Source organism: Mixophyes fleayi, chromosome 1, assembly GCF_038048845.1.
Source record: "Mixophyes fleayi isolate aMixFle1 chromosome 1, aMixFle1.hap1, whole genome shotgun sequence".
Taxonomy (NCBI): domain Eukaryota; kingdom Metazoa; phylum Chordata; class Amphibia; order Anura; family Limnodynastidae; genus Mixophyes; species Mixophyes fleayi.
The window spans coordinates 349,220,332-350,373,764 of record NC_134402.1 but is presented as its reverse complement, the minus strand read 5'-3'; the positions used below and the strand labels follow the sequence as shown (position 1 = coordinate 350,373,764).

Genomic DNA, 1,153,433 nt, shown 5'->3' with positions numbered 1-1,153,433 from the left:
GAGTGACAGCGGGGCAGAGTGAGAGTGACAGCGAGGCAGCAGAGGGTGACAGCGGGGCAGAGGAGGGTGACAGCGGGGCAGAGTGAGTGACAGCGGGGCAGAGTGAGAGTGACAGCGGGACAGAGTGAGAGTGACAGCGGGGCAGCGGAGGGTGACAGCGGGGCAGAGTGAGAGTGACAGCGGGGCAGCGGAGGGTGACAGCGGGGCAGAGTGGGAGTGACAGCGGGGCAGCGGAGGGTGACAGCGGGGCACAGTGAGAGTGACAGCGGGGCAGTGGGGCAGAGTGAGTGTGACAGCGGGGCAGAGAGAGTGACAGCGGGGCAAAGTGAGTGTGACAGCGGGCCAGAGAGAGTGATAGCGGGGCAGAGAGAGTGACAGCGAGGCAGAGTGTGACAGCAGGGCAGAGTGAGTGTGACAGCGGGGCAGAGCGAGTGACAGCGGGGCCGAGGAGAGTGACAGCGGTGCAGAGTGAGAGTGACAGCGGGGAAGAGGAGGGTGACAGCGGGGCAGAGGAGGGACACAGCGTGAGAGGGTCAGTGGAGGGTGACACAGCATGAGAGGGCAGAGGAGGGGGGACATCGTGACAGAGGGCAGAGGAGGGGGGACAGCATGACAGAGGGCAGAGGAGGGGGGACAGCATGACAGAGGGCAGAGGAGGCAGTGTGAGAGAGGGCAGTGTGTCTGGATGCAGAGGGGACAGTGTGACTGGATGCAGAGGGGACAGAGTGCCTGAGGGCAAAGTGTCTGGATGCAGAGGGGGCATTTCTGCATACAACTAAATAAGTATTTCTGTCCTGACCTAAATACTTATTACAATTTTTTGACTCAACTTCAACTACTAAAACAGGACTGCTCAATAATTATTTTGGAGGGGTGCCTTGAAAAAATTTGGAGACTCTAAGGGTGCCGCGAACTGCAAAAGTTTGGGAACCACTGGTGTAGGAGGTCTGGCCAAAGAGGTAGATGTCAGGGTTGTTCCTGTCTTATTTTTCAAGCTATCGCAATCTATGGGTAACATGCCCAGGATGGAAGGATTGCTATGAATTCTGCTCCTGAAACCTAACTAATGATTTATGAAGGCAACTACAGCCCTGGGGGTAAATGTATCAAAGTGCGATTTTGCAACTCCAGCGATTTTCTCGGGAGAGTTGAAACTCGCCGATGTATGAAGCTAAGATTTCATGCAAAATCGCCAGAGTTCTGCTTCTGTCAAAATCGCTACTTGCAAAATCGCCAGAGATCAAACTCCCGACTGTTTGCCACTGCAGCTATACAGCTCTCAAATGTATGAAGCTGCGAGTTAGCAAACTCAGGAGAGTCTGCTTCAAAACACGCCAGATACAACACGCTGCTTGATAGCAGCGTGTTGTACAAACACATCACTGTTACACTGCCCTGGCAGTGTTAAAATGGTAAAGAATAGATAAAAGTTGAAAAAAAAAAAAACGGGAGGTCCCCCCACTATTCATGCTTAACCCTAGTGCTGCCTGACTAGTACTGGTCCTGTGAAAATCAGGGAAAAATTTTGCATGGGGTCCCCCTGATTTTCACTTTACCAGCACTAGGCAAACCAACCAGGGTTGGCGGCACTATAGCAGGGGGACACGCAGCAGGTGTCCCCCTGCCATAATGACTAACCAACCCTAGACTGTTCAGCGCTGGGCTGGATCCCCTAGGGAGTGGGGTCCGCCGAAAAAAACGAGCGGGCCCCCCCCTAGAAAGAACCAGCCCAGTGCTGATAGCACTCTTCCTACTACCCCTGGGCTGTGGGTAGTAAGGTAATACGGTGAAAAAGTATAAAAAAAATAAACGGACGCCATTTTGTTTTGTGGAACTACAAGTCCCAGCCAGCCAGGTTGCCAAAAACAGTGTGGCCATGCTGTTGTTTGTATAACTACAAGCACCAGCATACCCACGGCAGCCAGGGCATGTTGGCACTTAGAGAACCACAAGTGCCAACATGCCCTGACATCCCTGGCTTGCTGGGACCTGTAGTACCACAAAAAAAAAGTTAAATAAATAACAACACCCTTGTAAATACCACACATATTTATTAAAAATAAAAACCCCACAATAAATACACTAACCACCCTCATTAAAACCACATCTATTTATTAAAAATAAAAACACCCCAAATCCTCACCAAAGATGTCTTCCTTCTTCTTCCAATAGTCTGTGCTTGCCCCAGTCCCAGCAAATTATACTTCCAAAAATGATGGCTTGTCCAATATCTTCATTGCTTCGGTCAGGAGGGCCCCATATTTGTAAGATCCCGAATCTTTGTTCTTGATTGTAGAAAAATAAAAAAAAGTCTTTACCCGACGCAAACACCTCCTACTAGGTAGGAGGTCCAAACCGCAATGAACTTACGTTCATTGCGTAAGCTATAACTACAGTATTATGTGATTTTCCCACGCTAGTGGGGGAATCACCTAATAATGTACCTGGAGCTTACGCAAGTAACATAGCTCATTGCGCATGCGCAACGCTACTTGCGTAAGCTGTATTTACTGTATTGGCTGCGGGTGCTTGAGTTTGCCACACTCACACTGTACATTGCCTAAAGCCACATGCATCTTCCCCGCCTCAATCACTCCCTTTTATTGTAGGTTGTAGTAAGTGCCCTTTCTGTGCGTTAGAGTGCAGAAAAGGGCTGCTTTGCCAGCCATATATGCCAGTTCTGAGCATGTGCAGAGTGATTTTGAGTATAATACACTCAAAATAAGCAGATACGTGCTCTAATGTATCAGACCCATAAAGTATTTCATAGCTTAGATCATCCAGAGGTGTAGGATGTGACAAATGGAACTACTGTATTATCCATGGTATTTATCTTTATGCCCACATGCACGAAAATACCAGACAACCAAGTATCATTTTTCAATGGAAACCTCATTTTGTTTCAACTCGCTCCAATTTTCATTTACCAGTTAATTTAGGTAGATATTTATTTCTAGAATGGGCCAAGCTAATGATAACATGTATCATCTTCTATGAATGTTATAATGTCATATAAATATCATTATCTTAGCAAATCAACTCCTTGTGAAGCAAATAAGCAGCTATTTCATTCTCTGCAGACAGAACAATTCTACCTCGTTTTCTGGCTGCTCCGATCAAATGTATCAAAAGTTGCTACAGTACAATTGGTATTTTTATTATAATGGAAATAGAATTAAATGCATATAACTGAGAAATAAGATAACACAGAAGAAGACAATCGCAAACTTATCTCAGTAAAATAATTTTTACTTTTTGGGGGATAGTATATCTGCCAACCTGACCCATTTCGCAATGAGATAATGCTCAGTTTTAGTTTTTTGAATTTGGTAATTGATGTTAAAATGCCTTTAACTCAGATGCAGAGAAGTTTTATTTTGAATGCTCACTTTATAAACATGTTAAATATCTCTTTATTTTTTTAGCATATATGATTAAACATAATATATATTTATACATTTTTCTAAAAGAAAAAAGTCAGCACTAGATGCCTTTTCTTAGAGAACAAACATTAGTTGTCACATGAAAATGTAAAGAAATAAGTGATCAACCGCTGAGCTTTGATCCTTTGATAATGTACTTTGGCTTTTGTTCAATAAACATTTACCAATAGGCTTCCCAGCAGTCTATCATCTGTCTTCCATGATCCAGTGCGTTTGATACAGAGGGGTTAAATGAGCTTGTATAACATTTATTGCACCTGCTTCGCAAGTTCACATAATGTCCCAAAGGCAGGAACCTGCTTGTATGCAAACCCAATTGTACCTAACAATTCAATCCTAAACATTTGGCACAAGGGAATCAACGTTGTTGGATGCACACACTTTATTTAATTTTGTAACTTGAAATCTATTTTCTACTGCCGGACTTCAAGAAAAATATGTAGTCCGCCGGGACCCTCTACACTTTTCTTATTGATCAGTTGTGCAGTTGGAAATTCCCCAGTGAGATTAAATTATGCTCATTGTAGCCCTATTCCTAGTGAAATTGTTGCACATTAAATAACTCTGCTGTAATATGTGAATGTAAAGCAGTGATCTGTGAAGGACAAGAAGAGTCTGTTTGGGCCTTGAAAGGTTGTTACCCTATTGATCTGAGGAGGCAATTGATTTAGGTTCATTGGATAATTACTTGTGCTTGAGCCTCTTTCCCTCCTGATTAGCTTTATTATAGCACTTAACATTTTTACTGAGCGATATCAAGTTTGTCAGCTTGAAATAAGTGCTCTTTGAGAGTAAATCACATTGTATATTTAAGGGGAAGAGAGCTGTCGGTTAAACATTTGTGGCAATACAATGACATATAAGAAAGTCTCAGTAAAGATGGAGGAAAATCAGTACTAGACAAAACTGACTGACCTGGAAAAACTATTCTGAAGTTTTACGCCTCTCAAGGCTCCTTGTGCCCCTCGATGTCAATGTTTACCATAGCACTGAAGTAAAATCACACAGACAATTCAACCTAACCCATTCCATTTGTTACAAACCTCTCATCTGCATTACTTGGGCTGAATAAATTGATGAATACCATGCTTTTTAAATCATCAATTCATTAATACATTCTAACCTACCTGTGTAGAGCAACACTAATTAATTTAGATTTTCCTAGTGCTAGCTTAGCCAATTTAGTAAGCTCCCCAACCAGCGACATGGTGATCTCTGTTACTGAAGACCTAAAGTTCACTTAAACGCCATAAGATGTTTTTATAAACCAAATAATAATGTACTTTAAAGTGCAGGAAGGGGCTAAAGTTTTTCAATGACACTAATAAATACACTTCAAAGAAAAAGGAGAAGGTGTTCTAAAGCCATATAAAAGCAGTGTAGGGCTTTTAAAAAAAATCAGTAATGTGAAATAGACAGTGTGCAGCAGGAACAAAATAAGCCAACTTAAAATACATATATTAAATAACAGTGTTTGCAGTGATAGGTTGCAAGGAGTTAAAGGGTCGTGACCTCAAAGTTCAAATATCAATCTTTTATTGCAAACAAGTAAAAACATAATAATAATATACTTAGCTTCGATAGTTCTCTTAGAAATATGTTCAATCAGCAATTATCTAGGACTCCACTCTCATCTCTTTCGAGCTGGATAGACAAATGATTTGCACCATTACCAATGGTCCAGGACGAAGCAACTTTTGTCACAGCAAAATCAGCTTTTATAGAGAGGAAACTAAGGGTGCCTGACATTACTAATATATAAGGTATAAACAGAATTAAAAACTTCTTATTGGTATAGCTATGAGTAATAAACAGTTTCACTTGTTATTCTACGCAAGTGCAAAGCAGTGTAGTTACTCGGGACTTTCCAGTACATGCGCAGTTAGCACTGGGACTACGCCTAGCTGATATATGTATATAGACATATCCCGGCTTTGCCTTGGTTACATACCATTTAATAATACACACAATAAAAGTACAATAATAATAAAATGGAGTTCAGCTGCCATTTTGTTTGGCCTGTCACAAACAGGTAATTTCAACAATAAACTAAGTGAAATTCCAGAAGTAGATCCCTATGTATTAGGACGAAGAAGTCCTATTGGATGGTCCAAGCACATCTGTCGATTTTATTGGCCAGATTTAGACCAAATTAGCCCTGCCACATGTGCGGGCTCCAACAACGAAGGCCAAAAATTATTGAAGCATTATTTTATGGGGGTAGCTATCAGTGACACACCTTGACTAACCAAACTGCTTAGTCCTGAGAGGACGGGTTGAGGGACAAAACTAAAGTTGATGTGTTAGAAAAGAAAGAACAATGAGGGATGAAGCATTAAGTAAATGAGTTGGAGAAGTGGAAACTTGACAAAGCCTAAGTTTATAAACAGGTAAAGAAAACAAGACTCTTGAAGCACTAGCAAAGAAATGAAATTTCAACTTTATTTGTGCAAAGATTAGAAGCTGTGAGGGCTCTATAAAGGCTGCATACAGGTGTAATCTCTTAGTCCTAATTGACTTTCCCTTTAGCAAAGTAAGTGATAAAGAGTGTGTATTGTTAGTGGTGAGGGCGCACTGCCATCAGTTGTCTGTAACTAATATTGCAGCAGATGCTTTCATGTTGCAGTTGTCAGTGTTGATGGTGCATTGCTACCAGTCGTCTGTATCCTCACATGATTTTTTAAATGAGGATTTTCTGCAGACTTTCCATAAGAACATTCAACAGCTTTGAAGTGAACCGACTGATGGCCACTTGTGGTGCCAAAATAAGCCCAATAATAATATAATTGAAGTCAATCAAGTGATTATCATACATTTTGGCAAATATGATCAGATGATGGCCACTATCAGCACATTTGTGCAGTCAACTTCCGACTACTCTAAAGGTCCACAGTGGCACCAAAAGAAATGCAGAAATCAAATGTTGTCATCAAAGTTTATGACCAAATTGGACACAGATCCTGTTGCCTGGCACTCTGGTGCATCCAACATATCGGACCCTAATGGTTGACAACAGATGACAATGGATTGCAGTGAGACAGATAACAAAGTCAAAAATATCAAAGTGAAATATTTTTAATTGTCAACATACAGTAACTTTTACACATTGTGACACTTGTATCCTTAGGTGATTCAAAGACAGACAACTTATTGCTTGAAATAAACAGTACTTTTACTGTTCCATCACAATAAACAGCATATACTTCGTCAGGACGACCAGTTTCCCTCTCTGGTCCCCGGTCACTAGGTGGTGTCAGTCACAAAGTATGGCAGCACAATGCAGGTTTTTATACTTGAGATTCCTCCCACAGCCTTTGCTTGGTGGATTAGTGACACTGCCACCTTGCCTTTAAATGGAAGTTGAGCACTAAGGGTATATAGACTAGTGGAACTACCTATTGCTCTACCTTCTTCACCTTCTCAGCAGAAACTCTAAACAATACTTTACTCTATAACAATACTGAGCAACCCCAAAACCTTGATTCCAGCCAGGATAGAGCTAGAAACAAGCGTAAGGTCACTCCCAGAATCCACAACTGAACAAACAACCTTGTTGTTCTCCGAACAGTCACTTTCATATTATGAAAAACACTGGTTGTGAAGCTCCCAGGACAGCAATTTATACAGACAGGCCCAATTTGGGCAAGTGAACTGTCCTTGGGTGCTGGGACCTCAGGTTTCCATATTTGGTTGCACTCATGCATAGTGTTTACTAGGCCCCTCAGAGAACATGCCAAGGCAACAGCTTTGTCATGTTCCTCGGCATACTTAAAAGAAAGAGCCTTTTCTTCATGGAGTAAATGTTTTTCACGCTCTACAGTCAGATTAAGCCTCCCTAATTTGCACTCCACAAATTCCTTTACAGACTCTCTTAATGTGTGCACCTCTTGTTGATCTATGACAAACAGCAATTTCTTGGTATTTCTTTGCTGCTATCTCCTTAGAAGCTCTCACTGCGTTCTCTCTTTCTTCACACAATTTCTGCAACACATTCATCTCGTCTTTCAAAGATGCAAAACCCACAATTTCCTGCTCTCTCTGCTGCAATCTCTCTGCAGTTTCTTTAAGAGCCTCTACTGCTTTCAACTTTTTCAACTCACCTTTCAGGAATTCAAAGACCACATTTTCTTGCTATCTCTTTTTTTACAAGACAGTGATTTTCCTGTTTAAACATTATTACCAAGCAACCATACTGTTCCCTGGCCACATAACCTGACCTAGGTAACACCAAGTTTGTGCAGAGAGCATGAGATTTTTTTGTAACTTCATCTTCACTCTGCAAATTCCTGTGTAGGTTTCCCAAATTTTCCTACTGGGACTGAATTTCAGACACACCTTTCTGACATATTTTATTGTCTCTCTTACCCATCTTGGCTGAAGTAAAGAAAATTTGTACTGGCAGCAATTACTCTTGGTTTCTATAGCAGCCTTTAAACATAAAACTTGGTGAGGACACTGAGGTTGGAACCAATGCTCACTAGATACCCAGTCCACTAGATTCACAGCTCACACATTTAACGGTACAGGAAAGAGATAATAATCTTTTTTTATTAAACAAAGTGGACACAGTTAGCAAAATACAACAGTGCTCCCCAAGGAGAAACTTGTTCCCCGACCAAAATTAAGTGCCAGACAATTCCCAGTGCAAGAATATTCACCAATAAATTCCTCAGCAGGATACTTCCCCAGCACAGAGTTCTAGCAGGCACAAAGTCCCAGCAATAACAGTCCACAGAAGATAGTCCAAGTGGGCCAGGGGTTCTGGTCTGTAGGTAGTTTTGTGTAACTTAAGTACCTTAAGTTGCTCACCCAACTCTCCACCAGCTTGGTGGGACCCTGGTTATTAATCTCCCTGCTTATGCAGGCTCAATAATTCCCCAGACAGAATTAGTCCTAGAGGTGCACTCTGCTCTGTCTGAAGAAGCTCCTGCTATGGCAATACTTTTTGGCCCTGAGAGAATACAGTTACTCTCAATCAGTCCAAGTCCTTGCTCTCTCAATATTCTCCAACAAACCCCTCTCCCTTCCAAGGCATCCCTTTTTGTTCCTTCTCAAAGATACTAGATTCTGGCCCTCTCCATGGGTCAACCCACCGCTCATTGTTCCCTTGTGATTGGTGGTGTGAAGAGTTTGGGTGGTAATAGGAGCGGAGGTAGAACATGACATCAGTGGTCTCCCACCTGCTGTGGCCGTGCCATTCAGTCTGAGTTGAAGAGTTGTAGGAACAATAGTTAGAAAACAGGCAAAGTCCACCTCCTAATTTTAGATAGAGTATTGACCCTCCTGTTTTCAACTCCTCTTTTTTATTTCACAGGGTCCATAGCTGTTTCACACTTCCTGTGAGCTGCCTCATCCTCTCTGGACACCACAGCAATAACATATCTGGCCGCTGGGTGGCATTCAATAACAGAGAGAGCCACTGTTACTCAATTGGTCCAATGGGTTGGCCCAGTATTCTCACTGTAAGGCTCGGCCTTGTCACACACCGCCCCCTTATTAAATCAAGGGGACAGTTTCAGTATCATGGTATAGGGGGTTTTGGTCCATGATGACCATGAATTCTTGCCACACAGAAGCAGGTGTCCCCGTTCTTTTTCGGGACCAACACCACCCCTGCAGTCCATGAACTACTGGACTTTTTAATTACTCCTAAGGCCAGCATTTCCTCTATTTCCTTTCATACTTTGGCCAGTACTGTGGAGGTCATGTGGTGTGCCACCTGCCTTATGGGCTTCATCTCTCCCGTGTCTACATTGTGGGTGGCCAAGTGGGTAGGCACGGGCTTACAGATAAATTGGGCCTGCTCCTTCTCCAGCGCCTCCTTTATTTGCTGTCTCTGCCCATGTAGGAGCTGCATCCCCACTGATCCTGTCTCCACCCCTTTTTCATCTCTCTCTCCAGTTGGGGGTCTACATCTGTGGGACCCATGGGGGGTACAACACACCAAAATTGCTGCTGTCTGCTGTTCCACATAACCCTTTAGTCAAATGATATGGAAGGTTTTCAGACAGGTTTCCTCATCATCCAGCGCTACTACATAGTTGACATACCTGCCTCACCACTTTGTACGGGCCATCCAGGTGGATTGGTTTATTCCGCCTCCTATCTTGATTGTGGGCATCGTACCACTCTTTCTGGCTAGCCGGGGCTCCCTTTAAATTGCTGCACTAATCTCTTCATCCTCTCTTTCATTCCCCCTACATATTGAAGGATGGAATGCTCAGTGGCCTGGAACATTCCTTCCCAGCTCTCTCAAACCAGGTTTTTGCTTATATGTAGTCCATATAAATATTTATACCATTACAAATTAGGGTCATGCTGAAAACTCAGTCACTATAGACCAGTGTTTCTCAACTCCAGTCCTCAGGACCCCCTAGCAGTACATGTTTTCCATATCTCCTTGCTGGAGCACAGGTGTATTCATTACTGACTGACACAGTGTAGCAGGTGGTATAATTATTTCACTGGTCACCTGGCAATCATGCCTGTTAGTGAGTCCTGAGGACTGGAGTTGAAAAACACTGCTATAGACTGATGATTTGGCTTATACATATACACCAATTAGCCAGAATATTAAAACCACTTGCCTAATATTGTGGAGGTCCCCTTTGTGCCACTAAAACAGCTCTGACCCATGAAGGCATGGACTCCACAAGACCTCTGAAGGTGTCCTCTGGGTTCTGGGGCCACTGGTCTACAGTGAAAATTCACGGTATGATCTATGGCTAAACCGACCATTGCCTATACACACACACAACAGTCTCCCCAGTATATTTATCATTTTCACAAAAGTGGCAACACAGTGTATTAATCCCTTACATACACACACACCAGTCCCCAGAATATATTTATGCCACACACACAGCCTCACACTAGTCCCCACAGTATGTAAACCTTACACAGACCAGTCCCCACAGTATATTAACTAAATCCCACACACAGTATATTAATAATCTCCCCCCACCCCTCCAAATCACCACACACTTATCTTATCAATGCAATGCTGTTGGAGATTGCTTTGCCTACCTCCTGGAAGGAATGCAAATGTAATGTCTCTATAGGTTCCAAGGAGGGACCTGAGGAGGGCGTGAGGGAGGTGAGAGGGAGGTGAGAGGAGTCCAGCAGTGCCTGGGCCATCCAGTTACTTCTAGGTAATATAAAAATGTCTCAGGTACTCCATTATAGGACCACCCAAGATGACACCACATACAACAAAGAAGTAGGAAGCGGAACTTGTGGGAACTAAAGGATGTCCGGATACATGTTTTTCCCACAAAATACTATACTATGGATGGTGCACCATGTCCCCTCCATTTATATATATATATATATATATATATATATATATATATTATTGTTATCTGTACTGCTAATGTCAGCATTAACCCGTGGTGAAGCATTTGCCTGGGGAAGCCTATATAACAAGGATAATAGCGCTACATGTTCCACCGCAATACTTGTTCTATTATAGGCATATCAGGTTGGTGATAACAGAGGATTATTGAGTAAATATTTTGTTTCACTGTTTAATGGTTTAAATATATATCTTATTAATAGTTTATACAATTTATTTATTTATTCATCAAATCTCCACTATGCATGTGCGAGCCGCTCACACGTGTGTGTATATTCCCAGAGACTGGACCCGATGAAGTGGTAAGTTAACCGTTACCCTCCAGGCCAGTCACAGTAACCTTTTGAAATATTTTAAATGATGTGTGTCTGAGGAGCAGATTGATTTATGTCATAATTGTTTTTCTAAGGAGTCCTCAGGGTCTGGAGAATCAAGAATTAAGTAGTAAAAATTACTAAATATACTCTGTAATATAAGTACAGTGTACAAACAACTTCATTGAAATATCAATTCCTTTTTTATTTTGATGGTTTTGGAAGATTTATCCCTTCAATCTTCTTGTATCTGATGAAGTCTGATAAAGACTATGAAATATCTCCCTGCAAAGTAGTGTTTAGAAGAATAACTGAAAGTACAGATAATAATAACACTACATGAGTCCATAAAGATCATTTATTAATGTTACCTTCTCTTCTGTGAAATTGTTTAGGGGTGCACTTTACTTTTTAGGACCTTGAATGTAAGGCAATGCAAACTGTGATTTACCGATGCCCTTTAGCTGCTTGTGAGAGCAGATTTAATTCATTTCCTGTAACAGGGGCAAATAGGTTAAATGGCTGTCATCCATGTGTACTTTACATCATTGTAATGGGAGTCCTCTTCGGTGCAAATTACTGCATATAAAGATTCTGGCTGACAGAGTGTGTAACTCATGGGCTATGGCTTAAACGCATAAAGTTAATTGTCTGCATTCTGTTTAATTAAGCAACGGATATGATGATGATGATGATGATGATGATGATGATGATGATGATGATGAAACATCATGGAAGATGATTGGCAACATCATGAAAAATACATTGACAATGGGAAAAAAATCCACAGAAAATTAGTTTTTTCATGTAGTTAAGAAGCAGATGGTACATACTTTACACGTACCTCTAGGACCTGTGCTCAGATACTGAAGCTCATTGTACGCAGTCAGATACAGCGACTCTTTGTATAACACACAGGGTTTGGTACTGAAGCAATCTAGAAACATTTCATTTTCTTGGTTTATGAATGAGTAATCTGAGATATGCAGAGATCCAATTACTGCAGTAGTTTAACAATCTCATTTCCATTCCCTCCCATTATTTGAAATACTTGAAGTTTAAGTCATATCTTTTTTTCTCTCATGACTTAAGAATAGTTAATTTGTTATTGAGGTGGAAATCTGTGGCAAAATAGATCTTCTATAACACAGGAGACATGTATTGTAAAATCATCATCATCATCATCATTTATTTTGTAAAGTACCACAAAACTTTACAGGGCAGGACTTTCAGAGTAGCAAATAATACAAAAAAGAACAATTAGAGATGAGAATGACGATGGAGGTGTAGACATAAGACAAAAAGTAAAGGGCTCAGCTCGTCAGAGCTTACAATCTATTAGTAAATGAAAACATGTATTGCCTATATGTGAATCAGAGACCTTATAAGGACTGTATTTACAGTTTACCCTGCTTTAATCACTGTTAGTAATATACCCAATACAATACAATAGTAATTGTAGTAATTGTACAAGCTTCATGCTCCTATCCCTTTATCTAACATCCACTCAACCATTTTTTACTGGCTAAAATTGGAGAATTCGACATCCAAAGGATGACCCTGAAATATGTCCCCACCATGTTACTGGCCTGAATGTTTAAGGGTCCTTCAGCTAATTCTCCCTTAGGTATTGCTCTCCCTCTCTCTCTGTATATATATATATATATATATATATATATATATATATATATATATATATATACACAAGTTAACCTGTGCATGATACTCATGCATTCTAGTCAAATCAAGCTACTTAAGGTGTTAAAAAGGTTCTTGTCATGCATTTGGGCCATAGCCCAGGCCTCAACCACCAACCACTCCCCACTGTCACCCCCGGCAACCACCAACCACTCCTAACTGTCACTTCTCCTTCAAGAAATATATATATATATTTTTTAAATCTTTATAAACACTTTTAACAATTAACAAATTAAATTAACAAATTAAAAACATCTTAGTATACCAAATTTCAGCCCTTTCTGAATTTTTTTTTACACACACACTAAGAATTTAGTAGGTCAGTGTATAACTCCGCCCAGCAGGTGGCGCTGCAGCTTGGTTTTATTTTTTCCACACACAGACAGACTAACACACGCCACTAGACATTTATATTATAGATATAAAAATATATATAGATATAGAAATAGATATATATACAACAGTCACTTGAGAAGTAGCAGAATGGTGGTCAGTTACTGTGTGGCTGTGACAGGACCAGACTGGAAATGAAAAATAGCCTTGGCATGCATAGGCTACAAGCCTATTTTAATATTTATCTATTAACACTACTACTGACTGGGTTCCACGGTGGGACTTTGTGCAGAGCACCCAGTGACTAAGGCATGTGACTAGTTAATTAAAAGTAATAAGGCTGATGGTGGCCTGATTTGCCCACGTTACCAAAAGACTTGGAGCTCAAACCAGCCCACTAGATACTCCCACCAGAAGAAAAGCCAGAATTTTTGACAGCCAGTCTAGGCCTGAATCATGGAAATTTGCAGGAAAATGGCAGTCAAGTTTGGGAATATCCTGAATCGGGACATCACCTGTAATGCATCCCACCACTACAGCAGTTATATTTTCACGGCCAGGAAGTTTCATCTTACGAATCAAGCGAGACAAAGACAGGGGTGGCCTGTGGCACGATTAGTCTAGTAGCAGTGAAAAGATTTTGCAATCAGAATGAGCTCTGTGTCTGGAACCGCTCCGCTGCGCATTAACTCTGCAAAAGATCTATAACATTAATCAAGTGAATAAATCTATATTACACTGCATTTGTCAATACATAAAAGGGAATTTCATTGTGCATATATAATATTATATATACATAAGAGGTATTTTGATTCCACAAAATTAGACACACAACTTTATTGATGTGCAGATCGTTATAAAAGGTTTCAACTTAGTATGGCACTCCCATATTTTATTATCATTTAAAGTTGTATTTACGAGCAGCATACAGAAATCAATAAGTAATAATTAAGGAGTGGTCATCTTACTAACATTTATCAAACAGGAATTTACAAGATAGACAAAATGAATGCAGATATGAAAAACAAAGGGGCACAGATGAGACACAAGGACAAGTGTGGCTTAGAGTGAGGATTGGCACAGTGCTGAATGTGTGCTAATATAAAGTGTAAAGTATAGGTAGGTGGGAGTAGCATAGGCTCTAATAAAGAAATGTCTCAAAAAGCTTTTAAAAATTGCAAGGCTGGGGGAGAGTCTCATCTCTGTAGAAAACTCCATAACAAGTATTTGGTAGTGAAAGGTGGTTATCAGTAACAAGGTGAGGTGCAGATCAAAGCTGAATGTTAGGGGGTGAGAAGGAAAGTATAATCGAAATGAGGTTTGAGATATATGAAGGGGTAGATTTGTTTAGGATTTTGTAGAATAGGGTGAACAATTTGGATTCTGGGGACCAAGGATTTGCATAGTGGTGCAACAGCAGTGAAATGGCAAAAGAAAGACCATTCTTTTAGGATGGACTGAAGAGGGCATTGATGGGTGATGGGAATGACAGATTGGAGGAGGTTGCAGTAGTTGAGGGAGAAGATAATTATAGAGTCCAGGGGTAAAATGTATATAGCTAGGATTTGCCTTTTTCAGCGATTTTCTCAGGCCACTTTGAACCCGTTGAAGTATGAAAGTGCGAGTGGATAGTAAATCGCCAGTAAAGTGATGTAATCAAAACCGACACGCTAAAAATCGCCGTCCTCAGTTTTGACCATTCTAAGAATTCAAGTCGGCATGTGTATGAAGCTGCGATTTTGCAAAGTCGGCCGAGATTGCTGTGAAAATCGCCAGATTGAACATGCTGCTTTGGATAGGTAAGATTACCAAACATATCAGCTTTCCACTGCTGGCCAATGTTAATATAACAGGAGGCGCAATACTAGTTTTAATTATGAGAGTAATCATTATTAATTATCATATGGGGGCCAAATTATTTTATGACTAAAATAGTGGTACAAATTTCATTAATGATTATATGTAAGGGAAAAAAATATTTTATTATATTATAGTGGTATACTATTTCATTACCAGTGGGCCAATAATATTTTTTTTCTGTTGTAGCAACACTTAATATTTCCATATGGGAACACCATTTAAAATACATACTTGTAGCACTACAAGTGACAGCAAGCATATTTTTGCTCCTCTAAACAAGAAATCATGACTACCCTCATAATTAAAACTTGTATTGTGCCTCCTGTTATATTAAGAAAGGCCAGATAGCTCTAACAGCATGCTTTACTTTTTCTGTTGAATCTCGGGCAAGTTTCTGTTTCTCTTGAGTCTCCAGCGAGGTTCTGATTCTGTGGAATCTCAAGCGAGTTTGACTAAACCGCTGGCATGACAGGTGTTTTAAAATCAACACACATCACTGGAGATGGGATTTTGGAATCTAAAAATTTCAGGTTAATACATATGGCTACTTTCGCCAGTGATTGTGAGTGAATTGCAATGATTTGAAATAGCTGAAAAAAATTGCAGCTTGATACATTTACCCCCAAGAGTTTTGATTGCATCTTGGGTAAGAATAGGGCATAAAAATTTGAGATTTTCAGTTAATTGTCACATATGATAATTTGTATCCCTTCCTTGCACTCTGCTATATATAAGATATGCAATTGTCTCTGGTAATTTTTAAAAGATTGTAATTTGGTAACTATAATGTCTGTGTATGTGCTCATTCATACAAGCAGAACATGGAAACCAGGAGCTGTGCTATGCATGCTGTGAAACACTTTTACTAAACTGAAGAACAAATATAAAGCAACATGTTTTACAGCTGGCTATGATGCAGCAGGAATAATGCACAAATCTGAACCCTATGGGCCTGAGTCATCAAGGAGAGCAAAGCATAAAAAAGGAGTAACATTTGCACCTGGGCAAAACCATGTTGCATTCGAGGGGGAGGTAAATTTAAAATGTGGGGACAGAGTTATAGTTGGGGTAGGACATGTCCTGGATCAGTTTTAAATTTCGGTGTTATAACAAGCTAGCAAGTATTTGTATGCTAGATGAAAAAACAGCCAGTATTTAACTTATGTGCAAAATAATAAACTAATTTGCACCCCTTGTATTGTAACATGTTTTGTCCCAGAGAACATTTACTCCTTTTTTGCCTTAATGACTCAGGCCCTATATGTCATATTAAACTGAAGCAGAGAGGACTCAATTCTAAATGTTATCAGTAATCTTAGCTTCTGGAAACATACAGGACCTGATCCATTAAGGCAAGCAAAACAAATGTAAATTGCGTTTTACTTAATATGCACATAAATCGGCATACGCATGTCCGTATTTAACAAAGCTGATCTGAAGAAGTGTCTCTTGTTGAATACGGGTTTAGGTAAGCTCTGCTCTGACAGACACTGCAGGATACGTCCAAAACATATGTAGAATATAAAGTGCCAAAATAACGCACAGAAAAAAGAAAAATTCAATTAATGTCACCTGATAATATAGGCATGATTCATTAAGGAAAGTTAAGCAAAAGTAAGCAAGTAAGGCAAGACCATGTTGCATTGGAGGGGGGGGGGTAAATTTAAAATGTGATGGCTGATTTATAGTTGGGGTAGGGCATATCCTAGATCAACTTTAAATTTCAGTGAGTTTAAATTGATTAAGTTTTCTTATTCAAGTGTTCTGGACGAAACCATGTTGCATGTTGTAATGTAAGGGGTGCAATTGAGTTTATTACTTTGCACATAAGAAAAATGCTGGCTGTTTTTCATGTAGCACACAAATACTTGATAGCTTATTGGTACACTGAAATTCAAAGTCGATCTAGGACATGCCTTACCCAAACTATAAATCTGTCATCACATTTTAAATTTACCTTCACTCTAATACAACAAATTGCATTGGTTTATTAACACACATAAATGGGATGTCTCTATAAAATACACCTAGGCAGTGATAGAGGCATTCTGTGGAAAGTATTGGTAGAAACATAGAAACATAGAATTTGACGGAAGGTAAGAACCACTTGATCAAACCCTATTTGATCATTAGTTCTTTGTAAAAATATCCTTATGTCTATCCCAAGCATGTTTAAATTGCTCTACTATATTAGCCTCAACCACATCTGATGGGAGGCTATTCCACTTATCCACTACCCTTTCTGTGAAGTAGTTTTTCCTCAAATTTCCTCTGAACCTACTTCCCTCCAGTGTCAGTGCATGTTCTCGTGTTCTAAAATTTCTCTTACATTGAATAAATGTCTCCCTCCTGTACCTTGTTAATACCCTTTATATATTTGAAAGTTTCTATCATGTTCCCCCATTCCCTTCTCTACTCCAAACGATACATATTAAGATCTTTTAGTCTTTCCGGGTAAGCTTTGTGCTATAGGCCATGCACCATTTTAATTGTCCTTCTTTGTACTGTCTCTAATGTATTTATATCCTTCTGGAGAATTGAACACAGTATTCTAGATGAGGCCATACCTGCCTAGGTGTATTTTAGAGAGACATCCCATTTATGTGTGTTAATAAACCAATGCAATTGAGAACACTAAAATGTTAAATTTTTCACCTTGAATTATAAACCCAAAGCCCCATTACTGTTAAGAGTTACATAACACATAATGAAGATTGAACTGTAGTAGAAAAAAAAGGTAAAGTACAAATGAATTACCAGTGCGATCCGAGTGATAGAAGACACTATCGGGCCTGAGTCACTAAGGGGAGTAAAGCCCAAAAAAGAAGTAACTTTGCACCTCGGAAAAACCAAGTTGCATTGGAGATAGATTTTTAGTTTGATTAGTGCATGTCCTAGATCAACTTTAAATTTCAGTGTAAAAACAAAGATATCATGTGTTTGTGTGCTATATGAAAAGATAGTCAGTAGTTAACTTATGTGCAAAATAATAAACTAATGTTCACCCCTTGCATTGTAACATGGCTTGTGCAGGAGCAATCTTAATCCTTTTTTTTGCTTCGCTTTCCTTAAAACTGGTCCTATGCATGTTTTGCAAAGTGAGGTTCTTTACATTTACAGACATACATTTCAGGCTTAAACTAGTCTAGGTGGACCAAAGAAACACAAAATTAGAACTTGCACCAATATATATACTTAGTGGTAAAATATAATAAATTACATCTGTATATTTTTTTCCACTTTGAGTATGAAAAAATATTTTCCAGATAAACCATCATTTAGATACAGACGAGCTCCTACTTTAAAAGATAAATTAGTGAAAGGACCTCTTCAAAAAAAAAAACCCTGAGAGTAACTACATCCAACCAAAAACATTTTTTACACGTGGGGACTGTATGGGCTGTAAGAATATTGAAAGAAATACTTCAAAAATTCAATAGTTTACTCATAATGGGATCACATATAAGATCAACCAATTCGTTACTTGCAATACGAGAAATATTGTATATATTCTAGAATGTCAATGTGGCCTACTATATGTAGGAAAAACATCAAGGGGCATATTCAATTGTCCGAGTTTCCCGCGGCGTTAAAAGTATTACCAGTATTACGGTAATTCTGAAGCCGTATTTCAGCTCGCAGCTAGTAGTGCGAGCAGAAAGCCGGCGTTAAAGGTACCGTAATAACGGTAATTACGCACACTATTACCGTAATAATGGTAATAGTGCGCAAGTCGCGTTACTTTTGCGAGTAACGCTCACAATTGAATATACCTACAAGAATGTTAAAAAAAAGAGAACAAATAAACTATCTAAAAATTGGGAAAGAGACACATTCAGTCTCTTCTCATTGTAAACAAATGCAAAACTGTTCAGTTAAAACCCTTGTTAATGTTTGGGGAGTACAAGCATTAAATCCAAACTGGAAATATTGGAATTTAGGAAAAAACTTCAGCAATATCAGAAATGACCTGAATCTGTAGATTAAATATTCTTGTTCCCAATAATTTGCATAAAGATTTGAGTTAAAATGGTTTTTAAGCTAACTTCTTTTTCTTTTGTTTTTCTTCATTACCTTTTTCCCTTTTATTTAGCACCATAGGAATGAAATTACATCCCTAATGGAAATTGTTCTCAATGGAGAATTAAGAATCTTTAATGATATTGTTGTCAACTGTTTAAAAAGTGTAAATTCATTAAGACATCTAGTATTCTGTTTGTACATTATTGGTTACTAATTTGCATTGTATGGGAATATGTTTGTCAACAATAAAATGGATATACATTGAGATAATTATGATAAAGAAAGAGCAATCATGTCTGGTGATTGGCGATCATTTACACCTATAAAATTATGTACCATTAAATTATTATTCAATATATTAATTGATAGCCTACCACTGCATGTATTTGGTAGCCTACCACTGCATGTAAGCCTTAGGTTTACACAGGGGGATAACATGTAGAACATAATGGAGGTATGGAATGCAAACCGGACTTGGAACACTCTGGCTTTTTCCATTCTGGTAAATGTAGTTAATTTAGTTATCTAACTTGATATTTTGAAGTTCCGCCCTGGAAATTTTATTAAATGAATAGTTCCCTTTACATTCTCTGTATATGGGGCCCAAATATTTTGAAAATAGACAAATCAGTATAAAAATTATATATGGATTAGTACCTGTAATGGACATGATTATTATAAATACTCTTCGAAACTTTAAGAGATTAATAAATAAGCATGTACTCTGTTAAGAATTGATCGATGTTAATATATTTTGATTGAGATAACATAATTTTATAAGTTAATAAGAAACATTGAACTTTAACCTATCAACTTAGATTTCTTTGCTAAATGTATAAAAGGAAGCTGATGGACTAATGAGCCCTAACCTTGATAAAGACACAATTTACAGGGTGGAAACGTGTTGGTTAAAGGGCACTTTTTCTCTTCTGGAGCAAAAAAAGACAACTCCACCAAAAATAGGAACATCGGGTGGAGGAACATAGCTACATTCTGGGTAACTATTGCTTTTATATCATGCATGTTTCCTACTCCATCTTTTAGGGAGTCTTTAGTACACAATTGTGTTCCAGTGTTTTGATTTGTTTTTTTGTTTTGTTTTGTTTTTTTTAAAAATCATTATTTTTATGCTATCTGCAGAATACATATTAAAATGTATTATTTTAAACCATATACACTGATCCGTTTTTGTTTTTTCTACATATGGGAACTGACAATTATATATGGTAAGAAAGACCCAAAGACAGAGATTGTCAAGAATTTTGATACAACACTTGACTTATATCTAGCTCTAGTAAGTGCAATCACAATGGGTAATTTCATGGTGAAGGAAGAAGATTATCAATCGCTATAGGAAGAAAAAAAGGCACCTTAATTAGACTTACATATAGACCTATGTCTAGTAAGTGAATTCACATTGGGGAACACAAATTAGAAGGAATATTTGGAATGAAGATTCACATTAACAATTATAATACAAATGTGTGGATATATGTACACAATATTATTGAAACAATATCACGCTATGTTATATTAATTCATTTTTCACATGTGATAAACATTATTGAAAATTTCGGACAAGTGAATATCACGAGAGTACTGAAGGGAGAATATACACTTCAAGAAAATGTAAGTATTTTATTGTTTATATTGATTTTATTTGTGTGAAAACAATCAATACCATTGGAAACTCTACTTTCTTAATTTTATATTTGTCTATGGATTCACATTAATACTTTGGGCTCAAATAATAGCAAAAAAAGTAGAATAATAACGAGTTTATGACCTTTCCTTTTGGGTGCATCTGTGGATAAAAAATAACTTCAGCCTTTATTTTATTAAAAACAAAATGTTTCAAGAGGTGTATGAACAGTATTATGAAAAATGTACTGTGTTTAAGAAAGTTGACATAACTATTGCCAGCAGGAGTTTGATCTTGGCAAGAATCTCGCACAGAATACACTGTGCTGTCATTTCAATCCATCATGATAAGTACGGCATCTATTACACTTTCATCCAAAGTAGTAATAAAACATCTGCTTAGAGTACAGACCATTTCCTTACATATATTCATCAGCCAAACAGAAGTCCCTGGGTAAACCAGAACATAATCATAGCATGCTAATGAAACTCTTCTAATATGAATAGGGTTAGACCAGAGATCTCAGTGCTCATCAGCTTTTTCTTACCAGCTATTTTTCAGCTAATTTACTAGAAAAAAAAAACATTTTAACTTTCTCTTGTTCGTTTTAAAAATAATCTGTTACCAGTGAAGTTAAATAAGTCATCATATGACCACATGATACTATACATATACATATACATTGGACATAACTTACAAAGCACTCAATGCACCCCACAAAAAACCTTGGTTTTCCATCGGTGCATCTCAATGGTCCATCCAGCCTCCATGCACATTGGAGCAGCCTCTATCTGCGGAGAAGTGGAAATATCTATAGGACGTGTACCCCAAAGCACAGTCTCCTACCTCTTTTATACAACCCTTTTCAGTTCAATAGTTTTAAGTTTTTTTAGGACATGAGAGAAGAGAGCATCAGGAATGTCTTTATTATATGAGTGGCTTGTGTTTGTGAGCGTGACACTTTTTACTATATTGCTGATATTGGGCCCATAAATGCATACCTCCCAACATTTAGAATCACTAAATCAGGACAAAATAAGCCCCACCCATTGTGCAAAAACTCCAGACATAAATGAGTAAATTTGGTCTGGTGTTAACCCTTTTACTTTTGCAGGCCCACAAATTAGGATGTCCCGGATGTATATAAATGCATACAATTTTTTAATACAGATGTACTCATATGTATTTTTGGCATGCATGCGGTTTTCAAAAATGCTTATTGTACACTAAAATGAGGCTTGTATCCAACTTTAAATTAAATTTCTGCCCTTCAAAGATGTGTTCAATTTTGAAGTGGACAGAGATCAACCATTAGGAACAAGTTTATTTTCAGCACTTATTCTTCGATAGCTATACACATGTAAGACAATAAAAAAATTAGGTATTGCTCCATATTTTGATTAAAACACTCAAAGCCCAACGTTAAGGCTCCTCATATTGTACCTACTCTGACATGTATGCTTCATAATCTAAACATTAATGAAATGCAGCATACTACTTTTTAAAAACCATTTCAGGGAGATTGATCAAATAACAACTAGGTGCATGTCGTGCCCTATGAAAGGATGTGTCCAGCTCCACCTGTGGCTGTATCCAGATGTGTGTCCAGCACCACTAGGTGGAACCTATATGAAAACAATGAAACTCTATTTACTTATAACACAAGCCTTGTGCTGACCAATTATCATCATCATCAGTTATTTATATAGCGCTACTAATTCTGCAGCGCCGTACTGAGAACTCATTCACATCAGTCCCTGCCCCATTGGAGCTTACAGTATAAATTCCCTAACATACACACACACACATACACACACACACACACACACACACAGATAGAGATTAGAGTCAATTTGAAAGCAGTCAATTAACCTACCAGTATGTTTATTTGGAATGTGGGAGCAAACTGGAGCACCCGGAGGAAACCCACACAAACACGGGGGGAACATACACACTCCACACAGATAAGGTCATGGTCAGGAATTGAACTCATGACCCCCAGTGCTGTAAGGCAGAAGTGCTAACCACTAAGACATTGTGCAATTACGTCACGAGAATCCTCATCATTCTTGCTGTTCCGTGATATATGTACATACTGGCTAGTGCACTGTGCTAGCCCGGATTCACAAGCAATAACCCACCATCATGCTTAATCCGGTAGTTCGGTAGGCACAGCAGGATCTGGGAGGTTATCCTACCTTCCCAGGAAGTGTCCCAATGTTCCAAGAGCCTCCAAAAAAAACTGGGAGAGTAAGCAACTATCAGTGACTGACACCTTTCTTTTGCAGCTATCGGAAATGCAGTTAAAATCATATACATGGACAAAAAGTATCCCTGTCCATCTGTTGAATAAGAGCTGGAGTTACAGGTGAAGCTTGGCGGGTCATCTAACATGCAAAATACTAGATTATGCACAAGCAGTACAGAAGGTGAAAAGTGCTGGAAGTGTCACTGAGCACTTTTGTTGCCTGAGTGGCTATCTGTAGGGCCGGTGCTAGACGGTCTGGCACTCCCCACTCCCCCCCCCCCCACCCCCCCACGCCCCCTGCAAAAAATAAATTTTCCGCCTCCTCTTTTACAAATTATTAGTTCATTCACTAATGCTTTTCTTCTTTTAATACAAATCATATCATAAACTTTCATAAAGAGAGTAACGCAAATAAGTACATTAAACAGCGTATAGTATATTTATTATTATATGAATAATCTAAATGAAGAATATATATTCTTTGTAATAAAATTTTACTTTTTTAGCAAATTGATTTGGTGAGAAGTATAGATGAGAAAAAAATGCTCCCTTCATCACACTGAGACCTCCTTTGTCACACTGCGCTTCCTCCTTCATTATCACACTGTGTCCCGTCCCCCCACCTGCATGTTCACACTGTTCCCCCACCTGCATTTTCACACTCTCCCCCCCCTACATTTTCACACTTCCCTCCCCCTGCTTTTTCACACTGCCCCCCATGTATTTTCAAACTCCCCCCCCTACATTTTCACACTCCCCCCCGCTACATTTTCACAATCCCCCCCTACATTTTCACACTGTACCCGCCTCCCTGCATTTTCACACTGCCTCCCCATGATTTTCAAACTCCCCCCTCTTCATTTTCACACTGTTCCCACCTGTATTTTCACACTGCTCCCCTGTATTTTCACACTGCCCCCCTGTATTTTCACACTGTTTTCCCCCCTTGCATTTTAACACTTTCTCCCCCTGCATTTTCACACTGTCCACCCCCCTGCAATTTCACAATGTTTTCCCTCTACATTTTCACACTCTCCCCCCCTACATTTTCAGACTCCCCCCCCCCTACATTTTCACACTCCCCCCCCCTACATTTTCACACTGTGCCCGCCTCCCTGCATTTTCACACTGCCTCCCCATGATTTTCAAACTCCCCCTCTTCATTTTCACACTGTTCCCCACCTGTATTTTCACACTGCTCCCCTGTATTTTCACACTGCCCCCTGTATTTTCACACTGTTTTCCCCCCTTGCATTTTAACACTTTCTCCCCCTGCATTTTCACACTGTCCACCCCCCTGCAATTTCACAATGTTTCCCCCCTGCATTTTCACACTCTCCTCCCCTGCATATTCACACTGTTTCCCACACTGCACTTTCTCATTCTCCCCCTTCCCCCCACATTTTCACACTGCCCCCACCTCTACATCTTCACACTGCCCGCCATGTATTTTTAAACTCTCCCCTCTGTGTTTTCACACTGTCCCCCCCCTTGCATTTTCACTCTGTCCCCCCCACATTTTCACACTGTCCCCCCCCCTCTGCATTTTCACACTGCCCCTCTGTTTTTGCTTACCTTTCTGTGGTCATCTCCTCTTTTTCTGTTCCTCTTCTGTCTTCTTATCTTTAGCGCCCTCCTCTGTGTGGCTCCTCACTGACAGTGTCGGGGCGTGATGGTGTCACTCTCGACACTGTCAGTAAGCAGGGAGCACAAAGGAGGGCCTCTGCGGCATGGAGCCTTGCCTCCCGCCTTGCTTACCCTACTTACCACATTCCGCTGGCCCAGCTAATCTGGCACTGTATGCATCATGGTTAGTCACCACATTTCATACTGATTAAGGAAGTGCACCCTCACTGGTTCGATGCATCAATGATAGGAAAATACAACTTTATATTGATAACACTGGGAAGGAACCGCCCACTGAGAGCCTATTCACTGGTGTTTCAGAGATGGTAGTTGTATCCCTGTGTACTGTGACTGGCAGTGAAATCTCTGTTTAATGTGGATGACAATGGGAGCTGTACAATGGAGCCCTGGATAGAGTAATCATGTGTGTATACTGGTGATAAATAATGTTGGGACCCAAAAACTGCTTCATGGCCTTGTACTCAACATTGTATCTCCTATGTCTCCATAAGTATGTGTCCCATCCTGAGGACTATAACATTTGCCCAAGGATGAGTAATACAAAGTAGTGGTCAATGGGCGAGTGAGATCTAAAAAACAGCCATATAACTACATGTTGAGTTTGTATGTTCTCCCTGTGTTTGTGTGGGTTTCCTCCGGGTGCTCCGGTTTCCTCCCACACTCCGAAAACATACCGGTAGGTGTATTGGCTGCAGACAAAATTAACTCTAGTCCGTGTGTGTCTCTGTGGGAATTTAGTCTGAAAGCTCCAATAAAGCAGGGACTGATGTGAATGACAAATATGCTCTGTACATCACTGCAGAATTGGTGGCGCTATATAAATAATTGATGATGGTGATGATGAGGATGATAATAAGTTTTACAGTCACTGCACACTATTTAAGGCACTATTGGTAGCATTGAAGGAAACCCCATCCTCACCTCATCCTCACCTCAATGTTAACCCTCATAGGAGCAATAGCCCTGACTACTTTGTTAGCCTTCCACTGCAGACATGTTCTTTAAACCAGCACAGTAGGTTACAAGTGCTAATAAATGGACTAGTGGCAAAATAGATAGAAAATATATTTATATTGAAAGTTGACTTATACCATAGTAAACTTTTGATATTTATAAAAAAAATATATAAAAATCCCTGCATGCGCTAGGCTCATATACGCTAGGCTCATATACGCTAGGCTCATATACGCTAGGCTCATATACGCTAGGCTCATATACACTAGGCTCATATACATACCTTTCAATCAGGGGAGGGCTGGCAAATTTTAGCCCAGGTAAAAGACTGGACTCAGCAGCCTATTAGGAACATTTTAAAGGAAAAAAAATGCATATGGTCCAGTGACCCAGCCCTAGATAGCCAACTACAGGACCAGCCTGGGGGCAGGTGCCCCCCTGCCCTGGAGCCCAGCCTGCCCCTGCTTCAATATTGTTTTTCCATCAAGTTTAAGAGCTTACGGATGTAGCGGAAGACTTAGTCACACACTGAGTTGTGACAAATAAACATAAGTTGGACAACCTCAGTACCCAACGGTCTTTTAATATGTGTGCACAGTTAATGTGTTCAGAAATTCTTGGCATTAGAAGCCCAGTGGAGATGGGGGTGGAAGATCACATTTTAAGCTACGTTTATGCAGCCAGGAACTGTTTACTGCTGCAAATGTGATTTTGAAATTATCGTCATCATTTCTTACTAGCAAAAGCTCAGTGTTTATTTTCTGGTAATGAACACTTCACGGTAGAAGGAGCAGAGTTCAGCTTCCATCGGGAACTTAAAGATTGTTTACTACTTTTATTAGAAAAGGTGCTTGTGGTTGTTTATATTGTCGGCAATTGATTAAAACCCATGATTTTTATTTTGGAAGTTTATTGTGTGCTTCTAAAGACATTGGTCTGATGCTGTGGACCGAGTATTTGCTTTATAGTTACAAATATTGAATCTGGTTATCCTTGGTGGCATAAAAGAAACTTGAAGATTAAACATGCCGAGCTTTTAACAAACTACAAGAGACACAATTAATCCATTTGTTTAACCTCAATGTTCACAAAGTAATCAAAATAATATAGAGATAAACCAATTCTGAAAAATAAAGTTGTTGTTATGCCATGACGCAGGGTGGACAGTATTGTTTTTCGCTTCCTAACATGTCAAACAGTTCTGTTTACTCAGAATAAAGTTGCCCGCTGAATGTTGCCATATTAGGGCTGAACGCATTATTTAATACCATCACCTGAGACAGCTTGTAGCAGCAGAATTTCCTGACCAACGAGGACATTACAAGATTACATGTGAGCTGAATTCCAAGTATGCAACACGCTCTAGGGCTGTTGGTCCTGTGTCTTGCGAGAATGGCTGTTAGCCCTTTAAGGCAAACCCTTATCTCATATCACTGACTTGAATGAGCAAACTATAAATATATTTTATGTAGAGCTGAATGTAATTTACCGCAAAAAACATAAGTGTTAATTGTGTTTGTGAACAGTATGCCATTTGTGTAGTTTGTAATGTCACAGGTATCTTTACAAAAATGCCCCCACCCCAGGAAAATTAACCCCGAGTTGAATGCACTAGGGCTATTCTCATGTCCTGGTACAGTGGGTGTTGGTTAATTAGTAAAAATAAAATCATAATTTAACACACAATTTTACAAGGTGCGCTATGATTCCTGCATGCTCTGGCCGCTTTTAAGTGGTTGGGCATGCTTGTGCTTGTAGTACTACATGCTCCATCACAGCCATGGAGCAGGGCATGCTGACAGTTGAAAAACTACAATTGCCAACATGCCCTGTCATCCACTGGGACCTTTAGTGCACCTTGACAAATGTAATAAAACACACTCCATTAAAAATAATGCATTCTAAATAAAAACTTTAGAACTACTCTTTAACCAATTTATTTTCTCACCTAAATCTTTAAATGGAGCGGGCACCTCTAGAGTACTTGGATGGCAATCCCGGTCTTGGCAAAACAAAAACCCAAGTATAATGGAACAGATAATGTCCAAATCTGTAATTTAGATTGAGCTTGTTTAAACCCTTTTTGGTGAACCGATTCTGCAGGGTGCTCTATACATTTTTAAATACACACTTTATTGTGGTAGCACTATTTGTATTGTTTTTTTATATTTCACATTTCTATGATCTATTGATTTTAAGCTGAACAATAAAAGTTATATTTTATTATGAATCAGGAGGATATATAATGTTGACTGGAGTGCTCACGCTGATCTTTATTCCTTGACCAAGGGCAAGGAATTTCCTTTTTTTCTCAATTTACTGGTCAGCTTAAGGCACCCCTTTCTCTTTAATTGGAAAAATTTCCATAATTAGAATTAGCAGGAGAAGAGGTTGTCTAAACCAATTGGTGTAGGACCCACTCTCTTTTTTTATAAAACAAAAACCCATCATTCAAACGCCGAAGAACATGCTCATACTGGAGATTCATCGCAAATTAGTAATTACTGTCATATTTATATGCTGGAAAAGACCCGTGCTCTGAGGTCAAGGGGAGGGCAACTGACACAACACATCTTATATAACTGGCATGCCATGTACTTGGGGGCTGCCTAATGTTTCTAAAGCACTACACCACCTCCAACCCCCCTCCCCCAAAATATATCCCTGCATTGCTGCATGTCGCAGTGACAGGTGCTTACAGCAGAAACACCTCCCAATATCCTCGGCAGGTGGGAGAAACCTCCTGTCTGGCAGCACGGTGGGATAATCCATTAGAATCACGATTGCCCCCCTTAGAAGGTATGGTCCTAGAGTCATGAAAGCAAGCCTCCATCATACTGGAAGATCACACCAATAAGCTCAAGTTAATATACCCCAAACATTCAGAACAGCATCAATAATTAATGTGAGAATTTGGCCAGGCCAGAATACCTTTTTGTGAGAGTTGAACCGATGCTGTTTTTCCTTCAAGACAAAATATCCTCAAATCAAGTTTCCCACCATGGAATTTAGCATGAAGCAGGCTGCTGCTCCCTTAATGTAATAAGTCTCAGTATACAGTCATGGAGGACAAAAGTTTTGAGAATTACACAAATAGTATTTTTGACAAAGTCTGCTGCCTCAGTTTTTATGTTGACAATTTGCATATACTGCAGAAAGTCATGAAGAGTGATCAGATGAATTGCAATTAATTTCAAAATTCCTCTTTGCCATGACAATGAACTTTATCACATAACAATATTTCCACAGCATTTCAGCCCTGCCACAAAAGGACCAGCTGACATCAAGAGACATCTCTCGTTAACACAGATGAGAGTGCTGACGAGGACAAGGCTGGCGATCACTCTGTCATGCTGATCAAGTTAGAATAACAGACTGGAAGCTTTAAAAGGAGAGTGGTGCTTAAAAACATTGCTCTTTCTCTGTTAACCATAAAGGGCTCACTGTGTATGTTCCCACAAACTTCACATCAACCTTAAACTTTAAACATTGCATGCAAATAAAGACGCGTAGACCTGGATAAGTTATTAAAAAATGGCAGGAATTTTATTGTAAGGATTCTATATTAACTAAAACCTATGGTGGCGGAGAAAGAGCACTGCGTAACAGCTCACGAGCTGATAACACAAGATCACTTAGTGGACTGGCGCAAACCGCCGTGAGTCCTCAAATCACGGGGAACAAATCCCTACATACTTAGCGCTGAGTTGACGTCAGAGTGACTGCCCCTTACAACTCACACTGCCCTCCCTCACCGAGCCGAACAGGGACCCTCCTCACCGAAGGACCAAAAGGAGTTACTGATGCTTCAAAGGGGGCAGTGACCTACGACCAACTACCCGTGCGCCCATTAATCAGCCGCTGAACGCAGTGCCTTCCTACCCCACTTTAAAAAACCCCACTAAAATTGAGGGATGGGAGGGTGGGATCTCGTGCTGCAAGTGAACACAAGCAGGAAGTGCAGCCTGCTATATTCTATCAAGGTCCCTCCCAGGTGAGCAACCATTGGCTGGAACCCACCCCATGATAAACTACACCAGGTAATTACTCAGCTTGTTACAAACCCTGTCGCCCTTTAAGTGCGTTTGTCCTAAAAGCCTCACTTGTCATAAAGGGCTCACTGTGTATGTTCCCACAAACTTCACATCAACCTTAAACTTTAAACATTGCATGCAAATAAAGACGCGTAGACCTGGATAAGTTATTAAAAAATGGCAGGAATTTTATTGTAAGGATTCTATATTAACTAAAACCTATGGTGGCGGAGAAAGAGCACTGCGTAACAGCTCACGAGCTGATAACACAAGATCACTTAGTGGACTGGCGCAAACCGCCGTGAGTCCTCAAATCACGGGGAACAAATCCCTACATACTTAGCGCTGAGTTGACGTCAGAGTGACTGCCCCTTACAACTCACACTGCCCTCCCTCACTGAGCCGAACAGGGACCCTCCTCACCGAAGGACCAAAAGGAGTTACTGATGCTTCAAAGGGGGCAGTGACCTACGACCAACTACCCGTGCGCCCATTAATCAGCCGCTGAACGCAGTGCCTTCCTACCCCGCTGCGCCCTACAGACGCCGCAGCCCGCCACCAACTAACCGAAACACGCCGCCACTCCCCCGCAGATCCTATCTATGAAGAGCTTCATACCCTCTTCGTTAAGGTGAACGCCGTCCCGTCTAAAAAGGTGTGGTGACTCCACCCCCAACCCCGGATGGTCGATGACTATACCTCCCAAGGACCGCACTACCTTCCGGATGGCGCTATTTAACTTCCTAACCATAACCGTCATTTTCTTTAAGGGAATGGTCGTTCTCCATGCTAATCGGGGAATTAAAGCCGACCAACCAATAATGATATCAGGCCACGCCTCGTGTATTCGTCGCAGGTCCTCCCGAATTACTATGATGAGATCTAAGGACTTTCCTTTTCCCAAATCATTACCTCCTGCATGTACTACCAGTACGTCTGGTGGGCCTTGTTGTCTAATGAGCCTTGTCAACCACGGAATAATATCCGGCCAGCCTAAACCTCTTTTCCCCCACCATCTTATAACCGTACCGCCATGATTCGGAATAACCTTAGACCCGGGGTGGCCAGCGGCCCAAAATATAAATGAATGACCGATGATCCACACCACCTTAGCTGGGACACCATCACCTGAAATCAGAAAAACCGTGTTAACAACCATACCTTTAAGTTGGGAAGACAGCCAGGTTTGGTATAGGAAGGTATGAGAAGAATAGTGTGCGGAAAATTCGATCACAAGGGGGGGGGAAGGGGAGGACACACATATGGGGAGCAGACCACCCAGGCGAAGGTAAACAACACCCGGAAAAACCCCGGCAGCACACCACTAATCAGGACTTACGCCCAGGGAAACCCGGGTGAAAATCCCTTCGCGCCCCCACGTTAAAGCGGCGAGCGGAAAAGCCCAGGGTAGCCCACCAAATGGAGGGAGAAGGTGGGATGGGTAGGGGAAATGGGATGGGACGGTTGAAGACTCAGGAGAGAAGTAAAGGTAGAAAAGAAAAAACTGTAAAAAATCAAAATTGATTAAACATTACAACAATCAGTCAACAACCTTGTCAATTCTAACATATGACTTAAAAGCCGCAGATTTCCATCGCCCCAGTGCTTTTATAGCTTCGCTAGAAGAACCTGCCAAGGCAGCGGATGTAGCTGCACCGATCCTAAATGAGTGTGTCCCGTATAATGTACTGTTTAGATTAATAGACTGCAAGGTACGTTTTAAAATGGTCGCGAATTGATATTTTGTCAACGGTATACCATTAGCGTGACACAGAAACAAATTAGCATGAGGTCTTTTACTCATAAACAATGATGCTAACCTGACCGGGCAAATAAGACATGGCTGCTGAGAGGTTAACTGAACCCATGATCCCCTGCCACTTTGGTCAGTCTTTGATTTAACTATTTTGCAGGCTAAGATCCCTTCGCCCAGACTGACATGCTCCACTCTCAAACCTGACTCCTGATGTCCCCTGGACCTGGCTACCAACTCTGAAATGCAAAAGGCTCCAAAATAAGCCATGGAAAAGGCCAAACTAAATAAAAGTTTCTCGTAACTATCTAAGGTAACCAACCCCACATTCCCTATCAGATCTTCCAGAATGTTAGAGGTAATCGGTAAACGGGTATCGGCATGAGAGGGACGGACTCTCCCCCATCCCCTCAGAGCCTTATTAATCAAAAATCCTTTTGTGACGTCAGGGTAACCGTGCAGCTTAGCCATAAATGATATCCCGGCCAGGGTGGATGCCATAGTAGTTCTTGAATCTCCCTCCGAGTACCTATCCCACATAAAGGCTAGCATGGCATCTTGCTGACCTGCCTCTGATTGGTCCTTTTGTCTGCTGAAAAGCGACCACTGTCTCCATGCCGACTGATATGTTTTCAGGGTGGAGGGAGCTATTGCTTGTTCCGCGAGCCCTCTTATGCGGGCTTGATGATCTGCCAAACACAAGGAGGACACGGGGTACCAACACCGTCCGCCTGAGGAGCCAGGTTGCGAAACCTGCTCCAATGGAAACGAGATAACGCGTCAGCTAGGCAATTCTGCACCCCCGGGACATGTTCAGCCCTGAACGAGATGTCATACTGTAGACAGCGCAGAACTAAGTGACGCAGTAGCGAAATTGCATGTTGGGCCGAAGCGCTCTGCTTATTGATGGACTGGACCACCCCCATATTGTCGCACCAAAAGACTATGTGCTTACCCCGCAAAGCGGGAGCCCACAGTTCGATTGCTACCACAATCGGGAACAGTTCGAGAACCAACAAGTTCTGAGTGATACCGTCCCTATGCCACTCCTCGGGCCATTCCTCCGCACACCAGTGTCCGTCGAGATAAGCCCCAAAACCGGAAGCCCCTGCAGCGTCCGTGAACAAATTGATTTCAGAGTTTGTTACCGGAGGTGACGGCCAGATACGCTTGCCATTGAAACCCCTAAGGAAAATGAGCCATATCTGCAGATCCTCCCTAACCACTTTGGATAGGCTTATGATTGTGTGTGGCCTACTCCTACCTGCTGTGGCTCTTTGCAGCTTCCTACAGAAAACCCTCCCCATGGGGATCACCCGGCAAGCAAAGTTGAACCGCCCCAACAAGGACTGTATCTGCCTCAGGGGACTAGCGTTTGCCTCTAACACTTCCGCAATGGCCTCGTACATCTTAGTAACCTTATCCTCTGGGAGCCTACAGAACCCTGCCTTCGTGTCGATCTCGATCCCGAGGAATGATAGGCACGTAGTAGGGCCCTCTGTCTTGTCTGCTGCGATGGGAACGCCTAACACCCTAAACAACGCCTCCGTGGAAAAAAGGGTATCCCGACAACTCGTGGAGTCAGGAGGCCCGATCACCAAGAAGTCATCCAAATAGTGCGCAATCCACCGACACCCCGTCCCCGCCTGAATGCACCAGTGCAAGAAACTGCTGAATTTCTCGAATAGTGCACATGAAATCGAACAACCCATGGGAAGACAGCGATCGATATAGTATCCACCACGATGCCGAAAACCCATGAATTGATACGACTCGGGGTGAAGGGGTAACAATCTAAAGGCCGATTCGATATCCACTTTGGCCAGCAATGAGCCCCTGTCGCATTCCTGCACCAGGGCTAGAGCCGATTCAAATGACTGGTAACTGACTGAACTGAGATTAACGTCAATTGCATCGTTAACCGACTGACCAGCGGGATAAGACAGGTGCTGGATCAGTCTAAACTTTCCCTCTGTTTTCTTGGGGACTACGCCTACCGGGGACAAAATGAGGTTGGGAATAGGAGGGAGTCGGAACGGGCCGATCATACGACCCAAACCAACCTCCTTGCCTATTTTTTCGTCTAGCACCTCCGGGAGAGCGAGCGCAGATTTTAGATTCACCGGAGCTGCTGTGGAAATGCTACCCTGAACCGGAAGTTTGAAGCCAAAATGGAAGCCGTCGTGGAGTAGGGCCGCGGTCTCCCTATCATCAAACCACGCCAGCCACTTGTCCAGCTCGGTCAGATCAATTGGCAATGGCCCCTTGACTCGGCAGAGTCGAACCAGCGCCTCTTCCCCTTCCTCCACTTCCCCGAGCCTTGGCACAATCGGTGGCTGGATGATGGCCGCCGCAGGCTGTACAAGTGTGCCTGAATCTGCAGAGTGAACCTCTTTGACAGGCCCCTGCATTAAAATCATAACACCTTCCTTTCGGGGGGAGGGCGTTTTGCGCCCTCCCCGGCCCTTGAAACCGCCTACCTGCGCTACCCTCTGCAGTCTGATTGCTAGGCCTCATTAGCTCCAACCATGTGTCAATGTCCTTACATCCGAGAGGAAGCTTCTCTCGCCCGCTCATCCGCTTCCTGAAAAGCTCGTCATATGCTCTCCAGATTACCGGGCCGTCCTTTATGAACATCCCGCTGATCAAGTGCATATATCTCCACACCTCCGCTTGCTCGCTGGGCCTGGACTCTAGATATATTGTGGCGAAAATGGAAAATGCATTCGCCCATCTAGAAAAGGATCTGTACTTCTCCTCCCCCATGCCCGATTTTTCACAGGCTGCTGCCAGCGCCTTCTTATCCTCACCGGTTAACGAGTACATATCCACGTACTTGCCCCTTCTGATTCTATCCCGCACACTGGGCCTAATACCGTGAGTGATCTCAAGGGATTCTACCTGCCCCAACTCGCTACGGACCGCTGGTAGATCTGTGTCTCCTGAATGGGATGCGTGCTTACTCCGCTTACCTAGCAATTCAGTCTCCAACAACTTAATTAGTTTCCTGGGTCTATCACCCGAGCCAGAGGACTCACTATCTGTGGAGAGGACGGGTGAATCCAACAAGTGTGACTTATGTATAATAGCGGAACTGGACTCACCAGCAGGAGCAGGATTCCCATCACCGACAGACGTCTGCCCTAGCGACACAGCTGCGGCCTGTCCTCCTGACGTGTCCTGGATCGCTTCCTCCCTCCGTTCTGCCGTCATCTGATCCTGAGCCTCGGCACACGGACGGTCGCGACTGCCGACCCTCGTCTCCAGATGCATAACAGTAGGCTCTGAAACGGAAAGGGGGACAGTCAACTGATGTCTGGGTAAATAGTCCAAGCGCCGCCGCGCCGTGTTACTATCCCTGTCTTCGGTAGAGAGGTTAGGGGCTGACACGCGGGCCGTACTGGGGGACGCTGAAAATGACTCCCGCCTCCGCTGTAAGCGGCTATCCCCAAGTAGGGGAGGGGGCCCTGAACCGAAATTACCGCCGCTGGAATGGTGATAATCGACTACAAAATTGTCGGACCTACCCCCCTGACCCCCGTAATAAGGCCCCCCCGCCCCGTACCCCGGGGAAGAGGCCCAATGAGACGTGTATAGGCGAGACGCCGGAGGAGACATACGCTGGCGTTGAAAATAGGGCCACACCGGCGCCTGGGTGTTGTCTCCAAAATCTCTTGTGTGTCTGGCGGGAAGTGTGCCCCCCCCTAGTTGGTGACGGTGGTCCCCGTGAGGTGGGGTACGGGCCTGGGACATGCTCAAACCCTGATGATCCCTACCTGGATTAGACCCCCATGCAAATGCCCCACTACTATGGGGGAGAAATGGGCTGGGAGGGAAAGACAATTGATGGGGGGCAGGAGGGTTGTGCTCCTGATACCTAGCCCTCATTGCTGGTTCAGGGGGGGGTGATGGGGCATAGGGTGCCTAGGGCCTGGCCCATGCTCCTGACAGGACTGGGGGCATATCCGCCTGCCGGGGGAGGGGGGGTGCCTGCCTGCCGCTGCTGGGGCTGACCGCTGCTGTCCCTCACTGGGCCGCTGGCTGACCCTGCAGCCAACCACGCCGAGGAGTCTGCGTGGCGGGACCCGGCCGGGCGCGATGGGGCGCGCGTTCTGCGCATGCGCGAACCGGCCGGGAGAAGAGAGGGGGTGGCGCGGCCGCGCCGTGCGGCTGTAACAACGGGAGGATGACCTGCAGGGGGGACCAGAGGCGGGACACCGCTAGAGGTGATGGCTGGGGGGAAGGAGGATGGTGGAAGAGAGGAGGAAGAGGGGGCAAGATGGCGGCGGGAGCGAGGGGGGAGGGGGACCTGAGGCGCGCCGGGCGTGGGGCATTTCTCCTGGGACGGGGCATGTTGGCAGAACAGAGGAGGACAGCGGGGTGAGATGGGAAAGCGGAGGAGAGAGGGGGAGGAATAAGAGGAGAAAGAAGAAAGAGTTGGAGGAAAGAAAAAAAAGGCAGAAAAAAGGGGGTGAAAAACAAGGAGAGAGTAGAGCAATAAATAGAGAGGAGCAAAATATAAAGTGAAAGACGAGGGCAGATGGGAATAAAGTTTAATAGACAATGAATAAATCCACAAGTGGTACTTATCCGTTTCTCTTGCTGCTGGGTCTCCTACAGGAATCTCGTGCTGCAAGTGAACACAAGCAGGAAGTGCAGCCTGCTATATTCTATCAAGGTCCCTCCCAGGTGAGCAACCATTGGCTGGAACCCACCCCATGATAAACTACACCAGGTAATTACTCAGCTTGTTACAAACCCTGTCGCCCTTTAAGTGCGTTTGTCCTAAAAGCCTCACTTGTCATTGTTACTGCAAGGAAACACGTGCAGTCATCATTGCTTTGCACAAAAAGAGCTTCACAGGCAAAGGATATTGCTTCTAGTAAAATTGCACCTAAATCAACCATTTATCAGATCATCAAGAACTTCAAGTTGAGAAGTTCAATAGTTGTGAAGAAGGCTTCAGGGTGCCCAAGAACATCCAGCAAGCGCCAGGATTCATCTGCTAGATCGGGGCACCACCAGTGCAAAGTTTGCTTAGGAATGGCAGCAGGCAGGTGTGAGTGCATCTGCACACACAGTGAGGTGAAGACTTTTGGAAGATGACCTGGTGTCAAGAAGGCCAGCAAATAAACATTCTCTCAAGGAAAAACATCAGGGACAGACTGATAAAGGTAAAGGGATTGGTCTGCTGAGGACTGGGGTAAAAAAAATTCTGATGAATCCCCTTTCAGATTGTTTGGGGCATCTAGAAAAACAGTTGCCTGGAGAAGGAAAGGTGAGCACTACCATCAGTCCTGTGTCATGCCAACAGTAAAGCAACCCGAGACCATTCATATGTTGGGTTGCTTCTCAGCCAAGGAAGTTGGCTCACTCACAATTTTGCCTAAGAACACAGCCATGAATAAAGAATGGTACCAAAACATCCTCCAAGAGCAACCATCCTAACCATCCAAAAACAGTTTGGTGGCGAACAATGCCTTTTCCAGCATGATGGAGCACCTTGCCATAAGGAAAAAGTGCTAACTAAGTGGCTCGGTGATCAAAACATTGAAATTTTTGGTTCATGGCCAGGAAACTCCCCAGACCTTAATCCCATTGAGAACTTGTGGTCAATCCTCAAGAGGCGGGTAGACAAAACCCCACAAATTCTGACAAACTCCAAGCATTGATGGATGGCCATCAGTCAGTATGTGGCCCAGAAGTTGATTGACAGGATGCCAGGGTGAATTGCAGAGGTCTTCAAAAAGAAGGGTCAACACTGCAAACATTGACTCTTTGCATAAACTTAATGTAATTGTCAATAAAGCCCTTTGACATTTATGAAATGCTTGTAGTTTTACTTCAGTATATTGTAGCAACATCTGACAAAAAGGTCTAAAAACACTGAAGCAGCAGACGTTGAGAAAACCAATACTTGTGTCATTCTCAAAACTTTTGGCCATGACTGTATACTCCGAAATTGATTGTTCAAATCTGCAACAGCTTTGCCTAATTCTAGTCCCTCTTGTGTTAGTAGCAGGGTAAGACATTTCCCACAACAGTTGCACCAAATCCAAGCAAATTACTATACTTAATATCTTTGAGTACCGATATACTGTATATATTGCAGACATCAGAATATTGTTGCAGTAAAAATATTTCAGCATTTTTTCTAATAACTATGTTTGCTGGTGCAAAAGCATTATTAAAGAAATAATTCAGTCGACAGCTTCAGTTTAAACCTGAAGTCAGCAAAGGTTACTGATAGTACTTCATGAATATTTATCTTTGCAGGATCGGACCATACCTGATAAATATTCCATCCGGAAATGATGGGCAGACCTGAACAAGCCTGCTCCTCTTTAGTCCCTGACTTGCAACATCTGTCTGACTCACTCTAGTTTTACATTTCTGCACGTCTGCATTTGTCAGATTTATTCATACCACATTGACAAAAGACACACATTAATAGAGTCTCAATATTACAGTTGCTTTTCTCTGCGAAATATAGATTTGAACTCTATCACCCCAACAAATAACAAGTGATAGCTTAATGTCATTGGAAACGTGGACTCTGTAAGAGAACTTGAGTCATGAATATTATAGCAGCAATTTATATTCACATTACAACTGCAGGATTCCCCACTTATGAAGAACATGATGTATCCCATGATAATATGATCTGTATATACCCAGCTATCTCTGACTCCTTATTTATGAAACAAAGCCATACATAAGTTAGCTGCTTGTGGGGGCCCTGACCATATATTTGAATGTACATTTAGTCATACTGAGTACATACAGACCGACATTTAGTTTGTCCAGTACAAAATAAGTATTGTACCTTTGTTAAAGCAAACAAGAAAACAGATACAAATTAAATTTCTGTTGCACAGTGAGAAAATGATTTGCAAAATTATACGATGAACATGGTACCAATGATCTTGGTATTTAACCTTCTGTACAAAGTAACCTTTTCAGACAAGAGTACATGCAAACTGCAAACCTAATGTAATTTTGACTGTATACACTGCTACAAGCATTGCATTGACAAAAATTACATTGACATACTTTTACAAACATAAAGTATTAACTTTCTATCGGGTCTATTTATCAATATATGGTATGGTTACAGACAATAGGAATGCCTATTCTAAGTAGAGATGGGCGGGTCCGGTTCCCCGAGAACCGAACCCACCCGAACTTTGGGTATCCGAGTACCGAGCTGAGCAGCTCGGTACTCTCCCGCCCGTTCCGAATCCAAATCGAGGCCGAACGTCATCGTGACGTCGTCGGATCTCGGGGCTCGGTTCTCGCGATATTTCAACATTATAAATACACGCCTCCACAGCAATCCATTGCCATTTGACAGAGGGAGAGAGCAGGGTGTAGTCACAGGCTGATTAGAGCAGGGACAGAGAATCCAATATTCTTCTTGCAATTGCTCTAACAAAAATCGCTAGAGAAGAGAGGAGGATAGAGGTTTATTATTTTTTGTTAATATTTGGCACTCCCCAGTGCTTTTGGGGTGTACCCCATAATTGTGCATAAATATTTCTGGCTGTCAAAAGTCATATCTGTCAGCAGTATCTACTAAATAATTTTTAGCACTCCTCAGTGCTTTTGGGGTGTCCCCCATAATTGTGCATAAATATTTCTGGCTGTCAAAAGTCATATCTGTCAGCAGTATCTACCAAATAATTTTTAGCACTCCTCAGTGCTTTTGGGGTGTCCCCCATAATTGTGCATAAATATTTCTGGCTGTCAAAAGTCATATCTGTCAGCAGTATCTACCAAATAATTTTTAGCACTCCTCGGTGCTTTTGGGGTGTCCCCCATAATTGTGCATAAATATTTCTGGCTGTCAAAAGTCATATCTGTCAGCAGTATCTACCAAATAATTTTTAGCACTCCTCAGTGCTTTTGGGGTGTCCCCCATATTTGTGCATAAATATTTCTGGCTGTCAAAAGTCATATCTGTTAGCAGTATCTACCAAATAATTTTTAGCACTCCTCAGTGCTTTTGGGGTGTCCCCCATAATTGTGCATAAATATTTCTGGCTGTCAAAAGTCATATCTGTCAGCAGTATCTACCAACTAATTTTTAGCACTCCCCAGTGCTTTGCGCTCAGAATGGATTCAAAGCAGTCCACATATGATCAGAATGAGCAACCAGGTTCTGTCACCAGTCCTGATGTTAGTGTTCCCAGTACATCATCTGGCCAAGGCGATGTCAAACAACAGAGTGTTTCCAAATTAGTGCAAAAAACAAAAACCCCAAAAATTTTTACTGTATTGAAGCGAAAAAGAAGTGTAACTGAGCAAAAGTTAAGTGCCGATAAAAAAAAAATTGCAAGCATGCCATTCTACACACGCAGTGGCAAAGAGAGAATGAGGCCTTCACCTTTAGCTATTAGTGGCAGATCCCAAAAAGTTACCGAGCCTACAATTGGTGCACAACTACTGTTACATGTCAAAGCCGAGCTGCAAGATAACAGTAAGGCATTAGAGGATAATATTTGCTCTGAATCAGAAATGACACCAATCCCTGTGGAGAGTCCATCCAACAGTGGGATGTCTAATCGTTACCATTCTGTTAGTGTACCCATAAAGAAGGGCCCTTTCAGCAGTTCTGCTGATGTGTTGATGTGTGCCTGAACAGCCCGAGTGTAGCCGGTGATACACCAAGTGAGGATGACACTTTGGAAATAGAAGAGGATGAGGGGGAGATTTGTGGAGGTGACGAGGGCGCTAATGAGGATGTTGATGATTATGATGCAGACAGATACCAAATTGCCTTTCTCAATTTCTATTTATATTCTAGATTATACAACGGCTGAATAGTTTTCTATTTTACTCGTAGTGGAGAGGGGATCTGATGCAGACAGATACCAAACTGCCTTTGTCCATTTCTTTCTATATTCGAATTTCTAGTTCTACAGTCTATGCATGCTGCTTTTTTTTCTATTTTACTACAAGTGGATGGGAGAGGGGGTCTGATGCAGACAGATACCAAACTGCCTTTGTCCATTTCTTTGTATATTCGAATTTCTAGTTCCACAGTCTTTTTTTATATTCAACTACAAGTGGAGGGTGGGGGGGACATAGATAGCCACCAAACTACTGTGGTCCATTTAATTTTACTTTCTAGTACCACAGTCTGTGCAGGCTGCTTTTTTATATATTTAACTACAAGTGGAGGGCGGGGGGGGGGGGGCATAGATAGCCACCAAACTACCGTGGTCCATTTAATTTTACTTTCTAGTTCCACAGTCTGTGCAGGCTGCTTTTTTTAATATTCAACTACAAGTGGAGGGTGTAATATACACCCAAAGACGATGGCTACATTGCCAATAATCAAAGATGGAGAAGGTAGACAACCATGTTTGTCTGTATAATTTGCAGACAAGTGTTCGAATTAAGGACGGCCTACCAGGGATTAAACTGTTGTTTTCATAATTTATTAGCTTTAGAATTACCTCACTTATCTAAGAAACTGGTGGAGCACTAAATTAGGCTATTTTAGACCAAAAAATTTTTATTTTTTTCAAAAATAGCAAAACAAAACCAAACAAAACCAAAACCAAAACCAGAACACGCAAGGGCGGTTTTGCAAAACCAAAACCAAAACACGAAGGTAATCCAGATCCAAAACCGAATCCAAAACCAAAACACAGGGGTCAGTGACCATCTCTAATTCTAAGTCACTCGCTAGTCAATGTGAATATCTATAGCTGCGCTCACTCATCAACCACAAACTTTAGTGCATAGGTGGCTGTAGTTGCTTGAGGCTGCAGCCAAAGTGGTTGTATACGGGCCTTGAACTCCAAGGTGACACTTTCAATGTCCATAAACATTTGCAACTAAGGGGTGTTATTATTTATTATTATACACATGATTTCCTAAAGAACACAGAAGTAATGACAGCAGAACTCACCATTTATACAGAAATTATTTACAAACATAATTTGCATACAGGTTTATAAGCTCCAATGTAACTTCTAATATCCATACTAATTTTAAAAAAGGTGGGTATAATATTTCTTGTCATACACGAGATCTAATGAAACATTTCTTCATGGATGCATCCACACTAGCATAGACTGACACACAGTCTCGCATTTACAGACTCACAACTACAATAGCTGATACACAAAATGATATTGACACATCCTCTTCCCTTTGTAGATGCTTATTATAGATTCAATGCTACCAGGGGCTGATTGGCCATGTAACCTACCGGGAAAAGTCCCGGTAGGCCGACGGCTGCAGGAGGCCGACTGGTGTCTTTTAAGGGTTTTTTAAAAAAAAAAAAAAAATTATGTGTAGCGCTCCCCTCCCCCCCAGACAGGCGGGGTGGGGGCAGTGTAGTACTAGGTGGCTGGCCCCTCCTCCGGACCAGCCACCCACCTTAATGTGGCCGCGAATCCCTCTGCCGATCGGTCTCTCCCTCCTCCTATCTGTGGCTGCAGTCTCCTACACAGGATGCTACTAAAGTGTGTGTAGGATAGGCGTGGGGGATGCTAAAGGGTGTGTAAGATAGGAGTGGAGGCTGCTAAAGGGTGTGTAGGATATGAGTGGAGGCTGCTAAAGGGTGTGTAGGATAGGAGTGGGGGCTGCTAAAGGGTGTGTAGGATAGGAGTGGGGGCTGCTGAAGGGTGTGTAGGATAGGAGTGGGGGCTGCTAAAGAGTGTGTAGGATAGGAGTGGGGGCTGCTAAAGTGTGCTTAGGATAGAAGTGGGGGCTGCTAAAGGGTGTGTAGGATAGAAGTGGGGGCTGCTAAAGGGTGTGTAGGATAGGAGGGGGGCTGCTAAAGGGTGTGTAGGATAGAAGTGGGGGCTGCTAAAGGGTGTGTAGGATAGGAGTTGGGGCTGCTAAAGGGTGTGTAGGATAGGAGAGGAGGCTGCTAAAGGGTGGAATGGGAGGGTCTTAATATATTGTATGATATGAGGGAAGGGAGGGAGGCTGTCTTAATAGTTCATGGGTGGGAGGTAGGGTATTAATTTAATGGTGGAGTTTAGGTTGGGGCTAATTATTTAATGGGTGCTATTATTTGTAAGGTGATGGTGGGGCAATTTAATTTATTGGTGCGGCAATTTAACTTAATACTGGGGCCTATTAAATGAAATTAATATGGAGTGAAGGGACCTTTAATTTAATACTAGGATGTTTTGGGGCCATTAATTGAATGTGGGGCTGAGTTTGGGGATGAGAGCTATTTATTAAATGTGAATTTTAATTATTTAATGCCGTGATGGTTATATTAAATGTAAATGCTATTAATTTATTGCTGGAGCTGTTTGGAGGGAGGGAAATAGGCCTAATTATTAAATGTTCTAAATTTCTAAATGTACCCATTTTTTTTCCAAATAGGGCCTCCAACATTCCAGGATCCAGACAAGCAGCAACTGATCCAGCAGCCACAGGTGGTGAAAGTGCCAAGAACAGTTAGGAGAGAGCAGGACAGTCTGCAACTGTCCTGAATCTGGTTGGGCAGTCCAGAATTTCGGTGATTGTCTCACTTAGGATTTGGTCCGACTGAAAGGACAGTTGGGAGGTATGTCCCCCTTCACACTGTACTACTCGTGAAGGCAGAGCTGCGTGCACATAACAGTAATGCACCCAGTTTTGCCTGTTTATTTGTCATATATGATAACCCCCCTGTCTTAAGTGCCCCGGGCCCCCGTAGCCTTATTCCAGCTCTAGCGATACTTTAGTGGTTCTCGACTTTGATTCCATTGCCTGCCTTCTACCTTGCAATGGTCCCATTCACAAATCACTTTGTTGAACATATGACCAGCCCCGATTGCACTGACAATATCATTAATCCTTCCTCCTTTACACTTACTATATCACCAGCAAACCCTTGGAATAGCTCTCCCCTTCACTTATGCCATTGTCTGCCAACCCTCCCTGCACTGTTATTAAATCAAATCACCACCACCACCAATCACTGGGCACATTTAGGGCTCATACACAATTGTTACAAAATAATTGTTTTCTTGCAGATGCTTGAAGCATTTTACATTACTGGTGATTGCACTGGATAGCCATTTATTATAAGGATTATTTTTAATGCATTTTTTGAAACTCACAGTACACATTTTTATATATTAAAGAGAGAGATTTGACTGGTAGTTTACAGCTCATGATGTCAGGGAAAGATACAGTACGGTGAGGTGCTCATATGCTGCTCTGGCAGACTGACCAAATTGAATTCTGCCAACATGTTTCGTAATAGTTAAACTTATTAAACAAAGTCAGATATGTTTCTATGAAGGGAATATTGGAAGGTTGTGTTAGTGGGTAACTAAAGAAGTTTGAGCACAGAGACATAAACCGGTCGCAGATCAAGTAAAAGGATTCATGTATTTTTATAGCACAGGACTGGCAGCTTTTTCCCTGCTTTGTTTTAGAAATGGCCCACTGTGTCTTAAGTCATCACATCTAGGTTTTCCTAAATTTTACTATAACCAAATTCCAGTAGTTCTAAATCCCGCCTACTTTTGTGTTGGCCCTACCTGCAGTTGATTTGGACCCGCTCACATAAGGCCACTTCAAGAATTTTTTTCAGGGCCACTTTAAGTTCCCAATCCGCCCCTGAATGCTACGCTCCTGCCATCCTCACCGGAACCCTTGTAATGACTGCAGCAATAATAGAGTCTGGGGATGCAGGCTTTACTAAGAAACAAGAAGTAATATCATTGTGGCTTCCGATTATTTAGTACAGGTTGTAACCTCTGATGCAGGAGTGTTACGGCTCCCACTGATACCTTGATAAACTTTTAGAACAGAATGAGAGACAGATCTTCACCTATAGCAAGCTGCCTTTCCCCGTAAAGAGTGATGTTCTCACAGGTGCTCATGTGCTCCCAGTTCTTTACAGGTAACAGATAGTGAAGATATAAAGAGACTGGGAGTACAGCACACCACACGGTACACAGAGGGTAAACCAGTAATGATGCAAATGGTCGAGGGCAGGAAGAGAGAAAGAATAACTGTAGACAAGCCAAATGGTTGAGGCGGGCAGCGAGGAGGGATGGTCCAGAAACAAGCAAAATGTCGAGCAGGTGGCAAACAAAGAGAGTCCAGTAACAAGCAGGGTCAGTAACAGCCAGACAATCAGAATTTTTGGAGTTTAGCACCCAGCAGCGTTCATGAAACATGCAAGGCAAGAACGCTATAAATGGCAGGGAGGCTTCGCCCTCCCTTCCATTTTAATGAATGAGGACCAATCATTAGGCTTCCTAGGAGACAAGCCCCCCACAGTAATTGACAATTGCAGTCACATGACTGCAATCACAACACAGAGCGTCCCGTCTGCCTAGTAACCAGTTGGCCCGGAGGAGGCAGAGCAGCCTACCGGCTGCTAGTCAACAGCCAGTCATGAAAGAAAAGAACAGCGTCCTGGCTGCTTAGCAACAGCTGGGACAGAAGAGGAAGTGTGAGCCGCTGCGAATAGCACTTTTGCTCCAAGGCAGATAGTAAGGTCCCAGCTGCTAGTCAACGACCGGGACAGGGAATGTATTAGTGAATGTTGTAGCTCCTAAAAGGTAGCTGGCGTAGCCATGACCAAAGTGCAGGGGAAGGACTTCAAGTGATACTCACGTTTGAAAAAGGTAAGTGAATTTTCTTTATTGTATAGTATATACAGATACTATTTACAGAAGCATTATGCATATATTAGAATAATTTGTGTATTCCATGTCCTTTTTAATGCTGTCCTTAATAGAATGCAGTAACATTGCTGACGCTTACTGAACAAAACAAATACCTGAAACATATAAAAACAGCATATTTTTCTGCCAAGGCCACAGATTGCTGCTATGCTTAATGTTTGCAAATCAATTTGTCACTCTAGGGCTCTTTCCCACATTCATGCAAATAAGTAAGAGAACTTAGCTGAGCAGATGTGGCCTTGGTCTGAGTGAATATCAAGCCTTTCCCTGCAGCTGCAATATAGCATTGATCGGATGTAGCTAATATGCTAATAATGGCTGTCTATTTAGGCCCATTGGTTAATAATTATCCGCTTGGATAGTGTACTGTATTTCTATTGCTGATTTGGACTACAGCACTGTGCACATCATCTTAAAGAACATTTCCACTCTAAATAAAGTCCTTTAAAAGTGTGTCTTTCCTCACCAGAACCCTTCTAATGACTGCAGCAATAATAGAGTCTGGGGCCCATTTTTCAACTGGATGCTACTGTTAGGAACCCCTCCAGCCAGTACAGCAAAACCCAGAGTCTGCTCTGAAGCCTGGTATTCACTGTTGCCCCTAGTGGTGGGAACAGGCTTGGCTGCAGACAAACAGAGGGTCGAGAGATGTGTACCGGCTAAGGGGAACCCAGGAATAGAGTGTTATGGCAGACAGCAGCGTGGGGTCCAGGCAGAGTCGGTGCCGGCAGCAGACAACGTAACCAAAGAACAAACCAAGGTCAGGGGTCACAGGCACATGTTCGGAATCCAGGGACAAGCGAAAGATCAGGGTCACTAGCAGAGAATCAGAATCCGGGTTCAGGCAGTAGATCAGGGTCAGAAGCACAGGTTCAGAATCCAGGAACAGGCAAGGGTCATACACGGGAAATCAATCTTAGGTTAAACACCAAACACAGGGACAAAGAAGCAGGCAGCAGTACTGAAACAGGACGCTATAACCGGCAGTGAGGCTCAGTCCAATCAGGACACAGTCCAGAATGTGTCCTTAGCTGCAGTATGATAAATGGGCAGAGCCTGCAGCCAATGGAATAAGCAGAGTGCCAGCGGTAAACTAATCCCTAATCAGACTGCAGGGCTGGCCCTACCTACTCCTGTGCGCACGCACCCGGCTGTTTGATAACTGGCCGGGCGCGGCGCCAGTAAGACCTAAGCGTCCCGATTGTTGCCCAGGCAACCGGACGTGACGCCCCGGTTGCCGTAGCAACGGCCGGGACGTCACCAGAGGACCAAGAGAGTCACGGTGGTGCCCCGCAGCCGCCGCGACCACTAACAGCTACCCATGAAGAAATAAGGTCTCCACAACAAATTTTACAAAGCTCTTCAAAGGCAAGCATTGGATTGGACCACCTAGCACTGCATCATGCTGCTTATTCACTTGTAATGTGTAAAGTAATGTGACTTAAAGGTACCAGCACTAATAGTTACCACCATTGAATTTGAATCAAGTGGCAGCATGATGTATTGGAGCCGAGCCCAAAAGAACACACTGCTGTAAAATGCTCTATATATCAGGTCCTATTCTGTAAAGGTCCAGTTTATTCAGGGGTCTTTTGCAGAAAAGATGACCCCCTAATGTACAAGTACATGAAGTGCGATGCAATTTTTGCTAAAGTGGAAGTGTTCTTTAATCAGGTGTATTGTAAAAACATTTACATTATTTAATATTCTACACAGTGCTCTTACCCTTCGTCCTAAGTGTTTGTCAAGTCCCTGAAGCTATTATCACAGTTCTTTTGCTAATAAATATAGTCAATATTTGGACAGTTCAAAACAAACAGCAAACTATTTTCTGTTCTTATTCCCCACAGCTGCCAGTTAGATGGTGATCTATTTGCTTTGTACAATGATTCCCCCTTCAGAGCCCTTGCTTTAGTTAAAGTGAGCTATTATCAAAATGAAGAACTGCAGAGAATTCCCAGCTCCGGGACACTGCGGCATCAAACTAACAAATCTTCTTCACTGCTCTAACAGGATTACCCATCAGTTTTCACACAGGGGTCTCTGAAGCGAGTTACATGTGCACAAATTATTCTCCAGGCTGAAAGTAGGTCCCCTATAGGGAGGACAATGATGTGGCAGGCTGTACAAGTCTTAAATTGGGTACATCAATCAAGTGTTTTGGACACGTTTAGCAATCTTTGCAATCAGCATGAAGAACTGAAAAAGATTGTAAAAAGAAGATAATAACATTTATTTAAGCAGAGTGATTTTTATGAAGCAAAATAATATACAGGAAACGTCAGAACAGGAAATGTCAGAAAAAATAATTGTATATTATTAATTACTTAGTAATAGAACACCACACAATCATCTAATACTGAAAATGTGACTATAAGGACCTATTTCTACATTATTACAGCCTACGTGATTACCCCTCCTGACATATAGAACAATACTCGTTCACAAATCTCCACAAGGTGGATGAGGTAGATGACCCCTGTGGTTTCTTGCATAGTAGTTGAGAGAGGTGTAAAGTCATATGCCTTGTCAATTTTCACAGGTTACTATCTAGTGATATTACCATCACTGTGGGATCACCACTATAATGACTTAAAACATGACCCCTTTTTTCCTTAAAACTTAACTATTTATTTAATGACCATATATATCAACCGACGCTTACCTCAATATTTGGTATATATATATATATATATATATATATATATATATATATATATATATATATATATTCTCTGTTTTAATGGCTCATCGCACTTTAATTTATAGACCCCTAAATATACACACTGGCACACACTACGCTCTTTGTTAGTCAAAAGGCTTAATGCTACATGCTGTCGAATCTAAATCAGATTGTTCCCTATTAGTGTCAGTTTATTAGTTATGAGCTCATCAGCTGGAGAGAACTGAACACACTCCATGGTTTGCGTATACAATTAGCTCTGCTTTATTAGTTACAAGTCCATATCTATATAGCAAAAATCACGTATTACAGAGAACTACACCCCAAAAGGTTTTAACCACTCATGCTCCCTTTACACAGATGTTGTTACATTCTTTAATTTTCACACAGGAATACTCCCCAAGGGGGAGTTGGTCTTACCTCCACCTGCTATATCCAAGGTCATAAGCATGGTTCTTGCAAATAATGAATTACAAACTAGCTGTATCTAATCTGTCTTTAAGCTATAAGAGAACAAAATGGCTATAAGGCAACAAGATGACGTCAGCTTAGCAAAATCACATTTCTCAATACTCTAGCATACAAAGGGTTAATACAGCCAAACAACCAAAGGGTTAACACAGCCAAGCAACCAAATGAATAACACAACAAAGCAATAAGTCTCTCCTTAAAAGGCTTAAGGATTTGTTAGAGTAACACGGACAGCTTTCAACTCAATTGATCCCCCAAAAGAAATCCAATTTTCAATAACATACAGTGTATTTAAGGCTACACTCTTCCTCTTCTGTGATGTCATTGACTTCTCACACTACCATACTAGCTGATCAGACTAACACTTGTAAATATCAATATCACTTGGTTTTGTAAAGACCTTTAATTATTTAGTTATGGTAAGAGGGAAATTGAGTTTTTGGATGGAAATCCACAGGCCTAGTACAAAATTATCTCATAATATCTTTCAGCTTGGTAAATAGCTTAAAGGAAAAGTTTTTCACAACTAAACACGACACAGGTGTGCCTGCTGTAACAGAGGAAAAAGAGGGGTATTAATTAAATCATATTAACTCTTGCTCTGCCTGTCCTCAAATGAGCTTACACGTTACAGTTTATTGTGAAAAATGGTTTGTTTACATTGTAACTACTACTGTCTTTAAAATATATAATGTAAATATCATTGCTTCAGTTGTATCAAGGACATTTCCTTACACATTCACAAATAACAATTTCCTACAACAAACTTAATTATTTCTGATAAAAATTCTACTTGACACGAAGTTTGCTTACTCAATAAAAGCCACCAAGTGCTATCAACTTGGAGCCAAGTAGAAAAAAAAGTTTCTATGTTGTAGTAAAACCAGTAGTCAAGCCAAGGCCTCATTTACTAAACACAAAATGGCTGACGTGTTGTGCAAAACCCTCTTTGGAGGTGGCATGCTCCCCGATTTGCACATGTGTGTCTAGATTTCCCATAGAAATGGCAGTGTTTATGGGGTGCAGAAGTTTGCACCAGCCAATAGAAGAAGTTGGGACACAGTGAGCTATTTTTTTATAAAGTACAGAGTAGGTGCACAAGTGTGCCTAGTTTTATGGAGCAGTGCAAAAACAAGATTTCAATTTGTGGAGCTGGAGTAAAGAATTTATGGAAAGGGGTAGAGGGACCCCATTTTTAGGGTAGTGCCTTGCTGTGCGAAAGAGTGCATGCCATTTCCACTCTACAAACCTGAGTCATTAAGAAGAGCAAAGCATAAAATAGGAGTAACTTTGCACCTGGGCAAAACCATGTTGCATTGGAGAGGGAGGTACATTTAAAATGTGGGGACATATTTATATTTGGGGTAGGGCATGTCCTAGATTAACTTTAAATTTCAGTGTAAAAGTAAAGCTATCAAGTATTTGCTAGATGAAAAAACAGCCAGTACCTTACATGAAAAATAATCAACCAATTTGCACCACTTGCATTGTAATATGGTTTGTCCTGGAGAACATTTACTCCTTTTTTGTGCCTTATTTTCCTTAATGACTCAGGCCCTACAAGAGGACTTGGATTTTCAACCAGTTCTTTGCATGCAGTCATCAGGTAAGCCTATGGGCCTGATTCATTAAGGAAAGGAAAGCAAAAAAACTATTTGTAAGTTTACACCTTGGCAAAATCATGGTGCATTGGAGGGGGAGGTAAATTTAAAATGTTGGGACAGATTTATAGTTGGGATAGGGCATATCAGTGTTGGCTAACCTGTCACACTCCAGGTGTTGTGAAACTACAAGTCCCAGCATGCTTTCACAATATATAGCAGCTTATTGCCGGAATGGCATGCTGGGACTTGTAGTTTCACAATACCTGAAGTGTCACAGGTTAGCCAACACTGTCCTAGATCAACTTTATATTTCAGTGTAAAATTAAAGCTATCAAGTATTTGTTTGCTACATGAAAAAGCAACCAGTATTTAACTTATGTGCAAAATAATAATCTTATTTGCACCCCTTAAATTTTAACATGGTTTGTCCAGGAGAAAAAAATGACTCCTTATTTTTTACTTACTTTCCTTAATGAATTATGCCCTATATGTTTAATGGGACACACCTTGTGTGTTGCACTGTAACAGAGAAGCACATTTCTAGATGTACTTTGCTCAATATAAAGCAAAACTTCAAATACAAAAGAACCCCATGTAATAAAGCCAGTGTTAAAGTCCCTGCACTCACATGATTGTAGGAGGTTGGACATCTCTATGGACATCTAGACAAACTTCTATCTAGTTTGCAGAGGCATCATCTCAGAGTAGTTATGCTTTTGATGTTCGGTTGGGTGGGGAAGAGCATGCAGGAGTGGTTCTGGATGTCCAGATGAGGAACCCTGGACAAGCTCAAGTTGGGTCCTGTGGCAGAGGCGTCGACTAAAGATCGCCTGGAACCCGACTGAGGAACTCATTTAGACCAAGGCTCATGTCAGAACTCGGCAAAAGAATACCTCACCATTGACCATTGGATGCAGAGGAGAAAGTTGGAGAGAAGTGGGAGGTCATTCCCTACCTGGTCCAAAGCGATTGGCTCCAGACAGTCATGCTTATGAAGTAGAGTCCCCGGCACAACGGGGCTGGAAGAAGACACTCCATCGAGATCGACTACAACCCTGTTTATTCCAGGAGGGCGAGTCCTTCTAGAGTGAGGACTCCGCTGTCGAGGGCAGGGATACACCTGCAGTACCTGCCCAGGAAGAAGGAAAGGTGGATGGCTATGACCGTGGTCCATTTGGCTCCCGGGGAGGAAGTACCAGAGCTCTTACCTCCTGTTTCTCTAGAGCGGGAGGCCTCTGTGGGCCCCTGTCCGATAGTGACTGAGGCGGCTCTACTGCCTAGAAGGTCGCAGCAGAGTAAACGAGGTGTGCCTGTTTGGTGCTTTGCCGATCCCTCCTTCGAGTGGTCACAGTATCACATTGCAAGGATTGCAACTGAAAAAGTGAGGGGAAATCTGGGGGACTTACCTGGATGTGATGCTTCTGGGGGCCCTCGGTGCACATCGCCGCTCTCTAGCGGCACAGACTCTGTTGTCCAAGACAGGGATCCAATCAGGGCTCCCTGCTCTACCTTTTGACTTTTGGCCCTGAGGCTAGCCAGTCAAGGCTCACTGCATCATTATGCATCAGCGCAGTGATGTTACATGGCATTGGCGGCTATAGTTGGAAATTAGGCCGCATTAGTATAGCTGGGCATCAAGCCCTTTTAGGGGAATCTGGCATTAGGCCCTGCATAGTGGACAGAAGGGTATTAGGCCCTTAATTTAGGGTACGTTGGTGCCCAAGTTAACAGTTAATGGTAAGTTGTTGAGAGTGGCTGTTACGACTCTGAATAATATTTTAGTGGATCCCTGGTCTCTGCCAAGATGGAACTCACTCAGAAGTGCAGAGTCTAACGGGTAGGAAGCTTTCGCCAGTGACCCCTGCAAGAGGGTAGGGATTTCGGTGCTCCTATCCCGCAGGTCGCGGTCACCCAAATGAGTGCTGGCAGAGCAATAGTGGAGCTTTAAACACAATAGATGGATACAGGTGGTCAGAGAGAATCTGGATACTAGAGCAAATAGTTCTTGGCTCAGTGGTAACACAACAAATAGAAATGCTGAAATGTAATAACTGCAGTATAGATGATGCGTCAGGATAATTGCAATAGACACTGATGCAGTTGAAGAAGTAACTCAGGGCAACGGCAGACAACCCTAACACGACAACTGATAAAATAGAAGTGATGAATCACAACACGCTACTTCCACACTCATGGAGACTGCAAGGAATATATAGAGCAACAGTTCAACAGTGGTAATAATGGAGATAGAACTTTAGCTAGTCCGGAAATGGTAACTCAAAGCACAATAGACGAATCACTGGTACAGCGGAAGTTCAGACAATAGCAGTGGTAACTTAGAACTTGGCTCATCTGTAGGTAATAACTCAAACATAGCAATAGAATCATTGGCACAGCGACAGTCCAAACAAGGGCAATAATAACATGGAGCTGATCCGTAGATGATGATTTAAAGCAACAGATGAGTTATTGGTACAGCGGCAGTTCGATGATACAGGTGTCGAAGTCGTATAATTGGATGAACAAAAGTATATTGGCTAATATTGTTTTATTGGTCGATTGCACTCACGTGGCATACGGTGATCGCACGGTAAAATACGCACGTACACACTCGCATTACAACATTTAGTTATTTATATAATTCATATTCATATTGGTTCCGTTACACAGTAATTTATGAGCAGATAGTATTTAGTTTATTATTAGTTTATATATTATGATTATATGTACACCTCAGTGATATTTAAGGTTCAGGTTAAAGGAAATGTGTCATGTCTGATATCATATTAATCCCCTTTACATCAGCAGCTGTCCGGTGCATTCGGCGAAGAGATCGCACATTGCATACTCTAGTTATTAATGTTAGGGAATAAACCTTTAATATGATGCTGACTATAAAATGCTAATAGACTAGTTGTAACTAGAGTCTTGGCTGGAACAAAGGAGCACATCCCCTGGAGAGAGATGACCCCCACCTTTGGATTCTTTAGTTTAAACTAGCCTGTGACCTGTTTACCCTGGACCCACCCGAAGTCTGGACCTATTGAAGCAAGCCACGTCATCTGCATTGTTCACTCTGTAACACTGAATGTATATATCATAGCTGCGCTCCCAGTAGCTTCAGTCATTTTCTGACCACAGTATTCAAGGGTTAACTACTGTCCACTGGTGCCCATGGTAGCGCAGCAGTATGTATGTATTTTTGGTATTGGCTGTACTGTATTGTATTATATTATAATCATGTATTGAACCTGAATTTTACATCTGCTAAAATAAATCACTTTGTGCGTTAGAAACAGAATACAATCGCTTGGGCAATGCTTATTTGAAAACGATAGAATTACTTTAATAATTTGGGGCTCTGAGTTTGGAGGTTACGTTATAGGCAGGTATGCAACGCTTACAGTTTTCGGTTCCTCAACAAAGGGTGGATTGTCGGACGTGTCTCATACGGGAAAGAACGCAATGTGTTCAAGACCTGTGGTTCACTCTGTGGTGCAAAACCGAATGTCCGTTGTTGCATAATCTGAAGGAACGCTAATTTGAATCTAGGGACAAGAAAGAAAAATGTTTCTTTTTATTGTCGTTTTGCGTTTTAAAGGGTATTGTATTGCATTGTATAGGGTATGTGTATTTCCGGTATTGTTGCCACGTGTGTAAACAGTCATGATCATAGTCTGTTATATATGCATAGTGTAATCAATTGGTAAAATCTCTGAAAAGATAGTGCCATTGTTTAGGAAATTTATTTTCTGTACAGAAAACAAAAGGTTGTGTGTGTGTGTGTGTGTGTGTGTGTGTGTGTGTGTGTGTGTGTGTATGTGAATATAAGTACATAAAGACAAAAGTATACTGGTAATGGAATATAGGTTTTGTTTTGCACATGCGCCCAATACTAATCACGTTGTTTATTGATAACTAGTTTGAGCGGTGCGATTCGACCGCATGGTAAGGCCGTGATTGAGTATTGGGAGGGCAGCGTGGAACTATTGAAAATTGATAGCGCTTTGGTTCAGGTGTGTCTGACGGGGCATGGTAAAAAGAGGACCTGACAACAAAGGTTCTCGGTGTGAACAGGATATAAAGAAACCTTTGTGTGAAGTGGTGTTCTGTTCTAACAAAGAGCAGGTGATAAAGAGACACCACAGAGTATGCATGGCAGGTATACTCGAAGCGAAAATAACAGGTTTTCGTGGCATTCCCAATTGTAATTGTAAAGCTTACTGATAGTTAGTATCTGTAAGCGGCGTGATCGGACCGCATGGTTGATTTTGTGCACCCGTGATTGTGACTTGGGAGATGTGAGAGGAAATACGCTGCAACCACTGATATTCTTGATTGATATCGGTTGCTTACAGTGGTAAAGTACTCAAACTAGGAAAGGCAGGGTATTGCGAAGTTGGTACTTGTCTGATCCCAGTTGTGTTAGGTTGTTTCTTCAGTGAGTACGCTGACAATCGCATGTTATTGTTAGTGGTACTCAGTAGCGTGGAGTTGAGGGGACGTACCTGTTGAAATCGTCCAGGGCCAAGAAGACATGGCCAATTGTGTGCTGCCTAATGAATGGCCGGTTGGTTCGGCAAAGTATGTTATGCATAATAAATATGGTGCGTATGCAACGGCATACTGCAACAAATGGGTCAAGATGACCCAGGAGTGTGTGAAACCTTTCCCAAACATAGGTAGTTTTGACTCAGAGGTGTTAAATAATGTTATAGATAATGTACGGTTGATTAAATCAACAAAAACGAGAATTGAACATGATGACTGTTTAAAATTGTGGCAACAAGAAGGGTACACGTGGCAAGGGAGCGCATGCTCAGCGTAAGTAGGCATGGCGCAAAGTGCGCGCACAACAGAAGTGAGCGTTGCAAAGTGTGGCGAACTGAGCGCATGCGCCCCCTCGCCGCCAAATGCGGTTGGGGTGGTAAGCACAGCCAATACCAAAAATATTAAAAATGTAATGAGTAAGTTGTATGATGTCTTAAGTAATGTTTTAGAAGAAGAAGATGTACACACAGTCATTTCAGCCATTGCCCATGCCAGTAAAATACATGGACAAGGAAAGGGAATGGTTCCACCGGCAGGGGCAGCGGCTGAAATTGAAGAGAATAATGTAAAGGTTATCAAAGGGGGAGACATTCATTGTACTGCAACAGTGATTCCAGCAACTAGTTCAGAACATAGTGATTTGGTAGGCTTACATCCTGTCCGCACAACAGCAGTTCCCAATGGGAAAGCGGACAGAGATGGTGTAGTTCCCATGAAACATGTAGCAATGCATTTTCCATGGACTAAGACGGAACTATTTACAGTTATGTCTGATTTCCCTGATCCTAGAAAAGATTTGGCCAAGTGTCAGAAATTTATTAGACATTAAGGTAATGCACATGAGCCTACTAATAAAGATTGGCGAGTGGTGTTTAGAGCTTGTCTTCCTCTCGATACTGATATACAAAAGTTCATTAGGGATTATAAGTTGGAGAAGGATAAATCCTTAACCGAGGATGACAATCAGTATAATATTGGACGTTTAATCACACAGTTGGCCATATATTTCCCAGTGACAGTGGAATGGGGAAAAATATTCACTATCAAACGAAAAAGTAGTGAGATTACAACTGATTATTTTTCTAGGGCTCTAGCGGCCATGATTAAGTACACAGGGATATAAGATATAAGGGAAAATCCACAGCATAGGGAGGTAGTTGTTGCAGTGGAAGGCCTCCGGGAGGGTCTAAGGACCTGGATACAAACCTCTTTTCCTAATTGGAGAGGTCTCACGGTAAATGAAATTAGAGAGCATGCTGTAGAACATGATAGAAATATATGTAAAAGGGAAAAAGCGCAGAGTGATAGGTTAATGATGTTGGGTATCCAGGCGTTAGGAAAATTACATTCACAACCTCAAAATTATAAAATCCTCTATAAGGGACGAAAGAAACAGAAATCTTTGAAGTGTTTTAAATGTCTTAAGAAGGGACATTTGAGGAGATGTTGCAAAGAAAATATTAGAGCAAAAGTTAGGAAATTAGGACCAGGCAAGGCAAATGATAATCAATGGTAAGTATTAATGTGAAGGTTTAGAAAGAAACGGATTTAAAAGTAATCTTTGTTGATTGTGTTTGTTTGTTTTATGTTGTCACATGTTTGCTTTTCTAATCGCTGGCCTATGGTAAAGAATGAAAATGCTTGTTTTGTTTGCTGTTTAAAGATAACTATCTTGTTTTTTCCTCTCACAGATAAGGGTACACAGAAGAAATATAGACTTAGTGTTTAAAAGGGTGGGATAGAGAAATAGAAAGATTACTCTTGAAAGACTACTTAATAATGGATCATTGGAACACTCTTTGTTTTAGGCTGCAGTGACTCATGATAATTTGTTTAGCTGAGAATCATTATCCAAAAATGAAGTATGTAAATACTTTGCTCCAAAATATCGTTTTATGTATTTCAGATGAGTCATCAAGAGTTCATTTTTACATTTCTCTGTCATAAGTCAGGAAGTCCGTTGAAAAGGTATGTAGTTAATGTGATACTGAGTTCTTAATGAACAAATGACGGACGACACTGAATTGCACGGTTGATGTAAGACCCCCTAGTCAAGTATGGGGAGGGGTCATAGTTTAGCAAATAGCTAAGGGGATTAGTGGAATGAATACAGCCATTTTCCCATAGAGTCCAATCCAGCTGTAATTTTTGCTGAAAAATCTCCCTTTCTGCATGTATGTTTGATTTCAAACCCTTGTATTCAAATCGTTGTATTACTATTATTCATTGCTTTCTTATTTCTCATTCTTTACATCTATGCTAGTATCTCTCTATCTTTTTTCCTCTCTCTCTTCTCTTGTATAGAGATACGAAAAGACATATTTTTTTACATAAGACAAACTCAGGGATATACACACTAGATTGACATGAGTTACAGAAACAGTCAGGGGTTTGGTGTTATGTGTATAAAAGCTGCTTATGTTAAGCAGAAAGTTTTTGTGGGGGAAAAAAATGCATATCTGCTGTTTGCGTCCTGTACAAAGTGTGCCTTTATACGAATGCACAAAGGGTGGAGAGATCGCTAGAAGTTAGGCATACAGATATGCATCTCTGTGTAGAAGATTGGAGTAGGATTTTTGCCACAAGATACGACATAATGTGAAACCCTAGAAAATGTAGAATTTTCGTGTTTTATATTTTTTCACTGTTAGACAGACATGTACTGAATATTGTTATATTTGAAGAAAGTATTATAGAAATAGACCCATTTGCCTTTCTCACTTAGTCAAGTAGCTGAATGTGAGGTACAGAGAATGGCATGTGAGTTGGCAGGGGGAAAATCAATTGATATACATTGATCTTCAGCATTTTTCTAGTCTAGGGGGCGACATTGAGTTGACTGAAAAAATCTTTTTATAGCAATACCAGCACATGAGTAGGACACTACATAGAGGACTTTACACAGTGACACAGTTACCAACTGAAGTAGCTGCTAGTAAAGTCCACACTTACACACACGACCATACATGGCTGTCAAACCAGGGCGAACATAGCTGTGAAAAAGACAACAGGGTTTTATGTGACAGCTAACAAATCTATGTTTTGTTTTGTTTTTGTTGTATTGTTTTAGTTTTAAAATGTGAACACACACACACACACACATGCACGCATACACATATTGGTTAATATATGAAGATTTGTGTTACCTGAAGAATAAACTGTCTGGAAGGTTAAGAAATGTGATGAGGAGTCTGGTGGACTCTGGAGAGATGGACAAGGTAGACCAGTAGCTCCCAGAGTGTATCTTCCAGACCTAGCGGAGGCAGCACATGGTCTGGCTCAGATGGTTACAGAAGGTATGCGCAAACGGGTAAGAGCATATTGGGGTGCACTAGACATTTCTTCTCAAGCTAGTAGGACGGCAACGTCCTATCTTGATTAAGAGAATGTCAGGAAAATGATACCAATAGAGCCATCCCATATCCCTCCTGCAGATAGGTTTTTCTCCAGATAAAACAAATCCACGTCATCCAATTACCACCATGCAGGATCCTCAAGTATACACTGGTGTACCAATGAAATATGTCTGGGTAAAGGTGTATTGAAATGTGTCTAATGTATTACTGTGTCATACTCAAAGCTTTTGTTATTCAATGTGATAGTCCTAGAGTTATAATAGGTGATAGGGGTATTCATGTTATTAATAATAATTGTATAATGTATGAGTAGTGGTAACGAATTACATACTTTTTGATTAGCCACAAACCAGTGTGAACATAAAGTAACTGTAATAGGTAGAACGAATTAAATAGAATGAGAGTTGGAACTTCATTGAAGTGGCTGATAGCTTTAGCCACTAGTCCTCCACACTATCAATACCACTCCTGAGCTGTCTCTTAAGCTGTTGACTTTTGAAATGTTCTTGACCCCTCTTGGGATGAATTTGTAAATGAGAGACTAGTTTAGACCTTGAGAGGGAAGGTAAATAGTGAGACAGCAACCGAGAACGTTCAAAACACTGTTTCCTGAAAAGAAACACTAACTGTAAGGATGTTGGACCGGGAGAGTAAGTTGTGGAACAGCAAGTTCTTAGGCTCAGGTTATTTGACAGACAAGTGCCAAGTGTAAGCTACCAGCACCAAGAGTAGCAGAGACACTAGTACCCATTCCACCCTCTGCAGAGGAGCCAACACTCAGAGAAGGGTCCAAGGGCACTCATGAATCTGTTCTGGAAGGCCTCGAATGCAGTTAGTAGCACCTGAGCCAAAGGCTAAGACAGCTGTCCATCATGAAGTTGTAGTTTTTCCTGTTTTGTGTTTCTCCCATTTCATCTTCTTCTCAGGACGGTCAATTCTTTTAATTGTTAACAGGTGACAGAGGCTGGTTCAGGTAATGATATTGAGGGGTTGGGGATGAAGGAGAAGTTAGTAGCATAATCGGTCCAGCCAATTACTCTATTCAATTCAGGGGTAAAGGAAAATTTGGAAACCTTGGAGCTTGGAGAAAGTGCGAGGGGCTATTGTCTGAGTAACATTACGTCCGTAAGTACGTTGACCACATAGTTAAAAAAGAGGTACACCCAGCGATACCAGTCCAGTAATATTCGGACTTGAGCAGGCATCCTTGAGAATGATTATCATTCTTGGGTGGGTAAGGTTTTAGACCAAACATAGTGCTGGGCGTGCTCTCACGTGCCTCAGTGATTATATCAAGTAGGATTAGGTCTCTTTCCACTAAATATTCTTGAGATACCCGAATTATGGGTGGGAGGTCACTAGGGGAAAAGTACAACACCTAGGTCCCTTAGTCTGGAGTCTCCCAATAGTTTGCAAGCCGATCACTAATTCATGTACAAAGAAACCTGAGTATTGGGAGACTGGGAAGAACGAATAGACAATAGCCCGCCCACAAGTGTTGATGAAAAAAATTGATGACATTATTAGAAGTGTGTATATTAACGCAAGCTTAAGGAGATTGTATATGGCATTATTGATAGACATAGGGTGATGCTATTGATGAAAATGAAGTGTTTAAATGTATTCTGAGCTTAAAGACGTGCGTTGGGCAGATGAACCTGTTAAACTTGAAGAACTGTAGTAGAGTATTCTGTATAACTGATACATGTTCTATTGTACTCTGTACCTTTCCAAATAATGTATTACGTGTTTTAATGCACCCTTGAAGGGCATACAAAAGGTTATCTCCAAGCTCCAGAGGTATACGGTCTATAGTAAAAGAAGAAGTCGTTTTCAGGATTAAGACTCTCTCTTATGATAACTTGTTTAGATATACAAACAGCATGGTCATACACCAAGGGGGACTTGCATTACATAACAATGACACCTGGTACTGAGATCCTGCATATAACATCTTTAAGGTGATAGTTTATTATACTATCAAAGGGTGGAACTGTCGAAGTCGTATAATTGGATGAACAAAAGTATATTGGTTAATATTGTTTTATTGGTCGATTGCACGCTACACGTGGCATACTGCGAACGCACGGTAAAATACGCAAGTACACACTCGCATTACAACATTTAGTTATTTATATAATTCATATTGGTTCAGTTATACAGTAATTTATGAGCATATAGTATTTAGTTTATTATTAGTTTATATATTATGATTTTATGTACACCTCAGTGTTATTTACGGTTCAGGTTAAAGGAAATGTGTCATGTCTGATATCATATTAATCCCCTTTACATCAGCAGCTGTCCGCTGCATTCGGCGAAGAGATCGCACACTGCATACTCTAGTTATTGATGTTAGGGAATAGACCTTTAATATGATACTGACTATAAAATGCCAATAGACTAGTTGTAACTGGAGTCTTGGCTGGAACAAAGGAGCACATCCCCTGGAGAGATGACCCCCACCCTTCGATTCTTTAGTTTAAACTAGCCTATGACCTGTTTACCCTGGACCCACCCGAAGTCTGGACCTATTGAAGCAATCCACGTCATCTGCATTGTTCACTCTGTAACACTGAATGTATATATCATAGCTGCGCTCCCATTAGCTTCAGTCATTCTCTGACCACAGTATTCAAGGGTGAACTACCATCCACTGGTGCCCGTGGTAGCGCAGCGTAGCGCAGCGGTATGTATTTTTGGTATTGGCTCTACTGTATTGTATTATATTATAATCATGTATTGAACCTGAATTTTACATCTGCTAAAATAAATCACTTTGTGTGTTAGAAACACAATACAATCGCTTGGGCAATGCTTATTTGAAAATGATAGAATTACTTTAATACAGGTAACGAAGAAATAGAACTTAGCTGATCCATGAATGGTGATTCAGAAAAGCAGGTGAGTTACTGGCATAGCGGTAGATCCAATGTAAAGCAAAGGCGTTGAACTCTTTGATCCACAGATGGTAATTCTGAGTAGCAGCGATGAGTACAGGTGTAACAAGCAGTTCGTTAATAATGGTTCAATGTGTGGAGGTAACGGAGAGGTAGAACTAAGCTGATGTGTACATGGGGATTCAAGCAGTACAGCAGCAGTCCCAATGACAAGGGAACGGAGGCGGTTGAGATATCTGGACGAGCGGTGAGGATTCCTGAACAGAAACGCTGAGTCCAGGTGAAGAATCAGCTCATAGACGGCAGCAGCAGCGAGGAGAATAGCTGACTCCAGACGTTCCAACGGACAACAGGTGAGACAGACCACAGAAAGCCAAATCTTACTAAGAATGGGTAACTCGAAGAACAGGCAAAGGACAGGAAACCATGGCAGGTTTAAATAGTGCTCCAAAATGCTTACAACCAATGGAAACAGGTAGGAGGTCATAAACAAGGGTAACAGGTAGCACATGCACAGAAGAAACTACCAGTGATGTCTCAATAATGTTGTTTAGTACCTTGATCACCGCTTACAAGAGGAAGGTAACAGCGCCGGTACCTGACTATGGGACCGGCGTGTGTCAGTGGCATACAAGGCCTTTCTAGCTGTCCGGAAGGACACCTAAAGTCCTGAACCTCAAGACAGGCGGGCTTAATAGTCAGGGTTCAGGCGGCGGGCAGAGGCCTGCAGAGTGGCTGTGTCTTGACAGATACAGGTGGCCTAGAACGGGTGAGCAGCAGCAGGATCGGTCCGCTCTCAGAGTAGAAGTAATGACCATTGGTGAGATGGTCACTGGCAGGTAACTTGTCAAACTGTTTGTTGTTTTGTATGCCACCTGTCTCTTTTCAGTGTCCTAACCCTGTAGAAACCGAAGGCCAGGCTTCAGCAACGGCAGATATACTAGGGTGATCAGACGCGAGGTGTAGTTCCCGAACTGCCGTGCAGGAGAGCATGGTGTGTCTCATAGTGATCACTCTGGACTGGGTGAGTACCTGGGGTGTCGGGAAGATGATTGCAGTTTGTGTGACTTTCTCTCCCCTAGCACCCGTTACACACCAAAATTCATCAGTGCACGTATCTTCAGATCTGCTCCTTGTTGAACTCAGGCGTGCGTATGCCTGAATTTGTGTGTTTTAAAACAAATGCACGTTGTGCTCAGTGTGCATGTCTTGATGAATCATGCCCAGTGTCTTTAGTTAAGGAGAACAAGAAGGTACAGATACAGAAAACCTAAAGTATACATAAAGCAACCACAGATTCAATGGATTAAATATGTTCCACTAATTTCCAAATTGTTTTAAACTCATTTATAATAAACTTTATTCTTAATTATCTCCATTAGGACATTTACTGTAGAAGAAACTGCATGCATGCTATAGCTTCTAACAGAACTTTAATTTCACCTGTACAGAACACATTAAATGAAAGCTGAAATATTGTGTAGAATATATATTATGATATACAATATAATAAAAATTAGTAACTATAATTGTGTTGGCATTTTCATCTTTTTTCTCACTAGAATATATTCATTAAATCTTAAAGGTCTAAGTATGTAATTCTATATTAGATTACAACAAGACTGCTTTGTAAAATGCTGCAAAAATATTTAAGCAATGCATATAATAAAGTATAGCACACAGCCACTCTTTACATATTTTCCCAACACGCTTTAGAGAAGGATCAAGAAATAGTGCTTGGTAGGACTGGGGAAATTTAATATGCTTCACATCAAAATTTTATTACTTCTTTATTTTAAAAGTGAAGTTCCTTGGTGATATACAATGCAATTTTAAACTGATTAAACTGGGTTTAAATATTTTAGACACTTTAAATATTTGGTCAATGAGGGGAGTAATGGCTGCCGGCTATAAACTAAATGCAAGGATTTACTCCTGCTATAGTATCCAAATGATAATGGCTAAAGTTATATTCCTCAATAAACCAATAATGCATCTGAGATGCATTATCTTTTCACTGGCAAATTCACAAATAGTATAACTTAGCAAAGCTCTAATGATAGAGATAGAAAGCAATATTATTGAAAGAAAATACAGATTCTTCTGATTTGTGTCATTAATGTTTGACCTTTCTTGGCATTTTAAACTTACTAGCTATGTTACTCTGCAGCAGACAGGAAAAAAGTTCACAATCTGAAATACTTGCAGTTATAAGACTGTGGTGCGCAATCCAGCCCTCCAGTACCTGTATAACCATACTGAATCGCAGGTGTAATAACATGTAGATTTTTTTTTAATATATCCTTAAAAAAATACCACAATGCACCCTTGTATTTCTTGGATAAAACAATTTTCACTGATGCAAGCCAATACAGATATCACATCCTCAGATCCCAAAGAAGCCCTAAGAAAAACAAAAGTTTCCAGGATTGAGAAAAATCCAGGAATAAATTACACCAAGAGAAGACTTTTTCACTAGACCCTTGTGTGAAGCCTGTGAAATTGTATTCATTGATGTTTTAGAATGTGTCACTTGCTATATAATATACCTCATTGGTCATCATCATCATCAGCTATTTATATAGCGCCATTAATTTATATAGCGCCATTAATTCCGCAGTGCTGTACATAGACCTGTGGTCCAGTTATGAAATCTGACATACATGTACTGTTTTGGACGTACCACAGAGACTAAGTATCTCAGTGGTTAAGAACCCTGAGGGTTTGCATATTTTATTCCATCACACAACTATTTTTGTGCAAGTTGACCTGATTTTAGGGAGAAGTGCGTGGATTTGTAGGCCAAGAAAGTGGCATCTGCTGGTGTATAAAAGTATGCACTACCTGTTTGGAGGAATTGGGCTGATCATCCTTCCGAGTAAGTATTAGGCTTATGAGTGCTTCTACTTTTGTACCAACGTGCAAAAACAAGACTTTGTTTTGCGATACAGTCATAGTAATGAGATTACATTTTTTTTAAAAAAACATTGCAAACACGCAAAAGATGCAAATAATAAAGACAGTCCCACTGTTCTCTTACTCTTATGATTAATTTAAAATGTAAATGAAACTGAACTGAGTACTATTTTACGATAAAAAGTGAAAATTTGAAATGAATGAAGGTTGTAGTCAGTAGGTTGAAGTTTGAAGTGATTTTTCACTAATTCTGCCATGGGCATTTTCAGGTGTGTCAAGAAACAGGAAAAACTAACTACAGACTGATTTAGACTGATTTTCTTGGCAGTTCCAAGGACATGTAGTGGGTGTGCACTTTTATACCAATTTCATGCTGCCGCCCAGGCAATATCCCGGGTATATGAACCTGGGATATTGCCAGGGGGACAGTGGGGGGCAGAAGCTCCCCCAGAGTCAAAATCCCGGGTAGACCGCATTCATACTGAACACGGATCTGCCCGGGGTCTCCATGGCATCATCACAAGAGGAGCTCTGATTGACTCCTCTTGTGATGTTTTTTTTGTTTTTTTACCTTAACATTGTGTCTGGTGAGACCAGGCTGAAAAACCCGGGTCGCACCATTCATAGTGCAGGCTTCCCGGGGAAGACCGGGGAATTACCCCCACCAAATAACCCGGGTCTAATTCCTGGGTCTGATGACCCAGGAATTAGACCTGGGACCATTCATACTGCACTTCAACCCGGGTCGTCTGGGCTTGCCCCGGCAAAAACCCGGGTTTTTGGTGCAGTATGAATGGGGTAGAGAGGTAAAAAATAACTTTCACAAGTAGTACATTTTGCAGATCATAAATAACCTTTATTAAAATGGAAGAGTTTTATGGAGATTCCCGATCAAAACCCAGTGTCAATTTTTCTTGTGATATTGTGCAAACCAGTTTGTCTCCATGTGTCCAATGCACCATATTGTAAGCTCTATTGGGTTGAGAAACTGACATTGAGCAACTATCATTAGTGCTATGTTAAAACATTGTATTTAGAAATATAGACAAAGACATGCTTGATAATTGTGCAGTAAGTAAGGGGAACACTTGTGAAGACGGGTATACAGGTCACTACAGAAAAAAAGGCTATAACACATAACAATAAAAGTAAGGTATTTGCTTTCATTTTTTAAGCTGTAATAGCAAACACTACTGTTGAAATCTGAGTGGTTAGTATAAGTTAAATGACCCTTTTACCTGTGCATACATTTTCACAATTGTCCTCCAATTGTGTACTATTATATTGCCCAAAAAGTTTGCAGTGTGCAAATGTAGGGGGATTTCCCAAGGCTTAGATCTCAGGTACTGAAGAAGTAAATCCTTGCTGTTGTGTCCAGAAGGACTGTATAAAAATATTAAAAGTATAAAGTCAAGGAGTAAGGTGCAGAGCCAACATTAACACATCTATATAGGAAGGACCCCAACAAATTGGCAAATTAGGGGAAAAGAGCAATTGTTGATAATATGGTTTCCCATCTTTTTTTATATTCTTCCTCAGTAGCATATTTTCTACATGACAGTAACCACAATTACATTGTAAGCGCAGTCAAGAGCTGACCAATACCCGCTATTTGGTCAAAGGCTACAATCTGTAAGATAGCCAAGGTTTTTGCCTTCCCATGTTCTTCTGTCAGCTATAAATGATTAAAATGTGTTATCCTACTATATCCCATTACAATCAATTGTAGCTGGCATAGGAACTCATGTAAGTAGGGACCCAGGAACTCCCTCAAATCAGAGAAGGATAAGATTTCACAAAATAAAGACTTTTTTTTTTTTTTTTGATTGGATGAAGGAAGGGCCCAAGGCAGTAGCTTGTCATTTTTTTCAGCTATGTCCAGTGTACTCAGCTGCAGGAATTATGGTTTTCAGTAATAATTACTGTAAATTGTTACAAAGTAAATATATTACTTTTACAATATTTTTTTTTTATTGAAAATAAGGTCTCGTAAATTACATTAGCAAAAAAGTACTGAAGTTAAATTTTAGCAAACAAGGAGACCAGCTAGATTAGCTTGACCAGGTACAATCCAAGAAACACATTTATATGTTAAGTTACACAAAAGGGTATATTGGACTGTATGCTTCACTCAACATTTCCACCAATCTCCTCACTTCAAACTAAATATGCTAAATCAACTATTGTGTCACAGGCATTAACTAGTTAGTATATAAAACAGAGTTTAGTTGGAATAAAAACCTGCGCTTCTTATTGTATGTTTATGGGTTTTTCTGCCAAAATGGGAAAAATTTGTGTATAGAGGAGGGTCCCTACCCTCTGAAATAGAAGTGCAATAATCAAAGTTTTCCCTGGCGCAATGTAGATTATGTAGTGTATTTGGTCAGTTTATTAAAGCAAATTGCATATATATATATATATATATATATATATATATATATATATATATATATATTGAACACACAGCAGATATATAAACAGCGCTAATAACCTCAACGTAACAACCAGTATAAATAACTGGTAGATGGATATACCAAAATATACACAATCAGTCCCGATAAAAGCACATAGCTCGTTTAAGAGAGGCAGCCTTGAGTCACTTGGGTCCAGATGGTTAATCCGGAGGGATGTGGTAACTGCGGATAGATAAACAAGTATGGCGCTCCAATGTGTAATATTGATAGTAATATGGGAAGATGTAATAAAATGCGTACCATATAGATGAAATCAATGATCATATGTTGGGAACGGAGTTCCTCTTCTGAGGTAATGTCTCCCCCTCTCCAGTAATAGCGATAATGTGGGTCAGAAAATAGAAAAACACAAATAGTGTAATAGAGTTTATGTACTGTATCACCACATGTGATAAACCTCCACCAGGATCAATTGTTAGCCCGGCACCAAATGGGTTAATCTTATGAGTACACCTCCAAAAAACACCAACAGCTTATACTGCGTACCAGATGCTGCAGAGTGAACTCTGAAATAGTAGTCCCTCAGTCAAAAGGTCATCCAGGGCGGAAATGGATGAAAAATAGACAAGGGATGCAATGTGAAAATATGAAAATGACAATTTATTAAAACGAATAGTAGTAACTCACATATAGTTGTAGTAACGATGCCAATAGCAACCACAGCTCAACGCGTTTCGTCCCAACACAGTGGGACTGTATCCAAGAAAGAGCTGAGATGCTGAGGGGTAGGAGCATTACCTACACTTCTTAAAAAAAAACACCTCTCTCTGAGATCATACTCATGTCCAAGAATCAAATCACCTGCCTATACACTGTCTATACACCTGAAGGCGCCGCCCTTCCCTATATATACTTTACTGTATATATATATATATATATATATATATATATATATATATATATATGTGGACAACGGAATGCGTAGAGGATTTAAAGAGCTACACAAGTTTGAAACTTGCGGGTTACGGACTACCATTGTTGTTCGTATTTTATATATGTTGTTTTACAAGAACTTTTCTGGTACGTGTATATCAAGGATCATTAAAGTACGTTAATGCACTATGGAAGCGCCCCTCACTGTTTGATTTTTCATATATATATATATATATATATATATATATATATATATATATATATACCTCAATATTTAAGGTTCGGACCCAAAAAAGTGTTTTACAACAAACAATACATGGTACAGCCAGGTAAGAAAGCATGTAAATTTTCTGTTTCAAACTTGGATGCCATCAAGTGTAATGCAATCAAATAAAAACAAAGTGCCTTAGTAATAGCAGTTCTAAAGTAGGGCGAGCTAATATTCTAACTCCAAAAAGCCAATAAATGATCACAATCCAAACCCCAAAAGGGATAAACAGTTAAAGTAGCAAAGCCCATTAGGACTAATATTTGTAAGCCAATCTCATGCAAACAAAAAGGACTCGCCAATTTAAAGTTAGTGGCACTTGTGTAATGGATAATGTAAAAAGAGGATAGACTAGAAGTTCATTCATTTGGTGCACTAGATACCCCAAATACGAAGTAAATGTGATAACTAGTATAACATCAGTATATTAAAATATTACTTTTATTGTTGCTGTTAAAATATTAGTAAAATTAGCAAAATATAAAGTGAATGTGATTAAATGTATATATAAAACCACTGGGTGCACCGATGCTACACTGTTGTATATCCAAATAGATACATAATAGTCTTTTTCTAATTCCTTTTCTTAGGATGCTTATAGAGATACTATTAGCAGTAAGAGTGATCTGATATTCACTACTGGCGTGATCTAATGGATGGGTATATAGTATAGCTTTCTGGCTGGCTCCACTATATACTGGTCTTATTGGGTCCCCTTCATTACTGGTCTGGATATAAATAGAAAGGGGAACTGTCTTGATAGTAACAATTGCTCACTAGTTGAATCTAAGTCTTCCAAAGTACCGCTAAGTTACTGCCTAGTATTCCTCTCTGGTGAACTATAGTAATCGTATCTTATAATTTTGTAAATCTAAACTGGGTTGAGCGTGTATCCAGTAAAACCGCCGACGAGCATTTTGCTAAGCTTTTTCAAGGACTAACCAGTCAAATGATTTGACAGGTCTTTTATACTGTCAAGAACACACCTCCTTTGTGACGTTCCAAGTTTAATCAATCAGGTGATGCGTGGGTGTAGTTGATGGACATAGTATTGGGCTAATAGCGGTCTAATATATATTTAGTCCCACCTACTTAGTTATTGGCATTGGTCAGATTACATTCTAACATTATTGACCGAGCCCGGGTCAATCTAAGGAAGCATAGGTGTGTTTAATAGACACTCTATTGTGCCAATGGTGGTCTTACACGTATTTGGTGCCGCCTATTCAGCTATTCTCATGTAATGGATAATGTAGTCAGCCGAAAGCCCAGAGCAGGGTGTTCTAAAACCCCTGGTAAAGATAATTCCCGAATTCCCGGTCCTTGTGTGCCCCTCGTAAAGCCTAGGTGAGTGTTTCAGTAATATATCAGTTACCCAAGTTACACAAGACTTTGACAAACCCACCTGGGAGACCTATTGTCTCTGGGATTGGATAACTAACAAGCAACCTCTCAAGCTATATTGACTATTATCTACAACCAGTGCCGTAACTAGACATTTTAGTGCCCTGGGCGAGACAGGGCACTGGCGCCCCCCATCTAAATGGGAGTGACATTTGCCAAGTGGGTGTGGCCAACCTAATGTGGGGGTGTGGCTAGCACTTTACTGAAAGAATTCTGCGGGAAAGTCTCAGTCTAAAATCAGTGCCAGGTAGCGGGTGGCTGCTGCGCCTCCTTGGGCTTGCGCCCTGGGCGATGGCACCGCCCACTCATGCCTAGTTACAGCTCTGCAAAGGGGTCAGAATCTGCATTGATTTGTCAAGAAATTCAGTTTCATGATTATGAATTTACCTATTCCCAATTGAGTTTTCGCCACACCCCTTCACTATTATCATAGACCGAGTAAAATGTAATAATATTTGGCATGTTATCTATTATTAAGTCATAATTATTTTAATCTAGCAATAGTAACATTTAAAGCATTTATCACCCTTAGATGACTTTAATGTATTAGCTTGTATGGCCTCCTGCAACGTTTGATACATTAATTTTCTCCTGTGCTTTTCAGCCATTTATTTAATTTGCAGCACCCTGCAGGGCATTCCTTATAAATGCCATTATCAGTAATAACAAATGACCCATAAATTGTAATATACATTTGGATTATTTTACATAATATTTTACATGTGGAGCCAGTATTATGGTCGAGCTTACCGTGCTTGTTAACAGATACTGTGCAAAATTTCGAAATATGATTGTTGAACTTCATTAATAAAAAACAGTTGAGGAGGACAGGGAAATAAGGTTATAATTCTTTCTTGCAGCTGTCTATAAACATCTGAACCTAGCAGGGAGCTGAGAGATAGTACCACAACGACTTGGTTGTCCACACTATAGGGGTGGGGGTGGGGGCGGGGGAGAGATCTTTTTCTTGAGCCTCTTACCGTCCCGCAGTGGAACGCATGTGCGTTCCAATGACAGGAAGTTCGGCATTTGGAACGCAAATGCGTTCCAAATGCCGAACTTCCTGCTTTCGGTGGAATGCACATGCGTTCCACTGCACTGCTTTTGATGCTTTTGATGCCGGGAATGTTGCTTGTAGGGGAGCTTGTAGAGCCGCGATTCATCTGGGCACAGAGGCTGGTATCGGGCGGCTGCTCCCCCTTGGGCTTGCGCCCTGGGCGATCGCACCGCCCGCACCGCCGTCGATACGGCTCTGTCTACAACCCCTCTTTGTAAGGCAAAATAGTTATCTAAGAGACACTGTCCATGTCCTTGACATCTTTATTTGATTCCTGCTTGTTTCTATGCGTTGCATCTCCCCTTGCTCCTGCTTACTCCCTGGTATTATTGTGGATCTCCTGGCTTTTACTTGGAAAACCCGAGTCTCCAACTTCACAGTTTGACCTGGCAATTTATACATCCTATTCCTGCAGTCACCTGTCAAACTTGGAAAACCAGAGTCTCCAGCTTCCCAGCTTAACCTGGCAATTCAGTTATCCTTTACCCACGTTTGAAACTGAGGAGGTTCAGACATGGTCTGATGGATACCAACCATAGAGTTTGTGATCTAACACGCTAGGAATCAGGATTCCCAATATGAAGACTATGAAGTGAATGTGAGGTCACACAGATAAAAGTTAGATGCAGTAAATAATAAGACAACTAATTCAGCTCTCCAGCTAAACCTGGTTATCTTGACAACCTGCACCCGCTGTCATCCTGATAACCTGCATCTTCAGCCTCCCAGCTAAACCTGCTTAAGCTGAGTAACCTGTACCGGCAGATAACCTGTTTTGCCAAGTATCCAGTACCCCTGTTCTTCAGTTTACCTGGGTAAGCTGGGAACCTGTTTCAACTGTTTCTAGGGACCTTATTATTTACTGCATTTTATTTTTACTTGTGTGAACTGTATTTAAAATAAACCACTTCATTTCATTCACATTCTCTCCATGGTATATTCAATTAGGATTCGCAGCTGCGTGTGTAAACTGTCATTACGGTACAGCAACTTTGCAGATTTGAAAGCCGAGATGTTGCGGTACCGAGACCCGTGCGTCATCGCGGACGTGATTCCTAATTGAATATGCCCCATAGAGACTTCCTAGTATAGAAACATGAGATAATTCAGCAAATAAAATACATTTACTTAGCTTCAATTATGATACAACATGCAGGCCAGGCTCCTACAAGGTTATTAAGATGGCATTCATGAAATACAAGCAGAAAGAAAGAATGAGAAATTACTATAGACTTTTGTTCGATTCATGTAACTGCAATCTGGGGAGAAGTTATGGACTTTATAATGAAACTTAATTTGGAATTTCCATCTATTAGTCCGAAAATATGTACATTTGGTTTAGGTCTAACCGAAAAGATACATAAACGAATTTGACAGCTATTGTCTACTCTCTTTATATTGGCTAAAGTTGTTATTGTCAGAAAATGTATGGCACCAGAGCGTCTGTTGCTTGGAGACTGGATTGATCTGGTCAATGATATAGTGGGTCACGAAAAATACATGTAGACAAGTCATAACAAATTAGATAAATATGAGAAAATCTGGTATCGTTGGCGGAAATCACCATTTGAAAAACTACGAGAGTTGGATTGTTCCTGATGGAATATGATAAACAACCTTAACACTATAGAATTAATGAGATTATAATAATTTATTAATTCTTTATTAACTATAAGATATTACCGCTGATGTCTTTGTACTGTACTATTTCTTTAACGTACACTACTAAACTTAACACATAACATCCATATAATATCCCTACGTGGATAATAATTGTGTGACTGTTGTTACTGTTTCTTAAAAATAAAATAACATTTGTTTGATTTTAAAAAATAGACCTTTGGTGGAGGCTTGGTTAGAGATCAACTTGTTGTTTTCTGCACCCTTGCTTTCAACTCCTGCAGTTCAGGTGTGCCTTCCTCTGAATAGCGGATTCGTGAGCTGCAGTATTTAAAACCTTGCCTGTCTGCATTCCTTTCTCAGGGATAGCATCATGCGCTCGCTTCCTGATTGCTGTGCACTCTGGTTCCTGATCCCTGGCATCGTATTTGGCTGCTCTCTGATTCCTGCTCCCTGGCATTGTTGTGTCTGCTTTTTAGTTCCTGATCCCTTGCATTGTATTCAGCTCCTCTCTGAATCCTGATCCCTGGCATTGTATTTGGCTCCTCTCTGGTTTCTGATCTGTGCCATTTTATTTGTCTACTCTCTGGTTCTTGATCCCTGGCATTTTATTTGCCTGGTCTCTGGTTCCTGATCCCTGGCATTTTTTTTTTGTCTGCTTTCTGTTTCCTGATCCCTGACATTATATTCGACTGCCCTCTGGTTTCTGATTCCTGGAACTACAAATGGTACACTGTTGACCTCTGATTCCTGAATGTGAACTCATTGGAATTTTGAACAGACTTCATTATCATCATCACCATCAGCATCATCAATATCACCACCATCAGCATCATCTTTATTTATATGGTACCACAGAAACTGCAGTGCTCCACAATCAACAAAAAATAAAGTGAAAAAAATACAGATAAGTAAGGGACAAGAGAAACATTAGAATCAGTAAAAATCAATACAACTATAAAGAATAGAAGACTGTATATACAACTATAGAGACTATAAAGAAAGCAACTACATAAGAAGACAAAATTAGAGCAAAGGAAACATTACAACGAGGAAATAGGAGGTAGAGAGGGATAAACTTGCGAGAGTTAACATTAAGAGGATTAGGGTAATAAAAGGAGACAATAAAGGGGCGTGGCTTGGCACCCATGCTGGATAGTCGCACCCAGGAGAGGCTCTCCCGTCTATAAAGAATTCTGCCCGATTCCCTTGGGGTTTTGCTGACGACAATCTAGCCCAAACACTCGTGGGAGAGCAAGGTCTCAGCTGTCCCTAAAATAGTGCCACCAGGCAACTCAGAGAAGACCCCGGGACCTGATGTGCATTCCTCCCCGCTGACTGCCTGCGGACCGGGACCTAGAGGACTGGGCTACGAGAGGACGGGGTGAGTAGTTCGCAGACCCATGCCTCTCGTGAAGAATCCCCCGCTTCCAACCAGCTCTTACCTACCTCCAGATCAGTAGAAAATCCCTGCGAGCCGCAAAACCGGAAGTTGCGGCAGTCACAGACGCCATTAGGCGGCTTCTCTTCCGGCTGCCGCAGTTCAGCTGGGAAGCTATCAGGAGGCTTCAGCAGGTGGCGCTCTCATACCTATGGGACCTTACACCATATCGCCAGCCAGCGGGACTCTTTGGCTCTCCTTGAACGCCTGTCAGCACCTCTGCAAGATATTCTAGAGAGGCAAGGGGCTGTTCATCACGATGAACACAGGGGTGAGTCATAGAGCCCCTATTGATTACATAGAGTTCTCCCCCTGGGGGCATCAACAGTGTGCCATACTTCAATAAGCCTACACAGGCTTCCCCTGAAAGGCATATTTAATTTTCTTACTTACCTAAAGTGATGCAGAGGACTCTACTGTAGTGTGGTCAGTTTAAGCCTGTACTGTAGTACTGCTACCACCTAGTGGACAAATGCATAATTCTTCAATCAAAACAGCTGAGACAGTCCAGCAGTGCCGACCTGTTACTGAGCCTATACTGCCATCTTGTGGTCAGACAGGGATAGCTCAGCTGTAGTGAGCCTAACACAAACCAGTGATTTTTTAATCATTCAAGCCTTCAACAACAACTTCTACCTTTCATTTTAGAGCGGGCATCTGCTCTCTCGGCATGGTCGTTTAGGTCACACTATCTGGCCCGGCCCACCCAGGGGCACGTTTGTTCTCACCTATAAATCCTGCCTGGTGTCCTGTTATTAATCATGCATAAATCCAGCTCGAGAGGGAAAAGAGGGGCGCAGACGGGAATCCTCCAACACATGACAAGACAGGATTCTCCCGTGCATACCAACTCTCCCCTTCCATCTCCTCAAGCCTCAGCGGGAAACCTGACTGATCCTGCAGATGCTCTAGCCACTATTCAGGCTATGATGGTCTCACTCCAGAACACCTTCACAACTGAATTTCAAAAATTGTCGGCGGATCTCCGTTGCGCAGTTGACTAAGCGTACTGCCTCTATTGAAAATAAAGTGGAATCCAATTCTAAAGTGCTGCAGGAAACAACGCAAGATATTGACTATCTGAATAGGGAGCTGATGTTCTACAAAGAGAAATCAGAAGATCTTGAAAACAGAGAACGACAGAATAATCTTCGGATTCGGAATATCCTGGAATCGGTGGATCACCAACAGCTGGAACCTTATTTAGTTTGATTATTCCAAAAATTGGTCCCGTAGCTCTCAGAACAAACCATATGCATTGAGCGGGCACATAGGGCCCTGCGCCCAAAGCCTAAAGACACAGAACATCCCAGGGATGTGGTCCTTAAGTTCTTATCCTTTAAAACCAAAGAGAGCATAACCATAGCAAGCAGGAATTCTCCCTTCGTTCTATTTGAAGATTCCAAGATTCAAATCTTCCAGGATCTGGCTCCATCCACAATCTTGAAGCGCAGGGAATTAAAGGACATCACAAGAACTTTACGAGAGCATGGATATAAATATAAGTGGGGTTTTCCCTTCTGCTTAATTGTAGAAGCAAGCGGTCGCCAAATCACCATAAGGGATCCGACCGAAGGCAAGGACTTGCTACGTAAACTCGACTTGGGCCGTCCGGTTCCGGATCCGATTTCCAGTCAGTGACAGAAGCTCTTCATTTTCTTTGACAACAGGAGATCATTCTAACCGTCAGACTTTTGGAACGGAGCCTGGACTCCTATGGCTTCCTGGCAAATGTGACGGCTCCATAAACTGAAATCTGTCATCCTGGGCAGGTACCACTGGTCTTGATACTTCCAGCTGGAAGGAACTATGTGTGGATGATTAGTAAAAATCTGATCTGCAAAATTTATATTAGGTAGTTTGTTATATAAATACGACATATATAATGTGCTGCTCATATATTCACGTGTTATTCTTACTATTGCACGTTTAAATGTGTTCATGTTCTGTTTACATTTTGTTTCCCAAATTGTTCTTTAGGATAACTTCCTGCAGTTGAGGGATGGCCATGTCTCTTGGGCTCCCCTGCTGTTTCACGCATTGTGAGTGATGGGGCCTGGTTGGCACTATGGTTTGGTTTGCGGTCGGTACCCATGGACTCACTTGGATTGCTCGTGAGACATGGCCGCCTCCTGGTGCCGGAGTCTGGATGGAGACTTAAGGTCCCCTGGAATTTTGTTTTTGAATTTAAGTCTTTAAAAATGCTTAAAATGTTCCATCATTTACGTTATTGTTTTATCATAACTCTTTATAAGGATTTATATTTCTGTTTGTAATACGTGTTTCTGGGTGGATTGGGCTAGGTTTCTCAGCCCGGCCTCGCACCCCATATATACTGGGTCATTGGAGTGTGTGGACAGGTTAGTCCTCATAATCTCCCTATTTCCCCTTTAGTAACTTGAAACCCAACTCCTGAGCCCATTTGACCCGTCCTACTTGAGACGGTTCGGATTCCCACTTTTCCGTGGGCTCAACCTCAGTGGTCACCTCTTCCCCCACACTTTGCTGGGCGAGGTGGTCGACCACTAGCTACCCTCATCCCTTCACCAATAAACCCCTTCCACACTTCCCCTCCCCCTTTCTTTCTTTTCTCTTCCTTCTCATCTTTTCTTGCTACCCAAGCTTTACTTGCTCCCTCTTGCTCCCCTTGATTAACTTGGTACGCACCTTAGTAATTTCACAGAGCATCATGTCTTTAACTTTTGCTTCCATTAATGTTAAGGGGCTTAACACACCTCAAAAGAGATCACTACTACATAGAACTGTAAAAGATTTGAAAGCTGATTTTGTATTTTTATAGGAGACTCATTTTAAACAGGGCGACCATCCCTTCTTGTCCTCCCATAGATTTCCCACTGTGGAATATGCCTCCCTGCCAGTCAAGAGGTGTGGAGTTGCCGTCATGATTAGGAACTCCGTGCCCTTTCAGCTTATAGCTTCTAGTCTAGACCATGAAGGCCGCTTCATCATACTGGTGGGACAGGTAGGACATCAAACTATTACTGTGGCGAACTTGTATGCCCCTAATACTGCTTTCATACTGCCGCCCCGGCAATATCCCGGGTTTTTCAAGCTGGTTTTTGCCGGGGCTCGGAGCGTCCCAGCTCAGAAACACCATTCATACTGCACCTCGGACCCGGGAATTTCCCGGGTTGACCCTATTCGTACTGCAAAAGTCTGTGCCCTGGCAATTTGTGTGAGTCATCACCAGAGCAGTTTTCATTGGCTGAAAATGGTGATGTCATTGAAAGCTTGATCTGCACTCCACCATCCACCATTTCTCCTAAACTCCTTCTCGAATCTTCCACGGGCTCCCACCGATGACATCATCCTCCAGAGACAGGCAGACAGCCAATCATCTTGTTTTCTGTGCAACCCGGGTTGAAAAACCCGGGTTGCACCATTCATAGTGCAGGCAACCCGGGTCCGACCCGGGAATTACCCCTCGATAAATCACGGGTTGAAGACCCGGGTTTTTAGACCCGGGATTTTTGACTTGTACCATTCATACTGCACCAAGACCCGGGTCGTTTGAGCTCGCCCCGGCAAAAACCCGGGATTTTGGTGCAGTATGAATGGGGTATAACACAGGGCAATCTAGCTTCTTTAACAAATTTTTCCTTGAGCTAAGTAAAATGCAGAGAGGTCTTCTCCTGATAGGCGGAGACTTCAATACTATACTGTCAGAGGATCTAGATAGGTCAGGAACACGTCATGTCCCCCCACCTACTACCCAAACAAAAGCGCTGATTAAACACATGGCTGGGGCTGGTCTGTTCGACTCTTGAAGAGCCCATAACCCCTCCTCTCGGGACTATACTTTTTACTCACATCCACACAATTCTTGCTCCAGAATTGATATTATCATGGGCTGTAGTAAAGTTATACAACTTCTCACTCGTTCTGACATACTCACCAACCCGTGTTCGGATCACTCAATAATTACGGCTTCGTTTGATCTGTTGGATAAATCTAAAAGTAACTCATCCTGGAGATCAAACGAATCTTTGCTCAAACTGCCCGTGTTTAAAGAGCAGATAGAGTCTCACCTCCAAGAATACTTTGATCTTAATCTAACGCCTGACACCCCTCTTTCCACAATTTGGGAGGCGCATAAATCAGTTATCAGAGGGGCCATTATTAAGTTTGCCTCCATTCGTAAAAAACAACAAACCTTGAAACTGAACTCTCTTATTGCTCAGTTGCAACAGCTCGAGGGTACTCACAAACAAAATCACTCAAAACTAGTTTACAAGCAAATCCTCTCCATTAGAGGTGAAATCCAATCTTTGTAAGCGGAAAAGACAGAGAGAGCCCTCCGCTGGCTCAATCAAAAATTCTATGAGAAAAGTAATAAGTCTGACACTATGCTAGCAAACAAATTGAGGGCAAAATGGCAGTAAGAGACAGGAAGGGTATGTTGAGTTACGACCCGAAAGTTATCAACGACTCTTTTTATAATTACTACAAATCTCTATATAATCTGAATAAAGAGGGTGCCCCGATACCCCCCCTCACCGTCTATTATCCAACAATTCCTAAAGACATGTAACCTTCCAAAGCTAGACAAGAACATAGCTTCCAAACTGAATGAGGACATCAGCGAGGAGGAGCTTAAGGTAGTTCTTAAATCCCAAAAGACTTCCAAGGCTCCTGGTCCTGATGGATTCACCACCTCTTACTATAAAACTTTTAAGAATATTTTGTCTCCGCACCTACTTACTATTTTTAACTCAATCCTACGGGGGGAACAATTTCACAGAGACACCACACGTTCCAATATTATAGTAATACCCAAGCCTAATAAGGATCCCATAGTTTGCGCTAACTATCGGCCCATTTTGTTGCTAAACACGGATATTATGCTATTTGCCAAAATCCTGGCAAATAGGTTGAACAACCATCTGTCACACCTTATAGACTCGGACCAAGTTGGATTTGTCCCAAACAGACAAGCTCTGGACAACACCAGGAGAACTATAGACTTGATTTCTTATATAAACCAAACCAAACTCCCTTCTGTAGTTTTGGCGTTAGACGCAGAGAAAGCCTTCGATAGGCTCTCCTGGCCATTTATGTTTCAGACCCTCCAATCCTTTGGATTCTTTGGTAATTTTCTTCAGGGTATTTAAGCCTTATATCATAGCCCATCCTCCTCGGTGTTGACAAATGGTTTGAGTTCTTCAGTGTTTGGCATTAAGAATGGGAAGAGACAAAGATGCCCTTTCTCCCCTCTTATTTATGCATTATGTATTGAACCACTTGCTGCTCGGATTCGTCTGAACCCAGATGTGAAGGGAATCCAGGTCAAGAGTAGACAATACAAGATTTCGTTGTTTGCAGATGATGTTTTTCTCACGTTATCATCCCCTCAAACCTCTCTTCCTAATTTATTTGCGGAACTGCAAAATTTTGGTTCTCTTTCTGGCTATAAAGTGAATAACTCCAAATCAGAAGCGCTTGCGCTACATCTTTCACCTCACATAAAGAAAGTCTTAGAGCTTAATTTTGAGTTTCAATGGCGTCCCCGAGCAATCCGATATCTGGGAGTCTATATAACAAGCTCCTACGAAACTTTGTTTCAGGCTAATTACCCCCCTCTGCTGTCCACAATAAAACGAGACTTATTGACCTGGGGTTCTCTATACATCTCGTGGTTCAGAAGGATCAATGCCATCAAAATGAATGTCTTACCCAGACTTTTATACTTATTCCAGACCCTCCCGGTTAAAGTCCCTGACTCTTTCTTGAGCTCTATTCAATCTATATGCAGTGGGTTTGTATGGCAAGGCAAGAGACCCAGACATAGTAAACTTTGTTTAGCTAAATCTAAATATAATGGTGGTCTGAGCCTCCCCTTGTTTGACAAATATTACTAAGCTACACAACTGACTCATCTCATTTCTTGGCTCTCGCCATTGGGACTCAAGAAGTGGGTGGATATTGAGGAATTGTTGTCTCCAGATATAGGAGTTCGCTTTTTACCCTGGATCCCTGGGAGTGTCAGACCAGCCTCAGCCCTTGTTACGCTCTCCATCCGCTTTATGCTGGAGGTTTGGGACAAATTGAACAAAACATATACACTGGCCCCTTACCCCTCGCCTCTCACCTAGCTGTGGAGACACCCTTGTTTCCCACAGGGGTGCATCAATGCTTTTGCTTACCCTTGGAGGAAAGCGGGGTTAGACAGATTCTTTAATCTAATGGGTGAGCATGCTCCACGCTCTTTCACAGATCTGAGCGAGAGACACGCACTTCCAAGCAACCTCTATTTTCACTACGTGCAAATTAAAAGCTTTATACAAGCCCAGACTCACTCATCCAGGTTGCTGTTGCCAACACCCTTCGAGAGGCACTGTATTTACAGTCCGGGTCGCCAAGGCTATATATTGATTCTGTATAGTTCTCTCGTGTCCTCCTCATCTCCTCCTAAGGAACCGTTTGAGCAGGCTTGGGAACAGGATCTTGGGGTGACCCTAGACGAGGAGAGATGGTCGCTCATTCGTGAAAGAATTTCGAGGTCATCTATTAATACAGCCATCCGTGAAAACTCATACAAGGTCTATACCAGATGGTATATGGTCCCTGAGACACTCCATTCTATCTTTCCCCAAACTTCAGATCTTTGTTGGCGTGAGTGTGGGGCGGTGGGCTCCTACCTCCATATTTGGTGGGATTGACCTCTAGTGGCCAAATTCTGGGACGAGGTAATATCACTGGTTCAACAGGTTAGCTCAGTCAATGTGCCTAAGAATCCACTCTCGGTGCTTCTTTACCAACCTATTAAGGGCATTACTAAGGCATCAGATAAACTTGTCCGACACATCTATAATGCAGCTAAGTTACAAATAGCTAGTGAATGGAAGAAGGCCTCACAACCTTCTAGAGAGGGTGTTATGAAAAGAACTTGGCACACGGCATCCATGGAATATGTGACTAGTCTCCTCCATGACACAGTTCCCACGTTCCACAAAGTGTGGGATCCTTGGTATAGCTTTAACAACAGTTCGAAGCCAGGCCTCTTATAAGCCTTAGATGCTTTCCCCTCCTCTTTTTTTTTCAATCTCTATGACTTTATTTCTTCTATTCTCTTTGTATTCCCTCTGTTCCCCTCTCCCCCTCTTTTTTATTATCATATTGACGTGACGTTTTCTCAGATAAAGATACATACCCAACTTGGATTGTCCCTTCCCCGTCCCTTCCCCCTCCCAGCCTCCCTCCTCCTTCCTTCCCCCTATACCCCCAACAATAATTTAAAAAAAAACCTCTGGCAGCTGTTCTAGTCGCTGGATATGCACAGCGGTACAAGATGCGCCTCTGAAATGGGGGAAAACTTTATATTTTAATATACACTGTGGAGTTCTTCAATCCCCTCCTGGAGTGTACCTGGATGTGAAAAATATATGTTTTTGTTCTTTGTTGTACTGACGCGGTTTGCCCTTTTTTCTTATCTGAAACTTTTACATTTTGTAATCCTGGTACTTGGATACTAGATTTGACATGTACTGCTGTGCTTTTTGTATTTCTGCTGTTATAAATAAAAAATAAAAAAAAGGAGACAATAAAGGTGGAGTGAAATGGAAAGGTGGAGCGTGAGTAGGGAATTGTCTTAAGATGGAGACAGGTAGGCAAGTGTGAAAAGTGAGTTTTGAAGTAGCATATACATTTGTTAGGCAAGCCAGAGAGGACATGATTGCAATAATCAAGATGGGAGATGACAAGAGTATAGATGGTGGTGATGGTGGAACCCAGGGAGAAGAAAGGGAGAATCTTGGCAATGTTGCGAAATAGAGGCAACAGGAATAAGCAAGGGACTGGATATGGGGAGTTAAATTAAAAGCAGAGTCAATGATGACACCCAGGCAACATGTGTAGGGAATAGCAGAGAGGGTGACACCATCAACCTTAAAGGAGGTACGTGGTGGAAAAGTGATAAGCTCAGTTTGGATATATTGAGTTTGAGGTAGCATCCAGTCATCCAGATGGAGAAGGCGGTCATACACATAGGAGAGGAGGGAGGGAGGGAGGGAGAGATCAGGGTAGGAAAGGTAGATTAGAATGTCATCGGCATAGAGGTGGGCAACAAAGCAGATGAGTTGACCAAGAGAGAAGGTGTAAAGAGAAAAAAGTAATGGGCCAAGAACAGAGCCTTGGGAACCACAACAGACAGAGGGACAGGAGGGGAGCAGGTACGAGAGGAATAGGCAGTGAAAGAATGTTCAGACAGGTAGAAGGTAAACCAGGAAGACAGAGTTGCGAAGGTCAAGAAAGTGTAAAGTGTCAAGAAGGAGAAGATGGTCAACTGTGTCAAAAGTACCTGTGAGCATAATGAGCTCTACGGGAAAGGTGGCTGCTATAGGTGAAGACCTCTCTACCTGGTTCTACATGTTTATGTCAAGACCTTTAGCCGTAACACCAATTCAAAGCCGCCGCCTATGATTAGGTGTCCCTGAGCGTAATTTATTCAGATCAGATTATAAGGAGTGTTAAAAGGACCTTGTGGAGTAAAATAGCTACTCGTCTTTTTTTTACAATTGGCAGAAGAGAAAAAGGTTTGAGAAAATTGTTTATCTTGCAGTAGTGTTTCCCTTAAGGTGAGTCTCCTATAGTTTTCTTTTCTTAATTTAGATACAGTGCAGTTTGTTTACTGTTTATTCCTCCTACATATATCAGTCTCTCCCACTGGAATATAACTGCTGTCAGTCATTCTCTCAGAGCTGAACTTTACCATAAAGTTTATTTGCTGTTTGTCAGGTTCCTGTGAGTTTAGTTCTGCCCTGTCTTCTGATACATTATTTTTTGATACATTGGATCCAGTTGCTAATCTCTTCTGTTGCTTCATTATGTGCATATCAGGCTTCAGCCTATATTCTATAACATTTGTTCAACGGGTTGCAACAGTGCCCACTATCCATTGCCAGAAATCCTGCACTATTATTAATTGCATGATCTCTGTTGATGCAGAACTGTAGAATTGATCCTTGTGTAAAGGTCTGCTTTTATTATTTGTTATATTGCATTACTACCACTAGTACCTCTTGTTGGTTCTGTATGTTGTAGCAGAGGCCACAAGCCACCGGGGTCTATCTGTGGCTAAGCACTATGAGTGTTGCAATTTGTTACACCCACCAATTGGCTTCCAGAGGTTTTACTACCACAAAACCATCCTAGTAATGTGTCTTTCAGGAGAATGCATGTAGCTTTGTTATAATACTAAGGCAAGCACCCAAATCTATTTATCACAGTTCTGTATATCAGAGATCCCACTGGAAATCCCATCACAATGATTACTTTTAGCTGATCAGTTGGCACATATGGGTGCAAAGTCAACAAAGCTATCAGTCTTTGATATACTATATGGCAACTTGGACCACCAGTTTTAACTGTATAGACCGATCATGCTATGGCAACTGACCTCGGAGAGAGGGACGTAATTAAGTTTATTTTTCCAACTTTGATATGAACTAGCACAGTAGAGCCCTGGTATTAAGCTACAATCTTTCTCTCTTGCTTTAAACTGGCACTATGTTGAGATGTGGCAGCATCTACATTTTCCTTACATATGAAACTGTTTTACCCTCTTCCACTGTACCTTTATTGAATTCTTGAGATACATAAAGACTTCACCTAAAATGCTGCCTTTTGGTTTGACATGTCTAAGTTTGTTGTCAAAGTTACTTGTCTGATGTCAAAGTTGTCTGATGTGCTCCAACTACTTGGCCTCCCAACCTGCCTCGTGCTTTTCTGCTAATGATTGGGCTATTTCTTCCTATTTGAATGTATGCCTAACTTCTCCTCAGTGCTATCTCCATCTAACGTTACTTTGTAAACCGAACACACCCCGTCCCCTCTCTCGATGCCCTATATACAATTTTCCAGTTATTAAGCTATTTCTGATTTGTGGTTTTTGATTAAAAATGGAGTTCTCCTTTAATTAAAAAGTGAACCTGTTCAAAATCAACTAATAAAGAAATATATTGAAGAGACAGTATTAATGAAAAGTTAAAGCAAAAAGTTATCCAATACACTATGTTCAGGTGTTCTTGTAATTACTTACAGTGCTTACAAGGAAAGGGATTTGATTATTCCCAATTTACTAGAGTCACTGGCGTGCAATTTAAAAGCTGGAAATACATTAAGCAAAGGCTTAGCACAACAAAATATGTTTTTTTTTTGCTTGAAATTAAAGTGGTGAATTAATCGTCATGAAGCATTCATCCCGTCTCGTTTCTGGAATTGGGCCAAATCAGAAGAAAAGATAAATCACGCATTTAACGGATCTACTGATAAAGAAGGTCATAAAAATGTTTTCAAACAAAGGTTGTGTGTATGTATAAATTTAACTAAAATGCAAAACGAAAAGCAAACAAAAAGCTAAAAAGTAGAAACATTGATCCCTTTTGAATGTGACTGCAAATTTAAATGAGTTTGCCAGCTTTAAATTACTTGAATTTTGGTTTGAGAATTTCCACCTTCAACTTCTTCTAAGAATATGGCTTTTCATTTTTGATTTCCTTCTTGGCACAGCTGTATATATTTTTTTCCCAAGGATATGACAAAAAGCTGCTTTCTGGATGCAAATGTAACCAATGTGGAGAAAGTAGCATAGTCAAGGGTATCAAATGCAGGGCAGTGAACATAAACACATTTGCCTTATAATATAAATTCAAGGCTTACAAGCACAGATGGATGCTAGAAAAGAAAAACAATATCTTTAGTAAAAGTTGCAGAAGACCATGCACAAATACATTAAAGTTGAATGGCAGGAATAGTGTGGGGATACATAGGAACAATGTTAATGCAAGTTAGTATATATTAGACCTTGAGCTGTAAATTACAGGAGACACACATATCTGAAAAAAGAATTCTGGATAATAATCAAACCTGTATATCTAATATGATTTAAAACAATTTGCATACCTGCAAACAAGAAATTATTTACCGTTAATTGCATTTCCTTGACTTATGGCAATGAATACCAAATGGTTAATCCACCTCTTAAATTGAATCAAGATCAAGACAGGAAATAAAATGCACATGAAAGGTATATATATATATATATATATATATATATATATATATATATATATATATATAGATATAAGACCACCTCTCCATCCTTTCTGTGCCTTCTCACTTTCCCCAGGATGTAAATTTATCTGAAAAACAACACAAGTTAACTTCTTTGCTGCCTATATGAATCTTATTGTGAACGCATATATGGTCAATTTTTTGTTTAATAATACTGCTATGGAAGACTTCAGCACTTTGAGCATATGCCATGGAGGAGTCAAGGAAAAATAATGGTAAATAATTCTTTGTTTTCTAATCCTCCTCCATGACACCGAAAACCATGGGGTAATATTCAAGTAGTTGGTGTTTTACAATTCTCCATGCTGATGTGACGGCTACTAAAAAAGATTAGTTTCAGAGAAGAAATTTTAGAGATATATCTGGTAAGGACTGAAATGGAGGTCACGTAAGACTAGATTTAAGAAACATGGTGGTAAAGGCTGATAAATACCTGGTCTTAACTTCTTTGCTGCCTGTATGAACAACATTTTGAACACATCCATGGTCACTTTTTTGTGTAATAATACTGCTATGAGTAGCAGTATTTGAGTATATTAACTGCTAGTCTTTGTCGAAACCATCTTGAAGGAAGTCCAAGATATGACTAATAGAGGGATTAGTTGGTCTTAAATCCACTTCTTGACAGTGCCCCAAATAGCGTAATACACTTTGGACAAGGCTTGTTTTCTAGCTTTTAGTAAAAGTGGAAATCACTTTGGTTAGGAGGCCATAATGTTTCAGGAGTTCAGTAATTCTGGATTATGATGATATATTTGACCTTGATGAAAAAGATCTGGACATAACAGGAGGAAAAATGGTTGGTCCACTGCTAAGTAAAGAACATATGCAAACCATGCTCTGCTTGGCTAGAAAGGTAGGACTGTTATTACCTTTACTTTGACCATCTTTATCGTTTTAGGAATCATGAGTATGGGATGAAAAAGATATCCCACAATGAATTGCCATCTTCTTGAGAGAGCATCCACTGTTTTTCCTGTACACAAACCTAGAATAATTTACTTTGGCATACCCTGCTGTTGCAATGAGATCTATCTAGGGAAAACCCCACCTTTGTGATTTTGCTGAATATGTGACTATTCTGTGCCCATTCGTCTGAGAGTAAATTTGCTTTGACTTTGCTATGTCCAACTATATAAGCGGCTGACAGACCTGTCAATGTGCTGTCTGCTATTGTAATAAAGGTCGTACCGCCTTCATCGTGACCTGATTCATTGAGCTGCCCTGTTGATTGACATATGTTACTAAAGATTGATTGTCTAAATTAATCCTGACATGAAAATCTGCAATAATTCCTTGACATACAAGCTGTGAAAACTGACATTTTTGGACAACATTCTAATATAATTTGACTGTTTTCTTCTGCAACTGATCTTGATTTATGAGGTGACCAGAAAGGGTGCCCCATCCCAATTTGTGTGTGGTCTCTTGACCATTACTGCAGATCTTGCCTTTCTTCTGTCCTGTTGTAGCTGATCTAAACCTAGAAATTTTAGACTTATTTCACTGTTTTTGTGGAGAGAAACAAGCCATGCTTTCCTAATACCTGTAGTACAGAGCTGTGACTTGAAATTTGTTGTTTCTTGCCCACCACTGCAGTTTTTGTCTTGCTTCTTTTGTTAAAGAGATCAACTGATATAGACCTTCGACATTTTTGTTCCAGAATGTGAGAAAGCAGGCTAGATGCCTCATAATCTTGCCTAGGTACCAGTTTTATGGCTGCCACCCTTATTCCTAACATTCTTAAAGACATCTATACAGTGATTCAGGGATTTATTTGCAGGATTAAGACTTCTTGAATTAATTTTTGACTTTTTTCTGGTGCTAGAAAAGCTCTGCCTTGTAACTTATCTAAACCTAGAAATGCTAGATTTAATTTTCTTTGTTGATAATCCAGGTTGGGTACTAAATGCAGACACTGTAAATGTCGCCAGTTAACCCACCAGGCTTGGACTTTTAGGGATAGATTTACTAAACTGCGGGTTTGAAAAAGTGGAGATGTTGCCTATTCCAACCAGATTTTAGCTGTCATTTTGTAGAATGTACTAAATAAATGATATCTAGACTCTGATTGGTTGCTATATTCAACATCTCAACTTTTTCAAACCTGCAGTTTAAAAAATATACCCGTTAACGTCGGTATTGTGATTGTTGACATTGTGAATGTGGACAAGCACACTGTCGAAATTTTCAAGCTGTCCCCATATTAACTGCTGACATTTCCAGTGTTGGAAATGTGACCGCATCCGGATAATTCAGCCATGTTTTTGGTTCAAATATGCTCCTGCTATTAAATGCTCCCAGCTGGCACAAAAGTTCATCCCACTGAAAGTAGTGGCATAGGGCTAATCATCACCCCGAGGTGGTGTAAAAATTCTGTTATATTGTACCACTATAAGAATCTTTGCAGTCTCTTTGTAAATCATGGGCTTCTCAAACATGCACAGTGGCTGGATCACTTATAAATAACTTATTTGTGGATGGATCATGTACAAATAACTTATTGTAGATATTTATTTTAATTAGGAGTGCAATGCACCTCTGTATATCATTGCACATTACTTATATTTTATATTGGTATGCATTTTGTATGGAAATATGCGGCCTGAGACAGTATGTCATGTTTGGGTTTTGCAACTGTCGAGAGACAGGTAATATCATGTTGATTAGACCTTTTCATCGCTGAGTAACCAAAACATCTGTTGAACCTGAAAGACAGGAGGAGGTAATTATAATTGCTGGTATACTCCCTATGCAAATGATGACAGATAAATGTGAATTTTGCAAGTTAAATTGCGTTCAAAACAAGATTAGTGAAATGTTATATCCCAATGGTAAACATTCAATAGAAAACCTCAGACATAGTGGCAAATTAAAAAGGTGTTAAAGCCCTCCGGGCTGCATGAAGCACCTGGATTGGTTAGAGGGGCAGGAGGCTGGATAAACTTCTGTCAGGATATCTGTGTAAATCTGTATAAAAGGCACACTGTTTGACTATGGAGTATTATTCCATCTGTACTTTCTGCATATCAGTACTACCTCAAACTAGTGAGTGTGTAACTGTCCTTTTTAGGATTTCCTGAGCTAATAAACATCACTGCTTAAGGAACCTGCTTTGACGCCTACTTCTCTGCTGTAATTCTTATGACCTACAGCTTAGACCCAATCTAATCCGTTATGCAGCTGTTTTGAGGTTGGGACCCAGCATTCCAGTAGCAACGCTCTGCCCGCTACTCTGCAGCTCTGGCCACTGTGATCGGCCAGGGAGAACCATCCACAGCAACCCTTATCTGAAGGCAAGAGGTCAGAGGTACCAGCCCAGGTGTACTAGCAAGGGGGCACAGTAGTAGCGAGAGTTACTCAGAAGGACGCGCATCTAGGTGCCGCTAAGGAGCCTAGTGGTGGCAGCAGCAAAATCCACTCTTACTGCGGTTAGAAGGTACATTTGAGAGAAAGAAATGAGACGGTGGCAAGGCAAGCCAGTCCCCAGCAACACACCAGATAGGGTGGCATAGGAGGTCCATTCTGTCACAATCTCCATCCCTTTAAATACTATACAGTACTATATTAGAATAACTTGTCCTGCAAACATTTTTGCCTTGGGACACAAATCAAAAGCAATAATGCGACTATACTTACATACAATGCTCTGACACACCTTTAATAAGCAGCAAAACTCTTGCCTCTCTCATTATCAACTCCATAATTCATTACGAATATGTGTGTGTTTGTAAAAACAGACTTAACAGCACAAATTAGGTGCATGCTGTCAGAAAGCAGAAATAAACTGTTTTCCACTGTGCCTTTGCATTTTCTCTAGTTCAAAACTGAGCCCCTGAGTCTAGAGAATATTGCAACTAGTTATGCTCTTGAAGTGACCTAAATACACTTTAAAGAACCAGCTAATGGAAAATATAAGTCATGTTAAGTGTAAGCGCTTTTACAAGCAAACACTTCAGAAAATAAACAGATTTGAGAGGAAGATTTTTTTCTATGCTCACTAGACTCAACATATCACAGCAGATAAAAATGCTAATCTACAAATTAGATTTTAAAAGTACTATGAAGTGTTTAGGATAATCAAGTTATTTTTTTTCAATATACTCTTTAGCCATTATTTCATACACCTGTATTTATTGATTTTAGTCTAACACTGGCGCTCAAAACATTTTTAATGATTCATCTGTTTAGATTCTTTTTTTATGATACTGCTAAAATGAATAAAATGATAATAAACAATTACATAAAATGTGAAAACAGTGAAATAGTGTATTACAGCTAAGTTAACATAAAACTACTTATGCTACCATAAATTACACCAGCACTAACTTTGAGAAAACGTACCATTGTTGTGCAACAAAATAGAACAGCGCTGAAGTCAGCAAATGATCTCTGATCTCCCTCTGTACACCAATACCCCCTTTATCTTCAGGAGAACCACAAAATAGATTGAAGTGGTGAAATAGCATCTAGAGCAGTGGTTCCCTTTTGCAGTTCGCGGCACCCTTAGAGTCTCCATGATTTTTACAAGGCACCCCTCCAAAATAATTACCGAGCAGTCCTGTTTTAGAAGTAGTTGGGTCAAAAAAATTTAATAAGTATTTAGGTCAGGACAGAAATACTTATTTAGTTGTATGCAAAAATGCCCCTCTGCATCCAGACACTCTGCCCCCTCTGCATTCAGACACACTGCCCCCTCTGCATCCAGACAGACTGCCCTCTCTCACGCTGTCCCCCTCCTCTGCTCTCTGCCACGCTGTTCCCCCCTTCCTCTGCCTTCTGAAACGCTGTCCCCCTCTTCTGCCTTCTGAAACGCTGTCCCCCTAATCTGCCCTCTGCCACGCTGTTCCCCTCCTCTGCCTTCTGAAACGCTGTCCCCCCCCCTCTGCCACAGGCATGCCGCGGGCCAGTCAGGGAAAAACCAACAAAACTAAAACTTACAAATCCGCCAGGCACCGGGACCCAGCATCCTCCTCTCTCACGCTGTGTGAGAGAGGAGGTTGCTGGGTCCTGGCGCTCGGCGGATTCCAAATATCCAAATATGTGCTTTAGGACCAACAGTAGGTTACCCATAGGAGTCGGTCGAAAAACATACAGGGTGACAAATAACCAATCTATATTTAAATCCACTGTTTATAATATGATTCAATCTACAATTTAATTTCTATGGGAAACTTAATATAGAAGGTTGGGGTCATATTTTCTGTACAACACTGCATAATATAATTGGTGTTATATCAATAAATAATAATTATAATAATGTAGGAGCCCATCAAAAAGAGAACTTTTTTAGATTGCCCACAATTAATGCATTTAAGGGTACATTAAGGTTCTCTGAGTTAGTGGCATATACTTCAAAATTAGAGACATTCAAAATGATCAAATTCCCTGATGATTTTGGTGGTGTATGAGGATTTGTAACAAATAATAGTGAACAATTGCACATCGCCTCAATGTAGTTCACTGCATCCGCCTCTTCCATCTGTCCCACCTTTTAATTCCTTGATGAGTTCACTGCCTCACCCCCTCTCTTCTCTTGACAAGTTCTCAGACTATGCTGCTTCCAAACTTCTCTCCCTCGGTCTCTCTCAAAGGACATCCTTACCCTCCTACAGCAGTGGTCACTTCCAACTACTTTCACCTCTGTACTGTCACTAACGTCAATAACTCATCTGTCCCTCTATCTGACCAGTCTCCTCACTTTTTACATATCTCCACCACTCTCACTTCGCCTCTATACCGCTACTCTCCTTTTTCTTAAAGTCTTTCAGTCCCCCACTTAACTTCCGACCTTATCTTTTGCCTCCGTCCCCCTACTCTCCCTCTCTCCCCTGCGTCTCTCCGTCTGTCCACCCCTCCCCTTAGATTGTATGCTCCTCTGAGCAGGGCCATCTCTCGTCCTGTTTCCACCACTTCTAACTCTGCTCTCCAGCTACTTAGCCCTCCTCCTCGAGGGTCCCCCACCCCGTCCCCTCTCGCTCCCTCCTCCCCCCTCTGGTGGTCTCCCTGTCTTCCGCGCCCTCATTCTGGGGCCCCGTCATTTGCGGATCCTCCCTCCCCCTTCCCCGCCCTCTCTAGCTGTGCATTGAGCTTACTGAGTTACTGTGCCTACTGTTTACTGTACTGTGCTGTCTCCCATTGTACTGTAATTTGTTTGTCCCTGTACGGCGCTACGGACACGTTGTGGCGTCTTATAAATAAAAAATAATAATAATAATAATAAAATACTCTCACCAGGTGCAATCTGGACCCACTTTCTCCTACTCGCTGGTCTCACTTATATCCCCCATATCAATTTTTCTTGCTCCGATCAGACTTTCACTCTACATTCACATTCTTACCACTGACCTTGACACCTTGCTATCTGCTGTTGACTATTTACCCACTTCCCATTCAAAATCGAGTCCATACATCATGACATCTCCCATCAGTAAATCTTGCCCTTCCTTTCCCACTGCCACCCGCCTCACTGGTCAACCCACCTCCTTCTCTTTCACATCAGTATTTGCAGATGAAGTATGTGCCCTTCTATCCTCCCAGCCTTCAGACACCTCCTCCCTTGAACCCGTTGGCTCTCTCTTGGTCTGCTGCCATCTTTCCCACCTCCTCAGGCTGTGCTTTTCCTTTGGTACTTTCCCCTCTTTCATCAAACCCATTCTCATCTGCCCAATACTAAAAAAATAAACCCTCCCTTGACCCGCTCCTTTTTATTACCACACTATTTCCCTCCTTCCCTTTTCCTTCCAACTTCTTGAGTGGATTATAAGTAAAAAAATAATAAACTTTCCTTATGCTTCCTCACATATATGAACAATATCACCCCACCGAAAAAAACAATAGACAAATAAATGAATATGTGTTGGCGCAAACCCAATAAAGTTAAATGTCCGATCAAAGTTCTCACTCTCTTTCGGTGAGCTTCAATATGTATCTCTCCAGAAAATAGTTTAAAATCCACATCAATCAAAGTGCAAATAAACACAAAATAGTGTATGTATGTATATATGTATGTATATATATATATATATATATATATATATATGCACGTTTGCTGAAATAGATAGGTGAACCCTAGACATGTAACGTAAATAATAAGAGTGGAGTCTATTGTCCATATTTATGTAAGCCACACGTTAGGTCCAATAGTTATCTGACACACTATTGTGGTTACATTACTAGATCTCCAGTTTTCACAATGCCAAGGAGTGTGTATTTTACTTTTGGGCCAGTCAACATGTACTTCATAAAATAGACCACTAGAGGGAGTTCATCTTATAACACAGAAAAAAAGGAAACAGCTTTTGGTGCATTAACTTTTTAACATCCATCATTTAATATTAAATTTTAAACAAACATCAAGTATGTATTGTGCATAAAAAGGTTAAGTTCCCTCCCAGGGTTAGGCATTCTTTCTTACCAGATGTCATTGTTTATCCAGTATACAACAGAAGTAGAAAAGGCCAGAAGACAAGAGGTTGAAACACGTTGTTTATTAACCCAGTGATGGAGGGGACTCCTTTTGTACTCTGGTAAAGAAACATTGAGCATCTTACAAGGATCCTAGGACCATTTTCAGGAGAACTACATTTCTCTAAATGCAATATAATTAAGGACATCCCGGCTCCCTCTTCCTGCTGGTAGCAATAGCCTTTTCTCTCTCCTTCTGTCCGCTGCTTAGGGGCCATCCTCAACTCCACCTTTTCCAAATCCTGTCGCTTTCACCTACAAAACATATCCAAGATCCAGCCCTTTTCTTCTCCAGCAAATCTCTTATTCACTCCCTTGTAATGCTTAGCTTGATCACCTTAACCTTCTGCTCACTGACCTAGCCAACTCCCACTTTGCCCCTTTTTATTCTATCATCAATGCCACTGGCAGCCTTATTTTTCTCTTCCACCGCGCTCTCTCTAATGTCCCATGCTGCCAGTCATTACTCTGGCTCCCTATGTCCTACAGAATTAAATTGCAATGTATTATGGATCCTTGCTGTGTATTGTATACTACCGAAAGTGTCATGTATGTCACTTTAGAGCTTTTAATAGTACCTAATAAAAGCAATAATATTAAAGATGATAATTTTGACAGCTCCATCTGTTCTATTTCATTCAGATCCCTTTCTGCCATTCCGTTTGTAAAAATGGAGACTTGGGTCTGATGTCAATTTTTAAAGGACTAGATGTGGTGGAGTTTCTTCAGTATTTAAACAATTTGAATATTTCTATTTATCTGCTCTAGTAATCTTCCCCTGTCCCTAGTTCCTCTTTCTCGGTCTATAGCTCTGTTATTTTGGGAGAAATTTAAGGTTTAACTGTGGTAGGATCAAGAGCATACAATCGATGTAGCACAGTCGCTACACTTCCCAACCAGAGCCTTATCTATGTGGAGTTGTATGTTCCCTCCCACACTCCAAAAAACATACTGACAGGTTAATTGGCTTCTGCCAAAATTAGCCCTAGTGTATGATAGGGAATGTAGACTAAGATCCAATGGGGCAAAGACTGATGTGAATGACAAATATTCTGTGTACAGTGGTGCCAGATCAATAAATGATAACAAACCAGAACTAATAAAACTTATCTGGGCATTTCCAACTATAAGAAGTTATAGAATTCTTATAATGATACTCACCTTTTGCTTGACAGCAGGTTAGACCACTTCCAATTTAACTTAATTTCCCTTATTTGTGTAAAAAAAAAAAGAATCAAGTAGAATTTGAAACTACATCAACCTAGCAAAGTACTTCTATAACACAAATAATACAGAATTTGAATTAACATACTTTCCTAGAATGACATTTAGGACAGCCATCTTGGAATCTTCAGCAGTACACTGTCTGACTGGTGTAATGTATACCTCCCAACATGTCTGTCCCTGGCAGCAGTGCCCATTAAATACCTCCCTTCTCCCAACATTCGCACCTGTGGGACAAACACGTCCCCAGGTGGGACCGAGCGGTGAAATTGGGACAGTTAGGAGCTATGTTATTATACAATTGCTTGGGGAGATCACATAGGAAAATCCTATTAGACTCTTGATGACCAGGAATAAAATATTTCCATTTTTTTTCAAAGCATCTAATAATGTTGCAAAGAAAAGAGAAGCAAAACAGATTATAGTCACTTCAGAATCAACAACCCATGCACGCTGACAGATTTGAGGGTCAAAGGGATTTTTAGAAAATCTTAAAAAAAAAAAAAAAAGAAAAAAAACCTGGCTAGCATTGTACATTATATTTGTACTAGAAGACCAATGTACAATATCTGCTGTGGCAAGTTGTGCCCATATAACTGAAAATAAAACCGCAACTTTACATGCTTTTAGTACAAGTCTTATTCAGCACTTCTAGCTTTTATAAGTTGCATTATTTTTGTAAGCCAAGAGACAGAAAGGGCACAAAATTTTATGGCTGTTTTCCTAATTTACATTAAAATATATTTCATAAACAATACATTGTACCTTTACTGTGGAACTAACATCATCTTCCCAAATGTTTTACATTACATTGCCCTTCCCTTGAATACCAGAGCTTTTTCAGACACTGCTCTGTGGACAATCCATTTTTCTACCAAAGTCTGACATACATCCCAAGTCACTGACTTCAAATCAATAGGCTACCCTGCCCTCTTTTACCTGTCTATCACACCAGTAAACCAGGACAAATCATAGCATTTTCTTGGCTCACTACTAGAATATTGCACTGCCCAGTGAGAGAGGTTCCCTTAACAGCTTGTAGTCACCAAAAGTTGGGGTAGTTGAACTCATGCATGTCAGTCAGTAAGATACAATAATTAATTTGGGCTGTACTTAAAAGACAAATGTTACATATATGTACCTAAAAAGAAGTGTACAATTGTCAAGTAGTTTTTGTGGAGGCAAGTACTATTGATTTTGATTCCAGATATGTATTCAATTTGAATTGATATTCTCATCTCCCTTTCTAAGATACATATGTAGCACACAAATACTTGATAGCTTATTCGTACACTGAAATTTAAAGTTGATATTTGTGTGCTACATGAAAAAAGTCAGTATTTAACTTATGTGCAAAACAGAATACTAATTTGCACCCCTTGCATTGCAACATGGTTTTGTCCAGGAGACTGAATTAAGAAGTTTCTCAAGTTAAGATCCTTAATGAATCAGGCCCCTGATTACCATCTCTCACTTCTGCCTCAAAGACTTCTCCCATGCAGCTCCACTCCTATGGCGCGCCTTACCCTGCATTATCAGACTCTCATACCAACCTTCAATCTCTCTCAAAACCCACCTATTTAGCATTGTCTACTCTACCTCCACCAGATACTACTCATTCTGGGCACTACCACTTACCGTTCCATAAGGTCATCGATGGGCAGCAGATAATCCTTAGAGCCTTCACTTGTGGCCCCCAGCTCCTCAGTGCTTTTTAGAAGCTTGTTACATTTGTGTAAAATGTATGCTGACCTCTTGAAGGTTAAAGGGCCATGCGGCCTCCGAGGTGTATCAATTTAGCTAGCTCCTACGGGGAAGGGGGACTAGAACATGTAGGGACATTCAGAAGGTATAGACAATGACACTATCGCTATTTATTTGATGCTTGAGTAGTTTACATGAGAGAAGCATGGGTGAATAAAGTTCATAGTGCATCAGAGATAAATACCTTAACATTACATCAGTGACTTATCAATGGGTCATTCCGCATCAGAACACCCAAAAAAAACATGAATTTTTTTTCTCCACTATAAAACAGAGTACCCGGCTGATTTTTTTTGTGGTAGTAATGTATACCTTTTTTAAACACCCCCCAAAAAATGGGATCCCTAATGTCAATTGAACCTAGCGTTTTTAAATCTATTTGAAAAACATGCGTTTTTGCCGTAACGCAAAACATGAGGTAGATTAAGTAATTTGGCGTGGATTTCGGAGGAAGAGTTACCGTAGGGGTCCAAATTTTGTGGTGATCTTTTAACAAACACCCTCGGTGCTTCAAATAAACTGGATAAAGAAGCCGCGATTAGTAAATTATTTAATAAATTGAAAAATCAATATTTAATCAACTAATTGTCAGACAGTCGAGATATTTGGCAGAAATAGTTGTTTTGACATCCTCTCAACTAAAAAAAATTCGTAGAAATCTGAGGTGGGTGGTGGACAACCCTGGTTGAACAGACATGGAATGACCCCAATTTCACAATTACATGGGCCTTTTTTATATGGGTTTTCATTTTCTCAATTAAGTTAAAGTTTTACTATTGTTCATCTACCCACGCAAGAGAATCAAAACCCAAGTGAAAATAGTTTTATTTGTTGACAAAAAATGTTTTTTTTTAAAAAATGGCACTTTTCCAAAAAGGCAAGACAAGTACAATAAACATTATATATCTATTTGTATGTACACAAAGATGTAATAAAATAAGTATTTCTCAGCAAACATTAGTTTGTGCAAAAAAAACAATTCAGCAAAATGATCACTTTAAAACTCTGAGGTTCAGCATTTAGGATATTTTGAATTGCCCATCATTTATACCGTCTACTCAAAACTTTTAGATGAGATGACAGACAAGTCCGAAAGGAGCAAAATGATTATGATCACTGATGGAATGGATTAATGGTACCACACTGGTGGATAATGAACCAATCCAAAATTATATAGATTGCTACAATGTTTTATCAGTTCACGGTCACGCTATGCATTGGGAAAGTTTTCTATTACAACAGTACTTTATTTAAAAAAAAATATATACACACACACAAGTCAAAATAATACTTTCAGATAACAAATGGTTATACTGGATGCTCTTTGGAGCAGCAGTGGGAGGCCACAACCACTTTTATATTCCTGTGGATAAAGCAGAAAGGTGTTGATTCATAAAATCACTACTTGCCTACATTTGTGCATACCAGATGCATTACTAGCATGTGCTACCGAATTAACAAGTGCAATTAAACTCACTTTATTAAGTTTGTACCCTGACATGCTTCACATGTAACTAAAATGTAGAGGAATAGAATTGCTTTTGAAACTTATTTATGAATATTAATTTAGCATCTACCATGATTATTGGACTTATAATAATTTTTAAACATTTATTGCTGTCCGATTGCTACAATATCATACTAAGATCACTTTGGAGAAATATTTGTAAATGAGAATTTCCAACCATGAGAAAACAAATGAAATAAGAATTAAAGAGGGAGGTAGTATTCAGAATTAATGTGAAAACACCATAATGGTCATCTAAAAACATAATCAATGGATAATCACTGCTGCTGATCACTGGAAGGAAATAGAGAAGTAACTCATGGAAGAGCTGAACAGAGGGTTCATCCCTATGTCGTCATCATTGTACACACAAAAAAGCAGAGTAAAATTGTTCTTAGCCATACCATAAACTATTTCACACAGACCAGTGGTTGGAACCATCTGAATTCATGAGAAAAGGCAAACGGATTATTACAATTTCAAAATGTTGGCAGCATAGATCGAAGGCAATTGCTATAGGTATGGACATAGGTAATAATGTTTATGTATTAAATAATGTCTTGATTTTCAAAGTTCCTACTCTTGCTACCATTCCCTATGTGTTTTGCCATTCACTGACCGTTATATTTTGCACACTATTTTCTTTATTAAATAAGCAAGGCATTTTCTTACATTATATACAGACTTGTGTTATGAACTCCATGTCTACACCACTTCCTATTCAGAAGGCACAGGATAACACTAGGAGTTATGCATACATAGTAACTCATCATGTGAAAATGAAGGTGTCATGGCCATAGGATTAGTTATCCCTACTCCCCCTCAGAGAACTCGTGCATTATATGAGTGTGTATTGCATAGTGGAAACATGAGCAGGGTACCCCCACAGCAATACTAGACCATATGTTTAGTCAATATCCCCCTTAGAGTGGTGAACCAAAAGTTAAGGAAATCAAAAAAGAAACGCTCAATGATTACTTCCTGGACTACACAAATAAAACTGTAACAGCCACAAAGTGGTAATACTAACAATCATAAAAAGCTAAGAGGCAATAATGTGACCATCAAAAAGCCCACTTCGGTTAGTCTTGCTAGATTATTTCACACATCATTATTTTAGTTTTGCCATTATGCAAATTATCATGCCATTTAGTAGGCCACCAAGACGTCTAACAATCTAAGTATGTAATTATCAATACAGATCAGCCCACAGTCCAATGACCATTTTACAGATAATGGCAGGCCTGTCAATATTTTCAGTGTATCATTGAGGCTTAGAACTGTCCTGCAGTATCCGAGTAGTGCAACATAAGTGATCTTTAAATAAAGTCTCCACTTTGAAAAGGGCACTTGGAGCTGTGACCATTGCAGATGGACATCATATTGATTGTAAAGAATGTTGCAGACACTCTTATCCCAGCTGCCTGTTCAACAAATGCTCCACAAACCGCTCTTCTGATTTCCACAAAAATTCTTACAGGTTTCCATTTGCTTTAGTCTGCTGGCGCTCATATTTCACAGAAATGATGAGAAAAACCAGGAGGGTTACTGCCTGTATAGCAGCCAGTAGGAAGAAGTAATAGTTCAAGTGACATTCATTGATGTTACCTAAAAATAAATATTAAGAACAGTATAAGATAACAGCAACTGTAGTAACATTACATGAGATCAATACAAATGGTTTCTGTGTCCTGATTGATAGACAAAAATACACTTTGGTCCAAACAAACTGGACTAGAGCAGTACCCACCTACATGACCCCAAATGTAACCAAGGTTGTGCCTACTATATGTATTTAAGGCTCATTTAGCCCCAGTTTTGGTCTGGTGATGGCATAAAGAAGCTCAATGGAGACACAGGTATCAGATTAGAAATGAGTAATAAGTGATTTCTTCAGTTCACTTCAGATACGTTTGACTGAATATATACTAGAATATGATTAAAGTAGTTGTCTACTTTCAGAGAACTTTTCTCCAAGTTTAACCTTCTCCCTCAAGTACAGCGGAGGTCAATGTGTCCCTCGAAATCACCCTGTTAGCCTTCATCATAGGGACCAACTTTTAGAATTATTGGGAGTGCTCCGGTTACTCTACACCTCCCAATACAACTGAAAAAAGCCATTCATAGACTTGGCTAGTGGCAGCACAAATATTGGGGGTGCTCAAGCACCCATAGACCATTCGCCTTTGATTTTCAGAGAGTCACCAGGCTCATACTGCTGAATAAGACACATATCTACACATGCTGTGGATAAGAAGCTTGTTTCATTGCAGCTCCTGATAGATGGTAATGAGCCTCTTCAAACACTTTCTACCCAAAGCAGCTGTGTCTTGCTAGCCCCAAAGCACTATTGAGGCAGTGGCGGGGATCCCTGATGGGATGGGGTCCCCCCCTCTACATGCTATCTTAAAGGAAGTTTGGAAAAACCCTTTTAGATATTGAAACGGTGAAATGTGACTCAGTTCATGTGTGCTAATCTAGTATGTAAATAAAGCAGTGATAAGTAACTTACCTAGATCTGCATGACTGCTCATCCATCCAACTGAAGGCAAGGACACCAAAGCAAGAAGTCCAGAGCCAACAAATGATCCAATACCAGAAAAGAAAAAGAATAACCCCATAATAGCACCCTGCATGGATTTAGGTGCTGCTGAGTAGGCAAATTCCAGTCCTTTTAGGAAAAAAAAAAAAAAACAAGACCGTATGTTAACCCTCTTTATAAAACATCTGATATGACAAATCTTTCACAACTTCATTTTCTATACATACATATATACACATACACCAGACAAGCTTAGGTGTTCCTTTGGTTAAGTTTTGTAGAGAAAAGGGAAAATAAAGCGCATTAGTTGTAATTAACCACATTTTGAACTCCAACACAAATAAAAGTCTGACAAATGTTTTGAAAAATCCATATACATGGATCCACAGTATATTTAGCAGCTATTTGGGGTGCACATAAAATTGTTTCCATCATTACATCTGGAGATTATAAAATAGCAAGGATGTTGTGAAAGATTGTTATACTTTGAGAGTATTTTCCCCCCAACATTATTTACATATAAAATGGTAAAAAAACAAAAACAAAAATAGAATTAACTTGATGCATGGCATATGTGACATTCTAAGTGACTGGTGATCAGAATGGAAGCAATTTGAATTATTAGGCGTTTTGCCATTTGATTATTTAATCCGAAAATAACTGAAGTTTTATTTTCAACAATATAATATACAAGTCTGTGTGCAAGTGAATCTCAGCAGCCATGTTGTGAATAACTTCAAGCTCTTGCTATAAGGAAATGTAAGAAAACCCAGGTTGTGTGCTGCAGTACCATCCACAGCCTGCAGACAGCATTACAATACAGCATTGGATGAACATACTTCTAAATCAGGTTTCAGTAAAAGAATTGAACAGTGTAATCTTACAACAATGGAACACCCTCCAGTGAAAGTGTTAAAGTATTATTCCCTTAAAGTGCTTTCATGCAAATACTAAAACAAATTAGCAGATTAGTCCCACACGGTAATAAAGAAATCAGAACTGCAGGTAGGCAGTTTGAAGATTTCACAGAGCCAGTAATGTGATCCTGAATGTTTCAATATTGCAACAAGTGACTGGAATTTCTCAAGAGCAGCAACAGCTTAAAAGCCCAGGCTATCTGAATAAAGGCACAAGTCTAACAAGCACATCATTCTTACATTTCCAGGAAGACAACTTAAATTTATTGTAATAAAGTGGGGAGTAATGTTTAAATACAATTATGAAACAAACAGTACTCTCAGATGACGGGAAAAGTCTAAAAACACCACAAACGTCAAGTAAAATAAAGACACACAAAGCAAGTTAGAAATTGATCACATTGGATCACTTTATTGTTTGGTTCAGCGTGTAACTTTCCATTAAGAATGTGAACAGTAAAATAACATTTTAAGCTAGCCCTGACCTGTGCAAAACATCCAGTTTTATGTATTGTATCTACTCTTTATTTACTCTACTGAACAGTTTCAGTAATACACAATAAAAAAAACTATTGTATAGCAGTTTGACACTGTGTCCAAGCAATTTTTGTGGAGTAAAACATAGAAACCGGCAATATAAAATCATGGAAACGAACCCACTGAAATGAGACGGGAAAAAATAAACAAAGTTTAAATTCTTAGAAATCTGGCTGTGTAAATTGGGGGTTTGAGTAAGTTCCAGCTTAGTGTACTTGTCGTTTTGAAGACATTTAAAATCTTGCGATCCCCTACAAAGCACTGTACCACTTACCTGCTATACTTGCAAATACTTCACTAATTCCAATTAGCAGATACTGAGGCAGCTGCCACCATATGGCGATATCAGCAGCATAATATGTGACATTACCAATCTTTTGTGTAATTGTATGCTGTACTACAATCTTCAATCTTTTACTTTCCAGAATACCTAGATATTTTCATCAACAAAAAAAATGAAAGGGGACATTACATGTGTTGTCATGTAAATTATTCAATTAAACATAAGAGACAAAGACAGTGTAAGGAGATGGAGAAACGGAAGCATATCTTTGCAGTACCTACGTGATTCATTGGTTCAGAGCTCCTAACAACTACAGTACTAATTAAATTGTACTGAAAACTGAGTTAGTAGAGTTCTGGAACTTCCCCTGGTGTGCGAGTTTTATATGCCCTGAAAGTCTCACTGCTAGCATGCAGGGGTCACTGTATACAACCATGCCCCTTTTCTTATATGGCACTGCTGCTCTGCTGTCAGAATTTTGCAAGCCACCTGAGCTAGATATGCCCAGGAGGAATATGGTTCTGCTGGACTTGAACCATGAACTCTGAATTATAGCAGTGCAGCCTCTGGATAGTGAACCACAGTTTCAGTTAACAACCTAATGCACCCTTTCATGGTAATTTCATTTGTGCATCAAGGAGTGACTTAATGACCTGCTGCTAGTAATGAGTTAACAGCACCTGAGGATTGTTGCAGGCCTATATAAGCAGCACATTGCTGATTTATTCAGCTTTTCTCAATTGTGAACCAGCACTTAAATCGGACTAAAAATCTTGTTCACGGGTGGAACGATGTCGTTCCAACTCTGCAGTGTGTATGCACTCATGACCAGCAGTGTAGCAGATCTCTATGGAGTGTGCATAGTCACAATCCTTTCAGCAGATTGTTATGACAGATCTAGAGCACAGATCTGACCGTAAATCGTCTAAAATGTCAATAATGTGTACACAGGGATCGGCATGCTGATCGGGACTTTCAGTTGTTGGTAAACAATAATCACATCAGGAGAAATTTTCTGTTGTGTACCCAGCCTAATCAGTAAAGTTCACTACATCGTTTACAATGATTAGGGGAGCCCCTGATTAACATTCTCTGACAAACTGTCAGGGGCGCACACAGGATTGTCAGGCCCCCTGACCGAAAAAAAAAAAAAAAAACCAGGAGCAGCTCCGTTTCGGCAGCGCTGTCCTATACAGCAGCCACGGCGCTGTCAAAGAAGCGTCCGCACCGGTGCTGTATACAATACAGCACCGCCTCGGACGCTTCTTTGACAGCACCGCGGCTGCTGTATAGGACAGTGCCGATATGGTGGGCACTGAGTTAGCGCAGGGGGGGGGGTTTCTGGAGACTCAAAACCCCCCCCCTGCGTGCACCACTGAATGTTTAATAACTTATTAACAAGATGGGTATTGAATAAAAGTTTTAGTCTAGGAAAATGTCACCATATCATATCGGTTGTGAAATCTTTATTAATTGAAGACTAAATATGACTTTATTAATTCTAATATTTTTATTTAAGATTTACTTGTAATTAACAAAAGATCCAGTCAACATTGCCTGAGGAACCAAAAGCAATGACCACATTCCATCCGCCCAGAGAGACAGAACTTATTGCATATTCTAATTAACTTCTTTTTGAAACATTGTAAAAAAAACACTAATAATTTATTTATATTTGTGAACTGTTTTCATTGTTCAAATGGTATAAAAACTTCCCTCTTGCTATGGTGAGTGATGAAACTCTAAGCTAACATGTTGGCTGTGCTGCATAATTCAATTCTAAGCTAATGTTTTATTAAACAAAATATATTTATTTTCCCTTTAACCACCTGGTTAAGACAATCCATTATTTTCTTCGATAGACCGATGGATTTTGGATAAATACATCTCTGCCTCCTGACCCTTGGCTCTCAGATGCCTACACACTCTGACTCAGGACTTCCTATTACAGAGTCCCCAGACTCACCCATAAGGGTAGATTTACTAAATCTTTTTACAAGAAAAATTAAAGGCATTGCTCGTAGCAGATTTTAGCGATCATTTTCTAGAATGTAATATACAAATCATAGCTTGAATCTGATTGGTTGCTATGGCCAACACATTCACTTTTCTATTTTAGAAGCTTTAGTAAATCTACCCTTAAGATGGTTCCTTCCATTGGACTCTACAAATCAGTACCTGCCAGACAAAGACCATAATTCCTGACACCAAGACATGGAAAGGAAAAGACGACAAACAAACTTGTCATTGGCCCAACCAGCCAGCAGCCGGATCAATGTCAGATTTGACTGAAGGACCCAACATCCTGAATGGCCTGATCATAGAGGGTAGTTACCACAGTTAGGTGATAACTGCATGCACTGCCAGATGTCATCATCCAGCCACATTTACCATCTGTCCACAGTTGACATCTGAATGTTCCCAATCAGATATTGATCATGATTGACAATCATTTTGGGCCAATACAAACTGCAATTTGTGTCAAGTGAGGTCTAAAAAGAGCTGGCAAAACTGCAGCATGTATGGACACCTTTAGCGTAAATGTTTTTCGTGTGTGAAGGGGCTACTATGAGGTCCACTTTTAATACTACACTGCTTCAAGATGAAACAAGCAGGTTTGCCCTAAATTGTTGCTGTTCAACAGATGATTCCTTCTCCCTAACCCTCCACTCCAGATACTTAACACTCCTGTTTCCTGGGGGGGAAAAATGAACACTATATCATATGTATTTATGTCCTTTAATAGAAAGATTGACCATCCTGCAGAATTTTGCTGTGGAGTCTTAGACCAAAGCATCGGGCACATGAGCAATGTTTCAACTCTGCATTCATCTCAAATGAAGTGCAAACACAGCAAAGCTTTGAGATTATGGACCCTCATTTTTATTAATCTTTTTGGCCCTCTTGATCTATCCTGTCTTATTAAAAATGTACATGGAAGCTCAGTCTTGTATAAAGAGATCAAGTATCCCCCAGCTTGGTTGGGTTACCACACTGTCCTTGTCTTCTAGACCTTAGACAGGTGTTCTGCAAATCAGCTGATTTGCAAACGATGGGCAAGAGCCTCTTTTTGTCCCCACTTCAGCAGCGATTACTTCTTGCCCCTCGTCCAGTTCATTCAGAGATGGGAGAAGAATATTCAGGCAATCAATAGGTGAGATGTCAACATGCACCCATGGCCCACAAGGGCCCCCTGTTTGCCCTGCAAGGCTTTTCAGTATTTGTTTTCTTTCCTCTTAGACACAGGAGCGTAACAATAACAGCTAAATTAATTGAGCCAGGCCACATACAGTTTTTACATTGATTCTTACCGGCAGCTAGAACTGAACAGGTTACAAAAAACATTCCAACAGCAATTCTCTTGAGGGATGAAGGTAACAAGCCTCTTCTTTTTAAGAACGGGTCAACCAACTTATCTTTCAGTGGTATCAGGATCAAAATAAGCACTGCATCAAACATAGTAAGCCATGCAGCCGGAAACTGTAATACAAAAGCAATCCATATCAATAAACAGGTTTAGATACTATTGATATAAAAATGTATATATGTGCTAGAGATTAAAGTATCTCAACTTCTAGGACCTTTTGAAAACTCTAAAGCAATAAAATGTGGTTCACGTTTGGACCCTATTCCACACTACCATTAACACCAGTCTACATCCTGCAGAATGATGAGGAGAGACCCGTCAGATGTGACTGAATATGGCTTTCATAGTAAAACAGCTAGGAAGGGGGTATGTATTGCATTGGCCAGGGAAATGGACAGGAGCCACAGCCAATCCAATCAGCTGCTACATGCACGGCAGGCCTATAGATCACAAGTCAATCTCCTGCCCAGCTGTACAGATAGCATTCTCCTGCAAAAACTGTAAAGATTGAATTAACTAGGAGCAAAATGCAGGTAATTGTGAAGTGATGGGGAAGGGGGTGGTCTGTGTGCTTGCTAAATAGTAAAAGTGGAAAACCCCTTTTAAAGTGACCTTCTAAAAAACACAATTAATATGACTGGTTACAGTAATGAAAACATGATGCACTAGCAACGCCCAATTCAATGTTGAATGGAATATCCACATTTATAATAGAAACTCCAATACATCTCCCTTTATAAATTATTATTATTACATTTCCCAGCACAAATTGTTTTCAGTACTGGCTGTGCACATATCTCCCCCTTACCACCCCCCACGCTGCCTGGCCATCTTTCCATTATGATATATAAGACAATACATAACCAGAATGGGGAGACTGGATGCATGGAGGAGATGCTCAGCATCAACCTGTCATAATAAGGGAGAGTTCACTACATTATAATCAATGCTGGTTTGGGCAAGCACAGGAAAACATTTTTTAAGAACACTAATTCTTCTTAAGTCCCCTTCCCAATAGTAGTTAGTTTGTATTAATTACATGTACAGTCCCTTTACATTTCAGAACATTTATCACCAGATAAGACAGAATGCCAGAAAACCATGTGTCGCTATACATACCTAGAAACCCATATTGTGCATTTTCTATAAACATGAACACATTTGAATTACAGAACTGGTCTTACCTGGATTATATAAACAATACTTTAAACAAACGAAAAAAATCATATAAAAGACAAATCATCAATTGGATTTTGTTTTCATTTATAGAAATGTTAAGTCGGCTGGTTTATTACATAAATGATATTTGTATGTGCCCATAACTTGTTAGAGACATACAGATATTACCTGCACTTATTCAGTATACAGCTATAGTTCTGTTGTTCACCATTTACAATCTGTAGATTGTAATCATCCAAAATGAATAGCAGCAAATTTAATTTTTTTTAATTTGAAACAGGATGTCTACTTAAGAGTTTTACAGGAGGTACTTAGATATTTTATGGTTCAATAGTTTATCAAACCACCTATGTATCGACTAAAAACATAATTGTTGTTTCACGTAGAGAGGCATATCCACAAGACACCAACGTTACTAGTCATACCCATGTTGAACTTTTCTTAAATGCCAACTTAGCCAAGTAATTCTGTGGGCAGACTGTCTTATTACCTCCCAGCTAATTATCAGAATTGGCTTTCAACTGTTATGGGCATTACTCACATCAGTCTTTTATTCCACACTGTATTACTTGACACTACTAACCACATAGATATTTCTGTGTACTTAATACTTCTCTCCTTAAAAGACTTATAACAGAGGCAGCTGCAAAAGTAGCAGTAAATAAAAACCTGAAAATTATCTAGCACCTATAGACTACAACACATAAAACATACTAACTGTAAGACGAGAACGTTTCATGTTTTTCTTTTTAGAATTTAATAGACTAATAAAAACACACAGATGTGTCATTATTTTACTATTTTTGCTGCCAATTTTCTTTAATAGAAGCAAGTCTGCTTTGTTGTATCCTGTTTTTTTATTTGATATAAAGTGTATCAATCACCAAACATTGAAGCAAAATGGGTCATTGCCAAGTGTTACTGATTCAAACCAATTGTGATTGTTCCGAGGCCCCACACTGCAATATCAAGCCAACTGCATGATATCGGCTGTAATATTACAGCCAACTGGGCAGCATAAAACGTCTAGTGGCACACACCATATCCTCAGCATACAGATCTACAGTGTATGATTTCACAGCATTGAGCAATCCTGTTTTATATTACCATTCAGATCACAGGTACCCAGATCATCTATCTTAGAGTGGCTACTTAATATGTCCTATAATATTTTTATGTGGGATAGATTTTATTTATAAGTTTTCTGCACCCATTAGATCAGCTTGCACACAGTGTCCCCTTGCAGTTGATGCAATGTTACATGATGTGGTTTATAACAGAAAGTGCAGCTCATCTTAAAAACAAATCTTATTTTCTATTTGGGAATCTCCTGGCTGGGTTGTAAAAAAAAAAAAAAAAAAAAAAAATATTATATTTTGAGTTCAGGTGACCAGTTAGTTTGCTCCAACTTCACCCAGCTTCCAGGAATTAACTCTAATTACTGATCTGAAAAGAAATCAAATGTTAAATCTAAGGAAGGAAAAGTATATTCTACTTTATTTTGTCATTTAGATCCAAGTCATTAATAGGTATGTCCTAAACATTTTTTTTGTCCATTATTTTACTGTAGTTACTACAACTACTGGGAGACTTCTCCATGAGTAGGGCGCTCTTTCAATAAAAAGTATTGAAGTCTTTCCTGTCTTTACTATACAGCTCATACACAATTTCAGCTGCACCTACCAGAATATTTTCCATTTTATTACAATCTTTTTGGAGGGCATTGGCAGACTCAAGACTGATCCCCGAAGTAGTCCACTGGTTACCAGCGCTTCCTCTGAGTTTACACCATTGCCACTAAACTTCCATCTCCTGTCCTTTTGGACAAAACTTTATTTATTCCACCATCTTTGAGCCAAAGCCAAATACTTCCAATTTTAACCTGGCAGTTGGTCTCTTGACAATATAGACTATTTGTCAATCATAAAAAATCAATTGCATTATTTGATGGCCATGCATCCTTCCAATATTTACTGAAGTGTTTATTAACTGCTCACACAAGCAGATCAATGCAGGAAATTCACAATGGGAAACTTTGCTTTCATCTTGATTATAAAATTTAAATCATAGCACACAAGTGTTCTGTAAAGTATTTCCCTTCCTGTTCATTAACCATACAGATTATACACATCTCCAAAACATATACATCAATAACAAAATCTTACCGTGTGATTTGCATTATTTAATATTTGTGGAATTCTCAGATGAAGGCTCTGAAGAACGTATGTAGTTTGCATCTATAAAACAAAAGTATCACATGTTCAGTCATTATTCAAATGGGATAAATATAGCAATTAAACGAAGCAGACAATATCATGCTGTTTTTATAATCATTTTAACTACCTGGAAAAGAAACACAGATGTGTCTGACCTGAAAAGTAGGTGTGTGTTATTACACAAGCAAGCAAGTGCTTCATTTCTTTGAGCATTCAAAGCTCATAACACCCAAACTTTCAGAGAATGTGGGTTACAAATTACAATTAATGCACTTGTAAGTCAATAAAGGGTCAATAAAGGGTCAATAAAGGGTGGGAGGGGGGGGGGGGGGGTGGATCATGATCCTTAGTAGGCATAATTACATCCAAGAAGCCCTGAATCTATTAGGGGACACAAATATATACTAACCTCTAAAATCAGATCCCATTGGCAAGCTGCAGGAACTTCTAAACAGATTACTCAAAGGTGGCTTTGACAATGGTAGTTTAACCAAGAATGGCTATGAATTCCTAAATTATAAACATCCGGTCATTCCGGTATTTTACCATCTGCCCAAGATTCACACATAGAAAATCCACCAGGTCGCCCAATTATCTCAGGAATCAATTCGCTAACAGCCAACTGTCACATTACATAGATTTTTTTTTCAGAAATATGTAAAGACCCAGCCATCCTATCTCCAAGACTCAACACAGATACTACAGACCTTACAAAATATCACCTGGCAAAACAAGTACTGGCTGGTCACTAGCGATGTTACGTCGCTATACATGGTGATCGGCCACTCACAGGGATTAGCCAGTATCAAATGCCACTTAACACGAGATCAAGATATCAATCCGGAACAAATTGAATTTATTTTAGACAGTATCAATTACATACGCAAACATAACTACTTTTGGTTCCAGGAGCAATTCTTCTTGCAGATTAGAGGCACTGCCATGGGGACCAGGCTTGTTCCGAGCTATGCCAACCTCTTCATAAGTAAGAGGGAAGACGAAACCATCTGGGTCCGGGCTTGGCATTGGAACGAACCTGGTCCTATGGAGAAGGCATATAGACGACATCTTCCTCATCTGGCAAAGATATGAATGGCTTTCACAAGGACAGGAAATATGTTTAGGCAACAATTCTTTAACTACAAAGATAAAACGGAAGTCACACAGACAGAGAATAAAGTCCAATTTATATCCAACTACAGCAACAAATTGAAACAATTTTTAAGAATAGGGAGATCCTCCTGCAAGATGAGGATTTCAAGAAAATTCTACCCACTTAACTCATTATAGTTTTTAGGTAGGCACCAAACTTTAAAATGAAATTGGTTAAAAATCACATTAAACCAAAACATTCTTGACAGCGGATAAGAAACCAGGGGGTATATTTACTAAACTGCGGGTTTGACAAAGTGGAGATGTGGCCTATAGCAACCAATCAGGTTCTAGCTGTCATTTTGTAGAATGCACTAAATAAATAACTAGAATCTGATTGGTTGCTATAGGCCACATCTCCACTTTTTTAAACCCGCAGTTTAGTAAATTTATCCCAAGGTGGTTTTTATCGCTGTGGCCGTTGTTTGGCATGCAGATTCACCTATCAACAGAACACAAAATCCACCACGGAGATCACCTCTACGCATATAGGTCAGATCTATAAGATTAGGGACTTTCTTACATGCGACACAAAAGATGTGGGTCACGTGTTACATGCCCATACAAGTTTCAATATGTGGGACATACAACAAGACTGCTTAATACAAGAATAGGGGAACATGTACGGAACATTAAGAAAGGGTTAGATACACATAGTGTTTCACACCATTACAAACACATACACAATAGAGACCCCTCATCTCTGCAATTTCTAGCCATACAAAAAGGTACAAAAAAACTGGAGGGGAGAAACCAGCTGTGGAAAGCACGCAGACATTCTACACCAGTAACTATGTGGACCACCAACTATTTCATTATGGGATTGCCGGCCAACAATAATGGATCGACACTACTTTCTGAGTGACTGCATAACAGCAAGTATTACGGTTTTTTCTAACCCAGCATTCGGAACGGTTTTAATCTATAACCAGTTGGACTTTGACATTTTCTGGCTCTGTATGTGTATAGATTCCTTACTGAGAAATACACCCAGTTCCTCATTTAAGTTTTTGTGAGTTTTATGTTGGACTATAAGACTGAGGCATTAGGAGTTAAGAGCCATGCACATTGTTTTAAGATTCATATTTTTATTCTATTTTTATATGTTATTATATTTCCATGGAAGTTGTGTCAAATACCGAAATAAACAAATTTTACTTTTAATACATTCATAACTCCATACCATACCTACTCAGTACAGGACCTCCAATATCGGCATTAGTTAAAATTAACCCTCCACATTGCTTTTTCAATCCGCGTTATCAAGCCCGATATCCAATTAAAGACGTATAGTCTGCCTGGGCATAGCAAGTAGTTACGTCGCACATACACCACACAGTATAAGGATATCTATTTTTACTTGGGCGTTGAACCGTAATATGCCTGGGCCACCTATAGATCTGCAAGCAACTTTCGATCCACTAAGCAAACAGTCCATATCGCAAATCTGTGCATACAATTAAACTGTGTGATGTGCATCAATAAAAAAAAAAAAGGACAGTTTAAAACACCTAGGTGTTTGACAAGAAAAACATGTTGCTGATTACAGGCTTATTTTAGCAAAAACAATAATTAGAATAGAAAAACAAAACAAAAACAAACAACATTAATTTCCCCAATGGTAGGAAAGCAGTTTGTACTGTATGCTTCCTATACTTCAAGGGGGCAGGATGGCTGCACATTAACCGAATCCCATTCAATACTTGATGTATTTTAAATGGAACCAACATTGTCACAGATAGCGTAAATAAAACACACACATACATACATATATGAGGCCTATGTCATTGATCTAAACACTGACCTGAAAATATACAGTCCAGTAAGGAATAAGTGCCAAGAAGACCGGTATCGTCTTTACAAGTGCTTTCACATCATCTACTTTATCTTCTCTAAACGGTCCTCCATGTGAACCCTTAGCCATGTCCAGCATGCTTTGGTTATGCCGCTTTGATCCATTGTTTTGGCTGTTACTTTTCAAAAAGACGGAATATATATATATATATATATAAATATCATACATTGACATTGTTTTTCACAGTATGTACAAAGTGTGGCAATTCATAAGGTAGTATTATACATGTGGAGACAGCCATTAAACCAGCAGCAATCTGTGCCTAATACCTACATAACTTTGCAATGAGTATATTGGGTGATAGACAATATAAAAAGCCATTAGGAAAAAAAGTGATCATATTATGTGTCCCTTCATATTTAGAGGCACAAATGTCCATTCATGGGGAAAAACCCCACTTGCCAGGACACAGAATATGGAAAACTAATAAAGATTAATAAACCCCTTAGGATGTTCAAGCTATGTGATGAGAGCTGCAAATGTATGGGACTCAATATTTGTGGTAACCATCTGTTGGGGATTCAGGGATAGGTAAAAACCCCTTCAGTAAAACCTGCCTCCAAAATTACAAATGGACGATAGCACCATTATCCACAAAGGAACGGGGAGGAACAGGAATGTATTATTACTGTTCGTTTTGTGTTGATCTTGCACCAGATTTGGAGTCTAAATCCCCCTTTGTATAATGATAATGCACCAATACAAGTTCGCAGTACTCTGAAGTATAGTGAACTAATGTATTGAAAAGAGAAGAGTGTTGAGTCTATTTAAATTGACGTGGATACATGTTCCATAAAAACTGCATCACATAAAAACTGGCAAAAAGCGACTCATTGACTAAACAAGCATTGTAAAAGTACTTCTAGCACATACATGCGTGTAAATGGTGTTGTTGAAAGTTTGTTATTTTCCTCATGCATCTTTAATGCAGTTTTAATGCCAGCAAAATGCATGAAATCCAGATGTAAACCAATCATGCCAGTTTTTAAAAAAAAAAAATTGAGCAATTGAGTAAATTTTATCTTCACAATTTTCAGGTTTCATAATGTATTGGTGGTTTCAGTACAATGGTGCCTGTGTGTAACATCTATATAATAAAACCAGGTTGCATAAGGATCATGTTCCTTTTGTGGTCCACTTGTATCTAGAAAATATGGCCCAAGGCTTTGCATTAGAGCTTATGGGCCCAAATGTTGTGCTATTACAGTGGTTAGAACTAGTTCTTCATTTGCCAGAAACCCTGGTAACATGACCAGAGTTTCACTATGTGGAACTTCCAGAATTCCTGCGACTACAAATAACGCTGTTCTTGGGAGATGTAATTGCTCACAGCAAAGGCATTGCAGAGAAGGGAGAAGATAAAGGGGCTTGGGGCTCAGACTAGCATAATATACTTATTTAAGCAGAACATCTAGTGTATTGGGTAATTTTATCGTTTCTAGGTATGAAGCGGTTTCAACAAGAACTCTGAAGGTATCCTGTGATATCTGGCACCAAGACATTAGTAGCAGATCCTTTAAGTTGCGAGGTGGACGTATTTTATCAGAACATCCCACAGATGCTCGATCGGATTGAGATCTGGGGAATTTGGAGGGCAAGTTAACACCTTGAACTCTGTTCAGGAATGGTTTGAGAAACATGAAAATGTTTGCATGTGGCAGGGCGCATTATCCTGCTGAAAGAGGCCACTGCGATCAGGGAATACCGTTACCATGAATTTGTGTACTTGGTCTGCAACAATGTTTGGATACCCGATACGTGTCAAAATAACTTCCACATGAATGCCAGGACCCAAGGTTTCCATGCAGAACATTGCCCAGAGCATCACATCACATCCGCTGGCTTAGATTCTTCCCATAGTGCATCCTGGTGCCATCTCTTCCCCTGGTAAACACACACACGCACCCTGTCGTCCACATAATATAAAAGAAAATGTGATTCATCACACCAGGGCACTTTCTGCCTTTGCTACGTGGTCAAGTGTCAGCATGAGATCAGTCTGACCGCTCTGCGACTATGCAGCAAGCTGTGATGCACGGAGTGTCCTGATTCCTTTCTAACATAGCCAGCATTAACTTTTTCAGCCATTTGTGCTAAAGTAGCTCTTTTATGGGATTAGTCACAGTCGCACAGATCCTTTAGTTTGTCTATTTTTCCTGCTGCCAACACATCAACTTCAAAAACTGACAGTTCACTTGCTGCCTAATATATACTAACCCTTGACAGGTGCCATTGCAAGAAGATAATCAATGTTATTCACTCCACTTATCAGTGGTTTTAATGTTGTGGCTGATCGGTGTACAGTATATGTATACAGTAGAATGACTATTGTCCCGGAATTTGGCTTCCATCCTCCTCGAGACAAATTTGGCTTGGAGGTGGCAGATAAAAGCCCTGATAGAACTTTGGGGGTGAGATTATCATAGATTTGTAAGGCGTCACAGTGCTCTGCAGTGATGTACGGTAGGGAAAACAGTACATACAAGGTAGACAAAATAAACGCAAGCATGAAAACAAAGGGTGCGAAGGACCCTGCTCATTAAAGGGCTTACATTCTAAGTGGAAGAGGGTACAGCTGAAACAAGAGGAGCACATGTGGTTCAGAGTGGAGACTTGGACAGATGCGAGGGTGTATTAGTGCGAATAGTGTTATCGGGGATAAGGTCACCTCTAAAAGAAAAAAGAAAGATTGGTTTTCAACGTCTAAAGACATTAAGCCTGCGGGAAAGTCTTATTGAGCGTGGTAAAGAATTCCATAAGTGAGGAGCAGCACAGGAGAAGTCTTGTAGGTGGGAATGAGAGGTGGTTACCACAGACGAAAGAAGGCACAGGTCAGAGGTAGATCTAAGAGCGTGAGGAGAGTATTTGGATATGAGATTTGAGATGTATGTAGGGGTGGTGTTCTTGAGGGCTTTGGGTGAGTAATTTGAATTTCATTCTGGAGGACACAGGATACCAATTTGCTTCAAAGTGGTGCAGCAGATGTGAAGCGGTAAGAGAGAAAGAAGTCTTGCTGCAGCATTTAGAATGGATGGAAGTGTGGCTATATGGGTGTCAGGAATGCCAGATAGCAGGAGAATGCAATAGTCAAGACAGGAGATGAATGGATAAGAGTTTTGGTAACATGTTGAGTAAAAAAAGGGCGATTTCTGGCAATGTTTTTAAGGTGGAGTCGACAGGACTGGGAGAGAGTCTGGATGTGAGGAATAAAGCAGAGGGTGGAGTCAAGTGTGACACCAAGGCAGCGGACTTGGGAGACTGAGGAAATTGTGTTGTTATTGACACTGAGGAAGACTTGAGGGGAGATGGTGACTCTGGCAGGAAGGAAGATAATAAGCTCTGTTTTGGAAATGTTGAGCTTTAGGTAGCGTTGGGACATCCATATGGAGATAGCAGAAAGACAGTTGGTTACACGAGATAGTACAGATGAGATTTTAAAACATCTTCCAGACCAGACTTAGAGATGCCAGAGCAGCAGGGGACTAAACTGCACATGGGCAAGGGGTGAACACCCCTGCCCCCAAACACAGACTAATCCACATGATGTTTAAGAGGATCAGCCTGGACTGGTTAAAGGGACCCATGTAACCATGTTGTGTGCACCCCATATTAACTGTGTAACATCACTACCTTTCAGTGGCGTGTAACAGCTCTTGCAGCATTAAAAATAAAAACATTTTGCTGATCCATGATAAACTCTAACAGCAACCTGGAAGCACTATTCTATAACAGACTAAACTGGTTGGCACATTTCTAATACATATTATTTATAAATTATCAGATCATACATACGTGGTTCTTGGGCTTTCTGTAGAACGCTTGCATGCACAACAGGAGTAGCCTAGAATTCTGAACACATCAGTGAAGGCACTGCCATCTGCAGGCTTGGTAATAAAGACCGTCTGTCCACACAAAAACACCACAAATGAAACACAAATGCAAGCTGTGGGGATTATATATCCAGTGAGGAATCCCACGTTCTGCTGAACGTATGCAATTCCACCAAGAGAGAAGATTGCTCCCAGGTTAATGCTCCAGTAGAACCAATTGAAAAATCTACGTGTTGCCTCTGGTCCTCGGTCTTTCACCTAAACAAAAAACAAGAGCACACCAGATTGTTATATACAAAGAAACACATCAATGTGGTAATGCACACTGTAAACCCAAACAAAATATAGTGGGGTAATCATTATGTTAATGTAGCATTAAGCATGCACTTTCTTATCTAGACTGGTAGAAGCAACAGCTTGTAATGGGACGGTTCTGAAAATAATGATCTTGCAAAGAAGAGTAGAGCATACAAAGATGTCGAAAAGGGAAAAGACATACTGTAATATACATTTTACAAAGGATATGATGGTGGACGTGGGCATGGTGTGCGGGTAAACAGACTTTCAAATAGGGCTACATAATGTATCTGCCTTGTTTTGACAACATATTATAATATAAATTGTTTTAGGACATAAAAAAACAAAACAATAACAATGTCTAGTGAGTCAAAGTGTCATCATTATGCTCATTATTGATACACATACCCATAGTACAATAACAAAACATTTTAACTAAAACTATACAACAATAGAAGGCCCTGAAACACAACTGAACATTAACATTTCCACAGTGATCCCATAACTGTACACAGGTGTAAAGCACTTATGTACCCAAGTTGTTGAAAGGGGAGCAATGCCAATGGTGAATTGTGAATTATTGAAGGCTGGAAACCTCTTTATGGTTCTGAAGACCACATTTACTATGCATTTCTGTATGATGCAATTGGAGAATGGAAATGGAGTGGAGGTAGATAGAGGCCATTTCTGTTGTATTTATGTTTGTGATTTAAAGTAGCTAGATCCCAGGTCTATATTGTACTTCAGTATTGTCAGATATTAATGCTCTATTACTAGATCAATCCAGCTAGCAATTAGATCACAATTACTATAACCTGAAGCAGCTCTTGTCTGCACATTAATGTCACAATGACATCGCCAGGTTTCCTTTGCTGCCCAAGATCCTTCTCCACACCGAGTAACAATGTGCACAATGAACGCTGTGTGCTCTGATCATCAGGAACTTGTTAGCCCTATCGCTATTTTCAAGATGTTTATATGTATTAGATAAATGAGGAGGGCACTGGATGAGAGAGTATGAAACCCTTCCCATAGATAAAGTATATTTTACAAAATGTTTTTAAATAAAAGCCACACAAGGTACTTGCAAAATAATGAATGAAATAATAGCATCAAAGTAATAAGACTGCATACCGCTACTGGAACTTATACCATCAAGGCAGGTAGAAAACTTATGCCATCCAAACAATCAGGCAGCACTGGGATCACTCGCTGTCACAGGGGTGCCGTGGCCAAGAAGAGAGAAACCAAAAGAAAAAAAAAAAAACACAAAAACTTACCAATTCGGCGGTGCCCGGGACCCAGCATCATCCTCCCTTCTCACTGAATGTCGGGTGTGATGTCATCATCACACCCGATGATAGATAGATAGATAGATAGATAGATAGATAGATAGATATAGATAGATATAGATAGATATAGATAGATATAGATAGATATATATATATATATACACACATACATACACACACAAATGTTATTTTGCATACAACTAAATAAGTATTTCTGTCCTGACCAAAATACTTGTTTTTTTTTTTTTTTGACTACTTATAAAACGGGACTGCTCAGTAATTATTTTGGAGGGGTGCATTGAAAAAAATGATGGAGACTCTAAGGGTGCCACGAGCTGCAAACGTTTGGGAACCGCTGAGTTAAGCAAAATGTACAGTGGCTGGTTGGGAAATGGCTAATCACAACAGTATAATGCTAATGTTTTTATTACCCATAATACACACATAAAAGTTAGTCCGAGTTGTGACAATTATTGCAGATAGATAACGTAGCAATAGAGGAATTGAAACTTGAAGTTATTAAGTGGAAAAACTTTTAGTGCTTGTTCACACATGAAGAAAGTTCTTTAGACCTGTGTTTAGGATGCATTATTACTGTATTTTCCAGTGTCGAGCTTTTACTGTACTGTTAGCTTGTGACAATGCATTAGAAAATAGGTAGTGCAGCATGCTAACATTTTAGATGCAGTGATATAATTTCAGAACGCAGCGGTGGAAACCACCCCTCAACTCTTGACTTTTTTTTTAACACACCATTCATGCATTTATTAATGCGTGAAAAGCACAAAGAAAGGAGAAGGCTGTGAAAATGTCCAAGTTACCAGTTCATGTGGATCCTTAGGAATCGCAGTACATGGCTGGCCAGGTCATATTTTAAATAAACAAAACAAAAAAGTTAACCCCTTTAAAGCCCACAAAACTGTTAGGATTAGATTTTCTACAAAACAGAGGAATGGGGTGGAGAACTGACAAACGTCAGTATGGCAGGAATGATCACATGCAATTTTAACAGAAAATTTTAGAAATTCTACACAATTATTTTCACAATAATTACATGTTGTGCAATAGTACAGAATTCCTTTAAGCTTGATGCAACTATTTTAGCAAACAAATATATCTAGAAATAACGTGTGATTAAATAGTAATTTATTTTTGAATTCTGAAGGTTGTTTTAGTTATTAAAGTAAAGACACAATAAGGAGTGTTTTGCAAAACAGACAAATGAGAAAACATCTCATGATCATGAGGCTTCCTTTATGTTCCCTGACTCAGCATCATGTGCCTGACACTTTATTTTAAGGCTGAGGATTCACACACTTCCCTTGCCAGGTTCATAGTTACACAAACTCAGAATGTTCATTCCTCTTCTAAAACCAAATAAAAAAATAAAACACTCAGTTCATTCAAATTTCTAAACAAGAAATCCGAGGCATAGGCTGTAACACTTAACTCCATCATTTTATGAAAATTTATAAAAATGTATTATATTATATTATACTTGCATCTCAGTGGAATAAGCCTAAAATAATCAATATTTGTTGTGGGGGTTTTTTTTACATTTTGTTTTGCATTTTACATATATGCTTGGCATTTGGTATGACTATGTCCATCTAGTGCTTACCATACATTCCTGGGGCTGCAGTGAACATTGCCTTCTTTTTGGATCCATCGCCTAGGTTTTGGGCAAGTCTGTCAAGTGTCCGTATACAAAAAAGGAGTTGCGCTCAACTCCCAATGATTGCAAGAACTGCAATAGAATTAGGGATCCCTCCCTCTAAATACAAATAGATCAAGGTTCTATGCAGTCATTGACTTCCAAATAAGTTCTAAATACTCTAAGACTCTACTACATATAATTAGAACTTGTTTGGAAGTCAATGAGTGCATGGAACCTTGGTCTATAAGTCTGCACTATACTTATTTTGAACTACATAGTTATCCACTCTAATTTCTGCAACAGTCCCAGGTTTTAAAGATTTGTGCAGAGAACTGTAAGTGATTGGTGGTTACCTTCTCTCAAACCACCGATGCTGCACTATTTCTTAAATAAATACTTACAAAGCTGGCCCCATGTACCCTCTCTAAATCCTCATCTAGCACCAGAGAGCTTTGGCTGGTTTCCACTATAACAGGATGATCATGGTCATGCAAACAAATAACATTGTATAGTTCAGCAAACATGATGCCAAAGCACCAGGCATGAGATGCTCATGTGCACCACTCCAGCAGCAAAGTGTTCCTGGAAATTTGTTATAAATGTTGGCAGCTAGAACTATTTTACGCTTCACCTATTAGTTTTCACATATTGCTATGCATGCTGTACCCTTGCCATTCAAATAATGTTGATTTCATTCTGTCCTGTACCTTCAATTCATTCATATCATACTTGCCAGAAATATGAGAATATTGATATTGTCCCTCTTCATCCTATTGAGATTTTTTTTTTTTATTTATTTATTTATTATTTTTTTAAAAAAAAAAACAAACGCAAAAATTCAATTAGAGCAACTTTTTGGGCTTTTTTTGTTTCCTCTAGTAATGTCACACTTGATGTCTTTCAAGGGTTTTTCCCAAACTGTAGGTGGGGGATATACTTAGAGGGAAACTTTCCCAGGTATTCATTTATATAAAGGTGTTGGTTTTCCATTTTCTGGGGGCTGCTGTGTTGGGGTTAAAGTACACCAAAGGAAAGCATATGTGTTTCTCTTATTTTAGTGAACTCCTTCCAAAACCGCCAAAACTGCTGTCAGTGCTATGGATCAAGTTACACAGAGCCTTTTAAATCTGCTAGGGCTGGGTGGGACACCTTATTTAAGAGAAGGCATGGCTATTTAGGAACCACATTTATTCCCTTAGTATTGGGGGTAAGTAAAGGTTAATCTTGTGAGGTCATTTTTGACCTCATTAATTGTCATAAAAGGTGATCCAATAAGCTGTCAGGACTGAAATGATCACACTGATCACCTCATCCCATGCCAGAATTCAAGACTTCTCCTGTGCTGCACCCCTCCACTAGAACAACCTCCCTCCCTCCGTCTGTCCCCTAATCTTAGCTCCTTCAAACGGGCTCTCAAAACCCATCTGTTTCTCAAGGCCTACCAGTCATCCACTTAATCTTCTCCTTCCTTGTTCTCCTCAACTCCCTGTCTCCTCCTTTACTTGATCCCCTCTACTGATTCTTCACGTGCCTGCCATCTGTTTCCCCACCCTTTAGTATGTAAGCTATTATGAGCAGGGTCCTCTTCCCTTCTGTCTCAATTCCATTTCTTCTACTCCTTCACGACTGTACTTGCTATGCCAGGAGATATTGAAGTCTTGGTTATACTCGTTTTACTCTACACTGTTGTACCCTGGTATACTGTCTGTATTGTATTTTTGTATTTTGTACAGCGCTGCGGATGCCTTGTGGCGTCATATAAAGAAAAATAAAAATGTCACTCCGATACAATCTGTAGAAATAATCAGCACGCTACTGAGGCTGTGAACACCGAAGCCGTGTAGAACAACTAGTGCCCAAATACACAGCACTTGTGCACATTGTTCCCTTTTTTCACATAAATTAGAGGCCATTCTATTTAGAAAGCAATATATTTTACAGCAGAATGGAAGGCGGTGAGCAGTCTCTAATAGAAGGCACGCCCTAGCCGCTTTACTATACAATTATGATGCTGGTCGGTTCTCTTTACTAGCACCAACTGCAGTACAAAGTAGCAACAATATGTAAGTTTCTCAGGTCACAAAAAAACATGTTTTGCCGAATTCTGTTGAAGTCATGGATATCGATTCCTACTTATCTTACTATCACAGTCTAGACACACAAGAATCATGAGCTTCAGAGGGGAAAATAAAATAAATAATTTGACAAAAGCCAAAACCTGATATACATGGGATCCGTCTACGTGAAATAAATAGTTCAGACTCCACAGGTTTAAAACACAAATCATGAGCAAGTAAAGTTCTGTTTCATCCAGTGATATTGTGGCATTAAATTAGCTTTGCACGCAACTTTGTAAGTAAATCTGATTAGTTAATTCAAAAAATAAATATTGCCCATTTACATAGTATCTTTTACAACATTTTGATATTAAAAAAATAAAATAAAAAAAATGCACCCCCATCAGAGCAGGTGTAAACAATTACTTTCTATTGGCCAAATAATTTTTAGAGGAAAACTATTTTCAAACAACTAATATTAAATATTAGCAAATACTTGAACTTCTAGGTACAAGCAGAATTTTGTCTCACAAAACCTACCTAAAAATTATTGAATAAATGCCTACAGCGTACTTAAATTTAAACATGTAAGTTCCCTATTTATTATTTAACAAAAAATATAATCCCACTGCTCTATGAATCGCTATATGAAAATATAGGAATTAGCAAGGCACAAATATATCATGAAACCCATAAATTGGGGGAGATGGGATTTGGGAGTTTCGAATAGAGACAGAACCCTTTCCGCCAAGATATGTCTAGCAAACTATGTGTTGGACAGAACCATCTACTGCCTGCTTTAATCATAGCCAGTAAACTCCTCTCAGTATTCTGACTGGCAGGTAGCTTCAAGCATTGACTACAGAGCGTCGAGAGGTCATACGTTGTATGATAATTCCTATAACAGCTGAGCTTCCTCCAGCACACTAAGAGGCAGCTCAGGATCGCAGGAGGAGAAAGTAAATGATTTGGATCTGTACTTTGTCACAACCAGAGACTAGAGGGGAGGCAGGGGGTTTGCATTGTAGAGCAGCCAAAGATTTTTGAAGTGCACAGAGGCCACTAGAATGCCCCTTATTAGGGGTCGGACTGGCTCGCTGGGGAGCCGGGGTATTTCCCGGTGGGCCCAGATGCTTCATAGCAGATGAAGAGGGGATGCGATCGCGGGGGCGGGGCGCGATTGCAGGGGGTGAAGAAAATGTTCAAAAATATTGGTGGTCAGTGGGACAGCAACAGGCAGACCATTGCTGTATGGGGTCCCAAAGTTCTGTGCGGCAGACAGGAAGTCACTCCACTTCCTGTCTGCCTGATGTGAGGAGCGATGGCGAGAGCAACTACAGGTAAGTGAGGGGGGGGGGCTGCCTATCTATACTAAACTATAGTGAGGGGGGCTGCCAATGCTAAACTATAGGGAGGGGGGCTGCTATAATGTGTGAGGGAATGGGGGGGGCTATCTTAATAGTACATGGGTGGAAAGCAGGCTATTAATTTAATGGTGAAGTTTAGGTGGGGCGACTAGAACCTTTAATTTAATGCTGAGGTGGTTTGGGTCTATAATTGAATGTGGGGCCGAGTGTGGGGAGGAGGGCTATTTATTCAGATGTGAATATTAATTATTTAATGCCAGGAATGGTCATGGGAAATGGTTGTATTAAACATAAATGCTATTAATTTATTGCTGGGGCTGTTTGTAGGAAGGCTAATAGGTTTATTTATTAAAAGGGAATACTATTAATTTAATGTTGGGGTTGGTTGTAGGGAAATAGATCCATTTATGAAATGTGAGCACTATTACTTTAATATTGGGGCTGGAGAGAGACCTGATTATTAAATGTGGGTGCTGTTGATTTAATGGTGGGGATGATTGGAGTTTTCTAAATTATATGTACCCATTTTTTTTCCCCCAATAGGGACTCCAAGGATCCAGACAAGCAGCAACTGATCTAAAGACACCAGCCACAGGTGGTGAAAGTGACAAGACAGGTAGGAAAGAGCAGGATAGTCTGCCAACTGTCCTGAATCTGGTGGGGCAGTCCTGAATTTGGGTGACTGTCTCGCTTAGTCAGGATTTGGTCCGACTACAAGGACAGTTGGGAGGTATGTCCCGCTTCACACTATGCTGCTTGTGAAGGCAGAACTGTGTGCATCTAACAGTAGTGCACACAGTTTTGCCTGTGTATTAGTCTAAAAATTGTCTAAAATGATAATAAATGTCTTAAGTGCACCAGGCTCCCCAACATTTTGAGTGCTACATGGTATTAGGTGGGCCTCAGTCACTGGTTTTGCTGGTGGGCCCTTCATGCCCCAGTACGACACTGCCCCTAATAGGGATGCACTGTGCTCTATAATGCAATTTAGGGACAATCTATGCGCTTAAGAGAACATAAGAATACTACTTTGGATATGATTGCTCAAGACTCCATACTGAGTAGTACTAGAATCTTTGTCAATTTACAAAGCAGATTCTACACTTTTATGCCCATGTACTAAGTGCCCAAATAAAAGCTTCATCCAAACACACTTGCCTAAATATGTTATTAAACAAAGAAAACATTAACTGGTAGTGTCATTTTATCCAATCTTGGAAGCATGTATAAAGAAGGTGTAAAATTAATGTTAGAGTACTAATAGTGGACAGATACTGGGCATGTAAAATATAAATGAAATCTCAGTGAAGAAAAATGCAGTCATGTTTCTTCGGACCAAGGAAAGACATTAATACATCTAGAAAAGTACATCGCCAATCAATCTTAAGACCAAAAAGAATTGTTGTTTGTTTTTTGTATAAGAAATAAATGTAAGTTTCTACACAATTGCCAATCTTGCACTGGTGAGTATTCTGGATATTGAGATAAATGTACAGTAATTCTGCTTTGCATAAACATCTAAAAAAAAAAAAAAAAAAAAATCACTTTCAAACAAAATTATTTGGTCACATTTATGTTGCTTCCTCAAGTGGTTCAAAACTTGTCAAACTTGTTTTGCCATGAGCAGCATGCAAAGCCTGTGCTAGAAAAATAATTAATGAATGACTTCCTGATTACAAACTGCACAATTCTGAATATTTTAAATTTTTAAACTGAATAGTAATATGAAAGGGTGTAGTTTTTTTCCTGTTTTCTCAGAAATTCATTAGTGAGTTGCTTCATAGCACAATACTGTTTCTGCGAAAGTAACTATCACATCTCTATTTACCGATCCTAACAGAACCAATGTATGCTACAAGAGGTATTAACAATGTGCAACTACAACAATATGGTGCAAAGCACGGCATAACCCAGAATTAACTTTGCTTTCAGTACTCAATGTACAATACTGTAGGCCTAAGTCTACTTTGCAAACAATTATCACTCATACTCCCAGTCAGTAGAGGGTGAGACTAACACAGACCAGTATAAAATATCCATTTGTCACTTTCACGTGTACAGATAGCTTCCTCTTATAGAATAGATGCTTCCATATTTTAGGTTTAGCATAATTCTCAGCATTGTTTATGCATATCACAATTGTGTTTTACAACATGTTCAGTATACCAGGAGTATCAAATATTTTCTTTTTTTTTTTTTTTTTTTTAAAAACACCAGAGATGGTCAACAATGGACATTCAGCGATCCACAGCTCATCAGTGATGACATGACAATTGCTATTTACATGGCCACTTAGGGCAGCGCAAGTTGAATGCTAGCTAGACGCTCCCAATAGACTATTTCTTATCTGATAATAAAGCGTCTCCCTCATACAGATTTTGGTATTCCACGTATTCTGCTCACTCCTGGTGTGTCTTGATTTCTGAAGCGTTCTCTATGCAAATAATGATACCTTTGAATCTGCTGAAGGCGGGAGATGGCTGCTAAAAGGGCATATTTGTAGAAAGAGCAAGAGTACCAGTGTACCTATAGTTAATGAGCACTGCAAAGCGAGTTTATCAAAGAGATGGAAAATAGAGGGAACATTTTTAGGGCATTGCTTCAGGAAGGGATGCACAGCTATTTTTCACCAATTCTGAGCTGATGGGAGTCTTGCCCTAGACCAGTGGATCCCAAACTTTTTCAATTCAAGGCACCCTTAAGGTTTCCAAAAAATTTTCAAGGCACCCCTAAGCCAAAATACATACCAAGTAGTCCCCCGCCTTGCTTACCACTGGCTCTGGCCGAGGCACCCCTGTGAGATCACCAAGGCACCCAATGGAGCCTAGGCGCACAGTTTGGGAACCACTGCCCTATACTTTTAATAGATACATTAGGCATGTATTTGTTGCACTTTGCATAAACTAATAGGGAAAAAGGGGTCAAACACACAAATGTGTTACAGACCATCTCATTGTCCCTTCACACTTCTAATGAATTCAGTCATAACTTAGTCTAAAAGGAGCAGTATTTAAGCAAAAAAGTTGTAAAACCTTAAATAAGTAGTGGGGCTTGGACGGACTTTGAAACTTGGACTTTGGAATTAGACCACACAAACATCAGGGGACAAAACTGTGCTTTAACACTAGTGAAAACATGTGTGTTTAGCAACATTAGGAACAATGGGTTATATAGTCAGTAAAACACCAGTGGATAGGAGACTTAAAACTTTTGCACATGAGCTTCTAAACAGGTTTAATCTCAACAGCCCATAAAATAGGTGTGGAAGTTAAGAAGAAAACAATATATATGGTATTATATCCAAGAATAACACAAAGCAAAATCTAATGAGACACACTATAGACTGAAGAGTCAAGTGGGTGTGTGGGTTGTGTATGAAGAGAATACTGTTCTCATAGACAGGTGGTGCATGAATAAGTATAAAGTTCACACAAAAAGAGCAGCTGAGAAGTGAAGTGTGGAGAATAAGAAATAAGTATACTGGTGACACCACGGCTGAGGGGTAACGTGGAATGTAGTCTCAGTGTATACCTGGTCGGCTCCGAAGGGGGTGATGTTGGCTTTGACAGATCCCACTCCTAGAGCCACGATGGCCAGTCCTATGAAGATCGGAGTGGCGCAGTATCTTCGGGTCGGCTCCCCGCAAGGGACATATGACCCATTGAAAGTGCTGTTGGCGGTGCTGCAGTTCTCCACCCGGGCCAGGTCTATGTCCCCGCAGAAAGCAGAGCGGGTACCCGAGTATGTGATCATGGGGAAGAGGAGCATGCCCAGCAGGTACAGCACCATGCTGAGGAGGATGGTACAGAAGCGACCGATGAGCGCATCCGCCAGCCACCCCCCGAAGGGGGACACCAGGTAGGTGATGCCCATGAACAGCAGCAGTGCCTGGCTGGCCTGGGTGCCCTCCCAGTTGTATATAGGCCCATTGAGGAAGAGCACCAGGTTAGACGTGATGCCATAGAAGGCCACTCTCTCCAGCATTTCGGATAGCAGTACCGCGGCGCAGGCCAAGCGGCGGCCGGAGAACACCGAGCCCGCAGCGGGCGGGGAGGAGCCGGATCTGCTGCCCAGCAGCGGGCTCCGCTCATCAGACTCTTCCATTAGGACAGACACGAGTGGCTCGGTCACCACAGTGATGCCATGTACCGCTGAGACCCCACACTCCCCGGGACACTACCACACCAGGAAGTCACCACCCAGCTGTGAGCTAAGACAGTCCCACCTCACTGACCCCACGCACTGCACCACAGCGCACTGCAAGCCCACGACACGCACACCCGTGACCGACTCCCAGTCCATCCACCGGCCTCAGAAAACTGATTGGCTGCAGTCATCCATGCCACTCCCACTCTGTGGCTGCTCATTGGCTGCTGACACAAGCTGTCATAGGATGGTAATTTGGTTATTCTGAAAGTACACAAGGTTTCACGTGTCTGTGGTCAGAGGAGGGATGAGGCTCTGGCACGATGTTTATTGATTTTTCTCAATGGGATTCTAATTAGAAGAGTGTGCATGGATAATTTAAACAAGTTACACTCATTCATAGTATAGACAGGGCAATTTCTAGAGTAATTTTCTATAGTAGCGAAATGAGGGAGAATGTTTAATGGTTATGAAGGAGTACAGTGAGAACTCATTTAAAATAATTACCTGCACATATTTCTATTTTATATGCACACAAGGTCCCTCACTTCAGAGAGGGTGTTTCTAAATGTTTAGAGTTTGTTTCTGGTTGTTTATTTTTATGACTGGAAAATAAAACTACCTGTGGCTAATCAAACTAAAACAATTGACTGGTGTGATACCCTTGGCTAGCCTTCTTGAATGCCGCTGTCTACCACAGAAGACGGGAACCGTGGTCCTAATTAGTTCACATCATCTAAAGTGTATTTACATATCATCAAATATATATATATATATATATATATATATATATATATATACTGATTACAAGGAATAGCAAATAAATTGTAACATGCATTGTTACTGATGAAGAAAAATGTCAACCTGATTGACACAGTATTGGCACATAGTCAATATTGTCTCAATATTGATGTTCATCTTTTTGAAATAGAAACATTTTGTGTTTAATTCAGTATTTCCAAGGCGGTTTCTGAATACTGTTTAGGAAAAGCCACTTCTGTAAAACCCGGACAACTGGCTCCAATGGCCTAGGACTAGCATTCCTGTTTTACCTGAAATTATGTTTATCTGTGTACATGCAAAGATGAACATTCCCTTTAAAGCATATTTACCAATGAATCAGCCAATTCTCTTTGTGGTTATCAGGGCCGGACTGGCCATCTGGCACTTCTGGCAAATGCTAGACGGGCCGATGGCCAGATGGGCCGGTCCGCAACATGCCCACCGAGCAGCAGCACTCTGCGCGCTGTTCGTCGGACGGAGATTCAGTGACAGCCGCCTATGTGAGTAATCACATGGGACGGCATCACGTGACAGGTGCTGCCCCATGTGATTAATGCATAGGCGGCTGTCACTGACTCTCCGTCCGCCGCAGTGGCGGATCCAGGGGGGGGGGGGGCGATCGCCCCCCCTAGCAGGGGCTTGCTGCCGGCGGCTGCACACTGTGCAGGTCTGTTTAGCAGTGACAGTGTACTGCCTGGCTGCTCTGATTGGGTTTTAAACACAATCAGAGCAGTGGGGCAGCACACTGTCACTGCCGAGCGGACCTGCACATACTGTGCAGCCGCCGGCAGCCTTAGAAATTAGAAAGGGGGCGGGGCCTAAATCGCCCCCCCCCCTAAAATCGCCAGGGGTATAGCAAAAGTCTGGATCCGCCCCTGGTCCACCGAGCAGCGCGCATGAAGGATGTAACAAGGTAAGTGTTGTAGTGTATATCTGTGTGTCTACAGTGTGTGTGTCTGTGAATACAGTGTGCAACGAATTGAAATAGGGGACACAACTTTTTTTTTTTATATAGGAATACAAGAGCAGGTCAAAAACCAAGCATTGTTTTCTTATCTCAATCAAACCCTAGTCACTGCTTTACAAATACAAGAAGAAATAGATATCCCTCAAATAGAAAGACCTTATCGTCTGGGTCTGAAAAGGGAGGAGAATGATTCTAAACTGCGTCTAGTAATAGCCCGATTTTTAGACTTTAAATTTAAAAAAAGGATTTTAACTGCATATAGACACACAAAACAGCTGATTATTGATAGCAATAGAATTTTAATCTTTCAGGATTATTCTGTTATGCATTAAAAAAAAAGCAAGGAGTGTACGCCAATCTGTAAATATCTGAAAGACAACAATAAGCACTTTGCGCTCCTGTATCCTGCAAAACTAAGGATTCTTCACGTCAAAACATATATCTTTGATGATCCAGCAAAATATTGGCATCATATATACACCTTAACTCCACCACTAGGTTTTCCGGTGCCTAACTCTGGGGTATCATTGTCAAGTTTATCATAATGGGCGTGATTCATCAAGACACGTATTCTGAGTGCAACCCGCGTTTAGTATTATATGCACGTATTTCGTCTTTGCATACTCCTGAATTCATCAAGGCACTGATTTCAAGATGTGTGTGCTGTGGAAATCGAGGGGGCAGGTCTGCTGTGCTCTAACACACAATATGCTGCAAGATATGTCTAATCCTATGTAGGTTATAAAGTCGCAAAAGAAAGCACAGGAAAAAAAATATTGAGTTAATGTCACCTGTTAATAATGAAGGCATTAATGATAAAATAGTAAAAAAAAAATTAAAAAATAGTTTATTTACATTTTTGCACCAGGTTATACCATTTTGCCATATCTGTTTCTAAAGGGGAAGAGATCCCCCTTATCACGAGGTATTTCCATTTAAGGCAGCATTTCACACCACCATCTAGGAAGCACGGTTTATCCCCCTTTTTCTATACTTTGTCTGTTAAAGCACTGCTGTAGTTCATTATACGCGTGCAGATGTGTCCTTTGTTAACTATCCTTACATAGTGTGGTACTGATTGATGTGCTCAGAAAATGTCATACAAAGTTACTGAGGTATGATATAGCAGTTTATAGGCAACACAGTGGATGTGTTATGTATTGCCACTTGTCATGCGGTTGTCAGCATGGTAATGTGCACACCAGTAGCTTGCATTATTTCGGATTTTCCAAATTTGAACAGTCCCGGGCACTCACAAACGGTATTGCTTATGCACCAGTTCATTGACTACTTTTTGTGTGTGTGCATATCGGACATTCACAGCATTGGATGACTTTTTCAAAGTGTACTAGTCTGAGTTTAATCCATTCCACTAATCAGTTTAGAGATTGTTTGCTGTATTTTATTATTTAATGGAGCAACTCTCTTGGTTTATACTACATTGTGGCTGAACACAAAATTCCAATTAGATTGTGTTTATATGCTTATGTGGATTAGTTTCAACAAATCCAGTGCACTGGTTCAAAATAAATATATTTTATGCAACATTTCAGCAATTTACTTCTGCACCTGGGAAATAATCTTTTATCTACCATTTATTATTCTTGGGGATTGGGACGCACCCCATCACCATTCCCAAAGGCAGCAATGTACACTAGGTAAGGTATCGCTGAACCATTTTACTTAGTGTGTGTGTGTGGCTACAGTGTGTAGCTACAGTGTGTGTCTGTGTGGCTATAGTGTGTGGCCCTATGTGGCTATAGTGTGCGTGCGTCCCCATGTTCATATAGTGTGCATGTATGTGTGCGCGCAGTTTTTTAATATAATATGTGAGGAAAGGGAGGATCTTAATATAGTGTTGGAGGTATGCTATTTAATGGTGGAGTGTAGGTGGGGGCTAATTATTTAAGGTGAGGGGAAGGAACCTTTAATTTAATGCTGGGGTGGTTTAGGGCTATCAATTGAATATGGGGCTGATTTTGGGGAGGACGGCTATTTATTAAATGTGAATATGAATTATTGTCAGGGATGGTTGTGGAAAATGGCTATATTTATTAAACTTTAATGCTATTTAATTTATTGCTGGGACTGTTTGAAGGGAGGGAAATGGGTTTTAAGTAAATGGGTATACTGTTAATTTAATTTTGGGGCTGGTTGGAGGGGAATAGGTCTACTTATTAAATGTGAATATTATTATTTGGACTGGAGGGAGGCCTAATTATAAAACATGAGTGCTATTGTTTTAACACTGGGGCTGGTTGGAGTTTTCTAGATCTCGTGTACCCTTTTTTTTTTTCAAAATAGGGCATCCAATAATCCAGGATCAAGACAAGAAAAAACTGAGCTAAAGAAACCAGCTGCTACAAGTGGTGAAAGTGACCAAGACAGGTAGGAGAGAGCAGGACAGTCCTGAATCTGATGGGGCAGTCCTGAATTTGGGTGACTGTCTCATAAATGTAATGTTTTATTATAATGTATGTATCAATGGCCCATGTTGGTCACACCCACAACACAATGTGGTCACGCCCACTTCGGCGCCGTCGCTGAGCGGCATCACATAGTTTATTTCCTACTGGAACTGAGGTGGGCCTGTGTACTTTAAATGCCAGGGCTGATTTTTAGTCCCAGTCCGGCCCTGGTGGTAATTTACTATAAACCTGTGTGAAATGCTTAACTAGGACACATTTCTGTATTTGTGACCAGAAGTGTCCGCATCAATATGAATTATGTGCTACAGCTAGATAATAAAATTCTTCATAATTATTTCAAAGACTCGGTTTGTTTCTTCAGACTGCTATTAATGATTCTAATTCTACAGACTTTTCACAGTGTAATGTGACCAGTGTACTCCCCAGCACCTATTTCCCAGGTGCTCCAGCCTGCTGTTTTTACTTGCCATCCGGCTCTTGGAGCTCAATAGAGTCCTATTATAATAGAATAAACCATTGTTTCTCTTATTAGAACTGGCACTATGTGAGCACTACAGCCAGCAGTGTGTGATAAACCACTGACCACCAGTCTGACCAGTCTTGGCAGGTGTGGGAAATAACCTCCAACATTTTAAGTCCCAGTGCACTTTACCAGGCACTTTTTTTTCATTTAAAACAATAAAGAGGAAAACATCTCTTAGTACTGGACTTAGACTGTCATGAACTTACTAAACAAATATGATCAACATATAATGAGTTGCAGCCAATACTTAAAATAACATTTTCAACATTTATTAATACTACATTATAAGAACTTTTAAAAAAAATATAGTGGCCATAAGAGAAATAGATCAATTAATACAACTAGCCAGCTACACAAAATAAAAGCTGAGTTCATGCAGCATATACATGTGGAAGTTATAATTGTGATCCACAGTTAATGACTCTGGGAAAAAGATGGTCAATCAGTTTAAAGGGGGAGAAGAATCAGGAACCAGGATTGATCACACTCCTCCTCTTCATCAGTCCAAAAAAAACAGATAGTTAGATCAAGATAACATAGAAGCAGATATGTGCTCCCAGGAGAAAACCAGTTCAACAACTAATGACAGGCAAAAGCATTCATGCTCGCATTGTAGCTGATCACCCAGCAGGTCTTTCTATAAGTAATAAGTCTTTCACATTGTAACAAGCATGTATCTTGCCAGTTGGAGATCATCAGACACATGACTATAAACAATGTATTGGCTTCAGCTTACTAGCAGCATGTATACTGTGCAGTGAGAACTAAGCACAGAACAAGCAGTGCTATGCTGCAGAGTGTAATGATAACAAGCCAACCAACATGTAGATTTAGGTATGTCAGAACGTAACAGGACAATGCATATATAACTAATCAAAGGGAGAAAGGATGCGATACTCAAGAACAATATAATTAGTACTATTTCATCTATCCCCCCTAAAGATGCAATCCTGAAGCCTCTGCCGGGTGCTGGGGCAGCAGTGTCTCTAATCCTGTGACCACATGTTTTGCAGGTGCCTGCTTGCAGAGCATGGAGCTACTTCAAAGACAGTGTGGAGAAGAAGTGCTGGTATATCCTACCTGCACACTTCGCGCATTGTATATGGGCATATTGTATAAGATTTATGGTGCTGCTGTTTTTTTTTCAGCTAGCCAGTAAAGATCACATCAGCATATACTTCATAACAAAGTTATATCTTTTTGTTATAGAATGCATATTGTGGAGGCATTTCGCCCCCTCCCTTATTTCCTTAAAAATCCTTGGTCAACTGCCATACACGCATATTGTTGCACTGATTATTTATATCTTTATACTGATTTTATGCTTTGTTACCTGTGATGTGCTTCTATTGCTTGTTTTTTTTTTCTTACTGACAGTGCATGTCGGTTCTGTTTGTTACTTGACCATTCAAAAATAAAAATTATAAAAAAAAAAAAAAAAGAATGCATATTGTGCTAAATAATAAGACAAGTGATTGTAGAACAGGGTTATTTATATATATATATATATATATATATATATATATATATATATATATGTGTTGCAGTTTAATCATAGTTGCCTACTTTGCCAGAATGTCCTGGAGACTATTAGAATATTGGGAAACCTCCTGGATTTCTGTGGTAGCAAGCAGGGAGGGCTGGCAAATTTTAGCCCGGGGGAGGTGGGTGGGGGTCAAGACTTGACTCAGCAGCCTGTATTTTAAAGGAAACAAATGTCCCCCTGTCTCCTAGCCCTGTCTGCCTCTGGTAGCAAGCAATTCTCCTTGAAGGCAACTCAATAGTTGGCAAATTGTGTGAGAATGTGCTGTAATAACGAAAATAAGATCATCAAGCCCCAACCAACTCAGTGAAAACAAAGTGAGCATCAAATATGTATTATTTACATTCCATGTTATAAATCCCTCTTTTTTTATGTGATTGTGTGTTTACTTTTTATGTTGTATGTCATAGTGCTAGCTAATTATTAATTATTAATTCTGATGTGGTTGCAACAATGAAGGGCATGGGGGTGGGGGCACTAATTTGGATTGGGGCAGCACTAAACAATGGATGTGGTGGTGTAAACAATGCATGGCAGACCTGACATATGACAGGTAAAAAGCAGAGCTTAAATGGATTCAAATCTTTGCTCCTTCAGTTGCTGGGTGACTAATACTTCCAGGTTGGGGAGACAAGGGTTAAATGTATTAAACATCAAATCACCAATTTCCGTCGATTTTGATGGACATATTTAAAACAATCATTTTATTAAAAGCAAAACCTGGTGAGTTTTACCTTTAAAAAAATTATATTTTTAATATGTCAATCAAAATCACAGAAAATTGGACATTTGATGAAACCACAGTTTAATACATAAACACCAAGGGCTCCATAAACATAAGCAAAATAATAATAGCAAATTATTCCAAAAACACTGAGGGGTATATTTGATAAACTGCAGGTTTTAAAAAGTGGAGATGTTGCCTATAGCAATCAATCAGATTCTAGCTGTCATTTTGTAGAATGTACTAAATAAATTATAACTAGAATCTGATTGATTGCTATAGGCAACATCTCCACTTTTTCAATCCAGCAGTTAAGTAAATATACCCCTGAGAGTTCTCTCAGATAGAGGCTGATCCAAACCGCTTGACTTAATGCTAGATCTCCATAATGGAGATAAACATGACACAGGTAAAAATGTTATTCTGAAACACAATCAAAGCACTTGTTTTTTTGAGGACCTTTCACTGATCATGTGTTTCATCCCACAAATCCTTTCTAATGGAATTTTCAGATTCACATATGTACTAACTGCTATAAAGCATAGCCCACAGATGAGGAAATTTTGCAGACAATATTCCATCTAGTTATTTACTTTCTCAAAATGGGCCATGTCATATATCAAACTCATCTAGAGCACCCTAAGATGGAAAACACTGGTACTGATTATATTAGCAGTGGCAAGAAATATAATATTATAGGAATACATATATTCCTCATTCCCCAGTCTGAGACTCTTCTAAGAAAAACGGTATCATTTGTTTCATGATGATCTAATAGAAGCCAAATTCAGGCAACAAAACAAACTTTGCAAGCATTTATTGTCAGACAGGTTTAAGCAAAATAAGTTAAGCAAACACAAATTGGTACTTGATTTAAATGGTTGGAGGTGATCCAGTCTGATGAGGGATGAATATTCTTGCTAATGCAATAAGTTATTAATTATTCAGTTGTAAAAATGTCACATGCCAGTGTGCTGTAAATAGTAAATTATTAGTTTTAACTCTTGGCCATCTTCTCTGATCATTTAGAAGCTGGTGCCTGATTACCGGCATGGGGCCTCATTTACAGTCGGACGCAAAGTCCATTTCAGGCGCATCCTGCACATTTCCACTGATGGGGCAGTTTCGTCTGCTTTTCAGACGCAAGTGTACACTGTGACAGCTTGCGTCTCAGTACGAGGGAAAGGGCGGAACACAGAGTTATGTAGGCGTGACTGTGAATAATTCAGTTACTATGGGCTACTACCCAAGACGCAGGCGGAACACACGTCAAACAAGACTGAAAAAGTGCGGCAGGAATTATGTGGCGCAAGTAGTTAGCTAGCTGCAGGAACTGGTTGCAGCTTGGTAGGGTATTACGAGTGGCATGCAACCCCAGTTGCGTCACGCAACTGGGGTTGCATGCCACTCGTAATACCCTACCAAGCTGCAACACACTCCCACTCTTTCATGTAAGTCTTAGAGGCACATTGCGTCTGACTCTAAATGAAGCCCTTGATGTCTAAATTCTACCTGCACTTTCATGTGGGAAAGGTTTCAGAGTGAGGTGCAGTTAGGAATGCAATTCACTGGCCTGCCCCTTCTATATATGGCTTTGTTCACAGTCCAAGCTGTGTATAGAGATGGTGAGCCAGCATTTTATAGTTCACAGTGCATATCGCTGTACAAGTTTCCACACAGCAAGGTGGAATAAGAACAGATGCCAGGACCGCAGACACTAGCATTTGAACGGAGAACAAGCACAGCTGAGAGGCAGAGCCGTAACGAGGCCGGTGCGGGAGGTGCCGCCGCCCAGGGCGCAGTCCCATGGGGGCGCACTGGCCGCACGCACCTGCCTCTGTGTGAGGAGTGATAAAAAGAAAAAAAATGAAACAGACCTCAGATTCAGACTGCCGGCCGCCCGGCGCATCCAAAATGGCGGCCGGCACCCGGCTCCACCCCCTTCTGAACTCTGCCCACTGCCTCAGCGTCTGATGTCATGACGTTGCTAGGCAGCAGAGGAGCAGAGGAGCAAAGAGGAGCCACGGCTGGTCAGGAATAAAGACAACAAAGGTAAGCTTCTAAGCAGGGGAAAGGGGATGTGTGTTGCTATTATGGAGGGAGGGGGATGTTATCTGCAATTATGTAGAGGGGGGGATGAAAGCTGCAATTATGGAGGGAGGGGGGCATGTGAGCTGCTATTATGGAGGGGGGCATGTGAGCTGCTATTATGGAGGGAGGGAAGAGGGGCATGTGAGCTGCTATTATGGAGGGAGGGAAGGGGGGCATGTGAGCTGCTATTATGGAGGGAAGGGGGGCATGTGAGCTGCTATTATGGAGGGAAGGGGGGCATGTGAGCTGCTATTATGGAGGGTAGGTGGGCATGTGAGCTACTATTATGGAGGGAGGGGAGGGGGGCATGTAAGCTGCTATTATGGAGGGGGGGATGTGAGCTGCTATTATGGAGGGAGGAGAGGGGGGGATGTGAACTGCTATTATGGAGGGAGGGGGGCATTTAAGCTGCTATTATGGAGGGAGGAGAGGGGGATGTGTGCTGCTATTAGGGAGGGGAGGAATGTGTGCTGCATCTTGCTATTATGGAGGGGAGGATGCTGCTATGCTTTATGGGGGAAGAGGGGTATGCTGCCATAATGTGTGAGGAAAGGGGGGATGTATTAATATAATGTGTGATATGAGGGTAGGGAGGTTGGGTGTCTTAGTACATGGGTGGGAGGTAGGCTATTAATTTAATGGTGACGTTTAGGTGGGGGCTAATTATTTAATGGGTACTATTTTAGTTGTGGGGTGCTGGTGGGTCAATTTAATTTATTGATGGGGCTTTTTAATTTAATTTAATGGTGGGGTCTATTAATTTCAGGTGAGGTATTTATCTGTATTGCAGTCACAAGAATGCTCTCTGTATTGTATGGTGGTCATAGGAATGCTCTCTGTATAGTATGGTGGTCATAGGAATGCTCTCTGAATAGTATGGTGGTCATAGGAATGCTCTCTGTATAGTATGGTGGTCATAGGAGTGCTCTCTGTATAGTATGGTGATCATACGAATGTTCTCTGTATAGTATGGCGGTCACACGAATGCTCTCTGTATTGTATGGTGGTCATAGGAATGCTCTCTAAGGTATGGCGGTCATAGGAATTCTCTCTGTATAGTATGGCGGTCACACGAATGCTCTCTGTATTGTATGGAGGTCACAGGAATGCTCTCTGTATTGTATGGAGGTCACAGGAATGCTCTCTAAGGTATGGCGGACACTAGGAGGCTCTTTATATTGTATGTGTGTATATATGTGTGTATGTATGTGTGTATGTATGTATATATATATATATATATATATATATATATATAATTATTCATTTCGTGTGATGGTGATAAGGGGGCACAATGTGATAAAGATGGCTCCATGGCACGGTATGATAAAGGAGAAACTGTGATGGAGGGCACAGTGGGATGAAGGGGACGTGTGATACAGATGGTACCGTTACATTTATGTTTTAATTTGTTTCAGTGAGTTTTATTTCAATAACCAATTAATTTTTTATACAGCTAGCATGTGATAGCTGCATTTAAAGTACTTGATTCTATGGAGGCTTATTAAATAAAGATTCTCACAAAGCCAGACCGAGAAGAATGGGGAGGGAGGGGGTTTCAGTGCAGTCTGGAACTTGTAAAGGGCTAGCCATGCCCCCACAGTAGGATGACCATGCCCACTCGACGATTGACACTCCCACTTAGACGGGGGGCGCCGGTTCCCTGTCTCGCCCAGGGCACTAAAATGGCTAGTTACGGCACTGCTGAGAGGCGTATACTATTTTATTTTATATGGCCTATATAATATATTTTTTGTGAAGAAACCTCTTAAGCCAAGTCATGAAAATAATTAAAATATAAAATGCTGTTCAAATCATCCAGTGCTCTCAAAGAGATTACTGACAGTCCTTGTAAAGGTATTAGCAAATTAATGCTGTATTAGGTCTGGTTTATAATTCTTACCCTTTATTTATAACGTAGCAACATATTGAACAACGTTGTATCACCGTCATTTTTGTCTGTAAGGTGCCACAAATTATGCAGCTCATCACAATAAACATGCAAATCATGTAGATACAAATAAACACAAAGCATGGGAATGAAAATAAAAGTACAAATCATAAACAATACAAAAAACAAGTACAGATAGAAAATAACTATAAGACATAGAAGGTACACTTGAGGTAGACAAAGAAGGTGGGACATGGAGATAAAGGGTAGTGAGGGCCCTCAGGAGAGCTTACAATCTTTTTCTCCATAGACTAAGTTCATGAGCATGCTCAGTATATATAAGAAGGTGATGAGTATTGATTATTACCCTTTAAACTCAACTGGGACCTTTTCTTACTGCAGCTTTCAGAAGTCAATCTCTGAGCCCTGCTGCTGTACCCTCTGCCAGATATTTTGGATACCTGAATTATGACTAAACCTCTGATATTGTGTATTGTCATGATCCCTGACCTTGGTTTGGTATTTAACTATGCTGTTGTGTGCAAGTCAGCTACCCCAGCCTTGTTTCCTGCTCACCGTGTTTCCAAGTAGTACTAGAGTGCTACCATATGCAATCCTTAGCTACTGTGACTTCAACTAATGCTCAGCCACTGAGGTCCATCCTATGAACTTATTTATCATTATTCCTGTATGTGTGACTGGTTCATGTCTAACCTGCAATAAAGAGTTCAGATTTTATCTTAGCGTCTGTCTTCTGCTCTTCATTTATGGACACAGTTGTGTGACAAAGTTAGAGGAAAGGAGAAATCAGAAACGCTTGTCAGGTGTTGTGCGCTCCCCACATATGACATGCTGTCAGTTGGGAAGAGAGGGGTAGGCACACACAAAGGGGATGGGAGGAGAGGAATAGCTCAGTAGGATACAAGGCTGCATGTAGTAAGGTGGCTGGTCTTCACTGCCAATACTGTTGGGAGGTGTGTCCAACTAACCATGGTTAGCTGGCGCATACTGTAAAGCAGGGTTTATTAAGACAGGGGTGGGAGATTGGGGGCCTTCTAGCGCTTCTGAAAAGTGGACAGCCCCAATGTAACACACCTACAGCATGATATGTTTATTTTCAGAAGGGGCATGATCATGTCCCAAATAACAAACTTGTTGGGAGGAAAAAAATATTGGGAGTTATGATTGTGCAAATATGATACTGTATTTGTGGTAGTTGGAAGCAAACATCTAATTTTTCCAGTGATTTTTGCACCCCCAGAAATGTTAACATAAATGGAAAATTCCTTTGCTGTGACCCTTCCCCAGTAGCAGTTTAAATATTCATTTTGTGTCCCAGGATTAAGTTATTAGAACCTGACTTTGTATAAAAAGCTGAAACTTACTTTTCTTTAGTAGATGACTGCCAATTTTAAAAAGATTACAACTTTGTTATAATTTAAGATTTCAGTGCCCCCCCTCCTTTGGCCCTGTGTATGATTGAACCTGAGGTATCACCAACAGTATTAGTGACTGAAATGATTTTTACCATAATATTTTCATATAAGTAAACAACTCCTGATTGTAGCCAGTCACATAGTAATACATATACCCTATATATCATGTAACAATAGATATTAGAAAAATACCAATAGTATGATTAAAAACTGTATATATTTAATTCAGAAAAACTGCAATAGGTAACAGTGACGCATAGTCGTAATTATTATTAATTCTATAATATATAAAAACATTAATATCTACATTTATAGGTGAAAACGATGACATTTTAACAAGACAGAGAGAAATATAATTGTAATAAACTTGTATTTTTGCCTGTAGGCTACATGCGCAGTGTAAATATAACGTATATATTAATAATTCTGAATATTTTTATAGTTTTTTTCCCCCCCTTCCCTGGTCATCCAGAGAGTAGACCATATGTCACTGGGTAGCTCAGTTGCTGATAGGAACCTTAGCAGCACTGCCTGGTTGTATAGTAACAGGTTTATGGGACGGACTGTGTACATTAAGCACAGACAACGTGCGCTCGGTCTGCAGGTTCTACCGTCTCCCCCACCCCTGAGTGTGGGTCATGTACGGGCTGCAGATGCCACAGAGCCGGATGTGTAACAGCTGCTGCATTTCATTACTATGAGCAGGGGAGACGTGGAAGAGAGAGGCAGAGTGAGTGACAGCAGGCACTTCCCCCTGTGCTGTCAGCTATGAGAATCCTCTTTCTGGCCTGCCTTAGAGCCCACACTGGCAATTCAACCACAGCATACAGAATCAAGTAAGCAAGTAGCGGGAACACAATACTATGCAATCAAATGTACGTCTGGCATAAATGAGAAAATAACTCATATTCCAATTATCCTCCTATTGCATTTATTGTTTTCCGGCTATTCGAATCCTTCTTCTCACAACCCCAAATACTTTGTTGATAATACCACTAATCATATATATTTTTATGCATACATGTAAGTTATGTGTGTTGATGACAATTTCACGACAAGCAATACAATAAGATAATGTAATACATAGTTGCAGTCTGTTTAAAATGTAATATGATGTCTCTGAAAAGAGTAAATATTATGCAGAATGCAGTAGTCTTGCTTATGAATACAAGTTATGTGAATCAAACCCTAGCAAGTGCTATAAGTCATGGCAGTTTCGTATTGCAATGTACAGTACATTTCATTTGCTATTTAAATTGGCATATAAAAGATCAGATTATTATTGCTATATAACATTACAGTAAGATGTTTCCTATTCTCTGTATAGTTGTACTTTTGCATAGTTAGGACCTTTGTTCAAGTACCTTGTGGCATTTAATGGTGCAGTTTCTTTTTGTCTATGCCGAAAACTTTTCTTTTTGTACTGAATGTTTCAGTAATTGACTTGTTGTTACACGTCAGCTATGTTATCAGTGTAGAGGGTAAACCTGTAACTTCCCTGTCCATGTCCTGTGCACATTGCTTTAGCATTAACCTTTTCTCTGTCAAAAGACTGCTGAATTTGTATACTGCGAGTAGCCAGGCTAGCTTCCAAATTTTTGTATCCACTAATAAGACCTGTATTGCAGACTCCTACATCCATAGCAGCCCCTTTAAACCATAGAGTAGTCTATATTTATCCTAGAAAATATAGAACTTGTAACTATGATTTTGTACCCCACTATATGCATGTATTGGTCACATTTTTTTTAAAGTAAAATTTAAACATACATAATTTGCATCTAAAAATCCTCATGCAAGCCCAATGTTATACAGAAGAAGCCTACAAAAAGTAAAAGTTTAATACAAATATGTAAATATGTACATTTTATATGTTCCACATCTAACTTGAAACTTGTGTGTTCTATCAACAACAAAGCATGAATGCATGAAAAATTGCATTAAACTGTATTCGTGATTTTTGCTATTTTCATACAATTAATGTTTCTCTAAAATTATACAACCACATTTGTTCTGTGAGGTTTGTGGGTTTTATATTTTTTTTTTTGTTTTTTTTATTCCTTGTGTTATGTTTTATTTCTCCCTGTCATGGGAACAACATATTTTTAAATTTAATATTAACATTTAAGAAAAACATTCTCTTTACTATTGCAAGAGCTCAGGATCTGCCATATACATCTAATATGATAGTGTATTTAGGCTATCAGAGATCAATAATGCCCAGAGGGTTGTTCTTTAGGTCCATGTTACCAGGAAAAACAATATTTCTGTCTCCTCACGTGGGAGACTTAGCAGAGAGAGATTCAATGCTACACAAAGTAACAATAAGTGATGCTTTAGTACCCTGACATCCCGCAGAGTCTCATCACGCCAAGCCCCAAATGGACTTTGCACTGAATTGAGTCACACCCATAGATTTGTATTTACTGGCTTGGAGTGATTGGACAACCAAAAGGCAATCCAAGCTCACCCATGACTTAGGAGCAGAAAACATAATGATCAGGGAAGAGTGAACAAGAATGCTCTCTCGCACTTTGGAGTTCACTGAACCCAGAATCAGAGGTGAGCAGAAGCCCGGAAATTCGTCTTCACCCTCACTAGTTATGGTGCCCAATGTCACGGGCACTAGGAGTTTTGACCCAGAATTCACCAGATGTAACTTTACTCACCAGAGGCGCGGAATCTAACACAGTGGCTGGTCTTCTCCAGGAACTCGCGCAAGGAAGTATGGGTTTTAGCGGCTTCCACTGTGCAGGTCGCGGCCCTCTGGGGAGTATGGTGAATATGCGGATACAGCTACACACAATAAGTACACAGATCTGCTTAAGCTGAATGGAAGAAGGCATGTCAACGATATATATATATATATATATATATATATATATATTAGTCTCTGAGCAGTAGAAACAATGGTAACCCGGCAGTATGATGAGCAGTAATAATAGGAGGAGAGAGTTCCAAAGTGCCTAGCACGCAGGTAACTTGAAACAGGCAGATGCTTGACAACTGAAGAAAAGTCTATACGAGCAGCCAATAATACAGTGTAGTAGAAGAGTCAGCGACTCACAGCTATCACTACAGAGGCACAATAGAACTTAGTCCCGAAAATAGATAACATACAATGTAGATAGAGTAGGCTGCGACTGGCCGGTATTACCACTGGCATGAAGTGAAGACTTGTCCAGGGGCAGGTAGAATACAAGGTAGCATGGAGCGGTCTGCGGCTGGCAGGTATTACCACTGGCGTGGAGTAGAGACTTGTCCAGGAGCAGGTAGAATACAAGGTAGCATGGAGCTGTCTGCGGCTGGCAGGTATTACCACTGGCGTGGAGTAGAGACTTGTCCAGGAGCAGGTAGAATACAAGGTAGCAAGGAGCGGTCTGCGGCTGGCAGGTATTACCACTGGCGTGGAGTAGAGACTTGTCCAGGTAAGATACGAGGTAGAATGGAGCGGTCTGCGGCTGGCAGGTATTACCACTGACGTGGAGTGAAGACTTGTCCAGGAGCAGGTAGAATACAAGGTAGCATGGAGCGGTCTGCGGCTGGCAGGTATTGCCACTGACATGGAGTGAAGACTTGTCCAGGAGCAGGTAGCGTCTACAGTAAACAGGTACCATAAACAGGAACAGGAAACTCCTTGATAACTCAGCAGAATGAGGACCAAGAACAGGCAAAGGTAATAAGGCAACAGGTGTCTTAAATAGTGAGGAGTGATTAATTATCCAATGAGGTGAGGAACAAGGTTTTAACAGTCTGTAGGTCTGCACATGCGCAGACCTCTGGTCAAGATGGCGGACGGCCGCGGCGCAAGACAGGCGCCGGCAAGACAGAGAGAGACCCATGTCTTGAACTAGAGGAACTAACAGTCCGGTGAGTGACACCCACAGTCATTCTATGAGCGATCGGTGTCACAAAAGGTGGCGTTGTCCATGGTATAAAGTTTATGTCTATGGCTACCTTGGAACGGTAGTGTGCGGATAAAATCACTATGCCTGTGGTAGTGAGGATTAAAATTAGTAACATAACTTCTGTGTAATCCAAGAATGAGTACTAGAGTATTTCCCATTGTACATATGGTGCGTCGGAGCTGATGTTTTAGTAGGGGCTTTTCATCACATGGGGGAGGGAAAGATGAGTAATATTTCATTCTTGTGTTTCCAGATAAAAAAAGATATGTTACTGACTGGGGAATTGAAAGTGTCAAATACACAACGCGTGTGACGTTTTCACAACTTCAGGTTTTCAGGAGCTTGCGTAGGCGGAGGTTTGGTAAGAAAAAATCCTGTAGAGACAGGGATCTTTGCGCACATATCTGCGAGCGCCATTTTTCAATGTTTTGGTTTGACCAGTGATTTACACTTCTGCTTGTGTTGACAGTAGTGAGGTTTCAGTGCAATAGCCTGTGCTGAGTGGTTCTTTGATGTATTTTGGCATGAATCACAAAATGAGTCATCATGAAACAGGTAATTGCTTCGTATTGCGTTTATTATACTAATAAGAGTAGGATAACAGGATAATGTGTTTTTGTTGGTTTAAAGATTTCGCATTTGGGGCAGCAATGGAAACTTCTTTGCTACCCTCTCAAGGGTAACAAAGTAAAAAAATATATAACATTACTTAAACTAGGTAAATTAAGTGATTTTCTCTTTGTTGCTTAATTCAACGTGTTTTAAAAATAATCTAATGCGGCCACCTTTCATTTTACAGTAATATTTTTGTTGGATTGACATAGCTTGTGTGAACTGCAAGAACGCTATGGAGAACATATTGTTTTTTTCTATTTACAGTAGGCACTGCTCAAAGTGTGTCCAGCTTTTCACTGAGCTGGTTTCCTTGTTATATTCAGGTGGTAATTATCGGTTTGGTGGTTGATGTTCTCTCAGCATTCATCCATTTGGCACAATGGAAATAAACCTAAAAAAGTTGATCCAATATGGATAGGCATCTTGTAACATGTAAAAATAGAATGCCATGTGTTTGACATTCTTTTTTTTTTCTAAGGCTATGTTATGGACTTTAAGCCTAATTCAGTGTGAGACATACACTGCTAGGCTTGGCCCATCTTTGGCTCACTCGGCCATAGATTAGGATTTTCGGAGTATGTTGTAGCAAGGCTATTCAAGTTTAAATGATGCTTAAATTGCGTTCGTAACATACCAAATAAAAGGCTTTTGTACATGTACGCAAGGGGTGTTTCTGTTGTCAGCTGACGCAACGGCAACCTATTCAGACCTGGACGCGTCTTCAACTCTGAATACGCATAGTGTATCCACGGTAATCAGAACTAAAATTTGCATTAAAGGTAAAATGACAAGACAATGTTTTTCAAAAGCCAGTAACGGCAGAGCCCAACAGTGTCTGCACCAGATTTATACTGATGAATAGGTGGTCCAATGAAGCTCAAGGTACATTGCTTCTCTGAGATTATTGCAGATGTCTTTTCTTGTTTGCTCTAAATACAATCTTTACTAGCCTTGTCATAATATTGCAGGAAGTGTAACTGTCTAGAGAGAATCAGTGCTACAAAGCAGATAAAGGAATTGCTTAACCACACACATCAGCAACAATACAGTTTCTTAATTTCCAATTGAACACCTTGCAGATAACTTGGGCCTGCTCTTATTATAGAGTTGGAGAAAATGTTAATGTATAAGTTGGCTGTTTAAAAATACTAATATAATAGAAATATAAAAGATGCTAGAGACCGGTCTACTTGTGACCGTTTAAAAATCTGGGAAAAAAGCACAATGCAAGTTTAGGTATTGACTCCAGCTAGGTAGCAGGCAGCAAACTGCCAACTTGTATGTAGGTAAGGTGAATTGACGGTAACTCATACTTGCCTACTTTCGGCAAGTTCTGTCCGGGAGAGGGGCGTGACTGGAGGGCGGGCGTGACCGATCACGTAATTTTGACCCCGCCCCTGCGGCGGAAATGCCATTTTTGTTGCAGGGGGTGGGGCCAAAATGACGCGATTCACCGCAAATCGCGTCATTTAGGGAAGGCACTTGCGGGATGCGGGAGACTTGCCTGCTCTCACGGGAGTCCGTGAGACCGCCCTAAATTTCGGGAGTCTCCCGGACATTCCGGGAGAGTTGGCAAGTATGCTGTAACTTGGGAATAATGCTCCTATGTTAAAGCATTTTCAGTAAAGGACAAATGACGTTTAGTGACATCACCAGGGCTGCCGAGGGGGGGGGGGAGCGGGTACTAATTACCCGGGCCCGGGCATGTCAGGGGGCCCGGCCCGGCCCCTTGCGCTGCCGATTTTTTTTTTTTCTTTCTTTTTTTTTTTTTTGCGGCGGGGTTGGGGGGGATGGGGTGGCTCGGTCGCTGGTGGGGGGAGCAGGGTAGTTAAAAAAAAAACCAAAAACATACTCACGTGATCGCAGCGCCAGCATCCCTCCTCTCTGCTGCTCTGTGCTCCATTCAGACTGTCTGAATGCCGGGTGTGACGTCATCATGTCACGCCCAGCATTCAGTCAGTCTGGAGCAATGGAGCACAGAGCAGCAGAGAAGACTAAGAAAGAAGAGAGACGAAAAGGTAAGTAAAGGGAGGAAAACGAGGGGGGGCACAGAGGGGTTAAAAAAACGGGGGGGAGGGGGGCAGCATGGCAGAGGGGTTAAAAAATGAGGGGGGCACAGAGGGGTTAAAAATGGGGGGCAGCATGAGAGGGGTTAAAAAATGAGGATGGCACAGAGGGGTTAAAAAACGGGTGGGCAGAATGACAGAGGGGTTAAAAAATGAGGGGGGCACAGAGGGGTTAAAAAACGGGGCTGCATGGCACAGTGGGGTTAAAAAACAGGGGTCAGCATGGCACAGTGGGGTTATAAAATTGTGGGCAGCATGGATGGCACAGTGGGATTGAAAAAGGGGGGGAGCAGCATAGTATAGTGTGATGAAGGGGAGCCAGGTGAAGGGGGCAAAAGCAGCATGGAGGGCGCAGTGTGATCATAAGGAATGGCAAACGATGAAGGGGCACATTATTGTAATATTGGAGCTGGAGGAAGGCCTAATTATTAATCGTGGATGGTATTGATTTAACGCCAGGGTTGTTTGGAATTATCTAAATGTAGCTATTTTTTTCCAAATAGGGCCCCTAGCATTCCAGGATCCAGACAAGCCGCAACTAAAGAAACATGCAGCCACAGGTGGTGAAAGTGAGAAGAACAGGTAGGAGAGAGCAGGACAGTATGTGAAATGTTGTAATTCTAGTAGGGACAATGTCAATTTTTGGTGAGTGTTGTGCCCAATGTAAGGTGCAGGCCAAGACTGAACTCTTTGTGTAACACTGCATTTTTTTCTATACTACACTGTGGTGCTAGATGTCCTGAAAGTCAGGAGTGCTTGGACATATGTGACACTCGGGCAAATTGAGAGCCTAGTGATTTTGATGTGTTAGCCACGCCCCAATGGCACATTTGCCACGCCCCCAAATGCATGACCACACCCCCTAAAAAAAATTGCGGCGCCGCAAAATTTTTGAGCATACTCAACTATAAGGGGAGCCCCATGAATTTGTTGTACCGGGGCCCTGAATTCCTCTTGGCAGCCCTGGACATCACCTCCATACTTTTGCCTAAATGTGCACAATTTTACGATTCCACACATAGATTTGTGACCCAAGATGGCAGTGTCAGAAGGTTTTAATGAGAGGAGCTATGCTCATCAGGGATGCTCCTTACGAAGTGTGGATTCGCTGCACGAAAACTGCTTTTCATTTTGTGGGACCAAATTATTTAATTTTACAAATCCCGATGTCCCTTCACTCTGAATCATTTAAGAGCTAGATATTAAAGGAAAAAGTTAATGAAGTTGGTTGTCCTAAAGTGGTATTAGGATGGTCTTTGAAGTGACATTTTACAGTTTCCACCATATGCAGTCTGTAAGCTGATGAATCCGTCTTTTAATGGACAGAAGCAGCAGCGGTCGTAGGTTCAAAGACAGAGACGGTCTTTTTTACAACAAAACAGCAAAGTGTTGATTCTATGAAGCCAGTAAAAATGACATCCACAATAGTGCCCATATATAACAGTCCCAAATCAATCACATTTACATAACAAGTAACACAATCACTCTCTCCCTGTAACATTCTAAACAATGAAAGAGAAATGAACTTTTATATCATATTGCAACAAATAGATCACTATCAAAATCGGTGCGCTCTTGTAAAAATAGAGGAACAGTCTTAAATTGTCCACAATCTGTCCCAAGTATGATTTCAGGGCAGCATCCACATTGCTAGGTAACTGTGGAGGTAGTTACAAGGATGAGGTAAGAAGTGGGCTTTGCAGATGAATTGGTGTAATTGCCCAAATAAAAAGACAGTGCGGGTCCATATATTTTGTGGTTTGTAAATTAACCCCTTGTGTGCAATAGTAATAAAAAGGAGAGATACATTACAAGAAAAAAAAATACAAACAATATAAGGACTCTACTCCCTACACAACATAATGCCTCCATTGTCTTGGGGGGGGGGGGGGGGGGGAGAGAAATAAGATAAAGTGCAGATGATAACCCTGTTATTGATCTCTGTTTAAAACAATATCAATAGCTAGATTAAAGATCTCAAAGGACAACTAAAGGCAACATTTGAAATATTCATACATTGACCATGAATGTAAAAACACTTTTAATTTATACCCTGAACGTCCAACGATAGAGCATATAGCACCCACCCCAATCATAAATTGTTAAACCAACATCCCACAATTGTTGGACGGTGCCTAAATTAGTGCTGATATATGACACAATAACTGTCATTATGCTTGCTGTGACATTACTGTCCATGCCCCTGTCTGCAATCTGCACAGAACATTTCTGTTTAACAGGAGGCTACAAGCTAATAACTTAGACTGTGGTTTCTACCCTGCCCTTGAGGGATGAAGACGCACTGCCCTGCTAAGTGAAAAAAACAATTCTATTTCTCCTTTTAAATAGTATTACTGTTAGCATTATTTTAATTAATATATGTGACTGTCATTCTTTGCAAGCACTTGTGGTTTACTTGAAGAATAATTTCTCTCTCGAGTGTACTTATAGTTTTTTTGTTTTTTGTTTTTTTTTCATCTTTCAGAAGTCACCTTGAAGCTGCTGGTCATGAGTGTGAACTCAGAGATGCAGCTGGCTTGCAGAGCCCATTGGAAGTTGGAATGCTGATTGCCCAAAATAAGTTTGAAGCTGGGCTGGTTATCCATTTGTACAAAGCAGGGAGATTTCTGCTGGGTAATTCATTATTTTTATAATCCATTTAACCTAAAAATAAGGTAACATAACATGATTGTAGTGATCAGTAAAGTTTCACTTATCAGTATCTGAGATAGAATGGGTTCTCTGGGCAGGTATAAATATAAATGGATGAGATGGGTAGTTTAGAAGATTATGGAGAGAGAGAGCGACTATGAATTATGGACCTCGCAATACAAATATAGTAACCAGGGGCAGGAGTAACAACAAGATAATTGTCAGGCAAGTCCAGGTCAGGCAGTTATTTAGCAAAGATTCAATACCGAAAAGGATGCCCACAAGACTTGGATAGCAAAGGGAGCTTCAGAACTACAGCAGGACAAACTAAGTGTAACAAGACCAGGAGAGAGACCTCACCGATCTGAATCTGCTGCTCCAGATCACCATGACAACTACATACAACTTGATGACTAGAGCATGTCCCCATTCTGTGCTTCCTTCTTCCCTACAGTGAAGTGCTTGAGAACAACAATACGCCCTCCATGAGTATATAAGAGGGTGCTGGAAAGACCCGTTAGTGCACTGGAATTTGCTAGTACATTTTGTCGCCTGTCCCTGTGTCCACACCTACTTTGAATTTTTGCGACTGTCCCTTGTTTTTATCTCCTGGTCTTGTTACACTTAGTCATTACAGCTGAGATTGTTTGGGCAGACAAGTCACATAGTGCAGAGACCATACACACAGAAACATGGAGCGAGCACAGTGCGTACTCCAGTGGTCGAGAGGCAAGGAGCAGGTACTGAAGTTCCTGGCTTCAAACCCCGACAACGGAGTGATATGACAATTTATCGATTTTGCTTTATATAAAGTACTAAAATATTGCGTTGTGTGTAAGGTCTTTGACTTTCTTTAGATGGGGTTTGTGATAAAAATGATCTTTAAACTGTCTAATCGTCACTTTGCAATGTAAACCATGCATACAAGTGAAGCAGTTGCAACTGCATTTAAAAAGGAAAAGACACACGGTCGCACACAGCTATGGATCCCTTGCTCAGTTGGGGATGATACAATATCATTTCCATACAAAAGGCAGGGTGCACTCTCATCTGTTAGTAACATTACATGGGGACAGAGGAGAAAGAACACAAGAGGCACTCCGGTTCCTAAAGCAAATATTGTAGGTAATAGAATTGCAACAATAGCAAATATTAAAACTTAAATTTTATTAATTTCAATTAAAAAGCAGCGAAATATAAAAGATGTTGATGTGTGTTATGTATTAAAATAAAATACCCAGACAGACGGCAAAAGAAGGTATTATATAATCATGATATATGAGATACTGAGATAGACCATTTGGTGAGAGATTGATACCTATACCTCTGTGTCCCAAATTGTGAAATTCATATATAAGTTGCCAAATCCAAGTGTATTAATATTTATATATATATATAAAGAGATGACTCTCTTCAAACCTGTAGTCTAGGTCTGAAAGTTTATATATAAGTGTCCAACCATAATAAGTTTTACACATATAGGTAGCCACCTATGTAGGAGGGTATATGATTAAACAATTTAATCATGGGGAACTATCATAACCCACTTCACAATATATATTGATAATCAGTGTGATTGATACTAGTCCGGCTATGATTGTAATCCCATACATATATATATATATATATATATATATATATATATATATATATATATATATATATATACACTTGGATTTGGCGACTTATATATGAATTTCACAATTTGGGACGCAGAGGTATAGGAATCAATCTCTTACCAAATGGTCTATCTCAGTATCTCATATATCATGATTATATAATACCTTCTTTTGCCATCTGTCTGGGTATTTTATTTTAATACATAACACACATCAACATCTTTTATATTTCGCTGCTTTTTAATAGAAATTAATAAAATTAAAATTTTAATATTTGCTATTGTTGCAATTCTATTACCTACAATATTTGCTTTAGGAACCGGAGTGCCTCTTGTGTTCTTTCTCTTCTGTCCCCATGCAACTGCATTTAAACCACAAGAACTTGTTTTCTATAGCAAATGTAGGTATTGGACCGGTTTCTAAGTAAGCACAGAAAATAATATACAAAAACATATATAAAAGGACATTATTTTCATTTATTCACAATTTATTTTGAATGAAGAACTTCCACTCCATCAATTGTAAGACATAAAATCAGTGTGAAATGACACTGATGCATTTACATGCAATTTACTAATACATTATTATATATAAGTTAGTACAAAATGACAATGTGTTTCCATCTTGTGATTCACAGGACAATGCAAACCTCAGTTCTTTCATACTACCTTGATTGTTAGCGGTTTCGGTCTCTCTCTCTCGGTCTCTCTCTCTCTCTCTCGGTTTCTCTCTCTCTCTCGGTCTCTCTCTCTCTCTCGGTCTCTCTCTCTCTCTCGGTCTCTCTCTCTCTCTCGGTCTCTCTCTCTTGGTCTCTCTCTCTGTCTTGGTCTCAATCCCTCACGCGCTCTTTCTCTCTTGGGGTCTCGCGCTCTCTCTCTCTTGGGGTCTCGCGCTCTCTCTCTGGGTCTCTCTCTCTCTCTGGGTCTCGCTCTCTCTCTCTCTCTGGGTCTTGCTCTCTCTCTCTCTCTCTCTCTAGGTCTCGCGCTCTCTCTCTCTCTCTGGGTCTCTCTCTCTCTCTCTCTCTGGGTCTCGCGCTCGCTCTCTCTCTCTCTGGGTCTCTCTCTCTCTGGGTCTCGCGCTCGCTCTCTCTCTCTCTCTGGGTCTCGCGCTCGCTCTCTCTCTCTCTCTCTCTCTGGGTCTCGCGCTCGCTCTCTCTCTCTCTCTCTCTCTCTGGGTCTCGCGCTCGCTCTCTCTCTCTCTCTCTGGGTCTCGCGCTCGCTCTCTCTCTCTCTCTCTGGGTCTCGCGCTCGCTCTCTCTCTCTCTCTCTGGGTCTCGCGCTCGCGCTCTCTCTCTCTCTCTCTCTCTCTCTGGGTCTCGCTCTCGCTCTCTCTCTCTCTCTCTCTGGGTCTCGCGCTCTCTCTCTCTGGGTCTCGCGCTCTCTCTCTCGCTCTCTCTCTCGTGGTCTCGCTCTCGCTGTCTCGGTCTCGCTTTCTCGGTCTTGCTTTCTCGGCCTCGATCTCGCTCTCTCGGTCTCGTTCGATCTCTCGGTCTAGCTCTCTCGGTCTCGTTCGATCTCTCTTACTTAAGAATTAGCTGTAAACCATTGAAAAAAAACCTACATGCAGAGCTTTTTAGTATAGAACAAAGGCAAAGCAGGACCAAGAATGTTGGACATTGGCTTAGCCTGCTTACTGTTTATTTAAGAGAAAATAATAATACAAATTGTAGTTGGCTTAATTTATTTTTTTAGCTTTATTTTGTCCCTATATTGCAAATAATATAAACCTTCAGAGTTGTCACTCGGGTTTGTGTTCTATCTTTAGGCAACAGAATCCCTTTTGGGGCAGTCTTTGGTGGGACAGACATCAATGAAGATGTTAAGAATGAAGAAAAATGCAGAGTTATGGGAGCTGTGCTTGAAGATGCCAGGTATTGAAACAGTGTCTTGTATTGACACATCTTGCTCATTTCCCAGCACCACATGACACTGTAGAGTTTGCTATTGACTTTGAAGAGTACGTGGTGATCTATTAACTCCACATGACACGTTAAATGTCTGGCTGAGACGTCACAGCTTCCTCTTATTCAGTGAATCACCTATTATCCCACTTTAAAAAAAAAAATTACTTCTCCTTTTGTTCATTGCAAAAGAAAGTGTGTGCTTCTGCTTTCTTTGGCCAATGCAGTTGGTGGCATTATTACTATGTGAATGATTGTGAATGATACAAGATAATTCTGCAGAGCCATTGACTTACCTTGGATTAATGGCAGCAACTTTAGCCACTTGCTTACATTGTGTGAATCTTCATCAAGAAACTTATAGCAGGCATGGACAAATATCCCCCAAAAGTAAGGAGCCAGGGACCAAACTTGGAAACAATCAATTTTTATAATAAACAATTTGTGCACAACACAACGATATTTAGGGGTGTAATATTCCTGGCAGGTAACATAGCATCATGGTCAGCATATAATTGACCTAAATATTATATATCATAACACATTTTACTAGCCTGTGGTCAAAATAACAGATGACAAGCCTATGCACTTCATTACAAGTACTCCCTTCCAGTGCCGACCATCACATCCTTGTCGGCCTGTGACCCCCATCAAGTTTACCTGCCAGTGACCACAGTATCCTCAGGCTTCTTTCCCTTCCCATTGCATTTTCCAGAAAGTATTAGAACATGTTCTGGGTAATTACAATTATGTCTTATGAGTGGCTATGCTGTTACTATTGCCAAATCCAAGTTGTATGTAAATCTTGGCTGCCTTTGGTTACAGTAACGGCACAGTGCTTCATAACGCTTTACCCAAGAGTTACCCAAGAGCTGTAGTCCCCAAGAATGTGGTCCATGGCAAAAGTACTGGAGGGCGTATTGTTGTTCTCAAGCACTTCAGTGTAGGGAAGAAGCATGGAATTGTGGTGGTCGAGACGGATGGGATTTCCTTCCCTTACCTTGTCCTCCAGACACGAGTCAGGTTCTTTTCTGTTCGGATATCCGGTGGTCAGGAGATAAATACTTCAATGAAAGGGACAAGGATTGGTCAAACAACTTGGGTTTATTAAGAATGTGGTAAGGATAATTTTGGTAAGCTAACGCGCCACTGACCCCTTTAGCTTAATGGTAATGACAAAATAATCGTTTGATCAGCATGGAGCACAATAGCATTTAACATATAATATACGCCTGGTCAGTATAAGGCACAATAGCGATAACATCTTCAATATCAATAAATCAATTTTTAGGTAAATCACTTAACATTAACATTCATCTAAAATATTTGGTGCACCAATATTATCCCTGGTAACGTTACAATATTTTACACTCAGTCCTGGGTTGAACTGTGCACAGGAATTTTGTAGTGTTTAAATATCCTGTAGAAGTTTCCAGAAGGGTTAATAATCCCGATTAAGTCTCTGTACTTTCTCTCTAAAAGGTAGATGTTAAACTGTAGGCAGTGTTAAAGATTATAACAAAACACAGGACTGTTACTCAATTCAGTCACAAGATGGCGCTGTTCTCTCATCACTCTTCCCTCTGACGCTGGGGTGTGTGCAGTACACTGCAGGCTAGGATTTTACCTTGAAAAGGTTCTGCAGTTCGTGGAAACTGTGTTGGACGCCCCATTGTGTGTCTCCAGCCGTTCTCCAGCCGTGTGTGCTGGCAATATCACCAATTCCAGCAGCAGATCAGTCTCTCATGTCAGCTTCCCCTTTCTTGTTGCTATATCACACACTCCTCCTTCCTGCACATCCTCCTGGGTACGTACTTTCAGTTCAACTGTCAACTGTCATTCCCACTGTGTCTTCCTCAGCCTCTAGTAACCCCTTGTAGCCCTGCATTTTTAAAAGCGTTTATGCACTTCCTCTGTGCTGTTTAATAGGGTTTTGGGGCACCACAGAATGGGGACATGCTCTAGTCGTCAAGTTGTATGTAGTTGTCATGGTGATCTGGACATTTGCATTTTTCTAGCCCTGTCTTTTATAGTAAGATATATGTTGTTGTGAGTGTTTTAGAGGTCCTGTCACTGAATATGAAGTACAAAGCAGTAGAGCATAGTTTTTGTATTCTTCGCTATTGGGCTGAGATTCTGCAACTTTCCTTCTTTAAGAGCAGCAGATTCAGATGGTTGCGGTCTCCTTTCATATTCTGCTCTGGGATTTATCTTACTAGTATTTGCGATCATACACACGATTTTGATGACAAAAGCCTTAGGTGGCTCATAAATATTCATATATATGCTGAATTTCATGATGCTGTTTGGGATTTTTTTAGAAAGCTGGTAATAAGTTGGGTTAAGATTGTGATTTATGTTTGTCAAAAGGAGGTTTAATAACAGTTCTAGATTTTAGCCTTAGAATTATGGCAAAAATCAAGGCAGCAGGATTAGAAAGATTTGTGTATTGTATGCATATTGGTTGGATGAGAAGCCAAAATAGATATTTTGCCCAGTTAAGTTGACAAAGGACAGGAGATATAGCTTAGAACTTTTAATGGAGAAGCAAATGAGGACTAAAGGTGGTTAACTAAAAGGGACCTAACCTGACGTTTTCATATAAATATGCTGTGGGCAGTATTATGTAGAACCTTTTTATAATTTGATTAATTAAAAACCCCAGTAGTTTAAGTGTTAAAGGTTCTCTTGCATGTACACTCTGCCCTTTCATTGCTCCTTGCTTTAAGTACTCATAGCCTTTTATAAGAAACACTGAGCTGTGAGACGATCTGATCATTGGAGATCTATGTACAGCACACCCAGCTGTTCAGGAACCGTCACTTTTTGAACCAGACAGTGCAGTCACAGAAATGCAGGTTAAAGGAGTGGTTGGGATGATAAAGATATTGGAAACTGAAATCATAATGAAATAATTTGTGAAATGTACTTATTTTGCACTGTCTAAAACATGTTTTAACTTTATCATGATAGCTCTAATTCAAAGAAATCTAAATCATAGAGTAGATCCCCTGCTCCTTCCCACAACTACTGAAACTGAGGGGGTTTCGTGTATACCACTTGTCACATAGTCATCTCACTATTGCCTGTGTAATAGCCATTTCTCCCTATAAAGAAGATAGGAGAATTGTGAACACCTCAGTTATGTGTTGAAGGAGCTGGGAAGGACCCGGTAGTCATTACACATATTGATAGCAATGTCTGTTAAAGGTTAATGGATGATCCTGAAATAAAAGGCCTTAAAGCTAAAGCAAGAGCCTCCAAGGTAGTATTTCTTACATACTATCTGTGCCACATGCTATACATGAAAGAGTGTGGGAGCTTAGAGAAGAACTGGCCTGAAGTGTGTAAGTGGCTTATGCCAATTTTCTACAATTTCACAATGTTTTGCCACTGATCTGGATGATCGGCAATCCATTTACAAAGCAGTGGTGACCAGCGACAGTCTATTGCTGAAACACAGCTGCTTTACCACTAGTTGCTAGAGCTGGTCCCGCAGCAATAATTGGATGAGTTTCTCCAATAGACACTTGTTCCCGTTCTGGTTTCACAGAACCAGGGCTATTTAAAGTAAATACATAAGGAAAATGGCACAATGGCAGTTTTTTCCCTTAATCTCTAACCAGGCCAAGCAAGTCTATAAAGTGCTAGTGTTTGTTCATTAATAGATCCCCATAGCATAGTGGTGAGGTTGGTCTGGAAGAGCCATGGAATGAACAATCTGGGTTGCTTTCCACTATAGCAAGAAAGACCAGGAGTGTGAAAACAACCTTCATACTAAAATTATGGAAGGTTGCTGGACGGGAGGAGTAGTTTACTGTATGCCAGGGTCAATATATATAACATTAGTTTAATTTTTCACAGCCTCCAAATCTTTAGACGCTCTTTGACCTTATCCCCGATAACGCTACTCACACTAATGCACCTTCACAACTGTCCTAATCTCCACTCTGTACCACATTTGGTCCTCTTGTTGCAGCTGTACCCTCTTTCACTTAGAATGAAAACTCTTTAATGAGCAGGTCCTTCATAACGATCACGCATCTCACCTGCTATTCTGTCTGAGATCACCATTATCGGGGTTTCCCTTGACTACCACTAGCGTTTGGCTTGCTCTGCATTCCTTTGTGAGAACATTTGGCCGATAGTTGCTGCACATGTGCAGCCTAGCACTTTCAAACTTCTCCTGGATTCACATTGACTGACCGTAGATCAGTTTACTATTTAAGGCACCTTCCGTGGAGGAGGTCACGCCTCCAGTGAGGACGCTGTTCTCTCTGACTCCTGTTATCTTCTACTGGTATCACTGGTATTCGTGTTACCTGTTCTACGATCAAGACCTGTGGCTAACCTGCAGCACATTGCGCATCATAATCGATCCTGCTACCAAACCTATACTGCCTCTTAGGACCTCAGTGCTTCAGTTTCCTGCAGCTTCCACCTCTCTGTTATTATTATTATTATTAATTTTTATTTATAGGGCGCCACTAGGTATCCGTAGCGCCGTACAGGGACAGACAGAAACACGATACAGGGTGAGACAGCACGGTACAGTTAACAAAAAGCACAGTAACTCAGAAGCTCAATGTACAGCTAGATGAGAGGTGAGAGCCCCAGCGGGGTAGAGAGGGGGGGTAGAAGGGCAGGGGGACCTCACGGAAGAGACAAGGAGCTGGAGAGCAGAGTTAAGGTGGTGGAGAACAGAAGGAGAGGAGGCCCTGCTCGAAGGAGCGTACAATCTAAGGGGAGGGTAGGACGGACAGAGACGCAATGGTGGGAGGAGGGAATGGGGAGAACGGAGGCAGAGACGGAGAGGGGGGGAGAGGAGAATGAAAAGGAGGGAGGTAAGAGGGGGACAGAAGTGGGAGGGGGTAGGGGAGACTGGGAGGAGGTCAATTAGGTGGGGGACTGGAGGGCTTTAAGGAATAGGTGGGTTTTTAAGGCCCGTTTGAAGCTGGACAAGTTGGGGAAGTTCTGATGGAGCGGGGGAGCTGGTTCCAGTGGAGGGGGGCAGCGCGGGAGGAGTCTTGGATGCGAGCATGGGAGGAGGTAATCAGGGGGGAAGAGAGGCGGCGGTCGTTAGCCGAACGCAGAGGGCGGGATGGAGCCCTCTGCGTTCATATTCTCTGTTGTATTCTTGTTACCTGTTCCATGATCCAAGACCTGTGGCTAACCTGCAGAACATTGCAGGTCACATCATCATCGATCCTGCTTACAGGCCATACTGTTAGCACCAGTGTTCTGTTGTCATTCCATCTTGTTCCTCAGATTTATCTATTTATCTACTTACTTTCCGATGCTCCGCTCAGCCTCTCGTTCTGTGTCCGGGTTGTTATACCCTGCTCTGTGCCTCCTAGAGGACCGTGGCCTGCAGATAGAGAGCAGCCAAGCCCATATTCCCTTACGAGGATCCCTGGTGAATACCTCTCTTTCTGTTAGACTCCTCACCTCGTAGAGGTTAGTCATCACCTAAGCAGGGCCCGAGGTCTATTCTAACATCTGACACCGTGACAATACCCTTTGTTTGCATGTCTGCTTTTATTTTGTCTACCTTGTATGTCCTTGTTTTATGTATGTACTGTTTTCCCTTCTGTACATTGCTTCGGTGCACTGTGGCACCATACAAATCTGCAAAATTAATAATAATACTAATAATCTGCTTTGAAACCATAGCAACCAATCTGACTTTTTTCTTTTATTATCTAAGCTGCAGTACACAGAATTAAGCTGGGTAGATACTACTGAAAATTTACAGCAGATGCAATTTCTGTAACTATTTTTATCAGTGACTGAAAGTCCCGATGAGCATGTAGATTTATGTGTACACACCTACATGGTTTACCTTCAGATCTGTACTCTTCATCTGTCATAACCATCTGCTGAAAAGATTGTGACTCTGCACTCTCTATAGAGAGATCTGCCTACACTTCTGACCACACACTTTCACATTTGCCTGACATCATTCCATTGTCCATAGTGCTTTTTAGTCAGTTAATAAAAATCAAATCAGACGATATGACATGCTTTAGTACAATAAAACATGATTGTGGGAACGTACACACTAATGCAATATCAGATTTAGCAGTCGTTTATCGTGTAATTGGCATTATAATTGGTTGAAAAACCTGTAGGACCTGAGTCATTAAGGAAAGTAAGGCAAAAAAAAGGAGTAAATCTTCTCCAGGACAAACCATGTTAGAATGCAAAGGGTGCGAATTAGTTTATTATTTTACACATATATTAAATATTGACTGTTTTTTCAACTAGAACACAAATACTTCATAACTTTATTTTCACACTAATATTTAAATTTGATCTAGGACCAGGGGCGGATCTAGACAATAACTTTACCCGGGGCGATTTTAGGGGGGGGGGGGGGGGGGGGGTGGGGCGATTTAGGCCCCGCCTTCTTTCTGATGTCTAATGCTGCCGGCGGCTGCACAGTATGTGCAGGTCCGCTCGGCACTGACAGTGTGCTGCCCCGCTGCTCTGATTGTGTTTAAAACACAATCAGAGCAGCCGGGCAGCACACTGTCACTGCCGAGCGGACCTGCACATATTGTGCAGCCGCCGGCAGCAAGCCCCTGCTAGGTGCGATCGCCCCCCCCCTGGATCCGCCACTGTCTAGGACATGCCCTACCCAAACTATAAATCTGTCCCCACATTTTAAATTTACCTCCCCCTCCAACGCAACATGGTTTTGCCCAGTTGCAAAGTTATACCTTTTTTATGCTTTGCTCTCCTTAATGACTCGGGCTGTAGTGTGTACCCAGCTTAAGGTTAATTGCTGATTGGTTGCCTTCATTTTAGTACAGATTAGCCTCTGTGGTAAATAACCCACAAAGACCCTTATTTCTTTGCAAACTTGCATTTTTTAATGTTTGTCCGAACATCAGCACAACTTGATAGGCTCAAAAATTAAATATAACGAGCCTACAATGATATAGTTCCCCCAATGACAAACTATCATTGTATCATTGTACTGACCCATTTATGATGCATTCAGGTGCATTGTTTATAAACTATTAATAATGGTTGGTCACATTAAGTCAATTATTTCCTTATATTGAGTTTATCTTTCCTTGCCCTACTAATGTTTTTCAGAGAACCATGAAGGTTATACATTTAAGATAGGCTTTTATATCAATCCATCACTGAATTCGATCAAGGGGTTGTAATATCTGTCCTACAAAACTAAACGGAGAGAGGCAATCTTCAGCTCTCTTGTTTGCTCTGCAGCCTTGTTAATAACAGAAATCCACCAGTTCCCTAATCCTTTCCTAACATAACTGCTTTGTCTAAATTCTTTGGTTTTTTTTTCTTTTATAGGACAAATCCACTCCCCCAAATAGCATAATAGTGTGGTTCCCACATATCCTGCTGTAATCGCTCCTGCCACATCCATAAATGGCAGTTGTCCAGGGATCACCACCTCGGAGAATGAATTAGATGAGTAGTGCCTGTTTATCGAGAAGTGTGATTGGACGTCACAACAGCAATCTACTCTGCGTTCTCAATACACTTGTACTGATCACTGTATTAATTATCAGTTTTGGAGATTTTCCATCCCTGGAAAATGAACTGTTAACCGGCAAAGGCTGGGATGCATACAGTGGGAACTACAAGGGGTCCTGGATATGGGAATCCCATGATTAAGCTACTCGGTGTAAGGTGGGATTTTATAACAAAAATAAAAAAGCCCTTTTTAGTGTTACTTGCTCACTGTAAAGATATCTGAAAGCAGTTTAAGTGTGGGCATGTGATTTAGATGTAATAGTGTAAAGTGACATAAAGAGGTAGTACTTCACAGAACATGAAGTGATGATGGAACTTAGCCATGAACAAGTCATACAAAAGACTTTCGTTTCATGAAGAGTTATGTTGTTTAAATGAGGAATTGAAAGTGCTCTTGTTCTGGAGGGGACACCCCTCTCCATCTCTGAGGTCACAAAATATTCTGCAAATTAGAAACTGTTAAAGTGCACCTGTTACCATGAATTAACATTTTCTAGTTCATTAGTATATATTAAGCCAACTATATGTCATACTTGCCATTTGTAAATTTACCTTTTCCATGTTTGTTTGTTTTTGTTGTTTGGTTGCTTATTTTTTACTCTCCTTTTATTTAATCTTTTATTTCCTGCCTAATGCCCATACCTCTGCTATGCCAATGAGCTGAGGGATTCAGGTTTAGCAGTACCATAGGTGTGTAAAAAACGAGGGTGTTATACTTTGGGGTGAGGATAGAAAATGTCACTGTAGCAGTTTGTTTAAAACACAGGCAAGTCTAGATATTAAAGACACCAGTGTAGTTATACATAGAGGTGACAGTTTCACTTAAAATTGTGATCCAACTGGCATTGCTAAAACTAAACACCATGTACCATACATACCAGTGGTTTAAGTAGCAATGTGGTGCTACTATTTTCTACTCCTAAGGCACACTGTCCTCAGGATTCTCTTATTTTTACTTTGGTGCAGTGGATAACATTGCTGCCTCACTGCTCTGGGGCCATAGGTTCGATTCTGACCTGGGGACAGGGCCTGATTAAGGGTTCTGGCCGCCCTAGGCTAATACGGCCGCAGCCCCCCCCCCCCCTCCCTCCTCCGAATATATAGGTGTATAGGAACACTCCTGAATATGAATGTTCAGGTGTATTCTCCAGCATTCAAATTTAGACAGATTGTGCCATTGTCTTTTACCTGTTCTTGCTCTTCTCTCTTGCAACTTTGTTATCCTCTCGCTGGCTTCTGGAAAGTTGGCGTCCTGTTTTGAAAATGCAAAAATGTATTATAATGCAAACCCTGAATGGTTAGGCCCTTTAGTTAAAACAAAACACTCCATTATGGCCAAATAAAAGTACCCCATTGGACAGGCATATATAAGCAATATCTAAATATTTGTTGTCAATCAAATACAAACCTCTACCAGCCCCATCTCACTAATATTTAGTATTCTAGTGATTGCTGAGACCACCCATGTGACCACCACACAATCATGAGATTCTGCCCCCCAAAGCTGCTGTATTTTTTAAATACCCCCTGCAGCCATTTTCCTTAACCATAACACCCCCACAGCCATTTTCCTTAACCCCTGCTGCAGCCATTTTCTTTACCTCCCACCCTGCATCCATCCCCCTTGCAGCTATTTTCCTTACCTCCACTCTGCTAGCTAGCTATCCCCCCCCGTCACATCAAAACTCCCCCAGTCACATATATCAGCCCCCCTCCTCTGCCCTCCTTCATACATATCAACCTCTCTCCCTCCCTATAGATTTTCATGGCAGCTCCCCCCTCCCACCCTATTGATTTGTATGACAGTCCCCCTCTCCCTCCCTATACATATGCATGACAGTCCCCCCTCTCCCTCCCTATAGATATGCAGGGTAGTCCCCCCCCCTCCCTATAGATATGCAGGGTAGTTCCTTCCCCTCTCTATAGATATGCAGTGTAGTTCCCCCCCCCTCCCTATAGATATGCAGGGTAGTTCCCCCCCCTCCCTATAGATATGCAGGGCAGTTCCCCCCCCTCCCTATAGATATGCAGGGCAGTTCCCCCCCCTCCCTATAGATATGCAGGGCAGTTCCCCCCCCTCCCTATAGATATGCAGGGCAGTTCCCCCCCCTCCCTATAGATATGCAGGGCAGTTCCCCCCCCCTCCCTATAGATATGCAGGGCAGTTCCCCCACCCTCCCTATAGATATGCAGGGCAGTTCCCCCCCCCTCCCTATAGATATGCAGGGCATTTCCCCCCCCCTCCCTATAGATATGCAGGGCATTTCCCCCCCCCCCCTCCCTATAGATATGCAGGGCATTTCCCCCCCCTCCCTATAGATATGCAGGGCATTTCCCCCCCCCCTCCCTATAGATATGCAGGGCAGTTCCCTCCCTATAGATATGCAGGGCAGTTCCCCCCTTCAATTACCTGTAGTTGTGCCAGCGTCGCTCCTCTCCTCAGATCAGCAGATAGGAAGTGAAGACGTCCTGCTTCCTGTCTGCTGCACAGCAACAGGCAGCCTGGCGATTGGCTGTGTGTTGCTAACCACTGACCACCATTGCTTTTGATTGTCGAGCCCTCCACCCCCCCCGCGGCGACCCCCCTCCCCCACCCCGAAAAAAAATACCCACAGCGCCGCGCCCCCCGGGACCCAGCGCCCCAGGCTGCAGCCTGGTCAGCCTAGTGGTTGATCAGGCCCTGCCTGGGGACTATCTGTGTGGAGTTTGTATGTTCTCCCTGTGTTTGCATTGGTTTCCTCTGACTCTCCAAAGACATAATATTAGGTTAATTGGCTAAATTAAGCCTAGTCCGTGTAGTAGGGAATATAGATCATAAGCTCTATGAGGCAGGGACTAATGTGGATGATCTTTGGAAGTACTGCGTAATATGTAGATATCATATTCATCATTCATAAATAATACTAACATTTGTTTGAAAAGGAAAACAATAGTTTGTTCAATGTTCCTTTTCCTTCCTGTACAGAAGAGGAGTATGTGATAGAGTATTCCTCCCTTCTTCCTGATCACTGGGCAGATGCAGCCCTGAAACACGTTGCTGTGGTACCAAACATCCTTGTGATCTTCCATAGTTCCTATTGTATGAAATATATATATTTTTTTAAATCATATATAAATATTTACTTTGCAAGACATGTACGGAATTAGTTCAGTATAAGTTTTCTCATATTTACATGTATTATGACATTTATGTTTCTGCTGTATTGTACTGATTATTCAGTTTGTTTTGCAGGTTTGCAGTGGCATTTACGTACAAGATAAAAGAGGTTGCAGCAAAACATTGGGTATGACACTTCCTTTTTTGGCATCCGCCAAGCACAGGGCAGGTTTGGGACAACATTTTTACAGACCAATTTTATAAAGCGCTAAAATTGATTATGCTAGTTTCCATTAGTAAACTCTGATTTTTGTTTACCTATTTGTAGGCTTCATTATCTGGGTGTATTTTTGTAGGTGGAATTGTAAAAGTGCTTTCTGGTAGCCACAGTTTACTCTCTGGGACTTATTTGTAGAAAATGTATTTTATGGTTATATATTACAGTACTAACATATTATGTTTTCAACCTTGTAGATCTGTTATGTATGGTTTCATGGGAAACACTTTAGTTTCATGGGACTTGGAAAAAAGATTTATATTTCATGAAATACAAAAAAATGCTCAAGGCAGGATAGATTTGTGTTTCACTTGGTCCTATCTTCCTTCAAGCGATGCTGTCTGCTTGTAGTGAAGTGCCTGATCACTGCTTGGCATAGGGGATTTTGCACTAGGTCTTTTGGTTTAGGATTACCTTGGCCCACCAGCCGTGGTTTTGGTATTATAACTTTGTTTCGTAATGTTTGCTATATAATTCTGAGTAACTTTTAATTGAAGCTCACTCTTTATGGGGCTGGCTTGTTTTCAGCTCTTGTTTCTAACCTTCACAATGATTATATTGTGGATCAAAACTTTGGCTGTGTGACTTTTATCTTGTTAACAAAAATTCCTGGAAATTGGTCAAAGGAGTTTTCTTATCATTGCAAACATGAGTGAATATCTCATGGTCTATGCAATGTCCATCTGCTGTCTCGATTCTAGTAGTTTAATATACTCTTACAGCCACTTGTGATTCTTTTCTTTAAATGACAGTTCTGAAGGCAGAAACATGAACTTTCTATGACGATGTGATAGTCTGAAACACGTTTATCCTCATGAAACATCGATACTTTCTTTTAGACTTTACTGTGAAAAAAATATAAGCGCAAAAAAAAAAGTTTGTCATTGTGAGTGTGTGAGATTTTAATGTTTCCGCTCTGTTGTAAAAGGCTTCTTTCCTCTTTCATTATTTCTTAGCCACAAGCAAAATGTAAAATACACATCCAATCTCAAGGTAAGATTTTACAGCCATATTAAATGTGACACTGTAAATGTAATGAACAGATGTGGTTGCTTTACTAGATCTGAAAATACAGTAGTGTCAAACAAATTTCAAAGATGCCTATGCCTAGTTTAGCGCTAGTGCTTTGATTTACCTTATAAGTATGCAAGTTAGCAATTCGATGAAAGTGTTGAAGCCCATATATCATTTCACAGTGCCTTCTTTATATGGGTTCCTACATTATCCTCCAGAGGAATTAGATTCTGAACAATTGTATATACCTTTTACCAGTGGCTTCCTAAGTAGCATAGCTAGAAACCTGACTAATAGACTGTGCTAGTGATAAAACATGTGACCAAATGGGGAGAATGTGCTGGATTACATGCATCTTATCCATACTTGCCAACTCTCCCGGAATATCCGGGAGACCCCCGATATCTGTATCAGACTCCCGGGAGAGAGGGCAATTCTCCCGATTCCCGGCCGGCTGTGGAATGTAAATGGAGGGGGCGGGGCTTATTTGGCATCATGGACACGTCATTGTGGCCCCACCCCCTAGTTTTATTGGTCAAAAAGGTGGTGACAGATTTGGGGGCTAACAGAACAATTCTTAGATCCCCGCCCCCACACACCCACCTGCCCCCCGGACCTCCCGGGACACAAGCTGCCAATGTTGGCAGCTATGATCTTATCATTCAACAAATTATCACAATGTTCTTCTTATATTATCCATGTATGGTGGGGTGATGTCAAATAAATATTTGACTGTCCTGGAAACAGTAGGTTACATCATAAGACAATAGAATGATCATAACTTTTGTCGATCAAGTTGATCATACTTGCTCGAAGTATATAGAGAAGAAAGAAGCACTCTATCATATACCTTGATGCCTAGACATATAAAATAAAAGGAAATCCGTTAAGGTAAGTGACTTATAAACACAATAGTAGTAAGCAAACTATTTATTCTGCACCTGTTAATGTCCCCCTTTACAATTAAATTAGAGGTTATTTATTATCTAGTGTAATCACAAAGCGTTCCCACATTGCCAAACCACGGATTCATTGCCTCTGGCTCCTGGAACTCTGTATTGTCCTATTTGGGGTTTAACAGTTTGGTTTCCTCCATGTACTTTGCATTAGTCAACAATGAATAAATAAGTGATAGCTGGCAAGTGTAGTGCCCATTAATCTGTAATCGATTAGCCACTTATTATGTTGCTGAAATAAGTACAGTTTAGACATACATTTTAGCCATTCTGTCTTGGCGCCAAGAAAGAAATGAAAACAGGACTAACTTATCTCTGGAAAAGAGGATTTTCCTAAAGGATTGTAATGCATAGCTTTGTACTGGTGGAATGTAATTATGAAATTGAGATATAAGCATTACATTAGAGAGGTTTTATTGTATCAAGTATCCACTAATAGCTGTGACTGCTCACCAAGCCTAATGTTTGGTCAATGTTAAGTAAATCCCCCTCCCCTCTTACTGTATTAGTAAATCATATATGCAAAACATTCAACTATTATTTTGAGTGCAAATGAACAGACTGAAGTACCACTGAGAACCCCACCTTACAACTTGTCAGTGTTTATAGATAACAATTATACAATATATTCTCTTCTCTCTCAACAAATGTAGACTACATATCCTCCAACATCATGGTAGTTAATTATGTTCTACTGCATGGAATAGCTTTTTAAAGGCAATGGACAATCCTACTCACCTAATTTAAATAAACAAAATCCCTGTATGTTTAATATATTTCCTACAATTTAGCCGTGCAGTAAGGACAGATTATTACTATACTGTATTATTCCATAAAAAAACCCTCAATATTCAGTTGGGTATCCCCACTTTACAAAGCTGAGGTTTCTTGATCAGAAAATCATGGTGTTCTAAAACATGCACCTGATACTGCCCTTAGTTTGCAAATGGCTTTTTGCAATATATTACTCATTGCAACAAGTCCACAATTCTCCAGCTGAGAAATTATATCAATCTCCCACAACACCCTACTTCCTGAAATAACTACTATACATTTTGCCAAATCAGACAATTTATAGTCTAGCACAAGTGTGGAATAATGTGAATTAAGGGTCCGGTCTGTAATATGCGATAGACAGCAGGATTTTTAAGGAACCAGTGAAGCTGTGCATTAAATAGAAAATGACTCCCAAAAGTCAGGTACCAGAATTCTTTGGGGAGCAATGGCTGTCTGGCTCCAGCCCTGGTGTAACACATATTAAATACACATGCCACCAGACTGCAACTGTTACTATACAAACATGCTGCTAGTGTAGTTCGCATGTTTTTTTTATTTTCTTTCATTTCTCTAGTATACAATACAGTTCCTATCTTTTATTTCACTAAGATATTTCATTGTTTCCGTGCTGTTATCCAGTAAAGGTATTTTGAATGTACCTTTTACCTCACATTTATATTGGTTTTGTTTTTATTTCTTTGTTGTGTTCTTGATGGACCACTGAACCCCACATTTTTTTGTTTTTTTTTAACTCAAAAGGTTTTTTATTGAATTTTTTAGAAAAGCATATTACAAACATAGCAGTGGTTGCAGAGTACATACAGCAGATCAGTTATATTGAACAATCCACACTGCTTAGATAAACAATCAAACAAGTAAATAAGAAGGAGAAAAAATATTGGTACAGACAACAACACATCTTATGACCCAGTGTACATAAGCCGAAGACGGCAAAGAGAACAGACAAGAAAAACAGACGGATAAAGGGGGGGAGGGGGGGACAAGACAAGACAAGAGACTATCCGGTTATAGAAAGTGTACCAGTGGGTCTAGCCCAAGTACCCAACTTAACTCAACAACCATTCCACAGTACTCACGGATCAAAGATTGAACTGTGATTCGTAAAGTACTCATACCATATAAACCACTTAACAAGCGGGGAGGAAGCCCCTGTAGACAGATTAAAACCTATGGTTTCCATTTTGTAGCTATGTTGGATCTTGTTAATAATTTTAGGGAGTGCTGGAATTAGAGGTGATTTCCAGTTCTGGGCTATTGCAGCTCTTGCTGCAATGAGAATATGTCCAGTGACATAATGATTGTGTCGCTGGAGATGTTTAGGATACAGATGAAGTAAAGCCATATCTTGGGAAGGAGAGATATTATTTTTGGAGACCTGAGAGATTAAATGAAAGATTTCGGTCCACAATGGTTGAAGTTTCGAGCAAGACCAAAAGATGTGCATAAGCGTACCAATTTCACCACAATTCCTCCAACAATATTTAGATTCTGATGGCCAGATTTTATGCAGCTTATCTGGAGTAAGATATAACCTGTAAACAATTTTAGTCAACATTTCTGAATGGTTAATAAACTTTGACATCTTATATATGTTTAGGAAGACTCTCCCCCATACCTCTTCTGAAATATTGATATTTAGGTCAGATTCCCAGACAGCTTGAATCGGTAAAACCCGATTGTCAATGGGAGTTAAGAGTATCCAGTACCATAGGGAAATACCACCTGTGTGGGATGTGGGGGAGAGAATCACCTTGATACCAGGGGGGAGGGGTCCCATCACCCCCAAATGAACCCCACATTTTAATATTCAGTTATGAGCCATGAGGAGAAAATAGTGTTCAGTGTTAGCCTGACATTTCACTGTTGGGTTGTTTAAAATGCAAAGTATTACCTCCCAATCACTGTCCCTATGTGTGAGTCAACCATTTGACATATGTATGAAAAACTCATCCCTCCTAACATGGCAGCCTGTAGTGAACACAGGCATTTTGAAGATATTTAGTCAACTACAGACACAGCCAGCCATTACATAGCTTTTGATATACTGTACATTAATGTCAAATGGTGGATTTCCTTGTTTAATTCAGAGATTGTCAGGCTCGGTTTTCCAAAAACCCAGCCCACCCAAACATGGCAGATCCAAGTACTTTCGCACGCCCTGGAAACTAAAAACAAGGCAAAACGTCACTGTTGCGTTTTCGGATCTCGCAGGTTTTGGATTCTATAAGTACCGCCCTCCATGGAGATCTGGCGCAATTTCACAGACAGCCACAAAAGGGGTAGCAGCGTGTCTCCTGTGACATTGCTTTGTGCCATTGCTCATACAGAAACAGGAGGGATGGCAGTGTCCTTGTCACTCTTCAGTCACATTGTTCTTGTCACTCTCCAGTCTCAGTGCCGTTGCTCACACATAAACAGGGTTAGCAGTGTTCTTGTCACTCTCCAGTCTCTAGTCACATTGCTCTGTGCCATTGATATGGATTCACATCCGTCCACAGAAGACCAGGAACACCAAGCAGCTGCTGGCACCAGTCATGATGATACTAATCCCTCTATGTCCTCTGCTAAAGCCTATGTTCAAGTGCATAGTGGTTTTAAGGCAGGGAAACAAAAATTAAAAGAAAAAAAACACCTCTCTAATAAAGGTGAAAGTTTACTGTAGAAAAAAATAAAATTGCCAACATGTCATTCAATCCAAAATATTAACACGCATACCAGCATCAGCTATCTCCCTTCTCTCAGCTAGATCCCAGCACTTTCAATCTACACTGTCATCATCCTCACCCTCATCAGTGTGTACACCATTCTCACACAATAATAATTCATCCCCGATGGAATCCACGATTACAGAAGTCTCTGTAGTTTGATGTAATTGCTGGTAATGACCTTCCTCTTGAAATTTGTAGTTTATTTTATGGCTGAGCTGTCACAATTTTTGGGCAATTTTTTTAGACCAGACCAAATAGCAAAATGTTGTGCTGACTCATCTACATCACCACTTGTGTGTTTGTACCATTGCTCTAACCGGTCTTACAGTTCATTGACAGCACTGTTAGCTTAGCTGCCTTAAGCCCATTTTTAGCTTGTTTTGTGGGGGCCCAAACAAACCAAGCATTTCAGCCAAAAAAGTGCCACTCCTTGTCGCTGAAATGCTTGGTTTGTTAAACTGTAGCTGTTTCTGTGTGAGTTTGTTAAACCTTTTTAACATTTGGGTGGGTGGGCTCAAGGACAATTCCATCTTGCACCACTTTTTTTTTCTGCCACTGCTGTGTGGCATTGTTTCCTAGATGTGCTATGAACTGCCGTGTGTTTGTGTCATTGCTCTGTCGCTTAGCATCCAGCCTGCTCGCTGCAGTCTTTGGCCGAAAGTGTATGAAAATAATATTGTGACCTGTAAGGTGGTCAAAATTGACTGAAAATGACTGCAAATTAGTGTTATTAAGGTTAATAATAATGTAAGAACAAAAAAAGCAAAGTTATGTGATTTTAGCATACTTTAGCATTTTTTTCTAAAAAAATACAGATCCAAAACCAAAACACGCGAGGGCGGTTTTGGTGAAACCAAAACACGGGGGTCAGTGAACATCTCTAGTTTAATTTAGTACAGTTCTAAGACAAAATTCAGTATATTCCATGCGTGCCATAGTATAGCCTTATGCAGTACAGTATACACTTCAGTCCCCACATCTAATGGATGAAGACAGCTGCACGGGCATCTTGTGTAATGTAACAATTAATTTTGTCTTGTAGGTTTGAAGAAGATATCGGTCACCTAAGGAGCATTTATTTGAAAAGTTTTAGTATTAGGAACGCCCTAAGAATATTATTATTTTGGGAAAAAACTTCATGTGTAACATTGTGGACTTATGATCTAGAAATATACATTTTTTTTAACAATTTCCTTTAGTTATTTATCTGGTTTACACACGCATAGTGAAGAGACCTCAATTGAGAAATGTGTTCAGAAATTCAGATCACTTTTATGACATTTTTTTCTTTTTTTATAGGGATTTTAACCCTGCCAAATGTGTCTTTCAATTGTGAAGCCTTTCTTCAAAATGCAGGTAAATAATATAACAATAGAACGTTTGTCGAGAATTCCCTTAACCTCTAGCTAGAACTCCACTCACTATCCTTCTGCTATGGCAGCCACCCATACAGGTTCTACCAACACAATGGGGTCAGCAATGCAGAGATTCAGAAGAAGATAATGAACTGCTAGTAAGGAACTGGGATGTCTGGGACACCAACCATCGGGGAGGGAGGTTTAATATTAAAATAATATTGTGAGTGAATTTCTTCGACTCCCTTATAATGTTCTGAAATTCAACTCTGGCAAAAGATTAAACCAGCAAGAATAAAGCTGTTAGGATGATGGGGGAAAATTATATCCAATATGCCTCACTGGCATTCCAGCTGTGTATAAGGCATGAACCACTGCCAGAAAACAGACACATCTGTAAGTATATGTCGCTATTCAGTACCTGTGTCCCAGTTTAAAACATAGCTACATATGGTTATAGAAACCTGCATAAGCCACAGCACACCACATACATAGTTATTTCTGAATTATAATAACCATACCTATATAAAATATGATCTAAAAATATGAAGCTGGCTCGATTTAACCTTTTCTGTACTTTAACTTATCCAAAGTCCATGTCTTCACAGAAAAGGCTAACTTAAATAAGTAGCTCTATGATTGACAGCTGCTATCACAGCTGAACAAGTTCATAAAGTAGATGTGCAGAGTCTGGCATCTTTGCATAGCTGTTCTGTCTTATGATGGGCAAACCTCTTATTGTAATTCAATACTGTCTCTTTATCTTCCCGTTTACTCAACTAAATAATTACACATTCTACCAACATTGCTCAAAATAACATTTGCCACTGAGGGAAAATAACACTTAAAAGAATTTGTTCAGTACTATAATTTGTTCAGTGACTACAAGTTAATTAAGGTAATAAAATTAGACTTTTATTTTCGTTTGCCTTTTTTTGCACATTTTTATGTTTTTGTTTTTTTTTTTTGTTTTTTTTTTAGTTTGGAAATCATAAAGATCACTAAAAAAAACAATGTTGTAATGTGCCATTTTGTGATCCTTCTCATCCTTTTAAAACCACTACATTTTTAAAGTCTAGTTCCACACTTCAAAAATAATTTGTAAAAATGTATCTCCCACCCTTAATATTGGGCGTCCTGAGACCACCATTTTTCTGTTGTGATTTGGAGTGGAGTGCTGCAGGCACCATTTCAGTCCTCATACCAAAATGTTACTCTGTCTGACAAAGCTGCCACATGGAAATATAGAACAGCAAAGATGAAAGAGGCATGCCTGTATGTCCTCATAAAGACAGCTTACATTTGTGTTGTTCCCTTTGAACTCTCTTAAAGGGTTTCTTACATGGAGCTGCTGTAGGCTTTAGCAATATCTAGTTAATAGAAATAATGTAAATAGACTGATGTGGTCTTTGGTACAGTTAGATAGTCACAGCACTGTCCAATAACGTGTCCAATAGGACTCCCCTGACTCCCACACAAATTTATGTAGCAAACTTGCTAGACTGGTAGCCATCAATAGTGCTGCTTGGGCAAACCCCTATAACCCCTGAGCTTTTTCTTATTTGCACGCTTCTTTAGGAAATGGCGAGCCTTGCTATACTGAGTAAATACAATTTATGGTACTGTGAATCTATTGCACTGGTCAAAATGGAAGAAGGACTGTGCCTTTTTCTTCTACTACACAGAGCAACATCTGAGATTTAATTTGATTTTTATTTCAATAAATACATTAAACAGTTGACTGTATTTCACTTTCAAAACTCAACTGACTTTCCAGATATCACTTAGTAACTTCTTTATAAGAGTCGACTGGCTGCCTGGCTTTATGTAGTTCTAACTATGTGAAATTGAGTGTAACATCAGAAACAACCTTTGTTTAAAGAACAATTTCATTCTTTATTAGTCTAATCAATATTTACGGTCATTTTTCATAATGTCTGCTCTTAACTGCATTGAACAATTAATTCCAATCATCATTTCCTTTTTATTTATTTTCTTTGTTGTTCAAGAATTTGGTAGCTTCGATGAGCACATACTGTGGACCTCTTTTCATTTGAAGTGTTGATCTCTTTTGCCTTCTAATAAAGAATGAAATGTTTGCTGATCGACGTTCCATGTTTGAGCCAAGGCAGTGTCACTTTTGTTGATTGCAAAAGTTTGTGCTGCCAATGAATCGTGAATGTACTTCTCAAACACCCTGGCAGAAAGTAGATATAACGTTATAGATTGGACCTCTCATAATTCTACAGTCCCAGAACTTACACAGCAGATCAGTGAGTGCCCATGCAATAATTATGTATTTTAATGAATCCAAAGGGGGTGATCCCAGGATCTGATTATCCAGTAGGCTGACTAGGCTGCAGCCTAGGGTGAAAGGTTTCTGGGGGGGGGGGGGGGTTCAAAATTTTGTGCGATGCAAAATAGGTACAGGGAGAGCTATAAACTGAAATTAATTTTAAAATATAACAGAATAGTTGTTTTTCAAAATAACTTTGATACCTGAAAGAGAAATGTAAAGTTTTAATCTTGACGTATTGCTATGGTAATGGCTGAAGACAATGAGTCATGATTGGGCTGAGGATCAGTGAGTAAGAAAGACAAGGATGAAGACAGGCGCAGGAGTGACAGCCCCCTTCACCTTCACATGTTCACCGTCAGTAGCGCTCGTTTATGTGTCTTTTATGCTGTGATGAGTGATGAATGTTACTGTGGCCCTTTTAAAAGGCCAAGTGGACAAACAGCGTGGGTTCCCCCCGATTCTCCTCCAACCAGCCCTAGGCTTAGCCAGCTGGGGCTGGAGACACTGTAGCAGGGTAACCCACAGCACAGGGTCCCTCTGCAATGAAGCCAACCACCTCCAAACTGGTCAGCATGGGGCTAGATTCCCTAGGGAGTTGGGGTCTGTAAAAAAAGAATGCAGGCCCCCTTCCTAGGAGAACTCGGCCCCATGCTGACAGCACTTGGGCTCTTGTCACACCCCTAGGTGGTGGATAATAAATGGTTTTAAAAAAAATTAAAAATGAATGAAACACTATTTTATTTTTACATTGGTCAAGTACAGGTCCCAGCAAGCCTGTGCTGTCATGAACAGTCTGGTCATGCTAGTGCTGCCAATGGGGAACCACAAGTGCCAGCGTGCCCTGACGCCTAGGGCCCGCTTTTTCCTGTAGTGCACCAGTGCAAAATACAAATAAAAGACGGCACTCCTTTAAACCACCAAATTTTATTTAAAAAATTAGCAGGGTCACCTGGCGTTGCACGTGCAATTTGTAATGTGTAGCAGTTTTTATATATTAGAAAATTATTTCAGTAATAGACGAAAAATGCTATTTAGAAAATAAGATGTGTTGCGCTGTCGTTATGTCGTTTTGTGGTGAGATTTTGTTCCAGCAGTCAAACAATTGTTTACAACCAAAAAATTATGTTTTCAATATTTGTCGTGTTGACGCTATGTGGTGTAATAGGTTACTTTTTTGATACTAAATAACAAGATTTGGCAGCTTTACCTTGAGAGCTGTGGAAAATATCACACACTATATGGACAAAAATATTTGACCACACCTGTTAATTATTGAATTGAGGTGTATAAAATAAAACACTTAGCGATGCATTCTCCATTTGCAAACATTTGTAATACAAAATGGATCATACTGAAGAGCTCAGTGACTTCAAGTGTGATAATGTGATAGGATGCCACCTTTGCAATAAGACTGTTCGTGAAATTTCATCCCTGCTGGATATTCCACGGTCAGCTGTAAGTGATATTATTAGAAAGGGGAAGCATTTATGAACAACAGCAACTCAGCCACAAAGTGGAAGACCACGTAAAGTCACAAAGCTTGGTCAACGACTGCTAAAGCGCATGGTGCGAAAAAGTCGCCAACACTCCTGATTCCATCGCTGCAGAGTTCCGAAACTTCCAGTGGCATTAATGTAAGCACAAAAACTGTGCTGCGGAAGCTTAATGGAATGGGTTTCCATGGCCGAGCAGCTGCCTCACTTCACCAAGATCAATGCCAAATGTCGGATGGAGTGATGTAAAGCACACCGACACTGGACTGTGGAGCAGTGGAAACGTGTTCTGTGGAGTGACGAATCGAATCACGTTTCTCTGTTTGGCAGTCAGATTGGCGAGTCTGGATTTGGCGGATGCATGGAGAACAGTACCTGCCTGACTGCATTATGTCAACTGTGAAGTTTGGTGGATGAGGGATAATGGTTTGAGGCTCTTTCAGGGTTTGGGCTAGGCCCCTTATCTCCAGTGAAGGGCAATCTTAATGCTTCAGCATACCAAGTCGTTTTGAACAATGCTATGCTTTCAATTTTGTGGCAATATCTTGAGGAAGGCTTTTTTCTATTCCAACATGACTGTGCCGCAATGCACAAAACAAGGACTACAAGGATGTGGTTTGGTGTGGAAGAACTTGATTGGCCCACACAGAGCCTTGACCCCACCATCATCGAACACCATTGGGACGAACTGGAACAGATATTGCATGTTAGCCCTTCTCGTCCAACATAAATGCTGACCTCATAAATGCTCTACAGAATGAATGTGCACTAATCCCCACAGAAACACTGACATCTTGTCGAAAGTCTTCCAAGAATAGTGGAAACTGTTATTGCTGCAAAAGTGTGACCAACTCCATATTAAAGTATATGTATTTGAATACAACGATATTACAGTCCCTGTTTGTGTCCAAATAATTTTGTTCATATAGTCTGTGTGTGTGTGTGTGTGTGTGTGTGTGTGTGTATACGTGTGTGTGTGTATGTATATGTGTATATATATATATCTATATATTAGAACCCATTCATATTTGCCCACTCTTCCTTCTTTTGTACTATCTAGTCTTGTAAGCTTTTATTCCAAAGTGACTTGTAAAAAATATTCCAAGTGACTTCATAAAAAAAAATATGTTGTCTGGCAGCTTGATCCCCAATATAATCCAGTCGGGGGAAAAAAAAAACCTCTTCCGGAGATGCCGCAACTGGTTCTGAATACAGGAGCAACCTGCCACATAATGAAATTGTAATAGCCGGCAGGTCTCGTATAACTTGGAGCTAGCGTGGGGACGCTAGCATCAGTAGTACTACAAGCCTCAGCATGCCCAGATTGTTTATTGCAACCTGCGATTGAGGGACCTGTAGTTCACCAATGTAAAATAGTATTTCAGTTATTTGTATTTTCTTTTCACTTAACCATTTATTACCCCACACTCAACGCCCAGGGGTGTAAGAATAGCCCTAGTGCTATTAGCACTATTCCCTAACAAACACGTGTGTGTGTGTGTGTGTGTGTGTGTGTGTGTGTGTTTGGGAATATAGAGTGTATGCTCCACTGGAGCATGGACTTGTGGGAATGATTAAATATTCTTTGTACATGTTCAACATAATATGCAGGCGCTATGTAAATAACCACACAATAATCAATTATCACACTTTTTAAAAAAATAATATTTAGGTAAGGTATATTTATAATGTTCATCTAGTAAGTTGTAATGATGGATAAAGTAAAATCACAACTTTCAATTGATGTATTTTTTGGATTGATGTGAGCTATTCATTAACCTTGGTTCAAACAAAAAGTGATGGTTAACTCTGTATTGACAAACACTACACAAACATGCAATTTAATAACTCTGAGCATCATTATGTTAAACTCACCAAGACCATCCAGATCCATTCTTTTAATCTGTTTTTCAGACTCAAGTCCAGAACTCATTACAGTAGCTTAGATCAAAAATTGAAATCTGTTTATTGAATTTGTTGCCTTGGATCTAACATAAATCCTTTTGCACTCTGTTTCGCAGGAATTCAGCACAACACAAAAAATTTGGACATTTTCCTCTTAATATGTGGCCTCAGAAAAGTTAAGGATCCCCTCTACCTGGTTGAGGCTTTTGCAGGTGAGATTTTATTAATCATTTAGAAAATCTGAATTTTTTACAGAAAATTTTTGCAGTGAATGGTAGGCTATGGCACATAATGTTTTTTTTACAGTTTATTCAAATATCCCTGGTTAGTTTTGAAGTGTATATTTCGACCTTAAAGTAAGCAGTTCGTGACCTGTATGCACTTCATGCATACAACTTAGTTAATGACCTTGCATAATTGAAGGAATAGTAATAGTTACCGCACCCTTACACCTGGTATTTACGCTTCTGGGTAATGTTTATTGATGTAATTGCTAGGGCCCCTGACCAGGACTGAGAGCTGCTAATTCTGACTTGACCCAAATTAGTGGTCTACAGTTGCAGAAAAAGATCTGGGGCCTGGTTCATAAAGGATCTTAACTTAAGAAACTTCTTATTTCAGTCTCCTGGACAAAACCATGTTACAATGCAAGGGGTGCAAATGAGTGTTCTGTTTTGCACATAAGTTAAATAGTGACTGTTTTTTCATGTAGCACACAAATACGTAATAGCTTATTTGTACTCTGAAATTTAAAGTTGATATGTGTGTGCTACATGAAAAAACAGTCACTATTTAACTTATGTGCAAAACAGAATACTGATTTGCACCCCTTGCATTGTAACATGGTTTTGTCCAGGAGACTGAAATAAGAAGTTTCTCAAGTTAAGATCCTTAATGAATCAGGTCCCTGGTATTGATTGACAATTTATACTTGATAAATAAGTGCATACAGGAATGTTATAGCTTTCTCTGACTTATTAGGGAATAAACTAATAGAAAAATTTATGTATTAAAAATGTGTACATAACACAAAAAGAAATAAAACCTCTTTTCCCAAGATTTAATAATGAGCATATATTCGGTATTTAAATGAATCTGAGAAATAGCTGAATATATATTGGGCTATATTTTTGCCATGCACTAATATTGTAAAGGAACTAGCATGTTCTTGACTCCATGGGGTAGATATGCTTAAGCTTCTAAACAGAAAAGTAGAGGCGTTTCCCATATCAACCAGTCAGATTCTAGCTATCATTTTCCAGAATTTACTAGATAAATGATAGCTAGAATCTGAATGGTTGCTATGGGCAACGCCTCCACTTTTCATTTTAGGATGCTTTATTAAATCTACCCCCTAGTGGCTTAAATAACACAATATAATGTCAAAATCTCCTCACAGAATTCCAAGTACATTAATTACAAGAACAGCCATTTTGTTTGTTTGCCTTAAGTTCAGTGATCCTAAAGATCGGTTTTAGAGATCCTTCCGGAACCACTGATCTGTCTTTTCCCCCTCTCGGTGAAGGTTTTACTCATGGGCTATAATTTCTTCATTCGTGTTTGTTTTTATCTTATCTGCATGTTTGCATTTCAGTAGCAGTTGTGTCCAGCTCTGTCCAGGTGAGATTTGATGATGCTCAGCAACTACCTGAATTGCTTACTCAAGATTTTAATAATTTAGGCTGGGTACACACTACAGAAATTTTATCCCAATGTGTTATCTAAAATGATTTTGCCAACGACTGATTTAAAAAAATAAAATAAAAAAAAGTCTGATTGGCATATGCTGATCCATGTGTACACACTATATACATGTGTTACAAGATTTACCTTTAAATCTGTGCTCTTCATCTGTCATCACCATCGGCTGAAAAGATCATGACTCTAATCTCTATGGAGATCCTGATCGTGAGTGCATACACACTGCAGAATTGGAAGGAGGTTGTTCCATTGTTGAATGAGATTCTTAGTTTGGTTTAAAAATCAAATCAAACGATGATGTGCTTTGGAAGGATAATTGCTCATCGTTGCAGTGTACACACTAATGCAATATCGAGCCAAATAGTCGTTTATCGGGTGAAAACCCTGTAGTGTGTACCCAGCCTTACAAACAACCCAATCATTCCAATGCTTTCACTTGCAAAAATCTCACAATCCCTTGCCAGAGACTAATTGTGGGACTGGCAGAATAAATACATTAGTTGCAGCACAAGAGTAGATTGGACTTTATGAAACTTTGTTACAATATCTTGACCATTGGCATAATAGCTATATTTATTGTAATATGCAGATAATGGCTTTATTTTTAACATAAGGTGCTTATTTCCAATGTCTCCAGTTCACGCCAGTGTGGAATGTTTGACCTGCACACATACACGCCACATGCACATGCTTTTGAATGCCTTTGTATTGAGCCTACCTTCGCTTTCCAGTGTTAGGACTTATGCACAAAATTCTAATTTTTTTAGCAAATAATGGTGCATTGTATGAAATTTCTTCATATGGATGTAGGACTCCATGTATACACAATTTAGCACAATACAACATAAATACATCAAAGTGTTGCACAAGTGCATGATATTTTAGTGTGGAAAACCTAAATATAACCTCTTGCCTAAATTGGCCACAATGTGCAATGTATGAGCGTAAAAGGATTGCCTTTCCCAATTAACATTTGAATGGGATCATTAAGATGTTCTTTAGATGGCTGATGAATCTGATTGGACTGCATCTGAACATATATATCATGAATGATCACATTGACCTGCGTATTAAACTTTTATATAATTGAGATAATATCAAATTCATATTGAGCATGGCACTCTTAAATACCAATTTCTGTATGATCAGCTTAATCAATAACACACAATTAACATGAAGTAATAAACAAAAGGTATGGAAGGAACAAGCAGAAAGCTTTTTTATTGCTCAATAGCAATAAAACAAACTGGTAGTCTGCACAGGACTAGAAAAAAAAGTCTACAATATATTCCGATGCTTTTATATAGCTGGAATCTTGAAGGAAATGTCCAGTATACGTCATCTGTGATCTCCAGTGTGCTTGAAATCCAAAGCACACTAATCTGTGAAAATAAAACTGCTGATGTTGGGAAGATGTAGTATGGACAATGAGGTCTGCAGACAGACTAATATTATGCTATAGCACATGTTATATACACTGTGTTAGAGATTATATTTAATAAACAAAATAAAATGGGCAGTGATAACATTTGAATCTAGTAAATTAGTAGAGAAAATATACATATTCTTTAGTGTATACTTAGAAAGCCGTTTTAATGAACTATATTTAATGACTGTTGATAAGGGGGAATATTACAGAAGAGTGTGTTAATGTAAGCTATGGAGGGAAAGTGTATGTGTTGCTACAGGGGACAAGAGACAAAGGTGGGTGATTTGTTGCTACAGAAGTGAGGGGATAGGAAGCTATATGTAACTACAGAGGTGAGGGTGTGGGGATGTATTATAGGACAGAGTCATGGCTCCATTTCTATGTGACATGACTGCACCCCACAACATGGGATGGTCATACATTTCTGTCCCCATGGGCCTTTTTAGCAATGTGTAGATGTTTGGCATAACTGCGGAGAGGTTCCTTTTTTTCCTGTAGTAAATTGTACATGTTTTACATGTTTAAGCAAGTTACGTTTTATTGCAACTCTTTCAAATAAGTACTATCTACCAGTGCTGCCCTTGGACCAAAAAAGGTTACGTCTCCCTTCTCTACACATATTAAAAGTGCTTGAAGGAAATCGGCAAGGAAAAGAAGAACGTTGTATCATTGAACCTACCACCACTAGTAGAACTGTGGAGTCTTAAGACTGAATCACAACTCCGTTTCTATGCACACTTTACTTCTAGCATCTATGCACATATTACTCTGTGTACCTTATAAAAGCTTCCAAGATGACATGATGATGAGATAGGTACAGTATAAGATGGATAGATAGACAGAAACATGCTGAGCAAAAAAGATCCACAGGTATAAATCCTCAAACCTCGGACTGTCCATTAACATTACACATAGTTGACTTTTTCCTATCTCCATAATGGAACACAGCTAAACACAGGAGTGACTGCTTTCTTGATCTGTTTTAAGAAACTTGTCAAAAGTATAATTCATTGTAATGCATGTATACTTCCACAAATGTTTGCTAACATTTCTCATATGCTTAATCTGAAATTGAAATCAATCAAATTCAAATTATAGGTTTGTTATGATTTTAGTTATCTTCAGCACCTGCTGATTTATTGTTTTTTGTCGTAACTGCTGTGATTGAGATTCGGACAGGCTAAGTGGGAGGATACACATGCAGTATAGCAGAATTAGGACACATACATTATTTATGTGGCCAACACATCTGGATGGCATTCTAAGCTTGCGGAAATAACATTTTCGTGAAACATTTTTCTTAATTACTTCACATGCAGTTAATTGCGGTAAAGGTTTTTAATTTGCATACTTCCTGGTATTATGGGTCTTATAGCTATATTTGTTGTATTAATATACTTAGCCACTAGTTTGGTGTGCAGTATTATTTATTAGTTCATAAACTCTGTTATATGTAAAGCAAGCTTGGATCTCTTTTCATACATATGCATTGTCTGGCTGGCTAAGCATTATCTCTACACATCAAGAGGTAGTTGAATAAGAGATGGAGTTTTGAAGGTTGACATATGTAATACAGATTTTATATTGTAAAATGCAGAGTGTTGGTTTGCCTTCTACCCAAATTTTTGCAAATGCAAAAGTAAAGTGCATCATCTTCTGCCAGTGTCATAGGAGTATATGATCTTGTCAGTGCTGGCTGCTTCCACTACTGTGAAGCAGAAGTAATGTTCCTAGCTGCACAAAGATTTGCCTAATTGGAATAACAGTACTCCTGATGATATTCTGTTGTTAATTAATTTGCAATCATAGCAACTCGCTATCCGCTTCACAAATGCTTCCACACCATGCACACCACGTTAGATTGCCAGTAAATAATGATTTAATAAGATTCTAACCAAAAAATATTTTATCCTAGAGTGGCATGAAAGGGAACCAAATGTTTACTTGGCTATTATTGGACCAATGGTGAGTATGATTTTATTGAAAGATAAGTTATTGTCTCTAATCTTGTGTAAGATATTGCATATCTCTGGATGTTGCTGTGGAATCATGACTGTGATTAGAAAGTTTTCAGATTGGTCATAAAGAGCAAGTAAAAACAAAATTTGATATTAATACATACAGGTTTTCCAAAAATCAGTACAAAGACCACACCTAATTCCTAAGGCTAAACTCCATTACCTGCTGTAAATCGTGACTATCCATAAAATCGGCAACTGTTGAGATGTATGGTAATATAAAGCAAAGGCTGTGTCTTACTGAGCTGAATAATATACATGCACTATTTTACATTGTTATACTTCATTATATCCATTGTGCTTTCTATCACCCCTATGTGGCAGGCTGGCATGTGTGCAGGAAAGATGGTTCTCGTGGATTGTCCATCATTTTAGAATGCTAATTTTAGAGGATACATATCCCATTTTCTTATCTACAGGCACTAGGGGGTATATTTAATAAACTGTGGATTTGAAAAAATATAGAGATGTTGCCTATAGCAACCAATCAGATTCTAGTTATTTATTTAGTACACTGTTAAAAATGATAACTATAATCTGATTGGTTGCTATAGGCAACATCTCCACTTTTTCAAAACTGCAGTTTACTAAATATCCCCCTAGGATTCATTTATTAACACTCCATCACTTTGACTGGTAATAGGTGCTCTTCTCCAAAATAGATCCTCACCATAATTGTTTATTGTAATGCGCCACAGATTCTGCAATGTACAAGAATGCAACAATTAAATATGAATACAGAAAGGGGGAAATCAACACAAATCATACAGAAACACATGATAAAGCACAAATTAATCGTAATATCAAGTACAAGACTGCAATTGTTTTGGGCCTCTGACAGCAGACAGTGTCCACCCAACATGTTTCAAAATTTTATATGGCTCCACTGGCATCTATTATTATTGTGCTAACTTGCATTAATGGGAAACTAAGTGAGTAATGTACACACAAAGTGTTTGGAAAATGTTTCCTGTGCTTGTCATCCGTTGCAAATTATTACATTATTTAATTCATGTTACAATATGGTCAAGCACGTGTCAAGGCAAACAAATGTGTAAAGGAAAATGTATAGCCAAGATATCGTATTCATGTTTTTTTTCTTTGATTTTTTTTCCATAGAATTGCCTGAAAAACATTAGATATAACGCTTTATTTATCTTTCATCTCTTTCAAACGTCACATTTCTTAATTTTCTTTAAATATAAACATAGAATTTACATACAAGCAAAATTATGTTTTTACTGTTTACTTTGTGTGGTCCAATATCACAAGATACAGTATGTTTTTATTAGAATATCTCATTTTATATTTTATATCTATGAATTTCTTTCCAAACTACTACACAAAAAGATTTACAAGTTGCTCTGACTACTATTAAAGTAATTCTATCGCTTTCAAAAAAGCATTGCCCAATTGATTGTATGTGTTTCCGAAGCACAAAGTGATTTATTTTAGCAGATGTAAATAGTCAACAATTCAATACATTATTATATTATGATACAGTACAGTACAGCCAATTCCAAAAGATAAATACATACCGCTTGCGCTACGCTGCGCTAACCACGGGCACCAGTGGACAGTGATTCACCTTTGAATACTGTGATCAGTGAAGACTGAGGCTGGTGGGGGTGCAGCTATGATTATATATACAGTCAGTGTTATAGAGGGAACAATAGAGATGACGTGGCTTGCTTCTATAGGTTCAGACTTCACATGGGTCCAGGGTAATCAAGTCATAGGCTGGTTCAATCTAAGGAATCCAAAGGAGGGGGTCATCTCTCCAGGGGATGAGCTCTGATCTTCCCGCCAAGATTACTAATCCTAATAGTCCATAATTCCTTAACATTAATAACTTGCGTATATGCACTCTGCGATCCCCTCGCAGAGTGAACCGGACAGTCGCAAAATGTAAAGGGGATTAGTATGATATCAGACATGACACATTTATTATGACCTGAACCTTAAATAACACTAAAGTGTGCATATAATCATAATATATAAACTAATAATAAAAAACCAAATACTGTCTGCTCATAAATTACTGTGTAATGGATCCAATATGAATATGAATTTCATAAATAACTAAATGTTCTAATAAGAGTGTGTGCGTGCGTATTTTACCGTGCGATCGCCGTATGCCACGTGTAGTGTGGCGTACTGAGTGCAATCGGCCAATAGAACAATATTAACCAATATACTTTCGTTCATCCAATTATACGACTTCGACACTACATTTATAGTTTACTGTCTAAAATCATGCTAGGCATTGGTGCTGCTGTTGGCGTATCCATTGAATGTTTTGTACTGTATTGTACTTGCATGAATGCTAATGCCATACTTAACTATATCTTGTGCTTTGAAGAGAAACTGATTTTCTAGAAGGAATAATAATTTCTTTTTACCCGCTTTACACCAAGTGGTGAGATTAAATACTTATTTCCTATTCCCACATGCACACATCAGTGACACATTAAGATTTCCTTGGGCCACTAGTGGTAATCAAAACATTACCTCCTTTACTTAGCACCACTCGTTTTACTTGTTGTCACAGCTTTCTCTGTGTTCTCTTTAACAGTAAGGAAATTCTTCCTCCTGGTTTAGAACTCTGTTTGTAAAAACTATGTACCCCTTACTCAATGGGAAATAACTGACACCTGAGGAATGAGAGGACCAGCAGTAAGTAGCTAAAGCTTGCAAATGCTGGTCTAACAGGACTGGCTGTAGTTGTATTGATATAATATGTCACAGCACAGTGTGAGCTTGTATATGACACTAAACAATGAAAACTGTAAAGTATGGTGTATTATGGGCATAAGCTTGAATCATGCCTTAAAATTCAGTTACGCTGACCATGTTATTTGTTATGTTACTAAGTGAGCACATAATGGGAATTTGTCTATTCATCATAAGCTGAATCTGAGCTGCAGATGACCTATTACCTAAACTCATATGCTATTGATCTATGGTGTCTGTAAAATTAATTTTTATACACTTTATTGGAAATAATATCGACCTGTGATCTGCATAATAAATAGCAAACCGACAGAGCAGAATCAATGTGTCTCACACATTAAGCAATGATTTTTCATGAGACAGCAAAGTTTTTGTGGTTGCAGTGTTTACTCCTCACTTCCAATACTATTGATGGCAGCATAATACAGCAACGTTTTATTTGGGTCTAATCCTCACATAGGAGAACTAGAGTCTCGTGACTGGTTGCTTGTGAGGAACTATAGCCTGCTGATTGGTTGCTTGTGATCTGCCCACACTGATGTAAAGTCAGGCTGTGATGATAATGGCAGTACCACCAAAAGTAAAAACTGTCTGAGATCTGCCAGTCATTAAGTGATTTGCTATTTGACCTTGGTCTAGATTAACATTAGATTTGACTGAAGCTGAATCCAGGGGAAAGTGCACTAGTTTGACCAGAACCCTGAACCGAATGCAGGATTTGGATAGCCTTATTATTTTTTTCCTGTTTTGCTGTAATTGTTTTGTTACTGTGAATTGTTAGAGGATGCAAGCTAGTTAATACACTGACATCGATCAATAATAAATCAAATGCAATAGCCAGACCCCAGTAAAATGCTAAGTTTTTAAAAGCCCTTAGTGTAATGTGACAAGAGAGATCAATGGCTAAGTGGTTGGCACTTCTGCCTCACAGCGCTGGGGTTATGAGTTCAATTCCCGACCATGGCTTTATCTGTGTGGAGTTTGTTCTCCCCGTGTGTGCGTGGGTTTCCTCCGAGGGCTCCGGTTTCTTCCCACACTCCAAAAACATACTAGTAGGTTAATTGGCAGTTATCGATATTGACCCTAGTCTCTCTCTCCCTCTCTCTGTCTGTGTGTGTGTGTGTATGTTAGAGAATTTAGACCGTAAGCTCCAATGGGGCAGGGACTGATGTGAATGAGCTCTCTGTACAGCGTTGCGGAATCAGTGGCGCTATATAAATAAATGGTGATGATGAGTGATCCGAGTCTTTTTTTTTTTTTTTTTTTTTTTTTATAGTAAACACAATCATTCTGACATGCAAAGAATGGCAAGATAGAATTAAGGCATGATCGTTTAGATGAGCACCCTCTACAAACAAATCATTCTGGTTTTGTCCTGTTTCATGTAAACTTGTTTCCATTAATTCCAAGTAAAATGGTGCCTCTACTGGCTAAATTGCTTGGACAATTATCAAATACTTTAAAAAAAACAACAAAAAAAAAAACCACTGCAGGGTGTACAGCCGATTGTTGGGCCAGTCACCCGATGAACAACTGTTCAGCTTGATATTGCATCAGTGTGTACACTGCAACGATGAACAATCATCATTACAAAGTATATCATTTAGTTTCATTTGATTTTTAAACAAAACTAATAATCTCATTCAACGATGGAACAATGTTGTTCCAATTCTGCAGTGTGTATGTGCTCACGATCAGGATCTCCATAGAGTTTAGAATCATGATTTTTCTTCAGTCGATGGTTATGACAGATGAAGAGCACAGATCTGAAGGTAAATCTTGTATAACTTATAGTGTGTGGACATGAATCAGCATGCTGATCAGGACTTTTTGTTTTGATTTAGTCATTGATAAAATCGTTATAGATAACACATTGGTAGAACATTTCTGTAGTGTGTACCCAGCCTTAGAAGTCTCTCTCCATACAAGGTTATACCTCGCTGACCTTTACCTGTAAATTGTTTAATCTTATCTGTAGTAAGATTGTTCCTGTGCAGTCTGTATTCTACACTATCCAAGCTAGTATGGGATCATGGCAGTGCTACACTTTTCAATTTCTCAAAGAAACACTACCTTATTTGGCATTTTGCATATGCAGAGAATGCATACAGTATATATACCAGTTTATATATGGCAAACACAGTTAAGTATATATTAATCTTGCCATAATATAGTTGACAACTTCCTACATGTTCCTACAAAGGTTTTATATATAAGCACTGGAAAATGGTTCGACTCTATAATACCAGTGCAAAAGAAATTCAGTAGTAGTACTTTTTATTTTTCATACCCCTGTTTCTACCGCACCATCTAAGCTTACTTATGACTATCTCTCCAGAAGTTTGTTGTAATTTCTGCATAGTTTTGATTCTTTTTTTTGTTTGTGTTCATGCATAGTAATTATTTTAGTCTTTTATTTTATGCCTTTTATTTAATTATGATCAATTTTCTCATTTGTACTTGCAGGTAGACCAACTGTTTACAAATGAGGTCAAATCCAAACTACATAAGTAAGTCTAATTTTTTTGATAGTTTTATGTGAAACCATTTAGTAGACTGTAAGATGCCCAGAAACAGGCCACAGAGTGTGATCGATCTGAAACGTTGCCGCTCATGTTGGCTGAGCAGCCAGATCAGAAGATGAACACGCACACACACATGCTTGTAGCGATCCACTTTTCTCTGCATGTACCAACATATTCAATAATTGTCTGATCCGTTTGAATTAAGTTATTTGGATCATTTTGGACCACACACTCAGAAATATTTGGCCTATTACTTGCCAATATCGCAGCATGTTGCATGCAGTACTTCATCCTGTTAATTCCATTAAGATAACTCAAGATAAACAGGGATACAAGTGGGTACTTGCTCTATTGCCCTACAATGGCTCGTGTAGACTGGATAATTGTTCATAAAATAGTTTTATTACAGTACTTGTTTTCTATTTATCTCCCAAACTCAAAAGTACCCTCACTTTGCATATCTTACTGTACAAATCACAAATAAGTGTTTCTTGTGTTTGAAAATCAAAATAATGAATTTTAAACTTGACATCCCTGAACTTACAGTAACTTTTTGTTCTCCATTATAGCAGGACTAGTTAAAATGGTTTTCCTACTTTTCGGTTAGACAAATATCAGTGACAAATGCTGGCAGAGATAAAAACTGATTCTGAATAAAAGATCCTTTTTCTTTTTAAATAAGTGAATGGATGCCTGATATGTATCAGCATTTTAGTAAATATATTTTGGTTTAAAATAATGTTTATAAGACATGAAATTAGTATAGTGGGGGCATAATAATGTTTTTCAGCCACATTCTTATAATTTTTCAGTATTGATGGAGTTCACTTTATTGAAGAAATTGCACAGGCAGATTTGCAGGCTCTCGTCAAGAGATGTTTTGCAGTGGTGAACAGTTCGGTGTCTGAAGGAATGTCAGCAGCCCTGCTTGAGGTATGAAATGTTAGATTTTTACGACAGGACTAAGCCTATAATATGTCCTTTGCAAGTGCTTAATTTGTAGGTTACAAAAAAGTGGAACTCAAAAACGAATGACATATGCTGGGAGGACATTAAGGGGTAATTGTATCAAGCTGCGAGTTTCTGGCAGGTTTGAAAAGTGGAGATGTTGCCTATAGTAACCAATCAGATTCTACTTATCATTTATTTAGTACACTCTTCACAATGATAACTAGAACCTGATTGGTTGCTATATGCAACATCTTCACTTTTTCAAACCTGCAGTTTAATATATGAATTGAACTCTTATGGACATAATTACTAAAGACCATGCGTTCCTGTATGTTGAAGCACAAATGAAGCCCTGCTCTTTGCTGAAGGGTGTTGTTTACAGTGATTAAGTTGAAGGATTCACTTGCTGACCAGTGCTGTGCCCCATAATATGTTAATGCTTATAGATGAACGATAATGGTAACTGGAGAGACTGATAGCTCTTTGTATTATTCAATTTAACACTCGGTTACTCAATGTTTTATTCCCAGAACATAATATACTCTCATTGCAAGTAGCATACCTGGGCCATTAGATCAGTTTTTCAACCTAAAAATGATTAATACACTGGTGTATTAATTGTATTAGTAAAAGTATTTTACTTTATGCAGGAAAGAGGGCCCCATATCAATGGGCAACATAGCAGAAGAGTTCTTGTTTCGCAAATGACAAGACCTTCAAAAGCAATAAATGTTGAGCTCTCTGTTCCTCAGACTGTTTTCTGTTTCAAGCTTCAAGTCTCATTTCTAGTTCCCTAAAATAGAGATGCTGCTGGATAGTTGTTTTGTAGTCACATTTTTATTTTTTTGACTTGTGTATGGGTAATTATATCGGTAACCGAACTACAATAAGTGTAAATAGGCTTTCATAAAATTAGAATACATAGTAAGTTGATGACATGAGTAAGAAGCAATATAAACAACTGAGCGCAGAACTGACTAATGACCCATGGGTACATGCATTTTTCAGGAAACATTGCAGATCTGTTCACACATATGTGCTGGGAAAATGGATAGAAGTGTTTTAGACCCTTTTCATGCATTTTTTTTTTAATGAGTTGCACTTTCATTTATGCAATATATTGTACTGGTAGGTGTTATGGTTTTAGAACCCTGAGGGTGGAAACAAGCCAGTAAGAAAACCTAATGGGCTTTTGAGGTGTCCACTATTGGTAATAACACTTTACAGGCCATACATGCCAAACACTTCATGATTACACAAGTAACAGGCATAAAACATTCACTGATGTGAATGAGTTCTCTGTACAGTGCTGCGGAATCAGTGGCGCTATATAAATAAATGGTGATGAGGATGATGATGATGAGATATCAAAGTGATCATATTCAGGCCTTTGCAAGATGTTACAAGGATGTTGGTGGAAGATTCATAATTTGGATGATCTGTGACCTAATGGGTGTAATAAGCACAAAGTCTTAAAGTTATTGGTACTTAAATGCATTCCTAACTATGTAATATTTTTGTAGTGAAATAAAAATATATACTGTATATTTGTTTTGACATGACAATCTTCTTCGTGTCATGTTGACCTGTCCAAGAACTCAATGAGCCCAGTTTTGTGTTCAGAAAGATAGGTTAGATTGGTAGCTGTCTTCAAGTTTACTCATGATCTCTAACAAGCTTGTAAGGTAGAAGAGCATTGGATGATGCCACACATGACATAAATGTATGCACTCTTTGTGCTGTTAAATGGTAAGTTGCTATTACAATGTGGGACAGAGACCCATAAAACCTGCAGATTTCTGAAAAGCGAATATAAGAATGATGTTTGCCCTTAGTACAGCTTTGCGGATCTCATGTAGAGCCCTATAAATAAAGCGTATTTATAATAAAAAATTAATGGCGGTGAAGATAATAGAATAGTATCCAGAAGAGCAGTTTGTTATTCTGCTGTCTATACTCCTTAATCAGTTCAACTTGTTTTCGGTAGCATACAGTAGCTTACCAATCTACTGGAGCTCTTCTCTATGGTAGTTTTAAAAGACTATACAGTATAGTTACTACAGCTTATTTATAGGGACAGAACAACATGTATTTCGTAATATTTGAATAGCACTAGCATTCTCTGCAGATCTTTACAATTGGGAACAAACATGGCAATAAAACAAGACTAAGTATTAACAAACAGACAAAGAGTTAAGAAGGCCATGCTCCCAGGTTTACAATACATGTTCTCCTTTGTTGATCGATATCAAAGATCTTCTATTGGATTGGTAACACTCTGTCTCTTATACTACAAAAGATACTCTTGACCCAACTTAATCATTAATGGAGTGACCACAGGAGATCTTGTATGTTACAATTATACACCACAATGAGTAACCAATTAACATGAAGAGCTGTGTTTTCCTTAAAAGGCACATTGATGATTGTAAGCTTGCGAGCAGGGCCCTCTTACCTCTCTGTCTATATGTATTACCAAGTATTGTCTTACCAATGTTTGGTCCCAATTGTAAAGCGCTACGGTATTTGCTGGCGCTATATAAATAAATGATGATGATGATTGATGAGACATTTGTGGCTAGATAATTATATTATATTACAGATGCACAGATAGGAACTACATGTTTTGTGCACTCAGGCCCTTCATCGGGTACATTGCACACAAAAGTAATTTATTTTAACTACCCACCCCACACCTGGAATTAAACACACAAAGGTCAATGAAAATCAACCCCATTAAAAGCCTCAGCTCAAGGTATACACCAAGGTATTGTAATATAATTACAGATGCACTGAAACACACTGGATACCGTTTTAACCAACCTATCCATTAGTCATAAAGTAACATCTACTATCTAAAGGTTAAACTGATTTTGTACCGAGATTGTCATTTGAAATCAGATAATGCTGTGACATTTTCTCTGTGTACATTTTGATGTACAGTTTATTTACATTAATTACACATGTGGGACCATTACTTGGATGTAATTTAACTAATTTTCTGGTATTTTCTTCTTTACTGCTTAGATGTTGTATTAAATTAGACCTACTTTTTAGGTTGGATAATTCTTTTTATCTCCAGAGACAAAGCTAGTATAAGATTTGCAGTAACTTTTGTTATATATAATTATGTTTATGCACTCACAAAAATGTACATTTTGCATGTCAATCTCAATTACTGTGAAATAGAAAAGTAATGTATATGACAAAGCATTACTATAAACACAATGCTCATTATTGTTATCCATTGTCCGTCACTTATTGCACCAAAATTATAATAACCTAGGCTCCCATAATTTTAACACGGGGAAACCAGAGCAACTATATTATCTAACATTAGATCAGTTCATAAAAGACACTTTTGGATCTTGCTTACTGTAAAACAGAGGAATATATTCCCATGATCTTTTTTACATTTAAGGCTGCAGTGTTAGATTTACAGCAACAAATCCCAGGACTATTCTGGAAAAACAAGACACTCTGTATTTGACAAATGTGTTCAAAGGTGTTTTGCCAGTAAGCTAAAATAACTTGCATTTCAAAATTGTTAATGGTTTTCTGAGCAGGACAGAGGGGCAATTGACATTTTATCTCCCATCACTCATCCTTGAAACTGACAATTTTTGATATACAGTAGTCTTTATCATTCTACCCAAACCATCCATTAAACTGCAACTACAATTTAGCATAGGTGTCACGATTAACACTTGCCTGAGCCTGCATGACTTGTGTTTGTGTGTGTTTTGATTAACCTTTTGACACACACACACACACACACACACACACACACACACACACACACACACACACACACACTCACCTAGTTTGTCTAAAATGATTAAATCCTTCCCTATCTATGCCACTCACTAGCTTTGCCTTACCAATTATTTTTATGAAGAGCTGACACTCTTATTCAGGAAGCGTTAGGTTCTCCCTTAAAATTGATCTATCACAATTGACTGTAATCAGAGTTACCATAGACCACAATGTTCTCCCCTGTTTTAACTATGTAGCTTTTTGACTAAACTGTTGCAGGAATTCATAAGAACGCAGAGATTTGAACTCCACACAAAAGGCATTATTTTCTGTGTTGTTGTGTAGTTCCATGACAACAGAATGTTTCAGTACAATTATCACAGTATTCCTAATAACATTTATTTTTGCATCTAATTTACTATATGCTGTGCCCCACTATACAGCAGTTATTTTAATGTTTGTGTTCGAACATAAATCTTGCATGCATTTGATTTATACACAGTATGATTACACATCTTTTTTTTTTTTTTTCTCAAAAGCCATTAGATGTATAAGTGGTCACATTACAGACCCTTTACCTGTTGTAATGCAAATCAACACTAATATTTCTATTTTATTTATCACCCCCACCCCCTGAGCTCCATCTATTGCATCTCTAATTCTATTTCACTGATAACGTTTCCCAATATATGCAGCCTCTACAAAGGTTCATTGTACAAACTAGTTCTGGATACTGTCATGAACCCATTAACCAGCATCATTTTAGTGGAAACTACAATAAAAAGTGTACAACCCCTTTAATTATCCTACTTAAATATATTCTGCTGTGATGATGCTCTTTAGGAATTTGGGTAACCTGTTTTAAGGTGTTTTGACAAAGGTAAGAAAGAAGAAACTTTTTGTGTTCACCTTGTTTCTCTGTTCAAGACCACTTAGATTGCATGTGTCTACTTAAATTTAGCATTGGGAATATATTGCTATATGTGCTGGATACAGCTAGTAAACTGCTTTCTACAATTTCTGGAGAAAGTGGACAGAAACACGTCAAGGTGTTGTGGAGGTCACTGTTTTAAACTACTACATAGTGGTGCTCAATATACTTAAAAACACCTATTAGAAACCATTTATATTGTCTCAATAAAGACTAATGAGATGCTGGATGAAAGTCTACCAAACTGCCTCTTGATGGCAGAATTCATATTGGAGAGCAACGATTGTTTGGCTGGCTGAATGAACACAGTACAGTGATCCATCAGGCTTAAACACTAGAGCCTGCAAGTGGCTCGTTACACACAGACCAGACAGCAGTGATCTATAAAAACCACAGTGCAATTACCTGTGGAACAGTTGAATATATGTTCGGAATCAACGCTTCTCCATTGTACTAAGAAAACCCTCATATTGATATCGAAATTGTGGAGGATCACATACCGGGTGAGATTGTTTCTTCTCCTGTTTCCATATTCAAATAGAGCAGCACATGTGGTAATTAGGAGATTTTAGACATCATATTCCCCGCAACAAGTGTTATTAATGTATTATATATCCTATTGCTCTGATTAAATGTGTTTTTTTTCCTCTTAAGGAGTCACAATACCAATATAATTTTAAAGAGAGTTGGTGCTTATCTTAGAATATTTAGCGCAGTCTCTGCTTTTTCTTATGCTTTCTACAATGCCCTGTTTCTCCTGTCTTCATAGGCTATGGATTTGGAAGTCCCCGTTCTGGCAAGAGATATACCAGGAAACGCTGCAATAATAAAACATGAAGATACTGGCTTGCTGTTTTCAACCCCTCAGGTAACTTTCAACATGAAATCCATTTTTGTTTTCTCCTCTATCTGTGGCAGTGTATAGAGTGCAATCTTAACCCTATTCTATTAGGATAATATAAAGCAGTTTGCCTCTAGATTGTGTGAGTGCACCACTTAACCATGTCATGATGATATATAGTTTTGGATTTTTTTTGTTAAAAAAAAAAATACTATTGCACACGTTCAGGTGTCATTAGTGCAACTTTTATAACAGTAGAGATATTGATCAAATAGGAATATATTGCTATAATACGGTGCCAGATAGTTAGTTACCTTTTAGAGCAGCATAATTTCATTGTGCCCAAGCATTTGGGTGTTGGTGTACCCAGGTACCAAGGGCTATGCTTGCCCCTGTTTTACATGCTCCGGCATTCTGCATTTCATGACTGAAATCACCATATATAGCCAATTCCTGGTCATAAAGTCAATGTATAATCTGTTATTTTATGATACTGAGGAAAGCCTTAAAGATACAATGAATGAGTTTGGCTATAAAATATTTTTTTTTTTGTTAAATTGTATATTATGCTTATATATAACAAAAGGATTGTTCTGACCATTTACCCTTACAATTCACTATTGGTGTTTTTCAACCACGCAATGATATTTCTGCCAACTGGTCTGATATTGTGTCTTATATCATGTGTGTAGCCAGACAGTATACCTGAGAATAAATCAGGTTGAACTTAATTGGATCGCTCTCCAGCATGGACGTAAAGCCAGTTGACATATGACACAATGCACTAACAGGCTCTCGTGCCAGAACTGTACAGATCAGCCATATATTTGGCCAAGTTGGATATTGATTATTTTGGTCGGTACTTTGGCAGAGCAGCATGATCTGACAGCTTATGAGAAGTTTTCTGTTAATTACAAATTAAAACCTGTGTGCATGTAATACAAAAGATTCTAAAAGATTGTGGGCATGAGTAGGACGTATGATCGTTTGCGTAATGTAAAATCTACATATTTGTACTGTGCATGCCCAGAAAACAAGCCACGTGCATGAAGAGTTGCACATGTCTGCACTGTGCCTCTTTATGACTGGCAGGGCGGGACGGGGGGAGGGAATGAGTGTCTAACATAGGTCAAGTATAAGAAGGGCAGGATCACACAAATGCGTCTGATACAGACAAGCACAGAGGCGCATATAAGTCTGTCAGGAGCTGGATTTTGTGCACTTGCTAGATGCAGGTACAAATACACGTGGACGATGTTGACAGTCACCAGCACTAGCTCACCACTTTTGATTGGTTGATTGCGAACTCGCATCTAAAGCCGATAGGTGCTTTCTTCATTGTTCACGCATATATTATAGGAGTTTTTTTATAGAGGTTTTTTTTAATTTATTTATTTTTTAGTTTTTTTATAAATATTTTATTGAGGTACAAAATCCAACAAATACAATTGAGTACATTATACAATACATACAATTGAATGCATTATAAATTACATACAAATATTCACAAATAGTTTACAGTCCATTGAGTAATCAACATCTCATGCCTATACCCTTTTCTTTTTTTTTTTTTTTTTATAACCCAAACCTCCCATTTTAAATAGGAACTAAACATTGGAAGGTGATGACAGGTCTATTGGAGGATCTGCAGAAACCATTCTCAATTCAAACCATTCTGTATTATGGAAACTATTCCAAAGTTGTAATCGTGTATTGTGAGATAAGAGGGCCATAAAACTCTCCCATGTGTCGAAAAATTGTTTTACTCTAACCTCTTTCTGCAAAGACGTCTCTATCCAGTCCATGCGAAATATGTGATAGAGTTTTTCTTTGAAAAGAGAAAACACCGGAGGGCAATCTTGGGCCCAGACCTGCATTATGCTCTTTCTGGCCGTGGCTGATATTGGCAATAATTATTATTTTTTTTTTTTAAATCATGCCTAACAAAACAAATAATAACAAACTTGGGCTTAAGACCTGGTTGTGTGTGTGTGTGCAAATGTGTACCGGGTACACATACACACAAACAGGGTGCCTGACATAAGCCTGGCTTATATGCAGCAGGGGCAGAGCTGGCTGCCCCTTGAGGAGCCTACAACTTATCTTGTGGATGTAAATATGCTATTTTGAACTTAAATTATGCCAAACATGCATCGATCTCAGCATCAGGCTCTATATATTTGTTTGGAAAAATCAGACTTTGAGTAAACAAATGTTGCATTGCTGTATAACCAATGGCTTCACTTTGTAAACTCTGTTATCTGTTAAGGGTAATATAACATTTGACCCATTGTGTTTGTGAGCTGTTATGCTGAAACAGATGATCCTTGTGTCTGTAAGCATTGACTCAGCACATAAGGAAGGTCCAGCAACACCTTGCACTTGGAAGAAAATGTTCCTTTTAAATCCAGTTAGCGCTGAAGAGAATGCAGAAAAAGGCATATCTTTTATTGATCTGATGCACTTGCCAAAGGAAAACTTTGAAATCAAATAATAAAAACTCTTGAAGGCATGTACAGGAAGAAAGGTCAGGAAGTGTCTACATACCTACAGTAAATATGTTTCCAATGAGAATTGTGCTATTTCTAGAGGGAAATTACACTTATTAAGTACTTTCTGTTGCCTGCATTTAGAATGATTGACTTTTATGGTTCGTGCGAGCATTTGGAGCCTGATGAAATTATAGGTTATTTTTTCAATTTTATCACTAAAGTGTGTTGGCAGGGAAAACATAAGGTAGTTTGTCTCTAGATTGTGCATGCTGAATTTTTTGATGGATGTTTCAAGGTGTCACGTCTATCTATGGCTGTGCTTTGAGCTGTCAGGAAGCTGACTGTCATTTTTCTCTAATGTTGAACCGTGAGGAATACTGTAACTAAATTGCCTCAGTAGAGAATCCTTCAGAAACAAACCTAAGCCACAAAAGGGTATATTCACTACATTTCATGCAGAATAATAAGTTTAATTCAAGTTAGCATAGACAAATACAGGAGGCATGTGCCTGTATGAGAAAAAGCCTGTGATATATTTATCTTGGTGACCAAGACCAAGGGCAGTAACAAATCTCATGGATGTGGCATTCAGGTGCAAAGTTCCATTTCTTCCTGTGGTTTTGTTGTGTTGCATTTTGAACATGAGTCCCATATGTCCCAATTTTCCCTGGACAGTGCTGATTATTGCTTTTCTTAGAATTTAGACGACTTGTGCATGTAGAATAACAGTACTGTATATATGAAAATAACTTTTTATAATTAGAGATCTTTCATTTTACCACTTTTGTCACCCCAAAGTGATGTAACTGGTATTTTTTTATTGGCTGATTATATTTTCAGGTACTGTAACTTATGAAACGCCCACATACAGCCAATGCAAACTTGCTAAACTTACATTCACGCCTTCATATACACATCAACACATCAAGCTTGCACACAACTTTGCTGCTGTTTCACCCTCTCCCCCCGTATAGTCTCACAGGTTCATATTTTGCTCCATTTCAAACCTCCTAAGCTCTGGTGTCTCCCTGGCTGGATGCACAAATAATCTACACGTTGTAGTAGGTTAGAGCCTGCCCTCAGCCTGTAAAGTGCCTGAAGCAACATACAGACTCCGGTGCGCTTCCAGATCAGAGTACAGTTCCATGAGACCTAAAAGCTCACTAATTTCAGTGCCTCCTCCTTGCTTGCCCATGTTTTATGAGTGGAGGATTTTAGAAAAGAGTAAACAATAAAGTGGAAAGAGGCAGAGAATAGCTTGAGAATCGATCTTGGCCTCCAGGAGTAAAATAAGGAGGATGGGGGTTTATTGTTATGAGTGTGTTTGTAGTTAAAGGGGACACAACAGTTGATGTGAAAGTATTTGAGAAAGTGGTAGCAAATTTAGATAAAAAGGAGAGGAGTTTAAATAAATAGGAGAGTAAGATGAGTAAAAGATTGGGTAGATAGAAAGGGGTGTAGAGGGTGACGATCATAGGAAAGAGCAGAGTAAGAAGTAAATAAGTGTATAAGGATACAGCAGATTGGGAAGGCAATATGAAAGAATACAGATGGCAAGTATTATTATTATTATTATTATTATTATTATTAATAATAATTTTTATTTATAGGGCGCCACTAGGTGTCCGCGGCGCCGTACAGGGACAAACAAAATTACAATACGAGGTGAGACAGCACAGTACAGTAAACAATAATCACAGTAACTCAGTGAGCTCAGGGCACAGCTAGAGGGGCGGGGAAGAGGAGAGGGGATGGTCTGCCAACAACGGCACCTAGGAGGGAGGGCACGGATGAGAGGGAGACCCCCAGGGGGAAGAGGAGGGAGCGAGAGGGGGCGGGGGAAGAGGGTCCTCGAGGAGGAGGCAGGGAAGCTGGCGAGCAGAGTTGAAAGTAGAGAAGACAGGAGGAGAGAAGACCCTGCTCAAAGGAGCGTACAATCTAAGGGGTGGGGTAGACTGACAGAGAGACACAGGGGAGAGAGGGAGAGAAGGAGGAATAGAGAGGAGGAGGGGAATGAAGGAAAGGGGAAGGGGAATGAAGGGGAAGAGTCAGAAGAGCAGGTAGGAAGTTAAGTAGGAGACTGAAAGGCTTTAAGAAAAAGGTGGGTTTTTAAACACCGTTTGAAACTGGACAGATTGGGGGAAATTCTGATGGAGGGAGGGAGCTTGTTCCAGTGGAGGGGGGCAGCGCGGGCGAAGTCTTAGATACGCGCGTGGGAGGAGGTGATCAGGGTGGAAGAGAGGCAGCGGTCATTGGCCGATCTGAGAGGGCGGGATGGAGCATGAATAGAGAGGAGGGAGGAGATGTAGGGTGCTGTGGAGTTGGCGAGGGCCTTGTATGTAAGAGTGAGGAGCTTGAACAGGATTCTGTAGGGTAAGGGGAGCCAATGAAGGGATTGGTAGAGGGGGGAGACAGAAGAGGAGCGGCGAAAAAGGAAGATAAGCCTAGCGGCAGCATTAGGTACAGATCGGAGGGGAGCAAGGTGAGAGTGGGGGAGGCCAGTGAGGAGGAGGTTGCAGTAGTCCAAGCGGGAGATGATCAGAGAGTGAATGAGGCATTTAGTGGCATCTTGGGAAAGGAAGGGCCGGATGCGAGCGATGTTCCGCAGCTGGAAGCGGCAGGATTTAGCAAGAGAGAGAATGTGGGGGCCAAAGGAGAGAGAGGAGTCGAGGAGGACCCCGAGGCAGCGAAGTTGGGGGACAGGGGAGATAGAGGTGTTGTCGACAGTGATAGTGGTCCGAAGGGGGCCGAGAGCGAGGGGGAGGGAAGACTATAAGTTCGGTTTTGGTGAGGTTAAGTTTGAGGAATAGAGAGGACATCCAGGAGGAGATGGCATAGAGGCAGGCGGACACCCTAGAGAGGAGGGAGGGAGAGAGATCAGGAGAGGAGAGGTAGATTTGAGTGTTGTCAGCGTAGAGATGATAGTTGAGGCCGTAGGAGCTGATAAGTTCACCTAGGGAAGAGGTGTATAGAGAGAAGAGTAAGGGTCCCAAAACAGAGCCCTGAGGGACCCCAAATGGAAGGGTGGACGGGGGGGAGAGAGACCCAGAGGTGGTGACGGAGAAGGAACGGTCAGCAAGGTAAGATGTGAACCAGGACAGGACAGGGCTGGAGAGGCCAAAGGACTGGAGGGTGTGGAGGAGGAGGGGGTGGTCGACGGTGTCGAAGGCAGCAGAGAGATCAAGGAGGATGAGAAGGGAGAAGTGGCCCCTGGCTTTAGCCGCGAGGAGATCATTGGTGACTTTAGCCAGGGCAGTTTCAGTGGAGTGAAGGGGGCGGAAACCAGACTGGAGAGGATCAAGGAGGGAGTGTTCAGAAAGGTAGGAGGAGAGACGGCTACAGATGAGCCTCTCGAGAATTTTGGAGGCAAAGGGGAGAAGAGATATGGGCCGATAGTTAGAGGGAGAAGTGGGGTCAAGATTAGGTTTTTTTAGAATGGGGAAACGAGAGCATGTTTGAAGGAGGAGGGGAAGATTCCGGAGGAGAGGGAGAGATTAAAGAGGTGAGCGAGGTGGGAGCAGGTAGTGGGGGAAAGGGAGCGAAGAAGGTGGGAGGGGATGGGATCCAGGGGACAGGTAGAGGGGGGGGGAGGATGAAAGAGTGGGGGGGGGGTGAACGAGAGAGTGGAGGAGGAGATTTCAAGTCGGATGGCCTCAATTTTAGAGGATAAAAAGGAGGCGAAGTCGGAGGCAGTCAGGGAGGAGGGGGTGGGAGGAGGGGACGGGGCCAGGAGAGTGCTGAAGGTGGCGAAGAGGCGGCGGGGGTTGGAGGATTGGGAAAGGATGAGGGACTTGAAGAAAGATTGTTTAGCGAGTGAGAGGGCAGAGCTGTAGGATGAGAGGATGAATGTGAAGTGGAGGAAGTCAGCCAAGGAGCGGGATTTTCTCCAGTGGCGTTCGGCGGTACGGGAGCATTTTTGGAGGAGGCGGGTAAGTTTGGAGTGCCAGGGTTGGGGTCTGGAGCAGCGAGGGTGGACGGATTGGGTAGGGGCGACCGCGTCCAGAGCAGAGGTGAGGGTGAGATTGTAGAGGGAGACCGCCTGGTTGGGGCAGGACAGGGAGGAAAGGGGAGAAAGGAGAGTATCAAGAGAGGAGGACAGAGTGGCCGGATCAAGGACATCGATGTTGCGAATGGATAGAGTAGGTTTGGGCAGGGGGAGGGGAGCAGGAGAAGAGGAGAGAGAGAAGGAGAGGAGATGGTGGTCGGATAGAGGAAAGGGAGAGATGGAGAAGTCAGAGAGATTACATAGGTAGGAGAAGACAAGATCAAGGGAGTGGCCAAGGCAGTGGGTAGAGGAGGAGGTCCATTGGGTAAGGCCAAGGGAGGAAGAAAGGGTGAGCAGTTTGCAGGAAGCAGGGTCAGAGGGATTGTCCATGGGAAAGTTAAAGTCGCCGAGGATGATGGAAGGGAGGTTGGAGGAGAGGTGGTGAGGAAGCCAGGCGGCAAAGTTATCAAGGAAGAGGGAGGTGGGGCCAGGGGGGGCGGTAGACGAAAGTGACGCGGAGATCGATGGGGAAGAAGAGGCGGATGGAGTGGGCTTCAAAGGAGGAGAAGGAGAGGGAGGGTTCAGGGGGAATGACACGAAAAGTGCAGGAGGAGGATAGGAGGAGGCCCACTCCCCCACCTGGGCGGGCACCAGGTCTGGCGTAGTGGGTGAAGGAGAGGCCACCATAGGAGAGGGCAGCGGGAGAGGTGGTGTCAGAGTCGGAGAGCCAGGTTTCAGTAAGGGTGGAAGTGGAAAAAAGTGGCAAGTAAGTGGAAAAAAAATGGCAATGAGACAGAATAGCAGATACACAATATAGGTGTGATGTTTTCCTTCATTCTTGAGCCCTTCTCTCGTGTCTCTCTGGTTCATATCACTTACCCCTCTACACTTTTCCTTCCCAGTTCATATTACCCCTGTTCCTTCACTGCCTATTCTCTGCCCTTACTCAATACATACAGAAAGTGCTCTCTTCTTGCCCCAATCCTACTGATATCTTCCCGGTTTATATTACCACTATAATTTCAACTCCATCCTGCTTTCATTCATATATTTTTTCTAATGTAAATTCTATGCCCTTGCTTGTGAAACAGCAACCTACAAGTCTATTATAAATCATACTTTCCTACTTCCGAATATCGGGGAGTCCTCCCGGAAGAGTAGGCAAACCTCCTGGATCCTAAGAAATGCAGAAATTCACGGCATTGAATATCAGTGGGGGTGGCTTAATCGCATCATTAAGCCCCGCCCCTGCTATTCAATGCTGTGAATTTTGGCATTTTGTAGTGGGGCGGAGCTGAATATGTCACCACGCCCCCCCCCCCCCACCCCTGTCGCATAACCTGTCCTCCGGGATCTCCCAGGGGACAGAGTCACAAAGTTGGCAAATATGTGATAAATGCTGTCTAAAGTCCATAATGACCTAAGAAGACTTTGGGCTAGATTTACTAAGCTGCGGGTTTGAAAAAGTGGGGATGTTGCCTATAGCAACCAATCAGATTCTAGCTTTCATTTATTTAGTACATTCTACAAAATGACAGCTAGAATCTGATTGGTTGCTATAGGCAACATCCCCACTTTTTCCAACCCGTAGCTTAGTAAATCTAGCCCTTTATCTTATGTGCCACTGTAATGTTTGTCTGGGACAAGTCTATTTTGTATATTAATATTTGTGCAATTGAAACATTCAGAGCCTGTGCACTAGTTTCCATTCCTCCTTATTTGAAGATATGTAATTTGTGTCTGGATAGTGCTCATTTTAAAAGTAGTATATGATCTTACCCTCTTTAACACATAAAGATCTACTCCTCTACTCCTCCTCAGAGCTTACAGAAAATGGAAGGAATATTGGGATTCACAAAATGTAACTTTGACTTATTCATATCTCTAAACTGCCCCTTCAGTATTGTACACCACTATATTGTGATTTTAAATGGAAGCTATGTAATTATTGAGACGTGTAGCCCAAATTGTTCTTTACTGCGTCTTTTGGTCTTACAATTATAAAACTCCCAATATTTAAATATGATGTAACAAATATGAATACAGTATATAGAGAAAATGTGGAACCTTTTTGACATAGTTATGACATTGTAAGCAGGTTCTACATTGTGATTCAATAAAAAGTAAGCCAAACTTTAACTACTGATTTTTTAAATTTTATAAACAAATATTAAAACTTTAACTATATTTTATTAATAATATTTTTAAAATAAAAAATATCCACATACTTACTTTTGTTTATTTTAATGACTTCTGGTTTTTATTTCCCGCTCCAAAAAGCAGACGATATTATGATAGAAAATAAAAAAAAAAGTTGTAATTTCCAATAAAATGCCTTTTAGTAAATAAGATTTACACATAATAAAGGGTTTGAGGGTATCCAAGAATTACAGCAGCTTTCAAATTTTAGAAGTGGATTAGATAATTGGCTTAGAAAAATTAGGATAACAGGGTCTGTCGCCCTTGACGGAGATCTTATGCTGTGTCAAGAGGGTGCTCTAAATACTCATAGAAGAACACTTCAAATATCCAGAGAACCCGGAATTCATGTGTCCAGTGTTGTTCGAATAATTCATAAAGATTTCAACTCAAGAGCCTTAAGAAGAAACCAGCACAGAAACTGACAGATACTAGTCGACTGACACATTTAAACAGTTCTAAAGGACTGTTGAGAAAATATTCTCGTCATACGCTTGACTTCATCTTCTTTACTGTCGAAGTTGTTCGCAAGTTTTGCCTGGCACTAAGAAAAGGTGCAGTCTACCAGACAGCAATCCATGATGTAAAACGATCTGAAGCAGCGTTTGTTGGAAGTGTGCACAGGTCTGTATAGGAGGATTATCAACGATGCTGTTGCCCAATGGTGCCAGCGCCTCCAGGCTTATGTGCAAGTAGAAGGAGGACGTAGTTTGTTACAAAATCTAAAAAATCTAAAAAAAAATTTGTAAAATTTATCTTTTTATCTGTTGAATACATTTTTATAATATGTTGGAATCATCTTGTTGGTTCAATTCTCTAAATATCGGGAAAATCTATTAAACAGTTTGGCTTACTTTTTATTGAACCACAGTGTATATTCTATATTCATTTCTGTATATTACCTGGTGTATCAAAGTCTGGCTTACAATTCTGTTGACAACATGGTGCCAATGCTTGGAATACTGTAACTCTAGCAAATCTTTTTGATGCTGTGCAATCTTGAGGTCATTGTTCCTTGCAGGCAGTTTGTGAATAGCTGTAACTACACATCTAACTAAATTATGTGCCATTATTTCCATCAATGTCAGACAATCGTCAGCCACCACTTGTCATTTTTTACAAAATGGTAACTGGTTTCCTGTAATTATCTGCCCTAATCAAAGCCAAAATGATGACCCCATGACCTAACTCACCCATTTAATGAGGTTGAAATATTTCTGTTTAATTATTGATGTTTTGAGAAATGGACAGTGTGGACGTTTATGGTGTTTTAAATTAATTTATTTTATTGGCAATCAAATAAACCACTGATGAATTGAGGTAATTTACTAAAACACTCCCCTCCAATTGATTTTAAAATGTTACCAACATTTTTATTTGAGTATGTATTTCCAGCATAATGTTACCCGACAGACAATTAGCAGAATTTAGAAAGAAGACGATTTCTCTCCCCCATCCTGTGCAATGAAGTTTGCTTGAGTCAGGTCATGGAAGCCCTAACCTTCGTTGTCGGCATCAGTCATATTCACCTAAAACTGATCTCTTTGGTGATCTCAACTTCTTTTGAAGCATTTCTGACAGGAAGAGAAGCTAGTAGTAAAGCAATGGGGATGTGCGACTGTCTGCCTTTAGTGCCCTAATTTGTCTTTTTTACAGTGTTTACCCTTTCATATAATCATATTTTTTCCCTTTATAGTTAGGAAAAGTAAGGGACCAAATTAAAGGATTTTTAGTTTTTTTTTGTTAAATAAATTTATAGATGATTTTGTAAATTAATTAATAAATTATTTTTATAAAACTGCACTTTACAGAAAATAGTGACTTTTAATTTGCACCAGGCATGTTTTCAAATTGTAATGTTACTGCTATTTGTGTGTTGTTAAACTAGTGTTTTTCCTCATTGACCTTCTTTAGACGTGGTTTGTAGAGCTGTGGTGATGTTTCAGAGGTCATGAAGAGCAGACCTGCAGTTAATGGGGTATTTAAAGAGATCTGCGCAGTCGGCGCTAACCAGATAATGGGCCTGATTCATTAATCAGGCCCACTGTGATCGTCCAATGATCGCCCCCTCTCTTCCCCTCTGATTACCACCTCTCACGCACGCATCCAAGACTTCTCCCGCTCCGCTCCCCTCCATTGGAACAAGCTTCCCCGCTCCATCAGAACTTCCCCTAATCTGTCCTCTTTCAAACGAACATTAAAAACCCACCTTTTCTTAAAAGCCTTCCAGTCTCATGCCTAACCTCCCATCGGTCGGCTACCTCTCTCTCTCATCCCTTCTTCCCCTCCTCGACTCCGTCTCCGTTTCTCCCGTCTCTCCGTCTCTTCCATGTGTCTGTCTGTCTTCCCCTCCCCTTAGATTGTACGCTCCTTTGAGAAGGGCTCTCCTACCTCCTGTTTCCATCACTTTAACTGCGCTCTCCAGCTTCTCAGCTCACCTCCTCTCGGTCCCTCTGTCTCCTCTTGCTTCTCTCCGCTCCCATCAGTGGCTCTTAACCTGTCATCCATGCCCACCCTCTTGGGCCCAAGTTACCTGCCTGTACTGACTTTTCCCCTCCCTCTCTTTCTAGCTGTGCCTGAGCCCCAGAGTTATAGTGCTTACTGTTACTTGTACTGTGCTGTTTCACCTTGTACTGTGCCATTGTTAGTCCTTGTACGGCGCTACGGATACTTTGTGGCGCCCTATAAATAAAATCCCACAGCCTAATGGACTGCTACCATAACAGCAAAGAAATGAGTGCAGAAATTTGTATGCAAGTATGGGATACCCTAGGTAATCTCCTCCAATCAAAGCACCTACGTTACTGGACTGGTGTTTAAAATAATGAGTGATCTCTTAAAGTTGAAACAGCAGCTGCATATGAAATATTATATTTGTGTATACAATAGTGGAAATACAACAAGCCTGATCTTGCCAAAGGCAAAATAGCAAAACTTTGACATCTTTGGTATTCTTGTGCATAGAAGCTCAAGTAGGGTTTCAAGGGGGCAGCATTTATTTACTATATAAAATAACTTCCATTTTTAAATTTATATTACTGTGATATGATAATTTGCTCTTTGTGAGAGGCTAGGCCAGAATGGCATAAATGCTGGTTTTATCACTGACCACGAAAATAATTATTTTATAACTGGTTAGAAGTTTAGGGAATTGCTGACTTGCCTAGCAGTGTTCCATCCTTTTATTTCTAGTCTGCAACTGTTGAAGCATGCCTGGTCAGGCAGTACATTTTCTGATACATTCTCTATTTAATGTGTTTTGTTTGAGTGCTTTTTTTTTTATTCATCCTAAAAACTATTGGCAAGCTTTAAAAATTGGTAAGATCAGATAAAGGATAGGACTGAATGATAGAATCTTGTGATGCAGAAATGGGACACAAAAATCACTTCTGCTTATTTCAATGAATGTTTTTCTACACTGGTAACCCTGGATCTAGCATGTATCACAGAATACCCAGTGGTCACCAGGGTGAAAAAGAAGCTCTATTACAAGAAGCTCTTGCAACAAAGCAGCAACTGAAACAAGTTTGCCTGTTTTACCATTTCAGTATATGATAGGAAATTTTTGAAGCCGCAAAAATGTGGCCTCCCAGCAGATATGCTATTTTGTAACATCATGCGCCTATTTTTGGATTATTGCACCCATTTGTATGACAGATATAAGTCTGGATTAGCTCATTACCGGTAGGAAGTTGGCGGCTGAAAAATATTGCTTCTTTTTTATGGGAGACACTAGGCACTCATAGTGCACTGAAATACAAAAATGAGGTTTTGTGTTGCGGGTGAAATACATATTTAATTGAACTTAAAAAGTTAGGTGCATTTTGTGTCCTGTTTTAGCAGGTGGCTGGAGAACCTTCGTCCCCTACAAAATTACCATTTTTACACACCGTCGAATGTGTCAATGATTGTGTCTTTAAAGTGTGATTCCTTTTACACCATTAAGGAGTAATTCATACAGGAACGTGCATTTATAAGCTTAAACATACCAGTTAAAATGTATAGAACTGTGACATGTGAAATAAATGCAGCCCTGATGTCCCCTTACTCTAATTACTTAATAAAGACATAAATTATGCTCCAACAAGCAGTGTGTTAGGAGGAAAGTGGAAAACTATTTTAGCTGGTGGTGCTAAAGTGATGATAGACAGGACTTTTTTCACCATGCACATTTTCATTGTGGCCGTGTGTACACCTGTGTATGCTTATGGTGGTCAAACAGGTAATGCAGCGCAACATTTAAAGTAATGTATACTCCGCTATTTTGGATATGTACTGCACTGGCAGATTCCACATTCTACATTGATCCTGTCCCACAATTTGCTGTCTATAAAATGTAACCTACATGTCACATTGAGAAGGATTCTGCCTGAAGGATTTTCTAATGTACCTCTGTTTTTACGTTTATACCTAGGCACCATATTGTCAGAGTTATTCGTTACCTCATGTCTGTGTTTCTTTCTGTGTTTCAAGCTTTTATGAAGTCTTCTAACTTTCAGGGTTAAATTAGTTAATTGGGTTTAGAGTAAATAGATGAAAAGGATACATGCACTTAATGATAGTTAGCACCTTCATGTATAAATTATTGAAAGATTAAGAGGTAACATTTTTCAGTTGCCAATAGAAATGTAAGTGTTGTTCTAGCACCCTCTTCTGGTTACTAACGGAAATATTTCAATAAGATGAGATGTGACATCTCTGCCATCAAGGCTTGCAATCACTATTCACAAACATAACGTATATTTGTAGAGTAGTTATACTATTAGTGTTGCTTGACTACCAGTCACTAAAGGCAAAAAACCTAAATATGAGGATCACTTCAAGCAAGTAGATAACTGGTGTATATATAAAATAAATATTTACAATTAAATAAGTTTAATTATATAAATAATGAAACATTATTACCTTATTAGACCATCACAAAAAATTGAGTATGTGAATATATTTCATTATAATTTATAACCATGTTGCAATGCATCCATACCTTTTGTGCCTAATAAATAGATACCTGCATTTCATATGTAATCTATCTACATCTATAGCGAGAATATAGGTTTTCCACTATGATGTCCAGGAACAACATGTAGACAATGAATAAGAAAGGGCGCAACCCTTTTTTAGGTCTTGATAAAGATTTTGTAATAACTGCGATGGCCCTTTCAAAAACCTTGCACTATATGACAATTGCTTTATTTCGGTATTCATTTAAAGGGATTGTGCACCATTTATATATATTTTCACACAAAATTTTGAGTAGGGCAGCTATTTTGTGAAAAACAAGGCTGTTACAAGGCTACTTCTCCCCCACCCCTTCCTCACAATGCAGGCCCAGGAACCTTGTCTCCTTTTCTAACTTATTGTAATAGTCAGTAAGATTGGAGCCAGGGCTTTATGTATGATTTATGGTTTGAGTCAGGTAACGGTTTGGACCTTTTCCCCTTTTACAAATTAGAAAAACCATTGTGGCTACTACATACTTACCCACTTTTGAAGGCAGCTGTCCGGGAGGGGGTCCGTAGAAGGGGCATGGGCCACACGTGGTGCACCGTTAGGTCAATCTTATGTAATTTCAGCCAATCGCAGCAGGGGGCGGGGCCACGATGCTGCGGCTAGCCCCGCCCCCAGCCATTTTCAACAACTGAGACAGCTGGATCCGGGATTTTTGCCTGCTCTCTCGGGAGTCCGGGAGAACTCACAAAAATATGGGAGTCTCCCGGACATTCCAGGAGAGTAGGCAACTATGGGCTACTACGTTTAGACTTTTTTGTGATTCTTGTATCCTTTAAAACCTCTGCAACAATAGGTCGGTTCTTCACAACCTATCATCAATACAGCAGCAGTGTGTTTCTGGGTTTTAAACAGGAGAGTTCAAGCAGAAGCTCTATTTGAAAAATCAGCATTATTCCTATTGTTATTTGTACTAGCTAGCATAATTTCTATTAGACAACATTTTTGAGTGGTTACCCTTTAAAGCCAGTATGCATGATAGAAGCAACTGTGAATGTAGCGAACTTGATATTGAGTCCAGGCCTCAAGTTTTTTAAGGCTTAGCAACACCACTTTGTGAGTTTAGTATTGTCAGGTACTAAGCTGTAAATGCACTTTCTGCTCTTCCTAAGCAATACGTACCTACCTCTATTTGAAAACCTATAAACTAGATCTTTTTCTGTATCTGCAAAAATTTCTACATCTGCATGTGCCTCATTAATGTCATTATGTAGCACTCATTTTTTGTTTAGAATTGCTATCAGTTATGATAATTGATTTTAATTTAATATGTAGACAAGCTAAGCAAATAATGATAAAACAAAGAACACCCTTGCAGATGATCACTTGTACTACTTGGTTTTTCATTTCTTGTTTTGCTTCTCTTACTGTCTGAATTCACAAGTTTTATAGGATGTGTGACAAAGAGATATGGCCTCCTTAAAGAATAGCTGATGATTACAAGTCACAAGAACAACGCTTATGCTCAGCCTTATAAAACAATCTTTGTGCATTAAGCAAAGCTAACATGGTAAGATGTGTAGCTCTTTTTAGCTAGAGAAACACAGTCTTAACATATAAATGCTTTCAAAACATTTAAGACTGCATTGTTTTATTAAAAATTATGTTTTAGAATCAGAATTGTCAGGTCCTGTTAAGTAAGGACATTGCTTGGCAAAATGTGCAATATGCTCATTTTTAAAACTAATTTATTTTATTCAGAATCCTAAGAATAAAGGCGAATCCAGGTCTTGATAATAGAAACTAAAAAGCTTTATCTCAAATTAAGGCTAAAATCATACTCGCACCCACCTTGACGCGTCTTGCCACATCTAATTGTATACTGTGTGCAAATGCTAAGAATTTGGTAAATGTAGACGCAGATCTTGCAGTAGCCTAGTAATTTTGCCTAATTACAAAACTTTCTTTAAAACCTTTGTGTGACTACAGAATACATTTACACTGCCGTTCATTTTTGCTGAAAATACTTTTCAAAAGCAATCAAGATGATACATTTTGGCTTTTTATAAAAGTCTTATGTCTTTTTTGATGTGTTAATGCTGGCTATAGCATAGAAACATTTGTAGTAAGGAAATAACATTGCAACACATTGTACACATACCTCAACAGTCCATATTTAGGCAGGACTGTCCTGATTTACGGCCTAGTTATAATTAGAGATGTTCACTGACCCCTGTGTTCTGGTTTTGGTTTTGGATCTGGATTAACTTTGTATTTTGGTTTTGGCAAAACCGCCCTTGCATGTTTTGGTTCTGGTTTTGAATGCCGATTTTTTTTTTTTCTAAAATCACAAATTTTGCTTTCTTTTACCCCCCTACATTATTATTAGTTAACAGGACGTCATCCGCATATAATGCTATCTTATGAAAAGAGCTACCCACCGGGATGCCTAGTATCTGCTGGTTAGCCCGGATTCTAGCTGCTAATGGCTCTATGATAAGGGCAAAAATGAGCGGGGAGAGGGGGCAGCCCTGCCGTGTGCCATTGGAAATAGTGAAGGGGACCGAGGTCAGACCATTTGCAGAGACTGTGGCCGATGGGGAGCGGTACAAGGCTGAGATGGCAGTCATAAATTTGCCAGAGAAACCCATCGCTCCCAGCACCCCAACCATAAACGACCAGGAGATGCGGTCGAACGCCTTCTCAGCATCTAATGACATAAGGAGGGAGGGGAGCTTACCCCTGTGAATTGTATGGATCAGGTCGATTGTTCTCCTAGTGTTGTCCGGGGCTTGACGCCCTGGGATAAATCCCACCTGGTCGGGATGGATGAGGGAAGGGAGGAGAGGATTCAATCTAGAGGCCAAAATTTTTGCATAAATTTTAAGGTCCACATTGAGGAGGGATATTGGTCTATAGCTAGAGCAGAGAGTTGGGTCCTTCCCTGGCTTTGGAATGACAATGATGTTAGCTCTGGTTGTGGCTGCATCAAACGTGGCACCATCCAAGATCTCGTTAAAAAAAGATGTCAGATGGGGGCCTAGAGCTGCAGCGAAATTCTTATAATATTGTGGGGTGAAACCGTCAGGGCCTGGAGCTGAAGAGGGTTTCAGGGATTTAATAGCCACCAAAACCTCGGTGAGGGTAATGTCTTCATTCAGGGACTCTATGTGAGGTGGAGTGAGCCTAGGGAGGGGGGTGGCGGCTAGATATTCGTCTAGAGACGGCACCGTATGAGCTCTTAGAAGGGGGGGTGGTGGGGCTAAGTTATAGAGGGAGGAATAAAATTCCTGAAACGTCTGGACTATCTCCTTAGGGTTATATGTAACTCTGCTCGCTTGTGAGTTGTAAATTTTATCGATGTGACCTAGAGCCATCTTCTTACGAAGCTTTCTGGCTAACACAGAATCTGCTTTGTCAGATTTATCGTAGTACCGTTGCTGTAATTTCTGCATAGTAATAGCAGCCCTACGGGAGAGAAGAGTGTTAAGTTGACCTTTCAACGAGGTGATCTGGGTGAGCAGAGCAGGGTCATGAAGAGACTGGTGTTGGGAAAGAAGAGAGGCCAATCTGCGCTCTAAACAAGATATCTCTTCTGCAGCTTTTGTCCTAGAAGCCGCAGACAGGCTAATCAAATGACCACGTATAGTGGCTTTGTGTGCTTCCCAAATAATGCCTGGGGGGACATCTATAGCAGAGTTATCTTGGAAATAATTGGCGATTGAGTTATTGAGGTCTAAGAGGGTCGTCTGATTGAGCAGGAGAGTGTCATCTAGGCGCCACTTTCCCTGGGGTGGTGATGTTTTGAGGAGGTCTAGAATAATGAACACCCCTGAGTGGTCAGTCCATGAGAGTGGGGTGATGCCCGCCTGAGTCACGTAGGGAGTGAGTGCATGGGATACATGTATCATGTCTATGCGGGAGTACAATTGGTGGGGGGCAGAGTAATGGGTGTAATCCCTAGCGTCTGAATTACAGAGTCGCCAGGAGTCATACATGCGATGATGAGTGAGCAGTGTGGCAAGTGAAGTAGATTCTGCTGAAATGAAAGAGCCCCGCCGGGAAGAAGAAGGGGAAGACCTGTCCAGGACAGGATCAAGAGTCACATTAAAATCGCCACCCACTATCACATGACCCCGCGCCAGCCGCTCAATGCATTTAAAGAGTCTGGTAAAAAAAGGCTTCTGTTTCTGGTTAGGGGCATAGACCGAAACCAGGGTAACAGGGATAGATCGAAGACTACCCCCCACTAGTATGAAGCGACCCTCCGGGTCTGCATAAGTGTTGGAGTGCAGGAAGGGAATCTTACTGTGGATCAAAATAGCCACTCCCCGCTTCTTGCAGTCCGCCGAGGCAAAGAAAGTCTGAGAAAACTGCTTACTCTGCAGCTGAGAGTGGACTCCAGTGAAGTGTGTCTCCTGTAGAAAGACAATATCCGCTTTTTCTCTCCTACAGGCTCCCAGTAGCATCGTACGTTTACGAGGGGAGTTGAGGCCGTTGACGTTGATCGAAAAAACTTTTAAGGCCATGGCAATGAAGAAGTGATAAATCCCGGCAGCTTGACTAGTGATGGGAAAGAATGGAATAAGTTATTAAACCGTCCTTGAGAACAGAGAGAAGGCAAAGGAAAAGGTGAAAAAGGAGAGTAGAGAGAAAAGAAAGAAAAGAGAAGAGGAAGAAGGAGCCCAATTGGGCGTAAACCCTGTGTGAAAGGAACCCAGAAGGGGTTCAAAAACATAGTGAGAGTAAATACAAATAACAATATCAAAGGGTGCGTGGGGGGGTGGTCCTGTGTATAAAGTGGAATGAAACCAGGACCGTAGACCCATGAAAAAATCTTAAGAAAAGACAAACAAAAAGAAGAGAAAAAAAAAAAAGGGAAAAAAGAAAACTTCCTTCCCTCTCTCCTTTTCCCCTGCAATAGTATTAACTAACCGCAAAAAAGTGTGCATTAACAACATATTAGTATTAGAACTTTAAGATTCTTCAACTTTAGGGGAGGGGGGGAGGGGGGAGAGTATAAGGGAGGGATGGGGAGTAGAGGGAGCAGGGATCACCTTACCAAAAGTAAAACACAAGAGATTATAGCAGCAACAGGATACTTCAAATTTAACGCCATGTCAAACAAATACCACTATAAATATACTAACAAACTGGCAACATAGAAAAACTTATATATCTATAGATGAAGACAAGGAGCTCAGAGCTCCAACCCGTGTAGGAAGTCCACCTGTGGGGATGAAACGTTAGCAAAGGAAATGATCAGTAACAATAAAAGACACGTCATGGCGGCGTAGCATCTCGGACTTTGCGGCGGGAGGAACGGGTCCAATCTGGTTGTGGAGGCGCTGATCGTTGGGCCTTCGGAGAGCCGGTCTGCGAAGCAATCGTTACGGGAAGGATGTCCAATTTCGCCAATAGTTCCTGTCCTTGGTCCACCGTTTTAATATAATAAGATGAGTTGGCTGCAAACACCTGGAGTTGAAACGGGAAGCACCAGCGATACCGGAAATTATGTTGTCGCAGAATCCTAGTAACAGGATGCAAGTTTCTCCGTTTCTGAATTGTGGAGGGAGCAAGATCCTGAAACAGCTGGATGTCCATGTTCTGGAAAGAGAGAGCAGATTGATCTCTAGTCGCGAAGAGAATTCGGTCCCTTGTGCGGAAATAGTGCAGGCGCACAATAATGTCTCGAGGGGGCAGGCCATTGGCAGGACGGGCCCGAAGAGCCCTTTGAGCACGATCCATCAAACAGTCAGTGTCAGAAAGCTCCGGAAGGATATGTTGAAAAAGGTCTTTAAGAAAAGCTTGAAGATCCGCCGGAGAGATTTTTTCAGCGACATTTCGGATACGGATATTGTTACGACGAGATCGGTTCTCAGAGTCCTCCTGCTGTTCCTTCAGAGTCTCAACTTCGTCACGAAGACGGGTAAGTTCGTTGTCCATCGTAGTTTGTGAGCGGCAGAGGTCGTCTGTTTTTGATTCCAGCGCGTCAGATCTGTTGCCCAGTGAGGTTAGTTCGGTTTTAAAGTCATTAACAACTTTGGAGAGTTCTTGGTGGAATGTTTACTTGACTCCTTCTAGTAGACTGGTCATTATGGCTAGGATCTGTGGGTCCAGCTCAACTTCAGCAGGCGGCTGTGAGCCAGGCGCTTCTGTACGAGTCGAAGGCGGGGAAGACGGTTTATTCTTTGAACCAAAAAAGTTAGCAGAGGACCCGGAGGTCACTTTCTTTGGTTTGTTGGACATGACGGAAAAGCTGGGAGCCGTCGGCCAGTTGAGAAGGATGAAGGGGGCAGAGGAAGGCTGGGATGAGGAAAGGAGGCGAAAAAGGGACACACTTTTACATTGGTCAATATTATAGGGGTCAGTCCCGGTCCAGCCTGATTGGAGGAGATCACATATTCAGCGACCGGATAAGGGCCAGCAGATGGGTGTCAGCGTGTAAAGAGACCGTGATTTGACGCTGCTCCTTCAAATAGACATTAGCTAGATGAAAATAGTTGCAACAGCAATAAACAGTAGATGTAGTATTTTTTTTTTATTTTTATTTTTTTAGCCACCACAAGAGGGCAGTATTATTCCACAATACTACAATCTAATCGGGCCAATCAGATTGCCACTCCAGGTTGGGGCAATGGAGTTATATACTTTGATCTCACTTACTTTAGGCACTGCGAGTGAGGCAAGGTGTGGAGAGGTGCCGAGGGCCTTAATGAGGAAGACACCGAGACTTCAATGATGTGAGCCCACAGACAGCGTCCCTGTGGCGAACCGGATGTACGGGTGTCCAAGACCTCCGGTTTTCGCCTGCAATGGGTGTTTGAGGAGGTCCTCTCCCACACTGGTGGTGCCCGAGGAGTCTCCAACTTTAGGCCGGGGATCTGGCCTCCGTTTTCCGTGGACCGGAAGTGCCCAGCCGCGGACCGGAAGTGGCTAATTTTCGGTCTTCTCACTCGGTTTAAGCTCCAGCACAGACCCACATCCGGCGGGGAGGCACCAAGAGCAGGGCAGGAGGCCAAAGAACCATGCAGCTATCCTCAGAAAGGTAGGATGGGTGACACCATACACACAAGCCGGGCTGCAGCACTTCCCTGTGCAAGGAGCCACCGGATCTGCCTCAAATGCGGCACTTTTCAGCCGTGCCCATGGCACTTAGGCAGCCCTCTGAACAGAAATAGGTAGATAACAGGCCCCAAAAGGTGATATTCAGGGTCCCGGGACACAGAGCTCCAAGCCTGCACGTCCTTCCAAAATGGCAGTTAGGCCACACCCCCCCCCCCACATTATTATTAACCTCAATAACACTAACTTTAAGTCATTTGCAGTAAATTTTGACCACCTTAGAGGTCACAATATTATTTTCATATACTTTCAAACAAAGACTGCAGCGACCTGGCTGGATGCTAAGCAACAGAGCAATGACACAAACACACGGCAGTTCCTAGCACATCTAGGAAACATTGCCACACAGCAGTGTCCGTAAAGAAAATTGGTGCAAGATGGAATTGTCCTTGAATCATGAAATCAGTTATGGTTCATTTGATCACCCGTTAATTGGATAACTGTGGTAATTCTACAGCTATTACATGGCGACAAGCGCTTACACCACCCCAGGATGCGTGCTTTTATCAGACCCAGACCAATCCAGGGTGCCAGACATTGCACTAAAAAGAGCCATTGTAATTCACAGCAAAAAGCAAGTTCATAACTGAGCTTCGAATCAGCCCCAATTCCCTCAAAATTAAAATCTAGTTAGGTACCTTTGACATAAAGTGCAGATTACAAACACTTTGTGCAATACTGATGAAACCACAGCAAATTGGAAGGTAATATATATACACGTCTATTTAGACATCCATGATTGTATTACTTCTGCAAGCAATGTTGTTCTTTGCTAATAAATCTGTTGTCTTTATACCATTCCAAAAAATTAAAAATAATCCTCCACTATTCTTTGGATGTTGATAGTTGATAGTAGGAGGAGGTGAGGTTACAGTAGAGGTGTCACTACTTCTGGTAAATTCTTTTAGTGTAGACAAGACCAGGGGGTAAATGTATGAACCTCTGGATTCTTCAACTCCGGCGAGTTCAGCGTCTTCAGCACTTAAATTTAAAGCGGCGCTGCCTCGTAAAGGGAAACTTCCCTTTACAAGGCAGCGCCGCTTTAAATTTAATCACTGAAGACGCTGAACTCGCCGGAGTTGAAGAATCCGGAGGTTCATACATTTACCCCCAGATGTGAAAATGTTGTGTCGAGTCATCTGCATCATCAATGAGTGTTTCCGATCTTTGCAAAGCACACAAAAGTATATAGCACATGTAGATAACATTGGCACACATCAGTAGCTGAAAGGAAAAATGGTGCAAAATGCAATTGACCTTGGGCCCTCCCACCCACCCTTATGTCCCTTATGTTGTATCTTAAAAAGGACACACACACTTTAACAAACCAAGCACTTCAGCGACAAGCAGTGCCACTTTTGAGGCTGATGTTCTTGGTTTGTTTGGGCCCCCACAAAACAAGCTAACAATGGGCTTAAGGCACCTAAGGTAACAGTGCTGTTAATGAACTCTACTGTGGCAAGATGTTGTTGTCATCAGCCTCATCCTCACCAATTTGTACATCATCCTCATACATTATTCATCACCGCTGGAATTCACCATTACAGAAATCTTAGTATTTTGATGTAATTGGCGGGAAAGGTCTTCCTCAAGGAAATTGCAGTTCATTTTTATGAACATCAATATTTTGAGGAAGTAGCCTCCTACGCCGATCGCTGACAAAGTTCCCAGCTGTGCTGAAAACTGGAGGCTGGGTGGCTGAGGCAGTGCAAGGCAAGTTGATACATGGGTCTACAAATTCCCTTTTTTTTTCCTCCCAGTAAGCAAAGGGACTGTCTGATGTGTCTATTTCTATGCTGTCGTGAAAATAATCATCCACCATCCTTTGGATGTTGATAGTAGGTTCAGGTAGAGTTACGGCAGATGTGTCAGGTTTTTTGGTCAATTCTTTTAGACCACACCAGATGTCAAAATGTTGTGCCGAGTTATCTGCATCATCTCTGGGTCTCTTGGGAAAGCTAAGGATTTTCCTAGCAGCAGTTGACTGAGAAACTGAAGAAGGAGACGCCGTCCTTTCACATTACACTTGAGCTGCCATCTTGCTCACTAGGAGCTCCTTGCATCTCTTCAGATCTGGGTCAGTTGGAAACAAAGAGAAGACATAGCTCATAAACTGAGGATCAAGCACAGTCGCCAAAATTTAATGATCTGATTTCAGGATTTTGATAACTCTTAGATCCTGGCGAAGCGAATAAAGTACTTGATCTGACATACTTGGTGTAATTGCTTTGTTTAATCTCCTCCTTCAGTTTTTTAAGCTGCTTTTCCAAAAGTTTAATTAAGAGAATCACTTGACTCAAGCTAGCAGTCTCTGAACTCACTTCACAGGTGACTACTGCGAATGGTTTCAGCATCTTGCACAACAGTGTTCTCCACTGCGCTTGAGTGAAATACATTCTCCCTACTCTCCCAAAGTCATGGCTTGGGGAATAAGCGTGGATGGCTTTTCGCTGTTCCTCCATCAGCAGAAAAATATACAGGGTTAAATTCCACTTTGTCACCACCTCTTGCTTCAGCTTGTGGCAGGGCAAATGAAATTGCCCTTGTAGCTGTTGCAATCTGCTTCATGCTGTTGCCGAATGTCGAAAATGTCCAGATATTTTTTACGGGCCACAGACAGCATCTCCTGCACGTCCCTGTCATTTTTTAAAAAGCTCTGCACCACCAAGTTTATTTTGTGAGCAAAACAGGGAATGTGATGGAATTCACCCAGCTGCAATGCTCTCACAATATTGGTGGCATAATTTTAGAAATGACATATCCTGAGGAGAGTCCAAGCGGGGATAAGCCATGTTGCAATGACAATCCTTAGTTTTTGTAACAGATTGTCAGCTGTATGCCTCTTAGTGAAGCCGGTGATACACAGAGTAACCTGCCTCTGAAAAATGTGACATACTTGGGTACATGCTGCTGCTGTTCCTGCTGTTGAAGGCGAATCACCAACCCAGTGGGCTTTCAGTCATATAATCTTTAGTTTGCCCAGTTCCGCTTGTCCACATATCTGTGGGTAGAATGGAATTTTGTAGCTCAATAATTACATTTTTACAAACCTTGTGGTAGAGGTGAGGAATAGCTTTTCTAGTAAAATGGTGTTGTGATGGAATTTGAAAACGAGGACACAAGACCAAGTAATTGTCTAAAACCAGCTGCATTAATAGTGAATATTGGACGAAGATCTAATACTAGCATAGTTGCCATGGCGTCTGTGATCTGCTTTGTGACTGGGTGACAGCTTTTATACTTGCTTCCTCTTGCAAAGGATTGTTAACAGTCAATTGTTGTAAACTACCAGTAGTTGTCTTCTTGGTCTGCTTCTGGGATGAAGATTCACCACCCCCAGCAGAAGCAGCAGCAGTGGGACTAACGCTCAAGAATTTTTATGAGGGATCCAGGATAGTGAAAGAGTCATCTAGTAGTGAAAGATCGCAGGAGATCCAAAATAGGTTGAACTTGATGGACTGGTGTCTTTTTTCAACCTCATCAACTATGTTACTATGTTATCTAGCCTTAGCAACTTGGATGCAGGACTACCTTCGATCGCTACTGAGGATATTGATGAGGACAGTGTTGTGGGTGTAGACTGCAGGCGTCGGGATCTATCTGAGAGAAGGGACCTAGCTGATGCTGAACTGCTTGTTTTTTTTTTAGCATAAGTTTCTGATTTTTCCCAACAGCTTGCCATGAACTCGCTTCAAATGCATAACATGGATGAGGTTCCTAGATGGTTAAGGTCCGTACTGTACTAACTGTGACTTTACAAACGCTACAAATGGCTATGCAACTGTTGTCAGGATTTGGGTAAAAATAATTCCACACATAAGAGGTGGATTTTTTGGTCTTTTGCCCAGGCATGACAATGGCCTTCTTCTTATCACGTGCAAGAACTGCTTCCACTGGTGCAGGACTTACACAAACAACATCATCCTCATCAGCATCCTCATTAGCACCATCATCAGCTGCACAAATATCCCCCTCATCCTGTTGCAGTTCCAAAGTGGCATCCTCAATTTGTGTATCATCGGCTACACTTTGGCTATTCAAGCACACATCTGCAGGAATGCTGAAAGGGGCCTTCTTTATGGGTACACTATCAGAATGGTCACGATTACACATGGCACTCGTGGATGGACTCTCCTCAGGGATTTGTGTCGTTTCTGAATCAGAGCATACATTTACCTCTAATGCCTTACTGTTTTCTTCCAGCTCAGCTTTAACACGTAAAAGTATTTGGGCACCACTTTTGGAGTCCGAATGACAAGGTCTTGCTTGGTTGTGACTGACCTTATAAGAAGATGCCTCAGTGACAGTTACAGAACTAGCACTCGTAGAGCAAGGAGAAGGCCTTTCCTTGCCACTGCGTGTGTAGAATGGCATGTTAGCAATTTTATTTTTTTCTGCAGATAACTTTGCTTGGATTACAGGTCTTTTTTTTCTATACTAAGGTAAAAGGTGTTTTTTGTTTTTTTTTACATTTTTGTTTCCCTGACTTAAAAACTTTATGCACTTTAACATAGGCTTTAGCAGATGACATAGAGGGATTACTATAATCATGACTGGTACCAGCAGCTGCTTGGTTCTCCTGGTCTTCTGTGTACTGCTGTGAATCCATTTTGATGATACCGTACAGTGTGACTGCAGGTTAAGAACAACACTGCCAGCCCTATTATTTCGATTGCAGCAATGACAATTAGCAATGGAGCAATGGAGCTCTCCTGAATGTCACTGAATACTTTGAAGAACACTGCTACCCCTCCTCTTTCTTTTCTACCTATAATGCTGCCCAACTGCACGAGACTGCCAAGAACTGTGCTGCCTCTTCTGTGTCCCTCTGTGAAATGGCGCTGGATCACCGTGGAGGGCAGTACTTATAGAATCCAAAACGCGCGAGATACAAAATCCGACGACGTTACAACATTTTGGCTCGTTTTCAATTCCAAGGGTGCGGGAAAGTACCGTGCCAGCTTGTCTCGGTACTCTGATCTGCTAAGTTCGGGTGTGTTTGGTTATCGTGGAACTGAGCCTGAGCATCTCTAGTTATAATGTGTAGTTTGGACGGAACGTTAGAGCTGCTTTTTTGTGTCCCGGTTTTGTTTTGTTTTTTTACATTTGGAAGGTATCAGCACATAGTGATTGAAAATCATAAAGCTATTTTTTTTTATTTGGACTGACTGGGAGATCCTCTGGCACAGTGTTTGTGAATGTTGCCAGCCAACTTAAATCGTTGTCAATGTCCACTAGTGCCTCCTCCTTTTTCATTTCATCATTGTTTGCTTTGTTCACTCTAGCAAGAACTAATTTATTACTGTTTTGTTTTACACTGTATATTAGAATTTGTTGAGTTTTTTTAATCAAATTTTATAAATGGATATTAGACAAAATGAATTGAGAGAATAATTTTAATGCCCCTTATGAATAAACCTTTAAGTATTTATTATACAGTCAATCTTAATTTCTTTTTTTTTTATTTGCTGTACATATGTGTATCGTCAATTTTGATGTGGGTGGAGCTAGATTAAACTGTAGCCAATTAGATCATCAGAATTTGCACAGCAGCAAAGATTATTTCATGGTATATGTGAGATGTGAGGGAAGTGACGCGTACACTTGCATCCAACCTGTGATTATTTTGTTGAGGACCTGGCAGAATATGACAGGTAAAGTGTCATGTGAGGAAGGTAATGGAGACAAAGAGAGACTACAGACTGAATTGCCGCCTCACTGTTCAAAAGGTTTTCTGCACCAGTGGACTCAATTTTTAAGAGAAGTGCATGAGTTTGACTCGTGAAAATGGGAGGGGAAATTTATCATCTTCTATTGGAAGGAGTTGAACAGGTTGGGGCTTTCCCTGATGATATGTGACCTAGGATCATGAAAGTGTGTAGTTATGGATCCACATGATTTAGTTTTGCTGAACAAGATTATTTAAATGACATTCAAACGGTGGAGAAGCATTTAGGTTGGGCACTTCCTTTTTCTTACCAATTAATAGAAACTTTATAACTTATCCCTTTTATCCCCTCATTCTAATGATTAATTGAAGACCTAGATAAGGCTGAGCAATATGGTTTGAGACAGGACTTTGAATGGACATTTTTACTCTTTCCAATGCACTGCATCAAAATGTAGGGGATCTATTTTGTAGGGGCAGTTCCAAGAACTGCAATGTCATGCTCCTTGCTATAAGCTAGGTGGGCACTTAGGCATATTTGTGTATATTTAAATTTATGGTAGGCCTGCAGATTTTGCACTACATAAATATCCTTTTGAGAGTTCAATAACGATAGTGGAAGGAGCAGGGTCCTCCGACAGCACAGAGTGATGTCGGACTCCTGTCAAACTGATGCAGGAACATTGTTGTGTCAAATGCATCTCTGTAGTTCATTCATCCAGCTTATTTCTGATTTGTCTGTGGGATACTTGGAAAATCAATCTTAATAACTTCCCATAGCTGTGAGACTTAAGATTTTAAGTCTACATTAATGTCCTGTAGTAGCCTAAATGTGACGCCTACAAAGTAAGTACAAATAAAGCCAGTCAAGGAAATCATTGTGCAGGGGCAGCGCATGCTTAAATATGTGTAACGTTTACAAATGTCACATTGTTTTCTAGCAGGTGTCTGTATGCACGTATTTGAACAGGCATCTTTGTTATATATTTTGTTATCACTGTCTGACTTTCATGATCATTTCATATTCCTACATATGTTGCCGTTTTACTATTCTGACAGGGTATCAGAGCCTGTATAGCCCATTAGACCTCCTATCGCAACATACACTATATGGACAAAAGTATTTGGTCACACCTGTTAATTATTGAATTGAGATGTTTTAGTCAGACCCGTTGTCAGAGGTGTATAAAATCAAGCCCTAGCCATGCAGTCTCCATTTGCAAACATTTGTGATTTCAAAATGGGTCTTTCTGAAGAGCTCAGTGACTTCAAGCGTGGTACTGTGATAGGATGCCACCTTAGCAATAAGACGGTTCGTGAAATTTCATCCCTGCTGGATTTTCCACGGTCAACTGTAAGTGATATTAGAAAGTGGAAGCATTTAGGAACAACAGCAACTCGGCCATGAAGCTGAAGAACATGTAATATCTCAGAACATGGTCAACGACTGCTAAGGTGCATGGTGCGTAAAAGGTACAAATGCTCTGCTGATTCCATAGCTGAAAAGTTCCGAACTTCCACTGGCAATAATGTAAGCACAAAAACTGTGGGGCTGGAGCTTAATGGAATGGTTTTCCATGGCTGAGCAGCTGCATGCAAGCCTCACATCACCAAGATCAATGCCAAGCGTCGGATGGAGTGGTGTAAAGCACACCAACACTGGACTGTGGAGCAGTGGAAACGTGTTCTGTGAGTGATGAATCACGCTTCTCTGTTTAACAGTCAGATAGTCGAGTCTGGGTTTGGCGCATGCCGGGAAAACGTTACCTGCCTGACTGCATTATGCCAACTGTGAAGTTTGGTGGAGGAGGGATAATGGTATGTGGCTATTTTTCAGGAGTATTATTATTTTCTTCAATTGTCTCAATGTCTGTTAGACACATTTAAATGGAAAAAATAGTGTTAAAGTGGCTTTGAATAAGACTTGTCATTTCTTATGTTAATTGCAGGCTATATAAAGCATGTACAAAACAAATTTCCCTCCTTTGCCTCCCGGTAGAGGTTCTGCTAGCATGTTAACTGTTGCACTATTGCTTTACACCAGTAATGGTGAGCATAAAGAGTAGTTCTCAATATATGATTGGGGTTATGATCATGCTTCCTATCTGCCCGTCAGTGCAGATTTTGAACAGTCCAGACATAATAATTGAGATGATTGGGTCTCTTTAAGAGCTCCACTCCACTTTTGTGGGGCCATATGTGCAAACATAGTCAGACACTAAGGATCTGTTTTGCTGGGGTAACCTCCACCATGCATTTAACAAATTGAGTTGTTCCACTCTGTTCACATATGATGTCAGGAAGATGTTGTAACTTAGTGTAGCTGGCTGAAGAAAGAGGACAAACTACAGCCTGCTACCTGAAGATGGCTGGAGCAGATATTCTGGACAGATAAATTACTATATACCCTCAACTAGTGAACCCTTATAGAAAATGGTTAAAAAAATATATAGGGCAGCAAATATAAACCCTAAAAGACAAAATAAAATTGCTGTAGTTATCCTTTTAAAATTTTGAATAGGTCTACACACTCTGCTAGTTCTATGGGAAGGCACACTGTCACAGGACCACACACAACAGATGGACCTTATAGTTTGTGTGAGTAGCTTCCACGTTTCCGTCTGCTGTGGTTCTTCCAACAAAATGGCTCTGGCTGGGTATCCCTTAACTCCAGAAAGACGCCCTCTTTACACAATCTTTACTGTCTTGGACTGGGGGGTATATTTAGTGCTTACACAGCCCCTAGCTTTATGGCTTTCTACTCTTTATGTTATAAATCAACTTTCCTTACTTTATTGTACCGTTCTTCACAAAAATGTCCTTGCTGTATCCATTGATTCCCAAAGTAAACAGATCTCTGTTTCATGTGCTGATGAAAGCCTGAATTGTGCCAGCGACCTTAGAAGATTTCTATAACATTGATAAACAGCATTTATCTTTTATTACTTCAAGAAGGATGACTATTAGAATAAGAATATCCCCGTTATATATGCCTTTACATAGAGATAGATGGCAAAATCATTGAGAATTCTTACAATTTTGGCCTTTTATAAAATACTATTTAGGGATGCTAAAAATCTCAGCTCTGTGAATTAGTTGGATATAATGGCTTTATTTCATGTTGTGACACAACATGAAAATAATAATTTATATTTATGTGACATAAATGTTTTAAATGATGATTATACATCTGAAATCATAAAAATACAAACCAAGGTAAATCTTACACTATCCACACATGCAATTATTATTATTATTATTATTATTTTTTTTTTTTTTAATAAACTTTTATTGGGTTTCCACAAAAAGAAAGTAGACAAATACCAAAAACAAGGGAGGGTACAGAAGTAAGAGGGTGAGGCATGAGAGGAAAAAAGAAAATATTGCATGTGAGAGCATACCTCACAAGAACAATGCATATACAGCAGACAGAATGTTCAACATAACACTGCATATCTAGCGACAACTTACAGTGAGAAATAAAGGGACAAGAAGAAGAGAGAGAGAAAAAGGAGGAAGGGAGGGAAGTCCCTGCTCTGAGAAAAAAGAAAAAGAATGAGAAAAAGAGGGGACAGCAGGCCAATAAATGGGGAGTCCCATAGTACTCAGTCCAAGGACTCCAAACGCTGGCAAATTTATTAGTGGTAATGTGAAGGATGCTTGAGATAAATTCCATTTGATAGATTTGATTTGAATTGCCATATTCAGTTAATAATGGACAGAATTGAGGGTGGTTCTGGGTTCTTCCAGGAGAGAGCAATTTGGCATTTTGTGGCGCTAAGAATAAGCTTCTGTGTATGTTTATGAATATCAGGAATGTGGCAGGGTAGTGAAGCATACAAGAGGGAATTTGGGATGATGACTTGAGTAATAAAGTGATGACTTGGTAAGTAGATGGTGAATAGCAGAAAGGGATACCAGTGTGGCCACAGAGCCGCCAACACAGAGGTGAACATGCATTTATTTTTATGAATTATTTTAGAACAATCTATCATCATGTATAAAAGTTATTGAATGATCAGAAGGAAAAAAATCTATGCATGCTCTAGATTTCAGCTATAGAATATATTGTTTTTTGATATAATGGCAGATTTAACGTGTTGTAGAGACCGTCAATCCAAACGTGAATTATTTCTTTCAACTTTGGACTTGACAGACCCGATTGAATCTGATTTATGTAGGTCCTAAGACTCAAATCAATCTAAATATGAATAAAGAGTTTCTGAAATTAGAAACACTTCTTAAAAATGAAGTAAGACATTGGTGGGATGCTGTTATCTTACAAAAGTATATCGATTTAAAGATCATCCCCAGAGGTCTGAGAATTATTAAAAAATCCTCTATGTATGATAATTTAGAATTAACTACCGAATGGGAGGGGATTCTGGACAAATGTTCAATAGATTTAATGCGTCTTTTGGTAAAGTATAGGGACAGTAAAGTCAAATTAACGGTTGAAGAGATAGAGGCAACTAAAACTAATCTCCTGCAATTTAGAGAGGATCCAGACTTTGCTATTCGTGATAGTAGGATAACGAGACGTGTTGAAATCTATGAAAAAGAAATTGTGGAAAATAAGAGACAGAAATTCTCCAGAGATCTAACTGATTATAAATATGGGAAGATTAAGACAAATAAGAGATCAACATCTAAGAACAAAATCCCAAAAGAGAAAGAGCAGTTAATCCAACAAAGTTCTAAATTTAAATCTGATTCTAGAAGATCTTCTCAGGATAGACATAATGATGAGAGAAGGTATCCCCGGGACGATGTAGGTCCTAGGTCGACATTTTCACCATCATTAAGGAATGATCATAGGAACTATAGGAAGGATAGTTTCAGCCATCTAGGAGCAAGACCTAAACAACAACGTGAGAGTAGACATCACGATGATTTTTTAGAGAGGGGATCCAGGGAGATATCACCCCAACAGGAACCGTTACGGAGTTCTAGGCATAAGGACCCCCAAAAGGTCAAGAGAGTTAGAGGAACTAGAGGAGGAAAAAGAATCCAAAAGATACCAACCAGCCCAGTAAATACTGAAGGTATTTTTAATCTCTCTAGTAAATCTCTCAGTACTGATCAGATTAAACTTCTATCCAAAGGCCTCAAGTTTGCCCCTAGTGCTGATCCCAATTTGTTCGATCTCTTCACCGAACTGAATAGATACACCAGAGCCCTTTGCAGACAACGTTATTTTGCATCCAAGAGATTAATTCAATCTGATTTGAATGATAGTCACTCCATTCTACTAGACTCTGGGGATCGAAATGGTTTAGCCATACTAAACGAGCTGTGGGAAGAAAGTAATACAATAGATTTACCACAATCACCCAAATTACTATTTGATATTGCCGTTCAAAATGGACAAAGAGAGTCAGTTAGATTTAAGAAGAAATCTGATTTCTTTCCCGCCAATCATAGAAGTTTCCCCATTCAAGTTTTTTACCAGAATACTCTAGCAGGTTTTAAGTCGCTGTGTGACCATGGCACGAGTGATGGAAAGAAAAACTTTGGAAAGAAAAATCTATCCAAAGCTGAAAGAAAGGCACTTAAATGCCTACAGAACGACACCTCCCTTGTCATTAAACAAGCGGACAAGGGAGGTGCAGTTGTCATACTTGATAGATCTGAATATGTTAAGGAGGCGATGCGTCAATTACAGGACCCTGTATTTTATAGTACTCTCAAAAGTGATCCTACAAAGGTATTTCAAGAACAACTAAGAATCCTTTTGGAAAATGCAATGATAGATGGAATATTAACAAAAGATGAATTTGGTTTTTTGTTTCCTCAACATCCTGTGACCCCAACTTTTTATTTTTTACCCAAGATTCACAAGTCCTTAACTTCCCCACCAGGGAGACCTATAATCTCTGGGTTGGGATCATTAACATCGAACTTATCCTTTTATGTTGATCATCACCTTCAAAAATATGTTACTGCCCAGAGATCTTACATTAGAGACTCTATGCATATTCTCCAATTGACCCAACACATCAGATGGAAACCAGGATTGGCATTTCTAACCTTAGATGTGCAGGCGTTGTACACGCATATTCCCCATAAGGAAGGTCTAAAAGTCATCGAAGATGTATTGAGTAGTGACGATACCTCTATGATTGGTCACAATAATTTTTTACTTAGCGCTATTGAGTTCATCTTGACGCATAATTATTTTATTTTTGATTCAGGCATTTTTTTGCAGGTCATGGGGACGGCCATGGGGACCAGGTTTGCCCCGAGCTACGCCAACCTCTACATGGGGGCGTTCGAAGAGCGCTACCTGTGGGGGGGACCGTTCGGGGCGAACCTGGTCCTTTATGGTCGTTTCATTGATGACCTGTTTATAATTTGGGAGGGTGGCATTGATTTGGCTCTTCAATTTGTGGAATTTTTGAATTCAAATTGTTATAATCTTAAGTTTACTCATACATTTAGTTTAACTGAAATAAATTTTTGGGACATTACTTTTTCTGTGAAAGATGAGCAGATTTTGTCTTCCAATTATAGCAAACCAGTAGACACCAACTCTTACCTTCATTATAACAGTGGACATTATCGTCCCTGGTTAGATAATATTCCTAAAGGGCAGATGTTGAGGTTACGTCGGAATTGTACAGAAATAGAAGATTTTAAGAATCAAGCTAAGATACTAGAAGGTAAATTTCACGAGAGGGGTTATCCCAAAAAGCTGATAGACGCTGCAAAAGAGTGTGCTACCAACACAGAAAGGGAAGGTTTGTTAGTTCCCCGAATGAGATCAAGAGACAACGTGGGGGCATGGAAGGAAGATAATGTTCCATTATTTGTTTCTAAATATAATAATAAATCCAATAGGATCAAAAAGATTATTAATGATAATTTTAAAGTTTTGCAACAAGATAACATTCTACGTAACTTTATAGGTGATAAACCGAAAATGGTGTTTAGGAAGAATTTTAATCTAAAAAATTTTCTGGCCCCTAGTTTTTTTAAATCACAAACGACTGGACCTTGCCCAAAACAAACTTGGATTCCTTCACCAATAAATGGTTGCTTTAGATGCAACAAAAACACTTGCTTGACGTGCAAATATATTTGCAATGGGGCTAAAGAGGTTAAATCTACTTCCAATGGAGTAACATTTAAGATTCCACAATTTATTAATTGCGAAACGCCTTTTGTTGTGTACGTGTTGAAGTGCCCGTGTGGCCTTCAATACGTGGGCAGAACAACCCGCCCTTTAAAATCTAGATTTAGAGAACATCGAACTAATATCATGAAAGGACTCCTTACACATGGGGTCTCAAGACACTTTGCAGAGAAACACAACAAGGAAACCTTAGGTTTACTATTGATAGGGGTGGAGAAATTTGAGGCTACACCTAGGGGGGGTGATAGATTTTCAAAACTATGTAGGGGTGAAGCAATGTGGATCTTTAAGTTACAAACTTTATTCCCGGAAGGCTTGAACGAGACCATTGAGTTTAACGATTAGTGCCACTAAACTATGACTTATTATTATCATTTTATTTTTTGAATTATTATTTATTTTTTATTTATTATTTTTTATTATATATTTTTCATTCTTTATTTTATTTTTATTTTTATTTTTATTTTTATCTAATCTTAATTTTATCATTTTTTATTTTTATTTTTATATTTATATTTATTTTTATTTTTATTTTATTTTTGTTTTCATTTTTATTTATATTTTCACATTTATTTTTATGTTTATTTTTATGTTTATTTTTATTTTTATTTTTATTTTTATTTTATTTTATTTTCATTTTCATATTTATTTTTACTATTATAGGAAGCTATCCATACAACAGTTTAAGTATATATATCTGTTTCATTATTATACCATCATCTTAAAGGTAATGTTAATATGATCATTATGCACAAGGTGTGATTCCACCAATTAAGCCCACTCTACAAGGGCTATTTAAGGATCACTGTTTTAGACAATTGACATTAAGGCTTGAGAAAGTCCACAGCACGGTGGACGAAACGCGTTGCCATTTGTTATTACACCAGCACATGCTGCAAGCTATCTGTGCTTGTTTACAATTTGACTAGCCGAGAAGTGACCCAGTCCTATTCGTTGATGCGAGTACGCTGACTTAAGGACGCACTAGGAACACTCTGGCGTCTATTTTTGTTTTACACTGACTGATAGTCATTTGATACTCTACCAGCACATGCTGTTAGGCATTTGTTCTGATTTTACATTCCCGAACAGCCGAGGAGTGACCCAGTCCTATCTATTCATGCGAGTACGCTAACTAAGGACATATTAAGAACACTCCGGCGTCTATCCTGATCTCTACGGACAAACTTCAGGTGCGCACCTGTTTCTATTAATTCCTCTACAGCGGAGCCAGTTAACGGGCATGCCGCGACCAACATTTATAAAAAGCTGCAACCTTTTCAACATCTAAGGCAAGTTTGGATTGAGAAAACAACAAGTTCCCAGACTCAACATCAGAGTGAAGATCGACTTGGACTCATTCCATTTCACTCATAAATACCGGAGGACTTCTTGTAAAAACAGTAAGATTGTGGTTTACATACCCTTAACATCTATGGAGTCTCCTATCTGCAGATACCTATGATTTATTTTCCATATTATTGGTTTTGTGTTGATGATCCACCTTGTGCAATTGTAACTACAATTATTGAGCTCGTAGGTTTACCGAGGATTATACACCGTATTTGTATTTCCCTCGTTTTTATTATCTCTTTATATTTCTTGTTATGTTATCTCATTATGGAATTTTTATATTGTAATTAGAGTTAACAGAGATGTGCATTTATCTCTTTTTTTATATATGTGATTAAATTATTGGTATATAATCTCCAGATTCTTTTTTGGCTGTTTGACTTGGAGATTATTGTATTTACTGACATCGCACCTGTGATGTATGTCATGGTCTGAGATTATCCCAGCGCTGTCTCCACTATTTGTATCTTATATATATTTTAGGGGTGCCAGCACCATCCCATGATAGCTGCAGGGTTCATCTCTTTCCTTATGTGACAATTATTCAGCGCCAAGGTTATTGTATTTTGATATTTGTTTATGAATATCAGGAATGTGGCAGGGTAGTGAAGCATACAAGAGGGAATTTGGGATGATGACTTGAGTAATAAAGTGATGACTTGGTAAGTAGATGGTGAATAGCAGAAAGGGATACCAGTGTGGCCACAGAGCCGCCAACACAGAGGTGAACATGCATTTATTTTTATGAATTATTTTAGAACAATCTATCATCATGTATAAAAGTTATTGAATGATCAGAAGGAAAAAAATCTATGCATGCTCTAGATTTCAGCTATAGAATACTTAGACTTGTGTACAAATCATTCAATCTGCCCACGTACAAAAACAGTACAATTGTCTCAATGTTATTGGCTATCAAGATGATAAAACTTAGTAACAAATTGTAATGATTTCTAGTTATGTTGTATGATTTTTGATCATGTATTTTGCCATACAAGTAGCAATAAGCATGATCTCCTCAAATATAAGTAAACATTGTTGCATGTGTTAACTCCTATAGCATTTCTTTAATATTTATTATTTTTAACAGATGTGTAGCTTGTAGCTCAGGCATGAACACATTGTAGTATCCCAGCTATGGCTGAAGTACCACTCCCATGGTGATCAGTGAGACTTCTGCTGCAATTCTGAATATTGCTCATCCCTCATATTGCATTGTGCAATATGAGGGAGGAGCAATATTCAGAATTCCAGCAGAAGTTTTTTTGCATTATGCAATTTGCATAATGTTATATCTTCTTGTTTTAGATCATGTGACATGTCCTTGAACGATTGTTATTGTTTATTGATCTTCTGTGTTCTCTTTCAGGAGTTTGTTCAGCTGTCCAAAAGATTGATGAGTGAACCTACTCTGAAAAGAAAAATTATTTATAATGCAAAACAATATATTCACACCAACCATTCATGGGAGCTTGAAAGGGAAACCTATCAATATCTTGTTCGAAATCTGACAAACTAATGGACTTTGAAAGGAAATGACAGTCATGAAAATGTATTCCTATTTCAGTGACTTTTTTATTTAAGCATTTTAAAGAAAGTGTTTTAAATGTTTTTATTGCAATGTACTGTTTCTAAAGGGATTACCTTAACTGTCCATCTTGCTTTTTTGTTTGGCAATTTTGTGCACTATACAAGTACATGTCATGACTATTCTTGGCCATGCCTCTAGTGGAACTTGGTGCATATGATTTATTGCATTTTTACTGTATCTACATATGTTTTTAATTAATTTATTCTTAGGGCTAGATTTACTAAGCTGCAGGTTTGAAAAAGTGAGGATGTTGCCTATAGCAACCAATCAGATTCTAGCTTTCATTTAGTACCTTCTGCAAAATGACAGCTAGAATCTGATTGGTTGCTATAGGCAACATCCCCACTTTTTCAAACCCGCAGCTTAGTAAATCTAGCCCTTAGTGTTTAAAATGTTTCAAAAAATAAGGGGGATTTTTTTTTGTTAAAACCAGCTCAATATGCAACCATTCCAACAATGTTATGGATGGTTCTGCTGACAATAGTGTGAGATCTGACAGCATAGTGTTGTTATCTAGACATCATGGCTGATGTGTAAGGGTATTGATTGTACACTCTGATGTTAAAATTCTTAAATGCAGATAAATTTCAAAAATAAATTAAATGAATGTCTATGAACGTCTAAATAAATCCGTGTACTAAACAAGACAGTACATATGTTTTTGATGTGCACTTAACATGTGTGGGGGGTTTTGTTTGTTTTTTTGTGTGCATTTTTTTAAACGCTACGTGTTCTGACAGAAGTAAAAAAAGTTGATCATTTGCATTTCTTTTCATGGGGGTGCATTGTAAATACAATAAGATGATTTTAGAAATACATTTTCACATGCGTTTGGCATCAAGAAGATAAGGTCCTTTTTCATTACAAATGTGTATTGTGCGTATTACATACATCTAAAAACGCAATGAGGTTTATATGTGTTGGTTCTTGTGTTTTAAACATGCATTCAAAAATGCATTGCAAATGGCAAGTGTGTAGGTAGCAGGAAGAGCGGTCTTACACAGCAGCAAATGAATGCTGTACTTTTTCTGTTAGGAAAGTAAAGTCTTCATAAAAGCTGAGCCAAAACACACTTTCCATGTTACACAATGTCACTGCAATTCTGGATGCAGAAAAAGTGTGCGACTGTGTTTAACCATTTTATAACTCAAGTCTAACCTGTTGCTGCTGATGTCCATTAAAATATAGACTATACAGCTGCTTCTATCTTCTTATGTCCTTGTTTTACAGAATTACACTTTCATACACTGGAGACTAACCTTCTGCTTAAACAGTTAATGATTCCTATTTGCTTAGAACCGTACAGTGTATATTCTTGAAGTTTTTTTGTTTTTTTTCTTTTAATAAAATATTAGAATGTTCATTGTTTTAAAGGGATTTGCCCTCTGCTTTTACCAAAGCTCTGATTCTGCCTTATCTGCTTCATCAGCTTGTCATGGCATATTCTGGTACAACTAAGAGCAGATTTTTAATTTGACAGCAACATGATCTTGCCCATTAATCACTTATCTCTGCCTGTTTACAGTTAAATTATTTAGTTTTGCCTCAGCTTCTTGCATTGTTTTTAGAAGTACTCCCACTTTGAAGGTGGCAGCTATAGTACATATCCATCCAAAACAAATACAGTTTATGTTAATAGTCTCAGGTACTCACATTAATTGATGAGTCAGTCAAGCTGCAGTGTTCCCTGGCTGATTCATCAATTATTGCAAATACCAGAGACTATTTAAATGCTGTTTACTACTGAGACATTGTAAGTGCAATTTATTTAATTTATCCAATAAATTTAAACTTGGCAGTTGATCTATTGGAAGCTCCGGCCTTAATTTCAGCAACTCTCCAATATCAAGCAGAATCGCCTTTATTCTGTATGTATACCAGAGAATATACTAAGCCCTAAATCAGAATCACCTCAAGAGAGTAAGCACAATTGATACATTTATATATGAAATATTTCATCTGCACTTGACCTACTTTAAATAATATGATTTGTAAGTCATGGTTTTGTTTTTTTACTGCCTTTTGGTGGAAGCAAAGTTTATACAAGAGCTGTTGTAGCACTTCTGCTTGTATATAGTATAGTCAAACCCCAGCCCTTCCACATTCACAGTAATAAACTTGGAAGCCAGTATATGGACAGCTAGTAACTGAAAAAAAGGACCTGTCATGTGTTACATTTATGTCCTAAATAGGTCAAATAGGAAAAAGAACGTAAAACAAGTCTACGCGCTTTTAGAAGTTGATGCATGTCAACTGCAAAGATGGACTCATGCTTGCTTCCTAGCAGCGTACTAGGCTGCTCTAACATCAGAGTATAGAAGGCGATTCACTTAGATGCGAGTTGCCTCGCACTCTATTTTTCCACATGGAATGTGCCAAGAGTAATTCAATTACAAGCCATGCAGCAATGTGACTGAAAGTAGGGCTTAATTCTCTCATTTTTGCTTGCACCTTACTTAAAACAACCCTTGGTGCTGTAGAGTTTCAATGTTTTTCAAACAAAAGATGGGAGGAAAATAACATTGATCTACAAATCATCTTGTAATAAAGAAGACATGGATTTTAAAGATAATTAGTGTTGAGATCCATTTAACTTTTACAAAACATCCTTTGGGATATAACTATGCTTTCCACAGTAGTTGTACACATATATGCTAGATATATGTACACTACAGATTATGTAAGAACCACAGAAATGTTTTGGATAACTATACAGCCAACTACCTTATTTACAACTGAAGCAAATCCAGCTAAAATGTTGAAATTTGCACCTGGACTATCCACGGACAATACCGCCTGCTTATGCATGTAGCACACAAATACTGGACAGCTTTATTTTAATACTGCACTTCAGAATTGTTCTTATAAACATCTGTTCACAAATTTTATGTGTCCCCACCCGTAGATGGCACCTTCTAGATGGATTTACTCCTAACTCTACATTAGACCATATATTAGCAGGGATTTGTAATTGTTCAATGGTTTTGTACATATCTTATGCTGTGGGCAAATAATGAATCCTAGCAATCAAAATAATTAGTCAAATGTGTAATAAAGACAATGTATGTATTTTATGTTTAATTGGTACGTACTTCTGTTAAATTTTTATCTTTCAGCACACTTTTTTTGTACTGTAATTGTATATTATGTAAGATGAGCTGTCAAACCACACTTGGCATCATACCTCACAGATAGAAATCTGCATCTTTAGGTGTTGGAAAACAATGCCTTTTAAAAGTGTGTACCTTGTAATGGCTTTTAATGGAGGATTCAAAGACTTTTAATTCCTGATGATGTTGCAAGTAAGTTTGAAATTTACCACTTGTTTAAAAGTCTGTCCAGTTACAGGTCCATTTGCTTCAATTATTATTCAACTGTGTGTATCGTGTGTTTAGAACTTATGATTGTGTGCTGAAGTCTTAAAATTATCGCCCATGTGTATGAGATCTTAATGTCTAAAATGATAAGTTTGAGATTTTAAATCTTAATTGGATGGGTTGGAGTCAAGTTTATTTGAAATGTGAATATCATTTAATAGTTATGCACTCTGGTAATATTTTTTGGTATTCCTAGGGTAAGTAATTTCCTCTTGTTAAAGATAACAGTTTGAAATTCCTTTCCCTAAAAGTCCAAAAGACACAACAGATCCATGTATTACTTGTATTGATAAGTGTTCTGAGAAGGGGGACATTTAATTATAGAATCCATATAAGTACATATTTTAAATTATGGTTTGTTATGTAGATTTTTTTTAAAATATTTTTTCAATTCACACCTGTACATTTGCAGAACTTGGCCTAAACAAATGGCACTTTTGCTCAAATTCCATTCTACTTTTGTGAATTGGGGCTTATTCACAATATGTATAGATGCATTTTAATACAAGGCGTTCAAATCTAAAGGCAGTTTGTTGTTCTTTTTACTTAAAACAAATGATACATTTATATGATACAGGTTTACATGTGTCTTGACATTTATATTCATGATTACTAACGTATAATAAACATATTTAAACTACTTTGATATTTCAAAAGTATTTTTTATATTTCCATTTATAAATTGAAAACTTGTTGAAAATAACTTTGAGAAATGTTTTTAAAATTTTTAATGACGGGCTAAGATTATAAAACACATTAGTGAGAAAGGAACCATCAAAACCAATGAAAATAATATTTATGGCATAAAGTTTGGCTGCCTACTACACTGTAGTATTTCAGCGAAAAGGAAAGGGAGAGAATGTCAGCACACATACTTTCTCACAATTCATGCATACTACCTGTAAATTTTCAAGTCACAATATAAAGGAAAATTGTAGTAATTATTTTCAGGTCATTTTGTTATCAATTGAGAGATGTGAATAATAATAAAAAAAATGTTGTGGGTGTAAAACCCCACTTACTCTGCGATCGGGGGCCCTGCTCCTTCCACACTATTTAACACATTCTGGTTTTAAGTTTATGTCCATTCTCATCCCCGCACCATGATCTTGCCCCTGTAACATGCAGCCCTGTCCTCACTATCCTAACCACACAACGCAGACCATTGCTTCCCACAAAGTGCATCTGAAATACTTTTTGCTGCTGATGTGATTTAATACAGATTGTTTAATCCCAACTCCATTTAAAATTGGCGACACACAGACAAGAAGCAGAAGAATGATAACATTAAGGTATTCTAAGCTTAGTCAAATACACCTTTAAAATATGTGTAGTTGCTTTCTAAACATAAAAAGCAAAAACAAAAATCGTTTTTTAATAACTGCTTCTCTGTATTCAAAGTGCTGGAAATTACATTCTAATAGGATTGTCTGCAGGTTTCAAATTTACCCTGTGATTCATACAGTTTGTTAAAGTATTAATGCATGATGGCATCTCTGTTTTGAATATTAAGTTTTCTGAGACATGTTGGTTCATAATCCCTTTCAAGCCGAGTACCATAAATGGGGACTTCTATGCAGTGTTGTTTTTCCAGGATAGTCCCATTTTTATGCTAAAAAACTTAAAATACAGTGACAAAAACTCGTTTGGAATGTGTGACAAATATTCTCTGTACAACGCTGCGTAATATGGTGGCGCTATATAAATAATCATCATGATCAGTATTTATAATAATAATCCTGCAATACAAACCTTTTGAATCCTTTGAAATTTGTCTCTATGTTATTTTATAATTGTGATTTATTTTTATGACTCTTGTTATCCGATATGTTATTTTTTCCCTTTATTTTAATTTACTTATTTATAAAATTATCGGGGTCATAAGAGAACTGTAGGATTCATACAATCAGACTGATTTGACTTTAATGTAATGGAGGTGCAGAGTCTAACGAAGGGTATGTTTTCTCCAGGGATCCCCATAAGGAGGTTTAGGCTTGGCTGCTATCTCTCCACAGATTAAGGCCCTCCATACAGGTGATTTGACATGACTGACAGGTAGACAAAACCAGACATAACACACCCTCATTTATAGAATAACTAGGAAGACAGTAAAATTGATAGAATTAACCTGGAACACTTGGAAATAACCAGGAACATACTGGAATCGATGGTAATAACCAGGAACACACTGGAACGGATGGACTTAACCAGGAACACACTGGACCGGATGGACTTAACCAAGAACACACTGGAATGGATAGAACCTTCCTGATAACTCCCTCCACTCCAAAGAAGCTTTCCTGAATGAAGTCATATGACGTCTTATCTGTTGACTAAACACTTTTCCGTCTTTACCTCCCCTCTTCCACTTCCAACAAGGCTCATTCCTTACCCCCCATGCAATTTTCACTCTACACCTCCATTGGTGAGCTAATCAGTTCCTTCAGTCTACAGTGCCACATCTATGCTGATGATAACCAACTTTGCCTGGCCTCCCCTGACCTCTTCCCTCCTTCCTCTTGTGCATTTCCAAATGTGTCTCCACCCTTCCCTCCTGGATGCCACTCCACTTTTTCAATTTAAATATGGTTAAAACATTGTTTTCCATCCCTTACAAGTCACCATCTTGCCAGTTTCTCAAGTCTGCTGCCTGGGCTTACTATTTACCCTCTCTTCATCTCTCGTCTTGAATATTGCAATCTTCTATCTGACCTCCCCACCCACCTCTCTTCTCTTCAATCTCGCCTTAATATTGCTGTAAGATTTATCTTTTTCTCCCAAATCTCTGCTTCTGCTTTCCCCCTGTCAATACCTTCACGGTGCCCCATACCGTATAGAATACAGTTCAAACTCCTCACCCTCACCTACAAAGCTCTTGCCGGCTTCTCTTCCCCCCTACATCTCTCTCCATGCTTCTACCTGCTCCCTCCGCCAGGCCAAGGAACTCCACCTCTCATGCCTTGTGATTACCAAATGCCCCATCTCTGGAATGCACACCCTCACTCTTATCAAATGCTTCCCCAGCATTTTATTGCTTCCTTAAACTCACCTGTTCACAAAAGTCTACCAGACCACTGTCTAGTACCTCCCCATCACCCACCTCATACCCCTCCAATTACCACTCCCTATGTTTACCTTGTTTATACTATTGCCATGTATGGTGCTGCAGAGCTTTGTGGCACCCTATATATAAATGCTAATAATAGTAATAGAGGTCAATTATCACTGTGTTATTGAAATTATTTCTCCATTCACTTGATGGTGAACTGCCCACAGCTCAGCAGGGCTATGTTTGTCTGAGGCTTTATCCAAATTTGGTCTATGATAACTTGTCACTGTCGGCATCTAATCATTTATTAAGTCTATACTCTGGTTCTCTGATGTGTTAATCTTTGGAGGCAGCAATGTGGATGTATGTGCGGTTGCTAACGGATATCTCTCAACTGTGGTTTCTGAGCTGCTAAGTGTCACATTTGATGCCTCTTAAAAATAACATAGCCACTGCTTTAAAAGTAACATTTTAACGTTAAAAAGCACTTCACATGACTTGTACACAACATTCCCTGTGATTTTTGAATTGAACTTTAATGATTAAATGTAATTTTCCTTGTACTATGTGAAAGGATAGGATGTGAATGTTATGCTTTTACAAGCTGTAATTTGATTTCCTTGTTAAATACCTTTTTTCAATGTAACCTTTCTTTCCATAGATTTTCAAACACGCAGATAACTTTCTGTTTGCACTTAGTGTGATCTTGCATTGCAAGCTGTAACTTTTTAAAAGCATGTTTTATCTTCCCAGGAAATTGTTTTTAATGCATTGTAATTTTACTTATTGTCATAATGTAATTTATCTTTAAATCTTATACTTTTGTTATCTTTGATCAAAGTGTATTTTTGTAGTTGCTACTATATGAAGTGTTCATTTTTGTAATTTAAATAGCAAAATATTTTTATGATCATTTTGTTTTCTGTTTTTTTGGAATGTGAAATTTAACTTGGCCTCTGGATGTAAACATTGATTGCACTTATTTATTTTATTATAGTGGCTTAGTTTTTCATCACCAGTGGGGCAATAATTATATTTGTATTATGTTGCCACCAATAATATTTTCAGATGGGGTTATCATTTAAAGTACAGACTTGTTTCACTGCAACACGCTGCATTTTATGGGGTGATTAGCAAGCATCAACCATTGCTCCATGCAGGCTAATGAGGACTATAAAAAGGGACACAAATGCCCATTACTCTGAGGGTTCTTGAAAATGGTGTTTGTTGGAAAAGTCTTGTTGGTTGTTTTGGAGCAACATCTGATTTTGCAGTCAGCACTGACAGGGAGAGAGGAACACAGCACCAGGCTCCTATTAGGCTGCACAGGCCACGTGGGTTTGTTTGTATTTTTGTTTTTTTGTATTTTTATGTTGTGTTGCAATCATCTACATGTATTTATGTTTAATTGAAAGTGAAACTGGATATGGGTGCCAATGCTGGTTTATGACACCTCTGTCATAGATGGGTAAGAACATACCTTTGGCCTTTAGAAATCCACATTTATGTGGCTTGATATATCTGGCGGTATGCTTCTCTATGTCCCAGTTAAGGTGGCTGATATGGTGTTGTGGTGATACTGTATTGGTGTACTGCAAATTTGGCCCCAAACCAAAGTATACACCTAACACCGGCAATATACAGTAACAAACCAGGTGAGCTTTTTAGCTTATTCCAGCAGCTGATATTCATAATACAGAGAGGGGGGAGGTCATAGAAAGGATTATATATACTTATTTTTCAGATGAGAATGGTTTAAAACATAGTGTAATTACCATAACCTTGTTTCTAATTATTATCTATTCTTGTATAACCAACATCATACATAAACCCCATTAACTTTATTTTATAGGTATATGTATGTTGTTTGAAATATCCATTTAGGCATTATTTATTGATAAAAACGATATAAGCAACACCAGTGTGCATAGAGGAAAAAATTATTAACTAAATGTAAATAAACAGAAATAACAGTCTGTGATGTTAAATAAAAAAAAGGCACTTTTGCCATAAATACAAAACAAATATTTTTTTTTCTTTGCTGTGGTGACTTGGCCAGGCTGGTGGATGTTTGTCTGAAACCCCTGGTTCTACCAGTGCTACGCACAAGAGTAGTGGTTAATGACGGACTTGGTGTTGTGCTGACCGTGCTGCCAACAGATGATGAGGGAACCACAAACAGATACTCAATTTCCCAAGAGCTCACGCACAGCCCCAGTTAGGTTGTTTAGGCCTGTATTTAATTGTATCAGGCTGGCATCTATGCATTCCAAATAGGTAGACATCCTTTGTTGGGTGTCTTGCATATTGCACAAGCATCTAAACCCTTTAGTCAACTGGCGCTGAATACCTCTCATGGTCCTAGTGAAATTCCACCAAACTTTTCCTGTACCCTGCTAAAGTGCTGAATTGATGCACTTTAATTGTACTTTTGTTTTATCCACAGAAGGGCTTGCCTCTTCCTCCTGCTCCTCCTCACCTCCTAGCTCCTTTCTCTCCTCCTACCCCCCACTCTCCCTAGCCTCGTCTCCTCTCCATCCTCTCACCATGCTGACAGACACACAAAGGGGAAAGACAAACAAAAAACCAAATAGACTGACAAACAAAACACATGGGAAATGCAAAACAACAAACATACACTCACAAACCAAGAAGAGGAGAAATACAGTAAGCAGAAAAAAAAACTCACCAAAAAAAATAAATATTAATCAAAACAGATAATAAGATAAACAAGGGCAACTAAACAAAATAATAATGAAAAAAATACACAAAGCTCACTTTCCACACAAACCAATCTCTCTCCTACACTGTGACCTGTTCTCTCTATGCTCCTAAATCAACTCAAATAAGGAAGTAGCTTGCTGCTATAATGTTAGTGACGTCAAAATCGTGTGAGTTTTGCATGTAAAACTTTCAACCAATCAGAAAGTAGTATTGGTTTGAAAATTGCAATTTTCAGCTAAACACGGGTGAGTTTAAATCGCTGCAAATCGCGAGAGATGAATTTGATATAAAATTGCCAGAGAAGTTTTTCTTTCAAAAACGCCATTCTCAAAATTTTGCGATTTACGGCAATTTTAAATCGTTGAATGAACTGCAGCTTGAAACATTTAGCCCTTGGTGCGAGTAGTACAGCATCAAGTTACTCTATTTTTTAGCAAAGTAAATCCATCAATAAAAGCATTCTGTTATATAGCAATATAACAATGCAGTAGGGAAGTTGAACTCTTCTATTTTTCTTAATATTCAGTTATCGTTGCAAAACTTACAAATCCATATATGGTAATACACATATACAAATATAATACACATATGTAAGTACAGGCTCAATATTATATAATATAGCACAGCAGTTTTTAAAGAAAAACATTACAGGATGAAATTTCTATCTAAGTGATAATTTGACAAAAATAGCTCATAAAATATTGAAAGTTGCATCTAGCATATTACACAATCAAATAACCTATAGTTGTTAGTCATGGGTCTGTTAAAGTCTTTCCATCCTTGTATTCTATTAGACAAGCTAAATCATTAAATTATATTACACATGAATTAAGTCTACAACGACTTCCTTTTGTATAATGTGTAAGTATAGCAATAATGAATCATTCAAGTTGTCTTTCTTCTTGTTCCTTTTGAGGACACTATAAATCTGTACTACATTTTCTCTTTCCCTTAGGTAAGGCATCTGCTCTAGATAAGGCAGTGTTGCTGCACATATTTTGGATATTTTGTTCCCTAACATTCTTGTCACGAGCCCGCGCGGTACTCACAGCCGCCGCGGCTCACTTCCTGCCTGCCCCAGCGTCCCGGCCGTCACCATGACGACCGGGACGTCACTTCCTTCTAACTCCCGACCGTTGCTGAGGCAACGGCCGGACGCCCAGCAGTGTAGCGCCGCGTCCCGGCAACAGGGGACAGCTGGGCGCGTGCGCAGAGAGATCTAATAGCCTGCTGGCTATTAGACTGTGATTAATTCCTTAATCAGCTCCTGGAAGTATTTTCAGAGCTAGACTCTGATTGGCTCATCTGTACATTTAAGGCAGTGAGGTCTGCAGCCTCACTGCCGGTTATAGTGTTCTGTCCTCAGTCCTGCTGCCTGCTTGTGCTATCCGTTTGGTTCCTGCTACCTTGGATTTGACTACCCGTGTTTTGACCCCTGCTTGTTCTTGGACCTGTGACCCTTCTCTTCTGACCTCAACCTTTTGCCTGGATTTCGGATTTTGCTTCTCTGCCTGTGTGTCTGACCCTTCGCTTGTCTCTGGATTTTTGCATCTGTGCTTGTGACCCTTTGACCTAGGATTCTTCTTTACTACTGCCCGCCAATCACTCCACTCCTGGGTACTCCTTTAAGCCAGTATACGTTACTTGACCCTCGGTCGGCCCGCAGCCCAGTCTGTCCCCACCACTAGGGGCTCCAGCGAACACCGGGCCTTCAGAGTAGTCCCCGAGTTTCACTGTACTGGCTTGGGAGTTCCTAACAATTCTATTGCATCTTTTTGCTTTACCTGATACTTGTGGGTACTCTGATCTGATACCAGAATCTTACATACTTTCCTTACCTGTCCATTGAAGTGTGTACCTTGGACACAATTTATAGAAAATGGAATACCTAACCTGGGAATAAATTATTTCATTCATTTCTTCGTTACAGTTGCAATATCCACTTTAGCAAATAAATAGTCTTGAATATATACTGATTACATGCAAACAATACGAATTTACTGATGTGAATGGAATCAATTTGCAAGCTCACAAATGGACCCTAGGCTGTGTGGTTTATGTCTTGTCCTATATACCAAGCATATAATCTGGGTAAAATATGAACAATTTGACAATAATGTTGTGCGACAGAAGTATATTGTCACGGTCATTAGAGTTCTTGACCCGGCGTTCTGCCAGTTGTTATCACTACTCTCGAGGCGCGTAGTCTAATGTAGCCACTGGTCTTCTCCAGGGACCTCCGCAAGAGGGTTTGGGCTTGTGCAGTGTCACTACACAGGTCGCGGCTCTCAAGAGAGTGCAGCAGAGCAATGCAGTACAGCTAAATAATGATGCAGGAATGTATAGGAGAGCGAGTGTAAATATGTGTGTGTGTGTGTGTGTGTGTGTGATAGATATATATATATATATATATATATAATTTTAATAATTGTAGCAGCAACTGTCCAGCCATGAAGTGAAATGAAACGGATGCTGTAGGATAAACAAACAAAGGTAATGCTATCCCATCTGAGGCTAACGATGTCAGTCCAACAAGAGAGTTATAGCACGGGCTATAGTAGGCAGCAAGAAGTAGTTACTACTACTGACAGAATGGTAGATGGCCAGCAAATAATTAAGAAAACAATAAGAGCACAAAGTCAATGAATGCTAAATTTGCCACGGATGAGACTGTAAGTATCCGGCCAACAGATGGGGAGTGAGGTCACTGCAGCGCACAGCAGGAGGCAGCTTTTACCACTGAGGTGGCTGAGAAGTATCCGGTCAACAGGTGAGAAGCGGTGGTCACTATAGCATATAGCGGGAGGCAGGTTTATCACGGAGGTGGCTGAGAAGTATCCGGCCAACAGGTGAGAAGCAGCGGTCATTACAGCATATAGCGGGAGGCAGGTTTACCACGGAGGTGGCTGAAAAGTATCCGGCTAACAGATGAGAAGTGAGGTCACTGCAGCACACAGCATGAGGCAGGTTTACCACGGAGGTGGCTGAGAAGTATCCGGCCAACAGGTGAGAAGCAGGTGGAACAGTCAAAGACCAATGCAATGAGGCAGGAAGGCTGAGAGTAACTGCAGCCACAGGAACAGAGAACACAGCTGACACGAGGAGGTGAGAATCAAGATCAGACAATTAAGGAGGGGTCAGAGGTGCTTTAAATAGGGAAAGAGCTAATGAATAGCCAATACCAATAAGGGAAAGGTTATAAAGGACCCTCTAGATAAGCACATGCGCAGAACACAGTCAAGATGGTGGACGGCCGCAGCACAGGCGCCGGCAGAGGGGCAATTGGTCCAACTCTAGGTTTAGAAGTCAGGTGAGTGACATATATCCTGGCACAAGCCAGTCTTGATATGGTTCCAGAGATGATCTAATTTACAAAGTACAGACAAAATTCCTTTATATAGCCTTATTGTAGCAAGTAACAGTGAAATAAAGGAGCAGTTCATCAATTGAGTCTTCCAAGGACAGTGCCTCTGATATGTGGCTGTATTGGTGAAGACTGATTTTCAAGGGCTCTGGGCATGGTCACCCTATGAGACTAAGCCCAATCTGTCACCAAAGCCTCAAACAGTTGAAAATGCATGTCCATTATAGCCTCATTGAATATGGGGATGTCCCTGTATCCCAGGGGGTGTCCCGGACTCCCTCCTTGATCTATTTGTTCTGGTAGCTTTCTCACTCTGGGTCATTTGGCCCTAGGGCTACAAGGGGATCTGTTAATAGGGTTGCAAAACTGCTAGAGTCCCCACTCTTCAGCAAGCTTTCCTCATCACTGAAGATGCCCTCAGGGAGCTTTGAGAGCCTCCAGGCTGAACTCTTTTCCTCTCAGCTGGCACAGTTTCTGCCGATGCAAACTGTTAATCCTCAACTAGGACAGCTCAATAACTTCATGAATCTCTGAGCACATTATAGCATGTCCCTTAGTGCCAAATTTGCAGGGAACAATGGCTTCCTGGCCAGGAAGTATGTTAGCTATGAACAGTGCCTCATTACTGAGTAACTGTTGTTTTGCAGAGCTTTTGACCATACCTTGGATACAGTTCACCTGCAGCTCCACCTGCAATGATTAGCCCTTTATGCACTGCCATCCGACTGATCTGTCAGTAGGTCAGCCCAACTTGTTTCCCCTGGCCTTACTGGTAACTTGAATTGGGTTAAATTAATCACCTAAGCAAATAGTGGGAGAAAATGTACTCTTTTATTATTTGTATAAAACTAAAACTCACAGGACACAAAATAATATCAACTGTGTGACAATACCAAAGAGTTCATCACACTGTGAACTACATCCTCCTATACCTCACCAGTGTTTTCATCTCCAGATTCAGAGAGACAGTCCTAGTTAGGAGTACCTACTTCAGTTGGATTAGTCCAAAATTAAGCCTGTGTAGGTCTCTAAGTCTCCACAGACAGTGCTTTCTTTGTGAACCTGCCAAATCTGTGGTATTACCCGTGGTAAATGCATTGAACAGTGCAAAATCTGTTCCAAAACCTGGAAGCAAAAGAAAAACTAAGGCAAATCTAGCACACACTAGTAACAGTGGTAATAGATAAGGTCATGGCACCCACCAAGGGGGTCAACTAGGAGAACTGTCACAGTGGGTTACCATGGGCCCTGAGGTAGTGGTACCGCTCTTGTCTGCTGTCAGCACTGCTGGGACAGCTTCTAAATGTCCTTTAGTGTCTTTCCATGGTCGCACAGTACCACCTCCAAGTATCAAATTTGTATAGATCGATAATGAGGCTGTCTTTAATTCACATGGTTGAGCTACAATCATACCTTCCAATTGTCCTGATTTCCGTGGGACAGTCACAATTTTGACGCTCTGTCCCGCTGTTCCGCCTGGGGACATGTTTGTCCCACAGGTGGAATGTTGGGGGAAGAGAGGTATGTAAATGGCAGCTGAGCACTTTACAGCACTAGGCAGTCCTTTGGGGGGTGTGACCATGCCACCATTGCGATGTGACTGCGCCCAAATTTTGCAATGGTCACAACCTCTGTCTCTGGTAGTGCCAGACATGTTGCTCCGTATTCCCTACAGAAAGAGAGGGGACGAGGCTACAGTTAAGTTTCAAGCATAGTCATAATAGTGAGGTAGATAAAAGTACATTTACAGAGGAGAAAGTTCTAACAGAACTCTCAAAACTGATAGTGGATGGGGCCAGATGGGATACATCCAAGGTTAGTAAAAGAGCTTGCAGGGGTTCTGGTAACATCATTAACAGAATTATTCAACCAGTCACTAGCTACAGGAGTAATTCCCGAGGACTGGAAAACAGCAAATGTAGTCCCACTGCACAAAAGTGGATGCAAAGAAAAGGCAAACAACTACCAACCAGTGAGCCTTACATTGCTACTTGGGAAATTGATGGAGACACTCTTAAAGGAAAAAGTTGTAGAATGTCTCAAATCCAGCAATTAACAGGATCCCAAACAGCATGAATTTACTGGGGGATAGATCATGTCAAACAAATCTTATTGACTATTTTGAGTGGGTGACTATTATATCAAGGGGGAGGGGGTCGTAAATGAAACTTATCTAGACTTCATTAAGGCTTTTGACACTGTCCCACATCGCAGACTGATAAACTTGAAAGCTTATTTTTGGATTCTAAGATGGTTGAATTGATAAGACCTTGGTTGCAGACTAAAAAACAGAGTTATAGTAAATGGAGTACATTAACAGGAGTAAAAGGTTACCAGTGTAGCACCCTGGAGATCTGTACTTGGACCAGTGATTTTTAATATCTTTATTGGTGACATTGCAAATGGTACTGAAGAGAAAGTATGTCTTTATGCAGATGACACAAAGATATGCAAGAGGGTAGACACTCCAGGTGGGGTAAAACAAATGATTGATTATCTAGGTAGACTAGATAAATTGTTGGGGGCGTTGCAACTACAGTTTAATGCCAAAAAATGGAAAAACATATGCTTGGGTCACAAAAACCCAAAGGCCAAATATAACATTAGTAGCACTATAATGGAAACTACTAAGGAGGAAAGGGATCTAGGAGTCACTATTTCATGGGATTTAAAGGCAGGTAAGCAATGTAACAAAGCAATGACAAAGGCAAGTCAGATGCTTGGTTCCATAGGGAGAGGAATCCGTAGCAGAAAGAAGTAATAATCTCACTGTATAGGTCATTGATACGGCCTCATATAGAATACTGTGTTCTGTTCTGGAGGCCATATCTCCAGAGGGATATAAATACATCAGGGCAGTGGATCCCTTCCTTTCTCAGTCCAAGACACCCCTAGGGTCTCCATAATTTTTTCAAGGCACCCCTAAGCCAAAATAATTAGCAAGTAGCCCCCCGCCTTGCTTACCACCAACTCTGGCCGCGGCACCACATCAAAAAACTTACCCGGAAAGACTAAAAGATCTTAATATGTATAGTTTGGAGCACACAAGGGAAATGGGGACAATATAGAAACTTTCAAATATATTAAGGGTTTTAATAAGGTATAAGAGGAAAACTTCAAAGGAAGAGTGGAAGTATTAGAACACAAGGACATTCAATGAAACTGGAAGGCAGTAGCTTCAGGGGATAGTTGAAGAAAAAATACTTCACAGAAAGGGTAGTGGATAGGTGGAATAGCCTCCCATTAGTGGTGGTAGATACTAATACAGCAAAGCAATTTAAACATGTTTGGAATAGACATAAATAAATCCTTGCAAAGAACTAAGGATCAAATAAGTTTTGAGGTTACCATAGTTTACAAAATGGACAGACTAGATGGGTTAAGGGTTTCTGATCTGCCATCAAATTCTATGTTTCTTACAGCAAAAGCTAATATGTTTTTGACAAGTGTTTGTATTTTGAGCACGCTTTCTTACACTTTGTTCCCGCATGACCTTCAAAAAAGTACTACTACTTCCAGTACTGGTACAGGGTTGCTCCTGATCTGTAGACTGATCCATGGTTGATAAGAGGAGTAATGCTACTTGAAGTTGGAGCTACTTGTAGCTGCCACCACACCTGGTGAACACTCAATCACATAGGGAAAGAAGGGAATGTTGCCTTACAAATTTTCTGACACTGCTCCACAATTTAATTCAAATTTAGACAATTTAGACAATTGGTTCTTAAAAAAATATTTTGTATTGCCTTTTTTGGGGGGTGTGCTGCTCAGAGTCAATTTTTTTGCTCCGCTACCTAAAGATGTCACTGATTCTGTTCCTCACAAAATTGCTTTCAGCTTGAAACACTTGGGATTTTAAAAGCAAGAAATCTATTTGCTTTTTGGGGTGTGCTGCTCAGAGTCATACAGCACCCTGTTTTTTTCTCCACTAAATTGTTCAGATGCCTATTCTATATATACTATAATAATAACCAATAGCCACTACTCTTCACTGTCTGACACCCAATTGATCGGCACAGAATTCCAGCAGACTGATCTCTAAATAAACTCTCTAAGTAAAATCACAGCTATTACTGTACATACAACTTTCTGCTCAACTCTAGTAAGTACGCACCGAGAAAAATCTGGAGCATATGCTACTGGAGCAGAGCTGGATACACCTCAACATGCGCCCAACTCAGTTTCAGAGTGATCTTTTTATGTGCATCTGTTTACAGGTTTTTTGCTTGTTTTTTTGGAAGAAAATATGTCAAACTCGGCATTAGACCATATGTCCATTTTAGTTGACATGCAGTGCATGTTATCTAAAGCCAGGATGCACACATGAATTATTCCAGTCTAGCAGATACATTGATAAAAAATACTTGCATTTAAAGTTAAGCTTTACAAAAATTAATTTTATCAAATCTACCTCTGCTGAGTAGCCTTTCATAGTTTTTTTTCCAAAAGAGTCTGTGTCTAAACAAGCAATGTTACTGTGAGCTTTAGTATTTCAGCTTTTGACTGAGAAGATGATTGGATAAATATAATTATTGAGTGTTTTAACTAATGAAATGTGTAACTAGAAACTAGTGATTGAAATTTTATTGTACGTGAAGACATATGACCCACAACAGTTCTTCATTGTAATTCTACATTACATTAGGACGGACCCTGACAATTTTAATTATTTGACAAAAAGTCAACAGTGCCACCAACAGGATTTACAAAAGAACAGCTCTGTATACATTCATTTAATAAGTATTAAAGAACTTTAAACTTAAAATACAGGATGATTCAGTATAAAAAATCAGTTTGATCATTCACAGTTGCTGACTTGCAGCATTGGGGTCTTGACTTAGAATCCGACCAGGATGCTATTTTCGTGGAGTTTGCATGTTCTCCAATTTTAGTGTGTTTCCTGTTGGTTTTCCAGTTTCCTTCCACAACCCAAAAACACATTGGCAGTTTAATTGACTTTAAACTAAACTAGCGCTGGTGTGTGTGTATTTTGTTTGCCTATGATTGAGAAATTTAATTGTAAGCCTCACTGGGACAGGCACTGATGTAAATGAATAAATACTGTCTGATTGTACAACTCTGTGTAATATGTTGGTACTAGATAAATAAATAATAATAATTATTGTTGTTATTATTAATAAAAGTAATAATAATAATAATAATATATGTAAAGTTACACAAACAATGAAATCTCATGGACACAGTTTAGCCAGGCTAAAGAAGTCTTATTTTCACATTATGTCCAATACTTTTTTCTTGTTATATTTTCCTTTAACCTTGTGCATCTCCAGGTTTATAAACTCATCTTGAGTGAGTGGCTTTGAGCAGCCACATCTTCTATAAACTTAGCACTGCTATGTAACTGTCCTTGTGCCTTGTCATTGTCTTTTAGCAAATACATTGAAAAAATGTGAATTGCATTAACCAGCTGGCACCTGACAGCTGGTTACATGTATTATATTACATGTACTACTTTTCAGTGGTGTTACGTCTAACTAGGTTACAGCACATTAAACTGCTGATGGGTGAACTAATGCATAATTACATGTAATATTTCTGTCTTGCGTGTATTAAAATGTTACGCAACATTAATCATGTGATGTCTGTCATTATTTATAATGTTTTATCAGAGATGAAGAAAAGAATGTTGAAAGCCATTTTCATCTTGAAGGTAGAGGGCGTATTAAAAAATGATTAAATATATAAACCCAGTTAAAAATGCTTTGCTGGAATGCTCACTTTATTCATTTATTCATATTTATTAAGTGAATCTAACATTGGTGAACTAATGCAACACAGAGGGAATGGGATCCAGGATGTAGATTGGTGGATTATCCTGCGCAATTCACACCATTCCTCTACATTTCAGCAAATGACAAGTATGTATCTTACAGAGAGCATATCTTACTCCCATTAGATTAGCACATTTTGTAAAAGAGCAAAACACTATCTGGTAGGGATGCATCTGGAATCTTTTGACATTTTCTCTGGAAGTGCCCTAGAATAAAAAAATGTTGGCCTGTGACAAGGGAGTGATTTGCCACAGGCAAAGAGAGAAATTAGCTATTCAGCTGCCAGTCTATAGGTAAAGGCTAGCAGTGCATTTAGGTAAAGGTACACAGGTGTAACACATGTGTGACAAAGTAAAAGTATAAAGTGTGATTTAACTTTCATGCTTTGAAAATGGTTTGAAAGCTTGTTTTCCACTGCTAACAGCAAAGCTGACAAGGTTTGTCTGCAGTGAAGAGCAATAACAGAACATCTGCAGAGAACTCCATTTTAAAGGCAAGATGGCAGTGTCAACTGTCCATCAAGTTGTGGGAGAAGTGTCAAGTATAAAAAACTAGTATTGTGCTTCTATTTATTGCGACCAATGCTTAACAGATGCCGGTGACCAGACAGGAAAAGTATATCTAGTCAGTGTTAAGTTTCCTGGTGTCAACCTGATTAAATGTATGCTGTTTGTTGTGATCAAAAAGAAGTTGTCTGTACATCACCAGATGGAGACCCATGTCACAGACTAAAATCATCAGATACATTAACAAAACAGGTGTCAATAGCACAACTGTATAATACATTTATTGATGTTAACCAAGGTCTGTATAGCTAGGATGTGTTTGGCTCTTGGAAGTCCAAAAATTCAGGATTGGATTAAACTGGTAACTGAAACACTGAGGCGCAAGAGATTTGTATACACTAGTAGAAACAACAAATTCAAATTTGAAAGAATCTGGAGCAGGTGGACTGATACCCTTTATGCTCTGGTATCAATGAAGAGAGGCAGCATGGATGACCCGTGAACACCCATGCCACATATAATTGTATGTTTTATTCTTATTTTGTATATTCTCACTATTGTAATGAAAAATGGAGAAAAGATGGATTGGCAACAATGAATCCTGAAAGACAAAACTTGTTAAATAAGGATAAATAAGATGATCCTATGGACAAAACTATTTGGCCACACTTGTTAATTATTGAATTGAGGTGTTTCAATCAGACTTGTTGCCAGAGATGTATCAAATCAAGCACCTAGCTATGCAGTCTCTGCAGTGTCAGCGGCAGTGGTGGTAGATGTTAAACTACACAAAGCTTTGAGACTTAACCAATTTGTTGGTTTTATCTCAGAACTTGTAACAGATGATATATACATATATACAGTTGCTCATAGTTGATACTGACTGCAACAGACAGGCAGTATGACAAGATTATGCAGTTAATGTACTTAACACTATTATAGTACATTCATATATGCAGATGGTAGTAAGTTTGTGGGCAATGTCAAAGAACAAGTTGCTCATCTATATTTTTGTGCCTCCGGTCACTTTTATATCTATATATAAGTAACTGGAGCTGCATTTTTTTTGTGTACTCTTATCTCATCTTTACACTTCAACAGTCACTGGAAGAACAACCGAGAGCTGAACTTCAGTAGAGCGATGTCGATGGCTGGTTGCTGCTCCACTTCCTGTCTTCACTATATCACAGGGGACACCACTACTAAGATGGGAGACAGACCGTAGCGCTCCACATTAACAGTTTCAACAGTATACAAATACAAGCAGATTTCAATATACATTTCTATTTGAATCTGGGTATAAGTACATTCTGGCTATATGATGCTTGCTGTATGTAGACAGACAGAGAGCAGGATACACACATGCTTATGTACAAATAAAGTCCTATCAGAATTCATGGACTTTTATAAAAAAAAAAAAAAATGCACAACTCTTAACACTATAATCATTAATAAAAATATCTGTAAAAAAAATGCTTTTTTAATGGTAAATACATAAATCAGGATGTTCTCAATTCGTACTGTACATATGATGCATTTTTATAGTTTATCTTAGTTGCATACACATGTTCTGTGCTAGCTAGTAGCACGCATACGTGTAGTTTTTTAAAACAAAGACAATGCTGTGTTAGTCATCACTATCAGTCAGCACTTACACCTGCCCTGTAGCTGGTGCAAATGATATGGCTAAAAAAACACGTATTTAAGAGAAACCCTGGACTTGAATGAGCCGCATTTGCGTTGGCACCACTTTGGCATACCATTACTATACATGACCTATATTCATCTACTTCTTCCTTACCCCGTTCTGATCCTCAAGTGGTAAGTGTCATTTGCGTTTGGACATAAATTGCATGCAATTGGTGTAAGGCTCATTCTGGCACATGTGAAGAGTTTTTTTTTACACAAGATAGAACACTCCAATTCTCCATTCCCATCTTTAAAATAAATCTCCTAACACCATAGTAGATACACTTAGCATCTCGTCACACAGAATTATTATTATTATTATTATTATCCTTTATTTGTTAGGCGCCACAAGAGTTCCGCAGCACCGTACAATGCACAGACAATAGACAGTACAGGGTAAAACATTACTAAGCAGTAAACAAAAATACCAACAATTCAGGAGCTCCAAGCAGGCTAATGCAGAAAAGACGGAGCAGAAGAGTAGGTAAGGATACAGGAGGGAAGAGGGCCCTGCTCAAATGAGCTTACATCCTAAGGGAGGGTGAACAAAACTCAGGTACAAAAGGGGCCAGTTGATGTAAAGGAGAGAAGAGGGGATGGGAGGAGGGAGGGGAGAGCGGGTTAGGTGGAAGGGTGGTAGGCTTTGAGGAACAGGTGGGTTTTTAGTGCCCGTTTGAAGGAGCTTAGAGTGGGAGAGAGACGGACGGAGCGAGGGAGGTCATTCCAGTGAAGGGGGGCTGCCCGGGAGAAGTCTTGGATTCTGGAGTGGGAAGAGGTAATCAGAGAGGAGGAGAGGTGACGGTCATTGGCCGAGCGCAGGGAGCGGGCAGGAGTGTGAACGGAGAGGAGGTTGGAGATGTAGGTAGCAGTAGACTGGGAGAGTGCCATGTATGTGGTGGTCAGGAGTTTGAAGATGATTCTGTAGAGGATGGGGAGCCAGTGTAGGGCAAGGCAGAGAGGGGAAGCGGAGGAGGAGCGGCGAGAGAGGAAGATGAGTCTGGCAGCCGCGTTCAGAATAGAGCAGAGGGGGGCGAGGTGGGAGAGGGGGAGGCCGATGAGGAGGAGGTTGCAGTAGTCGAGGCGTGAGATAATGAGAGCGTGGATGATAGTTTTGGTGGCATCCTGAGAGAGAAAAGGCCGGATGCGAGCAATGTTGCGAAGTTAAAAGCGACAGGCTTGGGCAAGGGATTGAATGTGGGGGGTAAAGAAGAGAGAGGAGTCGAAGGTAATGCCCAGGCAGCGAAGTTGGGTGACAGAGGAGATGGAGGTGTTGTTGACAGTGATAGAGAGATCATGGTGGAAGGGGGGAGGAAAGACAATTATTTCAGTTTTAGAGATGTTAATTTTAAGAAAGCGCGAGGACATCCAGGAGGAGATGGCCGGGAGGCAGTCGGAAACACAAGAGAGAAGGGAGGGAGAGAGATCGGGCGAGGAGATGTAGAGTTGGATGTCGTCAGCGTAAAGGTGATACTGAAGACCGAAGGAGGAGATGAGAGCACCAAGGGAGGAGGTATAGAGCGGAAAAAGAAGAAGGCCGAGAACAGAGCCCTGAGGGACTCCAACAGGGAGAGGGGAGGGGGTGGAGGAGGAACCAGACGTGGATACCGAGAATGAGCGGTTCGCGAGGTATGAGGTGAACCAGGCGAGGACAGAACCAGATAGGCCAAGAGAGAGAAGAGTTTGTAGCAGGAGGGGGTGGTCAACGGTGTCGAAGGCCGCAGAGAATACACCTGATTCCTTTTCACAACCATATATATCACCTTTCTGTCATCTCTCTTTTCCCCAAACTGACTAGTATTCTTTTACATCCTTGCATCTAGATTCTCAAGCACCCTTCGCATCATCAACGAAAATGAAAATGCAACATCATCACAGACATTGATAAATGATACAGCTAACGCCACCTGCAATGCTCCACGGTATTATTTTTGTAGTCTAACTAGGTGAAGTTGAGACTATGACAGGCTGGGCTGGTGACACTATAACACTGAAACCCGCAGTATGGCATTCCCCTGTAAAAATATCACTCAGCCCTAGCCAAAAGAAGACAGCCCTGGGCCAAAAGCACAAGGCCTCCTCCCAACACACCTGTGCGGTGAGTGTTGGATAATACATTTCTAAAATATAGATTTTATCATTTTTATGCTGATACACTACATATCCCAGGATGTTGACCCCCCCCGGTTTTAGAAGAGAAGAGGGTGGCACTCACCCGACCAGTGATCCAGCAGTGCTGGTCCCAGCACCCTCGCTGTTGCTCCATGTTTGGGAGTTTTGCTTTGCATTCAGAATATTAAATTCCAGGATCTACTTGGATGTGTAAAACTTGGATTTGTCAGACTTACCTGAATCTGAAACCGCTCATCGCTATTATATTGTGTAGTTCAATTGAACAGATTCCATTTTTTATATATTTTAGAGTAGTTTTATGCAGCTAAATGTTCAAAATGTAAAATATTATACTTTTTACTTCTGTAAAAATATGTTAGAATTGTTTTCATTACTCATTACAGAAAGCTGAAATAAGACAACTACTCTATATGTCAATAAATCCTCACTATAATTAATCAGAGCATTGAACATATTGGCATTATATATTGTTAAAAAGTCACACTTAAACTAGCAGAAGATTAAGCATTACAATTATCTTGTTGACTGTCTTATTTTACATGAAATGCATGGCATTACAGTCATAAATTACAGTCCTGGCCTGAAGCATTCTGTGTTGCTCAGGGACAGTAGTCTATGCATTAGCTCGTGCTTTTCAAAGACTTCATTTTATAAGTTGACAGCAGTCCCTGGGTAGTGTAAAATTATGTCAACTTGAAGTACATTTGTGTTTCTAAAAGAAGAATCTGACCATAGAAAATGCTTACAAGCAAATAGAAGCAAATCTATGGTTTGCTATATTTTAAACCTCTCTACTCGAAAATATGTAGAAATTGCATTAACACTAAACATAAGTTTGCACTTGGCCTATACACGATTAGATTTTGTTGTTTATTTGACATATATAGATTTATCGTTCCATTAAGGAGAATTAACTTTAATAGGCTATTATAGTTATTATGACATAAAGTACTTGGGAGCTCTGTGGCCAGGGCCAGATTAAGGGAATGGAGGCCCCTGGGCTAAGGGGGCCTCCATTCCCCATGAGCCCCCCCCCTCTCTGTGTGCCGCCCACTGTCCCCCGCCCCAAGCACTTACCACTTGCTGTTCTCCTGTCACTATAGTCCTTCCGTGGCATGCTGTAAGCTCCTTACTGAGGAGATCTTGTGAGAGTGAGACTCAGTCTCACTCTCACAAGATCTCCTCAGTAAGGAGATTACTGAGCACCGGGGAAGGACTACAGTGACAGACTCAACAGCATTGATCGGGCTTGGGGCCACTGAGCACTGTCAAGGGCCCCCTGGATGCCCGAGGCCCCTGGGCTAAAGCCCAGTTAGACCTCGGGTTAATCCGGCCCTGTCTGTGGCACCATGTTATTCTCATATGTTGTTGAATCTGTAGTGGTAGAGGATGCAGATAACCTTTGTAGTGCTCTTACCTTTGTAGTGTACTGCACCTGGGTTAGTGTCTCCTTTTTGATGGGAACGGTCAGTGTGGTGCTATTTCTGTGGTGAGTTTGGGTGGTTGTTGGAGACAGAGTGAGCAGTGTATCAACTGTCCTTGTAGGGGTGTATCAGTTCTCCTTGTTGAATATACCTGTTCTCCTTTAAGTTATCTGCTCTTCTCAAGCCTGTAAGGGCTAGATTTATAAGAATCGAGTTTGGTGGCGAATTGAAACTGCCAACCATCACCGGCGGTTTAGTTGTCCAAATAGCTGCATTTCCTATAGGATGGTTTGAGGCTTCAATTTAAAATAAATGGTGATGTATTGAAAAAGCCAAACCGCCATTCAAAAGACAGGACCGGACAGTTTTAATACCTGCTTCAGAATGGCTTGATAGCTCAAACATGCTTTTTGAACTACTTTGCCATTCAGAACATAAGAGGAAGCACCATTGACATTTAAATTATTTGGGTAATCATTATTTATTGATTAAGGGGCAAAATGAATTTAATATTAACTTATAAGGGGGAAAAAAATGTCATATTAAGGGGATCAAATTATTTCATTATTATATTATTCAGGTAATGTAATGACAAATTGTGCAAGATAAATACTTATATCCACCACCAATCAGTTAATAATATTATATATTCATATTTCCCACATAATATAATGCTGTAATAGTGTGCCCTTAAAAAAATATATAAAACATTCCCTTATAAGGTAATATTAAATTCACTTTGCCCCTTAAACAAAAATGAATGATTGCCCAAATAATGTAAATGTCATTGGTGCTTCCTGTCATGTTCTGAATGCAAAATAGCTTAAATAGTATGCTGTTTGATCAATCTCGCCATTCACAACCTCCTCTTTATTTTTGACCGTTTGAATGGCTGTTTTGCGGCTGTTTTGAAAACCCCAGTTTAGTAAATCCGGCTGTTCATAATTGTTAAAATCAGGATGGCGGTTTGTAAAGTGGTGGTTTTGAAAAATGTCAATTCTGGCCGTTTTACTGGCGCTCTGGGCATTAGTAATTCTGGCCAAAAAGTGGCGGTTTGAGTAAACCGCCCTTTAGTAAATCTACCCCTAAGTCTTTCCTTATTTTTTCCTCTTGTCATTGTACCTTTTAAAAAGTTCTGTTGAGGAAACAAGAGGGGAACCATAGTGTGTGTGTGTCCTTAAAAAATAGGTAATTGGAGTGGGAAGAGGGTAGAGGAGCTAGTATCAGGCAGGGAGGCAGAAGATATGCAGTAAGAGAAGATGGGATGTCAGTTCATAGAATGTATATGTGATGAAGATAGTTGTATGGAAGGTGAGAGATAGGGTGGAGGCGAACCAAACTAGAAAAGGAGTAGTGGGGGAGTGTGGTAGTAAGAGCAGTCAAATATGTGTGGTGAAGTGAGAAGCCCTAATGAAGAAATATGTGCATATTAATGTTTCTAGCTTGAATATGTTTAGAGCTGGATTGCTGGTAAATAGCTCTTTACACCACCAAAGACCTATTTACCTGCAATCTATCGACCACACCCATCAAAAAGGAGAAACTGACCCAGGTGCAGCACAATACAAAGGTAATGCTAGTACAAAGGCATGCTGTCTCCACTCCCATGGTTTTTATATCTTTTTACCACAGATCCGACAAGAACACACAAGAACAACATTGCGCCATGGAACCCCCAAGTATTTTGAAGTAATAGGACATGGAATTCCTATCACCCCAGAAGGCAGTTATATTACATTACAGAAAGACACCACACCACCAACACCTACAGTCCTAACCATCCACCACATTATATCATACTGTACCTAGCAGCTGTGACTTCTGTTATCTGTGCATTGGCCAGCTCCCAGTATTTGACCTTGTCTAAACTATGTCTGCCTATGACATTTAATTAATTTTCACACTTTTGACTACTGCAGAAATGAAAATTCCCATTTGATTTTTAAAGGGGTAAACAACAGATGTGATGGTGTTTGTATTAAGTTACATTTTACATATAAAATATGACTTTTGCATTTATTAATAGCAAAGACAATATTCTCTTATGCATATGAAGCTTCATTACAGTATTAAATCGGGGCTGATGCTGAGTTGGCCGCATATCCATTCAGATAATAAGCTCTACAAAGCTTTGCATATTTATGCCAATATTTATTTCTTAAAACCACAAACTAATACGTAGATAAAAAGCATCATAAAATACTTTAGACCAATAATATCACTCCACATCTCAGGAACTATCAATATCTTCCCCTCGCACCCCCAGATATAGGCATTAATCCAAATTAATCTTGCCACATCGTATCAGGCGCTAACTTACTGTACCTTACTGTACCACAACTTCCCTATTCCCTTAATATGTATAATGAAGGGCACATTTCCTTTAGATACGTTACTGCAATACTTTCTAAACATGTTTCTCCACATACCTTAAGCAACATGTCTATAACAGTAAAACAGCTTAATTTTTTAACATATATTTATGCACGTAGTTCTCTTAACTCTTAAGCACCCTAACTTTATTTTATAACCAGCTTTAATTCAACTTCCATTTGTGTGAATTGATTATCCATATCACACCAACCCTGCCAGCACAAGTATTTGTTTTTTTCTGCAATGACAATTAGCAATGGAGCTCTCCTGAATGTCACTGTAGACTTTGTTGAACACTGCTACCCCTCCTCTTTCAATTCTATCTATTTGGCTGCCCAACTGCTCTACACACTGTGCTACCCCTTCTGTGTCCCTCTTTCAAATGGCGCTAGATTGCCGTGGAGGATTTATAGATTTCAAAACTTGCGAGATCCGACAATGTAACAATGACGTTTTGCCTTGTTTCCGATTCCGAAAATGTGCAAAACTACCAAGCCGGCTCAGCTCGATACTCGGATCCCCTAAGTTCGGGTGTGTTCGGTTCTCGAGGAACCGAGCCTGAGCATCTCTAATTATAACCAAAAATGTAGAGAAGAGATAGTTGTATTTTATAATAAACTGGTGAACTTTGTTTTAAAAATGTGTTCTTTTTTTATTTACCTTTACTATCCTGGTATAATGGGTAGGGATCTTGGGTACCTCTCCATTATACTGGAGCAACTGGGTTAGATATTGAAATCTTTTTTCAATTTCCAGCCTCTATGTCCCAGGGGGTCAGGAAGAGCCCCAGCCTTCTTATATGGCAAACAGTCTCTACCCATGGTCTCCCCGCTATAATGGAAACTAGCCCAGGCTGTGGATGGTTGATTATTTGGGGGTGTGGTAACATATTTCACAACTATTTCAACTATTTATCTATACTTATTTAGGTAGATTTCATCCAACAGTTTTTCCTGGGGAAGACATAAATGTACCTTTTAATAATAAAAGTGTTTCTATGATTTTTAAATAAATAAAATATAAATTAATCATGGATTGCAATGGGGTTCAAGCATGAATCTCTCTGTCCCCGAATTTTTCCACCACCCAAACTGTGAGAAGCACATTCAGGCGATACCAATTAATTGCGCATGAGCTAAAGTAGCTTCCTGTTTTTTGCACATAAAGCATTATAACTCGTTAATGTCTGCCCCCAGGGGTTTGCGATAGGAAGAAACATTTCTAAAAAGTTTTCCACTAGATACTGCCTTGAAGGAGTCCTAACATAATAGGAGTTTGTGCCCAGTATGATTGCATGGAATTAACTGTAGCACTCTGCATAAATGAGTATTCCAATCATATATGTGGTCCTCCCTCTGTAGAGTGTTCACTCTCTACAGTCCAGAGAACAGGAGCAAATGCACCTAATCCTTGGCTAGAACAGGCTGCTACTGTGATCAAACTGCTTACAGTCCACTAAATACAAAACCCCCAAATGATTAAGTGACACACTTACAGAGGTGAGACCAGTCCTCGGTGACTACTCCAGCCACTCTGTCGCATCTCCATGACAGTCCAAAGAACAAGAGCACATGTGCCTATATCCTTGGCTGGTTCAGACTAAGGATGAGTGGGCTCGGATTTCTCTAATCCGAGCCCACCTGAACAGTGCGGACCCGACGGGATCCGAGCACTGTTTGGGTATTTCGGGCGCCAAAAAAAAATGAAACTGAGGCTCTGACGTCCGAGTCTCGCGTCGGATCTCGCGAGACTCGGATTGCATAAATTCCCCGCTCGCGCCCGGCATCTTCAGTCGGGCTCAGATCATTGAAGAGGGAGGTTATAGGTTTAGTGGTGCTCCGTCCTGTGTCCTGTCACTCTTTCCTGCTTAATATCCAGTGGTTACTTGGTCCTGTGCTCTGTCCTGCTGAATCCAGTGGTGCTGTGTCCTGTGCTCTATTTACTATTTATTTATTTATTTATATACTGTTCATTATTTCTGTAGTTCCAAAAAATAGGAACTGCCAGTTCTATTACTACGGTCATTGTTTGTGTAGTTCCAAAAAATAGGAACTGCCAGTTCTATTACTACGGTCATTGTTTGTGTAGTTCCAAAAAATAGGAACTGCCAGTTCTATTACTACGGTCATTGTTTGTGTAGTTCCAAAAAATAGGAACTGCCAGTTCTATTACTACGTTCATTCTTTCTGTTGTTCCAAAAAATAGGAACTGCCAGTTCTATTACTAGGGTCATTGTTTTTGTAGTCCCAAAGTGTGTGTGGTTTAGGGGTATGCTCTCTTGTGCTGCATATAATGGAGTACAAAAATTTGGAGGATAAAGTAGGGAAAGATCAAGACCCACTTCCTCCTAATGCTGAAGCTGCTGCCACTAGTCAAGACATTGACATAGACGCTGAAATGCCATCAACGTCGGCTGCCAAGGGCGATGCCCAATCTCATAGTATAGGGTATGTAAAATCCGAAAACCCAAAGTTCCCAAAAATTAGCAAAAAAAGAAAATTAAAATCATCTGAGGAGAAACGTAAACTTGCCAATATGCCATTGACGACACGGAGTGGCGAGGAACGGCTTAGGCCATGGCCCGTGTTCATGACTAGTGGTTCAGCTTCACCCATGGATCTAAGCACTTCTCCTCCCCCCCCTCTAACAAATTTAAGAGACTTAAGCTGTCATCAACAACTAGTCCAAGTCCAGCGAGTCCAAGGGTTTTTGTGGTTGCGAAGCCTGACCTTCCTATCACTGTATGGGAAGAGGTGGCTCCTTCAACCATTTCCAGCATGCCCTCTGCATATGCTGGAAGGATCACCCACAGTCCAGTTACAGATTTGTCTAATAAAGGTGTGAATGTTGTACACCGGGAGGAGGATATTGATGTAGCTGGCGCTGAGGAGGAACTTGACGAGGAGGATGCTGATGTGGTTATCATAAATGAGCCACCAGGGGGGGAAACAGTTGTTGTCCATGGGATGAAAAAGCCCATCGTCATGCCTGGTCAGAAGATCAAAAAATCCACCTCTTCTGTCTGGAGTTATTTTTATCCGAATCCGGACAACAAATGTATGGCCATATGTAGCTTATGTAAAGCTCAAATAAGCAGGGGTAAGGATCTTGGCCACCTAGGGACATCCTCACTTATACGTCACCTGAAGAACCTTCATAATTCAGTGTTTAGTTCAGGACCTGTGGCTAGGACCGTCAGCAGTCCAGGGACACCTAAATCCCTTGGTCCTGTTGGATACATACCGCCAACACCCTCCTCGTCAACTTCCTCCACGATCTCTATCAGATTTAGTCCTGCAGGCCATGTCACCAGCCAGACTGAGTCCTTTTCAATACGGGATTCATCCGAGGAATCCTGCAGCGGTACGCCTACTACTGCCACTGCTGCTGTTGCTGCTGGTAGTCGGTCATCTTCCCAGAGGGGAAGTCGTAAGACCGCTACGTCTTTCACCAAACAGTTGACCGTCCAACAGTCGTTTTCCCTGAGCACAAAGTACGACAGTAGTCACCCTATAGCAAAGCGGATAACTGCGGCGGTAACTGCTATGTTGGTGTTAGACGTGCGTCCGGTGTTCGCCATCTGTGCAGTGGAATTTAGACTAGTTGAAGGAGGTTGTCTTTGTTTCTGTGGTTCCAAAAAAGAGGAACTGCAATTTCTATTACTATGTTCTTTGTTTTTATAGTTCCAAAAAAGAGGAACTGCCATTTCTATTACTACGTTCTTTGTTTGTGTAGTTCCAAAAAAGAGGAACTGCCATTTCTATTACTACGTTCTTTGTTTCTGTAGTTCCAAAAAAGAGGAACTGCCATTTCTATTACTATGTTCTTTGTTTTTATAGTTCCAAAAAAGAGGAACTGCCATTTCTATTACTACGTTCTTTGTTTCTGTAGTTCCAAAAAAGAGGAACTGCCATTTCTATTACTATGTTCTTTGTTTTTATAGTTCCAAAAAAGAGGAACTGCCATTTCTATTACTACGTTCTTTGTTTCTGTAGTTCCAAAAAAGAGGAACTGCCATTTCTATTACTATGTTCTTTGTTTTTATAGTTACAAAAAAGAGGAACAGCCATTTCTATTACTACGTTCTTTTTTTCTGTAGTTCCAAAAAAGAGGAACTGCCATTTCTATTACTATGTTCTTTGTTTTTATAGTTCCAAAAAAGAGGAACTGCCATTTCTAATACTATGTTCTTTGTTTTTATCTGTGCAGTGGAATTCAGACCAGTTGAGGGTGATATATTGTGGCCCCGGTACCAAATTGGGTACCGGGGCCACTCCACTACGCAGTCCAGATAGATGCGTATCAGATATTAAACTACATTCAGTGTTGGGGCCAAATCCAAAATCAATGAAAATGACCTGTCATCGTCAAAAACAAGGAGGTATTGACGCGCTCGAACTACACCCTGTATATGCTGCAGAGGATGTAGGAGCAGGCAGCTGTGCAGTGGAATTGAGACCATTTGAAGGCGGAGGTATTGTGTCCCCAGTACCAAATTGGGTACCGGGCCCACTCCACTACGCAGTCCAGAAAGCTACCTCGGTGCAACGTTTTGGACTAAAAACAATATTGTGAGGTGTGAGGTGTTCAGAAAAGACTGGAAATTAGTGGAAATTATTGTTATTGAATGTTATTGAGGTTAATAATAGCGTAGGAGTGGAAAACAACCAAAAAACAGGATTTTAGCGCTTTTTATGCTTTTTAAAAAATAAATCAGAACCCAAAACCCGAAATCAGAACCAAAACCTTTCGTCAGGTGTTTTGGCAAAACAAATCAGAACCCAAAACCTCAAGCTAATCAGAACCCAAAACCCAAAACACTAAAAGTGCCCGGTGCACACCCCTAGTTCAGACTGGTCGGTCAGCTAAATGAAACCTGTAAATTTACAGTAAACAATTTGTTAGTGACTGAGCAACTGCATATTGTGATGTGACTAGTTGCCACTCTGTTGCCTGTCACATCTCCATGCTGGTCCAGTGAAGAGGAGCGTTTGTTCCTATTCTGTGACATGTGTACAGTATGTGTGCTGTATGTGAGGTGGGTACTGTGCATGCATTCTATTCCTATGTGCAATAAAGAGATTAAATGTGTGAAAAAATGTTTTGTGTACCGACACGTAAATGTACAGGAAGTTACAGTGTATTTAGGATCCTTCTAAATATGCTTTCACTGACGTTCAGTTAGATCATACAACTTTTCATACATACTAAGTCCTATGATAGTGGTGGCAGAAAAATGTAATTTCAATCTTACCTTCTGGGAAGCATACTTGACACATTGCAATGCGTTTCTTTAAACTGGCAGCATATGGAAAATTAATAAAATAGCCCACAGTTAGAAGACAATTTGATGCATGCAACATCTATAAGTGGATTACATTTCATACACCTTTGAAAGTAATACCCCACTACTAAGTAAGCTCAGATTATCTGAACAGTAATAATGTTCTGTACAGTTGTGTTGTTTTTTTTTAAAATCTTGGCTAAACTGTACAACAGTTTGTGATGCTATTTTTTGGTTCTAGTTCTCTAAAACAACTCTGCTTTAGACAGATTTAGCCCCAGAAGCCTAATAATCACACTGGCCTCTGCGTATACATCAAATTTATGGCCACTGCAATATTTTAGCAAAGGCACTTTTTTGAAGGGGGAATGGTCTGCAAAGCAATTAGAATGAAAAAGAGCTTCGGCTGCCTTTGGCCCAGCAAGACTTTAATCTGTCAGCTTCCCAAATTTATACCGCTGCAGAAGGCTGTGTACAGGTCTGGGGCAGGCATTTTATGCTTCCATTTTGCAAAACTATTTGTAAGCAATTTGTGCTAATCCAACGCTACAAATGTCTTCACATAGTAAAAACCTGTCACCAGCTCAAAAGAGTACCACAAAACAAATTACAATGTTTATCAGAGTTTCCCAGCTGCAATTCTAAAGAAACAGCAGCATAAGATTTGCTGAATGAAAGAAACAGCAGCAGGTCGATTCTTATTTTTATTGTTTGAGGTCTTGGTACTTTGAGCGAACCAATTAAATATATATATATATATATATATATATATATATATATATATATATATATATTACAAGATAACCCGTGCATGATACTCATGCATTCTAGTCAAATCAAGCTACTTAAGGTGTTAAAAAGGTTCTTGTCATGCATTTGGGCCTAGCCCAGGCCTCCTCATGGGAAGAGCGTTACTTCCCGGCGCAAGCGCCCTTTTTTAACGTGGTTTTTGTCCACATGTCACCACCTCATCATTTTTCTCCATCACCTCATCCTTCATCTTCATCGCCACATCCTTCTTCAAGCTACTTAAGGTGTTAAAAACTCCCCACTGTCACCCCCGGCAACCACCAACCACTCCCAACTGTCACTTCTCCTTCAAGAAATATATAGGTGTATAACTCTGCCCAGCAGGTGGCGCTGTAGCTTGGTTTGTTTTTTTTTTCCACACGCCACTAGGCATTTATATAGTAGATACAGGGGTGTAGGAACCAGTGGGGCATGCCACCCCATGATTTCTGTTGGGTGGGCATGGACTGTGTTTTGCCCTCCCCCAGCCCCACGGTGAACTTCTACACAAAAGCAGCCTTCATGCTACTTTCTAAAGTCGTGGTATCTGTTCTAAACTTGCAAAACCTTTTTAAATCATAGATTGCCACCCTTAGGATAACTACCAAATGTTCTTAATATAGATTGCCTTAGTATAGATTTAATACAGATTGATTGATTTGTTTATTTAAAAAACTCTAAATGTTTGCATTCATAAATATTTAATAAATAACCCATACTTGCCTACTTTTGGCTTGCTCCCTCCGGGAGGTCACTAAAGCGTGGTGTAGGGGGAGGTCGGAAGGGGCAGTGCTTCCAGAATTGTCTTTTTATTCTTCCATCACTGGGGGCGGATCCAAAATGCTGCGATTCGCAAAGCCCCACCCCCTCCACCCATACACAACTCCATGCCGTCTCCAGGTCTCTTGGGATTCCGAGAGACCTATCTGGGATTCTGGAGTCTCGCGGACATTTTGGGAAAGTTGGCATGTATGAAATAACCTGTATTGATGATGAACAACTATTCATTTTACTTTTACCCTGAATTTTGTGTGGTGCGTCCAGTAACAAACATAAGCTATAGCAAGTTAAATTTATAGCACCTACCATAACCAAGAAGGCAGTGACTATAGGTTTAAAAATATTCTCAATCGAGAGTCAACGAAATCTGAATTAAAAACTAGGTTAGTGACTATGATTTTTTTTTAAGATGAACAATTGAATTTATCTATCTTACTAAAAGCTATTGCACTAATTGGTTATTAATATTAATAATAATATAATAAATAATTATTTATTTAATAATGTATAAATACATTTTTGGCCAACCCCTGAAACACTGACAAAAATTAACATAGAATTGGGAGTCTTTGTGTATCTACAGTCACTGCCACAATTGCAATAAAATGAGATACCAAACACGAGAAAAAAGGGCTCCAAGCCCTATATTAGACCTTGGCCTTTTGCCCTCCCATGAAAATTTACATCCCTACGCCCCTGTGATGCTAACACACGGCAGATGACAGACACAGCCACTTCTTACTTGGCTAACTGTGTTTTTTGTTCACTTCACAAATAACACAACATTCTTTTGTCAGGATGAAACCAGACAACCCTGACTAGATATAATCCTCCTGCCTAATTACTGGCCAACTAGCGGAGATCGGGCGCACTGCACAATGAAACAATACCGCATTAGACCCTGTGCACCACCTTGTATGTTCAGCCTAGGAGTCTTAGAGCTAGATTTACTAGGTTTGAAAAAGTGGAGATGTTGCCTATAGCAACCAATCAGATTCTAGCTGTCATTTATTTAGTGCACTCTACAAAATGACAGCTAGAATCTGATTGGTTGCTATAGGCAACATCTCCATATTTTGAAACCCACAGTTTAGTAAATATACCCCTTAGTCTGTAATAACTTAAACCTGTCTGCAGACTCCCCAGGACTCACCTGTCTCTATGCAGGAGAGGTGTGGAAAATAACCCTCCTTTTCACTATATATATATATATATATATATATATTATAAATTTTGTAGACATGATTTGATACATTTCCCCAAGTATTGAATCTCCATTATAATGAAATGATTTAAAGAGGTGTTATTAGCAGAAATCTGCCATTCTGGCTGTGGGCCAACATTCGTTAATGATGACCTCCATGATTGAGGTGACCAGATATTAATTAAATGCAAAGCAAAAACACAAGCTGTAGAGAGAATTAAATGCAAATGCTGTAGTCTGTTAAGTAAATGATACACAAGCTGTATCTGTGTTAATAGACTACGTGCTCTGTTGAAACCTCATACACACTGAAAACTCCAACTGCCTCATTCAGAGGTGCATTTAAGTAAATTTGTGTGAGGTAGACATGCATCTTGGTGTAAAGTGTACCTACTGAACATGTGAATAACATGAACCCATACTTAGAGTTGCATTGTATTTTGCATTTCCGGACCCTTATATGTTAGATTTAAAGTTACACACCTCTTAAGTTGTATGCAACTCAAAATACAGATATGGAAAAACAGGTATGCAGACGCATGTTTGCTAATAAAACTATATTAACCAAAATAACAGATGCAATCCTGGGTTTATGTATTGGACTAACCACTGATGTTTAAATCCTCCATGGGAGATACAGAAAACATCGCCAGGCACGAAATTTTAATGTAACTATAAAAACAGTGGTGGATATTTTATTGTATTAAACAATGTTAATGTTGCCTTAAATCGTCTTTAAAATTATAGTATCTTGTGCTCAATAATCTTTTATGCATTTCTTTTCTCCACTATTACATTCTCTTATGTCAAAGAGTAAAGAGTGAGTTGCTTAATGGCACAATATTTTTTCCAACTTTATTAGTACTTCATATTAACAAAGAAGGAAACTATCCTATGCAAAGAGATTATAGAAAATTATAAATGCATTGTAAATAAATAAAGACATCAAATCAGAAACATAACATATCAGTGCACAAAAACAGATTAAATATATAGAGGTCAATTATTAACATGTAGCAATAATAAAGCAAGGCTTAAAGGCACCCAGAGGGGGCACCATCAAGGACTCTGGGAGAGAGGGGGAGGGAGGGGCGAGGTGTTCATGGGCAACCATACGTCTCTAGGTCATGCTGGGTCCCCAGCTTGTCGATCCACCACCAGGGCCGCCACAGTAAAACTGTCATGAAAAGCCAGATAATGGGAATGGTCCTGATTACTGCTAGAGTGACAGCTTACCCCCAGAGAGGTGCTATGTCTAACGGTGGAAAGGTGTGAGTAGAGATGAGCTGCACAGGTAATTGCTGAGTAGAGATGAGCTGCACAAGTAATTGCTGAGTAGAGATGAGCTGCACAGGTAATTGCTGGGAAGCAGTAAGCAGCACAGGTATTGCTGAGTAGAGATGAGCTGGACAGGTAATTGCAGAGATTCAGTGAGCAGCTCTGGTATTGCTGAGTAGTGGTGAGCTGCATAGTTTTCCTGAGCTGCACAGGTGATGCTGAGATTCAGTGAGCAGCTCTGGTATTGTTGAGTAGTGGTGAGCTGCACAGGTAGTTGCGGAGAAGCAGTAAGCAGCACAGGATTCCAACATTAGCAACAAGCTGCTCAATCCACGATATCAGGAAAAACAAGGTAAAGAGACCTGATGATCTGACACCCATTAAATGGAGGAAGGCCCTTATAAAGGGAACTGGCTGCAGATCATCCAATCACTGCGGAGCAGAGGTTTTGAAGGTTCCCAGGGAAACGCATACGCAGACCACTAGGCAAGATGGTAGATGATAGAGAAACGCCAGGCTGAACAGCAGATAGCGGTAACCAAGGGAAACCAAAGCACACAGTGAACCACACAGGGCAAAACTGGTGAGATGCATGATAAAAACATTATACATGGAAAACAAATTGGAACATTGTGATTTAAGGCCCTTGGGCCTAAAAAACATTCCGTGTCACATAGAACCCTGTGTAACAGTATGAGGGGAAAAAAGCAACCTATCAACATTGTAGTAATACCTAAAGCAAAGGAATCATTCATAGAGTCCAACCAGAAGAAGTGCGAGCCAGGTGTGGAGTCAAGATAATCTTGTCAAGAAAGCAAACTGCTAAACAAAGAAACAGTAATTGGGGGCTTCGATAGGAGCTTCCTCAATGGTGTCAGGTCAGGGCTGTATCTGCAAGTGGAGAAGGTTATAAAATGTGATAGCCGGCACAATGCAAGATCAAGAGTATACGGGTGCTTCCTTCATTGGAATTAAAAAGATTAACAACTGGAGAGGAGGAGACCTAATACAGAAACTTAATAGGGAAGAGACCAAAGCGATAAATAATCTTAAATCTTTAATACCAGAAGCACTAAATGTTGAATTTGACCTATATAATTATTATAATGGAATCATGCTATATATACCTGAGAAATACTACTGTTGCCGTTAGACTAAGGCATCCATCATCCCCTTAGTGATTATTATTTCCATAGGTAGGCATGTGTGAGACAGATGATCTACGGTCTTACCCCCCTGGCTATGCCCAAACTCGGTCGATCTTGGAAGCCAAGCACGGTGGAACCAGGTAAGTAACAGGATAGGAGACTACCTGAGAACACCTGGTTGAGAGAGAACATTGTCCCCCCATGCGTACCAGGGAAAACCATATGTAGTGCAGCACGGTGGCTAAGTGGTTAACACTTCTGCCTTACAGCACTGGGGTCATGAGTTCAATTCCCAACCATGATCTTATCTGTGAAGAGTTTGTATGTTCTCCCCGTGTTTTCGTGGGTTTCCTCCGGATGCTCCGGTTTCCTCCCACACTCCAAAAACATACTGGTAGGTTAATTGGCTGCTAACAAATTGACCCTAATCTGTGTGTTGTCTGTCTGTGTGTGTGTTAGGGAATTTAGACTGTAAGCCCCAATGGGGCAGGGACTAATGTGAGTGAGTTCTCTGTACAGCGCTGCGGAGTTAGTAGCGCTATATGAAAAAATGGTAATAATAATAATAATAATAATCTAGTGGATTGACGGTGACTATTGACCCATGAATTATCTGGTAGCATGGCTTCAGCAAATAGAGTGGTCCTCATGAGTGACATATTAGAGGTACTATTCTTGGGGAACACCAGTAGTATCTAATAGTTTGTATACATGCACATATATATGTATTTAAGAATTATGTACCCATTTGAGGGATAAATGAGGAATAATAACACCATCAGACAAAGGTCATACTATACTAATAACTACACAGAGCTTCTATGTGTAATAGGAGAGGACAATATTGTGTGTTAGTCTATATACACACTTAACTAGATAATATGAAGCTCAATATGTCAATATTAATACTATTAAATTCGTTCTCATACCAAGTTGGATGATAAAAATGGTAATCAGTCAACTAAAGGTATGTAAATATATAGTGAGGTTCCATGATTATAATAATATCAACTGTATTCAGAATCCTGGAGGTGTTATATAGAACATGAGGTTCCACCTATTGATAATTCAAAATACTGTAGGATAACATACTATGGTCTTTATAAATATGAGGCTTGTGCAATGAATGCTGACAAATTGATATATGTGAAACCATCTAATAAAGATTCTCTTAAATCTAACAGCCAAATAGACATATAAGACTATACAATAACTTCCAGCCAATCAGGTACGGAAAGCAAAGTGGGAGTATACTATATATACCCACACAGGACATACATATCCAATTCACCCTTGAGAAAGTCCCCCTGGGATGAAATGTATTGAGAACACGCCCCTGTTATTCAATTCGCTGTCTCCAAACATCAGAAGTGACGTTTTGCGTTCCACAGTGTGACGCAAACACATGAAGATCTCCATACGTCGACACCCGCCATGCTGCAGAATCTCCACACTTTGAGCAACTGCTGGGTACCCGGTCTACACAATGACTCACAGCAAGTATAACAATATATCAAAGACTTTCATTCTTGTCCACTTTATCGCAGACACTGCGGGGGAAGGATCTTGGTACTACTAGTAGAAGCAGTGTCGGACTGGGGCATGAAGGGCCCACCGGGGGACTGCAACGCTAGGGGCCCACCAGTGGGGGTGTGGCCGGCTATCATAGAGGCGGGACCAGACACTAGAGGGGGAGTGGTCAGCTCATGAAGGACAGCTAGTACCATAGTGTAGTATATAAAGAATGCAGTGTGTATATAGAGTACACAGTCTTGACCTGCCACTTAGATTGGGTAGAACAGTCACCAAAAATTGGGATTGTTCCAGTAAACCAGGCTTGGCTAACCTGTGGCACTCCAGGTGTTGTGAAACTACAAGCCCCAGCATGCTTTGCCAATATATAGCAGCTTATTGCTGGAAGGGTATGCTGGAACTTGTAGTTTCACAACACTAGGAGTGCCACAGGTTAGCTAAGCTTGCACTAGACTCAGAACATTTGACAGACTGTCCTACCTGTTGTTGTCACTTTTACCACCTGTGGCTTCTGGTTTCTTTAGTTGCGGCTTGTCTGTATCCTGGAATGTTGAGGGTCCTATTTGGAAAAAAAAATGGATACGATTAGAAAACACCAACCATCCCCGCTATTAAATCAACAGCACCCACATTTAATAAATAGGCCTCTCTCCAGCCCCAACATTAAAGTAATAGTACTCACATTTGATAAATAGATCTATTTCCCTCCAACCGACCCCAACATTAAATTAATACTATTCCCATTTAATAAATAAACCTATTACCCTCCCTCCAAACAGCCCCAGCAAGAAATTAATAGCATTTACGTTTAATACATCCATTTCCCACATTAAATATTAATATTCACATTTAATAGATAGCCCTCCTCCCCACACTCAGCCCTACATTCAATTATAGACCCAAACCACCCCAGCATTAAATTAAAGGTCCCATCACCCCCTCCCTATAGTGTTCTCTGTACAGCCCCCTCCCTATAGTTTAGCAAAGGCAGCCCCCTCTAATTATAGTTTAGCATAGGCACCCACCCCTCACAATAGTTTAGTATAGATAGGCAGCCCCCCTATGCCACATAGTAGTGCCCCCAAAACAATATTGTGCCACACAGTAGTGCCCCAAACAATGTTACTCCACACAGTAGTGCCCCAAACAATGTTATGCCACACAGAAGTACCCGAAATTCACATATGCCACGTAATACTGTCCCCAATTCATATTATGCCCACAATAGTGTCCCCAATTCAAATTATACCCTCAATAGTGCCCCCCAATTCACATATGCCATGGAATAGTGCTCTCTCAATTCGCACACACACTAATATATATATATATATATATATATATATATATATATTCTCTGCAGTAAGCCTCTGCTTACCCAGTAGCTAGAAAACAGATGGAGGATATATATATAGGATAATTCTGTGTCAAGTAAAAGTCCTGGAATTTGGAGGAAATTAAAAGACATATCCAATAATATTAAATAAAAATAAGAAAATCTTCTTACCCATATTTTGATTGATGCAGCCTCTGCTCCTTAGTCCTTTAGCGGCGGCGGGAGCATAAGACAGTCAGCTGACAGGAGGAGGAGGGGGCAGGTCACATGATCGCAGCTGCGATCGCATTTGAAAGATGACTGCAGCCAGTCATCTGTAGCAGCAGGGACGCCGATCACCAGGTGAGCTGACCCCCCCCTTTGATCCAGAACGTGGCTGCCGGCTGGATGACAGGATACGTATGTTCAGCAGCCATTCATTAATTCCTGGTTTAAGTTAAATATTCTACGAGTATTCCCTTTATTATTCCGCTCACGCTCAGACAGTTTGTGTGTAACACACTTACTGACAAGAAGTCTGATGTGCGTAGGGGGAACTGTTCCCTGTGGTCAAACCTTATCTGGAAATATCTGACAAGAATCCCTGGACCTGGTCTCTCTGCAGGCACACGCTCCTCTGTCTAACACGCTGGCAGGATCTGGGCACACGTACTGCGTGTAACACGGGTGATATCAGGATGGTGATTGGGGAACTCTCCACACCAGTTTGGCAGTGAGAATGATTACAAAGGTTTATAACAAGCAGACGAGATGAACTCTGTACACACAGCAGCAGGGACGCCGGGGAGGGCAGCAGGGATACCGAACATGTGAGCTGAATGGGCTCCGCCCACTTCTAGAAGGGGGTGTGGCCGTAAGGCATTGGGGCCTGTCGGGGATTTTTCCGGTAGTCCTGTGGGCCAGTCCGACACTGAGTAGAAGCACAGCATAATATTTACTATCTTCCTCCCACGTAGATGCAATCACATTGCACCGCCTCAATGTATCTCCACTCACCTGGAATTATAAAGTGGCAAAACATGAGATTGACAATTGGCTGGAAATATTGGAAATTGACTGGATACTTGGCTGGATGTTCTTTTATTTATTTAGATTTGGCAACTATAGACTGAGAATATCAAAGCACATTTTAACTGTTATATTGTTGTGTATGTTTTAAGATCAATTAGTGGTTTTATGTGATTTTATGTAAATTTGTGTTTTTATGATATATTTGTTATTAGTAAACTACATTGATAGGATTAATATATGTTAGTCAGTCACGTTTAATAAAGATTGGTTAATTACCAAGTGTCTATTCTATGCAAGGAGGATTAGTTAATATTACTCTAAATTTACATCTATATCACATTAGCACCTTGAAGTATGCATACATGACATTATCATTAGTCAATGAGCATTAGTCAATGAGCGCCCAACTATTAATTAGGGGTGTGCACCGGGCACTTTTCGTGTTTTGGGTTTTGGGTTTTGGGTTCTGATTACCTTGAGGTTTTAGCTTCGAATGTGTTTTGCCAAAACACCCCACTCAAGGTTTTGGTTCTGATTTTGGGTTTTGGGTTCTGATTTTTTTTTAAAAAAGCATAAAAAGTGCTAAAATCCAGGTTTTTTTTTTTTTTTTCACTCCTATGCTATTATTAACCTCAATAACATTCATTTACACTAATTTCCAATCTATTCTGAAAACCTCACAATATTGTTTTTAGGCCAAAAGGTTGCACCGAGGTAGCTGGATGACTAAGCTAAGCGACACAAGTGGGCGGCACAAACACGTGGCCCAACACGTGGCAGGATCAGTGAATTTATATAGCAGTACCACTGCCTTGCTTGCAGTCTCCTCGGTAACGCAAATAATTTGTACAAATATGCACACAGGGGCATGGCCAGTAAAATATGGAACACATACTTTATGGATACTACCATTGTAGCAGAGGGCTGTAAAACTGGAACATGAAAGCTAATCATAAATAGCTATAACATTATAAAATAACAAACCATTCAATAATAATACAGCAGTTAAACAAAAATCATTCAACTGTAAATTTAAAAATACACAGAAAAAAAACACAAAATATACAGTTAACATGAGAAAATGTATGTAACAATATGAAATCTGCCAGACCCAAATCAGAGTTCAATGTAAAGCTTTGCTATTATAAAGCATGTTTAACAAATATAAACTGCTGTTTTTTAGGATGTATTTTCCTGATGAATGGACAAAAATACTGATAGTTAGATTGTGAGTTTTGTTCATAATGCATTAAACAACTTCCATCCCCTTAGAGATCTCACATTACATGTAATTTCTAATACATTCTTTATAAAAAAAAAAAAAATAAAAAAAAAAAAAAGCACCAACTTCCAAATTTAGAAAGCTTTGTAGCAAAGAAAAGTGGACAAAGTCATAACCACAAATTGAATGATGGTAACACAGTCATTAACTTATAAGGAGCATTTCTTGTCATACACACATAGTAGGTATTTGCCCAATTTTTGCTTCGATATCCCAAAGATGGGCTTTAAGAAAATACATCTGATTTGGGTCCTCTGTCAATAGCGATTCACCTGTTCAATTCCATGTCAAATAAAGTGTCTAGCTCAGAAGTATTGCAAGATTTAAACTTCAATTTTAAAAACTAAACATAAATACAGTGAAAAACTAAATACAATTATATATACACATCTCAAATGTTCATAAAATAAAACTTACCAACTGTGTCAAGGACCAGTCTTGCTCCTTTCATCTTAGCTGATAAGAATCCCTACCCCAAACTGAGGCCATTCACACTTACTACAGAAGGATCATTTGCCCAAGTATATTAAAAAATAATAAAAATAATTTAAATATTTTAAAAAAATCCATAAAAGTTGTGCAGATCCTCAGGATGTAGCGATAATGCAGTCCGGGTATAGAGATGAGTGCAGTATGAAGATGGCGGTGGCAAGCTGGGGAATAATATGAATCCGGATCTCGCGAGATCCGACGGCGGGATCCTGACGTTCAGCCTCGTTTTCAGTTTGGTCATCGGCGGGAATACCCGAACAGTGCTCGGATCGGGCTCGGATCCGCACTGTTCGGGGGGGGTTCGGATTACCAGAATCCGAGTCCGCTCATCCCTACTATTAATCTCAAGATCAAGAGTGTCCCACGGTTGATCATTCAGATTGAATCTGAGGTCTGAGTTGAGTGGTGCTGGGAACGCAGGTGGTGTCCCGCCCCTTTAGCATTTGGGTACCCTCTTTAGAAGTGCAGATAACATGCATAGAGTTATTTTTCTAGACAATGAGTTTCACTGGAACAACAGTAGATAATATCATTGTCACATCTCGCTGTAGTGACAGGGTGGAGCTACCTCCTCTTAAGAATAACAGTGCAGAAAAGTTTGGGCACAGTGAATATCCACAAGCACACCTGTGCTTTAGTTGCTCTCTATAGCTCAGTGTTGGCTAACCTGTGACACTCCAGGTGTTGTGGAGCTACAAGTCCCAGCATGCTTTGCCAATATATAGCAGCTTATTGATGGAAGGGTATGCTGGGACTTGTAGTTTTACAACACCTGGAGTGGCCCAGGTTAGCCAACACTGCTATATCTGGTCCTTGATGTGAAAGAAATACATCTGGTGAACGTATCTTTAGGTGAGGATCACATGAAAGCTCTCGGTTTGGGTAAGCAATGAACTCTGTCAATAAGGAGGTCTCGGTCCAAATGAGAGGGAAGTAGCTTGTGAAAGAGGCCAGGACATAAGAGTGGAGGTCAGTGTTGACAACAGATTCTGGGATGCCCCAAATTTTCACATTATTGCCTCTGGAGCGGTCTTCCTTATCTGCTATTTTGTCTTTAAGAGAGACTAACTTCTGGTGAAGGGTATCATGAATGTCTATCAAGGCATTGTGAGATGCATGACTTCTCCTATTTTCTGGTCCATATGATTGGTGTGGTCACCAATTTCCTCTATGTCGTCCCTAAGTTCTTGAATGGACGATCTCATTGCAGTGGTAAGCTTAGTATTCAGAGTGGCCAGCATAAGTTGGCTGAAAGAAACCCAATGCGGCACACTATGCAGACAATGCAGACTGATACAACGAGCGGTAGTGATGGGGGTAATGGCGTACAAAACTTCCGGAAATGTTAGTGGGAAGTGGCCACCACAGCAAATCCTCTGTGGGCAATGTAGGAAAGCTGCCCAGAGGAGTAAAGACAACCAGGGGTAGGTAGCGTGCAAGTCACTTACCGAATTTGCTGGCCGCCGGGACACACTTGCACATCCTGTCTTGGCAGTTCTCTGCCACCAGCAATGATGCAGTGCAGCTGATGCAGGGGGAGAGATCCATCGACTGTGTCCCACACGCAACAGGCCGACAAAGACAAGCTCCTCGGGTAATGCATCCGGTGTGGGCCACTCCAGGAGTTCTGATGTGACTCTAGCTGTAGCCATGGGGTAACATGCAGTTAGACCCCAAACCAGTGGTACTGTTGGATAGGCCTAAGAGAAAATATCAAGGCTTTCAGGTGGGCAGGAGATGTTTATCCCAGTATTAGTTGTAGGTATAAGCCGCCAGGGAGCCTGAAACCCGCAGATGGCTTGGGATAATATTACAGCAAGTGAGGAGCTATACGAAGATCTGTCCAACCAGCATGGCTGTTAATCCATGCCCCATAACATATATATATTATGCATACATTACATATTTATATACATAGGTGTTCTGGACCGTTTCATGCGCAAGTCTCGGGCAGTCCCCTTTACCCTGAGGTTGGTCGAAGCTTTCCCCAGGGGACTGGTTCTTCAACCCTCCCCACAAGGAGGAAGCCTCTGACAACATGAGGAAAGGGTAGCCATTAAAGACTATATACCCTATTCAATACCTGATTTCTGGGAAATACATGGCTACAGTCTAATCAATGTTCAGAATAGCACACAGTAGGATGAGTCTAGGTAAGAATCAGGGTAGAGTAGCTCTCCCAAACCTGGTTAAGTACCACAAAGCCTGTATTTTGGCACAAATGAGAAATTGGGCCCTCCCAGGGCACTGTAAAACTTGGGTGGGCATTATATCCTAAATATACTTTAGAGGATCTTGTTTGGACCTCCAGGTCATTAACACCAGGTCTAAGATGGTGCTAAAGCGCTATACAAATTGTTTTACCAACCCTGAATCTGTCCATAAGGGCCCTGTCAACACTGATCACCACTGGAATTCCAACCCTAGGTACACCAAAGAGGGACCAAATCCTTAACCAGACTTCTTTCGGGAGACTCCCTTTTGTACCCTCCATGAAATATTTAATTTGCCTAATACTGATCTTAATAAATATCTCCAAATCTGACACTGAGTTACTGGAAATGTTAAAACTTGGACCCATTTGATTGCCACCTGATCCAATATTTTCTAGACTCACAAAGGGTAATGGGAAAGGTGCCATTACCTTTTGGTTTTAGCAGTTACTCCACACGAAATTATCCCATTTAATCTATCCCATAACTTTATTGGGAGAAGGACTTATGCAAAACCTTTACATATGCAAGTGGCCTGATCCATACCACCTCCCACACAAAGTCTAAGGGCTAGATTTACTATCAGGCGTGTTTGTAAAGCCGCCGACTTTCGGCGGGTTTGCCGGCGGTTTAGCCATCGCCGGATTTACTAACGCTAAACCCGCCATCCAAACGGCCAGAAATGATGTTTTCAAACCCGCCTCTGTATAAAGCGCCGTGACGGTTTCAACAATGCTCCACATACAAACAGCCGGATTTACTATTAGGGGGTTTATAAAGGCGCCGGAAAACCGCCATTCAAAAGACCAAAATGAAAGCGCTGCTTGTGAGCGGCGAGATTGTTCAAACAGTGTGCTGTTTGAGGTATTTGGTCAATCTGAACAGAAGGGAAAGGGCCATTTCATGTGCAAAGTTTGTCCCTTTGGGATTGTATATGTTAAAAGGCCAGTGTCTTGTAATGGCAGTGTAATTTGGGTTTCTTTTTCTCTTCTGTTTTCCCACGATGCAATTTTTTTACTAAGTTCAACATTTGTTTAATATTGCAACAAATCCCTTAACAGAGTGTAAAAGCAATTTTAACTGTACTCAATAAAGAATGGGTTTCTGGCTGATGACTCCTCTGCTGCATCCTCACACATCTGCACAGCACAAATTCAGGCACAAACCCACTAGTAGAGGTGTGTTATAGCGTACATTTGTACTTTGGTAAACCAGGTTCAGCTTACTAGAATAATCTGGTGGGGTGGTTATGTATGCACCTGAAAAGGGGTCTGATATTATCCTGGCTGGCTGTTTTATACATAATCTAGCATTACATCAATTTACCCCACCGATTAGTGCAGTACACACTGAAGCAGAAGGGGTCTGTGTCACATCTGGTGATGTGCAGAGCACAGAGGGCGGAAGGCAGATTAGAGTCCGTCTCATTACAAACTACTACACAATAGGAAAAACATTTATTTCTCTAAAATGTGTTTGATGTGAGTGCAATGTTTGTGACAGTCAGAGGGCAATGTGTAAATGATTTGAGTGCCTAGTTTTTTAAAACATCACTATACTCTTGTTTAATTAGCAGAAAATAAACACTGACACCATAGAAATTTAACTGCATTTATTGCAGTACAACACAATAAATAATAAAGGATAATGCTTATACAAAGTAAAAAAAGCATGAGGCAATAGTCATGTGTTAGCGCTAGCGACGCCTTTTTGCTTGCATATCGCTATGTTTTGCCCCACTCTGTCCTCTCCCTGGCCCACCCCTGGTGCGAGCACCTCTCCTTGGAGGAGTACTCTGTGCCGATCTGCTTGGCGTACTAGCGGTACTTGTGGTGGCCGAGGAAAAGGGTGCAGGCAAGCGGGCAATGAGTTCTTGCTGCAGTTGGCCTGCCAGCCGGGTCAGGTTCGCATTCCCCTCGCGAACGGAGGAATTTAATGCCTCCACAGCCCCAGTCATTTGGGCCATCTGCAGATTGGATTGCTCCCAGGCATTAGCCAGACGATTGATTGCAGCAGGAATTTGGCTATTTGTGCGGTGTATCCGCCTCAACTGGGCCGCAATTTGGGAAATGTTGTGAGTTTGGCTCTCCATGAAGACTGATTGCTGCTGCTGGAAAGCACCAATAGACTGCGCCATTTCACGGGCTGGGTCCATACTCTGAGGTGCCGGCTGCTGGTGTGCTGGGGCTTCAGCAGGGCCAGGTGCAACATCCTGGAAACCAGACACAGGGGCATCCACTGTTTCCAGGGTGATTATGGTTTGCTCATCTGGCTCAGGGGACATTTGGAGGGACTCCACCTGAGGTGCCTGGTATGAAGAGGGCCCTGTGTATGAAAATGACGGTAAGTATATAGGATATAATATGTTTGTATATTGCATTCTGAACACTTGATAGGAAAGAATAATCTTTACAAACTACAGATTGTTTCACAATTTTTGCATTAATGATTTATTGTCCTATGCTACCTGCTTAAGGATGCACATATTATCCTTTTAATACCCAGTATCATATGAACTATGTATGGTTGAGGGGGCTAAAAAAGCATAGTATTTGTAACCTACAAATATTGTGATTTATTACGCAATATCTGGCTAGACCGTGCCTTGGGGTACACAAATCCTATTTCAGTCCTCCCTCTGTGTAGTACATGCTGGGTATTTTGACTTAACTGCGTGTGTAAAAAAGTGAAGACGTTGCCTATAGCAACCAATCAGATTTGAGCTCTCTTTTTGTAGAATGCAATAAATAAAGTAAAGGTATATTCAGATTGGTTGCTCTAGCCAACATCTCAGTTTAGTAAATGTAGCCCTAAGGTCGCATAGCACACCATATTTTAATAAAAAAAATTTTGCCAGCAACATTTCCACAGAAAAACAATTAACTCCATTATTTAGCACAAAAACATAAATCACACACCTGCTTGCTCTTCTGTGGCCGAATCTCTGACTGAAGGTGGAGGTGTAGCTGTAGGAATGGGACTCAACTGTGGTCCAGGTGAATCTGGATGTATTAGAAAAAGCATACAATGTATTTGCAGCAAAAAGCCTTTTACAAATAATAAATCTTTGGAAGACATGTGTTTGCACATTAAAAAACAGTTATAAACAAAATTATTGCCCTTTACATACTGATTGAGTAAAAAAGACACTTTTACAATAAAAAAACATTTTCAATATTGTTAGCTTAAAAAGGACAAATCACTCACCAACTCCTTGGGCAAACGAGGGCGAATCTGTGTCTTGCACATTAATTCCCTCCACTATTTCACGGGGCATTATCTGCTGCAGCTCCTCCTCATAGCTGGTATATTCAACGCGAAGAGGGGGGCCACCACCCGTGCGTCTTGTGGACCTCCTTTCCTGGGCCATTTTTTCCTTCAACCTCCTCTTAATGTCCGAAAATCTCTTGCGGCAGTGCGCCACTGTCCTCTTTAGTGGGCCCACCGCGTTAACAGCGTCGCACACTCTCCCCCACAATTGGTGGCGCCGCCTTAGCGGAGTCTGGGCTGCCAGGTTCCCCAAGATCACCTCGTAGCAGGGAATGATATTGTGCACCAACACACAATTCTCATCATGTGAGAAGCGCACATTCCTCCCTGTCTTGGTCTTCCTGCTCTGTCCTGTCTCCTCAACCTCTCCCTCTCCCTCCTCTGACCCCTCAACCTCCATCTCCCTCTCCTCAGCCTCTGCTCCCCTCCTATCTCTGGACATTTTTACCCAGAAGACAGAAAAACACAAAACACTGAAGGACTTACAAACACAAAGAACAAACTACACTACCTACAGACACACTCTCCACACCGTCACACACAAGTAACACAGACAGAGGACAAGTCAAATACAAAAAATACAAGACAGAAAATAAATGAGAAAATAAATGTACAAAACAGGAAAAAACCACAGGACTACTCACACTTCAATCAGATATCGCTCCACCAATCCACCAAACACCAACTCTCAGCAAACCACTATCCTCCAAACTCCTCTCACAAAACTCCTCTAAACCCTATCAGAGAAAAAAGTGTCAGGCCAGTGGTTTATATAGGGCTTGTGATGTCAAATCTCCTGAGTTTGAAAATAGCCAATAGTAACAGGCCAGGAGACAGGTGTAATTTTCAAAAAAACCGCCTTTACACAAAAGCGCCGTCATTTAAAGCAAAAGCGCCATGTTCTATTCAAAGCCGCCGGCGGCTTTGAGCATTACATCCCGCCGTTACATCGCCGGCGGCTTCAAATTGAAGCTGAAATGCGCCCATTAGTAAATCCGGCTGTTTGCAATGCAAACACGCCGGAAAACCGCCGCGATGCATGGCGGTTTGAAGCCGCCATGCATCACGCCTGATAGTAAATCTAGCCCTAAGTGTCTGAACCACTCAGAATTGCAGATTAAACTTTTGAATAGATTATATCTCACTCTAGATTGGTTAGGTAAAATTTTGTGCAACCTATTTAAATGTTGCTGGTGCAATAGTAACGAGGTTGGAGGTCGCATTTAAACTTTTTGCCCATTTATCAAACAATTGTGGTGGGAAGTCTTTCAATTGGTGACTAAAGTCCATAATATTGACTTACACCTCTCCCCAGAGGTAGCCTTATCTCATCTCTACCCCTCCCACATCCCTAACTATAGTAGAAATGTGTCGGTCACATTTTCATTTTAACAAGAGCAGCCATTGTACAGAAATGGAGGGACCCATCACCCATTATTAAGTGGTAACAATGGCATGAATTTCTTATGGATGGAGAGGGTTCTACACTGATTGATGTCGGGAGCGATTCTGATCTTGTGCCCTTTAGCCTAATTCAACCACCACTATCCCAAGAGACTGTATGATTGTCACTTGGCATTGCTATTCACAGAATATAGTAGATACGAAGTAGTGTTGCTTTTGTGCATGTATAAATTGTCCCCCCTACCCCTTTTTTAAAAATCTTTTTATCCCCAATTGTTATTCCCTCCCCCTACTCCCCCTATGATTTTCAATAAAAATTATTGATGTCTGTACATCTAATTTGATGCAGCTATTCTGAGGTTGAGGCACAGAGCACTGTTAGTAGGAGTTAACATCCTGTTATTTCAACTTTATCCAGAGTGTGCTGGTGTGTGTGGGAAGAAAAAAATGTATGTGGATAAATGTCTGCCTTTTTTCAACTCTTTGTTCGAATGGATACTAAGGAAGGAAATAATCCATTACCTAGATGATTATCTTTGTTCATGGGTCCAAGAAATTCATCAATATGTATAATATTGCTGAGTTCTATGGCGGTGGTTGGTTGGAAGATGATTTAGTTATTTGGGGTACTCACATCACAGCATAAAACAGAACACCCACATTCATCTATAAATTTCCTGGGGATAGAGAAAATGGATGCAGGATGCCGCAGCACAGGTTAGTGGCTTTAAGGGCACAGTGCATGTACAAAGCAAAAGGTTACAAAGGATAATAACTATGGGGAGGTTTTTTAGTCAGAGAATTGCAAAAAAGGCTTAACTGTGTAATCCTACATCACCTTATAAGGGTGCATGAGGAAGTAGCCTACGGATATGAAATGAGTTTTCAGACAACTATAATGGAAGCTCAATATGACAGGTGGAGATTGTGGATAATGGGTAATTACACTTCTTTATAGATGCATCTGGGACAGCTTGGTTTGAGGCTTATTTTAAAGGAAAATTATGTAGTAGCAGTTAGCCTTAAGAAAGGCTCAAGGCAGGTACACGCGTCAGACTGACCCACCAGAGTACTGGTGAATCTAGGGTGGGCCAGACTGTGCACTGATTCCTGCCCCTTTAAAACTGATAGCATTGTGACATCATTAGATCAGATTCATAACACTGTGAATGAACAGTAGCATTCCAAAACCAGCTAAAGAAGCTGTGAGAAGCCCCAAGGTAAGTTTAGTAAAAGTGAGGTAAGAATTTGTGAAGAGAGATGGAGTTGCAATAACTGGGGAGTGGGTAGTTTGTGGAGAGTAGGGAAGTGGTGGTGGGGAGGTTGGGAGATGCAGGGCCATCTTTTCCATTGGGCACGATGGGAAGGTGCCCGGGGGCCCCACAGGCAAGGGGGCCCCATAGGCAGGGCTCCTAATTAGAATCTATCTCTTTCTCTATATGTCTATATCTATATCTGTATCTCTATACATCTATATCGATATACATATATATATATGTAGGGGCCCCGGTGCACTGCTTTGCCCGGGGGCCCATAATGTTGTTAAGATGGCCCTGGGGAGATGACTTAATTTCTTAGACTTAGCTAGTCACATCAGTATGAGACCACACTTTTCAGCTACCACAGCTAAACCAGGGCTGCTGATTAGCCATAATAAAAGTATGATGTCAAAGTAAATGCCAATGCAGCAAATTTTTTTTCCAAGCAGAATGTGATATAACATGTGACATAGAGCAGTGCTAAATACGAATGGCGGGAATATATTTCCTTTCAGAAATAGCAGAATAGTTTAGGTATATAGTGAGAAATATATATTAAAGATGCATGCTGACCCTCCATGTTTTGTTTTTGGATGTGGTTTTGGTTCTAAAATGTGTTCATGTTGGGCGCGGCTTGGGCGCCAACACGAACGGTCGCCATTATAGGGAGTGTGAGGATACCGGGTTTGACGTAACCTTCTGTGCCGCACAGCTGGCCTACCCGGTACCTACGCAAGGTTCAAAATCACCCAGGCAAATATCCAAATAATACAAATAAGTTTATTTAACAAGATAGTAGCACAAAACAGCAATAAACATATTTATATAATAACTTGCAACAAATAACACTACAGTCTGGCACAGACAACATACAGGGTATAATGAAAATACCTCACCAGCAACCTTGTCATTTTCAGGGACTGCTGTCTATCAATCCAAGCTTATCCCCCTCTCTCCTTTAAGGCTACCAGCAAAGGTAGCGACCTTGAGTCACTGTCACTCCGCTTTCAGCAGACACACAGCTCCCCAAGACCTGAAGAGGTAGATTAGGGCAACGGCAGTACTCCAGGGACCAATTATCCCTTTCCTATCAGGGGCAGAGATCTATATCTCAACGCCAGCCTGACTTCAGCTATCACTTGGTAGTGAATCCCAATTTGCTGTTCTCTCGAGCTGGTTTTCAAAGGCAAACATTGCCTCCTTAGGAGTTTAAGGACATGCTTGATTGGTCCTTTTCTGTGTTTACTTTTTCACAGGTAAACATACAGACAAAGGGGATAGCAGATGAGTCGCTCCTGATTTAATTAGGGACAGGTATTGTTCTGTGACAATACAGCAGAGTTTGTTTAAACAGGAGAGATCACAATCCAGACACATTTCCATTTAAATACACAATGCAATCCTCTGTAATGAAACATAGAGCTCTGTCTGTGAGCCTTTTCCCTATGCTAGCACACACAGACCCACAGCTAAACAAAGACAAGAGACCCCCTGGTGTGATGTTCATTCATACAGGACTGGTGGACAATAATCCTTTATACTAGGCTGAAACAATGGACTAGTCTGCAAGATAACAAACCATGCCGGCAGAGATTTTAACTACTTTCAAAATAGAATATATACAAGCTTAAATATGACTGACAAATATGGGGAACCAGAAGGCTAAAAAATTATATGTTTTTATAGTCCTTAGTTTGTGAGAAACGAGGTGCAGACAGTTTGAGGTGATATTAATACCTCGTTTAACCACAGGGAGCTCCGCTGAGAAAGAAGGATTCAAATTCTACTAATTGAACCCCCTTTTACCATCAACCACTCTCACTCATGGCTCAAGCACTTAGGCACACATTGAGCACTTTTGCACCCTGGACAGAGCAATGCAGCACTAACTTAGCGGCTCGACTGTGGGGGTGGCCTGCACAGGCTGGATCCCTGTGGCTGGTCTTCCTTTTTGCAGCCAAATTAATGCTTTCTGGGCCCCCCACCATGATTACTCTGCTGGCACAGACCTTCCGCCCACCTCTCACGCCTTTCGGACTCCTTTCTGGCCCCTACATGGACTGAAGTATAGGAGAGGTTTTCAGCAGATCTGCACCTATCTCTATCCTTGGGGACCATCCCCTGAAGTGCACCCGTTGTCTCACCTGAGTTTTGGGCTGTCCGGCTCCCCAGCGGCTGTCTTTGCTACTCAAGGCCTACTCTCTGCTCCCTGGCTGCGGTCTCCAGTGCTGCTCATGTCGCCTTTGGTGGACTTCCAGTTTATGTTGATGTACTTCTGTTCTGTGCATCACCCACGTGATAAGCGGAGGTAACATGTGCTGAAGCTGGATTGCAAGTGTCCTATACTATATGTGCAAAACGCTCCCCATTTCTACCACAGAGGGGAGGTCGTTTACTGCCAGAGATCTTCTTTCCACGTGATTTGACACAGTCGTCCACTACAAAGTTTTCGGCCACTAATTGAATTTTACTATGCTGCCCGAACCTGGGTAAGATCCCTTACAACTAAGCTGAGATCAGTGTGCGGTCTCCTTCCTAACCTTCCTTCCTTTTCTCACCTTCCTAACCTATTGGTTAGCCCTAATCATGTCAACCAAACCAAAGAAAGTGACATTGGGAACATCAGCAAATTTCTTTGGATCAAAATCTATACCCTCCTCCCCCCAAGCTGTCCACCAGGGGGCATCGGGCTCCTCGTCTTCTGAAGTTGAGCTTGTTCTTCAGATTCAAGCGGTAATGACTAGCCTCCTGGAAGGGGTGAAGATGACTTTCTATCAGGAGCTGGCAAAAGTGGTCAGTGAGCTCAAAACTGAGTTCAACATGTTTTGCAACAAGATGGATGCCCTGGAATAAAAAACGGATGATATCTGCCGTTCCAACTCTGTTATTGATAAGGAGCTATCCTGTCTCTGCGACGAAGTTGAAACTTTGAAGGAAAGACATGAGGATTCTGAAAATCGATCCCGCCATAGTAATATCCGCATCTGAAAAGTGTCTGAAGAAGTTGGCACTGAGGATATCCAAGCTTTCCTCAAGTCCCTGTTCCTTCATCTCCTTCCGGATATCTCTGAGGCTGACTGTCTTATGGACCGGGCTCATCATGCCCTGAAAACTAAGCCTACCAGCAGACAACCTCCTCATGACATCATAGTCCGTTTGCATTACAGGGACCAACCCGTGGTCTCTTTCCAGGACATGGAGATTCAATTATTCCAGGACCTCACTCCTTCTATGATACAAAAACGGAGGGACCTTAAGCCAGTCACTAAAAATCTTCATCAACACAATATATTCGATATCGCTGGTGTTTTCCATTTTAGCTCCAAGTCTCTGCTGCCTATTCTTGCCATTTTGTTCAAATACTATATACTAATACTATGATCCACTTTTTTACTTGTTCTTAAACCATCTGTCTCATGGACGAATTAACTCGTTATGCTCCCCTTGTAAGTGCCTACTGTTATCATCAGAAATCGGCTCACCGCTGCTGCTATGGCTTTAAAGATTTTCTCTGTCAATGTGAACGGCCTCAACTCCCCATGTAAACGCACGATTCTCTTGGGCTCCTGTAGGGGAGAAAAAGCAGACATCGTACTTCTACAAGAAACTCATCTTACTGGACTCCATTCACAACTTCAGGGTAAGCAGTTTTCCCAGACCTTCCTTGCTTTGGCGGATTGCAAGAAACGGTTGCTTTTGATTCATATTAAAGTCCCCTTTCTTCATTCCAAGACCTATGCAGATCCTGAAGGCCGCATTTTGTTGGTGAACGGCACTTTCCATTCTGCCCCTCTCACTGTGGTTTCAGTCTATGCTCCAAACCAGAGACAAAAGCCTTTTTTTTTACAAAAAAATGTAAACACACTGAGCGGTTGGCGTGGGGTCATATCATCATTGGCGGTGACTTTAATGTATCTCTCGATACGGTCCCCGACAGGTCACCTCCCTCCTCCTCCCGGCGGGGCCCTTTTACCTTCCCAGACACCACATGTCTGTCCATACTGCTTTCACAGCATCATCTTTATGACTCATGGAGGCTCTGTATTGCGGATGCTGGGGATTTTACCCATTTTTCTGTCCCTCACCAACTATACAAACGCATAGATATGTTACAAGTCTCGCATACACTTACCCATAATGTAATACAGGCAGACACAACCCCCTCACCTGACCGATCATTTGGGCGTATCTCTCCTTCTAGATCTCTTGAAACCGCCCCCACAGCATAGTAGATGGCGTCTAGACGATTCGCTCTTACTTAATAGATCCACATACCTAGATATTAAGACCTCCATCACTAATTACTTTTTAGATAATTCAACCCCTGACAGGACCCCAGGAATTGTTTGGGAGACCCATAAAGCTACTATACGGGGTCAACTGATTAGTCAGTCGGCCACTGTAGGAAAAAAAACGGCAGAGGAAGTCTCCTCTTTGGAACTCAGATTAGCATCGCTCTTTACTCAGCACCAAACTCAGCACCAAACTCATCATGACCCAGCCCTGCTTCCCAAGATCACCTCACTAGAGGGTCAACTAAACACCCTTCTTTCTCGTAGAGCGGCCATCACTATGCAGAAACTTCAAAATATTTTCAAAGATCTTGGCCTCTAGGTTGAACCCATTTCTCCTTGCCCTCATCCATTCTGATCAGGTGGGTTTTATCACTCGTCAAGGTTTCCCCCTCTCCCCACTTATATTTGCTCTCACTATTGACCATTGGCCGCAAGAATTTGAGATAACCGTGAGATAACGGGTATACAGGTGGGCCCCTCTACTCATAAGATTGCAGATGACATTTTGTTGTCCATTACTCATCCCAATGTTTCGGTGCCTCCTCTCTTGGCCGAATTAGACAAGATACTTCTGGAGCGTTCCTTTCCATTCCAATGGGCGCTCCAAAAAATTAAATATTTGGGTGTCTTTATCACTAAACATTACCGACACCTTTTTCAAGCTAATTTCCCCCGCCTTCTTGACCAAATAAAGTCAGACCTTGTAGCTTGGTCCCAACTCAAACTCTTCCTATTGATATCCCACCCTATGATTTCAAATTCCTACAATTTCATGTTACTAGATTTGTTCGGTCAGCCAGACGGCCCCGAGTTCGACTTAAGTTTCTGCAGAGATCCCCGCGGGGAGGAGGCTTGGGGATTCCTAATTTCCTCAGACACTATCTCTCTGCCCAACTCGCTCAATGTGTTCTATGGTGTGGTCCGATAGAAACTAGAGTTTGGTCTAAAATTGAGGCTGAAGGTTTAGGGCTGCTCTCACTATCCTCTCTCCTATGGCTCCCAAGGTCTCGCCACCCCAAACGCTTTTTACTCCATCCAGTTATATCACATTAATTATCCATTTGGGACTCATCATCTCAAAAATTTGGCATGTCGCCTCATCTCCCCCTGGTAATGTCGTTATTTAATTCCCCGGAATTTTTTTTTCCAGGACTTCATCCTGGTTCATTTCAGCCGTGGCTGGTTCATTTCTACCTTCTATGCCACCCTCTAGCTAATCTTTTCTCTTTATTATAAAGAGATTGTGTGATATTCCATATGTGATACACATTTCCCTCATCCAATAATTTTCAATATATACCCTTTCTCTAGAGGTCATTTTTGGCTCCTTTCACATATGAGTAATTACCCGGGATTATGTATTTTAGAAGAGACACACATACTCAGACTAGTTATTTAAATATGATTTATTTCAATAAATTGAAAATTTAGCCATCTGATGTCTCATACTTTCTTATACTATATCCCTATCGGTTTACACATGAAAGGTATGATTTGTTTTATCATTCACTCTTTTCTCATATATCCTTTTCACTCTCTATTGTTTTTAATATTTCACTTAATTGAGATTTCTGGAATAAAGGCTTATTTTGCCCATTAATAAAAATTTTAAATGTATATTAAAATTGTTAGGAACCCCTCCAGCCAGTACAACAAAACCCGGAGCCTGCTCCGAAAGTCTGGTGTTCACTGGAGCCCCTAGTGGTGGGGACAGACTTGACTGCAGATAAACAGAGGGTCGTGAGATGTGCACTGACTGGGGAGAACCCAGGAATAGGGTGTAATAGCAGACAGCAGAGTGAAATCCAGGCAAGGGTCGAGGGCCAGCAGCAGACAACGTATCCAAAGACAACCCGAGATCAGAGGTCACAGGCAATACAACAAGGTCCAGAAACAAGCCACGGGTCATACATGGGAAATCAGATCTAGAACACAGCATAAGTGCAGGAAACAGGGAACAGGGAGCCTAGCTACACTGAGAGCTATAAATGGCAGTGAGGCTCTGTCCTCACTGCCTTAAGTAGTGAGGGAAGCCAATAGGTGTAGAGTGCCAGCGAGACCCTTCCCTACTGCACTAATTACCAAGGAATTGGCAGTGTAGAATAGTGACTACATAATAATCAACTGTAGTATTCTCTCTCTTGCACAGAATGTTCTACCATTGCCATCCTAGCAATGTCCACCTAACTTGCTCTCTGTTTCAGTTCTAAACATTCCTACCCACACACATATACACAAAGTGTTATTTTTTTCTGCGCGCTTGCGCCCGGCTGTAAGACCGCTGGCCGGGCGCTGCTGCAGTAGAGTTAGAGCGTCCCGATTGTTGCCCAGGCAACCAGGATGTAGGAGACGGAAGTGACGCCCCGGTCATCATGGAGACGGCCGGGACGCCTGGGACCACCAGAAGTGAGTCGTGCGCGGCCCTTCGGTGAGCAGCGACTCATCACAAAAATTAGAAATTATATATATCATTTTTTACTTTTAAAATTGTGAACTGGAGTGTCTTTTGTCTATATACTTAGACCGTACTTTGGTCTTTTTGTTCATATGTTTGCTTCTATATTAAAAGAGCACCCCCTCTAAGTTATATCGAATATATCATTAGAAAAGATAGCAAAATGACGTAATTTCCACTCCTAGTGCGATAATCTTTCTTTCTTTTGTATGAATTTACACCTGGTACACAGGTTGACCCATCTAGAAGTAAAACTAAATATGCCCCCTATTATAGGAAAAATAAAATAAAATCCCTCCATGGGGTAAATGTATGAAGGTCCGATTTTTTCCTTGCTCAGTCGTAAGGTCTATTTAAAGTATAAGGGATGTTCCCACGCTGTCATGAATACTTTGGATACAAATTTATTTGGACTTGGTTTTCAAGCATTATTGGATTTAAAGCTGCTGATGAAAGAAGAAGAAATCTGATTGGTGAGTATATTGGGGTTTTCTTATTAATAAATGTATGTGGTATGAATGAGGGTGTGTATTACTTTAAGATTAAGGATGCATGTGTTAGAAGAAAACATGCCTAACAAGGGCACTCTGTAATAATCATTTTATTTAAAATATACCTTTTATTTATGTAATCTAAAATATAGTGTTCCAAGAATAAGCCTAAATATAGTAGGCAGCGAAATATTAAAAAGAGAAAGTATTGAAAATTAAAGATTTAAAATAAAGATGTTAATAAGATAGCAGATTATGCCATGCCTGCTGTGTGTTTTATTATTTGAGGATATATTCCATTAATTAACAATTCTCACGTGTTATCCAAGTCAGTCAGTATATAGATTGGGATTATTTATCATCAAGGTTTATATTCAACACCTTCGTCACTGTTTATAATATGTTGTTACATATATTCAAGATTTATTCATCAATAATTGCCATACACAATAATATTGACAATATAATTATATGTTTGTTTCAGAGGATTAGTTGATAAGAATCAATTGGGTTACTTAGTGCAGTAATTAGTAGATTGTCATTTATTTCATGACAATCATATTAGTCTGGTATCATTCATATAATGGAGCTGCTAAAGATTGTTATCATCAGTTGATACTGTGTTCTCAGAAACGTTGTAGTCTGAGAGACTCCAATCCTCTTATTTCATATGTCGTTTAACCTATATAAGGTATTGTTGAATATGTAATCAGATTAATAACATGGTGTGATCCAAGTTCCTTTAATGATAATCCCCTGACTAGTTAAAGTCTAAATTAAAGCGAGTAGCGAAACGCGCGTCGGCGTTTGCCTCGCTGTGTTGTTTAGATGCCTCACGTAGCTACTATATGCCTCACAATTATAATAATCTAATTACCGGAGAGATACTAATCCCGTTATAGTGGGGATGTATTGAGCCATATGCCTTGAGACAGCACAGGTCCAATTATCAAGGGGTATTAATCCCGTTATAACAGGGATGTATTGGACAGAGAATCCAACTAGTCAGGGGATTATCATTAAAGGAACTTGGATCACACCATGTTATTAATCTGATTACATATTCAACAATACCTTATATAGGTTAAACGACATATGAAATAAGAGGATTGGAGTCTCTCAGACTACAACGTTTCTGAGAACACAGTATCAACTGATGATAACAATCTTTAGCAGCTCCATTATATGAATGATACCAGACTAATATGATTGTCATGAAATAAATGACAATCTACTAATTACTGCACTAAGTAACCCAATTGATTCTTATCAACTAATCCTCTGAAACAAACATATAATTATATTGTCAATATTATTGTGTATGGCAATTATTGATGAATAAATCTTGAATATATGTAACAACATATTATAAACAGTGACGAAGGTGTTGAATATAAACCTTGATGATAAATAATCCCAATCTATATACTGACTGACTTGGATAACACGTGAGAATTGTTAATTAATGGAATATATCCTCAAATAATAAAACACACAGCAGGCATGGCATAATCTGCCATCTTATTAACATCTTTATTTTAAATCTTTAATTTTCAATACTTTCTCTTTTTAATATTTCGCTGCCTACTATATTTAGGCTTATTCTTGGAACACTATATTTTAGATTACATAAATAAAAGGTATATTTTAAATAAAATGATTATTACAGAGTGCCCTTGTTAGGCATGTTTTCTTCTAACACATGCATCCTTAATCTCAATGTTTTACATGCAGAGGTGCACCAATCCAGCTATATATATTATTAAATCAGCAATTTAATATTAGTCTGGATATGTATATTAGCACTTAGTGCGGTGGTATATTTCTTTTTTTGTGTGTATTACTTTAATTGGGGTTTTATTATTTTTATTAAAAGTGTGCAGTTGTAAATAGGGAGTTGTGGTTTATTTAACATTTTGATTTGTGGAACTACAGGTCGCAGCCAGCCATGGGTGTCAGGGCATGTTGGTACTTGAGGTTCTCCAAGTGCCAGCATGCCCTGGCTGCCATTGGTATGCTGGTGCTTGTAGTTCTACAAGCATCAGCATGCCCAGACTGTTTAGTGCAGCCAGGGCCGGCTGGGACTTGTAGTTCCACAAAACAAAATGGCGTCTGTTTGTTATTGTATATTATTACCCTACTACCCACAGCCCACGGAGGTAGGAAGAGCCCTAGTGCTTTCATCACTGGGTTGGTTATTCCTAGAGGGGAGCGCACTCGTTTTTTTCCGGCTGACCCCACTCCCTAGGGAATCTAGCTCAGCGCTGAAAAGCCTGGGGTTGGTTTGTCATTATGGCAGGGGGACCCCTGCCGCATGTCCCCCTGCTATAGTGCCACCCACCCCGGCTGGTTTGCCTAGTGCTGGTTATGTGAAAATCGGGTGGACCCCACGCAAATTTTTTCCCCGGTTTTCACATAACCAGCAGTAGGCTGGCAGCACTAGGGTAAACTTTAATCTATTTTTAAACATTTAACAGCTGCTGGTGTAACAGTGATGTGTTTCTTAATCACGCTGATAGGATGCAGAATGTTGTATCTGGTGATTTTTAAGCAAACTCAGGAGAGTTTGCTTAATCGCAGCTTCATACATTTGAGACTTGTATAGCTAGAGTGGCAAACAGTCGGGACTTTCATCTCTATCGATTTTGGAAATAGCGATTTTGACAGAAACACATCTCTGGAGATTTAACATGAAATCTCAGCTTCATACATCAGCGAGTTTCAACTTTCCCGAGAAAATCGCTGGATTTGCAAAATCGCAGCTTGATACATTTACTCCCACGTCTCATTTGAACAAGACAAGTGACGCATATCATGAGTCAACCTCGCTATGAGCATACTTACTACTCATTGTGCTGCAAATGGCCTAATGTATTTTTTAAAATAACCTGACCTCTGGCTACTTAAGGCTATAATAATCTGCGCAGAACTACCCTCCGAAGCCGCAACAGTAGCAGAGCCAATTTTAAATGAGTGAGTCTCATAATCTGCAACACTCAAATAGAATAGCTAAATATTTATTAAACCCTGCGTTGAATTGAAAACTTGTCAAAGGAGAACCGTCCCAATGCCTAAGCCAATTGCTGCTTGGTGCCAGCACTATACTCCGATATAACGAAGCCAGCCATACAGGGTAAACTGTGATGTCCGTGCTTCTTTGCAAAGTAATACAGCGCCCTTTACCAAGCGGGTCTGTCTTAGGGGGATTTTACAGATAATGACATCATCCCTAAAAACCACATTTTTACAAAGTAAACCCGAACAAGCTCACAACTTGCAAGATGCAGCCAATTCACTGATCCTAAATACCTCAAAGTAAACCACAGAAGAGCTAAATGGAACATTGACGCCTCAATGCTATGACTAGCTAACAACAATCACGTCACCAATGACCAATTAGTGATGTCACAACCCAGAAGTGGGGCCAACAGCTGGCAGCTCCGCATGTACTCTTGGAATAACAGCTGTTTGTTTATTGTATATGTATTAGCTTGAAATAGATCTATTTATTTATTATTATTTATATCCAAGCGGCATCAAGAGATTTTAATACCTTTTTCATCCGCAGACTATAAAATACCAATCTGGTAGGTTAAACCCATGGAGGCAGATGTTGTGACGAGTGTGGGGATCCTGAGATTAGGACAAACTGGTGACCTTATAATAAGGGGTAAAATGTTGAATAACATATTCCCCATTACAAAAGAAAAAAATAGCACTTGTAAATAATTAAGAACTCACTACCCTTTAATCTTTATTAACTTGGATCAAAACTGTCTAACCCTCTATATTTTAGACTAGATATCAGAGCCCAATGTATTTTAGACATTGCAGATAGTTTGGTCTAACATCAGTAATGGGACAACATATCTCATGATCTCTGTAAGATAGTATATTTGTGGATATGGAAGGTAAATAGCACAGAAAGAAAAATTAGCAGATAAGCAGCAATAAATGATTACATATAATCCCTACACACCTATTATTGTCAGTGAATTGGAATGAAAGTTTCATGACACTAAGGGGTATATTTTCAAAACTGCTGGTTTCAAAAGTGGAGATGTTGCCTATAGCAACCAATCAGATTCTAGTTATCATTTATTTTGTACATTCTACAAAATGATAGATATAATCTGATTGATTACTATAGGCAACATCTCCACTTTTTCAAACCCACAGTTTAGTAAATATACCCCTAAGAGACATTTTGGTGTGGAAGTATACTATATATGTGTGCAATAAAAGAATGACACAAACACACATGATAAATTCAATACTTTATTGATAGAATACAAGTTAACCCGTGCATGATACTCATGCATTCTAGTCAAATCAAGCTATTTAAGGTGTTAAAAAGGTTCTTGTCATGCATTTGGGCCATAGCCCAGGCCTCAACCACCAACCACTCCCCACTGTCACCCCCGGCAACCACCAACCACTCCCAACTGTCACTTCTCCTTCAAGAAATATATATATATATTTTTAAAATCTTTATAAACACTTTTAACAATTAACAAATTAAATTAACAAATTAAAAAACATCTTAGTATACTAAATTTCAGCCCTTTCTGAATTTTTTTTTCCACACACACTAAGAATTTAGTAGGTCAGTGTATAGCTCCGCCCAGCAGGTGGCGCTGCAGCTTGGTTTTATATTTTCCACACACACACACAGACAGACTAACACACGCCACTAGACATTTATATTATAGATAACTGCTAATTAAGGATATTATTCCACACACAGATTACATAAACTGGCCCCATCAGGGGTTGAAAAGAGTATTTTAATTAACACATTTTCTTTCTATATACAAACTCTTTATATTTTTAATTATATTCCACCGTTATGAACTAGGGTTCATGCTAACTTGTTTGGCATAGTTATACTTTAAACAAATACATTTCTTATATTTACAATTACAGTATTCCTTTTTTCAGTAGAAGGCTCAAAGCCAGATGACTCCGCAACTGCAGTCTGACTAGATTGTGGGCTTATAAGTGGCAGCATGGACGCAACCATGTGGGAAACCACCAGAGAGGCCGCCAGGGTTGACGCACAACTCAACCCAGGACTTTCTCCACCAGTAACCAGTGACATGGTGCTATTGCCCATTACAACAGAGGGCGTTAAATTAGAAGCCTGTGCTAAGTCAGACCTCACAGAATTTAAATATGAAATTGCTGGTGAGGAGGGGGCAAATGGCACTAAATTACAATTAGGCATGCCGCCAAAGCCAGTGTCAAAAGCTCCAAACGGATTTTGTGAAAAGCCTAAGCTTAAACCATGGCTGGATGGAAATGCTGCATTAATAAAATAAGGACCATAATGGTGAAAGGAAGCAGGGGAAGGGGGAAAACCAAAGTGCTGAAAAGGGGAGTTGAAAGGAAAGGGGGCAGAAACCGGAATAGATTGGAAACATCCAGATCCTAAACCCAGCCTATGGAAGGCGGGGTGTGTAAAATCAGGATAAGGCAAATTACTGTGCGTGGAGTGGAGTAAATTCACAAGGTGCGATGCTGGAATACCTGCAAGGCAATAACTTGTGCAAAGGAGCTGCTATCTTGGCAAAATTTTCCACAAACCTCCTATAGTATCCTATAAATCCGAGGTACCTTTGGACATCTTTCATGGTTCTGGCCACAGGCCAATCGCTCACTGGCAAATAAAAATGCAGAAATACCGCAAAGCTTGGTATCAAACAATTTAATAGCTTATACAAAGCTTATAGATACATAGATAAAAACTGATACTGCAATATAATATGATATGGAGACCAGAAATGCAATTGTTGATGCCCTGACACCCATGGCTGGCTGCGACCTGTAGTTCCACAAATCAAAATGTTAAATAAACCACAACTCCCTATTTACAACTGCACACTTTTAATAAAAATAATAAAACCCCAATTAAAGTAATACACACCCTCATTCATACCACATACATTTATTAATAATAAGAAAACCCCAATATACTCACCAATCAGATTTCTTCTTCTTTCGTCAGCAGCTTTAAATCCAATAATGCTTGAAAACCAAGTCCAAATAAATTTGTATCCAAAGTATTCATGACAGCGTGGGAAAATCCCTTATACTTTAAATAGACCTTTACGACTGAGCAAGTAAAAAATCGGACCTTGATACATTTACCCCATGGAGGGATTTTATTTTATTTTTCCTATAATAGGGGGCATATTTAGTTTTATATTTAGTGCCATCAACAATTGCATTTCTGGTCTCCATATCATATTATATTGCAGTATCAGTTTTTATCTATGTATCTATAAGCTTTGTATAAGCTATTAATTTGTTTGATACCAAGCTTTGTGCTATTTCTGCATTTTTATTTGCTATTGTGTTTTAGCAGGATCCAGAACCTGCGCAGATCAGCTGCAGCTTGATATCAGTTTATAAGGTTAACTAGCGCCTACTTATTTTGTTGTTTTTTTATAGCAATCTCTCACTGCCCTTATCTTCTCTGGGTTTGGTGTCACTCCTTCTGAGCTGACAATGTGTCCCAATTATTGGACTTTTGGCTTCAACAGGTGGCACTTGGATGATTTCACCTTCAGGCTATACCTGGCAAGCTGTTTGAAGACTTCGCCCAGATGCTTCAGATGTTCCTCATATGTTCTGGAGAAGATGATACTGTCACCCAGATACAGTAGCACAATTTTGAAATTCATGTGACCCAGGCAGACATCCCAAAATAGCAGATGCAATCTGCATTTAACTTCCCAGAGGCACTCTGGGGAGCTGTAGTTTTCTAAATGATTGCATAAAGTAATATACCTGTGATTTGCAGGGTATTACATAAACATTTCTGGTTATTGGTATAGCCACCCACCTGTGACACTCAGCTCTACCACTTATTTTATACTGCATCATATGCATGTGCTGCCTGCCATTGACCATCCAAGGGCTGACTTAATCTCCCACAAGTCAACTGCCTATAAAATCCCAGGCACCTAAAACCATGTTGGTCTGCTCCTGACACCAGTGTATGAGATTTGCCCATCTATAATTGAGAAAAGGCACCAGCTATCCAGATTTCTGCCCCTAGCATATATATTGCATTAAAGTAATAATTTATTAAACATACTAAAGTTCTGCAGCAAGTTAATAACTGTGCAAAAGAAAAAGATAAATGATTAATAATTGTTAATACATAGTATCACAATAATAGCATATCCTTCTGCTCTTGTAGAACCAAGCACCTGCAACTGATCCTACTGCCACCAGTGATGTTCCTTATTGCCTTGAGAACCTGGAAAGGTGACAACATATCTCATGATCTCTGTAAGATGCTATATTCCTGTTGAATCACCATTCAACAGGAATGTTCCTGTTGAATGAATTAAATATCAGCAAGAGTCGTTTGACAGGTGAAAGCTCTATTAATTGATGCTCCATTGTTGGTCTATCTAGACTACAAAAAAGCGTTTCATGTATATACTGATACTCTTTAACAAAGGTGGGCCTCTAGACTTGCCAACTTCCAGTACACCATTAGATAACGGAGTGGAAAATCCAAGGGCAATGCAGATGCCTTATCTCGACTGCCCATTGCTGAAGAGAAGGAATAGGACAAGAATTTTTGGGAAGATGTAGAGACCCCTGCTTTCTATACTGTGCCTGTTGGACAACATGCCATCACGTTGGGAACCTTGCCGTCCGTGGAAGTGGAATCTAGTGAACAAAGTTTGTCCTGGATTGACTGGAATCAAGTACAGTCCGAAAGTTCCCTCCTCCAAAAATTGAAGTCAATACTAATCTCACAGACCATGCTGAATCAAACCCAAAGACAACAGACTGACCCAGAACTGCTGAAACTGCTGAGGCAGAGAGAGCGACTGTCAAGCAGGGACTGATAGTTCGGTGCACTCCCACATCACTCACAGTAGTACCAAAGTAGTTTACTGAAATTCTGTTAAAAGCATAGCATAACCAATCAGGGCATATTGAAAGTCAAAACACAGAGCTTAATCTGAGAAAACGATTATACTGGGTATGGATGTGTGAAGATGCGGAAGTATGGTGCAGGAAATGTCCTACTTGTGCTGTCCGGAGAAATGTACAGCCAGGCGAAGCAGCCCCACTCCATCCCATTCAAAGTAATTGTCCACTGGAAATTGTAACCATGGATGACATTAAGCTAGAGAAAGATAGAAAAAGGTACCAATATGCATTGACCTTCATTTACCATTACACCAAATTTACAGTGGTAGCACCTGTGAAGGACCTGAGGGCTAAAACCAAAGCCGCTGTCTTCTGGGAAGAGTTTGTCCTCATCTTCTTGCAAGAAGATGAGGACGACAGCATATCATCCTCAATGTAATGGCCTTTGTAAGAAAATGAATCAAACCTTGATTGGCATGCTGAGAGCCATCCTTCTGCCACAGCGACTTGAGTGGCCCAGTCTATTTTCTGAATTGACATTGCTATGCAATAATTCTGAATATTACTTTACAGTGTTCACTACTACCTTCTGTTTGGAAGACAAGTCAAATTCCCTTTAGACCTGTTGTTAGACCCTCCTCAACAAGAAGTACACAGAACAGAATACAAGAAGCTCAAGAAATTGTCCAGCAGCGCATGGAAGCTGTGCAGCAACATCAGAAAGAGAATTATAATGCAAATGCTAGGGCAGCAGCTAGTTGGTGATCGTGTGTGGAAGAAAAAGAACCATTGCAATCGTAAACTTCATAGTAGATGGGAACTGATTCCATATGCTGTTACTGACATTCCAATTGATAGTGTATACTGCTGTATACACAATTGAAAGAGAAGACAGCAGACATTCTAGTGTAGTCCACAGATACCAACTCAAGATGTGCCAGTTCTACCACCAGTCAAGAATCTGAGGAAGACAGAGACAGAGATGTTGGTGTCCTCCTTTTCAAATCCCATGGACTTACTAATTTATATGTATGGGCCTGAAATCCTAGGAGCATCAATTGCTTTATGCCAGACATGGAAGATACAGTCCAGGTAGAGAGTGATGAACATGAGAGGGTAATGACAATTGTGATACTAATACTGACTTTAATGTTTATGTTGACAATGTATTTGAGCCAGTGGCCCTCAGGAGGACAGAGAGCAGCACCAAAGGTAACTTACCTGCCAGATACAGGCAGTAGTGCAAAGCTAATTTGTATGTGTTTTTATCTGTTTGATTGCTTTCCTTGCATATAAGGTTAAAATTGTTTTGAAAAGACTTTTATAGACTTTTGTGATTCTCATACAGGGTGACGACAAGCTTTGTTCCAGCAGGGAAAATGTAACACCCTGCAAATCACAGGTATATTACTGTATGCAATCATTCAGAAAATCGCAAGTTTCCTAAAGTGCCTCTGAGAAGTTAAATGCAAATTGCATCTGCTATTTTGGGATGGACAATCTGCAGTGAATAAACTAGAAGGTTCCAGGAGATTCTTGAGGAAAAGGGAGGAGCCAAAAACAGACTGGCTAGTGAGAGAAGTGATGTGTGTGACTGTTGGCTGAGCTAATGCGGATCTTCCCACAAAGAGCAACTGAATGCTATGGCTGAATTGTTGTCCTTAGGGATGTTTGCAGCCAGCCCAGAAAGAAGCACCTTTGCAGTATAGGTAAATACCTAACTTGCCACTGCCTAGGAGATGTCAGCAGGACTCATATGAAGACAGATAAGTTTCATTTGCTTTGCTATGTTCAAGTTATTTTAGTGAGACATCAAACTGTGTTATTAAAACCTCTGACTGGGACTGTAATATTGCTATTGAGAGGTGTTATAGCACTGGCTAAAGTAAGTGTTTGTTACAGCTGAATCTGCTGTATTTAAAGTTATATATTGCTGTTGTTTACAGAGCTCATGAGTCACTTATGCATCAAGGTGACTACTGATTTCAACTTGTAGAAGTAAATAAGCTTCATATATCATCTAACCTGAACAAGCTGGATTAATACTTGTTGCATCTCTACTGATTTTTTGTCTGAATAGCATAATCGGTATAATTGCACTAAAAGTATTGTGATTGATTGGTCTAAATTATCTGCTGCCGCAGCATTTATTGTAATGGTATCTATCCAGTGAAATCCATTTTACTGAAACACAGTGCCTAAATTTAAAGTGGGATATATTTCATCAGTGACCTATGTGTTATGTCGGTTCATGTTTGCATATCATTGAACCAAGATTCCTAAGATGTTATTTATTTTGTGACATGTTAAATAACATTGCGTGTTTATGGTATCATGCTATTATTTTTCTACACTATTGCTACTTATCTGCTGCTGTGGTAAAGCCTTATGCCATAAGCAAAAAGAATAAACCCACGAGATTATTCAGTTTTAGCCTCTTCGCCTATCTACCTTGCCACCGAACCTGTAGAATCCTTCATTTACTACTTTTCGGGTGCCAACCATCCACCCCATTACATTTAGGGATATGCTCTGGTTTTTGAGAAACCTGTTTTCAGGGAGACGGCTCTGGTTTCTGTAAACCAGCGCCAGAATTGGCATTCCTGTTTACATTCCAAGGTGTGACAGATTTGACTAAGGTGTTTATAGTGACCATATAGGCCACAAAGAGCTACAGAAAGGAAAAAGTAACATGTGATACCAGGAGATTAATGTCTTTTTAGAAATTGAAGACATTGTGGTTCAGGATTGGGATATATAAAGTATGCACCCATGTTATGAAGTGCAGCCCTTTCATTTGGTTTTCTCATTGACCTACTTTAGGGCAATGAGGATAGCAGAGCCTGTTTACAGATCTAAAACAAGTTACTTTGGGTTACAGTGGATCGATGATCAAAATGGGGAAGATTGGCACCTGAAGTTAAAAACATCTGGGCAACATGTCAGTCCAAGTTCAGACCGGACAGTAGTCATCATCATCAACATTTATTTATAAAGCACCAGCAAATTCCATAGCGCTTTACAATTGGGAACAAACAGTAATAAAACAATGCTAGCTAACACATACAGACAGAGAAGTAAAAGGGCTCTGCTCGCAAGCTTACAATCTATGGGTCCACTGGATTTTGACAAATGTGAGGTTTTAGTTAGGTGGCTGAGCATACAGGGGATGAAGTGGGATGACAAAGTGTCAGTATGTGGGAGACATGCAGAGGCTGACTATGCACATGACATCCTAGTAATTAATGTTGCACACAATGACCCGAGTGACATAAAGGAAGATTTAAATTTAATGAGGCTATAGGTGAGGTTTCCAAACAACATAGTGGTATGGACAGAGGTCATCATCATCATTACCATTTATTTATATAGCGCCACTGATTTCGCGGCGCTGTACAGAGAACTCATTCACATCAGTCCGAGATGATAGTCAGATGAACTGGCAGTATGCAATATCTCACAAAGGTGTCTGCCAGCCCAGAATTAAGGTTCACAGTCTTCCGGGAAAGTTTGTGACCCATAACAGGGGTTGGGTGGTATGGCATTTACAGTGATAGGGTGCATCTGATGGAGATTGGGTTGGGTCTGGTACTCTGGGATTCAAGTTGGAGTGGAGAGGGTGATCACAGTGTGATGGGTTCCACAGCTGTGAAGGTTAATTTCTGTCCTGGAGAACCTTGGTTAAATGGATTACTCCTTCTCAGTAACAGAGCTCAGCCGCATGGAAATTAGGTTTCACCAAAGGGCAGGGTTCCAATGGGCTGATGATTATGGGAGAGGTTCATCCAAGGGCAAGGTCCTAAGGAGATGATGGTATTGAAGTGGCTGACTTCTTGCACATAAAACCTGGACTGAGGGGCAGATTTTGGTACTGCTTAATGACAGACCATTGGGGTCTCAACATACATAGGGGCAGTCAGCCAAATTAAATGGGTTATTTACAAGTTATATGCAAGGTGTAGAGATTATAGAGTTTTTTTTCTAAAGGAAAGTATAGTTATGTTATGATAATGAAGATGATAACTGCTTTTCTCCATTTATGCTATTAATGAATGTTAAGGCCTATCTACATTCACTTTCAGTAGTTATATAAAATATGAAGGTGTGTTAAAAAAACAATATACGGTAGTAGGAAAATGGAAACATTTAAATTAATGATGGAGAGAGATGTACTGATTAGCTATCTGGGTGTGTACATGTGTATCCACAGACCTTTAAAAGTAAGCACAACTGCTTACATATAATGCACTGCTTCATGTAAGTTTTGTTTGTCATGAAATAAACCCACAGTATTACTAAAATAAACCCACAGTATTACTGTATATATGTTTTATATATCCAATATCCATAAAAACATACTTCCTATGCTTTTTGTTATCATAATGAAACATCATGTATCAAATACGGAACATCTTTGTTGCCATTGTAGCTCACTGTCATACAGTCTTTAAGTTATTATTCAATAACTTGTATAATAGTACTGGAAAAAATAAACTGTAATCCCACCCTACACAATGGGACACAACTATATCAGGGGCCAAGCAGAGGTGCAGACAGTATTGAGTCTAGCAGCTCTCATTGTCCGCAGTTTAATAGAGGCAGCCTATTTGTTCAGAGAAGCTGACATGTACAGACGTTATCTCTGCTGGCAGGCTTTCTGCCGGAGAAATGACAAAGTGCAAGGAAAGAGTTTAATGAAGTGGCTCTAAATATTGTGTCAAAACAAATGATATGAGTAGCTAAATTCAGGTCCATTTTACAAAAATAATCATAGTACAATTAACTTGCCTGGAGCAAGAGGAAAACTTCTGTGTTCAATGGACAGCACAATGAGGTTATAAATGTCATGACCACCCGCAGACAAGGAAGCAAGCCACAGTGCTGTCATGTGACATGGTGACTTAAATGCATAGAAAATGGTTTTTAAAGAGGAATCTGATATTTACATTTGGAGACAACGAGTATACCTTTTGTATGGTTTAGCGCAATGTTTCACACCAGGGGGGAAATTTACAGCACTTTTTTCTGCGGTTTTTAAACTGCCACATATTGCAACACATTGACAGCTGCTTTAGTCCATAACTGCTGGATTTATATTCCTGAAAATCCAAATCTCTGGTGATGTGTAGAGATTTCAAAACCCCTAAACCTAAATTGGTCAAACCGCATGGTTAAACCAGACGAAACACAGTTGGTTTTACCCTTTCCTTTTCTAAAAGCCTAGTGAAACTCAGAATTGGGCCTGTTCTAGTCGGTGGTAGTCGTTTTCACGAAAGTGAAAACACTGACACAGAAGTATATTATAAAAAACAAACTAGGACATTGACATTGACAGGGATATAATCAAGACTTACCTCCAAAGCGACATCTGACGTTTCAGAAGCCAGCGCCATGCTAACAGGTAGTGAATCCGATGACACTGCTATCTGGCACTTCACTTACATGTCAATGAACAGAGTGACCTAGAGAAATTAAAATTTAAAGCGGGGTCCAACAGTGTCTTCGGATTCACTACCTTTCAGCATGGCGCTGGTTTCAGAAATGTCAGATGTCGCTTTGCAGGTAAGTCTTAATTATATCCCTGTCCTCATTTTTTTGTTGTAGGATTCTTCGGTGTTGGTGTTTTCACATTTGTGAAAACGTACCCCACCCGTTCTTGTAGGTGGGGGCCCAAACAAACGATTGGGACCCTGCATCTAGAGAGGCAATCACTTAAAGCCTATCTGCTTTAAGTGGCTATCTGCGATTAGCTGAGTGGTGTAAGAGACCTCTCTTAGTCAGCTGCCCGGCTCACTGATGCTTTTCTCATTGAGGGAATGGGCGGTTGAACATAGACAATGTACAATAAGGGTGTGCCAACACAGATGTGACCGATTCAAGTTCTGTGTTTCTCTTAAGTATGTATTTTTTAGCCGTATCATTTACACCAGCTACAGGGCAAGTATAAATGCTAACTGAGTGATGACACAACATTGGCTTTGCAATAAAAACTAGACTTTTATGCGCTACATAGCACAGAATATGTATATGCAAGCAAGAGATAATATAAAAATGGATTCTATGTACAATACACATTAAGAACATATCAATTTATGTATTTATTGTAAAACAAATATTTTTTAAAACATCTTTATTACACAAACTATTCTCCCTAATTAACCTTATACTTAGATCAATAAATAAAGACACTGACACAAAATAATTTTTGGGCAAAAGGTCACAGTTTATTGATTGAATAAATTATGGTGGCGGCAAACTTTGCAGGTCAGCTACCAACTAATATCCGAACCAAAAGAGTGTATGGCCATCGGGCACTAACCACTGTTCCCAGGTTATACTCCTTTACCATTTGGCCAGTGTTAAATCTGGTGTAAAAGTGACTGCTCCCTTTCTGAACTCACAATGACGTGCCCACACAAAGCAAGTCAAGGGCTCCCCCACACAAAAGGACCAAGAGCCAGTTTGCCTTGAAAGGGGCAGTGACCTGTGGCTAATCTTCACAGTGTAAGGAATTACTCCAAGATTTGCACCTCCTACAAATAGAGGTGTCAGGTTCGCACACAAAGAAATGAGTGAGATCCTGCTGTCTCAACTGGTATTGACTGGACTTCTCTAGAGACGCAGAGTCTAACAGGATGGAAGGTTTTCACCAGGAACTCCCGCAATGGAATTTGGACTACAGCTGCTTCCACTCTGCGGGTCGCAGCCCTCCAGGGAAGTTCCCAGTGAGTCAGATGGGAGAACAGAACTAAGTAGCATACAGAGAGATACAGTTCTGATATCAAATGATAATTATAGCAATTACCACTTAAGAGTGGCACATAAATACAAGGTTCAATAGAGAACAGAGTATACTGCAGATAATGGGCCACAGCTGTTATATAGGAGAGTAGGAGCAGTCAGCGGAGTTCAGCAGTGCAGACAGAATACATAGTGAGCGTTGATCACAGCAAGTACCACTAAGGAGTGGAACATAAATGTAAAGTCCAATGAAATGCCAGGTATAGTGCAGATGATGAGCCACAACTATCACCACATGGCTGTGGAAGGGATTAGCAGAGGACTGTGATGTAGCCAGAGTAAATAGCAAGAGATGATCACAGCAACAACCAGTAGTGAGTGGGTCAGATGAGGAGAGTTCAACAGTATCCAGATATGTAGCAAACGATGAGCCACAGCCTACCACAGGGATGTGGAACGAGTCAGCAGTAGTCAGCGGTGCATGCAGAGTAGATAGCAGGCATTGATCATAATGATTACCATGAATGAGTGGAACAGGTGAGCAGAGACCAGCGTAATCCAGACATGCAGCAAGCGATGAGCCACAGCTTACCACAGGGATGGGGAATGAGTCAGCAGTAGTCAGTGGTGCATGCAGAGTAGATAGCGGGCGTTGATCATAGCAATTGCCACGAATGAGAGGAACAGGTAAGCAGAGACCAGCGGAATCCAGACATCCAGCAAACGATAAGCCACAGCTTACCACAGGGATGTGGAAGGAGACAGCGGTGCATGCAGAATAGATAGCGGGTGTTGATCATAGCGATTACCATGAATGAGTGAAAAAGGTGAGCAGAGACCAGAGGAATCCAGAAATGCAGCCAATGATGAGCCACAGAGATATGGAATGAGTCAGCAGTAGTCAGCGGTGCATGCAGAGTAGAAAGCGGGCATTGATCATAGCGATTACCATGAATGAGTGGAACAGGTGAGCAGAGACCAGTGGAATCCAGACATGCAGCAAACGATGAGCCACAGCTTACCACAGATATGTGGAATGAATCAGCAGTAATCAGCGGTGCATGTAGAGTAGATAACGGCATAGATTATAACGGGAAGAGGCAGCTGAACCAGGCCAGGTGTAGATTTGAAGAACCAGCAACGGATAGGTGAAAGGAGGAGCCTTATAAAGGAGGACTGACCAATGGCAGAACTGACTAAACACACAGGTGAAGTAATCACAGGTGCAAACTGGCTGACAGCCTGTACCAAGAAGAGGTTTAAAGTGAGAGTCAGTGTATTGAGGCTCGGTTGGAGATACCCGGGGAGCGGAGTGTGACAAGAGGTCTCTGTATTTGTAACTCGCCCTTTGGCATCAAAGAGAAACCATCTTGGATTATGTTTTCTGTTTGGGCCTATAATAGGCACTTCCTGAATCAGACATGTGCTTGAGTATTCTGCCTGCTCAACTGTTGCTACATGCCACTTTTCTGTGCATCCATGATTACCCACTTGTGTACTGACCCGGCAAACATCTCACTACCCATTTGTGTGCGGACCTGGCAAACGTCTGACTATCCGCTTCTGTACCAGCCCGACAAATGTTTTACCTGTTAAGTGGCACATGGCAAGATTAACCACCATGCTAGTTGAATGCCAGGCAGAGCTATAATTCCTGAAGGACAGTTTTATGGCTCTTGAATTATAGGTTAAGCAAAAAATTCAGGTTGCCTCAGAAAAGTTTCATGGATTTATTAACCAATGTCAAATGTATTTCCAATTGTATGAGTCCCATTTTTAGTCAGAAAAGTCAAAGGTCTGGTGTATGCTTTTACTACTTAAGGACACCGCCCTCGCATGAGCATCTCCGTATATTGAGACTTCTAGTCTGATATTAGAGAAATTTAATGACTTCCTCAAAGTGATGAAACAAACCTTTGGTGACCCAAACTGGAAAGATACTGTTGAAAAGGCATCATTGAAATTAGGTCAGGGGAGATGCTGTTGTAGAATATACTGTAGATTTTCGGAGATTGACACTATATGGAATTCTGAGGCAGAGTTGTCTGTCTACCGAAAGGGACTTTTGGAGAGCATTAAAAATGAACTTGAAACTTTCATAAACCATTGCATTTGCATTGATGACCTATGATTGATTGAGAGATGACAAAAAAAGAGGGCCTTAGGAATTTGAGTCTGAACCCATGCAAGGAGACACACTTCACAAAGAGAGTAGGGAGCAACAACATCAGGAGAACTTGTGTATTTATTGTGGCAAACCAGGACATTATATCTCAAACTATCCTAGAAGACCTCAGAAGACAGTGGCCACCTTAGTAGATGCAGACTCTTCAGATCAGGAGTCTGTAGTTTCTGACATTCCTCAGCATTTGAATGCAATTATTCCTTGTCTCTCCTTCTTAGCATCAACCGAGCCCTCCCGAACATAGTAAATCTGAGTGGAGCCGGCTCGGTGATTTCCCACTTCCTCGGATCTGACATTGAGCCAAAACATCATTGTTGTGTCATCGGATCTCGTGGGTTTTGGTTTCCAGAAGTACCTTCCTCCACCAGAGATCCAGCACTATTGCTCACAGACACAGGAGGGGTAGCAATGTTCTTGTCACTCTCCAGTCTCCAGTGCCTTTGCTCACACAGAAACAGGAGGGGTAACAGTGTTCTTGTCACTCTTCAATCTCAAGTGCCACTGCTCACTGCCATTGCTCAAACAGAAACAGGGGTAGCCATGTTCTTGTCACTCTTCAGTCTCCAGTGCAATTGCTCACACAGAAACAGGAGGGGTAGCAGTGTTCTTGTCACTCTCCAGTCTCCTGTGCCAATGCTCTGTGCCATCGATATGGATCATGATCAGTCGACAGAAGAGCAGGAGCTGCTGGTACCAGAAGAGCTCCTGGCACCAGTGAGGATGATACTAGTCCTTCTACGCCATCTACTTAAGTCTATGTCAAAGAGCATAGTGGGTTTAAGTCTGGGAAACCGAAATCCAAAAAAAAGGCTTTTACATTGGTAAAAAAAAACACCTCATTGCATATCGGAGCTTGTATTAGAAACAAGTTAAGTTTGTGTCGCTGCAGTCAGGGTATATTTTTTTAACCAAGCATGCTCCGGATTTGGAATACAATTATGGGGGCCCTTCTGGCCTGAAGAAAAGAAGACTGCAAGCAACAAGGGGGCCCTTCTGGCCAGAAGAATAAAAGACTGCAAGCAACAAGGGGGCCCTTCCGGTCAGAATAATGGAATATATTTACAAGCATGGACATTTGAAATTACAAATGATTTGGGACTCTCAAGCATGGACATTTGGAATTACAAATTATTTAGGACATGGTTTTTAAACACATTTGGATTAAAAGCTGCTGACAACAGATGAAGACATCAAACTGGTGAGTATATTGGGGTTTTATTATTTTTAATAAATTTATGTGGTATGAATAAGGGTGTTTAGTGTATTTTTTGGGGTTTTATTACTTTTAATAAAAAGTTGTGGTTTTAAACAGGGAGTTGTGTTTTTTTTTAACATTTTGTTTTGTGGAACTACAGGTCTCAGCCAGCAATGGGTGTCAGACAATGTTGGTACTTGTGGTTCTCCAAGTGGTTTGTGGTTTCTGACATTCTTCAGCATTTGAATGCAATTATACCTTGTCTCTCCTTCTTGGCATCAACCGAGCCCTCCCAAACATAGTACATCTGAGTAACGGTTTTGTTAAACTGTACATGCCCTTTTTAATATCCAACATAAGGGTGGGTGGGAGAGCCCAAGGACAATTCAATCTTGCCCAACTTTTCTTGTCTGCCACTGCTTTGTGGCAATGTTTCATAGATGTGCTATAAACTGCTGTGTTCTTTGCAAAACGTAGCTTTCCCAAGACCCATCTGGTCTGGTCTAAAAGAATTGCCCAAAATTTGTGACACCTCTGCTGTAACTTTATCTTATCCTACTATTAACATCCAAAGAATGGTGAAGGATTATTTTAAAGACAGCGTACAAATAGACACATCAGACAGTCCCTTTACATACTGGGGGAAAAAAGGCAATTTGGAGACCCATGTACATACTTGTTTTGCAATATCTAAGCTGCCCACCCTCCAGTGTGTACTCAAAGAGTTTTCAGCACAGCTGAGAAGCATGTCAGCGATTGGCGTAGGAGGCTACTTTCTAAAAATTTGAAAAAGATGATGTTCATCAAAATGAACTACAAATTCCACGAGGAAGGCTTTAACCTGCAATTACATCAAAGTACAAAGACTTTTGTAATGGTGGAATCCAGCAGGGATGAATTAATATTGTGCGAGGATGATGTACACACTGATGAGGGTGAGGATGTTGACAACAACATATTGCCACAGTAGAGTTCATTGACAGCACTGTTAGCTTAGCTACCTTAAGCTGATTGGTAGCTTGTTTTGTGGGGGCCCAAACAAACCAAGCACTTCAGCCACAAAAGTGGCACTCCTTGTTGCTAAAGTGCTTGGTTTGTTAAACTGTACATGTCCTTTTTAGTATCCAACATAAGGTTGGTTGGTAACACATCCCAAGGACAATTCCATCTTGCACCACTTTTCTTTTCTGTCCCTGTGTGGCAATGTTTTCTAGATGTGCTATAAACTGCTGTGTGTTTATGCCATTGCTCTGTCACTTAGTATCTAGCCAGCTCGCTGCAGTCTTTGGCCGAAACTAGATGAAAATAATATTGTGATCTGTGAGGTGGTCAAAATTGGCTGGAAATGACTGGAAATTGGTGTTATTGAGGTTAATAATATTGTAGGAACAAAAAATAGTCAAATTATGTGATTTTATCATATTTTCGCAATTTTTTAAAAAAAATACAGATCCAAAACCAAAACACAAGAGGGCGGTTTTGCTAAAACCAAAAAGCAAAGTTAATACAGATCCAAAACCAAAACCAAAACACGGTTGATTTAAACTAGATTAGGTCGCTTCTCTCAGGCACAACATGTGTTCAGCTGTTGGAGTGAGCTGGCCCTCACCTTATCAGAGGAATCCTTTGAACTGACCTAGATCAAGACAAGGGGCAGTGATTGAATGTAGTGAGACCTGTTTTAGAAATCAAAGACTCTAGAAACAGATTTGTATTCCATTCAATAGCAAGCCCAACGTGTAAAATCTTAATAAACAAAAGTGACATTCCCCACCTTATGTGGATAATAACTAAAGTGCACCCAGGGAAAAGTATTGTGCCATGTGTTTATATTAGTAGAAGAAGTTTGTTGCAATCCCTGTAATGACATAGTTTCAGAAATCCTAAATGAGAAACGAGGTTCCTCATGTATGTACTATTAGTTGATAAGAGATATCTATTGTGTAGAGACAATGGTTGTAGCTAATTAACTCTGGATGCATTAATTCTATAGAAGGAGAAGAAATAACAGAGTAAATTGACAAGTAGGGGACAAAAGACTAGAGAATAACATTTGCTAGGGATAGATTTACATAAAAAATATTTGCTGCCATTGAATGGATACAGTCTGAGTTTTTTTGTTGATTGATGATAAGGACCGAAAGTAAAGAAATGAAAATGTATTGTTTGCTTTCTGACACTAATTAAACTTTGTTTTTCTCTTCTTTAGACAAGGACAGCTAGAAATATATTTATAAACTATGGGGATTGCAGGAGAAATGCAACATTTTCCCTTAAAGGCAGAAGTTAACATTGGGTCATTCTAACATTCTTTCTTCTAGTTGCAGTGGCTCATGATAACTTATTTGGTTAAGATTTATTATTTACAATGAAGTGTGTAATATACTGTGCTTCTGATGGTGTTTTTTTTATTCCAGGAAGACACGCATGGGAGATACAGAAAATGCTTCACAAGGGTTAAATCTACATTTCACTGTTATAACTACAAGTCCACCACAGGTTGTAGAAATATTGTTATCAGAGATACCTTATGAACTAACGATGGACAGGACACTGGATTTGATGGCTAATGTAAATCCTTGTTAGGTTTAAAAAGAAGGGGGGAGGTATCATAGATTAGTTAAGATTTAAGGGGATTAATTAAATAGTTGAGAGCCAGTACCCTGTAGTGCAAAAATCCAGCTGTCAGCTTGTTGTAAATCTACTTTTCTGCTTACCTGCAAATAATTTCATTATTATTATTCTTTGCTGTCTTATTTCCAGTTCTTTACACTTCTAACTGTCAATAGCACAGTCTTTTCTTAGAAAGAGGTACAAAATACGTAGACACTGTGCCAAAGGTTTATAGGCAACCTCCATATGTGGACACAAGCCTGGCATGACTGTTTTCAATCTTTCCAACCAAATAAGGGGTGCAGTATGAATAATAGTATTGCTGTGTCCTGATTTGTTTATATCATCAGTGTTTGTAACTAAATACTTGTTTATTAATTTCTCAGTAACAGTACACAAGGTTGCAAAAGGATGGAATACAGCCATGCCAGACAAAGGTCCAATACTTAAGATATTGTCTCACCCAAGGGGCTACAACATATTTGACAATGGACAGAGTTAAGAGTATACACACTACACTGACATAGCCACGAAGGTACCTAAAGGTTGTATTTCTACGCTTACTTAAGCTGCTGGGGTCCTTGACATAGGACTGGGTAATGATTCAAGTTTTTATACATTGCATGCAGTATCTACCCACCTGTCACAAGCACATCCTGTCTAAATTACATATGTTTCCTGAGCAAGGTGAACAAAGTGTGCCTCCAGATGCACAAAGGGTGGATGGAAAGAAGACACTGGCTGAGGGTGAATTTGGCAGACATACAGATATGCATGATTGTCTGGAATATTTGAATCAGACCTTTACCGAAATTACCTGACATAAGTGACACCCCTTAGAAAATGTACACTTTTATTTTTTATATTTGTCATAGACAGGCAGACATGTACTGTGTCACGAATGCCCAGCCTATCTCAGATACAGCACTCTTAACAGCTGGTCGTGACTAGAGTCACCTTAGTCACTTACCAATGAATACACCTTTTTCTGCCACCACAAAGGGTTTACTATGGCGTCCTTGCGTTCACCAAAACCACTTATTAATGTTTCACACTTAAATTACATACACATGCAGCATGATCTTTACTTGGCTTCATAAGTTCACAAAGAATCACGGAGAATAGGCTTGTTTAAATTTATTTAATCTTAAAATTATTTCCAAGGCTTAAATACAAATCAGTTAAAAAAAAGACATACAAGATAAGTTGCACAAATAAATTTCAGAAATAAAATAGGATATAAAACTTACTAACTTGCTAGTGTAGGACTGGCCGTGAGAGGAGTACATTTTTAGAGAGACGGCACAAATCTAGGCACAGGTCTTCTCTTAGAAAATGCACATTTTTACTAGGTAAGGCAGCTGATTTAAACCTTTCTCACATAGCTCTCACCCCCACCTTTGGAGGTTAGCTGTACATCCCTGAAATATGTCTGGCATCTCAGAGGGCATGATACTCACCTCTACTCGTTCTGCCCGGCTGGTCAGGTCCACATTCTCTGTATACACAAACTCATCAGAGATACTTATCTGTCCCTGGACCTGGCTAATTTTAAAAGACTCTTTGTCAATTGCACAGGTCACTTAGGTCAGTCAGCAAAGCACACTTTGAAAGGTTACATACATTATACACATTGTCATACATGAATATTAAGGGAAAATAAAAATAATACATAATCGTCACATACTGGATCTTGTTATAAATGACGAAGGTGCTATGAAGACTGACCCCTTGGCCCAACTCACTTAGCCTAGTAGCTGAATTAGATACTTGAGAATAGCATGTGAGTTGGCAGAGGGTAAATCAGTTGATATACACTGATTTTAAGTACATTTCTAGGATAGTGAATGACATTGAGGCATCAGAGGAACTTTTATGATAATAACAGGACACGAGTAGCGCAGTCTCATTACATAAAGGACTCTTTGACAGTCTTAAAAAGACTAAATTTTAGTGGGTAACAACAAGGCAGATGGAGTTGCCAAGTGGGCAGCAAGTTTAAATATGACAACTGATAAAACTGGTTTTTTTAAAAAAAATAAATTAACGATAATGTTACGGCTACCAGCAATTAACATAAGCTTAAAGAACTGTTAGCAGATCTCTTCCCCTTTAGAAGCCGCCTTTCCCGTAGATCTTGATATACTCACAGGTACTCAGATGCTTCAAGGTCTTAAACTCAACGTAGTGCAAGTTTATGAGTAACACTGCAGCACGGAAAATATGAGGTGATGACAAAAAGTAATGATGGTCAGGAACAAGCTAGGGTCCAAGGGCAAGAGAAGTCAGCAAAGTCAGGTTCAAGCAGAGATCAGAGGCGGTAGCAAACGAGAGTATCCGAATCACAAGCAAAGGTCAGGGCCACAAACAAATATACGAAGACCAGGAAACAAGCAAAAGGTTAAACACAGAAAGCAAGCCAGAGATAAGCACAACAGGACAAAGGCAGGTCAGCAGCCTGGAACTGAACGCTATAACTAGCATAGGTGGACCAATAAGGAGCCAGGAAACATTGCTTGGAAAGTCACCCCCAGGAGACTGCTAATTAACTTGCCTGCTCTTGTGCACGCAAAGAGAGGTACATCCAGCAATGCCAGTCCAGTAATAATTTGGATTTGTGCGGGCATCCGTGAGAATGATTATCATTCTTTGGTTGGTAGAGTTTTACACCAAACTGAATGCTGGGTTTGCTCTCACGTGTCTCAGAGTCCAAATTATGTAGGACTAGTTCTCTTTTCACTAAATATATAAATTCTGAGGTAATCAAATTATGGGGTGGGAAGCCAATAGAGGGATGGTATAATACAACTAAGTCCCTTAGTTAGAAGTTTCCTAATACTTGGTTGAGCGATCACTGTTTCACATACAAAGAAACTTGAGTATTGAGAGGCTGAACAGAATGAACAGACAATAGCTCGCCCCACAAGTGTTGATGAAAAAAACATCAATTTTATTAGAGTGCATTTAACTAAAAAGGATGAAGAATATCATAAATGAGAATATGTTAACAGATGTAAGATGGTGTTATTTGTGAAAATGTATTGTTTTAATGTCATGCAAGCTACGACATGCCTGGGACAGATGGACATGCTATGAATGAGGAACTTTCGTAAAATATTATATATTAATGTAACATTTTATTGTACTTTGTATCCTTTCAGATAATGTATTACATATGTGGGTGAAGGGCATACAAAAAGTTAACTCCAAGCTCCGAAGGTATATGTTCCGTAGAAAAAAAAGAAGGAAAATAAAAAATGGTTTCAAGAATTATGACTCTCTTTTATGGTAAACTGACTGATATCCACAGACAGTGAGGTGGTACTAAGGTGGATATACAATACAGAGAATTAAGTGTACTACTGAGATCCTGCAACAAAAAAATCTTCATAGGGTGAGAGTGTTAGGTATACTCTCAAAGGGTGGCCTGTGGAAGTCAAATAATTGGATGAAGTCGGCTAAATTACTTAATGTTTGTTTACCGTGCTGTTACGATTAGTACACCGCGTGTAATGACGCAATTGCACGGATTAATAACACACAGTTACATTCACATTTACACTTGTAAATAGTACGCATTTATTAACGTTTTAACTCACATCAGTTTATTAGTAAAACTTAAAGGTTATTTATAGAAAGATAAATTTACATTAAACGTAACTATGGTTCAGGTCCACAGAAATGTGTGGAGTTTGGTCACATATTAATCTATATTTTACTAGCTGAAATCCGGAGTCAATAGGGAAACGATTGCATATTGCAATCGCAAGTTATGAATGGTATGAGATTAATACTCAAAAGCATTTTAATACTCAAAAGCACTTTGCTTATAGGTTGGTTTAAACTGGATTAGTTTGGATCCCTCAGGCACAACATGTGCTCAGCTGTTGGAGTGAGCTGGCCCCCACCTTATCAGAGGAATCCTTTGAATTGACCTATGATTTGCATTGTACTGGACTGACCTGACCCCTGGAACAATAAAGAAAGACGGTAGTTTATGTTTGTGTACATTGTGACATCATCACTGTTTTTGTTAACTCAAGCTGCATATAAGCAAGTCCATGGGCCGTTGTTAAATCTCTCTCTTCCTGACTGCAGACTACAAGACTGAATCTGGACCTGGGCCCAGGGGACCCGCTTGTGTAATGTAATGTATTCGGTTTATACTTTTCTGTTTATTGTTATACCTTTTATGCATTATCATGGTTTGCTGTTATTGTGCTATCTGTTGCTATTAAATCTCTTTGTGCATTGGAACCACAATAATCGCATTGGACAATATTTATTGGTAGCGACAAAATCAATATTACAATTTGGGGCTCTCGAGCGGAGGCCACACTACTCGAGGATTTGCAAAACCTATGGATTTCGGTTTCTCAGCATAGGGTGAAAGGCATGTCATAATCGGGTAAGAATGCTAAAGTTCTATGTCTTTTATCATCCAGTGTTGCAAAACCGAATATCCCCTTTGTGTAATCTAAGAGGTGCTGGAAGGGACTTAGGGACAAGAGAGAAAAAATGGTTTATTTTCCATATCAACATTACAGTATACATAAAAGAGGAAAACCAGAAGTATATACTGAGGCACTCTGGGATGTTCAGTCACATTTAAAATCATACATTTTATAGATATACATTAAAAAGTATTTTATTACTGGTTTCAATAGAAGTCACAAAATAATAAAAACAAAGAGTGATAAAGTATGGTGATAAATTAGTGTGCAGTGATTAAAATGCAGATTCAACTTCAACTGATTTGTTATCTCTTAGGTGTCTCAAATAATAAACACTTTAATTTCTGTCGCATTTATTTATTCTGCTATTATTGAATCAAAATGAATGGTCTTTGTTAGTCTCCTTTATATAGAGGAGAGAAAACAGCTATAATGTTATAATTCATCATTCAGAGTTAATTTAAATAAGACCCCATGATACTGTTGGTGCAGCTGATTACCCAGCATTAATAGTATCAAACAGCCTGAAGGCATATTTTTTAAATTATTATTAGGCAAAATCACCCTTAAATATAGACATTGAGATAGGGTACAATTAGGCCAATATATTGTAAGAAATTTAATTAGCCTAATCAATGTCTGTTGTTATCGTGGAGTGCAGCATATAAGATGCAATGCCGCCCAGCAAGATAAAATTGTAAATTGCTGACTGCCTATACGGTGATAAATCTAGTGGCCATGGGTAAAGGAAAGCTAGTGAATTGCTAGCTGCCTAATGGAAAGCTAACTTATGCCCATGTAATCATGTTAGTAGGTACATGGAATAGAGATAAACAAAGCAAACTCCAAGGAGCATTTTGCTTTGTGTGCTTTCTCAAGGCAAAAAGGACTTATAAAAGTGCAAACAAGTGAGATTAATTGTTCTGATGGACTTGTCCTTTTCACTGAAGGGCTAATTGCAGAGTAGGAAAAAGATTTTCAGTAGTCCAGGTGATGTGACTAGCTAGATTGCTGTTCTTAGCAGAGTGCTGATTACAGGAAATGAAAAAAGGTGTTGGTAGCTGTCATAGTGAATAGAAATCTCACAGCTGTCACCTGGAGCTAGTGTGTGAATACTCACAGTAATTGTTTTCTCACAGCTGTTATCTGGAGCTAATTTTGTGAATCCTGACAAAGTGGTTTTACTTTAATTAACTCTTTTACACCCAAACATCAAGCATGCTCAGGAAGGGAGAAACTAAAGGGATAAACTTTTAGGGACAGATTCAATTCTGCTCGATGTTCACTTTTGGGGAGTCAATGTGATATTGAAGAGTGTCCCTTTATTCTGCCTCTTCCAGCAACTCGATCATACGTAAGTCTATCAGTTCTGTGTTTTATCAGTTTTATTCTACAATAAACCATTGCATTAAATCTTTGAATGTCATTTGTTTATTGTTTTATCTTATGCATTGTGGATTTATTTTCCATATTAAATTACACTTAATGGACCTGATGCATTAAGGAAATTAAGGCAAAAAATTAGTAAGTTTTCTCCTGGACAAAAAAAAACATGTTACAATGCAAGGGGTGTACATTTGTTTATTATTTTGCACATAAGATAGACACTCGCTGTTTTTTTCATGTACCACACAAATACTTGAAAGTTTTATTTGTACAGTGAAATTTAAAGTTGATATAGGACATGCCTTACCCCAACTATAAATCTACCATCACATTTTAAATGTACCTCCCCCTCCAATGCAACATAGCTTTGACAAGGTGCAAAGTAACTCATTTTAATTTACTTTTCTTAATGAATAAGTTCAGTTCTCTGTGTTCTTACAAATTCACATATCAGGCACCTTGGTTAAAACGCTACATAGTTGAAACAGGGGAGATAATTTTTTTATGGTAATTGTGGGTCAGGGGGGTTCATTTTGGTTAACGCTGCTTACAGTAAATTGGAATAGATTAAGGGAGATCCGAAGGCTTCCAGAGTAAGTGTGTCAGCTCTTCACAAAAAAACCTGGTGGTGGCATAAATGGTAAGGCAAAGCTAGGGTGGGGCATATATAGTAAAGGAGTTAATCATTTTCAAACAGTGAACGTGGTTGTTTTTGATTAACCCTTTGCCGCAAACACATCACACAGGCTCAGGTGTGTGCTGGTCAAGACAGCACGGTGGCTTAGTGGTTAGCACTTCTACTTCATGAGTTTGATTCCAGTGTATGTGTGTTAAGGAATTTAGACTGTAAGCTCCAATGGGGCAGGGACTGATGTGAATTACAAATATTCTCTGTACAGAGCAGTGGAATAAATGATGATGTTCCTCCAGAACAGCCTGTGGAGACTCTCCGAAATGATGTCTGGCCTGAAATCTTTGCTTATTTTTGTCCTCTCCGCATTGAGGTCTGAATATGCACCTAAAAGGGACTCTTACTAGGAGAATGTGAGGAGTAGGATGAAGTCACGTTGGCTGTACTGAAACCAATGAAAAATTGCCCTATCTGTTTACTAAGTATCAGTTACAATGTTGGTGCTAGCAGAAGGGTGATAATAAGTTAAAGAGGACAATATAGAGCACTGGATGATAATGGTAGAAGCAGAGATGGAATGAGGGCAGTCATATAACTTAGAATACTCAAAATTGTGAATTTTATTTTTTGTGAATTAATTATACAAAGTAAATTGAACTTTATAAATGGTCTGTAAATGATCCTCAATGATTTCTATGATAGTATTCACACCTTCATGTTGATGATATATCAGGGCTGATATTCCAAGCTGTGTTTCCTAGTGACCTTGAGTCACCCTTTGACTGTTACAATAGTTTTGCATTATTGATTTCACTTTGCCTTTTTCTTTCACAGTACAATGTTCTTCTGGAAATTATACAGGGTGGGTAGTGATTCTCAGATGCATTTGATGGTGTAGGCAATTTTTGATATTTTTAATGTGCTTACTGAATGGAAGCTACATCTAGCTGTTTGATTATTTGCTCTTTATCGTCACCTAATGATAAACTTAGCAAGCCGTTTCTGAAAATATGTCTAATGAAACTTCAATTGGTAAAGCTATGTTTTCAGCCATTTTTTTTTTTAAATTCTAAATAGGTTGAATGAGGATTCATTAGCACTACATTTCTTTGCTTCATTACAGCTGACACTGCTTCTTTTCATTTTCTTTTACAATGCACCTAGTAATGTAGGATTATGCACATTTGCCCTTTTTTGCCTGTATCAGATTAGATTTATCTCATAGTGGTAATTTTTGAAACTCATCTGACCACCTGCTGTGAGCATGAGACGAGAGAGTAAATGTTCATTTTTATCACCCTTCTGAAGACAGTACTATTGTCTTGTCGTGCTCATCTTAAAACTGCTATGAATACATTGTGAATCACTGTAGGACTACCTAAATTAGGATGTAAATGTATCAAGTGTGAACAGATGTGGGCTATGGACTTATGTGACATTTGTTGATACATGCTGATTGTCTTTCAATGATTGGCCTGATTCACTATGGAGAGTAAGTTATTTGACAAACTTTGGGTAAATCTGGACAGAATTGAGAGTCTGGATTTCCTCATGGATTTCCCAGCACTTCCTTAAAAACTTAATGGTCTTAATTCATCAAGGTACGATATCTGCCAATTTTGAGTGTATCGTTCGCAAAATCATTCTGTGCTTGCCCAGAACAGGGATATATTACCGGAAAAGCAGCCCTGTCCGCTCCATCTTCGAATTCAAAATACACTTACTACAAGCTACGATTTTGAGGAGTGAATGGGGCGGGGAAGAGGCGTTCTGCCATGCAGCCATGTCTAAATCCATCTCTGTTTGCAATCACGAGCAACTGTGAAAATGTATATTATGCTCAGTAGACATTGAGAACATCCAAATAAAAGTATTTCATGGCAAAAAAAATATGTAAAAAGCACTTTTTTTTAATAACTATTTTATCATTAATGCCAATATTATTACCAGGTGACATTAATTCAATGTTTTTTTCTGTTCGTACTTTTGCAAATTTATAATCCACATAAGTATTGGATGTATCCTACAGTGTAATAATAAACTACACAATAATTGTGTAGTGTAATACTTACCCGATCCTCCATATGTCCGGCTGTTCCAGTCACGAAGATGAAGTTGGTGATACCTGCCAGCAGTTGGCGCAACTGAGTACGGAGGCACGGAGTCTAACATGCCCCTGGTTTTCACCAGGGACCCCTGCAAGGAGGTATGGACTTCGCTGCAAGGGATGTGCAGGTCGCGGCCCTTAGTATCAGTTAGCTGGTGAGGTTTCAATGAGGCACCGGTGACGAAACGCCAAGATGCAGGATGGAAGTCTGGATGCAGCAGAATGTAAAATAGTCGCAGACATTGCGTGGAGGCAGATGCCCGTCTAAGGGCAGAAGCAGGACGGCGCCTGACACCGCCCGTCTATCTCCTCCGGGTTCCGGCGGGGAATTCAAAACTCATTCTACCTCCTGTATATAGATCGCACTCTGACTCAAGCCCTGTGTCAGAGCAACAGGTTACTCACCTGACTCCTGGCTTCCTGTCTCTGCTCTTGTGTTGCTCCCTGCACCTCCTGAGATCTGCTATTGTGTACCCAGGGGCGGACCCAGACATTTGTCCTACCCTGGGTGATTTTAGGGGGCGGGCGATTTAGGCCCCGCCCCCTTTCTGTGTTCTAAGGCTGCCGGCGGCTGCACAGTATGTGCAGGTCCGTTCAGCAGTGACAGTGTGCTGCCCCGCTGCTCTGATTGTGTTTAAAACACAATCAGAGCAGCCGGGCAGCACACTGTCACTGCTGAACGGACCTGCACAGTGTGCAGCTGTCGGCAGCAAGCCCCTGGTAGGGGGGGCGATCCGTCACTGTGTGTACCAGACTCGGCTTGGACTTTCCCTATTCTATTGGATCTCCCCTTGGTACAGCTGTCATCTGCTATTGTGTGCCAGACCCAGCTTGGACCTCACTATTCTCTTGGATTTCCTCTTGGCATGGCTGTCATCTGCTATTGTGTACCAGACCCGGCTGGACCTCACTACTCCTTTGGGATCTCCAATGTACGTCTGACTTCGGCTACAAGTACCAATTCCGTATTATCTTGCTGCTTGTCTATCTGTCTCCCACGTGGGTAGGCTTATCGGGGGACGCAACCTGCAGTTTCTCAGCAGCCAAGCCCATCCTGACTTGCGGCAGTTCTTGGGGAAGACCTGAGAGGCTGTTAGATGCTGCGTCCTGCTAAGCTGGTACTAATACTGACTGGGGGACTCCCCTCAGCATAACATGTAGTAGAGCACAGCAGACCTACAGCCAATTTCAACAGCACACATATTTTGAGAGCCGTGCCTTGAAGAATTCAGAAGTGTGCAAAACCTAAATACGTGCATTTAATACTAAACATGAGTTGTGCTCAGTATGCGCACCTTGATGATTCAGGCCCAATATGTCTAAATCTGAACTCTTCATGTTCTCACCCTCCCAAGTCTCCTCACCTCCCTGCATCTCTCTAACCCTATTACCCTTTCATCTGTCCTGCAAGTCCACTGCCTAGAAGCTATAATCGACTCCTCTCTCTTTCACTCTACACATTCAATCCCTCTCCCAATCATGCAACTTCCACATTCATAATATCTCAGGGATCAGATCATTTCTTACCCTGGAGATAACCAAGACAACTCCCTCACACTGGCCTTCTTTTCTCCTAACTCTGCCCACTCAAACTAAACCTCAATACTGCTGTTTGTCTTATTAATCTTTCCTGCCACTCTACATCTGCCTCCCCTCTGTTCCAGCCCTTACACTGGCTGCCTAGCCTCTACATTGTGCAGTTCAAATTCCTTACCCTCACCTATAAAGTCCTTGCCAAATCCACTCCCCCCTACATCTTCAAATTCATTTCACTCCACACTGCCTCCCACTCACTCCATTCTGTCGGTCCTCCTCTCACCCCACCTCCAAGACTTCACCATACTGCCCTCCACCTCTGGAACTCTCTCCTTCTCCCTATTAGGCTCTTCATCTCCAAGGCTTCAATAGAGCTTCACCAAAACCGACCAACTCTCCTCCTAACCCAACCCTACTGCACTCATCACACTAGCTCACCCCCTTTGTGCCCCTCCCTTCAAGATTGTAAGCTCTCGTGAGCATGGCCTTCTTCTCTCATGTCATCCATTTATTGCCTATGATAGCAGCACATTTGTGTATTCTCTACTTTCCTCACTCAGTGGTTCTGTTCCTGTTTGTGGCACCCATCCTCATGTGTACAGAATCAGCTTGTGCTCTCTATCTGACACCCACTCTTTCACTTCTAATGCCTCTGTCCTCAAGTAATATGTTAGAACCCACCTAGCATCTCAATGCTGCAGTTTCTGCTTCTCCTGTGTATAGTACTGTTTCGCCTACTTTTTTACTGTATGCTTTCTGTTCAGTGGTGCCCTATAAATAAAAGATAATTCACAATCAACTAAATTGATTTGCCCATCTCTACCCACCAGAGCCTTAAAACAATTTTGGCCACTGCCAGGGGCGGGCTGGGCCGGGGGGCAGGGGGGCATCGCCCGCCCCGGGCCGCTAAGAATCACGGCTGTTAGGGCCGGCCGCCCCCCGGAAGTAATATAAATGTGATGCGGCCGACATGACACGTGATGCGGCCGCGTCATTGATGATGCGGCCGCATCACGTGTCATGTGATGCGGCCGCCTGTGCGGCGTGTGCCCCCCGGGCTGATGTCCATCAGCCTGCGCCTGGCCACTGCTATTGTTATATTTGAGTGACAAACAACTTTCTGTGGCACATTGTGCATTGTTATTATTTATGTATTTGTGTATACTATGTTGTGATATTTTGGGCCACACCCAGTGTGGTATTTATGCAAGACCTACGGTGATATTTATTTGACTTGTGAAAGTCTAAAGAGAAATCACCAGCATTTGTTTGTACTTGGCATCAATACGTATCTGTCTATCAGCATCTTTGCAGCTCTGTTTGCCATAAGTGCATTTACTGTTTGAAAATATATGCATTTGTAAAGGTTGCATTTGAGAGGGTTGTAATTTATTCCACTTTCTTTTGAGTATATCACTGTCACCATAAGCAGCAAATATACTGTGGATTTACAATGAAAACATGTCATTTTAAAGACTTGTTAAATAGACAGTACATTTTCTAGTGACATAAGAATAAAGCACATTACCTTAATTTTTAACCACACATACAGCAGTATTTATTTCAGTGAAAAATAATTATTAATAGGAAAAGCAGAATATGATGTATTCTGATCATCTGTAACTAAACTTACTGCAGTAAATATTGTATGTTATGACACAGTCAATTTTCTAGCTGTGGCAAAAAAGAGATACAATGGCAAGTAATAGTTGTAAATCTGGTATCCCTCTTTTCAACTTTTAGATGTACACCACAAGGAAGGGTTAATATGTTATCTTACCACTTCCCTACACTAATCAGGTTATTTGATAATTTAGTTATGCAAACTCACACAAGTTTGTCTATGTACACACTGGAGCTTTTTCGTGCACTCATCAGGCCAATCAGCCAACATACGATTGGTTTGATTGGTCGGAAGTCGGGTTAGTGTGTATAATGACACTATGGCGAAAGTCATCCCAAAGTGTTGATTGTCGGTTCATTTGGTTGGTCGCACTGTTTAATATTTTCCTCTCAATCACCTAATGATAATGTAGAGTGTATAAATTTCCCATCGATCCACCAGCAACTGCAGATATTTCCTCGAATTGCGACTTCTTTGGGGGGCAGGTGTATGTAAATTTCTGAGGCCTGTACCTGTGCCACATGATGCGATGTCCACACGTCACTCAATTGGAAATTAGGTTCTTCTAGCGGTAAAGCAATAGCAGCTGTCTATTGGATTTATGCATATAACATATGTCTGCCAGTTTAATTATAAACCTTTGTCAGTGTAGTGATATAAAAAAACAACGTTTTGTTTATATGTGTATTGCTTATGTCTGCCTCTATGATTACGGTCCTTTGTCCCTTTATTATACACACAATACAGATTCATTTAAAATGCGATATATGTGTAGTACATCTATCTGCCTGCATAAAAATATAATATATAATATTCTTGTCCTAGCGAGCAGGAAAAGAGCAGTTGCTTGCTGTTCTTCACCAATATCCATATTAGTAAAAACAATTGTTGATGTTGGGTTGCGAACAAACGTATACTACACACATACGTATGTGCTAGCGAATAAATAAAGAAAACATGTTCCCTTCTCTTTTTATGAAGTTTTGGGTGGTTACTATTGAACATGTTTACAGAGGTAAGTAGAGGGTAGAAAACGTGTATGTTAGGGGCACTCTATGATTGTTTATTTATATAAAACATACATTTTATTAGTTTATTTAAAACGATAGTAGAGTCCCAAATTAGTACCTTAGTACCACTAGTAGCGAAATAAAACCAAAATAATAACCAAAATAAATTTATTAAAAAGGCAGAACCAATTGCCTAGCCTCGCTGTGTAGTTAGTATTACAATTTCCCTAATTATTTTATATCTGGGTAATATTGATCATCATGCTGTCCAGGTGTCTGGCATAATAAGCAGATTAACCAAATCAGTGCAGACACTATTTCAAAATGCAAGAGAGATAAGCTATACCGTTACGAACAGTTCCTATTTGCATACATATGATGTCATAAACCTAATGCAAATAGATAATATCCTCTCAATACTTTATTGATAGGGAGAGAGTCAATTTTATAAGATTGAAGTACATAACGTTTAGGACAAAATCAAGACCATAATATTTTCTTCACCCGTTTATAAGATAGTTAGGTCTAGATTTGTCTAATATGATAGGAGTTATTAGTGTGATTATATTATGTCCCGTTTTACAAGACTATAAACTCCTTTTATACAGAGTGCCAAATTGGCTGCTATCTAATACCACTCCCTATTGATATGAGTCTGGTGTCCCTCTCAAGGACTACAAAAAACAGATCCCTGCGTGCTAACTGTAGCCACGCTCCCCTATAAACAAACCTGTGGGGTTTGTGAGAGTTATATAGTATCAAACCTCCTCTGATCTATTATAGCCCCTTAGTATATTTGAGCATATCTCCCTAGCTTATATAAATAGCGGCAGCATGAGTCACATATGTAAACAACACAGCGAGGGGAACGCCGACGCGCGTTTCGCTTACTCGCTTTAAAAAGGCAAGCCGAGGAGAGGATTTGGCATTTCTTTTATAGGACAAAGATATCACGTGATGAATACGTCACTATAGACAGACGAATCAGGGCCCATGTATATCGGAGGCCCGATTTTTTGACAGGCAGTTTCACTAGCCAATTAAGGTTAGGCATGGAGGAACCACCCCTTAGACCTGTGTTTTCTATGGCTTATACTCGTTATTTACACATACATAATACACAGGGGAATCAGAAATATAGCTTAGATAGAGATATGTCGGCTGTTATTATCTATAGGGGAAAAAAAAGGGAGAAGGAAAAAGGGAGAACCACAATGAATTACAGGCTTATTTTATCAATCATACCTATATTTACATACAATGCTATCGCTATGATTAGGACTTCCATTGTTATTAGTGAACACAAATTAGCTGTGATGATGTTACATTTCCAAAGAGGTAAGTGTAAACCAGTAAATAAATGACAGAATTACCTGTAAATAAATATATTCTGTGATAACATCTCGTGCCTCATTATTACTGACATCTATCTACTATATATATAAAACTGTGACACATTATAAAAAGAAAATGTGAATATTCCCCAAAAAATTTTTTTTCCCCTATAGATAATAACAGCCGAGATATCTCTATCTAAGCTATATTTCTGATTCCCCTGTGTATTATGTATGTGTAAATAACGAGTGTCAAAAAATCGGGCCTCCGATGTACACGGGCCCTGATTGGTCTGTTTATAGTGACGTATTCATCACGTGATATATTTGTCCTATAAAAGAAATGCCAAATCCTCTCCTCGGCTTGCCTTGTTAAAGCGAGTAAGCGAAATGCGCGTCGGCGTTCGCCTCGCTGTGTTGTTTACATATGTGACTCATGCTGCCGCTATTTATATAAGCTAGGGAGATATGCTCAAATATACTAAGGGGCTATAATAGATCAGAGGAGGTTTGATACTATATAACTCTCACAAACCCCACAGCTTTGTTTATTGGGGAGCGTGGCTACAGTTAGCACGCAGGGATCTGTTTTTTGTAGTCCTTGAGAGGGACACCAGACTCATATCAATAGGGAGTGGTATTAGATAGCAGCCAATTTGGCACTCTCTGTATAAAAGGAGTTTATAGTCTTGTAAAAGGGGACATAATATAATCACACTAATAACTCCTATCATATTAGACAAATCTAGACCTAACTATCTTATAAACGGGTGAAGAAAATATTATGGTCTTGATTTTGCCCTAAACGTTATGTACTTCAATCTTATAAAATTGACTCTCTCCCTATCAATAAAGTATTGAGAGGATATTATCTATTTGCATTAGGTTTATGACATCATATGTATGCAAATAGGAACTGTTTGTAACGGTATAGCTTATCTCTCTTGCATTTTGAAATAGTGTCTACACTGATTTGGTTAATCTGTTTATTATGCCAGACACCTGGACAGCATGATGATCAATATTACCCAGATATAAAATAATTAGGGAAATTGTAATACTAACTACACAGCGAGGCTAGGCAATTGGTTCTGCTTTTTTAATAAATTTATTTTGGTTATTATTTTGGTTTTATTTCGCTACTAGTGGTACTAAGGTACTAATTTGGGACTCTACTATAGTTTTAAATGAACTAATTAAATGTATGTTTTATATAAATAAACAATCATAGAGTGCCCCTAACATACACGTTTTCTACCCTCTACTTACCTCTGTAAATATCAGTCCAACGTGTGCAGGGTGCACCAACCCAGTCATATGATAACAAACATTATAATGATAGACCGGGTATATGATTATCTGGTGCGTCGGTATATATCTCTTTCTGAATACTTATAATAGGGTGAATTTTTTCACCACTATTTTCTTTTTTTACCAGACGGTACAGAAAAATAAACCCATTTGGGAAATTATTATATTGAAAATTTTGTCCCTAGATTTCTATATTTTAGACATTTATCTTAATATGGCGTCCTTTAGTATTGGTGAAGAATTAATGAATAGACAAGAAAAATGGATACGGGAATCCAATTTGGAATTTGAAGGTGGGAATATTTCATCTGATACGCTGGGTAATAACTGGCCGGGCCATCTCGCGGAATTAAAACATATAATGTACAAACAAACAAAAACATTTTGGAATAAAACCATGTTTGAAAACTATCTAAAGCAAAACATGATACCGAGAGGCCTGAGGCCAAAAATCTACCCAGCCTTTGATTTGGCAACTAATGAACTTAAGAAAGAATGGGAAACCATTCTAATTAGATGTTCTAATGAACTTATACATGTATTGATGAAACATGACAATCTTTTTCTGGAACAATTCACAGGAGAAATTACTAAGATCGGAGAGAACTTGAAACAATTTGATAACTTAGAGTCTTTTCAAAAAGCTTATAGTAAATTTAAAATAGAATTGGATGATTTTGAAAAAATTATAGTGGACAAAAAACGCAAAAAATTTGCACGGGACAAAAGTGATTATTCTACTAATCAAATATTTAAATGGGATAGGCGCAAATTTAATAAGACATATGGCTCCTTCAGTAATTCAGGGATAGAGTCCTCAATGAGTAAATTATCAGATGCCTCAACCAATCAAAGAGATCACCCCCATCATACTAGGCCTTTTTTAGAGAGAGAGACCCCAGGAATATGGAAGGAGGAGGAATAACAGAATTAAACATATACGAAGGGGGAGGCATAAGACCAAGAGACCGAAAAAAGAGGAAACAGATGGAGGGACAGGAGGGCCACCTAAATTACCGAAGGAATTACAGACGCTAGATACATTATATACATCACTTAAAAATATCAATTTGACAGAAAGACAATTAGAACCGATACATCTTAAGGTTTTAGGTCATGGTTTATCATTCTCACCTACTCAATCCTTTAACCGGTTTGAATGGGAAAAAGATTTAAATTTATTCATTAGAAAAATACTAAATGCTAAATGCAACATCTCTTAACACAGTTATTTATTAGTTAAATTCATACACCTTCCTCAAAACTTTTTTGAATATTCACATTTTCTTTTTATAATGTGTCACAGTTTTATATATATAGTAGATAGATGTCAGTAATAATGAGGCACGAGATGTTATCACAGAATATATTTATTTACAGGTAATTCTGTCATTTATTTACTGGTTTACACTTACCTCTTTGGAAATGTAACATCATCACAGCTAATTTGTGTTCACTAATAGCAATGGAAGTCCTAATCATAGCGATAGCATTGTATGTAAATATAGGTATGATTGATAAAATAAGCCTGTAATTCATTGTGGTTCTCCCTTCTTCCTTCTCCCGTTTTTTTCCCCTATAGATAATAACAGCCGACATATCTCTACCTAAGCTATATTTCTGATTCCCCTGTGTATTATGTATGTGTAAATAACGAGTATAAGCCATAGAAAACACAGGTCTAAGGGGTGGTTCCTCCATGCCTAACCTTAATTGGCTAGTGAAACTGCCTGTCAAAAAATCGGGCCTCCGATATACACGGGCCCTGATTGGTCTGTCTATAGTGACGTATTCATCACGTGATATCTTTGTCCTATAAAAGAAATGCCAAATTCTCTCCTCGGCTTGCCTTGTTAAAGCGAGTAAGCGAAGCGCACGTCGGCGTTCGCCTCGCTGTGTTGTTTACATATGTGATTCATGCTGCCGTTATTTATATAAGCTAGGGAGATATGCTCAAATATACTAAGGGGCTATAATAGATCAGAGGAGGTTTGATACTATATAACTCTCACAAACCCCACAGCTTTGTTTATAGGGGAGCGTGGCTACAGTTAGCACGCAGGGATCTGTTTTTTGTAGTCCTTGAGAGGGACACCAGACTCATATCAATAGGGAGTGGTATTAGATAGCAGCCAATTTGGCACTCTCTGTATAAAAGGAGTTTATAGTCTTCTAAAACGGGACATAATATAATCACACTAATAACTCCTATCATATTAGACAAATCTAGACCTAACTATCTTATAAATGGGTGAAGAAAATATTATGGTCTTGTTTTTGTCCTAAACGTTATGTACTTCAATCTTATAAAATTGACTCTCTCCCTATCAATAAAGTATTGAGAGGATATTATCTATTTGCATTAGATTTATGACATCATATGTATGCAAATAGGAACTGTTTGTAACGGTATAGCTTATCTCTCTTGCATTTTGAAATAGTGTCTACACTGATTTGGTTAATCTGCTTATTATGCCAGACACCTGGACAGCATGATGATCAATATTACCCAGATATTAAATAATTAGGGAAATTGTAATACTAACTACACAGCAAGGCTAGGCAATTGGTTCTACCTTTTTAATAAATTTATTTTGGTTATTATTTTGGTTTTATTTCGCTACTAGTGGTACTAAGGTACTAATTTGGGACTCTACTATCGTTTTAAATGAACTAATAAAATGTATGTTTTATATAAATAAACAATCATAGAGTGCCCCTAACATACACGTTTTCTACCCTCTACTTACCTCTGTAAATATCAGTCCAACGTGTGCAGGGTGCACCAACCCAGTCATATGATAACAAACATTATAATGATAGACCGGGTATGTGATTATCTGGTGCGTCATCTTCTTGTAAGGTCAGTCATGACCAATCAAGACCTTATCATTTGGACTCCAAAATTGGTGTCCAAATACTTTTACGTGTAAAAGCAGAACTGGAAGAAAACAGTAAGGCATTAGAGAAAAATGTATGTTCAGATTCAGAAATGACACAAATCCCTGAGAAGATTCTATCCACGAGTGCTATGTTTAATCCTGACCTGTCTGATAGTGTACCCATAAAGAAGGCCCCTTTCAGCATTTCTGCAGATGTGGGCATGAACTAGAGATGCTCACTGACCCCCGTGTTTTAGCTTAGGTTTTGGATCTGGATTACCTTTGGGTTTTGGTTTTGGTTTTGCAATTTTTTACAAAATTACATTTAAAATCACATAATTTAGGTATTATTTTGTACCTACATTATTATTAACCTCACTAACACTAATTTCCATTCATTTCCATTCAATTTTGACCACCTGACAGGTCACAATATTATTTTCATACACTTTCAAACAAAGATGCAGCAGTTCTTGCCAGTGATAAGAAAAAGGCCATTGTCATGCCTGGGCATAAAACCAAAAATCCACCTCTTATGTGTGGAATTATTTTTGCCCAAATCCTGACAACAGTTATCTAGCCATTTGTAGCACTTGTAAAGCCACACTCAATAGAAGTGGGGACCTTAACCATTTAGGATCCTCATCCATGTTACGGCATTTGAAGCAAGTTCATGGAAAGCTGTTGGGAAATTCAAAAACTTATGTTAAAAAAATAACAACAAGCAGTCCAGCATCACCTCCCTTCTCTCATCTACATCCCAGCACCTGCAATCTACACCCCCAACATCTTCATCATCAATATCCCCAGAAGTGATGGGAGTTAGTCCACTATTTATGCAGCTGTTTTTAGACAGTTACTTGACGTCTTCTGTCCCTATTACCAAATTCCATCACAACACCATTTTACTAGAAAAGCTATTCCTCACCTCTACCAGAAGGTTCATAAAAATGTAATTATTGGGCTACAAAATGCCATTCTACCCACTGTACACTTAACCACAGATATGGGGACAAGCGGAACTGGGCAAACTAAAGATTATATGACTGTGACAGCCCACTGGGTTGGTGATTCACCTTCACCAGCAGGAACAGCATGTACCCAAGTACGTCACATTTTTCAGAAGTAGGCTACTCTGTGTATCAGTGGCTTCAGTAAGAGACATACAGCTGACAATCTGTAATAAAAAGTAAGGCATGTCATTGCAACATGGCTAATCTTGCTTGGAGTCTTCTGAGGATATGTGATTTCTGATAATGACACCAATATTGTTAGAGCATTACAGCGGGGAGGGTGAATTCCATCACATTTCCTGTTTTGCTCACACAATCAACTTGGTGTTACAGAATTTTTAAAAAATTACAATGACATGGAGGAGATGCTGTTTATGTCCCAAAAAATTTAGGGTAATTTTCGGGAATTTGCAACAGCATGTAGAAAAATGAAGCATCTGTAAGAAGACTAGCATTTGAGGGGAATGTACTTTAGTCCAGCGAAGTAGTCACCTGTGAAGAGAGTGCAGACACGGTTAGCTTGAGTCAAGTGATTGCCTTAATTATACTTTTTGAGAAGCAGCTAGAGAAATTTTACGGATGAAATAAAACTAAGCAAATCTGCTAACTATATTGTAATTGTAGATATAGGACTTAATTAGCTTCGCCAGGATCCAAGAGTAATCAACATCTTGTAATGATGTCTACTCCTTCAGTTTCTCTGGCAACTGCTTCTTGGAAAAAACGTCGCTTTCCCAAGACACCCAGTGGTGATGCAGATGATCAACACAACAATTTGACATTTGCTCTGCTGTAAAAGAATTGCCCAAAAATTGTGACAGCTAAAATGAACTACAAATTCCATTAGGAAGGCCATTATCGGCAATTACATCAAAGTACACAGACTTCTATGATGGGGGATTCCAGCGGGGATGAATTAGTATTGTTTGAGGAAGATGTACAAAATGATGAAGCTGAATATGATGACAGTGTAGATTGCAGCAGGTGCTGAAATCTAGCTAAGAGAAGGGAGCTACCTGATGCTGGTATGCCTGGTAATATTTGAGGTAGAATGGCATCTTGGCAATTTTATGTTTTTCTACAGTAAACTTTCACCTTTATTAGAGAGGTGTTTTTTTCTTTAAAAAGGTACAAGCTTTTTATTTATATTTTTGTTTCCCTTACTTAAAACCACTATGCACTTGAACATAGGCTTTAACACATGAGGTTTTAGTATCATCGTGACTGAGACTGGAGAGTGATAACAAAAATGTCACCCCTCCTGTTTCTGTATGAGCTATGGCACAGTACAATGTCACTGGAGACTTTTTAGAACACTGACAGCCCTATTATTACAATTTCTGTTTCAGCACTGAATCTTGCCCCCTCTCCTGTTTCTGAGTGAGCTATGGTACAATAAAATGTAACTGCAGATTTAGACCAAGCCAGGCAGGCCTATAATTTCTATTTCAGCAATTACAAATAGCAATGGAGCACTCGTGCTGGTGTTATCTATATAATGCAGTACAATTTGCCTGCAAATTCTACAGACAAGCCTGCTTGTCTTCCTCTTCATCAACGACTCTTAGCAATGGAGCACTCATCTTCGGGTGTATATTAGACCCTACACTTATTAGTGCAAATTCAGAAAAAAAGCCTGCAAGGAATTGTAGATTACTATTTCAGTAGTGACCAAATGACCAAAGCAGCACTTCTATAAAGGTGTGTATATTAGACCCTACACTTTGTAGTGGAAAATCAGAAAAAAAGGGCAATAACTGGTATATTAGGATTTCAGCAATGACCAATGCAGCTCTTCTATAAGGGTGTATATTATACCCTACACTTTGTAGTGCAAATTCAGAAAAAAAGAGTGCAATGACTGGTATATTAGGATTTCAGCAATGACCAAATGACCAACGCAGCTTTTCTATAGGGGTGTATATCAGACCCTAAACTTTGCAGTGAAAATTCAGAAAAAAAGAGTGCAATGACTGGTATATTAGCATTTCAGCAATGTCCAAATGACCAAAGCAGCTGTTCAATTTGGGTGTATATAAGACCCTACACTTTGTAGTGCAAATTCAGAAAAAAAGAGTGCAATGACTGGTATATTAGGATTTCAGCAATGACAAATTCAGCAATGGAGATTTCTCTAACACTGCTACCACCCTCCTCTTTCTCTTCTATCACTTTGCCTGCCAAACTGCCCTATACTCTGTCCTACCCCTTCTTTGTCCCTCTCTCAAATGGCACTAGATCTTGGTGAAGGGCGGTATTTATAGATTCCAAAACGCATCTGAATACAATAAAACATAATAACGTTTCTATGGAAGGTCTCGAGCCACCATTAAATGAGAGGACCCTACCTATGAGAGATGGAGGGCGACTGAGACCTTAACGTTGTGGGTTACATATGTCTACTAAAGAGTATAATGCTAACAAATGGCGCCTGTTTCTGTGTCTGTAGGAGTGACTCCTGGGGCTAGATTTACTAAACTGCGGGTATGAATTGGGGATGCTGCCTATAGCAACCTATCAGATTCTAGCTATGATTTATTTAGTACAGTCTACAAATTGATAGCTAGAATCTAATTGGTTGCTATAAGCAACATCTCCACTTTTTAAAAACCTGCAGTTTAGTAAATATACCCCCCGGTGTTACTATGTTGCAGACGGGGGTCCCTTGTGTACTGTGCGGTTGTAATGTATTTGCTAATTTTTCGATTTAGTGCAAGATCCGAGATCCGACGACGTCACAATGACGTTTTGCCTCGTTTTGGAATACGAATAGGCGCGAGAGTACCGAGCTGACTCTGATTGGTACTCGGAACCCCACAGTTCGGTTGGGTTCGGTTTTCACGAAACCGAGCCCGCTCATCTCTAGCATGAACAGCCCAAGTGTAGCCGGAGATACACAAACTGAGAATGCCACTTTGGAATTGCAACAGGATGAGGGGAATATTTGTGTAGCTCACAAGGGCGCTAATGAGGATGTTGATGAGTATGATGTTGTTTGTGTAAGTCCTGCCCCAGTGGGGCAGAACTTACAAGACCAAAAAAATCCACCTCTTATGTGTGGAATTATTTTCACCCAAATCCTGACAATAGTTGTCTAGCCATTTGTAGCGTTTGTAAAGCCACAGTAATGTAAGCATGGATGTCTAAATAGATATGTATATGTATTACCTTCCACTTTGCTGCTGTTTCATCAGTATTGCGTAAAGTGTTCGTAATCTGCACTTTACATCAAGGGTACCTAACTATATTGTAATTTTTTGGGAATTGGGGCTTATTCAAAGCTCAGTGATGAACTTGCTTTGCGCTGTGATTTACAATGGCTCTTTTTAGTGCATTGTCTGGCACCCTGGATTGGTCTGGGTCTGATAAAAGCACGCATCCTGGTGAGGGGGTCAGCGCTCGTTGCCATGTATTAGCTGTAGAATTACCACAGTTATCCAAGGAACAGGTGGAGCGATCAAATGAACCATAACTGATTTCATGATCCAAGGACAATTCCATCTTACACCACTTTTCTTTACTGACACTGCTGTGTGGCAATGTTTCCTAGATGTGCTAGGAACTGCCAAGTGTTTGAGTCATTGCTCTGTCGCTTAACATCCAGCCAGGTCGCTGCAGTCTTTGTTGGAAAGTGCATGAAAATAATATTGTGACCTGTGATGTGGTCAAAATTGACTGCAAATAACTTGAAATTAGTGTTATTGAGGTTAATAATAATGTAGGGAAAAAAAAGCAAAAATATGTGATTTTAGCAAAAAAAATAGTGATTTTAGCAAAAAGAATAGTGATTTTAGTAAAAAAAATAGAGTTTTTAGAAAAAAATCTTGATCCAAAACCAAAGCCAAAACATGCAAGGGTGGTTTTGTCGAAACCAAAACCAAAACACAAAGTTATTGCAGATCCAAAAACAAAACCAACACCAGAACACTGGGGTCAATCTCTAGTTGTTTAGCAGAACTATAAATCTCATTCAGCTATGACACAAAATCCTTCTAATCCTGCACTGTGTATGCACTCACGATCAGGATCCCTATAGAGTTTACAGAGTCATGATCTAGAGTTGACAAAGTCATGATCTTTTCAGCCGATAGTTATGACAGTTGAAGAGCACACAGATCTGAGGGTAAGTATCTGGAAACATGTATAGTGTGTACACATGAATTGGCATTGGAAAGTTCTGTAGTGTGTACCCAGTTTAAGGATGTGGATACTCTTTAGTTATCAGACATTGAGTGGCTGATAAATTCAGTATATCTACTCGGTAATGCTTAGAGTGTTATTCCAGATGTGTCACAACTATATTTGCGTACCTGCTATTGTTGGTGCAACCCATAAGGAAGGTGCAGAATCTAACGTGCCCCTGGTATTCACCAGGGAACCCCGCAAAGAGGTGTGGACTCAGCTGTAGGAAAACGCAGGTCGTGGTCCTTCCAAGAGTCAACAGCACGATACAAGAAGAGGTTGTCAGACAGGCTGGGTCGGTAACGTTTTGGTAATAGGAAGTACACAAGGATATCCGGAGGGATGGTGAGATAAGCCGGGTTGGTAACGTTCAGGAAGCGCAGTATACAGGGGAAATCCAAAAGGGGTGGTCAAATGGTCCGGGTCAGAAGGGTCACAGGCAAACGAGGAAAGTCAGGAACAATGCTGGAACTGGAACACAGAAAACGCTGGAGGCAGGAAGACCTGATACTCTGGCACTGAAGGAAGGACTGAGGCTGCCTTATAAAGTCTGGGCAGCCAATGAACAGAGAGGGGATGTTAATGCGGTCATCAGCCACCATAGGGTGTTCATAGTAGCGTCCCGTTGCTAGGCAACGGGAAGCGCATGCGCAGACGGCCGCATCGGGCGTCCGGAACACCAGACGCGCTAGGGAAGACAGGCGGGCAGCCGTCCCGAGGAGACAGCGGGACGGCGCCTGACAAGATGTTAGTGTGACTTCCAAATTATCTAGTGTGTTAAATATTTATTTTGCTTGGTATCTATTTCAGTCTTTTTCAGCAATCACAGGATAATCACATTAAAACTGTGTCCATAATCAAGGCTAATTTCCGTGCAGTAGTCCATCTCAGTGGAGGGCACCTTTCAGCTAATGTTGAGAAGGGCCACCACTATATTTAAACCTTCTTTCCTGGGTATTTTGACATTAATCTGAATCTGCAGCCACACTTACTGCAAAATAAAAAATATATATTAGGTGGATCACATAAAATAATAATACCAATAAAGCTATATAACAAGATCACAAATCTCTGTCGCAATTCATTTAAGCATTGATAGCTAATAAAATTATCCATAGCTAAAGAAAAAGTTAAAGAGCGCCGAGAGATCAATATTTCCCTCTTTAAAAAATTCTAACTGCACTTAAAAGTCAATCAAGGTGAGAATATTGGGGATTTGTATGATAAAGTACAAAGCAAAATAAAAATTTGGAACTCGGTCCACTGGTAATAAAGGAGTTTCTACTCCACAATTCAAAACCAACTAAATATCAAGACCCACTTTGTAGATCAGCCTTACTAAATATCCAACTTTTTATTCACACATAAGAAACTCCAATAATAATTAAACCAAAATGAGTCCCAATCAGAAACTTCACAATGTGTTATTAAGTATCCCTGGGGTTAGTGGTATAAATCAACAGCTGAGGGTTAGCAGGAATTAATAAACAAATTGTATTCATAAGCCGGTTACACTAAGCACTTTGTAATATTGTCCTAGTTCCAGTGTAAGTGCCCTACCAGGGTCCACCATGTTCCTTGACACGCTCAGTGAAAGCAGTGTCCCTTGTTAAAACATCCCCCCGCTGGAAACAAATCCCCTCAACATCTGTTCCACACTGGGAAGAAGCTGATGCGTTTCATCTAGACCTCTAGACTAAGCATAGATAATTGAATCAGCTCTGACAAATTGTCCGGAAGGGAGATAAATGAAAGACAGCCTTTTATATAAAAGACGACCACTACAAATACTGGGTCATATAACTAGGTGATATCTTAATTTTCTACAACATGTTTGAGGCACATCATGACCATGTGAGAAAGGTATTGCAGAGGCTACTGGATAATTAACTAGTTACTAAGATGGAGAAGTTTTCCTTCAACCAGTCTTAAGTGAGCTTCCTGGGACACATGATTTCAACACAGAGTATAGAAATAGAACCAGAGAAGCTCTGTGCTGTGCTTGTTTGGCTGGTGCCCAGTGGGATCAAGGCAATTCAGGAGTTTGCAGAATTTATCATCTACTTCTGATGATTTATTTACAGTTTCACAATAGTTGTTAACCCTATAGCCACCTTGACCAGACAGGAGACTTCTAAGGATATATGGACTACAGCTACAGACACCAAAAGACAGTGTACCATCAACACTGACAATTCCACATTCTTGTTAATTTACAGCAATCAGCACTTTGCTAAAGGTCAAGTCAATTAGGAAAAAGAGTCCTCACCTGTATGCAGCCTTTTAATACCCTCACTCCTACCATTTATTTAAAAAATAAATACATTTTGGCTTCTGCTTCATGTCTTATGATTCTTCATTCTCCAACCTTTTGATTTAGACTTTGTCCCTTTTGATTCTACCTCTTCCAACAGCTGGACTTCAGCTTTGTCACTCATGATTCATCCTCACAGGACTAATCTGTTTGGGCAGTCATGTATGTCCCCCAGTCAAGTGGTTTTATCCTGGAAGCAACCAGTACTGTGATATATTATCAAAGATTATTAAAGACTTATTTTTATTCTATTGTTAGGATCACAGCTATTGATAAGCATTTAGAAACAGACTAGTAGAGGTCTTCACCTTTAGTAGCCGCCTTTCCCATAACTATATACGTTCACCGGTATTCGCATGCCCCCAAGACTTATCTTTATTGTAGTAGAGGCTCATCAGGATAGCTGGTAAATAGAGTAACTGGAAGACTGGAGGTGGAGGTCAGACCTGGAAGCGGGTCTGTAGCCAGAAGAAAGGTCAGGGTACAGGTCAGAGGTCGGGGCTGGCAGCAAACAAGCAGGTCCAATATTCAGGCAAAGGTCAAGGGCACAAGCAGAGAACGAGATCCAATGTCCAGGCAAATGGTCAGGGCAACAGGCAATCAGGCAAGGTCCAAAAGTTCAGGCAAGATCACAATGGAACATCAATCAGGAAATGTCAGAAAACAAAGCAGGTCAGCAACACACAGGCAGTGGACGCTATAACCGGAAGGAAGATTAAGCCCTCCATACCTTAAGTAGATGAACTGCCCAATCAGAACACAGGGCAACAGCCCACATAATCAGCCACAGGAGAATGAATAATTAACCAGATGTCCCTACGCACGTGCCCCTGCTGCTCAGCTGGGGGGGTCACGGCGGTGAAATGTAGAGCGTCCCGGCCACTGCCATGGCGGTGGCCGGGATGGGAACAGGAAGAGATGTAGCCAGGGAGCCGGAGCGGGTCGCAGCAGTGCTGAGCTGCCGCTGCTCATGACGACTATAAGAATTGGCGTCGCAGAACTTTTATAATGTGTTTAAAGCGTGACATTGCACAAAAGGTCATTTGTGTCATTGACCACATTTTCAAACTTTGGTGAGCTCAAAGTCATAAGATTTGGTGTCAACAGATTTACCTAGAGAAGATACTCACTCTTTAAAGAACCTTGGATGAGTGAGGATCAGTTCAATGAATATGAGTTTTACTGTTCTCTGACTCGTCATTGTTTGGAATGACTAAACCTGTAGCCAGATTTTTAGAGGGAAAGACGTTCTTTTAGAAAATATGGAAAAAACATCAAAGCATGCTACATCAAAGAGTCGTGGATGAAATCTATTTGCCAACTTGATAGAAACCCTGTAAAATCAATACCATTTCATCACACCATCATCTCAAATTCATTTTATTCTGCCTGTTATGTTAAGCATCTTAAATCCTTCTCCAAACTAGTAGTGACAACTTCTATGTAAGTTTTGCAAAAATGTCTATTTTTGCAGGTTCTTTCAATTTGACAGCAATTTCTGTGCTTTAAAGCAGGCACTGAGAGTTTGAAAGTATGATTAACACTGCAATATATTGCATAGAGACCTTTTGAATGTGCAATGGAATGTAACATTTAAATTGAAACATGACATTTTATCCACTATTTCAAGGCAAATTTCTAATAGGGGAGCGGATAAGGGACATATTTGGGCTGACATGACCTGTAACTTATTTCAACAGTTTAACAATATAACCAAGTTCCTATGTTTGCAAAAATACAAATAAGGGAACTGTAAAATATATGTTGTGTAATTTTAAATCTACCCAACTTGAGGTGTCAAGAGATATAGTATACAGAAATTAAGGTTTAAAAGTAAGAAAAATGAGGTATTTGACAGCAAAGGAAAACTACAGGATTTGCACCATGTTTTGCACATCTTTGTGATCATACCTAATAATAACAAGCAGGCTGCCATCAGGTATCTTGTGAAACCATAGATCCTCAAAGCAGACATACCATCTGGTTGGTAGTGTATGACAGGACCTCCTGTAGGGAACAATCTTCAGTTTGGTGGCATGACAAGCTCTGACACATTGCATTATTCGTATTCCAAAACACCAAATGATATCTAGAAATAATTCCTATTAAGGGACACAGTTTTGCAGCCTAATGTGCACGCAAAAATACTTCCACAAAACTGTGATCTAACTGAATTACACATCTCACTTGTTAAATGAGGCTCTAAATTTATTTATTTACTTCAGTGAGTGCAACTTGTTCATTCATTTACATGTATGTACTTTCTAACAATACCATAAACCCTTTTCTCCAGGTGTTTTAAATTTATCTCAAAAGCAAGAATGATTTACTGACCGTCCCTGATTTGTTTGCGCACTATAAACTGGAACTGTCCACTTATGCCATTGTGACAATTGTACAATGGAATACAAAACTGTTTCTCAGAGACAATGTGCTTATATAATAACATTTTATTAAACTTCTGCCTTTTTAATTTTGAGTATTTTTAGAGAAAGAAGTCTATGTTTAGGAGGCGTGAAAGGACAATAGAATATTGAGTTTTGTTACTGGTAACTGACAGTGGTAGGTATTTAGGGTTGTAGCCCAATGCAAAGAATGCTGTATATATGAATTTGGGGAGATTTTTATTGTAATTACTATGAAGTATGAAGTTTGCTATGTATATTAATAAGTAATCCACAATAAATTTTAAATAATCTGGAGTGTTTCAGTGGATTTCATTACAGAAAATAAAAAATATATGACACGGGATCCAATGTAGTTTTAATTTGCGCCTGGGCATTAACCTCAATTAGAATCATGTGTACATGAGGAAAGACAAATTTCTATTCTATTTAGACAATATCCATTTATGAGTTTACTTAAAAACAGCTTTCTGGATGTTAGGACTGCGGTTATAGATGAGCTTTAGAACCAGGCTAACAGAGGTCTTCATCTTTAGTAGCCGCCTTTCCCGTAGAACTGATTTTGTTCGCAGGTACTAAACACAAAGGTAGTAAAAGCCTATCTAAATTGCCACAGCGCAGGGAGAAGGTAACCGGAATACTGGCGGCAGGTGTCAGTTACAGTCCGGAGGTTGTGGGTAACAAGCAAACAGAATAGGCAAAGGACAGGCAAACGGTCAGGGCAGGCTACATACACGAATAGTCCAAATACGTGCAAAGGTCAAGGGTCACAGGAGTACAAACAGGATCCAAAGTCAAGCAAAGGGTTACAACCGGAGACCAATGAGGATACAGAAGCACACAGGAGCAGAGAGCTGGTCAGCAAAATGTGGATACACAGGATGCTATAACCGGCAGGGAGACTAAGCCCTCCATGCCTTATATACACAGAATGCTCAATCAAAACGCAAGGAACCCAGGGGATAATAATCAGCCTTAGGAGGCTGTAATTAAATATACATAGATTGTGCACGCGCCTGACTGCTCCTGATGCCGGGATGCAACGCCTAAACAAGAAAGCATCCCGACTGTTGCCTTGGCAACGGCCAGGGCGAATCCTGGAAGTTACATCCTGGTCGTCATGGAGACGGCATAGATGTGTCAGTTGGCACAGATAGTCACGGCGAATAGGGGCACTGCCGTAGCTCGTAACACTAGAAAGACTGATCGTACTGTATGTGATGGCCTCAATAGCATAGAGCATATTATGCCAGTACTGTAGTTTATCCCTAAAAGCCAGTGATCGAAGTGGGAATTTAGAAGTGGTGGTATGGAAAATGTAAGTGAGTAAAATTTGATAGATTTTCCACCAAAGCAGTACTAGAAATGAAGGTATAACACCATATATCAGCCCACTTCAAAAACTGTTTATTAGTGTCTGAGCTGTGATTGATTGTACCTTCCAATCAGATAAACAGGAAACAGGTTTAATCCTTCCTACCAGGTTCTTGTTTGTCATTGGTTGATAATTTCAGTCAATCAAATATAATTAAACTTGGTTGAATGATTTTCCACTTGGACACTGTAGGTTTTGTACGGACTTACCCTGTATCTGCCTGGCAGCTTCTGTGCTGAGCTGCGGAAAGGCAGGATCTGTTGATTGCTGACCTTCACTGTTGCGTAGAATGCTGGGAACTCCCAGAATTCAGGAAAAGGTAGCTGACCAAAAAGAGCCTGTCTCTTTGGAACATTAGGAAGGACAAGAGGAGGGAGCTGTGATTCTCCTTATCCTGCAAAAGGCTGTGGGCAAATTTACTGGAGTTAGGAAGCTTTGTTTTCCCCTGAATCTCTGTATTTTCAGCTTTTCTTAATTTAAGCAGCAGGAAGGATTTGGAATTAGGCTAACATTTCACTGGGAGCTATCCCCATGAACAGATCATTAAACGCAGCAGAATGTAAACACAGGACTGTCATTTTTGCATCTCTTCCACTACTTCATTGACACCTAAGTAGAGGAGACACATAATCTAATAATGCAAATGTCAGAGGGGTTGAGGAAAGTTGAACAGGTTCTACTTTTCCCTCTCACTGCTCTGTCATGCAAGTTGGAAAGTTTGCCATATGCACTGCACCAGCGTCTCTCTGCCGCTCTTCACACTCAGTCGTCAAAAATGAAATGGAGGCGAAATGGAATTAATTATGCCCATAATATTTTAATTTGATCCTTCAAAAGTTGTAAAAGTAGCTCACCCTCTTAAACAATTTGACAGTATATGGTACTGTCATATAAGCAGTGTCAGAGCAGATGAGTAGTACTTTAATATGAAGGAGGTCAATTTATCCATCATGGGTCAAAGATGACCAATGATCTCTATGATACTCCATCATGTCTTTACTGACTCCTGGAAAATCACAACATGATCATACAGAACCTAAAAGCTGAGCACCAGCGAAGGCTCAAAGACATGACAGGTTCTAACACAGACGTACACATATATGGCAGGTTCTGACACAGACATTTTGCCCCCCCCCATGACAAAACAGCACATGTTGCAGGGGGTGGGGCCAAAATGACACAATTCAACGCCCCCACCCCCCCTATTCCCCCCCCCCCAGCCCTCCAAACACGCCCCCCTGCCTGGGATCTCCTGAAATTAAGTTTACAAAAGCTGTCAAGTATGACTTACACATACATGGCAGGTTCTGACACAGACTTACTCATACATGACAGGTTCTGAAAGAGACTTACCCAGACTTTACAGGACTCTTTGGAGTTGGGAGCTTCTGCATCAGTATCCACAAGGGAATGGGCAGCAGTGTGACAGGTGATTGACCCCATTAGCTCACACTATTGCAGGGCTGGAGCCCCACCCCCACTGATGACAGGTCATGTGATTGTCTCCGCACTCTGCAATCTACACTTCTGTATACTCAATATCAGGAACCAGCGACCGACACCCAATACATTCGCACAAAACAATAAGTGCTGCTGGGACAGAACTGCAGCCTATTTGTGCTTAGTCTGTTTGCAAGCAAAATAAATGCTGGGGAGACTTCAGGGACAGTGCAAATTTAGAAGGGCCAGTATGTCATTCCGTCTCCTACTGGCACACTTCGAGCACTGCCAAAAGCCTTAGTGCTTAAGCTGTATATACTAGAATAGAGTTCTAACAGATATAGCAAAAATATTTATTATATACTGTATATAATTTATGTATAAAAAGAAGTTTGTTTGTTTGTTGGCGAATATCTTCCACAGCTGTCAAGGGAAAGCTACATTACAAATCAGACCCGCACAATGCCGGATGACCCTGCTAAAATATATCTAAATTATATACACATAATATGTGCAGAATTTCTATCGCCTCTCTGTTGCATCTAAGAAAATGTATATGGATGATTTTCATCTGGGCATATACTGTCAATCAATCACAAGGCCCCATTTCAAAATTTCAATGGGATGGCAGCTATCTGTGCCCATCCGCTCCAGAGGTCAGACTTTGATCTTCTGAGCATGCCTAAAAGCCTATACATGAACATTGAACCTCTGTTTGGACTGCTAGTCAGGGCCTGATTAAGTGTTCAGGCTGCCCTAGGCTTAATATATTCGTAGCAACTGCTTGTCTTCCTCACCAGGCTTATGTCCAGTAGGCAAAACCAAACTTGTCATTGATTTTAAATCCACCTTCCTTCACCCCTTATCAATGTTTATTTTCCATGGTTTTTTTTCAAAACCAGCTCCACTTGGCTTTTTGAAAGGGTCACGGCAATCTTTGTCAGTCCTTTTGTTTTCATTAAAATCAAAACTGTATAGCAGAATGGAGGCATGAACAAGCAATACAGAGGGTGGAGATTTGAAGATGGAGGGGGAGGGGGCTGTCTCGCCTGAACCTGTTTCCATTTTTGTCTCTCCTACCTGTTTATCCTTGTGTGCAACCCTAGCGTGACTCATTGTCATCTGCCTTTAACATGGGAATATGCCAGGATTAATACCTTACATTTATCTTTCATGTTTTCTTTTTAATTTGGAGAACAACTATTCTCTTATATTTTAAAATTAATATCAGCTTGTATCTCTGTCACAATTTTGTACACCTTCAAAATCCTTGAAACCTAGGCTGCAACCAAGTCGGCTTATTGGTTAAGCAGGCCCTGCCATCAGATCTGGAAATGAAAGTCTTAACAGTGTTTGTGTTGGCAAATAATGTAGACGACAGTTCTGGCGTAACTACAGTCAGAGCAGTCCATGTGGATTCTATGGGGCCTCCCAGTGGGCACACTACTGTCCTTCTCCTCTTCTGATTTGAGGTGCATGAGCTCCCTGTAGTGTACTGAGGAGGCCAGCTGCTCTCATTCAGGTATAGGAGCAGATTCAGTCAGTCGCGAGATCACATAATCTCGCACATTGAGGGGATTTCAGTTGTGCGTGTAATACCTCGCGGGCATTCTGAAGACACTTTGCACATATATTTTTACTGCTAATTTGTCCTTGCACCAAATAGAAAACTGAGCATATATTTTTATCGTATTAGTGTTAAAACTGCACAGCTGCGATGTTCCTGAGTACATCGTAGCTGATTGAATTCCACCCATTCTGTCTCCACGCAATGTTTACCATCCCATAATACCCAGTAATCTGCACAGAAACATATTGTATGAAATTCCTATGGTACTTCACAGCTAATTGAATCAGACCCTTATTCTGTACTTTAGAACAAAGCAGAGTCAGAGCTGGGGATGGGGGAACAATTGCAAAAGTGCAAAGTCTGGGCCCTGCCTCCTAGGATTTGAGTAGAGCTCCTCTGTATGAGAATTTGAGAAAAGCGAGATTACCATGAGGTCTAGGCCCTTCCCTCCCTCCCTACTTGGTGCATTGAGGTACCAGTGGCGCAGTGGCTGCAAAATTAATTTTAATCAATAGATTGTCATAGGCTTCCTTGGTGCATTATCACAACATTATTACACAGCTGAATGCCTAAACCCTTGCATCAGGAGTGCAACACACTGAACCAAAACAGTGTCATTAGTATGAGGTGGCATTATGCTGTTATGGCAGCAATGTCCTGTAAAATAAAGTGTAAAATGAAAAACTCCTTAGTACTTTAAAATGTCCTGATGATAATGAAAGTCAGTATTGCACTTTCTACCAAGCAGTCATGCTCATTAGTGCACTGAATGCAACTGTTCCATTCCTCAACACACAATCTGCTATATTGCTAAACTCACCCTTCAGTATTGGCAATAACGATATTAAAGCATAAATATATTGCTTAGCTTGACCTGCAATCATGCAACGGGGTGAGCAACAAAATACATTGCAACAGTGGACACAGAAAGCTGGGTGGAAAAAATCATTGACCTTCAGAGTTTGACCAACTAAAAAGAGAGAATGCCAAAAGCTAAGAGGATAAGTATTGATTGGGGCTGTCTATATGAATGATGACAGAAAGTTGTAAGCGTTTATTAATGGCTGGCAGGAGAACAGCTATTTGTATTTTTGGCATGAAAAGAACTAGACCAAGAGAACTATTGGAGACATTTATTTCATGAAATCCATAGGCCTTTAAGCTTCTCTACTGGACATATGTCCAGAGCACTATAGTTGTCAATATTTGAATTGAATTTCTGTGGATGCTTTGTTGACAGGCTGATATATAGTTATTTCATTTTTTATTATTAATATTTATTTATATAGCGCCAGTATACTGCACAGCATTTTAAAATTGGGAACAAACACTGCCAAATAGCAATAGGAAAAGGTGTTTAGTGGGTTTATATTAGAGATGGGCGGCTCGGTTCCCCAAGAACCGAACCCACCCGAACTTTGGGTATCCGAGTACCGAGCCGATTACTCTCCCGCCCGTTCGGAATCCAAATCAAGGCCGAACATCATTGTGACGTCATTGGATCTCGGGGCTCGGTTCTCGCGATACTTGAAGATTATAAATACCTGCCTCCAAAGCAATCCATCACCACTTGACAGAGGAAGAGAGCAAGATGTAGTCACAGGCTGATTAGCGCAGGGACAGAGAATACAATATTCTGATTCCAGTTGTGCTAACAAAAATCTCTAGAGAAGAGAGGAGGATAGAGGATATTTTTTTTCTTCAATATTTGGCACTCAAAGTGCTTTTTGGGTGTCCCCCATTATTTTGCCTAAATATTTCTGGCTGTCAAAATTACTATCTGTCAGCAGTATCTACCAAATAATTTTTAGCACTCCCCAGTGCTTTTGGGGTGTCCCCCATTATTTTGCCTAAATATTTCTGGCTGTCAAAATTACTATCTGTCAGCAGTATCTACCAAATAATTTTTAGCACTCCCCAGTGCTTTTGGGGTGTCTCCCATAATTGTGCATAAATATTTCTGGCTGTCAAAGGTCATATTTGTCAACAGTATCTACCAAATAATTTTTAGCACTCCCCAGTGCTTTTGGGGTATCCCCCATTATTTTGCCTAATTATTTCTGGCTGTCAAAATTACTATCTGTCAGCAGTATCTACCAAATAATTTTTAGCACTCCCTATTGCTTTTGGGGTGTCCCCCATAATTGCGCATAAATATTTCTGGCTGTCAAAAGTCATATTTGTCAGCAGTATCTACCAAATAATTTTTTCACTCCCCAGTGCTTTTGGGGTGTTCCACATTATTTTGCCTAAATATTTCTGGCTGTCAAAAGTCATATCTGTCAGCAGTATCTACCAAATAATTTTTAGGACGCCCCAGTGCTTTTGGGGTGTCCCCCATAATTGTGCATAAATATTTCTGGCTGTCAAAAGTCATATTTGTAAGCAGTATCTACCAAAAATTTTTTAGCACTCCCCAGTGCTTTTGGGGTGTCCCCCATTATTTTGCCTAAATATTTCTGGGTGTCAAAATTACTATCTGTCAGCAGTATCTACCAAATAATTTTTAGCACTCCCCAGTGCTTTTGGGGTGTCCCCCATAATTGTGCATAAATATTTCTGGCTGTCAAAAGTCATATTTGTCAGCAGTATCTACCAAATAAATTTTAGCACTCCCCAGTGCTTTTGGGGTGTCCCCCATTATTTTGCCTAAATATTTCTGGCTGTCAAAATTACTATCCGTCAGCAGTATCTACCAAATAATTTTTAGCACTCCCCCAGTGCTTTTGGGGTGTCCCCCATAATTGTGCATAAATATTTCTGGCTGTCAAAAGTCATATTTGTCAGCAGTATCTACCAAATAATTTTTAGAACTCCCCAGTGCTTTTGGGGTGTCCCCCATTATTTTGCCTAAATATTTCTGGCTGTCAAAATTACTATCTGTCAGCAGTATCTACCAAATAATTTTTAGCACTCCCCAGTGCTTTTGGGGTGTCCCACATTATTTTGCCTAAATATGTCTGGCTGTCAAAATTACTATCTGTCAGCAGTATCTACCAAATCATTTTTAGAACTCCCCAGTGCTTTTGGGGTGTCCCCCATAATTGTGCATAAATATTTCTGTCTGTCAAAGGTCATATTTGTCAGTAGTATCTACCAAATAATTTTTAGCACTACAAGTGCTTTGGGCTCAGAATGGATTCAAAGCAGTGCACATATGAGCAGAATGAGCAACCAGGCTCTGTCACCAGTCCTGATGGTAGTGTTCCCAGTACGTCATCTGGGAAAGGCGATGTCAAACTACACAGTGTTTCGAAATCAGTCCAAAAAACACACATCCCAAAAAAATTTACTGTGTTGAAGCGAAAAAGAAGTGTAACTAAGCAAAATTTAAGTGCCGATAAAAAAAAAATTGCCAACATGCCATTCTACACACGCAGTGGCAAAGAGAGAATGAGGCCTTCATCTTTCTCTATCAGTGGCAAATCCCAAAAAGTTACCGAGCCTACAATTGGTGCACAACTACTGTTACACGTCAAAGCCGAGCTGCAAGATAACAGTAAGGCATTAGAGGATAATGTTTGCTCTGATTCACAAATGACACCAATCCCTGTGGAGAGTCCATCCAACAGTGGGATGTCTAATCGTGAGCATTCTGCTGATGTGTGCCTTAATAGCCCGAGTGTAGCCGGTGATACCCAAATTGAGGATGCCACTTTGGAATTAGAAGAGGATGAGGGGGAGATTTGTGTAGGCGACGATGGAGCTAATGAGGATGTTGATGAGGATGAGGTTGTTTGTGTAAGTCGTGTACCAGTGGCAGCAGTTCTGGCACGTGACAAGAAAAAGGCCATTGTCATGCCTGGGCATAAAACAAAAAAATCCACTTCTTATGTGTGTAATTATTTCTTACCAAATCCAGACAACAATTGTATAGCCATTTGTAGTGTATGTCAAGCCACAGTCAGTCCAGGGAGGGACCTTAACCATCTTGGAACCTCGTCTATGTTAAGCCATTTAACGAGAGTTCATGGCAAAGTGTTGGGAAAAGCTGAAAGTTCTTCCAAAAGAATTACAAGCACTCCCTCATCAGCTAAGACCCTCCGGTCACCGACATCCCGACAACTACAAAATACACCCACCACACCATCCTCATCAATATTCTCAGTAGCGCTCGGAGTTAGCCCGGCATCCCACTTATTAAGGCTGGATGACTCCTGCACTATTATTGATTCCTCTGAAGAAAGCGTTAGTCCCGCTGCTGCTGCTGCTGCTGCTGTTGCTGCTGCTGGGGGTGAATTGTCAGCCCAGAGGAAGGCCAAGAAAATGAGTAGTACTACATTTCAGCAATTAACTGTGAAACAATCATTTGCTAGGGGAAGCAAATATGACAGCAGTCACCCAGTCGTCAAGCGAATCACAGACGCCATGGCTGCAATGTTAGTGTTAGATCTGCGTCCAATCTCCACAATAAACGCAGCTGGTTTTTCACAGTTAATTGAGGTTTTGTGTCCGCGTTACAGAATTCCATCGCAACACCATTTCTCCCGTAAAGCAATTCCACAACTATACCAAAAAGTGTGTAAAAATGTAGAGATTGCGCTGAAAAATGCCATTCTGCCCACTGTCCACTTAACCACAGATATGTGGACAAGTGGAAGTGGCCAAACCAAAGACTATATGACTGTGACAGCCCACTGGGTTGGTCATTCACCTTCACCAGCAGGAACAGCAGCAGCATTTACACCACTACGTAACATTTGTCACAGGCAGGCCACTCTTTGTATCACCGGCTTCACTAACAGGCATACAGCTGACAATTTGTTACGCAAACTAAGAGATGTGATTGATACATGGCTTATACCACTTGGACTCTCCCCAGGATATGTAATTTCTGATAACGCCAACAATATAGTGCGAGCATTACAGCTGGGTGATTTCCAACACATTCCCTGTTTTGCTCACACCATCAACTTAGTGGTGCAGAGCTTCCTACGAAATAACCGTGAGGTGCAGGAGATGCTTTCGCTGGAACGTAAAATTTCAGGTCATTTTAGGCATTCAGCCACAGCATGTAGGAGTTTACAGCAGCTCCAAGAGTAGTTTAACTTGCCCTTCCACCAACTTAAGCAAGAGGTGGTAACTAGGTGGAATTCCACCCTGTACATGCTTCAGAGGATGGAGGAACAGCGCAAAGCCATCCAAGCACATTGCACAAGCCATGACATTGGGAAAGGAGGGGGGATGTATTTCACTCTTGCACAGTGGGGAATCCTTTCAGTGCTGTGCAAGGTGCTGAAACCATTTGAAGTTGTTATGTGTGAGGTGAGTGCAGACTCTGCTAGTTTGAGCCAAGTCATTCCTTTAATTAGACTATTGGAAAAGCAGCTTGAGAAACTGAAGGAGGAGCTGAAAGCAAGCAATTCAGCAAAGTATGTTGGCCTTGTCGATCAAGTACTTCATTCGCTTCACAATGATCCTCAAGTTATTAAGATCTTGAACTCGGATCAGTACGTTTTGGCCACTGTGCTTGATCCAAGGTTTAAGACCCACATTGAGTCTTTACTTGTAAATGAGCGAGATGTGAACTTTTACAAGGAGCTATTGCTCAGCAAGTTGGCCGCTGAACTGGGTCTCGGCTTGACGACATGTCCTCCTTCACTTTCTCAAGCTGCTGCTGCTCGTAAAATATTAAATTTCCCAAAAAGAAGCAGGGAAGACGCAGGGGGCAGACCAGAACATCTTATCATCTGGGCTGGTTTGAAGGATTTTTCAAAAAAATGTGTCACCTTGCCCATAACTCCATCCAATACGAGTATAAACATGCAAAGGATGGTGGAGGATTATTTTCAAGAGGTAATTGATATGGAAATGTCAGACAGTCCCTTTCCTTACTGGGAGGAAAAGCAGGCCATTTGGAAACCCATGTACAAACTTGCTTTGCAATACCTAAGCTGCCCACTCTCCAGTGTGTACTCTGAACGAGTATTTAGTACAGCAGGGAACTTAGTCAGTGATCACCGTAGAAGGTTACTTCCAAAAAATGTTTAGAAAATGATGTTTATAAAAATGAACTACATCTTTCACGAGGAAGGACTTCACCATCAAAGACATCCAAGCACTGACTGTTCTCTAATGGCGGATTCAAGCGGCGATGAATTGATAGTCTGTGATGATGACGTACACACTGATGAGGGTGAGGATGAAGCTGAAGATGATGACGATAACATCTTTCTAAAACTTTCTATGTAAGTGTAGGGTGCAATCTACCCCCAAAGAGGAAAGGGACTTGTGGCAATTCCATATCACGTACCGTCTTGAAAGGCTGCTGTTTGGGCAATTTCTCCTTAAGGGTAGGGTGTCATAGACAGAGTGACCCCAAACTGGCTTTGTCCATTTCTCTTAATATTGTACAGTCTATAACGGCTGAATTTTTTAGTATGTTCAACAAGTGGAGGGGGGCCTATAGAGACAGAAAGCAAACTGGCTTTCTCCATTTCAATTAATATTGTACAGCCTATAACGGCTGAATTTTTTTGTTTTTTCGACAAGTGGAGGGGGGCCTATAGAGACAGAAACCAAACTGGCTTTGTCCATTTCAATTAATATTGTACAGTCTATAACGGCTGAATTTTTTGTTTTTTTCAACAAGTGGAGGGGGGCCTATAGAGACAGAAAGAAAACTGCCATTTTCCATTTCTTTTCATATTTAACTATAAGTGTAGGGTGTAATATACATCCAAAGACGATGGCTGCATTGCCAATATGCATAGATGGAGAGGAAGACAATCTGTTTTGTGTGTAGATTTAATGAAGACCTACCTACCAGGAATTAAACAGTTTTTTTGATAATTTATTAGCTTTACAATTAGATTACTTATCCATGAAACAGGTGGAGCAATAAATTTGGTTATTTTAGGCCCAAAAACATTGATTTTCCAACAAAATAGCAAAATAAAACCAAACAAAACCAAAACCAAAACCAAAACACGCAATGACGGTTTTGCAAAACCAAAACCAAAACACGACGGTAATCCAGATCCAAAACCGAATATAAAACCAAAGCACGGGGGTCAGTGACCATCTCTAGTTTATATGAACCAGTCACACAGCAATGGTGGTTTGTGGGTCAGAGGGTTGTTTAAGTATAGAAGGAGAATAAATGTAAGTTTTTGCATGAATTGTTCTGTGGGGTGGTAATTGGGTAAAATAGCCTAGGGAGGTTAAAAAGGTGTATGCTTATGGGGGAGGAAAGCGCTGTTTCAGCAAATAGAAAGTACAGTAAAGACGTGTTCATACACTTGTCAGGAGGCGTATCTGTTGTACCCTGGTACACGATACATGCTTATGATGATGATCATCAACACGGATCACCAGCAAAGAACTTGCAAGAGTAAAAAAAAATAAGTATTTTTTTTTAAATGGTGCCCCCCTCCCAAAATTACATTCAGGAAACCTACAGTGTGTTGTCCTCCTGTCATAATGTCAACTAGCCCTAGTCTGTTCAGTACAGGGCTGAATTCCCTGAAGAAATCAGACCTGCAAAAAAAAAGTGCCACACTAGGGAAAACAGCCCAGTGGTGAAAGGACTAGGGTTTTTCCCAAACCCCATAGGAAGGGGGTGTGGATAGTTATTTTGAAAAATTGCATCTGTAGGAAAAGGTGGAAGACATTACTTAGCCTGCTCCCAATAACATTAGTTTCAAAAGAGAGATAACATGGCTTGGAATGTCTACATGTGGAGAAACCCACATGTGGAGAAACCCTCACTCTCACCTCCAAGACCTCTCCCTTGTTGCTCCCCACTTATGGAATTCCCTTCCACGCTCAATCAGACTTTCCCCACAGCCTTCAAATCTTTAGATGCTCTTTGAAAACCCATCTCTTTTTTAGAGTTAACCTTATCCTCAATTACACTATTCACACTAATGCCAATCTCCACTCTGAGGCACACTCGCTCCTCTTGTTTCAGCTGTGCCCTCTTTCCTTTAGAATGTAAGCTCTCTAATGAGCAGGATCCTTCATACCCTTTGTTTTCATGTCTCCATTCATTTTGTCTGCCTTGTCTGTGCTTGTTTTAAGTATGTCTTGTTTTATGTATGTACTGTACAGCACTGTGGAGCACTGTGGTGTCTTACAGATCTACCATAATAATAATATGCCTTTTAGTGAAGCAGATGATACACAGAGTAGCCTGCCTCTAAAAAAATGCAATGTACTTCGGTACATGCTGCTGTTGTATCTGCTGGAGAAGGTGAATCACCAACCCAGTGGGCTGTCATAATCATAATATCTTTAGTTTGCCCAGTTCCGCTTGTCCACATATCTGTGGTTAAGTGTACATTGGGTAGAATGGCATTTTGTAGCCCAATAATTACATTTTACGAACCTTCCGGTAGAGGTGAGGAAGAGCTTTTCTAGTAAAATGGTGTCATGATGGAATTTGGTAACGGGGACAGAAGGCCTCAAATAACTGTCTAAAACCAGCTGCATTAATAGTGGATATTGGACGCAGATCTAATACTAGCATAGTCGCCATGGCGTCTGTGATCCGCTTTGCGACTGGGTGACAGCCTACATATTTGCTTCCTTTTGCAATGGATTGTTAAACAGTCAATTATTGTAAACTACTAGCAGTCTTCTTCTTGGTCTGCTTCTGGGATGAAGATTCACCCCCAGCAGCAGCAGTGGGACTAATGCTCAAGAATTCTTCTGAGGAATCCAGGATAGCGGAGGAAGCATCTAACCTTAGCAACTTGGATGCAGGACTAACTCCAATCGCTACTGAGGATATTGATGAGGACGGTGTTGTGGGTATAGATTGCAGGCGTCGGAATGTAGGTGAGAGATGGACTGATGTAGCTGATGATGGACTGCCTGTTATTTTTTTAGCATAACTTTCTGATTTTCCCAACAGCTTGCCATGAACTAGCTTCAAATGGTGTAACATGGATGAAGTTCCTAGATGGTTAAGGTCCCTACCTCCCTGACTGTGGCTTTACATACGCTACAAATGGCTAGACAACTATTGTTAGGATTTGGGTAAAAATAATTCCACAAATAAGAAGTGAATTTTTTGGTCTTATGTCGAGGCATAACAATCTTCTTATCACGTGCCAGAACTGCTTCCACTGGTGCAGGACTAACACAAACTACATCCTCCTCATCAACATTCTCATTAGCGCCCTCGTCAGCTACACAAATATCCCCCTCATCCTGTTGCAATTCCAAAGTGGCATCCTCAATTGTTGTATCACCGGCTATACTTGGGCTGTACAGGCACACATCTGCAGAAATGCTGAAAGGTGCCTTCTTTATGGGTACACTATCAGAATGATCAGGATTGCACTTAGCACTCGTGGATAAACTCTCCTCAGGGATTTGTGTAATTTCTGAATCTGAATATACATTTTCCTCTAATGCCTTATTGTTTGCATCCAGCTCAGCTTTTACACGTAAAAGTACTTGGACACCACTTTTGGAGTCCGAATGACAAGATCTTGCTTGGTCACGACTGACCTTACAAGAAGACGCCTCTGTGACAGTTGCAGAACTCGCACTCATAGAGAAAGGCGAAGGCCTCATTCTTTCTTTGCCACTGCGTGTGTAGAATGGCATGTTTGCAATTTTATTTTTTTCTGCAGACAACTTTGCCTGGAATACAAGTCTTTTTTCTTGACCAATGTTTTTTTACATTTTTCTTTCCCTGACTTAAAAACACTGTGCACTTTTACATAGGCTTTACCGGATGACGCAGAGGGATTACTATCATCATGACTGGTGGCAGCAGCTGCTTGGTGCTCCTGGTCTTCTGTGTACTGCTGTGGATTAATTTTGATAGCACAGTAAAATGTGCAAATTCAGAAGAAAAGACTGCCAGCCCTAGTATTTGTATTTCAGCAATGACAATTAGCAATGGAGCTCTCCTGAATGTCACTGCAGACTTTAAAGAACACTGCTACCCTCTCCTCTTTCTATTCTACCTATGCTGCTGCCCAACTGCTCTACAGACTGTGCTACCCCTTCTGTGTCCCTCTGTGAAATGACGTTGGATTGCTGTGGAGGGCGGTACTTAATCCAAAACTGTCAGGATCCGAGATCCGATGACGTTTTGCCTGGTTTTCAATTCCAAAAATGCGAGAAAGTACCGAACCGGCTCGGATCGGTTCTCAGATCTGCTAAGTTCAGGTATGTTCAGTTCTCGGGGAACCGAGCCTGAGCATCTCTAGTTTAAACTAGGTGCACTGCTGCACAAATGTGTTACTCAGCTTGTATCCTTTATCTTCAGTGTAGCAGCTGGGAGGAAAAGTGTGGCAGATGGGGTACCTAGAAGCAGGAAAAGGAACAAACCGGTCCACACTATGTTAACTCTTTACATACACACACCAGACCCCACAGTATATTAACACTTTGCATACACAAATACCAGTCCCCAAAGTATATTAACGCTGTATAAACATACACCATTATTGTAACCCTTTACATATCTACTCCATTCCCCATGGTGTATTAACCATTTACTTACACAAACTGGTCCCAAACCAGTATGTTAACCCTTATATACACACACCATTCCCAAAGTATGTTAGACTCTTTACATATATGCACTAATCCCCTCAGTACACACACATACACACCAGTGCCCACAACATGTTAACACATGTTATTAGTCCTTTACATATACATCAGTGCCCCAGTTTATTAACATACATGCATAATCACACTTAACTTATCTGTAGAATAGTGTGGAAGACTCTTTTGTTAGCTTAATGCAAATGCAGGTTCTGAGGAGGGGAGTAAAGGGAGGAGATAAGGAGAGGTAGGAAAGGGGGAGCACCTGTAATAAGGTGGCTGGTGTGAAAGTCAAATAATTGGATGCAGTCATTTCAAATTAATTACCATCGATTTAATTGGCTTTATCTGAAAATATGTATATAGCACGCTACGGTGTGGAGGGGCGTATTATGCAGTAACACTAGTAAACACTTCTACATACATTTACACTCACACATTCATTTGTAAATAGTTTATCTTAATAAAGTTCCAGCACATAGTCTTTTATAATGAAATGTAATACATTTATTAGTTTAATATATTAATGTTAATACCACTTTATACATATCTAAGGTTCAGGATGTAGAAAATGTTTCATGTTTAGTGTCATGCTAATCCACTTTCTACCATTAGACATCCACTACAATCGGCTAAGCGATCGCACCTTGCGTATGCTAGTTATGGATGATAAAGGATTAATGGTCAGAATGATATTGTGCTTGGAATGCTAATAGACTGGTTTGAACTAGTATTTTGGTGGAAAGACATGTAGGCAGCTGTTGGAGAGTTGACCCCCACCCTTAGAGAACATCATTTGAACCGACCTATGACCTGCATTATACTGGACTGTCCTAAATCCTGAACCAATGGAAAAATGCCATGACATCACCACTGTATTTTATGTACCACAAACTGTATATAAAGCAGGCACTGTGACCATCATTAAGTCTACTTTGACCACAGGCTTCAGGACTGAATGACTGCATGCTAGACCCAGTGCGCTGCGTATGTATCGGCTGCACTTTATTTTATTTAATTGTAGTTTGTTACATCTTGCTATTAAATCTCTTTTGTGCATTGGAACCACATGGATCGCAGCAGATAATATTTATTGATAGCGACTAGACGAACATAACTATTGGGGGCTCTGAGCGGTAATCACGGTACAGTAAGATTCGCAAAACCTACGGATTTTGGTTTACCAACAAAGGGTGGAAGACGCGTCATAAACGGATAAGAGCGGAAATTGTTCTAAGCTTTTTTTAATCATTCTGTGTTGTGAAGCTGAATATCCATTTTGTGTAATCCAAGGGGCGATATTAATTTGATTTGTTTGCATAGGTTATGCATATATATTTCCCTGTATGTTTGCCACATGTTTATACAGTTGTATTGATAGATAGTTCTGTTGTATTTTATAGTGAAGTGAATTGTTAAAACCTCTGAGAAGTTATTACAACCATTTGGGAAAGTATTTTTCTGTGCAGAAAACAAAGGTGTATGTGGATTGTGAATTGAGTGATTGTAAAACTGAAGTAAAGTTGATGCCGGTTGCTGTTTGACAAAACAGGGTATAAAAGATAACCGAGGTAAGGTATACAAGGAAGGTATACTGTGTTTACGAAAGCAGGATAATTTTGTGACCAATCGCAATTGTAATCGCCTGGTATACAGATAGCTTAGTATGCGGTTGGACTGCACGTTTTATATACATAACAAGTGACTGAGTGATTGTGAGCGGTTGGAGGAAATTCACTGGAAAGACTGAGTATTCATTAATATTCAGTTCTCCCAGTTCTAAAGTACTCAAACAAGTGTGCTGGAAAGGCAGGATATTGCAAGGTTGATATTTCTTTTCTCCCAGTTTCTGTGTTAGGGGTCCTCGCTGTTTAAGCTTGGCATTGCATGAGGTATTAAGCTGTACCCAGTTGAGAAGAAGTGAGTGGACGCAGCTTACGGAATTCGTCCATGGCCACCACAAATCTCACATTGCGAAGCATTGGAAAATTTCATTTCTACATAGGTGCTAAACAAACGTGTGAGATGGCTGATGTGATCGACGTACAGATCAAAGCAGGAATGATAGGGTCTACGAGCAGGGTAGGACTAACCCTCAAGGAACTGGGGTATTCTCCAGTGGGCCCTGACACCTGATGGCTCCCCTCTTCATTGGTGGGGGGAGCAGGTACTTTAAGAAAAAAATGCTCATGTGATAGCGGCGCTGGCGCCCCTCCTCCCTCCCCTCTGCTCCGTTCGCAATGAATGTCGGGCGTGATGTCGTCACGCCCGACATTCTATGAGGAGCGGCGCAGAGAGGGGCAGGCATGAAAGAAGACAAAAGACAAGAAGAGAAGAAAAGAGCAGAGAAGAAAGAAGCCAATAAGAAGGTAAGAAAATGAATGGAGGCATGGGGAGGAAAGCCATTTCATTTAAGATGGTGCATAGTAATGACAAGGGGGGGAGGGGAAGCAGGATGGCACAGAGTGATGAAGAGAGGGGGGAAGCAGCATGGCACAAAGTGTTGAAAGGGTGGCAGCATGGCACAGAGTGAAGGGGGGAGTAAGATGGCACAGTCTGATGAAGGGAGGGCAGGATGGCATATTGTAACGAAGGGGGGAGCAAAAGCAGCATGGCACAGGGTGATGAAGGGGGGAGCAAAAGCAGCATGGCACAGTGTGATGAAGGGGGGAGCAAAAGCAGCATGGCACAGTGTGATGAAGGGGGACAGGTGAAGAGGGGAGCAAAAGCAGCATGAAGGGCACAGTGTGATTATAAGGGAGCACAGCATGGGGATGAAAGGTCACAGTAATGTGTGTGATGACACAGGGGGCTTCTGGCAATGTAGTGTGTGTGTGTGAGGTAGGTGGTGGCTAAATAATGGGTGCTATTTTATTTGTGGGGTGATGGTCGGCCAATTTAATTTTATAGTGGGGACTATTAATTTAAGATAGGGTGGTATGGGAGCTGTTAATTGAATGTAGGGCTGAGTTTGATGAGCATGAGGTCTATTTATTAAATGTGATTATAAATTATTTATTGGTAGTGATGGTTGCAGGAAATAGATATATTTATTATACGTAAATGCTATTTATTGCTGGGGCTGTTTGGAGGGAGGGAAATAGGTTTATTTATTAAATGGGAATACTATTATTTTAATGTTGGGGCTAGAGGAAGGCCTAAGTATTAATCGTGGGTACTATTGATTTAATGTCGGGGCTGGTTGGAATGTTCTAAATGTACCCATTTTTTTCCCAAATAGGGCCCCCAAATTTCCAGGATCCAGAAAGCTGCAACTAAACAACCCAGTAGCCACAGGTGGTGAAAGTGACAAGAACAGGTAGGAGAGAGCAGGATAGTCTGTCAAATGTTCTGATTCTAGTGAGACAATCCCAATTTTTGGTGACTGTTCTGCCCAATCTAAGGGGCAGGTTAAGACTGTGTATTCTTTATATACTACACTATGGTGCTAGCTGTTCTTCGTGGGCTTACCACACCCCGGTTTAGTTATGCCTCTCTAGTGACAGGCCACACCCCCTCTGGTGGGCCCCTTCTATTGTATTCCCCCTGTGGCCCCTTCATGCCCCAGTCCGAAACTGTCTGCATGGTATATTAAGTGTAGGAAATATGGTGTGTATGCAACAGCGTACTGTGATACGTGGGTCAATATGACCAATGACTGTGTGAAACCCTTTCCTCCTAAGGTTGGTAGTTTCGATCTAGAGGTATTAAGCACTGTTTGTTTTTGATAAAGTCTTTAAAACTGAGAATTAAAAACAATGACTTTTTAAAACTGTTGCAACAGTAAGGGAACACGTGGCAGCATAGCGCATGCGTACCTGAAAGAAGCGTTGCAAATGGAGGAGAAGGGAGCGCAAGCGGGTGGGGGGAAAGTACAGCCGATACCAAAAATGATAAAAATAAAACTAGCAATTTATATCCTATATTAAGTAATTTTAAAGGTAATGTTTCTGAAGAAAATTATGAACCCACTGTTATTTCAGCCATTGCTTATGCAACTAACATGCAAGAGGTGCCACGCAGACAAGGGAAGGGAGCGGTCCCACCAGCAGTGGCAGCGGCTGAAATTGGTGAGAGTAGTGTAGAACACAATAGACGAGGGAACATTCATTGTACAGAAACAGTAATTCCAGCGATTAGTCCTGAATGTAGTGAATTGGTAGGTTTACATTCTATAGCAGTTTCCAATGGGAAAGCGAACAAAGATGGTGTAGTTCCCATAAAACATGTAGAAATGTATTGTCCATGGACTAGATCTGAGATGCATTCAATTATGTCTGATTTCCCACACCCTAGGAAAGATTTGGCCAAATATCAGAAATTTGTTAAAGATTTAGGTAATGCACATGAGCCAACTAATAAAGATTGGCGGGTGGTGCTGAGGGCCTGTCTTCCTCCCAATACTGACATGCAAAATTTTATTAAGGATTGTATGTTGGAGGAAGAGAAATACTTAACAGATGATGATAATCAGGAAAATATTACATGCATAACTCTTTAATTGGGTATACATTTTCCAGTAGTAGTGGACTGAAGCAAAATTTTCACTATCAAACAAAAAGATAGTAAAACTGCAGCAGATTATTTTGCCAAAGCTCTTACCGCAATAGCCAAATATACTGGGTTATCAGATATAAAGGACGATGTGCACTACAGGGAGGTAGATGTTTCAGTTTTAATGGATGCCTTAAAGAAAATTTGAAAATCAGGGTACAGACCTCATTACATAATTGGAGGGGAATCACGGTAGACTCCCCTTAGGGAATCTGCTGTGGAACATGATAGAACTAAAAATAAAAGGAAGGAGTAGCGGAATGAGAGGTTAATGATGGTAAGTATCCAGGCGTTAGAAGGATTACACACACAACCACAGTATAAATACACCAATTATGAGAAGCGAAAAAAACAAGAGCCAATGAGGTGTTTTTTATGCTTTAAAATTGGACATGTAGCAAGAAACTGTCACAAGAGAATAGATGGAGGGAAACAGGGGGATAATAGAAGATTTGGGCCACCTAGGAGGGAATCGCATAGACACTTACAAAGAAGACATACACAGTTCTCAGGGGTTTCCCAACAGTTGCCCGCTCACATCATAGCAGCAAATGCTTTGTGGGAGGATAATAGCCAACACTAGGGGTTAGGTCATACCTGTAACCTACAAAGAGTTAGGTTAACTGAGAATCTTACGGAAGAATCTACAGTGACAGTTGATGTATCTGGTGTAACTTTTCTTGTAGATACAGGGGCAGCAAGGTTAGAGATAACTTCTCCTTTAAGTCTACAGGTTACTACCAAAACTGTTCCAGCTGTAAAGAGGAGAGTACTACATTACAATTGGGACCCTGCACACCAAGCATTAATTTCTCTTGGCTGCAGCAGCTTCTACTAATCTACTGGGTAGGGATTTATTGTGCAAGATAGAATGGGTCATTTACTGCACCCCTGATGGTGTATTTCTAGACATACCAGGGGAGGTTGCACATGAGGTACAGGACATAAAAGACACACCACAAAGGTTAATACTGCACTCTACCATTGTAGAACAAGTCCATCTCAGTGTTAGGAACTAGAAAGCCAGTACAGTGAAACTTGGGAACTACTCTGAAGGCCCGGTGTTCGCTGGAGCCCCTAGTGGTGGGGACAGACTTGGCTGCGGGCCGACCGAGGGTCGAGTAACGTATACTGACTTAAAGGAGAACCCAGGAGTGGAGTGATTGGCGGGCTGTAGTGAAGAGGGGATCCAAGGTCAAAGGTCACTAGCACAGGTACAAAATCCGGAATCCAGGCAAAAAGGTCAGGGTCAGAAGCGAAGGGTCAATGGTCCAGGAACAAGCAAAGGTCAACACACGGGTAGTCAATCAACGGTAATAATAACCAACAGAGAGAACAAGCAGGTTGCAGTAGCAACGGCCGGGACGTCACCAGCAGACCCCGGAGAGACGCGGCGGTGCCCGCGACCGCCGCGAGCACTAACACTCAGGTAGAGGAAATGTTATCACAAATAGCGGGTTCCCTATGGACCAAAGATGGACAGGACACTGGATTGATGGAAAATGTATCTCCTGTAACGATTAATCTGAAAAGTGGCAGGCAAGCTCCAAAAATCTCACAGTACCCATTAAAACTAGAGGTGAAATTAGGGGTGTATCCTGTAATTAATAGACTGCAGAAACAAGGGATCTTAATTCGTACATCCAGCACAGCCAATAGTCCAATTTTCCCAGTGAAGAAGAATGGGGGGATTGGTTACAGATTAGTCCAAAACCTAAGAGAAATTAATAAAGTAGTTGAGAGCCAATTCCCTGTAGTGCCCAATCCAGCTGTCATCCTTATGCAGATTCCACCATCTGCCAGTGATTTTACTGTCATTGATCTTTGTTCTGCCTTCTTCTCTGTCCCTCTTCATCCTGACTGTCAATATGTCTTTGCATTCTCCTATAGGTGGGTGCAATATACATGGACAAGATTACCCCAGGGGTTCACTTACAGCTCCAGTATCTTCTCCCAAGCCTACCATGAATGTTTACAATCCTTCCAACCAAGCAATAGATCTGTTCTAATTCAATATGTGGATGATTTGTTGCTGTGCTCTGATTCGGTTATGTCTTCTGTGCATGATACTAAACTGTTGTTGCTCCATCTCACAAACAAGACAGAAGGTTGCAAAGGATAAATTACAGCCATGTCAGACCAAGGTTAAATACTTGGGACACTGTCTCATGTCTCACTTGAGGGCTAAGACACCTAACAACGGATAGAATTCAAGCAATACAAAACATGACCCTGCCACAAAATCAACAGCAGATCCGTACCTTCTTGGGGATGTGTGGATATTGTAGATCATCAATTCCAGTTTTTCTATTATGGCATTACCATTGCAGGAATTAGTCTCATCCTCAGAGCCTGAGCATGTTACACACACAGGAGTCAGAGCAGGCATTCTTTACCCTTAAAGAGAGCCTGGCTAAAGCACCTGTGCAGCCGGTGTCTTGACACAGAAACATGGTGATGCTAGCAGACCGGTAGCATACTACAGTGCACAATTGGACACTGTGGCAAGATCAGTCCCAACGTGTTTAAGAAGTGTAGCAGAAACTGCTCTTCTGGTAAGAGCGAGGATGTAGTATTAGGACTTGATTAAACTGTCTACACACCACATGCAGTATCTGCTCTGTTAAATTCAGCTCAAACTAGACATGTCTCCTCAGCAAAGTTCAGAAAGTGGGAACTAGATCTGATGGCACCTGCAAACATCACCATCAAATGGTGCAATACTTTAAATCCAGCTACATACCGACCATATTTGCCTTGAGATGCACAAAGGGTGGAAAGAAAGGAGACTCTAGCTGAAGGTGAATTTTGCAGGTATACTGATACACATGAATGTATGGAATATCTGAACTAGACTTTTATTGCGATACTTGGCATATGTGACACCCCCTTAGAAAATGTAGATTTTACATTTTGCACTGATGGGAGTTGTCATAGGCAGACAGACACAGGAGAACTATGTACCGGTTATGCTGTTGTAGAAGATGAGGATGTTATAGAAACTGAACCCCTTGACTCACTTCACTCAGCCCAAGTGGCCGAACTTGTGGCACTAAGGAAAGCGTGTGAGTTGGCAGAGGGTAAATCAGCTAATATATACACTGACTCTAGGTATGCTTTTGGGGTAGTGCATGATTTCGTGGCCCTTTGGCATCTTAGAAACTTTTTGACAGCGGCAGGCATACCAGTAGCGCACTCACAGCACATAAAACGACCCTTGACAGCGTTACAGTTATCTAAGGCGGTAGCCGTCATCAAGTGCAAATCCCACACATACGAAGAAGACCCAGTATGTCCAGACTACAAGCACACAAAAATTAATTGAAATGTAAGATTTGTGTTCCCTACAGGTAAAGGCGGTTTGGAAGCCGAAGGGATGTGGTCAAGAGTCCTCTGGACTCTGGAGAGATGGACAAGGTAGGCCCGTGGCTCCCAGAGCATATTTCCCAGGACTAGCTGAGGCAGCACATGGTCTTACTCATCTGGGTAAAAAGGGTATGTGTAAGCTGGTCAGAGCATACTCGTGTGCACCAGGCTTTTCTTCTCAAGCCAGTAAGAAGGCAATGTCATGTCTTACCTTTTTGAGGAAAAATGTCGGGAAGACAATACCAACCGAGCCATGCCATATCCCTCCTACAGACATACCTTTTCAGGTAATACAATCTGACTTCAACCAATTACCACCTTGCAGGAATCTCAAATACATATTAATTTGTACTGATGTATCTTCTAATTGTGTAGAGGCTTTTCCAGCTGCCACTAATACTGCTGTTTTTACTGCTAAAAAAATTGTTCAGAAATTTGTATGCAGATATGTTATTGTAACAGTAATGTAAAGTTCAAGGTAATATAATATGGAGTACTTGCCTTACTCTAGATCAGCACTGGCTGGCCGGTGGTGTGGAGTCTAACGAACCCCCTGGTGTTCACCAAGAACTGCCGGAAGGCGGGATGGGCTTAGCTGCATAGGATCGCAGGTTGCGGTCCTCTGGTCTGCCTCTAGAGGTAAGTATGTGGGAGGCAGCTCAACACTGAAGCCAGAAGATGGATATGAACCATGCCGTGGTCAGGATAGTTAATCAGAACACAGGAATGCAGAGATATGCGTAGTCAGGATAGCCGGGTTGGTACACAGGAATGCCAGAGATATGCAGAGTCAGGATAGCCGGTTCGGTACACAGGAATGCCAGAGATATGCACAGTCAGAATAGCCGGGTTGGTACACAGGGAAGCCAGAGATAAGCAGGGTCAGGATAGCTGGGTTGGTACACAGGAATGTAGATGTATGCGTGGTCAACAAGCCTGGGTCTGGTACACTGGGAGAGAGAGCCTGGGTAGTCAGCAAACAGGTCTGGTACACGAGAAGTCCACACAAGTCAGAGCAGGGTTTTATTACTTGCAGTTTTGAATTCCCCGCCCTGTGCGATCATGTGACCCGCGCTGCTGAGACCCGGAAGACAGATGCGATCGCGGCGCAGGAACAAGGACATGGAGAGTTGTAACAAGTATCCCTAGAATTAGAAAACAACAGGGTTACTCATTTTAGTGGCGATATCTTTCAGAACATGTGTAAACTTATGGGAATTGATAGCAGACTTCATACTACTTAGCGATCACAAGCCAGTGGTAAATTGGAAAGGTGTTACGGACTTACCTTCTCCTCCGTTCCATCGCCGCTCAGTCTATCTCGGAAGCCACACGTCCGGGTACGGCGGTCACATGACTGCAATTCGAGGTGGGGTTTTTGAATCCCTGCTAGTATTTAAACTTCACTGTGACACCCAGTGAGTGTCAGAGCAACTCACCTGCTTCCTGGCTGCTGTTCTCCCCATGGATCTTTTGTGCCTACAGCTCCTGTGTGTATCCCTGTGTATCAGTACCTGCCTGTATTACAATTCTGGATCTCCTGTCCCTGTGTACCGACCCTGCTTGCTGACTCTTCTTGACTGCTTGTGACCCTGACCCGAATTTTCTGACTATTCTTTGCCTCTGCCTTGTACATCTTTAGTCAGCCTGTGTACTGAATCTGGATATTCCTCACGCTGAGCCTGCTCCTTGATTCTGTACCGTTGCTCCCTTGTGTACCAGTCCTGGCTGTCTGACTACGTTTTCTCTACTCACTGTTCCTTCCGCTATACTACATCTTAAGGTGAGCCTGAGGACCGCAACCTGCAACTACCGACAGCTAAGCCCATCTCGCTTTGCGGCAGTTCTTGGTAAGCCAGCGCTAATCAGGATCAGTACCAAATCCAGCTAATTCATTACAAAAGGGTAAACTGTACCATTAAGAGCAAACTGAGTAAGATAATCATCATCACCTATTTATAAGATAATGGATGAGGATTGGCAGGATTGGCGTGGCCAGAAGCTTTGCCACTAGTCCTCCATAGCATCAGAACCACTTCCAGACCTCCTCTTAATCTGTCCCCCTTTGAGATATTTTTTGGCAGACAACCTCACATAATCATAGGTCCACAGGATGATTTAAAATGCAATAATGAAGTGACTGTTCAATATCTCATAAAAATAAGCAAACAGCTAAGACAACAGCAACAGAAACTCAAAATGCTGTCATCTGGTATGCCAGAAACATACTGTCACGATGTTGAACCTGGGGAATATGTCATGATCCACAATTTCTTACGCTAAGGTTGTTTAACAGACCATTGGGAAGGCCTGTACCAAGTGTTGATGACCAGCACCACATTTCTGAAAGAAGCAGAAAAAGACACTTGGGTCCATTCTACCCACTGCAGAAAAGTCAATAATCCGGAGAAGGTACAAGACAAAACCGAGACACCTGTCACAATCCAAAGGTTTTGGGAAGCCCAAACTGTTTGCCCGGTTTGACAAGGTGCGGAGTCTAACGGGGAGGGAGATTTTCACCAGAAGTTCCCGCAAAAGAGAGAGTGGACTTGGCGGCTCCCTAACCGCAGGTCGCGGACCTCTCAGAGGGTTAAGGGGCGAAACCAGAGGGAGAGCCTAGAGAACAGAGAAACTAGGGAGCAGGAGGAGAAGTCCAGAAGCAAAGACTACTAATGAAATCCTGAGTCTAGGTAGCACCTAGAATCAAGAATACAGATAGATAAGATGATCTGCAGCGGCTGTTGCTGATGAAATCCTGTGGAGCTGGGTTAGCACCGTTGAATCAGAAACACATGTAGATAATAGGGTCTGCAGCAGCTGTTACTAGTGATGTCCTGTGGAGCTGGCTGGTGCCGTTGAATCAGGAACACAAATAGATAATATGGTCTGCATCAGTGGTTGCTGGTGAAATACTGTGGAGCTGGGTAGCGTCATTGAATCACTAACACAAGTAGATAAGCAGGTATACAGGAGTCAGTACTGGGACACGTCTAACCAAGAGGAGAGACCTGAAGATCTGGCAACTTGGTAGAGAAGCAGGTGCTTTAAACAGACAGAGCTAACAGGCAATTAGCCAATCAAGAGAATGCAGGAAGTATCAAGCAGACCAGGTGTGTGCATGCTTAGTTTAGCCCAGCAAGTGAATGCAGAAAGAGGGAAACAGGTGAGAACAGACCATAATGCAGGTTTAGTTGGTGCAATGTGTGACAACACCACAGATCTGTCACTTGTCAACCTGTTCTGGGAGACCTAAAGACTGCAGCTACTGACACCTGAGCCAAGGATGTTGTACAGACTAACATCCCAGCATGGAATGGCGGTTCTTCTACTCTTCTTTTTCCAGGATTGTTCTCATTTTTATTCGATTTAGGATATTCTACTCTTGTGATTATGGACAGATGATGGACAGAGGGTCCGGTAGTGATACTGATGAAGTGGAGTTGGAGGAGAAGTTGTTAGAACAATCAGTACAGCCTGTTGCCAAACTCAGTTCAGGGGTAATGAAAAGGTATTATAATTTTGGAACAGTGTGAGGGGCTGTTGTCTGAGGAATATTGTATCTGTAAGTACTGTGACTCCCTAGGGGAAGAGAAGTGCATCCAGCGATGCCAGTCCAATAGTATTTTGGATTCGGGTGGGCATCCCCTAGATGATTATTACTCCATAGTGGGTAAGGTCTTAAACCAAACTGAGTGCTGGGTGTGCTTTCATGTGCCTCAGGGACAACATACTGTAGAATTAGTACTGTTCCCACTAAACATCTCTGAGGTCCTCGAATTAAGGGGAGGAAGCCCATAGAAGGGAGATATAATATCATTAGGTCCCTTAGTTTAAAGCTATGCCAATACCCCATAGATCAATCATTTTTTTGTCTAAAGTTTTCATATGAAAAGAGACTGGGGAATTGGGAAGCTGACCTACCTGATCAGACAATAGCTCACCACATTGGTATTGATGGGAGACTCTCAAGAATACCAATAACTAAAAATATTGCCAGACATCATAGACAGGGACATATTAACAGACATAAGAAAGTAGTCATTGGAAAAGTGCTTTTAGGTTATTGTCAGGATGTTATACATGCCGAAACGAGTCTTGAACAGATGGAAACCCTAGGCATGAGGGAATTTGTCAAAACTTTATGCAAAATTATCAATGATCGTACTGTACCTTATGTCCTCCCAGATGATGTGTATTATGTTTGTAGAAGAAAGGCTATCTCTTGGTTAACTCAGAGTTCCAAGGGTTTATGTTTTCTAGGTAAATTGGTTCTCGAGGTTATAACCATTACACATGGTGAAATGATTGATATCCATAGAACAACATTACCCCCGTATGCACACACACAGTATGAACATCATGGCAAAAGAAATATGATTCCCAGTGAGGAACCTGTAGCTACAAAGTTAATTAGTGAAACTACAGGATTTCAAATTATGGTCACCTTAGACGTTACCAGGATCGCTCGGGGAATCCTAAATTTTAAGTATATATAAGTCGTAGCTAAATCAATAGACAACATCACCGAGATGTATGATGACACTTTCAGGTATACGGGTAAGGAGCTACAGGTGTTAAATTATCTCACATCTATTACTGATGGATACTGTGTGACGTTAGCCACCCAATTTGGTGTCAAATGTTGCACATACTTCACCAATAATACAGATGACCCCAAAGAAGTTATTGATTGAAAAATGGATGAAATCCTACAATTAAAATGGGACTTTCGGAAGAACCATAATTCTTCACTGTATGAAATATGAGAAAAGGTAGCAGGATGGTTTTGATGGTTGAACCCTGAAAAATGGTTCTCAGGTCTAGGGGAATGGGTACAAGAAATGATCACTAGTATAGGTAAGCTCTATTTGGTGTCATTATAGTAATTGACTCATGTGTCAGATGTGTTCCTACTGAAGTGTGGAAACTGATCTGCTAAGGTAAATACCAAAAATGAGACTGCAATGATGATGAGAAATACAGGTATCACGATTAACGAAGAACTTCATTATTATCCTGAATTAGAAAGTATTACTATGTGATAGTTTTGTACACTATCAAAGGGTGGCATGTGAAAGTCAAATAATTGGATGAAGTCATTTAAAATTAATAACCATCAATTTAATTGGCTATATCTGAAAATATGCTTATAGCATGCTAGGGCGTGGAATGGTGTATTACACAATAACACTAGCAAACACTTTTACATACATTTACACTCACACATTCATTTGTAAATAGTTTATATTAATAAAGTTCCAGCACATAGTCTTTTATAATCAAATGTAATAGATTTAATAGTTTAATATAATAATGTTAAAGCCATTTTATTGATATCTGAGGTTCAGGATATAGGAAATGTATCATGTTTAGTGTCATGCTAATCCACTTTCTAGCATTAGACATCCAGTACAATCGGTTAAGTGATCGCACCTTGCGTGTGCTAGTTATTGATGATAAAGGATTAATGGTCAGAATGATAATGTTCTTGGAATGCTAATAGACTGGTTTGAACTAGTATTTAGTCGGAAATACATGTAGGCAGCTGTTGGAGAGTTGACCCACACCCTTGGAGAACATCATTTGAACTGACCTATGACCTGCATTATACTGAACTGTCCTAAATCCTGTACCAATGGAAAAATGCCATGAGATCATCACTGTTCTTTATGTACCACAAACTGTATATAAACCAGGCACCGTGACCATCTACTATGGTCTACTATGACCACAGGCTTCAGGACTGAAAGACTGTATGCTGGACCCAGTGCGCTGTGTAATTATCGGCTGTACTTTATTTTATTTAATTGTTATTTGTTACATCTTGCTAATAAATATCTTTTGTGCATTGGAACCACATTGATCGCAGCGGACAATATTTATTGATAGCGATTAGACGAACATAAACACTGGTTCCAGGGAAGAATAGCAGTGCTTGGGCTAGGTAGCCTGTCCCCTCCTAGCTGAAACAAAGAAGATGAGGAAAGCACCCCTTTCTTTCAGACTTGCCTAGGCATTCTATTATAGGACCAGCCTAGGAAAGCATATGCCATCCCTATTGAACCTAATGCATGATCTTGGCCCCGCTGCTTATGGAAAGGGGACAGAGGCCTTAGGCAATGGGGTCCACCAGGGATTTTTCTTGTGACCAGTCCCACATTGTTGAACCACATTACTTTGTTAGCACTATCAGACTTAACATGATTTAGAAACTCCTTAAAAATCTGTAAAGTCCTACTGATTTAACTCCAAGCAAAATTACTGTCAAACCACACTCTACATAGAAATCTTTGCAGGTACTGCAAATTTTAGTAATTCAGAAATTATTTGTGTATAATAACACCCAAATGATATAATAGCGTAATAACATTTTCATGTCTATTCAGAATAATTATCTTTACCTGCGTTAAACTCTCTAACCCAGCAGCTCTTTCATGTCCTAAATCCCAATGCACTGGAGATGTTCCTTAACAATTCTTGCAAGCACAATGCAATATAAATAAATTAGAATGGCAGCAAAGAATGGTGGAATGAGGTGACAATGTATTCTAGGCTCATTAAAATGGTGATGACATGTCATAAATTCTTGGAAGAAAGTTTCAAACTCTTCGTTTTGCTGGAACAATAGAAGGATCAGCTATATCCACTGTCATGTATGCTAATTACCTTGTCTGGACATTTATCATCATCGCCACACTGAACAGTATTGTCACTTCTTATTCCACTTCCAATTCTTTGGCAGTAAACTGCTGTGTAAATCATTCTGCTGGAATCCTGTTCATTCAGAATACAGTTAACACTGATTAACAGTTATGGTAATTCATTATTTAATTCAGGAATAGGTCTGGCTTAAAGAGAGAATTTATGTATGTTTACATGAGTGGCTATATACTGTAATTCATATTTGAAGAATGAAACAAACCAGGATTAGTAATCACACATATATGTTATAGCTTTATGTTACTGTACGTCACACATTTATAAATCTATGCTCAAATGATCTAAGCGGAGCTAGTTGCAAGGATGTCAGTATTAAATATGATGTTACCACATTGCATTTTTATTTCTTGTGCAAGGTCACGTAGTCACTATCGGCACCTGCTGGATTTTGTGCCAAATTACTGTATGATTATTATTATTATCACTTATTTATATAGCACCACTAATTCCACAGCGCTGTACAGAGAACTCGCTCACATTAGTCCCTGCCCCATTGGGGCTTACAGTCTAAATTCCCTAACACACACACACACACACAGACAGACACACAGACAGACACACAGACAGACACACAGGGGGTATATTTACTAACCACGGGTTTGAAAAAGTGGAGATGTTGCCTAGAGCAACCAATCAGATTATAGCTATCATTTATTAGTGCATTCTACAAAATGAAAGCTAGAATCTGATTGGTTGCAATAGCCAACTTCTCCACTTCTTCAAACCCGCCGTTTAGTAAATCTAGCCCACAGAGACTAGGGTCAATTTGTTAGCAGCCAATTAACCTACCACTATGCTTTTGGAGTATAGGAGGAAGCAGGAGCACCCGGAGGAAACCCACGCAAACACGTGGAGAACATACAAACTCCTCACAGATAAGGCCATAATCGGGAATTGACCTCATGACCCCATTGCTGCAAGGCAGAAGTGCTAACCACTAAGCTACGTGCTGTGTGATGGAGCATGATATCTCGAATAAGGGTTATTGTTAGTGTCTAGAAATAAAGTACCCAGACATTTTTACATTTTTTTTTTATTACTTTTAATTACTTTAAAGCAAGTTAATTGCACAGACCCTGGAATTAATTTTACTAGGATTTTTTGTGGACAAGTGTGGATAATGAGAATTATGAAGATTGCAGAACAGACGAAGAACCTGGATATTGGTGTGTATTACTGTTTTTTACATTTTTTCCAATAAAATTATTTTGGCAACGAGGTGTGTGGTTTATCTATATTTTGTCTTGGTGCACGACAGGTCCCAGCGGGCATTGTGGTTCCTCAAGTGCAAGCATGTCCGGTAGCCAAGGGTAGTACTACAACCACCAACTTGTCAAAACTGTTAATGGAAGCCTGGGATTGCTGGGATCTGGTGCACCAACACAAAATGGTGTGTTTACTATACAAATATGTTTCATTATCACACACCCACCACCCAGTGATATGGGAAAATCCCTAGTGCTTTGAGCACAGGGCTTGGTAACCCTAGGGGAAGGTCTGCTTTTTCTTTTTTTTTGTGGACCACACCTCCCTAGGGAATCCAGCCCTGTGCTGACTATAGTGTCACCAGCAATGGCTGGCAAAGCTTAGTGATGGTTCTAGTAAAATTGGTGACACCCCACATTTTTTGCCCCTACGATTCTGCTAGTTCCAATCTAGGCTGGCAGCACTGGGGTAATATGTTTGGAGGTGTGGCGATTATGTATTGCGCCGAATGACAGATTGTTATTTTTTTACCCTGAATATTCATGTATGCCCATGTGTAATTTGTATGTAACCTTATAATGTCAAACTGTGCTTTGCTGAATAACCTGAGTTTGACCTGTGCAAGGGTCAAGAGTCTTTTGAAAGTAACCAGGCCAGATAGATAACATATCTGAGGCTTTACAGAGTTTGGGGTAAACAGTCTCACCATCCGGATGTGAGAAATCCTGCCCTTTGAGATGCCAGACCTATATATGAAATAGATAATTCATTTTGAAAGCCCTGCGTCATTCTTGGAAATGCTCTAACATTTGGAAAATTAATTTCCAAAGGTGGGGTGAGGATGTAAGAAAGGTTTAAATTAGCTGCCTTAAATAGTAATGATGTTCATTCTATGAGGACACCTGTATCTAGGTTAGAGTGTGCCATCTTTCCCAAGGTGTACTCGTCTAATTCCAAGTTTTAAACTAGTAAGTTAGTGACTGTGGTATAATTCCCGATTTTATTTCTGCAACTTATTTTGTAGCTCTTGTTATTAACTGTTTTGTACTTAATCCTTGGAAACATTTTTTTTTATTAAATACATTTAATCTAGCATATTCTCTGTGATTCTTTGAGAATTTGCGAAGCTAAGTGAGGCTCATGCTACATGTATATGTGATTTGAGTGTGAAATGTTAGTAAGTTGTTTTGGTGAATGTAAGGACTTCACAGTAATTCCTTCATGGTGGCAGAATAGGTGTATTTATTGGTGAGTGACTAAGGTGACTCCAGTCACAGCCAGCTGTTTCAGATTGCTGTATCTGAGGCAGGCTGGGTGGTCATGACAGGAGGGGGAGGCACTTTTTATTTATTTTTATTTATGTCATTGTGTATTGATGTACTGTATTGTGCCAGCAGTGAATATGTTGGGGGGTAGGGGTTGGGGTTTGGCTTAATTTGTGGGATTTTTTTTAATAACTATTTTGTGGAAAACCTGCTGGCTGTATTGCTGGTGGGTCTGCCGACATTGCCCTCTGAATGTCAACATTGTGACTGTCGACATTACTACTGTCGACAGTCACAATGTTACCATTCTAAACATGTCAACAAAATGAGTATATCAACATTTACACTGTCATATTCACCTTGCCAGATTGGCTACATCCCGTTTGTCCACCCCCGTAAGTAGACACAAGTCAATGATACACAAAACCTTTCAAGATGCAGAGTAGACTCTTAAGTCTCTAATGTTAACATTACTTTGTAAAGCAATATCTAAAAAAATATGCAGTTGTGCGCACACAATAGAAATTTGAAGATGTAGAATAAGCATTGTCAAAAAAAATGGGTTGAGGTAGGAGGTTTTGAGTTCCCTTTGCATTGTCGGAACCACCCAAGTGGCTGTTTCCCCTTGTGAATTAAAATAAGCATAGTGTCCACCTATCACATATGGTGCATTTTTTTAAGCCAGATGGGTACTAACGCTAACAATAAATGTGAGATTCTTTGGATAGTATACAGCATTGTTTCCAGCTTCGTGGATAAAAAGCCACACATAGATTCCATTGCAATACTTACTTAAAAGCACTATTGTAAAAATTCACAATCTATAGAGATGCATGTTAAAATGGACAATAATAATTGTGAGTGCTAGTGACTTGATCATCCATTGCTGTGTTTTAATCTCTTATGGGCTATCTATGCATAGTGCTTTAATTTTTAAACTTAGGGAATTGGGGGTAAGAGTGTGGCCTATGGCTGGAGTATGGTTCAGTTGATTGTGGACCACTTAAATTACATGGTTTATATTATTTCTTTTGCGAGTTCATGTTGTGTCAATAGAAGTGGGGGTACAGCGGAATGAATATTTGGTAGTGTAACTGCATTATGAAGCACTTTGGGATGTCCACTTGTCAAAATAAAATAGCTCAGATATAGAATATAAAATATAGCTGTATGTAGGATTAAACAGATAATGATTTAGTACTGTAGAAAAATACAATTAGAGTATATATATTTTATTAAAACTGGGTTCTCATAAATTATGTAAACCTTTAGGATAACTTTAGTAAAACTTATCTTAAAGTTTTTAGCTAAAAACATGGCTTTCATATTACAAATATGGTCCCCACTTTGACCCTATTGGTCCCAAGAGCAGACTCTTGCCATGGCTCACAATGCTGAAGGACTTCCTTCCATAGCTCTTTAATAAAACTCAAAGATTTTCCAGTGCAGAGCTTCATGAATTGCAGTACTCTTGTTTCCCTTGCAGCAGGTCCATCACTCACCTTCAGGTAGTAAAGAGGCTCTAAAGAACACCCCCATTTGTGACATGGGTAATATCCCCTTTTAGTAAATAATACAAGCCTTGGAATGCCCACTATATTTCTTACTTTACTTTCCATCATGTATCATAACTGAACAGCCTGTAATTTGGCATAGTGTGCTCTAGAATACATAGCCAAGTGCCGATTCACATCTTGCCCAAATTACAGGAGTATGTCACACAGTGTTTCAACACAATTTCACTAAATGAATAATTTACGCTGGAAGAAATCAGAGAACAGAAAGCAAACTTTATTTACAAGCAATATATTATAAATATATATTATAATATTTACAATCTACAGTATTCTCTATATTATATAATAGATCAACTGAGAAAAACGTAAAGCGACAGGACACAGGGAAATGATAAAGCAAATCAAAACCACCAATGCATATAAATAACATATTAACCAATATATACATTATTAAAAGCCCTAGTCTGAGTAAAATTATATCAATGAAAGACCACTTTAAAATAATGGGATCATTTGACTACATACTGTATGTAGGCAATGTCAAAATTTTCATTGGCACAGATTGCAGTTTAAAAAATTGTAGCAGCTCATGCTTAAACAAATCCAAATAAAAAAATAATAAAGCAGCAGACCTGTACGTGCTAATTTTGCTATGTGATGTCTGTATTACTTTATGTTTATCTTGTTTTAAATTTATTTGACTCATCTTTTTCTACACCTAAGTGTTGTAAAATCAAATAAATATTCCTAATTTTCCATCCAACTACAATGAAAGAAGTGATATTCTATATGTGGTAAACGTTGCCAAGCACAATAAACAGGAAAAATTCTAAAGAAAAAAAACCACAAAAACACCCCAAAAGATAAACATGACACCAAAAGTGTTAAATATAAGAAAATAATTATTGTGTTAGAGGATGGCTTCCATCAGATTTGGCTGCATGTGTATTTTAATAGCACATATTCTTATCCACTGCAAAGCCACAGCAAAAACATCAACTATAAAAATAAAACAAAAACCAATAACAAGTAAACAGTTAACTTGTGCATGAAAGTATACATTTTTCAACTAGGATCAGTTCCCTGTCAAATTAAAGTCATTGAATAATTCATTTAAAGACAACACATGATTAATTGGATAATTTCTCAAATGCAATGAGAGAGCGTCTCTATGCTGTATCCCTCTTATGGGTAGATCAGTGTTTCCCAAACCAAGTCCTCAGGACCCCTAACAGTGCAGGATTTCCAGGTCACAAGTGAAATAATTATACCACCTGTGGATCTTTCAAATGTGTCAGTCAGTAAAGAACACACCTGTGCTACAGCAGAGATATATAGAAAATATGGACTGTTAGAGGTCCTGGGGACTGGGTTTGGAAAACATTGGGTTAGACCAGGGTTTCCCAAACCCAGTCCTCAGGGCTCCCCAACAGTGCAGGTTTTCTGGACCACCTCTGAGATAATTAGGACCACCTGTGGATCTGTTACAATGTGTCAGTCAGTAATGAATACACCTGTGCTCCAGCATGGAGATATGGAAAACCTGCACTGTTGGGGAGCCCTGAGGACTGGGTTTGGAAAACATTGGGTTAGACAAATAATTTCCTGGTTCTTTCTATGTGCTTCTCTCATTTAAACAACTGGGGTGTAAGGCATACAGTTTATAAGCTTTCTCAAAGTGTAGTAAATGTTTATGCCTTTTTACTGTTGCTGTATTACTGTTTGCTATGGATGCATTGGTTTTACTTTTGAATGCCATTTCTGACAGTTTTGTATTGCAGACAGATTTGTTCTACTTATCATAAACTGCTTACGGAAAGAATGACTACAAATTGGTGAATAATTTCCTCTTTTCTACATATCTGAATGATAAATGTACTCATTGCCACATAGCAGAACACAGTGTAGTGTAGAATAGTGTGTCCAGTCATCTGGGAGCCCTAACAGTGCATGTTTTCCAGATCACAAGTGAAATAAGTAGTACCATCTGTGTGCTCCAGCAAAGATATTTAGAAAACATGCACTGTTAGGGCTCCTTGGGGACCGTATTTGGGAAACCCCGGGATAGAGAATAAGTTTGTCCAGACAAGTGCTGCTGTTTAAAGTTACTACTAGAAAAAAACATTTTGCCACATTGGCAATGTATTGAAGTCATATTGAAACAGCAATTAAACTGTAGCAATGCTACATATATATTCCATATTAGAAGTTGTGTTAAATGGCTGATCTGGTAAATTTAGTTAAATATAAGTTAGGTGATGGTATAATTGCAGAGAACACATACAAAGGTGTACAAAATCTTCAGTACTTAATTTCCTATGATTTGTTTATGATGCAGGGTTCATATGACAGCAATATAGTGAGGGAATCATGGCATAAATTAAATCAATCTGCAACATATGTATGTCACAATAATATACATTGGTGGAAGTGTGACCTAGAAAATGTTTATAGAACCTCTAGTGGCAATTACCTGTGCTGTGACGTCATTAAGCTATAATCCATCTAAGCTAGCGGAAATGGAAACAATCCTTTCTGGGGGTCATAAAGAAATATTGATAGTGAATGTGCTGTACAATGGCCTTTAGATATGGGAAACTCATTTAAAATGTTAAGTTTTGCAACTGTCTTAGAAGGCATATGAAATTATGTAATCTGGTGTATTATTGTCATCGGACAATGAAGGTAGTTGTTAAATGTACTTCTGTTATGTTTATTTTGGCACGCTCTAGTGGTTCTACATATCCTAGCATGCCCTGACAATAAATATTGAGGAACCAAAAAATTATTAGTAGCTGCATAACAGTCAATTGTTTAACTCATTTGCTTATGCTACAAGTGCTTATATAAACAAGGGGCCTGATTCATTAACAAGCGCAAAACGTCGGTATTCAACAAGGAGCTGATGTAAAGATGCATCTGTTGATGAACATAGGTCTAGGTCCGCTCTGGTCTAACAGACAATACACTACTGAATACGTCCAATACATATGTGTAAAATAAAGTCTCAAAAGAACGTACAGAATACAAAAAATATTCAATTAATATCACCAGTTAATAATCTAGGCATTAATGACAAAACATTAAAAAATATATTTTTTCCAGAAAATACATTTACTAAGATGTTATGAATGTCTACTGCACATGAAATGCATTTTTACAGTGATCCTGATTACAAAAACATGTTGTAGCTTGCATATGTGACCATCATCACTAGTAAGCAGAACTTACACCAGACCTGTAGCTGGTGCAAGTGATACGTCTGAAAACCACGTACCTTTGAGATGCACAAAGCTTGAATCGGACGTTACTGGTTGCACGCTTGGCATGTCCTTACTTTACATTGACTACGTGCATCGCCCAGCTCTCTTTCCATTCCGCCCCTGAAATTCTGGGTTGTAGTAAAGGTCCTTTGCGTTTGAAGATGAATTGAATGTTGCTGTGTTCTCTGGTGTATTCTCTGGTTCTGGGCATGTGCAGTACGATTTTACGCAAAATATATCACTTATTGTCGTTAACGCTCCTTAATGAATCAGGCCCAAAATGTGAAAGTTATTCTGTGTGTTTATGTTTTTTTGCAAGTGATAATGTTTATTTTTGTCAGCCCTATTACTGCTATATGTTTTATCTTCTCATCACATTTAAATCCAATATTTTTCACAGATGAAAAGGTTTTCAGCTAAATCATATGCCTATAGTCTAGCAATTGGTGCACTGTGGGGAGAGTTATCTAGATCCAGTAGGACCTAGAGACTCTGCATGTTGTAGAGAGACATTGATTTTGACAAACAGCGGGGTCATCAAGAGATAATATACATATAATAGAATATAACAGAATTCTGCATCATGTTATCTATCTGCCAGGAACTAATAGATACACTTAGTACTAGGCTGCCAGTGACAGTGCAGGTTGACAAGGAAAGAAGCACATTGACTGCCAATACATACATATAGAGATTTGGTGAGTAGTTGGCAAGTAACTAACTTTATTTCAGTAATTTGAGTGTAGGACTCAATAAAATGAGACCCCCTGACATACTGTGTCACCTTACATGTTTTGGCCAAATTATGGAATAATGCATTTATATTCATATGCAACTAGCTACCTGTAAAGTACTGTAAGCTAGATCATTTGTACATTTTATCACCTCTTTACCTCAACAGGCACTCTACGTTTTAACAGGTGCATAGCCTTGTCCGTCTTATTTAGATACACTCAGTGTGCATTTTGAGCGCAAAGAGGATACAAGCTAGTGCAAATATGTAATTTATTAGCAAAAGCAGCAATTTTGAGACAATGCACATGCACTATGCATGGTATTAGAATGTAATAAGGTTATTTTTGATGCGCAGTTTACAACCTCCTATTTTTTTGGTGAATATATGGACATTTAGAGTCTTAAACAGTATATTATTATGTACTCCAATTAATATGAAAGGCATTAAAATAAGTAGACAATAAATATTTATAACAAGCGGGGAATAAGAACTTCATTTCAAAAGAGGTTTGTTTGACACCACAATATTCCTGCATAAGTTTGACAGAAGCTTCACATTACTACTCTGTGCTGTTAGGGGACCCTGCTCATTCTGCTATCAAATTCTCAGTCTGTGACTTCTTGTTTGCTTTACCCCCCTACCCCAACCCCCACAGCAGCACATTATACACTGTGACTACCTGCCACAAGGTATAAATATCAATTGCAAAGCGCTGTGGAGCATGCTGGAGATCTATAAATACATTTTAATAATGTTTATTATTATAGGTTATTCAATATCCATCATGAAGACATCAAGGTGAGCAGGAGATGAAGACAGAAAACAAAAAGGTGCTCTGATCGAAATTGAACACACCTTAATGACATGTAGCAGTACACTGTTGCTGTTAAAGACTATGACCAAAGGGGAACTGTTTTCAGGCCATGTAATGCAAAAACAAATAGCACACTTATTTCTTGGTTTTCCGAAGAATTGTATATTTATATATTTCAAGACATTTAATCCTGCCAAGAAAACATAAAGATAGAAATGCAATATTAAATAAAATGATGACTTCTAACAACAAGTTGTTATAGAGTGGCAGTGCACAATGCATAGCAACCAGATGGGAGGAGACTAGGAGCTCGACTACTTTATTTGAGGTTTATGAAATTGTACAAGTCCAAAAGACAAACAAAGGCAACGCAATGTCTCTGTACTGAAAGTTACGATTATTATTGGTTCTTATTGTCTAATGTCTGAACATATATCTGGATAGAGTATTTATCCACTCATATAAAAAATAAACTTTTAGGGTAGAAAGGTAATTGGAGGGCAGGCCATCCCATTATTGCATGACTAGATAGAACTATCCAAGCTCAAATATAGTTAAATAGATGATACATATGTACATAAAAAGGGGCCTTTTCAGCTTTTAAAATATAGTATGTTTGCAAATAAAATCCAATAGAATGGACTATTAAAGTTTACCTGTTACATGCAGCCATTGTGTGGGCTAAACCAATATTCCACATACCTCTGCACTAGTTTCTAGTGTGTTGATAGTCTGCATTCTCATAAATATTGGTTTGACCCACAACATGCCTACCACTGGCTAGGTACACCTTAATGTAACTTAGCTAAAACTATGTTCACTTGTGTACAACAGACCCTCTAACCAAGGGAAATGTAACATATAGTACAAAACTAGTAATTTAGTTGTCTCTGCAATTTGAATTAAAGTGAAATAACAGGGTCCCCTTGTAACTATTATTATTATTATTATTATTAATAAAAGATGCACTTCATGTGACACGTTACATACAATACACAACTTTGTCTTTTACCCAGACTTTGCATTATATTTGTCTTATACCCTGTAATAGTCTGTATAAAAAGTTTACATTTTGTGCATTTATTGGTCATTCCATCTTTTATAGTAGCTGCTATTTGTGGAGCAAGATATTGGTTCAAGAAATGAGTCTCTTTTGGGAACTTTTCATGTGTGAGCATGGCTAAATCTTGAATCAGAAGATGTTCTTGTCTGTGTTCAAACATTTTCATGTAACCTTTCCATATAGTTTCTGAGTTCTTTGCATTCCCCCATGTCTATATCTTGGCAAACCCACTTTATATCTTCTTCATTGTTCACTAAACTGGAGTTGATGTTGGGACAGCCATCCTCATTAGGAATAGTAGTGAAAGTGGTAAATTTTACGCGTTTCCTTTTGGAGGTCGGTGAGGTAGCTGGCTCCCCCCTTTGTTCTTTTCCTTCGCTGAAGGCAGTCTCTGCAGATCTGTATGTCTGCCCGTTAACAGTTTTAGGAGGGTTTGAAGTGATAAGATATTTACTTTCTGCAATGTTTACTCCCCTGTCTATAGCTGTTATGCATTCTTCCTGTTGCAAAGGAAAGTTAATGTTGTTTTCCAAAATTTCTGTTCGATTGGTAAGGCCAACCCAGTCATGTGAATGTGTCATGGTCTCCTGTTCATCCACAGGAACGTGTTTGTGCCTATACTTTAATGCAAACGTCACACAATTTATAAGGAAAACAAGTATGGCCAGACAAAAGACCCCTAATAAAGCATACATCCCAATTTCCAAGTCACTTAAACCTCTTGTATTTTGTACAAGATCATTTTCCTCCACATCTCCATTGTTACTTGGTAGGTCAACCTGTGCAGGAAAACTGGTGAAATCCATGGGGATGTTTGGGAGATGACTGTCATCATCTAAAAGACTCTCTCGCTCTCTTTTCTTACTTAGCAGGGCTTTGTCAGTAGTCACCCTATTCATTACTTGAACATCCCTCTCCATAGATGGGGTACCAAATGAAGCACCATCTGGTCTCACTCCTTCTATTCGAATTTTCTGCCTTCTACCAGATGAATGGTTTTCAAAATGATCCCAATTATTTACATTCCTATTCTCAGTTCCATTGTTCTCATTAAATTTCACTTTAATGTGCCCAATGCCAATGGTAAGAATGCTCTTTCGTTTTGACTTCTGGCATAACTCACTTATCATGAGTTCTACCTTGACCAGAGCTCCCTGCCCTTCTGCAATGGCTGAAAAAACTGGCCATTTGGATTTGGAGTCTTGAGAAACAGAAAAAACTTTCTCATCCAATGATGTCACGCTTAAAGAAAAATCTTTAGGGTCATAAACATCCAAGGGAGTCACTGTACCATCGCTAAACTGGATCCAACAACTGATTTCTACTTCCTGTATGTAAAATAGAAAATATAATACTCAGCAAACAACAACAGATAAAAAGAAGAAAATGTTTCCATAGAGAACATTTTATACTGTAATAAATTGTAAACCACTATAGGGTGAAGGGCACAAATTCATTTCTAAGGCATAAAAACACTACTTTAAATTTCTTGGCAATAAAATGTGTTTTTTCTCAGTGGTTCTAAAAAGACAGTGGGTCCCTGGGGCGATATGGATTCGACTTTAACAGCAGAATAATAAAGTGACTGTCAGAAGACATTATTATATGCTGATTTAAATTATCGCAGTTGTGTATTTAAATGAAAAAGAATTGCATATTTCGAAAATGTTTTAATATAAAGTTTTCTCTGATTATTTCTAAGAAATGATAAAGTCCCGTCTGTAACCTTCAAGGTAAATCGATGAACATGTCCTTTTTTATGCTGTAACCATTTAATATTTTACTTTCAAAAACTTTTCTTCTTCAAAAAAGTTCAATTCAGAAGAGATGAAGCCAGTTTTATTTAATGTATTAGAAATTTTTTAGCAACGATTTATTTTTAAGTACATAAACAAATCTAACCTCTTTACCATCTATAGAAGTTTGAGAAACTTTTCTCATTGCTCTTCTTCAGTTTAGCTAAAGATTTTCTACATATTCTTTAAATCATTGCAAACCACACAGTTACAAAGATGCTTTCCTAAATATCAGTTTAATCACGGGTGGTGTGTGGTGTCGTATTAGCCTGTATAACTGGTAGAGGAACAATTTTACTATGGGACAGTGATAATGATTGTACTTTTTAATGGCTAATTTTTAAATATTGCAAGTTTTGGAACAAACAAGCATGAAGCATCATTTGTAAACATGTTTTGTTGTTTTCTTCAAGTTGATCCTGCAACTATTTCAGCACAGACAGTGCTTTACTTGACCTATATCAAGCATTATTAAAAAACAGTAATAATGGAATCTTTCATTTACATCTCACACTCAGAGCTGGATTAAGGCTTTGGCGGGCCCGGGTCACTTAAGACAGGGGGGCCCCTAAGATCTAAAATGAATGCAGTGGTTCCCAAACTTTTGCAGTTTGCGGCACCCTTATATTTTCCATAATCCATAATATTTTTTTAAGGCACCCCTCTAAAATAATTAACGAGCAGTCCCATCTTTTATAATTAGTTGGGTCAAAATAACGTAATAAGTATTTAGGTCAGGACGGACATACTTAGTAAGTTGTTGGCAAAAATAATACACATTGGGTATAAGGCTATAAGCCGGCGGTTCCCAAACTGTGCCCCTGCATCATCTCCACACACACTGTGCCCCTGCATCATCTCCACACACACTGTGCCCCTGCATCATCTCCACACACTCTGTGCCCCTCTGCAGCCACACACTCTGTGTCCCTCTGCGTCATCTCCACAAACTCTGTGCCCCTCTGCGTCATCTCCACACACTCTGTGCCCCTCTGCGTCATCTCCACACACTCTGTGCCCCTCTGCGTCATCTCCACACACTCTGTGCCCCTCTGCGTCATCTCCACACACTCTGTGCCCCTCTGCGTCATCTGCACACACTCTGTGCCCCTCTGAGTCATCTCCACACACTCTGTGCCACTCTGTATCCACACACTCTGTGCCCCTCTGCGTCATCTCCACACACTCTGTGCCCCGGCGCTGTCTCAGGGGTGCCGCAGGCCAGCCATAAAAAAAACAAACAGAAACACTTACCAATCCGTGCGGCGCCGGGACCCAGCATCCTCCTCTCTCGCATCAGTGACAGCCGCTGCATGAGAGAGGAGGATGCTGGGTCCCGGCGCCGCGTTGATTGGTAAGTGTTTCTGTTGTTTTTTTTTATGGCTGGCGCTCGGCAGAGGGGGCAAAGTGAGAGAGGGCAGAGGAGAGGGACAGAGGAGGCAAAGTGACAGCGTGACAGGAGAGGGACAAAGGAGGCAAAGTGACAGCGTGACAGGAGAGGGACAGAGGAGGCAAAGTGACAGCGTGACAGGAGAGGGACAGAGGAGGCAAAGTGACAGCGTGACAGGAGAGGGACAGAGGAGGCAAAGTGACAGCGTGACAGGAGGGGGACAGAGGAGAGGGACAGCGTGACAGGAGGGGGACAGAGGAGGCAAAGTGACAGAATGACAGGAGAGGGACAAAGGAGGCAAAGTGACAGCGTGACAGGAGAGGGACAGAGGAGAGGGACAGCGTGACAGGAGGGGGACAGAGGAGGCAAAGTGACAGCGTGACAGGAGAGGGACAGAGGAGGCAAAGTGACAGCGTGACAGGAGAGGGACAGTGTGGCAGAGGAGCTGGGACAGCATGAGAGAGGGCAGAGGAGGGGGACAGCGTGAGAGAGGGCAGAGGAGGGGGACAGCGTGAGAGGGCAGAGGAGAGGGACAGAGGGCAGAGGAGCTGGGACAGCATGACAGAGGGCAGAGGAGGGGGACAGCATGAGAGAGGGCAGAGGAGGGGGACAGCGTGAGAGGGCAGAGGAGAGGGACAGAGGGCAGAGGAGCTGGGACAGCATGACAGAGGGCAGAGGAGGGGGACAGCGTGGCAGATGAGCTGGGACAGCGTGACAGAGGGCAGAGGAGGGGGACAGCGTGACAGAGGGGGCAGCGTGAGAGAGGGCAGAGTGTCTGGATGCAGTGGGGGCAGAGTGTCTGGATGCAGAGGGGGCATTTTTGCATACAACTGAATAAGCATTTCTGTCCTGACCAAAATACTTATTACAATTTGTTGACCCAACTACTTCTAAAACAGGACTGCTCGGTAATTATTTTGGAGGGGTGCCTTAAAAAAAATTATGGAGACTCTAAGGGTGCCGCGAACTGCAAAAGTTTTGGAACCACTGCTATAAGCATTGACACATCTACATCATCTACAGCTCACAGTATGACACTTACAGCTCTCCCAGAGGGGCTCGCCTAAGTTGTCTGCATAAGACAAATTATTACTTACACAAACTAAAATACTGTACATTAAAGCAATCATCAAAAGCCCACATTAAAAATACCATTGATAACGTACACTAAAACTAACAATTATACCGCACGCTAAAACTAGCACTGATACCGCACGCTAAAACTAGCACTGATACCGCACGCTAAAACTAGCACTGATACCACACTCTAAAACTAGCACTGATACCACACGCTAAAACTAGCACTGATACCGCACGCTAAAACTAGCACTGATACCGCACGCTAAAACTAGCACTGATACCGCACGCTAAAAATACAATTTATAATGCACGTTAAAAATAGCAATGATACTGCAAATTAAAACTAGCAATGATACCGCACATTTAAACATAAAAAATAAACATTGATAACGTAACACCAATTTTGACTATATATGTGTGTGTGTAGCTATGTATATCTGTGCATATTTATGTGTCATATATATATATATATATATATATATATATATATTGTAATAATCATGCAGGACCCTCTATTTTATTAATCATTATTAAAGTTATTATCAAAGCCTGCCACTTATATTAAAGCTTTAATTAGACTACATAAATGTGTATATAAATAAATATAAATATAAATTATACATAATGTATTACAATTGTATTCAAACTTTAATATAACTGGATGGCTTCAGTAATTACTTTACTAATGATTAATAAAATATAATCTGCAACTCAATTTGCTCTACCAGCCTAATATTAATGTTTAATGTATATTTATTAAAACACTACTGATAAAATAAATAATCATATTTAAGAAGACCCCTCATAGCATGATTATTGCTTGATTAAATATGTAAAATGTAGCCAGAAGATAGATTTTATTTATATATATATATATATATAATGTACTCATACTATTAAAGGTGGCAGCATTTTACATATTTAATCAAGAAATACCCATGTTATTAAGGGTTTTGTATATATATTTAGTTTTAGACTAGTATAATTTATTTTCACTCACCTACTGTCTCTGGAGTATTCATGCCAAGGAGGAGCTGCTGCATCTGCACAGGCGCAGCAGCTCCATTTCGGCCATTTTAGGTATTACAGCAGCCGCGGTGCTGCTAAGATAAAGTGGGCGCACATCGCGCAATTGTCAGCTGTGAGACGGCCGCGGTTGCTGTCAGTTGCTGTCAGACAGCAACTGACAGCTAATTATCAACAGGAGAGGTAATGTGGGCGGCGAGGGGGGGGCGCCAGCCGCGGAGAGAGGGGGGCCTGGTGCGATTGCTGTCAGTATATTACTGACAGCAGATGAAGTCATACGGGTCGGCGGGGGGCCCTCAGAGAGGGGGGGCCCGGGGCACGTGCCCCCTGTGCCACCCCCCTTAATCCGGCTATGCTCACACTTGTATATATTATATGTACAGATAGATCAAGATTTAAGCTAGGTACACACTACAGGATTTTCACCCGATTATCATGCCAATCACATGATAAACGACAAACGATATTGCATTAGTGTGTGCGCTCCAACGATCAAGTTTTATCATTCCAAAGCACATCAACTAATTTGATTTTTATAACCGGACTAAGGGGTATATTTACTAAACTGCGAGTTTGAAAAAGTGGAGATGTTACCTATAGCAACCAATCAGATTCAAGCTTTAATTTTGTAGATTGTACTAAATAAATGAAAGCTAGAATCTGATTGGTTGCTATAGGCAACATCTCCAGTTTTTCAAAACCGCAGTTTAGTAAATATACCCCTAAAAATTTCTGTAAACGGTGGAACAATGTCATTCCAATTTTACAGTGTATACATACTCACAAGAATCTAGCTGTTGGAGGAACTATCGGCAGAATTATCAGACAGACATCTCTGGGTGTATGTATTTAAATTTATGATGTTGTCTATTACATCTTCCACGTGCTGTGTTGTCTAAACATGAAGCACATGGAAATAGTGTTTTTTTATAGCAAATCAATAATAAACGTTTTTACATGCTCTGTATGTCATCTATGTGTTCCTGTATGTAATTGTATACAAAATGAATTGTTAACCATGTGAAAATACATATTCTCTCACTTATTTACTGGTCTGTTATGTGCACATTTATTTTATGTTGTTTCCTATAATTTCCTGACGTTAGCGTTCCCACGCTTTCCCACGCTGTCAGAGATGCAAGCTCCAAGTTATAAATAGATCTGCCGACTATTAGAATTATATCAATTTAATCAAATCTACGATAATAATAATTATGTGGTAGGTTGCTTCTGTATTCGGAATCAGTTGTGGCATCTCTCTGAAGATTTTTTTGCTTGCCATGTATGTTCCGGCTGGATTATTTTGGGAAACAAACTGCCAGCCTTTTTTTTTAGTTAATTTTTTGGGGGTATTTTTTATTTTACCAATTCAATTTGGATTAAAAGCTTGCAAGACTGGATCCTGCAGAAAAAAAGAAGAACAGAGTTGGTAAGTATGAATTTTTATTTTTTTTTACATTTTTTTTTTGTGCTTTTAACGAGGCTTGTGTTTTATTTACATTTTTCATTGGTGCCCTCTAGGACACAGCGGACTTTGGGTGTCAGGGCATGCTGGCACTTGTGGTTTCCCAAGTGCCAGCATGCCCTGGCAGTCATGGGAATGCTGGTGCTTGTAGTACTATAAACACCAGCATGCCCACACTGTTCACGACAGCCCGGGCTTTCTGGGACCTGTAGTTCACCAATGTAAAATAGTATTTATCCATAATGTTTTTGTTTTGTTTAACTATTTATTACCCCACACTCACTGCCCAGCGGTGTGGGAGGAGCCCTAGTGCTGCCAGCACGGGGTTGGGTACCCCTAGGAGGGGTCCCGCTTTTTTTGCGGACTCCAACCCCCTAAGGGTTGATTCGCATCATGGCAGGGGAACCCCCTGTTGCAGGTTCAACAGCTTTCAAACAGCCGCAGCTGGATAAGCCTAGGGCTGTTTGCCCCCCCTGATTTTCCTCTGGCCAGCACTAGGCTGGCAGCACTTGGACTCACACTTTCTTTTTAACATTTATCACTTTACTTTTAGCATTTTACTGCCGATGGGTGTTTTCCTCTTTTATGTCCACATTGGCTATGGCTCCCTCTTTTTTCTTTTGCTGTGTTTCTGTGCACACTTCATCACATATTTTTCTTTCTGTAAATAGATGTCACTATTTTAATAATCATACTAATCATTATTAACATTAATTACTAACACCATTTACTAACAAGTTTAACAAAGTTTTAATAACTACTTTTCATATTCAATTTTTTATGTTCACTCTCTTCAACTTTTGTTGCTACTTGTTCTTCAAATCTGACCATCGTTTTTGTATCTGAAACTTGTTTCTTTTTTTCCAAGTTTGTCACGTACCATATTAAATCAGCATCTGTATTATTATTACCTTTCTGTAATTAACTTTTCTGTATTTTTTTGTGTGTCAATCATAGTCATGTTGGTCCAGCACTCTGACCAAATTAGTTTGGCTCTTTTCACCTCTTCCAATGGCATTTCTTGTTCACTTTTATCTTTCCCTTGCTCATGTGCCATGTTGTCATATACTGCTGACTCTCCTCTTTTTATATAGACACTTCTAGTGCACACATGGGCGTTAGCAGCTGGTATGTACCAATCATGACTGCTCTAGCTGCAGAGAGGAGCATTATGAGTGAACATTCATTCTTCCCTAGTGTTCATCACAAAGGTATTTGCAGCTCTGCTTTAACACTTTTTAGTAACATTTTTGTACTTTACGAATGGATTCAACACTTTCTAAACCAAATTTTATCGCTATTATAGCCTAAGAAAGTTGTGTTAGAAACAACTAGCCTTCACCACCTTGCCTATTTTGTCAGGCGCAGATTTATGGTGGTATGGAAAATCCTTAATCTATTACACAATATACCAAAAGCATTTTCCACTACTCGTCTTGCTCTTACTAATCACTAACTAAAGATCTTCCTTTAAGGTGTGATAGTTTTTAACATATTACTTTGCAGTGCAAAGGACTCTGCTTCAATGTCCCACCATCGTGGACTTTTCCATGTTTACCATTGTCCACAAAGATAAATTCATATTTGGCATCGGTTATGGCTATCAGGATAATCCTGTATAATCCCTTGTAGTTATAGAAATCCACTTTAGAGGCTGGCATAATTCTTGCATATTTGCCATCTATTGCCCCGTCATAGTTTGGGAGGAAATGCCACAATTTGTCAAAATCTTCGGCAATTATTTGCCATTCCTCGATTGTCGATGGAAACTGCAAAACAAAACAAAACAGAGATTGTTGTAATGTTAAATCAATACGTGCATCTATAATCATACTAACTATTTACAGTTTTGTTTTTATTACAGTGCCATCTGCTTTCATGGAAGCAGGATTGTGGTATGTGGCAGAGGAACCTGTGATGGTGACACCTCTCACCCAGCAGACAGAATACAGCCAGCAAACCACATAGCCAACTATTTATTACACCACACACACACCGCCCACAGCTACCCATACAGCAACCCATGCAGGACATTGAGCAAGCCACCCAGCAACAAGAGCAACAAACTGGCAGGCGGGTGAAAGAAAAGTGGACTTGAGTCCAAACAAAGTGAAATCCTGACTCGCCAGATAATAGAAACAACAAACCATTTAATGCAAAAGGAGGCTGATGATTGTGTACTGTTGGGAGCATCTATCACAGTGAAAATTAAACGGCTGCCAGTCGAGTGCAGACTGGAGATACACCGTTTAGTTTCAGAGGTGCTCTATAGGGCGCTGAGGGGGGAAATTATGCCACACACTAGATTGACAGACTGTCCCATCCCATATATTTCAGCTGCACCCTCCCCACAGCCAACATCACATAATAGGAAGTAAAAACAGTATCCCTCCTACCTATAGGACTTCCACACCAACCAGCAATGCAAGTATGCTAAAATATAGTGGAAGTAATTTCTCATTGGAAACCATGGAACACTACCACTATGAACAACTGTGACTTTTATCTTTGTACTAAATTTTTCTAAAGTTTGCGTTTGTATTTTTTACAGGTTTTATTTTTGTGCTCAATTAGTTAAAATATTCTTTCAGCTTTGCCATCTTCTCAGCCACACCTACTCCATCACCGGAAGCCAGAGAACTATTGATGGTGCTGGGAAAATGTGGTTGTGCAGAGATGGGTCCTATACCCCTCCTGCCGTTAGGGCACAAAGCAGCGTTTACACTGTATGGAAGTGCTTCCTGTTGCTGGGAAAATGTGGTTGTGCAGAGATGGGTCCTATACCCCTCCTGCCTTTAGGGCACAAAGCTGAGTTTCCACTGTATGGAAGTGCTTCCTGTTGCTGGGAAAATGTGGCAACCAGTCTCTGCTGTGCAGATATGGATCCTATTAATGATTTTAGGACCCCTAGCATCACTTCCACTGTATGAGTGCTTACTGCTTGTAAAATATATACCCATGTTTTATATATATATACAGTGTGAATATATTTTTGGGTTTGAGTTAGTTTAATTTGTTTAAGTTTTAAATATAGATATTTTGTGTGTGTTATTTTTAATATGTAAATATGCCCAGTTTCTATTATAATAAAAAAAAATGTTTGTTTAAAATCAGACTATTTCTTTCACTAACCTTCATATATTGTCCCTTGAGAACTTGAATGACAGCCTCACAGGTCTCAGGTATGATCAAACTCAGAGCTTGCGGTGAAATAGCTGTGCTGTACTTAAGACCAGACAGTGTCCTTCCTGTGGCCAAATATCGTAGAGTAGCAACCAATCTTTGCAGATATCGGCCTCCTTTTATGACTGTACTCTTTAGAGATGAGTGGGGAAGCAAGTGCCTGGAATGTGGCATCATTTATCCACTGGAAATTCCTGAAGTCAAAGTCATCAGGATTGTTGTCCCATATCTCCTTTAGCAGTGGCAAATGTGAAAATGAGCCTCTCCTCTGCAACCAGTCCTAGGTCCAACAAGTCTGATTCTTTCTCCTTCTTTCCATCTGGTTTAGTATTTGCAGCATTCTTGCCAAGGCGAGAAGCAACAATGCCTGAGGTTTTCGTTTATTTCAAGGAGTGATCATTATATTTCAATAAATCATAACAAATGTACAGTTGTGAACGGAGTTGCTGAATGAACACTATATACAAAGCTCAACAATGGAATTAATGGCGATGTTGGTATTTCCGGTTTCTGGATATATGCTTGTGGGTGTTGGGGTCCAGCCTTTTATTTAAATTCCGTTGGCATATTGCTGCTGGGATGGCATACATCTGTACAGTGTGTGTAGAGTCACAATCTTTTAAGCCAATGGTTATGATAGATGGAAATCACAGATCAGACAGTAAATCGTGTAAAACGTGTATAGTTTGTACGCATGAATCAGCAAGCTGATCGGGATTTTCAGTCATTGGTAAACTCGTTGGTAACAATATCGCATCGGGAGAATTTTTCTGTAGTGTGTACCTAGCTTTACTGGGACAAACATTGTGATCAAGTTTCTGTCTCCTGGCTAGCAGATTGTGTTGTCTACCTCAAACTCCACCACACCCAAATAGTAATAGTAATACCATATAGTAGTGGTTAGTATGGCGAAATTCAGGTCATTAATCTTACTTCAGGAGAAGTTTGTTCCAGTAAGTCTCCATTTGTAAAGTGCCTTCTGTCATACCGGAAGCATTCCTGATAGGTCTCCAAACAAGCTATGCTAATGCTTGTCTTCCTATTAAATACATATTCTAATTGGTTTCTTTGCTGTTCGATTTAGGGCCAGCGCTACTGCTAGGTGACATAAGGCTCCAAGGTTTAGGAAGCCCCTGAAACACAGAATAGGTGTCAAAAGTCACACATTCTGCATTTTTAATTGACACACGTAGCCCCCACATTAATCATTGACCACTGACTGTGAAGCTGCCAACTATGTCAGTGATACAATGAGAATGTGGGGATAGGTTATGATGTCACAGCCCAGCATCACACGCGCAGCCTGATACAGTAGCAGAACATGCACCCCTCCCTGCTACATACAAGGTATGAATTGGGGGTTTGGTGGACTAGTGATGGATTGACTGAGGGTGGGAACGAGTGGAGCCCAAGTGGGCTTCCACTGGCCCTGGTTAGGTCACATGCATGCTGCATGTCTCTATAGGACTAATTACAGACAGGCAGCATCCGTGAAAACATATTTTAATGGAGCTATGTAGCCAGTGTTTGGATTTATATGGCTGCTTTCGTAACACTAAATGCAGGTGAATTTATAACCTAAGAAAGAAGTTAGGTATATTAGCAAATGCTATACTTAAACACACAGAGTGATTTGGAAATCATAATGTTAAACATATAACTCATTATAAAAGCATATATTGTGCAGGGCTGCACTGAACAGCATATTCTTTATGAGCACATCAGTTTGGAGTTCTCATTAGTTTAAGTTTATAACTCATAACTTTCCAGATTATTCATTTTACATAAACACTGATCTAAATAAAGGCACAAAACACATTTGTTTCCTTACACATATTGTTACTCTTGGCTGAAACCTACATAATTGGTAAAATAAATGTTGGTGATCCAAAACGGCCAAATACAATTTACAATTCATATAGAAGAATAATTACTATATAACATTTATTATATAATGGAACTATTACCTGTTTTGGAGAGTTAAAATGCTCATGTGCTATGGTAGTTGCATAGATTGCCCGGTTACTACCAGGGCTAAGCTGAAGAGAGAGAGACAGGCCGGTCACCACCTGAATGCCTAGATCTGTGATTGTCACTTTCTCGTCTACCACCATCACTGTCTTCTCAGCTAGGATGGCATCAGAAAGAGGGGATAGTATCTAAAAAACAGCAGAGCAAATGTAAACATATCCACATTATTTTGTAATGTTTTATATCAGACAACAAACACCATATTCACTATTACAATCTGTAGGATTCTCCACATTTGGTGGTAAATGTATCAAGCTGAGAGTTTTCCAGCGGGTTTGAAAAATGGAGATGTTGCCTATAGCAACCAATCAGATTCTAGCTGTCATTTTGTAGAATGTACTAAATAAATAATAGCTAGAATCTGATTGGTTTTTCAAACCCGCCGAAAAACTCTCAGCTTGATACATTTACCCCCTGGTCTCACTTCGGAACACTTTCTGATGCTGGTGCTATATTTATAATCACTGGGCCTGATTCATTAAGGAAAGTATAATTTTTTTTACTCATGTTGTCTCCTGGACAAAACCATGTTACAATGCAAGGGGTGGATATTAGTTTATTATTTTGACCATAAGGAAAATACTGGCTTTTTTTCCTACATCAACTTTAAATTTTAGTATACAAATAAGCTATCAAGTATTTGTGTGCCACATGAAAAAACAGCCAGTATTTTCCCTATGTGCAAAATAATAAACTAGTTTGCACCCCTTGCATTGCAAAATGGTTTTGTCCAGAAAACTTAAGTAAGAAAGCTTACTCAATTTCTTGCCTAACTTTCTTAATGAATCAGACCCAGTGAGTGCAACAATATTAGTACATGTACATGTTCACAGACAGCTGGAAAACCAGATTGCAGCAACACCACCCATAAGAGGCAAACACAAACAAAAAACAAGAGCATTGTTAAATAAAGTTTGAATATTTGATTCCTTAAAAAAAAGTATATTAGACTATACAATGTCCAAAAGAAAGAGTTCCACATTTCAGGTTATATCAGCTAGGCTGTGTGCAGTTTATACTGAATCTTGGAATGGTCAATATATTTCAGTTTGATTGCACATATATAATTGGGGCCTGATTCATTAGGGCACGCATTCTGAGTGCAACTCACGATCCGTATTCTAAGCACGTATTCTAAGTACGTATCCACGAGTTCTGGACTCCCGAAATCATCAAGGAACAGATCTCAAGATAAGTGTGCTGTTGAATTCAGGTTTAGGTAGGTCTGCTGTGCTCTACTACACAAGACACTGCATGATTCGTCCAATACCTATGCTGATTATAAATTCTCAATAGAACGCACAGGAAAATAAAAAAAAATATATAGAATTAATTTCACACAGAAATAATTAAGGCATTAATGATAAAACTGTGAAAAAAAAGCTTTTATTTTTTCTCAATCCCCCCCCCCCATAAAATACATTTATTAGAATGTTGTTAATGTCTACTGAACATATGAGACTGTAATCTCTGTGATCAGAACTTAGACTTGCCCCAGAACTGGTACAAGAGATACGGCAGGAAAACAAGTTACAATCACAGCTGTACAGCTTGACATTGCCGTGGCTGCGTGCACTTTAATTTGGCACGCCCCTTTTGTACTTTGAGTAGGGCAAAACGCCCTTTCCCCGCCCACTTCACTGGCTGAAGTTGGAAGGTGTATTAAGAGCTCCTTGTGCTCACTATCGCATTAACATCGCTTGTGCACACATCCGTGTTTTTCTGTTTCTCGCCCGTATCTGTCTGTTCTGTGTATACACAGAGTGATTCTGCATATGATACGTTCAAAATCAACAGATACGTGCCCTAATGAATCAGGCCCTTAAAGATCTAACAGAAACATAGATACGCTCAATCAGGTAAATTCATTTATTTCATTACCTGTAATGTTGTCATACCAACTTCTTGTCCTATCAGGGTCTGGCCTTTGAGTCTGACAACATTTGGTTCATCCATTTGAATAAATTCACTTATTAAATCAGTGATGTCAACTTGCCAGTCAGATCCAAGCAGGTAGGTAAGCTGGCCAACAAAGTCATTAGACTCAGCTATGAACTGTGTGAGGACCCGTAGTATGGCATGTTGATACTGGAGAGTACAACCTTTTCCCTTTTTGTCATCATCATCATCGTCATCACTGTCCCTAGCTGGTCTGGAAAACAATGTAATACTATTTGATAAGGATATTTCATTTTGTAATATAATATATCAGATTTTGTTGTTTGAATTACATTATCATAACCATTTATTTATATAGCAACACTAATTCCACAGCGCTGTACAGAGAACACACTCACATCAGTCCCTGTCCAAATAGAGCTTACAGTCTAAATTCCCTAACACACACACACAAACACACAAACACACATACACACAGACTAGGGTCAATTTGATAGCAGCTAATTGATTGCGGGAGAACATACAACATACAACATACAACACACAGATAAGGACATGGTCGGGAATCAAAGTCACGACCCCAGTGCTGTGATACAGAAGTGATAACCACTAAGCCACTGTGCTGCCCAATTACATTAGTGCACAAACCTTTCCCCCCCTCCCCCACTACAAACATGAGGTTTGTGAATGCTTGTGTAAGTCTGTCTGCTCAGTTTAACATATGAAATGCTGTGAAAACGTCCTCTAGAAGGTAACTCCACCCAAGAAAAAGGCTTTTGATATTGTGTTACACCAGACAGAAAAGGTCCTTTTTTACTGAATGCTTTCAACCTGGTAATACACATGACCCAACTGCTGGAAATGAATGGAATGGAGGTTTGTGCATGTGATGTGGCCAGAAAGGCAATTTATGAAGGCTAATGTGAAAAATGGATTGTAATTTTGAATGGAAGGTGGTTGAAACTGGATATATATATACATATATATATATATATATATATATATATATATATATATATATACACACACACACAGTGGGTGAAATGAGTATTGCACACATCAACATTTTTCTCAGTAAATATGTGTTTTATGTGGCTACTGTAATGAAATTTACACCACATGTCAACAATAACCCTTGCATTCCACACATGCAATGAAATCAAAGCAGAGATGTCCATAATTTAAGGTTTGTGTAAAAATGTAAAATGACACAGGGAAAAAGTATTGAACACATGAAGAAAGGGAGGTGCAAAGCCAACACACCAGCTGACATCTATCAGTAATTAGAAAGCAATCCTTCCAGATGGTTCAGCCACAACTGATGGCCTATAAAAAGGGGTCTCATTACGAAGGTGTCACACAAGAAACATGTCATGATGGGTAAAAGAAAAGAGCTCTCTCAAGACCTTCACTACATTATTGTTGCAAAACATATTGATGGCATTGGTTACAGAAGGATCTCTAAACTGCTGAATGTTCAAGTGAGCACTGTTGAGGCCATAATCAGAAAGTGGAAAGAACATCATTTCACCATAAATCGGCCACAACCAGGTGCAGAGGAGTGAAAAAAATTATCAGAAGAGTTGTCCAAGAACCAAGGACCACTTGTGGAGAGCATCAGAAAGATCTGGAATTAGCAGGTACAATTGTTTCAAAGAAAACAATAAGTAATGCACTCAATCGCCATGGCCTGTACACTCATCATGCAAGACTCCTTTGCTTAAGAAAAAACATGTTAAAGCTCGATTAAAGTTTGCTGCACAATATTTGGACAGGTCTTTGAAATACTGGGAGAATATAGTGTGGTCAGATGAGACCAAAATTGAACTCTTTGGATGTCATAACACACACCATGTTTGGAGGAAAATTGTCACGGCACATCACCCCAAAAACACCATACCAACAGTGAAGTTTGGAGGTGGGAACATCATGGTGTGGGGCTGTTTTTCTGCACACGGTACTGACATACTGCATATGATTGAAGGAAGGATGAAAAGAAAAATGTACCGAGACATTTTTTATAAAAATCTGTTGCCATCTACCAGGATACTGAAGATGAAACAAGGATGGACATTTCAGAGACAGAAAATAAAGCTGCTAGAATGGCCGAGCCAATCACCTGACTTGAATCCAATTGAAAATTTATGGAAAGAACTAAAGATCAGAGTTCATAGAAGAAGCCCATGAAACCTTCAAGATTTGAAGACTATTTGCGTTGAAGAATGGGGCAAAATGACACCTGAGCAATGCATGCGACTAGTTTTTCCATACAGCAGGCATCTTGAAGCTGTCATTACCAACAAAGTCTTTTGTACAAAGTATTAAATACATTTCAGGAAGCATGTTCAATACTTTTTCCCTGTGTCATTTCACATTATTACACAAAACTTAAATTATGGACATCTATGGTTTGATTTCTTTGCATGTATGGATTGCAAGGGTTGTTGCTGACATTTGGCGTAAATTGCATTACAATACCCACATTAAATATATATTTGCTGAGAAAAATGTTGATGTGTTCAATACTTATTTCACCCGCTGTATATATATGTGTTAATTTGCAGATAGCTATTTTAATGGAAAATATGTAACTGCATGTCTTGTAATAGTATTGCAATGCTGTGAATAGAGCTATTCCTGTGATGTTTGGATTGGATTGTGTTATGTAAGTAGATAAAACTGTAATTGTTGTAACATGTAACATAGGTAATTGTAAGGTATTAGTTTTTAGTTAATTTGTATGTGATATTGTTAAAACGTTGATTTAGATATTGACTACATAGTGTGTAAAGATTTGAAGAGGACAATGTATAATGATTGCTAAATAGAGAGATATTTGGGGTGGATTTGCAAGTATGGTAAATTGTATTACTGGAGGTTTCGGTAGTCTAATAAGAACTGAGCACTGTTACTGCTGCAATGAAATTTGCACAGGCAATAAATTAGGCCATTATAAGCACATGCGGCTAACATGGCTAACATGTGCTTGTAGCAAAACATGGTATGTGGTTTGCCATTTTAAGTATTTTCAGCTGTTAAAAGGCTAATGGAGATTGCAAGTATTGTGTAATGGAGGTGTGGGGCTACAGGGTGAAGCTTGCTATGCTGTTTGTTGGAAAGTGTGGCTGGGATCAGGACTCTGTGAGTGTTCTGCTGTTTGTGGTGTAGATGCATAGCAAATGATTGGATTGTTCAGAAAGTGGTCAAAATGTACAGTGTAAAGTTTTGTTAGACTGTTGCTTTAAAATGTAGTTTGTAATTCTATCAAGTGTTACTTAGTAGAATCTTACCAGACAAAAGAGTATTGAAAGCTTGCAATAGTTTTAAAATAATAGCCAAACTTATAATCTTTTGTATAATGCTTTCAAAGATGTATATTTTTTTGTGTAACGAATGCAGGTACTTATTGATGTATTCTCCATAGGACCACATACATCCATATCCACCAATGCTATTGCTGCCTCAGCTCTTGTCTCTGACTTCGGGAAGGGTAGTCTGGTTTGTTTATCTTTGATGAAACTCTCACAAATTGGTTTATAAGGATTATTTACCACCATTCCCGCTACCATCCCATTCAGAAGTTTCTGCACATTATCGTATCCAGGATGTAATAAACGCATGTGCCGTAGTTACTTAGTCTGACTAGCATCAGAAGTAGCCATCACATAACACTCCTCAGTGTTGCTGGCATTGGGTAGCTGTTGCTATTACAGTCCCTCGTTTATTTTGCACATAGCACTTGCCTTCTGCCAATTCTACTTTGCAACCTTTGTTTTCTAGGACATTTATGGCTCTCATATTAGTCCCTAGATCTAGTATGAACAAAACTTCTTCAATATTTGTAATTACAATTTTACCTTTTATTCTAAGGCTGTCTGTAATCGTTCATAACATCCGTTGCTGTTATGATCTTGTCTCTAATGCCTCTGACTGTGATGGAATCATACTCGCTCAGTGAAGTAAACCAGTGCCTATTACAACTGAAGTGTCTGATGGCTCCAGAATCCATGTACTAAAAGTCCTTTCTCTGACTGTCAGCCACATTCATAGCTGACTTGCTTTTAACACTGTTACTTTTCATATAATTTTGCTAAATGGGCCTCATTCCCATTTTGTGACATAAGAAGCACTTGTAGTTTGGTATCCTTAGTTTGGTGACCTTTGTGAGCAAAGTAGTGGTCTCACTCTTTAGTGTCCACAGGTATCGGCTCCAGAAAGTACAACAGCTTGGCCCTCACAACCTGGTAGCACATGACTTCACTACAAGAAGATCAAATTCAGGTGTCAGGTTCTGTAACATAACCATAGCGACCTCTTCGTCATCCTCTTGAGCTCAGACAGACATTAATTGCTGTTAAACTGATAACATTTTATCAATGTATTAGTTCATGCCTTTACATTCACTCAGCTTGCTACCGTACAAAGTGCGCCTTAGATTTATTATTCTCATGAGACCTTTATCTTCATATGCTGACTACAGGGTAACCCACATGTGTTTTGTTGACACTTTCCCTTTTATGATTGAATAAACAAGCTGTTCTACAGCTAAATGAATGGCTACAATGGCTTTATCCATATCATCGAGCTTCGGGTTGATCTTCCACAAATTTTCACATTTAAATTGCATCTCCATAGCGACATTTTAACATGGAATCATTCTCTGAGCCTTTCAATTTTCTGTTCAACGTGTTCCTCACACTTAGGGGGTTCTCATCTCATAACCTATTGGCAGAACCTATTGGATCTATAGAACTGGATACAGGTGCAGTGCTGATCGACCAACAAAATTCTCATTTCAGGGTATATTTATGAAAGGGCGAAAAAGGCCTATTGATGGTGAAAATGTATGTTTTCACCAGAGATAGAACTTTGTGCCAGCTTTCACTGGCTATACCTTTCTCATACAAAGCATGGAGAAGCCTGTTTAACATGGATTGTGGTGTTACATATTATTGCCACAATGCTTGTCCTGTTGTCTTCAATTCAGAAGAAAATGAATGACAAAAAATGTTTATTTTACTAAATACACTTTAAATATATGTTTTACTTTTAAAATATTTTTTATTATTTTTTTAAATTATATTGCTAATATGAACTGAAAGCCCAAATCTGGCAAGCCATGTCACCTATGGCCATATCCCCTTTCTGGCCAGGCAAAGCAGCATGTGAACCCTTACCACTCCGGGCCAGTATTGCAGAGGCCGTTAGTGATCGTTCAGCTGCTTCTGCAAGATTTCAATGATAAATTGCACTGATAACAGATTTGGTTATCACTGCAGTAAGCGGCAATAAAAAAAAAAATCATTGTTTATTGCTGGTTGTTAATAAATAGGCTCCTTAGTGTATAAATATATAAAATGTAGTATTTGCATCAGATGCTAGATTTTTTTATTGTTAAAATGGGTTGCCTCTGTTTTTCAATTATTTTTTCAATTTCCTGTGAGCATTAAAGCCTGGAGGCAGTTCCATACTTAACATGTGATCTTGCTGTGCAGCTTTTCTTTTCTTCTCGACAGGACCAGGGCTCAAACCTATCCAATTAAATAAGGCAGACTGGAGTGTGCAAGTGACATCTACTTAAAGCCACTTCTACCAGGATCTTACAAGACAGTTTGAAGAGATAATGGGAGGTACTTCTGAAGTGCAATTCATTGTGCAGTAGACAGCATCCATTGAGCAGAGCAAGACTACACTAATTACCTGTGGCTCCCAGTCAGGGCTTATAGTTCCACAATAACCACAGGCTACTTAAGCATGCTTTATGTAGTTAAGTGTTAGGTGCCCTCTGGCTCCCAGCTGTTGTGAAAAGTCCCACTATGTGGTACTAGTAGTTTCACAGCAGTGGAGAGACAGAGATTGCCTAATCCTGATATAAAACATTCCCCTCCTAATGTATACTAGTAAAGGAGTCCAGAGATCTCGCACAGATTGTGTGCAACAATCCTGAAGCCAGGAAACAATGTTCAGAGGGAACACTGAGGGCCTCATTCGAAGTTTAAAGCAAAACAAAAATAAGAGCTCAACTGTAAATTCATACTTGCCTACTTTTGGCAAGTGCAGTCCGGGAGAGGGGCGTGGCTAGAGGGAGGGAGGGGGCGGGGCTCGGCTAAACGTGTCATTTTGACCCCGCCCCCACGTTGAAAATGCAGTTTTGTCGCGGAGGGTGGGACCAAAATGACGCGATTCAGCGCAAATCGCGTCATTTTGGCCAGACAGTTGCTGGATGCGGGAGACTTGCTTGCTCTCCCGGGAGTCCGTGAGACCGACCTGAATTTTGGGAGTCTCCCGGACATTCTGGGAGAGTTGGCAAGTATGTGTAAATTATAGTGTAAAAATAAAGCTGTCTAATACTTGTGTGCTATGTGCAAAAGTAGCCAGGATTTTTCACCCTTTTGGCTTTGCTCCTAATTCTAGATGAGGCCATGTATGTGTAATACTTACAATACTTAATACTAACATTGCTTTGAAATTTTGATTAGTGAGACTGTGTTCAGTAGAACTCAGAACTAACAGAAATTGTGGGTTCAGATGATGGGATATATTACAATGTACAGTCAGTGCTAACAGAGTGGCACCCGTATAATTAACAAGTACTGAAAATTAAACAGATTAGGATTCAAAATAAACAGGAGAATCAGGTGGACACATGTAAGAGCATATTTCTAGGGGCACACTAATTGCTTGAAAATCATCACGAGTACAAGTGTGAATGCATTTGACACACAACGGTAGCCTTATACTAGTGGTTTGGGAGATCAGTCTATGGAGGACAGTCCACTGGCCCACTTTCCATTTACTGGGAGTGAATTATTATATCACTATTATTATCATCATTGTTGATTTGTGAGGCAAAACAGTGCTCCACAGTGCCAGGCAGTGGGGAAAATAAATTCATATATAACCAGGGACATAAAAGGTAGACAAAATAAATGCTTACATTAAAACAAAGGGTATGGAGGTCCATACTCACAAAAGATGCCCATTACATGATTTAACTAGCATTAGAAATGCTAGTAAAAGCATTATTTTTAATGCCAGTGCTTAAAAGGCCTAAGAATAAAAACTATAGGTGTGAATATGTTAAAGGACACAAATCAATTGCAGATGGCCTAAATAACTATTTTTGCTCTGTATTTACAGCTGAAAATTCTAGAGAGGACAATATATACTACAGTACTCTAAATTCAAATGTGTTTTCTCCAGGAAAGGTGTCACTTGAAATTGCAACATTCAAAGTAGCTCAATAGGTCTATATCCAATAGTACTGAGCAAACTAAAGAGTAGATTTAGTAAAGGATGGTTTGATGGAACCACTGCATTCACTAGAGGCCCAACTGCAAGAATATCGCATTACCACAGTTTAACAAAACACCACATTACAAATCACCATCCAGATTGTCAGATTTACTAACTTATTTGCCAATCTGCTGAGAAAAATCGTCAGAATAACAGCCAGAAAAGAGAGGTAGTTGTGAGAGGTTAGACTGCTCAAATAGCATGTTGTTTGAGCAATCTTGGCCTTCAGAATATAAGATGAGCACTACTGACTTATGAATTATGTGGGCGATCATTATTTATTGATCAAGGAGAAACAATTAATTTATAATTAATTTATGCAGACAAATTTTATTTATTTCTGGCCCACCACTATGCTGATCAAAAAAAAGTAATACAGCTATCCATACTGAAGAAAATGGGGGGTTGGATGCCTCCTTAAAGACACTGCAAACAGTGGCCAGAGTCCTGGATTTGGTTTTTCATGTGGGATCATCTTATGAGGATTACAAATAAGCTTTACTTTCTTTATTGTACACAGTTTATATTAGAAATGCACACATTTTTCTGGTGTTGAGAAATTACTGCATTATGAGCGCTCTCTGGCTCTATTTGTTTTTTCATTGTTAGAGTGCTCCTTTGCTGGGGGTGAGGGGTTTTATAACAATCAGGTTGCTGATTGTTATCATCATCATTCCATCTCATTGCACCAATGCTCTAGCCAGGGTGCCATCAGAAATTGTGGGGCTCAGTACAAATAAAACAGACACACACACTTGCCCCCTCTGCCCAGCAGCTTTAATCACACACATGTCCCTCTGTCCAGCAGCTTTTCTCACACATATGCCCCATCTGTCCACATGCTGTACACACACACAGGGCCGGTGCTAGGGTCCTTGGCGCCCTAGGCACACTTTCACAATCCGCGCCCCCCCCCCTCCCCACGTCTTTCATTACCTTTACTTGCCGCCATAAAGTTGCTCCTCTCTGCTCCGTCTCCTCCCCTCCACTCACTGACACTGTCGGGCCGTGATGATGATGTCACACCCGACAGTCAGTGAGTGGAGTGGTGGAGACGGAGCATAGAGGCGGTGGTGGTGACCCATAGCCCCTTTCCCCCTCTCCGTGAATTTATCGGAAGCTGTGCGGCAGCCGTGGAAGGTATGGTCAGCGGTTGCTGCACAGTTTTAAAGTAATTTTTATTCTGTGGCGCCCTCCAGAGCCCGGCGCCCTAGGCAACTGCCTAACCTTGCCTAATGGGAGTGCCGGGCCTGCACACACACATATGCCCCCTCTGCCCAGCAGCTTTACACATAGACTTGACCCCTCCCCATCACATTATCCCTTCTTCTTACCTTTTTCTCCTGCAGTGACAGCACAGGAACAAAAAGATTTCCAGCAGCTCCTGCACAGTGTATCATGTGACTGCTGCAGCCACATGACCTGTGATGTCACAGGGTGAAGGGGATCTAGCTACTACCTACAGGCAGCCTGTGCGGTGCTTGCACAGGCTGTCATATCTGTCATATCACATACTATTCACTGCAGGCACACAATCCATTCATAAAATACTGTACTATATGCTGTAGTACAGTATTCTATGAATGAATGATGCGGCCACAGTGAGTAGTATGTGATGTGACAGCCTATGCACAGGTCGCACAGGCTGTCCGCACAGCATTCCCACTGGACCACCAGGCATAAAGAAGTAAAATAAAATTGCTGGTGTGCAGCGCGGACCCGGTCCCCTGGTGAGCTTGGGCACCATACTCTAGTACCCCCCATACCCCTCTGATGGAGACCCTGGCTTTAGCACCCCCAAAATTCACAGCTCCTGAAAGGTGTATGTGCCTCTGCGTCCAGGTCTACTTCAGGTTCATTTATGTGAATATGTGTTTACTGTTCTCAGTCTATGCTTGCTCTCGTCTTCCCTCCCCAGTCGTAAGGAGTTGTAAGTGTAAGATGCAACAAAACCTGCACATGGCCCCACTTATGTCAGTGTGTATGTGCAGCATGGAAATGTGTTTTTTACACCAAAAAAAAAATATGTACATCCAATTCTGCAGGAGCCCCTTTGTGTCAGATTTCCTATCTTCATATTCATTTTTCAGTCCTGGTTGTTATACTAAATAAACAGACAATAGTATAGGATTCTGCAGTTTGACAAACAGCTTAGTCAGACACATGGCTGCAGTCTCTTGCAGACTTTAACCCCTGGAATAATATTAAGACAGCTTGAAGCCCTGCACTACAACCTCATCCATCTTTATTATATTCTGTCATGGGTTCAAGGGACATGGAGACAGATGTTCCAAATTATCAAAGACGTATGTCATGGAGTTTGCTTTTATTGCAGTAAATAAAAATGTGTATTTAGTAATGTGTGAAAGACTAATATTGTACTGTATTTTACTTGCAACCTGTATGTATAGCAGATTCCCATCTTCTGCTGCTTTGTACTAAACATGTTGTTGGAAACGCCGGTGCTACCATTAGGCAAACCTAGACGATTTCCTAGGCCATCAATGGTTAGGGGGTGCCTAAAACATGAATGGGGAGATTTACTAATATTTCCTTTTTGGGGGTAGCTTGAAACCACCACACATCGCCAGTGATTTTTACCTCCAACTTACTATCCAGCAGTTTTCAAAACCCCTATATTGCATGCGGTTTAGATGATTGTTTAAAATAAATCAAAAAATGTTAAAAACCTTCCCCCTCTGTAAAAGTCCAGTGCTACTCAGCAGGTCATACAGCATGATGCACCTAGGGATCCACGGCCTAAGGCTAAGTAATACTGGGGCCCTACTGATACCCCAGGCCAGTGGATACCAGTGAATTAGGTAATACTGTTAATATGGCCCCATTTCTAAATAAATCTGTACTAGTGACCCCATTATTGAATTACAAAGTCATAATGTCCCAGTTTATTAAATTAATAGATAATTAATGTAGCGTTTCTTAAATAAATTATGCAACATTTCTTAAAAATAAAAAAAAAATTACCCTCCTGTAAAATAAATAAATTAATAAATGGTTCCCCAGTATAAAAATGCATAAATAATTAATATGGCCACCATTTGGGCCAAATTTTTCTGTAGTGCAGTGATATTACTTTAGACTTATCTGGAATCTTCTTTTGCTCTTTGTCTGATGTAATCCATATGTATAAATACAACCCTATTTGCTGACACTGACTGCTTAATATGGACAGTCAATCAGAAACCGTCTCACATCTCCCAATAGGGGATAGTCCAAATGTTGACTAGCTTGAGATGTTACAGAAGGGAGTGAGTTTTTTTTTCCTTAAACATTTCTTTTATTATATATTAATGTTTTAATGTAATTATAGGCAAGATAGCTCAAACAGCTTGTGGTATGAGCCATCTCGCCTCTCAAAACCATCTCATTTTGTCTGGATACTTTTCTAACCACAGATGCATAAATCTCATGTTTTGTATTCTTAGCAAGTATAAAATCTGGAAGGTGATTTGTAATGTAGCGCTTTGTAAAGCCGCACATTTCTGGCGGTATTGTTGTGGATTTGCCTTTAGTCCATTTGGTGGTTTGAAAACCCCCCAAGAAAACAACTGTAAAAGTAGTGATTTCATTGCACGTTAATGAACTTTCTCCTAAATGATTGACATAATGTGATGCATCATGTGGTTTTAATGACCCGCTACACTCTCACATGTAGCACCGGCCACTGACATGAAGGAGAAACAGCAAATAGAATTGTACATGTATGTGAACCTAATGGCTCTTGTATCACGAAATCAGTGTAACGCTTGGATTGTGGTTCCTGGCTGTGATCTCACAGACGTGTGCCTCATATTATGCCCACATACAAAAATCTGAATTTTTATTGTTGCAGGACAAAAGGTGTAAATGAGTTTCAAAAGGTGGGAAGTGGATGTTTTGGGGGAAAAGACGTCATATAGACAGTCTTGATGTTACTTCAGCTGGGGTGGTCTGCAAGTGATAGTATGCAGAACTATAAAGTGTTTTTTTTCCTCTTTACACCATGTACATTTCCATCTGGAATTAGGCTGGGTACACACCACAAAAAAATTCATGCGATATAGTTAACGAGTCTACCAATGACAAAAAAATAAAAAATCTCCTGATCAGCATGTCGATTCTTGTATACACACTAAACACATTTTACAAGATTTACCTTCAGATCTGTGCTCTTCATCTGTCATAACCACCAGCTGAAAAGATTGTGACTCTGCAGACTCCATAGAGACCTATGAACCCTGCTGGTCATGAGTGCATACACACTGCAGGATTGGAACAACATCGTTCCATCGTCAAACAAGATTATTAGTTCGGTTTAAAAAGCAAATCAAACGATATAATGTGCTTTGGATGATAATCGTTCATCATTGCAGCATGCATACTAATTCAATATCGGCTTGAACGGTCATTTATCGAGTGATAACTGATAATCGGTTGATAAACCTGTAGTGTGTACCCAACCTTACAACACCAACAAGGTTGTACTATCCCAGGGGGCAATTCCAAAAAGCACAAGGATATAAATAATGTGAATCATATACATGGTAATTTACATACATTTCTCTGATAACAACTTGCAGTATCTTCATCCCAATAACAAAGCAGGATGCTTTAGAGTTGTACTGTACAAATACATATGTAATCTGCCAATGAGTAGAAATCCTGGTTCTTTATGCAATATTCTACATCTTTTTTTATTATGTATTTTTTTTGTTATTTGGATTTTATTATAAGTTCAGATTTAAAGTTCAAAAGAATTATAGTAGGATTATGTGCAGTGGAAATAGTACTTAAATGCCTTGAACAGAAAGATAGATACTTACCTATAGCAGAATGTTCAATTTGAAAAAGGGACACTGAGAAAAAATTTGTACAAATTTACATAGCTTAATTATTTGTGCTAATTGACGCTAAGCAAAACAAGACAGCGCATACCTTTTATTTGTCATGATGGGAACTCTCCAACCTTTAATCTGATTTAATTCAGTGTCAGAGACGTCTATCAGCAGAGGGAGCCGTGGGACCCAAACTGTCATTTCCAGTGAGGCTTTAAAATGTTGATACGTGAAATTTACAATGGCATTAACCTTTCCTTTCATTTCCTTTCCATTTACAAAGACATAGTCACATCGGTCTGAAACCTGTAAAGAGAAAAAAACAAGTTTACTGACTGATAAACCTGGAGGGATAATTGTACACTACAAAGTGCCATAGTGTTCTTAATTAAATCCCATACCACTTCCTCAGTGAAGCACATGGAATAAGACATATCAGATACATACAACATGCTATTATTTCATTTTCTGTACTCGTTACACTCACTTAAATATTTAGCCCATTTTATAAGGGTTAATCCTGTCGCGAATTGTTAGTTTGATATTAAAAATAATTTATTTATTTACTTATTTTTAGAAAAAACTTAAAAGGGGCAATCCAACAACTACAACTTTCTGTGCACGTTTTATTTATGTGATATGTATTTCATCCATTCACTCTTCAGTCCAGATCCTATGCCCTTGTGTTATATTTATTTTTAGGTGTCTTTTGTTAAGATTCATGACCTGTCCTGGACCCACACCTGGCTCCTACATCCTTTCTAACAGTGTTTGACAACAAAACGTAACGGCATAATAACAACACCTACGGTAAAGAAACCTAAATATTTAGACTAGATTCTACTCTATAAATTACTTGTACTTTTAAACAGTGTATTACTAGTTTATTCATTTGGAAACATTTCTGTTCAACTACATAACATAGAATGTTTAACTGAACTTCAAAAGCTTTTATTAAATACAAAAAAAAAATAGTCCAAAAAGGAAATAAATTTTATCTATTATTTATAGACAATTAGGAGATGCCACACAAACTCTATTCCTACATATTATTTCTTTAATGAGCTATGTTAAATGGGGGGAGGAGGTGGGGCAATATCTAATAGTCTCTAAAACGCTTAATGTTAACACAATTTTATCATATGAATGTTATACTATTAAAGTCTCACCTGTGTCAGTCTAAACTGATTTTGAATCAAAGGTTTATAGATCTGTTAAAGTGTTCTATGACAATTAAATACAAACTATAAAAATATTATCAGAATCATGGATTGATTGGCACCATGACACACATTTGGTGATAGAAACTCCAATCATTGACATTTTATTACTCATCCGAGATTCCTAGATGACTTTCTTTTCATTTGGTCCAACTGTTCTTGTGATTTATTGGAATTTCTTTCAGTTTTGTCAATGGCAATAGGTATTATTTGAAGTTCATTGTGAAATATGATAAAAATCACATAGTTTTTCTTGATATCATTTCAAAGGGAAGATGGATGGTTCAATAAAAATGGACAGCTTTAGAAACATTGAATGTAGATAATGTTATACTCAAAGCAGTTAGTTTTCACCCCAAGGGCTAGATTAATAAGAATTGAGTTTGGTTGCGGTTTGAAACCGCCACCCATCGCCGGTAGTTTAGTGGTCCAAACCGCCACATTTACTATAGGGCGGCTTGAGGCTTCAAATGACTGGCGATGTATGGCGGCTTGAAAAAGTTAAACCGCCGGTGGTTTGGATGAAACCGCCATCAAAACCGCCATCCAAAGACAGTACAGGGCAGTTTTAATAACTGCTTCAGAATGGCTTGATAGCTCAAACATGCTGTTTGAACAATTTTGCCATTCTGAACATAAGAGAAAGCACCATTGCCATTGACATTTAAATTATGTTACCAATCATTATTTATTGATTAAAGGGCAAAATGAATTAAATAATAACTTATGAGGAGAAAAAAAAAAAAATTATATTAAGTGGATAAAATTATTTAATCATATTATTCAGACAATATGTAATGACAAATTGTGCAACTTAAATAATTATATCCACCATTAACAATTAGTTAATAATATTAATTATTCACATGTCCCACTTAATATAGTGCTATAATAGTGTCCCTTTAAAAAAATATTTCAAAAAATTCTCTCATAAGCTGTTTTGCGGCGGTTTTGAAAACCCCAGCTTAGTAAATCCGGCTGTTTGTATGTTCATCATTGTTAAAATCGGGATGGCGGCTTGTAAAGTAGTGGTTTTGATAAATGTCAAATCTGCCTGTTTTAATGGCAGTTTGGGCTTTAGTAAGCCGCCGGAAAAATAGCCAAAAAGCGGCGGTTTGAGCAAACCACCCTTTAGTAAATCTAGCCCCAAGAGTTGATTCTGTGGCACTGCAGTGGGACATTTTTTAAAATTAGATAGAATTTGCTGAGCTCAGGATACATTTGAACATAGTAGCTGACAGATGTGCAATATATTCCTTGCACATGGCATATAGCAAGGTTAAAACAATGGATAGGAGAACAGTAGGATGGAAGTTGATCCCTAATTTAGAATCCCGTTAATTCATGGTTCGAGGCTCTGAGGAAGCGTCATTGCAGACACAAAACTAATTAGGTCTCCAGCTAACCTCCTAAACCATTTTGTTATCTCTCTTCTCATACAAACACTGCAATCCCTAGGGCTTCAAGACACTGTTCTATCCTGGTTCTCATCCTACCTTTCTAATCGCTTTTTCACTGTTAATTTCTCTGGGGCCACCTCTGCTCCGCTTCCTTTATCAGTTGGAGTACCGCAATGCTCAGTGCTAGGTCCTCTGCTGTTCTCTATCTATACCGCTTCTCTTGGAAATCTAATAAGTTCCTTTGGATTTCAGTATCATCTCTATGTGGATGATACCCAAATTTATGTATCCTCTCCTGATCTCTTGACATCTGTGTTGTCCCGTGTAACTGACTGTCTTTCTGCCTGTCACCCGCCGAGGTATCGGGCAGCTCACCCAACCCCCGGCAAACCTACCTGCCTCCGGGCGCCGCCATCTTGGATTCGGGTCTGCGCATGCGCAGACCCGCAACTTATAAAATCTTTGCCTGTCCTCCTATTGGCCAGGCAATCCTGGCGCCAAATACAAAAGGCACTTCCTCCAAACCCTCAGTGCCTGTTCCTCAGTTACCTTTTGGGTACCTTAGACGTGGCTACTCTGATCTACTCGTCTGCAAAGCTGACACTCTACTCACGTACCTGCTACTATCTCGTCTGCAAAGCTGACACTCCATTCAGGTACCAACTATCTGTACTACTTGTCTGCAAAGCTGACACTCTACTCACATACCTGCTACTATCTCGTCTGCAAAGCTGACACTCCATTCAGGTACCAACTATCTGTACTACTTGTCTGCAAAGCTGACACTCTACTCACGTACCTGCTACTATCTCGTCTGCAAAACTGACACTCCATTCAGGTACCAACTATCTGTACTACTTGTCTGCAAAGCTGACACTCTACTCACGTACCTGCTACTATCTCGTCTGCAAAGCTGACACTCCATTCAGGTACCAACTATCTGTACTACTCGTCTGCAAAGCTGACACTCTACTCACGTACCTGCTACTATCTCATCTGCAAAGCTGACACTCCATTCAGGTACCAACTATCTGTACTACTCGTCTGCAAAGCTGACACTCCATTCAGGTACCAACTATCTGTACTACTAGTCTGCTAAGCTGACACTCTACTAAAGTACCTGCTACTATACTCGTCGGCAAGGCTGACATTCTATTCTAATACCTGTTATCCTACCTGCTGGGTTCCAAACTTCCCAAGAGGACCTCGTGCAGTACTCTAGCAGCGGCCGCGACCTGCGAGCAAGACACAGCTAAAGACCATACTGCCTTGCGGCAGTTCCTGGTGAACACCGTCTGCTCGTTAGACTCCGCGCCCTGTTGGTGTAGCGCTAAACTGTGCAGACCCTAGGATTCGCATTGTAAAGACCTGCTATCGCTTGAGACCGTGACAGTAGGAACAGGCCAGACTTTTCTTTACCATGACGGATCCCAACGTAGAACCCTCGGCAAAAGATATGTTACAGCATTTACTTAACCGAGTGGAGCAACAGGATTCGATTCAGCGACAGCTCCTACAAGGATTCCAAAGCCTTGCTGCTCGCCTCGATGCCGTCCAAGTACCTCCAGTTGTCCAAGCGAAAAATTCTCCAGATCCTGTGGCCCCTCTTCCCTTCAATTCTACTTTGCGCCTCCCAACTCCTTCTAAGTTTGACGGGGACCCCAAATCATGCCGGGGTTTCCTGAACTAGTGTTCAATACAGTTTGAACTCCAGCCACAGAACCTTCCCACTCAGCGGTCCAAGGTGCCTTATCTCATATCACTCCTGTCAGGCCAGGCTTTAGCCTGGGCTTCACCCCTTTGGGAACATTAACTATCCTCTACTGGCGGATTGTGCTGCTTTTACAGCAGTGTTTCGTAGAATATTTGACGAACCCGGAAGAGTCACCTCAGCAGCATCTAGCTTCCTCCGCCTACTTTAAGGTTCCCACTCAGTGGCTCAATATGTCATCCAATTTCAAACATTGTCATCTGAACTGCGCTGGAACAATGATGCTTTAGTGGCCACCTTCTGGCAGGGCCTATCAGATAAAATCAAAGACGCCTTGGCTTCACAGGAGTTACCCCCCACACTTGAAGCTATGATTTCGCTTTGCAACAGGGTGGACCTTCATTTTCGCGAGAGGTCTTCTGAGAAGAATGCTTCCCAGCGTATACCGACCAGACTTGCACCTCACTTTTCCCGTCCGGTGCCGGAGGATGAGCCCATGCAAATTGGGTGCTCTCGTCTGACCCCAGAGGAACGTGACAGGAGGCTCAAGAAAAAACTGTGCCTATACTGCGCTGATCCAGGACATCTCTTGAACTCCTGCTCCAAGAGGCCGGGAAATGCCAGACCCTAACCTGCTCCGGAGAGGTCAGATTAGGGCTTTCCAAAACCTCTCCTTCCAGTAAAACTCCCAATATCTGTTCTTTCCCTGTTATCCTCTACGGGCCCTCAGGTTCCATTCATACATCTGCCCTCTTGGACTCAGGAGCAGCTGGGAATTTTATTTCTTTTTCTTTGGTTTCACAGGCTTCTATACCAACGGTGCCATTGGAGATTCCTGTTTCCATCACCGCCATCGACGGCTCCCGAATTGCTAATGGTACTGTGGATCTTCGCACCAAACCTATCGTCTTGCAAGTTGGAGCACTTCATCGTGAAGAAATCACTTTCCATGTGCTTCTGCCTACCATGACTCCCATCATCCTGGGCCTACCCTGGCTTCAGCAACACTCCCCCCAGATAAATTGGTCCACCTCTCAACTTCTCTCTTGGGGTCCGGTGTGCTTCCAGAAGTGTCTCACTCGAGTGCGTCCTCTCCGAGCCATTTCTACTTCACCTCAATTCACAACTCTACCCGAGCACTATCATTCCTTCCTGGATGTGTTTGATAAAGTTCGCTCCGAACATCTACCACCTCATCGCTCATGGGACTGTCCCATTGAACTTCTGCCCATGAAGATTCCTCCACGAGGGCGAGTATACCCGTTATCTTTACATGAGACCTCCTCTATGTCAGAGTATGTTAAGGAGAATCTTCTACGTGGGTTTATCAGACCTTCTTCATCCCCTGCAGGAGCAGGTTTTTTCTTTGTGAAAAAAAAAGACGGGTCTTTGAGACCATGCATTGACTATCGTGGATTGAATGCTATAATAATAAAGAACCGTTATCCCATCCCACTCATCACTGAGCTCTTCGATCGGATCAAGGGGGCTCGTGTCTTCACCAAACTAGACCTAAGAGGCGCTTATAATCTTATTCGGATCAGAGCCGGAGACGAATGGAAGACGGCATTTAATACACGTGATGGTCATTACGAATATCTAGTAATGCCATTTGGTCTTTGCAACGCACCTGCTGTATTCCAAAGTTTCGTTAATGAAATATTCAGAGATCTGCTCTATGTTTGTGTCGTTGTATACTTAGACGATATTTTAATAATTTCTTCTAACCTCACATCTCATCGTCTCCATGTGGCAGAAGTCCTTTCCAGGATACGTCAAAACCACTTGTTCTGTAAACTGGAGAAGTGCTCCTTCGAACTCGACCAAATACCATTCTTGGGTTACATCGTATCCGGTTCTAAACTGCAAATGGACCCGGACAAGGTGAAGGCAATCTTGGAGTGGCCCCTTCCATTGGGCTTGAAACCTATCCAGCAATTCCTTGGCTTCGCCAATTATTACAGGCGTTTCATCCTGGGCTATTCCACCATTGTAGCACCCATTGTGGCTCTTACCCGGAAGGGTTCCAACCCTAAATCCTGGCCATCGACCGCGGTAGAAGCTTTCGACTTCCTTAAAAAAGCCTTTGCTTCAGCACCTATTCTCAGGCAACCCAACTCATTTTCTCCATTTTTTCTAGAGGTCGATGCATCTAACGTGGGCATTGGAGCAGTGCTCTCGCAAAAATCTCCCCAAGGTCAATTCCACCCTTGTGCCTTCTATTCAAGAAAATTCCTTCCAGCGGAGAAGAATTACGCCATAGGGGACAAGGAGTTGTTGGCAATCAAAGTGGCCTTGACGGAATGGTGGTATCTTCTTGAAGGGGCAAGACACCCGGTTACAATCTTCACCGACCATAAAAATCTTCTATACCTCCAAACTGCACAATGCTTAAACCCCAGACAGGCACGCTGGTCCTTGTTCTTTTCCCGCTTTGAGCTCCGTATTACCTTCAAGCCTGGGAATAGGAATAAAAGGGCTGACGCTCTCTCCCGTGCGTTTCCTGCGCATGTACTTTCTGAGGATGAACCATCTTATCCTATCCTGGACCCTAAATGTCTGGTGTCTGCTACGCAGCTCAAATCCCCTGTTCCTCCTGCTGGGAAAACCTTTGTACCTCCTAGACTCCGCCATAAGCTCCTGAAACACTTCCATTCTACCATTTTCTCTGGTCACTCAGGCATCCGCAAAACCACAGAATTAGTGTCCAGGAATTATTGGTGGCCCAGTCTACACTCTGATATCAAGGACTTTGTCTCTTCCTGTAGTACCTGTACACAAAGCAAATCTTCTCATCAACGTCCTGCCGGTCAACTTTTACCTCTGCCGCTTCCTCAGGTACCCTGGACCCATATCAGTATGGACTTCATAACCGATCTTCCATCTAGCAAGAATTGTACAGTCATTTGGGTCGTGGTCGATCGCTTCTCTAAAATGGCCCACTTCATCCCACTTCCTGGTCTGCCCTCCTCACCCATCCTAGCATCTCACTTTGTTAGGGAGATATTCCGTCTGCACGGCTGCCCTCTCGAAATAGTATCGGACCGAGGCGTTCAGTTTGTTTCCAGATTCTGGAGGTCCCTCTGCAAACTACTGGGAATCAAGTTGAATCTATCGTCAGCCTACCACCCACAATCTAACGGGCAGACTGAACGAGTGAACCAGGATTTAGAGACTTATCTCAGAATGTTCTCCTCTGCTAACCAGGACAATTGGGTAGATCTCTTACCATGGACGGAGTTCTCTCACAACAATGCCTTCCATGAGTCCACCTCCAAGTCTCCCTTTCTGGTGATTTATGGGCATCACCCTTCTCTCCCTAAATTCACACCTCTCCCACCCACCCAGGTGCCTGCTGCAGACCTACTTTACCGCAACTTTCTCTCTATTTGGACTCAAGTAAGATCTTGTCTCAAAAAGTCCTCTACACTATACAAATTGGCTGCTGATAAGAGACGGCGGGTACTCCCTGTCTTCAAAGTTGGAGATCGGGTGTGGCTCTCTACCAAAAATATATGCCTCAAAGTTCCTTGTATGAAGCTGGCTCCGCGGTTTATTGGTCCATATACCATTTCTCAAGTCATTAATCCAGTTTGCTTCAGATTACGCCTACCAACTTCTCTCCGTATTGTTAATTCTTTTCATGTCTCTCTGTTGAAACCACTGAGGATCAATCGATTCTCTTCAACGTCCTCTTCAATCATCCCTACTGCACATCAGGAGGAGGAGTTCGAACTTAAACAAATTCTAGAATCCAAGTATTGTAAAGGCGGTCTAAAATATCTGGTGGACTGGAAGGGCTTCGGTCCTGAGGAACGCTCCTGGGTTTGTGCCTCCGATGTTCACGCTTCTCGCCTGGTGGACAAATTTCATAAAAAGTTTCCTACAAAACCCTGCAGTAGACGTGCGGTACCCGTCTTTAAAGGGGGGGTACTGTCACCCGCCGGGGTATCGGGCAGCTCACCTGACCCCCGGCAAACTTACCTGCCTCCGGCGGTCCGCTCCGTCCCGGGCGTGGCCATCTTGGATTCGGGTCTGCAACTTATAAAATCTTTGCCTGTCCTCCTATTGGCCAGGCAATCCTGGTGCCAAATACAAAAGGCACTTCCTCCAAACCCTCAGTGCCTGTTCCTCAGTTACCTTTTAGGTACCTTAGACGTGGCTACTCTGATCTAATCGTCTGCAAAGCTGACACTCTACTCACATACCTGCTACTATCTTGTCTGCAAAGCTGACACTCCATTCAGGTACCAACTATCTGTACGAATCGTCTGCAAAGCTGACACTATACTCACGTACCTGCTACTATCTCGTCTGCAAAGCTGACACTCCATTCAGGCACCAACTATCTGTACTACTCGTCTGCAAAGCTGACACTCTACTCACGTACCTGCTACTATCTCGTCTGCAAAGCTGACACTCCATTCAGGTACCAACTATCTGTACTACTCGCCTGCAAAGCTGACACTCCATTCAGGTACCAACTATCTGTACTACTTGTCTGCAAAGCTGACACTCTACTCACGTACCTGCTACTATCTCGTCTGCAAAGCTGACACTCCATTCAGGTACCAACTATCTGTACTACTCGTCTGCAAAGCTGACACTCCATTCAGGTACCAACTATCTGTACTACTCATCTGCAAAGCTGACACTCTACTCAAGTACCTGCTACTATCTCGTCTGCAAAGCTGACACTCCATTCAGGTACCAACTATCTGTACTACTCGTCTGCAAAGCTGACACTCCATTCAGGTACCTACTATCTGTACTACTAATCTGCTAAGCTGACACTCTACTAAAGTACCTGCTACTATACTCATCGGCAAGGCTGACATTCTATTCTAATACCTGTTATACTACCTGCTGGGTTCCAAACTTCCCAAGAGGGCCTCGTGCAGTACTCTAGCAGGGGCCGCGACCTGCGAGCAAGACGCAGCTAAAGACCATACTGCCTTGCGGGAGTTCCTGGTGAACACCGTCTGCTCGTTAGACTCCGCGCCCTGTTGGTGTAGCGCTAAACTGTGCAGACCCTAGGATTCACATTGTAAAGACCTGCTATCGCTTGAGACCGTGACACTGCCATTTCATTTTGGATGTCCTCTCGGCAACTCAAACTTAATCTTTCTAAAACAGAGCTAATAATATTCCCACCCACCAACAAGAGCATACCTGACATTTCTATCTCTGTTGTTAAGATGACCATAAATCCCACCTCACAAGCTCGCTGCCTAGGTGTAATCCTTGACTCACACCTATCCTTTGTTCCCCACATTGTCTCTATATCTAAATCATGTTACATACATCTAAAAAACATTTCCAGAATTCGCACATATCTCACACAAGACACTGCAAAAACCTTAATTCATGCACTTATCATCTCCCACATTGACTATTGCAGCTCCCTCCTTACTGGCCTTCCCAAAAACACACTCAAACCCCTACAATCTATTTTGCACACTGCGGCAAGATTGATTTTCCTTGCAAATCGTTATTCCTCTGTTGAATCACTCTGTATGTCTCTACACTGGTTGCCTGTTTTCTACCGAATCCAATATAAAATACACTTGCTAACTTACAAGGCCATCAACAAAGCTGCACCAACATACATCTCCTCTCTTGTCACAAAATATCTCCCAACTCGGCAACTCCGTTCTGCACAAGATCTGCGTCTCTCATCCACACTCATTACATCCTCCCATTCCCGGTTACAGGACTTTTTCCAGGCTGCAGCCACTCTATGGAATTCTCTCCCTCGCACAATAAGACTTTCCTCTAGTCTACAAGCTTTCATGCATTCTCTGAAAACCCACCTCTTCAGACAAGCTTATAACATTCCTCAACCACCCTCTTAACCTCACTACATTACCCTATTACCACCTGTTATACAACTACCCCTTGACCAACATTGTTGTGTGACAGGATCATTTAGCAGATGAGTCACTTTTACCTTTGCAGTCTGGCTGGGCCGACTGCAAATGTAGACTTAACCTCATGTGTCAAACTCCCATTATCCAATAGATTGTAAGCTTGCGAGCAGGGCCTTCTCACCTCTTTGTCTGTTTTACCCAGTTTGTTTATTAGTTTACTATGTTTGTCCCCAATTTTAAAGCGCTACGGAATATGTTGGCGCTATATAAATAAATGATGATGATGATGGATACTTTTTTGCTACCAACACTATAAAAGATACTGTTTCAACATAAGAAAACTAACTGTAGCTTGATTAGCAGGATTGCAGTTGATTCTTTGTTACATTGCCCATTATGTGTTAGAACTGAGTAGTGAAAATAGATTTTTGCGCTACTCAGTGTAAACTTCTGTTTGTGTGTTCTCCCCATGTTTGCGTGGTTTTCCAATGGGTGCTCGTAATTCCTCCCACAGTCCAAAACGACCATACTGGTAGGTCAATTTGCAAAATGGACCATGGTGTGGTAGAAAATTCAGACTGTAAGCTCCAATGGGACAGGGACTGATGTGGATAATAACATATCCCCTGTACAGCACTGCATGATATGGAAGTTCTATATAAAGTAACAATAATACATAAATAATAAGTGCTAGTTACACTAAAAAGTACAGTACATGTTAAGGTAACATGCAGCATGTATTTTCTAAGGTACTATAACTAGGTTTATTAGCAAGAATTTAACTGACACTGTTTCACACAATATATGTGCATATGATTATTCATACATTATATGTATTTTAAAAAATATAATTCCAAAACCTTTGCTATTTTTTATTGACCTAAGAACTTTTTGTAACATCTGAAGGTTTGCTGGATGAATGCCATAAATGGATTACAGTTAAATTTGGATTAGGCTCAGAATAAATACATATCATTGGTATTAAATCCAAAATGTGCATGCTGAGGAAAATACGTTGTAAAAGAGAATACATTTCATCAGGATTCCAGCATGAAGAGATTCCAGAGCAACCAGGCGCGTCAAAGATTGTCTTTGGGTTAAGAGTCCAGCTTGGCTCTTGTGATATTTGAAATGACATCAGTAAGAAGCAACAGCTTAGATTTTTGAATTCTTTGAAAGCAGTTCAGAAAGGTTCTATTGCCATTTTGCTAATCAGCTTTAGAAGGTGGGCAGAGGGAAGTCTTAAGAAAAAAGAAAAATTTTCTTTCATTTTGCTACCACTGTGCTGTCCTGCCAGTATTGCTGGTTTCTGATTAGAAATTCAAACCCTGGGTTTTATAGCCAGCAGTTTTGATCATGGGAATGTTGCTGGCTTTCAACTTGCAAACATTCCAGCCAGCATACTTTGAATATATAACAACATTAACTTGGTGCTTTGGAAGATTTTCTACTGTTAGTGTCTCATTATTTTGTTACCTCGGAAAAGTACAAATACATACTCAGGTTGTTGCACCACCCTGCTTAAGTACACCAGCTGAATCATTATGTAATACTCTCTGCAATTGATGTGCATGAGTGACACCAGTGGGTGATGTGTGAATGAGGGGAAGGTCTCTGTAGTGTGACTAGTGGCAAAGCAGGAACATCTAAATAGCCACTTAAAGTCCACTTGGGTGCCAGAAAAAAACCTTAGGGAAAGAGAAGGGAGAGATCTTTCCTTTTGATGAGAGGATCCTTTAAACCCTCCTCTCTTTCAGTGCCTTTCCAACTGACATGGTGGTGATAGATAGTGTTGGCATTTAAGAGTCAAGTATTAGTTAGACTAATTTAGGAGAGAGAGAGAAAGGTCTTCCCAAATTGTTTAACTACTAGATCTACTAGTAACTAGTGTAGCAATGACTATTAGATATATTTCTTATGGATCTAATAATAATATATTGCATGAGAGGCCTGATTCGATTGCTCAAACATTTGACAGGGTCTTTAAACACTGCATGAAAAGCCCTATGATTTGATTAGATCACAAGTATTTCCATGATTAAATCAACAGTTTGACATAAGTCCATATGTGTAACATAAAAATGTGCTTTGATGCACTGTGCATCTGCCAAAACTTGCACCCATATTTAGAGTTATCTTATACTTGTGGCTCTTTGGGCCTCAAAGAGAGGCATATCAACCATCCCCAAGCAGCTAGTGTATAAAACAGTGTATAGTGTATAAAACAGCTAGCCACTCCAAGGTGCAGATTTTTTTTACTTAGACATGGAATACTTGCCCCTGTAGTCTTGGGCCCCATGGCAGATGCATAAGCCATTTTATCTGCTTATGTTTCAACCTAACCCTTTTAACATTCTGCTTTTACTGCTTATTTTCCAATTTCAGTAACCTCTGTTGAATTATTTATTTGATGTTAAAAGAAAAACACCACCTTTGATTTAGTTGCAGATTTAATGAAGTTTACAAAACAGCACATTAAGTGAACTGTTCATAAATTATAAATATATTAGAAATATATTAATTCATAGAAAGTAATGGAATCCCCCTTCCCATCCCCCCAGTGAAAACTGGCAATTACTGGTGTCTGAGCAATAGACACTTCATGCAGGCTCTTTCCGATATGTGGTATAAACCTATTCTTTCCTCTGAAAGAATTTTGATATAAATTAGTGTCTTCAGTAAAAAAATTTCAGTGAGCCGGATTGGCCAGAAAATATACCAGCACTTGGTATAGTGGATGTAGACTTTCAATTATGACTCTGGTACATGCACTGGGATTTAGTCCATGGACATTTAGAGCATGAGTGTTACAAAAGACACTGAAGATAACTACATTTGTCTACCGTTTGCTAATTCTTTTCGACTTGTCAGCTGAACCAGCCTGGGTGTCTATGTGAGATCCAGAGTAGGATATTAGAACTCATAAAAGATAGGTTCACTTGTCTCTTTTTTGTGGCTATATATTGTAAATCTCATTATATCCAAGTATATAATGCTGTGAACAAACGAGAGATGAATAAATCTGTTTACTATATGTGCTGACACAATTTTACAGCAGCTTAGTAAGACCACTATCCATTTGATTGGATTTAGGAGTTATTGGACGTTAAAAGTAACTATAGCACTGTTCTTTTCTTTTTGGGACCATTTATCAACAGAAGTAATATAGCATTCCCTTTTATGGGAATTGTTTCAAAACGCTAATTGTTTAATCACTACAGTTACGATATGAGATAATGTCACTTTTTTAGTAGGGTTTTGTCAGCTGTTTCAGATATATGGAGATACAGCCTTGTTTATATTAGAGTTTAAATGTTTTTATCTAACATATTTTATTAAATAGTTTGTTATATCTAATATTAATTGAGCCACATACTCAGTTCCTTTTAATTTTCTTTATTGATTATTATTAATTTGTCTGGCACCTGATCTGTTTCCACTGCTGTGAGTGTAAATTTATTTGTACTATTCTGAGCAATAGGTGTCTACAACATTGCTTGGGGAGATGGAGGGGCGTATGTCTGCTCTAATACCATGTATGGGTAACAGTTCTAACCTGGAAACCAAGATGGAAGCATTTGAGTGAGAAATATATTTGAAACATTTTTATTTTCAAGAGAAAAGGTTTGAACCATGATATAACTTCCCAAAACCGTAACTAAAACCTTACTATTAAAAAAAGGACACAGACACCAGAGTTTGGTAAAATAAGAGGTTAAGTTTAATAACATTGGAAATGGTGAAGGAAAAATCATTAGCAGCTCAGTTAAAACCAATTCCCATCATATCACAATGAGGGTCACTTACCCTCTTGACACTTAGGGATGCAAACTCTTCAGTTAAATAGCATAACTGTGCGCCCATCAGGTTTTGGCCTCTGGCTGCTAATGCTTTCCGGCCACGCCAGCAGGGAACCAAGTCCCGCCACCATACTGACCTAACAAAACCTTCTCAAACTCTCATAAATCCATTTAATAAAAATGTCTAGACCCACGTCCGTCAAGTGCACACCTTTGGGCCTATAAAGATGTGGCAAGCAAAACTTTATCTGCAGGTGCTCAAGCCATATAACACCGATGGACCGGATATATCAGGAAGCAACTGAAATCACCTTTCTCTGCATCTTTTCCACCACTTTTATCAGTAAAATTCCTCCAAACCCGCCAAGGAATAAAATCTTACCAGCATAAATCAAGATAAGGCCATCTGGAAAACACAGAGGTCAAATTTGCTTGAATACTCAAATTCAACCAATTTAAGTGCCATGGCCAAAACCATTATCTCCAAATTGAATGACAAGGCAATTAGGGACACCGCTCCAAGTAACTTCCTCTGAAAGAAAGCCCAAAAACCAGACCAACGCAGACTCCTCTGCCCCAACCAGACACCAACCACCAGATTTTCAGTGGCCTACAATGGCCTGTAAGGCAGGAGAAAAAACCTAAAAGTCAAAACCAGATAGGTAGAGCAGACACCAAACCCAATAGCAAAATGTGGTATTTTATCACAGGCCACAATAACACCAAATGAATGAAAAATCGTAATCACCGAATAAAGGGCATACGATCAGGAGGATGTCTCGCAGCCCCCGACCATGAGGAAATTGTCCAAGTAATAGGCAATACATTGATGACCACTATTAGCTTCAAAACACCATGGAATAAAAGAGCTAAAATATTTCAAAGTGCTCAGGAAACAGCACAACCTACAAGGAAGAATTTATCTACAGAAAACTTGATGGCCAAACGGAAACCCATGAACGGAAAGGAAGCAGAGTGTACAGAAAGGAGGCGGAAATCTTATTCAACCACCTTAGATAGCAAAGCCCCTAACCAAAACTCTGAATCATCTCCAATGCCGAATCAAACAACTGATATACTGCCTGACAAGCTAACCCCACAAAAAGAAAGGTGCTGGTTCAAACAGAACTTCCCGTCAGCCTTCTTAGGGATTACCCCTACAGGGTAGATCCCCAAATCCACCAAAAAAAGATCCTTGTCCACCACCACATTTATAAAAACTTTGCCGACTACAGGTTCTGCACAGACGAGGACAGATTGGTCTCCGTGATAGGCAAGTGGAAGCCAAAACGAAAATCCACTCTTAAAAGAGCAGAAAAAAGCAGCCTTGTTCTGGGGTATCGATCAAGCCACCAACACAGGAACTCTAAATCAATCGAGGAGCTTGACTCTCCCGCTCCTGCAGACACGAAGACTCTGGCACCCGAACCACTATAGCATGTCCTGATAATGATGGATATCCTCAGTCCCATTGTGGCTTTCTCTTTTGTATTCAGTTTGAGCTACAACATCACTGCACTGAGAAAAAGAAGATTCTTAAGTCAATAATATTTCAGTCCTTATCACTACCTTGTTAAAATGTTTTCAACTAACAGGGTTTGGTTTTCTCAAATATATAGAATCTCCACTCTTTTCAGCCTACTTAAATATTTGGTTTCATAATGTGAAATTGCTTGTTTGCATATCTCCAAGTGTATCTTATGCAATGCTCATAGCAGCAAAGAACACCTATCACCGTATCAAGGTGTCAGGTGTGCCAGCCAGAAGCCTCAGGATTTGCATATTACATAACAAATGAGAGGTTGATACATAATGTTGTATTGTGATAACAAAATGCATTGACCTGTCTGATCACCTTAATAAATGACCCTCAAACATGCTAGGTACAATAGCACTAAACTTTTATGTTAAGTTAAAAATGATGTAAACAACTCTTGCAGCTAGGAGGTGTGGTGCGTACTATTGGCACAAAATGCGGTTATGCTGGAGACCTATAGATTAAAGTTTAGGGTGCTTACCAAAAAGGGAGATAGCTCACATAAGGAATTTAATTGTCAGTTGTGGCTACCATGCACCTGATGGCTGGAAGGGAACTGGATTTCCTTGATAGAAGCTTTCAAAATTGGCTACAGAAATAAGGGAATGGGTGATGAATAGAAAACCCATCACCCCTGAGCAAGCTGCGAATATGGACGATGAATATATGATTAACTGACTGAGATGGACCGAAACAGAAACTACAGGTTTTTCTGGGCAAAGGGAAAATAGCACAAGAGATAGGAGTATTGACCCCAATTGCAACAACTGCATTGACCAAATGGAGCAGTCTGACTGATAATGCTGCGATCGTTTGGGTCACATTCAGCGGGACTGTCCTAACACCCGTGGGCCGGCTCCAGGACCTTGGGTCCTGGAGCCGGAGGAGGAGTTTGCCTGGGTCCTGGACCAGGCGGAGGAGTTTGCGTACACTGTCGAGGTAGACTTCTACCCTAAAGGCAGAGGGAGTAGCATATCAATTTGACACCATTGCTGGTGTGGGGAGGTATGCTCTGGCCAATCCACAGGTCAATAAGCCATTTTGTGAATGATGTGACTCGCAGTCAAACTAGATTTGGCCTGTTAAAACCCAGCCAGATCTCCAGACGGGCACCGGAAAGTCTTGGATGTGTCATCCATCACAGCCCTTGAATCGTCGCTAGTAAGTAGGTCTGATTTGAACCCAACTGACACAAGGGGACTTGGTGGGGGGGGGGGGGTGTGAAACAGAGAGGATTTATACATGAACCACAGACATCCCTTCCTTAGGGAGTGTACGCAGCCAAATTGACCAACCCCTTAGTGAAGAACAGCAGGCTCAGGTAGTTTTGAAGAATGATTTGTTGAACTGGATAGCTGAGGCAGCAACCATAGGTGAATCTCACAAGCAGTTAGTGGTGCCCCAAACATACAGCTCCCAATTACTAGTGCTAGCACATGACATCACAGTATCTGGGCAACTGGGGATTATGAAAAACCAGACCCGGTTATTATCAGCTTTTACTGGTCAGGCTTGTCTCAGGATGTGCTCAAATATCCAAACTCAAAGTATGTTAGAGACTTGGTGGAGTCCCTAGCAAAGCCCTGTTAATGTCTATGCCTATAAATCGGGGAGCCTTTTTGGAGAGTAGCCATGGACATTGTGGGTCTCCTAGCCATACCAGGTAATTATTAATTCTAACCATAGTCGAGTATGCAACCTGTTATCCCGAAGCAATGGTTCTAATTTTCACCGAACACAGAACATATTGTTCAGGCCCTGATAGACATTTTCAGCCAGGTAGAATTCCCGCAGGAAGTGTTGTCAGTGATCAGAGAACACCATTCCTGGACAAGCTCATACAAACCATGTAGGAAACATTTGGAGTAAAACCAATGTGTATCACACCATACAGCACATAGACAAATGGATTATGTGAGAGGTTCAATGGTACCCTGAAAAAATTGCTAAAAGCATATGTTCACTCAGAGTGGGGAGATTGGGAGAAGGCTTTGCAGCAATTACTATTCGCTTTTCACGAAGTGCTGCAAGCTTCCACCATTTTTCCCCCATTTTATTTGTTATATGGTCACAGCGTACAAGGAGCCCTAGGGCTAGATTTACTATCAGGCGTGATGCATGGCGGCGCGGCGGTTTTCCGGCGGGTTTGCATTGCAAACAGCCGGATTTACTAATGCGCGCATTTCATGTTCAATTTGAAGCCGCTGGCGATGTCACGGCGGGATGTAATGCTCAAAGCCGCCGGCGGCTTTGAATAGAACATGGCGCTTTTGCTTTAAATGACGGCGCTTTCGTGTGAAGGCGTTTTTTTTGAAAAATACACCTGTCTCATGGCCTGCTACTATTGGCTATTTTCAAAGTCAGGAGATTTGACATCACAAGCCTTATATAAACCACTGGCCTGACACTTTTTTTTTTATAGGGTTTTGAGGAGTTTTGTGAGAGGAGTTTGGAGGATTGTGCTTTGTGATAGTTGGTGAGAGTTGGAGTTTGGTGGAGCGATATCTGATTGAAGTGTGAGTAGTCCTGTGGTATTTTTCTGTTTTGTACATTTATTTTCTCATTTATTTTCTGTCTTGTATTTTTTGTATTTGACTTGTCCTTTGTCTGTGTTACTTGTGTGTGACTGTGTTGAGAGTGTGTCTGTAGTTAGTGTAGTTTGTCCTTTGTGTTTGTAAGTCTTTCTGTGTTTTGTGCGGTTCACATTTATTTGTGAACATGTCCAGAGAGAGGAGGGGAGCAGAGGCTGAGGAGAGGGAGATGGAGGTTGAGGGGGCAGAGGAGGGAGAGGAAGAGTTTGAGGAGACAGGACAGGGCAGGAAGACTAAATCAGGGAGAAATGTCAGATTCTCCCATGATGAAAATTGTGTGCTGGTGCACAATATCATTCCCTGCTATGAGGTTATATTGGGGAACCTTGCAGCCTGGACTCCGCTAAGGCGGCGCCACCAATTGTGGGCTAGAGTGTGCGATGTGGTTAACGCGGTGGGCCCACTAAAGAGGACAGTGGCGCACTGCCGCAAGCGGTTTTCCGATATAAAAAGGAGGCTGAAAGAGAAGATGGCCCAGGAAAAGAGGGCAACCAGGCGCACGGGTGGTGGCCCCCCTCTTCGTATTGAGTACACAACATACGAGGAGGAGCTGCGCCAGATAATGCCGGCAGAGATTGTCGAGGGGATAAACGTCCAAGACACGGATGCGCCCTCTTTTGGCCAAGTAGTTGGTGAGTTATTTGGTTTTTTTACCCTAACAGTATTTAAAATGATTTTTTCTTTTTAAAAGTGTTTTTTTTATTTTTCAAGTGTATTTTTTACTCTATTAGTTTGTAAAGGTTTTTTTTTTTTTTTTATTCAAACCTGTGTTTTTATTTGCAAATAAATTTTTGAAATAAACTGTATATTTTTAAATTGTCTTTTGCTGCAAATACATTGTATGCTTTTTCTAATACATCCAGATTCGCCAGGACGCCAGTTTACTCCCAGTCTGAGGTCTACACCTCCACCTTCAGCAAGAGATTCTGGCTCTGAAGAGCAAGCAGGTGCGTGTTCTCTGTTTGAGGGAGAAATAATGGACTTGGATGTTTTTGTGTGCAAATGTTGGTGACCGTGTTATATTTAGTGATTTTTATATGGTTTGCAATGAGAACATAGGGCTAGATTTACTAAACTGAGGGTTTGGAAACCTGGAGATGTTGCCTATAGCAACCTATCAGATTTCAAAAATAATTTATTTATTGCATTCTTCAAAATGTCAGCTAAAATCTGATTGTTTGCTATAGGCAACATCTCCACATTTTCAAACACGCAGTTTAGTCTATATCCCCCATCATGTACTACACAGAGGGAGACCTAAAATAGTATTCGCTTAGCCCAAAGCACGGTCTTGCAGCATTTTGCTACAAACACCCTCAATGTTTGCATTAAAAATTATTTACATTTAGATCCCATCACTGTAACGCATAGGCAAAATGAGACTTTACTCCTAAAACATATGAGTAGCATCCTTCATCAGGTCGCAGAGAACAACTAATCTTGAAGGTAGACATTGTTAACCATTCTTTAGTTGTTAAAGGTTATTTTTTTTGGTACAGTGTCCAGAATGCTATTTACAAACATGTTAGTTCCTATATACTTACCTTGGTTATTTCACCACAGGAACCTCAGCATCTCTGCAAGGCCAGCGCCAGTCTGCGCAGATGTCACCTACTGACGACACACAGGGAGACACAGTCATCACTTTAGAGATGGTAGATGTCCCCGTGTCTATGCGCCAGGAACAAGCAACTGCCCCTGCGGAACAGTCATCTGAGCAACAAGCTGCAGCTCCTCAGATGGATACAGGGCGAGAAATGGCCCAATCTATTGCTAATTTCCAGGTACACCAGTCTCAGTTTATGGACAGTCAAACGAGACACTTGTCGCATATTGTTGGACATTTGAGGCGTTCCTACCGCAGTACTAGCCTCATGCCTTCGGCATTAAATCGTATAGCTGCAGCTATTGAGCAATCGAATCTCAGCATGATTCAAATGACTGGTGCTGTGGAGGCCTTGCACACCACAGTAAAGGAGGTCAATGCCAATGTGAATCGGATGGCTGCCCAAATTCGCAAGGACATAACGGTACGGTTACCTTTGCCAGTGTCCTCTACTGAAACCAGTTTGGCTAGTACACCAGGACGCTCCGTGCAAAGTACTCCGCCAAGGAGAGGTGCTCGCACAAGGGGGGGCCGAAGAAGAGGAGAGAGTGTCACCCGACCCTCTGATGTACCTGCCAAAAGGCGCAGATAGGGTAATGTTTGTGGTTGTAACCATGAACATGTAAATTCATTTGTATATATTTTTCAAAATTTCTTGTTTTATAAGTTCAGACAAATGTTGCACTATTTACAGTCTGTTACACTTCTGTTACGTGTATCCTGCACACATCAGATTTTGGGAGTGTACATTGTTGGGGATGCAAAATTCAACTATACTTGAACTTCTGTACCACAATAAATGTTGTTTAAGTTAAACACCAAAAATGTGTCTGTCCTGCCTGTAAAACAGTATTATACAGAATGACAAGTGAGGCTTTTAGGACAAACGCACTTAAAGGGCGACAGGGTTTGTAACAAGCTGAGTAATTACCTGGTGTAGTTTATCATGGGGTGGGTTCCAGCCAATGGTTGCTCACCTGGGAGGGACCTTGATAGAATATAGCAGGCTGCACTTCCTGCTTGGGTTCACTTGCAGCACGAGATCCCACCCTCCCATCCCTCAATTTTAGTGGGGTTTTTTAAAGTGGGGTAGGAAGGCACTGCGTTCAGCGGCTGATTAATGGGCGCACGGGTAGTTGGTCGTAGGTCACTGCCCCCTTTGAAGCATCAGTAACTCCTTTTGGTCCTTCGGTGAGGAGGGTCCCAGTTCGGCTCGGTGAGGGAGGGCAGTGTGAGTTGTAAGGGGCAGTCACTCTGACGTCAACTCAGCGCTAAGTATGTAGGGATTTGTTCCCCGTGATTTGAGGACTCACGGCGGTTTGCGCCAGTCCACTAAGTGATCTTGTGTTATCAGCTCGTGAGCTGTTATGCAGTGCTCTTTCTCCGCCACCATAGGTTTTAGTTAATATAGAATCCTTACAATAAAATTCCTGCCATTTTTTAATAACTTATACAGGTCTACGCGTCTTTATTTGCATGCAATGTTTAAAGTTTAAGGTTGATGTGAAGTTTGTGGGAACATACACAGTGAGCCCTTTATGTAAAAAACAATCAGCACTATTGGTACTTACGCATTGCCATCTGTCTGACACTTAACACTGATTATTAAAAGTTGCACATGAGCAGAACTCACTACCCTTTCCTCAGAAAAAAACAAAAAATATGGATTATTTTTACACATTACACCTTTTAAAATAAGGCCAAAAACACAACTTTGCAAAAAGCAAAAAAAAAACAAAAAAATTGTTCACACTGGCAAAATATCTCAAACAGCACACTGTTTGAGCAATCTCGTCACTCACAAGCAGCGCTTTCATTTTGGTCTTTTGAATGGCGGTTTTCCGGCGGCTTTATAAACCCCCTAATAGTAAATCCGGCTGTTTGTATGTTGAACTTTGTTGAAACCGTCATGGTGCTTTATACAGAGGCGGATTTGAAAACATAATTTCTGGCCGTTTGGACGGCGGGTTTAGCCTTAGTAAATCCGGCGATGGCTAAACCGCCGCCAAACCCGCCGAAAGTCGGCGGGTTTACAAACACGCCTGTTAGTAAATCTAGCCCCTAGACTTAATTCGGGAGATGGGAGGGGGCATGCCAAGAGCCCCAAGTACCGATTCTTAAATATGTAGCCAAGTTACGGGACAAAATTAAGAGGCTCATGAGCCTCACTAGAGTCAACTTGGAACAATAGTATGACAGATACTGCAAATTAACTGTAGGACAACAGGTTATGGGGATGGTGCCCACTAGTAAACATAAACTACAAGCTACCTGGGCTTTCGTTTACAGTAGTCCAGAGACTAGGGGAGGTAGATTATGTGGTGGTGTTAGATGCAGTGGGTAATCACACTATCAATTACCACATTAACTGACTAAAAGCGTATGTCTGTAGCAAAGGCTCCAAAATACATGGGGGTGGATGTCCTACTTTTAGGGGAAAAGTAGCAGAAATTACAAACCACCCAGATGAAAGACGTATTGGAAGCTAGTCAACTGCAATTTATCAGAAAACCTGGTTGCACTCATTTGGTCTCTTCCCATGTTGATACCGGAAATGTACGACCACTACGGCAGTCTGCATATCGAGTACCCCTGGAGGTGCTCACCATGACACGATCGGCGCTAAATAACTTGTTAGCCATGTGTGTTATTGTTTAAACCCGCAACTTTTGGGCCACTGGGGTAGTCTTAGTGTTCGAAAAGGACGGTACCACCCACATTTGCATGGACTATAGCTGGTTAAACAAGGTGACAGGGACTGAAGTACTCCCCATGCCTAATGTAGATGATCTCTTGGACCAGCTGGGAGCTGCTCGCTATGTGACCACTTTGGATCTTAGCAATGGGTGCTGACAAATTTCCCTCACCAAGAAGGCACAGGAGCAATATGCGTTCATTACACCGTTTGGTCAATTTGACTTCAAATTAATGACCTTTGGTATGAAAAACGCCCCAACCACGTTACCGTGGGCAGTAGCTGATTTGCTAGATGTGTGGCAGCAATTCGCTCAGGCATATTTAGATGATATCGCTATATTCAGTGACATACATGTCACCCAAGTGCTTAGACGGATAGCTTGTAAGGAATTCATGTGACTGGTGACTATATCTACTTGTCTTTATTGCCATCCACTGATTAAATTGTAGATGGTGAGAAGGGGATGGGGGGCTGATGAGAAGGGGAGGGGCTGGAGACTAGAGGGGGCTGTTGAGAAGGGGGGACTGATGAGAAGGAGGTGCTGGAGACTAGAGGGGGCTGTTGAGAAGGGGGAGCTGGAGACTAGATGGGGCTGTTCAGAAAAGGGGACTGATGATACGAGAGGACTGTTGAGAAGGATTATACTGATGAGAAGGGAGGCTGGAGATTTCAGGGAGCAGGAGGGTTGAGAGAAGGGGGATATTTTATAGTATGATACATACTATAAAAACATAAGTAATATAAAAAAGAAATCAGTAAAAAATTAATTTGCAATAATTTCTATTAAATGTGAGGAAAGTTGTAACCCATAATTTGATTGTGGGGCTGGTGGGGAAATAGGAAGGGGAATGAGAGTTTACAATATATGTGGAAGTAGGTGTATAAATAAAGGCATGTGTAAAAACAAAGGTTTCTACAGTCCAACCTTGATATTTGCCCTGTGGTTATGTATTTTATATAAAGATCAATTGTAGTGCTACAAGGGATAATGATAAAATTTATTTGTAACGTAACCCATGTTTGTGGGATAATTCGAAGAAGCCAATTTTTTATGCTGAAAGTTTATTGGTCAAAGTCAGTATATAAAGGGCGCACCCTCTAATGATACAACACACCCTGATGAAGTCACTACATGTGACGAAACACGTTGGAACAAATCAGAGTAAGCCATCCATCTTACCACACCCTTTGACTTTACGGGTTTCTCCTTGTTGTTTCAACTGAGCCGCGGCCGGATCACCGCACCGCACTAGCGCTCAAAGCGCACTGAGGACACAATACGTGCCGGAGAGTTAGACATAAAGAAACCTTTTAAGGCTTTTTTATTATCAACCAAATGTGAGTGAATCTTATTATCTTTTATCAATAAACCAGGTAAAAGCTATATTGCACTATGAGCTCTTTTTCTTTTTATCCCCTCTCTTGTATCAATCCGTCCGGACTGATGGCTACTGAGGGAGAAGGAGGACACGTGAAACTAAGCATACTGTTGAAAGTTTTTAAAGAAGACTATCTGAACTGGGATTTTGTCTTGTGGACATTTGTGTTGCATCAAGTCTGAAACGCAATATAGATATTTGGGGAAACAAACTAAGTTAGCACCTATATTTTTCTTATGTAGTATAAGATAGACATTCATGCATGTACCCAAACTGGGATTCTATGTTATGGACATTTTGGTGTTGCATTAAGTCTGAAACTTTATTTACATTTTTGAGCTAACCTATTAAATTAGCACTCTTGCTATACATAAGGAGAAAATAAGATATATATTATATATGTCCCAGCAGGATCTCGGTCTGCATGTGAAAGAAGGATTGCACAAGCATTCTCATAAAGGTTTGCTCCTTTTATCTGAATCCACAATTTAAGGTCATAGGAGCCTTATTTCTAGCTATTAAGAATACTCACAGGCGGTTCATGGTTCCTTATGTGTGTAGCCCCTTTCCCTATGCGCCCAGGCTCATATTTACCTTTCTGTCATGGTCACTAGGAGTCTCGACCCAGAATCTGCCAGTAGTTGACTTTACCCACCAGAGGCGCGGAGTCTAACACAGTGGCTGGTCTTCTCCAGGAACTCCCACAAGGGAGTATGGGTTTAGCGGCTTCCACTGTTCAGCTAAACAGAAAGGTGGTCAGATGCTAGCACAGGCTAGGTCATAGGAGAAGCTCTGAAGCTATAGGTAATGTCACTGGAGATGTGAGACTGTTCTGCGGTCAGCAGATGATGAGAACAATAACGAGGATGCTCTGTGGATGTAAGGTATTACCACTGTCGCGGAGATGATATCACGTCAGATGACAGGTGCGGTAGCAGATAACTCTGGAGGTGTACTACGGCTGGTAGGTAAATCCCTGATGTGGAGATAAGGTTATCTAGACGGCAAGTACAGTAGTAGGTAGCATGTAGATGTACTGCGGCTGACAAGTATTACCACTGGCGTGGAGATGAGATCATCAGACGACAGGTGCGGTAGCAGGTAACGCTGGAGATATATTGCGGCTGGTAGGTATTACCACTGATGTGGAGATAAGGTTATCAAGATGGCAAATACAGTAGCTGGTAGTGTGGAGATTAACTGCGGCTGACAAGTATTACCACTGGTGTGGAGATGAGATCATCAGATGACAGGTGCGGTAGCAGGTAATGCTGGAGATATATTGCGGCTGGTAGGTATTACCACTGATGTGGAGATAAGGTTATCCAGATGGCAAATACTGTAGCTGGTAGCGTGGAGATGTACTGCGGCTGACAAGTATTACCACTGGTGTGGAGATGAGATTACCAGACGACAAGTGCGGTAACAAGGAACGCTGAGATGTACTGTGGCTGATAAGTATTACCACTTGATGTGGAGATAAGGTTATCCAGACGGCAGGTACAATAGCAGGTAACGTGGATACGTACTGCGGCAGACAGGTAACACGATCCTGGAGGTGAGAACCCCTTGGTTGCCTCGGCAGAGTGAGGACCCAGAACAGGCAAGGGAAGTAGGTCGAAGGTGCCTTTAATAGGGAGAGGCAATTAGTGGACCAATGAGAAGAGAGAAAAGGTCTTAAACAGTCCTCCGGTCTGCACATGTGCAGAAGCCTACCTAAGATGCTGGACGGCCGCAACGCTGCATGGGCGCCGGCAGAGCAGTGAGTGAACTGGAGCTTGGCTTAGAGGAACCAGAGGTCCGGTGAGTGACACTTTCCCATTTTTATTACATGGGAATGTTAATTATTTAATGTCGGGTCTGGTGAGAAGTGAAATCGATCTGTTTGTTAAATGTAGATGTTATTCATTTAGTGTCTGGGCTGATGGGGGGTTAAGTTTGTTTATGAAATAGGCATGCTATTAAATGTTATTAATTTATTATAGGGGATTGGTTTGGGAGCAGGAGGCCTAATTATTAAACATGGGTGCTATTAATTTGATGTCGGGCTATATGGAGGAAAATAGACATTACACTTAAATGCTGTTAATTAAATTCTGGAGCTGATTGGGTGGAAGTAGGCTTGATTATGAAACAGAAAAAGCTACTGATTTAATATCCATCTGGTTGTGGGGAGGGAGGCCTAGCTTCTTCACTCATTGCTCAACTTTTCAGGAGGTAAATAATAACTATCTCTTATCCAAACAGGACCCCTACATTCCAGGATCCAGCCAAGCAGCAATGGAGGATAAGACCAGCAGGCAGAAGACACCCGCAATGTGTAACCGCTGAGAGGCAGTATCTACTGCCACAAAGGTACGTTGTGGGGGGAGGGAACCAGGTGGTCCAGTGACAAACGCAGTGCAGGAGCCTATGCATTCCGCACATAGTCAGCAGCATTGCATACTACTCGATATGGCCATGTCATCCATTGATAGACTATTGTACTACCAGCTGTTTATTCTATCAATGGATGACATGGCCGAATCCAGTATGTGATGGCTACCTATGCGCAAACTGCATAGGCTGCCTTCACTGCGTTTCTCTAATGACAGTGCTACAGGGCTCCTCCCCTAGACTACAGGAGCCCTGTAGCAACAATTGACTGTATGTGTGAGTGCGATCACCACAGTATCGATGTTCCCAGGGTGTCAGATTATAATCCATTATAATCAGACAGGTATGTAAAAAGGGAAAGGGACATATACAATAAAATGCAATATAAAGGCAGGTTTGTCTTTTGTTGCATTATTTATTTTCATTATTTAAGATTTACATTTATAATAATAAAAGTACCGGTGGATAAAGAAATACTAAAATAACCTCTTTTATATTGATAAATATATATATTCTAGCAAAAACAACCCTTTAAGGATAGGTCGCTTCTTATGAGCCAGAGCTGTGTGCTTGTACCCCTGGCTGAAGTCTGCCAGCCAGCCCCTGCAGAAGGCCAAGGGTGAGGTAGCAGGAGCAGGTGCATGTATAAAAAGTAGAGGGGAAAAGAGAAAATTAAACCAAAAGTAGAAAAAAAAGCATCATGAGAAAAAGGCAGAGAGAAATAGCAGGAAAAGAAGAAGCCTGAAAGCCTGAACAAACAAAGCAGCCAGTCAAGAGAAGATGAGTGCTACTTATCCTATCCAACTCGAACCAAGGCAAATGAGTGAAATCAGCAGCCCAGTATGAAATTTATAACAAGGCATCGTAGGTAACTCCCACAGTGACACACAGGAAGCCCTTCATGCATACTTGCCAACTCTCCCGGAAAGTCCAGGAGACTCCTGAAATTTGGGTCTGTCTCCCAGGCTCCTGTGAGAGCAGGCATTTCTCCCGCATCCCAGAATTCACAGAGAATCGTATAATTTGAGGCGATTCTCGGTGAATCGCGCCATTTTGGCGGGGTCAAAATGACGCGATTGGCCGCGCCCCGCCCCCTCCCGCCCTTCAGTCAAGCCTCAAGTTTCCGGGAGTAGGTAAGTATGCCTTCATGTCCCCTTAACCCCATAAGCCTATATCAGATTTGAACAAAAACCTCAGCCTTTTAGTTTACTTCAGATCGATGACCATCCTTCACTTGTAATAACCCCCAATATTTGTGCTACCTCAGCCGATAACCATATCTTTGTATGGCAGTTTTCAGTCAAATGGTAAAGAGGAACGTGAGTTTTCCCCCCCAATCATTTTAAAAAGCCTATGATTATAACGGCTTCATTTTGAAATAAAATATTTTAATTAGGCACAGAATAATTAGATAATGCAATAGTCAAGCAACGTACAATACACAAATGCAGTGTGAGATTGCATTCACAAATTTGCTCACCTGCACTCAATATATATTTATAGACATTCCTTTCTGCTAAGATCAACTGTTGCTGCATCAGTCTGAAGCAATTAACACAGCAGTCCTTGTTTTTCTGTGTGATAAACAGATGTAGGTGGTATCAATACAGCATTTAGTCTGGATTTAAGAATGCTCTGCATGTCGCAGACAAAACAGGCTTGCCCCTTGTCATTAATCAGGCCACGCTCATGGCCAGCCTTCTCATTACGGAGACCATGCTCTGGAGCTGATTAACAATCTTTACAGGATGGAAATGTTTATCACTCAGTAAATCTGCTGGCAGCCTCACAGATAGATACTTAATAATTGTCTGATAGTAAAATGTGCATTCATCTGCTGGGAGGATTTAGGATTTACTAGGCCTTGAGGGATGACTGATTATGAAAAAGAAAAGTTCACACTGTTTCGCTTGATAGCTTGTGTTCTAGAAGATTTTATGTTTGGTATTTTAATCTTAATGCATGGTATGTGGGGCAGTAATCCGCTTCCATACAAGCTTTATTCATAATGTATATTTCAAACATGCCTCACAATACTGGCAGGCTTACAAGACATTTGCCAGGTTTTGTTATTTCGGGGCAAATGCATCTCTTAGCTTTACACATAAGCATGTTACTTAGCAGAATATGTTACATTAATAAAGCATCCTATAACACATTAGCGAGGAAGAATTAAGGAGTACATTTTAACAGTGTATTGCAGATGAGTACAACTCGTGTGAAAGAGAATAACGCAAGCATTGTGCATTGTTCCTCTTAAGATGCAATTACATGATCACAACTCCAAAATTTGTCAGCTTTAAACTCAGCCCAGTACTTCAAACAGACGTGCTGATTTATTGTGACCTTGTGAGAAAATTGTAGCAATTGTAAATGTATTTAGTAGCCTGTGGATTTATAGGCTGATATTTTCCCATTTCTAATGGCTGAAATACAGAAGAGATGAGAGCACATAGTTGTTGTGGTGCAGGTGAGCATAAAAATAATCGAAGCATTTCTTTTTTAAGATGATAAACATTAGGTGGTTGTAACAATACAGCACCAACGCTTTTGATGTAATCCCTTCATTTTTATTTAGTTTTTTTTTCCTTTTTTGGAGAACTTAGTAAATAGTATATTTGTTGTGCAAAACATGTAAAAAAAAAAAAAAAAAGTCAGAACCTTAGTTGACTCGCTTATTATTGTTCTGCTGAACTCTTTAGAGAGTGTTTATAGGAGAGAGCCAGCACTATGAAGGATGAAACTTCAGTTTTGTAAAAATGATTGCACATTACGAATGAAAGCACCTAGGTGGTAGTACTGTTTACGGAGTTTCACCTACAGTTACACAAGGACACAGGAAAAGAAATATGCTGAGTTGTGAACTCCTGCATATAATCATGGCCAGGGCTGCCATACGCGGGGTACTACTGTATGGGGCTCAGGCTCACCAGGGGGCCGGCCGCACTGCAGACCACTTTTTTTTTTACTGCTGGTGGTCTACTGGGAATGCGATGCAGACAGCCAGTCCCTGCACAAGCTTTTATATCGCATAACAGTCACTACAGTCACATCATCCATTCATAGAATATTGTACTACAGGTTGTAGTACAATATTCTATGAATGAATGATGCCCCCGCATTGAGTACTATGCGATGTCACAGCCCGTGCAAGGACCGGCTATCTGCATCACATCTCCATAAGGTAGTAGCTAGAACCCAGTCAGAGTGTGACATCATAGGTCATGTGACTGCAGCAGTCACATGGTACATCATGCTGGAGATCTTCATTTCCTGAGCTGTCACTGATGGAGAAAAAGGCAAAAAGAAGGGGGTAATGTGAGGGGGAGGGTATGTGTGTGTGTGTGTGTGTGTGTGTATATGTGCAAAGCATGTGGGGAGAGGGGGCCCTATATGTGTGTGTGCATACTTGCCAACTCTCCCGGTATGTCCGGGAGACTCCCGAAATCCGGGTAGGTCTCCCGGACTCCCAGGAGAGCAGGCAAGTTTCCCGCATCCCGCAATTTGCTAGCCAAATCATTTTGGCCTCGCCCCCTGCGACAAAACAGCGGTTTTCTTGCAGGGCCAAAATGATGCAATTTACCGCACATGCCCCCTCCCGCCCTCTAGTCACGCCCCCTCTCCGGGATTTCCCGGACTTCACTATTTGAAAGAAGGCAAGTATGTGTGTGTGTGTAAAGCATGTGGGCAGAAGTGGCCCTATATGTGTGAGTGTGTGTAAAGTATGTGGGCAGATGGGGCCCTATATGTGTGTGTGTAAAGCATGTGGGCAGAGGGGGCCCTATATGTTTGTATGTGTGTAAAGCATGTGGGCAGAGGGGGCCCTATATGTTTATTTGTGCAGGGCTGCCATCAGAAACTGTGGGGCCCAGTACCAATTAATATGGCAGGGCCTCCCCTCCCCATACATGTGCCCCCCTCCCTCTTCACCATACATGCGCCCCCTATCCCTCATCACAGTACATTCCCCCCATTCCCTCATCACAGTAAAGGTTCCCCTCCCCCGAGATAAAATGTCCCCCTCCCCCCAATCAAAGTTAATGTCCCCCTCCCCCCAATCACAGTTAATGTCTCCCTCCCCCCCAATCACAGTAAATGTCCCACTCCCCCAATCACAGTTAATGTCCCCCTCTCCCCCCCAAACAAAGTTAATTTACCCCTCTTCCACAGTTAATGCCTTCCTCCCCCCCAAAAACAGTTAATGTCCCCTTCTTCCCCAATCACAGTTAATGTCCCTCTCTCCTCCAATCACAGTTAATGTCCCCCTCCCTCCCAATCACAGTTAATGTCCCTGTCTGCCCAATGACAGTTAATGTCCCCCTCTCCCACCAATCACAGATAATGTCCCCCTCTCCCCCCATCACAGTTAATGTCCCCCTCCCCCCCAATCACAGTTGATGTCCCCCTCTCCTCCCCCAATCACAGTTAATGTCCCCCTCTCCCCCCAATCACAGATAAAGTCCCCCTCTTCCACAGTTAAGGTCCCCCTCTCTCCCAGCCCCATCACAGTTAATGTCCCCACACCCACAGTTAATTTCCCTCTCCCCCCCAGGCACCGTTAATATCCCCTCTTCTATAAAATGAAAACCTAATAAACCTACCTTCTCCTCGCGATGCTGCAGCTCCTGGTCACTGATACACTGGGAGCGCGGCGTGCACTGATGACATCACCACGCCGCGCTTCCAGCCTATCAGAGCCTGGGAGGCTATGCTGCAGCATCGCGGAAAGAAGGAGCAGCACGGTCAGTCAGACTGAGAGGCCTGTACAGTTGAGAGAGCCCGGATAGATGGAGAGGTCTGCCCGGGCCCCCCACAGTAGTACTGGCCGTACCCCCCTGATGGCCGCCCTGTGTGTGACTGTAAAGCATGTGGGCAGAGAGGGCCCTATATGTGTGTGTAAAGCATACTTGCCAACTCTCCCAGAAAGTCTGGGAGACTCCTAAAATTCGGGCCAGTCTGTATTTCACAGAGAATCGCGTCATTTAACGGATTCACGCCATTTTGGAGGACGGGAGGGCGCCCCCGCGACTTAAATTCCGGTTTTGCGGAGGTTTTATCACCGCCCTCCAGTCACGCCCCCTCTCAAGTTTCCGGGAGGTGGCAAGTATGGTGTAAAGCAGTGGGCAGATGGGGCCCTATGTTTGTATGTATGTGTGTGTGTGTGTGTGTGTGTGTCACAAATCGGGATCTTAGCTGCACTTGCCTCATCCGCCGCTGTCATATCACGACTACCCGGGTCCCTTCTGGATGTTTGCAGCATTCCCGTCCTCAACACCTCCGTTTGTAAACAAACACATACTGTTTGTTCTGCTGCATAGGCGCGGCCATTTTGGATGCAGTCAGGTGATCATTCCAGACCAACCAGATTCAGTAGCTGTGATCACATGAACTGATCAGCCAATAGTTGTTTGGGACACCCTATTTAAACCTACTGCTGTGATCTGTTCATTGCCAGAACAACACACTTCTCTCCAGAGGATAGTTCTTGGCTCCAGGTTCCAGTGGTCCTGTCTGCATTACAAAGTGCAGTGTTCTTTCTGCATTACAAAGTGCACTGTTCCTGTCTGCATTACAAAGTGCACTGTTCCTGTCTGCATTACAAAGTGCACTGTTCCTGTCAGCATTACCAGACTGCTCATTCCCCTGCTATATTTTACATTCAGCAAGAACATGAGCAGAAAGATCATCCAGGCTGCTAGTTTCTGTTTCAGTCCTGCTCCAGCTAGGCCCAAGGGTCCCGAATCGGATCAAGAAATTCAGACGACCGTGACAGTGTGTGTGTAAAGCATGTGGGCAGAGGGGGCCCTATATTTGTGTGTGTGTAAAACAAGTGGGCAGAGGCGGTCCTTATGTGTGTGTGTAAAGTATGTGGGAGAGGGGGACCTGCCTGTTTCAATTTTACTGAGCTCCACAATTTCTGATGCCAGCCCTGATCATAGCTCTACCTAAGTACACTGAAATCTGAATTATGACAGGGTGCATTTCTTTTTACAGTGTGTTGAATTTATTAATTCTGCAGTGCACACTGTAGGAATAATACATACTTGCCAACTTCTTGTAGTCGGCGTCCGGGAGCTGCCGGGGGGAGGTGGGCATGCGGGGGGCAGGGCTCAGCAAATCGCGTCATTTGCCACGATTCCGGCATTTCGGATCTAATTCTGCCCACTTCACTAGGAAGTGGGCAGATGCGATAGGCTGTCATACTCTCCCGGGTGTCCGGAAGTCTCCCGGACATTCCAGGAGAGATGGCAAGTATAGAATAATAATGTTGCCCATAACATAACACAAAGGGGGGTATTCAATTATTTGTCCGGACCTCCGGAAAACTCGCGCTCTAAAACTATTACCGTTAATACAGTAATTACTTCCCTTAGATTGTACGCTCCTCTGAGCAGGGCCATCTCTCCTCCTGTTTCCACCACTTCTAACTCTGCTCTCCAGCTACTTAGCCCTCCTCCTCGAGGGTCCTCCACCCCACGTCCACTCTTACTCCCTCCTCCCCCCTGGGGGTCTCCCTGTCTTCCATGCCCTCCTTCTTGGGCCCCGTCATTTGCGGATCCTCCCTCCCCCTTCCCCGCCCTCTCTAGCTGTGCATCGAGCTTACGGAGTTGCTGTGTTTACTGTACTGTACTGTCTCCCATTGTATTGTAATTTTGTTTGTCTCTGTACGGCGCTGCGGACGCCTTGTGGCGCCTTATAAATAAATATTAATAATAATAATAATAATAATACTCGCTGAATTTCAGCTCGCAGCTCCCTGAGCTTCCAGCCCCTGCGGGGGAGGAAGACTTCCTGATGAATCCTCGCTGAAGATTGTCTGAGACATACTGGGACATTGCTTTGGTTTCAGGTAGAGAGAGCGGGTAGACCCTACCCTTAGGGATGGTTTTCCCAGGTAAAAGTTTGATGGGACAATCCCACACACGATGTGGAGAAAGACTCTCAGCGGCAGACTTGCAGAAAATATCCAGGAATTCTAAGTACAGTTCTGGGAGTTTGCTTTGAGAGGCAATAGAAAGACAAGGTAAGTGGTTAGGTGGGTGGATTTTAGAGGGACACTTGTTGTAACAAGAAGGACCCCAGGAGGATACTTGGGCATGAAGCCAGTCAAACTGTGGAGAATGTGTTCTGAGCCAGGGTAAACCCAGAATGATGGAGTTAACGGACTGCGGAATGACCAGGAACTCGATCCACTCGCGGTGAAGAACCCCTACCTGCAACCCAACTGGACATGTGATACAGGTGATGGAGCCGTTGCTGACGCGGTTACCATCAACTGCGGTGAGGACCAAAGGCTGCGACAATAGATGAGAGGGTATCTGAAGCTTGGACACCAGAGTGGCGGAGATGAAGTTCCCTGCGGATCCAGAATCCATTAAGGCGGAACATTCCAGAGAAGTATCCATATACTTGAGGGTGACTGGCATCAAAAAGTTGGTCACCTTGAGGGAGTAGGGAGATTGCATCCTAGGACAACTCCTTTATTGCCTAGGAGGTGGAGTTTCCCGGCCTCTTAGGACAAGTTGAGAGTAAGTGACCGGACTCCCCGCAGTACAAGCAAAGGTGGTTCCTAATCCGACGCCTCCTCTCATCCCGAGACAGACGAGAATGCCCAATCTGCATAGGCTCTTCTACCGAAGGGGCCGGAGACTGGAAGCGAGGAGCCAAGCGAATAGAGCGTCGGTCTTGATTTTTCTCCAATGAGCGTTCCTGGTGACGGATGTCCACCTTGATGCTTGATCCGGGAGGTGAGAGCATCTTTAATGGGATCTGACAAGCCTTGCCAGTAGGTAGCTGTCAGGGCCTCATCATTCCACCCCAATTCAGAGGCAAAAGTACGAAATTGTACTGCATACTGACCAGCCGAAAGGGATCCTTGACGGAGGGCAAGAAGACTGGAGGCGGCACCAGAAGACACCCGACCGGGCTCATCGAACACTCTCTGGAAATTTTCGATGAATAATACGGCAGAGTTTGAAAGGGATACATCATTACGTTCCCACAGCGGGGAGGCCCAGGCCAGGGCTTGTCCGGTAAGAAGAGAAATAATGTAGGCTACCTTGGCCCTCTCAGAAGCGAAATTCTCGGTGCAAGTTCGAATTGGATGGAACATTGATTGAGGAATCCTCGACATCCCTTGGGGTTACCGTCATATTTTCTGTGAGTGGGAATCCGTAGAGTCCTGAAGGTAGCAGCACTCACGCTAGGAGTAGTAGAAGGAGCCGGAGAGGCCGCCTGGAGAAGGTTCAGGGTTTCCAGGTGGGACATTACCCCTTGAATACAGTGCAGGAGTTGGGCCTGGTTAGCTTCTTGCTGTTCCACTCGTTGCCCTAAATGGAGGAGGAGATCTCGAGCGGAGGGTTCAACAGAGCCGTCTGTCATGGCCAGAGTAAACTGTCAGGACGTTAGCCTTTTGACGATAACAATAGCAGGACACTAACCGGTATTAGCGCTACTAAACTAATAGGTGCGGAGTCTAACGCACCCCAGGTATTCGCCAGGGACCCCCGCAAGGAGGTTTGGACTTCGCTGCACAGGGTACGCAGGTCGCGGTCCTACTAGCCAGTTGCTGATGTAGTGTAGAAGGGTCAGACGGTCCGGGTCGAGCCAATCAGGAATATACGGTACCAGGGAGAATCCGAGAGAGTAGTCAACAAGCCAAGGTCACAGTACAAATGGGTCACACAGAAGAAGGAGTAGTCGCCAAGCCGGGTCACAACAATATAGCAGGAACGCTGGGAGCACAATCAGGAGCAGGAGAACCAAGAGCACTAGGTATATAACCTGTTACTCTGGCACCCTAATGGCGCCAGAGACAGGTTTAAATAGGGCAAGTTCGCTGGTGATTGGGGGAGCCAGAGGCGGGGAATCCTGCAGGGAAAATAGCGTCCCGTTGCTAGGCAACGGGACGAGACAGGGCGCATGCACCCGACAGGCCAGTAAAACGGAAGCCGCAGTGCGAGTGTTGCTTAGCAACAAGTACTACGGCCAAAAGAAGGAAGGTGTCCGTCCCCGACTGACAGGGGATCAGCGGGGAAGGCGCCTGACAGAGACCAATCCCTGTGGAGAGTCCATCCACCAGTGGTATGTCTAATTGTGAGTATTCTGTTTGTGTACCCATAAAGAAGGGCCCTTTCGGCAGTTCTGCTGATGTGTGCCTGAACAGCCCGAGTGTAGCCGGTGATACACAAATTGAGGATGCCACTTTGGAATTAGAAGAGAATGAGGGGGAGATTTGTGTAGGCGACAAGGGTGCTAATGATGATGTTGATGAGGATGATGCAGACAGATACCAATTTGCCTTTCTCAATTTCTATTTATATTCTAGATTCTATAACGGCTGAATAGTTTTCTATTTTACTCCTAGTGAAGAGGGGATCTGATGCAGACAGATACCAAACTGCCTTTGTCCATTTCTTTTTATATTCTACAGTCTATAGCGGCTGAATTTTTTACTATTTTCTACAAGTGGAGGGGGGCCTATCGAGACAGAAACCAAACTGCCTTTGTCCATTTCTATTTTTATTGTACAGTCTATACCGGCTGTTTTTTTACTATTTTACTACAAGTGGAGGGGGGGGGAGGGGCTGATGCAGACAGAAACCAAACTGCCTTTGTCCATTTCTTTATATATTTAACTATATGTGTAGGGTGTAATATACACCCAAAGACGATGGCTGCATTGCCAATAGGCTAAGATGGAGAGGAAGACAATCAGATTTGCGTGCAGAATTAAGGATGGCCTACTAGGGATTAAACTGTTTTTTTCCTAAATTATTAGCTTTAGAATTACCTTACTTATCCAAGAAACAGGTGGAGCACTAAATTAGGTTAATTTCGGCCCCAAGAAATTGATTTTTAAACAAAATTGCAAAACAAAACCAAACTAAACCAAAACCAAAACACGCAAGGGCAGTTTTGCCAAAACCAAAACCCGAAGGTAATCCAGATTCAAAACCAAAACCAAAACACTGGGGTCAGTGACCATCTCTAGCAGGGCCGGATTAAGGGGGGGGGGGGGGGGGGGCACAGGGTGCAAGTGCCCCGGGCCCCCTCTCTCAGGGGGCCCCCCCGGACCAGGTGTGGTTTGCTGCCCCCAAATGTCTGAATACAGGGGCAGCACAGGGTTCCGAGTTTAAGTGCTCTGTCGGCACTATCAGCACAGATATGCTTTTGCTTTTTTTTTTTGAGCATTCAGGGCTTCCGTACCTGCCGTGTAGATGACAGTGTGAGGAGGAGCAGAGAAGAGCTGTGCTGCCTGTCAGGCATAAGGTAAGTTAAGATCTGGGGGGGGAATTGAATGTGTTTGTGAGAATGAGTACAGTATATTGTGTGTGTGTGTAAGCAGTGTATATATTTATATATTCTGTGTGTGTGTAGGCAGTGTATATATATATTCTGTGTGTGTGTGTGTGTGTGTAGGCAGCGTATATTTATATATTGTGTGTGTGTGTGTAGGCAGTGTATATATATTTATATGTCCTGTGTGTGTGTGTTTAGGCAGTGTATATATATATATTTATATATTCTGTGTGTGTGTGTGTAGGGAGTGTATATATATATATATATATATATTTATATATTCTGTGTGTGTGTGTGTGTGTGTGTGTGTAGGCAGTGTATATTTATATATTCTGTGTGTGTGTGTAGGCAGTGTATATTTATATATTCTGTGATTGTGTGTGTAGGCAGTGTATATTTATATATTCTGTGTGTGTGTGTGTGTGTGTAGGCAGTGTATATTTATATATTCTGTGTGTGTGTGTGTGTGTGTGTGTAGGCAGTGTATATTTATATATTCTGTGTGTGTGTGTAGGCAGTGTATATTTATATATTCTGTGTGTGTGTGTAGGCAGTGTATATTTATATATTCTGTGATTGTGTGTGTAGGCAGTGTATATTTATATATTCTGTGTGTGTGTGTGTGTGTGTGTGTGTGTGTGTGTGTGTGTGTGTAGGCAGTGTATATTTATATATTCTGTGTGTGTGTGTAGGCAGTGTATATTTATATATTCTGTGTGTGTGTGTGTGCGTAGGCAGTGTATATTTATATATTCTGTGTGTGTGTGTAGGCAGTGTATATTTATATATTCTGTGTGTGTGTGCGTAGGCAGTGTATATTTATATATTTTGTGTGTGTGTGTAGGCAGTGTATATTTATATATTCTGTGTGTGTGTGTAGGCAGTGTATATTTATATATTCTGTGTGTGTGTGTGTGCGTAGGCAGTGTATATTTATATATTCTGTGTGTGTGTGTGTAGGCAGCGTATATTTATATATTCTGTGTGTGTGTGTAGGCAGTGTATATTTATATATTCTGTGTGTGTGTGTAGGCAGTGTATATTTATATATTTTGTGTGTGTGTGTAGGCAGTGTATATTTATATATTCTGTGTGTGTGTGTGTGCGTAGGCAGTGTATATTTATATATTCTGTGTGTGTATGTGGGCAGTGTATATTTATATATTCTGTGTGTGTGTGTAGGCAGTGTATATTTATATATTCTGTGTGTGTGTGTAGGCAGTGTATATATATATTTATATATTCTGTGTGTGTGTAGGTAGAGTGTGTGTATGTATATATATATATATATATATATATATATATATATATATATATATATATATATATATTGTGTGTGTGGGCAGTGTATAAACTATAGTATGTGAGTGTGCGTTGGGGCAGTATGTTAATATATGTAAGGGAAGGGGTGTCTTAATATAATGTGGGAGGTAGGCTATTTAATGGTGGAGTGCAGGTGGGGGCTAATTATTTAATGAGTGCTATTTTATTTGTGGGGTGATGGTGGGGCAATTTAATTTAATATTGGGTCCTGTTAATTTAAGATGAGGTGGTTTGGGGCTATTAATTGAATATGGGACTGATTTTGGGGAGGAGGGCTATTATTTATTAATTGTAGTTGTAAATATGAATTATTTAATGCCGGTGATAGTTGTGGGAAATGGTTATATTAAACTTAAATGCTATTTAATTTATTGTCAGGCTGTTTGGTGGGGAGGGAAATAAGTTTATTTATTAAATGTGTGCACTATTAATTTAATGTCAGGGCTGCTTGGGGGAAATAGTTCTATTATTAAATTCGAATAGTATTAACTTTATTTAATCTTAAATTTTGCGGCTAGTTGCAGGGAGGGAGGCCTAATTATTAAAGGGGGTGCTATTTATTTATTAACAGGTACCTTTTTTTTTTCAAAATAGGACCCCGACATCCCAGAATCTACAGAAGCAGCAACTGAGCTTAAGACACCAGCAGCCGCAGGTGGTGAAAGTGAGAAGAGCAGGTAGGAGAGAGCAGGACGATCTTCCAACTGACCTCAATATGGTGGAACAGTCCAGAATGTGGGTGACTGTCTCACTTAGTCAGGATTTGGTCTGACTACAAGGACAGTTGGGAGGTATGTCCTAATTCACACTGTTATGCTGTGATGGCAGAGCTGCGTGCAACTAACAGTAGTGCACACAGCAGTGCCTGTTTATTTTTCTAAAATGAAGACCATATTACACAATAGGGGGCCCCCTGTCTAAAGTGCCCCAGGCCCCCCAGAACCTTAATCCAGCTCTGATCTCTAGTTTAAACTTACCAGTGCGGTTTGTATTTTTTTCCTTTTTGGTACTAGAACTAGTGTTAATGCAGTTATTTTTAAGTCATCAAACCACATACTGTACCTTAACAACATGTGCTTATCATAATATTACATGATGAAATGTGGTGCATTGAGGCAGTCTTAGACATTTGTACTGGCAACCAGGAAAATACCCGGTAAAAATTATTGTCTGCTCTCTTATTGTTTTTTTTGTCATCAGTACTTGGCAGTATTCCTCTGCAAAGAGTAATCTTGTTTGATTACAGACGGATCTCAATTTCTGACTTTAAAATAACTGCAAGAGTCGTGAATCTTTTGCTTATGCTTCCTGGTGAGAAAATATTGATTATGAAAACACTGCCTCCAATTAATTTCACAGGGAATTTTTAACTTGCAGCTGAGTGGCAATGTCAATACATTGCTCTCTGAATGAAATATGAAACACATCACACTAAAAGGACTTCCGGTACTTGGCACACAGCCATTGAGAGCTAAATGCTTCATCTGAGTGAATAATGTGTCTAGCAGAGAGGTTTTAGGTGTGACAAAATGAACTAAACTTAATTTTCTTGAAGCATTATTATAAATGTGGGTAACTTTCATTCACTATATTATCTGGCATATGTCTTGATTTCAGTCCCTTCCATAACAATGCAGAAGAGAAACTTATGTAATCGCATACATTGAAGTGAGCGCACATAGCCTGTTGAATGATATCTGACATTCAGACTCATCTGTGTGGTGTCCTAGAATAACCTTTACATACATCAGCTGTCTGCTATAGAAAGCTCTGCGACTTCCCCTCCCTATATCATGGGCACTTGGAGGACTAATGATTTTGATTCATGTGTTTGGTAAGAGATCAGAGCAGTGAACTTGGCTTAGGGCATTGAAGTAATGGAAATTGGAAAATAATTTATAATTAATCAACACCGGCACAGGCAGTTCCTAGTTGTCCTTTTAACCCTTTCAAGGCTATCAACCCTAAGTCGCCATTACCATTAATCTTTCTTGTTGCATCAGAGGCCATCTAAGGTTTTTACAGTCACTGGAATAGGAGATCACATTTCCTGAATGCCCCTAGCAGCAGACGTCCAACTGCACAATGTACTGTTGCTGTGGTCAGGGGTTTACATAGATTGAAGCCTTTGAGCTTTTATCTGTACGGATTGCCGGATTACATATAATAGACAAAGCAGGGGGACGATACAAAAGCTGTTCCATAAAGCAGCTTATTTTCGCAGAGACAGATGCAGACAAATAACGATGATTTAGATTAATACTAGTAATAGTATCTCCTGCCAGAGACAAATATCTCAAAATACTTTTTTACCCCAAGAGGGCAGAACAGTGTATTGAGTCAGCCAGTTAAACAATATTAACTCAGTAGTGCACCACTAACTGTTATGTCGGTAATAATATATGAATACATTTTTTTATAGTGAGACATTGGGGCACATTTATCAACCACCGCATAAAATGAAAAATACTTTTCAATCCTTATCGCATTGATAAGGATTGAACTATTTCTCATATTTATGAAAAAAGCAACACAGGAACAGCAGTTTTGAAAAACTGCTGTTCCTGTGAAGTGGAAACATACTTACCACTGCCTCTTCACTTCCGAAGAAGTATGCAATCCACGGGGGTCCTCTTCTGACTCCAGTGCGCATGCGCCTACTGAAAACCACAAACATCTCTGCAATATACAGTTGCAGAGAGAGAGCAGTGTGTGGAGGAATCATGTGATCCCTCCACACATGCACTGTCCAACTCTGCCCATACACTGTTATGGGAACTGCTCAGTAAAACGAAGAGATATGCAAAGCAGCAGATATCTATGATATCTGCTGCAATGCAATGATAGTAAATAAGAATTTTGAGGTTGAACACACTTTTTAGTTTCATAAATAGGCCCCATTGAGAGCAGAAATGTGTAGTTTCATTTCAATATCTGTACTGTCATTTCCTGATCACTGTGTTGAGGTGAATGACATCATATGGCCACTTGAGCCAAGCCACCTTATTGTATGTGCTGCGGCTGATACATTCTTCTATCCATCTTCCCGTCTTCTCCCCTGCCATCGGCAGTAAGCACATTGCAGTGTCAGTGACCAGTGGTCAGTAACAGGGAGCTTAAACTCTCTGTTGTGTGATTGCTAACACTGCATGGGACTTGCCACGCACCCTTCCTCTGTAAGCAGGAAGTGCACAGAGCTTGCAGCGGAGCAGAGGACAGACCAGGAGGAGGCTGCCCTCTCAGTTATTAGGTAAATGCAGTGAGTGTGAGTCTGCAGGGCAGTAATTGTATGTGATGGTATTTATGTAATGTGGGTTGTGTTTGTGTAATGTGAAGTTGGTGTGGGTTATTAATATATTGCCTACAGCCCCGTTGTCCTGATTCTCAGGCAAAAAGAGAGTAACATATGGAGATGTGGGTGGGAGAGTATTGCGGTGGGGTTTATGTGAATTGGGGGTATGGTTTTCATGCATTGGGGACAGGTACATTTTGTCACAATTTTGCCAAGATAAATGATGGGAGAGATGATATTGTGGGGGTAATTAATGCAATTTGGGGCCTCTATTTAATGGGGGCTAGTAATGTGAGTTTGGGACTGATTAGGACAAAGACCCATTTATTACATGTAAATGCTATTAAAAGAGACTTTACTTTGATCGGATTTAGAGACGGTGACTAGCACCTATACATTTTCCAAAACATCATCAGCTATTTATATAGTGCTACTAATTCCGCAGCGCTGTACAGAGAACTCACTCGCATCAATCCCTGCCCATGGGAGCTTACAGTCTAACTTCCCTAACATACTCACACACAGAGAGACAGAGAGAGACTAGGGTCAATTTTATAGAAGCCCTAGTAGCCAATTAACCTACTAGTATGTTATTGGAATGTGGGAGGAAACTGGAGCACTCGGAAGAAACCGGAGCACTCAGAGGAAACCTACGCAAGCATGGGGAGAACATACGAACTCCACACAGATAAGGCCATGGTCAGGAATCGAACGCATGACCCCGGTGCTGTGAGGTAGAAGTGCTAACCACTGAGCTACTGTGCTGCCCAAACAGGGTGCCAACCTTCCAGGATCTAGCCAAGCAGTTATTGAGCTTAAGACACCAGTTGCAAGAGGTAGTGAAACCTACAAGAACAGGTATGAAGGTACTGTTATTTTGGTACTGTCCTGCACAGTCAGAACTTTGTCCTGACCCAACATTCAGGAGGTATGTCCTGCTACGCACCGCTTTACTCGTGAAGGGGGATCCATATGCACCAAAGAATGGTGTATGCAGTATTTCCAGTGTGTTTGAAGGGAAAGGGCTCTGGATGGTGGCCTTATACTATCTCAAATTATAGCCAATCCCCTTGCATACTGATCACAACCCCTCTAGTGCATGATGGCACCCACATGTTGCAGCACATGCTTGCTGATGATATGACTTCACCTAGAGATAATTTGTTCCCTCCTCCTGACAATTTGGTCCTTCCTACAACATGAAGCCACTTTCAGAATATTTTCCCAGTGCCACTTTAAAATCCCAGTCTGCCACTGACTGTGTTTTAAAATAGTTGCAATTTGCTAAATTTAAGAATGTTGAAGATTTGTAGCAATAATTGGCCATGTTCTTACATTTCCACCAACCAAATGCCAATTAAGATTAGATTTTTAGTATACTGGACACAAGTATTCAGCCAAATCTTTTGTAAAAGGATTTACCAAAGATTTGGTATTTAGCCACATGCTAAAATATAGATTTGGTTTATCCTAGAAATCACTGTAGATATTACATCCTGTATATTGTATATCTGCAATAAGGGATCAGAAATGTGCTAGGATGAGCATATAAATTGATATTATATTGCAACGCTATTTTTTAAACCAATATACATGTGAGAGAGTTCTTTCTCTACAAGGGCCCTAGAATTCTTACAGTAAAAGCTGCTTTTAGTGATAGGCCTATCTATTATAATAATTTAATGATACTTTGTCCCCTGGGAGACTTCTATTGAAAAACATGGATAATATAATGCCATAGAACTGCTGCAAAATATGTGTAAGATAAATAAAGAATAACAATAACATAATTTCGGTCTTCCGTTGTTTACCATTACAGCAACTCAATGTGAAACCCACAAGCAGACTATAAATGCACTTGTTTTCTATTTAATACTAATCAATCTGTAATTAGTAGAGATTCTTCTAAACGCTCAAACTCCTTTCCAATTCACGATAAATGTTTGTTTTTTTATTGAAGTCAGAACATTCGTTTGTTGATTAATATACCTTTTATAGGGCTATTACATTTGCAATGAAAAGCACCCTTTGTCAATTGCCTATAATCTGAATAGAGATCTCTCTAAGGTCAGTTAGTCAAATGCTGCATTTATGAAATATACAATGATTTTCTATTATTGTACAAATGTATTTCCATGAAATTATATGTTTGTAGCACTGTTTGTGATGATAATGAACTCTTCATACAGGAAAGGAAAAATAACAGGTAATTGCAATTTCAATGTACATGTTGTCCCTAGTGTAGGTGTTCCACAAGGGACTGTACTTTGGTTGCAGAGCCATGGGGTAAGGCCCTTATATTATTATTTTCTCAATACTATGTGGGAAACATTAAAGAGCTAGTGCATAGTAATGTGTTGTTATGCATAATAATCAATTAATCATATTCTAACTCAGTTTAGTACACCTTAGAGGAAGAAAGCAAACATCTGATTGGTTGTTGTTGGGTTAAAATCATTTTTTTCTGTGCACCAGAGTTCATAAATGTTTGCTTGTTTGTGTCTGGGTGGGAGAGACCATCTGTATCTATCAGGAAGCAGATATATGACTTAGCTAAGAAAATTTTTACTAGGGAACTCTCAGGGTCACTGATCTACTGTTCAACCCACAGCCCTGAGAAAAATCCACTTTAAGGTATATACCCCAATAAACAAATAGTGCTGTATATGAACAATAAAATTTATTAGGACTGTCATTGAGTGGAAACCCTTATCCTCTGTCTTACATGCTCTGCTGCTTTGCCAGTAGGCTATTCGTCTAATCATAGCCCATTGTATCAGCTCTATGAGCACAATCTATGCACACAGATAAGGTTGGGCTTGTCCATAGGTCTAGCTCCTGGCTCTTGCAATTTATTGTTTTCCTGTTTGCAATTTTGTTTGCTATGTAACCTTGGCATTCTTCTTCTATCCTTCATCATCATCAGCATCAACTATTTATATAGCGCCACTAATTCCACAGCGCTGTACAGAGAACTCACTCACATCAGTCCCTGCCCCATTTGAGCTTACAGTCTAAATTCTTTAACATACACACAAACAAGGGTCAATTTGATAGCAGCCAATTAACCTAGTAGAAACTTTGGATCTAGATTTCAATTGTCTACCTAATCATATTGTCCACCATGTGAATTGGCAACCTAATAATACTGTGGACACCTGAAATTATAGACTTACACAAGCTGATAGACCAAGGCCAAAATGTAAAATAGTGCATGATGGAATTGTCCTTGAGCCCAACCACGTACCCACCCACCCATATGTCAAAAAGGACATGCTCATAGTTTAACAAACCAAGCACTGCAGCGAAAGGGGCTGATTTTTTTTGTGGCTGAAGCACTTGAATTGTTTGGGCCCCCAAAAAAGAGAACATTTTGGTTGTTGGTTGATGAACTGGACAGAATAGATAGCAGTTACATATTTTTTTTTTTTTTATACAAATTACTAATGGTCATTTGGCTTACAGTGGTCACCTTCCTCTATGTTGCTGACCATGTCATCACCCTCATCATCATCCCCATCACTGATGTCATGATCATCATCACACAATATTAATTCATGCCCACTGGAATCTAAACATTCTGTTGGTAATTGGCGGCAAGAACGGTATTCTTCATACAATTTGTAGTTATTCAATTTGTAGTTCATTTTGATGAACACCAGTTTTTCTACATTTTTGGGAAGTAGACTCCTCCGGTGAGCAATCACAATGTTCCCAGCTGCGCTAAACACTCTTTCCAAGTACACGCTAGAGGGTGTGTAGCTTAAGTACACCATAGCTAGCTTGTACAAGGGGCTTCAAATTTCCTTTTTTCCCTCCCAGAATTCAGACTGTCTGAGATGCTAACTTCTACTTTATCATCAAAGTAATATTCCACCATTCTACTAAGACAAGGTGTATTCGATTGAGACACGCTTGAGGTGTCAGTAGTACATTTGGTCAGGCTTAAAAGAATTGCCCAAATGTCATAAATGTTCACATTGGTGTGCTGCTGTGGTGTTGACTCATAATCAGTGCTAGAAAGGGGAATTTTTTTTTCTGGCAGTAGCATTTGGAGGAAAAGCTGAACCAGGGAATGTGTCACGTGTGACTTGAGCCGACAGATTGCTCACAAGGAGCTATTTAAATCTGTGAAGATTTGTGTCATTCTGAAAGAAAGACATGACATATGACTTAAACCTAGGATAAAGCATGCTTTGCTTGGATCTTGATAAAGTGAATAAAAAACTTGATCTTCAAGGCCAACATACTTTGCCAAATTACTAACTTTCATCTCCTTCAGCTTATCCAGCTGCTTTTCCAGTAGTTTGATTAGGGGTATGACTTGACTCAGGCTGGCAGTGTCTGAGCTCACTTCATTTGTTACAATTTGAAAGGTTTTCTGTAGCTTGCATAAAACAGTAAGGATTCTCCAATGTGCTGGTGTAAAATAACCTGTCCCCTCTCTCCCAATCTCATGGTTTGCTGTGTAGGTCTTGATGGCTTTTGCTGTTCCTCTAGTTTCTAAAGTGTGAAATTCCCCCTTGTTACTACCCCTTGTTTCAGTTAGTGGCATGGCAGATCACATTTTTTGCAGCTGCTGCAATGTTCTACAAGTGCAGAATGTCTAAAATGGCCAGAAGTTTTACAGCATCTCCTGCACTGGCCTCTCATTTTTTTAAGAAATTCTTCGCCACCAAGATTATTGTGTGTGCAAAGCATGGTACATGTTGAAATTCACAAAGTCGTAATGTACACACAATGTTGGTTCCGTTATCAGCAATGAGGAATCCTGAGGAGAGTCTTAGCAGGGTGAGCCATTTGCTATCACATTCCTGAGTTTTTCCAAAACATTGACACCAGTATGTTTCTTTCTGAAACCAGCGATACAGAGAGTAGCTTGCCTGTTAATGACCTGGCATTGAGTGCTAGGATTTCTATGCAGAAAGGATGAGGAGGATGATGGTGAAACTACTGGCGCTGCTGTCACGGTCATATGGACACATGACCTAAACTAATCGTATAAAACCTGATCCATCAATGGCGGAAATTAGACGCACATCCAATGCTAACATAGCTGTCATGGATTTAGTAATCTTTTTTGCAACAGAATGCTGACTGTCATACTTGATTCCACTTGCAAATTCTTGCTTCACAGACAATTGTGCAAAATTGCGGGCGCTGACCCCTAATACATTAGGGGGTATATTTACTAAACTGCGGGTTTGAAAAAGTGGAGATGTTGCCTATAGCAACCAATCAGATTCTAGCTGTCATTTTGTAGAATGCACTAAATCAATGACAGCTAGATTCTGATTGGTTGCTATAGCCAACATCTCCACTTTTTCACACCCGCAGTTTAGTAAATCTAGCCCTAGGTCTCAAACTCAAAAGAGAGAAAGGTGTATATCTATATATAAACTAAAATCTTCACAAATATATATAAATATATTATAATCACCACTTATGCACATCGGAGAGGGTCAATGCTGCTCCTTATGGGAAGTTGTTGTGTGTCAACTTCTAAAAGATTACATTAAATAAAAGAGAGAAGCGCATCTTCTCTAAAGTTAATATAAGACCATAGAAATTTATACAACACAGTTTATTTAAAACACAATTTTACCAAATTCATACAATATAAAATGAAAAAATATTTTTCTGACTTCTCAAATTAGTAATCAGACCCAATTCCATTTAGCTGTTATCATCTCAGTTCACCTATAGTGCACAAATAGGGAAAGTCTTCCAATAATTGATGTCTCATATGTTTGTTCTGGATTGTTAAGATGGTAACATATAAATATAGTCCAAGTACCTTTCAAAGAACCAGATTTATTTTAAGGATTGTCACAACTTGAACAGTATTTAGGTACATAGGCCGCTTGAGAGATAAACAATCAAATCAAAATCCTGACTCTTGCAGTCCGTGCTGGCGACTTCTGACACTGCCTACCACAGCTGTACTACAAGTCTTTAGTTCTTGGGCCACGGTTACTTAAAACTTGACCCAAAAGGTTTTACAGAACCAATGCTTGAGTCCAATATAAGATGAAAAACTCTCATAAAGTAAATTCGGCGCGACAGAACACTCTTGGGTCTCTTATTAGTAATTTACAGGAGCCGATTTAATGCATTTCTCCACCATAGTTTTGTGGTTTCCACAGAGACGATTGTGTAATTGTGTAAAATGCTTACTCGTCTTGCACCACTTCTGTATAGATTTCCCCACCTTAGCAGCAGCAGCAGCTGTAGCATGCTTGAATGTATCTTCAGAATCATGGATTGCATTAGGAGAGTTTTTTGGAATTTGATATTTGGATGCTTGACTATGTACTAATGATGAGAAGGAGAGCGATGAAGATGTTGACAGCGGTGAGGTTTGCAAGTGTCTATCCATTTGGCTGGTAGATGATGCTGGACTACTTGCTACTATACACAATTTTCCACGTTTATAAACACGACTTGAATGAACTCGCTGCAAATGACGTAACAAGGAGGAGGTGCCTAGATGTTCAATGTCCCTGCCTCTACTTATTTTGGTCTGACAGAGACTACAAATGCCTTGACAAATGTCTGGGTTTGGATAAAAATATTTCCAAACACAAGAAGTTTTTCTTCCATCTTATGCCCTGGCATAACAATGCTCTTATCATGGGCATCTGCTGGTGGTAACTCTGGTGGCTGCCTTACTTCAATACAATCATCATCATCCTCCTCATTATCTTGTCCATGTACATCACATTCATTTTCAGATCCACAATTATCCCTCTTATCCTCTTGCACATTTGTAACTTCCATAGTAGCCTCCTCAATTTCTATGAGTAAATCATTATCAACACTTATACTACTATTACCCAGCCTCACATTTCCAAATGGTTGAGGACTTTTTGAAGGAGGCTGCTATATTATTAAAGTGTCTGAATCTGAAACCTCAGACTTTCATATGCAGACTCTCCTCAGGATTTTGTTAGTGCCCAAGTTGTTCTTCAACCTTAGTGTTATCCTCAGGCACTGATTTGGCTGTTTTGGAGGTGTCAGTAACAGACGTACACTCTGAGCGACAAGATGGTGCATGGGAAGTTGAGGAAGATGCACGACCGCTTTGGGCACTCTGCTTTGGAATGGCCATTCTAGTATGTATGCTAGTACCAGCAGTAGCGGGTCTCCTACTAGCAAAAAGTGGACATAGTCTAAGACTTCTCTTGCCACTGTGGGTTGTGTATGGGATTTTAGATATTTTCCTTTTGTTTGACACCATATTTATCTGAAAATTCTCTCTTTTTTCTGCTCTTTTGGCAACTTTCTTCTGGCATTACCTTTTTTACTAGTAGAGGTTGTAACAGTAGAACTATTGCGAGTACTAGTACTGGGCTGCTCCTGATCTGGACAATGATCCATGATTGCCAAGAGGAGTAATGCTACTTGAACAATTGGAGCTACTTGTAGATGCCTGCCACCACACCAGGGGAGCGTCCAATGAGACAGGGAAAGGAAGGAATGTTATCTTACAATTGCTCCACAATATACTTCCAATAAACAACTTTAATATTTTATTGCAAGGTTGTGCTGCTCCAAGTCAAAGACAAGAACACCCTGTGACAGGATGGACTGCCTTTGCCACCCTGTCTGTTGCTGCTGGTAACCGGCTGGACTTACTTTCCGTTTCCGTTCCCTTATGTTATCCCAAGTGCACCCTCTTGCCGCAGTAGGAGGGGCTTACAATGCTACCACAACTGGACTCCTTAACCAGCATCCAGTACCAGGTTTCTTCTGGGCAACTGATGCTGCGAGTGTATCCCGTTACTGGTGTACCTGAACTGGTACTCCCGACCTCTTACTATGGATCAGGGTTGCTGTGGATGGATCCTTCTGGCCTATCACACTGACCAGAGCTGCAGGGTAGCAGACAGAGCAGTGGTACTGGAAAAGCTGAGTCCAACCTCAGAAACAGCTGGAGAACGGATTAGATTTAGGGTCTAATCTGCAGGTCACAGGAATACAGCAATATTGAAGATGTTTTCAAGCAGACACACTGGTTAAAGGTACCAGGTGATCAGGTCAGATGAAACAAGAACAACTTTTCAATACAAGCCAGTGCCTTTTATACAGTTTGGACACAGACTATTTTTAGAATCAGGAAGCAATGTGTTTACACAAACATGGATTTACATGCTTTTCTAAGCCAACAATATTTACACTTATCTATGAAATTCTAGAGACGCTGTGATGTCCTGCATCACATGCTGTTTACATTGTTCAGAAAGGTTGGAACACTGTGACAAAAGGCCACACAGTAACGAACCCCTGCTGGGCCTTTGGCCAGAGCAGGCATTTAACACTTCATCACAAAACTTAGTTAGCAAGTCCTGCTATCAGACTCCCTCCCCATATGCCTAATTGGAGGTTTCCACTAGCAACCTTACAAACCCCAACAATGACACTTCCATACAAAACACATCTCAATACACAAAAGACCGCCATCCACAATGGCTCATTGTATCAGATACATACATCAGAAATAAGGCATTTCCTTTAGAAAGGTTAAAACAGAAAACCTAATTTTCTACCCTGGTCTCAGAAATAACGATTTCCTATCTGAAAATATACACAATATCAAAAATAAGTGCATGTGCAATTATATAAATAAGCGCCCTGCGCAATTTCCTTTAAATAAATTTATACCAGAAGTTATTTATTAGTGATCCAGTCACACACCCTCTTTACTTTTTTGGGTTGTGTAGCGGCTGCTGACCCTCACATGCATAAATTTTTTTTTATTATGGATGTCACTGAATGACCCTTCCAAAATGCATACGTGTTGAAAAATAGAAAAGAGTAAAATATATAGCATTTCTCTGGGGTGTGCAGCTGTGTGCTGACCCTCACAAACACTCTTTTTTAAATATAGATTTCACTGGGAAAAAAACGGAGAAGTATTGAAAAATAGAAAAGATTGGAATATATAGTGTTTTTTTTAGGGGGGTGTTGCTGCTGATGAACCTCATCTGCAAACATCTCTAAAAATGTGTCAGTCAGTAATAATTACAGTAAGGAGATATGAAAAACATGCACTGTTAGGGTTCCCCCGAGAACTAAATTTGGGAAACCCTGCTCCAGTCGTGCCCGATTTTAGGATTCCAATCCTTTTTCATTATCCTGGTAGGTGTAACAGCCTATTTTACCTTCCGTCACAATCACCACAATTTTGACATTCAGTAAAGCATTTAAAATTGGTGCATATTATAGCTCATATTCAACATACATACTGGAAACCACAACAATATCCCGTAACATGATGCTGTATTGCTGTACCTTGTACTCTAAGGGGAAGACATGTCACAAGCCTAAGGGATCTCCAAAATACTAGGCTGAGGGCTTCAAACACCTTTTGTCACCATGGCTGCCATTCACTTTAAGCTTCTCACATCCTCCCTTTCACATGACTAAACAAAATGTGTTTATGTTGTTGATATCCATACAGGTTACTAAATACAGCAAAATATAGGAGAATCATTTTATTTTCCTGTCACATGTCAAAATATTCCACAGATGACAATACCCACCTAAGCCATAATGGTAGACCATTGATGCAGTTTACCTCTCACCTTGCAGCCATGGTGTGACCCTGCTCTTAAGAAACAAAACACCATAACAGAAAGAAAAGGAAATTTTTCTTCTCAAATCTTAACTTATATGAAACACTAACAACTATCAAAAGCAGCTAGAGCAGTGTTAGGAAACAAGTGGTGCCATCTCTTGCAGCCCTCCAGCCAGTTGCTCTGGATCTTACTAGAATGGGGGCAGCTGACTTACGCATCACGTGACCTCCTCTGCACAGTGCAGAGAGGTCATGGGGCAGCACAGAGCGCTTCCTCCTTCCTCTTGCGGCCCCTTTGAAGGCTGGAAGGAAGCTCCTGCTGCCCTCCAGCTAATTCATGCTGGTCATCACTGAGCTACAGACACAATGGTCATTTCACTTCCATTCTTTTTGTGTAATTGTAAGAATGGGTATGCACATAGGTAACATATTTTGTTATGGTACCAAATTAGGTATTTAAGGATAGGGTTTGATTAAATGCTGATGATGAAAAGAAAAACACATTGTGAGCGCAAGATAATCATCATTTGCAAAATATTTTGCAGAGAGATTATACAGTCATGTTTTACTAATACTAGAAGGCTTTACCTATATTTTATCCACAAATGCAGTAGATACTAATACTACAGTGAATTACTGATGCATTCACTATAGAGAACCTTCAAACCTGGTGAGGAATTGCAGAATAGACCTTACTATACAACACATCCCCAATCATAGAGAGCTCAGTGACTAAATGGCACAGCATGCAGTCAGCCTTAGTGATTGTCTTGTATGACCACTATTGGTTATACCTTTGGTGTTGTGAAAAGTGTCAGCGGTGTTAGATGAATGTGAAACCACAGACACTTTTAACTTATACACATTGCTGTTTCTTGAACTTGGTAACACACTTGATTATATGCAGGTACTCACAGTTGGTTGTAGTACAGCAAGCATCCACAGTCTTATGTACTTATATACAGAGCCGTAACTTTGAATTCTAGTGCCCTGGGCGAGAAAGACAAATGCCGCCCCCCCTAGCACTCAATTTTAACCAAATGAACCCAAAATATTCCTAAATTGCGCCCCCCTTCAGCATTGCGCCCTGGGCGATCGCCCCCTGTCGCACAGCCCTAGTTACAGCCCTGCCTATATATATAGATGGTAGATATGCAGATGCACTTGTATGCTTGTATACACTTGTACATATATATGCTTGCAGGCAGGTTTGACACACTGTTCTACTGCATGGCCCTGCAGAAACTTATTTGTGCAGTTGGGGTCAGACTTTTCTCCTATAGGTACATTGGGGAGAGTCTCTGGTCACTGTATCTAGGGCACTTGCACACTTATACTAAAGTTTATATGCAGTTATGAGAGCTGCATCTTCTCTGCGCAGGGCACAAGTCTCAAAAAGCCGAATTTATGTTTTCGGGGTTTGAAGCATGCACAGTAGTGCATTCAGGACGGAGATGTCCTGCCCCACTTCCAATCCACTAGAATTGGGCTATCATTAAGGAGAGGGAGCGTAGCGCTTCTCTATTCTAACAACCACTTGGCATGGTTCCATTTAATTACTTGTATTGTAACAATCATCTTGAATATTTAGCCCAGACTACAGACAAGGCTATTAGCTATTGATAATAAGAAATACCTGTTGTTTGCAGAACATTAAAAATTAACACTGAAACAAAAAATAAATCTGCATGTCTGAAAGAGTACTGGAGAACCACAGACTCGGTAATAGATGTATTTTAAACATACAGTGGCACAGAGGTTAGCATTGCTGCTTCATAGCACTGGAGCCATAGTTTCCTGCTCTGACCAGTGTCCTATCTGTGGAGTTTGTACATTTTCTGCATGTTAGCATGGGTTTCCTCCAGGTGCTCTGGTTAACTCCCTTACTCCAAAAACATACTGGCAGATTAATTGGGTGCTTACAAAAAAGGAACCTAGTGTGTGTGTGTTTGCATGGTAGATAATTTAGACTGTACACTTCAATGGGGCCAGGACTGATGTGATTAAATATTCTATTTGCAGAGCTACATAATATGTTGGCACTATATAAACAATTATGTTAATTTAACTATAACATATTTTTTTTAAGTCACTAGCCTATTTATGTTTAAACCAGGTATTTTCTGAATACCTTCTAATAAATGTGTTTATTAGAAAACCAGACACTGAAGAATCCTCTTGTAAGCTTGTTACTATTTTGTAGATTTGAATTCACATTACTACAGACCTGATTCGTTAGTGATCTTATCTGCCGTGTTTTCAGGATGCCACCCTGCGCATGCCCAGAAAAGGGAGATAAGAAGGAAAACCCACTGCATAAGTTAAGACTTTCTTAAGTTACGATGAAAATCCTTCTTAACTTCACTTAAGAGGCTCTCAGACCACTTAAGATAAAAGGGTTGGGAAAGGGAGAGAAATGGGCGGAGATCGGGCGGAGGTCGTACTGACTTAAGAAGAGTAAGCATTTACCTCCGGATCCGTCGCATAGATAAGAAGAAATACTTAGCATTTTTCTTAAATTCATGCTTAACACTTAAGGAAGTTTGGAGTCATGTTTAAGTTCAAAAAAGATATAGCAGCAGCGCTGAATAACAACACTAAACTGTTGAAAAAGCATTGTTTGTTTAAAATACCCCTACTCACAACTAAATATGCACAACATACATCTTAATACACTTTACTCAGAATTGTTATTTTTTTTAATTTTACGTTAATGTCAAATATCAAACAATGTACTATTTTTTTTAAAACAACCATGGTGGATGCACTGTTGTAATAAATTGCAATGTAAAGTGGTTGATGTGTAATATCTAATGGTTAGCCTAAACCTTGTTTGATATTTTTTTTTAACGGTTTTTACAGTTTAATTTGTTTAAACTATGTAGATAAAATGTGAGCATATAAACCATGCATACTCTTCCATAAGGGACACATAGGAGTAAACCCACACAAACATGGGGAGGATATTTAAACTCCACAGAGATAAGGCCATGACTCAGGATTCAAACTCATGTTGGAAGGTGGATTGTTTAACCACTACGCCAATGTACAGATGGAAACAATATGTACATTATATAGACTAGAATGAAAAGCTCAACAATACACATTGCCTGCAAGTCAAGTGCTAGTGGCATGCTAAAGTGTTACTCAGAAAAATTAGCAATTGCACACACCAGCAACGCTGAATAAGCCACAGTACAAAACTGTTGTAAAACCAATGTTTCCTTTAAAAACACATAATCACAAATAACATTGCGCAATATACACCTCACCTGCATATACTTCGCTCATAACATTTTTTTTTTTTTTTAATTTTTATTAATTTCAATAATTATACAATGGACTTATTTACCCCTAAATCCATGGTAGATGCACAGTTTTAATAAATTGCAATGTAAATTCATTGATGTATAATATAATAGTAATAATAATAATAATAGTTGGATTTTTTTTAATTTATTTTTTTAAATATATTTTATTCAGATTTTTGTCAAAAATAAACGGTACAGCATATGTTATAATCATACAGCTCATAACAGTATTAACATCGAGAGTTTGTAAAACAGGTGAGGTAAAGAACTCAGAACCACCACAAATGGAGTGGTCCTCAAGATTGGTAACATACAGGTAAACGAGAGTCAAGAGTTATGGTTATGAGATATCCGGAGTACCATGGAGGGAAAATGGAGAGGGGGAGAGGAAGAGGAAATAGGAAGAGGACAGATTGTAGGGAGGGGGAAGGAGGGTGTGTTAGTAGGGGGAAGAACAAGGAAGAAGGAAGGGGAAACAGGACCTAGCGAGATTCAGCGCAAGCAATTACTAAAGTATCGTTATTTTCATTTTTCAAGAATAGGAATGTGAAGCAGGGAAGTAATCCTGCCATCTATGCCATGTGGAGAGGAATTTTTAAGGGCAATCATTAACTACACTAGTCATATGCTCTAGGTTATGTATATACCAAACACTTTGAATTAGTTCTGAAACAGAAGGGCTCTCTGATTGCTTCCATTTCTTGGCTATTAAGCATCTGGCTGCAATCAGGATATGGGCCGGGAGTAACCACATTATTTTGTGGGTGTCAGGAGGTAGCTGGGGGAGGAGAAAGTAAGATATATGGAATGGAGATCTTAGATTAGTTACTTTATAAATAAGGTCAGCTACCTACTTCCAGAAGGGGATGATTTTTTGGGCAGCTCCACCAGATGTGGGACAGGGAGCCACGCTGGCCACAGTTGCGCCAGCAGAGGTCAGAGGTTGCTGGATAGATTGTTTTCAATCTGGATGGGACTAAATACCAACGGAATAAGAGTTTGTAGGAGTTTTCTTTTATGTGTGTACAGATTTGGCGACTGCCTCGCAAATCTCCGTTCATTCCTCAGGATCCAAATATTCAGCCATCTCCTCCTCCCAGCGGAGCTCATGAGCCTCCTTGTCTGGTAAATTGTGATTCATTAGTAGAGAGTAAAAAGTGGATATTAAACCTTTAGAAGAAGTTTTGTTTTTAAAGAAGGATTCTAGGGGGGTGGGATTGTGAGGAGCATGAGGGTCTATTAAGGTGGAGAAAATATGACGAATTTGTAGATATTGATAAAACACGGAGGACGAGAGATGGAGACGCTCGCGGAGATCAGCAAAGGTCAGAAAAAAACCCATTGGGACAATATCGGAAAGAAACAAAATATTCCGTTTTGTCCTTTGGGAGAAAGATTTGGGGTTGACCCCTGGAGGGAAAGAGGGGTTATGCCAAAGAGGGAACATCTGCTTGGGATTAGACAAAAGTTTAAAAGTGCGGGTGCAATATTTCCATATTTCTATAGAAAAACGAACTGTTGGGGGGAGGGTGTGCAGAGGGGGAAGGTCCTTAGGATCTAGCCAGAACAAAATACTGGGGGATAGCATCTGTAGGAGGTCCGCCTCTGTGTCGACCCAAAGCCTAGTTTGGGGGAGAGAATGAGATAGAATGGCTTGGGTGAGGTGAGACGCCAGGTAGTATTTGTGGAGGCACGGTAGCCCCAATCCACCGCTGCGGGCGTGACGAAAGAGAACTTTGAGGCGAACTCTAGGACGTCGGCCGGACCATATAAATTGTGAGATGCTTGCCTAAAGGTCTTTAAGAAAAGGTGATGGGACTCGTACAGGGAGGGTCTGGAAGAGGTAAAGAATCCTTGGTAGAATATTCATCTTAACTGAGGCCACTCTACCAATCCAAGAAATATACTTTGGGGACCAGGATTTGAGATCACGTTTCAGGGCGGTTACTAGTGGAGAAAAGTTGGCAGAAAATAGACGATCGTATGTTTTGGTGAGATTTACACTTAAGTATTTTATGTGGTGTGGCTGCCAGTGAAATTTGAAAGTGTCCTGCAATTGAGTTTGGGTGTTCGAAGAGAGATTAAGGGCCAGAGCCTCAGTCTTATCAGAGTTGATTTTAAAATTTGAAAGGAGACCATACTCGTTAATTTCAGCAAAAACAGATGGGACAGAGACATGGGGGTTTGTAAGGGTGAAAAGGATGTTGTCTGCGTACAAGGCTAGCTTAGCCGATCTTAAACCTGTGGATATACCACAGATATTGGGGTTGAGGCGAATTCTGGAGGCCAAAGGTTCCATCATTAAGGCAAAGAGGAGGGGAGAGAGGGGGCATCCCTGTCTGGTGCCATTCCGAGAAAGCCGCTGAAGCACATCTATTAGCCAGGACCGTTGCTGAGGGGTTGAAATATAGAGAGGCGATTCCATTGAGAAAGGGACCTTGTATGTTTGATGCTTTGAGAACCTCGCGCATGAAGGGCCATGAAACCCTGTCAAAGGCTTTTTCAGAGTCCAGCACCAGAGCCGGAGTTTTAAGCTTATTTGAAGCATGGATCAAGTTGATTACTTTCCTTGTATTATCAGCAGCCTGACGATTGTGAATGAACCCCACCTGGTCAGGGTGGATCATGGAGGGGATCATACCGGCCAAGCGATTTGCTAAAATCTTAGCGAAGAGTTTTAGGTCTGTGTTTAATAATGATATTGGGCGATAACTTGCACAAAGACTAGGATCCTTTCCCTCCTTCGGAATCACCACTATGTTAGCTCTGGTGGTGGCGCTATCAAACTTTCGACCCTTGAGGACAGAGTTGAAAAGATCTAGAAGCATGGGTGAGAGACAGGAAGCAACTTTTTGTAATACATGGCCGTGAGGCCGTCTGGGCCCCGGACGGAGGTATTTTTCAAAGATTTAATCGTTTGTTTCAATTCGTCAGCAGTGATATCCTGACTAAGTGAGGAAGATTGCGACACGCTAAGCGTGGGTAGACGACAAGCCTTCAAGAATGTTTTAATTTGAAGTCTGGTCTCTAGAGGGGGGGGGGGTGTGTCGGATTGAAGATCGTACAATTTGGCGTAAAATTCCTGAAACCGGTTAGCTATTTTCTGTGGGTCAAATTGCTTACAGGAGGAGGCATCTTGGATATGAATAATTCTGTTGCGGATCCGTTTGGCACGTAAACTACGAGCCAAGAGGGAGTCGGCTTTGTTTCCTTTCTCGTAGAATCGTTGGCGGAGCCATTTCAGCGTGTTGGCCGCTTTATTAGACAAAAGTTGCTTGAATCCGAGCTAAATGGATTTTTTTCTGAGCTGACGACATGCTAATTAGGAGGCCTCGGATAGTGGCTTTATGAGCCTCCCATAAAACAGAGTGCGAGATATCTGGGGAGGAGTTGAAGTTCTTGAACTCCTCGATTGCCTGTGACACTTTCTGTAAGTTTTTCGGTTTGGAGACAAGGGTGGACTGCAGGAAGGATATCCACATTAAGAGAAACCGCCGCGTGATCTGACCAGGTAACTGGGATTATATCCGCAGAGCGTAGGGAAGAAGTGGAGGATTTATCTGTGAAAATCATGTCAATGTGTGTATGGACGTTGTGAGGGACGGAAAAGTGTGTGTATGTGCGAGCAGAAGAGTTCAAGACTCGCCAAGTGTCATAGAGATCATACAGCTTGATTAGGGAGCAAAGATGACGAAAGTCTCTAGAGATTCGCAGAGAGGAGGGTGATGGCGGAGAGCGGTCTAGCTTGGCATCCAACGTGACATTAAAGTCCCCACCCAGAATGACGTGTCCCTTAGCTGATTGAAATAGTTTAGCAGAGAAATCTGAAAAGAAGGATCCCTGTCCCACATTAGGAGCATAGAGAGTCGCAATAGTTATGGGCATTTGGGAAATAGAGCCAATTAGTATAGTATATCTGCCTTTGTTATCTGTTATTGTAGAATGTACAGTTAATGGAACTGACTGATGGACTAAGATAGCAGTGCCGCTAGTTTTGCGAGGAGAGGTGGAATAGAATACATGCAGGAAGGTTCTATTTGTAAGGCTTGGGTGCGAGTGTGTGAAATGTGTTTCCTGCAGGAGGACTATGTGAGCCTTAAGGCGTTTTAATTCTTGGAGCGCCATGGTGCGTTTCTGGGGGGCATTGAGCCCGGTAACATTTAAAGATATTATCTTGATAGTCATGGTGGATGTGGAAAAGGAAAGCTTATTGAGGCAAGTCTGATAACTAGGCAAAGAGGGAGAAGCAGAAGAGATGTTAGTATGAAGGGGGAGGGAGGGGAAGGGGAGGGACCAGAGATGGGGGTCCCAGTCTCCGGTTTAAAACAATGTGGTAGACACATCCTGTGTGTCAATGGGGAGCCTGGGGGTCGTGACTGGCAGTCCAAGTGACAGTCAAGGACAAGTACAAGCCAACAAAATTGTTAAGTTAGCGAGGGGGAAGAGCATGATGAACCTTGGGGAAGGGATCGTGATTAGAGGGAGCATTTTGAGGATGGTGCCATGTCCAGGGGGAGGCCCAAGACCTAAACCACGAAGCTCTATCCGGACAATGGCATATCATATGAACTAGCATAAGAGCATATCTGATATGATAAAGTAATAAAGTAAAGTATGGGGGGGACATGCAGAAAAGCGGTCAACATCGCAAAAGTGGATTAACGACTATATACAACTGGGGAGGGTCTCCTGTCAGGCCAGGAAGAAATGAAGTGTGTGTGCTTTAGAGGTTCAGGGTTTGTATAGGGGGAAATCTGAGAACTGAGTGAGCACAGCGACAATAACGTTTTAAATCAACAGAGTCTAAGAGGACTAACAACGCCTCTAGAATAATGAACATATCTAATGGTAGTTATTGGGTAACAACAACCTATCTAGGATACCCTTATCAAAATAGTGTAAATTAGGGAGGACTCACTATGTACACATAATCTCCAAATAACACAATTGTGAAGAGCCATTAAGTAGACATTTTACAACAGAGAAAACATTATGAGAAACATCAAACATGAGTTATTGGAAACAGCAATATCAGAGTAGGTTAGCTAACAGAGTCATAACCTTGTCAAAGTAGTATAAGGTGGGAGGGACCCAGCAGAAATGCATAGGCCAGTCACAGAGTACACCACCCTGTAGGACTATTAAGTAGCAAGATAACCACTGTCTGGAAGTGATATGGAACAACAAACAAATATTAGTAAAAATGAAAATCGGTTTCACAGATGGGTACTATTAAGTCGAGTTCTCTGAGGTGAAACCAAGTTCTAGATCAGCGCTGATACGGGGGTCCGGAGAACCTGTAGAAAGCAGAGAGGAGCCATTGTGAGAAACTTGAAGAGCAAAGGGAACGTCCCATCGATATCGAATGCGCATGGTTTCTGAGGGCTTTCATGATGGTGACCAGATTGCGGCGTTTCCTTAAAGTTGACGGAGCCAAGTCCTGAAAAATCTGGATGTTATGACCAGAAAAGGAAACAGCTGGAGTATTGCGTGTTGCAGCTATGAAATGTTCTTTCACGTGTAATAATGGAATCTCATCACCACGTCCCTGGGCGGTTGGTCAGAAGGAGGTTTGGCACGTAGAGCTCTATGAGCGCGGTCCAGTAGAAAGTCGGAGGAAGGAGTGCCAGGAAGGCATTGACGGAGAAGACCCTCCAAGTATTTAGGAAGAGCATCAGTGTCAATAAGCTCCGGAATATTCCTAAGGCGGACGTTGTTACGTCTTGTGCGATTCTCAACATCCTTATTGTGATCTTGCATATCTGAGATAGATTGGCGCATTTCTGAGAGTTGTTGGTCAACTGATTGCTGATGGGAGCAGACATCATCCACTTTGCGTTCTAAAGAATCTGTGCGGTTGCCAAGAGCTATGACTTCAGCTTTAATGTCCTGAATGACTGCCCTCATCTCAGTTTGTATGTTGGTTTGAATGATTTTCAATAGCTCTGGTGTGGAGCAAATTACATTTGAGGACTGAGACTCCTCGTGGTCCGAGACCGGCGATGAAGGGTTTTCAAGTGTGGAGGAACTCGCTTGTGTTTTATCTTTGCGGGAAAACATGGCCGGCTGGACGGCTTTTCTTGGTTTGTGAGACATGGCTCAGGCAGCAAATGAAAAACCAATGAGGCACGGCACAACTGTATAACAATATGTCCCAATCGAGATGCTAGCGTATAATCCCCAAGGTTCAAGGGTGGAGTCTAACTACTCCATGATAAGAGGGTTTTTTGCAGACAAAAGTGTAACAGAAAACTGGGATTCTGTGTTGTCTTGTTTCAGGGATGTAGCACTTTAATATGTTAGTTGGTAGTAAAGTGTTATATGCAGCCACTATATGGCATCATAGGCCATCAAACAGATTTGAGGAAGTTCCAGAAAGCCAGAGCTAACAGGAGCACTTTACTCTGGAATGTGCAGACTGAGTTGGTATCTTTAAGTAAACTGGCGACAATTCTGCCAAAATGGCGGCCAGAGCTGGAGCAATGGCGGGAAAACGTGGCCGGCACTATGCGGAGGTGTTGGCCAGCACCGCAAGACACAGTGAGCTATGTAGGGGGGGGGGGAGAAGCGTGAGTGGCTGAAGCAGTCCCACTAAATAGATTAATATGGGTGCACACACAGTGCCGCGCAGTGTCACTGCGAAGGGGCCACAGAGGGACAGCGAGCAGCAACTTCCTGGAGGTAGTTTACAAAGTTACCTCCTGACGGCCGAGATCTCCTGCTGACGCGCTGTTCACTGAGCTGGAGCCGGGGACACAGCAGCAAGGCGGGCGGCTGCCAGGGAGCTTTGATCCGCGCTGTCAGAGGCGGCGGTGACATCACTAGGAACAAAGCCAGACAGAAGAGGGGTCCCCGTGGTCCAGGCAGGCTGCGGAATCGCCCTGTGTAGGTGAGGTGTCTAGGTGCAGGCTTTTGGACACCAAATTAAGAGAGTGTGGCTGGAGCTCTCACTAACAGCGGCTGTTCACGATGGCTGCCATGCCACGCCCCCCCCCCCCCCCGGATTTTTTATTTTACTTAGGTGTTGTTTGCTTTTATCTGTGGATATTTTCTATTTGTTTGAATTCACTTTATTTTGAACACCTTCTTGTCTCTGTTGTATCTCCACACAAATGTCAACATGCAAATTAGGCATTTTCCACAAAATGGGTCAGGAATCAAACTCATGACCCCATTGTTGAAAAGTGGATTGTCTAACCACTAAGGAAACGTGCAGATTACATATATTATATAAACTTGAATGACAAGCTCCATGTCTGAAAGTCATATAGGTGCTAGCTATTAGTGCTTCTACATACAACACAACTCAGGCACTACTGGCAACATGAAGGTTAGGATAAACAATAGAGAATTACACACACATTCTCTTGTTTTCCGACATGAAGAATGTGTCATCTGTTCTCTTGTATTGGAAATAAATGTGGATGCGAATTCAACGGCTAATAATTCGCAATCATAAATATACATACACGATACAATACTTTATAAACAAAGCCAACACCAAAACAAATACTAGCGTACTCTTCTATAAGTGACACATTGGAGTAAACCCACAGTAACATGGGGGTATAAAAAGTCTACACAGATACAGACGTGACTCAGGATTCAAACTCATGACCCTACTGTTGACAGCTGGGTTTACTACCCACTAAGGCATCGTTCAGATGGAAACAAACACAACACAACACAGGCACTAGTGGCAACCTAAAGTGTTAATGGGCATAATTAAATTAACAATTGCACACATCTTCTTAATAACCAACATGAAGGAACATGTTTCTTTTTATAAAATTGAAAAGAATAAATGTCTATGCAAAAGAATCTCAGAATAAATCGCAATCAGAAATAAACTCACACATATTTTAATCAGTATAAAATTAAACAACAGATACCTATAAACAGAGTTGCATAGACCCAGCATCAGATCCTGTCATCTTAAACCACAGTGGGGCATACACCCAGGGCCAGATTAAAGGAATGGAGGCCCCTGGGCTAAGGGGGCCTCCATTCCCCCATGAGGGCGCCCCCCGGTGAGCCGAGCCACCCCCAAGGCACTTACCTCCTCCTGGCATTGCAGTCCTTCCCCGGCGCGCTGTACGCTTTTTACTGAGGAGATCTTGTGAGAGTGAGACTCACAAGATCTCCTCAGTAAGGAGAATACAGCACGCTGGGGAAGTACTGCAGTGAAAGTGCTCAGCAGCATTGATCGCGCCGAGGGCGCCCCCGACCGATCAATACTGCTGCTGAGCACTTTCAAGGGCCACCTGGATGCCCGAGGCCCCTGGGCTGTAGCCCAGTTAGCCCTAAGGTTAATCCGGCCCTGCATACACCTGATTATACTTGACTCATTAGAATCCACTATAGAAGACTGGTTCATACACACTTGTAGTTGGTTACGAGTCTACAGTGGAGTTTACTGGTGTGGATTTGTATAGTGGATTTTTATTTGTATTGAGAGTTATATGTTATCTTACTCTTTTATAGACACTTTAAAAGTTTGTAGTTGTAAGATATTTTATGTTCCACAATTACAGTGCATCTCTGTTTCCATATGTAATGTGCATTTAAATGTGTGTGTTGTTTGTATTATAGGTTTTTTTGGTGTTTTCTTTGGGGGGTGATGATTCTCATTTGTTTTGACACTTCCCCATGTTATATGTTCAGCCAACAAATCCCCCAGCCCTCCTGAAACTGTGGAGCCAGGCCACTTCAGGTTCCAGACTGATTTGCAAGGTAAAATCTTTTCCTGATATGGTTTATATCACACTTTTTAAATTCTCTAAGATCCTAAAAAGACATTTGTTGTTTGGTGATAAAAGTAAGGACATGTTTAATTTTTCTTATCATATATAGAAATGTATGCACCAGACAGTTTTGACTGTAAAACATGTTTACTTTTGAAACATGCAATTATTTTCTAATCAGGCTGTAAGGGCTGCCTCTACCCTACTGAGATTATCAGATGTGAGTTTTCTAGCCACAGCACTTATAAAAATAATAGTGAAGCTTGACTTTTAGAGCTTAGCTGAAAAAAGACCAAACTAAAGGCTTTCATTGATGAACTACCAGGCCTTATCTGGGAGATGTCTGCCTCACCTGAAAAATATTCAGTAATCAACCATAGTCTGTTTTATTTTTATATCTGAATCACTTGGTGAATGTTCTTTTCTGCCCAGGTCAAGTAAGTGTTGTGTCTGTTTATTGATTTTAACACTGATGTGCTAATTTGTTCTACTGGAGATGCCTTATGAAAGATAATCCTTTTCATTTAGAGGATAAGTGAGAAACAGACACCATTTTAGCAACTAGCTAAATGTGTGTAATTTATTCCAACAGACCTTGGGCTAGATTTACTAAACTGCGGGTTTGGAAAAGTGGAGATGTTGCCTACAGCAACCAATCAGATTCTATCTTTCATTTATTTAGTGCAGTCTACAAAATGACAGCTAGAATCTGATTGGTTGCTATGGGCAACATCTCCAATTTTTCAAACCCGCAGTTTAGTAAATATACCCCCTTATGACCCAGCTATGAGCTGGAGCACCAAGGAGGTACGTCAAGGATTATTTCATGGAGGAGGAGGATAAGGACATGAAGGAGTTGCCTTTGTAAGCATGTAAGTATCTATAGTTAACAATGTTATTCTGTTTAGGTTATTGGGGGACCTGTGTTATATCCAGCTGGAAAGTAGAGGTGTGTACAAAATACACACAGTCAAGTAACATTTTATTTCAAAATGTCCTAAGGTTGAACTCTTTTTCTTTAATTTTTTAAACAGATACAGAAGACTCCCCTTATGGGTTCCAGCATGACCTGCCTTGCAACACCTCTTACCATGTGGAAAAAAACAACATCCATGTGTTTGCATTGTCGTTTTTTATTATAATAAAGTATTTTGTATTTACAGTTTGTTTTTAATTTGTGTTTTATTTGATTACTGAAAATTTGTTTATAAATAAATATTAATATTTTAATTTCTCAATACTCTTTCTCCTGTAACTTTCTGCTGCTTTGGACACTGTTGAACAGCACTCTTCTCCTAAGCATCCTTCACTCCATTGTCCCTCTAGACACAGTTCTTTCCTGGTTCACTTCCTATCTCTCGAACCGTTCCTGTAGTGTATCCACCTTTGGCACATTCTCCCCTCCAATCCCACTATCTATTGTGGTGCAACAAGGTTTTTGTTTTTGTTGTCTTTTTTCTAAATGTTGTACTTTAATATTGTACACCTCTTCTCTTGGGGTACTAATTTGGTCATTTGGCCTCCAATACCAACACTACGCTGAGGACACCCAAATATACATTGCTTTCCCTGACTTATTTTTTCTATTTCTTTCAGAACTATCTGTTGTAAATCACTGTCTTTCAGTATTCGCCCCATGGATGTCACAATGATACCTAAAGCTCAACATGTTCTATACCGAGCTCATTATTGTCCCACATGTCAGAGTCACCAACTGGCCTCCAATCTTCCTCAATGTCAATATCACCACTATACCATCTGTTAAATAAAATTTTATTTCTCAGTAAGTTTGTGATGAGGATAGGAGGACCAGATTCCAGAGGCAAGTTATGGCCCAAAAAATATGTCACTTTTAACCTTAGCAAAACCATATCACAAAGTAATGGCAGCATGGCTACTCTCAGGTATAGAGTCTGGCAATGTCAGCCACTTCTCACCAAACAGTCTCTTCTTCTCTATCCTAACTTCCTCCTCTCATCTCCTTCTCTCACTCCCTGGTGCTTCAGTCACCACCTTCAATTTTCAACTCTGACAAATGTTCATTCTCTCTCTATCTCTGTCTCCAGTCTCTTCTCTCTCTGGTTCACACTTGATTCTCTCCTATTTTAAAGCTCTGTCTTCCTTCCTCTTTCCAGCCTTCATCTCTCTGCTTCTGCTCTGCACCACCTCTGCGCGACTCTTGGTGCCAGTACTCACCACAAGCGTACTGGGAGATGTAATTCTCGGACATCACTACTCTGTTCAAGTATGCATGCGCAGCCCATCACGGACGCCGGAACTACATTTATTAATGCGTATTTGGATATGGCTCCATGGTAATACAACATAAAAATTACTACAGACACCCTGAGCCAATATGAACCCACAAAATCAGTCACACAAAATTTCAACAACATTGGTTTACAATGATATATATCAGCGATAGGTAACCTGATACACTTTAGGAGCTGCATGGTGCAGCCCTCTAACCTTCATAAGGACTGCACATTATCTTTAATGTCAGTAATAAGTTAAACCAATATATTTAATCAAAGGAAAAGGTATTGCAATCTACAAAAAACAAATCTGATGTCACGCCTAAGGATCTGTCTGTACCCAAATTGGGTTGTGTCTCTGGAGCTGGATTGGTGACTATGTGGACAAAGCCGTGTGGCCTGATAATGTTCCTCTGCATGTAGTGAAAGGACTGGTGCCTCTAGCAGAGGAGAGCAAACAGGAACTGAATTGCTGGACCAGACTGTAACCGGAATGCTGGACCGGATTGTAACCGAATGCTGGAACCACAATGCTGTAATCGGAATGCTGAAAGAGGATTGCTGCAACCAGATTGCTGGAAGAGGATTGCTGTAACTGAGATGGAACCGGAATACTGTAAGTGGAATACTTTAACTGGAAGGTTGGAAGAGGATCGCTGTAACCGGAATGCAGTAACCAGATTGCTGTAAGTGAATCGCTGTAACTAGACTGGAACCGAGATGCAGTAACTGTAATGGAACCTCTATCCTAACTTCCTCCTCTCATCATATATCATCACATATGATTAAATATATTGGTTTAACTTATTACTGACATTAAAGATAATGTGCAGTCCTTATGAAGGTTAGAGGGCTGCACCATGCAGCTCCTAAAGTGTATCAGGTTACCTATCGCTGATATATCAACCAGAGTGTTGGAAACGGACTAGAGCCAGAATGCAGACTGAAAATTTCTGTAAAAAAAACCCGGGTGAGTAGTCTCGCGGCCGCTCCGGAGGCACCTCGCATGGATTATTTGAAATGATTTATGGTTTGAGACAGACACAAACTTAAATAGCATATAAGAAACAATACTCTAAGGAATTATTTGTGAGTCCATGCAGGCACACACTATGAAGACCAATCACACTCTATTAAACACAATAAGCACGTGGAATACTCTTTTTTCGCTTGTGCACAGTACCTGAAGATAGTCCAATAAAAATATCTTGAATATGACAGTTTCAAAAAAGTGTGACATAAAAGAAAAAAACAATTACTTAAATTCAATCAGTTGTCCCAGTGCTCTCCATGAAAATTCGCTCAACAGTGCAATCCAAACACGAAAAACAAAATTTATGAAATAATAGTGCAATGTTGTCTAAATCAAACAATATTCAAATTCAAAAAATCTAAGTTTTTCAATAATCCAAATCATCAATCCAATTTGTGTGTCCCCTTTTGTGTGAAAACGTGTGAACTTACAAACCACAGGCTTGCAAAGCACACATAATAAGTTGTAGATTAATGAATCACATACCACCGTGAATATCCCCTCCAGGTCACACACTTATTAGACTCAGTCTTGGGGTTTTTCATATATCAAAATTTTTATCAATTCCCATTGGAGTATCCATAGATAATCAGATAAATTCATGAATGGAATGATCTCATATGGAACATCACCATGCAGGAAAAAATAAATACAAATATCTAGTGTCAAGTGATATAGGAACTACTCCCAGCAATAACTACACGAATGACAACTGTGGGCTGTCATTTTTCCCAGGACCTTTTGACAACATCTATATGATATGCTTGCTGTTTGCTTCTGTCTGGTAGGAATACCTGCATACCACTTCTGTTTTTTTGGACAAAATTTTTTTTTTTACCTGTATGTTTCTAGCACATAAAATTATATTGATTTTATACCTTATTTTTTTCTGTTGAACAAATTTTCATAGCGAGCATTGGATCAACTGATTCAGGGCATTCCTTGAGTGGCATAGGCACTCTGAAGTACAGAAATCATATTTCATTTTGGGTGATGGCATTATTTAAATGAGGTAGGGGTAGAGCAGGTGCACTTGCACTGGCATTCTTTGCTTCACTGGAGAGCACACAGCCTTTTCCTTTCCACAAAAGTACTACTCTGCAGCAGCTCTAAGGTACCAGAAATCGGGACTCGTCCAGTGCTTATACTGGCATGGGAGAAGACAGGATCTCTAGAGGGTAGCTTCCATGCCACGAGTGGGCATGACCAACATACAAAGGGAGTTGCTATTATTTTAGACAAATACACTGGCAATGCTGCATGCACTACTGTTAGGTGCATGCAGCTCCCCCTTCACGAGTAGGCAATGGGAAGAGGACATGCCTCCCAACTGTTCCTGTGAGCAGTATAGCCACCGAAAATCAAGACTAACCCAGAAGAATCAGGATAGTAGGCAGACTGTCCTGCTCTCTCCTACCTGTTTTTGTAGCTATTACTACCTGCTGGTGTCTTAAGCTCAATTGTTGCTTATCACAAGGAACTGCAGTGCTATAGGACAACACCAAATCTGGGCTGGGAGGTTTCCGAGGAACTGCAAACCCCCTAAGTGTTTGCCTGATTGGGTAGCATTTTCTAGCACTTCTGCTGGAAAGAACATTTCTAGGCAAACTTTTAATATTGTAATAAAAAGTTTTAAACAAACAAATATGACAAATGTAAGACAGCCCTTTACTTGCATGGTTAATTTGAACCATTATGAAACTATATTAAGAGAAAAATGTAACAGGTGCAATTAAAAGGGGGGTCTAAAGTGATATTATGTTAGACCTTGACGTGTATTTTGTATTATTTCCACCCTATGCATATTAATCTAGACACAGATTGAATTTCCAAGGGTGTTTCCTAAGAACATAGCTAGGCGAGCACCTTCATATGGACTTGATCACACATTGTTGCTTACACTGTAGTGGTTTTACTTTACTACATTGGTCACTTTGAATTTTGATAAATATCATTTATTATGTTGCCACTGTCATAATAAAACAGTTGCAATAATGTGTTAATGTAATGCATTTGAACTGACCATTTATGTCTATTTTCATATTTAAAACAGTTTTAGTTAAAGAAAACATTAGGCTTCCTGAGTTCTGTAACAATGCATGTATACTATTATAATTATACAAATCACAATTGCTTTTAGAGAGCATTGCCTGAATAAAAACATTTACAAGTAATATAGAAATCACAGAACTTTCCAAGCTGGCAGAATGAATACATTTCTTAAGTTGCTCCCTTAAGAATAGAGCTGTTGTCAGTAGTGTTGGCAGTACATTGCCTCTAGCATTAGCCGTACCTCTAGCATTAGCCGTACCAACTGTGGTTCTAAGTGCAGCTGGTTTTGACAAATGGAGGAACAACATAGAATCTGGAGAATCCATAAAAAAAATTCTGCTATAATCTTATATCAACATAAGCAGCAGCGTGAAGGACTACAGTAAAGCCAGTGGAAATTAATGTACATAGGAAAAGCGCCTGGCAGGTCTGAAGAATAAACAGAAGATGATCTTGAGACGGTACATCAAATATATGTGTCCAAATATTAAAATTAAAATAATCTAAATATAACTTATTAGCTAGAGCCAATGTCACATTCAGTTACCACAATAATCTTCACTAATGTTACTACACATATACTAACGAGTACTCAAACAAATCTCTCAGTTATGTTTAATACGTTTAGTTTCTTTTTTCTATAGGTGCATCACCTGTGCCTATAATCATATATTAATAAACAGGAGTTCTCACGGTGCCACTACTATTTATGATAAGTAAATTCTTAAGGGGTACAATATTGACATGCTCTACAAGCCGTAAGGCTGACTAAGTAGTATTTTATTTGCAAAAAGCCATCTAGATTGAGTGTAGCCCTCCTACCCAGCACAGGGAAGGGAGGGAAGATGAGTTTCCCACGTTAGTGAATATAAAGCTGCAAACTGTACACAATGCAACTTTGAAGGTTTCAAATACTTTACTTAAACTTAAGTGGGTATATTTTTCCAGATTACCAGGTCTCCTTTGTACTCTTGCATTAAAAACAACTGGGGAAATCAGGCAAGTTTGCACCAGCTGATAAGAGGAATTCAGGGCATTCCTTGAGACCTTAAAGATGATAGACCTTACCCATAGTCTACAGGCTATCATCCTCCCATATCACCACCTCCTACTCTCATCCTCAAGACTTCTCCCATGTTACACCTATACCCTGCCTGGAGTGTACCATGGACAATCAGACTAATCTGCAACATTGATGCATGTCCTGAAAACACATCTCTTCAGTGACATGTATCTGATTTCTTAAATCTTTGGTATTAAACGCTGTTAGTTTAATAATAATAAAATTTTTCCAAAAAAAACAGGTATTTATACATTCAGAGCTGTGTCCAGGAGCAGGTGCTTGGAGTACCAGTACTAAACAAGTCATAATATGGCAGCTTTTACATAATCATTTTTGAATGGTAAGATGCCTTTTGAATTTTGTTCCAACTGATCTTGTCCAGATGACCACTTTCAAACACAATACTTGTGTTACAGTCTAAAGGGAGCTTGATCTGAGTAATCCTCAGGTAAATTTCAATGACTAAGGATCCACTGATCCCTGAGCAGTTATCACCTATACATTATCTATGGACAAAACAAAACTACGCGGAACAAGAGAGAACATGTGAACATGATACAGACGCTTCTGTGCCATATATGACATTGCATTGCCATGTTTGGAGCACACAAATTATGGCATAGATGTGGCATGTTTCACAGAAGGTAATGCTTTAATTTATGGCAAATATGTTTGAAAGAGTAAAACAAATTTGAGGTTGATATTTCATATAAGAACATGATATTTTCTATGAAATTAAAGAATATGCAGTTTAAACATTTGAAAAATTGAAATTTAATGCTACAGATAGATAAATGGTTTGAGATAAACAGACTGATCAAGAACCTGTTAATACACTGTGCTTGGTTTGTCTGGTGGTGCAAGTTCTGGAGGTGCAAGAATAGCATTGCTTGTCCATCTATATATTGGTGATAAATCTTTATACGAAGGGGTCTATTTAACATGTGTGGCCAGTGAACGACGGTAAGTGCCATTATGGATCCTCACTTATCACAGCGATACAGAATGTTGTACCACCACAATTCCACCGTCAATAGCTGCAGCAAAAGGGGGAAGTGACCATCCACAAGCATAGAGATGGAACTGGCAGAGGGGAAGAGCATGCAGCCTGCCAGAGAGGGAACAAGAGAAGCCAGTATGGTGTCCAGCGATACTGAACACAATACCAGAAGGTAAGCAACGCCATCCACAAATAGCATTAGGTTTGAAGGCCAAGTAATGAAAAGTTAAGTTTTTTTACCGATTGAGGAATTAGCTCCATTTGCTGTCCCCATAAATGTCTATGAGGATGATAGAAATCAGTGGAAGGCCAAAGAAATTTGTGATTCCTCCGGTACTAACTGTCACGTGCAAGCTAATTTCCAGGCATATAAAACTGCAAATATGTGCTTGTTTCCTAATAGCTTGATATGGCTCAGAAGGAGCTAAGTACAGACAGGGGTTAATTCATTCAAACTGAAACTAAATCAGTGTTTTTGATTATGTTAAACTCCTCTTTTCTCCCCAAGGGGTGCCTATAGATAAGAACCCAGACCCATGGCTATGGATAGGCACATTGTGTTCATTTATCGTGGGTCTCAAAAGTGAAAGCCTAGGAAATATCTCTTTTAGGACAGTGATATGCACCAAACGCTAGACATTTCTACTACAGAGGCTTGCTATATGTTGTTACAGCTGTGTTATATGTCAGTGGACTAGGGACACAGGAAAATATCCTATCATAATTTCTCCAATATCATACTTACAGGAGGCATGTGTGGTATGCAGAGGAAGGGGAACTTATGACCTGTTGTGTGGAGGTAAAATCATGTTTGCAAGCCGTACTGGTGAAAAGTTAAGACTCTAATTTGCATTTATACAGACCTTTCAGTTCTGACATCACAGAAAGTGGGGCTGTCGGCCATGCAGGTTGGTTTTAAAACTGTAGTGCAACTAAGAAATTGTTCACTTTTGGTAGTCAATCTGATATTAAAGAGTATCCCATCTTTCTGCTTTTCCGAGCACCAGAAACTTGATTATACATGAGTTATCAATTCTGGGTTTTAGTCTTTTTTTTTTTTTTTATAAGAAACCATTGCATAATATTTGTATGTCTTTTTATTAATTGTTTTATCTTAAGCATTGTGGATGTATTTTCCATAATAAATTCCACTTAATAAGTTCAAGTCTCTGTGTTCTGATGAATTCACGCGACAGTTTGATCAAAACGTTACATAGCTGAAACCAGGGAGAACATTGTGGTTTATGTTAACTCTGATTAAATAGTGATATATTGGTTTTAAGGAAGAACCTAAGGTTTCCTAAATAGGAGTGTCAGCTCTTCACAAAAAAACCTTGGTGGTGGCATAATTAACATTAAAGAAAAAGAGAAAATAGGTCTGTTCCAGGGACTGGACACCTTACATATCCAAAATAAATACACCCTATAATGTGAGGGGGTGCTTACCCAACTGTACTAAGTAAATACAGAATTACATATACTTATGGTGTAACCACAAGAAAGAGTTGGTTTCTGGAGCACTCCAGTCCAAATACATTAAAAAAAAAAATATTTATTGCTTACTATAAAATATTAATAGAAATTGGTCTCCAAAGAATGAATAAAAAGTGAAATAAAATAATAAAAACTAAGACCCAACTGCAGGATTCACATAATATGTGTATTACTTCTCAAATTAAATTCAGACAGCTTCATTAAATTTGCTTGTACACAAATTCATATTGTAGGAATTTTCAGTGCAATATAGAAGCTATATATTTCACTTAGTCCACTCTATTGATACACACATGTACAGTCAGGTCCATAAATATTGGGACATCGACATAATTCTCATATTTTGGGTTCTATACACCACCACAATGGATTTGAAATGAAACTTACAAGACGTGCTTTAACTGCAGACTTTCAGCTTTAATTTGAGGGAATTTACCTCCAAATCAACTGAACTGTGTAGGAATTACAACTTAATAGGTATCTTGTATCTTTAAACAATCAAGTTTTATAGCCTTATTAACATAATCTGCACACAGATCTATACAATATATAATGTCAGTGCAGTGTCACTATCATGTGTCACACATATCATTTAGATTTTTACACACATTTATATCAGCTTTAATAGTTTATTAAATACACACATTTGTATCTGCTTGGCTTACACACTTATGCCCAGGTTTGGCACTGATATCAATGGGTAGTGAGATGATTATAAATGGAGATAGGGGATATAGTACACTCAGGAGTAGCTGTCACTGCTCTATATAGACAGGTCCTAATCAGGAGAGTAACATATACATTATGTAATAACGTATGTACATTGCCTATTACATAGATATGAGCTTAGTCTCCATATTGCATAATGCAAATACCATGTGGACGCTGATAAGGTCCATGGCATATGACAAAAAGTATGAAATGCTGCTGTTAATAAACTCCTAGGACCTGATCACTCCTATGCACTTGCCTAATGTTCTAGAGGGAACAAATACACCCTCCTCCCTAATCTCCTCATACTAAGAGCTATTACTTTTATGAGTGGACATTACTTGAGTATATGAGATGCCACTGGACTCTGCCAGCCGGTCCCTGCAGCTTCCGGGTCTCCAACATCACCAGGACCTAGTTACACCACAAGTATATGTAATTCTGGTGGCATGATTGGTAAGGAAAAGCTTGTGTGTGGCACAGATAGGTAAGGATTCAATCATTTTAGACAGACCAAGTGGTTCTTTTTTGATTAATCCTTTGTCACACACGTCAAGCAGGCTCAGGTGAGTGCTGATCGTGACACTAACGGTTTCATAAATTGAACGGTGTGCCGTGAGAGCTATTCTCCGGTCATTTTCGCAAGAGTTTTGGCTTATTACTGTGTCAAAAATCCACCCCTATGTCTGTTTATGCTATTACATTTTAGAGAATCATCCCTCACAGATGTTGTCCAGATACATTTTTCTGATAGCAGAATAAACACCTGCCTAGTACTGTAAAGTCATGGCCAAACGTTTTGAGAATGACACAAGTATAGGTTTTCACAAAGTCTGTTGCTTCTGTGTTTTTAGACTTTTTTGTCATATGTTGCTATGCTATACTGAAGTAAAATTACAAGCATTTCATAAGTGTCAAAGGCTTTTATTGACAATTACATTACGTTTATGTAAAGAATCAATATTTGCAGTGTTGGCCCTTCTGTTTGAAGACCTCTGCAATTCGCCCTGGCATACTGTCAATCAACTTCCGAGCCACATACTGACTCATGGCCGCCCATTCTTGCCTAATCAATGCTTGGAGTTTGTCCGAATTTGTGGGTTTTTGTTTGACCACGCGCCTCTTGAGGATTGACCACAAGTTCTCAATGGGATTAAAGTCTGGGGAGTTTCCTGGCCATGGACCCAAAATTTCAATGTTTTGATCCCTGAGCCACTTAGTTATCACGTTTGCATTATGGCAAGGTGCTCCATCATGCTGGAAAGGCATTGTTTATCACCAAACTGATCTTGGATGGTTGGAAGCAGTTGCTATTGGAAGATGTTTTGGTACCATTCTTTATTAACGGTTGCGTTCTCTTAGCAAAATTGTGAGTGAGCCCAATCCCTTTGCTGAGAAGCAACCCCACACATGAATGGTCTCAGGATGCTTTACTGTTGGCACGACAAAGGGCTGATTGTAGCGCTCACCTTTCCTTCTTCGGAAAATCGTTTTTCCAGATGCCTCAAACAATCTTAATGGGGATTCATCAGACAAAATGACTTTATCTCAGTCCTCAGCAGTCCAAACCCTCTACCTTTTGCAGAATATCAGTCTGTTCCTGATGTTTTTCCTGGAGAGAAGTGGCTTCTTTGCTGGCCTTCTTGACACCAGGCCATCCTCCAAAAGTCTTCACCTCACTGTGCGTGCAGATGCACTTACACCTGCCTGCTGCCATTCCTGAGCAAGCTCTCCAATGATGGTGCCCCGATCCTGCAGCTGAATCATCTTTAGAAAACGGTCCTGGCGCTTGCTGGATATTCTTGAGTGCCCTGTAGCCTTATTCACAACTATTAAACCTCTCTCCTTGAAGTTCTTGATGATCCGATAAATGGTTGATTTTGGTGCAATCTTGCTAGAAGCAATATCATTGCCTGTGAAGCCCTTTTTGTGCAAAGCAATGATGACTGCACGTGTTTCCTTGCAGTTAACCATGCAGTTAACAGCTGAAGAACAATGATTTCATGCACCACCCTTCTTTTAAAGATTCCAGTCTGTTATTCTAACTCAATCAGCATGACAGAGTGGTCTCCAGCCTTGTCCTCATCAACACTTTCACTTGTGTTAATGAGAGAATCACTGACTTGATGTCAGCTGGTCCTTTTCTGGTAGGGCTGAAATGCAGTGGAAATGTTGTTTTGGGGATAAAGTTCATTGGCATGGCAAAGAGGGACTTTGAAATTAATTGCAATTCATCTGATCAATTGTCGTCATCATCTTCATGACATTCTGGAGTATATGCAAATTGCCATCTTAAAAACTGAGGTAGCAGACTTTGTGAAAAATAATATTGTTATTATCAAAACTTTTGGCCATGACTGTATGTATTTTTTTTTATGTAGCTTTTAAATTATGGAAGATAGAATCACTTGTAAATAAATGGTTAATTTTGCACTAGAAAAGTTTTGGAACAAACAGTGATTTATCAAGGGTTTTATAGCTAAGGGTCTGTGAGCATTTATGACAAAACCAAGTGAGTGTAGCATTCTTCTCTCTTCCCAAGGCCAACATTACTGAAGCATGAAAAAGGCTTGAAATGTACAGATTGTGTCAGTGGCTGAGCAGTGACGTACACTCAGCTATTGGAAGCAAGGTTATGACAAGTGGTCCACTTCTGATTTATTATTCTGAATATTGAATACCAACGGTACATGCATCATCAGGCATATCATTTAAAAACAGCACAAGCATACAATTACAAAGTCCAAATTTATAAAATGCTGTTCAAAAGAGGCTGTGAGGTAGGGGTCTGTTTATCTTTGTGCAACATGAGCAGCTTTTAGAAAGTTATTGCTCCATAATTATCAACAAGAAACATTAAATGATCTCTGAGTAAGATGGAAGAAATATTTTTTCCTTTCAACACTTAAATATTATTTTACAAAACTGAATAATGCACATTATGACAGAAGTACAAAGTTGCCAACTCTCATTTACAGCCCCACTCCCAGGTTTTAAACATATGTTCCTGAATTTATTTTTGCCCTGGAAATTTCCTGGTTTCTATAATGCCAAACAACATACTACCTATCCTTTTTTTATGGGCTTTAAAAAATAACATTTACAAACATTTATTATAAAGGCACATTGTTGAAGAATCTTCTTCTATGATATGATTCCCAAGCCATTTCATGCATTGTTCAAAGTATCTCCCCTGCTCCCAGTCACATGGCAACATTAGTGTCACAAACACACTCCCAGCTGCCGTGCCTTTGGCAGTTTGCTGTATGAGGTCACACATGATTACAGCCCACAGTCTCTCTCTACCTATCACACAGGTTATAGACCTACTGCATCGCCCCCAAACAGCGCTCACATGCCCACACATTTCAGGTTTGGCACCACCTATTGAATACGGGCAACACTGGCACACAAGGCTTCTAGCTGCTCACAGTCTAGCAAGACCCACACCAGCAAACAAAGGGTTAACTCTTCACACCTCCAGACTGTTACACAAATATAAATGCAAGCACACACTAAACTTGTTAATCAAATGTATATTAAAAAAAAAAATCACACACTGGCATTGAAAGGGTTAACTTGGTCGAGCTATTTCTTCTTAACAGGCTAATGGATTTGTTAGAGTATCAAGGATGCAACATATTAACTAATAGATTTAATATACAAAAGTACAGAGCATTAAGATATTAAAAACAATTAATAAACAATTAATAGATTGACATAACATACACAAGCAAAACAGTTTAAAATAAAAAGGATTATATTCAGAGTATAACTTACATTGAAGTGGTCTATTCTGGCTGAGGGAAACTGGCTTAGAACATGGACGGCTTATCCATGTGAATTGATTTCCCAAAGTCTGACAATTTGCTGTACCTGGTCTCAGCCTTTTAAAGACACTTCCACACCTCTTCCTATCCCTAGGAGGTGGCCTGTGACACTTTTTTCAATCACTATTTGCATGTTGCCTGATTTTCGAACCAATTTTACTATGTGACCTAACTTTTCTGTGGAGCATCACACAGATCCAATTTGATCATTAGTAAATCCCCTATGAACTAGGCCATCTTTTGATATCAAACACGCCCAGATACAGTGTAATCATAGAGCTTATACTCATTTCCTTAACTTCTCTATTGGGCAGAATTCTGAATTTGACATATGAGTTGCCCTTCATCATACTATGGAGAAATATGTGGTTGATCACTACTTTTATTGATTTTAAGTGGCATATTTTAAAATTGAATTCTATTTATATATATATAAAGTATAGACCAGTTAGCAGATGGGCTCTGTGATACAGACACCATTAGGAGTGGTTCCTAAAAGTCTATTCAGGTGTCAAACTCCATCCCAGGCCAGGCTATATCTCACAGCAGGTTCTCTTTGAAGCTGCCACAGGTGGCACTCCTATCTTCTCACACTGGAATGTGCAAAGCCATCCAATACACATACATCAGACTTTTTGTCTTCAACCTTTACACTTTAGTAGCTAAATTTATCAATGGATTCATTTGATGTAACATATTTACCCTGCAGTTATGCACTGGTTATGCACATCATTTATTGGCTCCCCAATCATCCTGAAAAGGGAGCACTACTACTTGTGGAACATTCCAACTGCCACTGTATCAGTAACATTATCAAATGGGTCTGGGTTACTATCTTTCGCAATTAACTGGGTTTTAAACAGCTACCCTAAGGGGGGAAAAACTTCTTCTCAATATATCATCAAACATAAAATAAGGAACTAATTACACAGTGACTACCAAGAGACCACACTGTGTTTCTATGTTCACTTCAGCAGTATCATAATGCAGAGTAATCGCATGTATGCAGGTTTTCCCTTGAAACTTTAAGGGGGCTCATCAACTTGGCTTTTACAAGAGTAACCAGACTACCTATCTAGCAGAGCCTTTACCTAATCTAGCAGAGCCTTTACCCGTTCACCTTCTACAGTAATCACAAACATTTGTTTGTCTGGCTCAGCCTGTTGCTGTGCAGTGCAGGCTAGTTGGGCAAAGAAAGATACTCTGCAATGTGAATAAGCAGTATCACAATACATAGGTTCAGAGTTAAGTGGACAAATAGCAGCAACATGGCCCAAACCACAACATTTAAAACATCCAATCACATTTTTATGAAGTCTTATATGAGGCGGGAACCTTCATGGCACAGCTGGCCAATCTCCAGGATCCAAGCCTACAGTCTCTACATGTTTCAGTTCATTTCCCCACCCAGCTCCCTTTCCCCTTAGAACTGTCTTACCAGAAGTCACTATTGTAGAACTTGGGGCCAGTAGTGTACTCTCATCAGTTCCTCGGCCACCACATACCTCTCCACCATTTCCACAAGCTGGTCTGCCATTTTTAGGTCCCTGGGGCTTACCCACTTGTGCAGAACTACAGGCAGAAACTGTAGATATCGTTCCCTAATGACCCATTCCACAATCTGTGGCCCTGTCAAAGTCTCTGGTTGTAGCCACTTCTTGGTGACATGGATGAGATCATGCATTTGAGAGTGAGGAGGTTTATCCAACTGGTATTGCCAGCAAAGAACTCTTTGTGCTCGAACAGACATCATTACACCCAAACAAACCAGCATTTCAGCTTTTAGTTTATCATAGTCTTTGACATCAGTAAGACTTAACTTGAAATATCCCTTTTGCGATTCCCCAGACAGGAAGAGAACCAACAGACCTGCCCATTGACTTTAAGACCAACTTTCCCTATCAGTGGTTCTTTCAATAGTTGTTCAACACTTCAATGTTATTACTCTTGGTCATCTTTTGCAAAAAATACTAGCTCTTATAGAGCTGGAGCGAATTGTGAAGCAAGATGGGTGTCTATTGCTTTAAATTTTACACAGTTTTATTATGGTTGCAATTGCAGTGCATTGCTCACATTCTCCACCATGTATCGCAAGATCAGGTTAGGGGTACCACCGCCTGGGACAAATGGCAGCGCTTCCTATGCAGCAGTCAAGTAATAGCACACCAATTCAATGCCTCGGTACAAGTAGCTAGTTTTATTTAGCAGCATAAAATAAACAAAATATAACATAAATCCTAGCCTGTTCAACTCTAACTAACATAATAAAGAGTTCCCTTTGTAAGGTGAAAGGACCTAATGTCCCACACAGAAAATAACAGAACTTACAGGTAACATTGGTAGTGTCTCAGCAAGTCTCTGACCTGTTCCCCAGGCAGTGAGAAAGTGAGGGAACATTCTCACAGCCTTTTAACTACATCTCACAGGTGCAACTTGTAATTAGCCAGTAAGTGTCTGGCAAGTTGGAAGACACGAAATGGGCCTAATGAATGGAGCCTACCCTTCTCTCTTCTGTCAAAGTATATATAGCGTGGAGATGTGGCTTGACAGTGTTAGTTGTATCACATTACATAGTAAGTCACATTACCCTAGTTGTACACAATATAGTTATGCAATTAAATGTCATATGCATGATACAGAATAGTGTCTTTTCAGTCATTGACAAAATATGAAAGCTGTATTTTCCAAATAAAACTTAATTAAATATACACACCAACATAGATTGTTTTTCCCTTTAAAGATCAAACGAGAATCTTTTTTCCTGCAGAAGTTCTGATGTAAATGTTGATTAAGTAATGAAAATTGACGGCCACACCAATGATTTAAGGACTCAGCTAAAGGAGTCAATGTGCAATCAACCAAACAGATTCAGTTAATGGTTATTGGTGAGTGTGATGTTTGTTTATGCCCGTTTGATACCTGGATAGCTTTCATAGGGTTACTGTACATCAGGGCCTGATCAACCACTAGGCTGACCAGGCTGCAGCCTGGGGCGCTGGGTCCCGGGGGGCGTGGGCGCTGCGGGCATTTTTCTTTTTTCTTCATTCATTTTTTTTTTCTGGGTGGGGGAGGGGGGTCGCCGCGGGGGGGTGGAGGGCTCGACGATCAAAAGCATTGGTGGTCAGTGGTTAGCAACACACAGCCAATCGCCAGGCTGCCTGTTGCTGTGCAGCAGACAGGAAGCAGGACGTCTTCACTTCCTATCTGCTGATCTGAGGAGAGGAGCGACGCTGGCACAACTACAGGTAAGTGAAGGGGGGAACTGCTCTGCATATCTATAGGGGGGGGGAACTGCCCTGCATATCTATAGGGAGGGGGGGACTGCCCTGCATATCTATAGGGAGGGGGGAACTGCCCTGCATATCTATAGGGAGGGGGGGGGACTGCCCTGCATATCTATAGGGAGGGAGAGGGGGGACTGTCATGCATATGTATAGGGAGGGAGAGGGGGGACTGTCATACAAATCTATAGGGTGGGAGGGGGGGTGCTGCCATGAAAATCTATAGGGAGGGAGAGAGGTTGATATGTATGAATGAGGGCAGAGGAGGGGGGCTGATATATGTGACTGGGGGAGTTTTGATGTGATGGGGGGGGATAGCTACAGAGTGGAGGTAAGGAAAATAGCTGCAAGGGGGATGGATGCAGGGTGGGAGGTAAAGAAAATGGCTGCAGCAGGGGTTAAGTAAAATGGCTGTGGGGGGGGTTGTGGTTAAGGAAAATGGCTGCAGGGGGTATTTAAAAAATAGAGCAGCTTTGGGGGGCAGAATCTCATGATAGTGTGGTGGTCACATGGGTGGTCTCAGCAATCACTAGAATACTAAATATCAGTGAGATGGGGCTGGTAGAGGTTTGTATTTGATTGACAACAAATATTCAGATATTGCTTATATATGCCTGTCCAATGGGGTACTTTTAGCTGGCCATAATGGAGTGTTTTGTTTTAACTAAAGGGCCTAATCATTCAGGGTTTGCATTATAATACATTTTTGCATTTTCAAAACAGGACGCCAACTTTCCAGAAGCCAGCGAGAGGATAACAAAGTTGCAAGAGAGAAGAGCAAGAACAGGTAAGAGACAATGGCACAATCTGTCTAAATTTGAATGCTGGAGAATACACCTGAACATTCATATTCAGGAGTGTTCCTATACACCTATATATTCAGAGGGGGGGCGCTGCGGCCGTATTAGCCTAGGGCGGCCAGAACCCTTAATCAGGCCCTGCTACCAGAGGCATGTGTGGTATGCAGATGAAGGGAAACTTATGACCTGCTGTATGACCTGCTGTGTGGAGGTAAAATCAGGTTTGTAAGGCCTATGGGTGAGAAGTTAGGATAGAGTGACAGAAACTTGTCTCTACAGCATAATCATAAAACCCTAATTTGCATTCTTGAGACCTGTTGGTTCTGACCTCCCAGGAAGGGGGGCTGTGGGCTCTGTAGCTTGGCTTTAAAACTGTATTGAAAATGTAACTCTGGGTTCTTCTGAGGGAGTCATTTAATTGAAGAAGTCCCATTTGTTCTGCTCCTCCCGGCACCACAAACTTGATTCTAAGTGAGGTATCAATTCTGTGTTTTATCCTTTTTATTTTATAAGAAACAATTGCACTATATTTGTATGTCATTTTATTATCTTTTTATCTTAAGCATTGTGGATGTATCTTCCATATTAAATTACACTTAATAAGTTCTAGTCTCTGTGTTCTTATGAATTCACGCGACAGTTTGGTCCAGACGCTACCTAATTGAAACTGTGCAAACCTTGTGGTTTAAGTGAACTCTGATTAAAGTAAATTGTGTTGGATTAATGCTAGGGAGAACCGAAGGCTTCCTAAATAAGAGTGTCAGCTCTTATCCGAAACAACCTTGGTGGTGGTAATTAGTATCGCAAAGCTAGTGTGTGGCATAGATAGGGAAGTATTTAATCATTTTAGATAGACCAGGTGGTTGTCTTTGTGGTTGACCCTGTGTCACATATGCATCACGCAGACTCAGGTGAGTGCTGTTTGTGACACTATGCATTAATTGTAATTATCCGAATCAGCTTACTATCTGTTATTATACTGAAAAAAATGCGATTGCATATTTCATGTGTTTACTTTTGTATGATTTGAGACTATTTCATTTCGATTTGTAAGTAGGCTCTGTCTGACCAGTACGTTTTTTGCATTTTCATGTTTTTAAATGGGGTACCAATTATCTAACCAATTACAAGCAATCTAGCAAATCCAATGTCATATTTGAAAATTGCACAAAAAAGTTACCCCCAAATCACTCTATTTATGATTAGCAAAAAAATGAGTGTCGACCAGTACTATCTAGATAGAGTAGGTCTCACAATAGTAATAGTATTGGCTCTTATTGAACCATGAATAGCTGTTTAAAAATGCACAATTCTGGCACATGCCAAAGAGCACAATATGTCCTACAACTGTTCTGTCCAAATTAATATGCCTTCTGGTATTGTCTATTTTCTGCCTGTTCTGACATTCCACATTATTTATGGAGACCCTTTTGGGTGATACATTCTGAATTCAGATACAATCCTGTGTGCTACATTTTGAGTATGCTGGGTTACAATATGTATTATTGCACATTTGAAGCACTAATATTGAATTCCTTTCTGTTTGTCATTACTTGTTTGTAGCAGTCTTGTATTGGCTTAAGATTCATCCTGCATGTATTTCTTTGCTGATAATTATACAGATTTAGCATCCTCATTTTTCCCTGTTTGATGTCAACAGTAGTGTACATGGAAAATAAATAAGACAAGCAGTCTCTCACTAGGCAAACAGGTCAAGCCTCACTCGACTTAAGCCTACTTCATCATTTTATACACTGTGTAAAAATCTATCAGATTATGAATAGACAAAGTGGGCTGGGCATTCGTGACACGGTGTAAATCCAAATGATTTCATTATTACATTTTATTATTATATTTTCAGAAACTCACTTGATGTGATACTATGTGTTTCCTGGAAAGGGGCAACATGCAGAAGATTAACACCTGATATTTGAAGACAATTTGATGCATGCTTTATCTGTACATTTGCCTGTTGATAGCGTACCACCAGTGTTGCTGTCACCCACATATATTAGGACCCCAGATATTTTGGTAAGTAGCAACATAAGGTATTTTTTTTATCTTTTACCCAGATCAACAATGGTTATACTTGATGATTTTGTGCCTTTTTCCAACCCCAATACCTATGTAACAAACAAAATGGTTCAGGTGGTTCAGATGATTCAGGTTGTCTGAATTGGTGACATCTGCCAGTCAAGTAGACTTATATTAGACTAGAGATGATCAGGCTCGGTTCCCCAAGAACTGAGCCCACCAGAACTTAGCAGATCATATCAGCCGGCTCGCTGTTACGTCGTCGGATCTCGCAACTTTTGGATTCTATAAGTACCGCCCTCCACGGCGATCCAGTGCCATTACACAGAGAGACAGAGAAGGGGTAGCATGGTTATTGGCAGCCTCTAGTGCAGTTGGGCAGCGTCATAGTTAGAAGAGAAAGAGGAGGGGTAGCAGTGTTCTTCAAAGTCTCAAATGACATGCTACTGAGTTATAGCTCACACAGGAACAGGAGAGCTCCATTGCTAATTGTCATTGCTGAAATAGAAATAATAGGGCTGGCAGTCTTGTTCTAAATCTGCAGTCATATTGTACTGTGTTATATAGCTAACACACAAACAGGAGAGCTCCAGTGCCAATTGTCATTGCTGAAATAGAAATAATAGGGCTGGCAGTCTTGTTCTAAATCTGCAGTCACATTGTACTGTGTTATATAGCTAACACGCAAACAGGAGAGCTCCATTGCTCCATTGCCAATTGTCATTGCTGAAATAGAAATAATAGGAGCACCAAGCAGCTGCTGGCACCAGTCATGATGATGGTAATCCCTCTATGCCATCTGCTAAAGCCTATGTTTATGTGCATAGTGTTTTTAGTCAGGGAAACAAAATGTAAAGAAACACCTTTTACCTTTGTAAAGAAAAAAAAGGCCTGTAATCCAGGCAAAGTTATATGCAGAAAAAAATAAAATTGCCAACATGCCATTCTACACACGCAGTGGCAAGGAAAGAGAGGCCTTTGCCTTTCTCTATGAGTGCTAGTTCTGCAACTGTCACTGAGGCATCTTCTTGTAAGGTCAGTCATGACCAAGCAAGACCTTGTCATTCTGACTCCAAAAGTGGTGTCCAAATACTTTTACGAGTAAAAACAGAGCTGGAAGAAAACAGTAAGGCATTAGCGGAAAATGTATGTTTAGATTCAGGACTGACACAAATCCCTGAGGAGAGTCAATCCACGAGTGCTATGGGTAAGCTTGACCTTTCTGATAGTGTACCCATAAGAAAGGCCCTATTCAGCATTTCTGCAGATGTGTGCATGAGCAGCCCAAGTGTAGCCGGTGATACACAAATTGAGGATGCCACTTTGGAATTGTAACAGGATGAGGGGGATATTTGTGTAGCTCACGAGGGTGTTGATGAGGAAGATGTTGTTTGTGTCAGTCCTGCACTAGTGGAAGCAGTTCTTGCACTTGATAAGAAGAAGGCCATTGTCATGTCTGGGCAGAAGTCCAAAAAAAACACCTCTTATGTGTGGAATTATTTCTACCCAAATCCTGACAACAGTTGTCTAGCCAGTTGCAGCATTTCTAAAGCCACAGTCAGTAGAGATAGGGATCTTAGCCATCTAGGAAGCTCATCCATGTTATGCCATTTGAAGTGAGTTCATGGCAAGTTGTTGGGAAAATCGGAAACTGATGCTAAAAAAATAACAACAAGCAGTCCAGCATCAGCTAGGTCCCTTCTCTCAGTAGAGTAGATCCAGACATCTGCAATCTACACCCACAACACCTTCCTCATCAATATCCTCAGTAGCGATCGGAGTTAGTCCTGCATCCAAGTTGCTAGGCTAGATGACTCCTCCACTATCTTGGATTCTTTAGAAAAATTATTGAGCGTTAGTCCCACTGCTGCTGCTGCTGCTGCTGCTGCTGGGGCTGATCTTCATCCCAGAAGCAGACAAAGAAGAAGACTACTAGTAGTTTTACAACAATTGACAGTTAATCCTTTGCAAGAGGAAGCAAGTATGAAAGCTGTCACCCAGTCGCAAAGCGGATCACAGACACCATGGCAACTATGCCAGTATTAGATCTGCATCCAATATCCATATATAAATATATATAATATGCAGCTGCTTTTAGACAGTTAATTGAGGTCATATGTCCCCATTATCAAATTCCATCACGACACCATTTTACTAGAAAAGCTATTCCTCATGTCTACCAGAAAGTTCGTAAAAATGTAATAATTGGGTTACAAAATGTCATTGTACCCACTGTACACTTAACCACAGATATGTGGACAAGCGGAACTGGGCAAACTAAAGATTATATGACTGTGACAGCCCACTGGGTTGGTGATTCGCCTTCACCAGCAGGAACAGCAGCAGGATGTACCCAAGAACTTCACATTTTTCAAAGGCAGGCTACTCTGTGTATCACCGGCTTCACTAAGAGGCACACAGCTGACAATCTGTTACAAAAACTAACGGATGTCATTGCAACATGGCTTATCCCACTTGGACTATCCTCAGGATATGTAATTTCTGATAACACCACCAATATTGTGAGAGCATTACAGCTGGGTGAATTCCATCACATTCCTTGTTTTGCTCACACAATGAACTTGGTGGTGCAGATATTTTTTAAAAAAATGACAAGGACGTGCAGGAGATGCTGTCTGTGGCCCGTAAAATTTCTTGACATTTCCGGCATTCGGGCACAGCATGTAGGAGATTGCAGCAGCTACAAGAGCAATTTAATTTGCCCTGCCACCAACTGAAGCAAGAGGTGATAACAAGGTGGAATTCCAGCCTGTATATGCTTGTGAGGATGGAGGAACAGCACAAAGCCATCCACACTTACTCCACAAGCTATGACATTGGGAAAGAAGGGGGATGTATTTTACTCAACCGTGTTGTGCAAGGTGCTGAAACCAGTCGAAGTAGTCACCTGTGAAGTAAGTTCAGACACTGCTAACTTGAGCCATGTGATTCCCTTAATTAGACTTTTGGAAAAACAGCTTGAGAAACTGAAGGAGGAGATTAAACAAAAGAATTACGCTAAGTGTGTCAGACTTGTAGAACAAATACTTTATTCGCTTCATCAGGATCCAAGAGTTATCTAAATTTTGAAATTGATCACTACATTTTGGCGACTGTGCTTGATCCTAGGTTTAAGAGCTATGTCTTCTCTTTGTTTCCAACTGATCCAGATCTGAAGAGATGCAAGGAGCTCCTGGTGAGCAAGATGATAGCTCAAGTTTTATTTGATCGGATACCGTCTCCTCCTTCAGTTTCTCAGTGAACTGCTGCTAGGAAAATACTTAGCTCTTCCAAGAGACCCAGGGATGATGCAGATGACTCAGCACAACATTTTGACATCTGGTCTGGTCTAAAAGAATTGACAAAAAAACATGACACCTCTGCCATAACTCCACCTGATCCTACTATCAACATCCAAAGGATGGTTGAGGATTATTTAAACAACAGCATAAAAATAGACACATCAGACAGTCCCTTTACTTAATGGGAGGAAAAAAAGGGAAATTGGAGACCCATGTACCAACTCGCTTTGCACTGCCTAAGCTACCCACCCCTCCAGTGTGTCCTCAGAAAGAGTTTTCAGCACAGCTGGGAACCTTGTCAGCGATTGGCGTAGGAGGCTACTTCCTCAAAATGTGGAAAAGATGATGTTCATAAAAATGAACTTCAATTTCCATGAAGATAGCCTTTCCCGCCAATTACATCAAAATACAGAGACTTCTGTAATGGTAGATTCCAGCGGTGATGAATTAATAATGTGCTTATTAATCCAGCCCAGAGCTGAACAGCCTGGGGTTGGTTTGTCATTATGGCAGGGGGACCCCTGCCGCATGTCCCCCTGCTATAGTGCCACCAACCCCGGCTGGTTTGCCTAGTGCTGGCTCCGTGAAAATAGGGGGTACCCCACGCAAAATTTCCCCCCGATTTTCACGGAACCAGCAGTAGGCTGGCAGCACTAGGGTTAAGACTGAATAGAGGGGGGACCCCACGCTTTTTTTTTTTTGAAACTGTGATCTATTTTTTACTGTATTGACAGCTGCCAGTGCTCCGGCAGTATGGCAGAGCAGTGTAATAATGATGGGTTTATACAACACTCTTCTAGCAAGCAGCATGTATCTGGCGTGTTTGAAAGCAAACTCTCCTGAGTTTGCTTAATCGCAGCTTCATACATTTGAGACTTATAGCTAGAGTGGTAAACAGTCAGGAGTTTGATCTCTATCGATTTTGCAAATAGCGATTTTGACAGCAGCACAGGGGATTTTACATGAAATCTCAGCTTCATACATCTGCGAGTTTCAACTCTCCCGAGAAAATCACTGGATTTGCAAAATCGGACCTTGATACATTTGCCCCTGGTCTTGTCTACTCTTAAAGAATTGACCAAAATTAGTGACACCTCTGCTGTAACTCCACCTGATCCTATTTTGAACTACAACATCTAAAGAATAGTGAAGGATTATTATAATTTTTTTGAACGGTATAAAGACAACAGTTTTATTAACAAAGAACAACGTTGCTTGCAGAAGTAATGTAAGCATGGATGTCTAAATAGACATATATATGTATTACTCAAACAATCCACTTTGCTGCTGTTTCACCAGTATTGCACAAAGTGTTTGTAATCTGCACTTTACGTCAAAGGTACCTAACTATATTATAATTTTTTTGAAATTGGGGCTGATTCGACGCTCAGAGATGACCGTGCTTTTTGCTGTGAAATTCAATGACTCTTTTTAGTGTATTGTCTGGAACAAGATCCGATATACTCATGTCAGAGTGATCACAGTCAATTTTTTGACACTCGGTGGATTACCCTTCTGAAGTTTATTTAAAATTATCCTTTCAATTGCTTCCCTCTCGTACGTGTGACCACATACTTTGTTTTTCACTGGGTTCACCATCTCCAACCCACTGGGGCACCCTGGAGTGCACGCGTCCCGGGGAGGAGAGTCAGCACTCGTCACCATGTGTTAGCTGTAGAATTACCACAGTTATCCAAGGAACGGGTGGAGCGATCAAATGAACCATAACTGATTTCATGAGCCATTCTCAGTCTCACTGTACCGGCCGTGTGCTCAGGGTGATGGCATTCTCCTCATCTTCCAAAGCTTAGTCTGCATGAGCTGGTGACACGCCCATGTGTTTTCTCAGGTCTCTTAGTTGTTCTTTAAACTGGACATGTTTTTCGTCCTGCCTCAGGGCCTCCTCCTTATTATTCTTCTGCAGGGCAGTGTATCTCCCGTGTACAAGCTGTCTTAAATCTGGGATCTCATTTGGTGGGTCATGTTTTAACTTAAGTACAGTCTCCTCAACTGCGTCTGTATATTGGTTTAAATCTCTGTTTAATGCGCCCAATTCCAACATGACAGATTACATGCTGCCTGCATGTTCTGTGTCATAGTCTGTCTGAAGCATATGTAATCCCACTCCATTTGTAATATCCATTCCTGTGTGTATATATGTTTGGTAGTTCTTCAGGGATGAGAGGGAGGTATCCACAGAGGAGAAGGAGATTAAAGATGCAGCGCGAGCAGACAGGGTTTAATAATGTAGAGTTCACTGACAGCACTGCTAGGCTTAAGACAGCTAAGCTATTGATAGCTTGTTTTGTGGGGCCCAAACAAATCAGCCACAAAAGTGGCATTCCTTGTCACTGGAGTGCTTGGTTTGTTAAACCGTACTTGCCCTTTTCAATACGTAAGGGTGGGTGGGAGGGCCTAATGACAATTCCATCTTGCACCACTTTTCTTTTTTTTCTGCCACTGCTGTGTGGCAGTGTTTCCTAGATGTCCTGTGAACTGCCATGTGTTTGTGCTCTCTGCAGTCTTTGTCCGAAAGTGTATGAAAATAATATTGTGATGTGAGGGGGTCAAAATTGATTGTAAATGACTGTAAATTAGTGTTATTGAGGTTAATAATAATAATGTAGGAACAAAATGTACAAAATGATGTGATTTTAGCATATTTTAGCAATTTTTTAAAAAATAAATAAAAGACAGATCCAAAACCAAAACATGCGAGGGTGGTTTTGCCAAAACCAAAACACAAATTTAATCCAGATCCAAAACCAAAACCAAAACATTGGGGTCAGTGAGCATATTAGACTAAGAATAAGATGAAATGAAAACAGAAATGTTGATTGTATCTTTTAGTACCAAAGTCACATCCAAGCCCAAAACACAGGGGTCAGCGCACATCTATATGTAACCAGGTTAGCAGAACGGGTGCCATCTCCTGGTGTAGATGGTAGTGTACAGCTGCCAATTTTATTAAGCAGAAAAAATTAAAAAAAACTTCAAAATAAACACATTGCCTGTCCAGTACTAACTTAACACAAGTTGTTCCTGACCGCCAAACAATAAGAGAAAACATTAGAAGTTCCAACACAATTATTTTACTCGCAGTAAATACCAGGCTTTCTCTTATCGAGACTCTGCAGTCCCTTCCCCCAGGCAATGCAGAGAGGATCTCTAGCTTGACAGCTTTAAACACTCTTACACAGGTGCAAGTGCTAATCAGCCTGTCCTCAGGCTGTTGAGCCAAAAGACCTGAAATGGGGTCTAATGGCTGGAGTCGCCCTCAATCTCCATCTATAAACCAAGGAACCCTTTACCAGTTTTTGCAAAAGGCCCTTAGCAATCTGTTTAAATGCAGACAAATATTTTCCTGGGGTATTTAAATCAGAAACCTGGGACAAACATACCTGTGCTAAAACACTATTCCAGTATATAAATAGTGTCATCTGCTTCAGATCATTGTGCAGTGCTGTTTTTCTTCCTATCGTGCCATGGAAATTTTCCATTCATTATCTGGTATACAGTAGGGTTTCTATTCATTGTCTAATGCAACAATATATTCATCTAAAGAGTTTGAGAAATTTATTTATTCTCAAGTATTTGAGGCATTGTTAAATAGCAGTGGTTGCTTTAATAATACATTCAGTTTTTTATGCTAAATATCAGAATGTTTTTGATCCCCCAGGACACAGTGCTACATGAATGTACGTGCATCATGCCTCCCCCCTTGTACGATTGAGAGATAGCAATGTAGCTGGTACACAGCTGGAAGGCTTTAAGAAATTGGGATCTCCTACTGGCTTTTTTTCTAATGCTGTTTGAAGTCAAAATAAGAGTTATTGATAGGCCTCGGGTTATATTGGACGTACAAGCTGCAACAGCAGTGGGGTAGTTTTCAAACGCTGAATTACTGTATGATTTGAAATCATTAGGACAAAAGCTTTTGTGAAAGGGAATGCATACAGCACATCTATTAGGCAGCATGAAGATTAGATGTATTTTTCTCTGCACTGTATAATCACAATGGACATTCTCTTAGCTTCGTATTGGTTGTGCATTTCTAGCTGTGCTTATTGGTAGGGAAAATAGATGCAGTAGAAGCAGCTAAAGAGCCCATTAAAGAGTACTTTTGGAGTACCAAATAGCAATGGTCATACATGCATTAAGGCATGCTGTATCATTGAATATTGATATTGACTTCTTTGCAACTTACAGGATAATTGTTTGCTATATTGAATTTCTCATCCACCTGTTGAAAATCTCTTACACACTGGCTATTTCAGAAAGAAAATTGAGAAATCAATTTACTAAAGTATTCCAGAGGTCACTTAGAAAGGATAATCAACATTTAATGGCAATGAAGTACAATGAAGAGGTTCATTACATAGTCGCCATATAAAAGTGAATATTGAATTTTGCTAAACTACATTCTTTTCGTGTAATCAAGTGATCTATGTTTTATGTTTTACTATCAAAAAAATGAATTTGAACCAGAATCTGTTTTCACTGCTGGGTCCCACTAAAAAATGTTGCTTTCTTCCATTCCTTGAAATGTTCAATAAAATATATTGAGTTGCAAATGTTTCCATAATTTTACAGCTACTTTAACAATGATGTTTAGAGAATTGCAGTTGACAAATTATGATTCCCTGCTGGGAAATGCCAGAGGTTGCTGGTGTAAGTAGACATCAAAAACGTACAAGCCACCAGCCCTGGGGACAAGCAATGCTGTTTAGTCTCATTCTCTGCAATAAACAACATTCTCTTATTCATTATTCAATCCTTGTTCACTAAAAAAATAATAATGTTACAGCCTTGCAAGGCGAATTCTGTTTTCTGAAAAAAAGTTGTGTTCAAGATTTTATATACTAAGCCCCAGTTGTATATTATACCTTTTACATACCTGTTTTTTCCTATTACTCTTTTGGGTCTACACTTAGTGGCATATTTATCACAGGGTGAAAACCCAATGGCCAGCAAAAACAACACATACAACAGCTACAGTATGTGGCCTATCAGCATAACAGGCCTCAATGCCAGAGAAAAAGATGTCTCTTATTCTAGCAACATATTGAATTGACAGCTAAAGGAAATAAAGTACATACAAGTAGTTCAGGTTGCTAAATAGTGTGTTGCAATGTAGGCTATATGTTTGGATGAAAGCAGTGAGAATAATATTGGAAATTAAATTAAGCTACGGTAATATTTTGCAAGTTAAGAATAGTTATGGGTAGGCTAATCACTAGTGTCTTTGAATCATAAAACGCACTGAATATCCAATTCATAACTGTATTTTAGTGTTTTGCACACTATAAAAAGTCTAGAATGCCTGTTTATGTTTGTTTATAGCAAGGAAATGTACATCTATCTACAAGACATTGTATATGCTTATCTTTGGCTCATGGAAATGATATTCCACATTAACTCACATTTGTCAAAACTGAGTACAGTGTGATCCATTTGTGTCAGGGCTAGAATAGCTGCATAGAAAATAAGATTAGTATATGGATGGCTAATGAATCGCATAGAAATTGCAAGCTTTCGGGACACAAAGACCTATTTGTTCAGGCTAGGTTTGTAAATGTAAGCAGAAGTTGTGTATTATACTAACAGAGAGTTTCCAAATGCTCCAGGACAAATAAGTGCACTCGGGCCCTACCTACACAACCAGTCACAGGAATACAAATGTATATTATCTATAAAATTAAGGCTATAATTAGTGATACCTCTAACAAAATCAGTGTTACTACCAGCAGGGGGAGGCAGCTGACATTGACCTTTAAAAATATCAGAAGAACTTTATTATAGCTTTACGGCTTCAAAAAATGACGTTTGTTGATTTTGTTTTGTTGTTGTACACTTAGTATGCGTACGTTGTTTTCGTTAATGTTAAGATATATATTCGCAACAGCAAGATCGCTTGTACAGATAACAGCTGATACTGAGGTGATTAGTTCACCTAAATATTTAAAAAAGAGGATTTGAAGGTTCTGAATAAATCTCCCAGAATACAATACTGAAAAGTTGGCAAGAATATGGGGCCCCTATGCTAATGGGAGTCCCGGGCAACTGCCCAACGTGTCCATGCATTAAGACGGCTCTGTATTCAGGGTTAATTTAGTTGTGAAACAACCAAAAAGTTTTATATACTGTAGGTGATATCATTTATTGGCTAACCAATTATATAGAAGTTACAAGCTTTTTGCTTATATAGAATATGACTGTCTAGTTGAGCCAAGTCTAGTTAACTCTGATAAGGTGGTAATCACTGGTTGCCTAGTTACCAATGAACTACTACTGCCATCATGCCCCGCCAATGGCGTAATAGCAATCATTTTGGTAATTATAGCTCATCAACTGCTGGGGAGTCATTGGTTACCTAAATGTACTCTATGTTATTGCTATTTAAATTACCTTTTCAGTTAAAAAAAACAAACCTGTGCTTGCTGCAGGCACTTCTGATAACAAAAGCTTTAGAAGCAAAACAGGGAAAAACAACCGTTCTATAAGAATGATCTGAGATGAAAGTGTAAATATAAATTATTAAGTATCTTATCCTTTAGCTGTCAAAAAATATCCCTCAGCACAATTTCATACACAGGAATTTATTTGATAAATTCCACATATATATTTGCTGAATGTTTCTGTCTGTTTCTTTTGTTTTCCTAGTGGGGGATTAAACAATTTGGAAGCTATTGGTTTGATGTCTTTGCATATGAATGCAGAACTCTTGGTTTCCGGATTTAATTCTTGATACTATTCACTACTGGGTATAATTTGCCTTTCGAGAGCATTGTGCAGAAGAAGTTATAATATAGCATGCTGTTAGAGAGCAATGGATGTGAGATGTTACACAGTGATAACGAAAGTCTGTATCCAGAGGAATATCCTGAAATGAGAATGCAATGCAAAACAACTTATAAATTGTAGTTGCCATCTATAACTATGTTTCCAAGTATACAGTGACTTGCAAAAGTATTGTAACCAATTCTGTTATTTTGCAGAATAACAAATCCTACACTGAAATCTTGTTATCTGTGAAATTATCATTTGAAAGCACTGAAGGGCCTATTTATCAACCCCCGAAGAGGTTAAAATGCCCATGAAAACTGCTTATCGGAGATATTTGTTGCAGTCCCAGCCTCATCATTCGCAGGTGTCTATTGAGACTGCGATTATGGACAATTTATCAAGCTCAGAAAATCAGAGTCTGACCCCCACAGCTAATGCAATCTGAAGATGGCGCTATCTGTTGCAGCCTATGGCCATACCATGGCAGGAGAGGGATCGCTGGATCCCTCCCCTGCAAGCTTAATGCTCCTCCATATCGCAGACCATTAGAACCTGTAAATAAAGTGATCGCGATTGTGATCACTTTCTTATAAACTATTCGCTGGGACAGGCTTCTAATGGAGCTGTTATCCCAGCTGTACAATGTTAATAAATAGGCACGATATATCATTTCTTATTAGAGATGCTCAGCCTCGTTTTTCTGAAAACCGAACTGACCCGAACTTAGGGGATCCGAGTAGGCTTGCGAGCCGGCTTGGTACTTTCGCGTGTCCTTGGATTTGAATCTAGGCAAAACATCATTGTTGCATTGTTGGATCCCGTGGGTTTTGGATTCCATAAGTACCTTCCTCCCCAGGAGTTCCAGCGTCATTGCTAACACAGAAACAGTGGTAGCAGTGTTCTTGTCACTCTCCATTCTCCAGTGACATTGCTCAGTGCCATTACTCAAACACAAACATGGGTAGCAGTGTTCTTGTCACTATACAGTCTCCAGTGCCATTGCTTAGTGCCATTGCTAATACAGAAACAGGAGGGGTAGCAGTGTTCTTGTCAGTCTCCATTCTCCAGTGCCATTGCTCAGTGCCATTGCTAATACAGAAACAGGAGGGGTAGCTGTGTTCTTGTCACTCTTCAGTCTCCAGTGCCATTGCTCAGTGCCATTGCTCATACAGAAACAGGAGGGGTAGCAGTGTTCTTGTCACTCTTCAATCTCAGTGCCATTGCTCAGTGCCATTGCTCATACAGAAACAGGAGGGGTAGCAGTGTTCTTGTCACTCTCTAGTCTCCAGTGCCATTGCTCAGTGCTATTGCTCATACAGAAACAGGAGGGGTAGCAGTGTTCTTGTCACTTGACAAAAATTCACTGGAAATGACTGGCATTTAATGTTATTGAGGTTAATAATAATGTAGGAACAAAAAAAAAAGCCAAATTATGTGATTTTTGCAAAACAAATAGGGAATTTAGAAAGAAAAATAGGGATCCAAAACCAAAACACGCGATTGTGGTTTTGCCAAAGTCAAAACCAAAACCAAAACACAGGGGACAGTGAACATCTCTATTTCTTATCAATGCGATAATAAATGATAACTAACATGAGGAAAATACCATGGGTCATAAATAGACTCCTGAAACTCAAAATTATATATATTTTTTATGTGACATTGTTTTATGTTTCAAATATGCTGTTTGCATATTGAGTCCCTGTGTTATGGAAGCTCTAAGTTTACACTGCTATAATCAATTGCCTTACAATTGACCTCCACAAATGAACCACTAAATTAACTGCTGAATTTTCTGGATAAACACCCCACAGTTAAGGGATTATTCATATGATGGTCAGCTGTGAAAATAAAGGCTAAAAAGCATCCACAAGAAGTTGAAGTAATGCAAACAGTGGTTGCAGTGGGCTGGTATATGGGCAGGGGCGCACGCAGGGGGGGTTTCTGGTTCTCCAGAAAGCCCTCCCCTCCGTGAAGATCGGGGGCTAAACAGTTCCCCTACTTTTTACTGTACAGGAGCCGCGGTGCTGTCAAAGAAGCGTTCGCGGCGGTGCTGTATTGTAGTACAATACAGAACCGCCGCGGACGTTTCTATGACAGCGCCACTGCTGCTGTACAATACAGTGCCGCCGAAATGGAGCTCTCTCTATTTTTTTTTCCGGGGGGGAAACCCCCCCTTTTAAAATCCTGCCTGCGCCCCTGATGGGGGTATGCCATACTGCTACTTCTCCTACTACTTTCACTTTCAAATTTCATTCACTTACATTTTCCATAGCGCCACATCTAAATTTCCACCTCAACTACTGAATATAAATTAAAAAATTAGGTAAAGAGTGAAAACAATATCCAATTGTTTGGGTGCACCAGGAAGCAGAAGCAATATCAAATCACACAGACGCTGCCTAGAAAAGGTTGCTCCTAAAAACGCAAATAAAAACATACGTGCAAATAAGAAGGAGACTTGTAGAGAAGCTGCAGAGAGGCTAGTGATCACGTTGAAGAAACATACATTGTAGTAACTGAGAATGGAGGAACTATACATTATAGTACCTGAGACTAGAGGAACTATACATTATAATATCTGAGACAGGAGGAAATACACATTGTAGTAGCTGAAAACGGCGGAATTATACATTATAGTATCTGAGACAGGAGGAACTATACATTATAATCATACTTGCCAACTCTCCCGGAATGTCCGGGAGACTCCCGCATTTCGGGTGAGTCTCATGGATTCACGGGAGAGTCTGGCAATCTCCTGCATCTGGGCAGAATTTGGCCCCGTCCCTGCTGTAAAATGACGCGCTTTGCGTCATTCAGTCAAAGGGGTGGGGCCAAAATGACGCGATTTTCGGAGCCCGCCCCCTTCACGTCTACCTTCCCATGGCAGCTCCCGGATCATACTTGCCATAAGTTGACAAGTATTATTATAATATCTGAGACAGGAGGAACTATATACATTGTAGTAGCTGAGAATGGCGGAATTATACATTATAGTATCTGAGACAGGATGAACTATATACATTGTAGTAGCTGAGAATGGCGGAACAGTAATAATGTATAGTTCACACTATAATTCCGTCAACCCTGCTAATAACTCCGACTTTACAACATGCCGGCACTCACAGTGACATCACTTCAACTAGCGACAGTTACAATGCTAGTGTTAAGAGGGCAATGTGAGGATTCCACCAACTCTATAATGTTCAACCCTTCGTAAAAAACATTCCTTTCTCAGGAATGAACAATGGATGGTGCAAAATACAGGGAAGTACTGTCTGTTTCAGTCTCCTAAAAACCTGAAGCTTGCAGCAGGAAAGTGATCTGAAACACAAGATGAAACTAACATGGTTTAACAACAAAATGGTGAACGTCCTACAATTTTCTGTTAGATTACAATCTAACAGAAAATCTGTGGCATTATTTGAAGATAAGGTGCACAAGCACCATCCGAATAATCTGAATAATATAGAGTAATTCTGTTTGGAAGCAGGAACCAACTCCTGAGTGTGCAAAGCTGATACATACATACCTCAAAGACTTAAAACTGTTATTACTACGAAAGGTAGCTCTTCATAATATTAATGTGTGGGAACGCAATACGCATGCAAACAGGATATTTCATTTTTGTCTTAAAATATCTTTGTAACACAAAGCAGTGTCACATTAAAAAAATTGGGTTTCATTGTTTAAAAAAAAATAAAAAAATATATAACAGATAATAAAATTTCATTGTAGGATTTGTTATTCAGTAAAATGAGAAAATTGAACAAGACTTGGAATACTTTTGCAAGTAGAGTCTCATAGCATCTAATAGTGAAAAACTTGGTTCATTCCAATTAAGAATAAGATGCAATAATCTGTTCTGGCTTCAACTGCTATTAACAAGCCAATTTATTTATTCATCCATCCAATAATGTCATGGGATGTGAGATGGAGTTTTGCAGGAATATTGTGACATGTTTATTTTTTTCTGTCCTGACTACTAAACAGGTCACGCTGGTGCTTCCACGTGTCTGGAAAGCCTGGCTTAGATTCTGCATGAGGGTTCAGGGGCATTTAGCTACCCTATGGCTCTTTATCAATTATTATGCTGTTAGTTTTAAAGGAAAATAAAACTAAAAGCTCACAAGGACTTTGTAGGTTTAGATATAGAAGGAGATAGAAAAGCAATTTTGTTGAAATATGTAAAAATAACTTTCTTGTGCCACATTATGACCAGTCACCTACTGAATTTCTCATAAGAGAAAATGTTGAAACATAAGTGGAAAAATTTACCATAGCTCTTTTGATTGGCTAACCCCAATGGGGACATGGCCATGTAGCGATGGGTGCGTGACCAAAACCCTGGGGTATTGTCTAGTACTTGTGAAGCACTAGGTTGCATCTTACTCCCTCCCCTTCCCTTCTAACACCAATTTATTACCGCTCACACCAGTGGGAGAGTAAATGAGACATACCTCCCAACTTCTTAGACTGCGTGTCAAAGTAAAATCGAGACAGTTGGATGGTATGTGCTAACTTCTGCTGTCAACAATTTCATGATCTGATTGGCTAGTGATCTTGTTCTAGTCCTTTCAATGTTCTAGAGCACTGAATAGCTGCAGGTTCTAACCGTGCTCACTAGCAACACACATAAATACAACTAAAATTCTCATGCCACTGAAATGCTCCTAAAACTCTACTACAGAGGCTTAACCGCAGTGTGGAACATAGAATTGGGAAGAAATGTTTTGTACTATTGTAAATGTAAACCTCAACATTTTCCTGGCTGTAAACTGGATTAGAGCATTTAATGTAATTCCAGAATTTTGCAAATTACCTTATGTTACCATATGTCAGGGAGTGCTGCTAAAATTTAATTTATGCCTCTATGATTATTCATAAGTTGTTATACTGGCAGCACTGCACATCTACAAAGTTAAAGGAGTTTTCTGCCTAAAATTAGAAAATGTCTATGTACTGCCTTTGCACTGTACATTGTAAAGAAGCAGTATTCAAGGAGTCAGATGAGTTACGATTTGGTGCCTATGTAACAATATATTGCTTTCTGCCTGTTCACTCTGCACTTTGATGCCCAAGTTGAAACAACACAGGAAGCCTTCTCAGTTTGCCCGGTAATAAATCCTTTAGGAGCATGAGAAGAAATCAGCTATTCATCAAGTGACCACAGAGGCCAGCGAAGGTGAGTACTACTAACCATGGGCAATATGGTCGGCAATATTGTATATGTTGCTTTTTAAAGCTTAGGTGAAGAACCCTTTCATCATAAATGCCAAGATTTGAATTTCATTTCCAGGGACATTTTAGCTAATGAGCAGGTGCATATAATGATAATCACACCTCAGACACTTCTGTCTCAGGGGACCTTGCAGCACTGCTATCCCCAGGACACATTTATGAACATCCCCATGACAAGTTTGCTGCATTTTATTATAACATACTGTTTTGCATTTTAAATACTTCTCAAAAAAATATTAAACTTATAAAGCCCATAAAAAAACAACGGAAAATAAGAATAGCATCTAATATTCATTAAAAAAAAAAAATGTGTGGTTGTTTAATATTGAAAAATAGAGACATTTGTAGGGGCAAAACTTTAAAACCTGTGGAAATTAGGGATAGCTGGCAAGTATGCTTTAATATGAAGGCATATTATATAGCAAGATTCTGAATATAATGCATCACTGATCTTTGTACGTTCATTATGTAACATTGACCATTTGATCGAAAAGACAAACATGTATGCTGTATTTGGCCAGGGTTGCCTTTAAAAGATCAGTCCTTATATAATAGCACTCTTGTGGTATAGGAAGCCATAGAGAAGAAACAGCATAGCATAGATTTGCTCCATGAGTCGATGTATATAAATTAGAGGACTGGAATAGAAACATAATGAGATTACATCCCTAAATAAATGGCTCATTTGCAAAACATGAGAAGATCATTTGATGTATTCTGTAGAATCATGAACCTGCTGTATATAATGAACTTATTATAAGACTTGCCATCAGACAGATTTACCAGGTGTTTGTTCTGGAAAGCAAGGAATTTGTTAGGAGATAATGACATTGTGGAGTAATGTAGCATACAATGCTGCTATTCTATATACATCTTAATATGGTCTCAAGATCAAATGCATCATTATGCTGCAAATTCAATATGGTCATTTCTACAGAATTGTCGCTGGTACCTCCGGAACTTCTGAAATGATCGTACAGAGCGTAATGCATATAACATTTTGAAAATTAACAATTAACAAAACACAACATTAACAGTAATGAAATGATCTTTTGTATATTTGTAGAAAATTCAAACCATAGTAGTCATTCACAAAAAGATATAAGACATTGTTATTTCTTAGCAAATAGATAAGGGATGGGCTGGGTCACTGAGCCACCTGATTTTTTTTCCCTTTAAAACATTCCTAATAGGCTGCTGAGTTGAGTCTTGCCCCGGGGCTAAAATTTACCAGCCCTCACCTGCATTCGCCATATTTCAAAGTTTATGATACCTGTTCTTTCCGGGACTGCCATGTAGGTCACAGAAATAACTCCAGCAAGTTTATTATTTCTGATCTTTATTCATTTGATCTAGATGTTTCTACTTAATAAAATCAGGATTTTTTTTTATCACCTAAAACCTTGGTGGATTTCTGTCTGTCCATATATCATATATAAATGTCTTACACTAACCCAAATCAGCGAAAAGCATATAAAGCTTTCCTTATATAATATCTTAAGAAAACTTGTGCATTACATTCTGGGCCTGATTCATTAAGGCATGTAAAAGCATATGTATTGGATGTATCCTGCAGCATATTGTCTGTTTGAGTAAACTGGACCTAGAACTGTATTCATCAACAGACGTATCTTAAGATCCGCTTCTTGTTGTATATGGACGGGCATATGCTCGATATATGTGCGTTTTTAATGGTCCTCTATGTTTATATGGCATAATATACAGGTGGATTTCTATAACAGCACTTTAAATTTAAAATAACTCATCAAGATACAATTTTTTTGTTACGCAAAAATAAAGTGCCACTCTGAGTTATATTCTGAATAGAACCATGTCTCATTATAATAATTATTTATAGACCTGACTGTATATATTTTGTCAGCATTTTTGTAAATTGCCACTAAGCTGCCAATCATGCATCACCCACAAATGAGGGCATGCTATACTTGCACTCTGGGAGATTGATCAGGGACATACAGGTCTAAGCTAAGGTCTCTCCTGTATACAAGATGGCGGCTGCAGACTCCTCCTTTCCCTTGAACCGCCTGGGAGAAGCAAAGGAGCGCACTGAACCCCGTCAAGTACGCAGGAACATCCCGTGCATAAAAATAAGACTATGTGACTTTTAATAGGTCACACAAAGTAGTTGGAAAATTACAATGAGTTTATCTAAAGCTATGTAGTTTGGCTACAAGTCATGAAAGGGTAATGTTATGTTTAAAAAAAAAAAAGCTGTCATTTTGCTGTGATTTGTTTTTATGTGATAAGCTACTTCTTGGGGGGTAAATGTATTAAGCTCCGGGTTCTTCAACACCCGCGAGTTCGGGGTCTTCGGCGCTTAAATTTAAAGCGGCGCTGCCTTGTAAAGGGAAACTTCCCTTTACAAGGCAGCGCCGCTTTAAATTTAAACGCCGAAGACGCCGAACTCGCGGGTGTTGAAAAACCCGGAGCTTAATACATTTACCCCTTGGTGGGCTATATAAACAAATATGAAACATACTGTGTAGCCACTTTCTGGACATCAATGATGACTAGTGGTGTAACAATAATAGCATTGTAATATATTAGCATTTATACTGCTGATATATTATTGCTTGGCACATTAACTCCTTTACTATATATTTATATATATATATATAAATATATATATATATATATATATATATAATTAGTTGCAACAATGATTCTCATATTCTCATATCTAACTAAAAGTTATGGATCAAATAAACTACTTGTCTTACTTTCCCACCTTGTGACTTAGTTTGGGACTGTAACACATGGTAACCTGATGAATGTAGCTCATCACACAGTGAGCTACACTGGTAATTAATTATTAACAGTGATGTAGAATGCTTCAGGAAGCAACCTTGGGACTTCACTGGTTATAGCTTAAGCTTTACTTCTTAGTGAAATCCATCATATCAGAATTCACTAGGGATTACAATTTTAGGGTGATTATATGAAAGATCACACCCACAAATCACCCATGTCACTCCCCAAATTGCTAGGTCACATCTCCAACTCACAAGGCCAATTCTCTTTATGCTAAAGTAAAACAGAAATGTCTTAAAATAAAAGGACATTTCTGTAACATAGACCATGATTTGATGGGTCAACATTCATTTTGTTTAGAAATCATGACTGTCTCTTGAAAATCTGGAATGTTGTGTGGTTGAAAGCTGTGATAGCATGGGCTCCACAGGACACCTCACCTCTGCTGTTTCTCGCATCATTCGGATCATGTGGAGTTATTTGTGTTCGTCTGCATTGATATGAATATTTATTCATCTATCATCATCACCACCATTTATTTATATAGTGCCACTAATTCTGCAGCGCTGTATAGAGAACTCACTCACATCAGTCCCTGTCCCATTGGAGCTTACAGTCTGAATTCCCTAACATACACACACACACACACACACACACACACACACACACAGACCAAGAGAGACTAATGTCAATTTAATAGCAGCTAATTAACCTACTTGTAATTTTTTGGAGTGTGGGAGGAAACCGGAGCACCCGGAGGAAACCCACACAAACACGGGGAGAACATGGAAACTCAACACAGATAAGGCCATGGTCAGGAATCAAACTCGTGACCCCAGTGCTGTTAGACAGAAGTGCTAACCACTAAGCCACCGTGCTTAGTTGGCTAAAGATGTTGAACAAGTCTATTCATCCATCTGGAATGTTGTGCAGACTTATACCCACCATGTTTTTAAATAAAGCCGGTTGGGTTACAGCACATTTCCATTGAATTACAAAATGGTTACTCTTCCATTTCCTGGTATCCTTACCCCTTTCTCGAACAAACAGGTATTTAGCTGCCCCTAAAGCCCCTTCTATGTCAGAAAAGCTTGGAAGGATTAAAATTCAGAGTTATTCTTCATTACCTGGGATTAGATCTCTCATTAACTGGTTTGAGACACTATTGTTACTCCTTGGATTTTAACAGACATTGAGGCATCAACACAGCAGGGAGGTGCCACACATGGGGATGCTCTTCATCTCTGCCCCTGGCTGATCCCTATATAGAGGACCTGGGAATAACCTTACAGGGTGGGACCTGGATTGTGTGAATTTTGGAAGGCCCGCAAGGGGACCCAGGTGTGTTAAAGGTTCTACTGACCTGGTGTTAGAGTATCATCTCTTACCAGTTACATGGTGGTTCCTGCTCTAAATCTTGACACTCAGACGCATCTTCATCAGAACCTCTTTCTACAGGGAAACTCTGCTCCATCGGGAGCTGCTCATAGATCTGTTCACCTAGTGTGCCTATTGGAATAGGGTGACTGGAGTTAAGGTCCCTAGCACCTCAGTAGAGAGCTTTGACCAAGCTGGTGGGATCAGAAAGACAAGAAGATCACAGCAGCAGCTTGGCTAGGAGTTGCATTACAGTTTATGACGTCAACAACTTGGCCTGGGATTGTAAGCCAACAAAAGGAGACAACTTTGGAGGGATCAAACTGACCCAAATGCTTTGTTCCTCCGGCAAAAGCATCAGGACGACTTGACTTTGGCAATAGCTTGTCCTGGGAAAAAAGATAACTTGGCCGGAACATATTTACACTGTGGGGAATAGGACTGAAAAGCTTGGCTGGAGGTTGTCGCAGTCACTGTTATAGACTCTGTTGTAACATGGAAGGTATAGGAAAAAACAGCATGGTCAGACTCAGGTGCTCCATCCATACTCGTGTACTCCTATTGGATGATGATAGGAACTGCATCAGGACGACTGTTGAAACAGCAGTTTCTTGGTCTGGAGTACTATTTTAACAACTTGCCTGCTCAAACATTCCCATAGATTTATATAGTGGCTCAGTTACAGTGTGTGCTTATTTCAAACTTGAATAGAAATAACAGCTCGACCAGGTGACACATTAATTTCAGCTTACTGGTGTACCTTCCTTGTGGTTGTCCCGGCAACTATATCAGGACCATTAGAGAAACTGCAACTTGGCCTGAGAAGAATTTAATACACCTTGGCCTGGCAGATAGATATAACTTCTCCTGATAATGGGTAATGGTTATTGAACATTGGGATGTGGTTGGGTGATGTTTGAAGCTTGGTGAACACTGGGATGTTGTTTTAATTGTTCTTTATTAATATTAGCTATTGTTTACAGTTGTCTTCTGCTTTCTGTATTAAAGATACTGTTGTATTATCTCTCTCCTTTTGCCTACGTCATACCGAACTCCTAGATATCAGGGCTAACTAGTGGATTCTCACTCTAACACTCTGGTATCCTGACAAAAGCTAAAACAAAAAGGTTCTAACTGTTTCAGGGCCTTACCATGTACAGTCTTTACAGTGTTTCTCCAAGTGACTCTCAGCAACAAACATACTGTGACTGGGTCACTTATGAATAACTTATGGGCGCTTATTTATATAATTGCACATGCACTTATTCTTGTTATTGTGTATATTTTGGTAAGGGAAATCTTTAATTTCTGAGTCCAGGGGGAGAAAATTCCTTTTTTTCTGTTTTAACCTTTCTAGAGGAAATGCCTTATTTCTGATATATATATATCTGATACAATAAGCCTTTGTTTTGAAAGCCTTTTGTATATCTTGGTGTAAGGAAATGTCTTGTTTGGGGTTTACAACTTTTCCCGGGGAATTCTTCTCTTTGGAAATGTGTATTCAGCAACTGTTGGAAGAAAGGACTCATGCTAATCTCATAGACCTTTTGATATGTGAGGTCCACTGTAAGATGCAGGATATCACAGCAAGGTTTTAAGATATCACAGATAAGCGTAAATATTATTAGCTTTGCAATGCATATAAATCCATGTTTGTGTAAACACATTGCACCCTGATTCTAAAAATAGCCTGTGTCCAAATCAGTATAAAAAGCACTGTCTTGTACACTGAAATGTATCATTCTGATGTTCCATCTGACCTGACCACTGAAATCTTTAATCAGTGGAACTGTCCTTGTCAGGGCACCTGAGCAATAAACATCACTCTGCTTCAAGATCCTGCTTGACAACTTCTTCAGTATTGCTGTAATCCTGTGACCTACAGATTAGACCCTAAATCTAATCTGTCCTCCGGCAGTTCTTGAGGTTTGGACCCAGCTCTCCAGTACCACCGCTCTGTCGCTACCCAGCAGCTGGCCAGTGTGATAGGCCAGGGGGATCCATCCACAGCACCCTGATCCATAGTAAGTGGTCAGGGGCACCAGCCGAAGTGTACCAGCACGGGAGTACACTAGCAGCGACAGTTACCCAGAAGGAACGTGGTTCTGGGCGCCATAAAGGAACCCAGTGGTGGCAGCAAGCTCCTCCTACTGCGGAAGGAGGGGCATATTCGGAATAACGAAAGGGGGCGGTAGCAAAGTAAGCCCAGTCAGTTCCCAGCCACAACAGATAGGGTTGCATAGGTGGTCCATCCTGTCACACATACCCTCATAACAAATCATGCTTTTCAGTAGAATGTGTGCGCCTCAGTCAATAACATTAACTCTCCTTTATTTCTCTCCTATGATATCAACTAATATCATAAAAAAAAAGATTTCTCAGTTAAGATCCTGGTGTATTTCCCTGAGTTTCAGAAAAACTTTTCTTTCAGTTTTTTATTCAATCAAAAATATCTCATGTAATTTGTGGCTAACATATTTGTCCTGAATAACTATGCCACAATATTTTATACAATTGTTATTAAAGGCATATGCCTGTCTGTGTTTATTATTGGGTTATAGAAGATATGAACAGTGTTTACTAATTTGCTCTGCTATGCAAACTAAATATTCAACACTTTTACAAAATATCTTATTATAACCAATATATTTATTTTAAATCTATTTTAACCATTGATATGACATGGTCATGGAGCTCTTCTGTGACTTAGAATATTTGTATAATATACATTACAGGATGTAATAATATATGCCTCTAAAACGCCTCAGTATCATGAATTATCTTCTTCTCTGCCGATTTTATAGGCTCAATAATATAATTTTCTTAGGAAAGCCATAAACTGTCAGTTCACATTTCTATAGTAAAAAATGAGCATTACAGCTATACTTTTATGAAAATTTGAGAAGATGCATCATGTTATTATTCTGTGCTGCTTCAATTCACCTGGCAGAAGTAAATGAATTCAATAAAAACAGAAAGGGCACATCCTCCTACAGAAATTCTTTATTGGTGCATGGAATAACTACAATAATCTCCTCAATACACCACCCAATGTACAGTGTACAAAGCCGTAGCAATATACTTATTTTATCTGATTAACTAAAATTATAATATCTGTTATTACAACTTACAAAACAGCAGTCTCGAGACTGGAGAAGAGGATGGTAAGGGCATAAGTGGCTATTCTAAACTGAGTAAGCAATTGTAATATATAAATCTCCAGTCCCATTACACCCACAGACAATTATCTTCTAAGAAATGATGTCTTTATAGCTTTACTTTAAGGGCGAGATTTAATAAGCATCACTTTGGTATGCGGTTTGTCCCCCGCCACACATCAGATGCCATTTTTAGTGCCAAAGCACCGGATTTACTTTACTAAACTGCTGTTTGGGCCCTCCTGATATCCCAGGTGGTACGGGCGCATTTATTGCTTTTAATAGTATATGGTGCAATAATATATTTATTAATTCCTACTGGTGGCAATAATCATTATTTATACCAGTATTAGGGCCATATACACTATGTATTTTCATAAGGGAGGATTATACATTATTTATTTCAAATTAGGAGCGCTATTCTTTATTTTACATACTGGGGGGGACACTTGGTACTATGTTCTAGAATGCATTTGCACCCATATGCATGCTGGCGCTTTTAGTACTACAAGCACAGCATGCAAGAAGAGTCATGGTAGTGTCACAAATGTTTGCACTCTTTTTTCACACTATTGTTAGTATAGGAGTGCTTTGCTCTGTCTTCTCCGTTGCCCTGGCAACCTGAATCCCCGGTGATTTAGGAGGAAACCGGAAGTGGGGCAGGACACCTATGTCCGTTTTGCGCTACCGCGCCTGCCCAGACCCTCCAAACCGGAAGTTCGGCTTTTTCGCGCTGTTCTTCCACCGGAGATTGAGAGAGAGACGGACGCACTGTCTAGAGCATAATAAATCCCCCAAACTACTTCAGAGTATGACCAGAGGCACCATATATAATATAGGAGCCTGTACCACCACTATAAACTGCATGGCTGTACAGAACACATAAGAGACTTGCAACTGCATATCTATAACAGTGGCGCACGCAGGGGGGGTTTCTGAGTCTCTAGAAACCCCCCCTGCGCTAAGTGGCCACTGTCCTATACAGCAGCCGCGGCGCTGTCAAAGAAGCGTCCGCGGCGGTGCTGTATTGTATACAGCATCGCCGCAGATGCTTCTTAGACAGCGCCGCGGCTGGTGTATAGGACAGCGCTGGCAAAACGGAGCTGCTGCGCATGCACGGGCGCATGCGCAGCAGCTCTCTCTTGTGTTTTTTTTGGGGGGGGGGGGTTTTCGGCGGTGGGGAGAACCCCCCCCCGACAATCCTCCGTGCGCCCCTGTATAAAACAGTGTATACCACCATATACAAGTGTGTATAAATGTATCTGCATACAAGACTGCATAAACTGTTATTGCCTGAATTGCCTGCTGTACTTCAAGCAACTTTGAGTAACTGCATTCTAATATTGTTATCACCTTTAATAAACAGCAATCTGTTTAAGAAACAAAAGTGTTGTGGCTTAAGATACACATTAACACCGCTGAACACCTTTATTAACATCCAAAGGTTTAACCAACAACTATTACACTGGTATCCCCCCGACAGGGGTACCAAGAAGGGCCCACTGCTACTCAGAATTGGGTTGGTCAGCTCTAGATGTGGGGCCTGATGCTGAGTACTCTGTGCTTGAAAAGAATGGAAGGAAGGTGTTTTTCTTTATTTAGGTATTTTCCCAGTTCAGATAGGCAAGTTGGCTGAAACAGCATGCAGTTTGTGGTATTTTGTGCTGTATGAACCATGTATATTTTAACTAAAAATATTTTTTTATGCCATGTTGTTTAACACATGGTCATTTAATACATGACAGTGCCACTTAATACACAGTTTCCATACCGCCCATGTATAAAAATCAGGAGTGAGGTTTTAATAGATGCAGTCTTATGTGAAGTTTTGTCTTTAGGAAATCCCACAGTTTGCAAACACATAAAACCGCAAAGAAATATATATTTTGAAAAACCTAATTTTAGTAAATCTAACCCTAAGGGGAGAATTCAATTTACTGTGTTATTTGTGAGTGTAACGCGGCCTGCACACTATTAACATTAGTCCAGTAATTTTACCAGGAATTCCGCTTGCGGCTCTCAGAGCTGCAAGCAAAAAATCAGCGTTGATATTACTGTACTAATGGTAATAATGCACACCATTACTGTAGTAATGGTAATAGTGCGCGGACCGTCAATTGAATTTTTCTTTAAGAGTCTGGATCAGGCCTAGCCAACCTGTCGTTCTCCAGGTGTTGAGAAACTTCAAGCTCCCTCATGTTTTGCCATTAAATAACCTGCCAATAACTGTCAGGGCATGCTGGAATGTCGTATTTTCAGTCCACAAAACTGTGTATTATTTGAGCCCATGGTATATATATATATTTGTACTCCTGTTATGTATCTTTCTATTAAATGTGAGTATGCTGACAATGCACGTAAGGGAATGGACTTTAAGTTATAAGATAATGCTCTAAATATATCATGTCATCTATCCCTGTTGTTGAGCTTTAAAAATGTTATGATATAATGAAACAATTTTATTTTTGTCACATTTTATGATGCAAATTTGGAGTGTTTGGTTTCTTTGTGTTATTTCTTTTAAAGTCAGCAGTAGGTGAAAGCGTTTTCTATATTTACTGTGACAATGCACCATGTAGTGCAGATGATTTTGACTTCTGCTGAGAATCTCTTAGCAAAATCTTTATCCCGAAATGAAATCTCTATGATAGCTGCTCAAACTAATCAAATAAATTCACAAAAAGTGAAGCCAACAAAAAATGGCTTAAGCCCATAGTGCATAGAATAGAAACTGCAGTCAGTCAAAAATAAATATATTAATTTTCACATTTTGACAGATTCGTCTTAGAGAAAAAGCCATAGATAATAAGTATTATGAAGAATATTCAGATAAAAATTGTATTCCTTTCATAAAAGTTTACAGCCTATATGAATTGACCTGGTTCTGTGCAGCAGCCAAGTCAATATGGAGTGTTTAGTCATCATAGCAAGTGGAATTTGGAGTCATATTATGGACTTGTCTAACCCTAAGTATAGAGCTTGCAATCATTTCATCATCTTCCAGCCAGCAATGTATGTAGAATATAAAGTGGTTGTCCACCTAAAAATACAAATGAGCAAAATACACTTTATAGACCCAAGTGCCAAATCAAATGTCATGATGCCTTTGGTCCATTCATTTATCATCGTCTGCTTTTACTCACAGCATCTGGATTCTTATGAACCACAAACTGTCACCTGACTCCAGAATCCACAGCTTAGAGAATAAAGAAATATATATAAACCATACTTTGCCACTCTCACAGAATGTCCTGGAGACTCCTGAATTATTGGTAGGTCTCCCAGACTCCCGGGAGAGCTGGCACATCTCCCGTATCCTGCAATTTGGCAGCAAAAATGCTGCGATTGCAATGAATCGCGTCATTTTGGCCTTACCCCCTGCGACAAAATGATGTCCCCTCCCACCCTCCCACCAAGCCCCCTAGCCAGCATTTCCCAGAGGCCTCCAAATCAAAGTAAGCAAGTATGATATAACCCACTGCTAAATGGGTAAATAATTTGTGATTGCTATATGCTATATGAAAACTTAATTATCAGGAATGAAATTGCAAATGGAAGAATAAGGCACTACAAATCCTCAAAATAATACAGTCAACATGAACAAAAAGTCTACCAGTGTTGACTCCTTTATGAGACTAAATTAAAAAAATATCTTTAGCCAATATATACAAAATAGTTTTAATTGAAAACTAATATGATGTAAATTAAAATAATAATCATTAGAATAGAATTGAGCACGGTTGGATATCAATCTGTTACAATGGAATACAGACCTATCATACAGCTATTAGCATTCTATGGGGCTGATTCAATTAGCAGTGAGTTGCCTCAGAAGCCACATGCGGTGTGTTCCCAGGTGATGCTTTTGTAATGATTCTCGCTTATCTTTTGGTTGTAACTCATAGAGAAAAAAAAGCAAAGTTTACATTACCGTAGTTGCTGGCAATGCGCGCATAAACATAGCTGCGTGGTAACTATGGAACTTTGCGGCTAAATGAATTGGCAACTATCATATAGGGGATTTTTAGCAAATGAGCAATTTTCAAAGACGTTACAAATAATTAAGTCACAACACCTGATTGCAGCAGCAGTAAAGAATAATCAGGGAGTAGTACGGTTCCACTTTCGGTGCTACTTATATCATAGGTAGATGAAATAGTAAGGTAGTTGAATAACTTGCTAAATTTTTAGTTCGACAGTCCTACCAAGGGAAGTATAAACTCTGGGTCACTTGTATACTTAAAGCACTTTCATATAATTGTCAGTTCTGCAGAGACCTTGCAGTATGAGAATAACACTACCATCAATATGCCAGCTGGCAACAATATAAACTGCATAATGTTTCTTTCTTCTTCATAATAAACCTCTTAATAACATGTCAAACTTAACACTCTAATAATAATAAGAAAACATGGACACCATTATGAATTTGCCAAAAAGGTCAGAGTTTGAATAATAATTGAAAAAAGGGGGGCTATTATGCTCGCTGACGAATACCTGGTTATCACCAGCTGTAACGAGGCACGGAGTATAAGAAAACCCCCCCCATCTTCACCAAGAACCGCTGCAAGCTGGTATGGACTTTGCTGACAAAAGTTCACAGGTTGCGGCCATCAAAACAGTCTCCTGACATAATAGCAGGGGTAGAGGGGAGGATGCGGTTGGAAACATAATCTGTGGTCTGAGGTCTGGTACGCAAACTGACAGTGTGGTGCAAGAGGGAGAATCCAAATCTGTAGTCTGGAGGGTAGCTGAGGTCTGGTACACAGTCTGATAGCGTGGTACAAGAGGGAGAATTTAGATCTGTAGTGTGGAGGGTAGCTGAGGTCTGGTACACAGTCTGATAGCGTGGTACAAGAGGGAGAATCTAGATCTGTAGTCTGGAGGGTAGCTGAGGTGTGGTACACAGTCTGATAGCGTGGTAGAATCTAGATACTTTGTCTGGAGAGTAGCCAAGGTCAAACATGAGGAGATAATGAATCAAAGGAGCGCTGTACTAAGGGAAATTCAGATTGTGGTCAGGGCTAGCTGGAGTCATATACTGGGAGGCAAACAGAAATACACAGGGAGCAGGGGAACACCGAGTCAGATACCTAAAGTTAGAACCTGTTGTTTAATATAGAGAAGGGGATTCAAAATCCCCGCCTAGAGGTCACATAAACGCAATGATGAATCGGAGCCGCTTACCCTGGAAGATAGAATGAACGGCAGCAGAGGGCGGGACACAGAGCAGGGAACAGGTAAGTGCGTCCTTAGAGTGACGAAGAAAGCAAAATGCATGTTCAGCTAAACAGAATAATGCTAAACGAAAACGAGTGTATGGCCAATTGGCCCAGAATTTACTAAAATCAAGGATAAAATCCATTAACTGAATTGCTGGCGCTTAATCTGGCATCAGAGAAACAAATAGATCAAGGGGTCTGTTACAAAACTAGGCAGAATTATTTGGATTCCTCACAGTCTGCGTGGTTTTGATTCCACCAACCTCAGGGGGGTGGAGTCTAATGAGGTGAAGGTGTTCGCCAGGGACACCCACAAGGAGGTTTGGACTTCGCTGCTTCACCTAGCTGATCGCTGTTCTCTGGATGGGTACCAGGAGAGCCCGACAGGAGAGGATGTATTGACAACAAGGAGAGTGCTAAATATAAAGGAACCCCGGATACCAGGAACTGCTGTTTATAAGAGTTTGTGTCACGGGCACTAGGCGTCTTTGCCCAGGCTATTACCAGATGTAGTCTTACCAGAGTAGTGTATGCACACAGTGGTCTTCTGGTAGCAGGGTGACTAGCGGAACAGGAGACTCAGCAGATGGTGAGAGGATGCTAAAGGAAAGTCTATGACTAGCAGCAACAGGTTATGGGTTAAACAATATGAACACGAGGATCTTGATGGACGTGAAGACGTGAGGAAAGTCAGTGGTCTGCGTACAGCAAGTTGTACCACTGCTATAGTGAGAGGAATGTCCAGGGATAGATAGGAGGTAGTGAAGTCAGTGGTCTGCATACAGCAAGTTGTACCACTGCTTGTAGTGATGGGACTGGTTCCAGGTGCAAGTAGGTAACGGGGAAGTCAGTGGTCTGCGTATAGCAAGTTGTACCACTGCTTATAGTGAGGAAACTTGTAACTGGTGCCAAAAGGAAACAGGGAGTCAGTGGTCTGCGTTCAGCAAGTTGTACCACTGCATATATAGGTGAGGATAGGCACTAGGGTAGATGAGTGGAGCATCAAAGGTAACACGGAGAGCACAAGGAACTTGATTCCAATGGTATATATAATACAATAGCAAATGACTAACGCTGCTTGAAAATACAAAGTCACTACTGAGATCCAGGTCATATGAGACAAAGTCAATAGCATCTATAACTTCGTGAGATAGAGGACTCCGTAGATGAGCAGAACACAGTCCAAGCGGATATATAATAAACTGGTAAAGTCAATAAAAGATAAGCATACTGCGATTCAGTTGAGCAGGCTGTCACGAGAGAAACACAGGGATAGCTGAGCGGCTGAACGCCGACACGAGTAGAGGCCACAGGAGAGTGGTAGCGGTAATCCTTATCTGTGAAGCACACAGACAGAGAACATAACACGAGTGGAGCAATGATGATTCTTGCAGAGGTCAGCAGGAATAGTAGACACGATGAAACACAGGAGAGTTGAAGCGGTCTGGCAACCGGCAATGCAGTAGTCAGGAATCAGCTAGGACTGAAGACACGATGAACACAGGAGAGTTGAAGCGGTCTGGAAACCGGCAGTGCAGTAGTCAGGAATCAGCTGGGACTGAAGACACGATGAAACACAGGAGAGTTGAAGCGGTCTGGAAACCGGCATTGCAGTAGCGAGGAATCAGCTGGAACTGAAGACACGATGAAACACAGGAGAGTTGAAGCGGTTTGGAAACCGGCAGTGCAGTAGCGAGGAATCAGCTGGAGCTGAAGACACGATGAAACACAGGAGAGTTGAAGCGGTCTGGAAACCAGCAGTGCAGTAGCGAGGAATCAGCTGGAACTGAAGACACAATGAAACACAGGAGAGTTGAAGCGGTCTGGAAACCGGCAGTGCAGTAGCGAGGAATCAGCTGGAGCTGAAGACACGATGAAACACAGGAACACCTTCAGAGACTCACAGGGAATGAGACTCCAAGATCAGGCAACGAGGTAATGACCACAGGTGCTTTAAATAGGGAGTGTTGCCTGATCAGCCAATTAACTAAAAGCAACAGGTCTGAAGGGTTCATAGAGGCTGTGCATGCACAGACCATCAGGATGGCGGGCGGCCACGGTTCCTAACAACGGGAGAAGAGGCACTCACAGTCCGGTGAGTGACAGTTTGCTTGATAACAGGAGATCGGGATTAGCAGAGAATGATGGATACCAGGATCAAACAGAACAGATACAGGATGCCAGCATACCAGGATTAGCTCTGAAGCATATGATGCTGGATTTCAGGATCAATAGAAGAGATACAGATACAGTATACCAGGATAGCAGTATAGAAGGGAACCAAATATTCTAGCAGCTAAACAGGCTAGAGGACATAAAGATCTGGCACCATATAACCTGCCCAGGAACTTTAAATAGTTCGGGGAATGAGCAGGGCCATCTTAACAACATTATGGGCCCCCGGGCAAAGCAGTGCACCGGGGCCCCTATATATAGATATAGATATAGATATAGATGTATACAGATACAGATATAGATATAGATATATAGAGAAAGAGATAGATAGATGTATTTGCTCACTGACCCTTGAAGGGTTTTTTTTGCAGGATTTTTTCTTTTGCAGGATTATTTATTCTCATTAAGAGCAGTGCCTATGGGGCCCCCTTGCCTGTTGGGCTCCCGGGCAGCTGCCCATCGTGCCCAATGGAAAAGATGGCCCTGGGAATGAGGGGGGGGGGGTGAAATCCAATCAGCCCATGGCTGAATACAAATGTTTATAAAAAATGGGTCTGTGCATGGCCTGACAACACTTTAACCCTTAAGAGGTAAGCCACATGTATAATCACACAAACATATTGCATTTAAGTGTGTTTGACTACAGGGGTTTTCTTTTCATTTTCACTTGTATTCGCTAGTGGTGCCCTAGAGTGTCTTACAAACAGGCAGAATGAGTCTTGTGACGGTCGTAGTATATGGCATCAAGTGTGTGTTAAAATGCAGGGTTGCATACTCTCATGTATTAGAGAGGAAGGACTCCTCACAATCCGAATATATAGCAACAGGCAGTAATAGCATTTATATGCAAACCCAATTAAAGTATTTTTCTTCGTCAGGATGTTAACACGTCTTTCTACAGGCATATGCCAAGTGGCTTGTACACATTTGCAGATTTTACACTATGCAGACAGGTGTACATCAAACTCAGCATGAGCCCTATTGTGCCTAAAGCATGATTAAAAATGTGTGGGAGTAGGTTTAGATTGCAAATGAAAAATATGAAATATTGATATTTCAAAGAGCTATAATTAAATGCAGCATGTGACCAATAGTCAATGGAGAGACTATTCTACTGACCATTATGTAATTATTGAGAGAATTCTAATGACCAATATATACAGATAGAGCATTCCGGTTTATTAATAATGTAAAACAGGATATTTATCATTAGTAAAGGACACTTTGGGGGACAAGTCTTTATAGGGACCCTTTCTGTAAATGAGGAAAAGTTAGAATCAGGCTTCAAGAGATGGTGTAGATGCCATTAGTAGTACTACCAGCTTTCTGCCTATGGCCGATGGCACAAATAGCAAAATAGAAAGCCAATTATGTAGCATTAAAAATGTTTGCTATCTTCGACAGAAACAGTGATGTATATGCATTCAGTAAATAGTACAAGTGCTGGTATTCAACTGTTGATCCATACTGAACATTTTAATGAGAAAGAGATACAATTAAAAGTTACCAAACATATCTTGATAAGCAAATCTTATATGTAGCAAGGGCCTCATGTCAATGTAAGTGTTTTTCCAAACAGAGCAATAGGCAAGGATATTTGAGTTCAGGCTGTGGGAAATCCCCACATTACATATCATCATCATCATCATTTATTTATATAGGACCACTAATTCCACAGCACTGTACAGAGAACTCACTTACATCAGTCCCTGCCCCATTGGAGCTTACAGTCTAAATTCCCTAACACAGACACAGACAGAAACATACCAGTATGATTTTGGAGTATGACTGTACTGGCGCTAAGAGCTCATTTGTGAAGGGTGCTTTTAGCAGGTAGTCTATTCTATTCTGATATTTTCTGCCAAGCCAAGGATTCATGGATTTGATGGATGGATTTAGAGCAGATGAAGAGAATGCCATGGCTGCCAGGATTGATCTAGGTGAGCAATAAAGAGTGTAGGGGTGCTTTTTTGCAGATAAATTTATTTTAAAACTGTGTGTGTGTTTTATTTACATTTTTCTCTTATGTATCACAGATCCCAGTGGGCTCTGGGTGCCAAGACATGCCCAAACACTTAATCACAGCCTGGGTAAGCTGGGACCGGTAGTGCACCATGGCCAAAATAAAAATGTTTACATCTATTTTTATACTATTACCCCTGCAATAGTACAACCATATTTTGCTAATACCAGGTTGGCAGCACTAGGACTGGATAAGCATTTGGGGTGGCACACTCTATTTAAAAATAATTTATATTTATCGGCCTTACAGCACCACATCGACTGATACACTTAAAGACGTGGTAGCGTAGGATAAGGATATGCTTTAAGCGTATCACACAAAATTAATGCAATTTGCACTCTATTCCGAGTTGCACAGATCTTTAGGAATTCAAACTATATTATCCTATAAGTGTGAATTGCGTCCAACTCTACTCGAGGCCCTAAATGAGCAATAAAAACAGAATTTCTCAAATAGTATAATCAATTTACATATGTGTACAGGAGGTATAACCTCAGACTGCAGCCACTGTGGGTAAGGCTTATGGGTATAGTGAATCTAACATGGAGTTTCAATTTAGAGTTGAAATCAAAATCAATTTCCAATTTTTATCCTACCAGGTATTCTGTTGTACTGGATACTGTTAATCGCTTGATTATGATTTAAATTTGTCAGTCATTGGCCACTCGCAATAATTTAGCAGCATGGTTTTATCCTCCTATTCATCTGATGATTGCACTTCTGTTACTAAAATCTGCTTTTCATTTATCTCTATACCTGTAGGAGACAACGTAGTGAATACTATGCTGCCTAAACTAACTGTACATTGCAAAAATACTGCAGAGTACTAATTGAAAATGTCAGATTTTCTACAGATATGCTGCCTGAGGTGACAAGTGAAATGGTTTCCTTCTCGTGCCTTACATTCGTAAATGTGTAGCATAAACTATTATAAAAGAAAAATACTTAATTGACAGTTTGGTAGCAATGACAAAATGGCTTTTATACCGATTCCTAAAGCCTGAACCTTAATAGAGACGCATCCCTGCCTGCAGAAAGCATCAATGTAGAGTAACATCTACTTTTAACCCATTTCACTGGACTGCATATAACATATTATAAAGGTTGGTCTTTGGGGCTAAATATGGCCTCACGTTGCCTTCAATGTGTTCAATGGATTTTGCAATTGCTGCAAATTGATTTGAATGTTTACTTAATGTTAATGTAAAATCACACATCTCTGAGAAGGTGGGAAGATTTGACTAATACATCAAATCAGATTAAAATGACATATGGTAAGTCATTTTTATAATGCAAAATATTCATAGAAATGCACTCTGGGATTTCATAGCATTGGAAATTGAAAATAAAGCTGGTGTTCATTTACATATTTTTATTACATCTACATAAAGTTACAAAGGAACCATCAAGTTAGTTTGTGTTCAATTCCATGGGCACAGTCCCCAAAAAGATTACACTGTGATTTAATCTATATTGTGATTTGATTCTGCATTAATATATCAGGTTTGGGGCCCAAGAGAGCTAAAAATATTGCAATTTAAAAGCAACTTAATAAAAATGTTCCCTCCCATTAATGTTCAGTGTTACATATTTAATAAAATTGTTGGCGAAGGACTATAGGCTGCTATCATCAAACTTTGCAAAACCCAGCAAATAATGAGTGAGAAATAAGAATGTTTGCAGTGTGTGAAGCAATGTGTTATTGTGGTATCCAGTATTCATATAAAAGTTTGCTATGATAATAGAACTTAAACATTTGCCTTATACCACATTTGCACATAAGGTCAGGTGTACAATACCTGAGCTCACTGAGCTTAATCTTCCAAGCTTAAATCTTGGAAAAGTTTAAATTGCCAAATGGGTAAGACTGTCAATTAACTGTCCTGTCTCACCAAAAGCCCCTTATAATAGAAGAGAAAAAAACATACTGTAGGATAGTTTTGACAAACGTTGGGTTCATTGCATTAATGTTGAATAGATGATGAGTAAAAAGGATAGTAATAAAAATAACTTGTTTACCAGAAAACCTCTCACGTTTGCTGCATATTGATTTAAAGCCTAATCACTGTTGCAAGTATGGTTGAAAAAAATGTTTTTGACAATGATTCCTTCGAGTTGTGAAACCTTTTAGATGGATAATATTAAAGATAGCAGGGCAACAGTTCACATCTTAAACGTCAAAGGGACTCTTATCAGCCCATGCCACAACTCCAGATTTCCAGATTATTTAATTACAGAACTCCAAATCATTTAACTATAGAACTCTGCATTTACACAGTGATGCAGTAAATCATGGAAAATGTGAAGTCCTGGATCAGGGCCAGTCGGACTAGTAACACAAATGGCAATCCACTGATGCCTGATTGTTACTTGTAACCAATAACTGCTGCAATAAAAGAAGAAGCAGAAAGCGCTGTCTTCAGTGTTTTACTTGGCTGCCATCCAATTGGATTTATGAAGATTCAGGTTTTTCAACTGAGGTGCTACAAGCAAATGCTGAATCTTCAGGCAGTAATATTACACCTGTCACCTTGACCTTTCTATCGAATAGTATTTATTAATTACTTATACATCATGACATTTATTCCGACCACTCATTCATCTTATTCTTCCTTATTATGGTTTTGGAATAAAGTAGCAAACATAAGCAGAGAATAATTGAGTTAGGAGTTTTAGATTTCCCAAACCCTCGCCACCCACTTTACTTCGGGTCCACTACTCGAGCCAGCCAACAGTAGCAGCAGGATGACTGATGTTGAATGACGCACAATTACGACGGAATGAATGAGAAAGCACCTGTCTGCGACAAGCTTCAAAATGATAGCCGCTGGCAGCCGTGGGCATGCTGGCACTTGTCAGAAGAAATGAAAATCCATATAAATGTGTATGTTTTTATTTACTATTATTAAAGTGTTTGGAGCTACAATGAGAGACCACTCCTGATTGGCTGCTCATTTATTAAGTAGACAGACGTGCCAAAGTTTAACTAATTTGGGGATTTTTATTTTAATACAATGAATTGCGGCAGATCAAGAAAAGAAAATAGTAGTTAAGTATTTATTTATTATTATTTATTGATTTATTTATTAAATTATTCATGGTGGCACCAGAAGGTAAACAATAGTCATATAGGGCCTGATTCATTAAGGATCTTAAATGAAGAGGATTCTTATTTCAGTCTCCTGGACAAAACCATGTTACATTGCAAGGGGTTCAAATGAGTGTTCTCTTTTGCACATAAGTTAAATACTGCCTGTTTTTTCATGTAGCACACACATATCAACTTTAAATTTCAGTGTACAAATAAGCTATCAAGTATTTGTGTGCTACATGAAAAAACAGTCAGTATTTAACTTATGTGCAAAACAGAACACTCATTTGCACCCCTTGCAATGTAACATGGTTTTGTCCAGGAGAGTGAAATAAGAATCCTCTTCATTTAAGATCCTTAATGAATCAGGCCCATCGTTCATATTTCACTGTTGAATGTCAATTTGTGTCTTTGTTATACTGCAGACAATGTTGTTTTCAGTTTGCAATCACCAGGTCAAATGAATTGATGAATATCCTTTTAATATTTAAAGCAGTCATTTGCTCCTCTCTCTCCCTTTCTCACAAATACTCGTATTATAATAACATAATAGCATTAATTTGATTGCTCAATATCATTTTTCTTCATTCAAATTAAGAATTATATTCCATTTTTTTGGACTGTTTGCTCCAGTTTGGATGAGCCATCTCATCCATTAAACTATTAATCGCCTCAATAGTTCAATAATGTTTTGTTAGGAAAGATTTAAGGTTAACCTGCCTTTAAAAATTGATCTTGACCTATCTAATGTTATCATAAGAACACAACTTGTTTATCATGTATTTCAGACCCATTCTTTTTCTGCAGTCTGCACATATAAGTTTTATTCTATTTTATAAGATGAATATATTTGTCATTGTCTATTTCCTTGCACTGTGCAGTTGTCATCAATGGTTCACTTTCTTTCGAGCTGACAGTACAGAGTATGGACTTGAAAACTTGCCGATTGGTTCCTTTTCCATGTAATTAATGCACACAGTGTGTAAACGGAATATTATATGCCAAATGCAGGAAAGCTGGGCAATCCTATGATATCACAGGCTGACATTATCAGGCCACCCAGGAATAGGTTTAATCTGTATTTAATACTACCTGCCAATACTGTAGCTTAGATGTAATCTGTTAGGGTCATCGATAGGTTAGAAGTACTGGAGTCTACTGTATCTCTTCTGATTAGACTAAACATTAAAAATATTTAAAATAAAGTAGTGAAAAAATATAAAACGATCACAGGACATGGGCGATGGGAGGACAAGTGATGTTTGTTTAGGGGCTGTGGGTAGTGGGGCCCCAGGCCCAACATGTACAGATGTGGCTCTACCCCATTAATGATGTCACTTTGCGCAAGATGTGAATATAAGGTCCAGAAGTACTAACAGTTATGATTTACTTCTAATGGCTTCTGGCCTAAGGCTAAGTGTACCGTGTTTTGATATAGACATTATTTGCTCTCCTGTGTTCAGAATTTCACTGCAGTTTATGTTGATAAAACAAACAACTTGGTATCACACTACTCTGCATCATTTTAGCCATAGCTTACTTGTGATGTGGTCTACTTGGAATATGGCTCAAGCCATTTTATCCAGGGCTCATCTGGGCCCATTTTTTCTTATTAAGAGAGAAAAAACACAAGTCATTTTGTAATTAAAAGTTTTCATACATAATTTCAGGGTGAAATTGAGATAAAAAAAGAAAAGAAGAAGCTATAAGTTACTGTATCTTTTTCAATTCACAGTTTTCAGAACTGTCCCTGCTTGTATGAAGTTCATACACCGCTCCTAGCAACAAATGAGATATCAAGACTCTAAAGTCGTATTTTCTGAGTATCTGTATTCAGGGGTGCTGCCATAGCAGCCCATATTGGTTGCTTTGTGGATCGGCAGTGAGGACGTCCAGCAAGTGTACCCATTCACTGTGGGGGCTCAGCATTGTGTGTCCATTCACTGTGTGGACCCAGCGTTGTGTGTCCATTCACTGTGGGGGCCCAGCGATGTGTGTCCATTCACTGTGGGGGCCCAGCAATGTGTGTCCATTACCTCTGGGGGCCCAGCAATGTGTGTCCATTCCCTCTGGGGGCCCAGCAATGTGTGTCCATTCCCTCTGGGGGCCCAGCAATGTGTGTCCATTCCCTCTGGGGGCCCAGCAATGTGTGTTCATTCACTCGGGGGGCCCAGCAAAGAGTGTGTCTTTTCAGTCCGGTGGCCGCTGCTCTTCTTAAGAATTAAAGTAACTATTATAGTGAAACAAAAATTGCAAATGGGGCTTCACTGCACATTCATTGGCCTCTGCGCATGGTCAGAAAAGTGTAAATAGATACGCATTGCTCCTGTCTGTAGAGCTTATTTGGTAGGCTTCATTAAAATCAACACCTATTTTAGATATGATTAAATTCCAAAACCGTAAGCGCTTCAGCCTCCAACTGTCTGTACTAGTTCTACAATATAGCAATCAGCACAGCAACAGATAGAAAGAGGATCACCGATTATGATAAACGTATCCTTTATTCCATTCCATAGAAAAAGAAAGAAGTACATAGCGTTTATGAGATGATAGAGTAAAAACACATACTGACATGATGTTACATTCTCAAATGTATTAGGGGTGTAGCAGACGTGTTTCTTACTTGCTAATGTATTGCTTGACCTTAAAAAAGAACGAGCAAAGCAGACTTATCTGAGTACAAATGAATTATGTAAAAACAAGAAACGGAAAGAGTTGTGTGGTATCTGTCGCTGACAGACTGTGAATCCACACTTACTGGTGCACATAGTTCTTTTCTTCAATGATGGTATAAATGTGCTTGACATGTACTGTTAGGTACATTATGTTTCTGTATCTCCAGATTGAAGTGCAATAGTGAGCCATTTAATACATACAATGTCCACCACTTTAAAACTGAAATTTTACCATCTAGAGAATAGAAAGCATTCACATAATACGAACTGCCAATGTGACAATTTATGAAAGAATTTCACCTCATGCATAATTGTGAATCTGTAGGGATTAGCACAATGTGTTCTGTGCAATGCATTCAGACTTGCCAGGTCACATGATCCCACCATATGACACATGGTTTGAGACCATGTCACACTGCCTCGTTGTGATCCAAATTCATGACAGATCACATTATTTTTTCTTTAAGAGAGAAACCAGCTAGACTTTTGGCTAAGCCAAGTTTCCTGCACCACTGTTGTCATGTTTCCTATGCCATCATGCTCTTCAGGCCTCTGCTTTTAAATACGATGTGTGGGGACAGAGCGACATGAAGAGGAGCTGTGATGCTACTAGCTCCTAAGGACCCACCTCTGCAATGGGGATGGGTAAACTGCGGAAATAAGCAACCTGGTGGCATGAGGTGCTGTTTGATTGTTTGATATGTCTTCATTTGTATTTTATATCATAGATACAAAGATTTGGGGCCTGCACACTCCTTTTCATGACTGAGACAAAAGACATTTGAATTGAATTGAACCTTGGTTCAATTCCAATAATTCAATTTTTGTGGGAGTAATAGCAGATGCCTTCCCCCTCCCTCCCTTGGCCTTGTCCATTCTCCATATTGTGGCTTCTTATTGATCTTTGTGTCAGCATAAAAGAGTAGATCATCTCTGTGCTAGGCCAATCTCCAACCCTTAACCTTCCCTTTTAAATACACAAGAAATGTATTCGGCACCACTGTAACGTGCTTGCGGTCCCCCCTTTCTGAGCAGGACAGTGTGAAGCTGGGGACACCATGAAAATCCGAGTGAGAAGTGGCTCAGAGAACTCACTGTGACAGACTGGTCTTGAGTCACTCCTCACTCACATCTCAGCCGGCGACCCCCAAGTTTTGTGCCCTGGGTGATGGTACCAGGCCCGGCACTCCCATTAGGCAAGGTTAGGCACTTGCCTAGGGCACCGGGCTCTGGAGGGTGCCTGGAGGGCGCCACAGAATTCTAAAATACTTTAAAACTGTGCGGCGACCGCTGACCATACCTGTCACGGCCGCCGCACAGCATTCAGATGCACGGGGAGGAGGGGAAGAGGCTATTTTGCCACCACCGCCGCCTCTCTGCTCCGTCTCCTCCCCTCCACTTACTAGTGTCAGTGAGTGGAGGGGAGGAAACGGAGCACAGAGGCGGCGGTGGTGAGACAAGGTAAGGAGAGGAGGGCATTTTTAAAAATGCCTAAGGCGCCGTGGACCCTAGCACCGGCCCTGGATGGTACATACTACTTTAGTTATGGCACCTTGTATGCACTACGGCAAAAATAGAAGAAATAATTGAGCATCCCCTCCCCCAAAGTTTCACCCCAATGTTCTTCTCAACAAGGCCAGCTGACAAGGGGAAGGGATTGCACCGGAGGAGATGGGGCAGAGCTACATCTCACAAGTATGACAATGAGATTAATCATTACCATACAGGGTGTGCACCATTCCCTTCCCTCCGCGCCAAAAATCAAACAAACAACTCTAATATATGAAAACTAAGCACTGTGGTGACTTTATTTATTTTAATTGTTTACATCTGCTATTTAGCAAGGGATCCTCAGGTGTTGAGTGAACATAATATTAAGGTATTTAAGGCTGTATTTGCAACAATAAGATGTTTTGTATTAGATCTTTTTAAAAAGAGTTAACTACAATCAATTGATTACACTTGTCATAGAAATAACAGGGACTATGGGTCACATCTATATTTTACAATAAGTAAACTTCAAGCAAAATCATTCTTCTTATTACAGTACATGAGATAAGCTATGAAAAAAAGGCAAACTGTAAGAATCTCAATAACACCCCATTCATGCTGCACCAAAATCCCGGGATATTGCCGGGGCGGCAGTATGAAAGCGGTATAACAGTGCCAATCATCAGTAAACATAAAACATCCTACTAACACTACAAGTTTGAAGGCAAGGCAGATCTGGTTGTTGCTGCATTGCACCTGATGTTTGGTATAAAACATATTATGGACCAAACATAGACACGACTTTACAAATCACGACAAAATGCCATGAAAATCAGTCTTAACCGCATCAAGTTATAGATCCAGTCAATATAAAACAAACTAGAGAATGATGAGATAAAAACACAACCATTGGGCCAACGACTGAAATTCATTTGCAAAGTGAGACTGAATCCACTCATCTTTACCTAGGGAATTAAACTAAATAAAGGTGTTGCCAAATGTGTGATTTTTATAATAACCATCAGTCCACGTACCATGTTCTAATAAACAGTTTAATATGTTCACACTAATAACTACTGTACATTCATTTTTAATGTACCTATTTTGTATTTGCAGTGTTGAGATGAAACTGAATTTATTCATGATATGTTTGTTATGCTCTAAAAGTGTGCTTCCTATAAAACAAAATAGCTCTGGATTGATATATAGCTTAATTTATTTTTCTTTTGCATTATTGATATTAAACATTTTTATTAATGTATTGGTAAAAGCAGCCACTGTAGTTTTACTTCCTAGGAATGGGGATTCAAACTCCCATGACAAAGAGACATCTTCACAGCTAATTGAGCTGAAGCATGAGTCCTGAATCATTTGTCCAATTCTTTATTGCCCAACTAAGCTGTGCCATCTGCCACCGCTCTCCTCACACTTTCAATAGTCTTATAAAATGAAAGTCCCAACAATTTGCAGCACTGCAGAGACATTCTGTTAGCTACATTACTCTTAAGAGTCTACATCAAGGTTTATTAGAGACGTCCCAGACCAATGTGCAGCAACATTTTACAGAGCAATACAATTATTAACATAGCTTGAATTTTACAAATATGAGGTTGTCTATACACTACTGACTGGATAGATATACAGGTTATATTAATATTGAATTTGTAGTCCACTAAACTGATAAACATTTTGAAATATATTTATACATTTTATAAATTGTATTATGTTTTCATGTAAAACGTTGCAATGTCAAAAAGCAGGGCACATTTTATGGCCAACTTTCTGGCACAAATGTTGCCAACAAAATGCTCCATAGATTTTTTACCTCCAACAGCGGTGAATTCACTGATTTCATGTCTCTAGGTCCTGCCGACAGACTAACATTGCCCTGGTGGTGAGTGTCGTATATTACATGATGTGGCATGATGCAGCTGGATCCTAACTAGTCACTAGGGTTACACATTGGACAACAGCAGCACTGTCACATTACTTAATGAGGAGGAGTAACCCTGGTTCAATCACTCAACAGACAAGGAAGCTTGGTGGTAGTGGGCTGTATCGGGCCGACGTGAGCATCACTTGACTGGATGTGTCCTGATCTTTTAATATTCACCTTCACTATGTGACGCCCTATTAGGCTAGGTACACCATGCTGTTGCTAAGTCTCCTGGCTGGTTGCATGAAATAATAGTATTCATGTACTTTATATTGAAGTGTGACACAGGGTACTTGGCTCAAACACCATATCACCTATTTTTTGCCCACTTTGTCATCATCTGTATCAAATTTTCCACTTGGGAAAATTTGACATAGACATCTGTGTTCTCATGGAGCATACTGATGTTCAAGCACAAATAAAATGTGGACCACTGCACTTGGTATTCTTGATTGTCAACATTTACCATATAATTACATTTTGAAGAAAACAAATCATATAACTTTAAATTTAAACACAAGCACTAGAAATACACTAGCAATGACTTTAACAAAAATCCAACATTTGTATCCTTCACAGATATATTAAGGACATTATCTCATATAGAAGATGGAAAAATGCAAAGATGTGCTAAATTCATAATCAAGGGGCTATGATAAGCAGTGCTAGGATTTTTTTCGTATTGCTTAACAATAGTAAATAGACCACTAAGTATGACTATGAGCAGTGAGTATAAATGGATAAAAAAAATACAGACCACTAGAGGGAGCAACTCACCTCTAATATTAACACTATGTAACATACATTCTCAATACTTTTTACCGCAGCCAATCAGAGAGCAATTACTCCAATTCAAACTCCCTGCATATAAGGCCGCATTCTGAAAGCCTTAACTAGTTAATGTAGAGACAATGTTCTTTTTTAAAAGAAAAAGTTAAGGTTTTGAAAAAAGCTTAAAACCACAGAAAATCTGGCATGTAAGCTTGCAAACAATTTAAAGTGGTCCTACCTCCCAGGATTTTCTGATGACTCACTTCATAAAATCAATACAAAGAGATCGCTAATGAAGTCACTGATGACATCACATAGAACATTTCAAACATGATTACATTTCTGATCACCAACATCACGCAACATCCCCAACGACATCAACACTTACATCAGCATTTATAAAAGTTATGAAATTCAAGTTCACAAAAAGTAAAAGTACAAATCCCTCATATCTCACTTAAACTGATTGTTGAGTATATATGAATGCAAATATGGTTTACTTCTTAAAATTTTCCTCTATTATTTGAAACAAATTGGGTCACCATACTGAAAGTGGTATCTACAGGCACTATACTGTGTGTAGCCGCTGCACCGCTAAAATATGGTCTCTAGAGGCGCAAAGTATTTTTAGTTTTACAAATAGTTATGGCAACAAATTAATATATATAAAATGTAGTTAACAGTCCCAATATATATTTAATCTGGCTTGTATGAACAAAATTTTTGCTAAGGAACTTAGTGCAAGTGAACAATGGTATGACATCAATAGAGATTGAATAAGATGGCCCTAAAATTTTACTTATATGTACTTTTGGTAAGTGCAACACCTTAGAACAGTGGTGTGCTACAGGCAGCCTGTGGGCCATCTGTAACCCACCGACGATTCTCTTGTGGCCCCCCAGCTGGCTGTACCCAATCGTACTAGAACGAGGAAAGCCGACTTCTGCGTCACATGACCTCCCTACATAGTGCAGGAAGGTCATGTGACATACCCAGAGAAGGGGGGGGGGTTACATTGTGCACTCCCTCCTTCTGTGTGGCCCCTTTTAAGTCTGTAGGCTGGCACTTCGGCCCTACAGCTACTTCATGTTGCCCCTCACTGCCTCAGATTCTCTGTGGGGATGAATATTCATGCAGATTTGGTTTTAACCGCTTCATAACTCACAGTACTTCATATCGTAATGACCAGTCTAGATTTCCTGTTTAAAAAATGTGCAAAATTTTGATGACTTTCTTTTTGTAGCATTCATGTGAATATTTTATTTATTTTCTGGGCATTGTATAGGAGAAACTAGGCAAAGTGGATAATTACTTTTCCCATTTTTCATGTAATTAGTGCAACTCAAGAAATGTATCCAATAATTTAATTTGCTTGTTCTCTTGAGTGTAGGGGTTCTAAACATGTCTATGTTGTACAAGCTCTGATAAAGTTAGATGAACTGAAGTATTTTGTTTAATATGCATCAGATTTCAGTAGATACATTGGACTCTGAAAACCAGAGGACAATGATTGTCAATTACTAACTGTGAACTATGTGAAAATGTAGCATATTAAGTTTTGAGCCAATGCACCTATCAGCCCACCTGCTGTGCATAAGAGTTAGAGATGGGCGGGTCCGGTTCTCCGAGAACCGAACCCAACCGAACTTTGGGTATCCGAGTACCGAGCTGAGCAGCTCGGTACTCTCCCGCCCGTTCCGAATCCAAATCGAGGCCGAACGTCATCATGACGTCGTCGGATCTCAGGGCTCGGTTCTCGCGATACTTCAACTTTATAAATACACGCCTCCACAGCAATCCATCGCCATTTGACAGAGGGAGAGAGCAGGGTGTAGTCATAGGTTAATTAGAGCAGGGACAGAGAATACAATATTGTTCTTGCAATTGCTCTAACCAAAATCGCTAGTGCAGAGAGGAGGATAGAGGTTTATTATTTTTTCTTAATGTTTGGCACTCCCCAGCCCTTTTGGGGTGTCCCCCATAATTGTGCATAAATATTTCTGGCTGTCAAAAGTCATATCTGTCAGCAGTATCTACCAAATAATTTTTAGCACTCCTCAGTGCTTTTGGGGTGTCCTCCCTAATTGTGCATTAATATTTCTGGCTGTCAAAAGTCATATCTGTCAGCAGTATCTACTAAATCATTTTAGCACTCCTCAGTGCTTTTGGGGTGTCCTCCCTAATTGTGCATTAATATTTCTGGCTGTCAAATGTCATATCTGTCAGCAGTATCTACTAAATCATTTTTAGCACTCCTCAGTGCTTTTGAGGTGTCCTCCCTAATTGTGCATTAATATTTCTGGCTGTCAAAAGTCATATCTGTGAGCAGTATCTACCAAATAATTTTTAGCACTCCCCAGTGGTTTGCGCTCAGAATGGATTCAAAGCAGTCCACATATGATCTGAATGAGCAACCAGGTTCTGTCACCAGTCCTGATGTTAGTGTTCCCAGTACGTCATCTGGCCAAGGCGATGTCAAACAACAGAGTGTTTCCAAATTAGTGCAAAAAACAAAAACCCCAAAAAAATTTACTGTATTGAAGCGAAAAAAAAGTGTAACTGAGCAAAAGTTAAGTGACGATAAAAAAAAAATTGCAAGCATGCCATTCTACACACGCAGTGGCAAAGAGAGAATGAGGCCTTCACCTTTGGCTATTAGTGGCAGATCCCAAAAAGTTACCCAGCCTACAATTGGTGCACAACTACTGTTACGCGTCAAAGCCGAGCTGCAAGATAACAGTGAGGCATTACAGGAGAATATTTGCTCTGATTCACAAATGACAACAATCCCTGTGGAGAGTCCATCCAACAGTGGGATGTCTAATTGTGAGCATTCTGCTGATGTGTGCCTTAATAGCCCGAGTGTAGCCGGTGATACCCAAATTAAGGATGCCACTTTGGAATTAGAAGAGGATGAGGGGGAGATTTGTGTAGGCGACTAGGGCGCTAATGATGATGTTGATGATTATGATGCAGACAGATACCAAATTGCCTTTCTCAATTTCTATTTATATTCTAGATTATATAACGGCTGAATAGTTTTCTATTTTACTCCTAGTGGAGAGAGGATCTGATGCAGACAGATACCAAACTGCCTTTGTCTATTTCAATTTATATTGTACAGTATATAACGGCTGAATTTATTAGTATTTTATACAAGTGGAGGGGGGCCTAGAGAGACAGAAACCAAACTGTCTTTTTTCATTTCTTTACATATTTAACTATAAGTGTAGGGTGTAATATACATCCAAAGACGATGGCTGCATTGCCAATATGCATAGATGGAGAGGAAGACAATCTGTTTTGTGTGTAGAATAGGCCTACCAACGAAGAATTAAACAGTTTTTTTGGATGATTTATACCTCAACAATTAGATTACTTATCTCTAAAACAGTTGGAGCACTAAATTGGGTTATTTTAGGCACAAAAACATGGATTTTCCAACAAAATAGCAAAACAAAACCAAACAAAACCAAAACCAAAACCAAAACACGCAATGGCGGTTTTTCAAAACCAAAACCAAAACCAAAACACGACGGTAATCCAGATCCAAAACTGAATCCAAAACCAAAACACGGGGGTCAGTGACCATCTCTAATAAGAGTCCAAAATATTCTTCTTTTGGGAACTGCACCTGTAAAATTAGGAAGCACCTACTCCTGCATACGTGCATGAAAATGGAGATGGTGGGAAGAGGAAATGCATTACTTTTAAAGTCAAACACCATCATAGGTTCATGTCATTATTTTAAATTTTTCCATTTTTAGATTAAAATATTATTTATGTCTTAAATTTGTCATGGTAGAAAGAGGACATTGTGACTATGTTATGTGTCACTTTTGTTTTTATGATTTTTTTTAATACATGGGTATTTATTGACATATAAATCCACCTACCTGCATCAAAGCATTTGGATACTAAAAATCAGTTCCAATTAATTTATAGCATAGTATGTATCATATCATAGAATAGACTCTCAAATATTGAAACCTCTTCATCACCTATAACAAAACTCTTGCAGGGGAGAGAGGCTTTGCCAACTTTTAAAATAAAAGCCAAAAGGTAAGTGCAAGCGGTGTGGTGCCGCAAATCACATAATTTTGTCCCCGTCCACTATGGCGAAAAGCTATGATTGTGTCATCAGAAGAAGAAATTCCTGATGTCCAGGGGTCCAGGAGAACTACTCGAGATTTGGAAGTCTTCCAGATATTCAGGGAGATTAGGCAAGTATGCTTTGCTGTCTGCCACTAACCAGGGAAAGCCTCTACAAACACACCTTCTACAACCCTTGAATCCCATTTTAAAGTCTTAGGGCCTGATTCAGTAAGGATCTTAAATTAAGAAATATCTTATTTAAGTATACTGTACAAAACCATGTTACAATGCTACAATGCAAGGGGTGCAAATTAGTTTTCTGTTTTGCACATAAGTTAAATACTGACTGTTTTTTCATGTAGCACACAAATATCAACTTTAAATTGATATATACATATTGGAAGGGGACATCAGGGGCTGGCAGGCAAATTATAGCCTGAGGGGCATCTACCCCAGGGGGTAGATGCCCCCCTTGCCCCCAGCCCAACCACTGGGGGACATTAACATAAATAAGTATACAATTATTTTACAGCAGTCCAAAATGTAAAAAATATGAATAAAAAAAGGTTATGCTTGCTTGATATTTAAACAAGCAAAAGCTGCGTTAAACAAACATGCTTGGAGGTGTATATTTTAGAGCAGTCCCAGAGATTTTTCTGAGTGCATTATCGTGGTTTTCCAGTGACAAAAAATGTAGTTGGCATGGAGATGGTGCCTCTGGAAAGGATCTCATAATAAATGTAATTTTTTTAAATTACTCAACACATTATGGACAGTTATTTTAGAAAGTATATTAAATGAGCAGGTTACACCATAGGAATAAAGGTTAGTAGACAGGCAATTTTGAGCACAGATAGGGCTCAAAATAGAGCTACAATGCCACCTTGCATTTCAGACAATGTTGGGAAAACTTATACAAAAGCAAAATGTGCTTATAGATATGGACAGGGGACATAAGCCAGCGTGAAACATAAAAGAGACATGTTTCATGCAGTATATAAATGGGTGTGTTCTAAAACATAGATAACAACCACTTTCCATGAGAAGAATAATTGCTCTGGAGACTCCGATTGCTGCATATGTAATATCTTTCATTATAAAAGTCTTTCTGCTGCTCTATCCTGAGTAACATATTTGTATAGACAGTAAGGCTAAGTCTTACAATGAAAGTAAAGAAACAACAGTCACTGATTTATTTATTGTTTTATTAAAGAAAGCATTATTTTTCCTTCACCATTAAATAGATGATACAGCTGGTTGAGGGCTTATTAGAGGCAACCTTAACCAACAGTTTCAGTAGTCTGATTCATTTTGTTAATTAGACTTTCACACCGAGGAAATACACTTCCATATGCTTATTATTAATCTGGGGGAGTTATTGCAGCATGCATGCTGTACAAATGTAAATCTGTGCTTTTATTCAAAATAAGTGCACATAAAATGAAAAAGTCTACAGTGATATGAGTGGAAATAGCATTTTGTGACAGAGACCTTTTAATTAGCAGAGGAACTTGTAACTTTTGAAGATGCACTAAAGTGCTTTTAGAAACAGAATTCATTTTTTTATTGTATCATCTGCTGCTTTAATAGCCTTAGATATTTTACCAAAACCTTACATTGTGCTATTAAAATCGGTGTTTAAAAAAAGCCAGCCCAAGAAACATTTTGCCTTGAGTTTTCTATGTAGGTAGGGAATCACATGTAAACAATTTTAGGCATGCTTGACTAGTGTCTGAGCATCTAATGCAACCAATTTTAGAGCCATATTAACTTTTCTGGAGTCTGTAGACATAAGACCTTTGGTTCCCCAGTGACTGCTTATCAATTGACCATACATTCCTAAACTTTAAACCCCCATTGTGACCAGCCACATCAGCCATACCATACCACCGCAATGCTAGCAGTGCCCCAATACATTATAACAGCTCCAGTGTCCCTCACATTGTACCAATGGGGAGACCATCCAATCCAGCTCTCCCACATATACCACATATATATCAGTGACCTCCACCTTACCAACCTCAATTACCCATACATATATCAGTAGCAATGCCCCCACATATACCAACATCCAGAGCACCAACATATAACAGCATACATTGTCCTAAAATATATCAAAACTCCATTGCCAACCTCCAGTCACTCCATCCTTCCACTGTCATCACCTATAGCAACATTCAGCAACCTCAAGTCTCCAAAGCCACCATACATAGGTGCCTCCAATATTCCCAGATATTCCATTCTCCACTGACCTCCATATATCAGAGGCAGTGACCTCAGACCTTCTCATTCTAGGCCCCATCTGATCTCCAGCCACCAGCCCTACTTCCTTGTCCATCACTTGCTTTCTGCTTGTATATTGAGTGAATTAATTTCAAAGCAGGCTCCTCATTCATGTGTCACTATAAGTGGGATGCCAGAGATAGATGGGTCAGCCATGACTGTTGTAGAATATCGGAGGATGGTGATAGAAACAATTGTGAATTGATTTAATCCATAGATCATTTTTGACCTAATTATTCATGAATAAAAACAATTCACAGTTGTCTCTATCTCTACATACTATAATTGTCACTAACTGCTCAGGAATAGGTTAGGAAATAAGCACTCTAGAGCTGGGGAAGGCAATCAGATGAGTAGTTAGAGTAGGGGTCTGGGGAAAGCGACACCAGTGGGTTGCATCTCAAAGCCTCACACCCCTGGGCATAGCTTACAGTTCCTAGTGTAAAACCAGCCTTGTACTGGGTGAAGCTAGATCAACTTGTATTCAGAGCATTAGAACATTAGAATATTAAAGATGACAAAGACTACTTAATCAAAGCCAACTCCAGTTGACATGAAGAGGGAGGGTCTAGACCAACATGTAGCGGAACATCTAACCGTTAAGAACAACACAGGGTAGTCATATGATTCTCCTGTAAAACTAGTTGTAGTGTCAAATACACTTATATGAAACGAATTATTTCATCCAACTTTCCACACTGGCTCAATAACTGTATATTGTAAATATAATAGCCTGCAGTCTCGTGCCCATGGCTAGTGATGTGGACTGGTAAAACTCCTAAGTACAGGAGGCCACAATTAGGGAATCAATATGATCTCATGGGTTAAAGTCCCACTATTCTACTAGGCAGGATTTAAATATAAACAATAGGCACTTTTCATTTTAACAACATGGAAGATTCCATCCTTTCAGTTTATTGAAATCCATGTATATTTATTATACATGTGAAAACATTTTTACACTACGTGGAACACCAGTGATGGTGTCATTCTGTGTTCTGGGTCTGTATTTGTTTACTGCTCATTGAACTCCTATGTATCTATATATAACACAAGATATATATTATAAAACCCATATTTCTTAATAGAGACTGTTCTTCTGCATGTTTTTTCCTTGTGTAAAGTCATGACAATGCACTGCCAAATTAACAAATATTGTGAGAGAAAACAAAAATAAAATGAATTAACCTGTAAACAAACATCTTTTTTTTACATTACCAACATTTAAATCCTTGTTTGGGAAGCTGAATACAGTCAAAACTAATGCTCTTATTCTGTTTGCTTTAACACCAGAATACAGTTTAAGAATGACAATACCTTTAGTACATCTTCATCAGTTGATCTGCATTCCACAACTTCAGTAACATCGGTCACTGAGCCACTGCTGTCTACAGCCACAGCCTTAACAGGAACTGCTACAGTCTTCCCGGTGAGAATGGCAGTATTCAGAATCTCTGCTTCCTAAAATACAAATCCATATTTATCTTATATCTTGTTCTTCGTAAAAACATATTTCGTTATTCAAACTTGAGAATGACTGAACACTATGGGCCTGTGTCATTAAGGAGAGCAAAGCACAAAAAAGGAGTAAGTTTGCTCCTGGAAAAACCATGTTACAATGAAAGGGTAGCAAATTACTTTATTGTTTTTATACGTAAGTTAAATACTGGCTTTTTGTTCATGTAGCACATGAATACTTGATAGTTTTATTTTTACACCGAAATTTAAAGTTGATCTAGGACATGCCATATCCCAATTATAAATGTGTCCACAGATTTTAAATTTACTTTCCCCTCCAATGCAACATGGTTTTACCCAGGTGCAAAGTTAATCCTTTTTTCTGCTTTGCTCTCCTTAATGACCAAAGCCCTTAAAGTATTTGCCTTTCTGAACATTATTTCACTATTAGCCTATCTTTGTGCCAGCTAATTTTCTTTATTTGTATATTATTGAATTTAATAAACAAGTTAAAAGTCAAAAACAAACACAATGTCTATGGTGTGATTTCACTGGTAAACAACCTCACAGCCTGCCAAATTCGGAGCAATGTGCTGGAAGGCATTCTGCCGCAATGTATCTTCGCTCATTTTCCTGCAAGGTAATGTAGCAGGACATTGCAGTGATGTCTGGCAGCGCATCGCTTCAAACTGATTATAAGAAGCTTCAAAGCGGAAAACAAAGCAAAAGAAAAGGAAGTGATGATAGGATGAACCTGTTTTATATAAAAGACTGATAGAATTGTCACAATTAAAGTATATAAGGGTGTTTTTTATGACGTATCACATTTCCACTGTTTTTAATATCAGGAAACGGGTCCACATTCCTAAGGCTATTGCAAGATATATGAGTCCCAAATGGCTCGGAATAAATCCGGTCTATCATTCAAACTAGCACTTAGTTGTTCCAATCGTGTCACATCTATGATTTTCCTGTGCAGATCCAGGATGGTGAAGGGTGACCCTTTTTTTCAACTACACAGCACTTAAGCAATAAAACATAAAATCAAGCAGTGCTAAATTACCAGATCAGTCTATGTGGCCTATTTATTTTTCCGTATTTTCATTAAATTTCCCTGAAAACTGCCATTTTCAGGAAATAGATGCAAATATAAGTATGGTCCAACTGTATCAACAGAGCATCACATCAAATATCGTAGATATCTGCTGGTTTGCATTTTTTATCAAAATCCCTAGCAGTCCCCATAAATGTCTATGGGGACTTCTATTTTCCGCAAATTAACAAGTAATGAAAAGGTATATACAAATATGGTAATGTACTCAGGCTGGTGTACATTACCGTAGGTGTAATCTTGCAGCTCTGCTCAATGGTAGAGCACTGTGATAGAGGGATCTTCAGATCCCTCACCACATCTTACTGCTCCCCTCCGGTCACTATTGCACAGGTGGTCATTTTTCGATAGTGACCATAGAAAAGATAGGAGACTGCTGTTTCTGTTGATGTTTTTTAATAAATACACACAATCTTTCAATCCTCATCTTTGCGATAAGGATTGAAAGGAATTGTATTAAAAAAATGTGGTAATTCTTAAATATGCCCCTATGAGAGAACCTCAGCATCTATAGCAATCATTAAAAAATTGTAAAAATTGTATCTGGAAAATGTCCCATCCTGAATGTTGTATCCAAAAACCACAAATTGGAATCCAAATGTTTGTTGTTTTAAATAAAGAAAAGTGATGTAGTTTGAGAACCTCGGCATCTATAGCAATAATGAAAAAATTGTAAAGCAGATGTATAAACAAAGAAAAGATGACACAGTTCGATATACCAGAGTTCAATGTGCTAGTAAGTGCAGATCTTGGTATTGTAGTTCCACTTGAATCCTCCCTCCACATTTGTGTCAATATATATAAAAGAGGGAGATATGTAAGCAAGATGTTGTATTAAAGATTGGCAAGTGATATGTATGACACTTACAAGCACTTTGAACTCTGATATATCGAACTGTGTTACTTTTCTTTGTTTATACATTTGCTTCACAATTTTTTCATTATTGCTATGGAAGCTGAGGTTCTCTCATAGACTGATCTGGTGATTCAGTGCTTCTTGATTTTATGTTTTATTGTATGCTTTAAGAATCTGGATAACTCTTCTTACAGCTGCCTTCCAGAGATCTTAAGGTTACAGTTGCACTCTCTTTTCTATTTCCTAACGGCAGTAAGGCAACCTGCCACTGTCAGAATATGATTAACGAAACAAATTGCCTTATTAGAGACTCTAACCTAACCTAACAAAAATTATAATGGAAGTAGCTGCAACTGATCATTTAATACATTCCATTGCAGAGCGGCTACTATTTTCCCAGAGCAGGAGATTATCAAAATACGTTGAAGAGGGTCCCATGTCTGCGGACCTCTCCAACATTAGGGAGATATAGTTATTGTAGCTCTGTGTGTGTTCAACCTATGCAGGACTTTAGTGAGAGAAAATATTTGTCTGGAGTATACACATTTAACAAATCCTTGCAAAAGAACTAGATAGCCAAGGGGATCAATTACTGACTTTACAACAATATTTCCATATTAGGACAGTTATACTGGCAGTTTTAATGGCTATTGAATTTAATAAGAAGGTACAAATGTAGCAAGCATTACATTTACAAATGACATGTCACAATTTTAATGCATCGCACCATTCCTGAGTTACAATTCTGTATTGAAATACTATACCATGACTATCTAAATCAGCTTTATTGTTTTGAATGCACTGGTCCCTTGTGGTAATTCTACGGCTCATATTGAAAATCATTAATTCTAAAATCTGATCCCTGGTCTGCTTACCACTGAAGTAGTTGGACAAAGAGCACAAGGACCCTCATAAAAGCAGCAATCAGCAACAGGCTATGTCAGGATGGGATGGTCACAATATTACAGGGAGAGGTACAGTGTGTAAATCCAGCCACAGCCTGGTCAGCATTGGAGGAATTCCTAGTGGTATTGTGCCTACTAAAACTAGATATGGTCACTGAGCTCTGTGTTTTGGTTTTGGTTTTGGATCTGGATTAACTTCGTGTTTTGGTTTTGGTTTTGGCAAAACCGCCCTCGCGTGTTTTGGTTTTGGATCCCGATTTTTTTCTAAAATCCCTATTTATTTATTTTTAAAATCACATAATTTGGCTCTTTTTTTATACCTACATTATTGTTAACCTCAATAACATTAAGTTCCAATCATTTCCAGTCAATTTTTGTCATGTGACAAGAACACTGCTACCGCTCCTGTTTCTGTATGAGCAATGGCACTGGATCTCCTGGGAAGGGAGGTACATATGGAATCCAAAACCCGCGAGATCCGACAACGCAACAATGAAATTTTTGCCTCGATTCACATCCGAGGACGCGTGAAAGTAATGAGCCGGCTCGTGAGCTTACTCGTATTCCCTAAGTACATGTGGCCTCGGTTTTCAGAAAACCGAGCCTGAGCATCTCTAACTAAAACCATGCTGGCCTCCTAAGGCAAACTAGCCATGTACTGAATAGCACTGGGGCTCCTCCCAGGTACCCCTTTGGGTGTGGGTGCCAGGGTAATCGTTTGAAATTTTAAAATCATTAGGTACATCTGGGTAACCACAAGTCCCAGCAAACCCTGGCTACCGCTGATAAATTAAAAATGACAAGCGCCCTGGAGCATGTAATTTCATAAATGTACCTTATAGAAAGACAAACACATTTTTACAAACATTTTTATTAAACAAAAAAAAGAGTACCCAAACCATCCTTTACCATTTAACTAAACTGCTAATATATGTTTTGTTTTGTTTAGACAACACCAATACTCTGCTTTCTATACATAGGGCAGAAAAATGTTGCCAAATAAAATGCAACTTTACGTAATGTATAAAATTTGTTGCATAGCACATACAGACGACTCGCACACATATTTTGAGCAGATCTTATCTTATACTTGCGTCGACTTGCACTTTGATAGTCAAGGACATTCCCATGTAAGTTTAGTCACATCCCTTAGAGCAGTGTTCAATTTTAATTTCTTTGCATTTTCCTAGTTGATGATGATGGCAGATTTCTGGGCAGACTTATCTATATGCTAGATTTGAGGTTGCACATATATTAACTCAAACTACAGTCGTAGAAATGTAAGTATATGAACACAATTTTGCATTTGCACATAAGTTGCAGGTTTATATTTAAATCTAAATCAGGCACAGATTGGCAGAAGATGTACATTGTAGATCATTTCCACAGTACACAATTGTCATAATATTCAAATAAAAATAGCATAGTGCAGTTTACCATAGATTTGTTTACCATAGGTTAAGAGTTAACATTTGCAGTATAGTCTGAGAGTTCATCACTTGGACCTGATCACATGGTATGGAGTTTTGTAATGTGTCAAATGACATTGTACATTTTAGTGCAATTGTAAAAGTTCACTGCTCTTATTTACAATCAGTGCACAAGTAATGTCTTGTTTAGGCATAATCATTTTAAGATAAACTTTTGCTGTATGAAACAAATGGGAAACAAAATAGTGTGAAGCACAAGGACTGAACAATATGGCAATGCAGAAATCATTTAAGTTTAGGCTTCCTAACTCGTAATTGCTAAGCACAGAAAAGGTGACAATATCACCTTCACCTCCACTCAGATACATCAGACACGTCTGACATTTCTAGCTGCAAGGAACAGAATTGTGTTCAGATGTAACATGGAACCTTGTCAAGCTTTTTCTGTTCGTTGACCTGCATACCAAGCAAGGTGGCGTCTACAGTAGTTTTCCTTACATCTGCCATAACGCATTAACATCCATTGTACCCAATGGCAACTGTTCTATTTCAGGATGAAACTGGTATACTTACAAACGGCTACTTTTACTTCAATGCAGGAGATATGATTCTTTGTGCTAGAAGCTGATTGCTCTTTCATTGGTTGTATTGTGTTATCTACATGGGTGGACCTATAATAAGGCAAACTGTTTCAAGAACCAGGATTTGGGAGTGGGAGAGTGGTGCCAAATCTTATCGGCGATGTGAGAACAACAGATACCTATCTACAGAAAGATACATGGGGATACCATGGGGATACCAGTGAGCTAAATGTTGTAAAGTAGAAAGGCAGGAGGTAATTCAACAACACAAGCCGAATGACATCTTAAAAACAATATGTCAAGTAACATTCCAATTGTGAACAGTGCCATTTAATGAAAGGCCAACGTACCCTTAAACAGCATTGGACCTATATCTTTGACTTTACTGCTTTTCTCTCAGAAACATTATCACATATTAAATTCTAAACCTCCAACTCCATTTATCAGATGCTGAAATTTGATACAGACCCAACTGAAATATATGTAATGCTAATCCTGATACAAAAAATATAAAGCCATATGAAAAATTCATATATAAATCAAACTATATTAACATATTTCATAAATCTAACACCTGGGTTTGAGACTGACAACAAAAGAAAAGAAAGATTCTGATAATGCTTTACACTGTGCTACCTACAATGCTGTCTTCTGTTATACTAAAATACATTTTACTTAATGGGTTCTATTATAGTTTAGTATTGGGGGTAAAAGATAAAGTGCTGCCCAATGACTCCTGTAGTTTTCTTTTATAGACCACAAATAAATATGTCCAATAACTAATACACTGATTCTGTCTGTGTTGAACTCCATTTAAAATAGTGCATTAAATGGAATAATAAAATATCCTAAAAAGGGAGCATAAAGTCGCATATCTACACTTCTGCTGTGAAACCTAACTCTGAACACTGCACACTGTGACCAGGGCCGGATTAACCATAGGGCTAACTGGGCTATAGCCCAGGGGCCTATGGCATCCAGGGGGCCCTTGAAAGTGCTCAGCAGCAGTATTAATCGGTACGGGGGCGGGGGCGCCCCGGCTAGATCAGTGCTGCTGAGCACTTTCACTGCGGTCCTTCTACGGCGAGCTGTAGTCTCCTTACTGAGGAGATCTCGTGAGTCTCACTCTCACAAGATCTCCTCAGTAAAGAGCGTACAGCGCGCCGGAGAAGGAGGTAATTGCCGGGGCAGGGCGGGGGGGCGGGCAGCTCGGATCACGGGGAAGGGGGTCCTCACGGGGGAATGGAGGCCCCCTTAGCCCAGGGGCTTCCATTCCCTTAATCCGGCCCTGACTGTGACTTCCCTGTTCTGTTATACTGTTTTCGACATATATACAGGAACATTTTTTTTCCCCACTGAAGAATGTAAACCGTCTAGAACATAGGTTTAAAGTAAGAACCTGAAGAAACAAAGCTGAAAATGTCTCACCCTACTGTTCACACTTTACAAGATGGGTGAAGGTGCAATTATTGAGAACCTTTGGATTAAAGAGCACACTTTGTTCTATTAAAAGAAGTAATCCCTTTCTCAATAAATCAAAGTGCTGTTTTGTGGAGAACAGAAAATCTGACTTTTTGACAGCGATCGTGTGAGCCTTTTTATTCTTTATTTCTTTAGGATGCATTTTTTTAAAAAAAAGATTTAAAGAAGGACATTTTCCAAAGCTGCATAAACCTCCATCAGCGGTAAAAGAGAAAAAATAATCTTCAGATATATTAAAATGATAAGTGTCACTAAAGCAAATGATACCCAGCACAGCTGGCCTACATGATCTCTGTCTGGATCAACAGAGCTTTCAAAATAGAACCTATTCTTGCTGCTGAAGAAAGGCTTTGATGTACAGCAAAGGGAGGCTACAGAAATCCTAATTCAGCTTCTCACGTCATGCATATTGCTTAATGTAACAAATGTATTTTCACCTCAATGTATTAACCTGTATTGCTTTTGAATTTGCACAAATTCTACTAATTTTCTGCCATGTGGATTTCAAAGTATAAGCCAGTGGATACTGCGGGGGTGGGACTTCTACAGCCCCCCCACCACCACCAAGGCTCCCTCCTCCACCCCAAGGCCCCTGTCCTTTACTCAAAAGAGCAAAGCAGACAGCTCTTTTGAGCACATGCTGGTTCTATGCATGCACCAGACTCGTGCATACTCTGAAGAAGTCAGAGCAGATACAACGGCATCACTGAACACATACCCAAAATTTGGTATGGGTCCAGGCAATGTTATGTTCCTCCCCTGGCCCAAGCCTACTTCTGGTCGTCTGAAACACCACTGTGTGAATCTATAGTTACAGGTTTGCAGATATTCAGGGATACATGTGTGGTGGAAACACTAAACACATCTTTACAACTAGAGATGAGCAAAGTTACAGCAAAATTTTACTTGAATTGGGTCTTGCTGCAGAACAGGTCGTCTTGCGGAACTGCAAATTATGGTTCAATCTTTGAGTATTTCATTCAGCTACTTGCCTGTTGCCACAAACACAATAGAATGCCAATCACTTGTATAGTCACCTGAAATGTACTGGACTTGAGCATCATATTTTCAAATAGGTCATCTACTGTAAATGACCGTAATTTAATTAGGTCCTTAAGCTGATCAGATGGTATTACTGGAATCTGGACAAGGGAGTTTTAAAATGCTCAAGAGAACCCCTGGCCATGTTAGTGATTCTATTTAAAAATGGTAAGCCTTTAAAGCAATAAAAGGTTAAGAGACTAATAAATAGACTAATAAAGGGATATGTTTCTTAGAACTCTGGGAAGACTCTTGAGAAATGTATGGCAACATTTCTATTAATACACACCTTTATTATTCTCTTAAGCATTTATTGCTTCAAGGCTTACCATTGTAAATAGAAGCAATAAGTACATTAAGTGTATATGTACTATATATGCATATATATATATAATATATATATATATATATATATATATATATATATATATATATATATATATACATACACTGTGGACCTGAGTCATTAAGGAGAGCAAAGCATAAAAAAGGAGTAACATTTGCACCTGGGCAAAACCATGTTACATTAGAGGGGGAGATAAATTTAAAATGTCGGGACAGATTCATAGTTGGGGTAGGACATGTCCTAGATCAATTTTAAATTTCATAATAATAATAAAGCTATCAAGTATTTGTGTGCTAGATGAAAAAACAGCCAGTATTTAACTTATGTGCAAAATAATAAACTGATTTGCACCCCTTTCATTATAACATGGTTTGTCCCAGAGAACATTTACTCCTTTTTTGCCTGAATGACTCAGGTCCTGTATATATAATTTTCTTGAACAACTCATTTAGTACTAAGAGATACCTCCCAAGTGCACCTCTTGAAAGCTCTGAATCCCTGTCTGAACCTTTGGTTCTGATTTTGCCCAAAAATCCTCACTTGTTTTGGTTTTGGGTCAGGATTTAATAAAAAGTTGTGAAAATATGTAAAATTGTGATTTTGAGCTGCTTTTGTTCCTACATTACTATTCATATTAACATTTATTGAAAGTCGTTTACAGTCCAATTGTGGCTAAAGGCTGCAGAGAGCTGGCTGGCTAAAATAATTGGCAGACCAGCGGCACAAATACATAGCAGCATAAAAGATACAATCCCTATGAAACGTAATGGTACAGCAATGTGCAGTCGATAAATGCCGAAAATTACATTCCCGAGTTTTTCCAACAGATTGACACCGGTATGTTTCTTAGTGAAAGCAACGATACAAAGAGTAGCTTGCCTGTGAATGACCTGTCACTGTGTGCTAGCATTACTGTGCTGAAAGGAGGAGGAGGAGGATGACAGGGGCAAACGCAGGATTTGAGGAGGGGGGTTTCCACGGCCCACCACCAGTGGGCGTGACCAGCATGCATGGGGGCGTGGCTATAATTTTAGACAGTGCTAGGTAGCTCTCCAACTCTTCCAATCCCCCTTTAAATACATGAGCAATGCTGCATGCACTACTGTTAGGTGCATGCACCTCCCCCTTCATGAGCAGAGCAATGTGAAGTGGGACATACCACCCAACTGTCCCTGTAGTCGTGACAAAGTCCTGACTGAGTGGGTCAGTCCCCAAACTCAGGACTGCCCCACCAGAATCAGGGCAGTTGTCAGACTGTCCTGCTCTCTCCTACCTGTTCTTCCTGCTTTCAATACTTGTTGCTGCTGCTCGTGTCATAAGCTCAGCTTGTCTGGATCCTGGAATGTTGGGTCCCTGTTTGGAAACAGAATAGGTACATGAGATATAGAAATACCAGCAGTGAGTGAACACAGTAGGTCTCCCTATCTCTACACAGTCCGATATTAAATCAAAACAACTCATGTTTTATTATTAGTGCCCCTTTCTTGTAACCAGCCCCACTGTAAAATAATTTTATTCACCTTTAATAAAAAGACCTATTTTCCCCAAACAACCCCAACATTAATTGTAATCACATTTATTAAATAAACCTATTTCCTACATACATGAAATAACTTGCATTCAGTTTTAAGAAATAGCAATGCTTTTTCCAAAACTCTGCCACACATTTAATTAAGCGCCCAAACCACCCCAACATTAAATGAATTATCCCGCCCTACAATAATAAGCCTGCACCAACCGCACTATTAAATTAAATTGCCCCACCATAACCACACAAACAAAATAACACCCATTAATTAGACACCACCTACCTCACACATTACATTTCCACAAGCCCCCTGTGCATCACACACACTACATTGCTACAAACCTCTTGTGCCATCACAAACACATTACATTGCCACAAGCCCCATGCCATCAAATACTACATTGCCACAAGCCCCGTGCCATCACACACACACACTACATTGCCACAAGCCCCGTGCCATCACACACACACACACTACATTGCCACAAGCCCCGTGCCATCACACACACACACTGCATTGCCACAAGCCCCATGCCATCACACACACACTACATTTCCACAAGCCCCCTGTGCCATCACAAACACACTATATTTCCACACGCCCCCTGTGCCATCACAAACACATTACATTCCACAAGCACCCTGTGCCATCACACACATTACACTGCCACAAGCCCCCTTCTCAACACACACACACACACACACACACGCACCCCCCTCTCACTTACCTTTAGGTGCACTTCTGCTGCATCCCACCTCACTGCTCAGACAGGAAGTGAAATGAGCACTTCCTGTCTGAGGCCAATCAGCAACAGGCAGCCTCACTGACCACCAACGATTTGATTGTAGCCCCCCCCCTCCTCGTGGCACCCCCGCTTGCGCAGAACCGATATGTGCAGGAGTCAGGAACAACAGTTAAGTGCTGGAGCAAGGAGTGAACTCTGACACCTATTTATGCAGCAAGGTGAGTCCTGATAGGGTGAGAGGAATTCAAATGTCAGACACAACTGACTGCTAACAAGTGAGTGAAAGAAATGCTCCACTGTAACTGAACACGAGGTCCTCCACCCATGTGAGGAAATTGCATGCCACGAAAACAAGGAATCGTCCCGTTGCTAGGCAATGGGATGCGGCTGTCGGGGAAATAAAGGCTGCCGTCTCCCACACATAGAGTCAGTGCGGACATGACGCCTGACACCATGCAGACTATATTTTTAATATTAGACTGCATTCCTCATGTAAAGTGAACAGGCAGTAAAAATAAGAGGTCACTAGACAGACAGAGGCATCAGTAGACATTTCTTAAACTTCAACCCACAGACTATTGGTAACAGGGCATAATATCTGCTGTCCCCCCACAATTCCTCCAGCAAGCCCTATAGTGCATCGGCCATATCTTGTGGAGCCTATCAGGGGTCAAATAAAGTCTATAAAGTAACTTATAAAACATCTCAGAATGATTCAAATATCTAGACATTTTATACGCATTACGAAAGATATGGTCCCATTGGTTTTCATCCAGAACTAGACCCAGGTCTCTCTCCCAAGTACTTTGAGACGATAACTTCAACTATTCACCCCCAGAAGTAAGAACCATGTACCAAAAAGAGATGGCTGCCCTTTTTGCACCTGTGGTTAATCTAGCATAGATATGCGAGAGTGTCACGGCTATGAATAATTATGGATCCCCAGCCTCTACTTAGATGGTGCTAGTAGAGGGTGATGGAGACAGAACACGATGGCATTTGAAGTTCTTAACTTGAGAGCATCACAGGAAACAATAACACAAACGATGATGGTAGTGTTGCAACTTGATATATTAATAGATGGTACAACAGCAGTAGTAATTAAAGGTATGTACAACTCAGCAGAGCTGAGCACACGGCAGTCCATAGAATACAGTAATAATCACAGAAGTACTTCAGTTGGTAACCAATGGCAACAGCATGAGAAATAAGCAATATAACAGTTCAACGCTGAGATGGTAATTAGAACACTTGGATCCTACACGAAACACACAGCAGATGAAGGTGAACCACTGATACAGCTAAAAGTCCAATGAGAGTAGTATACAGACTTGGCTGATCCAAACAGATAATATGATTTACTTTAGCAGGTGGTTATAGGTATCACAATAGTTCATATTAGCGGAACAGAAAACGTTATATGCTGTCCAAGAACTTGAATATAATTGGTAACATGCAATAAGGTGTTGCCTAGAAGTAGCAGCGTGATAACGAAATCCAAACTGATCATGGAACTACAGGTCACAGATGATCCGGTTAACAGGTAAACGTGAGTTCATCACCAATAGATAACAGCTGATAATGCACACAACTTGACTTGAGTAAATGGCTCCTGGCTTGGCAATATATTCATATTAACAGTCCAGCAATAATAATCAGCAGAGTAATAATAGCCGTGCCAGACATAGAACCACAGATGACAAGAAAACTTGATTGTAGTTCAATATAGAATACCGCAACATAGACAGCCGAGTAGAGTAGTACTTGGGCCAATCAATATGAGCGCAGGTGTAGCAGACAACTCACGCATAGTTCTGTGTGCAGATGAACAACGACAAGTAGCTTCAGCTTGTAGATGAACCACGAACTGGCATACAGCGGAGCCGATGGAGAACAATGATGACAGGTAACTTCGGCAACCGATAGTGTCGAAGTCAGCAAATTGGATAAAGTCATTTCAATTAAAGTCTAGCAAACTTGGTTGTCTTTGTCTGAAAAGATGCGTATGGTACGCTATGACGTACAAGGGCACGCTACGGCGTGAAAGGGCGTACGCATCCACTACACGTGGCAGCAACAGTAATCGGTCTTTTACCGTACATTCGCACAAACACGCATACTTATAAAATAGTACACATTAATGGTAGTTGCAACACATAGTCAGTTATGTCGAAATATAGTAGTATTTATATGATATATCAGAGTTACATGCATATTAGTGAAATACACGGAATGGGTTAAAGGAATAACATCATGAGTGGTATCTTAATGAACCTTAGTACATATCCTACTGTTTGATTCACTCTGCGAGGGAATCGCAGAGTGCATACGCAAGTTATGAATGATAGGAAATTATGAACTACTTAAGACTAAGGAATCCGGGCGGGAAGAGCAGAGCATACCCCCTGCAGAGATGACCCCCTCCTTTGGATTCCTTAGGATGAACCAGCCAATGATTGACGACCCCTTGGACATTCCTGAGACCCGGACCAATAGATGCAAGCTATACCATCTTCATTGTATTACTGTATTTGATTGTGTATATAAGCAGCAGCTTGTGATTCAGAGTGGAGACATCTTGTCCCCAGACTTCAGGATTGAATGACTGCACTGGATCCAGAGCGCCTGCGATAAGTAACGGCTGTATTTACTATTACTTCGCTTGAGCATATTTTTCCACTTATTGCGAATAAATCTTTGTGCTTTGGAAACACAAATCGAGGTTCGACAATCGTTATTGGTTAGCGATAAAACGCACATAACAATTTGGGGGCTCGTGAGCTTTGGAAGTTTCGTTGCCGATGATACGCAAGACCAACGGATTTCGGTTCCTCAACAAAGGGTGGAGACGCGTCATAAACGGGTAAGAACGCATTGTGTTCAAAACCTGAATTTTACTCTGTGTTGTGAAACCGAATGTCCGTTTTGCATTATCTAGGGCACGCTAACTAGAACCTAGGGACAAAAGAGAAAACTGTTTCTTTTTTCTGTCATTGTGCGTTTTAACTGTATTGCATTGCTTAGCGTAAGTGTATTTCCTGCTGTGCGTACGCGAACTTCCGGTAGACTTGCCACGTGGTTAAACAATCGTTTTGATAGTTATTGTACGTGTATAGTATAATTACTTGTGAAAGCCTCTGAGGTATTATTACTGTTGTTGGAAACTTTTGATTTTCTGCGCAGAAAAGGTGTATAGTGTGTGATGTTGTAACGTAGATACACTGTTTTGTTGTGGATTGTGCTCAGTTGCTGTCTGACGAGGCGGATTGCCCAACTGAAGGACGGTATACAGGGCAGGTATACCGAATGCGAAAACCGGGTTTTCGCAAAGCGCTACCAATAGATCGCAAGGTTTGCTAATAATTAGTATTGGTAGGCAGTGCGATCCGATCGCACCGTTAGTGCGAATTGGTGAAGCAGCTAGGAGGAATTATACTGGAAAGGCAGGTTGATTGTATTAACTTGCGCTCCCAGCGATAATAAACTCAGCAGATTTTTGTGGTTGAGCCAGGGTATCGAGGAGCTGATAGCCCTTGGGGCCCACAGTGATATTTCTGTATTAGGGATCCTCGCCAGGGGCGAGAAAAGCGAGTGAACGTGGCTAAAGGAAATACGTTCACCGAGTATTATAGATCTCTAGCGGTGAGTATAGCAACAGAGTTGAAATTATTAGGTGGAAAGAACAGAGCATTGAGGTGTGTCTGTATTTCACATTTGGCCGGAAGGAACAGAGCATTGCGGTGTGTCTGTGTTCCGGGTAGAAGGTATATTGTTCAACATGGGTGCTAAGCATACGCTAGAGATGGTCAGTGTACTGCCTAAGGAAGGCCCTATTGGTTCAGCGAGGTTTCTCATGTGTAAGAAATATGGTGCATATGCAACTGTGTATTGTGACACGTGGGTCGGGATGACCAAAGACTGTGATAGGCCTTTCCCAACAATAGGGAGTTTTAATGCAGAGGTACTGAATACTGTAAAAGATAAAATATGGTTGATCAAGTCAACGAAAAAGAGAAATAGACATAATGATTGTTTAAAATTGTGGCAAATGGAAGGTAACACGTGGCAGAGCAGCGAATGCAAACCGGAAATAGGCGTGGGGAAAAGCGCGCGCAAGGCAGATGTAACCGTTGAGAAGCGTGGCGAACTCAGCGCAAGCGCGCCCCCGCCACCTTATGTGGCGGGAGGGGTAAGTACAGCCGTTGTTAAAACTGAAAATAGAAAAATTGCTAAGTTGTATCCTGTTTTAAACCAGTTTAAATCAAGTGTATCTGAAAGTGAAGATGAACCCACTGTGATTTCGGCCATTGCCCATGCCGTTAGTGTACTAGAGGCTCAGCGCAAGTATGAGAAAATGGCTGAGATAGGTGAGAGTAGCGTGATCACTAGGAGTGAAAGCGTTCTAAATCTAGGACCAGTAAATCCTGTAGTGTCTCCTGAAGTCAGTGTACCAGAGGGTGCGTTCCCGGTCCGCACAATATCAGTTCCCAATGGGAAACCGGATAAGGATGGTGTAGTTCCTTTAAGAAATGTTACAATGCATTGTCCCTGGACTAGATCAGAATTACGTTCCATTATGACTGAATTCCCAGATCCTAGAAAAGAGTTAGCTAAATGTCAGAAATTTGTTAAAGATTTAGGAAATGCTCACGAACCAACCAGTAAGGATTGGCGGGTAGTGTTGAGGGCGTGTCTTCCTCCCAATACTAACATACAAAAATTTATTGAAGATTGTTTGTTGGAGGAAGATGAAACCTTGACTGATGAGATTAACCAACGGAATATAGAACAAATTGTCAAACACTTAGCCATCTGTTTTCCAGTAGTAGTAAATTGGAGTAAGATTTTCACCATTAAACAAAAGGATAGTGAAACTGCCTCAGATTACTTTGCTAGAGCTATAACAGCGATCGCACGATTTACTGGGATATCCAACATAAGTGAGGACCCACATCACAGAGAGGTAGCTGTAGGAGTACTGATGGATGGCCTTAGAGAAAATTTAAAGACGAGAGTACAAACCACATTACCTAATTGGAGAGGCGTCACGGTAGACTCTCTTAGGGAGTCTGCTGCGGAGCATGACAAAAACCTTTTTAGAAAAAGGGAGGAGAAAAGTGATAGGTTAATGATGGTAAGTATACAGGCTCTAGAAAAGGTGCATACACGACCACCAGCATACAACCCATATAACCGGAAACCTAAAGTGATCAGGTGTTTTAACTGTAACGAGGAAGGACATTACGCTAGAGAGTGTAAAAAGGAAAGACTCAATACACAGAGAGGTGGGTCACATAGATATCCTCCAAGGAGGGATTCACATAGACTAGAAGACTCACATCTACCCGCGCATATTACGGCAGCAAATGCTGCGCGGGAAATCAATAGTCAGCGGTAGGGGTCAGGTCATACCTGTAGTCTACAGCCAGTGAGGTTAACTGAGAGTCAGAGTGAAGAACCAACAATGATAGTTGACATAGCTGATAGGAAACAAACTTTTCTTGTAGATACAGGGGCGGCCCGATCTGTGATAACCTCTCCTTTCAACCTACAGGTGACCAGCAAAACTATTCCAGCTATGGGGGTGACGGGAAAAGTGTTACATTATCCTCTAACTAAACCCGCCGAAGTTACTATCGGGCCTCTGCATACTAAGCATTCGTTTCTCTTGGCTGCAGCGGCTCCTACTAACTTGCTAGGGAGAGACTTGTTATGTAAAATGGGATGTGTCATATACTGTACTTCAGATGGTGTGTTCCTAGATATACCCGAGAAGGTTGCACATGAGGTACAGGACATATTGGACACCCCTCAAAGGTTAATGTTACACTCTCCTGTTATAGAACAAAGTCCATCTCAAGTAAAGGGGATGTTGCTGGAAATACCAGGTTTCCTATGGACCAGAGATGGACAGGACACTGGACTGATGGCAAACGTAGCCCCTGTCATGGTCAATCTGAAAAGTGGTAGGATAGCTCCAAAAATCCCACAGTATCCATTAAAACCGGAGGTGGAACTAGGGGTATATCCTGTTATTGAGAGGCTGTTACAACAAGGGATTTTAATTCGTACAGCCAGTACAGCAAGTAGTCCCATTTTCCCTGTGAAGAAGAGTGGGGGGAGGGGCTATAGATTAGTCCAGGACTTAAGGGGAATTAACAAAGTTGTTGAGAGCCAATTCCCCGTAGTGCCGAATCCAGCTGTCATCCTCATGCAGATTCCACCGTCTGCCAGTCATTTTACTGTCATTGATCTATGTTCTGCTTTCTTCTCAGTCCCTCTTCACCCTGACTGCCAATACCTTTTTGCATTCTCCTACAGGGGAGTGCAATACACATGGACCAGACTACCCCAGGGGTTCATTGACAGCCCCAGTATTTTCTCCCAAGCCTTACATGACTGTTTGCAATCCTTTCAACCCCACAATGGGTCTGTTCTAATTCAATATGTGGACGATTTGTTGTTGTGCTCTGATTCCTTTATGTCATGTTTACATGATACTAAATTGTTGTTGCTTCATCTTTCACAAACAGGGCACAAGGTGGCAAAGGATAAATTACAGCCATGTCAGACTAAGGTCAAATACTTAGGACACTGCCTCACTAAGGGGCTAAGACACCTGACAACCGACAGAATTGAGGCCATACAACACATGACCCTGCCACAGAGCCAGAAGCAGATTCGTACTTTCTTGGGGATGTGTGGATACTGTAGGTCATGGATCCCAGGTTTTTCTATTCTGGCATTACCATTGCAGGAGCTAGTCTCTTCCTCAAAACCAGAACGTGTCGTACACACAGAAGAGTCAGAGCAAGCGTTCTTTAATCTTAAAGATAGTCTGACAAGAGCACCTGCATTGGGAATACCTGATTATGAAAGGCCTTTTGAGCTATATTGTACAGAAGCTGATGGCTGTGCAGCAGGTGTCCTCGCACAGAAACATGGTGACGCTAGCAGACCGGTAGCATACTACAGTGCACAATTAGACAATGTGGCAAGATCACTCCCAACATGTCTCAGAAGTGTAGCAGCAACGGCCCTTCTAGTAAGTAAGAGCGAGGATGTAGTATTAGGACATAATTCAACCATCTATACACCCCATGCTGTATCAGCTCTGTTAAATTCAGCCCAAACCAGACATGTTTCTTCAGCTAGATTCACAAAGTGGGAACTAGCCCTGATGGCACCCTCAAACATCACCATCAAACGATGTAGCACCCTAAATCCAGCTACATACCTTCCGTATGTGTCTCAAGAGACACAAAGGGTGGGAGGTGAGGAGACCCTGGTTGATGATGAGTTAGGCAAGAATACTGACACGCATGACTGTATGGAACACCTGAATCAGACCTTTACTGCAAGGCCCGACATACGTGACACCCCCTTAGAAAATGTAGATTTTACGTTTTATACAGACGGAAGTTGCCATAGACAGACAGAGACAGGAGAGCTATGTACTGGTTATGCTGTTGTAGACGATCAGGATGTGGTAGAAGCTGAACCCCTTGGTCCACCTCACTCAGCCCAGGTGGCGGAACTAGTAGCACTAAAGAGAGCGTGTGAACTGGCAGAGGGTAAATCAGCCAATATATATACTGACTCTAGGTACGCCTTCGGGGTAGTGCACGATTTTGGGGCCCTTTGGCGTCTTAGAAACTTTACGACAGCAGCAGGTACACCAGTGGCACACTCACAACACATAAAAGGACTTCTGACAGCGATACAGTTACCCAGAACAGTAGCCGTCATAAAGTGCAAAGCCCATACCTTTGAAGAAGACCCAGTGTCATTGGGCAACAACAGGGCAGACGAAGCTGCTAAATGGGCAGCAGGGCAACCTATGACTGTATCGACCGAGACTATGATGGTTTTTCAGACATTAGACACGCAGAAATTAATTGAAATGCAAGATTTGTGTTCCCTGCAGGAGAAGGCGGTCTGGAAGGCGAAGGGATGTGGTCAAGAGTCCTCAGGACTCTGGAGGGATGGACAAGGTAAGCCTGTAGCTCCCCGAACATACTATCCAAGCCTGGCTGAAGCAGCACACGGCCTGACTCACCTGGGTAAAGAAGGTATGTGCAAACTGGTGAGAGCATACTGGTGTGCTCCCGGATTTTCCTCTCAAGCTGGTAAGAAAGCAATGTCATGTCTTACTTGTTTGAGGAAAAATGTTGGGAAAACTATTCCAACTGAGCCATCCCACATCCCTCCTACAGATGGACCTTTTCAGGTAATACAAATTGACTATATCCACTTACCACCGTGCAGGAATCTAAAGTATGTGTTAGTGTGTATTGATGTGTTTTCCGGTTGGGTAGAAGCATATCCGGCAGCCACTAATACTGCTGTGTTCACTGCAAAGAGAATTGTACAAGACTTTGTGTGTAGGTTCGGTATCCCTAGAATCATTGAAAGTGATAGGGGTACCCATTTTACTGGTGAGGTCTTCCAAAATATGTGTAAACTCATGGGAATCAGTAGCAGACTTCACACCCCTTACCGACCACAAGCCAGTGGTAAGGTGGAGAGAGTAAACGGTACTATCAAGAACAAACTAGGTAAGATAATGGCTGAAACTGGGTTGGCATGGCCTGAGGCTTTGCCGTTGGTCCTCCACAGCATTCGAACCACTCCTAGACCTCCTCTTAATCTGTCCCCCTTTGAGATACTGTTCGGACGACAACCTCATTTGATCGTGAGTCCACAAGACGACTTAAAGTGTAATAATGAAGTGACTGTACAATATCTTATAAGAATGAGTAGACAGCTGAAACAACAACAACAAAAACTAAAAATGCTGTCACCTGGTATGCCAGAGACGAACTGTCATGATGTTGAACCTGGAGACTATGTAATGATCCGCAATTTCTTACGTTCAGGTTGTTTAACAGACCGTTGGGAAGGCCCGTACCAAGTGCTGCTGACCAGTACTACATCACTGAAGGTTGCAGAGAGAGACACTTGGGTCCATTCCACCCACTGCAGGAGAGTCCATAATCCGGAGAAAGTGCAAGACAAGACTCAGACCGACGACATAGAGCTGTCACTTGTGAGCCTGTTCCGGGAGACCTAAAGCCTGCAGTTGAGACACCTGAACCAGAGACGTTGCCTCAGAACTATCTTTCCAGCGATGGAGTGGCGGTTTTTGTTTTTCTTTTGTTCCAGGATTTTCCTTGTTTTTACTTTTTCTAGGACATTCTATTTTTGTGAAGGAGAATGGAGGATGGAGGAGAGTTCTGGGAGTGATACGGATGAAATGGAGGCCGAAGAAAAGTTAATAGGATATCCTGAGCAGCCCATTATCAAACTTGGTCCAGGGGTTATGAAAAGGTCTGCTAGCTCAGGAACTCGGAGGCAGTGTGAGGGGCTATTGTCTGAGGAGTATTGTATCTGCAAGTTCTGCAACTCCCTAGTTGACGAGAGATGCATCCAACGATGCCAGTCCCCCAGTACTCTGAATATAGGCAGGCATCCTTTGGAGGATTATCACTCCCTGGTGGGTAAGGTGCTAAACCAAACTGAGTGTTGGGTGTGCTCTCACGTGCCTCAAGGGCAGCATAACATAGGACTAGTGCCATTCCCGCTAAACATATCCGAAGTACTCGAATTAAGGGGTGTGAGGCCCATAGAAGGGAGGTACAATAACACTAGGTCCCCTAGTCTGACGCTTCGACAATACTCCATAGGCAGATCTTTGCTGTGCCTAAACATATCTCATGCAAAGCGCCTGGAGAATTGGGAGGCTGACCTATCAGATCAGACAATGGCTCGCCACACTCATTTTAGAGAGAGACTCACAAGGTCACTACTAGGCAGGAATGCTGATGGAAGTCACAAGTTAGGGCGTATAACCAAACATAAGAAGGTATCTATTGGAAAAGTCTCTACAGATAAATGTGAAAATATCATTAATGCCGACACGTGTCTAGAGCAGATGGAGACACTAGGCATGGATAGTTTTATCAAAACTCTGTGTGATATAATTCATGGGCATACTGCTCCTTATGTTCTCCCTGATGATGTGTATTTTGTTTGTGGAAGGAAAGCTTATTCCTGGGTGACTCCGAGTTCCAAGGGCTTGTGTTTCATAGCTAAACTGGTTCCTGAAATCATGACTATTACTCATGAAGAAATGGTAGATATTCACAAGACTACATCACCACCATACATACACACACAGTATGAACACCGTGGCAAGAGAAATATGATTCCTGGTGAGGAACCCATAGCTACAAAATTGATTAGTGAAACTGCTGGTTTCCAAGTTATGGTTGCTCTAGATCTCACCAGGACCGCTCGGGGAACATTAAACTTTAAATATATCCAAGACCTAGCTAAATTAATAGATAATATCACCGAGATGTATGATGACACTTTCAGGTATACTGGAAGGGAGCTACAATCGTACAAGAAGGAGTTGGTGCAACATAGACTGGTACTAAATTATCTCACCTCTATTACTGGTGGGTACTGTGTGACACTGGCCACCCAGTTCGGTGTCAAATGTTGCACGTACATTACTAATAATACGGAAGACCCTAAAGAGGTTATAGACCGGAAGATGGATGAAATTTTGCAGCTGAAATGGGAATTTCGAAAGAGCCATAATTCTTCGTTATATGAGGTCGGGGAAAAGGTGGCGGGTTGGTTCTCATGGTTGAACCCAGCAAAATGGTTCTCCGGTCTGGGGGAGTGGGTACAGGAAATGATTGCGAGTGTAGGTAAGCTCCTTCTCCTTATACTGGGTGTCATCTTAGCAATTGGTTTAGTTGTCAAATGTGTTCCTACTGTGTTGAAGTGTGGAAAACGGTCTCATGGGAGTAACACTGAGAAAGAGACTGAAAGGGTGGTACCAGATACTGAGATCATGGTCTGTGAAGAAGTATTGTATAATCCTGAACTTGAAACGGTGATTGGGTGATAGTTTATTACACTATCAAAGGGTGGAACTGTCGAAGTCAGCAAATTGGATAAAGTCATTTCAATTAAAGTCTAGCAAACTTGGTTGTCTTTGTCTGAAAAGATGCGTACGGTACGCTATGACGTACAAGGGCACGCTACGGCGTGAAAGGGCGTACGCATCCACTACACGTGGCAGCAACAGTAATCGGTCTTTTACCGTACATTCGCACAAACACGCATACTTATAAAATAGTACACATTAATGGTAGTTGCAACACATAGTCAGTTATGTCGAAATATAGTAGTATTTATATGATATATCAGAGTTACATGCATATTAGTGAAATACACGGAATGGGTTAAAGGAATAACATCATGAGTGGTATCATAATGAACCTTAGTACATATCCTACTGTTTGATTCACTCTGCGAGGGAATCGCAGAGTGCATACGCAAGTTATGAATGATAAGAAATTATGAACTACTTAAGACTAAGGAATCCGGGCGGGAAGAGCAGAGCATACCCCCTGCAGAGATGACCCCCTCCAGAGATGACCCCCTCCTTTGGATTCCTTAGGATGAACCAGCCAATGATTGACGACCCCTTGGACATTCCTGAGACCCGGACCAATAGATGCAAGCTATACCATCTTCATTGTATTACTGTATTTGATTGTGTATATAAGCAGCAGCTTGTGATCCAGAGTGGAGACATCTTGTCCCCAGACTTCAGGATTGAATGACTGCACTGGATCCAGAGCGCCTGCGATAAGTAACGGCTGTATTTACTATTACTTCGCTTGAGCATATTTTTCCACTTATTGCGAATAAATCTTTGTGCTTTGGAAACACAAATCGAGGTTCGACAATCGTTATTGGTTAGCGATAAAACGCACATAACAGATAGTATCCAGGAGATAAACAGAAAGTCAGATATGCAGCCAGAACCCACAGCAGTGTGAGTAACACGAAGATCAGGCCATGAATCCATGATCACGGGAGATTGAAATAGTCCTCTGGGACCAATAGGCTTCGGAAGGAGGTCCCAATCAACATAACAAGGAACACCTTTGGAAAGGTAGTGACTCTGAAGCAAAAGCAAGCACCAACATAGTTTTTAAAGGGCAAGTCACAACGCCAGTACCTAGGTATGGGACCGGCGTGTGACAGAGAGAAGCTGTTGCAAGGGGAGTTGTTGGGATCGGAAAGAGTTTACCCAATGTTGAACCTGTAAATATTTATAAAAATCCTGGTTCGCTAAATAGAACTGGTCCCGAAATTGCGAAAAGGAGAGTACGGTTTGGTCTGAGAACAGTGATTTAACAGTGGTAACCCCTTAAGCAAACCATGTATTGAGGTTAAGGTCTGGAATGGGCTTTGCCAGGGCTAAGGTAGAAAGGTTAAAAGTAGGGAGAGTCCTAGTTCCGGTAGATTTCTGCACACTATATTTTTAACGATCGACAACATGTCTCATGTCAAGTGAAGAGGCAGTAAGAATCAGAGGTCATTAGATCTACAGCAGCATCAGTAGACATTTCGACAAGTAGATAGTCTAAGGTGGGCTTCACCCAGAAGAAAAGAAGAAAAATGGTGAAAGACCATGTACACTTTATTTTGAACGTTAGATAGCATGCATCATGGATTGGAAAGTGAATAGGCAATAAGAGTAAGAGGTCATCAGACGGACAGCAGTGGACATTTAACAGATGTTGATAGACCAAGGGCATAATGTGAAATAGTACAAGATGAAAATGTCCTTGGGACCACTCATCCACCGATAGGTTAAAAAGGAAATGCGTTGACATCATCTGTGGCCTCCACTCATGTATCCTTTAAGCACTAATTTGAATGTTTTATGTCTTCTACTGTTATTTTCTCTTTTTTTCCCCCCTACCAATCATTCAGTTTTTGAACGGGCAGACCTGAGAATGTTTCGTTGAGGAAAGTGACAGTATCTTATTGTTAATTTATATATTTCTGGAAAGTCCACAAGGTTTTGATGTTCTGTTTTATTTTCTATATGATTTTAATGTATCGCCAGAGAAATGGCACAAACTTATAGTATGAGATGACAATCTGGGTGAACTGGCAGTAAGAATGGCACCATACATGACTTATTAAAGTGCATTTGATAAGACCTATCAGTGTTTCAAACTACAATTCAGATCTGTGTCAAAAGGTAGGTTCAAAAATTGAATAGATTTACAGACAGACATATTGAACTATCATCATCATCATCACCATTTATTTATATAGCGCCACTGATTCCGCAGCGCTGTACAGAGAACTCATTCACATCAGTCCCTGCCCCATTGGAGCTTACAGTCTAAACTCCCTAACATACATGATACAGACACTAGGGTCAATTTTTAATAGCAGCCAATTAACCTACTAGTATGTTTTTGGATCGTGGGAGGAAACCAGAGCACCCGGAGGAAACCCACGCAAACACAGGGAGACCATACAAACTCCACACAGATAAGGGAATTGAACTCATGACCCCAGTGCTGTGAGGCAGAAGTGCTTACCACTTCGCCACCGTGCTGCCCCGTATTAAAATTATTAACTACCTTATTAAAAGCTACTTTCTCAAAATGTTGGTCCAGCTTTATACTAATTTGTTGAACTGACTTAATTAAAGTCACTTGATTGTATTTTATATTTGTTATGTACACTTTGTTTGTTTAATGTTGACTTATGTGTTTGTCTATTTTTGTTGCTTTACATGTATGTCTTGTTCACTGAGGCATCAAAATTTTGCAAAGTATTGGTTTGCCTTCCTTACAATTGTTATACTATTTTAATTTTTGTTTTGTTTTCCCTAACCTCAGCTACTTCACTGCACCTTCCCTTTTCTCCATTCGGTCCACTGTGGAGACTTCAATACCCTCCACCTGCATTTTTGTTATGCACCTACGTGTCTACTCCACCTCCACCACAACAATCAGGCCTCCTTGTTGTCGGATTTGTGGTTATCGTGAAACCGATTACCACCAGTTTTAGTGGTGACAGACCTACACTCTGAGCCAGAAGGTGATGCATTAAAAGTTAAGAAAGATGCATGACCGTGCTGGGCACTCTGTTTTGGCATTCTAATACGTGTACCAACAGTAGCAGGAACCTTACAGTCAAAAAGTGGACACTTTGGATTTTAAAAGAAAGAAATATATTTGTTTTTTGGGGGGTGCTGCCCACACTCAAACAAAACCCTTATTTTTGCCCGCTTAGTAAAGATGTCACTGAGACTGCCCTCAGAAAATTGCTTTGACTACAAACACTTTGAATTTTAAAAGAAAAAATATATTTGTTTTTTGGGGTGTGCTGCTTACTGTTAAAGAACACCTCGTTTTTGCCTCCTTAATAAAAACTAGAGAAACCCGGCGGCAGGGGCGGGCTGGCCCGAAGGGCAGGGGGGCAGCGGCCCCCGGGCCGAGCTTTCTTATCGCTGATAGGGCCGGGCGGTAGGCCGGCCGGCCGCCCCCCCCCCGGATAAATTTTCTCCTGTTTTTACCGGTGACATGGGATGCGGCCGCGTCAGCTCACAGGCGGCCGCATCACGTGACACGCGATGCGGCCGCTTCATCAATGATGTGACCGCATCGCTTGTCACATGATGTGGCCGCCTGTGCGCCCCCCCGGGCTGAAATCTGCCAGCCCACGTCTGCCCTGCGGTAACCGCCTTAAATTCATGTAATGACAAAATTCAATAACTTTTATAAACAACATTACATGTAGACATTTTAACAACAGAGTATTACAGGGCCCAGTACAAATGTAACAGACAGGACCCCCCTCCTTCCTTCTCTCACCTCACCCTTTTGCTCTTCCCAACATTTACCCTGACCCCCATTGTCTACAGTCACCCCCCATCTCCGGTGTCAGGATGAGAGCACAAATCTGATATGCTGAAATAGAATATTGGATGTCAGGATCCAAAATAAATCTTTGCATGAATACCTAAATTAACCTGATTGTCAACTCAGATAAATGTGGGACCAAATGAGCCCAGGAGGAGGTAATTGAGTTAGGCAAACCCTGTGTGAAGAGACCAACTTTAGATATGCAGATCACAGACATGCATTGTATTTGATCATGTATTTCGATAGCTAATTGACTTCCTTTCAATAGGGTTATAAACACAAACTAACCCCTAGGTGTAAATTGGAGAGCCAGATGCTAGGTGCAAATCTTGGAGTCTCTGGTATAAAAATCTGCATGGTCTTGATGCAGGTATATAGAAATATGACCTTCAAAGGAAAATGTTGTCATAGTTCATATTTTGGGGAAATCTGGATGCCACTCCGTACTAAGGGGCAAAAACCACACAAGGGTCTTCAAACATAGATACCAACTACACCGGGAACAACCATAGTCACATGTATTCCAGGATGAGATTGGATATTGTTGTAATCTCATCATACTTGATATTTAAACGTGCAGGAGATTATGACCGGTTTATTGAGTGGGGTGTTATTTCTCTGAGATATATCTGTGAAGAATTACCAACAGGTCAAAACTTAGGAATAGTTTGACCAAACCTGAGGTAACACCCAGGGGACGTTTCCGCCCCCACATTAGCATTCACACTGCCCCTGTGAATGCCGCCCCATTTGAGTTTGCTTAAAAATCTGTGTTCTGAGGGGAAAAACTGTCAGACTCTTGGGGAAATCAAGTAACATTGATAAGCTGTCCATCTTCTTAGCCAAATCCCCTTGGCCAGAATGCAATTCATGTAAGTGCAAATCTGAATGTAATCCTTTTTATTTTAAACTGTTTTTGCTTGTTATGTCAAATTTATTAATTGTTATTCATTATTTTTGTTATCTGTATGTCCTGTACTTTTTGTATATTAAATCTATAATTTAATAAGTTGTGTCCTTGATAATCTAAAGAATCCATTAGCCTTTTTAGAAGAGATTGCTCATCCAGGTAAACCCTTGGAATGCCAGTGTGTGATTTGTTGATACATTTGATTAACAAGCTGTGTGTGCTTGTATTTACATTTGTGTAACAGTCTGGAGGTGTGAAGAGTTAACCCTGTGTGTGCTGGTGTGGGTCTTGTTAGTTTGTGGATAACTAGAAGCCTGTGTGCCAGCGTGGGACAGTATATTGGGGTCCTATTGCCCGTACCCAATGAGTGGTGGCTGAACCTTGAAGTGTCTGGGGGTGTGAGAGCGCTGTGTTTGGGGGCGATTCCGTAGGTCTAGAGCCTGTGTGATAGGTGAGAGAGACTGCGGGCTGAAATCGTGTATGACCTCATAGAGCAAACACCCCAAAGTCACGGCAGCTGGGAGCGTGTTCGTGACACCCGGTTTTATCTAACCCCTGAGGTAGTTTACTTACCTTTATGCACATTTTTGCTGTTTCCTTTCGGCTCCTCTCTATTGACAGCGCTGTGGAGTTATTAATTACACGGCGTCAGTGATTCTGCAATCTCTATATTAAAGGATCTAAAGAATTTTATTTCTTTATACACTACAATATATATATAACTTCTTCCATCCAAATTATATTGCTGGCCATGGTCCCCTCAAGAAGTGCTGATATATGTGGCTGCAAATAACTGTCACAGTTTCTAGACCACCCAGATCTCCCTGTGCACCTCCTGGGTTCCAGGTCACCCAGCAGGTGCACAGGAAGAGTTCACTAACTGTCACAGTTTCCAGAGCAACCAGCAGGTGCACAGGTGTATTGCCAACTGTCACATTTTCCAGAGGACACTAGTAATGCATTTGTGTAAATGGCGGACAGACGAAACATAACTCCGAAACGATGCAACTGATTACAGCACCAATATTTTTCTGCAAATCTACAGACCGACACCTTTTATTTGGTATATGATGTGCATCATAGAAATAAGTCACTCATAAAAGTCATACTTATGCTATTAATCAGCGAGACTAGATCTCACAAAATTGCTTTCACTAGAAGCACTTTGGATTTTAAAAGAAAGAAATGCATTTGTTTTTTGGGAGCGCTGCTCAGAGTCAAACAGCAACAGCACCCTGTTTTTTTTCTCTAAATACTAGTTATGAATGATATCTATAGTACTATATAATCATATATATACTATAACAACCAGTAGCCACTAAACTCTCTGACAGACTAACACTAGCAGACTGATCTCTACATAAATAAGCGTCAGTAAAATAAATAATCCCAGCTATTACATGCTATGTAAATTTCCTCTTATAAACCTCAACACGTGATTTTTGCAGCACACCCAATAAGAGAAGATGTAGCCTGCCTCATATAATTTACACAATGTAAATGACCTCATGTATATTGCAAGGCATGGATCAGTTCAGGTAACGTAAAAAAATAAATATAGCACAATACTTTAAATATCTGCACTGAAATTACTAATGGCACTAGTTGAAGGAGATATTGAGTGAGGCATAAAACCATGTGATATTTTTCCAAATTAGCAAGGGATCTGCAAATTAGTTTGTGGATTCTATAGCAGCCAAAACTCAACAAATTCAAATGAATATATTTGCTAAACTTTATTGTGTTAGTTTCTAGACCTGAAACTAAATCAGAATGTGATCAATGCAAGTAAATTTGGCTAGAGGTGTAGTATAGCTATGTTTTTATATACTACAGAAATTAAAGGTAAAAGCCACAGTCATTTCTGGTTTTTGCCTATATGGAAAATAGGGACAATTCTTTAATTATATTCTTATTAATTTACAGACTCTTGTACAATCAGGCTTAGAAACTTTTTTTAGTTACCTTAAATGTCACATCACGAGGGGGAGTTTATTGCACTTCTGTAGCACTAGGCCTCCCCTGACCTCCCTCCCACTCTTGCGTTGCAAACGCACCAGAGCCACCTACCTACAGTGTGTGCAGTACCTGTTCACCATGGTGAGCAAGGACATATGCCCCTACAACCTGCAAGTCAGTTTAAATGTGCTGAACCGTGCGTCAACAGGATAGTCCCCTCAAATTTGTACTGACTCTGTCGGGATGAATGGGAGGTCTGCTCTATATAAGATGACATCCTTGTTGAATTGCAGAAAAAGTCACAAGTTTACCTGAAAAGCAATGGAAAAACAAGGAAGCGACTCAATAGGTGAGCACATAGGTAAATGTTGCCTTCACTGACTGGTCACTCTTAGCACTGTTTCAAAAGGAGTCATTTGACGAAAATAGGGATTTTTCTTAATTACAATTAAACCTAATCTCAGGTGAGAGCATAGATGTTCCTTAGCTTTAAAAGAACACAGCTAGAAAAGTAGACAGAGACACTAAGAAGAATAATCTGTATTTCAGTCTTCTCAGGGTTCTATGTTTATTTGTCAGGCATATTAATTTCTATTAATACATTAACTAAATGCTATTCAGCAGTAGGAATCGATAATTAGCCAAATAACGTAAGCACCCTGGAGAATCAGTCTAATCACAGTGCATAGAACGTAAAAAAGCCAATCAGTAAGCATCAACAAATATTACGTTTATAGCTTTATAAAAGGAGCTAACAGCCCCTCAGGCGCTCATTCTTCCTGATTTGTTGTAGGGAAAAATATCTACAAATGCTATCGTTTGAGGTTGTGCCTTTAGAAATGAGCTGTGATTTAGCACTGGCCTGTTTATTCTAATTGTATTATTTAATTACAGCAATGCCTGATTTGTCTATTTCTTATTTTATACCATACTTATTTAGCTCAATAGAGATTCTCAATCTTTTGGCGTACAATAGAGTGTATGTATTTTTTATTTTAAATTGTACACCCACACCTATATACACATATAGGGGATCATTAGTCAAATTCCCAGGCAAAACATTGCTTGATAACACTTAGGGGTAGATTTATTAAAAATCGGATTTGGTGGCAATTTTAACCGTCGCATATAGTCGGCTGCTTTGTTCGTCAAACCACCACATTTACTATAGGCTGGTTTGAGGCTTGGATGTTAAATGGCTGGTGATGTGTGGTGGACTGAAACTAAACCGCTAACAGTTTAGTCAAAACCGCCAGGAAAAAGACAGCATTTTTTTTAAGCCTGCTTCTGATTGGCTAGATAGTTCAAACATGCCGAGCACCATTGATTTATAAATTATGGTTTAGAAATCATTAATTTATAAATTATTATTTATTGAATATTTATTGAATAAATGGCTAAATTAATTTATAATTAACTTATGGGACAAATTTTATTTTTCGTTACATTAAGGGGGCAATAATATTGTACTATATTATGGGGCAATATGAGTATATAATTATTAAGGGGGCAATACAATTTGATTACTAATAGGAGCAATACTTATTTAGGATGCACTCATATGCCACTACATATTACCCCCATAATATAATAATACAATAATATTACTCCCCTTATATAATGAAAAATAAAATGTCTACTTAATAAATAATTAATGATTGTCCTCATAATGCATTAGTCAGTGGTGCCTCCTCTTATGTCCGGAATGGCAAGATAGCTGAAATAATATGCAGTTCGAGCAGTCTCGCCTCTCACAACCACATCTTTTGAATTGGCTGCTTTGTTGACGTTTTCCCTGCGGTGTTAGTAAAGCTGACTGTATTTTGATCATGTTAAAATTCGACCTATAACGATTTGCAAAGTGGTGCTTTGTTAAACTGTGGTTTTTAAGATGCTTTACCGGCAGTCTGGCCTTTAGTTAATCCGGTGGTTTTGAAACTGCTCGAAAAATGCGGAAAACCAACGGTTTAAGCAAACTGCCCTTTAGTAAATCTGCCCCTCAATGTGTACATATGCAATGGCAATACATTGTCATCTCAGCTGTTGTATGTTTACAATGCACTGACTGATGCAAAAACCCTATTTTTTACGCACTTGTCATTATTACTAGTTATTCTGTCCATACCCTCTAATTGATGGCCTTGTTGTAGTAGGAAGTCACAATATCAAGTATATCAAACAGAACTTACTTTATTTAGATACACCTTTGAAGACTTGGAGGGAGGGTTAAATCTCGTATGGGCACAATAGGGCAAATGCGTACACATTAGTAACATAGTTGATGAGGTTGAAAAATGACACCAGTCCCTCAGGACACTGTACAAAGAAAGAAGCAATGCTAGTGCCAGTGATAATAAAGCAAATAAAAGTAGCGCTGAAACACCTTCATCCTCATCCAACTTATTTAGGATTACAAATAATGTAATAGGTGGGAAACATTTGCCATTTGTGTGCAATGCAAAGTAATTTATGCTAGCAGATTCTGATGACATAGTATCACAAAATTGAATTACATTAGACCTATTGTCAGAAATTGCTTGTGGTGATGATGAAGCGAAAACAGTCAGACAACTGCCATTCATCAAGCACATGATAAGTGGGCAAAAATTGTCTCTCTTTTTGCTTGTACCACCACAATGCTTGGTTTGTTAACACCATTGCAGGACGGCATAAACAGAAGAAGCCACTAAAAAAAATAGTTAATTCATTACATTTTGTATAAAAGTTCTTTATTTTATTTCTTTTGTAATAGTAGTGGAACTGGAGGCTCAAATCTGGCTTTAGTTCTGTGCGTGCACAAGGCCCCTGCACATGATCATTAGAGCAGAGTGATAAGATAAACTCGTTTCATTCTGGATAGTTTTCACCATTGCAGCTTGGTATTGCTCAGCTGCCATGACGATAAAATATTGTTGAACCACTCAATTGCAAACATGACAAAACCCAGTACAAATGATGTTGCTTTGTAACACCGGGCCTAATTCATTAAGGAAGGTAAAGAAAAAAAATGAGTAACTTTGAACCTTGGCCAAACCATGTTGTATTGGAGGAGGGAGGTAAATTTAAAATGTGAGGACAGATTTATAATTAGGGTAGAGCATGTCCTAGATCAACTTTTAATGTCAGTGTAAAAATAAAGCTAATCAAGTATTTGCATCCTACATTAAAAAACAGCCAATATTTTCCTTATGTACAAAATAATAAGCTCATTTGCACCCCTTGCATTGCAACATGTTTTGCCAAGGTTAAAGTTCACTCATTTTTTTTTGCTTTACTTTCCTTAATGAATCAGGCCCACCATGTACATATGTTTGCACAAATGCACCAGGTCATTTTGGGCTAAGCTGGCAGTGTTTACAGGGGTGTTGCAGTTCGCACCAATGGGAGGTTGTCAGGAGGACTGGGGGCATACACTGCTGAATTTCGATCTACTACTTTTTCACCCACATGCAAAATGAAGATATTTTTTGGTGGGACAATATTATTTAAATGACAAAAAGGGGTTGAGAAACAACATTTTCTAAGGTCCCTGCTTTGTGGAATGCTAAATCAATTACTATTTTCAGAGAAAATATTTAAGACAATTAAAGTGGTAGTGGGCTGGATTTTAACTGGTTATAATTAATAAGCAATGTATGTTCGCATTTTTTGTGGTGCATGAAGCCTTATTTAAGATTCTGAAGCACATAGAGGAAGCACATAATGTATTGGGAAACACATTATTTAAATGTGTCATTTTCATGATGTCCATACTGGTGATATTACTGTTTTTATTTTTTACTTTTCAGGTGATAGAACGCGTGCTGCTATCAGACCAAAGGGGTCTCCACGCTGCTTCTCTGCAAACGGGCTGTTTATATTTAGACAAAAAAATAGACATTGCTAGAATGTTGAGTGACACATCCTATAAGTGGTTTTAAAAACGCGACCATAGCCTTTTATAAGCACCTGAACATAATTGTTGGTGGTGTAGATTTAGTTTTATATTTGATAGCATATTTAGCAGATAATTGTAATAATACACAAAAACAATAGATTGTGATTGGTGATGGAGGTAATTAAGCTGAGCATCTTGCCTTGGATGTAGCATTTTAATATAGCAGGCTAGTCCATACCATAACTATTTACATTAGTGATGGGCAACCTGATATACTTCAAGAGCCACATTTGTGTCCCAACATGCCCTCAGCTCTCCACTTGCCAAAAAAATGTACCCACTTGCGCTCAGACCCCCACAAGCCATCAGATCCCACATATACTTTAAAAAAACTTCACCACATGCCACTTAGACTCCCTCACATGCAACTTAGGCCTCCCCACATGTTCCTAAACCACCCCATATGTCCCTCAAACCTCCCCATATGTCCCTCAAACCTCCCCTCATACTTTCCCATATGCCCTTCAATCTACCCATATGACCATACCTCACCCACAAGCCCATCAGACGTGGAAATTTGCTGCTTCCATTTAGTCGTTTTCTCTCTTTATAGCAAAACAGAGAATAAACCCAATCTGGAGGAGTCGGCCGGGGTCGCAGGTTACCCACCCCTGATTTACATTATCTTAAATAAAGTACATTGACACTTCAGTGCTTGATTTCACACATCATTTTCACACATTTTCACACATCATCCCACTTGAATTCCTCCTCAGTTGGTTTAACAACAGCTTTAAGAATTGCAATTTGCCGTGAAATATCCGATGACCTAAATCCCAGCCATCAAAATCTCTCTCATAGATAAACTCAGGATATGGTTAGTACATTTATCAGTGCCAAGGACACTCTCCTTTATTTACAAACATGGCTATTTTTCAAGTCTTCTTCCAGCATCCAAGAAATATAATATAAAAATGAATTAGAACACATCAAAACTGTCGGTTCAAACTAATTACTAACTGCTTATTGTTTGCAAATACAATGATACAATACTTGCCTCCTGCTTACCCTGCAAGCATTAAAATGCACTGGCATATGATTTATTTACTTAATCAAAGGCAGGGAAAATGATCCGGATCAGCCAAGTGATTTATGCTTTTTACATAATGCAAAATGCTTGAATACATAGACTGTATTAAGTAATGCCATAGAAAGAACCACACTCAAATAAGCAGTGAGTGCACCCTGGCAGGTCTAGTGACAGCAAAATTTGTCATAATATCTAAAGATATGAAAGAGAAGAAACTCTCAAGGTGACAGAATTAAGTTATTAAGCAAAATCTTAGTATCGGAACAGTGTATGTTCTTACAGAATTCCCAACTGATTGGTTGGGTTAACAAGTCTGTGATAAGCTGGCTAATAGGTAGCGCCATAATGTGCCATATGAAATATTTTGCATATAAATGTCACAGTTATAATAAAAGCAAGCATAAATAAGGCAATACATTCCACTTCCCCTTTTATTGAAAGCCTGGAATGGTGCTTTTTATCACCCAAGTGCCAAAAAGTAAAAATAAAAAATGAAAACACAAAAAGTGCACAACAGCTTCAGGGTCTTCAAAGAAAAAAAAAAAGGGCCCTCTCTCTCCAGCTAAGGGGGTCCTTTTTAACCTGAGTTCCACCTGAGCTTGCTCCAGGGCACAGAATCTTCTGCCCACCACCCATAAGGAGGGGAAGTCAGTGATTTCAGGGGGGTGGAAACCTTGTCAATCTGTGAAAAATATAAAATAAAAAGTGAAGGGACAAACAAAAAGAGTAAAATAAATAAATTAATTAGTGCTGTTATTACGTCAGCTGGCAAAATAAAAATGTTCCCAACCAGGGAAAAATTTAGGTCAAGTAAGCGATTGTACAGAACAAAAAAGTGTGACTAAAGTGCTAAGTTCCATACTCTTTTAAAGTGACCAGTCACCACCATGTGAATTTCAGGATTTCTTGCTGCCATTCTTTTGGCCAGAAGATCAAGGAAGTCTGTCCATTATGGGAGGACCATTTCATATCCTCCTAGGACAGACCTACATTTGATATTAACCAAAAGGCAGAGAAGCGATTCCATTCCTCATACTAGAGGTAATACAAGCATGAGGCAATATAACCTAATCTTGTGTGGTGGTAATGGAGTTCTGTTTTACACCAGTAGAGAGGGAGATGCTTCATAAAACTATATTCTCAGTTTTATAGTGAAGTTAAAAGACAGAGCTCAAAACCATTTGAAAAAACTTGGGGAGCAGGACTTTGGAATTTCCCTTTATTAGGAAGGATGGTTGCTTGTCCGTCAAGGCAGAGCTGGCATATGGTTTCTATAGCTGGTATATGGTTCCTATTATACACAATACACCATATTTATCCTCACTCATATGTATCCTCACTAACTTATCATCATTATCTATTAATATAGCGCCACTAATTCTCCAGTGCGGTACAGAGAATGAACTTACATCAGTCCCTGCCCCCAATAGAGATTACAGTCTAAATTCCCTAACAGACACAGACTGGGGTCAATTTGATAGCAGCCAATTAACCTACTAGTATGTTTTTGGACTATGCTGGAGAAACTGCGTGCAGGTATGGACGTTTCTACACATCTGCTGGGATTGCCAGATAATCTTTAGATTTTGGAATTATTAGCCTTAATAACCATATTACTAATATTCTTCTACCTCGCGCTCCACTGATTTTACTATTGCCGGTTCATTCAATTGACAAATCCTCAGACAAACTGATTTTCCATATTTGCAATGCTAGCACATTTCAAATAACTAAATACTTGGAAAAAACAGCACAGCAAGCATTGAATACGATTATCAACAGAATTTGGTACACAGCATCAGTGGAATATATATCTAGTCTTCTGCACAATGCTATTAATTCCTCTCACAAAACTTAGGGCCTTTGGTATTCTTAAAATAAAAATTCAACCCTTCTGGTTCACTAGAAGTATCCCTATGCAATATCTGATCAGACGAAAAGGCTCATCAGATAAAATAAAGTAGAGTACTAGGGCCTGATTCATTAAGGATTTTAACTTGAGAAACTTCTTATTTCAGTCTCCTGGACAAAACCATGTTACAATGCAAGTTGTAAGTGGTGCAAATTAGGATTTTGTTTTGTACATAAGTTAAATACTGTTTTTTCATGTAGCACACAAATACTTGATAGCTTATTTGTACACTGAAATTTAAAGTTAATATTTGTGTGCTACAAGAAAAAACAGTCACTATTTAACTTATGTGTAAAACAGAATACTAATTTGCACCCCTTGCATTGTAACATGGTTTTGTCCAGGAGACTGAAATAAGAGATTTCTCAAGTTAAGATCCTCAATGAATCAGGCCGCTAGTCCTTATCCCTCTCCACCCGCTCACTCCTCAACTCTTCCTATTTGCACTTTGTTTATGCTTATACAGGCTTCCTGTGAACAAATATATATATATACAAGTTAACCCGTGCATGATACTCATGCATTCTAGTCAAATCAAGCTACTTAAGGTGTTAAAAAGGTTCTTGTCATGCATTTGGGCCTAGCCCAGGCCTCCTCAGGGGAAGAGCGTTACTTCCCGACGCAAGTGCCCTTTTTTACCGTGGTTTTGTCCACATGTCACCACCTCATAATTTTTCTCCATCATCTCATCCTTCATCTTCATCGCCACATCCTTCATCAAGCTACTTAAGGTGTTAAAAACTCCCCACTGTCACCCCCGGCAACCACCAACCACTCCCAACTGTCACTTCTCCTTCAAGAAATATATAGGTCAGTGTATAACTCTGCCCAGCAGGTGACGCTGCAGCTTGGTTTTTTTTTTTCCACACACGCCACTAGGCATTTATATAGTAGATATATATATATATATATATATATATATATATATATATATATATATATATTTTGTTTCTATTTAAAACAGCAGACCTCATTTTGTTTGTTTTTCTGGTAATACCTCCAGCTGCTTACAAATGCCTGTTACTGGCACCTGTATAGTTACAGATCTCTAGCCCCGATTGAGCGGTTTAGTGGACAACACTGGTTAATTTCTATGCCTTTTTTTTTACTACATGTTATTGTTTACAATCATGTGTCTCCTGTTGACTAATTGTTAACCTTGAACACTGTTTGTTATTTGCTGTTATAAATAAAGAAAATAAAAAGACAGACCTCAAATGACGATCAACTGATTAGTATTAGTATTTAATGTGCAATTTAACTGTTGTCATGCTTTAAATTCCAGTGTAAATGTTCATCTAAATGATCATGAAGACCAAGTAAACAAGGACAATGGTGTGAATGATAAATGTTCCCAGGTTTAGAATGACTATAAAGGGATTGTAGCCTCCCAAATTGTCCTTTATTGTGCTTAGCATAAGGGAATTTATTTGCTAGACATAGTTTTATGCTATACTTCTGGGCAAGTTTTGAGTACACTCAAAGGGTTGTGTCTCCAATTTATTTGCCTATTGTCTGTGATACTTTTGGTTCTTTCAAGACCTGAAAAAGTTCCAAAAACATAATACTCTTCCCCCAATGGCAAAACATGCATATCTTACCACCATGCCAAGCCCCAATCTATCATATTATCAGCGAATTATCTCAACTTTATAAGACTGACAGAAGAGAAGATAAAAATGGCCCCTTTACTAATGGTGATCTCTGCTAACAGACTTTATATAACCATTATATACAGTACTGTAGGGACGGACATATAAGAAATATAGATTTGTATACAGTCATCCCTAAATATTTGCATTACACAAATGCAAGGGGAATAATAAAAGTACAGTATCCCTTCAAGGGATAAGCTATACATGCAGTTTATAGTTGTGTAATCTCATGACATAGACCACTCATTTTGTTACTCATTGTTTTCTACGGATTCTGCTACACAAACAATATTTAATCGCTATGTAGTGTGATGATCTCCTTTAGTTGTTCAATGGTGCAATTTAACTGCCTTGCATTATTTTCTTGTGATTAATCGCCTCCTTAAAACTTAATAGGATGAGTGATGATTTGCTCATTGCAAGATATTTTAGATGATTTAGGGCAGGAAATACTCATTTAAAATAAAAAAACAAAGGATTGTTTGTTGTCTTTGCCTATTAATCTCATAAGATTCAATAGCAGAGATTGAAAATCACTGGTATAGCCCTAAGAGCTCTTGTTTTCTCTTGTCCAACCCCATTTTCAGCAGCCTTATAGATATACATCATTCTCTTAATGTGCAAATGATCTCCCTCACTATCTCTCTCTGCACTGCATTAAAAATAATCCTTGCCACTATGGATCTACTGCTTCCTTAATTATAGGCAAAGTGATGTTAGTGATTATAATGACATATGATATAATTCTAAACAGTAACACTAAGTTACACACTGTAAAAGTGTATAGCCACAACACAAATGCCCTTTTGATAAAAAATTATCCATGCTAATGATGATCATCATTATGAACATATCTTACACCAGGGGTTGAGCACCAGCATCAGATATGCTGTGTACCTGCGGCTGTGTTCACAATTATGTGTATATACCCTTACTGTCCTTGACCTATGCCAGTTCAGTCTCACTAAGCATAAGTTGTGGGCAAATCTGCATACAGACATATACGTACATATTTTTTGAGCACATGCGTAGTACAGGAATCCTTATTTTATGCAAAAAAAAAGTACATCTCCTTCTTTGCAGGGGTGACTTCTCCATTTAATTTGGCTCTTATGCCTTCTCTCTTGTGTAGCTTCAGCCTCTGAATTCTGACACTTCTTCCAGTTAAGCTCTCAGATATCTCAATACATATAATGCTGCCTCTCTGCTCCCAGGAGCACTCTCCTCTCCATAGGGTTTCTCCCTTTTATATGGGATTTTTGATTTTGGGCTTTTCCTCTGGATTAGTTTACTAGAGTCTCTCCCCCACAGGTCCTGATACCCCACAAAGCTACTGTCAGCAACCCCCTCCGCCACATCAGGCCCTCATATGCATCTGAGGGTCTCAGTTCCAGAATCTTTAACAAGGTGAGTGTGATATCAAAAACAAAAGTAGAAATCTCATGAGGGGCTCCACTAGGGTATGCAGCTGTGTTTGTTGTATCCAGAATATGCACCAAATATTCTAATAAACTATATGACAAAAATAAAAATAATACATACACTTGTGCTCCTCTTTTTTTTTTGCACCTTAGAGTGGTCCTCAACTTGAATTCCTACTTTCAAACAGGTTTCTCTCAAAACAAATAAGTCCAACTGACTTTCATAGGTCTCACATGTAAAAAAACACAATTTATAACATAGTGCAATATGTCATATAATCATTAAAGACATCAAGTCCACCACCACTTGACAGATGCCTTCCTCTTTTTTCCCGTGTTCTGATTAAATGTGTAGATAGAGACACACAAAGTGATTTTAATTTACACTAAGCCCCCTCAGGGTATATGGTTACAGCCGATCATAGAATCATGAGCCTTCTTAAATCTGCTATTGGGTGCCGTCAGGGCCGGATTAACCATAGGGCTAACTGGGCTACAGCCCAGGGGCCTATGGCATCCAGGGGGCCCTTGAAAGTGCTCAGCTGCTGAGCACTTTCGCTGCGGTCCTTCCCCGGCGAGCTGTAGTCTCCTTACTGAGGAGATCTCGTGAGAGTGAGAGTGAGACTCACGAGATCTTCTCAGTAAAGAGCGTACAGCACGCCGGAGAAGAAGGTAAGTGCCAGGGGGGGGGGGGGGGCGGGCAGCTCGGATCACAGGGGGGGTGCCCTCACGGGGGAATGGAGGCCCCCTTAGCCCAGGGGCCTCCATTCCCTTAATCCGGCCCTGGGTGCTGTTCTCACACAGGCTCCTTGTGTCAAGGTCTCCCATCCGTACACATTATTTATGTAACAAAGAAGAAATGCAAAAAAAAAGGGAGGGGGTGTCTTGTGCATTAACTTTAAAATTCTAAAACACAGCAATAAAAACACTCAACTTATAAAAACATCAAATGATGACATGGATAAACTCCTACCAGAAGTCAATATAAAATCGCATGTATGTACGAAGGTGAGTGTGATGAAACCACTATGTGACCCTGGTATCTAGGATAGATACCAGGGTCACAGGCAAGGATAGATGGAAGACAATGGTAACTTTATTGCAGAAAGGCAAAAACATTACTATAAACAGAATAACTAGAACACAAATATAATGTTTTAAACAATACCCAGAATGTCAACAGTTCTCATAGCAGTCAACACAGCATTCCAGAGTTAATAATATAGCATAAAGTTCAATAGAAATGGCCTTGCTGGAACAAGTAATACATTTCTCAGGCCAAGTAGTAGTTCCTATACTATGAATGGAGTTGCAGAGTCCTGGTGACCTACAGCAGATTGTCTCCTGGTCAGGCTGGAATCCCTTTCTGCAAGTCAATCTATAAATATGCTTTCCTCCTGGCCAAGCTGTAAATACGCATTCCTCATCCCTGCTGTGCATATGCTTTGTTGGTCGCACTGTAAAGTGCGACCAACAAATTCTCCTGTCCAAGCTGTAGATGTGATTGTCCCAATGGAGGTGGGCATCCAGTCTCTTCCCCTTAATGGTACCAGATACTCTCCACAAGCTCTTCCCCAGTGGGGTGGGAGTCTGAACCCCAGTCACCTTGCTCCTGCAGTCACACCTGGAGGACAGACTCACAAGCAGCTCCCAATGGAGCATAGTTTTCTCCAAGACTGTGGCCGCTACAAGTTGTGAACAATAGCAGGATCAATGGATAGAACAATGGAGCTGTTAGGAGACAAATGTTCAACACCAAGCTCAGATGAACCCTGAACACACAGAACTTCCCTTTCTATATGAAAATCATATTACTGATAGAGTCCATCAGAGTTCTTAGCAACCAGATGCAGTCTTTTAGTTCATAACGACAGATGGGGGATGGTAACTATAACCCCATCTTTTCACACTGAGGTAAAATGTCAGTGGTAGCTGAGCAATAAACAAGTAACGTCTTTATTCAGAGATGTGTAGTTAAACAAAAGTACTCCTTTAAGACAAAATAAAGGTATATTGCTGTCTCTGTGTCCTAATAACAGGAATGAAGTGAACATACAGTACTTAGCTGCTCAAATGTCTTTTAGGGCTTTAGGACTAATCGCACACTAGAATGGACACGGATGATCACAATGCACTCTTTTAATCCTCTTCCTATTAAACTTTGCCTCTTCCTGAGGTTAATGTTTCTTAAAATACTATTCCCTCGCTGATCTGTAAGGTACCTTGTCACCGTCTCTCACCATATGACAATGTGGCTCCTCTATTCACTGGATGCCCAATGATATAAATCTGGGATCAATCATTCCAGAGGACCAGAACTTCACTTTATGCCATGCTTCCCCTCATCAGGGCTCACATATGGCTCCAGTTTCTTATTTAAAATATTGCTCTTCCCACGGTGTCCTGTGCATCAGCTTTTTTTATTTCCAATTGACCTCTGCCTCCCATCACCTGGAAGGAAGTGGAACGTGGCCTAAATGTTCCAGAGGGGTTATTATAATTACTCTTTACATTAAGTGATGCAGTACACCACTTAAATACATTGTAAATTGATGTTTCAAAAGTGGACTAAAGCTTCTGGTGAAGAGATTAAATATATCAGGTAGGTCTAGACCTGTAAATTTAGAATCAAACCATGACTATATAGTTGTTAGGAATGTTGAAATAATGTTTATATTAGAAATGTTCACTGACCCCAGTATTTTGGTTTTGGATCTGTATTAAGTTCGTATTTTGGTTTTGGCAAAATGGCCCTCGCGTGTTTTGGTCTTGGATCTGTATTTTTTAGAAAAAGTGCTAAAATATAAAAATGACATAATTTTGATCTTTTTTTGTTCCTACACTGTAATCAACATCTAATTAACCTGTAAATAACACTAATTTCCAGTCATTTCCAGTCAATATTGACCACCTCACAGGTCACAATATTATTTTCATACACTTTCGGACAAAGACTGCAGCGAGCAGGCTGGATGCTAAGTGGCAGAGCAACGACACAAATACATGGCAGTTCATAGCTTATCTAGGAAACATTACCACACAGCAGTGGCAGAAAAGAAAAGTGGTGCAAGATAGAATTGTCTTTGGGACCTCCCACCCATATGTTAAAAAGCTTTAACAAACACACACAGAAACAGGACTTCAGCGACGAGGAGTGACACTTTTGTGGCTGAAGTGCTTGGTGTGTTTGGGCCCCCACAAAACAAGCTAACAATGGGCTAAAGGCAGTTAAGCTAACAGTGCTGTCAATGAACTCTACAGTGGCAAGATGTTGTTGACATCATCTTCAGCCTCATCCTCACCCTCATCAGTGTGTACATCATCCTCACATAATATTAATTCATCCCTGCAGGAATCCACTATTACGGAAGTCTCTGTAACATAGTGTAAAAAACAAAAATGTGAAAAAAAGCTTTTACTTTTTTAAAGAAAAAAACACATCTTTAATGAAGGTGAAACTTTACTGTAGAAAAACATAAAATCGTCAACATGCTATTATATTCAAAATATTAATAAGCATTTCAGCATCAGTTACCTTCCTTCTCTCAGCTAGATCTCAGCACCTGCAATCTACACTGTCATCATCCTCCCCCTCATCCTCACCCTCATCAGTGTGTACATCATCTTCACACAATATTAATTCATCCCCGCTTGAATCCACCATTATAGGAGTCTCTACTTTGATGTAATTGCTGATAAAGGCCTTCCTCATGGAATTCGTAGTTCATTTTGATGAACATCATCTTTTCCTCATTTTTAGGAAGTAGCCTCCTACGCCGATTACTGACAAGTTTCCCGGCTGTGCTGATAACTCTTTCTGAGAACACACTGGAGGGTGGGCAGCTTAGGTATTGCAAAGCAAGTTTGAACATGGGTCTCCAAATTGCCTTTCCCCCCCCCCCAGTATGTAAAGGGACAGTCTGACGTGTCTATTTCTATGCTGTTGTTAAAATAATCCTCCACCATCCTTTGCTGGTAGCAAGATCAGGTGGCGCTACGTCAGAGTTGTCACGATTTTAAGCAATTCTTTTAGACCAGACCAGATGTCAAAATGTTCTGCTGAATCATCTGCATCATCCCTGGATCTCTTGGAAAAGCTATGTTTTTTCCTAGCAGCAGTAGCCTGAGAAACTGACGGAGGGACGCCGTTGTATCATGTACCACTGTCACTCACCGGACCGTGAGTGCCTCTTCCCGGACATTTAGGAACCGTGGCCGTCCACCATCCTGAGGGTCTGCGCTTGCGCAGCCCTTTTCTATACTTCAGTGTATACCCCTTTAACTTAATTGGCAGATCAGGCAACCTCCCTATATTAAGCACCTGTGGTCAACACCACGTTGCCTGATCTTGGAGTCTCATTCCCCATGAGTCTCTGAAGGTGTTCCTGTGTTTCCTCGTTTATTCAGCCCAGCTGATTCCTGTGGTTTCCAAACCACTTCTACCTCTGTGGTTTCCAAACCACTTCTACTACTGTGGTTCCCATACCACTTCTACCATCTACTGTATCATCGTGACTGTGAGCTGATTCCTATCCGCTGCCTCCGTGCACTACAGTCTTCTAACCACTTCAACTCTACCATGTATTATTGGGACTGTTAGCTGATGCCTATCCGCTGCCTCCGTGCACTACAGTCTTTCATTCACTTCCACTCACCTGTTCATGATTGTGACTGCCAGCTGATTCCTATCCGCTGCCTCCGTGCACTACAGTCTTCAACCTGCAACTCGTCTGTGTTTCATCATCGTGACTGCTAGCTGATTCCTATCCGCTGCCTCCGTGCACTACAGTCTTCAACCTGCAACTCGTCTGTGTTTCATCATCGTGACTGTTAGCTGATTCCTATCCGCTGCCTCCGTGCACTACAGTCTTCAACCTGCAACCCGTCTGTGTTTCATCGTGACTGTTTGGCTGATTCCTATCCGCTGCCTCTGTGCGCTTCAGTCTTCAGTCCTTGTCAACTCTCCCGTGTTTCCTTGAGTCTGCTGCCACTATTGCTACCCGCTATTCTCCGTGATCAACAGTTCCAGTTCAACTCTGCTCTCCCGTGTCCCATCGTTACTGCACCTGCTGGTTGCTATTGGCTACCTCCGTGTTCCCGCAGAGACCCGCTGCTGCTACTCCTCAGCGCTACTCATCCATCTACTGCCGATCCGCTCTCCACGCTTTCCTGTGTTCCCTGCTGGTCTACCTACCTGTGCGCTGCACCTACTAGACCACCGCTTCACCCATCCAGGGACTTCGCATCCTGCCGGCCTCCTGCCGTTCAGGTATCTCTGTACTCCTGTCTGACTGCCTTCTCCTGAACCACGGTATGCATACTTCTCATTGACTTTGCTGTGTATTGCATACCTTGCTGGACTGTGTTGGTTCTCCTCTGGAGTGTGCTATCCGCTGAGTCTATTGCCATCATTGACTGTGTTATCTCGTGCTGGACTACTTCAAGAGACTTTCTATATTGGCAGTGTTGTTCAGTCATCTATACATTTATATTGTGCATATTACTGTGGATCAAAGTCAAGGTGCCCGTGTATATCTTGTGTTGCAGTCTCTCCCCGTGCACCTCCTCACATATATATTCAGTGGTACAACTTGCTGGTGGCAGACCACTGACCCCTGTTTCCAGTTTCATCTGTTCCAGTATCCTCTCACATAGCAGTGGTACAACTTGCTAACGCAGACCACTGACTCCCCGGATACCTCCACTTGGATTCTATTCCTTCACTCAGACAGCGGTACAACTTGCTATCCGCAGACCGCTGACTCTCATCACCCCCTCGTTTCTGTTGGACATTCCTCCTCACTATAGCAGTGGTACAACTTGCTACCGCAGACCACTGACTACCTTCACGTGTCCTTTGTCCATACAGTTCCTCGTGTATTACTACCTCCATATTGCCAGTGCTGCTAGTCATAGACTTTCCTGAGCATCTCATCATCTGCTATTTCCTGTTCCGTGATCACCCTGCTACCAGAGTACCATATTACCACCTATACTGCTCTGGTAAGCCTATCACCTGGTGATCCCTGGGTAAAGACTCCTAGTGCCCGTGACAGTAAGATCAGGCCATGACAGACCCAGATTCGGAACCAACAGCTATAGAGATGCTGCGGTATCTGGTTACCCGTATGGAACAACAAGATGTTCGTCAACAACAGTTGCTGCAATGTTATCAGACTTTAGTCGCCCAAGTAACTTCTGTGCCAAAGGTAGCAGCCACTGTTGATCCTTCTGTGTCGTCATCTTCTTCCCCTGTGCCATCCCAGGTGTCTACTGCTTCCACGCTACACCTGCCTACTCCGTCAAAATATGATGGAGACCCCAAAACCTGTAGGGGTTTTCTTACTCAATGCTCAGTTCATTTTGAGCTCCAACCTCAAAATTTTTCTACCCATCGTTCCAGAGTGGCCTATCTTATCTCATTGTTTTCTGGACAAGCCCTGGCTTGGGCTTCCCCTCTGTGGGAAAGAAACGATCCATTGTTACAGGATAGTGCCGAATTTATTTCCACCTTCCGAAGTGTATTCGATGAACCAGGTCGTGTTATTTCCGCTGCATCCAGCATTCTCCGACTTCGCCAAGGATCTCGCACTGTGGCTCAGTACGTCATTCAATTTAGGATCTTAGCCTCTGAACTTCAGTGGAACACTGAAGCATTAATTGCCGCCTTCTGGCAGGGGCTTTCCGATAAAATTAAAAACGCACTGACTTCACAAGAACTACCCTCCTCTTTAGAAGATTTGATCTCTCTTTGCCATCGGGTAGACCTGAGGTTTCGTGAAAGAGAACCTGAGAAAACAACTTCGGTTAAAACACCTCTTCTCTCAAATCCTCAATTTCACCCAGTTTCATCTCCGGGGATACCCATGGAGATAGGTCGCTCCAAATTAACTTTAGAGGAGAGGGACCGAAGAATAAAGAATAGACTTTGTATCTATTGTGCCGATTCTACGCATATGCTCAATTCTTGTCCCAGGAAATGCCGGGCTCTAACCAATACTGGGGAGATAAGGTTAGGGTTCCTGGAGTCCTCTCCATCTTCTACGAAATTAAAAGCCTGCACTTTTGATGTTACGATTTCCTCTGCTACCAAAGCCTTTGAGTCACAGGCATTGATTGATTCCGGAGCAGCAGGAAATTTCATTTCCAAATCATTAGTGATTCAATGGTCCCTACCAGTGATTACTTTGAAAACACCGATTACTGTGACTGCTATGGATGGATCACGTCTCATCAATGGTTTCATCACCCAGAGTACGTCTCCAGTAACGCTTCAGATTGGTGGGTTACACCATGAAGAGATTTCGTTTTTAATTCTTCCTGTTACGACAAGTCCGATTGTCTTAGGCCTTCCATGGCTTCAATGTCATTCTCCCCAGATTGACTGGCGCACTTCTCAAGTTACATCTTGGGGAGCTGAATGTCATCATCGTTGTCTCTCTCAAATGGTTTCATTCAAAAGACAGCATTCGTCTATTCCACCAGGGCCTCCTCCACAGGATCCTTCATCTACGGATCTGTGTGATAAGGTTCAGTCTGAACGCCTTCCTCCTCATCGGGCGTTCATGACGTCATCGGACGTTGAAGATGGATCTCAGGAGTCATCTTCAAAAAGTCAAGTGCTGGTGGTTCACGGTCACCATCCGTCTTTTCCGGAATTTCCTGCCCTCCCGCCCACCCAAGTTCCTGCGGTGGAGACTGTTTGTCAGACCTTTAAAAATATCTGGTCTCAGGTTAGAACCTGTTTAAAGAGGACATCTGTCAAATATAAATCTTTCGCTGATAAAAAGAGGCGGGCTATTCCACCACTAAAAATTGGAGATCGTGTCTGGTTATCCACAAAAAATATTCGTTTGAAGGTTCCATCCATGAAATTCGCCCCTCGTTTTATTGGTCCATATAGGATCATTCAAGTTATCAATCCAGTATGTGTGAAACTCCTTCTTCCTAAGAGTCTTCGGATTTCTAATGCCTTCCATGTATCTTTGCTCAAACCTCTTATTATCAACCGTTTTTCAACTCCTCCCTCAGCTCCGCAGCCAGTTCAAGTCCATCAGGAGGAGGATTTTGAGATTACCGAGGTACTAGATGCAAAAATTTCGCGAGGAGTCCTCCACTTCCTCGTTCATTGGAAGGGCTTTGGTCCTGAGGAGCGCTCTTGGATCAAAGCTGAAGATCTTAATGCTCCTGCCCTTTTGAAGAAGTTTTACTCCAAAAATCCGGACAAGCCCGGTTCCAGGCGTTCTGTGCCCACCTTTAAAAGGGGGGTACTGTCACTCACCGGACCGTGAGTGCCTCTTCCCGGACATTTAGGAACCGTGGCCGTCCACCATCCTGAGGGTCTGCGCTTGCGCAGCCCTTTTCTATACTTCAGTGTATACCCCTTTAACTTAATTGGCAGATCAGGCAACCTCCCTATATTAAGCACCTGTGGTCAACACCACGTTGCCTGATCTTGGAGTCTCATTCCCCATGAGTCTCTGAAGGTGTTCCTGTGTTTCCTCGTTTATTCAGCCCAGCTGATTCCTGTGGTTTCCAAACCACTTCTACCTCTGTGGTTTCCAAACCACTTCTACTACTGTGGTTCCCATACCACTTCTACCATCTACTGTATCATCGTGACTGTGAGCTGATTCCTATCCGCTGCCTCCGTGCACTACAGTCTTCTAACCACTTCAACTCTACCATGTATTATTGGGACTGTTAGCTGATGCCTATCCGCTGCCTCCGTGCACTACAGTCTTTCATTCACTTCCACTCACCTGTTCATGATTGTGACTGCCAGCTGATTCCTATCCGCTGCCTCCGTGCACTACAGTCTTCAACCTGCAACTCGTCTGTGTTTCATCATCGTGACTGCTAGCTGATTCCTATCCGCTGCCTCCGTGCACTACAGTCTTCAACCTGCAACTCGTCTGTGTTTCATCATCGTGACTGTTAGCTGATTCCTATCCGCTGCCTCCGTGCACTACAGTCTTCAACCTGCAACCCGTCTGTGTTTCATCGTGACTGTTTGGCTGATTCCTATCCGCTGCCTCTGTGCGCTTCAGTCTTCAGTCCTTGTCAACTCTCCCGTGTTTCCTTGAGTCTGCTGCCACTATTGCTACCCGCTATTCTCCGTGATCAACAGTTCCAGTTCAACTCTGCTCTCCCGTGTCCCATCGTTACTGCACCTGCTGGTTGCTATTGGCTACCTCCGTGTTCCCGCAGAGACCCGCTGCTGCTACTCCTCAGCGCTACTCATCCATCTACTGCCGATCCGCTCTCCACGCTTTCCTGTGTTCCCTGCTGGTCTACCTACCTGTGCGCTGCACCTACTAGACCACCGCTTCACCCATCCAGGGACTTCGCATCCTGCCGGCCTCCTGCCGTTCAGGTATCTCTGTACTCCTGTCTGACTGCCTTCTCCTGAACCACGGTATGCATACTTCTCATTGACTTTGCTGTGTATTGCATACCTTGCTGGACTGTGTTGGTTCTCCTCTGGAGTGTGCTATCCGCTGAGTCTATTGCCATCATTGACTGTGTTATCTCGTGCTGGACTACTTCAAGAGACTTTCTATATTGGCAGTGTTGTTCAGTCATCTATACATTTATATTGTGCATATTACTGTGGATCAAAGTCAAGGTGCCCGTGTATATCTTGTGTTGCAGTCTCTCCCCGTGCACCTCCTCACATATATATTCAGTGGTACAACTTGCTGGTGGCAGACCACTGACCCCTGTTTCCAGTTTCATCTGTTCCAGTATCCTCTCACATAGCAGTGGTACAACTTGCTAACGCAGACCACTGACTCCCCGGATACCTCCACTTGGATTCTATTCCTTCACTCAGACAGCGGTACAACTTGCTATCCGCAGACCGCTGACTCTCATCACCCCCTCGTTTCTGTTGGACATTCCTCCTCACTATAGCAGTGGTACAACTTGCTACCGCAGACCACTGACTACCTTCACGTGTCCTTTGTCCATACAGTTCCTCGTGTATTACTACCTCCATATTGCCAGTGCTGCTAGTCATAGACTTTCCTGAGCATCTCATCATCTGCTATTTCCTGTTCCGTGATCACCCTGCTACCAGAGTACCATATTACCACCTATACTGCTCTGGTAAGCCTATCACCTGGTGATCCCTGGGTAAAGACTCCTAGTGCCCGTGACAACCACTTCAGCTGTCAACTTGCTCACCAGGAGCTCATTGCATCTCTTGTGATCTGGGGCAGTTGGAAATAAATAGAATACATAGCTCTTAAACCTAGGATCAAGCACCGTCCCCAAAATGTAGTGATCCGATTTAAAGATGATGATAACTCTTCGATCCTGGCAAAGCGATTAAAGTAGTTCATCTACAAGTCTGACATACAGTCAAGTCCATAAATATTGGGACATCGACACAATTCTCATATTTTTGGCTCTATACACCACCACAATGGATTTGAAATGAAACTAACAAAATGTGATTTAACTGCAGACTTTCAGCTTTAATTTGAGGGTATTTACATCCAAATCAGGTGAACGGTGTAGGAATTACAACGGTTTCTATATGTGCCTCACACTTTTTAAGGGACCAGAAGTAATGGTACCATTGCCAGCCCTATTATTTCTGTTTCAGCACTGACAATGAGCAATGGCACATACACCATAGACTGGCAAGAACACTGCCACCTCTTTTTTTCCTGTATGAGCTATGGCACAGTACAATGTCGCTGGAAATTTTTAAGAGCACTGCCAGCCCTATTTCTGTTTCAGCACAGAATACTGTCACCTCTTCTGTTTCTGTGTCAGCTATGGCACAGTACAATGTCACTGGAGATTATTAAGAACTCTTACAGCCCTATTATTTCTGTTTCAGTACTGAACACTGCCACCTCTTCTGTTTCTGTGTGAGCTATAGCATAGTACAATGTCACTGGAGATTTTTAAAAACTATTTTAAGAACACTGCCAGTCCTCCTCTTTCTCTTTCATTAATCATGCAGCCCAACTGCACTGGAGACTGCCAAGAACCCTGCTACCCCTGTGAAATGGCGCTGGATCACCAGGGAGGGAATTACTTATTGCATCCAAAACTCACGAGATCTGACGACGCAATGATGACAATATATGTATATGTGTATATTTGTGTGTCTTTTTGTTTAAAAATACATACATAACATGTTTGTTAAATTAAACCATGTACCCTTTACTGTAAAATATTTCAGGCATTAGATGTCATTTTGGAATACATGTCCTGTATGATGCAACTTAAGGTCTTGTTCTTTACTGGTCACATATCTGTGCAATAACTTTGAATGCCCTTATTATTTACAATAAGAAGTTCATTTACCCCATAAATTATGCAAAAGTTAAAACAAACATCTTATTGTTTCCTGTTGGTTAAACAATTACTTTTGTACCAGTTTGCACCAGTTTTCATAATTGTGTTCCTATATTTTTATGGTCTGAAAAGCTAAATCTGCAGTAGTGAACTCATTTTTCAGCTCTAATGAAAAAATGTAAAAATCTTTGAACATATAATAACACTTTATCTTGTAAATATGGCACCCGTGCAAAAGGAGTCCATCAGCCTTCTCCATAGTGTTTGGTAAGAGTGACATCTAAATGCATAAAGGACACAATGACATTGTTACAAGGGAATAGAACTAATAGATCACAGCTTAAATCTCAAAAAGCAATGGAACAAATGCATTAACTGCTATTGATTCATTCAGTAACACACAAACTAAAACTTGTGTTTCAACTCAGAGAACCTCCAGGCAACTTAACCATTAACATTAAATTACATTCTGGGTTCTTTAACTTAAAGAGTCCATAACATGTAAATGTGTAAAAAATAAGATGTTTTTTCAAATGGAATCGCTGTTCAACATTTCCCTGCCTTGTGACCTCATTCAGGGGAAGGAGAGAGAAGGAAAGTTTGGGAAAGGAAATGACAACAGATCCTTTGCACAGGCGCCAGATCATATCAGACTACTTTTGCAGATATAAGTGTAATACCCAAAACTGTTGGATGCATGACATAACTGGAGTATGTATAGCGCAAATATCTCAGAAACTAATGTTTGTTAAGGTAGATTGGTCAAGAGACCAATAAGATAAGATAAGATATTCCTTTAGCTATATATTTTAGATTTTTAGTAAGTTAAGACCAGGATTGACAGTCTTATAGGGCCTGATTCATTAAGGAAAGTTAAGCAAAAAATTGAGTAAGTTTTCTTACTCAAATTTTCTGCACAAAACCATGTTGAAATGCAAGGGGTGCAAATTAGATTATTATTTTGCACATAAGGAAAATACTGGCTGTTTTTTCATGTAGCACACAAATACTTGCTAGCTTTATTTTTACACTGAAAGTTAAAGTTGATCTAGGACATGCCCTACCACAAATATAAATCTGCCATCACATTTTAAATTCACCTTCCCCTCCAATGCAAGATGGTTTTGCCTTACATACTTTTGCTTAACTTTCCTTAAAGAATCAGGCCCATAGTGTCTAACCCTGAATCTCTACAGTGTTATAATTATTATTTTTGTCTATTTATATAGTGCTTCCTTCAGAAGTGCAGTCATGCTGCTGAACACCTCTAGAGGAAATCTCACTCCCTGGCCGATTTCCTTCACTTTAAATTTTTTCTCTCCTCCTTCATGTCAGGCACCATTCCCACACTTCCTTAGGGTTCCGAGGATGGCCTCCTGTCCTCTCTGCAGAGCTTCCTCTCTATTTAGGCCTGTGCTCGACAGGCGCATGCTCGGTAGTTGCCGCATCTCGCTGCTAGGCAACGGGATACTAGTAGATTGTATTTTCGGCGGTCAGCTGGGCTCTGACCGCCAAAACCACTGCTGCCCAATGAGGGCCTAACTTCCCTATTTATAGGCGGCTCTGGCACCACTAGGGTGCCAGAGTATCAGGTCTCCTCATGCTCCAGCACTCCAGGTTTTGCTCCTACATTTTGACTGATCTTCCTGATTCTGATATGGCTATTCCTTACTCTGATTTTTTGGATATTCCCTAGGGCTCCATTTGTCTCTCTTCTTCCTCAAAACCAACCACTCATCCACCTAACCTTCTCCATGCTTGTTCTCCTCTCCTCCCTCTTTTCTGTACGCACTCCTCTAACACCTGTTCCCCTCCACCGACTCACTCTTGTGCCTACAGTCTGTTTACTCTCACTTTAGTATGTAAGCTCTTATGAGCAGGGCCCTCTTCCCTCAGATCTCTACTCCATTTCTGCTCCTCCAACTTCATTGTACTTGCAATGCTTGGAGACATTGGAGTCTTAGAGACTTGCTGTTAGATTTTCTTTGCGTCTAAAACAATATGACTGGATCACTTATAAATAAATTATGGTATAAATTTATGTAAAGGAAATAGCGCAGGGTGCTTATTTATATAATTGCAAATGTACTTATTTTTTATATTGTGTGTTTGTTGGTAAAGGAAATATCTTTATTTCTGAGACCAGGGTAGGAAATTTGTTTTTGTTTTAAGTTTGCTAGAGGAAATTCATTATTTCTGAGGTATATATCTGATACAATAAGCCTTTGTTGAGGTTGTCTTTTGTGTATCTTGGTGTAGGGAAATGACTTGCTTGGAGTTTTGTAATTTTCTTTGGGAATTCTCAAGTGGAGGAAATGTGTTTTCTGCAACTGTCTGAAGAAAGGACCCATGTTAATCTCATGTTAATTAGACCTTTTTATGTGTGAGGGTCCAGCACCTGAAGGCCCAAGAAGGTTTAATTAGACTTGCTGTTAGATTTTCTCTGTGTCTAAAACTAGATGCAGGAAATCACAGCAAGTTTTAGGATATCACAGATAAGTGTAAATATAGTTAGCTTTGCATTGCATATAAATCCATGTTTGGATAAACATATTAGATCCTGATACTAAAAATAGTTCAGACCTCAGGGGGCTGGCTTACCCTGTAAGCCTGTGTCCAAACAGTATAAAAAAGCACTGTTTTGTATTGAAAATTGTTCTTCTTCTTCCATCTGACCTGGTACTTTCAACCAGGGTGAGCAAAGATAAATATCACTTGCTTCAAAGACCTGATTGGAAACTTCTCTAACCCTGTGACCTACAGATTAGACCCAACTCTAATCTGTTCCGGGCTGTTTCTGAGGTTTGGACTTAGTTTTCCGGTACCAGCGTTCTGCTGGCTACCCAGCACCTCTGGCCATTGTGATAGGCCAGGGGGGATCCATCCACAGCAACCCTGATCCATAGGACGTGGTCAGGGGTACCAGCCCAGGTATACCACTAACGGGGTACACTAGCAGCATCAGTTACCCAGAAGAAACCCGGGACTGGATGCCGGTTAGGAGTCCAGTAGTCGCAGCATTTGTAAGACCCTTCTACTGCGGTTAGAGGGCACATTTGGGATAACGAAAGGGGACGGTGACAAAGAGAGCCCAGCCACTTCCCAGCAACAACAGACAGGGTGGCATACACTGTCCATCCTGTCACACTTAGTTTTACATGTTTATTGTTTTGTTCAGTTTTACCATGTATGGTCAACTGTTTATATTATATATAATGCTGCGGATATCTTGTGGTGACTTAAAGGCTACAATAATAATAGTGTCAATCACTTTGCACAGTGCTTTACAAAGAATATGTAATCATTCACATCAGTAGGTCAATGATGTTGGAATCATTTAAGCTACATAAAGTATTGGATTAAATCAAAATAGCAGAATGCTAGAATGCTGAGGAATTCCAGGTGATTTAGGAACTTGAGCAAGTTAGTAGTTTGGACACACCCATAGTGATAATGTTATGCTAGTAAATGGACAGCTATTTATGTGACGTGTTCTTCCCATGAGACTCTATGAAGAGTACCCGTTTGAAAATAGTTGCAGAAACATAAAAACATTGCAAATTTCTTAAATAAAATGTTCAAAACTATTTGTTTTTGGATTGTGAAGTATGAGATGCTGCGTATAATATACATGTATTTCTCAATCAGTTGCAACAAAGTGTTGTACCTTGTAAGCCATCAACAGAAACAAAAAAAAGTGGTATTAAATTAATACCCTTTACTGAATAGATTAAAACTGCAAGCTTTAGAAACTATTGATGTATGTTTGTTAGAGATGTCATAATGCAGAATATAAAATGTGACATGTTTATACTTACACAAGCAGGGCTGGACTGCCCATTAAGGTCATCAGAGCATCCTTTAGGAAGGTGGAGCCCCTATCGTGTTTAATACAAGGAAAGCTATATAACAACATGGAAAAAATGGCTTTATTGTCCTTTAATATCGCTAGCTGGTTCGTTCTTGAATACATGCAGCCATGTTTTCTCAACTCCCTTGGAAGTTGCAGGGCATTTGAAGACTTTGTCTAAAGTTATCATTTAAAAAAAATCATGCTCAAGTGATTAAAAAAGGTGCAATTTTGAAACAAAGCAGCTATCTTCGGCCTTGTCCTCCTTTGAGCTTGTGTCCCCTGTCATAAATGACTCACACTAGACGTTTCTGCTCATTGGCAATTGTTGAGTGATCACTGTAAAATATTACGAAAATTTGCTCCTAGTTGGTACATGAGGTGGTGAAGAAGCTGGCAGATTCTGCATTGTTGCTTCAATACCTCATTTTAATCATTCTGCAGCTAAACACCCATTAAAATGCACACTGTCTAGCAAATAGATGAGTCCGTCTTATTTGTGGTGTTTAAAATATGATTTTGTTTATGAAATAATGCATTTTTGCTGGTTCCCTACATCAGCAGAGTAGAGATAATTAACCAAAAGAAGTGATTGCTTTTTTTTCTCTCATGTTAAAATAGTCCTGCATTTCATCTCCAAACCTGTCATTTCTATGTCAACCATGGCTCGTCATTCACATTCACTTCTATTTATGGGAATAATTATAAAATAATTAATAAAGATATAGTGCAAACTGAAATGACTTCATGAAGTTCATGTTAAGAAAAACTTATCATTAGATCATTTCACAGGATGGCAAATGCATTAATGGAGCCTGAATTAAATTGCTGGGTGTTAGAGTGTAAATCGGGCCAATAAAAGTGACACATTGACTTTTAGCAGAGGATGCTGCTCAGTTTATGAAGAATGGTGGCATAAATGAAAATTAGCCTCTAGACGATGTTAATTACTCTCTCTCCATTAGTAAGAGGGTAATTGAACAACTCATTTTAACAGTAAAGAAACCCCTGCTGGATTCATAAAGGAAAGTATTTTAGTTAAAGTCCTAATTAAAATATAACAGACAGTAAGCGGAAGAAATAGAAGCACAGAAAAAAGTTTCCAAATGTCACCCAAAAGGACAATAAGTGCCTTCCTATTGTCTATACATAAATAGATCACATTGTGATGTATTCACTTAGTAGAATTTTCTTCACAAAAATAAGTTATTTACCAATCAACTACACCCTCCGTGATACAAGCTCTGTTCATTAATAGCTCTGACTTACAAAATCTGACATAATTTATGCTGTAATTGTTGTGTTGTAAAACCAAGCATAAACAGCACACAAGCAAAATACCCCAAAGGATGAAAAAGCATTGCATCGTAGAGTTATACATGACACCAATACCAGGGGCTGGCTGTAATTATTGCCAGAACAGAAGCATTAAATGTTAAATGAACAAGTACACACACACACACACACACACACACACACACACACATATATATATATATATATATATATATATATATATATATATATATATATATATATATAGATAGATACATATATAGTTAATTTACATATGTGTAATTTCAATTTTTTATAAGTTACATAATTGAAATATTCTGCAGCTGAATTTAATTCTAATTATTCTAATACAAATGATACTACTAATACTACTAATATGTTAATATACTGAACATGTACTTACCTATATAAAAGTAAATGCAACTTATTATGGGAGAGTGCCATAGTGCTCTGCCTATGTGATGTTCCAACTACTCAAAAGGCTGACATTAAATCTCTGGTTTAGGTATTCAGCTGGCCGGGTATTTTCAGTCCGTCATCACCACAATATTGGAGTTGGAGCTATGGACCAATACTGTATCAGCGAATAACGCGGCCACATAAGCCGCATATAGACACCTGCATCTAGTATTACCAATTCTGGCATATGCCGCCCCAAACCATTCATAGAGGTCCAGCCAAAGGAGCAAATGAGCCCCTGTAAATTCACACTTTATTGTTGTTTATATTCTAAAAACTAATTTAGAATTTAGACCAATGAAATATTATAAAGTATAGTGAAATGTAAAAATCCACATTTGACTGGAGTCCTGCTTATCCTCGGATGCAATAAACAGTTATCATAAAGTGCAATAAAAAGAAGCACATATCTATTAAAACAACAAACAGCTAGAAATAACACATTCTCACAAATATACAAGCCTGTAGGAAAAAAGGATACTGCAATACAAAGCTAAATATCTTCTTTTACAGAAGCATTACTTCTTCAAAAGCCGAAGCTATAATATGCACTTAAACAATGTAGTCTTAGAAAACAGTACTAGTGTCAGTGTAACACTTTTTTCCGTTTGTTGCAACATATTTTCACACTAATTCCAGTTACACTAACATTTATCATTTGTACATGGTCGATTGAAATAAAGTTTATAGTAAGCAAATAACACATTAAGAAGGTATTTTATCTGTGTTTTGCATTGCTGTAAAAATCTGTTTTGCTCTTGGGATTGAAGACCTAATATTAAAAAGATGCACAAAACTGAGGCAAAGATTCCCAGTCAAGACTGTTAGTACTATGTTGCCTATTTTTCCAGCATGGTCTTCAGTATTTCTTTTATAAAAATAAAATCTTTTTCTCTATGTAAAGTTAAATGCTTTGCATATTCTAAGGTCTACACTTTAACAAAGTACAAAAAATATCCAGCTCCATCCAACTCTCTGTGTTACTTAATAAACAGTGAATTTTATCAACCTTGGTAACATAGTGGTAAGTATTCATAATCATACATAGAATAATACCAAGGTTGGAAATGTTTTACTGTACATAAGACATTTTATTCCAGAGTTAATAATCAAATAAAAAGCACAATAATTCTTATGTTTATGTGCCTACATTCAATTGGCATAGCAGCCAAGCTACTGAATCATGCAACACTTGGAAAAAAGGCATTTCACCTAAATAAAAGTAGTTTGTGCTTTCATATAAAGATAAATACTCCATCAATGTGATAATTGAATATTGTACATTTATTAGAAAAGTTATTCTTTCTTTGTTTAATTGGTACTGTTAAGGTAACTAACACTACATAACAAGCACATGTGATTAAAAATCTTTCAAACAAGGGTAGCAACAATGTTTAAAATGGTACATACCTATTTCTCCCACATGTATGCATATATAGGACCAGGTTACCAACTAGTAATCATATGAAGCTACCAATGGCTCCATGGGACCCTATTGCTAATTTGCCAAGCAAATTAAGGGCCTAATTTAGACTATGCAGTATATATTTACTAAATTGCGGGTTTGAAAAAGTGGAGATGTTGCCTATAGCAAGCAATCAGATTCTAGTTATGATTTATTTAGTACATTCTACAAAATGACAGCTAGAATCTGATTGGTTGCTATAGGCAACATCTCCACTTTTTCAAACCTGCAGTTTAGTAAATATACCCCTAGGTTGCAACTTTGTTGTTTTAAAGTAAGCTTAGAATTACAGCCTTGCATGTGTTTTGAATTGCATGCATAATAAGATATGTGCAACTCAAAATACACTGTAAATATGTAGCAGCATTAAGATTAAGATACCCTCTAATCATATTTTGTGTGATAAAGGAAGATATTTGCCACAGGCTTCTAAAAGAAGAAATAGGTATTTAGCTGGCAATCTGCCGAAAAGGCTGCAAATAGAGTTACACATTTGTACAGTAGTTCACCTAAGTTAGAGATACATGTGGAGGACATATGTGTGACAAACTTATAGTAAAGAGTCTGATATAATTTACGTATTTTGAAGTGGTTTAAAAGGCATCCTTTCCACAATAAGTTGCATACTGACAGGGTGTGACTGCAATTAAACAGAATATTTGCAAATAACTCCCATTTAAAGGCAAGGTGGGAGTGTCATCTATCCATTGAGTTAGGGCTATGGGAGAAGTGTAAACTATGTAAACCTGTCTTCTTCTTTTATGTGGGTGACCAATGCCAGTGTCTAAGGAGCTAGTCTCTGTTAGTTGCATTAGGGTCACAAGAAAAGGGTGTGCAACTTAAAGTTATAAATTACTTTTCAATCCTGACAATAAAAGCAAAGTTAAAAGGCAAGAAGGTGTTCGTGTGTGCATTTCCCAAAGTGTGCCCATGTCACACCTGATGTAGCCTAAGTAAAGATATTACAGTCATCATTAATAACTTCATGAAGATGGCAGTGTCAGGATTCCCATTATGAAAACCACTGAGAGAGCGTAAGTGTAACAAAGTGGTTTAATTATTATACAGGTTACACAGGTTTGGGATGCAATAAATGGTAAGGCATCAAATACAAATCAGCAGGGTATGGCAGTTGTAACATGGATTACTCAGGAATCCACAGATGAAGAGGGTAGTCAATAGTAATATAGTTCAAAGAGGAAGTGCTGAGAACCTGGAGAAACCACGGGTGTCAGGATACATGGTTTAATCTGGAAGGACAATGCACCGGATGAGTCACAGGTGTCAGGACTGCAAATTACTTGGGAGGCAAGAGACACCGGGTGAGTCACAGGTGTCAGAACTGCAGGTTACACGGGGGCGCGAGGCACCGAAAGTGTCATGGGTAGCAGGACTCCAGGGGTTAAATGTATCAAGGTCTAATTTTTTCAGCGTGTTAAAATCGCGGCAAATCGCAGATGGTAACCCGTGATTTTAGTAAAAAATTCCTCAAATGTATTAAGCTTCGATTTTTACCCTGATCTTCAAAATCGCTGGTCATCTCTGGCGCTTTGCTGTGATGTAAAACACTCCCATGTTTAGCTAACTCTCCTGTGTTGTCCTTATCTAGCTGCGAGATTAGTAAACACATCACTGTTACACCGCCCTCTCTATACAGCCGGAGGTCCCGGCAGCTGTCAAAACTGTTAAAAATAGATCAAGGTTAAATAAAAATGCCTGGGGTTGGTTGTCATTATGGCTGGGGGGCCCCTGCCGTGTGTCCCCCTGCTATAGTTCTACCAACCCTGGCTGGTTTGCCTAGTGCTGGTTATTTGAAAATCGGGGGGGACCCCACACAAAATACACTTTTTACTCCATTGGCCTTATAAAGTTCTTTCCTAGTTCACTTCTTATTTATCGAACCATTCCTTGCCTCTACTTCTGGCACATCCTCCCCTTTACTCTATCTATCTGTTGGGATCCCTCAGGGCTCTGTTCTTGGCCCTCTGCTTTTCTCATTGTAATTTGCTCATTCGGCCTTCATTACCATAGTGACGACACCCAAATCTACCTCTCTTCCCTAGACCTCTCCCCTTCATGTAACCAAGTGTAACCAACTGTCTCTCAGCTATCTCCACATGGATGTCCAAATGCTATCTAAAGCTCAACATGTCCAGACAGAATTCATTATCTTCTCTCCTCCCAAAGTCCCCACCTCCCCACAAGTATAACTTTCCATCAATAACATCACAAATTCCTCAGTCTCTCAAGCCTGCTGCCTTGATGTTACACTTAACTCTGGCCTCTGATTTAATCCTCACATCCAGTCTGTCACCAGGTCTTGTCACTTCAACCCAAAAAATATTGCCAGAATATGCCATTTTCTTACCCACAATGCTACCAAAACTCATAACCACTATTTCATCTTGACAGACCTCCTCCTATCTGACATTCCTCTCACCCACTATCCCCGCTTCCATCCATCTTAAATGCTGCAGCAAGCCCTATATTTCTCTCTTGCAGCTCCACATCTGCCGCACCAGTTTGCAACTCCCTATACTGGCTTCCTGTTTTCAGAATCCAATTCAAATTAGTCAAGCTGCATAGCCCTCAATAACTCCTCGTGCTTCTCAAATTTCATCTTAAAATACTCTCTCTCTTGCCCTCTCAGATCTATCTCTAACCTGTGCTTCGTGACGTGTCTGATGAACACCTATCTGTCCCGTCTACAAGACTTATCACGGGCCGCTACCCACTTATGGATTTCCTTACCACTTCTGGTTAGACTCTCCCACAGCTTTCAAATCTTTAGATTCTTTCTATTAGTCTACAAACTCTTTTATTATGAGGGCTGTCCATACCCTTTATTGTCATGTCTCCATTTATTTTGTCTTACTTTTATGTCCCTGTTTTATGCATGTCCTATTTTCCCCCCTGTCCAGCACTGTGGTACCTAACAACAGTATTATTAATACTAATAATAATTCATGCGCACCCAAAGTAAAATAAAAAAGATTGTCCCATCCGTAATGTTTTACACTGAAACCAAACATCACGATTGCCCTGTTTGTGGCTAGAATAAATCTCACATACTAATCTTATCATTCCATGATTTGACTAATGAAACCCTAAGCCTGCTATCTTCACAGGGCAAACGCTTTGTGGCTTACACAACTTTACTACCCTTCTTCTAGCATGTGTTCCAACTTCCCTGTTCCTCCCGTAGCACATGATGTGAACTGTCAGTAAAGAATGTATCTGCCAGGAAAGTAATATATATATATATACATATATATATATATATATATATATATATATATATATATATATATATTAGAATTGGCAACATATAGCATGCAAAATGCCAATAGTTCTGGATCAGATTTTAACTATGGTGCCTTATTTTAAACTTCTGACCCATTTGTCCTTTAGATGCTAGGTTTTATCATTACATCAATGCTCAGTATCAAAATTCAGGAGATTTTTCTGTCAATATATTTGTATACAAATATTAATAAAAGTGATTTTCAAAAGTCAACAATGCTGTTCTAGAATTACATTTTCACATACTCTTTACCGTTTGCATTGATCTGTATCATTAAATATTTTTTTATATAACCCATATTCTACAGCATCATGGAATATACTGGTCCAAACTAAATAAAATATGCTAACAATGGTGGGTCTAAGGGAGTACAAAAATTAGCATCATTTGCAAGGAGCCGTTCCTTGACTCATGTGGGCTGGGCACACACATTAGTCGTGTATTGATGTATTGTACTCAAATGCAAAAATGAAGCTATGTTCGTGACATTTGCATTTTATCCTCAAGCGTACAATTTTGTTGTCAATTTGTGGAGCAAGGACTGATGTGAGTGACAAATATTCTCTGTACAGCGCTGTGAAATTGGTGACACTATACAAATAAATAATGATTTGTAAAATTTGTCCTTAACATTTACATCTCAATGGTCATAACGCTAAGATGTTTGAATGGCCATGGTTATATATTTCAAATGAATCTAAATAAAGTTTATGTAGTTTTGAACTGGCCACAGTAAGCCAAACTTTCCTGGGTTTTGTATATTACTATTGCCAGTTTATTAAAAACTATTCATCCATTGTGTTTTCTCTCCTCTCACAAACTTGGTGCCTTCCTCTCTCAGCTTCTCTGTTTTCACAGACTTTTCCCTTAGATTTCTCGTCACACACCCTGGTGCCTTTTTCTCTCCTTTTGAGTAGGCATATTAGATTTGTTTTTTCAAATATGCTTCGAGATTCATCATTCAGATTCTCAATCAGGCGAATCTGGTTCTCTCTCACCTCTAAAAATTTCAAATATTTTTCACATCACGTTGCTAAAACTTTTGATTAGCAATCATTCTTTTGAAATGTATCTACATCAACTTGTTATTCCTATAACTGATTAGTATTATGAGAATAATTGAATATTTAAGATGTTGAAGTCTAAATTTGATATTGTCTACTGGAATGTAGGAGGATTGAATTCACAGCTTAATCGGAAAAAAGTTATAACTCATCTGAAGACTTTGTCTCCGGATTTTACATTTATCCAGGAGACACATTGGAATTGTGCCGAGGGGATGACCTTGAAAGCCTCATGGATCGAAGACTGTATTTCTGCTCCCTATTTAACTAAAAGTGAGGAGTTGCGATACTCTTGAATAAGAGATTGCGCTATATTGAGGATGTGTTAATTGATACTGAGGGTAGATCATCATCATCATCACTATTTATATAGTGCCACTGATTCCGCAACGCTGTACAGAGAACTCATTCACATCAGTCCCTGCCCCATTGGAGCTTACATTCTAAATTCTCTAACATACACAAACACAGACAGACAGAGAGACAAGGGTCAATTTTGGTAGCAGACAATTAACCTACTAGTATGTTTTTGGAGTGTGGGAGGAAACCGGAGCACCCGGAGGAAACTCACGCAAACACGGGGAGAACATACAAACTCCACACAGATAAGGCCATGGTCAGGAATTGAACTCATGACACCAGCGCTGTGAGGCAGAAGTGCTAACCACTTAGCCACCGTGCTAAGAGGTTATATTCTTTTGTATTTGTTGATTAATGAGGAGCATTTTACATTGTTGAACATTTATGCTCCAAATATGCCTAATCGAGGCTTTTATACCAAATTGTCTGGGCTAATGTTTCGAAAAGATCTCCAAAATCTTATCGTGGGAGGAGACTTTAATATGGTAGATAATCCACAATTGGACAAATCTGTTATACCTATTTCCTATGCCAGTTTCGGATGGGATACTATTCAGCATTTTAAAGATAATCATGGGCTTATTGATCTACGGAGGATCCATAACCCTACTAAAAGAACTTATTCTTTTCGGTCTGGGGTATATAATACTTTTTCACGTATTGATTATTTGATGATCTCTAATTTGCTGATTTCTAGAGTAAGTTATTCTCAAATTGGGAGTATTTTAATATCGGATCATGCCCCGGTTCTGAAAACTTTGAGGGCACACCTGGGTATGGCCACTCGTCTGTCTTGGAGGTTTCCCACATATTTAGCACAGTCAGATGATTTTAGAAAAAAGCTTAATCATAAATGGTTGGATTTAGCTGACAACAATTTAGAGCATTGGGAAGATGTAGTATTATTTTGGGTAGAGATGGGCGGGCTCGGTTCCCCGAGATCCGAATCCATCCGAATTTCGCCTATCCGAGTACCGAGCCGAGCAGGCTCAGTACTCTCCCGTCCATTTGGTATTGAAATCGAGGCAAAACGTCATTGTGACGTATTCGTATTTCTTAGCTCGGTTCTCTAGAGATTTGAAAAGCATAAATACCAGCCTCCACAGCAATCCATCGCCATTTGACAGAGGGAGAAAGCAGGGTTAGGTCACAGGCTATATTAGAGCAGGGACAGAGCAATAATTGTACAAATTATTGTTTCAATTCTATTCTATACAATTCTAATATTAATACCAATTGTATTAGCAATTGTTAGAGCAGTAAGAGAGGAGGATAGAGGAGGCTTTTTTTTTTTAATTTTTGGCACTCCAAGTGCTTTCGGGGTGTCCCATATTCCCCAGTGTTTTACAGTAATTTTTCTGGCTGTCAAAATTCATATTTGTCAGCAGTATCTAAAACAATATTTTGCACTCCAAGTGCTTTTGGGGTCTCCCATATTCTGCAGTGTTTAACACTAATTTTTCTGGCTGTCAAAAAAAGTCATATTTGTCAGCAGTATCTATATAAGACAATATTTTGCACTAGAAGTGGTTTGGGCTCATTAAAATGGATTCAAAGCAGTCCACATATGAGCAGAATCAGCAAGCAGGCGCTGGCACCAGTCCTGATGGTAGTGTTCCCAGTACGTCATCTGATAAAGCCTATGTAAAAGTACATTGTATTTTGAAATCAGGGTAAAAAACACACACCAAAAAAAAGATACCGTGTTGAAGCGAAAAAGAAGTGTAACTGAGGAAAAGTTAACTGCCGATAAAACAAAAATTGCCAACATGCCATTCTACACATGCAGTGGCAAAGAAAGAATGAGGCCTTCATCTTTCTCTATTAGTGACAGATCAAAAAATGTTACTGAGCCTTCTTCTTGTACGGTCACTCGTGACCAAGCAAGACCAAGTAAGACCAAGTAATTTGGAGTCTAAAAGTGGTGCACAATTACTGTTACGCGTGAAAGCCGTGCTGCAAGAAAACAGTAAGGCATTAGAGGATAATGTATGCTCTGAATCAGAAATGACACCAATCCCTGTGGAGAGTTCATCCACCAGTGGTATGTCTAATCGTGAGCATTCTGTTAGTGACAGTGTACCCATAAATAAGGGTCCTTTCAGCAGTTCTGCTGATGTGTGCCTTAACAGCCCGAGTGTAGCCGGTGATACACCAATTGAGGATGCCACTTTGGAATTAGAAGAGGATGAGGGGGAGATTTGTGTAGGCAACGAGGGCACTAATGATGATGTTTATGATTATGATGCAGACAGATACCAAATTGCCTTTCTCAATTTCTATTTATATTCTAGACTCTATAATGGCTGAATAGTTTCTATTTTACTCCTAGTGGAGAGGGGGTCTGATGCAGACAGATACCAAACTGCCTTTGTCCATTTATTTTTATATTCTAATTCTACAGTCTATGCAGACTGCTCTTTTTCAATTCAACTACAAGTGGAGGGTGGGGTGGGGGGGGGGCATAGAGCCACCAAACTAACCTTGGTCCATTTATTTTTATATTCTAATTCTACAGTCTATGCAGGCTGCTTTTTTTTCTATTCAACTTCAAGTGGAGGGCGGGGGGGGGGGCATAGACAGCCACCAAACTACATTGGTCTATTTATTTTTATATTCTAATTCTACAGTCTATGCAGGCTGTTTTTTTTCTATTCAACTACAAGTGGAGGGCGGGGGGGGGGGGGTCGGCATAGACAGCCACCAATCTACCATGGTCCATTTACTTTTATATTCTAATTCTACAGTCTATGCAGGCTGCTTTTTTTCTATTCTAATATACACCGAAATACGATGGCTGCATTGCCAATAGGCTAAGATGGAGAGGAAGACAATCAAGTTTGTGTGCAGAATTAAGGACGGCCTACCAGGGATTAAACTATTTTCTTCCTAATTTATTAGCTTTAGAATTACCTTACTTATCCAAGAAACAGGTGGAGCACTAAATTAGGTTATTTTATGCCCAAAAACATTGATTTTTAAAGAAAATTGCAAAACAAAACCAAACAAAACCAAAACACGCAAGGGCGGTTTGGCAAAACCAAAACACGGGGGTCAGTGAGCATCTCTAATTTTGGGAGACCTCCAAGGTTGTATTAAGGGGCCATATCATTGCGAATATGGCAAAGCAGAAAAGAGAGTATCAAGTTAAATATAACCTCCTACATGGAGTTGTAAAAACTGCACTTGATGCTTATATAAAGTCACCGTCAGCTTTCTCTTTTGATTTTTATATGAAGGAACGTCAGCTTCTGGAAGACTTATTGGCATCTAATGCAAAATCTATAAAGGGTCATTCTAAAAATAGATTCTATAGATCGGGCAACAAGACAGGGAAACTGTTAACAAATATGATTAAAACTCAAAGAAAAAACAATATGTGGAGGCAATCAGGGACCCAAATTTGGGTCATAGATAATTATTATCTTCTGAGATTGTTCAACAGTTTCAAGTATACTATGAAAAACTATATACTGCAGATAAGGAAGACCTACCCCTCCATCATTCTCTGTTACAGTCAGCTAAAATGCCTAAACTTACTGAACTGCAATGTAGTGCTTTAAATTCTGAGATTACTGAACGATAAATTTATTTAGTTATTAGAACTTTACTTCCTAATAAATTACCAGGAGTTGATGGTTTGAGCAGGGAATATTATAAAATTTTGCGTCCTAATATATTACCATTTCTTTCTAATATGTATCATAAACTACATGTTGAACAACTTTCCTTTCATCATTTCAATGAAGCATATATAATATTTATTCCTAAGCCAAAAAAAGATTTCGAAAACATATCTTCTTATCATCCAATTAGTTTGTTAAACCAAGATTTTAAAATTCTTGCTTCAATAATGGTGAATAGGTTACAAAGTATTCTCCCTGAATTGATCACTCTCATCAGTTGGGGTTTACCCATGGTCGTCAGTCTGTGCGAAGGGTACGGACTGCGATTGCAGCTATTGTTAAATCTACACATGTAACTAAAGCAATTGCTGATGTCCTTTTGAGTATAGATGCAGAAAAAGCATTCAATAAAATTTCATAGAAGCATTTACAACTTATATTTGAACACCGACAATGTGGCAAAGAATTTCTTCAGTTTGTTAAATATATATATAATAACCCAACCACTTGTCTATCTGTAAACCATATTTATAGCAAACCGATAACCGTGACACGTGGTATGAGGCAGGAATGCCCATTATCTCCCCTATTTTTTAATCTGGGCTTGGATCTTCTTCTACGTATTTTGACAGAGATGCCAGAGTTTCGTGGTATCTTTTTGGGGGTAGAGGAAGTTAAAGTGGCAGCTTTTGCGGATGACCTTTTGTTGTTTGTCTCCGATCCACATCATTCGATACCTCCATTGTTGGATAAACTTGCGAAGTTTGGGATGGTTTCTGGTTTCATGGTTAATAAAGAAAAATCTGTGGCAATAGTTTTGGGGTCGGATACAAAACCAATATGGGGTAGAGCCTTTGGTTTATGTGGGTGTCCCATTCACTTACATATTTGGGGATTCGACTCCCGAAAAACAGATATAATCTTTATTCTCTAAATGTTAGCCCGATCATTAAAGAAGTTATTGGTCAATTGAGGAGATGGAATTGTCTTCCCCTATCGTATTTAGGCTGAGCAGATTTAATAAAAATGACAATTTTCCCAAAGTTATTATATCCGTTGCAATTTTTGCCGGTCCTGTTAACTGTGGCAGATGAAAAACTTATAAATGAGGAATTTCGTCGATTTATTTGGGAAGCTAAGAGATCTAGGATTGGCTTGCTTAAATTGCAACAGCCTATATTGAGGGGGGAATCAACTTTCCAAATTTGAAGATATATAACCAAGCTGCAATTTTTAGTTATGTTCGTGAATGGCTCAATGACCGAAATGTATATGAAGCTGACAGTTGTTTTCTGTCTTCTTGTAGCATGGTCTCTTTTTTACACTTATCTAGACAAGATCTTTTGTAAGAATGAAAAGACAACCCCTTACTATATACTACATGGAGAGTTTGGCGAGTAAGTCAAATGAAACATAAGCTTAATTGTAATTAATCGCTTTATCTACCATTTTATAAAAGTCCTGGTTTTCAAGTGGGGAAAGCTGTTTTTCCAATCAATATATGGCAGAAGAGGGGAATCTCCAGTATTGGATCATTCGTAGACCAGCAAGCTAGGAAAATACTCACGGTAGCTCAGATTATTGTGAAATTTGACTTGCTTTATACTCAGGTTTTTGCAATTTATCAGGCTCAACATTATGTGTCGTTAGTTATTAAGCATCTGTCAGCCAAAGATTGGACAAACGAATTGGATATAGTAATTTTAAAACCACTATTAGGTTGAGGTGCTATCTCTATCCATTATAAACTTTTATAAACAATATTTGATTTTACGAAAATTTGTTCGGGATTGTCCTATTGGAGAAATCTTTTTCCTCGAGTGACCTTGGATATGGTTTTTAAAACAATTTAATTTTCTATTAAGACCCTACCTGCAAGTACATATAGGGAAATGTTTTACAAGATTTTTCATAGGGGAAATTCATCATCGCACCGAGCATACATTATGGGTTTATCTGAATCTGATTTATGCCCGAAATGTCATAGTCTAGGGGCTACATTATTTCATTGTATGTGGGAATGTCCCTATATTAAGCGTTTTTGGTGACAGGTCTATTATTATGCATTGATGTATTTTTTGAATTATGCTCCTTGGTCTCCTGAATGGGCGGTTTTGGGAATTATGATGGTATCCTCTCGTATAACGAGGGGAAGTAGAAAACTACTTCTGATTATTTCGGCAGTGGCTCGGAAGAGCGTTTTGCAAATATGGACACAGGAACAACCGCCATCTTTAGATTTATTTCAATCAAAATTGTTTTTTGCATTTAGAATGGATTGACTTGAGACCATTTTGCATAAGGAGAGCAGAGTAGGCTCTTTTTTTCAAAATTTGGGAGAGTTTTATTGATTCATTACCTAGTACATTAAAACTACAGATTTCCTCTTGTTTTAAATTTACAAGCTGGTATGAGGAGAGGATAGTTTCAAACAATCCCCCTATTCAAGTATTGAATGAAGTAGACTTAAGTCAAATGTAGGTCTGGTGAAGTAGATTTAGACTCCACTTAGATAAATTAACTGCACCTGGTAGCTGTACTTAAGATTGTGTAATCAGGGTATAATAATTGACTATGTATGAAATTGAATTATAGAGATATTTTTCCTTTATTTTTTTGTACAATTATGTTGTGTGATGAATTTGTCATTTATATTATACTTTTCAAATAAAAAGAAATAAAAAAAAAAACCTTGTATTCCTAATGACTTATTTTCAAGATACTCAGCCAAGGGCTATCCAGCAGTCACCCATAAGAAGAAAGTTATGTTATATACTGGCTTCTGATTTTACCAAATGTTCGGTATCCTTGTTCCCATATATCATGAAGTATTTTCTACTTGACACCTCTGAAATGTGAACCATGAGCTCACTGCTCACAAGTAGTTAATTGCCTTTAAGTGTGTCCACTTTGTGGACAATCAGGGTAATTGTCTTCCTATGTTACCACTGTGTTCCTTTTACTCCTTGCCTCTGCATCATGATTATTGCTGGTCAAATGTGCATGTACATTTCCTTTCTGTTTTCTGGATCCTTACCTGGTTGCTCCTTGTGACTTCATCTGCACCTGTTCCATGGCTTGTTTCCTGAATTACTTTGTGATTTGGCACCACACTCTTTGGCAGTGACCAGACTACTAGGGAGGCTGTGTCTTTTGGTTACTTCCACTTGTGGGATATTTGCTGAAGACCAAGCGGGCCATTAGACTCTGTGCCATAAAGTAGCCTGTGCCCCCCACTAGAAAAACAAAGGATTTATTCTACAGCCAGAACCTTTCACAGATTCATCTCCACACTCCCACACCCAATACACACCTCTCCAAGACATGCTGCAAAAAAAAATATGCTTAAACGAGCAAAATAGGCAAAATAAAGCAGCAAGAAAAGCAGATATCAAGCAAACAAAAAATATGCTATTCCATATTGTTCTTTCTTCTCAATAAACCTTCCTTTATTAAAATCTATGTGCGTCAGAGTATGTTTCAATGCAATACTTTTGATTTAGATTATCTAACATAGGTCCTGCTAAACATTTGAGGAACTGTGGTTAGATATATTTGAAGGAAGTGCTTGAAATGTGTTATTTGTTTTTTTTTTTACACTAATATATATGCAGAAATGTATATTTTCTTTAATGTGGACAGAATTAATTTTAGCCTTTGAACATAGTCTTGTTGGCATTAAGTTGGCATATCTAGACTAGAGGCCCAACCAACCCTAATACTTCTCAGTAACCTGCTTATGCACACATACATTAGGGATGCTCAGGATCGGTTTTTGAAAACCGAGCCCCCCTGAACTTCACCAATCCGAGTACTGAGCCGAACCGACTCAGCACCCTGTCCTTGGAACTGAAATCGAGGCAAAACGATATTGGTGCATCGTCAGATCTTGCGAGTTTTGTATACCATAAGTACCTCCCTTCATAGAGATCCGATGCCATTTCACAGACAGACACAGCAGAGGTAGCAGTGTTCTTGGCAGTCTTCAGTGCCATTACTCAGCGTCATTGCTCACACAGAAACAGGAGTGCTGGCAGTTTTCTTATCAGTCTCCAGTGCCATTGCTCAGCATCATTGCTGACACAGAAACAGGAGGGATGTCACACATCAAGATCTTAGCCGCACTTACCACATTCGTCGCTGTCATATCACGGCTACCTGGGTCCCTCCCGGTCACCTGCAGTATTCCTATCCATCACATATCCTTTTATAAACAAACACATAATGTTTGTTCTGCTGCATGGGCGCAGGCAATTTGGATGTAGTCAGGTGATCATTCCAGACCAACCACATTCAGCAGCTGTGATAACATGAACTGTGCAGCCAACAGTTGTTTGGAACACCTTATTTAAACTTGCTGCTGAGATCTGTTCATTGCCAGAACAACATACTTCTCTCCTGAGGATAGTTCTTGGCTTCAGGTTCCACTTGTTCCTGAACTGTTCCTGATTCCCTGTGTTACAAAGAGACCACCTTCTTGGCATATCATGTAATACCTACTATCACTTTGCAAGTATCCTGCATTCTAAAGTGCATATCTTCTTTCAAGCATCCTGCACTACTTGGAATTCATAATTCTGCATGTACTTTGCACTTCCAAGCTACTCATCTTCCTGCAATATTCTACATTCAGCAAGAGCACTTACCTCAGTAAGAACTTTGCACCATCCGTTATCTATTCTGCAGTACCAGTGACTTTACCGGTATCACCTGTTCTGTTGCTATGGCTGGTTCTGATTCCTAGGGCTTATTTTCTGTTCTTTGTATCTGTCTGTGGGTTCCAGGTCTGTGGCTGCAATGCAGTCCTGAGTTCGCCATGTCACGGTTTCCACTACCTAGTCCCTGTCTCCAGTTCCAGTTCGCTGTGTTCTGAGTTTCCGGGTGTTTCCTATCTGAGTTCTTATTAGTGGGTTCCAGTCCCGTGTGCCTGGTCACAGGAGCCGGGATTGAGTTCCCATGAACAGTTCCAGCCAGTTATTACGCCGGATTCCAGTACAGTACTCAGGCACAAACTCCGGTCCTTCCATTCCTATACTGCCTGTGTTACTCTGAGAACTCTAGATGAGCATATAGATCATGAAGGACTCTAGGTTCTACTTCAGTCCTGCTCCAGCTAGGACCAAGGGTCCCAAATCGGATTGAGAAATACAGACGACCATGACAAGGCGTGGCAGTATTCTTATCAGTTTCCAGTGACATTGCTCTTTGCCATTGCTCATATAGAAACAGGAGGGGTGGCAGTGTTCTTGTCAATCTCCAGTGACATTGCTCTGTGCAGTTACTCACACAGAAACAGGAGGAGTGGCAGTGTTCTTGTCACTCTCCAGTCACATTGCTGACTATCATTGCCAACACAGAAACAGGGGTAGTACACAGTGTTCTTGTCACTCTCCAGTCACATTGCTGAATGCCATTGTTCACACAAAGACAGGGGTGGCAGTGTTCTTTCTCACTCTCCAATCTCCAGTACCATTGTACAGTGCCGTTGCTCACAAAGAAACAGAAGGGGTAGCAGTGTTCTTGTCTCTCTCCAGTCTTCAGTGCCATTGTAGAGTGCCATTGCTCACACATAAAAATTTAATGTGCCAAGCTAAAAAAAAACAGTAAGGTAGTAGAAGAAACTGTATGTTCGGTAATGAAACAAATCCCTGAGGAGAGCTATTCTAACCACTTTATACTTAACCACAGATATGTGGACAAGCATAACTGGGCAAACTAAAGATTACATGACTGTGACAGCCCACTGGGTTGATGAATCACCTTCAGCAGCAGTAAAAGCAGCAGCATCTACCAAACAACACCAGATTTTTTTAGAGGCAGGCTACTCTGTGTATCACCAGCTTCACTAAGAGCCATACCGCTGACAACCTGTTAGTAAACTAAGGAATGTAGTTGCAACATGGCTTTTCCTGCTTGGACTCTCCTCGGGATATGTGATTGCTGAAAACACCACCAATATTTTGAGAGCATTAAAGTATTTTGAAATCCATAACATTACCTAGGTGGTACCAAGCACTTCAGCCACAAAAGTGGCAGTCCTTGTTGCTGAAGTGCTTGGTTTGTTAAACTGTATATGTCCATTTTAACATATTTCCAAGGACAATTCCATCTTGCATTATTTGACATTTAGGCCTTGGTCTATCAGCTTGTATAACAGTCGACAATACAGGTGTCAACAATATTATTAGGCTGACAATTCACATGGTGGATAGTATGATTAGGTAGACTATTCAAATGTGGGCAGTATTATTATAGGGCTAGGGATATGGTTAAGGACAGGTCTAGGGATAGGGACAGATCTAGGGACAGGGATAGGCTTAGGGACAGGGACATGTCTAAGGATAGGGATAAGGACAGGTCTTGGGACAGGGACAGGGTTAGAGTTAGGGATAATACTGTCTACATTTGAAATGTCAACCTAATAAATACTGTCTACTTTGCAATTGTTGTCCTAAATATACTGTCTATGTCATTATATTGTGGACTTTACAACCCTGTCTAGTTTGCTGCCCATCAATCATATTATGTCAATCCGACTTAAGGGTGGGTGGGAGTCCTGAAGGAAAATTCTATCTTGCACCACTTTTCGTTTCTGCCACTTCTGTGTGGCAATGTTTCCTAGATGTGCTATGAAGTGCCATGTATTTGTGCCATTGCTCAGTTTATTAGTAAACAGTCAGCTTGCTGCAGTCTAGGGGCTAGATTTACTAAGCTGCGGGTTTGAAAAAGTGGGGATGTTGCCTATAGCAACCAATCAGATTCTAGCTGTCATTTTGTAGAAGGTACTAAATAAATGAAAGCTAGAATCTGATTGGTTGCTATAGGCAACATCCCCACTTTTTCAAACCCGCAGCTTAGTAAATCTAGCCCTAAGAGTTGATTCACAGCACTGTTAGCTTAGCTGCCTTAAACCCATTGGTAGCTTGTATTGTGGGTGGCCAAACATACCAAGCACTTCAGACACAAAAGTGGCACTCCTTGTCGCTTAAGTGCTTGATTTGTTAAACTGTATCTGCTACCCCTCCTGTTTCTGTGTGAGTTTGTTAAACCTTTTTAACAAATGGATGGGTGGGAGGGCCGAAGGACAATTCCATGTTGCACCACTTTACTTTTCTGCCACTGTTGCGTGGCAATGTATCCTAGATGTGCTATGAAGTGCTGTGCGTTTGTGCTGTTGCTCTGTTGCTTAGTATTTAGTCAGCTCACTACAGTCTTTGGCTGAACGTGGATGAAAATAATATTGTGACCTGTGAGGTGGTCAAATTGACTGGAAATTACTAGAAATTAGTGTTATTCAGGTTAATCATCATCATCATTTATTTATATAGCGCCAACATATTCCGTAGCGCTTTAATAATTATGTAGAAACAAAAAAGAGCCAAATTATGTGATTTTAGCATATTTTAGCCATTTTTTAAAAATATACACATCCAAAACCAAAACAAGTGAGGGCAGTTTTGCCAAAACCAAAACCAAAACACGAAGGTAATACAAATCCAAAACCAAAAAGATGGGGGTCAGTGAACATCTCGAACATAAACTACCAACAATTTGTCTAAAATAGCATATTAAATCACTAAACTTAAATTATATATAATATCAAACAAACACTAAATTTACAAATGAACTTGCTGTACATATGTCTTGATACAAATTCACATTAATATAAAATATTTCATAAACTGCTACTTGTAACCATTGAAATCAGTGCAATGTACAGTTTGATTCCATGGTTACAAAAAAGGGTGGGTCCCATAGGAAAGTTTTAAATGCTCAAAAGAGCCCCCACTCTGCTTCTCTGAGCATGCATGGATCCAGCTTAAGTGCATGTGGAGAACCAGCGCATTCTCAGATGGGACTGTCCGCTCTGCTGTCCAGAGAGGGTGAGCCAGTATTACCCACTCCCTTAGTTTCCAAGCCCCATAACATCTGCAGTGGTTATAGTTTTACCATTTATTATAAATGTTTCAAGAATGTTCAGTTATTTACAGTTTATTAGCTTTCAACAGCATATTTCAGACAGAAGATGTATTTAAAAAATCAAGAGTTATTCCAGCAATTTATAATACACGGCATAATGATTTGGCAAAACTATTATTGAGTGGATTTACCTTTTAATATGCAGAGTCGCAGGAGGTCTTGAACAACTTTGGGAAAGTAAAAAAATATATGTATTGAAAATAGAAGTTTTTCAAGCTTGTGAACCACACTGATACGTGTTGGAAAGCTCAGCATGAAATGCTTCAGGAGTAGGTCAGGCTGGTTGATAGCTCATTGAGGTGGAACAAAATCAGAGTATACCTTCCATGGAGTAAGGCAGATAGAATATTAAGTGCCTCATATAGTGTGTGCTCAGATTTCAGTTTTATAATTTGTTTCTACTTGTGACAACAATTATAATAATTATTTTATTAGTGGGAAAATTATTTAAATACACTTTGATGTTAAAGTCTTATATTAATCCTACCACAAAGTAAAGACCTGAAACGGTGGTCAGTGTTTGAGAAGTGATCTCTCACGGCTCATTGGTATTAGGAGCAACTCCCTTCGATTCTTAAATATATGTTCAACCCTCTCATTCAGAGGATGTGTTATTGTACAGTTAAATCTTTGTTATAGCCTTCTCTGTGATATAATATGTATTAGTGCACAGGAATTTGAGTGTTTGACTGAAAATTGCACTAAACACAACTGGACATCATCAAATTACATCCTTATTATACTGTTTAATACAGTTTTTAAGTGACAAAGATTGTAAGTTTCATAAAAAGTTTGCTTGCTTTCACATATTTCACAAATTTTACTGGAATAAATATAGCTATAAGGTACATGTCTATATTTACTGTTAGATATGATTTAAAATATAACCAAAATAAATATAAATAGAAAATATAAGTTCTAGGCGCTTAGTGAATAACCCAAGTGATCAGTGAATTTCACATATCAAACATATAAAAATTATAAATTAGACATACAGTAAGGTAGCTTCTTATCCTTTAAGCACCTGTTTGTTAGTGCAATACCTAGAGAATAAAACAAAAAGTAGAAGCGCCAAACATAGTGTAATATGTAATATTTGTGAACCTTTTATTCCAAACGATACACAACATGAATTTCAGGAGGCGAGGATTCCTTCAAATTTTCAAATCTATAACAAGCACTAGGCTACCATAAGAGTGACATGGAAAATCTGCAGAATTTTGCACTTTACACTTTACAGTTTCCAATATGGATCCAGGTACATATTGATTTGAAAATGAGGATTTCCAGAGGTAGGTTCCAGGAGTATGCACCAACAACACCCCTTAGATCAGTAATGGGCAACCTGCAGGTTCAGACAGGCCCGCCGGGGGGGCGGACTATCCCCCGATAGGCCCCAACCTTGATCGCTCCCCTTTTCGTTGGTGGGGGAAGCAGGACATTTAAAAAAAAAAACAACTCACGTGACCGCAGCACCCCTCCTCCCTGCTCCTTTCACACTGAATGTCGGGCGTAACGTCATCACACCCAATGTTCAGTGAGGAGCGATGCAGTGAGGAGTCAGCAAGAAGACAGAAGACAAGAAGAGAAGAAAGAAGCCGGTAGAAAATGTAAGTGAAGGAACGGAAGCAAGGGGGGAGCATGGCAGAATGAAGGGGGAGTAAAGGCAGCATGGCAGAGAGTGAAAAGGGGCAAAGACAGCATGGCAGAGTGTAAAGAGGGAGCACAGACAGCATGGCAGAGTGTAAAGAGGGAGCACAGACAGCATGGCAGAGTGTGAAGGGGGGCCAAAGCAGCATGGCAGAGTGTGAAGGGGGGCCAATGCATCATGGCAGAGTTTGAAGGGGACCAAAGCAGCATGGCACAGGATGATGAAGGGGGGCCAGGAGAAGGGGGGCCAAAGCGGCATGGCACAGGGTGATAAAGTGGACCAGAAGAATGGGGAGCAAAAGCAGCATGGCACAGGGTGATGAAGGGGAGGCCAGGAGAAGGGGGGAGCCAAAGCATCATGACACAGGGTGATGAAGGGGGGCCAGGAGAAGGGGGAGCACAAGCAGCATGGCACAGGGTGATGAAGGGGGGCCGTGAGAAGGGGGGAGGAAAAGCAGCATGGCACAGGGTGATGAAAGGGGGGCCAGGTGAAGGGGGGAGCAAAAGCAGCATGGCACATGGTGATGAAGAGGGGCCAGGAGAAGGGGGGAGCAAAAGCAGCATGGGGGCGTAGTGTGATCATAAGGAGACACAGCATGATGATTAAGGGGCACAGTAATGTGTATGTGATGGCACAGCAGGCTTGTGGCAATGTAATGTGTTCTTGGTAGGTGGTGGCTAAATAATGGGTGCTATATTGTTTGTAGGGTGAAGGTGGGGCAATTTAATTTTATAGTGAGGACTATTAATTTAAGATGGGGTGGTTTAGTGGCTATTAATTGAATGTGGGGCTGAGTTTGAGGAGCATGAGGTCTATTTTTTAAATGTAAATATGAATTATTTAATGGCAGTGACGGTTGGGGGGAAATAGGTATATTTATTGTACGTAAATGCGATTAATTTATTGCAGTATCTGTCTGGAGGGAGGGAAATAGGTTTATTAAATGGGAATACTATTACTTAAATGTTGTGGCTGGAGGAAGGCCTAAGTATTAATTGTGGGTCCTATTGATTTAACTGGTTGGATTTTTCTAAATTTACCCATTATTTTTTCCAAATAGGGCCCTCAACATTCCAGAATCCAGACAAGCGGTATCAGTAGACATTTAAAAGATGATGAGAGACCAAGGGCACAATGTTAAATCATGCAAGATGGCATTGCTCTTGGGGCCACCCATATGTTGAAAATGACATGCACATAGGTTTAACAAACCAAACACTTTAGCGATAAGAACTGCTCCTTTTCTGGCTTAAGTGTTTAATTTGTTTGGGCCCCCACTAGAGCAAAGATTGTGGTTGTTGGTTGTTCATCTGGAGAATAGATAGGGATGATAATCAATGAATCCTGGGCATTTGTATAACAGTCGTTATCTTACTTATTGGTGACAATTTATTACCCTCATCATCATCCTCATCAAAGACGTCTACATCAATTACATTTTCCTTTGAAAATAAAAGATACACAAACTAGGTACCTGTTAGGCAGTATGTGTGACACATTGGAGAGGGTCAGCAGCAAATACATTGGAAAGGGTCAGCAGAAATAAATTGGAGATCAGCAGCAGTACATTGGAGAGGGTCAGCAGCAGTACATTGGAAAGGGTCAGCAGCAGTACATTAGAGACGGACAGCGGCTGTAGTATCAGAGTTCATTAGACGGACAGTGTCGGCATCAGTAGACATTATTTAACAGATGATGAGAGAATAAGGGCACAATATTAAATGGTGCAATATGGCATTGTCCTTGGGGCCACCCACCAGGATGTGATACAAACATCTGTTCAACAGCTATAGGACTGACATAATATGATTGGTGGGCAGCCGAATAGACAGGGTTGTAAAGTCAACAATATAATGACATAAACAGTATTATTAGGGCAACAATTGAAAAGTAGACAATATTTATTAGGCTGACAATAAATCAGTATTATCCCTAACCCTGTCACTATCCCTAACCCTGTCCCTAATCCTATCCCTGTCCCTATCCCTGCCTCGTCCCTAACCCTGCACCTAACCGTGTCCTTAACCCTACCCCTAACCCTATTCCTGTCCCTAATCCTGTTCCACTTCCTATTTCTAACCTTGTCCTTAACCATTTCCCTAGCCCTATCTCTAACCCTATAATAATACTGTCAACATTTGATTTATCTCCCTAATCATACTGTCTACCACGTGAATTGGCTACCTAATAATACTGTCAAAACCTCAATTGTCGACTAATGTTCTTGACTTTATGAATGTCGAATAGATGAATGTTTAGCTGTCAAACACATACAATTTTTACTGTTACAAAAGCAGACCAAGGCCAAACTGTAAAATAGTGCAAGATGGAATTGTCCTTAGACCGACCCACCCACGCTTATGTTAAAAAGGACATGCACATAAGTTAACAAACCAAGCATGACAGTGGCTGCCACTTTTGTAGCTGAAGTGTTTTTTTATTTAAAACAAATTACTAGTGGGCAGTTGGCTAACATTGGTCATCTACCTCTTGGTTGACAATGTCACCACCCTCATCATCATCCTCATCACTGATGTCATCATTATCATCGTCATACAATATTAATTAATCCCCACTGGAATCTACACATTCTGTTGTTAATTGGCAGCTAGGACGATATTCCTCTCACAATTTGTACTTCATTTTGATGAATACCAGTGTTTCTACTTTTTTAGGAAGTAGTCTCCTCTGACAATCACTCACAATGTTTCCAGCTGCGCTAAACACTATTTCCGTGTACACAGTGAAGGGTGGGCAGCTTAAGTACACCATAGTGTAACAGATTCTAGATACTATATTACTAATCTTGATTAGCACTGGCTTACCTGAGGTGCGGAGTCTAACGATCTCACCGGTGTTCACCAAGAACCGCCGCAAGGCGGGGTGGGCTTTGCTCCCAGGAGTCGCAGGTCGCGGTCCCCAGGTTCACCTCAAGATGTAGTACAGTGGGATGAAGCGGTGGTAGCGGAGTCAAACAAGCCGGTTCGGTACACAGGAATGGAGTCAGGCAGAATCAGAAGGCAACTCGGAGTCAACAAGCCAGGTTCGGTACACGGGTCACAAGAATAGGAGAATGGTCAGCAAGCCGGGTCGGTACACAGGGATAGGAGAGCCAGGGAAGTCAAACAGGCAGAGATCAGCACACAGGAAGACACTGGAAACTGGAAGACACTGCAATCCACGAAGAGCAGGAGCCAGGAACAGGTAAGTGTTGCTCTGACACTCAGCGAGTGTCAGAGTGAGGTTTTTATACTGAAGGGGATTCAAAATCCCCGCCTCTAGGTTTGTGGTCATGTGACCGCCTCCGGGTGCGGTCACATGGTCCTGAATGCGGAAGTGCGGCTGGACGGAGCGGCGGGGATCAGGTAAGTCCGTGACAGTACCCCTTGCCATAAAGGTGGACTCCGAACACCTAATAGGGTTTCAAAGGAAATTTTTTATGGAAGGATTTAAGTAGACGGGGAGCATGTAGATCAATGGCTCTTACCCATGAGCGCTCCTCAGGGCCGTAACCCCTCCAATCTACCAAGAATTGTATGGCACCTTGAACTTTACGAGAATCTAGGATAGTTTTAATCTCGTATTCAACTTGATCCAGATCCACAGCAGGAGGGGGAGTTCTGGATGAGGTGGAGAATCTGTTGGTTACCATCGGTTTTAACAAGGAGACATGGAAGACATTGGGTATGCGTAAAGAGGGAGGCAGACTCAATCTAAAGGCTATGGGATTAATAATCTCAGATATAGCGAATGGGCCAATAAACTTGGGAGCAAATTTTTTACTGGGAACTTTTAAACGAATGTTCTGGGTGGATAGCCATACCCTGTCACCAACTGCAAAACTTGGAGTCATTCTTCTCCTTTTATCGTAGAATTTTTTGGAACAGGTAGTTGCTTGCTTTAAATTTGTCTTGGTTTGTTCCCACATATCAGAGAAGTTACGAAAAAGAGAGTCCACTGCTGGAACTTCAGAAGATGAGACTTGAGAGAAGGTGGGTAGTCTAGGATGGCAGCCATACAGAACAAAAAAGGGGGAGTTAGAGATGGCCTCATGGAAATGGTTGTTATGGGCGAACTCGGCCCAAGGGAGAAGGTCCACCCAGTTGTCTTGGTTACTAGAGATAAATATTCTTAGAAACGTCTCTAATTCTTGGTTGGTTCTCTCAGTAGCCCCATTGGACTGGGGATGATATGCGGAAGAAAAGTCAAGCTTAATCCCGGATTTATTGCAAAAAGACCGCCAAAATTTTGATATGAATTGTGATCCCCTATCGGAGACAATATGTTGAGGACAGCTGTGGAGGCGAAATATTTCTTTAATAAAAATATCGGCTAAGGAGGAGGAAGAAGGAAGGCCTTTGAGAGCAATAAAGTGGGCTGTTTTGGAGAAGCGATCCGTGACCACAAGCACTACAGTACAGGATTTGGAAGGGGGAAGGTCCGTGATAAAATCCATGGAGATCTGTGACCAAGGGTAATCAGGAATGGGTAATGGGAGCAAGCATCCATAAGGCTTCTTCCTAGAGGTCTTGTGTTGAGCACATTTGGAACAAGCAGCAACAAAACTCTTCACATCCTCCAGCAAGGAAGGCCACCAGTAGCTTCGGGACAATAAGTCCCAGGTCTTGCGAATGCCAGCATGCCCAGAGAAGAGTGAGTGATGAGCCCAGTGAAGGAGCCGGGTGCGTAGATGTGGCAAGATGAATGTTTTGCCTGGAGGACAACCCTTTTTCAGGTGTGTGGCTGCCAATACTTGACATGGATTTACAATGAATTTATTATCTTCCGAGGATTCCATGTCAGCTGGATCAAAAGAGCGGGATAAGGCGTCTGCCTTCGTATTCTTAGATCCCGAGTGAAAAGTGATGTTGAAATCAAAGCGTGAGAAGAATAAGGACCACCTTGCTTGTCGAGGGTTTAGACATCGAGCAGTGCGTAAGTAAAGCAAATTCTTATGGTCGGTATATATGGTGATAGGAAACTGAGCTCCTTCTATTCGGAGAGAGCCAATTTGATGGCCAGGAGCTCTTTGTCGCCAATCCCATAATTCCTCTCAGCAGGTAAAAAGCGACGGGAAAAGAATCCGCAGGGATGAAGTTTTCCAGAAGGACCTCGCTGTGATAGTACGGCTCCTGTGCCAACAGAAGAGGCATCTACCTCCAGGACAAAAGGACGAGAACAATCTGGCTGTTGAAGAATGGGTGCAGATGAAAAGAGAGACTTTAATAATATAAAGGCTTGGATAGCCTCAGTGGACCAAATACCAGCATCAGCAGATTTGCGGGTCAATGCTGTGATGGGAGCCACGAGAGAGGAGTACCCCTTGATAAATTGACGATAATAGTTGGAGAATCCTAGGAAGCGTTGAGTGGCCTTCAGGCCCGAAGGTTGGGGCCAGTCAAGTATGGCTTTCAATTTTGTGGGATCCATCTGTAGACCGGTGCCCGAAATAATATATCCCAGGAAGTGAATTTGTCTCTGCTCGAAGGTGCATTTCTCCAATTTGCAAAATAACTGATTTTTTCGGATACGAGAGAGGACCTCCAATACATGGGTATGATGAGATGCTAGATCTTGAGAAAAGATGAGAATGTCGTTCAAGTAGATGACTACAGATTGGTACAAGAGGTCTTGAAACAGTTCATTCATAAAGCTCTGAAATATGGCTGGGGCATTGCATAGCCCGAATGGCATGACCAGATATTCAAAGTGGCCGTCTCGGGTGTTAAACGCCGTCTTCCATTCATCCCCCTCCTTAATGCGTATAAGGTTATACGCTCCTCTGAGGTCAAGTTTAGAAAAGATGGTGGCACCCTTAATCCGGTCAAATAATTCGGAAATCAGTGGCAGTGGATACCGATTTTTAATGGTAATGGCATTCAGGCCTCTGTAATCAATGCAAGGGCGGAGGCCCCCATCTTTCTTTTTTACGAAGAAGAAGCCAGCCCCAGCTGGGGAGGCAGACTTATGGATGAAGCCCCTGTTTAGATTTTCTTGGATGTACTCCTCCATAGCCTTAGACTCCGGGAGGGAAAGGGGGTAAACACGGCCCCTGGGAATGGGTTTACCAGGTATCAGATCAATGCCACAGTCCCAGATTCTGTGAGGAGGAAGTCTAGTGGCCTCTTGTTGACAAAAAACATCAGAGAAGGTTTGGTATGGCTCAGGCAGGAGAGTCACAGGAAATTCTTGGGAACGTCTGGGACTATTCGGAGGAACCACTCTCTGTAGGCAGCGAGAGAAGCAGGACTGTCCCCAGGACAATATGTGACCAGATTTCCAGTCCAAGGTGGGAGAGTGGACACAAAGCCATGGAAGTCCTAGGATGACTGGGTTGGTAGATCTCTGTATTACTAGAAAATAAATCTTCTCCCGATGAAGTGCTCCTATCTGAAGCAAAAGAGGAATAGTGCGTACCAGAATGGACCCTTCAGGAATTCTTCCCCCATCAATGGCCATCAGAGAGATGGGTTGTTCCAAAGCTTGTGTGGGAATAGCGAATTGTTTAACTATTGTGGCAGAAATTAAATTTCCTGCGGCTCCGGAATCTAGAAGAGCCGACTGCGGGAAGGTCTTTTGTCCTAACTGAAGGGAAATGGGAATAGACAGGCAATCATTACTATTGGGAACTGACTGACACTGAGAAAAGAGGCCCAACGATACAGCTCCAGAACTCGTTAGGCCCTGTCGTTTCCCGAGCGTTTGGGACAAGAACTCAGAAGATGGCCACTCTCTCCACAATATAAACACAACTTGTTCCGAAATCTCCTCTCCCTCTCTTCGGCTGATAGGCGGGTCCTCCCAAGTTGCATGGGCTCTTCAGGGGGAAGAACAGGGGTTTGGAAGTTGGGGGCCAAGCGAATCATACTACGCGGCGACTGTTCCTTCTCGGAATTACATTCCTTGAAACGCAAATCAACTTTGACACAGAGGGAGACAATGTCGTCCAAAGACGTAGGGAGGTCCTGGGATACCAACTCGTCTTTGATTCGGTCTGAAAGGCCCTGCCAGAATGTAGCTACTAGGGCCTCATCGTTCCAGCGAAGTTCAGAGGCCATAGTTCTGAAGTGGACCGCATACTGCCCCACAGACTGGTTTCCCTGGCGGAGACGTAGTAAGCCGGAAGCGGCATTGGACACCCTTCCTGGCTCATCAAATATTTTCTTGAAGGTGGACAAGAAAAGGTTGAAGTTATGTAGAATGGGGTCGTCCCTCTCCCATAAGGGGGAAGCCCATGCTAAGGCTTGCCCGGACAATAACGAAATCACATAGGTCACCTTCGTTTTCCCGGAGGGGAAGTTCCCAGGTAGAAGCTCGAATTGTATGGAGCATTGATTTAAAAATCCTCTGCAATTTTTAGGGTCTCCATCAAACTTGGGTGGGTTAGGTAACCGTAGCTGCGAGGAGGAAGCTGCTGCTGCGGCCTGAGGTACAGGGGCCACTGCCGACCCAGGTGATCCACCAGCCACTAGGGTGTTCTGGACAACATCCAACCGAGTGGATAGACTATTGAGGAATTTTAAAAGTTGCTCTTGATTAGCTTCTTGCTTATCCATCCTTCCTACTAAATGCTCCAACAGATCTTTAGCTGTGGTATCCATGGTCAGAGCAAACTGTAACAGATTCTGGATACTACATTACTAATCTTGATTAGCACTGGCTTACCTGAGGTGCGGAGTCTAACGATCTCCCCGGTGTTCACCAAGAACCGCCGCAAGGCGGGGTGGGCTTTGCTGCCAGGAGTCGCAGGTCGCGGTCCCCAGGTTCGCCTCAAGATGTAGTACAGCGGGATGAAGCGGTGGTAGTGGAGTCAAACAAGCCGGTTCGGTACACAGGAATGGAGTCAGGCAGAATCAGAAGGCAACTCGGAGTCAACAAGCCAGGTTCGGTACACGGGTCACAAGAATAGGAGAATGGTCAGCAAGCCGGGTCGGTACACAGGGATAGGAGAGCCAGGGAAGTCAAACAGGCAGAGATCAGCACACAGGAAGACACTGGAAACTGGAAGACACTGCAATCCACGAAGAGCAGGAGCCAGGAACAGGTAAGTGTTGCTCTGACACTCAGCGAGTGTCAGAGTGAGGTTTTTATACTGAAGGGGATTCAAAATCCCCGCCTCTAGGTTTGTGGTCATGTGACCGCCTCCGGGTGCGGTCACATGGTCCTGAATGCGGAAGTGCGGCTGGACGGAGCGGCGGGGATCAGGTAAGTCCGTGACACATAGCTAGTTTATACAATGGGCTCCAAATTTTCTTTATTCCCTCCCGAATTCTAAGGGACTGTCTGAGATACTAAATTATACTTTATCTTTAAAGTAATCCTCCACCATTCTACTAAGTGTTAGGAACCCCTCCAGCCAGTACAACAACACCCGGAATCTACTCCGAAAGTCTGGTGTTCACTGGAGCCCCTAGTGGTGGGGACAGACTTGACTGCAGACTGACAGAGGGTCGTGTGATGTGTACCGGCTGTGGAGAACCCAGGAGCAGAGGGTTATGGTAGACAGCGTAGCCAGAGAACAGGCCGAGGTCAGGGGTCACTTGCTAGATAGAATCGTCAGAAAACACGCCAGGGGTCGGTGTCATGAGCAAATCAGCAGTATCAGAGGTTCAAGCCAGAAGGTCAAGGGCACAGGCAAAAAGACAAATCCAAGGTACAGGCAGGGGTCATTCATGGCAAACGGAGGTCCAAAGGTTTAACAGCACAGCAGCAGGCAGCAACACAGAAGACTGAAAGCTATAACCGGGAGGGAGGCTAAGCCCCCCCTGCCTTAAATACAGAAATGGACCAATGAGAGCCTAGCTCTCTAATTACACTCAGGCTGGCCCCATAATTAAATAAATTAGCCCGCAGGCTTGCCTAAGTATTTCGCACGCGCCCGGCTGCCCCATAGTGCCGGGACACGGCGCTGATCTGCAAAGCATCCAACAACGGCAACGGTCGGCTGGCCCCCGGAAGTGACGTCCCGGTCATCATAGCGATGGCCGGGACGCAGGTAGGAGAGTCGCGGCGGCTGGGCACCGCCACGGCTCGTAACACTAAGACAATGTGTATCCATTTGAGACACGCTAGAGATGTCAATACATTTGGGCAATACTTTTAAACCTGACCAGATGTCATAAACTTTCACATTGGTGTGCCTCTGTTTTGTTGGCTCACTTCATTTGTTACAATTTCAAATTTCAATCGCTTGCATAAAACAGTAAGAATTCTCCAAAGTGCTGGAGTAAGGTAATATGTCTCTCCTCTCCCAATCTCATGTGTAGGTCTTGATAGCTTGCTTCTGTTCCTGTAGTTGCTGAAGCATATAAAGTGTGGAATTCCACCTTAATACTACCACTTGCTTCAGTAATTGGCATGACAGATTAATTTTTTTTTTGCAGCCACTGCAATGTTATACATGACGTCGCTGAATGTCTAAAATGGCCAGAAATTTTACGGGCCATGAACAGAATCTCTTGCACGTCTTTTGCAATTTTATTGTGTGTGTAAAGCATGGTATGTGTTGAATTTAAGTCATTATGCGCACACAATGTTGGCTCCATTATCAGCAAAGAGGAATCCTGAAGAGAGTCTTAGCAGACTGAGCCATTTTGCTATGACGTTCCTGAGTTTTTTAAACAGATTGATACTAGTATGTTTCTTTGTGAAACCATCAATACAAGGAGTAGCTTGCCTGTGAATGACCTGGCAATGAGTGCTATCTCTACTATGTAGAAAGGATGAGGAGGATGATGGTGAAGCTGCTGCTGCTGATAGCGACACACCTACCCAGTGGGCTCTCACAGTCATATATTCTTTTCTTTGACCAGGGCCGCTTGTCCACAAATCCGTAGTTAAGTGTATTATCAGTACAATGCCATTTTCTAGGGACTGAATGACTTGCTTAACCGCACAGCCCAGCTGAGGAATTGATGTTCTGGAGAAATGGAATCGAGATGGAATTTGATAGCATGGACACAAGACCTCAACTAATCGTGAAAAATCTGATGCATTGATGGCAGAAATTGTCGCACATCCAATGCTAACATAGCTGTCATGGCTTTAGTGATCTGCAGTGCAACAGGATGCTGACTCTCATACTTGTTTCTTCTTGCAAGCGCTTGTTTCACAGACAATTGTGTAAAATGCTTAGTCATCTTGCTCCCCTTCTGTATAGATGTACCCACCCCCCCCACAGCTGCAGCAGATGTGTGCAAGTATGCGTCTTGGGAATCATGGATTTCATTAGGAGAATCATTTGGAATTTGATAATTAGATGATGGACTGTGTACTAATAAAGAAAATAATGAAGTGGTTGATGATGAAGGTGTTGATAGCGGTGAGGATTGCAATTTGTCTATCCATTCAGCTGCTAGATAATTCTGGCTGCTTGCAACTATACACAATTTTCCACATTTGGAAACGCAACTTGAATGAACTTGCTGCAAATGATGTAACAGTCCGGAGGTTCATATAAGATCAACGTCCCTATTTCTACTTATTTTGGCCTGACAATTGCTACAGATGCCTTGAAAAATGTTGTCTCGGTTTGGATAAAAATATCTCCAAACATAAGTGGTGCTTTTTTTCATCTTATGCCCTGGCATGAAAATGTGCTTGTCATGGGCATGAGCTGGTGATAACACTGGTGGCTGCTTTAGTTCAACCTTATTATCTTGGCCGCGTACAACACATTCATTATCATCCCAGTCACCCTATTGCACGTTTGCAACTTCCATAGTTGCCTTCTCAATTTTTAGGTGTAAATTATCATCAATACTAATAATACTACTACCCATCCTCACATTTCCAAATGGTTGAAGACCATAGTGTCGGAGTATGAAACCTCATACTCACACATAGCACTCATGTATACCCTCCTTAGATATTCCTCAGGATTCTATGACTGCCCAAGTTGTTCTTCAGCCTCAGTGTTATTTTCAGGTACTAATTTCGCTGTTTTGGAGGTGACAGTGACAGACGTATACTCTGAGGTACAAGGTGGCGCATGGGAAGTTAAGAAAGATTCATGACCATGTTGGGCACTCTGTTTTGGAATGGCCATTCTAGTATGTATACCAGTACCAGCAGTAGCAGGACCCCTACTACAAAAAACTGGGCATAGTCTGAGCCTTCTTTTGCCACTGTGTGTGTTAACTATTTTCCTTTTTTAAAAAAAATATTCACATTCATCAGAAACTTGTCTCTTATTCTTGCTCCTAACATCAAGTGCTGATATTTTCTTTGAGATTTGAATTTGTAGCTGACTAATCTCTCCAGAACTGCTTTAAAATAATGACAACTATTCTATTGTTTTCTCTGTCCGTCTTTCACCCTGAATGCTATTTTCAGAGCAGAGCACTGCAGCTTACATCTTCCCTACATGCAGGCTGTTCTAAATGGCACATGAGAAAACGAGGGAGGGCTATATATAGAAAATATTGATTCAAAACTCTTGATTTTGTTATCAATATTTTTCCTTAAATTATGTTTTTATGTTTTGCATCGTTTTGAGAACCGAAATTAGAGCGTGAAACCGAGTCAAGACTTGGCTTAACTCGGAACCCCAAATCTTGGATGTCGGATTTCTCCAAATCTGCTCATTTCAACTAAACATATCTACTTCTCTGCCACAATTCCTATAATTTATTGACATTTCATTTAGGAGTATTTGTATGTTTTTTAACTTAAGCCACACTGATTTATGTGTAACTTTAAAATTGCAGATGGAAGTACAATTGAGTTATGTTTTAACTTGCTTTTATTTAAAGCCATAAAGAAGGTCAAAAGTCCTTCCCAAGCAGGCTGAATACAATCGACAATGTTACTTTTCCAACAACACTGATACCCAAACAAACAAAATACAGTTTCAATTACCTGGCTGGCATTCACTCTGAGTCATATTCTTTAGCCCCTTGTTATAATCAGGGCTTGATTAACCAGTATGCTGACTAGGGAGAGGTGTTGTATAAACTGAAATTCATTTTAAAATGTAAGAGAATAGTTGTTCTTCAAAGCAGAAAGAAAATGAAAGAAAAATGTAATAAGGTTTCAATCTTGATGATGGAAGAACCGGATTATATTATTGATCAAAAATTGCCCTATCCCTTCTTATTCATCGATTTTTTTATTTTTTAGTAGATATGTTTTAGTTTTATTATTGTAGATCGGTGCCAGCATGAACACCATACCAGGACCAGTATGAACATAAAGAGAAAGTATTTTTTTTGAGTACACCACAAAAAGAAATCTCTTTCTCTTTTTAAGTTGATAGTCATTGTGAAACATGAGAGTGTGTGCACAACCAGGCCTCACTTTGGAGCTGATTTGCCATCAGTAAGTGATGAGTAGAGAACTCTGCAAGGAAGGTTAATGTGTTGTACAGAAACCAGTAGTGCCAAGGACAGATCCCAGAGTGAAGTTTTTGGGTAGGAAATGTATGAAACTGACTGCATGGAACCAGCATGAACAGCTGAAAGAGCTGGAACTGGGTTACTGACTTCGGATTGAAGCCAGTAGAGACCTGCCTATGTTTGTATTGTTACATGTCTGCTGAGCATATCCCTACTTGCTATACTGTTAGATCGAAGCACCTACAGCAGATAAAAGAAAAGGGAATAAAGTAAAGAGTTTACTTTTGTACTGTCGACAGAACCTTTACCATTGTAGTTGGATTGTGATATATGAGCACACCCACGTTCTGTCAAACCCTCCTGCCCTGACCCCAAACCTATTGTGCGACATGGATATCTTGTACTCTGACCATAAATATTCTATCTACGAGCTTTTAAATGTGAATGGCTCACTATATGCACTATATTTCTGTATGGAAGCAATTATGTTTTGTAGGAAAATGGAAAGCAACATAAATGCTATTTATATATAAATCCCATCATAACCATGTAGAAAAGCCCAAGTCCAACCTCTGCACTGCCTCATTCAAGCTCCATCCTCACTATTCACCATTACGCAGTGAAAAAATGTCTTGGGACATCCTGAACTATCAGGGGCGAACGCAGGATTTAGAAGGGGGGGTTTCCGCCCCCCCCGGAAAAAATAAATAAATACGCGCAGCAGCTCCATTTCGGCGAGTCTGAATTCTACAGCAGCCGTGGCGCTGTCAAGCAGCATCCGCGGCAGTGCTGTATTATACTACAATACAGCACTGCCGCGGACGCTTCTTTGACACGCGGCTGCTGTACAGTTCCGTTGGTTCTCGGAGGGGAGGGGTTTCTGGAGAACCAGAAACCCCCCTGCGTGCGCCACTGGATATTTGGGGGGGGGGGGGTTTACACTGCACAGTAGGATAGCTTCCTTTAACCTGCACAGTTGGTTAAACTGAATAGTGAGATAAGCAGGTGTGTTTGTGTAACCTATATAATGTGTAGTGTGTGTTTTAGTGTATGGTGTGTATATTGTGATTTAAGGTATGGTTTCTGTGTTTCTCAAAATGCAGTGTTTGATATACATCTTTGTCATGCACAGCACAAATGGTGGTATGACAGTATTTTGCTCACATTGTATCACACCTTCACCAATGAAGAACAATATTTGTAGCATGTGACATTATATAATAATGAGCCAAAGAATGTGAAAAAAAAGTCTTCTCAATATATATGATAAGTAGCTTTGTCACTGTGTCTGTCATTTAATGTGTCTGTCTTAATATATATATATACATATATATATATATATATATATATATATATATATATATATATATATATATATTATATGCAGTATGGTATTGACACTTTATAGTTGTTATTGGACATATGGCATTTGGATTTGCAACAGTGTATAGAGTATGTTTCTCTATGCCCTTTAATGTATACCATATATCTGTATTGTCACTCAGTCTGTGGTCCCTGACTATATAGTGTGTTTGTTAGACATGTGTAAGCAGGGCCTGATCAACTAATAGGCTTATTGGGCTGCAGACTAAGGTGCTGGATCCTGTGCGTCGCTGCTGGAATGTCCTACTGTTTTTCTCCTGATATTTTTTTTAGTTCCAGTGACGGGGGCTGCCTGGACTCATCAGGCCCTAATCTAAAGGGAGAGGCCCCGACAGTCACTATTACATGACAGGCAGTCTGGCAACAAATCCGATTGCTGTTAGCTGTCTGTTAGTGCAGGCTGTGCATCTTCGTCTAGTCTCACGATATAATAATTACCAGATCTCGCCTAACCGGACTAAGAACCACAGCCCACACTGACAGACAGCTATCAACAATTGGTTTTGCTGCCAGGTTGATGAAATGGCTGAGGGGAGGCTGATGAAATGACTGAAGGTGGCTGATGAAATTGTTGAAGGGGGCTGTTGAAATGGTTGAAGGGGGATGATAAAATGGCTAAAGGGTGTGATAAAATGGTTTGAGGGGGTGATGAAATGGTGGAGAGGTGTGATGAAATTGTTAAAAAATAAAAATGGCTTTTGAGGGTGGGGGGCATGATCTTCGTATTCTGTGCGGGTTATAAGAATGCTGTTTGTGGTCTCTGCGGTCACTAGAATGCTAAATGGGGCTGGTAGATGTTTGTATTTGATTATCACTCTTTGCCAACAGTTTGTTAGATATTTTATTGTCTATATATGTTTGTGCTAAAGAGTAATTTAATCTGGCCATAATAATGTGTTGTGTTTGAGTTAAAGAGCCTAATCATTTACTCTTTTCGCTCTATACCTCCTCCCTTGGAGCTCTCATCTCTTCGTTCGGTCTTCAGTATCACCTATATGCTGATGATATTCAACTCTATATCTCTTCTCCTGATCTTTCCTCCTCCATCCTCTCTCATGTAACTGACTGCTTCTCAGCCATCTCATCCTGGATGTCGTTACGCTTTCTTAAAATTAACATCTCCAAAACTGAACTCATTGTCTTTCCCCCACCCAGACTCCCTTCCCATCATGACCTCTCTATAATCGTTAACAACTCCACTATCTCCTCTGTCACCCAACTCCGCTGCCTAGGAGTCACTTTTGACTCCTCTCTCTCTTTTGCCCCCCACATTCAATCCCTTACCCAAGCCTGTTGCTTCCAACTCCGTAACATTGCCCGTATCCGTCCCTTCCTCTCTCAAGATGCCACCAAAACTGTCATCCATGCTCTCATCATTTCCCGCCTCGACTACTGCAACCTCCTCCTTACTGGCCTCCCCTGCTCCCACTTCGCCCCCCTCCACTCTATACTTAATGCGGCTGCGAGACTCATCTTCCTCTCACACCGCTCCTCCTCTGCCTCCCCTCTCTGTCTTGCCTTACACTGGCTCCCCTTCCCCTACAGAATCCTTTTCAAACTCCTCACCACCACTTACAAGGCTCTCTCCCAGTCTACTGCCCCTTATATCTCTAACCTCCTCTCCATTCACACTCCCGCCCGCTCCCTGCGCTCGGCCAATGATCGCCGCCTCTCCTCCACTCTGATTACCTCTTCCCACTCTAGAATACAAGACTTCTCCCGAGCTGCCCCCCTTCACTGGAACGACCTCCCTCGCTCCATCCGTCTCTCACCTAATCTGTGCTCCTTCAAGCGGGCACTTAAAACTCACCTGTTCCTTAAGGCCTACCAACCATCCACTTAACCTCTCACCTCTTCTGTTTCTCCCCTGGCTCCTTTTCTCTCCCCTTTGCTTCACTGGCTCCCTCTTGTGCCTGATTTTGTTTACCTTCCCTGAGGATGTAAGCAGGGCCCCTCTCCCCTGTCTCCACACCTGTTCTTCCGCTCCGTCTTTACAGTATTTGCCTGCCTGGAGTTTCTGAAGTTCTGGTACTTTGTGTTTATTGTTCTGTATTGTTTTACCCTGTATAGTGTACTGTTTGTGCCGTGTACGGCGCTGCGGAAACCTTGTGGCGCCTAACAAATAAACGATAATAATAATAATAATAATAATAATAATAATCATTCAGGGATTTTAAACATTTTGCATTATAATAACATTTTAACAGATTTTCAAAACTGGACACCAACTTTGTAGAAGCCAATCAAACAACAACAAAGCTTCATGAACAAGCAAGAGAGAACAGCAAGTGCAATTTACATGTCTTTTGGGATTGTCTGTTTGCAGCTTCCACACACCAACCCCTAGAAAAAGAGCAGTATACATCTCTCTCTCTCTGACCACACAGGACACAGAACCACTAGGGCTTATAAATAAGGCACTATATTGTAACCTCTGGACCCAGGGGGAGAGGTATGCTCCAGGAGCTAACTGACAAAGTTCGCTGAAGTTATTGGCAGTATGGGGCAATGTAACGCCACTGCAGCTGTGCAACTGCATATGTTCCACGATTGGAGAAGAATGATATCTCCCAGAAAATTCTACTGCTGCTAGGGAGATGCTATAGGAGTAGTTGAGCCACCGCAGTGTATGTGCCTGCTCAAAGGGAGATAAAAAGTCAACAAAACAGGGTCTGTGAGGAGATATCTGAGAGAGAAGTGTGTGGTGATACAGAGGGGCTGAAGGAGGAAGACACCATGTTTGAGAAAGGAGATGAAACAGAACTGAAGGAGAGAGAGAGAGAGAGAGACAGTGAGGGGAGAAGGAAATGGAACCAGAGGCTGCCATTTAGGATAGAGTAGAAAGCAGCTGCAGCTGCCACTGAGAAAGAGTTCAGACAGGGAGCATTGCAATTGAGGATTTACAGATAATTATAGCTGGTTTTATTACTTATTTACAACTAGCTGAATTATCCAGCATTGCCTGGGTATAAATCATAATAAAATAAAAGTTATAAAATTATCGATGAGTTTGAGGAAACTGTCAACATTTTAAAAATAATTCTAGCTAAGATGACATCCAAATCCATCCAGTGGAAGGCCCAGAACAGGCTTCCTGTGTCAAAGTTCTGCCCAATATACACCAGCTGAAGGTCTGAATGGGACCCCAAGAACTCCATTAGGCATTCCATACCAATTGCCATCCTTCTGTGAAGTTTTCATCCAAATCCATACAGTGGAAGGCCCAAAACATGGTTGGGATGGCCGACTGGGACCCAACCACCCCCAAATCCTATTCAGGATCCAACTGGAGTACCTTGCATTGATTTTATCTCAATCGGTGCAAAGGTGTCCAAATGCAGGCTCAGAACAGGCTTCCCAGGTCTAAGTTCTGCACAGCCTATACCAATGGGAAGTCCGACCAGGACTTTAACTCCCTTAAAACCTGGCCAGGATCCAATTGGACCACCTTGTGTTGGTTTCATTCCAATTGGTGCAGGGGTGTCCAAATGCAGGCTCATAACAGGCTCTCCAGGTCAAAGTTCTGCCCAGTGTACACTAACGGGAGGTCCCACCAGGATCTTAGCCCTTCTAAAACCAGGGCAGGATCCAACTGGACAACTTCGCATTGGTTTCATCCCAATCAGTGCAGGGGTGTCTGAATGCAGGCTTAGAACAGGTTATAGCTACCAACCATCAGTGCTGGAAGTATTAGACAGAGGGAAACATTACAGCAGGGCGGATCTGAGAGCACTCACCCAAAACACACACGTTACCAAAATAATAGCTTTAGAAAGTAAGTCTTTAAATTTTATTGAATGTGCACAATTTCAAGAGTTGATAGAACAGAGATGGCAGCTGCATAGTATTATTTTAAGGCAAAGCTATACCAACACAAAAATAAAACAAAGCTATTAAGCACCCTCTGTAGATTTTACTTTTTGTGCTGTGCTGTGCTGCCTGCTACTACCACCGATAATATAGATGGCTGATAGGAAGAGGAATCAGACCTGGAGTCCAAAGCATTGGAGCCGATTAAAGTGATTGCAATTTGAAAGCAGAATTTAAAATAAATTCATGTGATTCACAGATTGTGAATCAATTTTTGGCTGAACTGATGCAAGCAAAATTTCTGATGCACACAACCCTATATTTAAGCTCTGTAGAATAGCTATATGATAACCCTATAGTGGTGTGTATGGAATTGAAGTGTCAGTCTGAAAAAATAGGATAAAAGTAAGTTATGCACTGATTAAAGTTCAGGTTGCCCTAGGCTAATATGCTTGAAGAACACCCTCTCACCTTCTGCGTCAGGCTAAGGTGGTAGTAAAAGGGGGCTCAGCCTTAATTTAGAATCCGGCTCACCACCTATGTTTATGTTCCCATGTTTTCTAAACTCAGCTCCACTTAGCATTTTAAAAGGGTCATGGCAAACTTTGTCACTCATTTTGTTTTCATTAAAATCAGAACTATATCGTAGAATGGAGGCATGAACAGGCGCTACTGAGTGTGAACTTGTGAAGGGGCAGGGGGATGTCACACCTTCACCTGTCACCATTCTTATCTCTCCTACTTGCCTATCCTCAAGACATCCACTGAAGCATGTTTTCAGCCTTTACAAAATACATCAAGAAAAATACCTTCCTACTTTTTTCTATCATGTTTTATTTTCACTTCTTTTTACTATGCTCTTATATTTTAAAATTAATTTCAGCTTATACCTCTCCCTGTCACAACTATGCACCCCTAAAAATAGGCTGCAGCTTAGACAGCCTATTGGATAATCAGGTTAAGTCTATACAAATAAGCAATGAGTATATAATAAATCATATGTAATACCCTGCAAATCACAGGTATATTACTGCATGCACTCATACAATTCATTCAAAACTCCATCTCCCAGACCAAACTGCCTCTGGGAAATTCAATGCAAATTGTATTAGCCATTTTGGGGTGGAAAAACTGAAAACTACAGCCCCAGACTGCTTAATAGAGCCCCAGACTACACTAGAAACATACAGCAACAGCTAGACACTGCAATAAGTTACACAAAGCCTCTGAAAAAAGGGCATTTTGGCCCCAGAATGAACTAGAAGATTCTTGGGGAAATGCACGATTTTGTAATCTAAGTAACTATTGGGGGAAAGGGGATGGGAAAAAAATGGACTGCTAGAGGCTAATGGATGTTTTGCTGTGAAGTGTGCTGTGAAGGCTACCTGGAATAAGGAAGGATCTTCCCTCAAATAGCCACTGAATGCTATTGATGAACTGTTGTCTTGAGGGAATTTTTGCAGCTAAAGTCCTAGGAGTAAATTTATCAAGCTGCAGGTTTGAAAAAGTGGAGATGTTACTTATTGCTACCAATCAGATTCTAGCTGCCTTTTTGTAGAATGTACTACCTAAATAATAGCTAGGGGCCTGATTCATTAAGGATCTTAAGTTAAGAAACTTCTTATTTCAGTCTCCTGGACAAAACCATGTTACAATGCAAGGGGTGCAAATTAGTATTCTGTTTTGCACATGTAGCACACAAATATCAACTTTAAATTTCAGTGTACAAATAAGCTATCAAGTATTTGTGTGCTACATGAAAAAACTGTTAGTATTTAACTTATGTGCAAAACAGAAAACTAATTTACACCCCTTGCATTGTAACACGGTTTTTGTCCAGGAGACTGAAATAAGAAGTTTCTTAAGTTAAGATCCTTAATGAATTAGGCCCTAGAATCTGATTGGTTGCTATATTCAACATCTCCACTTTTTCAAACCCACAGCTTGATAAATTTACACCCTAGACTAAATCCAGCCCATAAAAAAACATCTTTGGAGAAACAGGAAAAAGTTTGCTACTGCCTATCAGATGTCAGTAGGACCCATAAGACAGATACATTTATGGTTTATTTTGCTTTGATATGTTCAAGTTATTTAAGCCAAACAAGTAGACATCAAACTGTGTTATTAAAACCTCTGACTGGGATTGTAAGATTGCTATTGACACGTTATGTTGGTGTGAAGGAAGAGTTTATTCCAAATCTGCTATATTTAAAGTTATCTACAAGCTGACTCAGTGTGCAAGAGACATAGAGAGCAATCATTTGTTACAATAATTTGTCCATATTGCATCAGTGGTATGATTCTATTGTGAAACTACCTAAAATGGTTGCTGATGAGAGAATTGCAAGTTGTTTAACTCTACAATTGTTGGGAGTTATCGATTACTGATTGAATCTGATACAAGTAAATAAGATTAATGTGTCCTGCTGAAACTTTGCTTTTTTGCAAAGTGACCCTAATCTATAGTAATTTTGCTAAAGCATCTAACCTGAATGAGCTGGATTAATCCTTATTTCATCTCTACTGATTTTGTGTGATAAGTGGTGTATAATTGAACTAAAAGTCTATCGTGATTGATTTGTCTACATAATCTGCTGCAGCAGCATTTAGTGTAATGGTCTAATTAACTTATTAAAAACCGGTTGTCTCCTAAAGTATTTATCCAGTGAAATCCATTTCACTAAAGCACAGTGCCTAAATTTAAAGTGCGATATTTTTTCAGTGACCTATGGGTTGTGGTTATTTATGTTTGAATTTTATTAAACTAAGATTTCTAAAATGTTATTTAATTTGTGACAAGTTGAATAACATTGCCTATTGGAATCGTGGTTTTACTTCCCTACACTACTGCTACTTATTTGCTGGTGTGGTAAAACCTTATGCCACCAGCAAAGACAATAAACCCACAAGTTTAACCAGTTTTTAGCCCTATGTTCCTTTTTTTCATTATAAAACTACTGGGGGACCTTTGCCTCTCTAGCATACCCCCGGGCATGTAGAACCCTACCTTGCACTACTTCTGGGGTGTCAACCACCTGCCTTATTACATATACATGCAATTATTGTAACCTCTACAGTCATATAAATACATTTTAGATGACAGAACAAGCTTGTGGTGTTATTTGTACTATGCGTGCTCGAGAATATGCAGCAATCCAAATGCTTACACATAGAGACTTTTAGATTACATTAGCGGTTACATTATTCACACAAGTTGTCATTAGTAACACAACAGATGTGGCATCGTTGCTTGCAGAAATTAAGGATGTACAGAGTTTTCCAGCAGTTACATAACTGCTCTGCAAATATACAGAAAGCGATCTCATCACTAACAAATATGCAGAAATATTTTACAGGATTCCTTTTTTTGATATTTTGCAGGAGTATATGTATTCATGTCTCTTGTGCGATATTGAAACCAGCTCTGCCAAAAACGGCAGGCTACTGAACTATCATCTACAGGCAGATAGCATGCAAATTACTATGTTGCAAAATAGGTTTGTCAAATTGATCTATCTGAAGAGGTGTAAACAGCAAGGTTTGCCACACTGTAAATATCATATGCTTACTTTATCCTCTCAAAGATACCAGATAGAGCAAAAATAATTTAAGAGCAATTCAAGTAATTTAACACCAGCAGAAGATGAGGCGACTAGCAGAATATGTCAAAAGAAACCTGTCACAGAAGATCTACAGTCTCCCACTCCAGTTCTTACATGCACTTTAACATGCTTTACAAGAGAAAGGGAGAGGCAAAAGTATAGTAGTTATAAGTGCCAAAGGCAATGAAGAATGCGACTAGATAATTCAAGCAGTATTGCTGTGAACAACTTCCCCGATGAAAACACATCTGGGATATATTAATTATCTACTGGGCATTTATTTCTCATAGAAAGCAAATTTCCATTTACACAATGACAAGCAAACTAGCAGGAAAGCTGGAGGCCGTTTCATTTGTTCCAGCAGTGCCTTTCTGCTGCTGTGTGAGCAGTTTTGGATGACAATTTTGGACTTATCTATGTAATCAGCTGAGAATTATCTTTGCCATGAAGAGAAAATGAGACACTAAAGTTGCAGCATTCATATGATCTATAACATTAACTGGTTATTTATACAATAGACCATGCGATTTGGAAGTATTGGTTGTTTCTGGATTGTAAACCTCTAGCCATTACAAATGCATTCATGGATGATAATAATTAAAATCAACTATTTTTAGTGAAGCATTATCAAGGATGTCAATATTAAGTTTAATTCTGTCACCTGATGCAAAGTGAAAGCCGAACAGCGTAAGGAGGGGAGGCGCAGAACATAGCGACTTTATCGGTCCAGCTGTGCAAACCCAAAGCGATCTGCACTGTGCTTCATATATTAGGGCCATTTTAGCTTTAACAGCCATGTGGGTTTACATGTGCACTTTACATATGGCAGCAGCGCACAGGTGCTCGTTATATAAAAAAGTTATGTTTTTTTCTGTGTTGTACCTCAAGATTTCACACGTATTTTCTAGTTGTCAGACACACATTTATTTTTTTCACAGCGCATTGTGAAAAAAATCATGTCACATTAAAGTGCAACTTCCTACCACTATAGAACCACCCCTACATTTTCTTTTTTTCTTCTAAACTACTGCTCATTTATGACTCTAATTAATGAGTCAGTGGAGATCAGGACTGTCCTCATTACATTTGGCAATTTTGAATGTTTAAAGTTTTTTTCCATAGCGCAAGTAAAAATGTGTTTCTCTTCTGGGGCCTGAGTCATTAAGGAAAGTAAGGCAAAGGAGTAAATGTTCTCCGGGACAAACAGTGTTATAATGCAAGGGGTGCAAATTAGTTTATTACTTTGCACATAAGTTAAATACTGTCTGTTTTTTCATCTAGCACACAAATACTTAATAGCTTTATTATTACACCGAAAGTTAAAGTTGACCGAGGACATGCCCTATTCTAACTATAAATCTGTCCTTACATTTTAAATTTACTTCTCTCTCCAATGCAACATGGTATTGCCCAGGTGCAAAGTTACTCCTTTTTATTCTTTGCCCTCCTTAATGACTCAGGCCCATGAAGTGCAACCAGAAATAGCAAACTGCATCTCATTAAATACATAGGACTAGATCCCAATCTCCACCAGCTCTGGGCTGGTGCAAACTTCAAAATTTTTGAGTGAAAAGAGCTGTGTGCCATTGTGCAAAATAAGAATGCTCCAACTAATGTGCCTACTCCACCAATCCATCTCATTTTAATAATCTTATTTACACACAATGAAATCTCATGTTTGCACTGTAGCTGTGAAGCCATTCTGGAGTTAATAGTTAAAAATAGTGGCAGAGGTAAGTACGGATGTGAACTTGGTTCCTATGATCATCAATCAGTGAGTTTAGTATAAAGACAGAGGATGATAAATACCATACAAAATAAAGCTTTTAGATTTCAAGAGGGCTGACTTTGTAGCTGTGGGAAAATATGTAAGTGATTATTTGGCAGAGTGGAGGTATTGGAGTGCAGGAGCAGTAGGAAAAATTGAAAGAGTATAATTCTAAAAGGAACAGACCTTTTTGTCAGACAGGTTGGAAAAAACACAAGTAAAAGAAAGTAAATTTGGTTCTCAATTGTGGTAGGAAGCACTGTAAAAGCAGAAAGGTTTCTTTTAGGAAATATGAGCAGACTCAGAAGAATGAAGATAAAACAGTATATTTAGTTAAGTAAAAGGAAGCTACCAATGAAATCAGATGTGCAAAGGCTCATAATGAAAAAATGGCACAGTTGCTAAGTAGGGGTGACAAAACCTTTTTTATACAATATATATATAAGCAAAAGAGAAAAAAAACAAAAGGAAAGGGTAGCAAGACTAAAGACAGAGTAGAAAGATATTGTGGAGGAAAACATTTCTGAGTGTTTCTGTTCAGTGTTTACAGTCGAAGGAGAAGAAAAGAAAGCTGTCTTCTGTGGATGTTGCCTTGCCTATGCCAGATCCTGCCTGCAAGGGTACAGTTCCCATCACTGGATTTGGATCCTGATCACCTTTGTCTGGTCTTCATAAGACTGCCTTTGCCAGCAAACTGTGCCAGTTAATGCTGCTGGTCTCTCTTAGTAACCCCTATGATTTGGTTCTGATTTGTCTCCTGGTATCTGACTCCTGTTTGTCCCCTCATATTGCACCCTTTCCTGATACCCTGACTCCTGCTTCATTTGAATCCGATCCTGTTTACTCGTTGGTACTGTTGTGGATCTCACAACTTCTGACCTTGGCTTGTGTGACCTCTTGATTCTTTCTTGGCATCCAATGTCTCATGCTTTCTCAGGTAAACCTGGTGATCCTGCTATCCTGTACTAAAACTTATCCAATTGTGCCTGGTATTCAGTGTCTCCTACTTCCTCAGCTAAACCTGGAAATCCTGCTATCCTGTACCAGCACTTCTCCCATCGTGCCTGGTATCCAGTGTCTCCTTCTTTATCTGCTAAACCTGGTAATCCTGGTATTCTGTTCCTGCTGTTTCTATGGACTTAGCTTGTAGAGGTGCTGGCTATGTTATTAACTGAATATTTCAACTGGGCATAATAGTAGTCTCAGAAGACTGGAAAAGGGCATGTATGTCCTGCTTCACCAAAGTGGAAGTAGGAAAGAGTTTTGCAACTACAGACCAGTAAGTCTGAAAATATTGAGATTAATAGAAATGCTGGTAAAAGAAAAAAATGTACAATATCAATTCCAGCAAATTACAAGATGCCAAACAGATCATGTCAAACAAATATAACAGATTTTTTTTGTATAGTGACTAATGTAGTAGATCATCATGAAGCTCTAAATATAGCTTATCTAGATTTTAAGAAAGACCTTTGATACTGTTGAAAGATAGATGACAGAGAGTTGTAGTTAATGGAATACATATAGAAGAAGGAGGGAGTGGTTACCAGTGGAGTACCGCCAATGATCTGTTCTTGTACTAGTCCTCTTTAATATTTTTATTGGCAACATTAATTTTTAAGGGAAAGTATTTTTGCAGATGTATCAGGGCAGACACACAGGAGAGTTAATCAAAATTATAGATGATCTAGATAGATTAGTAGTAGTAAGAGTATGGCAACTGCAGTTCAATGCCAAAAATGCTAAATAATGCACGTGTGTCTGAATAATGTAAAAGCTGTATATAGTATTAACAATGCACAATTGGCAACTACTTTTTGGGAAGAACTTTTAACCGAAAGGGAGATGTGGAGATGCCACTATATATAGTGCCTATAGAAAATCATCATACCCTGTCAAAATCATTACCTGACACATTACACCATTAATGTGAAATAAATTAAATCAAACTTTTCCAGCTTCATTTATACATTTCGCCTTACAAGATTTAACTAATGTAATAAAGGCAATTATTCCGAAAAATTCCTAGAATAACAGGATTTGAAAAGTAATCAGTCCTCTGAATTAACACCTTTTGCTGTAATTACAGTCATCAGTCTGGTATGGTGTGTTTTGAGTGTTATGTTGAGTTTACGCCAAACATAGTGCTTGGTGGTGAGACGAAAAATATTGATCTTGGTCTCATCTGACCATATGATTTGGAGGGATGGCCTAATTTAGGCAAGGCGCTGGTGGTGCCATACGCTTTCCACTTCTTAATAATGCTTTGAAGTGTACTTGGAGCGAGAGTAAAATCCTTTGAAATCTTTCTTTAATCCTTCTGCTAACTTGTGCCTTTCCACAACTTTATCCTGGAACCCTTTGAAAGCACCTTTCCAACCATGGAGAATTCTTTGCCTTGCCATGCACTACGAATAGTTGAATCATCAAGGAATAGCAGGTCTTATTCTGAAGAAATCAAAACCACTACAATTGATGTCAAGTGATGGCCAATTCAAGACTCCACAAGTAAGAGCTACTAAAATAGTGCATGGTCCAAATCATCAAACTTACAGGAATGGCAGGGAAGGGAGAGGGGGATATGATAAAAGTTATCAAATATATCAACATTATTAACAATGTACAGGTGGAAAGCATTCAAAAGATGAAACATTAGAATAAAGGACATGCACTTAAACTGGGGGGTAGGAGATTTAGAGAAAAATGTAACAATTTCATTACAAAATGGTAATAGAAAGGTGAAGGTGGTAAAAGCTACTATTGTAGAATACTTTAAACATGCTGGGCCTGACTCATTAGGGAAAGTAAGGCAAAAAAGGAATAATCTTCTCCTGGACAAATCATGTTACAATGCAAAGGGTACAAATTAGTTTATTATTTTGCACATAAGTTAAATACTGGCTGTTTTTTCATGTAGCACATACATACTTAATAGTTTTATTTGTACACTAAAATTTAAAGTTGATCTAGGACATGCCGTACCCAACTATAAATCTGCTATCACATTTTAAATTTACCTCTCTCTTCAATGCAACATGGTTTTGCCAAGGTGCAAAGTTACTCCTTTTTTTTGCTTTGCTTTACTTAATGAATCAGGCCCGCTGAGTATAGACATGGGGCTATCTTAAATTTGAAAAAAGCTAAGGATCAAGGTTTTTAGAAATAAAAATGGGCAGGGTAGATGGCCGTATGGTTATTATCTATAGTCAAATTCTATATTTCTATGTTTATATTGTGCAGCAATAAGGATAACAACAAACTGGAGAAGTGCTTTAAACTAAGATGCAATGGGAAGCAGTCAAGGAGACCTGACGCAAATCCGTGTGACTAGAGAATTAATGTAAAAAATTATTTGGTCTTGTTTATTTTCCTGCTTTTTCTTTTGCTCAGATAGTTATGGCTGAAAGTTGTACATTAGCAGGGTCTATGGCCTGAGCAGACCATAATGAATTGCCTAGAATGAGACTCACTGTACTGATGACAATTTGTACAATTTATACCTGAAGCTCAGTGTCTTATGGAAATCCTGGTTTTCACTGGGTACCACTCAAGGGAAGGATGAACTTCACTATGGTTAAAACACAGGTTGCTGTTCCCAGCAAACCTCATTGTGTACCATTTAACTATACAGACAACTGAGACAAGAATTAATGCAAATTTATAGGCCAAGTTTAGGACAGGCACAAGTGGTTCAGAAAAATATAACAAGCCAGGGTCGGGGTCACAAGAAACAATCAGGGTCAAACAGCTAAAAATATGAATTTTATGAGGTTTCTTTTTTTAATCATTTTTCCATAAAATTTATACTTTATGGTAAAATACCAGCCAGGTTTTGCCAAAATAAAAACCAATGCCAAGGCAGGAGAAAGGTTTTAGAATAAAATCAAAAACATTAGTTCTCTTTCACATTAATTACTGTTGGCTAAGTTAAGTGAGCAAAGTTGCAGCAAAATTTTACACAAATCGAGTTTAGTGTTGGAACAGGGTATTTGGCAAAGGTGCAAAGCCCGGTCTCTACATTCTTCACATTCCGCTTTTGCTTTGTCATACGGCAGAGCACCATTCTGCACTGCATTTGTAAATGCTGTGACAATGATAGTCAATTCATTCTGCTGTTTCATGTGCTAGATGTAGAACTGGACATTTAAGGGCAAATTCAAGCAATGAACCGAGTGCAATTCTTCAGCAAAATGAGAAGCGTAAAAAATATTTAATGGAACAGTTTAGCAAATTTTGCTCATCTTTACTTTTGGCATTCTTACCACTGTCATGTTATGCACTTGTCTAAACATGAAGCCATTAAAAAGATCTATAATTTTACACATTAGGCCATTAAAAGAGTAATTCCTTTTACAGTCCATTGCCAGCAAAATAAAATTCAAGGTACTTGTGCTGACGTTTACAACACTTAATGTCCTTGTGCTGTCCTATTGATCTAAATGCTTAACCAATTACATCTCAAGCTACAATCTCCTATCATTGGGATAGTGCATGTGATTTTAAGTATTAATAATATGATTGAAAGGCTGAATAAATACATGATACATGCATATTATTCTTATACTTTTACTTATCTTACACTGTTAGCAAAAACTGCACTAAAATAAACATTTTAGATTATTAAAGATTTTACAATGCATATTCACCACATATTTCACTTACCATTGCCAGCGGTAAAACAGCCACAATGTCCCTTTCATTGACATATATTTTGGATATCCCAAATGCTGACACAGTTTGCCCAAGATATTCAACTTGCCAGGTGATTATCTGCACTCCAGAAGGGTCAGTTGCACTTCCAATCCTGAAGTCTATCTGGAAAATTTCATAGAAGTTTTCTTCAATGCTGCAACAAATGAGAAGAATGTCAGTATTTGTATTTTTGCTACCGAATCAAAATACTGTACTTCAAAGAGATATGGTGATAGAAATATTCAGATTAGCATAAAGTTTATTTGCAAATTTGGTTTATTTATAAAGTGTCTTCAAATTCTGTAAAAACGACAATTACACCCACATCTCACATCTGCCTGAAAAATACGTCACTAACTGTGAAAACCAATGCCATTCTCACATTGCCAGCATTAAGAATAAGATGTAGACATATAAAAATATCTTACAAAAAGACCATTATAGTTGAACTTTTTCTACAGATTTCCCTAAACACACTGAACAATACCTACTTCAGGTAACCAAATTTATCATCTATTAAAACATGGAAGGTAAAAAAAAAAGCTTATTGCTATGATAAAAACTACAAAAGGTTAGTTAAAGAAAGAAACGGAATGCAGAAATCTAAGGCCTGATTTAGAGTTCCATACAAAGCAAAGTTTTGAGTTCTACTTAACTTGCACTTGTGGCTCTCTACATCTGGAAAGGCAGGTGAGAGGCATGTTATTTACAGTAGAGACATGACAAGTGCAGCAAGCCCTGTGGAGATACAGCCTGCTTAGAGTACACTGAATATTCAGATAATCTTCAACTAAGAAGACATATCTGTTGCTGCTCCTGAAACCTTGGTGTAAAGATAGTTCTGTTGCTGTCGATGATAATCAGTACATATCCTTACTAGGTAAATAAATAAATAAAATAACCCCTCCGCCCACTTGCCATTAAAAAAGTAACCTGCACCACTGCTATAACCTGGTTATTGCTAAAGCATAGATACGACAAGAATGGGTTTCCTCTCCAAAAACCACAACCAGCACCAGGCTATGGCAGGTTGGGCTTGTCACACTATAACAGGTACCATATGTCATAATTTTATATCCCCCTAATCATCAGAATTTCCTAAGGCAATCAGGCCCACAAAAAAATGTGGATCCCTTCCAAGGCAAACCAGCCCCATGATGAATAGCACTAGGTCTCATCCTGGCATACTTTGATTGGTGCCTGTGAAAATTCTGCAAGCAAGTCCGTGGCTACCAGAGAATGCTGGCAGCTAGGACTCACTGGATTATGAGGTTCCACAAGCATGCATAACAGTAAATAAAAGTACATCCCCTTATGCATACTTGTCTACTCTCCAGGAATGTCTGGTAGACTTCTGATTTTTGGGTAGTTCTCCCAGATTACCAGTAGATCTTGCGCATCCTGCTAACTTCTTAGTAACTGTGAATTGTGCCATTTTGGCCATGCCCTCCCATGGTACAATGGCATGATCATAGCATTTTTCCCCACCCCCATGGCAAAATGCTATGATCGAGCCATTTGTGGTGCTAAACCTCCCTACACTTGACACTTGAGCTCCACTTTGAGATTTTTACAGTTGACAAGTATGACCAAGTATATCAGTATATTTCAATATGTTGCATATTAGTATATTAAAATATTTCAAATAAATACTCAAATATCCAAATTACTGGCTTAGTGCTCATGTATTTCAATAGGAAGCAACAAAAAACCTTGCTTGCATGCTGACTTAAAACTGAAAACTTAACATGGGAAATTATGTATCCAGCAAGTTGCTATGTCATGTGCCTAGAAAGATTTCTTAAACGTCCCCAAAAGAATGCCCCATGAAGTCCTCAGCTGTCTACTTGGTGGCTACTATATAAAGAAAACTATCCAATTTGGTGGACCAACCTATCTGCTGGCTATTGTACAGCAGGGCTCTCAGTCTAGAGATTAGTGTAGAGCAGACCTCCAGCTTGGTGACTGTTGTTCAGCAGATCCCCAATCTGGTGTCTACGGTTGAGCAGACCACCTGTATGATGACTAGTGAAGAATAGATTATTCAATTCTGGTGCCTAATGTACAGCAGTCCCCTCAAACTAGTGGCTATGGTAGAGCAGGCCTTCCAGTCTTGGAGCAGACCCCTCAATCTAGTGGCTAGGGTAGAGCAGGTCATCCTTACCCCAATCTGGTGGCTAGTGTTGAGCAGAAATCTCAGTCTTGTGATTATGTACTTACTGTACCCCTCTTGTATAGTGAGTTTTGTGCTCACTACTACTCATTTAATAAAATGATGCTAGTGGCACAAATATGTTATTATCGATAGCAACCAATCAAAATGTAGCCGCCTTTTTTCAATTGCAGATATGAAAATTAAAGCAAATGTCTGTGGTTGTTATGTCTTACATCACACATGTGCATGTATCCTACATTTTGCTTTCAGTTTCCAATTAGATTCATATAGGATAAAGTAAAACATTTTCTGCTGTAAACTGTGGACTTGAATATTCTAGATGCTAAAATGATGCAGCATTTGAAAATGGTGGTAATGATGGAAGTATCAGTCCGAAAAAGAAATACAGAATAATTTATTACTAAAACACTGGTGCACACATAACATGGCTACTCTGTGTCACATGGAATATTTTTATCTTGCCACGTAATCTTTATGGGATTGATATGCTGATAGACTCATGTGAAGCATACTGTACTGTCAAGTGTCACAAGTTCAAAAACACTGGAAATTATTGCCCTCTGATATCCACTACTTTCCCAAGTGACCACTGCATTCCAAAATGATCCCTTTGAAGAAATCACTCCAGTGTTAAAATTCATTCTTCACAAAGCCCATCTGAAACTGTGAGGTGCTTACATTTTAACAACAGGGGCCAAGTAAGTGAAAAAACACAGCTTACATTCCTGAGCTGCATAAACTGTCAGGAAACCAAATTTGGAAACAGTTTAGAATCCCTATTAAAGGCTTAATGACCAGGGTGATGAAATAATTCTGACACTGAGTACTGCAGCACCAAAAATCCGAAGACAATGAGGACGACAAGACAAAAATATAGACTTACTTTGAAAGAGACACTGAACATTTCCAACCTGTATCCTATAAATTGCAACCGCAGAAAATTCCGGCACTTGAAAATGATGTCACTTCATATGGTGACACTGTTTTAAAGCAGCAATGGCTCATTGGCGATCCTTCACCGGCAGCTTAACGCTGCCAATGAATGGAGTATCTGACCCTAGTGACTACTGCACATAACGCATTGTAAGCGCAGTAGACACTAGGACAAAGTGAGGCTTCTAAACTGTTATTTCTCTTTTTTTTCCCTATTTTAAAGCTTGTTTTTGTTAATAGTGTATCTCCTAGTAGGTCAGAATAGACCTTGGGGGACACTACAAACATATATATAAAAAAATTCAATAAGAACTAAAACAAACATGTAAGGCTTTATTTTTTCCTACACTAAGAGATAATCTGGGCCTTCTTCGACCCAGTAACTCTCACTGCTGTAGGGGGAATTACTGCATCTTGTATATGCTGCGCTGCATTCTGTGCAGCAATATACATGAAGCCAGAAGTTTGTGCAGTGAAGCATACACAGGTTAAAGGACAAAACTTGTGTGACAAACAGGGATGAAGTACTGAAATAGAACTGCAAAGCAAAATTTAACTTTTGCTTATAAACATGGACATTAAGAAGCAAAGCATTTATAATCTGGCAATCTGTCTTTGTTTTAACAGAACATTCAAAGCAAATTTACAAAGCATTCCGAACATGGGGGCACATTTATCAATATTCACATAAAGTGAAAAGTAGTTTTCAATCCTTATCGCAATGATAAGGATTGAACTATTTCTCACATTTATGTACAGCCCTGCACAGAAACAGCAGTTCCGAAAAACTGCTGTTTCTGTGATGTAAAAAATCATACTTACCCCCCTCTTCGGAAGCGCTGTCTCCGGATCTTCTCCTCGTTCTTTTCATTCTTCAATTGCGCATGTGCAGTTCCAAGAACTGCACATGCGCACAAAGATCCCCGCTCTGTCTCTGCAACTATCGTTGCAGAGAGAGAGTGGTGAGTGACAGGGAGGGATCATGCTCGGAGCAGAGCTGACAGCATTGGATTTCTCTAATTCTAAAAAATGTACGCCAGCTTTTTTCGGAACTTGTTAGATTTGAGCTGGGAGCAGTCACCATACTGTAGAATGATGACTGCTCCCAAAAATGAAGAGGAGTGCAAAGCAGCAGATATCCACGATATCTGCTGCGATGCACCTTTCATAAATATCCCGAGCTTAATTTCACGGTAAGTGCACAATAGTGCACTACCGTGCTTTCATAAATATGCCCCATGGTTGTTCATATAAACACAGTATTCAATTGGGATTATCAAGAAATGTTTGTGTGTGATATTAGCAAGTATTTATTTTTGCTGTTTCAGCTCATTTGAAGATTGATTTTTACACCATTATGAGGCTTATGCTACAGTTGGATGCTTTGAAGGGGATGATGGGCAGAAGGAGAGCAGACAATATACCACAGATAATGGATTCGTCTATTGGTGTCTCAGCACCTCAGCAAAGGGCACATCAAGGAATTGTGGAAGTATCTTCAAAAGTTTCATGATTATACCGGGATGACTATTGCTGCTTTTAATGCAAGATTGTAGAACCATACCTTATTAAATCTAATACCTACATGAGAACTACGATATCTGCAGAAGAGATACTGCTGATCACCTTGAGATAAGTTATTATTATAAAGAAACGAATCAGCCAGTGCAGAGACTGTCAAGAAAAGGAGGCTGATTGGCAAACTTTTTTTACCCTTTCACTTATGGACGAATACAGAGCGATGTGTGGTTTGAAATCAAGAAAGATTGGGATGACGTGTGCTCTACAGTGCTATATTTCATCAAGTTTTAAAATGGATATAGGTGGCCACTATTCTTACAATTAGAACCCCATCTTACAGGTGGAGCTTCCCAAGACATTGGAGGAGAAGATTGTATAACTTTCCCCGATGTGAGTAATTATCCTCTGTTATAACAGGACTTTTGCCTACACTAATTTTAACAATCCCTTGTGGAACCATTAAATGAGGAATTACTACTAATTTAATCTGTTTGCATTGAGCAAATGATTGCTTTGAATTGTGAGCCGATTATCTTCAGCTTGAATGAACGCATTGTTTTACCTTTAAAAGTGTTAATGTTCTATCATTAATACATGTTTCAATTATTCATAAATTTGTAGCTAGTGCTTAATGCAGCTAAATTCTGCCTATAAACTATTTAATTTTTTCAATTTATTTAAATATACCATAGTGTAGCCACTAAATGATGTATTCTTTTTATATATGTATATAAAATTAGGAGTTGTTTTGAGCACTGTGTAACAGCAGTTGGAGACACACAATACTTAAACATAACTTTTCAGTATAATATATATATATATATATATATATATATATATATATATATATATATATATATATATATATATATATATATTTCTATACATAGATATATATATATATCTATACATAGATATATATGCACATATCTATATATATAGCTGTATATATATTAGCCCCCCAGAATGCTATTAACAATTTTTTTTCCCGAATTTATTACTATAAACTGTATATTATAGTTTCCCCTGTTGGGAATAATAAAATTATTAGACATCAATGAGGAAATTGCCTGTATAAAAGTAACCCATAATAAGGATTTTTTTTCATACAGGTCCTGAGGCACACAATTGGCTTCTAATATATTTTCCTACTTCCTGGGATAGGAGCAGCTTCACTTATAATTGACATTTGAAACATAAAAGTGCTGCTATTATCAGAATTCCATTTATTCCTATTGTGTTATTGTGCTGTTAACGACTACGATGTTATTGCATTAAATATATGTAAAATTTGCTGATTAATCACTATGGTTGAGTGGAACCAAAAATAAATGTAAATATTTCTCAATACTGTATTCTAAATATTTTCACCTTTGCTGGGGCCTTCTGATAGCAAGTGTACAATTTATGATCCTTCTTTTCTCTAGTATAGAAACACAACCCAAGAGGAAAAGTTAGATCTATCCTGGCAATTTAGCAAAATTTTACCTTGAAATATATACTTATATGTATACTGTATACTTATATGTTAAATACTAATGATTGAGTATAAAGAAATTAAAATTGAAAACTGTTACAAAAAGGTATATTATGCCCTTGGAAACACAATTATAAAGTGTTATTTCTAACAGAAATAAAACAATTTTGGAATATTTTTTCCGTTGTAATATTAAAAAGCTAACAACAAATGTACTTAACAATATTAAAGAATTAACAACAATGAAAACAACTGAGAAATTCTATTTACAAATTAGGAACATTAAAGGTTCTGAAAATAGTGGTTTTGTTCAGAGGATGATTGGTAGGCAGACCAGACCCTTGACCTTTAAAGGTCATCGCGTGGTAGTGGAAGGTGATGTTCTGCTATGTGTAGCCTGTGTGCGGCATACTCTTGTTGTAGATTGTTCATATGTTGTGATAGAACTGTCTGTGTATATCTGTAATACTAATGCGAAGTGAGCAGCAAAGGCAGTGGGGCGAGTACAAAGTTTCTGTTAGGGCACAGTTATAATGACCATGAGGGCACCAAATTATAGGCTGGGGAAAATAACTACACAGACCATCAGTTTCCAATTCCACACTCCTCCTAGACTGCATGTCCAGCATCAGTTTTTTTCCAAAGCTGCAGGTGCAGCCTGGTGGGAGCATGTTCACACCCCCATAGGCTGCACACACAACCTTGCAAGGTCTCCAAGATGTGGCTGCGTCAGATTTTACATAATTTGAGCAGTCCTAGAAAATTACCTTAAAATGTAATTGTTTGTAATTCTTGTGGATAATGATACCAAATATGTTTACTTTTTATCAAGATCGTCAAGCTACTAGCAAAAAAAATATATTTGTTTTATTCTGGGGTTTTTAACTTATTGTTTTACATTTTTTATCCAGGAAAGCATTTGGAAGTAATCAGAGGCCCCCAAAATGCCTTTTCTAGAGTTATTTCTATAACATTACTAACGCATACTGAATCTATAATAGCAATGCCAGTGATGTCTTAAAAGGGATAGCTGACTCAGCTATCCTAAGCCTGCCGACCCAGAGAGACATCACTTGGCAATAATAATAAAGAAGTAGTTATTATCTATTGCCTGCTCCTTTCTGGCCATATCATCTCTAGTATGATCCAGTCACACAGCAATGTTTGTCAGATGGTTGTTGTCTTGTCTGGATTGTGTAACAGGTGGTAATAAGGTAATCTAGTGAGGTTAAGAGGGTGGTTGAGGAATATTATAAGCTTATCTGAAGAGGTGGGTTTTCAGAGAACGCTTGAAAGTTTGTAGACCAGAATAAAGTCTTATTGTGCATGGGAGGAAATTACATTGAGTGGCTGCAGCCAAAAAAAAGTCCTGCAACCGGGAACGGAGGATGTAATGAGGGTGGATGAGAGATGCAGATCTTGTGCAGAACAATATTGTGGACTTGGGAAATATTTTAAGACAAGAGAGGAGATGTATGTTGGTGCAGCTTTGTTGATGGCCTTGTAGGTTATTAAAAGTTTTTTATATTGGATTCTGTAAAAAACAGGCAACCACACTGAGTGGCTCAGCAGAGGAATAACGAGTTGCAAGGAAAATCAATGTAGTCGCTGCATGAAAAATAGATTGTAGGGGTTTGAGTGTGTTTTTGGGAAGGCCAGTAAGGAGGGAATTGCAATAGTCAATGCAGGTGATGATAAGTGCATGAATTAAGATTTTTTTGCAGTGTCCTGTGTAAGATATGCGCATTTTCTGGGAATGTTTTTAGATGTATGTAACATGATTTAGATATAGAGTCAATGTGGGAAACAAAGGATCACACCTAGGCATCGAGCTTGAGGGGTGGGATTTATTTTAATGTTGTCAACAGAAATAGAAATGACAGATAGGTAACTTCTGTTAAAAGGTGTGAATATTATTAATCCATACTTGCCAACTCCCGAAAACTTGCTTCCGGGAGTTGGGGGCGTGACTGGAGGGCAAGGTCAATCGCGTCATTTTGGCCATGCCCCCCGCGAAACCGTGCTGTACATCGCGGGGGCGGGGGCAAAATGACGCGATTGGCCTCGCCCCGCCCCCTCCCATCCTCCAAAATGGCGTGATTCACCGAGAATCGCGTTAAATGATGTGATTCTCAGTGAAATCTTGGATCAGGGAGAAATGCTAGCTTCCCCGGGAGCCCGGGAGACTGACCCGAATTTTGGGAGTCTCCCGGACTTTCCGGGAGAGTTGGCAAGTATGATGTAATCAAGTCAAGTGTAATATGCACAATGCATAACTTATTTACAGTAAATGGTCCTTAGTGAGACATGTGACTTACACTATAAGAGAGAAGATGGATAATGTAAAAAAAACAATCTGAACATGTTGGGTGAACAGTGGCAGAACTAATTAATGTAATTAACATCAGAACTGTTCAGCGCAGAAAGCCGTATTTACTGTCATTTGTATTTGTATGCAGAATGTCTAATACAACTGCTACACTTTGCATTTAGAAATAAGCTGCAATGGGGCAGGGACTGATGTGAGTGCGTTCTCTGTGTAGTGCTGCAGAATTAACGGTGCTATATAAATAGATGATGGTGATGAAATAGGAAGAACTCACAATCTATTCCAAAGATATAGTGCATACTGATCAAAGTATATTTAACATAAAAATGTGGTAAAAGCAGCATATGTGAACATAGGGTAAATATAATCAAAGCATACCACTTTTGTAAAGAGCAATTTAAAGGGATAAGCAAAAAACAAAAAAAAAATTTCCAAAGATACCAATTGCCATACAGTAAAGGAGGGAATGCAAGGGGAATCAGTAAAAGATGTTCTGCAGCAGCAAAGTCATACGTGGAAATGGGAAGGAAGTAGTGGAAGACCAAATTAAAAATAGACATGATGGTTATATTCTGCATACTTACTAGAGGAATGTTCCACACAGAGGAGTAGGTAGACTTTTTTGACCCCATTACAACATTTTGCAAAGGCTTTGATAGGGAAGGCAGGCCTCCCTCATCTGTGTGCCCCATAGCCACTGAACCCTGTGCATTTCATCTTGGATGTCCTCTTGCCAGCTCAAACTTAATCTTTCAAAAATAGAATTAATAATATTCCCACCCAACAATAGAAGCTCCCTGCTTGACATTTCTATTTCTGTTGACAACATGACAATAAATCCCACCCAAGCTCGCTGCCTAGGTGTAATCCTGGACACGCAACTATACTTTGTTCCCCACATCAACTCTGTATAAACATCAGGCTGCATACATCTAAAAAACATTTCCAGAATACTTACATATCTCACACAAGACACTGCAAAAACATTAATTCATGCACTCATCATCTCCCGCATCGACTATTATAATTCCCTCCTTACTGGTCTTCCCAAAATCAGTCTTGAGCCCCTACGATCTACTTTGCATGCAGCAGCTAGATTGATTTTCCTTGCAAATCGCTTTTCATCTGCTGAATCACTCTGTCAGTCTCTACATTGGTTGTCTGTTTTTCAACAAATCCAATAAAAAATTATTCTACTAACATAAAAGGCCATCAACAAAATTGCACCGAAATACATCTCCTCACATGTCTCAAAATATTTTTCAATTCGACACCTCTGTTCTGCACAAATTATGTGCCTTTCTTCCACTCTCATCACTTCCTTTCTCGGTTACAGGACTTTTTTCAGGCTGCACCCACTTTATGAAATTCAATCCCTCGCACCACAAGATTTCAAACCTTCAAGCGTTCTCTAAAAACCCACCTCTCCTGACAAGCTTATAATATTTCTCTACCACCCTATTAATCTCCCTAAGTTACCCTAATACCACCCGCTACACAAGACAGCAACCCCCTGACCAACATAGTTGTGTGACTGAGCATACACCCCTCTAAATACTTTGGAACCTTTGCATTCTAGCTGGACAAATATTCAATATGATGTAGCACTTATCCTTTTGTATGAAAACATTGTCCCATAGATTGTAAGCTTGCGAGCAGGGCCATCTTACCTCTCTGTATGTATGCATTACCCAGCATTGTTTTATTACTGTTTGTTCCCAATTGTAAAGCGCTACGGAATCTGCTGGTGCTATATAAATAAATGTTGATGATGATAATGAACTATGGTAGTTCAAGGCTGCCAAGAGTATTTCTGGGTACAGCAACTTCATGGGTTTCCCCATATAGGCGGCCAGTACAGTAAAGTATGTGGCGGCTCACCATCAAAGCGTTAAAGGGGGTGTGATTTTAACATTGAGAGCGTGGCTGTACATAATTGGGGGCATGCCTAGCAAAGGAAAAAGTGCTAGGCCACCCTTCTACAGAAAAAACCCTGCATTGCTGTGTACACCATTGGCAGAAGCGACCCTCTGACACCCGCTCTTCATTTGATCCCACAAATGAAGAGGAAGTATCTACTCTCTTCTAATATTTCTACTCTACCTCCTGTACTCTTGATCCAACACCGTCGCAAATCGATAGATCCCTGTCTGCTGTGCTCATTCCGCTTCTAACTAAAATTTGTAATCTCTCGCTCTCTACTGGTATCTTCCCATCACTACACAAGCATGCAGTGATTACTACTATTCTGAAAAAAACAAAATTCTGACCTAAACTCTCTCTCAGATTACTGTCCCATCTCCCAGCTCTCATGCCCGTCCAAGTTTCTAGAGAGACTTACTTACACTCGCCTCACACACTGTCTTACAGCAAACAACTTATTGGATCCTTTTCAGTCAGGCTTTCACTCTCAACACTTCACAGATACTGCGTTGACTAAAGTCATGAATAATTTGATCACTGCTAAAACCAAAGGCCATTACTCTATTCTAATTCTCCTGGATCTCTTTGCTGCATTCAACACTGTTGACCACTCTCTTCTCATACAAATGCTACAATCCCTAGGTCTTCAAGACACTGTCCTATCCTGATTCTCATCCTACATTTCTAATTGCTCTTTCAGTGTTCATTTTTCTGGATCAAATTTTGCTCCTCTTCCTTTATCAGTAAGAGTCCCACAAGTCCTCTGCTGTGCTCTATATATACCACTTTTCTTGTAAATCTAATAAGCTCCTTTGGATTTTAGTATCATCTCTATGCAGATGATACCCAAATGTATCTATCCTCTCCTAATCTCTTGCCATCTGTGTTGTCCCGTGTAACTGACTGTCTTTTTGCCATTTCATCTTGCATGTCCTCTCACCAACTCAAACTCAATCTTTTGAAAGCAGAGTTAATAATATTCACACCCACCAATAGAAGTTACCTACCTGTCATTTTTATTTCTGTTGACAACATTACCATAAATCCCACCCTCCAAGCTCGATGCCTAGGTGTGATCCTTGACTCAGAACTATCCTTTGTTCCCCACATCAACTCTATATCTAAATTACGTTTCATACATCTGAAAAACATTTCCAGAATACTCACATATCTTACACAAGACACTGCAAAAACTTTAATTAATGCATTCACCATCGCCCGTATTGACTATTGCAATTCCCTCTAAACAGACTGAAACCCCTACGATCTATTTTGCATACAGCGGCCAGACTGATAAAATTCTTCTACTAACATACAAGGCCATTAACAAAATTGCACCAACATATTTCTCCTCACTTGTTTAAAAATATCTCCCAACTCGACACCTCCTTTCTGCACAAGATCTGCGTCGCTTATCCACACTCATTACATCCTCCCATTCCCACTTACAACACTTTTTTCGAGCAGCACCCACTCTGTGAAATTCCCTCCCTTTCACAATAAGACTTTCCTGTGGTCTACAAACTTTCAAGCATTCTCTGAAATCCCACCTCTTCAGGCAAGTTTATAATAATCCTCAACCACTTTCTTAACCTCACTAGGTTACCATATTACCACCCTTAACACAATTCACACAAGACAACAACCCTCTGACCCCAGACCAACATTGTTGTGTGACTGGATCACATAGCATACAAATCACTATTTACCTTTGCAATCTGGCTGGACCAATATGTAGTATGTAGATTTAACCTCATGTATCTGACTCCCATTACCTAAAGATTGTAAACTTGCGAGCAGGGCCCTCTTACCTCTTTGTCTGTTTTACCCAGTATTGTTTATTACTGTGTTTGTCCTCAAATGTAAAGCGCTATGGAATTTGCTGGCACTATATAAATAAATGTTGATGATGATGATGATATATAATAGACCAGTGGTGTTAATATAAATATTTAATGGCTGTCCTTAATTACTTTCAATAGATATATTGTTAAACAGTGTCTCTAGAGTCCCCATTTTCTTGTTTACTAAATCTTTTTCCATAATCATTACACTTTCTCTTAAAAAGTATGATCACTATGTCAAGTAATTATCTTATCTCACTTCACCAAATCTGTTTCTGTTTGATGGGATGCACAAGTAAAATAGCAAATTTGGGAATATATATTTTTATTATATTAGACACTTATGTTTGAAACTTAAAGCTAGTGAATTCATTTTGACAGAAAATGTGGACCGTATATAATATATAGCGGTCACTTCATTGAACGTTGACAGAAATATTTAATCTTATTTTATTTGTTTTTTTTTAAACTTAACCTTTTGTAGGACCTCATGTAACAAAGGCAGTATGACATGTTCCTAATTATCAAACCTATCATTTATTTTTGTAATTTTTTGTAGTTGTCTTGGACTAAAACACACATCTGTCCAGTTGTGTTCCAAATACTAAATTCTCCTACTTCTGAACACAAATACCTGCTTCGTGCAGTTGTTGTGGTTAAAGTGTTATTATTTTGACCTTGTGAAAACGGGTGATGAAACAAAAAAACAGCAGAGTGACAATGCAAGTGTAAACACTATTCAAATTGTTCCTGCCCATTAATGGAACTTTGGGATTAGTATGCTGCAACAGAGGCCAAGGGAGAGTCCCAAAGAGCAATGGCACTGGAATTCTCAACTGAAAACTATGTTTCAGTGTCGTGAACATAGAGAACTTACAGTTATTTATAAGGAATAAATCATAACTGCAGTGTAAATAGGTTATATCAAATAACTCAATTGATAAATTTAGCTAAAGTGTAAAATGTGAAGACAGAAAGTCTGTGGTATGTGTGTATTTGATGCCTCTGCACATCCCAGTGTGAGAAGACAACCATGTCACTTGTAGCAGCTTCAAAGGGCTCTTGCTGTGAAATACATCCTGACACAAGTTCGTTTTTGGACTCCTGAATAGACTTTGTGAGGCGGGTCACAGCTGGACATTCTGGTAGCCCAAGACAGCATTTTGAAGGCCTATACAGGTATATAGAAATATGAGCTTCCAAGGAAAATGTCTTCATAGTTCATATTTTGGGAAATCCGGGTGCTACTCCATACTGAGGAGCAGAACTCACACAGTGTTGTGAATCACAGGTACGGGTGGTATCCGGGAACAGCTAAAATTACATATTTTTGGAACAGGTATGTCACATTGTCATAATTCCATCGTGTTTGGTATCAGAAGATGGACAGAGTCATAGGGTATGTATTAATAATAAAATTGGGTCTGTGTGACGCTCCACAGTAAAGTTAGGTCACAGTAGAATTGAGCAGTAAATCAGACAACATGCAAATGGTGATTGAAAAAAGTGTCACAGGCCACAACCCCCTGGGGGTAGAAAGAGGTGTGGAAGTGTCTTTAAAAGACTGAGACCAGGTACAGCAAATTGTTGACTTTTTGGGAAATAAATTGACATTGATAAGCTGTCCATCTTCCAAGCCAACTTCCCTTGGCCAGAAAAGGCAATTCATGTAAGTGCTGCTCTGAATGTAACCCCTTTTATTTTAAACTGTTTTGCTTGTTATGTCAATCTATTAATTGTTTATTCATTATTTTTTATATCTGTATGCCCTGTACTTTTGTATATTAAATCTCTAATTTAATATGTTGCGTCCTTGATACTCTAACAAATCCATTAGCCTGTTAAGAAGAATATAGCTCAGCCAAGTTAACCCTTTAAATGTCAGTGTATGATTTGTTGATACATTTGATTAACAAGCTGTGTGTGCTTGCATTTACATTTGTGTAACAGTCTAGAGGTGTGAAGAGTTAACCCTTGCGGGTGTGAGTCTTGCTAGTCTGTGGAAAGCTAGAAACCTTGTGTGCTAGTGTGGGACAGTGTATTGGGGTTGTATTTACTAGATGGTGACAAACCTGAAGTCTGTGGGGGTGTGAGTACTGTTTGGGGCGATTCAGTAGGTCTATAACCTGTGTGATAGGTAAAGAGAGACTGTGGGCTATAATCGTGTCACCTCATATAGCAAACACCCCAAAGTTACGGCAGTTGGGAACGTGTTCGTGACATTCAGCAATAAGGGGGTAAGGAACCAAATCAAATGAACAACTCACTACATTACAGTCAGGCCCTGATAACCAGGTGCCCATTGATGTTGTTGCACCAAATCATGACTGTTGTACTACTCATTAACTACTCAATTCCTTAATACTGCAAGAGGAACTGCAAAATCTAAAAATAGTGTTATTATAGTCAAAATTAAAATAAAACCATGTTCATAAAATATTAAAAACTAGCATATAGAAATAAAAAAAGATGTCCAGTTTTTCACTGATTTAATTTTATCTGTAACCTAAGCTGAATAAATAGATGTCAAACAATTAACATTTAACATCAATTCATTTATTCAGGTCACTGAAATAGGAAATCTCATTGTTTACTGGTCGTATGTTTTACTGGTCACAGTGTATGCAAGTAGAATAATAAAAATTGTGAAGCGTTCCGTAAAACAAGCACTCTGGTCTGAAGAAACATTGGAGAACCAGTGCCTTCTGTGACTTCATAAGAAAGCTGGTAATCCCTGTCCTCAAACATGTAACACAAATCACTGTTAATAGGTGACAGATCATATCTAAAATTTTTGTAATGTGGGCCACATGGCCTTAAAAGTTTAATCTGTAATGTCATAATTTATGTTTTTGTGGATTTACATAAACCCAGAGTCAAAAAGAAAGATTGATCACAGAAATGCAATTAATTTCTTAATGACTCCATTCATAGAAATTCTGAAAACAACCTGTTGTGTTTTACAAATAACTATGGAAAATGATAAAAATCTGGGTGTGAGTCTTTGAAATATGATCACAGCACTGGTGTGGGCACTGCAAGGAAGTAAAATTATCTACCTTTATGCGGTAAGCTGAAAATTATATGTTACAATCTCACAGTCATTATAAATCTAATGCCCTAAGTGATTCATTATTAGCTGAAACACAGGGGATAAAATAAAAACTACCCATTTTTAAAAATAGTTCAAAGCTTTTAAGGCAAGATGAATGCTTTCAGAAATAAATACACATTTATATAAGAGATAGCTAACAACGTGTAGTACTGACAGCCTAGATTAATGCTTTCAGTTTCCGAATCATAAATTACAAATTAGCATATGTTGTCTGATATTTAAAAAAAATGTACATTTTCAAACTTCTGCAAAAATATACATTGACTGTAAATAAATGTATATATATATATATATATATATATATATATATATATATATATATATATGTATATATATGTATGTAAATAAAGAGTATAAAGAGAGAGATAGAGAGAAACCATATTTATATGCATATATGAAGGACATGTATAGAAGTTATTTTTACTTTAAGGGGGCACTTGTTGACATATATGTAAATACAATAGCAAAATAACTTACTTAAAATATATCAATAATACACTATATTAATGTAGTTTGCGTGGGATCTAGCTGCTGCTAACCAAGCAGGGCAGCTTTCTCATAAAACCGCTCTGTATTGGTTATTTCCTGACAGGTACATAGGCAATCCGCAAGTAAGAGTCAATGGGGTATATTTACTAAACTGCGGGGTTTGAAAAAGTGTAGATGTTGCCTATAGCAACCAATCAGATTGTTTGCTATAGGCAACATAGGCATCATCTCCATTTTTTCAAACCCGCAGTTTAGTAAATATATCCCAATATGTCTTTTTATTACCATTGGATGCAAAACCTGAAGAAATAAATGGATCTCCAAGGATGTAGGTGACTAATAAACTGGTCTACGAGGAATTAGGGGAGTCTTTAGTCAAATAAGGGATTATTTCACGGTGCCTGTGTTTTTTTTTTAATTTTTCATGCTGCATACAGGCAGGGCCGGATTAAGGGAATAGAGGCCCCTGGGCTAAGGGGGCCTCCATTGCCCCGTGAGGCACCCCCCCCCTGAGCCGAGCCTCCACCCCCCCCCCCCCCCCCGGCACTTACCTCCTTCTCCCCCTTCCCCGGCGCGCCGTACACTCTTTACTGAGGAGATCTCATGAGAGTGAGACTCATGAGATCTCCTCAGTAAGGAGACTACAGCGCGCCGGGGAAGTACTGCAGTGAAAGTGCTCAGCAGCACTGATCGGGCTGGGGGCGCCCCCAACCGATCAATACTGCTGCTGAGCACTTTCAAGGGCCCCCTGGATGCCCGAGGCCCCTGGGCTGTAGCCCAGTTAGCCCAATGGTTAATCTGGCCCTGCATACAGGTCCCAGCTTGCCCTAGATGCCAGGGCATGTTGGTGCTTATAGTCCTACCAGTGTGCATACGCTCACTTGTAGAAGCTGTACTGCCTGTGCAAATGGCTGTGCAATGCCAGTTTAAGGCAACAGGTAGCATGTGGCCCAACCCTACAGAGATGTCTGGTATAAATTATTTAATTTGTGACCTGCCCAGCCGTCCCATGCCCCCGATCAGCCCCAAGAAATCTAGTAAGGTCTATAGTCAATCATTCCCTGCCAGTTTATCCCCTTTGCATCAGGAAGCCCAAATAGGCTGACACATGAGCTCCTTGTGTCTTTGTTATTGTTAATGATGCTACTGGTGGCATTATAAATGTCATAAAATACCATTTGACAAAGAGTATGCTGCATGTCAGAAAAAGTAGAAAAAAAATAATAAAAACATTAATAATAAATAAGACAGAAATAAAAAAAAATCTTGTTTAACATATCTAACATAGCTATGTCATCACAAAAACACACATGACATAATTGCAAAAGAAAGATTACATGAGCTTTGAATGGCTATCATAATCAAAAGCATATAAACAATTAAACAATTTACTGATTGCCAAGATCTGATGGAGGAATAAATTCATTTCAAGAAAGAGTAGTATGCTTCCAGTACTCATTTTAAAAGTGTCAATCTCCATACGCTAACTACACACAATTAAATAAGCATAGCCAAATATTATTTTAAAATAAATGTCCAAGTAGAAGCATTTGAGTGACACACATTGGCTATTTGGTTTCGTATAAAATAAATAACATACCTCTATAGAACTCCAGTGCTATGTTGGTATAGCTGCAAATAATGAAAAAATTCATACTAACAAATGGTTGATACATTTTCTAATATAGCTGCAAGCAACAAAATAAATCACTATAAGATAGAGAGTTGAGCCCGCAATCAACCAATCAGGAGCGGCTAGTTAGTTTGGCTATTGTCATTATCATCATCAGTGCATTTGGACCTTCCCTCCAGCATTTGCAAGAGGTCCATGCAGATTTGCCTCAGTCGCAAATACGTGAACATGCCCTAAATGTAGGTGACCTACATTAGATCATTTTTTTCTGGGCAAGCAGAGTACAAGTTTGCATATTTTTTTTAAAAATAATGTATTTTTATTGAGATTTTTTTAGTTATAACATACAAATAACATATCGAACATCCAATTTAACTAAACATCTATCCCTCCCTATGTCGCTATAAACAATATACAGTGATATCTTGCAAACTTTTAGGTCAATGATACCATCATATTATTTTTATTGCACTCCTGGTTGAATTTATTGAAGCTGCATAGGGCTGAGAGCTAACCATCCAGCTGGTGATTCCCCAAATCCGTTATATCATCCTGATGAGGGTGGATAACATAATTTGATTCATACCAGTGGTGCCATATGTTATGGTATTTATGTATGACTTTTCTACTTTCATACATGAACCGTTCATACCTCCATACTTCAGTAACTAGTTTGATCCAGTACACTAGTTGGTTCAGTCACAATCCATCCCCTAGCTATAATAACCTTAGCTTGGGAGGCTAAGATAAATATATATTTGAAAGGTGGGTTACGTAAATTTCCTTTTAGTGTAGTGCCAAGCAGGCAGATCTTAGTGCACAACAAAGGGGTCAGAGGTAGTCTGGAGCAAATGCAGCCCCATATTTGGCTCCAACTGGACAACTGGGCATAACTATAAAACATGCCAAAAAGGGCTCTCAGTGATACCGCACCTGGGACACTCCAAAGAGGTGCGTAGCCCCATTGCGTGCATCTTCACTGGTGTTAAGTATACTCTGTGTACTATGTAAAAATGTATCTGCTAAAAGTTAAGACAAGATGGGGCATGTCTAGTATTTTCTAGCACTATATTCTACTCCTCATCATAAAGAACCTCTAGATCGGGTTCCCATTTTATTCTGAGCAGATCTAATCCTCTCGGGGACACATGAGGCAATAATAAGGCATATTGTAATATAATTTTAATCTGAGAATCTGACATACGAAGCAATCTCTCAGGAAACTGGACATTCTCAGCTGCAGATACCGGAACAACTGATTGTTGGGTAATGGGAAGGTCGCTCCCAATTGTTCATATGTATCTAATTGAAAGTCTATATATAGTTGACCAATGGTGTGAATTCCTGCATCCTTCCACAGCTCTGAACAATCCCATCCTAACAGTTTCCTGAAACCAGTATTGAAGCATAAGGTAGTGTTCGGGTCTAACCCTTCACCTCTCATAAGAGCATGTGATATTGCCCAAATAATTGATGCCTGTCGTATTATTAGGGCCACCTTACTAAATATGTGCTTAGATAACAAAACCTGCAAAGCTCTAAGGGAGGGGTCCGTCTGCTCGCCCAAGAAGTGTCCGAGGGCGGTGTTCTGTGTATCGCCTAAGCAGGAGACCAATTGTGTAAGCTGAGAACCAAAATAATAGATTCTAAGATTGGGCAGGGCCAGTCCTCCTAAATTTTTGGTTTTACATAATGTGTTAAAGCACACCCTAGCTCTCTTACCACTCCTGATCAGGGAAATGACATGTTTATTAATGTTTTGGAAAACCTTCAATGGTACACCGGGGAGTGTTGGAGGGGGTATAAGTACTTTGGTTGGACCACCATTTTAATTAGATTGATCCTACCATTGACCGTGAGAGGCATCTTACGCCATGTATGGCTTTTGGTCTTTAACTATTCTGTTATTGGGTCAATATTTAGAGCAACATATTCTGATGCATAGGCTGTAATCCAGATACCTAAATATTTAAAACTGTTGGTCCACAGAAGTGACAGACAGTACACAGCACCTGGTGTATTTTGCCACCCCATCGGAAAAACAACAGATTTGTCCCAGTTGATCTTGAGTTCTGAATATAAACCAAAGTCCTCAACCACCTCTAAAAGGTGAGATAAAGACCTATCAGGTGCCTCAAGGAAGACCAACAAGTCATCCTCATAAAATTTTATGCTGTCAGTGACTCCTCCCATCTTTATGCCTCTAATGTACTCATGGGAGCTCATTAAACAGGCCAGTGGCTCAATTGCTAAAGCAAATAGGGCAGGGGATAGAGGGCAGCCCTGTCAAGTTCCCCCACCCAGACCAAACGGGACTGTCATTAATCCATCAACACTCATTCTTGCCACTGGTGCAGAATATAATAGCCTAGCAAGACTAATAAACATGGGTCCTAAGCCACACCGCTCTAGCACATGCCAGAAATAACCCTACTCAACCGAGTCAAAGGCCTTGGCTGCATCCAAGGAAAAGTTTGCATATTTTAAACTACGCAACTGACATACAGCCAACTCAGCCTGATACCCATAATATGCAATGTGTACAATAGCATACATTTACTGTGAATTACAACAAAGTTTGTAATTTGTATCAATAGCAAACAGATTTGAGCCCTTGAACTGTGATACTAGTACTTGAGTTAAACATTCAATAAAATACTCAACATGTTTTACCAATAAACAATCTATTTTTAAAAATGTAAGCATCAATAATGACTCTTTAATTAGATACTGTATGCACCTTTTCCCAGCATTTCAACCCCTGTCACATAGCATCCAAAAAAAGTGTGCAAGGACAAATCTGGAAATCTTAACCATTCACACCTTTGGAGGAAAACAGTACAGGTAATAATAGTTTTACACAGGTGTGTAATAAAAAATAAATGTAGCCATAAAAATAATTCTGTCTGTTTATCTTAATTTCTAAACACAAAAACAAAGTGGAAGGGGTGGGAAGGGTTCGAGGAAAAGATACTCCGCACAACAAATCAAATATAGGTAGGACATCATATGAAGCTTTACGGGTCACACCTGTCACTGAAACCCCCTATCCAGAGTCATAATGGAATCTAGGCGGTATCCCCGCTCAAACAAATTCACAAAACAGCTTTTGGAGCTCAAGAAAATATTGGGGAGAACAACAAAGACTGCCACTATGTGCTGAATTTAGGAGTCAAGGGGGTAAAATTAGCTTTATATAAGTTGACAAGGGATCTCTTAAGTAGCACCTCGTGATACTTGATGTGATTAGGGTGTCAGGAGAAGGGGAAGGAATGTTAGAGTCCATCTAAAGTGCATGGTACAAATGAAAACTTCAGGGCCATTGATTTGGCATAATTAATTTTAAAATGTTATAGTTCACCAAATTTCTTACATTCTAGGATTGCATTGGGCAATGAGATCACAGGATTGGTGACTGTTAGCAAGAGAACATCCTTAAACAGGGCCAATTTATTTTCCATTCCTCCCACCCGCACCCCAGACACATCAGGATTATTCCTAATAGACCTGGCTAAGGTCTCCATGCAAAAAACAAATATCAGGGGAGAAAGCAGGCAACCTTGTTGAGTACCATTATATATAGACAAGAAAGAGAACCATTTACTTTAATGCGAGCTGTGGGATTTTTGTAAAGGGAAAGTAGGTAAGGACTCAATCCCATATGCTCCAGCACCCCAATGAAGACATTTCTACTCTGTCAAAGGCCTTTTCAGCATTGGTAGACAACAATAGACTAGAGGTTTGTATACCTTTGACTGAATATATTAAGTCAATGATCTTGGTGGTGTTGTCCCGGGCTTCCTATCCTGGGACATAACCAACCTGGTTGCAATGGATCGAATACAGCAATAAGACTTTCAGGCAATTAGCCACCATTTTCCCAAAAGTTTCAGGTCTACATTCAACAAAGAGATTGGCCTATAGCTGGAGCACTGGGAGGAGTCCTTACCTTCTTTGGGAAGAATAGTAGTATGAGCTTTGAGTGACTGCTGAGAGAAGCCAGATTTCTCAGAGATCTTGTTGAGAGCCCCCAGGTGTTGATGATTTAATATTGAACCAAAGTTTCTATAGTGGTTGATCATAAACCCATTAAGACCTGCACTTTTCCTGTTGGCGTAGAGGAGATAGCGTCCTCTAAGTGCTTTAAGGAGAATGGTTGGTCCAGCATCTGTCAAGCAGTCTGCAAAATTTTAGGGAAAGTACACTTTTGCAGGTAATCTTTGATTTAGTCATGAGATATTATTTAATCTGGAGCAATAAGTGTGAAATGCAGATGCAATCTCCTGGGTCAAATGATTCTCTTTCAAACTAGCATGTCTGATAGAATGGATGAAAGATACAGCTTGCTGGGCCTGTAGTGCCCTGGAAAAAGTTTCCGTGGTTTGCTCCCCCATTAAAAATATTTATGTTTACATCTGTTAAAGGCCAATATTTTTTGTCCCTAAGCAATTGGTTAAGAGTAACACTCGCCTCCGTCAATTCAGTCAGCATCCCCCTGGCTAGGGAAGATATGTGTTTGGTTTTGAGATCTCTGATTTTAAGCAGGAGATCATCTTTAAGAGCATTATTTTGCTTTTTAATGAATGCCCCCAGTTGAATTATTTTGCCCCTCAAAACAGATTTATGGGCCTCCCAGATGGCATTTCAGCAGAGTCATTATGAGTAATGTAATCAGCTCTGGCAGAGTTAATTTGAGCTTTACAATAGGAATCATAGAGAAGTGATTAATTCCATGATCCAATCTAGGTCTCCACCAAAGACCACAGTGCCCTCCAAGCGGGATTCCAGAGAGTCTAAATTTAGAGCCAGAAAAGTCATCTCATTCTGGTTGGCAACATAAATATTGAGAAATGTATATTGTTGATAGAAAATCATACACTTCACAGGAAGGCCTTGGCCGTCTCCAAAGGAGTGGATAGCAGGATTGGAAGCTAGTAAAGATTTAACTAGCAAACTGGCTAATCTCTTGATTTACCTTGTGGGCCAATTGCTATAAATAGCATGAGGATAGTGTTTAATATGAAGGAGAGTGACCGAGCCCTGTTTGAAGTGATTTCCTGAACGAATACCACATCAGCCCTATCTGCTTGGGACCTCTTTCGGGAACATTAAGGCCTTTAGCGTTAACTCTAAGAGAGTGACTAGAAGTGGGAGAGACTGTTACAGGATTATCTGTGAATAGTGACCTTCATAAGGAATAAAAATAAAGTGTAAAACATGCCCTGAGGAGTTAAGGAAAAGACAGAGGAAGGAGGGATGGATAAGGTGAGGGTGTGGAGGGAAAGGAAGAACCATGGAAAAGACAGAGAAGAGAGGTACAAACAGTAAGAAAATACAACGGAAATAAAGTACCGCATCTGGAGGCCATGAGCATGATGTCAGATATGAAAAAATCAAGCAGTGGTGAGAACAAGGTTAAGGTGATGGCAACCGCCACCTACTGAGAAAAGTATAATTATAATACGTATACGAAGAAAACATTGTAACTAATGAAATAAACATAGATAAAATTGACTCAAGAAGCAATCTAAACATGGAAGAGATTACATACGTAGCCCTAGTATTAATAATAAGATTGACCAGTAACAGTAGCAATAGTAAGGAATAAGTAAACTATTTGTGAGATACAGTGCTATAGAACGCAGATATGCCTATGAATTTATAACAGACTTCAAGGGATTCAAAGGACAAGGAATCTAGTCCAGTGGACAACTTATGAGGTACACAGAAGATCAGGGTAGAAGGCTCAAGGAGTATACATTAGATTGCAGGAAGAAGTGTCCTTAGGACTTCTGCCAGGCCCGCAGACCTGTTGCCATTATTCATGTTGTATAAGAGATGCTGGCATCAATTTACTAGAGCCATCTCACCGTTCTGGTAGAGAAACATGAGGCAAATCCAGAATCGAGCAGAAATGGTCGAGATCCAAAGAGTCTTTAAGCAATGCTTGCTTGCCCTTATGTGTAGCATGTAGGCTAAAAGAAAATCATTATATTCGCGAAGCTCTTCAGTCAACGGTCTGAGAGTCAGTCTTTGTCATAGAGTTTGCCAATAGAGGGTCTGGAATCCTTAAACCCTGTCATCATCAAAGTCAATATCATAAAGGCCTCTAATCTTCCATATTATGTCATTATTTTTTGAATGGTAATGCAATCTACATATGATATTATCGAAGTCAAATAATTGGATTTGGTCATTTCAAATTAATATCTATCAATCTGATTGTCTTTGTCTGAAATTATGCAAATAACACGTTATGGCGCGGAGGAGCGTATTTAACCACAACACGTGCGAACACTTATACACACATTTACACGAACACATACACTTGTAACTAGTTCACCTTAAAAATAGTTCCAACACATACTCATTTATAACGAAATGTAGCAGAGTTTATAGTTAACTATTATAATGTTAAATAAACTTTAGTGAGATCTAAGGTTTAGGATACCGGAAACATATCATGTCTAGTATCATTCTAATCCCCTATTTATCCTCAGATGTCCGATTCAATCGACTAAGAGATCGCACCTTGCATATGCAAGATATGGATTATAGGGAATAAATGATCAGAATGGTATTGTGGGTGTAATGCAAATAGACCAGTTTGAACCAGCTTTCGGTGGGAAGATTAGTATGCAGCTGTTGGAGAGCTGACCCTCACCCTTGGAGGGCATCGTTTAAACTGGCCAATGACCTGCATTTCACTGGACTGTCCTGAAGCCTGAACCTATGGAAACATGCCAAATCATCTCTATTGTTTTCACTGTATCACTAACTGTATAAAAGCAACAGTCTCTTTGACCACAGACGTCAGGACTGAATGACTGTATGCTGGATCCAGGGCACCTGCGTATGTAATCGGCTGTACTTATTTTATTGAATTGTTACTTTGCTACTTTTTGCTATTAAACCGCATTGTGAGTTGGAACCACACTATTTGAAGTGGTCAATCTTCATTGGATAGCGACTAGACATATATAACAATATCCTGAGGTTTCTCTGAGAGAGCTATGGGCCGCAGAGCTCTGTGGGCTCTGTCTGCGTGGGTCTTGTCTTAGGACCTTGCTACAGATCTTCATAAGAACATCCACTATGCCATGGGAGGGAATGACTTCTGGGATTCCTTTAATGCAAAGATTATTGCAACGACCCTGATTATCTAGATCCTCATCTCTCGTCTGGAGATTCTTGAGTTCAGAAGCCAAGCGTGAGACTGACTCTTGCAGTTTAACAACATTCGTTAAAGAATCTCTGTTGACTTCAAAAGATGTAAGTCTGTCAGCCACATGTGAGGAGTTGGCATGAATGCTAAAAACTGCTGTGAAAATCATTTCTTCCATTTTTTGCTCCAGGGCCAGAATGTCCTGCTTAGTCAATAGAGATCTTTTGAAGGGCTACAGAAGGGAATTATAGAGAATTAGATGTCTCCAAGTGTGCCTGGATGTGGTCAGCAACGGTTAAAGTCTGTGATTGCATACCACTGGAATGGAATGTGGATCTAAGGCAGTTTAAACTGTAGAGACCTTAATGTAGTGTCGCATATCTGGTTGCGGCGAGGGATCCCTGCCGCAGGAAGCCTCCTATTCAGATGTGGCTTTCTTGTTTTTGCCCATGAATAGAATTAAAAGTCTATTAGAATAGGTTACTATTGAAAGTGCCAGTTAAAAAGATGCATGCGTCTAGGAACCTCATCCATGTTACACCATTTGAACCGAGTTCATGGAAAGCTTTTGGGAAAATCAGAAACTTATGCTAAAAAATAGCAACAAGCAGTCCAGCATCAGCTACCTCCCTTCTCTCAGCTAGATCCCAGCACCTGCAATCTACACCCCCAACACCTTCATCATCAATATCCTCACAAGTGATCAGAGTTAGACTTGCATCCAATTTTCTAAGGAGAGATGACTCCTCCCCTATCCAGGACTCCTCAGAAGAATCCTTGAGCGTTAGGCTCACTGCTGCTTTTCCTGCTGCTAGGGGTGGATCTTTAACCCAGAAGCAGACCAAGAAGAAGACTACTAGTAGTTTACAACAATTGACTGTTAAACAATCCTTTGTAAGAGAAAGCAAGTATGAAAGTTGTCACCCAGTCGCAAAGCAGATCACAGACGCCATGGAGATATGCTAGTATTAGATCTGCGTCCAATATCCACTATTAATGCAGCTAGTTTTAGACAGTAACTTTGAGTTCTTCTGTCCCCGTTACCAAATTCCATCATGACACCATTTTACTAGAAAAGCTATTCTTCACCTCTACCAGAAAGTTCAAAAAAATTTAATTATTGGGCTACAAAATGAGATTCTACCCAATTTACACTTAACCACAGATATGTGGACAAGTGAAATTGGGCAAACTAAAGATTATGTGATTGTGACAGCCCACTGGGTTGGTGATTCGCCTTCACGAGCAGGGACAGCAGCAGCATGTACCCAAGAACGTCGCATTTTTCAGAGGCAGGCTACTCTGTGTATCATCTGCTTCACTAAGAGGCATGTTATTATTATTATCGCAGATTTGTAAGACACCACAGTGCTCCATGCACCATACTGTAGGGAAGACAAGGACATACATAAAACAGGACATTTGTAAAACAAGAACAGACAAGGCAGAAAAAATGAATGGAGACATGAAAACAAAGAGTATGGAGGACTCTGCTCATTGGAGAGCTTACATTCTAAAGGGAAGAGGGCACAGCTGAAACAAGAGGAGCAAGTGTGGCTCAGAGTGGAGATTGGGATAGTTGTGAGGGTGCATTAGTGTGAATAGTGTTATCAAGGATAAGGTCACCTCTAAAAACGAGATTGGTTTTCAAAGAGCATCTAAAGTTTTGAAGACTGTGAGAAAGTCTGATTTAGCGTGGTAGGGAATTCCATAAGTGGGGAGCAGCACGGGAGAAGTCTTGAAGACGGAAGTGAGAGATGGTTATCAGAGACGAGACAAGGCGCAGGTCAGAGGTAATACCACTGACAATTTGTTTAAAAAACTAAGGGATGCCATTGCAACATGGCTTATCCTGCTTGTAGTCTCCTGAGGATATGTGATTTCTGATAGTGCCACCAATATTGTTAGAGCATTACAGCGGGGGGAATTCCATCACATTCCCTGTTTTGCTCACACAATCAACTTGTTGGTACAGAACTTTTTAAAAAATGACAATGACATGCAGGAGATGCTGTCTGTGTCCAGAAATATTTAGGGTCATATTTGGGATTCTGCAACAGCATGTAGGAGAAAGCAGCAGCTGCAAGAAGAATAAAATTTAGGGTGAATGTATTTTAGTCCAACGCAGTGGAGAATACTTTCCGTGCTGTGCAAGGTGCTGAAACCAATCGAAGTAGTCACCTGTGAAGAGAGTGCAGACACTGCTAGCTTGAGTAAAGTGATTCCCCTATTTAGACTTTTTGAAAAGCAGCAACAGAAATTGAAGTAGCAAATGAAACAAAGCAATTCCTCTAATTATGTTGGACTTGTAGATTAAGTACTTTATTCGCTTTGACAGGATCCAAGGGTTGTCAAATTCTTGAAATCGGATGATTACATTTTGACAACTGTGCTTGATCCTAGGTTTAAGAGCTATGTTTTCTCTTTCTTTCCAACTGACCCAGATCTCAAGAGATGCAATGAGCTCCTGGTCAGCAAGCTGACAGCTCATGTGGTACATGACCTAATGATGTTTCCTCCTTCAGTTTCTCTGAAAAGTGCTGCTAGGAAAAATCTTAGCTTTCCCAAGACAGTCATTGGTGATGCAGATGAGTCTGCACAAAATTTTGACATTTGGTCTGGTGTAAAAAAATTGCCCAAAAATCGTAACAGCTCTTCCGTAAAATGAACTGCAAATTCCATGAGGAGGGCCATTAGCAGCAATTACATCAAAGTACACAGACTTCTGTGATGGTGGATTCCAGCGGAAATGAATTAGTATTGTTTGAGGATAATGTACACACTGATGAGAGTGAATATGATCACAGTGTAGATTGCAGGCGCTGAGAGCTGATGCTGGTATGCTTGGTAATATTTTGGGTAGAATGGCTTGATGGCAATTTTATGTTTTTCTACAGTAAACTTTCACCTTTATTAGAAAGGTGTTTTTTTCTTTAAAAAGGTACAAGCTTTTTATTTACATTTTTGTTTCCCTGACTTAAAATTACTATGCACTTGAACATAGGCTTTAACTCATGAAGTAGAGGGTTTACTATCCTATTAGCAAAAGCGCCTTGGCGTGGCAGGATGGCTTAAACATACATTTGCAAATGTGTGCAACAAAGACTTTTGCATTTTTATCTACAGTAGAAATGGCAGATCTGTTGCTGGCTATAGCAGTGTGCTGGGGGAAAAAATGTTGTGTGTATGTTCCTTGCAAGATAACCCCACCCTTTCAAGCACCTGTAATGGCCTATAAATTGATTTGAGCAGCTTCCACTTTTGTATTTGTCTGAGAGGCATGTTGGTGTCAGTAGCTGAGAGGGGGTACTGGCACTGAATTGCTGTTTGGAGGCTTCTGGGGTACCTCTTTGGTAAGTTAGCTCTCAATTTAAAAACACATATGTATGGCCCAAATATATGGGACTCTCATTGTTTAGAGTAGGACCATCCTATTAGCAAAAGCGCCTTGGCGTGGCAGGATGGCTTAAACATACATTTGCAAATGTGTGCAACAAAGACTTTTGCATTTTTATCTACAGTAGAAATGGCAGATCTGTTGCTGGCTATAGCAGTGTGCTGGGGGAAAAAAATGTTGTGTGTATGTTCCTTGCAGGATAACCCCACCCTTTCAAGCACCTGTAATGGCCTATAAATTGATTTGAGCAGCTTCCACTTTTGTATTTGTCTGAGAGGCATGTTGGTGTCAGTAGCTGAGAGGGGGTACTGGCACTGAATTGCTGTTTGGAGGCTTCTGGGGTACCTCTTTGGTAAGTTAGCTCTCAATTTAAAAACACATATGTATGGCCCAAATATATGGGACTCTCATTGTTTAGAGTAGGACCATCCTATTAGCAAAAGCGCCTTGGCGTGGCAGGATGGCTTAAACATACATTTGCAAATGTGTGCAACAAAGACTTTTGCATTTTTATCTACAGTAGAAATGGCAGATCTGTTGCTGGCTATAGCAGTGTGCTGGGGGAAAAAATGTTGTGTGTATGTTCCTTGCAGGATAACCCCACCCTTTCAAGCACCTGTAATGGCCTATAAATTGATTTGAGCAGCTTCCACTTTTGTATTTACTATCATAATGCCTGAGACTGTATAGTGACAAGAACATTGCCACCCTTCCTGCTTCTGTCTGAGCTATGGCACAGTAAAATGTCACTGGAGTATTTTAAGAACACTGACAGCCCTATTATTACAATTTCTGTTTCAGCACTGAACCCTGCCACCTCTCCTGTTTCTGGAGCTCTCCTGTTAGTATGTTACCTATATAACACAGTAAAATGTAAATGCAGATTTTGAAGAACACTGCCAGCCCTATTATCTCTATTTCAGCAATGACAATTAGCAATGGAGCAATGGAGCTCTCCTCTTTGTGTGTTACCTATATAGCACAGTAAAATGTGATTGCAGATTTAGAAGACCAAGACTGCCAGCCCTATTATTTCTATTTCAGCAATGAGAATTAGCAATGGAGCAATAGAGCTCTCCTTTTTGTATGTTACCTATATAACACAGTACAATGTGACAGCAGATTTAGACCAAGTCTGCCAGCCCTATTATTTTTATTTCAGCAATGACCATTAGCAATGGAGCAATTGAGCTCTCCTCTTTGTGTGTTGCCTATATAACACAGTACAATGTAACTGCAGATTTAGAAGACCAAGACTGCAAGCCCTATTATTTCTATTTCAGCAATGACAATTAGCAATGGAGCTCTGCTCTTTGTGTGTTATCTTTATAACACACAAACATATAACACACCTCCTTTCCTCTCTCCCCGTTGCTTCACTGGCTCCCTTTTGTGCCTGACTTTGTTTACCCTCCCTTAGGATGTAAGCTCGAATGAGCAGGGCCCTCTTCCCTCCTGTCTCCATACCTGTTCTTCTGCTCCGTCTCTACTGTATCTGCCTGCTTGGAGTTTCTGAAGTACTGGTACTTTGTGTTTATTGTCCTGTACTGTTTTACCCTGTATAGTCTACTGTTTGTACCATGTTCGGCGCTGCGGAAACCTTGTGGCGCCTAACAAATAAACGATAATAATAATAATAATAATAACACAGTACAATGTAACTGCAGATTTAGAAGACCAAGACTTCCAGCCCTATTATTTCTATTTCAGCAATGACAATTAGCAATGGAGCTCTGCTCTTTGTGTGTTATCTTTATAACACAGTACAATTTGACTGCAGATTTAGACCAAGACTGCCAGCCCTATTATTTCTATTTCAGCAATGACAATTAGCAATGAAGCAATGGAGCTCTCCCGTTTGTGTGTTAGCTAGATAACACCGTACAATGTGACCGCAGATTTAGAACAAGACTGCCAGACTATTATTTCTATTTCATCAATGACAATTAGCAATGGTGTTCTCCTGTTGGTGTGTTAACTAGATAATACCGTACAATGTGACTGCAGATTTAGATCAAAACTGCCAGCCATATTATTTCTATTTCAGCAATGACAATTAGTAATGGAGCAATGGAGCTCTACTCTTTGTGTGTTACCTATATAACACCGTACAATGTGACTGCAGATTTAGAACAAGACTGCCAGCCCTATTATTTCTATTTCAGCAATGACAATTAGCAATGGAGCTGTCCTGTGGGTGTGTTAGCTTGATAACACTGTACAATGTGACTGCATACTTAGAACAAGACTGCCAGCCCTATTATTTCTATTTCAGCAATGACAATTAGCAATGGAGCAGTGGAGCTCTTCTGAATGTCACTGGAGACTTTGAAGAACACTGCTACCCCTTCTCTTTCTTTTCTACCTATGATGCTGCCCAACTTCACTAGAGACTGCCAAGCACCGTGCTACCCTTCTGTGTGCCTCTGTGAAATGGCGCCTGATCACCGTGGAAGTCGGTACTTATACAATCCAAAAGTTCCGAGGAAGTAACAATGACGTTTTGCCTTGTTTTCAATTTCGAGGGTGTGCGAAAATACCAAGCCGGCCCGGCTCGGTACTCGAATCTTGTAGGTTCAGGTGTGTTCAGTTCTCTGAGAACCAAGCCTGAGCATCTCTAATTAAATGGTACAGTTTTAAAGCTGCTGCAATTTTGGTATGTGAATAAGACTGTCACAGAGGCCCACTTTAAGTAGTAGACAGTATCAGGAGCTCTATTAAGATAATAGTGGTGGGCAATTTTACAGTGGACTGTGCTTGCTTATGGGTTCAGCTGTATCCAATTCACATAGATATTGACTTATCAGAAACCCGGTGTTATCTTTGTCCATGGTGACTGCGGCACACAAAACTTCTCCAAAACACAAGCATCTAAATAGTGCTGCATAAAAATTAAATAAATTCAAAGAAGGTCAGTGCAGGGCAACCACCATTTGTGACCCTCAACAACTGCACTGTAAAACCTATAGCTGCTGTTATGGTGAAAACTATATATTTTCCTGTATTTTTAATATAAGCTGTTAAATGCAATCTTTATCTGTTTACTACCCAAGTTTTTATAACGCAAAAGCTAGCTTATTACATAAATATCTCTATAGCCTGTGGGAAGAATTTTATTTTTACTCTATTAAACTGTATCTTGAAGACAATAAATCACCAATAGAACACAATAAACCAATTAAATCATAATGAACAATAATTTTCAAGGATTTGGTAGTGATAATTACAGCATCTGTAAAACTCTGCAACCTTGTGGCACTTGATTCTGGAATGCCTAGCGTTTAAACGTAATTGTGTTACACATCACAACATCAATTGTTCTAACAGATTCTAGAACAACACAAAACTTTAGTATCAAGGCTATTTACAAATGTCTGAACAATTGTTAAATTATTCATGTCTTTCATACAATTTAACACACACACAGTGGTATATGAGGTATATTTACAATCAGGCCCGGTGCTCCCATTAGGCAAGGTTAGGCAGTTGCCTAGGGCGCCGGGCTCTGCAGGGCGCCTCAGAATTAAAAAGCAATTACTATTGTAGTTTAAAACTGTGCGGAGACCGCTGAGCATACCTTAAACGCCCGCCGCACAGCTTGAGATCGATCCACGGGGAGGGGGAGGGGCTATGGATCACCACCGTGCCCTCCCCTCCAACAGCTGATGGGGCGCTCTGTCTCCTCCCCTCCACTCACTGACTGTCGGGCGTGACATCATCATCACGGCCCGACAGTGTCAGTGAGGGACGGGACCCGGCAGAGAGGACCAGCTTTACGGAGCCATGGTAAGGAAAGACGGGGGGGGGGGGGGGGGAGTGTTTTACATTGTGCTGGGGGGGATTTTTACATTGTGTCTAGGGCGCCGAGGACCCTAGCACCGGCCCTGTTTACAATATGTGTAGTATTCAACAAATCTTGATTTTCACTCATTCAATATTATGCCAATATAACCAAAATGTAATTTTAAGCGGAAAATAATTTATGATGATTGTTCACTATATTATACCCACTGTAAATTCTATTATGTTTAGGTATTTTAACCATAAGTCAATTTAGTCTAGTGTTGTACATGTCTAAAACTATAACAGGAATAAAAAGAGAAATTATAATTAGCTTAAATACATGTTTACACTTATATATTGTTGAGTTGATCTAGCTAAAGGAAACACATCATCATCATCACCATTTATTTATATAGTGCCACTGATTCCGCATCGCTGTACAGAGAATTCATTCACATCAGTCCCCGCCCCATTGGAGCTTACAGTCTAAATTCCCTAACATACATACATACAGACAGATTACTACATTTCACAGTTCTATCACTTAGCTGGGAGTTATAAATATAGAAAAATTTAAATGAGGTCATTATCTCTATGAGCAAATCTTACAGAGAGATGCACACACACAATTCTCATTGGGTGGTCTACTAGACAGCTCCCACATATTATTGGCTCCTCCACACTGTACAGGGTGTGCAGCAGGGGCAATGCTAGAGTCCTAAAAGACCTGGCCCACAAGACCCATCCAAACTAAACACATAAATAGTCATGTCCACAGCTTGTCATTGCTGTGGTCACACATGCCCTTAGTGTTAATATCATTAATTTACGTAGCAGCAATTTATTCTGAAGTGTTAAACAGATAGGGAGAACACTGAGAAATATTAAGATCCATGACTATCATAGATCAAATTGACGAAGTGACTGTATTACCCATATTTCCATCCAAATTAATTTGATCAGAGAAAGTTTGCTAAAGATTTCCACGAGTGAATGCAAATTAAAGAGGGTAGCATGTGCATACATTTCTCTTTACTTTCAGATTGCGCTGGAGCTTTGCAATCTGAACGCATTACTGCAGTTTGGCTCCATAGGAGTGGCCAAAAAATTAACTTACTGGGGGGATGTAATTGTTTCGTATGAATATACAGTATACAGGGCCCCTGGGCTAAGGGGGCCTCCATTCCCCCGTAAGGCCCCCCTCTGTGAGCCGAGCTGCCCCCAGCCCCCAAGGCACTTACCTCCTTCTCCTGGCATTGCAGTCCTTCCCCGGCGTACTGTACGCTCCTTACTGAGGAGATCTTGTGAGAGTGAGACTCAAGAGATTTCCTCAGTAAGGAGACTTCAGCGCGCCGGTGAAGGATCGCAGTGAAAGTGCTCAGCAGCATTGATCGGGCCTGTGGCACCCCTGCCCCCGACCGATCAATAATGCTGCTGAGCACTTTAAAGGGTCCCTTGGATGCCCGAGGCCCCTGGGCTGTAGCAAATTTAGGCCTCGGGTTAATCCGGCCCTGACAGCATATTAAAAACAATGTCAAGTCAAAATCTTAGTGCAGACCTTTCCATTGCAACACAAGCTCACTGTGTTCTAAATAAAAGTGATTGGGATAGAAAAGTTGCACAGACATTTAACTATTTTTAAATCTACATACTGAGTCTGCTTTGTGATTGGACATTCTCCATCTTCAGTATACATATATAGGATGAAATAATTTTCTTGTCATGTTCAAGAATGCTCAGATAAATAACTGAAAGTGAAACTGAATGTTCTACAAGAATTGGTTTAATGTGGCATAGATCCAGAATTGATGATTTTAGTCATATGCAGAGGCAAATTCCTCACTGTTGCTATTAATCTGGAGCCTGTTTCTTGGCAGTCCTCATCTAAGTAAGGTTTATCTATACATTGAAGAGTTTAGCAAGAAAAAAGAAAAATACTGCCAGTGAGAGTGAGGACGCAGTGCCAACATGGGAGTTGCCAGCTCACAAGTAAGTAATCTTCGTGTAATGGGTTTAATTTAGGGTATTGCACCCGATACTGAATATGAAAAAGTCCTTAGTCCAGTAATACATGGAATGCAGGGTGGGGTGTGTGGGTGCTTGTGTGTTAAGACTTACAAGTAGGACTCATAGCATTTGATCCTGCTTAGTGTGCAATCTCTATAGATAATTATGAATACTATATTTGTCAGGATCTCTTGTTCTGACAGCAGAAACTGAGCTTTCCAGAGCTACAGAATGTAAAAGACTGGAGATAACTTTGTCACAAATTATCACCTGCTGGTTTAAATTGTAATTAGAGGCTTATGTCACATTTATGTAGCTCAATTCTGAAATCCATGTACTACTTCTCCAATGTCTGTGAATATGCTGACACACTGCTACATAACATAAGCTGCTAAAGGAGAGATTTTCTGAGTGAGATTTAGGTTCTCAATTCTTTTCTCTCTTCATCTGAAAATGCATGCTAAATAAATAGTTACTAAGCAGTTATTAGCGCGAGTGACAGAACATTCCATTGCTTTCCCGTGTGCTATCTGTGTTCCACAGCTACAATTTTCCTCTTCATATTTGCTTAACACATAAATCATTTAACTATTTCCATAAATAGTTCTGTGAGGCTAAACAAAACTATACCATCTGAGATATTTGTTATTGCAATATGAAAATCCTATAAAATGAATTGTTTGTGCCACTATGCTGTAGGCAGGACAGCGGCAAAGTGGTTAGCATCGTTCCTTCACTGTGCTGAAGTCGTGGGTTCTTTTCTTTGTGGAGATTGTATGGTTCCCCCCGTGTTTGCATGAGTTTCGTCAGGGTGCTCTAGTTTCCTCTCACAGCCAAAAACTTACTGATAGGTTAATTAGCTGCTGAAAATGGACCATAGATAGTGTGTGGTAAGGAATTTAAAATGTAACCTTGTGTGGATCAGGAATGTTGTGAATGGCTAAATATAGTATGTACAGCACAGCGTCAAATGGTAGCACTATATAAAATAGACAATAATAAAGAAATCATGGACAAAAATACCAACTACAGTATAGAAAATATTATACATATTTGTCCGGTTTTGCTAAATTTTCTGTTATTATTTATTATTATTACTATTACTATTTTATTTCAATCTCCAGCTTTCAGCAGCATTGTACATGCAAGGAAAAATAGTTATTAGAACAGACTATATGATCATCTATACAATCAGAAAATAGCAGCATGAGCAAAAATGCAGCAAAATGCTAAATCTATTTTATTTGGGTGAAGCATAGTCACAAGGCTTCAGAGGTTGCCTTATGCATTTGTCATATTATTGCATTCTTTTATGCTGCTATTTTTGACTGAGAGTTAGAAGTTTTCTGGGGATATTTAGGATCCTATCTAAGACGTCTGTTCTCATTTCTTGCTAGTAGATTTGAAGTAGTGTATTTTGAGCTGTGCAATGATCAATACCTTGAGCATGAGTTGATGAGTACTTGGCTCCAAATAGCTCATTGAGGAAAGGGTATTAAGTCACATCACATTTTCTTTTCATTAAATTTACTATTACTTTCTGTAAGGGGAAGAGAGGATTTCAGTTACAAAGCATCTTTAGTATAGTATATGAAGAGACTTAGGGGCCTATTTATTTTCCCATAAACCATGTGGAAATGTCTTTTTCCGCATGGTTTAGGCATTTTTTTTATTTAACTAGCTATCTAACAAAAGCCTAACACAGAATATATCATAGATATTTCCTTGTTAGGCCAAGTTTCGCATTAAACCGAAGTCCCCATAATTTTCAATGGGGACTGTGGTCTGGGGCAATTTAACAAGCACCAAAAAAAACATAGCTTTTTAGAGCTTTAGCCAGTTGGCTGATGCCAACTGCAGATGGTGTTAGCCACTCTACCCTATGGGGAGCGCATTGCAGTAGAGGGATCTTCGGATCCCTCACCGCAGCCTTCCTGCTTTCCCCTCAGATTATTATCGCAAAGTGGCTTTGCGTAAGTCCCAGATGCGCTGTCCCAGGATGATTTTTTAGTAAATGGGGACAAAATGGGACAATGGAACCAAAAAAACATAGCTTTTCAGAGCTTTAGCCAGTTGGCTGATGCCATCTGCAGATCTCTAAAAAAATCATTTAGAAGAAGTATCCTTAGGGCTCTGCAGGAAAAGGGGAGGTGCTTATTAGTGGGACTGCAGTGTGACAATTGGGAAAGAGGAGTAACAATGGCAGAACTTAACCATTTGCAGGGGGTGCAGAATCTGCAGGGTCCAGAGATGAGTGGGGGCACATAATAATGTAGTATTCTAAGACTGCAAGAAACATCTACAACATCAACAAATTGGTTAAAATAAGGCACTTGTCTTTCATCAGGTGAGACCTGTCTTAGGACAAGTGCAAGGTGCTCTTCAGGGGATATATACAGAAGTGGTTAGCGAAGTTCTTAAAAATGTAGCGCATTTCCCTACTGATTTTCTAATGAACTGTTTTGCACATACTTGCCAACTTTTCCGGAATGTACGGGAGACTCCTGAAATTCGGGTCGGTCTCATGGACTACTGGAAGAACTGGCAAGTCTACTGCATCCCGCAATTGCGGGGTTAAAATGACGCAATTGTCAGTGAAACGCGTCATTTTGGCCCTGTACCCTGCGACAAAACGGCATATTTGTCGCGGTGGCGGGGCTAAATGACGTGTTTGTCTATTCCCCGCCCCCTCCCGCCCATAGACACGCCCCTTTCCCGGATACAACTTGCCAAAAGTAGGCATGTATGGTTTTGCATAGAATTTCTGTGCAGCCATATTTATAAGTGCTCCACATTGCCAGAAAAGTGGTTATGTACCATGGATGTATCCTATTCTTTCCCCCACAGGGAATGGCATTTGTTTTATTACAACATCATACAAAGTCCTTGTGTATGAAGCATTGTTGTTACTAAAAGAATTAAATATCCTAGTGTATAAAAGGGGCACCATTCGCCTTTCGTGAGCCTAAAACCTCAAATGTTTATGAGTAATCACCACTGATGTATTTTGGGAAGCTGCTCGACATTTGGGACACCTGTAAGTTTTCGGAGAATACAGCAAAAGTCTGAATAAGAGATAAGAGATAATAAAAATCTTCACTACATACAGTTGATATGAAAAGCAATATTTTATTTTCTTCCATTTTATTACAATTTCATGGGGCACTAGTGTGCAAATGGTTCATTGAAAACCCTGAGTTGAAGTGTTTCAGTCGGTACTACAGCAAATGTTTGTTGATGTCTATGACTACTATGGTTTACCAACAGTTAATTAGTCATGCAAAGTAAACAATACTTGCCTAGTCTCCAGGAATTTCCAGAGGCTCACGAAGAGTAGACATCCTCCTCGGTTGCGATGGAGGCGGGGCTTAATAATGCAATTTCACTATGAAATGCTGTGAATTTATACATTTCATAGCAGAGGGCCATGGTGCCAATGGCGTCAGCATGCCCCCTCATACACTTGTCACATGACCTCCCCTCCCAGATATCCTAGTATAAGGTAGACTAATGAAAATAAATCTCCAATTGATTGCTTTGGGCTACTGTGTTGTGTGAATGTGCACTAAAATTAATAAATAACCTCCACTGTGTGTTTGTTTATATTGTACTAGTTTGTGGTACCATGTAATAAAATGTGTATATGACTTAATAACAGTAATGTGACTATCATTTAATGGTTCCATAGTTTATATGAGTTTGCAGAAATTTTTTTTTGTAAACTATTATAGTTAGATGTCATTTTGGAGGTTCCTGGTTATCTTTTGGTAAGTTAGTTCTCAATGTAAAAACACATGAATGTATGACCCCAATAAAGGGCTCTCTCATTGTTCAAAGTTAGGACCTCCCTATTTGTAGGAGCGCCTTGATTGGTTGGGAGGCTTATCATATATTTGCAAATGTGTGTAAATGAGACTTCTGAATTTCATATACCAATAGAATAGTAGCTCTCTTACTAGCTCACATCAGTGAGAAGGGATTTTTTCGGTGTATGTTTCATTTCTGGATAACCCCACCCTTTCAAGCAGCTGCTGTGAATATGTAAATTGATTCAGTAACTTCCATTTCTGTAGAGTTAGAAATATGTATCAGAAATTATATTCAACCCACTGATTAACTGAACTTTATCATTCCTTAGCAGTCAAGCTGTGGGAAACCTTCATTCCCAGTAGAAACATGCAGACATAACTATTTCAGTTAGTATGACAAATTTTGACAGGTTATCTTGAAAAGGCACTAAATGTGTTTTTCAATAAAAGATCAGAGGACAGAGTCAGCTAAGTTATATTGCTCCATCATTGAGCCAATATATGATCTACAAATAGATGTAGGATTTTTCTCTGGCAACAACCATTTTGAATTATGATTAGAACCCGTGCCTTTTATATATTTTAAAATGTGGGGCTTAACCTCCCCTTAATGCCTTTCCCTAAATACACCCATAATAACCTGCTTGCATTTAGTGTTATTTAGTCATATTTAACACAGTTGAGAACTGAGCAAGATGTCAACAATAAATGTGGGGAGAGTGTTAAGTGCAACATTTTAGACTTGTGAACCTTATCAAGTCAATTATTTAGGATATTCACTGTATCTAATCTTTGTTTAACGCTTCTAACTCCCTTGATTTGCTCTCATTTGAGAATGTGTATGCACTTATTTAACTATAATTAAGAATTACATCACTTTAATGTATCTGATTTTAAGATACAAAATGTCAGCAAAAACCCAAACATCAAATATGATTGTTTACTTGTTTCATGCTTAATCTGCACCTGTTGCTATTTATTGCCTGCAAATGTTACACATAGCAATTTTGATTGTTCTATATGTTCATGTTTGATATTTTCAATAAAACAATAAAAAAAGTGAGAGAATATACACCGATCAGCCACAACATTAAAACCACTGACAAGTGAAGTGAATAATATTAATTATCTCATTACAATGGCATCTGTCAAGGGGTGGGATATATTAGGCAACAAGTGAATAGTCAGTTCTTGAAGTTGATGTGCTTGAAGCAGCAAAATTGGGTTAGCGTAAGAATCTCAGCGACTTTGACAAAGGACAAACTGTATTGGCTAAAAGACTGCAGTGCATCTCCAAAACAGTCTTGTGGGCAGTGGTAAGTACTTACCAAAAGCTGTCCAAGGAAGGTCAAATGGTGAACCGGGGTCAGTTGCGCCTGAGGCTCATTAATGCACATGGGAAGTGAATGCTTCCCCGTCTGGTACAATCCTGCAGAAGAGCTACTGTAGCACAAATTGCTGACAATCTTAATGTTGGGTATGATAGAAAGTTGTCAGAACATCCAGTGAATAGCAAATTGCTGCGTATGGGGCTAAGTAGCGGTAGACTGGTCAGAGCCCCCACATTGAACCCTTGTTCACTGCTGAAAGCACCTACAATGGGCACATGAGCAACAGAACTGAACCACGGAGCAATGGAAGAAGATTGCCTGGTCTGATGAATCACATTTTCTTTCACATCATGTGGAAAGCCGGATACGTGTTTCATTGTACCTCGGAAAGAGATGGCACTAGGATGCACTAGGTAAAGATGGTAAGCCAGGGAGGCAGTGTGGGGCTCTGGGCAATGTTCTGCCTGGAAACCTTGGATCTTGGCATTCATGTGCATGTTACTTTGACACGTACCACCCAACTAAACATTATTGCAGACCAAGTACACCTCTTCATGGCAATGGTATTTCCTGAGGTCAGTGGCCCCGTTCAGCAGGATAATGTGCCTTGTCGCACTGCAAAAATTGTTCTGGAATGATTAGAGGAACATGACAAAAAGCTCTAGGTGTTGACTCGGCCTCCAAATTCCCCAGATCTTAATACAATTTAGTGTCTGTGGGATGTGTTGGAAAAACAATTCTGAGCCATGGAGGCCTCAACTTGCAACTCACAGAACTTAAATGAACTGCTGCAATACATATATATATATATTGCCTAACACATAACTGAGTAGTTAAAACAAAGTATAATGAGGCATCCTTTACTACTTATCATACTGTAAGGATGATATTAAAATCAAACATACATATATTGATATGAGAAAATGGAATACAATTATAAGGTAGTATTGGTAGTAAGTGTAATAATGTACATAGTTGTAATTGCACAGAAACAGTTAATGTGTCTAAATGCTAATAACGAATGGGGAGCCGATGACATTGAGGTAGAGCTATAGTATATTGATAGATAACTTCGGTGACGGGATGAACCTCCTATGCTACCCTGTCCATGTTGCTGGGGACCTGCTCGGCTTGCATTGCCAATGCCCCCTTTCTTTATCCCAATTACACCTCTAAACACAGTAGGAGGGGGCCTGTTGCCACCACTAGGCTCCTTCACTGGCGCCTAAAACCACTTACTTCCATGTAAATCTCACTGCTAGTGTATGCGTTTGCTTGACACCTGGGCTGTTACATTTGGCCTATTCCTTTAGATCAGAGCTGCTGTGAATGGTTCCCCCTGGTCTATCACACTGCCAGAGCTACAGGGTAACGGGCAGAACGTTGGTGTTAGATGCTGGGTCCCAACCTCCAAACAGCCGGATGACAGATTAGATTGGTCTAATCTGTAGATCACAGAAATTACAGCAGGTAATTAGGCATCAAAGCAGGATCTTGAAGCAGTGATATTTTATTTGCTCAATTAGTCCTTGCAATGACAGTTACAGTCTAGTTTGAGGTACTAGCGATCTCCAGAAGTTACAGATGGAAAAATACAAAATATAGTCAGTGCTAATTTTATACAGTTTCTGACTCATATGTTGGCAGGGAGTAAAGCAGCCCCTTTTCTGATCAGGCACCCAAAAGTATGAGGAATTACATTCAAAGATTAGCATCTGGATGTAATATATGCTCTAATCTTGGATTGAAATTCAATTTAACTTAACAAAGTTTGCATCCATCTGTGATTTCCCAAATCACTTGGTTTTCGGACATTTCATATCTTACTTGCATCCTGTGCCTTAAGCTGGGTACACACTACATGGTTTTTGTCCAATAATCGGCTCAACCAGCCGACATACGACCGCTCGTTCGAAAGTCGGGTCAGTGTGTGTAGTGACACGATGGTTAAAAGTCTGTCCAAATAGACGATTATCGCCTCATTTAGTTGGTCATACCGTTTAATTTTCTCCGATCAATCACCTAATGATCATGTGGTGTGTATGCACTCATGCTGACGATCTCCCTAGAGTTTACAGAGTCGGGCTCTTTTCAGCTGATGTTAGCACTGAATGTCAGAGTGAATAAATGTAGAGAGTGCTGTAAAAGGAATAATTAATTTGTTCGATCTGAGACAGAATATTTTGTTTAAGAGTCACAGAAGCTAACGAAATTCATTAGGACATGTGGATAGCTATAACAAGGCAGTTTTAATCAGTGTGACAATGTGACATTAGTGAATGAATATTGTGCTCTCATTTTCTGGACTAGAGGACCAGACAAAGGACCAAATGAAGAGCACAGATCTGAAGGTAAATTGTGTCAGTGTGTATGCATGAATCGTCAGACTGATCGGACCTTCAGTCCTAGGTATAATCGTTTGAGATAGCACGTCGGTCTGAACAATTTTTCAGTGTGTATCCAGCTTTAGAGAGATAGGAAACTTAACAGCAAGTCTAATGACCCCCTGCTGTGCATTCAGGCTAGACACTCACAAATCAACAGGCCTAATTAGCTTGAGGGACTTTCTTTTGAAAAGTTACAAAAAATAAGCTTCCTCCAACATGGCATCTTACCACATAAATCAATACATGAATATGAAAATAAATACATTTACAATCCCAGCGCCCAGTGCAGGGACTTAGCCCTTTCTGGTGCTGTGCGCAGGTTACTAATCACCTCCACAGTGCCCATACATTAAATATTTACATTTAAATTAATAAATATACTCTTTACTACATATTTAATCCCTTAATGCAGATGTTTAACCCATTTGACTCAGCAACATCAGTTATTAAACATAGTAACATAGTTGATGAGGTTAAAAAAAGACACCAGTCCATCAAGTTCAACCTATTTTGGATCTCCTGCGATCCTGCACTTATATTTTAAATTAATCCAGAGTAAGCAACCGCCAATCTGTTTCAATTGTGAAAATCCCCCCAGACTCAATATTGCAGTCCTATTTTTACCCTATATCCACTACTATCCTTCATTTTAAATTAACGGTCGTATCCCTGGATACACCTTTCTGCTAAAAATTTGTCTAACCCTTTCTTAAACATATCTATTGAATCTGCCCTCACAACCTTCCCTGGCAATGAATTCCATACCTTGACTGCCCTTACTGTAAAGAACCCCTTCCTTTGCTGGTTGTGAAATTTCCTCTCCTCTAACCTTAGGGGATGACCACGTGTCCTGTGTATGGTCCTTGGGGTAAAAAGTTCCCATGAAAGCTCTCTGTATTGACCCCTAATGTATTTGTACATAGTAATCATATCTCCCCTTAGACGCCTCTTTTCTAAAGTAAACATGCCTAAACTGGCTAACCTTTCCTCATAACTTAATGACTCCATACCCTTTATCAATTTTGTCGCCCTTCTCTGAACCCTTTCTAGTTCCAAATTATCTTTTTTATAGAGTGGTGCCCAGAACTGTACTGCATATTCAAGATGAGGTCTTACCAACGATTTATACAGTGGCAAAATTACACAGTCTTCCCTTGCATCTATGCCCCTTTTTATGCATGCCAATACTTTGTTTGCCCTTGCAGCTGCTGCTTGACATTGAGCACTATTGCTAAGTCTACTGTCTACGAGCACTCCCAAATCCTTTTCCATTATAGATTCTCCTAAATTAATTCCATTTAATTTATAGATTACGTTCTTGTTTTTGATCCCTGAATGCATAACCTTACATTTATCTGTGTTAAACCTCATATTCCATTTGGCTGCCCAATCCTCCAGTTTATTTAAGTCCCTCAGTAGAGAAGCTACATCTTGCTCTGATTTTATTACCTTACAGAGTTTAGTGTCATCTGCAAAAATAGAAAATTTACTCTCTAAACCATCACCAAGGTCATTAATTAATATATTAAAAAGGAGTGGTCCCAGCACGGAACCTTGAGGTACTCCACTTAAGACTTTTGACCAATTAGAAAATGTTCTATTTATCACAACTCTCTGTTCCCTATTCTCTAACCAGTTTTCGATCCAAGTACAAATTTTGATTCCTAGACCCAGTTCCCTTATTTTGTAAACAAACCTCTTGTGTGGCACTGTATCAAAGGCCTTTGCAAAATCTAAGTAGACCACATCTACTGTCCTGCCCTGGTCTAAGTTCCCACTAACTACCTCGTAGAAACTAATTAGATTAGTTTGACATGACCTATCCCTCACAAATCCATGTTGATTCCCACTAATAATTTTATTGCGTACCAAGTAATCCTGAATACTGTCCCTTAAAATACCTTCCAGTAGTTTCCCCACTATTGATGTCAGGCTTACAGGTCTATAATTCTCTGGTTATGATCTCGTCCCCTTTTTAAACAACGGCACCACATCTGCTATTCGCTAATCCCTTGGTACTGAGCCTGATGAGATTGAATCTCTGAAAATTAAGAATAGCGGTCCAGCTATTTCCGAGTTTAACTCCATAAGGACCCTTGGGTGTATGCCATCTGGACCTGGAGCTTTATTTATCTTAATATTCTTCAGTCGCCTTTGGACTTCTTCCTCTGACAACCAAGTATTAATTAAAGGCATGGTTTCATTTCCATTTTTAATAGTAACATAATCTATTAAATGCTGCAGCAGTCATCTTGGCCATGTGGGAGGTGAGAGGGACCTGACCACACCTCCCTCCATGAGATCAGAACGAGCCTCACACCACACCTTTGGACTATTCAATGCAGAGCAAGCTGCTCAAGCTGTGGACAGCTCAAGATGAAGAACAAACAAAACAGTTTTGGTAGTTGACAGAGATTTGAGTAGTAAGACGTAGGTAGATAGCAGGGAAGAGCAGTGCTAGAGAAAATGGGAAACAAAAGGAATGAGAAACAAAGGCAGAGAGGAAGTGAAGAGTTTATGTTGAACTGTGAATGAATCAGCCAAAAATCATGAATGAACTGTAAGCAAGTTGGAAGCCGTTGATCAAATTTCAGACTTGCTTACTGATTGATTTCGGGATTATTACTCTTCTTTGTATCAACAGCATCCAAATAGGCTGATGACGTTCTCCTAGCCCTCATACCTCCCTTCCCTCCTAATGTTATGAGCTCCAGCAGTACGGAACGGATTCTGACAGATCAGAAACTCTTCTCTAAACATAAATTCAAGAGTGCTCAATCTCCTTAAAAGTAACTATAGTTTTGCCTGACTATGAATGTCCTCCCAAGACTCTTTTATTTATTTCAGATACTTCCAATCCAGGTTGCTTCAGTTTTCTCAAAGACCTCTACTAATCTAGATTTGTTTGCTCAAGTCGGAGACAGAAATGACGAATGGACGGTGGTCTTGGCCCTCCCAATATGCAGAAATAATATTGCTTTGTGTCACAATAACTCAATGGTGTACATTGACTAAAAACTGTGTTTGGCTGTGGTATTAAATTGCTGACCATGTCACAAATTTTCATCAATTTAGTGCTCCAAGCTATTACATTTACTATAGGGTGGTTTGAGGCTTGAATGTTTATTGTATTATATTATGGGGGCAATATGAATATATCATTCTGAGCAAAATTATTTGGTTGCTAACAGTATAAATAATTATTTATGATGGGGACAGCACTTCTTATTTAATAATGGGTGTACCATTTATACTGCACACATGGTATGCTACAAGTGCCGGCATGCACATGATGCGCAAGTGCAAGCTGACACCAAGTGTTGCCCCATCATTAACAATTATTGTCCCCATTACCAATGAAATATTATTTCCAATTAATATTTATATATTCATATTGCTCCCATAATATAATAATACAAAAATATTGCCCCATAATTTAATTATAAATTAATTTTGTCCTCATTATCATTAATGATACCCGCAATAATTCATGTCAGTGGTGCCTTCTCCTATGTTATGAATGGCAAGATAGTTTAAACAGCATGTTGTTTGTGCAATCTCGCCTCTCACAACTACCTCTTTTGGTTTGGCTGTTTTGATGGCGGTTTGTCAAACCTCTGCTTGGTAAATCTGATGGTTTGTATTTTTATCATCTTAAAAATTGTGATGGCTATTTGTTAAATGGTGGTTTTCAGGACGGTTTGGTCTTTAGTAGAGATGGTTTTGGATTTGGATCTGTATTAACTTTGTGTTTTGGTTTTTCATTTTGGTTTTGGCAAAACCGCCCTCATGTATTTTGATTTTGGTTTTGAATCTGTATTTTTTTTGAAAATTGCTAAAATATGCAAAAATCACATAATTTGGCTATTTTTTGGTTCTACCATATTATTAAACCTCAATAACACTAATTTCCAGTCATTTCCAGTCAAATTTGACCACCTCACAGGTCACAATATTATTTTTATACACTATCTGCCAAAGACTGCAGCGAGCTGGGTGGATGCTAAGTGACAGAACAATGACACAAACACATAGCAGTTCATAGCTCATCTAGGAAACATTGCCACACAGTAGTGGCAGAAAAGTAAAGTGGTGCAAGATGGAATTGTCTTTCAGCCCACCCACCCACCCATATGTTAAAAAGGTTTAACTCACTCAGAAACAGGAGGGATAGCAGGTACAGTTTAACAAACCAAGCACTTCAGCAACAAGGAGTGCCACTTTTGTGGCTGAAGTCCTTGGTTTGTTTGGACCCCCACAAAACAAGCTACCAATGGACTAAAAGCAGCTAAGCTAACAGTGCTGTCAATGAACTCTACAGTGGCAAGTCATGCACCAGTGGTAGCAGTTCTTGACAGTGATAAGAAGAAGGCCATTGTCATGTCTGGGCATAAGACCAAAAAATCCACCTCTTATGTGTGTAATTATTCTGATCCTGACAACAGTTGGATATCCATTTGTAACATTTGTAAAGCCACAGTCAGTAGAGGTAGGGACCTTAACCATCTAGGAACCTCATCCATGTTACACCATTTGAAGCGAGTTCATGGCAAGCTCTTGGGAAACTCAAAAACTTATGCTAAAAAAATAACAACAAGCAGTCCAGCCTCAGCTAGTTCCCTTCTCTCAGCTAGATCCCACCACCTGCAATCTACCCCACCAACACCTTCATTATCAATATCTTCACTAGTGATTGGAGTTAGTCCTGCATCCAAGTTGCTAAGGCGAGATGACTCCTCCTCTACCCAGGATTCCTCAGAAGAATCCTTGAGTTTTAGGCCCGCTGCTGTTCCTGCTGCTGGGGGTGGATCTTTAACACAGACACAAACCAAGAAGAAGACTATCAGTAGTTTAGAACAAGCCTCTGCAAGAGGATGGAAGTATGACAGTTGTCAACCAGTTGCAAAGCGGATTACAGGCACCATGGCAACTATGCTAGTATTAGATCTGCATCCAATATCCACCATTAATGCACCAGGTTTTAGACAGTCAATTAAGGTGTCCCTGTTACCAAATTCCATCTCAACACCATTTTTTTAGACAAACAATTTCTCACCTGTACCAGGAGATTACAAAAAGAGACAATTATTGGGCTACACAATGCCATTCTACTCACTATACACTTAACCACAGATATGTGGACAGGCGGAACTGTGAAAACTAAGGATTTAGTAGATGACATAAAAGGACTAGTATAATCATGACTGGTGCCAACAGCTGGTTGCCATATCAATGGTGCTGAGCTATGGCACTGGAGACTGACAAGAGCACTGCTACCCCTTCTGTTTCTGTGTGAGCAATGGCACTTGAGACTAGAGAGTGACAAGAACACTGCTACCCATTCTGTTTCTGTGTGAGCAATGGCACTGAGACTGGAGAGTGACAAAAACACTGCCAACCCCCCTGTTTTTTCTTTCTGTATGAGAAATGGCATAGAGCAATGGCACTGGATACTGATAAGAATACTGCCACCCCTCCTGTTTCTCTATGAGCAATGGCACAGAGCAATGGCACTGGATACTGATAAGAACACTGCCACCCCTCCTGTTTTTGTGTGAGCAATGGCACAGAGCAATGTCACTGGAGACTGCCAAGAACGCTGCTACCCCTCCTGTGTCTGTTTGAGGAAAGGCGTCGGCTCTCTATGGAGGGAGGTATTTATGGAATTGAAAACTCGCGAGATCTGACTATGCACCAATGACATTTTGCCTCGATTTCAGTTCTGAGGACGCTGGGAAATACCGAGATGGCTCCGCTCGGTACTCGAATTGGTAAAGATCGGGGTTAGCTCGGTTTTCAAAGAACCGAGCATGAACATCCCTAGTCTTTAGTAAATTGGTTTTAAAACCTTTTAGTAAATCTAGCCCAGTGTGCTCTATGCCATGCACCCATACACGCCAGAATGTGGCTTGATGATGTGGCAGATCTGTTGTGCCTCCTTTCCACATACTTACTCTTCTGGATCTCATTCAAAAATTGACCTCCGCTGACACAGCTACCTCTCACTTACCATTTATGATCACTTTATGAGAGTCTGTAATTTGATAGAGAATTGCATGAGGCAGCCATCTATCAAATTCTTCCAGTATATTCAATTTACTCCTATATAGTTCACTGCTGACCCCACACAACCTGATCCAGTTCAGCCCCTTAGACACATTCTGCCAATAGAGGTTTGACTCAAAGGGTCTTATCTCAACATTTTCTAGGTTACTATTATCTCATGGCCAAGCTTTGAAGGGCTCATATGAAATTAAGTGGGAGGAGGTCATTGGTGATATCTTGAATACTGGCGAGTCTGGATCAGAGAGAGCGGCCAAGAGCTCCATCTGTGTTGATCTGGTAATGCGTGCAAGACATTCATTGTTCCCTCAAAGGTTTGATTTAGGATTAATATTATATTAAGTTGAATATGGATTGACATCATATGCAGCTATGAGATCTATAAACAAAAAAAAAGATTTATGTCATGCTTGAACCCCACCACCTTTACTATTTCCTCATTTGGTGACACAATAAAATCTATTACACAAAATGTCTGCTTTTGTAAGAAATAGTGGTATTTAATATCTTATACTTAGATGAATGTAATTAGTCAACATGTGGCAAAGTACCTGATTTACTCACACTTCAACCAGTTAGTGTTGAAATTTTGCTAGTACAGTTATTGGCAATTTGGTTAATACATCTAGCTATGTACATCAAAAACAATAGTGCAGAAAATAAACATAATTGAAAAACAAATAAGCCTAAATTAGCTGTAGTTCTTCTTTATCAATTAAACTAGCAAAGAGCTGGATGATTACAGTTGGCACATATTTCGGACACAAAACTATTTCATTATAACTCCATTATAAGATTAATTTACAGAGCAAAGCCATTTTGAAGGTAACCTCAAAGTTTGATTAGATAACAAAAATTATTTTCATGGATTTTGTGTGACTTACACCCAGGATCAAAAAGTGCTGCGTGATTAAGGTTTCAAAGGTTTAAATTAAAGGGTGAAAAGTGGAAAATTCTGAATCAGTGGTAACTGCATGCTGCTTCTGGTAATGACCGACAGCTCCATGTGCAAAATATATCAAGTGGCTGACTTTCCATTTAAAGCCTGTCTCCTTCTATTAACCCTATAAGGACTAGAGGTATTTCATATTATTACTCTACCATAACAAATGGAACTATTGGACCTTATAGCACAATTTTAAAGAAACAATATTGCTAGATTCATACCCACTGACAGAGATTTTACCTTAAATTATAATTAACAGTGCACTGCTAATCGTAACCACTTACATTTCCCAGAGCAACAAATTTATTTTTACAAGCCAGAAACTCAATACAATATAGACACAGAAAAAGATATATCCTCTCCTTCCCAATAAAAGATGATAGATAGATAAATGTAGGACCAACATTTGGTGGCTGCCATCACGCAGAGCCCCATCACAGTATCTCTATAAAGGTTTAATAACATTGAAACTATTTTTATTGTTAACTAGTGACATTCAAATAAATAAAACATTAATAAATTAATCAAAAATAGACATAAAAAGCAACAGAATGTGATATTGAAGTGATCCATTTAAATAACAAAAATATACATGCATCACTGTAATCGAGAATTTATTGGTATCAATGTCATTCTGCATATATGTACTGTGGCAAGAGCCCGCTACTGCTGAAGCACACGTGAACAACTTCTTTTTATGCAGCTTTAGTGTCAGGATGGTTTAACATGTATTTGACACCACATGAATTTCACCGCAGCGTTGGTCTTCGTGCACAAATGACACAAACAAGCAAGCTTGTATGCATGATACTCCTCCCCCAGCCCTAGCTTGATGGACAGGTGACACACCTACCTTCTTTTTAAAAGGAAACGCCCATCACTGGCTCTGTTTGCACTAACAGACACACCCTGTCTGTTTGCTGAGAGGAAATCATGTAAGTTAACAAACTTTAAACTACACATACGTTTTTACCTGGTTTAATCTCAACCTAGGTGCATAACTGTGCCAATGTTTTATTCTGTTTTGTATACTTTCTCTGCCATTTGTCAGATAAATGCCTCCCTTTGTTACATATCCCTCCCCCTAGCGTCTCCAAGTAGGGGGACGCGGACTTCGCGAGGAGCGCATATTTTCGTGACAATGCATCTGCATTCTTGTGCTGAATCCCATGTTCTAATGAGAACTTGAAAGGTTGCAGTGCTAAGAACCAGTGGGTTACCTTGGCATTTACCTCCCGGTTGTTCTGCATCCATCTCAATGGTGCATGGTCTGTTATTAAGGTGAACTCTCTGCCTAGGAGATAATAGCACATTGCTTCTGTAGCCCATTTTATGGCGAGACATTCTTTCTCCACAGTGGCATATTTTTGTTCCCTTGGAAGCAACTTACGACTTAGGTACAGGACAGGATTTTCTACTCCATTCTTCTCCTGTGACAAGACTGCACCTAAGCCAACACCAGAAGCATCAGTTTGGAGGAAGAACCTCCGGGTAAAATCCGGTGCTTCTAGAACTGGGGAAGAACAAAGAGCTAACCGAAGATCAGACCAGGCGGTTTCTGCAGAATCAGACCAGGTAAATCTATCTGGACAACTTTTTTTTAACATGTCCGTGAGTGGAGCAGTTCTAGTGGCGAAGTGGCTTACAAACCGCCTGTTGTAACCTACTAAGCCTAAAAAGGTTTTTAACTGCGACTTTTTCTCTGGTCTTGTCCAATTTTTGACTGCCTTCACTTTATCTAGCTGGGGTTTTACACGCCCTCGATCAACAACGTACCCTAAATATTTGGCTTCTCTCATGGTTATGGTACATTTCTCTGGGTTAGCTGTTAATCTTGCTGACCTTAACGAAGCTAAGACAGCCTCAACTTTGGCTAAATGTGATCCCCAGTCTGGAGTATAAATCACTATATCGTCCAGGTAAGCGGCTGCATAAGCTGTGTGAGGTCGTAGCAATTTATTCATGGCCCTTTGGAAGGTGGTAGGTGCCCCATGCAACTCAAAGGGTAGGACTTTATATTGATAGAGACCATCAGGGGTGGAAAATGCAGTCTTTGGCTTGGCCGTGGAAGTCAGGGGAACTTGCCAATAACCCTTTGTTAGATCAAGGGTTGTCAAATAGTTGCTACCAGCAAGATTTTCCACTAGTTCATCCACACGTGGCATCGGATAGGCATCAAACTGCGACACACTGTTTAGGCGCCTAAAGTCATTGCAGAACCTAATTGTCCCATTGGGTTTCGGGACAAGTACAATGGGACTATTCCACTCACTAGTGGACTCTTCAATCACATCTAACTGGAGCATCTTCTCAATCTACTTTCTCACGTCCACCCCTCTGGCTTCTGGAATACGATACGGCTTCTGCTTTACAATGACTCCTGGCGCAGTGACAATGTTGTGTTTGATTAAGGTAGTGCGCCCAGGAATGGAAGAGAAGACATCCGTGTTCCGGCGAATCATTTCTTCAGTCTGTTGTCTCTGCTGAATGGACAAAGCTGGCTCTATAAGCACTTGAGACTTTTCAATGGCAGTACTCACTACCTGAGGAGAGGTTTCCTCATCATGCCAAGGTTTAAGGAGGTTAACATGATATATTTGCTCCTTCCTTCTCCTACCTAACTGGCGGACTCTGTAATTGACAGGACCGACAGCCTCTAGAACTTCATATGGACCCTGCCAGTGGGTGAAAAGTTTGCTTTCCTCGGTGCCTTGTCCCCAGGCTTGAAAGATCGAATAACAGCACTTTTATCATAACTTTTCCTCTGTCGTTCCTGAGCCTCTTTTACATGTTGCTGCACAATGGGCCCTATCTTTCCTAGTCTCTCATACATTTGGGACACAAATTGTACCAGATTTGGCTCCCTGGGACCTTGCTGCTCCCACCCTTCTTTTAACATATCCAAGATACCTCTGGGCTGTCTCCCAAACAATAACTCAAAAGGACTAAACCCTGTTGAAGCTTGAGGTACCTCACGGATGGCAAACATCAAATAGGGAATAAGAGTGTCCCAATCTTTTTTCTCTTGAACCACTGCTTTCCTGAGCATGTGCTTTAATGTGCGGTTAAAGCGTTCCACCAAGTCATCTGTTTGTGGATGGTATACAGAGGTGTGAAGCGCTGTAACCCCTAGCAACTGGCACATGTCCTTCATCAGTTTAGACATGAATGGAGTACCCTGATCTGTGAGAATTTCTTTGGGTATTTCCAAGCGTGTAAACATCAATACAAGTTCTCTAGCTATGGTGCTGGACTTTATGTTTCGTAGGGGAATTGCTTCTGGATACCTGGTTGCATAGTCAAGCACCACTAGTATAAATTGGTGCCCTCGTGCGGATTTTTCCAGTGGCCCCACAAGGTCCATGGCTATCCGTTCAAAAAGAACTTGTACTATGGGTATTGGAATGAGAGGTGCCCTGTACATGGGTTTGGGATAAGTTCGCTGACAAATGGGACAGGACCGGCAATACTTTTTCACTGCCATGTGTACCCCGGGCCAGTAAAACCTAAGCAGAACTCGTTCCCGTGTTTTATCCTCCCCTAGATGTCCCCCACAGAAATGTGTGTGTGCTGCTTTTAACACTAGGGGTACATGGACCTGAGGAACCATCAATTGTTCTACCTTTTCACCCTGTACAACAGCAACTCTATACAGGAAATTATTTTTGACAATAAAATAGGGTATACCTTCTGCAGCCTGGGCGGCTTTCGCTACCCCATTTACCTCAGTCACACTTTTAAAGGCATGTTCCAAAGTGGCATCATTAAGTTGGTCCCGAGCAAAGTCCTGCAGAGGAAACAAAATTGGTATTGCGGACCAGTCCGTATCTTCACTGACAGGTGGGGTGGGCTCATCTGCGACATCACCGACCAATGTTAGTTTGGACTGTCCAAGTTTCCTCGCAGGTGGATGCTTTTGTGGAACTCTGGCTGTGACTCCCAGGATGGCATTCCGGTTTGGCGGTTCCCAAAGATCAATGTCCAGATGTTGTGGATTCTTAGGCGGTTCCTTTAAGACCTGGCTTCCGACCGTTGCATCAGTTGCCGGCATGTCCGGCCGGATCTGCTCACCGAGGACATCATTAAACAGTGGGAAGTCTCGCCCCAAAATGAGTGGATATGGGAGTTTAGGTGCAATGGCAGCTACCACCATAACAGTTTTGTCTTTGAGTGTGACTGGTAGTATTGTTCTTTCATGCTCCTCTGTCGTGCCATGTACGCAAAGAACCTTCACCTTGGGCAACCGAGAAGTTATGGTTTCGGGTAAGGCAGAGCTGGAAACCAATGAGAGATCACTCCCCGAGTCAACCAAGGCCAGAACAAAGTTTTGGTTGATTAGCACAGTCATCTGGAACAAACAAGGACTTCCTGATGTGGGACTCATGGTAAAACAGCTTGGAAATGCAGGCCCAATATGTGCCATGGAACAGTCCATGGGTTTCTGTAGTTTAGGACACTCTGCCTTAAAGTGGCCTGGCTCACCACATTCAAAACACTTCAGATTAGACAGCTTTGCACCTGGCCTTCTGTCAAGGATTGTCAAACCTGGCTTTTGGTGTGGCAGTGGCTTTGACACAAATGCAGGTTCTTTAGTCATTTGCTGTAGCGCACAAAACCTTTCTACCACGGTGGCAAGCTCTTCATAAGTTTGTGGTTCTGATTGCAGAACCCACCTTTGCAAATTGCGGTTTAGCCCCCGGATGCAGTGATCTATCGCCAGAACTTCAATAATCCGAGAAGGCGAATTCTCCTAAGGCTGCAGCCACTTCTTTAAAAATTTAGAAAGCTCAGCCACTTGCGCTCTGACCGGTTTTTCTTTATCATAGCGCCATTGGTGATAGCGCTGGGCTCGGCCTGGCCCGGAAACTCCAATGCGAGCCAATATCTCAGACTTTAGGCACAAATAATCAGAGGCCCGTTCCTCATCTAGATCCATATAAGCTTGCTGAGCTTCAAGAGTCAGATATGGCGCTAGTCTCTCAGCCCAATTTTTAGGAGGCCATTTTGCCCTTTTTGCAAGTCTCTCAAAAGACACCAGATATGCTTCTACCTCATCAGCTGGTGACATTTTCTGCAGAACCGGACCAGGTGGTTCATTTCTGTCATGCCTCATCTGGCTAAACTCTTCACTTAAGAGCCTTGTGTTTTCCACCTGTGCCTCAGCGACTCGTAGCATCTAAGCTTGCTGCTGTTGATGTGCAGTGGCCACATTCACGAGGGTTCTCAGTACTTCCTCCATGTTGACGTCTGTGCGGGTTGGGTAGCGGAAACTGGCTTCCCGGAGTATCTCACTCCTGACACCACTTGTGGCAAGAGCCCGCTACTGCTGAAGCACACGCGAACAACTTCTTCTTTTTATGCAGCTTTATTGTCAGGATGGTTTAACATGTATTTGACACCACATGAATTTCACCGAGATATGGAGACCCTAAACGCTAGCTAGACATAGACCAGCTCTCTCAAGACCAGGAAGCTTTACCAGCGTTGGTCTTCGTGCACAAATGACACAAACAAGCTTTTATGCATGATATTCCTCCCCCAGCCCTAGCTTGATGGGCAGGTGACACACCCACCTTCTTTTTAAAAGGGAACGCCCATCACTGGCTCTGTTTGCACTAACAGACACACCCTGTCTGTTTGCTGAGAGGAAATCATGTAAGTTAACAAACTTTAAACTACACATACGTTTTTACCTGGTTTAATATCAATATATTGGTGCATAACTGTGCCAATGATTTATTCTGTTTGTATACTTTCTCTGCCTCTTGTCAGATAAATGCCTCCCTTTGTTACAGTACATATACAAACAAATATAAATTTGGATCTAATAAAGACCAGTGAAAATGTGTAAATAGTCTCGAAAAACCTATGTAAAAATGTACATTTTATTGCACACTGTGGGACCTGTACATTCTTATAGGTCTGTGCTGCAACCCCAGATACTGCATGAGTAAATAAATATAATAATATAATACTTATGCCTCAAGAGCGCATACATAGCTGTTTATAATAAAGTTTTGAATAAAGTTTATAAAACACTCATAGACTATGGGGCATATTCAATTGTTGGCGAAAACCGCAAAAACCTTGCGGCGCGTGCACTATTACCATTATTACGGTAATAGTGCGCCTAAATACTGTTATTACGGTAGTTTTCTCTCTGGATTTCAGCTCGCAGCTCCCTGAGCCGCGAGCTGAAATCCAGCTTACTATTACCGTAATAACGGTATTAGTTTTAACACCGCGGGATATTCAAACAATTGAATATGCCCCTATGAATGATAGTATATTTCAGAGAAGGCATATAGAGAAAACTGTGGTGGTGGTGGGAGGGTGGCTGTGGAGGTGCAGAGCATGATAAGATGGAATAGCTATAGCCATGTCTTGCAGGGTGATGGGGAACCCCAGAATGGATATGAGTTGAGGCATTTGCAAAATCTAGCCCTGAATAGATGACAAGGTAGTGTAGTGCTTAGCACTGTTACCTTACAGCAGGGGCTCTTGGGTTTGATGTGTAGATATTTATATGTGTGGGTTTCTGGGCTCTCCAGTTCATGTGGTTTTCTCAGAGCTCCGGTTTCCCTCCGCAGTTCGAAAAACATATTTGTAAGATCATTGGCTTCTGATTAAATTGACTTAGATGTTTATGTCTATGGTAGAGAATTCAGACTGCAAGCAACACTGGGGCAAATACGCATATGACTAAATAAAATAGAGTGATTGTGCAGCTCTATGTGTATGTTCTTACTATGCAAATAAAGGATAATAATTATATAGATGACTCACTCATATCATAAAAAATGAAGACAGTAAGGTTCAGCTGCCAATGTAATCATATTTCAGTTTTGTTATGTGGTGTAATAACAGGGTGATATTATGCTGCTCTGAAAATCAGATTCTTTGAGGAGGTCCAATTTAACCAGGGATCCCAGGGAGGGACAATAACCACTCAAATAGAGAAAGGGGTAGTTTCTTTTAAGTCACTTTTAGAGGGTTAAACAGGACTAAACTATTGCAAATGGGACCCATCCTTCTCTCCCATCACTCACCTCCTGTGCTCTGTGAGAAAGCCAAGGTAGAAAGGAAAGAAAATCTTTATGCAATACCAATAAAATATATTTTCCTGGAAATGGTAAACTAGCACCAAAGTCATCACTAATTTGATTTTTAACAAACAATCTGAATCTGTTTTTCTAATCTCAGAGCTTCCCAAGCATTACCATTATTTATTGGACAACACAGCGGTTGCCCGACAAGATATATTATATCCTTAAGTACTTAAGTAGGGCCATGCAACTTACATGAATATTGTCTGCTGCAATTATGTTCACCAACAAAGGTGCTTTATGTTTTTCTGTACAATCAACAACACAAACTGCTTACTTGATGCTTTGAAGGCACAGATGCGGTTTAGAAGTGTGGGGGTGAGGACACATATTTTAAACAGTGCAATATGGAGTATACTTATGCAAAAAATACTAGATATAGTAATCATACTTTTTTATATATATCTACAAAATCTAAATAATAATTTTATTCCTGATTTAATAAACATAGTTCAGAAAATTAGCAGTTTTGTCTTGCAAACACTTTGACGGGCCATATTTTGTAATCTAGAGTAGACCGCTCTTTGAACAGCTGTAAACATCAGTAAGTGCATGAACAGATGTCCAGCCACATAGAGCACTTTCCAGGTGAGCTCTCTCAACAGATCACATTGTGTGCTGTTAGGCAACTTACTTAAGAAGCCACCACAGATAACCAAGGTCATATTGAAATGCTGAAGGGAAAAGAACGATGATATATAATATATAGATAGATAGAAAGATTTTTTTATTTTGTAAAAGTTAGTAGACAACAAAGCAATATCAATCTTTTCAACAAATTATTATAGTGATTAATGATTTGTTCAAAATGTTAGGACAAGAATTGTGGAATAAATTTGTAAATAAGGTGATATATTTTTGATAATGTTCATGGGACAATAAAAATGTTGTTACGCACTAAATGGTATGATAATCAGGGTAAAACCTTCTGAATATTAAAATATTGCAGAAAATAAACTACTGCTTAAAAACACAATTCAAGTGAAAATGTGGTACATACACTTTATTAATTACTGTTGGCTAACTTACAAATACACTTACAGGAGCTCATTTAGAGTTGGACGCAAAGTCCGTTTTAGGCGCATCCAACAAAAAAACACTATCGTGCATGTGCAGAGAGCACCAAATCCGCCTGCATCTTGGACACTTGCGCCTAGAACAGACTTTGTGTCCGACTCTAAATGAGGTCCACAGTGAGTTTTACTCACATTAAAGTTTTGCTTCTGACAAACTCCTGAAAAAGTTGAAAGTGATGGTGACAACATAGATGTGTGAATCTCCTGTTATTATTATTATTATTATTATTATTATTATCATTATTTATTTATATAGCGCCAATTATATTATGCGACATTGTACATAGAATATGCATTCATACACATCAGTCCCTGCCCCACTGGAGCTAACAATCTAAATTATACACACACAGGAGAAACCTGCTGGTCTATTCTGACCCTCCTGTGGTTCACAAATGATCTATTTTTGCTGAATCCAATCACAAGTCAATTATTTATTTATTTATTTTTTTCAAGCTCAACAGTTGTGTATCAAGCCACTTGAAGCTAATATAAAGTACCTTTAATTTCTGTTATAAGGCAGAAAAACCCACAATAGCAGTAAAGAACTTAAATCACAGCACAATATTTGCAAAATTATAAAATATCATTGCAAATACATGAAAAAGCACCTACATAAAAAACATTTCACCAATGCAGTATAACTACATATCTATTACAGTCACTACTAATATTTGTGAGCACACTTTGTCGGTTGTGTTGGGACTATTATCTCAGTCTGAGAATATATGTTGGTCCTTTGTAATACAGATTAATTCAGTTTGTTCTTATTTATGTTTTATAGGGTTTGTATGACATTTTAACATAGCAATTTGTTCTTAAAAACATTTCAAAGGCTAGTATGTTACAAAAAGCATGCAGTCTTTTCTAAATTTGTAGAAATTAAAATTTTGCCAAAACATTGCACTTATCTGTGACAGCTTTAGTAAAGGAAAGATGGTACTGCGACAACTTAACATTATGTGCTTTCTCTTTACTTGTATTATGTGTTATGACAGAACAGTAGAAATGATAATGACAAAAAAATTTAAAAAAATGTGTATAATATAAATTAAGAAAATATACAAATATGGTAATGGATATAGCATCCATGGGGACATTCAGACAAAACATCTACTATACATTTTAGAATATTATAACTCATAAGGACATTATAACTACAGTAAACAGTAGTTACACATAGAATGACATAGAACTCTGCATGAAGAATATGACTATAAATTATGAAATTATTATAGCTGATCATATCACTACGTAATAGCAATATGTAATACATGAGTGGGAGGAATACCTATACAAATAAGTATAAATAAGTATATACCTGTATCAACGACTATATACCCTTGTCTATGGTTTCTAGTGACATCAGAAAGTGACAACGATAACAATATATTTATCTATGTAGTCTATTTTAAGAACTACCTCATCTATTACAGAGAGTAAAAAACAAAATGGGGGTCTCTTATTAAAACTGCAACAAAGCAACAAATCGTATTCAACAAAACAAATAGAAACCACTCAAAACATTATTTAATAATAAAATTAGAAAATGTTTTATTTTTGGCAAAACACAACTGATGTATTTTAAGGAATAAGCTCCCCCACACCCCACCTTGAAATTATATTATTAGAGACCTCCAAGTTGTCAGTACAAAAATCACTTGGTCTTGTGTTTGGAAGAGATTTCTGACAGTAAATATCTATCTATCTATCTATCTATCTATCTATCTATCTATCGTGTATTGTGACAAAGCGTGTGGTTTGCCACAGGACTCTAAGAGAGAAATTAGCTATTCAATTAATAGTCTGCAAACCAGGTTACACACAGGTATAGCAGTGCACTTAGGTTAAGGTAAAGAGGTGTAAGACATGTGTGGCAAAGTAAAAGTATAAAGTATAATTTAACTTACATGCTTTGAAAGTGTCTTTTCCACAGCTAACAGTAAAGCTGACAAGGTGTGTCTGCAGTGAAGAGAAATTACAGAACACCTGCAGGGAATCCCTTTTTAAAGGCAAGGTGGGAGTGTCGCTTTGTCAAACTAAGGCTGTGGAAAAAGTCTCAATTATAAAAACCTTTTTTGTGCTACTGTGTATTGTGATCAATGCCAGCTAGTGGCCAGAGACCAGAGAGGGAAGCTGGGTCCAGCCAGAGTTAGCTGCTCTGGTGTCATTCTGATGAAAGTGTGTTGTATTATTGTGATGTGAACAATAAAGCACCATTTATTTCCAGCAAGAAGCTGTTTATGACTGATGTCAGCCAGGTGTCTGTGTCACAAGGGGCGTCAGAAGTGTATATACAATTTTATATATATATATATATATATATATTGGGCAGCACGGTGGCGAAGTGGGTAGCACTTCTGCCTCATGGCGCTGGGGTCATGAGTTCAAATCCCGACCATCTGTGTGGAGTTTGTATGTTCTCCCTGTGCTTGCGTGGGTTTCCTCCGGGTGCTCCGGTTTCCTCCCACACTCCAAAAACATACTGGTAGGTTAATTGGCTGCTATCAAAAATTAACCCTAGTCTCTCCCTCTCTGTGTGTGTGTGTGTGTGTGTGTGTGTGTATGTTAGGAAATTTAGACTGTAAGCTCCAATAGGGCAGCGACTGATGTGAGTGAGTTCTCTGTACAGTGCTGCGGAATCAGTGGCGCTATAGAAAAAAATGATGATGATATATATAGATAGATAGATATAAATATATATAATTGTACATACACCTCTGTATATATATACAGAAGTGTATGTATCATTTTATATATACATATATATTATTACATTTTATATATATATATATATATATATATATATATATATATATATATATATATATATATATATATAATAGACATATATCTATATCTATACATATATATTAATTTTGATTGCTCTAGAGAGAATTACTTACACTACCATAGTTCGCATAATTGCAAAAAACTTGTTATGATGCATAACTTTTCTATAATCAACAAAAGAAGGTTTTACGTGGCAACTGCTTGTTTTCAATTAATAAACAATGTGACAAATGATAAATGGGAGCAAAACAAGCAGTAATAATCAGCAGTCTCTATGTGCGATTGAATTAGAAAGATGAAATTTCATGTTGACATTGGTGGTTTCTTACTGGGAACTCATTTCCTCTGAGACACTAAGCAGAAATCATGATGGATTGTGCCTGTGTACTATCTATCTAGCCAACTTTTACTGAATGTCTATTGAATTTTACCTGCAATAGATGCAAACTGGGAATTACTTTGAGAACCCAGTACCTATGTCAGCAACCACACAAGGCTGTGGAAAAAAAACTTGATTTATTTCAACCTTGTATAAAATGGAACGCTAGTCAAGGGTCACAGGCTGCTACTGTAAAAAATATTAATTAATAACGCAACAATAAGCTGCATCCATTTATTTTGGTTTGTGTTATGTTATTCTGGGTTCATGATTAAAAATGATATGAAGGCGCTTCATAATTCTTGCATTGGCGTAACCAAAATATATAAACAATCAGCTTCATCTTTATCTTGATAGGAACTGAAGAAATTCTTTATTTTTATAATAAATGCAAAAAATACATAGCATTTTCCGCCCTTTAAATAACTCTTCTGTAGGGTATATTCCCTCACTAAGTTTTTCCGCAAGAGTTCAAGAAGTTCTTGATAAATTAATAGAGGAAGTGAGGAAAACTAGCAGTAAGAGTGTTCCATGGTATCAATTTGAAAATATTGACACCAGGGGGTAAATGTATCAAGCTGAGAGTTTTCCGGCGGGTTTGAAAAGTGGAGATGTTGCCTATAGCAACCAATCAGATTCTAGCTGTCATTTTGTAGAATGTACTAAATAAATGATAGCTAGAATATGATTGGATTTTCAAACTCGTCGGAAAACTCTCAGCTTGATACATTTACCCCCAAATGTCACATGCTTATAGTCATTCTTGCTCCAGGTATTGAACATTTGGAAAACATATGGTTCTGCAATACTTCAATAGCCCGGTGATTCAGGGCTTGTTTATAGCACCATTATGAGGCTTTTATTTCAATGTAAGACTTAAATCTCAGTTTATCAACTTCACTCAGGGTTAAAATGCCCCATGATATATATCTGATGTATTTTATGTATTGTATAATTTAAGGGTTAAAAAATATGGTAACAACAATAAGTCACTTAACAGGGAATTGGGCCACTACGTATGGCCAATATGACCTGTATCTGCCATGATATTGAGTTTACCGATATCTGGATTTATGCAGGAGGGATGTACCACTATTTTTCCTCAAGAGAGTGACTCAAGTGATGCCTGGTTGATGGTGACTAAGAAGGCCAGGACTTATGGATAACATCAGTATCATGCTCATCAAATCATTGGGTAGCCACACATACATGGGTGCATTGTCAACCATGGAGACACCCTTCCCATCAGTAAAGAAATGCTGCTACATGGGATGGAGATGGTCACTCAGATTAAGTACTGATCAATATTGGTCTTACCTTCTAAAGGAATGACTGCATTCAAAGCATGACAGGAAACTATACCACAAAACATTACAGAACCACCAGAATCATTATTTTGTTTGGCACCATACATGCACTTATCATTTTGTCAAGAACATGGTAAAGGATCATTCATCTGACCATATCACCTTCCCCTACGGAATCAGAGAAATTTAAACCATTTCTATTCATGTATTTTATGTGCCACGTTCCTTGTTTCAACACCTTTGTACCACTGAACTCACAAATGTGCATTTCCAGGTGTGATGAGTGGTCTATGCATAGCAAACTGACTATGATATTCTGTGACATACTTGTCAAACCATTTTTTTTTATAAAACTGCTTTCAAACTGAGATTTGCAGTCAAGTGATTTGCAGCTAGTTGCTTTACTGTTTTGCCTTGTACTTCAAATGAGTGCCTGCAGAGTGCACTTCTACCCACTCTTGTCTTTTGCTGATGATGTTTTTCCTTGACGTTCTATGCTGACATCACTTTAGACACCACTGATCATAAAACATTAGCAAGTTCATCTGTCTTTGGCACTGAAATACCTGCCAAACGTGTCCCAACAAATATCCCTCTTTGAAAGTCACTGAGATCTCAACCTCCAGCCATGCCCTCCATAAGGATTGGCAACCAGGATGGTCCAGGATTTTACATACATGACCCTGACCGTACAGGGATATTATTTTATTAATTAACATGAGCCACACAAGAGCCTATTATTCACCCCGGTGTTTCAATTTTGTTGACTACTTGTATCTGTAACTTTTTAAAAACAAAACAACAACACTTCTTTGTATTTGCTGTGTACGGTAATTGTATCATGTACTGTACATGTTTTTTTTTTTTTTTTTACAATTACCCTAAAATGTGAACATGTACTAAGCATCCCAATAACTCTTTGTATATAAGTCAGCATATCTTTGTAATAGTATATAGCTTCAGCATGATTTACTTGAAGGGAGAGCTACCTTATAATGGCATGGGGTCTCTGTCAGCACTTTGCTATTTATAATGAAATCTCAAATCATTCAACATTCTAAAACCTGACTCAAGTGGCTCCTTTCCACAATCGGCATATCCTCCTATGAATATAATGCATATGATATAATACACCTTTTACCAAAGAAAAACTAATTACAGCATTGTATTTACATCTGTAATTCTGAATTAAATTTGAGCTTATAAGGTGAGGAGTCACCCACTCATCATGCAATAATACTAGGAAGGAAATGTACAGAATGTATCAAAGAAATAGTTTCATTACTGAACATCCTACACAAACTAATGCACAAATTAAAATGCTAGCTTGCTATACACTTGGCAATGGCAAGAGAATACACGTATGTAGCCTTCTCCTTGAGATGTTGTATGAGAAAAACAGAAATTATTTCTGCAGAGACCTTCTGCTGTATCTCTTGCATACATTCATCTGCAAGGAAATCTGCATTAATTGATTCCAACTTTTGTTCTACATAGAATGTTATTAACCTTTACTATCAGAAGGCCGAGAACTGTAGCCACTGGACAATAAAATGTAACATTTCAGTATGTAATATATAATTTTAAATGAGATCTTTCAACATTTAAAGGAAGGTTAAACATGATAAAATGTGTATTTTTAAAAAAACATTAATTCTTCCTAATGTGCTGGTGTTTCCATCCAGAGGCTTTAACACTGAAACTGATAAACTGGATATAGGCCCAGAACATTCCCCTAAAGACCTAGATCAACCATTGTTATCACTAGTACCAGGAAACAGAAATAATATAAATTAATAGATAACATAAAAAAGCAAAAATAAGAAAGACGCAGCCAAGAATAATAAGAGAGATGCAGACAAGTATAACCTCCAATCAAAAATAATAAATAAATACATAAACTGGATTAGCAATAAATAGCATATTTATTATAATTAGCAAACTAATCAATTCAAGCACTGTAAAATAGCAGCTAATAAACAGCAATCATGAGCAGAGAATAGATCAACAACAATCCCGGCAAAAGAAATTCACTCATTGTATCCAACCGGTCAAGTTCTCCTAATCAGTGGCGGAACTAGCGAGCTTTGGGCGCCGATGCAGTGAAGTTAGGAAGGACCTGGGGTTCACAGCTTGCTAGTTCTCGTGTATAGCACCCGCTGCACCAATGGTAGTTCTGTCACTACTCATAATTGTCATGGAGACAAAGAACACTGTAATATTAACAGTATTACTAAACAAAAAAGTATCAAATAAATGAATATAGGTACACTACCATTGAAAACAACTCTTGGGGATAATTGTATCAAGCTGTGAGTTTCCAGCGGTCTTGAAAAGTGGAGGTGTTGCCTATAGCAATCAATCAGATTCTAGTTATCATTTATTTAGTACTGTCTACAAAATGACAGCTATAATCTGATTGGTTGCTATAGACAACATCTCCCCTTTTCAAACCCGCCAGAAACTCGCAGTTTGATACATTTACCCCCTAATCTGCTGACCGAAATTTACCAATAGTGAAATGTTAATACAGGGTGGGACATAAAGAGCTCCCACGTTTTGAAAGGGTATAAAAAAATGAACAAAACTATTTAGGAAAACATTGTATTTATTTCTGAAAAGAACATAAAAAACTGTTTTGTTTTAACGGGTTTTAAAAATCAGACAAATGGCAGCCGTCCTTGGCAATACATTGCTGAAGACGTTCCTAGAATTTCTCCATCACTCTCCGGGTCATACCAGGTGGAATGGCCTTGATTTCCTGTCTGACCCTTTCCTTCAAATCCTCAATAGATCGTAAACGATGTTTGAAAACCTTTTCCTGCAGGTATCCCTAAAAGAAAAATTCACATGTGCTTAAATCTGGTGACCGTACCAGCCACCCCACTTCTCCCTTTAAAGAGATCAAAAGCCCAAGGAACATTTCCCTTTACACTCCGAGCGAACGTTGTGCTATGTGATCTGTGGTCCCGTTCTGTTGAAATCACACATGTTCTTTATCCACATTGTCCAGTTTGGGGTGCAGACAGGTCTCCAACATTTCAACATACCGGTCAGAGGTCACAGTTACTGTTGCTCCACCTTCCCCCAAAAAATACGGGTCGATCATACCAAAGTCGACAACTGCACAGTTACGCAAGGAGAGTGGAGTGGTCGTTCATGGAGTTCACAAGGAGTTATGTTCAGCCCAATAGCGAAAATTCTGCTTGTTTGTGGCTCCACTGATATGGAAGTGAGCCTCATAGCTAATCAGAAGAACGGCTGTGGCAGAATTTTTTTTACATAGGGCTCTGCACTTGGCATAATCTCCCTCAATTAATTCTTGAACCAACATCATTTTGTAAGAATGTAGTTTTAAATCGCCATTTTATTTTCGTTTTAAATTCTCCTCAAACTCCGACTTGATATCCCCAGTGCCACGGAATGCTTGGTGATTGCTCAATGGATGCTCTCACTGCTTCCACATTTTTCTTTTCAGTATGGATCCAGTTGTCCAAAGATTAGAAATCCATAGCAAAATCATTTTCCGATCGGGTCCACATGCATTTCGACCTAGCGCAAAGCGTGTACATAACAGTCTCTGCGTCGATATCACAGAATGGTCGTTCTCATAATACGCTTGAATAACAAAGTCCCGATGTTCACCAGTCCAATTCATGATGAGTACTAAAAACGGCAGAGCCTAACCTACCGAATTAAATCAACTTACCTCTTTACCCCCACTACACAGTGCCCCTCGAAATATGGAAGATCTTTATGCCCCACCCTGTATCAATAAACATTATCTCTGTTTCAAAATCTCCTCTCCTTTATACCTCCATTAAAGACTAGCTAGGGGTCAATTCACACAAGTTTTAATCATATCGAGCAAATGAGGAAGAAAGCGTCTGAACGTATAGCAGACAACAACATATCCAGCATGTTTCAATCAAAATGGACATTGCATTCCTATTAAAAAAATTAAGTATATAATATTAACAATCTTGGAACTGTTAAATAGTAATCAATAAACAATATCCTAATAAGGTAATCTATTACCTTACCTGACAATAGAGTGGTGCCATACCTAGTATCAAGGCTGTAAACATAAGAATCAATCAGTCACATATATGAATGAAAACAACTCTTTTAGTATAATTAGCAAGCTCAGTTATATCCTTACAATTACCAGTACTTAGATTAGGACGGGCCCAAGGCTTAGGCTTAAACCTAGATCATGTTTGTTAGTGAATGTGTAATACAATAGTGTCCACAAAATGAAATAATGGGCAGCTTCCGGTAAACAGTAAAGTCACTGGGCCTAATGCTGACGTATGTTGGGCCCGTATGCTGAGACAGAGGCATCTGTAGCATATTACACCTGGCATAAATAAAACCACATGAGCACAGACACAACCAGGTCATAAGCACAAACATTTGTTTGATAGCTAAAAACACAATTGCTATTAGGCTTGATATAATACAGCAGATATATATTTTTCCTTCTCAATATGAATGAAAATACCAAAAACTATTTTTTTTTAAATATGGCCACCAAATCCTATAATCTATAGACGATCTATGCAGAAAAAACCTATCATCTTCAGAGGTCAATTTATTTATTTCATATTTAGAAGAACTAAGAAATTTCTTTGTTAACAAAAATTGAGTGGTAGAAGGGAAGGGAAAGAGGTGAAGAGATGGTAGAAGAAAAGTAAATAAGAAAGAAAAATAAAGAAAAACATGCATAGACTTGGTTGAAAATAGATTTATTAAGAGCTTTTCTGTGAGGGGGCCTTATGTAAAATAATTAGCCAACATAGTACAGGGGGACCAAACACCGGCACAGCTGTGCACTATGGCAGCTAGGTGATGCTTTACCACCCACCCGCTCCCATAGCAATCAGGGGCTCGATACAATACAGCACAGCATCCCACTTTGGCATATCTGGGATATACCAAGCTGGGATACCTTCATAGCTTTCTAGGAAATTTCCATTTTGTATTTCCCAATGGAAACATTCAAAGCTCTATTAGCCATGTCACTCAGTCATTAGAATGAGTAGCATGGCTATTAGAGCGCTGGGGCTTGAATTCAAATCCCACTATGTGCTCCATGTTAACAGGAGGACTGGCAAATTTTAGCCTGGGGGCAGGGCCGGATTAACCCAAGGTGTATCTGGGCTACAGCCCATGGGCCTCTGGCATCCAGGGGGCCCTTGACAGTGCTCAGCGGCATTAATGATCGGTGCAGGGGCGCCCCGCCCAATCAATGTTGCTGAGCCTGTCATTGTAGTCCTTCCGTGGCGCTCAGTAGATCTCGTGAGTCTCACTCTCACGAGATCTCCTCAGTAAGGAGCTTACAGTGTGCCGTGGAAAGATTGCAGTGACAGGACAACAGCAATAGGTAAGCGCTTGGGGTGGGGGGCGGCAGGCTGCTCACTGGGGGTGGATGAGGATCACAGGGGGTGCCTTACGGGGAAATGGGGGCCCTATTAGCCCAGGGGCCTCCATTCCTTTAATCCAGCCCTGCCCGGGGGCCAGGACTTGACTCAGCAGCCTATTAAGAACATTTTAAAGGAAAAAAATGCAGGTGGCCCAGTGACCCAGCCCAAGGTAGCCCACTATGGCTGGGGGGTAGATGCCCTCCTGCCTAGCCTGCCCCTGCCCATGTTCATGTCAGTTTTCTTCTGGTGCTCTTATCCACAATCTGAAGACATACTGTAGGTTAATTTGCTTCTGACAAAAGTTGATTGACATTTGAATGTGTATGTCTGAGTTTGTATGCCTTTCATAAGTAAATTAAATTGTAAACTCCAGTAAAAGAGGCAAGGATTGATGTGTCTAAATTAAGTGCTCTGCATTTACAGCACTGCATACTGTGGCGGTGTTATATAATAATACACATAATGATCATAAAGTTCTTTTAAGCTGTTACAGCTTTCATTGTGCTGAACACTCAGCTTAAAGGAAACATTGCTTGCTGTGTTGCACCGTTTAATTTAAATAAATGTGCTTCATCTATGTAATCAAACTATGCAACAAGTTTTCAGATTGTTAAAAAGGAAAAAAATACCAGAAAGTTGCAATGTATTTCGATAGAAAAAAAAATCATTGTTTTTATTGTGCTTGTTATTTTGTTAAAGCTCTTCTCCTCTTTTAGAATAGCGGAGCTGTTGAAGATGTTTAGTCTCCCACTACAGACTAAAGAGGGAAGATGAATATATGTAAAATAGCACAAAATGCAAATGTGAATTATATTTATTTTTACATGAAAGATAAAAAAAAATCTTGCAAGTTTTCCTTTAAACATGTTCTCAACTTTACTCCATAAAAAGTGCTGATTGCATAAAAAAAAAGTTCCACTATGATTTCAATTTCTGGATGTCATGAAAATAAAATTCCCTATTAGAGCTACCAAAGACATTTTCTCTCCCTCCTATATTGCTGTGAATATGGGAGGGAGTGATGCTGTAGCCTTAAGCACACAATTTTAATTTACATTATGTTGTGCATATTGTGAAGTTAGCTAATAGACCGATATTGTTCATTATCTTTTATTACACGTACGTTAGTGAAAGCTTCACCTCATATTCCAATTTAATGGAGACAGAAATGCAAATCAGGCCATTCATGTCAGCTTGTTATTGTGATGCACCTGAACAACTTAATGCTCAGCTGTCATCTACATTGTACAAAATAAATCTATTAGTGTGTCTTGTACAAAGTAATCAATGTTCTAATTTTAGTGTGATGGCTCTTGGAGATGTGTCATATTTTTCTAGCAATACAGGTTACAAAAAAAAAAAAAAAACTGGAGCCAAAAATAAAATCATGAAGTGTTATGAAATAACAAGACATGCCTGACTACATCACTAAGTCTTACAAATGGAACAATGACTCCCTATAATACAGTATGCAGAATTCATTATTCTAATTGGATGACTGCTTCACAGGAATGTGTTATGAATTTAGAGGGCCTGTTTGCAAGAGTAGTGCATACCCCCATCCCTCAGGGAGGGTGGGGATTAGATGTGACAAGGGGTGAATGGTGGGGGAACATATGCAACAATGGAAAAATGGGGATGGCATTTGTGACATATACCTTCTCTATTCACCCCCTGTCAAATATGTGGGGGGCTGGCGCCCTATGTTTGCTGAAGGATGGAACAGAAGCCGGCTCATAAGTAGGGGAGGTACAGATGGGAAAGCGAGAGCAGGAGCAAAACAGAGTGGGAGGTGAAGAACTGGAAGGTAGCCAGCGGACCATCAGGAGAAGCAAAATATGGTAGTAGATAACTTTGAAGATAGGGGCCTTATTCATTAAGTAATCAAGATTAATGAATATATTTACTAAACTGTGGTTCTAGTGAACCCCTGACTCGCAGCACTTTCCTGTTATTTTTTTTTAAACCAGCAATTCTATTAAAGACAAAACCTATGGGTTTTGTCTTTAATACAACCGCCGTTTTAAAAAAATTACAGGAAAGCGTCGAAAATCGATGGTTCATCAGAACCGCAGTTCAGTAAATATACCCCTAAATCTCATTTCGGCATGTGCTTTTTAAGCAGAATGTACCTAGACATCAACTAGAGATGTTTTTTCAGATCCGCGTGTAGATGAAAACTGATGTGCGTATGCCCGATTTACGTGCGTTTTAAAAAACGCACATTACATTTGTTTTGCATGTCATAATGAATCAGGCCCATTGAGCTTTTATATAGGAAAAATGTATTAACTCCTTTGTAATGCTGCAGTTTAACCACATGGTCCCTATGACATAACATAACATCACTCAGTATGGAGGCATCACTTATCTCCCCCTTGTTTCTCTCTAAACCTTTACCACAAGTTTTACCATCCCGAGCTCCATTAATCCACTATAACATAACCTGTTTGTTTCCCTGTACACAAACCGCTGTTCTGAAAATGAAGCTCAATTTTCTAAATTGATCTAAAATTTTAGACATTCAAGCAATTTCTAAATTTCTTTACAAGATCGAGATTTAAATTAATGATTGTTTACTGTTTGTTCAGTTTTATTTGTTTTGGGTTTTTTTTTTTCCATTTTAGTTTTAGCGGAGTTAGCTTTTAAAAAAGGAAATTTATTGTGCATACTGGAAAAATATTTCACAGATATCACAGGCACATTCCATAATGCTGTCTCATTAAGGAATAACTTCTGCTTTAGTTTTCTGTTGAATGGAAATGTCACAAAGTATTTACAATCTACATCATTTGAGTTGGATTTTATGCAAACCACAGCCTTTTTTATTTATTATTTCTTAAATGTTCTCCGCTCATGTAGTACACTGTAGCGATTAAACTTTGCAATTTCTTATAGTAACTGCATATAATATAATCAGCCTCTTTGCCTAGCTACAGTCTTAAAATTAATTAAAACAGATGTTTTTGAAAAGCACAATCTTCTACAAGAATCCATTCAAGTTCTGTGCCCAGTCAGAGCTCATAACATTTCAGAAGGCAGTCATAGCAATGTTTTTGCAGCTGCAGAAAATTGGATTGTGTGAAAGTTACAGGTGTATTGATAATAGAATTGCCAGCGGCTTGTCTAAGTCATAAGAATCCCTTAAAGTATCCCACTTATTGTTTAACAAATATAATAGCCTCTAGATTCCTAACAGACGCCCAAAGGCATTTTATCTTCCAGGCATCCTTATACTGCTAGTGGTGTAGAGAATGCATTGCAAACCGACATTCTGAAGATCCCTTTGGAAACTAAAATGCTAACAGCTAATATTTTACCTTGGAGATTGACAAAGCTTTGGTAAATGATGAAAAATTCAGCTAGAAATGTCATAAAAACAGTAATTATTCTTAATTTTGGACTCTGTTTTGAAAAACTGGTGAATTGACTACTAATTACAATGTAAAAAAAAATAAGCAGCATAGTTATATTCAATTTCATCATGTAGACATTTGCCCGGTGTGTCTGAGCAATGTAACACATTGTTAATGGACTATTGGATGTAAATACTATTCGATCCAATTTGCAAAGGTGTCTTGTCCCTAAGTGCACTGCAGTCATACATAGTAATTTGCCTTAAAAACATGGTTATTGGCAAATACACCGTCATGACAAATACTTTAAACTATTGCAAACCAAGCTGGATTTACCTCTCAGTGCACCACCTTACTTGTCCTTATTTTCCATAACTACTTTTACTATATGTATAATTACTTTAATTTAAACACTCTGAGTGGTTGCTTGATTTCAAATCCAAAGAGACAATTTTTGCAGCCTTGGGATATTCCCTTAGACCTATTGCATACCTTACTTTTTCTGAACTAAATGTCATGACTCTTTGTATTGTGTGTGACATCCTATTTTAAACCTCTTCAATTGCATAATATACAGTCAGGTCCATAAATATTGGGACATCAACACAATTCTCATATTTTGGGCTTTATACACCACCACAATGGACAATGGATTTGAAATGAAACAAAAAAGATGTGCTTTAACTGCATGCTTTCAGCTTTAATTTAATTTAATTTACATTCAAATCAGGTGAACGGTGTAGGAATTACAATGGTTTCTATATGTGCCTCACTTGTACAACTCGTAACAATAATATTTCCCATATCATAACATAGTTTAATATGTCAGATATGAACTTTAGTTTATATAGAGGTACTTTTGACACACTGATATACAGTACATGTTTTACAAGAGCCTAATATCACTACTCTGTACTATTATTATCATATAGATGTTCCAGTTGGATACATGTTGGCTTAGCCCCTCCCACATGGAAGCAGGAGTAGACTGAGCTCAAGCACTCTGTACTAATGGTAACATTTTAATGCCCTGGCGACAGGTTTTCTAACCCACCCACTTCATCTCCTGCTTGTCCTGGCTTCGTCTTTCACTGGGGTCATCAGAATATGGACTTCACATTGCACTATGGTCATCAAAAAATGTGCTCTGCACTTGTACTGTGGTGCTCTGCATTACACAGTGGTCTCCAGAATATGAACTATGTATTGTGCTGGAGTCATTGGAGTAGGGCTTAACACTGTATAGCACTGTACTGTGGCCACCAAAATAAGAAAACTGGATCTTGTACTGTGATCACCAGAATAAGGCACTGTGCATTAATTTGTATTCCATTTCTGCACACATTGCTTATATTTTTTTGTCATATTTTGTGTCATGATATGTAGGGGATGCTGAGTATAGGTTTTTAAACACAAAACACTTGCTAAGTACACAGCACATACGTTAAACGTGTTTGTGTTCTAATTGGACTGTGCTATGCATGGTACATGAAGGATATCTCTTCGCTATAGTATGACATGCTATCCTAAACCTTATGGGCCTGAGTCATTAAGGAGAGCAAAGGAAACCAAAATGATTATATTTGCTCCTGAGCAAACCATGTTACAATGCAAGGGGTGCATAATAGTTTATTATTTTGCACATAAGGAACATACTGGCTGCTTTTTCATGTAGCACACAAATACTTGATAGCTTTATTTTTACCCTGAATTTTAAAGTTGATCTAGGACATTCCCTTTCCCAAGTTTAAATCTGTCTCTACATTTTAAATTTACCTCCCCCTGCAATGCAACATGGTTTTGCCAAGATGCTCCTTTTTTATGCTTTAATCTCCTTAATGACTCAGGCCCTATGAATCTTGGCACTACATCTGAACCTTTAAACATAAGTGTCCAAAAATGTAGCACGTTCCTACTGAGGGGAAAGATGAGATTCTCACAACACCCACCTTCCCCCACTCCAGTCTGCTCCTTCTCCACCTCTTCCTCCACACACAATGTTCAATGACAGTAGTAGGATGCTCAGGGTGGCCCTACTTTTACTACCAGTCACCAAGTTAACTGCAGCAGGAAACTCTTGTGATTGGTCTCCCACTGTGCACCATTTTGTTATCAATGTTGCATGATCTATAACCAACTGATAAGGGGCAGCAAATGTTGCTTCAATCAGCATAAGCTGAATGAATAGTCTTAGAAATAAAGTGCAAGAATTACATTGCCATTAGCAATGCCCATACCAAACCCTAGGAAATTAAAATTACACTATTAAAAGTTGGGTTCATTAAGGAATCAATTGTCTGAAAAATTATTTTTAGGAGTTTTATGGCCAAATGCACAATGAAAGTTTCTCAATAAAAAGATATTAACCAAAATAAATCAGAAATAATTAAAATATGCTTAATTTTACTAAATAGAAGACAATGGACACTTGACAGAATAATAATTGTAGGGTTTCTTGTAGAACCCTTGTAGAACCATTGGAAATAATAGTTTACTTCTCACTCTGAAAGGCTCTACTTACTGAAATGTATGTTTTTCCAATGATGTGCTGCTGATTTTAAGGCAATTAAATTAAACATCAACTCTGCAGAATAGATTAACATTTTTTGAACCTTGACGTTTAAAGTGTGTTTTCATATTTCTAAAAAGCCAAACCTATCATTTAATTTATGGATCAAGTATTGTTTTAGTTCAAGGCTAATACATTAGGCTGACACAACATTCAGAGCTACAAATACGTTTAATTATTGTTCCCCAGTTAGTAAGTAGTCTAACATTAGCTGACAATTTGTACAAAGTATTTTATAAAAGTACAAGTATCTTTGTGGTATAAGTGCGACAATATTTAATTGTAGAGGGCTCTGCTAACATTAAACCATTACATTTTTACGCTAATGTTAATCCATTATAAACTATAATCAGTATTTGAGGGTCCAAACCTGGAAAATCGTCTTGTGTATAAATACTTCCCAACTTCACCAAAGCATAGGGAAGAAGCACTAAGGGGTATATTTACTAAACTGCAGATTTGAAAAAGTGGAGATGTTTCCTATAGCAACCATACAGATTCTAGTTATCATTTATCTAGTACATTCTACAAAATGATAGCTTGAATCTGATTGGTTGCTATAGGCAACAGCTCCGCCTTTTCAAACCTGCAGTTTAGTAAATATACCCCCAAGACATCAATTTGCTCTTAGTAAGTCAACATGAAGCTCTGGGGGAAAATAGCAAGGGACTTAAAATCAACACTGTACAGAACAGTCTAGATCCTCTGCCATTCTGTTATAGGAAGACATCATATTTGAAGAACATCATTGTCAGAAGTTCGCTGTCTCTATCCTACAGAAATGGGCACATTTCCAAGCAGTAACAGGAGATTTGAGAACTGCCCTGACATTTGTTTACAAGGCAGCACCGCTTTAAATTTAAGCACTGAAGACGCCGATCTCGCCGGAGTTGAAGAATCCGGACATTGATACATTTACCCCATAAGGGCTGGGTGATTATTTTATAAAAGTACAGATCTCCAAGATTTCTCAGTCACTGCTCTTACAGAGTTGCCACGTGTCCCTAACGTAATGGGGCAAGCCTAGCTTTTAAATATTTGTTCCTGAAAATGTATGTCAATATTGACCAAATATACAATAAAATTAATTTTTCCTGCATGAGATATGAAATGGGATTCTTTTCATTTAAACTTATTCTCTGGACTTTGTAAGTTAATAGTTTCTAATGAGGAGTATTTAAAATGCAAAGGCTCATTAGAACAAAATGTAGTAAACTTGACATGATGGGGAATCACATTGCTTTAAGATCCATCAGAAAAGTGCAAGAATGAATTATTTGCTTTTTGCAGAAAACCCCATGTGACAAATGTATCAAAGTGTGATTCTGGCAAATCAACAATTTTCAGCGATATTGGCAGCCAGATTTATATTGGCAATATAAGTAATGGCAAAACTTGCCTTTAAATAATTTGCCATTTTAAATCTGTCTGGCAATATCACCAAAAACCTGCAATTTGCCAGAATCATACTTTGACACATTTACCCTATGTCTATAAATATCTATAAAATTGAAAATAATAAGGAAATGATGAAAAAGATAAAATGCGGGCTTTCATTATATTAGCTATAATGAGGAGGTATATCAATGATAAGACCATAGTTTCTCAACTGGTAATTAAGACTATTTCCCATATTGTAGTGGAGATAATTAGTAATTTGCTCAGGTTTTAAATTCACTCAGAAGTGCTTAAATACAGATATGTATAATGAAAAGCTTGTCACACTGAGAAGCCGTCTGCAAACCAAACAGCGCATTAAACACACCAAACAATAAATTATAAAGAGAATAAAACAATAATAGCCACAATTAAGTTTGTATCTACAGAGAATATATTGGATTAGCATTAGTACAAGTTTGAACTACTTTTGGCAGAATTTCAGCAAGTCTCAAACCTTCTGTTTCCAAGCAGTTTATCTCAGAATTTCAGGCTATTAAAGTGATCAGCCACTTTTCCCCCAAACTATTAGTGTGTGGAAATCAGGATATTACTGTGAATGGCTCAGCACCACAAAACAATGCTGCGTGCAGTAATATATAGCAGATGGAAGGTTATTTACAAGGTGTCATTTCATTCACTATCTCACCAAAGCAATCTCTTCAAGCATGCTGCACCGAAAAGGTCAGTTACAAAACACAACCAGCAATTGCTTTGCTTACAGCCTCTGTGGTTAGGAAGATTGAATCATTAATTACATTCTGTTCCCGAACAAATCTACAGCTGTAAAAATATAGTAAATGTTCTGGGAAAGAGTGTTTATGGAAATTTACCGTAGAATTTTCACTGAAAGATTGTAAGTTATATCAATTATAACATTGAAAATATAGTGCTCAAGCTGTTTTTGGAATGTCTTTTTGTTAAAAAAATGCAAACTTAAAATGTAAACGTAAATGGTGTTCATATGCAAATTTAGATAAATCACAAGATGCGTGCACCTGCATTTGCGTGAGGTTTATTACAAGCATACATCGGATACATCAGATATACTTGCATACATTTTTTAAACTTTATTTTGACAGTGAAATAGGCATTCACTATTATGAATTAATATAATTAAAAAAAAATTCTGAATACATCGGGTCTAACTTTCCTCCTCATGTATGAAAAAAAAACTAGCTACGTTCATAAACTCATATAATACATGTACAATCAATAAAGAAAGCACTATCAGCTTCATCTGTGAATCCACAATCAGAAGCAGTTAGCTAAAGCTGGCGACCTTCATCATAAGCGAGCATTTGCACCTGCCTTAAGGCACCTTCAATTATTACGGCTTTGACAAGCATAAATGTAATTCTGTGCTATTCTGCATCTGTTCACAATTATGAGAACATGCCCATACTGCTCACGGCCTACATTAGACTGCCCCTTCCCTCACGCATCCTTTCTCTTCTAATGCAAGCAGGTACAAGCGTCAGATGCAAGGAAATAGTAATACTCGCGTATGTGAGCAGGTTATTTTGTGGGCATGCGTAGAATCAATTTGGGTATTTATATATTCATAGTTATTTATGAAAGTTGTCATGACAAGAACCACAAGGGTATACATGATTTGTGTATGAGAAAGAGTTAGTCAAAGCAACACTACCTGCTCTGTCTAATAATAACTAAAATCCCCCGCAAAATGTCTCCCATTCATTAATAAACATTGAGTACTGCCACCGCTAAGTTTCAGTTCAAGAGCTGACATCCTTTGGAAGCACTGAGTTACTCACAGACTTATCTTGAACTGTAACCACAAACTAATTTAATCAGAGACTCTGTAAATCAAAAAATTTCCAGCATAATATTAGCACTATGAAAACCAAGTTTATCTGATTAATTATTTAACAACACAAAGACAGAACATTCCTAAATTGAATTTAGTATGTCCAAAAGACACAGAGCTTATTGAATAAAATGGTGATAACAAATTGACAAATATAAATATAAATGCAAAGCAGTTTCTTTAAATAAGTATAATTATGGTAGTATGACACTCATATACTCTTTTGAATAAGTTGGTGTGTGGTGAAGAATATATCATATGGACAATTCAGAATAAGTAGACTGATCCCCAAAAATAACAATTTTTTAAATCATTCCATTACTTTTTAAACTTTCTTCCTTGCTCAAACCGCATCAATGTTGAAACATTGAACATTCAAACATGTGTGCTGATATAATATTTGTTTTTACAACTGTTTACTGTCCTATTGTCCAAGAAAAGTTCTAATAATGGGTTCTAAAAATATATTATAACTCTTTTCTGGAACACAGCAGAGATATGGTATTAATTTCATATTCATAAGCATGGTAAAATGTTTCATGCATATACATATGAAATATACTTACATTCTTTTGATTCCTTGGGGTAATACATTTTCCCTTTATATTTCTTATAGGTCCATTGGTAATAGACACATATTATCTGGTTACTTATAGAGGTTACACATTTATACAAAGATCTACACAAACATGTATTATGGAGAGTACTGCTTTGATCAATTATGTTACCAATAAGGATTTCACTAAACCTATAGTAACCTAAATATGTTTTTTTCTCTGCAAAGGAATTTTAGCCACTTTCTTTTTATCCGAGCAATAAAAAAAGGGATGATTGCTTTTCTTTCAGAGATGCCCTGCTTTGATAAAAAATCAAAGTAAGGTGACAGACAACAGTTACCTGCAATATGTGTGTTACTTTCAACAAAATATATTAACTTTATATTTTAAATATATAGGGGAGAATTCAATTCTCCCCGAAGTATCTTGCGTCAAACCTATTACCATTATTACAGTAAATTTAACTTGGCTTTCTGCAAACAGCCCAAGGAGCTGTGAGCAAAAAGCCAGTGTTGAAACAACTGTACTAACAGTATTTAAGTGCACTATTACCATAATAACGGTAATAATGCGCAGGTTGCGTTACTTTTTAAAGTAACGCGGCCATTTGAATTCCCCACATAGTGTCTGATTCAGTAAGGCACGAAAAACTAATGTATTGTACATTTTTTTTAAAAAAAAATGCATGTACATCAGGCATACATACGTCCATATTCAACAAAGGGCGGATGTAAAAATACGTCTGTTGTTGAATACGGGTCTTGGTGCACTCTACTCTAACAGACAATACACTGCAGGATATGTCCAATACGTAAGTGGAAAATAAAGTTCCAAATTAACACACAGGAAAAATAATATATATTCATTTAATGTCACCTGTTAATAATTTAGTCATTAATAAGAAAACATTTAAAAAGATAATTTCCTTCCTCCATAAAATACATTTATTAGGATGTTCTGGATGTCTACTGTACATAAAATACATTTTTACATTTGCTTCTGATTGCAAACACATGTTTTAGCATACATACGCCAGTAATCGGCACTTACACTCAGTCTGTAGCTGGTGCAAATGATGCAACAGAAAAACATGTGCCTTAGTGATGCCCAAAGCTTGAATCGTATGCTGATGTGTGAGCATATATGTAAGTATGTGCCCCTATGTAATCTTGCTCGATTCTGGCATTGCACCTGAAGAGGTGGAATGAGGAAAAAAACAGGTATACGCCTGTTGGGAGGAGCATCTTTTGCATCTGCTACAGGGCAGGTGCAAATACACAATGGTGATGATGATGAGCATATAAATGGAAACATGCTATAAGTGGGAACATGCTATTTTTACAAGCTTTTTAAAGAGTAATTTATGCTCATTTTGCCAACAACACTTCATAAAGTCCTAAATGATTCACTCATAAAATGCTAAATCACAGTAATACAAAAAAGTTGAACATACAGTGAATAACATCTAAGATCAACCAGAATCAGTGTTCACCTGCTACAGCCTGACACTGCACTTCTTATCTCATTATTCTGGACAACGTAATTTTGGGCCTGGTTAATTAAGGAATGTAAATCCCGATACGTGCTGCATTTAGAGTAAAATTGCTCTGCGTATGTTCAGAAATGGACTACATGCTAGTGAACGCAAGTGCATGCAATTCATCTTCAAACGCAAATGATACTTACTACCACCTACAACTTGAAGGGTGGAATAGGGGATGGAAGGGGCGGTTGAACATAGCAAAAGTACAGTAGACGCATTGCCAAGCAGATGCTGGCAATTCAAGTACAGCCGTATGCAGAAGTACACTCCTTTTCAGATGTAAGGTTCGCACCTGCTCCAAGGCAGTTGTAAGTGACGGATGATAGTGATGACCAAACACGGCATTCACTCTCGCAATCTAATTGTATGACTGACAATTCTCCCGCACACGTGACATCATTCATCTCAGCAAACAACATTATAAGATCATGGTAGGTGGACACCATTGTGCCATTTCATTTCAAAATAGAAAGAAAAAGAACAACTGCTGACTACTTACTTAAAAGAGGTAGGTGAAACTTTCACACATGCGTCTCCGTAGCAGCTAAAGTCTTTAATGTATAAAGCATGTGAGAATGTTTTAAATTGTCTTACTGACTCTTTTAAAATGTTGCTCAATGTGAGACTTAAAAAATACACTTAATGAATTCAAAATCTGCAGCACATTATACTGTTTCAAATGTTTAGACAGTTGCATACAGTAGGCAACGCAGGAGGGCTAGCAAATGCTACAGGGACAGGAGGGGCAGCAGGTGAAACCGAGGCAGGAGGGACAGCAAATGTCACAGGGGCAGAAGGGGCAGCAAATGAAACAGGGGCAGGAAGGCCAGCAGATGAAACGGGCAAGAGAGGCAGCAGATGAAACAGGGGCAAGAAGTTAAACATGTGCCTCATGGTAAGGAGGGTAAACATTTGGCACAGGGGCAGGAGGGGTATCATGTGGCACAGGGACAGGAGTGGCAACATGTGGCAAAGGGACAGGAGGGTAAAAAGGTGCCAAAGGGGCAGGTGGGTACAATGGTGCAAAATGGGCACGAGGGTATGAAGATGAATGCCCAATTGTTACAGACTCACCTCTCCCAGTTCCAGCACCATTCTCTGCCAGCGCCGCGATTGGCGCTTCTGGGTAGCGGGTCACATGACATGGCTGTCAGGGAGGGTAATTCAAATCTCCTTCTCTACTTAAACCTCTCTCTGACTCTGATCCTGTGTTCAGAGCAACATAGTTGCCGTGCGTCTGACTCCATGCAGTGTCTGTGTTCTCCCTGTGAGTGCATTCTGCTGGATATCCTGTGTAACAACCCCTGCTTGTCTGACTACGCTTTACCAGATCTCCTGTGTACCGACTCTGCCTGTCTGACCACACACTGCTTATCACCTGTAATCTATTCTAACCCTGCTGGGGTCAGGGTTCTCTTCTGGGTACTTTCACCCATACCTTAGCTTCATGGTGCTGCATCCTAAGGCATTCCAGGGGCCTGCGACCTGCGAGCTCTCAGCAGCAAAGTCCATCCTGCCTTGCTGTGGTTCTTGGTTAATACCAGGGAACTCGTTAGATTCCGCACCCTTGGTTTGCTAGCGCTAATTAGGATCAGTGCAGACCCTGATTTAACTGCGGTTGTAACACCAATAGAATAAACAATGGAATTGATCAATCTGTCCAAGGTTCTGTGGATCATGCTGAGTGTGTATGAGATGTGATCCATTTTGTCTTCCAAAGATGTATTACTCGCAAACATTTTCTTGAAAAACTCTGATGGCCGCTGTCCCCATATTCTTCTTCCTGTGGCTACTGTTCCTCGGACCTATCACGGGTGTTGTCCCCTGGGGTCCTGTTCCACTTAACTTAGTTCCTCTGCGGCTACAGCTAACATAATGAAGAAAAACAAAACACCATAACCATGTATGCTGTATTGTCCATAACATCCAACTTTTTACATCATATCAGTAGACTTCCTAACACGCATTAGTAATTTCACATTAGAAATGTGCATTATTTGGATCATGGGTGTATATGTGGGAACTGTTAAAAAAATATTACAACAAATGATTTGACAATATACATAAAGTGCAAATTTTATGTCTTTGGCTTGATGGCAATTTAACTATGCATCCATGTATAACTTTGTTATTGTCTTACTGACTCTTTTAAAATGTTGCTCAATGTGAGACTTAAAAAATATACTTAATGAATTCAAAATTTGCAGCACATTATATTGTTTCAAATGTTTAGACAGTTGCATACATTAGGTAACGCAGGAGGGGCAGCAAATGCTTCAGGGATCATCACAGAAAGTACATAGCAATCTTGAATACTTGACCAGTTTATCCAATAGGCTCACTATGTTGTAGTCTAAGGCGCTAGCCCTCAGAGAGGTTATTTTTGAAAAATTGACAATTGACTAATTTGTAAAAAGACAGGTGGTGATTAATTTATAAAACATGGCCATATGTACATTTTTGGTGGGGGTGTTCAGATTTATTTAGTCACAACATACATAGTTAATGCATGTATTCAGATATGAAAGTTACCTTAGAGGGAGTGTTGTGCCATTGGGGGAGGGCTCTCGCCAGTATCTATGCACCCCACACCTTGCATCAATTGGTCACCTATGCAGGGGAATGGCATGCACTCCAAAGGGCTAAAGTCTATAAGCAGCATGGGACCACCGTCTGTTCCCCTGGCATTTTTGCGGTGGTCTCTCAGTTTGTCCTTAAGTCTTCTCTTAAAGTCTTGCCACTTGTGTGAAATGTTCAAAGTGATGAAAGTTCCAATGTATAATAGCAAACACAAGTTTAAAATACTTTATTGGCCTAAAGGTCACACAATAATCACAGACTACTAACATAAGTGTGCAAATATTTAAATTGCTATGTTGCTATATTTAGAAAAGGCTTTAGTTTTGGTATTCCCATGCCTTGCACAATAGTGTTGTGTTTGACAATGTAGAAAGAAGGTGGACACTTTTTGTAATGTATTCAGAACACAATAATAATAATAAATAAAAAATAAACAAATGTGCGTTCGCTTACCGTTTCTTAACCTCAGTCACAGACCTCCGAATTAGAGCAACAGCATTGACCTGCCCTGTGATATCCTTTCAAATGTGGTCTTTGCTGGGGCATATAGCTATCAGCTGGTATGGTGCAGCCTTTCCATCACCAGCTGCACAAGGATTTCCACATCTCACTGAACAAAGTTTGGTTACCGACCCTTGGTGGAGGAGGATTGGCTTTGCGAGTTACGTGTCTATGCCCACACATGGCCTGACAGTCAATCAGTGAGGAGAATGGTGAAAAGTCTCATTCACTTGCAAACATGAATTCAGCAAGCTTCACCAGAGCTGAGCTGCAGGCCCTTACTTTATATTGGACTGGTCATTGGTTCCTGCTGCTTCTTACATGAGTAATGAGCAGAACAATGCAGCCTATAGGGCTGCAAAGATTTGCGTGAGACGTAGGATTGGCAGTAAGCACACAATTCTTCAGTTGCAGCGCCGCTAAAGTGATCTTAAAAGGCGGCAACTGCAGCTGCTTGCTCAAATCAGAGGGAAGTTTGCAAGGCATACGTTCCCAATTAGAAATAAATATATATCATTATAGTTTCATTTGGCCCATTCAGTTAATATGACTTTTAATAACCTTCATTGGACAAAGTACAAGGGCTGCTATGTAATAGTGATGTTTCAATATCAGTATCATCATAATTATCTATTTATATAGTGCCACTAATTTCACAGCGCTGTACAGAGATCTCACTCACATCAGTCCCTGCCCCATTGGAGCTTACAGTCTAAATTATCTAACATACACACAGACAGAGATAGAGATTAGGGTAAATGTGATAGCAGCCAATTAACCTACTAGTATATTTTTGTAGTGTGAGAGGAAGCCGGAGGACCCGGAGGAAACCCACGAAAACACGAGGAGAACATACAAACTCCACACAGAGAAGCCCAATGTTATTACAATGTTATTACATTCACTTTAGGATAATGAAGTTTTAATAAACCTCCAAGGTCAAGATTCCTATGCAAGTGGCTTAGAGGTATGTGTAGGTATTTGGCCAATAGTGGAGTAATGCTCCAAGACATTTGATAATTAACATTGAAACCTAAGAGTAGATCTATGCATCTATGTATGTAGGAGAGAGAGAGAGAATGGTCCTGGAGGAGGCCCTTTCCCCACCCCTGAAACAAGTATTAGTATTCATTTTTTTGGTTCCACCTGCTCTCCACCTCCTTTCTGGATCTCTCACCAGCTGTGTTGGTCTACGTTACTGAATATCTTTCTGCCATCTTTCTGCTATCTTGGATGTGCTCTCACCACTATAAAAAAATTCAAAAACCAAGCTAATATCTTCTCACAAAGCAACCTACTTGGCATCTCTATTCCCATTGACAACATGACAATAAACCCTACCCATAAAGCTTGCTGCCTATCTATCACCCTTGACCCAGAACTATTCTTTTTCCCCCACATCCAATCTGTATCATAATCTCATTACATACATCAAATAACCTTCTACTAATATAAAAGGCCATAAAGAAACTGCACCAACATATTCTTTCCATCTGTTAAAAATATCTCTCTTGACTCAACTTGACTCCTCTGCTCTATATAATATCTACATCTCATCCACACTCATTATGTGCTCTCATTCCTGATTAGAGGACTTTTGGGAGGGCGTGAACCCACTCTCTGGAATGCCCTCCCTTCCTTTAGTCTCCAAACCTTCAAGTGTAACCTTATCAAACTTCTAAACAACCCTCTTAACCTCCCTAGGCTGTTCTATCTGCTTACCACCGCTCTATACAGTTTACACAAAACTTGCATCTATTCTCTTACTGTAATCAAATAACCTTCTGATACCAAACCTAAATTGTTGTGTGATTTGCCCACATTGCCCCACAAAGCACTTTTCCCCTTGCAATCTGGTTGGAACAAATATGCAATATGTGGCACTAATGTACAAAACTGCTATTACCCTATAGATTGTCAGCTTGTGAGCAGGGCTGTCTTACCTCTTAGTCTGTGTGTCAACAATACTGTAAATATATAAAAATAATACTAATAACAATAATGATAAACATACACATAAAGAAACATACAAATAAGACCAAATAAAGAAGGAATTGGGATAGATAAGCAAATACAGTTCTGAAATTTCTTGATCCATAACTCCCATATATACTTTGTACTGAAATCAAGCCAAATCACTCTTTTATATTTCCTTATGTGGGAAATATTGTGTTTATCTATATATATATATAGGAGTCCAAAGATTTAGGGGCTTATTTGTTATAGGGCAAAAAGCTGTATGGTCTCCAAAAAACAAGTGTTTACACTGGAAGTAGGGTTTCACCCTATACCTGCTATGGCGATAACAGAGAAAACCCCATGAAAACGGCTTTATGCCTTGAATAAAGCATTTTTTAATGGACAATATGTTTTTAAATATTGTATTTCTTTTTCTTGCATATTTGTATCTATTTTTCAACAAAATTATTTTATTGTTTTTAATTTTATTAGTGGAACTGAAAAACCAAGTCTGGGCTTTCAGTTCCACTGCGCATGTGCTAGCCGGCTAGTCGGGTCTTGCATGCGCAGATCTCCTGAGCTGAGTATCACTTAACTTTCTCGGCTAGACTTAATTCAGAAATTGTGGTGTAGCATATCTTTATCACTGCGATAAGCGTTCTTGTTGCTTGTCAGTAAATAGGCCCCTTTGTTACAGCTGGTTCTGTTTTGGCAGTGGTGAGTCTGACAGACTGACAAGCTGCTATTTGAGCTAAACAGCTCACTATTGATACATCTATTTGTTCTGTAAACCCATTGCTTCCTGTTGACATCCAAATTTCCATCCCGTTGTGAAACGGTTTAGTGTGTGTATGTGTCCTTCGGATTCACCATTGCATTAGAATTAATCCGATTTTGTGATTAGGCATTTTTCACATCATTGCTGCTATAGTTACTGTATTTTCTGTTTAGTTATTATTCACATGTTCATCTCAATTGGGAGATGAGTTCTTTAGATATTAATTCTTTAGAAATGAACTCTTTTTTTAAGACTATGTATTGCCTCTTGTGATTAATAAGAACAACTGACTTTGATATTATTATGATTGATCCTCTTCCTTGGTTGTCTGGTTCATTAGTTGGCATTTTACTTCCATTGAGAGTAACGTGTTCTTTATAGGTGTTTTATGTGAATTTAGATAGCACATATATATTTTTATAGGTATAAGGATGTAGCCTATAGTGTTGCAGTAAAATATAAGTAATATGATTTGTTTTAATTTTTGACAGCACGTTTGCTTATGAAGCGGAGTCTCACTCTCATAGGGAGCATTAAGTATTACTATTAAGCACTTCAAAAAAGTTTTGCAAATATTTACACAACTTTACTAATATGTTATTGCAGCAATGATTTCCATTATATCTGGGTAGCTGAATTATGTAAAGGATTAGGTATAACAGTATCACTAATGAACAACCCACTATTGCGATCACATTCTTTATTTGATTTAAATACTGATTGTACTATTTTATCTTATATAAATGTGACTACATTTGAGAATGTATTCATTATAATTACTGTTAATCGCCTCACATGAGTTTTGTAAATATCTACACAACTTTATTGCTGTGATATTATATTAATTAGTCACATTACGTCTGTGTTGAAGAATGATATAAGTAAGTATCACTAATGCGCTAAAGGCTTGCTATTGTGATTAGTGGCCCCCATTTCTAAAATGAGGATATTGTTTTAAATACTGAGTTTGTGTTATTTCATTATACTATTCAAATATGCAACTATATATTCATGTTCTTTTTCTTTTCTTTTATTATGTGATCATCCAATTATTTAGTTTTCACAACACAGTGAATCAATGCATTGACACTTTTTTGATTTATTGAACTGATTTCCACAGATGTAGGCTGTTCCAGTTAAGAGCAGGGTATGTATATTGACTATGCACATGTGTTCACAAACCGGGTCAAGAGGTTTCGGGAGACGTTTTGGATACATATGACACTTTACAAGTATTTGCTAATCTGTCTCCCATCCCATTATTTCAATTCCATGGTTTTTTTATATTAACATTCTTCATTGCACATGCATTTGCCAAGTTCTATTTTTGTCAATCAGGACATTTGTTCCTTATTGGATCTGCTACAATAATAATGCTACAACGATAACAATTACACCTTTATTAGAGTGGCTGAAATGATTGGTTTTTACTGTTAATGCTGCTGCTATTCTGGCATTATATCCGGAATCGAATGCTTAAGGCTGTATTTCACACGAGTCGACTCATTTAAATACCAGTTCTGCATTTATTTGGTCTTTATTGTATGTTTCTATATGTATCTGTTTAAGTTATTTTTTTTTACTGATTATTAGATAGTGTACTTTACGTAACATTTCATTGATATTTATACATTTTTTTAAAGACATTTTTTTTAATTATGTGATGACTAACCTGCAGTGATTATTTTTTGTTTTTATTTTATACTGTAAGTGGCGGGTTGCAGACTGCTTTAATAGCAGCTGAGGTTTAGTTATAGTACTAAGCTCCTATTTAAGTTTTTTCTTGTGTGCTTCGAAACCTACTGATGTCCGATATAGGATGCGTCGGTTGGTGTTGGCAGAGACCCGGATTTAGACCTCATGGTGCCCTAGGCACGATATTGGTTTGCCCCCCCCACACTGGGGGGTACACGAAATTTAGTAAACTCCAACCAGCCCCAGTGTTAAATCAATATAGCACCCACATTTTATAAGTAGATCTCCCTCCAACCAAAACATTAAATTAATAGCATACACATTTAATAGACCTATTTCCCTCCAACCAGCTCCAACATAAAATTAATAGTGTTAACATTTAAAAAAAAAACTATTTCCCTCCCACAAACAGCCCCTCATACACCCACATAATATAAATACACTGGCCCCTCACACACACATATTATATTAATATAAAGGGTGCCTCTTTTCATTTTGAGGTAAGAGAGGTGTCAGGATTGAGGCAGCGGGTCATGTGAGGGAATAGATAATGAGCACATGTCATCGGGAATATCAAAGAAAAGCTGGTGAGTGTTGTATGGGTATTGTTGGCTGAGGAGGAGCCGTGTGGGGAACAGACTTCCAACTCACATGCCCCCCCTCTGCCCAGCACCTTTAGACACACATGCCCCCTTTGTGCCCTGCAGCTTCCATCACACATGCCCCCCCTGTGCCAGAGCAGCTTCCATCACACATGCCCACCCTGTGCCAGAGCAGCTTCCATCACACATGCCCCCCCTGTGCCAGAGCAGCTTCCATCATACATGCCCCCCCTGTGCCAGAGCAGCTTCACACACACATGCCCCCCCTGTGCCCTGCAGCTTCACACACACATGCCCCCCCTGTGCCCTGCAGCTTCACACACACATGCCCCCCCTGTGCCCTGCAGCTTCACACAGACATATCCCCCCTGTGCCCTGCAGCTTCACACACACACATGCCCCCCCCGTGCCCTGCAGCTTCACACACACATGCCCCCCCTGTGCCCTGCAGCTTTACACACACATGCCCCCCCTGTGCCCTGCAGCTTCACACACACATGCCCCCCCTGTGCCCTGCAGCTTCACACACACACACACATGCCCCCCCTGTGCCTGCAGCTTCACACACACACACAAATGCCCCCCCTGTGCCCTGCAGCTTCACACACACACACATGCCCCCCCTGTGCCCTGCAGCTTCACACACACACATGCCCCCCCTGTGCCCTGCAGCTTCACACACACACACACATGCCCCCCCTGTGCCCTGCAGCTACACGCAGCCACACACACCTTCTTGTTCTTATGTTTTGTTTTTTTACATGAACAGAAATGATTGAAGCTCCTGCACAGCTGCCATAGACTTTAAGCAGCCCGTCTAACACAGTGTACCATGTGACAGCTGCGATCACATGACACTGTGATGTCATATTGATGTGCCAAGGTAACTAGGCTGCAGGGGATTTAGCCACTACAGCCTATACTCCTAGCTCTGACACCAGTCCCTCCCCCGATTCGCCCCCCCCCCCCCCGGGGTGCCGCGAACCGGGGGAGGGGCCGATTTATTTATTTATTTATTTATTTATTTTTCCCCTCCTTGTCCCCCCCCATCTGGGCCCCCAGAGAGCCGCTAGGCCCTAGGCAGGTGCCTAGGTTGCCTAGCGGTAAATCTGGCCCTGGGTGTTGGGTACATTCAGAGACTAGCATATTAGACCCCGGAAGATGCAGAAGATGACATAACAGGTACCTGTTAGAAACAATCTGCTAGACAGTGTATTTAGAAAGAGAAAGAGTACTAGGTGTGCTATACATGAGTAATCAGTAAACTACAAATAGCATAAATATTTACAACATAATATTTTGTTAATCTCTATTAAATAATTACGTTTTGCCAAATGATTGCTGTCAAACTCAGTTGGAGTGTATAGTTTCTCAATGTCTTTTTCTCTGATGCGTCTTGTCTGCTAATATAGCCTTTTTCAAAACTGTATACATTTCTATGTTGTACTTATGTATAAGAAACAAGAGAAAACATGCTATCCTACTAATTAGTAAGTGAGTCCAAAAGTCTAAAAGCAAGCAATTGTATTATTAACTCTGATTTCATTCATCAATGATAAGTTCTAAATAAGTATTAAGATAAATTAGTTAAACATAAAAGGCATCATGCTAAATAAAAATGAAAATAAAAAATCATTAAGGCATTTCCTTATAACACTAAAAAACAACAATATCTTGAGCGCTAATTAGCCACCTAATGGATTGAAGGACATTGTGTTACTCTAATGTAGTACTTAGGTAGAGAACACTTCTGTTCTATTCAGAAAGAGTTTATTAATATCAATTGAAAGTTCAGGAGCAAAAAGTAAAACTTCAGATATATGACAAAAACACAAATTACATTTACTGATTGATTAAAGATAATAGCTGTTTCAGATTTATAAATATATATATATATATATATATATATATATATATATATATATATATATATATATATATATACATATATATTCATTTTCAGTCATTTCCAGTCTATTTGCTAATGACTCCTTCACAACAGTCCCAATTTTCACCAATGTTGGCCAAAGTCTAAGGTGAGCTGTCTTAATGAAGGATTTTGTAACTTTGCCATCATTGCATTTGCTTTCTCTGATTCAATTAAAAAAATAACAAATTGAATAGTGTTGATATCTCCCTTTTATTGCACCCAAACCTCCTTCACATGTTCAGACTGTTATTTTAACTGAATAAATAATTAACCACATGAACACCAATGTAAATTTGGCCAAAGATCACAGATTTTATTTAAACAAAAATGGTGGCGGAGAGAGCAATGTGAGACCACTAACAACTAATGGCAATACCAAATAGTGGAAGGACTAATTGCCATTACACCACTAGTTCCAGGATATAATCCTTTATGATGTTACAGCTTTCTAGTAACTATCATAAGCTTTTAGAACTAGCAATAGATGTCTTGACCTATACCAGCTACCTTTCCCGTAGAGTTGGAATCACTCAAACGTATTTGGATGCCCTCAGGACTTAACTCAATGTAGTAAAAGCTTATGAGCAGGAACCGGTAGCACGGAGATTGGAGAAATGTGGCTAAGAGCACGACCCCCACGTACATTCAGAAGACAGTAATAATTTAATTTAGAAAGTTGCATGCCCCGGCTGCCTTTTACCAGCCGGGACAAAGCCCTGGCTTCAGAATGAGTTCACCCCTTTTTGGGGACCGCCTCTGCTGTAAGCCTCAGGCTGTCCTATTTACTCCGGGGTTGGATGAGTCCCCTGGTTTGATTGATATTAGCATTATGGCACAGTTGTACCTCACTCCAAGGACAATGCCACCTACTAACCATTTTACATTGTGCCCTTTCATCATCTGTTACATGTCTACTAATGTCACTGTCCATAGTTGTCCTGTGTTGTCTTAATGAAGGTTTTTGTAAATCTGTCACCGATGCATTTGATTTCTCCAATTCAATTAAAAAAATAATTAACCATATTTTATGGTTCTCTAACTCCATCACATAGCATAAATCATCATCCATCATATCTCCATCTATACATGTATTCTTTGCCTGGACCAAAATCTGTCCTGTTAATTTCTCAGAATGTGGACTTTCAATTGTATTGTCAAGACATGTTTTGGGCAAAAAAATCTGCATCAATGTAATTATTATACTTACATACATGTGTGGGAAGGACAACTATTGGCCTATCTGAACTCCTTTACATATTTCTTACATGTCACTAATGTAAGATATAAATATAATTTATATATAGTCCATATTTCTATATATGAGTCTTTACCCTGGGGTTAGACGAAGCTTACTCTGGGGGAATTATTCCCCCCCCCCCATAATATATACAAGTCCCTTGGTTGTGATTCAGAAGGGCAGCACTACGGCACAGACCATATAATTAAAACAAGGTAATGAAAGTCATGCTCTTGCCAACCGGGCAATGTATTGTGTGCCTAAGCTTTGAATTTTTGGAGTATAAGTGCTGGCGACCTTCGTCCCTCAGCATCCTCATTAATTTATATAACAGCAAGGTATTGAAACACATGCTCTTGGCAACCGATGAATACTCTGGCAAAGTATTGTGTGTCTAATCTTTGAATTTTTGTAGTATGGGTGCAGGCCACCTTCATCTCTCAGCATCCTCATTTATTCATATAGCGATAGAAAATAAGGTAGCTCTTTACAATTGGGTATCTATTTGTCTACATATCCACTGTTGCCTCTGTCCATCTAATGACATTGGATTGTTACTGTCTCTTCACTTCAACATTTTTATCTCCTGCACCTTACACTAAATTTTGTTTGTTTAATTTATTCAATGGACTTGCTTCAGTTGGTGGCATGGCAGATGGCATATTTTTTGCATCCGCTACAAAGTTCAACAAGCGGCCACTAAATGTCGAAAATACCCAGAACAAAACCCCTCACACACAAACTCCCTTTTTTAAATATAGATTTCACTGAATGACCCTTCCAAAATAGATAAGTGTTGAAAATAGAAAAGATTAGAGTATAATTATATATTGTCATTTATTGGGGTGTGCAACTGCTGCTGAATCTCACACGCAAATACCCAGTTATTTCCAAAATTATTTTAGTTGTCACCGCCCCACACAAGATTACTTTCACTAGAAAAACTTTCAATTTTAAAATAAATAAATGTGTTTGTTTTTTGTATTCTGCTGCAAATAATCTGACAGCAAAAGTACAGTTTTTCTCAAAGAATATTCTAGTTCGTCCAGAATGATATCTAACTATATAAAGTCTGTATATACTGTCTAGTACTTTTATATTTATGAAATGCAATGCATTAACAACCATCAATAGCTACTAGTTTGTGTAAAGTGTATTTAAGATTGAAACTAAAAGCAATTGATCAGCAAACTATTGTAGCTAACTATTCACTACAGAACTGCTTTGCAACAATGACAGGATTCTATTGCTTTCCTGTGTTCTTGGTTCACCCCTAATGCTATTACAAACAGCTCCAAAGAGCTCATCTCTAGTACACACACACACACACACACCAGTGGCGGATCCAGGGGGGGCGATCGCCTAGCAGGGGCTTGCTGCCGGCGGCTGCACACTGTGCAGGTCCATTCAGCAGTGACAGTGTGCTGCCCGGCTGCTCTGATTGTGTTTTAAACACAATCAGAGCAGCGGGGCAGCACACTGTCACTGCCGAACGGACCTGCACATACTGTGCAGCCGCCGGCAGCCTTAGAAATTAGATAGGGGCGTGGCCTAAATCGCCCCCCCTAAAATCGCCCCGGGTAGGACAAATGTCTGGGTCCGCCCCTGACACACACCCACCTTATATCTTAGAGGACCATATACTCCAGCACTGTTATTTTGACTCAATTAATTTATTATTAATTCTGTATAGAGGAGGGCAAACAAAAATAAGTATGCACTAATTATTATGATTTTCCACTTATTCAAACTATAGGAATGAGCAAATTAAGCAATTAATGCTATGCATCTATAAACCAATTAATATATACAGAAAAACAGTTGAAACATAGTCTCATATTACTTTCACATTTGCCTACATAATGTATTATTGTGCAAATGTATTATTATTTTATCATTATTATTGTTGTTATGTTTGTTTTAAGATTATTATTGCTATTATGATTATTATTAATATTGATGAAGATTATGAATAATGTATCTAATTCTGTTTTTAGTTTTAAGGCTAGCAATGACCCATTTTAAAAGGATTGTTTCTTACATATAGTTTTTTAACTTGGTGATTTATTAGTATTGGAAGTATTGTTGTTTTTTAGTCTTACTAGAGAGTGTATTTAATAGGTATTTAACAGGCATTTTATTTATACAATAGTGTGTTTTGGTCTTTTATGCACATTTGACATAAAAAGTCTATAAAGTGGACTTATCCTTCAATTTCTCAAAAACAAACTGTGAAAGTCCAAACAGCTTCCTCGTTGCTGCATTAGCTCCTGGGAACAGTTTAAACTCAAACTGTGCTGTGTCACTTTCTAATGTAGCCAGTGATTGGATTATATCCATCCAGCATCAGTATTCAATATTAGAAGCTTTGGAGAACTAGAGGAGCTGAGATTATTATTATTTTTTTTTGAGATCTCTTAAGCTGCTGGAGTGCCTGGCATGGTTGGCCATAGTGCTGCTGGTTGTGGTTAGAGAGTTATTAATTACCAGAGCAGTCTTTTTGAGCGTACCTGATAGCTTAGGAGAAGTGCATTGTTCCCCTTCTACAGTTTCTGAATGCCTGATCGGCTGATTGGTAAATATAACTATGAATATCCATATCCACACTTCTGTTCATTTGTTTACAGAAAACATATAGAAAAAACTATATTAAATGGAAGATAAATGAAAAATGTTAGCAATCATTTTAAAAGTTACTGTAGAAATCGTATTTTGATGTAAAATGAGGTGCAACCTACTAGCCATGTCAGCATTCATGAAGGGTAAGGGCAGCTATGTGTGGCACTAAGTCACTTAGGGTTCTCCTTTTGCCAACGGCTATCATATAAATGTCTAGCGAATGAAGGTAAAATTGCAACAAGAGCTCGAGCTTGAGAACTACAAGTAAAATATTTTTTTGGTCAACCTCCAATTAGAAGAACTATATGACTATGGGAGCTGCTCGCCAGTGCTGTTAACAGTTGCTTCTACAGCTGAGAGAAGATTGAAAGTCCATAAACTGCATTCAAATGCTGATGACAACACAAGGCATCTGTTCATTCATTTAAATGTGTTATATTCAAGTTGCCTCTCTAATTGTACAGTGCTGCTAAATATGTTGGCAATATAAAATGAAAGGTTAACCACTTGCTGACTGCTAGCCGTTTCTCTATGACCTGTCAAGTGGAGTGTTTGTCTGAAAGCACATGGATAGACAGGCAGTAACCATGCTGTTACTGAAAGTTTTTGGTTCAAGTGTTGTGACCGCGGACAGTTGATCTACTTTCAAGAACTTTATCTCTCCTGCCTCTCAATAGCAACTGTTAGTGATTTAATGCTATCTGGTACTACTTTAGTTTCTCTAACATTACAAAAGGGCAGGACAGAACTGAAACAATTCCCTCTTGCATCCCTATGGCCCATTAGTGCACACAAAACAAAAAATGTGAATAAAGTGCAAATATAAATATAAATGTAAAAATATAAAAAGAAAATTTGATTTGAAAAAATAGAGATTAAAAACTGAAAAACAACAACCCTGACACCCACCCAACTCCAGAACAAGATTACCAAAGAATTCTGTGCAGCATCAGTATTTATAGATTCAGGGCCTGATGTAAAGTCGGAGGCAATTCCAATTGATCAGTGCAAAAAGCACTTTTGACCGAGGATCCGTCTCAGTTTACATTCAGATTGAGACGGATCTCCCTCTTGCACCTCTCTGTGCTTTGAGAGGTAGAACGGGGAAGGTAGTGGACGAGCCTAGCAATGTAAAGGCGTGTTCATGCACTGTACATGCTATGCAGAGTTGAAAACAGCTGCATATAGGTCTCTAGCAGACATATTTTTTGCGGGTGCTTTCTTCTGGTGCAACAGATTTTGTTGTGTTAAAAAAAAAAGAAGTAAAAAAATAATTAAATTTTTTAAAAAAGTTGTGCACCCCTTCCCAAAAAGCTTAACCAACCCTTGTGCTGTTTAGGGAGGAGAAGCACCTTTTTATTTTTTTTCATTCATTTATTTATTTATCTGCTTTACAGGGGCATGCTGACTTACTTTAGTGTATCATACACACCGGCCCATAAGACAAATAAAGAGGGGTGTTTGTGCAATTTGCATAGTGTCCTGAGTGGAACAGATCTGAAGATCTGTGCTACTTGGAATACTGTGTAAAATACAGGATGCAATTTACACTTACGATTTTGGTGTAAATTGCACCTAACTCTAGATCAGGCCCTCAGAGTTATGTCATAGTTGCCTACTCTCCCGGAATGTCCGCGAGACTCCCAAATTTCTGGGAGTGCAGGGCAACCTCCAGGATCCCAGCGAGTTTGTAAAATTAAATTGGGACAGAGCTTAGTGACGTGATTCACGCATTATTGTGTCCCCCCTTGCTGTTATAGAGCAAAATGGTGATACCGCTTAGGGGGCGGGGCTTAGTTACAGGATTCTCCGAGCTCCGCCCCACATGCCCAACTTCCTCTGGACCTCCCGAAAGAGAAACTGAAAATGTAGGCAAGTATGAGTTATGTTATGCTCCTCTGGTCCTTCCTACTTGTACTTTCCATGCAATGATTCCTGCATGCAGATGCAGCAAATTGTCAGAGGGTAAAACAATTTTTTTTTGCAACATCAATGTGCATTATTGTTATTGAACCCTATAACTGCATCAGTCATTGCATTGCATGTATTTGGTATTTTGTACTCAGAAAACTTACTAAATGATTATATAAATGTCATTGGTTACACTAATTACATTAGAACACCTAGTGGAAACAATCATGGGATACTTTCTTTTTTCCTAAGCTTGCCTCCTTTGCCCTAGGTAACAGTCAAAATGGAGAAAATAGAAAATAAAAAGATACTTGTTCCAATTTGCAACCAAAATCCACTCCATAACAAACAATATAAACTGATTTGGGTAGAAATGAAAAGTTAATGCAATTTAAAAATGACACCTGAAATTTAGTCTGGTCATAAAAAGGTAAAAACCCCCTGTTCCTGAACTGGTGAACAATAATAAAAATAATAATAAAAACTTTGCATACCTATTGTCTACATTGCTACTGTGTATTTTACTGCTTATTTATGCAGCACTGATCATTTTACGGAACGTTGTACAGAGAATATGTAATCATTCACATCAGTTCCTGCCCCATTGGACTGAAATTACTGGAGATGTTCACTGACCCCCGTGTTTTCGCTTTGGTTTTCGATCTGGATTAACTTCATGTTCGTGTGTTTTGGTTTTGGTTTTGGATCTCTATTTCTTTCTAAAATCACAATTTTTTTTCTAAAATCACATAATTTGGCTCTTATTTTGTTCCTACATTAATATTAATCTCAATAACATTAATTTCCAGTCATTTTCAGTCAATTTTTGTCAAGTGACAAGAACATTGCTACCCCTCCTGTATGAGCAATGGCACTGGAGACTGTACAGTGACAAGAACACTGCAACTCCTGTTTCTGTGTGAGCAATGACGCTGGATCTCCTGGGGAGGGAGGTACTTATGGAATCTAAAACCCAGGAGATCCGACAATGCAAGAATGACATTTTTACTCAATTCAGATCCAAGGACACTCGAAAGTACCTTAGCTGGCTCGCGAGTCTACTCAGATCCCCTAAGTTCGGGTGGGCTCGGTTTTCAGAATACCGAGCCTGAGCATCTCTAGAAATTACATACCACACTAATCACACCACACTAAATCTATTTTTGTTAAAAGCCAAAAACCTACCAGTGTGTTTTTGGACTGTTGGAGAAAACTGAAGCACCCAGAGGAAAACCATACAATCATATGGAGAACATACTGTACAAACTTCACACAGATAGGGCCCTGGTTGGAATTAAACCCATGACCCTAGCATGAAATAGTAATTTTAACCACTGGGCTACCACTGCTAACCACTTGTGCACACAAACTTGTGTAATACTTGCACAATAGAAAGTGTTCCAGCAGAGCTTTTCATAAGCTTGAGTGGCCTGTCTGTTTTGACTACTAAGCATTTGTTATCTCAAAATATGTCAAATAATTTCCTAGGCTAATCTAATATAATTTACACTTGAAATTTATATTAGCAAATGGCTCCTGAAAAGCGTATCCTGAATAGCATGCAAAATTAGTTTGTGTTATCGAAGTACTCTATTTTTTGAACTGTCTTGGAATAACAAATATTTAATCTATAGTTGTTTTGTTTTAATCTGTTAAAATACTACTTACAGACATACATACATAGTACATGCATTATTTTACGTCCGTTGTTATTAGAGATACTCACTGACCCCCGTGTTTTGGTTTTGGTTTTGGTTTTGGATCTGGATTATCTTCGTGTTTTGGTTTTGGTTTTGCAAAACCGCCCTTGCGTGTTTTGGTTTTGGTTTTGTTTGGTTTTGTTTTGCAATTTTGTTTAAAAATCAATGTTTTTGTGCATAAAATAACCTAATTTAGTGCTCCACCTGTTTCTTGGATAAAGAAGGTAATTCTAAAACTAATAAATTAGGAAGAAAACAGTTTAATCCCTGGTAGGCCGTCCTTAATTCTCCACACAAACCTGGTTGTCTTCCTCTTCATCTTTGCCTATTGGCAATGCAGCCATCGTCTTTGGGTGTATATTACACCCTCCACTTGTAGTTGAATAGAAAAAAAGCAGCCTGCATAGACTGTGGAATTAGAAAGTAAAAATAAATGGACTACGGTAGTTTGGTGGCTATCTATGCCACCCCCTGCCCTTCACTTGTAGTTGAATAGAAAAAAAGCAGCCTGCAGAGACTGTGGAATTAGAAAGTAAAAATAAATGGACCACAGTAGTTTGGTGGCTATCTATGCCCCCCCCCCCCCCCCGACCCTCCACTTGTAGTTGAATAGAAAAAAAGCAGCCTGCATAGACTGTGGAATAAGAAAGTAAAAATAAATGGACCACGGTAGTTTGGTGGCTATCTATGCCCCCCACCCTCCACTTGTAGTTGAATAGAAAAAAAGCAGCCTGCTGACAGATAGTACTTTTGACAGCCAGAAATATTAATGCAAAAGAATGGGGGATACCCCAAAAGCACTTGTGAGTGCTAAAAATTATTTTTTATATCAGCTGACAGATAGTACTTTTGACAGCCAGAAATATTAATGCAAAAGAATGGGGGACACCCCAAAAGCACTTTGGAGTGCTACAAATTATTTTTTAAATCTGCTGACAGATAGTACTTTTGACAGCCAGAAATATTAATGCAAAAGAATGGGGGACACCCCAAAGCACTTGTAGTGCCAAATAGTGAAAAAAAAAAAGACTCCTCTATCCTCCTCTCTTCTCCATCGATTGTTAGCAGAATTGGAATCAGAATTGTATTGTCTGTCCCTGCTCTAATCAGCCTGTGACTACACCCTGCTCTCTCCCTCTGTCAAATGGCGATGGATTGCTGTGAAGGTAGGTATTTATAATTTTTAAGTATCGCGAGAACCGAGCCCTGAGATCCGGCGATGTCACTATGACGTTTGGCCTTTGGATTCCGAGCGGGCGGGAGAGTACCGAGCCAAGCAGGCTCAGTACTCGGATAGCCTAAGTTCGGATGGGTTCGGTTCTCGGGGAACTGAGCCCGCCCATCTCTAGTTGTTATACCATTTTAATGAACTGTTGGCATTGTCAATTGTGTCATTTTCTTATGTCATGTTTGGTGGTTCTTAGACAACCAGAATGAATTGCCAAAATAGCACATTATACTATATTTTGTCATTGTAGGTCTATTAATAACATTTATTTCAAGAAATCTAATAACTTTATTTTTTATTAGTAATAGACACAGTATTTAATGAAATTGCTACTGACTCTGTTACAGACTTGATACAAAACAATTGTGTGGATTAAGATACTGTATGCAATCAACATTCCCTGTTTTAAACTGGGGCACGCTTCTGTTTGAAAATCTCATTATGATTTATCACGCTTCAAACATAAGAGGCTTGTTTCTTGTTTAAGTCTCTTGCTCCTTAGAGTTTGTCTCCCACAAGACACCTCACTAGCATTGTGATCTGGCCAACAGGACATCCAAAATTTAAAAAGCCCTAGTTTCAGCACAACAAAGAAAACATTGAAATAAAAAAGCAATATTAACAAGACTATAATCAGTAGAGAAAAGCACACACATGATTCCCAGAAAATAAGACCTGAAAAAATCAGTGTAAATTATATATTCATATTAACCTGAAAAAACATACAGATCTTGAGCAAACCTTGAAACAAACCAATAAGAAAAACAGCAATGAGGGTTCAGCAAGAAGAAAGCATAATAAAATAAATAATTTCAAGGTATATTCTGCCCTTTAATAGGTCACAGAAAAACATTAACCCCTTCAAGACCACATCTGTTTACCCCACATGATTAAAACTCAGTGATATTTCTGAAATAGGCGGAGGGGGAGCAGTCATTTGACTGCATAGTGTTCTGTATTGAACAAGAGTGATCTGACCATAATAATTGGTTCCTGGCTGTTACAAACAATAACCTGCAGATGTTAGTTATAGTTCCATTCCTGCATAGTAGGTAAACTGTGGAATTTCACCAGGATGTAACTGTACAGAAATTGTGATTCTCCAAGCGCCTATAAGAGAAAAGACTTAACGTAATAATGGTGATCAAAATAATAGGGAACTTCAACTGCTAATAACATTAGCTGTATAAAGACCAATGAGGACTGGTCATTTTTGAATTCTGAAGATGGAAAAATGTTCTAAAATATGATCTGTATTTATAATATGAAAAGCTCTAATAGGTAACTAAAAGAGAAATCATAAATATAAATATGGGATAGGTAGATTCTAGTAATAAGGGAAAAGTTACAGAAAAAGAACAATTTATGATTAAGAAAATAAGTCCAAAATATTAAAAAAACTGAATAAATCATAAAACAAGTTAATCCATAAAGATAACTAATTAGTTTAACAAGAAATGCATTAATCAGTCATGGTCCTTTGAAAATAATTAATTGGTTCTCTAAAACATCTGATATTAAGAAAATGATTAATTGAAAAAACATAATATGAGAAGTCAAAAGCAGAACCTGCTTTGGAATTTCACATATTTTGTGGTAAATTTTGCCTTTAGTGTTCCATGTGTAATTCTTGTTTCGCTTAAACGTATCCCTTATTACCACCTAGTGAAATGTGAAACACAGAGCATACTATAAAAGGCACAGTTAAATTAACCACTACTATGAGAAAAAAATGGATTTAGAAAGGGAAAGAGAGTGAAAATGAGTGATATTATGCGGTCTATTAACTAAGAAATGTCAATGCGGTGGGTTTTCTATCGATGCTTATCGCAGTGTTATAACACCACATGTCACCATGATTTGCCAATAAAACTCTACTCATTTTTTAGCGATAATATCCAGGAACAGTAAGACTAAACTTACTGCTTCACTGGGCCAGTGTTTGCAGATGTGCACATGCGTGATCCGGCTATCAGACGCACATTGGAAAAGAAAGCCCAGGCTTTGTATTTCAGTTTGCCCTATTGAAAAAAAATAGTAATAACTAAATTAAAATATTTAAAGAAAAATATTTAACAAATATTAGCCATTGAAAAAATGCTTTATTCTAAGAATAAATCATTATTTCAATTATTCCCCCAGCTATTGTCATCCAGAGATGGTGATAGTAGAAGATGGACTGCTGTTGTACTTGTAGTGTCACAATCTGCTTTGCATGGCTGTCGCATACAGCACTTACCTGAGTCTGTGTGACACATGTGTTATCACAATAAAACCTCCTGGTCTGTCTAAAAATTATTAAAATACCCCACTCTCACTATTAATTGCCACCACCAAGATTTGACTCCAAATTTGCCACTTTTCAGAAATTATTCGATTATCACGGACTCATAATCTAACTTATTCAGACTTTCATATAAACCAATCACCTTTATTTCAGTTATGTAGCAGCTATAATAACAAATCTATATAGCATGTGAATATATTAAGAACACAAAGGCAGAACATTATTAAATGGAATTTAATATGATCAAAAGATCACAATGCTTAAAGACATAAAAGACAGACTAATAATATGATAAACAGTAAAATAATTATGCAAACAAGTTTCTTAAAATAAGGAAGAGAAGGGGGCGTGGCTTGGCAGCCATCGTGTGAGGCAGCCTTTCGGGTGAGCTCCGACAACTCCGGCTCAATCTGGACTTGTAAAGTCCCTTTCTGCCCCTCTGACCTGCTGGAGTGTATTTTAGTGCCTCTCTGGACCGGACTGCGACTGGGCCTGCCTTTATTGAGGGCTCCAGTGGCCCCATCGGACGCGCCTGGAGGCCCTGCATTACCGCCCACTTCAGTGCTGGTCCCCACCTAGCCGTCGCATTACCCGCTGTGCCGGTCCTCATTGGCGGCTCTGGCACACGAAGAGGGAGACTCTTACCTGCTCTGAGGTCAGTGCCCCCTGCGGCCTCCATCCAGCGCCTCATCCACGGTCTCCATTTCCAGCGGTGACCGATCAGCAGCACTTCCGGTCCCCGCCGCGGGACTTCCGGTCGGCGAGTCCCCGCAGAAAGCCAGCCTGCAGTGCGTGAGTGTTTACCTCTCCCCCACCAAGCCCAGCTGTGTCCACATAAGTCACCACTTTCCCCTGCGGCAACACTGACAAAAGGTGACCTGTCCCTACCTACACTGGCACAGTCCCAGCTCCTCTGCCATAAATCTCCCACTCTCTGTTCGCCTATGCTTCATTCATTTGTGGAGCAATATTGCCCTCTAGTGGTGACTTAAAAATATTACACCCACTGTTTATTGCTGCTGCACTTATTTTCACTCAAATATTGCCTATTTGAAGGTTCAGCGAGGCAAGAAATTGAATCATCAAGCCTTGTCGCTTCTCAGCCTCCTAGGCTGACGGGATTTCTTTATATTGATACCCATCTACTGGCCTCCCTCCGGCCACTGAACATGTGACCTCCTCCATTCAGGCTGGACCAGGTTTGACCCCTATAATACTAACCAATCTAAAGGTGTGTCCCTCCTACGTCTTCATCCCTCATACCAACCTTCCTCTGCCTCCTTCATTACGCTCAAATGGCCAACGGCTCCCAGCCTCTTCGTCATGTCCAACAAACCAAAGAAAGTGACTTCCGGGTCCTCTGCTCCCTTTTTTGGCTCAAAGAACAAACCATCTTCCCCGTCTCTGACACCTACAGAAGCGCCGGGCTCCCAACCGCTCCCTGATACGGGGCTGGACCCACAGATCCTAACTATAATGACGAGCTTACTAGAAGGAGTCAAGCAAACTTTCCACCAAGAACTCTCCAAAGTTGTTAATGACTTTAAATCTGAACTAACCTCACTGGGCAACAGATCTGACGCACTTGAGTCAAAAACAGACGACCTCTGCCGTTCACAATCTACGACGGATAACAAAGTGGAGACTCCGTGACGAAGTGGAGACTCTCAAGGAACAACAGGAGGACTCTGAGAACCGATCTCGTCGTAACAACATTCGTATTCGAAATGTTGCTGAAGAAATTTCTCCGGCGGATCTTCAGGCTTTTCTTAAAGACCTTTTCCAACATATCCTTCCGGAGCTCTCTGACTCTAACTGTTTGATGGATCGTGCCCACAGAGCTCTTCGGGCCCGTCCGGCCAATGGCCTGCCCCCTCGAGACATCATCGTGCGTCTGCACTATTTCCATACAAGGGACCGAATCCTCTTTGCAACTAGAGATCAATCTGCTCTCTCTTTTCGGAACATGGACATCCAGCTGTTTCAGGATCTTGCTCCTTCCACAATTCAGAAACGGAGAAACTTGCAGCCTGTTACTAGGATCCTGCGTCAACACAATCTACGGTATCGCTGGTGCTTCCCGTTTCAACTTCAGGTGTTTGCGGCCAACTCTTCTTACTACATCAAAACGATTGAGCAGGGCCAGGATCTCCTAGCGAAACTGGACATTCTCCCCGAAGCTACTGCCTTGCAGACCGGCTCTCCGAAGGCCCAGCACTCAGCCCCTCCACAACCAGATTGGTCCCGCTCCTCCCGTCGCAAAGTCCGAGATGCCGCACCACCATGACATCTCTACTATTGTTGTTGATTTCTGTTAACATTTTGCCTCCACAGGTGGACTTCCTACTTGGGTTGGAGCTCAGAGCTCCTTGTCTTAATCTTTAGATATGTTAGCTTCTCCACGTCACCCGTCTGTTATTGAACCTATAGTGGCACGAACCTGACATGATGTTACATTTAAAGTATTTTGACGCTACTATACTTATATCTTGTGTTTTTCTCTTGGTAGGGTGATCCCTCTCCCCTTCTCTCCCCATCCCTCCCTTTTGTTTTCCCCCCTTCCCTCCTCCCCTAAAGTTGTAGAATCTTAAAGTTCTAATATGATTGTTAATGCACACCTTCTTTGTTTTTGTTTTCTTCTCTTTCTGTTTGGTTAGTTGATAATGCTGCGGGAGGGGAGGAGTGAGGGAGGGAGGATCTCTTTCTTCCCTCTTTTCCTTTTATCTTCCGTTTGCTTACCTTTTATTAAGTATTTCTCATGGGTCTACGGTCCTGGCCTCATCTCACATTACACACAGGACCACCCCCCACGCACCCTTTGATATTGTCTACTGTTATTTGGAAATTTACCTCACTATGTTTTTGAACCCCTCCTGGGTTCTTTTCATACAGGGTTTATGCCCAATTGGGCTCCTCTCTCCTCTTCTCTCTCCTCTCTCTTTTCTCGATTCTCCCCTTTCACCTTTTCTTTTGTCTTCTCTCTGTTCTCAAGGACGGCTTATTAACTTATTCCATTCTTCCCCACTATTAGTCAAGCTGCCGGGACTTATCACTTCTGCAATGCCATGGCCTTAAAGGTACTCTCGATCAATGTCAACGGCCTCAACACCCCCCGTAAACGTACGACTCTACTGGGAGCCTGTAGGAGACAAAAAGCGGATATTGTCTTTCTACAGGAGACACACTTCACTGGAGTCCACTCTCAGCTTCAGGGTAAGCAGTTTTCCCAGACTTTCTTTGCCTCGGTGGACTGCAAGAAGCGGGGAGTGGCTATTTTGATCCACAGTAAGATTCCCTTCCTGCACTCCAACACTTACGCAGACCCTGAGGGTCGTTTTGTTCTAGTGGGTGGTACTCTCCGATCTATTCCTGTTACCCTGGTCTCGGTCTATGCCCCTAACCAGAAACAAAAGCCTTTTTTTTCCAAACTCTTTAAATGCATTGAGCGGCTGGCGCGGGGCCACGTGATCGTAGGTGGTGATTTTAATGTGACTCTTGATCCTGTCCTGGACAGGTCTTCCCCCTCTTCTTCCCGGCGGGGCTCTCCCACTTCAGCAGAATCTACTTCACTAGCCACACTGCTCTCTCATCACCGCATGTATGATTCCTGGCGACTCTGTAACTCAGACGCCAGGGATTACACCCACTACTCTGCCCCCCACCAATTGTACTCCCGCATAGACATGATACATATATCCCATGCACTTACTCCCAATGTGACTCAGGCGGGAATCACCCCACTCTCATGGACTGACCACTCGGGGGCGTTCATTACTCTAGACCTCCTCAAAACATCTTCACCCCAGGGAAAATGGAGCCTAGATGACTCTCTCCTGCTCAATCAGACGACCCTTTTAGACCTCAATAACTCAATAGCCAACTACTTCCAAGATAACTCTGCTATAGATGTCCCCCCAGGCATTATTTGGGAAGCACACAAAGCCACTATACGGGGTCATTTGATTAGCCTGTCTGCGGCTTCTAGGAAAAAGGCTGCAGAAGAGATAGCTTGCTTGGAGCGCAGGTTAGCCTCTCTTCTTTCCCAACATCAGTCTCTTCATGACCCTGCTCTACTCACTCAGATTACTTCACTGAAAGGCCAACTTAACACTCTTCTCTCCCGTAGCGCTGCTATTACTATGCAGAAACTAAAGCAACGGTACTATGACAAATCTGACAAAGCAGATTCTGTGTTAGCCAGAAAGCTTCGTAAGAAGATGTCTCTTGGCCACATTGATAAAATTTACGACCCACAAAAGAGCAGAACTACATATGACCCTAAGGAGATAGTCCAGACGTTTCAAGATTTTTATTTCTCCCTCTATAACTTAGCCCCCCCACCCACCCTTCTAAGAGCTCATACGGTGCCGTCTCTGGACGAATACCTAGTCACCACCCCCCTCCCTAAGCTCACTCCACCTCACATAGAATCCTTGAATGAAGATATCACCCTGACCGAGGTTTTGGCCGCTATTAAATCCCTGAAACCCTCTTCAGCTCCAGGCCCTGATGGTTTTACCCCGCAATACTATAAAAATTTCGCTGCAGTACTAGGCCCCCATCTGACATCTTTTTTTAACGAGATCCTGGATGGTGCCACATTTGATGCAGCCACAACCAGAGCTAATATTATTGTCATTCCAAAGCCTGGGAAGGACCCAACTCTCTGCTCTAGCTATAGACCAATTTCCCTCCTTAATGTGGACCTTAAAATTTACGCAAAAATTCTGGCCTCTAGATTGAATCCCCTCCTCCCTTCCCTCATCCACCCCGACCAGGTGGGATTTATCCCAGGACGTCAAGCCCCGGACAATACTAGGAGAACAATTGACCTGATACACACAATTCACAGGGGTAAGCTCCCCTCCCTCCTTATGTCATTAGATGCTGAGAAGGCGTTCGACCGCATCTCCTGGTCGTTTATGGTTGGGGTACTAGGAGCGATGGGTTTCTCTGGCAAATTTATGACGGCCATCTCAGCCTTGTACCGTTCTCCGTCGGCCACAGTCTCTGCAAATGGTCTATCCTCGGTCCCCTTCACTATTTCCAATGGCACACGGCAGGGCTGTCCCCTTTCTCCGCTCATTTTTGCCCTTATCATAGAACCTCTAGCAGTTAGAATCCGGGCTAACCAGCAAATTCTAGGCATCCCGGTGGGTAGTTCTTCCCATAAAATAGCATTATACGCGGATGACGTCCTGTTAACAACTGCTAACGCAATTTCCTCTGTCCCTCCTCTTGTAGACGAATTAATGCTTTACGGCCACTTCTCAGGATATAAAGTTAACGCGGACAAGACAGAAGTCTAAGACTTTTATGTCTCCTCAGCTGACAAGGTGTCTTTAGAAAGCTCCTTCCCGTTCAACTGGCGCCCTCAAAAACTCAAGTACCTTGGGGTATATCTAACTAAACAACCTCATCAGCTTTTTCAGGCCAACTTCCCCCACACTCTTGCTCAAGTTAAGCTAGACCTTGTTTCATGGTCGCAACTATACATCTCCTGGATAGGTCGTATTAATGCGGTCAAGATGAACATACTCCCTAGACTCCTCTACCTTTTTCAAACCCTCCCCATCCGAGTCCCTCCCCTACGTTTTTAAATTTCTCCATTTCCATGTATCTAAATTCATTTGGGCGGGTAAGCGCCCCCAAGTCCGTTTCAAGCTTCTACAGAGAGCCCCGCGGGGAGGGGGACTGGGAATCCCTGATTTTCGACGCTATTATCTCTCCGCTTAGCTTGCTCAATGCGTTCTGTGGTGTAGCTTGACTCCCTCCAGGGTCTGGGTCGAGATTGAGGCTGAAAGTCTGGGTATGCTATCCCCATCTACTCTCCTATGGCTTCCACGAGCTCGTCAACCAAAACGTGTCTCACTTTATCAGGTCATTACACATTCCCTGGCGGTCTGGGACTCATGCTCTCAGAAATTTGGCCTTTCCCCCCATCCTTCTCCCCTAATTCCTTTGTTTAACTCCTCAGACTTCGCTCCAGGCCTTACCCCTAAAGCATTCTCCTCGTGGACCTCACAAGGGGTCCGTTTCTTAAATGATCTCACCTCTACAGCTGTGTTCCCCTCGTTTTCTGACATCCAATCGCAAATAAATATTCCCACTAAATTATTTTACCAATTCCTTCAGCTCCGCCACTTTCACCACACTGTCAAATCTCGCCTCTCCTCCCGCCCCCTTACCCCATTTGAACGTCTCTGCCTCCGTCAGTCCTCCACGAAAGGCCTTATTTCAACATTATATTATGAACTTGCCCCACCTTCCTCAAATACTAGAGTCTCGCATGAACTGGCCTGGGAGCATGACCTGGGTGAATTTCTTTTGAGCGAGGAATGGTCAGAGATATATGAGAATGCTGCCTCCAGCTCAATCTGCGTTAAAATAAAAGAGAATGCCTATAAGGTATTGTACCGCTGGTACTACGTTCCCTCCCGGATACATAAATTCCTCCCAGACTCTTCTGATCGCTGTTGGCGTGGGTGCTCCCATGAGGGTAACTTTATCCATATATGGTGGACTTGTCCTAAACTCTCAAACTTCTGGGCCGAGATCAAACACCTGATCCAATCGATTATTCAGGTAACGATTCCATTTGAGCCTAAATTTTTCCTCTTGCCCCTGGGAGCACCAGCGGCAACTCGACATGAGAATAAGTTAGCTAGGCATATCTTATTGGCAGCTACCTGCCAAATAGCAGCAGACTGGAGGCAGCAAACTCCACCTTCGCTTCAAGCTGTTATTAATAGAGTCTGGCAGGTTAACCGCCTGGAATACATGACCAGCATCATCAATAGGACATCAAGATCGTTCACTAAGGTATGGAGTCCATGGCTCTCATTTTTTCAGATTTATCCCCCTTTCACTTGACTCTACATTTACACATGTCCGTCCTCCTCCCGTAAACCCCTCTCTTTCTCTTTTCTTCTCTCTTTCCTTTCCTTTCCTGTTCTCTACTGTACTAGTCTCCCTCCTTTTTTTCCTCCTGCGTCATGCCACTCTCTGTTGAGGCATTTCGCCCCCTCCTTTATTTCTTTAAAAATCCTTGGTCAACTGCCATACACGCATATTGTTGCACTGATTATTTATATCTTTATACTGATTTTATACTTTGTTACCTGTGATGTGCTTCTATTGCTTGTTTTTTTCTTACTGACAGTGCATGTCGGTTCTGTTTGTTACTTGACCATTCAAAAATAAAAATTATAAAAAAAAAAAAAAAATAAGGAAAAGAAATGCATAAACAGAAAAAGCCCACATGATTTCTTGATCACCGATGCTGGGATAAGCAGAAATATATGGGAGAAAACCTTCAATAATACATGGATACCTCGAAACTTGAACAATTTTTGACCACTTACAATGGACTTTCAAACATGCTTCTTCACGCACAAGCCATCTCCCCTGTGAGATCATTTGAAGAGGCTTGTGTATATGTTTGTGGGGGGTTATGACAGCTCTTTATAATGTCCACTGCACATGCAATTTAGTAAGAAGTTCTTTAAAATTAAATATCCTTTTGCCTGTACATCATTAAAATATAATTTTACATTCAATCAAAAATGTATACATAGATACATGTGAAATATGACAATATTGGTACATTGTGTGGCACAATACTTTATTACTATATCTTCTCTATGGGGCTAGCATGTACATTTCAACATGTCATGGGTGCTGTATTCACTGATTATAAACACATGCAAACATTGATGCCAATATGAATTCTGAATATAATTTCTTTGGTGTATTTTCTATCTTATAAGACTATATAGGACATACTGTACATTGGAGAGATAATCCCTTCTGTGACTTCGAAGGGAGCTTACATCTGATGGCCCCTGTGGAGTTGTGCTATACACTTTATTTCACAGGTTGAATTAATCTTGTAGCAGTAGACTCTATAACTGGTTCAATATAAACAGGATGCCTAGCTGTGTGCGCCACAGACACTCTAGGTGATAACAAATGTCTCCAAATGCACATTAATCAGGTTTTGAAATTGATGTTGATATTTAACCCTTAAGTTGCCTATACCCAGTGATGTCACAGGAAAAAAGTGTTTCTGCAATAATCATTTGAGTGTCTTATATTTTACACAGTCATTCCAGACTATGCCATCATTCAACACTGGCTGTGATCCTTTGCTAGACATGTTTTTACCAGAGATATGGCTTTTAAGTTTGATAAATTAAGTTCTATGTGTGAAAAGTAAATAGAAAAGCATAGTAAAAAGGAGAGAGAAAATGGGAGAGAAAATGAGAGAGAAAATGGGATGAAAGGGAGAGAAAAATGGAGTGTGAAAAAAAGACAGAAAAAGAGAGTGAACAGGAGAAAGAAAAGTACAGTGAAAAGGATAGAGAAAAGGAGAACAAAAAAGAGAGAAGTGTTGTCGGAACTTCACACCTCTGTAAAATGGTCTGTTACGTTGTGAAACTCGATATCCATGAAATTTTACTGCAACATCACTAATCCCTGCAGCAGTGTAAAAGTACTGAAAGCATGATATCCTGGGCAGCTGTTAAATATATAGAAGGTAGATGTGCAAAATGTAAATATACCACTATCTTCAGTTATTTAAATATAGAACAGAATGTGAAGCAGACTTTCAAGGCGCACAGCAAAAAATTTAATTATGGATAAGGTATCCCAAATCTGCAGATTCTTGGTAAAATTAGAACACAATTAAATATGTGCAAGTTCCACGCCTTGAAATGTAGATCAACAACAAATGGAGACAAATGGCTGATCTGGTAAGGTATGTGAGTGAAGGATGTTCCTCCATAGAAAGTTTTGGGGGCCCCATAAAACTTTTGCTACCAGGCTAACAAGTTTCTTGTTACTTCCCTGCCCTGTCCAGCCATGCCAGGTTGTACTGTTTAAAAATGTATTGGCTCCACCAATATGGATAACACCTTGCCAAACTAATCTGTTTGTGTCTTTGTAAAAACAGAAGCTATGGACACAAATAGACACATGGCATTAAAAAACACCTGTTGAGTACCAGTAAGTGCAATGGTTCTTTTCCTTAATTAAGCATGCTCTGACTAGTTGTTTGGAGAAAAATCCAAGCATTAATTAGTTTGCCATCAATATAGATTTAGTAGAAACTGTTCTTCATCTTTTCTCGGTAATGTTGAGCTTCAATGAGATGTGAAGTTTTATAGCCTGGACTAGGTGCAAATATATGCAGTGACATCACAACTTTGAACATATGGAGACACTGTGGGTAATTAGGGCTCTGGACTAAACTGCAAGGAAATATCACATCCTCGGGGTGAAAGAGAAAAATAATGTCAAATATATGTCAGTGTAACATCTGTATTAAGAAACATTGCTCCATATGTTACAGTAATTATTAGAGACAGCACAGATTATTACAGAAGTAGTAAATACCACAAAATATCATATTTTTGATAGACCTTGCAGTGGAACAATTCTTTACATCTGGACGCTACAGGGTGGCACAAAGCATGGAAAGGTCACAGTGAAGGGCAACATTTTGGCATTGGGGGATGGTAATTAAGAGCTTAATTCACTAAGAGGAGAAGCCATTCCTTTATAGATATTACAAACAAAAATATTGCTGGTGTTGGTTACTGAGGAGAGATTTAATGCACAAACCTCACTGTCATAAACAGATACAGTGTTTGGATGATAAAGCAATTTCAAAATCAATGCAGTTATGAATGGCTTAGTTTGATAAAGCACTAATGTGAGCTAATTGCTACAGCCCTAGACGCTTCTATAAAATGTGATGCCTGTGGCAGCGAATAATGGTGAGAGCGCACAAACAAATCACAAACAGAACATCTTGTTTCCACATGGCTGAATGTATAGTTCGCTCTGAACTTTCCCTGCCAGCAGATAAGGCATTTTACAATAAAAGTCTGCACTTGATCTATTCTTTGGAGATCTAACAGTGAAAGAAATCGAAGTCACTTCATGTTACGAGCCAGGTTTAGTCTGAAAGCCAGGGATATGAAGTCCAAATCATTTGTTTGTAAAAACCAACAAAAGGTCACTAAGAAATGAGGGACCAAAAGGTTAAAGCTGTTACTAACAGGTTAACCTATTAGGTTGTGCTTGAGCATGTTGAGTGCTTTCCATTTGGATTAACAACCCCATAATTGCTTATTAGTGTATAAATACAGTACAGAAATATTTAGTTGTTTACAATTCAAATGCACTAACTGTAGCACTGGTTCCTTGGATGCAAGTACAAGAGATTATTTGCTTATGATTATTGCATTGTAAATGAAATCATTTTTAATGCTGTGCAAAAGTAAATATCAGCGACGATAATATTGGCTATATTTAGTGTTTGTTCAATCCTTCTGTTTAATTACAACCTAAACGTTTTCATGTGCATCTTGTTAAAGGCGCATACTGTTACTATTTATTAACAACTTTGAATGTTAGTACCACTGTTGGGTTTTAAAGGATTAAAATGTTCAAATTATATACTGGGTTTAGCACTTCTACCTCATTTTTTCTTTAAAAAAAATGTAATGTGTATGAATTATTTATTTTATATTATTTGCTCAAAATCCTGCCCTGAATGTTTAGGGTCTCAATGACAGATGGAAATCATTATTCCCAGTTCCATTATGGAAAAGATGAGTGACTGTGGGAACAAGGTAGGTAAAATAAGTCACTCCTGCTTCTATTACAAAGAGGTCTACTTATTAAGGTGCAAATAGCCATAAAAATGGCCACAGAACAGGGGGTGGGGGCAGGGAGGCCAACCAATCCTTCTGAGAAGGAACCAGCTGATGTAAAGTATGGAGTGGAGTGGCTGAACCCCACAATGAAACAAAGAGAGCAGTCTTTATCACTTCCGCAGCCCCATTCATTCCTGCCTCAAATGTGGAGCAATGAGACCAAGTAGCTTAAGTTTTCTCTGAGTGGCATTCAGTGTCTTCAGCTCCTGTGGGACTGAATGAAACTGGGTCACCCGGTATACCAAATCAAATTCCTAGGGGGGATACCAAAGCATTGTTTGATTCCTAGTCAAGGCCTTATCTGAGTGAAGTTTGTATGTTCTCCTTGGGTTTACATGAGCTCCCTCAGTGTGCTCTGGTTTCCTCCCACACTCTAAAACATACTAGTAAATTGATGGGCTGCATAGACTGAAGTGAATGACCAAAAAATATTATCTGTGTTAGTGGCGCTATGTAAATGAATGGTGATGAGAAGAGGATGATGATTCTTTTCCATTCACTAGCTACCTGGCTGTTTGGAGGCAACCTCCAAACCATTGGCCCAAACCAAGGAAATAGTGGTCTTGTGGCTGCTGAACAGGGGCTGGCTGGGCTGGGGGGCAAGGGGACCAAAAAACCCTTCTGAGAATGAACCCAGCAGCTGTAAAGTGTGGGGGGAAACTGGACGAGGAAACAGTAAGAGCAGTCTGTAAATCGTCCACAGCCATTCTTGCCTTAAATGTGGAGCATTGACACCAAGCAGCTTAAGTTTTATCTGAGTGGCCAACTCTTCAGCTCTTTCTGCTTAACAGTCTAAAAAGAAATCAACTGGCTTTTGTTTTGAAGGTGACCATTATCATTGCCTTTAGTAGTATAGGCTGGTGAACTACAGACACAGAAACAGCTACTTGAGGACAATTTGTAGATTTTTATCAGGAGATAAAGCCATTTTAGCCCGCTTTCCTTCTTTTGTAACTTCTAATTTATTTGTAAACATTCTGTAGTAGTTGTCATAGGTGCACAACTTTCTAGAAAGTCCTGCTTTTACTCATTACATAACTTTTTCAAAGATTAGATCTTTGCATCTCTGTCCTTTTTTATTTAATGGCAAGAATGGTGGAAATGTATTTAATTTCTTCATTAAATAGTTATCAGAAAAAACAGTTTGATACTGGTCAGCTGGTATTAAAGATTCCTGTTCAATTCTTTTCATGAGTTGTGGGTCTTTCATGGATTTGGATGTAATCACCAAACATGAAGACATTAGACTCTCAAGAGCAGTGTTTCACAACCCTAGTCCTCAAGGACCCCTAACAGTGCAGGTTTCCAGGTCACATGTTATATCATTATACCACCTGTGGATCTTTCAAAAAGTGTCAGTAATGATTACACCTGTGCTCCAGCAAGGAGATATGGAAAACATGCACTGTTAGGGGTACTTGAGGACTAGGGTTGGGAAACACTGCTCTAGAGCGGCAGAGTTGTTTTGGTGGGATGTACTTATTTGAGGAACAGTGACGTGGTTCTGAAACATAGTTGATGTCACTAAGATATCAGAATCTTGATCTGTATCTGTAAAAGGAATAACCTGTGTTTCTTTTTCTGAGCCATTGTTCTGGGAGGCTTTTTTCTCGGAAGATTTCAACAATGTTGAATGAACACTTTTGCAGATAGTTATGGGATCGTCACTTTTCCTAATTCTTTGTGCCACTGTACAGGTTTCAAATGTAATATTTTCTGATTAAATGGACTTGGATGAAAGATGCACTGGTCCTGACGTTTTAACTGTGTTTTGGGCTACAAAAGTTGCATATACTAAAGCAATCGGAAGACATTGTCTTTGTGTTTTCACAGGCATAATGTTGCTATCATGTTCATACTCGTATATATCATGGAATTTGGAACGTGTTCATAAAATGAGTCATTCCATAACGGTGCCTTTTTTGATACATTATTGTCAAAATTTGGGGTTGGAACCAAGGCTACTTTCATTGCAGAGCTTGTGTTAATTTTTTTAATTTTGCCACACATCACTTTAATAAGAACCACTACATTTAAAAACCCATTTCTCCGATGAGCAAAATTCAGTGCAACATCAGTATGTTGGAACAAATAAACTTCCATTACTTGATTGTCCATCATGTTTGTTGCCATATTTTGCGCAGTTAAACCAAAGTTAAAAAAAAACTGATGCAACTTGGTTTGGTACCACCTGGAAGCAGAACTTTTTTCACTAGTTCTCTTCCATGTCTTCCAAGTTCTTCCATCTCTGTTCTCTTTTCAAGTTTTATTTCTAAAAAATTCCACGACTGCTTCAGCTCTCAGCCCATATTTAGTATTTACTTATTGAAAAGCAGTCTTTTTCAGTATCTCTTTTTATTTTAGGGATGGTGAAGTTATGCAGAGGTTTATTTTCCACATTTTTCACTCCAAAGGGAGACTTTGGTCGTCCATGTTATCTTGCTACTGTGAAGCAAGTTATCTTGTCTGTGAAGCAAACAAGCTGTAGATAATCTATGGGATTCAGCACACAGGGTATTAATGATCATGTAAGATTAGTGGCATAGGGTATATATAACATCTAAACAGTCTTCACTGTACTGAACTTAAAGGCTGGATCTTGACCCACAGCTATTTGAACATGTCAGACACAGAAGCTCCGGTGCCTTCCTCCACGACTATTATGTTACCGTGTTCATCAATTTAAACCATTTTCTTTGACTTCAGTTCACGCTAAGACACATGAGGTAGCGCAGCCATCAGGCTCTCCCTACGCGGATCAGGGCCGCCATCATACAGTACAGGCAGTACAGCTGTAAGGGGGCAGGACAGAATAGACTGCCACTAATTTTAGCCAGACGGCTTGTTACAGCCTTGGGCAAAAATTGTTGAACATTTAACAGTTATGAAGAGATCACTATAAAAATAGACCCAAAATCACTGTTACTGCTATAAATAGCAATATAGGAGCAAAAACATTAATCCTGTTTTTCTGAGCTGTCAGATGTGCATTACTGCTGCAACCATGTGTTGGATCAAAACTGCAGTTCAGATGGTTGCTAGGTAAATAGCAACAAGCTTCTCTTCAGCTCCCAGTGTGGCAGCTGTGCTATTACTTACCACACCCATGCAGCAAATTATCCTGCAGTTCTGATTGCTGCTGCCTTTATAAACCTCTTCCTCACAGCATACCAATGCTGGTGATAGTTCCTAATTGACTTAGTGTGTCATGTATACTGATCTGTTCTGTTCTCTGTTATTAACCCATTTAATAATGACAGCAGGATTCTGCCATCTATCTAACTGCCCTAACCAGTGGTTTGTTTAAAGAATTATGCTGTCTTCTCTACTCCTGATCCCTGCCTGTCTGACTCTGAATTCTGCCAAATACATTCTAGTTGCTCACTACCTGCTACAATGAGCTGTCCACTTCTCCAGACAAGTGCCAGACTACTCTGTATTGACCCCTGCCTGTCTGGATCAGAGTTCTGTCAGCGATATCCCAGTACTTCCTACTGTGATCCGTCCACTCCAACGGACCCAACTACTATGGAACATAACTCGCTCCTTGGAAACCTGTTCCTGTTTCAAAAGGTCAGACAAAAGAACATTTGATATCAGTGTGATGTTAATACACTATTTTCCTCTGACATTGTCATGCATTGAAGTTCATAGCTAATTTATAGCTAAAACATTGGACACCAGTATTTTTACCAGGCTTGAAGCAAAATAACAAACTTAGAGAGTCCAAAACAACTTCATTTCAAAGAGAGTTTACAGCAGGACAGGGGCGCACGCAGGATTGTAAAAAAAAACAACAAAAAAAAGAAAACACGCGAGACAGCTGCTGCGCATGCTCCGTTTCGGCAGCGCTGTCCTATACAGCAGCCGCGGCGCTGTCCAAATACAGCACCGCCGTGGACGCTTCTTTGACAGCGCTGCGGCTGCTGTATAGTACAGTGCCGCTATGGTGGGCACTTAGTTAGCGGAGGGGGGGTGTTTCTGGAGACCTAGAAACCCCCTCTGCGTGCGCCACTGCAGGACTATCCACTGTCACTGTGTGCTGAGCTCCTTCAATCCAGTTTCAGTACACAGGGTTCCACAGACCCCATTTCTGGTGCTCAATTAGCTGCACCCAATTGCTATAGGACTCATTTTAAGAGGTGCTTACCTGACATAATAATCTGTGATTATCATCATCATCATCATCATTTATTTATATAGCGCCACTAATTCTGCAGCGCTGTACAGAGAACTCATTCACATCAGTCCCTGCAGCATTGGAGCTTACAGTCTAAATTTCCTAATATAGAGACACACACTCACACACAAACAGACAGAGAGGGAGAGACTAGGGTCAATTTTGATAGCAGCAAATTAACCTACCATTATATTTTTGGAGTGTGAAAGGAAACCGGAGCACCCAGAGGAAACCCACGCAAACACAGGGAAAACATACAAACTCCACACAGATAAGGCCATGGTCGGGAATTGAACTCATGACCCCAATGCTGTGAGACAGAAGTGCTAACCACTAGGCCACTGCGCTGCCCACATTTTATTAAATTTAAACTGAAGACCAGCTGTAAGCAATCCCGTCTATTGCAGTTTACAATCTATTGCTAAATACACAATAAAAAAATATATAATTATATTGAAGTCCAGGTTGTTTAAATGCATCCTTCCATTACAGAGTTAACTCCTTAGTTCATGGCATTTCCCCTTTTTCACACTGTGTTGTTTTTTCGTTGGGAATAACATCCATTTAATTTTTTTTTCACTACCCAAGCACATTGTATATTTTATGGAACAGATAAGACTTTCGTTTCCTATCATAGTAGTCAAGTAAATGTCTTTTTAATGTATGGTCATTAAGTAAAGGGAGGGAAATAAAAATGCACATTATTGCAATTCTTTTCTCATGAACTTAATTCAACCTATGAAATGTGCCCCATTGTATATTCTTCAGCACATAACGTTTACTGGAATATAAAATCTGTGCACCTTACAGCAGCAGCAGAGTCCCATTGTACCCTCACTCTTGTGATTGATATTAACCATAACTGAGGATAAACTAATCAGTATTTTCAGAGAAAAATGGAAATGTTTCATTTAATGTCAGAGGTGGTGCTAAAGTGGTAGGAGGTTGGACATTGATGTGATTTTTATACTTTTGTACAGTGTGACAAATAAGACTTGTAGCCTCCAATCTTACCATTCCTTTTTTATTTAATATACATTTTAAAATACATGGTGTTTTGATAAATGCAAGAGCAGTCTACTAGTTTAAACTTTGTCCAAGGCCAATGGGTGCCTTAAGGTGACTCTAACATCTGTCATCTGAGAGATTGTCTGCATGAGCACTGCATCTGTCAGAGAGCGCTGCCTGCTGCTTGTGCCCAATGTTCACATAATGATTGGAGCCTGGGGACATGGGAGACACACTCAGACGCTCATATAATTCAGAACGAATATAGCAGACATTAACCTACTGTCTTACTGTCAGACGCGGAGTGCAGATCACATGGCAGCTGAGTTGAATTCAACATGCACTGTTGAATGACTCCGTATGACTGCATTTTTTTCTGGCTTTACTCTATTAACACCAGGAATAAGTAATATCCTAAAGTCCTGGGGAAAGTAAAAGTTTTACTCAGTTCACTTTATATACCCAATGTCACGAGCCGCGGCGGTACTCACAGCCGCCGCGGCTCGCTTCTCATGCGCCCCAGCGTCCCGGCCGTCACCTTGACGACCGGGACGTCATTTCCTCTTCCTGTCCGGCCGTTACCAGGGCAACGGCCAGACGCTAGTACACTAGCGCTGCGTCCCGGCGGTGCTGGTAGCCGGGCGCATGCGCATAGCAGGCAGCCTGTGGGCTGATTAGGCTTAGTAACAGGCATTAGCCTGCAACTGTGTAGTTTAGGGGCAAGCCCTGATTGGCCCTGCTGGATACTAGTAAATTAGCCTGCAGGAGTGTGTGCAACTGCTGATTGGTCTGTGTCTGTATTTAAGGCAATGAGGTCTGCTGCCTCATTGCCGGTTATAGCTTCTGTGCTCCAGTCTGCTGACCTGCTTGTTCCAGTTCCTGTATCCTGTTACCTACGTTTTGACTACCCGTGTTTGACCCTTGGCTTTGTATTGGACTTCGCTTGTGTTTCCTGTGACCCTGATCCTTGGCTCGTTTACCCGTTCCGCTTCTCTGCCTGTGACCTTTGACCTCAGCTTGTTCATCGATACTGATACCTGCTGCCGGCCTTTTGACCTCTGCGTGGACCTGACTCTTCTTGCCTGGGTTCTCCCCAGCCGGTACACACTTCACGACCCTCTGCCAGTCTGCAGCCCAGTCTGTCCCCACCATCAGGGGCTCCAGTGAACACCTGACTGACAGAGTAGACTCCGGGTTGTGTTGTGCCGGCTGGAGGAGTTCCTAACACCCAAGCCCTAATTGTGTTTTCTGAAAATGTTTAGTAATGTTGCAGGAAGCCCATAACGGTCTCTCAGCACTAGAGCCCTTTAATTATATATGGCTTGGTTTGTGAAGGGTACTGGAACTAAGATGCTGCCTGGTACCAGTCTACTTAGATGTAGTGTGAGGAGGAGTTAGATGTGGGACTAGGAGAGAGGGATGCACAGAGGTACCAAGAGGTTGTGGAACCTTATGCACAGGTAAGCAAGAAGATAGTGATCTGCTTTTCAGTTTTGGACCATGCCACAATGTAGTCTTGCCCTTGGCACCATACCTCTTTTCTACAGCACTGTATATCAATACTTCCAGATCTGCCTGCCCTTAATAAATTACTATGACTGCATGGCAACTGAATTGCAATTTGGAGGATGGTTTATTAAAGTATACCTCCCAACATTTGCGATAAAAAAAAGTCAGGACAAAATACGCTAATGGCAATCTATCTAAGTTATGTTGGAGTAAAATTTATGCCCAGTAAATCATCAACATTGTGTCTCCTATTTTACTTAATCAATTAGAATGTATGCAAGGTTAAACTTGATAGTAAACTAGAGGTGGTTTTCCAAACTTACTAATTATGCAACTATATAATTAATAGCTATTCTAGGGCACACAAATCAGATAAAATAAGCCATTAAATAAAATGTTTCCTTTACTTTTGATAGCTAAAAAATAATTAGAAAAAAACCCAATATACACACACACCAGACCACCCCACACACAGACACTGAATAAAATCTTATTAAATCATATTACTAACTTACATATTTGAAACATGTTGATTCCAGGGAACCATATATTTTTGGGCCCACAGCAAAGTTTTGCAAGGCATCCATGTACTGATCAGCCTGTGGCTGCCGTTATAATAACCAATTGAAAGCAGCATACACTGTTAACCAATCACAGGCTTTCGTTTTTTGTTACTGTTGGGGAGAATAACAATGAAGGGATGTTCTTCCTGCACAGTTTATCTGGGTTTCTTTCTTATCATCAGTAACAGACTATTACTGACCACTCCTATTGGTGTCACCTGCCACCAGACACTTGCTGACTTGTAAATGCCAACAACACAATAGTTGTAGGTGAATTCGGCTGCGACCACTAGGCTCCTTCAAAGTGAACTAGAATAACTTACTTCTGGGTAGTTGCTGTGGCGCCTCTTTGCTGTGGGCTGACTGGTACCTCCTGACAGCTTATTATGGATCAGGACTGCTGGGTAGCAGACATAGCTTTGACACAGGGACATTGGGATCAACACAGGGCAGCCGGGGGAATGTAAGCTCTTATCTGTTGGTCACAGGATAAAGCAGGCAATAGGCCTCAGACAGAATCTTCAAGGAGTCATGTTTTTTCTACTGAAGATTCCTGACAAGGACCTTTACACACTAGTTTTTGGTACTAGTGGTCATTAAGAGCTACAGATGGAATATTACTATGTTACTGGTCAAACAGTGCTCTTTTATACAATTTCTGACACACATGTTGGCAGGGGGTAACCCAGGCCCCTGATCCTAGTAGCACCACAGATTCTGAGATATTGCATTCAATGTTTACCATCAGGATGTAATATATTCTCTAATCATGATTTAACGGAATTTACTTAACAAAATTCACATCAATCTGATTTCCTAAATTACTTGCTGGTTGCATTATTCATGTAGTGCGTCTATCTGTTTAGCAAGACAGGATAATAAAGGTAATGGCCCCCTGCTGTGTCTTCAGGCTAAAAGGAGGTAATGGTCACTCAAATAAAAATACCTAATTAGCATGGGACTTTCTTTAGAAAAGTTACAAAAAACTAATTTCCTCCTACATAATATATGGCCTCAGAAGTCAATATATCTCAAATACAAAAATCAGTACAGTTGCAACAATATACATTGGCGCACTGCGCTACTAAATATAATAAATTTATACTATAAGTTATCTATAAGTGATCCAGCCACAGTTACTATGACAGCAGCAACTGCCTGATCACTAGCGGAAACTTCAGTAAGAAGAAGTAAGTGAGAAATTTTCTGCTGCCCCACTGCTGCTGCATGGGACATCTACAAGGTAGGTAGGCCCCCCAGATGTGGGCCCCATAGACCCCTCAATTTGGGTCCTTACAGGCAGTGTCATCTAATATTCTGATAAACATGATAATAACTACCCAGACAATGTTACATTGATGCAATCTTAATTGTATTATAATTACACACATAATCATACATAAACAGACAATCTATTTATGTTAAAGTTTTTCCATATACTAATTGCATAGCCTCTAACTAGTTATTTCAAACATATTTCTGCTTTACAAAATAATTGTATGTTAATTGTATTACCATGAATTCTTCAAGCGAAAAAAGCATTTAGATGCCTGTGTTTACTGATCTTATTTTCAATGTGTGAAGCATGGTGAACAACCATTCCCGTCCCAAGAGTGTCTCCTTATTGCAGAAAATTACACTTTTCACACTAAGTTAGTTTTATTAATAATATTTTCTGATCCATGTTAAACCATCAAGCAGCGAATCTCAAATTACTTAACAAATATACCTTTGCATTCAAGTGATGAGTTCTAGTTTTAAGAGTAATTAAACAATATGCAAATGGCCCATAAATAACTTAAAAATAATAAACTGGCAGCATGTGTATCTGGAAAATAATCATACATAAATATTCGCTTTGCATATTTATTACATTAAATAACACAGGCTTTAAATGATGATGGAATGTGTTAAGATGAGAAAATTAGTTTTTTTTTTAATTTAACTCCAATTCTAGTACTTAACAAACAACCATTTGCTTCACCAAAACCACTAAGAGATTTTCAATTGATTAAGTCAGTGGTCTAGACACATACTGACCTTTGTAAAAATTCCAGTATTTCTTCTTATAGAAAATACTTACTGCTGGATCCATCATATAAAAAATTCCCATTCAGCTGTGTATAAAATTTACCTATGTATTGTGTACCGAAGAGGTAAGCATTTTATGGCTGTCCAGGGACCTACAATCTTTTAGCTAAAAGGCATGCTTTGCCTGGTAGATCCATATATGCTAGATTGCATACCTTTGGTACACTGCACTGAACGTCTTTGACATTTCAGTTGGTGTTCAGTCAAGCCTCAGATTGGTTAAATTCATTTTTTGCATTGTACTAATGTAAATAATATACTGTTTGCTTTTTCTCTTGCAAAAAAATAAAAATCTCTATTTTATGTTTTACAGACAACTATCTGTATTTGATACTGTTAAAAACAGATAATTCAGAACATTGTCCAGACATATTGAAGTTAAGGGTTTTTATTACAGAGCGTATTTTGTAAGTTGTTACATTCTATTTTTCTTTTTACTTTATTAAGAACTTTTGCAGTACAGTAGTTCATATAAATAAATATTATGCCAATCTAAATGGATAACAAGTGCCATGACAAGACTCACGGGGGTATGTGTGACACGTGGGTGTAATAGAGTTAATTAAATTAAAACCTTCAGTTACTCCCTACCTGTTTAAAAAAATGGAATCACAACCTTATTTAGTCAGGGTACATGTAAACCAAACAATTCACTGTAAACATGTAGTGCCTGATTCATTAAGGCAAGCAAAGCAAAAAAGAGGAGATAATTTGCTCCTAGACAAACCATGCTACAATGCACGGGTGCAAATTAGTTTGCATTTGTAGCACAGGCAGCACACAAATATTTGATAGTTTTATTTTTACACTGAAATTTAAAGTTGTTCTAGACCATGCACTACCCAAACTCTAAATCTGTAACCACATTTAAAATCTACCTTCCCCTCCAATGCAACATAGTATTTTCAAAGTGCAAATTTACTCATTTTCTTTGCTTTGCTTGCCTTAATGAATCAGGCCAATAGTGTTATACAAAACAAGCCTATTTGACATGTGGATTATTTAAGAACACAGGGACAGAATGTTAATAAATGTGATTTAACATGACAAAAAAGCACAATGCTTAATGAATAAATATGGTGAGTTTCTTTCAAATAAAAGGGACATAAAATGCATAATCTAATGCATAGATTATGCTCAGTTACTTATTTCCTTACACTCTATTTCCAGTCTCAGCTACATGCTCACCTCCACCCCCAAGCCTCCTCATACCTGCAGAAATCTTAATTCTATTTATTTTCAAGTTTTCCACCTTTCTACAACACTTTCTCTCACCGATCTCTACATTCCCCTCCACTGATATGGCAGTATCTCATTTTCACCAAGCCCTAGCAACAGCCATTGATCAAGTGGCTCCAGCGACTCTTCATACTCCACGTCGAATTCCATGTCATCCATGGCACATTAAAGTAACACAAAATCTTCAAAAACGTTCCCATAAAACAGAACGTCACTGGCGTAAATCTTGTACTTGTAATGATTTCTTCACATATACTTATATCTATCACTCTTATCAAAATGCTGTAGACACTGAAAAACAAACATACTTCCAATCACTCATCTATGCTCAGGTTTCTAAACTCAAATGCCTTTTTAACACTCAACCCTCCCACCCCAAACCCTCTTCAAGCACAAGATTGATAAGATCAGACTAGAAAAACATCCCAAAGGGATAATGGTGTTGATGTGGGTGACTTCTCAAGCAAAGAAATAGTGATTGGGGGTAGTTCATGGTGTTGGTTAAAGACAGACTTCTAGGACCACTATCATTTTAAGGATTAGGTTTACACCCAATAACCAGACCCTCTGAAGATGTATACAAATCAGGTAACTTTGCAGAAAGGAAAAGTCTCCGTGATCACCAGTAAAATCAGGAACACCCCAATGATGTGCAATCTCCATCCAGTGAATCTCATTTACCTGTCTTCACCCACAGAAGGAAACTTAAATTTTGCATGTTGGCAAAATATGGTGGGCATTTCTGCATCTACCCACGTTCAGCAACGAACACCCTGATTTACAAAGCTACTCCTATCAGAAAAAGCTACATTTAATCTATCTTGCCCTGCTTCTCTAAGTGCAATTTGACAAATACATTAAAAAACATGTAAATGGAGGAGCAGCCATTAGCAGCTTCTTACCAGTGAAAATGCCATCTGCTACTCCTCCAGGCCAGTGCTATGCTAATACTAAGGTACTGGTCTATGCTGTCATGGTCCAGGGCAATATTCACCATACTTCCAGTTTGCTTCCTTGATATCAGGTAAGAAACAAACAGGTGGGAAAATGTCTGAGGGGGAAAGGATGATACAGCAAGGATTCTTCCTATGTGATGTGACTGCCTCCCTACATGGAAGGACTATGCCCCTGTGGTGGCAGACACGGTTTCCTCTTTTCCTATTGTAATTTCTAAGTATTGCATTTTTTAAGCAAGGTGAGTATTGTGGCCCCTTCAATTGAGTACAATATCTCAAAATGCTTTTACATCCCTACCATAAAGGAAACACTTAAACATATACTATTAACTATAAAATAAATCACATTTAGGAGTAGTTTTATAAACCTTCTAAAATGGAAAAGTGAAGGTGTTGCCCATTGCAACCAATAAGATTTTAGCTATCATTTATCTAGTATAGTCTAAAAATGATAGCTAGAACCTGATTGGCTGCTCTGGGCAAACCACATTTCCTTTTTAGAATGTTTGATAGATCTGTACCTTTGAATTTAGATAGCAGCTTACCTTGAAAAACAAAACTAACTTCTTTAACATCATTAATGAAAATTGGAGAGTATTTGTTTTAATTTATTTTCTGATAATAACAAATTTATACAATGCCATCTGTTTAATATTAGACATTTAGCTATTACAGTGAATTTCCCACCAGCTAAATGTCACCGGCAATGACTTACACTTATTTATATCGTTCTCCAAGTCTGATTAATCTATGATATTCATTAGTGTGTGTCAACTAAATCATTACCATTATTGACTTTGCATTTTACTAGTTATAAATAGGATTCCCTGGCTATAATTGTTCAGAAATGCTATAGTGTTAAAAATTTAATGTGAATCGGTTTAAATGGTGCAAAAAAAACTACAGCCTTGGACATTACGCAGCTTTATGGTTATAAGCATTATGGTTAACAATCAGATATTTGCTTTCATTATCTAACATGCACTAAATATTTATGCACATATCTCACACAAGAAATGGCAAAAACATTGATTCATACTCTTATAATCTATCGCATTGATTATTGTAATTACTTTCTTAATGTCTTCCCCTAACCAGGACTCCACAATCAATTTTGAATGCAGCAATTAAACTAATATTCTTTGCCAAGTATTCTTCTACTGCTGCTCTGCCAGTGTCTACACTGGTTGCCTTTATTTTACAGAATCATATATTAATTACTTCTACTACCGTCCAAAGTCGTTAACAAAACTGCAACAACATACATCTCTCCAATTGTCCGAATATATCCTCTCTCTCTGTACATCATCCTTACTACTTGCTCCCATTCCTGGTTATAGGACTTTAGGTTGTACCCACTCTGTATAATTCCCTCCCTTAAACAACAAGACTTTGCCTTACCCTCCAAATCTTCAAGTGTTCCATGAAAATCACCTCTGTAGACAAGTGTATCAATTCCCAAATTATCCTTTTAACGTCCTTAGGCTATTCTACATAATTGTCAACCCCTATACACAATTCACTCAAATTTACATTTATTTGCTTTCTACATCCAAACAACCTGTTGACCCCCAAACCAACATTGTTGTGTGAATGGATCTTATAGGCAAACTAAACACTTTTCTCATTGCAATCTGGCTGGACCAATATGCACTATATGGCACTTAACCACATCTAGCAATAGCCAGTCTTGTTTTATTACTGCATTTGTTTCCAATTGTAAAATCAATTGGATAATAATAATAATAATAATAATAATAATAATAATAATAATAATAATAATTGCTGTATGGTTGGTCAATGTTGGTAAATAACTTTGCCCATGCTGCCTGCCTAACCAACCTTGAATACTTCAACCACTCCTTGAAAACTCAGCTTTTCACACTTGACTATACTGCCCCATCCTAAGACAGTTGCCTCCGCATGCTCCACTTTCATCTTCCTCCCCTATTCCTCCAGGGGCTGGCTGGGCTGGGGGAAAATCTGGGCCAGACCCATAGTGGACTACCTTGGGCTGGATTACTGAGCTACTGCCATTTTTTTGTCCTTTAAAATGTTCCTAATAGGCTGCTGAACCATGTCTCGCCACCAAGGCTAAAATTTTAAATTTGCCAGCCAGCCCCTGCTTTCCTCCATCTGTATTATCTTCATTTGCTACCCACCTAATCCTAAACAGCTCCCTCCTCTCGTTCCACCTACTTCCCTAATCCACTTGAATATTAACTCTTGCAAGTTTGTCTCTCTTTACCTCTGACCTCATTATCCTCTTTGTACGGTTTCCTTTGTTCTTGTTGTGTCTTGTTAGGTGCTTTCTCTATTGTCTCTTGTATTGATTTTTACTGATCCTATTGTTTCTCTTGCCCCTTGCTTATCTGTATTTTGTTCTATTTGTTTTTTATTGTTTGTAGGGTGCTGTGGTTTCTGTGGTGTCATATAAATAAAATAATAAAATGATGATGATTGGCTATCAGTGGAACCTGTCCTCCATTGCTGTCATATTATGAAAATTGTTATTTCAGCCACACTACCATATCTGCAAACAGACACTAAGGGCTAGATTTACTAAGCTGCGGGTTTGAAAAAGTAGGGATGTTGCCTATAGCAACCAATCAGATTCTAGCTTTCATTTATTTAGTGCATTCTACAAAATGACAGCTAGAATCTGATTGGTTGCTATTGACAACATCCCCACTTTTTCAAACCCGCAGCTTAGTAAATCTAGCCCTAAGAGTTAAATTTATCAAGCTGCGAGTTTCTGGCAGGTCTGAAAAGTAGAGATGTTGCCTAGACCAACCAATCAGATTGTAGCTATCATTTTGAGTAATGTGCTAAATAAATGATAAATAGAATTTGATTGGTTGCTATAGGTAACATTTCCAATTATCAAAACCACTGGAAATTCGAGCTCAATAAATTTTCCCCGAAGGTAATAGAATTTGATTGGTTGCTATAGGTAACATTTCCAATTATCAAAACCGCTGGAAATTCGAGCTCAATAAATTTACCCCGAAGGTAGGATAAGTATCTATGGGCAAACTTTACATTTCATACCATCCCACTGTTCCCATAAGAGCTTTTCCCATATTTTAAAAACCATATAATATGACTCATTCATCCATTTTTTCTACATGTTGTACAGTACAACTTTCCTGACTCTATACACTTTTTGCCTGATTTTCACACTTGAAATGAATGTCTGTTTTTATTCAGTTTCTGCTTTTTAACCTGCTCAACCACTAGACAAAAGTCCATTCCCAAAAATGTTGTTGATTTTTTTCTTCATTTCTAATAAACTGCATTACCGCCCTTATACACCCCCTTTCAACAAGATGACGCCCATTTCTCAGGTAGGCCATATCCCTTTGGCCACAGGAAATCGTATTTGTACTAAGCAATCCAAATAGGCGAATGAAGTGCTTATATTGAATGACCACATCACATGTAGCCAGAGCCGTAACTTAGAATTCTAGTGCCTGGGGCGAGAAAGACAAATGCCGCCCCCCTAGCCCTCAATATTAACCAAATTAACCTAAAATATTCCAAAATTGAGCCCCCCTTCAGCATTGCGCCCTTGGCGGTTGCCCCTGTCGCACAGCCCTAGTTACGGCCCTGCATGTAGCCCAGCTAATGTGGCTGTCTTTTAACCACACACACTGGCAAATCACTGATCAACATCAGTACATACATACTTACCAAGGTGGAAACTAGCCTTTTTTAGAAGGAAATTACGTAATTAAAATAGAAAAGAGAGCAAAAAAAAAATTGTTTTATATTAATTTGGTATGTAGTTTGTTTACCTTTATTACTTCATTCACATTCACTGTTTTATAACATATTAACCAAATAAGTTTCAAATGAACTTTCATTAAATTCATCTAGAAAAGCACATTGCTTTCAATACTGTGTTAGCCAGTTTATTGGTGGGCCATGTGCAAAAACATATGCACAAAATCATATACAATAAGGTATTCAAAAGATCAAAAGTCCATAAAAGGTTCTACCTGCTTTCTGAAATGGGATATTTTCTCTGACAGTCGATGATAACAGGTGACAATTTGCCAGGAAAATCCATATTTTTTTTCATGTCCCAAGAATGTGAACTGGCCCTCATATCAAATATATTGACGCCTTCCGTGACTTTCGCCCTATAAAAACAAACAGATTTAATGGTATACAGACGCATAATATTGAAATGTACATTTTTTCAAACATAAGCACATTTGTAATACTTTAAAAAAAATACACATGAATGTATTACAACATTCCAAACCACTCTGAGATGCTATAATAATTATTGAATTTACATTTTGCTAAATATAAAATCACTCTGTCCTTTATAGCACATAATTTATTGGGCAGTGTTGTTCGTTGCTATATTAGGGCACGATTCATATATGCAATACTGTGTGTGTATATAATATGTATACCATGCATAAAATGTTACTCATAAAAATCATATTTGCACCTCCAATAGTTCTCATTCTGCTACATTTGGAATCTACCTGTTAAAAAATTTTCATGCCCTCGGTAAAGCGCATTTCCTCTATGCCATTTGTGATTCATAGTTGCTTAAAGGCATTATTGGATCAATGTTAGTCTAAGAATGTGAGCAATGTTTTTAGAAAAATCTTCTTGTAAGCAGCTCTGTTGTTGGCATTAATTAATCCCCATAAGGAAGGAAAATATATTTACATGACTAGGTCCAGCTCAGAATCAGTACATCTAAAAAAAGAACTAAAAAGGCCGAATACGACCTACGTAATGGAATTGTAATTTATTTATTTTTTTATAAATGGAAACCTGTTTGATTTAAATGTCATACAACGTGCAAATTGGCAGAGTAATAATTAATAAGAAAATATATAAAATGGAATATGATGACTTATGTTAAGTAGAGAGTCATTGTGAAAATACATCAGTATGGGTTATTAGCATACTGATAATCAATTCAAAGTTTTCTGAGCACATAAAGCGTCTGTCCTAAAACACAAACAGGCTTTGATAATTTTACGCAAGAAAACGCCACAGCAATTTAAGAAAACTATGCAAGCTCTCTGTTTGGGGCCTAACCTTAGAGAAAAACGTTTGTTCTTTTATAGTCCAATCCCATTCCACTCAACTGGAAGATCTGTGGGTTACCCAAGAGCAAAACAGTAGTGGCAGCAAGGGTCTAACTGCTATGAGGCCTGCAGCTCTGTAATGCTATAAAAACCACTGTACAATACAGAATAGCACATTGGTACATTGGTTAGCATTGTTATATTCGTGCAGTTTGAATATTTTTCCTTGTTTGCGTGGGTTTCCTCCAGGTGCTGTTGTTTTCTTTCAGTCTATAAAGATACTGGTAGGTTAACTGGCTTCTGACAAAATTTAGTCCTAGTGTGTGTGTATGTGATAAAGAACTTAGATTCTAAGCTCCAATGTGATATAGACTGGTGTAATTGATTAAATATTCTGATATATATAATTATACCAAACATAGAATACATTGCTGTACTACTGTCTTATTATTCTAGTCCTCAAACTGCTGTGAATAGTCACTTAATTGTAATTGCAATGCAAATCCAGATTGGGGACTTGATTGGGATACAGGAACATTCTCACTTTTAATTAGGTATTAATGGATGTTGATACTCATCTCAGGTGTTTGAATGCATGATGGACATACACAGTATAAAGAAGGCAGTGTGGCCCTGATACCTAGGTGCTAGCCAGATGGGACGTGTTCTTATGGCATACCCTGCAATGAACACTGCAGTCTGCAACAATTATAAGGATGTTCACATTGCACTCTTGGCCCATTTTGCAGTCACCCTAGAGACCTACAGATCCAAGTTCTGAACATTGGCCAAGGGTGGAGAAAAGTTGCATGTGGAGTTTATCAGCCAGTGGAGACTGACCTGTTAAGTAAAAATTATTAAGCTCCCCGACAATTATAGTTCACACTCAATTTCTCTACCCAGTTCTGCCACCATTAAGGTTTTGTTCCAAAGCTGAACTCTTCAGTTACTACCGGATTGCCTCCTGGGAGATACTGCAAACTGTGACCAGTAAGCCTTGTATATTATCTGCGTGTGTGGGACACAAAGTTCCTCACTTGAGAGATGGGGTTCCTATGTTCAGCTAGTGCTGAAAAGGCAATATGTTTATTTTGAAGTTGTCTTAGTTCTTTCTGTTTAATAAAACTGTCTGACGCCAGATGTACCTTAAAACCTTGGAATTAAGTGACTTCCCTGCTAGTGTACACTACCCTATACCCCAGGGGATGGCACCTGTTCCCAATAACCCGGTATATACACACACATATATATATATATATATATATATATATATATGTATATTTATATACACCGATATTGGACCTAAACCGAACTCATCAAACCATGTCTTTGTAGACCTTGCTTTGTGCACTGGGGCACTATCATGTTGGAATAGAAAAGGGCCTTACCCAAACTGTTTGCATATAGTTGAAAGCATAGCATTGTCCAAAATAATATGGTATTCTTGAGCATTAAGACCTCCCTTCACTGGAGATAAGGGACCTAGTCAAGCAGGTAACGTTTTTCGGGCATATGCCAAATCTAGACTCGCCCATCCGACTGCCAAATAGAGAAGCGTGATTCATCACTCCACAGAACATGTTTCCACTGCTTCACAATCCAGTGTCGGTGTGCTTTACACCACTCCATCTGACGTTTGGCATTGATCTTGGTGACGTGAGGCTTGCATGCAGCTGCTTGGCCATGGAAACCCATTCCATTAAGCTCCCGCTTCACAGTTTTTATGCAAGTGGAAGTTTGGAACTCTTCAGTTATGGAATCAACAGAGTGTTGGTGAATTTTACACACCATGCACCTTAGCAGTCGTTGACCCCGCTTTGTGATATTACGTGGTCTACCACTTTATGGATGAGTAGTTGTTGTTCCTAAACATACTTTCTAATAATATCACTAATGTTTGCAAATGGAGACTGCATGACTAGGTGCTTGATTTTATACATCTCTTGGCTACGGGTCTGATTGAAACACTCCAATTCAATAATTAACAGGTGTGGCCAAATACGTTTGACCATATAGTATATATATATATATATATATATATATATATATATGATAAAAAATAGATATGAAGCTGGTGACTTAATAAATGGATGTATTCAAATGTGCATACCACAAGGAAGATAATCACGGACACCTCAAATAGTATGTTGAAAAGATGATTCTTCCAAACGAAATAACCAAGTGGGAGGATCCAGTGCCAGCGACAGAGGATACGTCACTATACAGATAAGCTTTATATTTATTACATTCTGGTACGCAGATTTATGATGGAATGCTTTTGGTTCTAGAATTATGGTGTTTAAAGGGTAATACACTATGATCTTCATTTGATTCTTTCTGAGAGTATCTGATCTTCTTGGACACTATTGAGAAGAAACTGTCATTTGGAAGAATTATATATATATATATATATATATATATATATATATATATACATACACATATATTTCTGTGTAACCGAGAACATTTTTCTGGTCATGAAGGAATGAAATACTGCTGGACATGAAGCAGTTAACATTGTCATCTTTATACCTTAAGCTATTGACACAAGGTTATCTTCTATAATAGGTATGTTCAGTATATAAACATTCAGTGTGATAGAAAATGGAAGTGGAATTCTTTTGTTCTGTGGATGTGTGGATAGGAGTCAGGAGGCACAAGTAAGCATTGGCAAGGCAATAAAACATTGGAAGAGCAAATAAAGCTTTCAGGTTACCTTGCACAATTGTAAAAAAAAACTGGAAGTGCCATGACTCAGCACTAATGGGAATGTTAATTACCTAACATTTGCTTTAACCCAATCTGGCTTTTGTTCAGGAGCACTAACATTTTATAGCTTTAACATTGAAGAGAAAGGGAAGGGCCTCACTTCTGTACTTTTATATATAAGTACATGAAGGAATGCACATAACTATGTAGAGGAGGACTCCAACAAGTAATGATGGACAGTGATTGAGACATTATTTCTTCTGTTGCATATTGTTTGCAGACATATTTTCCTATGTGTAATGTATGTTACTGATAAAGAGATGTTTAATGTTTTGACAGCTAAAAAGGAGTATCATACTGGTAGTGTAAGGAAAAGCTGAAATGCACAATTTGCCCAATGCCAGCTATTCATTGTGAATTCCAATTACTAGCATATCCTACTGGTTCTTTTGTAGAATCATTCATCACTACTTTGTGTCTGTTCTGCATAGTTACAGTAACATAGTGTGCAATTACAGTTACATAGTGTACAGGTAGCCAAAATATGCTTGTTGCTTAGCTATAGACTGTAAAGGTAATGTATCGGTTATGTTGTTGAACTCCCAGATACTGTATATTTGACAATCCCATGCCGTGAAAGAGCCTAGGATATCAGAAACAGTTTCTATTTCTACTTGTATTTATCGTTGCTGTCATTTTGTGAGGCTGTTAATGACCAAAAACATTAAAGGTAGGTGTGGACCCCCCTAAACTAAGCTAAGACAATGTCTAAAGAAATTGGTGCACAGTGGGTTTTGCCTTAAAAGGTTAACAGAGAGATATAATCATGGGCCTACTATACTGCTAGCAATAAAGACTTGCTCACTTGAAAAGCAGAGTCTAATAGGTGACAGATGTTTGCCATGGACCCTCACAAGGAGGTAATGAGCTTCGTTGTGAGACACCAGGCTGATCTCAGTCAACAGCTAACAGTGCACAAATATATGACTACAAGAGCGAGACAACAGCATGTTTGGAGTACTGACTTGGAACCTGAGCTGTCTATTAGTCATCATCTTGCGCCTCTGCCTGGCACTAAAGGACAAGTAAGTAGAATGGGATGGGTTGGGGAGAGATGGAGGGGCAAGGTGGGGCAAAAGGAATTGTGGTGATGGGGATTCCTGTCACCAGACAGTTCACAATTTGTTTTTTGTGATATTGCCAGACAGGAATCCAGAGTGCAATAATTAGTCCCAGGAGGCTGCTTAATTAATGAAAGCCTGATGCGCATGGGCCTGGTTATGCACACCTGCAGGGACGTGGAGCTGGATGAGTGGGAGTGTATACCGACTGTTGCCTAGGTGACAGTCTGGACAAAGATACCAAAAGTGACGTCACGGTTGTTGTCATGGAAGCCGGGGCACAGACTGCCTGACAGAACAGAGCCGCTCCTAACAACAGCTGTATATATCAATATAGCTATAGTATGTGAGTGACACAATATTGGAAATGTATTTATTAAATAAACACTTTTTTGGGTGATTTGTTTGACACTGTGCAAAGTGTTCCTAAATGTGCTGCATGAGAAGTTTGAAGGTGCGAAATTCCAGACATACATCCTTTGAACTGCACTTTTTTTGCAGTTCTGGGGAATACCATTCCTTAATGAATTTGTACATTCTCATTTTGTTGAATTCATTGTCTATGAGCAGAGCTGTCAGTTCACTCAGCTGTGTGTTGTATTTGGGTTAGGAGGATTGGGAACACTTAAGACCGAAAAACACCAGTGAATCATGCAAAATTATGTAGGCAAATATAAAACGAGTGAGATATTTCGTGGTACACTTTTGGACATTTCTCTCATCTCTTCCTGGCAGTGTAGAATTGTCTATACCAGTGGTTCCCAAACTTTCTCAGTTCGAGGCACCCTTAGGGTCACCATAATTTTTCAAAGGCACCCCTTAGCCAAAATAATTACCGGGTAGCCCCGTTTTTTAAGTAGTTGGGTCAAAATGACGTAAGATGTATTTAGACCCCTTCACCATCACATTGTGTCCCTTCATCATATCACTGCGCCCCTTCACCATATCACTCTGTATCCTCTTCGCCATCTCACACTGTGTCCCCCTCTTCATCAGCTCTCACTCTGTCCCCCCTTCAGCATTTCACTCTGTCCCCCCCTTCAGCGTCTCTCTCTGTCTCCCCCCTCAGCGTCTCTCTCTCCGTCCCCCTCCTTCAGCGTCTCTCTCTCCGTCCCCCTCCTTCAGCGTCTCTCTCTCCGTCCCCCTCTTTCAGCGTCTCTCTCTCTGTCCCCCTCCTTTAGCGTCTCTCTCTCTGTCCCCCTCCTTCAGCGTCTCTCTCTCTGTCCCACTTTACTCTCCGTTCCTTTACTTACTTTCTTTCCTCATTTTCTGCTGTCTTCTTTCCTGATGTCCTCTCTGCCGTTCCTCACTGACACTGTTGGACGTGATGACGTCACGCCTGGCAGTCAGTGAGAACAGTGGAGTAGGAGGATCCGGCACTGGATTGGTAAGTTCTTCTTTTAATTTTTTTTTTTTTTTTCAAGGGCGATCGCGGCACCCCTGTGACAGTGCCGCGACACTCCAGGGAGCCGTGGCGCCCACTTTGGGAACCGCTGGTCTATACAAATATTTGCATCTAAAACTCTATACATATACATGTATGAGAAGAAAAAAATGCACAAATTAAATAGTTTAAGAAAAACGATTTGTCACCATTAACTTCTAAGCAGTGCATAGGGTGAAGCACAGAAGAGGTTGCATTTAAAAAGGATGTCGAAACTAATTTTACATTGGAAGATTATAGTATGAAACAAATATTTTAGATATTATTTCAGACTTTAAGTGAAATGGGAATTTCCTACTAAGATGTATGGAAAAAAATGTCGTTAAATACTTTAGCCTAGAGATGGTGAATAATATACAGTCATAATAATAGTATACTGACAAATATAAGAGGACCAAATGTAGATGTAAAATAGATAGAGTAATTGTGTCCTTACTTAAAACATGTGCCACTCAAAATAGTGTGTTAGAATGCATCTACATCAAGATATGGTAGTCATGAAGATAAACAGTCATCCTCATCAACTTAAGGGAGATCACAGGTGTTTTAAATGTGTTTTAAAAACAGAAAAGAAATAAAAACCCCATAGCAGTTCCTCTTCCCCAAAAGTGAAATGAGTAGCAGAACTCATAGCCTGATCTGATTACAGTTAATGGGAGTGATTAATAGCGTGGAGCCCCCAATCTCTGCACAAACCACACCAAGCACCAGGCTATGATAGGCTGGGCAAGTTCCACTATCACAAGCAAACCAGCAGGGACTCAGAAGTTCCTATGGGAGTTGGGCTCGAAAAATAATCTGGCAGCCAATTCATTCTTATGCTGATAGCACTGGGCTTTTTCCAACACTCCAGGGCAGTGGTTGTTGTTTAATAGTATTGTAACTAATAGTCCCAGCAAACCCTGTTAGCTAGAACTACAAGTACCAGCGTACTCATGGTTGTCAGAGCATACTGGTACTTGGAGAGCTATTGTGAGCAGATTGTAAGCTTTAGTGACCATTGCACACGATTCAACAAGGCACATTATGTTAGTGCTTTACAAATAAAAGAGAATAATAATAATAATAATAATATCATCATCATCGACTGTCTACTTTATCCACACGTCTAGCTCCGTATGCTGTTGAGCGTAATTTGTCAGACAGACGTGAAAATGCACTTCTACAATACTTCAACTAAAATCATAGAATTCTTCATAAATTCAAAAATGCCACAGGTGCCATATTTATTAAATGAAGCCTTAAATTAAGCTGAATCAAGCAGTATTTTAGAAGAAAATGTAAAAGTTAAAATAAATAAAGGGTGTGGTCCTAAATTGGTAGAAGGTTAGACACCGATGTGACATTCTTAAGGCTTCCATGCTAAATATTGTCTTGGATCTAATAAGCCACAAATTGAGGCACAGCTTGTATGGGCTGCTGGGCATGTTTGCAAATACTTCAAAGTGGCGTATACCTTGAAAAAAATGTGGTTGACAAGCAGATTTTCGCTTTGTAAATGACCCTTTCTATGAATAGTCATTAGCTACACTTTCCAATTTTACAGTAGCGAGGCTTGCGAACATTGGGACTGTCCTGAGGAAATGATGACTGTTGGCCAGTGTGCATTGTGTCCTTTTCAACCTTCAGAACACACTACAGGGCAGTGTCGATGCTGTGTCGGTAGCTCTGACCCTGACTAACATTCCAATCAAATGTTTATTTTAGGTACTCTTGTATGTATACATGCTTCATATTGATTTAATATATATATTTTGTTATCTAGCTGCAGTCGTGTCTTACTAATAGCTAGTCAGTAGTATTTATACATATATATATATATATATATATATATATATATATATATAAAGATATATGTATATATACCTTACTAATAACTAATCAGTTTTATTCATATATCTATATATATATATATCTATTTCCTGAACATAATGAAAAGTAAAAAAATGTAATACATAAAATACTGTTGAGGAAACAAACACACAGTGAACTGTAAGTGGTTCTGTGTTTTCTTTGTATCCATTAGTGATGTCTTCCAAATTTGTATGGCATTTACAAAGAACGGAAAATGGACATCTTGATGAAATGACAGCATTTAATATAATAGACGAAATTTTCTGAACTGTATGTTTATATATTTTTCAGTTACTTTTGGCAATCACTTCAGAACTATTTTTTAACCATTCCATTTGTATTACTGAGGCATCCCTGCATTATAACATTAAAAGTTTTAAAGAATTCACTTTTGCTTGTGTGTTGAATTTTATACATATTCTTTGCCCCAATGTTAATAGTATTGGCTGCTCCAGCAAGTTTGTCCTTTATACAAAATCTCAACATAGAATAGGAATAGTTAGCAGCTCTTTTCTTATTTACTTTTGCTATGTGTGCTTGCAAAGGCAAAAAGTTTATTAACCAAAACAATATATTAAAATAGTAAAACTAGCAAACTTATTCTGAAAAAACAAATTTCGGACTTAGGTTCCCGGGGGCAAGCACAAAGCACCGGCCCATAAGTAGTGGCCCATCTTTAAAGCGTGTTTTTTTGGACAATATATATTTATCAATATAAAATAGAGGCTATTTATTGTTGTTTACTCCAGTGACGCTTTAGTATTATGAATCATAAATATTAAATAATTAAATTAAATAATGCAACAAAAAACAAACCTCACTTTATATTACATTTTATTTTTTATATCTTCTCTCTCCTTTTTTTTTACTTACCTGCCTGACTGTAATGGAGTATATATTACACACTGCAGTCCCCTTCATTACACTGTGCCCCCTTTATCACTATGTGTGACTAAATCATGTAGCTCTCTAAGCACTTTCACCATTTACAATCTAGCTGGACCAATATGGAATATGTAGCACTTATTATTATGTATTAAACCACTAGTGTATTGTATATTGTGAGCTTGTGAGCAGGGCCCTCTTATCTCCCTGTCTGTCTGTAATAGGGATGTGCACTGGCCACTTTTGGTGTCTCGTGTTTTGTGTTTTGGATTCGGATTTGCTTGAGGTTTTGGGTTCGGATTTGTTTCGCAAAACACCTGTCGAAGTCATATAATTGGATGAACGAAAGTATATTGGTTTAATATTGTTTTGCCGTGTAATTGCGATCCGTACGCCACGTAACACGTGGCGTGGTGCGATCGCATGGTAAAATATGCACACACACAGATATGCAACGCTCACGGTATTCGGTTCCTCAACAAAGGGTGGATTGGCGGATGCGTCGCATAACAGGAAAGAACGCAATGTGTTTAAGACCTGTGGTTCACTGTGTGTTGCGAAACCGAATGTCCGTTGTTGCATAGACTGAAGGAACGCTAATTTGAATCTAGGGACAAGAAAGAAAACTGTTTCTTTTTATTGTCGTTTTACGTTTTAAAGTGTATTGCATTGCTGAGCGTATGTGTATTTCCTGCTGTGCATACGCGAACTTCCGGTAGATTTGCCACGTGGTTGAACAATCGTTTTGATATTTATTATATGCATAGTATAATTACTTGTGAAAGCCTCTGAGACATTATTACTATTGTTGGGAACTTTTAATTTTCTGCGCAAAAAAGGTGTATAGAGTGTAATTTTGTAACGTAGATACACTGTTTTATTGTTGAGTGTGCTCAGTTGCTGTCTGACGAGGCGGGTTGCCCAACTGAAGGACGGTATACAGGGCAGGTATACCGAATGCGAAAATCGGGTTTTTGCAAAGTGCTACCAATAGATCGCAAGGTTTGCTAATAGTTAGTATTGGTAGGCTGTGCGATCTAACCGCACGACAACCATCAGTGCGAATTGGTGAAGCAGCTAGGAGGAATTATACTGCAAAGGTAGGTTGATTGTATCAACTTGTGCTCCCAGCGACAATAAACTCAACAGGAATTTGAGATAGCCGGGCTATCGAGGAACTATTTCTGTGTTAGGGATTCTTGTTCGAAACAAGAGTAAGCGAGTGGACGCGGCTATTTGGAAATACGTTCACCGGGCATTAGAGATCTCTAGCGGTGATTGTAGCAACAATATTATTTGGTGGAAGGAACAGAGCATTGCGGTGTGTCTGTGTTCCACATAGAAGAGTACTGTTGGTCAGAAAGAACAGAGCATTGCGGTGTGTCTGTGTTTCGTGCTGAAGGTATTATTCAACATGGGGGCTAAGCATACGCTAGAGATGGCCAATGTACTGCCCAAAGAAGGCCTTTTTGAGTCAGCGACATTTCTCATGTGTAAAAAATATGGTGCATACGCAACTGTGTATTGTGACACGTGGGTCGAAATGACCAAAGATTGTAATAGGCCTTTTCCAACAATAGGGAGTTTTAATGCAGAGGTACTAAATAACGTAAAAGATAAAGTACGGTTGATTAAGTCAACAAAAGTGAGAAATGCACATAATCATTGTTTAAAATCGTGGCAAATGGAAGGTAACACGTGGCAGAGCAGCGAATGCACAGCGGAAGTGAGTGTAGCGAAAAACGCGTGTTCAGCGGAAGTAAGCGTACTGGAATCAAGCATTCGGGAAGTGTGCGTTGCTAAGCGTGGCGAACTGAGTGCAAACACTCCCCCGGCAAATTCGGTCGGGCGGGAAGTACAGCCAATACCAAAAATGTAAAAACTGTAACTAGTAACTTGTATGTTGTTTTAAGTAATGTTAAAAGTAATGTTTCAGGACAAAGAAGAGGGACGGTCCCACCAGCAGGGGCAGCGGCTGAAAGTGGTGAGAATAATGTAAAGGTTAACACAGGGGGAGACATCCATTGTACTGTAGCAGCAATTTCAGCAACTAGTTCAGAACATAGTCATTTGGTAGACTTACATCCTGTCTGCACTACAACAGTTACCAATGGGAAAGCGGACAGAGATGGTGACGTTCCCTTAAAACATGTAGCAAAGCATGATCCATGCACTAGGTCTGAAACATTTTCAATTGTGTCTGATTTCCCTGATCCTAGGAAAGATTTGACCAAATGTCAGCAGTTTATTAGATATTATGGTAATATGTATGAGCCAACTAATAATGATTGGCGAGTATTATTGAAGACCTGTCTTCCTCTCAATACTGATATACAAAAGTTCATTAAGGATTGTATGTTGGAGGAGGATGAATCCTTAACCGAGGATGATAATCAGGACAATATTAGACAAATAATCACACGGTTGGCCATATATTTTCCAGTGATAGTGGACTGGAGTAAAGTTTTTACTATCAGGCAAGAGGATAGTGAAAATGCAACAGACTATTTTTGCAGGGCTCTGATAGAGATGCCCAAATATACTGGGGTATCAGACATAAAAGATAATGTATATTACAGAGAGGTTGCTGTTAAAGTTCTAATGGATGGCCTCAGGGAAAACTTGAAAAGAAGGGTGCAAACTTCATTACCATACTGGAGAGGAAGTACTGTAAGTGTTCTCAGGGAGTCAGCTATAGGACAAGATAAAAATAAACAGAAAGAAACACTAAGTGATAGGGTAATGATGGTAAGTATCCCAGCACTAGAGGGACTGCACACACGACCACCAGCATACAACCCACATAACAGGAAACCCAGATTAGTGAGATGTTACAATTGCAGAGAAGAAGGACACATTAGGAGAGATTGTAAAAAGGAAAGAGACAATACACATAGGGGTGGGTCACGTAGATATCATCCAAGAAGGAATTCACATAGACTAGAAAAATCACACCTGCCCGCGCATGTTATAGCAGCAAATGCTGTGCGTGAAAGCAATAATCAACTCTAGAGTTCAGGTCAGACCTGTAATCCTACAACTAGACAAAGTAAAGGTTAAAACTGTGGTAAGTATTAAGGTGCAAAGTGTAGAAAGAAACTGATTTTAAAAGGTAATCGTTGTTGTTTTTGCTAGTTTTGTTTTATGTTGTCAAATGTTTGCTTTCCTAATCGCTAGCCGATGGTAAAGAATGGAAATGTTTGTTCTGTTTGCTGTTTTAAGATAACTATCTTGTTTTTCTTCTCACAGATAAGGGTACACAGAAGATATGTAGACTTAGTGTTTAAAAGGGGTGAGATAGAGAAATATAAGAATTACTCTTGAAAGACTAATTAACAATAGACAAATGGAACACTCTTTGTTTTAGGCTGCAGTGTCTCATGATAATTTGTTTGGCTGAGAATCATTATCCAACAATGAAGTATATACATACTTTGCTCCAAAATATATCGTTTATGTATCTCAGATGAGTCATCAACAGTTAATTTTTACATTTCTCTATTATAAGTTAGGAAAGTCCGTTGAAAAGGTATGTAGTCAATGAGATACCGAGTTCTTAATGAACAAATGACGGACGGCACTGGATTGCACGGTTAAGACCCCCTAGTCATTCTTGGGAGGGATCATAGTTAAATGAATACAGCCATTTCCCCATAGAGTCAGAGTCCAATCCAGCTGTCATTTTGTTGTAAAAATCTCCCTTTCTGCATGTATGTTTTTATTCAAATCTTTGTATTCCCATCATTCATTGCTTTCTTATTTCTCATTCTTTACACAAACGCTAGTCTCCCCCCCTCTCTCTCTCTCTCTCTCTCTCTCTCTCTCTCTCTCTCTCTCTCTCTCTGCTCTGGTAGAGATAAAATCAGACACAGTCTCAACAATGGGGCATTTTTATTTTTTTTACATAAGACAAATTCAGAGATACACACAATAGATTGACATGAGTTACAGAAACAGTCAGGGGTTTTGTTTTCATGTGTATAGAAACTGCTGATTTTAAGCAGAAAGGTTCTGTTGTGGAAATACGATTCATGTTTTATAGATTGCATATCTGTTTTGTTTTTTTGTTTTATGATTCGTGCCTCCTGTACAAAAATGTGCCTTTATATGGAGGCACAAAGGGTGGATAGGAGATTGCTGGAGGTTAGGCATACAGATATGCATCTCTGTATAGAATATTGGAGTAGTATTTTTACCACAAGATACGACATAATGTGAAACCCTAGAAAATGTAGAATTTTCATGTTTTATTTTTTTTTTCCACTGTTAGACAGGCATGTACTGGATACTGTTATATTTGAAGAAAGTGTTATAGAAATAGACCCCTTTGCCTTTCCCACTTAGTCAAGTAGCTGAATGTGAGGTACTCAGAATGGCATGTGAGTTGGCAGAGGGAAAATCGATTGATATACATTGATCTTCAGCATTTTTCTAGTCTAGGGGGCGATGTTGAGGTGACTGAGAAATCGTTTTATAGCAATACCAGCACATGATTAGGACACTACACAGAGGACTTTATACAGTGACACAGTTACCAACTGAAGTAGCTGCTAGTAAGGCACACACAACCATACATGGCTGTCACACCAGGGTGAACATAGCTGTCAAATAGACAGTAGGGTTTTATGTGACAGCTAACAAATCTATGTTTTGTTTTGTTTTTTTCGTTGTATTGTTTTAGTTTTAAAATGTGAACACACACACACACATGCACACATACACATATTGGCTAATATATTAAGATTTGTGTTACCTGAGGAATAAACTGTCTGGAAGGTGAAGAGATGTGGTGAGGAGTCTGGTGGACTCTGGAGAGATGGACAAGGTAGACCAGTAGCTCCCAGAGGGTATCTCCCAGAGGAGGCAGCAAATGGACTGGCTCAGCTGGGTACAGAAGGTATGTGCAAGCTGGTAAGAGTATATTGGGATGCACCAGATATTTCGTCTCAAACTAGTAGGACGGCAACGTCCTATCTTGATTAAGAGAATGTCAGGAAAATTATACCAATAGAGCCATCCCATATCCCTCCTGCTGATGGGTTTTCCTCCAGGTAAAACAAATACACGTCATCCAATTACCACCATGCAGGATCCTCAAGTATACACAGGTGTACCACTGAAAAATGTCTGGGTAAAGGTGTATTGAAATGTGTCTAATGTATTACTGTGTCATACTCAAAACTTTTGTTATTCAATGTGATAGTCCTAGAGTTATAATAGATGATAGGGGTATTCATGTTATTGATAATAGAGGTATAATGTATGAGTAGTGGTAACAAATCACATACTTTCAATTAGCCATAAACCAGTGTGAACATAAAGTAGTGGTACTCGGTAGAACGAATTGAATAGAATAAGAGTTGGAACTTGATTGAAGTGACTGATAGCTTCGGCCACTAGTCCTTTCCCGCTACCAAAAGATCACTCCTGGGCAGACTCCTAACCTGTCAGTTTTTGAAATGTTCTTGACCCCTCGTTTACCCCTTTTAACTGGGAGGCTAGGTTAGACCTTGAGAGAAGGTAAATAGTGAGACAGCAACCAAGAACGTCCAAAACACTGTTTCCTGAAAGGTCACACTAACTGTCAGGATGTTGGATCGGGAGAGTAAGTTGTGGAGCAGAAATTTCTTAGGCTCAGGTTATTTGACAGACCGGTACCAGGTGTAGGCTACCAGCATCACGGCTTCAAGGGTAGCAGAGACCCACTGGTGCCCATTCCACCCACTGCAGAGGGGCCAACACTCAGAGAAGGGTCCAAGGGCACTCATGAGTCTGTTCTGGAAGGCCTCGAATGCAGTTAGTAGCACCTGAGTCAAAGGCTAAGACTGTTGTCCAGCATGAAGTTGTAGTTTTTCCTGTTTTGTGTTCTCTCATTTCATTCTCTTCTCAGGACGGTTAATTCTTTTGATTATTAGCAGGTGACAGAGACTGGTTCAGGTAATGATAAGGAGGTATTGGGGAGGAAGGAGAAGATAGTAGCATAATCGGTCCAGCCAATTACTCTATTCAATTCAGGGGTAAAGGAAAATTTGGAAACCCCGGAGCTTGGAGACAGTGCGAGGGGCTATTGTCTGAGTAGCATTACGTCCGTAAGTACGGTGACACCATAGTTAAAAAAGAGGTACACCCAGCGATGCAAGATTATCATTCTTGGGAGGGTAAGGTTTTAGACCGAACAAAGTGGCTGGGCGTGCTCACACGTGCCTCAGTGATTATATCAAGTAGGATTAGTTCTCTTTCCACTAAATATTCTTGAGGTACCCGAACTATAGGTGGGAGGTCACTAGGGGAAAAAGTAGGACACCTAGGTCCCTTAGTCTGAAGTCTCCCAATGCTTTGCAAACCGATCACTGTTAAATCTGAGTATCGGGAGACTGGGAAGAATGAACAGACAATAGCCCGCCCACAAGTGTTGATGAAAAGAACTGATGACATTATTAGAAGTGTGTATATTAACGCAGACTGAAGGAGATTGCATATGACATTATTGATAGACATAGGATGATCTATTGATGAACATGAAGTGTTTAAATGTATTCTGAGCTTAAAGACATGCGTTGGACAGAAGAACCTGTTAAACTTGAAGAACTGTAGTAGAGAATTCTGTATAGCTGATACATGTTCTATTGTACCTTGTACCTTTCCAAATAATGTATTAAGTGTTTTATTGCATCCTTGAAGGGCATATAAAAGGTTATCTCCAAGCTCCAGAAATGTACGGTCTCTAGTAAAAGAAGAAATCGTTTAGAGGATTAAGACTCTCTCTTATGATAACTTGTTTAGATCTACAAACAGCGTGGTCATACCCCAAGGGGGATTTGTATTACATAACAATGAAACGTGGTACTGAGATCCTGCATATAACATCTTTAAGGTGATAGTTTATAGTACTATCAAAGGGTGGACTGCCAAAGTCGTATAATTGGATGAACGAAAGTATATTGGTTTAATATTGTTTTGCCGTGTAATTGCGATCCATGTGCCACGTAACACGTGGCGTGGTGCGATCGCACGGTAAAATACGCACGCACACACTCGCATTACAACATTTAGTTATCTATATAATTCGTATTCATATTGGTACCGTTACACTGTAATTTATGAGCAGATAATATTTGGTTTATTAGTAGTATATATATATATATATATACATATGTAGCAGACAAGATGTAAACACTGGCGCTCAACACAGTATTGTATAAATAACTAAATCAATTCAATCCCACATATACACCTCTTCCATGTAAGGAGGCAGCCTTCCTTCAAAACACTGGCTGGTAAGGCCGAAATAAAATGGCATAGGTACAACAGAATGAAGGCGCAATGGTGATGTTAGCAGATATTACTGAACAAGGTGGGTAAATAAATAAGCATGTGGATTCAGTACAAATCTCTGGGTTGGTATTCAACAAGATATATAATTCATCCAGTCTTAATCCAAATGTAAGACAGAATAACCAGTCATATCAAACATGAATGTGCAGGATTCCACTCTAAAAACAGGGTGGAGTAGAGAAGTTCATGTGCAACTCGTACACACTTGCTAGGCTGCTGTATCACAGCTACAATTCATTGTCATCAGAGGACAGAAATGTGCAAATTCAGTTCATCAGATAATACAAATCAATAGTTAAAGGCGTACCAGAGAGTAATATAAAACCAGCTTATCTGTAACAGGGTCTACAGGGGGGAATCCCAGCTCCACCTAGTAGATCAGGAACGGACAAACAGGAACCACGAGCGATATTTCTTAGATACGGCAGACGTTCCAAGTGTATACACTGCTCTCAGACTCCAATCAACCAGATAAATAGAGATAAAAGAGCTATATAGTGTAGTAATTTATGTATACCAGATAAATATAAAAAAAAACCCAATAATTGGGAGCGTACCAGAAAATAGTATAAAACTGGCTTATCTGTATCAGGGTCTCCAAGGGGGAATCTCAGCTCCGCCTAATAAGTCAGGAACGGACAATACGGCGACCGCAATAAACGATATTTCTTAACCATGGACCGACGTCTCAATGGAAGTACCGCTCTCAAGCACCCTTTTTATAGCTATAATTCTACATCTTTAACACTTGTTTTAACTGTGGGCCGGTTATTGTTGATGGCCATTACCAAGGTTGTTCATTATGGCCATAGACTTAGAGGTCTATTGGATGTACAAGACGCCCCCTGAAATTGTTGGGTTTTTTTTTATATTTATCTGGTTACAGATAAGCTGGTTTTATATTACTCTCTGGTACGCCTTTAACTATTGATTTGTATTATCTGATGAACTGAATTTGCACATTTCTGTCCTCTGATGACAATGAATTGTAGCTGTGATACAGCAGCCTAGCAAGTGTGTACGAGTTGCACATGAACTTCTCTACTCCACCCTGTTTTTAGAGTGGAATCCTGCACATTCATGTTTGATATGACTGGTTATTCTGTCTTACATTTGGATTAAGACTGGATGAATTATATATCTTGTTGAATACCAACCCAGAGATTTGTACTGAATCCACATGCTTATTTATTTACCCACCTTGTTCAGTAATATCTGCTAACATCACCATTGCGCCTTCATTCTGTTGTACCTATGCCATATATATACATATATATATATATATGATGATTATACGTACGCTTCAGTGATATATATGGTTCAGATTGTGGGAAAGGTGGCATGTCTGGTATCATACTGAAACCCTATTCATCGGCAGCTGTCCGGTGCAGTCGGCGAAGATATCGCACATTGCATACTTTAGTTATTGATATTAGGGAATAATCCTTTGTATGATGCTGGCTATGAAAGGAGCAGACCCCCCTGGAGAGACGACCCCCACCTTTGGATTCCTTAGATTGAATCAACCTATGATCTGTTTACCCTGGACCCACCCAACGTCTGGACCTATAGAAACAATCTACGTCATCTCTATTGTTCACTGTGTAACACTGCACTGTATATAATCATAGCTGCACACTCCCTGGCTCTCAGTCAACTCTGACACAGTATTCTAACAGATATACTGTGCACTGGGTCCCGTGGGTGCGCAGCGAGCGCATGCAATAGCATTGGTATGTATTTATCTTTTGGTATTGGCTGTACTGTACTTTATCATAATATAATAATGTATTGAATTGTTGACTATTTACATCTGCTAAAATAAATCACTTTGTACTTTGGAAACACATGCAATTGATTGGGCAATGCTTATTTGAAAACGATAAAATTACTTTAATACACCTGACGAAAGGTTTTGCTTCGGATTTAAGGTTTTGGATTCGGATTTATTTTGAAAAAAACATAAAAAGTGTTAAAATCAAGTTTTTTGGTTTATTTTCACTCCTACGCTATTATTAACCTTAATAACATTCAATAACAATCATTTCCACTAATTCCCAGTCTATTCTGAACACGTCACACCTCCCAATATTGTTTTTAGTCCAAAACATTTCACCGGGGTAGCTTTCTGGACTGCATAGTGCAGTGGTCCCGGTACACAATTTGGTACCGGGGCCACAATACCTCCCCCTTCAAATGGTCTGAATTCCACTGCACAGCTGCCTGCTCCTACATCCTCTGCAGCATATACAGGGTGTAGTTCGAGCGTGTCGATACCTCTTGTTTTTGACGATGACAGGTCATTTTCATTAATTTATGATTTGGCAGCAACAGTCAATGTTGTTTAATATCTGATACGCTTCTATCTGGACTGCATAGTGGAGTGGCCCCGGTACCCAATTTGGTACCGGGGCCACAAAACCTCCTCCAACTTTCAAGTGTAGTGTTTATAATTTATAAAAACTACAGTAGTTATAGCATGTCAATAACTCTTGTTTTAGACGACCATGGTACAGAGCATTCATCATTGAGATCCCATCAAGTATGTGAAAGACAGACAGCGTCGAAGTGTTATTTGTTAACTTTGTTAACAAAAAAACTGTCCCTGTTGCAAATATTCGTGCAATGAAGACTGACTTTTTCATTTAAAGGCTCAAGCTTTCAAGTGTAGTGTTTATAACTTATAAACACTACAGTAGTTCAAGCACGTCAATACCTCTTGTTTTAGACGACCATGATACAGAGCATTCATCATTGAGATTCCATCAAGTATGTGAAAGACAGACAGGGTTGAAGTGTTATTTGTTGACTTTGTTAACAAAAAAACTGTCCCTGTTGCAAATATTCGTGCAATGAAGACTGACTTTTTCATTTCCAGGCATGACGATGTGCTTTTTCATCCCATGGACATCAGCTGTTTCCCCCCCTGGTGCCTCATTTACAATAACCACATCACCATCCTCATCATCAAGTTTCTCCACAGCGCCAGCTACATCAATAGCCTCCTCCCGGTGTACAACATTGACACCTTGATTATCCAAATCTGGATCTACACTGTGGGTGATCCTTCCAACATATGCAGAGGGTGTGCTGCAAATGCTGGATGGAGTCACCTCTTCCCGTACAGTGATGGGAAGGTCAGGCTTCACAACCACCAACACCCTTGGACTCGCCTTGGGGATTTGTGATGTCATCTGTTTAGAAGGCAGAGTTCTTTGCTGTTTTGTTGTTGTAGCTGACAGCATAACTCTCTTAAATTTTTTGTAGGGGGGGGATGAGGAGGGCTTAGATCCTTGGGTGAAGCTGGACCACTAGTCATGAACACAGGCCAGGGCCTAAGCCGTTCCTTGCCACTACGTGTCGTAAATGGCATATTGCCAACTTTACGTTTCTTCTCAGATGATTTAAGTTTCTCTTTTTGCTACTTTTTGAGAACTTGGGCTTTTTGGATTTTACATGCCCTGTACTAGGAGATTGGGCATCGGGCTTGCCAGACGACGTTGATGGCATTTCATCGTCTATGTCATGACTAGTGGCAGCAGCTTCAGCATTAGGAGGAAGTGGGTCTTGATCTTTCCCTACTTTATCCTCCAAATTTTTGTTTTCCATTATATGTAGCACAAGAGAGCGTACCCCTAAGCCACACACACTCGGCAAAGCCTTTAAAAATTATATGCGGCACAGGAGAGTACCACTGGACTTATACTGCTGAATCAGTGAACTTTGTAATATAGCAGTACTACTGGACTTATACTGCTGAATCAGTGAACTTTGTAATATAGCAGTACCACTGGAATTATACTGCTGAATCAGTGAACTTTGTAATATTGCAGTACCACTGGACTTATACTGCTGAATCAGTGAACTTTGTAATATAGCAGTACCAATGGACTTATACTGCAGAATCAGTGAACTTTGTAATATAGCACACTGGACTTATACTGCAGAATCAGTGAACTTTGTAATATTGCAGTACCAATGGACTTATACTGCAGGATTGTTTTTGGATATTTTTTTTTTATTTCTTTTTTTTATAATTATTTTTTTTTATTTTTTTTATAACTTTTTTTAAAAATTTTTATAACTTGGGAATAATGGGGAAATAACAATGCCCTTAGAAGGAGAGAGCACAGGACACAGCACCACTGGACTGAACAGAAAACAGCACAGGACCCAGCAGCACCACTGAACTCAGAAGGACAGAGCACAGGACACAGCACCACTGGACTGAGCAGAACACAGCACAGCACAGCAGAGCACAGCACAGAACTGAACAGCACAGCACAGCACGAGATATAGCAGGACAGAGGACCACCTAACACAACCTCCCTCTACCCTGATCAATGCCCGAGTGAAGATGGCGGCGGCTAGCGGGGAATTTATAGAATACGAGTATCGCGAGATCCGACAGCGGGATTATGACTCAGAGCCTCGGTTTCAGTTTTGCAATTGGCGGGAATACCCGGATCTGTCTCGGATCCGGCTCGGATCGGCAACGTTCGGGTGGGCTCGGATTTCAGATATCCGAGCCCGCTCATCTCTAGTCTATAATAGCCGGTCTTGTTTTATTACTGTGCTGTTTGCAAGTGTAAAGCACTATGTAATATGCTGGTGTTATATGAGTAAATGTTAATAATAAAAATAATAATAAACTAAAGGGGTTTAGTTTTGGGGAAAAACACAAATCGATCACATTTTTGCAGGCTGTATTAGACGCAAATATTGCAATCCATATAAATATTTTTTACACAGTTACTATGATGAAACTGATCATCCATTGAGTCATCTTATGTTTGCACTGCTTCAAAAGCTATCTCTACATGCCACATTAAAAGTATGGGACTTCTCTGAACATTAAGCAGAATGCTGAATGTTACACTGCATTGCAACATTCCAAGAAAGCATTCCATATGTGTTTTAAAAGGACATTTTATAGAACTTTTTTTTTCCAAAAATTTAGAAACTATAAAACATTCATACTGTAACTGAAAATACGACTACCTAAACTCAAAGCTTTTAGGCAGCATCAAATCATCCTTATATCATTGTTCATTTTAAATAAATGCATATTTCATAAACAGATACTACTAACGTTTGGTAAACACTATCACACCTAACAGTTGATATATTACATGGATAGCATAAATTTATAAAAAATTTACAAAATTGATTTAACACATCACTATGTTTAAATGTAGCAACATATTTGATAACTCTGTTTCCTCACTTGCTAACATGTTTGTGAAAAGAATTGGGGAATTTTATAAAGTATTTTGAAAACCTGACATTAAGTAAAGCATATTCCATAGAACTCTCTTGCAAATGTTTATTTCACAAATAGCCACTCTACTCTCCCTCTAGTACAGTTTTCATATTATTCTATGCAGCTGGAGATGGCTACTTTATTTCTTTGTATAATATATTTTTATTGAAATCTCATAATCTAATAACACAATACGAAGGAATACATAATAACACAGAGCAAGGGGGAATACTTAATAACACAGAGCAAGGGGACATGTGTTGTACTTGCACCCTTTTATTAAATAAGCTCCTATCCAATCAAAAAATATAGCAAATTTAAAATGGGAATTATTTGCTAACAAAGTGCACATTATGCATCAAAAGCAAATGCCTGACTGGTAGATTTGGGTTTGCTCTTTGGTAGTATATAACTATCAATACCAGTCAATACTGCAGCCAATGACTTGCTCCATGGAAAGAGATTCTTGAGATTATTGGTCTCGCATTTGATCAGCAGCTAATGAGTCAGTGCAAAATGGATCTAATAAAGTTGCTTCTATTTTACATAGGTCTAATAGTGCTTGCGGTCAGGATAGACCTTTCTCCTCTGCAGTGCATTGGGTGACATGTCATTGCATTAACGTCACAGGATTTCTTCCTCAAAAAAGCAAGCAGCACACAGCACTTACATTAAAAACACTGTGGGGTAAATGTATCATACCCCATTTTTTTCAACTCGCCGGGAATCGGCGAGTTGACAGCTAAAATTTAAAGCGGCGCTGGCTTGTAAAGGCAGCGTTTGCCTATACAAGCCAGCGCCACTTTAAATTTTAGCTGTCAACTCGCCGGGGTATGATACCTTTACCCCTGTATGCTACTATCACAAAGGAAATGGTTCCAGGCCCCCTCTATGAAATGCATCATTTTCTGCCCGGAATCCAACACTTTACCATTTTGTGGGTTATCAGCAAAGGTGCAAATCTATGCTAAGACCATAGAACTAGAACTTTGCTTTCATTGTCTATCTTGCACTAGACAAATGAATGTTAATGTCACTCACCGGACTGTTAGTGCTACTTCTCGTGTGTTTAAGAACCGTGGCCGTCCACCATCCTGAGGGTCTGCGCATGTGCAGCCCTTTCAAACCTTCAGTACATGTTCCTTTTAGTTAATTGGCTGATCAGGCAACACTCCCTATTTAAAGCACCTGAGGTCAATACCTCGTTGCCTGATCTTGGAGTCTCATTCCCCATGAGCCTCTGAAGGTGTTCCTGTGTTTCCTCGTGTCTTCAGCTCCTGCTGATTCCTGTTGTTTGTTTGTGGTTTCCAGACCACTTCAACTCTCCCGTGTTTCATCGTTACTGCACCAGCTGATTCCTATCCGCTGCCTCCGTGCTTCTACAGTTTCCAGACCACTTAAACTCTCCCGTGTTTCATCGTTACTGCACCAGCTGATTCCTATCCGCTGCCTCCGTGCTTCTACAGTTTCCAGACCACTTCAACTCTCCTGTGTGTCATCGTTACTGCACCAGCTGATTCCTATCCGCTGCCTCCGTGCTTCTACAGTTTCCAGACCACTTCAACTCTCCCGTGTTTCATCGTTACTGCACCAGCTGATTCCTATCCGCTGCCTCCGTGCTTCTACAGTTTCCAGACCACTTAAACTCTCCCGTGTTTCATCGTTACTGCACCAGCTGATTCCTATCCGCTGCCTCCGTGCTTCTACAGTTTCCAGACCACTTCAACTCTCCTGTGTGTCATCGTTACTGCACCAGCTGATTCCTATCCGCTGCCTCCGTGCTTCTACAGTTTCCAGACCACTTCAACTCTCCCGTGTTTCATCGTTACTGCACCAGCTGATTCCTATCCGCTGCCTCCGTGTATCTACAGTATCCTGCTCACTTCAACTCTCCCGTGTTTCATCGTGACTGCACCAGCTGATTCCTATCCGCTGCCTCCGTGTATCTGCAGTGCCCTGCTCATCGAAACCCTCCAGTACTCCTCGTGTCTGCAGCCAGCTGATCCGCTCTCCGTGCTTCTACAGTGTCTCCGCTTGTGTCAACTCGCCTGTCTGCATTGGATCAACGCTCCGCTGCTTTCATCTCGGCTAGACCATCTCTACTCTTCAGTGTTCTCCAGGTGTCCAGTTCTATATACTACTGCTTCCTGAGTATTGTTTCCATCCCTGCTGGTCTACCTACCTGTGCGCTGCACCTACTTGATTACCGCTTCCACCCTCCTGGGACTTCGTATCCTGCCGGCCTCCAGCCGTTCAGGTATCCCTGCACTTCTGTCTGACAGGCTGCTCTCCTGAACCACGGTATGCATACTTCTCATTGACTGTGCTGGTGTATTGCATATCTTGCTGGACTGAGTTGATCTCCTCTGGAGTTTCCTATCCGCTGAGACTATTGCCATCATTTGACTGTGTTACCTTTTAGCCTGGATAGTTCTTGTGACTTTGTATAATTGTGCAGTGCTGTTCAGTTTTTACTATTTTGTGCATATCATCGTGGGATCAAGTTCAGTGTGCCCGTGTATACTCTGCATTGCATGTACCTCCCCGTGCTCCTCCTCACAGATATATTTCAGTGGTACAACTTGCTAGAGGCAGACCACTGTTCCCTGTTTCCTGAGTCACCCGTTTCCTGTATCCTTTCACATAGCAGTGGTACAACTTGCTAACGCAGACCACTGACTTCCCGGATACCTTCACCTGGATTCCATTCCTTCACCCAGACAGCGGTACAACTTGCTATACGCAGACCGCTGACTCTCATCACCTCCTCGTTACTCCTGGACATTCCTCCTCACTATAGCAGTGGTACAACTTGCTATACGCAGATCACTGACTACCCTTACGTTTCCTTGTCCATCCAGTTCCTCGCGTACAATTATCTATATATTACCAGTGCTGCTAGTCATAGACTTTCCACGAGCATTCTCTTACCATCTGCTGTCTCCTGTTCCGTTATCACCCCGCTACCAGAGTACCATATTACCACCTATACTGCTCTGGTAAGTCCATCATCTGGTGATACCTGGGTAAAGACTCCTAGTGCCCGTGACAGTAAGATCAGGCCATGACAGACCCAGATTCGGAACCTACAGCTAAAGAGATGCTGCATCATCTGGTCACCCGTATGGAGCAACAGGATGCTCGCCAGGAGCTGTTGTTACAATGTTACCAGGCGTTAGCCTCCCAAGGAACATCTGGACAGAATATCACAGCTAATGCTGATGCTCCTGTGCTTTCCTCCGTTTCCCCAGTGCCATCCCAGGTGTCTACGGCTTCCACGCTTCACCTGCCTACTCCGTCAAAGTATGATGGAGACCCCAAAACTTGTAGGGGTTTTCTCAATCAATGTTCTGTTCATTTTGAGCTCCAACCTCAAAATTTCTCTACTCATCGTTCCAGAGTGGCCTATCTTATTTCATTGTTTTCTGGACAAGCTCTCGCATGGGCTTCCCCTCTGTGGGAAAGAAACGATCCATTATTACAGGATAGTGCCAAATTTATTTCCACGTTTCGAAGTGTATTCGATGAACCAGGTCGTGTCATCTCCGCTGCATCCAGCATTCTCCGTTTACGTCAAGGTTCTCGTACATTGGGCCAGTACGTCATTCAATTTAGGATATTAGCCTCTGAACTTCAGTGGAACACTGAAGCGTTAATTGCCGCCTTCTGGCAGGGGCTCTCCGATAAAATTAAAGATGCACTGACTACTCAAGAACTACCTACTTCTTTAGAAGATTTGATTTCTCTTTGCCATCGTGTAGACATGAGATTTCGTGAAAGGGAGTCTGAAAAAACAACTTCAGTTAAAGCACCTCTTCGCTCAACCTCTCAACTTCGTCCAGCTTCATCTCCTGTGATACCCATGGAGACAGGACGCTCAAAATTAACTACTGAAGAGAGGAACCGAAGAGTAAAGAATAGACTTTGTATCTATTGTGCTGATTCCACACATATGCTCAATTCATGCCCTAAAAAAAAAAAAAAAAAAAAAATCGGGAAATGCCAGGCCCTAACTAGTTCTGGAGAGGTGAAGTTAGGGTCCCTGGAGTCCTCTCCATGTTCTACGAAATTAAAAGTCTGCGCTTTTGATGTTACAATTTCCTTCGCTACCAAATCCTTTGAGTCTCAAGCACTTATTGATTCTGGAGCTGCGGGAAATTTTATTTCTAAATCCCTAGTGAATCAATGGTCCCTACCAGTGATTACCCTGAAGACACCTATTACTGTGACTGCTATTGATGGATCACGTCTTATCAATGGTCTCATCACCCAGAGTACGTCTCCAGTAATGCTTCAGATTGGTGTGCTACACCAAGAAGAAATTTCGTTTTTAATTCTTCCTGTTACTACAAGTCCGATTGTTTTAGGCCTTCCATGGCTTCAATGTCATTCTCCCCAGATTGACTGGCGCACTCCTCAAGTTACGTCTTGGGGAGCTGAATGTCATCATCGTTGTCTCTCCCAAGTCGTTCCTCTTAAAATACAGCAATCTTCCATTTCACCTTCCTCACCGGGACTCCCTCCTCAGTATGCTTCATTTGCCGATGTATTTGATAAAACTCAGTCTGAACGTCTTCCTCCTCATCGTTCATGGGATTGTCCGATTGATCTTCTACCTGGCAAGACTCCTCCTAGGGGTCGTGTGTATCCACTTTCGTTACCTGAAACTCAAGCTACATCTGAATACATTCAAGAGAATCTCCAGCGAGGATTTATTCGACCTTCTACTTCTCCCGCTGGAGCCGGGTTCTTCTTTGTAAAAAAGAAGGATGGATCACTACGCCACTGCATAGATTTTCGTGGACTTAACGCCATTACTATTAAAAATCGGTATCCCATTTCTCTGATTACTGAGCTATTTGATCGGATTAAGGGAGCTCGGATCTTTACCAAGTTGGACCTTCGTGGTGCCTACAATTTAATTAGAATCAGGTCCGGTGACGAATGGAAGACAGCTTTCAACACCAGAGATGGGCATTATGAATATTTAGTAATGCCTTTCGGGTTATGTAATGCCCCCGCTGTTTTCCAGGGCTTCATTAATGAGATCTTCTGGGACTTGTTATATGTATGTGTCGTCGTTTATCTGGACGACATATTGATCTTTTCACAGGACCTGCCCTCTCATCACCAACATGTGGCAGAAGTTCTCTCCAGACTCCGGAGAAATTCATTATTCTGAAAATTAGAAAAATGTTCATTTGAGTTGCCCCAGATTCCATTTTTGGGTTATATTGTCTCCGGAGTTGGTCTACAAATGGATCCGGAAAAGGTGAATGCTGTGTTACATTGGCCTCAGCCAACTACTCTTCGTGCCATTCAGCGTTTTTTAGGTTTTGCCAATTACTATAGACGCTTCATTCAAGATTTCTCTTCGTTTGCATCTCCTATTGTGGCCCTGACTCGTAAAGGGGCCAATACTAAACAACGGTCAGCTGAGGCTCTTCAAGCCTTTCAGTTTCTTAAAGAGTCCTTCTCCTCTGCTCCCATTCTTCGACAGCCTGATGTGACGCTTCCCTTCTTCCTAGAAGTAGATGCCTCTAATGTTGGTTTAGGAGCCATTCTCTCCCAAAGATCGGAGCAACAGAAATTCCATCCTTGTGCCTTTTACTCTCGGGGTCTTCTGCCTGCGGAGAAGAATTACACCATCGGGGACAAGGAGTTGCTGGCTATTAAAGTAGCATTAGAGGAGTGGAGATACTTGTTGGAGGGAGCTGGTCATCCTGTGACAATTTTCACGGATCATAAGAACTTGTCATATCTACAGTCTGCTCAATGTTTGAATCCTCGTCAAGCAAGATGGTCTCTTTTCTTTTCTCGTTTTGAGTTAATCATAACCTTCAAACCAGCTGCAAAGAACAAAAAAGCCGACGCTCTATCTCGAGCCTTTGCGACGTCCTCTGACGTTGAAGAGGTTTCCAACCACTCTATACTAGACCCCAAATGTGTTTCGCTGGCTGCTTCTTCAACTAAGGTGCTACCATTTGGGAAAACCCTCGTGCCTCCTACTCTTAGGAGGAAAATCCTTTTGTGGTTCCACTCTTCTCGTTTTTCTGGATACTCTGGTGAATGCAAGACCTTTGAGATTCTCTCTCGGAGTTACTGGCGGCCTTCTATGAGGAGAGATGTCAAAGAGTTCGTAGCCGCTTGTGAATTGTGTTCTCAGTTCAAGACCCCCCGCAGAATTCCAGCGGGTTTGCTTCAACCACTACCCATTCCGTCCAAGCCATGGACCCATATTAGTATGGACTTTGTTACTGATCTTCCTCCCAGTAAAAACTGTAATACTATTTGGGTAGTGGTGGATAGATTTTCGAAGATGGCGCATTTCGTCCCCTTGTCTGGTTTACCTTCCTCTTCTACCCTGGCTGAGCATTTCATCAAAGAAATCTTTCATATTCATGGATGTCCGTCTGAGATTGTGTCAGATAGAGGCGTACAATTCGTTTCCAGATTCTGGCGGGCCCTTTGCAAGACCTTGGGCATACGATTAGCACTCTCATCTTCCTACCTTCCTCAATCAAACGGACAAACTGAGAGGGTCAATCAAGATCTTGAGACGTTTATAAGAATGTTCTCATCAGCCAATCAAGACAACTGGGTAGAATTGCTTCCTTGGGCTGAATTCGCTCATAACAACATGTACCATGAGTCATCTTCCAAAACTCCATTCTTTGTGGTTTACGGTCACCATCCGTCTTTTCCGGAATTTCCTGCCCTCCCTCCCACCCAAGTTCCTGCTGTAGAGACTGTTTGTCAAACTTTCAAAAATATTTGGTCTCAGGTCAAAACCTGTTTAAAGAAGACATCTGCCAAATATAAGTCTTTTGCAGATAAAAAGAGGCGGGCTATTCCACCACTGAAAATTGGAGATCGTGTTTGGTTATCTACCAAAAATATTCGTTTGAAGGTCCCATCTATGAAATTCGCTCCTCGTTTTATTGGTCCATATAGGATCATTGAAGTGATCAATCCAGTTTGTTTGAAACTTCTACTTCCTAAGAATCTTCGTATTTCCAATGCCTTCCATGTGTCCTTGCTCAAACCTCTCATCATCAACCGTTTCTCGGTCCCTCCTTCAGCACCTCGGCCAGTTCAAATTCATCAGGAGGAAGACTTTGAGATTACTCATATATTGGATGCAAAAATTTCGCGAGGAGTTCTTCGTTACCTCGTTCATTGGAAGGGCTTTGGTCCTGAGGAGCGTTCATGGATCAAAGCTGAAGATATCAACGCTCCAACTCTTCTTAAGAAGTTTTATTCCAAATTTCCGGACAAACCCGGTTCCAGGTGTTCTGTGCCCACCTTTAAAAGGGGGGGTACTGTCACTCACCGGACTGTGAGTGCTACTTCTCGTGTGTTTAGGAACCGTGGCCGTCCACCATCCTGAGGGTCTGCGCATGTGCAGCCCTTTCAAACCTTCAGTACATGTTCCTTTTAGTTAATTGGCTGATCAGGCAACACTCCCTATTTAAAGCACCTGAGGTCAATACCTCGTTGCCTGATCTTGGAGTCTCATTCCCCATGAGCCTCTGAAGGTGTTCCTGTGTTTCCTCGTGTCTTCAGCTCCTGCTGATTCCTGTTGTTTGTTTGTGGTTTCCAGACCACTTCAACTCTCCCGTGTTTCATCGTTACTGCACCAGCTGATTCCTATCCGCTGCCTCCATGCTTCTACAGTTTCCTGACCACTTCAACTCTCCCGTGTTTCATTGTTACTGCACCAGCTGATTCCTATCCGCTGCCTCCGTGCTTCTACAGTTTCCAGACCACTTCAACTCTCTTGTGTTTCATCGTTACTGCACCAGCTGATTCCTATCCGCTGCCTCCGTGCTTCTACAGTTTCCAGACCACTTCAACTCTCCCGTGTTTCATCATTACTGCACCAGCTGATTCCTATCCGCTGCCTCCGTGCTTCTACAGTTTCCAGACCACTTCAACTCTCCTGTGTGTCATCGTTACTGCACCAGCTGATTCCTATCCGCTGCCTCCGTGCTTCTACAGTATCCTGCTCACTTCAACTCTCCCGTGTTTCATCTTGACTGCACCAGCTGATTCCTATCCGCTGCCTCCGTGTATCTGCAGTGCCCTGCTCATCGCAACCCTCCAGTACTCCTCGTGTCTGCAGCCAGCTGATCCGCTCTCCGTGCTTCTACAGTGTCTCCGCTTGTGTCAACTCGCCTGTCTGCATTGGATCAACGCTCCGCTGCTTTCATCTCGGCTAGACCATCTCTACTCTTCAGTGTTCTCCAGGTGTCCAGTTCTATATACTACTGCTTCCTGAGTATTGTTTCCATCCCTGCTGGTCTATCTACCTGTGCGCTGCACCTACTTGATTACCGCTTCCACCCTCCTGGGACTTCGTATCCTGCCGGCCTCCAGCCGTTCCGGTATCCCTGCACTTCTGTCTGACAGCCTGCTCTCCTGAACCACAGTATGCATACTTCTCATTGACTGTGCTGGTGTATTGCATATCTTGCTGGACTGAGTTGATCTCCTCTGGAGTTTCCTATCCGCTGAGACTATTGCCATCATTTGACTGTGTTACCTTTTAGCCTGGATAGTTCTTGTGACTTTGTATAATTGTGCAGTGCTGTTCAGTTATTACTATTTTGTGCATATCATCGTGGGATCAAGTTCAGTGTGCCCGTGTATACTCTGCATTGCATTTACCTCCCCGTGCTCCTCCTCACAGATATATTTCAGTGGTACAACTTGCTAGAGGCAGACCACTGTTCCCTGTTTCCTGAGTCACCCGTTTCCTGTATCCTTTCACATAGCAGTGGTACAACTTGCTAACGCAGACCACTGACTTCCCGGATACCTTCACCTGGATTCCATTCCTTCACCCAGACAGCGGTACAACTTGCTATACGCAGACCGCTGACTCTCATCACCTCCTCGTTACTCCTGGACATTCCTCCTCACTATAGCAGTGGTACAACTTGCTATACGCAGACCACTGACTACCCTCACATTTCCTTGTCCATCCAGTTCCTCGTGTACAATTATCTATATATTACCAGTGCTGCTAGTCATAGACTTTCCACGAGCATTCTCTTACCATCTGCTGTCTCCTGTTCCGTTATCACCCCGCTACCAGAGTACCATATTACCACCTATACTGCTCTGGTAAGTCCATCATCTGGTGATACCTGGGTAAAGACTCCTAGTGCCCGTGACAGTTAATCAGTTATTGGTTACTATGATTTAAAATATGATTTACACAGCAGAGTAATGTTAAAAAATAACCCTGAGTGAATTCATATGCTACTATGTAATGTATACTGTAATATTGATTGTCAAATACAGAATATTATAATAGAACAACATAATAGATAATTTACTAGTTTTTTTTTATAAATTAATAAATATCACTTTGCAAACAGCAACTTTAAAAAAATACAAACTACTATATTTGATTAAAAAAGAAATTGAACCTTGCACCTTTCCCATTTTTCATCGCAAAACATACCATCCAGAGCATTTAGAACACGAGTTTGCTCCAATTAAATGTGTCCTGCAACATCCATTGCCGCCACCGTTTGACAAGTCTGTTCGAGAGGTAATCCATTTCTATGTAGTGTTGAGAAAATCCTAACAACTCGTCGAGGGACTAAACAGACACTCAGGCTTAGGGCAAGAGAAGAGAGTTCTTGCTAATCAATTACTTTGTTTCTATGTTTTATGATGTTTCAACTAATAATAAACTAATATAGATTTCCTTGAGCACAAGATCAAAGAATTCAGGTGACGCTTTCGTGATAGTGATTTATTAATTTACAAACGTTTGGCTAATTTAGCATCTTAAGATATAACTAGGCATAAAAAATTATAACAATTTTTGCAAACCTTCTTGCAAGAAGCATCTGTTCATATATGAGAAAGTTATAAAAGAATAATATGCAAATATCTACCAAAACAAGTACAATGGGAGTTAAAGAAGGATGCAAAGTATATTATAAGCTTGTACACCAAGTGGTCAATTAATTAATCAATTAACATCTTATCATGCTTAGAATTATTTGCAGACCTGGAGACCAATATTTGGGCTACAGGAAGAGACACAAAAGTTTAACATATTCCGTAGCGCTTTACAATTGGGGACAAACACAGTAAACTAATAAACAAACTGGGTAAAACAGACAAATAGGTGAGAAGTGACAATGGGAGTTTGACACATGAGGTTAAGTCTACATTTTGCATTTCGGTCCAGCCAGACTGCAAAGGTAAAAGGGACTCATAAGCTAAATGTTCCTATCACATAACAATGTTGGTCATGGGGTAGCTGTCTTGTGTGAAATTGTGTAACGGATGGTAATAGGGTAATGTATATGCTCTTATCACACGGCTTATGCTAATTAAGTCTAGTCTTGAACAAATGCAGCTATTATTAGAGAAAAAGGGCATGGATTTCACTTGTAGTGGTAATCGAGAGTCATCCAATACTTATCAGTGGTTTACCTCTTGTACTTTTAGCTGCACATTAAGGGAAAATTTACTTCTAGGTACACTTCAACCAGTATAATAGGTTATGCTTATAATTTTACAGACACAAATAATAAAGTCCATGGGGTATATTTGCTAAACTGCAGGATTGAATAAGTGGAGATGTTGCCTATAGCAACCAATCACATTTTAGCTGTCATTTTGTAGAATGTACTAAATAACTGATAACTAGAATCTGATTGGTTGCTTTAGGCAACATCTCCACTTTTTCAAACCCGCAGTTTAGTAAATCTAGGCACAAATGTCCATTCACTCTCTTGATTATTTTAACTTAGGCTAAAACAAGCAGTATTTTCAGGAAAATTTTTACTGTTTACACCGTGCACTTTTTAAGTTCAATCTGTAATCCCACAAATGTAACCATAGATTGATTTTACAAGGCAGTTACCAAAACGGGTATGATGAAGTGCAACATTGAATGTGTAGGATGGAGAGATAGGAGCATTTGTAAGCAAAAGAGAAATTGTAAGCAAACAAAATAATTCCCAAAGGGAAAAACTGGCGCTAACACATGAAAAGAAATAGATTATAAAGGAACAAAATTAAATTAGGAACAATCACATATAAAGTCAACTCCACTGCAGCACATCCAGGGTATATTGCTAAAACCCTAAAAACAAATATAAACACTAACCAAATATGGATAGCGCTGTGGACATTGACAAAAATATAATTGATATAACCATATAACAATACAGAAAATAACAATCCTCAAAATAAATAAAGAAGGAAAATTGGTTCCTATGAATAAATACTTTATGGCAATAGATAATGCAGAAATAAAATAATAACATAATTCAATGCAAAATATATCACAGTAAAGTGAGTAAAAATCAGTTGGAAGAAATATATTCCCGACTCGGTATTGATCTAATTAACCTAGGTTAAATTTATCAAATTTCCACTTCCCAAGTATGATGGATCAAACAGAAAACTTTCCCAAGTAGTGTTTGATGATAATACCACATGGAGAGAAGGATTCCAGTTCCCAATAATAATATCTTTATTTGTACAAGGGTTTATCTCCTTTCACTCTCCTGAGCATAATATAAGAAAACAAGCCTAATTCAACAGAGAAGTAGCTACATTTATCATGCAATTGACAGTCTCTAACCGGTAACAGCCCAATATTCACCCTCCGGAGGGGAGTTAAATCAAACCACGCATGAGTATTCCATCAAGTTGTCTTTCTCGATTGTTAAACAACTTGCCGTGCAGGCGGTGAATCACCTGTTGTTAAAACCAGATTGAGGCTTGTAGACGGGTATGACAGTTCATTCCAACCCGTTATTGCATAGCTGAAATGCGTCAAGGTCCACGAATGTTATAGGATGTGGGCCAATTCCTTCTGGTATATAGGACTTGAATAAAAACCACAACCGAAACAGAGTAACCATCCAGCTGAAATCAACACTTGTGACGCGTTTCGTGCTACTATGTAGCACTTTCTTAAAGCTACTAAACAATCTCCGTACTCTGGTTAAATAAGCACACAATTGTAAGCAAAAGAACATTTTTCTGGACCATTGTGCTCATTTGATATGCAAGTGTGTGCAAATAATACATTTTAGAGGCAAGTGAGTACATTTTTATTCCAGCATCAATAAGTTCTGTTCTATTTTCTATACTTATAACGATTATCATTTTGCACCTTCAGTTGAACTTAGGGAAAGTGCATTTCCAAGTGCACGTTGACTTATGTAATAGAACACTTCAAACTCACAAAAGTGACACATTTAATAAAGATAATCCGGATGAGGGTAAACTTTGAATGAACCTGGGATGGGCATTGGCTCCCTGTGAGTCACAGATGGCCAAGAGCCAAAGCAGAGCTCAATGAGTATCAGCTGCCGACACGGCAGAGGTGCGTCCCTGGAATATGGCTCCAAATGTTCTGGTGATAAATTTGGCTTGGTGGTGGGCAAAGCTCTGGAAGTAAGTGTTAGAAGGAGAGCTAAAGATTAAAACTCACAGCAGCTTTCTACACATGAACATGGGGCAGACTTCTCCCATTACTGTAGTGTCCAGACTGACTATGTACAGATAAGAGATCAACCTAAATTGGGTACGGGGGCTGGAGACTGATTTCCCCATCCCCATACCTGTGTTATAAAAACTGTAAAAGAATGGCTAGTAGCCTATTTAAACTGACTACATTTCTGTGGCATTTGGGCACACTTAAGGGAACTCCTCTTAAAATAACGAATTCATCCAATTAACACTATTACTATGAAGCTCGTGCTTGCTCCTGTGATGCCCTCTACACCTACACTGTTGTGTTCCTGTGAATAGTTTAAAGCTCACACTTTTTATCCATCCACTGATTGTCCAATTGCCCTGCATTGATCCCTGCATTCCTGAGTGCTCTGCCAGCATTCCAGCAGTCCTGATCCACAGTAAGTGGTTATAAAGGATTCATCCAGAGCAACCAGCAATAAGGTCCTGCAGTCGTTACATATTGCCCAAGAAGCATGAGCAGTTCCAGGTCTCAAAGAAAGAGTATGATTGTGGCTGAAATGACTACTACAAATGGGGATACCATTTTATGTGCAATTCCCACTTACAGTCAGTAAGTGGCCAGTTTGGCAAATGGTTTCAGCCAGTGAAAGCCCAAAATGCATAGTGGAGCAAGGTGGCAGAGTAAATCTGTCCTGACACAGCTTGTATATTTTATACATATAGTATATTTTTTGTTTTCCCACTAGTTCACCTCAAGAGGAGCCCCAGTCACCATATGATATCGTCATCATCACCATTTATTTATATAGCGCCACTGATTCCGCAGCGCTGTACAGAGAACTCATTGGAGCTTCCAGTCTAAATTCCCTAACACACACACACACACACACACAAACACAGACACACACACACACATAAACAGATAGAGACAGACTAGGGTCAATTTTGATAGCAACCAATTAACCTACTAGTATGTTTTTTGGAGTGTGGGAGGAAACCAGAGCACCCGGAGGAAACCCACTCAAACACGGGGAGAACTTACAAACTCCACACAGATAAGTGTGGAGTTATCTGGGTCGGGCAATTGAACTCATGACCCCAGCACTGTGAGGCAGAAGTGCTAACCACTTAGCCACCGTGATATCAGATCAACCACGTCCTGTAACCACACTACAATTACATATATATATATATATATATATATATATATATATATATATATGTAATAGTACACTATGAGGTGCCTTGATGTTTCCCTGTTTTAGATATATACACATATATATATATATATATCTATCGGTGTGTATTTTCAAAAGATACGCTTTCTAGTAGGTGTATATGTGTTATTCTGCAGGTCTGCATGAGCTGCATTTGCGTAAACATGCTTTTACTGTACTTAGACTAAGATAGAATGCCCTTTCCCTCACCTGTCCCTCCACTACAGGTACAGGCAGGTACAAGTCTAAATAGGCACATATGCGTGCAACCACTTTCTATCCATGCGCAGAGTGATTTTATGCAAGATATGCTACTTAAACTGGCTTACATCCTTCTCTGCATCAGCCCTATAATGGCTCTCTCATCTCTAAAATTAATTTACAAAACAGAGTGTGGATTGATCTCACTGTTGGACTTGAACCTGATTGTTCAAAAGCTGATTGGTGATTGGTTGGCTTGTGTTACTACACATTTTCACCATGTTAGTAAATAAATCAGTGTTAGATTGTAGAACTATCTGAGTTCAAATTAGAGATGGGCGGGCTCGGTTCCCCGAGAACCGAACCCACCCAAGCTTCACTTATCCGATTACCGACCCGAGCAGGCTCGGTACTCTGGCGCCAGTTTTCAATCGAAATCGAGGGAAAATGTCATTGTGATGTCGTCGGATCTCGGAGCTCGGTTCTCGCGTTATTGGAAATTCATAAATACCCGCGTCCACAGCAATCCATCGCCATTTGACAGAGGGAGAGAGCAGGGTTAGGTCAATTGCAGCATTAGAGCAGGAAGAGAGCAATTATTCTATACATTATTCTTGCAATTATTATTGAAATTCTTCTAGCAATTCTTCTAGCAATTGTTATAGCAGGAAGAGAGATAGAGGAGGCATTTTTTGCAAACATTACCAACAGTTTGGGGTGTCATATTCCCTCCTCCAGAAACTATTTTCTGACTGCAGAAAGTCTTATCTAGCAGCACTATCTATTTAATATTTTGCACTACAAGTGCTTTTGGGTGTCCCATATTCCCCAGTGTGAAATCACAATTTTTCTGGTGTTGAAAGTCTTATCTAGCAGCACTATCTATTTAATATTTTGCTCTACAAGTGCTTTGGGGTGTCCCATATTTACCAGTGTGAAACAACAATTTATCTGGTGTTGAAAGTCTTATCTAGCAGCACTATCTATTTAATATTTTGCACTACAAGTGCTTTTGGGTGTCCCATATTCCCCAGTGTGAAATCACAATTTTTCTGGTGTTGAAAGTCTTATCTAGCAGCACTATCTATTTAATATTTTGCTCTACAAGTGCTTTGGGGTGTCCCATATTTACCAGTGTGAAACAACAATTTATCTGGTGTTGAAAGTCTTATCTAGCAGCACTATCTATTTAATATTTTGCACTACAAGTGCTTTGGGCTCATTAAAATGGATTCAAAGCAGTCCACATATGAGCAGGATCAGCAAGCAGGTGCTGGCACCAGTCCTGATGGTAGTCTTCCCTGTACGTCATCTGGTAAAGACAATGTAAATGTACATAGTCTTTGTAAGTCAGGGAAAAAAACAAAAAAATTGAAAAATGTGACCATGTTGAAGAGAAAAAGAGCTGTAACTGATGAAAAGTTAAATGGCGAGAAAAAAAAAATTCCCAACATCCTATTCTACACACGCAGTGGCAAAGAAATAATGAGGCCTTCGCCTTTCTCTATTACTGCCAGATGTAAAAATGTTACTGAGCCTTCTTCTTGTAAGGTCACTCGCGAGCAAGCAAGACCAAGTAATTTGGAGTCCAAAAGAAGTGCACAAATACTGTTACGTGTGAAAGCCGAGCTGCAAGAAAACAGTAAGGCATTAGAGGAAAATGTATGCTCAGAATCAGAAATGACACCAATCCCTGAGGAGAGTCCATCCACGAGTGGTATTTGTAATCGTGACCATTCTTATAGTGTCCCCATAAATAAGGGCCCTTTCAGCATATCTGATGATGTGTGCCTGAACAGCCCGAGTGTAGCCAGTGATACACCAAGTGAGGAAGACACTTTGGAATTAGAAGAGGATGAGGGGGAGATTTGGGTAGCCGATGAGGGCGCTGATGAAGATGCGGTTGATTGTGTAAGTCCTGCACCAGAGGCAGCAGTGTGGCACCAGTGGCAGCAGTTCTGGCACGTGAGGTTCTGGCACCGAATTGCACTTTCCAAACACAAGCAGGGATGACGCAGGTGGCAGACCACAACAGTTTGACATCTGGGCTAGTTTGAAAGATTTGACCCAAAAGTTTGTGACCTTGCCCATAACTGCAACCAATCCTACTATTAACATGCAAAGGATGGTGGAGGGCCTAGCAGGGATTAAACTGTATTTTTCCTAATATGCACTAATAAGGTTTGGGTGTAATATACACCCAAAGACGAGTGCTAAATTGCTAAGAGTCATTGATGAATAGGAATTATAAGCAGGCTTTTCTTTAGAATTTGCTGGGAAATTCTATTGCGTTATATAGGTAACACCCAAAGAGAAGAGCTCCATTGCTCCATTGCTAATTGTAATTGCTGAAATAGAAATAATAGGGCTGACAGTCTTGGTCTAAATCTGCAGTTACATTTTATTGTACCATAGCTCACTCAGAAACAGGAGAGGTGGCAGGGTTCAGTGCTAATCTTCCTCAAACAATACTAATTCATCCACACTGGAATCCACCATCATAGAAGTCTGTGTACTATGATGTAATTGCCGATAATGGCCTTCCAAATGGAATTAGTAGTTCATTTTAGGCAAGAGCTGTAACGATTTTTGGCTAATTCTTTTACAGTAGAGCAAATATCAAAATGTTGTGCGGCCTCATCTGCATCACCACTGGGTGTCTTGGGAAAGCAATTTTTTTCCAAGAAGCAGTTGACACAGAAACTGAAGGAGAAGACGTCATTACAAGATGTTGATAGCTCTTGGATCCTGATGATGCAAATTAAGTATTAAATCTACAATTAAAATATAGTTAGCACATTTACTTTGTTTTATTTCATACGTTAAATTTCTGTAGCTCCTTGTCAAAATGTATTATAAAGGCAATCACTTGACTCAAGCTAACCGTGTCTGCACTCTCTTCACAGATGACTACTTCGCTGGACTAAAGTACATTCCGCTCAAATGCTAATCTTCTTGCAGCTGCTGCATTCTCCCACATGCTGTTGCAGAAATCAGAAATTGACCCTAAATTTTTTCGGGACACAAACAGCATCTCCTGCATGACATTTTTTAAAAGTTCTGTAACACCAAGTTGATTGTGTGAGCAAAACAGGAAATGTGATGGAATTCCACCCCGCTGTAAGTCTTGAACAATATTGGTGTCGTGATCAGAAATGACATATTCTCAGGAGAGTCCAAGCAGGATTAGCCATGTTTCAATGATATCCCTTAGTTTTTGGAACAGATTGTCAGCTGTTTGCCTCTTAGTGAAGCCGCTGATACACAGAGTAGCCTACTTCTGAAAAATGTGACATACTTGGGTACATGCTGCTGCTGTCCCTGCTGGTGAAGGTGAATGACCAACTCAGTGGGCTGTCACAGTCATATAAGCTTTAGTTTGTCCAGTTCCGCTTGTCCACATATCTGTGGCTAAGTCTACAGTGGGTAGAATGGCATTTTGTAGCCCAATAATTAAATTTTTCGGAACCTTCTGGTACAGGTGAGTAATAGCTTTGCTAGTAAAATGGTATAGTGATGACATTTGCTAACAGGGACAGAACGCCTCAATTAAATGTCTTAAATCAACTGTATTAATAGCGGGCATTGGACGCAGATCTACTACTAGCATAGTACCCAGGGCGTCTGTGATCCGCTTTGCGACTGGGTAACATTTTTCATACAAGCTTCTTCTTGCAAAGGACTGTTTAACTGTCAATTGTTGCTTCTGAGGATATTGATGATGAAAGTGTTGGGAGTGTAGACTGCAGGTGCTGGGATCTAGATGACAGAAGGGAGGTAGATGATGCTGGACTGCTTGTTGTTCTTTTTTTTAACATAAGATTCTGATTTTCCCAACAGCTTTCCATGAACTCGCTGAAAAATGACGTAATATGGATAAGGATCCTAGATGGTTAAGGTCCCTACCTCTACTGAGTGTGGCTTTAAAAATGCTACAAATTGCTAGACAACTGTTGTCAGGATTTGTGTAAAAATAATTCCACACTTAAGAGGTGGATTTTTGGTCTTATGCCCAGGCATGACAATGGGCTTTTTCTTATCCCTGGCAAGAACTGCAGCAATTTTTCTTTGAAAGTGTATGAAAATCATATTGTGACCTATGAGGTGGTCAAAATTAAATGGAAATGACTGGAAATTAGTGTTAGTGAGGTTAATAATAATTTAGGTACAAAATAACACCAAAATTAAGTTATTTTAGCCCAAAAAATACAATGTTTTAACAAATTGCAAAACAAAACCAAACAAAACCAAAGCCAAAACACGCAAGGGTGGTTTTGCCAAAACCAAAACCAAAACCTGAAGGTAATCCAGATCCAAAACCAAAACCAAAACACGGGGGTCAGTGACCATCTCTAGTTCAAATCAAGAAGAAGAGGCTGGAGAGCTGTGAAAACATGTCTTTAATATGTGGTGTATATATGCTGGAGATGTTCACTGACCCCTGTGTTCTGGTTTTGGTTTTGGTTTCGGATCTGGATTAACTTCGTGTTTTGGTTTTCGCAAAACCTTTTGTTTTGGGCTAAAATCACATATATTTGCTTTTTTTCCCCTACATTATTATTAACCTCAATAACACTAATTTCAAGTCATTTGCAGTCAAATTTGACCACCTCACAGGTCACAATATTATTTTCATACACTTTCGAACAGACAATGCAGATTTAGATGACCAAGCCTGCCAGACCTATTATTTCTATTTCAGCAATGACAATTAGCAATGGAGCAATCAAGCTCTCCTCTTTGTGTGTTACCTATATAACACAGTACAATGTGACTGCAGATTTAGAAGACCAAGCCTGCCAGACCTATTATTTCTATTTCAGCAATGACAATTAGCAATGGAGCAATCAAGCTATCCTGAATGCCACTGGAGACTTTGAAGAACACTGCTACCCATCCTCTTTCTTTACTGCCTATGACGCTGCTCAATTGCACTAGAGACTGCCAAGAACTGTGCTACTCCTTCTGTGTCCCTCTATGAAATGGTGCTGAATCGCCGTGGATGGCGGTACTTATAGAATCCAAAGCTCGCAAGATCCGAGACCCGAGGACGTAACAATGACGTTTTGCCTCGTTTTCAATTCCGAGGACGCGCAAAAGTACTGAGCTGGCTCGGCTTAGTACTCGGATCTGCTAACTTCGGGTGTGTTCGGTTCTCGATTGAACAGAGCCTGAGCATCTCTAGTATATACTGAGAACTGAAAATGGCCGTCAGGTATTTCCATTCAGCCAGCACTTCCTGTTTGACAAGTGGATGGCAGTGATGCAATTTCCATCAAACACATATAGCATACATCTACATCCTCCTTTTTTTTAGAACAAAGTAACGATCAATAGGTGTGAAAGACAGTGTGACAGATGTGGGAACAGTGTGCAAGTGAAAATGCACATGAACTGGTAATGCCAAAAGTTACATACAAAGTATTAGTATTAGGCCTGAAGATTCTACCAAACCTCGTGATGAAGAAAGGGGGTAGTGGTGTGTCCTGTGTTGAACAGGGCTCACTATTGGTCAGGGGTATAGGACTGCCCTGCATTGCCATAGATGCTTCTTTGGAGGATCCATTGTCCACATTGATAGGGGTTCTGACACCCTCAGGCAGTATTCCATGGGGTGGAGTTGCACCACATAGCTGTTGGGCCTGCTGGAGGATCCTTGCACAGTTCCGACTCTGTCAAACCCATCTGTGATCTGGATGCGGACGGTCTGTCCCGGGAACAACGGTCTCAACTGATGAGAGGTTTTGTTTTGATTGGATTTGAGCCATAACCTGGACTTTTTCAGAGCCCTCTGCACATTGTTATCAATGGTTGGTGCAAGCTTGGCTTTGGTGGTAGGAATGATAGTGCGAGTGCATCTGGACAGAAGGTGTTGAGGAGAAGGGAGCTCCTCCCTTGGGGGATTTCTCAAATTAAGGAGTGCCATGAATATGTCTGAACCATCTCTGTAGCATTTGTCTAACAGGTGCTTTGCAAAACATACTGCCATTTCTGCTAGCCCATTAGATTGTGGATAGTGCGGACTGCTAGTGACATGTGAAATGTCCCGTTCATTGGTGAAGGACTGGAATTCACCACTCATGAACTGCCTGGCATTGTCAGTGAGCAGCTTACGTGGTATACCATGGGTAGAGAAGTGTCTTTTTATTTTGTTAATGACTGTGGCACTTGTCAGTTTAGGAAGAAAGTCTATCTCGAACCAACCGGAATATGAGTCCACTAACACAAGGTGCTCTTTTCCCCCTCCACACAAAAAGATCTGCAGCAATGATAGGCCAAGGGAGGTCAGGTACCTCATGGAGAGTGAGTTGTTCTTTGCCATGATGGGGCCATAGAGCATTGCAGGGGGCACAAGCAGAAACTATCCGCTCAATGTCAGCAGCCATACAGGGCCAATACAATGCATCCATAGCCCTTCGCAAGATGGCCTCCTGCCCGGTGTGCCCCTGATGAGAGCATATGGGATTATAAACCACTGACCACGCAAGAGGATGCTCTCTGAGATAGTCCTGGAAAGCAATGAATGACTTGAGGTCACAAGGCAATTCCCTGGAGGAACACTGCCAACCATACAGGGTGAAATGCAGGACGACATGCGATAACCGCAGCTCTTCCATGCGCCGGGTGGAGAGGAAATCAAACTCCATAACATCCATGTCATCGTCAGCATCAGGGACACCTGAGTCTGGAAAGTGAGCTCATGATAAAGCGTCAGCTACTTGGAGGTCCTTTTTCACGCTTGTACACTACATCAAGATGGTACCTTTGGAGCTTGAGCATGAACCTTTGCATACGTGCTGAAACAGTGTGCATAGGTTAGCGAATTAATAGTGATCAGTGGTTGGTGATCTGTTTCAGCCACCACTGGACGTCCATAGATGAACTCATGGAACTTTTGACAGGCAAAGACAAGGGCAAGTAGTTCCTTTTCAAACTGAGCGTATCGTCACTCAGTGTCTGTAAGGGCTCTGCGCGCAACAAACTGATGGGTTTGTTGCGCTGAAAACAGGCAGCACCAAGACCATGCTGGGAAGCATCAGCAGAGATGACCACAGGAACATGTACATCAAAGAACTGGAGCACTGGGCTAGAAGCGATCATAATCTTGAGGAGAGCAATAGCATCAGCATGGATGTCCCACTAACACCATTCAACATCATTGTGTAAAAACTGGCGCACCGGAGCTGTGACTTCACTGTAGTGAGGCAGAAATTTTGAAAGGTAATTTGTCATACCTAGAAATCTCTGCAAACTCAGCTTGTCTGTGAGGTTTGGCATTTGCTGGATGGCCCGTGTCTTGGCTGGATCCGGCATGACACCCTCTGAGGTTAAAAGGTGGCCAACATATGGGACCTCAGTAACTCTGAAACGACACTTGTCAGGGTTTAACCGCATGTTGATTTCTCAAATTCCATGGAGGATTTTGCAGAGGCGCATGTCATGTTCCTCCACGGTGCGACCCCACACGAGGATGTCATCAATGATGAATTCACAAGGGTATCCCTCAAAGAGGTCTTGCATGCTGCGTTGGAACACTGCACTGCCAGTACAGATGCCATAGGGGATTTGGAGAAAGACATGTCTGCCCAGAGGTGTCATAAATGCAATAAGGATAATCTTTTGTCCAATGTGATCTACAAGAACCCACACTTGGCATCCAGAGTGATGAATATCTTTACATTTGGCATGTCGGCAATGACTTGCTCCATGGTCCTGAGGGGGTGATGCGGTCTCATCAGAGCTTTATTCAGATGCACAGGGTCAATGCAGATGCATACTGAACCATCCATTGTAACTGTAGCAACCATGGCCGACACCCACGGAGTGGCTTCTACCACTGGAGCAATGACACTTAATGAAATCATATGAATTATTTCCGCTATCATCTTATCTTTCATGGCCAAACGCACCCTTCTGGGAGCACACACTGCAGGAGGAACAGTCTCATCAAGGTGCATGTGATATGTGACAGGGAGTTTTCCAATGGTCTCGCAATCTAACAGATCAGCAAAGTCTGTTAATTCTGGAATATCCTGTTTCAGCACGTGCACGTCAGCGCTTATTAATCCCAGTTTTCTACTGTCCGGCAGAAGGTTTGAAATTACTATCCACAATATGAAACTGCAGTGGAAGACCTGTGGAGAGAAACGTGCCCATACCCACAGTCTTGATTATCTGGCCACTGTAAGCAATTAGATTCACTGTGTGAGAACAGTCAATAGGTGTCTTGGGGTTTGTACGCTGAAAGAGTTCACGTGACATGACATTGCATTTGGAACCAGTGTCAATTTTAATTTTGATGGCGTTATTTTTCTCTTTATCAACTATGGTGGTAAATATTTCACTGCTTTCAGCCCTGAGGTCAACACTCTCACAGTTAAGACTGGTGTCGGGAATGTTTTCTGGTGGTGTATCTACCATATGGACTCAGTGCGGCGGGCTGCTGGAACGTGCACTGTAGTGTTGTCTGTCATCAACTTTGGGCTTGCACCTGCACCAGCGAGCAAAGTGATTTTGCTTACCACAGGCATTGCAGCGTTTATTGAAAGCAGGACATTTGTGATGCTCATAGGAATGGCGACCGTCGTAATTAACACATAGGGCTAGATTTACTAAGTGGCAGGTTTGAAAAAGTGGGGATGTTGCCTATAGCAACCAATCAGATTCTAGCTGTCATTTTTTAGAACGTACAAAATAAATAAAAGCTAGAATCTGATTGGTTGCTATAGGCAACATCCATACTTTTTCAAACCCGCAGCTTAGTAAATCTAGCCCATAGTCTTTTTTGATGCTCATGTTGCCGGAGGTCACATATATCAGGCTCTTTTTTCAACTCAATTACACTTTTGCGGGAGTGCTCATGTAACATGCATATGTGTATAGCAGTGTCCAGTGCCAGTGTCTTCTCCTGCAGGAGATGCGTACGGGTGACATCATCATAAGTCCCACACACAATTCTATCCCTGTTCACTTGATGAGTCACCATATTCATATTTCATTGATAATATCTTCAATCTGGCAGCATATGACTGAATACTTTCAGAGGAGCTCTGCACAGCAATGTTAAATGCATGTCTGTCCATTATGACATTTTTCACTGCTAAGCATATCTCATCAAATGTTTTTATCAGTGTGTCTGGATCCTCCTCCTCTGAATAAACAAACGTGTCAGCTTTATCTACAGCTTCAGCACCAGCTAAATTGAGCAGAGTCTATGCCTGTAACTTTTTTTTTATCTGAGAGTCCGCACAGCAGTATACAAGCCATTCCTTCTTGAATTTGAGCCATGCGTCCGCAGTGGCATCATCAAAAACAAGTGGATCTATGTGTCGGAAACCTTGTGTCATCGCAGCCAACCTTCTGACACCATGTCGAACTGTCTGAGTTCAAAACAAGAAGAAGAGTCTGGAGAGCTGTGAAAACATGTCTTTACTATGTGGTATATACTGAGAACTGAAAATGTCTGTCAGGTATTTCCTGTCAGCCAGCACTTCCTGGTTGGCAAGTGGATGTCATTTCCAACAAACACATATAGCATACATCTACAACATATTTAATACTAAAGCCCCAGATCTTAAATTGAGATGCTTAAATCATTGTCACATATATTATCACAGACTCCTCAGGGCTATTTCTCTATAATAAGTAAACTAAGATCTAAAGATGTTCTCGACACAAAGAATTGGAGTCTTCTTCCATGTGTATCCGAGAGAGGCAAACAATCCAAAAGACATCTGCATGTTTTAACTACTTTAATTTCTTACTAGGAATGAAAATAATGCCACACAATGGCAAATCACCCCTGAAATTTCACCATATGTTTAATATAAATAGAAATAAACCACTCTGATTATTTCATTTTCTTGGCACCATAATAAAAAACATTCATTTTGAAAGCAAGGCTGAGGATTACTAGAAGTTAATATATACAGTATTTCTGCATTTAAAGTAGCTTTGATATGCATTTAGTAAAGATCTTCTGGTGCCAGATGTTTAAGCTAGCCCTTGAGCAATCAAGCATCAATCAATATTCGTACATAAATACTACTCACTGCAAGTTTTAAATGGTTCAGTTATGACCTTCATATATAAACTGTAATTTTATTGCAGTGTCCTTTATATGCTTCCGTTTTGATGTAGCATTTTTCCATGTCAAATAAAAATAATAGGGTATTTTCTCTACTTTTTCTTTGCAAACAAATTATGGGAAAACTCCATGTAGATGTTGTGCATCCCATAATATGAGCAACTTTTCTTTTACCCTTCCTACAACCAGGAACAAAAGTGTACACACTGTACAATGTACTCTGTGTAATGTTCTGAACTCAGTCCCATAAAAGCTCAATTATGTATAATTGGGTTTACATATTTCGTTGGGTAACTTTTTGTTAGCATGAACACAATTTCGTTTGTTCCTTATTGTCAGTAGTTGAAAGCAGACCTATACTGACAATTACAGCTATAAAGTGAGCCCTTAAAAGTAATTTGTTACTCTGGCATTGTGCAAGTTAACCATAAAAATATTACTTTAAAATGTTTATGTTATTTTTTATCCAATAGTGGGACTCTATGGCAAAGTTGCTCGACGAACCAATCATGTTCTAGCAATCATTTTATAAATGGTACCAAATAAACAGTAGCTAGAATCTGATTGGTTGCTGGATGGGCAACACATTAAGTTTCCTTTTTAAAATTTGGTGAGAATTAAAGCAGAGTGAAATAATCAAGAGTCTTATAATATATAGACTTATACAGTTTAACCTATGATTGGAATATTGCCACACATGGATATATATTATATAGCCTATGTCAAGTAAATATACTTGCAGCACAGTTGTAAGTGTTTTTTTTTAATGGACTGAATGTATCACAAAAACAACCTTATAATCCTCTTTTTGTAGAGCCTGTGTAGCCAGTGCTGTTTCAAGGGCTGGAGAAGGGTATAATTGCCTGGTGCAAGTCACTTAGTTTTGAATGCTCACAGTGGTGTACAATAGATACACCAGCATGAATGTATTGGAAATAGTAACACTGCTGGTGTTTTTATGCAGTGCAGTGACTTGGATGTATCATGAATGAGCCTCCACTCAAAACACAACCATCCAATGGTAATGGTAACAGTAACAGTCATTTTGTTTGGGGCCAGTGGAGAATGACATTACTTATCTAGAGAAACAGATGAGTTGCAGTCCATCAACTAGCAGAAGAATACAACAGTGCTGCCAGAAAGATTTTACAGAATAATCAACTCATTGCATCTTGTCTCAGATGCAGTATAGCATTTGGCACTATTCAAATGACTTCTGCTGCTGCTACAGTTGGCGAAAGGTCACAGATACTAGATACCGGATCATTGCAAAAAAATATTATTTCTGCTGTTTCAAAAAGTTTATGAACTTATCCCATTAGGTAAACAATGCAGCTTGGTAGAAGTGATTTACTTGTGCAGGCTTGCATTTAGAGGGGTTTCTAGTTTCCCACGGAAACCCCTCTGCGGCCCATGAATGTCAGACTGGTCCTTCAACAACACTGCACATGGCAGAATCTGCAGAGGAACAGATCTATAGATCTGTTCCTCTTCTATCTTCTATACAGTATGTGTCCGCCCCTTCTCTACTGACATTGTATATCATGTGGGGCGCATATGACCTGTTCTGCCCTTCCACTATGCAGGAACCAAGAGAGGCAGACAAACGAGTCTTCCTTTCCAACACAGCACCACTGGAAGAAGGTAAGTGAGAGTGGCTCTTACTGTAATGTGGATGGAGACTGGGCTATTTATTTATTGGTAAGGGTGGATGCTAATCATTGTGGGTAGGATAAATGTATTTATTAGCAAGGGCAATTTATTTGATGGCGGGGGCTATTTAATTTAAAAGTGTGGTCATGGTAATGTCTATTCATTTAAGATGACGTGATGGGACTATATTTGGTATTTGGGCTATTAATTTAATGTGGGGTTGAGTTTGGGGAGAAGAAGGGCTATTTATTAAATGTGAATACTAATTATTTAATTCAGGGCAGTATAGGGGGGAAATAGATTTTATTATTAAATGTGAATGCTATTAAATTAATGTTGGGACTGTTTGGGGGGGAGAAATATGTGTGTTTATTAAATGTGAATGCCATTAATGTAATATATTGCTATATGTGGGTAGAGTTACTTATTAAAAGTCAATACTAATTATTTAATTTCTGAGATATTTTGGAGGGAAATAGGTGCATTTAGTAAATGGGAATACTATTAATTTAATGGCAGTGCAGATTGGGGAGAATAGGTCTACTTGTTAACTGTAAATGATATTAATTTATGGGAAGCTTGGAGGGTTACTCATTGCTAGATTTTTCATATTCTGATGTACCTACGCTTTTATCCAAACAGGGCCAAACCATTTCAAGGTCCAGACAAACAACAGCGATTTTAAGAAATAAGTAGCAGCAGGTAGTAAAAGCAGCAAGAACAGGTAGGAGAGAGCAGGGAAGTCTGCCAACTGTCCTGATTCTGGTGGGGCTGTCCCGATTTTGGGTGACTGTCCCACTCAGTCATGACTTTTTCTTGACTGCCAGCATAGTTGGGATGTATATCCTGCTTTACACTGTTCTTACAGTAGTGCACAAAACATTGCCCATGTATTTGAAGTGAATGGTAGGGGGTCGGTCATGCCCACGCTAGTGGTGTGGCATGGAAAACCCCCTCTAGAAATCCTGTGTTTACCCTTGTTATGTGAGTGTGTTTTCTTAGCACAAATTCAGATTCTTGGTACAAGCAGCATGATATTTAAATGCCACTTGATATCTGAAAATGGTGTTGCCAACAGTCATACAAAACAAGAAAAATGGTCGCACACAAACTTAGGACCAATCATCTATAGTGGGTACTAATTGTGGCCTCACAAAATAGATGGGGTGCACTCTAGTTTGTACTTGGTCATAATCAAAATGAAGGAGAGAAAAAGAGTAAATAGAGGCACTCCGGTCCCCAAGGAAATAATATCAATTAAAACTAAATTTTATTAAATTCTTATTAAAACATCAAATAAAGCGGCGAAATATGGATAAAAATGTAAGTTGTATATGTGGTGTATTTAAAATAAGACACCCAGCAGTGGCAGGTATTGGATATCACAAAGACCAATTAAATTGCATTGAATACATCTAGGAACATATCACTTTTCAATTAAAGGTTCCGCAATCAATGAAAATTGTGTCACCATAATGTATAAATTATCGTGTGTAACACTGTCACGATCTGCCTACAGCTTATGCATTACATGCTGCCTTGCATGGCAGCTCCTGCCTTTTTGTCCTTATTATTGTATTTGTATTGGCAGTACCTCCATTCACCAGAGGTGCTGCTATTGTGCCTTATTGTGTGCATTAGGAGTTAACCTTCATGTTCACCAATTATCCCATGCACCTGGGTGTGGTTTTCCCTTTATATACCTGTCACTCCCAGCACACATTGCTGGTTATTGTTGTCCCATCCTGTGATGTCATATCCTTGTTGCAACCTGTGGATTCTTGCTCCTGCCTTGCTCCTCTGGTTCATGCCTGCTTGGAATCTGTTCATACCTCCTGCTTCCCTGCATTGGCTGTTTACCTGCTGGTTTCTGAACATTAGTATTATTTCCTGCATCAGCTTGCACCTGGTATTTACTACTGCTCTCGATTACCTGCTATTTATACTTTTCTGCAAATAAACAGAGTGTTTTCACTATCTTCGTGACTCCTAGCTGTACTCCTGTTTGTAACGTGACAAACACTTGTTGAGCATTGTCTATAAACGTTTATATAAAGCGTTTATTGCAGTGGTTCTACACTTGCTATATTGTCCTAGTGTTCTGAAATGTGGTATATCAGGTCTAAACAAGAGACACACATTATTTGCAGCCACTCTGTCACGGGCACTAGGAGTCTTTACCCAGGGATCACCAGATGGTAGGCTTACCAGAGCAATGTAGATGGTAATAGGGTACTCTGGTAGCTGGGTGATCACGGAACATGAAATGATGGCCGAGGAGATGCTCAGGAAAGTCTATGACTAGCAACACTGGTAATAATGAGGTAATGATACACAAGGAACTGTATGGACAAGGACACGTGAAGGTAGTCAGTGGTCTGCGATAGCAAGTTGTACCACTGCTATAGTGAGGAGGAATGTCCAACAGAAACAAGGAGGTGATGAGAGTCAGCGGTCTGCGGGTAGCAAGTTGTACCGCTGTCTGAGTGAAGGAATGGAATCCAAGTGGAGGTATCCAGGTAGTCAGTGGTCTGCGGTAGCAAGTTGTACCACTGCTATGTGAGAGGATAATGGAACAGGTGATACCGGAAACAGGGATCAGTGGTCTGACATCAGCAAGTTGTACCACTGAATATATATGTGAGGAGGTGCACGGGGGAAGACTGCAACACAGGATATACACAGGCACCTTATACACGATCCACAGTAATATGCACAATATAGATATATATATATGTAAATGACTGATCAGGTCTGCAATCTAGAAAGTCTCTTGAAGTAGTCCAGCACAATGATAACACAGTCAATGATGGCAATAGACTCAGCGGATAGCAGACTCCAGAGAGAACCAAACACAGTCCAGCAAGATATGCAATACACAGCACAGTCAATGAGAAGTATGCATACCGTGGTTCAGCAGTAGCAGTCAGATGGGATTGCAGCGGTACCTGAGCGGCTGGAGGCCGACTGGATAGGAAGTCCCTGGATAGGTGAAGCAGCGGTCTAGCAGGTGCAGCGCACAGGTGAGTAGACCGACAGGGACACGAACCCACAGGAGTCAGCAACACGTGGAACTGGACTCATAGGAAACCCAGGAGAATGGAGATGATCCAGCAGAGGGTAGTAGAAGAGATACAAATCCAATGCTGACAGGAGGGTAGAGACCAGTGGAACACGTGAAGGCGTGGAGAGTGGATCAGCAGGAGATGGACGATAGCGCTGACCACAGCGGCAGGACTCAGCGGCACACGGAGGTAACCAGTAGCAACCACAGGAACCAACAGCGATGGGAAACAGGAGTGCAGCGCAGGGCAGGAGCTGTAGATCACGAAGTGTAGCAGATGGTAATGAAAAGCGGCAGTCTCGAGGAAGTCTCAGCAAAGATGAGATGAGAGTGTAGTGCACGGAGGCAGCGGATAGTAATCAGCTGGCAGTCACGACGTTGAACACAGGCGAGTTGCAAGCAGGAGACTGCAGTGCACAGAGGCAGCGGATAGTAGTCAGCTGGCAGTCACGATGTTGAACACAGGCGAGTTGCAAGCAGGAGACTGTAGTGCACAGAGGCAGCGGATAGTAGTCAGCTGGCAGTCACGATGTTGAACACAGGCGAGTTGCAAGCAGGAGACTGTAGTGCACGGAGGCAGCGGATAGAAATCAGCAAACAGACTTGATGAGAAGCAGGTGAGTGAGGTAAAAGCTGGAGTGCACGGAGGCAGCGGATAGCAATGAGCAAACAGTCACATTGATATAAAGCAACGTAGAAGTGGTGTAGAAGACTGTAGTGCACGGAGGCAGCGGATAGGAATCAGCAAACAGTCATGATGATACAGTTGATGGTAGAAGTGGTATGGAACCACAGTAGTAGAAGTGGTTAGGAAACCACAGGAATCAGCAGCGCTGAATACACGAGTAATACAGGAACACCTTCAGAGACTCATGAGGAATGAGACTCCAAGATCAGGCAACGTGGTGGTGACCACAGGTGCTTAATATAGGGAGGTTGCCTGATCTGCCAATTAAGTTAAAGGAGTATACACTGAAGTATAGAAAAGGGCTGCGCATGCGCAGACCCTCAGGATGGCGGACGGCCACGGTTCCTAAATGTCCGGGAAGAGGCACTCACGGTCCGGTGAGTGACAGTACCCCCCCTTTTAAAGGTGGGCACAGAACGCCTGGAACCGGGCTTGTCCGGATTTTTGGAGTAAAACTTCTTCAAAAGGGCAGGAGCATTAAGATCTTCAGCTTTGATCCAAGAGCGCTCCTCAGGACCAAAGCCCTTCCAATGAACGAGGAAGTGGAGGACTCCTCGCGAAATTTTTGCATCTAGTACCTCGGTAATCTCAAAATCCTCCTCCTGATGAACTTGAACTGGCTGCGGAGCTGAGGGAGGAGTTGAAAAACGGTTGATAATAAGAGGTTTGAGCAAAGATACATGGAAGGCATTAGAAATCCGAAGACTCTTAGGAAGAAGGAGTTTCACACATACTGGATTGATAACTTGAATGATCCTATATGGACCAATAAAACGAGGGGCGAATTTCATGGATGGAACCTTCAAACGAATATTTTTTGTGGATAACCAGACACGATCTCCAATTTTTAGTGGTGGAATAGCCCGCCTCTTCTTATCAGCGAAAGATTTATATTTGACAGATGTCTTCTTTAAACAGGTTCTGACCTGAGACCAGATATTTTTAAAGGTCTGACAAACCGTTTCCACCGCAGGAACTTGGGTGGGCGGGAGGGCAGGAAATTCCGGAAAAGACGGATGGTGACCGTAGACCACAAAGAATGGAGTTTTGGATGATGACTCATGGTACATGTTGTTATGGGCGAACTCAGCCCAAGGGAGTAACTCTACCCAGTTGTCTTGATTGGCTGATGAAAATATCCTTATAAAAGTCTCAAGATCTTGATTGACACGTTCGGTTTGTCCATTGGACTGTGGATGGTAAGAAGATGAGAGTGCTAATCGTATGCCCAAGGTTTTACAAAGGGCTCGCCAGAATCTGGACACGAATTGTACTCCTCTATCAGACACAATCTCAGATGGACATCCATGGATACGGAAGATCTCTTTAATGAAATGTTCAGCCAGGATAGACGAGGAAGGCAAACCAGACAGAGGGATGAAATGAGCCATCTTCGAAAATCTGTCCACTACCACCCAAATAGTGTTATGGTTCTTACTAGGTGGTAAGTCAGTAACGAAATCCATACTAATATGGGTCCATGGTTTGGACGGAATGGGTAGTGGTCGCAGCAACCCTGCTGGGGTTCTGCGGGAGGATTTGAATTGCGAACATAATTCACAGGAAGCAATGAACTCTTTGACGTCTCTCCTCATTGAAGGCCACCAGTAACTTCGAGAGAGGATCTCAAAAGTCTTGTGTTCACCGGCGTGTCCAGAAAAACGAGAGGCATGGAACCACGAAAGGATTTTCCTCCTTAAAGTAGGAGGCACGAGGGTCTTCCCAAATGGTAGCGTTTTGGTGGATGAAGCAGCCAGTGAGATACATTTGGGGTCTAGAATGGTATGGTTGGAAACCTCTTCTATATCAGAGGACGTAACAAAGGCTCTAGATAAGGCATCAGCTTTTTTGTTCTTGGCAGCTGGTTTGAAGGTAATTATTAATTCAAAACGGGAAAAGAAAAGAGACCATCTTGCTTGACGAGGGTTCAAGCATTGGGCAGACTGGAGATATGACAAGTTCTTATGATCCGTGAAGATCGTCACCGGATGGCGAGCTCCCTCCAACAAGTATCTCCATTCCTCTAATGCGGCTTTGATAGCCAGTAATTCCTTGTCTCCGATGGTATAATTCTTCTCTGCGGGTAGGAGACCTCGAGAATAGAAGGCACAAGGGTGGAATTTTTGCTGTTCCGAGCGTTGGGAGAGAATAGCTCCTAAGCCCACATTAGAGGCATCTACTTCTAGAAAAAAGGGGAGTGTCACATCAGGCTGACGAAGGATTGGAGCCGAAGAGAAGGACTCTTTTAATGTTTGAAAGGCTTGAATAGCCTCAGTAGACCATTGCTTAGGATTAGCCCCTTTTCGAGTCAGGGCCACAATAGGAGATGCAATGGAAGAAAAGTCTTGAATGAAGCGTCTATAGTAATTGGCAAAACCTAAAAAACGCTGGATGGCACGAAGAGTAGTTGGCTGGGGCCAATGTAGTACAGCATTTACTTTGTCAGGATCCATCTTCAGACCAACTCCGGAAACAATATACCCCAAGAATGGAATCTGGGGTAATTCGAATGAACATTTTTCTAATTTACAGAACAATGAATTTTTCCGTAGCCTGGAGAGGACTTCTGCCACATGTTGGTGGTGAGAAGGCAGGTCCTGTGAAAAAATCAATATGTCGTCCAGGTAGACGACGACACATACATATAATAAGTCCCGAAAAATCTCATTGATGAAGCCCTGAAAAACAGCGGGGGCATTACATAGCCCGAAAGGCATTACCAGATATTCGTAATGCCCGTCTCTGGTGTTAAACGCCGTCTTCCATTCGTCACCGGAACGGATTCTGATTAAATTGTAGGCACCACGAAGATCCAACTTAGTAAAAATACGGGCTCCCTTGATGCGGTCAAATAGCTCAGTGATCAACGGAATGGGATACCGATTCTTGATAGTAATGGCATTGAGTCCACGAAAATCTATACAAGGGCGTAATGATCCATCCTTCTTTTTGACAAAGAAGAACCCAGCTCCAGCGGGCGAGGTGGAAGGTCGAATGAACCCACGCTGGAGGTTCTCCCGTATATATTCAGATGTAGCTTGAGTTTCAGGTAACGAGAGTGGATAGACCCGGCCCCTGGGAGGAGTCTTGCCAGGAAGAAGATCAATCGGACAATCCCAAGAACGATGAGGAGGAAGACGTTCAGACTGAGCTTTATCAAAAACATCGGTAAATGAAGCATATTGAGGAGGGAGTCCCGGTGAAATAGCTGAGATGGAAGCTTGCTGTACCTTGAGAGGGATGACTTGGGAAAGGCAATGATGGTGACATTCAGGCCCCCAAGACGTGACTTGAGGGGTGCGCCAGTCAATCTGGGGAGAGTGACACTGAAGCCATGGAAGGCCTAGGACAATCGGACTTGTCGTAACAGGAAGAATTAAAAACGATATCTCTTCATGATGCAGAGCACCAATCTGAAGGGTTACTGGAGACGTACTCTGGGTGATGAGACCGTTGATGAGACGTGATCCATCGATAGCCGTCACAGTAATGGGAGTTTTTAAGGTAATCATTGGTAGAGACCATTGATTAACTAACGATTTGGAAATAAAATTTCCTGCTGCTCCGGAATCAATCAATGCCTGTGACTCAAAGGTCTTGGTAGCAAAGGAAATAGTCACATCAAAAGCGCAGACTTTAGATTTCATAGACGATGGAGAGGACTCCAGGGACCCTAACTTCACCTCTCCAGAACTAGTTAGGGCCTGGCATTTCCCGATCTCTTAGGGCAGGAGCTGAGGACATGAGTGGAATCAGCACAATAGATACAGAGTCTATTCTTGACTCTTCGTTTCCTCTCCTCAGAAGATAACTTGGAACGTCCTATCTCCATGGGAATCACAGCGGGTGACACTGGACGAAATTGAGGGTTAGAGCGAAAAGGTGCTTTAGCAGAAGTCGTTTTCTCAGCCTCTCTTTCACGAAATCTCATATCAACACGATGGCATAGAGAGATCAAATCTTCAAGTGACGAAGGAAGCTCTTGGGTAGTCAGTGCATCTTTAATTTTATCGGAAAGCCCCTGCCAGAAGGCGGCAACTAGGGCTTCAGTGTTCCACTGAAGTTCAGAGGCTAAGATCCTAAATTGAATGACGTACTGGCCTACAGTATGAGATCCTTGTCGCAGACGGAGGATGCTGGAAGCAGCGGAGGTCACACGACCTGGTTCATCGAACACACTTCGGAATGTAGAAATGAATTTGGCACTATCTTGTAATATTGGATCGTTCCTCTCCCACAGAGGGGAGGCCCAAGCCAGGGCTTGTCCTGAAAACAAAGAGATAAGATAGGCCACTCTGGAACGATGGGTAGAAAAATTTTGAGGTTGGAGCTCAAAATGGACTGAACATTGGTTAAGGAAACCCCTACAAGCTTTGGGGTCTCCATCGTACTTTGACGGAGTAGGCAGGTGAAGCGTGGAAGCTATAGACACCTGGGATGGCAATGGGGAAACGGAGGAAAGCACAGGAGCTTCAGTAGTAGCTGTCACAGTCTGTCCAGATGTTCCTTGGGAGGTTAATGACTGATAACACTGAAGTAACAGCTGTTGGCGGGCATCCTGTTGCTCCACACGGCTAACCAGATGTTGCAGCATCTCTTTGGCGGTAGGTTCCACATCTGGGTCTGTCATCGCCTGATCTTACTGTCACGGGCACTAGGAGTCTTTACCCAGGGATCACCAGATGGTAGGCTTACCAGAGCAATGTAGATGGTAATAGGGTACTCTGGTAGCTGGGTGATCACGGAACATGAAATGATGGCCGAGGAGATGCTCAGGAAAGTCTATGACTAGCAACACTGGTAATAATGAGGTAATGATACACAAGGAACTGTATGGACAAGGACACGTGAAGGTAGTCAGTGGTCTGCGATAGCAAGTTGTACCACTGCTATAGTGAGGAGGAATGTCCAACAGAAACAAGGAGGTGATGAGAGTCAGCGGTCTGCGGGTAGCAAGTTGTACCGCTGTCTGAGTGAAGGAATGGAATCCAAGTGGAGGTATCCAGGTAGTCAGTGGTCTGCGGTAGCAAGTTGTACCACTGCTATGTGAGAGGATAATGGAACAGGTGATACCGGAAACAGGGATCAGTGGTCTGACATCAGCAAGTTGTACCACTGAATATATATGTGAGGAGGTGCACGGGGGAAGACTGCAACACAGGATATACACAGGCACCTTATACACGATCCACAGTAATATGCACAATATAGATATATATATATGTAAATGACTGATCAGGTCTGCAATCTAGAAAGTCTCTTGAAGTAGTCCAGCACAATGATAACACAGTCAATGATGGCAATAGACTCAGCGGATAGCAGACTCCAGAGAGAACCAAACACAGTCCAGCAAGATATGCAATACACAGCACAGTCAATGAGAAGTATGCATACCGTGGTTCAGCAGTAGCAGTCAGATGGGATTGCAGCGGTACCTGAGCGGCTGGAGGCCGACTGGATAGGAAGTCCCTGGATAGGTGAAGCAGCGGTCTAGCAGGTGCAGCGCACAGGTGAGTAGACCGACAGGGACACGAACCCACAGGAGTCAGCAACACGTGGAACTGGACTCATAGGAAACCCAGGAGAATGGAGATGATCCAGCAGAGGGTAGTAGAAGAGATACAAATCCAATGCTGACAGGAGGGTAGAGACCAGTGGAACACGTGAAGGCGTGGAGAGTGGATCAGCAGGAGATGGACGATAGCGCTGACCACAGCGGCAGGACTCAGCGGCACACGGAGGTAACCAGTAGCAACCACAGGAACCAACAGCGATGGGAAACAGGAGTGCAGCGCAGGGCAGGAGCTGTAGATCACGAAGTGTAGCAGATGGTAATGAAAAGCGGCAGTCTCGAGGAAGTCTCAGCAAAGATGAGATGAGAGTGTAGTGCACGGAGGCAGCGGATAGTAATCAGCTGGCAGTCACGACGTTGAACACAGGCGAGTTGCAAGCAGGAGACTGCAGTGCACAGAGGCAGCGGATAGTAGTCAGCTGGCAGTCACGATGTTGAACACAGGCGAGTTGCAAGCAGGAGACTGTAGTGCACAGAGGCAGCGGATAGTAGTCAGCTGGCAGTCACGATGTTGAACACAGGCGAGTTGCAAGCAGGAGACTGTAGTGCACGGAGGCAGCGGATAGAAATCAGCAAACAGACTTGATGAGAAGCAGGTGAGTGAGGTAAAAGCTGGAGTGCACGGAGGCAGCGGATAGCAATGAGCAAACAGTCACATTGATATAAAGCAACGTAGAAGTGGTGTAGAAGACTGTAGTGCACGGAGGCAGCGGATAGGAATCAGCAAACAGTCATGATGATACAGTTGATGGTAGAAGTGGTATGGAACCACAGTAGTAGAAGTGGTTAGGAAACCACAGGAATCAGCAGCGCTGAATACACGAGTAATACAGGAACACCTTCAGAGACTCATGAGGAATGAGACTCCAAGATCAGGCAACGTGGTGGTGACCACAGGTGCTTAATATAGGGAGGTTGCCTGATCTGCCAATTAAGTTAAAGGAGTATACACTGAAGTATAGAAAAGGGCTGCGCATGCGCAGACCCTCAGGATGGCGGACGGCCACGGTTCCTAAATGTCCGGGAAGAGGCACTCACGGTCCGGTGAGTGACACACTCGGAAGGTAGATAGGTTGTGCGCTTGCACATATATACCATAAAGTGATATTATAAGGTAACCTTATCACTTAATGAGTGTATCACCTATCTACCTTCCGAGTGGCTGCAAATAATGTGTGTCTCTTGTTGTTTAGATCTGATATACCACATTTCAGAACACTAGGACAATATAGCAAGTGTAGAACTACTGCAATAAACGCTTTATATAAACGTCTATAGACAATGCTCAATAAGTGTTACCCACGATAACTTATACATTATGGTGACACATTTTTCTCTCCGATTCCTTTATATTCCCATTTTTTACTATATGGTCATACACAGATGTTCACACATATATAGGGGCAAGATTTCATTCCCCTTCTCATAGCTGGACTGCATAGGGATTGACCTATAGGTTATAAACAAATTTTCAATAGGCCATAGGTAGACCCATATGGTTTTGGATACTATTTTGAAATTGATTGCAGAACCTTTAATTGAAAAGTGATATGTTCCTAGATGTATTCAATGCAATGGTCTTTGTGATATCCAATACCTGCCACTGCTGGGTGTCTTATTTTAAATACACCACATATACAACTTACATTTTTATCCATATTTTGCCGCTTTATTTGATGTTTTAATAAGAATTTAATAAAATTTAGTTTTAATTGATATTATTTCCTTGGGGACCGGAGTGCCTCTATTTACTCTTTTTCTCTTCTTCATTTTGTTGCTAATAGTCATCATTATCTTCATCGTTGCATATCGTTGCACCAACCCTCCAGCACCAGCAAGAGATACACCTCCTTAAAGGCATTTCTGTGAATGCATCCTCTTCTAATTGTCTTTAAATAATGTGAACATGCCTTGGCTGTACTCAGCCTATGCATTGCCAACCTCAGCCCTCCCCTGATCCATCTCTCCAGGTGGAATGAGAAACAAGTCAACAATACACAAAAGTCTACATACAATTTTTTTGGTGCACATGCTTAGTATGTACATTCTAAATGAGACCCAATGTGTTTAAAAAAAATAAAATACACAAACTAAAGTTTACTTGGATAGACTACAGAATAAAAAGATATTCCTGATAATACTGATGTATCAAATTGGTTTGATTACATAGGATATGACACATCTTGTTCTTAATGAGATAACACATCCTATTTATGTTTACATAACTTACTCTCATTGCATGCTGTCATGTGTGGTTGCTTAGGTGCCTATTATATGCTGTATTCAGGAACTAATTAAGTGGACCAAGCAACTTGCAGCACGTTTCACTGCATAAAGATGCTTGTTTAACATGTTTCTTTCCACGCGAAACTGCTGGGTGACATAAATGTAATTTTACATAATAAGTTTTCTTGGAACCATTCCATGACTTTCTTTGCCTTACTATGTTAATTGTTATCTTGCTGAAATTATCATTCTCTGATAGGTATACTGCCACCATGAAAGGATGCACCAGATTGGGAGCGAGACGGATGGAGCGAGGAAGGTCATTCCAGTGCAAGGGGGCAGCACGGGAGAAGTCTTGGATTCTGGAATGGGAAGAGGTAATTAGAGTGGAGGAGAGGTGAAGGTCATTTGCCGAGCGTAGGGAGTGGGCGGGAGTGTGAATGGTGAGGAGGTTAGAGATATAAGGGGCAATAGAGTGGAAGAGAGCCTTGTAAGTGGTGGTAAGGAGTTTGAAGAGGATTCTGTAGGGAAAAAGGGAGCCAGTGCAAGGCATGGCAGAGAGGGGAGGCAGAGGAGGAGCAGCGTGAGAGAAAGATGAGTCTAGCAGCCGCATTGAGTACAGAGCGGAGGGGGGCAAGATGGGAGAGGGGGAGGCCAGTGAGGAGAAGGTTGCAGTAGTCAAGGCGGGAGATGATGAGTGCATGGATGATGGTTTTGGTGGCGTCTTGTGAGAGGAAGGGTTGGATGTGGGCGATGTTGCGCAGTTGGAAGCGACAGGCTTGTGCAAGGGATTGGACATGGGGGGCAAAAAAGAGAGAGGAGTCGAGGGTGACACCCAGGCACCGGAGTTGGGTGACGGAGGAGATGGTTGTGTTATTAACAACGATAAAGAGATTGTGGTGGGAGGGGAGTCTGGAGGGAGGAAAGACAATGAGTTCAGTTTTAGTAAGTAAGTGAAGAATGCAATTGCCTTGTATTAAGTAGCATAACCATTCCAATGTAACTTATACATCAATAAATAGTGCTAGGGCATTTTACAAGTAAAGTGCAATGCTATTTGAATTGCTGCACACAATGATTTTAGATTTTTTTTTTTTAATGCAAGGAGACTGTGGCATCCACTTCTATTGAATTGTACTGTATAAATTGAGGTTTGTCTGTATAATTTGCAGGCAAGTGTTAGAATTAAGGACGGCCTACCAGGGATTAAACTGTTTTCTACATAATTTATTAGTTTTAGAATTACCTCACTTATCCAAGAAACTGGTGGAGCACTAAATTAGGTTATTTTAGACCAAAAAAAATGGTATTTTTTACAACATTAGCAAAACAAAACCAAACAAAACCAAAACACGCAAGGGCGGTTATGCCAAAACCAAAACACGAAGGTAATCCAGATCCAAAACCAAAACACAGGGGTCAGTGACCATCTCTAACTATAAGGGATGATAGGGTTCCCAGTATAGTTAGCGGTCAGGCAGCAAAATGACTAGACATACCTCTGTACATGCATGATATAGTCCTGTTTTTGCTGGCCATTTATAATGTTCTTTAGCTTGAAGATTAAAATTTGGCCTTAAAATGGTATGAAGACAGTAAGACATAATATTTGTCATTAAAAAAAGGATTAATTCCTAATATTAACCTTATAAAAATGATCAATAAATTGCTAGAACAAACAGTAGGTAAGATCTGTTGTGATTTGTTGCTATATTTGTTTCTTGCAGTCAATACAGAGGATTTATGCGTTCAATACTAATCTCTCTGAAATCAGCTAATCACGCAAGTGTAGTGTAGCTGCTGGAAGCAGTAGGCATGAAATCTGAGAAGTGCAATTGACAGACCTCTGTGTAATGAATAAACAAAAACCAACAAAACAAAACAAAACAAAAATAATTTGAAAAGCAGAGGAGCAGTTCAGATCAAAAGTCTATAACTTACAAAATAAGGCTGCAAGCTACACTCTCAGGTTTTCAATAATGATTAACTACTTAATATAGTTGATGTAATAGCTAATTTAAAAACTACAGCACTTAGGGAGGCATACTGTGGTTGGAAATAAATTGTAAAATGGAAAAAACAAGAAAATGTGCGTATATCAGCATACACTGAAAAATTGCTTATCATAGAGGTGGAAAGAGAGCTAGAAGCTGAATTTTAATTATTGTTGTAGTTTTTGTCATGTGTTACAGTTGTATATGTATATATATATATATGTATATATATATACATATACATATATATACATATACAGATAGATAGATAGATAGATAGATAGATAGCAGGGGCGCATGCAGGGGGGTTTCTGGGTCTCCAGAAACCCCCCTTCCGCTAAAAAAAGAGCCCTACATAGCGACACTGTACTATACATTGTATACAGCACCGCCGCGGATGCTTCTTTGACAGCGCTGCGGCTGCTGTATAGTACAGTGCTGCCGAAACGGAGCTGCTGTGCTCTCTCGCTTTTTTTTGGGGGGGGGGGGGGGGGTAGGGGGGGAGGAGGGGAAACCCCCCCCTTAAAAATCCTCTGTGCACCCCTGAATAGATAATTGGATGGTGGGGATCTTTATCATGAAAGCTGGAAATAAATAATGCCCAGTGAAAAGAAACATCGGTTGCACCTAACATTATGTGCAAACTACTGGCAGTAGTTATGGTACTATAAGAGGTTTATTTTTTAAAACAAGAAAATAAATCCATATCAGTACTAAATGTTGACTTCTTGCTAGAATTATGACAAATGTATACATTAGCTCACATTATGGCATGTCCATTTCTTCACACTGTTAAGAATTATTTTGTGAATTCATGCCAGACAGTACCTAAACACTTTGAAATGGCTTGATGAGATTTGCGTGGCAGGATGCCAGGTTTTAATTCCAACAATCAAGCTTATAACATACTCTTCAAAGATTAAATCATCACATCCCAGGAGTGTTGTGCTAGATAACTATGCTCGGCCCTTAGTTCATGTGCTGGCAAAGTCATAGGAGGAGTCCAACGGTGAAACAGCTTGTTTCCATTTCTCTCTGTAAATTATCGATTGCTGTGGTTGAGGAAAAGACTGGCAGTGCAATCACTCACAAGCTCCTGGCTTTTAAACGGTAATCGCTGTTAAAGAACAGTGCAACGCATCAACAGGAGCTTCAATATATCCTTGTTTACGTCTGCACTTCTGAGATAAGCATCATTCCCGACTGTCTTCTGAAAGATTTTCACTTTGTAGTTCAAGGGTGAATGACCCTGTTGGGCTCCTATAATGTCACAATTGAGAAAAGGGCAGTTCAATGCCTGATCCAGTCATCAGCAAAAATAAACTATTGGCATATCAGTATATTATTTAATTATTTATGTTGGCAGTCACCTTTACTGCACCTTAAATATGCTGTGTATGTGTGAGTGGATATTAGATCTTTAACTGTTTTTGAAGTGCTTTCAATGCAACTACAGACATTTTAGTGTGCAAACACTGTGTGTTGTGTGTGTGCATCCACAGCTTGATTACAATGTGCACTAAAAACCTCATGTTTATTCTAGAAGATTTTTTCAGCCAGCATTCTACGGACTTTGGGAAAATATATATCATACAGCATTATGTTTCCACAGGGACAGCTCTACCAATCCAAAGAAAACACAGAACCCTAGCCCCAGTTCTGTACCAACCAATTTGAAAGAAAATAGAAGAAATGAAGACATCTGGAGTAAAACAGAACAGTCATAGACCTTGAGCAGCACCATTGGTATTAGCAAAGAAGAAAGATGGCAGCATTAATTTTTGCGTAGATTATAGAAATTGAAACAAATTACCCACTTTGAGGATATGGGTTCTTAGATCCCTCACGCCAAAGACAGAAAAAGTTATAACTATACTTTATTAGGTAACATTGTATGGCAGTGGAATGGCAACAGTCTTAACAGGCAGTGTTCTATTTACCAGATGGGTAAAAATAGTCCAGTAAATGACAAGGCAAAGTCACAGGATGGTTGCATTATGCCAAAGTCTCAATACAATAACAGGATTCCAAACAACATTTACTTCACTGCTGTTCCCAGATGTTGAGATTGTGCAGACTAGAGTAAGAACTCTTCAATCCCTCACTACAAACTAGAATTTGTGGGTTTTTTTTAGCTAAAGCCTCAAACCAGTCTCATCACAAGATCATACACACTGATACACCTTCATGCTTTGACCTGCACATTTTTATGTGCCCAGAAAAAAGCTTTCTCTTATCTAAGTATTCCAATACTACTTTATTCCCAAGACCTACTTTTACTATCAAGATGTGTATTTGGATAAAATAATTAAACTGACCAAGACCTGGCAGAAAAATTAGATTAAGGCATAAGCCTGCTGCAAACACACTCCTAGAATAGTAACCTATTTGTAACAGTATGAATAACCTAGCTACTAACTATACACATTTTACCAATGTTATGACATTACCCAACTAATAACTATACTCAAAGTCTGCCATTGCGTTTTCCTTTTTTAAATGCACATAATTTTTTTTAAACGCACATAATTCATACATACTCATGTTTGTACTGAACTAGAAGCAGATCTTAAGAAACATCTCTTTTTGAACACAGATGTAGGTATGCTCTGCATACGCATTCTTGGCCAAAAGTTTTGAGAATGACACAAGTATTGGTGTTCACAAAGTTTGCTGCTTCATTGTTTTTAGACCTTTTGGTCAGATGTTGCTATGGTATACTGAAGTAAAATTATAAGCATTTCATAAGTGTCAAAGGCTTTTATTGACAATTACATTAAGTTTCTGCAAAGTGTCAATATTTGCAGTAATGACCCTTCTTTTTGAAGACCTCTGCAATTCACCCTGCATGCTGTCAATCAACTTCTGGGACACATAATGACTGATAACTGCCCATTCTTGCCTAATCAATGCTTGGAGTTTGTCAAACTTTGTGGGTTTTTGTTTGTCTACCCGCCTCTTGAGGATTGACCACAAGTTCTCAATGGAATTAATGTTTGGGGAGTTTAATGGCCATGGACCCAAAATTTCGATGTTGCGATCCCTGCGCCACTCAGTTATCACTCTTGCCTTATGGAAAGGTGCTCCATCATGCTGGAAAAGGCATTGTTCGTCACCAAACTGTTCTTGGATGGTTGAGAGAAGTTGCTCTTGGAGGATGTTTTGGTACCATTCTTTATTCATGGCTGTGTTCTTAGGCAAAATTGTGAGTGAGCTCACTCCCTTGGCTGAGCAGCAACCCCACATGTGAATGGTCTCAGGATGCTTTACTCTTGGCAAGACACAGGACTGATGGTAGCGCTCACCTTTCATTCTCCGGACAATCGTTTCTCCAGATGCCCCAAACAATCTGAAAGGGGATTCATCAAAGAAAATGACTTTACCCCAGTCATCAGCAGTCCAATCCCTGTACCTTTTGCAGAATATCAGTCTGTCCCTGAAGTTTTTCCTGGAGAGAAGTGGCTTCTTTGCTGGCCTTCTTTACATCAGGCCATCTTCCAAAAGTCTTCGCCTCACTGTGCGTGCAGATGCACTCACATCTGCCTGCTGCCATTCCTGAGCAAGCTCTGCAGTGATGGTGCCCCGATCATACAGCTGAATCAACTTTAAGAGACTGTCCTGGCCCTTACTGGACGTTCTTGGGCAGCCTGAAGCCTTCTTCACAACTATTGAACCTCTTTCAAGTTCTTGATGATTTCAAGCACCACCCTCCTTTTAAAGCTTCCAGTCTGTTATTCTAACCTAATCAGCAGGACAGAGTGATCTCCAGCCTTGTCCTCGTCAACACTTTAATCTGTGTTAACGAGAGAATAACTGACCTGATGTCAACTAGTCCTTTTGTGGCAGGGCTGAAATGCAGTGGAAATGTTGTTTTTGGATAACGCTCATTGTTATGGCAAAGAGGGACTTGAAATTAATTTCAATTCATCTGATCACTCTTCATAACATTCTGGAGTATATGCAAATTGCCATCATATAAACTGAGGCAGCAGACATTATGAAAAATATCTGTTGTGTCATTCTCAAAACTTTTGGCCATGCCTGTACTTCAGCACTTGCAGCATTGAAACAGATACAACACACTGCAGGATACATACAATATATATGTGGAAAATAAAGTCCCAGGAGAATGCACAGTAAAAAAAAAGTATTCAATTATTGTCACCTGTTAATAATATAGGGCCTTATTCATTAAGGATCTTAACTTGAGAAACTTCTTATTTCAGTCTCCTGGCCAAAACCATGCTACAATGCAAAGTGTGCAAATTAGTATTTTGTTTTGCACATAAGTTAAATACTGACTGTTTTTACATGTAGCACACAAATACTTGATAGCTTATTTGTACACTGAAATTTAAAGTTGATATTTGTGTGCTACATGAAAAAACAGTCAGTATTTAACTTATGTGCAAAACAGAAAACTAATTTGCACCCTTTGCATTGTAGCATGGTTTTGTTAAGATCCTTAATGAATCAGGCCCATAGTTATTATTAGAGATGGGCGGGTCCGGTTCCCCGACAACCGAACCCACCCGAACTTTGGCTATCCGAGTACCGAGCTGAGGAGCTCGGTACTCTCCCGCCCGCTCCGAATCGAAATCGAGGCCGAATGTCATCATGACGTCGTCGGATCTCGGGGTTCGGTTCTCACGATACTTGAAGATTATAAATAAACGCCTCCACAGCAATCCATCGCCATTTGACAGAGGGAGAGAGCAGGGTGTAGTCACAGGCTGATTAGAGCAGGGACAGAGAATACAATATTCTTCTTGCAATTGCTCTAACAAAAATCGCTATAGAAGAGAGGAGGATAGAGGTTTATAATTTTGTTTTAATATTTGGCACTCCCCAGTGCTTTTGGGGTGTCCCCCCTGAATGTGCATAAATATTTCTGGCTGTCAAAAGTCATATCTGTCAGCAGTATCTACCAAAAAATTTTTAGCACTCCTTAGTGCTTTTGGGGTGTCCCCCCTAATTGTGCATAAATATTTCTGGCTGTCAAAAGTCATATCTGTCAGCAGTATCTACCAAAATTTTTTTAGCACTCCTCAGTGCTTTTGGGGTGTCCCCCCTAATTGTGCATAAATATTTCTGGCAGTCAAAAGCCCGGCATCCCACTTAAGGCTCGATAACTCCTGCACTATTATTGATTCCTCTGAAGAAAGCGTTAGTCCCACTGCTGCTTCTGTTGCTGCTGCTGGGGGTGAATCGTCATCCCAGAGGCAGGTCAAGAAAATGAGCAGTCCTACATGTCAGCAATTAACTGTGAAACAATCATTTGCAAGGGGAAGCAAATATGACAGCAGTCACCCAGTCGCCAAGTGAGTCACAGACGCCATGGCTGCAATGTTAGTGTTAGATCTGCGTCCAATCTCCACAATAAACGCAGCTGGTTTTTCACAGTTAATTGAGGTTTTGTGTCCGCGTTACAGAATTCCATCGCGACACCATTTCTCCCGTAAAGCAATTCCACAACTATACCAAAAAGTGTGTAAAAATGTAGAGATTGCGCTGAAAGATGCCATTCTGCCCACTGTCCTCTTAACCACAGATATGTGGACAAGTGGAAGTGGCCAAACCAAAGACTATATGACTGTGACAGCCCACTGGGTTGGTCATTCACCTTCACCAGCAGGAACAGCAGCAGCATGCACACCACTGCATAACATTTGTCACAGGCAGGCGACTCTTTGTATCACCGGCTTCACTAAAAGGCATACGGTTGACAATTTGTTACGCAAACTGAGAGATGTGATTGATGCATGGCTTATACCACTCGGACTCTCCCCAGGGTATGTCATTTCTGATAACGCCAACAATATAGTGCGAGCATTACAGCTGGGTGATTTCCAACATCTTCCCTGTTTTGCTCACACCATCAACTTGGTGGTGCAGAGCTTCCTACGAAATAACTGTGAGGTGCAGGAGATGCTTTCGGTGGCCCGTAAGATTTCAGGCCATTTTAGGCATTCAGCCACAGCATGTAGGAGATTACAGCAGCTCCAAGAGCAGTTTAACTTGCCCTGCCACCAACTTAAGCAAGAGGTGGTAACTAGGTGGAATTCCACCCTGTACATGCTTCAGAGGATGGAGGAACAGCGCAAAGCCATCCAAGCATATTGCACAAGCCATGACATTGGGAAAGGAGGGGGGATGTATTTCACTCTTGCACAGTGGGGAATCCTTTCAGTCCTGTGCAAGGTGCTGAAACCATTTGAAGACTCTGCTAGTTTGAGCCAAGTCATTCTTTTAATTAGACTATTAGAAAAGCAGCTTGAGAAAATGAAGGAGGAGCTGAAAGCAAGCAATTCAGCAAAGTATGTTGGCCTTGTCGATCAAGTACTTAATTCGCTTCACAATGATCCTCAAGTTATTAAGATCTTGAACTCGGATCAGTACGTTTTGGCCACTGTGCTTGATCCAAGGTTTAAAACCTACATTGAGTCTTTACTTGTAAATGACCGAGATGTGAACTTTTGCAAGGAGCTATTGCTCAGCAAGTTGGCCGCTGAACTGGGCCTCGGCTTGACAACGTGTCCTCCTTCACTTTCTCAAGCTGCTGCTGCTCGTAAAAAAATTAAAATTCCCAAAAAGAAGCAGTTAAGACGCAGGTGGCAGATCAGAATAATTTAACATCTGGGCTGGTTTGAAGGATTTTTCTAAAAAATGTGTCACTTTGCCCATAACTCCATCCAATACGAGTATAAACATGTAAAGGATGGTGGAGGATTACTTTCAAGAGGTAGTTGACATGGAAATGTCAGACAGTCCCTTTCCTTACTGGGAAGAAAAGCAGGCCATTTGGAAACCCATGTACAAACTTTCTTTGCAATACTTAAGCTGCCCACCCTCCAGTGTGTACTCTGAACGAGTGTTCAGCACAGCAGGGAACTTAGTCAGTGATCGCCGTAGAAGGTTACTTCCCAAAAATGTGGAGAAAATGATGTTTATTAAAATGAACTACATCTTCCACGAGGAAGGCCTTCACCATCCAAGACATCCAAGCACTGACTGTTCTCTAATGGAGGATTCAAGCGGCGATGAATTGATAGTCTGTGATGATGACGTACACACTGATGAGGGTGAGGATGAAGCTGAAGTTGATGACGATAACATCTTTTTAAAACTTTCTATGTAAGTGTAGGGTGCAATCTACCCCCAAAGAGGAAAGGGACTTGTGGCAGTTCCATATCACGTACCGTCTTGAAAGGCTGCTGTTTGGGCAATTTCTCCTTAAGGGTAGGGTGTCATAGACAGAGTGACCCCAAACTGCCTTTGTCCATTTCTGTTAATATTGTACAGTCTATAACGGCTGAATTTTTTGGTATTTTATACAAGTGGAGGGGAGCCTAGAGACACAGAAAACAAACTGGCTTTCTCCATGTCAATTAATATTGTACAGTCTATAACGGCTGAATTTTTTTGTATTTTATACAAGTGGAGGGGAGCCTAGAGAGACAGAAAACAAACTGGCTTTCTCCATTACAATTAATATTGTACAGTCTATAACGGCTGAATTTTTTGGTATTTTATACAAGTGGAGGGGAGCCTAGAGAAACAGAAAACAAACTGGCTTTCTCCATGTCAATTAATATTGTACAGTCTATAACGGCTGAATATTTGGGTTTTGTAAACAAGTGGAGGGGGGCCTATAGAGACAGAAAGCAAACTGCCTTTTTCCATTTCTTTACATATTTAACTATAAGTGTAGGGTATAATATACATCCAAAGACGATGGCTGCATTGCCAATATGCATAGATGGAGAGGAAGACAATCTGTTTTGTGTGTATAATAAATGAAGGCCTACCAACGAAGAATTAAACTGTTTTTTGGATGATTTATTACCTCTACAATTAGATGACTTATCTCTAAAACAGTTGGAGCACTAAATTGGGTTAGTTTAGGCCCAAAAACATTGATTTTCTAACAAAATAGCAAAACAAAATCAAACAAAACCAAAACCAAAACCAAAACCAAAACACGCTATGGCGGTTTTGCAAAACCAAAACCAAAACACGACGGAAATCCAGATCCAAAACCGAATCCAAAACCAAAACACGGGGTTCAGTGACCATCTCTAGTTATTATTGCCAGAACATTAAAGAATATTTTTTTTCCCTTCTTCTATCGATTAAATACATTTATCAGGATGTTATTAATATCTAGTGTACATAAAATGCATTTTTATAGTTACTGTTCATAGCAAATGCATGTTCTAGCATACATACGTGACCATCATTTCCAGTGTTTCCCAAATCCAGTCCTTAGGAGCCCTAACGATGCAGGTTTTCCAGGTTACAAGTAAAATAATTATACCACCTGTGTATCTTTCAAAACGTGTGTCAGTCAGTAATGAATACAGATGTGCTCTAGCAAGGAGATATCTAAAACATACACTATTATGGGTCCTGGGGACCAGGTTTGGGAAACACTGGTCATCACTATCACTCAGCATTTACACCTAACCTGTAGCTGGTGCAAGTAATATGACTGAAAATTATGTACCTGAGAGATGCCCAAAGCTTTAATTGAACACTGCTGTGTATGCACAACCTTTACAAGCCTTTACTGTGCATTGCCTACATGGAGAAGCACCTTCCCATCTCCATTCCAGCCATGAAATTGTAGGCTGACGGAAGTGTCCTTTACGTACAAGATGAATTACATACACTTGCGTTCATTGGCGTATAGACCGTTTAAGGGCAAGCACAATGCAATTTAGCGCAAAATACAGAATGTATCAGCATGTACGTTCCTTAATGAATCAAGTCCTACATCTTCATATACCATAATTCACAGATAACATCCCAACACATAAAATACTACAGACACGACGCATAATAACAATAATGTATCAACCTTGCGACCACCCCATCTGGGTACTTTAATAATTACAGGTGTATTAGTGTGCAAGCCATATACAATATTATGTTCATAGCAGTTGCATTATGATTTCTAATATTGTGTCTTTAGCATCCTGCTGTCCTCACAGCCACAAAGATGTCTATCCTCTCCCAAGTATTGAATAGTCTCTTATGTCACTGTAGCCGCAGCTTTCTATTCCACACTCAGCAACCAATGGCTACTTGCAATTCCCCCTGGCACCACAAAATTGAGAAAACAGTTACCCCTATGGGTCTATTTAATCTTAATTTAATGCCTTTTGCATTTTGCAATGCTCCAGACACTTTTCAGGGGTTAATTGAGTATTATTTGGGGTCTAAAAACTTTGAAACAGTCTTATTATACTAAGCAATATCAAGAACACTTGAAACACTAAGAAGAAGTTTTCAAAAAACTTGCCCATTTGAAAAGTGAAACCTTCAAAATGCCATCTGTTAAAACCAAAAGTTATCTACCTGGATTTCATTGTTTACTGGAATGGAATGATCCCCGATCCTAAAAATGTCAGGTCAGGAGATATCTTGGAGTTGCAGGCTGTTATAGAACATGGAAATTCGTTAAGGTAACAGCACCTTTACATAAACTGTTGTGAGAAAAAACCTTGAAAAAAAAGCTAAAAATGTTCCTGTAAGATGAACTGACATCAGTTAGCATTTGAGCAGATGACAAAGCTCTTAATCAAGGCACGATTACTAGCCTATGATGATGACTCAAAAAATGTACCATGTGTATACTGATGCAAGTATAAAAGGTCTAGGAGCTTTCCTGGCACAAGTACAAGAGGAACACGAGTGAGTAATTGCATACACCAGCAGGGGTCTCTGGAACTCTGAGAGCAATGGTGAGAGCTATACTGCCCTCGAACCACAGAGGAATTTAAGGATTACCTGACTGTCACCTCTTTTGTTTTATTTTATTCATATTAATTGGCATTATTATCTACAAACAGCACTATTAGGTGAATTAGAACAGAGATGGGTCTCCTGACTTGCTAACTTTTAATTAACGATTAAGTACAGAACCAGAAAAGGTAATGGTCATTATAACGAATACCTGTTGGTGATAAAAAGGAAGAAAATTAGACCTGTTGGGAAGCAGTAGACCTTTTGCTGTTGGTCAGAATGCCTTAATACTGGATACAGCCTCTTTTTCTTCAGAACCCGAACACAGCAGTCCTGAGCGAACTGGACAGGAGACTAAGTGGATTCACTTCCAGGACATCTGAAAGTGTTACTGGCTACTTGGAAGAATCTGACTAAGGTACAAAGGCAAGAAAATGAGTCTTAATTGGTGAAGTTATTGAGACAAAAAGACCGCTTATGTGTCAAGAGAGGAAAAATCTTTCAACACATTGTGGATTCTAAGACTCACTGTATGGTCTTAGAATCCCGCTCCGCTCCCCTCCATTGGAACAAGTTCCCCCGCTCCATCAGAACTTCCCCTAATCTGTCCTCTTTCAAACGAACATTAAAAACCCACCTTTTCCTTAAAGCCTTCCAGTCTCATGCCTAAACTCCCACTGGTCGGCTACCTCTCTTTCTCATCCCTTCTTCCCTTCTCCCCCTTCCTCGACTCAGTCTCCGTTTCTCCCGTCTCTCCGTCTCATCCATGTGTCTGTCTCTCTTCCCCTCCCTTTAGATTGTTCGCTCCTTTGAGCAGTGCTCTCCTACCTTCTGTTTCCATCACTTTTAACTGCGCTCTCCAGCTACTCTGCTCACCTCCTCTCGGTCCCTCTGCCCTCTGTCTCCTCTCGCTTTTCTCCGCTCCCCTCAGTGACTCTCAACCTGTCATCCGTGCCCACCCTCTTGGGCCATAGTTACCTGCCTATACTCACTTTTCCCCTCCCTCCCTCTCTTTCATGCTGTGCCTGAGCCCCCAGAGTTATAGTGCTTACTGTTACTTGTACTGTGCTGTTTCACCTTGTACTGTGCCATTGTTTGTCCTTGTACGGCGCTACGGATACTTTGTGGCGCCCTATAAATAAAAATTAATAATAATAATAATAATAATAATAATAATAATAATAATATGGTCGCCCAAATTGTGATTCCTAAACAAGATGCAAGTGCGGTATTAAAATCTTGCCATGATCGTTCTGGCCATTTTGGGTGTCAAAAGGCCAAAACAAGTATTAGAAAAAGGTTGTAATTGCTTCTGTGTTGGTATGAAAGAAGATGTCAAAAAACGATGTAAACAATGTATGGCCCAGTCAGAAAGCCTCATTACTTTAATACAACATAACTGGATAGAGTTATGCTTTGACTATAAATGACCTTTATGCCAAGCTTGTGATAGCTCTGACTGTGAAAGATTTAAGTGCAAAGACCACGGCTGAAGTATTCTGGAGAGCCTTTGTAAAAACATATGGCTACCCATGAGAAGATTCTCACCGACAGAGGGTCAGCATTTGAGTCCCAGTTGCTTTATAAGCTATGTTCTTTCCATAGAAGAAAGAGCTAAGAACAACTGTCTATCACCCACAATGTAATGGGCACTGTGAATGGATGAACCAGACGCTCAATGAAATGTTGATAGCTATTTCAACCTAACAGCAACTGTATTGGCTTATTTTGTTGCCATATCTAGCCTATTTGCAGGGCCATCTTAACAACATTATGGGCCCCCGGGCAAAGCAGTGCACCGGGGCCCCTAGATATAGATATAGATGTATACAGATTCAGATATAGATATATAGAGATAGAGATAGATGTACTTCCTCAGTGACCCTTGAAGGTTTTTTTCTTTTGCAGGATTATTTATTCTCATTAAGAGCCGTGCCTATGGGGCCCCCTTGCCCGTGGGGCCCCCGGGCAGCTGCCCATCATGCCCAATGGAAACGATGGCCCTGCCTATTTGTATAACAACACAGATCACTGTTATTCTGGGTTTTAACCGTATTACCTTGTCTTCAGATGACATGGATAATTGCATGTGGATATCGCATTTGAATTATCGCTGGAAGATCATGTTAACCCATTCCTCCAGACTTACTGGATGACTGAACACCAATGCCAGATGAAAGAGGCCCAAGGAATTGTGAAACAATGTATGAAAGCAATCTAACTGCATCAGCGTATAATTGTACTGCACAACAAGAACAAGTTTATTACTAATTCTGTCTTGGGAAAACCTTGCTTCTCTGCTGTAGGTGACCTCTGCAGAAGCTGTCTTTACCAGACAGGGGAAGAGTCACTGCATTTCTATACATTTTAATAGCTCCAGAATGAGAGGAAGTGGATAACGGTTACATACTGTGATCAGATCCAAGACACTGTAACCAATCTAGGTCCTTAAAGATCCACCTTTTTATTACGAAAAGATAGGGTGCCCTGCATGGGAATTAGAATGCCAGATGAACCCTCACTTCAGATTATCGTCTAGATATTCCTTTAAAACCTTTATTTCTGATTCATATAATGCATAAATCTGGGTAAAAGGACTTTAAGGGGGGTATTCAATTGACGGCGGGATCGGCAAAAACTCAGCGCTCGAAAAATATTACCGTTAATACAGTAATCCTGCGCGTAAATACCGTTAATACGGAATTTACTCGCTGTATTTCAGCTCGCAGCTCAGGGAACTGCGAGCTGAAATCCAGCGAGATATTATGTATTAACGGTAATATGTTTCGAGCGCGGGGTTTTCAGCGATCCCGCCGTCAATTGAATACTCCCCTAAGATCCAGGTAAAAGCTTGGTGTAACAGTCATATGGACTCTGTGGATGCAATTATTCGGCCCAACGCTTGTTAAAAAAGTCAATATAGTCGTGATAGGCCACTGGGAGCTCAGTTGACGGTAGGGGTAATGGCAGCAGAAAAAGGGATGGACAGGCTTTCTAGAACCATCCATGTCTGCATACAGTGCTGTGATGGAAAGTTTATTTGCCTATTACCAGTTAATACTGAGGTTATAAAGAGCAGTGTGCTGAATACATGAGGGTTGAAGTCCTCAAATGGGATGAAGGACTGAAAAATTCAAAATATGCTTCATCTATGCATGCTGTGTATCAATAGACTAGGCTTGAGAAAATGTAGGAACGAACTATAAAACTACAGGAGCCAGGTGAAAGCAGTGGCAGAAGAATGTGGGTGAACATTATGCAAATGAAAGCATGATTTAAGCATATGTGTTTGCAGCTTGACTTTAGAATATTAAATGTATTCACTCGGCTTCACTTTCTGACACTAGAAATAGTAAATTCAGCTCTACAGAGTTTGAGGGGTCAAGTTGAGCAAAGTCACTTTCCTGGAAGGGCCCTTTCATACCCAGTTACAAAGGAGAAATGTCTACAGACAGTACCCCAAGAAGTATTTCTAAAAGTAATTTCACACTGTCTGTTATAGGAGCTCTGCCTGCTTCCTCCTTCTCACACTGTGGCTGATGCTCAGTTCCCCTCCTTGGAGCACTACAGCACAGTGCAGGCAAAGTGCAGACATCAAACATCGTGAGAGTAGCTCTGTCCAATAGCTTCCTCTCACACTCTAGCTTCTGGTCAGTCCCCCAGTTTAGACCGGTGGTAGTCTCTTCACCGATGCTGATAAATCCGATGCTGAGGACACTTACAAAAGAAAAACGATTTGAGAAGAAAACGACAAGAATATACACAGACTTACCTGATCAGCGTCTGTCCACATATACGATCCTAGCAAAACACTGACAGGAGCTTCTTCCGAATGCACGGGTGTCCGGCAGTAGTGTCTGATGTCCGTGACGGCCTCAATTAATTTTTATTTAAAGCGGCAATGTCGGGGCCATGCAGGTTAACTGTTAAGAGAGGGGTCCCGACATTGCCGCTTTAAATAAAAATTCATTGAGGCCGCACTGTCGTCAGACACTACTGCCGGACACCTGTGCATTCGGAAGAAGCTCCTATCAGTGCTTTGCTAGGATCGGATATGTGGACAGTCGCTGATCAGGTAAGTCTGTGTATATTCTTGTCGTTTTCTTCTCAAAAAGTTTTTCTTTTGTAGGTGTCCTCAGCGTCGGATTTATCAGCATCGGCAATGTGTACCCCACCCAGTGTAGACTACTATGGCACTGTGTATCCCACCCACTTCTAACCAACAATACATAACCTAGGCAACTCACTGACTGTTCATTGGTCAAGGCACAGAAAGAGGGAGAGTGAGAGATGCACTCCAGACATTCTTTTGGCAATATCAAGAATGGTTGTTAGAATAATCTAGGCTAGAGGCACATCTACAAAGCCCACACAGGTCACATAACAGCTCTTGGCAGGCTGCATGTACAGCATGGTCAGCATTTTGGATACCACTATTATAGAAATAACTATAACTATCAACTAGAGACATTCATTAAATCACTGTACTTGATGATTTAAAAGGAAACCTGAAATTAAATATTTTAATCAGATCAAGAGCATGTATGCACGATGTCTTAATCTAAGACCATTCTTTGGAACTGTAACCTTTCCAGTCCACAAAATATTGAAGGTGTCCATGTAAAGAAAAGGTGTTTGATTTCAAATTTTTGATGATCTTGAGTAATGACAGATTTAGGTTAAGGGCTTTAAAAAAAGAATAATTATTGGTAATCAAATGTTTAAACAATGTTTATGCAAATAATTTTGGAAGACATTTGAGATGTTTAGAGGCAACAGGAGGTGATCTGATTTATCTGACTGAGACTCGAAAGGGTATATGAATATAAAAACCAATTTAAAAGAAAGAACCTTTAGTCTTATATGGTTTTATGGGCTATCGCACTTTGTCACCAGGATGAAATAGGGAAGACTGCCTCCAGTGATTGTCAGCATGGAAGTTTTAATTTAAATATTTTTCCAACCATAGCATAGCAAAAGGAAATAACTGACCATAGGTACAGCAGCAGGAATTCTGAAGAAAGGCTGGGAGCATTGGGTAGGCATGGATGCTGGCTAAAATGCCAAGAAGAAAATACATTTTTTTTGTAAGAAGGATGAAAATGATTATTAATGGAAATTTCTACCAGGAAAGAAGGACCATCCAATTGTCCTGATGCTAAGAAATATAATTTCTGAAATACTTTCCATAGTATGGTTTACCATTTCAGATGATAAACTGAAATAAAACACAGTTTAATTTGCAGTTTATGACAGCCACCTAAAACATTAAGACAAATTGAACTACACAGTCTAAAACAATCTAAGACAAAATGGACTACACGATCAGACACGAAAAAGATGAGCAAGCAAGAAGCATTAGGAAGGCATTTCAAGGCGACAAAATGTTTCTTAGTTAGAAAAATGATCCATCACAACCCAGATAACAGATTGTTATTTAAAGAATGGCTAGTCTGTAATGAAGTAATGTGCACAAATGTGACAAACTTGAAAGCAATCTTACCCATCAGTTTTCAATTTAGGCCAGAAAAATATCCTACGAATAATGTATACGTGCTTTAAAAAAAACCCAAAAACAAGTACTCGCTGCCTTGGAAGAATGGACTTTGTGAGTTCTGGAGAGATTAAAGTTTCTGATAGAGGATGGATTAATGAAAGTCTGCAGATGCTCATCTAATTGCCATTCACAAGGATGAAATAACTAAGAGCAAGCATCTACATAGGTGTTCTTGGAGCTAAGTTTAGCAAAAGTACTTGTTATGGGTTAAGTCTCTGGATAATTGAAAATATTGGAGACTCTTATTGTCAATGTAGATATCGTTAAGAAAAACTGCACTTACTAGCAGATGGTGCCATCCTTCCACTAACTTTATTGCCAGACTCCAATAGGAATAATTTATCTCAGAAATAATAAAAACTGTTTTGATCAACCTTACCAGAATTGTTCATTTGAAAAAAGTACTGCACCCGCATCAACAAACGTTGCATCAACCTCTAGCAAAAATGACCTGTAAGAATCAAGATGTTGAGAGAAGCTGAGAAATACTTTTTGTGAGAATATTGAAGGTGACCATGGCATTTTCCAGTAAATTTCAAGATCAAGCTCCTTTGGGTTAGGGCAGTAATTATAGTCAAAATGACTTGATGGATTTTAATAAACTGGTAATAGATTATAAAATTCAGCTAGCACTGTGTGGCTTTGAGGACAATTGGCTTTGGACAATTTTAAACTGTAGATACTCTACTATAATCCATTTAAAATCCTTGAGCAAAAATGATATAACCCAGTGGTTCCCAAACTTTTGCAGTTTGCGGCACCCTTAGAGTCTCCATAATTTTTTTTAAGGCACCCCTCCAAAATAATTACCAACTAGTACCGTTTTGTAAGTAGATCGGGCAAAAAAACGTAATTAGTATTTAGCTGTATGCAAAAATATTACACATAAATCCAAGGGAAAAGAATATTTTTATATATCTTTTTCAATTATATTTCAGTCAAAGAATAATTTACAGTTAACTCGCACTGTGCCCTCCTTCATCTCCACACACTCTCCGGCCCTCCTTCATCTCCACACACACACTGCGGCCCTCCTTAATTTTTTTGCCCCGCCATTGCTGTTTCCTATCACCAATCCACTCCGTTTCTTTACTTACCATACTTGACCTTCTGTCTTCTATTTCTTCTGTCTTTTCTTGTCTTACCAATTCGGCGGTGACTGGGACCCAGCATCCTCTCTCCTGCTGCTTGTCACTGAATGTCGGGCGTGATGGCGTCACGCTCGACATTCAGTGAGAAGCGAGGAGGGAGGAGGATGCTGGGTCCTGGGCGCCGCCGAATTGGTAAGTTGTTTTTTTTGGGGGGGGGGGGGTTTCTCCTCCTGGCCACGGCACCCCTGTGACAGTGCCGCGGCACCTCTGGGAGCCACGGCGCACACTTTGGGAACCTAGGATATAACCTATGAAATACATATTTGGCTATTCAAACACCATTTTTTCCAACTTAGCGTGAAGACGATTGAGGCATAAATGCTCAAAGACTGATATTACATATAGACTAAGAGATTAAGTTTAAAATCAAAATGGTTTCAAGATACAAAAAGTCATAATAATAAAGACAAAATCCTTTATTTATTTTAGCTTTCCAGGGGTATATGTATGAAGCTCGGATTTCTGCAAGTTGCCAGAAATCGGCGAGTTTGCAGGGGAAATTTTATGCGGCAATGGCTTGTAAAGGCAGGTGCCTCAACAAGTCATCACTAATTTAAATTTCCCCTGCAAAGTCGCCGATTTCTGGCGACTTGTAGAAATCGCTCCTTCATACATTTACCCCTAGATCTTTATACAGGTTACAGCGTAAGGGAATATAATTATCTATTTTAAAAGAGTACTGCTAATCTTAGAGGAACCAACTGGAGGGGGTGTTCAGTTGGACCTGGTACTATTTCTTAGAACACATATCTAATGTACCATAGGGGAGCTTTTAGAGAATAGCTATCACAATATGGTAACATTTGACTTGAGTTTCAATAAACCATTTTCTAACAAAGCTACCAAAGCTGAATTTTAGAAGGACAAAGCTGAATCAGCTCGGGAAGCAGTGAAGCTTGTAGACTGGTAACATACAGAGAAATTCTTTAAATATTTTAAATAAAAGAAATATTTTATATATATGCTGTTGCAAGAGTGTGAAATATTTGTAGGAATAAAATGCAGCCAATTTGGTCAAATAAGGAAGTAATGGAGATCCCATAGATGTTTTGAAAGCTACTTGTAGACCATAGCTTTCCCAGTAGGATGCAGCCAACAAAACTGCAAGGACATCATGCAGGAACAGCTGGGGGTAAATGTATTAAGCTCCGGGTTCTTCAACACCCGCGAGTGCGACGTCTTCAGCGCTTAAATTTAAAGCGGCGCTGCCTTGTAAAGGGAAACTTCCCTTTACAAGGCAGCGCCGCTTTAAATTTAAGCGCTGAAGACGTCGAACTCGCGGGTGTTGAAGAACCCGGAGCTTAATACATATTCCTTTTTGTACGCTCATCTGCTGCCTGCACTGACCTTCTCCTGTTAGGGCTCTTCCTACAACATTGGCTGTGGGTAGTAGGGTAATAGCGTGAAAATTATGTTAAAAAAAAACCCAAACAGACAAAATGTGGTTTTGCAGAACTACAAGTCCCAGCCATGCCAGGGTGCCCGAAACAGTCTGGGTAGGAAAAGCCCTAGTGCTTTCAGCACTGGGCTGGTTATTCCTCGAGGGGGGCCCCGCTCTCTAGGGAATCCAGCCCAGCGCTGAACACCCTGACGCATGTCCCCCTGCTATAGTGCCACTAGGCTGGTTTGCCTAGTGCTGGTTGCATGAAAATCAGGGGGACTCCACGCAAATTTTTCCACGATTTTCACGCAACCAGCAGTAGGTTGGCAGCACTAGGGTTAATAGTGCTCGGACGGGGGAACCGCATGCTTTTTTTTTTTTTTAACATATATCTATCTTTAAACCTTTGACAGCCGCAGGGACCTGCGCCTGTGTAGGCAGACAGTGTAACAGTGATGTGTTTGCTAATCACGCAGCTAGGATGCAGCGTGTTGTATTTAGCGATTTTTAAAGCAAACTCAGGAGAGTTTACTTAATCGCAGCGTCATACATTTGAGACTTGCACAGCTAGAGTGGCAAAGAGTCAGGACTTTTATCTCTATCGATTTTGGAAATAGCGATTTTGAGAGAAACACATCTTTGGCGATTTTCCATCAAATCTCACTTTAATACATTTACGAGATGAAACACCCGTGAGGAAACAGCTGGATTTTCAAAATCAGAACTTGATACATTTACCCCCAGGACTTTGGATGATATTTTTTTGGACACCTACTGCACCTGGAAATATTATGGTTTTGTTTATGGTTTCAAGCAATCTTAAAAGCTTACAACATTGGATTGCTTACAGATGAAGACATCATATGGTAAGTTTATGGGGTTTTATTATTTTTAATAAAATTATGTGGTTACAAAGAGGTGTCTGATTTATTTACATTTTAGTTAGGGTTTTTTATTATTATTAAACTAATGTGGCATCAAAGAAGGGTGTGCTTTATTTAAATTTTATTTGTGGAACTACATGGCTCAGAGGGCCTTTGGTGTCAGGGCATGCTGACACTTCTAGTTCCACAAAGTAAAATAGTGTTTTATAAATTTTTCTTATTTTTTCATACATTTTATTACCCCATACCCACCGCCCAGTGGAAAGAGCGGCATTGCTTTCAGCACGGTGGCTGGTTTTCCCTAGAAGGTGTGGCACAGACTTTTTTTTGCGAGTCCCATTCCCTAGGGAATTCAAGCACTAAGCTGGCAGCAATAGGATTAAAATCATTAGGAGGGGGATGCCATGCTTTTTTCTTTCTAAGTCTTTTCTGTACACCATAAATAGCCTGTGGGTCTGGCGGCTCTAATGCTGCTGGACCTGCAGGTTCAACTTAGACTAGCCCGAGAGCTGGTGCAAGAGATACAGCACAAAATCAGGTTACTTTCATGTCTTTAGTACTTGCTACGGCTTTGTGAGCTCGAGTTTGGTCGACACTGTAAATTCACCATGGCAACACGCTCCTTACCCACCCAGATCACTCCCTAAAATTGGACGAAATAGTAAGTACCTTTTTTGTGTGCTGGCACACTGAATACGACTGCGTTGTCGACCATAACTGCCAGTTTTGGCCATACACAGAGTGATTTTGTGCCCGATATGCTCAAAATCAGCAGATACGTGCCTTAAAGACACACCCCCTGTTTTTCACGTTTACACGCCAGTTCAATAACCTTTTGCTTAAATGCACTAAATGTATATTTTTCAGTAATGTTAATTGTATCTTAATACTCTCGTTATGCATACCAGATATAAAGTGATCCACTAAAATCTTATCTGCTTCTTCATCTTTCATAAGTTCAACTTCTCTAACTGCCTCATGAAGTGCTAATGAAAAGCTTCTAAGGGGTACCATTGGTTTCTGCTTGCATGAATGAAATAGCATCTTGGCATCAGAAGTAATCTGTTTTTTAAATGTGGTTTTAAGTTATGTCCTCGATCATGTCCTTATGGACTATTATCATTTTGACTCACTGATGCTCTGATGGATAAAAACCTGCTTTCATCTTGTTATGATTCCTAGTAACCTCAGCAAGCAGCCACGGAAGGATAATACAAATGTCTTTATTCCAGCAAAATATATAAACAGGGATTCAGTTCCAGGAACATGCAGGTTTTCATAAACAGGTATAATGAACAGGTATGGCAGGAAGGTACACAGAAATGAATGGTTCCAGGAACATGCAGGTTTTCATAAACAGGTATATAAGTTTTTACCCCAGTCCAGAAGGCACAAGGCTGTCCAGGAAAGTAGATAGAGTCCAGGGATATTGTGAAATAGCATACAGCGGTGGTGAAGTCCAGGCAAAAAGGTCAGGGCTGGCGGCAAACAACAAATCCAGGAAACAGGCAGAGATCGAGGTCATAGGCAATACAGCAGAGTCCAGTACACGGTCCAAGGTCATACACAGCAAGATCAATCCAAAGGCAGAGAAGGGGAACTGAGCAGGGAGCAGGTACGTATGCACGGAGCAGGAACAAACGGGAACACAAGCAGCATCCAGGTATACAAGGATGAACTGCTCAGAGCACAGCTTGAGGCAGGTACTTAAAGCAGTGCCACAGGTGCAGTTCCAATTAGGTCTCAGGTAAGGACATTAACTCCTTCAGGCATGCAGAAGAGTCTAGCACAGAACAGCAGCACCTCTGGTGGAATAAGGTACTGCTGCTAGGTACAAATAACAGGCAGAGTTGTAACACATCTTGGATACAAATTCATTCAGACTGTTGGTACCATCTCCTAAAGCATTTCTTGTAAATTTCTGCAGCCATAGGACTCTGAAATCATAAGACATAGTAACAGGTATGGTGCTGGATTCCTCTTTTCCAGTGCTGGTGCCTGTTTTAATCTTCAGTTGACAAGAGAAATTTCTTTGGACTCTCTTTACTTTATTTATCCTGTTTGTGGTGTCAGATTTTCCATATGGTGTTGCAGACCTGAGTGGAGTGAGATGGTGTGCTGGTCCAACGGGTTCTGGCATCTCCATACAGTGAGCGATTGACCGTGAGGCAGGCAGGCCATGCGCCAGACAGACAGAGAGCCAGAAGAAATTACTTATCTCTCTGCGAAGTACACTATAAGGACAAAAGTATTTGGCCACACCTGATAACCTGTTAATTATTGAATTGAGGTGATTCAATCAGACCCGTTGCCAGAGGTGTATAAAATCAAGCACCTAGCCATGCAGTCTCCATTTGCAAATATTTGTGACACAAAATGGATCGTTCTGAAGAGCTCAGTGACTTCAAGCGTGGTACTGTGATAGGATACCACCTTAGCAATAAAATAGTTCATGAAATTTCATCCCTGCTGAAATATTCGACGGTTAACTGTAAGTGATATTATTAGAAAGTGGAAAAGTTTAGGGACAACACAAACTCAGCCATGAAGCGAAGGACCATGTAAAATCACAGAAGCGGGTCAACGACTGCTAAAGCGCATAATGTGTAAAAGTCGACAACTGCTGATTCCATAGCTGAAGATTTCTGAGCTTTCACTAGCATTAATGTAAGCACAAAAACTGTATGGCGGGAGAATAATGGAGTCGGTTTCCATGGCCCAGCAGCTGCATGCAAGCCTCACATCACTAAGACCAATACCAAGCATCGGATGGAGTGGTGTGAAGCACACCAACAATGGACTGTGGAGCAGTGGAAATGTGTTATGTGGATTGACATATCACGCTTCTCTGTTTAGCAGTCAGATGGGCGAGTCTGGGTATGGCGAATGCCGGGAGAACGTACCTGCCTGACTGCATTATGCCAACAGGGAAGTTTGGTGGAGGAGGGATAATGGTATAGGGCTGTTTTTCAGGGTTTGGGCTAGGCCCCTTACTTCCAGTGAAGGGCAAACTTAATGCTTCAGCTTAATAAGTCATTTTGGACAATGCTTTGGTTCCAACTTTGTGGCAACAGTTTGGGGAAGGCCCTTTTCTATTCCAACATGACTGTGCCCCAATGCACAAAGCAAGGACTACAAAAACATGGTCTCATGATTTTGGTGTGGAAGAACTTGACTGGTCCGCACAGAGCCCTGACCTCAATCACATCTAACATCTTTGGGATGTGGAATGAAGATTGCGAGCCAGACAATCTCATCCATCATCAGTGCCTGACATCATAAATGCTCTGCAGAATGAATGGGCACAAATTCCTGCAGAAACACTTCAACATCTTGTGGAAAGCCTTCCAAGAAGAGTGGAAGCTGTTATCCCTGCAAAAGGGGGACCAACTGCATATTAAAGTATTATATTATATGTATTTGAATACAATACAATTATAGTCCTTGTTGGTGTAATGGCCTAGCAACTAAATACTTTTGTCCATATAGTGTGTATGTTAATCAGTCTCAGGTGACGCCTCGTTCCTGTAATATCACTCTTTAGTTGTTCTTTTATCCTTTCTGGCAGACTCATGTCAGCTCTCTTTATTACTCTCCAGCTAATCTTGTCAGCTGTCTTTATTTCTCTATAACTGATTCATGACAGCTCTCTCTCCACCTTCAACTGATACAGTGCATTTTCAAATTCCACTTTCTGTTCTGCTGATCATCAGATGTAACCATCTCACAGAACAGTGTTTCAAACTATACAACTTTATTCAATACAATTTCTAAATTGAACACATGACATGTCTAATATATTAACATCCAATACTATTATAATATTTAACATACCTACCTAATTTCTTATATATCCTTATACACTAAAACCGATTTGTAAAGTAGTCCAGGACACTACATCATAATGAGAGGAACAGGATGTACAGTGCATAAAATGTAATGTATTGTACTATTTTTAATTGACTTTATCATGTCACTATAATGAGCAGTGAAGCGGCAAAAGAAGATCTTTACTGATTAACACCCATACAAAAAACTTGTATTATGAAAAGAAAGCAATGACTTAGAAAATAATATTATTCCCTTACCCTTTGGCTATCTAGCATGCTGTGATAATTTAGGAAGGACACAATCAGTTTTTGTTCTCTGTATGTGAAAGTCTATCATTATCACAGCACACAAATTCTAGGTGACTGTGTTTGTTAAAAGTTCTACAATAGCTACAAATTTTTGCTTTTTATCAAAAGTGGAAAAACAGGGAACTATGACTGTGAATTGGATAATAAAAACTTCACAACATCTGTATTACAGTGGTGATAGAAAATTTGTGAAACCTTTAAAAATGTCTGAAATTTGGCATAAACTTGACCTTAAATGTTGTGATGACACCCAGCTGGCATACCCGGTACCTATCCAAAGTTCAAAATCACCCAGGCAAATATCCAAAATAAAATAAGTTTATTTAGTAAAATTGTATCACCAAACAGCAATAAACATATTTAAATAATAACTTGCAACAAATAACACTACAGCCTGGCACAGGATATAATGAAAACACCTCACCAGTATTCTAGCCACTCTCAGGGACTGCTGTCTATCCATTCAAGCTTATCCCCCTGTCTTCTTTGAGGTAACCAGCAAGGCAGTGGTCCAGAGTCACTGTCACTCCGCTTTTGGCGGACACACAGCTCCCCAAGACCTGGAGAGGTAAATCAGGGCAAAAGTAGTACTCCAGGGACTGATTGTTTCTTTCCTGTCAGGGAAGAGACCAAGGACTCAATGCCAGCCTAACTTCAGCTCTCACTGGCAAGTGAATGCCAATTTGCTGTTCTCTGGAGTTGGTATTTAAGACAGAAATAACCTTCTCAGGAGTTTCAGGACCTGCCTGATTGGTCCTTTTCTGTGTTTACCTTTTCCCAGATGGCAGACGATTTGCTCTTGATACCATTAGGGACAGGTATTGTTCTGTTGCTATACAGCAGAATTTGTTTAAACAAGTAAGGTTACAATCCAGAGACATTATATTTAAATATATAAAGTAGTCATCACTCTGTTGAACTTTTCCCTATGCTAGCACACACAGACCCACAGCTAAACAAAGACAAGAGACCCCCTGGTGTGATGTACATTCATACAGGACTGGTGGACAATAATCCTTTTGCCAAAGCTGAAACAATGGGATAGTCTGCAAGATAAGAAAGCCATGCTTGGTGACATTTTAACTACTTACAAATGGAATATATACAAGTTTAAATATGACTGACAAATATGGGGAACCAGAGGACTAGAAAAAGTATGTTTTTATAGTCCACAGTTTGTGAGAAATGAGGTGCAGACTGGTTGAGGTGATATTAATACCTTGTTTCATATCTTCATCTAGGTCACAATAATAAAGTAAACTCAAATTATCAAATAACACACAAAAGAATATACTTTTTTCATTAATTTATTGATCAAAATGATCCAACATATGTGAACCTCTAGGATTGCCAGTTTAGTTAAAGGGATTAGAGTCAGGACTGTCTATCAAAGGGATGACAATCATGGGGTATTTTTACTAAGTGGCTGTTCCGAACACCCGCCCGATCTCTGTACTTTGCCTTCATTTTTTCAAAACAGCAATTTTATTAAAGACAAAGACAAACAATGGACCATCCAAACTCTCCTCCAAGTGTAAGTTTTGGTGGCCCTGTCCCATTTAAAAAGCATACACCTAAGTTTTCACAGTGGCTTGTCTTTACCATACAGGTTTGTGAACATATGACATACCTTGATCAAAGTCATTTTCTGAGGACTTCAGAAAAAGAGTTGTCTGCTCATCAGGCTGAAAAGGTTACAAAATTATTGGGCTTCAGGTAGGTAGTGTAGAAATTGAGTACATTCAACAAATAACCAGGGTAATGTCAATGGATCTGCAGACCTCTTTTGCAGACAGAAAAGACAAAGCTACTATTCCTCAAAAAGCTTGCAAAAGGCCACCAAGATGAGCCAGAAGATGAATGGAAGGATGTTCTGTGGATGGATGTGTTACACTCACCTTTCCCCATTCCAGTGCCGTGATCACCGCATCTCCTTTCTCTCTTCCGGGTATCGGCTTGGCTGTCACATGATCACGGGCGGGAAATTCAAACCTGCTGCTATGTAAACTCCACTCTGATGCCTGGGGAGCATCAGAGCAACTTACTCCGTTCCTGACTGTGCAGTGTTCCAGTGTTGCTTCTCCTGTGTACCAGACCTGCTTGTAACTATCCTGGCTCTTCAACCCCAGTGTACCAGACCCAGGCTTCCTGACCACGATTCTCTCTGCTACCCCTGTCTACCGAACCAGGCTTCCTGACCACGATTCTCTCTGCTACCCCTGTGTACCGAACCAGGCTGTCACGGTCATCTGAATTTCTTGATCCGATTCGGGACCCTTGGGACTAGCTGGAGCAGGAGTGAAACAGAACTTAGCAGCCTGGATGAACTTCTTGCTCATGTTCGTGCTGATTGTAGAATATAGCAGGGGAATTAGCAGTCTGGAAATGTAGACAGGAACACTGCACTTGTAATGCAGTCAGGAACACTGCACTTGTGATGCAGTCAGGAACACTGCACTTGTAATGCAGTCAGGAACACTGCACTTGTAATGCAGTCAGGAACACTGCACTTGTAATGCAGTCAGGAACACTGCACTTGTAATGCAGCCAGGAACACTGCACTTGTAATGCAGTCAGGAACACTGCACTTAGGAGTGCAGACAGGATTACTGCACTTGTAATGCAGTCAGGAACACTGGAGCCAAGAACTATCCTCTGGGGAGAAGTGTGTTGTTCTGGCAATGAACAGATCACAGCAGCAGGTTTAAATAGGATGTCCCAAACAACTATTGGCTGATCAGTTCATGTGATCACAGCTTCTGAATCTGGTTGGTTAGGACTGATCACCTGACTGCATCCAAGATGGCCGCGCCCATGCAGCAGGACAGACAGTATGTGTTTGTTTACAAATGAAGGTGTGGAGAACGGGAATGCTGCAGATGACCAGAAGGGACCCAGGTAGCCGTGATATGACAGCGGCGGATGAGGTAAGTGCGGCTAAGATCCCGATTTGTGACACAGGCTTTCTGACCACGATTCTCTCTGCTACCCCTGTGTACCGAACCCGGCTTTCTGACCACGATTCTCTCTGCTACCCCTGTGTACCGAACCCGGCTTTCCTGGCCACGCTTTGCTACCTATTCCTGTGTACCGAACCCGGCTTTCCTGACCACGCTCTGCTGCCTATTCCTGTGTACCGAACCCGGTTTTCCTGACCACACTCTGCTGCCTATTCCTGAGTACCAAACCCGGCTTGCCTGACCATGATATTTGCCTACATCCTGTTTCCCTGCTTCAGTATTACCTTCGGTTACCTCCCGCATTGTTACCTCTAGAGGCAGACCAGTGGACCGCGACCTATGAGCCTCCGCAGCTAAGCCCATCCCGCCTTGCGGCGGTTCTTGGTGAACACCAGGGGGTTTGTTAGACTCCTCCCCACTGACCAGTCAGCGCAAATCTAGAGTAAGGCAAGTATCCCATATGTATGTTACAGTTTACATTACAGGATGAATCTAAACTAGAACTTTTGGGCTTAAATGATAAATGTTATGTTTGAAGAGAACCCTTCATTTCAACATAAAAACCTTATCCCAACCATGAAACATGGTGGTGGCAGTATCATGATTTGGGGCTGTTTGGCTGCCACCAGTCCAAAATAGCTTGCCATCTTTGATGGAACAATGAATTCTGGATTGTACCAGCAAACTCTAAAGGAGAATGTCAGGGCAACTGTCTGTGACCTAAAACTCAACCAAAGGTGGGCCTTGCAGAAAGACAACATCCCTAAACACAATAGTCAGTCTGCAATAAAAATGGAAGAAGAAATTTTGGTTTTTGGAATGGCAGAGCCAAACCCAGATCTTAAACCTATCAGAATATAGTGGCAGGACATGAAACAGGGTGTTGAAGCACGTAAGCCCTCCAACATCCATGAGTTGAAGCGGGTCTGTACAGAGGTATGAATTCTTCCAAGCCTCCAATTACTGTAAATGTTTTATTGAACTCATTGCTGTTTAGGGGGGTGGCGGTCACACCAGTTACTGAAAACACTAGTTCAGATACTTTTTCAGACAAATAAAGTTAATACTGGACCATTCTGCTTAATAAGTGAGTGGAAAAAGTATATCCTTTTGTGTGTTATTTGATTTATTGGATTCTGTTTATCTATTTTTATGACTCATATGAAGAGCTAAACACATTTAGGGCTAGATTTACTAAGCTGCGGGTTTGAAAAAGTGGGGATGTTGCCTATGGCAACCAATCAGATTCTAGCTGTCATTTTGTAGAAAGTACTAAATAAATGAAAGCTAGAATCTGATTGGTTGCTAGAGGCAACATCCCCACTTTTTCAAACCCGCAGCTTAGTAAATCTAGCCCTTAGAGTCATATTTCTGCAGAAATTCTTAAAATTCTTAATGGTTCACAAACTTTCTAGCACCACTGTATATTATAAAATATGCTTTCTTAAAGCGGATCCCGGAACAAGTTAATATTTGTTGAAGGAAAACATGGCATAAAAGGAAAAATTCTAGTTATCAAGGTACAGTACAAGGATTGGGCAAAGAAAATTGGGTGTGGTCTTATGATCATAATGGTATACATAGGGGATAGGGTAGGAGTGCAATTAGATTGGATGGTCATTTTTAAGTGTTAAAGCATGTATGTACCAGTATTGGAGAGAGAGAGGAAAAAATGTTTCTTTATAATGTCTAATATTGAAGAAGACTTAACGGCAGTCTGGTGTACAAACATGTCTTCCTTGGTGTAATTTCTCCTTATAAAAATTAATATCCATTGCACACATTAGTGTTGCAATGACCTTCCTCTCATATACTGCCTGTAGCTTTGTAACTGCCTGTGACCTTGTAACACTTGGTCCTCATGAGTTTTCACTCCTTCCATTATTTTTTCTTTTAACAAGGTCAAAATAAATTTATTACAATTTTGCAGGAAATTCATCCTTAAAATTACTAAGAATAGTTCACTTTGAATCAGTCTACTCACAATTAATCCTGGCCTTTAAATTTTCACTTTCTATGGTTATCTCTGAAATCCAATACCAGCAAGTGGGTACCTCTAAATGGTTACTGGCTATTAGTCAGAACCCATCCTCTGAAACAGGTTGCAAAAGATCAGTGGTCCAATAAGCCAAGAGTTGGGCTTCCTGTAAGATGGTTACATGGGATCCTGTATATGCTAATGTTATTAAGGTGATCCCAGCACAGTCACAGAAGGGTTGTTCCCAACCAATTTGTGGCATTCTGATAGGCAGGGTGGACCTGTGCTAGACCCTCCAGGGTTCCAGTCCTCGTTGCTGGTGTTTAACAGCAGTTGATTTTTTTTTTCAGAAGCACTAATGCTCCAGGTGACCTACTAGATTGCAGTGGTGGCAAATATGCCTTCCTCTAGTCTGTGTGGGGTTATTCCTGGCTGGTCTTATGTGAGGCCTCTCTCTTAGATTCTGCTTTCATCAATTTTCCATGTGTTCACTTATCTTCAATTTCATACATCTCGTTTGTCCATATAATGTATCTGTTTACAAAGTGATTCACCATGGTAAATCATTGTCGTATTGCTAGTGAGCCTTATCCATCAGTCATGTATGAAAACAATATCTATTTGGTATGTCATGATAAAATTGGCATCAAAATTTAAAAAATACAACTTTATTTCTCTCTAAGAATCCTTTGAGATTATTTAAGTAGTATTTGCTTTGTAAACTGAAAAATATATTGATTAGCAACTTCTAAATGCATCAGACAATTTAATTTTTTTTTTCTTTTCAAAGAAAAAACAGCATTTTATCCATACTTTGCTGTGATTTCACGTTATGCGTGTTAATAGCCTACTCAGTGGCAGGTGAATATGCCAAAGAATAATGTATTATTTTATTAGACATGAAAAAGCAATGGTACACACATCTAAATCAGAAGAGACATTTCTGGCACGTAGAATTCACTTTGCTTCCCAGGCATCAGACAAGCTTGAGTGTTTTGTCAGCATAACACATAATTTTCAGACTTCAAGGAGGGGGAAGACATGTGTTTATGGGGAACTGGTTATCTAGTGTAAAAACACTAGAAGCATGAATCATGGGGGAGTATTGACAACTGTTGCTTTTCTTTATACTACAAATGGAAAAATACAGGCATAGCAGCTGAGAAAATAATTAAAGATGGAAAAATGTGCTGTCAAAGCCTTTGTGTTTTTGTCTGCTATGCTATAAGCAGTGTTTAATTTACTGTACTATTGTTTCCTCTGTGGTGAAAGGTGCTCTAAGTCAATTTCCATAAAAAAAGGCTAAATTCAGCAAGCTTATTAATTGTCTCTCACTTATATTGTGCCAATACATGTCATTGAATGTTATTTATTACTGTTGTATCAGAAAAATGAAGATTTTTTTTTCTTGAACACAGCAATGTTTGCTATAAAAATGAAAGAAAAAATTAAAAACAAGCAAATGCTAAATATTACAGTTTGTTTAACTGTGATCTGGGAGCTCAAACATCATACTCTAAATTCACATTAACAGCTCAGCAGTTAAAATTGACATATTGTTGGTCAAACCAAAAACAAATTTCAACACTTTCTCTACATATTAACATAATTTTTATTTTTACTACATATATAGCAATTTAAAAATCATAAGGGCATATTTACTAAACTGCGGGTTTGAAAAAATGGAGATGTTGTCTATAGCATTCTAGTAAGCATTTATTTAATACATTTTAAAAAATGACAGCTAGAATCTGATTGTTGCTATAGTCAACATCTCCAATTTTTCAAACCCGCAGTTTAGTAAATATACTCCATAGGATTCATTTACAGCAGGCATTTGAATCTTAAATTGTATTTCTCTTTTTGCACTCCGCCTACAATGTGCAGCATTGCTCAATGTTTTAATTTAACATTATCATAGTATTGTAGTTCAACTGAATGTTTTACCCTTGTTTTGCTACTAAACAATTTAGAGAAGGAGACCAAGGTATGTGTTTAGCGCTAAACTATTAATATAATCCATCCTGTATATAGTTACTTTTTATACTCTGCAGTGTAGTAAGTCATGTTTATGATCATTTATATCTGAAAGTCTACTACAGTATTTGTGCATGTCTATCAAAGCAAGGAAAAGTGTTTTTTTTTTAATAACAGATCTCAAAAGGCCACTATATCTAAAATATGAGTTGACATCTATAAAAAGGACTACTAAAAATCACAATCTATATGCAAAAGGAGGAGTTCAGAGCTGAAGATATGTGACATTAGTTGTGAACCTGGTAGAAGATATTTTTTAGAAGAGCAGACTTCTTGTCATTAATCCAAATTTTCAGCTGAATAGCAAATGTAAATATAATGTCAAATGTCTAAAGTCAAGATACGGAAACTTTAACATATGTATTTGCAAATGTTATTAGCAACACTTTTGTATAAGGCAACTTTATATAATATCTAGTGATCCGTTAAGTGCCTGTCTTAGAAACAGATGTTGAGTTATGATAAAATAAACTTTATCTCCCATTCATTCATCTCTTTCTCCTTTTCTATAATCATAAAACTTCACTTCATTTACTTCATTGACAAGATTTCTTTTTTCAGTCCTTTTTTCCCTTTGTTAGTTCTACCTTTCTTACTCTAACTTCCTCTTTTCAACCCCTTATGACTAATTAAGGCAAATGCTTGCAAGAGTCTTGGGAATATATATTTCTTATTTAAGGAGAATAAAATTGTGGTTATATTTTAATAATTTAGAACACTCTTTAAACAACCTGAATTTATTGCACCCCTGGGACATTTTATTAAACATATCCATGATAGTTTTTCATTTTCATCTAACAGAGTTTTGTAATTTAAAGTCAAAAGCATTTCCTTGGCTGTAGATAATGTTTCCAAGTGCCCTCGCTTGATCTTTTAGACCAGTTAAATTCACTTTATCCCTTGGTTGGGGAATCAGGTATAAATCTGTGACATCTCCCACTATTAGATGAAAGTGTGATGGATGGTACGAGCTACACCTGCAAACAAGACTCCTCACTGGTTGTCATTGTCAATCACACTGACCATCTGTCTTCCATTTATCCAGCGTAAACCCGACAGTCCTCTATCTCATTGTTTCATTTTCTTATCACAGAGGAACATCTAATGTTTTCTCCAAGGAGGACATTGGGTTATAGAAAAACTAATTCATGGATACAAGAGGGCTGATCTTATATCTTCTTTTTCTCACAATTTGCCAGGCTGATAGGAAAAAAAATGCTTTGACTGTACTTTGTTTCATTCTAGACTCTCAAAACAACTTGCCTAGACAGTAGGCATTAATTGACAATCAAAAATCACTTAGATAATTTCTTTAAAACACACACACACACACACACACATGCATCTCTCTCTCTCTTTCTCTTTCTCTCTCTCTTTTGCTCTCTCTCTCTCTCTCTCTCTCTCTCTCGTACTCTCTCTCTCTCTCTCTCTCTATATATATATATATATATATATATAAAATAAATGTATATATATATATATATATATATATATATATATATATATATATATATATAGTGAAAAAGCTAGGTGTTTGCCACTGAGTGCTAAAAGAGGAGACAGGTATTTAACTGGAAATCTGCAGATAAAGGCTGCATACAGTATTACACATTTGTACAGTAGTTCACTTAAGTTAAGGACACATGTTTGGCAAAATAATAGTAAAGAGTCTGATTTAACTTAAATATTTTGAAATGGTTTAAAAAAAACGTATTTTTCACAGCAAGCAGCAGCCTAACAGGGTGTGTCTGCAATCAAACAGAGCACCTAAAACAAACTCTCTTTTAATGGCAAGGCTGGAGTGTCATCTATCCTTCAAGTTAGGGTTTGGGAGGAGTGTAAACTATTTAAACCTGTCTGTTTCATTGCTCAGTTATGACCAATGCCAGATAGTGGTTGGTGGCTAGGGAGTTGGTCTCTGTCTATCTAGCATTAGGGTCACAAGAAAGAGTGTGGAACTCTATGCTGTTAATTTACTTTACCATTCTGATGATAAAAGCAAAGTTAAAAAGCAAGAAGGTGTTCGTGTGTGCATCACCTGAGGTATGCCCCCTAAGGTTCATTATTTATGTACCACAAAAATGAACACCTATAGCATTATTGCTCTTTTGTAAAGTCATATTTTGTAAAGTCTGTGTATGTGACAGTTTACATGTCTGTGTGTTTGATCCTGTGTGTGTTTGTGTATGTGTGAGTCTGTGCTTGTCTGTGTATGTGATAGTTTACATGTCTGTGTGTTTGATCCTGTGCTTGTCTGTGTATGTGATTGTTTACATGTCTGTGTGTTTGACCCTATGTTTGTTTGCAAGTGTGACCCTATCCTGCCTTAATTGGAACAGATAGGAGATATGCATTTGTGATATAGTCTGACTATTCTAGTTAGGTAATTACCAGTTGAAACAAGCCACAAAACTCTGTAAATTGCTAATCAGCTTGTGCCAAAAACCTGTTTCATCACTTCATAATTTTTTTCCATGAGGCAGCAAACACTGAATATCACTAACATTACCATACAAAACAGTATATCACCTAAAAGTACAATATAAACCACCTATGAGTGATTTTAATGTCTGTACAATATAACATTTGACTATGTCTGAAGAATTCAACTTGTGTGATATAGCAATGATAACCAGACAAGCATCTTATATGGGATTTTTTACTTAAGAATACTCAGTAAGCAGGGTTTGTTACTATAGGAAAAGATACAGCACATGACGTTTGTTAAAGAGCAATATTGTAAAGCGTACAGGAGCGCGCTGGGATGTGTTGAGTTTCAAGAATGATTCTTTGTATGCAGCATCTAGGCTATTAAGCCTTGGTACAAAGCATCACGTATGATGTTGGCCATATTCACTAGGACTGCACAGTGTCACTTTGTTTATCATTTATTTTAATTAGAACTGTTTTTTTATTCATTTCTTAGTGTCATGCATTTAGCTGCACACTAGACATAGCTATGCATACACATTTTGATGAACCAATGGAATGTTGTGCCTTACTAATTGTGTAAAATTATAGCCACGCCCCTACACATGCTGGTCAGGCCAACTGGTGGCGTGGCGTGGAAAGTCTCCTCCTCAAATCCTGCATTTGCCCCTGTAGCAATTATTTCATTAACATGTTCCTGCTGGTCAATCCAACATATCGGCTTACAGGCAATTTGGTCATTTCCACTTTGTAGAACTGTTTAAACTCATTACTATTTTAGCTTGTTTTGCATCAAACACAGCATGTAGTGTTCATGGTCTGTTCAAATTAATTATGCCATTAGTAGATATGAGCACAATGTCAGGCTGATTGAATTTTGTTGGTCAGTGGAACAAGCCAATTTGCAGGAGTGTGAAGTTCTAAAGTTACAATCTTTGAATTTCTCCTTTATGTTACCATTCTGCATAATGACTGTTTCATTTTTTTTACTTGTAAATTTGTACGATACTGAGTTTATGGTCTATAAATAGAGCTGGGAATTTGTGATGTTGTGGGGTTTGAACACCAGGAAAAACAAAATATATAGTAGGATTCCACACTGAGCCAAATGCGGAATGAGACAATTATTTCACTGTTTTCAAATGTTTGTTTTTTTTTATCCTTTATAGCTGTAAGTATTGTTAAAACATTCAGTAAAGTGTATAAGCTGCATATGCGATTGCTAAATTCACTCAGGACAGAATCTCAAGAAGTGTGCAAAGTTCTGAAAGTGAAGGAAGTACCAGTTTCTTTCACTGTGCTTGAAAAGTTAATTACTAGATAACAGCCTGATCCAGCGGTACTAATGTTAGGAAATGAACTGTATCCTGTAATAACCAGCAGGAGTGAGTTGTTACAAGCGGTTAATTGCCCATTAGTAATTTTTCAAAAATACAAATACTTGAAAAACTACTCTCTTACTCAACAGTTTCTTACTAGTTTGTCTTTTGTGCCAGGTAAGACTCATGGGCGGGTGTAAGGCAGCTGGGAGGAGTGAAAGTGGTAGTGAGGGTTATATAGTGAAGTGGGTAGAATTATGCTGCAGGGACAGGACTACAAGTGTTAAGATGTGAATTAGGGAGGTTAGGACTAGAATATGGAAAAGGAGTGGTGAAGGTTACACTACAAATAGCACACAAACTGGTGACCCCAACCATTTCATTGGTGAATTACCTATTAATAGACTTCTCCTCTATCTGTAAGCTAGGGAGAGTAAGGCTAGTAAGATATTGTAAAGACCTCTAGGATGAACAGCATACCTGGGCATGTACTTCATGATGAAAACTAGCAAGTTCTCCATTTTTGGACTCACTACACTTCTTTTACACTCAGACAGTTTTTTGATTAGATTCAGATCTTCCAAAGTAAAAATAACACCTTTATTTACTTTGTCCAGAGCATAAGCCTAGAGGAACGTGGCAGGGCAATGACATGTCCCCTTTCCCTCACAACTACATGACAGACTGAGCCAGAGCTAAGTGACATCTAAAAACTGCCATTTAAACCAATTACACTTCAGTTAAGTACAAGAATGCATGTCCATGTGGGATACAACTAGAGATGCTCACTGACCCCCGTGTTTTGGTTTTGGTTTTGGTTTTTGATCTGGATTACCTTCGTGTTTTGGTTTTGGTTTTGCAAAACCGTCCTTGCGTGTTTTGGTTTTGGTTTTGCTATTTTGATTAAAAATCAATGTTTTTGGGCATAAAATAACCTAGTTTAGTGCTCCACCTGTTTCTTGGATAAGTAAGGTAATTCTAAAGCTAATAAATTAGGAAGAAAACAGTTTAATCCCTGGTAGGCCGTCCTTAATTATCCACACAAACCTGGTTGTCTTCCTCCTTATCTTTGCCTATTGGCAATGCAGCCATCGTCTTTTGGTGTATATTACACCCTCCACTTGTAGTTGAATAGAAAAACAGCAGCCTGCATAGACTGTGGAATTAGAAAGTAAAAATAAATGGACCAAGGTAGTTTGGTGGCTATCTATGCCCCCCCCCGCCCTCCACTTGTAGTTGAATAGAAAAAAAGCAGCCTGCATAGACTGTGGAATTAGAAAGTAAAAATAAATGGACCAAGGTAGTTTGGTATCTGTCAGCATCAGACCCCCTCTCGACTAGAAGTAAAATAGTTAACTATTCAGCCATTATAGAGTCTAGAATATAAATAGAAATTGAGAATGGCAATTTGGTATCTGTCTGCAACATAATCATCAACATCATCATTAGTGCCCTCGTCGCCTACACAAATCTCCCCCTCATCCTCTTCTAATTCAAAAGTGGCATCCTCAATTGGTGTATCACCGACTACACTCGGGCTGTTAGGCACACATTAGCAGAACTGCTGAAAGGAACCTTCTTTATGGATACACTGTCACTAACAGAATGCTCACGATTAGACATACCACTGGTGGATGGACTCTCCCCAGGGATTGGTGTAATTTCTGATTCAGAGCATACATTATCATCTAATGCCTTACTGTTTTCTTGCAGCTCTGCTTTCACGCGTAACAGTACTTGTGCACCACTTTTAGACTCCAAATTACTTTGTTTTGCTTTGTCACGAGTGTCCGTACAAGAAAAGGGCTCAGTAACATTTTTTGATCTGCCACTAATAGAGAAAGGCCAAGGCTTCATTCTTTCTTTGCCACTGCGTGTGTAGAATGGCATGTTGGCAATTATTTTTTGATCGGCAGTTAACTTTTCCTCAGTTACACTTCTTTTGCGCTTCAACACGGTTTATTTTTTTTTGTGTGTGTTTTTTTGACTGATTTCAAAAGACTGTGTAGTTTGACATCGCCTTTCCCAGATGACGTACTGGGAACACTACCATCAGGACTGGTGACAGAATCTGGTTGCTGATTTTGCTCATATGTGGACTGCTTAGAATCCATTATGAGCCCAACGCACTTGTAGTGCTACAAATTGTTTCAGATACTGCTGACAAATAGGACTTTTGACAGCCAAAAATATTAATGCAAAAGAATGGGGGACACCCCAAAAGCAAATGGAAGTGCTAAATATATTGTTTTTACAGTGCTGCAAAATAGTACTTTTTTCACAGCCAGATACATTTCTGCAAAAGAATGGGGGACACCCCTAAAGCAAATGGGAGTGCTAAATATATTATTTTGACACTGCTGCAAAATAGGACTTTTTTCACAGCCAGATAAATTTATGCAAAAGAATGGGGGACATCCCAAAAGCAAATGGAAGTGCTAAATATATTGTTTTTACAGTGCTACAAAATAGTACTTTTTTTCACAGCCAGATACATTTCTACAAAAGAATAGGGAACACCCCAACAGCACTTGGAGTGCCAGAAACTGAACAAAAACCCTGCTCTCTTCTCCTCTTACTGCTGTAACAACTGGTATTAAGCTTTCAATGGTATTGAATACAATCAATCACTGTCCCTGCGCTGATATAGCCAGTGTGACCTAACCCTGCTTTCTCCCTCTGTCAAATGGCGATGGATTGCTGTGGAGGCTGGTATTTATGCTTTTCAAATCTCGCGAGATCCGAGCTCAGAAAAACTAATACGTCACAATGACTCGGCTTGGTACTCGGATACCCTAAATTCGGTAGGATTCGAATCTCGTTGAACTGAGCTCGCCCATCTCTAGATACAACAGAGTTGGAGGGTAGAGATCAAAGGATCTATGTCGTTATTTTCCAGCAGTTTTTTCGACTTTCTAATGCAGCTAGAGAAATTAGGGTTATATAAAGCCCCAGAAATTAAAACATTAATTATTACTGAAACACACATTGACAGACGCACTTGTTACCTGTAATAAAACAGATCCCATGTACAGTTTACATTTAAAATAGATAATAATAATAAATAAAAGCCTGCACTCACAAATCCTCAATAGGGTTGCTTGACTATACGTTTCATTGGCAGATTTCCTGGTAAGTTGGCACTATAAATGGCACTTACAGTGTGTTTTCTAAAACAACAGGAAGGTGGAAGGGACCCGGCACCATGGTCAGGATAGCCCAGGCTCATCTGGGCTGGCGTGGGCTTTTTTGTGACTGGTCCAAGCAATGTTCTGCTTTCTGGAACCAGTCACCTTATTACATTTGCTGCATGGATCAGCCCTGGGCTAATCTTTCCCTCCTCTACCTGCTTCTTGCCTCTCTTGCCACCTCCATTAAAATTTGTGACTCACCTTTTTTATAGAGGAAACAAGTTCATGTTTTCTGCACTGGTTTTTTTTAAAATGTTTTTATAATTCATTATTTACTATACAATAAACAGTGGCACTGAGATCTATAAAGAGGAATGGGGCTGCTCCTGTTATTGCTACTGGTTCAGTAATGTTACAGCAGCAGTGTTCCAACAGTGGAATAACGCTGATCATTGCTGCTTTGTTAATTCATTTGTCAAACTTTTGGAAAATCTAGACCAATTTATGAATCTCTGAAATTCGGCTGAATTTCAGAACTGGTGGAATTGATTTCCCCATTTCTGATGCTTTTGTGGATGAGCCCATAGACTTGTTGCATATACATAAAAGTTATTTGATCATTTAGTTACCACCACTGTGTCTGCCAGATTATTGTAACCTATATCTATTAGTGGGATGGTGTGATGAAACAAGAGGTTAACAGCACCATGGATGCACCTTTTTTAGTTAGTTCTTTACAGATACTCAGGTTCAAGATGATGTGGCTAATGGGCATATACAATAAAAGTTAAGCCAACCGGGTTATTCCAAATTGCTCCTTGTATATGTCTATGTATGTGTTATGTTTTTGATACTCTCTTATCCCAGATCCATTCCAGATTCTGCTGTATTTCAGAGTTGTTGTGACTTTCTGTGATGGGGTTTACTAAACAACCATCCCTGACCTTGCTTTCTGAGCTGCTATCAAGGATTTCACATTGCAGCTGATTATCAGCTCTTGCAAGACTCATTACTGCTTACTACATAGCAGCTGATCAGGCAACACTCTCTGCTCACATGATTCTACTCAGCAGCAGATTGGCCAGGAACTACATAGACACACTCATTGCCTTTATTGCATTGCTGGTGTCAGGTTTACCTAGGCTAGTTCCGGTACCTTTTTTATATATAGATTGGTATGTCATCTGCAGCTGGATTTAGTGTGTTTGACCTCGGCTTTATTTGCTGTTAAATCTCTGCCTTCTTTTGAGCTCTCTGTCTATTTATCTACCTTGTGTACCTTTCCTGCCATTTGACCTGGTCTGTCAATTGACTGTTTTCTTTTGCGTCCTGTCTGTCTTGATATGTCTATGTGTGGCTTCACTTACTGCTGTAATCTACATCATACTATTGGGATTCAAGTCCATGGCGCATCCGAGTACCAGTAAACAGTGTGGTTCTGGAAAAGACAGCTGCTAAAAGTGAAAAACATCTCATGCCATAGGTTCTGTATAGGGGTTGCTGATTGTTGGATTCATAACAGTATCTTACTATGTTGTTATGATTATAACAGTACTAAAACTGTAAAGGAGCTATAGACATCCTGTGGACAAACCAATGTTCCATAGATACGATAAGTGCCAACTCCCACAACTGCTGGTAGCAAAATTATACTTATACATTCAGGAAGTACTATTAAGTCTGGAGCTTTGCATGTCACTAAAATATGGGGAGGGGTTAATTTGGGGAGGTTACCAGAGTTAAGCTTATCATCAGTGATTAGACTCCCCCTATCACACCACTAGAAGATAAGGACAATCATGTAGCCAGCAGAGCTAGCACCCTCAATGTACATAGAAGCCTCAAGCATAAAACCAGGATAAAAGGTTGGAGACCCGAAGGAAGATACCAGTGATTCCAATATAGCGATTGTGAAGCTGGATGTCGGAATTGGTGAGGGGTTATATCTTCTGTGGGACTGACCAAGTATTGGAGGTTACAAAGAAGTTATGTAAAGAATGGCAATCTATTTCCCTCATCCTTTTCCCCTTAGGGTCTTCTGGATCTGTGTGCCCACCAAAAGTGGCATGACAGTGAAACCGGACCGCTGCCGTACTGGCAGCAACTGGAGAGGAGCCCCACTACAAATGATCAAGTCCTAACATACAACCCCAGGGTTGCATATAGAGAGAGTAGTATTGTACTGTAATTGTGTTGACTTGTGTGCTATTTTCGAACTGTTATAGTGTGATTGCTATAGCTCTATTGGTGATTTGTGTAAACAAATTTAAGTATTCTTTTTTCAGATATTAGCCTGGGTGGGAAAATATGTTCTCTTGTACTGGGGGCAGATGATAGGCTTCAGGTAAGCATTGACTTGGTGCTGGAGTCTTTACTGGGTAAACCGGTATACTTTCTGTCAGTTGGTGTGGGCACCTAGGCTGTGGATACTCCAATATTCTGACAGTTGGTTGCACACATAAAATGCTATTCATTGTTTTGATGAATTTCCTTTATCTACTGTTTAAATATATCCCTATTCCGAATGCGACCTAAGATTTCATCTAACTTTAAACAAAGCATAAAAAATCCACTGTTGCATGGTCTATCATCATCATGAGCCACAATAAGAATGCAAGAGGGATATGCATAGGAGAATATCATAGAGAAATCATGGTTCAACATATAGAACATTACCCCTTTCTCAGGCTTACCAAATAACATTCTGAATTATACCAAATTCAACAGGAGTATGTCAGGGTATCAGTTTGTTGGCTAAGGCTTAAGAGGCTTAAGAGAATTTGGATCATGCAATCAACAGAGAACTTAATATACAAAAGATACGCAAAATACATTTATGATTTCTGAATGATAAATTCGAAGTCCTGGCCTCAGTGAAATTGATATGTTGTGTAAAAAACTAGAATGAGTAAAGCAGGGGATGCCCATTTATTTATTTAAATGCCCAAAATATTAATTAAAATCCCAGGATATAGAGGAAAATCTGAGATTTAAAAAACAAACAAACTTGTCTTTGCATTGCCACCACCTGAGGTACCATGTTCCTGCTTGAGCTATCTTGTCTGTCACAACTACATCTTTTTCTTTTACAAATAAGCAGATAAGCCACAGCTTAATAAATGTGATGGTTTGTATACCTTTAATGTCTAAAAATCGGGTTTGCGGTTTTAGACCTTGTAGTTTAAAATAATGCACTTTGATGTGCGATTTGGCCTTGAGTTAACTGTGCAGTTTACAAACCGCACATCTAAGCACATGATAACCTGTGGTTTGGCAAACTGCCCCTTAGTAAATCTCAAGCACATTCTTTTTTTCAGCCTATCATTCACAATTTAAGGGCCAGATCAAAAGAATTAACCAAATTCCGGAAGAACACAATCACAATAATCACACTCCTGGTTCTAACAGCAAAATAACCTTTAATATAATTTATGGTGCCCATGCACATGTACCTCCATTCCCTTCCCCTCTCTAGTGCCAATAGCCAAATATATTATAATCAATTGTCTAGCTACCTGGTTCAAAATCAGTAAAGCTATTAGCAAACCTACTTTCTATTTACAAAAAGCAGCTGATAAGCTCTATAGACATATCCCTCAACTAAATGGCAATCTGAGGATGGTGTTACCAGAACAGGGAGTGCTGCATTAAGGCTTGATAAATAAGCTCCTCCATCAGGTGTATTGTCAGCAGTAGCCCCATTAATATATAGGGTGAGGCAAAAACTAGCTCTTTTGCTTGAAAAAACATCTGTTTTCTCAAGCAGCAGAACGTTTCAACCTTTGATAAATCAGCTCCTATATTCTATACCTAAAACTAACTATAGGGCGTTGCTCATAGGCCAGAGCTGCGTTGCTCATTTACCAGTCCCTGTCTCCCCTATTCATGTCGGTACAAAGAACATCACCACATCTCCAATGAACATGTGGCTTGTGTACAAGGGGTGTGTAAAAAGGTTTAGATGTGCTTCCTCCAGCCACCATCCTCTCCAAATCCCAGGATATTGTGCACTACAAATGGGGAAAGGGGATAATTTACAGTGCTATATCCCAACTAAGCACTGCAAATGAGGTACAAAATAAATTAATTTTATAACATAATGAAATGAAAAAGTTTAGCCTGGTCAATACGGTACGAAATATCCTTGGTCATGAAAGGGTAGATTAGTTTGGTAAACAATACTAGACCAAAATAGCAGCAGACTAATTTGGTTTGTGTAGCAGATATGGAATAGGTTTGGTTGAAGTCATTGCTACAAAAAGATCTGCCACAAAATAATACAGTTTACAACTAAAACTTTACACACATTTTCCATAAAAAGACAGTCAATATTGGATCAATGTGTGGATTAAATACATTAAATAATAGAAATAATTATATTTTATTTGTTTAATCATTTTCACTTAATCAGTAATTAGCGCTTAGATTAAGATCAGATTCCACTTTAGATTATATGCAGGAATACAGATAATTTTACAGGGTTCACAAAATGTTTTACACAACTGTATATATTAACTAATATCACAAAATACCTATTCTATAAGTTCAAAGATTTCTCATGCTTGAATTAATCAAATATTATGCCAGCATGGTCAGGGTCATACATAAAAATGCTGGTTTGTCCTGATTGTCTGTAATTATGTCTAGCATTGCCGCAAGAGGAGACCTCATTGACTTTAATAGAGGAAAGATTGTTGGGTGCATTTGGAAAGAGTTTCATTTACCAACACAGCTCAACTTGCTAATGTTTCAAGAGCAACAATGTCCAAGGTGATGACAGTATGGAACTCCAAAGGAAAAACATAGTCAGCTCCTTTGCTGCAGGTCAATTACCTGCAATTTTCAATTTGTGGCATAAGCAGTTAAATCAAAAACTGTCCAAGGACAACTCTACAAAGTAGGATATTATAGTTCAGTTACTGTGAATAAACCACTTTATCACATCTGCCAATGCAGACTTGTGACTTCAGTGGTGCATAGAACAAAGGTAATGGACTACAGAAAAATGGAGTAAGGTGATAATGTCAGATGAATCATCCTTCATCATGTTCTTTATAACCAGATGAGTGCACATGTGGCACCGCCCTAAAGATCTCTACAGTTTTGAATGCTTGTTTTTCATCAGAAAGTTTTTTGCGTAATGTTGTGTGGTGTGTTTTCCTGGCATTTTTGGGAACAGTCATTGCCTTAGAAAGTAAGGTCAATGTTAATCACTATGTAATGGGACTGATCATCAACTCCATATTGTATCATTTCTTTTCTGATGGTAGAGGTGGCTTACCTGATACAATGCATCACAGGAGCAAAGTGTGGGTCGCTAAATGGTTTGATTTGCATGACAATGTTATCCATATCCATATGACCTTTTTAATCTTCAGCTGTATCAAATTGAGCATTTATGAGATATTCTAGAATGTTGCCTAAGACAAATGTTATTTCCACTGTGTACTATGGATCTTTGAGTGCTTTTGTTCTGGCTTATGTAGGGTTTTCCATACCTATATATCTTTGTGTAGTATGCTTGTAAATTATTATTAATTATTGGTTGGGGGGAGCTTTTTGGTCAATGTACTTCTACTAGGTTAAAGGAAGTTTTACGGACTTCTGATATAAAAATAAACATATATTAATTTTAAACTTTGTACTAGTCACATATGCTCTTCACAAATCCATTTAATATGGTGGAATGAATTTATACAACGCAAGCATTCAAGCATAACAATCTGCTATTGTTTTGATCATATTCTAATTTCATATATTTAAATTTGTGTAAAATGAAAATGATATGCTCCCTTATGATTATACATAGTATGCAGTAATACTGAATATCACTCAGCAGCAGTTAAGGCCTGAATGATCTGGGCTAACTTCAAACAGAACTTTCATAATCTGTGTTACACAGGCAACAGCAAATACAAATTCTCTACCATGTTATTTTCAGGCTTTGAAAGGAAAATGCAGGGAAGTATTTCGTCTGAAGCCTAGAAACGACTTGTTTGGTATGAAAGCTGAATCATAATCTCCCTCCATATAAGAGAAGCCATATGTGTTAACCTCTGATTTCCGATTTGAGTAGCCTGGCGGCAGGTCCGGCGCTCCCATTAGGCAAGGTTAGGCAATTGCCTAGGGTGTTAAAAAACATTGATGATTGTCGTCGCACAGCTTTCCGAGAAATCCACGGGGAGGGGAGGGGAGGGGGGAAGGGGCTATGAATCTTACCTGCATTAAGCTGCTCCTCTCTGCTCTGTCTCCTCCCCTCCGCTCACTGATTGTCGGCCGTGACATCATCATCACGGCCCGACAGTGTTTGTGAGTGGAGGGGAGAAGACAGAGCAGAGAGGAGCAGCTTAATGCAGGTAAGATAAGGAAAGACGTGGGAAGGGGAGGGAAGCTCCGATTTTGACAGGGTACCTGCGGCGGGGGGCGCTGATATTTAAAGTGTGCCTGCCTGCGGGCGGGGGTGCCAATTTTCACAGTATGCCTAGGGCACCAAGGACCCTAGCACCGGCGCTGCCTGGCGGCATGCCACTGTATGACGGATACATGTAGATATTTTCTAGTTCTTATTACAGTAATAAAGCATTTAAGCTACTTAATTTCATTCCTGTGAATTGAAGCTAATTATACAACATCACATTACTGAGTGTTACTTGTTAAGTCATAAACATGTAATCAAATAAAATTACATTTACATAAATATAGTTAATAAAGAGAATTATCTGGATAGTAGTTGTAATTGCCAATCTATAGTTCCAACATAGGTTTCTAAAAGACAAAAGGGGTAAAGAATTCCTCCCAACAGTGGAAACTGGTAATAATGGTGACTGTATGTTACAAAATAATACTCACTTGGAATTCCTTACCACACCAATCAGGCTTTCCCACAGCCTTCAAATCTTTAGATGTTCTCTGAAAACCCATCTGTTTTTAAAGCTTACCTTAGCCCCGGTAATACTACCCACACTAATACACCCTCACAGCTGTCCCAATCTCCAATCTAAGCCAAACTCGCTCCTATTGTTTCAGCTCTGCCCCCTTCCAGTTAGAAAATAAGCTCTCTCATAAGCAAGGCTTTATTTTATTTACCTTGTATGACTTTGTTTTATATATGTTCTGTTTTCCCTACTGTGTTGCACCTTACATAACTATAATTATAATTCCATAGACAAAAAACCTTACGGTTTAACATGTCCAATTAAGCTTCCTTATACACAATCTACAATGTAAGAAAACTATTAAAACTCTTCAACTTCAAATAGCAATGAAATTACGACGATTAAGGCAGAAACCTTAATGGAGGTGTTCCTTGCGCAATACAGACATGGTATGTCCACATCCTGTGGTTAGCTGCAGATTCAGCACTATCATGGAGTGAGATTGCTGTCACTCACAAAATGATGGAGCTGCTAATTCACAGATTTGTGTGTTCACTGGAATACACAGATGATAGTCCCCACAGCCATCCCTCTTAGTCCTGATTTATGAATGGTAATTTATATAAGTGTGTATGCAAGTTTGGAGCTACATACTAGAGTCTGATTTGTGAATGTACCGAGATTTGACTGAACAGAACCTCATATTGAGGATTTAGTATTTACTAGTGCATAACTGAAGTTTGAGCATCAGTACTCTTATTAATTGAGGATTTGGTAAACCAGCTGGTTACTTCTGCAATAAGACCTTTTCCAATTGAGGACCTTTCATTTTTACCAGAGCTGGACTAATTTTGGTTCCTTAAGCAATTATAACATCTGTGTCTATCTGTATGTGCTGATTTGAGCACTCGCTGCACGTTTAAAATACTTTGTATTGTTGCCAATCCATTTGCAAGAAGTTTTTACTTTATTAATAAATACATCCGATATCCTTTATTATTATATTAAAATAAACTAGTTTTTATTTTTCTTTTGCTGTGGGAACATATTCTTATTTTATGTATATACCGCTTGCAGCTTTGTTCTGGTGCTCTCTGTGTGTTCAGTTTACACTACTGTGCCCTAATAATAATAATATTATTATTAATAATAATAATAATAATAATAATAATAATAAGTATAGCTGTATACCTAATAACAGTCCAGAGAAAGCAGTTTATGTTAAGTATAGGGCTCCTTCATTTAACCATTTTCCATCATGTTAACCTCATATATATAATCAATACATGATGCTTATCTGTCACCCCAAATAATTGGGGAGTTGTGACATGTAACAGTAAGATCTTGCTGTAACCTTAATGCAGTGCAGTCCTCAGCCAAGTGCTTCCACCAAAACAGGGAGATGCACGATGGATAGAAACTGTATGGAAACTCATCATAATTTTTAATGAAAACAGAAGCTGTTGCTTAATTTGAATCTGTACTCATGAATTGATAATACACCTCAAATAACTGAAGGTTTCAAAACTAAATATGATGAAATGAGCATTGGTGCTTAGTGTCAATGTTTTTTTGAGGGAAAACGGGCATAGGGGCTCTTGTGATTTAATTTCAGAATCGGACACTATAGGGGTGAGTGGGAGGTTTCAAGTTAATGAATTTGTTACCTATGGATTGTTTTGTCATGAGGATTTAAGCAGTGATTTAAGCAGTGATCATCGGATTAGTAAATAGGGGTTTTAACTATATCATGTAGAATGGTATCGGCTCCTTTCAAGCTGGTTGTTTAGTAAAATATACTAGGTTTAGTAAATTTTACATAATCTTAATTTTGCATAATGTTAATCAACAACCTATTATGCTAAAACAATGGCATGACATATATATATATATATATATATATATATATATATATATATATATATATATATATATATATATGTACATATATACAATGGACACTAAAAGTATTTGCTTGGAAATAATACAAAATAAATTCATATTTCAATCCATCTACTGAGAAAATCTAGTATTTTTGTTGTTGCACATAACGATTGATTTAGTCTTTTACTTTTTGTATCACTTCACTTATGACACTCATCTCATCTTTTTTTGTAAAATAAAAATTGTATTATTACTATATTGACTGTTTACCTGTTTTGATTTTGTATTTTATAATGTGATTGTATGAAATTGCTGCAAACAGAGGAATTCATATTAAAACAATATTAATAACTTCAGGGCACAACTGAGCAGCAATAGGTATATATTTAATCTATTTGTAACCACTGCAGATATTAGGTAAAGTCAAGTAATAAATGATATCAGACAGAGACAAACAAAAGAATCATAGTTGGTAGCTATTGTATTGGATGTCCTCTTGCATTACATTTTTTTCTCCATGTTTAAATGCAGCGATATACAAAATGCAATAAAACTGGAAGCAGAAACATTCGTACCAATGAAGGAATAAAATATATTAAAGTGAGGTTTGTATTGGAATTAAACAAATACCATTTTATTTGTGTAAAAGTTGCACTGTAGTTCAACTTGTTGATATTTCACAAGCAATGGCAGCAGTACTGGCAGCTCACGGTTAGCCCATAATGCATGGCAGGAGGGCGCCACATAACAAGTCAGTGCTCTGTGGATAACAAAGCAGGTATCGGAACAAGTGAAGGGTATGGAGGTGTGGTGCATGTATAGTGAAGCTAATTTCATGCATGTGCTGTAAAATGCCGAAGGAGCTTCAAAGTACATGGACCAACAACGGGCAGGATGGCACTGGAGATCGTGACATTAGCCCTGAATGGAGGCTACAGTGATCACAACAATGAGATGAATGTATAACAGCTAATATAGCTGCCAGATGTAACTGAATCAGTGATTTTTTAGATGTTTAAAAAAAAAACAGCTTACAATATTGATGGGGGTGTCGTACAAAGTGGCATGAGCATGCCGAGTGATTCTAAGGGTATTTTCATTTATAGTTACCTACGGCCAGAACAAATGGAAGATACAGCCCCAGGAGGCTATGTTGTTTGAATTATGTTGTGCTTATAATTAAGCAACAGATAGTATTTAACTAATATTTGGACCTCAGCATGAGGCCAATTTATCAATCCCTTACTCTAGTGATGAGCCGGATTTTTTTTATCACCTGTCACAGCAATAAATAAATCCGTTATCACCGCATTTTAACAAAAATATAAAGCTGTGTAATACTGGCTAGGGTTAACTTAATTTACAGCTTCACTGGGCCAGTCTCTTGCGGGCTCATGCATGCACAGTGGAACTAAATGGACAGATTTGAGCTTTCATTTCCACGAATGTGCAGAAATGAAGGGTTAAAAAATAAATCCAGTTAATTTTAAAATTAAAAAATATTTTAAACTCTTCATTCATTAAAAAAATGCTTTATGAGATAACAGAGCAGTTATGCAGCGGTACAAGCCACGCTGCGATACTTGTTAAATAGGTTTTCCCATGTGAAGCCGGCAACTCATGTTGCTGGCGGTGTTAATTGATGCCAATAACCCTTTTATTTATAGGGAGAAGCAAAAAGAAAAAAAACAAATTAAAAAAGTTAAACGGCACTAGAAGGAGTCTTATACTCTCAAATACTCTGTTTTAAATGGCGGAATAAATATGCAGCATGGAACTGGCCTAAAAATACTTTTATTTCTAATAATGTTCTATATATTGGCCATATACCAATGTTACATTATTTTATTCATGCAAAACAATCAGAATTACATATGCCTTTTGTTACTGAATTTTATGCTAAATTGGTGTTTATTTTATTATGAACACACAAAGAATATTAGAATAAATTGAAATGCCAGAGCTCCCTAGAGCACTTAAAACACATTGTGGGTGTTTACAATAATTATGCAGCATTAATGGGGTTTTAATGATTTAAAATTGACTGACCTGGGGCATATATATAATCACTTTTATGTTTTGGAGCATGTCATTATTGAATTCTGACTGTTACAAAGATGTTATTTTATTGCAGGTTTGATATGAACATTTTATTGAATGAAACAACTGCATTGGTCACTTAGCTGCTATACAATATTTTATATATAATGTCACTATGCTGCTGAACCGACAAATAATAGCAAAGTAGATGTTCTTTATTACTTAACAACAGGAGGTATATTTACTATACAGGACAGCCGAATCCTGGCACTTTAAAGTTATTTTCTTCAAATGGTAATTTTTATAAAGAAATCCGGGATGGCCTTTGTCTTTAATAAAAGTGGCATTTTAAAAAAGGACTTCAAAGCGCCGGGAATAAGCGGTTCTACGGAACCGTCGCATAGTAAATATACCCCCAAGTATATTTGTAAACCATCATTAACTACATAGACTCAATGTAGCTTTCATATCATCTTACTGAAATAAGATAAAGGTACATAAGATAGAGGTTTTTAAACAATAAAAAGCAAACAACATGTGTCCAAGTATGCTATGTAAGCAGAGTTTGCAACTCTCATCAGCTAGTATAGGTACTACTGTAGTATTCACACGATTATTTGTGTTCTGTTGTCATTTTAGCCTCCCTACTGAAGCAGTACTAGTAATAGGCAGCAGTTGCAGTCTCTAGCAGGTAATGTTGAAATCCTGGCCCTTCCTTTACTCCAAATGACATTATTGTTCACAGTGACCCTTTCAGGCTTCCAAAGAGCTGTCTGCTGTCTATATAAATATTAGTAATCTACTACATAAAAAGGATGAATTAAGAGGTTGCTGGTTTTTACATATGCTTTAAATCACAGTTCTTACAGAAACTGGATAACAGCTATTACCATTCATGGATGTTCAGGTTTTAGGAACGATATGGCTAAGAGAGGAGGGGGTGTTATGATATGTAAAGGAGTCCCCGAACTTTTAACTGATAAGTAACTCCTGTGCTCTATCTACTTTTGAATATTTAGCTGTCAACATTTGTCTTCCAATTATTGCTGGTATCTATCAGCACCCCAAAACCTCTCTCCAATCCATAACTGATATGTACTTTGCACATAGCATTGTATCTTCTAAATGCAAAATGTGAGCTGTCAGTTCTTAAGGACTTCAATCTGAATTGACTTGACTCCAAATACAGCAAATGATGTGCCTAATACAAATCTCTAAATGTAAACCTAATTTCACAAAAAGGACCAGTCTCAATTATTCCAATCATTCCATCATGGAATAGATTCTATAGTCATACCCCTAGTCGAACCTGCTATTCTACATGAGGCTTTTAGCTACCACACAACAGTGTATTGTTTACACAAGATCAAACTTCTAAAATCAAAAACGAAGAATGTTCGGTTGTTAATTAGATGGGCAACACAAGCTGATTTCAAATCTCTGCTGAGCTCAACAACACTAAACCCAGTATCCCTGCTATGACAGTTTTTACATTGCTCAAATGACAATCCCCAGTCCTACTAAACCCAATCACGGAAGAGGCATGTGATAAAAATGCCTGGCTGTCAGTGACTGATCCCGCTGCCAGGGTGTCACAGAAAGCATCCACAAGTCACTGACTATACAGTGCGCATAATGTAAATGAACTAATTAGTTTACCATTTCCTTTTAAACATGAAAGGAATCACTAAGCTGAAACTTGTATTCAATTTTCTAACTGCCTAGTTGAATGCAGCTTAAAATTATGACATAAGCTAGGCAGTGTGAGATTTGAATACAGCTTTCAAAATTGAAAAAATTGATATTCTTGTGATTTTGCTATTTACGTGATTGCCAATAAGGTATACTCTTTCAAAAAAATAACCTAGAGGTGCTCAGCCCGACTAAACCTAACCTCGCTGCCATGAAGTTCCTGAAAATTTCAAATCTGCTCTCACTGAGCCGTTGTGAGTTGTTAGAATGTTCAGGTAGCGCAAACAGAGTGGTGCCCACATAATTAATCCTCCAAATAATCAACGGAATTCAGGATATAGTCTGGAATACACCAAATCATTTTCTATTCTATTGTACCAACAAGGCTGATGGATTAGATTAGTGCCTTAATAGATTATCTGCAACTATATATGCCATTGTGTATAATTGGTATTTTTATGTTTATTTGTAAGCCAATACTGTTTTTATACTTGTGATTTTTTGTGTTTTTAAATTTGTGATTTATGTATTATTAAATGTTTTTTTAATGATATTTTTTGCTTCTGTATGTTTACAACCATCGACTACTAATGGTATTTTGTATTGAAGCACTTGCTGATATTTATCGATTATTCACTATATGCTAGAGGTGCCTCATTATACAGGCACAGTCTATTTAGGCGCCTCTTGCGCAGTTCTCTTTTTTTTTTTCTTGTTTGATATGAGTGAAGGATTGACACTTCCTTCTTTGAACTGCTGCATCGGCACCTAGAAGTTATATGTATGATCACACCCAATATTGATAATTTAGCACCAGAGACTTAGGTTTTGTGGTTACTACCAATCATGTAACTCCCCAGCTATGATTTGATGTGCTAAGGGTATGCCAATTTTGTGAGCTGCTTAATGGAGCATCATGCAAGGATTTCATACACCCTGGAGCTGGAAAAGTATTTCACTTATGGGTTTGGGATATATGAAAAGCTTGCACAATTCCAGGGCAGTGAAGAGCCCAGACACATTAATGAAGATTTTTGTTTTTAATTAAAACATACATATTGTAATGGACAAGTAAAGAATCAGCAAATCGTTACAGATACTAGAGGTCATCTAGGAGCACTATGACGTATACAAACTATAAGTCTGCATGCTTTTATATGGTCAGTGAGCCACTTTTTTGCTGCTAATAACCTTAATCTTTACTGTAGGGGTACAATATGCCATATATATTACTAACATGTCCAGTATTAGTAATGTCAGTTAAGAACCCATTAAATGAAGTAATGCCCCAAATAATATCCATCAATAAAACTAGTGTCCAGTATTATCCATTAGTAGCAGTAATAGCCAGTAAGATTCCCATTAATAAAAGTAATGCCCTATTAGAAACCCACTCATAGCAGTAATGCCAAATAAAATGGTCATTAGTTGTTTCACTATGCCCAGCAAGAGGTCCATTAGTTGTCAGTAATGTTCAGTAAGATGCCTATTAGTTGCCAATAATACTAAGCATGACATCCCTTATTTTGTCAGTAATGCCCAGTATGATATTCATTAGTTGACAGCAATAAGATGGCCATGAGTTATCAGCAATGCCCAGTAAGATGCCCATGTGTTGCAGTAATACCCAGCAGGATGCCTGCCAGTAAAGGTAATAGCCTCAGTAGTAGCAGTAGCAATGAACAGTAACATGTATTTTGTGCACGTCAGGTGATTGTTTGTATTTTCAATTGGGGAATTGGGGTATTGGGGAATACTTAGCTAAAGAAACTGTTCAGGTAAACCTTGACCATTTAAAAAGTATATCAATATATTGAAATTCAGATTGAATTCATGTTTAAATTGAATTTAGGGACAGGCCAGAAGGTGAAGACTTTGGCACAAATTGGGCAGCTTAAAATGTATTGCAATATATGGAACTAAGTTTCCCTGTTTTTAATAAAGAGTGCACATTGAAGTCGTTACAATAGCACTAAAAATGTCTTAGGTGAGTACAGTCAATTTCGTCTTATTTGTAACATGATAGAACACCTTTATTTCACCCTTGTTTTCATTTAGTATTAGTGGTTAACATAATATATATATGGAGATTGTTACCATACTATTTCTGCAGCTGCCCTCCCAATCCAGTTTGTGTTAGGTGATTCAATTGGTGTCCAAAAAGGCTGCTATTGCTTGCAGAATACTTACCTTGAAAAGGTGTGTACAGGTCAGACTCAACCCATTTTAAAAACATAACAAAGATTATGTTGATCAGCTTAACATACGTAGCATTATATGGAACTAACATTACATTTTTAATATAAAATGTACCACAAAGTAGCTGTAATAGCATTATACCATTATACTAAATGCATTAAATGTCTTAGGTGAGTGTAGAGAGTCAATTTGTTCTTGTGTGTTTCATGCAGTCACACCCTTATTGCACCCAGTGTTTGTGTAATAGTTCTGGGGAGCACAATCTATTCCTTTTATACATGAATGTGTACTGACATATAGCATCTCAAAGTGGTTCTTAAACTGGTTTGTCAAATCATGTTTGAAATTTAAATAGTCTAAAGTTCTCAAACTTTAGAGAGACTAAAATATGTCAGTTAAATTCGAGCAATGCAATCAAGTATGATTATGTTCATGCAGTTTGAACATGTTCAAGCTTAAATAGCTACATTTTATAACATATGCAAAGGTTATCGATGCAAATGGCAAACTCGAACACAGTAATATTCAGTGTTCAAGTTAAAAGAAAATCTAAATATAGACATTTAAGTTTGAATGGGCAACATTTTATAACTTTATATTAATGTCTTTTGCTTTAACTGTGAGTTGTCAAGTCAAACTTTGAATGGCAGTAATTGAACCAAATCAAACCGGCCAAACTTTCACAATTGTACTGAGAAGACGTTTGAGACCCATGAATGAATTAGATTCATGTCAAATAGTTTGAGCATCTCTACTTACCTGTAGATTATAACACTTTTTCTAACATTGTTACACTTTGCTTGTCATTATATCATGAAAATAGCAACAAAATAAAGCACCCCACCACCACCATTATGTTCACTTACTAAAATCTTAATTTAATTGACAGTAGTAAACAACTAATGTGCTTTATGTAACCTAATATCAACACTGTTATTATACCATAGAGAATAAACACAAATTATTATTATTATTATTATTATTATTATTATTATTATTATTATTATTCATTTCTAAAGCACCAACATTAAACAGAAGTGCCTGTAATCATGGAGAGCTTTAGAGTAGAGTCACCAAAATTTCATATCTTCAACAAGTCATCTCTGAGATATAAGTCAATATGATAGGAAGTAAGTCAATAAGTCAATAGGAAGTAACCAGGGAAGGTGAGCCACAAACTCTGGCTCTGTGGAAGGAAGCATGGGCATTGCAGAGTTTTAGGAACCCTTAAAATATTGAAAGGCATGTAACACCCTTTCACTCCGATCCTGAGACGGGTGTTGCCGATATGCTGTGTGTATTCTGCTATACGTTACTGACTTTCTCTCTTGCTGGAGCAGTATCTCCACCCAAGTCTGTAGGGATGTGAGTAGTTTGTCCTACCAGGAGGCTACTTGAGAGAACCCCCTGAATCCAAACAGGCTTCTCAGAAATAAACGACATGGCATATAAATAAAAACCCCTTTGGTTAATTTGTTTAGGGGAAATATAATGAAACGATAGATTTAAGTTTAATCGGTGGAAGGGAATGAACGGTTGAAATGTACAAAATGCAATATACAGTTTAATCTCCAAAACAGTACTCAATCACAATAGCAATGCAACTCAAAATACTCTCAAACCAGCAACTTATCAATCAAGTTACTATCAATGAGACATCTCACAATATTCAGATTATATGTTTCACCTTTCCTGACACTCTTCTGAGTCCCAATATGCCACCCAAACTAAACCTGGTTTCCTGTCAGTAATTACAGTTCGCTGTGGTAAAATGGGAATCAATTAGCAATCAAAGTAGACTATACTTGATTGTCACAGATTTGAATGAGATTGAGTTAGTAGAACATGGTTGATGCACCACTTAAAGATAACTATAGCACATCACATCAATAACATGTGGGGCTGAAGGTCATCACAGCTCAGTCACTTAATGTTGGGCTGTAAGACTCTTCTATACATACAATGATATTTGCACAAAAGATTACAGTTTACACCACGCTTATACCCACACCAGAAACCTTTCACTGTGGCTATCTAATGCAAGCAATGTAATAACAATAGCAAACATTGGGAAACATTGGTGCACTTGGTAACCTGGGTTACACGAACGTGGCATCAATATATATTTAACAATCCTCCAGAAGGGAAACACTAACAGGCTGAAGTTGATGGTGTCCTTGTATGATGAGGAAAGTTACTACAGTAATCACTAATCTCAGAAGTAGAATGCTTCTGCACTTATGTCTCCATCTCTATGTGACATAGATGTATATGTGTACAGTATATCAACTGTGAGCACACTTATCTGTCATGATGGAGGCACGACACTGGTCAGGATTCAGCAGTAATCAGCAGGGACCAGACCTCCTCTTGATTGTGGCTCTCTCTGCTCACTTGTAATTCACTCAGGCCCAGAGACTTTCCCTGTGGCCAGGGACTAGCTTTGAATGCTCACAACAATAGCTTGTCACTGCCCTTCCCCCAGCAGAGGTTCACTAGCACAGGACCCTTGTAAACCTGTCACTCACTCAGGGCACTCTTAGTGCCTCTCAGCAAGTTCTTCCTCTCTTTCTCTTCCCAGTCCTCCTCTCTGGCTGGACATTCTGGGGTTGTACTCCTCTCTTTCTATATCGTTCTGTCTAAGTGGTCACTCTCTCTCAGTTTGGCTCCCCCTGCTGGGAGATGTAGACTATGACACTACTCTAGTTGCACCATTTTGATTGCTTGCAGAACCAGGGTCTGATCAAATAATTATACTTTATAAAAGTGCCAACATATTTTACCAATGCTGTACATTAAGGTGACCATGTTACAAATAAATCTCATGAAATAACATGAAACCATGACCGTACTTCACCATTTACATTAACTAATCCTCCTACTGTTCTGGTTCTGAAGACTTTCACTTTTATGCTGCATGGACACTTTTGTGGCTATCCACCAGCTCTATGTAACTGGGTAGCTGTGTGCTCTGTATATCTGTTTGGTATAATTCTCACTGCTGTCCACAGAGTCGTGTATGAAGAAGTTGTGTGTAGCAGTTGCTACCACCAAGGAGGTTTGCGAGGATGATCATCAAATGAGGAACAGAGATGGCAACAGCAATGACAGTTGACAAGTGAACTCACAGGGTTCAGCAGCTGAGCTGACATAGTATTCCAGTAGATCTTCAAAAACAACTCATTGATGTGGTGAGACTCGGTAATTCCTTGCTGCCTTCACACATTTTTAATTTGTGAGAAGATGATTATGTAGAAGGTAGAGCACAGAAATGTTCTAAAGTGCAGCCATCTATAACTGCTGTCCAAATACCACATTACAATTCTGAAGAAAATTTGTTTTAGTGCTAGAATGTAAGGGCAGGAACTTGATTTGGGTCAGCTCAGAAATGACCAGCTAGGTTATGTCAAGATGACTTCCCTGTCTGAGCTACAGTAATCTATTCCACAACAGTAAAACAGTGAGAGTCACATTTGTTTGGTGTAAACGGGAATATATAAATTAAATGATTGATTGAATGCTTTGCATATGACTTCTACATTTCTCTGTACTGATCTGTAAACAGTGCAGTAACCGTCTCTGGGATGATTTTTTTTATAGGGCATCTCAAGAGGCAAATTAGCACTTACATAAACAGTATCTGTCCATCACTGAAAATAACATTCTGCATCGCAATCCTGCATTTAAAAATGACATTGCAACATTACTCTCCCAGTCGGGCCATGTAAGTTACAATGCTGCCAATACAGGGAGATTCATTCGCTTTGTCTGTTAGAGTTTACAGGCAAACCACTTTTTTTTATATAAAGCATAGAAATATGCATCTAACTCTAAAAAATATTAATAAAGATTAGAAATTGGAAATTGTTCTGATGTTTGTCTACTTTTACCTTGAGGGGAAAATATTTATTATGCCTTCATGTACACAATAGAAAGAAGTAATTAAAAACCACATATGAACCAGAGCAATGGATATATCTGAACTGCTATTTTTCTCACAGGCTTTGAAATATATATATAAGAAATCATAATCATAAATATTACTACAGTATCTAAGGGATGCTCCTGTAATATAATCTTAGCTGATAGCGCAACTTTTTAGTTATCATTCCAAAGCATCCAACATGTCCCATACTTTGTTTATTCTCATGCAGGGAGGTTGGGATTACTTATTACATTTACAACCTCTTCTTTATCCCATGTTTTACTATACTGTTTCATAATTGCTGAAAGATTGAGTTTGGTTGCTAATCAACCACCAGTAGACCTTCATTAGGGCAGCACGGTGGCTAAGTGGCTAGCACTTCTGTCTTACAGCCCTGGGGTCATTAGTTCAATTCCAGACCATGGCCTTATCTGTAAGGAGTTTGTATTATCTCCCCGTGTTTGCGTGGGTTTCCTCCGGGTGCACCAGTTTCCTCCCACACTCCAAAAACATACTGGTAGTTTAATTGGCTGCTAACAAAATTTACCCTAGTCTGTGTGTCTGTGTGTGTGTGTGTTAGGGAATTTAGACTGTAAGCCCCAATGGGTAGGGACTGATGTGAATGAGTTCTCTGTACCGCGCTGCGGAATTAGTGGCGCTATATAAATAAATGGTGATGATGATGATGAGTAGGGGGCAGAATGCCTGTGTCCTGCCCCTGATAGAGTCATCCAGAAGTCATTGTAGCAGGGAAAGGAGCAGCCATTTTAGTGCAGAGTCCTCAAGCAGCTTGTGTTTCTCCCCTTGGTGTGCAGAGATACCCCAGTCCGTAAGACATAATTCTGCGAAGGTGGTATTTATTAGAAAATCCCTCTACCTGCACTCTGCCCACATTGTGAGGTATATACACACTTGTTATGTTTTTTGCAAATGCTACTGTTTTTGAGCTGGATATATCTTGAGATGCGTCCATATGAATGTATGCACATATATATGCTTTTTTTTATCCCTACGTATGTTCTGTGCATATATGTGTATATTTATCCATCTCTAAATGAGTCCCATTTATTTTCAGCAACTATTCAGTAACAACCTGGTAGCTAATTAATGTGAATACAGCAGATTGTTATTTAGTTTTAAGATTAGTGTCTTTGAGTGAGCAGAGGGTGAGTGTTAGATTAGACTTCCTATGGCCATCTTAGTGTTATCTAGATGTACGGTGGTAGAACTAGTAGGAAAGGCAAGTTCCGGGTTTAGTCATATTTGTTGTATCATTGAAGAAAGTTTGACAAATTAGCTCCAGAAGGCTCTTTAACAGACAGCCTGGATTCCAGGTGTACTGCAGGACATTTACTAGTAACAGCAGTTGGAGTTAACATCTGTTGGTAAGTCAGCCACTGCCACATGGCCCTCAGAACTTAAACTCACAAGCAGCTCAGCATTTCTATTAAGCAAGTATCTTTCTTCAGATCTTCAGCTTCAGCAGGACAATTTTAGTTGCCCAAAAGATTCCAGGTTTGACTCAGCACATACACCCAGATGCATTATAGTAAACCAAGCTGTATTATTATTATTGTTGTACTACTATTGTCAATGCATTTTGTGTATTGGTGGTATATTTAAATTTTCCTTATATAAAGTTGGACTTATGTTTGTGGACTTATGACTGTGTACAAAGTGTCACTCACCAAATATACCCCAGACTAATTTAGATGGAAATACAGAGTAATTAGTATATGGTCCCACTCTGTCACCTAGCAAAGACTCATTTATATTGAAAGATAACATACAGCATATTTGCAATTCTTGTGTGAGTCTTATACACCCCCTTACCCCTTAACAGAGCTTTACTCATGAAGGCTATACCATACTTACCAACTTTTTTCAGTTGGTGTCCGGGAGACTCTCCGTTGCAGGTGGGCGTGTGGGGGGCGGGGCTCCGTAATCGCGTCATTTTGGCCCCGCCCCCGTGACTTAATAACGCAAAACGCGTCATTTGACAGCAGGGGACGTGGCCAAATACTGCGATCCCCGAAGAATCGCGGCATTTTGGCCCTAATGCTGGCAGAAGCGGGAGATTGCCACACTCTCATGGGAGTCTGGGAGACCCACCCGAAATGCGGGAGTCTCCCGGAATTGGCAAGTATGGGCTATACACATTTGTGCTGAGTACTAAACTGATTACACTTGACGGGAAAATCCAGTTGGTAATCAGTCCATTCTGCCATTAAGAAATTTTTCTGCTTAGTTCAAAGTGTAGAAATATTCTTTTCACCCTATAATCAATGCAGCAGTGAAAAAGTTTCTGAATTTATTTTATTAATGTGCTAATATAATAAAGTTTAGGAGGAGTCTGTATGTTAAGTATACTTTAAACGTTGTTTGATTTTATTTATTTTTTTGGTTTACTCTAGCGCTGATATTGTTAAAAGCAATAACATGTTTATTTACACACAGAACAGAACTAAAAACAATTGCATGTTGCACTTAAATGGCATATTAAACTTAACAAACAACAGCTAGCAGTATAAATACAAAGGTTATACAATAATAGACATCAAGAGCTCATTAGCATTACCAACTTAGCACAGAAATGACCAAATTAGTTTATCAACTCAACACATTTAAATAGACCAGAGGGTTTTCATCTCTCAGAAGTTAAACATTGTGCTTAGCTGTGACATGTCCAGTTCACTACATTCAGTAGTATAGATTCCATCTGTTCAGATTATTTTTCCAGTCCATTGGAGCAAATGCAATGGTAAAAGCATTTTTGCCAGCAGCCGTTGGCTATGAATTAAAAAGTCTAATGCCAAGTCCTGCTCAAGCTCAGGGCTTCCAAAGTTAGATGCCACACTTTTAGCAAAACAGCTGAATCTGCTATGCTGTTTAGTGTCTGCTTTATTTGGTTGATTTAAAATGGTTTAAAACACAAGATGGTGTTCAGCAACAATCCTCTAGTCTAAGGTCTCGAGGCTTGCTATGGCATTTTGGATTATTTACCCCTGTCCCCTGTCTCACTCTCTGCAAACATACCTCTGTCTCCATGTATTATTTTAACACAAACTCAACCAGTTCTTCTGCTAACCAAGTTGTCTTGTGACCTGGACTTTGATCTGGCAGACTCCCAGCATAATTCTAATTCCTCCTAGTCCTCTGCTCAACACATCTGTTTCTTTCTGAATGATCCCTCATCTCATCAAAAAAAGAAAGAGAGCGGGTCCCTTGATTACTGGACTAAATTATCAAAATATTTAGATGTATGTCAGCAAAAAAACATATAGAAAATAAAACATTTCAATGAATGTACACTTAATAAACTAGTTCTAATCAACAAAACTAAGGAATGCATTTCTTAAGTTAAAGCTTTTATAAGATATATATAATTACATTCTTCCAAATTTGATTAAGCTAGTCTTTCCCTTTCAGTAGAAAAGAACATCTTGAGTAAAATATTACTGTTGGATTCTATAAAATGTCTATATTTTAACTATGGGGTCAAGAGAGTAAATGGGTTACTTGGAACCTTTATAGAAACAATTGTAGCACATGTATCTAGATATAAACAGTGCTTAAGGCTAGTACTGATAAAGCACATAACTAAAAACACAATATATAATTGAAAATCTTTGTGAACATGTTGACCCTTGCAATAGTTTGACCTTCACTTTTTCTTCTAAAAGTTCCTTTAATTCTTTACTATTTTTTTATATAGTGATGTACTGACTACAGTGGGACAGAGTAGGTACAAAAACTAAGCATAACCCCCTAGTCAATAGAAGAAGTCTTTAAGATCTTCACTTTACCTATGGGCATTAAAAGAAGGAATAGACTATTTTGATTAAGGATTGATTACTTTTGAGATGATATTGGGGATATGAGATTTGATTTATGATAGTTATTATTTAAGGCTTTTGATATTTCTAATAGGTCGGACAAATTGGTGTAATATATGTGTTTCTATAGATTAACATATCCTTTTTTAGATAATTTGATGTGGGTTTTAGTCTAAATTATTTGTTCCGTCTATTTGAAAAATAAAAATATGTTGAGAATTCTGTTCTTAAATTGTAGTAATTCTTTGTGAGGATGCGTCTATTTGGAAGTGTACATTATAAAATACTACATGATAATTTAGAGGTGACCCATATTAGATTGTTGGACATATAAGGAGTTGAGATGTTTACTAATTGGCCCCAATATGAGATGTAGTGACTGTTGTTCTATAATGAGAGAAGAAACATGAGAGAGGAACATATGAGAAAGGTTTTAAATTTTAATTATTATATTATTATAAATATTAATTATCTAAGTAACATATCTATAATATAAAAGCCTAGCGGGGTGTGTTAGTCTGTGTGTGAAAAAAAAAAAAAAAGCTGCAGCGCCACCTGCTGGGCGGAGTTATACACTGACCTACTAAATTCTTAGTGTGTGTGGGGAAAAAAACTCAGAAAGGGCTGAAATTTGGTATACTGACATAATTGACAAAAAAATTAGAATAGTGAAGTCAGTTAACTTCCATCATTCCCCCTTCCCCCTGTGGGAGGGGTAGTAAAGGCTAAATTTACGAGTTGAGGGGTCAAACTCATTTTCGTGAGGTAATTTTACCTCATGAACACACATACAGTGGCGGATCCAGGGGGGTGCAATCGGGGCAATCGCCCCCTCTAGTAGGGGTTTGCTGCCGAAAGCAGTTTAAATCCAATGGTGCCAAGTAGGAGCGAAAACTGATATTTTGATGTTGTATTTCTTTAACTCTAGTAAATTTAATCTGTCGATATATGTATTGGCACATTGCAATAATTGTTATTTTTATTCTCATTATTATTATTTTATTTATTGAATGTTTATGTCTACTACAGCTTCTAGTACAATATTCTATTAAAGAACAATGTGGCTGCAGTGAGTACTATGCGATGTGACAGCCCCTGCACAGACCACATAGGCTGTCTCCATCAAATTACCACTGGACCACCAGGCGGCCCAAAGTACAGTTTAACTGTCCAGCTCGGGGGGCATATCCCCCTCTGCCCCCCGGTCCGATCCGACCCTGAAGTGTGTGATAGTCACACATCGAAGTCTGGCTATTACTTTTCAAACCCGCTGTCCGGCTCACTCCCTCTGCTCTTCCCTGCACTACAGTGGCAGAATCCAGTGCCACAATTCTACTCTGTACAACAGGAGGCATGTGAAGATTCTGGGTTTTCTGTCCCAATTCTACCCACTTAACGCAGGCTGGCCATCCACCGGTGCCTTGCAATGCCAGGGAAGTCTACCCAGTAACTTCTAGGGTTCTCAGTCACTCAGGCAAATGCAGTTAGAAAGTAAAACAATACATTTATTGCAATAAAAACAATCGCTAGATTATTATATACACAGAGTAAATAAATGCCAGGTAGTTTACCACATTATCTGTCTCTTACCCCTAAGATGACCCTTGGATCTGCCGATGTTTTACTGGTAGAGAATGGCAACTCTAAAAACAAGCCACCCTACAGCTTCCAGTCCCAGAATGTATATCTCTTCCCCCCTGAAGTGGTTCCTAATATCAAGGGTCTAATTTCCACCGTGTTTTACCCTCCCTGGGCAAACCTCTGAGTCTATCCTTCTTAACCATTGATGGGTGCTGTATCAGGGAGTTGGAAGGGGAGTGGAGATGAGCTGTACTTCCACAGAAGGTCCGCTGCTGGGCTCTAGACAACATGTCTGAACTAGTCGTGTTGAGAAAAATGGTTACAAATTGGCCTTCCCCCTCATTCCAGACCTTTCTTCTGCCTCTCATTTGGTGATGTTTATACTCCTGATTGTTGCTGACCCGGCATGTTCTGACACTCCTTCTGTCTTCTGATTTGACACTTTGCAGTTTGTTTGTGTACCACTCCTGGCTACATCTACCAGACTCTTCTTGCTGTTGATACCAACTCATCATGCCTGGAGGCAGTGCAAAGGGTACACAACCTGCAAACCCACCAGCAAGGAAGCCCAAACCTACTTTCGGGGGTCTATGGCAATAACTGGGGGTTCAATAGACTCAGTGCCTCTATTACTGCCTTTACTAATTCAGGTTGGCAAAATAGAATCCATTGTATCTATGTCAGGCACTGTCCCTGGCCCGTGTTCATGACTAGTGGTCCAGCTTCACCCAAGGATTTAAGCCCTCCTCTTCCCCCCCCTACAAAAAAATTTAAGAGAGTTATGCTGTCAGCAACAACAACAAAACTGCAAAGAACTCTGCCTTCTAAACAGATGACATCACAAATCCCCAAGGCGAGTCCAAGGGTGTTGTTGGTTGTGAACCCTGACCTTCCCATCACTGTACGGTAAGAGGTGACTCCATCCAGCATTTGCAGCACGCCCTCTGCATATGCTGGAAGGATCACCCACAGTCCAGTTACAGATTTGGCTAATGAAGGTGTGAATGTTGTACACCGGGAGGAGGATATTGATGTAGCTGGCGCTGAGGAGGATGTTGATGATTATGATGCAGACAGATACCAAATTGCCTATCTCAATTTCTATTTATATTCTAGATTATATAACGGCTGAATAGTTGTCTATTTTACTCCTAGTGGAGAGGGGATCTGATGCAGACAGATACCAAACTGCCTTTGTCCATTTTATTTGTATATTTGAATTTCTAGTTCTACAGTCTATGCAGGCTGCTTTTTGTATATTCAACTACAAGTGTAGGGCCATTTAATTTCACTTTCTAGCTCCACAGTCTGTGCAGCCTGCTTTTTTTATCTTCAAAGTACTTACAAGCCTTGCAATCTAACTTAACTAGAGGTAGTGACTCCAAAAGGCAGTTTGGAAGCCCCTGTACAAACTGGCTCTATATTACCTGAGTTGTCCCCACTCCAGTGTGTACTCGGAAAGAGTTTTTAGTGCAGCGGGGAACCTGGTCAGTGAGCGGCGAAGGAGGTTGCTTCCTCACAACGTTGAAAAAATGATGTTTATAAAAATGAATAATCAATTCCTCAATGAAGTACAGCACTGCCCTCCAGATAGTACAGAGGGACCTGTGGTTGTGGAGTCCAGCGGGGACGAATTGATAATGTGTGAGGAGGAGGAAGTACACACTGTAGGGGGAGAGGAATCAGAGGTTGAGGATGAGGACGACATCTTTCCTCAGTAGAGCCTGTTTAGTTTGTACAGGGAGAGATGAATTGTTATTTTGGTGTGGGGGCCCAAACAAACCAATCATTTCAGCCACAGTTGTTTGGTAGGCCCTGTCGCTGAAATGATTGGTTTGTTAAAGTGTGCATGTCCTATTTCAACAACATAAGGGTGGGTGGGAGGGCCCAAGGACAATTCCATCTTGCAACTATTTTTTGGGCATTATGTGACCATTCAACAGTCGTTTGCCATGTTCAAAAAGTAAAAGAAAATGTCAACAAATTACAAAAATTTAATCAAAAGTTAAATGCTTATTTAAAACAAGAGGGTTTGACGTGCTAGAATTAGTGTAGTGTTAATATGTTATAAACACTACACTTGGAACTTGGAGGAGGTATTGTGGCCCCGGTATCCAATTTAGTGCCGGGGCCACCCCACTACGCAGTCCAGATACTTGTTTGGTGGAATTCTGACCAGTTGAGGGTGTAACTATTTATTATATTGTGGCCCCGGTATAAAATTTAGTACCGGGGCCACCCCACTACGCAGTCCAGAATTTTTTTGGGGGAAATTCAGAGCCTTGGAGGGTTTTTTATTAATTATATTGTGGTGACCACTCCTCTACGCAGTCCTGGTACATTATTCGGTGCGATTCAGACCAGTTGATGGTTTTCTTATTATATTGTGGTGACCCACTCCTCTACGCAGTCCAGATACATTTATTGGTGCGAATGATACAAGTTCAGGGTTTTTAAATTATATTGTGGTGACCCACTCCTCTACGCAGTCCAGGTACATTATTCGGAGCAATTCAGACCAGTTGATGGTTTTCTTATTATATTGTGGTGACCCACTCCTCTACGCAGTCCAGATACATTTATTGGTGCGATTCATACAAGTTCAGGGTTTTTAATTTATATTGTGGTGAGTGACCACTCCTCTACGCAGTCCAGGTACATTTTTTGGTGCGATTCATACCAGTTGATGGTTTTCTTATTACCGTATATACTCGTGTATAAGCCGAGTTTTTCAGCACATTTTTTGTGCTGAAAAAAGCCCCTCTCGGCTTATACTCGAGTCCCACTTACCTGGTCTCCGTTTTCCAGTGTCCCCCGCTCATCTGCAGGCATCTGCAGCCTCTGTGGATCACTGTCAGCCACCATTTTATTGTAGCCCGTTTTTGTGTGTTCATTGCACATGGAACAATAAAGTTAAATGAAAAGAAACCTGTCAGTCAAAGCTAAAGACCGGGACATTTCCATCTAGCCCCGCTGGTCAGAGACACATGTAAGTACCCTGACTTGTCCACTGCAATTATTTGCAGCAGTTTTATAAAGTCCAATATTTTCATTTTTTGTCACCTATTAATAAGTGTCTGAAGATTCTTTTGCATAACTGTGAAATCATTGAAAAGTCTAAAAACATCCCAAACTTCAAGTATAATAAGGGTTAAATCACACAAAGCAAATTGTATTGTTCTGTTAAAATGTTTCTTCCAGCAAACAAAATCAAACTTATCTTTATCTGAGCTATTATATCAAATTCTATTTAGTGTATGTGCAGCATCTTTTGCATTACTAAAGCCTAAATTACTGTACTGTTCTGAACACTTAGTAACTGCTCATCCCCTTCTAAAGGCAAATAAACTTAACTGGCACATGTATTTAGTATCCACAGACTGTCTCATTGATTTATATATTAATGATCTGAGTTGTCTTTAGTGAATGTTATTTATATCTGTGTTCACCTATTAGGCTTGATACCAAGTGCAGAGGATTTAGTTTAACCATTTGTGTACAATTTATTAGGATATGGGTATATATTATGTACTTATATAATTTTATTGATGTTTAATAACAATAAATTTTGATATATTCATTTACAACCTCACGTTTGTATTATTGGGAGCCCAGTGTTAACGATATCCAGCACTGTTTTTATTTTTGAAACTTACCAGTAGCTGCTGCAGTTCCCACCCTAGGCTTATACTCGAGTCAATAAGTTTTCTCAGTTTTTTGTGGTAAAATTAAGTGCCTCGGCTTATATTCGGGTCGACTTATACTCGAGTATATACGGTATATATATTGTGGTGACCACTCCTCTACGCAGTCCTGGTACATTATTCGGTGCGATTCAGACCAGTTGATGGTTTTCTTATTATATTGTGGTGACCCACTCCTCTACGCAGTCCAGATACATTTATTGGTGCGAATCATACAAGTTCAGGGTTTTTAAATTATATTGTGGTGACCCACTCCTCTACGCAGTCCAGGTACATTTTTTGGTGCGATTAAGACCAGTTGATGGTTTTCTTATTATATTGTGGGGACCACTCCACTACGCAGTCCAGAAAGATACCTCGTTGCAACATTTTGGACTAATAACTATATTGTGAGGTGTTCAGAATACGCTGTAAATTGTTGGCAATGCTTGTTGTTGAATGTTATTGAGGTTAATAATAGCGTAGGAGTGAAAATAAGCCCAAAAACGTGATTTTTGAACTTTTTATGCTTTTTTCAAAAAAAATCTGAATCCAAAACCTTAAATCCGAACCAAAACCTTTCGGCAGGTGTTTTGCGAAACAAATCCAAACCCAAAACATCACGAAAATCCGAATCCAAAACACAAAACACGAGACACCAAAAGTCGCCGGTGCACATCCCTACTTCCAAGTGTTGGTGCTTTAATAAAGATATTTTGCAGAGTTTAAATGTTAAAGTTTTTTCAATTAGCTGACGCAGATTGCATCTTAAACAAACTGAATGTTTAGCACTATGGCAACATGAGGGTGCAGAATGGGCAGCTAAATTAGGTACTGTAAATGCAAACCAATACATGTACATGATCCTAATGTTCCCTGTTCCCTTTACCCTTCCTTGTATAAAGCACAATACTGACAAAGCCGCAAAATTATAGCTTGTTACTGTTAAAGATAATAGTAAGGGGGAAAGATGACCCTACACTTGTGTCCACCATTGCCCACATGTTGCGCACACGAGATAGGGAAGGGCGGTAACTGTGTCCATCCCAAATGCTGACCACTTGGAAATGAGCACACCTCGGCATGTTGCAAACCAAGTAATGACACAAATGGGTGGTTATTAACTAAACCAGAGTCTACGCAAGTTACAGGGTTAGATCCTGTGCGTACCATTGTTATTCCTTATGGTAAGACTCATGATGATGGTGTAGGACCAGTGAGAAATGTTACCATGTATTATCCATGAAGCAGGGCTGACTTATGCTCTATTATATCCGATTTACCCAATCCTAGAAAAAATTTACCCAAGAGTCAGAAGATTATTAAGTAATTAGGAAATGCTAATCAGCCCACTAATTGTGATTAGCGGATATTGCTCAGATTGTGTCTTCTTGAAGGTACAGATGTTTGGGAAGTTTACTAAGGACACAAAACTTGAAGAAAAGAGAGCTACAGAGTGCCAAACTTATGCAGGTAAGTATACAAGCTTTGCAACCGCAGTGACCGCAACCTCCATCATATAACTTAGTGTAGTGTCTGTAAGACTCGCACATAGACGCATGCTACTACTGAATACATCTCGCAACTGTCTAGCAGCACGTGACTCTAAAGGAAGAAACAGGGATCAAGACATGTACACACATAGAGAGGAAGATAGAAATACTGTATCACAATTTTAATGGGAACGCATGCGGATCAAATTATAATAGCGATGGCTATGTACAGTCCATGTGGCAGCAACAGGTTTGGAGGCCTGATGACCTTGTGCACTTGACATCATTTGTGTGCTCACACTGCATTAGAATCTGCGCACAACCAAAATAGCGACAGACAAGAGGAAGGGATATTTTACAATGAGATCTAGACCACACCCGTAGGCTTCTATCTATACACTTAATTGGCAATTCACTCAAAGAACCAACTGTGATCATTGATATTGCAGGCAATAAACACAGTTTTATGAAGATATGGGGACAGACAGATTTTCACTAACATCTCCTGTGAACTTTTCTCTTACCAGGGAAACAATTTTGGCCGTGGGAGTAACAAGAGAGGTAAAACAATTTCCTTTCACTAATCCGGTAAAGGTTACTATCGGGTCGCCTCAGACCAAGCTCTCTTTCATGCTGGCAGCGGCGGCCTTTACTAACCCTCTTGGCCAAGACCTGTTTTATAAGATGGGATCAAAAAAAGCTCTTAGTGTGTCTAAATTGTAGAGAGAGATTTATATTATCCACATAGAGAGCCACAGCAAAAGAGAAACCCTTAGGGCGCTGAAGCAATTAGCTATAAACACAAATCAATAGGTCAGCAGCTGTCCATGGAGATGGTGGAGTCTCCGTTAGAATATAAATTAAATAAAACACGACACGGTTAGGACTGCGCTAGAGAATGATTTGTGAAAAATGTACAGTATATCTAAATATAAAACAATTGTCGCATACCTTATGATATATAAAAATATAACATTTATTAGTAATAATGCTATTAAAAAGCAATATGTTTTCCAAAAATGTGCACTTCCTAAGAGCAAACTATTTTTACATAATTAGTTTGTATAAATGAGAAATCAGGCAATATTGGTTGTTTTGTGGCAACAGAAGCAGACTGTTCTAAAGAGAGTTCTCTCAGCAAAGAAATGCTCTAGCATTGTTTTTACCCATCCTTACCTGTGTTTTATGTAAGATGGGATACATTATCTATTGTACACCTGATGGTGTGTTTCTAGATATTTCAGAAAAGAATGCTCAGGATATATTGACAAACCCGTAAAGACTAATTGTACATCACCATGTTATAGACCCAGTTCCATACACGGTAGAACAAATGTTATGTCAGGTACTTGGTTCCCTAAGGACTAAGGATGAGCAAGACATTGGAGTAATGGTGACTATAGTTCCAGTTATGGTTTATCAGAGGTAGACAAGCGTCAAAAATACCACAATACTTGTTTTCTGGGCTATTAAATGGATATTACATCAGGGTATTTTAATTCATACCTCCAGCACAGCCAATATTCTCATCTTTACTGTCAAGAAGAGTGATAGGAGGGGCTACAGACTAGTGCAGGATTTAAGTAGGATAAAAAAAAGTAGTTGAGAGCCAATTCCCCATAGTATCTAATCCAGCTGTCATCCTGATGAAAATCCCTCCTACTGCCACTCATTTCACTGTAATCGATCTGTGTTCTGCTGTCTTTTCTGTCTGTCTACACTCTGTCAGTACCTCTTTGCTTTCATCTTTCGGCGTGGCTACAATATACTTGGACTCAAATTCCTCAGGGTTTCATTGACATTCCTAGTATCTTTTCTCAAGTCTTGCATGATTGATTACAGCTTACTTGTGGATCTGTTTTGATACAATATGTTTATGATTTGATGATGTGTTCAGACTCATTAGAGTCTTCTCTAACTGACACTAAACAATTGTTGTTTCATCTCTCAGAAACAGGACACAAGGATGTTTGCCCTTAGACAAGCAACAGCCATGTCTAACCCAGGGGCTGCGACACTTGACATCGGACAGAGTACACACCATGTTAGACATGACACTGCATCAAAACCAATATCAAGTATGCACATTCCTGGGAATGTTTGTTTACTGTAGGCATTGAATACCAGGTTTCTTTATTCTGGCACTATCTTTGCAGGAATTAGTGCCATATAGAAAACCAGATAAAGTGCAACATACTGGACAAATGGAACAAGCTTTCCAAAGACTCAAGGAAAGTTTACACAATCGCCTGCATATGACAAACCGTTTGATTTATTTTGTACAGAGACCATTGGTTGTGCGGCAGGAGACTTGGCACAAAAACATGGCAACACTAACCGACCAGTATCCTATTACAGAGCACAATTTGATACTGTAGCTAGATTTTTCTCAACATGTTTAAGGACAGTAGCAGCAGCTACTCTTCTAGTAGAGAAGAGTGAGGATGTTATATTGGGTCATGATTCACATTTCATATACCTCATGCAGTATCTCTGCACATTTAAATTTGGCTCAGACTAGGCATATCTCATCTGCCACATTTACTAAATGAGAACTTGCCCTTATGGCACCTGCAAACATTAGATAAAAAGATGTAATACCCCGAATTCAGCAAAGGTTCTACCATCTGTGTGCCTCATGAGGCACAAAGTGTAGAGGGTGAGAGTGGAAATTCAGAGGAAGAAGGATTGAATACTTATGCGGATACACATGATTGTTTGGAGCATTTAAATTAGACCTTCATGGCGAGATCTGATATTAATGAGGTCCCTTTAGTAGATGCTGGCTTGACCTTTTACACCAATGGGAGCCAACCTAGACAGACACATGGGAGAATTGTGCACTGGATATGTTGTAGTAGACACCATAGAGGCTGAACCCCTAGGGCCAACACGTTCAGCACAAGTCGCTGAACTTATAGCACTTAAGAGCACATGTGAATAGGCTAAAGTGAAGATAAAATCTACAATGACTCAAGGTATGCCTTTGTGGTCGTTTATGATTTGGGGGCTCTATGGAATCTAAGAAACTAAGAAACAGCAGCAAGTGCACTCATAGCACACTCACATCACATAAAAGGACTACTAACAGCCATACAACTACCATGAGCAGTGGCAGTCATTAAGTGCCAAGCCCATACTCACAACACTGACCCTGTTTCTATGGGTAATAGAAGAGTAGACTAAGTTGCTAATAGAGCTGCAGCTTTGCCTTTGATTCTAAACTTCGACATACCCATAGAAAATTCAAACTTAATGGTGTTCCAAGCTCCCAGCACTCAAAATTTAATTAACATGTAGCAGATGTGTTTCCAGCAGGAAAAGGCCCTCTGGAAGTTGAAGGAACATGTACAGGAAGCGTTGGGACTATAGAAAGATAGAAATGGTAGGCCAGTAGCTCCAAAAGAATACTTTCCAAGATTAGTGGAAGCGGTGCCCTGGTTAACGCATTTAGGAAGCGAAGGTATGTGTAGATTAGTAGGTGCGTACTGGATTGCTCCTAGCTTCTCCTTCCAAGCTATTAAGAAAGCTGCTTTATGCCTTACTTGCCTGAGAAAAAATACAGGGAAGGCAATACCAATCAAACCGTGCCACATCTGTACTACAGATAGCTCTTTCCAGGTTATTCAGATTGATTTCATACAATTACCACCCTGTAGAAATCTTAAGTATGTGTTAGTTTTCATTGGCATATTCTCTAATTGGCTAGAGGCCTATTCAGCTACAACAAATACTGCTGTGTTTACAGCAAAGAAAATTGTGCAGGAATTTGTGTGTAGGTACGATATTTCCAGGGTCATTGAAAGTGATCTGGGTACCCATTCCTCTGGTGACGTGATTCAAACAATGTGCAACTTCATCGGCATTGATAGTAAATTACACACTCCCTATAGACCACAAACCAGTGGGAAAGTAGAAAGGGCTAATGGTATTATTAAGAATACGTTGAACCAGGTGATGGCTAAAACAAGATTGGTGTGGCCAGAAGCCCTGACACTAGTGTTACATAGTATCAGAACCACTCTGAGACCACCTCTTAACTGTCACCTTTTGAGATACTTTTGTTTATCAGTGTTTAATTTAAATAAGATAACTTAAGGTGGTTGGAAATATTCTGACTTGGAAGATTATAATGGTTGTTTTAGAAAGTGAAGTCTGTTATTTAAAAAGTGGTATTTACATTGTGTGTAGGGGATTGGCTAGTGAGAAAATGATTCTTAAATAAGAAGTGATTAGATTGTATAGGAAATGACTTAGGAATTATAGTTTAATATACTTAGCTGAAATTGGTATAGAAAGTGAAATTAAAGTATTGCAGGATTAAGTGTTACATGGGATAAATTAAATTAAGTCAATATATGGGGAGATTGAATGGAATAAGTGAGTTTTGCAGTTTTGCATAGATTGTTCAGTGTAAAGTTTTACATAGACTGTTCGTTAAAGAATATTACTGAGATTTTGACATAGATGGGATTGAATAGAAAGTGAGACAGTTGAGATAAAGGATTTTGTACTAAAACAGTGCTGTAGATGAATATATTGTGGATTGCAAAATTCAGTTTAGTGCTTGATAGATTGAGTGGACAAAATTGCTCCTGTATGAGCCATGTGAGAGACATGTGGGTTATGATTTGTTTTAGAACCAGAGCCATGCAACCTGGACTACATTTTCAATTGTAACGTCTTTGTCTTTCTACCATGTGGTTTATTTTCTCTCATGCACTCTCTTGTGCATGCTCTTCTCTTGTGCACACACTGTCTTACAATTCACGTAGATATATACACACACTGAAATCTGATAAACATACATATATATATATGCAATACTACCGTGTTAACTTAGGAACATGGATAAGAAAGGCACAAGTGAAGTATGTCACCTAGTGATGAGACCTTAGCCACAAATGTAATATTTGGGTCTGATACCTATCAGTTCTTGATAGCTTTGATACAAGAAAAATGGAAGATCTGCGCTTCCCAATGTAAGTATGTTTGCAGCCAAGGGGAAATGTGGACGGGAATGGTCCCAGACCCCTTATGGTTCTAGATAGAAGGTTCCCCGGTGCGGTGGATGGGTAAGACGGGAAAGGTGGGTATGGGAATAAGATGGGGTAACAAAGGATAAATAACAGGGAGGTGATATAATAGGTGTATTGTCAAGATGGTACAATAACAAAATGCATAGGAGTGATCACTCCGATATGGCAAAATAATCTTGTTATAATGACAAACAGACAATATCAAAATTGCAAATGGGCCGGCTGCTCTTAGTGAATGAAGTACAATATTGCCTAACCCGGAATGGCAGGGTAGCTTTGAACATAGCTATTAATTTCAATTACATTCAATCCATAGCTAAATGAATTGGTAATACTATTAAAAATCTCAAAAGGAGCACAAATCACCTCTACATTATCAGTAAAGGGGTGGATGGATTTGATGATACATATAAAAGTGTAGGAGTTAAATTATAATGTAAAAAAAATATTTATGAAAATTGTGGATGGATACAGGTTAAAAACGTATATAGTAAGCAATTGTAAATGGATGATGAAAAAATCGTAGGGTGCAAATCAGGTCGATTGAGATCAATATGGCCAGTTAAATATGAAAATGTTATAGCCTTTTGCAGAATGGTTGCAGCGGAGCTCTTTAGTCTGATAGGACGAAACGCATAGGAGACTCTAACACTCTATAACTGACATCCTGACTCAGGAAGCACGCTGGAAGAAGCACAGTGACGTATGAGGTCCACCTGTGTGTCAGCTAAGCCGCAAATACAAGGAGGAAGACACGGAAGAAAGAAACTTGGGAGTAATCTCAATCAACCTGATTTGCACTCTACGATTTTTTCATCATCCATTTACAACTGATTACTATATGAGTTTTTAACCTGTATCCATCCACAATTTACATAAATATTTTTATTACATTATAATTTAACTACTACACTGTTATATGTATCATCATATCCATCACCTCATAATAACCTTTACCAATAACCTAGAGGTGATTTGCGCTCCTTTTGAGATTTCTATACATTATTTATATAGGAGCAGCACTCGCATCTAAAATTTAAGAGCACCTACCATAAATTGGTGTCATTACAGAAATGTATGATGATATTTTTTGGTACTCGGGTCAAGAGCTACAAGCATACAATAAAGAACTAGTGCAGCACTGGATGGTAATCAATAGAGATTCTCAGGCTCGGTTCCACGAGAACTGAACACACCCAAAGTTAGCAGATTCGAGTACCGAGCCGGCTCGATACTTTTGTGCGCCCTCGGAATTAAAAACGAGGCAAAATGTCATTGTTACGTCATCGGATCTTGCGAGCTTTGGATTCTATAAGTACCACCCTCTACGGTGATCCAGAAGGGGTAGCACATTTCTTGGCAGTCTCTAGTGCAGTTGGGCAGCGCCATAGGTAGAACAGAAAGAGGAGGGCTAGCAGTGTTCTTCTCCGGTGACATTCAGGAGAGTTCCATTGCTCTATTGCTTATCGTTATTGCTGATATAGAAATAATACGTCTGTCAGGCTTGGTCTTCTAAATCTGCAGTGACAGTGTACTGTGTTATATAGGTAACATACAAAGAGGAGAGCTCCATTGCTAATTGTCATTGCTGAAATACAAATAATAGGTCTGGCAGGCTTGGTCTTTTAAATCTGCAGTCTTTGTTTGAAAGCGTATGAAAATAATATTGTGATTTGTGAGGTGGTCAAAATTGACTACAAATGCCTTAAAATTAGTGCTATTGAGGTTAATAATAATGTAGAGGGAAAAAAGCAACAATATGTGATTTTAGAAAAAAATAGGGATTTTAGAAAACAATCGGGATCAAAAACCAAAACACGCAAGGGCGGTTTTGACAAAAACAAAACATGAAGTTAATCCAGATCCAAAACTAAAACCAAAACCAGAACACGGGGGACAGTGAACATCTCTAGTAATCAATTATTTGACAGCTGGCACTAATGGGTATTGTGCCACTTTAGTTGCTTAGTTTGGAGTTAAATGTTGTATTTGTATAAGCAATAGCATTGACGATCCCAGGGAGATTATTGACCATAAAATGGATGAGAATCTGCAATTCAAATTGTAAATTGGAAAAATACATAATGTCTTTCTGACCGGAGTTGGGAAGAAAGTTGCTGGATGGGTCTCATGGATGAATCCAGTAAACTGGTTCTCAGGATTTTGTGAATGGGTAAAATAAATGGTGTCTGCACTAGGAAAGAACTTGTTCCTAATCTTAGGTATTTTACTAATCATCTACATGTTCTGTGAATGTGTTCTTCTGGTAATGAAGTTTGGTAAAGGGGTAAAACAAAATTAGTTTGAACCAGTAAATACTGAAAAGGTTTTAATAATAGCATACAACACAGAACTGGACAATCTGCAATATAATCCCACTTGAGAAAGGGTACTAGTGTTACGCACTAACAAAGAGTGGACTGTTCATTTCAAATTATTAAAATTGTATGAAATATCAATCTGAATCAATGTATGCAGTATTTATGATTATGTTGTGTACAATGAGACTACAATTAAACGTACACAATATCATAATGTACACTGTTACAATCACATTTGATTTATTAATCAGGCTTATATAACATTGTATTAAGTATGTTTATGTAACTCTTTAATGGCAGGAGTCTGAGGGGAAATACTTGTGTAACCAGTACCTGGTGGGTGGCTGAGGGGATGAGCAGTTGGGCACACACACAGTTACCATGGAGAAAGACCCAAGCCTCATGAAAGAAGAATTGAAGAACTGACCTATAGTGAACCTTATTATTGGACCTATAAGAAAGTGACTAGTGTAACTGTGACTGAAACTCCTGTTATACAATCGAGCCCTCTGCATTCTCTTCTGCATAAAAAGCTCAGTTCTGACCTATGGACAGCAGAGCATTTATTAGTGAAGCTTGGTGCTGGTACTGGCTGTGAGTGTATTTTACCCTCAGGTTTTGGCAGTATTTTTCAATGCTATTTTTGAACATTATTTCTATACTTGATTTCTGAATGCAGCTCTGTTTTTAATAAATTGCCTTTTGTGCTTTGTACCACAACCAGATCGAACACCTACTTATTTATCTTTAATAAAACCCAGCCCACAAAACAAGTTGTCTAGTAAAGCATTTTAATACTAACATAAAAAATGGCTTTTGCTGTCCCTACCCTATCATTTTGGTAAGGTTCTTACAACTATAGAGTAATATAATTTGACAGATAGGTATACACAAGAGAAAACAAGGACATAAAAGAAAAAATAATTTGCTGCTAAGAAAGATATTGTTTGCACTTACTAATATATTTCCAGTTCCACCCACTCAATTTGCATACTAATAAGTTTTCAGAGTTCAGCCCTCCCGCCACTATTTACTTGTTGACAAAGAGGATGAGGCTGTAGAAATCTCCATAGTGCTGACCACATGCTCTCCTTAGCATATTGGGCATGTTACAGTGTGGCCCTAGTAGTTGGTGAATTGGGGGGTGTAAAATCGATTTTATTTTAGTAAACTCATAAAAAATGTTCTTTTCAATAAATGTATTAAACCAGATGCTTACTACTGTCAAGGGTCCAATTTAAAGAAGGACTCAAAAAGAACTAAAAAAAATGTATTTAGTGCAATTCAATGAGACAAAATGAAAAAAATGATACTTATCTTGAAAAAGCTATTTGTTAGCACTAGGGTCCAAAGTGCATGTAACAGTCCCTTGCCACTGTGCTTGATATACTCTCCAGGCCACGTAGGTGTCTATCCTCCTCCCCAATGAACTTGACATTTACATGAATGGGTGGAGATACTCTTTAATGCCATTGTGTCACCTTTACACCTATTGAATCTTTTTTATGCATTATCAAATTCAAAAGCCAATTCCCCCAGGCATAAAGACCAAAACATTGTAGTGATCACACAAGAAACTACCAAACAATAGAGAATAGAAAAAACGATTACAGAATACAGTCATGGGCAAAAGATTTGAGAATGAGACAAGTATTGGTTTTCATAAAGTTTGCTGCTTCAGTGTTTTTAGACCTTTTTGTCAGGTGTTGCTATGGCATACTGAAGCAAAATTATAAGCATTTCATAAGTGTCAAAGCCTTTTATTGACAATTACATTACGTTTCTGCAAAGAGTCAATATTTGCAGTGTTGACCCTTCTTTTTGAAGACCTCTGCAATTCACCCTGACATGCTGTCAAACAACTTCTGGGCCACATACTGACTGATGGCCGCCAATTTTTGCATAATCAGTGCTTGGAATTTGTCAGAATTTGTGGGTTTTTGTTTGTCCACCTGCCTCTTGAGGATTGACCACAAATTATTAATGGGATTAAGGTCTGGGGAATTTCCTGGCCATGGACCCAAAATTTAGATGTTTTGATCCCCGAGCGACTTAGTTATCACTTTTGCCTCAAGGAAATGTGCTCCACATGCTGGAAAAGGCATTGTTCGTCACCAAAATGTTCTTGGATAGTTGGGAGAAGCTGCTCTTGGAGGATGTTTTGGTACCATTCTTTATTCATGGCTGTGTTCTTAGGCAAAAATGTGAGTAAGCCCACTCCCTTGGCTGAGAAGCAACCCTACACATGAATGGTTTTGTGATGCTTTACTGTTGGCATGGCACAGGACTGATTGTAGCGTTCACATTTCCTTCCCCCGGACAAGCGTTTTTCCAGATGCCCTAAACAATCTGAAAGGGGATTCATCAGAGAATATGACTTTACCCCAGTCCTCAGCAGTCCAATCTCTGTATCTTTTGCAAAATATCAGTTTGTCCCTGATTGTATTCCTGGAGAGAAGTGGCTTCTTTGCTGACCTTCTTCAAACCAGGCCATCCTCCAAAAGTCTTCACCTCACTGTGCACACAGATGACCTTACACCTGCCTACTGCCATTCCTTAGCAAGCTCTGCACTGGAGGTGACCTGATCCTGCAGCTGAATATACGGTCTTTGCACTTGTTGGATGTTCTTGGGTGCCATGAAACTTTCTTCACAACTTTTGAACCTCTCTCCTTGAAGTTCTTGATGATCTGATAAATGGATGATTTAGGTGCACTCTTGCTAGCAGTAATATCCTTGCCTGTGAAGCCCTTTTTGTGCACAGCAATGATGACTGCACGTTTCCTTGCAGATAACCATGGTTAGCAGAGGAAGAACAATGATTTCAAGCACCACCCTCCTTTTAAAGCTTCCAGTCTTTTATTCTAACTCAATCAGCATGACAGAGTGATCTCCAGCCTTTTCCTTGTCAACACTCTCACCTGTGTTAACGAGAGAATCACTGATATGATGTCAGCTGGTCCTTTTGTAGGGTGTGGAACGGCATATCGATGCCGAGAAGGCCGACAAGACTTACCCCGACATCAGGATTCAGAAGGGTCTGCTTCCCGACCTTGACCAATGATGACTCCTCTTCACCCAGACTTCAGCCAATGACAATGAAGCAAAAAGGCGGCTGCAGTTGATGACGTCATTGAGCATGCCGACGCGATTATCGCTGTTATTAAGGGGGTAATGTAAGTATAGACCCATGTACAATGTAGTTTACAAAGTATTCTACATTGTACATGGGTGCATACTTACAATACCCCCTTAACAACAGCTATAATCGCATTGGCATGCTCAATTACGTCATTAACTGAAGCCGCCTTCTTGCTTCATTGTCAGTGGCTGAAGTCAGGGTGAAGAGGAGTCGTCATCGGTCAAGGTCGGGAAGCAGCCCCTTCGGAATCATGATGTCAGGGTAAGTCTTGTCGGGGTAGTCAGCATCGATATGCTGACTACCACCGCTTTTGTGGCAGGGCTTAAATACAGTGGAAATGTTGTTTTTTGGTATAAAGTTAATTGTCATGGCAAAGCGGGACTTTGAAATTATTGGAATTCATCTGATCACTTCATCACATTTCAGAGTTTATGCAAATTGCCATCATGAAAACTGAGGCAGACTTTGTGAAAAATAATATTTGTGTCATTCTTAAAACTTTTGGCCATGACTGTACATAAGTGTACAAGGTGAATTACATTAGTTTTAACAGAAAATGTCATCCATTGACAAAGTATCAAAATCAGTGGCACGTTAAAATTACCTTGGACCATGGAAGGTAATCAGACATGGCCCCTCAACCTATTGTTTGACTTTATGCACTAAATAGTCTTTTCCTCTACAGTTTCTGCAGTAAACCCAGTTTTTGCAGAAAACCCATCAATGCATGTAAGTGAATTCCTATGTCTCAGTCCAGAAGAAAAAAGTGCATTAACACTGGAAACAAAAAATGGCATGCAGCTATCGCAATTTACTCTGAGTTATTGTAAATTTAATAAATAAAATACATGAAAAAGAATGCATACTATACCTTGAGAAAGTGAACTAGTAGCACACTGAAGTATATGGCTATGTAATTTACTATATTTAGGTCAGATTATTTAACTTGTATGCTGATTAAATTTGCGTGAGGGTTCAGAGTTTTGCTTAAGTTGTGAATTTGCCATCTATATTTTTTTGATAGGTTTTACGCTGACCTACTGAAATAATCACATGTGAGAAAGTACAGAAGAAGCATAAACAGTGAAGAAGAATATTCTGCTACAATTTATGGTCTGTATAATAATGCAGAACCAGTGCACTGTTTCGGTGTTTAAAGGAGGTAAAGGTATTACCATGGTAACAATCACAGTCCATTCAATTACAAAACTGTATGTATACAGCACACGCAGCAGGGAAAATAAATCTTCTAAGAAATCAAAAAAATATGGTCTTTCGTCTTCTGTATTTTTTTTATCTTTTGTTGCAAGTTAGTTTATTGTATATTTTATCTGGAAAATATGCTATTATATTTCAAATCGAACATTTGCAAAGATAACACAATCATAATTTCATTACTCATCAATAGGATTATCTGTGTGCGTGTGTGTGTGTGTGTGTGTCTATATATATATATATATATATATATATATATATATATATATATATATATATATATATACACAGAGAGAGAGAGAGAGAGAGAGAGAGGAAGACAGAGAGAGAAAGAGAGAGAGAGATGTGTATATATATATATATATATATATATATATATATATATATTCCAGAGCCGGATTTAGACCCCATGGGGCCCTGGCAAGATATTGGTTGGGGGCCCCCCTCCCTGAAACAATCCATAGCACTATGTTTTTTTATCATACCATATACCTGTGGTTCCCAAACTTTTGCTGTTCGCGGCACCCTTAAGAGTCTCCATAATTTTTTCAAGGCACCCCTCCAAATAATTACCGAGCAGTCCTGTTTTAGAAGTAGTTTGGTCAAAAAAACGTAATAAGTATTTAGGTCAGGACAGAAATACTTATTTAGTTGTATGCAAAAATAATACACATAAATCCAAGGGAAAATAATATTTTTATATATTTTTTTCAATTATATTTTTGTCAAACAATAATTGACAGCTAATTCACACTGTGACCTCCTTCATATCCACACTCTGCCCCCTCTGCATCCAGTCACTCTGTCCCCTCTGCATCCAGTCACTCTGCCCCCTCTGCATCCAGTCATTCTCCCCCCTCTGCATCCAATCACTCTGCCCCCTCTCACGCTGGCCCCTCTGCATCCAGTCACACTGCCCCCTCTGCATCCAGTCAGGCTGCCCCCTCTGCATCCAGTCACGATGTCCCCTCTCACGCTGCCCCCTCTGCATCCACTCACGCTGCCCCCTCTGCATCCACTCACGCTGTCTCCTCTCACTCTGCCCCCTCTGCCTTCTCTCACGCTGCCTCCTCTCACTCTGCCCTCTCTCACAACATGTGTTCAAATGTCACCACACTGCATTCCTTCCTGACTTGTTCAGTTCTCGCTATATTAGAGATGGTCATGGCACCAGAGAACAGCTGACCTATTCACAAAATAGGAGGGCTCCTGTGATCCACTGTTTTCATAGCCCATTACGCAGAAAAGAAACAAGTCATATGCACCAAACAAAACTGAAAGTGATTATCTTTCCTTACAAATGTAAAGTAAGCATGCACATATGACTTTTAATGTAAATTTGGTATAAGAAATAATTATAGCAAATACAGCAACAATATATTTATTAATTAGTGCTTTTCTTTTAGAAGTTTTATTTTTTTAGGACTCTGTTTTAAATAAAATATACCAATATACATCATGAAGAAAAAAACATGCAAATCAAATTAGCAATATAAGTTACTTTAATTAATGTATGTGTCTGAGCAACATATTAAAATAATTAAAGTATTTGCCCTGCATGCTTGAAAGTGCAGTGGTTCTATCTGGAACTCTCTTCTACTTCAGTTTACTTTATTTTTATTTAAAACAATTTTTTTGCAAGGGTCAACAGTAAGTATCATTCTGTGAAGCAATGTGTTACAAACAGCAAATGAATATACATGCATTAATACGTACAGTGTCTTATTGGAAAAGAAAACGATAGTTGACCCGATTTTTCAATAAAAAGAGAAAGAAGAAGCTTCAAAGGAAGAAGTTAGACAAAAGAGAGTGGAGAGGGGGGTGGTGTGGCTGGCCACCCGAGGGTGGAAGAAAGGAAGGAGTGGAGTAGAATATAGAGAAGATGGGAGAAAAGATGGGATGGATGAAATGGGGAGCGAAAGGAACGGTCCAAATGGATTGATGCTGTAGAGTCACGTGACGATAGGAGTTTGGATTTGGAAGTATGAGGTCCACGGCGCCCACACCTTGTTAAATGATTTAGAGGTATTGCGAATGATACATGTCATGTATTCCATGTTATACGTGTACCATCATCTGCCGATAATCGTCTGCAGTATTGGCGCAGTGCACTGCTTCCAAACAGTGGCAATTTGACACAGGGCAGCAGAGACTATGTGGCGAAACATCTTCATTGGATGTTTGGTAGCCAATGGAATCCCAAGAGGAAGGAGGAAAAACCTGGAAGAGCAGGGGATGTCAAGTTGCAGTAGCTGTGAAGCAAAGTTCCGAATTTCTATCCAGAAGGGGGCAAGATTTGGACCGACGCCAAATATGGAGGAATGATCCTCCTATCCTACAACTCCTCCAACATGTGCTAGATGAGCCTAGGAAGATTTTTTGTAGTTTGGTTGGAATCAAGTATCATCTATAAAGAAGTTTATAAGCGTTTTCTTTTAAATTTACACTGATTGAACTGGAGGCTGTGTTCGGAAGAAAGCAACTCGAAAAAAGTCAGCAGTCTACTACCTAATGTTAAATTTGTGGTAGAATGAAAATGTCTTAATTGTAGGTATTGGAAAAAGTATACGTTTGGAGTATTAAGTTTTGCTTTAAAGTCATCGAATGAGGGTGTAGGGAATAGGTGTCTTTGGTGATATTGTTGAGGTAGCATATATCTTTCCGCTTTCAATGTAAAAAGAATGGAATTATACAACCTGGTGGAAATTTAGGGTTATCAAAGAGTGGGATGATTGGTCTGGGAGCAGGAGCGTGCATAAATGTTGTATTTGCTCGGTTCCAAAGAGTTAATGTGTGTGCTATAATTGGGTGCTGAGAAGCGGACTGTGGACAGCTAGCGCGACGGAGCCACAAGATGGAGGAGGCAGAAGAGATACTCAAGTTTTCTGCTTCGATCAAGACCCGAACTCTAGAGGAGATAGGAAAGTTCCGTAACACACATTGGGCAAGTTGCGCCGCTAAAATATAATATCTAAAATTGGGTACACCTAAGCCGCCACCCTGTGCGTGATCTCTGCAGGATGAGGAGCTGGACTCTTGGGCGCTTTCTGCCCCATAGGTAATCTAGGTAAGATGGTAATTTTGATTGAATTAATGTGGCCTATCCATGAAATAAGATGTTGACTCCAAGTTTCAAGGTCAGATTTAATCTGGGAGAGTAATTTTGGTAATTAGCCTGAAAAAGTTGACTGTATTCTTTAGTGATGTGAATGCCTAAGTATTAAATCATTTTTTAATGCCATTTGAAGGGGAATTGCTGAGTGAGGGATGATCTATTTTGTATCCTGAGATGGAGCTGTATGTGTTGATATAAGCGATGTGTTGATATCTACAAGGAGGAGGAGTAGAGAAACTGCAGGGTCTGAGGGAGTCAGGAGAACATCATCAGTGTACAATGATATTTTATGTTCGGAGTTCCCTACTTTAATTCCATGAATGGCCTTGTTAGATCATATCTTTGCTGCTAATGGTTCGATTAAATGGACAAAGATTAAGGGTGAAAGGGGGCAACCTTGTCTTGTCCCATTAAAAATTGAAAAGGGGGTGGATGCAACTCCATTGGCCACTACCGTTGCCCTGAGTGATTGGTATAGAGCTAGCAGACCATCTAAAAATTTACAGATGAAGCCCATTGACCTCAAGACTCTAGACATAAAAGTCCTTGAAGTTCGATTGAATGCTTTTTCAGCATTGAGCGCCATGATCAGTGATGGTCGCTTACCGGAATTAATAGAATGTACGAGATCAATAGCGCGTCTGGTGTTATCTATAACTTGGCGGCCTGGTATAAATCCAACCTGATCTGGGTGGACCAGGGAGGGGAGTAGAACATTCAATCGATTAGCTAAAATTTTGGCATATATCTTAAGATCTACATTTAGTAGCGATATAGGTCTGTAACTAGAGCAGGAGGTAGGGTCTTTTTTTGGTTTTAGTATGACAACGATGGTGGACAAGGTCATCGCCTCGTTAAAAGGGGAACCAGTTAAGATTTTATTGAAAAAGTCTGTCATATGAGGAGAAGGTCCTTAGCGAATTTTTGGTAATATTTTGTTGAGAGTCTGTTTGGACCTGGTGTAGAGGATGATTTCATCATCTTAATCGCAGAGATCGTCTCAGTCTGAGTGATATCACTGTTTAAGAAGGCAAAGTCATTATCTGAGAGATGTGGCAGTGAAAAAGAGGATAAAAAGTGATCTCCTTGTCAAGAGAGTTGGTAGAACCTGGAGTCCCAGGGAGATTGTACTGTATAGCTTTTTGTAATAATCGTGAAATTCTTGAGCAATTTGCACTGGGTTATATATTGGCTGAGAGTTGGATGTTTTTTAAGTTTACTGATCAGTCCCCGAGTTTTCCTCTGTCGCAGTTTGTTAGCAAGTATGGAATTGGCTTTGTCAGCCTTATCGTAGTATTGCTGATTTAGTTTTTACAGGGTATGTGCAACCCTGCAGGAGAGGATTGTGTTCATTTGGCCTCTCACTGCAGTAATATGTGTTAGAAGAGTTGGAAATGGGTGTAGTTTATGTTGGGTAAGCAGTGAGGTTAGTTTAGTCTCAAGGGACAGGGTTTCTTAAGAAGCCAAATTTTTAGCTGAGGAGGCTTATCATTAAATGCTTATCATTTTGCCTCGAATGGTTGACTTACGGGACTCCCAGAGGATACCTGGTGTGATCTCTTCTGAAGTATTCAGTTCAAAATATTCTTTAATTGCATCTGTAATCTCTCTATTGGCCGAGTGAGACAAGTGAAGAGAGTCGTCCAGGCGAAGAGATCATAGAGCTAGTTTTATCAAATCAAAGGTAATATCTACTCCTGTGTGATCTTTCCAGGTGAGAGGGGTAATCCCTGCATCTAGTATCGTTTGAGTGAGAGAGCGGGAACCAAAAATCATATCAATGCGAAAATAACTGCCATGAGCGACTGACTAATACATGAAGTCTTATACGTCCATGTTTTTTAAGACCCCAGGTGTCATATAGCGCTAAATTGTGTAGACATGTCTGCAGAGATTGGGAGTCTTTTAAGGAAGTGTTCAGTTTATTTTTAATGCCTCTATTAAGAATTAAAGTGAACTAGACTAGAAACACAAGACAAATACTCTGCTCATATCACAGTAAACTACTTTACTCTGCAATAAACTTTCTTTCATTTACCACTGATGCTTAACCTGTTCCTTAAATGAAAAATGTCTGACAAAAGATGTTGTATATGGAGTACACCAAGGTCAAAGTGGAACTTGAAAGGGGCAGTATGGAAGTTTAGAAGTGGCCGTATTAAAAAGATAAGTGAATGGAATTTGTACAATGAAGGCAGGAGGTGAAGTGGCGGTATAACATACCACTGTATATCAGCGTATATATGCTGGTTTAATGGAATTTGTAAATGGTTCCCTTTTTACTTAGCTTGGAAAACAGCCTGCTTGCCTATTTTTCTCCTTTTCTTGACTTTGTTAACCATTCTTTTCTGTTCCACTTCATTCTGTTAGTCTTTTGTGCTTCCCTCTTACAATATAGTCCACCTAGCCACTAATGAAAAGAGTGTGTACAGCTGTAACTGGTTTATATATTGCTTTATGCACTGAATGTCTCTATTGTTAAACATTCCTGTACTAAAGATTTCAAATTCAATGGAAATCAAAAACAGTCTGTGGAATAAAAATTGAAGTAAAACAGCATAATAGGAGTAAGGATCTCGTCTGAAAAAAATGTGGAAAATTGTGGAGATGACAACAGTCCAGCCCAATAGTTTGCCAAGTTACTCATAATTATATCTCTAATTATACTACTGTGAGGTGAAACATTAATCACCTGACCCACCCATCCTTTATAATGTGGCTACTTTAATATTAATTTACCAGTTTAAGGCCAATGTTACAATTACGAGAACTCAGCCTATGCTTGCTCCCTTCCCCAGGTGTACAATTTGGATAAGGATGTGTGCATATGCATATTTTGTGCACACCTGTAAAAAAATAAACAGAAATGTGTATCTTACCTAACAAATTGGTGCACTTCTATCTAAATAAGTACCTTATGCTGTCATTTAGACTTATTATTAAGAATGGGCATTTTATAGTTAAAAATGTGGTGAATGAAGGCAGGAATTAACTGACAATTGCAAGAAAATATATCTTTTTATAGGTAACATACATTCAGCTAGACCAACTTATCTAATGTTTTAAAAATAACACTGTGGCTTTGCGTGAGCATGAAAATAAACCTGTATTTCAGTTTGAATGGTTTATAAATCCAAGTAAAAAGGTATGTACTCTGGTTACAGTGTATGATGAGTTCATTTTAAGGCTGGGTACACACTACATTGTTTTCAGCCAAGTATCAGGCCAATTACCAGATAAACAACCGTTCAGCCTGTTGAATTAGTATGCATGCTTAGGTGATGAACAATAGTCGTTGCAAAGCACCGACCATCGTTGGATTTGATTGTTCAGCAGAACTATAGATTTTGCTCAGCTATGGAACGACATCATTCCAATTCTGCAGTGTGTATGCAGTCAAGATCAGGATCTCCTTAGAGTCATGATCTTTTCAGCTGACGGTTATGACAGTTGAAGTGCACAGATCTGAGGGTAAATATTTTAAAATATCTATAGTGTGTACGCATGATTCGGCATGCTGATTGGGACATTTTTTATTTTTTATTTAGTTATCAGTAAAATCGCTGTAGATAACACATTGGTCAGAAAATTCTGTAGTGTGTATCAAGCCTAACTTAAAAGATAGTAATGTCTGACAAATTTTACTCCTCTCCCATGACTTGTAGAAGACTAGTGATGCCTCTTTTTATATTCAGGGTAGTGCAAACTCTGCCATTCATCTTGGAAATATATCTGACCATTATCTGTCAATGGTTCCCAAGGGAAGAACCCAACCATTCTGCGAGCCATGGGAATGAGGATGAAAAAATGGATGCAGATAAAGCACTGTATATGTGGACTAATGGCATGATCCGGAACCCTCAGAATTAAGGAAGATGTGACAGATTGTGCCATATTATTGTGGCACAGTAGGAGGTAAGTGGTATTATTGCCACTCTTACTAATACCAGTGGGCTTGTGTGAAACATTCACCTAAAATTATAGTGCTCAATCTTAATTTTTCTAAAACTGTTTAGTAAAACTTATGGGCAGCAAGTACCATATAGTCTGAGGCAAAACTTAGGCTTTTAACAACCACAGTATAAGTCAAGTTAAGACGGTTAATTAAATCTTATCCAAAATACAGAAAGCAACAATATTAGCAGCAACAGTATTATAAGCATTTCCCAAATAAATATCTGTTGACAATAATAAGGCAGGTAACAAGGATTGACACAGATAACATATTGAGAGTACATATAAAGAGTACACAGTAGTTAGAAAAATATCAGGGTAAAGGGAAGGGAAATCAATTTGTACTTTTATTTCCCTGCTTAGGGATTTATCTATCAAAGTGAAAACAGGGCATTTTCTCTTTCCCCTATATATTAAGTGGGTTGCCACCAGCAATAAACATGCTAACTCCCTTATTCAGTCTATTTAACACATTTTTTGAAGCAGTATTTCTACCACCACAAAACCTATTCTGTTAATGCCATCTCAGGATTTTATTTATTCATATATGTCTAAGTGGTTAGCACTTCAGCCTTACAGCACTGGGTTCATGAGTTCAATACCCGACGATGGCCTTATCTATGAGGAGTTTGTATGTTCTCCCCATTTTTGCGTGGGTTTCCTCCGGGTGCTCTGGTTTCCTCCCACACTCCAAAAACATACTGATAGGTTAATTGGCTGCTAACAAATTGAGCCTAGTCTGTGTCTGCCTGTGTCTGTCTGTCTGTCCGTGTGTGTTAGGGAATTAAGACTGTAAGCCCCAATGAGGCATGGTCTGATGTGAGTGAGTTCTCTGTACAGCGCTGCGGAATTAGTGGCACTATATAAATAAATGGTAATAATAATAATAATAAGAAGAAGAATAATATGTCGACTTTCAAGTGTATTATCAAAACATGTTTTTGGCAACCAAATTTGTATCAATGTGAGTATTATACATTATACTATTGACAACTATCTACACTGTATGTTTTACATATTTGTTAAACGTCACTAATAGAACATATAAATACTATTTATATACATTCCATATTTATATTAATGGGTCTTGGGGACCACCGCTGCTGCAAGTCTCGGTCAGTCCCCTTTACCCTGGTGTTGGATAAAGCTTCCACTGGGGGACTTATTCTTCAGCCTTCCCCATAAATATATGTGAGTCCTCTGGTTTGATTCAGAAGGGCAGCATTACGGTATGAAAGCTCTGCTCTTTGATACTGATGAATGCTATCTCTGTATATCGGGAAGTGCATAGTACTAATCTTTGAATTTTTTTGTATGGGTGCAGGCTACCTTCATCTATTTAATTTAATAAATGTCTAACTTTATTCAGTCATATCACTGTCCTTCCAATGACCTCTGCCTGATACAGTAGCTTCACTGTCTATGATACAAGCCCTGTAAAATTCAAAAAGTATTGTGTGCGTATTCTTTGAAGTTTTGTAGTATGGGTGCAGTCCACTTTTGTCGATCAACATCATCACTTATTTATATAACGGCAAGGTTATGAAAGCTCTGCTCTTGGATACCAATGAATACCTTCTTTACCCATCGAGACGTGCATAAGCTTTGATGTTTTGGGTGCAAGCCACTTTCGTCTACCAGCATCATCATTTATATATATGCAGCAAATTACGTAGCACTTTATAATCAGGTATCTACTGATGTCTCTGTCCATCTAATGACATCTGATTGTTACTGCCTCTTCACTCTCTATGATGCATGCTGTGTAACATTCCAAATTTAGGGTGTCCATAGCGTTTCAACATTTTTATCTCTTGCACCATACACTAATTTGTATTTGTTGTTTCATTTATCTAATGGGCTTGCTTCCATTTATAGCTGCTTCAATATTCTACATGCTGTCGCTGAATGTCGAAAATGCCAAGAAAAAATCCTCACAGGCAAACACCCAGTTTTAAATATAGATGTCATTGAATGAACCCTTTGAAGATTGACTAGTATTGAAAAATAGAAAAAAGTTTAGAATATATAGGGGTAAATGTATCATACCCCGGATTTTTCAACTCGCCGGGAATCGGCAAGTTGACAGCTAAAATTTAAAGCAAGCCAGCGCCGCTTTAAATTTTAGCTGTTGAAAAAACCGGGGTATGATACATTTACCCCATAGTGTTTTTATCTGGTGTGCAGCTGCGCTGACACTCACACACCGACACCCATTTGTTTTTCAAAATCATTTCAGATGTCCCTGCTCCAAACAAGAATTCTTTCAATAGAATAACTACAAATTTTAAAAGAAATAGATATATGTGTTTTTTTGGATTCTGCTGCTAATAGTCATACAGCAAAAGCACACTGTTTTTCATCATTAAATATACTACTTAGTTCAGAATAATATCTAGCTCAGTCTATATACCAGTACTATTATATTTGCATTAATAACAACCAGTAGCCACTAGTCAGTCTAAATTCTCTGAAAGTTTGAGATTAAAAGCAATTGATCAGCAAACTATTCTAGCTGACTGATCTCTACATAACTGCTTTAAGACGATTACACAATTTTATTGCTTTCTATGTCCCTCTTTCACCCTGAACCCTATTTTCAGAGCAGAGCACTGCAGCTAACTTCCTCACTACACCCTTTCTGTTCTAAAAAGGCACTTGAGAAAACGATCAAGGGCTAAATAAGATATTGATCCAAAACTATTCGAGTTTTGCCGTGAAATTTTCCTGGAAATGATGGTTTACCTCATTTTGAGATCCGAAGTTGGCACACAAAACCGTGTCGTAACTCAGCTTCACTTGGATCCCCAAAACTGTCGGATTTCTCTGAGTCCGAACCGCTCATCTCTTGTGTATATATATATATATATATATATATATATATATATACACATTTCCACTGAGCATGACCCAGCAAGACATCTCACACATGCACAGATTTGCATGTGTAAAGGAGTAACTCTTACTGATCTGGAGCAATATGGCTGAGCTATCCCAACGATAAGATAGTATATATTGTATCAAAAAGCATTTTTTTTATCAACCTAGCCATTAGGCAATAAGCAATCAATGGAAAAGTAACTAGAGAACAAGCTGGAGTATTTTGGTTGACCTCAAACTTGAACTCCATCTAAGCATATATACATCATACTTACCAACTTTATTCTCCTTTATTTCGGGAGCCTGATGCATGACAGGGGGCGGGGTTCCAAAATGCTCGTCATTTTGGACCTGCCCCATGACGTAATGACGCTGGGATCTGGGCCAAACGCCGCGATTCGGGAATCGCGGCGTTTGTGACCTAATTCTGCCCACTTCACTAGGAAGTGGGCACTTCCTAGTGAAGTGGGCAGATCTGGGAGATTGCCACACTCTCCCAGGAGTCCTCAAGACTCTCGCAAAATGCGGGAGTCTCCCGGACATTCCGGGAGAGTTGGCAAGTATGATATACATGGAAAAGAGACGAGGTAGAGAGAAAGGCACCTACTAGTATAGTATTAATGGTAATTTAAAGCCAATAATCAATAATTATAAGTATTCTGCGTACCCAAAGTAGGTGAATGACAGGCACATTAATATATATATATGTATAATATCTCTTGTCACCACAGTGCCAACACAGCTGAATCTCGATAACTCATATGTTGAAGTGGTTTAAAGGCATCCCTTTCAACATCTAGCAGCTGACTGACAGGGTGGGTCTGCACTGAGGCTAATCAAAAGTTTTTATGGGAGTGTGAACAGATCTGATAGTTGTTATAAGGTGTATGCTGGGCTGAGAGCCATTTTGTTATTATTTGTGATATAAACATTATACATTTTTTTGCTCAGAGCTGCACTCACCACCAATACCTGTTTGTTTTATTATATAGTATAGAAAGTATCATGGTACTCAACCTCTGTACATTTTCTTATTTATATCTTATCACATGACCGCTCCTCTTATGTAGCCAAGTGAGAACCTTATCTAAGGAGGAACCATTGTGTGTAGGCAGATATTCCATCATTTGGAGAAACTGAAAACAGTGTTGGGCTCAATATCAATAGTGGGCATTACCTAAAAACTGAAGGGCTCATTTAAACAGCTAATATATTGATTTATGCTGACTTTTTAAAATTATCTGGCGATTTACATCACTCCAATTCACTCTGGCTACTAGCTAATTAACCTTTCCCTTGTATGTTTTTGTGGTTTCAACCAAATTTGCTCCTTGTTTCATATGTGGTGGCTTTAACCAAAAGTGAAGGTTTTGTAGCAACATTTGCTCCAGTGCAGAATCTATCATACAAGTAATCCTGGAATGTTCTATTAGAAAGATTCCAAATAATTCAAAACCCCAACACAGTATCCACATTAACTATTGCCTGCTCTTTACTATCTTCACTGGTTCTGTCAATGGTTACAGTTAATGTTATCACGATCCTAATGAATAATCATGCATTTTACTAGGCAATCAGTTTTTATTGAAATATGGGAAGTCTGAATTAAACATAACTTTCCAAGTTACTGCAAATGTTAATAACATGAGCATAGGCAATGGAACTGTTTTGTGTTTTCACTAGTGTAGTGTTTATTTTATTCTTACCTCTACCTTTTTGCCTCCGTCTCACACCCCTGTTTCTTATCTGTAGTTCTTACTTGTAGTTTTCTTTTAGAAAATACTTGAGGGTGGACAACCCATTTAACAGACAGGCAGCGGAGCCACCTATAAGTCTAGCCATGAAAGTTACAATTGTAATTGTGCTCATGGCCATTCTTAACTCCTCTTCTCCTCCATTCCAGTTTATGACAAAAGGAGGAGAGACGATTACTTGCACAAAGATCATCGATCTCTATGATGTAATGGACTGACAGTGCACACAGGCACTTTATAGAGTTGAATGGCAGAGCAGGGATGGTGGAAAGTAGAAAGTAGTTCTACTCCAACATATACTTTAGTAGAGAGTATGTGTATTGGAAGTGACTTACAGAGATCAATGATATTTATGAGAGTAATCCTTCATTAACCTGTCAAAACCTGTAACAGTGTAGAGTTTGAAATAGAAATGGCTGTGAGCCCATGACCTTAAACTTTCATAGTTTCTAAAACAAAACAATAGTTTTAAGCTATTTAGGGCTTCAACTTATTTGACAACGTTAGCTATTGTCAGAGACAGCCTTCACAAGGGGGTCTCCAGAGAAGTTTAAATTTATTTAAAAAGGCAAGTTTATTTAACAAGGTCAGCATTAGCTTGAGTGGCAGGCAGATAGAATAATGCTTTATTATTGAAATAAAAAAAAAATCCATTTTTTTTTTTTCAAATAAAGTTTTTTCCTATTCTATTACTTATTTTTAAAAAAATATCTCTATTCTTTTTTTTTTTTTTTTGAAAGCCTGATTAGCAGCGATCGAAAATTTACCTCAACAGTGAGTCTTGTTAGATAGACCCCATTGCTTCTCTTTATACAATCATCTAGAATACCATGAAAGAAAAAGGAATGCTCAATCTAAATGCAACAAAGAGACTCAATCTAAGTGCCAATAGACTATTAGTCATCCCAAAATATCTGAAAAGAATTCAGTTACAGATAGCGTATTGGATATACAAAACTGGTTTTTAAGAAAGCTATAAGTGGAACAATTTACTAAAGATAAATACTAGGTATGAAAAACTAATATGTCTGAATGTAGTCTAAAATCTGTTGGGATGTTTTGTTATGACTAGTGCTCTATTCTGTTGGAATTGACTTGTCATAGTTGACAATTAATGTTTCTGAAATTTCTCTTCATAAAAAAAACCTGTTACTATAATGCCTTTGATAACACAAAGAAAATGTAATTTATGACCAAAAAAGTGAAAAAACACTGCACGCATTGTATTCTTTTATATCGTATTCCTATATTTCCTACCTAGTTTGCAGGAAGGGGGCATGGATCGGTGTGCCAAAATGGCCATGTTCATGGGGGTTCAAAAGTTTACACTGGCAAATGGGAAGAGTTGTGTGGGTCAAAGGTGTTTCTTGATAAGTGCAGAGCTTGGACTGAAATGCAGAACCAAGATTTAATTTTGCAGGACATGATTATTTAATTGAGATAATGTGGTCGGGAGGGCCCATTACAGCACATTTCTACTTTGCAGGAGTATACAAAATGCCTTGATTTCTCTGTCAACTGTGAGATCCAGGAGATCATGTCCTTATAATAATGTGGTGTATTGTGCACCTTCCATTTGCACTTCTAGTGGAAAACACATTTCTAGGTGCACTTCCAGTACTGTGCCACCTGTAATAAAGATGGGACAGATATTTTCCCACTGTCAAGATTAATTTAAGCTAGAAATGAAGCTCATCCAGGCAGTATATTAGGAGAAAAAATGTAAAAGTTAAGTAGGTGGCCCTAAAGTGGTAATGTGTTTGCACTTCATGTGATATTTATCCTATTTACACCCAGCACATTTTCTAAAGCATCTGACAGCCCACACAACTATACACGACCTTGGAAGACGCTGGGTGGATAGGTGGGCACACATAAAGAAACATGTGGTGTATAACTGACTCTTACAGATGATAAATATATTTTTTTTAAATAATAATTTACAACATTAATGTAACTATTCCAATTTAACATTGTCACATACCAGGATTTTGCAAATATTCCTCTTTGTTTTTTTGTTACTTCGTGTTAACCAATTATGATACATTTTTACATACTGTACATTGAGCTTTTAAAAGAAATTGTAACTGTAATCCAGACATTTAGTGCTATCCCAAGGTTCCAAAAAATGACAAATAGGTTTTCCTTACCTTAATTTGAGTTTGGTCTGTGTAAAATTTTTAGCGAGGAGCACAAAATAGGTTAGAATATCCCCTTTCCTTACACTCCGAGTGAAAGAGCGGATAACCAAGTTATCATCAATTTGCACTTCAATGGAAGAATTGCTACTGAGGGATTGATAGAGGTAAACACTTCCAATTCTCTGCAGTGGTGGACCAGTATCATCAATATAATTTTGAGATGCCCGACTCATACTTTTCCTGGTATCTTCCTTGGAACAATCCCCTTTCTCATCACTTTGTAGAATAGCATAATACAATTCCACTGGGCTGCCATCAGGTTGTTCCAACATCTTCTTATGGCCAGCGACCACTGTTGGTGGATCAAACCAGCTTAAATATAGCTCAAGTTCAGCAACACACATTCCTAGGTCACCTGTCAACTTACAGGTGGCCTTCACTTCTCTAGTCTCCCGAAAGGCAAATACCTTGACACAAGGAAGTCTCTCAGTGGTGCTATAATCATCCCAGTCTCTTCCTATAATATAAAACACTATTTGAACTTTAGGTTTAGTGCGATAAATTTTTTCCTTAAGAATGTATGCTTTAATCTTCCAGTTAAAAGTGAATTTATCTGCAGATCCAAACTGGCTAGAAATGAATAGTAAATCCTGTGGCACTTCTTGCTGGATGAAATATGGTCCATAAGTGACATTCATCACAGGTTGTTTCTTGGCCTTATAAATGAGAAATGATTCAACTCGAGATTGTAGACTGGAATTCCTCATAATGTCCTGGTTTGCTTCCTTAAGGAAGAAGGAAAGCTCACTCTGATGGATTGTGTAGCTCACCGGCAGGTAGGTTGGAAGCAAAGTAAACCTTTGTATGCTGTCTAATATTCCACGGCTTTCTGTCACTGTTGAAAAAGTATAAATAATTCATGATAACATATATTTGTAGGAAACAAAATGGTAAAACGACAATAATGGGTATCTAACACTTCAAAAACAGTTTCATAATAGCAAGACAAATGTTGACTCATAAGTTGCCTGGGATAAAATGGTGTGCAGGCTGCTTGGTGCTGGAAATAGCATTTTAAGATACCGTACTTTATGGGAAGAGGACTAATTTGGTAGAGAAAACTATTGTGGAACATTACCAGAGATTAAATATTAGAGAGTTCTGACTATCGTTCAAATATCTAGTACATTTGCAATCAAAGATGCTATGTTTGTATTATATAGGGCAAAATAATTAAGACAAATAGACATGAAACTGGATTAAAGAATAGTATCTGTTATTTCAAATGATTTAAATGATGTTTTAAAATGCTGTATATTGCCCTTAACAGTTTGCTTGTTTGCTAGATGAAAACAGTAAAGCCTATTTACAAATGTAAATAAAAAATGCAGACCCACAGCCAGATGATATTTTTTGATGCCATGTGCCTATTTTTTGAGCATATACGAACATTTATATTGGGAAGACATGTAACTGAGGGAAAAGGGAGAGGGGGTTGCATGGGTGAAACATTTAGTGTCTGCTGATGGGAGTAGCTGGTTGGATCAGGAAGTTCCTTACTGAATGCAGGTTAGGCACAAGATGCAATATTTAAACGAGTTTCAAGCGGAAGATAAAGAAAATTTACCGGATGTTCCCTGGTTAGTGAGGGAGTAAAAAAACATTTTCTCCCACAAAAGAACTTGATTTCTACATGTCCTTTGAGGTTTCAAAATATTGGACTATGGTCAATACATTCCATGGGACGTTGTTTGCACCTTCCAGGTTCACATTCCATTGCAAAGTACAGTTATAGGCAAAATGTTGCCAAAATGTTACCAATGTAATAAAAGCATTAAAATATACAATAGTTACATGTAATCAAGACAGACCAAATGTGCCTTGACTATCTTTAAGTCGTAAATGAGGCTCTGCCAAGCAGTATTTTAGAAGAAAACAGGAAAAATTTAAATGAATAAAGAGGATTGTCCTAAAGTGGCAGTAGGCAGATATTTGTAGTAGTGTTGTTACTCTTTCCATCATGTGCATTTACAGCTAAATATGTAATCCTGCAGTGTGATTTTCTGGGGTCAGGTCCCAGAAGTAGAATGCAGGGTGGCACCTATAAATAGGCACTAATATGGCAAAGTAGATATGGTACGATTGTGGTGGGCATACTCTCTGCTTTATAAATTACCCCAATTGTTTAAAACAGAACTAGCATTTGGTACACAGTTTTATCAATTAAGTTGGGGGTCAAAACTGAACCTCATAAGTATACAAATTAAGAGCGACCCACGTAATAGTATAAAAATAGATGATATCTGTATAATATAATATATACTGAATGGGGGGTATAGTTACTAAACTCTGGGTTTGGAAAAGTGGAGATGTTGCCTATAGCAACTAATCAGATTCGAGCTGTCATTTATTAAGTGCATTCTACAAAATGACAGCTAGAATCTGATTGCTTGCTATAGGCAACATCTCCACTTTTGCAAACCCGTCGTTTAGTAAATCTAGCCCTGGGTCATTACTGATTTTATACAGGGTTCTAACTATAATGTAGCCTGGTCTACTAAACAAAGCAAAAGTATCCTGCAATATACATATATGATAAATGAGAACTAGCACATGTAACTCTGTTTTCCTGTCCTTAGCTGCGCAGAAAATAATTGATTTCTTATCAGGCACAACAGTATTGATAAAAATAAAATACTATGCTAACGCATACGCATAATAAAAGGGAAGTCATTTCCTGTTCTGATCTTCCCTATAGGGAAACTATCACTTTGGCAGGGATACAAGTGGCACATTAATACATTCCTTACAGGAGGCCATGACTGTCGCCTTCAGACACAGCACGTCTCAGACTCCCTAAGTAAAACAGAGTCACTAAAACAACAGCTCAATGACATGTGGAGCTGCTATCAAACAACTGCACAGAGGGAAGAGTGGGATTAGAGTTTCCAGTCATGCCCTATAATTATACCCATTATCATAATCTATTTATAATGTGCCAGACAAACTCCATAGCCATCTAGCAACATTGTTTCATTACTTTTCCTGTACTTCTACTTAACCTTTCCCCTTAGTTCACAGCCCTGTACTTTACATGGTCTGCTGATTTAACTAACATTAATGAAATTATGCCAAGAGAAGAGCAATTCCATTATGCATTCCAGAAAGTGGTAGCACACATTTATAAAAAGAGTATCCTGAAAGACTTCAGTATTTAGCATACATTAGTTTTACCCATTCCAGGCTTCATTATTGAAAGACAAATCACTTTCACGAACAGCCAATCATTTTTACTATGTGTAACCACTCTAGGATTACTGCCCAAAATGTAGCAGTTTAATTGGCTGAAATCAAGGCAAACCAATGCTGACTGAAATACCTGTAATATCATTGGCCAATTCCTTGGTTTTACACCAGTGAACCTAGTACTGGTTTCGTCCGGCACACTTAAAGCTGCAAACCTATTCTCTAGTCTTGGGAGACAATTCTGCAAATGTGTCTAGGTTTTTAAAGAGGTGGAAAAATATGAAGACCATTCTGTAAAATTCCATTCTCCTGGCACTTTAGAACAAACCCTCTCAATATATTAAATGTTTTATTTTTCTGCTGAGTTTAGCCTCAATAATGGCTTAAATTAATCATGTGAGCCTATGTACAACTGGAAGGTGCAACATGTGTCATATTAAAGGTACAACTCTTCAATGCTGCACAATTCAATTCCTTATGCAGATAACAAATGAAAGTGGATCCAACCACACAGCAAAGCACACCTGTAATACCCTTTTATCTCATTTACATATCTCACTCCGCAAAATGAAATCTCATTTTTGCACTGGTCTACAAAACTTTGGTTAAAAAAATATACATTAAAGCAATTCCTACCCTATCTCTCTCTGCCTCTCTCTCACCCTCTCGGTCTCACTCTCTCTCTCATTGCCTCTCTCTCACCCTCTCTCTCTCTCCCTCTACTACCTATCTCTCCATCTCTCTTTCTCTCTCTCTGCCTCTTTCACTCTCCCTCTACATCTCTATTTCTCCATCTCTCTCCCTCTCTTTGCCCCTCTCACCCTCTCTCTCTCTATCCCTCTACATCTCTATCTTTCCATCTCTTTTCCTCTCTCTCTCTGCCTCTCTCTCACCCTCCCATTCTCCCACCCTCACTGTCTCTCTTTGCCTCTCTCTCTGTCTCCCTCTCACCCTCTCTCTCGCTCTCTCTTCCTATCTCTCTCTCTCTCTCTCTCTCTCTCTCACAAAATCTCTCACCCTTCAACCACACCCACAGTTTTACCAAAACTACATACAAATTAGAACAACCAGAGGGCTTAATAGAGTTGAATAGCCATGACTACTGCAGAGAAAAAACAGAATAGGATTGGTAATTATAGTGTGCCCATGACATTTTCATGCGTTACTAGCTGAAACATTGACATTTAAAAGCTGATATTATTTACAACCAATGGACTCATCTACTGTGACCCCTACCTGGTCATTGTTCAAAACTTACCTGAAAATGTTTATAATTCATTGTGTATTTAATTATTGCTGATGCCCAGTTTGTATTTGTTGTTTTTAAATTGAGCTGTTTGCATTTGTGATTTTATTTTTACAAACTTTTCATTTTCTTCTATCCATTTGTGTGGCAGTAGGAGGAAGCAAAAATGGGTTGAAATGGAGAAAAAGAGGAAGTCGTTTATAATGGCTGCACTAATTGAATAAAATCTAACTTTTATTTAAATTTCTAAAAATAATAAAGTAATTGTCACCAAAATTGTTAATAAAATTTTTTCCTGTGAAATATTAAAAACAATCTAAATAGAAATAGAAAGAAAAAAGGATAAGAAATTTTATAACAGTGGTTTAAAATATAGCGTGGTTGATGCGATGTGTGTTTAGCAGCCATGATAGTAATAGTGTAGGTAGGCATCAAAAGCTACCTATAATTATTATTAAGGTAATTCAGAAGGAGTGCATTGTTGGCTATTGAATTTGTATTTACCTTGATTATGTTAATTTATTGGAACCATTTTCTATATTCATATGTATGTATATATATATAAAGAGAGAGAGAGAGAGAGATGCACACTTTTAACGATAAAATTCATCTGAAATGCTGTCTACATTGCAATGTTATTATAGATGTTGCATAAATCACTGTTAACAGGTATCATGTTGACAGCGCTTCCACAAGTCTGTTGGATGCATGACTGTGAAGCGAATCCTGGTAACCTGTCATTGTCTTGAGAAAGTAGGGGCTCTAGAGGCTGCAATAAGGTGGGGACTCCTGTATTATAAAGGGTGGTGTTGTTGATTCTGCTATAATGTGTAGTGACACTGGTGTTATTATAATGTCTAGGACACAGCTTATGTTATAAAGCGAATGATATGCTAAAACTAAAGCTACAAATAGAACTAATAATTTCCTTATAAATAGAAGATAGTATAGTGCAGAATTTAAATCTGCAATTGAAAGCAGTAATAAAGTAAAAAAAAAAAAAGATCTTTATGAAGTGAATGGTTGGATCATGAATCATGGATGCAAGTCAATATGACAAGTTAAATCATTTGTGTACTATTGCCATGTAGAGAACAATTTCCCCGATTTTTAATGCAAGTTATGCATAAGGCAGTGAAGTCAGCTCAGGATGAAAGTATGAAGAGTGTCCTTGTGTATGACTCCATAGGGTTTCTCAAGCTTTATCTTATTACATACTCCTTCATAAGTGCTCCTAAGAAAGCCATATTTTGTGGCTATAGGTTTCAGAGAAAAAAATCTGGGCCTGATTAAAATCAATGAAAGAAATATCTATTCATGGCGTAGAACGCAAAAGCTGGGTGACATTGGCATAGACAAATAAGCACTAGCCTGCTAATTGGCAAGTGCCATGATGACATTTCTTAATGTTGGCAGTACCATTCTGTATAGCGTAAATAGACATATAAACCACACTGTTGAACAGTGTCATGGAAACAGGAAAGAGTTGTATACATTGTAGTTAGTATAGAAGCAGCAGATCACTTAAGCCATGATTTAGTGTATATGATGGAGAGCATCCAGTGAGTACTTAAAATTGATCTTCTGTCTAAACCCTATGTTACAACATAAAAAACATATGTTTTGTTGTAGCTTCTCTTTCACTCTATTGTAATTTTATTTAAGGGGACTGGAATCCTATATTATCATTTTCCCTTTATAATTGTGTAAAGTAAATATTGATGAGTGAATGTATAAAATTATAATTTTATGGGATTTTACCTAGTTTTTCTGAAGGTGTTAAAACGTCTGCTTGCGGAGCTCACCATTAAGTTCAGTGGCCATTGTTTGTTTTCACATACCCATAATTCTTGTATTTTCTCCCAGAGTTCTCCTTGCAACCTTATTTAAGGTATGATAATCGTATTGCAAATACAATAATTCACAGTGTGGCTGGAAATATGATAGTCAGCAGGTAAAGAGGTAGCAGACATAACAGTCTGAGTTTCCCTGTAGAGAGGTAAAATTTTCAACTGTGTCTACCTTGCACAGTCCCTTGTGTCAGACACAATTAAGCAAGTACAATCATTGAAGTTAAAGCAAACTAGTAACTTATCAACCACCTAATCTGCATGTTAGCAATAAGCCCTTAATACAATCTAATATTTTCCTTCTTAAAAATATTAACATGTCTTTATCGTGACAGGGTAGACAAAATCTGACCGCCAGAGGCAAGGTGCCATGTTAGTCTTCTGAATTTGGTGAAAATCTTCCAAAGATTGACAGTACAAAAGAAAGAAACTGTCACAGTTCGAGAAATGTGTGTCTCCACAGGTCACTGTGCTTGGAAACTATAAACGGATGCCAGAAAAGCCAAGGAAATAGACATTAAACAACATATCAGTTTAGAACAAAATTGAAAATCATAATTAGCTTTGAATATCCAGGAATGAATATCTAACTGATACAAATAGCAGATGTGTCCATTCAAATGAAATACATTACTAAAAATCATCTAGAGCTCATTTTGATTATTGCTAAATAATCAACAACTAGTAATAAACATTTAAACTGTCTTACTATGCGGGGAATTCAAATCCCTACAATGTAATGCAGAGTGCATGCTAAATGGTCATGAAGGCTCTCCACAGCAGTATATTTTCACTGATTTTCCTTTGCATCTCATAGAGGTGTGCAAGAAAATTAGCAAAGTGCAGATACCAAAGTACCCTTAGATTGTACGCTCCCTTGAGTAGGGCCATCTCTCCTCTTGTTTCCACCACTTCTAACTCTGCTCTCCAGCTACCTAGCCCTCCTCCTCAAGGACCCTCTGCCCTCCGACCCCTCTCGCTTCTCTCCTCACCCCTCTGGGGGTCTCCCTGTCATCCGCGCCCTCCCTCTTGGGCTCCGTCATATGCGAATCTTCCCTCTCCCCTCCCTAGCTCTGCTTCGAGCTTACTGAGTTACTTTGCTTATTGTTTACTGTACCGTACTGTCTTACTGTTAAATTTGCTATATTACATTTGCAATGTATGACTTGCATAATTTATTTTGTGTTCACATTTATATATAGTTTAACAAATAAAATGGTAAAGCACATTTAATGCATATTCAATAAATTAATTGCAGTCATGGGAAACTTAATAGTTATCTCATCAACAGAGCAAACACACAATTAACTCTCAATGAGCCTGGTGTAGCCGTGAACAGTTTTTTACCCAAAAATCTTCAAAACTATGCATGAAAGAAATGTTAAAAGGCTGCATACAGGTTATAGTTGTCTTATGGTTGTTAGTACAACACTGAATGTTTGTTATAAACCTTAAACTTATAATTGTTACTACAACATTGAATGTTTGCTCATATTCTATATTTTTTTCTAATAATTTGTCCTAATTAACATAATGGGCCTGATACATTTAGAAAAAAATTGGGCATACGCAAGTCCGTCTTCAAATAGGATCTGATGTAAAGCATACTTGCCAACTCTCCTGGAATGTCCGGAGACTCCCGCATTTCGCAAGAGTCTCACGGACTCCCGGGAGAGTGTGGCAATCTCCCGGATCTGCTCACTTCCTAGTGAAGTGAGCAGAATTAAGTCCAAAACGCAGCGATTCACCAGGAATTGCTGCATCATCACGTCACGGGGTGGGGCCAAAATGACGCAATTTTCGGAGCCCCGTCCCATGCACGCCCACCTTCCCCGGCAGGCACCCGGATCATATTTGCCATAAGTTGCCAAGTATGATGTAAAGATAAATCTATTGATGGTCTAGGTCCGTTCTACTCTAACAGACAATACACCGAAGAATACGTCCAATATATATGTGGAATATAAAGTCCCAAATGGATGCACAGATAATCTATTCAATTAATGTCACCCTCTATAGTTATTAATCACAATTTTTTTTCCCCATAAATACATTTATTTGGATGTTATTATTGTGTACAGGGCATAAAATGCATTTTTACAGTTGCTCCTGTTGCAAACATATGTTCTAGCATACATATGTGACCATCATCATTAGTAATCAGTTCTTACACCAGACCTGTAGCTTCTGCAAGTGATACGACAGGAAAAAAGATACCTTTGAGATGCCCAAAGCTTGAATCAGACGCTTGAGTTTGGCACACTCTTACTGTATCTTGACTACATGCATACTTTCCCCTGCCCATTATGTCCCTGCAATCGTAGGCTGTAGTAAGGGTCCTTTGCGTTTGAAGATTAATTGGATGTTGCTGCATTCTCTGGCTTATGGTTTACTTTGGGCATGCGCAGAAAGAGATTTTATGCAAAATATGCCAAGTATCAGCATTTACATGCTTTAATGAATCAGTCCCAATGAGTATATAGGGTTTTGAATATAGCTATTTGACAGTGAATATGTGTAATTTACATAATTAGTCTCTAGTTCAGTACCTCGTAAAAAGCTATTAATTAGGCAATTTCAATGGATTATGTATTTTTTAACATTAATTTCTAACAATTAATAATTTAAAACTATTAGTGATATTGTTCCATTGTATTTAAATACAATTGGTATTTGTACTTGTAAGTTTTATTTTGTGGTGCTTTTGGCAATGATGAATTCTGTGCTGTCACCATGTCAACATTTAAGTACGTGCTGATTTACACCAATCGGTAACACATGAAGCCCCAAAACCTTGCATTCTTTTCTGTGCTTGCATCAATAAACATAACCTTCATGCTGTTGAATTGCAAAACCACACTGTCCTTGGCATTCTCCACAGTATTAAACTCATTTTGTTCATTTTGCAATCATTTTGTTCATTTTGTAATAACTTTTAGGTCTGTGATGTCCAAATTTCCCCATGCTTTAACTACACGGTTGTATGCATTAATTATGTAACGAGAACTACTCTATTTAACTTAATGAATGACTTAAGTGTGAGCAGAATATATAATTGTGTCTCATCGGTTACCCAAAAGTACAATGCTTTCTGGGTGGTATTATAATAATAATAATAATAATAATAATAATACATATTATCATCATCATCGTCATTCAAAGCCTATATATAAATTGAATACATATATTTTCATGTTAAAATCCTGCAGACACAATCAACAAATGTAAATAAATGTATTCTGAACATATTTACCTTTTATTTCTGTTGTCTTGTCTCTGAAACTAATTCACTATGCAACTTAAGAAGCTTTACCATGGTATTCTGGGTAATTCTCTAAACATTAGTACATGAATCCAAATTTCTGACTTTGAAAAGACTTCAGAAGATAATCATATCAAACTCAGTCCATGGATAAAAAGAAGGACAGGCGAATGTGCACCAGATAAAATAGTGTTTATTTATTTTTATTTAAATTGCCAGTCTCATCTACTTATTTTGTTTTAGCAAAGCATCCATTTTCATATTATTTTCTTATATTTAATAATAACATTAACACATTTCTAATGTAGTGATGCAGAGACAGGATTAACTATCTGCACCATTACTGAGCTCCATGTGATCTCAGGTTCCCTGTTGTGGACAACTTACATCCAGCAGGAGCTGAAATAGGAAAAATGTAATTAACCCCTTAGAAAAACAACAAAAAGAATATGACTATAAAAAGCTATCTGGGCTAGTCTATGCATTAAAAACACTGCGTTAATGAAATGTAATGTGAATGTAAAGGAGGGCTGAAAAGTTATCCCTCAGTGTAGCTACTTGATTATGGATAGCTGAATTGTTTCATATTTGCTAAAGAACGTGGTGGAGAATTTTCTTCCACTCCCATTAAAAATAGGTAAAGCCACATCATACAGTTCTGTCTTTTAGAGAATGCTTAGAATTGGAAAGATAATGACAGGAATGATAAATGTAAATGGCATGGTCAGGTTTCTGAACTGTCAATATCTGCACTAACAAGTACAGAGTGAAACAGGATAGAGAGACACAGTGACAAAACGATAAGGTGGTCTTAGGGGGGTGCAAGGCAAATTTAAACCAACTGAGACTTTATCAAATATTCTATTTATAGTTTCTCTTAAGCCCTCCTCCTCAGAGACAGTGTCCAATCAACCAGCTAAGCAGACACAGCTAATCAGTTAATTAATTATGATGATGATACACATGCAACACATTATAATGCAGCATTAGAATACATATATATATATATATATATATATATATATACATATATATATATATATATATATATATATATATATTTACACACACACACGCGCGCACACACACAGAGAGGGCTGGTAAACGGAGGTATGCCATAACGCCCCTTCTTCTACCTCTTCGATTAGAGAGATAGAGAAATATAATTTTAAGTTGCAAAATTACTTCATAGCATTATACTTTTAGGAGTAAATCCCAATTAGAAAATGCATTCATCGCTAACAGGGGGGTTGTATATACTTAAGTCCCACTTACATAACTACACTGCTGTCACAAATAAATCAAAGCAAATAAATGTAATAATAAGTATAGTACCCATGATAAACATGTAGATTATTAAAAATGTAGATCTCATATTACATTTTTTTTTATATTTATTTACTAATATAAACCATTCTGACATAAACTGCCAGTGTAAAGAAAGAGAAAACTATAGAATGAGGGTCCCCCGTTTCAAAGGTATTTGAATTAAGTAGCCTAGCGTGTCATTGGTAGAACAATACCATAAAAATAGATTTCTAAAAATGTTCAGAAAAAAGGAAGAATAAAATGAAATAAACAATACATATTGCAATTGTCTTTACAATAAGTGAAACAAATAAAACCTTCAAGAAAAATACAGAACAGCTTATAGTAAAGAGCAGCACAGAGCGAAACATTTCCATTGTTACAAGTATCTGTGACAATGGCATTGTTTCACTCTATGATGTAAATCCTGAAACCTTGGCTGCAAAAATAATTAATTATTGTAAAGCCAGTGAACTTCCAGTAGACCTAACAGAGACAGATAATTTAGATTGACTGGATAAAACATCTTACCAGGAAAATAGAAAACTCGGAGTGAGAGTTGCCAGAATGGAGTCAAGGAATATTTCTTATCTTAGCTCATTTACTTTACTACCGTGGACCCTTCGTCATTGGTTGTCCACACTTTGGACGTCATCTACATAGATTCTATGTTACCCTCAACATTCTGAGTTAAGGCTGTCGTCTTAAGAGTTGATCTAAGCTTAGAATCCCTTGTTTTAGAGTGTGATTACATATGGTTTATGCTAAGAGGAAAGAACATTGTATGATAATGAAAATCTGCCTTAAATGTCTATTTTCTTGGAAAGTGCGATATGTAAATAGGTACTGTAAAAGAGGTGAAATGTCTGTTTATAAGGCTGTTAATTTATTGATTGACATCAGTGACTAGGGTATGTGGGTACAGAGCAGATTGTCATTTCACAGTATGTAACTGTAACAGATATCTATAAATAAATAATAAATAGGCTTTTTATGGATAGTGTGTTTGGAATTCACATTTTGAGACCAAGTGGATAAAACATTCCTAAATCTGAAAAAAAAAACTAAAGATCAAATAGGGCTTGAGCACCATAGTGCCTAAACATCTGTATATGAATAAGTGGTGACCTCTGTACAGACAGTTTCATAATAAAATCTTATTTTGTATCATTACTGCAAGTCCTTGATAGATGGAATGTGCAGGCACATATATGGTTAAATACAATTTCGAGTTGTACAGCAGAAAAAGCCGTTTCACAGAGGTCAAAGTTCCAATAATACAATCTTCAAGTTGTATTTTTGCTTGGCCATTCCACAAATGGGTTTACTAATGCCATATTTGAATTATTTTTTAAGTAATCACGAAACCTCCATTACCTGAACTGTACTGAACTGTGCTGTTGGGGTCCGTGATAAAGTCAGATGTGGAAGAGGAACATGATTTTAATGTAGGTGAGAGAGGAGCTTCAGTTGAGCCTGCTTTTTGCTACATCATAAATTGGCACTGGTGCACTTGCCTTTCATATAACTATTGGTGCTTGTGCTTTCGCCAGTAGTGGTATTCAGCTTTGTAATTATGAAGGCCAGCATAGACTCTACTTGAACATCAGGCTGCCTGCCTGATTATATCAAAGACCTCAGCAGTGTGGAAGAATGGATTTCAAAGCGGGATGGACCCCTACTATCCAGGTAAGAAAATAATGGTTAAAATGAGGAAGATTTTAAGAGTAAACTAAAAATTCTATAAATAGCCAAACATACCAGATTTTAAAATGTAAGCAATTTAGGTTATACCTCAAAACTGCCAGTGCTGCAACCTATCCTGCCTTGGCCATGTTCTCAAGTAAGGGGCAGTTGACAGAACTCTTTCATTGCTTCTCTGCATTGTTTGGGGTCTCTGCTCCTCGTGAAATAATTTGCATTCCTTTGAACATCTTTATGACACGATTTTACTTATTTCCTCCATTTTTCCCTTTCAACACTATATAAATATATGTACATATATATATATATATATATATATATATATATATATATATATATATTATAACTAGGTATTGGAATCACTTATCGTATAATATATTATAGATTAGGAATCCAACATTTTTTAGTGTGGGCATTTACTAACGAAGGATGCTAGGGATGGATAAATAATAGTCTCCTTTCCCCTGTTTGGACAATTTGTGTGGGTGGCCATTCAGTATGTCCTATTCATTGTATTTCAGATTGACCTCTTGGTTCTGGGTGTGTGTATTATGTGTCCATGATAACTTCACTTACTGTGAAAACACATGCAATATGTAATTGGCTATAGGTGGGACAGGTACTTGTCAGATACTGTGGTGAAAGTCACATTGGAGTGGCTTGAATTCAAAACCAATAAATGTCCTGGAGGGGCCTAGTCAAATCCCACAATGGAAAATCATACAGAACCCACGGAATTGAACCCCCACAGACCTACTTCCACATTCTACCCACCAGGAAATACATAGCCGTATCTTTAAAAAGAGAGGTGGAAGAGTTCAAATGGGAATTGTAGGTATCTGACTATAAATAACAGCAATCGGTAAAATGGTCACCAACTACAAACAAAAAACTCCAGCAAGATAAATTAACTGATCACTAAAGTTAAAATGCAAACTCAATCTGTATACTCCCTTAATAGGCATATTGAAGCCTTGGATAAATGGAAGATGCACTAAGATCAGAGTAGAAGGTATAGACAAATCAGTTTAGATGTCCAGTAGACTCTGGCTAATTGTTTTAATCAGTTATTGGATGGAACTCCCTATTAAATTTGTGAGAGCCCAAGTGAAACTCCCAGTGACTCATCCAGAGATAGCATTCATTGCCTCCAAGAGTTACTTGTAGAAGAAGAAATAATGCATGGTGCTTGAAAGTCAAGATCTTTGCAGTTTCTTGAAATACAGCTACTGCTCTGAAATACAGCTAGACCAGGACTTGGCTCTTTCTTTACACTGACCCTGATGATCTCTGAGTGATGTACTACATTCTTGCAGCTATCATTTCATTTTAAAGTAATACAAATAAAAGATAGATTGGTTGTAGCTAAACCCCCGTAAAAAGGAAAAATGATGTACCCTGCTTTTTTACTTTTCTCATTAGTATATAAAAAAATCAATTTATCTTGGAATAAATCCATATATATTATTAATTTATATGTCATTTAATGTTTTGAATGGAAACATACTGTTATGGTATGGAACTCTGGAATTACTTTCTACATTCTACAAAACCAATACATTATGTTTTACATTGAAAGAAGAAAGTATTCCATTGATCTTCAACCAGCCATATACACTAGCGCCAATGCAATTTATTTTACTTCTAACTCAAAGGGTAAGATCAGGACATCAAGCATGTTAGTTACATTGAAAAACAACAATTCTGAGCATGAAGACATTGAAATGTATATTTTAATTAAATTCAATGCTCAGAGAACTTAAGTAGAGAACACAGTAAACGTATAATATAGTGTAGTCAGGGCTGGTGCTATAACATGCAATGCACAATGCCCTTCTTATGAACTTTTTTTAAAAAACTGAGTGCCAGAAGTGCACCTGCATTTCACTATGTGAAAAAGCTAGTGCTGCATATGCAGCCTTAGGTGTGGGACCAATAGGACCCAGCAAGCAGAGAGCATGTGCTTTCCTATTTGTCTGAGAAATCACACACCTATATAGCAGACATATTCAGCTGGTTAATACTTTTATTAAGCTGAAGAAGCCAGGACCCATTTTACAGAAATGGAGGAGCCCAGGAAGAAACTGTTTCAGCGTTCTGTTCCCAAGCTCCCCTAACAGAAGGTAATATGTCTGACATATTTAAGAGAAGAAGGTAAGGACTGTTTGAGCTTGTTAGGCACTAAATACATGAGACAGGGGATGGAACACACGAGACAAAGAATGTCAAGACCCCTGGGGGTGTGTCTATCAGATGAAAAGATAGCCTTTCCCCTCCGCCCAAAACACCCCTTTAATGTTGTGTGCACCTGCTCCAACATTGAATCAGCATCTGTTAGAGGAACATATCTTCAAACTGTCCCTCAAATCTAGACTGTACAGCCTAAATCGGGACTGTTGCAAGTTACGATAATGGCTTATTTATTTTAGTCCTCCTCCCCTCCCCTTTTGTCTACCTTGTTTTACCATGTTATTATTATTATTATTATTATTATTATTAAATTATAAGATGCCACAAAGGTCCCATACAAAGGGGAATAGAACAAAGTACAACAAATCCACACAAATAATATACTATCTGGAAAACATTTGGACATTTTCCATGATGCTCAAGAAAACAATAACAACTTGTTAAGAGGGAGACAGGGAATCAGACCAGAGTGAGACAAGCCTGTGTGCTGGAACATAGGCGCAATGAACATGAGAAAAAGTAGGAGAGACATAAAAACTAGGCAGAAGGTGACATTCAGGTGGACATGATTGGGGTAGGTAGGAAAACAGGAGGATAGAAAGCTTACTATCATGGTATGAGGAATGACAAAGCCTACCGAGTCAGGGAGATCTCTCATTAGGTTCAACTGGTCTCTCACTCCTAACCTCTTTTCAAAAGGAGAATCTCCGTTTTCCAGTTCTTCTCTATTCTGAGAGACATTCTATCTCTGTATCGGCCCTTTTAGACTCTGGGTCAGCAGGGAACTTCATTTCTGCTTCCATAATTTTGGATTATGACATTCCCACGATTCCCCTGGAACATCCAGTATGACTCACGGCCATAGATGGCAGCAAGATATCTGGGGGTTTGATTGTGCCCCAGACAGTTCCACTTACTCTTTTGATTGGAGCCTTACACAAGGAGAAGATTTCATTACTAGTAATTCCCAGGGCAATAAATTCTTTGGTCCTAGGCCTTCCATGGCTTCGCCTCCACTTTCCTACCGGGGATTGGCAAGCGGCTCAAATCCTTTCTTGGGGTCCACAGTGTCACTCCTATTGTCTAAACAAAGTAATAGCTCTCTGGTTCTCCTCTGTTTCTGCATTACCATCCTAGTACCAGGAGTTCTCAGACATCTTTTGTGAAAATAAGGTTAGCAAACTTCCACCTCATCATGTCTGGGATTGTGGTATTGAGCTTCTCCCTGGGAAACATATTCCTCGAGGTCGCATCTATCCCCTTTCTATTCCAGAGACACAGGTCATGTCAGAATATATTCAAGAAAATCTAAAGAGAAGCTTCATCAGGAAGTCCACCTCCCCTGCTGGTGCTGGGTTTTTTTTTGTAAAGAAAAAAGATGGTGGTTTCCGTTCGTGCATTGATTTTCGTAACCTCAATGCAATAACTGTCAAGAACAGTTATCCATTGTCGCTGATCTCAGAGCTCTTCAATCGAATTAGAGGAGCTACCGTCTTTTCCAAATTAGACTTAAGAGGGGCGTATAACCTCATCCGCATTAAAGTGGGGGATGAATGGAAGATGGCCTTTAATACTCATGATGGTCATTTTGAGTATTTAGTGATGCCCTTTGGGTTATCTAATGCTCCTGTAGTATTCCAGAACTTCATGAATGAAATATTCCAGGATCTTCTTTTCCAGTTTGTTGTCATATATTGGATAATATCCTCATCTTCTCTACGGATCTTTCTCCCATCTGAGACATGTACAGATTGCCCTTACACGTCTCAGGAAACATCATCTTTTTGTCAGTTAAAAAAATACCCGTTTGAACAATCACAATTACCCTTTTTGGGATATATTCTTTTGGGGCTTAACCTGCAGATAGATCCCGCTAAATTGAAAGCCATTTTGAAATGGCCAATTCCCGCAGGCTTAAAAGCTATTCAGCGGTTTCTTGTAATGTCTAATTACTACAGGCATTTTATCAAGGGATACTTTACTCTCATTGCCCCATTACTGCCCTTACCAAGAAGACTTCAAATCCTAAACACTGGCCCCCTGAGGCTATTAATGTTTTCAACCAACTAAACATGCCATTTTCCTCAGCACCTATACTGCGACAGCCAGATCCCCAGCGTTCTTTTTTCTTGGAAGTAGATGCTTCTACCTATGGCACAGGTGTGATCTTATCTCAACGGGGTCCAACTGGAAAATTGCACCCCTGTGGCTTTTGCTCGGGGATCAAGAATGACTAGCCATCAAACTTGCCCTTTCAGAAAAGCAACATCTTTTGTAAGGCGCTTTATTTCCTGTGACCATTTATACGGACCACAAGAACCTTCTTTACCTCTGTTCTGCTAAGTGCCTAGATCCCCGTCAAGCCAGATGGGCGTTATTCTTTTCAAGATTCAATATTAAGCTGACCTTTTGCCCCAGATCAAAGAATAAAAAGGCTCACGCACTTTCCAGATCCTTTAATTCAGACTATTAGAATTCGTCTGAAGAGCCTAAATCTATTTTGGACTCCAACTGCATCCTAGCTTTTACTCCTCTGGAAAGCCTTATGTGTTCTCCAGGTAGAACTTTCATTTTGCCTCATCTTCGCCCTAAGTTATTACGCTGGGCTCATGTCTCCCGTTTTGCAGGCTATGCCGGAGTCAAAAAGATGGGGGAACTTCTTGCTCGTTATTATTGGTGGCCTTCAATGTTGAAGCAGGTGAAGAACTTTGTGGCAGCTTGTTCGGTATGCACTCAATATAAGGTACCTCAGGTCAGATCTTTTGGTCCACTGGTTCCATTACCTATTCCTGATGTTCTTTGGTCTCAGCTTTCCATGGACTTCATCACTGATTTGCCTCCTTCCAGTTCGCATACAGTCATCTGGGTTATCGTGGATCGATTCTCCAGAGCAGCTCACTTTGGTCCCCTCAAGGGACTTCCGTCTTCCTTGCTGTTAGCAGATCTTTTTATCAAAGAAGTATTCTGGTTACATGGGTGTCCATTTCACATTGTTACTGATCATGGTTCACAATTTATTTCTAAATTCTGGAGGGCTTTCTGCACCAAATTAGGCATTAAATTGGACTTAAATTAAATTAGGCAACACAGTGGATTAGTGGTTAGCGTTCTGCCTCACAGCACTGGGGTCATGAGTTCGATTCCCGACCATGGCCTTATCTGTGTGGACTTTGTATATTCTCCCTGTGTTTGTGTGGGTTTCCCCCGGGTGCGCCGGTTTCCTCCCACACTCCAAAAACATACTGCTATCAATTGACCCTAGTCTCTCTCTCTCTGTTTGTCTGTCTGTGTGTGTGAGTGTATATTAGAGAATTTAAACTGTAAGCTCCAATGGGGCAGGGACTGATGTGAGTGAGTACTCTGTACAGCACTGCGGAATTAGTGGCACTATATAAATAGATGATGATGATGACTTTTCTTCAGCTTATCATCCGCAGTCCAAAGGACTTACTGAACGGGCTAATCAGGAACTCAAAAAGTACTTCTTCCCTGGGCAGAATCCGAACACAAACGACATTTCCATGAGGTGATTGCGAAATCTCCCATTTTTTATATGTACGGTCGATTCTGGCAGTTGGCACCCTCACACGTAACTCCACCCTCATCTGGGATCAGACAAAGACCAGTCTGAAGAACTTCTCCATCCGCTTCAAGGGAGTTTACGATAAGAAGAGACATGCAGTTCCTAAGCTGGTTCCTGGAGATGAGGTTTGGTTGTCAACCAAAAATATCCATCCCCAGTATGAACTTGGCACCTAGATACATTGGGCCTTTTCCCATTGCTGAGGTTATCAATCCAGTAGCCTACAGGCTTAAACTTCCGTCCTCCCTTCAAATTTCCAATGTTTTTCATATTTCTCTTTTGAAGCCACTAGTTCAGAACCAATTTTCTACTTACAAGAGGCCTCCACCTCCAGTTCTTTTGCAAAGTCAAACTGATACGAGGTTAAACAGTTACTAGATTCTTAAATATCCAGAGGTTCTGTCCAGTTTCTGTTGATTGAAAGGGATATGGCACAGAGGAGCGCTCATGGATTAATACTTCTGAAATTCACGCTCCCCGATTATTCAGTTTCATAAGAAGTTTCCCAACAAACTCTTTTAGGTTGTCCGGAGTCAATGACCGGGAGTACTGTAACGAAACTCACCTGTCACTCATTCTAGTGCTGGACTTGCAGTGTTGTGATCGGCTATCACGTGCGATTTTATGATCGTCTCTCCGATGCAATCACATGTTCAGGTCTCCAGGGTGGGAGTTTCAAACCTCCTCCTATTTAAACCTGCACTGACACTTGCCTGGTGTCAGTGCAGCTAGTTTGCTGTGCCTCTGACTCCCTGTTGTTCTCTGTTGTTACCTTTAACTTTGGATCTCCGGATGTACCAGTATCGCCTGTCTGACCGAGTCTGTGGAACACCCTGGTGTACTTTATTGCCTGAACCATGTACCAGTATTGCTTCTCTGACCAAGTCTGTGGAACATCCTAGTGTACTTCATTGCCTGAGTCATGTACCAGTCCTACTTTCTGCCTGATATCTGTGTACCAGTTCCCGGCTTGTCAGACTACTCTCTGCCTGATATCCGTGTACCAATTCCTGGTGTGTCTGACTACTCTCTGCCTGATATCCGTGGACCAGTTCCCGGCTTGTCAGACTACTCTCTGCCTGATAGCCGTGTACCAGTTCCTGGCATGTCTGACTGATCTCTCTGCCTGATATTCGTGTACCAGTTCCCGGCATTTCTAAATACTCTCTGCATCACTTCGGTCCAGCTGTCCTCCTGTGGACTCCTTTCTACATTCTATCCAACAGCAGGATCCACAGTTCTCTCAAGATCTCCTCCTGTGACTCGGACCTAGTATTACATCCTGAGGCAATCCTTAAGGGCCGCGACCTGCGGGTTCCTGGCAGCAAAGCCCATCCCACCTTGCGGCGGTTCTTGGTGAACACCGGGGAATCCGTTAAACTCTGCACCTCTGGTCTGTGTAACAGATTCTGGATACTATATTACTAATCTTGATTAGCGCTGGCTTACCTGAGGTGCGGAGTCTAACGATCTCCCCGGTGTTCACCAAGAACCGCCGCAAGGCGGGGTGGGCTTCGCTGCCAGGAGTCGCAGGTCGCGGTCCCCAGGTTCGCCTCAAGATGTAGTACAGCGGAGTGAAGCGGTGGTAGCGGAGTCAACGAGCCGGTTCGGTACACAGGAATGGAGTCAGGCAGAATCAGAAGGCAACTCGGAGTCAACAAGCCAGGTTCGGTACACGGGTCACAAGAATAGGAGAATGGTCAGCAAGCCGGGTCGGTACACAGGGAATAGAGAGCCAGGGAAGTCAAACAGGCAGAGATCAGCACACAGGAGACTCAGGAACAGGAAGACACTGCAATCCACGAAGAGCAGGAGCCAGGAACAGGTAAGTGTTGCTCTGACACTCAGCGAGTGTCAGAGTGAGGTTTTTATGCAGAAGGGGATTCAAAATCCCCGCCTCTGGGTTGTGGTCATGTGACCGCCTCCGGGTGCGGTCACATGGTCCTGAATGCGGAAGTGCGGCTGGACGGAGCGGCGGGGATAAGGTAAGTCCGTAACAGTACCCCCTGCCATAAAGGTGGACTCCGAACACCTAATAGGGTTTCAAAGGAAATTTTTTATGGAAGGATTTAAGTAGACGGGGAGCATGTAGGTCAATGGCTCTTACCCATGAGCGCTCCTCAGGGCCGTAACCCTTCCAATCCACCAAGAACTGTATGGCACCTTGAACTTTACGAGAATCTAGGATAGTTTTAATCTCGTATTCCACTTGATCCCGATCCACAGCAGGAGGAGGAGTTCTGGATGAGGTGGAGAATCTGTTGGTTACCATCGGTTTTAACAAGGAGACATGGAAGACATTGGGTATGCGTAAGGAGGGAGGCAGACTCAATCTAAAGGCTACGGGATTAATAATCTCAGATATAGCAAATGGGCCAATAAACTTGGGAGCAAATTTTTTACTGGGAACCTTTAAACGAATGTTCTGGGTGGATAGCCATACCCTGTCACCAACTGCAAAACTTGGAGTCATTCTTCTCCTTTTATCGTAGAATTTTTTGGAACGAGTAGTTGCTTGTTTTAAGTTTGTCTTGGTTTGTTCCCAAATATCAGAGAAGTTACGAACCAGAGAGTCCACTGCTGGAACTTCAGAAGATGAGACTTGAGAGAAGGTGGGTAGTCTAGGATGGCAGCCATACAGGACAAAAAAGGGGGAGTTAGAGATGGCCTCATGAAAATGGTTGTTATGGGCGAACTCGGCCCAAGGGAGAAGGTCCACCCAGTTGTCTTGGTTACTAGAGATAAATATTCTTAGAAACTTCTCTAATTCTTGGTTGGTTCTCTCAGTAGCCCCATTGGACTGGGGATGATATGCAGAAGAGAAGTCAAGCTTGATCCCGGATTTATTGCAAAAAGACCGCCAAAATTTTGATATGAATTGTGATCCCCTATCGGAGACAATATGTTGAGGACAGCCATGGAGGCGAAATATTTCTTTAATAAAAATATCGGCTAAGGAGGAGGAAGAAGGAAGGCCTTTGAGAGCAATAAAGTGGGCTGTTTTAGAGAAGCGATCCGTGACCACAAGCACTACAGTACAGGATTTGGAAGGGGGAAGGTCCGTGATAAAATCCATGGAGATCTGTGACCAAGGGTAATCAGGAATGGGTAATGGGAGCAAGCATCCATAAGGCTTCTTCCTAGAGGTCTTGTGTTGAGCACATTTGGAACAAGCAGCAACAAATCTCTTCACATCCTCCAGCAAGGAAGGCCACCAGTAGCTTCGGGACAATAAGTCCCAGGTCTTGCGAATGCCAGCATGCCCAGAGAAGAGTGAGTGATGAGCCCAGTGAAGGAGCCGGGTGCGTAGATGTGGCAAGATGAATGTTTTGCCTGGAGGACAACCCTTTTTTAGGTGTGTAGCTGCCAATACTTGACATGGATTTACAATGAATTTCTTATCTTCCGAGGATTCCATGTCAGCTGGATCAAAAGAGCGAGATAAGGCGTCTGCTTTCGTGTTCTTAGATCCTGAGTGAAAAGTGATGTTGAAATCAAAGCGTGAGAAGAATAAGGACCACCTTGCTTGACGAGGATTTAGACATCGGGCAGTGCGTAAGTAAAGCAAATTCTTATGGTCGGTATATATGGTGATAGGGAATTGCGCTCCTTCTAGTAAATGTCTCCATTCGGAGAGAGCCAATTTGATGGCCAGGAGCTCTTTGTCGCCAATCCCATAATTCCTCTCAGCAGGTAAAAAGCGACGGGAAAAGAATCCGCAGGGATGAAGTTTTCCAGAAGGACCTCGCTGTGATAGTACGGCTCCTGTGCCAACAGAAGAGGCGTCTACCTCCAGGACAAAGGGACGAGAACAATCTGGCTGTTGAAGAATGGGTGCGGATGAAAAGAGAGACTTTAATAATATGAAGGCTTGGATAGCCTCAGAGGACCAACTACCAGCATCAGCAGATTTGCGGGTCAATGCTGTGATGGGAGCCACGAGAGAGGAGTACCCCTTGATAAATTGACGATAATAGTTGGAGAATCCTAGGAAGCGTTGAGTGGCTTTAAGGCCTGAAGGTTGGGGCCAGTCAAGTATGGCTTTCAATTTTGTGGGATCCATCTGTAGACCGGTGCCCGAAATAATATATCCCAGGAAGGGAATTTGTTTCTGCTCGAAGGTGCATTTCTCCAATTTGCAAAATAACTGATTTCTTCGGATACGAGAGAGGACCTCCAATACATGAGTACGATGAGATGCTAGATCTTGGGAAAAGATGAGAATGTCGTCCAAGTAGATGACTACAGATTGGTACAAGAGGTCTTGAAACAGCTCATTCATAAAGCTCTGAAATATGGCTGGGGCATTGCATAGCCCGAAAGGCATGACCAGATATTCAAAGTGGCCGTCTCGGGTGTTAAACGCCGTCTTCCATTCATCCCCCTCCTTAATGCGTATAAGGTTATACGCTCCTCTGAGGTCAAGTTTAGAAAAGATGGTGGCACCCTTGATCCGGTCGAATAGTTCAGAAATCAGTGGCAGTGGATACCGATTTTTAACGGTAATGGCATTCAGGCCTCTGTAATCAATGCAAGGGCGGAGGCCCCCATCTTTCTTTTTTACGAAGAAGAAGCCAGCCCCAGCTGGGGAGGCAGACTTGCGGATGAAGCCCCTGTTTAGATTTTCTTGGATGTACTCCTCCATAGCCTTAGATTCCGGGAGGGAAAGGGGGTAAACACGGCCCCTGGGAATGGGTTTACCAGGTATCAGATCAATGCCACAGTCCCAGATTCTGTGAGGGGGAAGTCTAGTGGCCTCTTGTTGACAGAAAACATCAGAGAAGGTTTGGTATGGCTCAGGCAGGAGAGTCACAGGAAATTCTTGGGTACGTCTGGGACTATTCGGGGGAACCACTCTCTGTAGGCAGCGAGAGAAGCAGGACTGTCCCCAGGACAATATGTGACCAGATTTCCAGTCCAAGGTGGGAGAGTGGGCACGAAACCAAGGAAGTCCTAAGATGACTGGGTTGGTAGATCTTTGTATTACTAAAAAAGAAATCTTCTCCCGATGAAGTGCTCCTATCTGAAGTAGAAGGGGAATAGTGCGTACCAGGATGGACCCCTCAGGGATTCTTCCCCCATCAATGGCCATCAGAGAGATGGGTTGTTCCAAGGCTTGTGTGGGAATAGCGAATTGTTTAACTACTGTGGCGGAAATGAAGTTTCCTGCGGCTCCGGAATCCAGAAGAGCCGACTGCGGGAAGGTCTTTTGTCCTAATTGAAGGGAAATGGGAATAGACAGGCAATCATTACTATTGGGAACTGACTGACACTGAGAAAAGAGGCCCAACGACACAGCTCCAGAACTCGTTAGGCCCTGTCGTTTCCCGAGCGTTTGGGACAAGAACTCAGAAGATGGCCATTCTCTCCACAATATAAACACAGCTTGTTCCGAAATCTCCTCTCCCTCTCTTCGGCTGATAAGCGGGTCCTCCCAAGTTGCATGGGCTCTTCAGGGGGAAGAACAGGGGTTTGGAAGTTGGGGGCTAAGCGAATCATGCTACGCCGCGACTGTTCCTTCTCAGAATTACGTTCCTTGAAACGCAAATCAACTTTGACACAGAGGGAGATAATGTCGTCCAAAGACGTAGGGAGTTCCTGGGATACCAACTCGTCTTTGATTCGGTCTGAAAGGCCCTGCCAGAATGTAGCTACTAGAGCCTCATCGTTCCAGCGAAGTTCAGAGGCCATGGTTCTGAAGAGGACCGCATACTGCCCCACAGACTGGTTTCCCTGGCGGAGACGTAGTAAGCCGGAAGCGGCATTGGACACCCTTCCTGGCTCATCAAATATTCTCTTGAAGGTGGACAAGAAGAGGTTGAAGTTATGTAGAATGGGGTCGTCCCTCTCCCACAAGGGGGAAGCCCATGCTAAAGCTTGACCGGACAATAACGAAATCACATAGGCCACTTTCGTTTTTCCGGAGGGGAAGTTCCCAGGTAGAAGCTCGAATTGTATGGAGCATTGATTTAAAAAACCTCTGCAATTTTTAGGGTCTCCATCGAACTTAGGTGGGTTAGGCAACCGTAGCTGCGAGGAAGAAGCTGCTGCTGCGGCCTGAGGTACAGGGGCCACTGCCGGCCCAGGTGATCCACCAGCCACTAGGGTGTTCTGGACAACATCCAAGCGAGTGGATAGACTATTGAGGAATTTTAAAAGTTGCTCTTGGTTAGTTTCTTGTTTATCCATCTTTCCTACTAAATGCTCCAATAGATCTTTAGCTGTGGTATCCATGGTCAGAGCAAACTGTAACAGATTCTGGATACTATATTACTAATCTTGATTAGCGCTGGCTTACCTGAGGTGCGGAGTCTAACGATCTCCCCGGTGTTCACCAAGAACCGCCGCAAGGCGGGGTGGGCTTCGCTGCCAGGAGTCGCAGGTCGCGGTCCCCAGGTTCGCCTCAAGATGTAGTACAGCGGAGTGAAGCGGTGGTAGCGGAGTCAACGAGCCGGTTCGGTACACAGGAATGGAGTCAGGCAGAATCAGAAGGCAACTCGGAGTCAACAAGCCAGGTTCGGTACACGGGTCACAAGAATAGGAGAATGGTCAGCAAGCCGGGTCGGTACACAGGGAATAGAGAGCCAGGGAAGTCAAACAGGCAGAGATCAGCACACAGGAGACACAGGAACAGGAAGACACTGCAATCCACGAAGAGCAGGAGCCAGGAACAGGTAAGTGTTGCTCTGACACTCAGCGAGTGTCAGAGTGAGGTTTTTATGCAGAAGGGGATTCAAAATCCCCGCCTCTGGGTTGTGGTCATGTGACCGCCTCCGGGTGCGGTCACATGGTCCTGAATGCGGAAGTGCGGCTGGACGGAGCGGCGGGGATAAGGTAAGTCCGTAACAGTCTGCTAGCGCTAATCAGGATTGATACAGGTACCCTGACCAGGCACCCCATAACCAGGCACTGAATTAAGTCATAAAATATTCAATGTAAGCTAATAGTAACTCAAATATCAGCCAATAATAGGTCCAGGTTATACAGGTTATATTTGATACAATTCAAGCAAACTTAACCCATACATCAATGTATTTGTTTCTCTATCAATATTAGTCTACCTGTTTCTAATCTATTCTATCTTAATCTGAAATTATCATCTGTTTGTGTTATTGATTTAGAAAGGATGGTTTTAATAAATTATTATTATATTATTTTATAATGGTTATTATTATGGTTGTTATAGATGGTTGCTATTAATTCATAAATTAAGATGTTTGCTATTGTCTTGAAGATCTTTACGTAAAACAACATATGTGACAATGGACTTCAATTTAAATTTTACATAAAAGTAAAATATAGTGAGATAGAAATGTTTATTTTTTTATTATATTTTTTATAGGATGTATACAGTTGTTCCTCAGCGCAACACTGCTTTATTCCAGCAAATTGTTCTTTCACGGGGCTTGCCTTCTTTTTCTTAATCCAGTCTTTGATTTATTTTCATAGAGGAAATAGAGATTAGGGCTATATGAGAGCTCAGCATGTAAACGACTAATTATTTTTTATATTGATGAGGCGGTATCATGCTGACATATAATAAAATCAATGTTGGATTCCTAGGGACAATAATAGCCATCCCTTTGTGAAAAATATATATGATAAAGACAGTAAATGAGCAGGAGAGATCCTCAAAGGTAATGAAGAAAAAGGAGATGTATAACAAGTTTAAATAAACTTGAGAGAGCATGAATGAGTCAATATTGACACAAAGTAAGACTAACCTAGGTCATATTTCTCTCAAATCATACTGAAAAGAACCAGTGTATTTTTCTGTTAACTTAATACTTAATAGCATGAATGGATGCTTGAAAACTCTATGGAAAACAAATGGAAAATACAACATAATTATTTCCATGGTACTATTTGCATGTTCACATTTTTGCTTTATATTAATATTTTATTTTATAATAATGTCCAAAATTATTGTTTACTTATACTTCCATGTTTGGTAACATTACTGTGAGACCACATGAACAAGGGATGAAGCAGCTTAAACATCAAAAAGTGAACCTTATCATGAACCTCAAAAGTGTAACAGTAACCCTCTGAATCAAGCTTTAAAAGACACTTGTCTCTCTTAACATTTTTATCAATTTATGTTTTCAACAACAGCGTTAGAACTGATATTTTTCTATGATTCATGCTCTTTATTGTTTCAAGAAAAACACAGTATACATTTGTAAGAGCTGAAATGGATATGTCATTGATTAAGCCAATGTTCAATGGTGAAGGAATGAATGATGATTTACTTTCTTAGTGTTGTCATCCTCTACTTGGTAATAGGATCGTTCTGTCATTTCAACAATACAGGCTAAATTTAAGCCCCTTACTTAACAGGTTTATACATCAGTGGATTATCAGAGGATGGAGTGAAGAAAAACTGGTGTCCTTTCATTGTGCAACTCAGACCATTTGTATTCTGTTCTAAAAGTGTAATCAATATAGTGCATTTTTCCTCTACTGGATGAATAGAAAAAGATACAAAGATAAATTATCCCCCATTCAGCTTTGTAATGGCTAGTAAGTGCTACTTTTTTTTAGGTTAGCCATTTACCTCTTCAATTGGTATACAACATGCTAATGACAGCCACCATCAAATGTAGTATAAAATGTGTAGGAGAGAACTTGGGGGTCTAGTGACCCCTGGTCAGTAAGGTTTAATATATAGGCAGCAGTAAAGCAGAGCTGCATCAAAACAAAGGTTTTATGTTTAGGAAAGGCTGACTTAAGCCAGATAACAAATCATTTATGTGAATCTCTGATAGGGTGGTAATTGATATATGTAGTGCAGGAAGAGTGGAATATATTAAATTATGCATTATTAAATGCAACTACTGCTATACCAGATATGTTAATAAATTCAAAAGGAAAAGAAAGTCAATATGGTTAGCAAGTCAGTAGCAAATGTTGTAAGTGGTACAAAAAACTACATATACGAAATATAGACAGACCCAATCAGAGGATGATAAAAAAAAATCATAAAGTGTAATATTAAAACAGACTAAATACTCAATAAAATATCCTAAAATACAAAAAAAAAAGATTGGACGGCCATTAAAAGGAAGACTAACCATTCTTTAGTTACATTATTGACAGGAACAAAACCAAGGGAGGCATTCATTTTAAGACTTAAAATAGGGTAGGGTGGTTAAATATGTTGAAGAAGACAAAGAAATTGCAGACTGCTAAAATAAATTAAAATACACTAGAATGAAGAGATGTACACCAATAGACTGCAGTCACATACATTTACTACAGAAGAGGTTTTACTTGAACCCTAAAAATGGAAATAAAAGTAAATAAGTAAATTGTTCCAGGTGATATACAACTAAGAATATTAAAATAACTAAATGCAGTGTTTAAAGAGCCATTATCTAAACTTTTTTTTAACCAATTGCAGCTGACATACAGAATTCCAATTGATTGAAGAATGGTCACTACACAAAAAGAAAGTAGGGAAAAATATAATCACTATACACTAGTGATGGGCAACAAATAGCCCTAGGGCCACAATCTGCCTGCAGAGCATTGATCTGCGGCCACCAGTTTATTTCTGCTTTATTCCATATCAGTGTTTTTTTAATGTATGCCCTAGCTTGTATTTCTGCTTTATGTTCTGTCCAAGTTTACTTGCGGTTCCTGCTTTTATTTAAGGCAATGGGTGAAGTAGACAATAAGGCAAAACTTGATCTTATTCTTTGCCCGCAACAGCCAATTTCCCCATCATGTGACCTGCTCCATAGCGCATAACTTCCTCCATAGCACATAACTCCCACCATACACCTCAGGTCACCCAGTGCCAGCAGCACATTTTGATAAGAGCAGGAAAGAGCAGGGTGATTCCTGTTCATTTCATTGAAGCAAGTTAAGGCATTTTTAGACGGTCTCTTTTGTGCACCAGTGTGCTGCAAAGTTGTCTATTTTTGTTTCCACTTACATATGTTAGACTATATTGACTATCATGGGGCACATTAAAAACAAAAACTGCAAGAGAAGAGCAGTTGTAGATTGGGAACTCTCTGCAGAATTGCATTGTGCCTGTATCAGCCTTACACCTATCTTTCAAAAGCTAGTCACCCAGAAGTCACATTGAATTGTCAGATTTCTTTGTTATAGTAATACTAGGTACATTAAATGCCTGCTATTTTATTACTAATGTATATCGCCTATTTTGATTAAATGTAGATTTAATTTATTACTTATTAAGGGTAATGTGTGACCATTTTAATGGTTAGAGGGTCTTTGCCGTCTATCAGGTTACCCATCACTGTACAGACACATAAGGCTCATATCAATAGTGAAAATGAATGAAAGCTCATAAATAAAATATGTTGACTATTTAGAGTCCTAAAACTAAAGGGTAGAAGGTAGCATGGATTTGTTGCTTGGAGATCAAGTCAAACAAATGTAGTAGATTATCATCATAGTGGATCAAGGGATATAGCTGATTTAGATTTTTCTAAAGTATTTGATACAGTATACCACAATAAATAAGTCAGAAACTGAACTAAATCTGGATTTGACTAAAAGATAGTGGAATGGAGAAAGATTTAGCTAAAGTATGGGAGACAGATTGTTGTAGTTAGTATTATAGTGGGACATGAAGGGCCCACTAGGGAAATGCAATGTTAGACTTATACCTCGCAGGAGACATTGTCCATTTCTTGTCTTCCAATGTCATCAAATGGTCCATTTAGTGTTTCGTTCACACTGTTGTCCCAGCAATATCCTGGGTTTTAGAACCTAGGATACAGAGCATCCCAGCTCATTAGACCCCGTTCACACTGCGACTTGGACCAGGCAAAATCCCGGGTTGACCCCGTTCATCATGAACCCGGGTCTGCCCTGGGCGATAAGTGTGAGTCATCACAAGAGGTGTTTTGATTGGCTGACAAAGATGAGGTCATTTAAAGGGGGCTCATCAGCCATGCTTTAAGCATGGCTGATGAGTTACTATTGTGTAGCCCAGAGTTCCTAGTTAATTGCATTATTTTTGCTGTTTCATACAGCAAATGAGCGTTTGAAGCAGCTGCTTACACTGTGCTACCTTGCTCAGCATCATTTCAGGAGGAGAAAGGCGCAAATTATGGCAAAGTGGGAAAGTAGTTGACATCTATATTTGTGCAGGAGGAGAGCATTTGTCACGTCCAGCATTTCCTCCATATTAAGATTCAGCACGTTGACTAACCGAAGAATGTGTGAAAGAGACCGCAGTCACGGAGAAGCTTTCTGGTCTACATTGGACGCTTTTGAAATTGTGCAGTGGATCGCACATTTTCGCATGTCACATAGGTGTGCTGACATATGGTGTTGTCCTTAACACACAAAAAGAAGAGAGATATGTTTCTAGAAGGGCACTCTGGGATGTAAGACTTTGATAACATGTATTCAAATATTATAAATAACTTGTTAAAAATAAGTAAAAATTCTGATTGTTTAGATAGTAGTGAAATATTAAAAACATATACAAGTGTACTTGTGCATTGATTGTGCAAATGTGGTTTACAAATTGCAGTGTAATACTAATGTGTTCTATTATTTGTATCAATATATTTGGGTTGAGTCTGAATGTTAATTATATATAAATTGTCTCTCCGCAAAAACATCAATGTGAGAGATCTAATAGTTAAATTCCCTAGAAATGGTATAATGGTATTGATAGTAATAGAATCTGTAGTATTATTCTTGGAAGTGGCTGGTGTATAATGAGCAGTATAAATCTATTAAGCTGCTTTCAGTGGAACACTGATTGCTCATTCATACTGAAGTATCACTCGTTACTAGCCTGCTCTCCTGCTTAAGCGGCAGATTCAATACCCTATCTAGGAGAACATTTAATTAATAGCTATCAAGTAGTGCATTTGCTCTTCGCTAATGAGCAGCATAAGTCCATTAAGCTGCTTTCAGTGGAACACTGATTTCTCATTCATACTGAAGTATCACTCGTTACTAGTTAGCCCTCCTGCCTAGGCAGCAGATTCAATACCCTATCAAGAAGAACATTCGTTCAAACATAAGTATGTATTTTGATGGTGAGCCGTACATATGATAGAGTCAAACGCCGACGCGCGTTTCGCTACATAAGTTTTGTGTGCCAAAAATAGACTTAAACATATGTATGGGTGCACCTTCTGGTTTATATATATAATTTATATTCTGGGTGGACAAATATTGTAAAAATTCCTGGGGGTGTAAAATACCTGATGTGATTTAAATTTCCCCCTTTTCTGTGGCAGCTATATGCTGCCTTCCGCCAGCTGTAGAATATGTTGTGTGTCAACCAGTCCGTTGCAGAGTATATACTGCTCAAATTGTGTGTCTATCACCACCAAGTGACTTCTCTGTAGTCATATCATATCTACATGCTTCTCAGAGTGCATGCATATTAGCATACCGTGTGTCATGGCTGCTCATTTTTCCCCACCTCCATCAACATGTATAAAATAAACAGTCAAATATACAAACCAACATGATTAAAGTGCTTGAAAGATTACAAATTAGGCAGTTATAAAATAAATATGACAATTTAATTATCATATAAATCACTGCCCCCAAATATAAGGTCTTTATTAATTGCTTTTTTATTTGTTCTAAGTTAAGAGCCTCAGAAAATTGTTGTATTATTTTGTTTTGTTAAGTTAGATTTTTGATTTAAAATATCAGATAACACTGATCACCAGCCAAAATGTTTCAGCAATAAAATCAGTCAATTTTGACTACATTTTATTATTCTAAATAATATTGTGACAGTTAAAATAGATTATTATCTCTTGCTTCCATAATATAGTACATATTATTTTGCAGTTTCTGGGATATTTGTCGCTTGTTTGGATGTTTAGTTTTTGCACCAGTCAATAAGTGCCAAACATCTGTCAGTGCCACAAACATTATTTTTAGCTACCTTAAGGACAAGTTTCCTAGACAGGCTGAAATAAAGGAATGTGTTTTTATTGGTCCACAGACACGAGCTTTTCAAGGATGAACACTTTGACCAGATCATCTAGGGTGATGAGAAACCAGCTTAGGCTCCATTCAAACTTGTAGCAGCCAACAATAGAGCACATAGCTATAAAGAACTAGTGACTAACCTACTGCTATCTTATCAGAAATTAGGCTGCAACATGTCCTTGTTACAACTCTGCCTGTTATTTGTATCTAGCAGCAGTACCTTATACCACCAGAGGTGCTGCTGTTCTGTTCCTGAACTTTTCTACATGCCTGAAGGAGTTAATCACCTTGCATTATGCCTAATTAGAACTGCACCTGTTGCACTGCTTTAAATACCTGCCTCAAGCTGTACTCCGTGCAGTTCATCCTTGTATACCTGGCTGCTGCTTGTGTTCCCCCTGTTCCAGTTTGATTCTGCTGATATTTGATCTCCTGTTGTGACCTTGGCCTGTTTACCGTTTATGCTTGTCTGCTCGTGACTCCAAACCTTGCCTGAATACTGGATACTGCTTGACCTCTCGTTACCTTAGACCTTGGCCTGATTACCGGACTATGCAAGTTTGCTTGTGACATTTACTTTGCCTGGACTCTGTTTGCTTCCTGGACAAGACTTTTGCATCCTGGAATTGGGTAACTCACCCTTCTTATCCCTGCATTCAAACTATATTAGCATTCTGTGGAACCTGTTATTTCTGTGTACCTTCCTGCCACACCTGTTCATGTTTATGTTGGGAGTTATACCTGTTTATGAAAACCTGCATGTTCCTGGAACTGAATCCTTGCTTATATATTTTGCTGGAATAAAGACATTTGTATTATACTTCCGTGGCTGCTTGCTGAGTTTACTAGGAATCGTAACAGTCCTTAAATACACTTCCTTCAGTCTCATCTGGACTTTTTCCCAGACAACTGTGGTGCTGTAAGAGATTAGCTAGTGATAAATTCCATCAGGACATCTCTGCGATGGAGAAGAGATATTCAGGCAAAATGGAACAGTACAATGCTAGCAGACTATTGCCGAACTGTCACTAGAGATGCTCTAGATTTGGAATGCAATCGGCAGGCAAAAAAGAAGTTTTAACTGTTATTCAAGTGGAACATTGTGACATCTCTTGAAAATATGTGAGCTAAATAGCATTTGTCTTTTATTAAAAAAAAATAGCAAACATTGTTATAATATATTATTTTTGTTTTGTTTTGCGTTTTTACAATTTAACTTTAATTTTTATAAAATATTATTATTAAAAGTATGTTTGAATACTCTTTATTTGCCCTGTTTGCCCTGTTTTGGTATACAATATAAGACAGAGTGGGTATTTTTACTGCTTTCTGTAATCAAGTTTTGATGGTTATTTTTGAACTCACGACATGCAAATCAATAAATAAAAAAACAAATTCATCAAGGAAAGGAAAAAATTAATTTTTGTTGACCAGTGTAATTAAGTTTTAAGGATCAATTTAGGGGCATATTCAAATGTCCGCGGTTTCCGCTGCTTAAAAACTATTACCAGTATTACGGTAATAGTAAGCTGGATTTCAGCGAGAAAAGTACCGTAATACCGGTATTTACGTGCACTATTACCGGAATGGCGAGAATTTTGGCTGTAACGCAAACAATTGAATATGCCCCTTATTAAAGTTGATTAATACGTCAAGGTTAAGGAATGTTTTTTTCAATGCTTTCATATTTCCATGTTTTCTAATTTAACTGTATTGTTCTGTAGTTTTGTATTCACAGTCTTCTTATATGAGATGATTTACTTGTATAATTAAATGGAAAGGGGAGGGAAGAAAATAGAAAATATTGTTCACCATTTTATGCATTTCTTTTAAATCTTTATTGTATATTATATTGTACAATAATGAATGTTTCATCGGCAATTATTAATTGTTCAGCCCCACAAATCTGGAAAACACTATCTTTATCATCATTGTTTGCCTGTTCTCTGCGTATGTGTCTGTGATTGTTGGTTTGAAGAGGGCTCATTGCATTGATCACACTCATTATCTTGCTGTATACAGGTTGACAACTGCAGAAGCAAAGAAAAAAAGAAATGGATAAAATGTTGCTAATGCAACCATTACCTCTGCTAACAAAATTGGTTATATCATAATGGGGGAGGAGCAGCATTTTACAAATGTCCTTCATCAATTTCCATTGCCTTAGTTAAAAAAAAAGACTTTTCTCCCCAAGACGACAATGACGCCTTTCCATACTATTGCCTGGGCTGACATTCCGAGCTTTGTTGCCTAGCGACCTCAAGTGACTCTTTGTCATTTATGATTTTGGCATTGCAATGGCAACTGGCCTCTAAGATATTGTATGGTTTTTATTTCTTCAGTTGGGAACTTCTCTTATTTTGGCTCTTAATTGTGGGAATGTAAGTGATGGAGGACTAGCATCCATGGTACTGTCTGGTTGTGTGACTGTTTCAATTGTAATCATAACCACTTGATAGAAATTGGCAAGAAGTTTCTGAAAATACGTTTTTTAATACCAGTTTATTTTCTAAAAACAATGTCATCACAACCAGTAAACACTGATTGCTTTTCATTGTGTACCACTGACACCTTTTCCACTATTACATTTTTTTAAACTTAATAAATAGTTTTGAGGATGAGGATGTTTCACCACTACTTGTCTTTGCTTCACTGGCATTGGCAGCTATTTTGATTTTGTATAATATACTTATAGTAATGTCTAGTTATATGAGTACATTTGTCCTTTCTTGCACATGCTCGATTTAGGCTTTTCACTTGGAGCTACAGTTTGACCATTATCTGACCACCAATCAGCATAGTACAAGAATACCTGTTCACATTGCAGTACTACGTTCTCATCATGCTCATCATTAAATTGCTGCAATAATTTGTTAATTGTTTCAAATGTACTACTTTGTTGGGGAGCACTATTCTATTCTTCATACAAGTCCTCACTCTTTATAAAGTTACTCAAAGTCAATTAAAAAACTGAAATTGTGTTTTCTCAATAAAATAAGGGTTTTAATTAAAAGGAATAGACAGACTGATTAGTGATATTGAGAATAGCAAATTAGACCATGCTGTTATATACCAAGTGTGCACAAAACAGCAGTGAATATGAAGTCATCACTGATAAAACACAGCTCTCTTTGCAGGTCACAATCCAAAATAATTGAAACCACAGACGTTTCCCCCTAGAACAATCTATGAAGAATGAGTGTCAGAGGGGCTGTAAGCTTGTTTTATAAGGGCACAGATATGTGATACTTGTTGCTCACTAATAATTGGGTTCTTTATTTTCTATGCACTTTCACTGGCCTGATTTTTTGGCACATCTGAACGGATTTGCAAATTATGTTGGCAATAGCAAAAAATTAGATAAATTTAAGAATCAGTTGAATCCAATCTCTCATGTTGAATCTGTGCCTTTACACTAATTGATGACATGCTAAACCATGATGGCAATTATCTATTCAACATTATTTCTTGAATAGATGGTGATGCTAAACGTATACTCTAAAATTGTTGATAAAATATAGAACAGGAGCTGTCAAAATCTCTTTGGTGCTACAACCAATATGTGATTAAATGACTATCGTGGGTGTAATATATGACTTTTGCTGCCAAAGAAGACAAGATACATATTCATTATCAACAGCAGTACCACCATCAAAATACTTTTACAAAAGCTACAGTTGATGCTCTGGCATAAAATGATATGTTTACTATATAAGTCTGTAATCAGTTTGAATCAAGAATTGCATACAGGATATTGCTATGCTTGCGTGCATGGAGGGAAAAATTAAACACTGATTATCCCTAGACAATTAAATATTGGAAATGTTACATCAGCCAGTGGCTCAAATATCAGCAAAGTAGTCCAAATAAACATCGCTAGAAATAATTTGAAACTGTTCAATTAAATTTTGCATTATTTTGCAGTGCGTTCCAAGTCCTACCTCAACCATCAACCACACAGTACAACATATTAATTTGAATGTCATCATCCCAGCTCTATTCATAAACTGTTCATTCTGAAAAATGTGTATTTACAAATACATGGCAGAATTGTGAAGAAAAGGGAAATGCGAAGACAGAACTGCTAGAACGTTGCAGCGGATATACCCTTGTTCTGCTAACGTACTTGACCTAGCACTACAATGGCAACTATAATGGCATATAGAGTACTGTATCAATGTCAAGAAAGATCATTGCACATTTTAACGTAATCTGTATGGGACCTTCCCAGATGCATAACTAAATATTTTAGTGCCCTGAACAAGAGAAAGCACTAGCACCCCCTACCCTCTTCTAGATGAGAGCAATAGTTGGTACCAGAGAGGCAACTGCCAACCCACTTAATGGATGTGCTTGAGCCACTGCAGGAATGAGCCTGAGATGATTCTGGATGAACTGGCGCAGCTGAGCAGGCTGACATGCCTGTGTAGACACAGTACCATATACATAATGGGCCTAAACTGAATTGAACACATATATTTAAATATTATGTGAAAAAAGCACATAACAATGTTTTTTTTTATGTATTTACATTCATATGCTGAGGTGTACGAATTGCAAGAAGCATACAATTCTCGTATGCTCATTGGCAACAAATGTAGAGTGCAGCACATGCTATATATCTGGATTAAAATGGCTCGAAATTAAGAAAGTACCCATTATATTATATCATCATCATTTATTTATAAAGCACCACTAATTCTGCAGCGTTGTACAGAGAACTCACTCACATCAGTTCCTGCCCCTTTAAAGCTTACAGTCTAAATTCCCTAACCCACACACACACAGACAGAAACACAGACTAGGGTCAATTTGATAGCAGCCAATTAACCTATCAGTATTTTTGGGAGTGTGGGAGGGAACCCGGAAGAAATACCCACGCAAGCACAAGAAGAACATACAAACTCCACACAGATAAGGCCATGGTCAGGAATCAAACTCATGACCCCAGGGCTATGAGGCAGAAGTGCTAACCACTAAGCCACCGTGCTGCTACATAAATACAGGAATGCGACATTAACATTTGTAACCAATAAACAATTTAAACCTTCACTATTAACACTATATATATATATATATATATATATATATATATATGTATATATATATGTATATGTGTATATATATCAATCTTTTATTACAAAAATTAACACTTTGACTCTCAGCACAGTTGTGTACCTTCCTTGCAGTTAGGGGAATGTTACAACTGGGAACTGGGAACTTTACAACTTGGTCCGGTGAAGTAAATTCTATTGATTAGAGAATGGTTAATGTAATCTTGACTCTGGGGTGCTGTTGAGGTTCCTTTGCATTTTGTGAAGGTGCTGGTGAATATTTTTTTGTTGTAGTATTAGCTATTGTTACAGTTGTGTTTTACCCTCTGTAATAAATATACTCGTCCTCTCTTTGCCTATGTGATCCTAAAGAGCTCTGTGGTATAAGGGTTTGCTAGTGAGCTCTGGCTATAACATGGTGATATCCTGACATAATATATAGGGATGTGCACTGGCGACTTTTGGTGTCTCGTGTTTTGTGTTTTGGATTCGGATTTTCTTGATGTTTTGGGTTCGGAGTTGTTTCGCAAAACACCTGCCGAAAGGTTTTGGTTCGGATTTAAGGTTTTGGATTCTGATTTTTTTTGAAAAAAGCATAAAAAGTTCAAAAATCAAGTTTTTGGGCTTATTTTCACTCCTACGCTATTATTAACCTCAATAGCATTCAATAACAATCATTTCCACTAATTTACAGTGTATTCTAAACACCTCACAATATTGTTATTAGTCCAAAACGTTGCAACGAGGTATCTTTCTGGACTGCGTAGTGGAGTGGTCCCCACAATATAATAAGAAAACCATCAACTGGTCTTAATCGCACCAAAAAATGTACCTGGACTGCGTAGAGGAGTGGTCACCACAATATAATTTAAAAACCCTGAACTTGTATGAATCGCACCAAAAAATGTACCTGGACTGCATAGAGGAGTGGTCACCACAATATAATAAGAAAACCATCAACTGGTATGAATCGCACCAAAAAATGTACCTGGACTGCGTAGAGGAGTGGTCACCGCAATATAATTTAAAAACCCTGAACTTGTATGATTCGCACCAATAAATGTATTTGGACTGCGTAGAGGAGTGGGCACCACAATATAATAAGAAAACCATCAACTGGTCTGAATCGCACCAAAAAATGTACCTGGACTGCGTAGAGGAGTGGTCACCACAATATAATTTAAAAACCCTGAACTTGTATGAATCGCACCAAAAAATGTATCTGGACTGCGTAGAGGAGTGGTCACCACAATATAATAAGAAAACCATCAACTGGTCTGAATCGCACCAAAAAATGTACCTGGACTGCGTAGAGGAGTGGTCACCACAATATAATTTAAAAACCCTGAACTTGTATGATTCGCACCAATAAATGTATCTGGACTGCGTAGAGGAGTGGTCACCACAATATAATAAAAAAACCATCAACTGGTATGAATCGCACCAAAAAATGTACCTGGACTACGTAGAGGAGTGGTCACCACAATATAATTTAAAAACCCTGAACTTGTATGAATCGCACCAAAAAATGTATCTGGACTGCGTAGAGGAGTGGTCACCACAATATAATTAATAAAAAACCCTCCACGGGTCTGAATTTCCCAAAAAAAAATTCTGGACTGCGTAGTGGGGTGGCCCCGCTACCCAATTTGATACCGGGGCCACAATATAATAAATACACCCTGCCTCAACTGGTCTGAATTTCCCCCAAAAAAATTCTGGACTGCGTAGTGGGGTGGCCCCGGTACCCAATTTGATACCGGGGCCACAATATAATAAATACACCCTGCCTCAACTGGTCAGAATTCCACCAAACAAGTATCTGGACTGCGTAGTGGGGTGGCCCCGGTACACAATTTGATACCAGGGCCACAATATAATAAATACACCCTGCCTCAACTGGTCAGAATTCCACCAAACAAGTATCTGGACTGCGTAGTGGGGTGGCCCCGGTACCCAATTTGATACCGGGGCCACAATATAATAAATACACCCTGCCTCAACTGGTCAGAATTCCACCAAACAAGTATCTGGACTACGTAGTGGGGTGGCCCCAGTACTTAATTTGGTACCAGGGCCACAATACCTCCTCCAAGTTCCAAGTGTAGTGTTTATAACATATTAACACTACACTAATTCTAGCACGTCAATACCTCTTGTTTTAAATAATGACAGGGCATTTAACTTTTGATTTAATTTTTTGAATTTGTTGACATTTTCTTTTACTTTTTGAACATGGCAAACGACTGTTGAATGGTCACATAATGCCAAAAAAAGTGTTGCAAGATGGAATTGTCCTTGGGCCCTCCCACCCACCCTTATGTTGTTGAAATAGGACATGCACACTTTAACAAACCAATCATTTCAGCGACAGGGCCTACCAAACAACTGTGGCTGAAATGATTGGTTTGTTTGGGCCCCCATACCAAAAAAACAATTCATCTCTCCCTGTACAAACTAAACAGGCTCTACTGAGGAAAGATTTCGTCCTCATCCTCAACCTCTGATTCCTCTCCCCCTACAGTGTGTACTTCCTCCTCCTCACACATTATCAATTCGTCCCCGCTGGACTCCACAACCACAGGTCCCTCTGTACTATCTGGAGGGCAGTGCTGTACTTCATTGAGGAATTGATTATTCATTTTTATAAACATCATTTTTTCAACGTTGTGAGGAAGCAACCTCCTTCGCCGCTCACTGACCAGGTTCCCCGCTGCACTAAAAACTCTTTCCGAGTACACACTGGAGGGAGGACAACTCAGGTAAAATAGAGCCAGTTTGTACAGGGGCTTCCAAACTGCCTTTTTTTCCTGCCAGTAACAATATGGACTGTCTGACATGTCTATTTGGATGGTGTCAGCAAAATAATCCTCCACCATTTTTTCGATTGTGACAGCATCCAATGCAGCGACAGTAGACATATCTGCAATGGTTGGAAGGTCCTTCAGTCCGGACCAGATGTTATCAGCATCCCCGCCAGCGGCTCTTTTAGGAAAACTGAGCTTTTTCCTTGCAGCCATAGATGTTGAATAAAATGAGGGTGGAGCTGTTGGCATGTCACGGTCCTCTTCAGAGGACAATCTCCTGACCAGCAGGTCTTTGCACCACTGCAGACTTGAGTCCGCCGGAAACAGAGACTAAACATACGCTTTAAACCGAGGATCGAGCACGGTGGCCAGAATGTATTCCTCTGACTTTAAAAGAGTGACCACCCTCGAATCCTGACAAAGCGTACGAAGGGCTTCATCCACAAGAGATACATGCTTTATTGGATCGCAATGCTTTAACAGCTCCTCTCTCACTTTCTCCAGCTGCTTCTGCAACAGCCTGATCAGGGGAATGACCTGACTCAAGCTGGCAGTGTCGGAACTGACTTCTCGTGTGGCAAGTTCAAACGGCTGGAGAATCTTGCACAACACGGAAATCAGTCTCCACTGCGCTTGACTCAGGCGCATCCCCACCCCTTTGCCTATGTCGTAGGTGGCTGTGTAGGTCTGAATGGCCTTTTGCTGCTCCTCCATCCTCTGCAGCATATAGAGGGTGGAGTTCCAGTGCCTCACAACCTCTTGTTTAAAGTGATGGCAGGGCAGGTTCATGGTTTTTTGATGTGCCTCTAGTCTGCGGTAGGCACTGGCTGAATGCCGAAAGTGTCCAGCAATTTTGCGCGCCACCCCAAGCATCTCCTGCACACCCCTGTCACTCTTGAGGTAATGCTGCACCACCAAATTAATGGTTTGGGCAAAACATGGGACGTGCTGGAAATTGCCCATATTTAATGCCCCCACAATGTTACTGGCATTGTCTGACACCACAAATCCCCATGAGAGTCTAAGTGGGGTAAGCCACTGGGAGATAATTTCCCTCAATTTCTCTAATATCTTGTCAGCGTTGTTTCTCTTATTAAAGCCTGTAATACACAATGTTGCCAACCTTTGCACGAGCAGCCATTTTGTAGATGCTGCTACTGATGCAGCTGTTGCTGTTGCTGCGGAAGGGGATGCATCTACCCAGTGGGCTGTCACAGTCATATAGTCCTTCGTTTGCCCAGAACCACTTGTCCACATGTCCGTGGTTAAGTGGACAGTGGGTAAAACCGCATTTTTTAGAGCACTGAGGACACTTGATCGTACTTCTCTGTACATTTTTGGTATCGCCTGCCTAGTGAAGTGGAATCTCGACGGGATTTGGTACCGGGGACACAATACCTCCATCAACCCTCTAAATCCCACTCCACTGATGGTGGACACCGGGCGCACGTCTAACACCAACATTGCAGTTACAGCCGCAGTTATACGCAGTTATACGCTTTGCAATAGGGTGACTATCGTATTTTGTGGTAATGGCAAACGACTGTTGGACGGTCAATTGTTTTGTGAAAGACTTAGCGGTCTTACGACTTCCCCTCTGGGAAGATGACCGACTAACAGCAGCAACAGCAGCAGTGGCAGTAGTAGGCGTACCGCTGCAGGATTCCTCGGATGAATCCCGTATTGAAGAGGACTCAGTCTGGCTGCTGACTTGGGCTGCAGGACTGAATCTGATGTAGATCGTGGAGGAAGTTGACGAGGAGGGTGTTGCTGGTGTGTATCCAACTGGACCACGGGATTTAGGTGTCCCTGTACCGATGACGGTCCTAGCCCCAGTTCCTGAACTAACCACTGAACTATGAAGGTTATTCAGGTGACGTATAAGGGAGGATGTCCCTAGGTGGGCAAGATCCTTACCCCTGCTTATTTGAGCTTTACATAAGCTACATATGGCCATACATTGGTTGTCCGGATTTGGATAAAAATAACTCCAGACCGAAGAGGTGCATTTTTTGGTCTTCTGACCAGGCATGACGATGGGCTTTTTCATCCCATGGACATCAGCTGTTTCCCCCCCTGGTGCCTCATTTACAATAACCACATCACCATCCTCATCATCAAGTTCCTCCACAGCGCCAGCTACATCATCAATAGGCTCCTCCCGACCCACCTCTTCCCGTACAGTGATGGGAAGGTCAGGCTTGACAACCACCAACACCCTTGGACTTGCCTTGAGGATTTGTGATAATTTCTCTTTAGAAGGCAGAGTTGTTTGCTGTTTTGTTGCTGACAGCATAACTCTCTTCAATTTTTTGTAGGGGGGGGGAGGAGGAGGAGGGCTAAGATCCTTGGGTGAAGCTGAACCACTAGTCATGAACACGGGCCAGGGCCTAAGCCGTTCCTTGCCACTCCGTGTCGTAAATGGCATATTGGTAACTTTACGTTTCTCTGCAGATGATTTTAAGTTTCTCTTTTTGCTACTTTTTGAGAACTTGGGCTTTTTGGATTTTACATGCCCTGTACTAGGAGATTGGGCATCGGGCTTGCCAGGCGACGTTAATGGCATTTCATCGTCTATGTCATGACTAGTGGCAGCAGCTTCAGCATTAGGAGGAAGTGGGTCTTGATCTTTCCCTACTTTATCCTCCAAATTTTTGGTCTCCATTATATGTAGCACAAGATACTGCAGAATGTGTGAACTTGGTAATATTGCCGTACCAATGGACTTATACTGCTGGATTGGTTTTGCAAATTTTGTTATAATTATTTTTTTATTTATTTATTTTTTTTATAATTTTTTTTCAATTTTTTAAACACTTGGGAATAATGGGGTAATAACTATGCCCTTAGAGGCACAGAGCACAGGACACAGCACCACTGGACTGAACAGGACACAGCACAGGACCCAGCAGCACCACTGAACTCAAAATTGACAGAGCACAGCACACAGCACCACTGGACTGATACTGCAGAATGTGTGAACTTTGTAATATTGCAGTACCACTGGACTTTTACTGCTGAATGTGTTAACTTGGGCTTATACTGCAGGATTGGTTTTGCAAATTTGGTTGTAATTAATTATTTTTTTTAATTAGTTTTTTGTATTTTTTTTATAACTTTTTTTTCATTTTTTAAACACTTGGGAATATTGGGGAAATAACTATGCCCTTAGAAGCACAGAGCACAGGACACAGGACCACTGGACTGAACAGGACACAGCACAGGACCCAGCAGCACCACTGAACTCAAAATTGACAGAGCACAGCACACAACACCACTGGACTGATACTGCAGAACACAGCACAGCACAGCACAGAACTAAACAGCACAGCACGAGATCTACCAGGACAGAGGACCACCTAACACACCCTCCCTCTACCCTGATCAATGCCCGAGTGAAGATGGCGGCGACTAGCGGGGAATTTATAGGATCCGAGTATCGCGAGATCCGACAGCGGGATTATGGCTCCGAGCCTCGGTTTCAAGTTTTCATTTGGCGCCAATACCCGGATCTGTCTTGGATCCGACTCGGATTGGCAACGTTCGGGTGGGCTCGGATTCAGGAAATCCGAGTGCGCTCATCTCTAATAATATATAGCAAGAACTGATGAGGTCCTGCAAGACTACACCACTACTATGCTCTACTATGAATAAAACTCCAAAAATTAGTGTGAAAATTTGCCAAAACACACTAGCAAATATATCGAATCATACTTTATATAAGGCCATAAGCAAGTCACAAACTGAAATGCTTATCTTTTTATCTAGAACTAAAAAAAATAAATCATGTCTCAAATGGTGTGAAGCACTCTGACCAATGTGAAGAAGGGCCAGCCCAACTTCAGCTATGCTAAAGTTGAGTTAATGGCGCTTTATGAGGTGGAGAAGCTGCACAACAATCCCAGGCAGCTAATAGCTTGGGCTAAGCCTGCATATGGGAGGAAATCACAGAGCAGGTCAACAGGGTGGACACTATCTCCCACACCATCACTAAAAGAGGTGTCTAACTGATTTCATAAATTAGTACAAGTAATATGTAATACTTTCAATATGTCTGCAAATATATTTATATTCAGGTATATAACCATCTATCATATCTAAAGGGGTAGCTAATGCCCCTTTAGATATGATAGATACATACCTGAATATAAATTAATATTCTGTATATATATATATATATATATATTACCACATATGTGTTAAGGGACAATATGTGTACTGTCATTGACTTATACATAAACAATCCAAAATAAAGTCCACCTGTCTAATATTGTGTAGGTTCTCATCGTGCCACCAAAACAGCTTGACCCATCAGATCCTATAAGCCTTGTAAGTTGCAAGGTGGGGTCTCCATGGCTCAGACTTGTTTACTCAGCACATCCCACAGATGCTCGATTTAGATCTGGTGAATTTGGAGGCCAAGACACCTTGAACTCTTTGTCATGTTCCTCAAGCCATTCATAAACAATTTAGCAGTGTGGCAGGACACATAATCCTGATGAAAAAGGCCACTGCCATCAGGGAACACCATTACCATGAATGAGTATACTTGGTGTGCAACAGTGTTTAGGTAGGTGGTACGTGTCAAAGTAACCAGGACCCAAAGTTTCCCAGCAGAACATCACATTGCCTCCACCAGCTTGATTTCTTCTGATAGTGCATCCTGGTACCATCTCTTTCCCTCTTTCCCAGGTAACATTGTGAGTCGCCATTTAGTTTGGTTGTGTTTTCTCTAGAGTGCTGAAAAAATGCTAAGTTTAAAAGTTGAACAACGTGTCAAATTTAAATTTTTAGTAAAATTGCACAAAACACGGACAGAATGTTTTCAAATGCTTACTACGGCCTATGGGAATGACTGGCTGTCTCGTGTGTTTAGTGGCACAAAAGATTTAGCGAGGGACGTAAGAATATCAAAGATGATGAACGCACTGGACGACCTTGCACTTCATGAACCGAAGAAAATGTAGAAAAAATAAGTTAGATTGTTAGAAAAGACCGCCAACTCAGTGTTCGAATGATAGCTGAATCCGTGAACATTGACAAAGACACCGTATGGAAAATTTTGCGTGAAAATCTTAACATGACGAAGTTTGTGCAAAGATGGTCCCAAGGGTTCTCACACCAGAGCAAAAAGAACATTGCAAGGAATGTTGTGTTGGCATTCTGCAGCAACTTGACACATATCAAAACCTGATTCATAAAGTAATCACTTGTCATGAGACCTGGATCTTCCAGTACGATCCTGAAACCAAAAGACAGTCAATGCACTGGAAAACACCGTCATCACCAAGAATGAAAAAAGCTTGTCAAAGCAAGTCAAACTTCAAAGCATTGCTCATTGTTTTTTTCAATATCAATGGTATAATTTTGGAAGAATGGGTTCCAGAAGGCACAACAGTTAATCAGCATTATTATAAGGAAGTTTTGCAAAAGCTGAGAGAAAGAGTCAGAAAGAAACGGCCGCAACTGTGGAAAAATGGTTTCTTTCTTCACCAGGACAATGCGCCTGCTCACACAGCAGTTTCTGTGAAGCAGTTTTTGACCAACAAACACATTGCTACACTTGAACATCCTCCATATTTGCCCGATTTATCACCTTGCAATTTTTATCTTTTCCCAAAAGTTAAATCAGTGCTTAAAGGGACATATTTTGAGTCAGTTGGTGCTGAAAGAAGAAAACGGCAGATATGTTGAAACAAGTGACAGAAATTGATTTGTTCCATGCCTTCAACCAGTGGAAAACAAGACTACAGCGATGTATTAGTGCAAATGGGGAGTATATTGATGGGGACAAACATTAAATTTGTAATACCAATAAATAAAGGTGAGTTATTAAATCAGTGTTGTTATTTAATAGACATACCTGTATGTCAGAAAAAAAGAGCCAAAAATGTATCAAAATATTACTAATAAATAAGGCTGACATTGTTAGAAAAAAATGCACGTTGGTTAAAACTTTAAAAACAAATAATCCCAAAAAAACACTTATGACAGATTTGCAAATGAAAAATTGTGTAAGATTTGTATTGTTTTCTGTAACCAGAGCAATAAATTATAGCACAGTATTACTAGTAGCAACCCTGACATGTTGTCTTTCCAAAGCAAAAAAAGATCTAAGCGGAAAAAATGTATTAAATAAATTTCAAGACAGAGTAGTGTGTTTGCAGTACTAATTTTAAAATTGTCAATAACAGTACAATAACCATACACAATTGCATAAGCCTAATCAAACATAATTGTAAAGTAAATGTCCTAAGCAGAAACAGTTGCTGACCTTCGTTTCACTAGTGTGACATGCAAAATGTACAATAACCTAAATCATCTACTATAGCTGCAAGCAATAAAGGAAGTGCTACCAGCTGAAGAGGTCAGTCTGTAATCATCCAATCAGAGCAACTAGCTAACGGTGTAGATCGTCATTATCAGCATGTTTTTGCACCTGCATTCTCAAGAGATAGGGCTTCTGACAGATGAATATGCATCTCAGTGCCGGTCTTACTGCATTTATCCTACCTTAGACTTCCCCTTCACTCCCCCTTTCCACCTCTATAAGCGTAAAAGGCCTACTGGTAGGGGAGGTTTCCAGATCCCCCAAAATCGACCCATGCTCGTATCCTCACCTCCGTCGGTAATAAGAGGTTTCTATGTAGTCCAGCAAGACCTGTGACTTGATGGACCCGCCAGAAGGTGGCATTTTTATATTATTTAAAAAGAAGTGGGTGGACACACAAATCCTTCCCTCTCCCATAACATTGTGAATGTAGGTGCAGCCTATTACTGCAGCATACAGCCCATAGATTACAGTTCTAAGAAAAAAAATCTAAAAACCTTAATTAATTCAAAAATAATTAAAACTAACTGTCACGGGCACTAGGAGTCTTTACCCAGGGATCACCAGATGGTAGGCTTACCAGAGCAATGTAGATGGTAATAGGGTACTCTGGTAGCTGGGTGATCACGGAACATGAAATGATGGCCGATGAGATGCTCAGGAAAGTCTATGACTAGCAACACTGGTAATAATGAGGTAATGATACACAAGGAACTGTATGGACAAGGACACGTGAAGGTAGTCAGTGGTCTGCGATAGCAAGTTGTACCACTGCTATAGTGAGGAGGAATGTCCAACAGAAACAAGGAGGTGATGAGAGTCAGCGGTCTGCGGGTAGCAAGTTGTACCGCTGTCTGAGTGAAGGAATGGAATCCAAGTGGAGGTATCCAGGTAGTCAGTGGTCTGCGGTAGCAAGTTGTACCACTGCTATGTGAGAGGATAATGGAACAGGTGATACCGGAAACAGGGATCAGTGGTCTGACATCAGCAAGTTGTACCACTGCATATATATATGAGGAGGTGCACGGGGGAAGACTGCAACACAGGATATACACAGGCACCTTATACACGATCCACAGTAATATGCACAATATAGGTATATATATATGTAAATGACTGATCAGGTCTGCAATCTAGAAAGTCTCTTGAAGTAGTCCAGCACAATGATAACACAGTCAATGATGGCAATAGACTCAGCGGATAGCAGACTCCAGAGAGAACCAAACACAGTCCAGCAAGATATGCAATACACAGCACAGTCAATGAGAAGTATGCATACCGTGGTTCAGCAGTAGCAGTCAGATGGGATTGCAGCGGTACCTGAGCGGGTGGAGGCCGACTGGATAGGAAGTCCCTGGATAGGAGAAGCAGCGGTCTAGCAGGTGCAGCGCACAGGTGAGTAGACCGACAGGGACACGAATCCACAGGAGTCAGCAATACGTGGAACTGGACTCATAGGAAACCCAGGAGAATGGAGATGATCCAGCAGAGGGTGGTAGAAGAGATACAAATCCAATGCTGACAGGAGGGTAGAGGCCAGTGGAACACGTGAAGGCGTGGAGAGTGGATCAGCAGGAGATGGACGATAGCGCTGACCACAGCGGCAGGACTCAGCGGCACACGGAGGTAACCAGTAGCAACCACAGGAACCAACAGCGATGGGAAACAGGAGTGCAGCGCAGGGCAGGAGCTGTAGATCACGAAGTGTAGCAGATGGTAATGAAAAGCGGCAGTCTCGAGGAAGTCACAGCAAAGATGAGATGAGAGTGTAGTGCACGGAGGCAGCGGATAGTAATCAGCTGGCAGTCACGATGTTGAACACAGGCGAGTTGCAAGCAGGAGACTGTAGTGCACAGAGGCAGCGGATAGTAGTCAGCTGGCAGTCACGATGTTGAACACAGGCGAGTTGCAAGCAGGAGACTGTAGTGCACAGAGGCAGCGGATAGAAATCAGCAAACAGACTTGATGAGAAGCAGGTGAGTGAGGTAAAAGCTGGAGTGCACGGAGGCAGCGGATAGCAATGAGCAAACAGTCACATTGATATAAAATAACGTAGAAGTGGTGTAGAAGACTGTAGTGCACGGAGGCAGCGGATAGGAATCAGCAAACAGTCATGACGATAAAGTTGATGGTAGAAGTGGTATGGAACCACAGTAGTAGAAGTGGTTTGGAAACCACAGAGGTAGAAGTGGTTTGGAAACCACAGGAATCAGCTGGGCTGAATAAACGAGGAAACACAGGAACACCTTCAGAGACTCATGGGGAATGAGACTCCAAGATCAGGCAATGTGGTGATGACCACAGGTGCTTAATATAGGGAGGTTGCCTGATCTGCCAATTAAGTTAAAGGAACATACACTGGAGGTATAGAAAGGGCTGCGCATGCGCAGTCCCTCAGGATGGTGGACGGCCACGGTTCCTAAATGTCCGGGAAGAGGCACTCACGGTCCGGTGAGTGACAGTACCCCCCCTTTTAAAGGTGGGCACAGAACGCCTGGAACCGGGCTTGTCCGGATTTTTGGAGTAAAACTTCTTCAAAAGGGCAGGAGCATTAAGATCTTCAGCTTTGATCCAAGAGCGCTCCTCAGGACCAAAGCCCTTCCAATGAACGAGGAAGTGGAGGACTCCTCGCGAAATTTTTGCATCCAGTACCTCGGTAATCTCAAAATCCTCCTCCTGATGAACTTGAACTGGCTGCGGAGCTGAGGGAGGAGTTGAAAAACGGTTGATAATAAGAGGTTTGAGCAAAGATACATGGAAGGCATTAGAAATCCGAAGACTCTTAGGAAGAAGGAGTTTCACACATACTGGATTGATAACTTGAATGATCCTATATGGACCAATAAAACGAGGGGCGAATTTCATGGATGGAACCTTCAAACGAATATTTTTTGTGGATAACCAGACACGATCTCCAATTTTTAGTGGTGGAATAGCCCGCCTCTTCTTATCAGCGAAAGATTTATATTTGACAGATGTCTTCTTCAAACAGGTTCTAACCTGAGACCAGATATTTTTAAAGGTCTGACAAACAGTCTCCACCGCAGGAACTTGGGTGGGCGGGAGGGCAGGAAATTCCGGAAAAGACGGATGGTGACCGTAGACCACAAAGAATGGAGTTTTGGATGATGACTCATGGTACATGTTGTTATGGGCGAACTCAGCCCAAGGGAGTAACTCTACCCAGTTGTCTTGATTGGCTGATGAAAATATCCTTATAAAAGTCTCAAGATCTTGATTGACACGTTCGGTTTGTCCATTGGATTGTGGATGGTAAGAAGATGAGAGTGCTAATCGTATGCCCAAGGTTTTACAAAGGGCTCGCCAGAATCTGGACACGAATTGTACTCCTCTATCAGACACAATCTCAGATGGACATCCATGGATACGGAAGATCTCTTTAATGAAATGTTCAGCCAGGATAGACGAGGAAGGCAAACCAGACAGAGGGATGAAATGAGCCATCTTCGAAAATCTGTCCACTACGACCCAAATAGTGTTATGGTTCTTACTAGGTGGTAAGTCAGTAACGAAATCCATACTAATATGGGTCCATGGTTTGGACGGAATGGGTAGTGGTCGCAGCAACCCTGCTGGGGTTCTGCGGGAGGATTTGAATTGCGAACATAATTCACAGGAAGCAATGAACTCTTTGACGTCTCTCCTCATTGAAGGCCACCAGTAACTTCGAGAGAGGATCTCAAAAGTCTTGTGTTCACCGGCGTGTCCAGAAAAACGAGAGGCATGGAACCACGAAAGGATTTTCCTCCTTAGAGTAGGAGGCACGAGGGTCTTCCCAAATGGTAGCGTTTTGGTGGATGAAGCAGCCAGTGAGATACATTTGGGGTCTAGAATGGTATGGTTGGAAACCTCTTCTATATCAGAGGACGTAGCAAAGGCTCTAGATAAGGCATCAGCTTTTTTGTTCTTGGCAGCTGGTTTGAAGGTAATTATTAATTCAAAACGGGAAAAGAAAAGAGACCATCTTGCTTGACGAGGGTTCAAGCATTGGGCAGACTGGAGATATGACAAGTTCTTATGATCCGTGAAGATCGTCACCGGATGGCGAGCTCCCTCCAACAAGTATCTCCATTCCTCTAATGCGGCTTTGATAGCCAGTAATTCCTTGTCTCCGATGGTATAATTCTTCTCTGCGGGTAGGAGACCCCGAGAATAGAAGGCACAAGGGTGGAATTTTTGCTGTTCCGAGCGTTGGGAGAGAATAGCTCCTAAGCCCACATTAGAGGCATCTACTTCTAGGAAAAAAGGGAGTGTCACATCAGGCTGACGAAGGATTGGAGCCGAAGAGAAGGACTCTTTTAATGTTTGAAAGGCTTGAATAGCCTCAGTAGACCATTGCTTAGGATTAGCCCCTTTACGAGTCAGGGCCACAATAGGAGATGCAATGGAAGAAAAGTCTTGAATGAAGCGTCTATAGTAATTGGCAAAACCTAAAAAACGCTGGATGGCACGAAGAGTAGTTGGCTGGGGCCAATGTAGTACAGCATTTACTTTGTCAGGATCCATCTTCAGACCAACTCCGGAAACAATATACCCCAAGAATGGAATCTGGGGTAATTCGAATGAACATTTTTCTAATTTACAGAACAATGAATTTTTCCGTAGCCTGGAGAGGACTTCTGCCACATGTTGGTGGTGAGAAGGCAGGTCCTGTGAAAAAATCAATATGTCGTCCAGGTAGACGACGACACATACATATAATAAGTCCCGAAAAATCTCATTGATGAAGCCCTGAAAAACAGCGGGGGCATTACATAGCCCGAAAGGCATTACCAGATATTCGTAATGCCCGTCTCTGGTGTTAAACGCCGTCTTCCATTCGTCACCGGAACGGATTCTGATTAAATTGTAAGCACCACGAAGATCCAACTTAGTAAAAATACGGGCTCCCTTAATGCGGTCAAATAGCTCAGTGATCAACGGAATGGGATACCGGTTCTTGATAGTAATGGCATTGAGTCCACGAAAATCTATACAAGGGCGTAATGATCCATCCTTCTTTTTGACAAAGAAGAACCCAGCTCCAGCGGGCGAGGTGGAAGGTCGAATGAACCCACGCTGGAGGTTCTCCCGTATATATTCAGATGTAGCTTGAGTTTCAGGTAACGAGAGTGGATAGACCCGGCCTCTGGGAGGAGTCTTGCCAGGAAGAAGATCAATCGAACAATCCCAAGAACGATGAGGAGGAAGACGTTCAGACTGAGCTTTATCAAAAACATCGGTAAATGAAGCATATTGAGGAGGGAGTCCCGGTGAAATAGCTGAAATGGAAGCTTGCTGTACCTTGAGAGGAATGACTTGGGAAAGGCAATGATGGTGACATTCAGGCCCCCAAGACGTGACTTGAGGGGTGCGCCAGTCAATCTGGGGAGAGTGACACTGAAGCCATGGAAGGCCTAGGACAATCGGACTTGTCGTAACAGGAAGAATTAAAAACGATATCTCTTCATGATGCAGAGCACCAATCTGAAGGGTTACTGGAGACGTACTCTGGGTGATGAGACCGTTGATGAGACGTGATCCATCGATAGCCATCACAGTAATGGGAGTTTTTAAGGTAATCATTGGTAGAGACCATTGATTAACTAACGATTTGGAAATAAAATTTCCTGCTGCTCCGGAATCAATCAATGCCTGTGACTCAAAGGTCTTGGTAGCAAAGGAAATAGTCACATCAAAAGCGCAGACTTTAGATTTCATAGACGATGGAGAGGACTCCAGGGACCCTAACTTCACCTCTCCAGAACTAGTTAGGGCCTGGCATTTCCCGATCTCTTAGGGCAGGAGCTGAGGACATGAGTGGAATCAGCACAATAGATACAGAGTCTATTCTTGACTCTTCGTTTCCTCTCCTCAGAAGATAACTTGGAACGTCCAATCTCCATGGGAATCACAGCGGGTGACACTGGACGAAATTGAGGGTTAGAGCGAAAAGGTGCTTTAGCAGAAGTCGTTTTCTCAGCCTCTCTTTCACGAAATCTCATATCAACACGATGGCATAGAGAGATCAAATCTTCAAGTGACGAAGGAAGCTCTTGGGTAGTCAGTGCATCTTTAATTTTATCGGAAAGCCCCTGCCAGAAGGCGGCAACTAGGGCTTCAGTGTTCCACTGAAGTTCAGAGGCTAAGATCCTAAATTGAATGACGTACTGGCCTACAGTATGAGATCCTTGTCGCAGACGGAGGATGCTGGAAGCAGCGGAGGTCACACGACCTGGTTCATCGAACACACTTCGGAATGTAGAAATGAATTTGGCACTATCTTGTAATATTGGATCGTTCCTCTCCCACAGAGGGGAGGCCCAAGCCAGGGCTTGTCCTGAAAACAAAGAGATAAGATAGGCCACTCTGGAACGATGGGTAGAAAAATTTTGAGGTTGGAGCTCAAAATGGACTGAGCATTGGTTAAGGAAACCCCTACAAGTTTTGGGGTCTCCATCGTACTTTGACGGAGTAGGCAGGTGAAGCGTGGAAGCTATAGACACCTGGGATGGCAATGGGGAAACGGAGGAAAGCACAGGAGCCTCAGTAGTAGCTGTCACTGTCTGTCCAGATGTTCCTTGGGAGGTTAACGATTGATAACACTGAAGTAACAGCTGTTGGCGGGCATCCTGTTGCTCCACACGGCTAACCAGATGTTGCAGCATCTCTTTGGCGGTAGGTTCCACATCTGGGTCTGTCATGGCCTGATCTTACTGTCACGGGCACTAGGAGTCTTTACCCAGGGATCACCAGATGGTAGGCTTACCAGAGCAATGTAGATGGTAATAGGGTACTCTGGTAGCTGGGTGATCACGGAACATGAAATGATGGCCGATGAGATGCTCAGGAAAGTCTATGACTAGCAACACTGGTAATAATGAGGTAATGATACACAAGGAACTGTATGGACAAGGACACGTGAAGGTAGTCAGTGGTCTGCGATAGCAAGTTGTACCACTGCTATAGTGAGGAGGAATGTCCAACAGAAACAAGGAGGTGATGAGAGTCAGCGGTCTGCGGGTAGCAAGTTGTACCGCTGTCTGAGTGAAGGAATGGAATCCAAGTGGAGGTATCCAGGTAGTCAGTGGTCTGCGGTAGCAAGTTGTACCACTGCTATGTGAGAGGATAATGGAACAGGTGATACCGGAAACAGGGATCAGTGGTCTGACATCAGCAAGTTGTACCACTGCATATATATATGAGGAGGTGCACGGGGGAAGACTGCAACACAGGATATACACAGGCACCTTATACACGATCCACAGTAATATGCACAATATAGGTATATATATATGTAAATGACTGATCAGGTCTGCAATCTAGAAAGTCTCTTGAAGTAGTCCAGCACAATGATAACACAGTCAATGATGGCAATAGACTCAGCGGATAGCAGACTCCAGAGAGAACCAAACACAGTCCAGCAAGATATGCAATACACAGCACAGTCAATGAGAAGTATGCATACCGTGGTTCAGCAGTAGCAGTCAGATGGGATTGCAGCGGTACCTGAGCGGGTGGAGGCCGACTGGATAGGAAGTCCCTGGATAGGAGAAGCAGCGGTCTAGCAGGTGCAGCGCACAGGTGAGTAGACCGACAGGGACACGAATCCACAGGAGTCAGCAATATGTGGAACTGGACTCATAGGAAACCCAGGAGAATGGAGATGATCCAGCAGAGGGTGGTAGAAGAGATACAAATCCAATGCTGACAGGAGGGTAGAGGCCAGTGGAACACGTGAAGGCGTGGAGAGTGGATCAGCAGGAGATGGACGATAGCGCTGACCACAGCGGCAGGACTCAGCGGCACACGGAGGTAACCAGTAGCAACCACAGGAACCAACAGCGATGGGAAACAGGAGTGCAGCGCAGGGCAGGAGCTGTAGATCACGAAGTGTAGCAGATGGTAATGAAAAGCGGCAGTCTCGAGGAAGTCACAGCAAAGATGAGATGAGAGTGTAGTGCACGGAGGCAGCGGATAGTAATCAGCTGGCAGTCACGATGTTGAACACAGGCGAGTTGCAAGCAGGAGACTGTAGTGCACAGAGGCAGCGGATAGTAGTCAGCTGGCAGTCACGATGTTGAACACAGGCGAGTTGCAAGCAGGAGACTGTAGTGCACAGAGGCAGCGGATAGAAATCAGCAAACAGACTTGATGAGAAGCAGGTGAGTGAGGTAAAAGCTGGAGTGCACGGAGGCAGCGGATAGCAATGAGCAAACAGTCACATTGATATAAAATAACGTAGAAGTGGTGTAGAAGACTGTAGTGCACGGAGGCAGCGGATAGGAATCAGCAAACAGTCATGACGATAAAGTTGATGGTAGAAGTGGTATGGAACCACAGTAGTAGAAGTGGTTTGGAAACCACAGAGGTAGAAGTGGTTTGGAAACCACAGGAATCAGCTGGGCTGAATAAACGAGGAAACACAGGAACACCTTCAGAGACTCATGGGGAATGAGACTCCAAGATCAGGCAATGTGGTGATGACCACAGGTGCTTAATATAGGGAGGTTGCCTGATCTGCCAATTAAGTTAAAGGAACATACACTGGAGGTATAGAAAGGGCTGCGCATGCGCAGTCCCTCAGGATGGTGGACGGCCACGGTTCCTAAATGTCCGGGAAGAGGCACTCACGGTCCGGTGAGTGACACTAACTCAATCAATGCATAATTTTCAAATGATATTAATCTGTTAGCGTCTTCCTGAGGTGGTAATAACACAAAAGGTATTGTGGTGGTACGAGTACCCACAATACTTTTTAAATTTGCTTCCATTACAAATATTGGGAACACCCCTCTTGAAATCTTGCTTTTGTCCTGTGTAAGGAGGCGCAAGTAACAGATGCAAGCAAATATGCAGGCATTATTTTTGTGGGCAAGTGCAGTATAAATTTGTGTATTTTACACTGTACAAACAGGTATATGTGCCACTCTGCATCAGCCCCAGTACATGAATGAAATATGAATGACGTCCCCTCAGTTTTACCTCATGGACGGGTGGCACATTTCTAATTTAGTTGCATGAAAGATCGCATTGTAGAAGATACACCATCAATGACCACATAATGCAAAATACATTGAAACCTGCGTTTCTACCCAAAGCAATTACAATTGATTAAGTCATATGTAAAATATTTTTTACAAATGTGTAGATCTTCAAACTATGTATTTGCTTGTGATAAACAGGACACAATTGGTGTTGATGGCCAGCTGTGCATTTATGCAAAAGTAAAACAATGCTGGTGATCATGATCAAACCATCACTAAAGATGATGCTTTAGGTGGTAATGAACTAACAGCTATGACTGAACGTGCTTTTATGTGCAAAAAAATTACAAAATATATATATATTTTTTTTCTTTTAATAAAGCAATTATAATTTGATGTCAGCACTGCTGAATCTCTGTTACAAAACAAATCGGGCACATTTATTAGCTCTTCTGAAAGAGAAATAAAGATTGAGCAGTAAAAATGTATTTCTCTATGGGGCAGAAAATGTTAATATGTTAGCAGTGATATCATTCGAGATATATGAGTGCTACTGAACGGTGACTACTGATCTATACAAAACAAAATAATTAATACCAAATAAATGTAATCTATTTTGATGAGAATAATGCATATTTTTAAGAAGAAGATAAAGTAAATCATCATTTAGTAAATTGTGGGTAGACAATGGAGGAGACATATCTCGATTAACTTCTAGTAAGAACACGAGATTACACTACCAGTTACCTCATACTTGCCGACTTTGGAGATCACCCCTCTGAGACATCTCCAAAGTTGGCCATGTCTTGGAGGTGTGGCCACGTTAATTGAGTCAATAGGCCTCGCCCCCTGCTATACAATACCAGTTTTGGTCTATTACAGCAGGGTGCATGGCCAAGGTGATGTGATTAGCCACGTCACCACCCACTTCCCCAACGAAGCGGGCAGGATTCGAGAGGTTGCCCTGCTCTCCTGAGAGTCCGAACGATCTCCCAAAAATTCAGGAGTCTCTTGGACATTCCAGGAGAGTAGGCAACTATGAGTTACCTACTGTAACACTGACGGAAGACGCTCAACAAAGAACCAGAACTAGCCAAGTTTGCAATTTAAACTACTTCATATGCAGGTGAAGTATATCATTGGAACATATATTTTGTGCTGCCAGTGCATTTGTAACAAAAGTGTGAGTTATCTCCAAAAATGTAGAAATAAATTTATCATAATCAATCGAAGCAGGATAACATCTATCTTTAAATCTTCTGCTCAAGAACAACATGAACAATAAATATTTTCTTTCCCTAAAAAGTAACCAATCGGATAATCATAGCATTTAAAGTTATGATAAACTATTGAGTATTAACAGATCATTGATACATATTTTTATCTGGCCTCGAGATTCCTCCAGTGTAACACATATTTTATTTTTGTAAAGCTATGTCTGCTATATAGCTTATTAAAAGTTTTCTTGGTGTTACAAAGAAAAATATTGCACTATTATAACTAGATCAAAATTAAATCAATTATGAGTTGAAAATCATTCAGTCAGAATTACAGGAATTTCCAACACCAGCTAACAGCTATTACTAGTAATAGTTTAATGCTAAGTCAACTTATTTTAGTGTTAGCAAAATGACTTAATAATAGTTTTCGATTGGTATAACCAATTTGTCTTAATATGCATCTTATGCAACCATATGTAAACTAGCAAATGTGTGTTGATAGCATTGCTTTTGGCTTTTACTCTTTTCTCTCTTTTATTAGTCAGACTTTCTACTTGCGTACTTGGATGACTATATTTTGATTTGCAGAATTATTACAGTTGCCCCTTCTTATTTCTGCAGATGACCTCTTCCTCTCATTTGAAAAAATAAGTAAACAAGCCAACAACTAGCCTTGATACAACAATTACAGGAATTTTAGAATATGCCTAAAAACAGAATTCATAGTTAGTAGTGTAATAGTGTTTGTAATAGTGTTAGTAAAACTAAGAATCCCACTATTTATTTCAATTATTAGGTTTTATTTAATTAGTTTTTTTCAAATTAAATTGTCATATCTGCATAAGAAATTTTCAAAGGGAGCACCTAAACCCAGCTTAGGTCTGTGTCTCCACCTTTAATGGTCTCTTTATCTTTTGAGCAATTCAGCATGTACCCCCACAAGATCCTTATAGGTTTCAAGTTTAGAACACCAGGCCATGAATTTCAGCACAGACTATAAACCTGTGGAACATATACCAGACCGATTTATCTGTAACTGTAATTATTGTTCTTTTTTGAGTAATACTACACTACAAACAAAATAGACAGTATATATATATATATATATATATATATATATATATATATATATATATATATATATATATATATATATATACACACAAGTTAACCCGTGCATGATACTCATGCATTCTAGTCAAATCAAGCTACTTAAGGTGTTAAAAAGGTTCTTGTCATGCATTTGGGCCTAGCCCAGGCCTCCTCAGGGGAAGAGCGTTACTTCCCGATGCAAGCGCCCTTTTTTAACGTGGTTTTGTCCACATGTCACCACCTCATCCTTCATCTTCACCGCCACATCCTTCATCAAGCTACTTAAGGTGTTAAAAACTCCCCATTGTCACCCCCGGCAACCACCAACCACTCCCAACTGTCACTTCTCCTTCAAGAAATATATAGGTGAGTGTATAACTCTGCCCAGCAGGTGGCGCTGCAGCTTGGTTTTTTTTTTCTCCACACACGCCACTAGGCATTTCTATAGTATATATATATATATATATATATATATATATATATACTAAAAATACCACATAAAAGAAACAAGGAAAGAAGTAACCGTTGTCAACCAAATCTCCATCTGCTTTCCGCTGTAAACTATGTAACAAATAGACAGGAAGCGGGACTAGGAAGTAAGCACAAATCTATCAAGCCTCATACCAACAAAGTAACTCAGGGTGATAGATGAGATAGTTTGGCCATGAGAACAGTAAAACAGGAGACCCTCTAGGAAGTGATTAGTTACCATCCAATATACTGTTCATCTGGGGGAGACATAATACATCTTTAGACTTGTCCCTTCACATACCTACAAATATTCAAGTAACAAGCAATGTAATCATTGCTGCTGACTAAAATGCTTAATAGTTGAAGTTCTCACATAATAATAAGGCCCCTTAAACATTAAATCTTACAAAGCTGCAAAGAAATAACAGAAACAAACCAGAGCTTGGCAAATAAAGGAATTTATTGAACATACAAAAATAAGGTGGAAGAGAAAACAAAAAACAGTTCAGCTATCATATCACAGTAAGGATCATTTAACCTCTCATTATAAATATATGGGAAACATTTTTCTCTGCGAGTTTACCCTCAAATACATGGGTATCCCTTTATCTCCAAGCATTGGAGAATCCACGTTCCTACTGGGATGATGATAAGCAACCAAACAAACCCAGTCAGAGGGCAGTGCTGCATCCAAAACCAAAGCCTGACCCTTTGAAGGGATGCTGGTTCTACCATTACATTAAATAATTGTATGTGCTCCCACCAGGCATCTCAAACCACATTGACTGCATCCCAGCGTCCAGCAGGAAAAAAACTAATTGACTACTGGACCATTCACCCCAACAGTGTTGGGGCCCAAAGTAGCTATAAGACACATCCATCCAGAGACAGGGAAGAGGGAGGGCAGGCAACATCCAGCAAAAAAAGAAGAAGATCACAGCCAGACATGAAAATGTATAATGTGGCTCATTAAGCAAACCCCCACAGTGTCATACTATGGGAGTACCCCAGCTAGCCCGATATGGACATTTTTAACCCTCTAGAGAAAGGACCCATATGCTTTGAACACAAACCTGAGCTTTTAATTTCCCCTGGGCTGAGAAATCACTCAGCTATAATTCAAGCTGACAGTACAATGTGTCCAGGGTATACATCTTCCAGGATATATATTTGCCTACAAGCACCTCAGATGCTACATCCTTCTCTAATTATGGGAATGTACAACACAAGGTTTAGTCTGAAGGGTGTCTGGTAAATCTCAAAATGTGTAAAGTATGAAGCAATAACACTTGAACACTTGAAAATGGTCTTTTAAAATCATCTTGGGGTATGTTTCAGCATGTATAAGTCACCTTTTTGAAGGAGAAAGGCAATTTTAAGTTCTGGGACAATTTGTCAAAGAAACGTAGCACTTAGTACTGCCTTACCCATAGATCACTATGGGGTCAGCTATTTACCATTTAAAGCCATCCGAAAATGGTGTTAAACATTTCCTACCTTACTTATGGCCACCAGAGAGTGTAATGTCTCTGTAGTGTGAATCTGCGCATGCGCTGTAGGTTCTTGCTGGCCATACAAGGAAGTGAAGTATTTCACCTTTGCAGATAGAGACATCACTGAGGGGAGAAAAGTACATTGCTGGGACAATCTGTTTTCAGAAAGTCCTGTCCTGGCAGACAAATCATAGTAAATAGCTTTTAGTGTTCAGCTGCAAAAATGATTATAAAATATTGTGGATAAAACTTAATCATTATAAATAGGCCTCTAGATCCTGGAACTGGGCTTTTTTTTTTATATATAACCTGATTTTGCATTTAAAATTCCCTGTTGTATCAGTACTTGTTTCTATCTATTCTTTTGCTATCTTTATTGTTTGTTTTCCTATATAATTGTGTTTATCTCACTGGTTTGTTTTGACTGTTTACTGTTACTGTAGATATTTAATATCAATAAATCTTCCTTTGTGTTTTTTTGTCTCAGAGACTGTACTGAAGTGTATATTGATCTGCATTTATCTAATTCAAGCCTGCGATTTTGCCTGATTTACACAGAAATGGTTTTCTTATAAGGAAACTTGTACAACTTCTCAGTGAAAAGCACAATATATCCAGTGATGGGGTCAGTGAATATTTTGCTGTAATTATTATTATTATCATTATAATGTATTAATATAGTGCTGGTAGATTCCTTGGCACATTACAATTGGGAACAACACAGTAATAAAATGATACTGGGTACTTAGGTAAGAGGACCCTGTTCGTAAGCTTACAACCTAAAGGAAAATGGGCCTGATTCATTAAGGAACTTAGGCAAGAAATTGAGTAAGTTTTCTTACTGAAATTTTCTGGACAAAACCCTAAGGAAAAAACAGCCAGTATTTAACTTATGTGCAAAATAATAAACTAATTAATACCCCTTGCATGGCAACATGGTTTTGTACAGAAAACTTAAGTAAGATAACTGACTCAATTTCTTGCCTAAGTTCCTAAATGAATTAGGCCCAATGAGGTTATGTGCTAGAAATTGCATATTGTTCCAGCCAGATTGCGAAGGTAGAAAGTGCTTTGTGGGCTATATGATCTGGTCACTAAAAATACTGACTGTTTTTTCATATAGCACACAAATATCAACTTTATATTTCAGTGAACAAATAAGCAATCAAGTATTTATGTGCTACATGAAAAAACAGTCAGTATTTAACTTATGTGCAAAACAGAATACTAATTTGCACCCCTTGCATTGTAACATGGTTTTGTCCAGGAGACTGAAATAAGAAGATTCTCAAGTTAAGATCCTTAATGAATCAGGCCCCAGGTGAGAATAGATACATTTAGGTATAATCTGCAAAGAGATGATACTGAAATCCAAAGAAGCTTATTCGTTTTCCAAGAGAAGTAGTATAGAGAAGAGAAGAGGACCTTGGACCAAGTTTTGTGATACTCCAACTGTTAAAGGAAGAGAAGAGTAGATGGATCTAGAGAAATGAACACAGGAAAAGCAATTAGCTAGGTAGGATGAGAACCCGGATAGGACAGTGTCCTAAGGACCTAGGGATTTGACCGTTTGTTTGATAAGATTCAACAGAGTCAAATGCAGCAAAGAGATCCAGGAAAGTTAGCGAGTAATGGCCTTTTGATTTAGCATTGATCAAATCATTGAAAACCTTAGTCAGTAAAGTCTCTGTGGAGTGGTGGGAATGAAAGCCTGACTGAAGAGGGTGGGATAGGTTGTGTGAGGAAAGAAAGCATGTGAGGGGAGTGTGGGCAATTCTCTCAAGAATCGCGGAGGAGCATGGGAGTTAAGAGATGGGACAGGAATCTGAGAGAGGGTTTGGATCTGAATTTTGTCTTTTCAAAATAGGAAAGCTCACTGTGTGCTTGAATAATGATGGTCATATAACAGTAGAGATAGACATTGCTTTTTTTGTCATAGAACTCACCAGAACTTAGTTCCGGCACCTTTTTTCGACGGATTTTCCAAGTTTTAAAAGTAACTTTTGAACATTTGATGTTTGGTCCACATGGACTTGTATCGTCCTGCCAAGCATTGCAGGTCGGTGCAAAATTTTTACAACAGTGCATACGAGCTGCTTGTGTGTTGAGTCCGATGCATGCGTACTTCGACCACACTGGTTGTGATGGCACTGCTCGGCTTGTGGCGCCCCTCAGCTTGTGATTGGTCGTGTGGTCGCACACTGAGTGCTTACTGCTGGCGGCGACTCTTAAGTTTCGTTATACAACTGACCGGTGTTGGTGCGTTTACAGTGATTGACTACGTGATGTGAGTTCCGGCACCTTTTTTCTTACAAAAAAAGTACTGGAGATAGATATACAGATTTTAATTAAGGTTGGGATGAGCACAGGAAACAGGGATTGACTAATTTGTGAGGATATAGGATCAAGAGGACAGGTAGTATAGTAGTAAAATAAGAGATTAGATGCTACATCTTTATTTGTAGGATCAAAGGAAGAGAAGGTGCCAGAGTGTGTAGGGGAGGTATTGAGCTGGTTGTTTGTCAAAGAAAAGCATATACCATTTCATGTCAGATCTTATCAATCATGTCCTTATATTAGGAAGCAAGATCTTGGGCACTGATAGTTGTCAGAGGATTTGGGGAGGGAGGGCTGAGAAGAGATTTAAATGTATTAAGAAGGCATTTTGGGTTAGCAACCTGAGCAAAGATAAGGGATGGTAAGTATGTTTCCTTGGCAGTGACCAGAGCATTTCAATAGGAGTTCTATGTGAGGAAATAATTAGAGGTACAAGACTTACTCCAAAGGCACACTGCTTTGTTATAGCAGGACCAAGTTTGTACGGTCTGTTTTTTCATGCACCCGCAGCACGTAGCTACCTCTAATCACTTTACTTCGAACACTTGTTGGTCAGTGCTGGACTGACTGCTCATAATAGAAATAGCTAACACGCTTATACTAGCTAGCGTCATGCTGGTAAGCACACATGCTCTTTAAGGGCCTGATTCATTAAGGCACGCAAAATGAACATGTGCGTTTTTTAAACAAATCTGTATTCAACAAAAAGCCCATACAGGTCTACGTGCTCTCTACTCTAACACACAATACGCTGCAGGATACGTCCAATACATATATGGAATACATAGCCACAAAGGAAAGCACAGAATGAAAAAAAAATTATTAATGTCATCTGTCAATAATAAAGTCAATAATCACAAAACATTTATTTTCAATTTTTCATTTCCATAAAATACATTTATAAGGATATTATGAATGTTTACTTTACATAAAATGCATTTTTACACTAGCTCATGATCGCAAACACATGATCTAGCATTCATACGCGGCCATCATCACTTGGCACTTACACCTTCCCCGCAAGTGATTTGACAGAAAAACACATACCTTAGATATACCCAAGGCTTGAATTGGACATTGCGGTGTGTGCTCAAGCTTTGCACACCCTTACTGTACATTGACTATGTGCATACATCAATTCCCCCCCGTTCTGACCATGAAATCGGAAAGCTGTAGTATGGGTACTATACACTGAAACATGAATTGCGTAGAGCAATTTTATGCAAAATATGGCACGTATCGGCATTAACGTTCCATAATGAATCAGGCCCTAAAAGTATATCTTTTCAGTGACTTTCATTAACACTCTGGTATAGTAACAGTAGCAGTTTATTAAATAGATATTAGTGGAAATTCATGGCAAGAGAAAGAAAAAGTAAAATATTTGCTTATTTATTTTGCTGCTTTATGATCACCTTTCTTAATTTCTCCCTCTCTGATTGCCTGCTCACTGCTTAGTATTCACACTCCACAAACACAAGTAGCATTTACTGCAGAAAGAATGGCACTATATTACAACAAATGTGAAGAAAGGGGAGTCTGTTCTGATAGCCGTTGATTAAATACATGCAAAGCACTTTAAGGGGCAGATTCAAATTCACATTTGAAATACGCATTCTTACCATTACTACGGTAATTTCACCCAGATTTTTGCTCTCGGCTCACAGAGCTGTGAGCAAAAATCTGCAGAGGAATTACCGTAGTAACAGCAATAATGCACAGGTATTACTGTAGTAACGGTAATAGTGCACAGCCAGCGTTGTAATAATTAACGACGCAGGGAATTGAATCTGCCCCTAAGTGTTCTTTCTTTCTTTTTTTTACCTAACATGACTCTGCCCTCAAGTTAAGTAATACTGGGGGCCATCCTTACATGTTTTGAGACTGTCTTGGATCTTGCTAATGTCCTAGAACTGCCAATGTGTTTGGTGGGTGTGTTGGAAATTGTGACCTTTCCCAGTTGTACACTTCACACCCTATGCTATGCTCAAACTGCACTGCTTTAGGAATGGGTAGATCTGTGTTTTCTTCTCAAGACAACTGGGAAAAGCTGTTGAATGTGTCCTTCCTACTACATAAATTCTTCTACCTTTCTCATGCATGCCCAGACAAATTTGGAAAGATGTAGGGGCCTTGAATAGATGCTATACTTTCTGTTACTGCAAATAATTGATGTTCTTGAAGCTTGAACTAATGTACTTGTGCACAGCAAATATGGTATAGCCACAAAAAATTTCTTGGCCAATCATACCATAACCCTTAACATCTTTCTTACCATTTGGCCCATCCCGTCACCCTCATTTGCAAATGCAGTTAATATGAATGTAAATTTAATAATGTCTTTTCTCTAAAATTCAGTTCTAATTACATAGTATAAAAGGTTTTCAAACAAAGGTTTGTTTTTTTTATGATATAAATAAACTCTAAACAAAATGGTTATTTTCTGCGTAGATTCAGAAATAAACAATCTTCTTAGTGAATTTGTGGTTTTTAAAACTTGATGAAAAAAGTGTTTATATGTATGTATAAAATATAGCACACTGCAAAAATTCTTAAAAACACATTTTTTGCATCTTAATTTCTCTGATTTAAAATGTACCACATTTTAAAATGACTTTTTAAAAATACTAATTAAAAACACAAAAAGATTATATTTTTACCACATTTTTACACTATTTTTTGTGTGTATGTGTGCGTGTGTGTGTGTGTGTGTATATATGTGTGTAAGAATCACTAGTGAACATATTTAACAATTATTATGTAGTGGCAGCATAGTAGGAATTTGCTGGCACAATGTGATCTTCAGTAAGTTGTGTCTGTAATTCGGAGTAATGTTTATTCGTTTTTACTGTATATGCAAGTTGAGATAACATATAGGCATCAGTTCTGCAGATATCCAAATGCAGCAAAATGGGTCGGAACAATCGTATTGTTTGTTCAGCACATAAATGGCGATTTATGGTCCAAACTCCCAGTATAGAGTTGCAGAATGGCTTGGTCTGTTTCTGGGAAAAACAGCACTACTGATATACAGTCCCTAAAGACTGTATTTTACAGACATTAATCCAGAAAACCAGCAGTGTATTAAATAACACTGTGATATTTATAATAAACTCAAGATTTCCAAAAAATATTACTAGATGCCTTATGTGCAAATCATGGTTATTAAGAAATAAGACATACTAATAATAAAATAGTAAGTTAAAGAATGTCAAGGTAAAATAATCTAAAGTCTGCAATCTTGAAATTATGATTATTATAAACCAATTCTTTTACCTATATATGCACAGATTTATACATTACGATATACAGAACTTCTTTAGCTCAGGCCCAGAGGGCAGAGACTCAGTGGCCATCCAGGAATAGGGTTTCCTGCATGTATATGATATACGTGAATATGTGCAGGTTCCACGTCCTATTGTTGGCTAGCAAGTGATCACTCTTCAGTAATAGCAAAAGCATGACGTTACTAGCTGGCACTGAGAGTGACATAAGCTGACCTGACCATCATGTAAGTAGAACACAGGTCAGTAGGACCCAAAGTACCCCTTCTATAAATAACATCGCTGCAGCCATACAAACACTGAAGGCAAAACACATCTCAAATAAACTCTTTTTTACAACATAAATTGAGTATAGTTGAATCAGTTGAACATCAAACATAAGATCCACGCGGTTGAGTGAATGAGAAATCCCAAAGAAGATAATACACAATTGCTATCACTTGACACATTTCTCTGCCATCTCCTGCAGTTTATGTGAATTAAGCATAATGAGCCATGGCTGACAAGTGAATTTTTATTCCCAAGTCAACTATTCCAAAAAAACAAACAGTTGCTAATCATAAAATTAACCCATTCCCTATCCTATGGGGGAAAAAACATCTTATTTGAATAAAGTAAATAATATGGAGTGAAAAATAAACAATGTAAACAATGTATATAATGATGCATTCAAAAATATAGAAATATAAAGCTACTTAGTAAACACAATTGTTTAAAAAAAAAATGAGACAAACTGATTACAAATTATTCAAATCAACAGTTTTTAAGATTCTCTGGTACAAAAGATTTAAATTTAAAACCTAGTAGGCTTTGGGGTTTAATAACAGTTTGTGCCTATTTCCAAATCTATCTGTATTTTTTTATAAACAGTTGCATATACTAAGATGTCCTTCATGTTATTTTATGCTCTTCAAAAAAGTGCTGAACCCTTTGATTTTGAACATTTTTTAAAATGTTTCACCGATGCTCTAAATATCAATATTTCAGTTTCCAAATGGTGCAGCCTACATACTGCAGGGCGCATTTAACATAACTTATGTTATAAAATAAAATCATTTTTACTTGATGTGAAATGTACAGTATAGGCATGTAGTAATATTTTCTGGAAATCTCAAGTTTATTGCAAATATCACAGTGTTATTTAATACACTGCTGGTTTTCTGGATCAATATCTATAGAATAGAGTGTTTAGGGACTGTATATCAGTAGTACTGTTGTTTCCAGAAACAGACCAAGCCATTCTGGTACTCTATACTGGGAGTTTGGACCGTAAATCGCTATTTATGTGCTGAACAAACAATATATATATACCTGCAGAATTGATGCCTATATGTTGTCTCAACTTGCATTTATGTTTACATGGGATGCAACGGATTCTCTTGCACTTATAGCAACTCAATGAGCCAGGTATTTTTAGGTTGTAATACAGATAATATTATTTTATTTTTTTTTTAAAAAATAAATAAAACTAGGACCAAAAAACTTGCTAAACATCTAGTAAATAGAGGTCTGCCTGAGATTGCACATTTTAGCAAACGGTCTTGTTTTAAATAGTTCAGGTTTCTAATATCTCAGATTTATGTGATGCACAGTTAAATGTACATATAAAGTAATTAGAAATAGTACTCTCTTTTTGGGAGACTTCAGGGGACCTGATTGTGTCGCACAACTGCAAATCTGTAACCATTTGGCTAACTTGTTCAAGTGCATTGTTTAGTAAATCATCAGGGTAGTCCATCTGGCTAAAAAGATTTGATCATATGTTTTGACTGTTGATCAAAATCAATGGTCTTCTTCAATTTCTTTGCAATTGGACTTTAGGTAATTTTTTAGACCCAGTCTGTAATTCTGGCTTGTGAAATAGAGATAATTACACATATTCACAGGTTTGTGCACAGAACCTCACATATTCTATAATGAGAGGGTGATAGCCAAAAAAGTAAATAGTTACATATTTAATACATTTCTATAAAAATATTTTTATATGTTGAGAACACTTTTCCTTTTTTGAAATAGATTCTATGTTTTCATGGGAGAATATTGATTTTTTATTGTGAAAATACCAGGGTTGGTATCCTCTAGTGGGTACACGGGAACAACCCCAAAGGGTGAAAGGAGTTCATTTTTATTTAAAGAGTCAATGAAAAGTTCATTGTATCCCAGGGATTAAACAATAGATCTACATTATATATTTCACTCACCTGGCTGTAATTTCAGGAACCCCTAAAAAGACTTACACTTTCCAAAAACATAAATTATACAGAGTCAAAAACATCTAGAATCCCCATCGCTGCCTGAAATTATCAACAGAATATGGCAGACATATAGCTGTGAACATATTACAAGCATTCTTAATGACCGTCCCAATAAATTTTGTGCGATTTGGGATCCTTGGCTCGCCTCTTATGGTGCAGAACAACCAAGGCACGATTAGAATGGAGACTATTGTATATAGCGTCAGAAGACGTTCAATATATGGTATATACCGGTAATACATCTAGATGCCAAGTCAGGTGCCCCTCTTCCTTCCCCCTCTTACCATACTAACATCTTTTCCTTTCCTTCCCCCCCTTGCCTTCCCCTCTTCTTCCCTGTTTTCTCTCTTTTCTTTCCCTCTCTCAGTTTTTACTTTTATTGACAAAAGATTACATTGTTCTTCTCGTTTGCAAGGTATTTGTTGTTTGATCAATGTAACTTAATCTTTACACTGTTTTGAAAATTTAAAAATCTCCCTTAAAAAATATGTTTAAAAAAAAAAAAATTATACAGAGTCAAGTAGATAATTAACTTTTACAACACACTACACACAATATTATATACAATTATTCCTTATGACAATATGCATATAAACCTGAGTGCACAAAATTATTACACCTCTGTACAATGTACGTATATTTTGCGGTTATATGCAGGAGAAAGGGGGTGTTTAGAAATGCTCTTTGTGGGTCTCAAGTGGGTTCCTATTAGAAGAACAAATGTGCTCAGACAACTCCCACCTTGCTCAATGCATTGTACAAGAAAAAATGTAATGGTAGTGCTAATTGTAATAAGACACAGAAAAGAAGTGCTGATGTATATTCAGCCTCATCCAACATATTTAGAAAGAGAAAAAAATGAGGTAGTGGAAAACATTTGTCATTTATGCGCAATGCAAAGCAATCTGTGTTTGTAGATTTTGGTGACATAGCCCCACAAAATGAAATTACATTAGACAACCTATTTTCAGAAACTGCTTACGAAGATTTATCAAGCACGGTCACGCAAGTAGATGCAGCTGCCATTGTAATACCAATGATCCTGTGAAGGAAAGTGTAATTTATATGGCAAAGTGAAACAAATAATTCAATACCAAACACTACCATGACTGCTAGTTCTCTCTAACCTGCAACTGTAGGAAAAGCAAAACAAAAAGCCCCTAGTTCAAGAAATGAAAGCTATAAATTAAGTAAAAGGCCAATCCTCATTGCTAAAAATTGTCAGTTCAGAAATCTTTTTCAGAGAAACCTGGATAACTTGGCATTGGTGGAATGCGTAGTGTTTGTAGTATATGTGTAGCACAAAGATTCAGTCAAAGTCACCAAGGAATGTTGGCACTGGTCCAACATATAGACAGGCATCAGAGTGTCCTTTGAGAGAAAAATGCAGCTATAAAAATTAAACTCAACATATAATAATAATAATAATAATAATAATAATAATTTTAATTATACATCTGGAGTTGTTGTTCATGCTGATGTTGCTAACAATTGTATAGTGCAAACTGTCACTTAATGTTTGTAATAATTTCAAAGGAAAATTGCTGGGGGTGGATGTATTCGTGATTTCCTTTCTAAGTGATTTACTTACAAAGTTTCACAGTTAAACAAAACCGTTGAACAAGCACTGAACAATATCTAAAGATGAACATCAACAATCTTTACCTGCTGAATTCAGAAACTGCATTCACTATTCCATTTCCACAAACTATGCAATGTGCTGATTTTAGTTCTCACTATTTACTTTTTGTTTATTAACCTTAACTGCTTACCATTCATACTCAAACTCTATCAAATATACAACATTTAACAACCTGTCTATCTATCTGTGAATAGCATTATTCTTACACCATCCTTCACTATCTCCCCTCCCGGGCATCACAACCCATTATCCATATTGCCTCCCCGTGACTACACTCTCCACTATTTAAAATCACAAAATTATTTTCCTACCTTTATTCCTTAAATGTAATATCCTCAACTTGTTGGCACAAAATAATACTTTTTCAATCTTACAATCATCTTCTCTACCTCTCAATCCTTATGCTTCCAGAAGCCAATGATATAACACAAAACCAAGGTGTTCCCTATCATACATACAGTTCATTCTGATCATGCAAACTACAGAAATATAGCAAACCTCAAACATACCACATTTCTCCGATCACTTTCAAGAGCTTTTAAATGTGTCCTCTTTGTGCAACAAACTAAACTCCATCCATGAATTCCTCCCTTCAAACAACCTCAACCTTCACAAACACCTTCAGTCTTCGAAGCAGACAAAGTAGTATGGTTGGGCTCCTCCGTTCACCTCTTTGAACATTCAAGTCCAAATCTGTAATCACTCATGCAAGTTTCAATATTTTAAAGTACATACTATCTAGATTTTCAGCCCCTTCCCTAGATCACCCTAGCAATTCCTTCAACTTTTTTGCCTGGCTCCCTGATTTCTTTTCAACTGACATTTCCATTATCATCATGGCATGTCATCATTTATTTATATAGCGCCACTAATTCTGCAGCGCTGTAAAGAGAATGCACTCACAACAGTCCCTGCCCCAATAGAGCCTACTGTCTAAATTCTCTAACACACACACACACACACACACACACACACACAGACAGACTAGGGTAAATTTGATAGCAGCCAATTAACCCACAAGTATGTTTTTGAAATGTGGGAGGAAACTGGAAGGCCCGGAGGGAACCCACGCAAACACAGGGAGAACATCTCCTCCTTCACCACTATAACCTCAACCAAACATCTTCAAATTGGCATAAATCTTAATTCTAATAATTTACAAGAATTCCCACCTCTTTCTAACAAATTTTGTCCCCAATTTCTGTATTTTCTTGTCCTGATCTGGTGATCCCACTTCATAATCCAGCAGTAGCAACAGTCATTGATCAAGTGACTCCAGCAACTCTTTCCTCTCAGGCTCAAACACAATCTCAGTTTAATTAACAAAGGTTTTGTACTTCTCATGACTTCCTCAATTTTACTGTTGTCTACCTACTACTGAAATGTTAAGGACACTGCCAAACCAATATACTTCCAATCTCTCACCTCAAATCAGGCTTCTAACTCCAAATGCCTCTTTAGCACATTTAAAATGAACCCTTGAACACCAACCATTTTCATCACCATCACTGCCAAGATCTTGCTTTGTACTTCAAGGACAAGATTTACATGATCCAAAATAAAATAGCATCCTCTTCCCTACTTCCCTGCACTGTTTGGCACTTTCTCTTCATTTGAACCCACACATGAACATAAAGGACTTGAGTCATTAAGGACACCAAAGCAAAAAAATAAAAAGAGTAACTTTGTACCTTGGCAAAACCATGTTGCATTGGAGGGGGAGGTACATTTAAAAAGTGTGACAGATTTTTAGTTGGAGTAAGGCATTTCCTAGACCAACTTTAAATTTCAGTGTAAAAATAAAGCTATCAAGTATGTGTGTGCTACACAAAAAAGCGGACAGTATTTTCCCTATATGAAACCCCTTGCATTGTAACATGGTTTGTCCAGGATCAAATTTACTCCTTTTTTTGCCTTGTTCTCCTTAATGACCAAAGTCTCTATCCTTTCTTCACTTCCCACTCCTCCCTAATATTGAATCACCCTACACATGTTTTGTTCATTGTCTTCTGTGTTCATCCCAGTCTTAACTAGCTTCTGTAATATCTATCTCTCAACTTGCATCCTTGCATCATTTTTCAAACATTCCCAATTACCATTAGACTGAAAAAAAATATTTCTCACACAAATTCTCTTTTAACCTATGGTCCATCTCTCAACCCCCATGCCCCTCTAAACTTCTTGAGGAGCTTGTCTACACTCACCTCAAATGCTTTCTTTCCTCACACAACTTATTGGGCTCTCTTCAGTCAGGCTTTCATTCCCAACACTTCATCCACGGCTTGTTTTATATTCTCATTGACATCTCTGCTACATTAGAGACTGTTGACACACTTCTCATACAAATGTTGAATATCCTACATCTTCTAGACACTGTCCTTCCCTGGTTCTTATCCTACATATTCTAGACACTGTCCTTTCCTGGTTCTTATCCTACATCTTCTAGACACTGTCCTTTCCTGGTTCTCATACTACCTATCAAACAATTTTAATGTTTGGCTTTTTTTTGGATCTACCTCTACTCAATTTCCTATGCCAAGTAGTGTACCAAAATACCAAGTCCTAGGACAGTGTTGGCTAACCTGTGACACTCCAGGTGTTGTGAAACTACAAGTCCCAGCATGCTTTGCCAATATATAGCCGCGTATTGCTGGAAGAGTATGCTGGGACTTGTAGTTTCACAAACACCTGGAGTGTCACAGGTTAACCAACACTGTCCTAGGACATCTGCTCTTCTCTATCTATGCCATTTGCCTTGAAAAATGAATAAGCTCCATTTGGTTTCACTATCACTTCTGTGTGTATGACACCTACTGAATGTCTTTCTGTCATTTCATCTTGGATGTTTTCTTAACACCTCAAGCTCAACTTTCAAAAAGTGAGCAAATAATAATTCTCCAGTCAACAGAAGTTACTTACCTGACATCTCTATTTCTGTTGAAAATAAGCCCTACCCTTGACACTCGCTGCCTCATTGTCATCCTAAATTCAGAACTCTTCTTTATCACTACATCCAATCTGTATCCAAATCCTGTTACATGTATTTAAGAAATATCTTCACAATACACAAATATTTCACACAAATGTGCTGCAAAAAAACTTTAATTCCTGCATTTATAATCTCCTGCATTGTTTATTGTAATTTCCTTTTTCTTGTCTTCCATTTACAAGACTTACACCTACTATTTAGAATGCAGTGGCTAAACTAATGTTTCTCACAAAATGTACTTCTACTGCTTTTCTCAGCATGTCCCTACATTGTTTGTCTGTACCTTTGAGAATCCAATATAAAACTCTTTTGCAAATACACAATTTCATTAAAAAGAACTGTACCAACATACTCTTCACATGTCTCAAAATACATTGACGCTGCTCCACTTTGTCCAACAAATGTACCTGACAGCGCTGGGGTCATGGGTTTGATTCCAACCAAGACCCTATTTATGTGAGTTTGTTTGTTCTCCCTGTGTTTGTTTCCAACAATTTCCTCACACAGTCCAAAAAAACTACTGGTAGTTTAATTCGCTTGTGACACAAATGGTTCTTAGTATATATGTGTGTGTGGTAGTGAATTAAATTGTTAGCTCCAATTGTGCAGGGACTGATGAGAATGATTACATATTCTCTCTACAGTGCTGCATAATATGTTTGACATATAATAATAATACCTCTCATCCACACTAATCAAAGTATCCAATAGGACTTTTTTCAGGCTGTAACACTCTATGGAATTCCTTTCCATGCAGAACAACACATGTCCCTAGCCTATGACTTTTCAATTGTTTGCTGAAAACATACCTCTTTATGAAAGCTTATGAAATTTGAGATCCACCTCAAACCTCCATAGCTGTTCTATCTTATTATAATCCCTCTACACAGTTCAAACAAAATGTACATTTATTCCCTCTCTATGCTTAATCTATCAAAACCCAAAGCAACAGTGTTGTGTGATCTCAGGCATCAGCTTAAGAGGGGCCTCAGAACCGTTGTACCGCTCCCTGAACCCCCAATGATTGTATTGCTAGACATCACTGATTTATCTTTGGCACCACGAGTGGGACTAGTAAACTTTTCACAAATCTGGCAGACTCAGTACACAACAGACAGCTGGGTAACTTTTGGGACAGGATCACTTTGGTCAGTGTCATAGAGCCTGTGACCACCCCCAAATAGCCAAAGAACACACATCGTAAGTAAGCCCCTAATTAGGGGTGATTTTATTTAAATCAGATAGTTATTCGTTAGTAACTATTCTCCTCCCTTCTTACTATTTGTTCAGAGTTTATGGCAGTGAAATAAAGATAACAAGATCCATCAGTGTGGGTCTGTGATAACCTTTCCCTACCCAATGTGAATGGGATCTTTTTTTGGAACAAGTAGTTCCCAACCAAAAGGAAACAATTCAAAGCCCCCTGAGCAGTAAAATAATTGGTTTCTTGGATAATTAATTTATTTGTTGCTACGGAGGATTTATATGCTATTCCGATGATGAACAGAGCAAGGTTACAGACAAGTATTAACTTTGATGATAGACTAAATCTGTCTGAATTAGAATCTTATCTGATCTAAATTGGTCTTTAGCAGTGTGTCTGGGGAAAATGAGGAGGAAGCCTTCTTAAACAAATTTATAAATCAATGGGGATTAATGAAGCATCAAATATTTCCTTAGTCTATGATTCTCTTGTGAGGTTTGTAGTAAAATAAATAGAGTCTTTACTGTGCACCAGGTAGTAAATGACTTAATTCATAAAGAATGGGAAGAGTTAGAGAAACAACAAACAAATCTTAAGAGAATTGATTGTATGTATACATTTAAGGATGAAGCAGTAAAGTGGAGTTCAGTTCCAAAGGTTGATGCAGCAATAGTCAGTCTATCAGCTAGAACCAGTATTCTTTTAAAAGATGGTGGCACTCTTAGGGATCCTATGGATAGGAAGATGGAAAGTTATTTTAACAAACGTCACATTTCTCCCAGTACTATCTAAAAGTCAGGGATATCTATGACTTCAATCTCCAAGGCACTCAGACTTTGGGGAGATACTCTGCACACAGATGTACTGCAGAACATTAATAGACAATACCTGCTTAAAAGCATTTATGCAAAAAAAAAAGTAAGACATTGTTGGCTACAATAACTTTATCAGCCAAGTCTATGGCTTCAGTTGTCATAGCTAGAATGGCTTTCTGGCTGTGTTCATGGGCAGCAGATGCTCACTCAAAGAATAATTTAGCCATGCTTCCCTTTGAAGGTTTTTTGGTGACCCTATGATTCAAAAAATCTCTGGGGTCCAACTGTCTGCAAAAGATCCTGCCAGCATTTCAAAGAGGAGTTACAGATATGAGAGGCGAGGTGGTATTAGTACATCCAGATAATCCATTTGGGTTTTTTGACCTAAAGAAGGGAGACCAGGACAAAAAGCCTCTCAATGACTATTGCCTGGCTCTGCCCTCGTGATTCACTGTGAGTAGCAGAATTGCAGAGTATGTAGAAATATGGACACATTCATTTCAAAACCAGTGGGTTCTCGATATTGCTAGAAATTGATACAAGATAAAATGAAAAAATGTGGGCATTCATATAGACACTGCATGAGACAGGGTATATTTAACAGAAGAGAAATGTATCAAGATCCAGTTTTGGAATGCTGGATATAGTCTCAACAACTGATTTAATGCAGACTGGTGTTTGCCTTTTCCACCATTGGTATTCTCTACTGAGCATGGTGGTACATGTGAAGTCCTCAGTTAAATTTACATTCTTAGAGGGAACACAAACAAATTCACAAGGAATATCACCAGAGTCCCTTTACTGGTGGCTGTAAAAAGAGCATGGAGTTTATCTTTAAGAACCAGTTTTGAAAATTCTCAAAACAGTTTCCAATGTCACAAGCTGGGGGGCCCATCTTCTGTAGGAGAATGAAATAGTTGGTATTGCAGTCAAAGGATAATTCACTCAGGAGAATGGAGTCTGCATCAAGAGGTCTTTCAAATTACTAACAAAGACATTTTGTTTTCCTCAAATAGATATCATGATGACAAACCTAAACACTAAAGTAGCTTGATTTTTCACTCACAAGGGATAGACATACTATCAAGTCCAAGGACCTTTTAACTATGGCATATCTGCCCTCCATTCCCTCTCATTGCTTATACTATAAGGTCAAAAAAGAAAAGGCAGAAATCCATGGTTTGTGAATAGCCTGGGAAATGCTCCTAGAACAACCTTTGCTTCTGCCTCTTCAGCATATCTGCTACATAAAGGCCCAAATCCTCATCCAAATCTGGATGGGCTCTCTTTGATAGCATGGAGATTGAGTGGTCTCTGTTAAGACATAATGGAATCTTAGATAAAGTGGTTGCCATACTTCTGCAGGCAAGGAAAAAGAACTATACTGTGGTCTATTATAAAATGTGGTCTATCCTGTACTGTAAACCTGAACTGAATTCAGCATTGGTCAATATCTATCATGTTTTGAACTTTCTTCATGATTGCCTTAGTAAAGTTTTTGCTTTTTGAACCCAGAAAGTTCAAGAATCTGCACTTAGAGCCCTTTTGGACACCAGACTAACTTCGGAGGACCTTATGATTTGGGTTTTTTTCAAGTAGTGAAGAGAACTTGTCTATGTATCAAATCTTTCATGGCAAGCTGGGTCCTCAGTCTGCTCCTGAATTTGTTGATTTCTGATCCTTTTCAACTATTACAAGAGATTTCCCATAGGTGGCTTATACTCAAGGTAATGTTTCTTGTATCAATTACTTTTGCCTATGAAAGTTAGATAATTACACATTTTTGATGGAAAAGGAGCCATTTTTGAATGTCTGTCTATGTAGATAAAGTTTTGATGAGGAATAATCTCACCTTGCAGCCTAAAGTAGCATCCACCTTCCATATTAATCAGGAGATCATGAGAAAGGGAGTTACACACTTTGGATTTAGTCAGACCAATTTCCATCTATCTATCTATCCAGGATAAAATAACTTAGAAAAACAGAGCAGTTTTTTTGGACTCAGGAAGGATATGCCCCACCCAAGGAGAAGCCACCATACAGGCATACAAAAGGGATGGATGTAAGTTGCCAGAAATTATCAATGCTCACTCAAGGAGAGCTGTAGTAACCTCAACAGTTGATCTCTGCAAAGCAGCAGAATGATCTTTTATTCATACTTTATCTGCTAGATGTGATATCCTTTACTCATGCCCAGTTGGGGAGACAAATTCTCCACACTGTTACTTAATATATGTGTTTATTCAGCATAACAAGTTGTTTCTTTTGGAGCCCTCCCTTTTGTCATATTGCTTGGGTACATGCTATTGTTAAGGCTGCCATGGAGTACTGAAGTGGAAAAATATCGACCATTAATTCCATTTTCTTGAAATACTCCATGGTAGCAAAAAATTCCCACCCATGTTTTCTGTTATGTTTATATTTTTTAGCTACAGCTTGGGAAGTTTCTCAAAAATGCCAGAGAAAAGGAAGATCTTCTCTATATACCTGGGGCAGTTAATTTTTTCAGTCTCTACCGAAGGCTAGAAGGAATTAAGCAATTGTTAAGGCTCCTATGGAGTATTTTGAAGAAAACAATTTAACAATAAATGAAATTTGCTTATTTAGCTATAGATTTTAAACTTAAGAGCTGGACACTCTTACCTCTTTATTTGCATATTATTACCCAGTCTTGTTTTATTACTGTGCTTGCCCGCAATTGCAAAGCACAGTGGAGTATGCTGGTTCCATATAAATCTATGTTAATAAATAAATAATAAATAATACAAATTCAAACTGGTCATGGCTGTTGGTACCAAACATCACCGCTGGAAATATTAGACATAAGGTAAGAGCAGGGCATATCCTAGAGTACTCTTACTTTGAAAGAAATAGCTTGAGAAATTGTGCCTTCTTTTATCTGCATCATTGTCAGGTGCTCTTCAGTCTAATCTTTATGACGACAATGGGTTGCCAGGCAACCAAATCACAGCGGTGCCTCGTGGTCACATGACCACATTGCATCCAGTGACCTGCAGGTGATCACTTTTAAGAAGTCTGTTGATAGCTCCCTGATCCTTATTGGGAAGGGAGACCTGAAATCCTCAGCCGGTGATACTATTCCACACTCTTCCTTATCTGCTGCTGTCACTTATGCTCTATGTCTTGTTTTATACTACTACTTTGAGTTAATTCCTGGGGGCATCAGAGTACTAGTGAATATATAGTGCTCTATGGAAATGGCGGCTCTGGGGGTTCATGTTGTATCTCATCTTGTGTCTGGCATTTATCTTAACAGCTATTTCAAAAATCGATGGGCTTGTTCAGAACCGAGGTGGAGAGTGTCTAGTCATGATTATTTTTCAAAGCTGTTCCCGCGTTTTATGCCGACACTATGAAATCTCAAAATATTTACAATAAAGCACCGTCCATAGCTTTCACTCAATCAAAGTGTGCTACCTGCTAGTACCATAGAGACTGTAGTTGACTCAATGGGCAGATTATTTCATATACAATTTTACATTATGCTGCTGGATACAGTAATAATGCCTCTTATTTGTTCCTTTTTTATTAATAAAGAAATATTCATGATAATCATCTATATAAACGAATAGCAATATCCAAAACATTTACCATTTCTTTCATAATGTATGCCATAATCATTATCCGTAAATATAGAAAAATAAAACTCTGCATGTTTGCAGATGTCTAGGTCTACATCCATCCATCAATAGTTATTACTTTTAAGTGCTCTAAAAGATCTAAACATGCAGCAAAAATCCAGCCCACAGCAATTATATTTTTCTTAAAAAACGTCCTTTGATCTGCACACAACTGTTAGGATGATTGAGTATGTGTATGACATACTGAAACATTGTTTAGTTTAGAAGCATTAAAGTAAAGAGAAAAGAAGAAAGACGTTTCCAGCAGACAGATTCTAATTTGTCTACAGGAGTCAACAGGATCATTCTGGAAGTGAGGCAAGGAAACAGCACACAATATTAATGGGCAATTATACAACTGTGCAAAACAGATTTTGGGAGAGGGACAGTCAGTGGGCTATATACTAGTAAAATAATCACTTTTTGAAAAAATGTGCAGTCGTAGAAGAACTATGACTACATAGCTAGATAGAAAAAGCTAGACAGACCTATATAAGCTTGATTGCTAAAGACTGGGTTCAGTATTTCCCAAATTATGAAGGGCGTAAGGTCTGTTTGCACCTTAAAAAAAGGTTGGCAGTTCTTATATGGTACAATATAGTACTGCTTGGTGAATTACATATTTTGTTTTTCTAACCATACCAAAACCTACTACTCCCAGTATTACTGATATACCACAAATTAGTCTGAAATTCAAAACTCTATTCTAGAATCCAAATATCAAACATACAGTTTGTAGGGATGTGCTAGAAATTATTACTCTGTCCCCCATCTTTGGTTTGATGGGAATAAAGATAACCGGGTGGTTCACTGGGCAATGTGATTTTATTTTCCATATTTTATGTCTTGAGCCTCAGATGTGGAAACTCTTGAATGTGACCAAGTCCATCTTGTAAAAGGCAGGGGTCAGATTGTACTCAATGTCTGTAGAACAAGACATGGGATCTGAAGGACAGACAGTGTGGAAAGACTGCTGGAAGCAGAGGAATAGAAAAGCAGAGGAGGGAGGTAGGAAGAAGAGCGGAGAAGAGAAGAGAAGAGGTTGGGCAGAGGGATTGGGAGAGATCACTCTTTGTTTAAGCCAACTATGAAGGTACAGAGTGTGGAGAGGCTGGAAAAAAATAAGTTAGTGTTATGGTTGATTATTCTAAACAAATATAAACAAAGAGATAGAGTGTTGGTGAAAGTAAAATTATCTCTCTTTTATTAATAAAATATAATAAAATGAATCATTTACATATATAAATTATTGCTTTATGTGGCAGGTGTAACAATATATTCTCAAATTAAATTGCAAACTCAGTAATCCTTGTAAGTGTTATGTTTCACTGGAGACAACTACCAACTGGTATTGGCACTGGCCCCCCAGGGTGCGGAATCAAACGGACTCCCCGGTCTTCTCCAGGAACCGCCACAAGGCGGGATGGTTTTAGCTGCCGGAAGTCCGCAGGTCGCGGCCCCTAGGTTAGCCCACCGGCGTGGTAGAGAGATGGTAGCAGGGTGAACGGTTCTGGGAACACAGAAGGTCAGCCAGTGCGTGTTGCCAGGGATACAGCAGATGTAGGGTTAATCAGACAAGCCGGGTTGATACACAGAAGGTCAGCCAGTTCGTGTTGCCAGGGATTCAGCAGATCAGGGTTAACTAGACAAGCCGGGTCGGTACACAGGAAGTCAGCCAGTATTCACAAGAATAAGTGCACAGGGAAAGCACAGAGATCAGGAGCAGCCAGACGCTAAGTAAACTTGTTGCTCTGACACAGGAGAGTGTCAGAGTGAAGACTAAATAGTGGGGAAGTTTGAATTCCCCGCCTCTCAGGTCACATGATCAGACAGACCTAACAAATAGTAGGAAAGTTAATTCCTCGCCTCTCAGGTCACGTGACCAGACAGACAGACCTAACAGTACCCCCTCCCTCAGGGGTGGCCTCTGGATGCCCTATAGGGTTTAGAAGGAAATTTGGCATGAAATTCCTTTAAAAGTCTAGGTGCATAAAGGTCCTTAGCAGGAATCCAAGAACGCTCCTCAGGTCCGTAGCCTTTCCAGTCAACGAGGAATTGTAAAGAACCTCTAGAAATGCGGGAGTTAAGAATCTTGTCACTCACCGGACTGTGAGTGCCATTTCTCCTGTGTTCAGGAACCGTGGCCGTCCGCCATCCTGAGGGTCTGCGCATGTGCAGCCCTTATGAAACCTTCAGTACCTGTTGCTTTTAATTGATTGGATGATCAGGCAACCCTCCCTATTTAAACCACCTGTGATCATTACCTGGTTGCCTGATCTTGGAGTCTCGTTCCCCATGAGCCTCTGAAGGTGTTCCTGTTTCCTCGTGTATTCAGGTCCAGCTGATTCCTGTCTACTACGATTGTGGTTTCCAGACCACTTCAAGTCTCCTGTTTTCATCGTGTCAGCTCTCAGCTGATTCCTATCTGCTACTGCTGCCGGATTCCAGTCCGCCTCAACTCTCCTGTGTTCATCGTGTCTGCACTCAGCTGATTCCTATCTGCTACTGCTGCCGGATTCCAGTCCGCCTCAACTCTCCTGTGTTCAGCGTGTCAGCTCTCCACTGATTCCTATCTGCTACTACTGCCGGATTCTAGACCGCCTCTACTCTCCTGTGTTCAGCGTACCTTCCCTCCGCTGCCTCCGCTACTCTGCCGGATTCCAGACAGCCTCAACTCTTCCGTGTTCATTATGTTTCCAGTTTTACTTACTACTGCTTCCTGAGTATTGCTCCGTTGATTACCGGTTACCTTCCGTGCGCTGCACCAACCTGATTACTGCTTCCATCCTCCAGTGGTCTCTCCTCCTGCCGGCGTTCAGCCGTTCAGGTATCCCTGCACGTCTCCTTGACAGCCTGCTCTCCTGAACAGCGGTATGCATACTTTCCATTGACTTTGCTATTGTATTGCATATCCGTCTGGACTGTGTTGTGTTCATCTCCGGAGTCTTCTATCTACTGAAGCTATTGTTACTATTGACTTTGTTTCCTATTACCTGGATCGCTTTAGTGACTTTGTATACTTCAAGCAGCGCTTGTCAGTTATTATTGTATTGTGGATATCATCGTGGGATCAAGTTCCGTGTGCCCCGTGTATCCTCTGCATTACATTCATCTCCTCGTGCCCCTCCTCACATATATATAGCAGTGGTACAACTTGCTGACGCAGACTACTGACTCCTGTTTTCCATTGGCACCAGTTTCAAGTATCCTCTCACATAAGCAGTGGTACAACTTGCTGTACGCAGACCACTGACTTCCCCGTTACCTACTTGCACCTGGAATCCATTCCTTCACTATAGACAGTGGTACAACTTGCTATACGCAGACCACTGACTCTCACTACCTCCTCTCTACTCCTGGACATTCCTCCTCACTATAGCAGTGGTACAACTTGCTGTACGCAGACCACTGACTCTCCGCACGTTTCCTTGTCCATCTGGTTCCTCGTGTACATACATCTAAGTCATTACCAGTTGCTGCTGGTCATAGACTTTCCTTGAGCATTCTCTCACCATCTGCTGATTCTCCTGTTCCGTTGTCACCCTGCTACCAGAGGACCATAGTACCAGCTATATTACTCTGGTAAGAACATCATTTGGTGATATCCTGGGCAAAGACTCCTAGTGCCCGTGACAAATCTCTTTGATTTCAAATTCTTGATTCTGTGTGGAGAGGGCAGCGGGAGGTCTCCTAGTAGAAAAAAACTTGTTAATGACAAGGGGTTTCAGAAGGGAAACATGAAACACATCTGGAATCTTCAAGGTGGGAGGAAGACTCAATCTAAAAGCCACTGGGTTTATGACTTCCGAAATTTTAAAAGGTCCAATGAAGCGAGGAGCAAACTTCCTTGAAGGTACCAATAAACAAAGGTTCTGTGTGGATAACCAAACCTTGTCGCCGGGGGAGAGAATGGGTGTAGGTCTTCTCCTTTTGTCAAAAGATTTTTTACTAGTGGCGGAAGTTTGGGACAATCTACGTTTCACTGAATCCCACCTAGAGGAATAATCTTGAAGGAGGAAGTCAACGGCAGAAACTCAGGAGGGAGGAAGATCATAAAAAGGAGGGATTTGGGGATGGAATCCTTGGAGGGCAAAGAAAGGGGACATACCCGTGGATTCATGAGCGTGATTATTATGGGCGAACTCTGCCGAAGGTAACAGATCAACCCAGTCATCATGTTTGGCGTAGATATAGCACCACAGGAACTTTTCAAGCTCTTGGTTGGTTCTTTCGGTGAGGCCATTGGATTGGGGATGATATGCAGAGGAGAAGTTCAGTTTGATCCCACAGACTTGAGAGATTGCCCACCAAAATTTTTCCACAAATTGGGTTCCACAATCGGAAACAATCACATCAGGACAACCATGAAGACGGAGGACCTCTCTTACATAAATTCATGCCAAGGCAGGAGCAGAAGTTAGGCCCTTCAAGGGCACAAAATGAGCAGCTCGAGAGAGAGAGACAGTCAGTGACAACCTAAACTACGGAGAAACCTTTGGAAACGGGGAGGTCAGTAATAAAATCCATGGAAAGATGACTCCAAGGATGATCCGGAATAGGAAGCAGATGTTATAACCCATAAGGAGCCTGTCGAGGAACTTTATTCTGAGCACAGGTGGGACATGCAGCCGCGAAGTCTTGTATATCCGACAGTATAGACGGCCACCAGTAGTTGCGCGACACAAATTCCTTGGTCTTCCAGATACCTGCATGACCAGCAAATCAGTAAGCATGGGCCCATTTAATAAGTTTAGAACGTAGGTGGGGAGGGACCAAGGTCTTCCCCCAGGGAACAAGGTGAGTAGGGGTGGTAGCCACGATACATTTTGGATCCAGAACAAGTCTAGGAGGATCTTCCACAGCATCGGTGGAGTCAAAAGAACGGGAGAGAGCGTCAGCTATCTTGTTCTTGGAACCTGGCCTGAATGTGATGATCATGTTGAAATGGGAGGTTGGCCTGATGGGGGTTGAGACAAGAAGCTGTTTGAAGGTAAAGGAGATTCTTGTGATCCGTGTATATGGTTATGGGAAACATAGCTCCCTCCAAGTGATGCCTCCACTCCTCCAGAGCTAACTTAATGGCAAGAAGCTCCTTGTCCCCAATGCCATAATTCTTCTCAGAGGCAAAGAATTTCCGGGAAAAGAAGCCACGGGGAGAGAGTTTCCGCGAGGAGTCCCTTTGAGATAATATGGCTCCTTCGCCAACCGAAGATGCATCGACTTCCAGGAAAAAAGGAAATGTAGGATCAGCCTAAGAAAGAATGGGGGCAGAAGTAAAGGCTCTTTTCAGTGAAGAAAAAGCCTCCACTGCTTCTGGAGGCCAGGACTTAGAATTTGGCGGATTTCCTGGTTAGAGCGGTGATGGGTGCTATTAAGGATGAGAAGCCCTTGATGAATTGCCTGTAGTAATTGGCGAAGCCTATGAACCTTCCGGATCCATGAGCAGACCAGAACCGGACACCACATAGCCCAAGAAGGGAAGGGAAACTTTTTCGAAGACACATTTCTCTAGCTTACAATATAACTGGTGCTGATGTAAGCGGCCAAGTACCAAGAAGACATGTCTACGATGAGATGATATATCAGAAGAAAATATAAGAATATCGTCCAGGTAGATGACTACAAAGTGGTACAGGAAATCCTGAAAAATTTCATTCATAAAGTTTTAAAAAACGTAAGGGGCATTACTCAAGCCAAAAGGCATGATGAGGTATTAAAAGTGTCCATCATGGGTATTGAATGCCGTTTTCCACTTGTCTCCTTGTTTAATATGAATGAGGTTATAAGTGCCTCTGAGGTACAATTTGGAGAAAACTGAAGACCCCTAATCCTGTCAAATAACTCGGAGATCAATGGTAGGGGAAATTTATTTTTCACCGTTATGGCATTGAGACCCCGGTAATCGATACAAGGACGAAGACCACCATCCTTTTTTTTACGAAGAAGAACCCAGCCCCTGCTTGGTAGTGGATTTTCTAATAAAACCTCGCTTCAGATTTTCTTCAATATACTGTAACAAAAGGAGGCATTTAGCTGGCAATATGCAGAGAAAGCAGGAAAGTAGAGTAAAACATTGGCACAGTTATGTACCTAGGTGGAGATTAAACCAGGTAAAAACATATGTGTAGTTTAAAATTGGTTTACTTACATGATTTAAAAGCTGCTTCCTCTCAGCAAACAGACAGGGTGGGTCTGATAGTCTAAACAGAGCCAGGGATGGGCGTTTCCTTTTAAAGAGAAGGTGGGTGTGTCACCTGTCCATCAAGCTAGGCCTGTGGGAGGAGTGTCAGGTATAAAACCCTGCTTGTTTCATTGTTCAGGAAGATCAACGCTGGGCTAGCTGGCTGATCTGGACAGAGAGCTGGACTATGTATAGTAAGCGTTGAGGGTCTCCATAATTGCTGTGCAAGTATACGGTGTCAAAACATTATTACCATCCTGACAATAAATAACCATAAAAAGGAAAAAGTTGTACGCGTGTGCTTCTGCAGTAGCGGGCTCTTGCCACAATACGTAGACATGGAGATAGATTCTGGCATGGATAATGGATAGACCCGGCCCCTGGGTGGCACTTTATCCAGTAGGAGTTCAATACTACAATCCCAGGGTCAGTGGGGCGGTAATTTAGAAGCCTCTTTCTCACTGAACACGTCAGAGAAGGAATGTTATTGGGGAGGAATGCCCGTAGAGATAAGGGAGGAAGAAGCACCCTTGGGTGGAGACCTCTTTACCTTTGGGAGACAACGAGAATGGCAGGCCGGGCTCCAAGCAAGAACTTCAGCTTTATGCCAATTCAGAGTGGGAGAATGAAGTTTGAGCCAGGGAAGACCCAACACTAAAGGATTGATTGCTTCGGGAATGACAAGGAAGGAAATGACTTCAGTGTGCAATGCTCCAATCTGCACAGAAAGGTTCATAGTACGTTCCTTAATAGATCCTCCTACAATACAAATGCCATCTATAGCAGTGAGGACCATGGGAAGATCCAGAGAAAGGGTAGGTACCCCTAATTTTCGGACCATGAGAAATTCCCTGCAGCCCCAGAATCAATAAGAGCTGGAAGAGAAAGTGGAATACCTTTGAAAAGTAGAAGGGCCTGAATAGAAAAACAGGAATCGACAGGAGATGTAGAGGAAACACCTAACCTGGCCTCTCAAGAACCGGTTAGGCTCTGTCTTTTCCCGGCCGCTTGGCACAAGTATTCAGCAGATGCCCAGGTTCTCCGCAGTATAAACATAGCCGGTTCTTGAAACGTCTCTCTCTCTCCTCCTAAGAGAGACGTGCTCTACCTAATTGCATAGGCTCTTCTACAGGAACCATAGGACTTTGAAAGTGTGGGGCCAAACGAAATCCCGAATGACGGGAAACCTCCTTCTTTTGGGTACGTTCACGGAAACGAATGTCTATTTGATTGCAGAGCGAAACCAAAGCGTCCAAAGAGGAAGGAAACTCACGACCTGCTAACTCATCTTTAATCCATTCCGACAGTGCTCCAATACTAATATAAAAACTGTCCGGGGCGAGCCATGCAAAAGTAGATAGCCCACATTGCAAAACCATGATAGGTTCAAGTACAAGGCTATAATACTGTGTTTAGTGCTGATTAATATTCCTAAATATATATACTGCATGGTCAGTTATCGAACAGATGAGCTGCTAGATGTAAATTCATCCAATTCTTTCCAGTTTCTCTTTCCTGGCTAGGTGTATTAACATTGCTCAACAAAGCCTTCTAGCTATTTTATGTTACTCCCAGAAGAAAAGATAGCAGCAGCCTGTTTTGAAATATTGTCACAATATGTACTGAATAATCAATGAAGCTGCAAACAATAATGGCTGTCATTCTGTCACTCTACAAATACTTTCCCTGATTTGCATGTTTAAGATACTAAAATAAGTGTTTCATTTTATTTTGTCTTCTTTTTGTAAGATGGACTATGCTATAACGCTATAAGGTAACAATGTAATCCTTTCATTTTCAAAGGGCCAAGATGAACAGCTTCCGGGCAACAAAGGCAACCCAAAGATTAAACAGCGTGTTATTTTAAAAATGGTCATATTGGCCAAACTATTAAAATTCTTCTATGATTGTGTTGTCATTAAAAGAAAACCAGTGTTTTTCATTTAATAGCAATTGTCACAAAACATGAAAATCATTGAGGTAATTATCTGGTAATTTCAAGACCACATCTTACAAAACCCCTGTCAAAACCCCATACCGAGAACCCTTGCTGGCTAATCATCACTCTTTTATGTCACCAGTAATCCCAGACTGATCACAAATGCTGCTAATCAATACTGATGTACCGCAGAATGATTTATGAAAAACAGTGAACAATCAAGGAAGGTATGGTGCGGAGTAATTGGACATGTAGTTATTAAGGAGAGAAATGGAAAACAAAATTCCATTGCATGATATCTAATAAAATAAACTGCATGCATGTTACTAAGCACCCAGTACTAGGATTGATGGACACATTTTATTCTTCAAGATTGGTACATGTCCATGTCCAGTGTACACATGGTGATCCAATCCAAATGTAATTGCTCAAATCTTATGTTTGCATAAATATATAGTACTATGAGCAATATTCCAACTTTAAAATTGTCATTACTGTAAATGTATGACCTGCCAGGAACTGAAGTTGTGGGCTATGCATGCTGTGATGTTCCTGTTCTTCATTCTAGCTATGTACATTATGTTTCACTCCTAAGAGTTGTCACTCAAGTCTTTCAACTCCCACAACTCTCACATCTACAATTGCCATGCTATGTAGATGTACATGTTGCTGTAGATGTAGATGTAGATGTGCATGTATATGTTTTTATACACAGTTCCACCGAAATATGGGTTATTGTGATTGCGTACTAAGTCATGCGCTGCATAAATGACACCTAGGGTCTAAGTTTTGCCAGCAAGTTGAAAATAGGATTTATAGATCACTAGAATTCAGGGGACACTAATGCTCCCACAGTCTGCTATGGTGTGGAAGTGCATTGTCACAGCTTTTGACGAACATATAATCTTACATGTAGAAAATCTTGTGAGCAACATATGAATATAGTCTTCTAACAACACATTTAGTGGCTAATTAATATGTATAAGCCCAGGCCAAATATTTCACTAGAGCTCAATTATCCACCCTGTTTCTAATGGTTGTCTTTTTTAAAAAAAAAAATGTATATACTCAAATCCATTTTATAATATATTCTGGAATGCAGCCCTAGCTTATCAAAACACTGCTGTTTGAATGCCTATTCACTTGTCCAGACTATTTAGTAATTGAATACATCCTCTCTGCCTGTTTTTACAAACCGTTAAATTAATTTACACTTTCATGCATGCGAATGCAAAACATTAAATGATATCTATGAAGTGAAGACGGCTGACAAGTTAATTAATAAACAAACATTCACAGTTTGGCTTTTAAAAAACAGCTACAGAGCCAAAATAACAGAATTCTTCACAGATGATATGAGCAAATCATTTTCATTTAATATGTTTTTATCGATCACATATGCAATTAAAAAAGAAAGTTCAGCGAAGTGCAAAGGGAAAAATAATTTGTACAAGGCTTCCAGATATAGATTTCGCCAGTGTGTACACTGATCTGTTTTCTTAACTATTTCAGCTGTTCTCTTAATATGATTGGCAAGGATACAAACAGGCTCCCATTTTTCCAGGATGCAAAGTTCCTGTTTTCAGCAAAACATTACATTTAATTTATTTTATGTAGGTGGATGTGGTATAGGGCCAGTCCTTCCATGTGGCACCAGAACTCTAGGGAAAGCAGAAGTGAGATTATCTCCATGCACCCCATCACCAATCTGTTCCTCTTATCTGCCCAGATGCAGTGCTTACTGACTGCAGGAGAGAACGCAGCGTGACAGCAATTACCTGCACTCTGCATTTACATATTAATGATTGGCAGTGTGAGGGAATGGAGGAAAACGTTTTGGCAATACCCATGAGTGTAGTAGTAGTTGTTAAAATGTTGATTTTCCATGTACCCAATATATTAAAGGATATTTGGACTAGTGACTGTGACACAGAACATTATAACAGATGGGAGTAAAAAGGGGGCTTCTAGTGACCAAGTGCTTGAGAGCTGTAATAGACACTATCATGTTAAACTGGGGGAGGCAACTAATCCTTCCCCGTGACAAGTAGTACCCATACATTGTTTTTCATGTTTGCCCACCATTGTCCTAGGAAGCTCAATGCCTGACTTACATAAGCCAATTTCAGCAGGTGTAGAGGGGGGGGGGCAGACGGAATCCACCTGTCACAGTCATTCCCACACTGATTAGTCCAACAAATTATAACTGGGAAATATGACTCCTATACTCTGGGGTCTCGGAGTGGAAACCAGCAAAATATATAAGAACCAGCACTCTAGAATGAGGAGTGTTGTTGGAGAGAAGATTGGCTGGAGATTACAATTATTTGTGAAATATATTGGAGAAGAATTGAGATATTGAGAATCTGAGCGCAAACATGATCAGTACTAGTTCATGGGGCTTTGTCCTGACGTAGGCCTGACAAAGACTTAACGACACCTGAGCTGAACTGCTGCCCATTGGAAGTAGGACTAAAATGAAGAATAGCTTGAGGGGTGGTGGCGGTCTGTATCCACAGAACTCTGGTTATCTGGTTAAGTTTGTTGCATGTCTCCCTTTTACTGTTGTATTGTACATTCTAGTACAGTATATGAATTACATGTTCCTACTGCTATATCTTGAAGTTTTGTAACTTTCGATAAGGAAACAGAGTTGCAGTGACACGGAGAGCCTCTTGCACACTCTGTGGTGCACTGCATGAGAAAGAAAGGTAGGGCCTAGCTTAATCGAGGAGGCCCCTTGCCAGCATAATAGAAACTACGGCCTCGCTCACATCTGTCAGAGGGTTTGATCAGGGAATTTCAACCAAAGTTTTTCATATTCATAAAAGAGAGTCTAGGCTTTTGCTAATAAAGGATTGCGCAACTTGCCCCCTATGTCGGGTAGCTGGGAATCAAGTTAGTATTTTCTCCCATCCTTATTATGAACAACTTACTGGTCCAAGGTATTTTTCCCCAGTTTAATAAAGGAGTGTGCTCTACTGTTATTGGAATTATGCAGTCAAGCCTCGTCATCCTAGCAATAAGTTTTAGATGCTTTCTGCACCTTTGTTTCTTTGTTTGTCCCCCAATAATCAATCACATAGATACCAAGGACTAAACAATCAAGTAAAGGCGAGGCAAATATATCAGTTTGTTATAGCATGTAATTATAAAATAGGGGAATATAGGAAAATTAAAGCATAGGGCATACTGGAGGATGGAGAAAGAAAGATGTGGATCTGGTACAAAAATAGAATAAATGTCAAAGTTAGATGGAAACAAATGAAGAAGAAAAAACAATAAAAGAAATGAACTGAAACTGCAAATTATCTAGTGTGTAAAAGCATAACAAATATATTTGTCCTTGACAACTCACTTGCTTGATGACATAAAATTATTGATAACAATATCAGGTGTATAAGTTATATTAATATTTTTCTTAGAATGCTCAGAGACAAGACCCTTGCTCCATGATCTGTACCCTGCTGTTCAGCTACAGGAAATGGGTAATGGTAGTTAGAGATAGTAGGAACAAGGTCTAAAATAGGTGCACAGCTCACTCTCTTACAACTAGCTCCTGTCATTGGAGACATATGGACAACAATGTTTATTTTATTGCCACTTATTATAGAGATAGAAAAACTGACATTTATCAATAAAATACGGCTAGGGATACTGATCAATACTCAGCTGCCTTGGCAACAGTAGCTGGGAGCGGTAAAGCTTAACTTACTGCTTCGCCGTGCCAGTCTCAGGGCATATGCGCATACGTGGTCTGTCTAGCCAACCAGTTAGCACATGTGCAGTGGAACTGAAAAGGGCTTTCAGTTTCACTAATAGAAAAAAATATAATAAATTACTGAAAAAAAATAGATAAAATTACTAGCAGGCAATTTAAACAACAGCCTATGCACCATAGTAAATGTTTACACCCCAAATCAGAATCAACAAACCTTCTTTAACAAATTAGTTGGGTTGCAGTGGACTTCAATGCAGTATTGAATTCCACTTTAGACAGGTCTGCCCCTTTGTGCGGTTCTCCTGGCAAATCTCTCTTAAATCTCATGAAATCTCAGTTCCTCTATGACTCCTGGAGACTAAAAGAACGCCTAATATGACTACATCTTCTACTCCCCAGGCCACAACTCGTACTCCTGCATAGATACGATCCTGCTGACCTAGCTCTAAATTGGACGTCAGCCCAGGTTCACCCACCGATCTGCTCCAATATCCATTTGCCTTTGCAATTTGGTTTGTTAACCCTGCCCCTTGACGTGACGCCTTAATGATACAGTTCTGCACAACAATTTTGATAGTCTCCAAACTTGAAACTCTCATCTTAACAACATCCCTGACATATCCCTGTCCACCCTTTGGACAGCTAACACAACGATCTGGAGTGGGAACCTGATTAGCTTAACTAAAATCAACGACCTGTCCATTAAATTCCAGTCCCTTGCATCCAAACACAAGCTTGCTTTAAACCAACACACCCTCTCTGATCTCAACAAGGTTAAAACTAAACTAGATCTTCTACTTTACAAACAAACCAATCAAATCTCTCCAATCAAAACAATTGCCAAAGCAATCATTTTACCAGAAGGTGAACAAAGCATATAGACATTGAGGCTGAGATCAGAGACAACTCACAAAAACATAATCCAATTGATACATCCTGTCTGAGTTTCAAAATTACTACAGTAATTTCTGTAACCTCCCTTCCCATTTCCCTTCTTCTTCTAGTCAATGCCCAGACATCACAATCACAAATGACTTGCCAAAGCCCAACTACCTTGTGAGGACCATACGTCCTGATGGGTTCTTTGAAAAACATCACCTAGGCAGATTTTTGCATCCAAATCACAGTTTTTTCCCAGTAGTTGGCAATACAGGCGAGGTAGAGATACAGTTACTAGGCAGATGACGTCTTTACAAGCACAGTGTATTCATGTGACAAAAGTGCAGTTCCTAGTCACTCAATCACATCCATACATGTCAAAGGCATAGGTTGTATACCCTCTAGCTTGCAATAGGTGGGAAGGTGATAGTGCTATCCCTGGAGTATCCTCCGCCTGGCGGATGGGGACCGTTGGTTCCCTGTGGAATGGGTGCCTAGAAGTCTGGCCCAGGGTACTATTATTCAATGGCCTTGATGGCTACATGACAATGTTGATAATATAGTATTTGTATATGCTCATTGTTTAGCCCAGACATCTTGTTCTGACTTATCCTTGAGTAACTACTCCACCAGGTAACATTTAAGATTAAATCTATCTAACATATCACCAATAGCATAAATATGCATGGAATGTAATAACGAATGTTAACAAATGCATATGCACACACATTACAATAAACTGTCACGCACCAAGATGAGGACAATTCAACACGCAGAAAGAGGTAATAGAACACATGTGTCCTTGTGTTTGTTATCATATAGGTAATTGTTTAAAAAAAATAACATATAATTTGGTAGGTAGTAGGAGTAAGGGAAAATTGTTTGATATAAAATATTATAGATACTAGTTTCATACATATTTGATGGTTAAAGTAGATATATGAATAAATATGTCAAATAGAGAATACGTTAAATAATAATTTGGTATATTAAAGTCTGATTCACAGTAAATGTAATGTTATTAGAAAATGATTGTAACAGACTAGGCCATAAAACATTGGTGGGATTTACATTTAGTTAGGCACAAAAACAACTGTGTAGATAGAACAAGTTTATCCCTGATAGCGTTCCCAAACAAATGCAGTTGACACTTCAAAACCAGTCTCAAAAGACAATTAGTGATAAAGGGACATCCTACGTTTTATAGCCTCCTCCTTCCTTGTCACCTGGAGATGAAATTGTTTTAAGGACATGTGGACAGTCATTATTTTGTATTTATTTACACATCAAAAACACTCTTTATGACACTTATGTTTTAAGGATAAATCTGGAAGATAACTCAAAGGAAAATGCATTATAGACAAGATTATAGGAACACGTGATGGGAAAATCCAAGGGCAATATGGAGGAGATATGGGTATAAATATGATAGCTATGTTGCTTAACTTATATATTTTTTGCAAGGATACAGTATCAATGTTTAGTGTTTGTAAAGTATTTTTTGTATTTATGCTACATATGTAGTTAACAAAAGGATAAGTAATTAGAAGACTTATTATCATTGTGTTTTTCTTATCTTGTAATTTGTATGACCTTAGAATAAATTTAGTAGTAGACAGAGCTGAGTTTTCATGCCGAATTTAGTTTTACAGGCGTTGGAGTTTTGGCTGCCGCCCGTGTGCTGAGGATTTTGCCTGGGAGTAGTGTGGCTATTGAATTACAAGCATTTCCTGGATTGGCAGACTTCTTTGCTCTGCCTGGCTTATTCTATTAATCACGGACATCATCATTCCCCTATAACTTGGACTGGTAGAGAAAACCTATTTTTGTTATAAATAATTTGGGGTTATTGAACACTGGGGTGTTACTGGGTGATGGTTGAAGTTTGGTGAACACTGGGTGTTGTTTAAATTATTGATTGATATATATAAGCTATTGTTTTCAGTTAGCTGTAATAAAGATACCGTTCTATCCACACCTTTTCTTTGCCTGTGTGATCCTGAACCCCTAGATACCAGGACATTCCTCTGGGTTCCTACCCTAACATCCTGGTGTCATCACAATATATTTATATGTCTACATATCTATATATATATTTATATATACTCCCTACAAAGGTGCTGCAGGCTTTATAAGATGGAGGTTCAGGGGAAGGTTTTAAATGGAACACCCTGAATGTAAATTTGTATCACTAGCTTAGGGACTCACCTACAGGAGATGCCTTGACGTCCGGCAGGTGAGCTTAACCCCAATATAGCTATATTGTGCACAAAATTCTCCTTTATGTTTATGCTGACACAGTGATTTTTAAATTCTGTTTGTTTCTGAGCGCCGGACAACATTTTTCTTTTATTTGCACTTGCACATTGGTCCTATTTGTCCTTGGCTGCCGTTTCAAATGATTTTATACACTAGTACACATTTCATTAATTTAAAGAAGCGCCCTTTTTTCCTTTCAATATATTTATATATGTATATATATATATATATATAAAATATTGAAACTGCATATTTATATGACTATATCAGCGTGCAAGGTTTGGCCAAGCAAATTCTGCATAGTCAATGAGCCAAGTTAATATATCCTTGTTTAAAGTACATTTATTATCAAATAGGCATATTTCTTGAACGGTGGATATATATACACACAGTATTTTCCCTTTTAAAAACACATGAGTCAATTGCATACACACAGGGCCGGATTTACCGCTAGGCAACCTAGGCACCTGCCTAGGGCCTAGCGGCTCTCTGGGGGCCCAGATGGGGGGGACAAGGGAGGAAAAAATAAATAAATAGAAAAAAAAATAATTCGGCCCCTCCCCCGATTCGCGACTCGCGGGGGGATAGGGGGAACAGGGTTGCTGGGCAGCGCAGCCTGGACTCATCGGAGGTGGCCGCAGTCAAGCGTTCACACACTACAGCTGTGTAGACGAATCACAGCAGCCACAGTAAGACTCTGACACGGCGATGGGACCAATCATTTGGAGCTTGCAGATTTGTAGCGGCCAATGAGATCAGTCTACATTGTGAACTCGATCTTATTGGCCGGTGCATATGTGCAGGAAATAATGATTGGCTTCCTGTCCTGGAGCTGCTGTGATTGGCCTGTGTCACCCTTGTCACTTTCTTAGGGATCAAAGAAGAAAGGGGAGAATTAGCTGGGGGAAGAAGAGAAAGAGTACAATAGGGGGAAAAGAGGGAGAGCTGGGAGAGAATAAAGAGCTGGAGAAGGGGAACTACAGAGAGAGAGAGAGAGAGAGAGAGAGAGAGAGAGAGAGAGAGATCTAAATGATGAATGTAAGAGCACAAGGGACAATGGATAGAGCTGGGGAGAAAAATGAGGACAGTAATTGGTGTTTGGTTGGGGGAGGGGGGCTGGAGTAGAGACCATTGATGGAGAAAAGTGTTTCCATTAGAGGTGACAGATCAGGTGTGCTGGTGGAGAGATTATGGTGGGAGCGGAGATGCAGACCAAGCGCAGCGCTGGAAGACGAGCAACCAACAGCCTTGAGGTTAGTATGTGTTTGAATGTGTAAAGCACCATAATGTAAATTGTTTTTTAAAAATAAAATATACTGTTAGTTTCAATTTTTTTATTACATCTTACGCTATGTGAATAAGCACCACTTTTTGACTCTACCGTACTTGTAATTTACAGTAAAATATTTTTACTTCAAAATAGTGTCCGTTTCTGGCCTATTGCGGCTTTGCCCCAGAATCCAGTATTTTGAAACCCTTCTCTAGGAATCTTTTGTTTGCCCATGCCAGCAGAATGCATTCAAAGACAGCAGTCTGGCAGTAAATCAGAATGTGACAGCTGTATTCTGATTTGCTGTTCCGTTGTCTCTCATTGCATTGCATGAGCTGTGGAGCTCTTAGTCTCGTGAGATGTGATAAAAATATAATGCTATGGATTGTTTCAGGGAGGTGGGGGGGCTGGGGGGGCAGGCATGGAGGGCTGGGGGGGGGGGCGTAGGGGGGCTGGGGGGGCCCAAACCAATATCTTGCCTAGGGCACCATGAGGTGTAAATCCGGCTCTGCATACACATACGTAATAAATGTGTACAAATGTGTGATTGGACTAGATAGGACATTTTGCCCTTTAGTTATGAGCCAACCAATTGTAAGCTGGATATCATATATTTTCAGACATATATGGGAGACATATAAGATAGATATATATATATATATATATATATATATATATATATATATAGATAGATAGATAGATAGATAGATATTAATACTTATATGGTAAATAGAATAAAGATAAATATACAATTTTGCAACATGTTTTAGTCGCATAAGTCCAAACTCACACAGCGTGGTTTCATATACCTAAAGTATCTCAATGCTCAGTAGAGTGCCTGTATGGTAAAGGAAATAGAGGCCACCACAAGAGATCAAAAGAGTAGCAAATCCATAGGCACAGGTGGGTATACTGCCACATGCTATAAGAAATTTTCATACTTGCTGTCTGCTCGCCTCCATTGCCTATTCAATAAAATTTTAAAAGGAGACTCTTATCCCATTGACATAGTGATCCACAAGGAGAGAAAAGATTCACACAATTGTACCAGATGCAGGTCTAAGTCACTCCTTAAAAATAATGTTAAAAATAATATCCTGTCCAATAGACTGAACCAAATGTTCCCCTCCATAATTCTTTAAGACCAAGTGGGCTCATTCTAGGGTGTCAATATGAGTCACGCTATAGCCCTCATCCACATCATAAACTCCAGGAAATACTGCTAGTATTCCCTCATTTGATGCTAAAAAAACATTTGTCAGAATCTCCTGGAGTTTTATGAAGCAAACTCGCAAGTCTTTTAGCATTACTGAGCACTTCCTAAATGGCATCCTAACCCTTTACTGCGATCCCTCAGATAAAGTCCTAATTAATGGCGTCCAATTCAATAAGGTGTCTATACTTAACAGAACAAGACAAGGCTGCTCATTGTCTCCCCTGATCCCTGTCCTGGTGAATGAACCACTAGGATTGCTAATCCTATCAGTCAGGGAGTGCAGGTGGGAAACACCAACTCTAAGATCTTGCTCTATGCAGATGACATCTTCTTATTACTGATCCAGCCTTGAATCTCCGTGCCGAACCTATACAAAGTCATACAAAGGTAAGCAAAATATCTGCCTACATAATTAACTATTCAAAAAAAGAATCGCTGCTTCTCAGGATGCCATACCTCTGAAATAAAACTTCAATATGAAATGGCAACAAAAAAAAAGACAAAATGCCTAGCATTTCTAAAATGACTTATGTTTCCAAGAAAATGTCCCCAAACTCTAAAATACAAGCTTACTTGATCTAATGGAGCTGTTTGATTAGCTTGTGTCTGTACAGGATCATAGCTGTCAAAATGAACATCATCCCTAAATCTCTCCCAGACTCTTTGAGTGGTGGTGCTATTTTTAGCATTACTTTGGTGCATGGACCTCTACATACAACAATAGAAAGGTCAATTTATCTTAAATTTTTCTATGTACAAGACAACTGGAATTTTTATTAATATTGTTCTCTCTACTCATAAAAATTTTTGGGGAGTTCATTCAAATAGATACAGGAGTAAGAAAGAATGGTGTTACTTATTGTCAGAAGATAAGTACTAAATGCTTCGGCTGAAAATCGGATTGGAGACCTGGAGATATCTTTACTAAATTGCGGATTTGAAAAACGGAAGATGTTGCCTATAGCAGCTAATCAGATTCTAGTTATCATTTATTTAGTACATTCTACAAAATGACAGCTAGAATTTGATTGGTTGCTATAGGCAACATCTCCACTTTTTCAAGCCCTCAGTTTAGTAAATATACTCCCTGATGTATAGGGGATTAATGCAATAATTAAATGTTATTTTTTCATCTCAATATAATTGTATTTTTTATTATCAAGGTTCTTTTAATTAACCTTGTCTCTGTGTTTTTCTCCTGCTGTAAACATTTTGTTGCATTTAAAAGTGTTTATGTTTTCACACTCGTTTTCTTGATTGTTACATCTGTATAAGGCATGATATGTTCCTATATTGAGTACATCTGTGAGACATTTTTTGATTATCTGAGTGTTAAATACTTGGCATCTTGAGCAAGGGATACGTGTCAGGAATTAAAGTTTGTGAAAAGAAATTGCTCTACTTGTCACACCTCTAGACGTAACACTAGATTCACTCTGCATGCTGGAGCACCTTATAATCAAACTGCTTATGATATGCATTGTGGTGTAATTACCCTCTTCTGCAGTGTGGGTTGTGTAGATTGTTGACTTATATATCCACTAATCTGGAAAAATACAGCAGCATTGTCAGAGACAGAAGTGAACAATTATAGAGCCATTCCACCTAAGAATGGCAATTATGACCCTAAGTTATCATTGTCTCCTGTGGTCTGTTGCTGCCTATTTAAAGTTGGTTCATTAACATTAATTATGATGTCTGCCTATACCCCTGTTAGACTGCTATATCCATGAGATAAATGTGTGCCATTATAAGAAACTCTGTATCTTACGAAGCACTACAATGAACTAGTGTATTTTCAATAGAGTAATATAGGTCTACCGGCCATAAATATGTATTTTACATTACCTTTTGCTCTGAAGTAATACACCTGAACTAATATAAAGATTGGTTTGATATCTAAAGGTATACCATATCAGTAATTTAAAAGTTGTGATTAGTTTTGAACAATCACTTTTTTTATTATGTATATATTTTATTATGTATGTTATGATGTATGCAAAAAATAAGATCACATATAATTTTAGGAATACAGTGTTTTTTCTGCAGTTATATCTTTTTAGGTCAGTTTGCCACTCTGCTCTTCTATTTTATTTTCATTTAAGAGTTTCAATTTGTGGGCTAGCAATCTCACCTTCGAAGCAATGATCATCTTTGGAATGCAAGAAATTCTGACCTAGGTGCCTATGTGATGCCCGAGCAGGTGTTGTTTGTGTGGCTGACAGGTAAGTATCTTGAGGCTACAATGACCTTTTGTGTCAAGAGAGACCTCTCGACCTCTGGATCTGAAATGAAGTACTGCCCCATGGCAGAGAGGCAATGTTTCCCTAAGCAGAATAAAAATGGACTGAAGGCTAGCACACAATTTAACATAATGAATAACAGCAATTTATTAATCAGCTCACCCGAGAGAGCAGGATGCTGTTTAAATGCTCCAGTGTAACGATATTTCTTTCTACAAACTAATACAATAATCACTTACCTCTCTCCTTATTTAAAAATTACCAGAAATCAAATAATAAAACATTTACTCAAGGTTACTCTGCTGCTTAACTTCTATACCAAAATCACCTATAAGTTAAATATTACTATCCACAGACTCTTATCCTAGATTAATATAGGATTTGAAAATGGCATAAATAATTACATGTTACTAAATTTCAATTTAATATAAAGATTAAAATAACGATTAAGTTTGTTCATCCAGTTCCTGCATCGCTTATCTACTAATTTAGCTATCATTTAAGTCTAAGAGCACTTGTTCCCAACAGTAAATACTGTGATAAAGAGGGTTATTTACCACACCTCTCCTGCATATGGTTAGGTAAAATCCCAAAGAGTCTGCAGGCACAGGCTGCAGACAGGGTTAAATTCTCACTCAATCTTTCCCACACAGCACACAGACACACAGGTGCAGGACATGGGTGTGATTGCTGTGGTGTGTTTGTTGTGAATAAAAGGTTTGTGTGATCTGGTGGGTGGGGCTTCCAACGCTTAATAGCAGCCAGACTATAGCTAGGGCTGGTGGGCCAAGCTTGTGTCAGGAAGCTGTGGAATATTTGATGATTTTGCTACAGAGTTGTTGTGATGAAATAAAACAGCAACTTGTTAAGAAGGCCGTAGAAAGAAGTCACTTATTTGCTATATATATATATATATATATATAAACTTACAATTCCATCTCATTCATGATGTGGTGCACATGTTAACTTCATACATTGCAAGCCTGTTATAGTAAGTTGCCATAATATTGACTTATTGCACCTTAAACACAACTCTATGTGAGTCACTATGAACCTCTACAGTGACTGTTAGGGGATGAATTTCAAATGTTCAAACAACTACTTATGATTTTCTGATTTCTTTGGATACTATTATATTAGTTTAACACATTAACATCTTTGTTACACTTGCTGAAATCAAACCCTAGTGGACAGCTTAGTTACTGAGGTGTCAATAAATGACAGTTTCCTTTTCAAAGAAATGTCTGCAGCTATTATGAACTGTGTGTCCAACTCAATCTAGAATATCTGAATTCTTTCCAATTTATTCTAATCTTTCACTTAGTTAAATATGTTCAATCAGAAATGGATGAACAAAATATATGGTGATATTCCAAAGTTCCACTATTTGGTTTATTGAATAATGTTGGTATTGCAGCTTTATTTTAGTGTGATGGGATCTGATACAATAATCTGTGTATATAAATGTCTCAACAAATATTTCCCCCCAGGGAATAGTTGTAGAGATACAGACTCTATTTTGTAACAAATATGTTTTTTTGTGAGTTAAATTTATATTACCCCAAATAAAAGGATTTAATCTTTACAAAATCTGCAGGAAGTTTATCTCTTCTAATGTTCATGTAAGTATGTCACTCATTCCTATAGATATGACTTGTCTTTGTCACTGGATTTACTTATCTGTCACCAATGTGCTGCCTTGTCATCAGTGACTATTCCCCTCAGCAATTACTGATCAGTTCTTTACTCCTAAGCTGCTGATTTCTTCATAAGACCCAGGTATCTTTCCTTGTCACCATTTACGTGTCTCTCCCTCACCAATCTCTATGATTATATACCTACATTTAACCAGCCTCTCACTCTCCTCCTGCCTCTCCATTACTGCCTCTCCAACTGTTAACACTGCTTAAAACTAACTCTCAGGGTTTTTACACCTACTGTCCACTTTGATTGTTATAATGTCCAGAAGGTCCTCTCTCGCTTCATTTGGAACAACAGACCACCCGAGGCAGAAAGGAACACCCCGATATAAAACAATTTCACCTGGCAGTGCAATTTTCCCAAATAATGTACAGTACTCCACTTCAGGTACAACCTTCTTGCTAGAAATCAAATCTAGGATGACCAAGCCCCTTTGTGGGGACTATATGAAAAGCAAGCTACCACTTCTAAACTGCTCCCAACATTAAAATTCTCAGCCAAAATCTTGGACTCATTAAAACGGAATATTACCTCTTCCATCTCCCCCATGACTCAACCCTGCTTTTCCACTGGGAACATTTATGGTCAGGTATAAGAGCTGAATCCAAGCAAAGCTTAAACTGCTCACTAATTTCTGTAAATGTCTTCCTCTTGCTGATTGTCAACAAGGGTTCCACTCACATATGTTAATTCCATTTAAATGCTTTAAAATAATGCATTTCCTGCACTCGCTACCACCAACTCAGCATCCCTGGGAACTGAGCCCATTTGAACACATCTGCAGACACCCTCCCACATGCAAGGGAATGATATCCCAAACATATGGCATTTTCTGCTGTCCATGCAGAACTATCATGAGGCAGGATGGATGAGAGACCTTGGTGCCCCTGCTAGACGATGAAGCTTAGGAGAACATGAAATAAGCTCTACTTCTACTAAGATTAAGGAGACCTCCTAAGAAGGTGATATCTCTTGGTGGGGTTGAGGGAGAGAGGCACCCTCTGCCACTTATGGAGGTTCTGCTCTCATAATGCTAATTTTTGGACAAAAAGTGCACTGATTGATTTGCCTCCCATCGTGCCCATCATACTTTTGTATCATCATTTTCATGATAATTCCTGATTCATTAAGGAATTAAGGAGCGTAAATGTTGTTACATGTCTTATTTTGCGCAAAATCAAACTGCACATGCCCAGAACTGGAGCATATGCCAGAGAAAGCAAGGGAAGGGCTCTGAGCATATTTACATAGTTAATGTACAGTAAGGGCATGCTTAGCTCAAGCACTTGCAGCAGCGTCTGATTCAAGCTTTGGGCATCGTAAAGGTACGTGATTTTCAGTCATAACATTTGCACCAGCTACATGTCGGATTAGAAGTGCCAATTACTAGTGATGATGGCTGTGTATTCATGCTAGAACATGTGTTTGCAATCAAGAGCAACTGTTTTATCATGTAGCACACAAATACATGATAGCTTATTTGTGCACTGAAATTGAAAGTTGATATCTGTGTACTACATGAAAAAACAGACAGTTTTTAACTTATGTGCAAAATAGAAAACTAATTTGCACCCCTTGCATTGTAACATGGTTTTGTCCAGGAGAAAACTTACTCAATTTTTTACTTTCCTTAATGAATCAGGTCCTATATTATTAACAGGTGACAATCATTAAATAGTTTTTTTTTTTTCTGTGTATTCTTTTGTAACCTAATGTTCCACATATGTATTGGATGTGTCCTGCAGTGTCTTGTCTATTAGAGCAGAGTGGAATTCCATTACAGATGTATCTTCAGATCTGCTGATTGTTGAATCGGACATGCGTATGCCCAATATACGTTTGTTTTTGCATTACTTAATGATTCAAGCCCTTCATCCAAATAAATTCTTTCTTGAATTCACTTACAACTGGAGAAACATTACATTTTCACCCTTGTCCTCTTTGTGAATAAGGTATAGCTAACTTACCACATACAATCTATCACAAGCATCATAAATGATAAATATTTTTGGATAGCTATCATTTACACAACATTAAATCTTTCTTATACTCAGACTTCACACTCTTACCCTTACCTATATTTTCAACTTACTAGCATCCTTTGTTTCCCTTCTTCCCTTTAATATTGCCTTTATTTATTTAATTGAATTGAGTTATTTATCATGTAAATCTATTGTTACTAATGTGTTAAATTGTCTCGCCAATTATTTTCTTCTAATATAACACTTGCTTCATTATTAAAGTTATCTGTTTAATGAACTGCAAAAACAAATAACACCTTTTTTTCAAATAGAAACAAGACTGGGAGCACCCTGAAATAGGCATAATGCAGTAAAATAGTACCCTTCAAAATAAAAACCAACAAACAAGAACGTACAGGGTGTGCAATCAGGCAACCAAAAGCCACTTAAATATTGGTCTTTGACATTTCTGCTTCAGTACCACGCATGTATATAACACTGTTCAGATCATGACTGGTACCATTATTTATAGGCATCATTCTCCATTTTACATACCAATCCTGGAGGAAAAAGATACAAACCGTCCAAGGGTGGGTAAAGGATGGGCCCCAGCGGCGGACGGAAGATTGTCGGGGGGGGGGGGGGGGCAGCTCCGTTTCACCAGCGCTGTCCTATACAGCAGCCGCGGCGCTGTCTAAGAAGCGTCTGCGGCAGTGCTGTATACAATACAGCACCGCCGCGGACGCTTCTTTGACAGCGTCGCGGCTGCTGTATAGGACAGTGGCCACTTAGTTAGCGCAGGGGGGGTTTCTAGAGACTCAGAACCCCCCCCTGCATGCACCACTGGGCCCAGCCACTATCTTTGTTAAGTTTTACTGTGCTACCTCCAAATGTCCCCTGGGTTCCAAATGATGAAACAATGTTTCAGAAACATTGACTGAAAAATAAAAAAAAACATGTAAAATTCCACCAAACACAATCCAGCCACCACGGTATTAGTATACTGTACAGGACAACATTCCATCCATTAGACACTAACTTTTGTCCTCACTTTTTATTGCAGCTGCCCGAGTTTCATGCTTAGTGGTTAGCTCCTCCCCTTTCGTTTCTGAAAACAGCTGAAAGCTACATGCTCAGAGTGGGAACATTCATGGCTAAACTTGCTTTTAGATCCAAACAGGCAATTCCCATCATTGAATTGCAACTCCACCATTGTCTTCCCTTGATCCCTTCTTCTCCGTACCTCATGGGAATTGGGACTAGACCTGGACAGAAAGGATGGCCTCTGTGGCACCATCCATAAAATCCAGAAGTCCATGTCCTGCTGCCAGACCCAATTAGTGCCACCAGTGGGCGAAGTCTGACCAAAGGAGTCAGAACCCTTGCTGCCAATTGAAGGCCAAGGGAAAGCGAGAGGAATAATGTCAAATGCACCTCTAAGTCTTCAATCTGCTCTTGAAAATTTAGATCTGGGGCCTCTTGGAATATATGAAGCAGCAAGTTCCAAAGAGTATAAGCTAGAAAACTATAAACTGAAGTCCTATATGAAATAAAGGAGATTCTTGATACTGTTAGTTGTCTGCAGAACAAAGTGGTTGTCTGGGAGTATAGTGAATCAGAAACTACTTCAAGTCACTTGAAACCCTGATTATATAGGGCATTTATTATCAATAAAACAACACTGAAACAGATTTGCCAACTTACAGGCAGCCAGTGAAGGGAATGAAGAACATGTGCTATATGGCAGGAAAGTGGCAGGTTAGTTATCAGCCTGGTTACTACATTTTGTACTAGCTGCATGTGATGGAACTCTACTTCTAGGAGACCCACGTACAGTGCATTGCTGTAGTCAAAGTGCGAGTAGGCAAATTAACTTATGAATATAGGAAGATCTTTTGGGGGAGTTAAATGCATGATTTTGGCAATGTTCCTCTGATTAAAGAGTGCAGGCTTTATCATGGCTGACCCCCTTGGTTTGATAAAGAGTGAGTATTATACATAGCATTTCTTGCTTGAAATGCATAGAAAAGTGGATTAATTCATAATAGCAACAAACTTATAAACACATTTACAATTATATTGGAAATGTAAATGTTTTTTTGTGGGTACCCACATCTATATATTGCTTTATTTACAATTTCTGTTCTATTTATGCTTCAAAAAATATATTTTATGTTTCTTTAAAACATATATGAGCAGAGGAAGTATTGATTATATACTCGTATTTGTTGTCATGACTTACAAATTTCCTTGTTTATAAAAGTGAGTTTCATTGTTCACAGAGCCTCCCTGTTGACTTAAGTAGAATTCCCCCTATGCCTAATATGACTCCTCCTACACTGATACTCATTTATCTTAAATTAAAAGCAGCTGCAAACTGATAGTGCTGCAAATCTGCAGTTTCACTCCATTCATGTCTCTTCCATTGAGTGCAAGAAAATGCTTTTATTAAGCACTATGTAAAATGGATAGGCCGGCATCATCTCCTGGCACTGCAAGGGCTCAGCGCAACCAGTTTGTGTCAGTTTCTGGTAAGGAAACAGGATGAATTTTCCAGGGAAGTGATGGAGTCAGATTAGCGAGAGGGTGAATTCTCCAAATAAACAAAGTTCTTAAACAAAGTAAAATTGTGACACAACGACTACTACAACTCCAATGTGATGCATTTATTTTAAAACACAGGTTATATATTTCTAGTAAATAAAATGTGAATTGTGAAACTGTAGAAAACATTTTAAACATCGGCAAATAGAAGTTCTTATGATTGGATTCACTATCTAAGTATTCTGATTTTTGATACATGTCACCCCGCACTTGCAGTCTCAAATTGTACAACTGCAGGCTACTTGGGCAGGAGAAGTATCTGCATATACAAATATGTTGAAATAGTTTAATGGAACAACAGCGTTTCAGTTTTGAAAGATCCTGACAACAGAATATAATGTAATTCAATACTGACTTCAGTAATGAAAAAAAACATTTTTGGAGATACTAATACTACACTTTGTTGCTTCTCCCATGCACCTACCCAACAAGCACATGCCTGACTTTGTTAATATAATTCTACAGGGGGAATTCAATTCAAAGCAAATCCAACTATTAGGATAAGTAAAACATTGCTGAAAATCAGCAATGTTTTATTGCCCTCATGACGTGAGGCTCTGACGGGACATCACTAACAATTCAATACCCCCCTAAGTCATAACTGCACATTGTATGATAAGCAACTAATAGTAAAATGTGCTGTCAACAATCAAATAAAAGAAAAAGAAAAGAAAACAGAAAGCAAATACTATAATATAAATTCATAAATTACCATAAATATATAATTTTATTGATAAATAAAATTCATTGTTTGCTCAAATTTAAAACCATACATACACACAGAAATCAGTTGGATCCCAAATTAAGTTCATGAAATCAACAATGATAAATCAACATTAAACATCAATACAAAATATTAAAAAATTTAAATCTTGGAAATACTTTGTTTAAAATAACTGAAATTAAATAATTATGTTATGATGAATAGAAGCATACAGCATATTCCAAAATAAGTAAAGGTTTCACTTTTAGTCCTCACTAATTATATAAGCAGGAAGCGCCACAATGATTGAGTTTCAGACTGATCAAGCATATGTCAGTATGAGGTTGTGATGTCAGAGACCCTCAGCAGAATTTATCCAATGCATCAAGGCATATCAAAGCACATTCTCTAATATCACCAATAAACATAATATTGCTGCACTAACTCTTGTCATGCCTAAATAATAAATCTAGTAACCTTCTTATGTCTAAAAGTACTGAATCCTACATTGCCTTGGTTCAGCAAGTTAACTTTATAATTTGGGTTAGGTTTCCAAGCCAAAGGACTGTTTTGAACCCCAAGTTCTCAGCTTTCATTCAAAACAAAAGTAAGCAAAGTAATTGTTATTGTATTAGCTTTCAAAATCAGGCTAGTGTTTTCCTAAAATATTTTTTAGGATAAATAATTGTAAATTATATTAAGAAACAAATAGTATGTCAAATATGTGCAGCAGTTATTCAGGGATTAATTGCTTATACTTGGGGAAAAAGTAATATCTTTTCATTGCTTCCTATAAGAACAAAGATCAAAGTCATATTTCATCTCAATAAACTATTTTGTCTTGTTAATAGTCTTATTTTCAAAATGAGAAACTTTATTACAGTTTTGTCTTAATCCTAAAAATATCTTTTAAGCTGACCATGCAAGCTCTGAAATCACGCTACCCAATAAGAATCAGATCAAAATTAATGGGATAGTTATCAGGCATGTTGGTAAATGATGTTGGAAGGTGACCGCTATCAACTGGTTCTGTGTTTTCCGCCGATCACCTTAAATGTATCCAGTGATCATTTCAACCTCAGGCCATCAACTCAGAGGTGATGGTGCAACAGAATACAGGATGGAGGCCTGGATGCAGCAATGCACACACGAAGGATAGTCAGCAGAACCGGGCCAAACCAGAGAGACAATCTACAGCCAAAATCAGAAGCAGGAGAATGGCCAGGAAGCCGAGTCAAAAGCACGGTATTACTCTAAGCCAGAATCAGGAGCCAAAGAAGAAGTCAGGAACAAGCCAGGGTCAGAATCCAAATGAGCATACAGGAAGCAGGAACAAACGCTGGAGGAAGGCAAAAGACCAAATACTCTGGCACCCTAATGTGTCAGAGTGATCTTCAAATAGAGGGAAGTACTCCTTGATTGGTGCTGCAGTTTTCGGTGGTAAGAATGCAACCAACCACTAAGCAGAGTAAGAGTGTGTCTTGTCGCTATGCGATGGAATGTGATACTCTGCGCATGCGTGCGGATCAGGACCGGAGAAAATCTCATCGCTATGTGACAGAATTATTATTATTATTATCGTTTATTTGTAGGGCGCCACAAGGTTTCCGCAGCGCCGCACATAGTACAAACAGTAGACTATACAGTAGACTATACAGGGTAGAACAGTACAGAACAATAAACACACAGTACCAGTACTTCAGAAACTTCGGGAGGGCCGATACAGTAGAGACGGAGCAGAAGAACAGGTATGGAGACTGGAAGGAAGAGGGCCCTGCTCATTCGAGCTTACATCCTAAGGGAGGGTAAACAAAGTCAGGCATAATAGGGAGCCAGTGAATCAAAGGGGAGAGAGATGAGGGGTCAAGGGAGGATGAGCAGAAGAGATGAGAGGTTAAATGGATGGTTGGTAGGCCTTGAGGAACAGGTGAGTTTTAAGTGCCCGTTTGAAGGAGCACAGATTGGGAGAGAGACGGATGGAGCGAGGGAGGTCGCTCCAGTGAAGGGGGGCAGCACGGGAAAAGTCTTGGATTCTGGAGTGGGAAGAAGTGATCAGTGTGGAGGAGAGGCGGCGATCATTGGCTGAGCGCAGGGAGCGGACAGGAGTGTGAATGGAGAGGAGGTTAGAGATATAAGGGGCAGTAGACTGGGAGAGAGCCTTGTAAGTGGTGGTGGTAAGGAGTTTAAAAAGGATTCTGTAGGGGAAGGGGAGCCAGTGTAAGGCGAGACAGAGTGGAGAGGCGGAGGAGGAGCGGCGTGAGAGGAAGATGAGTCTTGCAGCCGCATTGAGTATAGAGCGGAGGGGGGCAAGGTTGGAGTGGGGGAGGCCAGTAAAGAGAAGGTTGCAGTAATCGAGGTGGGAGATGATGAGAGCATGGATGATGGGTTTGGTGGCATCCTGAGAGAGAAAGAGACCGATGCGGGCAATGTTACGAAGTTGGAAGCGACAGGCTTGGGCGAGGGATTGAATGTGGGGGGCAAAAGAGAGAAAGGAGTCAAGAGTGACACCCAGGCAGCGGAGTTGGGTGACAGAGAAGATAGTGGAGTTATTGACAACGATAGAGAGGTCGTGGTGGGATTGGAGTCTGGGCGGAGGAAAGACAATAAGTTCAGTTTTTGAGATGTTAATTTTAAGAAAGCGTGAGGACATCCAGGAAGAGATAGCTGAGAGGCAGTCAGTCACACGAGAGAGGAGGAAGGAGGAAAGATCAGGAGAAGAGATGTAGAGCTGAATGTCATCAGCGTAAAGGTGATACTGAAGACTAAACAAGGAGATGTGAGCACCAAGGGAGGAAGTATAGAGCGAGAAGAGTAGAGGGCCGAGAACAGAGCCCTGGGGGACTCCTACAGGGAGAGGGGAGGGGGTGGAGGAAGAGCCAGACGTGGATACAGAGAAGGAGCGGTTATCCAGGTATGAGGTGAACCAGGCATGGACAGAACCAGAGAGGTCAAGAGAAAGAAGAGTTTGCAGCAGGAGGGGGTGGTCCACGGTGTCAAAGGCCGCAGAGAGGTCGAGGAGGATGAGTATGGAGAAGTGACCTTTGGATATGGCTGAAAGGAGGTCATTAGTGACTTTAGTCAGGGCAGTTTCAGTGGAGTGGAGGGGGCAGTAGCCAGATTGGAGTGGGTCAAGGAGGGAGTTGTCAGAGAGGTGACAGGTGAGGCGGCTGCAGACAATCCGCTCAAGTAGTTTGGAGGCATAGGGGAGAAGAGAGATATGGCGGTAGTTCGCAAGAGAGGTGGGGTCAAGGTTGGGTTTCTTGAGGATAGGGGAGATAACAGCATGCTTGAATGAGGATGGGACTACGCCAGAGGAGAGTGATAGGTTGAATAGGTGTGCGAGGTAAGAGCAGGCAGTAGGAGAGAGAGAGCGAAGGAGGTGAGAGGGGATGGGATCAAGAGAACAGGTAGAGACTGGAGAGGAAAGAATAAGGTAGCGAACTTCTTCACCTGATGTAGGGGTGAAGGAGCATGCGTGCGGATCAGGAGTGGAGAATGTCCCATCGCTATGCAACACGACGCGGGCATTGCAAGAGGGCAGGCGTCTGTCTAGAAGCAGAAGCAGGACGGTGGCTGACAATTAGTCTCCCTTTTCTAGCTCTCTATTTCCTGCACTCTCACTCGTCTTGCTTGTTTTTTCTTTCTGGTATTTTTTATTTTTCTCAAATTCTTCCCTAGTTACCTCCGCGTCTGTCACTGTCTCTATTTTTTTGCTCATTAAAATTTTTACTCTTGAGATGTCTCCCTGCCGGTCCTTACTCACTAGTATTTTAATTTACCTGTCACTTCTCTATCTAACTAAAAACCTTTACTTATTAGAGTCTGTCTTCTCTACTTGTCAGTTCTCTGACTAACTTTCCTTACTTGCTATAACCTGTCCTTTAAGTTATATTAGTACCAACCACTCACTTCTCTGTTTGAATCTCCTACATTCTGTAGTCTCATTCTCCTTTACCTCATTGCCTACTTGTTTCTGTGGCAAGAAATTCCCACCCAGATGAATATTTTCCTCAAGTTCCTTATCTACCTATATGTCTATATTTCATTATACTCTGTTGTTCCACTTTACTCTCTCCTTTCTTCTCTTTGCAGGCTCTCACTTTCACTATTTCCCATCTTCTTACTCTGCACCGTCTTTAACCACTTGTCAGTCTCTTTCTCTCTGTATTAATTTTTTTAATCACTCTATTGCTTCCCTTTACTCTATCGTTATTCCCTCTGTCAGCTCTTCCTGTTGCCGTTTATCCCCCTTCACACTCTGCATCCTCCTTCATCACCTGTAAGTCTCTCTCTTTGTAAATGCTGCTCAGTCTTCATGTCGCGAGGCTTGCGCTGGAAGTCCTGTACTTAAACACACCCCTCCCGTGATTGGTCAGCTGACGGTAGTGTTGCTGGGTCTTGCTCAGGTCATATTGGGTGCATGCAGTTGCGCATGTATTCAGAAACCTTGTTCTTTCTGCACTCGGTGCAATGCTGCTGGTTGGCACAATATTCAAAAGGCGCAATGTCCTCTCTTTCTTTTTCACATATAAATGTAAATTCAATGTTTTAGTGTAAAATTTATCATAAATTGTCTAATAACTTAAATCACTATATTACTTCTGTGTACACTCTCATTGTTAAACCAAGCAGTGTGGGGCACTGAGACATAATTATAATAGTAAACATATAGCTATTTATTGTTGGAAATTTTGTAGTGCACTAAACTAAATTATGGAGCAATTCACGGCCTCTAAGTGACAAATGAACGTGTAAAGGACTAAATGTAAGGCTGGCTCTACTCCCTACTTTCGAGCAGAGAGATTTGAGATTACTGCAGCAATAAGTATCTCATACCATTTATTAGTCAATGGCTGTGGTGTATATACTGTTCAGGCAGATGCACCAACTGACAGTCAACAGGTGACAAAGTAATTGTAAATCTTATGAAATTATTATGTTGCTGTGGACTATAACTAGTGGGCTGTATTACTGCATGTTGGTCATCTTGGAAGAATATGAAAGGACCTCAGGTAATTAATGTGTCAAGGTAATAAGCAGTCACTTTTCCAGTCTTTAGAGAAATAAGTTATTGATTGTTGGACCCTCAATGGTAGATGCTGCAGTATATGATATATTTATCACTGCCAAATTGATCTTCAGTGTTAGGTAATACAGTTCATCTGCTGGGTTTAGGCCCCACAATGTATTGATTCTTTGATAAGTCAGTTTATTCTATGAGAAAGGCATTGTACTCCAAATGGTTACACTGCAAGTAGCAGAAAAGCAATAACACAATGTTTGGATGTACTTATATTGGATACATGTACAAAGTACATACATTGTATTCCCTTACATCCAACAGTTATTTAATATCCAAGCAATGCAATGGTAATTTAATTAAAAGGTGAGAAAATGGCACTAGACATTACTTGATGCGGCACAATTGAGCTTTGCCCATGCACAGTGTGTATGGCATTGCTATAACACCTCAGACCACCATTATAGACCAGTCATACTTTTTATAGGCATGCTTAGTTTAGAAGGTACATTTGGGTGGCCACAAAAAGACATTGGTGCCCTACAGTGCACAGATATATCTGGGATACTGCATTCATTTGATCATATTGTCATGCTTTATGAGGAACATCTAATTTGTTGGCACTATAAAAATAACACGTTCATTCATTAAATTCATAATTAAAACTAGGTGTTAACAGTCACAATATATGACTAAATGCTCAGAACACAAGGAGCATACAATATCTTTCATTGTCAACATTTGTAAATTTTCAACCTGTTTTCCCAGTTTGCGTAAAGCTTTGAATACACCATCCCCCAAAAACACAATTGTTTTCTATGCGAGTTTCAATGTGAGCTCCAATTTTGTGCTATTTGCAGCAAGCTGTGCTAATCAGACATGAACTGTGGAGATTCTGATGTATTGTAACAACGTCCTGGTGGAGGTTAGAGAGAAAAGTGTATGGAAACAGGTTGTGCTAAAGCTTTTCTTTCCCTGTATTCCTCCGTTTACACAACTGAATACATTTACAAAAGTTTCTTTGCTTTTATGTATACAAAATCAAATAAAACTGTTTGGAAATGCTAATCCTACGTATTGAAGTAAACTAGAGAAATACTATTCATTGATCTTCAGCAATTGAAATCACACTTTAATACTGTCTAAGTCTCAATATAACTCTCAAATTTTTAGACTCAAAGCATTTTAATTTGCATGACTAATGTGTCCGTATTTGCCAAATTAATGTAATTAGAGACTCGTCTGAAAATAAAATTGCGTAGCCACGTGTATTCCTATTGTGTTGGATCCAATGTGGGAATCCAATGTCAGTCTATGAATCTGCATGTAATACATTTTTCATGAGTGGCTGTAATCATGAAGTTGAATAGATTATGATGTGAGGAATGTGTTTGTTCATTACAGGTCTTCCAACATTCACTTTGAAGAACAACATCTCTCTACTGTCATGTTGTTGCTCAGTTAGTGTTAAATCTGTGGTATGCATTATAATTTTCACAGTATGATTGCTGTAGCTTAAAATAATAAAACCAATTTGTGGTTTAGGGTTATCTCAGTATTGTTTGTATATGCATTATGTATATGTCACTCTTAAAGGTCTCAGATAATCTGCAATTACATATTTGCTGCTTGAAAGCTTGCCACTTTCTATTAAGTTCCAACTGCGGCGCAAGCAGCTGTGATTACTAATGGATTTTAGAACAGCAGATACATTAAAAATACAAAGTATAAGAAAGTATTACGCGATGGGTTAAACTTGGGACATGTTTATTTATCTAACGTACTTTTTTTGTTAAATATATATGTTAAGAATGAGCTTAACAATTTGTCCATGTCTATTTTCTGCTTTAGACTCTGTATGAAACTAAAAAGGTATAAATAAATGCTGTTCACTATAAGTCCAACAGATTCCATTATAAAAAAAAATGGCAGCAAAATCCTACTTCTTGGAAATTATGCTTCTAAGTGATAGATTAACATTTTCACAATGGTTCAATTTCATAGAACCACAGGGCAGGTAATGAGATCATGCCCCCGTACCCCCCCCCCCCCCCCCCCAACTTCTGCACTGCATTGGATCAGACCTCGCAGGCACAGAAATATGAGATGCATTGCCCTTACTTTGGTTAAGGCCACGGTTCTTTATTTGCTGGAAGTCCTGGTAGCATCATGACCAAGTTTTCACTATATGAGAGAGTACAGTGTATCATAATACTGTGTATGACTCTAAATACTAGGAACCAGCTATAATGTAATATACTGCAGATGCGAGAGGACTTGGAGGACATTTAGGGCCCACAGGCTGGTACAGTGTACTAAGCGGGGGCCACAGCTTGGTACAAAGAGCTAAAGTTTGTAGAAAGTGTTATGGGTGGGCCGCAGGCTGTTGCAAAGAGAGTACAAAGTGCTTAGGAGATCACAGGCTGGCATAATTTGTCTATTATGTTTCATACTTGCCAACAGACGTTCCGGGAGACTCCCACATTTTGGGTGAGTCTCACGGACTCCCGGGAGAGTATGGAAATCTCACTAGGAAATGGACAGAATTTGGTCCAGAATGCAGTGATTCTCCATGGTTCGCGGCATTTGGTGACCAAAATGACGCGATTTTCTCACGACCAACTTCCCCGGCAAGCTCCCGGAAGCCGACTTCAGAAAGTTGGTAAGTATATTATGTATACATTAAGTTATTTAAGCAGTTAAATGTATAATGTACAAATTACCTGTCAATGTAAATTTCCTTACACCCAGTGGCGGAACCACCGCTGTTGCAGTTGATGCGGTTGTGGTCTATGTAGTTCCTATTACTGTGTAAGTATTCAGTAGAAGGTTACACCGGTTCTTTTTTTGTGCTGTATATACTCAACTGTAGTCGGCGTATGAATCTATCTTCTGTGTAATGTGTTTCCTGCAGTCTTATAGCAAAGAAGCATGCAATAACCACTGTGTTTTGCTCACTAAGAAAGCTATTGGATTATAAGTCACAGACTTAACACGGGCGACGAGGATCAAACTCTTCATCAGCATCGCTCCGGTTATCAGCGGAGTGCCAGCGGGTCTGACACAGCATGATTGTGGGGTGAAACGGAGGAGCAGCACATGCAGACTGCAAAATGTCAGGATACATTAACACAATAGCTGCTTTTGATATTGCTATAGAGGTCTGACTCACATATATTGAAATAGTGGACCTATACTGTCATGCTAATGATGTACAGGGAGGCAAGAAAGTAGCAGTTTTGCTCATTGTTATGGGTTCTAAAACATACAATTTCTGTGAAGTTTAGTAGAACCTGAAAAGTCAGACAACAAATCTTATAAAGACATAGTGGACATTTTACAAAAACATTCAAATCCTAAACCGTTGATTGCTGAGAGATTTCAGTTTCACAGAAGAAACCAAGCTAAAAGTGAAAGTGTGACAGAATACATTACTGAACTGAGAAAGTTATCTGTACACTGTCAAATTGGAGCAGGGCTATCAGATGCCCTATGAGACCGTTTAGTATGTGGTATGACAAAATACACAAAAGGAATTGCTGGTTGAGCCTGAACTGATCTTAGAGCAGACACTGTCTATAGCTTTTTCAATGGAGACTGCAACCGAGGATGCATCACAACTGCAAAGAAAGGGGCTAAAATGTACTTCACATCCAAACCACTGGAATCAGAGACAGTTCTGTGCAAAGTCCTCACATGATGCCAGCCAGTGCCGGTTTAAAAACATAGTGTGTAGAAACTGCCGCAAAAGAGGCCATATTGAAAGCTTGTGCCAGTCAGGGAAAGCAGCCAACGATCCACAAGTGTCAAAAGACTCTGGAAGAAAATACACAACACCCTAGGTGTATCATGTAGATTATAATTACTGTATTGATAGTAATGGGAAAGAAAACAGTCTAAGTTTCCTAGAGGTACACGCTATAACGGCAAAAGAGCACCAAGTGACTTGGGTAAGTATGGAAGTAGCAGATTTTAAATTGCAATGGAGTTAGATGCTTTGCTCTTTCAGTGATAAATGCAAGTAATCATAAATGTCTTGATTTTGCAAAGATTCCATTGAAAAAAACATCAGAAATGCTCCACACATATACTAGCAAACTGGTGTCCGAGCTGGGAAAAATAAAAGTGCTGGTGAAATACAAAGGCAATACACGTAAACTGTATTTATACGTACTTGGTGGACCGACACTATTGGGCTGCAAATGGATAAGAAATATTCAATTTGATTGGCAGTCCATTCACAAGTTTAAGCCTACAACATCTAATGCATCCAATAATGAAGTAAAGGACTTTCAAAATTGCTACAAACCAAACTTTTGAAAAGGGATAGGCACATTAAAGGGCATTAAGGCTAGTATAGAGTTGGATCCTAATGTCATTGCAAAATTTCCTAAAGCCCGAATGGTATCGTATGCTATCTGACCAGGGGTGGAGGAGCAATTACGGAAACTTGAAAACTATACTCTCCTCTGTAGAATGGAGTAAATGGGCTACTCCTATAGTTCCCATGATAAGAAAGACAAAGCGGGAAGTATCCAGATTTGCCATCTGCAGAAATTTCAAAATGTCAATAAATCCAGTGCTGCACTCAGTATCCTTTGCCTAAAATAGAGGACATTTTTGGCGTTCTCTCAGGGGGAGACCATTTCTCCAAAATTGCCCTAGCTCAAGCGTACTTACAGATGGAAATAGAGGACTATCAATACACACAAAGACTTACTCCAATACAACAACCTTCTGTTTGGAACAGCTTCCACCCAATTGCAATGGCAGAGAACAATGGATCAAGTTCTACAAGGAATACCAGGTACACAATGCTACCAGCATGATGGCATAATAGTGACAGTCATAGATGATGAGGCCCATCTAAACAATATTAGCCCAGCTACAGAAATATGTACTCAAAGTTAATAAAGACAAATATGAATTTTCCCAAGAAAGAATTTCCTACTGTGGGCAAGTAATTGATAGAGAGGGCCTGCATAAGTCGACTGATAAAATTGAGGCAGTAATGCAAGCACCCCGAACCGTGTCTGTGTCACAACTGAGTTGTTACCTGGGCCTAGTGAATGATTACTCAGAGTTCTTGCCGGACCTCTCCACATACTACACTCACTAAATGCCCTGCTACAGAAAATCGCACATTGAAAGTGGGCATTAGACCATGAGAATGCATTCTCAGAAACAAAAAGACTAATTACATCTGATAGAGTACACATCCATTGTGATCCAAAACTGTCCATCAGTCTGACATGCAATGCCTCACCATATGGCAGTGGAGCAGTGTTAAAGTGGAAGTTGCTGAATCAATTTATAGGATCATAGCAGGTGCTTGAAAGGCTGGGGTTATCCAGCAAGAAACAAACACAGAGAAAAATCTCCCAGCATTCTGTATTGTATTGTCACACCAAATGAAAGATGGAAGCGAGAAACCAATAGTGTTTGCTTCAAGGTCCTTGACAGTGGCAGAGAGAAATGATGCTCAAATTGCTCTAAAGGCCTTAAGTCTAGTATGGAGAGTAGATTTCATCTATATTTGTATGGACAAACGTTCACATTGGTAACTGACCATCAACCATTGGCATCAATTTTCAACCATGACTGCTGCTCGTCTTCAACGTTGGTCATTATTCCGGGGTACACATACATATGACATTGAGTTTAAAGGAATGAAACTGCATGGCATTACTGATAGTATAAGCAATTGATGACACAGGATGTGATGCGCACAAGTTAATGGATAGTTGCAAAAACTCTCGATATAGCAGCTAAGAAAACACAAGGTGATATTAAAACCTTGTAGATAAGTTTAACGGTAAAAATATAGTATTCCAGTGCTAAAATAGCAGTGATGGTTATAATGTTGGCTAGTATTGAATTGGCCCCTAACAGTGTTACCTTTATCAATACCTACAATGTTGTAGTGGATTACGGGATCACTGCAAATATTTGGGCTTTAGCCCATACAATTTCCAAAACAAGTACTGTCTACTATATAACTATATAACTTTTTAATCGGAAGCAAAGCCATTTGAACATAAATTGCTTTGGTGGTCATCTTTATAACCCAATTTACTTTTTGTGATATCTTGTACTATGTTTTAACCTATAAAATTTTGTGCACTAATTACTTCTTGACCTCAGTTGATATATATCATTTGCTGTGACATATTAATTGCCACTGACAGACAATCCGCTACAATATTGCAGCTATTGATGGTGATGGTCTGTCACGTTCCCCCACGCCCCAATGTGAGAATAACAATGGTAAAGACCTAATGGAAGTGTATCACAACATGTTGGTAGAAGAGCTACCTATTTCCAATGACATGATCAATTGTGATACGAGGATGGACCCTGTACTGTCTAAAGTAATGGATTTGACTCTCAAAGGTTAGCCTAATCATAGCAATGCTCAATATTATGGATTCTCGGCCAGGAGAGATCAGCTGTCTATAAAGGAACTTTAATGTGTGGGTCCAGTGTGGTAGTACCACCAAAACTGTGGTACAGGGTTCTGGAAAATTTGCATGACGATCACTTGGCTTGCTGAAAATGTGTTGGTCATGAATCAAAGGACAAATTGAAATATTGACAAAAGAATGTGAAGGATTTCTGAGGGTTCAAAATTCACTGCCCATAGGCCCTTACACCCCTGGGAATGGCCATCATCCGCATAGTAGCGTGTGCATATTAACTTTGCTGGTCCATTCATCAACTGAATGCTCCTTGTTGTAGTGGATGCTCATTTAAAATGGCTGGAGGTAATACACTTAAAATCCACTACATCTGAGAAAGCAATTGCTGTTCTGAGAACCATCTTTGCAAGAAATGGTCTGCCTGAAGTGTACAGTGACAATGGGCCACAATTCTTGTCTGCAAAATTCCAAAAGCTCATAAAGTAAAATGTCAATATCACATCGACCAAGTTTGAGCCAGGGCCCAAACGGAGTGTAATAAGGCACCTGGCCAAGCAAGTGATGTGGGGGTTCTGAACAAGCCTCTTGAGGATTGTATGGAGACTGTATACACATCTGATTTTGCTACAGAGACTGTTCCTGAGTCTGTTATGGAGCCTGAGGTTGTCTTAGTGGCAACATCTGATCCTGAACCTCCTAGTGTGATTCCGGTTAAGCAGCCTGACACTCTGGGTTTAAATATCGTTACCCATATAGAGTTTGTAGGGCACCCCGAAAGCTTTATCTGTAGCCATCTAGGGTAACATATACATTGTATTGTGATAGCATTTTCTTGTGTGTATATTTATCTATGTTTATAGGAGAGTGGTGTATGTAGTTCCTGTTATTGTGTGTGTATTCAGTGGAAGGTTACACCGAATCTTTATTTGTGCTGTATATTGTTGGCATATGAATCTATCTTCTGTGTAATGTGTTTCCTGCAGTTCTATAGTAAAGAGGTATGCAACAATCACTGTGTCTTGGTCACTAAGAAGCTTGTATGGTATTATAAGTCACAGACTTAACAGTGGTGACTAGGAGATCCCCCTGACTTCATAATCATCATCATCATCATCTATTTATTTATATAACGCCACTAAGTCTGCAAAACTGAATCAGACAAGTGTTAAGATTGAAGGGCTGCACTTCACACAATTACACACTCTCAGTAAGCCCTGGCCAGGGGGGTAAATGTAGCAAGCAAAGAGTTTTCCGGCTGGTTTGAAAAGTGGAGATGTTGCCTATAGCAACTAATCAGGTTCTAGATATCATTTTGTAGAATGTACTAAATAAATGATAGCTAGAATCTGATCAGTTTTTCAAACCCCCCAGAAAACTCTCAGCTTGATACATTTACCCCCAGGTGAAGCATTTAGTAATTATTGGTGTGACACGAGTACAAGAGTTAACATTATTAAATCCCTCGGCAGAGTAAGGCTACTCCAATAAACAAAAGAAGGAAAGATTTGCAGACACATATAACAAAACAAACAAACTAAATGACTATAGCTATCTTTTTCACAGTTATTCAAGAACAATTTATGATATAGCTGTTTAATGTAAGTTAGCTAGTGCTTGTATAAAGTTTTTCTTGCAAACTGAGCCCTTAACAGTTTAGTTTATCTGCCACTGAACCGTGTAAAATTTTGCTTTGTCCCTGTAAACAGGTACCCAAAACTGTACACATATGTAGTCTTAAAAATGTCTTTAGGTTACATTGGTAAAAAAAATTCCATCACCCAGGATTTTATTAGCTTCAGTAGCATCTGCCTGACACTAAATGCTAATTGCTATTAAATTTGGCACCATATCTGCATAATAGACATAGTCTTTGGACCAGATGTGGCTCTAAATGTTAGATGTGTGGCTTTGCATACTATACCTACCACCTGACATGGCTCAGTATGAGTTACCTTGCAGTAAGCAATCTTCAACTTTGTTTACATGACAGCGGATATGGATCAACTTTGTGAACATTTCACCAAGCGTGCCTCAGCATTTATACTGAGCACCAAATATTTTTTAGCTTTGTACACTTAGCACAAGATATCACTCTTTATATTTTACTTAGCACCAGATATTGCTCAGCGGCAGTTCAGTGAACTTATTTCAAGACAGGTTCTATGAGACATTGACTACAAATAGCAAATAGGATCTGCAGCTCCTTTTTAAAAATACCGAAGTACCTCCACTCCACCTACAATATAACTGGCATCATAGTTTAAAAAAAAGTAAATGAAAACTCTGTAATACTGGTGTTTTAATATTTGGTGTCACTTTCATGTAGATGACAAGGTGATATGTGCGATGTGACTGATAATCAACCACTACCCCATATTCGCCAGATACAGGGCTTTATAATGATTTCTGCCCAGATCCTTTTATCATCATCATCTATTTATTTATATAGTGCCACTAATTCCGCAGCGCTGTACAGAGAATGTTTGTCACTCACATCAGTCCCTGCCCCATTGGAGCTTACAGTCTAAATTCCCTAACACACACACAGACAGAAACAGAGACTTGTATCAATTTGATATCAGCCAATTAACCTACCAGTATGTTTTTGGAGTGTGGGAGGAAGCCGGAGGACCCAGAGAAAACCCACGCAAACATGGGGTGAGCATATAAACTCCAAACAGATAATGCCATGGTCAGGAATTGAACTCATGACCCTATTGCTGAGAGGCAGAAGGGCTAACTACTAAGCTACTGTGCTGCCCATCCTTTGCTTGGTCCCGAGCACACAGCACCCAATAATGTCCCTTCCTCAGGACCCTGGTCTATCATGGTTACTATCACAAGCACAGATGGAATTTCATCTTTGTCTTTCACCAAAATGACTACTGAATATTCACAGAAGTACGAATGATGAAAGCAGAATCAACTGATTCATCTAATTGTCTAATTTCAGTGCCTATTTGTTGGTGTGTATGAGTAAATATAACTTTGTGTATTTGTTCTAGAAGCGTCAAAGGAGTACCAACATTTTATGTGTAAGGGATACATTTATGATGAGAAATCTTCCTCAAACAGTGGTCAGTTCCTTTATTGTTTTTAAAACAAGAATGTTTATCTGATATTATCTAAAGAAAAATAGAAACAGTATAAAAGGCTTTGATTACTTCATTTGGAATTTGTCACATGAAAATTACTTTCCTCTCCCCATAGCCTCCAAACATATTAGATGATAAGACTCCGACTTCTGTCAAAGCAATCCTATAATGAATTCTTCCCTAATACCTCTTGTTCAACTCCTTGTTAATTAGCTTCATTGTGGGGTTCCTTTACTGACAAGACAACATGAAAGACATATTCAAAGGCTTTAAAATATCATCAATGTATAAGCTATAGAAAGACTGAGATGAGGTCACATGCATGAAAAGTTTGACTTGGATACTTACATTGTAACAGTATGTTCAGTACTTTATGCTCTCGGTACTCCAGTTTTCTCCCACTGGTAAGTTAATGTTAGTGTGTTTGTGTAGTCGAGAATTTAAACTGCAAGCACCACTGGGACAGGGGCTGATATGAATGATTAAACATTCTCTGTAAAGTGCTGCGTTATATGCTAGCACTAGATAAATAAAGGTAATGATAATAAACAGTTTTAAAATCCACTATAAACTTGACTGTTCTATTTGTTAGAAATGTATATTTGCTGTATTACCGTTAAATTGTCTCATTAAAATGACCCGTTCAGCAGTTTTATTCTGTCCCTCTGTATCTGAAAGCTGAGTTTATATGCATACTGCTGTCATATATTTCTAAAATGTCTCTTAGCCGATTGTGGGTAAGGTAGATGCAAAATTTTGTGATACACCAATGTTAGCCTAAAAGACAAGTCTTTGCCTTACATAAATAAGTTATTTATGACATTTTTAAACATATATATATATATATATATCCTAAAATTCAAACAAAAGGGGCGCTTCCATGGTGTATTATCCAAGTAAAAGATTTATTCAAAAGAATAAAATTGCACGTACCACAGGATAAAATGTTTCAGGCATATGTTACAATACAGCTCACTTCTAGTCTCCATACATGGACATCAGATTCGAAGTAGCAAATATCAACATAGATAGTATCAGCATAGATCCATGAACAGAGGTGTTTCTTTTACTTGGATAAAACACCATGGACGCGCCCTTTTGTTTGAATTTTAGGATTATGCTGTTTCCCCTGTGGAGATCGGGTGGTTAAAAAGGGAAGGACACGCAAAATACAATCTGCTGGTGTTGGAACATTGGTGGAACATTTACCTGCTGATGAACTGGCACGATATCTGTATGGACTGATATTAGATCTGAAGCTGTGCGCACTGATTGCTATTCATATATATATATATATATATATATATATATATATATATCAGTCCTCAGTTACCAGCCCCTTCTTCCACTGCATGGTGCCATTAATAGCGGCTTTGCACAGCAGGGGTTGGGCCTGCAATCACATCCCCACACCCCTTCCCCATTTGCATCTGACCATCTTTACGGGATCTCCTGTAGGGGAGGTAATAAAAATTGAAAATTATTGTTATAGTTTAATTATCGATTTAAATTTTGATCTTATTTTAGTTCAGCATGTATGGACAGAAAGTGTTTCCGCCAAGGAGAAATTTTTCTTAGTGAATGTATATTGGGGCCTATTTATCATGCATAAAACCATGTGGAAATGGCTGTTTCACAGGGTTTAGGCATATCTTGGTATTGAGGCTATATCAGATATATATCTTGTGTTGGGCAAAGTGACGTAGAATACCGCAGCACCCATATTTCTCAATGAGTACTGTGGTCTGGAGCAAATTATGGAGCTTCTTGGAGTTTGTCCTCTTTAGCTAACACCTATAGGCTACAGAGTCACCAGAGTGGGCTCTTTGCATGCACATTACAGAAACTGGGTCAGAACACAGACTTTCCTTTTCTCATTGCTGCGATAAGCAAGCTCCAAAAAAAAGGGTCAATTGGCACAGTCATCACCGGGTCAGCCTTTTATCGAATCACTATAATGGTAACTTACTCTGATAAGACTTACTCTATTATTGCTGCAAATAGCTGCGATGACAGATGTTACTTAATGAGGAAAGACTGCAGAGACTGTTAAATAAGTCCCTTAGACACTACAGCAAAATAACATAGCACACAGAATTGCCTAGTACTCATCAACGCACTTGTCTGCCACCCCTGTGTTTTGGGGAGCTGAGGGTTAAAATAAACAAAAACTAGAAGTCTGTGACCATATGCTAGTTTCATCACAGTTCTGGCTACAGTTTTGTTTTGTCCTTTCTCGATAAAGTATATTCCTATTGATTTTAGAAACACATTACACATACATTTTGAATCTGACTAAACATAGCATATCTGACTAAGGCATAATCAGGCCATGAGAACTTTCTTATGCAACAGGACATAAAAGCGATAAGCAGGCAAAAGTCACCTGCTTTGAAAAGGTAAATTTCTATACATATATATAATATCAACAGGTTTGTAACTTAACAGTAATCAGCACAGTGACATCACAGAAAGGCTGCATATCAGCGTTATAATGCTGCAGAGGGCTGGTATACCCAACAAGAATACTGTGAGGAATCATTGAAGAGGTCATCATAACTCCCATCTCACCCTCCCCACCTCCTAATCGTCTCGATAAGGATGGTTAACAAATTGAAATCTATACCAGGGATGCCAAATCTTATGGTATTTGTGGAGAGCCTCTCTACAGTTGTGAGACCAGTGTTAATATGTTTTACCTCCCCCTCAAAGCCTTGGCAGGTGGGGCAACAGGAGAGCCCATGGCAATATGGCGGAGGCTAATTACCACTTCCCTTAGCTTTCCACAGCCCATAATAAATTCTGAATACTAGAGTTACTAAATCCAGACACAGTTCTGGTAATTTAAGCAAGTGCTTGATGTAGAGATCATAATTCCTTATTGTGTTTTATATAATATGTGCTCAAAAAATGTCATTACATTACTAATATGTCGTGTGAAATTTACAACTAGTTGACTTTAAAAAAGACGTAATGTAGAAGATGCAAAGTGAGCTGGATATGAAGGTGCATAAGAGTAATCTTTGACTCATAAGAGAGAGACTCTTCATGATTGTTAATTAAACCTCTCCATTCATACAATCAGCCGACAATAACTACAACTACTTCATATCCAACAATGGTTAATAATGTAAAAGCAAGTTTGTTTCACTGTCATGTCTTTTTCATACAAGGGCAGACATTATCAATTGTTTAATAATGTTACATTACCAATAAGCACACAAAGCACAAGGCACATAATCCAGTCATTAGAAGATTAATAGACTACATGGTCTTGGAAAGCTGAAAACATTTCAGTGTTTAGGTAATGAGCCTTTTAATTGATTTCTGATGAGTTTAATATTATACTGTACAGTTTGGATGAAATAATGAATATAAAAAACCTCAGGGATAGGATGTGTTTGCTGGTTTATTCACAGTATTCACAAAAAGAATATACTTCGGATAGAAATGTCTACACAAAGCAAACACAACACCTAGAAGAGAACACAAGAAAGGGCCTTTATGTCACAAATGACTTTCTTTTGTCATCATCCTATCTGCATTTCTTAGTAATAAAGGATTTACTCGATTTTTCAAAGCTTATGAATAATAGTTCATACAAAGAAGAAATTAACTAAAATTAATGGCATTTTGCACAGAAAATCTGGCATTTTCTTTTTTGCTGCTCCTGCAATAATGCAATTGCGGCAGATAAAATGCAGCTTTAGAGTAGAAAGTAACTTGTAGTTGTAATTTCCTGTGTCTGGAGCGGTGGACTGCGGGCATGCATGTGCAAGATCAGTACAGTAAGGATGTGCACACATAAGTGTGGCACGACCCCTGGAAATTTGGCCTAGACTTTTTGACACTTTCCTGTACATAAGGGCAAGTGCAAAGATACATGATAATAATGATGATCACAGCATCAGCTAGTCTTTACTGAAGAACCAAAATAAAGTAAATAAATAGTTAAATAAAAAATACAGTGCCCCTAAAATCAATAGCCAGCAACAGTGCTATACCCTGGCCTGGCTACACTAAATCAAGCGACAGTAACAGGGACCCCCTGGAAAAGTGGTAACTAGCACAAGGCTATGCTAGGCTGGGCTGTTCACACTATAACAGGGACACCCACAGTATGAAGCTTCCTCTCATAATCTAAACCAGCCCCAGCCTGGTCAGCACATTTGGGGCTGGTTGACATACAGCACCCCAAGGGTCAACCAATCCAGAACTGAAGCTTAAACAGTGGGGCTCTGGTGCTGTGATTGCCAAATAAATAGCTGAAAATAATAAATAGAATAAATAATATCTTAATAGTACCATCAAGTCTGTCAGCCATTGATTGCTTGTAGTGTGCCAGCATGCACATAGCTGCCAGTGGTTGGCAAAACATGCTGAATCTTGTGGAACGGCAAGCACTATTATGCTCTGGTAGCTAGGCTCTCTGGAACATGTAATTACATAAATTTATGTAGTAAAAAACAAAACATACCTACAATATTGAAAAATATTTTAAAGAAAAAGACCACAAAACCCCACATATACTTTTTTATTACACATCTAAATCCAAAAGGGAACACTCTCCCAACTTGCTCCTAGCATAGCACCACTGGGTCTCCCTGTTGTACTGAGACCAGTCCAGCCTGTGAAAGTCTAGTGCAGGTTATGGAATTTACAGGGGAGCCTCACACCTGTTACCCTAATGGCGATAGCACAGGTACTGTCTATTCATTTGGGAGGCAAGGGCATACCATTATTAAAAAAAAAAAAAAAAAAATATATATATATATATATACCTTTTCTTTAGACAGTAAAAACACTGGTCATCATTGTTAAGTTAATGATGATGACTGTTGTATCTTTACTATGACTGCACCAATACACTGGATTTTTACGTGCACGTATCTTAACATAAGTGCCATTCAAAAGCCACGCCTAAAAATACACTTAATCCTGTACACTTTGGTTGCATTTTAAGTGCAGCTCCAAATCAGGCTCTGTCAAGCCTGAGACGCAATAAAGGCTCTTTTGTATGCCTAATGTACAACATGATCCTGGAAAGCACTGCTAAGTAGCACCATTCATTATTAAACCCACTCCCTTATCAAAGCAACTTTCTGAAATTTACTGTTGCCAGTTTTTTTTTACCTTTTATAGTTTGTACATAGAAAAATGAGGCTTGCAAAGTCGCCATTATTTTCCATTTCTACCATGTGCAACTTATTGCCCACCATAAGTGACCCCATTGCATGCAAAATAATAAGGCTAGAAATGAACAATTATAGGGGATTGACAAAGTATTTTTTATAGAGTAAGAGTCATGTAGTGTTGAATAAACCTAACATTAACATTACAGCCTAGAAATGAATGAAACAACTAGAATTTGCAGAATGCAAAAGTCCAACTATATAATTCCAAGGATAGGACATTCTGTGCTGTACTTGTAAATTCTGCATTTTATGTCATTTATAGCCTATAAATAATTGTGGCATGATTATAGTGTTAATTCTGCTCTGTAGTGTGGTTGGAGTACAATGAGGCAGAATTATGGCACCTGTGTTCCTTCACTTGTGGAAACTTCACTCTCTCCTCCCACAATACTTGATTTGTGAGATACAACAGTTCCAGGACCAGTGATTGGTGCCAGAAAGAAACAGACAGCATATATTTCAAGCTACTGAGGCAAAAGCAGGTTCTTTCAGAAAAATACACCTACATCCAGCATTACAATCCATTGAGTAAGGAATTTAGTGGCACCTTACTTAAATAAGTAAGAGACTTTAAAAAAACTTGGGTTAGTAGCTATGCTCTATGCAAATTAGGTGCCCTTGGTAACGTCTCTTACTGAAACCTTAAGTAACGTTTGACCATTACCAAAGGTGTTAAATAAGGCATTGCTTATACTTTGCAAGCAGGGGCATTACCATAAGTAGTGCAGGGTAAATGGCAGCTATGGAGTCTGGAGGTGAAGAAGACCTAACAACAGCAGGTCGCTCATCCCTCTGAAGCTCCTGCACCCCTCAAGGCCCCCACTCTGCACTCAAAAATCATAGACCTCTTCTGAGCAACGCACATTGCGCGAATGAGCCAGACCATGCATGTTAAGAAGAGTCCCAGCTAAGAGCAGAGCGTGGAGGGGCCTCAGAGTCGAGAATGACATTGCAAAGCCCCTGCCAAATTTTATATGGGCCCTGCCATGGACTGTTCCATGTCTCTTAGGAAGCTCTACACATGCACAGAATTGATCAATTAAGTAGTGTTCTTGCTACTGGCTCTCTGCCCTGACCGCCAACATGACAACTATTTTGGCGCCTTGTGAATGGCATTCTGGAGCATCAAATACAAAAGTGCTCAGAAGGGAAGTCCCTCTCTGAGCGCTATGTTACGGGTCCCAGTCCATTGAGTTCTGTGCTCAGAGGGGACTGGTCTGTAATCATCAGCATGTCATGTTCAATGAGTATTAACATATAAAGTCTAAAGAATAAGAAATGCATGCAGCATGAAGAACAGCATGGATTTTATGGAACAGTTACTGAAACTAAGCCTTTATATGTCATGGACAAATAATTGCCACAGACAAATCTTATAAACCTAGAATTCTCTATGGAAGTTAGGGACAATTAGCATCTATGCACCCATATGTAGAGCCAACAGAGCAGGGCCACAATCTGACATAGTTTGACTAATTGCATTTTAATATATAGGTGTGAAATACATCTCACTCACATGACCAGCTGCGGAGACTCACATACTCAAATATATATTTACAAAGTTATGCAAAGCTGAAATTCAAAGTCAATATTAGCACATTGTCATAGACATTTACTAGACCGTTAATAATACTAAATGGGGACATTATAGTTATGGGACTGTATTTGTAAGTTAATCTTCATAACAGTATTTTTACACACAATCTTCTGTACTGCCATATTGCTCTAATGTAAAAAAAATATAAATGTAATAAAAAAACAAATAAACAAACAAATAAATACATTATGTAATTTTTCAAGTATAACCTATGGAAAATAGAATACTGTAACTATAGTAACATTTCTATTTACTTGTCACAGCCAAAGATTTTCATGAGTTATAGCTTAACACTTTCCACTGGATTTCTAAAATATTTATATTTAACTTAGTAAAGCAAAGTAACGTAAATAGATATTCCGAAATCTCTCACCATGCTTCATTTCCTGCTGTGACTTTATTTATTTATATACAGATAGATAGATAGATAGATAGATAGATAGATAGATAGATATAGTGAATACCAATGTTTGCATTTGTTTACAAACTGATTTAAATATACATTTGTTATTGAGAGAGTATTAGATGTTCGCCCATGGTAAGAAAATCAAATTATATTTTTCTCAGGAGTATGGCTTGAATCGTGGGCCTTAATCATCAGGTCCAATCTCATTAAAATCATAGAATCAAAACACTTCTTGTGTTCTATGCTTCAGCAACCAGGACTAAATGAAGTGAGCAAACACAAAACAAGTAATGAATTAAACCAGGCTGCTGTTGTGCATCATTACTATTATTTCAACCAATCCATTCTCTTAATGCAATCTTTGTTGATGATATTTTGCCTAATGGGCTCCAGTAAAACATTGAAGACTATAAAAACATGTCCCATATTTAATGATGATTTCAGGTGATTTGCTCCTTGGCTGTATTTGTGAGGCTGGCAGTTTATTATTGGAAGAGGAATATAATTATGTTAAATCTAATTTGCTTTATGTTGTTAGAGGTAACTTGACTTGTATATTATCCTGACAGATGGTCTAGGTGATTTATTGAAGTGGCACTCCAACAGTGAAGGAGTTAAGGTCGCTGACATGAAATAGCACACACATATGGCACCAGTGGAATCCAATAAGCAGCAGGTGCATTGTCTGTTCTAAACATTGTATGTATGGTGAAAAGGAAATAAAATGCCTCTCCTGCCATCAATCAGAAAATGTTAAATGTTTCCTTTGTTTGTTTTGGTATAAGAATATTTCCAAGCCAACAATATGATTTTCCGCTGTCAACACAAGTCAAAACATAAAAAGCACGAATTATCTTATTTGCATGCACCTTTAGGTTCATATCTATATCACTTACTCCAGGCTCCAAGTTTCAATAGGAACACATGCTTTAATTACAACCTCTCCCGATAGATAGATAGATAGATAGATAGATAGATAGATAGAGACAGACAGACAGACAGACAGACAGACAGACAGACAGACAGACAGACAGAGACAGACAGACAGACAGACAGACAGACAGATAGATAGATAGATAGATAGATAGATAGATAGATAGATAGATAATGCCTGACACCACAGACATGGGAGGATATTTTCCAAGGTGACTTTTAGTACATAATACCCCAGGTCTAGTATGTATTTTGTACATAAGAAATTACACTTTATATCACAAAAAAATAATTATAGCAAAAATTATGACATTTACTGTACATACTTCAGTGCACCTAACATAAGGCCCCCATAATTTAGAAAAACCTTGACCTGACTTGACATTGGGTGCACATGTAAGTGGCATACTATCTATTGGGGCACATGTAAGTGGCATACTATGTATTAGGGGCACATGTAAGTGGCATACTATGAATTGGGGGCACAATTATGAGGCATGGTATGAATTGAGGGCACAATTATGAGGCATACTATGAATTGGGGGCACAATTATGAGGCATGGTATGAATTGAGGGCACAATTATGAGGCATACTATGAATTGGGGGCACAATTATGAGGCATGGTATGAATTGAGGGCACAATTAGGAGGCATGGTATGAATTGAGGGCACAATTAGGAGGCATGGTATGAATTGAGGGCACAATTATGAGGCATACTATGAATTGGGGGCACAATTATGAGGCATGGTATGAATTGAGGGCACAATTAGGAGGCATGGTATGAATTGAGGGCACAATTAGGAGGCATGGTATGAATTGAGGACACAATTAGGAGGCATGGTATGAATCGGGGGCACAATTAGGAGGCATGGTATGAATCAGGGGCACAATTAGGAGGCATGTTATGAATTGGGGTTACAACTATGCAACATTATTTGTTTGTCCCATTAGTATTAATATTATGATATTAATATCATAGAATAATATATATATAATGTAACAAAAGGAGGCATTTAGCTGGCAATATGCAGAGAAAGCAGGGAAGTAGAGTAAAACATTTGTGCAGTAATGCACCTAGATTGAATGTAAAGACCTATGTATGAAAAGCAATAGTTTAAATTTGGTTTAACTTACATGACTTGAAATCCTTCTTCTCAGCAAACAGACAGGGTGTGTCTGTTTGAATTACAGAGTCAGTGATGGGCATTTCCTTTTAAAGAGAAGGTGGGTGTGTCAACTGTCCATCAAGCTAAGGCTGGGGGAGGAGTATCAGGTATAAAAGCTTGATTGTGTCATTTGTTCACTGAGACCAATGCTGGGGAAGCTGGCTGGTCTTGAGAGAGCTGAGCTATGTCTAGCTAGTGTTTAAGGTCTCCAAGTATTGCTGTGAAATCTGTACGATGTCAAAACATTTACCATCCTGACAATAAAACTACATAAAAAGGAAGAAGTTGTTCGCGTGTGCTTCAGCAGTAGCGGGCTCTTGCCACAATATATACATATATATATACATATATATATATATATATATAGAAGTAGGTTTCCAAATAATATAAAACAATAATAAGAACCTCTCCTCACTTACTACATAAATGTGTGCGTCAGTTTTTCTGGATTATAGAATAATAAGCATTGAGGGCCTGATTCATTAAGGAACATAATGCAGATAAGTGCCATATTTTGCGTTAAATCGTACAGCACACACCCAGAAATGGACTGTATGCCAGTGAATGCAAGAACATCCAATTAGTCAGTGGAACAGGGGGGAAATTGACACACACATACATGCATCTGACTCAAGCTTTGGGTCCCTCTCAGGTGCGTGTTTTTCAGTCGTATCACTTGCACAAGCTAGTTCAGGTGTAAGTGCCATATATAATATATATATATATATATATATATATATATATACTACACTAATAACTTAATGAGTACGTCACATCCAATTTGCCTGCTATAATATGAAAGAACATGAGAAAATCACTTGTATCTTATGTATTCTTTTGAATAGTGTTTAACTTGCCTCTCCCAGTTTTCATTAATGTCTGTCAATAATGTATGACGTGACTGAATTGTAAAATGTTCCCACACTTCCCACAATGCATATAGAAGATTAGCTAAGCTTCATAAGCTCATGTAATCTCCTAGAACCAATAAGGAGACCACATTATAAAGTGTCAATTTAAACTGCTGCCACCATTTTTAGGCAAAAAGTCTGCGTAATTTGTAAGATAAACTAATGTTCATTGGGAGTGACAGACAGAAACTGTAAACTAGTAAAGGATGTAAATTAGGCAAGTGTCATAGTTCTATTGTTACTCTATACAGATGAAGCACGATTCTTTTAGTGAAATTGCAGATGCAACTGCATCTCCTCACTGTCATTTGAAAAGTAAATATGAACAAAACTATACTGAGTTTTGAGTTCGTTTTCATATGAAGTCTACTGAATTTTTGGGGAATATATCATACTTACCAACTTTCTGTTGGTCAAATCGGGAGCCTGCGGAGGAGGTGGGCGTAATGGGGGGCGGGGCTCCAAAATGGCGTCATTTTGGAAATGCCCCATGACGTGGTGACGCAAAACGCGTCATTTGACAGCGTGGGCGGGGCCAAACACCGCGATTCACCGGTAATCGCTGCGTTTGGGACTTAATTCTGCCCACTTCACTAGGAAGTGGGCAGAATTATCCAGATGCGGGAGATTGCCACACTCGCCCGGGAGGCTCTCGCAAAATGCGGGAGTCTCCCGGAATGTCAAGTTGGCAAGTATGGAATATATCGAATTTAACCCTCTGTCTCACAGATTTTGTCCCTTTAAATTAGTTGCCTAAATTCCTCCGAAATACTGCAGTTTCCACTGAGCCAGCAAGGCGTCATACACACTAGATCAGTGATGGGCAAACTACAGCCCGCGGGCCAGATCCGGCCCACTTAGAGGTTCTATCCGGCCCGCCAATATTTTAAAAAATTTCATTAAAATATGCATAAAAATATTAAAATATAATTATTTGTTTTTATATTTAAATAAAAAAAATAGATACGAGGAACTTATAGAAATGCAGTCACAGCTTCTTTCATCACATTAGTTTTATAAAAAATTGTATTATATATTTCGATATTTGAGTTTTTAATAAAATATATTGGCCCGCCTAAAGTTTTTCTTTTTTATTTGGCCCGCTCCTGAAAAAGTTTGCCCATCACTGCACTAGATGGTTCCTACTTCTTAGCACTAGGATTCATCAATTAAAGTTCTGGGAGCTCCGGAACCACAAGAGTGGTAAGTAGACTATTGGGGTCTGCCGCCACAGGTCTTGGCTGTGTAAATCATGACCATCTTTTGCTGCAGCACGCCTCAATTTTACAGTGTTACTTTAATTACAATGCTTAGTAAATTTCACCTAATTATTATTTTTTTTTTTTTAAAAAAAACCCAGACAAGTTAATGAACAAACAGCATAGTTAACTGTTTAGCCCCGCTAACTTACATATTGTTTTACTTAGTGTTTTCTAGACTACGTTTCTATTTTTTCCTTTTTAATTTCCCTTTCTGTTCTACTGAATTCATTACTCTGATAATCAAAAATGTTTGTATTTTTTTTGTTAAGAAGTTAACACCAGTGATTAGCTTCCAATGGCACTGTTCTGATTGCACCAATCTACAAAAAATTGTTACTATGTCGCTTGGAAAAAATAAGTTTTATCTTCCTATTTCTGCTATACATTCAGCCAATGTACTTCAGCAAAACAATATACAGAAGGTAGTTCATAACCAGCCTGTCCTTGTAAGCACCACTTCAACTATAGCCGGTATTATAAGCAGCACTTAGTGGCAACTCGTCAAGAACAATTGTGTTCTCACAGCCACATTGATCCAAGCCTTACTTCACATATCCCCTGTACCTCTTAGTCACATAAAGTGCACAAGAGTGTAGCACTGAATGTCTTCCCCATCATATTTCAGAAATTCTTCCCTCTCCCAGGTAGTGGTTCAGATATCTTATATGTAGTGTATGTGAATAAAAGTTGGACATATACAACGATATCAATTTCACATATTTTCATTGGTTTGCTTACCCCTAATGACAAGGACGACTTTTACAGTCTGTCTAATGTGTGCACTACCATTTTAAAGCCGAAACTTAAAGGTGCATGTTTTAGACAATAAAGCACAGTCTGCTATAACATTTGACCCATTCCCTCATTAATTTATCTTTTCCATTTTTCTCCCAATACATTGCTTGTTTTTCTCTCATTAATATTGCCCATAGCTGCAGAAAGTTATGGGACAAGTGGACTGTCTTGATTTTAAGTGACATATAGTTTAATTTCCTTCTTTAAAATACATTGGTTTATAACCACATATATAAGCCTACTGTACGTTGTTTGTGTTGAAATGCAGCAAAGGGCCTAGGGGCCAATTTATCAAAGCACAGAAAGCCCTATTGCCATCAGAGAGCTTGTTTCCATTTTGCCCTATGCAATAAAGGGTTACTGCTGCCAATAACACTGCTATGGCCCTTGTACGGGGAAGGATATTGAAAAAGAATCAATGCATTTTCATGTCTAAGGTTTTGGGGGGAGGGGGTTAATATTTCTTTTAACTATTTTTAAACTTTTTTTTTGCAAAAAAAAAAAAGATGGTATTTACCACCGTCCAATCTGAAATTCATCAGAGAGGTCAGTACAGAACACACCTTCCTGCCTCTATGCAACAGCAAGAATTAAATAGCAATCACACTTACCCATTGTACATATGCAATAGATAAAAAGATTGAAGCAACAATCCCACATAGAAGGTTTTTTATTCATTTAAATAGCAATTTAAGTACCTTTAGAGCACACATTTCATAGTTATGATTTTTAGCTGTATTTCTACTAATCATTGTCCCATTTTCAAAATCTCTCTGAAGGGGCGTCCGGTATGGCTGCAAGTAATACAGACACATAGACTCACAACTACTACCTTTTAGTACTAGGGTGCCACTTGGTAAATAACAACACTGTATGAGTGGCATAATGTCACTTGTTCAGTGTTTTACCTCCCTACCTTAGCTCCGTAGAGCCAGCTCTATATTTGAATACACTTACAGTAACTCACACTATGATGTCTACCAAAGAAATACATTAACTTCTGCTCAGGCAGAAAATATGTGGCTTCTGGGCCACCATTGGGATAAAACATTTTATGTAAGTATATCCATACAATGAACATTGAATACTTCTAATGCATTATTCACAGTCTTAAAGCTTTCTTTTGGAAAGAATTAGACTGTATATGCTTCCAATATCAGTGACGACTTTTACCTTTATTAATAAAATCCGACATAACAGGTCATTCACTACACACATACATCATATTTGGCTGTTGCATGTTCCTATTATTGTCAAGCACCAAGTGGTGGCCGGCGAACAAAAAAAGCAATTTGCAAAAGTATTCTTCTATATAGTTGTGACCAGAGCAAATGACAAAAGAAGAACACATAGTGGGGTAGAACATGCACATAACACAATGTGGAAGGAAGCAGAGGAACTACCACAAAGCATCATTTCAATATTGGTTTTGAAGTTCAGCATTCATTGAAATGTTGGGCTGTGTGAGTAAAAAAAACTTACAGAACTTGGTTTGAGGATTGATTTAAATGTAGAAATGAGGTTGGCAATTCAATTTATGAGTTTGAATTGGAATATATGAGATTATCATCATCATCGTTGTCTTAATTTATTTATGAAATGTGAATAGACAGTTGTATTTTCATATAATATTCCAGTCACACTAATGAATTGTATACTATCAGATAGAGGGGTCAATCCACGATCAGCCAATCAGAAGCAGCTAGCTAGGGCTGCTAGTTATCATCATCATCACATATATGCATCCTGATAGTTATATCTGTGTCTATGACCAGGCCTACCTTGGTCAAAATTAAATTAACACACCATTACTGTAATCAGGATATATCACATCCTACACTTACGACTCTTAGGGAGCTTATGCATACTTTTTTTGCTGTGCCTGCACAGTGCAGAAATGCAATTTTTGCACAACAAAAACATATGTACGTCCAACTCAACATTAGCCCTAATGTGATGAAGAGGCTCTTCAAAACTATGTGTCGGCTATTTGGCAATTTGAGAATGGAACCACTATAAATATATGACAATGTTGACATTAGGTTTACTTTATTTTCAGATTATGTTTAGCAAGAAAATATGCAGATGAATAAGCATGCACTAATATTTTATTATTATAATATATTTTCAAGATTGCTGCTTTTGTATTTACACATTCTACTGCTGTATCCAGCACTTTGGAACAAACTTTATTACACCCACCTGCTGTCTATACATAGAGCGTCTGCTAATGATAAATTCATGTGAAGGGTTTATGCAAAATAAATAACACTTTCCTTACATTAACATTCCAATTACCATCCTTGTTTGTTTAGACTGCATTTCTGCTACTTCTAGAACACAGTTTAGGAAGCTAAATTACTTTTTTGTCTGACATTGTTGAGTCTCTTACACGTCCCATTGCAAATGCAGAATTATAAGATTTATATAAACATTTTACATATCAATTTGTTTAAAAGTGTTGATGTCTAACCGCAGAGACTTATATATTTATTTTACTGAATATGACCTTTGGATAGTCTGCAAAATTGACAAGTTATAGAGGTGATTTTGTTTCATTACGACAACTTTAAAAGTGCTCTCAGTGCACATCGCGTATAGTGTACTGGCTTTTTGGCCTCCATAACAGAATTACAGACACAGATATAGACCGCACTCAACATATTTGAATGGTTTCTTGTAAGGTGTCAGATTCTGGTCCACTGCTCTATTCAGTCATAGTGTCCCAAACATATGCAAATAAATAAAGGTATGCGATCCATAAGCCATGATGCTTGGTACTTCAAATGAAACTATTAACAACAGCAGCAATTGATCACATACATGTAGTTTATTTATTCTGTGACAGCATAACAATGTTTAGGGTTCGAATTTATCAAATGTCAATTAGCCAATTGTCATTTGTCTTTGATAGCGATCACAAACATGAGCATTGTCAATAATCAATTAAACTTGCTATACAACTCTAGAGCAATTTTGATAGCCAGCCAGCAAATTATACCAAAATAGCAGTGCACTCTGTTTGGTGGACACTGCCAGTTGTTCCCTAATCAAAGTGTTGGGAAATAATGATTGATCAAAAGTGCTAGGCACGCCTCTGAGGGTATGGTCAAGTCCCCAGCGCTCTTTGGCCATGCCTCTCTCTCGCTGCCGGCAAACGTTGGGAGGTATGTGGGAGGCATATACAGAAGTAGGACAATTTTGGGCACAATAAAGCTATATTGGGATAAGCTGAAATTGGGTGTTTGTGCCGGAGATAGAGCTTTCCTTATCAATCAAGGGCTTATCTCCAGTGGCAGCCCCCACCGACGATGAGCTTCCACAGGCACAGTTTGGGGAAGCCTATTTAAGAAGGATTGAGGTGGTACATGTACTCTGGAATCCTCATATTTCTATCACAATCTCAGTGAAAAAAAATATTTAAATATAAATAAATAATGTGAATTATTAAGAATTGCAGCATAATTATTATTTATTTTGCGCATTTTTTATTAACTTTTAAACATTTTATTTATATTTTTGTTGGGGAGGGGGGCGGATTGTGGAGGGTAAAAGTGGAAGCCCAAGTTAGGGATTTCAGTTGCACTGAATCGGCCACGCTGGACACATATGCACAGATGAATGCAGGATTTGCTGGCGAGGTGATAGGTGTCCTTTTACCACTAACAGGCTGAATCTTAATGTTATTACCAAATCAAGAAAAGGAATGTCTATAGAACATTCAACAGAGTTGAACATAGTGTAAGTATAAACTTAAACAACCTTTATATATTTTTATCACTAATTTGAATTGGCAAAAGACCCATTCACTTTTGAAAATGCTCCCTTAAAATCTGTTAATGCCACATCTAAATGGGATTCTGATTGAGTGGAACAGACAAATGTACCAATTCATCACCACTCGTCTCTCTGTAGAGCACAATGAAAACAGACATTAAGGTTCTCTTGTAGCAGCAGATCCACAAATGCCTGCTGAATATAAAGTAACAACACATAGTTTTTTGGTGCATTTCTTTTCTTGTTTTCTCCATTTGGTAAATGGCATCACGTTTATAGCAGACAGACAGTATTACATTGTACAACAATGGTTGTATATCATAGCAGTATGCTTTGGTTACAGGGAAAGCCTAACCTTAAATAAAATGTGCCCAAGGACCTACATTGATTCTTCATTTATCCTTCTTACAGGATGTTCATGGGACAGTAAAAACAATCTACACATTTAGAAAACGGAAACAAGCAAACCCTTCATCAATCAGACAAGCTCCTAGCCACAGCAGTATTTTCTGCCACCACTCATGCATGCACCTGCATTTCACACTGACCTCCCTCACGTAAATGATGGCACAGCTATAGAAAATACGTGTTTAATCATCCATCTTCTAAAGTTGTGAATAGATTCCTTCTGCACAACGCAAATATTAATACTACAGCAGCAATTTGAATTTAAATATGAGGTGGATAATGCAGGAAGGCTTTCTGAAACTAAAATGTCTGGCAGTAGAATAAAATGTCCTTGTTTACATACCAACACTATTTGCGGCAGGTGTGGCGATGGTTACTACATTCTTGCAATGCACGCTTACTGCAGGTTTGATATTTAGCTTATTCCATAGTTGCCTACTCTCCCAGAATGTCCGGGAGACTCCCGAATTTTTGGGAGTTCTGCTGGACTCCCGAGAGAGCAGGCAAAAATCCTGGATCCAGCTGTCGCCGTTGTTGAAGATGCTGTGGGCGAGGCTAAACGCTGCATTGTGGCCCCGCCCCATGCTGCGATTGGCTAAAATTGCCTAAGATTGACAGGGCGGAGCCTAACGGTGCACCACGCGTGGCCACGCAACCTCGACGGACCCCCTTACGGACAGCTGTCTTCAAAAGTAGGCAACTATGGCTTATTCTTATATTTGCCAGGTCTAGCAAGATAGTCCTTTTTGAAACTGCACACAGTAGTTCCCGCCACTGCGGTGATCTCTAGGGAGAGAAAGAAAGGAGAGAAAAGAAAGAAAAGAAAAGGAAAAAAAAGGGAATGGAATGGAAAGGAAAGGAAGAAAAGACTTGGGGAGGGATTTCCATTTGCCCAGAAACCCCTCCCCGGATCAATTCACAATTGGCAGAGGATACACCAGCTCTTATAATTGCCGCGCGATCACTGGAGAAGTAAGAGTTGGTTCTCTGCCCCTGATCTTCAGACATCAGCAAGATTCCCTGAAGACAAGGAGCTGCCATCTGGGGGACTTCCAGAGGCAGTAGAGGGAACATTTTTCACTGGGACATTATGAGATTTTTTTTTTTTTTAAAGAATTTTATTTAGGTTTTAAATATAATACTGAAAGCAATAATGATTACCAGAGTAGTAGAAGTTGCACAAATAGATAAACAAGTAGATTAACAAGCCACCAAGTGACAACTATTAGATTTTAATAAACAAAAATTTATTAAATGATTAATATAAATTATTTTCGCTAGTGACTTTACCACACTAAAAAATAGTCACTGTGGATTACACTAATTAATGTTGGACTTCTAAGTTTTTTCTCTGGTATGGCAACTTTTTATCATTACTACATTTCTTAAAGGAAATCTCTAATAACTGAATTTTCAGTTTTTGCTTGGGGTAAAACCAGTTCACAAAACAATTACATACCTGGGGTCCAGCGCGTGCATGTGATCAGATGGGTCACATGACATATGGCTGCCACTGCTCATCTCCCTCCTGCTGTCAGTGTAGGAGGAATGTCTGCTGTACTCCTCTTGCTACTGACAAAGCAAAATGGGCAGTATCTGTTAGTGTCATTATCTGACCCGCCAAATCCCATGATCACTGGACCCAAGTTAAGTAATATTTTGAAACCAGGTATTACTTCTAATAGTTTTGGATGAAATTACACTTTAATTTTCTATGCAACCTTTAAATATAGTGTCATATTAGTTCTACTTTTTTTAGTGACAATTTTAGACCATAGGGAAGGAATGAGACATATAGTCCTTTACATGTATTCTAGAAAAGTGAAATATGAAAATATTCTTAAAAACGTCTAGTAATGAATGAATATATCATTGTACACCTAAAACACTTATTTATTATGTAATAATATACTTTTGTATTTCTTAAAAATGTTTTTTTTCTGTGCTTTTTTAAGAAAATAGACATTTTTGTTAGTTGTTCTCTAATCAGACTTATTCAATGAGGAACAAAATGTAAATACCAACCGCATAACATGTATTGTAGTGATATTTTATTGTGGTATTATCTAAGCCATGCCCACATATTATTATTTAAAATGTTTTTTATTCATTCTTTCAAGAAATGGGGGGAAATATGGTAACATAAAGTTAAAGATTATGGGATATAAAGAAGGATAATCCTAACGCCAATTAAGGCAATATTAGGGAGGACAAGGGGGTATCTGGGAGACTTAGTCACTGGGGCACCTGCATTGTTTTTCCTTCAAAATGCTCCCAATAGTCGAGTCTTGTCTCCCGCGCTAAACTTTGCCAACCCTCATATAATAGCAATGGATCCATTTTGTGCTCTGCAGTTTGCATATTGTTCAATTTTGATATGTTTACAAATACAAATACTACAGTATATAAAGTATGTTGCAAGAATTTCTAATGGTAGCAAAACTATAACTACAGCTGCTTGTTTTATGACAGCAATGCACGTTTTTTTAACTCTAATGTATTGTTTTAAAATGTCAAGCCGAAGGTGTTACTTTCTTAGCTATCAGTGACAATACATAGAAGGTGCCACAAACTTCTTATTCAGCTGAAAGCTACATGTAGCATTTTCACCTAGCAGATATAAAAAGCTGCAAAAATTCAGCTCCACTGAAATTAATATATGTCACACACAAGCTGTAAAAAGCTTTGGAAAACACCATTTCCCTAGCAGATAAAAAAAATGCTTAGAAAAGTTCATGAAAACACTCCTAAAAAACTTGGAAAACACAGATGTGACACCAGTCTAAAACATTCATTATAAAGATTACTATAGAAGATACAGTCAGAGCCGGTTTAACCATAGGGCTAACTGGGCTACAGCCCAGGGGCCTATGGCATCCAGGGGGCCCTTGAAAGTGCTCAGCAGCAGTATTGATCGGTCAGGGGCGGGGGCTCCCCCGGGGCGATCAGTGCTGCTGAGCACTTTCACTGCGGTCCTTCCCCGGCGCGCTGTAGTCTCCTTACTGAGGAGATCTCGTGAATCTCACTCTCACGAGATCTCCTTAGTAAAGAGGTAAAGAGAGTACAGCGCGCCGGAGAAGGAGGTAAGTGACGGGGGAGGGGGGTGGGCGGGCAGCTCGGGCAGCTCCGATCACGGGGGGGGGGCCCTCACAGGGGAATGGAAGCCCCCTTAGCCCAGGGGCCTCCATTCCCTTAATCCGGCCCTGGATACAGTCTCTCAATTGTGAAGCTACATTAGGCTATAGATTTTAAACTTTATTTATTATTATTATCCTTTATTTATATGGCGCCACAAAGGATCTGCAGTGCTTTACATAGAGCATGGATGTGATATCCAGAAAACTGCTGGGCACTAGAATCCAGTGGAACAGGACTATCTCACAAAATGATGCAGGAGAGACTCTACGACCCATAAAAATTCCAGTCTGTAAGCTTGCTGGAAAGTTCCAGGGTTTTGTGAGAGAGACTGTTGAGAGAAGGAGCCTCAGAGTGAGTGAGCACTGAGGAGACATTTTGTGAAAAGATACATGTTTTTCTGCTATGCTGTTGTGAGGAAAAGTTAGGCAATTGTTCGTGCTCACAGATATACTGTTGCAGAGAGCTGAGGTGTTTTGCCAGCCAGAATACTGCATGTAAAAAGACTTGAAGACAAGGCCTGATACCAGTGAGCCAGATTTGAGCTGACAACTATCTACACAACAGGAAACAGGTCTGTGTAATCGAACTGACTGTGTATTCCCACTCAATACACAGTATAGCCTATATTTTAAAAGCTGTTAGCTAGAATTATAGAGAATTAAATTACATTTGCTTAACAAGTGGAGTACCTCACCCATCCTTCCAGTACATATCTGCAGCATATGATGCTAGTTATAACTGAATTACAAATGTAATCACCAGTGCCATCCAACCAGGTGCCCATTGCATCCTGCACCTCATCATAACCTGAATATGCTAGAGAAAAGAACAGCATCATTCCTTACTTTTCTCCTGCAAAATCAAATTAAAGGACAGTGATAATAGCCTTGACAACACACTGCATTGTGCTATACCTAAGACAGTAACAGTAACTGCTGGTTTTGATCTCTGTACTGAAGTTACAAGACTGCGATTATAATTGTATGTATGCCTCCATTATAAAAAAGTGCCTACTGTCCAGATTCAACGTGCACATTTACAGACGCCTGGCCAGTGAAAACATTTATGCTATTTTTTTTCAGCTGAGGATGGACTTCTTTAAAGGGTATTTGCTAGCTGTGATATCATTTGCTTGTGGTGTATTGTTTGAAACTTATGTTCTTTATGATATAAGATAACTGAAACCTCTATTAGCTCAGGCCTGTGAACATTGTATTCAGATTTTACTTGTTGCTAATTATTCTATGTTCAGAAATATTTTAGAGACGTATTGTTTCTGTATAATAAATCTGACGTAACTTCATTCATTTGGTGTCCTACTTGTACTGGAGACTCGGGAGTTCTCTGTCTCACTCCCATGCCGTGATGGAGAGAAGAGCATCTGGAGACCAGGGGGTAAATGTATGAATGTGCGGGTTCTTCAACACTCGCGTGTTCAGCGTGTTCGGCGATTAAATTTCAAGCGGCGCTGCATTGTAAAGGGAAATTTCCCTTTACAATGCAGCGCCGCTTGAAATTTAATCGCCGAACACGCGGGTGTTGAAGAACCCGCACGTTCATACATTTACCCCCAGGTATTAGCCGCACTACATCCTAACAACACCTGTCTCTAGGCATGTTATATGGGCAAAATGTGGCATACAGGGCATTACAAAAACAAAAGCAGAATGTAATTAACAAAAAAACAACTCGTTTTAGACTAAGCGGTATGAGTAGTAGAAAGCACAGAAGCAAGAAAAGGGGAGGAGGGTAGGTGGGCAGTGAAACATGCTACTGAGTCCTGCGGTGGGTTGCGACTGACAGGGACAGAGCAGTAATGGAGATTGGAAAAAAGGAAGAAGAGCAGAACCAAGGGCAGGTGCAAGGTGCAAAAATTAAGCTGTGGAGTTGAAGGCAGAGGTAACAGGAGGATGAGGACACGAGGAAGAGAGGGCCCTGCAGATAGCCTAATAGAACGTGGGAAATCGGTCCAGAAAAGGGGGGCAGCACGGGGGAAATCTTGTATGTGGGAATTAGACGTGCCAATAACACAAAACAAATATAATTAACAGAACATTCATTGTATTAATTACAAAATTTAACATAGTGTGGCAAGAGCCCGCTACTGCTGAAGCACACGCGAACAACTTCTTTTTATGCAGCTTTATTGTCAGGATGGTTAAAATGTATTTGACACCGTATGACTTTCACAGCAATTATGGAGACCCTAAACACTAGCTAGACATAGACCAGCTCTCTCAAGACCAGCCAGCTTTCCCAGCATTGGTCTCAGTGAACAAATGACACAATCAAGCTTTTATACATGATGCTCCTCCCCCAGCCTTAGCTTGATGGGTAGGTGACACACCCACCTTCTCTTTAAGAGGAAACGCCCATCCCTAGCTCTGTTTGCACTAACAGACACACCCTGTCTGTTTGCTGAGCCACTGCTTTCCTGAGCATGTGCTTTAATGTGTGGTTAAAGCGTTCCACCAAGCCATCTGTTTGTGGATGGTACACGGAGGTATGAAGCGCCGTAACCCCTAGCAACTGGCACATGTCCTTCATCAGTTTAGACATGAATGGAGTACCCTGATCTGTGAGAATTTCTTTGGGTATTCCCAAGCGTGTAAACATCAATACAAGTTCACTAGCTATGGTGCTGGACTTTATGTTTCGTAGGGGAATTGCCTCTGGATACCTGGTTGCATAGTCAAGTACCACTAGTATATATTGGTGCTCACGTGCAGATTTTTCCAGTGGCCCCACAAGGTCCATGGCTATCCGTTCAAGACATGTGTGTGTGCTGCTTTTAACACTAGGGGTACATGGACCTGAGGAACCATTAATTGTTCTACTTTTCCCCCCTGTACCATAGCAACTCTATACAGGAAATTATTTTTGATAATAAAATATGGTATACCTTCTGCAGGCTGGGCGGCTTTCGCTACCCCATTCACCTCAGTCCCACTTTTAAAGGCATGTTCCAAAGTGGCATCATTAAGTTGGTCCCGAGCAAAGTCCTGCAGAGGAAACAAAATTGGTATTGCGGACCAGTCCGTATCCTCACTGACAGTCGGGATGGGCTCATCTGCGACATCACCGACCAATGCTAGTTTGGACTGTCCATGTTTCCCCGAAGGTGGATGCTTTTGTGGAACTCCTGCTGTGACTCCCAGGATGGCATTCCAGTTTGGCGGTTCCCAAAGATCGATGTCCAGATGTTGTGGATTCTAAGGCAGTTCCTTTAAGACCGGGCTTCCGACCGTTGCATCAGTTGCCGGCATGTCCGTCCGGATCCGCTCACCGAGGACCTCATTAAACAGTGGGAAGTCTCTCCCCAAAATGAGTGGATATGAGAGTTTAGGTGCTATGGCAGCTACCACCATAACAGTTTTGTCTTTGAGTGTGACTGGTAGTATTGTTCTTTCATACTCCTCTGTCGTGCAATGTACGCAAATAACCTTCACTTTGGGTAACCGAGAAGTTATGGTTTCGGGTAAGGCAGAGCTGGAAACCAATGAGAGTTCACTCCCCGAGTCAACCAAGGCCAGAACAAGGTTTTGGTTGATTAGCACAGTCACCCGGAACAAACAAGGACTTCCTGATGTGGGACTCATGGTAAAACAGCTTGGAAAAGCAGGCCCAATATGTGCCACGGAACAGTCCATGGGTTCCTGTAGTTTAGGACACTCTGCCTTAAAGTGGCCTGGCTCACCACATTCAAAACACTTCAGATTAGACAGCTTTGCACCTGGTCCTCTGTCCGTAGCAGTTTTGCCATTGGGTCCTGTAGCAAAGATTGTCAAACCTGGCTTTTGGCGTGGTAGCGGCTTTGGCACAAATGCAGGTTCTTTAGTCATTTGCTGTAGCGCTCAAAACCTTTCTACCACGGTGGCAAGCTCTTCATAAGTTTGTGGGTCTGATTGCAGAACCCACCTTTGCAAATCACGGTTCAGCCCCCGGATGCAGTGATCTATCGCCAAAACTTCAATAATCCGAGAAGGCAAATTCTCCTCAGGCTGCAGCCATTTCTTTAAAATTTTAGAAAGCTCAGCCACTTGCGCTCTGACCGGTTTTTCTTTATCATAGCGCCATTGGTGATAGCGCTGGGCTCGGCCTGGCCCGGAAACTCCAATGCGAGCCAATATCTCAGACTTTAGGCACAAATAATCAGAGGCCCGTTTCTCATCTAGATCCATATAAGCTCGCTGAGCTTCTTCTCAGCCCAATCTTTAGGAGGTCATTTTGCCCTTTTTGCAAGTCTCTCAAAAGACACCAGATATGCTTATACGTCATCAGCTGGTGACATTTTCCACCTGTGCCTCAGCGACTTGTAGCATCTGAGCTTGCTGCTCTTGCTGCGCAGCGGCCACATTCACAAGGATTCTCAGTACTTCCTCCATGTTGAAGTCTGCGCGGGTTGGGTAGCGGAAACTTGCATCCCGGAGAATCCTACTCCTGACACCACTTGTGGTAAGAGCCCACTACTGCTGAAGCACACGCGAACAACTTCTTCTTTTTATGCAGCTTTATTGTCAGGATGGTTAAAATGTATTTGACACTGTATGACTTTTATAGCAATTATGGAGACCCTAAACACTAGCTAGACATAGACCAGCTCTCTCAAGACCAGCCAGCTTCCCCAGCGTTGGTCTCAGTGAACAAATGACACAATCAAGCTTTTATACATGATACTCCTCTCCCAGCCTTAGCTTGATGGGCAGATGACACACCCACCTTCTCTTTAAGAGAAACGCCCATCCCTGGCTCTGTTTGCACTAACAGACACACCCTGTCTGTTTGCTGAGAGGAAGGAGCTTTCAAATCATGTAAGTTAACCAAACTTTAAACTATACATAAGTCTTTACCTGGTTTAGCCTCAATCTAGGTGCATAACTGCGCCAATGTTTTATTCTGCTTGTATGCTTTCTCTGCATCTTGTCAGAAAAAATGCCTCCCTTTGTTACAATAGTTTATACCACAATCAAAGAGAAACTTGTTCTCAAAGACGCTCTACGAATCATTTAAATAATCTTTAACCCATATGTGTTCCAGGTGCTCTCAGAAACATTTAGACCTCAGCAGAGAGTTTGAAACGCCCTCTAATTTTTTGTACAATTCCTATGTAGATCTATGAAAAACATTGTCCTCATTTAATGCTTATACACAAGGGCATTGTAGTATATTTATTGCTTACACGCTGCAGCAGAGCTGTCACCCTTTAACACCCCCATCCCCATAAGTTCAATATGTGTATCAAGGAAGGACGACACTAAGGGCCTTGACATACTGCTGTGGAAAACAACCTTGTACTTTGTCCTCAGTTTTAGCAGAACATTAGCAATGTATCCTTAAAACTCCCTGCAGCATAGAGTACTTGAGCAATAACAACACGCAAAGTAAAGTGGACACTTGTCAGATAGAATGTGTGCAAAGCTCCTTTTTAAATCCTTGATGTTGGCACATGAAACTATTATTAAAAAGGGAAAAAAACTAAATTTATAATTTTATATTAAAAGCAAACTGTATTATAATATATCTACACTTAGAAACTTTTAGTTACCTTTTTAAAACCAACATTTAATATAAAGGATGTTTAATCAAAGTGATTATATGAAGAGCCAATCTAATTATTAATATGCCTACTCATATACATGCATGTTTCTTTTAAGGGTTTTAATTATAAAATCAAGCCATTTATTTTAAATAACTTATTAAGTATCAAAAGATTGAAAATACATACCAAGAACAATAACAAATAAAACTGCATCTGTTTTAAAGTCATTAAGCCAAACTAGTTGTTACTTATTAATATAATAAAATTCCTTTTTCATGGGCAAACTTTACAAAGTGACATCATTTTAAAATAACTCATAAGTGACATAATTTTATAATAACTCATAATGTACAATAACACATTTTAACCTAGGCTGTGATATTCAAAATAATGCCAAACACATATGCTAATTCTTCCTGGCTTTTGTCCAATTTCAGATAATTAGCTCGTTTTCCCAGTGCTGAAAATAGGTTTGATGAGCCGGCATTATTTTTCTGGATATTACATTGGTGGTAAAGTAACCTTCCCTGAAAAACAAATCATTAACCTTTGGCAAGGCCCCTTCCCAGCTTGTCCACCAAAGAAACAAGAACACCGGTTAATACAATAAATTATGTATACATCACCATTACATTCATTAAGTGATTACAATTATGATTTTAGGTACAGAATGTGACCTTTTGTATATCTGAAATAATAGCTTACTAATGATAAATATGTGTTAATGTATTCACAGTGAAATATAGTGTACCCAAGTGACAGTTCTTGTGAAGACTTGTTGGTACCTGGTTTCTGAGTTTTGATAGCATTTGCTCACTGCAGTGAAAATGAAGGCACATAAATGATCAACAGAGAGCAGAGCCGTAACTTGAAATTCTAGCTCCTGGGGCGAGAAAGTCAAATGCCGCCCCCCTAGCCCTCAATTTTAACCAAATGAACCTAAAATATTCCTAAACTGCGCCTCCTGTCAGCATTGCGCCCTGGGCGGTCGACCCTATCGCACAGCCCTAGGTACGGCACTGACAGAGAGTCTGACATAGTGACATATAGGGCCACATTCATCAAGGAGAGCAAAATGAATGAAATTAGTTTTTTTTTAAAAAAAATGCACATACATCAGTCATAAGCATGTCTGTATTCAACAAGAAGCAGATGTAAAGATATCCAGTTGATGAATAAGGGTCTAGGGACCTGATTCAATAAGGAAAGTACTATTTTTTTTTTACTTAAGTTATCTCCTTGACAAAACTAGGTGACAATGCAAGGGATGCATATTAGTTTATTATTTTGCACATAAGTTAGATACTGGCTTTTTTCTTCCTAGATCCACTTTACATTTCAGTGTACAAATAAGCTATCAAGTATTTGTGTGCTACATGAAAAAAACAGCCAGTATTTTCCTTATATGCAAAATAATAAACTAATTTGCACCCCTTACATTGAAAAATGGTTTAGTCCAGAAAACTGTAGTAAGATCACTTACTCTTTCCTAATTTCTTGCTTAACTTTCCTTAATGAATCAGGACCTAGATGCGCTCTGCTCTGAGAGACAATACACTGTAGGATACATCAAATACATATGTGAAATATCAAGTCACAAAATAGCATCCAGAAAAAAAACAATTTAATTAATATCACCTATAATACAGTCATTTTTGGGCAAAAATTAAAAAAATGTAAATATATATATAATTTTTTCCTTTTCTTCCCCTCCATAACATATTAATATATTTCAAACATATATTTATAATTTATTAGGATGTTAGTAATGTCAACTGCACATAAAATGCATTTTTACATTTGCTCCTGATTACAAACACATGTACTGGCATGTATACACAGCCACCGTAACTAGTAATTGGCATTTACATCAGACCTGTAGCTGGTGCAAGTGATACAATAGAAAAACAGATAGCTGACAGATGCCCAAAGCTTGAATCGGATGCTGCTGCACACTCTTACTGTACTATGTCCATATGTCAATTCTACTACACGTTCCGCCTCTGAAATCGTAGGCTATGATAAGAGTCCTTTGCGCTCGAAGATGAATTGGACATTGCGGAGTTCACTGGCGTATACTCCGGTTCTGGGTTTGCGATTTTACGCAAAATATGAAACGTATCAGCATTTACTTTCCTTGATGATTCAGTGCCTAGATCACTTTCATTTAACAGTTTTCTTAAGTGCCCAGTCAAATATAAAATGGTTCTCATACAGTGCAAGTAACCAATTTTGGAAGTGAGCGAGTATGAGTAGTTCATTAAGTAGAGGTACAGTAGACTATGGCTTTGCAATTCACTTTTTAACGGTCTCTTAAAAGTGAGGACAAAGTACAAAGATTTGTCATTGTTTTTAAATTCTTGTTTACCTTTGGTGGTCAGCTTTCACTTATGCTAACATTGGAAAAATGGAGGGGAGTAGTTAGGAAAGAAAACCTTGCATTCATGTGTAGATAATAAAAACACATAGAATAAAAAAAAAAATTACTACGACCAGTGATCAAAAAATATTATACAAAATAATAAAGTGCAACAAAAATAATAATATTGTAAATAATATGGCTAACACCAAAGGTAAAAAAGAAATTGGTGAAAAAGGTGTAAAGAAGAGGGTATGATAAAAATATACAATACTAATAATACTATTCAGGAGGGAAAGGATGCAGGGCAAATTCTGCATGCTCTTGCATGTACTACAGACATACTGGCCAGTAGTTCAAAGTTGGGTTAGGCCATGCCTCACTCACAGTTGTTAATCAGATGCATTTTACATTCCACCCTCTGCTCGCAACTTAAATAAAAGGAAACTCCCATCCAAGCTGTATGAAAATATCTCTGAAGTACATCTCGATCTCTTGATAGGGCCAGTCTCCCTACTCTAGCAAGCTCATCAGGTAAACAGACTGGTGCAGAGACTCTTGGCAACAAGATGTAAGAAGAAGTATCACCATTGAGCATCACTTACAGGATGGGTCACAGCCAAAGCCCCTGGCATCGGCTCTGGACCCAAAACACTCAACAACATACTGAGATAACATATATTGATAAAATGTACGTTTAGAGATGATCATATTCCTTGGTGGCATTAACTATAGCAGATTAGCAAAAGATGCTGCTGTATGAGTGTGTGCTTACGCGGAAATTTCTCTCTTTATGACTCTCCTGGTGGGAGGAATTCTTCCCAGCTCTTCCCAGCGGTACAATAATGAGTGTCTGCAGGCAACAGTAAAGCATGGTGGAGGTTCCTTGCAAGTTTGTGTCTGCATTTCAGTAAATGGAGCTGGGGATTTAATCAGGATTAATGGTACCCTTAATGCTGAGAAATACAGGCAGGTACTTATCCATTATGCAATACCATCAGGGAGGCGTCTGGTTCGCTCAATATTTATTCTGCAGCAGGACAACAACCCCAAAATACAGCCAATGTCATTAAGAACTATTTTCATTTTATATATATATATATATATATATATATATATATATATATATATATATATATATATCTTTGCGATTGCCTGGTAATAAAGACAAAACTTCTGTCCAAGTCATCCTTGCAATCTTGTAGCAGTAAAGCGAAACTCCCATCCAAACTGAATGGTACATCTCTTATGTTCCCAGACACTCAGTCAATGCTATCAACATGATAGAGATCTTAACCCCAATTTCCCTGTTTCAGCAGGGTCACCAGGTGAACAGACTCACAAACAACTCTGGATGGAGCAGAGCTTCAACAATATGTATGAAGAAGTTGCGGGTCAGACATAGGAATCACGGTGTTGCTGGTGAGAGACAGAACTCTATAACATGCCCAAAAAATCCTGGAACGCCCTCTAGTCCCCCTTGCAGGCTCTTTTAAAGTATCAAAGTTTCTCATGGTCAAAATCCCACCATGCAGGGGTCATCTCAGGTCAGCTTGGTGTAGGATTGGTCAGGATAGAAAGATAGGATGGTGATTAGCAGGAATTAGGGTTCTCTCCACAATGACCTCTCCCCTACTTGGCTGGTAACTCTAACTTTGCTAGAATCCAGAAGGGAACATTGTTGGGCAAAACTGGATAATACAATTCCAAATCCTTTTTGATTAAGAGCAACTAGTTGCTTTTACCCCTATCAAGCATTTTTGATGTTGAAGGGGCTGAAGGAGCTGCTCACTTTCTTTGGGTGATGAGAGGGGGATGGAGACCATGAAATATGGAATCCACCATTTTGTAATCATCCAGCTTGTCAATCTATTGGTAAAACAAAAATGGAGTGACTAACACTTGCACCAGTAGGAGACACGACGTGAATGACAGTGAAAGAGCCTATCATTTCTATTTAATAGAATGGCTTTGCTTTGATTGGTCAGAGCATGGGAAAGCTGCTCTGTATTTAATAGTATAGTATTTTTTTTCTATCTGTTGTGAAACTACAAGTCTAACTGGACCATTACATTTCAGTAGGCTGAGGATACCTTAGTGTTAACAGGAGAAGTATGAAGTTCTTGGACAGAACTCTTTTCCATGCTTAAAACTTACTTGTGACTTGGTTTTTGACGAAAATTGTATCTCATCAAAAGGTATTTTGTGTTTTGGTGTTAATTAAAAATGTTATTGAAAAATCAGGTTTAGCTCATCATTACCTACTTTATGTAGATCTAAATATTAGCACTATGTAACTTTATGCATCAGGAAGTAGATCTACATTCTGTGCATATAGTGGGCACTCTGCTACACCCCAAGCCATTATCTGTTTCTCGGTACCATACCAATAATTCAGTTTGTATTATGAACACTGTGCAAACCAATGCAAATGTAGAACTTGGATGCTAAATAAACCCATTGACATCACCATGATCATTTCTCTCACAATTATTGGTACTTTTCTGTATATACTTAGAGCAATGACATTTATGTAGTGTTAATAAACTCTAGAAAAATAAGTTTGCTTTAAGGGGACACATCTACAGAGCAGACCAAGATGGATATATTTTGTTGTTACTCTTTCATCCATGCTGAAATTGGCTGTCACTCTTTTTTTCAGCAATTTATAATTCCAGAAGTTACAGAAATAAAAGAAAATAATTATCATCTTTTTAAGAAAAAATTTCACTTTTGTTGGTCTTAACTGTATGGAGTTTGTATTTTCTCCCCGTGTTTGTGTGGGTTTCCTCTGGGTGCTCTGGTTTCCTTCCACTCTCCAAAAACATAGTAGTAGGTTAATTGGCTGCTATTAAATTACCCTTATTCTCTGTGTGTTTGTGTGTGTGTGTGTGTGTGTGTGTGTGTGTGTGTGTGTGTGTGTGTGTGTGTTAAGTGATTTAGATTGTAAGCTCCAATGGGACAGGGACTGATGTGAATGAGTTCTCTGTACAGTGCTGCGCAATTAGTGGGGCTAATAAATAAATAGATGATGATGATGATATTCTGACATCCAGGATCTGGTTCAGTACCGTATTGCTAGGTTCTTCTCTGTTCTCTCTGTATCTCTGCACATTGGAACCTGGTGCTTACATAAACTATTTGCCAAGTGTAAACATGAGTTCCCAGCACTTTAGTGCTTATATACTCTATGAACACTACTCTAAGTGCTGACTCAGCTTATCACTTTAGAATGCACCATTGTCCTGATTAGAAAGTTTCTGCATTCTAAAATGCCTGTTGCCTATGCCATTAGCCATTTTTCCACAATTATATCAGGCCATCGACATTCTAACCTTATACTTGATCTAAAGTTATATAAGACTTTGGATCCCACCATTTCTAGGTCCTATATTTCTACTCCAAGTGATCTGAATTCATTTGTGTAAACAATGCTAGAACAATCCCTGTTGTTATCATCAAGTTTTACTTTTATACCCTGTTCTATAAAGCCACAGAACAGTTTTCTTAAGTCCATCATTCCCCATTGACAATTATTGAATATGTGCAGGTTTAACAGTACAGCCTATTTTCTACAATTGTTGTTTGACTCTTGACTGAGTTTTTGGGAATGTTCTGAGCAGATTCTGACAGCATTGAAAGAATGCTTTAAAATAAACACTATGTGGATTACATGGTGACAATATGGGAAGGTCGTAAGTCGGTTAATTGAGGTCGGGTCACTTAAATAGCAGCTCAAGGAAAAATCCTCTAGACTGTCAACATTCCCTACTAGATTGTTTTTAAGACCATTCAGCACGTTTTAAGAGTAATACCTCTAGAGACCACCTTGACACAGCAATTAGAATGTAGAACCAAGGATGCACCAGGCGAATTCTCAGGATATTTAGGAGGACTCGTGGACACAAAACTATTGATTCTGGAGCTAGTACACACTATGTACTGAATAGCTATAATGCAAGAGACAAAAATACAGGTCTTTACAACACAAAACAAACACCATGTTTTAGCAGCAAAATATTGTCTATAATCGTCTTTTATTATAAAAGAACCAACAAATTCTGCAGTGCTGCAAATTACATGAATCAGAAGGTAAAGATGGAACTGCCCAAACAAGCTTACAATCAAAATGGTGTGGGTTATACTAGATACATGAGGTCTACAGGGACTGTGCCAGCCTCTGTTAACAGGCATTCTGACAGTTACAAGCACAGAGCTAACCACTGGCCCTGGGAAGCCGGCAACCACCAACACTGTGCTAGTCCCTGGCTCTGGTGATCACAAGTACAGCTTTGTATAATAGTAAGGCCACTCATATATCATCATCATCATCATCTATTTATATAACGCCACTAATTCCGCAGCGCTGTACAGAGAACTCACATCATTGGGGCTTACAGTCTATATTCCCTAAAATAAACACACCCAGACTGAGAGATACTGGGGTCATATAAATTTAAATTGCAAACTAAACCTTGTGCATTATACTGAATAATATAGTATTACTATAAAACAGAAACGATGTATGAAGGCTAGCAGCTTTCAGCATATATGGTCATGGAACTCCTCCCTGGTTGTTAGTATGCTTAAATTTTAGTGTAGGGAGTATAATATTTCAAGAATCAGATGTAATCACAGAAAAGATTGTGCAATGGTGAGGAAAACTACCGCCATTGGTGAATAAAGTCTATCCAATTCTCTAGTTTCTAGTCATCCTAGCACTCAGTAATACTTCAGTATTTTCCCATGACTAACTCCATTATATGTGGTGGTCCAAGCAGCTGTCTAATTATTTAGCTATTTAATCAAATATATTGTTTATCTTTGAGCCTGAATGTTGATTATTTAATAGACTTAAATATTGTGTTTATTGTTTACACATATATAGTTTTTTTCACCCCAATTGTGTAGATTCTTGGACCCAAAGCGACAGAGCTTATTAGTAAATGGATGTAATTACCAGAATTTGTGTGTGGTTGGGTGAATCAAGGTGGGGCATAAGTGGAAGGAGCACCATTTGGGCAGCTGTGGGCAGGGCTTACTTTCTTCCAATTCTCCTTTATTAATGCTGCAACCTTTGCAAATGAGTGTGTTCTAAACATTTAAAATGCTGGAAGGCACTGTCCAGTAAAATACTGCTCCTGCTAAAATTGTAGCTTGGCACAAGACCACTCTGTCAATGCTCTATTTCTCCCTCTGTCTATAGATTTAAAGAATTAAATGTCTTGAAGGTTTTATAACGTAATCAATCATTGTTTTATGTTTGTCTTTTTTAAGCCATGCAATCAAAAATGTTCTTCAGACATGGTCTAGACTGAATTCTGAAATACCGTATTTTAGCTTCACTATTGATGTATTTATATTCTACTGATGGAGAATTAAAAACACCCAGCCAGTGATAATATACGGCAACATATAATTCATATGACATCCCCTGTAACCATCCTGTTTTGCAATTCACAGATGCCATTGTTTAAGTGTACTGAACGTTTGCTTCAAAATAAAAAATGTCTTCAGAATTTAATTGTCTTGTATTAAGATCTTAATTCAGCTTTTATCAATAGAAGCAGCACGACAGAATGCGATTCCTTGTCTTGTCTATTGAACACAATTATTGCCAACAGCTGGCAGAAGTGTTGTAAGTCCTAGAGCAGAAATGGCTGATTAGCCTCATTTGGCACAGCACTTCACTTTTAATCAAAGTAATGCAAAATCAGAGTTATTAAGGTTGATTTAATTTACCACTTTTCAAATGATACTCTAAGTTTTTTTTTTACAGATTATTGATTAGAAAAGAAGCACGGTTTCTACACTGGTCCACTTATAAACAAACTTCTCTGATTAAAACTACATGAGACAAATCTCCTCGACCCTGCAGAAGAATATGCTAATACAATAGATATTATTCATACATTAACACTGACTTTGGTTGGCGAACTTTGACTCGGACCAGAGAAGAATGTTAAGATTGGAAGTTATAGGAACATAACAGGGAACTGAGAGCAGCCTTTTAACAGGGTGATATGGGGCAGGACAAGAGTGGCACCAAATAGAAGGGTTACAGCAGGGAGAAACCAGGGATGGCCAAGAGGTCCAGAAAAGTGGTGGGTAGAATCCAGCGGGCATGGGGCGAGGTACAGAAATACCATAAACCAAGAGTAGTTCATGCAGGTAGGACAGGTCATAGGTAAGAGTAGATACTGAAAACTAGAGAATGCACTCTTCTGCTCATACACACTGAATACAGCAACTCAAGATAACGGCTATACACTGCCTCAGACCCTTCCTGCCTCAGATTCCGTCCACCAGATAAAAAACACTCAACTTACAAATTTACCACATTCTTTACTATTGCAGTCACCTGGGCTGGATTATTTAATTGAGTTTTTTGTAAAAACTGTATTCTCATCAACTAATCCAGCCCAGGTGACTGGTAAATTAAGTGGTAAATTCGGAAGCAGAGTGTTTTGAACCGGATGGCAGGGATCATGTTGCAAGACAGAAATTGCAGGAACAGGTTACTGCACACTACAGTTGAATCTGTAGGCAAGGTTACAGGGACACTGATGCCAATATTAGAAATGCAAAATACTGAGAAGTAGAGTTCCAAAAACAAGGATTATAGATACAGGATAAAAGAGTCAGTTTGAGGTAAGATCATGAGATGTACCAATGCAAAGCAGGATACCCAGCATAGAGCTTAACAATAGTCTGGCATTGTTTGCAGAAAGAGCCAGATTCTTCAAGACCAAGAAGCAGATGCAGCTTGCTAGTTGCTGGAGAAAGAAGGGAGACTTGTAAACTATAGAGCTGCTGGAGTAGCAATAGTCAGGTAACAGCACCACTTCTTGCAGGAGTGAGGAATTTTTAAAAATAGATTCTAAAATCTGCAGAGACCAGGGGGTAAATGTATTAACTGGCAATTTTTTCGATTTGCCACTGTTCGACGAATTTGCAGTGGAAATTTAAAGCGGCAATGGCTTGAAAGGGAAAACAATACCTTAAAGCCATTGACGCTTTAAATTTTCTCTGCAAACTTGCCAAATAGCGGCGAGTTGTAAAAATCGGTAGTTAATACATTCGCCCTTAGAACTTCAAGTTGCACATTTAGATGCATGTGCACAAAAGGGCTTACTGCACTTAGCATGCCCAAATGTTCACCTGGCACAGCAGGGAATGAAAATTATTATGAAGATACAATTTTGAATATTTTTTGAAAGAGCAATATTTTAACATTGAAATGTATTAACCTAGAAAGAAAACGTGTAATTTTTATTATTGTTATTGATCAGTTAATTTGTTCAATATTTTTTTGTAATTGTTTAGTTTGTTTTTAATAAACTGAAGATGTGACTATAGCTACTGCTGTACTTGAGAAGGGTTGGCTTGTCACTAAAAGTCATAAGAGGAACTAGATAAGTAAACTACCTAGGCCAACGTTATTGTCTGAACACAACGGCTCATGATGTGAAATATTATGTCCTGTCTCTGTATGATGTGTCTGGAAGCACACTTCCATTCACAGCTTATATCAATATGAAACAAGTTCCTTGGTAATGGATCTGACAAGGTTGGAACATCAATCTGTCAAGTTCCTCCTAAAAGGAGGGAATGGGCCAAAAGCTAATTATGAAGAAATGTTGGCTGTGTATGTTGATACTGCCGCTAGAGAATATTAGGTGAAATAGTGGCCTAAAGACTTTAAGTGGAGTAGAGAATCAATCAAAGATGATCCATGAAGGCCTTTGGAACTGAATATTCAAGAAACGTGACAAAAATATTGAAGACATTCTCACGGAGAACAGAGGTATGAAGGTATCCACATTAGGTCATGCAATGTATCTGAACCAATATTATTTTTGGAGAAGAAATGGAGACCTTTTAGAGTACATTCAAAAAGTTTCCACTCCAGAATTCATCACTGGGATTATGCATCAAAAAAGGAATCCATGCAATGGAAGCACAAGGGTTTTCCTGCTCTCAACAATTGTCGGACACAGCCATCTGCTGTGAAGCCTACATACACTGTGTTAATAGATTCAAAGGGGATTCTGCTGGTGGAAAGCATGGAACACAAGAAAACAGTCACCATGCTGCTATTCTGTGGAATATATTATGATATAAGAAGATAAACTCTGGAAACTGGCTAAGGGTGTACTGCGTATTCATGGCAGTGGCCCAGCTCATAAGCCCCAACAATTGCTTGCTGCAACAGGAGACTGTATAGAGGGATTAATCCATCCACCCTACAGTCCAGAGTTTTCCTCAACTACTCCTAATGACCATTTTATCTCCATAATAGTACTTGCATGTTTGTCCGTTTTCAAGTAGTGGTGAAGTGAAGTGTACTGTCTTCAGTATATTAAAATAAATAACAATTTATTTACTATCTTTAACTGCAAAATAAATGTGTAGAACTTAGGGATGGCTAAATTGACAAGCAGTGAGAAAACCTTCCATCAATATAGGTAGGCAGATTACTTATCTAGTGACTTCTCATATCTGTACTTTCTGAGTAATCGAGTTAAGCTATTTAGTTTGCTGTATGTCTTATGCAGAAGTTTTAAGCTTTTTGTTAAGAAACAATAAGTGTCCCATATGTGTTTAATCACCCACATTTTTTCATTGCAGTCATGATCTGTTTCATTATTGTGAATATGCTCAGAAATGTTAAACTGGATTTATTAAGTCTGTGACTTATATTTCAATAAACTTCTTTAGTAACCATGGCACAGAGGTTTATGCACAGTCTGGTCATTAAAGGGACAAGCAAAACAACCAGACTGCAAACTGCCCTTCTTCTTTCCTCCTTCTTCTTGATCAGCCAAAAATCAATGTGGAATCAAATGTTAACATGAAACTTTGGCTAGCCACACAGGGCCCGATTCATTAAGGAACGACAATGCCAATGTGTGCCGTATTTTGCATAAAATCACTCTACGCATGCCCAGAAACAAAGCACTTCTTGACCAAATACCTTTTGCATAAACAGCAGAGCATGTGGCTGAGTGCTCAGATCTATGGTATAAAAACAGGAAGTTGTCAATCATGTGTTGAAACGGCACATGTACATGGTGTATGGACTTGAAAGTTCTCTTAAAAGTTTGTTCAAATCTCTCAGTCAAACCGTTGGTGGCTGGATGGTGTGGAGCTGATGAATTTTTTAATGCCATTTTCCTACATGAACCTTTGGAATTCCGCGGACACGAACTGTGGGACATTGTCACTGCAAACTTGCTCAGGCAGACCATTTTGTGCAAAGGTAGTTCTGAGAATGGCAATTTGTTTTCTCTGATGTAGTGGATTTAATTTGTATTACCTCTGTCCATTTGGAATGAGCATACACTGCAATAAGAAACAAATAATCCATGAATGGACCAGTAAATTCAATATGTACCTGTTGATGATGGCCATTTCAAGGTGTGTAATGGGGCTGTGGGTGTTGCATTTTGAACTCTCTGACATCCTTTGCATCCTTTTTTAAAGCTTTAACTTGGCCACCAATACCTGACCACTACATCTTGTTTCCAGCAAGGCTCTTCCTTTTCACTGTGCCCAGATGAGATTAGCCTCAGCAAATTTCCAGAACTCTGTTTTGCTGCTTGGGTGATATTACCACTCTGGACTCACACATTAGAGTCCCTTGACAGCTGATCTCTCCTTGCCGAAAATTCAAAGTATTGTTGCCATTTTTAGGCCAAAGTTGAAGAGTCAAATCCATTAGTTTAGACAAGATAGGGTCTTTCTTCATTTCACGATTGATCATTATAAACTTCCAGTGAGTCTTTATCAATGTTCTCCTCACATTGGGACACGAGGGAACATGACAGACCTTTATGGTTGCAATGTAGTTTTGTTCCTTTGAACTCAATGGCAAACACAAGGCGGTTATATTTAAATAAATATTTTTGTGTGCATTAACAGCTAGGTTCTTATTGGATGCTTCCTCTAATTCCATCTGTAAGTACGCTTGAGCTAGGTCATTTTTGGAGAAACGGTCTCCTCCCTGAGAGAGCTGCAAAAATGTCCTCTGTACAGTGTGCAGCACTGGATTTATTGTCATTTTAAAATCTCCATAGATGCGCATACTTCCCGCTTTGTCCTTCTATACCAGGAGGGCTAAAAGCATAGTCAATTCACCCCATTCTACAGAGATAATATGCAGAAGTCTTTCAGTTTCCGTACTTCTTCCTCCTCCCCTGGTCGTATAGCATAATGTACCATACGGGCTTTAAGACATTTTGGAACAGCATTTGGATGCAACTCTATACTGTGCAATGTTTTTTAACATGCTCATCCCCTTTTCAAAAATTGGTTGTACAGCAGCTAGCAACTTCAAAAGTACTTTAGTAGCTGCGCAATTTTTGGACATATTAGAAGTGGTAAGCTGGAACATACGAATAGACTGTCAATCAAGTTGGATTTTCCTTATTCATTAATGGCCCAATAGTGCCAGACCACCCTGTGGATGTACGTATATAAATACAGTTCATGCGTATTGCCTTTGTATTTCATCAACACATATTTTTTCCAAAGGGGCCACTGGTGCGCTAGTATGTGTGCGGAACACTACCAATTTTTTTTTTCAACAGAATCTTTGCAAGAAGGCATTTGCAATAAATTGCATTTATCACAGACATGGGGGAGCATGTATCTAACTCCATTTGCAAATTATTCCCTCCAATTCCATACTGACCCTAATCACTTGGCACCCCTTTGTTGTTATGGTGCGCATTTCTGGGCAGCTTACACCTTTTTCTGTTCTAGCAGTGGAGTCTGACTCTTTGTTGGCTTCCTGATGCAGTGGGGTTTGGACATTTTGCAAATGGTCGGGTGTTTTTCCAGAGCAACACACCCTTCCAATACGGCTCCTTTGCAATATGTTCTACACACCTTGGGCCAGATTCAAATAAAAAATAAAGCTTTCAAGTATTTGTGTGCTACATGAAAAACAGCCAGTGTTTAACTTTTGTGTAAAATAATAAACTAACATGCACAGTTTGCATTGTAACATGGTTTTGTCCAGGAGAACACGTATTCATTATTTCTGTCTTATTTTCCTTAATGAATGAGGCCCCTTGACTTTAAACTAGCACTGACAGATGTAAGGTCATCCCGGAGAGGAAACAGGACTGTCTCTGATTCCATTGAATTTGATATGTAGTACATTTTAGCCCCTTTATTTTGCAATTTGTGATGCATCCCTGGTTGCAGTCTCCAAATAGCTATTAACAGCGCCCGATCCAAGGTCAGTTCAGGCTCATCCGACAATTAGTTTTGTTTACTTTCACTTATCATACCACATAATAAACAGTCTCTTAGGGCATCTGATAACCCTGCTCCAAATTATCAGTGTTCAGATAGCGTTCTCAGTTCAGCAACAGATTTTGCCAAACGTTCACCTTTAGTTTGGACAGAGCAGCAAGCACATATTAAACAGTATCAGTATAATTTATACAACAATTGTAAACGTTATAACCATCTAATTAAAACATACAATATGTACAAAGTTATACAAAATTATAAAAATGGTGTGATCTCACACCCTTCGTTAAGACCCAATGGGACAAAAGTATTCAAAGTAAATATCCAGAAGGCCTCTCTCTGAGCTAGTTTCAGTAAGCGATCACCTCCTCTTTTGTTCATTTCTACATGTTCAATCGCCTTAAAACGGAGAGATTCTGGATTGGCATTATGACAGGCAGTGAAGTGTTTAGGAACACTATGATTGTCTACTTTATGCAAAATATTTCGTAGGTGTTCAAACACTCGTATTTTGACTGATCTCTTAGTCTTTCCCACATATCTCTTTCCACACCCACATTCCAACAGGTATATTACATAGGTAGTATTGCAATTCATGCAGGACTTGATAGTTCTTTCTTTCTTTTTATTCGAATCAAAAAAGTTTTTATGATCTTTGTGGACATACAATGTCCACATGCAAAAAAGCCCTTTGTTGGAACTAACCAACTACTGTTTTTATTAGTGGGTTCGTTCAAATAAGAAGGAGCCAAAAAGGATTTTAAGATCTTAGGTTTTTTAAAAATAATCTGTGGTTTTGCTGGTAAAACGCTTGTAAGAGACGGATCCAATTTTAAAACCGGCCAGTGTTTTTCTAAATTTGCTGATTTGCTGTATTGAATGTAGTGACAAATGCACAGTCAAATCTATCAGTATTAGTCACTTGTTTCTTCTTATCCTTATACACAAGTAATTTAGTTCTATCACATTGTCTGGCTTTAATTAGACTATCTACTAAAATATTTTCTGGATACCCGCGATCACGGAATCTGTCTATTAAAACTGCAGCTTGTGTTTCAAAAGTATTTAGATCTTCACAATTGTGTCTAATCCTCAGCAGTTGTGAAACAGGTATATTATCTTTCCACTGTTTCAAGTGACAGCTTTTATAATCAATGTAACTATTGCTATCAACCTTTTTGATGAAGGTATATGTATCAATATTAGATCTCTCTTCAAACAAATGTGTGTCCAACACCAAATCTAAAAATTCTATTTTATCTTTGTTAACAACAGATGTAAATTGTAATTCATAATCATTCACATTGATCTCTTCAATAAATGATTGGAAGTCTGTTTCAGATCCTCTCCAAATTACCAGAATATCGTCTATATAGCGCTTAAATAAGACAATATTCTCCATATAGGTACTGTTTGCATAAATCACATGGTTCTCCCAATGGCCCATATATATATTGGCATAACTGGGTGCGCAGGGACTGCCCATCGCAGTCCCTCGCACCTGATGGTAAAATTGGTTCAAGAAAATAAAGAAATTATGTTCCAATACATATTTAATACATTCTACAATAAAATTACATTGTGTAGTATTTAATTTGCTATCATTATTGAGACATTCTTTAACTGCTTGTAACCCTTTCGCATGTGGGATTGCCGTGTACAATGATTGTACATCAATAGTACACCAGAAATAATTGGTTTGCCATTCCACATTCTTAACAATTTGTAATATTTGAGTAGAATCCTTGATATAGTTTGGTACATGACTCTTTAAATAAAAGTCTACAAATTTGGATAGATGTGCCGTCAAGGATTCAATACCCGAGACTATAGGGCGTCCTGGGGGTTTTATTAATTGTTTATGTATTTTGGGTAAATGGTATATTGTAGCAATTCTAGGATATCTATTCAATATGTAATCAAATTCACTTTTATTAATACAATGATCATTTAGTCCCTTAAGGAGAAGTTCTTCTAATTCTTGCAAAAATACATTAGTTGGATCTGTTGTTAACTTTTTGTAGAAATTTTCATCATTTACCAATCCTAATGTTTCTTCAATATAATCTTTTTTATTTAAAATCACCAGTCCACCCCCTTTATCCGCTGGTTTAATTATTAGTTCTTCATTTTTGATAAGTGATTCTAGAGCTATCTTTTAATTTTTTGTAAGATTGGGTTTAACTTTCAATTTAGTATTGGCTACCACATCAAGATCTTTTTTGACTAATTCTCCAAACATATCAATTTATGTCCCTCTGGATTCTATTGGATAGAAACGAGATTGTTTCTTTAAACCCGTATTGGGCACTAAATTATTCACTATTGAAGATTCCTTATCACTTAACATTCTATCTCTCTTCAGAAAATGTCTCTTTAGGGTCAACTTTCGGATATATTTATTTATATCAATAAACAAATCGAACACATTGGGAAACCTGGTAGGAGCAAATGATAAACCTTTAGATAAAAGTTTCAATTCATCTTCTGAAAGGGATTTGTCTGACAAATTAGAAATTCCTTGTATGAAAAAGGCATGTCTGCAAATTTTTACTTTCTCTAACCTACAATAAAGTATATACAGTAATGTTTAATCAAACATAAGTATTTAAATTACATATTCGAGTAGCAGCCTGATGTTGTAGGGAAACTGGCATCAGCTATAGTTGTAATTATTTTTATTGCTTTGCTATATAGTGCCTTATGCATTATGTACCTAGAAAGAATAACAGCAGTCACCCCATAAACCTATAATCCAGTAATCTTTGCAATACTTGCTTACTTTCCCGGACTGTCCAAGAGACTCCCGATTTTTGGAGAGCCTCCTGAACACCATGGAAGAGCAGGCCTCCCACCCATATCCCACCGAAATCACTACTAAAGTGGGTGGAGCTGGGGCTTGAACACCTGATCCATTTAATCATACTCCCACCCGCAACTTTGCGATATGGAACACAGCATGAGGCATTGTACAGCATGAGGCGAGGTTTTATCAGGATTTATTAGCTACAAACTTTGACCCTTATGGGGCTCAATATTGATTTTGAGCTTGTCTCTTTTCTAAGAAACATATAGTTGAATAAGTCTATACATATGACAGTCTGGAATTGGAACCCTTCTTGCAGCATATTTATAAACATAGGGTTAACAATAAATTTAAAAATAAATTTTAAATACATTGTTTAATATTTTTTTGTAATTTTTTTAAAGAAAATATTTATGAAAAACATGTATTAGATACAAATAATTAAGCAAATATGGAATATTTTAAGGAACCATCTAAATTTATTATGCGTATTAGGAAAAATATGCTCTTTGCAGCTACACCCCATTTTTCTATTGTAGGATAACAATTGGTTTAATGTTAGAATGGACAAAACAGTGTTAATTACTCCTACAATATACATTTTGTATATTTTATACATTATTTTGAAATATATTCTAATTTGACTGCTGTGCTATGAACAATCATGTGTATATGCGAGTAAGGATTAGTACAGTATAAACTTCGATTGATGTAAAGTATTAGTATTCCCAAGTATAAATAAAGAATAATAGAATTTAAAGGCATTTTAGGCTGGAAGGAAAGCGGCTGTTTGTAAACTTTAAACACCTGTTTTCTACTACCATAATGGATATACAGATAGAAAATTATAATTGGCTATGGATAGTATTTAAATATTTCACCAAACACTTGGAATCCACCCTAATGAAGTCATCATCTATGACGAAATGCGTTGGGCCAATCACGGTACAGTAATGTCGCTTAGCAATGGCACTAATTCCCCGATCCAGCAAAGAGACATGGACACGGTTCATTAACAGCGGTCCAAATTACCTAGATTCATTGCAGAGAGGCATGGGCGCAGCTCACCAAAAGTGGGCTGAATCACCTCTATTCACTGCAACCTAAGGGACTCCAGAGACACCAGCAAAATATACCTTTATGCAAATATACTACATCACAGAAATGTGAGTGTTTTTAACGTTATATTTATTGTGAATAAATTGTGGTACTTCACTATCTTTGGATCTTCCTTCCTCTCACTTTTTCTTCCCCATATTCTATGCATATGTAGGAAATAAGGAGACATAACAATGAGAACAACATACATCTACAGGTTTCAAAGGATATCCTATACATTTAAAATCTAATTCTACTTCCTTTCAAAAATTCCTTCCCTACTGCCCCCAATCCTAAAAAGGTTCTTTTTGTGTTATAATATACGATTTGAAGACACTGTATAAGATCTGCTCTGGGTCTTATAAGACCTGGATGTTCTCTGCCTTTCAGAAAATGCTGTTGCCATCACTAAAATTATTGTCATGTCCTCCAAAAAACTTGGCTATTGATGTGCAAAACCGTCTATTACAGACTATCGTGCCTCTGACTTGATAATTGATCAGGCCTTATTCTTCATTGTATGTTGTCAATGACATGGCTGCTGGGTGCTGAAAGTGTGACAACAATGGCTGTGACGGACAGTCAATGCCATAAAGCTCATAGCATGGGCAGTTAAAGGGTTAAAAAAATGCATTTAATTTCAAAGCTGACCACAGGGAGACTTGTAGGTAGCCTTGCCTGTAAAGCAGGTAATAAACTAGAGAAAACAGCTTGAGCCATAACCTCTCATGCTGACTGGTCCACCTAGTAGAGAGATATCACTCTAAACCAAAGACCACTAACCAAACCCCATAAAGTGCCTGTGAAACATGAACACATATTTTCTGCAAAAGTCATTTTGCATGAATAATAATAATAATAATAATAATAATAATAATTAATTAATATATCTTTGAAGTTGCCCCATACTAGCTTTTCTGACCTGATAAAGTCTAGAAATATTTGCTAAAAACAGCAAATTTTTATTTGCATTTGAGATCAGTGAACCTTTTCCTTGCAAGTTAAATTCAAATACAAATCTGCTTCTAGCAGGAAGAATTTGAATTGCAAATAATTCATCACCTAGATGGTGTTTTTGGTAATACTGTAAGGTTTCTGCAGTGTCACATTTTATATTTGTGCATGTCAAATTTATATTTATTTTTATAAATAAATCCTTTCACAAAATTCAATTAAAAAGTGGGAACATGACCTATGCGTTATCGCCCAGTTGTTAGAGGTTTATATGTTACTCTGAATATCCTCCAATAGTGATTTTACATGTCCATATTCTGTAACTAAAAGGGCCTGGTGGACACCCACAAAAATAGGAATGTTGGCAAAAATGTGTGCTTTCCACCCTTACAAGTTCAATGGAAAAGTTATATTCAAGAGACACTTCGTGGACCTCTTCCTGGTCACTAGGCTACCTTATGTGGCCAATAGTAATCAGAGAATTCAATACTGAAACATACACCAATCAGTCACAACATTAAAAGAACTGACAAGTGAAGTAAATGGCACCTGCCAAGAGGTAGGATATATTAGACAGCAAGTAATCAGTCAGTTCTAATCCCACTGAAGTGCTGCTGTAGCACAAATTGCTGAAAAGTTAATGTTGGCTATGATAGGAAGGTGTCAGAACTCACAGTGCATCGCAGCTTGGCAGTCCCCATGCTGACTCCTGTCCACCGCTAAAAGTGCCTACAATGGGCACGTGAGCGCCAAAACTGGACCTTGGGTCAATGGAAGAAGTTGGCCTGGTCTGATGAATCACATTTTCTTTTACATCATGAGCTTGGCCGAGTGAATGTGTGTCATTTACCTGGGTAAGAGATACCACCAGGATGCACTATGGGAAGAAGGCAAGCCGACAGCGGCAGTCTGATGCTCTGGACAATGTTCTCATGGGAAACCTTGGGTCCTGGCATTCATGTGGTTGTTACTTTGACACATACCACCTACCTTAACATTGTTGTAGACCAAGTACATCCTGTCACAGAATTTCAGAGATGGCCGCTAACTGGTAGTAGCTCAACTGAACAGGGAGGCGCAGAGTCAAACGTACGTCCTGTATTCACCAGAGACCCCCGCAAGGGAATTTTGGCTTAGCTGCAGTGGGTACGCAGGTCATAGTTCTCCAAGACAGTCACCGGTGTAGCGACAGTAATAGACAGGCGTAGTCAGGCAGTCCAGGTCAAAGCCAAGCATGCGGTGCGGTTCACAGGGAGGTTCCAGAGAGAAGTCAGGTCGAGGTAAAAATTCAAACCAGCCGGGCAGCAAGGTACCAAAATGAAACACAGGAGAGTAGTAACAGGAAGCCTAGTCAGAACCGAAGGATCAGAAGTTCAGGAAGCGCTGGAGCAGGTATGAACCAATACTCTGGCACCCAACATGTGTCAGAGGGTGCTCTATATACCATAAGGTGCATCCTGATTCGGTTATGGAGATTTGCCGGTCAGACACGCTGACCGCTGACAGGTGAGCAGAGATAGTGTACCGCTGCTATGCAACGGGACGCGGCCGACGAGAAGGTGCAGGCGTCCGTCTCCTGCACCAAGTGTCAGTGTGGACACGGCGCCTGATGCACCCATTCAAAGCAATGATATTCCCTGATAGCAGTGGCCTCTTTCAGCAGGATAATGAGCCCTGTCACACTGCAAAAATTGTTCAGGAATGGTTTAAAGAAAATGACAAAGAGTTCAACATGTTGACTTGGCCTCCAAATTCCCAAGATCTCAATTCGATCGAGCATTTGTGGGAAGTGTTAGGAAAACAAGTCAAGCCATGGAGGACCCACCTCGCACGTTATAGGGCTTAAAGAAACTGCTACTAACATCTTGGTGCCAGACACCATAGGACACCTTTACTGAAACCACCAGATTGGCTAAAAAAACCTGTGATTTCATTACGTAGCCACACAATGTCATTGGCTACCAATACCAGCAAATATATGCAACATCCCTGTAGTCAGGGACTTGTTAGTGTATAGGGAGAGCTGAGCTGGTCGCTTCTAGCAACACGATGAGCTGATGGAGGGCTGCATATAGACAGAATCTTACATTGGGATTTGACATGTAAAAGTCTCTACATCTGCTCCCTGTCAATTCCCTTTATGATCCAATTTGAGATCAATCTTCTTGACCACAGTCGAAACCCCCACCCACTTTCTCTCCTTATCAATGATAGTGGAATATTACTAGGAATTACTTCAACTCAGCATTTGCAATGAGGAAAGACAATGGAATCTGGAGACATTAAACATGAATTAGGCATGAGAAGAGTCAAATTAATATCACAAAAGGATAAAAAACCAAACATATAATACCAATAAGTACAGTGTAATTTTAGAGTATTGGATGTATATATGACAAATAGCATGTAAGTTGATGTCCACTGTTCACTGTTGGAAGAGACAGGCAATGACTTAGAAATAGTCACATACAATATAGGGGGATATCATTTTTATCAAAGGGGGAAATAAAAACTATATATAAAGAGTTGATTGTTATAAAGAGCTAAAGTTAGCTCTAATATTATTATTATTATTATTATTATTATCATTTATTTGTTAGGCGCTACAAGGTTTCCGCAGCGCCGTACATAATACAAACAGGAGACCATACAGGGTGACATAGTACAGAGCAATAAACACAAAGTACCAATACTTCAGAACTCCGGGCAGACATATGAGCGAAGATGGAGTAGAAGAACAGGTATGGAGACAGGAGGGGAGAGGGGCCCTGCTCATACGAGCTCACATCCTAAGGGAGGGTGGACAAACAGGCACAGGAGGGAGCCATTAAAGTAAGGGAGAGAAAGGCGGGGCTGGTGGAGAGAGGGGAGAACGAGAGAAGGATGTTTGCGAAGGTGCAACAAGGTAAGGGTTAAGTGGATTGTTGGTAGGCTTTGAGAAACAGGTGAGTTTTGAGTGCCCGTTTGAAGGAGCACAGACTGGGTGAGAGGCGGATGGAGCGAGGGAGGTCGTTCCAGTGGAGGGGAGCAGCTCAGGAGAAATCTTGGATTCTGGAGTGGGAAGAGGTGATCAGAGTGGAGAGGAGGCGACGGTCATTGGTCGAGCGCAGGGAGCGGGCAGGGGTGTGAATGGTGAGGAGGTTGGAGATATAGGGGGCAGTAGACTGGGAGAGGGCTTTGTAAGTGGTGGTGAGGAGCTTGAAAAGGATCCTGTAGGGGAAGGGAAGCCAGTGTAAGGCAAGGCAGAGAGGGGAGGCGGAGGAGGAGCGGCGTGAGAGAAAGATGAGTCGGGCAGCCGCATTGAGAACAGAGCGAAGGGGGGCGAGGTGGGAGAGGGGGAGGCCAGTAAGGAGAAGGTTGCAGTAGTCGAGGCGGGAGATGAGGAGAGCGTGTATGATGGTTTTGGTGGCATCTTGTGAGAGGAAGGGCCGGATGCGGGCAATGTTACGCAGCTGGAAGCGGCAGGTTTGGGCTAGAGATTGGATGTGGGGGACAAAGGAGAGAGAGGAGTCAAGGGTGACACCCAGGCAACGGAGCTGGGTGACAGAGGAGATGGTTGAATTATTAACCACGATAGAGAGGTTGTGGTGAGAGGGGAGCCTGGGGGAGGGAAGATAATTAGTTCAGTTTTAGAGATATTCATTTTGAGAAAGCACGAGGACATCCAGGAGGAGATGGCAGAGAGGCAGTCAGATACACGAAAGAGGAGAGTGGGAGAGAGATCAGGAGAAGATACGTAGAGCTGAATGTCATCAGCATAGAGGTGATACTGAAGACAGGGAATGCCTAATAAAGACATTCCCTGTGACCAGCCTAGCCTGTCATAGCCTGATGCTTTTGTGGGAGGTCCTCACGCTGTTTGTTCCCCCGCATAATTTTACCAATTTACCTTTTTTAGGGTGTGGGGATACTGTTGTATTTATTTATATTTTTTAATAAACATTACAACACAAGACTTCATAAAGTTGATGATGACGATGACTGGTATATTTAGCATGTAGCCACATCAAGATGCACTTAAAGCACTTTAAAACTACCTTGATGTGGCTGCTTTTTAACACACTGGACCTGGTTCCTTAAGGAACAAAAAATTCACACGATTCAAAAAGAAGAGGATCTCAAGAAATGTTTCAGGTTGAATATGGATGTAAGTACACTCTGCCTATATGGCACTTTGCATGCAGACAGACACAAAGCATAATCCATTTGTATATATATATATATATATATATATATAAAGTAGAGATGAGCTGGCTCAGTTCCCCGAGAACCAAACTCGCCCGAACTTCAGGTATCCGAGTACCAAGCCGAGTCGGCTCGGTACTCTCCCACCGATTCAGAATTCAAAACGAGGCAAAACATCATTGTGACGTCGTCGGATCTCGGAGCTCGTTTCTGCGATGTTTCAAATGCATAAATATCCGCTTCCACGGCGATCCAGCGCCATTTGACAGAGGGGGAGAGAAGGCTTTCGTCGCAGGATTAGAGCCGGGAGATATCAGTTATTAGAGCAGTTATTAGAGCAGGAAGAGAGCAGTTATTAGAGAAGGAAGAGAGGAGGCATTTTTTCAAACATTACACACTGTTTGGGGTATCATATTCCCTCCTAAATAAACTATTTTCTGCCTGCAGAAATTGTAATATACCAGCACAATTTCTTTCTGAATTTGCACTACGAGTGTTGGGTGGCACATATTCCCCTGTAATAAAAAGCTATTTTATGGTGCTGAAATTATTATATACAGGCACTATATATTTCTGAATTTGCACTACAAGTGCTTGGGGTGTGACATATTCCCCTGTTCCCAAAAATCTATTTTCTAGTGCTGGAAATTATTATATACCAGGAGTATATATTTCTGAATTTGCACTACAAGTGCTTGGGGTGTGACATATTCCCCTGTTCCCAAAAATCTATTTTCTGGTGCTGAAATTATTAGATACCAGCAGTATATATTTCTGAATGGCCCGTAAAATTTCGGTACATTTCCGTCATTCTGCCACAGCATGTAGGAGATTGCAGCAGCTCCAAGAACAATTTAACTTGCCCTGCCACCAACTTAAGCAAGAGGTGGTAACAAGGTGGAATTCCATGCTGTACATGCTTCAGAGGATGGAGGAACAGCGCAAAGCCATCCAAGCGTATTGTACAAGCCATGAATTTGGGAAAGGAGGGGGATGTATTTCACTCTTGCACAGTGGGGAATCCTTCCTGTGCTGTGCAAAGTGCTGAAACCATTTGAAGTTGTGACGTGTGAAGTGAGATCAGACTCTGCTAGCTTGAGCCAAGTAATTCCCTTAATTCGACTATGGGAAAATCAGCTTGACAAACTGAAGGAGGAGATGAAAGAAAGCAATTCCGCTAAGTATGTTGGCTTGTAGATCAAGTACTTAATTCGTTTCGCAATGATCCAAGAGTTATTCAAAATCTTCAACTCGGATCACTACGTTTTGGCGACTGTGCTTGATCCTAGGTTTAAGACCTACTTTGATACTTTGCTTCAAAATGACCGAAATGTGAACATTTGCAAGGAGTTATTGGTCAATAAGTTGCCTGCTAAACTGGGCCTTGGCTTGATGACGTCTCGTCTCCTCCTTCAGTTTCTCAGGCAGCTGCTGCTCGGATAAAATTGCTCTTTCCAAAGAGAAGCAGGGATGACGCAGGTGGCAGACCACAACAGTTTAACATCTGGGCTGGTTTGAAAGATTTTACCAAAAAATGTGTGACCTTGCCCATAACTCCATCTAATCCTACTATTAACATGCAAAGGATGGTAGAGGATTATTTTCAAGAGTTAATTGATATGGAAATGTCAGACAGTCCCTTTCCATACTGGGAAGAAAAACAAGCCATTTGGAAACCCATGTACAAACGTGCTTTGCAATACCTAAGCTGCCCACCTTCCAGTGTGTACTCAGAAAGAGTATTCAGCACAGCCAGGAACCTTGTCAGTGATCGACGTAGGAGGTTACTTCCGAAAAATGTGGAAAAGATGATGTTCATCAAAATGAACTACATCTTCCACGAGGAAGGCCTCTACCGGCAAATACATCCAAGTACTGACACTTTTCTAATGGCGGATTCCAGCCGAGATGAGTTAATAGTCTGTGATGATGATGTAGACACTGATGATGTAGATGATGTAGACACAGGATGATGCTGAAGATGATGACGACAACATCTTTTTAAAACCTTAACTATAAGTGTAGGATGTAATCTACCCCCAAAGAGAAAAGGGACTTGGGGCATTACTAATTAATGTACAGTCTTTGCAGGATGCTGTTTTGTCAAGTTCACTATAAGTATAGAGTGTAAAATACAGACAGACACCAAACTGACTTTTTTGCTATGAATTTTCATAGCTCTTTTTAGACGGTTGCCTGCCACCATGGATAGGTGTGTGTAGCTGTAGAATTAAGGACGACCTACCAGGGATTAAACTGTATTTTTCCTAATTTGCACTAATAAGGTTTGGGTGTAATCTAGAGTCGAACAGAAAAGATGCTTTGGCCATTTCTATTGATCGTCCAGTCTTTGCAGGCTGTTTTTTTTCTATTTAACTATAAATGCAGGGTGTAATATACAGATAGACACCAAACTGCCTTTTTTGCTATGAATTTTCATAGCTCTTTTTAGACCGTTGGCTGCCACCCTGGATTGGTGTGTGTCTGATAAAAGCACACATTACGGGGGGCTCAGCGCTCGTTGACATTTATTAGCTGTAGAATTACCTCACTTATCCAAAAAACAGGTGGAGCACTAAATTATGTTATTTTAGCTCCAAAAAATTGAATTTTTTAACAAATTGCAAAACAAAACCAAAACCAAAACACGCAAGGGCAGTTTTGCCAAAACCAAAACACGAAGGTAATCCAGATCCAAAACCAAAACCAAAACACGGGTGTCAGGGAGCATCTCTATTATAAAGTCACATAAGAACGCACAGATTAAAAACAAAATTAGTAAATATATTAGAGATGGGCGGGCTCGGTTCCCCGAGATCCGAATCCATCCGAATTTAGCCTTTTCGAGCACCGAGCCAAGCACGCTCGGTACTCTCCCGACCATTCAGAATCGAAATCGAGGCAAAACGTCATCGTGACGTATTCGCATTTCTGAGCTTGGTTCTCGCGAGATTTGAAAACCATAAATACCAGCCTCCACAGCAATCCATCGCCATTTGACAGAGGGAGAGAGTAGGGTTAGGTCATAGGCTATATCAGCGCAGGGACAGAGCAATAATTGGACACATTATTGTTTCTATTCTATACAATTTTAATCTTAATACCAATTGTTACAGCAGTAAGAGGAGGATAGAGGAGTGTTTTTTTTTCAACTTCTGGTCCTCCAAGTGCTTTTGGGGTTTCCCTTATTCCCCATTCTTTTGCAGTACGTTTTCTGGCTGTCAAAAGTCATATTTGTCAGCAGTATCTAAAACAATTTTTAGAACTACAATTGCTTTTGGGGTGTCCCATATTCCCCAGTGTTTTACTGTAATTTTGCTGCCTGTCAAAAGTCATATTTGTAAGCAGTATCTAAAACAATATTTAGCACTACAAGTGCTTTGGCCTCATTATAATGGATTCAAAGCAGTCCACATATGAGCAGATCAGCAACCAGGTTCTGTCACCAGTCCTGATGGTAGTGTTCCCAGTACGTCATCTGGGAAAGGCGATGTCAAACTACATAGTCTTTTGAAATTAGGCAAAAAAACACACACCAACATTTTTTTACCGTGTTGAAGCGAAAAAGAAGTATAACTGAGGAAAAGTTAACTGCCGATAAAAAAAAATTGCCAACATGCCATTCTACACACGCAGTGGCAAAGAGAGAATGAGGCCTTCGCTTTTCTCTATTAGTGGCATATCCAAAAATGTTACCGAGCCTTCTTCTTGTACGGTCAATCGTGACCAAGCAAGACCAAGTAATTTGGAGTCTTCAAGTGGTGCACAACTACTGTTACGCGTCAAAGCCGAGCTGCAAGATAACACTAAGGCATTAGAGGATAATGTATGCTCTGAATCAGAAATGACACCAATCCCTGTAGAGAGTCCATCCAACAGTGGGATGTCTAATCGTGAGCATTCTGTTAGTGTACCCATGAAGAGGGGCCCTTTCAGCAGTTCTGCTCATGTGTGCCTGAACAGCCCGAGTGTAGCCGGAGATACACAAATTGAGGATGCCACTTTGGAAATAGAAGAGTATGAGGGAGAGATTTGTGTAGGCGACGAGGGCACTGATGAGGATGTTGATAAGAATGAGGTTGTTTGTGTAAGTCCTGCACCAGTGGCAGCAGTTCTGGCACGTGACAAGAAAAAGGCCATTGTCACGCCTGGCCATAAAACAAAAAAATCCACTTCTTATGTGTGGAATTATTTCTACCCCAATCCAAACAACAATTGTATAGCCATTTGTACTGTATGTCAAGCCACAGTCAGTCGAGGGAGGGACCTTAACCATCTTGGAACCTCGTCTGTGTTACGCCATTTGAGGAGAGTTCATGGCAAAGTGTTGGGAAAAGCTGAAAGTTCTTCCAAAAAAATTACAAGCACTCCATCATCAACTAAGACCCTCTGGTCACCGACATCCCGACGGCTACAAAATACACCCACCAAACCATCCTCATCAGTATCCTCAGTAGCGCTCGGAGTTAGCCCTGCATCCCACTTATTAAGGCTGGATGACTCCTGCACTATTATTGATTCCTCTGAAAAAAGCGTTAGTCCCACTGCTGCTGCTGTTGCTGCTGCGGGGGGTGAATCGTCAGCCCAGAGAAAGGCCAAGAAAAAGAGCAGTCCTACATTTCAACAATAAACTGTGAAACAATCATTGGCTAGGGGAAGCAAATATGACAGCAGTCACCCAGTCTCCAAGCAAATCACAGACGCCATGGCTGCCATGTTAGTGTTAGATCTGCGTCCAATATCCACAATAAACGCAGCTGGTTTTTCACAGTTAATTGAGGATTTGTGTCCGCGTTACAGAATTCCATCGCAACACCATTTTTCCCGTAAAGCTATTCCACAACTATACCAAAAAGTGTGTACAAATGTAGAGATTGCGCTGAAAAATGCCATTCTGCCCACTGTCCACTTAACCACAGATATGTGGACAAGTGGAAGTGGTCAAACCAAAGACTATATGACTGTGACAGCCCACTGGGTTGGTCATTCACCTTCACCAGCAGGAACAGCAGCAGCATGTACACCACTACGTAACATTTGTCACAGGCAGGCCACTCATTTTATCACTGGCTGTAAGGTGAGGTGCGGAGTCTAACGATCTCCCCGGTGTTCACCAAGAACCGCCGCAAGGCGGGGTGGGCTTCGCTGCCAGGAGTCGCAGGTCTCGGTCCCCAGGTTCGCCTCAAGATGTAGTACAGCGGAGTGAAGCGGTGGTAGCGGAGTCAAACAAGCCGGTTCGGTACACAGGAATGGAGTCTGGCAGAATCAGAAGGCAACTCGGAGTCAACAAGCCAGGTTCGGTACACGGGTCACAAGAATAGGAGAATGGTCAGCAAGCCGGGTCGGTACACAGGGATAGGAGAGCCAGGGAAGTCAAACAGGCAGAGATCAGCACACAGGAAGACACTGGAAACTGGAAGACACTGCAATCCACGAAGAGCAGGAGCCAGGAACAGGTAAGTGTTGCTCTGACACTCAGTGAGTGTCAGAGTGAGGTTTTTGTACTGAAGGGGATTCAAAATCCCCGCCTCTAGGGTTGTGGTCATGTGACCGCCTCCGGTGCGGTCACATGGTCCTGAATGCGGAAGTGCGGCTGGACGGAGCGGCGGGGATCAGGTAAGTCCGTGACAGTACCCCCTGCCATAAAGGTGGACTCCGAACACCTAATAGTGTTTCAAGGGAATTTTTTTATGGAAGGATTTAAGTAGACGGGGAGCATGTAGATCAATGGCTCTTACCCATGAGCGCTCCTCAGGGCCGTAACCCTTCCAATCTACCAAGAACTGTATGGCACCTTGAACTTTACGAGAATCTAGGATAGTTTTAATCATGTATTCAACTTGATCCAGATCCACAGCAGGAGGAGGAGTTCTGGATGAGGTGGAGAATCTGTTGGTTACCATCGGTTTTAACATGGAAGACATTGGGTATGCGTAAAGAGGGAGGCAGACTCAATCTAAAGGCTACGGGATTAATAATCTCAGATATAGCGAATGGGCCAATAAACTTGGGAGCAAATTTTTTACTGGGAACCTTTAAACGAATGTTCTGGGTGGATAGCCATACCCTGTCACCAACTGCAAAACTTGGAGTCATTCTTCTCCTTTTATCGTAGAATTTTTTGGAACGAGTAGTTGCTTGCTTTAAATTTGTCTTGGTTTGTTCCCAAATATCAGAGAAGTTACGAAACAGAGAGTCCACTGCTGGAACTTCAGAAGATGAGACTTGAGAGAAGGTGGGTAGTCTAGGATGGCAGCCATACAGAACAAAAAAGGGGGAGTTAGAGATGGCCTCATGGAAATGGTTGTTATGGGCGAACTCGGCCCAAGGGAGAAGGTCCACCCAGTTGTCTTGGTTACTAGAGATAAATATTCTTAGAAACTTCTCTAATTCTTGGTTGGTTCTCTCAGTAGCCCCATTGGACTGGGGATGATATGCGGAAGAAAAGTCAAGCTTAATCCCGGATTTATTGCAAAAAGACCGCCAAAAGTTTGATATGAATTGTGATCCCCTATCGGAGACAATATGTTGAGGACAGCCATGGAGGCGAAATATTTCTTTAATAAAAATATCGGCTAAGGAGAAGGAAGAAGGAAGGCCTTTGAGAGCAATAAAGTGGGCTGTTTTAGAGAAGCGATCCGTGACCACAAGCACTACAGTACAGGATTTGGAAGGGGGAAGGTCCGTGATAAAATCCATGGAGATCTGTGACCAAGGGTAATCAGGAATGGGTAATGGGAGCAAGCATCCATAAGGCTTCTTCCTAGAGGTCTTGTGTTGAGCACATTTGGAACAAGCAGCAACAAATCTCTTCACATCCTCCAGCAAGGAAGGCCACCAGTAGCTTCGGGACAATAAGTCCCAGGTCTTGCGAATGCCAGCATGCCCAGAGAAGAGTGAGTGATGAGCCCAGTAAAGAAGCCGGGTGCGTAGATGTGGCAAGATGAATGTTTTGCCTGGAGGACAACACTTTTTCGGGTGTGTAGCTGCCAATACTTGACATGGATTTACAATGAATTTATTATTTTCCGAGGATTCCATGTCAGCTGGATCAAAAGAACGAGATAAGGCGTCTGCCTTCGTATTCTTAGATCCCGAGTGAAAAGTGATGTTGAAATCAAAGCGTGAGAAGAATAAGGACCACCCTGCTTGTCGAGGGTTTAGACATCGAGCAGTGCGTAAGTAAAGCAAATTCTTATGGTCGGTATATATGGTGATAGGAAATTGCGCTCCTTCTAGTAAATGTCTCCATTCGGAGAGAGACAACTTGATGGCCAGGAGCTCTTTGTCGCCAATCCCATAATTCCTCTCAGCAGGTAAAAAGCGACGGGAAAAGAATCCGCAGGGATGAAGTTTTCCAGAAGGACCTCGCTGTGATAGTACGGCTCCTGTGCCAACAGAAGAGGCATCTACCTCCAGGACAAAAGGACGAGAACAATCTGGCTGTTGAAGAATGGGTGCAGATGAAAAGAGAGACTTTAATAATATAAAGGCTTGGATAGCCTCAGAGGACCAAATACCAGCATCAGCAGATTTGCGGGTCAATGCTGTGATGGGAGCCACGAGAGAGGAGTACCCCTTGATAAATTGACGATAATAGTTGGAGAATCCTAGGAAGCGTTGAGTGGCCTTATGGCCCGAAGGTTGGGGCCAGTCAAGTATGGCTTTCAATTTTGTGGGATCCATCTGTAGACCGGTGCCCGAAATAATATATCCCAGGAAGGGAATTTGTCTCTGCTCGAAGGTGCATTTTTCCAATTTGCAAAATAACTGATTTTTTCGGATACGAGAGAGGACCTCCAATACATGAGTATGATGAGATGCTAGTTCTTGAGAAAAGATGAGAATGTCGTCCAAGTAGATGACTACAGATTGGTACAAGAGGTCTTGAAACAGCTCATTCATAAAGCTCTGAAATATGGCTGGGGCATTGCATAGCCCGAAAGGCATGACCAGATATTCAGAGTGGCCGTCTCGGGTGTTAAACGCCGTCTTCCATTCATCCCCCTCCTTAATGCGTATAAGGTTATACGCTCCTCTGAGGTCAAGTTTAGAAAAGATGGTGGCACCCTTAATCCGGTCAAATAATTCAGAAATCAGTGGCAGTGGATACCGATTTTTAACGGTAATGGCATTCAGGCCTCTGTAATCAATGCAAGGGCGGAGGCCCCCATCTTTCTTTTTTACGAAGAAGAAGCCAGCCCCAGCTGGGGAGGCAGACTTGCGGATGAAGCCCCTGTTTAGATTTTCTTGGATGTACTCCTCCATAGCCTTAGACTCCGGGAGGGAAAGGGGGTAAACACGGCCCCTGGGAATGGGTTTAACAGGTATCAGATCAATGCCACAGTCCCAGATTCTGTGAGGGGGAAGTCTAGTGGCCTCTTGTTGACAGAAAACATCAGAGAAGGTTTGGTATGGCTCAGGCAGGAGAGTCACAGGAAATTCTTGGGAACGTCTGGGACTATTGGGAGGAACCACTCTCTGTAGGCAGCGAGAGAAGCAGGACTGTCCCCAGGACAATATGTGACCAGATTTCCAGTCCAAGGTGGGAGAGTGGACACGAAGCCATGGAAGTCCTAGGATGACTGGGTTGGTAGATCTCTGTATTACTAGAAAAGAAATCTTCTCCCGATGAAGTGCTCCTATCTGAAGCAGAAGAGGAATAGTGCGTACCAGGATGGACCCCTCAGAAATTCTTCCCCCATCAATGGCCATCAGAGAGATGGGTTGTTCCAAGGCTTGTGTGGGAATAGCGAATTGTTTAACTTCTGTGGCAGAAATGACATTTCCTGCGGCTCCGGAATCTAGAAGAGCCGACTGCGGGAAGGTCTTTTGTCCTAACTGAAGGGAAATGGGAATAGACAGGCAATCATTACTATTGGGAACTGACTGACACTGAGAAAAGAGGCCCAACGATACAGCTCCAGAACTCGTTAGGCCCTGTCATTTCCCGAGCGTTTGGGACAAGAACTCAGAAGATGGCCACTCTCTCCACAATATAAACACAACTTGTTCCGAAATCTCCTCTCCCTCTCTTCGGCTGATAGGCGGGTCCTCCCAAGTTGCATGGGCTCTTCAGGGGGAAGAACAGGGGTTTGTAAGTTGGGGGCCAAGCGAATCATACTACGCCGCGACTGTTCCTTCTCGGAATTACGTTCCTTGAAACGCAAATCAACTTTGACACAGAGGAAGATAATGTCGTCCAAAGACGTAGGGAGTTCCTGGGATACCAACTCGTCTTTGATTCGGTCTGAAAGGCCCTGCCAGAATGTAGCTACTAGGGCCTCATCGTTCCAGCGAAGTTCAGAGGCCATGGTTCTGAAGTGGACCGCATACTGCCCCACAGACTGGTTTCCCTGGCGGAGACGTAGTAAGCCGGAAGCGGCATTGGACACCCTTCCTGGCTCATCAAATATTTTCTTGAAGGTGGACAAGAAGAGGTTGAAGTTATGTAGAATGGGGTCGTCCCTCTCCCATAAGGGGGAAGCCCATGCTAAAGCTTGACCGGACAGTAACGAAATCACATAGGCCACTTTCGTTTTTCCGGAGGGGAAGTTCCCAGGTAGAAGCTCGAATTGTATGGAGCATTGATTTAAAAATCCTCTGCAATTTTTAGGGTCTCCATCGAACTTGGGTGGGTTAGGTAACCGTAGCTGCGAGGAAGAAGCTGCTGCTGCGGCCTGAGGTACAGGGGCCACTGCCGGCCCAGGTGATCCACCAGCCACTAGGGTGTTCTGGACAACCTCCAACCGAGTGGATAGACTATTGAGGAATTTTAAAAGTTGCTCTTGGTTAGCTTCTTGCTTATCCATCCTTCCTACTAAATATGCTCCAACAGATCTTTAGCTGTGGTATCCATGGTCAGAGCAAACTGTAACAGATTCTGGATACTATATTACAAATCTTGATTAGCACTGGCTTACCTGAGGTGCGGAGTCTAACGATCTCCCCGGTGTTCACCAAGAACCGCCGCAAGGAGGGGTGGGCTTCGCTGCCAGGAGTCGCAGGTCGCGGTCCCCAGGTTCGCCTCAAGATGTAGTACAGCGGAGTGAAGCGGTGGTAGCGGAGTCAAACAAGCCGGTTCGGTACACAGGAATGGAGTCTGGCAGAATCAGAAGGCAACTCGGAGTCAACAAGCCAGGTTCGGTACACGGGTCACAAGAATAGGAGAATGGTCAGCAAGCCGGGTCAGTACACAGGGATAGGAGAGCCAGGGAAGTCAAACAGGCAGAGATCAGCACACAGGAAAACACTGGAAACTGGAAGACACAGTCAGCGAGTGTCAGAGTGAGGTTTTTATACTGAAGGGGATTCAAAATCCCCGCCTCTAGGGTTGTGGTCATGTGACCGCCTCCGGGTGCGGTCACATGGTCCTGAATGCGGAAGTGCGGCTGGACGGAGCGGCGGGGATCAGGTAAGTCCGTGACACCGGCTTCACTAACAGGCATACAGCTGACAATTTGTTACGCAAACTGAGAGATGTGATTGATAGAAGGCTTATACCACTTGGACTCTCCCCAGGATATGTAATTTCTGATAACGTCAACAATATAGTGCGAGCATTACAGCTGGGTGAATTCCATCACATTCCCTGTTTTGCTCACACCATCAACTTGGTGGTGCAGAGCTTCCTACGAAATAACCGTGAGGTGCAGGAGATGCTTTCGGTGGCCCGTAAAATTTCAGGCCATTTCAGGCATTCGGCCACAGCATGTAGGAGATTGCAGCAGCTCCAAGAGCAGTTTAACTTGCCCTGCCACCAACTTAAGCAAGAGGTGGTAACAAGGTGGAATTCCACGCTGTACATGCTTCAGAGGATGGAGGAACAGCGCAAAGCCATCCAAGCGTATTGCACAATCCATGAATTTGGGAAAGGAGGGGGATGTATTTCACTCTTGCACAGTGGGGAATCCTTTCAGTGCTGTGCAAAGTGCTGAAACCATTTATAGTTGTGACGTGGGAAGTGAGTGCAGATTCTGCTAGTTTGAGCCAAGTCATTCCTTTAATTAGACTATTGGAAAAGCAGCTTGAGAAAATGAAGGAGGAGCTGAAAGCAAGCAATTCAGCAAAGTATGTTGGCCTTGTCGATCAAGTACTTCATTCGCTTCTTAATGATCCTCGAGTTATTAAGATCTTGAACTCGGATCAGTACGTTTTGGCCACTCTGCTTGATCCAAGGTTTAAGACCTACATTGAGTCTTTACTTGTAAATGAGCAAGATGTGAACTTTTGCAAGGAGCTATTGCTCAGCAAGTTGGCCGCTGAACTGGGCCTCGGCTTGACAACGTGTCCTCCTTCACTTTCTCAAGCTGCTGCTGCTCGTAAAAAAATTAAAATTCCCAAAAAGAAACGGGGAAGACGCAGGGGGCAGACCAGAACAATTTAAACATCTGGGCTGGTTTGAAGGATTTTTCAAAAAAATGTGTCACTTTCCCATAACTCCATCCAAAACGAGTATAAACATGCAAAGGATGGTGGAGGATTACTTTCAAGAGGTAGTTGATATGGAAATGTCAGACAGTCTCTTTCCTTACTGGGAAGAAAAGCAAGCCATTTGGAAACCCATGTACAAATTTGCTTTGCAATACTTAAGCTGCCCACCCTCCAGTGTGTACTCTGAACGAGTGTTCAGCACAGCAGGGAACTTAGTCAGTGATCGCCGTAGAAGGTTACTTCCCAAAAATGTGGAGAAAATGATGTTTATAAAAATGAACTACATCTTTCACGAGGAAGGCCTTCACCATCCAAGACATCCAAGACTGTTCTCTAATGGCGGATTTAAGCGGCGATGAATTGATAGTCTGTGATGATGACGTACACACTGATGAGGGTGAGGATGAAGCTGAAGATGATGACGATAACATCTTTTTAAAACTATGTAAGTGTAGGGTGCAATCTACCCCCAAAGAGGAAAGGGACTTGTGGCAATTCCATATCACGTACCGTCTTGAAAGGCTGCTGTTTGGGCAATTTCTCCTAAAGGGTAGGGTGTCATACACGGACTGACCCCAAACTGTCTTTGTCCATTTCAATTAATATTGTACAGTCTATAACGGCTGAATTTTTGGGTATTTTCTACAAGTGGAGGGTGGCCTATAGAGACAGAAACCAAACTGCCTTTGTCCATTTCTATTAATATTGTACAGTCTATAACGGCTGAATTTTTGAGTATTTTCTACAATTGGAGGGGAGCCTAGAGAGACAGAAACTGCCTTTGTCTATTTCTTTACATATTTAACTATAAGTGTAGGGTGTAATATACATCCAAAGACGATGGCTGCATTGCCAATATGCATAGATGGAGAGGAAGACAATTTGGTTTGTGTGTAGAATTAATGAAGGCCTACCAGGAATTAAACAGTTATTTTGATAATTTATTAGCTTTACAACTACATTACTTATCCAAGAAACAGGTGGAGAACTAAACTTGGTTCTTTTATGACCAAAAACATTGATTTTTGAACAAAATAGCAAAACAAAACCCAAACCAAAACACGCAATGGCGGTTTGGCAAAACCAAAACCAAAACACTACAGTAATCCAGATCCAAAACTAAAACACGGGGGTCAGTGAGCATCTCTAAAATATATGAACACCTTTAATAATAATCACTAGTGAAAAAACATTAAAAAAAAAATTCTTCAATTTTTTTTGCCATGAAATACATTTATCAGGATGTTATTAATGCCTACTGTATATAACATGCAATTTTACAGTTATTTTTTATTGCAAACATATGTCCCTGCATGCATCAGCCTCAATTGGCACTTACACCGACACCTGTAGCTGACACGGCTGAAAATCACTTACCTGAGAGATGCCCATAGCTTGAATCAGATGGAGGTGAGTGCGCTAAACCTTGGCACGACCTTACTGTACATTGACTATGGGCATACACCCCCTCATTTACATTCCTTAATGATCAGGCCCACTATGTTTAGTAGCACATAAGAGTGCAATTTTTGCAGCCCATGTTTAACATTTGGGTCACAAAATTGCACTTATCTTTAAATTTTATCCTAGACCTACCCCAACCCAAATCACAGTCTAACTATTAACCTAAGTAACGCTCTAAAACTATCTAGAGTTCAAGAGATACATCTTATTTTTGGGATATAGATTGACATAGATTTTTTGTTCCATATAAAATAATTGCATGGGAGAATCACTTGTCTCCATTGAGTTCTCTGTGGTGTTAGTTTCAGAGAAACTGATCGTTTACATAAATAGCTATTGACTAGTTTCTAAATATTTGGAGAATAAACTCCCTGCTGGGTAATCAAGAAAGAGGAACATTGTGTTCCGGATTCTTCTTTAACAGCTTTAACAGTACTACTCCTGCACAATAGAGTTTGATGTTCTCCTATGGACACTATTTGAACTGCTAGTTGTTTCGTGCATTAATTTGCTGCAGGTTATTGATGTTATATCACAGAACAAGTTATATTTTCTATGAATGATTTAGTTACCATCTTATAAAGGTCAGCACATACTTGGTATCTTCCATAAGACTATATATGGCTTTTAACAAATCACCGTACATACTGAATAGAAGTGGTACACAATCATTTTTATGTTCATGGGCCACATTGGGAGTTAAAACTTATTTGAATGGGCCTCAATAAAACTACGTCAACACATTAACCACCCTACAACAACAAATGTTCTTCCTGTAGCAACATTCCCCCTCTTCCCCGCTGTGCAGCACTCTTCTCCTCTCCACTGCCCTCCTCACTGTAACTATACTTTCCCCTTCTCTCCCCTGTTGTAACAACCTACCCCCCCGCCCCTCCTTCCCCCCGTAATAATACATTCCTCTGCATATTTCTTACTTTCCTTCATAGTGACTAAGGCTGGGTACATATTATAGGGTTTTCAGATGATTATTAAGCCAATCACATGATAAAAGACCGTTTGGCCCAATATCTCATTAGTGTGCATGCTCTAACAATGAGCGGTTATCGTTCCAAAGCTCATCGTATCATTTCACCAGACTAAAAATCCTGTTCAACGATGGAACGATGTCATTCTAATTCTGCAGTGTGTACGCACTCACGACCAGCAGTGCCCATAGATCTCTATGGAGTGTGCAGAGTCAGGATCTTCAGCCGATGGTTATGACAGATGAAGAGCACAGATCTGAAGGTAAATGTTCTAAAGCGCGTATAGTGTGTACACATGACTCAGCATGCTGATCAGGCCTTTTTTGGTTTTATGTCGTTGTTAAAAACGTTAAAGATGTCGCATTCGGAGTAATTTTCTGTAGTGTGTACCTAGTAAATAGTATAGCAACAACCTTGTAGCATATCAAAGTGGCTAAGTGGTTAGCACTTCTGCCTCACAGCGCTGAGGTCATGAGTTTAATTCCCGACCATGGCCTTATCTGTGTGGAGTTTGTATGTTCTCCCCGGTTTCCTCCGGGTGCTCCTCCCACATTCCAAAAACATACTGGTAGGTTAATTTGCTGCTATTAAAATTGACCCTAGTCTCTCTGTCTGTCTGTGTGTGTGTGTGTTGGGGAATTTAGACTGTAAGCTCCAATGTGGCAGGGACTGATGTCAATGAGTTCTCGGTACAGCGCTGCAGAATCAGTGGCGCTATATAAATAAATGGTGATGATGATGATTCTGATTCACTGCCAGACTGACTGCCCTGATGAATGAATGGGCTGTAGAGTTGTAACGGATTTACTGATTCTCTACTAACCTTGATTAACGCTGGCTTACCTGAGGTGCGGAGTCTAACGATCTCCCCGGTAATCCCCAAGAACCGCCGCAAGGCGGGATGTGCTTTGCTGCCAGGAGTCGCAGGTCGCGGTCCTCAGGTTTGCCCCAAGGTGTAGTACAGCGGAGCAGGAGCAAGATGAGAGTAGTCGGACAGGCCGGGTCGGTACACAGGCAGGCAATGCAGACAGAATCAGGAAGCGGTCTCGGAGTCAATCAAACCAGGTCGGTACACTGGTCACAAGAACAGAAGCGAGGTCAGCTAGCCGGGTCGGTACACAGAGGACAACGGAATCCAGAAGAGTGAACAAGCCGGGTCGGTACACTGGGAGTCAACACACACGAAGCAGGAACAAGGAAGGACACAGGAATCAGGAGCCAGGAACTGGTAAGTTGCTCTGACACTCTCCAAGTGTCAGAGCTAGGTTTTATGCAGAGTCCCATTTGAATTCCCTGCCCTGGTGGTGATCATGTGACCGCCCTAGGTAGCGGTCACGTGATCGCTGAACCCGGAAGTGCGGCTTCCGGGTCCGACGGAGCGGCGGGGGAGCATGGAATGGTAAGTATCGTAACAAGAGTTGGAAAGTGGGAGAGAGTCTTTCAGGATTCTCAGTGAGAAATCCTGCAGTAGTATTAAATCTCCCTGTATCTGTCTTGTTTCCCAAGGCCCAAAAAAAAAACTGCCTTGTGAGTTGCAGGCAGCCCACGTGCCAAATATTGTGCACCAGTGCTCTATATCCTTCATTCTGACAGATGTGACTTTTTACATTGCTATGCAGATTTCTTTCTCTAATGCAGAAGATTAATTTAATGACCTGCACAACTTTCTTTACACATTTAGAATGAATGAGCCATTCTAGAAATAATTTTAAGAAACTGCTGTAACCGTCAATAGAAAGATGGTCAATGCTGTTCATTCTCTTGTACAAAGCACAGAATAAAGGCATATTTACTACAGTGATTAGTATTAAATTGGTTTAAGAAAAATACCAATGACAAACATTTTTTTGGGTAGAGAATAATGATTAATGGAATGCGCAAGGCTGCCTGCAATTCCATTTATCCTGCGAGTCTGGCCTTTCAATTCACCTGAAACTGCTGCTTCAATCTGTTCCATCTTTGCTCTTTTAACCTTTCCATTTCCGATAGGTTAAGACTAATTCACGGGAACGACTGTTGCCTGCAAGACATACCTTTCTCTGACATCCTTTGACTCCTCATTGACAGATTGGCAAGAATTCAGAATGAGACTACATGATGCTGCTTTCAGACAACAAAATTATTTATCTGAATTCCATCAAGAGAGGGCATACGTACAGTCACAGACAGAGCACGAGGCCTAATAGCATTTTAAAAACTGTTAGCCCTTATGCAAGGTCTAAGCACTCTTACTGTAATAAAACACCTGTTGTTGTCAGCTGAGACAGGTCGATGGCAATGCTTAAGGATATGTGAACATTGTTCGATTTGGCCAATATAAACTCCTATAAGTGTATGTATAGAAAGCACAATGTAATACCAAGCACTGGTTATGTAAACCATTGTTAAGCTGTGTTTTAACAGCAAAGAATATTAAAGTAATAACATAATGATGCAAATAAGTTTATATGAACGTACAGAATTGTAAGATTGCTGATCTACAAGTAAAGAGAAAACAGGGTAGAAAAATTGGAGTTTTAACCATGAAATATGGTACTGTGTATATATTAGCATTTACAGAAATGTACTTTTCATAAATGATATGATATTATTCAAAGAGATCATGCAATTATCTCTATGTGTAAGGCACAGGAAATCAGATCCAATTGATGCAATCTAATCCAAGCAATATGATCATCCAAGTATAATTATTTAGATAACCCATTGCTTAAAAACAGTTTTGCTATATATGAGAATGGATTGAATGATTAGAATTAAGCCATATATTGCTCCACATGCTGAAAGTATATCATATTTAGGTTGTTCTCTGTCTGATGATTACATTATTTAAATTTGTGTAGGGCAGAATTGCATGAGGGGACTACACTGTAATTTCTCATAAATTCCTAAGAAATAAAGGTAAATAAGATAGATAAAAGATACTGAGACCTCTAAAGGCCCTTATCCACTTACATTGCACATATAATTGCATTGTATTAATAATGCATCAAATAAGCATTTCATTTGAAGTTAATATACGCAGTTGATATGTGGTTGGCACGTTCGCATGTCTTTGTGAGTACATTTACATGCAAGTGTTATGGGTCTTTTTACATCAATTTAAATAAACCATTAATTTCAATGGCATTTCCAGCATGTAGCAACCCCATTGAAATTAATCAACCATTGAAATAAATTGAAGCCTAGTTCCCACTGAAACAAGCACGAACAATTGTGGGATCTCACTGTCATACTGAAAAACAGCACCAGACTACACAGCATGGGCAGGGTCCCAATATTAACAGGTGTGTCCTTGTCATAATGGAAACCAGTTCCATGCTGGAGAGAGCAGGGATGGAGCCTCAATGGGGAGGCTTGCAAAAATCAGAACGGGTCCTCTTCCATGAGACTATCAGCTCTGCATCGAAAAGTATGAGGACTCTGGGAGCTGGGCCAATAAGGAATACTACAACCAATAGGGTTCCATTACACTAAAATAGTGAAATTGCGTATGTAAAACACACAAAACAAGAATATGAAATAAAAACTCCTTGAAGCAAAAAGTCACACAAATTCTTTCATTCACCACATAATAACAACAAGTATTTTTCATTTGGAATTCACAGGAAAATATTCTAATTGCAATCCAAAGGACAAAAACATAGAGACCATAAGAGATTCAAACTGCTTGCTAGGAACAGAATGACATTAGAATTAACTGATAAGGAGTTGTCATAGCCAGTTAGGCAATCACAGACAGCTTCTTACGCTAGCTGCAATGTGTTTGGCTGGTGGTGAAGAGGCTCCCAAAGACTCTCTGCATTGATTACATATTAACAGAGACTAATTTAATCTCCATTCATGATGGGGGGACAATGCTGTGCAGCTTCATTTATATCAAAGACCCATTCATTGCAATGGTCAGTTTATTTCAATATGGTTTCTACATGTAACCACCACTCCTACTGAAAGGCATGTGACATTGACATGAATCGTCAGAATATAGTACAACACTTTTTCAAGTTTCACCATTGTACTGCACAATTCTTAGTTGCCTAGCATTCTATTTCAGAATTCCTGCCCTGCCTCGATTCATGGAGTTCACCATACAACACTTGATGCAGTGAGTTGCTGCTCAGTTTAAATATCTAACATGAGGCATCTTGGGCTCTATGTCCAGTCTGCTCTGCATCAGTCACCTGCTACCCACTTACTGAAATCTATGTGCTGTTAATGCTTGTGTAGTATCTCTTCTTTAGTCATGCCTGCAGGTATCCGTGACACAAGCAAGTCCGCCATCTGTGTCTGTCTTTTTACAAGGTTTTTATAGTCTGTTAACATCATGCAGGTTCAGTGTCTCATATATCCTGAGCTGTCATTTACAATCAGGACTTCCATTTTTATACTAAACAATTTCCTGCATCACATCATTTTTTTACCTATTTTCCTGACTGATTCATATTAGAACTAGAGACATTCCTGCTTTAAATTTTTCCCTCTGTCCTTTTTTACCTCTACTTTCTTACTACATTTCTATCCATGTCAATCTGTCACCTCCCCATTTAATGTTCTGTGTTCTCTTTTCTATTCCTCCACCACTTGGTTTATCCATCTCCCACACCATTCCAATCACTGTATCAAAAGAGCTCACCTATATCATCCATATTCATACCTCCTCTGCTTGATCTGTCCTTTCTTATGTCTAATTCGGTTCTCACTTGACCTGACCCTTGCTTGTTCCCTGCTTGCCCTTGTATTCCCTATATTACACCAAACACTAGGGGATCATGTAGATTTGGGCATATTACTGTTTTATTTGCATATAATACACATTTCCTTACAGCACATGTCAACGAAAAACGCATATGCATGCATGCATAAATAGGTTTTACACTTATGACTCCTTACACTTGGAGAGGTGTCACTTAATTGTGACTGAAGTAGACATGGATCCAGATGGGTATACGCCTGTCAGAATGCATTTTACTTGCCAGTGTGGAGGGTTGGTACAACAAGGTGCAGTGATAATGATAAAGATCAGCAGCCTGCCTTGGTTGATTACCGATTGGCTAATAATATTTAATTCATTAGTGTGATTTTTATAGGCTCTGTCTTAAGCTTTCATCTTACAATAATATCAACTCAAAGTGCTATGCCAATGACATACACTGTTGTCTAACGTGAGAAGATTTCAACTTGGTAATCAATAATATTCCATAACAGTTGAACTAGTAGTCTTCTTCACTTTACCCTCTGATTACTTGTCTCAGAGTAATATAACGCTATTTTACATAGTATTTTGCTTTATTAATGTTTTGCTACTGCATTAGCTATGTTTTAGAGGCATTATTTAACTATTAAAATTTTGCAAGACAGGCTGTTTGAAAACGACTAAGAGGCCTCTTTATTAAGCCTTGCATGGTTTAGACATTTTAAAGTAGCATATTAATTAAACAAAAGCCTAATCCAGAAGATATCTCCTCCATTAGGCTAAGTAACACATTAAACTGTAGTTCCCATGATATTTAATGGGGACTGCGGTATAGGCATATTTAACAAGCGCAGAAAAGCTTAGCTTTTCAGAGCTTGATCCCGGTAGCTGATGCCATCTGAAAATGGCATTAACCTTCCTGCCCTATGGGGAGAAGAGTCAAAGGGCCTGAGCCATTAAGGAGAGCAAAGCCTAAAAAAGGAGTAACTCTGCACCTAGTCAAAAACATGTTGCATTGGAGAGGGAGGTAAATTTGAAATGTGTAGACAGATATATATTTGGGTTTGACATGTCTTAGATTAACTTTAAATTTCAGTGTAAAAATAAAGCTATCAAGTATTTGCGTGTTACATTAAAAAACAGCCAGTATTTAACTTATGTGCAAAATAATCAACTAATTTGCACTTCTTGCATTGTAACATGGCTTGTCCCAGAGAACATTTACTCTATTTTTTGCCGTACTTTCCTTAATGACTCATGCCCAAAGATATCAGACAAACAGTCACTACTCTCTGGATGTATAACTATTAAATTTTACCGGTACTTTTGATGGTACCCTTTATCATTGTACAGTACATCCTTCTTCTGTACACTCCCTGGCAGAGAGAGGGATTGGTCTCTGACCCACAACTTCCCAGTCTAAAGGGCTGTGATTCCAATTAAATTAATTCATTTTTGTTAATTAATTATTGTTAATATTTTATTTATTAAAGTTCTTTGCATCTGCACTGCTGCAGGCAAAGAGCACTCTGGGATCTGGACCCACCTGCACCCTCTCAACACAAAATCACAGCCGACACATGAGTGAAAGGTATATACACATAAGAGGGTCCAAGGTTTGCAAGATTCCTATGACACAGGAAAGTGACATTGGGCTAGATTTACTAGGCTGCGGGTTTGAAAAGGTGGGCATGTTGCTTGTAGCAATCAATCAGATTCTAGCTTTCATTTACTTTACTTTCTACAAAATGACAGCTAGAAACTGATTGGTTGCTATAGGCAACATACCCACTTTTTCAAACCCGCAGCTTAGTAAATCTAGCCCATTGTGTCTTGCAGTCAGATCAGAGGTCATTAGGAAATTCCTAGTTGATCTAAGTCCTGACCCCTGACTGTTTAATAGAATACAAATCACTCTTCTCTGGTTTTAAATGGTTTTTATCATTTGCAATACTTCCTTATTTAACCACGTTGGTTGTCTTTTACTCCTAATAAAATTGTTGCCACATGGTAGATCCTTGCACCAGTATTTATTTAAAATATTTTTTTAAATGTCCAATTTGGTTTGTGTGCTTTTGTTTAAGAGTACAATTTCCCAGTCTACAAGTTTCAATGCTTCCGTAAGGTGAATAAACTTTGCAATTCTAAAATCTCAATTCAAACGATACCATGCTGTGGTCACTGTTTTCTGAAGGCATATTCACCTGTGCATTAGGGGCCTCATTTAGAGTTGGGCGTAAGCCCCTTTTTCTAGCGTAAACTATGCTTTTTCATGCAAATGCACACCCAATGCATATTCCTCTGTCACTATTAAGAATTTTGTATATTCCTAACTTGCAGCTCCTTGCACCTGGAGATGTGTAACGCAGGAGGGAAATGACATGTAAGAGTAGTATGAGTACAATAGAGGCATGCTCACAAAAGTGCTCTACAGCTAGAGGTGGACACAGCTGCAGATATGCCTGCCAGGAGGTGTATCTCATGCGGGTGCTCTACCACTGGAACAAAGCTCCATGCTGATGATCATCATGCAGTGCAGTGTGTAACATAAATAAACAAAATGTATTAATCTACATTGCATCGATCCTCCTTTAATGTCTTGGTTCATGCTTGTTTAAGCCACCCCTCTTATGATGCTTGCATTGAATCAACTATCTCCTTTTATCGCTCGTTTTCATCCTTCTTTTATTTCTTGGTTCAACCACCCCTCTTCATACCCTGGGGGAGGGACCAACCTGCCAATCACTTCTGGGCCAGTGGTGTTTTTCCAGGCAACCGAGAAACCAGGGAAGATGACTGCATTGAATCAGCCATCTCCTCTTATTCCTAGCCTTCATTCTCCTTTCATTTTTTTAATTTGTACTTCTTTCAACCACCACTGTTTGTAATCTTGCATTGAATCATCCATCTCAAATTAGCCCCTTAATCTTCTTAGTCCCCTTTTTTGTTCTCCAACAAGTTGCATTTCTTGTTCTTATTCTCAGCTTTACCCCATGTTTTAACACTCACTATGTGATTATAAAGGCTCTCTAATGTAATCATGTCCACATTGTTCAGTCTTATTTACTGCTACAATCACACCTGGGTATATCATTCTTTTGTGTCTTTACATCATTCCTGATTGATTGCTAGCCTCCAAACCACTTTCTTTGCTTGTCATTGTATGGCTTCCCATTTAGAGTCATAAATTCCTTTCTCAGTTACTTCTACTATTTATTCAAATCCATGCTGCCTTTTTCTATACTTTGTTCTTTTGCCATTCTACGCTTAGCCCACTTAATAGAGTGCTTGAAAGACTGAATGTTAGAGGAGAGTCTTGACTTTGGGTCTCACACAATAAAAGTTTATGCTGTCTAATAGACACAATTATCTGAATTATCTGAAAATTCATAATTAAAAGATTGCTTGTACAAATCTACAAATGTAACAATATGCATAAAACAATATAAATAATATAAACAATATAAAAATATAAATTTAATCTTCATCTATACAAAGAGGAAAAAATATTAAATAGTTTAATGCACTGAAATTAAACAAGTTTGATGAAGGAGCTAAATTGTTTAATTCAATGGCCCATTAGACACATCAATTTCTTATACAAGCAATAGTCAGACTTCCCTAGCATGATATGTTGGTTACTATTTTAATTATAAGACATGCAGAATGTCTTTTTCCTCCAACAATTTTTGCAACCGGCAAAAACCTAAAGCGTAGCCTAGGAAATAGCAGCAAACCTTAAATAAATGGCCACATAGGAGCAGCTGTTGCATGACTGATTTATTTAGTGGAACAGTCCTTTCAGTTGGTCTCCGCCAAGAAGTAACAACGCATATGGAATGGTGAAAGTCCAACAGAGTAGCAGCAGCCCCCAGGGGATATTCTGTGGATAACTGTTGTAGGCAGAATTCCTTTTTATGGACCAAGTTAAGATCGAGGGGAGATATTTTATATTTATTTTTTCCCTAGAAAAAGTATAAATTTACTCTCAATGAATAGGTCATGGTTTTCCTTAATTTGCTAAGCACCACTGGTATTGAAGAAAACCTGACACATTTGGGGGAGATCATAAAATAACACCAAACAATTGATGAAATTTCTCAAGAGTTGACAACAGATGCAACTTTTTAAGTGGCGCCAGTGACCCAAGCAGACTGCACATGGGCTTTTGATGCCTCCCATGCAGGCAGATAACTACTTCTCCCAGCATGCAGTGGGGAGGAGGAGCTTGTGAAGGGCAATTACAAAATGGCAGTCGGAATTCTGAAGAGGACTCAGTGAGACGGACATCCTGAGGCAATCCTCTGTAGTAAGACAACTGGAGAGCTGAACGGAGGTCTGAGTGTAAGTGAGTGAGACCCGAGACAGTGAGTAACAGAAGGGGAGAGTGGAAAAGGCTTTCAGGTGAGAGAGCTTACCGGACACCTGAACAGAAAAGAGCCATCTTGGATGCAGATACTGGTGATAAGTAACCCATGTTACCTTATTATTGATTTTCTTGCACTGAATATTGTGTTACAAGTCAGGTAGGGAACAGGTGGGGAGACCTGAAGAATATTGCATAATACCCTTTTGCGGGACTGCGATATAATATCAAGGTTGAAGTGTAGGGACAGATAGTTAGTTGACAAAGAGTTTAAAATGGAAAAAAACTACAGCAAACTGTTTGACATTATCTGCTATCTTTTGGAAAGCCTATAACTGTGTGCTGAGGACCAGCTTTTATTAAAGTGACTATATGTTTCTGCCTATGAAGAGGAGAGGGAGCAGCAGGGTGTAAATTGTATTCTGCGTTCGTGTTAATATGGAGGAAAGATGGACAAGGGATTGTGTTTCATCAAATCACCTGGGAAAAAGAAGAAGTGATTTATATTTGAACTGCCTATTAAAAAAGACTACAGGATTGCATACATTTGTTTAATATTCAATTGCATTTGTGTGATATATGTTAACAAAGTTAAAGTAACTGTGACAGAGTTTTGGGTATGCTACTAGTGATAGTTATCCTGTTTAGAGAGATATTACAAGACAGACATTGAAAGGGATAGAGATACGCCTTAGTGGTTTAAAACTAGTGAAGCCTGTGTAAATTGTGTATTGAGTATAAGTTAGCATTGCTCTCAAGTTAACTTTAATCATTGTTTGAGCCAAAGAGATATATTTTTTATATAAAAAATCTACAATAACTATAGGAGTCCACGCCTCACTAATAAATGTGTCAGTAGGGCCTCTAAAGACCAGCCTGGTGAAGTACGTTTACTTTGTGTGTGCCTGAGGTCCAGTGTAGAGGGCAAAGGGTTCCATGGTCTCTCTCTGGTGTTGATAACTCCAGGACACAACCCTACGAAGAGCCTACAGTACTTACACCAAGGTGAAGGCACTGCGAGATACTGAATACACGGTAAAGAGTCCATTCACAGACACACAAAGATAGACACACAAAGATTGGTATACACGGTAGCAGAGGAAAGGGGGTCTTACACTGCTGTCCTGCCAGAAGAGCGATCACAAGGCAGCAAATCTGAAGAATGACCACGCCATGGAGCATGCAAATATCAGACTGTGGGTCAAATCATGTGCTGAGGGCCTGCACTATGGAAAAAAATCTATACTACAGGAGATGGGAGGCTATAAAAGGGCCCTATCTAGGCTGCTCAATGGATGGCTGTATCAGGCGCTGTACCCGCACTCCTCCTAAGTGCAGGGGACGGTCAAATGTTCTCCGCAGCTCGGTTGCTAGGAAACGTGACGTACTTACAGTTTTCGGGGCACTCGCTGTGTGCGCATGTGCAGAGATATTAGCGTCCCATTGCCTAGCTGCCTAGGTAGCTGGTTCTGACCGCCGAATTAGCTTCTTCTCCCCTCTATATAAGTAACACTCTGGCATCATTAGGGTGCCAAAGTAATGGTTCACACCAGCTCCAGCACTTCCTGTTTGTATGCTCCATTGTGTTTGCTGACTTCTGGCTTGTTCCTTGACTCATTCTTCTGGATCCTGATTTGGTACAGCACAGTCAATTCTGGTATTGACCTTCTGCTCGTCCCTGACAGTTTTTCTGGTTCTCCCTGTGTACTGCACTACTGTATGGCTTTACCCGGATCGTCTGATTATTCCTGTCTACAACTCCTCTGTGCTGGTAACGGACTTGGAGAACCACGACCTGCGCATCCCATGCAGCGAAGACCCTACCTCCTTACGAGGGCCCTGGTAAAGACCGGGGGTGTGTTAGACTCCGCGCCTCCCTGTTCAGTGCGTAAATACCAGCCGGTACCCCCTACGGTGTCTATAACTATGACAGGCTGATTTCTTCACATATGGTGACATTATGGTGGCATCCAAAATACACCTCTCCCCCAGAAATTTTTCCCCCAATGGAGGGACAGCTACTAAGCAACAGAATTTAGCTATTTAGTCATGTTGTCTTGGCAGTAACTTGTTTCCTCATCTCCACACCCCTGCCCCTCTTTCCCCATATATCAGTTCCTCCCAAATTTGATCAGTGATATCATATTTAACTTTTTTGACTAACGTTTTGCTCACCCTACTGCTGTATTTACATTACTCTTGACATCTTGTACAATTTTTTATGCTTTTAGTATTTTCCTGATATTTGCATAAATAAAGTATTTAAAATAAACTTCCCTATCTACCTTATCCTGGCATCTACACACTCAGGACCATCTTCATTTGAAAGAGAAGTCTCCTCTTTACAAGAATGTGATCACTTAGAAGTAGTTTTCTGTTGATTCGTTTGTCAGTCAATAACCCTTCAAATTCCTCAGCCTCACATACAAGGCTCTCTCCACTGCTCCCTACATCTATAACCTCTTCTCCATACATACTCCCTCCCTCTCTGATCAGCAATTGACCGTCGCCTTTCCTTTCCACTAGTAACCACATCCTACTCCCTTATCCAAGCTTTCTCACGTTCTGCCCCCCACCACTGGAATGATATCCCTCATTCTATCAGACTTTACTAGCATGTGTATCTTCAAACAGTCATTGAAAACCCACCTGTTAGAAATCCTACCAATCCTCCACTTAACCATTTTACCATGTAGTATACATCACCCTCTTTCATCCTCCATCTCTCCCACTCTTCCGTATTGCCCTCAGATCCCCTTAATTTGGCTCACCCCATGTGTCAACCATTTGTCTGTCCCTTTCCCTTTAGATTGTAAGCTCTACAGAGCAGGGCCCTCTTCCTTCCTTTTCTCATTACCTAAAACTTTTGCTCACTAGCTATACTAAGCAGCTCCTCATTGGCCTCTCTGCACATTGACTCCTCTCCTCCATTGTGTTTACAACTCTTCCAGTGGCTCTAAACCTGTTAGTGGCACCCATGCTAATGGGTTTAAGCCTGTGCTGAATACACCCCTTGCACCCCAGTAGCTGTGTTGAGAGTTAAAGTATTATTTATTTGTTTACTGTATTGTACTATTGTACTGTACTGTTATACCATGTACTGTCTTGTTGTTTGCCCTCTGTATGGTGCTGCAGACTTCATGTGGTGCCCTATTAACAAAAGGTTAATAATAACTAGGGATGAGCGCACTCGGATTTATGAAATCCGAGCCCACCCGAACGTTGCGGATCCGAGTCGGATCCGAGACAGATCCGGGTATTGGCGCCAAATTCAAAAGTGAAACTGAGGCTCTGACTCATAATCCCGTTGTCGGATCTCGCGATACTCGGATCCTATAAATTCCCCGCTAGTCGCCGCCATCTTCACTCGGGCATTGATCAGGGTAGAGGGAGGGTGTGTTAGGTGGTCCTCTGTGCTGTTTAGTTCTGTGCTGTTTAGTTCTGTGCTGTTTAGTTCTGTGCTGTTTAGTTCTGTGCTGTTTAGTGCTGTGCTGTGCTGTGCTGTGCTGTGCAGTGCTGTGCTGTGCTGTGCTGTGCTGTGCTGTGTTCTGCAGTATCAGTCCAGTGGTGCTGTGTCCTGTGCTCTGTCCTGCTGAGTTCCGTAGTGCTGCTGGGTCCTGTGCCGTGTCCTGTTCAGTCCAGTGGTGCTGTGTCCTGTGCTCTGTGCTTCTAAGGGCATAGTTATTTCCCCATTATTCCCAAGTTTTTAAAAAATAAAAAAAAAGTAAAAAAAAATAAAAAATTTAAAAAAAAAAAAAATATATAATAATTATAACCAAATTTGCAAAACCAATCCAGCAGTATAAGTCCATTGGTACTGCAATATTACCAAGTTCACACATTCTGCAGTATCAGTCCAGTGGTGCTGTGTCCTGTGCTCTGTCCTGCTGAGTTCCGTAGTGCTGCTGAGTCCTGTGCCGTGTCCTGTTCAGTCCAGTGGTGCTGTGTCCTGTGCTCTGTGCTTCTAAGGGCATAGTTTTTTCCCCACTATTCCCAAGTTTTTTAAAAATAAAAAAAAAGTAAAAAAAAATAAAAAATTAAAAAAAAAAAAAATATATAATAATTATAACCAAATTTGCAAAACCAATCCAGCAGTATAAGTCCATTGGTACTGCAATATTACCAAGTTCACACATTCTGCAGTATCTTGTGCTACATATAATGGAGACCAAAAATTTGGAGGATAAAGTAGGGAAAGATCAAGACCCACTTCCTCCTAATGCTGAAGCTGCTGCCACTAGTCATGACATAGACGATGAAATGCCATCAACGTCGTCTTCCAAGCCCGATGCCCAATCTTGTAGTACCGGGCATGTAAAATCCAAAAAGCCCAAGTTAAGAAAAAGTAGCAAAAAGAGAAACTTTAAATCATCTGAGGAGAAACGTAAAGTTGCCAATATGCCATTTACGACACGGAGTGGCAAGGAACGGCTTAGGCCCTGGCCCGTGTTCATGACTAGTATTTCAGCTTCACCCACGGATCTTAGCCCTCCTCCTCCTCCCCCCCCTACAAAAAATTGAAGAGAGTTATGCTGTCAGCAACAAAACAGCAAACAACTCTGCCTTCTAAAGAGAAATTATCACAAATCCCCAAGGCGAGTCCAAGGGTGTTGGTGGTTGTCAAGCCTGACCTTCCCATCACTGTACGGGAAGAGGTGGCTCGGGAGGAGGCTATTGATGATGTAGCTGGCGCTGTGGAGGAACTTGATGATGAGGATGGTGATGTGGTTATTGTAAATGAGGCACCAGGGGGGGAAACAGCTGATGTCCATGGGATGAAAAAGCCCATCGTCATGCCTGGTCAGAAGACCAAAAAATGCACCTCTTCGGTCTGGAGTTATTTTTATCCAAATCCAGACAACCAATGTATGGCCATATGTAGCTTATGTAAAGCTCAAATAAGCAGGGGTAAGGATCTTGCCCACCTAGGAACATCCTCCCTTATACGTCACCTGAATAACCTTCATAGTTCAGTGGTTAGTTCAGGAACTGGGGCTAGGACCCTCATCGGTACAGGGACACCTAAATCCCGTGGTCCAGTTGGATACACACCAGCAACACCCTCCTCGTCAACTTCCTCCACAATCTCCATCAGATTCAGTCCTGCAGCCCAAGTCAGCAGCCAGACTGAGTCCTCCTCAATACGGGATTCATCCGAGGAATCCTGCAGCGGTACGCCTACTACTGCCACTGCTGCTGTTGCTGCTGTTAGTCGGTCATCTTCCCAGAGGGGAAGTCGTAAGACCGCTAAGTCTTTCACAAAACAATTGACCGTCCAACAGTCGTTTGCCATGACCACAAAATACGATAGTAGTCACCCTATTGCAAAGCGTATAACTGCGGCTGTAACTGCAATGTTGGTGTTAGACGTGCGCCCGGTGTCCGCCATCAGTGGAGTGGGATTTAGAGGGTTGATGGAGGTATTGTGTCACCGGTACCAAATCCCCTCGAGATTCCACTTCACTAGGCAGGCGATACCAAAAATGTACAGAGAAGTACGATCAAGTGTCCTCAGTGCTCTTAAAAATGCGGTTGTACCCACTGTCCACTTAACCACGGACATGTGGACAAGTGGTTCTGGGCAAACGAAGGACTATATGACTGTGACAGCCCACTGGGTAGATGCATCCCCTTCCGCAGCAACAGCAACAGCTGCATCAGTAGCAGCATCTACAAAATGGCTGCTCATGCAAAGGCAGGCAACATTGTGCATTACAGGCTTTAATAAGAGGCACAACGCTGACAACATATTAGAGAAAATGAGGGAAATTATCTCCCAGTGGCTTACCCCACTTAGACTCTCATGGGGATTTGTGGTGTCAGACAATGCCAGTAACATTGTGCGGGCATTAAATATGGGCAATTTCCAGCACGTCCCATGTTTTGCCCACACCATTAATTTGGTGGTGCAGCATTACCTCAAGAGTGACAGGGGTGTGCAGGAGATGCTTGCGGTGGCGCGCAAAATTGCTGGACACTTTCGGCATTCAGCCAGTGCCTACCGCAGACTAGAGGCACATCAAAAAAGCATGAACCTGCCCTGCCATCACCTCAAACAAGAGGTTGTGACGCGCTGGAACTCCACCCTCTATATGCTGCAGAGGATGGAGGAGCAGCAAAAGGCCATTCAGGCCTACACAGCCACCTACGACATAGGCAAAGGAGTGGGGATGCGCCTCAGTCAAGCGCAGTGGAGACTGATTTCCGTGTTGTGCAAGGTTCTGCAGCCATTTGAACTTGCCACACGAGAAGTCAGTTCCGACACTGCCAGCTTGAGTCAGGTGATTCCCCTGATCAGGCTGTTGCAGAAGCAGCTGGAGAAAGTGAGGGAGGAGCTGGTAAGCCATTGCGATTACACCAAGCATGTAGCTCTTGTGGATGTAGCCCTTCGTACGCTTTGCCAGGATCCGAGGGTGGTCACTCTTTTAAAGTCAGAGGAATACATTCTGGCCACCGTGCTCGATCCTCGGTTTAAAGCGTATGTTGTGTCTCTGTTTCCGGCGGACACAAGTCTACAGCGATGCAAAGACCTGCTGGTCAGGAGATTGTCCTCTGAAGAGGACCGTGACATGCCAACAGCTCCACCCTCATTTTCTTCCACATCTATGGCTGCGAGGAAAAAGCTCAGTTTTCCCAAAAGAGGCACTGGCGGGGATGCTGATAACATCTGGTCCGGACTGAAGGACCTGCCAACCATTGCAGACATGTCTACTCTCGCTGCATTGGATGCTGTCACAATAGAAAAAATTGTGGATGATTACTTTGCTGACACCATCCAAGTAGACATGTCAGACAGTCCATATTGTTACTGGCAGGAAAAAAAGGCAGTTTGGAAGCCCCTGTACAAACTGGCTCTATTTTACCTGAGTTGTCCCCCCTCCAGTGTGTACTCGGAAAGAGTTTTTAGTGCAGCGGGGAACCTGGTCAGTGAGCGGCGAAGGAGGTTGCTTCCTCATAACGTTGAAAAAATGATGTTTATAAAAATGAATAATCAATTCCTCAATGAAGTACAGCACTGCCCTCCAGATACTACAGAGGGACCTGTGGTTGTGGAGTCCAGCGGGGACGAATTGATAATGTGTGATGAGGAGGAAGTACACACTGTAGGGGGAGAGGAATCAGAGGTTGAGGATGAGGACGACATCTTGTCTCAGTAGAGCCTGTTTAGTCTGTACAGGGAGAGATGAATAGCTTTTTTGGTGTGGGGGCCCAAACAAACCAATCATTTCAGCCAAAGTTGTTTGGTAGGCCCTGTCGCTGAAATGATTGGTTTGTTAAAGTGTGCATGTCCTATTTAAACAACATAAGGGTGGGTGTGAGGGCCCAAGGACAATTCCATCTTGGAACTTTTTTTTTTGCATTATATGACCAATCAACAGTCGTTTGCCATGTTCAAAAAGTAAAACCAAATTTAAAAAAATACAAGAAATTAAACCAAAAGTAAAATGCCGTGTCATAATTTAAAACAAGAGGTATTGACGTGCTCTAAAACTACTGTATTGTTGTTTATATTTTATAAACACTACACTTGACAGCTTGAGTCTTTCAATAAAAAAGTAACTGTCCATTGCACGAATATTTGCAACAGGGACAATTTTAGGGTTAAGAAAGTCAACTAATAACACTTCGACGCTGTCTGTCTTTATAAACACTACACTTGGAAGTTGGAGGAGGTATTGTGGCCCCGGCACCAAATTTACTACCGGGGCCACTCCACTGTGCAGTCCATATTTAGGTGTATCAGATATTAAACAACGGTGACAGTTGATGCCCAATTTTTTAATTATATTGTGGCCTCGGTACTAAATTGTGTACCGGGGCCACCACACTACGCAGTCCAGATACTTGTTTGGTGGAATTCAGACCAGTTGAGGGTTTTATTATTATATTGTGTGGACCACTCTATCTATACCACACTACAACTCTATACCACTCTATTTCATACTTTAATTCTATTTCATACTTTAATTCTATTTCATACTTTAATTCTATTTCATACTTTAATTCTATTACTAATTACCATAAAGAGGAACAAAATAAACCAATTTTACCAAAAGTATAATATGACTTAGACTTACAAACACTACACTTGAAAGATCGTGCCTTTAAATGAAAAAGTCAGTCTTCATTGCACGACTATGTGCAACAGGGACAGTTTTTTGGGTTTACAAAGTCAAACAATAACACTTTGACCCTGTCTGTCTGGGATCTCAATGATGAATTGTCTGTACCATGTTTGGAGGAGGTATTGTGGCCCCGGTATAAAATTGGGTACCGGGGCCACCCCACTATGCAGTCCAGATACTTGTTTGGTGGAATTCTGACACGTGGAGGGTTTTATTATTATTATATTGTGTGGACCACTCTATCTATACCACACTACAACTCTATATACCACTCTATTTCATACTTTAATTCTATTTCATACTTTAATTCTATTTCATACTTTAATTCTATTTCATACTTTAATTTTATTTAATACTTTAATTCTATTACTAATTACCATAAAGAGGAACAAAATAAACCAATTTTACCAAAAGTATAATATGACTTAGACTTACAAACACTACACTTGAAAGATCGTGCCTTTAAATGAAAAAGTCAGTCTTCATTGCACGACTATGTGCAACAGGGACAGTTTTTTGGGTTTACAAAGTCAAACAATAACACTTTGACCCTGTCTGTCTGGGATCTCAATGACGAATTGTCTGTACCATGTTTGAAGGAGGTATTGTGGCCCCGGTATAAAATTGGGTACCGGGGCCACCCCACTATGCAGTCCAGATACTTGTTTGGTGGAATTCAGACACGTGGAGGGTTTTTTAATTATATTGTGGCCTCGGTACCAAATTGTGTACCGGGGCCACCACACTACGCAGTCAAGATAGATAGATGCGTATTGCGTATCATAGATAAAGTACATTCAGTGGTGTGGGGCAAATTGAAAAATATTCAAAATGCACTGACATTATCAAAAACAAGAGGTTGTCACGCGCTAAAACTCCAACATGTATATGATGGAGAGGATGAAGGAGCAGCCGTATGTGTAGTGTAATGCAGATCTGTTGAAGGTTTTTTATATATTTTATTGTGGTGCCCAGTGCCCACTCCTCTACGCAGTCCAGGTACATTTATTGGTGCGAATCATAAAAGTTCAGGGTTTTTAATATATATTGTGGTGACCCACTCCTCTACGCAGTCCAGGTACATTTATTGGTGCGAATCATAAAAGTTCAGGGTTTTTAAGATATTGTGGTGACCCACTCCTCTACGCAGTCCAGGTACATTTATTGGTGCGAATCATAAAAGTTCAGGGTTTTTAAGATATTGTGGTGACCCACTCCTCTACGCAGTCCAGGTACATTTATTGGTGCGAATCATAAAAGTTCAGGGTTTTTAATATATTGTGGTGACCCACTCCTCTACGCAGTCCAGGTACAATTATTGGTGCGAATCATAAAAGTTCAGGGTTTTTAATATATTGTGGTGACCCACTCCTCTACGCAGTCCAGGTACATTTATTGGTGCGAATCATAAAAGTTCAGGGTTTTTAATATATTGTGGTGACCCACTCCTCTACGCAGTCCAGGTACAATTATTGGTGCGAATCATAAAAGTTCAGGGTTTTTAATATATTGTGGTGACCCACTCCTCTACGCAGTCCAGGTACAATTATTGGTGCGAATCATAAAAGTTCAGGGTTTTTAATATATTGTGGTGACCCACTCCTCTATGCAGTCCAGGTACATTTATTGGTGCGAATCATAAAAGTTCAGGGTTTTTAATATATATTGTGGTGACCCACTCCTCTACGCAGTCCAGGTACATTTATTGGTGCGAATCATAAAAGTTCAGGGTTTTTAATATATTGTGGTGACCCACTCCTCTACGCAGTCCAGGTACAATTATTGGTGCGAATCATAAAAGTTCAGGGTTTTTAATATATTGTGGTGACCCACTCCTCTACGCAGTCCAGGTACATTTATTGGTGCGAATCATAAAAGTTCAGGGTTTTTAATATATATTGTGGTGACCCACTCCTCTACGCAGTCCAGGTACATTTATTGGTGCGAATCATAAAAGTTCAGGGTTTTTAATATATTGTGGTGACCCACTCCTCTACGCAGTCCAGGTACAATTATTGGTGCGATTCATAAAAGTTCGGGGTTTTTAAGATATTGTGGTGACCCACTCCTCTACGCAGTCCAGGTACATTTATTGGTGCGATTCATAAAAGTTCAGGGTTTTTAAGATATTGTGGTGACCCACTCCTCTACGCAGTCCAGGTACATTTATTGGTGCGATTCATAAAAGTTCGGGGTTTTTAAGATATTGTGGTGACCCACTCCTCTACGCAGTCCAGGTACATTTATTGGTGCGAATCATAAAAGTTCAGGGTTTTTAATATATTGTGGTGACCCACTCCTCTACGCAGTCCAGGTACAATTATTGGTGCATATCATAAAAGTTCAGGGTTTTTAATATATATTGTGGTGACCCACTCCTCTACGCAGTCCAGGTACATTTATTGGTGCGAATCATAAAAGTTCAGGGTTTTTAAGATATTGTGGTGACCCACTCCTCTACGCAGTCCAGGTACATTTATTGGTGCGAATCATAAAAGTTCAGGGTTTTTAATATATTGTGGTGACCCACTCCTCTACGCAGTCCAGAAAGATACCTTGTTGCAACGTTTTGGACTAATAACTATATTGTGAGGTGTTCAGAATACACTGTAAATTAGTGGAAATGCCTGTTATTGAATGTTATTGAGGTTAATAATAGCCTAGGAGTGAAAATAAGCCCAAAAACTTGATTTTTAAACTTTTTATGTTTTTTTCAAAAAAAATCCGAATCCAAAACCTTAAATCCGAACCGAGACCTTTCGTCAAGTGTTTTGCGAGACAAATCCGAACCTCAAAAATAACGAAAATCCGGATCCAAAACACAAAACACGAGACCTCAAAAGTCGCCGGTGCACATCCCTAATAATAACAGTAATAATGATAACCCCCATCACTACAGAAATCATTACAAAGTCCCAGAAGGGAGATAATCTCACACATCCGGGCTTCAATTAATTCAGGGCAACCCTAAATTGAACATTGGGAGTCCCCTATTTTAAATGATGTAGACCCTTATTAATATATTGTTTGGTGACCATATGTGATCACCAGATAATAATCCCCTACACTGCAGAAAACATTAAGGAGCCTAGGATGGGGATGGGTTTTGCAATGCCAAGATTTCTCCCGTCCTGGTTCCAAGAAGATACAGAGAAAGAGAATATTCCCCTCTTTCAAATGATGATCCCCTTCTTTTTAAATGATGTTCATCCTACACTAGAGAAAGCATTCAAGTACAGAGATGGGCGTTCTATTGCCCAAGTCTTCTCCATCCTGACTCAATAAATACAAATGTACCATGTAAGTTGTCTATTTTTAAAAATGAACTACCCATATTATTCCAGCACACTCTGTGGATTTCATTCAAGACTTTGCAAACTAGCAAGAAAATGCATAATAATTTTCAAATGCAGATTTTATTATGAAAACCTATTATTATTATTATTATTACCATTTATTTATATAGCGCCACTAATTCTATGTGTAGAATTCTGCCTTTGAAGGTTTTAGAAAGGTGGATTAATGCCAAAGCAAGAACCACAAAGTATATCTTGGTGGTCTTTCTAAAATGTTTGCTTTTAGTTCACTTAGTTGCAACTTTGTGTCAGAAGATAGAAGTAAGTCTTTTGGGAAAAAAAAATATAATTTGTGTGGGCACTACATAAACAAATTACTGATATTGATGTTGTAATGTGACCAGCCCAAATGGGCCAAATTAGGCTCATCACAGGGGTGATAAAAGATTCAGCAGCGAAGGGATTAAATAAATAATAACTGAAAAACGCTACCCTTGTTGCATCTGCACCGAACAAACGTTGTTGTTCTCAAACCTGTGTATGCAGAGGCTATTTGACGAGTGCCCCATAGAGAGAAAGACTAGAGCTGTAAAGCAAACCTTATGGTATTCAATCCCTTGTTGTTCATTTTAATAGCTACTGCACATGATGGAATCTCATGTTAGTGATTTCAGTGTTATTACCAGATTGTAATTGCTGTACACAAAAGACAGAACGGAGTGAAACAGGTATTCAGAAATGCTGTTGCGTGGCGTCACAGCAGCAGGCGCTTATATTCTAAAATGTATTGTGGATGTTGGTCGGAAATAACCCCAAAGTATTTTTAAATTATATTTGAAATAACAGGATTTATTCATTTGCAGAAAAGTGCACTTTGTGCTTTTTCTTCATAGATGACTAGATATAACAGGCCTCTTAATTATACCTTAGATACAGCCTGACAATTTGTATATTCAAAATGTAGATTCTTGTTGGATGCTGCCGTATAGATAGAGAGCTCAGTGGAAATGCAGTGAGTGTTTTACCAAATATTTTGTTTTAGTGAGATATAACCTTTTCCTTTTTGTCATTGTGTGTATACAAATTTTTTAATTTCAATAAACTTTCTCACATATTTCACAACTAAGACTCGCAGACCTAAGTTTCAATTATTGTAAGAAGAAATATGAAAGGTTAAATGTTTATTAAAAAAGGAGAACTGAAAATACAAAAACCCTTTTTTGGTTTAAATTGCACGCCAGCCAGAAGAAACACTGGCTCTTGTACTGGCGTCATGTCCCAAGGCTCACAAACTGGAGTTTCTTCAGATGTAATAAACAGCTGCTATATGCAGAAGTGTATATTAAACACCAATCCCTGGAGAAACATGAGCGTGTATGTGCCAGTATTGCAGGAGGTTGAGACAATTTGGAAAGTGCTTTGTTTTTGTTTGATTGTTTATTTTTTGTTTTTAGTTAATTTTCTGAACAAATTTGTTTGTGGGAAAACAATTGAAACTGTGGTAAAACACTGCTAGTATTAGTGTACAAAGAGTACACTAACTGGCATCCGATCAACAGTAAAAAAACTGTCACACCAGGGGAAGCAATGTTGCAGCATGAATGTTGGTGAGGGAAACTTAGTGTATGATGTTCAAAATATAAACTGACTGACAAGAAATACACTGTAAATGTTCTGTTTTTAAGTATGTCCACTACCCATCTAAGGCAATACATATAAAATGAAAAATGTGGCATAGTAAGTCAGATATTTAATTTTTTCTCTCAATTGATAGATATTGTTTTATTTGAGTACCAATAATGTGTAATAAATGTTATAAAGGATTACACTTTCACAAAAAAATTTCCTTTTGTGTTATGTAATGAAATCCTAGCAGTGAAATCCTTACATGCTCTTAGGTTAATTAAATATACACTTGACATAATATGATAGTATTTTAAACGAAGATAAAATATACACAGGTTTAGTGGACTACAAAAAAAAAACCAAAAAACAAAGTAGGACAATGTGGATAACCGGAGAACAAGCAGTAAAGAGATAGCTGAGGGTAATGAAGATGGGGCAGATTGGGAGAGAAACGACTTACTGCACATGGGGTATCATGGGAGAGTGGTGAACAGGGATGGGAACCTACATTCTGTGAACAGCCAGCAAGCCCAGACTTGGCTGAAAACATGGCCCTTGCCATTAAGGTATTAAGTTATCTCCTCCAGGGTTGACACGTGCTATATCTGCTTACTAAGCACAGAGAGAGACGGAGGGGAAGTGTTTTTCCAATTCAGGTCTACGAGGGGTTGGCTGCCGTCTTTATGCGCATGGTCACAGTTTTGTGAAAATCTTGGGGTGCGGTAACACAGCAAGTACATCCAGGAATCTGCCACTGGGGGCTCAAATACAGTTTTCAAGAAGGTATGAATCAAGTCCTAGAAGAGAGGAATGATCGGGCAGGTACACCATATGGAGCATAGTGCCCACAACACCGCCAGCAATCGGGGAAAGAGCATGGAACTTGGGTGGGAGTGTAGTACCAGCGATAATACATTTTTTGGTCTCCTTGATTTTGGTTGAGGTAGAGCTTTTGGCTATCCCTAATCTTATGTCTTCCCATGCCTCGTCGTCTTAGGTCGGGGGATCCAAGATCCTCTTCCCATTCAGCTTCATGAGATCTTGGAGAGAGAAGGACAGTGTCAAGAAAAATACTATAAAGTTGGGAAATCGTGCCCTCTGCCATGGAGTGTTGCTTGCAAATGGTTTCAAAAGGGGTGAGGTCTCGGAATATATGGGTAGTGTGCAGAAAATGTAGGAAATGATAAGTTTGAAAAATATCAAAGGGGTATCAAAGTAGTCAAAGCATCTATGATGGGATCTTGTGTTGAAGCTCCGCCAGGGATAGCCAGTGACTCTAGAAAAAAAAAGTGTCTAGAAAAACCCACTGGGAATTTAAAGCCAATTCGGATCAGCTATGGTATGTTGCAGTAGAGGATCCTCTACACTGCCAAATAAAACTAGCTGCAGCTTCTTGTATCAAGGCACTGGACTGATGTACTAGTATTTTGCTGATGTGTGTGAGCCTCCATCACCCAATTGGTGTGTTTGTGTGTGTGTGTGTGTATGTGCCGCCAATGCCCCCCTTTGTTTGCGCGACTCTATCATCATTTGTGTGTGTGCACCTCTTTTGTCTGTCTATCTCTCAATCTCCAGGTTTGTGTGTGGACCAATATGAATCTCTCTCTGTCTTCCCACGTGTCTTTCCTTCTGCCCACACCCCCAATTGTTTGTTTCTGTCTCTGCAGAATGTCCTTTTCATTTTACACCTTTGTGTGTATGTCTCCCCTTGTCCACACATCCCTTCTTTCCCAACTTCTTTTACTCCCATCTGCCTCTATAACTCAAGGTTGTTGCTCTACACATTCCCCCCTCCTTCATCTTTCACTTCACCCCTCTTTATGCTTACTCCCTCCTCTTCTGCTGGAGTCTAGGTAGACGGAAAAAACAGTGCTTGTGGCTGCTGATCTGAAGTGATTTGGATGATAAGAAAATCAACTGTGTCCAATGTCACATGACTGAACCTGAGTATGGCAGATAGCAACAGTTATTAAAAGTAGACAACTGTGATTGAGTGTCGCAATAGTAAACTTTTCTTAGGTTATGGGTATTATTTATCATGCTGAAAGCAAAAGTGGAACTTGAAGATTGTATCTGCAGAACTTAACACTTCTACGAAATGGACTTTTCTGACGTGAAAATTGATTTCTGTGACATTTTCTGAAAATATGCTCTACTGTAGAGGAAACCATCCCAGGTGTGTACGATTTGGGAGGGGAGTTTGGGCATGCTTATATTTTTTTATTATTATTTATTTATAAAATTGTTTGTCAGTAAAAGACAAAATTTCCACCAACACTAAATTGGTGCAGAATAAAATGACATGGAAAGCCCCTGAAAAAGCATTCCCACCACTTTAATCTCATTACAGTAATTTCACTCCACAAAATAAAATCTAGTTTATGCACTGCTCTGTAAATAAAGATACAACAATGCACTTACTTCATATTTTAGTAGGAATGCCTTCACTCCACCCCCCTCTTCAACTCTGCCTGTGGAAACTTCTGTTCCTCCACAAATACTGCCATCTCCATGAAATCTAGACACATTTGTACAAATAGAGGCTCACACCAGGTCCAAAGCAGGATCTCCAAAGAGTCCATAAACACATCAATTAGGAAAAATGCTTACAAACTATACACCTACCTATACACCTAGGAGGTATATGGTACCTACCAAGCTGCACAGAATTTATCCAGGTATGTTGGATCTTTGCTGTAGGGCTTCTGGGGACATGGGGACTTTCTTCCACATCTGGTGGCAATGGTCTCCAACATTTTGCTGCAAGTGCCTGTGCTCCTTTCACAAATCTTCGATTTTGAAGTAACCCTGACCCTCTGGTCATGTTGCTCTACTCCCCAGTAAAACATCTTTCCAAAAATAGCGACAAATTATATCATGTATGTGCTGTAACCCGCATGCAGATTGCTAAAGACTGGAAGTCCTCCCGCCTTCCTGGCCTTCAGGAAGTTATCTCACAGGTATGATTTATAGCATCAATGGAATACATCACAAACTTCCGTCGGGACAAAATTGCTAATTTCCACAGAGTATGGCACCCTTGGTACACTTTCCACCAATCCCCATCTTCTTCTTCGATGCCGGAAGAGGGTCGTGTAGGTCATGTTCCTTTCCGGATTCTCCTTTACTATCTCCATCTTTCCTCTCTCTCCCTCCTTTCCTCCATGGGGATCCAGCTTCCCCTTTTTCCCATCTCTTGCCAGCATCTTGTTTCCCCCTCTCCCCTCCCTTGTACCACACTTTCCCTTACACAGAAAATCCCAACAACGTGCAGCCTTCTGAGTGCTCACCCCCAGAATCTTTTGGGCACCTCATGTCAAGACCACCAACCACTAGTAGGGGCACACATGTTTTAGACCATCCAGATGTACTAGATGCTACTACCTTTGTTTTATTAATTGTATGTTGATATGCTCGCTCCCTACTGTAAAGCCTAATTGTCCCCTATTTCTTTTCTGTATCCTCATATCTCATGTTGTTGTTGAAAAAAAAAATTTTAAAAAAATAAAAAGAATACTCATGTAGTTTATGTCTGACACTGCTTGCTGGGACTAGTAGTGCCACTGGGAAAATGCTGATTCCTCTATTTTAACTTTTGATTGGGTGTTAGAAGGAGACTTTCAGCACGGGGAATTCAGCCCTGTCCTGAGTAAGTTACGGATGTGTGACATTATGACAATGGGTCCCTATGCTGCGGGTGTCCCTGCTATAATGTCACCAGCCCAGCCTGTCCTAGTATGTAGTGGCCTTTGCAAGAATATCCCAGGTTTTGTGTGTGTCCCCATATTTGCCCCTATCAGCCCAGGCTTGTGGTGCTGCCTCCTAGATCACTTTTTTGGGGGGGTGGGGGGGGTGCAGGTTTTATTAATCATTTAATCATTTTAAACTCTACATCAAAATACCAGTTGCGATAATCAAGTTGATGATGATAGCTGGCATCTCAAAAACATCATGCTAAGCCTAAAGATATCTTAGATATGTGCAACTCAGAAAATACACATCATTTTATCTTTTTTAACACTTTTTACCTGTGCATTTTAGACGCAAACAGGGTCAAACTGAGGATCATTAACCCCATACTGTGTATCTATCAATTGAATGAAGCACATTAAGGTTTGCAAGTTTAGCATTAGACACTTTGATATAAATAGGAGGTAGTTAATTAGTAGAATGACTTGGCTTAAAGACCAACTCCAGGTTTCCCTAACCTTTTAGTATTCCGCTTAGCTAAACTAACAATTAGCTAGCATAAAGCATACAAGTGTGTATAGTATACAATATACAGGAATGCCCTACTGTAAGCTCGCATCTCTAATCTATAGTTAACAGCAGTCTTTGATTTCCAGGAACAGAGCAAGGTTTTCAAGATGAGGCCCTTAAAACACTCCTATGTTTCAAAACCGACCACTTGCCCAATACAATTTCTCTTATTCTGTATATAAAATGCAGTTATCACTTTCAGTTATAATCTCAGCTTTTAGAATGCATAAATATGAGATTCTAATTATGTCCAGTGTTCATGTCATAATGGATGTTGTACTACACAGTGTGTATCAGACTTACAGCTCTGGTCAAAATTATTGGCACCCTTGATTTTTATGCAGAACCTCTACAATATCTTCAGAAATACATGAAAATGTACCAACTTCATATCATCAGAATATTTTAATAGAATGTCCAAAAATCTTTCCTTTCCAAATTACATGTAGCAATGTCAAAGACAGCATATAAAATAAAAAACAACAACATATTTATGGTATCAGATTTGTACACAATTAATTTCCCATAGTAAAAGCACTGTGAGAGTGTGTAGTACACACCGTATTCATGTTTATATATACTATGTCACTGATGTACTTTTTAAGAATTTTTGTAACACTTTTTCATATAAGATGTTATTAACAAATCGTATTTAAAATGACCTGACCAGTATTAAAGGCACCCTCCCTTAATATCCTTAATATTTGGTTGCACACCCTTTGGCAACAATGACTGCCTCTAAACGCTTCTTATAGCCATCTATAAGCTTCTTACACCTGTCTGCTCGTAGTTTCTCCCACTCTTCTATGACAATTTGTTGAAGCTTTTGAATGCTTGCAGGATTCCTTTTCCCAATGGCAGATTTCAGGTCTCTCCGAAGAGCTTAGAACAGTCCATTTTTTCATATTCAACCACCCTTTTGTCCTTTTGGATGAGTGTTTTGGGAGGACCCATGTTCTCCAACCCAACCTCGATTTCTTATACGGAGTGGCACATTTCGAAAATTCCTTGGTGATCCTGATTTCAAGATTCCTTAATACGATCAAGATCTTCAGTACCAGAGGCAGCAAAGCCTATGTAGGTAGTGTGTTCTCTTTAAAAACTTCAAATGGTTGGTCTGCATTGCCAAGGAGTAAAAGAATTGTGGTTTGTCTAGGTACATTTTGGCAAAGATCAGTTGTTCCCTTTTATGTAATTCTTACAGCAGTGGGGTCCTCCTTGTCCTTTGTCCATAAAGCCCTTCTTGATTTAGTATGGTGCGTATGGTACAGGTTGAAGTCATCACTCCAGATTGTTCTCGCTCAGTCTTCAGTTCTTTAGATGGTTTATGTGGTGTTTTCTCCACAGTTTGCACCAACCTTCTTAGACTTCTCTCATAGATTTTCCTCTGTCCCTTACGTCCAGGGAGGTTCTTCACATCAGTAGCAAACTTCTCAATAACATTGTGCACAGTTGAAACAGGGATGCCAATGTCATTTGAGATGGCCTTGTACACTTTAGTGGTCTTGTGTTTGGTAATAAAAGCACCTCTGAGGCACTCAGACAGCTCTTTTGTCTTCACCAAAAGTAACAGAGAATAAAAATTGACATTGTTAAATATTAAAGCTATCATTCATTGGTTAATTCAAGTCATGTGAGCACTGACAACTCTAATTTATAGTTTATCACACTTGAGTCTAATCTAGCTCTTTTTTTCAAATTTATTTGAATTGCTCTAAAGGGTGCCAATAATTGTGTCATTGCAATCTTTCAATTTTTATAGTTTTACATACTATTGCTGTTATTGTTTTATCAATAGCTGTTCTATGCCAACATTAGTGTCTATAAACCAAAGCTGTTTCACTACTTTGCTTTTTATTTCATGAGATATTATACAGGATGTACTTAAAATTCGGGGGTGCCAATAATGTTGACCACAAATGTACATGCATGTTCCCACCAAAAAGTGACCCCTGGAAATTATTTTTCGAATACTGCTAATTGTGTTGGCTTCACTCACCACTCTTGTTTGTGTACATATCTGTCCCTCCTTTGTGCGTCCCTCTATACTCGTCATTGTGTGTGCGCCGCTGTCCCCCAATTTGTGTGTGTGTGTGTGTGTGTGTGTGTGTCATCCCTTTGTGTATCTGTCTAACTCCAGTTTTGCATGTGAACCAATATGTCCCCATCTGTCTCTGTCTTCCCATGTGTGTTCCCCTAAGCCCTTGTTCCCCCAATTGTTTGTGTGTATATCGCCACAATATGAGTGCCAGTCCCTTTCTTTCTCTTCTTTTGTGTGTATGTCTCCCTTTGTCCCCATCCCACTATCCTCTTGTGCCATGCCTTCTCCCCCATTGTCTTACACATCTCCCCTCTCCCCTCTTCATGCCTTTACTTCCTCCTGGAGTAGATGTAGTAGGCAACGGTGGTTACAATTACCACCATAACGACACCAAGGACCCCTCCAATTAAATTCCGAATCTGTAAAAAAAACGATTTAAAGAGAAGCAGACTTACCTGCATTTCGACGTTGGAGATCTCCGATGGGCGCAGGATGCCGACCCCAAATGATTCCGACTACTGAGGTGTCCGTCAGGAGACTTTAACGTCAGTGTGACTTCTATCCCTTTTAATTTAAAGCGGCAATGTTTGGTTAAGTGTTTAAACACTTAACCTGTGGGGTTTGACATTGCCACTTTAAATTAAAAGGGATAGAAAGTCTCCTGATGGACACCTCAGTAGTCAGAGTCACTTGCGGTCAGCATCCTGCGCCCATTGAACATCTCCAACGTCGAGATGCAGGCAAGTCTGTTTCTCTTTAAATCCTATTTTTACAGATTTGGAGTTTAATTGGAGGAGTCCTCGGTGTCGGAATATTTCACACCGATAACCTGTACCCAATCCAGTAGGCAGTACCAGTGCTGGTGGCTGCGATCAGACGAATAGAAGCACAACCGTGTCCAATGTCACAGAATTTAACCTAATGATGACAGGCAAGCACATTTTTGTGATTTAAATAATTTTTGCTGAGTGTTCAATAGGAAACTTTTGTTATGTTATGGATCTTATTCACCATTCTGAAACCCCCATTAGTGCACACATAACTGGTCAGGGATTACTCATTGGAAATTTTACATGCACTAATGGGCTTCTTTAAGTTCCCAATATGCCCCTCCATATGGATATGACTCTATGATACTTGGACCACTAGGGTGACACATTTCCCAATCTTGTTACATAACCCAGATAGGGTCAGAAAAAAACACTAACACCTTTCAGTGCAGGGCTGGTTGCCTTTTGTACAATGGGCTAGCTGGTTTTACACTCTGCAGTACATTTTACAGAACAGATAACAGATCATGAATAATGCATGTTCTGATTTTGTTGTGTTGTACATTACATTTATGTCACAAAGGTTCTATCCTGCAGTGACTTTTAGTGTCCAGTGTTTATTCAATCCTGCTTCATTAATAATGACAACAGAATCTATACTCAAGTACTAGATGTCTATATGTCAGAGTTGCCTTTTTTAGTGTGTCTGTCTTCAGCTCACTTCAATAGGCGACAAACCAAAATCTGTTGAAATAGCTATTAGTGACCTTGAAGAAATCTAGGTAATGAATACACAAAAGTCTCAGTGATTAAAGACACTGACTAATAGTACCTTGTGGCATTGGGAAAGCCCATTTACTTCTTTATGTATCAGGTACTAAAAACACAACTTTAAGCTTGATCAGACACATGTGCCTGACACATTATGTGTGCGTAGTGCTGCATGATGTATGCTGTTTTGGAGCCTGTGCAGAATAATTAGCAGTAATGTTTACACATATGGAAAAGCTGCTGATGTGCATGCAGCCATAGGGCAGGTCAGACAGGCAATTTAATGGTCTGTGTAACATTAAAGTGAATGGAGAACATGGTTCCACTGTCACACTAAGACATTCTGCCTTTAAAACATTGCACAGCCATGTGACCCTTCCCATAGGGTTGAAGCACACAAATGGTCCGCATTTAAGTAAATGTTATTCACAGTTTATGGAGTATAGCATCTTGGAACCATGTTTTATTTTCAAACCTATATGTGTCTATTAGCCATGCATGTTTCCCTTGTTTTACCTAGTTTGTAAAGATATTAGACTTTAAAAACAAAACAAAAAACCAAGGTTAGAAAAATATATTTCCCAGAGTAACTTTTGATTGATTGTAAATAATGCCAAAGTACTTTAGAATCAGTTTTTCATGTGTGGCACTATCTGGCTGTCAGCTACAGAATGGTCCGCCCGCTCCGCTCACATATCCCCCTGCAACGTCACGCAGCCCTGGGTTTCGACCCCGAGGAGCTGTGAGTAAAACTATTGCTTAGTGCAGTCCCTGCAGCTCTGGCTAGGATAAGGATAAGATTAATATAAATCTATTGAGTAGAGTGTAGTGCAGCTTTAATTGGAATGACGTGGTTAAGTAAATGATTTGGATATTCCATATAGAAGAGAAAATGACAACAAGCAGTATATACACACCACTATGTAAATATAACCTACAAATCAAATATTTAAATTAAAGCAATTCGCATTTAAAAACTTCTGTGTTCCATTTCTAAAGTTGTGCGAACATTTTCCATGTGTTCTAAGTAACATTTTTAAAATACAACTCTCACCTACCTTCTTTAGTTTTTAAGTTATAGATCAGTGTGGGCCCCAATTACAAAGCACAAAAACTGAACCCAAATCCTTTAGTGGTGCCATATGCTCAGTTTAAACAAGTACACATAGATTTCTGTCAAACTGCATAGACTTGCAAAGTAAAATGGCAAGGTTTGCAGGGGAACAGAAATCTGCACCAGCCAACAGGTGGAGTGTGAAAACCAAGAGTAGTAAGCGGACCGGTGTCCCAGTTCTAAAGAGCAGTGAAAAAATTAGATTAAATTTTTCAGAGAAAGATTTATTACTAGGATAAAGGAATGTAGAGGTTACATTTTAAGAGGATCAAGCAATTTCCACACAAACATAATTGATTTTTGCACCAGTTTTTAACCGGCGGAGGTTGTAGTCCCCTCCTATAATTTGTAACTGATGCATTTTAAACTCCGGAATGTGTCTTTAGGGCCCTTTCCCCATATGTAAAAGAGAGCTTAAAACACACAAATGTGCCACATGTAGTATAAGAATTCTCCATGTCCCCTTCACATTTTATTTAAGCCACAAATAAAAAAAACAAGCAGTATTTTAGAAGAGAAGTGTAAAAGTTTGATGTAATTAGGGCTAGGAAATTGCATTTTTGATGTGATGCTTACACTTCTGCACAGTTTCACATATTTGTTCTGTATCTGCACATCCAGGTTCAGACGTGTCTCAAAGCAGAGGGTACTCATGAACTATGCCCTGAGCAGAACATGTGTGCACTGGTACCTAACTAAGGCATTTTGTGCTACATATCTAGTGTGCTTCGTAATTAAGTGCTTACTAAAATAATAGGCCTTCCGCTCAGCCCAAGCACCAGATCACTGTCCAATTTGGCCATATACGTAGGTGGAAGGAAGGCCGACTCAGGAAAATAAATCAGATCGCAGTGGGGCATTTGGCAGATGACCACACACACTGGCCATTAGTGATTATCTTCTGATCTTATTTTCAAACATGCCACTTAAAAATCAGAAAAAATAATTTACGGTCAAGCATTGCACTAATTATGAGGCCACAACAGAATTTGCACATTTGCTCAATATTGCTTTATGAGTCGCCAGGTTAAGATAGACAGATCCTTGTTAGTTATGAATACTCACTTGGTCTTGTCAACATATATGAATTTGTCCTGTCTTCTGCATCATTGTCCCTGCAGCAAATTGATAATCCAAACCCACCACTTTTTGATTTGTTGAAATATGTCAGGAGATGTCCCTCTGAAAATCTATGTGTATATCAGTAGGCTTCTTTATTGTTTCCTTTACTAATTTTAAATTGCTTTAACTATGAGGAACCATCATCATTATTTATTTAGGGCGCCACAAAAGTCAGCGGAATAAAACTTTTTATGTGGCCAATCCTTTGTGCCTGATCTGGTAACCATACATGGACTGTTAGTAGTTTAGTGTTTCAGGCAGAGACTGACCGTTGCAGATACGAATACATACACTGCAAAGATATGTTAAAATGTATGTTCTATGTATTATGCCTGCAAAGAAAATTGTGACTATAAGCAATTTGTACCTGTACCAAGTACAAGCAGAGCCGTAACGAGGCAGGTGCGGGCGGTGCCGTCGCCCAGGGCGCAAGCCCAAGGGGGCGCAGCAGCCGGCCGCTACCTGCCTCTATACATTCAGGTTTTTCCTTTCGCAGTGAAACGCATATGCGTTCCACTGACAGGAAATTCGGCATCTGGAACGCAAACTTGCGTTCCAAATGCCGAACTTCCTGTCCGTGGAAGGAAAAGGATAAAGATACACAATGTGCTGTAAGTTAGCGGGAGTGAGAGTGAGTGGGGACTGAGTGCACGGTGCCCTCCTGAGGTCACTGGTATTACTATGAGATGATCTGAAGAAGTTTGAGTCAGACACAGGGTGAGAATGGAGACGTTTTACCCATACTTCGGTGGCAAAGTGAGAAGTGAGTAAATCGGGAACTTACACCACAGACAGATGAATTATCAGTGTAACACAGAGGTCACATTCTCACCAGCCTGAAATGGGAGAGTATTCAGCCCATCAAGTGGTTTTCTATGTGCGAATTTGTAGCTAGAGACTCACAAGTGGCTGGAACAGGGGCTCCAGGTTTGTGAAAGGGACAATCCTGGTAACACTGCGTCCTGCATTCTTGCCCACTTTGTGCCACCTCCGATTTAGGAATAGAAACCATCACTTTTTCATTTTCCAGCTACCTCTTTACCCAATATTACTTTCTTTACAATGCTGCATCAGCTATTCTAGGACTTATAGTTCCACAACAGACAACGTACCACAAGTTAGATACCTATGCATTACATTCTCCATTACACTGCACCTCAACTGTCCCCTCTGTTTATTTCCCCCTAATTCTTCACCTCTCCTTATATAAGGCTATGCTCTCTCCCTCTCTCTCCTTGCAGCAAGTGGATTATATTCTATTAAATTACACAGAAAGCCTGGTTACTTGTCTAAACCTACAGTGCCATTACCTGATGTGTATTAATGGCAGGGTAATTCCTTCTGGTTTCAAGAGTTGATGGACACTTTACATAATATGCTGTCTTTCCCATACTGCTCTATCCTTTTACTTTTGCTTGTTTGCACACTGTTTTATCTGATTTTATTATATATGAGGTGCTGCATTACATTTATCCAGTGAGAGCGCCTGTGTCCTTCGCTGTTATCTTAATGATCCACCTGGGTTCAGGCCCATTTTCTTTATTACAAGGGTCCCTCATACAGCCAGCAATGTCTCTGATGTATAGACCTACAGTGCCGTAACTAGACACTTTAGTGCCCTGGCTGAGAACCGGTTGTTCATTTATTTGAATCCCACCACTGTGTATGTATATATATATATATATATATATATATATATATATATATATATATATACATACACACACACACATCATGCATTTGCAAATATGTGTAACGGAATTCTTTCAGTCAAGTGCTAGCCACACCCCCACATTAGGTTGCCCACACCCACTTGGCAAATGACACTCCCACTTAGATAGGGGGCGCCGGTGCCCTGTCTCGCCCAGGGCACTAAAATGTCTAGTTACGGCACTGAGTACAAGTACCCAATGTTCAAAAACACTTTATATACTATGTATGCATACAGGAAAAGTATATTCTGTATACATTAACCTTGCTGCATATAAATATAACAGATATAGAGACCAAGGTTTTCTTTAGTCACATCCATCTGTTGAAATCTATTGATTAGACTTTTTTTTTTTATTGCTTAACCTATACGTTATATCTAACTTTACTTATGTATATTAGTTTATTGCATTCAGATGTAAATGTATGACTAAGATTTAAAAAAAAGTAGTAGCTCACTCACACATGCATAGTAGAATGAAAGTCTATTGTTGGGTTTAAGTGTAAACAAGAGAAAACAAAAAAATGTAAAAAAAAAGATTTAAAAAATATGTCAAAATATTTTCCATTGAAAAAATGCTTTATCTAAATAATAAAGAAGTGTTTCCATTCATTATCTTCTGATATCAACGTCCTGAGATGGAAGAATGCTGCAGTATATGTACCACTGCGGACCTTATTAGCTAAGCATTGCATGAAGAGGCTATCGGCGAGATAGCTAGCTAATCCTAACGACGGCTTGCTATGGCCGATGTTAACCCTTTAATAGATATAGAAAACCCTGTCTTTGACAAAAACAACAACTGTTTTTGCCGTAGAACTGATTTTTCTCTCTTTGATAAATAGGCCCCTATTGATTAAACATTAGGGGCCTGATTCATTAGTAATCTTATCTGCCGTTTTTTGCTTTTCTTAAGCAAATCCACTCTGTGCATGCCCAGAAAAACGAGATAAGAAGCAAAATCCAATGCGTAAGTGAAGAATTTCTTCAGTTAAGATGAAAATCCATCTTAACTTCACTCTTATCTCCCACGTTTCTTCTTAAAATAAGCATCTTAACTTTTCCACAAGATAAGATCACTAATGAATCAGGCCCTAGGTTTTTAAAGAAAATTACAGTACCACTTGTGGCCAGAAGGTTGCATAACAGATCTAGACCATTCATTCAGTGCTTATTAATATGCCCTTGTAGAAATGTGCATATTATTCTAGGATAACGTACAAATACACTGTAAACTTCCTATGTGTTTTGGCATTTGCATTTTTGTATTTATTACAGGTATGCTATGCAGGTGGAAAGAGATTAACTTGGCCTATAATACATGCAGCAGAGAAATAACATTACAGTGAAAATGTTGAACCTTCATGTCATAGAACCTGAAAATACAGCAATTTTAATACCTGGTAAGGTTATCAATATACAAATATATACATTATTGTCCTACATATGTTCATCTATTACAAAAATCCAAACTATTTGTCTTAGATTGTAAACCTCTAGATACCAGGTGCTTCAAGCAGACAGCAGATATCTATCTCCCTGGTGTAATCATATTACGTGTACATGGCCATGCTTGGTGAATCATTTAAAACTAATTGCATCTGATGGAATTCGATTAACTTTACGCAATCCTTTCTTTATTCAATAACAATATTCTTTATTTAATAAAGATTCATTTATTAATAGCCACATTTCACTTCTGACTCTGTAGAAACTGAGATAGTTGAACTAACAAGAGAATATATAGGTAAAGAGCACCTATTTGTGCATGAAAAATCTCTGGTTATTGTGTGCCATGGTTGCTGGAGACAAGGGAAAATAAACTCAGTTCCTTGTGTTTCAAGACATCAAAATGTTACTTGATGTGTGAAGACATATAACTGTGTTATGCATTGATGCAATACTTGAAAACAATTTACAGGTACACTTCCCTGTTGGATAGGTGATTTATGTTTGGCACACAAACATAGAAAGTCACAAATTCTAGCTTAGCATGACCACAGGACATCATCATAACACAATCCTATTGCATTTAAATACTCAATTTAAGTTTATCCCAAATAATACTACAACGTAAATGAAAATGCTGGGTGCATTATGCACTTTGGTTGTTTAGTCTGATCAACTTGGCCAAATTCATGGACACACCTGGCAGTAAAGGGACAATCAAAAGAACCAGACTGCAAACTGCCCTTCTTCTTTCCTCCTTCTTCTTGATCAGCCAAAAATCAATGTGGGTTCAAATTGTGACATATGCTGATGAGACGTGATAGGTAGGACTCTAGTAGTACTAACCCTGATTGACACTGGCAGACCAGAGGTGCAGAGTCTAACGAGTTCCCCTCTATTCACCAAGAACCGTCGCAAGGCAGGATGGGCTTTGCTCCCGGGAACTCGCAGGTCATAGTCCACTGGACTGCCTCAGGATGTAGCATTGAGGACAAAAGAGGTGGATGCAGAAACAGGTATACTCTGGAATCTGGAGCGTAGTCAGACCACCCAAATTCGGTATACGTGGGAGCAGTGGAGTAGACAAATGGAAAACAGCAGAATGGTCACAGCAAGCCAAGTTCGGTACCCGTGCGGGCTGAGCAGGAAAGGCGAATAGCAAAAGCGGAGTCAAAAGGAAGCCAGGTCCAATACACAAATATCAGCGAGTGTTGGTCAGACAGGCAGAGGTTCGGTACACTGGGGCTGAGAGAAATCACACAGGGAGAGGAGACTGGAACACACACTGAGGAGTAGAACCAGGGGTAAGACGCCCAGCAACAAAATTGCTTTGACACTGAACAGGTGTCAGAGCGCAGTTTATGTAGATGGCTAGATTTGAAGAGACCGCCTCAGCACGTAAGTCACATGATCCGACAGCAGCGCAAGTGGGACGGTGCTGGAGTCAGGATGGGTAAGTTCAAAAGGTTAAATGTAACAACTGGCTAGCCACAGAGTCTGATTCATTAAGGAACACAAATGCCGATATGTGGAATATTTTGCTTAAAGTCACTCTACGTATGCCCAGAATCGGACTACATGCCAGTGAAGGTAGCAACATCAAATTAATCTATGAATGCAAAGGAAACTTATGACAGCCTACAATTTCATGGGAAGAACGTGACGAGGAACGGGTGTGTGCACGTAGACAATGTACAGTAAGAGTATGCCAAGCTATTCAAGTTTTGGTCATCTTATAGGCATGTGTTTTCTGTCGTATCACTTGCACCAGCTGCGCAGGTGTATGTGCTAATTGATAGTGACGAATGTGTATGCATGCTAAAACATGGGTTTGCAAGCAGGAGCAACTGTAGAAATGCCTTTTATGTACAATACACATTAATAACATCATAATAAATGTATTTCATGAAGGTAAAAAAAAATTTTTTAATGTTTTTTCATTAATGACTATATTATTAACAGGTGACAATAATTGAATACTTTTTCTTTTCTCTGCATTCTTTTGGGACTTCATATTCCACATATATATTGGACATATCCTGCAGTGTATTGTGTCTGCCACAGCAGAGCACATCTAGACCCATATTCGACAAGAGACTTCAGATCCGCTTGTAGTCGAACACAGACATGTGTTTGCCAAATTCCGTGCGCTTTAAAATAAATGTGATCTACGTTAGTTTTGTGTGCCTTAATGAATCAGGCCTACAATATGTACATTGTCATAAAATACATATAAGTGCAAACAACATATATAGGATCACAAAAAGTATGACACAGTCAAGGGACCAAACTTCAGAATTTTTCTCCAACTAGTGACAGACGGCAAATATTTTGCAGCACACTGTAATTTTTTTATGGCAGAATATCACAGACATAATAATACTTTCACTATTACACCTAAATAGTAGGGATGTGCACCGGCCACTTTTGGTGTCTCGTGTTTTGTGTTTTGGATCCGGATTTGCTTGAGGTTTTGGGTTCGGATTTGTTTCGCAAAACACCTGACGAAAGGTTTTGGTTCGGATTTAAGGTTTTGGATTCGGATTTATTTTGAAAAAAACATAAAAAGTGTTAAAAACAAGGTTTTTTTGTTTATTTTCACTCTTACGCTATTATTAACCTCAATAACATTCAATAACAATCATTTCCACTAATTCCCAGTCTATTCTGAACACCTCACACCTCACAATATTGTTTTTAGTCCAAAACGTTTCACCGAGGTAGCTTTCTGGACTGCATAGTGCAGTGGTCCCGGTACACAATTTGGTACCGGGGCCACAATACCTCCGCCTTCAAATGGTCTGAATTCCACTGTACAGCTGCCTGCTCCTACATCCTCTGCAGCATATACAGGGTGTAGTTCGAGCGTGTCAATACCTCTTGTTTTTGACGATGACAGGTCATTTTCATTAATTTATGATTTTGCAGCAACAGTCAACGTTGTTTAATATCTGATACGCCTCTATCTGGACTGCATAGTGGAGTGGCCCCGGTACCCAATTTGGTACCGGGGCCACAATACCTCCTCCAACTTTCAAGTGTAGTGTTTATAATTTTCAAAAAACTACAGTAGTTATAGCACGTCAATAACTCTTGTTTTAGACGACCATGGTACAGAGCATTCATCATTGAGATCCCATCAAGTATGTGAAAGACAGACAGCGTTGAAGTGTTATTTGTTGACTTTGTTAACCAAAAAATTGTCCCTGTTGCAAATATTCGTGCAATGAAGAGTGACTTTTTCATTTAAAAGGCTCAAGCTTTCAAGTGTAGTGTTTATAAGTTATAAACACTACAGTAGTTCAAGCACGTCAATACCTCTTGTTTTTGATTATGACAGGGCATTTTACTTTTGGTTTAATTTGTTGAATTTGTTTTAATTTTGTTTTACTTTGTGCTCATGGCAAACGACTGTTGAATGGTCACATAATGGCAAAAAAAGAGGTGCAAGATGGAATTGTCCTTGGGCCCTCCCACCCACCCTTATGTTGTTGAAATAGGACATGCACACTTTAACAAACCAATCATTTCAGCGACAGGGCCTACCAAACAACTGTGGCTGAAATGATTGGTTTGTTTGGGCCCCCACACCAAAAAAGCTATTCATCTCTCCCTGTACAAAATAAACAGGCTCTACTGAAGCAAGATGTCGTCCTCATCCTCAACCTCTGATTCCTCTCCCCCTACAGTGTGTACTTCCTCCTCCTCACACATTATCAATTCGTCCCCGCTGGACTCCACAACCACAGGTCCCTCTGCACTATCTGGAGGGCAGTGCTGTACTTGATTGAGGAATTGATAATTCATTTTTATGAACATCATTTTTTCAACGTTCTGAGGAAGCAACCTCCTTCGCCGCTCACTGACCAGGTTCCCCGCTGCACTAAAAACTCTTTCCGAGTACACACTGGAGGGGGTACAACTCAGGTAAAATAGAGCCAGTTTGTACAGGGGCTTCCAAATTGCCTTTTTTTCCTGCCAGTAACATAGCAGTACCACTGGACTTATACTGCTGAATCAGTGAACTTTGTAATATTGCAGTACCACTGGACTTATACTGCTGAATCAGTAAACTTTGTAATATAGCAGTACCAATGGACTTATACTGCAGAATCAGTGAACTTTGTAATATTGCATACCACTGGACTTATACTGCTGAATCAGTGAACTTTGTAATATAGCAGTACCAATGGACTTATACTGCAGATTGTTTTTGGATATTTTTTTTTTATTTATTTTTTTTATAATTATTTTTTTTTTATTTTTTTTATAACTTTTTTTAAAAAAATGTATAACTTGGGAATAATGGGGAAATAACAATGCCCTTAGAAGGACAGAGCACAGGACACAGCACCACTGGACTGAGCAGAACACAGCACAGCACAGCACGAGATATAGCAGGACAGAGGACCACCTAACACAACCTCCATCTACCCTGATCAATGCCCGAGTGAAGATGGCGGCGGCTAGCGGGGAATTTATAGAATACGAGTATCACGAGATCCGACAGCGGGATTATGACTCAGAGCCTCGGTTTCAGTTTTGCAATTGGCGGGAATACCCGGATCTGTCTCGGATCGGCAACGTTCGGGTGGGCTCGGATTTCAGATATCCGAGCCCGCTCATCTCTACTAAATAGACTAATTTATTTTACCCGTAATAACACTTAAAACTTTATTTTGTCTTTGTAATATTGTATGAAATGTCCGTTTGTACGCAACTTTTTGTTTACTCAAATTCCTCTTTTATTTATATGTGTACCATGCAACTGTAAGTCGAATAAAGATTTTTAGCCACCAATGTCTAAATTGAGTTACAGTGAAAGTAAGGAATCAATGCCTGTGAGTGAAGCTGAAACAAGATTAAATAGGAAACCTGCTAAATAAATACGCATTTAGATTTATCTCTACTACTGTAAAATCTACTGTAATTTGACAAGTTTGATCCTAATATTAACTGCAAATCTGTCCATTACCCCCCTTTGTGTTTTTAATGCATGTTTATTATAAAGTTTAAGGTACTCTGGGGCACATTTATCATTTATCATTGAAATAGAGAAATGGTTATCAATCCTTATCGGACGGATAAGTATTGATTCATTTCTCAAATTTATCAAAACCGGAGTACAGAAACAGCAGTCCCGATAATCTGCTGTTTCTGTGGAAAAAAAAAACATACTTACCCCCCCTCTTCGGAAGCGCTGTCTTCGGGTCTTCTCTTCACTCTTCAAGTGCGCATGTCCAGTTCCAAGAACTGGACATGCGCACACAGATCCCCTCTCTGTCTCTGCAACGATAGTTGCAGAGAGAGAGCGCTGAGTGACAGGGAGGGATCATGTGATCCCTCCACATATGTGCTGTCCAGCTCTGCTCTCCGGAGCAGAGCTGACAGCATTAGATTTCCTCAATTCGGATGATGTACGCCAGCTTCAGCTGGCGTACATTAACATGACAAGTTCCCGAAAAAATGTTTTTTCGGGACTTGTTAGATTGCGGCCAGGAGCAGTCACCATTCTGTTGAATGGTGACTGCTCCCAAAAACGAAGAGGAGTGCAAAGCAGCAGATATCCATGATATCTGCTGCGATGCCCCCTTAATAAATTTGCGGAGGACACTGTGGGACCTTAATTATCCGTTAAAAGCACTATCGTGCTTTATTAAATATGCCCCTTAGATACTATTAGTTTCTTTGATTTTGTTTTTTGTTGCAATATTACAGCAAATTATATTGCACTAAAATGATTAGTTTTCTTCTGTCTCTGAGCCTGATTAATTAAGGAAAGTAAGGCTAAAAAAATTAGTAAGTTTTTTCCTGGACAAAACAATGTTACAATGCAAGGGTTGCAAATTAGTTTATTATTTTGCACATAAGCTAAATACTGGCTGCTTTTTCATATAGCACACAAATACTTGATAGCTTTATTTTTACACTGAAATATAAAGTTGATCTAGGATATGCCCTATCCCAACTATAAATCTGTCCCCATATTTTAAATTTACCTCCCCTCCAATGCAACATGGTTTTGCCAAGGTGCAAAGTTACTCTTTTGCTTTGCTTTCCTTTTCTTAATAAATCAGGCCCTCTGTGTTTTAGTTTTCTTTTGTTGATGCAATTTTAAAAAATGTGCTGTTTTAACTTTGAACTACCTGGATTGTTTATTAACTGAAGAACTCTAGGTGCACCAGTGCAGAGAAAAGCACCATTCTTACCATTTTACACATTGTAAATAAGGTCTTCTGTGGACAAAAACATATCATTACAGCCATTTGTACACATATAGCATTCTGAATGAATGTGATGCCATTTAACAAGCAAACAATTGCAATTATGCAACTCTGTGCTTAGCAAATGACAGTTTATCATTATAGCTATTTACGAAGGACAGTGCAAGCTCATCTGTAATTGCACATGAAATATGTCAGTGCTCTTGCACATAGAATGCACTTAAGATAGTTATGTCTGCTATTTTTCACAGACCGAGGCTGTACAACTGATGTTTTAAGGCTGTCATTACTTGCTACTAACTTGCACTTAGCTTGATGTTATGTAATAATGCTCTCCCTTTATGACAGACATGTTTATCTTGTAAGTTAACTAAAATAAAAGTGACACATGTGTGGAGCAGTGTTTATTTTGATAAAATATTTTATCATGGTGTGAGTTTTAATTTAACAGTATTTTTTCCTGGTGGGCCCAGCATGCTCTGGCAGCAGGGCCGGATTAACCCTAGGGCTAATTGGGCTTCAGCCCAGGGGCCTCGGACATCCTGGGGGCCCTTGAAAGTGCTCAGCAGCACTATTGATCGGTCGGGGGCTGGGGCGCCCCCGGCGCGATCAATGCTGCTGAGCACTTTCACTACGGTCCTTCCCTGACGCGCTGTATTCTCCTTACTGAGGAGATCTCACAAGTCTCACTCTCACGAGATCTCCTCAGTAAAGAGCGTACAGCGCGCCAGGGAAGGAGGTAAGTCGCTTGGGGGCGGCTCGGATCACCGGGGGAGCGGCTCGGATCATGGGGGGCGGCTCGGAACACGGGGGGGGGGGCCCTCACGGGGTAATGGAGGCCCCCTTAGCCCAGGGGCCTCCATCCCCTTAATCCGGCCCTGTCTGGCAGCACTTGTATTTCTATTAACGTCAGCATACCCAAGCAGTTTATAGTTGCCAGGGCATGCTGGATCCAGTAGTACCACAGCAAAAAAATCTATTTGAACTATTTATCACTCCAACTGCAGAGATATTTCGGAGGCGCAATTGTGCTATCACTACTGGGCAGTATTTTCCCCAGGGAATTCAACCCCATGCTGAACAGGCTGGGAGTGTGTGATATTATAACTCATTGTGGATTTCCCTGGTAGAGTGTCCCCAGCCCAGCCGACCACAGCTGTTAGTGGCTTTGTGGGGGGAATCCCAATTGCGACTACGGGGCTAGGAGCTCTGGTATTTAAGTAAAAAAAAATTGTTGCAGGGGAATGGCAGTTTTTCAAAAAATTTTATTGAATTATTTATTAAATCTACCTTTAAATGTCCGCTATCATCATGAAGTTGTTGATCATCATCATGACATGCACAGACATTTTATGACATATGAAGCTATACACATAATCGCATCAGCAGCAGCAGAAGCAATTTATATTTATATTATATTGCATCTTTTTTTAATGCATTTTGCATCTGCTTTTCATACATTCAAACATTAGCCCCATACTGTGTATCTATCAGTTGAATAAAGCACATTAAGCTATACAAGTTGAGTATCAGATGCTTTGAAATAAGTTGGAAGTAGTTAATTTGCAGAATGTGTTGGCTTGAAGGCCAATTCCAGGTTTCACTAACCTTTTAGTATCCTACCTAACTCAACTAACAACTAGCCAACATATTCAAGTGTGTATAGTACGTATAGAAAGCGACACTATCAGCTCTTATCTCTAATTTCCAGGAACAGAACAAGGTTTTCAAGATGTGTCCATAGAAACACTCCTATGTTTCAAAACTGACCACTTGTACAATACAATTTCTCTTATTCTGTATATAAAATGCCAGTTATAAGTTTCTGTTACTTTTATCGCAGCTGTTAGTATGTAAAGTTATGAGCCTCTGGCTGTGTTCAGTCCTCATGTCATGATGGATGTCGTGGTGCACTAAGTTCCGCAGTTGGACTACACTGTCTGTAACAGACTGTATATGCATCTTCCCACCAAAAAAAGTGTCAGTGGAAATTATTTTTGAATATTGGCAATTGTGCTATTTGTGCTGGCAGTTTGAATTCACAGTTATTAGAATTACAGGGCAGAAAGGATAAAGGTGGTAGATGAAGTGTTATATTATAAGTAGTATCAGGTTATTGAGAGTAGTATATAAAATATTTTTAAATTAGTAGAGTTAGCATTTACCCACTTCATAACTGTGTGGTTGCGACCTTCCACTTTCCTTGCAATCTAACCAATTTCCACATTTTATCAACATGCCTATTTCACAAACAAACCGTGTTTTCATTAAACTGGTTTCCTTTTCCACCACAGTCGCATAATTAAAACTTAATGTTATTATATAGTCATTATATTGGATACTGCATTCAAAAATAACAAAATTAAGTACTTTCTGCAATTTGTTTGCAAATGTAATGTAATGAAATGCATTTAGCTAGTTATTCAGAGTATAGGAGTATCCTATATATGGTTACATATATAAAAGATCTGACACTGATAAAGGGTCCACAGACAAACCCCTTGATCCCAGCCAAGTCACATTAAAGGCTGGGTGAAGTGGCTTCCTATTAGTCAATGCGGTCACACCCGCCTAAACTGTGTACGCGACATCAGATTTTGCCTATCAAACTGATGGGGACCCAAGTTGTGGTGATCCGCAACCTTCTCTCACCCTCGGCACACCTAAGCCCTTCCCAGAATTCCGCGGCACACCAAAAGCAAAAATATAAAAAAGCAGAAATTACAGCTTGCGGGAACGTCACATGTATGCAATACATTCCTAAGTTTCACCCCTGTAACATAATAATAATAATAATAATAATAATAATAAACTCTTTATTTCACTAAAATATTTTACAAAGAAAACATATGGAACAAATGGTGAAATTGATCTACAAAATTTAAAATCAAGAATGGGCGCTGATGTGTCACCAGGAAGCAGCCCAAGTTAACATATAGGGAGCCACCTGCTCCCCAAAGACATATATAGCAATAAAAAATGGTAACTCACAGCGCTGAATGGTTCACATACATAAATGCCAGCATCTAACATGGATAGCTGTAACATAAGAAAATATACATAGAGCAGTACAGTCTCAACATATTATGGAGATAAATAGGATGTCTTTTAAAGGTGATCCCTCTTCCACAATGTGTTCTAGGTGGCTGATTAATGGATAACCACGTGTGGGAATCCCCGAAGGGTATGTGCTTACAAGATGGTTTCTTTAAAATCTGCACATCAAACAAATTACTGGTGAAGAATACAAGATCCTTTGGTGCTGTAGTCTCCAGCAAAAACCATGTGTACAAAAGATAAAATCATAGCATAATACCGTTTATTTCAAAATGATACAATACATTTAAAACGCAGAAATTGGTCTGCTTCTAGGAGCGTACCTCACAGCAGAATAAAAACAGCAGATAGGTATTAAAGATGGGGTCAATTACCCACACGACAGTCAGTTCTCAAAGCTGCATCATTCCTCCGGTAGTCCTAGGACTACCGGAGGAATGATGCAGCTTTGAGAACTGACTGTCGTGTGGGTAATTGACCCCATCTTTAATACCTAAATGGTGAAATTATTTCCTTAAGACATGGTCTTCCAGTTAACCATAGTATGATGCATGTACCGCCATAAAGATTTTATTCCTTTTGGTGGGATTCCGCTGCGGTACACTTAGCAACATCTCATGGCATACCGGTGTGCTGCGGCAGACCAGTTGAATAGCACTGATCTAATATATTAAATTAAAAAAAGTGACATTTACCATCTAAACATTGCCTTCTAAAAAGCACCGTGAAGTGCACAAACAGAATAGTATCGTACCTTTTTATGAGGATTTAATTCATACAAAAGAGTAAAAAGTAGATGAAAAACACATAGATGAATCATATTGTAAAGGATCACCCCAGCCACTCAATTTTCTTTGTGTAATTCCTCTTGCTGCTTTGTGGGCCAGCTCTGTAAATCGCTTCCCTTGACCTGACCTTGCTGTCTATATTGCTGGCTGTGTTGGACTTCTAGCTAGTGCTTAGCTTAAGCCGCAACTCATTTCCGAGTCCTCCCTGTATTCTCTAACTCTATACAAGATTTCATAAAATATACAGACACTGGCGAATTACACTGAATGAACCCCAGTGTCAGCTCCTGGCTCTGCCATTTATTTCCTTGTTGCACTTTTGCATTCGGCCCCTTGCTGTGTAGCCTTCTGCTCCTGTTCTTGTGTGGCAGAGCTTCTGTTCTATTCTTGTTTCTGCTCCTGTGCTCTCCTGCATTGCTGTCGTGTGTCTTTTATCTAGCACTTTGTTTAATTACGTGTCTGTCTGAGTATCCTCTAATCTGTGTTCCCACTTAAGTCCGTTCACTTGTCTCCAGTCTGACACCCTTGCTTAAAATTAAGATCCAGGCGCATTATGTAGTTTGACTTCGGGAAAGTGATTTTGGGAAGGAAGAAAAAGAAAAAAAGCCCTTTTTCTTCTGGCAGTCTGTATATATACATATATATATATATATATATATATATATATATATATATATAGTGTATAGGAAAATCCCTCTGATGACACCACAAATGGAGACAGGCGGTCAGGGTGGTCCTGGATAGCAGATATTCCCTCTTGACATGGAACATGGAGAGTACTGCAAACTCAAAGACAGGCCACAATAGTATAATACCGTCAGTGAACCACACCTGATTACTTATAAAATCAAGGATTTAATCACATAGGATTTCACACAGCAGGCTCTGATAGTAAATGCCCGTACATGAAAAAAGTAGTAAAACAGCTTATCTGTCCAATGGACACTCGCAGATAATGGAAAGTACCAGCCGTGGCAATCCAGACATCCAATAAGTGAGCACAGGACTTGGAGAACAGCGCAAACACCTCCAACGCGTTTCGTCTTGGAGAAGACTTTTTCAAGGAGTCATAGTGAGACATATGGCAGCCAGCTCTTATATTCAAGTCCTCTTTAGTGTGGCACCAATCCGATCGTGATTTCCGGAATAGGCGGGATCAACTATGTCACTTCCGGCTTGGCACTTTCGGTATAGCGATCGTGAATGAATAGCTTAAACCACTAAGCATGGCTATTCATATGTCAACACATAATGATAAATACATAACCCACAAAATAATTGCATCTAGATTAATAAAATATAGACGGCTATGCCAATCAATACAAACAAATATAAAACCGAATACATTCCGGTAACGAGTACAAATACAAAGATATAAAATAAGAGGTCCTTAATTAGGATCCCCATTAACCCGAAAAAAAATAAGCGGATGCCTAACTATTACAACAAATATCTAACTAGCAAGATACACGTGAAAATGCAGAATAAAACAGATAAAAGCATAAAGCAGATCATAATAAAGTACACCTACAAAGAGAAAGGGACAAGGTTACTAATCCATATATGATATTAATTCAGAAATGAGGTCATTTCAAAGGCTTCATTAAGACCTTTAGGTGCCAAAGTTTCTAATCTAAACACCCAGTACATCTCTCTGCAGGTAAGTTTTTTCGCTAAATCACCACCTCGTGCACCCAACACCACATGCTCAATCCCTTTAAACTTGAGACGACTAGGGTCCGAATTTTGGCATGTCATAAAATGCCTAGATACTGTATGTAGGTCTGACTTATTTTTAATGGCCCTCACATGCTCCAGAATCCGTATCTTTAGAGCTCTCTTAGTCTTACCTATATAGGCCTTACCACATGGGCATTCTAATAAGTAAATAACAGACGTCGTGAGACAATTAATGCGGTCACGAATTTTAAACTCTCTCAAATGTGATGAGTCATAGAAGACATGATTTAGGGGGGAAATGAGTTTACATACGTTGCATGAACTACATTTATAAGAACCTTTACCTAATTTATCCAAAAATGTAACCTTATCATCCGTCATAACCCTTAACATACTAGGTGCTAGTAGAGACTTCAAGTTTTTAGTTTTCTTAAAGACAATATCTGGTTTTGGTGGAACCACAGGGCCCAAAATTGGGTCCATGCGAATTAATTTCCAATGTTTATTCATGACAGATTTCACTTTCCTGTCATCTTTACTAAATTCAGTAATAAATGGAACTATCTCTTTACGCTCCTCTTTATTTTTATTCTTATACACCAGTATATCTTTTCTATCCACATTATTTGTTTTTACGAGTGCATCAGAAATGATTGGATCGGGATAGCCCCTAGCCTTGAATCTTTCTGCAAAGATGAGAGATTGTTCTCTATATGTATTTTCGTCTGAGCAATTTCGTTTTATACGATTAAATTGTGACCTGGGGATATTATCTTTCCACTTCATAAGGTGGCAACTATCATAGTGCAAGTAGCTGTTTGTATCAACTTCTTTGATAAAGGTTTTTGTTTGTATCTCAGTACCTTTAGTTTCAAGGACCAAATCTAGGTATTCTATGATGGTATCATTAGTCTTAGATGTAAATTTCAAATTGAAGTCATTTATATTCAGATAGCATAAGAATTCTTCCAATGGTTGAAGAGGACCATCCCAAATCAAAATAATATCATCTATATATCTACGGTAGAAAACAATATGTGCAGAGAAAGGATTTTTTTCCCTATAGATAAACTCAGATTCCCATCTTCCCATAAGGAGATTAGCGAAGCTGGGGGCAAATATAGTCCCCATCGCAGTCCCGCATATTTGTAAATAGAAGCCCTCCAAAAATTTAAAATAATTCCGGGACAAAATGAATCGAATCAGTTTACAAATAAAAATCTTGAGTCCATGGTCTACTTTCTTATCCAATTGAAGATAATAATTAACCGCTTCTATTCCCTTATCATGACAAATAGATGTGTACAAAGCTTGTACATCTATTGTGACCCATTTAAAAGTTGGTTTCCATTGTATTTCACCCAAAAGTTGCAATAAAGAAGTGGAATCTTTCAGAAAAGCTGGTAGGCTACTAACATACATCCTAATAAAGAAGTCAACATATTGAGACGCATGTGACGTGAGGGAGTCGATCCCTGCTACAATGGGTCTCCCAGGGGGCTTCTTTATCGATTTATGCAGTTTCGGCAGATAGTAAAAAATTGGAATAACCGGTGAGTCCTGAAGGAGAAAAGAATATTCATCACGAGTTAATATATTCTCTCTTAAAGCCTCATATAGGATCATCTTTAGTTCCTCTACAAAAGCAACAGTGGGATCTCGTTCTAATTTTCTATATGATGATTCATCATCTAAAAGTCTCATAGCCTCTAGGATGTAATGAGTCCTATTCAAAACAACAATCCCCCCCCTAATCAGCTTGCTTGATGACAATCCTCTCATTATTCATTAGATTAACTAGCGCTTTTTTCTCAGAGGGTGAAATATTCCTTTTATATCTTTTCTGATTATTAGCTTGGCAAAGATCATTTTTTACCAGCTCATGAAACATTTCTACATTACTACCCCTGGATTCAAGATTGGTGCCACGCTAAGGAGGACTTGAATATAAGAGCTGGCTGCCATATGTCTCACTATGACTCCTTGAAAAAGTCTTCTTCAAGACGAAACGCGTTGGAGGTGTTTGCGCTGTTCTCCAAGTCCTGTGCTCACTTATTGGATGTCTGGATTGCCGCCGGCTGGTACTTTCCATTATCTGCGAGTGTCCATTGGACAGATAAGCTGTTTTACTACTTTTTTCATGTACGGGCATTTACTATCAGAGCCTGCTGTGTGAAATCCTATGTGATTAAATCCTTGATTTTATAAGTAATCAGGTGTGGTTCACTGACGGTATTATACTATTGTGGCCTGTCTTTGAGTTTGCAGTACTCTCCATGTTCCATGTCAAGAGGGAATATCTGCAATCCAGGACCACCCTGACCGCCTGTCTCCATTTGTGGTGCCATCAGAGGGATTTTCCTATACACTTATTGGCTTATATACTTTGAGCATCTGGTACGAGCACTATATATGTTTGGAAGATTACGATTGTATATCACTTTTAATTGCACTATGTGTGGCGCCACCCTGTCTTTTGTAATTATATATATATATATATATATATATATATATATATATATATATATAATGTACTGAGAGCCCCATCCGGCACCTGGAATAATAGTCAAAGATACTGAGAGTCCAATTCTGGCAGCCGGAATGGATGGGTAATGCACCCAGCGCTCCATTCATTCAGGCAGGTAGAACGGATAACTAGAATATATAGCTGTGCTATACATTAATATATATAAATATAATATGTGAATGTATATATATATATATATATATATATATATATATATATATATATATATATATATATATATATATATATATATATAATGATTGTCCCTGACTTTTAAATGAGCAAACCATGAAACTGACTGAGGCTTTCATGCACTGTATGTGGAGTCACATAGCTTCTTCAGAGTGCAATCAGGCAGCATTTTAATCTTAGTGAGCAGCATCAGCAACAGTTGCATGCACTGAAAAATAATTTGGGTACCAGATTAGAGCTGACACATATAAAATTTTAATGAAACCCAGCACCTGGAAGGAAGAAACAAGTAGTTAAAAGTCACTAAGAGCTGCGACAAATATTTGCAAATAGGCAGTGAAAGATGTGATTTTGCACCTTTGCTCTATAATGTATGAAACACACATAAAGTTGTAATCCCACTTCTGACGTATCAAATTTACATGGATTTTTTACTATATGTTTTGTAGGCATACAAGTAAGTGCACACTCAAGGTAAAAGGAAACTACCACATTTCTACTTGAGTCTGCCCTAAACCTCACTATGTGAAGAATGAAGTGACAGACATCACTGTGTGCAAGTCTGAGCAATACTAATACCAGTTGACAAACATAGTGCTTTTGCTATACGAGTTATCGTTACCTTTACCTTAATAAAATATACATAGTTATAAAACTTGAAAGCAACCACTTCTGAATAAAATTGTTATATAAAGAATATTACATATTTTGTGTTTGACAATCATAATTCAAATAAGTATTGTATGCTGCAATGAACGTCATTTTATTTATAATGTACCTGTCATTACCTCTTTTATTCTTACGCTATGTGATTGGCAGCTTGAATAATTCACATAATACTACATTTTGCTCAGTCTTTTAAGCTATTCTTTAAGCCTTTTGAAGCCCCCCAGCTTCAATAGCCGGCAGTGCTGTCTTCTGTTACATTATTGCTGGTCAGGTTCAAAGCCTTGTATTGTATGCAGATACCTGTAGATGTTTAGAATCATATACATATGTTTAAAATCATCTCAAGCTGACGTCTGCCTCCATGGGCCTGCATTGTAGTCAATGCATGGCACCAGCATTATATCCCCTGGCAAGGGTAAATTCTGGTCATCCTGTTAGCTAAATCTAGTAAACAAAATGTAAGGTATAATGCAAAACAAAGGTCTTATTTCCTGTCTCCCAGCATTAAAAAAAAAATTTCAGATAAAATAGGCCATGCCTCTGATTGGTCCAACCCATGGACATGCAGCAATTTAGCTATATTAGCACAAACAAGGGCTCATTTTGAGTATATTTAATTTTTTTGGTGCGGAAGTTCCTCTTTTCTGTATTCAGTGTGCGCACGAACAAGACATACGGTCCATATACCAGGTGAGGCAGAATACTTTTGTGTCGTGACTTGGTTTGTGACTTCTCACACGCAAGTAATCATTTATACATTTATCATTTTCAAATAAAGCATTGTTACTTAAAAAAAAACATGCAGCACAACCCAATGCTTGTGTGCTCTGGGTCCATCCAGGCTCAGTGGACTCATATTTACACTGTACATCATACTTGCCAACTCTCCCGGATTGTCCGGGAGACTCCCGCATTTTGCGAGAGTCTCCCGGACGAGTGTGGCAATCTCCCTGATAGGAAGGGGGAAAAATTTAGTTTAAACGCCGCGATTCACCCGGAATCGCGGCGTTTAGCCCCGCCCCCACTGTAAAATGACGCGATTTGCGTCATTCCGTCACGGGGGCGGGCCAAAATGACGCGATTTCGCAGCCCCGCCCCCTGCACGCCCACGTCCCAGCCGGCATCTCCCGGAAAAAGAAAAAAAAATGTTGGCAAGTATGCTGTACATTAGGAGGCCAGATGTGATCCACTGTACATTAGGAGGCCAGATGTGATCCACTGTACATTAGGGGGCCAGATGTAAGCCACTGTACATTAGGGGGCCAGATGTAAGCCACTGTACATTAGGGGGCAGATGTAATCCACTGTACATTAGGAGGCCAGATGTAATCCACTGCACATTAGGAGGCCAGATGTGATCCACTGTACATTAGGGGGGCTAGATGTAATCCACTGCACATTAGGAGGGCAGATGTAATCCACTGTACATTAGAGGACCAGATATAATCCACTGCACATTAGGAGGGCAGATATAATCCACTGCACATTAGGAGGGCAGATGTAATCCACTGCACATTAGAGGACCATATGTAATCCACTCTACATTAGGGGGCCAGATGTAAGCCACTGTACATTAGGGGGCCAGATGTAATCCACTGTACATTAGGGGGCCAGATGTAATCCACTGTACATTAGGAGGCCAGATGTAATCCACTGCACATTAGGAGGCCAGATGTGATCCACTGTACATTAGGGGGGCTAGATGTAATCCACTGCACATTAGAGGACCAGATATAATCCACTGCACATTAGGAGGGCAGATGTAATCCACTGTACATTAGAGGACCAGATATAATCCACTGCACATTAGGAGGGCAGATATAATCCACTGCACATTAGGAGGGCAGATGTAATCCACTGCACATTAGAGGACCATATGTAATCCACTCTACATTAGTGGGTCATATGTAATCCACTCTACATTAGGGGACCAGATGTAATCCACTGTACATTAGGAGGCCAGATGTAATCCACTGTACATTAGGAGGCCAGATGTGATCCACTGTACATTAGGAGGCCAGATGTGATCCACTGTACATTAGGGGGCCAGATATAATCCACTGCACATTAGGAGGGCAGATGTAATCCACTGCACATTAGGGGGCCATATGTAATCCACTGCACATTAGGAGGGCAGATGTAATCCACTGCACATTAGGAGGGCAGATGTAATCCACTGTACATTAGAGGACCAGATGTAATCCACTGTACATTAGAGGACCAGATGTAATCCACTGCACATTAGGAGGGCAGATGTAATCCACTGCACATTAGGGGGCCATATGTAATCCACTGTACAATAGGGGGCCAGATGTAATCCACTGTATATTAGGGGGCCATATGTAATCCAATGTGCATTAGGAGGCCAGAGAAAATACTGGGTATAATCTCCATGCTGTCATATATGGGAGCAAACTGTTCTTTTCCAAAAACAGTGCTCGTTTTTTTGATCCTTTTCACCACTTACCGGATAATGCTGCTGTCTACTGTGTAAAATGATACACACAGAGCTGCAACTTGAGTGGTGCGACATGTGCCCCCACTCATGGCAGAAAACCAAGGAGCAGGGCCTGACTAAGTGTTAAGTCTGCCCCAGTCTAATACACTCGTAGCGCCCCCTCGTCTTCCATGCCAGGCTAATAGGTAAAAGAATTTTATTTAAAATCTGGCTTCCCTTGTCCCTTGCCCCCAATATTTATGTGTCCGTGTTTTCAAAATTCAGCTTTACTTGGCTTTTTTAAAGGATCACGGCAATCATTGTCACTCATTTTGTTTTCATTAAAATCAGAACTGCACAGAAGAACTGAGGCATGAACGAGTGTTACTGAGGGTGAAGATGTGAATGGGGCTGTCACTTCTGCACCTGTTGCCATCCTTGTCTCTCCTACTGGCTGATCCTCAAGCGCCCGTCCAGGATAAATTATTGTCTTCAGCCTTTACCACGGGTATATGTCAAGATTAAAACCTTACTACTAGTTTCTTCCATGTTTTATTTTTACTTTGCAGGATAATTATTCTCTTATATTTTAAAATTAATTTCAGTGTGTCCTTTCACAATTTTGCACTCCCAAAAATGTTGCCCTCCCAAAAAAAGCCTCACGCCCTAGGCCCTAGACATCCTATTGGATAATCAGGCCCTGACAAGGAGGGCACAGGTATGGGAGTAATTGCTTAGTTTTTATAATTAGTATGATTTATATTTTGTTTATACTAAAGTTGCAGCCTGCTCAGCCATGTCGCCAGCCTCTCTGCCCCTCAAGCCTGTATGGGTACCAACCCCTAATTCAGCAGGGCACCTCCTAATGCTCCCACCTAGATGCAGGGGCACCATTGTTCTATCTTGCCCATTGCACCATTGTCTACTTACAGCTCTGTTGTACCACACACTACTAGTGTGAATTTAGGGAGGTCTGAAACCTATGTGACAAACATGGCACATTCATATATGAAACAAAGTGCAGTATCATCTGTTCCCTCTGTAACTATAGCACACATACACAAAGACAACATCAGCTACAATGTAACGGCTTTATAACATACTGTTGAACAGGGGCGGGCTGGGCCGGGGGGCATCGGCCCCCCGGGCCGCTCATATCACGGCTGTTAGGAATATCAATGTCACTGATGACGCGGCCTCATCACGTGTCATGTGATGCGGCCGCCTGTGCGGCGTGTGCCCCCCGGGCTGACGTCCGTCAGCCCGCGCCTGCTGTTGAACCTATGATTGTAGAAGGTAATGCAATTTTGCTTCCACCAGCTTGTCAGATGTAATGAAGACTGAACTGTGACATTACAAGAGTAATTCCTGACCCATGGCTAGTATACTAGACCTGAACCTAAAAATGAGATTGTAGAATACATAATAGACTCAGAAATTAGCTTGATTTTTGTGTTTTTTTTCTGGAAAGAATCATAAAAGTAGTTTGAAAAATGTGTGTTATTTTATTCCAATAAAAGATGCTAAATATTACTATAATGAGACCAAAAATGTAAAAAGGAGTTTGACATAGAAGCTTATTTACAGTAAAATGTACAAATGTGACTTTTGAAAAAATACATGTGTATACACATGTGCCTTAAGATATATGCAAATTGCAATATAGCATATAGATCTGTCTGCCACAAAGATGTGGCCATCATCATCATCATCAGACTTGCATCAGGTTTATGGGCTGCCGTAACTGTAGCCGGATGTTACAGGGGCAGCACAGTGGCTTAGTGGTTAGCACTTCTGCCTCACAGTACTGGGGTCACGAATTTAATTACTGACCATGGCCTTATCTGTGAGGAGTTTGTATGTTCACCACGTGTTTGCGTGGGTTTCCTCCGGGTGCTCTGGTTTCCTCCCACACTCCAAAAACATACTGGTAGGTTAATTGGCTGCTAACAAATTGACCCTAGTCTGTGTATCTGTCTGTGTGTGTGTGTGTGTGTGTGTGTGTGTGTGTGTGTGTGTGTGTGTGTATATGTTAGGGAATTTAGACTGTAAGCCCCAATGGGGCAGGGAGCAGGGACTGATGTGAGTGAGTTCTCTGTACAGCGACGCGGAATTAGTGGCGCTATATAAATAAATGGTGATGATGCTGTACTGTAATGTCAGAATGTGCAAAGCAGTACAAAGGATTTCAGGAGACGAGCCTGCTCAGACTTGTTCACCTATTATCATATGGGTTTGAATGGAGGTAAACAGGTGACCACAGACGGAGTTAGAAAGTGAATGAGGGTACCTGAGCACAACAGTGCAGTAATGTCAGGCTCCCATCTAACTGATGCAGGAAGGCTGCTGTGGTAAACACACCACTATATAAAACAAAGCTTATACATCCTACTTCTTACTAGTTTTGGGAAATCCATATGGAAGACCTGGGGCAGCCTTGGGCTTGTACACATAAATGTTCAACTACAAGTTAAAAATGTAGACAACATCTTGTACTTTATTTGCGTTTTAACAGAGTACTCCAACTGTTTAATAGCACTTCTGAAAACTTGCCTGCAGCATAGTGGACTATGTACGGTCTCATAGAACTGCACTGCATTTTATGGAATGTTAATACTTCTGTATGCAGCAGACAACATGGAAATTGGCGCAAAGCACATGATTACCAGCTTGTGCCCAGGTCCACTTGCTTGCATTATTTTTTGAACTAACAGCATCAAAATGCAGTTAATAGTAGCAGGGGGTGAAAATTTAAAATGTACACCTGATCCCTTAGGGTGGCTCTAGCGGGCTATGTTACTCTCAGTTAAATTTCCCCATTTTGAAATATGCTTATGGCAGTATCATTGTTTAGAACATAAAAATGGCATATGCATGTGATATTTTTTCACATTTGTGTTTAACTATCTTAAATAAGCTAATATTTTAAGTATCATAAGCAACCTTTCTTGCAAACAAGAATATAGATGTTACATATGTCCATCATAAACCAACAAAGGGCTCATGTAGAGCATACTTGCCAACATTTACTGTTTTTCTTCCGGGAGCTGCAAGGGGGAGGTGGGCGTGTAGGGGGCGGGGCCTCGAAAAGCACGTCATTTTAGCCGCGCCCCATGATGTAATTACGCAAATCGCGTCATTTTACAGCGGGGCAGGGCCAAACGCCGCGATTCCCGGTGAATCGCCACGTTTTAACCGAATTCTGCCCACTTCACTAGGAAGTGGGCAGATCAGGGACATTGCCACACTCTCCCGGGAGTCCGGGAGGCTCACGCGAAATGCGGGACATTCCGGGAGAGTTGGCAAGTATGATGTAGAGTTGTGTGCAAACTCTTTGCATCTTTAGCATATGACACTTTTTTTACTTCTGCGCATGTCCACAAAGCATTACAGTTCCAGGCATGTGTAGACTGAGTCGCATCTTAAACCTATGGACACTTGTAGCCCCATACAATTAAAGAGGAGGAACTTGGGAAGGAGCTAGCGTGTAAGGGCGCAAATGTGACTTATGTAGACTGAGACTAAGATGCATGTGCGCCTGTCAGGAGATTGGAAACTTGCGGGTGCTCGATCACTGGTGTAAGTAACAAACCGATACTGATAATCATCAGCTTAGATCCGTCTGGCTCAACATAGCTGAGTAAGATGTATCCTTTTTTGGGAATGCAATTTCAGTCTGTGTTTTAGACAAAAAAATGCATAAAACTAACTCTACATGAGGCCCTGAGTGTCTGCATGTGCGTAGTCACAATCAAACAATTAAAGTTGGTAAATATAAGCTTCTGATGAGTAAATAAGTATAAATGTGGTCAATCACACTAGAGAACATAGGATGAAGGAAATTAAATTATTATATACAAGGATTGATATTAATATCTCAATACAAGTATACATGTATGTATGGAGATAATCATAAATATACAATAACAATCTAGATATGGGAGAAACATAGTTGCTTACATTATAAATATATTTAAATTATAATTACACAATTCTTTATATCCGATAAGGATATAATTTTATTATTTTCTTACATAGAACAAGTGTAGTTGTATATTACACTTGCACAATGCCTATAAGTGTTATTCATTTTTACATGTATGGTGCATGGCTATGCTTATACTCATTCACTATTGATCCCTGCAAAACTAAATGGAAATGGATCATTGATCTCTATACTATATGATCATGTCTATTCACACTAGTATAACAGAAAGTGGGCCACGGAACTCTCATTTAATAGGATCTATCACCAATCTTTGTCAACTTTTCTACCTTTATAGGCATATTAAAATAAAACACATACCCTATACGTATACCCTATATAATAATGAGTTGGTTTACAAATTACTATTACATTGTTTGCTTCATTCTAGTATAAACATGAACATGTATTAAACTTTTGGTACTTGTTAGTTATACAGGCACCACTTGACTACAACCACCTGCCATTCCAGGGTGGATTCAGCTATCCCGAGTAACCAAAATTACAGTTGAGTGAAATAACAGTTTGCATATAGAAAGCTTAGTGATTAATTTCCTGCCCCTGTAACCAGTGTTCCCTCTAAGCTGAGCAATCTGGAAAGGAAAGTGTTAAAAGGTCACTCTAATGAGGGCTCGACCCAAAAGGTTTGCATTCACAATCTGCAGGATGTTTCCTAGTAAGATACAGGTTTAACTCTATCATTTCCAGATAGCTCAGCGTAGAGGGAACACTGCCTGTAACCATCTTTAAAGACATTATTCCTAATAAGGTGCCTTGCAGAATCACTAGGCGAGACATGCTAGTCTTAAGCTCCCCTTAACAAGTGGTGCGTGTATAATTAACAAGTACCAAAGATTACCCTCAAACATCTACTTCGGTTCTCTCATTTAAAATTACATGAGGCAGTTCAGTTTAAAAAAAAAAAAGTCTGGGATTTTACCCCCTACCACTTCCCTACATATGACTTAGCAGGAACCTTGACTACTATTAGATTTTTCTGTTTTTTTTACTTTGCTGCTGTCCTCTGCAAAAGTTAATGTTTAATGCTACAGAGTAAGCAGAAGCAGAGAAATAAGTAACAACACTTTGAAGATATAGATGATAGAAAAACACCTGTCTCAAATATCCCTAAATACCGAAAATCATTTTAAGCCAATATAAAAAAATGTCTTAGTAGGAATGTGATAGGAACAAAATATTATTATTGCCAATTACATACTTTCAGTTTTCTGCAAGAAAACCTTTATTCCTAAGAAATATGGCTGCTTCACAAATCCAGATGTGGTTCTCTTTTCAGTTAAAAGATCCACCTGCAAACAAGTTGTGTGTATGCCTGACTCTGCCAAGTCTGCTCTTCATCATGGTTAACACTTAGCTGCCCAAATCCCACTTCAACATGGAACACAATGATTCCTCATTACCGTTACTGCATTGCAAGCAACAAGTTAGTAAATCCACAAATTTACTTTAAAACAATGTAGAAAAAAAACAATTATTGTAACCAGCTCTCGGTAGATGTTATACTAAAGAAAACTATCACAGATGAATGAAGTGATTGAGATGGACTCTGGTAAACCCTGATGAAAAAATACTAAGCTAAAAAGGCAGATTAACTATCAATAATGATCATACAATGTGTACGCTACAGACAGACACACATAAGTGAACATGAGTTGACCATAATCTGAGATTATGCTTACGGGGGAGGGACATGCAGGGTTTATTACCAAAATAGGTATCACAGCGTTTACTATGAGTTTTAACAGATAGCTAGATGAGAAATGACTTGATTCTTTTTACGCTATGAATTAATCACTAGCGTGTACAAATCAGCCTCTCTTCCTAGTGTAAGCCGTATGTGTCACAAGTCCGGATGACGTTACAAACACTGACAGCTAGAACATGAATGGAAGGTAGCTATAGATGGAGATAGGAAATGAAAGTTGAATGGAACAAAAACACCCCTAAAAGCAGCCACCCAGATTAATAGCCGTGGAAAACAAAAGCAGCAGGGTGATGTATTGTACATAGCAGAATAGTGATCGGTACGCTGCATACAGCAATGTATGTAGACATGGGACTGAAGTCTAGTGCACGGTGTGGTGTTGTCCAGCACCAATGTTGTTACCTGAAATCCTACAGATAATTATTGTGCTGGATAGAAAGTCATCATCAGCAATGCAGAAATTACAAAAATATTCACATTGGTACTCATTTTATACATCAGTGCATAGTGCATCCCTTACAACCTGTACTGCATAGATAATAATGTCCTTACAGCAAATGGTACGTTTAACAGAATGAATGCAATTAAAGCAAGTACAATTGCAATTATGCCACACTAGGCAAAAGCCGGAACTGCCGGAATGAGTCAGCTTACTACAACGCCCTCTGCTGCTTGGTGTCTTGAGTGTTTTTGCTTGTGTGTGTACATATATACATATATATACATACACACACACACATACACATATTATATTTATATATATTTATGTATATCATAGCTATATATTCTAGTTATCTATTCTACCTGCCTGAATATATGTCGGAATGGAGCGCTGGGTGCATTACCCATCCATTCCGGCTGCCACAATGAAGCTCCAAGAACCTTAACCATCCATTACGGCTGCCAGAATGGGGCTCTGAACACCTTAGCCATCCATTCTGGCTTCCAGAATTGGGCTCTCAGTATCTTTGACAATTATTCCAGGTGCCGGAATGAGGCTCTGAGTAAATTTTTCATCCATTCCGATAGTTGGAATGGGGCTTAGAGTACCCTAACGCTCCATTCCGGCTGCCACAATGGGGCTCATGAGTACCTTAGCCATCCATTACGGCTACCAGAAGGATGTCTCAATACCTTAGTCATTCATTCCGGGTGCCGGAATGGATGTCTCAATATCTTAGCCATTCTTTCCTGGTGTCGGAATGGATGTCTGAATACCTTAGTCATCCATCCTGGCTACCTGAATTACGCTCTAAATATTTTAGACAACTATTCCAAGTGCCTGAATGGGGCTCAGAGTACCTTAACCATCCATTACGGCTGCCGAAATGGGGCTCTGAGTACCTTAGCCATCCATTATGGGTGCCGAAATAAGGTTTTGTTTATATTAATCATCCATTCTGAGTGCCGAAATGAATGATTAATGTACTCAGAGCCCCATTTCGGCAGCCGGAATGCATGCTTAATGCACTCAGACCTCCATTCCGGCATCCGGAATGGATGGGAATGTACTGGCAAACCGATTCCGGCAGCTGGAATGGATAGGTAAGGTACTCGCAAACCCATTCCGGCACCCTGAATGGAGGGGTAAGGTACGCACAGACCTATTCCGGCAGCCGGAATGGATGGCAAAGGTACTGGCAGCCCCATTCCGGCACCCGGAATGGAGGGGAAATTTGCTCAGAGCCCCATTCCGGCACCCAGAGTGGTTGGATAAGGTCCTCGTAGCTCCTTTCCAGCAGCCAGAATGGATGGTTAAGGTACTGGCAGACCCATTCCGGCAGCCGGAATGGGTAATGTGCTCAGAGCCCCATTACGCCACCCGGAATGGATGATTAATGTACTCAGAGCCCCATTCCGGCACCCGGAATGTATTGCTCAGGTCCTCGGAGCTATATTCCGGCAGCCGGAATGAATGGCCAAGGCCCTCGTAGCTCCATTCCGGCAGCTGCAATGGATGGGTAATGCACTCAGCGCTCCATTCCGACGTACATTCAGGCAAGTAGAATGGATAACTAGAATATATAGCTATGATGTACAAAAATATATATAAATATATTATGAATATGTGTGTGTGTGTGTGTATATATATATATGTATGCAATATAATATGTTATATTTGTTGCACATATTACAGAGAACATATCCGTGTAGCAGAACAGAATGCACTATATAGGGAGAGAGAACACAACAAGCTTCAATCAAGACACCAAGCAGCAGAGGGCGCTGCATGGAGCCAAATCATTCCGGCGTTCCGGCATTCCAGCAATTCCGGTTTTCACCCACGCCCCACACAAAGTTATAAAAGAAAATGCAACTGCTGTATTTGGTTATTTGGTTGAAAATGCAAAAGCGTCCTCATGCCACTTATACACAAACAACAAAATAAAATGAAAAATGTTATACAGTCAGTGAGCAATATATTAAACACAATTTCATCACAAAATAAAACACAAATCTAACTTTGACACCCACAGTGTCTGTATGTAGACAATAATTGCTGATATATTTCTGTATAAGGGAATATTTCCTGTAACTTGCTTTTTTGTTTTGCTTCTGACACAAAATAATGACTGGGCTAATTCAATTTCCAGACGCATCCCTTTGTATTTACTAATTAAATAACGAGATCTGTTGCTGTTTACAGGAATCGGGAACTAATTGCACAAAGGGACCGTTTCCTCCTTACCTTTTGAAAATGCTGCTGCCAGACTGAGAATCAGTACAGATGAAATGTGCAACATATTCCTTCCAGCAGATCTCTGCATCCTTGGATCCTGTCTGAAGTTGCTGCCCCTGACACTTTAAGAAAAATCAGCCAAAGAAATCTTTAAAAGCCATTTCAACAGTGCAGTCATCAAAGTCACATTAGGTTTTGTGTTTTCTCTGATCGGTCTTTCTCATCTCCCTCTACTGTGGCTGGGGATCTGTGTTTAGAAAAACTCAGCTCAACAACCTGCAGATTGAATGATCATATATGTTTTGGTTGTTACTGTGAAAAATTTCCCACGTTAAGTAGGAGCAGAGGGAAAAAAAATAGATCCGGAAAGCGAAGGCTTTGACTGCAACAACAAAGAAGCGTGGTATGATGATGCTATAACCTACAGCAGATGTCTGCTCATCCTCTGGCAGTATTAGGAGTGCAGGAGCCCCAGTGTTGAGATGCATTAGTAATACACGCTGAAAGTTTCCTCGTGTGGAGCACAGCCCATCATAAGACAGGGCAGCTAGATCTTCCCACTGCAGGGGCGTTACTTGGACACTGACACCGGGGCGGTCTCACTGGCCAGCTGGTGTGACTACTATGTACGGGTAATTGTATTTAGGATTACTGTCCTAACATAATGAAAGTGGCACAGAAGCAGTCTGGGGTCCTTTACTCCTGTGCATTGAAGGGAAATGTGCAATTACCACTGTACTGTCTGCTGTTGCTTTGCTGTACGTCTTTGCAACTACTGTTCTGTTGTAGCATTGTTTTTATTTATTTTTTTACAGCTAAAATACTAAATAATATAATGTAGCATACTGACTTAAACTTTACATGTACCTTTGTTTTACTGGGAGATGTGAATTTGACTGATCATTAAGATTTTGACTCATTGCTTATAGATTTATAGATTATAACTATTAGGACCATAAAGCCTCTTTTATAATAATTACATCACATCATCTATTGGTTTTGTTTTTTATGAATCCGGTTGTGAAAATCTTATTAACTGTTTGAGGTTTTTTAGGTAGGTTTGACAATAATTCACCAAAAAATGCATAGGTTACATGAAGAGGGTTACAGTGTCCCATATTGTGGGGTGTGATGAGGTGCGATTATGCTAAATAAAAGTTGTGGAATTGTATATACATATATATTATATACATTATTTTTTTTATTTGTAAGACGCCACAAAGTGTCTATATATATATATATATATATATATATATATATATATATATATATATATATATATATATATATATATACAGTTTGCAGTGCCTTACAAGTAAAACATAATAATAATTTTATATATATATATATATATATATATATATATATATATATATATATATATATATATATATATATATATTTATATATATATGCACCTGGTCAGAATACAAAGCAGATTGTAGCACACACATCTGAGGCATATCTGGTGTCAAGTATAATAGGGTGAGCCAAATGCTAGCTATGGAAAATTAAGCCATATCTGTTGCCAAGAATCTGGTGAACAATTGAAGAATGCGTCCTACATTGCATATATAACAAATAGAGGTCCTCATGGGAGAAAGAATACGTACAGAATTAATTTTGAAAACGTTGAATTGGATAGAGTTTCGGTCTAAAATGCTGTCAAAAGTTGCATCCCAGAAAAAGGCATATCTTACATAGGTATGTTGAGCCGGACACATCTAAGCTGATAGTAATTACTATCTGTTTGTTACTTATAAGAGTAATCGCACACCGGTACGTTTCATGTCTAGAGACAGACGCATATGTATTTGAGTCTCATGAGTAGCATTTGCTCCAATGCACCCCCTTTCCCTACTACTCTTCTTTAATCATTAATCAAGGTGCGACTCAGTCTACCTATGGATACAGATATAACTAGTGCTTTGTGGGCATGCGCTAAAGTAAAAAATTCATATGTTAAAAGTGCAGTTTTCTTCCATCTCTACATGAATCAACTTCATGGATTGGTTGAGGGCAGTAAGGTGAAGTATTTCAAGCCCCCCCAGAAATAGTACTTTGTCGAGTTCCTCTCCTGGGACATCACCATTTGCTCTATTTAGCAGTGTTCCACTCACATATAGCTGGAACCTCTAGATCACTTTCAACGATACTCAGGTCTGTATAGGAGATGTTGCCTATAGCAACCAATCAGATTCTAGCTGTCATTTTGCAGAATGTACTAAATAAATGATAACTCAAATCTGATTGGTTGCTCCTCCACTTTTTCAAACCCGCAGATTGATAAATTTACCCCTAAGAGTACAACATATCTAAATATGTTTTTCATTCCCTTTCTCAGTTCCTGGTTCTATAAATATGGTCAGTGTTCCGTATTTATACTGTACAGTGGCAATATAATAACACAGGGGTCGGCAACCCCCGACATGCGTGCCGGATGCGGCACGCAGACCACTCTTGTCTGGCACACTGGTGCTCTACAGCTGCTTCATCGCCTGCAGAGGGGGGAATTTTCCAGGCTGCTTTTGTTGCAAGCTGCTTCACTAAAGCAGCGAATGATGGCCAAGACGGAGCTTCTGCGCATGCGCAGCAGCTCAGTGGGGGCTCTACTATGTCATAATATGAATTGGGGGGCATTACTGTGTGACATAACACATAAACGTTTATTTGTTGGTCCCATTAATATCAATATTATGATATTAGCATCCCAAAATGGGACATAATCAAATTATATATATATATATATATATATATATATATATATATATATATATAT

At 40.1% G+C, this 1,153,433-nt stretch overlaps 4 protein-coding genes across 5 annotated transcripts; 1 reads left to right on the top strand and 3 right to left on the bottom strand.

Moving 5' to 3' along the window:
- Positions 1–95,383: 95,383 nt before the first annotated feature.
- On the bottom strand, positions 95,384–124,505 carry SLC15A4 (solute carrier family 15 member 4). Its single transcript, XM_075176806.1, has 8 exons — positions 123,715–124,505; positions 113,476–113,771; positions 109,633–109,801; positions 106,626–106,697; positions 103,226–103,394; positions 99,906–100,061; positions 98,148–98,306; positions 95,384–97,243 (listed from the first exon to the last, which is right to left on the bottom strand). Exons 1-8 carry the CDS (start codon positions 124,285–124,287, stop codon positions 97,110–97,112), a joined length of 1,728 nt encoding a protein of 575 aa, XP_075032907.1. The 5' UTR covers positions 124,288–124,505; the 3' UTR covers positions 95,384–97,109.
- Positions 124,506–137,252: 12,747 nt separating this feature from the next.
- Positions 137,253–228,359, top strand: GLT1D1 (glycosyltransferase 1 domain containing 1). Its single transcript, XM_075176793.1, has 12 exons — positions 137,253–137,549; positions 145,788–145,936; positions 149,338–149,443; positions 160,221–160,272; positions 161,319–161,355; positions 167,138–167,194; positions 173,007–173,102; positions 177,936–177,985; positions 183,238–183,281; positions 184,109–184,229; positions 189,704–189,802; positions 226,049–228,359. Exons 1-12 carry the CDS (start codon positions 137,482–137,484, stop codon positions 226,196–226,198), a joined length of 1,029 nt encoding a protein of 342 aa, XP_075032894.1. The 5' UTR covers positions 137,253–137,481; the 3' UTR covers positions 226,199–228,359.
- A 44,365-nt stretch (positions 228,360–272,724) lies between these two features.
- On the bottom strand, positions 272,725–274,323 carry LOC142108811 (uncharacterized). Its single transcript, XM_075192699.1, has 3 exons — positions 274,253–274,323; positions 273,964–274,047; positions 272,725–273,370 (listed from the first exon to the last, which is right to left on the bottom strand). Exons 1-3 carry the CDS (start codon positions 274,320–274,322, stop codon positions 272,742–272,744), a joined length of 783 nt encoding a protein of 260 aa, XP_075048800.1. The 5' UTR covers position 274,323; the 3' UTR covers positions 272,725–272,741.
- Positions 274,324–371,682: 97,359 nt separating this feature from the next.
- On the bottom strand, positions 371,683–1,151,254 carry TMEM132D (transmembrane protein 132D). Of its 2 annotated transcripts, XM_075176771.1 has the most exons (9): positions 1,150,664–1,151,254; positions 909,506–910,391; positions 757,178–757,321; positions 632,139–632,322; positions 530,452–530,595; positions 398,544–398,749; positions 386,295–386,565; positions 384,350–384,541; positions 371,683–373,770 (listed from the first exon to the last, which is right to left on the bottom strand). In XM_075176771.1, the coding sequence occupies exons 1-9, from the start codon at positions 1,150,740–1,150,742 to the stop codon at positions 372,595–372,597; spliced, it is 3,282 nt and encodes a 1,093-aa protein (XP_075032872.1). In that variant the 5' UTR covers positions 1,150,743–1,151,254; the 3' UTR covers positions 371,683–372,594. The 2 variants fall into 2 exon arrangements, with proteins under 2 accessions (XP_075032872.1, XP_075032882.1); XM_075176781.1 differs by lacking the exons at positions 530,452–530,595; positions 632,139–632,322; positions 757,178–757,321; positions 909,506–910,391; positions 1,150,664–1,151,254 and adding an exon at positions 426,112–426,166.
- Positions 1,151,255–1,153,433: the final 2,179 nt, after the last annotated feature.

What these genes read in the sequence shown, in the direction of transcription:
- GLT1D1 (XM_075176793.1), top strand. Translation starts at nt 137,482, where the DNA reads ATGAGAATCCTCTTTCTGGCCTGCCTTAGAGCCCACACTGGCAATTCA. An exon ending in AGCAGGGAGATTTCTGCTGG is followed by an intron (nt 145,937 to 149,337) that starts GTAATTCATTAT and finishes TTCTATCTTTAG; the next exon opens with GCAACAGAATCCCTTTTGGG. An exon ending in TGGCTATTATTGGACCAATG is followed by an intron (nt 177,986 to 183,237) that starts GTGAGTATGATT and finishes TTGTACTTGCAG; the next exon opens with GTAGACCAACTGTTTACAAA.
- TMEM132D (XM_075176771.1), bottom strand. Translation starts at nt 1,150,742, where the DNA reads ATGCAGAGATCTGCTGGAAGGAATATGTTGCACATTTCATCTGTACTG. An exon ending in CTGATGAAGATGTACTAAAG is followed by an intron (nt 398,750 to 530,451) that starts GTATTGTCATTC and finishes TTCTCTTTACAG; the next exon opens with GTTTCAGACCGATGTGACTA. An exon ending in CCCATCATGACAAATAAAAG is followed by an intron (nt 386,566 to 398,543) that starts GTATGCGCTGTC and finishes ATTGTTTTCCAG; the next exon opens with ACCAGCTAGGGACAGTGATG.
- LOC142108811 (XM_075192699.1), bottom strand. Translation starts at nt 274,322, where the DNA reads ATGCCCCGTGAAATAGTGGAGGGAATTAATGTGCAAGACACAGATTCG. An exon ending in CTCGTTTGCCCAAGGAGTTG is followed by an intron (nt 274,048 to 274,252) that starts GTGAGTGATTTG and finishes TAATACATCCAG; the next exon opens with ATTCACCTGGACCACAGTTG. An exon ending in GGCCACAGAAGAGCAAGCAG is followed by an intron (nt 273,371 to 273,963) that starts GTGTGTGATTTA and finishes TTTCATACACAG; the next exon opens with GGCCCTCTTCATACCAGGCA.
- SLC15A4 (XM_075176806.1), bottom strand. Translation starts at nt 124,287, where the DNA reads ATGGAAGAGTCTGATGAGCGGAGCCCGCTGCTGGGCAGCAGATCCGGC. An exon ending in ACTGGACTGTATATTTTCAG is followed by an intron (nt 106,698 to 109,632) that starts GTCAGTGTTTAG and finishes TTTGTTTTATAG; the next exon opens with ATGCAAACTACATACGTTCT. An exon ending in GAGCAGTCATGCAGATCTAG is followed by an intron (nt 97,244 to 98,147) that starts GTAAGTTACTTA and finishes ATTTATTTTTAG; the next exon opens with GTAACATCAATGAATGTCAC.